Here is a 1,064,069-nt window from a genome sequence, read left to right as displayed (position 1 = left end):
GTATTCCCTGTCCTACACAGCCATCTGTATTCCAGATCAGGTGTCCTGGTGCACAACCAATTATTAGAAAGACATCCTCACATGCATGTTAAATAAAGTCTTCTATCTTTTCTAAGCAACTTGTTTTTATATTGGGACACATCTTTCATGCATCAGAAGTTTAAATTCCTGTCCTACTATCCTGAATTTGCTGCTTTTATAGAAATTCAAGGGTTAGCCAGAGACCATCTTGGTTATTTCCTAGATGTGTATACAATCCCACCTGTGTGCCTGGCTTTCTCATACCTTATGAAATGCCAGGGTTTTGCCAAACACTTTGTGAATATCTCATTCTCCAGAACTTTCTTTTCATTTTTCTAGCCAACCTCTTGTTTGACTCAGTTGATAATACTGCTCCAGTTTCCCGGAGGTGTTACACAGTTTGCATTCTTTATTTTAGATAGGTAGGGCTTTTCACACTGAGTGAGTTCTCTGAGTCAGGTCAAACAACAATGAACTCTGTCAACGGGGATTTCTTGAGGGAAATGCCAGGTAGACGTGGAGGTGGCCAGGCTCCCAGGAGGTGACTTTTTGAAAAAGTTCAGATCCAGTCTCAGTGACTGCCATGTTGCTGTTTTGTAAGGTTACCATGAAGCTGGGGAAAGGGCAAGTTAAAAGGCATAAAGCTGGGGATCTGTGCTGTGGTGAAATGGATTAAATTGCTACCTGCAATGCCAACACGCCACATCAGAACTCTGGTTCAAGTCCTGGCTGCTCCACTTTCCGTGCTGACACACCCAGGAAAGTATCAAAAATGGCCCAAGTCCTTGGGTCCCTGCCACTCGTAGGGGAGACCCAGATGGAGTTCTGGGCTCCTGTTTCAGCCTTGCTCAACCCCTACTGCTGAGTCCATTTGGTTGTTGAAAGATCTCTTTTCTCTGTGTCACTCTGGCTTTCAAATACATAAAATAAATCATGTTTAACAATGCATAAAGCTGACTGCTGCTGTTCTGATCAGATTTTCTCCCTGAATAAACACTTCTTGGATAGTTGTAAGACTTGCTGCCTTTTAACTTTCTTGAGTTCTGAAAAAGTGGATTTCTGACAACTTTGCCAGTGTTCTTGGATTTTTAAAATGAACATAGCAGTCAATGTTCAGAGATTCTTGCTCATCTCTCTGAGTCACGCTATTGTTGAAATGTGAGCCCAGGTGTTGCAATAGGAGCCGGAGCCGGGGCCTCCACAGCCTCGCCCAGATTGTCTTGTAGAGCCAGTCCTGACTGATAGAGAACCATTGTGCTGGAACATAGTTTTTCACACTACGCTTTTGTTTTATTTTCAAGCCATTCAAATGGATACTTCTGTGAAATTTTGGTGAAAGATGCATTACTAGCAATGAAATAGAAAATAAAAAATTCAAAACATGAGCCTTCGTTCTTCATGATTAGAACCAACAGACATTAAGTCTTGCTTCACAAAGTAAGACTAAATAGAAAAGAGAAAAATTCATACATGTTGTTTACTGAAAATGTGCGTATAGGCAATGCACCTGGAACATAGCTAAAAAGCTCATGAAGATTTATTGAGATATAACTGGTATTCAATAAACAGCACATTCTCAGAGTGTGCCGTTGGATCGTTCTTCACATGTGGTCTTGTGACATAATCGTTTCCAGGAAGAGGAAAGCACACTTAGGCCCAGCATTTCTTCATGCCTCCTTGTAAGTCCTAGCTCTTCTGCTTGGTTCTGCATGGCCATACACGCTGTGCTTTCGAAGATTTCACATTCATGGAGCTGGTTCATGCTTGGCATTGGTTTTCAGGTTTACCCCATACTATGGGAATGGTTGGCTTGTGCTGCTGGGCACTAAACAATTTTTTCAATGCATTCAGCCACTGAGGACATGTGGGTTGTTTCCAAATGTGGGTGACAGCTGCTACAAACATTCCTCTACAAGTCTTTATATGTCCATACACCTTCATTTTTCATAAGTAAATACCCAGGAGTAGAGTAGCTGAACCAAATGATAGAGAAATAATTAACTTTCTAAGGCTATGATTGCTTCTCACACTAAGTGGTATCATTTGACATTACCACCAGTTTCTCTAAATCTTTGCTGTTACTTAGTGTTATCATTCTTTATTATCTGTGTAGTGGTATCTTATTGTACTTTTAATATGTATTTTCCAATCAATATTTATTTTGAATACCTTTTCATATACACAAGCTCTAAGCTCTACCTGTATATTTATATATATGTTTTATATATATATATATATATATTTTCTTTTGGTAAAGTGCCTGACCAGAAATTTTTTTCTCTTTTTATTGGGTTACTTGTGTTCTAATTGAGTTTTGGGAGGGTTCTTGACATAATTAAGAAACCAGTACACAAAATATATACCATGCAAATGTTTTATATAATTTTTACTTTCTTTTAATCATCTTAACAGTTCCTTTATATTGGCAGAAGTTTCAAATTTTCAGGTCTAATTTATCAACTCATTGTTCTATGAATCACATAGCATACTTAAGAAGTTCTTGCTTTTCTCAAAGTCAGGTAATTCTTTTCTAATTGCTCACTCTGAATGCTTTACTGTTTTAAACTTTATATTTGTGAGGATAATGCATTTTGAGTTCATCTTTTGCATATGGTACAAAGTATCAATACAAGTTATTTATCTATTTATCCATGGTTATTTGTTTGTTTCAGAATTTATTGCAAGGAAAATTTCCTTGATTGTTGCCTTGAATTTGCGTCTTTTTCTAAGACCATTTGATCCTGCATTGTCTAGATTACGGACGTTACATGTTTTACAATATGTATCAATTTCCCTCTAATAACTGTATTTTTTTTTAAAAGAATCATTTTGGCTGTCTTAGTTTTTGAAATTTTGATGTGAATTTCTAAGTGAGTGTGTGAATGTCAAGTAGAATATCTGTTTGGAGTTGGATTGAAATTGCCGTCAGTGTGTCTGTAACGAACCGCGTCTTCAGACACTGACACCGGGCGTTCACACATTCCCTTCCGTCTTCAGACACTGGCACCGGGCGTTCACACATTCCCTTCCGTCTTCAGTTTCTCTCACCAGCTTTTGTTGTTAGTGTGCAGCTGCTTCACTCCTTCTGCCAGATTTTTTTCAAAGATTTTTTATCTGAAAGACAGACTTACAGAGGGAGAGAGAGGGAGAGAGAGAGAGAGAGAAAGAAAGATTTTCCATCTGCTGGTTCACTCTCCAAATGCTCACAATGGCCAGAGCTGAGACTATCCAATCTGAAGCCAGGAGCCAGGAGCTTCTTCCAGGTCTCCCATGCAGATGCAGGGTCCCAAGGACTTGGGCCATCCTCTACTGCTTTCCCAGGCCATTAAAACGGAGCTGGATGGGAAGTGGAGCTGCTGGGACATGAACCAGCATCCATAGGGGATGCTGGCACTTGCAGTTAGAGCATTAGCCTCTAAGATTTAGTCACCAAGTTTTTAACTTTTGTTAATACTATTGTAAATGTGCCTATGTCTCTATGTGTGTGTTTAAAAATGTATTTATTTGCATTGGAAAGGTAGATCAGGTTTACAGAGAGAAGGAGAGAAACAGAGAAAGATTTTCCATCCCCTAGTTCACTCCTCAAATACCCACAACACCTGGAGCTGAACCAATCCAAAGCCAGGAGCCAGGAGCTTCTTCTGGGGCTTCCGTATGGGTGCAGAGTCCCAAGGCTTTTGACCATCTGCTATTGTTTTCCCAGACCACAAACGGGGAGCCGGATGAGAAGTGGAGCAGCCAGGACACAAACTGGTGCCCATATGGGATCCCGGAACTTGTGAGGTGAGGATTTAGCCACTGAGCCATTGCACTGGGCCTGTAAATGTGCTTTCAAAAGCTCAGTTTCTTGGGGTCAGTGTGGTGGCTCAGCAGATTAATCCCCCTCCTGCCAGATCTATATCCCATATGGGTGCAGGTTCGTGATCCAGTTGCCCCACTTTCGGTCCAGCTCCCTGCTTATGAACTGGAAAAGCAGCAGAGATGGCTCAGACCCTTGGAGCTCCCCACCCATGTGGGCAACCCAGAGGAAGCACCTGACTTTGGTCTGGCCCAGCTCTGGTTGTTGTGGCCGAATGGGGGGTGTGAACCAGTGGATGGAAGATCTCTTTCTTTTCTCTGTTAATCCGCCTTTTGAATAAATAAATGAGTAATAAAATCTTTTTTGAAAGTTTGATTTCTGACTCCCTATTGTCACTATGGGGTGCTGGTGCAGTGGAATACCAGCACACTGTACTGGAGTGTAGTAGAGTGTACGTACTAGATGTAGTGTAGATGTACTACAGTGCCTAGCTTCACATCCCAACTCAGCTTCCAATCCAGTTTCCTGTCAATGCGCATCCTGCAAAGCAGCCGGAGATGATTCAGGTAGTTGAGTTCCTTGCCCATATAGGAAACCCAAACTGAATTATTGGGTCTGGTTTCAACCTGGTCTAACCACAGCTGCCGCAGGCATTTGGGGAGTGAACCAGCAACTGAAGATCTCTCCCTGACACACACATTCTCTTTCTCTCTGATTCTCTCTCTCTCTCTGACTCTTACTTCTCTGCTTTCACATAAATATTTTTTAAAAGGAAGGAAAATTGTTTCTGTTGATCATCTATCCTGCAGCCTTAATAAACTGAATGATTCTCAGAGAATTTTATATATCCCATTAGACATTTTTTTTCATAGCCAATCCTGTCATCTGAAACTTTTACATCTTTCCAGTCTGGACACCTTTGAGTATTTTTTTTCTTCCTTCTGCTACTCTGGACAAGCTCTTTTGAGAATGGGTTGTTACAGGACTGGGTGGAGCCTTTGTAGCACTCAGCATTTCCTCTGTGAGATGTGATGCCTCGCACACCTGCTCTTGTATTGTGATGCCATCTGTTAGAAGGTCGTCACTGAAGACTTATTCCTCAGTCCGTCAGCGTCGGGTTATGATCCTCCAACACCTCAATAAACCTCTTATGCTATCTCCCACCCATAAACATTCTGTTACAGCAACGCGGATCAGACTCCTGCAGGTGGCCAGTGTCTACACAGCACCTCCAGCCTCATGCAGAAATGCTCCTATGTCTATGGTCTCTGTCCAAATTCTCTTCTCTATGAACTCACACACACCCCACACCCCAGCACATACTGTTTCATCCCCAAGGGAACTGTATACAAAAGGTAAGAGAAATAATTCTAAATTCACATGCCAAGCACCAGAATACAGCAGTCAAGCTGGTTTAAAAATGGCAAACTGTTTGGACTCACACACACACACACACGCACACACACACACACACACACTTACAACTAGAGTTTTCAACACACTGCCTTTTACCTGGCATGAAAGCCCACCATATAAGAAACAGGAAGCACATATGGGATAACATAATATCCCAGGGTTTTTCTTAGGTTAGGTCAATGTTTACCAGGTAATTTTCATTACAAATATGTCTGTGAGCTTGACTTAGCAAATCTCTTTATCAGTCATCTTTGTTTGAAAATGAGAGTGTTCCATTACCTCTTTGCTTTCCATTCTGGTCCAAAGCTCTGTTCCAATTTGTCAGCCATTGTGGAATTGCTTAAATTAGTGCAGGTTTTTTATGGAGTGTCAAATACACTCTGGGGATAGGTTGGCCTCACAGTTACCCAAAGTGTTCAGCCAGATCCTGGCAATTGTTGAAGCAGGGAAACACCACTGTTAATAAAAGGTTTTTGTTATTAAGAGCTTATCTGAGATCCCTCCTCTTGCCCTCTGGTTTCCCCTTGATGAACTGCTCAGGATGAGGTGGTGGTGGTTGGGGCCAGGGGAGTTAGCTCTCTTCCTTTGTGATGGAGCAAGCTTTGTTCCGCGGATGGGGACTTCTCAGAGTGTTGGAGACATTTGCTCAAAGCTCCAGGTAGAATGACAGGAATGGCCTCTGAGGGCAGGTGGGCCAGTAAGCTGATATTTCACACGCCGCAGACACGTGCAGATCCTTCCCTGTCTCCAACGAGAAATTTAAAAAGCTCACATTATCCTCTGGGTCATGGACAAGAGCTCTTAGGGCACACGTGCGTGCCTACCCCAGGCTGGGGCATCAGATGGTCCCCTGTGTACCATGTCTTTCATGTGGATATGAGGCCTCCATTGCAGGTGCAAGGCACATGGGCAGGAAGCATACCCCTGGCTTGCCTTGACCCACTCTTCTTGGAACGAATTCTCTGCCTTGTGTTTATTTTGAATGCCATGGGAAGGTGAATGCTACTTCCCCTGTGGTACATTCCCCACTGTATGTGTACCCCTTGTAAGCCCAGAGGTCTCCATCTCCCTCAACGTCTACCGCCTCTCTCTCTCTCTGGGCTCAGCCTCCCAGCCAAGCGGCCAGGGTCCTGAGAACAGGCAGAGGTGTCCACCACCAGCCTCTGTTCCCTGAACTCTGCCTCAAAGACCACTTCCCTCCTGCACCTGTTTCATTCTTCCACCGGAAACAGAAGGTTTTCCCATTGCAGCTGCTCTCTTCTGGGCAGTGAGACAGCTGCCCCCTGATAAAGTCCTGAGATGACAGAGCCAAACCAAGCCAGAAAACTCAACACAGAGCCCCGCAACTGAGTAGAACCACCAGCCCAAGGAAGACCGGTGATGATGGCATTAAAGTAGGACTTGTGTGTCTAGCATGGTGGCATATCAGGTTAAGCCTCTGCCTATGGCACTAGCATCCTATTGGGATGCCAGCTTGAGTCTCTGAGGCTACATTTCCCATCCAACTTCCTGCTTATGGCCTGAGAAAGTAGCAGAGGCTGGTCCAAAGCCTTGGGCTCCTGCACCAACAGGAGAGACCCGGAAGATTCTCCTGTTCCCTGGCTTCAGATCATCCCATCTCTGGTCATTGAAGCATTTGGAGAGTAACCCAGTGGACGGAGGATCTCTTTGTTTTTGTCTCTGCTTCTCTTTCTGTAATACTGACTTTTAAGTGCATAAAACACTCAACATCACAGTATTGTACAGTGTGATAATTTGGGGCAATTTCCTCTAATAATCACCACCAACAATCAAGGTAGGGGACAGTCTACCATCCTGAAAATTTGTCTGAGTTCTTTTTGGTTGGTGTCCTCCCTATTTTTAAGAAGATATTTACTATTTTAAAAATGTATTTGAAAAGTAGAGTTACAAAGAGAGGAGGGGAAACAGGAAGACACAGAGACCTTCTATCTGCTGGTTCACTGCCCAAACAGCTGCAACCACTTGGGTTAGACCAGTTCAAAGTCAGGAGCCAGGAACTTCTGCAACTCTCCCACGGACACACGGGCCTAAGCTCTGCTGCTTTTTTGGGCATATTAACAGGGAGCTGGATCAGAAGTGGAGCAGCTAGGACTTGAACTGGCAGCCATCTGGGATGCTGGCACTGCAGGTGGAGACTAATAAACGTGCTGTACCACAGTGCCTGCCCAAGGTCCCCTCTCATCATCCACGTAGTAACTGCTTCCACCAACTCCTTGAGCACCCCGTGTATGAAGATTTTAAAAAATCATTACAGCAAAGTAAACATATCTTTCAACTGCCTTTTACAGGCAGAAGTCTTTGGAGAATCCCATGGTCAGTAACCTCAAATTGTGACAAAGCGGTGGCACATACTGGCGTTCATCTTTTGTGACAGTTTGAGGTTACAAGCCAACTGTTCAACACTGCTAAATATTTTGTTCTTTGCGATGGCTGCAGTTGTGCCATTCTACCAGATGTAATAAATGATGCTGTTGCATGCTCAATTAGTGAGTGCTGACAGTGAAGCTGTGCTGAAGGATTCTCCCCCACCAACGGGGCCCATTTGGGATCATAGGATCGACACCTCCGTTGATCCTTCTTGTTCTAAGTACACGTGGCCTAGACAGCAGGCCTCTCAAGTCTCCCTCCCCTACAGCTGATGGCAAACATGCTTTCTTCCCTGGTACAGTCAGTCAGTCTTCATTTAGAAGTCCTCTCTCCCTTTCTCCTTTTCTTTTCTTCTCTCCTCTTTTTCTTTTCCCTCTCCCTTCCCTTCTCTCTTTTTCTTCCTCCCTCTTTCCCTTCCACGTCCCCTCTCTTCTTTCACTTTGTTTTTCAGCAGACCTACGGAGATATAAAGGGAGGAGAGAGAATGAGAGAGAGAGAAAAATCTTCTACCCACTCACTGATTCACTCTTCCAAATTTCCACCACAGCCAGGGATGGGCCAGGAGGAGGCCAAAACCAGGAGTCTCACCCAGGTCTCCCACATGGGTGGCAGGGGTCTGAGGGGTTGGGTTATCTTCACTGCCCTTCCAGGTGCATTGGCAGGGAGCCAGGCTGGAAGTGGAGCAACCTGGAATTGGGTTGATGCTCTGTTTGGGAATGCTGGTGTCATGAGACCTAATTCAGCCCCTAACATCAGTTTTCTAAGAGCCTGGGGAAGGAAAGGCCTAGCAAGCACCTTCCAGGAAAGATGCCGAACCTTTGTGACGTGAGGTTCCTGCAGGACGTTGGCAGGAAGGGCGGGAGAAGGCAATGCAGGGTGGGCAGAAAAGAATGCAAAGTCTGAGTGCCATCTGCCTGCCCAGCCAGGAGACAGAGGCAGGGTGCACTGCCAGGCTCCCCACGGGTGACCCAAAGCATTGGAGCCAGGGAGAAGGCATTTTGTCTCTTGCTTCACTTATCTCTGGTGCTTGTCCTCCCTATGACTGGGTGTATGGCCTTGCTTTTTTTTTGTTTTTAAAGAAATCCCCTGAAATAAACAAGGTTATAGATTTATTTTTAGGACAAGTATAAGGAAGAGAAACTTTCAAAAGTCAAGAAACAAAAACAACTTGGTAAGAATTGAAGGAAAAATGGTCCACAACCGTGACTAGCGCAGAACACATTACAGCCCTAGCTGTGAGCTCAGCCGGGCTTGGGTGAGGGGTACACGTGCAGCCAGTGCTGCTGTACAGCTACAGTGTGTGCTGGTGTGTCTGCAGTGCATGTGTGAGCATGGTACATGTCAGTGGCATACACAGTGCCTATATGTGGGACATGCGTGAGTACCCGTGCATGGGACATGTGTGAACGGCACACATGGTGCACATGTGTAAGTACCCATGTGTGGGACATGCATGAGCAGTATACACAGTGCCCATGTGTGGGACATGTGTGAGTGTCCGTGTTGGACATGTGTGAGATATGTATGCAATCTATGGTAGGGTGTGTGTATAGTGGAGATTGTGGTATTTCTTCTTGACAGGATAAATAGTTCAGTGTATATCTTGAGCAGACTTTAAAATGTTACTTTGGTTTTATTGAAAGAAACAAAAAGAGAGAGCTCCTCTATCTGCAAGGTCACTCCTCAAATGCCTGCCACAGCCAGGACCGGATCCAAACAGGAGCCAGGCACCCACTCCCTGCATCCCATGTGGGCAGCAGGAAGTCCACTTCCTCAGCCATCACTGCTGCCTGCCAGGATCTGTATTGGCAGGACACTGGATCAGAAATGGAATAACCAGAACCTGAATAGCCACTGCGGTGTGGGTCGCAGGCAACCCAGGCGGCGACTTAACCATTGTCCCAGTGAATTTGAGTGGCATGTGCAGTGTGCATGAACGGTGTGAGAGGTGTGTGTGTGATGTCGAGTGGTTTGGGGTCACAGAGTATGTGTGTGCGTGTGTGATGTATTGGTAGTGTGTGTGATGTGAATGTTATGTGGTATGGCGTTCTATAGTATTTGTGTGTAGTGTGCATAAGTGATGTATGTGTTGCCTGAGTTGTATCTGGTGTGGATGAGTATATACAGTGTATGAATACTGTGTGGTGTATACACATATTGTGTGTATGAGTGGTATGTGCTGCATGGCTATGTGTGTGAATGGCGTGCTATGTGTGTTGTGCACAGTATGTGAGTGGTGCGTGTTATGTAAGGGTGTGTGTGAGTGGCATGTTGGGGTGTGTGCTGTGTACAGTGTGTGTGTGAGCAGTGTATGTTGTATGCCATGTGAATATGAACTGCACAGGGTGTGTGCGTGTGTACTTTACATAGTGTGAGTATGAGTGGCGTGGAGGGTGTGATGTGTGTGTATGAGTGGGCACATTCACCAGGCCTGTTTCAGACTGCAAGGACAGACACAGTCCCCAGGGAGTTAGGTGCCATGACCCACGAGGTGCCCAGTCTCCCAGGCCTCTGACATGGGCACACACTGTCAAATTATTTCTACTCTTAGGTTAGTGGTTGACTTTTGAGGAGAAACCTGAAAGGAGACAGACTTTGGGATGTGAAATAGTAACAGTGCCTCTTTTAAACGCCAAAGCACCAAACATGGGGCCAATAAACTCAGCCCCGTGAGGGCAAGCTGTGCGTCCCTTCCAGACACGGCAGCCAGCTCTCTGGGGTTTGCAGTCCAGGTACCTGTGACGGGAAAATCTCTCCAGATGCCAAGTGGAGGTCAAGGGTGCAAACGACCAGCTGGGAGCAACTGTGTGACTGTCACCCACCCTCGCACAAACGGCGCCCATGCAAGAGTGACCCTGGCTGGCTGGACACAGGCTGTATTTAGGTGGTTTCCTCTCCCAGCTCATTCATTCCCAGACCGGTGAGGGCTCCAGTGGTGGCTTCCCACTTGGTCATTTGCGTCCATTGGGGTCTCATTTCCTTCTCATCTGAGGCCTTTTTATTTTTTCCTCAGCCACCGGCCTCCCCCACCGGGCTGGGCTGGGGATTGGGACAGCCTGGATCTCCAGGCTGATGAGGGTTGGTGCTGGAGCCGTGCGGTCCCGCCTGGCTGCCAGGTCCTGGGTATGCCACCCAGGCACTGGCTCCCACGGCCTCCTCCGAGGTTCCCCGCAGTCTGGCATCCGCTGTCTTGCTGCTCCCACTCTATGGTGGTTTGGTGGTGAGGACTAGGGTGGGTGTGGCTGAGGACTGCACCAGAGTTCCCAGGGGGGCGGGGGCGGGGAGAGGCTGGCTCCCATCCAGGCCTGTGCTGAGTGGCTAATGTTGCTGACTAAGGCCCCCCGCCATGGGGAGTACCACTCCTCTGCAGGGTCCCAGGAGAGCCGCGCAATCGTTTTAGCCCAGAGAAGAAATGAAGGAAACAAAAGACAACAAAACAGAATGATGCTGCAATCCTGCCGATCTGTTCTGGGGTGTCATTCTGTAAAATCAAAGCGGAACCGAACCCGATTCCTGGGTTGCTGGGTCCCTGGAAGTTCTCACCACAGCTAAAAGGAACGAGCAAGGCTTAGCACAGCTGCTTGATGGCTAAAAATCCTCCCCTTGCAAATGTCCGGATTCCATGTGGACCCTGGTTCTTGTTCTAGCTGCTCTACTTCCCATCCAGCTCCCTGCTTGAGGCCTGGGAAAGCAGTCAAGGACGGCCCAAAGACTTGGCACCCTGCACCCCTGTGGGAGACTTGGAAAAAGCTCCTGGCTTCTGGCTTCAGATTGGCTCAGCTCCGGCCATTGTAGTCATTTGGGGAGTGAACCAGCAGATGGAGGGTCTTTTACTCTGTCCCTCCTTCTCTCTGTAAATCTGATCTGTTTTCTCAATAAAAAATAAATAAATCTTTTTTTCAAAGGAAACAAACAAGGAGGACCCCACTCCCAGTGCCTACCAGCTGGCATTAACACACATCTCCTCTTGCCTTCCCCTCTAACAATGGAATGTTACTCAGCCTTGAAAGGCAATGAGGGTCTGACCCGCAACTACACCACAGGTGATACATAAGGACATGATGGCTCAGAGGGACAAGGAAGTCACACTTACAGCCAGGCAGTGGATGGGGGCTGTCAGAGGTCCTGGTGAGGGGGCCCATGGAGCAGCACAGCCAGTCAGAAGCCACCTGCACTTTTGAAATAATGTCAGAGAGGGAGGAAGAGACAAAAAGAGAAAGACCTTCCATCTGCTGGATCTATCCAAATGGTCTCAACATCCTGGGCTGCGGCAGACTGAAGCCAGGAGTTAGAAACTTTCTCCGGGTCTCCCGTGTGGTTGCAGCAGCCCAAGGACTTGGGCCGTCCTCCACTGCTTTCCCAAGCCAGAAGCAGGGAGCTGGATTAAAAGTGGAGCAGCCAAGACATGAGCCTGTGTGGGATGCCAATGCCAATGCCACAGGCAGAGGCAAGCCATGCCCGCCAAGGTGCTGACCCCAGTATATCTATTTTAGCACAACTTAAAAAGCAAAGAGAATTTAGTAACATGTTATTTAACTTCATGGTATTGTTAATTTCTTTTTTCTTCCTGTTGTTGATTTTTGTTTTGTGGCTTTTCATTTAAGGGGATTTATAGTGACTGTGTAATGGAGACTATTGTATCCAGATGTGAGGATACAATGCAGTATGCATCTCTACTTGCAGACAAAGATGGACTCCCAATGAAACTGTTAACTATATCTTGACAATAGGATGCTGGAATCTCTGTCCATGACCTCAATGATGGACATATGACTGTTTATGAAGAACTATACTATAGCAATAATATAGGGGAACACATTATTGTGGGGAGGGGAGAGGGTTGGGGAACAGGTAAGGGAAACCTCAGAGCCTATGGAACTCTATCATAAAATGATAATAATAATAATAATAATAAGTAAAATTTTTTAAAAAGCAAAGACAAGACAAATGAGAGGAGGCGTTCGGGTGGACAGAACCATCTCCTCCCCCCTGTTGTGTGTGGGGAGGAGCCTGCTCTCGGGCACTCCCACTCTGCAAGCCAAGGGTGTACAGTTGCTGGTTGACAGCCTTTGTCTCCACACAGGTGGGTCTACTGGCTGGCGGTCAGCAGTTTCAACAGCAGGCAAAGTTAGCACAGTGTATTTGGGGGGCTTTTGCATAATCCTTGTTGAATCTGTTTAGGCTTTACTTATCTGAACTGTGCCACTTGAAAACTATTTTGTTTTTGTAGATAAAGACAGAGACAGAAAGTGAATTCTCCTTTCCTGATTTCTTCCCAAATGCTCACCTAGGCTGGATGTCAACCGTAGAGCTGGGGACTCATGTGAGGTCTCCCACATGGGTAACTAGTGGAACCACCACCACCACCTCGCAGGTCCCCAGAATCAGGAGTCAGAGCTGGGAATCGAACTCGGACACTTAGATGCGGGGTGTGGACCTCATGAGTGGCATTTTTTCCACTGGCCAGATGCTGAGATGCATGCCATTTCTAATCTCATTAAGAAACATCACCTTCAGTGTATGGTGGGTGAGGCCGTCGGTTATGATGCTGAGTGTACCAGTTCAAGTCCCGGCTGCTCCACTTTGGATCCAGCTCCCTGCTGATGCTCCTGGGAAAGCAGCGGAGGTTGGCTGAGTGCTTGGGCCCCTGCCACCCACACTGGAGACCAGAATGGAGTTTTTGTGGTTTTAGACTGGTCAGCAATGGCCATTTGGGGGACCAGTGGGTGGAAGAACCCCGCCCCTCCTCTTTGCCTTTCAATTAGAGAAGGGAATCTTTAATTTAAAAAAAGAAATGTCACTTTCTTCTGGCAGACACTTCTAATTCTATCCTAAATAAAATGCAGCAAAGTTACATTCATGCCTCCCCGAGGTTCACATCAATCAGTTTGGGGAAGGTAGATTTGACCTATAAGGCTCTGAGCATGTTTTGGAGCATTTTAGCTAAAAGACAGAATTGTATATATTTTTTACCTTACCAAAGTGTGACTTTCATGAAGCACTTTCCCTGATGAAGTTCAAAGTGGCTTTATAAAAAAAAAACATTTTATTCATCTCTCCTGGGGAAATGTAATGTTTCTTCCACTTACGAAGAAATGGGGAGGCAGAAGGCTTTAAGACGGCACACACTCGAGAGTGGAAAATACCAGAAGGAATACGCCTTCTTGGGCCTCACATGCCATTCCCTGCTTGCAAGTGTTTTACAATGTTCTCTTCCGCTAGGTTGGACCTGTTTAAAATGAGTGCCTGACATGGCGTGAAACGCCCTTGGAGAGCCAGCGTTCTCCAGATTGCTCATGCACAGGCACAATGCCCACTGTGCTGTCCTCTCCAGGTCTGTGGACAGAACACGTGAATGCTGAGCTAATATCTAAAAGTAGGCGCTCAGCACTATTAAACATAACATACGGGTGCAGAATACGGCATCTTTACTTGAGGAAGTAGAAACACAGAACCCCTCGATTTCTGGGCGTTTTTCTCAAGCAGGTTTTTCCAATGGCAATGGTCTGAATATTTTGCTTCTGAAAAATGTTGTAAAAATACCCTGCCAGACCCTGGTTTCCCTTGCAAGCTCTGAGCTATTTGGAAATTCCACTTGTTTTGAAACAAACAAAAAAATCATGTTCTAAAAATAGGATTTTGATACATCTACTTTGTTTCTTCCAGGTTTAGGCGCTTCCTAATTCTGCTCCTTGCTCCATCCCGATTTTTCTGTGGAGTTAGAGAACTACAGGTTTGATACAGAAACAAAACGCCATTGACCCGACTGGGAATGGCCACCAGAGAGCACTGTTGTCCTTCACTAGTGGCTCCCAGGAGTCGCCCCGTCAGCCGGCCATGAGAGTCTAACTCCTGGTTGGTTTTTGATTTATAAAGCGGCAGGCCTTCGTGGCGGCTTCTCCATCCCCAGCCGCCGCGGAGGCACGGCTAGCACAATTCATTCGAAATCAATCAATCAATAAATCAAGCCAGCCAGCCCCACGGAGCGTCAGGTGACCTGGGGAAAGCCCCTGCGCAGAGCGAGGTTAGGGAAGCTGCTGGCAGGAAGGACGCTGGGTGGGGGCAAGTGACAGGTGCAGCAATCAGGACCAGCAGCACATGCTGCTCTAGTGAGGCCACGCGCTGCGGAGGTTGGGGGTGCAAGGGGCTGTCCTCACAGCAGGCCAGGTTCCAAAGGACGCCCCTGCACAGATGTCTGGAAGAAATGCCAATGGTGCTGCCTGCTGGCACCCAGGAGGGGAAAATCACTTGTGGGACAACTAGGGAGCGGGGCAGTGGGCAGAGGCAGGTGGACGAGATGAAATCACAGAAGTAGTTTGCAAAACGACCCAACCTTAGTCGCGGAAAACAGCACCCCAGCCAGGGAGTACTAGGGGCTTCCTGTGACACAGGTGGGTCGAATGCGACCAGCAACCTCTGGCTGCTGCCTGTCCATGGGCTTCACTTGGTCCTGGGTTCTCCCGGCTAGGCCAGCACGCCACCACGCTGGACTTTAAGCAAAGTCGGTGACCCTGCAGAAGCCTTCAAACTTTCACCAGCCCAAACTAGATCAGTCCTGGAGCTGAAGTCGAGGCCCATGTTTGCCGCCAGGAGGACTAGCTTCCAGGCTGCCCCGAGACGGCAGCCACGGTCAAGGGGCCCCTCCTGGCTGGCCCCGAGTGCTGTGGCTGCTGAAGGAAGCGGTGGAGCAGCCCCAGGGGAGGAAGATTTGAGCTCAGAGCTTGGGGCCTGCAGCCAGTGGAGTGAGCCTTGCTCAGGAGCGCCCTGTGACCCTGCGTCAGCTGGGTTGGGGGCGGAGCAACTCTTGTGTCCAAGGAAAGGACACTGTCTGCAGCCCAGATGTCCCCAAAACCTCCTCTTGTGTGAAACAAGGCCAGCGAGTTGCTTTACATAGAAACACGTGCTTCTCGCTGGCCTGCCCTCTCTTCCCAGTCTCTCTCTTCACCCTGCCTCACTCTCTCTTCCTCCTTTCCCAACCTCTCCCTCCCTCTTCTCCGCTCCCTCTCGCGGCCTCTGTTCCCTCTCTCCCCTTCCCTCTCCCCTTCCCTCTTTCTCCCTCCGACTCTCTCCTGGGGCACTGGAGGATGAAGTGCTGTGAGAAGTGACTTTCCCACGAGCTGTTTGTTGTTGTTGTTTTAATCTGTAAACATCTTGCATCTTCTGAGCCATGTTCCGGTTACCTGCTATTTCAGTTATATGAAATTCAGATCGTTCCAGGGGGTGGACCTCACCATTGCCATGCTCCAGGTGCAGGAATGAAGGCCTCCAGGAGCCACACGGCTGCTGATGGCGGAGTTGGCATTCTGAGGCTCTGGCCACATCCTGCTTTCCATTTCCCTTTTTCCCTTGTGGACAACAGCTGGGATTCCTTTTGTAAAGGGAAGTGTGCCGTCACCCCCGAAGCCGTCATCTGCAGGTAACTGGGAGTGTGATGATGCAGCCTTCCACGGCAACTCTCACGCAGCAACTCCAAGGTAAGTCTGCCCGTGCCCAGGGTCTTTCTCTCTGAAGGAGGTGGCATCCGGTCTTCTGCCCCCCCATAGATGGCATCCTTCTTGTCCCTTCCCTACCTCACCCCCATCACTGGAGTTGGCGCCTCCACTGTAGTCAGTTAGTCCTTGGTCCTCTTTGCTGTGTATCAGCTCTGCCAAACATGACCTCTATTTCGGACGTACACTTGACCTGTAATGTGAGGGGCAGGATTCCACAGCCATGTCCTAGATCAACAAGCAGTCATACTCAGTCTTTCTCATTCTCCCTTCCTCTAGGGGCTGGAAGGCATTTGCAAATTTCCTGCCAGTCAGCTAGAGTGCAGTGGAAGCCACACCGGGCTCTCTGCTAAGGACACGGTTTGGTCCCGCCAATGCCATGAAGCGGTCTTCTGAGGAAGTGGAAATGAAAGCGTGCGTGCTGGGTGTGAGGGTCTGAGGCGGTGTTCCCTGGGCTTCAATGCTGTCACTGCTGTCTCACCTGCCAGCTTCTGCCTGCCACATCCCCATCACCTGGGGGCTGTGTCCTGGAAGGGGAGCCCACAGCAGCAGCTCAGGTTGGGGGCTGGATAGGATTCATGCTGAGCAAGGTTATATCTGTCATGACAAGCACACAGACACACACACACACACACACACACACACACACACACACACACTGTGCATGACGATGCCACTTAGCCCCTTGTTTTGGAAGCGCATGTCAGTAAGTCAGCTTGGGCCTGTCTGAACTCACTGGCAAGTGATTGGCAGCCTGCACAGCCCGTGAACCTGGTGTTGAGCAGCATGAGCTCTGATGATGTGCTTCTTGAGTCCTGAGCGAGACAAAGGGGAAGGAGACCTGTGAAATCCCAGTGCGAGAGGCTACCTATGGGTTTCAATGCCATTTTAAACAGTTGGTTTCATTGAAAAGGCAGATTTAAAGGGAGAAGGAGAGACAGAGCGAAAGATTTTCCTTCTGCTAGTCCATTCCCCAACTGGTTGCATTGGCTGGAACTGAGCCGATCCATAGCCAGGAGCCAGGAGCTTCTTCCAGATCTCCCATGCAGGTGCAGGGTCCCAAGGCTTTGGGCCATCCTCTGCTGCTTTGTCAGGATACAAGCAGGGAGCTGAAAGGGAATGGAGCAGCCATGACATGGATTGGCAGCTATATGGGATGCTGACACATGCAAGGCAATACTTTAGCCACTGAGCCATCACTCTGTGTGCATCGAGGCCCTTTTGAGCAAAGTGGAATGGGAAGCCCTCCCAGTGTGTGGAACAGGGGAGGATTTCCATGGTGGCATCTGTAAAGGCTGATGTGCTAGGAACTCCACAGAGGACATAACTGGGCAGGTGTTAAGGGACCTTGTGCCAAGCCAAAGCAAGGCACGTGCTGACAAGCCAACTCCAAGGACTCTGTGATGTCATCAAAACTTATTTCTTGCTCATCAAAGGGCCTGGGAACCTGTCTAGGACAACTGTCTTACCCACTGCCAGCAGGGACCCATGGCTGTTCCCAGAATGTGCAGCCATGTGGTCTGCTGTACACAGCTTCCCAGATCGCCAAGTGTGAGCTTGGAACGCTGAGCCCAGAGGCCATAGCCCAACTCGAGCAGGCCTGGAATGGCTCACTGTGCAGCTGAGACCCCAGCACATGCTTTAAGTATCTTTTTTGTCTCTCAAATACTGACCTCTTTCTGGGTTACTGCCCCAGAATTTGGAAAGTAGAATTAAAGGTTGCTATGGTAAGGATTTGTCATAGGATGATAGGTCCACCCTACTGCAAGGTAACCTTGTCTGCAGGTCTTAACTCAGTTACCTTGGATAGACTTTTGGCCCCAATGACAGCACTGTCACATACTCTGTAGGGGCAGACGAGTGTCAACCCATCACAATGGTGACTTAGCAAACTCTGTGTAATTGAATCCTGGCCCTTGACCCTAGCTTTGCTTCCATTTTGCTGCTGTCAACTGTGGGGGGGGGGGCACCAGCAGGTGATGACTCCTGACCATCCATGTGTGACACCCGGATTGTGCACCCAGATCTCTCTCTTCCCAAACCAGCTGGCACCTGAGCCTAAGCCATCTGATAGCAATATACCCTCTGCCTAGGAGAACTTAGCCTCTCCTCCTAGAATCCCCTCTGACACATTCTGCTCAGGACTGACTCAAATATCTCTGGACATTGACACATGCCATTGGGTGCAAAGTCACCCCTGGTTGTTGAGAGGCACTAATGTAACTCAAACACCAAAATGATGTGCTAGCAGTCAAACCCTCAAGAAAGACCCTGGTCTGTGCACCAAGGGAGAAGAAAGTGCTGACAGAGACCCACCTGGAAATGTGTTAGTAAAATGTCACGCATGGATTTATCAAACATTCACATTAAAATAAGCTTTCCTTTTAATTTTGACTTTCCAAGGAGATTTTTCTTCTTCTTCTTTTGTTTTTAGTATAATTTCACAAGTGAAACGATAGGGTTGGGAACCAATATGGGAAGAATCCTCCTGTGTTTCTATGCTGGAAAAGGATACTGATTGAAGAGGGAGTTGCACTTCAACTTGCTGCCTCCTTCATGCTGTTCTCCTTGCTTCCGTAGCAGTCAGCTGCTGCCTCTTCTTGTTTCACTGTGTCTTCGAAGAAGCACCTGAGTTACGACGGGATGGGAATCTTCCTTCAGCCTCTTCAATCAAGAGCTAAAAGAAGCCAGCATGTTCTCTAAGTTCCCAGCTGTCACAGGGAACTTTCCAGAACTCGGATCCCAGTTCAACACAGCCCTAGTGAGCCAGGATGCTGCTTTTTCCTGTTGACAGAACTGTGGCCATCACAGACCAGTAGCAAGGCACTTCAGAAAGTCTGTGGGGTGGGTGTTTGGCCCGGTGGTGAAGTCGTAGGTTGGGAACATCCCTGTCTCATATCACAGCACTTGGGCTTGTCCCCAGCTCTGCCTCTGGTGCCTACACACCCCTGTGGGGTACCTGGGTTAGCTTCCTGGCTCCCAGCTTCACTCCTACAACCCTGCGCCAAAGTGGGCATTCAGGGAGCCAACCACTGATGGCGAATCCTCTCCCTCCCCCCGCCGTCTCTTTGCCTTTCTGATAAAAAGTCTGTTGGAAATGGAATTAAAAATGACGTTTATTTTAGTGACAAAAATTGTTGAAGTACATACACGCTAAGGATGTTCATGCTAAGCTATGTACAGATGTAAATTCTCTGTGAATGCTGAAACATGCTAAGCTTTCAAATCCACTTCCGAAAAACATTTAAAAAAAGACTTATTTGCTTGAGAGGCAAGGTCTCACACACACACACACACACACACACACACACACAGAATCTTCCGTCTACTGCTTCATTCCCCAAATGGCCCCAACGGCCAGGGCTGGACCAGAAGGAAGCCAGGAACCAGGAACTACATACAAGTCTCCCACATGGGTGGCAGGCACCCAAGATTTTGGGCCATCCTCTGTCATCTTCCCAGGCCCATCAGCAGAAGGTTGACTTGGAAGCGGAGCAGCTGGGACTTACACAAGCACCCTGATACGGGATGCCGCTGCCCCAAGCTGCTACTTCGCCTGCTACGCCACAACACCGGCCCCTCCATGAGCATTTTAAACCACGCTTGTGGAGTAAAAGCCAAGAAAAGCTACTCCCCTGATGGACGAGGACAGAACCCAGGGCAGCCTGAGGTTATCTTATCTGCAGAGTGGGTCACCATAAACACGTCATAGGCCCCCACGAGTGATATCAGAACCCAGCAGGTGTCTGGCATTTAGCATGACAGCCCCCAGTCATCGGCACAAGTTTGACTGGCGTTGAAGGATTCATTCTTCTGGAGTGGTGACAGCTGTGACCTGGAATACCAGCATAACTAGTGCCCTGAAAACTGCTGGGATTGGCAAACTTCATGTTGTGTGCACTTGACCATCCTAAAAGCAAATACATTTTTAAGAGGATTGGGAAACAAAATGGAACCAAAAGGCTAAGAATGAGCTGTGGAAAGGGGCGAACCCAAGCCATCTGGATGATTCACTGGGTAGCCATCTCTCTCTTCTCCAGGCAGCTTGAGAAATGAGATGTCACTGGACCGAGTTCAAGAACAGCAAACCGTCATGTTCCAATAGAGAGAGTATTGGATGCAATGATTTGGCAGAGCTGGGTCTTATTTTTAACCCTGACAATGAAATATGACTACAAATCTGGTGGTTTGATAATAGGACTTAAAAAAATCCTTTGCATTGTAGGGTAGAGCTTGGTCTGCAATGCCCCCCACCCCAGTCCTCCGGCGCCCAGCCTGGCTCCCCTGCTGAGTGCTGGCTTAGGGTTTCCATATGAATAGCCACGGTTGATGGATGAATCCATTTACTGTCTGGATTGATAACAACGACCAGATCCCCCGTGGCAAGTGCTGAACATATACAACCTTCCCCAGCCTCTGGAGTCACCGCTGTGGTCAGCAACAGGATCATTTAGAGTTAATTGTAGCGCTAATGGTAGTGGCTTTAAGGGTTCACTCATACTAATCCACACTGTTTGTCATGTCTCCGGGACCACACCAGGTACCCTTGGAGGCTTTCCATCATGTCAACTGAGAGAGATGGCCATTGCCTGCTTCCTGCAGCCTGGCCCTGGGCCATCTATCTTCCCTGACATTTTCGCTTTTCCACACTTGAGTGAAAGAGTGCTGTTAAGTCAGAGTACTCATCATTGACCAAGAGGTGGCGCTGCGATGGGAAACGGAGTGGACTCCCAGGAACCACCTGTTGCCTTCTCTGGAATTGGTTTACACTGGATCATTTCACTCTAATATTTAGTTTTTTTGCAGGCCTGGTGCTGTGGCCTGGCGGCTGAAGTCTTTGCCTTGAATGTGCCGGCATCCCATATGGGCGCCGATTCTAATCCTGGCAGCCCCACTTCCCATCCAACTCCCCACTTGTGGCCTGGGAAAGCAGTAGAGGTTGGCCCAAAGCCTTGGGACCGTGCACCCATGTGGTAGACCTACAGAAAGTTCCTGGCTCCTGGCTTTGGATTGGCGCAGCTCCGGCTGTTGTGGTCACTTGGGGAGTGAATCAGTGGACAGAAGATCTTCCTCTCTGTCTCTCCTCCTCTCTGTGTATCTGACTTTGCAATAAAATAGATAAATCTTTTAAAAATTTTATTATTTTTTTTGGCAAAGAGAGAATGTTCTGTAAATGAGTCTTTTTCAAAATTTCTATTTTTCAAAGATATAAGTGAAAAACTGAGTTACAGAGAGAGAGAGAGAGAGCACTGCCAGCTGCTGGTTCATTCCCCAAGTGACCACAACACCCAGGCCTGAGCTAGGCTGAAATCAAGAGCCAGGAACTCCATGTAAGTCTCCCAGGCGAGTGGCAGCGACCCAAGTATTTGGACTGTCTTCTGCTGTCTTCCCAGGCACATTCACAAGGAGCGAGATGAGAAGTGGAGGAGCCAGGACCCAACACAGAGCTCATAGGGTGCCACCGTCAAGGGCGGCAGCTGAACTAAGGCACAACAATGCTGGCCCCTAAACGAATCTTAAGAATATTTATTTGGTGAGTCCTTCATTCCCTTTCATTTCTCAGGACAAGAGGCACTGTAAGAAGAGCCAGCCACCAGCCATTTGATGCAGCAGTGGTATTTGGAAAGGAGTTCAAAAATACCAGCCATCAGTCCACTTGGGAGCTTGGGGGCAGTCAATAGGATGAAAATCTCTGAGGAAAGAAAGGGTTTTTTCTGAATTATTTCCTTGGGAGGGTAACTAGCTATGCTGATTTCATCTCAAGCTTTCTATGGCTTTTTTCTGAGTCTCTGGAGGCTTTTCAAATCAGTCCCATTCGTTTCAAGACAGAACGACTGGATCCAAAGAAACACTGAATGGCGGGGGTGTGATGGATGTGGGTTTCTGAGCTCTTGTTTGGGTTTCAGGAAATGAGCGCGATAAGCTCAATGGCCTTTTCCTGCTCTAGCTCAAAAAAGAAAAAAAAAAAAAGAGGAAAAAATGTCTAGCCCAAAGATGCTTGAAAGAAAACACTGACTTCAAAAGAACAGAAAATCTAACCGGTAGAACAGAAAATCCCAATGAAGGGCCGGATGCAGAAGAGACAGCAAGATGAGAAGGCGGGCGTGACCGGAGCCGGCAGGCCACGCGTGTGTGTCCTGGCTGTCCTGGGAACTTCCAGGAAAAGAAGGATGCGTCCCATACACCTGTACCTTCCCAGGTGCTTCCCTCGCTGCGGCCGCGTTCTTCTTCGCCTTCGCTGTGAACAGCAGGTGAAGATCGCTCAGCAAGCTCTGTGTTGACAAGCACTGTGGCCCACAGCCAGCCCAGCGGGCTTCTGGTGTCGCTCATGAGACAACACGCGTCACGTTCACTGCGTGACTCGCTTCCCCGGAACCTGCCGCGACAGGACACATGGAGGCCTGAGTACGCAGGGGCTGCATGAGCCACCTCACCCCTTTGGCTGTGTCTGAAGGAAGATCCAATGGGATGTGGCTCCTGGGACTCTCAGACTGGCTTTTTTGGGAACAATAACAGAAAGCTCAGCTGATCCCACGTAGCCAGAAAATGCAGAAAACCAAATAGTCCCTTCTTTTTTTTTTTTTAAAAGGAAGTCTTAGAATAGTGGGATGAATGTTCTGGCTGATTTGACTTCATTCACAAAGCACCCACGTCTCTTCCGTTCCCTCTCCAACCCTCAGTCCTGGGAACTCCCGCACTGTCTGAGCATTCCCAGGGCGTGGGCTCCATCCAGCTTTGCAGGCACACTAGGGACTGGGCATCTAGTCTAGCCCTTATCTCAAGCTGGTTATGCCACGGGGGCCCACATCATAGAACACAAATTTTCTCCCTGGGTGGCTCTACTCCCCACGCCAGCTTCCTGCAAATGCAGACCCTGAGAGGCAGCGGATGGCTCAAGGGATTGGGTTGTTTCCAGAGATCTGGAGTTGGGACTGACGCAACTCCAGACATTGGGGCCTTTGGGGGTGGGAGTGAAGCAGTAAATTCTGAAATAATTTTTAAAAATACTTTAAATTCTCTGAGCCCACATTCCTATCACTACAAATGAGAGCAGTCACGAACCCAGTATGAACAGTCTGTGTGAAACCCTAAGTGCCTTCGAGTGGCCCCGACACAAACCTGGACCCTCTGCCTCCTCTCTCTTCTGTTATCTTCCCTCTCCTTCTCTCTCTCTCTATGTGTGTGTGTGTGTGTGTGTGTGTGTGTGTGTGTGTGTAAGCTTCAATGGCCACACCCCTTTCAAACCAACCCCTGCGAATAGTAAGGAAGTGGGAGGTGCTTGCTGTTCCCAAGATTCCCCACGCATAGAGCCCTACGGAAATTCTAGAATATTCTTTTTTTTTTTTTAAGATTTATTTATTTAATTACAAAGTCAGATATACAGAGAGGAGGAGAGACAGAGAGGAAGATCTTCCGTCCGATGATTCACTCCCCAAGTGAGCCGCAACGGCTGGTGCGTGCCAATCCGAAGCCGGGAACCTGGAACCTCTTTCGGGTCTCCCGTGCGGGTGCAGTGTCCCAATGCATTGGGCCATCCTCGACTGCTTTCCCAGGCCACAAGCAAGGAGCTGGATGGGAAGTGGAGTTGCCAGGATCAGAACCGGCGCCCATAAGGGATCCCAGGGCTTTCAAGGCGAGGACTTTAGCCGCTAGGCCACGCCGCCGGGCCCAGAAATTCTAGAATATTCTTGTGGATATTCTAGAACATTCCTGCCTGTGTCCCAGGATCGGAAGAGGCGGCAAGCTGTTCTCTTATCTTTCCCATCCCAAGCCCTGGGTTTCGTCCTCAGCGCTTCTTCACCCATGAACCTCACACTTTCCACAGACAGCACTCTGGTCACTCCAGGCATCTGGGAAGCCATGGGCCCAAGTTTCATCAGGGAGAGATGGGAAATGACACGTCCTGACGTCTCGCTGCACTCCAGACTTCAAAGGAATGGTGCCCTTGTATCTGCTCCCGGCAGTAGCTAGGGGCCTCCTCCGAGGGTCTCACATAACTTGGAGCGCCCAGCTTTCACGGGGCCCACCGCAGTCAGTTCCTCAGCACAGCTAGGAACAAGCACACACAGCACACACTTGCACCTGCAGTGGCTCCTTCCCAACCTGGGTGGGGAGAGGGCGCGGAGACAAGCCGATTGGTGAAGACTCAGGTCTCTGCCTTTTTCACCATCAGAAACTCATTCTCCAAACCTTGAAGGCACTTTTTTTTTTTTCCTACTGAAATTCAGAAAAACAGTCATTTTGAAGTCAGGCCAGTAAAAACTCTGGAAATGGCGAAGGAAGGTTGTGCTGGAAGCCAAGGACAGAGCGCCATGCTGATTCTTCGTTCTCATATTTATTTGCATGATCTGAACGAGTGTTTCAGCTGTAATCCACACCACCCACCACAGAGGAGCTTCCCAGAAACAGCCAGCAGGGGAGGGGTGGGAACAGGAGGAATGTGCTGTGTTCCCAGGCAGGGTCTACGTAGCTGCCAGGCATGGTTTCCAGACTGTCACAATTCACTTAGGCTACCTCTTAGAAATATGCAAAACCAGTGCTCCCAGAAGTCTGAGAAGGCACAGTCTATTACCTTATCTAACAGCAGACCGAGTTCAGATTTGTAGATAAACTCACCACTCACAGTGCCATGGTTTTTTATTTGGGAGGCTTGGTGGATACTGGATTTCTTTTTGCAAACTATTTTGACCTTGAAAACAGATTGCGATAGTGCACTCTTCGGTGCATAGGGCCAAAGGGAAGCAGTGATTCTGAAGACTGCTTGTGTGCTTGCGCCTGTGTGTACACAGGGAAAACAGAAGACTAAGGAGACAGAAAAAAGAGGAGCATGAAGTTCCAAGGAGGCAGGGAGGGTAAAAGCAAGAGTTTGAAGCCATGAAACTCATGGTGGATACACCTCATTGGACAGTGGTCAAGAGATGGGCAACACCCAAACTCTCAGCTAAATCCTAATGGATTCTGGGTGACAACAAGGTCCTGGATAGGTTTATCTGTTGTGACTAACATCTCAGTCTGTTGGGGGATATTAATAACGGGGAAGGCTGTGCAGTTATGCAAGCAGGGGCTCAGTGAGGACCCATTGTACCTTCCACTCAACATTGCTGTGAAACTATATTTGTTCTAAAATGGTATTGACCTGGTGTGGAAGGGTGGCTGTGCAAGTTAAGCTTACTTTCCTGTCCAGCTCCCTGCTAAAGCATGTGGAAAGCAGCAGAAGATGGCCGTGTGCTTGGTCCTTGCACTCACATGGGAGACGTGGATGGAGTGTCAGGATTCTGGCTCCGCCCTGGCCATTGTGGCCATCTGGGGGCATGAGACAGTGGACGGAAGATCCTTTTTCTGTCTCTCTGTCTCTTTCTGCGACTCTTTTATGCACACAATTCCTTTTTTAAAGTATTTATTTTGTTTTTCTATTGAAAAGGCAGATTTACAGAGAGGAGAGACAGAGAGAAAGATTTTTGTCCATTGACTCACTCTCCAAGTCACCACAATGGCCAGAGCCGAGCTGATCTAAAGTCAAGAGCCCGGAGCTTCTTCTGGGTCTCCCACATGGGCTCAGGGTCCCCAGGCTTTGGGTCATCCTCCACTGCTTTCCCAGGCCATGAGTTGAGAGCTGGATGGAAGTGGAGCAGCTGGAACACAAACTGGCTCCCATGTGGTATGCTGGTACATGCAAGGTGAGGACTTAGCCACTAGGCCACTGTACCAGGCCCCAAAGTCTTTTTTTATTTTTTTAAAATATTTTTGCTTGAAAAACAGATTTACAGTCAAGTAAGAGAGACAAAAGGAGAGGAGAAAGGGGGAGAGAACGAGAGTGAGAGAGAGCTCTTCCACCCACTGGTTCACTCTCCAAGTAGCCACAATGGCCAGAGCTAAGCTGATCCAATGCCAGGAGTCAGGAGCTTCTTCCTGGTTTCCCACACGGGTGCAAGGACCCAAGGACTTGAGCTATCGTCTGCTTTCTCAGGTCATAAGCAGTAAGCTGAATCAGAAGTGAGACACCTGGGACATGAACCGGTATCACAGGCAGAGGATTGGCCCGTCACACCCCTGAATCAGTCTTTATGGTAAAAAAAAAAATCTTTAAAAGTTATTTAGCTGGGGGTGGTCATTTAGTTGGTAGAGTTACAGTACTGCACAATGAAAAGTTGTCTGGAAATGAACTATGATGTACCAAGTCCACCCGATTAAAAATGGTTAGGATGGCCAATTCTAAGCTGTGAATGTATTCAATATTCTGAATGCCCCTTCTAGTTTTAGTGTCCCAGGAGAACCCCCTGCCTGCCTCCCTCTAGTCTTGTCCCTGCTGTTCTGCCTCTGAGGGCTGAGGCAGTTGGGGATGTGGTTGGCTGCCAGTCCAATATGGTCAACACCACTGTGTCCACAAGCTGCTTTTTTCCAATACAAAACTTAAAATCACACATTTTTCTATGACAGACTAAGTCCATCTTAACACATAGCAAAGACTCTTCTCAGGCCTAGACAGAATGGGAGTGAATGAGGTGGAAGGAGAAATAACTCTCCAAGTACAGTCATCACCCAGCCTCCAAAGGGGTTGGTTTAGCAGATCCTCTTCTTAACAACATATACAGAAGTCTATGGCTCCTCCGTCCTGCCTATAAACTGAGCCAGTACTCAGAGAGAACCTGGACATACATTTTAAATCCTCTCTAGAAGGCTGACAGTATCTAATCCAGCAGAAAGGCTGGGTACGTGGTTTGTTCAGGGAATAACAATAACAGTGAGTGCACCTGTTGGATGCAGAATGTGTTCCTCAAGTATTTTCATTTGTTTAAAAGGTGGAGTACACAGAGAGGGAGAGAGAGATACCTTCCATCCACTAACTCACTCCCCAGATGGCGACAATAGCCGCATCTAGGCTGAGCTGAAGCTAGCAGTCAGGAGCTTCTTCCAGGTCTTACACATACATAGGTGCAGAAACTCTAGCACTTGGGCCATCCTCCACTGTGTTCTTAGGCACATCAACAAGGAACTGGATCAAAAATGGAGCAGTCAGGACTCAAACGTGTGTCCATATGGAATGCTGGTGCTGCAGGGCCTATCTATCACTGTGCTGGCCACGGTTGATTGAATCCTCAGAAGCAGCACCCACAGATGCTACATACAGAGACAAAGGCACCTGTCAGTTGAATCAGTGACCCAGCTGTGGAACCACATTTACTGGTTTCTGCAGATAAGAGGGTCACACCACAGCCAAGGTTAAGGGTCGGTGCCAAGGGGTGGGCTGGGAGAAGAGCTGCTTCCAAGCTCATGTTCACCATTGGCAGAGTGCAGCTCTGGTTGGAGAACTGAAGCCCTCACGTCCCTGCCAACCACCAGCTGCTCTCCCTCCCCACGGCTGCTCCATTTGTAAGTCGGTGATGCGTGTGAAATCTCTCTCCTTTGTCCTCCCTCTTGTTCTTTCTCTGTCTCAACAGACACAGCTCAAGGATTATACAACCCCCATGCTATGGTCTGTTGATTGGGACCTTAATAATGCTTATAAACCATGCTACAGCCTACCTGGGTTAGTGCTGCTGAAAGAACGGGAGGGGTGTGTTCCTGTGGACAGAAGTTTAGGGGTCATCAGAGAATTGGCCTGCTGTGATGACCGTGTTGGAAGTTATGAGACCTTTGGGTCCAGTGCTGCCTCTCCCATTGCGGAAGGCTTCCTTCATTGCCACACTGCACTGATCACAGAGGCCCCTTTGGCTGCTCCAGCCGATCTCTGAGGACAGGAACAAAGGCATGGATTTTTTCTGTCGTTGGCCAGTGGGAGCCTGGGCCAGGACCACCAACATGGGTGATAATTGTGACAATTTTCTTTGAGATCAGATTACTGGCTGACCTTATCCCCTCTTGTCATGTTGGCCACCCAACCCTCCTCAGATGGAAATGATTTTCAGAACTTGAGGAGCTGTGTGTGAGAGGCCAGTCCTTGCTTGCTGGCTATAAATACCGTTTGGCAGTGACTCTCCCCAGCTCCCAAAGCGGGTAATGACACTGAAGATTGCTGCTCCGGGCTACAGGTCAGCACCGCGTTTTGTTCTAACACTTGGAGTACAAAGGGATGGAAAAGTGCAGCAATTAGCAAGCTGTGCAATTTGGGCATTGCAAGTATTGAGTGAAGTTTGCTTTTGTCCCGTCTAAGCAGAAAGGGCCCCATTAATAATGTCGATCAGACAGAATATTCTACCTGCTTACGTTAATGACAACAGCAAGACGCCATCTCTAGTTTATCCATGTACCCTTTGACGTGTGTTGCGTTCTAACTGCCAGTCATTCATCTTGTTCCGGGCTGCTAGGGCAACAAGAAGATGGCTCACCCACGTGGCTTGCTGGGCTGTTTATTTTGGAGAAATTTGATTATTGCCATCCAGGAAAAAAGAAAAGGGGAAAGCTTCTTTTTCAAAACCAGGATTTGGTGGTGGTAGTGGAGGGTGTTGGGTCGTGGTCTTTTCTCTATTCTTTACCAGCCAGGGAAGAGGGGGAAGGAGCCCAGGGTTTTAAAGGCAAGGGACTGTGCAGGTGCAAGTCTTCCTACATGGCAGGACCAGCGTGGGCTTTGCCAGTCTCAGCCCTATTCGTCAACAGGGTGTACATACGTCCTCTGCTTGACTCTCTTCTGCCTCCTGGTTGTTTTTCACTAGCCCTGACTAAGTGCAGCATCTTTCATGCTTCCCTATGTACTGCTTGCCTCCATGGCCCTGAGAGACACTCTGGTTGGGTATGAAGCTTTAGTTCAAGCTCTGTCTCATGTCAAGCTAGTTGCTAGAGGGCCTTGTGTAATGACTGCTCCTGCTTGAAAGTGGTCAAGCTGCACTTTGAGGAGGAGATCGTTCAGAATTGTCACTAATTTAAACCACCCCTCTGATGCTTTGGAAACAATGTCCTCCTTGAGTTTAATCTAGCCCATCCATCCACCCTCACTTGTGCACTGTATGGCGCTGAGTCCTGTTAAGAGGCATCCTGGGAAATCTGTCTTACTCACTTCAAGAATGGCAATTCTGTATTTTTATTGTTCCAAGCAGGGCAATTCCACTCACTAATGACACAGCCAACTGGAGTCATTATAGACAACACAAACTGTTGATCACCCCTTTTATATACCACTTATCTCCCTAGACACTGGGTTGTCACTAAGTTTGGGAGAAGTTTTTCCTCTTAATTCATGAATAAACTTTTGGCTTTATTGGAAAATCGATCAGAAAGTTCAGAGAAGTCTTCTCTATACCTCCTCTTGCATATACTTTCCTTATTACTCTTTCTGCAGTTGAGGAGCCATATTGGTACATTATTATTAGCTAAGGTCCATTCATTCTTCATGTGGAAGTTCTCTGGCTTTTGATGAATGTATGATGTCACATTCCTATGGTATTGGGGGTGTATTAGGGTGAGTATTGGGGATGAGCATGGTGATGCAGTGAGTTGAGCAATGCCCATTTCCCATAGAGGAATAGCTGCCTCGGATGCTGGCTACTCCACATTTCTGATCCGGATTCCTGCGAATGCACCTGGGTGGCAGCAGATAATTTGGCCCTTGCCACCGGGTCTGCGACGTGGGTACAGGGATCCAGATGGGGTTCCTGACTCCTGGCATTGGCTTGATTTAGCTCTGGCTGTTGTGGACATTTGAAAAGTGAACCAGCAGATGGAAGATCTTTCTCTTCTCTCTAGGTCACTCTTCCAAATGAAAATATAATTTTTTTTTTTAGAAATGAAGATTTGGACCTGGTGTGGTCCCTCAATGCTAAATCCCTGCCTTGTATGCGCAGGGTTCCTCTACGGACACAGTTTCTGTCCTGGCTGTTCCACTTCCCATCCAGCTCCTTGCCTGTGGCCTGGGAAAACAATGGCCCAAAGCCTTGGGACCTTGCATCCACAAAGCAAATCTGGAAGAGGCTCCTGGCTCTTGGCTTCAGTTCAGGACAGCTCTAGTCATTGTGGCCACCTGGCGAGTGAATCAGCAGATAGAAGATCTTTCTGTCTCTGCTTCTCTCTGTAAATCTGCCTCCTTCCAATAAAATATGTAAATAAGATAAAAAGGGATTTGAGTTGTATTCACAGTATCATGCACAGTAGGTTCACCATCCCAGCCCATCATCCCTGCCTTCTCCCGAGCGCTGGCAACCACTGACCTTTAACCTCCTGACTTTAGTCTTGTCCTGCATGTCATAGAGTTGAGATGATCAAGTTTGTATAGTGTCTACGAGTCTCAGTCTCTTTTCCATTGCTGTTACGAAATGCCAAATGCCAGAGGGGGAGAAAAGTCTAAAGGAAGGGACTTTATTTGGTTCCCAAGTCTGGAGGTTCTAGGAAACAGTGAAGGCTTCCGCTTAGCTCTGGAGAGCCGTGAGAACCCAGGCGTGAGTGAAATGGAGGGCAGAGAGCTTCAGGCTGGGGCTTGCTCTTTATAGCTACACAATCTATAGGAACTACCTCATCCCTTATGACCTCATCACCTCCCTCCAAGCCCCGCCCTTAGAGGTTCCATCACCTCTCACACTTGGGGACCAAGCTTCCAAGGCGTGAGCCCTTAGAGATCAACCGTGTTCAGAACAGACCGTGAGTCTTTTCAGATAGGCTTCCTTTATACTTTGGAAGTTTGATGGCAGTAATTTTTTAAAAAGATGTATTTATTTACTTAAAAGAGTTACGAGGAGGAGGACAGAAAAAGAGAGAGAGAGAGATCTTCCATCCACTGACTCACTCCCCAGCAACAGCTGACACAGGGCCAGCCTGGAGCCAGGAAGAGGCGGGAGCCGGGAGCTTCCTCTTGGTCTGCCATGTGAGTTCAGGGACCCATGCATTTGGTCCACCCTTCACCGCTTTCCCAGTCACATTAGCAGGGTACTGAATCAGAAGTGGAACAGCTGGGACTCAAACCAATGCCCCTGTTGTATGATGGCATGGGAGGTAGCAGTTTAGCTCACTATCTATGATGCCAACCCCTTGAGAGCATCCTTCATGCAGACATCTACCAGGTACAGGGCCGGCTCCCTAGTTCCTTTTTTTAGAATTGTTTATTTATTTAAAAGATTTATTTATTTTTATTGGAAAGGCAGATTTACAGAGAGAAGGAGAGACAGAGAAAAAGATTTTCTATCTGCTGGTTCACTTCCAAAATGGTCACAATGACTGGAGCTGAGCCTATCTGAAACCAGGTGTCAGGAGCTTCTTAGGGGTCTCCCAGATGGGTTCAGGGTCCCAAGGCTTTGGACCATCCTGTACCACTTTCCCAGGCCACAAGCAGGGAGCTGAATGGGAGGTGGAATAGCCAGGACATGAACCAGCCTCATATGGGGTACTGGCAGATGGAAGATTAACCAGCTGAACCATTACATTCGCCCTATATGTTATTAATGTGTGACCTCTCATTTCAAAAAGGTGGAGACTTGAGATTTCACCTTAAAGGTCCCATATTCAGCAGGTGGTAGGATTGGGGTTGGAACCCAGGTTGGTCCCCCTCTGTCACTTATGCCATCCACTTGACCACTTTCTGAAAGTGAATAGAAAGCATCTTTCTTGCCTATGCACAGAGCAGGAACCCTCTGAGCCTGGGTGGCTCTTCAGCACATCAAGTCGCTCTGGAAATCCTCTTGTCGTGGAGTTCCAACATACGTTTCCTCCCCTTGCGGGATCGCCTAGCTCCCAGCTTCCCCTACCAGATGCGTGGCAGCCTCATGAATGCACAATGAGGTCTCTGGCAAGCACAAAGCGTGAGAAAGTCCCACACAGACTTACTTCCTCAGGATGTTGTTGCCCTTCAGCAATGCCTGCGAGCCGGCAGTGCCCCTCACCCAGGCTTGAGGGGGGGAATTTAGGGTCTCTGAATGTCCACATTCCCAGCTCCAAGCAGGGCTGCTCTTCGTGTGAGCCATGGCCATGGCCAGACCTGCGTGTTCAATGGAGCTGTGTGTGCTCACGACTTCCTGCCTCCAGCTGAAGTCAGACATGCCCATGCATTCATTTTCTCCATCCGCTGTGTCCGAGACTCTCCTTGTGTGAGACAATGAAGGATGTGGGTAGAATAAAAGGCAGGTCACATGTGAGGGTCAGGATGGGGACAATGGTGACAGAAGGGAGGGAACAGAAATTCTGTCTGTGGGTCGGAGGAACATGCGTGGAGGAGGTGCTGCTTGAAGTGGAATTTAGCAAGTGTGATAGGTGTACACTAAGGCGGGAGGGTGGAGTACAATCAGTCCTCTGTATCCATGCTGCCATGTGACTGGATTCACCAACTTTAGATCAAAAATACTTTTTAAAACTTACGTGTGTGCTGAGCATGCACACATGTTTCCCCCTTGTCATCATTCCCTAGACAAGATATTACACAAACTATTACCCAGGACTTAGGCGACTTTAAGTGCATGGAGTAAATGCATGGGCTATATGCTGATGCCGTGCCATTTTGCATAAGGGCCATGAGCATCAAAAATTTGGGTATCTGTGGGGCACCTGGAGCCAGAGCCCTGGGGATACCAAAGGACAACTGCATAAGGCCTAGGGGCTGACCTCGGAGGCCCCCAGGACGCATGGAGCCATGGAGCCCGTCCTCTGCGGGAAGAGTGGGAGTGCGGGACTGCAGAGTAGCGGCTGGGAAGCAGGAGAAGGTGGGAGGGAGTTAACGCACACGCAAGGAAGGAGTTGGAGCAAGCAGGCCATCTGCAACTTTGAACTTGTGTTCAAAATCTTTTCAAACATAATTTAAAACCTTTCACCTCATTCTATCTTTGATATCATCATCAGCTTTTTCAATGTTGTTTCACTGATGTCACCAGCTTTTCTAGAACTGCCCCAACCCCACACATGTTACTTTTTCTACAGATGTAGGAAGCTCAATTTTATTTCAAAAGAAAAAGTTAATTTTGGGGAATACAAGTGACTTCTGTTGAATTCAGAGCCCAGGAAGGTTCAGAGTGAGTCACTTTTCCCAGGCACATCCTGGAGAGGCCAATCACAGGAATGTGGCCTTGGAGAGTTTCCTGAGCTTCCTGGGCCTCCACGCTATTCCCTTCAGGAAACCACAGCACTGGACTAGATTGTCACCAAGGTCTCCCCCAGCCCTTTCGCCAAGCTTGATGACTCGCACACTACACTTGCTGGAGCATCAGTTGCTTTCTTGATTTGTAAGCAGGGTTTTCTGGGCCTTTTCTCCCTTTACTTAACACAGGAGCGGGCTATCGGGATAGAACTCACTTCCACACAGCATGGTTAAGTCACTGGGGGTGTTCAATGGCCTGAAAAGTCTGCCCACTGTCACTGACTGCGTGGAAATCAAAGGTTGGGTGCTGTCAGCAGGGATGGTTGCTCTCTGCCCGTTGGTTTTCCATTTTTTTGGGGGGGGGTTGTCAGAATATCATATTCATTGACAATTAAGGAGTTACATGAAATACACAAAAATAGCACTGAATGAGTCTGGCTTGGCAGAGAAATTTTCAATAGCAGTAGTGGAATCGTTTGAATAACACAATTAGGCTGCTGGATTCCCACTTTCTTCAAAGTTATTTATTTTACTTGCAAAGGCAAAGCTACAGAGAGTGAAAGGGAGAGTCAGAGAGAATCTTCCACCTGTTGGTCACTCTACAGATGGCTGCAACAGACAAAGCTGAGCCAATCTGAAGCCAAGAGCCAGGAGCTGAGTCTGAGTCTGTCACATGGGTGCAGGGTCCCAAGGCATTGGGTCATTGTCTACTGCTTTCCCAGATCACAAATAGGGAGCTGGGTGGGAAGTGGAGCAACCAGGACACAAACTGGAATTGCAGGCTGAGGATTAGCCTGTTACACCACTGCACCTGCCCTGATTCTGTGTCATTACTTATTTTTCTTACACCATCGGCCATCAGCCTATGAAATAATATTAGAGACTGTGAAACCTCGAGGTTTTGATGACCATGTTCATTCACACCACAGAGGAAGAGAGAGAACTTCTACTGCAAGTGGGGTTGAACCCATGCCAGGTAGCACAGGGAAAACTCCAGAACTGGATGGTCTGTTGAACTTTGGGCAAGGTGTTGTGCTTTGAACTTCCCATGTGTAAGATGGGGCTAGGGTGGCAGGCCCCGCTGGAGTTTATTATGCTGGGGAAGTGAATTAGCACAGCTAGAAATCATAACACAGGATCTGACCCTGAGGTTCTTTCTGTAAGTGCTGGAAGTTGAACTTTTGAAGAAAGTCTTATGAGACAAAATGTGAAGTCTTGCCTCTAACGCGAGATGTAAGTATGAATTGTCACTCTTTTTTTTTTGTTAAAGATGTATTTATTGATTCATGTTAAAGGCAGATTTACAGAGAGAGTTTGTCTTTTCTATCGGCTGGTTTACTCTGCACTGGCCATATCTGACCCGTGTTAAAGCCAGGCAGTGGGACTTGATCTCAAGCCCTTCTGTGTGTATGTGGGCATCCCAAATGGGATGGGTGCTCTGTGTGGTGTTTGAAACTCAGTTCAGTGAGGCTGCTGAAATGAAAAATAATTCATGTCCTGTTTTACCTGAAGGGCAAGCACACTCTCTTTGCACAGTTCCTTAATGAACACTGCCTTTCAGATGGAGTCTGAGGGTTTTGTTTTCCACACTCACTGACTCCTGCTATGGGATCAGTCCCTCACCCACGTCCTCAGGTTTGTCACATTCTCCTTTGTCTTGTGGACATTTCTGCAATTCTATCGTGTTTTTTTAAAGATTTGTTTATTTTGATTGGAAAGGAAGACTTTCAGGGAGAAGGAGAGACAGAGAAAAACCCTCCATATGCTGGTTCACTCTCCAAATGGCTACAGTGGCTAAAGCCAGGCTGATCAAAAATCAGAAGCCGGGAGCTTCCTCTGGTTCTCCCACTTGGATGCAAGGTTCCTAGGCTTTCAGACATTCTCTGTTGTTTTCCCAGGCAATGAGCAGGGAGCCAGATGGGAAGTGGAACAGTTGGGACACAAACTAGCTCCCATAATGAATGCCGGCATTTGCAGATGGAGGATAAACCAATTGAATCATTGTGCTGGCCTCTGTAAGTCTATCTTTAAAAAATTGGCATTAAAATTTATATTTAAGCCAAGTGTCCCTCCAATGATTGTCTCATACCCTTAGTTGCACTTTTGCTTTCGCATAAAGTTTTCCTAATAATCTATTCTTGTGTCATCTTATCAAAATCCACCATGACTAACCTCGCCCTCCAACACACCAGGCACCTTGCTGTGTCGTGAGTCTGGATAACAGTCCCCTCCCTTCTCTGCGGTTTTGCTCTCTGTGGATTCAGGTAGCCATGGTCAACTACTGTTCAAAAATACTCCATGAAACATTCAAGAATGAATGATTTAGTAAGCTTAAATCACACACTATTCCGAACAGCACAACGAAATCCTCCCCGGATGTGAGCTATCTCTCTGTCCAGCGTTTCCACACTGTATACACTCCCCTCCAGCTAGTCACTGCGTGCACGTTTCACTCACCAGATCCACTGTTGCAATATCTCAAGTGCTTGTTTTGCTTTTATTGTTGCTGTTGCTATTTTGTTTTGTTTTGCTTTTTATTTATAATAATTATTATTGCTATTATTATCATTTTATGATACAGTTCCATAGGCCCTGGGATTTCCCTTACTCTCTCCTCAATCCCTCCCCTGTCACTAAGTTCCCCTATATTATTACTATAGTATAGCTCTTCATACACACTCACATGTCCATCATTGCGGGCATGGACAATAGTTGAAAGTCCAGCATCCTAGTAAACAGTTCCATTGGGAGTCCATCTTTGTCTGGAAGTAGAGATGCATACTGCATTGTATCCTCACATCTGGATGTGTTAGTCTCCATTACACAGTTACTGTGCATCTCCTTAAATGAAAAGCCACAATATAAAATTAACAATAGGAAGAAAAATAGAAATTTTCAACACCATGAAGTTAAATAACATGCTACTAGATATGATAGTCTCCATTACAGTTACTATACATTTCCTTAAATAAAAAGCCACAAAACAAAATCAATAACAGGAAAAATTAAAAAAGAAATTAGCAACACCATAAAGTTAAATAACATACTACTGAATGACTAATGTGTTGCTGAAGAAATGAAAAAGAAAATCAAGAACCTTCTTGAAGAAAATGATGCTATTGTATAACCTATGAGTCAGTGAAGATTTTAATGAGAAAGAGTTCTGAAGAGATGAAACTTAAAAAAAAATAAAATCCATGAGATAGAGTGTCCACTGATCTTTGGTGGTGAGATATGTCTCCTACATGTAGGCAACAAATAGATGGGTTTGGTTACTTTAACCCAGTCTACGAATCTATGATATTTGAATGATGAGTTTGGGCCATTTACATTCAGGGTTAATATGTATGAGTGGTACTTTGGTCCTGTCATTTTAGCAGTGGGTTGTTCATTGATTTAGTCTTCTGTTGTTATTTTACTGGGATGTTCTTCACATTTGCCTTTGGTTTTGGTGGGTGTTATTCCTCTTCTCTGTCAGGAGAACGTCTTTAAGCATCATTTGTAGGGCAGGTTTGGAAGAGGCATATTTGTTTAACTTTGCTTCATGTGGAAGAATTTTATTTCATTTTCAAAGAAAAAGGAAAGCTTTCTTGGGTACATTATCCTAGGCTGACACTTTTTTGCTTTTAGAATCTGGAATATGTCACTCCATTCTCTTCTGGCTTGTAGAGTTTCCTGTGAGAGGTCCTCTGTGAATTTCATCGGTATTCCTTTATATGTCAGTTGATTTTTTTCACGTGCACTTTAAAGGATCTTTTCCTTATGTTTGAAGAGAGCATGACAATCATATGTCTTGGTGAAGATCACTTTAGTCAAGCTTGTTGTGAGCTCTGTGCCTCTCCTGGATCTTGTTTCCCAATTCTTTCTCAAGATTAGGGAAATTTTCTCTTATTATTTCATCAAATTCATTTGTAAAACCAGCTTCTCTTTCTGCACCTTCTGGGACTCCTGTAACTCTTATATGTAGCCTTTTAATAGTGTCTTTCAACTCCTGAATACTTTTTTTTAGCTTGATCCAGCTCTGCTTCCAACTTTCAGTTTGTACCCCCTGGTGACAGGAAATATCTTCTAATTTTGAGATTCTTTCTTCTGTCTCCTTCATTTTATTTTGGAGACTCTCCACTGTGCTTTTAATTTGCTCGACTGTATTCTTCATTTCTAATATATCAGTTTTCATTTGATTCATTGCTATTTCCTGTGCAACATTAATCTTTGAACACCTGCTTTACGTGCTTCTCATTGTTGATAAGAAGCTTTATAAAAAGTGTTTTGAATTCTGTATCTCTCATTTTCTCAGTGTCTTCCTCAGTTAATTCTGAGGTTGGCAAAGGGTTAGGGTTCAGTAATATTCGTTGTGCCTTTGTCTCTTCTTTTGCTCTTGGTCATTGTACTTCTCGTTATCAGATTCTTCTCCATGGGGCAGGTTTTTAAGCTGTGTCACACACGGGGCTATAGTTCAATTTTATTTATTGTAGTTGGTACACTGATTTTTGTTTGCAGTCACTTGTGTCACTCCCTCCAGCAAGTTCCAGGTCTGGGTTTTTGTATTAGACTTCCACCATGGTCTCTGTAGCTCCAATTCCTGGCTCACCACTCTCCACCTGTTGTGATACCGTGCTGAGACTGCACTGTTTGTACAACCTTTCTCCCACTTCAGGATGAAGTAGGCCCCATGATTAGGGAGACAACAGGTGTCTTATATAGATAGGTTGTTGGTGGTACTGATCTTGCTCTATCCTGTTGGCTGTTAGGTCTGAGGGCCACATAGACCTGTTTTGTCCCATACGATGCCAAAGTTAGCATTATTTTCCATGTTGGACTAGTGCAATGCACTGATCTCAGTGAGTCTGCTCCCAGCTCAGTGCATGCACAGCTCACTGTTGTCCCTGCATTCTTAAAGCTTTTGTCACACCATACAAAATGGCACTTGCATGCCACTACTAGAGTTCTTGATCTGCTGACCATCAGGTCTGAGGACTACCCGGATTCATCTTGGGTGGAACCTGTAGGATGCCATGTTGTTGCAGTTCACTGAGCCAGAAATGATTCTACTCCCAGCTCTGTGCATGCACAGTATTGACCATAGCCTTTGCCTCCTTAAGCAAAATGGCACCCAATTAGGCTCTAGGGGGCAGGCTGGGCTGTGAAATCCACCCTGTTTCCTCACTGCCCATTTGGGAGCAGCTGTTCTGTCTCTGCTCCTCATCAAATCAAACAGACCAGCAGGGCGGGCAGTTCTTTGTCTGGGTTCACCTCCTGAGCTCCTGGCAAACATCCCTTCCACCTTATTGCTGGTGGAGTTCTGACTGCCAGGTGCAATTGAGATCACCACTCACTGCTTGCCACTGTGGTATCAGTCACTGCAACACCACACCATTGTGTCTGCAGCTTTACTGTCTATCAGTCTCCAGGTACCCCTATGCTGTTGTTCTGTTCTCTCCTTCTTCCTGGAATGTGTCCTCTCTGCTTCACACTAGCTAATGTTTCTCTGTCTCTTTAAACATGTTCTCACCACACTCCACCATCTTAGTTTTCCTGTTTTGCTTTTATAATTCAAAAGTCAGATATACAGAGAGGAGGGGAGACAGATAGGAAAATCTTCTGTCCATTAAATCACTCCACAAGTGGCCACAACACCTGGAGCCGAGCCGATCAGCAGCCAGGTGCAGGGGATTTTTCCAGGTCTCCTAGGGTGCAGGATCCCAAAGCTTTAGGCCATCCTCCACTGCTTTCCCAGGCCACAACAAGGAGCTAGAGGGGGAGTGGAGCAACTAGGACACAAATAAGTTCCCATATGGTTTCCCAGAGCATATAAGGCAAGGACTTTAGCCACTAGTCTACTGTACCAGGGCCTGCAAATACTTGTTTTCAACTAAACCTACCTTACCCTTGCCCCAAAGTACAAAATTAAGAGTACTGGCAATTCAGACATACCCAGGAGAAGCCCTAAAGTGTTTCTTTAAGCAGAAAGGCACATCCTCACAGGAGACAAGCACAGTAAGATAACCCGAGGGACCACATTCACCTAACTTTCCTTTAAGCTTGTGCTTGTAATTGTATGTTGGGGGGGGGGGTCTATTGCTGTCCTTTTCTATGAACACTCTATAAATTAAACTTTATCATAAGCATATATGAATGGGGAAACCAACATAGGTAGGATTGAGTACCAGCTTCTGTTGCCGAAATCCCCTGGAGACCTTGTAATTGTATTCCCTGTGCAGAATAGGGGTCAGCTGCACTCATTTTTCTCTGTTTTTATGTGAGGGTGGAGTTGTTCTTGCCTGACCAAGTGACTGTTAATGCCATTTGAGGACAAAGCATCACCTCTGTCATTGTCCAGATTTTCAAATGTCTTGTGATGGGTGCCAGATGTAGGCACACAGTTGATTGACGGTCCCCAGGGCAGACTCACACTCCAACCAATCATCACTGCTGCAGCCAGCACTTGGTGCAGTGAGGGGCAGGTGGCACATACTTGCTGAGCCTGTGAGGGATGGAAATGCGCTTACTGTGAGCACTGAGGAGGAGCCCGCCGGGGCGCATAACTATGCGATGAGCTTTCGCTTCTGAACCAACACATACACATGAGGCCAAGACAATCATTCTCTTTCATCAGATACTCAGCTAAGTCAATAAAGTCGTACTGGATTATAATTCCAAGTGTAAAATAAATACCCATGAACCCATACTCCTATAAACAATGGGTTGAATAAATAAATAAGTGAGAGAGAAGAGACGCATCCATGTAGAAAGTTCCAGATGATTTGCGTAGATACCCTGTCCTATGTGGGCCCCCCTTGCTGAGCGTGTACTGTGAACACTACAGCAACTTTCTTCCGGGTAAGACAGCTCTGAAGGAGGAGCAGAGTCATCTTTTCCTTGGAAACAGATTCGTAGACTAAACCCTTAGCAAAGTCACTTGTCAAAATCATTCATAATAAAACAGATAATCCCAGTTCCCTATAGTAACTGAAGCCACTGTCTGTTCCCAGCAGCCTTTGATGGGTCCCTTGCCACCCACAATATTTTGTTGTTGTTGTTTCTGTTGAAACAACTAGGAAGTTACAAAATAGAATCTCAATATAGCTTACTTTTAATTACTAATTTTAATAATTAATTTCAGTGATTACAATGGGGAACAAAAGTCTTGGCTATTTAAATCCCTCTTTCTAATCTGCTGGTCGTTCTCCTGTTGGAGATGTGGGAACTGTTTGGGTGTTGGGTATATCCTCTCTGGCTGTGCATGAATCATGAGTATTCCCTACACCTGTTCTCTTACAAAGGCTGCTGAGACATGGAATTTGGACTTACTGTCAACTAATTCTTCCTTGGATTCATTGAAGTATTTCATTTTTAAAGTGACAAGTGGTTGGCAATGTAGACAGTTTAATCTCCATATTGACTTGGGAGACGACAATATATTGAGATACAAATATGAACGCGATTTTGACTCTGTTGGTAAGAAACACGCAGGATTTCTTCCTCTTTTTGTGAAACTTTGTGGAATGTTTATAATACTACTCTTTGATTATAAAAATGGAAGGAAGGTACATTTATTTTCTAAAGATTTATTTGGTTTTACTTGAAAGCTAGAGTAGAGAGAGAGAAAGAAAGAGAGAGAGAGAGAGAGAGAAAAAGATCTTCCGTCTTCTTGTTCACTCTCAAATGGCCACAATGGCCAGAGTTAGGCTGGTCAGAAGCTGAAAGCCAAAAGATTCTGCTGGGTCTCCCACACGGGTGCAGAGTCTCAAGGCTTTGGGCCGTCCTCAACTGCTCTCCCAGGGCACAGGCAGGGAGCTGGATGGGAAGTGCAACCTCTGGGACTAGGACTGGTGCCCATGTGGGAAGACTGTGCTGCCGCTGCTGGATCAGCTTACTATACCACTGCTCCAGGCCCCACAATGATAAATTTAAATACATAATCTAATTTTTGCTGTTCTGGCAAGTCATAAAGTCTGTTTAATGAAGGTCTTGATGAAAACAACTGATGTTTATATCTCATGAATACAGCTTTCACGGAATTTTTTGTCTCAAAGAAGTGGTGTGGGGACTTGCAGAGGGATTTGTTGAAAATATACAGAAAGATAGAGATGGAGAGAGAGATAGAGCTATACAGATGGGCCCTAGGATAGGATGGTTTAACTCAGGATTTACCAATTTAACCATGGCACAAAAGCAACGCCCACTCGGGGAAAGCAGAACTTGGAGCATGGGTCGTGGATTTTCTCAGTGCTGCTGCTGTGGGGTCCCTCCTCTCTGGCAGTGCGGGCAGTACCACTGAGTCACTAAGAATGATTGGTCTGCTGAGCTGAGGTACTCGGACAGGCAAGTGGATTTAAAGCATCTTCAACTTACCTTAGTTCCAATTGGCAATCCATCAGGATATAATCCTATTGGAAGTCAAGGGGCAATCGAATTGTCCTTTGTGCAATTCAACAAGCACGCGACTGCTGGCAGGTGGTTCACAGGACAGCCCCACCTCTGTGCATTCTGATGGCTGTTAGCAGGTGGTTCTGGCTGTGTCTCCCGCCTACGCGGCTTTGGAGTCACGTGGTTCAATACGGCTGTCTCCAGGAACTTGACAGCAGCAGGAAAAATTATGGAAGGCCTATTCGGTCACACTCCAGCACTTCACCCGCCCTCCCTCTCCCCACCTGAATCCAGGAGCTCCAAGACATCGACCTGGAAACACTGGCGGATGGGTATTCCATCCTTTCCCCTCCGCACCCGGCTCTCCACAAGGGAAGGGGCGGGGAGAGGTCACAGAACGAACATTTTGAAAGTGATTTTGTTGCTGGAAAAAAAGAAAAAAAGTTTGGTTTATCACAACTTTAAAAAAGTGCCCGATGATTGGAACGACCCCTTTCTCTTTTCCTGTGTGCCTTCAATTAGCTGAATGAAAGCAAATCCATGGCTTTAGAACCCAAAATAACTGGAGAAAAGTGACGCAGGTTTCAGCGAGATGAAAGGGTGGAACCCAGAAGCCTAATTAAAAGCAACTGAGCAGCCAGTATCCGATCCCGAGTTTACTCACCTGAAAAAATAAACCGAGAGCTCCGGGGCGGCTTTCGCTGGAGGGCTGCGGGAGGAGCCTTGGCCGGCTGGAGCAGGTCACAGGAAGGCCCGGCTGCGAGGACAGAGAGCCTCTCTATTCCTTCTCTCTCGGAGTCAGGGGAAGGTCAGCCAGGGAGCTGGAGGCCAGTACCACACGGGGACTGCGCGACAGTAGCCAGTTACAGCTCTCATCGGTGGTGGCAAAGACAACACCTTCGCCCCCAACCCAAACGCTTGGCTTTTTCTTTACAAATGGAAGTGTGCACGGTGCAAACATCATTTTTCACTTCTCTGTTGCCAGTCTCCTTCATCCTTTCTCCTAGGAGCAGAGAACTTCTGTGCGTTCAGCGTATAGACTGTTGTTTTTCATGGCAAGAGGGATGGAGGACTCCCTGCAAGAATGTACTTCCTCCACTGCGGGGAAAATTCTCTGGGTTTTGTGATAAATCAAGGCTCCGGGTCGGTCAAGAAAAGGTTGAAGTAAATGAGTCCCTTTCTCTTGCATCGCATAGTTCTGACCTACAAATCAGCTTCCCGAATGGAAACTGACAAATAAAAACAGCTTTCATGAGCCTTCTCGATGCAACAGCCATTTTGTCCAAGATTTTATTTGGAGGAAAGAGAAAGAACCAAATTTTCTTGGCCCAGAACTGCCACTGGGGGAAACCATCTTTTGCTTTCTTTTTTTATTTTTTTCTCTTTCCAAGTTTGATATTCATTACCTTGGGCAGGGAGGGAGGTGGGGAGTGTGTGGAAAGATGTATTTGGTGATTCCAAACAAGTGAAGTGTTTCTGTGACTGCGAATGGTGGAGATGACAGTATGGTTTGGGGGAGCAGCCTGTGCAGAAAGCAGACCTGGGAAGCTCCCTTGCCTGGAGGGCTCCCAGGTCTCGTTCCCTCCCCCCATTAACTCCATCAACCAGAATCATGACCATGTCCATCACAGCACTGGACATAAGCTCCCATCCTGCAGTGGGGATGGATGCTGAGCACAGACCCGGTGTTGTGTCTCTAGCGCTGTCATCACGGGCATAAAACTTCGAGATCACTACCCACCTCATTCTTTGGCAGGTATTGTCAAGATGTGGCCTTGGAGGGATGGTTCTTATGGGTAAAGACGTCAACCATCTTAAAGGAACAAGATTAGCTGAACACAGGAACATTCACTCTGCTTTCCAGAGTTCTTTGGTTCTTCTTCTGTTCATGTCTTAAATTTGTAGGAGGCCATTGGTTTGCATGAGCTCTTGTACTGGGTCCAAGAGACCCATAATTTGAGGTCATTCATGTGCAATGAGGTGGATTTGCTTAGGAAGACCCATGTGTATCAAGAGGCTGGTTTTGGTCCATTGCAGCTACCAAGCTTTAGTCAGTGTGAACCAACAGCTCATTTAGACAGGGAAGAGGACTGTAACCAGAGTGCTTTTTGCCCTGCTTCTATTTGCCTTTTGCTTTTAAAATTCATTTATTTATTTTCAATATGACAGGCAGACTCAAAGAAAGGGGACACACACACACACACACACACACACACACGCAAAGAGTGAGCGAGCAAGAAAGAGAGAGCTCTCCCATCCACAAGTTCACTCCCCAAATGGCCACAATGGCCAGAGCCAAGCCAATCCAAAGCCTGGAGCCAGGAGCTTCTTTGTGATTTCTCAAATGGGTACAGAGGCCCAGGACCTTGAATCATCCTCTATTGCTTCCCTAGGCCACAAGCAGGTTGCTGACTGGAAGTGGAACAGCCTGGACATGAACTGGTGGGATGACGGCATTGCAGATGCAGGATCAGCCTGCTATGCCACCAAGACAGCCCCTGCTTGCTGCCTTTGTACGTGCTGCCTGACCCTGTGGTGGGTGACAGGTCTCTGACCCTTCTCTGGTCCTAAGCGTTGCCCAGTTCACACAGTGGGTTTTGCTTTGGTGTTCCTCACATCAACTCAGTTAAATCAATTGGAATAAGGTTTCCATCAGATGCTTCTCTTCTCCAGTCTTTTATCTTTCCCCTTCTTCCATCTCTTTCTCTTTCTCTCCTTCCTCCCTTCCTTCCTTGACTCAATTCCGTCCTCCCTTCTCGCCCACTTCCTTCTTCCTCTCCTTTCCTTTTAGACCTTTCCTGTCCCCATTTCCCAACATGAGACCTCTTTGCTTGAACCTCAGGGCCAGCACCTAGAGGTCCTCACCACCCTTCCTGTCCAATGACTTGGCTGTGATCTTAGAGCCCTCCTGGGCAGGTGGACTCCCCTGTCCATGCGTGTCCCCATCCAGTCTGACCCACTTTTGCCTCAAGTTTTTCTTGTTGTCTGGGCCCAGACTTCTCTCTCTTCCTGGTACACCTTCAATTAGCTGGATGAAAGCAAATCCACGGCTTTAGAGCCCAAAATAGCTGCAGATAAGGTGAGCCTTCCTCCACCATTGCCATTCATTGCCCTCACTGGGCACCAAACCAACAGGGCTGCCCATCTTGGACTTGAACCTTCCTCCCTGGGAATGAAATAAACTTCTCTTTCTTTCACAAGCCAGCTGTCTGGAGCATTTTGTTACAAACAGTTGAAAAAGACCATTGGTAAGCACCCAGGCACTCCCAGAGGATGGGGTGGTGCACGCTTTTTCTCTGCTGTGTGCCTTCACTCTGGCCTGGCACCTGGGAAACAGTGAAAGCTCCCTCAGCATCTGATGGATCACTCAGTCATATTGATCACGTAGTGACTCATGGCAAGCTGTGAGTCAGTGCAGCAAATTTCTGCATCTGCTAACTCCTCTGAAAACTGGGAGACCAGAATCGTTGGGGTGATCGTATGGCTCACAAGGCACTCTGCGCTTAGGAGGAGTCCCATAACAACAGCTTATTTTTGGTCTATACTACAAGGCCTAGGTGTCTTCTGAGGACTCAACATTGTGTATAAGCTGCAAAGGTTACACGCATTCGGGGAATTGCAGGGAGTCCAATGGTATCCTCCTGTGTGTGAAAATGTACTTAATGCAAGTCAAAGCTAAAAAGACTGGGTCAAAAGGCCCTTAATAATTGCCCAGAAAGAAAATTCCATGCAGGTTGGCTTGCAAAACGAGGACCCTGTGTTCCTCAGCTCTGCCTCAGCATCACCAGGCTTTTTTTACACTAGGCTGGGACACACAGACACAAAGAAACAGTGGGCTGGTTATCTTAGAGTTGTCACAGAAAACTTGAAAAAAAAAAAAAAAAACAGACGGAATAAATGGGAAACAGGATGCGAAAGCCAGGAGTTTCCACTAGAATAGGGATTGGACAATATGGGCTAAGTCTAGCCCACCACCTGCTTCTGCAGGCAAAGACCAGGCTAAACCTGGGGGCCCAGATCTTCATCCAGGTCCCTCCTTTGAGTAGCAGACACCCAAGCCCTTGGGCCATCTTCCACTGCCTTTCCGGGCACATTAGCAGGAAGCTGGGTCACAAGTGGAGCAGCCAGGACTCACACTAACACCCAGGTATACAGATGTCACTGGTAGTGGTTTAACATGCTGAATCACAAGACCAGCCCCGATGACTACTGGAAAATTGAGACACCATGCAGCCTTGCAGAGCCTAAGATAGTATGACACAGCCTTTCATGAAAACAGTTTTCTGACCCTGGATGGGAGGAAATGGGCTCAGAATCCCCACGTTTACCATTATGTAACAGGTAGTCACACACACTGTAGCAGGGCAGGTGAGATAGGGAATTATACCTCCACATCTGTGATCGTTACAAGTCAGCACGGGAAAGTATGAACACCTGAACATGTGTGTGCAGTATGGACATGTGCATGTATATGTATATGATCATGTGCATGTGTGCATGTGTGTGTGTGTGTGTGTGTGCCTATGTTAATCTTGCATTGACTCAGTACCCTGGCTCAGGCTGGCCAATGCATTCTGAACAAACATCTCTCATTCACAAAAATTTCTTTGGAGGCTCTCAAGGTCTTAAAAGCACAGCTGTTTCTCCACTCAGTAATTTCTAACGAGTATCCGAGGCCTCCATGCACCCCAATTCACCTATTCCCAGACCCTTTTTGCAGCCGAGTGGCAGGACCTGTAACTCAGCTGCCAACCTGACCTTGAGCTCACAGAGCTTGCCTTTCAGACTCTGCAGGCCTCTCGGGGCTTTTAGGAAAACAGTTGGCCAACACAGAGAGGGCCAGTGCCCTGGGCAGCCACTTCCTGGCCAGGCTGTACCCTTCACATGAAGCTAGGTCTACAGGGAATCACACCCGCGCCCCCGCCCCAAAGCACCTTCCCTCTCCAGGGCCCCATCACCATAAAGCAGGCAGGAATGTTGGAGAAGGCAACGATGGAGGAATGCAGAATAAAAGAGCAAAGCAGTTGCAGAAGGCAAGCTTGGAGCAACCAGCCACCCTCAGCTTTTACTGTACTGAACTTGAACTGAGGCTGATGCTAACGCCGCCGTGGAGAGCTGTTCTGGGCACTATTTGTAGTCTTTTGTGCCACTCTGGCTGAGGGTGAGATTTCTTAGCGACCTCAAAGGGAAGGTGTTTGAAATCCTGACCCCCTCCTTGTGGCACGATACCCTGTTATTTGATGCCCTGTTTCAGCTCCCTAGAGACTCTTTGCCATACTTAACTGCTGACGTGGCAAGTCCTCCCCTATAAATCCAACTCTCTTGGCCATCAGCAAAGCCACTCACTGACTAAAGTCCCTCCTTCTCCTTAAAAAAAAAAGGCAGATTTCCTGACCAAATCTGTTTGGGATTTAAAGGAAAAGTCCTTTTTCTTTTTCTTAAAAAAAGGTTTGTTTATTTTTATTTGAAGGGCAGGTTTACATAGAGGAGAAAGAGAAACTTTCATCCACTGGTTCACTCCCCAAATGGCTACAGTGGCTGGAGATGAGTCAACCCAAAACAGAAGCTTCCTCCTGGTCTCCCACGTGGGTGCAGGTCCAAAGCCGTCCTCTACTGCTTTCCCAGGGCACAAGCAGGGAGCCGGATGGGAAGTGGAGCAGCTGGGACAAGAACCGATGTCCATATGGGATCCTGGTGGCAACTGTAGGTGCATGATTAGCTTGTTGCACCACCATGCGGGCCTCTAAGTTCTTTATCCTTTTCAAAATTCACTTATTTATTTGGGGAGAGAGAGAATTCAAGAGAGATACCTATCTCCTGTTCAATGGTTCATTCCCCAATTGTCCACAACGATCGCAGCCAGGTCAGGCTCAAACCAGAAGCCAGGAACTCCAGCCTGGTCTCCCTTGTGGGTAACAGGAGCCTGAGGACACGGACCACCTTCTATCACATTTTCAGGTACATTAGCAGGAGTTGGATCAGAAGCAGAGCCGTTGGGACCCAGACTGGTTGCTCCCATATGAATGTCAGCATTATACGTGACTATGCCACGATGGAAATCACTAAATGGTAGTTGGTAGCATAATCACCTCCAGGCTCAAAATGAACTGCTGGCCAAAGAATTCATCTTTTTTATATTGGCTCCCAAGAACTCTCCATGTGTTGAGGACACCGGTTAACCATCAGGAATATCTGGCCAGGATCTACTTTTTGAAGTAACATTTAACTCTGCTTATGAGATTGATAATCAAAACTATTGATGGTTTAACCTTCAGTCTCTAACTTTGGTGTTATGTTTAGAAAAGGTCTTTCAAACACCGAAATTATATGAGTACTTCTACAATTTCTTCTATTACTTAGCAGGCTTAATTTTTTGACATTTTATCTCTTTATGTCATCTGGATTTTATTTTGATATTTGGATTAAAACTAAAAAAACTTACCTAATTTTTACCAGATAAGTAAGTAGTGTTCCTTATATTTTACAGTGCTTATTTTCCCTGTTTTTATGAAATGGCCAACTTATCACTTGTTAAATAATTATATAGACTTGCCTCCTGTTTCTGAATTTCATGCGCAGTGCCTAAATCCAACCTGCTTCATTGCTTCATTTTGCATTGGCAGATGCCTGTTTTAATACCAACATTCTACATATTGACATATAATAATTAAAAATTCTCATCACTTATCCCAATGTTGTTTTCAATAGTTTGCTAGTTCTTAGTCTGCTAATTAATTTCTTCTTTTAAAAATCGTATTTGCAAATAAGATTTACAGAGAGAGAGAGAGAGAGAGATCTTCCACTAATTCATTGCCCAGCTGGGGTTGGGCCAGGCCAAAGTCAGGAGCCACTTGAACCAGCCTTCTGGTATGGGACTCAACAAGCAACTTAACTTGCTCTACCACAGTGCTGGCTTCACTCCCGTGGACACTGACCCTTCTTTCCTGGAGCTGGAGTTGGGTGATGTTCATTCGCACTTAGCATTTGCTGAGGATAACGGACACAGTGCCCAGGGCTTCCCCACAGAAGCCCCGCTGTACATTACCACTTGCTCACCTCCTTTGATGGGCACTCAATAAAGCTGATATGCTTTTTCAATTTCTAAATATAGACCAGCAGCATAGCGGCCCTGAGGGGCAAAGCAGCTCCCGAGACTCCGCATTCCATGTGGAGCTGTGTCTGGGTCCCAACTGTTCTGCTGCGGATGCAGCTCTCTGGGAAAGCAGCAGCAGACAGCCTATATCCTTGGGCCCCTGCACACATGTAGGGGGAATGTGAGTGAAGCTTCTTGCTCCTGGCTTTAACTTGGTCCAGCCCTGGTGATTGCAACCATTTGGGGAGTGAAGCGGTGCATGGGAGATCTCTCTTTGTATGGGTGTTTGTCTCTCTCTTCTCCTGTAACTCTGACTTCTAAATAAGTAAATGCTAAACACTCAGAGGTTTTCTAGTTGAAGAAATATAATGGTGACTCTTCTGTGTCTGCTTGGCCCGGTTGTTCTGGATTCTAGGACTCAGTTGCTCAGTGACTCTCTAGTGCAGATGTGGAAGGTGTTGTTAGCTCTGAGCAACACTCAGACGAACAACAGACCGCACATAGAGCTGATCAGCTTCCACGATGTGTCTCTCCCTCACTTGGTAGAAGAAAGAACAAAGAAGCGGTCAAGGTTTCCTCAACAAGGAAATCAGCCTCAGGACCAGAGCAGCACCCCCTGCTTGGATTGCCATACTGCCAGGCTGCCCTGCACATTTCAGAACTGTGCAGCCAATTCTTTAAAATAAAGCCTTGATCTCTCTCTCTCTCTCTCTCACGGGTGCTCTGTCTCACTCTCACTCTCATCTGTCTTACTACAGACACATCAATCTGTGTGACCACTTAGCAGTTTATTTTTTTAAGCAATGTTTTTATATGAAAGGCAAAGTTACAGAGAGAGAGAAAGGGAAAGTGAGAGAGAGTCTGCCTGTTGGTTCACTCTGCCGAATGACTGACAGGGCCAGAGCTGGGCCGATCTGAAGCCAGGAGCTTCTGGGCCAAGCTGGGCCAATCTGAAGCCAGGAACTTCTGGGCCAAGCTGGGCCAATCTGAAGCCAGGAGCTTCTGGGCCAATCTGGGCCAGTCTGAAGCCAGGAGCTGCTTTCAGTTCCCAATCAGGGCAGGGTTTTATAGATGGTCAGATGTGGCAGGTGCCAAAAGGCAGACACCCATGCCTCTCCTGCACTCTCAGAGGTAGGCCTTTCCCGAAATGGAGGTGAAGCATGAACATTTATGGAGGCAGTGTGTAACTGTGGAGAAGCTCTTTCTGTGTCAGTTAGCGAGCAGCTTGGCAGAGACGACACTCAGCTATCTTTTCTGTATGCAAATGCAGTGTGTTTCCTGAAGAGCCAGTTCAAAAGGATCAGTCCAGGAAGGGGAAGTGGGGGAGGCACTGGCACACAGCACAATGGCTCATTGGGCTAATCCTCACCCTGTAAGTGTCGGCATCCCACGTGGGCACCTGCTCATGTCCTGGCTGCTCCACTTCCCATCCAGCTCCCTTTTTATGGCCTGGGAAAGCAGTAGAGGATGGCCCAAAGGTTGGGACCCTGCACCCATGTGGGAGACCCATTTTGGCTTCATATCAGCTCAGCTATGGCTGTCACGGTCATTTGCAGAGTGAACCAGAGGATGGAAGAGCTTTTTCTCTATCTCATCTTCTCTCTGTAAAATCTGCCTTTCCAATAAAAATAATTAATCTTCAAAAAAATAATTCTGGCAGGAAACTGGAGTGATGCTCTCAGAACTCCGGAGCTTTGAGAGGAGAACTGAAGTCTCTCCAGGGTTGCTGCTGCTGGAGCGTGTGGTCCGCTGCTGAGCCTGACGTGGACCTGGCCCCTCCGTGGATATTCTGATCCCCTGTAATTCTCTAATGTGTGCCTCAGAATGTCTTGGACTTGGTTTTATTTTCTTAAGCCAGGAAAGGACCTCCTTATGTTTCCATTCACTTTATTTTAATAGCATTTCCTCCCATTTTAATGATTTCTTTTCTGGAGCTATTTCTAAAATGTGAAGGAACTGTGGTATAGCATTGGGAAGGAGCCGGGAGTCTGTGGCCTATTTTCTCTGACTGGTTTTACATAAGAAACTGCGGCCTGCCAATTGTCAGGCAAGAAAAATCGAGACGAGGGGACCACGGTCTCAGAGGTCCCTAATCTCCCTCTTACCCACAAAGCCCAGCCCGGAGTGTTTGGCTGCTTTTTGGGATGCTGCATATGGACACTTGAGTTTCCCAAACACAAGACTGCTCACAGTGACAGGAGAGCAACGCATGCAATTTAAGGATGTGAAGCTGCTCTCCGAGCCCACAGGCACAAGTACTCCTGTGGTACGTGTCTCCATGTGCTTTGTGGTGCTGTCTCAGAAGGCCCCACACCGAGTCATGTTCACACAGGTGCACATGCTCCAAAGTCAAGGGCAAGGTGGAGCATCTGGCAAGGCCCTTCTTGCTATGTTGCATGGTATACCTCCCAGGGCCAAGTCACTTCTCAAAGATTCTTAACAAGTTGATGTCAGCTGTGAGGAAAGGTCTTTCTTTCTTTCTTTCTTTCTTTCTTTCTTTCTTTCTTTCTTTCTTTCTCAAGAGACCAGCTGTAATAGCCTCTTGCGTATTCTTTTATTTTAAAAAATAATTTATTTTATGATATTATCCCATAGACTGGGATTTCACCTCCCCAAGTCCCCTCCACACACTAATTTCTGCAATATTATTACAGTAGTATGGTCCTTTAGAAACAGATGTAAGTTCATCATTCTGCTTTGGAAGTGTATCCTGACACTGTAGGTGTGGACACTGGCAGAGAGTCCAGCAGCCTATTGTCAAGGTAGATTTAAAAGTCTCATTGGGAGTCCATCTTTGATGTAGAAGTAGAAATGCATACTGGATTGTGTCTTCATATCTCGATATGTTAGTCTCTATTATACAGTTTCTCTAGCTCCTCTATTACAGGCAAGTTTACAGAGAGAGAGAGAGAGAGAGAGAGAGAGAGAGAGAGAGAGAGAGAGAGGGATCTTGTATTTTGCATGAAAGTTGCATGATATCAGAGAGAACATATTATATTTACCCTTTTTGGACTTGGCCTATTTCACTGAGCATAATGCTCTGTAGTTGAGACCATTTTGTTGCAAATTGTAGAATTTCCCAACAATATTCTCAGAAATAGAAAACATGATACAAAAGTTCATCTGGAAATGCAAGAGACCATGAATAGCCAAAGCTATCCTGAAGAATAAAACTCAAGCTGCAGAAATCACAATTCCAGACCTCAAGACATACTACGGAGCGGTGGTCATCAACACAGTCTGGTGCTGGTACAGAAACAGAGAAGAAAAATGAACAGAATAGAAACCCAAGAACGGAGCCCACACATGTATAGCCAACTAATCTTCCATAAGAGAACTGAAAATAATTCAGGGGAAAAGACTGATTTCTTTAACAAATGCTCTTGGGACAATTGGATAGCAGCCTGCAGAATAAGTTGCAAGACCCTCACCTGCCACCTTATACAAAAATCAGCTCCAAATGGACCAAGGACCTAAATCTGTACCTGGATACCATCAAACTATTAGAGGAAAACATAGGAAGCATTCTCCAAAAATGTAGGAATTGGGAAGGACTTCTTAGAAAAGTCACCAAAAGCACAGGCAATCAGAACCAAAATAAACAAATGGGACTACATCAAACTAAAGAAGCCTCTGCACAGCAAAGGAAATGATCAACCAAGTGCAGAAGCAATCAATAGATTGGGAGAAAACCTTTGCACAATGCACAACCAATAGGAGATTAATATCCAGGATTTACAAGAGCTTCAGAAATTCGATGACGGCAAAACCAACAAACCTACAAAGAAATTGGTGAAGGAAATGAACATTTTTCAAATGAACAACTTCAAATGGCCATGAAATTTCAACAAGAGGAGCCACCAGCACTGTAACACAGCAAGCCAAGACGCTGTAGCATCAGCATCCCATATGAGTACTGGTTCTAAGAAGTCCTGGCTGCTCTGCTTCTGGTCTAGCTCCCTGTTGATTCACCTTTGGAGAACAGTGAAGGAGGGTTGTATTGCTTGGGACCCTGCATTCATGCAGGAGCACAGATGGAGTTCCTGGCTCTGGGTTCCTGGCTTTGTCATGTCCCAGCCTTGGCCACTGCAGCTGGAAATCTCTCTTCCTCTTTCTCTGCAACTATGACTTTCAAATACATAAATAAATATAGAAAAGATAATTTCAACATGGAGTTCTAAGGAAGCAAGCTTTTAACCAAGCATCTGGCTGCATCACTTTGCAGTGGAGTTTTGCAGGTGCACGGAGCACCAGGCAGCTTTTATTTATTTACTTATTTTAATTTTTGTTATCTACTTTCTCTTTTACAGGCAGAGAGAGAGAGAGAGAGTGCGCTTTCATTTACTGATTCATTCCCCAAATGTTCACAATTGCCAGGGCTGAGCAAAGTCAAAACTGGGCACTCAGAACTCCACGCTGGTCTTCTGTGTGGCAGGCAATGATCCCAGCGTGTAAGCCATCACCTGTTGCTTGCCAGGGTGTTCATCAACAGGAAGTCGAATCAGAGGTAGAGCAACAGGAACTCGAACTGCTGTGCAAAATGCCTGGCACTCCAAACTGAGTTTAAGGTCCTAATAATACAGTCTTGAAATTCTCCATAAACAAGTGGCCCTGAAATTTATGGAGGCAGGTCCCTGTACAACGGACTCAATCGGCTAATCTTCTACATCCAAGTGTCAGGATCCTGAATGGGCCCTGGTTTGTGTCCCAACTGCTCCACTTCGCATCTACCCTCCAGCTTGTAGCCTGGGAAAGCTGGAGAGGATGGCCCAAAGTTTGGAGAGCCTGCACCTGCATAGGAGACCTGGAAGAAGTTCCTGGTTCCTGGCTCCAGAGAAGTTCAGCTCTGACCATTGTGGCCATTTGGAGAGTGAACCAACAGAGAGAAGATTTTTCTCTCTGTCTCCTTCTATCTGTAAATCTGCCTTTCCAATGAAAATAAATCTTAAGAAAAAGAAAAAAAATGAGGGAGTCAACACTTGACTGTCTTGCTCTTTGGCGCACCTGGAAGATGGCATACACACAGCACTGCTGAACCCATGGCGACTGAATTCATGAGTTATACTAGGAAGAGCCGATGTGTGTGTTGGTCAAGACAAGTTGCAGCCAAGAGCAACTGCAAAATACATAGCTGTAATTAAGGCGGATTCTGGCAAAGGAAAACATGGTCACTGCCTCAGGCTGGGTTCTCCAGGAGAAGCCGAGGACAGGAGGCCTCTGAGGACAGCCTCTGCCCGGGACAAGCTGCCAGAGTCCCAGGGGCCATCTTGGCCCATGTGCATGGGCACTGGTATTTTCCCCAGTCCAGGGTAAGCTTCCCCGGTGCAGTTGTCAGACGCAGGCTGTCCCAGGGAGGTGACCTGAGTGAGCCATGGGCCAGTGACCCTCCCTGTCTCCACAGTGGGTCTCAGTGGGCTGGCTTTGACTACCTGAACACTTGACAATGTCTTTAAGTGGGTGCTGATGGTCAGGATGAGGGAGACAACATCCAGCATGTGGCGTCCAGGGCCGCATCCAGGAATGACTAAACGCACACATCAACCACAAGAGATTTGGAGACCTTGGCCTCTCTAATGCAGAACCCAGGCCAGCCAAGAGCTGGGCTGACGGCAAGCACCACTCCCAGGAGCTGGGAAAAATAAGCCCTACAGACCAGAAAAAGTCTTTGGAAGAGCAGCCCAACAGACTCCGTGTGATGGCCTTATTTTCTCATGTTCGGGAAGCAACTTTTCTAAGAACTTAGTGGTGGTGGGGGCGGGGGTGGGTGGGTGGATTATTTCTAACGGGCATTGCAGCATATGCTACAGCCCCGGGCATTGCAAAAAGGAAAATAGCAGGTGCTTCCCTGCCAATCTCCCTCTTGCTCAACAGGGATGCTTCCTGGTCTTAGTGACCCACCTGGTAATCTCATTTCTCGAGCCCAGCCCTGAGGGGAGTGACAGGGGATGCATTTGCTCATGGGAACCCTTAAAAGGGACACATTCATGCTGTGATTGGTGGTTTGGTTGAGCCCACTCATCCATCCTTATGACTTCTTGGTGGATCTGATGTGATGAGCAGCTCTGGATCAGGTTGCTTAGCAACACAGTGTTGGTCCTTGGACTTGACCAGGGTCTGGTAGTGCCTCAGGAGTTATTTTCCACTGGAGTATAAGCTCTGTCTTCAGATGTCCTAGAGGCTCAGGGACTAAGTCATCATTCTTCTGTTAGGGCTGGTCTTCCATCCCACACAGAATCTTTCCCCACACAGAAGCTTCTACACCACAAAGTCTGCCACGTGATATGGTCAAGTGGCAGGGCCATTGCCTTACACCTCACTTCACTCTGAGCTGACAGCTCTTGGTGTCTTCTGATGTCATAGATTGAATTGTGTCCCTTTAAAAGATGTACCTAGGGCCCAGCATTGTGGCATAGTGCGTAAAGCCACCACCTGTGGCACTGGCACTTTATATGGGTGCTGGTTCAAGTCCCAGCTGCTCCACTTCCAATCTAGCTCCCTGCTGGTGTGCTTGGGAAAGCAGTGGAAGATAGACCAAGGGTTTGGGGCCTCTGCACCCACATGGGAGACACAGAAGCTGCTCCTGGCTCAGAACCTGGCCCTGCCCTGGCCACTCCAGCCATTTGGAAAGTGGAGCAGTGAATGAAAGATCTCACCCTCCATTTCTTTCTTTCTTTCTATCTTTCTTTCTTTCTTTCTTTCTTTCTTTCTTTCTTTCTTTCTTTCTTTCTTTCTTTCTTTCTTTCTTTCTTTCTTTCTTTCTTTCTTTCTTTCTTTCTCTAATATTGCCTTTCAAATTAGTTAATGAATTAGTTCATGAAAGTGAGAACATTCATTGACTGTTTTAATCCAGTCAGTGTGTGGCCTCTAGGAGGTGCTAGACCTGCTCTTCAGGCTGGGCGTGGAGCTTTGTTTACAAAACTTGCACACAATGCCTTCTTAGTGTTGGCAGCTCTAAGAAGCAGTAAAGAGGAGCCTAGTGCGGTAACCTTGCTGCTAACATCCTCGCCTTGCATGCTCCAGGATCCCATATGAGTGCTGGTTCTAATCCCGGCGGCCCCACTTCCCATCCTTTCCATCCCTGCCTGTGGCCTGGGAAAGCAGTCGAGGACGGCCCAAAGCCTTGGGACCCTGCACCTGCATGGGAGACCTGAAAGAGGCTCCTGGCTCCTGGTTCCTGGCTTCTTATTGGCTCAGTTCCAGCCTTTGCAGCCACTTGGGGAGTGAATCAACGGATGGAAGATCTTCCTCTCGGTCTCTCCTCTCTGTATATCTGACTTTCCAATAAAAATAAATAAATATTTTTCAAAAAATAAGCAATAAACTGCTCTCATCTTTGAGAGATGTCTTGGCATGCTCATCCGTTCGATTACTAGAATTTTCATTGATGTGGTGGCCCCCGCTCATCCTCGAGTCTATCATGCCTCTTGTGGAATGCACGGGTCTTCCATCATTTTGTTCTGCTCCGTCAGCCCTGATGAGAAGGGAGCCCTCAGTAAAATGTTGGGCAGATGTCTTCCCAGTCAGTCTAGGTCTTCCTAGAATACCTTGTCACAGAAGTGTACATGAATGTTGTTGTCAGTTCCATGAGAACGTGGAAGACTGTCCACGATACACTGCTCCTCTGCCTTCGCCGAAAGCCCACTTCTGGCGCAGGAGCTGCACCTGGGCTCACAGCTTGTTTGGGAATCCATCTCCTTCTTTGGGAGAACAACTAGTGCATTAAATGGGGAATCGTGCAAGGATTACAATTCCTGTGTTTGTAAGTTTTTAAGGGCTATTCTCCCTTGAGCTTTCCCCTAAAGGTATATTCTTCATTCTCATTTATCCTACTCACTGGGGGAAGGGCAGTTTCTGACACTTGAATTGGCTTTTCCCTGCTTTTACATTTCTTAGTTCCAGTGAACCAATGTGAGTGCTGTGCCAATTACCCACTCTGTGCAGTCTGAGTGGGTCTGTACCAGGTGGACTTGTATGAACCCAGTCCAGGTCAGAACTCTGTTACATGGTCTCCATATCCCCCATTCTATTGACTTGTGGGAGGAAATTATCAGTAGCTTGGCTCATTGCCCAGTGAACCTCAATGTACTTGGGCATTCCTGTTTACCTGGTATGCAGGTATTCGAGCAGAGTTACGGATCCCTTTGAAGAAGGGCCTGGAATTTGTTGTCTTTGCTTGCTGTGATGTTGCAGTCTTCATCCTACTGGCCCGGCCCTTCTGCAGCGGATGCACTATGGGCAGGCTCAAGTCTGTAAGCTCACCTTGTCTCAGGAAGGCTTCCCTTGGGCTTGAGTTCACCTCTCCCCTGGGTCTGCTGATTTATTGGTTGGGCTGTGGCCCTCCCTTTGGCTGCCTGCCTTTCTGGCACAAGGGATGTTGCATTCTATTATACAAGCCCCCCAACCCCTGCCCAGTCAAGTTCTCCTTGACAACAATAGATCCTAGAACATACTCACCTGGACTCCATTGTGCAGGACAGGGGGCAGGGAGGCGGGGGAGGGAACCCTCCTTCCTGCTGTTGCTAAGGAGGCTAGTCCTGAGGCTGTGTTCACTAGGGTCAGCCTTGGCCTGCAGAGGAGGGACATCCTCCCGCTAAACTTTGCAGGTCTGTTCTGGGAGCCTTTTATGCCCTTTCCTCCTTCACACGCTGTGGCACTTTGGGTGTTTTACTTCCCTTAGTGTGGACTAGCATTCTTCTTGGTTTCTCATGGCGCACTAGCTCCGCCTCTGGAGATGTGATGTATCAGGCTGCGATCTAACTACTACTGTGTTCTATACAACATAATGATTATGCAATAATTACAACAAATAATGATAAGATTTAAAATAATATAATGTTACCTATAACACTTCTTAGAACTAGCTAAAAATAATGCTTTTACTTTTTAAATATTTGTTTTGCTTATCTGAAACAATTAGAGAGAGAGAGATGGGGAGAAAGATGGAGTGAGGCATCTTCCATCCTCTGGCTAACTCCCCAGATGGCTGCAACAGCCAGGGCTGAGCCAGGGTGAAGCCAGGAGCCAGGAGCTTGTTCTGGATTTCCCACGTGGGTACAGGGGTCCAAGCACTTGGGCCATCCTCTATTGCTTTCCCAGGCACATTAGCAGGCACCTGGGTCAGATGTGAAGCAGCCAGGATTTGACCCAGCACATAAATGGGATGAATAGGTTGCCAGTGCCGTGGGTGGTGGTTTTAGTAGTCATGTCCCAATGCTGGTGCCTGATGATTATTATTTATGATTTGTATGTAGTACAATGTGTAAAAATTATATGGTATGAAATTAAATACAGTATACTTATATATCTTATTTTGTGACATGTAATTATATGTATCATACATTATGTTGTACTCCATTGTGAAAATTGGCAGAAACAATAGTTGTAGAAGCTGTGTAAATATGCTACACAGAATTATGTATGTCATGTGATTATGTATTTGAGATCAGGTTGTATCTCCAATAGTACACATGATGTGCCATTGACTCTTGCGAATGGCTATTTAGTTGTTCAGAGTCCACGGTCTCTAAGCTCTTAGCTACAGCAATGAATACCCACCACTTAGCGTGTCATTCATTAGGTGACACTGTTGGGTGTGAATAGCACTGAGGCTATCCGTGCAAACTAAGGTGGACGTGACGCCACTTAGGCAGCAGACTGATGGGCAAATGTGGCTGCACGTGCGGCCCAGGCAGCCTGCTGCTGCTCAGGGTTGTTATGCGGCACAAGGCTGTCCTTGACTAGACGCCAGAGTGACCAGAAACTGCATTTAACCTTGTCCAAGTCCATAGGAGCTTCAGAAAGTGTTCCCCCAGTTTCCACAAATCTGGGACTGGATTTTGGCAGGAAAACAGCTCATTCCCTTACTCCAGGCAAAGCCCGTGCCAGGCAGCTGAAGAGAACACATTTCTGCACATTTTTCCAACACCCGCGTGGGCTCCAATATTGGCAGCACACAGCTGGGTCATGGCAAGACTCATCTGGCAAGCCATGAAGCACAAACTCTCCCCAAATCCAGGGTAACACATGATTTTATGGTCCCCAGGAGTCCCGACCACGGAATCATTGATCCTCCACGTGCAAGGGGGCAGAAGAGGGCCCCAACAGACACGGCTAACAGCCTCACCCAGGCATCTCACGTTAGGGGTCAAGAGGCTAGAGCTTGTAGTTTGCTTTATTTTTAACATCTTTGTGTCTGATCTCACATTTTGCCCAGACAAATCATCAAGTTGGACTGTGTTCCCTCCGTGCCTCTCTGGCTGGAAGCTGGAAAGAACGGGCAGGCGCTAGCCCAGAATGCAAGTCAGTCCAAGTGCAGATACAGGGTTGCTGATAACAACATGCGCTCTGGCATGGCTGGGCACAGCTCTCTGGGACAAGGGAAAGATGTAGTCATCCTAAACCCACAGATGGGCCTGAGCTCCAACCTGGTTCACACAATTTGTGCAGTTTTGCCAGAGAGTAAAACTTGGGTAATTTCAATGATTGGGGTATAGGTTTGGATCTAATAAGGTGACAGCAGTGTGACCGCCATCTCCCTAGAGGTGACAATCTGCCTTGACCTCTGATTCCCATTTCTGCATGCAGGGAATGAGGCAGCAGCCCCTGCCCACTGTAGCAGAAGCTAGTGTAACTTTGGAACCTCACACCTTTGAAGGCACTTGTGCGTCAGCCATCTGACCTGGCACTTGCTGGGTTCCCTGCCTGTAGCTTACTTTGACCAGCAGCTTATATAAATAGCTGGAACAAACATCGTGCCTGCCTAGTGCCCTCTCCCACCAAGCTCCATCTCCTAACAGACCCAAGAAACTAAAATACCCTGTTAGGCTGCAAATCAAACCTCTGTGGGATTGACTGGTTTCATGATCAATTTCCTTGCAGTTACTGAGCACTTTTGTAGAAGTTACTATTTTAAAATTATGTATATATTTTTATTTGAAAGGCAGATTTATAGGAACTAGGAGAGAGAGAGAGAGAGAGAGAGAAAGAGAGAGAGAGAGAGAGCGCACCCATCCACTGGCTCAATCCCCAAATGGCTACAGTGGCCAGAGTTGAGCCAGTCTGAAGTCAGGAGACAGAAGCCTCCTCCAGGTCTCCCACGTGATTGCAAGGGCCCAAGGACATGAACCACCTTTCATTGCCTTCACAGGTCACAGGCAGGGAGCTGGATTGGAAGTGGAGCAGCCAGCTGGGACTCATACTGGTGCCTATATAGGATGCTGGTGCTGCAGGCTGAGGCTTAGCCTGCTAGGTCACAGTGCTGGCACTGGGACTTGCCATATCTTTTTTTTTTTTTTTTAACGTGTCAGTATTTTTTTTTTAAGATTTATTTTATTTATCTATTAGGAAGAGTGACACAGGGAAAAACAGAGATATTCCATTCACTGAATCACTCCCTAAAAATTTCCGTATTGTTCAGCGCTGGGCCAGGCCAAAGCCAGAAGCCAGAAGCTCCATCCGGGTCTCCCACATGAGTGGCCGTGACCCAGGCTTTTGGACCATTGTCCGATGCTTTCCAGGTGCGTTAGCAGAGAACTAAATTGCAAACAGAACAGCTGGACTTGAACTGGAGCACCGGTGTGGGATGTTGGATTTGTATGTAGCGGCTTAAGCCATGTGCCACAAGGCCAGCCTGGGGATTTGTTGTTTGAAATAGTCTTCCCTTCTTCTCGGCTGAAAGCCAAGCTCACCGGCCTTCAACTCCACACCTGTGCCTTTCTAGATGTTTGTTGCTTTACTGTGAACAGGGCCCTGTGGGCGAAAGGCTGGAAGGGTCTTCATCTTGTTCATTTCCCTCGGTTGGACTGGAGAGAGGCAGCCGAGGGGGTTCAAGGCAGTTCATTGTTGAATTGTGGGGCAATCTTTGTAGCCCTGCCCACAGTGTACACAATGGTGCATTTTAGAGATAGGAAACTAATAAGGAAAAGATGAATAAATCAGAAGAGATAACATCAGTGCCCGCAGCTTGATCAGAGCAAAGAGGGGAGGCGAACAGGAGTGTTCTGGGAAACCCCAGAGAGGAGGCCCGCTGGGGATCTGAAGGCCCCGGGGCATGACATGATAAAAGAATCTTTCAGGGTGGGCTGGTTCACTTTTCCTGTGCTTAATTCCTTTTATTGGTTTCTTTTTCAACTCTACAGGGAGTACACTCTTGTTCCATGGGAAATGGCTTTGGAGCTGTGGGGCTTTAACTCGCAAGGAACAAAGGAACTCATGAACCTGGCTTTGGCTGGGGTGACGGTTAGGGGTTCTCCTTTACTTCCAATTCATCCTTACCCGGGATCTGAAGTTCTCCCTCCTGCTGAGTTCTTCTGACACTCCTGAGCCACCAAGCCCCCTTTCCCTTTCCCGAGCTCACGGAGCAGCGTCCCCCAGCCTCGCTGCTTTGCGGCAGGCTCCTGAGTCAGGCCTCTGGGCACAGGTAAGGAGGCTTACTCTCCCCCACGCAGAGGCAGGTGACGAGTTCACAACACTAGCAGTGCCGTGTGTGTGTGTGTGTGGCAAATGGGAGACAAAAACGGGCAGAACACAGAAGAAAAACAGAATTTTTTTTTCCCTGCAGGGACTTGCCTAGTTAGTGAGATAGAACAGATGACCACACTGAAGCATATAAACAGAGCAAAGCTGAAATGGGGAAATAAGAAAATTAGCAACGACAACAAGAATTGACTGGTTATTGATTGCCAGGCAAGCTTTATCAGACATCTTATTCACTCTACGACCATGCAAGTGGGGACCAACAGCCAAAGCTCTGAGTGTGAAGTGACTTGCCAAAGAGCATAGACATTGCATAGTGGAACAACCTGATCTGGGACCTGCACCTATAAACACTGTCCCATCCTTAGTGTAAGAGCAGCAGCATCTGTGAGCAGGTACCAGGCGGGCAGAACATGACCTGAGCTAAGCTTGGAGGATACACAGAGCCCAAAGAACCAGGGGATGGGCATCTCAGGAGCTGGGCAATGGGATGGCATGAGCGCAAACATGAGAACAGCAAAGCACCATTAAGGGTGCAGTCTGGGCTGCGGCCAGAGCAGGAAGACATAAGACTTCACGTGGCAGATAGCCGGCTCCCAGCCACAGAGACGTTGTTGGCTATGGAGTCCTGCTCTGGAGGCACCCAAGCCTGGTGGATGCCCATGCTGGGCTGAGCAGGTGCCTGGGGGATGAATCAGTCTGAAATGGCCCGGTTTACTTTGAGTTTTGGCTTAGCTCTCCTGTCTGAGATTCCTTCTCTAGCATAGTAATCTTCCTTGTGTTCCCTCTGTGAGCCACAGCACTGACATCATGACTCAGAAAGGTCAGACGGAGAGACATCCGGGGCTCCAAGACTGCCAGCAAGGCTGGGGACGGATCTGATGGCAAAAAGCCCAAAGTTTCCCTCGAGGCTTTGCTCTGGGTGTCTGGGAGCTTGATTTTGCTGCCAGAACTAGGGAGAGGAGTCAGTTTGGGGGAGGATGACCTCAGCTGTGGATAATTTGAGGCTGAAATGACTTCGGGACGCCAAGTGCAGCAGGACAGTCAGCAGCTTGGGATGCAGGGAGAGGTCACACTCGCCGTTTTCCTTCTCTTTATTTCCAAGAAGCCCCATCCTAATTCTGAACCATTTGCCTTTCCCGTTCTGTTAAAGATGGCTACCAGATTTTTCTAGAATCATCCAGATACTTCCACAACCGCGACACACTTCAAGTCCTGCCTGCACAGCCCCAACTCCATCACAAGGACCGTCAAACTGCGCCCTCAGGAGACAGGACTGCTAGTGTTTGCCAGCAGCTTCAGACTCCCTGGGTATTCTAGGAAGTTGCCCATAACGGCCGCAAGGTGCACAGAAGGGACTCCGGCAGGGCACTGTCACAGCAGCAGTGGCTGCCAAATGTGAGCAGACATCTATGATGACAGGCTCCCTCCACAGACAGGATGGTGTGTGTGTGTGGCTGGTTGGACATGTGAATCCTGTCAGGGCCAGTGAAGTCACTCAGAAAACACAGCCGCAGTGTGTGATTGCACAGGCTGGTGCTGGCCCAGGGGCTGTAACTGGGGCCCCAGGCAGCAGGAGCTGTGAACATACTCACTGAAGTGTGGGCTCTGTCAGAAACACTTCATGCTTTCTGCCTATAGTCCTGCAGGGGTCAGAGGTCTCTGTGAAAGTCTGGTAGTCCCAAGACACCATGTGTTCCAGAATTACCCACCGTCCTCTCTGGTGTGGAGGAGGTAGGGATTCCACCTCCAGAAATGAGTTAGAAAAATCTAATGTCAACAAAAATTGTAAGTGGCCCTCGTTGGGACTGGGCCCTTGCACTGAGACCCAACAAACAAGACTAAACCAAACTGGAGTCGCTCATGCTAGATGTCACACCATGAAAATGAAAACTGTAGGGAAGCAAGTGGATCATCCAACTTTAGACCAGTTATTCCTGCAAACAGGAGATTGCAGCCCACCTCAGTGCTCATCATAAAGAAGCACCCTCCAATGAGACCTTTCCAGAAAGGTGACCGGAAGTAACCTGAGCTAACCAGCCAGCTATGTTCCTGCTATGTCGCTGCCTTGCCCTCCGAAGTAGCTCCTGTTCTGTTGTATAGGGAGGAGCTGCTACTTTCATGGGTATTGAATTTAGGCCAGTTCCATTAGAACTGTCTTCACTGTAGCTTTGTTTTTTTTGATGGCAGGTAGGTTTTACGAGACCAGCACTGAGGGCAAGCATTGAGCAAATGGAGGCCACTTGGCTGCCTTGGCTCCTTGGTTCCTTGGGTCACAGTGGCCTCAGAGCCCAGCCCACTGAACCCTCTCCTTCCCAGGGTCCATTCTTGGAATCCAGGAAGGTCTCGTACCTTGTGCTTGCAGGAACAGAAAAGACGACATTAACCAAGACTCTGGAACCAAGGCCCCTTAACAAATTCTTCCCTGAACAATCAGGAAGTTAGATTCATCAGAGGTTGTGTTCACTTGAAGAAACACAACTTTGGGTTCTTGGGGGAACAGGGACCATACTACACTCCCTTCTCCCAGGGTTGCCATCCGACCCCGTCAGCTTCCTTCTCAAGAGTGGCGCCCCTGTTTTCTGGGAAGCGAGCTTTGAGACCATGTGCCAAGGCTGGCAGGGGTCTGGCCCTCTGCCTGCTTGTCTTCTCATCTATGAAATCAGAGTGTAGAATGGTGACCTCTGCTGTTCTCCCAAGCTCTCAAGCCACGTTATCACCCAGAACCTCCTTGGGAAAGCCTTACCTGCTGCGGGATTTACTTAATTCCCAAACCTGGTAGTGGTGACTGAAGCTGGAATTCTCTGTCAATCAACTAAGTGCCATGTAAGTAAAAAGATTAAAGCATGGTGCTTTTTAAAAAGTCTTTCAAGAAACTATTATAAGGAAATAATCCAAAGTGCCAATTAGATATATTTGCTATAATATTATTTAGAGAAGCACTGGATTAGATGCAATTTAATATCCAAAGTAGAGCAATGATTAAATCTGGTTCCATTGGAAATATTACACAGCTATTAAAGATTGTGTTTTTAGAGAATATTTATAAGGAAAGAATTCATAATATGTTATATGTTTATAGTAATCCTTATTTTTAGAGGAAAAAGTCTGTAATTCACTATAAACTTCCAGAAACTGAAAAATGAAGAAAATTCTAGAAATAGAAATCACAGATGATTTTTTTAAAAACTCAGATTTAAATTTTTTTTCTCTAATGCATAGATAGATACTCAGAAAATAAATAACAGGTCAAAAATAAGTCAATAGAACTTGTGCTCTGAGAAGACATGGCATGGCAGATTTCTCCTTAGTTTTTGCTGAGACAGTGGAATTCTCTGCACACTGCTTGGAAAGCAAACACTGAGAGGCTCTGGAAGAAGGAATGAAGAAAACAGACCAGTTAGGGCTATGCAGACTCAAGGCATAGCAGGGCGGTGGCTTCCTGCGTTCACTCTTAACTTTTCCTGTATCCTCATCCTAGAGCAATTCAGACACCAGTAGGCACAGGTACAGGAGAGTCCCAGCAAATGTCCACTTCTCCTAGCTGGAGGACCAGGGAAGGGCAGATGAGCAAGGCAGAGCTCTCTGACACAATCCCTGCTCTACTGAGCCAAATACCACAGGAACAACTTTGGCCCTGCCCACAGTCAGAGGCCCCAGACCTCTCTGCTGAAGGTGGAATGATCTCCAGTCTTCCACATGGGCGGTGTCGGGAGAGCCAGGGCGGCCAGCTGGGACATCCTTCCATGCACAGCCTCCTGCTCCCCTTCCCTGCCCACACACATTCCATTGGCCGCAGTGTCATGGGGATGTCGTGTCCAGGGCTTGGCCTTCTCCCTCCACCAGGGGGTGCTCCTGTCCTGTCCCCACTGTCACAGAAACCCTCCAAGACCAAAGGCTGAAATAATTATGCGGTCTCATACGCATTGCCTAAAATACCCACGTTCCAATCAATACTCATGCATCGTACTCAGAACCGGGGAAATTACAATTAGAATGAAAAAAAAGGAAAGAGGATTTACATTTCTAAGATGAAGGCGATACTAGAATTCTCTGAAAAAGCTTTTAAAGTGGCCATGACAAAAACACTCTAATAGCCATTTAAAAACACTCTTGAAGCAAACATATGTATTAAAGGTCTCAGAAAATAGATAGAAAAGTTAGGCAAAAGAGAAAATAAAAGAGAAGACCAAAAAAAAAGCCAAATAAAAATTTAGAACTGAATCAGTACAATGGCCTTAAATTTTAAGTTCAGTTAGTCAGTCAGCAGATTAGGAACAAAATGAAAGGGGGTAAGGGGAAAAAACCCAGCAAAGTTAAAGATGAAATAATACAAATTTCCCTTGATAAGCCACAGAAATAAATTTTTTTTTTTTTTTTTTTTTAAAGTTAGCTGTGGCTCAGGCTCATAGACCTACAGATGTATTCTCAAGATCTGTTATCGGAGTCATCAGAGTTTCAAAGGACCAAAACAAACTAACAAGGAAATATTATTTCAAGAAAATATTAACCAAAATTTCCCCCAACTGGGCAAGAGACCTAAGTAGATTTATATGTTAAGGCATAAATCTATCATTCATTTATTTATTATTTTTTTGCTTACTGGTGGATCAGTCTTTCATTTGATTTCTTGCATCCCATAGGATCAAGAAGCTGAGCAAGTTCCAAAGCTGTAAAACTCAGTGAAATCCCCCAGGACCTGCGTGACCTCTACCTCGGGTGCTGGCACCCCATCTGGGTACCAGTTTGAGCCCTGATCGCTCCACGTCTGCTCCAGCTGCCTGCTGATGGCCAGGGAAGGCAGTGGAAGACGGCCCGTGTCTTTGAGACCTGAGCCCTGATCGCTCCACGTCTGCTCCAGCTGCCTGCTGATGGCCAGGGAAGGCAGTGGAAGACGGCCCGTGTCTTTGAGACCTGAGCCCTGATCGCTCCACGTCTGCTCCAGCTGCCTGCTGATGGCCAGGGAAGGCAGTGGAAGATGGCCCGTGTCTTTGAGACTCTGCATCCACATGGGAGACCTGAAGAGGCTTTTGGGTTTCCAGCTTCAGATCAGCCCATTTCTGGCTACTGTGGTCATTTGGAGAGTGAACCAGTGGATAGAAGACCACTCTGTGTCTCTGTAAATCTTTTAAGTAAAATAAGTAAATGTTTAAAAAAAAAAAAGAGCCCCATATCAATGAAGTGTTGAATATGCTCAAAGACCCCACGTGAAAGTGAAAGTAAGAAAAAGAAAACACTAAATGAGAAAAAAAAAAGAATTCTTAGATGTACCTGTTAACATCTAAAAATTACACTAAATGCAAATGCTCTAAATTCACCAAACCACAGATATAGATGGGCATATTAGATTAAGAATGATTACATAGACTAACTAAAATACACTTCAACTATAATAGCAGAGGCAGAATGAAACCAAAATAATGGAAAATAGATTATGTGACCATTAATCAAGGAAAACCAAAAGTATTGTGTTAATATCAAAGTAAACTTTAAGGCAAAGAAAATTACCAGCCATAGTAACATTACAGAAACATGAAACTGGACTATATATATTTTTTTGGTCATAAAACAAGTATCAATTTTTTTTGAGATTTCAACTCATAATGCATTTCTAACTGCCATGGAATCAAATTATAAGTTAGTAACCAAAAAATAATAAGGATATCTCCACACAGTTGAAAACTAAGCAATACATTTTTAAATAATCCCTGACCTAAAAAAAAATCAGAAAGAAATTCAAAATCCATTGAACTGGATGGAAATAAAAATGAAACATAAGGAAATCTGAGGGTTATTTCTAAAATCTGGGTACTCAGGAAAATTTGTATCAGTCAGTTTAACTAGAAAAGACGAAAAAACAAATTAGTAATTCAAACTCACACTTTTAGGAATAGAAAAAGAACACCAAAATAAGCACAAAACAATAAAAAGAAGTAGTGATGAGTATCAATAAATAAAATTAAAAATAGAAAAGTCAATGAAGGAAAAAAGTTGGTTCAATTAAAAGATAAATAAAAATGACAACCTGTTTGAATACTGAAAAAACATACAAATGAATAATTTCAGATATGGTGTGGATTATTGCTACAGATGAATCTACAGATATCAAAAGAATAATGACGTGATACTAAAATAAACTCACTTGACATTTTAGATGAAATGGAATTAATTTTATTCAGAGGTACATATCACCACAATCTACCTGACATAAATCATTTGTATAGTCCAGTAAGTATGGAGAGAATTAAATTTTTAAAACACCAAAACCCTAAAAGCTCAGATAGTTTCATTGGAGAATTTCTTTAAAAAAAAAAAGAGAGAGATTGCTTCTTTGAAAGATGGAGTTACAGATAGAGATATGAGAGAGAGAGAGAGAGAGAGACCTTTGTTCTGCTGGTTCACTCCCCAGGTGACTAGGTCAGACCAAAGCCAGGAGCTTCATCCAGGTCTCCCATGTGGATGCAGGGGGGCCAAGCTTTTTGACCATCCTCTGCTGCTTTCCCATGTACAATAGCAGGGAGTTGGGTCAGAAGTGGAACAGCCAGGACTCCAGCTAGAGCCTATATGAGATGCCAGAGCTGCAGGTGACAACCCAACCCTCTGTGCCACAGTGCCAGCCTCTTTGTTGAAGAATTCTACCACACTCTATAGCTAGAGCTGGAATTCTTCAACTTGATGAAAAGCATCCACAGACACCCTACAGCTAATAATACATTTAACAATGAATTCTTTCCTACTGGGGTCAGGAAAAAGACAAGTCTCGTTTAACACAGTACAAGAAGTTCTGTCCAGTGTAACAACCAGGAAAATGAAACAAACGGTTTACAGGAAAGAGGTTATTTGTAGGTGATATGATGGCTTATCTAGAATCTATGAAGTCTTTAATATTAGCAATTCAATAAGGTCACAGAATGTAACATCAGCATAGAAAAATTGTATTTCTATAGACTAGTTAAGAACACGTTGTCATCATAATTTAAAATGCAATGATGCAATTATAATTTCAAAAAATATGGGGCCCGGCGGCGTGGCCTAGCGGCTAAAGTCCTCGCCTTGAAAGCCCCGGGATCCCATATGGGCGCCGGTTCTGATCCTGGCAGCTCCACTTCCCATCCAGCTCCCTGCCTGTGGCCTGGGAAAGCAGTTGAGGATGGCCCAATGCATTGGGACCCTGCACCCGTGTGGGAGACCCGGAAGAGGTTCCTGGTTCCCGGCTTCGGATCGGTGCGCATCGGCCCGTTGCGGCTCACTTGGGGAGTGAATCATCGGACGAAAGATCTTCCTCTCTGTCTCTTCTCCTCTCTGTGTATATCTGGCTGTAATAAAATGAATAAATCTAAAAAAAAATATGAAGTATTTCAGAGTAAATATAACAGAAAATGCAGGACTTGCATGTTCAAAACTACAAATCTGCAACCAAGAAATAGAAGTTCTACTGTGCTCACAGACTGGAAGACACAACATTATCACAATGTTCATTTCCCCCAAATGATCTATACGTTGTTAGAGACTGAGGAAAACTCCCAGAGACACCCCAATGCCAATCCTTGGCCTATGTTGCTATTGTTTGATACAGCGAAAATGATGGAAGCCAAGGAGTTTGAAATGGAAAGATTGTTCCTGAGTTATTCTGGGGACCCAAAGCCTAATTCCAGACAGTCTTATAAGAACCGCAGAGAGATTTGTCACAGGAAGGGAAGTAGGACAATGGGACAGTGGGAGCTGCAGATTGGAATGATGTTCGGTGTCCAGGAAGGAGGAATCAGAAACCAAGAAACGCGGACAGCCACTGGAAGAGCAAGAAGGGCCCTCCTGAGAGCCCACGAAAGAAACCAGCCCAGTTGGTAACCTTGACTTTCTCGCTATCAGGCCGAGTGTAGACCTTTATCAGACATAAGTGAATACACTCATTTTGTTTACGGCTACTAAATTTGTGCTAAATTTTAGAGCATCAGGAAGGCTAACACATGTTTAATGAAATTCTTACCAAAATTTAGAAAGACGTGCGATCGTTCTAAATTTAGATGCAAATTTACAGGAAGAAGAAAAGAATATGAAACAGCTTTAGTAATTTTAGAGAAAAACAGTATATGTAAAATGTAATACTGTCCCTTCTATCCCCACCCTGGTTAGGGTTTTTAACATGAAGGGGTGTTGAATTTTGTTGAAGGCTTTTTCTGCATCTATTGATACTATTATATGGTTTTTGTTTTTCAGTTTTTGGATGTGATGTATCACATTTATGGATTTTCTTATGTTGAACCATCCCTGCATTCCCTGGATGAAACCTACTTGGTCTGGGTGGATGATCTGTCTGATGTTTTTTTGTATAGCAATATATGAAAAACCCAATGCCAGCATCATACTAAATGGAGAAAAACTGGATCCCTTCCCACTGAGATCTGGAACAAGACAAGGCTGCCCACTATCACCACTGCTATTCAATATAGTCCTAGAGGTACTTGCAGAAGCCATAAGACAAGACAAAGAAATCAAAGGAATCCAAATTGGAAATGAAGAAGTCAAGCTTTCACTATTCGCAGACGACATGATTCTCTACATAGAAGAACCAAAAAACTCAATACAAAGACTCCTAGAACTCATACGAGAATTTGGCAGAGTGGCAGGATACAAGATAAATGAACAAAAATCAACAGCCATGGTGTATGCAAATGGCCGCAAGATGGAAGAAGATCTAACCAACAAGCTACCATTCAAAATAACAGAGAAAAGCATGAAATATCTGGGAATAAATTTAACCAAAAGCGTAGATGACCTTTATGAAGAAAATTACAAAACACTCAAAAATCAAATAGAACAAGACCTCGAAAGATGGAACAACATCCCATGCTCCTGGATAGGCAAAATTAATATCATCAAAATGTCTATACTACCAAAAGCAATATATACATTCAATGCAATCCCAATCAAATTACCCACAGCATTCTTCATCGAACTGGAAAAAATGATACACAGATTCATCTGGAAACACAAAAAACCACGAATAGCCAGAACCACTCTGAAGAACAGGCACTTAACAGGGGGAATCACAGTACCGGATCTATGGACATACTATAGGGCAGTGGTCATCAAAACAGCCTGGTACTGGCACAAAGATAGAGAGGAAGATCAGTGGAGCAGAATAGAAACAACAGATGGAAACCCACACAGATACAGTCAATTAATCTTCGACAAAAAGACAGACAACAACCCAAGCAAATGGAAAGGTCTGTTCAATAAATGCTGTTGGGACAACTGGTTAATAGCCTGCAGAAACAAAAAGATAGACCCACATCTCTCACCATACACCAAGATCGAATCTAAATGGATAAAAGACCTAAACCTACATCCAGAAACCTTCAAACTTTTGGAAGAAAATGTTGGAAACACACTGCAACACTTAGGGGTAGGCCCTCACTTCCTAAAAAAGACTCCAAATGCAGTAGAAATCGAGACCAAAATAAACAATTGGGACCTCATCAAACTAAAAAGCTTCTGTACAGCTAGAGAAACAATCAATAAAGTAAAAAGGCAACCCACAGAATGGGAGAAGATCTTCGCACATGACATAGGTGATAGAGGGCTAATCTCCAGAATATACAAAGATCTCCAGAGAAACCAAAACACCAGAACAAACAAACTGCTCAAGAAATGGGCACGGGAAATGGGCAAACACTTCACAAAAGAACAAACCCAAATGGCAAACAAGCATATGAAAAAATGCTCAAGTTCCCTGGCAATAAGGGAAATCCAAATGAAGACAACAATGAGGTACCACCTAACTCCAGTAAGGATGGCACACATACATAATACCACCAACACTTGCTGGCGAGGATGTGGGGAAAAGGGAACCCTTCTCCACTGCTGGTGGGAGTGTAGACTTGTACAGCCTCTATGGGAATCAGTTTGGCGAATACTCAAACAACTGAAAATCAACATACCATATGATCCAGCAATAGCACTCCTCGGGATATATCCAAAACATCTTCTACTCAAGAAACCAACATGCACACCTATGTTCATAGCAGCACAATCTACGATCGCAAAAACCTGGAAGCAGCCAAAATGCCCATCAGTGGAAGACTGGCTAAGAAAGTTATGGTTCATCTACTCCATGGAATACTACTCAGCTATTAAGAAAAACGAAATGCAATTCTTTGTGGACAAATGGGCCCGACTGGAATCCATCATGCTAAGAGAAATGAACCAATCCCAAAAGGTTAAATACCACATGTTTGCCTTAATCTGAGATGAAAAGAGAACAACTTGGAAAATAGTACCTGTATATTGTAATATTAGTGCAATCTCTTATAACCTGTATCCAATGCAATAAGATAACACGATATAATCTATAAACCAACAATTAATGTCAGAATACTTAAGATCTACATCGAAAATCTGTAAAACCTACTATACCCTCAATACGCTATGTTAACCTGTAATGGGGGGGAGTGCAGGGAAATCTTTCAGGACCATAAAAAGAGAGAGAAAAAAGTACAATATAGCCTATCAAGATCAAATCTGGTAATTCATAGATAACAGACTCAAAGTGGCACTAAACAACAATAAAACTACTATACCAATGCATGAGGGGGGAATCGGGTGCGATCCTGACAACCTCTTAACAGGAGGTCATGTGCGTGGAGCAGGGGAGCACTCCAGGGTGGAGCAGGTGGTAAGGAGAAAGCCTGGATCCCAACCATGAAGACTCCCAGACCTTCACCACAAACTATTAATACGAGCAACAAGGACTATATCCCAACTGCCAAGGAGGCCACAGGGAATTGGATGCCCTCGGAGGCCGAGTACTCTGAGGTCACCCACCCCCAACCGGAGCTTCCACAGGGGATGGAAGAAGTCCAAACACTACAGTGCAGAAACCAACGTCATCGGAAAGACAACCAGAAGCCCTGAGTGGTCTGCAGAAACAGAAGAACAATAAACGTCCTTCCGGACCAGGGAGGAGAGCTTTCTCTGGTCCGAGACTGGCTCCACCTCTGGACCCCCCCTCCCTCGCAATGACCATCGGGATCGCTTCGAAAACCCCTCACAGCAAACAAACAATCATACAAACTAAAAAAAAAAAAAAACCTAAAATAAATAAACAACAGAAAGTAGAACTTGAAATCTGACAGGAAAGAGCTGGCATGGATTGGCTCATGCCTCGCTGGGTGGGTCACAAAGATTAGTTTTACTCCTCACCATGGTGCTGAGGATTTTCCTGCACACTCCCCCCCCCCCAAAAAAAAAAAATGTTCTGCACCTAAAATGTTGACATATATCTTGTTAGAGTTACAAGCCAGTCTGGATTATCCTAAAATCTGCCAAGATCAGCAAAATTTTACTTCAACACAACAACTGGCTAAATACTAAGATGAAATGGACACGAAACAGCTGAATGGTGCCTTATGGCCATTTTAAGGTATAGAGCAGCTGGTCCTGTATATGAACTAAATTGAAATGTCAATGAGCTAATCATAGGTTGTGGCTAGGACTTGTTTTCCTTATTTTTTTTTTTTTCTTTTTAATACACTGGTTACTCAAAACCATGTCAATTCCATAACATTGCAAATTGCTGTTGATGTTATATTGGGACTCTTAATTGACTGTGATGATATTCTGCCAGCTCAAACTTCAGACCAGAAAAGGTCTCCCCAAGAAACTGTTCAACCAATCTGGACAATAAGTAGCTGGACTCTATGCTTGGTATATGTTTGCAATGAAAGAATCTTGATTGAATTTGAACTGTAATACTGCATCAAGGTGGAGGAATCCACCGGGGGGAGGGGAGGGGGAGGGAGGGGGGGATTCCCAGAGCCTATGAAACTGTCACATAATGCAAAATAATTAACAATAAAAAAAAAAAAATGTAATACTGTCTTAACCTCAAACAGCCTAGCTCACATACAATAAGATATTGTGATGTAACCAATGAACCAACAATCAATGTGAGTCAGACTGCTTATGATCTACATCAAAGAACTGTAAAACGTAATATACCTTTAAGACCCTATGTTATCGGCTGGCTCATGGACCCACTGGTATGCGCGAAACCTGGCACTGGGAGGGTTTCTGATGGAGGAGCCTGGGCAACTCCCCTGGCAGGACACAGTCCCTGCAGGTAAGCGCAAGAAGCACAATAGGAAACAGCCCAGAACAGGCTATGGAAATTATCCCACTGGTATACACATGGCATGGGTTGGGGGCAGACCAGGCTGAACCTGTTCACATCACCTGCTGGTGAGTCAGAGCGCCAGAACAGAGTGTGGGTCGAGCCAGGTTAGGTTGCGACACATACTAGTACACAATAAGGAATGCCAAGGTGAGGTGAGCCGTACCGGATGTGGTTGCAGCGCCCAAACAGCACATGTGATAGTCAGGGGGAGGAGGCAAAGCTGACAGGGGAATGTGGGCTCCCCTGCTGGACAACTACTTCCATTGGAAAGCGTGAGTCGGGATGGGGGCAGATCAGAATAGGCAGGGCTGTTACACCTGTGGGCCTCATGTGGGCTAGATAAGGGAAGGGCCACGATGGGCTGACTGTTCCGACTGGTGCAAGCAAAAACTAGAGTGGGTGAGGGTTGGTTGGGCTAGCCGCAGTACTAGCTGGCAGAGACTGGCACTTGGAGCTAATTCTGTCAAGTCAAATGCCAGAACTACCTGGAGAGTGCATAATCTGGGAGTGAGTGTGGCCTAGAAGGGAAATAGTGGGCACCTCCTTCGGGGCTACCACTCTCATTGGACAGCACAAACACCAGGAGAGGGACAGGGGTGGCTGTACAGAAGGGCACCTGCCAGTAGGTGTGTGAGCTGGATACTAGGTTGGTTGGGTTGAGCTGGGCTTCAATGCCCATCGACATGTGCAAGAGCTAAACAGGATGTGGGACAGACTTCACAAGCCTGCGGTGCATACTGGCAAGCAGGGGAACCAGGGTAGGGGGCAGAATTGGTAGGGGTTATGGGGAGTCGCCCCAACCAGGCTGCAGCTCCAACTGGTTTGCGTGAGGACCGAGTATGAAGTGGGCAGGATCGAACTGGACTACAACACCTGTTGGTTCACGAGGAAGACAAGGCTAGAAACAGAACGAACCCAGCAATCCCAGTGACCAGCATGAGCATAAGCTGATTGGTGTGACGGACGGTGTCGGACTCTGTACTAGCAAACTTGCGCAAGAATCAGGCCTGGGATCATCTCAGATGAAGTTTCTTTGGAGATCCCTCCAACTGAACTGCTGATCTTAGAACCCTAACCATGAAGAGACTGTCAGCCAGTGGATTCTGAATAGGGTTCATTGCGATTGGAACTGAGAGATTGGCAGCAATCCAGAACTGATGATCTATCAAAACTGTATGAGCAGGACCCTCAGAGCGCGCCTCCCATTGGGGATCTGGGATGGGTGGGAGGTTGGGTGGGGCTTTTCCCTTTGTTTTTTTTCCTGACCCCAGATACAGGGTAAAATGATATTAGTGTGGAAACAATGGTATTACCCACTTTCACCCTGTAGCCCTTGACCCTTTGTTCCCTAATCAACTAAGTAAGATTATTAAAAAATAATTAAAAACAAAACAAAACAAAAAGACCCTATGTTATCCCATAGTGGGGAGGGAGAGCAGAGAAACCTTCCATCTCCCTAGAATGTATAAGGAAGACATGAAAGATAACCTACCAGGATCATAACTGGTAACTCATAGACAACAGACTCAAATCAGCATTAGATAATAGTTAAGCTACAAAGACATATAAGGGGAATTAAGAACGGTCCTGACAACCTCTTAATAGGAGGTCATATGCACAGAGCAGGGGGACCCCAGAGTGGAGCAGGGGGACAGGAGGAGGCTTGTATCCCAACCATGAAGACTCATGGATTCTCACCAAGGACCAGCAGTATGAGCACCAAGGACTACATCCCAACTGCCAAGGAGACCACAGGGAGTTGGAGTGCCTTCGGAGGCCAAGAACTCTGAGGTCATCCACTCCCGCTTGGATCCACCACATGGGATGAAAGAAATCCAAATCCTTCCTCACAGGATCCAAGGGCGTCAGAACAACAGCCAGGAGCCTTGAGCAGTCCACAGAAACAGAAGAACAGTAAACTTCCTTAGGGACTCGGGAGAGGAGCTTTCTCTGGTCCTCACTTGGTTCCAACCTTGGGTCCCCACCCTCTCTTGCAATGACCATCAGGATCGCTCCAGAAACCCCTCAAAATAAACAAACAAACAAAACAACAAGAAAAGCTTGGAATCAGACAGGAAACGGTCAGCATGGATTCACTTATACCTTACTAGGTGGGACACAAAGATTGGTTACTCCTCACTAGGGTATTGAGGATTTCTCTACACACCCATCCTAAAACTGTTCTGCACCTAAACTGTTGACATTTGTCTTGTTAAAGTTATAAGCCAGGCTAGACTACCCGAAAAAAAGCCAAGTTCAGCAAAATTATGCTCCAAGGCTATATAATGCTAAATACTGTAATGAAAATAGACACGAGACAACTGAATAGTAACCTATAGCCATTTTAAGGTGTATAGAACCCGGTTGCGTATAAACTAAAATTGAAATGTCAACGAAGGAGTCACAGGATGTGGTAAAGAACTTGCATTTTTTTAACATGTTGGCTACTCAATACTATGTCAATTAATTCCATAAAGTTGTAAATGGTTGCTGATGTTATGTTGGGGCTTTTAATTGATCGGGATGATACTCTACCAGCTCTACCTTCAGACCAGAGATGGTCTCCCCAACAAGCCGTTGAGTTCGTCTGAACAGTAAGATGCTGGACTCTATGCTTGGTAGATGCTTGCAGTGAAAGAATCTCATGTGAACTTGAACTTCGGTAATGCAGCAAGGTGGAGGAATCCACCATGGGGGGAGGGTTTGAGGAGGGGTGGGGGGGATCCCAGTACCTATAAAACTGTGTCACATAATGCAGTGTAATTTAATAAATAAATAAATAAATAAATAAATAAATAAATAGGAAAAAAGTGTAATAAATGTGCTCAGTGTTAGGTTACATTATTTAGATTTGAATGTGATTCGCTAATCCTCGGCCTGCAAGTGCCAGCATCCCATACACAGGCCCGTTCATGTGCCGGGTACTCCTCTTCCCATCCAGCTCCCTGCTGATGGCCCGAGAAAGCAGTGGGGAATGGATCAAGTCCTTGGGACCCTGTAACCAGGTAGGAGAATTGGAAGAAGTTCCTGGCTCCTCCTGGCTTTGGATTGGCTCAGCTCTGGCCATTTTAGCCATTTGGGGAGTGAACCAGTAGATGGAAGATCTTTCTCTCTGTAAATCTATATTTCCAATAAAAATAACAAGTCTTTTCTTGTTTTAAGTGAAATTTAGAGGAAAAATAAGAAATAAACTTCAGGAACTAGAGCCCGGCAATGACCTGACACCAAAAGGATAATTTATAAAAGAAAAAAAAAGATAAACTGGAACATTAGCAAAACTGAAAATTTTTAGTAATCAGAAATTGTCTTAAGAGAATGGAAAGACAATCAACTGGGTAGGAGAAAATATTAAGAAGTCACATATTTGACAAAGGACTAGTGTCTACAAAGAATTCTTGATACTCAATGGTACAAAATGAAACAAGCCCATTAGGACATGAGCAGGATTCACGAGCAGACACTTCACAGAAATGGATACACAGATGGCAACCCAGCCGAGGAAAAAGTGCTTCGCGTGGTACGCAACTATGGAATTGCAAGCAAAAGCCATGAGATAACACCACCCAACTATCAGGATGCCTAAAAAAAACTAGTTACAGCATCACATGCTGGCAGGAACGCTGAGAAATTGGATCATTCACACATTGCTGGTGGTAATGGAAAGCTCTAAAGATATTTTGGAACCCAACTTGACAAGAAAACTATCATGTGAAACTGTCATATAATTGAGCAACTGTACTCCTGAGCATGTATCAAAAAAAGGGGGGGGAGAAAGAAAGAAGGAAGGAAGGAAGGAAGGAAAGAAAGAGAGAGAGAGAGAGAAAGAGAAAGAAAGAAAAAAAGAAAGAATAAATCAATGTTGGTTTACACAGAGCTCTTACATGTTGTACAAAAATCAAAGTGAGTTACAGGTAAATAAAAATTATAAAATTACAAAATTTTTGGAAGAAAAAACCCATCCGATATTGAGGCTGGTGTTGCAGTACGTCTCATTAAGCCAGTACCCCGTATCCAAATGCTAGACCAAGTATAGCTCTTCTGTTGCCAGTCCAGCTTCCTTGTGGGAAAACGGCATTATCATGGCCCCAGGGCTTGTCCCCTAATGCCCACGTGGGAGACCTTTAGGGAAGTTCTGGGATCTGGCTCACCCTGGCCCAGCCCTGGCTGCTGTGGGCATTCGCAGAGTCAGCCAGTGGATAGATGATATCTCTCTTTCCCTTTACTTTTTAAAGAAATAAATATGTTTCTAAAAATGAAGTCTGTGTGAGCTTGCATTGGTGATAACTCTTCAGGTATAATATATACATATCAAAAAATATCATGAAGCAAAAACATAGAATTGGCTTTATTAAAATTAAACATTTCTCTACCAAATACATTTCAAGAGAATGAGAAGACAAGCTGCAGGCAGCGATGAAAAACAAAAACATATAAACCATAAACTGATACAGCACTTATATCTAAACCAGCAACCATAACAAAGCAAACAGCAAAACATCAAATAGACATTTCATAGAAGATGATACGCAGAGGGTTGGTGAACTGATGAAGTTCACTGTCATTTATCGCAGGCGAATGCAAACAAAAACAGTGATGAGGCAGCACGTCGCATCCGTTAAAACGACAAACTGAAAAGCTGACAGCAGTCACTGCTGGTGAGGGTGCAGTGCGTGACTGCATTTACTGCTACTCTGGAACACGGTTTGATGGCGTCTTACAAAGATCGACACAGCGCAGAACCAGCAATTGTGCTCCTGTGCAGCTGGGAGGAACACTCATACCCACGCCAAAATGAATGACTACAAAAAAGTTATTTTCGCAATTTCCCCCAAACTAGAAAGAATCAAGATCCTTCGGTGAGCGAAGCGATACCCCGGGGTGCCTCTAAATACCCTGTGGAACAGTACCCGGTGATGACAAAAAGAAGCACCATCAAGCCACAAAAACAACGTGGAAGAACTTAAAATATATCTGTGTGTGCGTGTGTGCGTGTGCGTGTGCTAAGTTTTAAAGGCTCTATTCTGGGTGATTCCATATGTAAGACATTATGGAGAAGATGGCATTCTTATCAAAATGACAAACAGGTCAGAGGCTTGGTGGAAAAAAGCAGTGAAATGGAATGCTTAGCATAGTAAAATTATTCTACAAACAATGACACTGTGTGTTGTAAACACGTGCAAAACTTGGGATCAGAGTGAACCTGAATGCAGACACACTTACAAGTCACCTAGGAGGTCAGAGGAGCCCAGAGTGGAATGCAGACTGGGACAAAGAAACCTAATTGTAGTAAGATGGCAGCAGTTTCACTGACGTGGTTAGAGGAAAAGTTATTGAGCTAAGACGCTTGAAGAGTGATCAAGGGGTGTACAACTAAAGGTAAAGTGACCTGTAGTTGAAACTGTACTCCAGCTGATGAAGTTGTTCCTGGGAAGATACGCCTTGACACTTGTTAAACCACTATGCAGGTCTTCGGGGAGACAGACCTCTCATTACTGCAGGGATGGTCACACAGGGGAAGAAATTAGAAGGATCACCAGGTGACAGAAGAGGATTGGAAACACTAATAAAAACCCATGCTTTGGTGAACACAGAAAATACGCAAGATGACCCTGGGTCTCTGTACTGCCAGATGCAAATACATATTCGAAGCAAAACCCTGTTGATGGAATGAGTCAAACAGGACAAGAAGTTATCTTAAGGAATTTCAGCAGTCAGCCTGGAACAATTTGAGCAGCAAAATAAGTAAATGGATGATCACTCAAAATATGAAGCAAAAATCAAAGATAGAAGATAGTGGAGAGAAGAGGTGCCTGGCTTCAGTGTCTGGCTCCAGGTCCTGTTCCCAGCTTCCTGCTCGTTCAGGTTCTGGGTGCCACACTGACAGCACATCCGTCAGGCTCCTGCCACCATGTGGGAACCTTGCTTGATTTCCTGGCTCTTGACTTTGCCACCTTCACTGCTTTGGGCTTTTGAGGAGTGAACCAGAAGGTGGGAGTTCCTTCCTCTCTCTCCGCCTCACTGAGCTTCCTTCTTTCAAACAGACAGATACGAAAAGAAAAAGTAATTGTAGGAAAAGAGATGCATCTTTGCAGAAAAATTCCTGATGATTTCTGCAGGCACACTGTGCTCAATGAGGGAATGTGTATCTTTGACGCACAGCATGGAAATGGGGACAAAACTAACAAGCCCGGTAGCCAGCAGTGAGGGCAGCGTCCTCACCACGTTCAACGAGTCCCTAACAGTGCTTGAATGACACTTTACCTCTGTAATCTTTCTCCTTAGTCCAGTTAGGTGGCAAATCTCAGACAGATCTCAATATAGGAGTTTTCTAGAAAATGCCTAAAACTAGAACTTCTCAGAACAGCCAAGGTGATCTCACACAAGGAAAGTTCAAGATGCTGTGATCATTAAGTGAAGGTGGAGGAGACATGGTGACCAATGTCACATGGTATATGGGCTACAATCCTGGAATAGAAAAATAGCAGGTAAAAACTAAGGGATATTAGGCAAGCCATGGACTCTGATAAACCATACTGTATCAGCATTGATTCACTTTGGCAAATATATTAATAAAGGGCAAACTGGGTGTCGGGTATATGTTCTCTTCAGAACTTTCTGGTACAGCTGAATCTATTCTGCCATTAAAGGTTTATTTACAAAGACCTTAAAGCTATTCATTTTCTAAAAAGCTAATACTTGTTTATATTAAAGTTACCAAATAAGATAGCTTCGCATGGGCTGACAGTTACATAACCAAAGACAAAACTTCTTTACAACTGAACAAATGATCTATCTTCTATCCATCCACTTACTAATACTTTAAAGATTTAGTTATTTGAATGGTGGTGTGACAAAGGGAGAGGGAGAGGCAGCGAGGTTGAACTCCTCTATCTGCTGGTTTGCTCCCTCCAGAGGCTCAACAGTCAGAGCTGGACCGGGCTGAATCCAATTGACTGGAACTCCACGGGAATGGCTCTCCACATGAATGGCAAGGTCCCACACACTTGGCCTAATTCCACTGCCTTCCCAGGCACAGTGGCAGGAAGCTAGCTCATAAGTAGAGCAGCCAGGACTTGAACTACCTACCATTGCGATATGGACTGCCGGCATCACAGTGCCACCACACATAAAGTGGTGGTTTAACCCATTTTGCCATCACGATGCTGGCACATATCTATCTTTCGGAACTCCTATTTTGAGTCTCACTCCAAGCTCAAGTACAACGATGAGTAAGAAATGACCCTACCTGACATTCTATAGCTCTGGGCACTCAGAGTTAAAATGATGCAGGCTTTCTGTCCTTTGTAAAGCCACAGACATGACACCCAGCTACACATGTACACATCTTGCTCTAAGCCTGGAGTCTCACTGTTTATCATGGACCAATCAGAATCTCAACCATTTTCAATCTGTGAGGCAAAACAGCAGAAACCCTAGCAGCCTCAGTGCGTCATGCTGGTCTTGACACACTCTGGGGGACATTCTGGATTTCACACGGCTGGAGAAATAACACAGCGGTTCTAACGAAACTTCTATGAAAGCAACGTGATCTTCACATTTTTTCTCAGCCTTCTGCTAGTTCTTCTACATTGTTGGAAGCGTCAAGATGCAATCCACTTCAACCCTATCCCTTCACAGCAGGTGCTAGAGGTGTGATCAAAACCCTCTCCCAAGAGAAGGCATTTGCCACAGTGATGGAGATGTCGCTTGATATGTCTGTATTCCATCCATGTTAGAGTTGGAGACTCAACCCTGTTCCCGAATTCTAGTTTCCTGCCAATGTATACCATTAGAAGAAGTAGATGGTAGCTCAAGTCCTTGGAACCCTGTCACTCTTACGGGAGGCCTGAACTGTATTCTCAGATTCTGGTTTTAGCCTGTCACAGTCCCAGCCGTGAGGGCATTTGGGGATGGAAGTAATGGGTAGAAGTGTTTCTCTCTCTTTCTCTCTTTCTCCCTTTCAAATAAAGATCTCTTTAAAATCAAAACAAGCAGACTTGTTCCTGTGAGTACTTAATTCTTCCGTCCCCTGCTCTATAGAGTGAGAGAAAGCAAACCATGGGTAGCGCCCCAAATCCAATAGGCACACAGCTATTGTTGCCTAGATCAATGTGCAACAGAGTTCTCCATGCAACCACATTTGCATGCATGACCATACCCTTTGAGGATTGGAACCTGGAAGGGCTTAAAGGTAGGGGAGAAGAAAATGAACAAGACGGTGCCTGCTGATTTTCCACCAGCAGAAAACCGGGACTTGCAGAGGCATTGCCGAGAGGGGAATGCATCAAAATCAAATTTCTGCCTGCTTTACGGTTTACAATTGTGCCCAGCCCCAAACACAGAGCAGCCGGTGCAGTTCAAGGTGTTAGTACGTGGCCAGCGTTTCTGGAAACTCACATGCTTTTGTTTCTGGTAAGGTTACACTGGTATTTGAGGCTTATCTTGTACTGGCTGATCTGCCACAATGTAATTGAAGTAGAAAAGCAGCTCATTTTAGAGCCACAAACCAGCGCTTAGGCACAGCAGCCTTCACACAATAGCAGCAAGCCGCTGGAGGGCCCACGGCCACCTCTGCACCATTCCCCCACTCCCGGCCACCACTGGCACTGCACAAAGCCTGGAAAATAACAAGCCCCCGGGCCACTGGGAGCACGGGCAGCGGTTCTGGAAGACTGGACCCTCTGTGTTCACAGTTTACAGACAACAGCAGTTAATTAGTGCTAACCCAGGAGCCTAGAGCACTCCTCCTCTGAGGCTTGTCTCCTCACTCATTTTCCATGTCCCCCAATTAGGCAACACTTGTGGGTGGGAAGTACTTTTGCTTGAAGGAATTCGTTATAAAATCAAAAGGATCATTTTCTCGGGTTGCGAGGAGAAGCAGCTCCCCTCCACCGCAAACGTTCATACGTTCTCATCGCTGCCTTCTGGAATCATCGACGGTGATGCCAATTGGCAACCGTGGCTTGTGCATTTTTAACTCACTGGGGAGTACAGCAGGGGAAACATTTTCGCAAGACTGTTGAAAAAAAATTATTTGCAAGGGCAACAATTAAAAAAATGTGTGGCCCTTCTTCTCGCTGTTGAAGAACGCTCTAGGCCAACATCCAGCTTCACTGGGCCAATTTTCTCTTGCAAGATTTATGAAGCTAATGCTGCCAGGCAGACAGAAACCTAAATAGTAACATGTTTCACTTTAATAGAAGTTTAATTTAATAAGAATAAAACCCCAAATACCCAGACAGCTTTATAGCACCAGTCATGGTATCCCACTTGTGCTTTGGAGCCCTCGGGATGATAAATACGTTTGCAAACCTCGCCACCAGAAGCCGGCTGGTAACCAGCTGTCAGGATGGCTCAGCCCGGGCCTTCAATCTTCCACAATTAATTGGGAGTCCATTTCCCAGCAGCCACACAAATGCCACATCTTGGGGCGGATACTCTGACTTCTGTTCAAAAATCCCCACTTCTTGTTGGGTAAATCTGAAGTTTGAGAACCATCTACTGCTTATCCCTACCGACAGGCCACAGCTCAGTGTCAAAGTCACCCTGCCAATTGTGGGAAGCTTTTAGTTTTCATTGTTCCTGGGGAGAGAGGATCTGAGCAAAGACGAGACCCTTAATAAGATCAGTGGGCTAATCCCCCACCTATAAGCATCAGCATCCTCTGTGGGCGCCAGTTCATGTCCCAGCTGCTCCACTTCCCGTCCAGCTCCCTGCCTGTGGCCTGGGGAAGCAGCAGAGGACGGCTCAAGGCCTTGAGACCTTGCACACGCATGGGAAACTGAGAAGTGTCTCCTGCATCCTGACTTCACATCGGATTGGCTCCAGCCATTGAGGCCATCTGGAGAACGAACCAGTGATTGGAAGATCCTTCTGTCTCCCCTCCTTTCTGTAAATCTGCCTTTCCAATACAAATAAAGAAATAAAACTTTAAAGAAGATCATTCACTGGGACATCTGGATGGATCTCAATGTTCCAAGTTATTATTGTCCGACTTTCCTTTTTTTGCTTTTTAAAGAAATATATTTTAAGATCTAGGATTTTGATTCACGGCAGATGCAAATCCGCATAGGAAGGGTTACAAAGTGACTGTTACAGAGGATCCTCGGCAGCTTGCAGCCTGCAGTCTGTATTTTGAGTCACAGTTAACTCCACATTGACTCCTCCTTGAACTGGCGTGTCCTCGTCCCTCCACGTGAGGCATCAGTGACAACCGATCACCCCACCACTTCCTCAGAATCCTTCTCAACACGATGCTCCAGCAAGACGCCACCAAGCCATGAAAGAAGCTTGGTAACGAAACCCACTTACTACGCCCTGGAATCTCTATTTAGATTGCTTAAACAAAACGAAATGAGTCACTGGTAATTCAGGGGAAGAAATTTGTAATCATTATATATATATAAAAAGAAAGTTTTCAACCCCTTACATGCCATACCGTGTCTGTGTGCTCCTGTTGTATAGAAGTTGAACTGTTCGTGTCCCAGAAAGCTTCACGTGATCATGCAACTGTTTCTTCTTGCCAGACTGAAGGCCCTAAGTACGTAAGACAAATGTCATGAAATCGACATTCAGGAAATCAAAAGCACTGTGGTGATCAGAGTTTCTGGAAGCGGTGGTAAAAGTACCTCCAAGTCTACACAAAGCCCAGCATCAAATACTCAAATATCTGCTGGCTACACCGACGGGACGAAACCCTGGGCAGCAAAAAGCAGAGTCTGGAATCAGCGTGTTCAAGCACTTGAATGGCAATTAGCATCAAGAGAGTGTTGCACAGTGCACTTGCTAATCTAAAGTTTATCCAAGCCCGGGAATGCTTTGGTCAGCAAAACCGGACAGGAAAACCTCCCGAGAACAAGCTGTCTCCTAAGATTTCCGTTGCCTGCTGCTTCTAGTCGGACTGAAAATACCTCCGGGGCAGTCTTCTGAGTGGTGGTTTTGGCACTTGTTTCCCCCAGATGCAGCCCAGAAGTGCAGGAGTGCACAGAAATCAAATGTCCTGGGAGGAGATTTGATTAAATGTTTTCAAACCTCAGGAAAAAAGGGGGAGAGCGGGGAAAAAAAGGGCGATCAGTTCAGGTAGAGTTCAAGTTTGGGGGTCAAACTTCAGGGACCCCTGGAACTCTTTTGTAGTGAGGCCATTAACTCACTCCTTGAAATCGTGCCCCAGAGACCTTAGCAGGAGCGGTGGTGTTGGTTCCCAGCCTGGCTCTTCTTTGTTTCGTGGGGTCCATTTGTCACAGAGGGAACCAGCAACCAAGTCAGAGCATCCCGCAGACATCCTGCGGCAGACGGCGTCCTGCTGCCCCACACTCACTCCCACTTCTTGCTTGAACCAGAGCTTCGCATGGCTCACCCGTTCCCAGATCCGGCTTTCCTGCAGAGATGGTGTCGTGTCAAGCTGCCTTTTCCCTGGGGAACCTTGAACAGCGCTGGTTGGCACCACGGCCAGCCTCCCAAGACGCTGATGGTTGAAGCTGGTTTAAAAAAAAAAAGTCAGAAAGTGTTTGAAAACTGAGCAACTCCGGGGTTTTTACCCAACTTTGTGTAACCTTGTGCCATTGCCCTCTCTCCAAAAAGGAGGTCAGCCTTTGTTATCACCTGGGCACAAGAATCATTCAAGAAACCACTGCCAGCAACATCAGAGTTGCCACCTCCTTCCAACTGAGGACAGCAACCTGCCGCTCTCAAAGTCAGAGCTACAACATCAATTCTGCAGGATTTGACAGAAAATATTTGCAGCTTTGCAGGATCCAGACAGTGACAAAATACTGCCATTGAGGAGGCAGTAACACAAGAGCCGACCAATGGCACAAGTATGTACCAATAGAACTTTATTCATAAAAATGGATTTGGCCCACCAGCCTTGACTTGCCCATCCTGTTTCAAAGGACTCTGTTTCTCACTGTGGAAATCAGGATGATGAGTGCTCAGACAACTGAAAATTGACCTACCATATTACCCAGCAATCCCGGGAATATATCCAAGGGAAATAAATCTACATACAAGAAAACAACCAATACAGTCCACAGTAGCAACGACATGGAAAGCACCAGCTGCCAGCCAAAAGAATTTGATAATGAAACTGGTACGGCTACTGAATGGAATACTACACAGCTATTAAAAATAATGAAATCCTACCATTTGCAGCAAAGTGGTCCCAACTGGAGACCATTATTAATGCTCAGTGAAATAGGCCAGTCTCAAAAGGACAAATGTCATATGTTATCTTTGAAACAAGGCAATCTCCATGAAACATATAAAGATATAGGTTAAAGAAGCATATACATATATTTCCATAAATGGACTGTATAATGGAGACCAGAGTACCAGCAAGTGAAGAAGCACTATGGTATGCATCTCCACCCCCAAACAAAAAGACTCCCAGTGAACCTGTGAAATAGACCTCTACAGTTCTACAGTTCGATACTGGGTTTTCTTCCAATAGCTATACCTACAACGTCATGATACGTAACTATCACAATGTTGCCACTGTGACTGCAGCTGAAAGACTATGATAAAATAATACTAGGAAATGGGGTGGGGGATGAGGGAGGGAGGACAGGGGAGGGAAGAGGGAAAGCCCTACAGCTACAGAACTGTATGATGGTAAAGAATAGCACTTTTACAAAAGGGATTTCATTCCAGCGTATTCATGGGACTCTGAAAAGCAACCGCGGTGACAAGTAGCAGACCTCGGGAATGGCCACGGAGCACCGAGACACAGCAACGTTCTTTTGGATGTTACATTTGATGTTCCTGAGGAAAGGCGAGGCACGTGCTGTGGCAGCTGATAGCCTGTCTCGTGGCTTCTTCACCTTGCTTGTCGGCCTTGGGAACAAAGGGGCAGCCGTGCGCACCGTGGTCATCTGTAGTCCCCAGGGAAATGCTAATCAAGTGTTCCCACTCCCCATTCCCCTAACAGACACAGAACTGCCACCCCCCTCATCCTATGTACTCAACATGGGGGGTCCTGCGCATATTCAGAACTGAAGCTGCTCACTGACCCACACTGCTCCCCACCAGGGTCCACCCACTCCTCCCCTCCCCAGGAGCAGACGTGACAGGAGGTCAATGAGAGGGCAGTACCCTGCCCCCTCTCTGTCTACAGCAGAAAACTATCTGATTGCTCTGGCACCTTCCTTAGATTAACCTGTGCCCTTTCAGTGGGGCAGGTGAAATTGATTTCTGCCAGGGATTCATGGGCAGGCGGGACTGCCCAGGGCAGGACAGACTCCGTATGGGAAGACAAGGACTCTTCTGGGCTGAAATTTGTGAGAAATTTAATTTGAGCCTGCACCCTTTTCACCTCCGAGGCAAGCCGGAGGCCACCTGAATTAAAACCAGATGGATCCTCGGGTTTAAAGACAACAAATAGCCCCGGTGGGGAATCCTGGCTGGCTGGCGCGGACCACCAGAGCCAGGGCGGGCAGCTCCTCACCGCTCTGCCCTGACACGCAGCAAGCACCCTAGCTCTGGAGCCCAGCCTGCACCCCAGAACATGGCATCATTGTCAACTGGTTATCCGAGACCGTTCAAGTGCAGCCCTCCGGTTTGTTTTGGCAGGCAAGCAGGTGCCCTCCCAGTGCGGAGATCTGAGCTTGCTCCCAGAGAGTCAGTGGTGACCCCAAGGCTTGGGTGGCCGCCTGCACACGTGCACTTCCCTCCTGTCAGCTGATCCATCTACCACCCACACTGGGCTGGGGAAGGGGGGCAGGGGGCTCAGAGATTCCTGCCACAGGGAGCAGCGACCTCTCCTGCCCCCGCCACCCAGGCCCCCCTTGGAAATCGCGGGCTGTGTGTTTTCATAAACAACGAAGGAGGGGAGCCCTGAAACGCGGAAGTCTGTGAAACATTAGCTCCCAACTGATGGTTGGAACAGGCCTGGTAAACAAACCAGGCCTGAAACGTCCAGAAGTTTCTCCCCACATTGCCTGTGGAGACAGAGGAGGAGTCAGCAGGTTCCTGAGTTGTTTCGGGGACCTCAGTCCCAAGGGCGTTACAAGAGAGGACATTTTTCCTCCTGCCCTAAAGCCCCAGGTGTAGTGGTGAGTCCCAGGCCACTCTGAACAGCCATCTCTCCTGCTGTAAAAACCACAGCCAGGGAAGCCCCTCAGAGGGCGGGGGCCTTGGCTTCCCTTCACCTCAGGCACAAGACTTGTTCAGATGATGGATTAAGAGTCCCCTCGCTGGCCACCATTTATCCTCAGAGTGACCCAAGTTCTGACCTTGGTCTCAGCTTAGGAAGTTCTCGTGAAATTCCCACTAGCTCCAAGCGCCGGCCCTGGGCTGTGCATGAGGTGTGGGCATCACTGCTTGCCAGGCAGCCCTGTCTGCCCGCCTCCTCCTCTTCCTTACGCTGTTCCGTGAATTCAGGAAGAGCCTGTGCTGATCCCATAGAAGTAGAGTTATTGGCTAAACACATGTGCCCAAACTTACGTAAGTTTCCCTGCTTTGCTCTAAACAGGAGGTGTTAAGAGCCCTGAGTAACCACCACGGTGAAGCAACAGCGGCACCAGCGATCCTACAACGAGCTGTGTGAGCACTCCGCTAAGCTGCAATTTTTTAAAAAAACTTCTTTAAAGAATGAAAGAAAATGAAGGAGAGAGGGAAGGAGGGAGGCAGTAAGAATTCCTTCTGGACACTTAAACCAAGACACATTTAGGAAACTACAAACCGGAGCTGGCACAGTGGCCACCTACAAGCACCACCTACAAGCGCTGGCATCTCATAGGGGAGCCGGTTCCTGCCCCTGCTGCTCCGCTTCCAGTCCAGTTCCCTGCTCACAGCCTGAGAAAGCAACAGGGCATGGTCCAACACCTTAGGACCCTGCGCCCACGTGGGAACCTGGGAGGAGCTCCTGTTCTGTGACTTTGGATCGACTCAGCTCTGTTATGGCCATTTGGTGAGTGAGCCAGTGCTTGAATCAATGCTCTTTGCCTCTGCTTCTCTCTGTAAATCTCCTTTTCAAATAAAAATAAAATGTTGCTTTTTTTTTTCTTAAAGAAAACCACGAGCTTCATGAAAAGGTAAGTGTTGGTGGCATGTGTGTTTTCCCTAAAGTGCCCTTAAAGTGCCCACATCTGGAAGGGGCTTTCAGGAAGCTGCTGGAGGTGGTGGCTGTGTTGGTTGGGATGGCAGCTGGGATGCCTGTAACTGCACATCAGAATGCCTGGCTTTGAGCCCCAGCTCTGGCTACCGATTTCAAGGTGTTGCCTGTGCCGACTCCAGCACGGCCCAGGTAACTGGGTTTCTGCCACTTACACAGAGCCCTGGATTAAGTCCCAGCTCCTAGCTGAAGCCCCACAGAACCATGTGGGGGATTTTGACATTGGACCAAAAGGATAGGAGCACTCCCTCTGTCTCTCTTGAGTGCAAAAAAGGGGGTAAACAAGAAAGGGGATGACTATGTTCATTTATTTTCCCTGTAGTAAAGGTTTTATTATGCATGTGTACAGGGGTATTTCAAAATGTTCAATGAAAATGTAACTAAGGTTAGTTCGATGTAGGGCTGACGTGACGGTGTAGAACCGTGTAGCAAACTAATGTTCTGCCTATGGCATTGGTCACTCATACAGGAACCAGTTTCTGTCCTCGGTGGCTTCACTTTCTACTCAGCTTCCTGCTTATGGCCTGGGAAAGCAGCCAATGATGGCCCAAATCCTTTGGCCCCTGCACCCCTGTGGGAGATCCCAAGGTGGCTCCTGGCTCCTGGCTTTGGATCAGCTTAGCTCTGGCTGTTTTGGACATCTGGGGAGGGAACCAGCAGATGGAAAATTATCTCTCCCTGTGTGTGTGTGTGTGCCCTTTCTCTATAAAATTGCCTTTTCAATAAAAACAAATCTTTAAAAGTAAAGATTTCTTCGATGCAAAAATATTTTGAAATCTGCTCATAGAGGTGTGTTCAAAAAGGTTCATAGAGAACTACATTATGAAACAAACTGCCTAGATTTCAGAATTTTGGCACCTAAAGAGTGTACGTTTGTCGATGGAAACATGATTCCAGACAACTTAAACATACATAAAAATACGTTCCTCAAAAAGGTAAGAAAAGAAAGTTGCGGAGAGTCAGCGGAGCAGGAGGAGGGCGGGCTCCTGGGAAAGGGGGCGGTACCCGCCAGGGCTGGGCGGCGTCAGCAGAGCAGCACCCCTGCGCACTCCACGCAAGGGGCCACCATTTGTCTTCCCTTTATTCAAAACTTCCATGTCAGGTGGTGTTTGGAGTGGTAACATCTGTCAGAAAGTGCTCTGCCCCCTTTTCTTCTATATGTGCTTTGCAAGATTCAAGTTGCCACATTCTCCCCTCGGTGGCTGAGTGGTGAACCCAGCGCAGCAATTTGAAGACACACCCCCTACCTCCCGCCCCCTCCCCGGGGTTTTCGTCACCCCTCCAGGAAGCTGCACTCGCATGCTCCCTACTTGCAGTCTAGTTCATGTTGTGTTACCTTCCTCCCAAGGCTTACTCATTCAAAGATTTTGCTGGACAACATTGTGGATGCCATTTGACAAGGCAGATGCAAACTAGCCAGCCATGTTCTGAATAAAGACCCTTGACATACACACGCTTAGCATCCCTAAAATACTTGGCTCCTTTGTTGCAGATTCAAGTGATGCCCAGGACAAGTTAATCTACCAGTAGCTTTTACGTGTGTTGTTTCTTGAGTGGGACTTGGGTGTCTTCGCACCTGCCCACATACCACAACCCACGTGTGTGTGTGTGTGTGTGTATGTGTGTGTGTGTGTTTTTATGGGGAGAATCCATTTCACACTTGTCTCATATTTTGGCCAACGCTTACTGCCGTGTTCATAATCACATGCTCGGTGCCTGGAAACTTTGTGTTTTCTAAAAGAGACTTTGCAGTGTCATTAAGAAGAAAAATTCCCATTAGATGACATTACATTTTCTACCCGCAGAATGTAAAAAATCAGCAAGATTCTGTCCTTTGAATTTTTAAAAATTACTCATTTGAGAAAGAGTGCTCGTTACTTGCTGATTCACTGCCCCAAACGCCCAGGGGGACTGAGACCAGGAAGTGGGGACACCATGCAGCTCTCTCCAGCGGATACACCTTGTGAATTCCATTGTTAAAGCTAAGATTGCCTCTTTGGGTTAAATTATTCCTGTCGCTCACGACATTATCAACCACCTCAATCCTTCTGTAACTAGGATGTGCATGTAGATAGCACATCTATGTGTAAGTGTGCTCAATTACAGATCGAACGGTGTGTCCTCATACTATTACTAGGAAGGGCACTGGAGGAATCACCTTCTACAACACACACCTCTATCAAGCATTGACAAATGAGGTGCCCAGCTCACGAGCAGGTGAGGGAATCTTTGTGGCAGTGCCAGTGATAAGAACTATTTAGTAAGCAATGAAAGATGAGTGTACCTTTGGACAACTTATTTAACCCTCAACCTCACAGTTATCAACAGCAACACAAATAATTCTGGCCATGCCCAAGTGTTCTATTACTGTGACTATCAGAAGATGGAGGAGCTGGTGTTGCGGCACCTCAGTTACGCTGCCCCCTCCAATGGTGATATCCTGCATTGAAGCACCAGTTCCAGTCAGACAACTTCTTGCAGGTGCACCTGGGGACGCAGCTGAGATGTCTCAAGTACACAGGTCCCTTCTATCCACATGGGAGACCCAGAGGAGTTCCAGGCTTCTGGCTTCAGCTTATCCTGGCCTTGGTAGTTGTGTCTTTTGAGGAGTAAACCAGCACATGGAAGATCTACATGTGTGTACGCGTGTGTGTGCGGTGTCCCTCTGCCGTTCAGATAAGTATTTTTTTACAAGTACAATTAGAATATACTTTATAAATCTCAAATGACTATAATTATAAACAACCGAGTCTATAATGACACAGTATCATATACATATTTGCACAGCTATTGTAGTGAATACATACATAATATGTAACTGATGTATTCTAATTTGATAGAATCAAGTCACTGCATCTAAAAACCAGTGAATGCTATCCTGGATAAAACAAACTTTTGTTCTAGCCCCCTTGATAAAAATGTAACTGACTTTCTAAAAAATCATTTTGTAAGAGAAATGCAAGCCTTAGATAAGCCCAGCAAAAGCTCACGGCAAGGAAAATGCACGTTTTATAAACTTGAATCCCAGTCTGACCACGTGGCTGAAAACCCCCTGCTTTGCATTTCAGAGAACAAGATTGCTTTCTCCTCTCTCCTTGTTCTTCTCTGCCGGGATAAGCAACCGAGAAACACTCTGTCCTCATCGTGGGCAGACTCGCAAGATTTCAGGAAAGATGACTTAAGATCAAAAGTGCTGAGTTGGCATATTCTGTGTCACCTGCCCCATCAGGAGCCTTGGGCTATGGCGGATGATGCTCACCTTCAGACAAGGCCATACTGTTCTCCCGATGCAACATCCAAATGACACTCAGGGAGCAGGAGCGCTTCCTGTGTCAACAGGAGAAGGTGGAGTCTTTCGACCCTCTATTAAACGCTTCACACTCGACCATTCTGACCTTCCTCTCTCAGAGTCTTGATATCCGAGTTCACTCTTCCTGCATCATTTGGTCAACTTTACATGTGTCCGATAAATAAATATAATATTTTTTCCCTCTCCATACTTAAAAATATTGGAAGCCCGCATGGGCAGAACATCACACTTGCCCCACTGCCTACGGCACAAAGAGGTATCCACGGGCTACCGAGCAGCCTTCTGGATAGAGTAGCACTACACTTGATCACAACCATCTGGGATCTTATCCAAAGCAATATGTAGAAGTCGTCCATAACCGCTCCTAATACTGACAGTTCTTGACATGTTTTGGAATCCAGAAATGATGATGGTAGCATCTGACCTTAATATTGTATTTTGCAAAAGCGACTTGACACTTTGTATCTCATTTAGCCCATGCGTTTGAAGACAGACTTCTTGTAGGTCCCACCTGTAGTTCAGAATCAATCCCTTTTACAGAATTGGAGGCTGAGCACAATAGATACTAAATGTACTGTCTCCAAGTTGTTATGGGTTTAAAAGTGTCAATAATTAGTGTTTAATAATCTGGTAGAACTGTCAAATAAATGCTATCATACTGCCTCTCTCAAAGAAACCCTGGAAACGTTCCCCCCACCTCCTCATACAACATCAAATCCCCGTAGCTGTATTGAGCTGCAGGTGCCTGGAGTGGAGCCGCGTACTGAGTTGTGGGGATCTTTCTACTTGCACAGCGAATAGGAGACATTCTGAGGTAGCAGGCTCTGTTGTGGTTGTTGCTCTTGACAAAAAGAAGCAATCTCAAGGCGATCTTCTTTCCAAGCGACACAATATGCCCTGGGGAGTTCTTGGAGTTGTGTGTCTCAGGAAGGCCACAGCTGGCTGAGGCACTACTGCAGGCCGTGTGAGTCTAGCACATTCCAAGGGCCTCAGGCGTGAGAGTTGCCGGGAGTTATGGGATGACCTGGCAGCCCAAGGGTCTGCGGCTGGGTTGTGCAAGCATTTTGTCTTCCAACGTATGGTCCAAGTGAGATACTGAGTAAAACCACTTTGCAAAATGCATGGGAACATTTCTCTCATCCTTGCCATTGCTGTTTTACATAGCGTCCTGAGCCCTATTGGACAATGAAAGATACACAATTCCTGTTTCTTGTGCTGAAGGCTTGGGCCATGGGACAGAGCAGAGGACAGAGGGCAGATGGCTCACATTGACTCTCGCTCTCTTCCTCACCTCCCTACCAGGCCCTGCCGGCATCTCTGTGCTATCCACAGCTGCCCCAGCCTGGGCAGGGGAGTCGGTCACAAGATGCTAAAAGGAGCTGCGGACCCCACATGCTTACACAAATTACCTCAGCAGCTCCATTCACCCTCCGCCCAGGGCTCCCATCACCTGCATAGCTTGGAGTCAAAATGCGGAGTAGATCTGCTCATCTTGTCATCTGAGACAAGATGAAACAAAGTTTCTTAAACAGACTTGTTTGAAAGGCAGAATTAGAGGATCTTCTAGCCACTGGTCCACTCTGCAGATAGCTGCAACAGTCAGGTTTGGTCCAGGTCAAAGCCGAGAGTCATGAGCATTGTTCCAGTCTCCACGAGGGCGCAGGAGCCCATACATTTGGACTATCTTCTACTGTTTTCTTTGGCGCATTAGCAGGGACCTGGATTAAAAGCGGAACACACCTGTGCCCATATGGGATGCTGGGGTTGTAGGTTGCTACACCACAATACCAGCCCCCAAACAGGAATTATAGGCTTTTTAATCCACTCATCTATTTTAATTTATCCACAAATAATGTATGCGTGTGTGTGCATGTACTCTCTTTCTGGCACTAAAATTTCTCATGAGATTGAAATTTCTTGGCCTTTGTCGCTACATTTGATTCATGACATCACTTTATTTTGTTCTGTTGCTTGTGTCTGTATTGGGAGTTGATCTTGGTCAGTTGGCACAAATATGATTTGTCACATGTGGATATATGCTGATCCATGCACTTGTCAACAGACTACCAATATAAATGATGTTTGCTCAAGAGTGAGTGTTTTTGTTTGAGTCTCTGATGCAAACTCTTCAGAGGCGGTATTATCTGGCTCTTGACAGGTACCTCAAACTTTATCTGATTGGAAGTGTTTTGGGAACTGAGGAGAAGCAATTGGGCCCCCAAATCCAAGTTCTTAACAGTGAATTCCCGAGACCATGTGTAATAGCTGTTGACGCTAAGAAATACACACTCTGGTATATTTTTCCTCAACAATTTACTGATCTCCTACCTGGCGCAGGATCCTGGTTACAGCCTTGAATCAGACATCATCTTGGCCCTAAAGATAGTCTGAGCATTTAGACGGTGTGGGTATACATGTGTGTGGCAATGCATGTGTGTTTAATTCGGCATGTTTGTCCCAGGGTAAAGGGGGGTGTGTGTGTGTGCGTGTGTGTGTGTGTGTGTGTAGGATAGACAGCGTGTTCACAGGGTGGACACATAAACAGATGTCTTCCCAGGTGAGCTCAGAGCACACAGAGGGTGCCTGACCCAGTCTCAGAAGTTCAAAGAAGGCTTCCATCCAGAGTGGCCCCTGACCTCGAGCTCATGGAATGAATTAAAATGTGACCAAGGAATGCACAAGAGCAGTGAAGGTGTTTCAATCAGGCCCATAGACTGCTGCTCTGAACGGGTCACAGGAGGCCCCCTGGGCATCCACGGGAAAGGCAGCAGAGGCCAGGTCACACTCATCAGGGCCACATCTTCACAGACGCTCCCAACACATACCACCCACTCATGCTCCAGTAGAATGGCAGCCCCAGGGGAAATCCTGTGTGGTGTCACCAAGTACAAGATGTAGAGAGACCTAGTTGTGGCAGATGTGGGATGGAAGGGGAAGCTGACCTTCCTCTCTACCTAAACCGTAAGCTGTGAAGCTTCGGAACAAATGCTTTGAAAGATACTGTGCCATACTCCCCCGTGGTAGCTCAAGAATGTGGAGGCTTCTTTTCTGCAAATGTTTGGATTGCCAATACACAGCTGTCTGGATGACTTTCATACTAAGCCTTTTCTCAAGCGCAAGCACGGAGCACAGTGATGTGTAGACCCAAATGTGTGTGTGCTGCAGGAAGTCTGGGACGGCCTCAGAAACGGCCCGGCCCGGGAGGGGGAGCTGGGGCAGAGGTGACCAGCCTCGCAGCTCTTGCTAAATTCAACATGACTAGCCAAGTCAGAGAAGTCATTATGGAGAAAATGTGGAAGCCCAGCCAAGAGCTGGGGTGATGGAAAATTAAATATAGTTGAGACATAAAATTTTACAATATAGGGATTGTAGTATGACTGGATGTCTTTCATAGTTTCAAACTTTCAGTTCAATGGACCATCTCTTAGCGCTATCCTGAAAGCTTATACTTTTGATTAAAACCGTAAAAGCTATCTTAGAGATTCAGGAAACAGTGTGCATACCTCAAACCCAAACATTCTACCACCTGGGCCATTTGTACTCTCATTTTTCTTCCATCTTTAATTTAATTAAAGCAGCCGTGGCCAAGCTGGAATTCTCATAGGTGAATTTGTGTTGCACACTCAGATATTAGAAATTAACAACAACAAAAAAAAGAGTTAAGAGTTTTACGTATACGATCTTTTCTTTTCAAGAGGATGGAGACCAGACCCCAACTTAGCCAAGGGTTTGAAAGAGTGACCATCGACATGCCTGCAAGTGGCTGAGGGCAGAGGGAGGCCAGGACGGTGCGTGGGCCTGTGCTGAGCAGCGGAGGGGCAGAGGAAGCAGGGAGGGCAGCTGGAGACAGGCAAGGTTGGAGTCCTGGCTGGGCTCCTCTGCAGATGTGGCTCTGTGTGTTCCCACCTTGTCTGCTTCACTTACATCCACTTTCCTGACTCAGCCAGATTCGCAAGCACTCATGTAATTGCGCCAGGCTGACGGATGAGAGAGCCTTGAGGTCTGGCATTGCAGATGCCAGGATCTGTCACACTAGAGAGCATTGCATACTGTAAACGTGAAGCCCCCGGGAATATAAGCAGTAATAAAATCATAATCATGGTTATGAGGTGTTTAGAAAATCCAACCTTCCATGGCATATTCAATAATAGGAGTCTTTCTGGAGAAACATCTACCCAATTAGGAAGGAAAGTCGTGGTCTTAAATCAGTTGAAACCTGTTTCATGAGCGTTTGAAAAACAATGGAACGAGAAGGCCAATTGCACACAGTCGCATGGCTGACAGTTCTGTCACTTCCTACCTCGGACACAAGCAAAATGGCCAATTGCACACAGTCGCGTGGCTGACAGTTCTGTCACTTCCTACCTCGGACACAAGCAAAATGGCCAATTGCACACAGTCGCGTGGCTGACAGTTCTGTCACTTCCTACCTCGGACACAAGCAAAATGGCCACATACCGCTGGAGACCACAAACATCAGACACAGACCCCGAGGATGTAAAGTTTATGAACACAAAGCCCTCACCCCTTTGGTTATTGCCTTTCTCCTGCTACAGGGACTCTCAGGATCTGAAGTGTCAGCTTGCAGCATGGGAATAACTCTCTGAAAGATGCAAATTCTTGAATCAGTTATTTGGGCACAAAACGTGGGAGATGTGGGGCTCAACGCTGTGTTACAGCGGGTTAAGCTGCCACTTTAGGCACCGGCTCCCCATTGGGACACCAGATGCATTTCCAGCTGCCTCACCTCTGACCCAGCTCCCTGCTAATGTACCCGGGAAGATCAGCAGAGGACAGTCCAATTGCAATGCCCCCTGCACTCACATGGGAGAACTGGACGGAGTTTAGGTTTCCTGCTAAATCCTGACCCAGTCCACCTGTTGCAGGCATTTGGGAAGAAATCAGTGGCTGGAAGATCTCTTCCCCTCTGTCTCTGTAACTCTGCCTTTCAAACAAGTAAGGAAATATTTGGGAAAAAAATTAAATACTAGAGCAGACCATGACGAAAAGACAGGATTTTAAGCAAGAAGACATAGAGACAAGGATGAAGAAAAAATTCTCAGCTGCTTCCTTAGTGTTGAACTTCAAGTTACCACAAATTCTTTCATCTTCTGTGGCCATCTTATTTCCCAACTACAAGGTCACCTCAAAATTAATAATGAAAAGTGAGACTAAAAAACCAGACTGTTTTGATGCAAACCTTTCTTGAAAGCCATGTCCACAAGGGTCTTCCAAAAGTTCATGGGAAATGCATATTATGAAAGAACTATGCATAAACTGTGAAATATTTTTGCACTCAAATAGACATCTTTTAATTTCAATTTTCCAAGAAGTTTGAAGTGCCCTTACATGTCAAGTAGAGTTGCAAGACTGCACCCACCCCATCAAAAATAATAATAATAGGATCTCATATGGACACTAGTTCATGTCCTGGCTGCTCCACTTCCCATCCAGCTCCCTGCTTGTGGCCTGGGAAAGCAGTCGAGGATGGCCCAAAGCCTTGGGACCCTGCACCCATGTTGGAGACACAGAAGCTCCTGGCTCCTGGCTTTGGATTGGCTCAGCTTCAGCCATTGCTGGGGAGTGACTTTCTTTCTCTCCTTCTCTTTGTATATCTAGCTTTCCAATAAAAATAAATAAATCTTTCTTCTTTTAAAGCTCAATTCAGGTTTAGCTGAGTGCTGTGAATTTTATCTGGTAACTCTCATCAGAAGTTAGGTTAGTGTTTGTAGATAAGATGTGCCAAGACGTACCCACTCGAATGTTGGGGCCAGCCCCCTGCTCAGATTGTCTCTGACTCCCTGCATTAACTGGGCCTATTGAAATCTCTATGTATCTGTCTTTCATTTAAGCCAAACTTCTGTCTATCTCTTTGAAGAATTTTAGTGTCATCGTTGAGTTCCTATCTGTCTGACTTTCATTGCTTCTTACTTTTCACTGGGCCTCTGTCAGATGCAAATTTTTGCCGTCAGTGTTCCAAAGCTCCGGGTGCTGGCGATCCATACCAAGGCGCCGCATGGGAAATCAGAGGGTGCTAATCAGATGAAGCATTCCCTCATTCACCCTGGAAAATGACTCATCAACGACTCAGATGCCTCTGCCAACAGAGAAAACTGTGACAAGAACAGAAGAGTTTGTCCTGCTGGTACCGGGACGCCAGTCACAGCATTGTTCTTTATACAACATTCGGTTTCAGACACACTAACTCTCCAACCAGTTTCAGAGGACGTAACTATACTTGTTCATTCACAGATGAAGGAATGCCTGCTTGCCAGGCACTGTGTTAGATGTGTGGTGAGCAAGATCCTAGTGCGTGCTCTGCAGAGCAAGAGGACATAACCGACTGCCCGAACCAGTGGCTACAGGCCATGTGCGACTCCTGGAATTTTAAATTAATAAACATCAGGCCTAGCGCAGTGACCTAATGGCTAAAGTCTTTGCCTTGCATGCACTGGGCTCCCATATGGATGCTGCTTCTAATCCCAGCCACTCCACTTCTGATCCAAACTTCCTGCTTGTGTGGCCTGGGAAAGCAATAGAGCATGACTCAAAGTCTTGGGCCCCTACACCCACATGGGAGAACGAGAAGAAGCTCCTAGCTTCTGGCTTCAGATCAACTCAGCTCCAGCAGCGCAGTCATTTGGACAGTGAACCAGCAGACGAAGATCTTTCTGTCTCTCCTTCTCTCTGTAAGTCTGAGTTTCCAATAAAAATAAGTAAATCTAAAAAATAATGAATTAATTAATGTCGCAAGCAGTGCTACACATGAGACAGGAGTGACTGTGTTAGCACAGATCATAGAAATGTTTGCAACAGTGTCAAAGTCTTTCTTTTTAAGGTTTATTTCCTTAGTTCTTTGAAAATCAGAATTACAGAGAGAGAGGGAGAGACATAAAGAAAAAGATCTTCCATAAACTGCTCCCTCCCCAGATGGTTGCAATGGTGAGAGCTGAGCTGGCCCAAAGGAGCCAGCAGCTTCACTTGGCACCCCCCCGTGGGTGGGAAAGACCCAGACACTTGAGCCATTTTCTGTTGCTCTTCCCAGGATGTCAGCAAGGAGATGGATGGAAAATGGAGCAACTGGGGCCCATACCGGATGCTGGCATTGCAGGTGGAAGCTGTACTTGCTATGCCACAATGTGAGTCCCCTCATCTCATCTTCTTCCAAACACTTCTGTCATGGCGGGCTCACCCTCATGCCTCCAGAATGGCCACAGTTTTGCGTCAGTCCTGCTGGAGAAGGTCAAGTTGCCTCTCCTGAGACACACACTCACCTGAAGCCAGAAGGCTAACTGGCAGGAATATCCAGGAGTCTCCTGCTGGGGCTGCAGATTCCTGCATGGGAATGAGGAACCCTCCCCTGTGGCCCTGTGCTGGGAATAATCAGGAACTTAGGGAACTGGGGGCTGCAGATGACTTCTCACAAAAGGGCCTTCTGGATGAGAATTCTCCCAACACTACCCTTAGCCTTCTGATACTGGAATCCCAGAACCTCAGATGGCAGCAAGCAAAGTGGGAGTGGACAAAAATGAGACAAGAAGGTGCACATCTTAGTTCTGAAATCCAGAACCTGTTGGAGACATTTGAAATGCAACAGGAGAGGAAAGTTTGTGTTTGCCTACTTGCCTACTGGTAGAGAGAGCAGGGTAGCTGCTGCTGATCCTCCCCTGGAACCATCCAGATAACACATGAGAACATGAGAGACCTCACAGGAAAAAACCAGGCAACCATCCCAATGCCTAACCAAGTCTCCAGCAATCACCACTCACCCTTTTGAAAAGACACATTTGTAAAAAAACATCTGCGGAACTTTCGCTGCAGCCAGAACACAAGGCATGTAATGTTGTTCATCCTCGTAAATATTTCTACACCCGATGAATCAACTCGTAAACATAATTTATTTAAGCACTCATTGGGTCAAGCATTGTTCTATGCCTTTCCCTTGCATTAACTCATTTAATTCATTTAACCCCCATATCAACTCTTTGGGATCAGTAGTACTATTAGCACCCAATGCGCCAATTGTTATGCTACCATAAATATCAACTAGGAAAAAGTATCAAAGAAAAGCCAAGTGTGTGATTGCAATGGCATAAATTTGCAATGTCTGCATTAGGCAAATGTCGAGATAAAGCAGAATAGTGATTGCAGAGAAGGTAGAAAGCAGGGTGTGGCAGTTATTTTGGGGGGAGGGGGTAATTAATATTTTTGGAACAGTTTTTACACAACTCTGAGTACATGAAAGGCCACTGAATTAAACACTTTAAATGGATGACTTGTATGGTATGCAACTCTTATAATAATAAAGAGCTTTTTAAGGACACGGCAAGCATGACCTCATCAGGCACAGGTGCAGGAGTGCAATAACGATGCATCCAAAAGTGGGAAATGAAGTCAAAGATTTTTTTCACTTAATCTTTCGTTTGCTTTTGTTATGTAGCTGCAAAAACATTCCACATGCAAGTCTAGTTTTTTTTCCCATAGTATGCGTTTTCCATGGACTTTTGGAAGATCCTTCAGACATGTGGACTTCTTGTGTGTTTTTGCACTGAAGGAAACTCTCTTTTAATTCAAGTTCTCCACAGGCTCCTTAGCCTTCCCTCATATTTGGTGCATTGATGCAAACATTACTGTTACATGTGGATTGGGGTGTGTGGCCACTTCAACCGAAGCTCTGAAGAAACTGCACATTCCGTGTTAACCTGGGGAATACTTAGCTAGGCGCGGGAGGTACGGCGTGCCTGTCCTGCTGGGCGGGATACAACCACTGTGCGGGAGGTACGGCGTGCCTGTCCTGCTGGGCGGGATACAACCACTGTGCGGGAGGTACGGCGTGCCTGTCCTGCTGGGCGGGATACAACCACTGTGCGGGAGGTACGGCGTGCCTGTCCTGCTGGGCGGATACAACCACTGTGCGGGAGGTACGGCGTGCCTGTCCTGCTGGGCGGATACAACCACTGTGCGGGAGGTACGGCGTGCCAGTCCTGCTGGGCGGGTACAACCACTGTGCGGGAGGTACGGCGTGCCTGTCCTGCTGGGCGGGTACAACCACTGTGCGGGAGGTACGGCGTGCCTGTCCTGCTGGGCGGGTACAACCACTGTGCGGGAGGTACGGCGTGCCTGTCCTGCTGGGCGGGATACAACCACTGTGCGGGAGGTACGGCGTGCCAGTCCTGCTGGGCGGGTACAACCACTGTGCGGGAGGTACGGCGTGCCTGTCCTGCTGGGCGGGTACAACCACTGTGCGGGAGGTACGGCGTGCCTGTCCTGCTGGGCGGGTACAACCACTGTGCGGGAGGTACGGCGTGCCTGTCCTGCTGGGCGGGTACAACCACTGCGTTTCCTCATTTTGAGAAGACGGCAGTAAAACCTTCACTTGTTCCTTCGTATTAGGTCTCCAGAATGTATTCTTTATCTTGAAACTAAATGCCTGCATTCTGTAACATCTCATTTCCCTGCTCTCCAGCCCGTGTTCCTGTGTTTTACTACGTATTTCTGAGTCTGACATCTTTTCATTCCGTACACAGATGACACCGGGCGGTATTTGGCCTTTCTTCTCCTCCCACGCGCCAAGCCAGCTGGTGCAGCTATTTGTCACGGCCTAGGTGATGCCAGGCCACTTCTTCCACATGCAGTGGAGGGCCAGGTGGATCACTCAGTGCTGAAAGGCTTTTTTCCTCTGCACTGTTCTCAGGGCCTCCACCAATGGGATGTCAGGAAAGCCATTACCAAATTAAATCATTTCCTAAAAGCTCATCCTCTGTGAGGTCATAGGGGATGCCCACTGGCTGAGGATATGAGCTGGGGGCGGGTGGGTAGGCTGTTGTGGTGGGTCATCATGCAGTCCTGGGCTCCCTTTTCACAGCTTGCTGAGCCTTAGACTTGAACTCAGGTGGATTATCTGATGATCAGCTATGCCTGGGCCAACCCGACATTTTGACTTGGAAGGTCCGATGAGCACAGCTTGTAGTGGGCAGTCACCCCCGTGGTCGAGTTTTCCGTCTCTGCCAGAGCCAGGTAAGGTGCCAGGAGCTGTTCTCTTACAGGTGTGTGCTTGGCTTGATCTCACTGCATCACAACCAGAGATGACTCTGGAGGTTCAACAGGGGTTCACACCAACATCTGGCTCCACTGACAACTTTGACCCTACAGGGTCTACCAGCTTGGATAGAAAAGTGGTGGGATCAAATGAGTTGTGCTCTACACCTGTGTCAGGCCCTGCACAGCTAGCAGCTTTGACGCTATTAAACTCAAGGGCCAGGCCATAGCCATGGTGTGCAGTGTTGTTCCTGAAGCACAGAGGCCCACCGACACGCTTCCTTCCTTATGGCCGGCCACAGCTGGCTAGCTGACACACGGCGTCTAGGCTCACCTCTGACCACTGGACATCCGGAAGTCTTGCTCACGTGACAGACCCCTGCACATTTGTGTGGTTTATCCTGTTCCTCTTACCCAAGCGGCGACACAATCACCAGCTCTTGTTTGCTGTGACCATCAGCGTGGCATCATCGATTTAGTGCGACACATTTCACAGGATCTCCACTGGTCCGTATGTCCTCAGACTGACACGGAGGACAGAAAAGCCAGCATGTCTGGGGACAAAATTAGAAATGCATAATGCCATGTTATAAAAAGATGCTTTTATGATGATATTTTCATAAAATATATCCATAATGTACCTGAAACCTTCCATCTCTGCTCTAAAAATGACTACCACATCCAGCCTTGGCACAGAATACAGACACTTCAAAGAGCTCACAGAAAAGTGGGATTAAGATAAGCCAGGCCCGGCGCAGTAATCTACCAGCTAAAGTCCTCACCTTGCATGTGCTGGGATCCCATACAGGCACCGGTTCTAATCCCAGCAGCCCACTTCCCATCCAGCTCCCTGCTCATGGCCTGGGAAAGCAGTCAAGGACGGCCCAAAACCTTGGGACTCTGCACCCATGTGGGAGACCTGGAAGAGGCTCAGGGCTCCTGGCTTCGGATCAGCTCAGCTCTGGCCATTGTGGCTGCCTGGGGAGTGAATCAACGGTTGGAAGATCTTCCTCTCTGTCTCTTCTCTTTGTGTATCTGACTTTCCAGTGGAAATAAATCTTTTTAAAAAAGAGATAAGCCTGATTTTTGCCAACATGTTGCTGTTGTTTTTTTAGTAATATACATTTTTCAAGGATGTTCTGCAGACCTCTCGCGTTTGCAAGTGGAGTTGCTACCACGTTGAACTTGGACACTCCATCTAGACAGAAAATAAAAGAATCATGTACAATTTCACAAGAACAGAGACAGACATGCTTCTTCCCTCAGACAATGTGCTAGTTTTGTAAGATCAGCAGCTGTTTGTAGGAAAACACACAGAGACGTGTGCTCACACCACTTCTCACTCCCTACCTTTTTTCCCATTGGAGAAAGGTTTCCATCAGGATTTGCTACTCAGATGGTCACTGGCCAACTTCTTTTTTTCCTTTTCAGGAACATTTGCCTTGTCTATGTCCGGTCATGGAAGTGCCTTGATACAAACCATATGAAAATACCCCGAAGCCAAAGGGCAACATTGCTGCACAAAGCATGCTTTGTTGAAAGCCCTGGGTTTCACAGTGTAAAAAACATCTCTTCCTGTGGCTCGCTTTGTCAACAGAGGCTACCTGATCCCACCCCTTTCTCTGTGATAGTCCTAACCCAAAGAGCAGGATACGGATTTGTCATTTGATATCAATCAGCAACATTAAAAAGGAGACAAACTTAGATCGGATGACATCTGGGGTCAGGTGAACACCCACCTGGAGGTGCTTCAGGGTCAGAGGTCTCTGCCCTCACAGTCAGGGTCCATCACCTTGGTCTCCCAGCTGCTGGACTGAACAGTGGCCTTCAGAGGTGTCCCTGAGTGTGCAGAGCTACCTCGCTCATCTTCTCATTCCTCATCATGTTCCACAAACTGCCTCCCATTAGCCAAGCGCCCACTGCTCTCCTCTGCCAGTGAGAGTTATTAGGTGCCGGCACATTCGGTAGGTGGTGTCTCCGCTGCACCCATGAGTGTTCGTTGACTGTAACAGGCTCATTATTCTAGGAATGCAATTGGAGCCCTGACTGTTACGACCTCAGGAAACAGAATGTAACAGAGCCAGGCAGAAACAGTCCCTTTGCCTTGAAGCAGGGCAGCCCCCTTTCCCAGCAAGTGGGGGAATCGCCCCACCTTTCCTTCTCTCCAGGATCTGCAGACAGCCAGAAGCTTAGAGGCCTCATCGAAAACCCTTAACTCCTCTGTGGGCAAACTGAAGCCAACCTACTTCAAAAACAAAGCAAAACGCCTAAAACTTCTGCTGCGCTAGAGTTGTACTTTTTTTCTTTCTGGTGACCACTAGAAGTTGGAGTATTGAAGACCCAGATGTAAGAGATTTTGTGTATAGAACATGGACCGTGAGTCGATGTAAAACTGGATGTTACGATGACAAAATGTTAACAATCCTCTAAAGGTTGAAGAAAGATCAAGGGAGAGAGGTGAAAACCGAAGTCTACTTCAAAGGCCCCTGCAAAGCAGGGCGATTTCATGAGATGATGAAAACCCTGCCGGAGCCTGGCACCAAGGATTAACAGCTAAACCTTCACCTTGCAAAGGCTGGGGTCCCATAAGGGCTCTGGCTCATGTCCCAGCTGATCCACTTCCCTTCTAGCACCCTGCTTAAGTAGTGCAGGATGGCCCAAAGCCTTAAGACCCTGCACCCATCTGGGAGACCTAGAAGAGGCTTCAGGCTCCTGGCTTTGGATCTTCTCAGCACTGGCCATTGCAGCCATTTGGGAGTGACTCAGTGGGTGGAAGATTTTTCCTCTGTCTCTCCTTCTCTCTGTCATTCTTTTCTGCCTTTCTAATGAAAATAAATAAATCCTTAAAAAAAGAAAAGAAAATCCTTCCAGTCCTGGTGTTCTATTTCATGATGTTTATGTAGTGCTTAAAAACTACTAGCGTACGTGGAACCTAACATAAAGACAACACATTGCACATCACTCAAATAGTCACTGCAGGAATTTGGCTTGATAGTGCTGATTTAGACTGCAAACTGTTCCCCATACAGGCTTAAAATAATTAGAAATGCTATCCCCTTCAATAGAGCAGTGCCTTAGCTAAATTGGGTCCCTGTTTTTAAGCCTCAGATTCCAGAGATCTCATTGGAGTTGTGCCTCTTTTTGGACTGCAGTTTTACAGCCTCATGTGGCTCTGAGAGAATGATGCTGCTCCGTGAGCCCACACACACCGAGGGCTGTGTCTGAACTTTCTGGTTTCAAACCCTGACCAAAGACAATGTGCAGGATAATGACATACTTACCAGCATTAAAATGGCAGATGTACTGCAAGCTTTACAGCATTAAAAATGCAATGTGATTTTTCTAACTCCAAATAATTTATAGTGTTTAATATGTCTCAGTTGTGTTAAAAACACAGAGCCAAGACCCAGGACCCAATAGAAAAATGAGCACAGGAGATGAACAGACAATTCACAGCAAATCAAAATAATTATGTCTTAGACATAGGATGTCCATTGCACTTACCAGAAGAGAAATGCAAATTGAAACTATACTGAGAAGTCATTTTTCACAAACCAGATTGGTAGAAGTCCAAAGGTTGTTAATAGTTCCACTGGCAGGACCTTAGGGAACAGGCATTCTCAGACATTGTCGGTGGGAGTATAAATTGCATAGCGCCAGCAAAGAACTATTTTGCAAGTCTCAAAACGGCAAATGCATGTTAAGCTTTAGCCTAGCATTCTCTTCCGGGGGTTTATACTCTGCATATACCTGACAAAGGCCAGATAACCTATACAAAAAAGGCAATCCAGGAAAAGACAGGAAGCGCAAATGTGGACGATTTGAACATGGTGTGGTAATCCAGGTATTTGTTGGGGCCTTGGGATGAGAAAACACGCTAATGCGTAGAAAGAACATACTGCCTTCTGCATGAAATAAACCAAGAACTGCACATCAGAACAACTTGGTGACACCATGGCATACCTGCTAAATCAGCAAAAATCAACAAAATATGCATGATGGATGGGGAAGGTTCAGTCAAGGCAGTGACAAAACAAACAAGAGGCCTTCAGAAAGCAAGATGAGAAGAGATCCCAGAAGCTTAAAATAAGTTTGTGACTGACACTCAGCAACTGCCTTCCCTCTGTGTGTGCACGGCCAGATATTAATTCAGTAGAAGCAGCAAACATGTATGCAGTACCATGCTTACTATGGTACATCGCAGGCAGTAAACAAATTAGAAACAGACCACTGATTGGCTGCTGGCACATGGCTAACGCCACACTCGGTGTTCATTCACTCTAATATCATGTGGTTGCTGTAATTGTGAAAGGTATAGAAAAGCATAAAATTCTACCCAAATGTTAAACAGCAGAGCAAGAAGCCCCATTCCCTGCTAATGTGAGTGGGAACACAGTAGAAAACCCAAGGACGTGAGACCCTGCCAGCCATGTGGGAGACCCAGATGGAGTTCCAGCTCACGGCTTGGCTAGTCCATGCCTGGCTGTCTGGCTAGTCCATGCCTGGCTGGGTGGCTAGTCCATGCCTGGCTGTCAAGGCCATTGGGGAAAAGGCAGTCAGCATCTCGACCTCTCTTTCACAATGATGATAATAAATAAACAAAACAATTGTCTTTAAGAGACAGAAACCAATCATGATTTTTCTGAGGTTCTGCCTTCCAATAATCAAACAAATCTGTCTTATACAGTGTAGAACATTGGACCTAGGACAGTAGCCTAGCAGCTAAAGTTCTCACCTGGCACATGCCAGGATCCCCTATTGGTGCCAGTTTGTATCCTGGCAGCCCCGCTTCCATCCAGCTCCCTGCTTGTGGCCTGGGAAGGCAGTCAAGGATGGTCCCAAAGCCTTGGGACCCTGCACCCTCATGGGAGACCTGGAAGAGGCTCCAGGCTCCTGGCTTCGGATCGGCACAGGTCCGGCTGTTGTGGTCGCTTGCAGAGTGAACCAGCTGATGGAAGATCTTCCTCTCTTTCTTTTCCTCCCTGTATATCTAACTTTCCAATAAAAACAAAATAAATCTTAAAAAAAGAGAGAAGGACATCAAACTGTAAATACACTACAATTAAATCAGTATCACATAGTTGTTCATTAAGATAATGTAAAAAGAGTGGTTTATAATTAAAATACATTGGTTAGAATAACAGAAAACAATGAAAGAGCTGTCTACATTTGGATAAAAAAGAGAAATACGGACATTGCATGTTCATTTTGTGTTCAATTGAATAGACAAGTGAGAATGCACGCTGTGCTTGTAAATAGATTTTAACACTCTGGATTGATGAGATTAGAGCAGGTAGCAGAAAAATAGAAGCAGGAAGTCATATACCTCAATACCTTTTCTTATTCTGGATTTTGAAAATCATGTGACTGTGACACTAATAAGAACGATTGAATGATCTAAAGAAATAAAATCATATTAGCAAAATTCCCTGTTGTTATCTAATTTTGACTTAATCTGAATTTATTTTATAATATAGCACAATGACATACCACAAAAAGCAACATGCTTTTCACAGTGATCTTTTTTTTAATATTGACTTAGGAATACTTTTTATTCTTTATTTACACCTAGTGTTAGCAATGATAGAGTCAGCCAAGGTATCAGAACAGTCTTTGATTGCACTATTCCAGCAGCCTGCCCAGATGATGGCCTGGCCCTCCCTGAGGCCGTTGTCCATCTCAGCAATGAGCATCTTCAGGCCAAAAGTGTGGGTAACATCTTCTCAGTTTTCTGTTCGAGCCTTCTGGTTTCCCATGCTGCTCTTAGGAAAATCCTTAGAACCTTCCTATGAAAATGGTTCCCCATACCATTTCTGATGCGTGTTCTGGCTGCTCCACTTCCAACCCAGCTACCTGTTAACGGCCTGGCACAGGCAGCAGAGGATGGCCCAAGTGCTTGGACCCCTGCCATCCACATGGGAGACCTAGATGAAACTCCAGGCTCAGTGGTTAAAAGATTTCTCTGGCTTGCTCTCTCTCTCTCTCTCTCTGTAACAATTAATCTTTAACAAAACAATAACATCAAGCAAACAAAAAAAGTGGTCCCTTGGGAACTGGTGTTGTGTGTTAATGGATTAAGCAACTGTTTGCAACCTAGCATTTCATATAAGAGCATCAACTTGAGACTCAGCTCCTCCACTTCTGATCCAGCTCCCTGCCAATGTGTTTAGGAAAACAGGGATGATGGCCAAAGTGGCCCCTGACACCCCTCTGGGAGACTCAGATGGAATTCCTGGCTCCTGGCTTCAGGTTAGCCAGCATCTGACCATTAAAGCCATCTGGGAAGCGAAGTAGCAGATGGAAGATCTGTCTCTCCCTCTGTTTTTCCAGTTGAAAAGCAAATCCTTAAAACACAAGTGACCTTCCCTACAAATGTCACTCGACTCCAAATGCGCTTTTCCTTCATCTTCCCCAGGTCATGGGAGCATGTCCCCTCCACGTGCGCAAAGGGTACCAGTGACAGGAAGTAGTGCAACACTCAAAGCCACTGCAAAAAGCGAATGGCTCAGGTCCAGATCACCCAACTCTGCAATCGACACGTGGAGTCGCTTTGTCCGGTTGTTTCCCAGTGAGGTGGTACATTCAACTTCTCTTCCAGCTGATAACAGTCATTGCCAATACAATTCAGGCAAAGATATTGAACCTCAGAGCCACTGATCCATGGCCTCACTCAGATTGGATTCTGGCAGTTATCCAAAGATAAACCTTTGGGCAGGCATTGAGACAGAAGCCACCGCTTGGGAGAGCCACATCTCAAGCTGAAGTATTGGCTGGCATCCTGGGACCTCTGTTTACAACCCAGCTTCCAGCTAATGCGTCCTGCAAGGCAGTGGACAATGGCTGGAGCGCTTGGGTCCATGATACTCCCAGGGGAGACCCAGCTGGAGTTCCGGACTCCTAGCTTTGGCCGGATCAGTTCTGGCTGTTGCAGGTGTCTAGAGAATGAACTGCAAAAGAAAGATATGTGGTGCACTCCGTGTTTCAAGTGAATAGAACTCTTTTGTTAAAGTACAAAGTTTTAATATTTTGCAGCAACTCAGATATGAGGTATTCACCCTTGTTCTTCAATAGGAAATGATGGGAAAAGCAGTTGTGACATAATGAGTAAAGCTGCCACTGCAAGGCTGGCATTGTAGATAGGGCCAGGTCATGCCCTGGGTGCTACACTTCTCATGCAGCAATAATGTTCCTTGAGCCAACAAAGTGACTCGGAACTTACATCCCCAGCGTTATGGAATGTTCCCCTACTTCATATCTTGCAAAACTTTCCAAAAGAAAAGTCCCAATTGTTAGTGTAACGCAATGAAATACGAAAGCTTCTATAACACTCCGTTGCTTTTCATTTTGAAATACATGAGCTAGTTTCCTTACACATTCATTGGCAGTCAAGTCATCACAAACTCCCAGACACTAACTTTGCTCAAAATTCAAGCTGAGGGCAAAATACATTTGGGGCAGCATTGAAGACATCTCTTGGTACAAGCACATCCCACTTCACAGTGTCTTGGTTTGCATCCCTGCTTTACTTGTGACTCTGCCTTCTGGCTAATGCTTGCACCCTGGAAGCCAGAAATGGCTCAAGTGCTTGAGTCCCTGTCACCCAGGTAAGAGAAGTGTGTGCAATGCCTCCTTCGGCCTTGCCCAGCCCCCAGCTAGTCAGGGCATTTGAGGAGGAAACCAACTATAGCAAAGCACTGTCCCACTGTCTTTTAAATTAATACATTAGATTAAATAACATTCTTTAAAAAAAATCTGCGTAGTCAAGCACCTATTCCACAAGGTTGTTTCCATGTTTCCAAGCCTTCAAATAAAATATTTCCCAGATTCACACAAGTCCTTACATTTTCCAAAATGTGGTGAGCTGGAGTTGAGGCTAAAACCAGTCAGTGGCGCAGCCTCCATTCTCCTGGGGCAGCCCTGTGCTCTATGTTAACACCTGCCAACTGCAGAAGAAAGTCAGGCCAGAAGTTCTAAGTACCACGAAGAGTTAGCAGATGTCACTCATTCTCTGTGTGTTCCACAGTAGCGCTTTCAAAGATTGGCTGTGTGCCTGTGAAGAGCGTGGATGAGCCGTCCTGTTGTGGACAAGTGGGTTACCTGTCACAATTGGATTTTGCTGCCTTTACAAAGGAGCGAGTGGCAGAGTGCAAGAACAGAAACATTTGGAAATAAGTGTCGGGCTGCTCAGGGTTTAGAAGTAAGATAAGGTGGCTGTGGTGGAGGATCCATGCAGCTTAAAAGCCCGGATGGCCAGCCCTGGGCTCTGTCCCAATGCCTGCAGCTCACATCCGATCCCCAGGGATCCCCATCTTCCAGGCTCAAGTGGCAAGTAGCCAGGAGTGAGCAGGAGCCAGGAGGTGCCTGCCCGTTTCTTCAGCAGGCACACCAGTATGTCAGGAGTCACAAACAGATGGTGGAGGGGACAGGGTATTGGGAGGGGGAAGGCAAGTGTTGAAGAAGGGAGGAAGCAAGGATCCTCCAGGAATGGATGATCAGCAATGAACAACAGGCTCTGCGCACTTCAAGGGTTTGTTTTCTTCTGGTCCCAGGAGAATTTTCTCTGTATGTGAGTCGTACTGAAATTGAAAACAGTTCTTTACTTTAACAAAACAAAACAAAAACATGAGACCAGTGCAATGGCTCAACTGGCTTATCACCCAACTCCAAGTGTAACACTCATATGGACACAGGTTCATGTCCCAGCTGCTCCACTTCTGATCTAGTTCCCTGTTTATGGCCTAGGAAGGCCATGGAGGATGGCCCAAGTCCCTGGGAGTCTGTACCCATATGGGAGACCCGGAAGAAGTTCCTGGCTCCTGGCTTTGGATTGGCTCAGCTTCAGCCATCATGGCTACTTCAGGAGTGAACCACTGGATGGAAGATCTTTCTCTGTGTCTCTCTTTTCTATGTAGATCTGCCTTTCCAATTGAAACAAATCTTTAAAAAATCATGATTTGTTTGAAAAGCAGAGAGAGAGAGAAAGAGAGAGAGAGAGAGATCTCCCATTCTCTGACTGACTGGTTAGATAGCTGAAGCATGGCCAAAGCCATGGCATCAGGAGCCAGGCTGGATTTCTAGATTGAGGGGCTTCCATGACACATTACCAGAAAGGGGAATCTCACTGCCCTAGGTGGAACAATACATCAGCATGATGTTTGTGGGAAAAACAGCTTCTACCCTTAAGGCTTCAGAAAAGTGGATGCAGGCGTTGCGATCAACCTAAGATGACGCTGAAACATTGTCCTATCACCAACCTTTGTGCGACTCAGGAGACCTGCTGCCTTTCTGGAAGCCGCATTGTGATAGCTCAGTCTTGGATAGGTCAAGGCTTGCCTATTAATTAGTGAATAAGATGGAAAGGTATTGAGGAGATTAATGTACAGAAACAGGTACAAGAATTCAAGGAGAGCTTAACATTAGGATGTCTGTTAATATCATATACTCTATTAAAATACCGAAGGAAATAAATGCTACAATTTCCATAGAGAGGAAAAATAATTGGTAAGCTCTAGCATATAACACTCTGATTTTAACAGTGCCAAATAACTGAGTAGGCGGTACTAAGATTAATTAGAAGATTCTCTTTAAATCAGAGACAATTAAAAGAGGCTGTTTATTATCATAATCACTTAAAACTGTACTAAATTTTAAATAATTACTGAAGCAGGTACTAAAGTTTGCATTAGACAATGAAAAGAAATTAAAATAGAAAGCAAAACTACTATCACTTGCAGATGTCAATCATCCTACTACGAAGCGTGACAGACTCAGTCCAAAATCCTTGCAAACAGTGATTCAGCCAATAAAATGAAGGTTTAAAGGGATATAATTAAAGGAAAAAAGAAACTCGCTTCAAAAAGCAATTTAAAGTCCTGAGAACATAATGACTAATAATCTTTCAAGGTACAAATACTTCTGAAGATAGAAAAAAGCTTTTAGGGGCCAGTGGGTTGGCACATCAGGCTGATCCTCCACCCTGAGCCATCAGAGTTACATTTGAGCACTGGTTCATGCGCTGGCTGCTTTGCTTCGCATCCAGCTGTCCGCGTGTGGCGTGGGAAGGCAGTGAAGGATGGCCCAAAGCCTTGGAATCCTGAATCCACGTGGGAGTTCCGGGAGATGCTCCTGATGCCTGGCTTCAGAACAGCTCAGTTCTAGCTTTGCAGTTATCTGGTGAGTGAACCAGCAGATGGAAGATATTCTCTCTCTCTCTCTCTCTCTCTCTGTAAAATCAGCCTTTCAAATGAAGAAGTGTCAAAAAAAACTTTTAAATAAGCAAAAATTAGATTTATAAAAATTTACAAAATTTATAAAAATTAACCTATACACTTACCATAATAAAAAAAAAAACAACAAAAAAACCCACAGTTTTTACCAAGTGCGTTTATTTCTGCAGTTTACACAAAAACAAGTAATCAGGTATTTCCTAAAAGAACTGGTGCTATCTGATGTCAAAATACTTAATTATAATATACTACATTGGCAGAATTTCAGAGATAGAGCAAAATGAATACAGGAATACAGTAACTGAAAAACATAGCCCACTGATTTAATGCAGAAAATATGGGTTACTCCTTAATTGGACAGTTAGATGTCTCTGAGTAAAGTTGGATTGCCGTAAGTTTTGGATTGCTGTAAGTGTGTGGAAACAAAATTGAAACGAAAAATGCTGAAGGAAAACTGTAACACACCAAGTTACAGTGTGAGGGTTAATGTTAGGTGTTGGCTGGGTATGGCATACATACCTAGAAACCTCGATGAACGTTATCCTGGGTGTGTCTCTGAGGGTGTTCCCAAAAGATCCGCTTGTGAGTCTGAGTGGTCCAGATGTGGAGGGTGCCCTCGAGGTGGGCAGGCATCACTCACCCACTGCAGGGGCTGACAGCTCTTACGCCAAGAGCTGGAGCCTGTTGCTGACCCCTTGCTGGGGCTTGCTGGGGCTTGCTGGGCCCTGGCCTCCAGGGTTCACACCAACTCCTTGCTCAGCTCTACCTCCCTGCTTCCACACCCTTTGAACTTGGACCAAGCCACGCTGATGGCATCCCAGGGTGCCGAGCCTGCAAAGGACCAACTTTGGGATTTCTGAGCTGCTGTAATCACATTTCCCCTACCCAACCTCCCTTCATATACCTAACAAGTCTATTCATAAAACTAACACACCAAGCATTACACACATGAAACTACTGATCAATTTTATTATACAGAATATTTCTAACCACACCCACCAAAATCTACTTGGAAAATATCGAATTGCAACTTACAACACAATCATGTCTCTAATTTCTCTGATAAAGTGTTCCCACAAAGCAATTAAGTTGGGAAGTATCATTGCACTCTTAAATCTGTCTATAAAATACATGAAATGTGCTCCCCTTATATTAAACTTTTAAATTTCTTTAATGACAGCATAACTCCTACACATCCATTTGCAGGAGAAAAAAATAATCTTATTCAAGCCCTAATAGAGCAAGATGAATGATTTACAGTAGAACCATAAGCCAATAGCATAGTTGGCTCAGCTGTGACTGAGAAATTGGAATAAAACAAATTCTTTCCTCCTGTTATACACAGTTGGGGAGTAAGCCAGTGGATGGGAATCATTTGTTTTGTTTTCACACTATATCTCTAAAATATATATTAAAATATGTATTTATTATATATTTATATATACATTAATATTGGGACAAAAGATGAAACACGCCATTGCTAGTAGGACCCTGAGACAGAGAACAAACGTGACTGCCTTGGGGTGGACGCGATCCTGTCAAAGCAGAAGTGGCCTGGCCCAGCGCCCCAGAGAGAGCAGCAGTGTCATGGAGCGCTCAAGACACTGGGCTTGACTTCATGGAGGACCCCAGGATGGCACAGCCTGCAGAAGAGGCACGCGGAGACTTACCGTGAGATGCTTGGGCTTGCGGGCTCCGGCTGCCAACTAGCCTCAAGGAACAACGCATAGCCTGAGGCCAGAGTGAGCAGGGGCATTCCGTGGGGATAAGGACACGCCCTAGAATCGGACACATACCAGCTCAGCTTGGCACCTGCGGCACTGGGTCTGTATGGAGAGAGAACCCTGATGACAAGGCTTGTCAGGAGAGAAACGCTGGCCCGCGGGAGTGCCTACAGGGACTCCGTGAGGGCCCACTGTTTATGTCCCCCTGCCGCATCAAAGACCACCTGTCGAACTCCTCAACCCTCAGTGTGTCACATTTGTAAACAGGTGCTTCATTAGGTGAGGTCCGGCTGGGTAGCATTGCTGTCCTTAGACATAGCAAACGGGTGAACGCTCTTCTCTTGCTTTCTCTCCGCTTCTTTCTCTCTGTGCCATCAGGCCTCGAGGAAGGGTTATGTGAGCCCACAGAGAGCACACCGTGCTGACCAGGGGCAGGCAGGGAGCGTGCACCCACGAGAGGATGCAGCCAGCACTGGCATTCCCACTCATCCATGGCCATCCATGGAATTCCACCAGTGCTGCCTGTCAATCAAAGCCATACGCCTGGACCCTTAACCTGCCCGAACGGCTGGGAACACATTTGGAGTGAGGGCCGATGCCAGTCAGCCCACACAGCCACCCCAGTGAGGCTCATCCACACCGGGTTATACTACCCAGAGAATTTCCGGAGCACTTGTCTCTGGGACTACCAGAGTTAACTAACCAGAGTTAGCTAAAGTCACTGAAAGGAGGTTCCTTACGAAGAACCAATGCATTCCTACGTCTGCAGAAGCATCCAGATTATTTCTAAAAGGAAGCAAAAAATAGTTTTCAGGAATTCGCATAAAAGCCAGAAAGGCATTTTTAAAATAGGGATGTCGTTCAGACAACACTGAACATCTGTGTTGCGATGAAGTCGTCACAAAAGCCATCATCCATGAAGTAGGGTTTTGTGTCACATGCTGGTGTCACAGGCAGAGGGCTGAAATAAAAGGCTGCTTGCAAAAACATTTGTAAAGAACTACGCACACATAAATTTCTGTTGCTTGCTTTCACGTTCCCAAGAAATGCCTTGGGTTACTATTTTATCAAGCAATTGCTTAGTATGTACTTAGCTGGGCCAGGACCTTAGATATATAAACTTGAAAAGTCCCAGCTTTTCGAAGAATTCATGCTCTAATAAACACAGCCTGTAGCAAAGCATGGCTTATGACCAAATTGTTTTCATGGTTTGCAATGATTTTTTTTTAAATCCAAAGAATGCTATTTCATGACATCTAAAAATTATACAAAAGGCAAATTTCAGCATCCATAAATAAATTTTTACGGGAATGTAGCCATATACCTAGTTTGCTGATTGAATACTGCAGTTTTGTGTTGTAGCAGTGGTGAAGATGGAGAGAGTGTGGCTCACACAGTCTATTATCTGGCCCCTCACAGAAAAATACTGCTGACCTCCGGCCTCAAATTAAAAACATCGAAGAAACATTTAAGTTCGGCTAGTACAAATTAAGGCTGTATGGATAAAGACAAGAGGGGCAGACTTCTGGTACAGCAGCAGCGCAAGTCGCCCCTTCGGGTACCGGCACCCCACATAGGAGTCTTGCCCATGCTGCTTCCAACACTGTCCTGCAATGCATGCCCTGCGAGGCAGCAGTGATAGTGGAAGTCCCTGGTCCCTGTTACCTGTTTGGGAGACCAGGAAGGCATTCCCAGCTTGTGACTTTGGCCTGGTCAAGTCCTGGATGGACATTTGGAGAGTGAACTGGTAGGTAGATCTCTCTTGTATCTATTTATTTTCTATCATTTATCTCTCCTCTGCCTACCTGTCTGTTGATCATGATTTCTCTCCCGATCTCTCTGCTTTTCCAGTAGAACGCAACTAAATAAGTGAAGAGGAACTGATGAGCCAAGCGTGTGCCAGGGTGGAGTGGACACAGCAAGTAGAGGCAGGAAGCGATCGTTTGTCCTGTAGGAGCTGCTTGGGACTGCTGCTGGCACATGCCCTGAGGAGCCTGCACGCTGGGCCCATCTCCACACATGCTTTCCAGCGGTGACGAGGGGCTTCTGGAGATTCTCTTTTTCCCACAGGACCAACACCCAGCACTTTCTGGTGCACTAGACGAGAGCACAGTGGGGTCTTTTCAAGGCCACATTTTCTGGTGGTGGTGCAACTGACCTGCTCAGAAATTGAGACCACGCTACCTTATGCGTAGGGTTACTGGCTGACCATTGGCTGGCTGTGCGAGAGAGCCACTGTAAAAGTGGGGCGTGCTGCTCAGGATGTGTAGATCAAGTTAGCTAAGGAAATCTTAACACATGGCTCTAGTTCATTTCTGGTTCCTGAAAGACATGTTTCACCCTTGTCCACATGGTGACTATACCCAGGGCTCTCAGGTCCCATGAGATGATGAAAGCATCCGGTTCAAGCTTGCATGGTTGTGGCCTAAAGGGGGCAGCCAATTGGTGGCAGGGTATGACAAGTCCAGTGGGTTTTATAGAGGGTTACATCTTGTATAGCCTTAGAGAAGAGCATTTATTCCCATTGTATAGACAGGAATACTGAGGCCAGAGAGGGCTAGACACTTTAGCTAGTAAGGATTTGAGCCAGGGTGAGACTGGATCTTTGGACACCAAGTCCCAAGTGTCGCATTATCCAAGGCTGCCCAAAGATACGCTTGATATAAGATCACTCATGGAATCGAACAAATTCCAAAAAGTTAATATTAGAAGTTCCCCAAAGAGCAAGCTTCACCTTTAAGGAGTAAAGACTAGACAGAAAGAGAATACATCAAATGTAATCCCACTCTTTTTGAGAGTCTCGTGCTTACTCACTGTCCGTGAGGGACACAGTACTGTTTGATGTTCACGCACCATATCCAAAGGTCCGAAGCTCCTGGGTGGAAAAACACCACTGGCTCCCATTTTCTCAGCAGGGTCCTCCAGCAACTGGGAATCAGAGACTGATCATCTAAGCTGGTTGCTAGTATGCATTTCATTATCTGTGCAAACTTGTGCACTATTAACCATTTTCTTTGAAAACATCTACAATGAGTGAGTTTGAATTTTGTTGTTGTTGGCATTTGACAAATGCCGCTGGGAACTCTCCATTCTCAAGCAGGCACCGGTGCAGGATTTCCTCATTTCTTCAAGCTGGATGACTTCTGAGAGTCAAAGGGCAATGCTAAAACGCAGACTGTGAGAAGCCTCAAATGAGCAATGGCCCGTGCATACCATGTATTGGATGCTTGCAGTATGGGAAAGCCACACCATTGCAGAGAAATGGACACATATAATGGCTTCTACACCCATGTGAGGCCATTCTGCATCCTCTGTTTTTGCAGGTGATAGACCAGAGAGGTTTGCATTTGAAGTTAAGAGATTCACATAACAAGTTTGCACTTGTGTGCCCGAGAGTACACAGCTAGTAAGTGGCCAAGATAGGATTCACATTACCAAGATTCATATTCACCTATGCCCAAGATGTGGCCATCCTCAGGCAAAGTCCCCAATCTATCCTTCTTTCTCATCTTCTCTAATCAGGTATCCTATATCATCTCTCCCTGCTGCTTTTTTTTCTAACCCTCCCCAATGAAATTCCTGTTCAGGGTGGATCAGACAGTTTGACAGAGGGAATGAGAAGGCCCAGCAAGTTTAATGTATTCTGGGATGTTCTAGAGGACAAAGTCCTTGGGACAGACATCAAAGGCATAGGAGAGGTGGCTGTGGAATTTCAGGCCTCAGTGAGCCAGGGGAAAGGACTAGGAGAGGTGGGAAGACACAGAAGCCACTCTGTTGGGACCACCCGCGCACAGGTCCTTGCTCTGCCTCGCTCATTCTCCCCTGCACACCCAAAGTAGGAAGAATTCAAGCGGTTTCCTTGTCTGCTCCCATAAGCTCTCAGTTATTCATTAATGCGACTTTCTGCAGCATTTATGCTCTACCAAATGCTGTTCTAAGCACTTCACAAATTCATTAATTCTTCCTATAGTCCTGTGAAGTAAATATCAGATTCCCACGAAGAGGCTAAAGCATGCAAAGATTAAACATGGTGCTCAACATGACTCTGTGAAAGGAAACCCTGGAAGAGAAATTGGAGGCCAGGCCCTTAATAGTCCATTTCCACATTCAAGGGCCAGGGTAACTCTCAGGCTGTGTGGGTTGGAGAGCTGGGGTCTCTGGATGGAGGAGGATGAGGGAAACGGATAACACTGACCCCCTGAGAATAGGTTACGGCAGGATTGTATGCTGACATGTCTCGTAGGCAACACTCACACTCCAGAGGAAACCATGTGAGTCAAGCATCACTTCATGTCTTCTTGACTCTGCATTTTACAAAACCCCAGATTCAGAAACATCATAACCTAAAAGATACCTCACAAATGCCAACAACAAAGAATCTACAAAGTTAAGAGAGGCAGCTGGTCACTGTGTTCGGAAATGATGATCAAACTGGAGATTCAAATCAAGTTGTGAACAGAAAGATGGGAGGCAACTGATGTGCCAGTCAAGACCTTTCCTGGACTCCTGCCTCTTGTGTTGGCGTGCCGGGTCCAACTTCTACTAGTGCAGCACTTGGAGACGCAGTGAAGACGCAAGAAGCTAGGCTGTACCACCCACATGGGAGACCCGGATGGATCCTGACTCCTGGCTTCAGCCCCTTGGCTGTTGTTGGCATTCAGGGACTGGGTCAGTGTGTGGGGTTCTCTCTCTCTCTCTCTGTTGCTCTCTCTCAACTAAAATGAAATAAAATATTTTTTAAAAACTAAAGGCATAGGGGAAGTGAGAAGGAAACACGCAGGTTACACTGGACGTGCAGAACTCTGAGCTGCTATGTGAGCTGGAAACAGTTCTAAAAGGAAGCGCTTTCTAAGGCAGGAGACTCAGAACCTCACAGGATGGAATGCCGAGTGGGGGGCTGGCTCCACGTCTCCATCCATCCGTAACAGGAAGATCAATCCCTGCTCTCACTGCCAACTTTTCATGCGCCTTCTCTCTAATCCTGAGGAATTTTTGGAAAGCAGTTCAAGAAATGGGTGCTGGGAAAGGTGGGTCCAACAGAGGGGCCGTACGCAGGTCATGGAGGGAGTTGCCATTTCCCGTGACCAGCTTTAATCCCATCGGCGTCCCTTGTTTTACTCACTGGAGAGCTTTTATTTATTCCTGAACAACAGCAACTGTGTTCATCCTGGAAACGCTGGATGCTTTAGTGACTCTGAGAGTATGACGGAAATTGTAAATGATAAGGGGAGCCGGGCCAGATTCAAGTTTTATGTGACTTTCCAAGAATTATCTAGGATGGGAACCTGACCCTTTGGGAGCTGAAAATGTTGCTAACAGGGCAAAGATGTGGTGCACCGGGGGCCAGCACACATTAAGTCATCCTGCTAGTGCAATGATCTCCCAGCACAGATTCATGCCAATGAAGGTCAGGGCGGGGGGAGCAGTTGTGAGGAGGGCTGGTGAGGGAAGCAAGGTCGCTCTTGTTAAAAATGAAGCCATTGGTTTAATATATACTGCAGGGAAAGGAGAGGGGACAAGGGAAATCCCCCTTGTCAAATGTTGAGCATTCAAACTAGAACACTGAGAGCAAAAGTAGTAAGGCACTCGGTAAAGGAACACAAAAGAACTGGCCATCTCCCAGCATGCCTAGATGCAGACGTGCGTTCTGTGGTCCTTAGCTCATTTCCACCTCTGTTAATGGGGAATCTTTTTATGTGCGTCCTCACCCCTTGCGTTTGCCAGAGGCCAGGAACTGTGCCCAACACTCACAATTACGTCAAGATACCATAAAGTAGTTCATGGCCATTTTTTCTGGAAGGGTGAGGCCTCAGCAGAGAGCCAAACTGCAGTCTACAATTCTCAGGTGGAGACCTTCAAAGGACTGTAATGTTTTGCTGCTGCTCATTTAAATCTCTTAGAGATTTTTATTAATAAATAGATACATGTTTATTTATTTATTTATTTATTCTAAAGTCAGATATACAGAGAAGAGGAGAGATACAGAGAAAGATCTTCCATCAGATGATTCACTCCCCAAGTGGCCACTACGGCCGGAGCTGTGCTGATCCAAAGCCAGGAGCCAGGAACCTCCTCCAGGTCTCCAAGGCCACAAGCAGGGAGCTAGATGGGAAGTGGGGCTGCTGGGATTAGAACCAACGCCCATATGGGATCCTCGCGCTTTAAAGGCAAGGGCTTTAGCCGCTAGGCCACCGCACCAGGTCCGAGCATGCTTAAATTCAAGGAGTGTTCTCAAACTGCCTTTGTGCTGGTGCAGCTCCAGGTCCAAGCAGGTCTTCAGAAGCTTACGTTCTGCTTGGAGAGGCGACCAGCTTCGTCTGGATAGCTGCGAAAGCCCTTGTTCCCTGTGAAGGAGTTTAAAAATCAACCTTGGAAACACGTGGTTTTGATCCAGCCAGGATTTGCGATTGTTCAATTTAGAGAAAAAGTGAAAGAAAAAAAATCAGTTTTTGCAAGTGATGCACACAGCGACATGGATGGCTTTCTGAAATATCACACCAAGTGAAAGATACCTTACCCAAAAGCCTGTCTACTAGCTTACCCGTTTGCTGGAAGTTCTAGAACAGAAAAAATACCACCTATGTTACCTTCATCTTGGATCATATCTGGCTACTGCAGCCATCTGGAGAATAAAACAAACTATAAAAGATCTCTCTGGCTTACTATTTTGTAATAAACAAATCAATAAACTTCCAAAAACAGACAGCAGCTGTTGTGTATCCCCTTTTTCTAACACAGAAGCTGAGGAATTTATGCAGCAAAGGATAGCTTATCATAGCAAATGCCGGGCAGTGAGATGCCAATGGGCATCTTGGTGTTGAGTCTCCCAGAAGGCTCCATAGCCTGGTAAGCCCAAAGAGTCGGCCTCCTTCTTCCTCCTACTGGAATACAGATGCAATGCCTGGTGGTATGGCAGCTCCGTTATCATCACAAGGGTGAAACGACACACACGAAGGTTGGCAGAACAGGAAGACACAGAGAACGCAGTAAAGAGCCCTGTGCCCACTGCACTAAGAAATGTTATTAACTGGCCTGGCATGGTTGCCTAGCAGCTAAAGTCCTCGCCTTGCACACTCTGAGATCCCATATGCGTGCCGGTTCTAATCCTGGTGGCCCCACTTCCCACCCAACTCTCTGCCTGTGGCCTGGGAAAGAGTCGAGGATGACCCAAAGCCTTGGGACCCTGCACCCATGTGGGAGATATGGAAGAGGCCCCTGGCTCCTGGCTTTGGATCAGCACAGCTCCGGCCATTGCAGCCACTTGGGGAATGAATTATAGGACGGAAGCTCTCTGTCTCTCCTCTTCTCTGTATACCTGACTTTCCAATAAAATAAAATAAAACTTTAAAAAAAATGTTGATAATCTAAATATGCTCAGATTCCCAAACACATATCTAACTGATTTGAGAGCTGGTATCTTAGCCCAGCTCTACAGTTTTTATTTTAATTCCCATTAACATCAGCAATGCCCTGTCATGGGGTTTAATCCTACGCAACCCAACAGATGCAAGGGGATGAGAGGCCCAGGTGTTGGGGGTAGGAGAGATCGCAAAGGAACTCAGTGTGTGCCTTACTGTGCCTTCCCTGCTTTGCTTCATGTTTTTGTACTCAGTCTCACGGAAAAAAAATAAATGAAAAATAAGGTCAGGCTTAAAGGGAATAGAAACCATAGCTCTCTCAGAGAGCTTAGCACAGCGTCCATAATTCTCCAAAGGAAGAGGACAGTGTCGAACAGCTAGCGCTGAGATAATCTTAGTGCGCATGTGTGTGAGCAAAAAGGGTCTTCAAAAATGCTTAGGCATTTTCTCCTATGAGAGAACCATGTATGGCTCTTAAACACGAGGCCCCGTGACGCTTGCCCAATGCACAGAAAGTCCATCGCTGACTTTGGGGTGCTGGAAGAAAGTGGTTAGTATTGCAAAGTGCGGAGCAAGGAGCAGGAAAGCTATTGCCTACTTCTCAGGCTCTCAGGGGGATTCCAGGTGAAGAAGGGTGTGTGTGTGTGTGTGTGTGTGTGTGTGTATGTGTTTGCCACTGGAACATGCAGGTTCATCTGCAGAGAGTTTACTGGGTAGATAACTTCAGTAGTTAGTTGTTTCGTATTCTTCTTCCCATGCATGAAACAATGTTGGTTAAAAAATGAGTTTTATTTTCATGTGAGAGAGACAACTCGTTGCTCTCTGTGTTAGCAAAGAAGGGAGTGGGGGCACTTGCCAGCAGGTCCCTGCCCATCACGCACCAGCTGTGGGCTAGCAGCCCTTAGCCAGCTCCCAGCTGTGTGTCTCACCCCGGCGCTGCAGAGCCACCGGTTCAGCTCTGTTCCCCTCAACTTTCTGTCCTTCGTGGTTGTCCTTCTTCCTCGTAGCTTTGTGGCTTCACACTGAGCGTTTTTGACAAATCCTGCGAAGATGAGAATGTAACCGAGGAGTTGTCTCAGAAGTGCTACAAGAGTGGGTGGGATGGGGGCGTCTTTGTAAGGTCGGGGTTTCATGATCAAGTGAATTCTCAACTCTTCTGAAATCCACCACCCATCACAGGAAAGGTTCCAGCGGGGGTGGGGAGGGGAGGGGATGCACTGTCGCCTGCTGTCTCCTTCAGCGAGATCCAAGGCACCACTTGGGATCTGAGTCGGAATGGGCGTGTGGAAAACCCCAGCTGCTCACTGAAAAATTACGCTCATTCGCACGGCAGCAGTTTGGAACTTCCGCTCAGCTGCTGAGAGCTGACTCTAGTTTCTCCCCCTGCGTTACGTAGTGCATGCGCAGGTGTGTTTCATAAGCGTCAACTAGCTTACCCAGTAGACCCACAGCAGCGGGAGCCCAAAGCAGTACTGCAAAACGAAAGTTTTTGGGTGGGTGGGAGTGGGGAGTCGGAGCTGAATTTACAATGAGCTGTTTAGTGTATAATTGCAACTTTTGATTCGGATGGCTATTGACAAAGGCATCTAGTGTTTCCCCAGCCATAGTCCCCCTGGTAGCTGTGATGTAGGAATTTTAACAAACTGTAGTCTGAAAACTTCAGGCTCTTCTGGGGAGAGGATAGAAGGAGAATCCCAAGCTGGGACCGAATTCTCATTTGTTCATGAGCCTAGGGAAGCCGATCTCTTTGTACCTCCGTGTCCTCACACAGAAAAGGGATGATAGCTACAGAAAATGCCTTCAGCGCATGTCAGAGATTATGATTTTATTCCTACACAAATGCAAAATAGTATTGCTACAACTTTCTAAGGAAAAAAAAATACTGCCCGTAACTTTCTTAGTCTGTGACTTCTCAAACTCTGAGCCTAAGATCGTTTCTCCCCGGCACTGCTCCTTCCTGTCTCTCTCCTACACTGCGACATGCTGTTCAGTGCTGGAACTGCTCCCTTCTGGTTCCACCCTGCACTGCTCCAGTGCTCCTCGCTGATTTTACCCTAGTATTTTCCTGCCTGTCTCTATCCTACTGCGCCTCCCTGTCTCTACCCTGCATGGCTCCTTCCATTTCAGTCCTGCCCTGTTCCTTCCTGTCTCTATCCTGGACTACTCATTCCTCTCTCCACCCTGCCCGGCTTCTTCCTGTCTCTCTCCTTCACTATTCCTGCCAGATGGATGTGGAGATCTGAATTCCATGGCACCTTGGTCTGGAAGGATGAGTTCTGAGGACAGAACACCAAGCTGTGATCATTCATCTCCTCGGATAAAAGGAAATTATGCTAAAGGCAGAGTTACAGAGCTGAGTGGATGTAAGACGGAGATAGATCTTCCATGTGCTGCTTCATTTCTCGAAGGCCACAACAGACAGCACTGCTCCGGGCGATTGGCCAGGAGCAAGAGCTCCATCTGGGTCTCCCAGTTGGGTGGCGGGAGCCCAAGTGCTCAGGCCATCTGCTGCTGTACTCCCAGGCACATCCGCAGAGAACTGGTTTGGAAGTGAAGCAGCCAGGACTGGAACCGGTGCTCTTGATAAGATGCCAGTGTTGCAGCCGGTGGCTTACCTTGCTGCCCCACACTGCCAGGTCCTAGCACACTGCTTCAGCTCAGAAAATCCGACAGTATCTCCAAGGGCCAGGCCTACTGTGAGCTTTGCACTAGTGTTGGTGCCATTTCGTTTTTCATTCTGCAGCTTCTTTCTCCCAAGTCACTTCTCACCATGCAAGCATTCCCCACTTCGAGATTTCACAACTCTGAGGGCCACAAGCATGTGGCCCGCTGACCACAATGTCTCCACATTGTGCCTCTCTCCAAACACCCACCCCCCATGAGCCTCCCGGCCCTCCAAGACTCCCAAGGCAATTTCAGATGACAAAAACATGAAACTTGAGAACTGTGTTTCGGAAAATAACTTCTAAATGTCTTTGACTCCCCAAAACACCATGCCCTGACCACATGTCCTCTTCCCCAACAATGCCAGCAGACCCACAGCCCCTGGGAGCTGCCGTTGGAAGCCACAGCATTGCAGGCCTGCACCCAAGGGACAAAACCCAGCTGAAGACTTGGTCACTGTACCCCAGGACGTGAAACCTGCCCTGGGTTTGGTCTCCCATTTCCTTGTTTCATTGTGTTAGGTTCCAGTCCTTGCCCTGAAAAATCATTGAGATGCCCTTTTTGTAGCATCACTGATGTAAATCCTGGCTCCAGGGACTGCCAATGAAGCAGTTATATATGCCTGGACAATTTGATACCATATTTTCTACCCTTGTCTATATCTACAATGCCATAATACCCTTAAACAGCAGAATGGCAAACTTGTACCTGCTACTAAAGGACTATATCACTGCAACAATATGGAGGAGAAATGATGGGAGGGGAAATGAGAAGGGAGAAAGGGGAGGAAAAGGGGTGATTCTCTATACCTACAAATCCATAGAAAATATTTTTTTAAAAAAGCAAAATATATATATCTCAGCTCCATAAGGTTCCCACTGACTGTAACCCGACAAACGGATGGTTAGTTTTTGAACGGGAACTTCTGTTTGCTTTGCAGAAAACCCTCCAGACTTAAGAGCGACAAATAGTTTTTCCTTTGCTGAAAGATTATAAGTTTGCAGGGGAAGAGGAGGTACAATTTGGTACTGGTTAAATTTTAGGTGAATTTTCTTAGAAGGTCAGAATGAGTATATGGGAACACCATTCTATATTTCCATGGTCCTCAGAAAGGACTGAAGAGGAGACCAGTTGGCCACAGTTTGAATGTATTTCCCCAGTTTCCTGTGTTGGAAACTTGATATCCTCATTCAACTGTTCAACTGTTTCAAATGCTGACTGAATTGGGTGGGAAGACTTTGGGGATGTGACTGGGTCAAGGATGGGTCCAAACTGTCCCGAAGCAGTGGTTACGCAAGGTATGGAGGCTACGGTTGTGTTATCAAAGTGAGCTCCATCTTGCCATGCCCTCTGCCATGTGGTCACCCAGCAGGAGGGTCCTCGCCAGCTGCTGAGCAGAAGATGGCTCCCCAGTGTAGGACTTCTTTGCCTTTCAAGCCACGAGACACATTGACTTCCGTCATTGGTAAATGACTTGCACTCAGGTATTTGGTTATAACCATGGATGATGGACTAAGATACTCTGTTCAATGGAGACCAAGGAAAGGTACAGGTACCTTAACACGTTCCCTGCCAGAATGAGGGATCAGAGACGACTTGGGCAGGGAGGTGAGGGGGTTCCTAGGCTGAGCTCCCATCAGTCAACCCTGGGTTTCTACATGGCCTTCCTGGGTTGCCATGAATCATACAGCCTTCCTCCGAGAAAAAGAAATGTCTGTGTCTCGGGGTCTCTCTGGAACTTGTGCTGCCCAGTGGCCCACCTGCTCTCCCACAAAAATAACAGTTCCGGGAAATAGATGGTTGCAGCCACAGTTATGTAACCACACTTAATGCCTCGCAACTTGTCATAGATGACTTTAAAATGATTTAAATGGTGCAATCTACGTTATGAGTATGCACATGTCACATGATGATCTACATGATGATCTTACATCTCCAGTGCAGAATTCTAAAGTATTTTCATGGCAGTAGAAATTTCCGTGACTCTTTGGGAACCCCTGCACACTTCAGGACTCAGTTTTTGGAATGGATGTCATGTGTGTTTATCCACCACATGTGCACATTCCTTATCCAAACCAGGCTCTCCATCAACGTGTCTCTTTTTTTTTCCCCTACAGGTAGATACATGGGCACAAGAGCTTTTGGGTGGACAAATGGAGGACGCTTCCATGGAGCAGGAAGAAAGAAAAGAATGAGACAACAGAAGGCTGAAACCAGCTGCTTCGTCAGCCCAGTGTCATCCACCGGCTCTGGCACTGGAGTGTCACTGGTGAGAATGGCAGGTACACAGCTCTCGGATGCTTCAGGCCTGTACATCACTCAGACTTCTCAGGGGGCTGCTTCAGCCTCCTGCCGGCCGCTCAGGAATCCTCCATTAGCTTGTGTTTCGTGTCACGTCACGGAATTCTTTCCTAATGACAGAGCCACTCCAAGGGGCCCAGCAGCTAACTTCACACCAGGAACTCTTTATGGAGAAACGAGACCTGGGCCAGGCTTCCTCCAGGGGCTGCTATCAATCACTCCAATGGGGGCGGTCATGGGGGCTCCTGGGGAAGAAAGCCAAGCTGCTTGGTTTCAGAAACTCCAGATGGCACACGAAGGACCTCCCCATCTTACATATATATATATATTTTTATTGGAAAGTCAGATATACAGAGAAGAGGAGAGACAGACAGGAAGATCTTCCATCCGATGTTTCACTCCCCAAGTGAGCTGCAACAGCCGGTGCGCACTGATCCAAAGCCGGGAACCAGGAACCTCTTCCGGGTCTCCCACATGGGTGCAGGGTCCCAATGTATTGGGCCGTCCTCGACTGCTTTCCCAGGCCACAAGCAGGGAGCTGGATGGGAAGTGGAGATGCCGAGATTAGATCTGGCGCCCATATGGGAACCCGGTGCGTTCAAGGCGAGGACTTTAGCGGTTAGGCCACGCTGCCAGGCCCTCCCATCTTACTTTTGAACTGCAGCAGCTTGAAATTACCACTCAGCATAGACAGCAAAGGTGCCCATCACATCTGACATGGGCAGTGGTAGAGTGGTTGCAGCCCACTTCTCATCATGCAGCAGTGTGGACCTATTGAAGAGGTGAGAAACTAAGGCTTCAAGGATGAGGATCGCAACCCACATCCCCATCTCTAAGGCAAGACTCATTGCATTACCCAACTTGAGTTTTCCTGGACAAGCCTTTAGCCCTCCTCATGAAACTACTCAACACTGAGTTATTCTATCCAGAGTTAAGGAAGTAGTAGGAACAGGGTGATTTGTTGTGTTTTGTCTTTGAGCCCAGGGCAAATGATGAAGACGACTTGCTCCTCTGTCAGTGGGAAATCAAGAAGTCATCTTACCAATGATGTCCCCTGGTGAAAATACAGTGCTTGACTTTTAGAGAGCCCTGGTTGTGTGCAATATGGCTCATTCTCACAACCGTATTATGAGAGAGTTTGTCTGAGAGGGGCCACTGGGAGCAGAATGCAGGAGGCACACAGAGGTGAGGAAACTTGCACAGCTTGAAATTAGCAGAACCAGACTTGGAACGCAGAGAGTGTAAGGTCTAAGATCCGTTTTATTTATTTGAAGAGCAGAGACACAAGGAGAGTGAGACAGAGAAGAAAAGAGATCTTTCATACGCTGGCTCACTCCCCCAAATGGCTGCAGCAGTCGGGGCTGGAACAGGTCCAAGCCAGGAGTCAGGAACCACATCTGAGCCTCCCACATGGGTGACAGAGGCTGTCTTCCACTACATTTCCAGGTGCGTTAGCAGGAACTAGATCAGAAGTAGAACAGCCAGGTCTCTAACTTGTGCCACGTTATATGATGCCAACATTGAAGACAGAGGCTTAACTCACTGCATCACGACAGCAGACCCCCAAAGCCCCTATTTTTAACCAGCTTTGCACCACATTATTCATTAGTCATCCCACTCTCACTTTCTGCACTACAACAAAGACAAGTCAAACACCACACACACACAGTGTCCTACCCAAGAAATGAGGGAAGAACATGAGTGCATTTAAATAATTTGTATATGAATGCACCTGCATGCACGTGGGTCTCTATTAGAGCTACAGGTGTGCAAGCCAGCATCCATGTCATTTTGCAGGCTCTTCTATGGAGAAGACATCTCAGTTCTAATCTGAACAGCCAGGCAGGGACAGTCCGAGCTGGGGAGACTCTAAGCATGCCTGTCACTCATCAGACCCGGTGTACACCTGTGCCTTCCTCTGCTGGCTAGCACCAAACTCACCTTCACAGTGCCTTCTTCCAGATAATCTTCCAGATCTTCAATACGTGCCAGCCCCTGAGTCACAGGAAGACCAGAAGCAGACTGTGGGGAGCAACCTGAGAAGGTTATGAGTAGGAATGGCAGTTGGTCCACTGTGAACAGTGCCTCTGAGGCTGGGACTGGCATGCCTGCCGCTTGGTGATCCAGCACCTTGTGCATCGGGGATGAGGCCAACATGCACAAAGCCGGTTGGTTGCCTACCACATGCTCTTGGTGCATCTTTTAGGACACTGAACCTTGGTGCCTTAAAACCCTGGGTTCTTTATCCCTTGTGTCAGCTTTCACTCATTAAGAGGAGTGGAGATTGTGTAAACCAGGGGTCATCTGGGTCACAGCTCCTCCAAGAGTTGGGTGGAACTGGCAAGGCCTGCTTGCCACATCCTGTGGGAAGTCCAAGACTCCATGTGAGAAGTCTGTAAAATCCATGGGGGTGACATTCCCAGGGTCACCTCTGGTTCTCACTTCCAGCTCACCTCCTGGGACTGCCCACACCTGGCCACAGACCTTTCTTGAACTTTCTTCACTGAATTCCATTAATGTAATAGAAGTCGTTGACTCAAAATTGAAGAATAGGATGCAGCCACTGGAACACAGCCAGTGATTTAACAGGGAGAAGTCAGCATCTTCCTGTCTGCCTGCTCCCATGAATACCTTGCAAGCTGACCCTCTGTTGTCATCTTTGAACTCCCAACAGGGTGAAAATGTTCCCACACTGCTTGCATCTGCTTGTCTTTGGATGCAAGTTTGGCATCATTGCTATTTTACACCCATAATACCTTGTCCTTTTTGTCCTTTCTTCATTTCATGGTTATTTTCCAGCCCTTGTCAGCCATGCCCTCATCATAAACAGATATGCCTACTTAGATATTTTCCTAAGCAAAATCAGTTCTCTCTCTGTTTTTTAAAATTTATTTTTATTGGACAGTCATATATACAGAGAAGAAGAGAGACAGAGAGGAAGATCTTCCATCGTTGATTCACTCCCCAAGTGGCTGCAACAGCTGGAGCTGAGTCAATCCAAAGCCGGGAGTCAAGAGCCTCTTCCATGTCTCCCACATGGGTGCAGGGTCCCAAGGCCTTGGCCCATCCTCAACCACTTTCCCAGGCCACAAGCAGGGAGCTGGATGGGAAGTGGGGCCACCGGGATTAGAACTGGTGTTCATATGGGATCTCAGAGTGTGCAAGGCAAGGACTTTAGCTGCTAAGTTACCGTACTGGCCCCAGCTCTCTTTAAGAGAGGGATTCTGCAAGCAGTTCTCAAAGCAGCAATGTCATTCCAGCCTTGGCCAGCAGGAGTTATAATGGCCTTGGCAAAGGGAGGGAGAAAGAAAAATGAGGTAGAGTTGGGGTAGGGCGAGAAGAATCCAGCAAGTCAGCCTGTGCCCCCACAAGCAGCCCAAGCGACAGATGGCCAGACCACACAGAGCCAAAACCATCTTCCAGTTGGCTTGTAAAATATTGAGTGCTTGATAGATGGTCGTGTGTAAGTGCTGGCCCAAAAAAAAACACAGTAAGAAACCAGCCCCTCCTCTGCCTTGCCCAGCAAGTGCTCACTGCCAGGATCACACATTCAGCTCAGTGTTCTATGAGGTGTGTAGTTTCCAGTGCCCTCAGCATGCTGCTAACACTGATCAGCAAGGGCCAGTGTGGTGGAGCCAGATAAATCTGCTATCTAGGAGGCCAGCGTGTGATATCATAGTCCTGGTCTGAGCACCATTGCCCTGCTTCTGATCCAGCTCACTACTGATGTCCTGGGAAGGCAGCAGCAAATGTTCCAAGTGCCTGGCTCCTGCCACTCGCACAGGAAACCTGGAAGAAGATCCTGGCTCCGAGCTTTGGCTTGCCCTCCCCAGCCATTGTAGTCATCTGCAGGACTGAATCAGTGGACAGAGGACTCTCTCTCTCTCTCTCTCTCTCTCTCTCTCTAGTACATTTTTTAAGAAGAAGAAAGAAAAGAAACTAAAGACTGATGACTAGGGGAGGAGGGGAGTGCAAACCCCAAGACTTCCGAGTACTGATTTCCTCCCTTGCCTTGGTCTTTCTGCCACCATCAAAGTGAGCAGAGTCCTAGAGCAGAGCTTCTGCACTCTCATTCTCCTCTTCCCCACCCAGCCCCAAAGGCACTCAGTTGTCCTAGATCCGAGCAGACTCCCAGGACGCTGAACCCTGTCTGTAAGCCAAGCTGCACCCTCAGTCACCTCGTGGCTTCCTTAGAGAATTCCCATCATATCAAGGCATCTGACCCCTACACGGGGATATCACATTCTGAATAATTGTGTCTCCCAAACTCAGCTATTGAAGCCCATTGTCCACTGTGACAGCCCTCCAACCCTGCGTGGTGGCGTGAATCCCCATAGTCATGGCATCGATTCCCTATGTGATAATGTGAGAGGTAGAGACTTTCTTGGAGAGAGCTCCACAGTCTCTGGATCCAGTCCTTATCAGTTATCTCAGTTTTCAGCGACAGTGTTGAGCTGCACAATTTTTAATTACTGGCTTTTTCAAACCAGTCTGAGCCAGAGCTTGATGTTGCTTGTAACTAGAAGTAGCTCATAGAGCCAGGGCATAAGAAGTGTTTTGACAAAATACGCATTAGGGGACCCTAATGTCTTGCCAGCTGTAGTGGGAGCATTTGGGGGCTGTCACAGTTATTGATGATGTCTGCAGATGCAATTAGACAATTCTGTAAGCATCTTGATCTTGTATTCTGTGAGATTCTAGAATGTTCCTATGTGCAGCTGCCTAGAAGAGAATCCTGCTTATAATATCATATATTCCTGGACTTTCACTCCATTCTACATGTGTCACGATCCATCCTTATCCATGTTTCCTCTCTCCATGGTTTCAGTTACCCACAAACAATGCATAGCTTAGGTTTAGCATATTATGAATTTGCTGTTTTATTATAGTTTGTTGTCATCTCTTCCTGGGCCCACTTTGTAAGTTAAACATTGTCTTTAGTCACCTGTGTATAGGAAAGTGCACAGGAAACAGATTTCAGGACAGCTTTTGGTCTCAGGCATCTACTGAGGGTCTTGGAATCAATTTCTGCTGGATTCGGCGGGGGGACCACCAATGGAGCTGTTCTCCCTGACATGGTTGCATTTCTGACGGGTTTCTACACAGATGCACCCACCTGACTTCATGAGGCAGGGGGCGACCTGGAGAGAGACTTGCCGCCCTCTGGTTCACTCCCCAGACACTTACAGCCTGGAACTTAATCCAGGTCGCCTACGTGAGTGGAGGGACACAGGCGCTTGAGTCATCTTCGCCGTGGCCTCCCAGGCTGTGTGTGAGGAGGCAGCTGGAATCAGGAGCTGGAACTCCACTTGGGCACATCCCAAGCTTGCAGGCATCCCAAGGAGCATCTTAAACTCTACTCCAAGAATCCATCCCTGATTTTTCTGCTATGCCTTCTGATGCAGAAGTACCTGCACATGTATCAGTTAATTGGTCATTCCATTTATTTGTAACCGGGTTTGCAGGTGCATTGCATTTTCTGTGGATTGCTTCCATAAAAGTCTGCAGGACAATCTTTAAAGGCGGTGATGGTGATGATGGTTCTAAAATAGATCAAATGATGCGAGTATGGCTAAAATGTGTATTTCAATTTTATTTCCATAAAATCATGGAAAGAGGGATGCTGGGTCTGATGGAGTAAAAACACCATCAGATGGAATCATTCCTGAGGTTCTCTCCAAATCCCTGAATTTGACATAACCACGCTACTATTGGATAGAAAAATCTCAGGTCATAAACTATAATTGAGTAAGAAGCAACCGATTTCTGGATCTGTAAACAATACAGGTCGACCTCTTTCAAGTACTTCAAGTACTTCAAGTACTCGTACCACTGAGATGGGCACTGCTGCAAACCTGGGCTTTTGGGTACCAGGGACCCAGTTATTAAACATTGTGTGCATCACTACTGCCAAAGGCAGGAGCAGATTCCCCATCCCAAGACGTACCCAGACCTTGTACAGAGTTCACAGGGCAGCAAACACTTGTTCTTAAAATTGGACGTCAATTGTAACTTTTGTTTGACAGTGGGCACCTGCCACTCTGCTACCAAGAGACTAAGGCTATATCCTAAAAACTTAACCTCGTTTAGGAGTGGATGAAAGATCTTTAAAAGGTTAGTGAAAAGATGAGTTCATGGATAGCAAGGGAAATAAAAAGTGTGTGTGTGAGAGAGAGAGAGAGAGAGAGAGAGAGAGAGAGAGAGAGAAAACTGGCTGGAAATCAAGTCAACAAACCTTGGCGGACATAAGCAGAGTGATTAGTTCATTAGCACTCTGAACTGAATGGAGCTTGGCAGTGGGCTTCTTTTCCATTGGCATGAGGGAGTTTAGGAAGAAGTGGCCAACAGGTTGTTCAGCCAAGGAGATTAGAATCAGCGTGCTCCACCTGACCCTGGTGCCTGCACAGCTCAAATGCAATGAACACCTAGAGATCTCGGGGGCTCACAGGAACCAGATGGATTGATCTGGAGTTGAGAAATGCACGTGGAGGGGCTAGGTCCGGAGCATGCGCGCGCGCGCGCACACACACACACACACACACACACACACACACAGATAGCAGCCCTATGAGATGAAGTAAACCCACGCTTCAGACTGCAGTTCACACCAACAAGTCTAGACACTGCACGTCTGCCCTGCCCAGGCAGAGGGCGTGAAAACAGTCCCACGGGACACTCCGCGAGCGTTCCCTCCACCGCCACCATGCCTGGCACACGTCTCCATCTGGGACTCTTCAGCCATCCTTTTCTCACCGCAAACAGGCCTGCCAAGCGCAGAGTCCTCTCGCTCGCTCCCACCACACGCTCCCGCTGAAGGACCTGCCTACCCTTAGTTGTTTCTCCCTTGCAGGTCTGAAGCCTGCTCACACCCACGCAGGAGAGGTGCCCATCTCTTCAGGCACTGTGCCACCCGGGACTCAACCCCGGCTGAATGCACTGAATTTAGCCTGCCTGAGGGATGGCCCCTGGGGAGGGATAGCCCCTGGAGAGGGATGGCCCCTGGGGAGGGATGTTGTGTTGACTTGGTGGAGGTCGCATGTGGGTTCCAGCCTGAGCCTCCTTTCAGAGTGAGTGGTTAGGGTTGGCAACAAGGGTCAGGAAAGGAGACTCTTAGGAGACAGAATTCTTGATTGTGTTCTTTTGTGGCGGGAGTGATATATTTGAACACATTTTTTACTTCAGTAGATCATTTTAGTAAAATAAATGGGTCTTGATTTGTATATACATCAAGTGTTCTTTTTAAAAAGATTTGTATTATTTTGATTGGAAAGTCAGATATACAGAAAAGAAAGAGACAGAGAGGAAGATCTTCTGTCTGTTGATCCACTCCCCAAGTGGCTGCAATGACCAGAGCTGAGACCATCTGAAGCCAGAAGCTCGGAGCCTCTTCCAGGTCTCCCAAGCGAGTGCAGGGTCCCAAGGCTTTGGGCCATCCTCAACTGCTTTCTCAGGCCACAAGCAGGGAGCTGGATGGGAAGTGGGGCCACCGGGATTAGAACTGGTGCTCATATGGGATTCCGGCTCATGCAAGGTGAGGACTTCAGCCGCTAGTCTACGGACCAGGCTGAAGGTTGTTTTTTTTCTTTTTAATTAAACTTAAATTTATTAAATAACCAAAAGAAAACTTCATAGTAAGTTCAACACAGTCTGAAGAACTATGAGTGGCAGAATTAACAGAAATTATTCTAAGAACTAAATTTTAATCTAAGAATATTCAAGTCTTCCAAAACTAATTTGTTGAAAGGAATAGATAAATTTTGAGTTGAAATTATGAATAGTTGGATTATCAGAAAATCCAATTAACAAAATGCAAAATTCTTAGGAATACATTAGGAGTAAGGTTTAAATTCTTATTGATTGATTGGAGACAAATTAGCTTACATCAATAACAACAGCATAAATTCATAAAAATCTTTATAACAAACCATTGGCTTAATAAAAGACCCTAATCCAAATATTGTTTGTACAAGAAAAACTAACATGTTACGATGTTTTAGTTCGCATGTCAGTTTTCTCAACTTTTGATTACATTAAGCATTAGATAATATAATCAATATTTGGGTTAAAAAGTGCAAGGGAAAGATTTTGTGGATCTTCAATAACAGAAATTGGGTTTTTACCAACTGCATTAGAAAAAGGTCTGGATTACCTTTTGCTTCTTGCCATTAACCAATGGTAGTCCAAAACTATTGTGTGAAGAGAAGGCAAGCAAAGACTGACCAAAGCAGGTAGGGAGAAGCATTTCAGAGGCTGTCAGGAATTTAACGAGTAATCCACACACACCCCGTGTTGGTGATATCGTTCTGCTATTTTACATCTGTAAGTCTGGTAACCGCAGGCTTGGCCTTCTAGTTTCTGAATTTGCACTCCTAAAATCCTTGGTGCTAATGAGTGACAAGGGACCCTGAGACAGCCTCAGTACGGGAGCAGGTTGACAGCACTATACAAATGCTTTTCATAATTTCCACACTTTTATCCCATTTTAAAATGATTTTTATTTTTAAATGACCTACTTCATAAAATTTAAATTCCTCCAGCTGAGATATTGGTATAAATATAACTCAGATATGTTCAGATTCTTGTGTTTTATCTGTTTTTATTATTATTTTAATAATATATTTTGCTGGGCTGGCACAGTGGCTCAGCAAGTTAATCTTCCAATGGCAGTGCCAGCCTCCAATACAGGCACCAATTCTAGTGTTACCATTTGTGGAGTAAACCAGTGGTTGGAAGACCTTGTCTCTATATCTCTCCTTCTCTATCTGTCTTTCGGAATCTACCTTTCAAGTAAAAATAAATAAATATTTAAGATAATAATAATAGTGTATTTTGCTTAACACTGCTGGCCTAACACAGCCATGGCATCATTTCAACTTGCAATCAATGTAAAAACATCTGTAAAAAAGTTTACTTTATTTACCACTGTCTTGAGACCTAGTGTGTATTTTGCAATTCACTGTAGCCACATGTCAAGCATTTGTTAACCACGAACGGCTAGCGGCAACAACGTGGACAATGTGTGTGTGTTTGTGTGTGTCTTCCTTGACAAAAGAATGCCTTGAACATGAATATATATGTGCAATGCTCCAAACACACTAGAGACACAGATGTTACACAAAGTCTATCTCACCTTTTCCTCTTTTTATTTAGATTACATTGGAGATACAAGTTACCAGATCCATGGATTCCATACTCACAGACACAGCCACAAAACACTGCAGAGGTTGACGTTGGGTTACCGCATCTGCAACTTCCCAAGCTAAAAAAAAAAAAAAAAACCTTTGCATCACACCCTCTAAGATCACTAACATTTCCTCAGAAGAAGGAAATTTTTATACCAAAAAGTATGAAAAGATGAAAGACACACCGTCAGAATAAAGACATTCTACCATGATCAGTGTTCACCTCATGATTGCTTCTCCTTGTAGAAATACATAAACTTTATTCCAGACCTGGGTCTGGGAGCCGGCAACGAGCACACACTGAGGCCTTGTTTGGTTGTGGCACTTCAGCAGGAAGAAGGAAAAAAAAAAAGGATAATTCTGTCAATATTTCTATTTAAATCTATATGAGCCATCACAAAGTGAAATTCATAAATCTAATTAAATCCCTTTTGTTTTCTTATCTAATAAAGCAAACTATGAAATTTAAACATGATTCTCCTATGTATCCTTTCCCCAGAATGATCCACAAATCCCAAATTACACACAGAGAGGAGACCTGAACTGACTTTAAAATGGTAGCAGCTCAGAAGAGGCTCACTGCACTTGCTTCTGCTGCCACACGGGGGTGCTGTTGAAGCTTGTCTTGCACAACCCGGTGGTCAGGAAGGGCCGGTCCAGGCCACAGAGACCTTCGAGACAACAGGCTTCCCAAGCATTGGTTACCACCAAGAGCATTCTGTACCTGAGCCCCCAGGTGGCGGCTCTTAAAGAAAATTTCTTTTGTCTCACTTAGGTGGAGACATTCGTAGGACAGCCTCCAACCTAAAACCTTCTGAAAGAGTAGGGCAGATTTTCTTTTTAAACCGTCCAAAGATCCCTACCACCTCCCCTTCCTGCACACTCAGTTACATCTCCCACAGCCCGGCTTCTCCCCAGCCCCGCATCCTGCTCGTCAAGACCCACTACACGAACACTTACTGCGAAGGAGCGTGGCAATACGTGACATTGCTGTCAGCAGCCACAGGCTGATTCGTCATCTGGCCATCCATATGACAATTATCAGCTACAAAGCAATCAGCACGGCTCTAGACAGCCACATAACCCATCTGTAGTTCTGGAATCCTACCTCACTACAGATATGTACCTGGGCGTCCCAGTTGGCATCAGTGGCTACAGTGTATTTTCACCTACATCCCTTGGGCATGGCCCATGTACAGCTGCATAGAGCATGAACAAGTGTCGGGTCGGCAGCCAGGTCTGTTTTTACATCGTTGATGGGCTCACTACCCAAGCCCCCCAACTAAACCTGGAAAACATCTCCAGGAGGCTGGGAGGTGGCATGGGGAGGCAGAGAGAGGCTTTCTCAAATTGTGGTTACATTCCAGGTGATATAAGGGGCTCCAGTTTCCTCTCAACTCTATGTCCTGCCAGCTTGAGAAGTCTTGCCTGATGGTTCTGGACATGCATGCAGCAGTATTTATGAACCCTAAAACTTGATTTTCATACCTTTTTATATTTTTGTCTGTGTTGCAAACATCCTGTCTTTTATGCTTCTTTATTTAGAGACTTATTAAAGCAGATTTACAGAGAGACAGAGAGAAAAACCTGCCATCCACTGGGTCACTCCCCAAATGGCTTCTATGACCAGAGCTGAGCTAATCTGAAGCCAGGAACTAGGAGCTTCTTCTGGGTCTCCCACTCAGATGCAGGGTCCCAAGAACTTGAGCTATCCTCCACTTCTTTCCCTGTCCACAGGCAGGGAGCTGGATGGGAAGTAGAGCAACTGGGACAAAATCCAGTGCCCATGTGGGATCCTGGCACTTAAAAGGGAAATTAATAATTTTTAAGCTGAAAGACCATTTTTTATCGCTGGGCCATATAAAAACAGGCATCTGGCTGGCCTGGGCTCCAGGCTTGTTTGACCATCTCTGGTCTGGAGTTGGGACTGGGTAGGAAACCTAGAACTCTCACCAAATGGGCAGCTTTGGGCAAGTCACTTAGTCCTTGTGCCTCAATGTCTTCAAATGTGCAACAGGGCATTGTCCACATTAAGTGGCAGTAAGTAGCACTCAGCCCAGCGAGGGTGGTGGCTTATATTACTTTGATGTCTGGGCTTAGCTCCATTCTGTCTTGATGTCACATGTGCAGTGTGTGAGAGGGTTGCCACCTTGTGGTGCGTGGATTTCCCTCAGGGATCCTGTAGCTCTGAGTGGTCTTGTTGTCCACATTCCCCTGCCGCCACGGAGAACAGGAGACGACAGCTAGCTGTTGGCCTCACTCCCAAAGGTGAGAAGCCCAGAATCCTGTTGCTCAGCTGTTGCTTGGTTCTGTCTGCTCGGATCTTTCCATGTGTCCTTGGCAGCATGCCCTCACTCCAGTTGGGCAACCAATGGAATTCATCAGATGGAATACATCGGCCCTGTGTTTGTTGCTTGGCCAGTGATTGGCTAAGAGCATGTTGTCTGCTGCTTCTCCTTCTGCTTTTCCTTCTCCTTCTTTTAATGCATTTATTTGAAAGACAGAGAAAAGAAAGGGAGAGAATGTGTGTCCCTCCCCCCATACCTATTTATCCCCTCAGCAAGGGCTGAAATTAGGAGCTAGGAACTCAGTCAAGGCCTGTCACATGGTGGCAGTCATTTGAGCCATCACCACTGCCTCCCGGGGTCTGTGTTAGCAGGAAGCTGGAGCCAGGAATTAAAACTGGGGTGAGACGTGGGCCTCCTAACCAATGTCTGAGCCAACAGCCCAAAGCCTGTCCTCTGTGAACACTTTATAACTGACAGTGGGGTAGCATGCCTACATGTGTGAACACACAGCTCATGGAGAACCACAAGAACAAGAGGCAGGCATTGCCTGCACCGGGAAGGGGGCAAAACCCCCCATAAACAACACTGCTGGGTGAGAGGAGCTGGCAGCAGGAGTCAGGACCATGCCAGGAAGCCAGTGCTGGCCCACCCAGCAGGTGGATGACACAGCTCCACTCCCTGGCTGGGACCCTGGACACAGAGGGAACTCAGGTTGCAGGAAGTGTCCTTTGCCTGCCAGCTTGACTCTAGGCTCCACCATCAGGAAAGATCCCCCCACCATTAGGCCTCCTCCACCCTCCGGCCCACCACCGTGCTCCTTAAACCCTAATCCAACGTCCGTGGCTTGCCTCCCACATGGAGGACTACTGCTTCTCCCACCACGACAGTACTTTCTACTTGTCTGGGACATACCTTCTAGAGATTCAGAGGTTGTGATAAAACAGGCATGAAAAGTTCAACAGTTCCCTGATCCCTTAAATAAAAAAGAAATAAGGTAAAATACAAAACTCAAGCACACATGTTTGACCAAGGCAGCATCTCATTTATGCATTGTAAGAGTCATGCCTATTGTGCTCACAGACTAATCAGCAGAGGTTCAGTAAGACTCACTAATTTTCCCAAGGCTGCTGGAGAAAGACTCCAAGCTGGGGAGCAAGGGAAGGGGGCAACAGATCCAGAAGAATCTGAGGAGGGCAACCGAGAAGAGGAAGCCCAAAGACGCCACAGACACTGCCAGGAAGCGATCAGACAAGGCCCACGTTAGTCTTCGCTCTACTGCGACTTTTACTTTTTAACTTGCCTTTTTAAGGCGAGCTTCCTACAACAATGTCTTCCTCGTCCTTCAGCTGTCACTCCTCAAGACCCTAAATGGCATCTGTTTCACAGAAGAGATTCATTATTTGGGTGGAAATCTGTTTTATTACCAGAGTGTCACAGACGACTCCCAGCCCAGTCCTGGGACACAAACGCTCCCCGCTAACACCCATTGCTCTTCCCCTTCGCTCCTGCTCCGGCTCAATGGTCACCCAGAAGTCTACACTGCTTCTTTCCAGCTGGGACCAAAGTCAAGCTCAGCTGTGCCCTTTTCCAGACGCGACAGAGAGGACAGGTGGTGTCCACTGCGGCTACATTCTTTCCAAGTCATCCCATGTCTCTCTTCCTTAGAGGATGTTTGAACCTGCAGTTGGTTCAAGCCTCCAGTCAGAGTCAGCGGAGAAGCCCAACTGTGAGCGACCAGCTAACATTCCTGGGGTTGGTGCCAGACACAGCCAGTGAACCACAGAAACATGAGTCAATCAAGAAGGAAGGGGATTTCTGGGACCTGCTTCCCCCAGTGGACGCCAACAGTAAGAGAAGTCTGTCAGGCTAAAATCCACCCCCCAAATTCTGGACTCTGTATTTTGTCTGTATATAGGCTCTGGTTTTCCACTCTACCCCCAGTTCAGAGCAAATCCTGTGTTTTGACTGGATTTTCCTAGTTCCTTCTCCCTCCCTCTGGGAGCAGGCATCACGGATGAGTCCGTGTAGAGGAACCTCCAAGTCTGAAACAACAAGAAGGATTCACTTGGGCTGAGGCTCCTGACCCTATGGCAGGGCTAAAGGGACGAGTGGGCACTTGGCATGCTGCGGGTGGGCACACCAACCACCTGCTCGTGCAGGAATGAACAGCGGCAGGATGCATCCTGTACCTCACCCATTGCTGCTGGCTCCCCAGGTATCAGCCGCAGACTCAGCTCCACCCATCCTCTCCATGTAGCATGTTTGTCTAAAGGGCTGTGACTGCAAGCTCTCCTTCAGCATTTTCCCTCACGACTCGGAGAGGGAGAACGATGAAGGACCTTTGCCCATTGGCCCTGCGGAGTGTCCTGCTGGTTACAGGGTGACAGATGGCGCCTCTTCTCCTCGTGTGCAGAGGAGGCTGCTTCTGCCTGATTCTGTCCAGTTAGCAAAACAGTAGGAGCTGCCAAGACAAACAGCCGAGGTATGAGAGCTCACAGCCAGCGCTCACCACCGTGTGAAGCCGGCCCCACCGAACAGACATCAAGGACGCTGCTTGGCATAGCTCGCATGTCCAACATTCTTTCCCAGTGGAAGCACAGAGGGAGGGCAGTGCAGTGGCTGAATGAGAGACTCAGGGACTAAGGAGGGTAGAGGACCTCAGGCCTTCCCCGGGGGAGAGCAGGGGCTTCAGGAGGCAGTCCCCATCTCCTGCTTGCCCTGTGCCAATGCTTCCTGCCTCCCCCTATCCAAAACTCTCGTGCTATGAATAGCTTGTATCAAAAGAGTCCTTGTAGTTGTAATCGCTTGCATCTGGCCCAGGGAAATGCCAGCACGAGAGGTCTGTTGGTGCCGGCTGGGCCAGGAGGCAGCCTCAGGACCTTGCGGCAAGCGGCAGAGGACATTTTTCAGTCTTTAATGCCATGCTGTCGTGAGGGATCGGGACAAGATGGATTTTCTGCTTGCAGCCTCAGTAAGCACTAAAACTCAGTCATCGTAAGCCAGATGACAAGTGGAGTGCCATAATGGCTGCAAGGAACGTTGATCTGGTTTTTAATATCTTTGAGTGGATCCAGTTTGCAAACCGTGAGGGATGGCTAGGAAGCCCGACAACGCCATTATTACATCCGAACTGTTCTACATTGGCTAGCTAGTTATGTCACCCTGCATGGAAAGCAGGGCCAGAAAGAGGATCAGCCCCAGGACCCGAGGCTCATTATGGCACGTCTCCTCCCACGACTCCAGCTGTGACTTCTAGCCACCCTCGACTATTATTAATGGCCCCAAAGGACCCAGGGCTTGTGAAGCCAGGCCAGTACCATTCGATCCACAGCCCACGGTGACACTGAATTTGATAACGTGGCAGGAGAAGAGATGACTTTTTCCCACTCATTTTGATGGATTTCAGGCGATCAAGTGGGAAAATAAGACACAAGGCCACACGTTTTCACGAAGTCCATTGTCAGCCTAGAGATGGCCATGAACTTGCTACAAATGCATCCTCTTCCTGCACTCAACCATCCCAAAGGCTGCCAGTTTCGCATCGGGCAGGTCACCCCTTAGGATGCACAATATTGACTTGGGATGATTCTGAGGGCTCTCACAGCTTCCTGCTCAGAAGAAAGGGTTGGACACCTGTGCCAGACACATGCTAGCATGTTTGAAAGCACGCCATCTCCTGTTCATCCCGTCCACTTGGCTGACTTGCTTCTCTTGGCTTTCCAGAGTCCAAGCAATCCTTTCTCTGAGATCATGCTTCTCCTCCAGGAAAATTGATCACATTTTAAATGTACTAGAAACAAGCAGGCTGGTCTGATTTACGGCCACTCACACGGTGGCCATCGGACAGCAGCCCCTGAGGCATTCCTAGCATGTCAGCTGGGTAAGCACAGGCTCCAGCCACGTCAACCCTCATGGTCGTTCAGGCGCATCTGCCATGGGAGCACTCCTCAAGCCCTCTGCTTGAGTGTGCACATTTCTGAGCACATGGCAGAGCCCAGCTACATACCTCACGTTTGAAAGGTATACAAACCGTGACCGTAGACCTGTACCCCCTGACTCTTCTCCACAGTCAGGTCTGAGAGAGCCAAATGCAGAGCCGGTACAATGCTTTAGCAAGCAGTGCCAGCACCCCACATGGGCACCAGTTCATGTCCCAACTGTTCCATGTTTTATCTAGCTCCTTGCCTACAACCTAGGAAAGCAGCAGAGGATCACCCAAAGCCTTGGATCCCTGCACACATATAGGAGGCCCAGAAGAAGCTCCTGGCTCCTGGCCGTGAGCTGGCTGAGCTTCAGTTGTTGCAGCCATTTGGGGAATGAACCAAAAAAATGAAAGATGAAGTTCTCAAGATCTCTCTCTGTCTCTCTCTATATCTACAGATCTTAAATCTGTACATTTTCAAAGAAAAATAAATAAATCTTTAAAAAGGCAAATACAAGGAAGCCCCAGAGAAAGAGAGAAAGATCCTCCATTTGCTGGTTCACGTCCCCAGTGCCCTCAACAGCCGGAGCTGGGCCAGGCTGAAGCCAGGCCCCTCAATCCAGTTCACCCACATAGTCGGCAGGAATTCAACTCGGCTTCACTTGTTGCCTCCCGGGTCTGCATCCGCAGGAAGCTGAAATTGGGCGTAGAGCCAGGGCTTGAACCCCAACACACTGTATGAGGTGCAAGTAGCCCAGGGAGCTATGCAACTGCTGTGCCCACGCGCATCCTGCCAGTTCCTGTCCTGTCCTCGGGCAGTGCTGTCTCCACCCACCCCGCCCCTACTTAGATCATATTCAACAACTGTTTGGCCAGTTTCAGATATTGCTGCATTTGTGTCTAACAAACGTCAAAGAAAGATCTTGTGTACACACACACACACACACACACACACACAAATATATTCATAAATCTTACTGCAGCAGTTTCTTCCAGGATAAGTTTGTGCAAGCAATTCATTTAGTTTCCTATCTACTGGTCCTTTTTATTTTAAAGATTTGTTTTATTTTTATGTGGCAGGCAGAGTTACAGGGAGAGGGAGAGACACTAAAAGAGAATGAGAGATCTTCCATCCACTGGTTCACTCCCCAAACAGGCACGACAGCTAGAACTGGGAGGGAAGTTGGAAACCATGAACTTCTTCCTGGTCGCCCACATGGATGCAGAGGTCCAAGCCTTTGGACCATCCTTTGCTGCTTTTCCAGGACATTAGCTGGGAGCCAGGTTGGAGATGAAGCTGGTGGGACATGAACCAACACCCATGTGGAATGCTGACCTCGCAAGTGGAGGCTTAGCCTCCTAGACCACTGTGCCAGCTACTGCTTGTCCTTTGTTGTTACAAGACAAACATTTCTTTTTATTATTATTATTATTGGAAAGTCACATATACAGAGAGGAAGAGAGACAGAGAGAAAGGTCTTCCATCCGATGATTCACTCCCCAAGTGAGCGCAATGGCCGGTGCTATGCCATTCTGAAGCTAGGAGCCAGGAACTTCTTCCAGGTCTCCCACATGGGTGCAGAGTCCCAAGGCTTTGGGCCATTCTCGACTGCTTTCCAGGTCACAAGCAGGGAGCTGGATGGGAAGTGGGGCTGCCGGGATTAGAACCAGCGCCCATATAGGATCCTGGCACATTCAAGGAGAGGACTTTAGCTACTAGGCCACGTTGCCGGGCCCGAAGACAAACATTTCTAAGACGGTCTTGAAAGCTCACCAATTGTTCAAGCACCAGCCAACTGTGTGTGTGTGTGTGTGTGTGTGTGTGTGTGTGTGTGTGTGAAAAGCAGGGATGCAAAGGGCACCCAAGGTTGGCAATACACCTGCCCCATCTCAAGGCCAGCACAGAGAACCCGTGGATGTTTTACATTCTGGTTCCTAGGGGTCCACTCTGCAGCCTTCTCCACGCCCCCAAGCACCTCACCCTGTGACTTTCAGGTACATTTGGCAACACAGAATGGAGTCCGGGGTTTGGGTCACCAGCACCCTTGTTAATGAGTTTTTGCTTCTTGGGCGTGTTCCTGGATCTTTCTTTCTGTTTCTCCTTCTCTCTGTATATCTGCCTTTTCAATAACAATAAATGTATCTTTTTTTAAAAAAGACCACATTTAATCACCTTCAACAGAATCAACAGAAGCCATGCTCAGGCTTCGACTTTGACCCTGGGTGCCAAGCCTAGGGCCGTCACGCACCTTCTCTGTTCCTCTTTGGAATGCCCATCCCACAGGCGCACAACTGAAGGATAGTTTGAGGATCGAAGTTGGGAGGGAGGGGCAGGAGGAAGGCCACCCCGTTTCAAGAACATAGTTTTTCCTTGTAACACACTTGGCAACCTTTTCCTGGGTCCCCTGGGCAAGGGTCCAGTCTACTTGAGGACCCATCACTGCCACCTCTTGACTCCGACCTCTGTGTCACTCCATATTGGTGACTTTTGTGTTTTGCTTATGGGGTGTGCAAGAGGGACTTTTGCATCTGCTGACTGCTGATTCCGATAAAGGGGAGAAAGGAGAGGCCGGAGAGGGCTGGTTCATAATGTGTGCTTACACTCCACACAAAAGTAAGACATGTCGTGGGTGCTCAACACTGTCCAAACTCACACTGTAATTCAAGTTGACCCATCCCAATGTTTGGTTCATCGCTAAAGACACTTTAAAATGGAAAAGGCAGTGAATTCCAGTGAATTAGAGAAACTCACAGCAACAGTCCAATTCAGAGTTGAATATGTTTTCATGAAATGGTTATTTGAAACAAACAAACAAACATCGAAGTGGCAAAGTGGCAGGCAGGGTAGGCCTGATGTGGTCGCACAAGGAACAAAACAGCATGATTTCCTGCTTCTGAAGCAGCGCTTGCCAAGGGCTCTGCTGACTCCTGGTTCTGACCGGGACTTCCTGGGGCTGTCACAGCTGGCGCCAAGCACACATTGGGTGCAGGTGGAAGTTCCGCAAAGGATCGTGGCAGACACGTCTGGGATGCAGACACATCTGGGACGCAAACGTGTGAAAAAAAATGTGGAAATTCACATTGTGTCCCTGTCACTACCTGGGTGGGGTGCTGCAGCTCACCCACAGGGCGTCCGTGGCTAAAGTCCTTACTTTACACATGCCAGGATCCCATCTGGGTGCCGGTTTGTGTCCTGGTGGCCCTACTTCCCATCCAGTGCCCTGCTCGTGGCCTGGAAAAACAGGAGAGGACGGCCCAAAGTTTGGGACCCTGCACCCTTGCAGGAGACCTGAAAGAAACTCCTCGGCCCTGGCTTTGGATCGGCTCAGCGCTGGCTGTTGCAGCCACTTGGGGAGTGAATCATCAGACGTCTCTCCTTCTCTCTGTATATCTAACTTTCCAATAAAAAGTAAATAAATATTTTTTAAAATCTGCTATATTGAAGCAAAATGCTATTTAATTATGGATGATCTTCAATTCCTGGTGAGGACAGAAGGAAGGCTTTGATAAACCTTTCTCTATCACACCCCTATCCCGGGCACAGAAAACCCGATCTCTCCAGAAAACAGTTTCCTAAGCAGTTTGAACAACTCTCCTTTCCCCCACAAACTCTCCCTTTTCTCATTCACTTTCATGGAGAGAACATAAATGTCCTTCGAATTGACAAGACTTGCCGCTAAAGCCAATGAGGAAAGTCTGTGAAATTTAGCTGATTTATATGAGACAGAAAATACCATTCCTTGAATTTACAATGCTGGATTTTTACTCTGAAAAGAAGATAGAAAATGACCTTCTACCAAAACATTCTCCCACTTCCCACCTCCCACTCAGGATTCTGATCCTAAGGAAATCACAGGACTAAAATTCCACGGAGCCTCACCTGATGGAGCTCCCTCATCCGGGGCTGACCCACCTACCCAGCCCAGCCAAACAAGACCCTAGGCTGGGCACTTGGTCTTGGGACCCACTGTGGAGGCCAGAGGACATGAGGGGTGTGTTTATTGTTTGTCATACCTGGAGGAAAGGATATGTGTGCTGACAGGAATAGAGCAGTTGGGAGCCAATCTGCTCTGTCACAGACATAGAATTGTGCAAAGATCAGAGAGGTGTGACCAGGTCTTCAGGATCTGTTCTGAAGTCAGCTGTCCCCTAGGATCACACAGCATTCACATACTGTTCTCACACTGGTGTGTGTGTGTGTGTGTGTGTGTGTGTGTGTACACGCACGTGCACGCCCATAAGGCTCATGTGGATCAACACCCATGAGGAATATGTCAAAAACCACCAGATTGATTTTCTGCTTCTGAACAAAGTCTGAATTGGAACTCAGGGGTCCCCAGAGAGAGCATGCTGCCAAGCCTACCTCCTCCACTGTACCAATAAGGACCTCACCCTTTGCAGGCAGAGTTCTGAGAACATAGAAGAAAGCTTGGGGACATGCTGGCCTGCTACGTTCCCCAGAAATCCAAACCAACGTGGCCCCAAACTCCAAAATGGCTCTCTCAGGAGAATGCCTGTTTACTTTGTTGGCATCCCTTGGTTTCTTATTTTCACCTCCCAAGCCAAAAAAATGGGACAGAAGACACTCGAGGCCCGGGTGCATTCCTGCCATATTTCTCAGCCATGGAACCCTCAGAAGCATCGAAAATCTTGTGGGAAAGCTTCTCCTCGGGAGACTGCCTGTCCCATTGCCTAACAGCGGGCTGGAGTCCTTGCCTGCATTCTCCTCGAAGCCTTCATTCCTGCTGGCGTGTTTGCTCACACTTCCAACTTTCCCCGGGTTCACATCAGTCATTACAGGAGAGAACCACATTTCCTCTAATCCAATGTACTTTTTTCTACATCCCTTTGGTCTGCCCTTGAGGCAAAGCTCTCTGGAAAAGTCCCTCCTCCCCTGCTCTTCTGTCATTCACCCACTGGCTGTGTCTCTATTCTCTCTCCCCTCTCCCTCTGACCCTATCTCTTCCCTCTTCTCTCTCTCTCTCTCTCTCTCTCTCTCTCTCTCTCTCTCTCCATCTCCTTCTTGTGCTAGTCCACCAGCCTGAACTTACTACCACCACAGCACAGCCTCCAGCTCAGAGCTGCTAACCCAAGTGTGCTCTCTGCAGAATGTACAAGGAGACTGCCCAGATGAAGGCAGTTAGGCCAAATCAATCCCAGTGATCACAGCTTGCTAATTTCTACCCATCTTCTCTGGAAGTGATCCAGCCGGCTTCAGTCTGAAAGGAGTCTTGCAGACCACAGTTGCTCCTCCAACAGGGACTATCTTTTTGCTTTTAGTGATTGTACCTTAAACATGTTTGCTGTAATTTGGGGTTAGCTGGTAGTTCCTGAAGAAGAAAGAAAAGCCTGGCCATAAATCCTCTTGTATTCCACCACTTCCAATAACAGGCTTCTGTGGCCCAAGTTGCACTCTCCACAGGCAACGCGGGGAGCTGGCAGGGGAATTGGAGGGACGAATAAGGGCTGCAGAAGCAGAGCCTCCAAGGGCAGTGGGCCTTGGCAAAGAGCCTAGTTGAGTAAAATGTGTGTAAAAGGCCTGGAAAATGGGGTGCAGGGGACTTCATAAAGTTCCTGGAAAAAGCAACGAAATCAAGTTTATTCTAGTGGAAAAAAAAACAATCCACACATGTAAAGAGCTGTTCAAAGAAATGATAGAAAATGCATTTTATGGAAAAATCCATGCAGAGATTTCATTTTTTTTACACCAATATACTGTTGGAAGGGCAGAGAGAGAGAGAGAGAAGTCCTATTTGCTGGTTCACTCCCCAAGTAGATGAAAGGAAACAAACATTATTTTAAATGAAAAATGTAGCCTTGGGAGTCTGGTGTTATAGCATAGTGTGGTAAGCCACTGCTTGTGGTACCAGTATCCTGGACGGGTGTCAGTTTGAGTTCCGGCTGCTCCACTTGCTAGCCAGCTCTCTGTAAATGCATCCGGGAAGGGATTGATGGTCTTAGAGACCTAGCTGGAGTTCCTGGCTTCTGGCTTTGGACTGGCCCAACCCTGGCTATTGTCGCTTCTTGAAAAGTGAGCCAGCAGATGGAAGATCTCTATCCCTCTCTCCCTGTAACTCTGGCTTTCAAATAACTTAGAAAATCTTTTTTAAAAATGCATTTTGAAGCTCTTCTTGTTATCCTGATGGTGGGAAGGGGGGTGTGCCTCGATCCCACCCAGTTGTATACAGCCGTGTCCAGGGTCATGATGTCCCCCACTTGCCCTGCAGCCATGATGGCCACAGCAGAGAGGGGCTCCAGCCTGATGTCCCCCACTCGATGCCAGACGGCACTGCACTCATGCACACCTCCTAATCACAGGTTGCATATGCCTTTTATTTGCTACACACCGATGTTTTGACAGCTAAGCTTTGCTCCCTTATGAGGCTCAGTCCCTTCCTGGAGACATAAACAACTCTCTTGCAAGATCCTCATTCAACTGCAAAACAGTCCATCCTAAGCCCACACCCAACCTGCTCTTGCGCTGAGTCTCGCGCTGCAGGCTGCTGTTCGGCCACCTTCCTCAGCCCGGAAACAGTGAAACAGTGTTCAGATCATCTATCCTCGACCTGCTCATCTGCCTCACCCATTCCCTCCTGCAGAAATCACGGTGAAGGTTCCCACCAGCTTATTCTCCACGCTGCCTCCTGGCCTGCCCTGGGTTTCTCTACGTGCCTCCCCAGGCCCAGCTTGCTCCCTCCTTGGGAGCTGTGAGAGACATGGTGTCTATTCATTGGCTGACATCTCCTGGTCTGTTGGCCTCTCCACAAGTGAATAAAAATAGAGCCTAGGATGAGTGACAGGGATGTAACTACAAAAAAAAAAAAAAAGAGAGAGAGAGAGAGAGAGAGGGAGAGAGCCTAGGGGATGGTGGGCGGGGGTGGGGTGCGGGGAGAGACACCCTAATCCACAGTTGGTGAGAGGAAAAGCACAAATATTTCCCAGATGTCTGAAAATAGACCTACCATGTGACCCAGACATTCTACTTTCAGGAATACAACAACATGAATGGAATCAGTGTGCGGGAGTTACCCGCACCACCAGCTGCATAGCAGTGCAGCTCACAGTGGCTAAGATACACAGCCAACCCAGACACCTAACAACTGGAGATCGGAGCGAGAAAATATGGCACAAACACACTGTGTAAAACTGCTCATCCGTTAAATAGAACGAAATATCATCCTTGGCATCAAAATGGATCAGGATGAAATTCATTATGCTCAGTTAAATAGGTGAGTTCCCAAAAGACTAATACATGTCTGTTTGACCTAAGACAATTAATACTAACAGCACACACCAAAAAATTTGATCTCTGTGGGATTACCTTAGTGGGAATTAACTGCTGTTCACACCTGTGCCTGTACTCCAACAGTAGGATACCCATTTTTGCCTTCCTTCTCCTCAACTTGCTGTGTCACAGTCTTTCTATATTGGGATCTTAAGCTTGTTACTGTGAAGCAAATGAGATCATTTTCATGTCTCAAACTGACGTGTGCATGTGAGTGTATAAGGTTAAAGTTCATGCAAAACCAGGCAACCACACAGAATAAAGTTCACTTCAAGGTAAACTTTATTGGGAGCACTCCCAGGCAAGGTTCACTGGTCCAGCACAGGCAGTGGGCCAAGGAAGTCATGCCCTGAGAGTTGTGGGGAGGAGATGGGAGGAGAGAGAGAGAGAGAGAGAGTTCGACAGACTGCTGCCTGGTGGGAGACAGCCCGGGACCCCCTCCACATGGCAGGGTAACTCAGGAGGGAAATGGCCGCCCAGGGTGCACAACACTGCTTTAATACATTTTAGGTGTGGACATTCTTGTGGCCGTGACATCATGGTGGGTGGTGACGTCCTGCACAGGCTTGCCATTTGAAACATTTCTGGATGAGAGTGGCTGACCTCAGCAAAGATAGCACGTGAAGGCTAGTGAAGGTCTTTTCTGTTGGTGGTGGCTGGAGCGAGGCAGGAAGGAGAGAGAGCGCTGGGACTCAGTCTGCTGCTTGCTGGTCCAAGGTTCCCAGGTGTTCCCAGCTTGTGATAAGTTCCCTTGCCCTCTGATGCACCGAGCTCCTTCAGGAGTTGCTTCTGCTCAGTCTAACAGGTGCATGTATGTGTCTGTGTGTGTGTGTGTATGTGTGTTCATGCGTACGGATGTGTGCACATAGAAGATTACAATGTAAGAAATCAAGTGTTCTCAGATTGTTGAGCTTTTCTACAAGGCTATTTGGCAGAGATACTTAAAGTCTCAAAAAAGTACATGTCCTTTGAATAAGAAGTTTGAAGAATAAACACTTTGAAGAATATCCCAAGGGAAAAAAAAATTAAAGATTTAGTAACATGATCTTTCTGGAAGCATTGTTTATAATGGCACTGAGAGAGAAGGTGGGTTGACAACTGCACTACACGGTGACAGTTGGCTGGGTAAGCAGACCATGATCTACCCAGCCTGGGTCACCATCTCGTCGCTGGAATGTGTGAATCACTGTGTGATTAATTGCGAGTCTACAAAGTGATATCACAGAGCAGCCCATATAAGCAGATACAGTTCTTAGAAATGCCCTTGTCTAAATAAGAAACACCCCCATTGAAGATGCAATGAATGGCCGTTCTGACGGTGGAAAGACACGTACCACCAATCTTCGTCTCTTGAAATCATGGGTCGCCAACTTCTGGCCCCAGTGTGCGGAGAGAGCAAGGTCAATAGCCACATACCCCTAGAAGGTTAGGCAGCACCAGGGACAGATATATTAAAGGAGAGGGAAGCTTTGCTGAATTCGCTCGTTCACTCTCTGTCTCTCTTTCTGCAACTCTGCCTTCCAACTAAATAAAGCAAGGAAAACGTATTTTCAGAAAAGCAGCATTTTGTCACAGCACGCTAAGCAGCAGCCCGAGATGCCAATATCTCCTGTAGTCACTGGTCCGTGTTGTGACTGCTCCATGTCCAACCAACCATTCCAAGTACTTGAGCCCCTGTCATGCAGCTCCAGACTCCCAGCTCTGGCCTGGCCCAGGCTGACCATTGCAAGCGTTTGGGGAGTGACCCAGCAGATGGAAAATCTCTGTGTGTGTGATTCTGCCTTTACAATAAACACAATATTTTTAGAAAATAAATGAGGAGCCAACATTGTGGCATAGCAGCTAAAGATGCTGCCTGACACTGGCTTCCTGTTTGGATTCATGTCCCGGCTGCTCTGTTTCCCATCCAGTACCCTGCTGATGGCTTGGGCAAAATAGCAAAAACATAGTACAAGTGTATGAACCATGGCCACCCATGTGGGAGACCCAAATGAAGCTCCTGGCTTCCAGCTTCAATCTGACCCAGTGCTGACCACTCTGGCCACCTGGGGAATAACCGACCGCTCTTTCTCTCTGTACTTCTGCCTTTCAAAATAAGCACATACTTAAAAAAAAAAATGTTGAATAGAATTTAACCATTCCACTTCATTCTTGATACACTGGCTGGACACATGGTACTTGAATGCAGAAGCTGTGCTAAAGCAAAGATGGCCCAGCGTAGCACAGGAGACCAGAAGAAGAGGAGGCAGACTGAATGGAAAAGAGGGTGGAAAGGGCAGGTGTTTCACCTGGCAGTTAGCAGCCCCCTGGGTCCATTCTGTATCACAGTATGTGGGGTCACATGTGCTCCATGGAAGACAACAATGAAGGCTTTGACCCTGCCCAGTCCTTTTGCAGGCAGATAGGAGTTTTCTTTTTCTCTTCCTCTCTGCCTCTCCAATAAATAAAGAATTTCTTTAAAAGAGAATGAAAAGGCAGGTGAAGGAGGAAAAGAAGCAGGAGTCATCAGAGCATGGCAAAAATGACGCAGAGCGCGTTCGTGGAAGCCAAAGGAGAGGAAGGCATTGAGGAAAGGGACTAACGGACAGACAGCTGACAGCAAGTGCAGACCCCGAGTCACTGACAGGACGACACTACGCTTTGTGGCATCAAGGAGACTTGGGGATGCTGAGTGTCTTGAGCACATGTGGGGACAGAGCTAGGACCCAGGTTGGAGCTGATCTTGTCCCACTCCACGTCCTTCATTCACGCATGCCCCGTGCTTCTTCCCGCAGCAGCCCTACCGCTTCCCAGAGTCCCTCAGTCCCTCATCCTGGAGAGTGGTTCCCAGGATCTCAGGCATCTGACCGCTCTTCTATGCCTCTCAGGGAAACAAGGTGGAGCCTTGGGAGGTGGGTGTGCCCATGCTCTGTGGTATCCTTGTTGAGCCTGCACCTGTCACACACAGATGCAGGAGCAATCCCAGTGCTTACCCATTAGGAGTTGAGGAATAGGCTTTCTTAGAAAGCCCTTGTTCAGCTCAGAGTCGGCTTCTCTCCTTTGCCATGGACACAGAGCTCAAGGCAACTCCTTCTGCTTTAAATAAATAAAGAAAAGTTGACCCCTTGTGCCAGAGAATCTCCAATCAACCTAAATAACCACATCAAATGAGAGATGGTAGCATTAAAACCAAATGCAGGGCCAACAACTTGTCTCCAGTGAGGTTATAAGGCAGAGCTTCACAGAAGAGAGAGAATTTCCAGCCAGTGCCAGGGCATAGTAGACTAAGCCTCAACCTGCAGCACTGCATCCCATACAGATAGCAATTCCAGTCCCATCTAACTCCCTGCTAACATACCTGAGAAAGCAAGTAAAGACAGCATATATCGTTGGGCCCCTGCACCCACATGGGAGACACGAAGCAGGCTTCTGGCTCACCAGATACAGCCTGCACTCACTCTGATCAGGCTCTGCTATTTCCTTGCATGATGTGAGAACAGAATTCAGAAGCATCCATGTCACCGCAGGAACTTCTCAGGGGAGTCAGCCTCCAAGGAGGAGCTTGCCAGAGCTTGTCCTGCCATGCTCACACAGTTTCAGCTTTTGTTCGTTTGACATCCTACAACACTGTTTTTTTCCTTTGCTATGCCAAACCTCAACATTCGCTACTTTGTGAGCATGGAAATCCCCACAATGAAATTCTTTCTGCTTCCTAAGACACTCTTTTCAGCTCAGTTCAGCTCTTGGAATTCGCGATGTCTGCCAACACTTGGGGCAGGGCAGGAGGGGCAAGGCACCTGGCTTGGAGATGTTGTGGGATAAAAATATTTCTGAAACGAAATATCAGTTTCTAAACTTCTAGAAGCAAAATCTATCAGAAGTATATTTTGCTGAGAGTGGGATCTTGGGGTGTTTGGCACCCTGCTTCCCCCTGTCTTAGAACTGCAACCCCATGGCCACCTCTGTCATCCCAGCTGTGACGCCAAGTGTTTCCAAACAACCTGAGATGTTTTTCTCTCCTTTATGTTGTTTGTCTTGGGGTAGACTGAGGGTTAAAGATAAGCCAGGTTTGGAACCAGAGTTGGTCCACGGGTGACTAATCACTGGCCATTCGTGCAAGCACTCCTCTCACATTCAGGAGCACCGTCCTCCCCCTCGTCCCCTGCTCTGCCAAGTGCAGGTCTCCCTAGCCCATCCACCTGCAAGAAAATGCCTCCAGTGGGAAGTGAATGCAGTAGGTGCCCAGGGCACTGGCCGGGGGCTGACACTCACTCCTCTGGGGGACTCTACCTCCTCTTTACTGCTATGTTCCTCTCTTCAGGTGGCTCTTCACTGGAGTTTTCCAAACTCTGCAACCCGCCACCACTGGGCTCTTTCATTGGTCAGTAAGAAAAGGCAGGTGACACATATGAGACATGCCATTCTTCCTCATGTCCACGTTCATGGCCAATATCACCCATCGCTCATGTGTCTGAGCTTTAAATAGGAATTCAAAATCTTTCTCAACCTCCAGTCCACAGATGGTTCCACCACCTGTTTTTGTCTTTTTGGTCAAAATGGTTCATCCTGAGACTATTAAGCTTCCTTCTTGTAGTAACCATCTATTGCAGCATGCATGAATGTAAAGGATAAGAGAACACTCTGAGCAGCAGAACAGGCTGACTGATTCCGGCATGTACCCACACTGTTGTCAGCATTCAACGGAAGCTGGTCTTACTCTCTTAAACCAATGCTTGTTTTTCATTGAAAGTAAAATATCTCTAAGTTCTGGAATGAAACTTAATGCTCTTTGAATAGGCCAGTGAAATTGTATTTTTATTTTTTTGGTCATATATCTTTTCCCAAATAAAAAGTAGCTTTTTTCCCTGAAGGTAGAAAAAGAAAGAGCAAAAGAATGAGAGAGCTAGTGAGCGAGCGAGAAAGAGAGAGAGAAAGATCTTGCATCTGTTAGTTCACTCTCCAATTAGCCACAACAGCCAGTGCTGGCCCAGACTAAAGCCAGGAGACCAGAACTCCATCGAGGATTCCCACACGGGTTGCAGGAACCCAAGGACTTGAACCATCACTGTTGCCTCCCAGGGCATACATTATCAGGAAGCAGGATAGAAAGTGACCCAGGCAAGACTCTGACATTGGATGTAGCATGCCAAATGGCAGCTTAGAGGCGGTGCCATGACACCCTTAGGAGATGAGATGGCTAATACTCAGTTACATGGTCTGAACCCTTTTCCTTCTTCTCTTTAGCAAATATTTTTAAACATTTATTATTTTATTGGAAAGGCAGACTTACAAAGAGAAGGAGAAGCAGAGACAGAAAGATCTTCCATCCTCTGGTTCACTCTCCAACTTGCTACAATGGCCTGAGCTGTGCCAATCCAAAGCCAAGAGACAAGCCGATTCGAAGCCAGAAGCCAGGAGATTCTTCCAGGTCTCCCATGTGAGCATACAGTCCCAAGGCCTTGGGCTATCCTCCATTGCTTTCCCAGGCCATAAGCAGGGGGTTGGATGGGAAATGGAGCAGCCGGGGCTCAAACCAGTGCCCATACGGGATGCGGCTTCTTACAGGCAGAGAATTCGGCTGTTGAGCCACTCTGCCACCCTTCTAGCCCTTTTGTAAATTTTTACTAATCTAGAGCAATCAAGTGAAAGGCATTATTTGAAAGAGCAGAGTTCTTTCAGGAATTCTGTGTACCGAGAAGAGCTTTGGACCGCAGCTCTCAGAAGCTTGGGAAGCCAATCTGTGCTTCTGGCTTTGGCCATTTGTGGGTCTCTCTCTCTCCCAGACCATAAGTTCCTCCAGCATACACTGTGATACTCAGTTCTGGATCCCTCTGGCCTGGTGCATCAACCAGCAAACTGCAGATCAAAACACTTTTGAATGAATCTTCCCACTAGAAACAGGCTTGAAAAATGCACAAATATTTTAGATGAAAAACACAGCCCTAGCCTGTCCCGTCATCTCCCACTTCCCCATCAAAGAGTTCCTTGGACTTTTTTCTTTCTCGGGATACTGTTCCTGGACATCTGAGCAGGAATATTACTCTGACTGTGTTGCAGTTTCTGGAGAGATGGATGCATTTGGCAGGCTCGCCAGCGGCCACTCGGGCTCCCGAGGCGAGGGGCGGGGCTTCTTTTGGAGCAATGGATATCAGATGCTAGGACCATCCCAATCTTTGGCCTTTGGGCAAAATGCATCAACTTAAAACAGCAAGCCACCCCAAAGAAAGTTCCTTCGAACATCTGGGCATCTTATCAGGGATTTATCAAGCTTTCTCAAGTTGATCCAAGTCCTATTTTAATGAAAATCGCCTGTTAACGAACAACTGATGCCAAGAATTTTGCTTTTTCTTCTCCTTCTTTTCTTCCTTCTCTTTCTTCTTCTCTCCTTCCTTGATTGTCATCACTGCAACAATTAATACAAAAATAGGAACAAGTCTCATATTTCCGTTCCTGTTCCATATGCTGTTATTATCGAGCATTTGTGCTTAGGTTAGCCACTCAGTGTCAACGTACTCTAAGTCCAGTGGACAGTCATCAACGCAGCTTGAACCGGGCACGTCCATAAAGTCAAATTACTCTTGACTTTTGCAACTGGGTCCTTGGCCAATACAACATACCCATTCAGTCTTAATTTGTATAAATAAGAAAGATTTCCCTAGGCTTTACTGATTTTTAAACTGGTAATTTCATAGCAGTCACATATTTCAATTAACTAATTGTTATTCCTCTGTACTTGTGCCTTGAGATGACTTAACTCTAGAAATTGCAATTATAAAATTAAAACAAATAACCCTATTCCAATAGAGTACTGCCCAGCTCCACAAATCAACTTTGTTCGTGGCCTTGAGGGGAAATAATGTTCTCTGAACAATCAAAATGCCATTACCATAACATTACCATACACTGCTTTGTTTTTCTGTTCCAGCCTGACTCAGCTGGTATGTTTTGCTTTGTGATTCCTTCATTTACATGAATACATTAACATACATTAGTACTCAATGAGCCAAAAAAAGGAAGATGCAGGTGTAGACTCAGGAGGGAAAAACTGGACCTCAGGGGTTGCAAATTCTCAAGGCACTAAGGATGGAAACTCCAAAGCCCTCAGTGGTCCTGAAAAGATGTCAGAGCTGGGAAAGAGAAGTTGAAATCCAGGGACTTGGGGCAGGCACTAGCCCAGCCATTAAGATACCCATGATGATCTCGCGTTCCACATCAGGATGCCTGGGTTCTATTCCTGGTTCCCCCACAACTCCAGTTTCCTGCTCACAGGTGCCCTGGGAGGCAGCAGTGAGGGCTCAGGTGACTGAGTCCCTATATCCACAGGACACACTTGGATGTAGGTTCCAACTCTGCTTGGCCTTGACCAAGCCCAAGCGGTTTTAGACATTGAGAATTGAGCCAGTAGATAGAAGCTCTGTGTGTACGTATGTGCACCTGTGTGCATCTCACTGACTTTCTAATAGTGATGATGGTGATGATGATGATCATAGTAGTAAAAACCCAAGAATCTAAAAATCCAATGAACTAGATTACAGGGTGAAGGAAATGAAGAGGCCAAGTATTAGGGATTGTTAGGGCAACTCTGATCTGGAATGGTGCTGCAAGGCCCCCCAGAGATGGGACAACCTTACCGTCTATCTCGAGAGAGTGAGTTTCCCCAGTGACCACCGAAGACGAGGCTTGATGCAAAAGCAAGAGGCTTTATTCGATCACCAGCACACTGGGGCCGGGGCCTGTTCCTCACACAGGAGGGTAGACACCAGCCCCGAATCATTGTACAGTATTCTTTTTAAAGGCTAAACCAAGGCTAAAATCATAAAACCATAAACAGGGAGGGCAAAACCATAACCATAAACAGGGAGGGGGCCACTCAATTAGGGGCGGAGGCTAGTTGCAGGTGCCCCTTGTCTCTCAGGTTCCCAGGCTCCATCTAAACTTAATCATGAAATGTCCGTTCATCTATTCACTGTCCTCTACCGCAAGCAAAATACAGAAAGCAAAAAAAAGCAAATTAAATCTTTCTGTCCTTTTAATCCAAAATATTCCTTTCCAGTGCATGTGTGTCATACTAAATTTGCCCAAACCCACAGACTATACAACACCAAGAGTGAACCCTGCTGAAAGGTAGTGGTGATGATGATGCATCAAAGAAGGCTCAGTAACAGTAACAAATGTACCCTTGGATGGGAACTGGTGGTGAGGGAGGCTCTGCGTGAGTAGGGGTGGGCAGCACAGGCAGGCTGTCAGTATCTTCTCTTGAATTTCACCATGAATCTAAAACTACTCTGAAAAGTTAACGTTTATCTCTTTGAATAAATCTATTATTAGTCTTCCAGAAATGGCATAAGCCAAAAACATGCAAATACAAGTACAGGTATATGTTTACGCAGGAAATAGCAAGTCATCTCTACAATAGAAAATTCCATTCAGCCGTATGAGGTTCATTCCTGATTTCCTGTATTTATTCAATAAATATTAAGTTGTTTTTTAAAAGCCAACCAATTAAGTAAATGTAGAAGTGTCCAGTGAATGGAGAAGTCCATTGAATTTAAAAAACAACATAGGGAGTGGAGCTCATTGAAAAACCAGACCTCACGCAGACCTTCAGGCTGATTAACATAAGAAAATACAAGAAATGAGACGACATTCAAGGCAGTCCACTTACAAGTCGGCCATGGACTCAGTTCAAGGTCACTGGTGTGCCTTAACTGATAGACAAAGGTATGTTTTGGCTTTGTTTTAAATTATACTTGAAATACTATGAAATATATAATACAAAATGTATAATTTCCTAAAAAGTATAAAATCCATAACATACAGAGCTTCTTATTTCTGGTTTCCTTTTTTGCATGTATGAGCCATTACATTTATTATTATCACTGTTCTAATGCTCATATGTTTTAACTTTTGCACACAAAAACCTTTTTGAACACTGCAAATGCTTCCTCGATTTTATTTATTTAAAATGTTTTCTTAACTTTTGAGATGATATCTCTTTTTTTTTAATTGCTTATTTTTGCTTGAAAGAATAAAAGAGACAAGGAGCAGAGAAAGCTCTTCCATCTGCTGGCTCACTCCTCAAATGGCTGTAATAGTCAGAGCTGAGCTGATCCGAAGCCAGGGGCCAGGAGCTTCTTCTGAGTCTCTTATGTGGATTCAGAGGCTCAAGGCTTTGCACCATCCTCCACTCTCCACTTGATTACTCTCCAGCCCTAAGAATCCTCCAGGATCGATGTCTGGGGTGACAAGCATAGCAATGACCTTCCTCTGATCAGTATGCATTGCATACATGTAGAAAAATGTCATGCTTCACCCAGAAACGCAGGCAATTGGTATTGCCCATTAAGCGCTTTATTTTTACAAAATGGAAGGAAGCATGTGGCTCAGTTGGGAGAGAATGTAGTTCTTAAGTCTTTGGGTGTTGTGAGAAGGGATGGGTATTCCAGTATTTTTCTCCGGAGGGAGAGTTCTGGGAGGAGCTTCTTGAAAACTCTCTCCCCAAAGCGTGGAGATATTGTTCAGCTGGCTCATTGGGGAGACAGAGGATAAGCGGCCCTCTTCCTCTCCCGGGGTTGGGCCTGGCTCTTCCTCTACCCGAGGAAAGGGCTAGCCCTCTGCCTGCCACTGCAGGGGAAGCTGCACCCTTTCAAGGATGAGAATGGTACCCCCACAGATCCAAGGCACAGCAGGAGGGGCAGGCAGAGGCAGAGGTGAAGGCTCAGGGCGAGGAGCTAATGGTTCTCACCTCTGCTGCAGGCTTCTCGCCCTCTTGCCTTTTCTAGATCCTGTACTTACACCCCGTCCCGTCTGGTCTGATTCATCATTTCCGTCTTATTTCACTTATTTGAAACACAGAGTTACAGAGAGTCTTCCACATCTTGGTTTACCCCTACAATAACTGCAAAGACTAGGACTGGGCTAGGTTGAAGCCAGGAGCCAGGAGTTTCATCAGGCTCTCCCATGTGGGTTGCAGGGACCCATGCTCTTGGTCTATTTTCTGTTGCTTTCCTGGGCGCATTCACAGGAAGCTAGATCTGAAGTGGAACAGCCAGGACTTGAACCGGTATCCATACGGTCTCTACTATGCCAAACTGCTGGTTCCTTCCTATAATTTAATCTAGTATCTTTACATTTTAAAAAATTCAAGTGAGTGACTGACATTGTAGCATAGCAGGTAAAGCTACCCCCTGGATTCTGGAACCCGTATGGGCACAGATCATATCCTAGCTGCTCCACTTTAACCCAGCTCCCTGTTAATGGTCTGGGGAAAGCATTGAGAGATGACTCAAATGTTGTAGATTCCTGGCACCCTTGTGAAAGACCCAGATGGAGCTCTTGGCTCCTGGTTTACTCCTGGCCCACTCCTGGCCCAGCACTGGCCATTGTGGCCATCTGGGAAGTGAATCAGCAGATGGAAGGTTTTTGTCTCTTCTTTTTTGATGACCTTCAAATGAATAGAAAAGTCTTTAAAATAGAAAAAATTCAAGTATTAACAGCCAATATTCCACCTAAATTTCATAATGGTCTTCTCTAAGAAGTACCACCCACAAATAATTCCTAAAGAACAAGCTCGTCGACCTCTGTTGCCATGAAGTCCACCTCTACAGAAGATGCCTCAGCAACCCATCACCAGGGACCTGCCTCAGTTCATCTCAGCCCAGGGTCATTGTAGCCTAGAAATCTAGGCAATGTGCAAACCTCTGTTGGAGCCATGAGTCACATAGACCAAGAGTAGAAGAATTGAAGGCTATTGATGAGAGCAGTGGAAAAGTGAGCCAGGGCTGGCTATGGGCTGAAAATCAAGACTTGCTGCTGGCATTGCCAGCATGGGGAGATGAGTTCTTATCTTCACAACCTTTATCTTTTAGAGGTATCATCTGAAACCTCCAGTAATGTGGGCATAGGTGGTCCAGAATCGACTTCAGAACAGTTTGGGTGTAACATTGCAACAAGATTAGTTATGCAGGAATAATTGTTAAAAGTAGACAATAGGGGCCCAGCACAATAGCATAGCGGTGAAGGTCCTCACCTTGAACGTGCCAGGATCCCATATGGACGCCGGTTCTAATCCCAGAAGCCCCACTTCCCATCCAGCTCCCTGCCTGTGGCCTGGGAAAGCAGTCAAGACTTTGGGACCCTGCACCAGCGTAGGAGACCTGGAGGCTCCTGGCTTCAGATCAGCGCAGCACTGACCATTGCGGTCACTTGGGGAGTGAAACATCGCATGGAAGATCTTGCTGTCTGTCTCTCCTTTCTATATATCCACCTTTCCAATAAAAAAATAAATAAATAAAACTTTAAAAAGAAAGTAGACGATGGTAACTGGAAGTTTTCTTTGGCAATTGCTTAAAAGTTTCCGTTATCGGGCCTGGCACAATGGCTCAACTAGCAAGGGCCAGCATCCTGTGTGGTTGCCAGTTTGTGTCCTGGCTGCTCCACTTTCCATCCAGCTCCTTTTAATTTTTAATATATTATGGCCTGGAAAAGCGGTTGAGGATGAAACAAAGCCTAGGGACCCAGCACCCTTCCAGAAAACCTGGAAGAAGCTGCTGGCTCCTGGTTTTGGATCAGTTCAGCTCTGGCAGCTGTGGCCATTTGGGGAGCGACCCAGCGGATGGAAGATCTTTCTCTCTGTCTCCCCTTCTCTCTGTAATTCTGCCTTTCTAATAAAAACAAACGAATCTCTTAAACTTTCCATAATAATTACTTATTCATGAAAGCAGGAAGCTCTGGCTGAGTTTCGCAGTCACGGTACTGAGTGCACAAACCCCTTCTTGGTGTACTGACAACCCTCGGAGAAGGAGGGCTGGCAGCAGGTGTGGGCGGTGTTCAGGGAGCTGAGTGTCCCTGACCCCGTGAATGAAACTTGGCTACTCTCTTCTGAAATCCAAATTCAGTCCTGGACTCAGATGGAAAGCATGAGTGGCGCTCTTTGCAGTGACCTCAGCTTTGAGGTTCTCGTCATTTTATTGCAGGAATAGGTTCCCATACCCTGGGCTTAATTAGAAACATGCACACCCGGCTCTGAGATGAAGGCTGTGGAGGCAGCCCGGCTGCCGTGAGCGCACACCACTGTCCCCGCTCCGGAGTGCGGGCGGTCTGACACAGGGGCCACGCGGAGCAGATGGGGCTGAGCGGGGCTTAGGACTTCGCCCAGGAGTGAGGAGATGATTGCAATATTTACTTTGAAAAGTGGCCTTGGCGGATGGGAAATGATTAATTCACCATGAGGAATTTTAGATTCTACAGGGTAATACCCTCAGGAAAGAAAGGGCCTCTTTGAGAAAACCAGATTGAAAAGGTCCCCCTTGGTGGCCAGGCCCATGAAAGTGCTTCCCCCCACGCATGCACAGCCGCTGACAGAGAACAGGGATCAAGGAGGCTCATGGGGTCAGGGCGCCGAGGGGAGGATGGGTGGATGGAGCAGGGCTAGAGGATGAGGGCAGGGATAGTGGGGAGGGCAGGAAGGGATGAACCCCATTTTATCTGCCTTGAAAATATTACAAATCAGTAAGGGATACAACCAAGCAAGCAAAAAAACTATCCTTAGAAGAGGAAAATGTGGAGGGATCCAGTGGGGCTTGGGTCGCCTGGCTCAGCTCTCGGGCTCACCTGCTAGGTGGGTGCCAGGTTTGTGATCCCCAGGAGTAGGGGATCCGGAGATGCTTGGGACACCTGGTCCAGGTACTTAGAGCAGTGGACACAGGCCTTGCAGTAAAAGGAGAATATGGCAACACATTTGGTGCTGTAGCAGAAAAACAGAACTAACTAGACAACTACCCCAAACAAATGATGACAGCAAAAAACCTTGGTGAATGGAGCCAATGGACACTGGGAGGGTGACATCATCCTCAGATCGGTGAAACTGCAGCATTCCAGAACTATCCAAACCTCTTGGACAGAACCCTCGGAATATGGACACATTGAGACTCTGGGTTGATATGAGGTGTGTTCTCCACTTCAGATCCAATGCCCTGCTTGTGGCCTGGGAAAACAACAGACAGTAGCTCAACTCCTTGGGCTTCTGTACCTAAATGGGAGACTCAGGGAGGCTTCTGGCTCCTGGCTTCAGATCAGCTCAGCTCCAGCCATTGCAGTTTTTAGGGAATGAACCAATGGTGAAAAATCTCTCTCTCCATTTTTCCTTTTCTCTCTTTAACTCTACGTTTCTCATAATAAGAAAATCTTTTTTAAAAACTGGAAATCTTATATCTACTAGAGGCTTAATATCCAGATACAAGAATTCCTGTACCCATTTAACAACGAACACACCAAAAATCCAATTTTAAAAGTCCAAAAGTCTGGAATCCATTGTTTTTGCAAAGGAAATAGGCAAGCGAGACACACCAGCAACCTCCTGAGAAGGTGCTCGGTGCCATCACGCACTGGGGTAAGGGATTTTATGCCATTAGGGATGAAAGTGCCTCCTAAAAGTAACACCTGGGGCTGGCATGTGGCTCAGCAGGTTAAGCTGCTGCCTAAGATGTTGAGATGAGAGCACCAGCTCGTGTTCTGGCTGCTCTGCTTCTGATCCAACTCCCAGCAGAGGATGGCCCAGTGCTTAGGCCCTTGCCACCCATGTGGGAAATGTGAATGGAGTTCAGGCTCCTGGCTTCAACCTGACCTAAACTTGGCTTTTGTAGGCATTTAGGGAGTAAGCCAGCAGATGGAAGAACTGTGTGTGTGTATGTGTGACTCTGTCTTTTCAAATAAAATCTTTTTTCAAACAATTCATGTACACAGAAAAAGTTATCATCAGTTGAGTTCATACTGACGTCCACCAAGGAGGTACCTGAGGGGGGACATGAAAACACCTGCCCCCAGTGATGTGGCATGAGCTGAACTGCGCATTCCCCAGTTGTCACCAGAGCCCCACAGGCAGCACCTCCCCATCACTTGTCAGCTCAACCAACAGGGCCCAGCCACAGACGTTGCCAGAGTTGGGTTCCAGGTGTTGCTCTGTGTCTTCACACCCCATAGCATTCTGGAGAAAAGGACTCCCCCCCGAGGCTCGGCAGCATCGCTCCCCCCAGCCTCACCAAGGCTATGACCCTCTTGCCAGAAGACTGGCAGCTGCAGCACTCACCGCCATCAGATGGCACAGGCATTATGAGGGAGCTAGGAAGCCCCCAGGAAGGAGTGCCATCTAACCCTGGGGCTACACACATGACAGCAGCTCTGGCCGCTCCGAGGCCACCCTGCCCCAGAGCCTTTAGGACTGTGCCCTGCAGAAACCCCACAGCCTCCACTAGTGTCACCTCCTCCATGACAGACGACTTTCGTGACCCTCCAAGTCCCAGTTCACTGGTCTTGCTCTGAGCACCCTCCCACAACACGGAGCTTGTATTGTCCTTTAGTCCACGTGTCTCTGTACCTGAAGCACTGGAAGACAGAAGTGGCATGTTCACTTGCGCATCCTCGTGGCTTGGCACAGTCACACGCAAAGCAAGGTAGACATGCATTTGCTGAGTGAATGGAAGAGCAAGCGAGCGGATGGCAGGACCACTCTACTGGACAATGCAGGGCCAACACCTACACAAAAGGGGCAGGGACAGTTGTAGCCCCATTATTAGGAGACCCTGGAACTGTCCAGCTGGGAAATCATAGGTGAACCCCAAATTAACATCAGTTTACTTAACATTTCCCCAAATGAGTTCACATGCATTGAGTCCCCCAATTTTCAGACCAAGAATGTCACTCATCCAAGGACCCTCCATGAAACTCTTCATGAGTGACGACTGCCCAGTCTCAGCCATGCCTACCTATGCTTGCAGCCACTGTGGAGTTTAGGATCTGCACCCCCAGACTGTTGGAGCAGGGTCCTCTTCCTCAGCGAGTGTGTGATACAGCGATCAAGTGAAGTGGAACAATCCCTAAGAGAGCCCCAACTCCTCATTCCACTGCTTCTGGTACCATCTCGCTTTCTTCAAAGTCTCCTTTGCAATTTCGGTCAAAACCCCAAGAACAAACTACATTTCCTAATTTCCCATGTTTTAAGCATCACATTTACATTTGAAAAACAGGATCTGTGGTTGTGTTACTATTTTTTTTCCCCCGGGGGATGTCTGGAGATCATTTTAATAGTGTATAAAGCATGTATCAGAAACTTTCCCAGAGTCCAGGGTCATGGAGCCGTGAATTAAACCGCCACCTGTGATGCTGGCATCCCATATGAGGCTCCGTTCCCCCTCCAGCTCCCTGTTAGTGTACCTAGGAAAACAGCAGACCACGACCCCCCACCTCCCACGCGGAGGCAGGAGGGAGGTCTAGGCTCCTGGCTTGAGCCCTGGCCCAGTCCTTGGTGTTGCATCCATTTGGGGAGTGAATCAGAAGATGGAAGATAAAGCTATAATTTCTCTCTCTCTCACTCTGCCTTTCAAAGAAATAAACGTTCTATTTAAGAAAGGTTTCTCAAATCAGAGAAGCTTAGCAATGGTGAATTCGCAGCACTAATCCCCACTACATGCTTGTGCCGGACTCTGAAATTTTCCATGAGATTACTAAGTGCCTATCAGAGTCCTTGGCTACCTCCAGTGGGTGCCCCCTGGGTGCTAATACGGAAAACTACAATTCGCTGAACACTTGTTTTCCTTTCAGCAAATGAACATATGTTGGAGATTTTTTTTTTTTTACTGCCTAATAAAACTAACGTGAAGTGAATTCACTCCAGCGCTTCCTTACCCTGGAAAGCTCCCATGCACCCAGGACTCGTGCCTGTCTTCATCAAGCATCCTGCCCAGACCCTAAAGCTGGGGTGATAGCAGGCAGCTGGGGTGATAGCAGGCAGCTGGAACCTCAGAGCCTCAGCTGAGAGTGGGTGCCCCATTGTCTGCCCATTTGGGGGTCCCCATGGTGGGGATGGAGGCTGGGATTGACTTGTGTTCCTAATGGGCCTTAGCCACTCTGAGTATGGCTTTTATAGACTCGGATTGCTTCTGACTTCAGTTTTTTTTTTTTTTTTTATTGCATTCCTCTGCAATTCTAGCAGCTGTTTTCGTCAAGAATCTTAATAAAGTTTGAGCTGCTCAACAAACTTTATGGAAATTGGTCGCAGAAGAAGTCTATGAGGCACCTTTCAGAAACCCAGAGGCTTGAACTGCCCCTGCGGTACCTTTCACAGTTTCAGTGGTGATAAAATAAGCCCCAGGTGGGGGTGAAAGAGAGTGGCGTGGCAACTGATTTCTAACTAGATTTCTAAGAGATACAGTTGCAAATAATTGATACCTTTAGCTCTGTTTATGAAAATTTATCAGAAACACTTGGCTGCAGGATCTGAATTAGGAAGATGTTTAAGAACCTGTAAAGACTCAACTCACATTGTTATTTTGCTTTCTTAAAAAATGATTATTCATTTATTTGAAAGGCAGAGCACAAGGGACTGAGAAGGAGAGAGAGAGAGACAGGGTTGGATCCAGCCAGAGACTGAAGGCAAGAATTCCATCCAGGTCTCCCATGTGGGTGGCAGGAGCCCAAACACTCAGCCTATCTCCTCCCCAGGTACATCATCAGAGGTCGGGAAGCTGGGACTCCAACTGGCCGTCCAATGCAGGATGCTAACACTGCAAAGACATGTACTACATGCCATAATGCTGGCCCCTGCTTGGTGCTTTTATTCACAATGTCTGCAAGACTCAGAGGAATCAGACTTAGAGACTTGGTAGAGTTCCCTGGTCTAGGAAAGTAAAGCAGCTGAGACACGACCAGCTTCCCTGATCTACGGCTGTTTCGTCGTACTGGATGACGATCCAGTTCGCACGGCAGATAACTCTAACCACGAAGTGAACTTCAGCTGATGGTGTCTACAGGAGCCAGCGAGGAATTGAAAACGTGTTACACACCTGCCTGGAAGCTACGAATTTCTCCTCCACTTCACATACCAGTGATATGGAAGGATAATTCACCAACAGACCAAAACTAACTGTTCATCTCCTGCAGTTGTGAATTCACACGTTTCCACGAATAAAGCAGACTCCAAAAGCAATAAAAGTGTTTCAATAACCTCAGCCAGGCAGCCGAGCATCCTCCTTCCTGCGTTCCTCCACGCTAGAGAGCCCTCCATGGAACATCTCAAACAGAGAAGTTTCTGTTTCAAAGATGTATTTGTTTTTATGAGAAAGGCAGACGCACAGAGACAAGGACAGAGAAAAATCTTGTATCTGCTGGTTGACTCTCCAAATGGCTGCAATGGCCAGAGCTGAGCTGATCTGAAGCCAGGAGTCAGGAGCGTCTTTTGGGTCTTCACATGTGTGCAGGGTCCCAAGACTCTGGGCTATCCTAGATTGCTTTTGCCAGGCCATAAGCAGGGAGCTGGATGGGAAGTGGAGCAGCTGGAACACAACCCAGCACTCACGTGAAATACCAGTGCTTGAAGATAGAGGATCAGCCACTGAGCCACAGCATCATCCAGAGAAGTTTAAATAATAATAATACTGCGTTTTCAGCAACACTGTGGCTAGCTGAAAGTACACACTTCTATGAAGATGACTCCACCACTTGGGACGAGTTGCCCTCGACTTGTAAAGCATGGAATGAAGAAGTCGGACTAGACGGCCCTTTCCAGGCCCCCATTGTGAAAATTCCAGGAATTGAGAAGGGTGGCAGCAAAGTGCTGGCCATCTCGTGCGGTAGGAGGCATGGCTCCCAGAAAGCATTCACTAGAGAATGAGCAGACACGGTCACCATGCGGGGGACTCCAGCAGGCGGGAGCTCCAGGGTCAGCCCCCAAGCCAGCTTCTTCGTTTTCCATCAGGATTATTTCCAACCCAACAGAGAGGAAAGGAAAGAGAAGCTTGGAAAAATAGAGTCATGACATCACAGCAAAACACTGGTTTTGGTTTGGATGTTTCTGGTCCCGATCCTAGTTACCGTCAAGACTGTTGGTCGAGGTTTCTCTGTGTCGGTCTTGCTGTTTTTTTAGTGGCCCGATTCCAACTGCATACTTCAGTTCTGATATGCTAACACCTGTGCTTCCTGTGGTAATGGACTCTGCTTGAACTTAACACGACCTCTAGCAGGCCTTGGCTTCCTCTCCCGTCCCAGAAGCACACAGTTCCCTGCTACGAACAGTTGGGGGAGCTGTTGTACTTGGTGTGTCTCAGCAGTCCCAGGACATTTTTCTCCTTTCTAAGGGAAAAAGTTCTTTCCCATCGTAATACGAACATGATGTACGATAATGAAAACAATCACTACACCAACAAATTTTCCCCCAGAAGTTGAGGTTTTATTTCTTCTTTTTTTTTTTAATTTTTTCCCCAGTGTGTGACTGTGGGACTCTCTTAGAAGACAAATGAATGGACTTTAAAAGGTGGAAGGTATTGAAAATCACTTTCAAGATGATCACGGCCTCCCCGGCCCTCGTAATTTCCCAACGTTGACTACTGTATATTAAGAGTTTCATTACACGTCACTGTGCAGCAGTTGAAAGATAATAGAGCAGCCGTAAAATATAGCAGACAGCAAGACCAACATCTGGCCACAATCAGCCCGGAGTCATAAACCCCGGCTCCCTGACCGTGTTTCACCAGGGCGTGAGCCGGGCAGGAGGGAACGACGCACTTTTAAACCGAGTTGTGACAGCTGAATATTATTTTCAACCACTATCCTTCAGATCTGGGCTGGGGCTTTTCTCTTTCTTCCCTGAAGCCAAAACTCTGAGCCCCGGTGAATCCTTGCCTTTTGCTTTCCCACACTCATCTTGGGCTTTGGCTCCACAATGCTTCGTTTGTAGTTTCTTGTTAATCAGCTGCTGTTCAGTGCTGTGCAGGTAAGAAATCAATTAACACCAGGAGTGTGAGCACCAGCTTACAGCACGCTCTCTTAGAACAAATCAGGAAACCTGGTTTTAGTTCGAGCACACTTTGGGGAGCACCCAGGAGGAGTGCCAGGCAAAATACCTATGAAATTTTTAGATAGACAACAGGTAACTTTTGATAGAAGAATGTCTCATGTGGTATTTGGGACCTACTTGTACTTTTTGGAAAGAAAACAAAAAGTTGCTGCTCATTTGACAATCAGATTGATTGAACTGTGTGCCCCCAATTGCATTGGCTAAGTCTGGCAGCCTCTCACCCCTAGACCACAGGGGCACCCAAATTGAGAATGAGAATTGAGAGGACTGTGCTGTCCACAGCCAGAGCGAGATTGCGTGGCTGATTTAATACTCACTTTGATGGGGAAAAGCTCAGAATAATGTCTTGGTGAAGTCAGGTTGACGGCTCACAACAGGATTTTGCCCAAATCACACAACTGGCTTTCTGTCCAAGCCAGGTAGGAAGCTGGGGAGGCAGCGAGCAGCCCATCTCGGGGTGACCCCACACACACATCCGGTGGGCATGAACGCTACTTCCATCTGGGTCCTCTGAGCGGCAGATCCAGTTCTTGCTGCTTCCTGGCAATTTTTTTTTCTCTTAAAATTCCAGGAACAACCAAGCAGGTGTCATGGAGTGTTTAGCAGAGGGAAGGGACAAGGAGGCAGCCCACCCACACACACACACACACAACCCCTGCCACCTGCAGCGGCCAAGGGACTCGGACTTTCAGATGGCAGGCTGCAGCAGCAAGTGAAAGATGATGTGAAACGCATGGCGTTCCCGGCAGAAGCCAGTGCGACTGGTGAGCAGGTGCAGAAACGGGGCACTCTGCACAGGGCGCAGCCGAGGCTGAAAACCCATCTGGAGATTCCTCAAAAGTAAAGAGGCCTGCCCAGAGCAGTCTGCCCCCTGGGCACTCCGTCTCCACGCTAAAGGGCTTGTCTTCTCCCTGTTTATGGCAGATGAGACGGGAGTGCACCTTCGAGTCTAGCAACAGGTGCATGGATTAAATAGGGCATCGCTGCACAATGGAAGCCCGCTCAGCATGAACGAGGCAGGGCACTGTGTGCTCTGTGACGCCAACGAGGAACCTCAGGGGACAGAATGCTGAGTGAAACGAGCCAGGCCCAGGAAGACAAACGGCACAGAAGCTCAGTGACATGTAGAATCAAAAACAGCAGAATCTCCAGACGCTAAGACCAAAATGCCAGCACCCAGGGGTTGAGGTGAGAAGGATCTGGAAGGGCGTTGCTCCACGGCTGTGTATTTGTAATTAAGACAAATAAGCTTTGGGTTGAGATCCGTTACACAGTGTCATGACTGTGGTTACTAGCGAGGCCTATTACACGAGAGTGCGTTTCAAGCATTTCCATCGCGAAACGTAAGTATGTGGGGGAGATGGGTCAGCAGACAGGACAGAGTTGTCCACTCTATACTAGATACATTCGCTGAAGATCATGCTGTACTCCCTAAATAATCTGTCAACTAAGACTAAACAATAAGCATAAAAAAATCCCCCGAAAAGGAAAATTAAATTTTACTCTAGATGTGAAAATCTTTTCAAATTAAATGATTTACCTTCTTTGAAAAACAGAAAGACCAGAGGTCTGAGTACAGCAAAGCCACCAGCCATGGCAAGTTCTTAGCCTCAACACTATGACGCCCACATCTCACATTGGAGAACACAGGTTCGAATCCCACCCATGGGCTGATTCCAGTTCCAGCATCCTGCCCCTGCAGAGCCTGGGAGGCAGCAGGGAGACAATGGCTCATCCGGCTGCATTTCCGCTGCCCACGTGCGAGACCTGTATGAGTTCCTGTCTCCTGGTTTGAAGGAGTTTCATCCGTGCCTCTCTACCTCTCAGCTTAGAAAAACATTCTTTATTTGTTTGTTTTATTGGAAAGGCAAATTTACAGAGAGAGGAATAAGAGGGAGAAAGAACTTCCATGTGCCACTTTACTCTCCAAGTGGCCACAGTGGCCGAAGATGAGCCAATCCAATGCCAGGAGCTTCTTCTGGGTCTCCCACATAGCTCTAGGGTCCCAAGGCTTTGAACCATCCTCTGCCACTTTTCCAGGCCACAAGCAAAGAGCTGGGTGAGAAGTAGCTAGGACATGAACCGGTGCCTGTATAGGAGCCCAGCACATACTAGGCAAGGCTTTAGCCACTGGGTCACTGTGTTAGGCCCAGTTAAGACATTTTTTTAAGAAAATGAAGCAACTGGGCCCTGCTTGATGGCTAGTGGTTAAAGTCCTCACCTTACACATGCTTGGATTTCATGTGGGCACCTGTTCATGTCCCAGCTACTCCACTTCCCATCCAGCTCCCTGCTTGTGGCCCTGGAAAGCAGTTGAGGACCATCCAAGGCCTTGGGACCCTGCACCCATGTGGGGGACATGGAGGAGACTCCTGGCTCCTGGCTTTTGGATCAGCTCAGCCCCAGCTGTTGTGGCCACTTTTGGAGTGAATCAACATACAGAAGATCCTTCTCTCTGTTTCTCCTTCTCTCTGTAATTTTGACTGTCCAATAAAAATAAGTATGTCATTTAAAAATAAGTCTAATAAACAAAACAACCAAGTTAAAGGCCTGCTGCACACACAAGGCATCAACTGAAGCCACCAAAGAGCTTCATAGAGTCATGAAGAATCTTCTGTAATTAACAGTAAGTAAAGCTAGTTTAGAGTGAGAGAGAGCACTGCCTGGACTGGACGCGTAAGGAAGGACAAGATCAGAAGGGACCAGTCCATGGAGTGCTGGTCTGGACACAGCTGTATACAGTAGGTGCTTTAATGCAAGGGCCGTGAGAAGATTTGTGTTGAAATGAGTCTTGGGAAGCCACCCGCTGTTCTCATAAGCCTGCTATCTGCCCAGGTAAACAGGCTGGTCTCCCCACTACATGGATGGGAAGAGTATCCTGAAGTTTGTTTTCGAATTTGCAGCCTTATCTTTCCCTGGGCCAAGTTTGCAGAACTCGAGCAATTGAATCATGCTGATCTCGGCAGGTCTTAGTTCTGTCTTCGGACAATGCCTCCTCCAGTTACAGTGGAGCCCACATGCAAAAAAAAAAAAAAAAAAAACAAAAAAACCCTTCTAGAACATTCTATAGCATTACCATTATTGCTTATGAATGAGAAAAGAAGTCTAAAATATGATTGAGAACTGCGCCAACCCCTGTGAGATCAGTCATGATCAGAAAGAAGACAGTAAGAAGGTGGAGGCTGCAAGGCTTGGGCTCCTCTGACATCTGGAAGCTTTCCTGCCTTTGGGTGCCCCCCTTCAAATTCAGAAGGCCACAGGCGTCCCACCCAAGAAGAGTTGACAGCTTGATGTATTAATCAACAACAGAACATTGACTTTGCCAGCTTGCGATAGGCCCAGTGCCACAGCTACCCTACGCCCCAGCCACCTTGACCCCAGCTTTGGCTCAGAAAGTTGCCTTGTTGCAGGGTGGGCTTCATGGGGGGGAGAGATGAGTAACAGTGCAGTCCCTCTTCTAAGGAATGAAATGAGAGAGCACTGTAGGAACTTTCCTTCCCAAGTGTAATCTACCACAAACATGGCCTCGATCGTGATCGCACGAAACCCCAACTTTCCAAAGTAGGACATGAAATTGTATCTCAGTGACTTCCTCTGACCCAAGAGAAAAGTGCAAAGCTGGCCTTACTTGGTTTATCTTCTTGTTAATCATGAAGGAGGAGTATGTTTAAACCGGTGGACACATTAATGCCATTTGTCAACCTTTCCCTCACAATGTTAGGTGCCTCTTGAACTGCACTGTTTGTTTAAATCATCAGCTCCACTGACCTTACTCTCTGTATTTATTATGTTTTGGATGAAATAATATTGTAGGAGTTCCTATTTTTTAAATTCCATGCTACTATAAAATATACACTAGATCTGTCACTATTTCACCAACCTATTCGTGACTTTGAGATCATAAATGGGCTAGCTTCAGACCTTCCTTTTCTGAACAAAATAAGATAACCTCATTTTCATTTACTTTGGAAAGTGCTGCTTGCTTTGTTTTACATATGTAGCCGTCCCTGAAAAATGAAACTGCTTTTGGACAAATGCTGGTATTGCAGATTAAAAGAGGATTTTTCTTTATACATTATGTAGGAGATATTTCTTAGCTCTTAGAAACAGCATCAGCAAGCAAACCTGTGCAAACTCATCTCTTTTCAGTATATTTTTGTAATAAAGGAAATCTTCTACCAATCATCAATAAACATATAATATTATCTTGGGCCAAGCTGTTCCCTAAATAAATGGCCTAAATTTGAATACATTGCATTCATTATAGTGGAAGTCAATTTTTACTTAAATAGCTAAGCCTCCATGTGACATAAGCTTATAAATTACTAGTAACACTAAAGCTAGTGGAGAATACATAGTGGTATTTTTCCCATTAAGATAAATAATTAGGGGTGAGCATTTGGCCCAACAGTTAAGCTTGGATGACCATAACCAAAAGCATCTGGGTTCAGCTTTCAGTGCTGTGCCGATTCCAGTTGCCTGCAGACGCACACCCTGAGAGGCAGCCCAAGCATTTGGACCCTGAGCACCCGCGGGGGAGCCGTGGATCCATTCCAGGCTCCGGGCTGCCTCCTGACCCTGCGCCAGCCAGTGTTTAGGAAGTGAACCAGCAGATGGAAGATTTGTGTCTTTCTGTCTGCCTCTGGCTTTCTCTGCCTGTCAAAAAAACAAAACCCAGCAAATAAATTTTTCAAAGTATATATAGCTCATTTGAAATGGAATAACCACTATTGGTGGTGTTTCTATTACTTCATCCCTGTCCAACCAGGGGAGCTATTTGCAACCAAACGGAGTCTCGATGTTGAAACAATGGCAAGTGTTGCAATAGTAGTTCATCATTAGACAAAGCAAAAACAAACAAAACAAAAACCTCTTAGAATGGTGTTTTTCTGTTGTTCATTATCATGCTTTTAGACATTTTTCTTACAAACCTTGTCTGGTCCTAATACTGCAGATATAATGTTACGTACTCTGTATACATAACAGGAGGAACCTGTGTTAACCACTCCCCTGCTACCCAGCCTTTGGGGCACTGTAACCCTTGTTGCCTTTGAGGATTTTAAACTGTGAACAAAGACAGTTTCCAAATTTCCACTATTTCTTTTTTTGTTTGTTTGTTTTGTTTTGAGTTAGAGCCTAAAGAATGGGCTTCAATTAAGACAATGGCAAAATTATTCTCCTGGGACTTGGATGAGAAAAGAGAAAGCTTTGGTTCTGAGTGAGCTTGGTTCTCCCTGAAAATGATAGTTGTTATCGAACTGCAGTGAGTGTGCACTGGAGGAAGTAGAACATTGACCTTTGCTAATTTGCCCAAAGTTGGACTACATGCATTACCTGGCTTTTGCTCCTACTGTTTACTCATTCAGTTACTGAATTCCTTGCCCCAGAAATTCTCTGTCGAAAAAATTGGGCTATGCCATGACTCAACAGGTTAATCCTCCCCCTTCAAGTGCCAGCATCCTACAGTTCACGTCCCAGCTGCTTCACTTCCAATCTAGCCCCCTGTTTACGGCTTGTGAAAGCAGCAGAGGACGGCCCAAGCCCCCTGGAACTCTACACCCACATGGGAGATCCAAAAGAAGCTCCTGGCTTCTGGCTTCTGATTGGCTCAGCTCCAAGCCATTGCAGCCATTTGTGGGGTTAACCAGTAGGCAGAAAATCTTTCTCTCTGTCAAGAGAGATTCTCTCACTTGCTTTGCAATAAAAATAAAAGGATCTTTTTAAAAAGTGAAAAGAAAGATGTAAAGATAAGCAATAACACTCACCTTGAATATGTTCACCCCACTAACAAGAACACACATGTTAGAACTCATAAAACAGCAAACACACACACACACACACACACACACACACACTGAAGTATCTGGAATCTGAGGAAAGAAAAGCACAGACGCCCCTTGACTTTCAGCAGGGTTACACCCAAATGTGCCTAAGTGGGAAGTGCGCTGGAGGCACATGGTCACAGTGCACCATGCAAGCATTTGTGGTTTCCTCTAGTGACCGCAGGGCTGCTTGGGAGCTGCACTTGCGGCATGGTCCAGTGTTGGCAGAACAGATGGGGTTTCCAACATTGGCCCAAGAAGAACAAAATTTACAATTTCAAGTACCACTGCTACAGAAGGCCTATAGCGATCACACCATAGCGAAGTTAACAAAATTGTAAATCAAGCTCGGGTACCACCTATACAATCGCTGACAGCAGAGAAAGGAGGTATAACATTGAGCGGCAATGATGCTGATGTTGAGCCCAACAGCATCCTTCCTTCAAGCGTGCAGACAACGGGTGTTTCTTGGAATAAGCAAACGTACCATGCGACACTGGTCACCCTCAAGCCTGTGAACAAACCTGCCTTCAAACTAATCTGTCCAAATGCAAACTTTGTACAGGAAGGGTGAGGTGGGTGTCTGATGGCAGTCAGGTTCTACTTGGAGCCTCATGAAATATTTCCACCACTTAAAGTGGGAATACTGGTCTTCAAAGAGCAATCGACACAGCTGTCACTGTTCAAACCAGTTGCCTTATCCATTTATTTTTCTCTCCAGCCAGTCTGAACCCTGAGGCACCACTTGGTGAATAAGTTCACTTTAACATCCATGATGGAGTGGGAGTCCTTGCAGCTTTGGCAAGCTCCTGGTTCACGGAAAAACCACTCTGCGCTAGCACACCGTTCATTTCAGAAATGCTGGCACAGTCAAAAGAGACTTTGGTTCCACGAGGGGCAACATGTCTCCTTAGGAAAATTGTCAGCACAGGTAAAACAGCTGTGGGCAAATTAAGAGAAATTAACTATTGAGTCAAATTCCCTGTAGCACAGGGATGATTTTCATGGACACAGACATACTGTATTCTAAAGTCAGAAACAGGAGTGTTCCCCAAATGAGATCCAGGGACACGGATGATAACATGTGTGTGATGGATGGTCCATCCGAGAATGAAGGGAAGGGAGAAATCCCATCATCTCTAACGATCTGCTCGTTCCCACACTCCTGCGAATGAGCGTAGGGGACTCCAGCAACAATGAAGTGGGAGGAAGGCCAACACAGACGGAGATGGGAGGACAAATGATCACCATGCGACCACCAAAAAGGGTGCCAGACTTCAGGGTCAACTCCATCTTCTCTATGATTTAATAGCTGTGAAGAGTACAGATATTGTGAGAGACAATTTTCAGAATGTATGTGTAAGTGTCATAAGACATCTGGGAAAAGAAGCCCCTCTCTGCTCACTCAGACAGAAAGCACAACTTTTCCAAAATTCTTACTAGGCCATCCAGATTTTAAACTTGGCTACCGTCGATGAGTTAATAATTGGCAATAATACCAAGAATTTGACTTGTACCAAGAGATGAGTTATGGGGGAGGAATGGAGAGCCCCATCATGCTGGACAATTTTAAACATCTACTAAGACTCAATAATAGCTTAAAAGTCCATGAGCCCAACATAGTTTCAACAGTGCTTCAAAAAGTTCATGGACAGTGAATGAAAATGTGATGGGTTATTTCAGGATGTAAAGCATCTTTTGAAACATGTGCATAAGATTTTTCTTCATGTGTATTTCCATGAATTCCATTATAATGGGCAAATCACCCAGCTGATTTTACCTGGAGCTTTCTTGGACTCCCACCCTCCACTTCATTCTCTCCCATTTCACCCTGCTCAAGTGTTTCCAAGAGAGTCCAAACCTCATGCATTTTTTTTTCCTAGCACTTCAATATGTAGGGAGAGGACAAAGGATCATTTTGCTCAGAGAAGCGGCCTCTAAATTCCAACGAAAGTCAAACTTGACCAAAAAAAAAAAAAAAAAGCAAGCCATGAGAGAGCCAAGTACGGAAAGCAGAAAAAGAATTCATTCTTAGGAATGTTCAGGTGCTTGGCACAGTTAGTTTTTTAAATAACACATGGGAGTCCATCACCACTCCTTTTCCACTTGGGAAACACTACAACAGTGCAAAGCAGGGATTTTGTGGAGAAGCAAGCCTGATGCAGGGAGAAAGCACACCCACCTTATATGGTTAAACACCAAAGAACTGCATTGGAGCTTCGCTGGTCCGTGGAAACAGCACTTTTTAAAATCTATGGACCATGACCATATTTTGAAAGTTTGTATTTATTTTGCTCCGTTCCATGAGAAATAAACTGGGATATCCAGCAATAAAACAGAATTTTACTGCTCCTGGGTCATTCCCTGAGAAAGGAAAATAAAATTCCTTTCCTGCTCCTTTCTCCCACCCCCCCAGAAAGTGATAAATGTCTAATGAAACATCTAGACTTTCCCTCTTAAAGGTTAGGCATGCCTTTGGAATATTTTTATAAGCATCTGATATCTTCCACCTGCACTTCGCTGAAGAGGTACAGCCCAGGTATGAGTGTGGATGGAGAAGAAGAAAGACTTGCAACTTCCAAAACAAGGTTTATCCTGCAACTTGTGGCCCCTGGGACAGAGGATTGCTCAGCACAGGGTCATTAGGAAGCTTTGTGGATTGGCCCCTCCTCAAAAAAAAACACCCACACAGAAGCACTGGCTAAAGGTTTGGCATATCAGATGTAGCTCAATCACCTGGCTAGTTGGGAAAATAATATGTATAGTCTTCTCACACACAGAGAGGCAAGTTCTAGACCCATTGCACACAGCTAGACACACACACACACACACACACACACACATCCATGTTCTAGATCCAGTAACCCCTGGCTAGCCAGTGTCGCAGGATCTGATGGGCCATTTAAAGCCGTGGTTTGGAGCTGAGGAGGAAGTGAGGAGCAAGGCTCGTGCCAGTTCTCTTTGCTTTTCTTCATGCATGGCAGTGTGAGCTGTGCAAGCAGTTGTATGGCACACTGCACCTGCTGCCTAAGCCGCCAACGCTGCCAAGAAAGGCTCTTGAGCCCCGTTTTGAACCTCTTCCCAACACTCTCCTTATTCCCCCCACCCTGTTTTTCTGCCAACCACACACACACACACACTCACTCACTCACTCATCACCATTCATAACCCAAGGGAAAATATGTTTTTTCTCAAAATACTTCATCCTTACGATGTCCTATGACTCATGGAGTTTGCTGCCGGAGCCCCATCACTGCACATGACTGGAATGCTTGTGGCTGGTGGGCACTCAGAGGCAATGCAGCCTTTTCCTCTCTGGACGAGCGTTAGCGTAAGCTGGGCTTCAAGAACCTCACCAAGCTGCACAGAAACCCTCCGCTGTGCTATGGATGCCCCACGACGGACCTCTTCCCTGCCTCTCACTTCAAGGGCAAAGAGCCTTTCCCCTTGTGGCTCTTTAACCAGCTCCTGTACACGAACAATAGACAACCAGCCTGGAGGGGCATAAATGAGCAGTCAGAGGTGACACACTGCAGCTCTGCAGGGGCTCTCCTCAGCTCTCCTCTCCTGCCTGCAAGGGGGCCCAGCTGGGACCCAGGCCGGGATGGTCTGCCCAAGTGGGAGACCTAGATAGAGTTCCAAGCTCCTGGCTTTGGTCTAGCCCAGCCCTAACTGTTGTGACAATTTGGGGAGTGAACCACATGGAAGATCTCTCTCTCTCTCTCTCTCTCTCTCTCTCTCTCTCTCTCTCTCTCTCTCAATTTCTCTCTCTCTACCTCATTCTGCTTTCCAAATAAATAAACCTTTTTTTTAAAAGGGGGAGTTTTGAAAAAAAGATATATTTGCCTTGGTGTAGAAACAAGAAATCACACAGAGAATCCCCCTCACCCCCGCTTGGGACACATTTCCTAAAACTCTCAGATATTTGAAGCCACCGTGAGGGGTGAGGGCAGGGGCGGGGCCAGGTCCTGTGTGGGACACAAAGCGATGGGTGGGCTGCGGTGCCTGGAAACCCAGCCCACCTGTCATTTAGTTCTGCATGACTTGCAGGTGCTCTGCTCACACTGGCCCAGACTGGCCAGCGGCACCATCCTGCCTTGTTCCCATGACACGGGCAGACACAGGGGAGACGAGCTGACAATGAGGCTTGAAAGGCTCTCTTTCATTCCCGTTCCCTTGACAGTGACCCACTGAGTAGGAAGTGGGAGGCTGACGGGAGAGACAAGCTGACAGATGGAGTGAATCACAGGTTAAACCGCAATCAAGAAGCCAAGACTGCGTCCCAGGAGCACAGGGTCATTGCCAGCTTTGAGCCCCGCCCCGCGTGAGCCTGTGCTGTCACTGGCTCCTCCTCCCACAGTGGCCTCTGGTGGACGAGTATGCTTTGACCTGGGCTTCATCCATTCCTTTTTCTGCTGTTGCTAGCACTCTGATTTTCCACACGTGTGCATGGTGGTGGGGCATACTCACCAACTTCAGCTGACTGCACTCCCAACTCCCAAAAGGGACCCAGGGCCCAGGCCAGGACTATCAGAGCCTTCCACCTGCGTTATGAAGCCTTAGGCTCATTCATTCCGGGGAGTCTGCCGAAGAGATGTAGAGGAAAAAAGCTGTCTTTTTTTTTTTTTTTTTTTTTTGACTGGGATTGCCAAATGTACAGCAAAGCTAAGCATGTGCAACCCGAAGGGCAGAGAGAGGGGAGAGGCCAAGTCCAAACAACAGCATCCTGACAGGCCCTGAGGCTCAAGCTCATCCAAGGTCAAACCCACTGCTGTTCAGTGCATTCCTGTAGTCACCTCCTCCCCACTTCCATCACTTGATCAGACAGGCTTCATGACACCAGTGTCCATGCAGAGCTATAGGGAAGTGTGAGCAATTGCCGTTCCTGGGGAAGAAAGAGAGAGAGAGAGAGAGAGAGAGAGAGAGAGAGAGAGAGAGAGAGAGAGAGAGAGAGAAGAAAGAAAGAAAAGAAAGAAAAGAAAAAGAAAGATGGAAGGAAAGAAGGAAGGAAGTTAGGTAGGTTAAGCCTTGTCACATTCCACCAACCATTAGCACTGAGTAGCTCCTTCCAAAGCACACAGCAGCGAGCACTCCAGAGGCCCTGGCCTATGGGAGATGATGGCCGGCGGCAGGTGCCTCCCACCCATTCACTTCCTTAAGTAGAGAACAAAGCATGTGGTGGTATTCAGTGCAAAGGAGGAGAGAGACCGCTTCACAGCCCGGGAGGGACGACAGCACTCCACATCGTTTTGGTGGACAGTAGAGGGAGGTGAGCAGCAAGGCTGGATGAGCAATCCTCGCTGTTATGCTGTCTGTGGGCCACGAAGGTGGCAGTGTCCAGCAACATTGTCTGGGGACACTTTAAAAAGCTCATGGTGGGAAGGTGTTAGGCCCAGTGGTTAAGATGCCCGCCAGGATGCTGTTTCCTGCATCCGAGTGCCTGGGTCAAACCCCAGCTCCACTCTCCCTTCCATCTCTCAGCTCATGTGCACCTGGGGGTGGCAGCAGGGATTGCTTAGGAAGAGGAAGCTCTGCCACCCACCTGGAAACCCTGCACTGAGTTCCCAATTCCTGCTTCTGGCTTGACCCTGGTTGTGGCAGTCCTTTGGGAAACAAAGCACTTCTTTCTGTCTCTCTCCCCCTCATTCTCTTTTTTCTCTAGCTTTTCAATAAACTTAAAAACAAAACAAAGATAATAGAAGGGCCCAGCACAGTAGCCTAGAGGCTAAAGTCCTCAACTTGCATGCATCGGGATTCCATATGGGCACTGGTTCTAATCCAGGCGGCTCCACTTCCCATCCAGCTCCTTGAACTTTCTGTTGTACTTTCGTATAATTCTTAGCATAAGGATGGCCAGGCTGGTATTATGTGGTTCAGTTAAGCCACTGCCTGTGATACCATCATCCCGTAGAAACACCAGATTCAGTTGCAGCTGCTTCGCTTTTGGTCCCAGTTCCCTGTAAATACAGTGGAAAATGACCCAAGTACTGGGGCTGCTGCCACCCACATGTGAGACCTGGATGGAGTTCCAGGCTTCTGGCTTCAACCTGGCTATTGCAGCCACTTGGGGAGTGAGCAATCAGCTAGAAGGACTCTATCTCTCTCTCCCTATCAGATAATATAAAATAATGCCCTGGCTGTACATCCCCAGGAATGGATCTGTTCTCTTCTTGTGAGACCTCAAGGAAGGGTTTCTCTTAGAGCATCAATCAATTTGGCTTAGAGAGAAGGCCCAAAGCGCAAAAGAGCAAAAGGCATAGGCCTCTCTGCTTAAAGAAGGCTAAATACATGTGCAAACTGATCGAAAATACGTCATAAACACCTCGGTAATAAACAGACAGAATGAAGACTTTAGTTTCAAAAGGACCTCACCAGTTACATCTTTAGTTTTGCCTCAAAATGGGTTGAAATACCTAAAGCACACTTCAGCAGGTTAATGGAAAACGGTCTAAAAAGAGAAGTTCATTTTGATATACAAAACTCTGAAGATCATATGTAATCTCTTCACGGTGTTCATTTTTCATGAACATTTTGTAGAACTTTTATGTGCATGAATTTCAGACATTTTTGCACCAACATATGCATGTTTTTGAATCTAATTTTTCATGAACTTTCAGAAGTGCCCTTGTATGGTACCCTAGGTTGGACAGAGATCTGGGTCAATCTAACTATTTTTGCATAAAAAGTTTGTTTAGACAGGAACACAGACTCAACCAGGTACCCCAAGAATTTATATGGCAAAAAATGCCTAAGGAATGGCATGACCACAAAGTCATTTCACCAGTCAGGAGACCAAAGTTTCTGGTGAGCACCTGCTTCTGTTTTCATTGAAGAGGGAAAAGCAAGGAAGCTCAAGAAGCCAGCTTTCATCCCATGAAGAGCTATGCTTGCTTGATGCCCCACACCTTGGGGCTGGAGAAACTTCCTCCCCCTCCTCCTCCTCCTCCTCCTCCTTCTCTTTCTCTTCCTCCTGCTCCTGCTTCTCCTTCGTGGGCTGAGTCTGACCACAATCTTGGCCTGAGCTTGTGAGAAAAGATGTGAACTCTCACCTGAAAGAAAGGATTGAAAGGAGCTGCAGCCATTGTCACGTCTGGTTTGGACTCCTGCCCCTTTCTGCATTCCATCTCCTCCCAGCCCCCGCCTCGCCCTGCACCCTCAGGCGTGGCTTAGATCCAAATTTGAACTCAATAGGATTTGTGAGTGTTTTCCTAAGTCTCCTCCTTCCCCTTGGAACTCTTTCCAAGAGGTCAGGTGGTGGGCAGAGGGGGAGGATGGCCCCCTGCTACTAGCTTAACATACCAGTACAAAATGACAACAGAAATCACTACAGCATGGGGTGCTGAGGGTGAGATCAAGGCCACTCCTTCTCTGTGGCCGTCAGATACCATAAAAACAAAAAAAAAAAACAGAGGCGTGAGCACCAACCAAAGACAGACCTCTGTCCGAGGGGCACCCAACACATGTGTCTCTTCCCAACAGTTCCTCTCATTGAGCTGGCAGCTTAAATACAGTAACATTCATTTTCTCTGCATGCTAATAATATATGAAGGTCTCAGTAGGAAAGAAACTGGGAGGCAACAAATCTTGCAGGAGATCACAACATTGTTTCTGTGAAACTAGCTATACTGAGACAGATGAGGCATGAATGGTCTAGTACTAGTGTTGGGGTGGCAGTTTCCTTGGACGCTTATACCTGGCTGGTCTAGAAATTCCAATGGATAGTTCCAAGAGGCCAAAGGGCCGCTGAGTTCCCAACCCCAGGGACACCATTTACACTGGGTGCTACTGGGACCAGAATGGAATGAACATGGTCACTGGCCATCTATTTCCTTGTCTAAATGGACCAAGCGTCCTAGACTACCCAGGACACTGCTAAATTTTAAGTTGACTTTTTGTTATCTTGGTAAACTTAATCACAAATGTCAAGGTCACAATTCCTGCATCATGGAGTTTTAAATAAACCTACAAGTGCAGTGTAAGCATTTAGGGTGGGGGACAGGAAAGGAAAAACTGCAAAAGCAGTAAGAACTAACCTCTGTCCAAGAAATGTCTCCCTGCCCTTCTCATGTGGGAATCACCACCAATACATTCCTATTGCCCATAACTATGCACAAGGCCATTGTTGGTCAATGTGTTAGAATTTTGTTCTGGACTAAGTCTTAGAAAACACCACAGATTCAAGTAAACTCTTAAGGCAAGCGCAAAATAGGGCAATATGTAGATGAAGAAATACTTTCTCATTTGACCAGCCAAGGCCTGCCCCATTTTCTTTTATCAGGGATAGTCATATATGCTCAAAATCTGTATCCTAAAAAAAATTAGTCTTATCTGGATGAAAACACATTTTCTAATAGCATTAAAAATGTTTTTATCGGATTGCCACCCTCTCTCTCCTGTTCAGTCTTTCAGATTTTCAAGTGCAGCAACGGACGGTCTTCATTCTGTTGATTCTGATTTTCTGATTTCTGATTTCTGTTTCTCCTGAAACTCAGAGGTGAGTCTGCAGAATCTCCGCTTTGCATGGATGCTTGACTCATGTGCTTGTTTCTCTCCGACTTACTCATGCTTTCTCAACAAAAACTCAACCTCAGTTAGGTCTTGACTCTACCTCTGAGAAAGCACTCAGAAGAAAATGCCAGCGGTCACACATGCCACCTACCCATCCCCCAGCATCTGCACCATGCATTCTGCCCTGCTTCCTTTGGTGTAGTTTCCAAATGAAACAGGTTCCCTCATTTGCGTGGCATGCCCCGCGTCCTGCAGTCTACTTAAGGGCATTGCTCTTCTTTGTCGCTCATCACCTTCCTTCTCCATTCCCACAGGTATGCATTTTTCCCATTATAAAATTCATCTCGTCTGCTAATGTCCCAGTTACCTTCCCATTTCCTTGCCCTCCCTTGTAGTAAAATCTTTGAAAGAGTTGTCCAACCTCACCTCTCCATTATCTTTCCTCCTAGCCTTTTTTGAACCCACTCCAGCCATTTGAGTCCTCCATCACTCTACTAGAACTCGGCCTTCAAGTTGTTAAGCTCCACGGCCTATTGAAGCTAAGTTTAGAGCTTGCTTGACATCACTGTCTTTCACAATACCACCCTTTTACTCTCTTGCTTTCCTGAACTTTCCAGTCCTCTTTGGTAGTTCCTCTCTCCCCCTTCCCTTCATAGGCTGAGGTTTCTCAGAGCCATGGCTGTCCTTTTCTTATCTCTGGTAACACTCCCTCTCCCTGTGGATCTGATCCAGGCTTGTTAGCCATGAACACAATCTATATATAAGCAGTCCTTATAGTTGTACCTCCATCCCAGAGCCCTCTGCCAAATCCCAACATCCTACTCCACAGATCGGCCTATATCTAATGCACATCTCACCTTATTGTATCTAAAATGAAGCTCTTGGTTTTCCCTTCCCCACCAGAATCCTTCCCCATCTCAATTGGTGGTCACCTAGCTCTAGAGGCATTCATATTTCCTTCTTTCTTTTATATGCCTCATCCTACCCAGCCTCAAATTCTATTGTGGGCTCTACCTGCAGCATATATCACCGACCAAACTTTTAGCACCTCTTCATTATCAACACAGGGTTCCACCCCATGTCATCTCTGCCTACATTCCTCACAGTCACCTTCGAACGTATTTTCCTGTTTCTGTCCCTGGCCTGCATGGTTCTGCTCCCACAAAGAACCAGTTATTCTCGGAAAATGTTTACTCTTTTGCTCAGCGCTCACATGACATGTGAACAAAGCCAAATCCCTGCCCGCTTGCTGTCGTCATGACCTCTGACTTCCGCTTCCCACTCACGAGTCCTTGGCTCTCATCTTTCTCTACAACACCTGTGATGCTGGCATTCTCGCTGTGCTTCTGTATTGCAGCTCCCATGATCTAGAAGGCCTTTCCTCCGTGTCTCCCTTGCCTAACTCCTCCACTTTCTTCCAACTAGAAAAAATGGTGGTTCTCTCTGGCTTCCTGTGAAACTGCATGCAGTCTGTAATCACTTATCCAGAAGCTTCCTCCAGGTTATACAAGCTATGTCTTTTGTTATACTTCTACCTGCTTTGCTGCGCTGAAAGGTGAAAGCAGGAGCCCTGCGCAACGGATCAATGGGTAAATCCTCACCTTGCACACATTGGGTTCCCATATGTGCACCGGTTTGTGTCCCAGCTGTTCCACATCCCAACCAGCTCCCTGCTGTGGCCTGGGAAAGCAACCGAGGACGGCCCAAAGAAGACACTCCTGGCTCTTGGCTTTGGATTGGCTTAACTACAACCACTGCAGCCATTTGGGGAGTGAATCAACAGGCAGAAGATATTTCTCTTTGTCTCCCTCTCTCTGTGAATCTCTTTCCAATAATAATAAATAAATCTTTTCTTTTAAAAACAAAAAAATAAAAGTAAGATTTTTGTTTATTTTTCTCAGTAACTCTCAGAGTTTGTTGGATAGATAATTTGCTGAGAAAAAGCTACCCCTTGATCTTCTAATTTCCAAATATAATTCTATTTTGTCAATAAGCATTTTCTCTCTGCCACCTATATTCTAATCTTTGCACATCAGAGGTCTGAAACGCACGTCCTTGGAGGGGTGGACTTCCATGACCCCACTATCTGGTGCTGATATTCAGGTTCGCCCACCCCCTCCCTGAGTTTGGATGGAATATGGGATTTCTAACCAATGAACTGTTAGAAAGATAGGGGAATGTCACTCTCATGACCGCCTAATATTACATAAGATTCCATCTTGTTAAGAGACCCTATTTAGAATTTTGCTCTTTTTGCTGACTTTGAAGAAGCCAGTCACCCTCAATCCTACAAAAATTAGAGAAATTCGGTGCTCCAATGACCTAAAGGATCTTGGAAGTACAATCTTCTTTGTCTGAACCCCAAATGAGAGCATAATCATGCTGATGCCTGAGTCACACCAAGAGACCCCAAGAAGAGGGCCCAACCAACTTGTGCCCGTACTGCTGAGCCCTAGACCTGAGACAATGCCATGTGTATTGACTTAATCTGCTATGTGCGGATGCATTATGAAGCATGGAAAATTAATAACACAGAATGTACTAATCTTCTGCTCATACTCTACAATGGCCTCCATTTGCTCTAGTCAAACCCAACATCCTGTCTATGGATGACATAGTCCATCCCCCATATTTATCTAAATTCATCTTCTTTTTATCCTCTTCTGGTTCATTCCACCAAAGCCACGCAGGTCAGGTCTGCAGGCTATTGCTTAAATCCTGCATTCACTTCTGCCTCAGAGCCATTGCAGCTGTTTTCTCATCCAGAACCCTACCTTCAAGTAGCCACATGGCTCAGTCCTTTACGTCTTTTAAGATGTTCTTCAAGGCTACCTCAGTACCAGCTACACAGTCCACTCCCTTGGCTCTGGCTGTGATCAAGCCCTGAAATTATTCTACTTATTTATCATTGGTTATCATTTACTTATCTGTTCATCCATCCAGTATCAGTAAGCTCCTTGTGGGGAGAAACATTACTAGCTTCATTTCGGGACAGAGCCTGTGAGACTATGCCCAGCACCGAGTACACCAGCAAGCTACATTTACTGACTTCATGGGTCAAAGATTCTATTGCGCTTCCAAAAGCATTCAATGTTATGGACTGCATTCTTTCTCTTCTTCCTACTTCTTCAAGCACTTGGCCAGTTTTGTTGACCCATTCTCCTCTAACAAACATCCTTGAAAATTCTATGTGACTAGCCATTTGATCATGTGGAGGTAAGTGACCCTGAACCAAACCCAGGGTATGAAATGCTCTATCAATAGACCTCAGGCATCTCCCAACTTGATGTTTCTGGGTAAACATACTTTTGTACATTTCTCAGTATAAACCTTTTGCCATTGCCGTGCCCATTTGACATCACCCTACTGTGTCATTGATTAAGGAGAGTGAAGGTCAACATGAGCAGTTTTTTTTTTTTTTTTTTTTTTTTTTTAAGATTTTATTATTATTGGAAAGCCGGATATACAGAGAGGAGGAGAGACAGAGAGGAAAATCTTCCATCCGATGTTTCACTCCCCAAGTGAGCCGCAACGGGCCAGTGCACGCCTATCCGAAGCCGGGAACCAGGAACCTCTTCCAGGTCTCCCACGGGGTGCAGTGTCCCAATGCATTGGGCCATCCTCGACTGCTTTCCCAGGCCACAAGCAGGGAGCTGGATGGGAAGTGGAGCTGCCGGGATTAGAACCGGCACCCATATGGGATCCCGGGGCTTTCAAGGTGAGGACTTTAGCCGCTAGGCCACATATCTTAATTCATAGCTGTAAATTTTGCATCATGCAAATTTATAGAGAAAGCTTTGTCAGTACTTTGAGTGCAACACTCTGGGAGGACATGCAAGGCCCAGAGACTTGATGTTGATCTAATGTAAGATCAGATGCTGTGACAACAGTCCCGAGCACAATGGGCCAGGTGTCATATAGTGTTGCTTCACAGTAAGTTTTTCTACGTGGGTAATTTTATGGCAATGAGTGATGGCTATCCTACCAAATATTTTCTGTGTGATTCAGAATTCTCTTCTATGCTATCAAAACAAAAGGGAAAAATTGCTGAGGTGGATAAGTTCAAAACTTCTTGTTCCAAACTAAGATTTATTTTATTCGTCTCATCAAAATGGCTAGTGGTTCTGCTTATCATTTTAATAGATTCTATAAATGTAAGCTTATAAAATATGGACATTTTAAAAAGTGGGAAAAGTTACAGTATTCTTGTTTAGCTGTGTGGAGCTAAGCTGTGACTATCAGCCACCATGTGGACTACCTTAAAAGGAACGTCAAGATACAGGGAAAGAGAAGTCTCCTAAGGAAGGAGAGAAGAGGGGTAGTCTTATCCATCCTTGGTGCAGATTCTCTGCTCTCGGTGTCTGTGTGATTCCACGGCCCCTCCATTAAGTGTCCTCTTTCCATCTAATGCAGCGTTAGTTGTTTCTTTTGCTGTAACCAGGGGATCATATACTCTCATTGGCTTGAGACAAGTCCAGTAGGAATAACAAGGGGTTTCCCCTTTACTCCATTAGAGGATGACCAGTTACATGACTACTGTACTGATGATCAAAGAATCCCAGACATCAGACAAGCCATTTATTCTACAAGTTTTAACTTGAATTCTTTTAGAAGAATGCATAAATGGGATAACAATATTCGTACCTTAGGCCTTGTATAGTATATGGGACTTTTGCTTATGCATAATCCTTCTGCCCCACAAGGTGTAGGCACCATTTGAAGGACTATGCTGTAAAAAAAAAAAGTCTAAGCATGCATGTTAAGGATGCCTATTAACAGTTTGATAGTAGGTATACATGAGGGCACCAGTGATAATGGTCTGGTCATACGTGGGGATTGTGGATGTGGATAAGTGGTGGGGAAATTGAACAGATGGATGGAGGACGTAATTGTTCCCTTAAAATAAATAAATAGATGCTTGACTAAATCTTTTCTTAGAAAAAACCATTTATTTATTTATTTATTTATTTATTTATTTATTTATTTATTTATATTTAACAGATCCACAGAGAGAGATGAAAGAAAGAGAAGGCCTCCCATCCTCTGGTTCATTCCCCAAATGGCTGCAATAACCAGAGCTGAGCTGATCCGAAGCCAGGAGCCAGGAGCCTCCCTCAGGTCTCCCATGTGACTGCAGAGTCACAAGGACATGGGCCACTTGCTCCGCTGCTTTCCGAGGCCGTAAGCAGAGAACTGGATTAGAAGTGGAACGATCCGGACACAAACCGTACGGAATGTCATTGCCTTACGTGGAGGATTGTGTCACCATGTCCGCCCCAGATACAAACCTTTTTAAAAAGAAGAAAAAGTTTCAAAATAAACGAAATAGTAGCTAGTGCGTTGCACAGAGGGCTAAGCCACCCCCGCCATGGCAGCATTCCATGTTGGAGTAGCTGCCTCGGTTCTGCCCCATCCCACCTTTACCACACCTGAAAACGCACAGGATGGTCTCTACCCACGTGGGAGACGCAGCTGGAGGTCCCAGTTTCTGAACTCAGCCCCTCTCACTTCTGGCCATTGAAACCATGAGAAAGTGAAGCAATAGATGGAAGATTGCCTTTCTCTCCCCACCCCCCGTCTTCTTCTTTCTCTCTCTCTTCTCTCCTCCTCCTCCTCTTCCTCCTTCTACTTGTATCACTCTATCCTTCAAATAAACAAAATAATTCATTTAAGTGGAAAAAATGAAAATTGTGCCAAATTGTCAAATTGTTGAAATTTGCTTATTCAAACTTATACAAATATCTCAAAATGAATGCAGTGGGTCTATCATTTCAATTTTTAAAAATGGCCAGTCCTGATGAAAATGATGAAATTTTAGATTTCTACAAAACATCAGAATTTTAGAAAAATTATACCTTATACTTGCCACCATACAGCTGACGGCTCAACAACACTCAAAGACTTCTGAAATGTGGTATGTGGTGATATAAAGGAATGAGATAAGGCTTTTTTTTTAAGAATTACTTTATTATCATCTACAAATCAGATTCAAAAAGGAGAGACAGAAAGATCAAACTTCTGACCACTGCTTTACTTCCTAAGTGGACACGAAGGCCAGAGCTGAGCCAATCCAAAGCCAGGAGCCAGTAGCTTCGTCTGAATGGGAAGTGGAACAGCTGGAATAAAAACCAGCTTTCTTTTTTTTAACATTTTATTATTATTATTATTATCATTTTATGATATAGTTCCATAGGCTCCTGGCATTTCCCTTATCCCCTCCCTAGTTCTCTCCCCCTCACCTAGTTCCTCTATGTCATTACTAAGATATAGTTCTTTATACACAGTCATATGTCCATCATTGTGGGCATGGACAATGGCAGGGAGTCCAGCATCCTCTTGTCAAGATATAGTAAACAGTTTCATTGTACGTCCATCTTTGATTTGGAAGTAGAAATGCATACTACATGGTATCCTCACATCTGGATGTTAGTCTCCATTTCACACCTACTGTACATCCCCTCAAGTGAAAAGTCATAATACAAAATCAACGATAGAAAGAAAAATAGAAATTTGCAATGTCATGAAGTTAAGTGACATGTTACTAGATATGACAGCCTCCATTACACAGCTACTATACATCCCCTTAAATGAAAAGCCACTAAACAAAATCAACATCAGGGAGAAAAAAGAAATTAACAACACCATGAAGTTCAATAACATGCTACTAAATGACTAAGGTGTAGCTGAAGAGATGAAAATCAAGAATCTTCTTGAAGAAAATGATGCTGCTGTATGATCTACGAGTCATTGAATGATTTAATCAGAACAAAGTGTTTTGGAGAGATGAAACTAACAGAAAACAACAAAATCCATGCAATAGAGTTTCCGCTGATTTTTGTTGGTGAAGTGTGTCTCTTCTAGACAATAAACAGATGTTGTTTTGTTTTTTAATCCAGTCTACTAATCCACAACGTTTGATTGAACGTAAGACATTTACACTCAGGGTTAATATGTATGGGTGGTACTTTGGTCATTTTAGCAATGGGTTGTTCATTGGTTTAGTCTTCTGTAATTTTACTGGGATGTTCTTCACATTTGCCTTTGGTTTTGGTGGGTGTTGTTCCTCTTCTCTGTCAAGAGAACATCTTGAAGTACCATTTGTAGGGCAGTTATGGAAGAGGCAAATTCCTTTAACATTTCTTTACTGTGGAAGAATTTCATTTCATTTTCAAAGACAAAAGAGACTTTGCTGGATATGTTGTCCTGGGCCAACATTTTTTTTCTTTTAGAATCTGAAATACGTCACTCCATTCTCTTCTGGCCTGTAGAGTCTCCTGTGAGAGATCTCCTGTGAGTTTCATTGGCATTCCTTTATGTGTCAATTGATTTTTTTCACGTGCACATTTAAGGATCTTTTCCTTATGTTTGATTGAAGAGAGCTTGAAGATCATGTGTCTTGGTGAAGATCGTTTCTGGTCAAGCCTGTTGGGAGTTCTGTGCCCCTCCTGGATCTTGCTTTCCAATTCTTTCTCTAGATTAGGGAAATTTTCTTTTATTATTTCATTAAATACATTTGTAAACTCAGCTTCTCTTTCTGCACCTTCTGGAACTCCCATAACTCTTATATTTAGCCTTTTAATAGTGTCTTTCAATTCTTGAACTTTTTTGGCCTGATCCAGCTCTGTTTCCAGCTTTTGGTTTGCTTCCCCCTGGTGACAGGAAATATCTTCTAATTCTGAAATTCTTTCTTCTGCTTGCTTCATTCTATTTTGGAGACTCTCCATTGTACTTTTAATTGGATCTACTGTGTTCTTAATTTCTGATATGTCAGCCTTGATTTGCTTTATTGCTTCCTTAAATTCTTTGAACTCTTGTATGTGCTTCTCATTTTTTTATCAGAAGCTTTAAAATGAGTTTTCTGAATTCTGTGTGGCCCATATTCTGGATGTCTTCCTCAGTTAACTCTGAGGTTGGCATAGGCTTTTGCTGCTTTGCAGGGGAGTCTTCAATAATATTCATTCTGCCTTTGTCTCTTCTTTTGCTCTTGGTCATTGTACTTCTGGTTAGCAGAGTTTTATCCTTGGGGCAGGTTTCTAAGCTGTGTCACCCACAGGTCTACAATGTGATTTCACTTACTGCAGTTGGTACAGAGGTCTTTGCTTGCAGCCAATTGTGCCACAACCTCCAGCGAGTTCCATGTCTGGTTCTTATGTCAGATTTCCACCATGGTCTCCACAGCCCCAGCTCCTGGCTCACCACTCTCCTCCTCCTGTGATACCGTGCTGAGGCTGCACCGTTGTCTCTGCAACCTTTCTCCCACTTCCAGTTGGAGCAAGTTAGGTTGTTGGTGGCACTGATCTTGATGGAATCTATTGGCCGTTAGGTCTGGGTTCCAACGGACCTATTTTGACCCGTACAATGCTGCAGTCGGTATTATTTTTCTATGGGACCAGTGCAATCCACGGAACTCAGTGAGTTCCTCGGAGCTCAGCACATGCGCAATTCACTGTTGTCCCCTGCAGTCCTAAAGCTATTGCCACAGAGTACATAATGGCACCTGACGTGCCACTACTAGAGTTCTTGATCTGCTGGCCATCAGGTCTGAGGGCTACCCAGACCTGTCTTGGGTGGAAGCTGTAGAATGCCATGTTGATGCAATTCACTGCGTCAGAAAAGAGTTCACTCCCAGCTCAGCGTATGCTCAGTCCTTTCCCTTGCCTTTTTCCTCCTTTGGCAAAATGGCACCCAATTCGGCTCTAGGGGGCTGACTGGATGTGAAATCCACCCTGTTCTCGCACTGCCCGTCTGGGATCTGCTGCTCTGTCTCTGCTCCTGGTCAAATCAAACAGACCAGCAGGATGGATAGTTCTCTGTCTGGGTTCACCCCCTCAAGCTCCCAGTGAAAGTCCCTTCCTACCTGGTTGCAGGTAGAGTTCAGTGTGCTGGTGGAGTTCAGATCGCTGTTAGCTGAATACCGCTGGAGTATCAGTCACTGCAACACCACATGGTTGTGTCTGCTGCTTTCCTGTGTCTGTCAGTCTCCAGGTACCCCTCTGCTGTTGTTCTGTCCTTTCCTATTTTCTGTAATGTGTCCTCTCTGCTTCATCCTGATTAAATATTTTTCAGCCCATTTAAACGTATCCTTACCCTATTCCGCCATCTTGATTCCCCTCCAAACCAGCTTTCATATGGGATCTAGCAGTTGCAGGGCGAGGATTTAGCCACTATGCTATCTCACCAGGCCCAGGAACAGGAGGTTTTCTAGTGCTGTAAATGAAACGTCAACATTTAGAGGATGTGAAAAAACTCACGAGCCACAATTTTCAACATGATCAACAAATGACGTTACAGAATACCTGAGTAGCATAAAGGCAAAAAGAGAGCCACAAAATAAAAACTGTGTGATCAAAGGCTTGCTTACAAAGCTGTCACAATCATTCAGTGAGTAAAACGCGGACTTTTGAACAAACAGTACCGAGAATTACTGCAATTCACTTACAACAAGATGAAGCTGAGCCCTTGGTTTTCCCCATGTGCAAATTTAAGTCAAAATTCATCAAAGACGTAACCATAATACCTAAAACTATGAAAACCTTAGAAGAAAATAAACTTCAGAAGAGAGAAATGGAACTGCATCAGAATGTATAATATCTGGGCGTCAAAGGACACAGTTAAGAACGTCAAACGGCGTCCTCCGGAACGGGAGACTATGCTTGCAAATCAGTCAGTTGGTCAGAGGAGCGTAAGCAGCACACACAAAGAACCCCTGCAACTCAACAGTAAAGGGAAACAAACAACGCCCCTGAAAAATGCACCAAGGGTTTCAATAGACAGCTCTCCAAGGAACATTTACAAACAACCAAGAAACACAGGACAAGAAACTCACTAAGGATTAAGGGATTGCAAATCAGGACCAGGATGAGATAGCAGAATCTACCATCGTTATAGTTCCTGTGAGTTAAGGGGAAAAAAAGCATAAATGACATAAATGACAAGTCTTACTGTAAGGATGTGGAGAAATTAGGACCTTTATGTACTGTTGATAAGATTCCAAATTGACATAGCCATTTTAGAAAACAATGTAATATTTCTTCAAAAAATTGAATTGCTATTTTTAATGACCAAAACTTAAAAATAGAATTCTGAAAAAAAAAGATTTATCCTTATAAATACACTGAAATGAATCAAAAGGAAGGACTCAAGCAAACACTGAGTACCAACATTTGCAGCAATGTTACAGGTGGAAACAGCTCAAGGCATATCAACAGGTAAATGGATAAAGAAAGTGGTGTATACATCCAATAGGATGCATATTGATTTTTTGAAGGTTTATTTGTCTGAGAGAGAGACAGAGAAATAACCTTTTCCCCTGTTTGGTTTAATCTGCTATGGCTACCATTGGCCACAGCTGGAAAAAGCTGAAGCTGGCAACCCAGAACTCCATCTGGGGCTTCCACATGGCTGGCAGAGACTCAAGGTGCTTGAATTATCACAATGCTATCACAGGCAAATCATCACAAAACTGCATCAAAAGTGGAGAAGCCAGGACTGTATGAGGCACTCCAACCGACACTGCTGGTGACACAGGTAGCAGCTTAGCCTGCTGCAGAACAGCAAGTCTGAAGTGCATAATATGGTTAGTCTTAAAAGGAAGGGAAAGCATGCACTTAGCCTGTAAGCTGATTCCTGTATTCTGCATTGGCGCTCCCAGGTTGGATGTCAGATTCTGTTTCTTGATTTCAGCTTCCTGTTAATGCAAGCCCGTGAAGGCAACAAGGAAAATTCGAGTGATTGGGTTCTTGACACCCCTGGATGCAAAACAGGTCCACCCTGGGGAGTAAACTAGAAGAGAGCATTCTCTCTCTCTCTCTCTCTGACTTACAAATAAAACAATTTCCAACTTTTTGAAAAGAAAAGGAATTCCAACATACAACATACATGAACCATGCAGACATTTTGCTAAGTGAATGAGCCAACCATAGATGAAAGTTTCTGGGTTCCGTGCCCAACTCTGCCTTCTGACTCAAGCTTCCTGCAATGCAGACCCTAGGAGGTTCCCATGATGGCCCAAGTAACTTGGTTCTGAAATTCACATAGGAAACCTGGGTTGAGTTAATGGTTTCTGGCTATAGGATCATTACAGGCATATGAGAGAAAAATCAGTAGATGAATCCCCTCTCTATTTGTCAATTTCTCTCTCAAGTAAATAATTTAAATTTTTTTTAAGATTTATTTATTTTTATTGGAAAGATAGATTTTGCAGAGAGGAGAGACAGCAAGATCTTCGTCTGCTGGTTTAGTCCCCAAATGGCCCCAAATAGCCAGAGCTGAGCTGATCTGACGCCAGGAGCCAGGAGCTTCTTCCAGGTCTCCCACATGGGTGCAGAGTCCCAAGGTTTTGGGTCATCCTGCAGACAATAAACAGGGAGCTGGATGGCAAGTGGAACAGCCAGGACACGAACTGGCACCCATATGAGATCCTGACACTTGCAAGGGGAGGATTAGCTAACTGAGCCACCACATGTGGCTCTCAAGTAAATAATTTTTAAATTATCATTTGTTTATTTTTATGGAGACTCAAAGATTTTTATGTATGCAAAAGTTTATTTAAATGCACCTCTTTTTGCATTTATATACCTTTGTGGGGCTAGTTTTCTTCATGCGCCTTGAACACAACATTTTGCAACAGATTGAATAACATGTATGAGAATCCTACAGTCTCGGGTTAAATCAAGCATTGCAGAGATTTTTTCATTTTGGAAAATACAGCCACTTTTCAGAAAAAAATACAGATGAGAATCATGTCAACATGTAATCAACCTTGTTTACACGAATTAACAAGTTATTTTTGTATGAGTTAAGCATTTCTAAATTTACTTACTCTGGGAGGCGGTTTTGTGGCATAACAGGTAAAGCTGCTACCTGTGGTGCCAGCATCCCACGTGGGCATCTGTGCTCGAGTCCCGGCGGTTCCACTTCCAATCTAGTACCTTACCTGGGGAAAGCAACGAAAATGCCTGAAGTGTTTGGGCCGCTATGTCCAATATGGAAGACCCCCAAAGAAACTTAGTTCTTGGTTTTGGACCAGACTGTTGCAGTCATTTGGGGAGTAAACCAGTGGATGGAAGATCTCTCTGTCTCTCGTCTCTCTCTCCCTGTAATGCTGCCTTCCACATAAACACGTAGTTTAAAATTTACTTACTTTTAGTGTTAATTTGGTAGATATCTGCTGATATATTCCCCATAAAGGCAAGCTCGTCAGAGTTCTAAATGATTTTTATGAATGAGACGATGCAGCTTAATGCTAGAATGTGTCAAAGACTAAATAGAGCAAGCAAAGTTCTTTGTGGGTCAGAGGACATGTTGAAGAGGAGGAATCTGGCCAGGCTTTGGTGGAGATGGCACCTGCCTGGACTGAAGAAATCTTTCTTATCTTTCACTGAAGAAGCAGGGATATTCACACAGAGGGTGGAATGTGTAAGGGATGAAACCCGTTATCCTGGAATAAGGGTACCACCTATTTTTTCCTGATCTTGAACATGGCTCACAATTTCACCCACAATGCTCCTAATTCTACAGTGAACCTAAGGTTAGGGAAGGGATGATACGGTTGAGAAAGTGGCTTTTCCCGGGACACTTGCCAGCCCTGCATTCTTGAGTCGGCTTGATAAGGAAAGCCGTTGACATTTTCTGGGACACCTGGCCCCTGCTCGCATGTAGCTGCCTGTTGGCTCCAACAAAAAAAGGACACCAATCCAAAAAACTTGAGAACTGCTGACTTGGTTAATACCTTACAGAGGACACAATGTGGAATCCTTTTTATCTGACCTTGTTTAACAATTACAATTTTAATGAACAGAACTGGGTGATCCCAGTGTGGGAGTCAGAAGTCTGAGATCATATGATTGAGCTGAATGCCAGGTGGCAACAGCAGCGAGCCCACCCTCACCGCCTTCCTGGCAACACCTGCTGCTTGCCCCTCCAGCATTCCTTGGCCTGTTTCTGTGTCCTGCTAAGTGTGCCTGAACCTTCACACAGCCTTCTCCTGTGTCTGAGATCTCGCATCAATTGTCTTGTGAGAATCCTTGTTAGACACCATCTTTTCCAATTTTATAGGGCAAACTTCCTTTCATGAAATTTGAAGAAGGTCGAAAAGAAACCTTTGACTTTTCACAGGTGCCCTGTGGCTGTTTTCAAGCCTTTCTTTATCCTGTCATCAGGGAAAGCAGGTAGCGCTCAGTCTTAGACTCCTCAGGTGTAACCCCACGCTCCCAGGAAGGTAGGTGCTCATTTGTGATCCAGAGAAGGTAATAACATGCCCACCATTGGGATGGCCATGAGAAGTAAATGAATTCAGAGAGCATCATTGGCACTTGGTCATTTTTATGTTAGGGTTAGTCATAGCTATTCCATGAACAAGATTACCAAGATTAGGGATTAGTTCACTGGAATATTGATCAACACCAGCAGTGTGATATTGAACATTGATGATATCACAAGGCCATGGAATATGAGCACCAGCCAGGAAAAATACCTTGTTCTCTCTGAAAGTCATGTTGAAATTTAACTGGACGCTGATGGTGTTGGAAGGTGGGACTGTTAACATGTGATTAGATTGTGCAAGATTTTTTTTTAAAGATTTATTTATTTTTTATTGAAAAGGCAGATTTTACAAAGAGAAAGATCTTCCATCTGCTGGCTCACTTCCCAAATGCCCACAATGGCCACAAGTGAGCTGATCAGAAGCCAGGAGCCAGGTCTCCCATACGGAGGCAAGGTTTCAAGACATTGGACTACCTCTGCTGCTTTCCCAGGCCACAAGCAAGGAACTGGATTGGGAGGTGGAGCTGCCGGGACACAAACAGATGATCCCAGTGGTTGCAAGGTGAGGATTTATCCATTGAGCTAAATCTGACATGTGATTAGATTGTAAAGAGGGAATTCACACCTTTCATGTGGGAATGGCTTAATTCTCACCTGTCTGGATTAGTTTCTCCAAGAGTGCATTTTACTTTTTTAAAAAAAATTTATGTATTCATTTCAAAGGCAAAATTATGTGGGGCTGGGGAACAGAGAGAGAAAGAGAATGAAAGATTTTTTTCTGGCTGCTGCTTTACTCCCCAAATGGCGCCAACAGCCAAACCGGAGCCAGGTCAAAGCCATGAACTCCATCAGGGTGCCCCCCTACGAGTGTCAGGGGAACCAGAACTTGGGTGGTCTTCCACCTCGTTTCCGGGCACAGTAGCAAGAAGCTAGATGGGAGAAAAGCAGCCAGGACTCAAACTAGCACTCCAACAGGTGATGTTACTTGTAAGAGCTTAACCAACTGTACAACACTGCCCCTCAAACCAAGAATGGGTTGTTGCAAAGGATGACTGTCACCCAGATTTTGCATCTTCTGCAAGCTCACCCTCATACCTTTCCACCAAGCTATGACAGCATGAGTCTCGGGTCAGAACCTCTGCCAGATTCCAGCCCCTAGAAACACAAACTGTGTGAGCTTGTCTCCTTCATAAATTACCCAACCTCGGGTGTTTGGTTATAGCAGCACACAGTGGATCAAGACAGAACCCAGGACCGCATCACTTTGCATCCACAGAGTAGGACCCACCTTTATGGTTCCAAGGGTTTCCTGGCCAAGCAGACGTGACCCCTAACACTGCCCATTCCCGGGCAGCCTCTCCAAACTGTGCCCCAAGTCAGCCGAGTCACTGTGACGTTTATTTCTTTCTTGTCAGGCCCAGCATCTTTCTGGAAAAATGAATAGTATGTACTTTCAGGGGGAAAATGACAGTGTGTTTTCTGTCAATAGCGACATCATTTTTATTCCACTTCCTGTTTCTACCATTGGCAGTATTTATAAACTTTTCCATTTGATCCTTTTTTTGGACAGACTGCCTGTTTGGAAAAAGCGGAGGGACGACAGCTAGCTAAAATGGAGCGCCTGGGAACTGGGGCTGTGAACCAGCTCAGCAGCAGCAGCCCCTGGCCAAGCAGAGAATGAACTTTGCACTGGTTGGGATGTGAGGGTCTTCAAGAAGAGACAAGGTGCAAACCACACAGGGCATCCAACAGGCAGCATGTACAGAACACTGCTCTTGGCTGGCAGTGTAGTCATGACACTGAGTGAATGTGTGTGTATGTGTGTGTGTGTGTGTGTGTGTGTGTGTGTGTGTGTGTGTGTGTACATCAAACCAGATGCCCCAAAACAGATTGGACAATCAGTGCTGTCCCAGACTGTACTTTAACTAACAATGTGGCTCCTCTCCCAAAGGAATCCAGAGCACGGAGGCTCTTTAAAAAGCTGCCTTCAGATACTCCTTCATAAGAACCCGTTCGCAGCAATCCAGCCCTGAGCAAGACTGGTGGCGAAGCAAGAGAAATCGAGCAAATGACGATGGAGAGCAGTGACTATGGGGTGCCTGTCTCACCAGGGACTCCCTGTGCCCGGAACAAATGATTCAGTTCATTTCCCAGAAGGACTTTTCAAACTGGCTTCTTGGCTGGAAGGGAGAGACCCAACCCATCCATTTATAACATGCTAATTTCAGGGCAGAGTGAAAGCCACCCAGCCAAAGCTAGCCCAGAACCAAAATAGAACACACTAATATGGAATGGTTTGGAGCGTTCCTGCTCAAAACCCCTCCTGGCTAGAAAGTATTCCCAACAGCTTGTGATTCTTCAAAGGTAAATGCCTGACTTTGTTGAAATCCCTGAGAGTTATGGCATGGCACACAGCTTTATTGCTTTTTTTCCTAACCTTTAGGATAAACAAAACACCTCTAGAGTTGGCTCTTTACCCAGTCAACACGGAACAAGGAATGCTCAGAGTCATGCATAGCCCTTCAAAATGTCATTTACTCAAAGTACCTTGATGGTCCTGGATTGCACTGAGGCAAAACGACTACAACTTTCTCAGATAATGGGAAGTGTAACAGGTGCCTAGTAAAGACAAAAGTGTCCCTCAGTGCGGGGAACCACACAGGAAAACTGAGTGTCCCCAGTCAGTGGCTGGAAGTGGTCTGTCCCCAGAGGTTCATGTACTGGCAGCTCAGCCCCGACATGGTGATGCTGAGAGGGGATTGAGCACTGAAGCCGTGTGTCTACTGGAAATGCCTGGTCATGGAGATGTTAACCCCAGAAGTGAGTGTTTGGGACTGGATTTGTTCCCACTTGAATGGGTTGTTAGAAAGCGAATTTGCTCCTTTGGATCACTGTGTTGCTTCTGCTCTTTCAGATGCGTGCTGCTTCCACAGACACCTGCTTCACCAAGTGCAGATGCAGCCAGGGGCTCTCCACCGGCACTGGGGCCATGCTATCTGAACTTCGAAGCCGTAGAAATATGAAGCAAATAAACCTCTTTTTCTTTGCAAGGCAGCCAGCCTCGAAAACACATTGAGCAACAGAAAACACATTGAGACGCTATGCCTTTTTCCTGCAAAATATCCTTTGGGATGCTTAACTAGCAAGGCTAGCATTCAAGAGGACTTTGAGCAATAACCCGCAGGTGTTCCCGTGCGCTCAGGTGCTCTATTAGAAGGCATGCTGAAAGCATGCTGCTCCCTCTTCTTGGAGTAATTCAAATGAGTAGCATGAAAGTTACAGCAGAGTATTTAGCTCCATTAAGTCACTGAACCATTTATCATAGAAAAGGAAAGGGAATAGGGGGTTGGTATACTTCTAAGGATTTCATTCAAGGGAGAAAGACCAGGAAAAACACGTAATATATCTTAGGAACAGTAATGTCCTGTTATTGTTAAAAACTGCTGGGACCTCATTAGAGCCTGTGAAAACATCATCTACAGGTACTGAAAGGCAATAAATCTCCAACAGCCCCAAAGAAAGTGAGCACAGGGAGGGAACAGGCAGAGGGAAGAGAAGAGGGGAGAGCACAAGAGAAAAAAACACACGGCAATGTGACAGTCTACCTGCTGGGTTGCCGACCAAGCCGTCAGTCAGCAAGGGCCACGTTTGCCTGCAAACTGGTCACCCACAGTGATCACGTGAATTTGGTGGCTTAATGCCGGTTGATCAGATTGGAGACTACATTAAATATTTTAAATAACTACCAACATTTGCTGGATTTACGTCTCTCTTCATTTTTTCCCTTCTATAACCTCCAAGCGGTCACTTTTCCTTCCATAGTCATGGAAATTCTTTTTCCTAAAACCCATCCTGTGAGTAAGGTTGAGCCAACCCTGAACAACTGAGTAATATTAAGCAACAGAATTTCAAGTTGCTCATCTTGGATTAAGTATTGTCCCTAAAGCCAGGGTTCTTGACACACAGCCATGGAGCATCTTCCAAGCCAAACGTCTTGAGATGGTTATGGGACCTGCACAGAGTTCGTTTGTTCTCTTACAGAACTGAAAAAGATCCCCATACAGCAACCCATCGTGCCATTATCACAGAGAGGAAATAATTACAATTATAGTGGTGAGCTACCTGGAAAAGTGCAAATAGACAGAACTTGGCAGGTGATCGCACTAACAAAACTTGTCAATAGTAAGAAGAACCTCCCGACAAATGGAGAGCGCGCAAATTCTGTATGCAGTGTCACCACTTTTACTTACTTTTACTCTGTTTCCCTATTTCAAAAAATTCCCTTAACTGGCCAGTCTAGATGATGTTATGCGTTGTTCAAGATCTGAATGGTTTCTACATGTGGAGAAGGCATCTCACATTGTTCGTAATAATATCAGTTACTAAGTATTTTTTTAAACACCTGACACTTCTCTAAAGAATTACATCCTGCTTTTATTTTCTTAAATAAAAGCTGTGAGGTCCACATATTTCACTCCTTCAAACACCTAAACATGTTATTAATGTTTTAAACAAACTGAAAAGCAGAAGCAAGGACAAGCATGGTGGCATAGCAAGCTAAGCCACCTGTGTGAGTCGGGCTGCTCAATAACCTTTTCATAATTAAGATTTATTTACTTTTGTTGGAAAGGCAGATTTTATAGAGAGATGGAAATAAAGACTTTCTATCCACTGGTCCACTCTCCAAGCAGCCATAATGGCCAGAATTTAGCTGATCTGAAGCCAGGAGCCAGGAGCTTCTTCTGGGTCTTCCACAGGAGAGCAGGGTCCCAAGGCTGTTTGCCATCCTCCATTGCTTTTCTAGGCCAGAGAGCTAGATTGGAAGTGGAGCAGCTGGGACATGAACTGGCACCCACATGGGTCCCAGTGCTTCAAGTATGAGGACTAGCCAACGGAGCCATCACACCAGGTCTAAAATAAAGCTTTTAAAAACTTGTAATATGCATATAAAGTTTGGTCTCTTCAACAATTGCAGTTGAGACAATTGGATAGCAGCCTGCAGACATAAAAAATAAGACCCCACCTCCCACCTGAGACAAAACTCACCTCTAAATGGATCAGGAACCTAAATTTGCACCTAGAAAATATTAAACTACAAGAGGAAAACAGAGGAAGCACTCAGCAAGGAACAAGGTATAGGCAATGACAAGACATCTTAGAGAAGACACCAACAGTACAGGCACTTGAAGCCAAAACAAACGAATGGGACTACATCAAACCAAGAGGTTTCTGTACAGCAAAGGAGACCATCAATAAAGTGAAGACAAAACCAACAGAATGGGGGAAAATCTTTGCACACTGCACAACTGATAGGGGACTAATACCCAGGGCTTACAAAGAGCTTCAGAAACTCAATGACAACAAAACAAACAACCTTGTGAGGAAATGGGTGAAAGAAATGAGCAGGCTTTTTTTTTTTTTCCAAAAGAACAAATTCAAATGGCTAATAGACATATGAAAAAGTGCTCAGGCTCCCTAGCTATCAGGGAAATAAATATGAAAGCCACATTGAGGTTCCACCTAACTGCAGTTAGATTGGCCTACATTCAGAACTCTACTGACAACACCTGTTGTTATGGATGTGAGGCTAAAGGTACCCTCCTTCACTGTTGGTGGGAGTGTAGGTTAGCACGACCACTGTGGAAATCAGCGCAGAGAGTGCTAAGAGAACTGGGAACTGATCCATCGTATGACCCAGCTGTCCCACCTCTGGAAATACATCCAAAGAAAATGAAACCTGTGTATGAGAAAGTGACTTATAATCCTATATTTACAGCAGCACAATCTATAACAGCAGACATGTAAACAACCCAGATACTAACTAAAAGAGGATTGCATAAAGAAACAGTGGCACACCTACTCTATGGAATGTGACTCAGCCGTTAGAAAGAATGAAATTCTACCATTTGCAGCAAAATGGTCCCAACTAGAGATCATTGTGCTCAGAGAAATAAGTCAATCCCAAAAGGACAAATGTCATAGGTTCTCTCTGGTATAAGACAACCTCCATGCAAAATACAAGATCAACAGATATATAGGTAAATATGCATGTGCATACAGTCGTCTAGAGCGACTGTATAATAGAGACTATCATATTGAGATGTGAGGATACAATGCAGTATACGTCTCTACTCCCAAATCAAAGATGGACTCCCAGTGAAACTGTTAGACTCTGCCATTGTCCATACCTACAATAACAGGGAACACACTTAAATAACAGAATGATGGACTTATGACTATGTTTGAAAGACTATATTATTACAATAAAGGGAAATAGTGGGGGAGGGGAGAGTCCAGAGCCTTTGGAACTGTTATCAAAAAATAATTAATTTGAAAAAAGGTTTTTATTTGAAGAAAATAGATAAAAAAGCACAAAATTGCATTGCTATTTTTGATCAAATAGGGTAAATTGTTCTAATTTGTGCTTATCATGTAGGATACTCCACTTGTGATATCTTTGTAATAATTTTTTAAATGTTTATGATATCGATTATGAATAAGTACATGAACCTTTAAAAATCCATAGTATTGACATAAAGATGTCAGGTAAAACCCAATTGCCATTGTTCACGAAGCTTTGTGAAGCAGAAGCTAAGTTGACACAATTCAGTGTGTTCCTCCCACGCTAAGGGCCCAGCTGGATTGGTCTCCTCTGCGTCCATCCACGTGGATTTGATTCAATAAGCACAACACAGGAATAAGTAAGGAGCACATATCTCTAAGAAATTAGCAACAGTACGAAGGTTCCTCAAAAAACATTACGAAGCAGGACTAGCACATGACCCAGTGGTGCCACTGCCGGGTGTAGAATCAACAGAGATGAACTCAGTGTCACAGAAACATTTTCACGCGGATGTTTATTGCAGCATGATTCCCACAACAGCCTAGCTACAGAGTCCATCAAGTGTTCCTGAGTGGGTGAGCAGGCTTAAAAACGTGATATATGTCCACACTGCAACCTTAGCCATCATGCGCACAGGACCCAATTGGGCAATATCAGTCACTCAAGTGAACATTATTTGAAGTAACGAAAGACACACAAAGACACTATAGTACCTCACTCATCTGTGGACTCTCAAAAAAATCTAACCTCTGAGATGGAAAAGCTAAAATAAGTGTCCAGAAGCTGAGGAAAATAGGGTAGAGGGAGACAAGCACAGTCATGGCTACAATATGACAATCGAGGAGAAGTGATCAATATTGATCAATAATGATCAATATTATACAATAGGGAGATAACAGCTAACAGTGTTGTTGGTGTATTAAGTTACTAGAAGAGAGGATTTCAAATCCTCACGCTTCAAGAAACTATAAATGTTTGAAGTGCCAGATATGCTAAGTACCCCAACTTGATCATGCCACACGTCAACAGGTATGAAAACATCACAGCACACCTAATAAATATGTGCAATTATCTAGTCAACAAGAATCAAAATTAAACTGAAAAAACTGAGTATGTACATAGGTTCTCATAGATGAACTGTATAATGTACACGGGGAAGGTATGTCACAGAAGGCGTCTCTACTCCCAAATAGCAGAACTTACAGTGCAAGTTAAATATGCCTTGACTATATAATACTAGGTTTTGTATCTTTGTCCATACCTACAATGCCATGATGCACTTAAATAGCAGAAAGTTAAACCTGTAACTGTTGCTAAAGGACTGGACTACTGTAATAAAATGGAGGGGTTGAGATGCTGAGAGGGTAAAATAGGAAAGAAAGAGGAGGGCAAGAGGGAGAATCCCTATACCTACAAAGATGTATCATGGAAAATAATAAAGATAATTTTTAAAAGTGAGGAAAGCAGAAAAATAATCTCTTTTGGATGTGCTGCCTGTTCTGCTTGGCTTTGGCAGAATTGTTCAGATTAAAAATGAACACCACCGAGTATTTTTGTGACACTTTGCTATCTCCTGGCTCGGTCTCCTAGCACAGTAACTCTTGAAGCATGATCCTCAGACTGGCCTCTCCTCCCAGGAGCTCAGGAGAAAATTTGACTCCTCTAGTCCTGTCCCAGACCCACTGGAAAAGAAACTGTGAGAGTCGTCATTTATTGCATCTGCGGTCTCCAACATCCACCTGCAGCTACACATTCCAGCGTGATGACCCACATCAAGGTACTGCTCATCTCCTTACATCTGAAGTTAGCATGTCAATTCCAGTGAGGTTCTCTGAATTTTATGATTGCTAACTCTTGAGGATGAAGTCAGCAGGATGAGCATTTATTAGCACAGTTTTTCATGCTTGGATGTAATAATCCCTCAGAGAGTTCCTACGCAAACGCATTAGATGAAGACAGAATGCATTAGTTCAATCACGTCACACAACTAGGATGTAACTGGAAAAAACCACACACTTCATGCACTTAAATTACCACATATAAGGGGGAAAATGAGTCACAGCAGGGAAATGTTGGGCCAGCATTGTGACGCAGTGACCTAAAGCTGCCACCTGCCATACCAGCACCCCACATGGAAGGCACAGCTCTAGTCCCAGTTACTTCACATACAGTCCACTTCCTTTCTGATATGCTTGGGGAAGTAGCAGAAGATGGCCCAAGTGCTCAGGTACTTGTCCACAATACAGGAGGCCCTAATTGCCATTCTCATTCATGGTGGCCATTTAGAAAGTGAACCAGGAGATGGAAGATCTCTCCCTTTCTCTCCTCTCTCTCTCTCTCTCTCTCTCTCTCTCTCTCTCTCTCTCTCTCTCGGTGTCTCTGTCTCCGTCTCTCACTCTCTGAATCACTCTGCCTTGCAAATAAAACAATAAATCCTTTTTAAAAATAGGGAAATGCTTTAGAAGAACAAGCGCTATGGTTTGGGTGATTTGCTCCCCCAATAATCTGTGTCCAGGGCAGGGGGGCTTGCTCCCCAATGTGTTGGTGCAAGGGGTGGGGCCTCTTCCTTCCTATAAGGAGAAATTAGATCGCGGAGGCACTGCCCTGGGCAGGGATTGATAATGATCTCATGGAGTGGGTTAGTTCTCTTGAGAGCAAGTCATTACAAGACAGGTTCAGCAGCCTCTGGCCTCGCCTCTCTCCCGGGCTTTCTGTCCTCACTGCCTAATGCTGGTGACAAACTCCTCTCCCAGCCACTCCCACCATGACACCAACTGGAAGCTGTGATAGAGCCAGCAGCTCTCACCAGAGCTTAGCAAATGCCAGTGCCATGCCCTTGGACCCTCTAGCTTATGAGCTAAATACATCTCTCCTTTATATTCAATACCCAGCCTCAAGTGTTTTGTGACAGCCATAGAAAACAGTCTAGTAACACAACAAGGAAAGTAACTAAAAAGATTCTATGCAAACAGGCTAATTCTAGACACTAGGGAACATCCGACTGTTTCTATCCTGATGGAGAAAATACTGCACTATGGATTCCTTTTCTTAAAGGATTTATTTATTTACTAGAAAGTCAGAGTTACAAGGAAAGGAGAAGAGAGAAACAGGAAGAGAGAGAGAGAGAGGTCTTCCATGTGTCGCAACATCCCTGAAGTGGTTGCAACAGCCAGCACTGAGACAGACTAAAGCCAGGAGCCAGGAGCTTCATTTGGGTCTCCCGTGGGGGTGTAGGGGCTAAAACACTTGGGCCATCCTCTGTTGTTTTCCCAGTCACATTAGCAGAAAGTTGGATCTGAAGTGGAGCAGCTGGGATTTGAAGCAGGGCTGCTGGTGTGCCACAGTGTTGGACTTCCACTGTGAATTCTTGATTGCCAGCTTTGGTTGGAGCAAGAACGGATTCAGCCACCCTCTGGGGGCTCCACTGTCCTCTACAGAAGCCTCCTTTTGGCTTGCTGGAAGCTCACCACCTTGTTCCAGACTTTTCATTCTCAAAAACTGATCCTCCACTCAGTGAAGTCATGTGATCAGAAATCCTTCAAAGGACTCCACGAAACAGGCAGATTGAATCACAAGTCTCCTCCTCACATCTTCTTCATCCTAACAAAATTAAACAGGTGACTTCCTCCCAGCCTAAGGCTAATGCTTGTCCCAAGTGCTGGAGCCATCCATCCATTGGCCACGAGGACAGCCCTGCTATGATCTCCTTTTTCTTCTTCCTCCTCCTCCTCATCCTCCTTCCTTAGGGTGATTGAATGCAGTCTCTCTTTCTTTCTCGAGTTAAGACAAATATAAATATTTTCAGACCACAGTTGACTGTGGATAACTGAGGCTGTGGGTAGCTGTGATTTGGGATATCGCAGCATACAGCATGCTGACTGCTTTTCTTGCAATACCTGTGTGTGTTCTTGAAGGACAGTCCTCCTACTGGGGTCTTTCACAAGCAGCTTCCTGTTTTCTTGGTTTAGCCACAGTGTCCTATCAACCCGTAGCCCCTGATGGCTGGGCCAGTGCTGAGTCTATGTTGGGGTCTCAGCCCTGGCGGAAGCCCTCATGTGTCATGTCACTTCGACGTGACTCTATCAGTGAAGGCGACTAGAGCCCTCAACGCTCCACCCTCCCCATCTCCACTTCAGAACAGGAAATACTGAAATGAAGTCTGGATACATGCAAAAGACAAGAAAAGAAGCTTTAATGAGAGTTTCTGGTTTCACGTTAAAACCTCCAGCCTGGGAACGAAGGAAAGTCAGCCAGATCCAGCCCCAGCCCTCACCCAAAACTATGTCCTGAACTCTGACGACCTTTAGTTTTCCATTGGAGATCTGCAGAGTGGCATGAGAAACAGGAAATTAAGCCGCCAGCCCACCCAAGGTGGAGAGACTACCCCACGAAGTGAGGCCCATTCGGTCGAGAACCCAGGTATAAGGGTAAATGAGAAACAATCCCAGCTGGGAACGGGAGAGTCAGATACCCACCTATCCAGAGAAGCCTGAACTGCAATCCTACTCTTCTGGGTTTCCAGCCAAGACACACTACATTTATATTTTGAAAAAACACAGACAACTTAACTCAAACGGTTCCCAAGTTGGCCATGCCCCCTGGGCAACTGGTAGAAGAAAATCTCATATATTCTCCAAAGGAATCCAACCTCAACACGCGTCTCAAAGAATTCCAACAGATAAGGTTTCAAGAAACATAAACACAGAAGGAAACGAGGTACTGTTAAATTCAATTAAGCTTAGCCTAAAAGTTGCCTGCATGCATATTTGAAGCTATAGGGGTCTCTGTATGTAGTGACCTTAGCCGAACTTAATGTGTAAACAGACTCTGGTCTAACCCAGAAGTATACTTCCGTAACAAGTGGCCAGGTTTTGACCAATTACAGCGGCTAAACCACCAGCCAATCAGAATTTGAAAGCTGCCCACTAAATGACCATATAAGGTAAATGCCAACCTTGGTCAATCAGATTATTTCTGAAGTTCTCTTGCTTTCTCTGTAGCCACGAAGACAGAACATTCTGAATCTGAATCACGAACGAATTATTTGCTAAATTTAATTTGGGTTTGAATTTTATTTTTAATAGTAACATGAATCAAAAAGCAGCAGAGCTCACATAAACACAACCCCCCCCCCCACACACACACACCCTTGTAATCAGATCCTTTGAAAACAATCTTAGGGCCAGAACTTTGGATACAGAATGTTTATTAGGGTCTGGTATCATGGTGCAGTGGGTTAAACCACCACGTATGACACCAGCATCCTGAGTCAGAGCACCAGGGCTGAGTTATAGCTACGCCGATTTGGGTATATCGCCCAATTCATGTGCCTGAAAAGACAGCAGATAATGGACCAAATACTTGGGCTTCTGCAGCCCACATGGGAGATCTGGATAGAGGGCCAAGCTCCTCTAACATTCTCCAGTCCTGCTGTGGTGGCCACTTAGAGCACGTACTAGTGAAAGGAAGGTTTTTTAGTGCCAGTACGGTGGTGGATCAAGCTAATCCTCTGCCTCCTGGCTGCTCCACTTCCCATCCAGCTCCCTGCTGGGGGCCTGGGAAAGCAGGAGAGAATATTTCAAGTCCTTGGGACCATGCACACACATGGGAGACGTGGAAGAAGCTCCTGACTCCTGGTTTAGCTCCGACCAGTGCAGCCATTTAGAGAGTGAACGAGTGCATGAAAGATATTTCTCTGTGTCTTTCCTTTTCATTTTAATTCTCTCCCAAATAAAAACAATTAAATCTTTTTTTCAGGAAAAGAAAAAGGAAGATTTCTCCCTTTTCTTTCTGTCACTCTGCCTTTGAAGCAAAATTTTTAATTTTTTTTTTATAAATATCCATGGGGATGAGTAATTGTGCAAGAAAAGTAGAGAAAGCAAGGTCAAATAACAGAGTAGAAACTGCAATGAATCTCCGACATGACCTTATCCAAATCAATAGCAGAGAATACGAATTTGAATATTTTTGTCAAAAGAGCCCTAAACCTGGTCAGAACGGATGCCCTCACTACCCAGAGGCAGGCTGCTTTAACTGGAGCAGAGTCCTAGGCGAGGCAGCTCGCTGCAGATGGAGCCTGCCAGCCAACCCGCTACTCCCCGCCGTCAGACAAGCAGAGCTGAGCATCAACTGTCTCCTGGAAAATCAGCGTTGGAGGGGCCAGTGTTGTGGTAGGACAGGTTGAGCCACTGCCTGTGATACCAGTGTCCTTAGCAGTGCCAGCTCAAGTCTCAGCACTCCACTTGCAATCCAGCTCCCTGCTGGTGCACCTGGGAGAGCAGTGGAACATGAGCCAAGTGAGAGTGGATGGAAGGTACCTCTCAGGTGGGACACCCACGCAGAGCTCTGGGCTCTTGGTTTCAGCCCAGCACAGCTTCAATAGTTGAAGCCATTTGGGGAATGAGCCAGCAGGTAGAAGAATTTTCTATTTCTCCCTCTCTGTGTATCACTCTGCCTTTCAAATAAATCAATAAACATATAATTTAAAAAGTGATAAGACAAGCACAAACTTGGGCTAGACAGGTAAGTAGATGATGGAGGATAGACAGCAGGAAAAGATTTTAAATATAGAGACCACTCAACAAGTGTGGGCCATGTGGCACAACAGATGAGGACATTGCTTGGCATGGGGGTATCCCGTATTTCCGTATCAGAGTGCCTGAAACCAATTCTTACCTCCACTTCTGATCCTGCTTCCTGCCAAGGTGCACTGTGGGAGGTAGCACATGATGGTTCCAGTAGCTAAGTTCCTGACGCCCACATGGAGGACCAGGGTGGAGTTCCTGGTTCCAGACTTAGGCCTGGTCTAGCCCTGGGTTGTGTGGGCATTTGGGAATGAACTAGAGAACAGAATATTCTTTCTCCTTATCTCTTTCACCTGTAAAACAAATAAAGCCAATTTTTCTTAAGTTATCAAATGTAATATAAAGTACTTTAATGTCTTTAAAAACATCGTATTCTTTTCAAGATTATTTTCAAAAGAAAGCATTTTAAAATTATATTTTTATATTTAAAATTCTATTTTAAATTTTGAGAGGGAGAGAATGAAAGAGACCTCTCATCTCTGTTGGCTCACTCCTCCAATGCCTGCGGGCCCCAGGAACACAATGCAGGTTTCCCACACAGACAACAGAGACCCAAGCACTTGGCCATCCTTACTGTCTCTCAGTCTGTCATGGCAGGAAGCTGGAGTCAGGAGCTGAACTGGGACTAAGACTCAAGTAGGACATAGGCTGGGACAAAAACCCAAATCTCTTTCACTGTTAAAAGTGATCAGGTGCATATGTGAAGAGAAACAAACTTACAGACACTCTAGAAATGAACATTTCAATATTTAAATTTAAAAATCCATTAGTTCTGTTAAATAGCAAATTGTGCACAGCAAAAAAACACACTACAAAATGAGAAAATAGATATGAATACAGCTTTCAGAATGCAACTCAGAGAAACAAAAAGATGGAAGAGAGAATGAAAAGACGCAGCCCATGTTTAGAGTTTGGTAACAGATGAGATAGAAGGAAGAAGTGATATGCAGAAAGATAATATTTGAAAAATTCCCAGTCTGGTTCAAAGACTTAAAACTCAGATTAAGAAAGTCAAATGCATTCTTCATGGGGTAAGTGAAGATATATCCAAAGACTGACATATCATCAAACTGAAACTCATCAAAGACAGTGTGTCCAATGCAAGCCAAAAAGAAGTCAAAATCTCTCAAAAGGAAGGAATTACAGGCAAGATTAACTTTTTATCAACAATCATTAAAGCCAAGAGAAATTAGAACCACTTTGAACTGTAAGGAAATTGCTATTATCCTAGAACTCTATATCAGTTTAAATTATTTTTTCAAGAATTAAAATAATCATTTGAGACAAATAAAACTTGAGTTTTCCCCCAAGAGACCCTTAAGAGAAGAAATTTTAAGGAACTCAAAAATGTATTAACAATTAAAGGACATGAAATATTTAATAATCTGACCATTAAAAATCTATTCTCAATGAAAAAACATCTTGAAGGGAACAACCAAGGTCAAGAGTGGAAGAAGATACTTACAACACACGTAACCCACAGAGTCTGTTTATAACATGTACAGTGTTATAATTAGCATAATTAAAATGTTGTAATTAACAGTTTGATGCCCTAGTATAATGAACAAGAATAAGAGAATCCAGTAGGGGGCCAAAAAAAAAAAAAAAAAAAAAAAAACGGACAAGCACCTTGAACAGGCGCTTCACACAACAGAGCATTGAAATGGACAGTCAGCATATTTTTACATGCCCAGTTGACTAGTCATCCAAGAAATGGAAACTAAAATCTCAATGAGATATCACTACACTGAGTTGGTTAGAAAATTTGAAATTTGATAAACCAAAATATCGGCTGAGATGAAAAGCCACGAACACTTTCACGCACTTCTCTTGGGAGTGTGTGCTAAAAACAGGACAAAGCAGAATTAAGATTGGAGGAATCTTCACCTGGGGCCAGGCGGGGGATGGAGGGTGACGGTGGTGTGGCATGTGTTTCCAGACAGTCCTCCTCAAAAACTCTAGAATGAGTTGAACAAAGTAGTTCCAGGCTAACAACAATTTGTGGAAAAACCTGAATGGCTAGGGACCGACGGTGTTTGGGGAACTGAAGCAGCTCATCGCGCTGGGGCAACAGAGCCAAGGGAGGCGCCTGGATTAGGCTGAAGAGGCCGGCAGAGGTCAGCCGTGTTTCTCCTGACAACTCTAAGGGCCTTGATTATGATCCTAAAGCTCATGGCAAGGCTTGAAAGGCTGTAACAGGCAAGGGAATGACGTTATAGTTTCTTTTTTTTTTTCTTTTCCATTATTATTATTATTATTTTAATGACAAGGTCAATTTGCAGAGAGGAGAGACAAAAATCTTCAACCTACTGGTTCGCTCCCCAAATGACCACAATCCAAAGCCAGGAGCCAGGAGATTCTTCCGAGTCTCCAAAGTGGATACAGTGTCCCCAGGGCTTAGACTACCCTCTGCTGCTTTCCCAAGCCATAAGCAGAGCACCAGATTGGAATTGTAACAGCCAGGACAATAACCTGTGCCCATGTGGGATCCTGCTGCTCGCAGGTGGAGGTTGAGCCTGTTGAGCCATCCTGCCAACCCTTATAGTTTTATTTTTCAAAGATTGCCCAGGCAAATACTTGAAAATGGTCTGTGTATGTGTGCACACCAATGTACAAGAATGAGTATTTAGATGCTTTTTGTAGTAATCCAGGCAATCAATACAAATTGCACAGTCTAGGCAGAAATGAAAGACTCGTGTGAATAATTAGGAAGCGAAATCAATGGATCTTGATGATAATTTGCAGAAGGTGATAGTTTGCAAGAAAGAACCTATGAAGGAGTTCTCCTGGCCTCTGGAAGCAAGTCTGAGGATCTGCCTGCACTGGGAGACCCTGAGAGGGACAGAGAAGGGACATTGAGAAATCTTACCATGTTGGTTTTGAAATGCTTATTTTGCTTCCAGGTGAGCAGGAGTCTGGTCAAGCCGTAAGAGTTGGGGGCAATTGCCTGGAGCCTGCTCACGCTGGTTCATGAGAGCTGATGCTCTCTCTGTGTCCAGGGCTGTCAATTTAGCAGGTTGATTCTGGCTTCCTGAGAATATTTACACCAAGGCAATTGGCAAAGGAACTAGGTGAAATGTTGTTGTTGGTGTGTGTGTGTGTGTGTGTGTTTCCTTCATGGACCCAGTTGATGAGCACGTACTGACACAGCACTCTTCAGATCCCAGAGCAAACCTTTGCTACAAAGAGGAACAACTGGAGTCCTCAGCCAGCAGCAGGGGGTGGGTTCCCAGCCGCGCTTCATTAAGCAGCCACTCATTTCTCACACCTCACAGAAATTCTTAGCAGGGAACTTGTTCCTTCTGTGTCCATAAAACTGCTACTTAATGACAGTACAATAACTGCCAGGCTCTTCAGACAGATCGGGGATAATTTTCTAAGAAAAAGACTGACAAAGAAATGCTTGTCAAAGAAACTTAATTCTCTGCCTGTCTTTGGTTTTAGTGGTAAGGCAAAGAAAATGAACATTAAAAGTGTGGTGGGGTTGTGTGCGTGTACCACTGATGGCCTTTGGGATCATTTAGGGGCCTTGTAACCTGGTGCCAGCCAGGCATACACACCAGCACCAGGTGGCTGGTCTCACACACACCTAACCCCACCTGACCTTCCATCCAAGCATTGGCAAGCAGACACGAGCAGAGAGCCCTGCCAACAGACTGGTTTCCATCCACGGAACCATGCACTTCCGGACAGCACATGGAAGCAGAGCTTAAGAAAACACAGTGGCTAAGGTGTCTGACAACTGGAGCAAGACATGTGGCTAATATTGTTGGCAAAGGGCACCCAGGGGCTGCGTGGTCCTGGGAGTGCCCACCCTGGCCCTAGAAGACCCTTTAATCCTTCCAAAGAGGACAGCTGTGCTGACAACTCAGGACTGTCCAAGTTCCCATTCTCACAGTTTCTCATTTGTTTTTCTAGCAGCTCCACGGAGTTGAAAGCACAATGTCACTGTCTTCCTCTGTTTTACAAATGAGTACCTCAGGCTTGGAAAGCTCAGCTGTAGCTGCACCATTCCAGCCCCGTTAAATAAATGTGGACCACCCAGCCACACTGTGCTAGAACTGGGTCAAAACCAAATATTTCCTCCTTTGCTACTATCCAACATCTTCTTGCTAGCATCTCTAATTTCCTAAGCTCTCTGCCTTCCCCACCAGTCTGCCAGTTTGGATGCCAGGAAATGATATGTGCATGTGTGTACATATGTCTGTGCATAATGGAATATACAGTGCCCCATATAGCTGCATAAGTGTATTTTGCTTGCTGAAAGCTCGGGAATAGACTGCTGTTTCTCTATAAGATCCTAAATAGACGCCCAAGGCTCATCCATCATGTGTGTTAAAATGATTTATAAAGTTTATAAAACCAACTTTCTTCTGAATGTAAAAGTAATGCATATGTTTCCATAATTACATTTGGAAAAGTACTTTTATTTTCTCACTGTAAGCATGATACATTTGTTCAGATTTTATAATTTGGCAAGTCGGGAACAAATTATCATCTCTAATCAACAGACAAACAATCACACTTGGTGCAATGAAAACATCACCAAGATGTGCATGTAGTCTGCTGAGATGGTAAGTATAGTACAAGACACTCCCTAGGGGGGCCACACCATGGTACAGAGGTTTAAGTTGTCGCCTGCAGTACCAGCAGCCCATGAGGATATCAGTTCAAGTCCCAGCTGCTCCACTTTAGATTAACTCTGTGGTATGCACCTAGGGGACCAGTGGAAGATGGTCCAAGTGCTTGGTTCCCAGTACCCATCTGGAAGCCATGGATAGGGCTGCTGGTTCCTGTTTTTCATTTGGCCCACCCTAGTTATTATGGCCATTGGAGAGTGAATCTGAGAATGGAAGATTGCTCTCTCTTTCACTACAGCTCTTTCTCTGTCCATCTCTCTGCACCTTTCCATCTCTTTTAACTCTTACTTTCAAATAAGAAAATAAGTTTTTCTCTAAAAAGATTACACTCGGAGAATCAAGATGGCAGAATAGGGTAAGGACATGTTTAAATGCTCGGAAAAATATTTAGTCAGGATGAAGCAGAGAGGACACATTACAGAAAATAGGAAAGGACAGAACAACAGCAGAGGGGTACCTGGAGACTGACAGACACAGGAAAGCAGCAGACACAACGATGTGGTGTTGCAGTGACTGATACTCCAGTGGCATTCAGCTAACAGCGATCTGAACTCCACGAGCACACTGAACTCTACCTGCAACCAGGTAGGAAGGGACTTTCACTGGGAGCTTGGGAGGTGAACCCAGACAAAGAACTATCCATCCTGCTGGTCTGTTTGATTTGACCAGGAGCAGAGACAGAGTAGCAGAACCCAGACGGGCAGTGCGAGAACAGGGTGGGTTTCACAGCCCAGTCAGCCCCCTAGAGCCGAATTGGGCGCCATTTTGCCAAAGGAGGCAAAAGCAAGGGAAAGGACTGAGCATACGCTGAGCTGGGAGTGAACTCTTTTCTGACGCAGTGAATTGCATCAACATGGTATTCTACAGCTTCCACCCAAGACAGGTCTGGGTAGCCCTCAGACCTGATGGCTGGCAGACTAAGAACTCTAGCAGTGGTACATCAGGTGCCATTTATGTACTCTGTGGCAATAGATTTAGGACTGCAGGGGACAACAGTGAATTGCGCATGTGCTGATCTCATGAGAACTCACTGAGTTCCGTAGATTGCACTGGTCCCATAGGAAAATAATACCGACTGTGGCATCGTATGTGTCAAAATAGGTCCATGTGGCCCTCAGACCTAACAGCCAACAGGTTCTGGCAAGATCAGTGCCACCAACAACCTAACTCTATAGGACACCTGGTGTCTCCCTAATCCTGGGACCTGCTCCAACTGGAAGCGGGAGAAAGGTTGCAGAGACAACATACAGCCTTAGCAGTGTATCAGAGGAGGAAGAAAGTGGTAACCCAGGAGCTGGGGCTGTGGAGACCATGGTGGAAATCTGACATAAGAACCCAGACATGGAACTCGCTGGAGGTTGTGGCACAATTGGCTACAAGCAAAGATCTCTGTACCAACTGCAGTAAGTGAAATCACATTGTAGACCTGTGGGTGACACAGCTTAGAAACCTGCCCCAAGGATAAAACTCTGCTAACCAGAAGTACAATGGCCAAGAGCAAAAGAAGAGACAAAGGCACAATGAATATTATTAAAGACTCCCCTGCAAAGGAGCAAAAGCCTATGCCAACCTCAGAGTTAACTGAGGAAGACATCCAGAATATGGGGCACACAGAATTCAGAAAACTAATTTTAAAGCTTCTGATCAAAAATGAGAAGCTCATACAAGAGTTCAAAGAATTTAAGGAATATTTTACACAAGCAATAGCAGCAATAGCAGCAAATCAAGGCTGATATATCAGAAATTAAGAACACAGTAAAGCCAATTAAAAGTACAGTGGAGAGTCTCCAAAATAGAATGAAGCAAGCAGAAGAATTTCAGAATTAGAAGATATTTCCTGTCACCAGGGGGAAGCAAACCAAAAGCTGGAAGCAGAGCTGGATCAGGCCAAAAAAAGCTCAAGAATTGAAAGACACTATTAAAAGGCTAAATATAAGAGTTATGGGAGTTCCAGAAGGTGCAGAAAGAGAAGCTGAGTTTACAAATGTATTTAGTGAAATAATAAGAGAAAATTTCCCTAATCTAGAGAAAGAATTGGGAAACAAGATCCAGGAGGGGCACAGAACTCCCAACAGGCTTGATCAAAAGCGATCTTCACCAAGACACATGATCTTCAAGCTCTCTTCAAACATAAGAAAAAGATCCTTAAATGTGCACGTGAAAAAAATCAACTGACCTATAAAGGAATGCCAATGAAACTCACAGGAGACCTCTCACAGGAGACTCTACCGGCCAGAAGAGAATGGGGTGACATATTCCAGATTCTAAAAGCAAAAAAAAAAAAAAAAAAAAAATGTTGGCTCAGGACAACGTATGTAGAAATTTTTCCTTTGTCTTTGAAAATGAAATAAAATTCTTCCACAGTAAAGAAACGTTAAAGGAATTCGCCTCTTCCAAACCTGCCCTACAAATGATACTTCAAGATGTTCTCTTGACAGAGAAGAGGAATAACACCCACCAAAACCAAAGGCAAATGTGAAGAACATCCCAGTAAAATGACAACAGAAGACTAAACCAATGAACAACCCATTGCTAAAATGACAGGACCAAAGTACCACCCATACATATTAACCCTGAATGTAAATGGCTTAAGCTCAATCAAACGTCATGGATTAGTAGACTGGATTAAAAAACAAAACCCATTTATTTGTTGCCTACAGGAGACACATTTCACCAACAAAAATCAGCAGAAACTATATTGCATGGGTTTTGATGTTGTGTTAGTTTCATCTCTTCAAAACACTTTGTTCTGATTAAATCATTCAATGACTCGTAGATCATATAGCAACATCATTTTCTTCAAGAAGATTCTTGATTTTCATCTCTTCAGCTACACCTTAGTTATTTAGTAGCATGTTATTTAACTTCATGGTGTTGTTAATTTCTTTTTTCTCCCTGATGTTGATTTTGTTTAGTGGCTTTTCATTTAAGGGGATGTATAGTAGCTGTGTAATGGAGACTGTCATATCTAGTAACATGTCATTTAACTTCATGGCATTGTAAATTTCTATTTTTCTTTCTTTCTATCGTTGATTTTGTATTATGACTTTTCACTTGAGGGGATGTACAGTAGGTGTGAAATGGAGACTAACATCCAGATGTGAGGATACCATGTAGTATGCATTTCTACTTCCAGACAAAGATGGACGTACAATGAAACTGTTTACTATATCTTGACAAGAGGATGCTGGACTCCCTGCCATTGTCCATGCCCACAATGATGGACATATGACTGAGTATGAAGAACTATATTTTAGTAATGATATGGAGGAATGGGGAGGGAATTCGGGCAGGGATAAGGGAAATACCAGGAGCCTATGGAACTGTATCATAAAATGATAATAAATAAATAAATAAATAAATAAATAAATAAATAAAATGTCAGGCCCAGCACAATAGCCTAGTGGCTAAGTCCTCACGTTGCATCCACTGGAATCCATGTGGGCACTCGTTTGTGTTCCAGCTGCTCCTCTTTGCCATCCAGCTCCCTGCTTGTGACCTGGGAAAGCAGTCAAGGACATCTCAAAGCCTTGGGACTCTGCACCCACATAGGAAACCCAGAAGAAGCTCCTAGCTCCTGGCCTCGGATTGTTGCAGTTCTGGCCATTGCAGCTACTTTTGAAGTAAATCAGTGGATGGTAGACCTTTCTCTCTATATATCTGCCCTTCCAATTTAAAAAGAAAAAAGAAAAAAAGATTACACTCATGGGGCTGGCAAAATGGCTTGGCTAGTCCTCTCCATTCAAGTGCCAGTATCCCATATGAACACTGATTCATGTCCTGGCTTCTCCTCTTCCCATTCAACTCCCTGCTTCTGACCTAGAAAGCAGCAGAGGATGGCTCAAGTCCTTGGACCTCCACACCCATGTGAGAGACCTGGAAGAGGCTCCTGGCTTCAGATCAGCTCAGCTCTAGCTGTGGCAGCCGTTTGGGGAATGAATTAGCAGATGGAAGATCTTTCTCCTGTTTCTCTTTCTCTTTGTGAGTCTGCCTTTCCAGTAAAATAAATAAATAAAATTTTTTAATTGCACTCATGCACATGCCCAGGCATTCTTGTATATCTATTTAGTTTCTCTCTATAGACTTTAGGGCATCTGGTAAGAAGCTACGGACCTTGAAGACTCAAAGGGACTTGATAGCCTGTCCCTTAGTTTCTCTCAAGCACCCTTGCCTCGTGGAATTCACCCTTCTGTGTGTTTTCTGCCATCCTGTGTAGGGCTGACCTGTGTTGGATAGTCCACACACGCAACAAAACTGTAGGACAAGATGTCATTTTCCTTGTTCTCTTGGGGACTGTGGACGCAGCAAAGCCAGCCATCATGGTATGAAGCAGCCCTGTAGACTGTGCTACCTATGGCAGAGACAGTTACTCGGCCTATGGCCACTGAGATAGATGAAGATGCGATCACTCGAGGCGTGTCAGCTGAAGACTAAAGCCCAAGTGACAGCTTGCTCCTAAGGGACCCTGAGACAGAACTACCCACTAAACTACTTCTTAGCTCCTGATGCAGAGAAACCGTATATTCAGAAGCCATGACTATGAGTTCAAGTCACCAAGTGATGGAGTAATTTATTATGCAGCAATGAATGACTAATACACTGGCTTGAAGCCAAATTAAATCTGGGTTCCTTCACTTACCAGATAAGTGAGCTGGTGAAATACTTTCTGTCTCTTAATTATGAATTCTTTAAAATATAGACACTGTGTTGATCTCAAAGTGTTCCCTTAAACAATAAAGATTTTGGGGCTCATGTTGTGGCACAGTGGGTGAAGCCACCATTTACGATGCTGGCATCCTTTCAGTTTAGATCTTAATACCTTTGCTTCTAATCCAGCTTCCTGCTAAGGCACCTGGGAATAATGTCCAAGCGCTTGGGTCCCTGCCATCCATGTAGGAGAACAGCACAGACTTCAACCTTGTTCAGACGTCCTCAAGGCTGCAGCCATCCTAAAAGTTAACCAGTGGATGGAAGATGAATTGAACGAGCTATCTATCTATCTATCTATCTATCTATCTATCTATCTATCTATCATTTCTCTCTTTGTGTGTGTTATCCTGCCTCTCAAATAAATAAATAAATCTTTTTTAAAAAGAGTAAAGACTGCTCACGACAAAGAGCAGGAATCCTTAGCTGAGTAACCCAGTCATTTTCCCATAACCTGCTGTGCATCAGCCCTCAGAACAGCAGCTGTAGAACCGCCGCCGTACCAGTCACAAAGAGTTACTGGGATCACCCTCATGTTCATTGGGAACCAAATAAATGCTAAAAATGCCTGAGGTAGTTGGAAAAGCAACTAGGTTAGAAGCATCCTGTGGGCCTCCCCCACACCCTGCTCACCTGCACAGAGAGCCTGCCAGAAGCTTACTCACCACCCCAAGCACTCAGCCCTGCTCGCCACCCCGAGCACTCAGCTTCCCAGAGGCTGAAGTCTCCTGCAATTTCTCCTGAAGAATGGGAGCCCAACCCGCACAAGGAACAGCATCACTATGGAATGTCCTCACCAGACACCAATGAAGGAGCTGGTGGTACCGAATGGGAAATACAACTGCGCCAGTGGCAGAAATGGCTACACTACTCTTCAGTCCAAATCTGACTCCCATGGCTCTCAGCACACAGGGTCCCCAGCCCGCCTTAGTGTTCGTCCAAACATCTCCCATGATGATTCATATCACGGTGGGTTCTAGGAGGGTCTGCCTCCACCCCCCCGCCAGCAGCCAGCAGTCTGCTTGAGCTCAGGACTCTTGTTGATCCCATCATTGGTTATATGCCAATTAATAAGTCAATTAATAAATATCATATGCTATATAATAAATGAATATTATTAATTAATAAGTAACCATTGGTTAGATGAACATAGGCACAATCACCTTCCCTTCACCTGTGCTATTTCCCAAAGACCAACACCTTGGGGAACAATTACAAGCCAACGGAAGGAAGGACAGGAAGGCAAAATGACAGGATTTGTTGCCACACTGTACGCTCAGAGGTGAACAATGACTCGCTGACAGCCCTGGGCCATCAGAAAGGCTGTCCTGGTCAAGGCCAGGTGTGGCAGTCATTCTTAAAGAGCACCCTGCTCTCTTGGCCTACTCTGATCTATTGGAAGTTAAGGATAAAGTGAAAGAGTCTTCAATGAGTCCTGTTGATCTGCAAGCCAATATGATCCAGAGGCAGGCTAGGCCACTTGTTCCCCAGGGGTTTATGGATTCTCCAGAACAGGCAGCTTGTGCTCTCAGACTGTCTTACTCACCCACAGACTTGAATGTGGCTGACTGGAAAGTCTTAGGAGCTCCCTGGAAATCCATCAGCAGGCAGTAATCTGGAGGACAGTCTTCCAGACAATGATTCAAGAGGAAAGTGAGCACCACAGTGCCTCTGAGACCCGTGCCTTCCCACTAGGGGCTGCACCACCCTCACTGTGGGAGACCAACAGGAAAATGCCTTCCAGCTATGCCGGCCGTCTCCACACCTGCTGTAGTGCTCTGTCCCTAACAGCCTGAAGAGCGGTGGCTTGTTCCTTTCCACGTCACAGCCAATAACTGGGAAGAAAGTTGAACAATCAGACTTCATCTCCCATTTGCTAAACAAGAAGAAAGGAGCAAAGAAAGACAACGGTGAAGCCTTTGCGGATGAGAGCAGGGCAGAATGGGCAGTTGCAGGGGAAGAGGAGTGAGACCGCCCTGCGCTTCAGGCTGAGAGGCAGCTGGTCCTGCTGACATGCCAAACTGGGAAGCAAGCACCTGCCTGCTCCTCAGCTTGTTCCACCAGGAATCTGCTGCCAAGTGGCTGTTCTCTGGAAGCCGAGCAGCATGCTGCATGTGGTTCTCAGACATAATATTATCACCAATGTGCAGGAAGAGTCAGGCTGAACAGCTGCAGCCACCCCAGTCTTCAGAGAATGGAGCTTACTTGAACCTGGGTTTCATGTGTCTTCTTGAATGTGGTCCTGGCCCCACACCTCTGGAAGGGCTTGTCATCCTGTTGCACAAATTAAACAAAGCAACTTCATCAAGAGCACACAAGCAGTACACTGCAGAGTCCCAAGGTGCACCTGTGGGCCCCGCCTTGTTCTATGGGGTGCACTGTGGTCTTAGACTGCGCCCCACACCCCGGACTGGGCAGCTCTGTTTTCTAGCTCAAAGATTTCCCTAGATCTGCAGTCAGTTCCCAGCACGTTATTGATCAGAGCCCGCTCAGCAAGCCCAACCACTGGGCTAACCTCTCTGCTTGACTCTTACAATAGTGCCTCCTGCTCTGTTGGGATTTAGTACATTTTCCACCAGGTGGGGACATGAGGGTAGCTACATAAAACTCACACTCACTTAGGTCTTTTTTCTTGTTTCGAATTTGAAAATCCCCAATTCCCCAAACTGCTCACAGAGCCTTGTCTGGAATTAAGCAGACAGAGTGATATCCTGACATTATAGAGCGGGTGCCGAATTAAGGAAGTGAATTGAATTCACAGTGGTCACCTTCCTGTGCCAGGAAACTCATCCAACCAAGGTTGGAAAACCAATCCACAAGTCTTGGGTATTAATTGGTCCCTTGGCCAGAGCGATCACTCTCTCAGCCAATTAAGGTCCTTGGAACAAGCACACACTGTCATCCACAACCAGCACCAAGCTCACGACATTGCTCCTTTTGTCTCCAATGACTCTAGTTTCCCTTCTTCTGTCTGCTGGGAAAATTAGATGACTTGTAAAGGTCTTGGGATGTAGCTGCCTAGGAGTCAGGAAAAAGAAAGAAAAAAGAAAGAGAAAGAGAGAGAGAGAGAGAGAGAAAGAAAGAAAGAGAAAGAAAGAAAGGAAGGAAGGAAGGAAGGAAGGAAGGAAGGAAGGAAGGAAGGAAGGAAGGAAGGAAGGAAGGAAGAGAAAGAAAAAGAAAGAAAGAAAGAAAGAAAGAAAGAAAGAAAGAAAGAAAGAAAGAAAGAAAGAAAAAGAAAGAAAGAAAAAGAAAGAAAGAAAGAAAGAAAGAAAGAAAGAAAGAAAGAAAGAAAGAAAGAAAGAAAGAAAGAAAGAAAGAAAGAAAGAAAGAAAGAAAGAAAAGGAAAGAAAAAGCAAGCCACAGCTGCCTTAAAGAAGCATGCAAAAAGTTGTGAATTTTCCAGGAATGCCTTGATGTTTTTCTGGAAAGAGACAAAGAGAAGAGGAGGCCAGCTGATGAGTTAAAATAGCATCACACCAGCTTCTCTCAGTCTTCATTGATGATATGAAAAGGAGGGTGTGTCTCACACCTGCACTAATCCATTCTGTTGCTACTGCTTTCAGTATCATGTTGCTCAGGCTGTTCCAATGATGGTTATACTTCCCAAATTGACCATCATTCACTGGGAAAACATAAGGCATTCTCTCACACCACTGACTAGCAGCGGAAATCCCGACGGTCACCTTTTCCTTGTGAAATCCCAGGTAAGGAATGTGAATTCTCAGACTTTCCATGTTGTCAACCTTAAATTGCCAAAAGGTGTCACTGAAAACTATTTCAAACACTTCACACGCAGCATGGACTCAATAAATATTGGCAAATACCATGTACCTAAATTCTGCATAACTCAGGCAAAGACTTTTCTTCATTAAAAAATTGCAATGGGCATTCAGCTTAGCAGCGAAGCTTATGGCTGGGTGCTTGGGTCCCACATGGGAAAGCCTGCGTCCACGTCCCAGCTGTGGCTCCTGACTCCAGCCTCTTACCAATACAAGCCTAGAAAGGTAGCAGTGCTGGCCCAAGCAGCAGGACTCTTCCCACACACATGAGAAATCTGGGTTCAGTTCCCAGCTCACAGCTGTGGCCTGGGACCAGGTCCAGTCCCAGCCATTTTAGACACTTGGAGAGTAGATCAGCAGATAAAAACTCACTCCCTTTCCCTCTCACTCTTGCTCTCATTCTGTCTCTCTGCCTCTCAAATGCACACTTTAAAAAATACATATATACATACATAACTGGATATATTGATGAACTGTAAATCTAGATAATTGTTTCCTAATTTAGTCCAGTGGCAATCTTAACTGAGACCTCATAGAGACAAGGGTCGCTACTGAGTTGCAGACTGTGTGAGATTAGCCCCAAAGGTAGAAAACAAAAAGTTTCCTGTGATAACATGACCAGACAGCTGGAGAACCAAAGCCATCACAAATCAAGTTTGGTCAAAGGGAACACTTGAAATGTTGCATCTGCAGAGAAACAAGCGAAGGCTTCTCTATGAATTTTATTACCTGGAAATTTTCTTTGAGTTCCCAGAGCCTCTGTAGACAGTGAAGGGACTTACCTCTGATTCGCAGAGTGGCCCACAGGCACAATAAGAACCAGTACATGACAGACTCAGGGTGCAGGAAGCCAGGGAACAACACTCCCCGCATGACAGCCCCCAGGCTCATTGAAGCAACCCATCATTGGCTGATGGTGTTACTATTGTGTGGCTGCCTGGAAAAAAGCCACCTGTGGTGTCGCAAACCATAGACATCTTGCTGGGCCAATCTCTAACAGTTACCCATGATTTAGGAGGCTTGCCTTTGTCCAGGAAGAATAAAGTGGCTACCATCATGACAATCCCTGGAATTCTTCACGTTGAGGAAAACATGAAGTCTTACACAAGAGGGAGGAGGGGATCCCTGTCCATTTCATCTGTGTTTCTTAACTTTCTCCACTCTTTCTTAAACATCCTCATCATATTCACATCTCTTGATGCTTTTCCCTTTCCTACACCAGCCCTGGTCATCCAATCAATTGTGGGGATACAGGCGTCCATTCAATCATGTATTTATTGAGTTCCTGAAGTGTAAGTGAAGTGAGTGGGCACCAGGGGACTGGACTAAACCTGCACAGTGGGAAAACAGGTGAGCACTGATAAGCTTCAAGTGCTTAGTGACAACGCAATGGGTTTACCATGAGGTCCGAGTCATGGGCCAAAAAACCTCGAGGGTCTTAGCAGAAAGGATGGAAAATTCCCTTCCAGGAAAGCAGGCTACAGACTGTTGAATCAATCAAAAGGGATTTGTAGATATGCCGAGCGTGTCCACAGGCTGCAGGTACTCCAATTGCCCGCTGCCGTAGGCAACCTCAGGCGTGCTGACCTGGGCCCGCAGCCAGACCAGCATCTTTCCAACACCTGCTTTGTCTCAGAAACTCTACCAGGTGAGCTCTGCATTCTTACTACATCTGCTCCTCCCCCCTGTGAGGTTGCTAGGTATGATCTATGTGAAGCTAGGTCTGACTAATGAAGGAGTTCATTAGCATAGAAATATCACTAATAAAAATACCTAGAGCAGTAAACCACTTGAACCCTAAAACTGAGCCGAAGACTTCTTTAGTGCTACCTATCCTGAGCACCAACCTGTCAACCAAAGCTCTGTTCATCTCTTCGCCAGTCTCTGCATGCCCTGGCTGTGTGTGGTGCTCTGGGTCCTAGAGGCCAGGATTGGGAAGGTGGACAGAGGGGATGGCTTCATCGTCATTGCAAAACACGGTGCTAAGAGCTCTACTGTATCTGTCAGTTCATTCATCCCATGGCAACGCCATTCTGCCTGAGCATCTGTTCCCATTGAGAGGTCTGAGCATCAGGGTAATTTGCCCGAATCTGGGTCGAAAATCCGAGTGAGGACTGCTTGATTCTCAGAACACAGTTCTACCAATGAAGTGCTATGTTCATTTACATTACCTGGTGGGTGTTGTCAGAATGTAGATACTGCTCTATCAATTCTGCGTCATTGCCTGAGATGCTAAATATCCAGGGAATGTGGATGTTACAGGCACTGGGTTATGATACGTCAAGGAGTAAGTTGCTCTCTGGAATTCCTTCCCTCATATCCACAAGGGTACCCCAAGTGAGAAAGGGAGAGGGCAGAGCAGGGAGAGACAGGAAAGGCACCCTCCATTCTTCTAAGACATCTTTGTGTTCCCTACACAGCCATGGACAAAGTCACAGAGTGAGTCACGTTCTGCTGGGGAAGTTCTTGGCGAAGAGCTAAATGCAGGCTCTGTGTGTCAATGGCATTTCTTTCATGGAAGACTTCGACCTTCATAGTTTGACCCAACTTTGCACATTTTCTGTGAAATTTTTTAAAGATGTATCTATTTGTTTTGAAAGAGGTACAAAGAGAGAGAGAGAGAGACCTTCCATCTGCTGACTCACTCCGTACATGGCCAAAAAGGCAAGGTCTGGGCCAGGCAAGAGCCCAGAGCTTCTTGCCCTGTCTTCCGTGTGTGTGGGAAAGCCAGCCTGCACTGCTCTCAGGCCTATTAGCAAGAATTGGATCACAAGTGCAGCAGCGGGGATGTGAAGTGGTACCCACATGTGACGCTAACATCACAAGTGGTCTCTTTATGCAATTTTTTTTTAAACCAGAAATCCTGCTAGGCAAATTCTGAAAGAATTGTAATGTTGCAGCTTTTCTTTTAATTTTGCATTATTTTTATTTTATTTTTTAAATTATTTTTTTAATAATCTTACTTAGTTGATTAGGGAACAAAGGGTCAAGGGCTACAGGGTGAAAGTGGGTAATACCATTGTTTCCACACCAATATCATTTTTCCCTGTATCTGGGGTCAGGGAAAAAAACAAAGGGAAAAGCCCCACCCAACCTCCCACCCATCCCAGATCCCCAACGGGAGGCGTGTTCTGAGGGTCCTGCTCATACAGTTTTGATAGTTCATCAGTTCTGGATTGCTGCCAATCTCTCAGTTCCAATCACAATGAATCCTATTCAGAATCCACTGGCTGACAGTCTCTTCATGGTTGGGGTTCTAAGATCAGCAGTTCAGTTGGAGGGATCTCCACAGAAACTTCATCTGAGATGATCCCAGGCCTGATTCTTCCGCGAGTTTGCTAGTACAGAGTCCGACACCGTCTGTCACACCAATCAGCTTATGCACATGCTGGTCATTGGGATTGCTGGGTTCGGTCTGTTTCTAGCCCTGTCTTCCTCGTGAACCAACAGGTGTTGTAGTCCAGTTCGATTCTGCCCACTTCATACTCAGTCCTCACGCAAACCAGTTGGAGCTGCAGCCTAGTTGGGGCGACTCCCCATAACCCCCACCAGCTCTGTCCCCTACGTTCCCATGCTTGCCAGTATGCCCTGCAGGCTTGTGAAATCTGTCCCACATCCCATTTAGCTCTTGTACATGTCGATGGGCATTGAAGTCCAGCTCAACCTAACCAACCTACTATCCAGCCCACACACCTACTGGCAGGTGCCCTTCTGTACAGCCACCCCTGCCCCTGTCCTGGTGTTCGTGCTGTCCAATGAGAGTGGTAGCCCCGAGGGAGGTGCCCACTATTTCCCTTCTAGGCCACACTCACTCCCAGATTATGTTGCAGCTTTTCATGTCAAGAAATCAGCTGCCAGGATTAAAAACTGGTTAAACCCCGTGCCCCAGAAGGAAAGCTGTATGTGTGGAAACAGTCGTCACCAAGTAAGCTGGAAGGTTTGCATGCATTGCCCGCCCCTCACTGGGAAGCCATCTCCCTTTGAGCAGGCTCCACAGTCATCCAAGGGAACTCAGAGATGGCCTTTGAACCCACAGCTCATCTGCTTACTATTTCTCCCCTCATCCTTCCAAGGAGCTCTCTGGGACAGTCACTGAACCTTGAGAAAGTGAGATTAGGACATGGTGGGGACACAGCAGTGATATTTCAAATTCCAGCCCCATTTCCAAGACCAGAAGCAACTCAGGGACACAGCCACGTGGTCAAGCCTGACCAGTAGCAAACATGGCCAGTCTCAGTTCTCTTTTCTCTCCCTCATGGGCATTCCGTCTCCGCTCCACAGCCAGAGCAGAGAATTGGGAAATGCCTGGCGTCGATTCTGCGTCCTCGATCGTGGTGTGAGTTCATCCTTCCCGGAAGGAACAAGCAGCGCAGTGACCACCACCAAAGGGACATAGTGTTTTCAACCTGACATTCCTGGGCCTGTGGCCGCAAGTGTTGGGGGTGATTCTTCCACGCACTTGCGATCCATTCATCCATTCATTCCGCAAATGCTGCATATCTCGGTACACAAGAAACTGTACTATATTTACTTGGAAGGCAGAGTGACAGGGCTTCACTCCATAAATGGCCACAATGTTTGAGGTCAGGCTAGGCTGCAACCAGGAATCTACAACTTCTTCCAGGGATCAAGCACTTGGGCTGTCTGCTGCTGCTTCTCCCAGGCATGTTAGCAAGATGCTGGATCCAACATGCAGCAGCCAGAACTTGAACCGGCACTTCAACATGCCATACACAGAGAAGTGTAGAGCAATCTGTTGGCTTAAAGAATTTAGGAGGGGAGCTGGCAAAGTGGCTCAATTGGTTAATCCTTCCCTTCAAGTGCCAGGATGCCATAAGGGCACTGACTCGTATCCCAGCTGTTCCACTTCCTATTCAGCTCCCTGCTTGCTGCCTGAGAAAGCAGTAGAGGACAGCCCAAAGCCTTGGGACCCTGCACACAGGGTGGGAGCTCCAGAAGCTCCTAGCTCCTGACTCCTGTCTTCAGATAAGCTCAGCTCCCGCTGTGGCAGCTATCTGGGGAGTGAACCAGTGGATGGAAGATCTTTATCTCTTTATCTCTCCTCCTCTATGTAAATCTGCCTTTCAAATAGAAATAAATAAATTGAAAAAAAAAAAAAAAAGACTGGAGGAAGGAAAGAAAGTCCGGAGGAACGCTGCTATGAGCAGCTAGGCCATTACATGAGACCTAGCATGACACTCCTACGCTGTCAGAAACGCACGCAAGCTTCTCCAAACCCTGCCCCTGCAACAGGAAGGGGCTCAAGGCACTTCAGTCCTCCTGGGCTGTACATATGATTCATAACACATGCTTTGGAGGGGCAATTACTGTGGCACAGTAGCTTAAGCCTCCACCTGAGGTGCCAGCATCCCATATCAGTGCCAGTTCAAGTCCTGGCAGCTCCTCATCCAATCCAGTTCCCTGCTAATCTTTCTGTGAAAGCATTGGATGGTGACTCAAGTTTTTGGGCCCCTGCACACATATGGGAAACTAGAAGAAGCGGCTGGCTTCAGAACAGCCCACCCTTGGTCATTGCAGCCATTTGGGAAGTGAACCAGGGGATGTAAGAGGTCTCTTTCTCTTCCTCTCGCCTTCTCTCTCTGTAAATCTACCTTTCAAATAAAAATGAACAGATGGCTTTTTGTTATCCTTTGAATCATTTTTTAATTTTTCATGATATGCTTCCACAGACTCGGGGATTTCTGCTTTCACCCTCTCCACTCTCCTATATTACTACAATAGGTAAGTCCTTTGACAAGTCACAAGTCCATCATTCTGCTACTTACGTGTATTATGGCATTGTAGATGGGGACAACAGTGGAAAGTCCAGCATCCTATTGTCAAGGTGTATTTAACAATTTCACTGGGAGTTCATCTTTTATTCAGGAGTTGAGACGCGTACTGCAATGTATCTTTACTTCTCAATACACATATTTTAATCTGGAGAAACTGTATAAGACAGACTTGCATACTTAGAGATATATCTTAAAAATTTTGAGGGGGCTCTGCCTGATGGTTCAGTGGCTAAATCCTTGTGCTGGGATCCCATACGGGTGCCGGTTCATGTACCAGCTGCTCCACATCCCATACAGCTCCCTATCTGTGGCCTGGGAAAGCACAGAGGCTGGCCCAAAGTCTTGGGACAACTGCACCCATGTGGGAGACCCAGGCAGGCTAATGGCTTCTGGCCTTGGATAAGCTCAGGTCCAGCCACTGCAGCCATTTGAGGAGTGAACCAGTGGATGGAAGATTTTCCTCTCTGTCTCTCTTTCTCTCTGTGAATCTGATCTGCCTCTCCAATAAAAATAAATTAATATTGAAAGAAAACAAAAACATACTTTGGAAACCCTATTGTGTCCAACTGACACAGAGTAAAGAATAACACACAGCCCCACACTGTACATGTGCTTCCAGCAAACAAAGCAGCAGGCGATCTTCAACCAGACAACATTTCAGACACAAGGGAGAGCACACAGGCGATCCCCCCATGACCCCTGCCGCCATTCCCAATCCACTGCCAACCTGCGGGAGGACCACTGGGTGGCTTTCTCTTTTGGCAACTCCCAACAATGCTGCTACGAGCACTTGAGCACAAGGTCCTGGGACACTTTTTGTTTACTTCTCTTGCATCTAGACCAAAGAGTGGAGGTGCTGGATTACATGGCATCTCTGCTTAAGTGTGGTCACGTAAGGGTAGTTATCGCCTCACCTCCACCGTCTCATTTGTTGCAATGCAGGCTTTATTGAGAATAGCAACCTTCCTAGGTTCAGTGAGCTATGGAATCTGCAGTACTTAGTAAACGTTTCAGGGACCAATGGCCAAATGATGAGCAGAGACTTGAGGGTGAAACCATCCTCTTGCCTTCAGGAAGCCCCAAGTCACTGGGAATGACTAGAGTATGGGACACACGAGGCTTCAAAGACCGTGCTGAGGTCTGGGTGAGGAAGGTAAGAACTTGCCAAGGAGGTGAGCCTCAGGATGAGACTAAATATTAATAAGGGAGCAACTAGATTTTAGGGGAGTGTGGCAAGTTGTGGAATTGTAATTCAAAGGAACCTAAGCCAAAAAAGGAATCCTATTGGTCCTGGGGGCTTGGGGAGGTGTGGAGGGGACAGGAACAGGCAGAGTTCTCCAAGTCCCATCCAGAAGCCTGATCGAGCTGTGCCTGAGGGAGATCCCAGGAGAGCAGCAGAGTGACCAGGAGACAATAGGGGAGGGGCAGAACGGCTGGCTGAGAAAAGGACAACTCCACTTGAGGCAACTCCATGCCAGGATGGAGGGCAGAGGAGACAGCTGGGGAGATGGTCTGCGAGGGTAGCACCCAGTGAGGAGGGACATGAAAGCAGAACCTGCTGAAGCCCCACCATGCTGGCCTCCGGGACTTGGTGTGGCCCCACAACGCTGGTTGAAAGAAGAGTGGGACAGAAGCAGCTTGGTGCATGGCATCGCTTTCCTCGTTTGAAGAGCAACGCTTTCTCAACACATATTCTGACTTATATGTAAGTCATAAGATGCGTCTGAGAAGGGCCATCCATGTGTGACACTGTCATCACAGCTAGCAAAGACTGTAGGCTTACGTTTTCTCTTCTCTCAACTCTGTAACTATTGCAACATTAATAACTCTCACTGGTGTTCATTTTGCCGTATCATTTTTGGTCATAAGCTCACACACACATACACACACACACACACACACACACACACACACAACTACATTTCTTAAAAGATGATTGTCAAACCAGATGCCAGCACGTCACACAAGACACCCCATAATTCAATCCATGAGCCCCTTGGGCTGTGTTTTAAGGACAGTCCCATCAGTAAAGTACTGTGTACAGCTCCCCATGGCCTTCCATAGGCGGCGGTGCACAAAGCAGCCCTCAGCTCCAACCATGGAGCATTGTGGAATCTATTGGGGCTGACACAGAACAAGCCCTTGCTTGAAATCTGTCTTTCTGCCGAAAAACAGTCACCGTGCCCACAGCCCCAGGAGCACGTGGTTCCGGGGACATGGCCTGTCACCCAAAGTATGACAAGTATGTGTGTGGAAAATAGATTTTTATAAAATGGACCATTTTTTTACTCTTTAATTCTTTGTTGTGGAAAGAAAGAAAATGTATGTTTTTATATACATACACATATCAACATATATACGGACATACACACACGCAATTTGGGCCAGTGAGAGAATACCGAGGTCTTCTCTGTTTCATTGCCAAAATGCAAAGAGCTGAAAGAAAACTTTCAGTTCTCCCCACATTTCAGACGGTTGAGGACTGACACATGTCAAAGTCAGTAGTGAAATACATAGCGGCCCTGTGGGTAGAAGATGCCACACTCACACAAGGGAGAGAAGAAAGAAAAAGGTCAGAAAGTTTTAAAAGCAGAAGACGTTAGTAGGAAAATATTTAGATACAATAGTTAGATATCCTAAACATGTCTTTCATGTTAGTGGATTAACTGTAACGTTTCGTTTTTCTTCCATTTTAAGTTGATCTATAAAACATTAATGTGTGGGGTTTTTTTTTTATAACTTCAGTAAGTTAGCTATGTTTTTATTAATGCATTAAATTAAAACAGAAGTTACCATTTTCATTTTCAGAAAAAAATGAATGTAAGCCATCACACAACTTGTTGTGAAGCTTGTTAGAACACTGCTAGCCCAGGCAAGAAGGAAGAGTGTCGGCGGATGCCTCCTGATCTGAGAAGTCTCCCTTCCATTTTATTTTTCACTTTGTGCAGATGCTTTTTGGTTTTTCCAAGCACATTCTGTGTGTGTGTGTGTGTGTGTGTGTGTGTGTGTGTGTGTATACATCTACCAAGCAGTTCGGTACTTGTTCAGGCAATGGCCAGGATAACCAAAGGATGCGAAGAACTAAGGAAATACTTTGTGGGAAAAATCTCCTTTCTCTCTCTAGGGTTGTTTTGGTTTTTGTCACTATTTCAGACACACAGTGTTTTTTTAACTCTGAGAGTATGTATTAGTACCTCAACATCTTCATTTTGGGAGGTAATTATGCTAGAATCTTTTTGATTAAAAAATTATTGCAATGCAGCGTTGTGTTGAATACAAACTATATTAATATGTCAAACTTTTTGCAGGAAATAAAATGAGTTAGGACTGGCATTATTCACTTATACTTAGTTTAACTCCATATTATTACATTTTCGGTTCCTATTATTAACATGACATTTACATCCTATTCAACTGCCTGGGTTAAAAATATATATATGACCCTTAAATTTGCAATGCCCAAATCTAGAATGAACTGTAATGTGAAGAATTAGTTGCGTCTATTACCCCATCAAAATATATAGTGTAATGTACATGGGAAGAATTGTAGGGAACAGCTGGGTAATATTGCTCTCTTGATGGAAGTTACCTTAATTGTGAAATAACTCCCACGTCAGGATATCAGCATTTATATGTTGCTTTTCTGTCCCCTGGGCAAGATTTTTACAATTCTGTGTCTAACCAATAAAAATTACCTCAGTTGTTTATTTACAGTCATTACTGTCAGTTGCCAAGCCAGTAAAATATATTAACTTTCTTATTCATCACAAGACATCTTGTGTGGTTTTATAGACGTATATAGTCATTTTCCTATGCATTTTATAGATCTGTAACCAATACGAAGCCTCTGAACATCTCACGCAGCTTGGCCCTGAGGCCGCTGTGTCCCAGCTGTTACATGATACCTTACTCACTACTTTGTAAGGTTTTCTTTTTCCTGCACTATGTCTTATGATTGTACGTTTAGATGGCAGTCTGGCAGTCATGCAATGGGTTGCCTACTAGGTATGAGTGCTAAGTCAGGCTTGGAGGAGCACAGCAAGATTCTAAGAAAGACTCTTATTTCCTGATCCTGTAGATAATGTAGCACATCAGAAGGTGGGCGGGGCAGGGGAGGACTGGCCTGGAGCTGCCTCCACTCCGAGCAAATGTGACCTAATGGGCTGTATAGACCATCAGAAGCTCCTCCTGTAACAAGGAGCCAAGTCTCAGGCAATCCCTAGTGGCCGACCATTCAGCTCATGTGGAGTGGTAATCAGTGGGCCGTCTTGAAACCACAGTCTTGCTGACGGTACGCCACTCCGTTTTCCCTGGCCGGAAGTAAAATCTGACCATAGGAGGGAAGGGCTCCCTGAATCATTTTCAGTCTAGACGGCTGCCTATTTGTAGATTCACAAACAAAGTGAGTTAGGATCCACAAAGCTGGATTCATTGCAGTCCCGACTCAAACAGGCTGTAACTGTGGGCCTTCACTCTACTGATGACTTAAAATAGAACTCCTATCCAGGCCATTTATTTTGGCCCATTGCCAAAACTGAAAGACGGCAATAGTAAGACTTAAAGAACGTCCCACAGAGTGGCGCCATCCAAGTAGTACAGTCAAGGTGGATCTGTAAGGGACCAAGAGAAGACGCGGTAGGCCCACTGGCAGCTTAACTTGTCTTATGCGCACACGTAGTCACGTGATTATGTGAACACAAACTCACACTTCCTTTGTGCGAGCTGGGTGTGAACAAGACATCTTTGTGATGGCTGCTATTCCAAATACATTGAGAAAGTGAATGCTGAACCATTGCTCTTAGAGGAAATGCCTTCATGCACCCTCAGTATTCACAGGAAATATCATCCCAGCACCTGCCTCGGGTACCAAAGCTGTGACTCTTAAAGTCTATGACACACAACAGTTGAGTATTTGCAAATAACTTATGTACAACCTCAGGCATTCGTTGAACTACTTCCAGACCGCTTGTCCTACCCAATATAATGCAAATGCTATGTGGAGGGAATAATGATCAAAAAACCTTAAACATACCAAGTACAAATGTAACTCTTCTCAAATATCTTCAAGCCACACTTGGTTTAATGCATGGTATGGAAGCTACCAATGGAGGGGTCAGTTGTATGGGATCAGGCTCCTGTGAGCAACAGGATTACAGCGTTGTGATCAACATACAACAGTGTTTAATGTATGTTTCTGTTCAAAGTCGTCTTCTTGAATGTTTTTGGCTGATTCGTTAGCACTGAACTCACACTCTGGAGCCTGAATGGAGCTTCTCCAATGTGTGTGCGTTCTCTAGAAGGCACATCACACCTCTTGCACTGAGGAGCTATGATTGGAGCTATTTGAAACAGAAATCACCCAAATAGCACAAAAATTGCAAGTGGTATGTCCAGGAAATGGACACATACGTAGTGTGAGAGCAGAAACAAGAAGAGAATGGTTGTTTGGCCTCAGCAGGGACTGTGCACAGAAGGAAATTCAGAGCTTTGACCTGTAAAGCACTCCAGGCACTGATGCTTGAACTACAAACCCATTTCAGCAGAGACGAAATTGTGGGGCTCAGGAGTAAAGGGTCACTAAGTCAGTAAGATGGCGACTAACAGTCAAGGTCACTGGGTTACATGTGGTGAGCAAGATGGTGGCCAAGGACAAAGCCCTGGGCTTGAACCAGGGCAGAGGTCAAGTCATTTCAAAGAAAGACTGATTGGCCAGGGCCATTTCACTCACCTATCCCTGGCCTATGGGAGGTGGCTTCCGCAGTCATGCTCCTAGTAATTGGCTCCTAGTTCCTCCCAGCCTGAGGCTATCCTTTACCCTATATAAGAATCTGTACTTCCCAAATAAATTGGAACTGCTGGACAGATACCCTGCCTGTCTGTTTGTCTCTCATGCGCCAGGAGGCTAGGTGGCGGGCAGCAGGCTCACCCCTCCAACAACGGGGTACTAGAAGAATCTGTGGGGGAGAGCCCGCACAAACTGACAAATATCTTTTATCAAATAATGAGAACCAACTATGTATTGGCCAGAAATGTGCTTTTTTCAACCATTCTATTGTGAAAATGTTCAAATCTGCACAAAAGCAATGTTAGTGATATTCCCTGAGGTTTTGTTTGTTTGGGCAACCCTCTCGTCATCTACGAAAGATATCTTTTAGGAGAGGATGAAACTTACGCTTGCACTTTCCAGGTAATAGGAAGACTGGCACAGAGCACTGTCTGGCCAGCGTGCCAGTGGGCTCATGTTGTGGGCAACAGAGACCTCGACGACCACACTCCCAATCATGTCTTTTCATCATGTCATGCTTTCCTGATCTTGCCACTGGAATCAGCAGCAAAAGTCACCAGCCTGAGGGACCCAAAGACCCGAAAGTGACTGTTCCTTCTGCTAGTAGTCGGCAAGGATGAAGCTGTGCCATGCAAATGGCAAATTCAGAACACAAGTAGTCTAAGCATACATAGCAGCCAGGTCAACAGCAACATGCCTGTGCACGGCCCGTCTGCCAAGAGCAGTAGGTGCAATGGTCTCAATCCACAACCCATTGTCTCCTCTCACAGTGCCAAGGACAGCTGACAGAGGCAGGAATCATGGCAGAATGAGAAGTGAACAACAGGTTCCAAGGCAGAGATTTGCTCCAGCTGCAGGAAGATCTTCTTACTGGTCATCCACCGTGTTCTCTGGCCAGGCCTTGGGTGCAGATGGCTCACGTCTAGGCAGTGCTCACCGGCTGTCAGTGGGGCTCACCTCACATGGCTGTCTGGGACTCTAAGCTGTTTCTCAGTCTTATCAGGATATGCAAACATGAGACCATGTAAGTCTTATTATTGACACTTCATGCCTTTTTGTGGATGTGGGATGAGGTGTGAAAATTAATTCCGTGTCTTAGGTAAGGTCACCATATAGTTCAAAGCCTCTTAAACACAAGTTCCAAAAGCAAAATAGAGTTCAGGAAGCAAAATGGGATTTGTGTGTCAATTTGTGATAGGCTCTCTACATTTAGCATCCTCAAGCTGAATTGAAATCAGTTACTGGGAAAAAAGTTATGCTTTATGTGTGATAACAAATAAAACAGGATCTCTAAGGAGGGAGAGATGAATGTGTACCACAAGAAAAAAGACAACCCCTTTGAGCAACATTGTTGAAGGTGCAGAGTTGTGGTGCAGAGCCCTAAGCTGCCACCCGCAACACCAGCATCTCATATGCAAGTGTTGGTTCGAGTCCTGTGGCTGCTCCAGTTACGATCTAGCTTCCTGCTAATGTGCCTGGAAGAGCAGTGCGAGATGGCCTAAGTACTAGAATCACTGTCACCCATGTGGGAGACCCAGATGGAGTTCCAGGTCCATGGCTTCAGCCGGGACAGCCCTGGTCATTGTGTTCATCGGAGGAGTAGACTGGCAACGGGAAAATCCTCCCTTTCTCTCTCTCTGCTCTCTCTCTCTCATTCTTATTCTCTCTGTAGGTCCACCTTTCAAATAAATAAACAAAACTTATAAACGGTTTAACAGATGAGAAAGAGATTTTCATGCAGGGTTTGCAAATGATCACAGCAAGCAGAATCCTTCAACAGCCTACAGTACACACTATGTACATGTCATCTGTATTAGGAATACATTCAGGTGGCCTCTAAAGTGGCTGATTGGTGTGCTGTCCTAGTTGAAACTAGCAGAGGTGAACTGAAATTTGACCTGGATGGATGTGAAATTACTGCTCTGAGAGATTTTATTATTTTGAATGTAAACCTCTTTACCAAAAAGAATTCACAGTGCCAAATTGTCAAAACTAAATGAAAATGATAATGATGATTAAACCAAATCAGTAAGAAACAAATTTAAAAGAAACCACATCTATCCTCCTGTCTGCTCAAAGGAACTAAACATTCTTTTTTCCTAGGTTTCACATTCATGTAGTTTTTTTTAATTTCCTACCCTTAAAAATGCCATAGCCCAATAAGTACTCCTTCCAGAAAAAGAATCCGAAAAGTAATTTCCACACAGTTTTGCTTTCAATTTCACATTACTGAAATGAATGCAGAAATAAAAACATCTGTTCATGCATGTGGATCCCAGGTCTGATCACACGCCTTATGGAGTGCTCCCCGTGCATGTGGATCCCAGGTCTGATCACACGCCTTATGCAGTGCTCCCCCTGCATGTGGATCCCAGGTCTGATCACACGCCTTACGGAGTGCTCCCCGTGCATGTGGATCCCAGGTCTGATCACACGCCTTATGGAGTGCTCCGCCTGCATGTGGATCCCAGGTCTGATCACACGCCTTACGGAGTGCTCCCCGTGCATGTGGATCCCAGGTCTGATCACACGCCTTATGCAGTGCTCCCCGTGCATGTGGATCCCAGGTCTGATCACACGCCTTATGGAGTGCTCCCCGTGCATGTGGATCCCAGGTCTGATCACACGCCTTATGGAGTGCTCCCCGTGCATGTGGATCCCAGGTCTGATCACACGCCTTATGGAGTGCTCCCCGTGCATGTGGATCCCAGGTCTGATCACACGCCTTATGGAGTGCTCCCCGTGCATGTGGATCCCAGGTCTGATCACACGCCTTATGGAGTGCTCCCCGTGCATGTGGATCCCAGGTCTGATCAGAAACCAGAGCCTCCTTAACCCTGGAGCATTTGGTTACCTTCCCCTCTCCTGCTCATTCTGTTCTCCGCAGTAGGAAAATGTATCATGTAGCATATCATTTTCCCCAAACCAATTTTTCCGAGTTTCATGGTCGTCATCTCCCTTATTCCTGGAACAGAGCAGGCTTGCACAGTTTGCCAACACTAATTCAGACGTGGGCCGCTCGTCACTTCCTAGCCAAGGCTGTCGTGATGACCCATACCTGCTTTCCCACCACTCTGGCCTGTGTAATGAGATGTTGCCACCCAGTAGATGGGCATCTGGGGCAGACACAGGGAGGAGGGTTTGTGTGCAGCCTCAATTACCTATCCCAGGCTAGTCAGGAAAGACAAGAGGGATTGGGATAATGTTTTTTGTGGGGGGAACAAGTACAAAAATTAGGAAGCCAGGAACTAAATACGAGACTGGCCATATGTCAAAATGCGTTTCTCTGTGTGTTTCTCTCTCTCATTCTCACTATCTCTGAACACACCAGGCTGGTGGACTGTGGGAAGCATGCTGGCTTAAGGCAGCCTGGGATCAGACGAGCGTGGCTAGCTTTGTCCTTCATCGGCCAGCACTGGCCCGCTTCCTGGACCATTCACTCCATCTTCATTTTCCTGGCAGTTGACATTTGCCTGCAACAAGGCATTCCTAAAATCATACGATCCAAGAATGTCTTATATTTACATTATGATATCCAACACAGCCCTTACACGCCACGTTTCTTAACTTGTGTAAGGAAAAACATATTAAACCACTCATTTTCACATAAAGCAATACGCTATGCCCTGATCAAAGACGGGGAACTGTGGCATTCTTTTTGCCTGGTTAATTTCAAGGTCATGCACTTCTTCAGGGAATTAGTCGTTTCATTCTCAAAGAAAGCACAAAGCAGAGAGGACGAGGCAGTGAGTTCAGGCCTTAAGCAGGGACCCGGCTGTCAAACGTAGTCACCACCTAAAACTTCAACGTCTCTCCCGAAGAGATTGGTAATAGTCAAGCAGCAAATATCTGATTCATCCGATTGGGTTGCTTTTCCATCTGTGTCTTAATTTGGGAGAACTACTGAATACCCAAAGAGTGGATTTCTTCTCATAAAAAATTAAACAAACCCTTGTTTCGATTCAAAGAAACTTTTCCTACCCAAATTAGACAGACACAGGTATTTATACCTAATTACTGCAGGCAGTGGACACTGATAAAATTTAGTGCAGTCGGGAGCTTTTTATTATTTTTTTAAGCTCCAAAGATAAATACCACAATCTATTTGCTGCCCTCTCTCCCTCATGTCCTTCACAATCCATAGCCATCATGAGGGAAATCTGAGCCAAAGGGTCCAACACTCACTCACCCCACACCTGCAAGGTGCCCTCGCCGCATTTCTGATTGTTCCATCAGCTCTGTCCATAACTTGATCAATTCCTGAGCACGCTTTAACCATTCCTGTATTTTAGGCATATGTGTTTGTGTGTGTGTGTGTGTGTGTGTGTGCGTGTGTGTGTTTGCTCACACTAGTGAAAGAGAGAAAGTAAGAGATATGTATACAGACAAGACCTGGACTTCAGTTGTGTGGGTTTGCCTGTCCAGAAGGGTCAACTGGCCACAAGTTGGGATTGCATTTGCTCAGTCTTTCCATTGAGTACAACTACTGGGAAACCCATTCATACTGGCTCTGTGTTTGGAGAGGGGAACAAGATACTCTAATTTCAGTTCAGCAGAGCGTGGCCAGAACAGATGTCCATTACTCAGAGCGCAGGGAGGGCACGCGGCCAGGAGAAGCACACGCAGCGACACAGACAGCTCTTTCTAACTCGCCTGGGCACTCGGCAGGGCCTCCCGTTCCCGCCCTCTTCCCGGTGGGGCCTGCCTCGCTCCATCAGAGCTCATTAAGAAGCAGGTCAGGCAGAATGCTGGCGTCACTCTGTCACTGGCTATCCATGTGGACTATTGGAGACTGATCCGGTGTGTCAAGGAGTGAGCTCAAGAGACACAGCAGTGGCCCCTGAATACATGATGCCCACAGTTCGACTGCCAAGTGACTGACCAACTCACACAGCAATAAGCACAGAATTCTGGGAGAATGCTACAGTCCCGTATCTCTTCCCTTGTACTAAATCCTGAGCGCCTTGCTAGCACCTGAGTTGCAAAATATTCTAAACGTTCTGTTTTATGTTGTTGCTGTCCTGGAGAACTCATTAAGGGAGGCAGTGTGACTGAAGATGGCTTGGAACTGGATTGGCTTTTCTAATGCCACGGGGCGATGGGGCTGAAAGCCTGGTCTTGTTCAGAATTCTGCCTTTTTGCTGGCTGGATTCAGAGCAGCGTGTTAGAGAGGCAAACACGGCACACACAGGAACTGTGCTGGAGTAGAGCAAGGCCTTAACTAATGAAGAGCCATGCGCTTTTCACAGCTATCCTGTAAGACAGACACCGCCTGGATTCTTTTCTAAACAAAGAAGTGGGCTTCTTGAGGCTTGTGACCAGCCCAGGTCCATCCATGCACTAAGAAAACCAGGGCCGGAGGGGGCATCTTCCCTTCTACCAGCTCTCTACCTAAATCATGTGTTGGATGTTACTAGGCAGATTACATGATTGCACAGCGCGTCCTTGTTTTCAAACGATGTTGTGCAACCAATGGTGGAAAAGCCAACAAGTTAAAGCATGTTTAAATACAAATCAATTGTTGACATCAGTTCCTGTCTGCACCAGGAACACGTGCTGCCTTTGTTCTATAGCTTTATATGTGAATTTATTCTAATCCCTTTCCCCACAACCCACAACAGTTTAGTTGGAAGCCAGTGGTAGGAAGCAGCTTTTTGGTTGCATGCAGTGTTACAAAGCGCATGCTTGAATCACCATGACATCTCACTGCTTTGATGTTTTTTGGAAGTTCTATCACAAATGCATGTATCAGAGTAAAGCAATTGTTTCAACAACAAGAACCCCGTCAAGGCCACAGTCTCTAATGTGAGTACAGCAAGATCTAGCAAAAGGAATCAAATGGGCCAGATTCATCAACTTAGACTGGCACTTTACACCCAACAGATTTTATTTATGTGCAGAGATCACTGGATAAGGCAACATTTTGCACTGAGGAAGTTCAGTAGGGAAAGGTGACTCTCCCATCCGAGGACACTGTGTAAGCTGGTGATCCAATGCTTCTGTAACTACAGGTTCTATCCCAAGTAACTCTCAGTATAAACAATTAGTGGTCAGTGGTTTCTCAAATGGATATACCAGCATCTGACCTAAAGCTGATGGGGAAAACCAAGCAAAGAGAAACATTTTTATTTCCATTTATTTGTTTTCACTTATCACCATCATCGTTATCATCATCGACTTATTATAATAAGTCATATAATGTCTGTGATGAGAATGTTATCATTGATCATTTAAAATATTTTACATGAATTTTGTGTGACTTGGCGATACCAGTCCTTCCACTTAGACATTTAAGGTATATTAAATGAGTGGTTGGTTTGAACATGTTTACCGAAGTCCTCTGAATCGCAGGAAAGTCCTTTGACTCACCTTTCATACCTTTGTCCAATTTTTCTACACTGCTAACACACCCAATAACCGCAGGAAATGTTCTCCAACTCTTTGACCATATAGTGTATACTCAATACGTATTTCAGGAAGGACTAAACAATTTTATGAAAGTGTCTCATTCATCCATTGGTGTAAAGAAAAATATTAAAGAAAACAGTAGCCTCACAAGTGTTAAAAATTATATTCCTATAGAAGAACCCCTGGGGTGGCCATTTGATGTGGCAGTTAAGACACAGCTTGGGGTACCTGATTCCTAAACCAGAACCCCTGGGCTGAGTTCTAACTCTGCCCCCAATTCCAGCTTCCTGCCAGTGTGAGCCTTGGGGGCCAGCTGATGATAGCTCAACGACTTGGGTCCCCCAACATCCATGCATAAGGCCCAGAGTGAGTTGCTGGCTCCTGACTTCCTCTGGACCTCTCCCCAACTGGTATGAATATTTGGGCAATGAACCCACAAATGGTTCTTTCTGACTCTATCTCCTCATCAAATAAAATTAAAATAAATAAATAAACAAGATAGTTCTCATAAGGGCATTGTGTAAAACCTATAGAAACAATTGCAATAGTGGATATTAAAACTAGTCCTGGAAATAATGGATTTGAGTTCAAGTTTGAGAAACACTGCCCTGGGCTGACCTCAATAAACAGCAAAGATTCTGAGAAGTCTTACAGTCACAAAGCTGTTTAACAGCCTGCTAGGGTTTGGGAGTTAGTTTGGACGCCGCTATGGAGGCCCACGTGTTGAAGGCATGAGTCTTATGGTTAATGACATTAGGAGGGTGGGAATTTCATCCAGTTACCGTGCCTGGAGGTGGGGAAGTGATTCGATTGTATTAGGTTGCTGAAGTGACACCCTCACGACCAGATCAAGGTGGCTTTACAAAGAGAGATGCAAACAGACTTGGATGTTTGGTGCTAACTCAGCACTTTGCCAGCAAGGAAACCGTCACCATATGCCCAGCCAGTGGGGCCACTCATAAGTAGTTTGTCTTGGGTACTTTGTTATAGTGACCAAAAACTAACACACCGTACTCAAAAGTGGAGTATGTTTTGTCCTTTGACTAATAGGCAAAGCTGTTAACCAGGTAATGCCTCATTGTGGCTTTTGTTTTTGTTTACTTATTTGAAAGTCAGTGAAAGAAAGAGAGCAAGCTTCCATTCTCTGGTTCACTCCCTAAATGGCCACAACAACAATCAGGCTATCCTGGAGGCCGAAGCCAGGAACTCCATGAAGTCTCCCGTGTGGGTGGCAGTTATTAAGTACTTGAGCCCTCATCTGTTAACTTTTCAGGCACCTTAGCAGGAAGCTGAATCACAAGTGAATTTAGCTAGTACCTGAACCAACATGTCAATATGAAATGCAGATGCTTCAGGTGGCAGCTCAACTCACCATGCCACAACAAGGCTGCATCATCATGGTTTTGATTTGCATTTCCCTGAGGATTAGAGAAGCTGAGAACTGGGGGGGAGGGAAGGAGTCCGCTCTGATAATTTGCCTATTTTGAAATCCAGCTGTTTGCTAGCAAATTCTAGCAAGGCTGTGCAGAAATGTGGACCCTTCTATGCACTGGTAGGTGAATGTAAATCAGTACAACCAGCACAGAACACAAAAGAGAGCCCCCTTACCAAACTGAAAATAGAACAAATTTTTCATCCAGCTGGCCCACTGCTGGCTATTCACCCAAAGCACATGAAGTGAGCGTGTGGACGCGACAGTGGCACTCACAGATTTCCTGCAGCGTCATTCACAGAAACCACCCTGAAGTCCATCAGCGGGTTGACAGATAAGAAAAACATGGCACACACACACCACGCACTACTATTGAGCCATAAAGGAGAACACTGAGACAATAGAAATGAAACTGGAGCAAGCCTTATGTAAGCAAAGTAAGCTGAGGCACAGGCCATAAATACAACATCATCTCAGCCGTGCGTGGAAGATAGGAGACAGAAGAAGAGATGGCTTGCCAAAATGAAAGCTATGCAGGAGGAATAATCCCTGGTGTTGGATTGCACGTCCAATGCCTATAGTGAACAATATTATGTATTTCAAAATTACTGGAAGAGAGAATTCTGAATGTTCTAACCACAAGAAAAATGTTTGCAGTGATGGTGGGTATGTTAAGTACCCTTGATTCCATCGTTCTACGATGCATAACTTGGGCTGAAACAAAGCATCGTGGGAGCCCACAAGCAGCAGCCATTAAAAGGAAAAACAAAGTCCAAACTTCAGGGCCAGATAACCTTACAAGCAAAAACAAACAAGCCAGAAGGACGGAGTTGGCTGGGGGACCTTTACTTCTCTCCTTGTCTTCCCTCCTCCCTTCTGTCTCTGCTCCTCTGCCTGCCTCTTTCTGCTTTCAGAGCAGGGGAGTCAGAGAGCAACACTCCTTGGGAGTCATTCGCATCTGAACAAACACCACTTGCCAAGTGAAGAAAGGAAATTCTGCCTTGCGCTCCTGGGACAACTGCCCAGGCAGGGGTCTGCTGTCTCTGGCGTGCTTCTTGTGTTTGAGGATCCATTGACTTAGCACCTGTGAGACGCTCTGAATCATGCCACCCCACTCCTTATCACCACACCACTGTCACTGCATTCTTGGTATGAAAGCCCAAGGTTGGCCCCAGGGCCACCCCCACGTGACCCTGCTTTGCAGTGTTAACTACTGCACGCATTCACAACAGTCTTCTCCGTGGTGAGCATTTTTGAATCAACACATGAACTGGCTGCCCCTGGGGCGTGCTATTTTTAACACTTTTGAAAATGACCTCTCTTGCTATTACGTGGGTGGGTGGGCAGCTGTTTGCAATTATGGCCATATATGTGGTCCGCAGGTATGCCAGGTCTGGGGAAGTTGGCTTTTTGTGAAATGTTTTCAAGTCACTCGCTGCCACATTGCATTCGGCAGCCAAACCACACCAAATGGAAATGTACTCAAAGCGGTGGGCAGAGCAAAGCCCTCTCCCTGCAAAACAGAGGAGTGACTCACGCTCATAAAAGATCATTACCACGGCAATCCTTCACACACACACTGCCCCGGGCCTGGGGAGGCCTGGCAAGGCCATTGCCATGAGCCTTTTTTTTTTTTTTTTTTTTTTTGCCATGGCTCCTTACTTCTTTCTTGGTGTGGTCAGCAGACAGGTTAGCGTGCTGAAGAAAGACCTTGTCAGTCCTCTAAGAAATAAGTCTCCCTCCTTGGTTGCCTCAGACCCCGCACCCTGCCCTGCCCACCTACGCGAGAGCCAGCCAACATGAGTCGAATGGAAGGCGTTGCTTTTGCTTTGGGGTCGGTTTTGCTTCATTTTAAAATCAGGAGCTACTGAAACCAAGAAAATGGTTGTATAAGGTAGTTGTGCTAACTTCTCCCTCACTGTTGCACAGGCCGCCAGGCTGCAGCATGTGGAAGGAACGCTTTGGAGAAGGAGTCCCACTCCTGTGCGCTCAGCTCCCTAAGCCCCATGTTGGCAGTACCTTTCCCAAGTGGCTGGCTGTCCCCGCCCAGCTGCGGGCATGTGCGCACGTCTATGTGATATATGCGTGCTCATGTGTATATCTGTGTGCGAGATACACATGGCTTACATGTTGGGTTAGGTGGCATGTACCTACCTGGGCTGGCATCTAAAAGGGGGTGTGATGAGGGGGTGTACACGTGGAGGTGTTGGGTTGAAGATGCATACGCTGGGCAAATGAGAAAGGTATTAATGAGGGAGAAAGGTTTTCATCGCCAACAAGAAGTGTAATACCCCAAATGCTTTTATAAATATGAGAGCTTGCACATTGGCTCTTTTACCCACCACCTCAGCCAAATCTCCATACTTCCTCCGCTACACAAAGTCCGCCCACTGAGACGGTAGACACTCACAGAATAGAAACACCTGAAATTTCACTTGAAGTTGCCAACTTAGTCTTCTAGATTTTCCAAAGAGCCTTCCTAAAGTTCATGTGAACGCATGCTATGAAAAATTTTTCAACATTTCTGGCCCCAGAATAAACTTATCCTTTGAGTCCATTCTTCTACCACAAAAAAAAATTCTTTAAAGATTTATTTATTTTTTATTGGAAAGTCAGATATACAGAGAGGTGGAGAGACAGAGAGGAAAGATCTTCCGTGCAGTGATTCACTTCCCAAGCGACCGCAATGGCTGGAGCTGAGCCAATTCGGAGCCAGGAGCCCAGAGCCTCTTCCAGGTCTCTCATGCAGGTGCAGGGTCCCAAAGTCTTGGGCCATCCTCGACTGCTTTCCCAGGCCACAAGCAGAGAGCTGGATGGAAAGCGGGGCTGCCAAGATTAGAACCGGTGCCCACATGGCATATGCAAGGCAAGGACTTAAGCTGCTAGGCTACTACACCAGGCCCATTCTTTTTTTAAAAAAATTAAAGATTTATTGATTTATTTGAAAGATAGGGTGACAGAGAATCTTCAACCTGCTGGTTAACTCCCAAAATGAATGCAATGACCGGAGCTGGTCCACATGGATAACAACAACTAGAACCCCATCTGGGTCTCCTGTGAGCAGGCAGGAGCCCAAGGAACTGGGCCGTCCTCTGCTGCTTCCCCAGGCATGTTAGCAGGGAGGTGGTTAGGAAGTCAACCAGCGGAAACTTGAACCAGCTCTCTGCTGTGGGACGCTGGTGTCACAAACAGCAGCTAAAGCACTCGCACCACAGTGCTGGGCCACAAGAAGCATGTTACAGTACCCGCAGGCCTGGCCCGGTGGCCTAGCGGCTAAAGGCCTCGCCTTAAATGCGCCGGGATCCTGTATGGGCGCTGGTTCTAATCCCGGCAGCTCCACTTCCCATCCCGCTCCCTGTTTGTGGCCTGGGAAAGCAGTCGAGGATGGTCCAAAAGCCTTGGGACTCTGCACCCATGTGGGAGACCTGGAAGAGGTTCCTGGCTCCTGGCTTCAGATCGGTGCAGCACCAGCCGTTGCGGCCACTTGGGGAGTGAATCATCGGACGGATGGAAGATCTTCTTCACTGTCTCTCGTCCTCTCTGTATACCTAACTTTGCAATAAAAAAAAATCTTAAAAAAATAATAAAATAAAAATAAAGTACCCACTACACACACTTTATGGAAGCTGGGCCAACTACGAGAAACAGTCCATACTGCTTCTCACTAATTTATCCATATTCATTGCCTTGAAACAAAGAAGAAGTCTAGAAGTAAGAGGATGTATGAAGAAAAAAGACGTCCATGAAGCAGGAACCAGAGAAACGCTGGGATCAGGGAAAGAGGAGAACTCTAAGGCTGGCCTGGCCTGCACGTGCGCCGCCGGAACCTCGGAACAATCGCCCGAGTGTAGCTGAGCATCCGTGAATGAACAGCTCCAGAACTGTCGTCACCCCCTCACTCACACGTTCTCACCTGTGACATGCTGGCTGGCCTGGCTCTGCGGCTTCAAAGCCGGCTTTGTATCCCCACTCCCTGGTGAAATGTGCTGAATTTTCCGCACTTGCACATTTTTACATAATTGTTGCATGTTCTTAGGCTTTAATGAGAATAACACGGTGCTGGTAGAAGGAAGCCCCAGGTGTTCTGGAACAGTGGACTCTCAGAAGAGCGTCTCGAGGGGGAGAGCCACAAACACGGGGCAGAATGCCTCAGACACGCGCACCCATGTCCTCAACCTTCCCTCGGGCCACACGTTGCCTGGGCAGAGCCAGGTCTAATTCTGACAACCGCCAAGCAGTGGACTGGCATCAGCGACTGTAGCAAGCAACTGAGGGCTTTTGCAGCGATGCTGGCTTCCCAAGAAATTCCTAGCTGAAATAGGTTTCCAGCCTCTTTTTCTGTCTGCCTAGGGATCTTGAACATATTCAATAGACTCATTCACAGACTTTGGGGATTATCTGGTGACAAACACTGCAAGTTCAAATGTATAGAGTGGTTTGTTGGGGGGTTGGTGCTGCATGGGGGTGTTTGGTGTGGTGTCAGGAACCAGCAGGGAAGCTCACGTTATGCCCTCAGCGCTTAGCTTCCACCGCACCATCAGGAAGCAGGCTCAGGGACTGTTGTTCTGGAAGAACAGGTTGAGCTACCACCTGCGCCACCAGCATCCCGTGGGAGCACTTGCTCCAGTCCCAGCTGCCCCACTTCCAGTCCATTCCTGCTCATGCACCTGGGAGAGCAGCAGAAGACGATCCAAGGGCTTGGGCTCTGGTCCCCATGTGGGAAATCTAGATAGAGTTCCAGATTCCTGGCTTCTGCCTGGCCCAGCCCCCTGACCATCGGCAGCCGTGTGGAAAGGAACCAGTGGGTGAACTCTGTGTGTGTGTGTGTCTCAGTAATTCGGTATTTCAAAGGAATAAATCAAGCTGTAATTGAAGGGCAGCTGACTGCAGGTTATTTGTTGGATCATGGTGGGTGAGGATGCTTTAACATGGACTTCACCTTTCAAAAAAGGTGATTAATTTGAAAAGCAGAGTTACAGAAAGAGGGAAAGAGAGAGAGATCTTGTACCCACTCTTCTACTCCCCAGTCGGCTGCGGCTCAGCCAGACGGTAGCCAGGAGCCATGAGGTCCATCCAGGCCTTCTACGTGGGTGGCAGAGGCCATCCTCTGCCGCTTTCCCAGGCTCATTAGCCGGAAGTCGGGACTCAAACTGGTGCCCGTAATATGGGATGCCGGCATCACCGCCTGTCCCATAACCCGCTAATCCATAGTGCCGATCCCGTAACAAGCTACTTTTAAGCAGAGCAGTCTGAGAACGCCCTGCCCCTCCCTGTCAGCACATCTTTTTGTCCACTTCAAGGAAGAAATTTCTCTTGCTCTGTCTTCAGTAAGAACACACGCCGCTGTAAGCAGGTTTTGCCCATATTTTCCTCAATGAGCTGCCTTGCCACTCTCCCAGGGGCAGCATCACACTGGCCTGGGGGAGACAGGAGGGTGATTCAGCAAGGGGCACTCTGCTGCTTGAAGTTAGTATTTTGAAACTCCCATGAAATCTGTGCATGTGAGTTCCTCTCGCTCATAAAAGGAAATAGGAGAGCAAAGTTCCCTGCTTTGGGGGTAAGAAGAAACATGCAGTCTAGGACAGCTTTGGAGCTGAAGAGAGTCCGGCACGCACAGCCCAGGTCGTCTGCTTTAATACTTTGGTGTAGGACCAAGGTGGGCGGGACAGTGTTTCTTCCTCCTGCGCTCGCTCTGCACGTGGTGTGGAGCTGGATGGCTGTGTGTCTCAAGCAGCTGAGGAGCCCAGAAGATGGTGTCCAGGAGCAGGGCTGCGTTCTCTGCGCCAGAAGAGAAAGCATAAAGGGCGGAGTTTGCACATCACTCAGACACCTGCCACTTTTTGTCTGCTGGTCATCGAGGGACCATGAACAGGTTTTCTGAGTCCTGCTGTGATGGGCTTAGCAGACACAAGAGCTCTCCGTGTAGTTAAGGTTTCTCCTTGCAAATGGGTCTCCCCGGGTTCCCTGTCTTGTAGGATCCTATGATGATCATTAACTCACCACAAATACACAAGAGTGCTTTCAAAAGGTGAAAGAAGGATGTTATTTTATTTATTTTTGTTTTGTTTTGTTTAAAAGTTGGGATTTTAAAAGGTAAGTTTATTTGGGGGTGGTGGGGACACAAAATTGAAAGCCCTTCCCAAGCTTTTTCATAATATTTTCTTTGAGCTTTTTTGTTTGTTTTTGTTTTTACACTTATTTGCTTTTATTGGAAAGGTACATTTACAGAGAGAAGAGACAAATGGAAAAAAACTTCCATCTGCCGATTCATTCTCTAAATGGCTGCAACGACCAGAGCTGAGCCAATCTAAAGCCGAGGGCAAGGAATTTCCAGGGATCCAAGAAGCTGAGCCATCCTCAGCTGCTTTCCCAGGCCATAAGCAAGGAACTGGATTGGAAGTGGATCACCTGGACTAGATCCAGTGCTCACATGGGATGTCAGCACTACAGGTGGAGGATTAGCTTGTTATGCCACCGCACTGGCCCCATAATCTTAACTTCTGATTTAATGTTTCTATGAGCTTTGGAAAGCTGCCTTCCATTGGTAGGTCTACATGAGGCAAGAAGCATTGTCTGCCCACAACTGAATAATTGGTGCCAGGCAGAATGCTCAGTACTTGGAAAAACACTCAGCAAACACCCGGTAGATGAATAGACGGGTAGAAGCTATACATTCCTTTGCAAACCCCAGAGGAAAAACAACTTTTCTCTTTAAAAAAGGGATTTGTTTATTATTGTTATATTTGAAAGACAGATACACACACACACACATGTACACACATGTGCACACACACAGAGAGAACACTCCATCCAGTGGTTCACTCCCCAAATGGCCATCGCAGCTAGGACTGGGCCAGGCTGAAGCCAGATCCCAGAACTCCACGTGAGTGACAGGGACTCATACACTGTGTCCCAGGACAGCAACAACAGCAGCAGGAAGCTGGACCCAAGGTAGAGTAGTTGGGACCTGAACCAGGGGTGCCGCTACAGGGCATGGGGTCCCAGCTACAGGACATGGGGTCCCAGTTTGTGAGTTAAGCCTCTTTGCTAAATGCCCACTCCAACACGCTTCCCCCTAAGCCCTCTGGTCTTGGCTTTCCTCCAGTGAAGTTGTTTCCAGTGGACACACAGGAGTGTGGATCGCCATGCATGCAAACCCAGAATCCAACTTCAGATGTCCACAAAAGAGTTCAACAACCTTGAACGTCTTGAAATAAAATGAACTCCTAAATTCTACCTCTACAGAACATCAAGTTAGGGACTGTATCTGATTTATTGAGACATTTCTAGCAGGTTTTCAATACAATATTTTAAATAATGAGACACATCCAAATCAACACACCCTTGATTTTTGTGGCCAGTGACTGTAACCTGCTGTCACAAAGCCACTTGGAATCCTACGAACACCGCTCAGAACAGGTGCTGCCCAGGGCCCAGTGTGATGGCTCAATGGCTCAATATTTACCTTGCAAACAGCAAGATCCCATGTGGGCACTGGTTCATGTCCCAGCTGCTCCATTTCCCATCCAGTCCCTTTACTTACAGCCTGGGAAAGCAGTTGAGGATGGCCCAAAACCTTGGGAACCTGAACGCGCATGAGGGACCCGGAAGAAACTCCTGATCCTGGCTTCAGATCAGCTCAACTCTGGCCACTGAGACCATTTAAGGAGTGAATTAGCAGTTGGAAGATGTTTCTGGATTCTCACATAAATGCCTGCTCTTACCACAGGCTTTATGAAAGTTTCTAGATCACATAAAGCAATAGAAGCGAGTCTATCCTATAAATTAAGAGTCAACAACTTTTTTTTTTGCCCCAAAGGACCAGAGAGCAGCAATTTTAGCTTTTACAGGCTTTTCATGATTTGTTACATTTACTCACGTGACCAATGTAGCATGAAAGCTTCATAGCTAAATTCCAATAAAACTTTATTTGAAAAGGCAGGTGGCAGAATTGAGCTGGCCATGAGCTGTGGCTTGTCCACCTCCGCTGTCAATGAAGTGTTGAGCGAAGGGACAGCCAGACAGTGGGACAGAGTTCCAGAGAAACTTCCTGGCCATGTGAAGAGAGAGGAAATGTCAGAAAACAGTATCGTCTTGCAGAAAATGGTAAAATGATCTTACTGGATTAAAAATGGAAAGGAAAACTAACCTTAAGGTGGGGAGGTCTTCAAAACATTCATGGGAAATGTGTAGTGGGAAAAAAAAAAAACCATGCATGAATTTTGAATTTTTTTGGTACCAGAAGACACTTAGTTTAAATTCCAATTTTCCTTGCACTTTCAGAAGCGTCCTGTTAGTCAATACCAAAGTTAATCTCTAGTGGCAACTGGCACCGAATCTGTGTGTTTAGAGCTTTTATAAGGAAAGGAAGTTTATGCATAGCTGAGTGACATGCGTACATGCTCAAGTGTTAGAACAAAGATTATTTAAACACTGGGGAATTGTGTGAGAATTTTTTTTTCCCTTTCCAGAGGTTTGTCCAGATGTTTCTGCAGATTGTGAGCTCCTAGCTCGGATGCAACGAACGCTATCTCAATCCATTTCCATATTCAGGAAAGGCAAGGCACCGAAAGGAGCACTGCAGTTTCAAAGGCCAGACTTCAATGGAGAGCGCCTTCAAGTGCACTGCTTCTGTGACCACAAACACCGCTCACGATATGCAGAGAGTCCTGATGGGAGATCCGGTTTCTTTTTGGACCGCTTGCTTTTGTTTTTTGAGTGTAGCCAAAGTTTCCTTGGGTTTCAACATTTCAAATAGTATTTCCATCAACTCAGAAGTGAACAAACAGTCTTCAGGGTCTTTTTTGGAAAGGAAAAAAAAAAATGTGACTCCATTTGTGAGGCCAATGTATGCACGCAAGGACGTGGGTGCACACACGCATGGCCCGTTGGGAGACAGGCATTTATGGGGGCTCTGACGCATGTTTCAAATCTGCTTGTGGAAGACCGCAGCTTTCCCAGAGTTTTCAATGTTTTCCAATAAAATACGATGCTTGCTGTTGCGGGGCTTTCTGTAAATATTCATTATCGGATTAGGAAGTTTCCTTAGTATTTCAAGTTTTCTGGGAGTTTTCATCTTGGAGGAGTTTTGAATTTCACACATTTTTTTCCTTTATCCATCAAGATGATCATTTGACTTTTGCCACTCTGAATTCCTAGAGCCCACTCCTTTTCACACACGGCTGAGCTGAGGTTGCTAATGTGTTGCAGGGAATCTAGCATCTCCTATCGGTTAGGTTTTAGAAGGTCCTTGTCAGGGTTTGATATTCAGGGTAGATATCCCTTCAAAAGAGAAATTGCTCCCTGTTCTCTCTATTCTGGAAAAGTTCTGTAGTGTTGCCATGGCTTCATCCATAAATGTTCAAAGAATGGGCCAGTGAAACCGTGTGGGCCTAATTGTTGTACTAAGGTCCCAAGAACGCCTTCGCTTGCTTCACACTGGAGCCAGCTGTGCATGGGTATGAATCACGGGCTGCCGCGCTCCAACCTGCAGCAGCTCTGCGTGTTGCTCAGCCCGTGCCAGCTCTCTGGGTGTGTGTGCAACTACTGGCCCATCCCAGCACAGCCTTCTGGTCCATTCCCCAGCTCACGGATACTTTACACAACGATGCTGCTGGACATGCCTCCCTCCGCTGTTTAATCATGTCACCAGCCTCTTTGTTTTCTTAGAAATTACCAAGGTCACTCTTTTGGCTTTCTTATCAAAGAAATGAGGTCATTGTCAGAGCAAGGAGAGCTGAAATGTCATTTGCTACACAGAGAAATCTATTACAGACATGTGTGAATGGTATCTCTTAATATTCTGCCACAAATTGATCTAAAGATTTGTTTATCTGAAAGGCAGAATGACAGAGAGAAGAGAGAGGCCTTCCATCTGCCAGTTCACTCCTCAAATAACTACAGTGCCCGAAGCCTAAAACTCCCTCCCACGTGGGTGGCAGGGGCCAAGTACTTGGACTATCAAAGGCTGCATTGAAAGTAGAGCAGCCAAGGTTTGAACCTGTACCCAAATGTGATGCCAGCACCAGAGGCAACAACTTAACCTGATGGATCACAAACCAACCCCTCTTAGATTCTAAAACGAGATATTATAAATTGAAATTTAACCAGTGACTCTCATCTGAATTCCAGGAATGTCTGCTTTTCAAACCTGCATTTTAAATGTAATAAAAACTTCCTTTCCTGCATATGGTTCTAAAAGGAAGAAAGATTACAGTCTAAAAGACCACCTTCGAAACACAAAACTGCTTTAAACGTCAAATGTGATTGGGGACAAAGTCACTGAGTTTTGAAAGACTCCTCTAAAACATATCTTTGTGACAGGGACATACAGCTCATTCATGCAGAAGAAACAGCAAGATTTAGAAATGACCAAAGTCCCTATGTTCTCTACTTTCTTAGAAACAACCAAGGTCCCTAGGTCCACCACTTCTTAGAAATGACCAAGATCATTATTCTTGCTCTCTCAGCAAAACAAATTTAAGGCATTGAAATTTGATCTGCTGTACGACCTAGCCATCCCACTTCTGGGAATACATCCAAAGAAAATGAAATCTGCTTATGAGAAAGTGACCTATAATCCTATATTTATAGCAGCACAATCCACAATCGCAAAGACACGTAAACAACCCAGACACCCACTGAAAGGAGTGGATAAAGAAACTGCGGTATATCTACTCTACGGAATATGACTCAACCATTAAAAAGAATGAAATTCTACCATTTGCAACAAAATGGCTCCAACTAGAGACCATTATGTTTGATGAACTAAGCCAGTCCCAAAAGGACAAATACCATAGATTCTCTGTGATATAAAGCAACCTTCATGTAAAACACAAGGCCAATAACATACAGATGAGCGTACATGTGCATATAGTCACCCAGAGGGACTGTGTAATAGAGATTATCATATTGAGATGTGAAGAGATCTAGACCTACGATGTCAGGATACACCTAAACAGCAGAATGAAGGGTTTAACGCTGCTTTCGAAGGACTATACTGTTATAATAATAGAGGAGAAATCAGTAGAGGGGAGGGGAATTAGAGAAAGAGGGAGAAGAAATCTCTGAGTCTATGGAACTAAATCATTTAAAAAATTATATATATATATATATATACTAAAAAGTTTTAAAAAAGAAAGAAAAGAAACTAAAGCATTTGCAAGCAAGGCCAAGAAAACAAGGAATCTGTCCTGGTGCTGAGGGGAGGGGCAGGGCGGGCAGGAGGAGGTGGCCACACACTCATCATGTCCATGTCAGGGGGTGACTCCGGCAGAGCGCCATGACCTTGGACCCAGGACCCATTCTCTTCCGCTCAGGGCAGTACCCGTAGAGGAGCTGGGGGCTTTGCACAAGGCAGGAGTGCCAGGGCCCTGAGTCGGGCAGCACAAGGCAGTAGTGCCAGGGCCCTGAGTTAGGCAGCCAAGTGTCAGGGTAGAGCAATCACCATGGAATACCCAACACAAACCTAGATTCTCAGATCCAGGAAGGCACAGGCATGATCTTTCTTATTTATCATCGTTTTCCTCAACTACCCAGAACAGAGCCTGACTCCAGTCTTTAGCCACAAAGAAAAATGGGCTCATTGATTAGCCCTAAGACGAGTGGTCTTATGTTAGAAATACTGATGCATTGACTGACCTGGTATTGGCCAGGAAGCAGAAGCCTGGAACTCCATCCAGGTCTCCCACGCGGGTGCAGGAGCCCACGCACTTGGGCCATCTTCTGCAGCTTTCCAAGGCACAGTCACAGGGAGCAGGATTGGAAATGGAGTAGCTGGGACAGGAACCGGCACTTGTATGAGATGCTGGGTTGCAGGCTGAGCTGCAACACATCAGCCCCAGACAACATTGTTTGTCATCAGCATCGTGAAATTGTACAAAGGCAGGTAGAAGTCCGTGTTAAACAACCCAGAATCAACCCCTCATTGGCAGAGATGTCTCCAGGCAGGGACCAAACTACTTGAACGAAGGAAAGCGCCAGAGGAGTGGTGAGAAAAATCCACAGTGAGAGAGGGGCAGGAAATCTGCCATGCCCCCCACCGCCACCACTGCTCCCTGGCAAACAAGGGCCCCTTGGTATCCCACACAACCTCTTAGCCATATCAGCTGTGTGAGCGAAATGTACACTGCATGGCTGGGATGCTTCTGTGGGAAAGCAGAGGGGAGCCATCTGGACAGCTCTTTGGAAAGTTCTGGAGTAAAATTCAGTTCAGAGCACATGTTGTCTGATCAAACTGCCTCCCTTCAAGCGCCAGGACTTCTGAGGACTGAAAACCGCATGCCGCGAGCCGGCAGTTGTGCTTGCAAACTGCGTGTCATGTCTCTCCACCTGCAGAGAGCCAGGTGTCAAGCGCTGTACACACGAATGCACGCATGTACTTGCACGTGTGTGTTGAACAATGACACATGGAATATTCCATGGGATATTTCTGTTTTCAGGACAGCACAAGCCAATGCTCTCCTGCTTTTTAAAAATCGTTCTTCTTACCTCAGTTTTCCTACACACACTTGTCCTTCCTAATCACACATGAAGTTCAGAGGTCACTAATTTCAGCTTAATTCAAAAAGGTCGTTGTTTTGCAAATGAACCACTCCTTTTTCAACCCTCCAAAGAGGAGACGTCACCATGGGTATAGTAGTTGGCAGATGGAAGACGGGTACGTTGCTTGGCTTAAACATACAACTTGGTGGTGGCCAGAGCATTTTGCTTTTTAACTTTTGCCTTGATTTTGTGTTTGAATCTGAGTACTTGAAATTAACACATAATTCAGCAGCACATGCAGAAAAAAAACTTTGAATTCTCTGCTTCTCTGCTTGCCCCTCACGGTAAGGCCCTCCTGCCGAGGTCTTGGTTACTTACTCGGTTGGCTTGCATTTTTTTTTAATACAAATGGAAACTAACTTCCACTGCAGTATGTCTGGCATTTTGCAGTTTCACTTTCTGATACACCACGGAGAGCACTCGTAATGACACAGGTTCCTGATTTTTTCGCCCCTGTACCGCAAACTTTTTGCATATAACCAACCCAATTGTTGGTTATTTTAGTAGAGTACATTGTAGATGTGTTGCTTATAAATGTTCAAGTATGGCTACATATTAAAACCTTTGAAATACAATCTTTGGGTCAGAAATATTTCCCATAAGTTAAAAGCAACTTGCTCTCAAACAATAATGGTCACTAATTTACAGTCAGTAATTATGAGACTTGAATTTTTTTAACTTTTTTCTCCAACAGAGTTGTAAATAGAAAAAAAAACTTGATCAATCTGATAGGTAGAACAGTATTCTTGGAGAGTATTTGGGACGATTAATAAACAGAATTAGTCACCAGCTGGACATGGGGAAGCCAATGGGTCCAATAGGAGAAGCTCACTGTCCACGTCTATTCCACCACAGATGGGAAGCTGGCTGTAAGAGCTGCCTGCCTTCACTTGCTTTTCTGAGGCCTGCCCTTCCTCCTTTCCCGTTTTCCTACTGCATTGGTAGAACTTGCCCCCTCGTCTCTGAGGAACGGTTGAAACACAGCCATGTCTCACACCATCATGGGAACGTGGTGTGAGAGCTGCATTGTTAGATGGTGTGAATTGGTCACTCTACCAGGGCTCTGGATGGGACAAGAGATACAGTCCACCAAGCCCTGTGGGGCTGTGCCAGCCTCACATGGTGTGCAGCTTCACCGTGAACTCCAAGTTGCACTCTGGAATCAAGGTAAGAAGGGTAGTATAGTAACCAGATGACTCAATAATACGGTCACTTATTACCAATACTAAGTATCACGGAGACACAGCTCTTCAATGCCACTGCTTTATATGGCTGGCAGCATAGTATGTGTGTTTATACCAACACCACCACACACACACATACACACATACACAATGCACTTGCTGTGACGTGTGACCACTGCAGCAATGGCCGGGAGCCTCTCGGTGGCTGAAACATGCTTAGTCCAGTGCATGACTCTGTTAAGGAAACTAGCCCTTTGCCTTTGACTCCAATTCCAACCAGTTCTCCTCCCTTGTTCATTAACTTGCCCACCTTTAGTCCTTTTCAGACTTCCATATTTGGGGTGGGGAGTATATGCATTTGAATTGAGTGATCTTTGAGTTATGACTTCAGAATCTTGTATCTTAACTAGGAAGACCTAGGCCCACAGTAAGGTTGGGTCCAGCCAGTGCTACCAATACCTCCATTGTGTTCTGATGCAGACAGGGGAAACTTTCCAGCTTCCCAGCACTGGGCTACCTGGGTCCTCTACTCACAAGAATGGTGCAAATCTTTTCCCATATAATTTACCCAGCGTTGAATGTCTCGCTAGCACAATACAACATAGTACTAATACACTTAAGTAGAAGACTAGAGAATCAGACAGCACATTGCAGAAACAATACGAAGAGCCATAACCAACCACCAAAGGTCAATGAAATGCAACCCTCTGTGTGCTTATGCACCCAGGTAAGCTAGACGTACCTGGGAAGTCTCTACCCCATTCTTTGTGCACAAAACTACCATTCTGTGTTCTTTGTGATGTGTAGTCTGTGAGTGCTGTCACACCCACACACATAGACTCTCTTCCAGTTGGTAAGCCCTGATACACACCTCACCTCAAAAACAGAGACAGGAGCTGAGCACATGCTAAAACAACACAGTGTGTGCAGAAGCCATGACATACCACCTACCCCCAAGCCACAGAGGCTGGCTAGGAACAGCATATCTGTGTTTGTTGTAGGACTAATAAACCATCCCTTGACACACAACTAAACCATTTTCCTAATCTGCATTCCTGAAACCAAGAGGTACTAGGGTTAAAGTTTCATTCCGGTTGGATTCTGTCAAACACCTTGCAGAAGACACATCCTAACTCCGTTAGCAAAGGTTGAGATTTGTTCAGCTTGAACAGAATTTTGTTGTTGTTAGCCCACCCATTTTCAATGGCCTTCTCATTCAAATTGTAGAAATACATGACTCCTTTATTGGAAGGAAGCACATAAAATCTAAGGAAACCGACCAACCAAGAAATACAAATCAAGTTCATACTGCAGTCAACAGCTTTTACAGTGGGAATCGTTTGCGGTCAGTAGTATGGCACATTGGGTTAAGTGGCACCAGTTCAAGTCTCAGCATCTCCACTGCCAATGCAGCTCCCTGCTAACGTGCCTGGAAGAGAAGCACAACACGGTTCAAGGTTTGTGCTCTGACACCTACATGGGAGACCCAGCTGTATCTCCTGGCTGGGCCAGTGCCCTGACAGCTGCAGTTGTCTAGGGAGTGAACCAGTGGGTAGACAATTCCCTTGTTTCTGTCACTCTGCCTTTCAAATAAATAAAATGCTCCTGAAGAAAATAACTGAAAAAAAACTGTTTTTAAAACATGTGGATCATTTACTTTTCTGTACTAGCCATTGGGGTTTCTAAGCAGCATTTGACTGGCTATGGGTAGATCAGGATGGGTCAGCTCTCCGTGCCTCACTCAGCCCTTCCCAAGTTCAGCTGCATCTACACTTTTCACTGCTATCCCAGATCCACCTACTGCATACCAGACCCTGTGCCAGGTCCTGGGGACACCCAGAAGACCCATCAACAGGACGCTCCAAAAGACTCAACAGGTTCCCACATGGCTCTGAGTTCCACCCAGGACAGGGGCCCTCGATGCTGGTCTTCCCAGGGCTGTGGCTGTAAGCCAAGCCTGGAGCCTCCTCTTGAGAAGATCAGCACACTGCAAGAAAAATGAATATGGAAACCAGCACTGCAGGTGCACACTGCTCCTAGCTGCTTGGAATCCTCTGAGTGCCAGCTCCTTTACTGCATATTTCCAGATTCCATCAGAAGGGGCTCGAGCCTGCACCTGCAGGTTAGCACAGAAGCTGCCACCACAGACCTACACAGGCTTGCCCTCCTGGACCACTCAGGGATCTTGGAAGGCGCTCCCACAGATTTCTATCCTGCTAGGGAAAGACTTGTGGTCTCCCAGTTGCTACTTCCTATGTTAATGCAGTTGGCACCACTGCTGAGCACTCCTGTCACCTTGACAACCTTGCCCATCCCCACTGCAGGAGGTAGGATCCCTCCAAAGAGAAGCACTCAGGTAGGCAGTTTGAGGCACAAGGGGCTAAGCTACCCCAGAGCATTGGCAGTCCTTATCTGAGCAGCAGTTCAAGTCCAAGCTGCTCCATTTCCAATCTAGCTCCCTGCTAATGCACCTGGGAGAGCAGCAGAAGATGGGCCAAGTCACTGGGCGGGCCCCTGACACCCATCTGGGAGACACAGATGGAGCTCCTGGCTCCTGACTATGGCCTGGCCCAGCTCTGGTTCCTGTGGCTGCTAGGAGGAATGAGCCAGCTGTTGCAAGACCTCTGTCTCTCCCTCTCTGTCTGTAACTCTTCCTTTCAGAATAGCAAAAAGAGAGAGGGGTGCCCACCTGACTTCTTTGCCCCATTGTCCTCAATCCACATGAGTGCTCATCACCCAGCCTCGTACGCATGGGAACGGGTACAAATACCACCTCTTATCATGAATGAAAGTGTGATTTTTAGATACAAGTTAAACATAAAGGAGAAAACAGAGACTCAGCTCCCCACCTCTCCCTCCCTGCTCTCTCTTCTAAGGCCTCACTTCCCGGAAGAGACAGCGACACCCAGCTCAGAGCCTTCATGGAATCCACATGACTCAAGTCCTCCCAGCCCTGAGGATTCCCCCAGTGGCTTGGCTGTTTTCCTCTGCAGTCCCAGCAACACAAAGCTATGTTTCTTCTCCTTCCCGGGGCTCTCTTGCCGTGACGAGCCTAGGTCTTTGAACTACCTGGCAGGCGGTTTGCCCTTTTCCCAGATGTTCCAGCAGCTTGTGGTCTTGAACCAGGGCCCAGACTGAGGGTTGTGAAAGTCGCAGATTACACAACAGTGAGGTGGGATTGCCGGGTCAGAGGACAGAGGCACACTTCATATCACCACGAAAATGATGGCTTTCCAGAATGACTTGTGTGGACCAGCATGCACTCCCATGAGCAACGCCCTGTCTCCCCACATCCTTGTCAATGCGTTGAATCATCCGGCTTCCTAATGGTTGCCACTGGGATGGGTGTGAAGTGGTTTTCCATCATGAATTCTTTCTTTTTTTTTTTTCTGGCATAAGAACATTTACATTTATTTCTAGCTATAAACATTTTAATAATCCAGTATGTAAATACATTTCTGAGTGAGCTATTCAATGTCCTATCAATACCAATCTCACCCAAATCCTTTGCAAATCTCTTCTCTTTTTTCTTTTCTTCTTCTATTTTATTTTTAATTTTGTGATACAATTCCATAGGCTCTGGGATCTCTCTTACTCTCTCCACATATCCCCTCTCCTCAATTGATTTCGCCATGGTGTTACAATAGTGTATTCCTTAATAAGCAGTCATAAGTCCATCATTCTGCTATTTAAGTGTATCATGACATCGCGGGTATAAATAATGGCAGACAGTCCAGCATCCTATTGTCAAGATGTATCCAGCAGTTTCATTGGGAGTCCGTCTTTGATTTGAAAGTAGAGATGCACCCTGCATTGTATCTTCACATCTGGGTATGATAGTCCCTAAATGAAAAAGTCATAAAACTAAATCAACAAAAAGGAATAAAGTTAAAAAATGTACAATACCATGGGGTTAACTAACAGGCTACTGAATAACCAAATCATCATGACTATTTCTAAAACTGAACTCTTGGTGATATTTAAAGTTTGACTCATACACTATCATACATGTTCACTCCCCACCCCAATCCCTATATTCAATTACTGAAGTCCTCATGATGGTCCTAGGAAGTGAGGTCTTTGATGGGTGACTAGTCATTGGGCAGGAGCCTCATGAAAGCCTTTTCAATGGGGAAGACAGGAGACAGTGCTTTCTCGTGCTTTCCTACAGCAAAAAGGGGGCACTCCCCAGACCCTGGCCACACTGACACCCTGACCTCCACACTCCAATTTTCAAAACCATTGAAAGTGGACAACTCAGTGCTGTGGAGTGATATACAGCGCAGCCTGAACTAAGACGAAGATCAGGGACTCGGAAACATGCTTAATCCAATGTGGGATATTTTAAGGGTAGTATACGCCACATAATCAGACCTCCTCTCTCAATGGCAATCCTCTTGAAGCTTTGTAACTGCAACCTCTTCCAGGGCCTGCCGGACGCAGCATCCACAGCACCTTTCATCTGTGGGCTGACGAGGTGAGGTGCCTCAGAGATCAGCTTAAGAGGTGACACCAGGGAAAGCTTCACACTGGAATAAATTTCAACTGCATTTTGATGAATTATTTAAAATCTGTAGAACACAGCAATTAAGACACCACTGGTGATGTCCAGCTGTTCGTTACAATGACGGGGGAGGCTGAACCCCAAACCCACTCACCAGTCCAGTTTCCTGCTGCAAGTGCTTTGATCCTTGGTACCTACATGGGAAACCCATATTGAGCTCCTAGCTGCCAACTTCAGCCTGGCCTAGTCGTGGGTCTTAGAGGGTACATGGGAATAAAAATCAACCTGGCTCTCTCTGTTTGTCTTTCCTCAAATAAATAAGTTAAAAGATGCTTCTAAAGTTATTTATTTATTTGAAAAAACAGAGTTACAGAGAGAGAGAGAGAGAGATCTTTCATCTGCTGAATCACTCCCCAAATGGTTGCAACAGCCAGGGCTGGGCCAGTCTGAAGCCAGAATCCAAAAATTCCAACTTGGTTTCCCACGTGGGTGACATGGGTCCAAGCAATTGAGCCATCTTCTGCTGCTTCCTCAGTTGCTGGGCTGGAAGTCGAGCAGGCAGGACGCAGGTCGGCCCCCACACTGGATGTTAGTGTTGCATGCTATGTCTCAGCCACTGCACTGTAACACTAGGCCCCTAAAAGACATTTTTAAAATATGTTATCTAGACCACCAACTTTTCCTTCACCTGTGCTTTTGTATTCATAAACACATTCTTTCAGTACCAGACATTTCTTTCCTATGTGCAGGGCCTAGAAAGAATGCAAGTGGCAGAAGAACGGGAGTAACTTGCCTTCAGCTGGAGGAAGAATAAACATGGCTTCGGGTTACAGCAATGCGCCCAAAGCATCCTGAACCTTGAGTCTTCGGTACCCTCCATCTTGGTCCTGGACCCCGGGGTCAGGGCCACTCAGCTGATGTGAGACCTTGCATGTAACAGGTGCAGCAGGTGCGCTATCTTCATGACTAGTTACAACAGTCTGCAGGCACCTGTGTAGAACTGTGCAGCTGGGAAGAGCAATGGCTTCTAATCCTCCGTTCCTGCCTTTGCCCTCCTGCAGCACATGGATACGCTCATTGGTGGGCAGCGCAGGGCCCTCAGACTCTCCCAGCAGAGCAGCACAGGACGTCCACGCTCTGCCTCCGGCAATCCAAGGCCTCCGTCCTTGGCTCTTCTCCCTGTGTCTTCCCATGGCCACCTTCAGAGGCACCTGCGTCCTACTCGTCCCTTCTCACAAGGAGACCGTCATTAGATCAGGCTCCATCCTAAAGACTTCATCTTAATCTCAGGAAAGACACTGGTGACTTGTTCCTGGTAGGGGTTGCAGAATTCAGAATTCATGGGGCGACATGGTACCTTGGGAGGACAGAATCCACTTCATGTACAGAAGAAGCAGCATGGTGTGAAATGGTAAGATTTTTTTTAAAAACGTATGGTTCGGGGGCCAGTCAGAGGAAGTTTATGTGGTCACTTGTGGCCCACCTGCAGCACCGGCGCCCCATGACGAGTGCCAGCTGGAGTCCCAGCTGTACTGCTTAAGATCCAGCTCCTTGCCAGTGCACTTGAAAAGCAGCAGAAGATGACCCAAGTGTTTGGGGCCCTGTGCCCACATGAGAGATCAGAAGAAGCTCCTGGCTCCTGGCTTCAGACCGGCTCAGCAATGGCCATTGTGGCCACTTGGGGAGTGAACCAGCAGATGGAAGATCTCTCTCTCTCTTTCTCTCTTTCCTGCAACTCTGCCCTTCGAATAATTTTTTTAAACGGTACTGAGTACACACAAACTAAGTATTCTCTTTCAGTTTGTTTATTTGAAAAGCAGAACGTGCCAGGTGGATAGAAGAGTTCTCACCCACTGGCTCATTCTGCAAACAGTCCAGCTGGGGGCGGCCAATCCTAGGAGCAGAAACGGAGCACCAATCTCTCACAGGGGTGCTGGGAACCTTCCGGATCCCCCACCACTACCTCCCAGGGTGGGAGTGAGCAGGCAGCTGGAGTCAAGAGCCAGCACTAAAGCTCAACCCCTAAATGGCAGCATGGGCAGACTCGCCAGCTGCCGGCTACACGCCGACCCGTGGGGGAATGTGGACAGTTCCTTTTCTCATAAATAGTGTCATTTATTAGCATGATTTGAAAGTCGGGAAAACAGCCATCAATAAAAAACTCACACATTAAAATTCCACCACATCGCAATAAACAATCCAATTCAAAAATGGCAAAGAGTCAAACAGATACCTCTCGGAGATACCCAAAAGGCCCATCAGCACATGAAACATGATTCAAGTCATTCGTCCACTAGGGAAATGCAGATGCAAAGCACAATGAGGTCTGCCTGGCCCCCGCCAGGCTGGCTATCAGCAAACATAAACAAAGGAAGAAACAGGACAATGGCACACACAAACACGGATGTGCAGAAACCGAAACCTTGGCGCATTGCTGCTGGAAATGCAACATGTGGCGGCTCTTATGACAAACGAGAAGGATCTGCGAGAGCCAGCAATCCTCCTTGGAAATGTGTGGCCCAAAATAATTAAACCCAACAATTCACACAGACTTGCACACTAATTGTATATAGCACCATTAGTTATAGAAAGGGTGAAAAAACATTTAGTTAGATGCAGATTTTTTTTTTTTTGGATAAACAAATCAAGGCTCATTGTATCACATACAATGGAGTATTACTGAGGTAAAAGCAGAAATGTCATGTTGATATTTGCTATAACATGGATAAACATTATGAACATTATCTTAAGTGAAATAACTGAGACTCGAAGCACAAATATTACATGATTCCACTCGTACACTTGTTCGAGGGACCAGAAGACAGAGTGGTGATGGTCAGACCTTGCCCATGGGGAGGGAATGAGAAGTTGTTGAGGTTTTCTGTTGTTTATGTTTTTAATTGTTTGGCTTGTTTGTCTGAAAAATAAATAGACAGGAATCTTCCATCCATGGGTCAAAATGGCCAGAACTGAACGAGGCTGAAGCCAGGAACCTAGAATCAGCCCAAGCTCGGATCCACATCTTCCACCTAGGCGGCAGGCACCCAACCTCTTGGGCTGCAGGTGCTTCCCAGGGTGCTCCCAACAGGACCCTGGACTCCAGGACTCCAACCCCAGCCCTCAGGTACCTTCACTGCCAGGTCCAGTGCCTGCCCGGGGCAAGTCACTGTCTAGAAGATAGAGTTTCAGTTTTGCAAGATGAAAAACATTCTGGAGACTGACAGTGGTGAGGGTTGCACAACACGAACATTCCTAGGGCAGTTGAACTGACCGCTTACAAATGGCTAAGGCAACAAGCCCTGATTGTGCAATTTTACTACAATTGTTTGAAAAGCTACTCAGGTTGTCTTGTGGAGAAGAGGCTGGGGGAGGAGGAGGAAGACTGCTAGCACAGAGCTGTGAGAAGGTGTTGGCCATAGCCAGGCAGGCAAGGACAGCTTCATCTAAAATGGAGGTGCTGCCAAGAGGGGACGAAAGTGTAGGCGCTGGATGTCCCAGCATTGCCTGTTAGATTATTTCTGAAAATTGCATTTTTTTGTGCAAAAACACTAGCACTCTATTCCTCATTATTTACAAATAGAGAAGTGTAATGTCATGTTGCAAGAAAACTCTCAGCTCCAACCACTGTCGAAAAACTTCACTGCAACACAGCAAATGCCCACCACCAACTACAGTGCTAGGATGTGAAATTTCCAGTCTTGTTTCCTGATCCCCAAATCATTAATGTGATTGTTATGCATGTCACAGATTGTAGGCAGTAATGTGAACAGGTTGTCTGCCGTGGCATAATGTCTTGTGTATAAATAGCCCAGGACAAACACACAAGCAATGAATTCATTTGTTGGGGAAAAAAAATCCCTGTGATGAATTTGCCATGCATATGGGGCCCGGGGACTAGAGCATGGACCTTCGACCTGGGGACCACACGTCTGCAGAAGCAGCAGGAAGACCACGCCTTTGCTCGTCACCATGGTGCCTGGCTGCGGAACCTGGCATCCCTTGCTTCTGAGTTATTACACGATACGTGCAATCAGTGATGAATGCCCAAGTTGTATAAGCCCAGACATGTATCTGTCTTAGTTTACTTGGTGGTTTTCCAACAGGTATTAGCAACATCTTCATGCTACACTAGACCTCCAAAGTTTTCAGTTACTCACAATTATCCACTGAGAAGGAAAGATTCAAGAAACAATTCACACATTTTGCAATGCACACCCTTCTGGGTAGCACGGTGAGCTCTCCTGCTCGCCTAGCCTGTCCTCCCCAGGCCAGGTCCACTGTCCTAGCTTCCCACTAAGGTGCACCCCGGGGGCGTCCGCTGACACACAGTGCAAAGTGTCAGCCACATCACTCTGCCATCTATCTGTAACATCTATCACTGTGAATTCCTGTAAGTCAATCAATAAACACGAAAACAAGAGGTTTCATAAAAAGAATTTTGGTTTGTTCCACCTGCATAGGAGATCAGACGGAGTTCCCGGCTCCTGGAACTAACGTGGCTCAGCCTCAGGCACTGTAATCCTGCGGCGAGTGAACCAGTGGACCAGCCTCTTCCCCATGCAGGCAGTGAACCAGTGGGCAGAGACAGCCCCTTCGTCTCTCCATCTATCTGTGTGTGTCTTCGTGTCCCTGTCTCTTCGTCACTCCACCTTGGACTCCATCAGTAAACTCTGAAAGATCTTCATACATCATCATAGTGAGAAGTAGTTTGAACTAATGGGTAAAATAGCACAAATACCAAGCACTCCAACTAGACTTTAACCACTAAGAAGCCCTGGGCTAATCTCCAAGAATTTTCAAAAAAAAAAAAAAAAAAATCCATGAGCACAGGATTACTGAAAATAAGTTGTGTTGCCCTGTGGAAATGTTTTAACCCAAAATATTTGATTTGTGGGCTCAGACACACTTTACGTTGTCTGCCCCTCTCTCAATATTGCAAGATGTTATTTCAAAGTCTAAAGCTGTAATTAAACGATTTTCAGCGTTCTGTTTGTCTTAGGTTTTTGCTGTTGGAGTTTGTTGTTATTTTTTAAGCTGAAGTTCTAAAATCTTGTCTGGAAACAATAGCTTCCCTGTGCTTGAGCCTATAGCTACACGTGCGGTTACCTGCGTAGGAAATTCACACAGGATAAGCACAATGTGTGGGGGTTTCCAAGCTTCAGCTCTTACACCTCCCACACACCATCACTTACTGTTTCAGCTCCCCGACACTGCACCTGGGAAGGCCGCAGGCCCCTGTCACCCAGCTAGGCGACCAGGATGGAGTCGTAGGTTCATGGTTTCCACCTGTTCCTGTCCTGACTATTGTGGGCTTTGGGGAAACGAAACAGCAGGTGGTAGATCTGTCTCCATGTGTCCCTGTGTGTGTCTCTCTGTCACTCTGCCTTTCGAATAAATACTCTTCAAAAAGAGAAAACATCTGGTCACACTCATTGCCTCAAATGTGTGGTTCAAAACATTCATTAGGAAAAAAAAATCCACACACTTGATAAATGCGCCGGTCAGAGCCTGTCTAATTGGATCGAGGCAGCACTATTGAAACCATGCTCTGTGTCATTGAGGGCCGTGAGTACAGACCTTCACTGTAACCAGGACATTCAAACTGCCCTCCCGCCAAGCATTTAGTGCCAGCATGAAATGCAGTGCGTTGGCATCGGTGCCATCCGCATTCGCTGGATTTCTCTCCATCGTGTGTGTGTGTGTGTGTGTGTGTGTGTGTGTGTGTGTGTGTGGTTTTTAAATCAGGGAAGGCCTTTGGCCCCACAGTTCTGGGATGCCGCTGCCCCCACACGGCAGTGCTCCGGTCGGGGTCCCAGCTCCACTCCTAACTCCAGCTTCCTGCTCCTGCGGACCCTGAGAGGCAGCGGATGGGTTCATGTATCTGCCTCCCTCTTGCTCAGGTGGCAGACATGGGTTAGATGCCCAGGTTGGCTTGTTCCCTGCTTTAGGAGGAGCGTTTGCAGGGAGTAAATGGCAGGCGGGAGACTCCTACATGTGTGTGTGTGTCTCTTTCATATGAATAAACACATTTTTAATTTTTTTTAAGAAAGGTGCAGGGACATCATGGAGTGTGAGAGTCCTTCCTATTCGCGCACAGACGGGAGCACTTGTACTTCTGCGCTGGTTCTTGGTCCTGACTCCAGTTCGTGTTAACTCGGGTAATGCAGCGCCTGGGACGTGGCGAATGTTGGCCCAAGGATTGGATCACTGCAAGCTGCGTGGAAAAGACATACTTGAGCTCCTGCTCCTGACTTCAGCAGGCCCCGTCCTGGTCCTCCAGGACGTTTGGGGAGGGCATTTGGGTTAAGCTCACTCGCCTCTCTCTCTCTGTCACTCTGCTTCTCAACTCGAAAAATACGAAGAACAGTTGCACATAAAAGCAAATGCCTGTGAAAACTATTAGTTTACAAGAGCCAAAGGAAAGAGATTGAATTTTGAAATGATAGCCCAAGTGATCTCTATGGCAGTTTTCTGTTAAACATAGTCACCAACTGCCTTCCTCCACTCAGCCAGCAGGCGGCGGTATTGACCGAATACCAACACTGCCTACCGCAGGCTGAAACTTTTCATTGTTTTCAGAAAGTAACTCCCAAGAAATACAAATGAGTTCATCTTATCTCTGTTTTGAAACTTTCAAAGATATTGTTCCCTCCTATCAGAGACTACTGCGAACTCCCTTTGTAAATCCCACTGATCCATCTGTTTCTCTTGGCTGCCCAGAGAAAGCACTCAAGGGAAGAGATGTGTTTCATTTCCAAGCATTGGTTAACCTGGGGGACGCACTTTAATCTGTCCCAGTGTTTACCTTGCCCAGGTCAGAGCTTTGGAAGTGTGTGGGAATTTTCCTATAAGCAGGATACAGGGCAACTCCACAAGAGACACAAGTTTGTGTTAGGAGTGAGGGTGTTGGAAACAATCCAGGCTGCTTTCCGGTTCTGTGCCTACGCCCTCGGGAGGCCACCAGGGCCCTTCCACAATCTTCTCCTGGGTTGTGTCTTCACTTCATGTATCCTTATCTGGGATTTAAAAAGAAGTGCATATCAAATAGAGCAAGAAGATAAACCGAGGTGGGTTGGACTGTCGGACGCACAACCATACACATTACTGGTGCTAGATGGACAGGAGCAGCTTTCCCCGTCTTCCTTATTTTCAAAGTTTTCAAGATGACTTCCTCGTCTCTGCTGAAGACCAGGATTGACAAAAAGACTCGAGCTGGGGAGGCCAAGAGAGAAAGTTCTGGGTGCTGGGACAGAAGTCCCACGCTTCATTCAGTCTGTGGTTTCGATTCTCCACTGCAAACAGCAGTCTGGAGAACTAGTAAGTGAGAAGTTCTAGAAATAATCCATAGGGTTAAGTGTCTTCCACGAATGTACACTGATACTGTGTAACTCTATGTTATTGTTAATAGCTTTAGCCTTCTCACAGATGTGGTGTGTGTGTGTGTGTGTGCGTGTACACGCGTGCAGAACAGAACACACCTAGGCTTCGTCACCGCCACAGTGCCGGGCTTCCACTGAGGGTCTTGGATTGCTTCCTTAGGGGGCAGGCAGGGAGCAACTCCATAACCATTTAAAGAGGCAAAATCATCCGTAACTCAAGGACGACTTTAGCCTGCAGCCCAAAGTTTAGCCACCAGCTTGGAAACTGCCACAGGAGTGCATGAACCTTCCCAGCCATGTGCGCAGAGACGGCCGGGGAAACAGACTCTAACCCTGTAGATCGTACTAACATTTTCTGTTTAAAAATTGTCCTGTTTAAGGCTACATAGATGCAGCTGATATTCACCTTTTATATTAAAAAAATGCCATCAGAAATAAAAAATTCTGGACCCAAGACAAAAAAAAAAAACCCTACAATTTGGTCCCAGAGCTCGCAGTGCTGCGCTGTGGGGAGGTGGCACAGCAGGACTGCAGAGAAGTTAGCTGGAACTACCCAAAACTAAATGACACACTGCACACAGCACACACACCCCCGCAGGCACTCCACAGAACATCTCTGAGCAGCGAGCGCTGCTGGCCTGATGCTGGGGGTTTCAGCAGGAGCATTCCTGCAGTCAGAGCGCTCACTGCAGGTGATGGGCTGAGACTGCCCCTCCCACCGGCTTGGCACTCCACAGCAATCTCTCCACAGGTCAGGGCTGGAGAGCAGGGGCTGGAGCAGTGCGGACGCCTCTTCTCCCTGAGGGATTAAGTACATCACCTGCAGAACGAGCTTAGAATGCACCTCAAGGGTCAGGTACTGGATGTCTTAGCCCAGAAGAGAACATCCCATCTCACTGTGAGCTGGGTTCCAGTCCCAACTCCGGTGGCAGCCCTGATTGGCTCCAGTAACTGGGTCCCTGCCAGCCCTACGGGAGGCCTGGAATGAGTTTCTTAGCTCCTGACTTCCCCCTCTGGCGAGTGAAGGAGCATTGCAGTTCAGTCCCTCCCTAGACATGCCCAAGAACACACACACACACACACACACACATACCCCGAGCCTCGGAGGTGCTCCCCCTTGGCCTGCAGGGGCGGCCACCGCCTTCTGCATTCAGATGCACCGACAAGAAGCTGGAGCTGCTACACTCATCACACTCATCCGGAGGGAAAACCTCAGGTTGACTCGGTGCCTTGGCATCTCTCCATGTGTGACTGATAATCAACTTCCATGCACTGGTCCGCAGCTTCCAATATGCTGATGAGCAAGCCTGGTGATCCCTGCGGCCAGGACATCGTCTCTGCCTGGTACGCCCATGCTGGGCCCCGCCGAGCCTCCGACGCCACCCAGCATGCCCTCTGATCTCTCAGCTGAGCACAGCCCAGCGTGTGGCTGGACGAGGCTCACACCACAGGGAGCTGGCTCTGCTGGCTGGAATCAGAGCAGAGGCAAGACTGGAACCCAACCATATTAATGGGAAACTGAGTGTCCCCACTGCGTGTCTTAAATGCCAGGTTGAAGTTCATCTGGGTGCAGAAAATTCTGGGAGTCACTCAGAGCTTTTTTAGAATATGCATTTTGTGCCCTTATAAATGTATCCTTTAAATTCGTTTTCTTAAAACACAGACACAGACACACACATTTATTTCTTTGAAAATAAAGAGTTACAGAGGAAAAAGGAAAGATACAGAGAGAGACACAGAGAGAGGTCTTCTGTCTGCTGGTTTACTCCCCAGATGACCACCGTGGCCGGGGATGTGCCAGGCTGAAGCTGGGAACCAGGAGTTCCATCCGGGATTCCCGCATGGGTGCCCAAATGCCTGGGCCATCTTTCTCAGCTTTTCCCAGGTCACCAGCAAGGAGCTGAATTGGAAGTAGATGATCCAGGGCGTGAACCAGAACCCCCAGGGGAAGCCAGCATCTCCAGGGGTGGCTTTTGCCACTACACCACAATACTGGCCCCATCCCATTTCCCACCCGTGTTTTGAGATATCCTCAGTCTGCTTAGGAGTAAGCCTTCTCCCCCCTGGGGTAAAGTTTGTAGGAAGTTACTCGTTCTTTCTGTGAGTCTGCAAGACTCAGAAGATAAGGCTGCAACAGCCTGAGGTTAATACCTCCTAGAATTACCCAGACACCTAGCTGGAAAATGGAAGTTAAGACACAACTCTCACTGCCCAGGCAGGGTATGTAGGGATGGGCCAAATTGGTCCAGCTGGTCTGCAGGTGCCCGGGAGCCTCAACCCTGCCTCCCCTGGATGGAGATCATCACAGCTGTGTGCGAGGCTCCACGACAGGTGCGTGTCTCCTTGCCTCTGACGGCTCAAGCTGGCCAGTCAGCCATCTGCCCAGCCAGGAAGCCTTCCCTCCAAGAGGAACCTTCAGAATCCAGACCATTTCGAGATGAGGCTCTCCCAGCCTCAACAGCACAGGCAGCCCATCAACATGCCAAGCCAAATGCCTTGCTCAAGCTGCCCTCTTGCACTCCACTCCCGGCCGGCTGTGTCTGGAAGAGTTAGGGATTCTGCTTTACAGGCCCTCGGGACTTCAGAAAGTGTCTTTGTGTCACGAAGTGCTGACTGCTCGTGGGGTTCCAGGCTGCTGAGAACATCCGGGGTCCTCTCTCAAGATGGTCCTGATGTGGGATCTCAGATGGTTGGGAATCTCTACCAAGTCTCTTCTCTTGCAACATACCATCCCATCTCTCCTTTTTTCATCTATTCACTTATTCCTGAAAGAAATAGAATGGTGCCTTTTTTATTTATTACTTCATGTATTTTCTATATAAAAACAGAAAAGTGCCAAAATTATGCCCAAAGCAGTGTGCACACAGGACTCTGGAAGGCAAATCAGAAGTATTTCCTCCCTCAGCAGGTGGTCCTCCCCCACATGGCAACAGGCTCTGGTGCTCCTTGAGATTGGCACCAATTACTCTATATGCCCAGAATGGCACTGCCCGGCTGCTGGGAAGCTCTCCTTCCAATCACGTAACCTAGGCGTTGTCTGGCCAATCAGAGCTGACCTCAGAGTTGTCTAGCTGCACCTGTGAGAGTGGTTTCTTCCTCAGTTGCAGGGTCTCTAAGTTGCAAGATTGGTTTGATCTCTTTGGCTCTCAGATAAAGTTAGTCTGGAATAAAAGAGAGATACTGGTGGGGGTTGGGGGATACCAGAGAGGTCATTCAACCAAGAGACAGAGGGGGAGAAAGAGAGGGGACACAGAGAATGGAAGAGGGACAATGAGATAGGTACAAGAAATGGGAAATACGGGAGAGCGGAGAGACTGCAGGAGGGAGGAGAGAGCATTGAAGAGAGAGTGAGGGGAGAGGAAAGGGGAAAGAGCAGGGGAACACGAGAGAGGAGAAAAAGAGGAAACAAAAGAAGAGGAGAGACAGGGGCCAGGAGGAAAGAGGGAAAGTGGAACACCCAAGTGCCTGAGGTTCTTCCCCTGGCTTCACCCCGTCCTCCCCAGGAAATCCAACCTGTCAAACTTTCTCTGCTTGAGCTGGTGTGACTTGGGGTTCTGTCCCTACAAGCTGAGGCCTGAATGAGCCAGGGCCCGTCCGGAGGCGGTCCTCTTCCCAGGGGTTGGAGGTGGGCAATTGCCACTGCCAGGACCAGCGACCAGTGAAAGAAGGGGACCAAGGTTTACCTCGGAGCATTCTTTCTGGCACAGGGAAGGACCCCACAGAAGCAGGGAAGCCAAATGTGCAGGGGGTGGATCTTGGAGGTCAGGGCAGGGGTGAGGAGGTCAGCCATCCTCAGGAGTAAGAGCTGAACAAGTGAGGGTGATGAGCATGAGAGACTCTTCACTACCGCCTTGCTCTGTATCAGAGACCTCACGTTCCCGGATTTCAGCCACGGTCTAAAGCACTGTATTACAAGGAAAATTCCAGAAACTACCTGGTCATGCCTCTGTAACTACATGCCATTCTCCATGGCTTCATTAAATCTAGCATTGTCCCACTTCTTTTCACCTGAGGTGGTCATCGCCCAGCACACCCATGCTGAACACATCACCCACACATCACCCACACATCGGCCACATGGCAGCCACCTTGCACCAAGACTATTCTTCGAGAACTGTAGTGCCTGTGTGCAGTGAGCCCATGTTTGATTGAGTGATGGCCCCAACACACAAGATTGGTGATGCTAGCAATTCATGCACGCCCACGAGAAGCTGCCAAGTTGTTCCTCTGGGTGAAAAAGTGAAAGAGTTCAATTTTTTAAGAAAAGGAGAAAAACCATATGGTGAAGTTGCTAAGGTCTATGATAAACTGCATCTTCTGTCCATGGAGAAGGAAAGAGAAACGTGTGGCTCTTCAGCTGTCACACCTCAAACCACAAGCTAAAAAGCCACAAAGCACCAGAAAAGCTTACCATGGCAAAGGCAGCTCTGTAAGAATTCAATGTTCCCTACAGCTCCAAGCATTCACGGGGATATTGGAACATATTAACCCCCAGAAGAAGTCACAACCATACAATGTGATCAACCCTGATGAGGCAGCTCACATCATTATTACCTGAGGAAAATGCAAATCCCGATCAACATGCAGCGTCCATTAGGACACATTCTCAGTCAACTACTCTGGGTCTCAATTTTTTGTTTCAACTTAAATTGAAAGCTGCCAGGTATTTTAGAATTGTTTCTATTGGGCTGCTATAGACACATTGTGCTAGCAAGCACTGAGAATATCTACAACTTGGTTTTAGAAAGTTCTGAATGTTCTATTGATTCTTTTTCTTTAATTTTTGCTTCTTTTTATTATTATTGTGATATCACACAGTTCCATAGGCCCTGGGATTTCCCTTATCCCCTCCACAATTCCCTACCCCCTCACTGAGTTCCCCTATACCATTACTATAGTATAGTTCTTCATACACAGTCATACGTCCATCATTGTGCATGGACAATGGCACACAGTCCAGCATCCTGTTGTCAAGATACGGTTAACAGTTTCATTGGGAGTCCATCTTTGTCTGGAAATAGAGATGCACACTGCATTGTATCCTCACATCTGGATATGATAGTCTCCATACAGTTACTATACATCCCCTTAAATGAAAAGCCACAAAACAAAATCAACAACAGGAAGAAAACAAAAAGAAATTAACAACACCACGAAATTAAATAACACGCTGCTGAATGACTAATGTGATAATAAATAAATATATAAGAAAATCAGGAACCTTCTTGAAGAAAATGATGCTACTCTATGATCTGTGAGTCATCGAATAATTTAATCAGAAGAAGGTGTTTTGAAGAGATGAAACTAACAAAAAACATAAAAATCCACGAGATACAGTTTCTGCTGATCTTTCTTGGTGCAATGTGTCTCCTGTAGGCAATAAATAGATGGGTTTTGTTTTTTTAATCCAGTCTACTAACCTATTACGTTTGATTGATGAAATTGAGCTATTTACATTCAAGGTATTTATGAATGGGTGGTGATTTGGTCCTGTCATTTTAGAAATGGGTTGTGCATTGATTTAGTCTTCTGTTGTTATTTTATTGGGATGTTCTCCACATTTGCCTTTGGGTTTGGTGGGTGCTATTCCTTTTCTCTGTCAAGAGAACGTCTTTAAGTATCATTTGTAGGGCCCGGAAGAGGTCTATTCTTTCAACTTTTCTTGACTGTGGAAGAATTTTATTTCAATTTCAAAGACAAAGGAAAGTTTTTCTGCATATGTTATCCTGGGCCGATACCTTTTTTTTTTTTTTTTTTTTTTGCTTTTTGCTTTTAGAATCTGGAATATGTCACCCCATTCTCTTCTGGCCTGTAGAGTCTCCTGTGAGAGGTCTCCTGTGAGTTTCGTTGGCATTCCTTTATATGTCAGTTGGTTTTTTTCACGTGCACATTAACGGATCTTTTCCTTATGTTCTATTGAAGAGAGCTTGATGATCATGTGTCTTGGTGAAGATCGCTTTTGGTCAAGCCTGTTGGGAGTTCTGTGCCCCTCCTGGATCTTGTTTCCCAATTCTTTCTCTAGACTAGCAAAGTTTTCTCTTATTATTTCATTACATACATTTGTAAACCCAGCTTCTTTTCCTGCACCTTCTAGGACTCCCATACCTCTTATATTTGGCCTTTTAATAATATCTTTCTTTTTTTTTTTTTTGTTTTAAGATTTTTTCATTTTATTACAGCCAGATATACACAGAGGATCCGAGACAGAGAGGAAAATCTTCCGTCTGATGATTCACTCCCCAGGTGAGCCACAACGGGCCGGTACGCGCCGATCCAAAGCCAGGAACCTGGAACTTCTTCTGGGTCTCCCACGCGGGTGCAGGGTCCCAATGCATTGGGCCGTCCTCGACTGCTTTCCCAGGCCACAAGCAGGGAGCTGGATGGGAAGTGGAGCTGCCGGGATTAGAACCGGCGCCCATATGGGATCCCGGGGCTTTCAAGGCCAGGACTTTAGCCGCTAGGCCACGCTGCCGGGCCCTAATAGTGTCTTTCGATTCTAGAGCTTTTTTGGCCTGATCTAGCTCTGCTTCCAGCCTTTTGTTTGTTTCCCCCTGGTGACAGGAAATATCTTCTGATTTTGAGATTCTTTCTTCTGCCTCCTTCATTCTGTTTTGGAGACTCTCCTCTGTGCTTTTAATTTGCTCCATTGTATTCTTCTTTTCTGATACATCAGCTTTCATTTGACTCATTCCCAGTGTGACATATTCCTTGAATTCCTTGAATGCCTGCTTTACGTGCTTCTCATTGTTGATAAGAAGCTTCATAACACGTGTTTTGAATTCTGTATTCCCCATTTTCTCAATGTCTTCCTCAGTTAACTCTGAGGATGACAAAGGCTTTTGCTGCTTTGCAGGGGAGTCTTCAATAATATTCATTCTGCCTTTGTCTCTTTTGTTCTTGGTCATTGTACTTCTGGTTAGCAAAGTCTTCTCCTTGGGGCAGGTTTCTAAGCTGTGTCACCCACAGGTCTACAGTTTGATTTTACTTATTGCAATTGGTACACGGTTCTTTGTAGGCATTTGTGCCATTCCCTCTGGCAAGTCCTAGGGATGGGTTCTTACGTTACATTTCCACCATGATCTCCACCACCACAGCTCCTGGCTCACCACTCTCCACCTCCTGTGATATGGCGCTGAGGCTGCACCGTGGTCTGTACAACCTTTCTCCCCCTTCCTGTTGGAGCAGGTCCCAGGATTAGGGAGACACCAGGTGTCCTATATAGCTAGGTTGGTGGTGGTGCTCATCTTGCCAGAACCTGTTGGCCATTAGGTCTGAGGGCCACACGGACCTATTTTGACCCATACAATGCCATAGTCAGTATTATTTTCCTGTGGGACCAATGCAATGCAATGAGCTCAGTGAGTTCTCACCAAGCTCAGCGCATGCACAGCTCACTGTTGTCCCTGCAATCTTAAAGTTTTTCCACAGTGTGTAATTGAAGAATGCAAATTAATGCCTGATGTGCCACTACTAGAGTTCTTGATCTGCTGGCCATCAGGTCTGAGGGCTACCCGGACCTGTCTTGCGTAGAAACTCTAGGATGCCATGTTGTTGCAGGTCAATGAGTCAGAAATGAGTTCACTCCCAGCTCAGTACATACTCAGTCCTGCCGCATAGCTCTTTGCCTCCTTAAACAAAATGGTTCCTAATTTGGCTCTAGAGGGTAGACTGGGCTGTGAAATCCACCCTGTTCTCGCACCACCTGTCTGGGATCTGCGGCTCTGTCTCTGCTCCAGGCCAAGTCAAACGACCAGCAGGATGGGTAGTTCTTTGTCTGGGTTCACCTCCGGAGCTCGCAGTGAAAATTTCTTCCCACCTTGTTGCTGGTGGAGTCTGGCTGCTGCTGCAATTTGGATCACCATTCACTAATACTGCTGGTTTATCAGTCACTGCAACACCACACTGTTTGCTGCTTTCCTGTGTCTGTCAGTCTCCAGGTATCCCTCTGCTGTCTGCTGTTGTTCTGTCCTCTCCTATTTTCTGGACTGTGCCTTCTCTGCTTCACACTGGGTAATATTTCTCTCTGTGTTTAAACATGTCCTTATCCTATTCTGCCATCTTGATTCTCCCTTCTTGCTGATTTTCATCTAGTTTCTCTTACATGATAGTAAGATTTTTCTTTATGCAATCAGACATTTTCATGTAGTATGCCTTTTATAATACAACATATTTTTATTACAGACTGTAGAAAATTTAGAAAAAATAATAATGAAAGTATTTTTAGCTCTTAAAATTTTATTCCTATTAATAGTCCAGATGTGAATATTCTGGAACTGGGGTTCACACCATGCTGTGGCTGTGATATTATCCTATCCTAGGAATCTACTTTATGAATTTATATAATTGCGTACTGTTGTTACTTGCTTCAACCTTTAATCAAACCTGACATTTTAAAGGATTATAATTGCTCCGTCTCCTCCTGTGTAGGCTGTGGACAACATTTACTCGTCCGTGTCTATGAGAAATCATTTGGTCTTCTCCGCACACCTGTTATTAAGTTCTATCATCACCCATTTAGCAGAAAACAAAACCAAAACTTTATGAACACCAGTGCTAATAGTTGAAGCTAAAGTGACAGAAACAAAGGAGCATTCCATTCCTTTTAGCCATTTCATGTAGTTTAATGCACTTTGTTTGTTTAACTCGAACATTTGATTGGTTTTGTCAATAGTGGCTTTTTGCTTAATTTTTTAAAGCTTTCTCGATCTCTTTTTTTCTGCTTTGCTATAGACTTGTGTTTATAAAAGGCATATGTCTTATTTCTAATTTTGTTCATGGTTAACTCTATGGTCTTGCATTCTTCAATTACTCAGAATTAACTGCATATAGCATTATTTGCTCATTCATAAGGCATAAGGTGTTCTCTTTAACCCCTAAAATAATTTCCAATCTGTGTTTCAAATAAGTTAAAAAAAATCTTAAGAAAGCGTTCCATTGGAGGTTATTCTCTCGCCTATTTATCCTATGCCCTGATGAAGAACATTTTGGTTGGTTTCAGTCTTTTTTCTATTAAAACAATGTTGACACATGTAACTATATACAAATGTAACTCATGCTATCCTTGTAGGAGCTAAAGTGCTGGGTTAAAGTGCACACGCTGCGGGGCTGACCATAGCAGTGGACAATGGCCAAACCACAGCCAACACTTCATATCACTGGATTCAACCAACCTGGGACCAGAACTATTTTTAAAATGTGCTTGCACTGAAAGTGTTTAGAGTCTCTTTCCTTGCAATTCCCAAGGTAGCAGAGCAAGCTTAATAACTGCTTACACAGCATTTGCGTTGTCTTGGGCTCTGGAGCCAGAGATGATGGGAAGTTGATGGGAGACTCTGCACTGACCATACGCAGACACTCTACCATTTTACAAGAGAGACTCAAGCAACTATGAAGTTTGGTGTTCAGGGCGAGGCTGGAACCCTGGGACCAATGTGCTTGGGGTGCTGAGGGATGACTGTGTGCATAAGGATAGAGCTCTGACAGCCTTTGGAAACTGTTAGTCCAAGAAACCAAGTAATCATGGCTGTTACTACTACTTCCAAATGGCCAAAACTTGATGAGTAGTTGATAGCTGCCCTGGTTTTTGTCCTTGCTTATGATCAAGGACCAATCAAGAAATAGGTACCCTAAATGAACCACCTGGGCTGCCACCCTTCTACTCACCGGTCTTAAGCTTTCCCACAACAGCTTCCAGCCAGGGCCTCTCTGCTTCCCACCGTGAAAGCTTGTACACTCCCTCTCCCTGACTTTGAGTCTCTGTTGAAACACCAATGATGGTGGCTGATTCTCTTGCTAGGCAAAACACTGGATAAATAGCTTTGCTGAATTCTCATTTTGTGATCTTCATTTATTTCCAACTACAGTGGGGGTTCCATTAAAACATGATCTGTACTCCCTGTGTCTTGGACCTTGTCCTTTGATGAGGGGTGGTCTCCAGGGAGCCCCCTTGTTTTGTGCTGCTGTCAATGTGGTAAGCAAGAAGCAGGTCTAAGTTTTGCTGACTTGGTGTCAAGTTCCTTGGCTGCTGACACTCAGTTTTGTACTAAAGCTTTTATGTTTATTTGAAGGGCAGAGTTACAGAGAGAGAGACAGTGTGAGAGAGATCTCCAATCTGTTGGTCCTCTCCCTAACTGGCTTCAATGGCTGAAACCAGGAGCCTGGAATTTTGTCTGTGTTTTTCACCCAGATGGGAGTGTGTGTGCCATCTTCTGCTGCTTTCTCAGGCATGTTAGCAAGGAGCTGGATTATAAGTGGAGTGGCTGAACTCCAACTTGTGCTCATACAGGATGCCAGCACTGCAGGTAGAGGCTTAAACTTGCTATGCCAAAATGCTGCCCTCTTCCAGGTCTTCCTAAGACCCAGGTATTGGTTCCCATTAGTTTGTCATCCTTGGTGGAATCAGGCTATCCTTGCAGTCTTTGATGTGGTTGATTCTTGTCCTAAGAAGCAAGAACACAGTGTAGGCCCCACAGGGTTATTAGTGTTGGAACTGAACTCATGATGACTTTGTCCCTTTCTCTGCGCTAGCAGCCACATGAACAACCAATAAAACTGGATGGGTGCTCAGCCTGTCTTAAGAACATCTCACTGCCACACTTCTGGTTGTCTGATCTCCCGAGAGCAGTAGACTGTTGCATCTGTATTTGGGGGGTGATCATTTTCGGGCTAGGGCACAAGGCACACTAGCAACACATTGCTGCTGATGGCCGCCAGCTCTCACGGGGCTGTCACAGCCTATGCACATTCTTGGCTTCAGAAACTCTGCCTTTGTACATGTTCTCTGATCCCATCCTCATCATACATGTCTCTCTCTCTCTGAATGTCATTTCACCAAGGATAATTCAATCTTGGAGTGGCAATTCTAGAAAACAATTGGTAAATGAAATGATTCATCCTAAAGGAAGACAGACAGTATCTCTCAGACCAATGAAAGTCATTTCGGCTTGGTTGTTAGGGAGAGCCCTCCGAATAAAATTCTGAGGCAAAATTTACTTCACCCAAAACTTTTTTGAGCAAAACTGATGAGCAATTGGGCTCATTTATAGTAAAGAGACTCTTTTCCTAAGAACTCCTCCCCCTTCTCCAGTTGCTCTTCTCTAAGCTGCCTCGTTTCCCCTTCTGGTCTCTTTCCCTTCACGTCTCCTCTCCCTTATTCCTTTGGTTCACCTGCCCTCCCTTGTCCAGATAATCCTCGTACAACCTCCAAATGCCAGTTTCCCCTCAGGGTCTAGCTATGTGTCCAATGAGCCAGGTATGCAAGCAGCTGTAGAATTTAGACCTGGGACCTGAGCTGAATTAAGAGCTCTAACTAAAGATTGTTATGAGCTCCCCCAAAGACCAGCAAATATTCACACAAGTATTTAAAATTCATCTGGGGGCCTGTGACTGAAGGTCATCTGACCTGTATCAACTTGTACACATGTTGGTTGGAAATCCAGCTGCAAAAACTGCATGAGGAAAGCTGGCTGGGCTGACCCAGAAGGGACCCCAGAGAGTCAGTCTTTCCATCATTAACCTGAGGGTTGAGAAAAGGCCTAAAATAAGCACAGGACTCTTAAAAGCCATACCCAAAAGGTTCCCAACAACAACAGCAACGACAAATCTGGGCATAATTTAGTCACACACAAGAGAATGAAACTGGGGGATGGTACTGTGACATAGCAGGTAAAGCCACCACTTGCAGTGTCAGCATCCATAATGGCATTGGTTTAAGTCCTGGCTGCTCCACTTCCAACCCAGCTCCCTAGTAATGCACTTGGGAATGCAGCAGAGGATGACACGAGTCCTTCGGCTCCTGCACCATGTGGGAAAATGGAAAGCTTCTGGATTCTAACTTGGGCCCGGTTCAGCCTTGGCTGTTGTAGCCATTTGGGGAGTGAGCCAGCAAATAGAATATTGTCTCCTCTCTCTTCCCCTCTCTCCCTGTGACTCTGCCTTTCAAATAAATAAATCATTTTTTGTTTTAAAAAAGATGGAATTGGAGGAAATTTTTGGTATAAGCTAGAAATGCCTTGAAATAGCATGACACAATTATAGAAGCTGGTTGAGGTAACTGAAGTATTTTTATGTTATTTTGTTCGTGCAGTTGAACATGAAAGTGGAAAGATCATTTGAAAGTAGATTAGAGGAAGGAACTGCTCAGCTGAACTCTAACACCTGGAAGAGACAGGGCATGTTGAAAGGGGTTTAGAGCAAGAATAACACTATCTTCAAAGTCAATCATGGTCACTGCCCAACCAGCCACCTGCACAGTAGGATACTTGTAGATGCCCATAACTGGAAACACAGCTCATCCCTACACACACACACCAACAAAACATTAAGGTAGAAAAATCCTCCAATTCAGATCAATGGAGTTTCGAAGGACAGTGTTCCATCTCCTGGCATACCATGAATGACTCCAGGGGAATCATTATCAAAGGATATGTCACTCCTTAACATTTCACTGGTAGGTACTCTCTGTGAAATCCTGCACACCTCTGCTCAACCTCTGCCTTGAAGAAAGCATGGCACACAGGCAGGCAGCTGATGTTACTAACAAGCCCTTTCTGGGACCAACTTGCCTAGGACCACCCTCTGGGAGCACCCTGATAATGCAGAGGGGAAGGAATGTACCCTGCAACTGGAGCAAAATATTGCATGAACACTAGAGGCTGCGTTTCTGGGGATTCCTGAGATCTCCTTTATCATTTTTTAGTTGTTTCTTTGGCAATCCAATGATGCCTGATGCAGTCGTCGCAGAAGGATTACAGAGCAAGGTGGGCCTGAACAAACTTTGCCTCAAGAATCAATTGATAGAGAATCAAGATGGCAGAATAGGATAAGGACATGTTTAAACACAGAGAGAAATATTACCCAGTGTGAAGCAGAGAGGGCACAGTCCAGAAAATAGGAGAGGACAGAACAACAGCAGACAGCAGAGGGATACCTGGAGACTGACAGACACAGGAAAGCAGCAAACAGTGTGGTGTTGCAGTGACTGATAAACCAGCAGTATTAGTGAATGGTGATCCAAATTGCAGCAGCAGCCAGACTCCACCAGCAACAAGGTGGGAAGAAATTTTCACTGCGAGCTCCGGAGGTGAACCCAGACAAAGAACTACCCATCCTGCTGGTCGTTTGACTTGGCCTGGAGCAGAGACAGAGCCGCAGATCCCAGACAGGTGGTGCGAGAACAGGGTGGATTTCACAGCCCAGTCTACCCTCTAGAGCCAAATTAGGAACCATTTTGTTTAAGGAGGCAAAGAGCTATGCGGCAGGACTGAGTATGTACTGAGCTGGGAGTGAACTCATTTCTGACTCATTGACCTGCAACAACATGGCATCCTAGAGTTTCTACGCAAGACAGGTCCGGGTAGCCCTCAGACCTGATGGCCAGCAGATCAAGAACTCTAGTAGTGGCACATCAGGCACTAATTTGCATTCTTCAATTACACACTGTGGAAAAACTTTAAGATTGCAGGGACAACAGTGAGCTGTGCATGCGCTGAGCTTGGTGAGAACTCACTGAGCTCATTGCATTGCACTGGTCCCACAGGAAAATAATACTGACTATGGCATTGTATGGGTCAAAATAGGTCAGTGTGGCCCCCAGACCTAATGGCCAACAGGTTCTGGCAAGATGAGCACCACCACCAACCTAGCTATATAGGACACCTGGTGTCTCCCTAATCCTGGGACCTGCTCCAACAGGAAGGGGGAGAAAGGTTGTACAGACCACGGTGCAGCCTCAGCGCCGTATCACAGGAGGTGGAGAGTGGTGAGCCAGGAGCTGTGGTGGTGGAGATCATGGTGGAAATGTAACGTAAGAACCCATCCCTAGGACTTGCCAGAGGGAATGGCACAAATGCCTACAAAGAACCGTGTACCAATTGCAATAAGTAAAATCAAACTGTAGACCTGTGGGCGACACAGCTTAGAAACCTGCCCCAAGGAGAAGACTTTGCTAACCAGAAGTACAATGACCAAGAACAAAAGAGACAAAGGCAGAATGAATATTATTGAAGACTCCCCTGCAAAGCAGCAAAAGCCTTTGTCAACCTCAGAGTTAACTGAGGAAGACATTGAGAAAATGGGGAATACAGAATTCAAAACACGTGTTATGAAGCTTCTTATCAACAATGAGAAGCACGTAAAGCAGGCATTCAAGGAATTCAAGGAATATGTCACACTGGGAATGAGTCAAATGAAAGCTGATGTATCAGAAAAGAAGAATACAATGGAGCAAATTAAAAGCACAGCGGAGAGTCTCCAAAACAGAATGAAGGAGGCAGAAGAAAGAATCTCAAAATCAGAAGATATTTCCTGTCACCAGGGGGAAACAAACAAAAGGCTGGAAGCAGAGCTAGATCAGGCCAAAAAAGCTCTAGAATCGAAAGACACTATTAAAAGACCAAATATAAGAGGTATGGGAGTCCCAGAAGGTGCAGAAAGAGAAGCTGGGTTTACAAATGTATGTAATGAAATAATAAGAGAAAACTTTGCTAGTCTAGAGAAAGAATTGGGAAACAAGATCCAGGAGGGGCACAGAACTCCCAACAGGCTTGACCAAAAGCGATCTTCACCAAGACACATGATCTTCAAGCTCTCTTCAATAGAACATAAGGAAAAGATCCGTTAATGTGCACGTGAAAAAAACCAACTGACATATAAAGGAATGCCAACGAAACTCACAGGAGACCTCTCACAGGAGACTCTACAGGCCAGAAGAAAATGGGATGACATATTCCAGATTCTAAAAGCAAAAAAAAAAAAAAAAAAAAAAAAAAGGAATCTTGGCCCAGGATAACATATGCAGAAAAACTTTCCTTTGTCTTTGAAATTGAAATAAAATTCTTCCACAGTCAAGAAAAGTTGAAAGAATAGACCTCTTCCGGGCCCTACAAATGATACTTAAAGACGTTCTCTTGACAGAGAAAAGGAATAGCACCCACCAAACCCAAAGGCAAATGTGGAGAACATCCCAATAAAATAACAACAGAAGACTAAATCAATGCACAACCCATTTCTAAAATGACAGGACCAAATCACCACCCATTCATAAATACCTTGAATGTAAATAGCTCAAATTCATCAATCAAACGTAATAGGTTAGTAGACTGGATTAAAAAAAACAAAACCCATCTATTTATTGCCTACAGGAGACACATTGCACCAAGAAAGATCAGCAGAAACTGTATCTCGTGGATTTTTATGTTTTTTGTTAGTTTCATCTCTTCAAAACACCTTCTTCTGATTAAATTATTCGATGACTCACAGATCATAGAGTAGCATCATTTTCTTCAAGAAGGTTCCTGATTTTCTTATATATTTATTTATTATCACATTAGTCATTCAGCAGCGTGTTATTTAATTTCGTGGTGTTGTTAATTTCTTTTTGTTTTCTTCCTGTTGTTGATTTTGCTTTGTGGCTTTTCATTTAAGGGGATGTATAGTAACTGTATGGAGACTATCATATCCAGATGTGAGGATACAATGCAGTGTGCATCTCTATTTCCAGACAAAGATGGACTCCCAATGAAACTGTTAACCGTATCTTGACAACAGGATGCTGGACTCTCTGCCATTGTCCATGCCCACAATGATGGACGTATGACTGTGTATGAAGAACTATACTATAGTAATGGTATAGGGGAACTCAGTGAGGGGGTAGGGAATTGCGGAGGGGATAAGGGAAATCCCAGGGCCTATGGAACTGTATGATATAATGATAATAATAAAATGAAGAAAAATAAAAACTTCTACATGTAAAATTTGGTAAACCAACTTAAAATTTACTTTGAGAACTTAAAATAAATTGGCAGGGAGGAAAGAGTTTTAGATAGAAATGGTGAGAGAGAGAAAGAGAGGTAAAAACAGAGAGATCTGTTGTCCTCTGGTTCGTTCCCCACATGGCTGCAACAGTTGGGCCTGGGCCAATCCAAAGCCAGGAATCCTGACTTTCTTCTAGGTCTCCATCATGGGTGGGTTGAAAAACTTGGTCCATCCTTTCCTGTTTTCCCAGGTACCTTAGCAAGGAACTGGATAGGAAGAGGAGCACCAAGGCTCGAACTGCACCCATGTGGGATTCTGGTGCCACAGGCAGTGACTTAACCCGCAAGGCCATGATGCCAGCGCCTACAATGGAATATTAAGTGCACGTTTCCTCATGGGTGCTGAGCTCAGTGGCAAAGCTTACCACACACTACCCACTTGCAATCCCATTCCTCTACTACACTCCCAATGATTCAGAACAAAAGTTCATTCTTGTGTCTCTTGAGCAGTATTTGTCGGTGGGCACCTATTCTTCTCCAGCTAAGGATAGGCAATAATAACCAGTACTAGGCATGCAAAACTATGAGCCTGCTCCGTGGTGAGTTCTAAGAAACACACCAGAAAGTGCCATAGAAATAATGGATTTTTAGCAAATATAGAGATGCAACAATCATTCCAGGTCTCAGGGAGAAGCAGAATCAAACATCTTCTATTTTGCAGGACAATGAATCCATAAGAGGAGACATTCTCGTCACGCAGTGTGGGGATGGGTACCACTCCATGCAGGTGCAACTCACAACCGGAGCCTACCTGCATAACCTGCTTCTGGGGAGGCAGAAGCAAAGGAGGGCCCCTGGACACCCTCTCACCCATCTATGTAGGTGTGGCTCTGGCGCTCCGGAGCAGTGGAGCGTGCCTGGGGATTGCCTCTCTCTAGAATGTGAATTGAAACCTGACCGACAGACAGCTTGGGAGACCATCGTGAGCTTTAGCAACCAGAAAGAGAAATGAGTCACACAAGGAAGACTTCTAGCTGCTCTCAGGGCGTTAGCTGGTGTGAACAGCAGTGCAAAGAGCAACTCTCACCAGGGGACCAGCGCAATGCAGGACACTACAGCCTTGTTGTTGAGGACAACTTTGATTCCCTAAGGAATTTAGATGCCCAGCTACATTTACAAAAGAAAAATGACAATGAAATTCAAACTGACTAGGATTCTTGAGGTATTAATTAAACAAAGGGGGGTGAGAAAGGATTTCTTTGAGGGACCAGACTGCAATGTTTTAAATATTTGAGGACTACACTGTACTCATCACGTAGTCCTTTCTTCTGTTATTTTGTTTCCCAAGAAACTTAAAACTCTAAAGCCTTGCTTTGTTCAAGGGTTACAGGCAAGTGACAAGCTGTTTGAGGAGGTTCCCAGGTCAAAGAGTGAAAGTTGCTTGGCTTCTTTCTGAAGAGATATTTTTGCTGAGACATCTAAGTGGGATATGCACACATGGTAGAGTGTGCGCGAAAGCCAGGCTGCTAGGCGTCCTTGTCCCTCCCGGCTGCCAGGGTACCAGCCATGGCATAGATGCCACTCTGAGTACAAAAGCAGGAGAATGCTGTTGGGCAGGAAACGCCCCATCAGAAGCCACCCTGGAGCAAGACAAGGTTTGACCTGAGAGTGAACCTTGTGCATCCTTCCCTGGAGAAGGCCTTGGCATCAAAGCCTACTTGAGCTGCACTGGCGAGGGTGCAGCCTGGGGACACCCATGGAACCTGTGCAACCTGTTCAGCCCAGCCTCAAGGGCAGTAGGCCCCAACATGTTGAGTTCAGATCCTTGGGTGATGGATTCAGTGTGTGGGTCTGCTCCTATGTTCTTCACTGTCCTTATCATACTACACACATGTACTTCCCTTGGGGCCAAAGCCAGGTGCCTTGTCTTTGTGGAGTTAACACACTAGTCATTTGCATTGAAGTTGCAAAAGCCCAAACCATTATTATTATTCCCATTATAGTACCTCAGATGGGGTGAGCATTCAGTAGGAGCTAAATATATACTTTTTAAAGATGTATTTGTTGGGACCATTGCTATGGCTCTGCGGCCAAAGCAAGTGCAAGGATCCCATTCAAATACCGGTTCATGTCCTGGCTGCCCCACTTCCCATCCAACTCCCTGTTTGTGGCCTGGGAAAGCAGTAGAGGATGGCCCAAAGCCTTGGGACCCTGCACCCACGTGGGAGACCTGGAAGAAGCCCATGGCTCCTGGCTTAGGATTGACTCACCTTCAACAGTTGTAGCTACTTGGGGAGTGAACCAGTGGATGGAAGATCTGTCTCTCCTCTCTATGAATATGCCTTTCCAATAAAAACAAATTTAAAACAAGATTTATTTTATTTTTTGGAAAAAGTTACAGGCAGAAAAGGAAAGATAGATATCAAGATCTTCTGTCCTCTGACTCACTCCCCAAAGAGCTGCAACAGCTGGACCTGAGCCAGTTCAAAGCCAAGAGCCAGGAGTTTATTCTGAATCTGGGTGCAAGTTGATCCATCCTCTACTGCTTCCCCAGGCCATTACCAGAGAGCCGGATTGGAAGTGTAGCATCCAGGACTAGAACCTATGACCTTGTGGGCTGCCAGCACTGCAGGTGAAGCTTTAACTTGCTATGCCAGGGGTTTCATCTCCCTGCCCCCTCTCCAAACATTTTTAAATGAATAAGTGAATAACCATATGGCTGCTGATTATGGGACCACTGCTCCCAAGATTTTTGTTGTTTAGCCATTGTCTCTGGAAGAAATGACTTGGGACAATTCAAAACCCAAGGAGGTGTGTCTTCCTGCTGCCCACCCGCAGGTGTTGTCGCACAGCCAGAGTGCCTGCGAACACACACAGGTGACTGTTGACCAAGGGAAAGACTCGGCCTTGAGGGTGGGCCTGAAGGCACAGGCCCAGGAGACCTGTGCAGTTCTGCTCCTCTTCTTGCCAGTAGTGTTTCTAGTTTCAACAGCCTGGACGAAGAGAAGGTGGGTGGAAAGAAGCAGCCGGTTAAGCAGCAAAGAAAGCGGGACAGTCTCGGCAGCAGAAGCTGGTAGCAGGAGCGGGGCTCTCCTCCCAGCACACGCACACACACGGAGACAGCACCCTCCATGACAGGGAGGAGAGAAAATGGGGCTGATGACAAGATAGAGCGCCAGAGAGAATGCTGTCGCTCACCAGAGTTAGTCGTGACACCTCAAAGTGCGAGCATCTGGCGACCTGAACCCAATCTGATGGGAAGAACCAGGTCTTGCCACCAGAAGATGTCCAGGAGCAGTGGGAGGGATGGTCAGAGTAAGCTTAGACACCATATCCCTGCTTGAGAAACAGACAAGACCGACTGAGAAGATTTAACAGCAAATGTTTATTGTTCAGAGTTCTGGAGGCCAAGAAATCCAAACTCCAGACAGCACTGGGTGGTCGAGGCTCCTTCCTGGCTGAGCTAAAGCCTTCTTCCTGCTTGTCACATGGCAGCGGACAGAAGCAGCCAGCTCCTAGTCTGATCTTGGAAGGGCAGCCACCCCACTGGTAAGAGAATTACCTCCTGACCTCCCCCACTTGCTGGATGTCCACGTTGAAACAGAAACACATGAACATTCTGTCCATAACACGGAGTATGTGCTGTCTGGCGGAGCGGAAGCTAAAATGTACCACCTGATGTCTGTGGGCTCATTCATTTATGCATTGTTTTGGGTAATATTGTCATCTGAACACTATCGTGTCCCAATGGATGAACTGCAAGAACCAGCATCCATCCAAAAGCACTTGGAAACGATCATGAACCCGAGAGCAGGGAGTCCCTCAAGTTCCTGACTATAGTCTCTACCTATCATTTCCCACTGAAGAGGTAAGCTCCCTTAGGAAAAATGGCTGATGTCACGTGTTGGGCAGGTCAATCAAGCCTTCTCAGATTGTGTTGAAGGCATTCAGGAATCAATGTGAAAAGGCCAAAGATGGGACAATTTGATCACAATAAGGATAAAAATAATAATACCAAATAATAAAACATAGAAAGCATACCCATATCTATATATTCAAAAGGAGGCTCAAGATAATAACCAGAAGGGTTGCTAAAAATAGAGTAGAATTTGCAACACCTGATTGATTGATACACACAGGTAATGAGACACACACATACAAAGTCAACCACATTTTATGTGCCTCTGAAATAGAAGGACTATAACACCTCTGCCAGGTATCATACCAGGTAAATAAAGACCTCATTCACCAAGTCTTTAGATTCAATCACTGTTTTATAGTAACTTCAGAAAAAAAGATTGATAATCTGTGCCATTGAAATGCAGTCAGCAAATTAAAGCTGTATTAAATGAAACAATCCAGTGTTTCATCCAAAAATTCTAAGGAAAAGAAAGTGGTTGAATGGAAAATTTATTGGCTAAAAGATGCCTAAGTAAGACCAGCATTGTGGCCGGGCAGATTAAGCCACCAATCTACAGCACTAGCATCCCTTATGGGCACTGGTTGTTGTCCCAGCTGCTCCACTTTGGATACAACTCCCTGCTAGTAGCCTGGGAAAGTAGTAGAAGACATGCCAGTGCTTGGGTCCCTACCATCCACATGGGAGATCAGATGAAGCTCCCGGCTCATGGCTTCACCCTGACCTAGTCCTAGACTGCTCTAGCCACGTGGAGAGTGGATCAATGAATGAAAGAATCCCTCTCTCTCTCTCTCTCTCTCTCTCTCACTCTCTCCTTCTTGTCCTCTAATATTAACTTTGAAACAAATAAGTATGTTGTAAAATATATAAAGAGCATTTCTATGAACCTATCGCAATTGGTAGACTTTATTTTTGGAGTCTGATTAAACCAAAACTAAAAGGTCTTTATCTCTTAGCCATATATAAAAAATATCAGATAGAAAGGATATAATATTTTGAATTTTATTTAAAAATATAGAAAAGAGGTAATAAGCGGAGTACAGGTGATGAATCAGTCATGGATAATAATTATTGAAAATGAGGGACAGTTCCCTGAGAGTTCTTCCTACTGTTCTGTGTCTTGGTCACTTTGGTCTCTATAGCAAAAAACCAGAGGCTGAACCATGTTTCTTTCTGGTTCTAGTGGCTAAAAAGTCCATACACCAAGCACCACGAGCCCCCATGCCTTGCTTCATAGATCAGCATCCTCTCACTGACTCGCCACTTGCTGCAGAAAGAGGAAGCTACAGCTCTACTGTTATCCTGAGCTCTAAATTCCTCTGAGTCCTCCTCTGTAAACATGCCATCATGTTGGGAGCTAGGGCTCCAACGTGGGAGTGTGACAGCATACATCCAGTCCATAGCAATTTCCAGGAATAGAAAGATGCGTTGGGATCTTCCCCGAATAGGAAACCAACAGTATTTGAGGTTTCTCTGTTTTAAAGGGCACTGTACCTACAAGCTCTTTCTCAGACAAGTTATTTGTGTATATTAGTACCATCAATTTATGTTCATTAATCTTGTATCCTGTTACCCTCTTATCAGTTTCAATAGTTTCTTGATTGAGTCTTTTGGTTCTCCCATTTTGAGAATCATATAATCTTTTTTTTTAAAAAAAGATTTATTCATTTTATTACAGCCAGATATACACAGAGGAGGAGAGACAGAGAGGAAGATCTTCTGTCCGATGATTCACTCCCCAAGTGAGCCGCAATGGGCCGATACGCGTCGATCCGAAACCAGGAACCAGGAACCTCTTCCAGGTCTCCCACGCGGGTGCAGGGTCCCAAAGCTTTGGGCCGTCCTCGACTGCTTTCCCAGGCCACAAGCAGGGAGCTGGATGGGAAGTGGAGCGCCGGGATTAGAACCGGCGCCCATATGGGATCCTGGGGCTTTCAAGGCGAGGACTTTAGCCGCTAGGCCATGCCGCCGGGCCCATGAGAATCATATAATCTTAAGAATAATTTTAATTTCTCATTTCTGATTTGAATTCCTTTAATTTCTTTTTCTTGCCTAATAGTTCTAGTAAGGACTTTCAATACTATAGTGAATATGATCTGTCTTATGTACTGTTGGATCTTGTTGGCTAATGTGTATAAAGCAGCTTCCATGCAAAATACAAGATCGATAAATATATAGATAACATGTATATATATTTTTTTCTAGAGGAATTGTATATTGGAGGCAAGTATTCCATGAAGTAGAGATACATTGCAGCCTACATCTTTATTTCTGAATAAAATATGGACTCTCAATTGAAACTGTTAAATATATATTGACAGGGCCCGGCGGCATGGCATAGTGGCTAACGTCCTCGCCTTGAACGTGCCAGGATCCCATATGGGCGCCGGTTCTAATCCCGGCAGCTCCACTTCCCATCCAGCTCCCTGCTTGTGGCCTGGGAAAGCAGTCGAGGACGGCCCAAAGCTTTGGGACCCTGCACCCGCGTGGGAGACCCGGAAGAGGTTCCTGGTTCCCGGCTTGGGATCGGCGCGCACCGGCCCATTGCAGCTCACTTGGGGAGTGAATCATCGGACAGAAGATCTTCCTCTCTGTCTCTCCTCCTCTCTGTATATCCAGCTTTCCAATAATAAAAAGATCTTTACAAATATAAATATATATATGCATTGACACTAGAATGCTGAACAGTTACACCATTCTCTATACCTACAATGTCAAGATGCACTTAGCTAGAGGAACAATGAACTTGTGACTGTGGTGGAGGGAGTAAACTATTGTCGCAATTTACAGGAAAACAGTGAGGGAGGGGGCGAGACAAAGGTGGAAGGAGAAATCCCTGAGCCTAAGGAACTGTATCATGAAAAAGAAAGATATTTAAAAATAAAAAAATAACGCACCTGCTTTGATTACCATAAGGTCTTCCTCAAGGCACAGCCAACTGACTTAAACCCAAGGTCTCTTTCTCCTTCTTAGGGTCCTGGACAGGGATGGCAACTCCGCAATCAGCAGGGTACCTCCAAGCTGCTTCCCCGTGTTGGTGCTATTCTCAACGCGTGGTTTCCACATGGTTGTTCACACCGGTTACTCACACTCTAACTATTGATAGCCACACTCTAGCCAACATGCAGCAGGAAAGGATGAAGAGGAGTATGCCACGCTCTTTTTACGATAGCAATTGACACAGTGAGTCTCTACCTAAGGTCAAATGTCCGAAGAATTCATTACCAATTTTGCCAGAACCCACAGTCTTGATATGTTGGCTTCCTCCTGCAAAGTGGGAGGTTTCTCACATTTCCACCTTATGGCTAATATTTTCTGGTAGCAATAAAATTGAATTTCTCACTTTTTTTCCTATAGTCTTTGCCAGTATGCAAGCAGAAACACACCCTGGTATTCAAATAAAGTGACTTCTGGTGTGTGGAAAATGGCAAGCCCTTCTCATAAAACTTCAGAACTGATGTAAAACTGGTATAAGAACTGCTAAACAACGTTTACATCATTAAAAATGGAGTAGAACTCTCAATATCAAAATTCCAAAGACCAAAGACATTTTTATATCAGTGTCAGTAAGGAAGATTCAACGGTGTTACCTTAAAACTAAACAAAACCAAGGTGATGGTCACGTGTGTATTCCTGTGTGCTTTTTCCTGGATTCTCGGCGACTTTCATTTTCTTGTTCCTGGAAAAGGCGTACTCAACCCAGAGGCTCTTTTTGTAATAAGACCTTTCCAAAAGTTTCTGGCTCAGTGGCACTCAATAAATCTGCTAAAATAGTAAAATTGAAGGCAACATATTTTAAATGCCCCCAGAACAATATCCTGTCTCACAAGCATTCGGATTAGTACACCCCCAGAGCTCGGCACGGCTCTTCCCAACGGCTCAGCGATTTCCCAAAGCCTGTTCCTGGTGAGTGATGCCAAAACCTCCTGAACAGCCCCAGGATGAGGTCATGAAGGATAATCGGGTCCTTGATCCAGGAGTGATTCTCCACTGTCAACAGCTGATGATGGGTGGAGGCGGCAAGAAGCCAGATTAAAAAAAAAAGAAAGAAAAGAAAGAAAAGACATTCCATTTCCTTCTGGTGTGGCATATCTCATGATTCCAGGAAAAAAAGACACATCCCTGTGTGTGACAAGTCTTTATCTGAACTTCAGAAGGCTAATAACATCTATATTACAAGGAGTGGAGTATTATAACTACTTTTAGAAAATATATCCTGTTTTTCTTTTGGGGAATGATTACAAAAAGTCATACTGTTTCCTTAAAAGCTGGAATTTGTAAGTTTCTGCATCGTAAGCCAATCCTGCTACTGTGAAGGCCCAATCTTACCCCAAGTTTGGAACAAAGATTATTTTAAAGTGAAAACGTTTTTTCTACAGAGATGCAAAAAGAACTCTTGTTTCGACCTACTTTTTCAAACTACAGCAGACTCCCCCTGCAACACCCCCAGCCCTCAAAAAAATACAGTGTTTGTTAACCTTACTCCAAGGCACTTTCCCACTAATTTGGCTGCCATGGTAACAGTCTCTCCATTACACTGGAATTTTCTCTTAAATCCATGTGTTTTTTTCTTTAATAGAGTGCATTTTCCATGAATTTTTGAATGGCCTTCTTATGCATATATTTATTTATTTATTTTCATTGGAAAGGTAGAGTTACAGAGAAAAGAAGAGATAGAAAAAGATCTTCAAATCACTGGTTCACTCCCCGACTAGCCGCAGTGGCTGGAACTGGGTTGTTCTGAAACCAGGAGCCAGGAGCTTCCTCTGGGTCTCCCATGTCAGCACAGGGTCCTAACGGTTTGGGCCATCCTCTGCTGCTTTCCCAGGCCACAAGGAAGGATGGGAAGTGGGGCATCTTGGACACGATCCAGTGCCCATGTGGGATCCTGGCATTTGAAAATGGAGAATTCATGAGCCATTGTGCCAGTCCCTACACTGGAATCAAGAGCCCAGTGGTGAAAGTGACGAACGAAGCCTCTGTTTGCAAGTCCAGCTCCTATCTGGCTCTGTGAATGGAGCAGGGGAGATAGCAGAAGATGACAAAATGCTTGGGTCCTGCCGGTCTGACTGTTGTGGCCATTTGACAGCAAGGGAACATGGAGATGGAAGATACATGTCAGTCTGCCTTTTATGAAAATTTTGTTAAATGTTATAGTAATTTTCATACTTTCTGATTGAAAAGTCCACCTCATGCTCCTCCTGACCCAGCTTTATGAAGTCGGTATAAAGACATTTCTCTGGTTAATCAGTGAGTGGCTCACTCTCACATGCGTACCTTAGCACAGGTGGTCTTCTCGCCTGTTACTCAAGCTGTGCCCTAAGCTCTCCCCACATAAAATGGCAGAGGAAAACATTGCTGACAGCTCTGCCTCTAAAATCATATCGCTAAGACATAAATTGGCAAGAAGGGGATCCTGGGAGAGACAGATAAAAAACAACACAAAAAAACCAGTAGACTTGAAGGAATAAAATTAACTTGTTCTGGTTAACATGGGGTATATGAACTTATTATGTTAGCCTGGTATGGAAAACTTTTTAGTGCTTACTTCTGTGTTCAGGTCCTAAAAAATACATCCTAACCTAGGTCTGGCATTTATTCTAAGAGGATTATAAACCACAAGGAATTTTCAGTTGACTCAAGTGAATTCTTTTATCTGTTGGGAGAGTTACAACAAAGAGAATTAGAGAGAGAAAAAGGGTTGAGAGAGAGATCTTCCAACTGCTGGTTCACTCCCTAGATTGTTGCAATGGCCAGAGCTGAGCCAGTCCAAATTCAGGAGCCTACGCGCTTCTTTCAGGTCACCCACATGGTGTAGGGGCCCAAGCATGTAGGTCGCTTTTTTCTGCTAACCAAGGCCATCAATTGGGTTGGAAGTGGAACAGTCTGGACTGAAACTGGTGGCCATACCGATTCTACACTGCAAGCAGAGGCATAACCTGCTATGTGGTGCTGGCCTGCATCTATTAAACACTTAATGAGCCCCCACTTTGTGCCAGGCCTTGGTATACACAACCGGAAATTCAGAGAGCAAAAGACAGATGCTGCTTTCAAGAGTTATGGTTCTAGAGGGGAGTGGGGAAATGCAAAAAAAAAAAAAAAAAAAGAGAGAGAATTCAGAGTTGTAATATTATGACAGATGCGAGTCTAGACAAGGCACAAAACTTAGGGTAATGTTGCCTGGGATGGGAGGCTAAGTAGGGAAAAGAAGAGGAACAGAGAAAATAGCAAAAATCAAATTGAGAAAATGGGGGAAGACCACTGGTAAGGAAATAACAAATAAACCAGAATTTAGGGAATGGAACAAGAACGGAAAATGGCATTAGATTATGTCTCCTAGGGCAGCCCATCCAGGCGGCCTTTCACGACATCCTAAAGAGCTGGAATTTCATCTTGAAAGCAAAAAAGCCATTGAATGCTTTGAGGAAAAGAGCGACATCACCTGATATATAATGGTACCGCGGGAAGTTCGTGGACTGCCATATGATCCAGCAATCCACGCCCGGTTATGTCTCCAGAAGAATGAGTTCATTACGTCACTGGGACTGCTCACTGTGGTTACTACAACACTTTCACAATAGTCAACACTAGCCAGTGCTTCCATCATCAGGAAAATAAACAATAAAAACATGGTGCATATACACATTGGAATATTATTCTGCCATAAGAAAGAATGAAAGCCTGTCACTTGCAGTAAATTACATGAAACTGCAGGACATATCAAGTGAATTAAAGCAGACACAGACAGAAACACGCTACGTTCTGCCTTATATGGGAAAGCCAAAAACCTCAAAATGAACTCAGAACAATGACTCCTAGAGGTTGGGGAGGGTAAAAGGCAATGAGGTGGAGGGGGAGAGCCAGCACAATAGCCTAGCAGTTAAAGTCCTCGCCTTGAACACGCTGGGATCCCATATGGGCGCTGGTTCGTATCCTGGCGGGCCCCACTTTCCATCCAGCTCACTGCCTGTGGCCTGGGAAATCAATTAAGGACGGCCCAAAGCTTTGGGACCCTGCACTCGCATGAGAGACCCGGAAGAGGCTCCTGGCTTCAGATTGGCTCAACTCCAGCCATTGCGTCTGTTTCAGTAAGTGAACCATTGGACGGAAGATCTTCCTCTCTGTCTCTCCTCCTCTCTGTCTCTCCTCCTCTCTGTATATCTGACTTTCCAATAAAAATAAATAAATATTTTTTAAAAGAAATGTTATACTGTAGCTCATAAGTCTATGCAATTATTGGTGACAAAAAGTGTACGTTCATGAAAAATAGAATTGTTACTGAGCAAGGTCAGTTTGCTGCACAGTGCACACAAAACCCAGTCTGGGGCCCCATCCCTTGATACGTACAGCCAGTCAGTATGCATATAAGAGTGAAACCCAAACCCATGGCCCCAATCTGGGATCCAGTGAAAGTTTTATGAGTTCAAGAAAGAGGAGCTGAGATGTGGACATGTAAGAAAATTTGTCTCTCTTTTTTTTTTAATTTTTTTATTTTATTTTAAATTATTTATTTGAGAGAGAAAGAGAGCTTTCATTCACTGATTCTTTACCCAAAGACCTACAATGACTTGGGCTGTGCTATGGTTAAGCCACACACAGGGCCCAGCACATAGGGCCCCACACGACGGCTCAGTGGCTAAATCCTTTATTAGTACACACCAGGATCCCATATGGGCACTGGTCCGTGTCCTGACTGCCGCATTTCCCATCCAGCTCCGTGTTTGTGACCTGGAAAAGCAGTATAGGATAGCTCAAAGCCTTCAGATCCTGTGCCCACATAGGAGACACAGAAGGGGTTCCTGGTTCCTGGCTTTGGGTGGGCTCAGCTCTGGCCTGTTGTGGCTGTTTGAGGACTGAACCAGCAAATGTCTCTTCTTCTGTCTGTAAATATGAATTTTCAATAAAAGTAAGTAAATGAGTAAATCTTTACAATGACAGGAGAGTTCTCTCACTTTCTTAAATAAATCTTGCTTTGCACACTGAAGTTGTCTACATGAAAATTCTTTCCCGTTAGACAAAAAACAAGGTTGCTCCTGTACTTTGCATCAAATTCCCCACAACAATTACAGTATTGAAGCTTCCAACCAGTGGACCCAATACAATCCTCCATTTATTTAGAGCAGCTTTTATTTCTTTTGGTGGTGTTTTGTAGTTTTTGTATATAGAATTCTAATGCATCTTTAATTAGATTGACTCAAAGGTTTCTTTGGCCTTTTTAAAAAGATTTTTTAAATTTTAAAGATTTATTTATTTTTATTATTTTTTATTTTTATTTACAAAGAGGAGGAGAGAGAGAGGAAGATCTTCCATCTGCTGATTCACTTCCCAAACAGTTACAATGGCAGGAATTGAACAAATCCAAAGCCAGGAGCCTCTTTCGGGTCTCCCACACAGCTGCAGGTTCCCAAGATTTAGCTATCCTCGACTGGTTTCCCAGGTCATAGCAGGGAGCTGTGTGGGAACTGGAGCTGTCAGGATAAAAACCAACGCCCATATGGGATTCCATGCTGGGTCCTACTTTTGGGGTTTTAAGTCTTTGTTTTAATTTTCTGTTAGATGCTGATTAATATAAATAACTAACCTTGTTATACTGACCTCATTTCACACACTCATTACTTTTACTTTTTAATTCATTACATTTACTTTTTAATTCAAGTAGTTTTTCTGTAATCTTCAGATTTTACAAAAATTTATTTATGTATTTATTTATAATGTCTGCAACAACCAACTCAAACCCAATGCCAGGAATTAGGAAATCAATCCAGCTCTCTTAGTTGGGTGTCATGAACCCTAGAACCTGGGCCACCATCCACCGCCTCCTTTGCAGTGTTACTAGCAAAGGTAAGTGGATTCTTTCCTCAGCTTAGTCTAGAAATAAAAAGCTGAGAGTCAATTGCAAACAGGGAGAAGCTTTACTTGTGAGGTGAACATGTGAACGTGAACAGAAGGAAGGGGAAAGCGTATCCTGGGAGGAATCTGGAAGATGGGATGTCTCCAAAAGGAGAGAGAAAGACACCAAGACTAAGGATTCAGGAAGTGCCTTGGGTTTTTAAGACTTCCTTGACTGCTGTATGTCTGAGCAGGAACCTGCAGAAGACCTTCAGCATAAGCGTTCTCTAACCAATTAGGAAATGGCTGGGCAAGTCCTCTGTTACCCAATTGGAGGCATTATTAGGTGACTGACAAATGCTAAATTTCCCAACAGTGTATGTGCAAACATGGGGTAGTTAGATGATGCCCCAGGGAGAATAGCCTCAAAAAGTTTGCCTCCAAACCCAACATAAAATTTTAGCAGGCTTGGATGGTCTCAAGCAGGAAGCTGGATCAGAAATGTAGAGTAGCCAGGACTTGAATCAGTCACTTTAACATGAAACGCAGCTATCCCAAGGTCTGGCTTAAACCAATTCACAACAAAAGCCATTCATTTCTGGATTGTTTACATCTTGCTAATGAGAAAAAAATTTTTTATTGTCTGCCTTTTTATGTGGCAAATTATGATAACTGATTTTTTTTTTTTTTGGAGTTTGATTTTTGTTGGGAGCTAGACAGGCAGAGGCCCTGTGACTGCAGTGATAAACTGAGGCTCAGGGAATACTCCATGACATTACCTCTGCGTCTTGCGCCCTCTCCCAAGGTAGAGGGAAATCAGACAACCACCTCTAGCCCTCCCCGTTGACATTCTGAAGAGCCTCCCTAGTACTCAAAAGTAAATGACTGCCCAACCCCCAACACATTCACACACAAAGTTAGGTCCAGCACAGGCCAAAATCAGGCCAAGTGTAGAAAGCGTCAGTAACCAAAGCCAGAGAAGCCCATCACAGCTGCCATCTCCTCGTCGTCCTCCAATGTCAGGTCCCGCTCGGCCCTCCTCTTCTCCTGTTTCCCTTGTAGCCTTGTCTTCTTCTCGGAACGCCTTCATCCTTTCCTCTTCCATCTTCTTCTTCTTGTTGGCCCTAAACTGTTCCTTCACCTGATTCAGGGTGCAGCGCTCCACACGCATAGACATGCTCAGGTGCCGCTGATACTTCTTTGTATTAATGTGATCCAGGAAACTGATGGAGTCCTTCACCACACAGTCACAGACATTGCCAACTAAACTGTCAAAACACAATTTAAAAAAAGATATTGCTTTCATTATTCTTTGTATGTTTTCTGTTTGCATTTTCGCTTTGAAGAATACGTAATACATTCCTCCTGTAATTTCCACCTTTACTATTCATTAGCTTCACTCTGCATATTTTGTATTCACTTTTCTTTTATTCACTATTATTTCAGCCTTGCCTGGCTAATCTACCACTAAACTCACTGAGTTTTTTTTTTTTTTACTCCAGTTCTTGTATTTTTCACTTTTAGGATTCTATTTGCTGCATCTCATGAGTTTTAATTTTCTAGAAAAATTCCCAGTGTTTTCCTATTAGTTTCACATTTGAAAGTGCGTCAAAAATTTGTGGAAGACAGAATTAGACAACAGATTTATTTGGGAGCAAAAACTTTTGAAATTCATCAATTTGTTTTCATGATAATCATGAACTTTTTGAAGGCTCCTCAATATGTGTGAATTTCAACTTTTTTGCACCCAAATATATTTACCCTCCAATTCCATTTTCCACACATTTTTTGACATACCCTCATATTAATTATAGTTTTTTTTTCTTCTGATAATTCCATTATCTGGTTTAATGTGTGATTTTTTTCTGTCATCATGACTAATCATTTTTTCAGTGTTAGCCATGGTGAGTGAGAACTGCTGAGAATTTTTGAGGATTTTTGATGATTTCATCTTTCCAAAAGGTTTACTTTTTTTTCCCCCTTGGCTAGTAGATAAAGCAGGCAGATGCGTGTTCCACTCAGGGACCCAGGAGAGCACAGGCCTCCCGTACTGACAGATCAGCTCTCATTGTTTGACCATAGCATGTCCAGGCTCACCTGAGGATCTATTGCATCTTCATTTCGAATGCTTTTTGTAATGATTATCAAAATATTTACTTTTCAGAGTTTTTCTTTTTTCAATTTTGTGTCTAGCTGCCATTCTAATTACATCCTGAGGATTCAGTGAATGAGAAACACCAAAGGGCATTAGGAGCTTCCCAACTCCATTTTGTTGTAAAAATATCTAGCCTCCAAATCTGTCATTTTGGCCTCCTGATATGACAATGTGGAAGGCTGTGCCGGTTGTTCTACATCCTAGGAGCAGCACTTACCCTGAATTCTTACTTTCCTATTCTATAGCTGGACTCCAGACCGCCCAGAGGAGACAGTGGCTGCAGAACTTCTGCTCGGTTCTGTGTGTCTCTCCTTTGCCCAGGGCTTTGCTCTCTCTGCATTTGAAAAATGAAAGTGTACTTTTTAAAGTTTATGAACAACTAAACTGAGAGATAAGTTGATTTTGTTGCGAGAATGTTTGAAACACATCTAGCTTTTCATAATGTACGCTTCGCATGAGCTTTTTGGAGTACACTCAAGGATGTTGACCTAGCTTTGTCAGCTGCTCTTGATAGAAACAAAGTTTAATACAGACAATTCCATCTGGGCTCTGCACGGTGGCCTAGCAGTTAAAGTCCTCACCTTGAACGTGCCGGGATCCCATCTGGGTGCCCATTCTAATCCCAGCAGCCCCACTTCCCATCTAGCTCCCTTCTTGTGGCCTGGGAAGGCACTCAAGTATGGTCGAAAAGCCTTGGGACCCTGCACCCACACAGGAGACCCAGAAGAGGCTCCAGGCTCCCAGCTTCAGATCAGCACAGCACCGACCATTGCATCCACTTGGGGAGTGAATCATCAGATGGAAGATCTTCCTCTCTATCTCTCCTCCTCTCTATATACCTGACTTTGCAAAAAAAAAAAATTTCCATCTTACTTGGAGGTTATTTATCTTTTTTTAATAGAAATTTAATTATTCTATTCATCTTGAGTTCCTTTATAAAGTCCAAACACATTTTCAAGATTTATTTATTTGAAAGTATCTAAGGGAGGGACAGAGAAAGCAACCTGCTATCCACTGGTTTATTCTCCCAAGTGCCTAGCCCAGGCAGAAGTCAAGAGCTGTTTCCCAGTCAATCCCCATTTTTCCTCCCAAAAGAAAACACTATTTCAATTTTTTTCTACCATAGATGACTTTTTGAGGCTCTTCTAAATTCACACCAATCTAGACTACTTAGTAGCCTTCTAATTGGTTTCCCTGCCCCAAGTAGACTCATTCCTGGTCTATCATAATTCCCCTGCCATTCAGATGCTAACATCATCTCCAATAACACCATCTTGTCTTGCCCACCTCACCCTGATTTATAAATTGCCTATTGCCTATGACATTGAAACTGCACTTAGTTAGACCTTCCCCCAATGTGGCCGCAGCCTATTTTAAGCTTCATCTTCTCCACTCCTGAAGCCTGAAACTTTGAATCTCTCTCAAAGCATTATACACTGCCCTGGGTTTAGCACCTTGAAATGAAGACGTGTTCTAAGTATCTTTTTATCCCCACAGTATGTGAGAATACTGCCTGGCACATAACTGGCAGCCAATGGTTGCTCATGGAATCCGTTGATGATGCATTTTTAAAAGACGATGAATGATTCTTTAAGTCTTCAGCAGTACCTTGGCATGGACTTGGATTTGTTCTGTTACTGTGTCTATCCCATAAGAATGAGATGAGGTAGCTGTGCATGATTCTCCAAGGGCTCCTACGAGCTTTACAGATCAGGAAAAGAGACGGACAATGAGTAAGAAGAAGGATCAATGTGGCACCAGGATTCTAAAGTGCATTCCTAGGCTACTGATGAGGAGAATGAGCCAGTTCCTGAACTGTCAAATTAAAGGTTGGTTTTCTAGTTTCCAGTGTATAGCTTGGAGAGGTGGGCTGAAACCCCGGCTGCATACTGGAAGCATCTGGGGAGTTTTTAAGACATGGCAAGGCTCAGACTTCCACCCCCAGAGCTCCTGATGCCATCTGTTTGGGGTTCGGCACAGGCACTGGTGCGTTTTTAGAGCTCCCCAGGTGATTTTAATGTGCAGTCGTCACTGCTAGATGAATGGTTCTTTACACAAACTCACCCTCACAGCCTTTGATGAGTACACAGGCAAATTTACTGCCACCTCCCTCTCTCTGGAGACCCAGTGGGAAAGGAAAAAGTCTTAGCCAAGAAGAGAATTACTCTGTGTGTGTGTGTGTGTGTGTGTGTGTGTGTGCGTTTAAAACCACTCCTGGCAGCATATGGCAGACGTGCACCATGAAGAGAGGTGGGTTTTTCCAACAACTCTAGTTTCCTAGGGAACTGAGACCTTTAAGAGCAGGAGGGAAAGTAGGTGGCTGCCAGGCTGGATAAGTAGCAGCAATAGGGTTCCTGCAACTCCTGTTGTTTCAGATGATTCCAGAGTTTGGCCGTAAGGCTGGGCAGCTTCGTGATGAAGGGCATGGGTAAGAGGTTCCCAGGCAAAAATACCCAGCAAATATTTTAAGAGACAGATGCTGACAGCAGTAGTTTCTAGCATTTTAGCTGTAAAGTTGAGGCCTGCCTTAGCAAAAGGCTAGAGCAGATTGCGTTGGTCAGATTTCCACTTAGCTACCGAAGCTCGCAAGGCCTCTCCAGACTTTCTAGTTCATGACAGCTATGGAAAATATTGTGGTTCTGCATACTCCAGTTAAACTGTAGACCATGGGGGAGGGGGTATCTTGCAGGATTTGGTGAAAAACACTGAAACTGGATTGCCTCATTAACTGGGTTTCCACTCAACACCTGCAAACTCAAAAATCTTCCATTTTTCCTGGTTTCTTCTCAGCTCTGTACTTTCATAATAAGTTCGAGCCACAAAATGCCTGTTTTCCTAAGAGAGCTGCCTAGGACTAAATTAGTTGCAATGCCAGACAAAAGCCAACCTGCAGAACCGGAGAATGTGGAGCAAAGATCAGAGCTTAAATGCTAGAGCCCTTCCAGAGACAAAGGTCCCGGGAACCAGGAAATCCAGTGTTGGAGTCCATCTCATTAAATTTTATCACAAACCGTCTCATTCCAAGCCTCTGTAATAACAGTTTGCCTCGCCAGCATTTCCGCAAGCCAGCTTTCCCATACTAATGTGTAAAATTGTCCCTGCGGCAGCTAGCACATGAACCAGCTACCAGATGGGTTGCAGGCAGAGCAGATAGCATTTGACTGGCTATGCCACGACGCCAACCCCCACAGCTGCACCACTTCTGATCCAGCTCCTTCCTAATGCTCCTGGGTATGCAGTAGAATATGGCTGGCATGCTTGGGTTCCTGCTACCCACCTGGGAGACCTGGATGGAGCGTCTGGCTCCTGGTTTCCACCTGGCCCAGTCCCAGCCATTGTGGCCATTTGGAGAGAAAGCCAGGGGATGGCCGACCTCTCTCTCTTTCCCCTACCCATAACTCTGACTTCAGATAAATATATAAAGCTTAATAATTAAAAAAAAAAAAAGAATCCAAGGCAGAGACATACATACAGTGGACAAATGAGGGCAGGGCATAATTAAAAGAGAAACAAGAAGAGTGAGCACAGATTGACACATGAGTGTGAACCAGTTCACGCAGATACATCACAATGGGCCCCATGTTACCTACGGAGCGACAGGGAGAATCCCCAAGGGTGGTCACAAGCAAAGAAGCCTCCCTCCCTGTCATCAGCCTGTTTGATGAAGGGGTGATATATTTACTGAATAGCCAAATGGGGTGTGGGGTCTGGGCTGTGTCCATTGCGAGAGAGGACTGGGGATTATCATGGCGCCTCCATTATGAGTTTAACTTTCATAAGCCCATTGGGGTTTCTCTTCTCCCCCATCCTGGATGCGATACAGGAGCATCCTGGGCAGTGAGTGTCCTCACAGGACAGATGAAGGGCTGCAGTTACAATGAAGTGCTGCAGAAATTCCAGCCCAGCCACCCTCCAAACTAACTCCCTGCCTATTTTCTCCGCACCAAGTATGCTTCATTTTCCCATGAAGCTTTTCCTTTTGAATTTTGTCAAGGTCATACCTATTCTCACACATCTCTTTAGCATTGTCCTATTTCAGCTAAAAGCCTCCACTTTAAGCTTCTGCAGGTGATGCCGGATGCTGACCAGGCTTCTCACTTTCAGCAGGCGGGAAGTCCACAAGTGAGAAAGACAGCAAGTACTCCAGCTCTGCCTCCGCAGGGTGGTTCTGCCTTGCCTCCCAGCTGGCCGGCTGACTTCCGACCCCTCTGGATGGGAGAAGAAGAGTAGCCAGAGGATGGGACAAGCAGGGCGTGTTTGCGGCCCTCAGGTTGCATTGTTCTCTTAAGAGCTGGTAGAAGTTTAGAAGTATCCATAGGCCCCCTGTTTGGGGTGAAACTACTCAGAATTACGATTTTGTTTCAGTCTCTCAGCATGTGGCAGGCCACTTCCAAATTATTTTGCTGTTTCTCCTTTGTCCCTCCAGGCAGCTTTGGGCTTCCTGTTCATTCTTCCACCAGACCTGCACAGTGTCCACGGCCCCCGTCCATGTGTGCTTTGCACTTAGGGAATCTAGGAGCACAGACCTATCTTAGTGCAGCACGAATGGCTCAACTTCCTTGCACCAAAACCTCCCATGATGAGCTAAATCCCCACCTCTCCCATTCTCTTGTCAAGCGACAGAAGCCACAACTCCAATGTCCCAGATCATAAAGGAACCTCAAAGCCCTGTTTCTAGGATTTCAGGAAAGTATGGGTGATATTGCCCACCCCTCAACACCACCTCAGCACTTGCACATCGCCGGCTTATTAGGGGCTGTTTCCAGGGGCAGGTCTTGAGGTCAACAGACTCATCTGCAATTCTCTGCTAAAAATTTCCCTCAAACTCACCTGCCCTCTCTCTTCTGGCTTCCTTCATGCCACTTGTGGAGGTGAGGAATTGAGACATTGTCTAACTGGCTTTCTGTTCCTCCCTTCTGCATGTCCTCACATCCAATGGCCGGAGTCCCGGGGTCTTAGTTCTCTTGGAACTTGTATATTATGACTTCCGGGCTGAGACAGGTTAGCCTGAAGCCTTTGGAGGAGGATGTGAAGGCAGCAAGAAACTTCACACAGAGCCACAGGAGCCTGAGTGCCCCTTGTCTGTGACTCTGCTGCCTCTTGAGGTCATTCAGCAGCCCACTTCCACTCCTTGACATTGGCAATTATTTCAGTATCTCTTAGTAGTCGCGTGCTTTTCTTTTTTGTAAATATACACCACCTTTTTTGTTTGTTTGTTTAGAACAATTCAATTCAATTTTTTTCCTTTTTTGGCAGTTTCCAGGAAGGAAGGAAGGAGCAGGGTGGGGACTTCCCAGAGCCCCAGCCATGGGCCACTCCACAACCACATGCACAAGAGACAAGACTGCCGTGACACACAGAAAACACTGAAGCTGAGCGAGCCAAGACCAGACTGGAATATAGGGACTCTGAGACCCCATGTCTCAGGAAAGACTATCAGGCTCTGAGGAGACTGTTCCCAGAGGCAAGCCCTGAAGCCAACACTGGGGGCAAAGCAACAAGTCACAACCAAGAGCTTGAAATTCCAGAGAGGAGGCTCAGACAGAGCGGTGACAACAGACCCAGGTGCACATGGAGGATATTACAGACCACAGCAACCCGCAGAGGACACCTGGTACACAGCAGAGGACGGAGGACAGAACAAGTCAATCAACTGCCCCAGCCAAGAGTTAGCAGCGAAAATCAGGGCAAATGGAGACTCTAAGGTGAACTGTGTCAGCCAGGGGATTCTGGAGAGATTTCATCGAGCTTGGAATGCCAAGACTGACAGCAATTCAGAACTGTTGAAATATCCAAACCACTTGAGCAGGACCCTCAGGGCATGTCCCACATCGGGACCTGGGATGGGTGGGAAGCTGAGTATGGCTTCTCCCTTTATCGTCCCTTACCCCAGATACAGAAAAAATAATAATAATAATGTGGAAACAATGTCTTACCCACTTTCCTGTAGCCCTTGACCCTTTGTGCCCTAATCAACTATGTAGATTGCCAAAAATAAAATAATTGCAAAAAAAAAAAAGATTCCAGAGAGAGAAAGAGACAGAGGGAAGGAAAAGAATAACATTGGTTTGTGTACTTGAGGATAATTGGAAATATTTTTGTGTTTGTTATCTGCACACTAAAAATAATATTAACAATGCTATCTTGAGAGCCCAGCACGAAAGTCCTCGCTTTGCATATGTCAGCCTCGATCCCATATGGGCACTGGTTCATGAGCCAGCTGTCCCATTTCCCATCCAGCTCTCTGCTTGGGACCTGAGAAAGCAGTCAAGGACAACCAAAAGCCTTGGGACCCTGCATCTGTGTGGGAAACCCAGAAGAAACTCCTGGCTCCTGACTTCATATTGACTCAGCTGCGGCCGTTGTGACCACTTAGAGAGTGAATCAGCGGATGGAAGATCTTCTCTCTGTCTCGCCTCTCTATATATCTGTCTTTCCAGATTTTCCAATAAAGATAAATAAATCTTTAAAAAATGAATTTTATCTTGTTATTTTCAAATGTTTTCATCAGTTTTTAGCTGTAATTTGTCTCCAATACTGGTCAATAACATTTTTCAAAATAATTTTTATATTCAGCATTACTATTTTTTGTTTTGCTCCCAGTGCAATGGTTCAACTAAGCTAATTCTCGCCTTGCAAGTGCTAGGATCCATTTGGGGGCAGCTCATGCCCTGACTGCTTCACTCAATTCACTTCCTGCTGTGGCCTGGGAAAGCGGTGGGGGACAACCAAAGCCTTGAACTCTGCCTCTGTGTGGAAGACCCGGAAGAAGCTCCTGGTTCCTGGCTTCAGCTCAGCTCAGCTCAAGCTGTTGTGGCCATTTGGAGAGTGAATCAACACAGGGAAGATCTTTTTCTCTGCCTTTCCTTCCCTCTACAAATCTGCCTTTCCAACAAAAATAAGTAAATCTTTAAAAAAAAAATTTTTTTTTACAAGATTATCTTAGTCTTCTTCAGAGTGGCTTTTTTCCTTCTATTTTATTTTTGATTTTATGATACAATTCCATAGGTTCTGGAATTTCCATTACCCCTTCCCAAGTCCCCTCCCACAAACTGATTTCCCCCCGATTATTGCGATAGTATGGTCCTTCATAAGCAGTCAAAAGTCCATCATTCTGCTGTGTAAGTGTGTCCTGACATTGTGGGTATGGACAATGGCAGGCAGTCCAACACCCTGTGGTCAAGGTACATCTAACAGTTTCATTGGGAGTCGATCTTGGATTTGGAAGTAGAGATGCATCGATTGTATCCTCACATCTGGATATGACAGTCTCTGTTATACAGCTACTACACATTCCCTTAAATGAAAAGCCTTAGCAAGCACTCACTCTTTAAGATCTTTTGGTTCCTTCAGCAGATGTTTGTAAATCATGTTCCTTACAACTGAGAAAAAGTTGTCTTCCAGGAGCCTGGGGAACCTGCTCAGCTCTAAGCACACGCTATAAATGCTTTTCATCCTCATCATTTTGGTGTTAATACACACAAATATTTCAGTGCACCCTGTTCACAGGTGGCCTGCTCCTTGGCCCTGAGCTGGCACCCCACTTGGCCCTGGGCTGGCCCCCCACTGCTCAGCTCTCACAGCTTTGACCTTGCTCTGAATGCCAGATCACAAGGACAAAGCTCACATGACCCTCTGTGTGTTGTCACGTGGCCCAGGGCTGAGTTCTTTCTCATCTCTGTCTCTCCGGCTCTCATTTGTTTGAAAGGCAGAAAGAGGGAGTGACGGACACAGAGAGCTCGTATCTGGATCACTCCCTAAATGGCTGAAGGCATGTACAATGTCCTAGACATACTGGATTGGAGTCTGGCCTTTTTTTTAAAAAACTGGAAAGTCAGATATGCAGAGAGGAGGAGAGACAGAGAGAAGATCTTCATCTGCTGATTCACTCCCTAAGTGGTCACAACGACCGCAGCTGAGGTGATCTGAAGCCAGGAGCCAGGAACCTCTTCTGGGCCTCCAATGCGGATTCAGAGTCCCAAGGGTTTTGATTGTCCTTGACTGCTTTCTCAGGCCCCAAGCAGAGAGCTGGAAGGGAAGTAGAGCAGCTGGAATACAAACCAGTGCCCATATGGGATCCTGGCATGTACAAGGCTAGGACTTTAGCCACTAGGCTACTGCGCTGGGCTGGAATCTGGTGTTTTAAGAAGAACCCTAGGTGACATGGCAGAACATTAAAGTTTGAAAGGCTCGGGTCTTAAAGACAGTCAGTTCCCATGAAAACCCCACATATTCTCCACCTTTTCCAGAACATTCCCTTTTCCTGAAACCTGGTTCTGACCCTGCCACTCTTTCCAGTGGCATCGCTGCTCCCTGTTGCACCCTCTCGCCAGGAGCCTGCCGGTGAGGTAGGCATCGTCCTGGACTGCCTGCCATTGGCTGCCCTTCCTGCAGCTTCCGAAGGTGAGTGTGTTCAGATTGTTCACCTCACGTCTGGTAGGATAACTTCTATGGTTGGGGAAGCTGGAACTTGGACCTTCAGCTTGATGCATGGTTTTCATGATAATGACCATTTGTTCCTCTCAGGGTTTTGGTTCAGATTGGATTGCCACATGGACTTGTAGTTTGCCCATTTCTATCAGGCCCTGCCATCGCCAAGCTTGGTTACTAGAGACCCGTTAGTACATCCTAGCCTTGTCTGGCCTGATCCGTCTCTCACCCCACAACAGACTGGACCTGCTCTTTCCTGGCTGTCCATCCAATTTCCTGCTCTCCCAGTCCCCTCCTCTCCTTCAAGCAATTTGTCTTCCATTCTGGCTAGCACATTTACTTCTAGGATTAGACCTTGACCTTCCTATAAAACATAAAAACAGCCCCTGATATTGGTTCATCCACTATGTTATTGTCTCTCACCCCCTCACTTTCTCTTCATTGTGTTTAATTCTATGGTCATTGGTACGGGAATTCTCTTTCATACATGCTGTCCCATTTCTTTGGGCCACATTTTCCTGGACAAATTTTGGTTAACTATTTTCCTATACCATATAGTTGAACACAAGGGAAACCTGTAGCGGTGCTGACTTGCTTACTTTAAACACAGTCATTAAGCAAGTGATCCTCCAGTGTTACCAGGCAATTTCCTTAGCCCATTGTTAGTTCTCCTAGATGACTATCTTACTTCCCCTTCTCCAACTTTCTCCACCCTCGCCCTTGGCCCTTGTGATGATGAATTTTAGGTATGAACTGGACTGGACTAAGCAAAGCACAGAGGGCTGCAAAAACATTCATTCCCCACCCCACCCTAAGCCCCGCCCCATGTGCCTGCGAGGGTGTCCCCAGGAGAATTAAGACAATAAAGTTCATTCTCACCAGTGTGAGTAAGGATCACTCAAATAATTAAGGTCCTGATAGAGAAAAAAAAAAAAAAAGGCAAAAGAAGGGCACATTTCTTTTTTGGTTGATCTGGAAGTTCCTCGTTCAACGATAGTTTCAGATCTTTGTGTCTAGAATTACATGGTCACTTACCTAGACCTCCAGCCTAATGAGTCGGTTCCTCCTACTAAACATTTTCCTGTCTATCTAGAGAAGATGCTAGTAGTCCTTACAGGGTATCTGAGAGAATCTAAGGATGCAGAAATCCTTACAAAGATTAGGATGAAGTTCCAGGATCCTGACTTCAGCCTGGCCCAGACCCAGTGATTGTGACCATTTGAGAAGCAAAACAGTGAATGGGAGAGCTCTCTTTCCTTCTCTGTCACTCTGTCTTTCAAATAAATGGGATAAATCCTTAAAAAAACAGAGAGAAATGAAATAAAAGAAGAAAGAAAAAGAAAAGAAAGGAAGGAAGAAAGAAAAAGAAGCTGTTGGGATGAAATAGGTTAAGCCACTGGGCCCTTGCAATACTATTATCTCATCCTAGAGTGCCGATTCGAATCCCAGCTGCTACACTTCTGAACCAGTTTATTGCTAATGCGCCTGCGCAAACAGTGTTTGATGGCCCAAGTACATGAACCCCTGCCGAGCACACGGGAGCCGCAGCTGGGTTTCCTGGCTTCATCCTGGTCAACCCCAACTATTGATGCCATTTTGGGGAATGAAGATAGAAAATCTCCTCCCCATCTTGATCTGCCTTTTAAATAGATAGCTAAATAAAACTTTTTAAAAAATTATGTGCTCATTTTGAAAACAGAGTTGCAAGAGAGAGAAGGGGAGAGAGAAACAGAGATCTTCCATTTGCTGTTTCACTCTCCGAATGGCTATTAAGGGCAGCGCAGCGGCAGCCCAAAGCTACTAGCTCCGTCTGAGTTTCCCATGTGGTGGCAGGCAGGGGTCCAAACACTTGGGTGGTCTTCCTTGGCTGTTCCAAGCCAATATGTAGTTTTGTGTCGATGTGGTCTTAGCAGGCAGCTAGTCCAGGATCCAGACTTTGGAAGTCATACCTCCCCCACCTCTGTCATCCTTTCTGCCCACCTTGAGACAAATGACTCTTCCGTATTACCTGGAACCTGGAAGAGCAGTGCTGCGTGATTGTGTGACCACTCCCCTCCCAAGCCCCTTAGAGCCCATGCTGGGGAGGGCACTGGGGCTCTCATTGTCGGTCGCTCATGCTTCAGCTTCCTAGAGCATTTCAGCTCCTGGACTTTAGCACACCTGCTCGCTCTCTCGCTTCTTGCGGACGGTCTCTGAGGACAGGGACCGAGTGTCTCTCCCTTGCCCTTTGCCTTCCTGGCTCAGTCTCCCTGAAAATGGCCCATGTTTGTCTATATTCCTCACCCTCTCTGTAAATTTTACCACTTGCTTAGCCCAGGTCAGTGCCCATGCTTAAAATACTTTTGTAAGTGAAAGGCAAGAACCTTGGATGTAAATATTTGGCTCAAAGCTAGACCACATCACTGTAATCACTGGGAAGTTAACCGAATGGGGCCATGGCTTCATTTCACCCTGTACATTTTCATTTTATATATATATATTTAAATCTACCCCTTAAGTCAGACGGAATAATAAACTTTCCAGTTCTGAAATCTGTGATAAGCTTGGAGTTGGAAGTGTGTTGGGCACCTCAAGTTTTTTTTTTTTTTTAAGATTTATTCATTTTATTACAAAGTCAGATATACAGAGAGGAGGAGAGACAGAGAGGAAGATCTTCCGTCCGATGATTCACTCCCCAAGTGAGCCACAACAGGCCGGTGCGCGCCGATCCGATGCCGGGAACCTGGAACCTCTTCCAGGTCTCCCACACGGGTGCAGGGTCCCAAAGCTTTGGGCCGTCCTCAATTGCTTTCCCAGGCCACAAGCAGGGAGCTGGATGGGAAGTGGAGCTGCCGGGATTAGAACCGGCGCCCATATGGGATCCCGGGGCTTTCAAGGTGAGGACTTTAGCCGCTAGGCCATGCCGCTGGGCCTGCACCTCAAGTTTTGTCAAGTCCATTTCCCTTTAGCTTTAACCCCTCCAAGAGACAGTGGCTGCACTTCTTGTTGAACTCTTGGTCTATAGCGTATTCCTTCCTTTTGCAGAATATTTCAAACAGCAAGCCCAATGTATGGGATTGACGAATGGCTTTTCCTCAGCCTTTACCTTCTGTAGATGGACTGTAAGTTACATTGACATCAGACAAACCAACCAAAGACAGGCAGAGGGTTGAGGGCTTCTGGGGGTTGTTGGAAAACGTAACAGAGGGTAAGGAGAAGAATAAAAGCATGTTGAATAAGAACTTGTTTTTCCAAGAGAGAAAAGTCTCCTAGAAGAGTGTTGTATGGAAATAACTTTCTTCCGGGTGGGTAACTTAACTAGTGAAAACTTCCTTTCCAGATGGAAAGTTCCCTCCACAGAAGGAAAACTTTTCAGAGCAGTACTGTATTCTCAAACAGATCAAAATAATAGTGTGCATATTTGGATATTTTGGAGAGGGATATATATATATATGTATGTTTCTTCAGGTCTCCTACAGCCATATTTTAGGGTGACACATCTTGATCCCCAACATCAACTAAGGACCACAATGCATGGTATACAATAGGATCTTCTTTTTTTTTTTTTTTTCCAGAGTGAAAGTTGAATGAGTAAATTGTTCCATCAAACTTTGAATTGAAGTCTCCTTTGTCTTTCTTGAACTTCAGCAGAAAAGGACCTGCTCAGCATTTTCCACACGATGCTGAAGTTAACTTGAAGAGCAAACTAAGCACAATGATTTTTATGACGTTTTAATAGGAGCACTTGGTTTGGTTTTTTATTTTGCCAATCATTTTGGTGACTGGTCTCTGAATTTTATGCAGGGAAAAAGGAGTGAGCACAGTAGGCTGCAGAAGCCTTCCAGGAATACGGAGTGGGCAAGAAAGAACATTCCTGACCTTGAATGTCATAATCTAAATAGATTAATTTTAAGCTACCTCCATAAAATAGACGTGCTAGTTAGAAGAGCAGCTTTATCTGTTTCTCATCCAGATTCACTCTGCAAGCATTTATTGAATGTCTTTCCAAAGTGACCTGGGTGTGTTTAAAACAAAAAAATACTATGTGCACTGCTGCGGAGCTGGGAAATTCAGAGGTGCCCTACTTTCCCAATGGCATGATTAAGATCTCTGTTTTGATTTAGCAGGTTTTCCCAGGAAACTCTAATTTCCAGTGTTTACGTTGCCTTAGAGCTTTGAATCAAGAGGCGGAGAAAGGCAGTTATGGAGGTGTGAAAATGTTCAACGGGGCAAGAGTTTCCATTCCCTTTGAATTCTTTGTACTTTTTTGCTATTTCATGGGTTTCGCCCAACCCTTCGCTTTTCTCTAAATATGATCAAAGATTTATACTCAATTCTAAAGTGGTTCATATAAACTTTGCAAATATAAATGAAGTTCCCAGCCTGGTTGGGTGGAATGCGCGTTACTGTGAGTAAATGGTTTGTCACTTTTTTCCCTTGACTCATTCTCACTGCCCTTTTCACTCCATGAATTTGTTCTTTCTGTGAATTTTTACTCAAGGGTTTTTAAAATGACAGGCAGCAACTTTTCACAAATCACAATAACCAATCTTAGGGAATACATTTAACCCTGAACACAAAATAAAAGCATTTTTAAAGTATCTCTTTTTCATGTTTTAGCTAAGATTTCTGTTTGCTTCTGCTGTTTGCTCAGTAGTGTAGCTTACAGATGCATGGGTCTTCCCCTGCAGATGAGTTGTTTGGGTTTTCTCAGGATGGACTTCCGTGGTATATATGTTAAGGGAAAGCTTCACAAATGTAGTTAGTTGACAATGTCAGCCCAATAGGAGTAATGCTCCGTCCACCCACGCCTTGGTTGACTTAGATTCATGCTAATTAAAGCCCAAAGGGAAACCTGGCCTACCCAGAATGTATACCATGCTTTTCAATGATCATGTGTTTCAACATTAGGAAGGAATAGGATTTGTTCTTTTCGCTCTCCAGCACCCTAAGACCTTAACTCCTGGAGGCTGGGCTGTGTCATCACAGCCTGTGTTTATGGAGTTTCTGGCACAGAAGCTGGGGGAACAGGGAGGAAGTGAAGCTATTCTCCCCATTTGCCTGAGAGACAATTGAGGACACAGCAGCTGCCTGAGATGTTGTCACTTGCAAGGGTTACAATCTCAGATCTTCTGTATCCTCATGTATGAAATGGCAAGAAACATACAAGTATATCTGATCTCTCCATCTTGTTACCCAAGAGGGAACACCTCAAAACCTTGTTTCTGCCTTGAATGATGGAGTGACAGGAACAAAGTGTGTATAGTATTTGGTTTTAACCTCAAATTTCTGACATAAGAACTTCACAAATTCTTGAACATCCAGGATGATTGGCATGTTTCTTGTATTTTCCTGGAAATGTAGACTCCTGTTTGCCTCAGGAGGAGAACTGGTGGCGAGGTAGAACAGACCAAGGGAGGGCAGAGCTGGGACTTCCATCCTCGCCCTCCAATTGCCCATGGACTGAAGAGTGGGTTGGAAATTAAGTTCATCACCAGTGGCCAATGTTTTCACCAATCAGGTGCACAAAGTGAAAAGCCACTTTCTCTTTCCTCTGCCCCTTACCACTTCTGTTATCCTAACACCAACCAGCTTCCTTGGCTTGAGGTCGTTTTGCCTCTGCTTCCCAGGCTCATTCAAGGTAACTCACAGCATCAGTGATATTGCAAGAAAGGATGAGCGAACACAGGCCCATTGTTGTTGTCTGTGTTCTGCTGTCCCGTACGCTGTGTGCTTTACTCCCTTGGAGCAAAGAAGTTGGCTTGAGCAGGATGAGTGGGTGGATAATTGGGAGACTGTTTTCGAATACTAGGACATTTCTCATACCTTCTTCTCAGATGCACTTTTGTTTAGCATTAATTTGGCTCGTAGCAAGCGCTCAGCAAATATCTTTGATGGTTTCTATCCATCCCACCTTCCGTTTGAAATCATAGATGCTGAAATCCTGCTCACTTAACAGCTAAGCTGTCCCGAAGCATCTAAGATGCTGATAGCCCATGAGAGTCATTCGCCTGCCTCTGGCATTATAGCATGGCTTTCATAAGTGCTGTCCTTGCAAAAAAAAAAAAAATCTGCTGAGCTGTCTTTCGGAAGGTCCCTGTTAAAACTGGGCAGAACTAGTTGCAGCCAAAGTCACAACTGGATTGCATGCAGATGGATTTTGGCTGGTGGAAGAGTGATTTTCCGGTTCATTGTAATGGTAAATGACCCATTTCTGACAGTGTTCTTTGAACACAGAACGCACACAGAAGCATGATTTGTTATTGTACATGCTCAAAGTGCTTTTGACAACCCTTTTCTGTCCTGTCACCTTGTTTTGCTCTATTATGCTGCATTTATATTACAAATATCTAATATCCCTTTTAAAAAAAAATTGTTCTGGTCCCAGAGCAGTGACTTTATTGGTTATTCCTTCTCCTTCAAGTTCCAGAATCCCATATGGATGCTGGTTCATGTCCCAGCTACTCCACTTCCCATCCATCTCCCTGCCTGTGGCCTGGGAAAGCAGAGGAGGATGTGGCCCAAAGCCTTGGAATCACAAACTCATGTGGGAAACCTGGAATCCTAGAAGAAGCTCCTGGCTCCTGACTTCGGATAACCTCAGCTGTTATGGCTAGTTGGGGAGTGGACTAGAGCATGAAAGATCTTTCTGTCTCTCCTTTTCTCTGTAAATCTGTTTTTCCAATAAAAAGAAGTAATAATGTAAGAACCTTTTGTTTGAAGAATTAAACTTTTCATTTAATAAACATTCAGCGTTCTCAATGTAAATTAAAATATGCCATCTCAAAGGTAAAACAAAAGATGAAATTAACATGTAAGTGAAAAAAGAAAACTATATTTTACTTGTAACATTCCAGAACTGTTATTCATGCTATTTTAAACAGTAAAAACAAAAAGTGAAATGCAACAAATTAAAGTATTTTAAGCATAAATAAAAAATATTATATGTGTCATGTGAAGCTCAACTGCTTTAGCTTTAATACTGATATCAGAAAGTGCTTTCAGGTAATAGAAAATTTGTTTCAAAGACAGAAATTGTGTTGGGGGCTAAGAACTCAATTCTGGGTGGAAACTCACTTTGGTCGGAGAAAACGAACTATTTGAACCATCACCTGCTGCCTCCCAGCCTCTGTGCTAAGAAGACGGTGAGATAGGACTTGGAAATGGAAACAGCACTTGGGTCCTGCATGTGACAGGACCTATCTCCTTACCGGGTATGTTGTAAACCTTATAAATAAAGTTTGTCTTTCTTAAAAGATGTGGTGTCTTGTTGTTTTTAGTGGGGTTTGTTATCGTTGCTTGTGAAATTTGTGAGCAGGTTAACCTCATCGTGAGGCACCGATTCTTGTGGGAAAAGTGACTTCCTGAACCTTCAAAGAGACTGACCTGGACTCTACCCATGTTCGTACAGAGCCGATTGGGACTCATATCTGTGCTTTTGTGCACCGGTTGTGTGTGTGTGTGTAAGTGCTACCCACTTGGGCTCTGTCTAACAAGGATTTCTAGATTCCAAACCTGCTCATGCAGGGGGCCTCTTACACTGCCATTTCCTTATTGCTTCCCCAAAGCTTATTTATATCTTATCTGTCTCTTTGTTCTGTCTCTATCAAGTTAAATGGTTAAAAAGAGTAATGAAACAGCAAATCTTTCTACCTGCTTTATTTGATTGCTCCATTTGCCCTCAAAACACTCTTTATCAAGAAAGACATTGCTTTTATACGGTAATAATCTAACATTAACATTTTAGACTTAATTGAATTCTCTTTTAATTTGCTTGGACTGCAATTACAAAATACAAAATTTAAACAATAGAATTTGTCTCATCTTTAAAGTTGTATTTCTCACTTGTCCGAGAAGTAGAATAACAGAGAAATGGAGGGAGATCCTCCATCCTCTTGTTGAGTCCTAAACAACTTCCCCATCTAGGTGCAGGCCAAGCAGAAGCCAGGAACCTGGAACTCCATGTAGGTTTCCACATGGGTGCAAGGGCCTAAGATATCGGTGTACCCTCAGCTGCTTTCCAAGGCCCTTTAGGGGGTGAATCTGAAGTAGAGCAGCAAGGATTGAAGCCACTGGAAGAGACCACTAAAAGTATGCAAATTAGAACACTTCGTCACTTTTTACCCTCTGATTTTGAAGAATTCAAGATTTAAATAGTCCACTCTGGGAATGATCTGGGCAATTGCATGTCATTTTACTGTAAGAGGAGCTGTAAACTGCAACTTTCTTCATTGAAGGCAATTGGCAACATCTGACACACCCATGGGTCAAATACCTGGCCTATGGGGGGCAAATGATGCTTACCTGTCAACTCTGCGAGGAACTGCTTTCTGACAGTTGGCTGTCAGAGTTGAGTTTCCTTCCTGGCTCTGACATTTATTTACTAAGTAGCCTTTAAGTAATTGACTTAACTTCCGTATGATCCAACTTCCTTATCTAGAAAACGGAGATAATTCTTACCACGCAAGATTACGAGAAATACCGAAACAATGCGTGCAGTGTTTCAACCAATGATTCGCCCAGCTTTAAGAGCTAATATAGAAAAAACTTTCTTCTGTCCGACGATTTCCTTAAAACTTCAGCCTGTCTCGCTCGCTCTCTCTTTTTTAATTATTCTTTCCTTTTTTTTATTTTAAAAATTTTAAAACCATAGGTCTTTATCTTGCTTTACGTACAGTTACATGCTGAGCATTTGCTATGACGTTATATGTTCTTTTAAAACCATGATTTTTTTAAATTGCATTTCATTTTATGACATTGTTTCATAGGCTCTGAGGTTCTCCCAACCCCTCCCAGTGCCCTCCCCCCCGTGGTGGATTGCTCGACCTTATTGTAGTATTACAGTTCAAACTCAGTCTTGTGCTTTCATTGCAAGCATGTACCATGCATAGAATCCAGCATCTTATTGTCCAGATCAATTCATTAGTTTCTTGGGGAGACCATCTCTGGTCTAAAGGCAGAGCTGGCAGAATATTGTTCTGACCAATGAAAAGCCATAACATAACATCATCAACAGTTTACAACATTATGGGTTAATTGACATGGTACTGAGTGACTGATATGTTAGAAAATGCAAGTGCTTAACCACCTCCTGTGACTACTTCATTGACATTTCAATTTTGGTTTATATACAACCGGCTTCTATCTATCTTAAATTGGCTATAGGATACTATTCAGCTGTCTCGTGTCTATTTTCATTTTTGTATTTAGCAGTTTATTGTATTGAAGCATAATTTTTACTGAACTTCGCAGATTTTAGGATAGTCCAAACCGGCTTATAACTTTAACATTTCATCTTTTTACATTCACCTTCCTTCACATCCAGCCAGCTCCGCATTAAGCCCAGACTTTCCAGATTTGTGCTGCCAATCAATGGTGCAGTTGATGACCACATCAGAGCTTCCGTAGACTTACCTGTCATGGATTGAACTGAGTCCTCCAAAATGGCATGTGTTGAAATCATAACTCTGATACTCAGAAATGTGACCTTATTGGAAAATGGGAATTTTCGTAGACTCAATCAAGTTAGAGTAGTGTGGGGATCAAATCCAAAGCTATCGGTGCTTTTTATAAAAGGAGGGAGGTTTGTACACAGACACACACAGGGAGAGTATCATGTAACTGCAGAGACAAATATTGAGGGGATGTATCTATAAGCTGAAAAAGGGGAGATAAGTCCTGCCCAAGAACCCTCAGAGCACTGCCCTCTTGACACCTTGTTTTCTGGTTTCTAGTTTCCAGGACTGTGAAAAAGTTTATTTTCTGTTTCATGTTTGTGGTGATTCTGTAGTGCTAGAATACTACTACTACTCTTACCATGAAAGATGATTTAAGTCCAACTCTGGGCTTAGTAGTAATCTGTGGAATAGATAGAGACAGCACCTAATTTGGGATAATTATGGATAAAATCTGACATTCACAGGAGCCGGGGCTGGGAGTAGGCTGGGCTGGGCCAGGCTGCAGCACCCAGTGGCACATGCAAAGGCCAGCACTGAGGGCATACCATGCCAAACAGGTCCATGGGACCTGCTGGCATATGTAAGATCTGGGTCTGAGAGCAGGCCTGGTAGGGGAACTTGAGGCACTACCCTGCTAGGTCACAGCTCCTGCTGAGGAGCAAATAAATGGGACTAGGGACTGGCAGGGCAGGCCAGGCTGTAGCTTTCATCAGCATTTGTGTGGGTTGGGTTTGGGGGCAGGCTGGGCTGGGCCAGCTAACAGTATATGCTGGCATGCATGAGAGCCAGGGCAAAGTGTGGACCAGGCCCAGCTGGACTAGGTTGCAATACCTGTCAGTGAGAGCTAAGACTGTAGGTGGGACATGCTAGCTGGGTTGAAGCACCCACAAGCATGCATAAGATCTGGTGCTGGAAATGGGCCTGGTAGAAAAATCTGGGGACACCCCTAGTAGGTCGCAACTACCACAGAGGAGTGGGAGAGCCAGAACGGGTTTGGGACAGGCTGGGCTAGGCCACAGCACTTATTGGTTCACATGAGAGCCAGTTTGAGGGCTGGGCTAGGCTATAGCACCCACTGACAAGAGTCAGAATGGGTGCAGGCCAATTGAGCTAAACCACAATACCAGGTATGTGCCAGTACTGGGGGGCTGGCCATGTCAGACTGGGCTGCAGTATCCACCAGCTTGCAACATCTAGGAATGGGAGCAGGCCTGGTAGGGGCACTTGGGGTATTCCCTTGTAGGATTGCTGCTTTAACTGGTAAGTGTGAAAGCTGGGCTTGGGGATGGGCTAGTTTGGGAGTGAGCCAGCTGGGCTGCTGTACCCACTGTCATGCAAGAGAATCAGAATGGGTGCAGCTGATCGTGTTGGATCACAGCACCCACTGGCAAGTGCCATGACTGGGTGCAAGTCCTATCAGGCTGGACTTCAGTACCCACAGCAGACCCAAGATTTAGGGCTGGGAGCAGGCCTGGTAGTGGAACTATGGGCACTCCCCTGCTGGACTGCAGCTCCAGCTGGTGCACATGAGAGCCAGGGTTGGGAACAGACTGAGTTCGGCAAGGAAACAATATCATCAGCAAACGTGTGGCTGGGTCTGGGAATGGGTTGTGCTGAACTAAGCTGTAGTACCCTTTGGTGTACAGAAGAGCCAGATGGCATGCAGGACAGACCACAGCACATGCTGGCATATGCAAAATCTGGGGCCGGGGTGAGCCTGATGGAGGTGATTCGTGTTTATCTTCACTAGACTGTAGCAGCCACTAGTGTGCGTGAAGACTGGGCCTGTGGCTGTATGGGCTGGGCTAGGCTGCTGTACCCATCAGTTCTCATGAGAGATGGGGCTGGGAGCAGAGCTGATCAGGCAGCTACATCTGCCAGTATGTGTGTTGGCTGGTGCAAGTGACAGATCGAACCTGACCCTACACTGGCTGGCGCACATATAAGTCTGAGGTCATCCCAGGCAAGGTTTCTTGGGTGATTCCCCAGCTAGATGATTGGATTCAAACCCCAGCCACAGGAAGAATCACAATATATGTAGTCTGACCTTGGAGTGCATGTATCAGGACTAAGCTGGTATCTGTGCAGTGGACAGCATGTCCAGATAGATGCGCACAGGAAATGTGGCGGCTGGCTCATCTGGGCCAGTGGGGATGTCGAGTGGCTTGGAGAGATGTGTCTAAGAATTCACTGAGTGAGAAGGCATTTAGCATAATGATTAACATTCCTGCATTGCTTTAAAAAAAGAAAGATTTAATTACTTTTGCTTGAAAGGGAGATTTACACAGAGAGGAAAAGACAGAGAAAAAGATTTTCCATCTGCTGGTTCATTCTCCAAATGGCTTTAATAGCTAGAGCTGGGCTGGCCTGAAGCCAGGAGCTAAGAGCCTCTTTTGGATCTCCAACTTGGTTACAGGGAGCCCAAATCATTGGTTAATCCTCTGCTGCTGCTTTCCCAACACATTAGCAGGGAGCTGGATCAGAAGTGGAGCAGCTGGAACATGAAATGGCTTCCACATGGGATCCTGGCACTTAAAGGTGGAGGATTAGCTTGTTGAACCACAACAGCGATTCCAGGGTTTCTGCATTTCACATTGGACTGCCCAGGTTTGATTCCCAACTCCAGCTCCTGACTCCAGCTTCCTGCCAATGCATTGATAATTTAAGTGCTTGAGTCCCTGCTAGCCACTTGGGCAACGTAGATCTTTGTTTCCAGCTCTTAACTCTATCCTGTGCCCACTGTGGGTATTTGGGGAGTGACAAATAAATCACAGTAAAAAATAAATAATACATTTTGAACTTTAAAAAAACACTGAGTTGCAAGGAATGGAGTAAAGTTATTTTAAAACTAAGAAACTTACCATCTCACATAAGGAGTCTAAGGAAAAGAGGTTTCAAGATTGGTTACTATAAAAGTTCAGTTATGTCAGAATTTTGAGCAATTTACTACGCTTTTTGACTTTCCCCTCCTAGTTACAGAATGCTGAAATTCCAGTCATCATACCCTTGCAGAGGAACAGCCACAACCAGAAAGGTAGGTTTGTCTCTGGCCATCTATTTTCAGGGAGGAAATCCCTTACCAGGAGCTCCTAGCAGACTCTTTCATGATCAATCCTAACCTATTAGGTCTGGGACTGTCAGAGGTAATAAACATGCATACCCATAGCTTTCATGGTTACGTGGTTTCAGTGAAACTATGAGTATTTGATGCCTGGTTTTATTATATAACCAGTAGATAACGTACCAATATGGTACTGGTTGCTTAGATAAATAGTGTAGCAAAAACATACCTATGGATACAGGTGATATGCTTATATGAGAGGTAGTTGATGTAAGTCATGTGTGGTAATTATGCTGATTTTATAGACTGGTATATTTTAGGCTTTATTAGCCTTCACAATGACATCGCCAAAAAAATTCTGTCTCTTAGATTCATGCTCAGTGGGTCACTATCCCTTGCAGCTGGGATAGCCTTAAGACTTGCTTTTTTAAAAGATTTATTTATTTTTATTGAACAGTCAAATATACAGAGAGGAGAAGAGACAGAGATAAGGAGCTTCCATCTGCTGATTCACTCCGCAAGTGGCTGCAACGGCTGATGCTGAGCTGATCCAAAGCCAGTGTCCAGGAGCTTCTTCCAGGTCTCCCATGCGGATGCAGGATCCCAAGGCTTTGGGCCATCTTCAATTGTTTTCCCAGGCCACAAGCAGGGAGCTGGATGGGAAGCAGGGTGGCTGGGACACAAACCGGCGCCCATATGGGATCCTGGTGCGTTCAAGGAGAGGATTTCAGCCACTAGGCTACGGTGCCAGACCTGTGACTTGCTTTTGAGCCATAGAATATAACTGTGTTAGTCTGTATTTCATTGCTATTATAAAATACCAGAAACAGCCTCTAACTTATAAAGCAATGAGATTTATTTGGGGCCACATCTGGTGATGGTCTCTCTGGCAGAGTTGCAAGAAAGTAGGGAAAATCACATGGCAAGAGACAAGGAAGATCCATGTGTGTCTGCTTCTGATCTCTCTTGCTTTTCTTCAAAAGCCACTAGTGTTCAATCACGGTAACTCCACCACGATGATCTTTTCTAAGCATCTTCCAAAGGCTCCACCTGTAAGCACCCTAATTTCTTAGTGCCTGGGATTGAATCCCTTGCTTGTGCTAAGTCCTTCATTAATTAGAGGAATGGATTATCCTGATGCCTTTAACATCCATCAGAACTTGCCACCTCCTGCTCATTTCCCTGAACGCTTGCTGACCTCTCCTTGGGTTGGGAGTCAAGATATGTCATGGTGACTATTTTTTGTGGCAATCATGTTTTCCAGGCCCACAGCTGACACTGACTTTGCTACAGTCACCTTGGCTGCTTACCAGCGAAACTCTCTCTCTCATTGTGCTGGCTGCTGTTTGGTGAACTTCCAGGAACAGCTGGTTCGTGTGTTTGTCTGTTTAGGGTTTATGTTTAAGAATTTGGAGCACAATATTCCAGAACTGCTTCTGAGGACTATCTAGTGGTTCCGTTGTTGCTAACATCAAATAGTGGGTCTTCTCCCTCTCACTAACAAGAAGACACAGTCTTGCATGCAGATACACTCTTCTGTCCTGGGGTATCCCTAAGGTTTTGCCTGCTAGCGGTGGACAGAGGCTCTCTATTGATGGGAAGGAGGGAGTCATTTAAAAACTCATTAGGATCAGGCTCTCTTTACTAGTTCCCTTTAAGAGGTCTAGCAAAATCTCTACTGTATAAGATTCAAGGTGCTGGCCTTTATAATCCTAGCTTCCTTTGTTAGCTGTGCAGATTAGGCCCAGAGCCAAGACCAAAGTACTAGAAGGAATATTGGAAGTCATTACTAGATGAAGTGGACTTAGCCCCAAGCAGTTTCAGATTTATGACAGCATCTTGAGTATGTTAAACATGTTAGTATGAAACGGTAAGGTTTCTCTGGCAATAGAGTGCTTAGCATTAAAACTGAGACCAATATCTTAACTTGGAGGCAATTTTGACATATTATAAGGATCAGACAAGCAGCCAGGAGCTGGAAAGTTCCCAGAGGCAGTCAGGGGTATTTTATTACTTCAGCTAATTTCAAGAACAATGTATTACTTCATCTCAAGCATGTTAAGTTGTTGGAGATTCTCTTTTATTGAGAAAGGCTTTCAGAAACATCACACAGGGACAAGTGGGCATGCATTTGTTCTTACAGCCTTTGAGGAGATGCTGAAAACAGGGCCGAGGAGGACTTAAGGCTTCACATGTTGTTCCCTTCTGGATTTGATGCTACTAATGGAAAACCAATTCTGCATTTCTTGAGAGGGGATCCTAATCCCCCTGGGTTCGTGTGCTTTTGGAAATCAAGATTGTTAGAGTGGAAAACTTTGCCAATGGATAGTTTTTCCAGCTTGAGATCCTTGGTTCAATAATGAACAGTTAAAAATCCAGGGAGCTGGGACTAAGTGACTTCAGGCGTGTGCACATGCCTTTCTGTGGGGCACACAACTCAGGCTTGTCGCACTCCAACTCCTCAAGCAGAGAGCTGTTGGAAAATGACGTGAGAGAACATATGAGAGAATTAAATGATTTTAACTCTGCTCAAGGCTTCCTTTTCTTTCCTAAATATATCACCCACTAACTTTATGGATATTCCAAAGTGGAGATGACAAATTTCAGGAATTTCCCAGCAACTTTGGAACTACCTCACTGGCTTTCCATTCTGTTTTTCAAACAATTCTACTGCTTGTGCGGTCAGTTCTAAGACAGTGGAAAACTAGGATGCAGGCGGCTCCACATCCAAGTTAGTTTTCCCTAGGATTTTATTTCAAAATCTCATGCTTCTATCCTGATTACTTCCTCAGCTGGAAAATGGGTCCATATCCTGAAGTGAAGGGAAAGGAAGAAGGAAGTGGTCTCCATTGCCGTGGTGGTGGTCTACTGGGCCAGCTTTCTGTCAGTCCTGCTCACACAGTCCTGTCCTCCTCTCCTGGGTCCTTCTGCTTTGATGAGCAGCACTGAGTCCGCAGTGCCAGTCTTGCCTGTGTACTCGTGTCAGTCAAGGTTATAGTTGGGTGCAGAAATCAGAACAGGGATTTCCGGCAGAAAGGGATATTCTGCTTGCAAATCCTGCAAGAAAATACATGGGTGGTTTTTAATGAAGACTACGCATATAATTACCCAGGACCTAGAGACTGCACTCTTGGGTTGAAGGAAAACTTAGGTTCACGCACACAAAACATGTACATGAATGTTCCTAGTAGCTTTGTTCAGCACAGCACTGGACTGGCAATAGCACTGATATCCTGCAATGGGTGAATGGTTTAACAAACCATATATAGTACATCCACACCACAGAATACCATAGTCACCAATAAAGATGAGTGAATTACCCCCACAAATCTCAAGGAAAATTAGTCTGAGTGAAAAAAGCCAGTCACCCAAATTTAAAACTGCATAGTTCCATTTATAATGCTCTTGGAATTTCAAAACTGCAGAAACAGAAAATAGAATGGTGACTTTCAGGGATCGGGGATTTGGTGGGAGAATGACTATGAGCTTATAAGGAATGATAGAAGACATTGTGACGATGTTAGACCCTTCCATAACTCAACTGTGCCGAATGTACAAAAGCACACTTGCAAAAGACCTTGTAGATCTGAATACACACATGCATGCACAACTGAGTACAAAAACTTGGAAGATGTAACTGTAGCAACTTCTGTTCTTGTATTGTGCTACAGTTCTTGGAGATGTGCTCACATCACTGTGTTCTTACAAATCACTGGAGTGTAAAAACACCAACTAAAAATTGTTACGGGGGCTGGCACAATAGCTGAGTGTCTAAGTCCTCACCTTGCATGCACCGGGATCCAATATAGCTGCCAGTTTATATTCCAGTGGCCCCACTTCCAGCTCCCTGCTTATGATCTGGGAAAGCAGTAGAGGATGACCAAAGCCTTGGGTCCCTGCACCCGCATGGGAGACCTAGAAGAAGTTCCTGGCTGCTGGCTTTGGATGAGCTCAGCTCTGGCCATTGTGGCCAGTTGGAGAACGAACCAGTGGATGAAAGATCTTTATCTCTGTCTCTCCTTCTCTATAATTCTTTCTTTCCAATAAAAATAAAGAAATCTTAAAAAAAATGTTTATGGGACTTGTGTGATACCTGAACTGGCTAATCCTCTGCCTTATAGCTGCTAGCATCCCATATGGGCACTGGGTTGTATTCTGGCTTCTCCACTTTCAATCTAATAAGAAAAAAAAATCATGTTTACAAGTATGGTAGGGACTGGAGTCAGAGGCCCATCACCAGGAGCTGATGTCAAGGGTAGCCACAGTAGCTGCAGATAAGAATTCAGGAAACTACTCCTGCAGTTGCTGTGGCTACATTGCTACTGCCCCTTCTGGCTCTCACAGCCATGAGACTGGTAATGAGAACCCCACTAGCAGGCTGGCTGCCACAAACTCTCACTTCAGTGAAATGAGCAGAAAGCTTACTTCTGTTTCACTGTCACCTGAGAGACAGCAGGAACATATTGGGATTGATAGAACTCAGTTTGCTTTCAATGTGTTAGATGCAAAATGATCTGGGAGATGTGGGCCTTGGCATTGTAATTTTTCCAAATAGCATATGGCTTGGAGCATGAGAAAGTCAACCATAATATCTACTATAACTAACCACTAGGCATGTGACACTGTGTGTTGATTCATCTTCTTGATCCTCGATTTATGAATCTATGACACACAATCATTATCAGATTGACACTGTAGACTTGATGGAGACATGACACATGCCTGGCACATCTTATATGCTTTGGCAATCCATGCTAATCATTGTCAATGTTTTTCCAATCTGCAGAGAAAGGAGACAGCTTTGAGGGGGCCACAGGGCATTGCTCCTCAATACTTGGTTTCGACTCCGTGGTAAGAGATGAGAGATAAGGATGTGCTCAAAGTTGTGTAACATGAAAGCACTGTACAGAGCATCTGGCCTCTATCCAACTAGAGAACATGGATTTGGTGGCTTCCTCTGGTCTCCCTGCTTGGTATCACGTTACAATGAAAATGCTAGCAAAGCCATAAAGTGGTGAACCATCACATCACCTCACACTGTGGCTCCCGAGAACGCTCTCTCCTCTTTTGTTGAGCCTTCGGCATGGAGTTCAAACATGATTTGGAGCTTAGCAATATTTGCGGGTAGGGTAGAAAAGCATCCAATCAGCAACAGCATTTATCTGCTTCCTTTAAAACACACCATGATTTTGCTGAATATTAGAACATGCAGAGTATTTTTCCCTTAAGTCATGCACTTATACCATTTTTAAAAGAGATTATTTGAAAGACAGAGTCGCAGAGAGAGGGAGACAGATCTTTCATCTGCTGCTTCACTTCCCAGGTGGCCTCAACGGCTAAGGCTGGGCCAGGGCCAAGCAACAAGCCTGGACATCCATCCCGGTCTCCCATTTGGGTGGCAAGGGCCCAAGTCCCAGGCCTTCTTTGCTGCTTCCTAAGGCACGTTAGCAGAGACCTGGACCAGAATTAGAACAGCCTGGGCACAGAAAGGCACTCGTATGGGATGCCAGTGTTAGAAGCAGCGGTTCAACCCACTGTACTATAGAGCTGGCCCCTTGCTACCAATTTTTGTTTAAAGATTTATTTATTTTCCTGAAAAGCAGACTTACAGAGAGAAACAGGAGAAAGATCTTCCATTCACTGGCTTACTTCCCAAGGAGCCACAAAGGCCAGAGCTGAGCCAATCTGAAGCTGGCAGTCAGGAGTTTCTTCTGGGTCTCTCACATGGTTGCAGGATCACAAGGCTTTGGGCCATCCTCAACTGCTTTCCCAGACCACAATCGGGGAGCTGGATGGTTGATAGAACTGTAGGGATACGAACTAGTGCCCATATGGGATCCCAGCATGCATGGTGAGGATTTTAGCCACTAGGCTATTGTACTGGGCCCTGGAACAATTTTTTATTTTTTTAAAGTCTTAATACTTCTGACATTTTGGCCTAGACCATTATTTGTTGAGGCAGGCTATTTGGTGCTTTGTTGGACACTGAGCCACAAATCTAGCCTAGCAAAACTCCAACTATAACAACCAATGTGTCTGTCCCTTGGGGTGCTAAATCACTCACCCCACATTTAGGAACCACCATACCAGAGTGAAACAGTGAGGCCCATGGCCCTTTGAACCTTCTACTAGCAGTCTGTGGTTTTTCTTCCAGTTAACCTAATCTTGTTAGCTGGCCTGAATACCACTGGCAAAAACAACAAGCACTCCCACAACTAACCTAGCTTTGTCCAAGAAGCAAGCAAGAAAACTCATTTTCCTCCTAGCTGTTGGCTGTCATTCACATGATGTCAGTCTGGGTAGTTCAAAATGTGAGTGTGCTTGGTACTTGGAGACAGGCTTTTGAAAGAGGTAATTCAGTGAAAACGTGCTCGTTGGAGCATAGAGACCTTTGCAACGGGAAGCTTGGGCACGGTCACACACACAGACGGAAGAGGTGACCTCAACAAGAAGGTCAATGTTTAGGGATAAGGAGAGCATCCTGGGGGCGCTGAACGCTGTCGACAGGCCCTTATTCTGCAGCCTCTGAGACGCTGTGGTTCAGTCACCTTTCCCGTGGTATCTCACCGTGGCAGCCCTGGCAACCCAGTGAACTGTCTTCAGGGAAGTTTTCTAGAGAACCATTCTCCATTGTTCAACCTTCCACAGCCTGTCTGACCTTAAAGATGTTCCAGTATTCACAAGGTTGATCTTCCTTCGTTGACTTCCACACACCTGCTAGCCTCCTCTACCCCTTTCCCTGCCCCAGGTGCAGCTGCCGAAACGAAAGCCACGTTTAATTAGACGCAGGTGCCACACTTTGAGTTATTCTTTGAAAGTCGGCACTTTAAGTCTTCGAAGAACAACGTGGGTAGGGGGGCGGGAGGCCCTTCCCGGGCCAGGCTTGTCTGGAACCGCAGCTAGTGCCTGAGGAAATGGGCAAGTGGCAGAAGGCGGCCAGCCCAAGGGGTGAGGAGAGTCCCTCCCCACGTCTGTGACCCCACTGAGAGGCCTTGTAGGACTGGTGGTCTTCAAGACTCCTCAGCCTAGCCAGTCATCAGTCAGTCCTCCTCGCCTGGGTGTGGCACTCAGCCTCCCGGGGAGGTCCTCTGCGGCTCCTCTCAGCATCCTCGGGGGGCCCTGGAAGCCCCTGGAGGAGGTGGATTCGGGGTTGCCGCCGCCGCCGACAGGCCCCTTCCTCCCTCAGGCTCGCCCAGGCGCCGACCCCAGCGTCCTCCCGGGCCCCGGTGGGCCGGCCCTTCCCGCGCGGCCGGCGGCGGGGCGTGGCGAGGCGGCCGGCGGCGAGGGGGCGAGGCCTGCCGCCGTGGCGTCGCCGGCTGACGCGGATGACGCGGCGCCCGCCAGGCCCTCGCGGCCCGGCCTCCAGGGCGTCCCTGTCAGACTGTGGCTGCGGGCCGCGCGGCGTGCTCCCGCTCCTGCAGCTCTGCGCCGGCATTCCCGCCTCCCACGCTCCCGGCCGGCACGGGCCGCGCGCGCTCCAGTCGACTCGCCCCGCCTCGCGCTCGGCCGCACCGGGCCGCCCGCCGCTCCATGGCACACGCGCAGCCGGCTTGCTGCCCCAGCCCGCGGGGCTCCGGGGATGGCGGCATGGCCAAGTCTAGGAAGGTGGCGCTCATCACGGGCATCACCGGCCAGGTGAGTGCGCCGGCGGGGGAGGCGGCCGGGCGCGCGCCAGGGCGCCAGGAACAGCCCCCCTCTGGCCGTCCCGGAAGGTGTCCGCCGCGGGGAGGGCGGGCCCAGAGTGTGCTGGGGGTGTGGGCTGCGTGGAGGAGGGCTCCGAGCGCGTGGCTCTGGCGCGCCTCTGGGCTGGAGAGCGCTCGGGATGCGGTCCTTGCACCCCGCGTGCCCCCGCCCCTCGCACCTGTGCGCCAGGTGACCCACGCCGGGAATGAATGCATGAATGCTCTCGGAATATCGTTCTTTGCAGACGTTTCCGCCTGAGGGTTGCTAACCTTGAGCGGGCTTAGAAAGTAGGTAAGGGTCTCCCTGGCTCTTTGGGCTTCCCCCCCCCCCCGGAAATTTCCAGATTTAATAAATAATTAGTAAATAAATAGAGCAGTGCTGTGGAGTCGCAGGCTAGGAGAAGTTGCAAGCAAAGCCCTTCAGTCATGCGAGCTTCTGAGATTGACGTTCGTGCTTTTTGAGGTGTGTGGGACAGACTGGACCTGTGGAGGCTGGGGTTCCATTTCCAAAGAAAGGCCATGGTTGAGGAGATCCTCAGGTGGGGCTGTCCTGTTGGTGGGAACACTGTGCGGTGGGCTGGCCCTGCCTGGTTTGTGACAGTTATCACTTGCGACAGGTAGGCCCTGGTGGTGGCCAGTACAGGACGCGAGATGAGAATCACACCTCATATACATTGTACTTAGCAATTCTACTCAGTTGATTACTGTTAACTCATTTGTTGTGGCAACAAACTCCCCAAGGCTGTACTTTTAGTCCCTGCGTTATAGATGTGGACTTGAAGCCCTGGGATTTGATTGGCCTGACAGAGAGCTAGGAAGTATCTGGGTGGGATTGAAACACTGCCCGGAAGCTGCCTAGTGGTCAGACCCGTTCACAGCAGGGTAGGTGCAGTTTCCACTACTGGGTACCGCCTCAGTTTTTGGGTTCTCCTGCATCTTTGCTTTGCGTGAGGTCCTTTGCGTTGACAAGCGTTTGAACACTTCCAGGAGGTGGGTAGGGCCAGGATCTCCGGTGTGAGACCCCTGAAGTTCAGCCAGTTGAGGCAGGGCACGGTGGCCAGCGTGGTAGCTTAGTGAACTAATCTTCTGTGATGCCAGCGTCCCCTCTCAGGGTGCTAAGGACAGCCCCCTACTCTGCTTCCCGCCCGAGTTCCTGCTGATGGCCCTGGGAAGGCAATGCTTTATGGCCCCACCACCCGCGGGGGAGACCGGAATGGATTTCCTGGCGGCTCTTGACTTTGGCTTGGTTGAGCTGTGGCTGTTGGAACCGTTTGGGGAGGGAACCCGTGGGTGGAAGATTCCTTCTCTCCCTCTGTCACTCTTTGATTGGGGCCTACATATTGTCTTTTTTTGTTTTTTAATGCTGGGGACCTTAATGCAGATGAGTCTTTTCCCTAGTTTCTCAGATTTGATCTGAAACTCGCATGTGTACCACGTTTACATAATCTCTGGAAAGCCTATTTTTGTAAAAGAAATTTGTGAAGATGCTGATGGGTTGTATTGGTATGACTTACACCACTCCGACTATGAACCAGTGCAAATTAGAAATCCCACCTTCGTTGGCCTCTGAGAGCAGTAAATCTGGTTGGTACTGGATGGCCACTCGGGTGTGGAGTCCCTGCGTGTCATCTGCTGGTAGGCTGTCACAGGGTCTGTGCGTGAAGCCTGCTACAGGCTTCTTTAGCTTCCCGCTTTATTTAAGCACCTGCTTGGCTGGCAGGCCTTCTCTGGGCTCTGCCTCAGTGTTCCTAACTTGGTTGCAGCGCTTTGGCCCTGGTTGCGGTCGTGCTGCTGACGTCTGCTGGTGGATTCACTCTGTTCTGTGTTTTTTGTTTCTCTTCTAGGACATGATGCCCGCCCAGGGTACCCACATCTCTGGAGGCTTGTGACTAACACAAGGACGGACTCTTTATTGTACATTTTCTTGATACGGCTGCTGAGAACTGACCGAACTGCTCACTTGGCTGGGCGTTTATCTGTAGCTCTCTCTACGAGGCAGGTGCATCTTGTATCCCTGTTTTACACCCAGCTGAGGCAGGCTCAGCTTGTTCTTTCAGCTCACATGTTCTCCACAGCTGAGGTGTGAACTCAGGAGTCAGACTCCAGAGGAGTTACTCCAAACCACTATCACTCTGTCACTAGCAAGTCACATGCTTTAAGTTCTGAGAGAGCTCTCTGAAGCGAGGCTCACTGCTCGGGCATTGAGGGCTGTCGTGGCAAATGCATCAGCATGGCGAAATGGGTAATCCCAGATTTTCACTTGGAAGTAGTGCAGGGCACACAGCATGGTGACTCAGTGGTTGACTGCTCACCTTTCACATGCTAGGATCCCATATGGGCACTGGGTTATATTCCAGCTGCCCCACTTCCCATCCAGCTCCCTGCCTGCTTGCGGCCTGGGAAGGTGGTAGAGGATGGTCCAAAGCCTTGGGACCCTGCACCCACGTGGGAGACCCAGAAGAGACCCCCGGCTTTAGATTGGCTCAGCTCCAGCCGTTCGGCCACTTGGGGAGTGAACCAGAGGACAGAGGATCTTTTTCTCTGTTTCTTCTCTCTGTAAATCTAGCTTTTCAATAAATTTAAAAAAAAATCTTAAAAAAAAAACTAATGTAGGCAGCCAAGGTGTCTTTTTATGCTTCTGCAGTATATAAGAATGTTTCAAAGAGGTCATAGAATAATGGAATTGAAAGGTGCAAAAAAAAAAAAGTGAAAATCCAGGGGCCAGTGCCATTGCACAACAGGCACTCCACGTGCAAGTGGTGGCATTCCATGTAACACCAGTTCATGTCCTGGCTGCACTTCCCACTCGGCTCGCTGCTTATGAGCTGGGAATAAAGCAGTGGATGGCCCAAGTCCTTGGGACCTTTGCGTGCGTGGGAGACCTGGAAAAGGCTCCTGGCTCTTTGCTTCGTACCGGACTACCTCCAGCTGTTGTGGCCATTTAAGCAGATGGAAGATCTTTCTCTGTAAAACTGCCTTTCCAATAGAAATGAATGAATTGTACAAAAAAAAAAAAAAAGAATCCTGGAATAGGGGCCTGGCACAGTAGGTTAATGGCGAAAGTCCTCACCTTGCATGCACTGGGATCCCATATGGGTGTCGATTCTGATGCTCGCAGCCCTGCTTCCCATCCAGCTCCCTGCTTGTGATCTGGGGAAGCAGTAGAGGACGGCCCAAAGCCTTGGGACCCTGCAGCTGCATGGGAGACCAGGAAGAGGCTCCTGGCTTTGAATCGGTGCAGCTTCAGCCATTGCGGTCCCTTGGGGAGTGAATCAGCAGACAGAAGATCTACCTCTCTCTCTCTCCTCCTCAATATATATCTGACTTTCTAATAAAAATAAAATACATCTTCAAAAAATCCATGCATTTTTTAAAAACAATATGCATGAGCTTTTTGAAGTTATACTATTTATACCTCTTTGAAGTATATATTCACATACATACATTTTGAAGTATATACTCTTCAGCTACTTATTCTAACTTCCCTCCCTCCTCACCTTTTTCAAAAAAGAAATGTTGATTTGTTTTATTTGGAAGGCAGACACAGAGAATGAACTCCCATTCCTTGGTTCACTTCCCAGGTAGTTAGAATAGTCAGGGCTGGGCCAGGTCAAGCCGAGGAGCCAGGAGCTCAATGCGGTTCTCCCCTGTGGGTGGCAGGGAACAGGTCACTGAGTCACCTGCTGCCTCTCAGGGCCATGCTGGCAGGAAGCTGGAGTGGACAGCAGAGGTAGGACTTGACCGTGGACACTGCCGTGTGGGGTATGGGGCTCCACAGGGACACCTTAACCACTCACTGTGCGAAACACCTACTCCTGTTTCTATACACTCTTTTAAATGTGTATGTATTTTCATTTTATTTGATAAGTAGAGAGAGACATGAAGATTTTCCCTTTGATAGTTCAGGGGGAAGCCTGGAGCCTGGAACTCAGAGCAGGTTTCCTCATGTATGGCAGGGACCCGAGTGCTGAGCCATCACCTGTTGCTTGTCAGAGTGATGTTTGCAGAAGCCAGTGCTGGTTTTGGACACAGTATGGACTCTAGTGCGGGATGTACTTATGTTAGGGGCATCTGACCTGCCGCACCAAGTGTCTGCCCCTCTTCTATCCATTTTTCTTAAAAAGATTTATTTATTTTTATTGCAAAGTCAGATATTTAGAGAGGAGCAGTGACAGAGAGGAAGCTCTTCCATCTGTTGATTCACTCCCCAAGTGACCGCAATGACTGGAGCTGAGATGATCTGAAGCCAGGAGCCAGGAGCCTTTTCCAGTTCTCCCAGCTGGGTGCAGAGTCCCAAGGCTTTGGGCCATGCCCAGCTGCTTTCCCAGGCCATAAGCAGGGAGCTGGAAGGGAAGCAGGGCCATTGGGACTGCAACTAGCGTCCATATGGGATCGTGGGCATGCAAGGTGAGGACTTTAGCCACTAGGTTACTGTGCCGGGCCCTCTCCTACCCATTTTTGACAAATATTTGTGAATTCTTTTCCAAAGGTTTGCCTTCTTGAGTTGCTTTTAAGCAAACCTTGGCTGTGAGTTTGCACTGTTTCCAGGCCCTCAGCCAGCCACCCCATAGCTCGCCTCCATTGTTAAATGGTTATGGCTGTTTGCTGTACCCACGGAGATGTTCTTGCTGTTCTTTGAGTGCTGTGGTCTTGTGACTTTGCAGTCAGTATTTGTAGCCGAATGGACAGGACTGACTCCTTTATCTTGACTGAATGCCTCAGTGTTTTTAGGTGAAGCCTGCCAGAGGCGGCCTCTGCAGGGATTTCCTTCATATTTGTGTATATACAGTCTCTCTTGCTTGTATCTGCGATTTACGTCTCTTCCTTCTTTCAGATTAGACTGCCTTGAAGATAGCCCATTTGCAGTCTGTTACGTCCCACGTGGCTTCAAATAGAGGACTTAGAAAATGCTGAGCTGTTTTTCTATTCACAGAGCACATCTTCGCTCTGTGTGCAGGGTGCAGGCAGTTTTGATGCCGCTGGCGAGCTGAGGAGAAGGGAAGCATGCTGTAGCCTCCAGCATCTTACAGGCTATGAGGAACAGGAAAAATCAGTATTGTGCGGTGATGTAGGGACCAGGGGAGTGCTTCACGCAGCTCTGGGAGAAGTCGTTGAGTGCTACAATACACTGTACTGCGTGAGCATGGGTTTAGAGAGGGGCAAGTTATCAGGAACCATAGAATCAAGTCTGGTGTAAAAGTGGGAGGAAAGTTAATTTCTAAAAATTATTTGTGTCATTTCCAAAAAGTGGTTTCAGTAAATACACAACGCTGGATAATCATCTGAAAATAATGGAGCCACTGTGGAGCGAGTCGTGTGGACGGGAGAGAGGTGGAGGTGGTCTGCCAGGAACCAAAGCTGAGGACACAGCATTCAGCTTCCTCTGTGCACACCCAGTCGGTAGGCAGGAGGAGCGTAAGCTCGCACAGGGCTTTTACCTTTTAACTTGAAACTTGGAACAACACTGCACAAAAAGTGTATTTGCTAGTACTTGTTAAGAGAAGAGAACTGTTGTCCTGTGATACTCATTTTCTAACTGTGATGAGAGGTCGAATTACGCTTACAAAGCAGCGTTGGAGAACTGAGTGGTTAGAGTGAAGAGGTTTTCCCTTGTGTTGTCGGTCATGTAAGCTGGTCTCCACCAGGAAAGTGTAACGTCGGGGCTCACTCGCAGTGTTGTGCTGTGCTTTCGGAGAGCCTTATGCTCTGAACACCAGGTGTGTGTGTTTGGTGGCAGGGTGAATACAGGTGTTTATATCAGGTGTGGTTGACATGGTGAGGCTCTTCCCACCTGCTCGGAGCCTAGATTTTCCTAGGGAAGTGGGATTTAGGTCTGGTCAGGCAAAGAAACAGGTGCCAAGGGTCCGAGTTCCGTGCTGTGAGGCATGGATGTGAGAGTGGGTCTGTGAGAGTGGACTAACCGGCCATTGTCTAGAAGGTGTAGTTTGTCTGCAAGTTGTACAAGAAAACGTAGATGGGTCTGAAATAGATAAAGGTGCTGGGGCCTATGACGTGTCAAGCTCAGTTTCTAGACTTTTTCATGGCTTCCCCCTCTTCTCTCACTAATTCTATCAGTTTCTTCTGAGCATATTGTGGCTGCTGTAAAGCACTTTGGACTAAGGGATACATGTAAACTCAACAGCCTGATTGATTAAATTCGTACGACTTACGTGGGCTTCATCTTCCTTCTTTTATTTATTTATTCATTTTTATATTTATTTAGTGCAAAGACAGAAAAAGGGTGAGATACAAAGCTTTCTATCCACTGGTTCACTCCCCAAAATGGCCACGATGGCTGGGGCTGGGCCAGGCTAAACCAGGAGTAGCAACATCTTCTGGGTCTCCCACTTGGGTGTAGGGCCCGGGCACCACTGCCCTCCTCTGCTGAGTTCCCGGGGAAATTAGCAGGGGGCTCGATCAGACACAGCATGGCCCTTGTCCTCTTCATTTAAGAATTTATAATGAATTTAAAATGTACATTGTACATTTAAGAATGTATAATGTTTGAAAATGATTGTCAGGGAGTACTATTCTTATATTTCTTCACCTCTTTTTTTAAAATTTTTATTGGAAAACCAGATATACAGAGAGGAGGAGAGACAGAGAGGAAGATCTGTTTGCAAGGTGCTTTGCCACGCCCATCGGGTGGTGGTAACATGGTCAGCATCTTTGGTCGAACTGTGGAAAAGTAGTGGTTCAGAGGTGTGGAGTGCTGTAGTCCCTGAGGCCTGGTGACTCCCTAGTATTTTCCTCAGTTCTCCTTTAAGCCCCGAGGGTAAGGGAAAGCAAAGATTAGAGGCAAACCCCTTTCCCTGCCCATAAATCCCTGGGGTTTGCTGGAGGTCCATAACAACAAGCCAGTTCCTGTGACCCTCAGGGACTGTTGGAGGCCTGGAGTATAATTCTTTTTTTTTTTTTTTTTTTTTTTTTTTTGTGCTTAAAATCTGTTTTCCTTCTCTGCAAGGCAGAGTTATAGAGAGAATGAGACGGAGAGAAAGATGTCTTCCATTTGCTGGCTCACTACCCAAATGCCTGCAACAACCAGGGCTGGGCCTGTCTGAAGCTAGGAGCTGAGAGCTTTCTCTGAGCCTCGCATGCAGCTGCAGGGGCCCAAGCGCTTGGCCCATTCTCTGCTGCTTTCCCAGGCACCTTATCAGGAAGGTGGGTCAGGAGTAGAGCAGCCAGTGCCTCACAGGCAGCGGCATTACCTGCTATGCCCTAGTTGTTGTTATTTTACATTTACGTTTATTTTCATTTTATTTGAAAGGCTAAGTCACCGATTGTGCATCCAATTTTTCACTCTGCCTGCAGCAGCCAGGGCCAGGGCTAGACTGAAATAAGCAGCCTGGAGGTTGATGTGCGTTCCCTGTGTGGGTAATGGGGACAGAGGCGTCTAACCCATCAGCTGCTGCCTCGCTGGCCTTAGCAGGAAGTTGGATGGGAAGTGCAGAAGCTGGGTCTGTATCCAGGCCCGGTGATCGCAGGAAGCAGGTGTCTTGAATAATGACATAAACACTGCAGCACCTTGGTGTTATTTCTGCCATGTTTACACTTGTGTTTTCTCCCAGAGGACACCACGTTTTGGTGCAAATTACCTTGTGTAAAACAGTAAAGGTGACAGTAATCATGGCTGATGTTCGAGTATACACTGTGTGCCAGCCATTGGAGATACAGCAGTGAACAAAACAGATCAAAATTACCACCTTGTGATACTGCTGTGGTCGTGATGAAGACGGTGTCTGTCAGTACCGTATTTACCGCGGGTTGACTTTGTGCCAGTTGCCGCTCAAACAGCAGAACATACCCTTGAGAAGGTTTCTTGTTACCTGGGAACACGAGGTCAAGTTTGATTGTGAAGGCCACTACGTCATCGTTTATAGAGCAGATTTCAGATATCAATCTCAGTCATTTGTTTTAGGTTAAGTTTTGAAATCTTTATCAACAAATCGGCTGTAAAGACAGATAAATCACATAACCAAACCCAAAAAAAATTTTTTTAAAAGCATTTCCAGAAATTTTACAGTGCTGGAAAGGCAAGTTTAGTTATGAAATAAGCTTATATCAGTTACTACTTTATACCTCCCACCTCCCCTCCCATTTTTTTGGTTGTTGTGTCATTTACTGCAAGTGTTTTCCGATTGATCTTTAGCTGATTCATTGGAGTGCCCATGTTGATGATAATTCAGCTTGTAAGACTGGATTCTGGGCCTGGCACAATAGCCTAGTGACTAAATCCTTGCTTTGCATGCACCAGGATCCCTTGTCTCGCATGGGTGTCAATTTGTGTCCCAGCTGCTCCACTTCCCATCCACCTCCCTGCCTGTGGCCTGGGAAACCAGTAGAGGATGGCCCAAAGTGTTGGGAACCCACACCCACGTGGGAGACCCACATAGAAAGAAGCTCCTAGCTCCTGGTTTCAGATCAGCTCAGCTCTGGCTGTTGTGGCCACTAGGGGAGAGACCCAGCGGATGGAAGATCTTTTTGTCTCTCCTCCTTTGTGTAAATCTGACTTTAAAAATAAATAAATCTTAAAAAAATTAGAGAAGACTGGATTCTTTCCTCATGGTATTGGAGTGAATGAGTTGGGTCCCAAGGCCGGCATGCGCTTGGATTGGTGCCCAGCTGCCTGCTTACCCTATGCCACGTTGCAAGAGTAGGTCTTGCCCAATAGAGGACATAGTATGCCACATAATTGGGGCTGTTGCTCCAGCTGTTACTGGAATAGATCTCCCTCCTCAGTGATAGCAAAATGATAAAAGAGAATAATTTCTGAGTTCTAGGAAAGGAAGTTGGGTGTTAAGAGATACGTTGCTTAGCCCTGCTCTGCATGAACAGTCTAGGAGCAGAAAGTTATGTACTGTTTGGACCCTGCCCTGAGGGCTGTACAGTATGGGGAGGCCAACAGGTGAATACCCGCCGAGTCTCACAGGCTCGGCTGCACAGCCCGTGTCAGAGCCAGCCTTATCTCTCTAAGAGGATTGCGAACGGTGACTTTCACTCTAAATCTTCCTTGCTGGGATTTGAGGTCCTGAGATGAAAGGTTTGGCGTAATGAGAGAAAGAGGTCTTGAGTATTGTCCTACTTGGATCAACAGCTTTTGTGTCTTCACATTACATGTTATTTATTGAAAGTGCTTTGGGCTGAGCAGAGGCTGGATTTGAACACCAATGAGTTGTATCATTTCTCAGGTGAAGGGTCATCTGCTGATTTCTTGTGTCTGTTCAGAGCCTCTGGCACTGTGACCCCAGGATGGCGTGCTGAACTCTACTTATGGATAAAACAGAGAATTATAGACATGTCTCTATATTAAAGCAGTGGAATCGTGCAATGTCCTTTTCACAGATAAGTCCGTAGCACAGTTTTGTATTAGATGAGACAATGACTCGTTACTGAATTTAGAATTGTGTAAGCTAAGGAGAACGTCACACGTGAGTTGTGTTTTGTCACACCTTGCTTGTAAGGTTGGAATGGGCAATGTGAACTGTCTGCCGTTCTAGATGAATGATAGGGTTCAGTGAGGAAGGGCCTTGTTTCTTGGTGAGTTTTTTGGATAGAAATATTATATATACATGTATATGTTTTATATCTGTGTATATACACATACATATACATATATGTATTTGCATTTTAAGCCTAGCATTGATGTAGTTGGCATTTTATTCACTCAGTGGATGTTTGTATTCCTACAGCAAAGAATAAGATGTGAGTTTTGCCTCCAAGGAGCTGATTGTTTCGTGGGGAATAAGCAATTAGGTACTACTATTACTACGAAAATAATAAATGAATTATTATATTGAGATTTGTCCTTAAAAATTTTCTAAAATTGCTTCAACACATTACTTGTTTTCTTTCTTTCTTAAAAAAGATTTATTTATTTGAAAGAGTTACAGAAAGAGGGAGATAGAAAAATCTTCCATCTGCTGGCTCATTCCCAAAGTGGCTGCAGTGGCTGAGCTAACTCGAAGCCAGGAGCCAGGAGCTTCATCTGGGTCCCTCAGATGGGTCCAGGACCCAAGAATTTGACCATCTTCTACTGCTTTCCCAGACACATTAGCAGAAAACTGATTAGGAGCGGAGCAGCCAGGACTTGAATTGGCACCCATGGCATCCCAGGGGGAAGGTGAACCCTCCGATTCACAGTGCTAGCCCCAGCTGCAGGTTTCTTAGTGTGTAAGTTTCTGGTTATAAATGTTAACGAGGTTCATCGTGAGGCATTTCTTCGCAATTATAAATATTAAATTGTACATGTTAATATATTTAAAATATAACTCTTATAATGTTTATAATTATAAATGTGGAAGGGACTAATTGTGCAGCAACTGAGTTGCTCATGACCGCCCTGTATGCTCCTTTTTTCATTTAAATACAGAAGAAATCTGCATACTTTTGCAGATTTGTGTTCAGGGCCGGCTGGTTAGATGTTACTGTTTTCATTCTTGTTTTCTCATATTACAAGCTGTGCTTTGAGTTGGAAGCCTTACCAGTTTTTTGATTACAAGCATATTCATGTTTCTAGAGATGAGTCCTTGTCTGGGTGAAGAAGCGTTTGATGAACTGTCATCTTGTGATGAATCTGGTTTACAGGTCTGGTCCAGTGACATCAGATTTTTCTTTTTGGCTGGTCATGCCAGACCCGGAAACCTATGGTAGAGATATTTGGACTTTAAATGAGAAGCATGGGCTTAGAGACACTGCAGTACATTCAGCTCGGTGGTAGCTGACATGGTGCCAGCGCCCAGCGGATGTTGGTTTTGAATTGATCGTTCCTGCTGCCGACAGTGGATGGGGAGCGTGAGTGCAGGTGGCCAGCAGAAGCTTGGGGAGTGTTGTGGGGTGAGTGTCCAGAATTCTTTCAGTATTAAACGAGGGTGCTCGGTCCCACCAGGCGCTGTGTGTGTGCAGTGAAGACATGAGGCATGCTTGGAGGGAGGCTGCATCAGAAAGAAGGCCCCAGAGGGAACAGACGACTTGGATTTTCAGTAATTTTGTCAGTGAAGCAGCAGTGTGCCAGGCCTAGTTACTGGCTAGCAGTTTTCCTACCAAATGCTGTAATTTAGCATAAATAGTAACCCTTGTGTTTAGATAAAATCACCATTGAAATAACTGCCTTCTGGGATGTTATTTGATGTTCACTTTCATAGAACCGAATTGTATAGTTAATGATTTTTATACAGAGTGACCTTCTTTGCCTAAGGATTTTTGCCTTGTTTCTTTTTTTTTTTTAAGATTTATTTTATTTTTATTGGAAAGTCAGATACAGAGAGGAGGAGAGACAGATGAAGATCTTCTGTCCGATGATTCACTCCCCAAGTGAGTGCAACAGCCGGTGCTATGCTGATCCAAAGTCGGGATCCACGAACTTCCTCCAGGTCTCCCACACTGGTGCAAAGTCCCAAGGCCCTGGGCCGTCCTCGACTGCTTTCCCAGGCCACAAGCAGGGAGCTGGATGGGAAGTGGAGCTGCCGGGATAAGAACTGGTGCGCATATGGGATCCTGGCGCGTTCAAGGCGAGGACTTTAGCCACTAGGCCACGCTACTGGGCCCTTTTGCCTTGTTTCTTTCAGACTGTGCATATTGGGGGTTTAAATAACTTACCTCTAAATCTTAGACCTTCATGTTAACTCCAAGGGTGAAAAAAAGTTAAGGTATTTATAGACCGTTCTTGTACTCATCAGTTATCCTGTGCTTGGAAAATTTACCTCTAAAGCTTGCTTATATTATATATAAAGCATTGGATTTGATTCAAATGTAAAATGAATTGCTTGGTCATATTTAACACAAAATGTTTCTTAATTCAAAGTAGGAAAGCCTCTGATTTGTTCCTTTAGTGGTTTTTGTGAAATTTAATCATTTAACCTTTAACCCTGATGTAGCCTTTCACAGAAGGTATTTATTTTTAAGCAATACCTTTGCCTTTTGTTCAAACTGTGTATTTATGGGAGATGGGAAGAGAGAGAATGAGCTCCGTTTTGCTGGCTTACTCTGGTAATGCCCAGAAAAGCTAGGAGTAGGCTAGATTGAAGTTGGGTTGGAAGATAATTGAGGTCTCCCAAGCAGGTGGCCGGAAGCCTGTCTCGTGCCATCTGTGTTGTCTGCCAGAGTCTGCCCTGACAGGCAGCTGGAGTGAGAGCCGGGACTGAGGACTGGATATCCTCCCCTGTGGAGTGAGGGTGGCGTCATTCCTTAGCTAAATGCTGGACCTTATGCCTTTATTAAAAAAACGATTAGTTAGGGCCCGGCGCCTTGGCCTAGCGGCTGAAGTCCTCGCCTTGAACGCGCCAGGATCCCATATGGGCACCGGTTCTTATCCCGGCAGCTCCACTTCCCATCCAGCTCCCTGCTTGTGGCCTGGGAAAGCAGTCGAGGACGGCCCAGGGCTTTGGGACCCTGCACCCGCGTGCGGGACCCGGAAGAGGTTCCTGGTTCCCGGCATCGGATCGGCGCGCACCGGCCCGTTGTGGCTCACTTGGGGAGTGAAACATCGGACAGAAGACCTTCCTCTCTGTCTCTCCTCCTCTCTGTATATCCGGCTTTCCAATAATAATAAATCTTTAAAAAAAATGATTAATTGGAAATTTGCAGTTATATGCAGGAACAAGTTGTTTTTGGTGGTGAATACTGATAAACATTGAGTACACTTAAAGTGGTTTTGGTGGTTGGTATTGATGAAATGTAAGCATATTACAGCTTGCAATGACATCCCTCAAAATGTGGTCTTGATAACAAGAGACCCATAGATCCTTGTGCTTTGGGTGAAGGTGATGGCTGCATCCCAGCATCCCATATGAGTGCCACTTCAGGTCCTGGCTCTGCACTTTGCATGTGCCTGGAAAAGTGTGGGAGAGGGCCGGAGTGCCTAATCCCCTGCCACCCATGTGGGAGACCCAGATAAAACCCCTGACTTTGGCTTGGTCCAGCCTCAGCGTTGCAACCATCTGGGGAGTGAACCACAGGCTGGAAGAGGCCTCTTCTCTCTCTGCCTCTGTTATCCTGACTTTCCAAGAAATCAAGTAAATATTACAAAAAAAGAAGAGATACCTCTAAATCAAAACGCATATAGGGACTATTCCCATTTGAGTGAACCAGTTCAAGGAAAGAGACCATGGGGATTCTAAGTGTTGAGAATTATGGGAGGCTTGATGTTTTGCCATGATGACAGCTAAAAGACTTGACACTCCTTCCTAGGTTAGACAAAAGGATTTTGCTACCGCATAGCAAGCTGCATGAAGTCCATGTTTGCAACAGTCTATTTGCATGGCTTTCTCTTGCCCCCTTTCTCTCCAGAGCCCCTGAAGGCAGCACCATGGTGGGTATTGTGGTTAGAGAAACCTGAGGCTTAAGGTGGTTGCTGGTAAATGTACCTAGGCTTGGCTTTGAGAGCCAGCCTTCTCCTCTTCGTCCTGGGTTGCAGATGCTCCCTCTGCTCGAGGGAGAGCCACTGTCTCTATTTTGAAAGGCTGTGTGCAGAGTTTTTTTTTTTGTAGAGGTGATACTGAACAAAAGTTGTTCATTCTGCTCATAATACACAGTGATAGGACAGATCTCTGGAGAACTGCTCCTGAACAGAGGTTGCCCTGTTGCAGAAACCCACTAGTGTGACGTGCATCTCCCTGGGGAACTTGAACTTGGTCTCGAGTCCCCTTTTTCTGCTTACAGACCAACCTAGTAAGCACCCAGGTACTTCACGTGGAGTAGATGAATAGCATTGCTCCCACATCAGTGTTATGCCTTGCTGTGTGTGTGGGAATGAGAGTGTAGTAGACTCGTCTTTGATGGAACAATGCTTTGAATCTGATAGTCTGAGTTGGCTCAGCTCACAAGAAAGCTCTTCCAGCCCCTGAGAAGCTGCCTGGTTAGTGCTTCTCCTTCATGTGGCCTCAGTTGGAGGAGTCCTACCTGGGATACCTTGTGATCATTGAACGTCGCTTGTTAGTATGTACTCCTGAGGGACCATCAGCTTGTTTGGTTAATGCCTTCTCTGGCTTCATTTAAAAATCACACACAGTTTTAAACTCTTCTCAAATTTGAGATTGCTCATTTTGAGGTTTCCTGTGTGCCGATGGGCCCTGCTCTCAAGGGAGGGTATGTCTTTTTAGCTTTTCTTGAAGTTTCCCTGAGGTCTTATTTTGATTGTCCTTGGTGAATAAGGCCAGATATGATAGGAAGAGATAAAGATTGTGAGAGCTGCTGATTAGATTGTTGGGTTGGGGAAATTAGGGAGGAAATAAGGGCTTTACTTTGTTTGCTGAGTTTGTTTCTCTGCGGTGACACCAGTGACATTCAGTTTACTTTTGTCCAAGAGGACCAGGCCTGTGTTTTACTGCTGTGTCCCTAGCATATGCCAGAATGTGCTGAGCTGTCAGTAAGCATTTGTTGAGTGACGTTTGGAGTTATCTCTTACATAAAAATCCTGGAGGAAATACCTACCATTAAAAAAAGGCTGGCCTGTGAGTATTCAGTATCCTCCTTCATGTCTGCTTTGGGCAGGATTGAAAAACTGTAGCCCTTGAGCCAAGTCCAGGTGCTGTCTGTTTTTTGTAAATAATGTTTCACTGCAGCATGGCCAGATCTATTGGTTTACTTGTTGTTTCTGGCTGCTCCCACATGGAGTTGAATAGCTACGACACAGAGTACGTGGCTAACAAAGCCAAAAATGTGTACCTTCTGGCTCTTGGCAGAAGAAGTTTGCCAAAGCTTGCTGCCTTCCTTGAGCAGACAGTTGGATTCCTGCACATGTAGATGATATTGCCAACTGGGAGAGTTTGCAGACAGAAATGATGGGAGTGAGCTGGAGGGCAAGCTTACCTCTCACAGCTGGGAGCGAAGGAAACATGCGTGGGGCTTGTGGTGGGAGAGAAGACAAAAAACTGAGCAAACCATCATTAGTTCCACGACTTTTTAAAATCACCTCCGAGTTTCAACCCCATGCCCATTAAGCAGTCCTGGAAACCACTCTATTCTGTCTCTAAGTAGTGCTATTCTAAATATTTCATTTAAAATGGATCATACATTATGTGGCTTTTTCCGAGGCACGGAGGATGGGAAACGGTTATCTGGTTGCTTTACTTAGCATAACTGATTTAGTTTGCTTTCTGTTGCTGTATCACCCAAAACTGGGTAATTTATAAGGAAAAGAAGTTGATTTTGGCTCTTGGTTTTGGAGGCTAAGAAGTTCAAGGTTAGGTAGCTTCATCTAATGTGCTGCTCCTTCCTGTCATGGGACAGGAGAAAGGGCAAAGCTTCGTGAGGGGAGATGATCCCCAAGGCTGAGGAAGCTGGGTTGCTTTCACTGAACAGCACGTCCCACCAGACTCACACATTGGTCTCCTCAAGGCTCCCAGCTCCAGAACCCCAATGTTGTCCTGCGCCCCACCTCGCAGTGCCACCATGGTAAGGAATTAAGCCTCAGTGTGAACGTTGATGGGGACAAACCATGGTGATAATGTCTGCAGGGTTCATCACGGTCCCGTTTGCTTGAGAAGTGCTGTAGGTGTAGTGCCTTATCACTTGGAAGCATTTAGAGCCAGGAAAATTTTGTTTTTTTCTAACAGAAGGGGAATGGGCTTCCTTGCAGTCAGAGAGAAAGGCAGTGGGAGCAAGGAACGTGGTGACGAAGGAGGTGGACAGAGAAGGCACCGTGAGGCCGCAGAGGCCCGAGAGGGGCCCAGCGCTGTGGGTGCTCTCTGCGCTGTCTCCACTTCACGGGGTGCTTTTGTCTGCTCTTCCTAGTTGTGTCTGCACAGAAGTTTCCACAGGCTTCCTTTCTGACTCCTCTAACTGCACACCCATTTCTAGGGCTTTCCAGGCAGAATTTTAACTTAATGGTGATGGGAATTGGGAAAATGTGTGATAGTGGATGGGGACTAGACAGGCAGATGGCAAACCGAATTTGGGAAATTTCGTGGCTACTAAGTGCTGAGAAGTAAAGAGTGGTGTGTTTTGATGTTTCAGAAGTGGCAGTGGGAGTTGAGAGTACGGCTGTCTTGTTGGGAGCCTGAACGAGCAGGAATGCTGAGTGTCAGTAGTTCCGGATTTTCAGATTTTCTCTAGACTTAGAAAATTAGACTGGCCGTTTTTAGTGAGCAAGTTACTACCTGTTGTCATATGTTTAATGAAAAAGAGATTTTTATACATGAAAATATAAGATAAATGTGCTTTCAGGATTAAGAATGATGATTAAATTATATGTTTTTTACCCTGATACTATTTTATAGAATATTTTTTCCCTTCCTTTTTTCAAAGAATGGTTTAAAAATATGCCGAAGTTTGGCGGTAGTCCATAGCCTCTGTGAACCACTACGTGTTAGCACTCACGTATGTGTTTCCTGGGGGGTGGCTGTCATGCCTTGCACCTGCCGGGTGTACTTCTGAACTCCTGGTGGGATGCAGGGGCTCCTGCACAGATGAGCCGGAGTAGACAGTGTTAGAAACCACAGCTGACTGGAGGACTCTGTGCCTAATACTGAGCATCGTAACGAGTGCTTGGCTAGCGTTAATCAGTTGGTTGAGATTTCATTTGGATCCACTTTCTTAGGCACACAGGAAAGACTCCTGAGGCAGTGCTCACACATCACAGAATCCTCGAGAAAGATATTGGGGTCTGAGTCCCCCAGCGGGGTCCAAGTTGCTCCAGTTTCTACAGTTGTCCCTGGTCTCTGGGTGTGCTTGCAAGCAGCATTGTAGTTACTGTGTTGTTTCAGCTTCAACTTTGTGACTTGAAACTGAAATCAGGTTTTGGGGAGCTTCTGAGTGGTGGCAGGTGTTGAAGTTTCGAGGTGGCACCTTTTTATGGCGTTGACTGAGACACTCCAAGTGGTCTTGACACGTGTATCTCTGGGCCTGCAGAGGGAGGGGGATGCAGGAGGAACCAGGTTGAATGCATCTCACGTGGATGGGAGGTTCTGGGGGATTTATTTGGAGGGGAAGTGAAATGCGTAATGGGTTCTGCAAAGTTTCGCTTTTCTGCTTTTAAATGTAAACCTTGAAAAAGAGAAATAGGAGTTGACCAAGTATTGAGGTCCTTGTTTCTCTTTTACTTTTAGCTTTTACATAGGCTACATTGTATGCTTTAAAAAAAAAAAAAAAGGTTTCTCCCATCCATTTCGCTATTTCAACTAATTAAGGAAGTTTTGAATTATTTTAAGTTACATAGTATTTTCTTCCCACTGAGTTGACTTTTAATCTTTGCTGATGTTTGAACATATAGGTTTTAACCTATTTAAGTGTAATCAAAAGTTTATACTGTTGCCAGATGTTATTATGGAAATTTTGATTTTAATTGCCAAAAACAAGGGGGTGTTTTAAAAGGAATTCTTTTATCTAGAGCAGGCAAATGATTGGGACTCCTGCTAGAAATCTTAGAAGGTTCTCTTTAAAGGACAGAGTGGTTAATGCTGGGATTAGGGCTGGGTCCAGGAAACATGAAGTTACTATTTAACTCTTTGAAGAGGGCAGATCACTTAACTTTCAGGAGCATTGGGTTTTCGTCTTTTTAAATATACATCTCAGGAAATAGATGTAAATATATGTATGTATGGAGAGCACAGGAATCTAAATTTCCCTTTGACTTTTCTAAGTTAAAATTTGCATTGTGGTATGGTGTAAAGTAGGACACTGACTAATATAGATCATGTTTATTTTAATTATTTCTAAAAGATCTAGTTATCTTTATTGGAAAGGGAGATTTAAAGAGAGCGAAAAAGGGAGAGGAGTGTTCTGTCTGCTGTTCACTTCCCAAGGGTTGCAATGGCCAGAACTGAGCTGTTCTGAAGCCAGGAACCAGGTCTGTCTTCTGGGCCGCCCACGCGGGTGCATTGTCCCATGGACTTGAGCTGTCCTCCGCTGCTTTCCCAGACCATAAGCAGGGCACTGGAGCAGAAGGGCAGCAGCCAGGACACAGATCAGTGCCTGGGATGGCAGCGATGGCAGCACTTGAAGGTGGAGGATTAGTGTGTTGAGCCACTGTGATCTCCCCTAATGATTTTTAAGTAAAATTATGTATATCTGTGTTTAAGAGAGATACATGCAGGCACAGAGAGAGAGAGAGTTCTCAAGTCCCCAAATGCCTGCAGGGGGTGAGGTGGGCCTAAGGGTGAAGCTGGGAACCAACAAGTCAGTCTGGGTCAGGGTCTCCCACGTGGGTAGAAGAGCCCCAGCAGCTTGTACTTGAGCCCCATCATGGCCTCCCAAGGTATACAGGAGGCTGTTCTCAGGACCCCCGAGCAAGGTCGGGGACCCAGGCATTCTGATGGGGGACTTGTGCCGGAACTGCCAGTGCCTGCTGTGTGATATGGGGAGTGTTAGATGTTTGGGTTTGGGGAAGACTTCAGGAATTAATCTGATGGTACAGCTCTGAAGAGGAAAGCAGCTGCTTGTTCACAACGAGGTCCCTGGAGGAGGCTCAGGAAGGCTGCAAGAGCAGGGCAGCAGGGAACGCCCCAGAAGCACTGAGACCCCCAGGTCTATGCAGCAGAGGCGCAAGGCAGGACGACCACAGTACAGCTTAGTTCTCACCATGCAGAACCACCGGGGAGCTTTGACAAGGTGCTCTGTGTAACTTGGTGGTTTTGTTTTCTATTTAATTGCAGTACGATTGGATTCATAGCTGTGTATTTTGTCAAGGGTGTTTTGGGCAAATTGTCTGTTTCTGATGCCCAAGTCCTGGTCTTGGAAAGGAAAGAAGCCTCTTCCTGAAGGAAGCCCAGTGACCATTAGTTTAACTGCTGACCTCAGTGCTTGTGGATGGTGCGTTCCAACCTCTGAATCTCTCTGCACCCCGCTTATCTGTGCCAGGAAGTCATGAAACCTTATCTCTTCCGGAAGTAAGAAAATGCCTTGTGCAATAGCTTTCAGCAGGAAACAGGAATGTCATGATCTTAGAAGATCCCTTCAGTTCCCCAGTGTGCCACGTGGGACGGGGCTGTGTCCTAGCCCCGACATCTGACGGGCTGGTGACCCTCCCGCCTGCCACCACTGAAGTCGGCTGCAAGGCTTCACCTTTCTTTAGTACCCGCAGCCAGAAGGAGTGTCCCCAGACCCTGGTCTCTGCTGCTGCCCCTGATGGTCCCTCTGTTCCCTCCGTGTCCACTCAAGAGTCACACCAGGATTGCACATGATGAGGCTGTCAGGGAGGGGGAGGGCCCATTCTCGTTCTTGGAGGCAGAAACACAGCTCTACACGGTGCCAGCTGGGAGCCGCGAGAGCCGGACCGTGCAGCAAGGGCATTAATAAGCATTACTGGTTTTGTGTTTGTTTGTTTGGTAAGATTTGTTTATTTGAAAGAGTTAGAGAGGAAGAACTCTTCTGTCTGCTGGCTAACTCCCCAGTTGGCTGCAGTGGTTGGGGCTGACCCAGGCTGTAGCCAGGAGCTTTATTTAAGTCTCCCACATGGGAGGTATGGACCCAAGCACTTGGGTCATCCTCTGCTTTCCTCGGGCCTTTTGCAGGAAGCTGGATCAGAAGTATAGCAGCCAGAACACAAACTGGCACCCGTGTTGGCATCTCAGCTGAGAGCCAGAATGCTGGCTTGCTGACTGTTACTGTAAACACTGAGTGTTATGGCCTTCAGGAATTGAATTTACGTTCAACTGAACTTTCTTCCTGTGGGTAGTTGGGCTGCATTATCCAATAATGGGTTTCTAACTGTATTTTTGGAAGACTTTGTTAATGCAGTTCTTGATCAGTTTAAACCATGAGTTCAGAGGCTCACCAGACCAAGGGTGAAATATGAAGGGGGTGAGGAAGGGCTGTTTCTTAAAAACCACCACCACAAACAACAAAATACACAAGTTTTTTTTTTTAAGATTTATTTATTTGGAAGGCAGAGTTGCGCAGTGAGATCTTCCGTGTGCTGGTTCACTCTCAGATGACCACAGCTGCCAGGGCTGGGCCAGGTCAGAGCCAGGAGCCACAGATGCTTCTGGGTCTTTCATGTGGATGCAGGGGCCCAAAGTACTTGGGGTGTCCTCTGCTGCTTTCTCAGTCATATTGGTGGGAGGCTGAATTGGAAATGAAGCAGCTGGGACTTGAACTGGCACATGTTGTGGCTGTCGCTCAGGATGTGTGTTGATTCTCCGAAATGCCACTCAGACTTGAGAAGGGGGAGGCGTGTTGGCGAGTCTGCGTTTGGATGGCAGCTGGTGGGTTCTGGGCAGCTAACTAGCACAGCAAGGCTCTGCTTAACCCTGGCTTCTCACTTGTGTGGCCATGGAGAGCCAGCTGCCATGGGGACCCAGCGGCTTCTGTGTGGAACAGTCTTTCCTTCTAGAGCCCCAAGGAAATGAGCCCTGCTCTGTCCTCTGCTCCCTGATGCTTCATTCAGCCGCAGGAGAAAAGCAGGGCTGAGTTCTCCAGTGCATCCAGCGCGGTATCTGGGGTTCCGGCTGAGATGGTCTCTTCCACGTGCTCTCTTGGAATTCCTGAGATTTCTGCCAGAATCGGTTAGGTCTCTAGAGTTGGAGCTCATTCCAAAAGAGGCGTTTTCTTTTCATGATTTGGCATTTGGATCTTCTGTTTCAGTCTTCTCTAAATAAAAAGTACTTTTTTCTTTCTTTTTCCTTGGTAAAATGGGGAGTATCTCTAAAGCTAGCTATGACATTGACCCAGTAGCAACCCTTGATCAAGTCGAAAAATCCTGGCTCTGACTTTTTCCAGTGGTTTAGTGAGAGGTTTAGACCTCACTGTTTTAAAACATGCTCCCTGGTGGTTGATTCGAAAATGAGCCATGATTGGAAAGCACTGATTTATGGGACAATGATAATGACTTGAAATGAAACAATCTTTCCTTCAGATTTGCTAAGAATGTTTAAAACCCTCAGTGCGTTTCACTGAAGGACGTTGGAAAGCCTTGGAGGATGTCATGGAAAAGAGATGACCCACATCCCGCCTCCGCCCGCTCGAGTCGTCTCTGGCAGTGTCTCGTTCCCACAAGGTTCTGATTCATTTTTATTCACTTGACTGTTTTTCAGCAAATATTTTACTGAGCTAGAATTGTGTATCAATCCTATTGTGGATCTGGAATATTTCCTCAATGAATTCTTAGGAGTCGGCACGTGTTGGTTGAGTTCAAGGGATTACTTTAGTAAAGGATTGAATGTATGGGGTGGGACGGCGCTGCAGGGGTGACGAAACCTCCGCCTCAAGTGGTCCTGTGTGTGAACCTGCTTAGCACTTCTTTGGCCTTTATTACAATTGTTACTGACCTTTGCATGTGTATTTTAGTCCAAATGCTGTTTTTTTGTTTTTGTTTTTGTTGTTGCTTTTTCACATTTCTTTTTGTTTCATATTATTTTGAGTGGGATGATGTAATTTAGGGGAAATAAGGTCAGTTTATTAGAAATTCCTGTGACTTTACTGGACAATATTTTCAGGCATTCACGTTCCTTTTCTGCTTATCCCGACCCTTTGTTGGTGGGAATATTGCTCTGGCCTTTGTTAATATACTCTAAAAAATTACTTTATACATTTGAGATAGGTCATTTAGAGGATAGTATTGGAGGGGACCTAATAGTGAGGTCTGCACTGGAATTCCACATCTTTCTCGTTTTAATCAGTTAAGCAAATTACACAGTGTGAACAGTTAAGTCTCTGCTTGAACTGTTGGTGCCGCACGTCAGAGTGCCTGGGTTCCCGTTTGGCTCTGTCGTTTCAGCTTTCTGCTGATGTAGCCTGGCTGATGGCAGAAGATGACTCAGGTACCCCTGGCTGTGACTGGCCTAGTCCCCACTGTTGTGGGCTTTTAGGAACGAGTGGAACATCTTTGTCTGTGTGTGGCTCTCTGCATTTCAAGTGAAAATATGGAATAGTAATAATGATGAAGATAAAACCCAAAACATCTTCTACAATTCTAACAAATTCTGTCAATATTTGTGGACTGTGTTTTGAATATCCACTATGGATGAGACTGTGACTTCATGGGGTTCATATTATTCCTACCCCAGGATCAGAAACCAACTCCCAAGGCCAGTTTGAAAAATCTAGTTATGCAGTTGATGAGTGCCAAGATAGGTGACAACCGAGGTGGCCTCTTAGCCCAGGTGGCCTGGACCGGGTCAAGGGCACTGTATTTCCCCACTGACTCCCTTGAAGGTTGATCTTCCGTCATGTAGCCATCATGGTCTATAAGTCTTGTTCAGAAACTGTTTGCGTAATTATTTCTTTTCTTTCCCGCTCCTTTTTGCTTTCTTCTTCCTTTTGTTTGTCATCAAGAGATGTGCTTGAAAGTCATAGCAACGGAGAGAACAAAGGAGTAAACAGAGAGATAATCCGTACTTTGCATTTGCTGTTTCACTACCCCAAATGGCTACAAGATCTGCTGCAAGATCTAGACAGGTCTCAAGTGGAGCCAGAAGCTCCATCCAGGTCTCCCACGTGAGCAGCAGGAACTCCAACACTCAGGCCATTGCCTTCCCGTTCCTGCTGCATTAGCAAGTCAGTGCTTTGGAGAACTCCAAGTGTCACTCTGGTAGGGGATACTGGCTGAAGTTGTTAAGCCACAGCCCTTCCCTCTGTTTCTTCCTTTTTCCATCCCCCCAACCCCCGCCATTTCCCTTCAGGTTAGGCCCTTGGGTGGGATGTGGGGCCCCTCATCACCTGGGCGCTGGATTAAGGTGCTGAGAGAGCTGCCATGACAGCCTGTGTCCTCTGTCGGTGAGCTCTGATTACCTGGTCATTGTGGCCCAGGAGATTTTATGGAGCAAACAGTGGGCTCTTAGGTCAATAGCTCTGGACGGAGCACTAGTGGGGGTTGTAGGCCATGGTCCAGATGGAAGCTGGGGCTTTGGGGACCCACCCTTCTCGTTGCACTGTTGAGACATTTCCTTATTCTACTCTGTGTGCGGGTTTGCAATCAGTCCGTTCAGCTCTCTAGCCCACTGGGTAATTCCGGTCCTCTCCTGCTTCCTTGTGCTGTACTGTTGACCACTAGGGTTGGTCTATAGCAAACACACGGATCCGGATGCAAGAGATCCTGCAATGGTAAGAGCGAATGATTCATTGTTTGCCCAGAATGGCACAGAATGGCAGCGGAGCGAACCTGGAGACAGCTCAGATCTGGGAGGAAGCACGAGTTGGAGGACCAGTCCGTGCTGGTTGTTGAATGAGATCAGTAATGTCTCGGGAAGTTGTTAACGTCAGCCAGTTTCTGAAATCATGTAGACACACCTGCGTTTGACTCCCCTCCCTACCTAGAGGGAATTATTAAACTTCCCCTGCCCTAGTTTTCTTTTGTGTAAAATGGGGGCAACAGTACTGAATACCTCCTATGAAAGGGTTATGGGGTGCAGTCCCTAGTGTGTAATACTCAGTAATGTGTCACTGTTAATGGTCCTTGAAGATCAGGTTACCTCAGCCTAGCACTGTTTTCCTAAAGATATACTGTCATTTTATGAGACTATCCAACTAACTTGTCCTTGCCCAACTAAAAATGCTTTTATAGAGATTCCTGGTATTTGTTAGAAAAAAAGCTATGCTTCAGATTTTTGTATAAGCATTTTTTTCTGATAGCTAGTACCAAATTTGTACATAAAAATTTCTGACATTTGGTCTGCTTTGCTCCTGTAACTATATAACTGCATGTAAAATAGGTTAATTCTACCTGACACCCTTTTTAGAATACATATTTCTTATATAAGAACATGAGCATGAGTAGCTTTTATGGGGGAAACAGTTTGTAAGTTGAAATTGGTTTTTAACTTTCTCCAGTGCTGTTCCTGACATCAGAACCCAACTGAAATTTCCAGGTTGCCTGAACCTGGTACCCAGAGGTCACCTGTGCTCCCTCCCTGGTCAGGGTTCTATGGCAGAGGGCCCTGCAGTGAAAGCTGAGTTAAAGGTGGAACGCAGGCATCATTGTGAAAGTGTAGCAGGCCAGTCCTCTGCCTGTGGTGTTAGCACCTTAAATGGGTATAGATTCATGTCCTGGCTACTCTAGTTCTGATCCACTCCCTGCTAATCTAATGGTCTGGGAATGCAGCAGAGGACGGCCCAAGGCCTTGGGCTCCTGCACCCATGTGGGAGACCGAGAAGAAGCTCCTGACCTCCTGCTTTGAACTGGTCCAGCCATTTGGAGAGTAAACCAGCAGATGGAAGATCTCTCTGTCTCTCTCTCCCTCTCTCTGTGTGCAATTCTGATATTCAGATGAAACAAATCTTAAAACAAAAAGGTCAAGTGCAGTAGTAACCCAGCACCTCTGTCAATCTGGATGGACAGTTTCTGGGGCAAATAACAGTTTATGTATAGATGCGACAGATAGACACAGCTGCACACGCAGGTTAAGGAATTGTGTCAGGATTGTAGGACTGCTCAGTGTAAAACCTGCAGGCCCAAAGCTTAGAGTCTCTGCGCAGAGCTCGCTGTCGGTAGCTGCCGGCGGCAGCCCAGGCAGTCTGGGAGGCAGCACTTGACTGGGTTGACACCCATCGGGTCAGACACTTAGTTCAAAGCTTAAAATTTGTTACTCATGTCTAGAGAGTAACCTTGGAACCGATGTTAGGGCATAGCTGGTTCGCATCCTGGCTGCTCCACTTCTGATCCAGCTCCCTGCTAATGCGCCTGGGCAGGAGCAGAGCACAGCCTAGCTGCTTGGGCCCTGCACCAGAGTAAGTTCCTGGCTGCTGGCTCTGGCCCGGCTTAGCCCTGGCCGACGCAGCCATTTAAGGAGTGAATCAGTGGATGGAGGATCGCTCTGTCACTCTCTCGCCTGCTGCCTCCACCCTCTTTAGAGATTGGCCTTCACAGCAGCATCTAGACTGGTGTTTGGCCTAGTGTGTGGGGACCATTGCCTAGCTAGGCACACGTGGCACAGTTCACCTTCACAGCTGAGTGTCAGCTTTGCTGTGTTCACCCCTCTCTTCATGTCCCCTGCCCCCAACCCACTGTGACGCTCGGTGACCACTGCTGCTCAGGCTGGCTCCCCCATTGTTCCCAAGCAGCTGGAACAGTGCTGACTTGCCTGCTGTGGGCATTCTTGCCTTGCCTGACTTCCCTTGCTCCCCGTGCCAGGGCGAGGAATTCCGCAGTCAGGGTGATGGCATACATGGTGTGAACCCCCGCAGGAAGCTCCGACACCATGGACTGGGGACGCTGGGCAGCAGCTGGCGCGTGCGTGGTCAAACTTCAGCAAGCTGGATGCTTCCAGCGTGTTGCTTCTTATTGCCACGGAAGTAGTTGAAGAGGAATTCTCTTACAGGGTGTGTGTTTCCCTGTTGCCCTTTATTGTTGTTCAGCTTTCATTTTCTCCTCTTCCTACTGATGACGTGGCTGTCTCTTAAAGGGATAGCACCACATTTCCTCCTTGCACTGTTGGCTGTGGCTACAGATTATACTTTTGTCCTGTGTGTCCTACCTGACTGGGACCTCTAATAAGGACAGTTTATCATGGTGGGTTTTTTAAATTTGTTTTGTTTTGTTTTGTTTGGGTGCCACTATAAAGTGAATCAGAGTTTCCCATTCTTTTACTCATACTGTGCAAGGCACCTTGGTCATTCTGTCAACCTGACCTTTTTAAATGACTTTTTCATAAGGTAATGAAGTAGTTTAAATTACTTTTTCGGAATGTAATGAGCTTGATGACTAACAGGACATGCAGTTGGAGTCCAGGGACATTACCCATGACAGCTGGCGTTCTGGGGGAAGTTAGAAATGCAGTGGAGAGGTTGTCCTTGAGCCACACTTCCGTGCAGCCCTTCTGAGAAGATGGCCACAGTCCTGTCTGGAAGCTGTGTGGCCTCCAACAAGCAGAGGGAAATTCAGCTACTTGCGTAACGTAGACTATTTGAAGAAAACAGAAGTAACCCAGGCTTCGGAGCCATACTGATTATACTGAAACCAGAGCTAAAGTGCTTCAGTGTCTTATTTAAATCCAGGCCGTGAAGGTGTAGTCTGTTGACAGGCATGGCCTGTTTGTTGCAGAAAAATTAGATTATGTGTAGAAGCTTTTGTGGCATGTTGATGATTCTGAGATACTCATATCTGATGTTTTTTTTCAAAAGTGAATTCACCTTAAAGATTTATTTATTTTGAAAGGCAGGGTGGAGGAGAGAGAGAAAGAGAGAGAGAGAGAGAGAGAGAGAATTTTCCACCCACTTGCTGCAGTGGTCAGAACTGGGCCAGGCCAAAGCCAGGAGCCAGGGGTTTCTTTTGGTTCTCCCATATGGGTGGTAGGAGTGCCATCACTCTGGCCATTTTCTGTTGCCACTCCAGGCACATTAGCAGAGAGTTGGACTGGGAGTAAAACAATTGGAATACTAGCCAGTGTCTACCTGGGGTGCCAACTTTGCAGGTGGCTGTTTAACATGCTGTGCTACAGCCGGCTGTGCCACAATGCCAGCCCTTATAATTCACCTTCACTTCTATTCTATTGATGGGTTAGAAGTTTGAGATGAAGATGATGACAGCAACAGGTGGTTCTTTACCACGGACCATCTGAGACACATGGATTTAGAGGTTTCTGTGCTAAGTATCTGCTTAGTGGCATCCGCATGGTGGATTCCACACTGATGCCCCGTTTACCATACTGTACTGTTCTCTGCTGGGGTAATGAGAACATGGTCTCCAGGTGAAGACTTCAGTAGGGACTTGACTTTGCAGCTCTTAGATAGCCTTGGCTTCTCATACACTTGGGTTTATTTTCAAATATTACTTTTTTGAGTCGGTGATTTAAAATGTTGCGATGCGGGTGCGTGTTTGGTGTCCTGGGGAGGAGGCCTGCAGCCAGCTCCCACAGCAGAGTGCCCGGGTCCAGCGCTTGCTTGGCTGCTGGCTCCAGCCTCCTTAGAAGCCTTTGTTGACGTAGACCCTGGAGGGTCCTGTGTCAGGATCGGGATTGAGTTTCTGGTTCCCGGCTTTGCTGCTGACCTGTTAGAGGCGTTGGAGGAATGAACCAGTGGGTGGCAGCTCTTGTGTGTTTCTCTCGTTCTAGTGCCCTCTCCCTCTGCCCTCTTTTTTCTCCCTCATCCTCCTTCCCTAACTCCTTCTCAAATAAATACATAAAAATTTAAGACATAAATGAGTGTTCCAGTGAAGCTTTCACACGTGTTCCCTACTTCCCAGGTTTGCTTTCATGGAAGTTCCACTTATTACCTGTCTCCTGTGTGACTGTATTTCTGTATCAAAGAGTGGACCGTGGATGTACTCCATGTCCTTCCAGTCAGCTGTTTGAAAGCATTCTGAGTTTTGGATACATAGGCAGAGTAGCGTAGATCTGGATTCGGCTTTGCTGGGTTGCTTACAGGATGCAGGGCATAATGCCGCATTTAAACCAGTAACTGTTCAGTAAGTTATGAGGATAAAAATGCAACCTTTTAGATAACACTGGATGGGAACGATTTGGATTGTGTCCGCTTCAAGGCCAGGTCTCTGGGTCTCAGTAAGTCTCCACTACAGCGAGTAGACAAATGCATCCCAAGGGCCTCAGGTGCAGCCTCATGGAGTACTAATAATTTCAGCCTGGAAGATTTTTCATGTGGACAGTTTATGATCTTGGCTGTGATGTAATTTCAGCAAGCACCCAGCAGACATTTGACTGAGACTCTGTGTCTGTCACACACATGGCCAAAGCCCGGAGCCCAGAGTCCCATCTGTCTCCCATATGGATGGCTGGGCTCAAGCACACTTGGGCCATTTTCTACTGCTTTCCCTAGTGCATTAGCAGGGAGCTGAATCAGAAGTGGAGCAGCCAGAATTCCAACCATTGCTCCATTATGGAATGCTGACATTGGAAGTAGCTGCCTGACCCTGTGCCCCAGGGCAAACCTCCATTGTTAGATTTGAAACTGGTTGTTTATCTTCAGATACATTCCAAACTGTATTCCAGGTATCTGAAAGAATGGAAGTTAGAGACTTATATTAAATTATGTATTTAAGTATTTAAACAACATGTTTAAAAGCTCCCTGCTAATGACAGTGATGACTGACTACCCAGAGAAGTATGGCTGGTGGAGAAGGCACAGAAGTGCACACGTTGGTGGCGAGTGGTGTGTGCTTACACAGACAAGGTTAGGTTTTAGACTGTGACCTTGAATACACTTTCTCCACCATGAACCCCGGTTTGTTAATCTGTTTAGGAGGAATAATACTTGCTTGCGGGATTGTTGGCCTATCCCCCAGCTCTCAACAAACAAATGGTGTGCTATGGTGTTTGTGATCTGAACTACTTTGCCATGCATACACAGTGGTTGGTGTTGCGACGCAGTGGGTTAAGTTCCTGATGCCAGCCTCTCAGGTCAAGGTGCAGCTGCTGCTGTGCTGGCAGTGGAGCGTCTTGTTCATGTGCCTAGGAGGCCCCTGCTGGCATAGAGGAGGCCCAGCAAGAGCGCCTGGTGTTGCCCTGGTCCAGCCTGGGCTATTGTGGCTGTTTGAAGAGTGACCCAGTAGATACATGATACTTTTCTTCACTCTAGTGCTCCTGCTTGCCTTTCAAATAAGTATATTTTAAAAAAGATTCCAAATTGCAGATATTCATATTGAAATATTTTGAAGAATTACTGTTTACGGAGGATAGGAATTAAAGATAATATTCACATCTTGTATACTGTTACATGGATTTTTTAAAACTCTTGTTTTCCATTCCAGAGTGTATAAGTATGGTATCAAAGTATGGTATCTGCAAAATGAGTCATTCATCTTTGGCATAGAGGCTCCTAACCCCAGAAACAATAGATTAAGTGCTGTGTAATCCCTTGGTCATCTAATCTAAGTGGTTGGTTCTGCTTTTTTTACTTCCCATGGGCAGAGAGAGAGGTAAGTTGCCATTCCCTGCTTTTCCCTGTTGGAACCGAGAGGGGATTTCAGAAAGATGGGATTTGTTTTTGGCGCTTGCTGCTTCACTTTACTTTAACATGTATGTTTCCAGAGGAGGGCTCGCCTAAACTTACCTTGCTTCTTTTTCTGAGGTTTTCACCTTTGCTTTGCAATTACCAACAAGTAAGCAAGAAAATGGTGTGCCAGACAGGGCTGGTGTGGTGGGCAGCCCTAGGGAGACTGTGGAGAGAAGATGCTGAAGCTCCAGGTGGGGCTGGTACCTTCCCACGGCTGAAGGTGCAGGCTGCCCTTGCAAACCTCTTCTCAGCTCCATTGGAGCCAGAGAACACTTGCCACTTGGTGTCCAACCCGAGCAGAGTGGTTCCAGAGTCCACGGTGACTTGGATGCGGAGCTGGTCAGCTTTTTGTTTTCTGGAACAAAGCTAGGTTTTTGTTTTTGTTTTTTTTTTTTTTTTTCATTCAAAGCAGAATGCTCAGGGTTCTTACTTCTTGGTTAGCAGTTCATTCTGGGCCCTAGGAGGTTGGGGCCACGTGCTCTGGAAGAACTGGTTTCTTGTGTTAGAATGCTCTGAAGGTCCAGTTATTAATAGGGAAGACCATTTTACTTACGATTCCAAACCACCTGGACTTGCAACAATACGTGAAACAGAATGCTTGTGTGTGCCAGACTCTGTGTGCTATGATTCTTTGTACGTTTAGTCCCCACAAGGGTACTGCTACTTTAGATGCTGTTTGCAGCATTATTATAATTTTTTTTATTATGATAAAAATAATATTGCGATTACTATTTACAACAGGCTTGGGAGAACTCTGTCCTTCCTAGCTTACCCCAGTAAGGGGCTTATTTCAAAATAAGTTCTTGAAATTATGTCTGTGTCTCCCTGACATGAAACCACAAATATAAACCTCTACTTAATACTGAAAATATTGTTACATATGATATATAAATATTATGCCATATTATAAAAATATTACACTTTGTTAAAAATATACCATGGATCTGTGTTATGGGTCAATACCAGTTCCAGTGGCTTTTCTGGCAGAGAATAAGGTGAGGGGAAATCGCATATGTGGAGAGGAGTGGAGGCACAGGGCAGGGGATGTTTGGTAACCATGGGGTTGGCTAGATGGATTAAGGGAAGAGAGCGGGCTGCTGGGAGAGTGAAACCCAAGGCCCAGCAGGCTTCAGTGGATCACTGAGTGTCCCAGCGAGAGTTCCAGAGGCACTGTTAGCCCTTGATCTGTCCTGTCTTGTGGTTTTGCTGGCTGTTGCTCAAAGCTCGCAGCAGTGGCAGTCCACAGCTGCAGGGAACAACTGCAGGCCAGGTCATCGCTGGGGCTCCTAGTCCCGGGGAGGAAGTCCCCTGAGCATGGTGTACCATCAGTGGTGTGGGCCCTTTTAGGGTCTTAGGAACTCAGCAGTCGGGTGGGCTGTGGCCAAGGGGAGGCGTCCTGTAGGAAATAATGGGCAAGTTGCATTTCTCTGTAGGGTGGTAGGATTTAGGTGAGGAGAGCGCGTGCTGCAGTGCTGCCTGCTAGAGTTACCTGCATGGCGGAAGGTGGATGAGGGGCAGCCGAGCTGGGGCACCTCAGCTCCCCAAATGTGGGCTGAGGCATGAGGGTGTATGAAATGCACTGTGCTGTGGTTTATCCTGGAGAGGCAAGAAGAATCTCCGTAATGTCTCCTAGTATTAGGTCCCTCGTTTTCCCCACTTGCCTTCCTCATCACTTTCCTTCTCTCCTGGTGTGTGTGTGTGTGTGTGTGTGTGTGTGTGTGTGTGTGTGTCCTCCCATAATGTTTGTTGAGGACATCTGGCCACCTGCCGTGTCTTTTTTTCTTCCACCATCTGAATTTGACTCCTTGGCTTCTCACAGTGCCCTTTATCCCCTTGTTTCCTGTAAACTGGCATTACCATGTGAAGGATTGATTGCATTTTGGAAACAAGGTGGGGCAGGCACAAGAGAACTTCCTGGTAGGTTTTGTGTACTTTCAGTGAGAGGCATGTAACACTTTTTTTTCTCGTTATAATGTCAGTGACCATTGAAGATCATTGCCAAGTTCCATTGTCTCATTAGAATTTGTATAGTTGTGTTGTGGTGATCTAATTCTGTAATTCTTTTCCAATGATTAACTAAAATTCTTTTTTTAAACAGATTTATTTATTTTTATTACAAAGTCAGATATACAGAGAGGAGGAGAGACAGAGAGGAAGATCCTCCGTCCGATGATTCACTCCCCAAGTGAGCCGCAACGGGCCGGTGCTGCGCCGATCCGAAACTGGGAACCTGGAACCTCTTCCGGGTCTCCCACGCGGGTGCAGGGTCCCAAATCTTTGGGCTGTCCTCGACTGCTTTCCCAGGCCACAAGCAGGGAGCTGAATGGGAAGTGGAGCTGCCGGGATAAGAACCGGCGTCCATATGGGATCCCAGCATGTTTAAGGCAAGGACTTTAGCCGCTAGGCCATGCCGCTGGGCCCTAAAATTCTGAAAGAGTCAAATTTGTACTTATTAGAGTATTCTGAGGGACAGGAAAGGAAAAAGAAGGATCAATTATTTATCTTTTTCATAACTTGGTTCTGTATCCCAGGTGGTGACATTTTTATAAGAGTGTTATTATGAACTCATGGAATTAAAGTTTAAAATTTTTTATTTATTTGAAAGAGAGAGAGAGAGAGAGTTTGTCAGTCCTTACCTACTGGTTTCCCAAATGCCTGGGCAGTTGTTAGTGCACCAGACTTAGAGCGGCAGTTAGGAACCCCATTCAGAACCCCAAGTGCTTGAACCTCCCTGGGTGTGCATCAGCAGGAGATCAGGTGTGAAGTGAAGGACCTGGTGCTTGAACCAGCTTGATGATATGGGGTGTGGCAGTCCAAGCAGTGACTTAATTGCTGCTAGGGGAGCCGCGGCTTGCGCCCTTGGCATCCTTTTAGAGCAGCCCCGGCAGTGTTTGCTTTGGTGTTTTCTGGGATGACAATCCTTGTGTTTTCCAGATCTTCGGTTGGCTCTTTTGCAAGCAGCTGCAGGGTAGGTTTATTTTAATTCTGAAATCTGCAGAATGATGCTCCTGCTGCAGTACTCATTTCGGCTGTTGCCCTGCAGACCAGGGAACACACTGTCTGCTTGGTCAGCAGCTCTGAATAGTACCAGTTGATCAAGTTTGGGTTCTGGCCCCCCTAACCTTGTTCTCGGGGCTGACCTCCTGTTGCTGCCTTAGTTTCTGTTGCGTGCCCAGCCAGCATTCTGCAGTCACGCTCCTGACGGGGATTGGTTCCACATGGCACTCTGGGGTGGGGTCCGGGGCCCCACTGTCCCTTCTAAGTCCATGGTTATGTGTTTTCTGCTTGTGTTTCCCTGTCCCACTCCCGCCCCATGGCAGGAATGTTTTGTGGACAAGAGTTGCAAGATCCGTTTAGATTTTACTTGTTCTTCTCAAAGTGAGCTCACGTCAGATATCTTATTTAATTCCCACAGCTGCACTGTCAAGACTACTAGGGTCTGTATTGTCGTTTTCATTTCGCGAATGAAGAAAATTGAAACCCAAAGAGGTTAAGAGGCCGAAGGTTCCAGAACTAGTAAATGACAGATTAATGAGCAGATGGAATTGCAGTTTTCTTTCTCACCATGTTTCACTGACTCCAGTAAATCAAGGGACACCCCTCCACGCTTAAACGTATGTACTGTCCTCTGAAGTTGGTGCCATCAGGCTCCCTTGGGGGGCGTTTGCCCCTTCTGGACGTTTCCCTCTGGGTTACAGCCTTGTGATTTCCAACACGGTGACCTGAGATTGGCGTTGAGGATCCCCCCTCTCTTAAGGAGTTGGACAGTATAGGATAGTTTCTATTTGTTGAGTCACTTGGAGAAAGAAGCTAAAGAATGACATGACCATCCAGAGGAAGTGGTGAGAAAAGAGAGTTTCTTTTATCTTTAAAAAAGTTTGGATGGTGGGCCTGCTGCTGTGCTGCAGTGGGCTAAGCCAGTATGGGTGCTGGTTCAAATTCATGCTGCCTTGCTTCCTATGCAGCTCACTGCTGATGCACCTGGGAAAGCTGAACAAGTTGACCCAAGTGTTCCGCCCCGTGCTGGGGACCTGCGGGGGCTCCTGGCCCCGGCTTCCTCTTGGCCCAGCCCCGGCCTCAGCCTCTCGCTCTGTAACCTTGCCCTTCAAAGAAGTAAATCTTTTAAAAATACTGAATGATAATTGTTTACAGGATGGAGTATTTAGGAAATAGCTCTTTCTCACTATCAAGAAGTCAGCCACACACTTTGATGCTTGCCTGTTTAGGCAGCACGAGCCCAAGCTGACTGCAGGTTCCTCATCTGTTAGAAGCTTGCTGTGCCTAATGCAGTGTTTTACTAACTTTGTTATTACTGGAAAAGGTGATAACTAAAGGTCAGGGTAAGCAGGCCTTTCTGTCTCACAGCTTATCGTGGGTGTTCTCTTCAACAGTTACATTTTTTAATAGCAGTTTTATGTTTTGTTTTTCCCTGTTAGCAAATGTGAGTTTGGGGAGGGTGCTATACAGTTTTCAAAGAATATACACTAAAGTCTACCTTTCTCATTGTACATTATTATCAAAAGGTTGTTATACTGTTCTTAATGTCTTGTTCCTTTGATTTTCGTTATTTTTTCCTGACAGGCAGAATGCTTTGACATGATGGTTTGCAATTGCCTGCGTCAGAGGCAGTTCTGTCTAAGTTTGGGAGGATTCTAAATTGTTAACATCTTTATGCGCTTGCCTACTTAAGTCCTGGAGAAAGACCTGCTTGAACTTTAACTTCTCCAAATAGAAAATAACACCAGAACCACTTAAGGAATTAGTTGAAGTATTGCTATTTTATAATTGAATCCATATGTTTAAAAAGATCCACGTCTGAGCTCATATAACTTTCTCTATCACATCACAAAATATCACATCTCATTGGCTCTTTAATCAGTTGAGTTACAGAGAAAGGCAATACAGGTTCCAAATTAAAAACTGGGAGGTACTGTAATAGCATTAAATACCCGCACAGTCCTACTCTATGCGCTTAATTGAGAGAACTGTAATTTAAAAGAGATGTATTACATTGCTAGCAAATGTTGAAAGTTCAGTTATACTTTAGAGGCTTTTTGAAATGTTATGTCTTACAAGAATATTTCATTTTAGTTTCTACTTTGGCTTATCTGAAAGATTAGAAGTCATTACTTTGGTAGCATTGTTATCCAATGGAATGAATATTTCAGGAGAATCCAGAATTCTGTAGTTTTCTGTATTCATTTTCACTAATACCTGCTTTCCAGCTCTGTAGCATTGATAATTTGGGGAATACTACATTAATTTTTTTTTCTGTTTTATCTACTCAGTGGAAGTTTTAAAAGTATTTTCTGCTACTGACCAGGGGAGTCTCACTAAAAGGGGTAGTGTGGTTTATTTGGTCATTTATAATTTTTTTTAAGTAAGGGTAAAGTTATGAAGAGAGGGACAGGGAGGGAGGTCTTCCACCCTCTGCCTAAGTGATTGCCCCAGCCTGGGCAAGGCAGGCCGGAAGTAGCCTCCTCTGGTTGCTCATAGCGCCAGCCCCTGTGTGGGCATCTTTTAACAGATCCTGTTAACATCATGTACAGCGTTTGTCATTCAATTCATGATTGTCTAAAATTTAAAACGCAAACTACAGGACTTTTGGAGAAAGAATCACTGGAAGTGTCCTAACACATTAAAAATAACCAGATATAAATAGAAAAGATGAATTCTTTGTCATTCTCTTCCCACGAGGTGGGATTGTTTTGGTTATTCATGAAATATTTGTTGAGCATTCCTTATGTTTAGGTGGGAACCAGCACAATAGACAAGACCACAGTGATTAGTACTCCTGTAACAGCCCCAGCTGTTGTGGCCATTTGAGGGGTGTACCAGAGTATGTAAGGCGTGTGTGTGTGTGTTTATGTATGTTCTCTGTAACTCTGCCTTTTAGATAGACAAATAAATCTTTAAGATATACTGTTGGGATAGATTTCTGCCTACCCAACACAGTTTTAGGATAATTTTCACCTCATTACGCCTTTTAAAGACTGATTTACCTTATTTCTGGAAGTTTTAATAAATACACATTTGATGATACAAATGAATAATATAAGTAGATGTTTTTCTTAAATGCACAATTCTAATTGTATGCGAGCATATGTGTGTGAAAAATACATGATAGGAAGTATTTGAATATGGTGTTCGGTTTTATGGTCTTGATTGGTACCTGCAAACCAAGGGCGTGGTGTCTTGAGGCCGGTTTGTGTACCAGGCACCTGTCAGCAGTGTGAGACTGCTCCCCCTAGAGGAGGGAGAGAACCTTGTTCAGGAGTTAGCCCTGGGGAAACACCAGCCACAGATCTGGGCCGGCCCCTCTCCTTCTGAGCCCTGTTGATTTCCTCCAGGGCTGCATCCACACACCCTCCCGCCAGTGCATACCCATTCTGGGCTCAGTGTGGTACCGCCGTGGTGCACTTCTGTTTGATATCCCAAGGATATTTAAACTAAGTCAAAAATCCAAACAACACCTTGCTATATGCTAGTGCTAAGTATTGCCATCATTTAAAATCAGGTGTAATTTTTTTTTTTGACACCAGAAAGTCGTAAATTACTATCAAAGAGCAGAAGATTTTGTAAGAAGGTGTTAAACATGTAACACTGTTGATTTCTGTTTTCTTTTTGTTATGACCTGGTTAGGGCATGGTCATGGACCTGTGCCCTCCACAGTGGAGAAGGCGGACACATCAGACTGCAGCCACATGAAGCTGTCAGACGTCTCTCAGCCGAGCTTTGGTCTGGCCGAGGAAGACCCCTCCCTGGTCTTTCCCTCGGGGCAGGAGTGTCCAGGTCGAGCTCACGTCTGTGATGGGGCCCGGATCACCGAGAGCGTCTGATTGCCTTTAAGGAACCATCCTCTCAGACGGCTCTCAGGGAGCTGTTTCGTAGTTCTCTGCATGTGGCCCACGGCGCTGGCCTTGGAATTCAGTGAGCAATTGTGATGAAGCAAGCAAAAGATGTGCCGATTTCAGTTGCAGAAAATAGTAAAAATGGTCTTTCTAAAATTGCAGCTTCTCAAGTTACCACATCTTGGGCATGTTATTTTCTGAAGCACTTTTATTTCCCTTTGGAGTTTTCAGCTGCAATGAGCCCTGCTCCAGTCTGTGCTGCCATAAATCTCTGGGCGAGTGCTTGGATTGCTCCTGCAGACAGTTCCCTCTGAGTGTCTAAGATCCGAGGGTTGTGACCAGTGCCACCTCTTTGTGTCCTTGTAAAGCGGTGTGGAAATTGTGTGCATGCCCTGTGTGCCACACTGCCTGCTTCTCATGTGGCTACAAGATGCATGGAGTGGCATCTGGGTCAGTAGCTTCCGGTTCCAGCTTTGCTACTCATTCTTGGATGAGTAACTTCACCTTTCTCTGCCGTCTGTAAAACTACGAATGCTGACAGCTGATGAGCTAAGCCGTACTGTTCAGATGTGTTGTGACCGGAAGCACAACAGGTCTCCTAAGAATAGTGGTCAGGCATTTCTCTCACTGGGAAAATCCACTCGGTCTACCTTTTCCGAAACCTTGCGTCCTCGACCCAGGGAAGTGAATACATTGACAAGCAGATGTATGGTGAAACTGCTGGTTCTCAAGACCCTATTTTGGAGAAATGTTCTGTTTTTTCTGACCCAAAGGAATTGACTTATGTGACTCACTCTAATCCTTAAGAAAATTGCCGCGGCAGCATTAACCTTGTGCTCCACCCAGGAGGCCCTTCAGATGGGCAGGACTGTGAGCTCCGGACAGGAAGGACAGACCTGCTGTCAGAAACGTTTGGTTTATGTGTGCAGGCAGTCTGGGTTTGGTGTTACTGAGTGCCTGCTAGATCTGGGTATAATGCGGGAAAGTCCGCAGGCAATCTGGTTGGGATGCAAGTTTTGTCAGTTTGGTTGTAGTTGTAGACTGTGTCATTGTAAGCTCAGTATTTTGTTCTTACTGTGATGTGGACGCTAGCGCAGTTCTGTGCGATACGGCTTCTGTGGTTCCTCAAGGATGTACTCCCTGTGTTATTTGTGGTCAGCTCTTAGTTAAAAGATGACATTTTACAGCTTCCTTAGAGCGACGGTGATTGAGTTCTGGCACATCAGTGTGGAAGAGAGCCTTGTAGGCCTTCTGCAGAGGCTGCTTGATTCTAGTAAGGGGCTGTGGGAGATACGTCCCCCTCGTCTTTGCCCTCCCACTTTCGGGGCTGTGGATCTGATACCAGGAGCTCCAGCACATGATTTTGCATGATGAACTCACCTGAGGGTGGAAGACAGAGGAGGCAGAAGTGACTGCTGTCTCGGATGACTGTTGACCCAGCGCTCAGCAGTCAGGGACTGACTCCTGCCAGACTTCATTTTAGAGATGTTTTTCGTGAGGTGACTGCAGTGCCGGATCCTGCAGGAGGAAACTCGTGTGTTTGTGGTCAGTTCTGTCCTTGTAACAGACCTAGGGTGTGATCATTGAGTAGACTTCCAGGTTCTTTTCTTTTTTAACTAAAAAAAAAATATTTATCTTGGAAAGGCAGAGTTACAAAGAGAGAGACAGAGATGAACAGCTAGTGAGCACTTGTCCCTACCATTTTGCTCAAGGGGCCATGGCATCTGGGGTCTAGACCAGGCTGAAGCCAGGAGCCTGGAGCTCCATCCAGGTCTGCTGTGTGGCTGCCTGGAGCTCAAGTGCTGCAGCCATTTGAAACTGCTTCCCCAGGTCTGTTGACAGGGAGCTGGAGCAGAAATGGGGCAGCTTAGACTCAAACTGGCACTCTCTGGGATGCTGGCATCTCAGTAAGCCTCCATTGTGGTACCACAGCACTCCGTGGGGAGTGCAGGTGTTAGTGTGTGTATCTCTCTTTTGTGGGCCATGTGGCCTGATTCAGAGAGCAAAGTCTTCAGGTCGGAGAATTTCAGCTGCTCTGTTCTGGAGCAAATCTATTTAGAGATACTTTAAAGCAGTGTACCTCTGACTGTGCTTCCAGCTCAGCACTCTAGCACCAGCCTGAGCAGTTCAGGGCCCTTAGAGCCGTGTCCCTGTCCCACTGAAGGAGGCTCCTGGAGGGGTGGGGCCAAGGGTCTGCTAAATGAGTGACTTGGACGCAGGCCAAAGGGAAAGAATGGCTGCTATATGATCCTCTGCATTTTGTGACTCAGACAGATTGTCAAAAGCATGAGAATTTGGCCAGGTGTCAGTGGGCTGGTTGTGTTTAAAGCTATTGAAAATGACAATTTGCACTTGGCTTAAGTTGTTTCCCCTATTGACTATTGACTGGAAAATTGAACCGTCACAAGCTGTGTGAATTTACTGAAGAGCCAAGCATACCTGCCCAAGAGGGGCGGTGTGTCAGAGCTTCTCATGGCTCCTAGAGATGCTTCTGAAGCCGCCCGCGCGGGTGAGAAGCTAAAGGAAACAGCACTGTGGGCGAACTGACTTCAGAAGTGGATCTCACACTTGTTACGTTCTCTGACCTACCAGCCTACAATGTCAATGAAAAACGGGCACGTTACTTGAGAGAAACAATTTACCCAGCGAACTGATTGGGAGACAGAATACATGTGCAACAGAAGGAGCATATCAGAAATTGATTGTCAGGGAATCTCCGAACCCGCGGAAGAAAACCCGACGCTGAGTGAATGTGTAGGAACTCTTTATTCCACCAGGCAGCATGCAAGCAGGAAAGCCATCTGCTCCTTCTTTCTCTCTGCTCTTTCTCCTACTCCCCGCTCCAGGGCCCAACCTGCTTATATACAACACCTAGCCAATCAGCTAAAAGGTCACCCCCGCAGGCAGGACACGCAGCCGAGCCCCAAGGGGAAGACACTTCCTGAACTTGTTTACCACTGCCCTAGTCAGGGCGTTGGTCCAAGGTGCTGTCATAGACAGCCCCATAGATTGTTAGGCTCTCTCAACAATTGATGCATGATCAGAAACCCTCCTGGTGTGTACCCACCCGAAAGGGTGCAGAGCCAACACCTGCGGGCTGAGCTTGAGCCATGGGAAGAAGTCAGTGGTGTAGGGGTTAGTGTAGGAGCTGAGAACGAAGGGCAGAAATACCAGCAGGACTCCTCTTGGGGAGGGCTCTGTGTGCAAGAACCTGACAGGTTCTTTGGGGGCAGTTCCAACTGTGGTTGGAAGCCAAGTGGCGTATGTGAACTAGAAGCGAATTCGAGGCTGAGCTGTTAGTCAACAAGGCCCTGCTGGCTGCTGTGTGGAACATGGCTTGTAGGAGGACAACAGTGGAAACAGGGAGCCTGTTATAGGACATTGTCAGAATGGTTTGGTGACCTGAGTTAGAGGAAAAGGTGAGTAGAGGTCAGAATGAATGGAATTTGTTATGGACTTGACCTTGTAGATTTTTTTAATAAAGGAGTTTCATATGCAACCAATGGTGGCATAAGCAGAAGATGAAGAATAGCATGTAAAGCCACAGATGGTTCAACTGTCAGTTGTTCAGCTGTGCTACCAGCCACCGGTGCGACTTTGGCCAAGCCAGACTGGAAATCCAACTTTGTCATTTGTAGGATGGTGATCTGAGCATCTAGCATAGGGATTACAAGAAAAATCAGGTAAGAAAACATATGTTGGAGTGTTAGAACAAGACCAAGCAGATAATAAATGTTCAGTATCTATTAGTCATTACTCTTTTCCTTTGCAAAACTTTACTCCTACAAAATTTCCAGTATTAGAAAAACTCTGGTGTGAAACCATATATACCTCAGGTTGATTATTTTTATTTATTTTACACTTAAAAATTTGTTTTTACACTTTTTGGTTTATAAGTTGATTTTTGTTGCAGAAATTGATGGTCACTGTAGCTTTAGGCCTCGTAGTAACTTGTGCTGACAGACATGTCTTCCGAAACAAGTCTGGGGAGAGAAAGTTGTGCAGTCAAGTTATAGAGTATCCTGTGTAGTTTGCTTCCTTTGGCGGGAGAATAATGAAACACGTTATATACAGTCCCTGGTGTCTGCCTTCCTTCCTCTCTCCTTCCCTCCTTCCCATCTTCCCGTTTACTTGAGAATTACATACACACACCCCATGATGATCTCTCTCACACACACACCCCATGATGATCACAGCTGTCCTTTGTCTTTGCAAATGAAATAAAATTCTTCCACATTAAAGAAAAACTCCAAAAACTCGCCTCTTTTAAACCTGCCCTACAAATGAAATTGAAAAGTCTCATGAAAGAGAAAAGGAACAGCAACTACCAAAAGCAAAGGCAAATGTGGAGAACATCCAACAAAAAGGCTAACAGAAGACCAAATCAAAAAACACCTCATTGCTAAAATGACAGGACCAAACTGCCACCTATCCATGTTAACATTGAATGTAAATGGCTGAAGCTTACCAATCAAAAACCATAGATTAGAGGGCTGGATCAAAAAACAAAACCCATCTAACTGCTGCTTACAGGAGACACATCTCAACAACAAAGATCAGAGGAAACTAAAAGTGAAAGGATGGAAAAAGATATTCCAAGCAAATAGTAAGGAAAAATGTGCAGGTGTAGCCAGTCTTATAGCAAATGACATCGACTTTGTGAAAAACATTAAAAGATGAAGAAGGATATCGCACGATGATCAAAAGATCCGTTCAGCAAGAAGTTATCGCCATAATTAATTGTACCATGCATCTTCTCAGGCCGCGATGGAGTGAAGCTAGAGACCAAGAAGTCAAAACAGTCAGGGAGACTTACAAACACATGGAGACTGAATAATACGTTACTAAATGAGCAACAGGTTAGAGAGGAAATCAAAAGGGAAATTTAAAAATTGCTTCAAATAAATGAAGGTATCAACACAGCATATCAAAACTTATGGGGCACAGTCAAGGCGGAGTTAAGATGAAAGTTCATCTCAATCAATGCTTATGTTTAGAAACTAGAAAAGCACCCAGTAAATGATCTAAACCTTACAGATAAGCATAGAAGGAACATTCTGTAACACAAAGCAAATTTCAAAAAACTCAATGCAGGCATCATTATAAATGGGGAAAAATTGGAAACCTGTCCACAAATATCTGGAACTATACAGGAATGTCTGCTGTCACCACTACTCTTCAATATAGTTTTGGAAGTCCTTGCCAGAGCTATTAAGCAAGAAAAAGAAATGAAAGGAATCCAAATTGAAAGCAAGGAACTGAGGTTATCTATTTGCAAATGAAATGATTCTCTACAGAGGAGAACCAAAAGACTCAGTCAAGAGACTGTTGGAACTCAGATGAGACTTTGACAGGGTAGCAGGATATAAAATTAACATAAATTGATGGCACTAGTGTACACAAATAATTCCATGGCTGAGAAAGAAATTGTAAGTACATTCCCCTTTAAAATAGTCGAGAGGAATCTTAAATACCTGGGAATTAAATTAACTAAATACGTGGAAGACCTGCATGATGAAAACTATAGAACATTAAAAAAGGAAATAGATGAAGACATTGAAAAATGGAGAAATTATCATGTTCCTGGATTAGCAGGATCAACATCATCAAAATGTCCATATTACCAAAAGTAAGATACATATTCCACACAATCCCAGTCAAAATCCCAACAACATTCTTTGCAGAGCTAGAAAAGAAGATAGAGAAGTTCATCTGGAAACACAGGAGAACACGAATAGCCAAAGCTATCCTGAAGAATAAAACTCAAGCTGGAGGAATCACAATTTCAGACCTCAAGACGTACTACAGAGCAGTGGTTATCAAAATAGTTTGATACTGGTACCGAAACAGAGAAGATCAGTGGACCAGAATAGAAACACCAGAAGGGAGCCCACACATGTATAGTCAACTAATCTTTGACAAGAAAACTGAAAACAATCCAGAGAAAAAGCTTGGTCTGTTCAACAAATGGTGTTGGGACAACTGGATAGCAGCTTGCAGAATTAAGAAGCAAGATCTGCAGCTGTGACATTAAACGAAAATCAGCTGTAAATGGATCAAGGACCTAAGTCTACATCCAGAAACCATCAAACTATTAGAGGAAAACATAGGAAGCACACTCCAAGATATAGGAACAGGGAAAGACTTCTTGGAAAAGACACCAAAAGCATCGGCAGTCAAAGCCAAAATGAACAAATGGGACTACATCAAACTAAAAGGCTTCTGTGCAGCAAAGGAAACAATTAACAGTGAAGAAGCAACCAACAGAATGGGAGAAAATTTTTTCACACTACACAATTGATAGGGGACTAATATTCAAGATTTACAAAGAGCTTCAGGAACCCAGGGACAGTAAAAAGAAAAAAAAAACTGTTGCAAAAATGGGCAAAGGAAATGGACATTTTTCAAAGGATTCAAATGGCTAACAGACATAATAAAAGATGCTCAGGCTCCCTAGCTGTCAGGGAGATGCAAATGAAAAGCATGTTGAGATACCACCTATCTCCAGTGTGGTTGGCCTACATTCAGAACTCTGCTAACAACACCTGCTGGCGTGAATGTGGGGAGAAAGGCACCTTCCTTCACTGCTGGTGGGAGTGCAGACGAATACAACCACTGTGGAAATCAGTGTTGTGAGTGCTTAGAGAATTGCAAATAAACCTGCCATATGACCCAGCTATCCCGTTCCTTGGAATACATTCAAAGGAAATGACAAGTGCATATGAGAAGGGTATCTGTAATCCTATATTTATAGCAGCACTTTCTACCATAGCAAAGACATGGTAACAATCCAGATGTTTGTCCAAAGAAGAGTAGTTTAAAGAAACTGTGGTACATCTACTCCATGGAATATTATTCAGCCATTAAAAAGAATGAAGTTATACCATTTGCAACTATGTGGTCCCTACTAGAGACCGTTATGCTCAGTGAAATAAGTCAGTCCCCAAAAGACAAATACTATATGTTCTGTCTAATATAAGGAAATCATCATGCAAATTTTCAATTCAATAACCCTTTCCATACTGTTTTTTGCTGCATCCCATGTGTTTTGATGTTTATTTCATTTTCACTTTTTCCAAATGCTTTCTTTTCTCTTGTTGAATTCAGCACTGGCTCAAGGATCTCATGCTGGCATCATTTTGCCCAAGAGGCTTTTGTGTTTTATTTTTGTCACCCATGCGTTGGTGACTCAGTGGCACATTTTTTGACTCCATGGTGCTATAACTTTGTTGTTATTCTAACTTCATACCTGTTATTAACTTTATTTCGTGGTTTCTCATTTAAGGGAGTATATAGTGATGGAGTAATAGAGACTACCATATTCGGATGTGAAGATACAATACAATATGCATCCCTACTTCCAAATCAAAGATGGACTCCCAATGAAACTGTTGGACATGCCTAGACAACGGGATGATGGACTGTCTGCCATTGTCTCTACCAGCAATGGCAGAGCACACTTACATAACAGACTGATGGAATTATAACTCCTTGTGAAGAACTAGACTATTGTAACAGTATGGGGAAAATCAGTCGAGAGGGTGGGAATTTGGTGGGGGGCATCCCAGACTCTAAGGAATTGTACCATCAAATTCACATTTTAAAATTAAAATAAAAAAAAAAGCCACAAAGATTGAATCAAACAAAAACCGAAAAAAACACAAAGCCTGTTTATGTGTTGTCTGCAGGAGATACATCTCACCAAGATCAGCCGAAACTCTATCTCATGGATTTTGATGTTTTTGTCTTTAGCTTCATTTCCTCAAAACACTTTTTTTCTCATTAAATTCTTTAATGATGCATAGATTATACAGTGGCATAATTTTATTCAAGAAGGTTCTTGATTTTGGTTTTCATTTCTTCAGTGACGTGTTAGTTGTTCATGGTGTTGTTAATTTCTTTTTTTCTTCCTGTTTGTTGATTTTACTTTGGCTTTTCATTTAAGGGGCTGTGTAATAACTGTGTAATAGAGACTATCATATCCAGTGGCATGTTTAACTTCATGGCATTGTAAATTTCTGTTTTTCTTCCTGTTACTGGTTTTGTTTTGTGGCTTTTCACTTGCGGGGATATATAGTGACTATAGTGGAGACTATCATACCCAGATGTGAGGATACAATGCACTATGCATCTCTACTTCTGGATCGAGGATGGACTCCCAATGAAACTGTGGGATGTGTCTTGACAATAGGATGCTGGACTCTCTGCCACTGTCCGTGCCGCAGTGGTGCACATAGGACTGTTGATGAGGAACTATGCTGTTGTAATGATATGGGAGAATTCAGTGTGGAGGGGGTAGAGGAAATTCCAGGGCCTGTGGAAATGATAATAATAAAATGATAAAAATAAATAAAATGATAATAATAACAATAAAATGATAATAATATAACAAAATGATAATAATATAACATAAAATGATAATAATAACAATAAAAATATATATAAGGGGTTTGCTTGGGGGGAAAAACCCTTTGTAAATATTTTCTGCTTTATTGAAGCATTGCAGTACTAGAAGGATGGGAGAATGCTATCAAGCAAGATTTTGAAGGAAGAAGGACCTCACAGTGGGCAAGGGAGTTGTTTGGTCCGGAAGTTATTTTTCCCTGCAGCAGTACAGCACTGGGGTAGTCAGCAAATGAACTCTGTTGCAGCACTGCGGAGTCTGGGGAGGGACTTAGTACCTGGTGTGTACTTGGTGTTGGAGAGCCGTCTGTGAAGAAGGCTGTCGGAGGTAGAGGCCAGCATGCTAGTTTTGTAGCTGTCCCAAGTTGAATTTCTTCAAGAATGTGCTAACGCACATTTAAGGTCACTTGAAAATTATGTTATTTAGAAATATCTGAACTTGGCCAAAAGGAAAATCAGACCCTTCTTCCCTCTTCCCCCCAGTAAAAAGTTAATTGTTACTATAAGCTGAGACACAATAAGTTTATATTGCTGATAATTTTTATTTAAAGATTTGTTGATTTTACTTGAAAGGCCAAGATAACAGAAAGAAGACACAGAGAGAGCTTCCACCTCTGGTTCACTTCCCAGATGCCCACAACGGCAAGAGCTGGTAGCCAGGAATGCTCTCTGATCCCTCCACATTAAGTACAGGGCCCAAAGTGCTGTGCTGTCCTGTGCTGCCTTCCAGGCCAGGAGAAGCAAGTTGAATTGGAAGCATAGAGGTTAGAACAGGTGCCCATATGGGAGTGCTGGCACCGCAGGTGGAGGATTAGCTTGCTCTGCCAGTGCTCCAGCCCCCAAGAGTTTTTATTCTTACAAAATGCATTTGCTTTCCTGAGAAGTTCCCTGATCTTTTAGTTTGTGCTGCTTGTGTTGTGCTGATGTTTCTTCTGCGCCCTCGCGCCCTGCAGTCCTACCGTCCTCGGCTTCCGTGCAGGATGTCTCACCCAAATGCATCCAGCTGTGTCACAGTGTGGCCGAGTCACTGAGCTCAGCCTAAGCCACGTATCCCTCACTGTGTGGAAGTGCGAAGCTTTCTGAGAAAAGCACGCTTCATTTCAGAGCTCACCACCTTCTCCACATCGTTGTGCAAGACTTGCTTTAAATGTCATCTGTAGGAAGTCTGGACATGTCGAACAGAAACTGGAGCCTGTGCTGTCCAGGAGTGTTCAGACAGGGCTCCCACAGTGGGCCTACTGTACTGTGTCTGAAGAAACTTGGCCTTTTGTCTGGGACTAAGTCACTCACAGCAACTCCATGCTAAATGCCCTGATTTCCTGCTGGGGCACGGCTCTCGGCTGCTGCCTTGCTCCGGGCAGGAGCACACACTTTGAAATGACAGCTGGCAGCAAAGCCTGACAGGGAGACGTAATATTAGTTTTAATTGGGGAATTGTTTTTCATAAATTTCTTTTCTTACATATTCTTTTCCAATTTTACAATCATTTTTCATTTCAAAATTGAATAAATGTCCTCAAAGTGACAGGGGAAATGACATAGAATCAATACAGGTTACCTCCCTCTCAGCCCCCCAGTGGCCCCAGATAACTGCCACACATCAGCATCAGCCTTTTAATAATTGGACCAGACTTCAAAAATGAGGAAAAGTAATTTATGTTGGCAGTTGGACAAACAGGTTTCCTACAAACACACATTCCTGTGAAGTTAACAAGTAAGAATCGTTGAAGACAAACCAGGAGAAGTTCTCAGAGCCTTTCAGAGAGCTGAGCGCGGAGCAGAAGAACTCTGGCAGGAGATGCCTGCCCCACCTAGGTGCCTTCCTCGCGCGACTCGCGTGCCGTTCCGCGCGTGTCGGAGGGCGGCACTGCTTCTGCAGACTCATGCCCGCAGAGTCAGGCACAATGCTGGGTGTGTGGCTGGCAGAGGCCTGCAGTGTGCGGTGTCCTTCGGAGACCTTGCAGCCCTGCCTCGTCGTCCTGCTTTCCCCCCAGCATTCCTTGCACAGCTTCTTTGCCATGCTTTGAATCCAGGAGCATGCCCCAGGCCCAGATCCTTGTAGGCAGAGGTCCGTGTGGTGCTCTGTGCCCCTTCACGCCCCTTCACCTCTTCGCATCCTCCCCTCGCCCAGCACTTCTCATCGTCTGACACGTGTATTTGTTTCTTGTCTGTCTCCTTCGTGTAGAACATAAACTTTGGGAGTGTGAGAACTTGGCTGTGTTTACTGCTGGGATCCCCATTTTCCTGAAGTGGCTGACACGCAGTAGATCTTACATTCGCTGTTGAATGAAGGAAGAATGCGTGCACTCTAGACTCTTTGTACCTAGGCCAAGGGGCTCCGGACGACAGTGCTCATCTGTGTGACATTCAGCACTCAACATTTCTCACTGACTCTTCTGGGGGTAACAATTGCTCTGTGCCTTGGAATTTTTTAAATTATTATACAAACCCTGTCTTTTAAAATCGACTTTATTTTCCATTGTATAGTTTCGTAGGTGTAGGGGTTTCCCCCTTCCTTCCCTCCCCCCTGTGCTGTCCCCACCCCCTGCTTTTACAGTAGTATAGTCCTTCAGCTGTCATCTCTACTCCAGCTATCTGCTCTTTGCATGTGTCATGACAGTGCAGGTATAGGCAGCAGTAGGGAACCTGGCACTGTGTTGTCAAGGTATATTTAATAGTTTTATTGGGCACCTTCTTTTATTCAGGAGTACAGACACATACTTCAGTTCTTTGTTTCCTGGTATTCTAGTGTCCATTAAACCATTCATTTATGACAATATAAGTACATACTTCTTATTTACATATATCTTTTTGTTTTTCACCTTGTATGAAGGTTGTCTTCTATCTGAGAGAACATATGATATCTGTCCTTTTGGGATTGGTTTGTTTCACTGGTCATAATGGTCTCCGATAGGGACCCACTTTGTGACAAATGGTAGTATTTCATTTCTTTTTAATGGTTGTGTAGTATTCCATTGAGTGGATGTACAATTTCTTTATCCAGTCCTCTTTTGACTGGCATCTGGGTTGTTTCCATGCTGTTGTGGGTTGTGCTGCTATGACTATAGGAATGCAAAGTGCTTCCTCGTAGATTTCAGTTCTTTTGGATATATTTCTAAGAGTGGCTTACCCGGGTTGTACAGTGGATGAATTCCAGGTGTCTGAGCATTCTCCATACTGATTTCCATAGTGCTGCACTAGTCCACAATCCCACCAGCAGTGGAGTCGGGCACCTTGGTCTCCACATTCTTGACAGCAGATGCTGTTAGTAGAAATCCTAGATTTTCATGCTTCTCAGGATTCTGTTTTTGACAGACATTTCTGGTCGCTGCTCAGTCCCTGGTGCTCTTGCTCGCTGCTACCGAGTTTGTACTTGAATGAAGGAGACTGAAATACGTGAAGATAGTTTTAACCAAATGATCAAGACCGTGAACGGGATGTGTGGAGCAGAGATTGAGCTGGACTTGGGACTGCACCATCACATTGCACTGTCAGCAAGAAGGCTTTTAGAGGGGCCAGGATGCAAGTTGCAAATGGAGAAGAGGCGCTAGCAGAATGCAGTCCATGTCAGTCCCGGAGAAGAGCTTGCCAAGCGCCTGCACAAGTTGCGTTCTACCTAGGAGCAAACTGAAGGCCTGACTGAACAAACATGAGGAAGGGGGCAGTGAGGAGGGCGTAGGATGGAGAAGGGGGCCTTGAGCCATCTGGGGACTCCAAGTAAGCACAGGGCAGATTGTGTTGGATTTTCTAGGTCACTGTATCAAGTTTCCATTTTATCCTAGCTGAAATGGGAAGCCAGGGGACCGACATCTGACTTACATTTTATAAAGAGTTCTGGCTGCCTGTGAGTTGTTGTGTCAAGGAGTTAATTTATTTTGGGCTCCTGTTAAGGTCTAACAGATTTTAGTATAATACTTAATTTTTATTGCCAGCCATAAAACCAGAGTCTTTCATTAAATGGTTTTTAGGAAAATCTCAATTAGTGTGAATAAACAACAGTGTGTATTGTGGACATGTAAGTTACAACTTAAATGAGTTTGAATATTTTTGCCCTTATGACTAGTAGGAGATGAACAATGCTGGATTATAAAGTTTGTTTTTATATGGAAATAGGAAATTGCATTTTCAGGTGTACGTGGTAGGGAAATGAATGAATGGTTAGAAGTTAGTCCATTTTACGAGTGAGAACTGTGTGTTCTCTTGCTAAGGTAGCAGTGACAAATGCGTGGCGTGAAGGATCATGGTGACTGAGGCAGAGCTGTTGCCATGGCTGCCTTCTGGCTTTGGGAAGGGCCCCTTCCTGGCTCTCCACCACAACCGGAGAGCAATCAGAGATGTTTCTGCAGACTGGTACAGCTCGAGTCTCTGTGAGCCCTGCCTTTTGTCATTCCAGACACAGTGAAGGACAAATGCTTTGTTTTTCTTGTGCTTGGTGAGTGATCTCATGTGATTTGGGAGCAGTAAAATACGAATTTCCTTACTCAGTTTTGATCTAAAACTGCTCTTCTTGATTGCTTCGTTTTCTTTGTAAAAGGTGTTTCTAACTCAGTGATCTCTGGAACCTGTTTAAGAATCCATATGCCTTTGGGCTCGGCAACGTGGCCTAGTGGCTAAGGTCCTTGCCTTGATCCCATATGGCCGCTGGTTCTAATCCCGGCAGCTCCACTTCCTCTCTATCCCTCCTCCTCTCAGTATATCTGACTTTGTAATAAAAATAAAATAAATCTTAAAAAAAAAAAAAGAATCCATATGCCTTTGGACTGTCTGCTCACTGAAGAGTCCTGCATGCATGTACATCTTAGCAAAGCAGCAGGCGGACGCCGTGTGTGTTGGTAGGGCAGTGCCCTTGGGGCCTGTTAGCGTGCTGGCTGCAGTGAGGAGGAGCGGTGATGGAATCCCTGTTGGTAAGACTGCTGCTTTTTGCAGGAATTAGATGTATCTGTGTACGTTCACCCGTTTGGATGTACTTGTTCAGATTTATGATCGTAGAGAGGAAGTGAACCTCGTTTTGCTCTTAGTACACACTCTTCACTTTGTTGTTGTGATCCCTTCTCATTTGCCAGTCAGTGCCAGAACCCTTCTCAGTGACTCACTGCTGGCTTGTGGGCCCGTGGGCCTTATTCCTAGGGGTGCCCCAGGGCACAGGCAGGCTGGCAGAGGATCCTTTTGTGCAGTCTTTCCTCATGACAAATGACAGAGCTGGAATTTGGACCCAGGTCTTCTGACTCCAAGTGCGTTTTCTTCCACCGACACCTGTGTTGCTGACGAATTCTCACTAGAAACTGATGACAGAGCTGGAATCTGCCTGTTGGCCCTGTTGTCCCCAGGCAGGGTGGCTGCTCCAAGGGGTGTCATCCTCTGGGTGCCAAACCTGTGGGAAAACGGCACCATTGCTCCTCATAGGTTTCCTGTCGCGGTGGCACCCAGTATTGAGAAACGCGGACAGTGAAAGCCATGTTGCCCTGTTAACTTCAAGGGAATGGGCTGCTGGTTTGCACTGGAGAGGAGGATGTGCAGTGGCTCATGGTTGATTTGTTTATGGCAAAACCAGAGGTTTTCTTTCTTTTTTTTAATGCCAACACTTGCCCATGCAGGCAAATGGTGCAGAGCCAGGCAGGCCGTTTTACGGGAAATGTCATCATTTTTATAGACCTGGCCCCTGATGTGGTCAGGTTTAGCAACTTACCCGAGACCACACAGGGAGTGGAGCTGGGGCAACAGCTGGCAACAAGGCCTTCTCCCTCCAGCCAAATGGTCTTCCCCTAAAACTACCTACCTTCCTCAGGAAACTAATCTTTAATAGCAGTCTCCACTCCACTGAGAACCCCGGGCAGGAAGCTGAATAGAAGCATCCTTTGAGAGCCTGCTCGCCACTCAGTATTTCCACTTGGCGAGCTGTGTGGCCTCCTGTTGTGGAGGGGGGGCTGAGTCACAAGCATGGACACGTGGGTGCAGGGGAGCCGGTGGCATGTGGTCCTGGGACTCCTCCCAGGAGGTGGATGCTGGTGAGCAGTCAGAGTGGACGTGTGTGCCGGTGACGTTGCCTTGGATCTCCACGGGCATTAGGGAAACCAAGGCAGTGAGTGGCCTCTCCCGGCGGTGGTGTGGGCCTGCTGCTGACGCCGAGCGCCGGCTCCCAGCCCTAGAGCCTAGCTAGTTTGAAGGCTTAACTTGTCCCTAGTTCCTATTGGCAAATGTCCATTTAGGATCTAGTCTTGTGCAATCGTCACTGCCAGCATCGTCGGGGTTGAAGTGGCCCTTGCCTCTGCAGGGAGTTGATACCCACTGGGTCATCTCCCAAAAGCTGAAGGGGAGAACTGGGAACTCCCACCCGACTGGCAGGAGCCCACCCATCTAAGGCAGAGCCAGAAGTTAAACCCAGGTACTGTGGTGTGGGAGCTGGACGTCTTACCTGGAGTCCCAGTCACCAGGCACCAAACGCTCACCCCAGTGGACATGATTCGATGCCAGACAGGGTCCAATGTGTCCTGTCACGTTCCTTCCAATGACAGGGTGCGGTCTCACCTTCAGCTGGCTTTCTAGTTTTTGACATTTGTCTCAGCCCATGTTCGTTTTGCTGGCAGTGAGGACTGTGTTCCTTTAGAAGTTAAATCCACTCTATCTTGAACTGCCTGAAGCCAGGTGGGTGGTAGGTCAACCACAGACAAGTCCGCTGTGCAACTGACGGCGCCTTCGAGCTGTTCCCTGCTGAGACACGGCGTGCTGGAGACCTGTGCTGTGCTGGGCAGTGCTGTCCACACCTGGTCCTAAAGTCAGCTGGGTAGAACAGCACTTTCTAAATGCTGCCGAGTGACCCGTCACTCCACTGTGGGGAATGTACGTTGTCTGAGTTTGTCCCCCAGAGTAGACATGGAGAGTCCCATTCAAGGTTGTGTCCCTAGCACAATGCAATGAGGGAAATACGCCACCAGGTGGCTCACGTATATAGCATCTGTTTTTTAGTCCTTGATAATTAACACTTGACATTTGCAATTGTTTTCATGTGAACCCATTGGAAGGACTTACTGTCACTGTAGAGGCTTTCATATTTTCATTCTTTAGGAAATAAACACACAATGCCAAAGTAATCGACATATAGATTGACTTATTCCCCCAAGAACTTACAAAACTTACTTGATTGAATGAAAAGCCAGTGGTTATATAGCTTCCTGCTTAGGTAAGAGGAAGCCTGAGATGCCGAGGGGTTTGCTGGATTCTGGAGGGCGTGTCCGCCGAGTGCGGTTCTCCTGGTTCCCCTTAGCAGACCGAGACCACTGTCTCAGTTTTGTTTCTCAGACTTCTTATTGTCAATCACAGATTCTCTAGATTTTGAATTATTTTCCTTAGAATCTTAAGGTGTAGTTGAAAACAATTTAACATCCATTTCCTTGTTTACCAAGGTCTTTTTACTCCCAAACTGGCAGTGTCATTACTACTGTTTTTTTTTTTTTTTTTAATGTTACAGAAGAGAGAAAAGGAAAAGAGAGTAGCATTTGATTTTTTTCTTTTGTCTTGTGTTAATTCTAGTTGTATACTAATTAAAGATTTTGCCAGAGAAAAGGTTAAGTACATTTTTAAGGGTTATGGTTTTATTTTTCCTTGTTAATGCCATGTTTGTGTAATTGCCTCAGAGAACCAAGATCTTTCCTGATAGAGTTAGAACTAATGTTTTGTTTTTAGTGGAGTAGATGCTGCTCATTGCGGAGGTGCTTCAAGGGCAGCACTTCTTGAACATCTCTCCTATACTGACCGGCATCTGATCCTCCATGTATGTGCAGCTGACTGCTGAGTTGCCCGGGGACATGTGCTTAGCCAAGTGACCAAGCGCTTTGAACAATGGATCTTTGTTAAGATCTTGATTTTTGTCAAGGAGGTTGATGTGGGTTTAATGAATTACTGCTTGTGAGTTGCATGTTGCCCCTCCACAAAAAAAAAAATTATGAAACTAAAACCCAAAAGAGTGTATATGTTTAATACTTTTAAATCCTAACATATTGTACTTATATTGATGGCGTGGTATAAAAATAGAATAATTTTGTCATAATGATAAGGAATTGGTTTGTGTTGTGAAACATGCTGATTGATTAAGGAAGCAATGAAGTGGTAGGATATACTTGTAGGTATAATTTGGTGTTATATTTAGCTGTAATGTATATCAGGTTTAAACAGCTTTTGTGTGTGTGTGTGTGTGTGTGTGTGTTCTTAACACACATTCCATGAAGAATTGACCTTTAAGAATCATGTAGCATGCAAGTATTTTCTTCATATTCTTTACTGTTGATTCTTTAAAAGTTTTTAAAACATTTTTTTCAATGTGAATATTTTCATGCCATTTTCCCCCGCTTTAAAGAATTTTAGTGCACTTTTATTTGCTGCTTCAAAGATTATTATAAACTTAAAAATTAAGCTTTGAACCAAAACAGGACTGAAATGTGAATACAAAAGCACCTTGATCAGTCGACACTTTGCCTTCATACGCGCACAGTACAAAGCACTGGCAGAGCTGGGGTTCAGGCAGGATTTCCTGCATGTGGGAGCTGCCTAGCTTGACTTGCGTCGTGTTGAATTCAGAAAGACAGCTAATGTATGGAATGCCTTCTTCTCTGTGCCATTTGCACTGAGCTTCCACCGTTCTTGGAGTCCACGTGCTGTTTTGTGTGTACTTGTCACCTTTAGCAAGGTGAAATGGAACTGCAGTGGAGTTTGTGGACAACTAAGAAAACAAGACCCTTGTTTTTATTATGAGAAAAGAAGGAAATCAAAACAGAAGTGTTTGTGCCGAGCTCTCGTGTCTACAGTGCGGGCACTGTGACAGCAGTACACTCGGGGAAGCTCTCGGAGGCCTGCTCCTGGCTGCCGGCATCCTGCAGGTGCACACTGCGGCACGTAGCGGCAGTGGAGGCTTGACAGACACTAGTATGTGCTCCTAGTGTCTTCATTTTCTTAAGGTTTGACATTTAAATTCTTCTAAGAAGCATAACCTTTATAACATTTAGGGTCTAGGCTCAGATGTAAACAGATTTTGTGCCCACATGAATATATAGGAATTGAGGGAGTTGTAAGGAATATGGAAAAAGCGATGGTTGTGTGGACTATCCCCAGGCAGTGTGGTGTGTGTCTCATTCCTGGTGTCCACTCCGCTGCATGCTAGTGGCATCGTCCAGTGATTCTGATGACCAAAATGCTACACCAACTCCCAGTCCCCTTCTCAGGGCCCTGAGGAGGAGGCTGTGAGAGCCAGCTGGTGAACCCTGGCTCAGGCAAGTGGCTCAGCTGTGCCCCTTCAGTACCGCTGTCAAGACCCATGCTTGTGGCAGGTAGTGCTGGGCACTGCCATGTTGAGGGTGACTTGTTTTCCTCCAAGAGAGTGCAATCCTGTGTTCAAAAAGCATCCATGTGGCACGTGAGGGAAAGGTGGCGTGGCTACAGCTGGCACAAACACCTTTCAGTCATTTCAGAGATGAGCTGTTTGCCTTCTGCCTTTGTGCTCCCTCCTGGATTGCCATAGTTCCTTGGGATCCTGGCCCAGAAGGAAGCTGCGTTCAGGAAGCACTGGGTGGAACTCTGGCTCTGCCCCTTGTGAGAGGTGAGACCCTGTGCAGTTATTTGACCTGTCCAAGCCGCAGTGTGCTCGCCTCTGGCAGTGAAGATCATGCTACTGCTGGGCCGAGTTCTGAGTCCAATGCAAAATAATAAAGACAGTACGTCGGTATTTATAGCAGGTGCATTAAAGCTAAAGCAGATAATCAGGGAGATTTCTTTTACACTAAGATACCTTTGCTCTATTATTTGCACTTAAATAATAAATTTTATTTGGGTTGCGATATCAGGTTCCTATCCATTTTTTACATTTTTCTACATTGAGTGCTTTTTTTTTCAGAAATAAAATGTAAAATTTAATAAGCTTTTGGATTTCAAAACTCTTACTAAGAAGTTGCAGCTGGACTGTTTCCAATCAGCTATGTTGCCCTCCTGAGCCTAGTGACTGGAGTAGGTGAGAGAGAAGTCCATGGAAACACATGGTGGAGTTAGTGACATCCGTACGAGGTGCACGTGTGATTCAGGCTGTGCCCTAGCCTTACTGTGCGCCATCACTTCAAACAACAACTTGCTGCCCACTGTCATCGGCCAAGTGGTGTGGAGTCGAGTGAATTACCTCGGCCACAAAACCTTCTGGCAAAATTGATCTTTATGTTGTAGTAGTGGATGCTCGCAGTCCTAGGCCATCATGGATGTAGCAGAACGAAGCAGCGGAATACAGACGGAGAAGTGATTATTTTCAGATGTGAGAGTATGTTGCCAGTCCTCCAGAGAGGTGTAGTTTCACATTCTGTAAATGCCATCAAAGTGAATGGACTCTGCAAGTATATTCAGAACCATAAAGGCAGGAGATTATGAAGTGCAAAGTGAGCAGAGCGCCCGAGAGCAGTGGCTCCCACTCTGCCTCTAAGTCATAGACGTTGCTGGGCCTCGTCCAGCATCTGCTAAGTCAGAGTTTCTTGAGGGCGGAGCCTGGAACTCATTGCTTCGAACAGGTTCCTCTGTTGGTTCTGTCAATCATGAGGGTTGGGGAATACCCATTGTGGACTGGTCAAGAAGTGCTCCACACAGAAGATCCACCTGCATTTCTAATTACCCGTTTGATGCACCTGCCTGGATGCCCTCACTAAACCCCAGAGCCAGCACAGGCAAAGTGAACTGCTCAGAATCCCGACCTCCACGTTGTGCCCTCACCCCGTGCTTGTTGTATGGTTGGCTTGACTCAGCTGCCTCTTAGCCAGGCTCAGAATAACCAGCTCCCATTTTGGCTTTTCTGCTGCCTTTCCCCTCCAGACCAGTCGATCATCTTGTGTTGTCTCATTTTCCCCTCGGTTCTGTCCCTTTCCTGTCCATGTGTTTGTGAACTTCTACTCGTGCTTTGCAGTTTGATTAATTTTCCTGAATTCAGCCTTCTTCACCCATTCACCTGACTGTGAAATCTGTTCTCTGGATGCACACTACTCATACTGAGCTGACCTTTAGCACAGCAGCCTAGCCCTACTGCTCTGTCACCCCAGTTCTGTCTTCTCTGTGTGTTGCAAGCTTTGGCCATTGATTGTTCTCTTCCTCTGCCTTAGCTCTCTCAGCGACCTCCCCTGCTGCTTTGGGGGACGGTATCCAAACTGTCCATGGCTTTCTTGTTACTCTGCCACCATTCTGTGACTCAGCTCGTGTTGTGTCCCTGAGGAAGGCTTCCTGGTCTCTGCTCCTCATGGCCGGATGTTGAACTTCTTGTCCTTGATCCTCCTGCAGCACGCGGTGAGGGCCCTCAGCTTCTGAAGATGGAAAAGTATCAGTTTTGAAATTTGAGGATTGTAATTACCTGGAAACTAACTCATTGTGCAGAATAAAAATTAAAACATCTTACTACTTTTCTCTACCTCAACAATGAAATTTACATCAAAATGGCATTTTTCTGTTTTAAATGTAAGGAAGACATTGATTACGTGACCAGTGTGGGGGAGTTCCAGGCTTCTCAGAGAAGGTAGCCTTGGAGTGTAAGTCAACTTTCCTGATACTGTTTTTATACACAGGTTAAAATTATTTAGCTGTGGAAGCTATTAAATAGAAAAGCTAATCTGTTTGACCCCTGAACTGTAGTTAAATTGAACTTTGAGGAATGAATTTTGGATATTTAGGTTAAAAATAATCAAATCTCTACTGCATTTGACTGCAGTGCAAGAGCCTTGTGCAGTCCCATTTATGCCTTCATTTCACAGTCCCTCTGTTGGGTGGAAGCAATGTGTGGCCTGCAAGCAGCTGGAAAAGCATCCGTCGGAGGGGAGAGGGAATGGGCTTGTCAGTAATTAAGGAACCTGGACTGGATGCTGATGCTTTCTACACTAAGCCCTGAACACTTTATAAGCTTTCCTGGGGGAGGTGACTTGTGTGTCTTATTTCCTGGGTCTTGAGAGAGGCAACAATTGAGTAATAACCCTGGAATGACAGGACTGGCTTGAACCCGCAGTTTTCTGCTCATTAAGTAGTAGACTATATGGAAAATTGTTTTAGTCGCTTTGAATAAAACAGCTTTAGCTTGAAGACCCACTGCTGACTACCCTCTTTTGTGGATTGTCCATTTTAGTGATGGGAAGATGGATGCAAGTAATAGCCCGGGCTTGTACTCTTTTTTATGATTTTACTTATTTCATGTATCCTCTTATTCAGAGCTTTCTGAACTTCATTTTATGCCTTGGAGTTCTCTGGAGAATGGGCACAGTGTTGGTGCCACCCTCACAGGATGGGGTCTCTTTTTATTGAATGACATGATGCATCGTAGGCCTCCAATCTCTGGTAATGCGTGTGGTTTTGGAATAGAACGCTCTGAGACATTTTCTGGGCTTCCTCCATTTTGCATTTTGTCTAAGAGCTTGGTACTGCTCCAGCGACTAGCTTAGGTCTACTTGGATGAGCGTCAAGCGTGTGACTGTGACTAACTGGGCCACAGGTAAATCAAACCCAGAACACTGAGTGATTGTGGGGTGATGAAAGTATGGAACTTGTGTCCCAAGCCCGTCACACGTCTTGTTGGTGGCTGTGGCTTCCTCCAAGACCAGCAGGGCGGAGATGAAGATGAAGAACGTGCTGAGATGGAAAATTCCGTTCTTGGCCTACTTGTGACAGGAACGTGCTATCTTGTGACCCGCTGAAGGCATCTACTTCTTGCCCCAGTGCTTGGGAACCCAACCGTTCATCCATTTCCTTTGTGAACTCGAGCAGTGAATGAAGCATCTGGTCCCAAATGATGTCATCATAAAGTCTATGAAGCAGATGTGGTGTTACAGTAAGATGGAAGGTCTGATTGCCTAGAGAGCAGGCATCATGAAGGATGTTTTAATGACCTGATAGAGTTTATTGTCTTTAAACATGGAGTATCACCAATTAATGGCAGGCTTCACTTTTGATAGAAAATCCCCACCTTACCCACACACCTTACTTTACACATACAATAATGTGGGCAACGTACAGGCATCTGCATTTGTGGAATGTGGCAAATACCAAAGAAAGACGTCTTTGAGGCGCTTGTTTGGTTGAAAACAACTAGAGAATCTTAGGACACATCCAGTGGGTAATGTCAGCCCCGCGCCTCCTTTAGTCAGATCTTGATAAGCAAAACTGTGTAGGCGGTGTGTGGTTTTTAGGCCTTGCTTGACAGAATGGATTTTTTCCCCCTTTCAGTTAATAAACAAACCTAAACAATGGTCTTCAGTGTGTATGGGGCAAATACTTGCAGGCAGCTGGAAGGGACAGCACATTCAGAAATGAAGTGTCTCTAGCGTGCTTGATTTATTGTGGGAAGGGCAGCTTACACATGGTTTCTGTACAAGTAGCTGTAGGGACTTGTCACAAACTTCCCCCTCCCTCCAGATTGTTTCAGATATTTGAGTGTTTTAGTGGAAACCTTTAAACAGTGCCCTTGGCCTTATTTTGGGAACTGTAAATTGAATAGGTAAATTTATGCCAGGTCCTGTTAATTGGCACTTTGGCTGTTTTTAGGGGATAGGCACAGTCCTTGATTGCAACAGCATAAACATCTGAAGGGATTTTTCAATTCCTTCACAAGCAATACTCTAACACCATACCATAAGACATGACAGTGGCCCCTGTAAGATTTAGCATTTTGCTTCTTGTTTCTGTTCATGTGTGCGTTTGGTTTTTACATGGTTCCTGGTGAGAAGTGAACTGGGTTTATTAGGACCACCTGCAGCTTTGATGCCTGCTGCTCTGGTGGCTTGAAGTCTAGTCAAGTTTGGTGCTCATTGGTAAGAATAATTACACTGTGTTTAAGAAGACGCAATTCTAACAAATATGTTTATTTGCTCACATGTGAAAAATACTTAAGTGTCTCTGATTCTGTTTTCTCAGTTTCAGAGTGGGAGTATAGCATGGAGATTTTAAGAGAGATGGTGAGTTGTTTGAAAGGGAGAAGCTTGCAAGTATGTCTTGGGGACAGTTCCAAACCTGGCATTTATTTTCATAGAAGTCAGTGTGGTTTTATTTTTTCAGTTTTGTTTTATTTTATTTTTGATTTATTTATTTGAAAGCCAGAGAGAGAGAGCATGTTAAAAGAGATCTCCCATCCCCCGGTTCATTCCCCACGTGGCTGTAGCAGCTGGCACCGGTCAGGCCAGGGCCAGGAGCTCCCATCCAGGTCTCCTGTGACTATGGCAGGGGTTCATCCACCTGAGTTGTCTTCCGTTGCTTTTCCAGGCACGCCTTCCCTTCCCCTCTCCTCTTCTTTCCTTTGCCTTCACCTCCCCCCTTTCCTACTTTTCCCTCTCTTTTTCTTTCCTTTTTTTGAAATTCACTTATTTTCATCTTGAGAGACAAAGACAAATGGGGGATTCTCCCTCTGCTGATTGACTACCCCCGCCGCCCTTGCTCACAAAAGCCAGCTCTGGTCAGGTAAAGCTGGGAGCCCACAATGCTATCCGGCTTGCCCACATTGGTGGCAGGACCCAACTGCTTGAGCGTCATCGCCCAATTCCCCAGATGCACATTAATGGGGAGGTGGACTGAGGGGCTGGCACTCGAGTCAGACACTCTAATAGTGGGGTATAGGTGTTGGAGCAGCTGGATAACCACCGAGCTAAACTCTTACCCCGCCCCCAACATGTTTTGAATGGAACCTCATTTTTAATCTCAAACTGATGAGGCCTAAGGACATTTGGGTTATCTGTTTAGTGAGTATGACATCGTCCTCGCCCTAGAGTGGCAAAGCTGAGGCATTGATTCTACTTTGGGAGAAATTCTGAGCGGCTTAACTGTGTTCTGGGATGTGGGTGAAGGAGTTGTGTGTAGGACGGAATAATACGGCAGGGAGACGTTGTAAAGGTCTTGGCAGATTAGTTGAGGAAAATGGGTAAAATAGGATTACAGTGCTGTTCATTGTTGGCTCTAGACCCTCATTGAAGGCGTTTAATTCTTCCACATTGTTGGATCCTCAAAGTTTGCATCTGCATGTGGACACTGGCTTAGAAGTAATTATTTTTAGTCAAAATATTTGATCATTGTGTAACTTAAAATATGTGTAATGAAGTGAGCACAGTGTTTTTGAGGCATAATTGGTGGTACACATGAGCTACAGATGTACCTTGCCATGTCAGAGCCCTGCCAGTGTGCTGTCACTGCTGTTGACCCAAGCACGTTACGGAGGAGGATATTGTTGTTCTCATTGACTTTAAATCCAACGTGACAAAACCTGGGGGACTTCGAGGATGAGTCCCAGTGTTCTTTCCATTCCTCTCTGGCTGAATGACTCTTGGATACCTCACTGCTTGGGTAAATGTTGACCATTTTTTTCAGAACCCAGTTCTAATCTGGCTTTGTTTGTGGAATGTGACCAACAGGCAGCCCGCCCTCCATAGGCCTGTCCTGTCAAGTAGCAGGTCTGTGGGAGCCAGGAGCCTGTGTGTTCTTTCATCATCACAGTTGCGTCCAGTGCCCATGGCACGTGCCCTCTGTTGTGGAAGGGGTCCACCGGGTGGCATCCCGGAGCAGCTGCTGATAATGGTACTGGGTTCCCCATGGCTCACGGTGGCTCAGCCACAGCAAAGGAGAGAAGACCAACAGCTTGGGCTTAGGGGAATATTCAGAATTTCAGGCTTATGTTTTGTTTTCTAAAAATTTTCATTTTTAAAGGGAAAATCTTTTCCATATTTTTGTTGTAAAGTAATAGCTCCATGATGGATCAGAAAGGACTAGAGCAAGGCCCTGTATCACAGATGGTTTGAGGAACACTGTTAAAAAGTGACAGGATAGTGAGAGAGCGGAACTGTTTAGTCAGGGAGACTGTGAAGGTGAGCTTTGCGTTGGAATCTAAAGATGTCCTAGACCTTTCCAGGTAGGACAAGCAAGGGTGAAGACCTCAGTTGGCAGGAAGCCTGGATAGTGTGTTCCAGGAAGAGAGGAGGCCAGGGGCATAATGGGCAAGAGGCGTAGGTGGGAGGCGTGTCGTCAAGCATCAGATCCTCTAGGGGTTTATTGATCTTGGGGATGACCTAGGGATTTGTTCACAGTTCCAACTGTGGAGTTCATGGGGTGTGATCTCACAGTTTAAGAACATCACTGTTTGCAATCTGTGAATTTCAGGGGGTTGAGAGTAGAACATGAACCAGTTAGGAAGCTGTTACAGTAGTCACAGCATGACCGATCTGTGCGATGCTTTGTTTTGAAGTAAAGAGGTTCCTGATGGACTGACTTCAGGTTGTGAGAGAAAGGGAGAAACCGCGGAGGAGTGTTGTTTGTCTTGGTCATTTAGGTGCAGAGAGGTGCCATTGATTGAGTGGAAAGAGATTTTTTTTAAGGAGAAAGATCGGTGGAAACTAAGAATTGAGAGGTGTTAGTTATATCCCCACTCCTCTGTGTGTTTTTATGGTTTCTTTCAAAGATGGAATTTCTTGTGTCTGGTGGCCTGTTGTTACACGTGAGTAGGAAAGGAAATACTTATTGGACAGGCTGGGCGCTTGCTGGAGTCTCCAGCTGGTTCCAGTGCTTTAAAAACAACGGAGCAAGAAAGCAATCTTGTTTATCAAGTATTTTGGAAACTCTCATAAAAATTCTTTGGAATTAGCAGGAGGATTTGTCCACCTTAGCCATCATTTGTTCCAGTGGCATCCTGCTCCGTGTTTATGTAGGCAGAATTTATGTCTCAGCTCATTCCACGGAGGCGGAGCCTGCTGCAGTGGGGGAGTGGAGATGGGGACATTGCACACTGGTGTTATCACAGTTGTCCTTTCCCTAAGGCAGGGGACGTGGCAACTTCTCATACTTCTTTTAAGTCCTGAACTTTATCCTGCAAACTGTCTTTATGTTTAATGACTGACATCACTTCTCTCAGTAGACTCCTAAGATGGAAAGATAAGATTTATTATCAAGCTTGAGTGTCCCTCCACCCGCGCCCGCCCTGCCCGGACCTGGCTCCTGGGCTGGGAGGACAGCTTAGAGCACACATTAGTTCTGGTGGATACTTTCTCCAGAATCAAGCAGGTGGTTTTTATTTGGCCTGGGCTCTGTAAGGTGAGACCATTGCCGTTTTTCTGTCTCCCCAGGAAAGGGTCCTTTGATAGTTTGAACATTGTCTTGCGCATTCTCCTCTCACTGGTAGCCTGTTTGGCCATTCCTTGACTTGCTCTGCCTTCCCGAGCAATCCTAAGTGTCCCAGTTGTCGCTGGGACCAGAGAAGCAGAACTTTTATTAATCCACCTGCACTTAGCTTGTGCTTTTGAGTGTTAAGACACTGTGCTGTTACACTGAGTCTCAAGTGTGATGCAATAAGTGAGTAGTCATAAATTTCATGTAAATTCCTTGATTGAATTTCACTTACTTCGCCAATATCTTTGTTCGTTTGCTCTAACAAAATTTATATGCAGCAAACACTTAGTTCTTGGGGTTCTGAGGGGAGGAATTCCAAGCTCAAGATCCCAGCAGGATCGGCGTGTGTTGCAGGCTGCTTGCTGCCTCCAGGCTGGCGCCTTTTGCTGTGTCCCCAGAGAAGTGAAGCCTCTCTTATAAGGGCATCGGCTCACTCATGGGAACAGAGGAGGGCGGGGCGTCAGGTGAAAGACCAGGTATCAGTCCACAAAAGGACCCTCACACAATAATACCATAGTGGAGACAGAGTTTCAGCAGGAATTTTGGCAGGGCGTAGCAAGCGTTAATCATAGTTTTCAAGACTGAGTTCCCCCCCCCCCAATGATTTTGTTTTGTTTAATGTAACTCTGCGGTATTCTCTGGGGCCCTTGATACTGCAGCTTCCTGAAATGTAGTTTGAAAGATTCTTTGAAGTTTGTTTTGTTTGGAAGACCAGCTACCTCCTTCTGCGAAGGAGCAGTAACCTTGGATTTTAGTTGTAAGAAGTTTGTGCTGTTTTGCCCTCTTTTGAACGTGGACCATAGAGATTGCATGCATTTCTCCTCCTTTGGCCCAGATGATAGTGTTTTCAAGGACAGGAAGCATTTTTCTTCCTTGGTACCTTCCATGTAGGCAATAAAATGATCTGTTGCACAAAGTAGTTGTCCAGGGAAGAATGACTGCTGATATCTCTGTTTAATTCTGAAAATGGCACCTCTGTTTTCCTGTGCTTGTTTGTGGTATGAATTTTTTTTTTTTAACACAGTGTCTCCAGGGATATTTTTTGGCATCTACTGTTGGAAGTCAGGGAGTATGGATGTTAAAAGCCATTGGAAGAGGGGGAATTCTATGAAAATTCTATGAAATCTGATTTGAGCTGCCGGTGGTGCTTCTCATTCATCTCATTGCCTGGTTGTTTTTTGTCTTCATGCCATGACTCGAGTGCTGCTTGCTGGCCTGAGCGCCTCGGCTTCTAGCACAGGCCCGTCTCCCGTCCCGTCCAGCCTCAGGTGAGTCCCACCCTGTCGCCACCTCCCCCTGCTTCACTGCCTCCTTCCATCTTCAGCCTCCTCTCCACGACCAGCCCTTCCAGCCGTGTCCTTGACCGGAGGCTCTGCCAGCGTGCCCTTTCCTGCTGCTCTTTCCCCTACTCGTACAGGTTTTCTTAGAAGACCAGGCTTCCTTTCCCTCTCCTGGCTGCTTGCTGATGTTGCACATGCTAATGGCAGCCATAGTCAAGGTGGCGCCTCCAGGCTGGCTTCCGCATGGCCCTTTTTCCCTCCTCCTCCCACCTTAACCTTCCCTGTGGCTCAGGTTCAGGGAGCCTTGGTGGGGTTGGAGATGGCTTCTGCAACTCCCCCTGGGGACACACAGGCCCGACTTGCTGGAATAAACGGGGCTGGGCCTGTGAGCGGCAATGGGAGAAGTGAACACCTCTTCTAAATGCTTCTGCTGCTGCCCTCATCCCCACCCTGGCCAGCAGAGCAGACTGTCTTTAGCCTGGCTCGGACACACAGCTGTTGGGTGGCTTCTAGGAGCTTCTCCCTCACCCCCTACTTTTCCATTCCCAAGGCTAAGTTGTTTAACCAGATACTGTGTTAAGAACTGGGCTTTAATCTTGATGAGCTGTGGCCATTTCACAGGTAAAGTGTAGAAAAGTGAAGCCACTTAATTGAACTCAGAGTCAAACCCTTAACTTCCAAATCTGTTTTTAACCATTGCCTTAAGGGCTTGAGATTCTCTCAACAATGATATAAAAGTGTGGGATACAAAATTTGGGTCATGTGGCGTAGGTGTTTGTAATAGTGATGGAATACCTTTGCTCCTTACTAGAGTGCCTGGTATTGAGTCCTGGCTTTGCCCCCAGTACCAGCTTCCTGCCACTGCACCTGAGAAACAGCAGGTGCTGGTTCAAGTAGTTAGGCCCCTGCTGCCCTTCGGGGAAACCTAGGATGAGTTCCTGGCTCTCAGCCTGGCCCAGCCCTGGCCATTGTGGGCTATTTCTCCTCCTTTCTGAAAGATTGTTAAAAATGTGGGTAGCACATTTAGGGAAACTGAGTGGAGTGAAGTCATATTCTATGTGGTTTTGATGCCCTTTGTCAGTTAGCTAGTGACTGGCATGGGAGGAAATCATCCTTGCCTGCGGAGTAGACAGTGAGGACTTCACAGCATGCTTAACTCTAATCACGTCTGTGGCCTTCAGCCTCTCGGGGACGGAGCAGGTGTCTGTGTGGCTGCGACTTGCATACACAGGCAGTGTGGTGGGAGAGTGCTGTGTCTGTGTCCTCATCAGTAAGGTGGGAGTGAAGCTAGCCCAATTATGCGATGGCGATAATCACAGTGCTGCAAGCCTTCCAGGGCTGTTCGAGCATGGATGCGCTGCTGCGGCTGGAGTGTTAGGAACACTTGGTGTTAACTATAAAAGAATCATTGATGGTATTACTTGAGGCTGCTATTGGAAATGTACTCTAAAGTTTTTACTCACTTTATGTATGCATGCATCAGTCAGATACACACGCACACATCCAGACAGAAACAGAGGTTAGACAGGGTCCCCTGTGGTTCACTGAATGCCCAGGAGCTGGGTGCTCAATCCGCATCAGTCTCGTGAATGGCAGGTGCCTGCAGTTTGGGCTGTCACCTGCTGCGTCGCAGGGTACGCATCATTAGGAAGCTCGAAGTGGGAGCAGAGCTGAGACTTGAACCGGGAACTTCATGTGGGATGTGCGTGTCCCAACAGCGACCTAACTGCCAAACCCAGGACTTGTCCCTTCATGGTTTTGAACTAGTCTGATTGTTAGCAGTTGCTCGTTTTATTTCCCAAACTTTTCTGGGTGTGTGTGTGTGTGTGTGTGTGTGTGTTTGAACTCCGGGGACGTGGAGTGTCTAGCATCTTAGCACAGAACCTTGCATGCAGAAAATATTCATGAAATATTTACTAGATGAATGAAACTACCCAAGGTTGTGTGACTGGTTAACTGGTTAGTTGGGAGCCTGCAGTTCATCATGACCCGATCTGAAGTCTCATAGTCCCACTCAGAATTATCTTGTGTTTGGATCTGGGGTGCGAATCCCAACTTGGCCTTTTGTGGGCTCTGTAACCTTTGGTCCTGGGATATGCTCCTAGGTATATTGGCAATGCCACCCTGGAGAAAGTGTAATTCAGTTCCTGTTGGGCAGGTGTTTGAGGGATAGTCCATATTTAAAAAAAATTATTTACTTTTTATTGCAAAGGCAGATTTACAGTGAGAAGCAGAGATGGAAAGATCTTCCATTTGTTGGTTTATGCCCCAAGTGGCCACAACGGCCGGAGCTGAGCCGATCTAAATCCAGGAGCCAGGAGCTTCTTCTGAGTCTCTCAGGCCGCGAGTGGTGAGCTGTATGGGAAGTGGAGTAGCCGGGTCATGAACTGGCACCCATATGTGATCCTGGCATGTGCAAGGTGAGGATTTAGCCACTGCACTATCATGCCAGGCCCAGATATTTTTCTTCATTTTTGGTTAAACTGTAACCTTTATGGGGAATCAGAGCAATTAATTTTCCTCATGTAACTGATATAAAATAGGACTTTCTGTTTACACTTCCTCTCTATAAATTTGTGTCCATTCAAAATTAATTATACTAAGAAAATTAGGTATATCTTAAATCATCTTCTGTGTTCCCAGTGGCTAATATTTTAATATTTAAGATTTATTTTTATTGAGAAGACAGAATTAGGACACACACATACATGCACTATGCGTCCTCCATCCACTGACTCACTCCCTTAATGGCTACAGTCACTGAAGCCAGGAGCCAGGAGTGTCTCCCAAGTGGGTGCAGGGGCCCAAGCACTTGAACCATCCCTTGCTGCTTTCCCAGCTTATAAGTAGGGACTGGGATTCTTAAGTGCAACAGCCAGGACTTGAACTGGCGCCCATATAGGATGCTAGCACGGCAGATGGAGGCTTAGCTTGCTATGCCACCATGCCACTGCAGATGGTGGCTTAGCCTGATATGCCACCATGCCACTGCAGATGGTGGCTTAGCCTGATATGCCACTATGCCAGCTCCCTGTCCCATATCCCTGTGCCACCGTGCCCTGCCTAGTATCTAATTTTTGACAGTTTTTGAGCTTTTAACTTTCTCTGCCTTGATTCCTTCTTTCTCTCTGCTCCCTGTAAAAACATGGACACAGCTAGTGTTAGTTAATGTTATCATTTCATCAGCCGGGTGCAGGTGGGCTAAACTGGTCCATTCTGAAGCATGTTGTCTTAAAAATAGCTTTGTACTCGGCTTCTGTAATTTTTATTGTGACTGAAAAATCCGTCCCATTTCTCCTCCTTGTGTTTGGATAACTGGGTCGCAGCAAGCAAGCAGACAGGGCAGTTTTGTGTGTGGGTTTAATAATGATAGGCTTTGAGATTGTACATTTTCTCTGGAGTATATCTGATTGTATTTTCAACGTATTGATAAGTAGTAGTCTTGCCACTTAAAAAACCCCTATCGTTGCAGATTTTCTAGTAAAATTTATTTAAAATTAGCTGCTAACTTTATTGCTTTGGAATTTGGGAATATGGCTTTGTACAGAACATATTTCTCTGGAGTTTGCTGTTCTATAATTTTTTTAAGATTCATTTGCTATTATTGGAAAGGCAGATCGGATTTACAGAGAGAAGAGACAGAGAAAGATTTTCCATCCACTGGTTCACTTCCCAAATGGCTGCAATGGCCAGAGTTGAGCTGATCTGAAACCAGGAGGCAGGAGCTTCTTTTTGGGTGTCCCTCGTGGGGTGCAGGGTCCCAAGGCTTTGGGCCATCCCCTACTGCTTTCTCAGGCCACAGACAGGAAGCTGGATGAGAAGTGGAGCAGCTGGGACATGAACCTGTGCCCATATAGGATCCTAGCGCTTGCAAGTTGAGGATTTAGCCAATTGAGCTATTGTGCCAGCCCGCCCTGCCCCCCCTTTGTTTGAAGTGACACTGAGTTCTTGTGTGATGCCTTGAGGGCTTCCTTAGGCTGCCCCATGTCCTTCAGTTAGAGCCCTGTTCTTGGGTAACTTTGTTGCTTTCGGGTGTGTCAAGATGAACCACTGCTTCAGGCCTGAATTAAGTGTTTCTCTGAGGAATCCTGGCTTCTTCCAGGGGTTAGTGCCAGATGACTCTTGCATCCACTGAATTTGGGAACCTAGAGAGTGCTGTCGTAGGATAAGACTGTGGGCCCTGGAGAGTCCCATTGCTCAGCTGCAGCCTGAGTGCGTGAAGTCAAGCTGTGTGGCGTTTGGCAAGGCGCCTGCATTCATACCGGTGTGGTCGCTTATCGCGTAAGCTCCACCTCCACAAAGGCAAGCACATATATGCTGGTTAGGGCTGCCCTTTTCAATATTTAGAACAAAGCCTGGCAGATAATTGATACACGATAAGTATTTCTCACTGAATATCTCTCTGAAATAGTGCTATTTATAAGATAATGGGAAACTTTAGGACGATGCTTATAAAATGTGTGTAAGTATTAGGAGCTGTGAAGGATCTGAGATTTGAATCTGCTTAAAAACTAAAATTCCACTATAAGTCATATGACTCTGTTCAGTGACAGTCTTGCTCTAAGAAGTATCACATTTCCTACTGTTGTTTCTTGAGCCCCAGTTCACAGAACAGTGTGATGACCACGTGATGAGAGCTACACATACAGTCAGGAACGGGATTTATTCCCCAACAGTGGTGGCTTCAGTGAAAGTGGCACATTTCCTTGTTGGCATCTCTGGAGTTCCAGTTCTCATATGAGGAGGACAAGATATGATGTGTTTGTGCAGTAAGCTTAGTTCCAGGAGAGCAGTCCTGGGCTTCGGGAACCCCAGTCTTTGTAAAGGACACTAGATAAATTTATTCCTGAGGAAGGTGCTTTATTTTCTAAAGCTGTTCACTGTGCTAACATGGTTAGCCAAGGTCATGTGTTTTTTTCCACACAATGTATCATTCTACCAGATAAACTTAAGCAAACTTTATTTCAAAAAATAAAGATAGGCCTGGGGACATAAGGGCAATGAGAAATTCTGTTTATAAGATGTGCAGAAGTGGGAGAGCCTCAAACAGAATTATTATTATTATTTCCCAATAATTAGTCCTCATAGATGCAGTCAAGAAATGCCAGACATTCTAATATTGCTGATACTTTTAGCATGCTTGTTTCTTATCCTGAACAGAAGGTGTCTTGCCTGCTTAATCTGTTCCCATTTTGTTGTTGTTGTTGATTCCTGCTCTTGTGTTTTGTGATTTCTGGCACATTCATGATTATTCTGTGTGTGAGTTCTGATTTCTTATTTAATTTTCGGATTTTAAGTAGTTTTTTTTAATGGGTATTTTTTCCCCATCCACTTGGAAGGCAAGGTGAGAAAGAAATGAAGATCAAGATCTATTTTCCATCAGCTGTTTTATTCCCAGGGTGCGTCACAGCAGCCAGGTCAGGGCCAGACGAAATCCAGGAAGCCCAGAGCTCATCCAGGTCTCCCACATGTGTGGCAGGGCCTCGGGCACTTGGGCCGCCATCTGCTGCCTCGCAGGGTGTAGCACAAAGCGAGGTTGGAAGCAGAATGACGTGCTTCAGCTGATGCTCCGGGGGCCGAGAGGATGCTTGGAGCAGTACCACCACACCTGTCGCCCAGTGGTATTTATTAACCAAAGCCTTTGATTCTTAGCTGTCCTCTCGTGAGAATTTCATTCTACTTTTAGTTTTTTGTTTGTTTGCTTTGTGAGAGAACAAATCCACTGGCTTACTCAATCTTTTTTTTTTTTTTTTTTTAAGAAAATAAAGTTTTAGTGGCGTGTGTCTCATGGTAGTTTGTGTGTGAAATGTTGTTTTTGTCTTGCCAACAGGGCTGCGTATTGGCAGTGTTGTGAATGTTTCTGTTCCCCCAAGTTTCTTTGCTGAAACGCAGCGACCAGTGTGGTGCATTAGGAGGTGGAGCCCTCTTTAGTGGGGTTAGAGTTGTGAGCCCGTTCTAGACCTTGGATCTGCTCGTGTCTTGGGTTTACCCATCCCAACATCCAAAACTGAGAAACGGGTTCCTGCTGTTTATTAAGCTATGCAAGTGCTAGCAACCTGAATGAACTAAGGTAATGTTAGAGCACTGAATTCCTTTCTCGGTTCTCTTTACAATGGTTTTTTTACCTCTTAAATTTGTGTACGAATTCTTTACTCCATTTTATTATGCTGCTACCATGTGACTGGCACTCTCACAAGCCTCACTCCTCAGATGAAGGAAGGTGGACCCTGAATTGGGGGTTAGTGACGCTGATTGTACTTGAGAGTTTTCAGTAGTAATCTTTGTCCATCCAATATGTGCATATGGAATCAGGCACGTAGATGGATCTTGTTTGTACTTAATTTAGAATACACAGTTACAGAGATAAGGGACTCTAAATGATCTGAAAATAACAGTGTTTTTTTTTTATTATTATTATTGGAAAGCCTGATATACAGAGAGGAGGAGAGACAGAGGAAGATCTTCCATCTGATGTTTCACTCCCCAAGTGAGCCGCAACGGGCCGGTGCGCGCCAATCCGATGCTGGGAACCAGGAACGTCTTCTGGGTCTCCCACGTGGGTGCAGTGTCCCAAAGCATTGGGCCATCCTCGACTGCTTTCCCAGGCCACAAGCAGGGAGCTGGATGGGAAGTGGAGCTGCCGGGATTAGAACCGGCGCCTATATGGGATCCCGGTGCGTTCAATGTGAGACTTTTAGCTGCTAGGCCACGCCACCGGGCCCCAATAACAGTGTTTTCTTAGAACTACCTGGAAAAAGGCGATCTCGTCTTTCCTGAGATGCCACCGGAGGGCACATTCTGATCTGACCCAGGACTCTGCAAGCCACTGTAGGCCAAGTGCTGCCAACTAAGTATGTGATGGAGTCAGTTCTTTGAGAATGCTATTATCATGTGAGTAAACACACACACACACCAGAAGGGTGGACATGTATGCCTGACTGCCCCCTCCCAGCGCGGCCCCAGCAGCAGGCAGGGCTCAGGTGGCTGCCTTCCGGTCACTCTCTACTGCTCATGCTGGCTTTGCCCAGGGATTTTGTTGGCATTTGGGAAATGCACTATGGATAAGAACTCTCTCCCAGTCTTTCCCTTTGCCTTTCTACCTCTCAAATAAAGAAAAACTAAAACTGATCCTAATGAGTATTGTGAACGTAAAAGGAAAAGCAAGCCATTTTCAATAGACTCTGTTTTCCTAGAACACAAAGTGATATATTTTTGTTACTTTATTTCCTTTGTGTGTGTCTTCTGCTTGTTATAAATTGTTGTGTACAGTATTGTCGAATAGCCTATTACGAAGATTTCTTGACTTCTTCATCAGTTGGACTTGTGGTTGATCATTTTTAGAGTAATGATTACTTCATTCAGTTTCATTATTTACTTTTTCAGGATAATGTCCAGTTTTTAAGTTGTACCTGGTTTATGCCGTGTTAGCAAAGCACATTTTATTTGGATTATTCTAGAAAATAAGAGAATAGTTTAGAAATTTTAGATTTTTTTCCCTAGAAAGTTAATTGCAGAGTGTGAAGTAATATACATATGCCCCCACTCACCCCTAATTCCAGTATCTTTCTTCAAATATTTGTCCACCTGCTGTTTTAGTATTTACACAATTCAGTTCCTTTTATAGATTCTGGTAGGTAGCAGTAATGACTTGTTGAGATAATGTCTTACCAATATAATCAAATAAGACTTAAATCACGCTAATATTTTTGGTCTTTTGTTGACAAAAAGACACTTTTGACATACTTTGACATACTTTGCTTTAGCTGTTTGCAGGCAAAGCCCCTGTCCGTATTCCTGACCACGTCCACAGCACTTGTCGTTGATTTATATTTAGAAGCGAAGTCCTTATTTGGCATCTCCTTTGCCCCAGTTGGGAGGTTCTTGTAAAATACGCAGTTGATGTGTTCTGGCTAGTATTTGAAGAATGCGACTGATTCATTCAACGTAGAAGGCACGGGCAAAGAAAGAGACATAGCAGAAATCCAAATGTGTGGCTTATGAGCTGAAAGGATTATTGGGACTACTGAATACCTAATACAGCGTGCTAGTGATCTAACATTTATTTGTCATTCTGTAGGCTCGGAGTTGACATCTGATACCCAAACCGTGTAAATTTCTTGGGCTCCCTGCTTGAGGCTCGCTTCTTGTTGAAGTGAATCGGTGTTTGCCTCCCTCCCAGTCTCCTCTGTTCTGCTTATGAACTCAGGAGTGCCAATGGCACTGTGGAAGCTATCAGGCGTGAAGGGAAATGTTAGTTATAGGTGCTGTGAGGATCCTTCAAAGTAGTTGTAGGGGGCCTGGAACAATAGCCTAGTGGCTAAAGACTCTCCTGGTATCTGCCGCGATCCCATATGGGTGCTGATTTGTATCACAGCTGTTCCACTTCCCATCAGCTCCCTGATTGTGGCCAGGGAATGCAGTAGAGGATGGTCCAAAGCCTTGGGATCCTGCAGCCGCCTGGGAGACTAGGAGGAATCTCCTGGCTTCTGGCTTCAGATTGGCTCAGCTCTGGCTATTGTGGCCACTTGGAGAGTGAACCAGGAAATGGAAATCTTTCTGTCACTGCTTCTCTGTGTATATCTGCCTTTTAATAATAATAATAATAATAATAATAAATATGTTAATATGTTTGTGGGAAACTTCACATGAAATGACAAGCCTTACTTTGTTGCAAAAAAGTTTGAAATCCATGCACTCTTTTTTTAAAACACATTTCCCATTACCTTTTTGAAGTAATCTTTCTTGTGTTATAGTAGATGGTAAGTTTTAGATTCTGCCTACTCTGCAGTTTGTAAAATCTCATAGAGCTAAAGATGGGAGGACAAGAATGGGAATTGGACACATTCATGTCTTCTTTTTCTTTTGAGGAAGGAGGGGAAAGGCATGGCAAATGTGTTTTATCTAAATTTTTTTTTAATTTTTACTGGAAAGTCAGATTTACAGAGATAAGGAGAGGGAGAAAAAGAAAGATCTCCATCTGCTGTTTTATTCGCCAAGTGGCTGCAGTGGCTAGAGCTGAGCCCGTCCAAAGCCAGGAGCCAGAAGCCTCTTCTGGGTCTCCCACGCAGGTGCAGGGTACCAAGGATTTGGGCTGTCCTCTGCTGCTTTCCCAGGCTACAAGCAGGGAGCTGGAAGGGAGTTTGAGCAGCTGGGATACAAACTGGTGCCCATATGGGATCCTAGCGCATGCAAGTTGAGGACTTTGGCCACTAGGCTACCACAGTGGGCCCAGGAAGGCAAATGTTGGAAAAACTAAGATGGCAGATGCAGTCTAGAAAATTCATGTAGAGACCTGAAGTGCCACCCATGAAGTAACCGGCTAAAGTGCGCCTTAAAGGAACTTTGGAATCCTGCCCTGCTTGGTCATCTAGCCATTGATTTGCTTATTGTAAGAAGTCCTTAGTAACTGTCTGCACTGTGAATCCAGTGACTGTATGGAACTGTGGAAGGGTAAAGAGAAAAGGGGAAGAATGTTCCTGAGGAATTCGCAGCCTGATGGAGAGACCTGGCTGTTAGCAGCCTAGCAGAGTGTTGGAATTGGAATCTGTGCCGTGTGTGCTTGGAGCAAGGAGAGGGCAGCGGTGAGGGAATGTCTGGCTGACTCCGTTCAGGGAGGACGGGCTGGGGGGGGCATTGTAACTAGAGGCTCCACAAGACCTGGAGGGGTTATTACACGTTGCAGTGGGGGCAAGATGCATAGCAAGAGACTGGGTGCAGTGGCAAAGTCCTTCTATGTCTTCTGTGGAATTAAGGTTTCTTTTTGGTATATGGGCCCTGCAAGGTAAAGTTGAAGAGGAGACTGTGTTTTGAAAGACCATTCTGGCAGATGGTGTTCCGGTGAACAGTGAATTGGAGTGGGAAGGATATTGCGGATATAGAGACTACTGCTACACTTGTTTGATTTAGGAATCATGAGCAACTAGATGGGTCCGTGTGGGGAGGATAATGGAAGTGGGTGTGGAGTGTGTGGAGGGGAGAATAGATAAAATTGCAGGGCCTAGAAGGAGGAAGGGGGGTGCTTCTGTTATTTTCCCTTGAGTGGCTGGGTGGGTGTTAATGTTGTTAACTGCCTGGTCAACCAAATAAAGTATTGTCAAAGTGTCTAAGCTGGAGATGGTTTTGAAAAAACAATGTCCATTGAATTAGATGCTTTAGAAGTCATCAGCACATTCACTGAAATGGAAAGATTGATGATTCCATCATGATTTAGAGTTGTTTGGGGAAACAGTGGCCTGAAAGATGTCCCAGGATCACTGATGGTGCAGACGGAATCAGATCTTCCTTACTGGTAAAGCGAGCAGTCCGCTGTGAGATTTTCCTTGTCCTGGCTCAGCAGCCTGCCTTCATGAACACATACGTAAATGAGAGGCTGAAGAGGAGAGAGGGGCAGGCCCTGGCCGGCGATTTGCCTGGGGATGTCGCAGCTGGCATCGTGGCGGTCTTGGAGGAACCGGGGAGAACATCATAGCCGCATTATTCAATGAAAGAATTCTGAGACCTGATGATAAGTGGCTTACCACAGCAGGAAAAGTCCTACTTTTAGGGTAAAATGCATCTTTGGCTTTGCTGCTTACTGACTCTGTGACCAGGGAAAGTTATTTTAGAGTCTTGGACCACATAAATCTTCCGGCCTTGTGTTCCCAGTGAAGAAGCTAGTGGCAGCTCTTTGTGGAGGTGGTTGTAAGCAGGAGTCTGAACAAGAGTCTAGAATATAAAGTCTGATCTCAATTTGAACTTCAGATGTCAGATTTTGGGTAATTTACCTGGACTCTCTGAGAATGCCTTGTTAATCTGTAACATAAAATTCTCACAGGATGTTTTAAAATATTAAAAGAAATCATTATAATGCTTTCTTGGTATGGGGCCTAGCACGGAATCCCAGAACAGGAAGTGGTGGCCATTTGTCATGCTGTCATTCTTTTTACCGCTAGTCACTAGGAATAGCTGGGACTTTCTTCCCCTAAGAATTTGTGTCAGTGACTTTGTGGATTCTCAGGAGGAGAAGTATGGAAACAGGCTTGTTCTTCCTCTGCTTGGCACTCACGGAGGCCTGTGTTTAGTTGGGGGTTGTTGGAGGGTCTGTGTGGATGCACAGTGTGTTTTTTGTCACTTGTTTCTCACTACTGCTCTATCCTTGTTGGAGTAGCCTCTTTCTTGTCTCATAGTTTCTGCCCTTTTAATCTCTTTTTGAGTCCTTTTTAACGATTTCTCTAAATATTTGCTGTAATTGCTTTTCCTTTTAATGTTTGTCAAGTCTATGGTTAAATTCATTCTTGTTTTCAACAATGATGGCAATATATTTTCATGTATCTTCTTTTTTTTTTTCCATAATTGTTTTCAGTTCTTGAAGCTATATTATTGCATTATAAATCTGATTCCTTTGTCGTGTGTGTGTTTATTTTAAACTGCCTTGGAGAATGTTCTATTGACTATTATTTGTTTTGTGAGTTGACACTCTTTTATACAACTGGATAAGCAAGCATACTTGGTAGTTGTAAAAATATTTATTTATTTGATAGAAAGATAAAGAGGGACAGAGAGGCAGGGCTGCCATGTGTTGCTTCACTTCCCAATCCTGGTCCTAGTGAGGAGCTGGAAGTGGATCCCCATCTCTGATAGGACGCTCCTGATGATGCTCTGGACTTGGATGCCGTAGGTTCTGCTGAGCCTCCTGTGTCTTCTCCTCACGTGACACAGCTGCCAGACTGCATTTGTGGGCACACACAATGTCTTGTCCATCCTGTATCCCAGGCACTGTTTGGTCTGATCCGGGAGCTCAGGTCACAGTAAGCCAGAATGCGGCAGATTGTCCAAGAGAAAGAATTTAGGATCCCACCGTGTTCTCTGCTGTGCGGACACAGGTGGCTTCATTCGCCTTTTGAAGCTGCGCGCACAGTGCCAGTTTCACGACTGCACTCTGCATGGCTAGGACAGGTTTCTCTGTAAGGCTGGCTGTGTTTTGAATCCGTGGGGTAAGAATTCCTAGCATGCCTTTGCATCAAGGAATATAAATGAGAGACACCCCTCTGGTCATCACCTGCAGGCTTTGCTGCTCTAGAACTCTGAGTTGCAGCGGCAGGGATGGCTGCACTGGGAGACACAGCAACGATCCTAACCAGCGTGTTGGTCCTGCTTCCTCTGGGAAACCCTGACCGATAGGGAGCTCTTAGTGGTTGCTATGTCTGGACTCTGGGACAGCTTGAGAATCCCACACAGTGGGCAGGCATGGCAGCCTGAGCTTTCACTCATGACTTTTCCACGATGCATTCATGGCAGATGATAATATTTCATGCATTTCCCTTGACTGGCAGGCAGTTTGTAAAATCTCGGTTCATTGCTAGGATAGTTATTCTCACTGGGGATGCACCCCATCCTAAACCAGCCTCTAAGAGATGCCCGTTGAGTCTGGAGTGTACGTCTCAAGAACTTGTGCAGGATCTCATTAGGGTTGTCCCACATAGCAGCGATGATTAAATCAGCCATTGACATTTTCTAAGAGGTAGAAAGGATGATTGTGGGCCCAGAGGATTGTGGAAATGAAGTGAAACTCTGGTGGTCCTAGGGTTTGTAGGGCAGGAGGGAGCTCTGTTTCCTGGAAAGCCGTGCTCGTCAAAGGATGGAAGAAGCATCCCTGGTGCTGTCTCATCTCAGTGCGTTAGAAGTGACTGATCACGTAACAAGGAACCGGGTGGATTGTTCGTGTGTGTGTGCATGTGCACATGCGTGTGTATGTTTGGAAAACTTGGTATGTTGGATTCTATCATTTGAGCCAGAAATAATGTTAAACTATGAAGTCCAACTGTTTGAGATAGGAAGCTTAAAATTCCAACCATGAACATGTGAAACTGAATAAGATAAAAGATGTCCTTTTTAGTAATTAATTTCTGCTTGAATTTTTTGTTAGGTTTTTTTTTTTTTTAGAGATTTATTTACTTTTATTGGAAAGGCAGGTATACAGAAAGAAGGAGAGACAGAAAGGTCTTCCATCCACTGGTTTACTTCCAAGTGGCAGTAACAGCTAAAGTTAAGCCAATCCGAAGCCAGGAGCCAGGAGATTCTCTGACTCTCCCAGGGGGTGCAGGGTCCCAAGACTTTGGGCCATCCTGTTCTGGTATTCCAGGCTACAAGCAGGGAGCTGGATGGGAAGCGGAGCACCCAGAACATGAACTGGCATCCATATGGCAGGTACAAGGTGAGTATTTAGCCACTAGGCTATCATGCCAAGCCCTGTGCTTGTTTTTAATAGATAAATAATCCCACATCCAAGAGGTCTAAAGAAAATATGAGGAAGAAATTTGGGCAACCGTGGGACTAGAACCAGGTGTCCACATTGTTGTCCAAGTATTCTTTTTCTTTTTTTTTTTTTTCTCCTTAGGAGTTGAACTGCTTTTATTTTATTTTTAAAACTGGGCACTGGAATGCACATCCTGGTATGACTCCGAGGCTGGTTTAGTCTCAAGTGATTTTTTTTTCCTATGAAAGCAGTGACCTTATCAGGCATAGACAAGTTCCTGTGTCAGTAAGATGTTCTTTGGCAGAATATTATTTTTCTTGGTGAATATATTGTGGTATAAAACACGTACAGGGAGCCAGCTCTGTTTTCTCTGAGTGAATTAGATGTATTGTAGCTTATCTGTGGTAAATCTTGCTTTGGAGTTTATCGACAGCAACTCCTGTTCCTAGTAACTTGCTTGGATGAGGTCTTGGCTTTCTCTCCTTTTGTTCTGACTTTGTAGCGCCTCACCCACAGCCAGGCAAGGTTTGGCACTGCACAGAAAGCCTGTGTTTGTGTTGCAGGGACAGTTTGGGAAATGGGAGCTCTGCTTCAGTGGGTGCTTTGGACTGAGTCTGTTTTCTCACCAGCTATGTCTCAGAGCTTGTAGGTTCTACAGAGGTTGCTCTAGATGTGGGTCTAGATATCTGCATTTTTGTCCAGGTTCTTGCCAACACAGAGATAAAATGTCAAAACAGGTTGACCAGTGTGGCTGTCTGGCCATCCGTCCATCCATCCATCCGCCAACAGGATTTATGTAACAGTGAGGGTATGTATGCGCATTGACACACAAGTGTGGGCTACTCTGGATGAAAAATGTCAGTCATGAGTGGGCCGGAGGGTTGCCCGTGAAAGACAAAATGATACCTCTGAACGTGGTCCACTTCAAAGAGAGCTCTCCCCCTTTTTTGACCTCTTCTCATGAGGTAAGAAGGTGTTACAAATGGGATGGGCTTTTAGCACGTACCCGGCTCCTAGATGGCGCAGGTGTATTCTGGGAAGGTGGGCATGTCTAGCTGATAATTACAGAGGCAAGGCTACATTGCAGGGCTGAAAGAGTTCCAGCTGGCCTCGATGTAGCTAACTGGTTAGTTTTGTCAGTGTGAGGATTGTGATGAGTCCCTTCTTTGGGACACAGTCTTGTTCCACTGGTAATGACGTTCCAGCTCCTTGAATGTGCCAGAAGGGAACACCAAAACCTTGTGCAAACACTGTTAAGTTTCCTGAAGGAAGCTACTCATCCACCTGATTTATAAGTCTTGTCACAGAGTCCCTAGTGTGCAGAATGGTGTATATGGTACGTTGCTTGTCAATAATGCTTGTGGGCACACATATAGCTCATGAGGAAAGCTGTTGTGTGTATAGAATTACACACTAGACTTTAATTTATCTTAGAATACTTTTGATTAAGCTTATTAAAGCATTTCAGAGCTGCAAGGTATGGTCTCTTTATTCAGGTTGAGAGAATGAGTGAAAGTATGTATTTGGAGAAGTCAGATTTGTTAGACTATTTGTCATCTTTGTTGAGTTTGATCATTGTTGCATCAGAATCTTCATAGAAGGGATAACTGCTGTGACCCAGTGGGTGTCAGCATCCCTTATGGGCACAGTTTCACGTTCTAGCTACTCCACTTCTAATCCAACTCCCCATTAATGCTCCTGAGAAAGCAGTTGAGGATGACCCAAGTAGGACATCCAGAAGAAGTTCCTTTCCCTGGCCTTGGATTGATCGGAAGGCCATTGCATCCATTTGAAGAATGAACCAATGGATGGAAGATTCCCCCCCCACCCTGACACACACCTGCCCCACTCTCTCTGTAATTGTACCTTTCAAATAAACAAACACATCTTACAATATAATCTTTATAGATTTAAAGCATGGCACTGTAAGTGAATGATTTTTTAATGTGGTTTGAAAAATTATCCTCCTGAAGAATTCATTTAGAGGATTCAGAGCAGGTGTCTGGCACACCAGTTAGGACACTGTTGGGTTTCCCTTTTCCAGAGTGAGTGCCATGCTGCATTTTCAGCTTCCTGGTGGCAGGAGGAAGGGTCAGGGACTAAGGTTCTTGTCCCTCATTTGAGAGACCTTGGTTGGTTTCTTGACTCCGAATTTTGGTCTGGCCCAGCCCTGGCTGTTGTGGACATTTGTGGAGTGAATCTGATGCGAAATCTTCCACCCTCTGTCTCTCCTGTCCCTCTCTCAAATAAACAGTAATAAAGAAATGAAAGTGGAAAAAAGTTCAATACAGTTGGAGTTTGGTGCTAGATCTGAGTTAATTCTTTCTAGCTTAGGAGTTTGCACCTAAAGTGTGGGATCACAGTAGTGCTTGCTTGCAAGGCTTTAGTGAAGACCAATTGGAATAAGCAGAGAGGGAGAGAGAGAGAGAAATTTCTTCTCCTGATCTGTTGGTTCACTCCCCAGATGCCTGCAGTAGTTGGGGCTGGACTAGGAATTCAATCTTAGCTTCCTTTGTGGGTGATGGGAGCTCAACTGTGATCCATCACTGCTACCTGCCACGGTCCCGGATAGCAAGAAGCTGCAGTCAGGAGCCAGAGCCACTCTGGGTGGGTTATGCACATCTTGTTAAATGCGCATCCCATCCTGATGATCCTTAACATGACAGCAGCCTGTGTATCAAGAACAGCTCAGAGCTCGGCTTACCTCCTTGTCACCAATGCGGGAGGTGTCACCATTTATGGCTGTTGTTCACGTGTGCTGGCTTGCATGAAGTTTAGGGGAGCAATTAGAAGGGATTCTTGTCCCATTTGCTTCCTGTAATGCTGAAGGAAAGTCCAAGTGGCCATTTTAGTAACATCCAGGGGGCTGACTGGCAGAGAGTCGAAGAGGGTTCTGCGAAGGAGCCAGCAGCTCGGAGCTGACTCCTGCCCCGTCTGTGCACCAAGCTCTTCTGAAACATCACCAGGCCTGTCTCACTGAGGGGACAGCACTTTGTGTTGACTTGTAGATAGTCTTTGTTTGTGGCGAATGTGGAATTTTGTGTCACAGTTTTTTTTATTGTTTTTTAGGAAAGAAAAAGAAATACTTGTCATAGAAGATGTTTGTGCTGAGCTTTTCTGGTACATACTCCTCATACTCTAGACAGAGTCCCTCCCACAGGAGTGATTCGGACGTCACTGAGACAGTGTTTTGGTTTCTCTTTCCATTCTCTATACATACATAGAAGTTTTTTTTCTTTGGCGGCTGTTACCTTTTTCTTCCCTTTTACTCTCCCCAATGTTTGTAGTGGTGTGAAGGGAAAATGAAAACTGCAACTGTAAGGTGATGGAAGGGCCACTGAGGGGGTGGAACACGAGAGAAGGGTGCTTTCAGGAGGTCCAGGGCCTTGGGGTGACCCAGGGACTGGTTGGCGCTGGCTTCGCTGCCACTCCAGAGACAGTAGAGAATCGGAAGTGTATCAGGCAGGCAGGTTTCATGCTGTCTTCTGGTGGAGACGTCCCTCCCGGAGACGCAAGGAAAGGCTAACATAGACCTTCTGTATCTGTTCTGCTTCTCAGTTTACCCTTGTGGAATGAAGGACTCCTGCTCCGTGGTGCCAGCACGAGTCGCGGCGTCTCGGCTGAAACACAGAATTGTATTCGGTAATACAGGAATGTAAGGATTCCTGTCCGTCCCCCCGCCCACTGCCCCCGTGGCTCTCTTTCACAAAACAGGCTTATGGGTGAGATCTTTGCAAGTGTTCTCATTCATCTCTGACTGATGCCAGCCGCCCTAGTGCCTTGTGGGTTCCCAGTTACCGAGACCCTGATTCCTTTGGCAGCTGAGATGTTTACTCATGTGACAGGGGAGCACTGGCGTTTCTGGTCTGGTGCAGGCAACATCTGGATGCTGAGATCAGTGATGGAATGGACCATCTTTTATATTCAGGTCAGCCGACCCTGGTCAGTGGGTTGAGACACGGATTTCTTACCCCGTGTGTATTCCCTGCCTCTCTTAGACTGGTGCTCACGTTACCCCCAAACAAGCAGCATACGCTAATGGCCACACTCAGAAGACGTGCCTGGTGCGTGCCCTAGGCGCGATCTTCCCAGCACGGGGCTCCCCTGTGCCTGAGGTGCTAGGGTGGCTCTGGTGAATTCCCAGCGCCTTAGAGAGCAGCGGTGCTGTGGGACCTGCCTTCCAGACCACCTGCCAGGACCGCATGGCAGTCCTTGCTGGAATGCCTAGTGAGCCCTTCAGTTTCCAAGTCTCTAAATTCCTCTGGCACATGGAGGAGTTGGTTTGCTGTGTGCAGAACTAGGAAAAACATCTGAGTAAGTTGCAGTGTATTTCTTTAATCGTATTTTCTTGATGCTTTTGTTTTCTGCTACAGGTTTAGTGACCTGTACCAAGACAACTATGGCACTTTGACTATCTTATCTAAAATGCTGAATACTTTTGGTTATCTTTTTTAAAGACAGCATTAAAGAGTGTAGGTGATATTTGATGTTTGATGTAAAGAAAAGAGAAAGCATATTGAAAGTAGAAAATATACGTAGACACAAAAATAGCATATACCCCCTAAGTGTATTTATCTGTTCAAAGTAGTGACACTTTGAGTCATGTTCTGTCTGGTTTCTTAGGATAAAAAGAAAGTAATTGGTCCCCATGCGGTAGCCTAGCAGCTGAAGTTTTTGCCTTGCATGTGCCAGGATCCCTTATGGGCACCAGTTCTAATCCCGGCATCCCTGCTTCCCATCCAGCTCCCCGCTTGTGGCCTGGGAAGGCGGTCGAGGATTGCCTAAAGCCTTGGGATCCTGCCTCCGTGTGGGAGACCTGGAGGAGGCTCTTGGTTCCTGGCTTCGGATCAGCTCAGCTCAGCTCAGTCCGTTGCGGCCACTTGGATGCATCCATTCAAGGGATGGAAGATCTTTCTCTCTGTCTTTCCCCCTCTCTATATATCTGCCTTTCCAATAAAAATAAATAAATCTTAAAAGTAAAGTAATTTACTTAATTGATCATCATATTATGACCTTAAATTTTTTTAAGAAACTGATCTATCCATACAATTTCACTTTAGTGTAAACAGTTTATACACACTTTTCAAAGTAGGTTAGTAGGTTTTTATTAGGTTATCTTGAGGGGAAAAAAGCCTCTTTTTTTAAAAGAGCACAGTTTCAAATTTGCAGTGATAATGATATATTTACATTGTCACAGGCAAATGATTGACAGTTTCTCGGTTCCTAGTGTTTCTCCTTTACTTGTTCACCTTGAAATTCTGACACTCAAAAATACCAGGAACCAGCTCTGAAGGGACTGTGCAGTGTTTGGTTTTCTAAGTCCTCAGTTTAAAAATGGTGTCAAGTCAACATGGAGAGCCCTGAGACAACTGAAAACTGACCGACCATGTGGCCCGGACATCCCGCTCCTGGGAATGTGTTCAGTGAAGGGAAGTCTGTAGGAGACAGGGACCTGCATCCCCGTATTTGCAGCAACACAGATCAAGACGTGGCAACAGCCCGGATGCCTGTCAACAAGCGAATGGATAGAGAAACTGTGGTATAGGAACACTATAGAATTAAGCCACTCAAAAGAGTGAAATTCTACCATTTGCAGCAGTATGACAAATACCTTATGTTCTAAGACAGCCTTCATGCAAAATGCAAAACAAATATATATAGTAAGCGAGTATAAATGACTGAAAAGATTTAAAGCAAGGAAACACTATCATCTTTTATTTTGATTTTTCCTGACATTTCACCAAACTGATGTGTATCCTGCTTTTCTTGAATTCTTTTTTGTCTTTGGTTCATTGATTTGTGCCTCAGCTTGACATTGTAAGTAGGTTGGTTTAAACTTTTAAAATTAGGGCTATTCCACCATTCTGAGCTCATATTTGTAAAGTCCCGAAAGTTTTCAGTACAGACAGTGATTCTTAGGCCTCACTGTAAAGCAGAGCCAGTGGTGGACGGGACTGCGGAAATGGACGCTGCACAGGGGCTGTCACTGCACTTCAGTTTCCCTAACACTGGAGTGCGGTGCCTCATTCAAGTGAGTAAGTCACAGGAATCGCACTCTTAATGTCTGCAGCTTGGACACAATAATTGTGAGAGTTACATGCAGATAAGTTGAAATGTTGAGCTGTCATTTTTTGGTTGTAAGTAAAATGCTACCCTGTAAGTGGCAGAAGAGTTATGAGAGAGATCCACGTGTGTCCTGTTGGGAATTTGCATTACAAAGTCAGTCCCAAAATGCATCCACCCAGTCGATAGCTACCTTTCATAACAGGTCTTGGATCTACTTCCTGTCTGAATGCTGTCCGGGTCTCTTACTTCTCTAATATTCAAATTAGGAGGGAAAAAGTGTGTTTTCATGAGTTCTCATTTCTTTTGTGTTTTGTCTTAAGATGGTCAGGGGAAGGTAGTAGAGATGATTGTAGGTGACCCTTGAGTTAGGAAGAATAGATATCCTCATCAATTGATATCATTTGTCCTGCATTGTGCTGCGCGTGTGAAGCATCATTTAAAGAGGTTAGGTTGTTGGATGTTTTGAAGTTGTCATCCTTTATCAAGTCATCTAGAGGATATTAGACAGTGTCCTTTGAAAGAAGGCCTCATGGATGGTTTGGAAAACATTAAAATAAAGGATAATGATATGGTATGAATTTGGAAAAAAAAATCAGTATTATTAAATAGTTTCCTGAGGCCAAGGATTACACTTGTAACCAAATAGAAAGAATGAAGACCTATCGATGGGGCCTGTGTGGGTCTAGTGGTCAAGGGGTTGCGATGCCCACATCCCATTATGGTGTCTGACATCTTCCGATCCCAGTGCTGTTCCTGCTGCCCACTAATGTGATGTCTGCAGTTGAGTTGTTGAGCCTTGGCCACCACTTCCTGACCTCACACTACAGACATCTGAAAAACCATTGAATGAAAGCTCTCTGTCAATCCGACTCTCAGTCTCCCGAAGCAAACAGAAATTATAGATAACTATCGAAAAGTGGCTATCTCATCTGGCTGAAGTTACTGTGTTAGTCGTTTGGAATTAGACTGACTTGGTCTAAGTTGAGCCTTTTCTCTGTCTCTTTCTCATTTCATCTTCTCAGAGCTTTTATTGAACTTGCCTTTGCCCAGATATGGCCAGATAAAATATAGTACACATGGCGTCTAGTCTGAAGTTCTGATGACTGGTGATGAGTAGCTGGAAAAATGCGGATTTTACCCTGATCACTCATCTAATTACATCGTCATGCGTATATAGTTATTGATACAATTATGAATCTAGTATTGTAGACTGTAGAATTAGTCAAGACCAAGTTTTGGGTGGCACCAGACAATGTCTGGAAGCCAGTGGCCTAAGTTTAGGTGGAAAAAAAAAAAAACCCTTTACTAAGTTTAAGTTGGAAAAGAGTGAGTGCATACTTGTGGTTACTGCCTTTCTTTCCTATTTTGTGTGCCAAAATTCAAATTATGGATCCTAACCACTTCCCAGTATCTTAATTTAATTTTGGATATGAGTACTATTGAGAATTATTTTTGTGTATTAGTTAAAAACAGTCTGAACAGAAGGAAAATTTAACGTGTTATTTTGATTTTGAATAAAATTTCTGAAACATAGGAAAACATATTTCCCAAATAGGATTGTTGTATGAATTCACAAACCATTTCAGCCCAGAAAAATGTGCACTGAGCCAGCAGCTCGAGAAGAAAATCTAAATATACCACATGGTTCTTTCCACGTTAGCGTCTGTGTCTAAAATCCACCAGGAAACACAAAATCCTTTGATTTAATTTTTCAGTAACTGACTGTGACTTGGAGTTTCGTGTGTCGTTGGGAAGAGGAGTTATGGAATCGTTCCTATACATAGAAAAAGCCATACTACCTCCCCCCGAAGGTGTTACTACGATAAAACAGAAGTCAACTTGGATATAATTTTTCTCATTAATGACTCCATTTCTGGACTTCTGTCTTCAGAGTACAGTTTTTGGAGCACTTTGTCTGAAATACTTTCATGCATATATTGGTACATATTGTTTGCCAGTGTTACACATGAACTCTTAATCGATTCATAGGAGAGGCGTATTATGAGAAAACTAAACATGGGTTTTAAAGTTGTTTTGAATTAACATAAACATCTTTTAATTCCATTTTTCCCCACAGAATTTTTCAAGTGTGATTATGTTCTACGTAACAGTCCTAATGTACATTCTTGCTGAAGCACATGTGTGTTGTTTGTCACACTTCTTGTTTTAGTGCATTTAGTGTAAAATTCTAGTTAGTGGAATTGTGGAAGCTGAGAGCATGTGAGCTTCCAAGTTGTTTGCTGAAAATCTCTGCACCGTAGCACATGAGCCACGTGACAGCACTTGGACACAGCGGGTCTTCTGTAACTTTATAGCTTTTGTGCTTTTGTGATTTCAGTAGGCAGAAGGTGTGCTAGCTCATTTTGCTTTGAATGTATTTCATTCTGAATACGGGTTGTAAGTCTCTGAGTATTTGTTTATTTACAAGTACACCGATATGTTCATCAAGTGCCATTTTTCCTATTGTACTGTTGATTTATTTGCTCATTTTTCTTAATATACATGTTCACTCTATTTACGGATATTCTTTTTGCTGAATGGAAGATTTTTTTTTTTCCTGTCATTTGCTGTACTTATTTGGTGTTTTGGGGCATACAGGATTTTAGTATTTAGTCAAATTGTTCTTTCATTATGATCTCCAAATTTTGTGTCCTGCTTAAAATATTCTCTGCTGTAAGATTATGAATACATTTTTCAGACTTTTCGTAGTATTTGGTAGTTTCATTTTTAATCTTTGTGTCAAATTAATTTTGTGGCAGAGAATAATGTAGGCCTGTAGATTCATTGCTTTTTTTTCTAAAATGCTGTTTCCTGAAGTTCAGTTTTTAATAATTCATTTTTCCCTATTTGTTGAAAGATAATATTCTTTCTTGTATGACTCACCTGCATGTATGTGGGACTGTTTCTGCATGTTGACCCATGTTGATGACTGCCTGCTACAGTGATCATATTCTCATCATCATGATTTCTGTAATTACATTCCTTAGTTCTTATTAATATTTTTTGAGGATTGCAGGATATTCTTGTGTATTTGTATGACTTGCATAATTGTGTTACTTTCTGTTCAAATTCCTATTCTCATTAAACCAAGTTTAAGGCTCATTAGGTTAGAATGGACATCTTTATAATATTTAATTTTACATTGTAAGAGTAAGAATTGTCTCCTAGGAGTTTAAAGTATGTTCTGTTGATATGTCTTGGAAGAGCTGATAGTTTTACTTATTTTGTTCTTATTAACACTTTCTTAACTTTGCTTTTTGGACCTTCATATTTTGGTGTAGTATCCAAAGGCTATTTTACTACATTCTAATTCTGTTAAATGTTACAAGAGTCTTGATTTTGAGTAACTTGTGGCCAATGAATCTAATACTGTGCCAACAGTTATATTATTAATGATGACGATCTTTGTCTTCCTCCTGTTTTGTGCTGCCTAATAGCAGTAACCAGTTCTAAGTCTATCCAGACTGGACAATGACGTGCCTTGAGTTAGTTAGATTTGATTTTGAGCAGGCTTTAACAAAATGCTCTTGGAATTTAGTTTTCTACTAATACAGAGCTTGCTAACCTTCTTTCTTAAGTAAGGCCAACGTATAAGGAAAGAGGAGCTGTGGCCTCACATATGTAGCTGCTCATTGAAGTTTCAGCCTAGGGAACTGTCCACCTTTGTGTCAGACCTTTACCTGTTCATGCTGATTATTTCCACCACAGAATATGAACCTGGATAGGACAACTGAATTTAGGTTTGCAATGGCATTTTAGATCTCAAAACTATTGATAAGGTCATGTGAACTATTTCAAAAGCTACATTTAAATTAGTAAATAAATTATATTTACTTCTAAATTGTTTTACGAAAAAGTTAGAAAGTGCATTTTAATGTATTTCTGTAGCTTAGAACAAGATTGAGTAAAGACAAATGAAAAATATAAAAACTGTATAAAACAGTGTGAGAAATAGGTTGAAATGTGGAAAAGCTAGTTTTAGATCGGTACTACAGAATGTAAATTTTCCAAGGCCAAAAGCAGCCTTCTGTGTATTTCATTGGTTACGATGATTAGCAGGTATTAATATTGGTGATTATTATGAGTAAGGATTTATAAGAACAGCTATCTTGATTATGAGACTTCATCTTTCTGATACATCAAAGAAACTACATTGCTCTTGCATCCGAATATGCAGTTACCTGTTAGTTGAGAACCTTAGAATCATTCAAGTGTACATGGGAGAGTTGTTTTACGAAGTTGTAGTTGGCTTTGAGGCTCTCCAGGGGAGAGAAAATGAAATATTTTAAAGCTGACTTTACCTAGACAACGTATGGAATCCCACTGTTCCAATGTATCACTTAGGTTCAGGCACCTGGAAGGGAAATTTACCAGTGTAAAAACAGTCCAGTCATTTTCACACTCAGAATATCTAAAGCAGTTAAAAGCTGTGAACTTTAATTCAGATGTGAATACACTGTAGCAGAATAGAAAGAGGTAACTTCATTTGCTACCACGGAGCTGAAGATGACAGAGCTGGTAACACTGAGAACCTTAGTCATACAAAGTACTTTTAACTGTGCTGAGTGATGGGAACCCAGTCTGACCAGTGTCTCCAGTTTGCAGGGGCATGCGGTCTCTGTGCATTCTTAATCCCAAACAGATGTTTATTATAAATGGAAATGATTTCAGACAGGATTTCACACGTTCAAGGCCTAATGTAAGAGATGAAAAAAACTGAGATCGAAGGAGGAAGAAAGTGATTTTCTCTTTCTGCAAAAGTGACAAGAAAAGGTGCATGTGGTCTGCTGCTGGAATCCCTATCCCGGCACTGCAGGGGAGCTGTTTCCAGGGGAGAGGGCGCCCTTACAGGTGGACGTGCTCCGCTTAGCGACCACTGGAGCTTTCCAACCTTGATCACAAGTTGTTGTTAGCGCGGTCCTCCTGGTCAGTCGGTCACATTGTTAAGGTGTAGATGCATGTTCTCGGTTGAAAGTCATCAGAACAGGTCCTTATCTTCCCCGCTGCTGAGTGGAGTGTAAAATCCTGTGGTTTCTTTTTTTTTCACAAACAAGAAAATGCAAATTGCAGTAATACTGTGGTGTGGCGGTGTTTGTCTTCAGGATGTTGTTATTGATAAAAAACAAAATAAATTCAATGGTCTCAACTTACTTAGCAAATCAATACTGAGAGGTTCTTCTAAGTATTTCTTGTCAATTGCATGACATAAAGTAGTTTCAAAGCAGATGAAAAACAAGTTGAAGAAAAGAAACAGAAAACTTCCAAACCCAAACCGTGGCTGGGTTCTGCCGTGTGTACTCAGTCTCCCCACAGCTTGTAAAGTCAGTTAAATATAGTCACAGTTGGGCTCTGCGGACCAGCAAGTAGGAAAAGAAGGGAAAGCTGGAGGCGTGTTGGAGAAATGCACTTCAAAGTAATTTATTTTGACGCTTTTTAAAGGCTTCTTTGTAAGTGCACTTTTAAATAGTGGTTCTGTCTCCTTGAATCCACGCAGGAGCATAAAACAGGCTGGCTTCAGGGGAACTGGCGTGGGAATGTTTGCAGTCCAGTTCCTGCTGGTGTTGGGACAGCTGCCCTGCCCTGCGCTGCCCTGCACGGGTTCTTTTAATGGGCTGAATTCAGGTGGCGAGGAAAGCTGTTCAGCAGTGGCACTGTACCTAACCCTGTGTTTATTGTGTGTGCCTGCTCGTCAGAGTTCTGTGGCCGTGACATTGTCCACCTTTCAGGTTCCCAAGCTGGAAGAAACACATAAATGGCCCAATATTTCCCAGCAGTTGGGTTAAAAAGTAAGAAGGTAACACCTTGTTCCCTTTAATGAAATCAGCTAACCTGATTATCTCCTCAAAACAGGCCACTGGCTGTTCAATGGCTTTTTTTTTTTTTTAAATTAGGAAATAACTGTCTGCTTTTACCCAATGAGTGAGTTGTCTTGGATAAATCCTTTAGCCACCTGAAACCGAGGAAACTTTGGAGGCAGAACAGTTGTGCTCTCTTCTTTCTGTCTTTATTTAATACTGTCAAGGTCCTACTGTCCTTATTGGTGAAGGATTGGATTTGCTTGGTCTCTAGGGCCCTCCCCAAGTCTGTGTTTATGATTCGCACAGTAACTGTTCCCTGGGTCTGAGAAAGCCCAGTGGAGGTGGCCGAGTTCCCTTAGGAGCCAAGCGGGCAGTTCTGTGCCATCTTGTCTACCACACTTGTGACCCATCTGTACGCCCATCTGTACGTGCGGCTCCGATGGATTTCCTGCAGTTCAGGGAGTTGAGGGAGAACAGCTTGCTCAGTTCCAGTCTTTGAGAAGCAGATGGTAACAGGTCTTGAAGAACCCCTGCTGTCCAGACGTGAACACAAACCCAGAGGCCAGAGGATGCTTTCAAGTCTCCTCCTTACACTTTGCTGCCCTGTTTAGGACTTCGAAGTGCATGCTGAATCACTGAATAGGCCCATTAACTAGAGGTTTTCACACTGCAAATCTGAATTTACCACACCCGGCTTAGTGACACCAGCATTTCATTTATTTTGGATCAGCCCCTCTAGCAAGGAACTTAAGGTTTTACTACTCTAAAAATGCTTTTGAAATGTTATTTACCCTGTTGATCACTCACCATCTGACAAGAATGTGCAAGTGCTTCCAGGAATAGTAGAAATGTGTTTCAAAACACTGGACTGAAACAGGGAGTTTAGTTCTATGCTCTGGCTGTCCCGCTTGGGGACTGCGGAACACACAGCCACCTCGACAGAGGCTTTTACACAGAATTCTTTTAAACAGGGAATACTTCTAACATCTTTTAAATGTGAGTCAATATATAAATATTTTGTTAAAGACAACTTGTCAGCAACACATCTATTTCATTATGCATAAAATGTAACTACTTTTAGTTTCTAAGTTGCTGAATTATCTAGTATGCTCAGGGGACTTGCTCTCAAGTTAGAGCATTTAGTAGACTTGGGTACATTTGAATGTTTTTTTGGAGAATCTCTGAGACAAGTTCTATGTTTTGTATCATATGGATTGTCAGGTTCTCATTAAGAAATGAATCTGTGAAAAGCTTAGGATTGTTGCCATTCCTGCCCGATGCATTTGGATGACATTTTTGTGGGATGGGGAGGGACAAATTGATAAATGCAGGGGATTGTAGAGAGAGGGCCTGGGATTGATAGAGGTTTCCGATGTCTTAATGCCAGACTAGAGACAATTAATGCCAAGATTTCAAAATTATAGCAATCTGATGTCTAGGTCTTTCTTCCCCATTTGGAATATTATCAAAATAGCCTTTTGGACCAAGTTACTGGAAACTTTAAGTTCCGAGTCTCATGCATGTCTTCTGGGCTAGCACCCAGCGTCACGTCCCGCTGACATTAGGGGCTCTGAGCATGTGCGTGAGTGGGGGAGCTGGTGTCGGTTTTCTGCTCTTGGCAGAGCCAGTGGTGTCAGACGTGTCAATGATTACCATTTTGATTATCTTCCTGATTTGTTTCAGACCATCACTTTTACATTTTCACCAACTGGTAACTTTTTTAGGTTTCATGAAAAACCAAGATTTTCAAAATAGTGCCGGTTTTCCCGTCACACCAGAATACCGCCTTTGAGTTTCAAATATTCTAAGAAAATTGAAAAGCAGCCTGGACCAGGTTGGGTGACTTGGGCCTTGCGCTTCTGTTGCCCGTGGCCTTCCGTGCGCTTGGAGTGTGTGTGCTTGTCGTCATGCTTGCAGCTGGCGGCGGCTGCCTCTTTCAGGACCTCATCCTCCTTGGACACATGGCTGCTTCCACCAGGGATGTCTGTTTCCTCCTCTGTCACTGAGTTTGTTCAGGTCTTCAAGATGTTGCCTCCAGGTTAATCCTTGGGAAGGCCTTCTTGGGAGACTATCCCTGAGAGTGAGCTGTCTTTTCTGTATTCTCTGTGGGGGAGACAGTGTTAACAGCTGTGTAGATGAGGACACTTTAAGGAAAGGAGGGAAAGACGTACTTTCTTACATTGCAGGAACCTATTTTTTAAGTTAAAGAGTCAATGAAAACTCAAACATTGCATTTTAAAGATATTGAGGCTTATGGGATGGTTGAGTATACAGGAATATGAAGGAAGGAAAGACATTACACTAGTCTAGTTGAAGGAGCTGAGGTGTGGCCTCCTGCTGCCACAGAATCACAAAGCTTTAAGTGGGACTGTGAAAGGTGATGTAACTTAATTAGATTTCAGGCTTACTACCCAGAGACTGTCTATGGACATAGTCATGTGAGTATTTCATTATCATCTGAAATTTCAAATGCCTTACAACTAAGTATCACTTCTTACCAGTGTGTGCTGTCCTGGACACACTGTCTCTTGCCTCATTCTTATTCCATCCCTGTTGACATGGGCCATGTTTTGGATGTGGGTGGTCACTGCGTTTATTTAGGATCTTAACCCCTTCCTGTCTCTTGGGAAACTGCCTTCCATTTTAGGGTATGAGCATTTCCGCTGCTGGGAAACTGTCCTCTGTTATTCTCTGGCTCGGAGTTACCAACGTAGAGTCCCACCAGCAGTGTGTAAGCGTATGCCGTCGCAGACCCATTTTTCTAAATAATTGGTTTGTCATCCAGGAGATGTCAAATGTTGCATTACTGTGGTTTTGCTTTGTGTGTTCCCAATAGCCGGTGAACCACGGAGTCGCTTTCACATGATTACTGACGATTTGTGCTTTATTTTCCGTAGCTCCTACCTTTGTCAGCTCATCTGACGGAATGTCTTTTAACAGTTGACGTTTGGGACTTCTTCATACATTTTGGGTATCCACTGCTTTGACTGTGTATGTGGGTCCTTCAAAGAGTTCATGCAAAAGGGAGTTAAAAGATAAGCTTGCTTTGGTGGAAACATTTGAAATGTATGCACGATTTTTCATAATCTGCGTTTTTGCCAAACACTTTTGAAGACTCCTTATACACACTTAGACTCAATAGCCCATTGAGAAGCTGAGCCAAAATGTCAATGGATTTGTCCTCCTCCTTTTTTTTTTAAGATTTATTTATTTTTATTGGAAAGGCAGGTTTGCAGAGAGATGTAGAGACAGAATGAAAGCTCTTCCATTTGCTGGTTCACTCCCTAAGTGGCTGTAATGGAGCTTCTTCTGGGTCTCCCAAGAGAAGGGTTCCAAGGCTTTGGGCCGTCCTCTACTGCTTTCCCTGGCCACAGGCAGGGAGCTGTAAGGGAAGTAGAACAGCTGGGACGTGAACAGGAGCGCATGTGGGATCCTGACGCGTGCAGGGTGAGGATTTAGTCACTGAGAGCTATTGTGTCAGGCCTGATTTGTTGTTATTTTAATTGAGAATTGGGGGGAGCGGTTCTTGCTCTGGTACCCTGAGTCCCAGGCTAACTCCACAGCTCTATCCCGTGCCAATGCCTTTTCAGAGTCTTGGCTCCAGCAACATCAAGGCACTTGAAGGAACTGGATTGGCCAGGTTGCTGTTTTCTGGGTCTGTCCCTTTGCCTAGGAAACCCTTCTTTTATCTACGTATCCTCTTGCAAATTCCCGCTTTTCCTTGGTCACGCTGCTGCCTCCTGTGTGGACTTGTCGCTAACTTCCTGGGTGCATTCTCTGTGTTTCACCCTGGCTCCGTTGAGCTTTGCCCTAGTCTCCAGGCTGGCCATGCCTCAGGCCTGCTGATTGACGTCCAGTAGTCTGCTGTATTGTTTGTGTATTTTTAAAATGTTTCTTTATATATCTTGATATTCTGACATCTTAAAAGCCTTTTTGGCCACGTAGGGTTCCCCTCCATGGACTAGGCAGTTGCTAGAGCTTGTAACAAATTAGCATGACAGCATGCCTTTATCGTGCAGAGTAACCCATACCAAGCCAGCCCTGCTGTGCTTGACTCCTGCACACTCCCGGGAGGCAGTGTTCCTGCTTGTTTCAGTTACTGCACGGTCAGGTACTCAGTACTAGTACCCACAGGTGCTCCTCTGCCCTGCCTGCCTTCCCTTACGACTGCATGAAGGCTCTGTTGCCTTTGCTCACCCGGAGGCGTCCGGGCCCTGCTGGCATGCCTGCCTCCTCCTGCCTCAGGCACCTGTGAGGGTGACCGCTTCTGTCTTCCTGAGCCCATCGTGCGTCGTTTCCTGTGTCGGCACCTGATTGACCATTTCCTACAAGAACACAGTGTTTTCTTCAAGGAGCCTGGAACCCCACTTGGGTCTCCCACATGGATGCAAAGGCCAGGAAGTAACGCAGCCAGGACTCGATCAGGGTCTGTATAGGATGTCGGTGCTGCAGGAGGTGCCTACCCCACTACACCACAGTGCTTCTGCAGTTGGCATCAGCGCAGTTGTGCCACCCACCCTCATCTTCAGACTTCATTTCCTTGTTTTTAAAAATTTGAGATTTAGACCCTGCATAGAGTTGCTCAGAAAGGTAATGTTTATAGAATGTTCTGACCAATGCTGTCTGGTCAGCGTTGTCTGTTGTTTGTTATCGCTGTTATTACTTACGTTAACTCTAGCACCCACCACATGAATAAGTGAGAGTGAATGAGTGTGGCAAGGGAGAATTGGAGCCAGCATGTGCAGCGCTGGCATTTAAGCATTTGCTTTTAATTGTGGACTTTTAAGAAATTACTTGTTTTCATTTTATTTGAAGGAGAAAGAGAGAGAGGCAGACGGGCAGAGTGAATCTACCCATGATTCACTCCCTAACTGCCGCAGGAGCTGGGCTAAGGTAACTCAATGCAGGCCTCCTGTTCAGGTGCCGGGCACCCACTGCTTGAACCGTCCTCACCTGCTGCCTTTAGGGGGAGCAGCAGCAGGAAGCAAGCCCAGCGGAAACTCAAACCCAGATGCTCCAACATGGGATTTCAGCAGCTTAAACACTCTCTCTCTCTCTCTGTCTCTCTCTCACTTTAAACAGGTGGGCCTGAGGAATGCTGGTTGAGCCAGCCCGTAGAATTGTGGGAGTTACAGTCAGTGGCCATGGCAGAGGGCTGGTGAGGACGGTTCAGCCAGAGGAGACTGTGTGAAGCTCAGAAGGGGTAGACGGTGGATCCCGGAGGACGCCAGAGTGCTGCTGGGCAGCGGAGCCCCGCGAAGGGTGGGGTGGCCTCGGACCTCTTACCTCCTTTCTGCAAACCTCAGCCTGTCCTGCCTGGTCTTTCCATTGCACTCCTCCAGCTGTGGCGGCAAAGTCCCAGGGGGTGTCGCCGGCAGCCCTGGAGGACAGTCTCAGAGTCCTGGCTTTTAGAAACATGCCCCGATCCTGCTGCCACCTCTCTGACTTCTCCATGTGTGGCTGTGTCCAGATCTTCCCCCTCTACCTTAAGGAGGACACCAGTTGTGTTGGAGCTAGGCCCACCTCCCTCCAGTGGGACTGCCTTGTAACTAGTTACATTTTCAGTAACTGTCTCCACATCAGGCAACATTCAGAGTTACTGGGGGTCAGTGCTTCAACCATATGAATTTTCAGGGTTCAGCACGTTCTACTTTTGCCCTGATGTTATTAGTCTCCTCTCCCGCCCCCAAATAGCTCCTTCTAATGTGAACATGAACTTAACTCTCCTTTGTGTTAAGGCCTAGGGACAAAAACATAAAATTGAAGCTGGCTTGTAGTAAGCGTGCAGTAAAACTTAGATAATAAGGTCTTTGTTCAGGTGCCATAAGTTACCTCCACCTTAGAAGAAAACACAGCGCCCATTGTTGGGCATTAGCCTGTTAGACAGTTGCTGCCAAATGGATGTTATTAGCCTGAAACCAGTGGGACCCAAATTTATGCTATGGAAGGCAGGTTAGACAGAGGGGAAACAAATGTGGGAGGTGGGTGAGGAAGAAAGGAGAGAGAGAGGGAGAGAGAAAGAACAAGAGAGCAAGAAAGAGCCAGAGAATCGGAGAGGAGAGAGTATGCCTGAGAGAGCACACATTGAAATCCCAGCCCAGACTTCCTGGCGTGTAATTAGTGTTTGCAGGAGGTGCTGAGCCGGCAGCCTTGGAGACTGGGGCCACGGTGTGTGGCTGCTGGCCCTCTGTGGCCACATGCCCTGTATTTAGACAACGGCTTCCAGTGTACCTGGTCATCCTTCGTTTCCACACTGTGGCTTCCCGAGCTGGGATGTATTGTCAGTTAAAATAAACAGTGTCTAAGTGTCCCTAATTCCTCCTGCAGCTGCTTTTGCCTGCTCAGAATGCATGATGAGCTACACATCATGTTAACAGGTTTATGAAGGCTCAGATGTAGCCCGTGGGTGCCCACCTGCAGGTCCAGAAGCTGGCAGCCATTCTGGTGAGCTAGTGCTTGTACTGCACAGGTTATTAAATAGTTTGAAGTTCACCCCTAGTTTAACACAACATTTTTTTTTTCATTCAGTTATTATTTCAGCTCTGCATACGTATGTGTGACAGACATGCCCTTGACTAGTTTGGGGCTTCAAATGTTGGCATTGAAGGAAGCTTCTTGCTTCTCTGGGGCCAGCACCCCTTCTGTTGAAGCCTTCTTCCTCCTGCACATGCCAGCCACTTACTTTGCTGTCTTCCGGAGAACAAGATCCGCAAGGACCTTCCTGGGGTCTCCATGTCTATGGACAGCTTGTGTGTGAAGCAGGTCCCACCCCTGGCTGCTTCCCTGGGTGCTGCTGTGCTCCCCCCGTTCTTGCGGCCGTGCTCCGGCACAGCACTTGGATTCCTTTCTGCCATTTCTTACTTGCCACCCTCACAGCCGCCTCCACTTGCGTCAGCCCTTGTGGGGGTGTCAGGGCGATAGGGGATTGTTTGCTGGGCCAGTCAGCTCAGCTGTTCATGGGAAGGTGCCCAAAGCAGTATCTTCTGTCCGCCTGAAGCCACCCCAGATGTGGGGTCACTGGTTCCTGCACTCCCTCACCCCAAGAGGTCAACTGCTTGCAACATTGCTCAAATACCTTCACTGGCTCTACATTGTTTGAGTAAAGTTCAGGCTTGCAAGCCTGAGTTACATGCCTTCCAAAATGTGTTTTAGGTCAGGACGTTCTAGAATTTGTTAGAAGATGACGTTTTGAGAAATCCTGCAGTAACAGTAGGAGTTTCCCCCTGCCTGCTGACACAAATGAGGCCCAGTAGAAATGGGTTTCTCCTCTCACAGTTCTGAATTGCAGAATGAAACTTGGGTTTGCAGGTTGCTCCCTCCCCGCCTTCTGGAGGCTGCAGGTATCCGTTAAACTGGGGCTGCTCAGCCTCTCTTTGGGATCGCTTCATCTGTGTGACCTCTCCCTCTGGTGAGGGCGATGTGACTGCATGCACGGGCCACCCAGCTAGCCTGGGATGCCTCCCCCTGCACAAGATCCTCCATCACTTCTGCAAAGACTGGTTTCAGAGTGGCTTCCCTGCTAACCACAGGGGAGGGAGTGCATTCCAGCAGGTGCTAGAATGTGGGACGGTACCAGACCCTGTTGGTTTTTGCCTACAGTTTCATATCTGTGATTAATGTTTAGCTTACAAATAAAAAAACCAACAGAGTAACAACAGTGATAATTAATAAAATAATAAAGCAGTGATAACAAAACTAATGACAATTATGTGGATATGAGCTCTGTCAAAAGTATTTCACCATACTACAGATTTTTTTTAAAGATTTATTCATTTTTATTGCAAAGTCAGATGTGCAGAGAGGAGGAGAGACAGGAAGATCTTCCGTCCAATGGTTCACTCCCTAAGTGGCCGCAATGGCTGGAGCTGATCCAATCTGAAGCCTGGGGCCAGGAACCTCCTCTGGGTCTTCCACGTGGGTGCAGGGTCCCAAGGCTTTGGGCTGTCCTCGACTGCTTTCCCAGACCACAGGCAGGGAGCTAGCTGGATGGGAAGCAGAGCTGCCGGGATTAGAACTGGCGCCCATATGGGATCCTGGCGCGTTCAAGGCTAGGCCACCGAGCAGGACCCTATACTAAAGATCTTATCCACCTGATTATATGATGTTTTTCTTGCTTTATCAATTTCAGAATGTTCTTTTCACTTGCAGGACGCACTTGTGTCACTATTGTTGTGCTTTGGTTTTGTGATTCAGTGATGTCAAGGTTACTTGAATATAAGCCCTGCAGTGCAGTTCTCTGTGTGATAACCAAGAAGGCTGCTGAGTGCCTAGTGGAAAGGCTGTTGCACAATATGCGTGTATCAGCACAGGGACGATCCGGATTCCTGGTGGAACGGGGCAGGACAGTGGTACTCAGAAGAGTGGACAATTGAAACTTGTCTGTTTCTGGAATTTTTCATGTAAGAACTTTTGGCTAGAATTGAGGGTAAGTAACTGAAACAAAGCTGTGGGCAAGGGTGGACCACTGTGCGAGGTCACAGGCACGGATCCTAGAAAGTAAGATGTAGCCATATTGTTCAGTCCGAGCAGCACTTTCTCACACAGCCCTGCCTCCAGTGGCTTGTTCTGTTCACACGTCACATTTGTCTTTTACTGACCGGGTCAAGTCTGTTCTCTTTTGTGACATCTTTACATGAATCTTAGCTTTCTTCTTTAATTGTTAATTATTGAGAGAGGTTGTGGGGGGAAGGGAAGAGTGAGCTCCTACCTGCTGGTTCATTCCTCTAGGCACCTGAAATAGCCAGGACAGGGATGGGCCAAATCTGGACGCCTGGAACATAATCCAGGTTTCCCGTGTGTGCATGGCAGAGATCCAGTGACTTGAGGCTCGCCCTGCTGCCTCTCAGGGTGTACATCAGAGGGACAGTGGGGCCGATGGCTGGGGCTCAGGCTGGAACCCAGGCACTTGGCTGGGACGTGGGTGTTCTAGGCAGCTTCGTCAGTGCTGGACTAACACACATGCTGCCTTCTGTCTTGAACTGCACAGTTGTGTTTGTTAGGGGATATGAGAGTGAACATGGTGCTTTAGAGTCGCATGAATTCATAAATTCCAGCTGGTAGCAAGATGACCTATCAGAACAACTGTCCAGAAATGGTAGCTGAAAGCTGGGCATGGCTAATGGAGGATTAAAAATGGCTAATAAGCTAAGAAACTGGATTTGAAAAGGGAACCACTGCAAAATGTGATCCTGTTAAGCATGACTTTCTGGCTTTTAAAAAGAGAGTTCTTTATTTGAAGGGCAGAGTGACAGAAAAGGACACAGGCGCACACAGAGGACACACAGAGAGAGCATGCTCTTCATCTGCTTGGTTCACTGCCTAAAATACCTGGAACAGCTATGGTTCCTCAGGCCAGAACCAAGAGCCAGGAACTCTACGCAGGTCTCGCATGTGTTTGGCAGAACCCAAGTAGTTGGGTCATCACCTTGTGCCTCCCTGGGGCGTTAGCCAGGAACTGGATTGGAAGCACAGAGTAGTGGGAACTCAAACAAGGCATTCCGGTACTGGATGTGGGCTTCCTGCGTGGTGGTGTCCCCTGCACTGCCTCAGTGCCCACCTGTAATTTTCTGGTTTTGGAAGTACGACATCAACAATACCACATAAAAACACACCTTTGATCTGTTAGTGTTGACGGGTTTGTGTTATGTTTTTTTAATATGCTAACATTATAATGAGCTAATTTGAGAATTTGATGGAGACAGCTTGATTTTTAAGTGGCACATGTACATTCCCAATGGTCCATAGATTCAAGTATTCCTTGTTTTAAGTAATTTATAATTAAACTATTTCTTTGTTATAGTAATTCTGTACAAATTTTAAAATTTAAAGCTGAAGCGCATGTCTTTAGAATTACATACATGGAGAAGCCAGAGCTGTGACTAGAGTTGTGGTAACAGAAAGAAACTAGGGATTTTGTGATGGGTGGCATTTACAGTTGCACAGTCAGAGAAAAACAAAAAAGCCATATGTTGCGTTAAAAAAAAGTTAAGAAATCAAAGTGGGGACTAAAGACCTTTCCATCAAAGCTGCAGTGGATTTGATTAGAAGCTTCCTCTCAAGGGTCAACAAAGAATTGATGGCGTTTATTGGCTTGAAATCAGAATTTAATGTCCAATGAATTTTCAGTTTTTAATAGCATGTGAGCTTGTGACTTAGGCCACCTGTAAAGTAGCTTGGATGCAGGCACAAAAGAGGAAACCATTTGTAGATGCAGAAATGGCAAAAGAAATTATTTCATTGACAACAGTTCCTGGCTTCACATTGGCTCAGCTCCAGCTGTTGAGGCCACTTGGGGAGTGAATCAGTGGACAGAAGATGTTTCTGTCTTGCCTTCTCTCTGTATATCTGCCTTTGCAATAAAACTAAATAAATCTTAAGAAAAAATTAGAATTTAAAGAAAATTGTGTTGATGTTGAGAACTTTGGAGTTGCTTTCCAATTTGTGCCCACACTCCCTTGAATTTGATGTTGATACTAACTCGACTCAAGGGTGGGTTAGTTTGCTCAACTCCAACTGGTGTGGATTTGAGACATATGCTTTTGCTTCAAAATCAAACCCATTCTTATAAACAGCGGTGAAACAATTTTCTGAATGTGTATGTAAAGAGTAAAGGAAAATGATGTGCTTGGGTACTCAATTCAGTTACTGGAAAACTTTTACTTGTTTTTGCTAAGACTTGGATATGTGAATCAATTGTCAGCTTTATACTGTCTAAGTATAAATATTTCTCATGAAAAATTAGTTTTAATTGAGCTGTACTCCAAGTGTAAAATATTGGGTTTTGAAGACTTTATATAAATGAGACTATAATATTTCTCAATTTTTAAGTGAACATGTTCTGGTTATACTTGGGTTACATTACTTATTTCTTTTTACCTTTATACTTTTAGCTAATAGAAAATGTAGAGTTACACATATGGTTCCAATTATATTTCTGTTGGCGAACATTAACCAAAAAGATTATGAATGTACAGTGAGTTGGTCTTAGCATTGATGTTGTTGCTAAGGTAGTGATGTACTTCATTTTTTCAGTTCTCTCACTCAACTTTAAATTCCTTAAGAGTAGGAAAAACATGTTGTCCCTAGTTTTATTTACTGTATCACATTGCCTAGTATTTTAGATATTAATTCATGTTTATGAGTTGATTGCTTCAAAATTCACTTTTTTTCGTTTTTTTTTTTTTTTTTTAATTGGAAAGGCAGATATACAGAGAGAAGGAGAGAAAGATAGGAAGATCTTCCACCCACCAAATTACTCCCCCAACTGGCTATGATGGCCAGAGCTGAGCTGATCCAAAGCTGGAAGCCAAGAGCTTCTGGGTCTCCCATGAGGGTGCTGGGCCCCAAGGCCTTAGGCTGTCTTGACTGCTTTCCCAGGCTGCAAGCAGGGAGCTGGATGGGAAGTGGTGCATATGGGACACAAACTGGCAGCCATATGGGATCCAGGTGGATGCAAGGTGAGGGTTTCACTGCTAGGCAATCATACCAGGCCTTCCAGGATTTGTTGGTTGGAGCTCCATGAGGATGACACCAGTGCTTGGAGTGAGACTTCCTGTCACTGACTCATTCACTCACACGGTCATGTTCACATGCACATCCAGTGGCCTCTGTATAGAAGACTGAAGGAGGGATGGATTGAAACGGTAGTTTTTAATAGTAGACTATTGCAAGGATAGATGGTGATAAGCTTAAAAATATTTTATCCTGAATTTTATTTAAGTTCTTATATAAATTAATTAGTTGATTAAAACCTTTAAAAAACCTACTGTAGCATCTTGTTTTTTGCAGAAACTTAAATTTTGATTGAGGGAGAAATATTTTTTAGGAAATAGCATTGTAGTTACAGTTAGAAATTAATTGCACCTCCTGATGTGTTCTCTAATTAGCTCTATGACCTTGAATAAGGGTTTAAACTTCTAAACTTCAGTTTTCTAATCTGAAAAAGTGAGAATAATGTCAGCTGTCCTACCAGGATGTTTGTGAAATACAAAAGGGAAAAATGTCTCAGAGTCCTTAGCATCTAGAAGGAATTACAAAAATAAAAGATGACATGATTTTGATGGAAACAATACTAAAGGTTTGGAAAACCATATTACAGTGTAAGTTTACAGTGTAAGGCTTACCCACATCTGAACAAGGTAATCGCTTATCTGTGTGGTCCAAATCTGTAAAATGCAGTCAGATACCCCCCAGAATTCTAGAAGAGAGACTAGATGGGAGACAGAAGCCATGGCTACATGGCTACCTATGTAGTGATGACGAGATTGGACCACGAGGAACACGTGGTCAGTTCGACTGAAGCAGAGACGCCTGCCTTGCGTCTTTGATCCTGAAGGTTAGGTTTACCTGCCTTCAGTCCTGCCAAAGTACAGGCTTAGAGGTCGCTACTAAGACCAAGACTGGCGAGGGGTGGCGGGGTGGGGGTGCCACCCAGCACCCAGTCCCTATTGATGCAGGAATTTTTTTTTTTTAGAGCAACCTGCTTTGTGAACAAAGCTCTTTTTCAGTAAAATCCTGAAAAATGTATTCTGTTGTCCGGTTGAGTCAAGATTTACAGAAGTATGCGGTTAGACAAGTGTTAAGCCCCCACCGCTGTTGGTGAAAGAAAGCAAAACAACAAAATATCAAACAGCATAAAGCATTAATCCTGCAGAGTTTCAAGCTGTCATCTTGGTATCTTACCAGTGTTTGTGTTGGATCTGCGTTATCAGGAAACACACATGGGTCCCACAGCCTGCAAGGCTGAGGGTGTTGCTGCAGTGAAGTTCTCCCTCCGCATGCGGCTTCAGAAGCCTTCGCTGGTGACAGAACACTGCTAATACATGGGTGCTTCCAGAAGTCTCCGCAAAGTGAAATTAAAAGGTGAAGCTTCTTTTGGTGCAAAAAAAATTGAAATTAATAGAGATTTTTTTTTTTTAACTAAAAATACACCTTTCCTGTGAGCTTTCTGAAGACTCTCCAGTGAAGTGTGACTTATCAAAAATACAGACATGTAGTAGTCTGTAAGGTGGAGTTTTGGCACTTGAACCCGCACCTAGACACCACACCATGGTGGATCACCCTCCTCCACTGGCTTCCATCAGATCTTTGCTGTCTGCCATGACTTGGTAGTTTTTACGCTCAAGGTCTGTTGTATGATCTGCAGCTTTTGGGGTGGGTGCTTTGAAGTGTCTGCAGTTAGAGCCGTGCGCTTATGTTTGAATCTGCTCGGCACCCGTGTGATTGTAAATTCCGCAGGTCGTGGTTAGGAATGTGTGTCTTCGTTCCGTAATCACAGGTCTCCTGCATGGCAGGGACCCAGGAGACCAGGAAGCCGATACACGGGGCTTGTTAGGATGTGCACACAGATATAACAGCAGTTTTCTCTGTTACACTAATGAATTAGATCTATGGAAGAAACTGGGTTAAAAAGAGGAAGATTTGTAGGTAATCGAACTTTGCCCATAACCAGCAGTGACATTTTAGCAGCGGTCTTTTGAAGGTGAGCTAAAATGGGGAAAGACTGAGTCGTCAGTATTTGTGTATCCTTTTGCTTTTTTTTCTAACTCTCCTCTATCTGAAAGAGAGAGACAGAGAGATGGAGGAAGAGAGAGAGCGACAGGAGGTTAGTCTTCTATATGCTGGTTCTTTCCAGCCGAAGGAAGGACCCAGCGTCTTTTACGGTGACAGGGGCCCTGGTACTTGGCCAGTTGTCAGTCGTCTCCTGGGGATGCTTTAGCAGAAAGCTGGATCAGAAGTGGAGGTGCTGGAACGCCAACCTGGACCCTGACACACAGCACATGGGATTCCCAAAGAGTGGCTTAACTTGCTGTGCCACAGCACCTGTTCCCTTATGGCCTTTAAAAAAAACGTAACCAAAAAGCGGTTGTCCTGTCTTCTGCTATAGTTAGGACAAAAATTATAAAAAGACATGCAGAAGGAAATGTTAATAAATCAGGTAGATTCTAAAAGTTCATAATTCTTTTTTCAGTAGGGTTGTTTTTTTCCCCTTCCCAATTTGAACTTTTTCATTAAGCCTGGCCTTGAACACTAGACAAAGTACAGCTCTGTTTTCGAGTACCTGCAAAAAAATCATTTCCTCTATAAATCACTGGAGTGATTAGAGCTACGTAATCGTGTGCTTTGCAAAGAAACAGCCCTTAATTGTATGGACAGTCACTTTGAGAGATAAGTGAGGAAGGGGGAGGGAAAGGGGGAGAGACTCCAGTTTCAGAATTTCTCTGGTTTGAATTTGTATATAGTTATAGCTGTTTATTGCAAATTATTATTCAGGCATGCAGTGTACTGGTGTCTTGTTATTAGCTTGCTTCCAGATCTGTGCAAAGTGTTATCAATGTATTCGGATCCCCAAAGTATAAAAACTTGCGGGTAGTACATTGTTCTAAACTTGAAAGGCATTATTCATCGCAGCCCTGAGCTGGCCAGTGAGGCAGATCTTTATTGAAAGGATTTGACAGGGTTATGCTTCTTGCGTTGCCTGCTTTTTCCCTATCCTTGATTTCATGCCCACGTGTGGTGATTGAGTCCCCCAGGGCACAGTGCCAGGCAGCACAGAGGCAGCCAGTGCGGTGGCGTTTGCCTCTCCTGTTTCATCCACAAAGCCTTGCTCGTCTCTGTCCGTGCCTCACGTGCCTGCTGGCTTTCCCTGATAGCTGCACAGTGTACCTGCTCCTGACTCTCATCCTGTCCACGTGTGGGTGTGCTGATGCGTGCGAAGGCTGGAGGTCCCGGGCAGCGTGAAAGCATAATCCTATCTAGGCCAGGAAGTGCCTGGCTGCCCAGATACGTCTCAGAGCCGCAGGGCAGTGACTGTATCCGTCACTTCCTTCCTGGCCTTCTCCATTCCCAAACACCTCTGGTCCCGGTGGGTGTTGGAAAGTCACTAATCCATCTCACTTTCCGTGGTGAGTGCGTGTAGAGAAACCAAACTTTAGGTTAAAATATCTTTAGGTCTGCCACGTAGTGACTGCTCCTGTGGAAGCACCTGCCGAACAAGTGCTCATAAATAGACTTTGTAGTGAAAATTAAAGAAAAAAAATTCTGGTTTAAATTCCTGCTTGACTCGCTAATTGTGAGAACTTGGAGCTGTCACCCGCCATTTGTGTCAGTTTCTTCATTTGCAAAGTGGAGATCATAATCTAACAAACTCCATAGGATTACTGTGAGGATCTGAAAAGTGAATAAAGACAGAACTCTCGGGTCCTGCCTGGCATGCAGAAGTGCCCACCCTTGCTGTGACTGTCAAGCCACAGCAGGTACTTTCTTTTCCTTCTGAAGAATCATAAGTGCACCACATGGATGGCGAAAAGTGGTTGCGGGAGCTAGGGGAATGGAGGCCAGCCGCGCAGGAGCTGGTGTGGCATCGCTAGGCAGGTGTTTGTTCTGGGGTCAGGTGCCTCCCAGCATGCAGATGGCTGCTCAGCAGCGTGGAGAGTTTCAAACACTTCTGGAGTTGTATGTGTTTGAGGGAACAGAAAAAAAAGGTTGATTACTCATTTAATTGTCATTGTGTACTCTATTTGTTGCTTTTTTTTTTTACTAGCTCTTTAAAGACAATCCTTTAATTCCATTTTCCTTTTGTCTGAATAACAGAATTTTTACGTATGTTAAAACCATTGTTACTCTTCTGCTGGAGTGTGCATTCTTCCTTTTTCTTTTTTTTAAGATTTATATGTTTTTATTGGGAAGGTAGATTTACAGACAGAAGGAGAGGCAGAGAGATCTTTTGTCTGCTGGTTCTTTCCCCGAGTCACCACAGTGGCTGCATCTGAGCCTATCAGAAGCCAGAAGCCAGGAGCTTCTTCCAGGTCTCCTACATGGGTGCAGGGTCCCAAGGCTTTAGGCCGTCCTCTACTATTTCAAGCCACAGGCAGGGGGCTGGAAGGGAAAAGGTGCATCCAGGACACGAACCGGTGCCCATATGGGATCCAGGCGGGTGAAAGACGTGATTTAGCCACTAGGCTACTGCACCATGCCTGCATTCTTCCTTTTTCATTAGCCTAAGCTTTATGTTAGTTTGTTACTGTTGAAGGGAGCATGTATTTTTATATCACGTTATCACTGGAGTTTGTTACTAAAAATTGCTAACCTTATTGAAGTTTTTGAGCGACTTCTGTAGGAGATGAACATTTATACATGTTTTAGATATTTATAAGAACAAAACCAACTGGCAGAACACTGTGTAATACAAAATTGTGTGAAGATTATAAATATTGGGGCATGGTGAGTTAAGCTACAGCCCGAAGTGCAGTTAACCAGTGTGGGCAGTGGTTTGAGTCCCAGCTGCTCTGCTTTCTATCCAGCTCCCTGCTAATGCACCTGGGAAAGCAGTGGAGGACGGCTCAAGTGTGTGCAGCTGGGAGACTTGGACGATGCTCCTGGCTCCTGGCCTCACCTCAGCCAGGCTCTGACCATTGTAGCTGGAGTGATTCAGCAGATGGAAGATTCTCTGGGCCCCCATCCCAAACCTTTGCCTTTCAAATGAATGAATCTTTCAAAAGAGAATATTAAAATGATAAGAACAAATAATTTAAAGAAGGAATAATATGTAAGGCCAGAAACACAACAAAACTTTCCAAGTGTTAATGCTAGTTAGAAATTATTTGAGTTACCCTTTTTAACCTGTTAGGTTGGTGGAAATGTGGTTTTAAATGAACCTCTTAGCTTATTTCTCGCCTCTAATAGTTTTGTTTGTCAGTGTTTTTTAACAAGAAATTCACTGTTACGCTCTCTGAGATTGAGCATACCTGGGGTGACAGTGCTGGGTCCTAGTAGTCCAGGGATAGCTGGGGGTCTGGTCTGTTGCTGAAAGGCCGCCCTTGGAGGGAGCTTGTCACTGTTCAGGCCTGCCTGCCTGCTGCTCTGAGCTCCCCAGGAGGAGGAATGGTGCTGTGAGGGTGCTGTGAGGCTGCTGTGAGGCTGCTGTGAGGGTGCTGTGAGGCTGCTGTGAGGGTGCTGTGAGGCTGCTGTGAAGGTGCTGTGAGGCTGCTGGGAGGGTGCTGGGAGGCTGCTGGGAGGGTGCTGGGAGGGTGCTGGGAGGCTGCTGGGAGGGTGCTGGGAGGCTGCTGGGAGGCTGCTGGGAGGGTGCTGGGAGGGTGCTGGGAGGGTGCTATGCAGGATCGTTCTTTGTCACTGAGATGCCTGGGCTTTGGGGATCACTCTGGTCCTTTCTACCAGGAGGTGAGTCAGAGAAAGGGGAAACAAAAACGGTTCTTTGGGACAGCATGACGTGTGTGTGTGTGTGTGTGTGTGTGTGTGTTCTTTCCCTTAACGTTTATTTATTTACTTGAAGGGTGGAGTTGTAGAAAGCTAGAGGCAAAGGCAGAAAGTTCTGCATTTGTTGGTTCACTCCCCACGTGGCTGCAAAGGCCAGGTCAGGCTGGGTCGAAGCCAGGAGCCAGGAGCTTCGGCTGGCTCTCTGATGCGGGAACAGGGGCCCAGATGCTTGGACCATTTTGTGCTGTTTTCCAGGCACCTCAGCAGGGCCATGAATTGGAAGTGGAGCCGCCGGATCTAAACTCTGTCGAATGATGGTGCTGGCAGGGGCAGCTTTGCTTGCTGTGCCACAGGGTCAGTCCTGGCAGCAGCTGGGAGTGATCGTCAACACTGAACTTGGGCAGTAGTTGCATGTTCGATGTTTTGCTGGTGTCTTCATTTCCTTTTAGTGGGCTACTTCTCTTTCAGTTGATAGCTCCTGTTCTTAGCTGACACAGCCATGGCTTTTGCTTGGTTCTCCATAGTTTTAATCTAGTTCCCTCATTTTAGGTGTCAGTTTAATTATTTTTTTCTTCAGTATGAAATTCTGAAGTCTGGAAGTCTAGAAATTTGTTTTGTTTTGTTTTGGGGTGGGGTGGAGGTTGGGCTGCTTCCTATCTATGTAACTGTACCTGCTAACCATTTTAACTGTTGGAGTCTCAATTTCCTGATCTGCAAAATGAGAGCATTGGATTAATCCCCAGGGTCTCTTGAATCCCCAGTGGTTTGTGATAGGAAGAGCCAGGTGTAAATAGCACGCAGACACAGGCTGTCTTTGGTTATCTTACCACCTTGGTTCAGTGAGTGGATGTTTTTTGGTCTGATACAAAATAGCACGCTCTGCCATCTCTGAGGTGTTTGTCCTGCAGGAGACTGGATCATCTTCCTATTGTAACGCACGTAGCTGAAAGATGCCTTTTCTTAAGAGTCATTCGAAATTATCCAGTGAAAGAGCTTGAAAGGCAGAGCAAAGCAGAACTTTCCCTTGCAGAAATGTGTTCTGCTGCCAGAGGCTGAGGTGGTGTAGACAAAGAGATCCATTTTATTAGTGGCAGGATTTCGTTAGCCCAGTAATACTTATCTTATCCTGTTCACAGAAGCTGCCAAACAGTGCTTAAGCAGAAACATACAATGCGATTTAGCATGCAGTTCAAAGGGGCCAGGTTCTCAAGTTGCACATAAGAAAGGTCCCTTTTTTGTCCATCTGGGCTGTGAGTGCATCCATGTTGGAAGAGAGAAAACAGCTCTGTCTGCTACACTCCAGGAAGGTGACTGCCTGGCGCATGCGTGTCTGGATGGGCATTGGATAGGTTAGGTTGGTGGCAGAGTGGTGTCTTGTGGGCGGATCTCCAGCGATCTATGTCTGTAGAGAGAAGAGGAGCCTGTTTCTGGAATTGTGCTTCATTTTTATTGTGAAGCTGGGACATTTCTGAGTGCTCCATGGGAAGCGAGAGGTCCCTCACTTCCTGAATAATGAGACAGGCATCAGGTATTCCGAAAGCTTTCCCTTTTGGATCCTGGGCAGGGGCCTGGCTTCTCGGCTGCACAGCCTGACATCCGTCCATGTGCAAGCCAAGACTCCCCGCAAACCACACTGCCCCACCTCAGGGCCAGTGCACGTGTCCAGACCTAGACCTGGGAAATCTCAGCCACCGTAGCCTGCTCTCCTCTGACTCTGGAGGGATCTAAAATTACATGACTTCTCTGGGTTTGGGTCACTTGATTGAAATTGGAAGCACTGGATAATCCATAAAACACCCCATAATGGAAAGTGACTAAATCAAGTCAGTTTGAAAATAATATTTTATTATTCATTAGGCTTTACCATATTTGTGTGGAAGGAGAACCCTTTCCTAGTTGGTAAGAATGGATGACCTGGGTTCAAGGGCCGGGGTCCTCTCTTCCTAGTGTTTTGTTGACCCCCAAGATGCCAAGTGGCTGCTGTGCCTTCCTAAGCCATTTCTTAGAAGAATAAAGCAGAAAATGCTTATGCGTCTTGAAAATGTTAAAGCCATGGCAATTGCGTAAAACAGTGTGACATTCAGTGTGAAACAGATACCCTTAATAGCCTTATGGAAAATCAGATTTCAAAGTCTCACTGGTGGGATACTATCTCTCCAGTTAAAACGTTTTCTGTGACAAGAATTGAAGCCGTGGCTCGGGTGTATGCCAGGTTAATCGTGTCCCTAGTGGACGATTCAGTCTGTTTGTGCCTGAGTTCCGGAGGAGTCAAGTGTGAGGCCTTGATGCCTGCTGCTGGGTGCTCCGACACTGACATTTCAGGCCTTGGGCTGGCTGGAACGTTTTCTATCAGCCCGTGCTCCAGGGGGTGGAAATGAGTGTCCCTGTGGCCTGCTGGACTTCTGCTCGCTCAGATACTGTGGCTCCCTGGGATGAGTGGGGGGAGGCCAGCTGGGTTCCCGGGGCCACAGACCGGCAGCCCTCACTGGGCTCCCTTCCCACTCATTGTGCAGCCTGGGCCCTATCGCTCGCGAGGCCTGGCAAGGAAGCGAGGAGGAAGCGAGTGCCACTGCTGGTTCAGAATGTTCCAGTGTGGTTGGAAAGTTTGAGAAGTGGCCTGGGTGAGAAGAACAAGACCTTATTGACAGGGTTCAGTTCTGGTCAGGTCTGTTTCTCATCAGCTTTCTACATAATCACGGCTCTCCCCACTCCGGGGACCCCAGCACAGCCACCCCTGCCTCCTGCCACCCCCCTCCTTTTTTTTTTTTTTTTAAACCATTCTGTGTAACTGGGGTAGAGCACAGGATATTTGAACTTTTTATTCCAGAAGAATTATAAAATATGAAAAGTGTAACAGTTGTGTGCTTCAGAACAGCAACAAAACCTTATACTTTCCAGGGCTTTCCAACCTACAGTCAAACTGTTATTTTTATTGCAAATAGGTTTCTAGTAAGCCATTTCTCAGTGACTGATTTACAAGATTTCTGATTATGCTAACATTTCTGATGACCATGTGGGTCAGCCTGGCTTGTCCTGCTCTAAACTGGTCAGCTTCCTGATGAGATTTAATCTGCATATTGGGAATGCAAAAAGCAAATTTTGAGATTGGAATGAAAAGAAATATGTCAAACCCTTTCTCCTCTTCTCCACATGAGAGTCAATAAGCCCGAATATGTATGTCAAGAAGTCAGAAGAAAATCTGCTGGAGGTTTTAATGAACCACAAAATGTGTCCCTTGCACGCCTCACCTTGTCATCCCGCCTGGATTTATGGACGCCTTCTGCATTCATGTAGTAAACACTCCCTTGGCAGCCCTGTCATTGGCAGGACCCTTAGCGGTGTCTGCAGCTCCAGCTTTAGGTCAAACCATGCCACTGTTAAAGCTTGCTCAGTGTTTCTTTTTCCTGGAATATCTGGTAGGAGCTTTTGATGTTTAAAGGAACATTTCAAAATTTTCAAACTAAAGGAACCAAAGAAAACTCAAACGTCCCACAATTCCTTTTTTTTTTTTTTAAATTTGTTTTTGTTTTAAAGGCAAAGAGAGAGAAAGAGCAGCAGAACGAGCATGCATGAACTTTTATCCACTGGTTTACCCCCTAGATGGCCGCTGTAGCCAGGCCTGGCCCTGGGTGATGCCAGCCGCCTGGCACTCTCTCCTGGTCTCTCATGTGGGCAGATGACAGGGCCCAAGCAGCTGAGCTGTTTTCCACTGTCTTCCTGGGTGCCGTTGCTTTCCCCCTGTGCCTCTGGTCTTCACCCCCGAGTCTTTCAGTAATGCTGATACCTCCTGGTTCCCCCAACTCCCATCTCGTCTCTCCCCAGAGATTGCTTTTTCATGACTGCTCTCCCAGCTCCCATGGTTAGCAAAATTTCCAGTTTGTCTTCCCGCAGCACCAAGGCATTCTGCCCAGCACACATATTTTGCGTATTTGACACAGCTCCTGAGTGGCAAAGACTGAACCCAGGAGTGGGTGTCCCATCGTCTCATGCCATTCCCCTGTATTTGCAGGCTCTTTGTCTTCCGTAGGCCTCCAGCAGAACACTGCATGGATAATGCCATGTCAGGCTGTGCTTATCATCATTACTGGTGTTTCTTCTGGTTGCCATGGGCCTCACTTTAATTTTATGTGGCTTTATTTGCTCCACCTGCTGTTTGACTCCCCACATTTCCTCCAGCAGCCAGGGCTGGGCCAGGCTGCAGCCCAGGGTCCCCCACCCGTGTGGCAGAAGCCCAGCAACCTGCTGCCTGCTCGGATGCACGGCAGCAATAGGCTGGAGCCAGGAGAAGAGCCAGGAACTGACTAGCCATGGATATCCCAAGCAGCATCTTAATCACCAAATGCTCACCCTTTATGTAGTCGTTTAAGTGCTTTTCTCAAAACTTGTTGTCTAGGCCAGTCTTTATCAGTCACAAGGGATCTGACATTGTTCAAATTTTTTTTTCTCTTCCCAGGATGGCTCGTACTTGGCTGAGTTCCTGCTGGAGAAGGGCTACGAGGTGAGTGACTCAGTGGGAAAGCAGAGGCGGGAATCGCTCCGATGCAGAGGCCCGAGCTTCCTCTGCTGGGCACTTCTTTATACATCTTCCATGGAAACTCTGATAACAGCCCAGCATCTGGGAAAGCTGGTGACCCTGCTGCCTCATTGTGCTGTTTATCTGCTGCCGGTTGCGGGGCGGTGTTGGGGGTGGGGGCTCCCCTGTTCCTGGGGCTCGGCCGCCTTGCACACACCCTAGTCTCCGAGAAAGCAGCCCGTGCAAACCCAAGCTGTAACGTTATTAGAATTAATTTATGATGTAATGTGTTATATAAAAAAGTCCCACTCACAGTGAAGTCACCCAATTCGGAAATTGCACACAGCAATAAAAAACCAGCCTGATCTTTGGCAAGCTTGAATGAAAAATTTACACCTGCAGGTTTTTGCTTTCTAATAAGCAGTCTTATGTTTTATGGGAGCTGAAGCTTGCAGTTTTACTGTTGCCGCTGCTGTTGTCATTTTCTTCCCTTTTTTTCTTCAGCATCTTCTCTTTCCTTGACAGAAGGGCTATGTTTATGACACTAGATGTAGTTCGGTGTGTACTCCTTACTTTTTTTAAAAGATGGGTTTATTTGAAAGAGTTGAGAAAGACAGAGACAGAGAGAAACTTCCATCTGCTCATTGTCTCCTCCAGTGACTGTAATGGCTGTAATGACTCAACCAAGGGCAATGCCAGGAGCCAGAACTCAATTCTGGTCTCCCACTTGGGCAGCAGGGACCTGGTCATGTTGGCCATCTTCTGCTGTTCTTCCAGTCTCATTGGCAGGGGGCTGGATCAGCAATGGAGTAGCTATGGCTTTCATTAGTGCTTGCGTGCGATGCCAGCATTGCAGGCAGGCATTAGCTTAACGCACTGTGCCACAGTGGTGACCTCACACCTTACTTTTTGGCATGTTTTTCAGGTATAAATTCGTGCCTCCACACTGGGGTCCATGTGCTCTGACCATGGAACCATGGAGAATGGTTCCATTGATAATTTTGGATGGTTTGTTTATTCCAGTTGTGCGAACAGTGTTCAGTTAGGACAACTGGAAGCGCAACAGTAAGGTATTTGGTATCTCAATGCCAACAAGAGTTAGAGAAAAGGAAATGAATTTTTTTGGGGGAGTGTTGACTTTTAAGTTTTAAGAAGCTGCAGACACTCGGTCCAGCACCTTCTCAGCCCTGACGTTGTGGACCCCTGACATCTGTGTGAGGTTCTGCAGAGCCAGACAGGTGTTCCCAGGCAGGGACTGTTGTCAGGATGGAGTGGTGTATACACGCCCGCAGAGCTGAGCGTTCTAGAGCACATTGGAAACAGGACAGGAGAACTGGTTTATAGCCGTAAGGGTGGGTGGGTGGAGAGATGCTTGTGCGTCCTTGCAGATGTGTGGGGCTGTAACGTTTGGTGGCTAGAAATGTGCTTAGGTCTTACATGCATCAGGAGAAGGTGGTAGCTAAGTGGTAGCTGATCCTATTTTGAAGAGGCTTGAAGCTCAGCCGAAGTGAATGTTGCAGTCTACTTTGGAGTGGGTGGGAGAGAGGATGACTGCAGACCAAGTTGGAGGCAGCAGGCGGTATCTGTATCTCGTCCCACAGTCAGGGGAGATGGCCATGTGCTGTGACAGCAGGTGGATGGTGAAGAGCCTGGACCTAGTGTGGAGGTGTAGGTAGCAACTGTGTCCAAGTAGGAGGAACAGCAACACAACGGTGCTATTTCTGCTCCTGGGGGAATGTCCCACGTAAGTGTCTTATAGTTATAGAGCGAGTAGTCTGAAGAAGATGGTGGGATGAAAGCATTGTAATGAAAACCTGGCACTGCTGGTGAGCAGCAGAGGTTTCTCTGCCATTGACATTGAAATGATAAGGGGAGGTCGTTGTTAGGCCACTGCCTGTGACACTGGTACCCCGTATAGGTACCTGGTGAAGTCCTGGCTGTTCCACTTCAAATCTAGCTCCCCGTCAGTGATTTGGGAAAGCAGCAGAAGATGGTCCAGGTACTTGGGTCCTTGTTACTCAGGTGGGAAACCTGGACGAAGCTTCTGGCTTTGACCTGTCCCTGTCACATTGTGACCATTTGAACCAGGAGATGGAAGAGCTTACCGTGTGTAATCTCCCTCCGCCTGTATCTCTTCTCCTCAAATAAACGAATAAATTGATCCTTAACAGCAAGAAATTATAGGGAGAGATTTTATTCTGCTGTAGAAAGATGGTAGAAGACTCACCTTGCAGGTCACAGGTAATGGGAGGAATTTATCATCAGCACAAGGATTGGCCAGAGAAATTAGGTTTGGGAATTGGATCCATTAACGGATAGAGAAAAATATGTTTGGTAATCCAGGGGAAAGTTATGGGGCCATATAGCGTAAGAAAGGAGCCTTGCTCAGCACTGGGAAAGCATCAACTCTCTGTAGTAAGGATGTTTGTCTGCAGTGTGTTCAATTTTTATGTGTTTCTATCCCTAGTTACAGGAATTGGTGTAAACTGGGAATAAGCTACTAAGGGAGATTTGGTGGTCATGAAGGATTTATCTTGTGCCTAACTGAAAGTAAATGTCACAGTGATTTTTTGAATTGGCTACACTGGAAAGTTTCTAGAGTTATTAGTCACAGTGGCTGGTCACTCCAAACTGTGAACAAAGGAACAGTTAGTGGACTGCTGGCAGGAGGGTGCGTAGGAGGCATGTCTGTCCCTCTGAGCCCAGGGACCACAGACTCCTAACTCAGCAGGTTCTCAACCTTGCACATGTGGGTCAGAATCACCATGAGGCCCTGCAACGACCCAGGCTGGGTCAGAGCCGTCCTCTCTGACCCTGCTCAGGGCATGGGGGTGCTGCTTGCCTGGATGGTACAGAAAGAGAATCCTGGTCATCACAGGCTCCAGGGAGAGTGACTGATTGAGTCACACTGCTGAGGGTGAGCAGAGTGGCCCCAGGTAGGTTCAGTTGTGGGGCCTTGCTTCTCTCAGCTATTCTACCATTTTGAATCTATTCTTAGTATCATGAAGTTCAGAAAAAGCTGGAAACAGCACAGTTGGGGCAACGAAGCATAAGCCATAGGTAAATGGAGCAGCTTTGTTACTGTGGCAGAGTTGTCCTTCCTGGAGAAGAAAGTGACTATCAGCGGCAAGGTCGGCCTTGGCTGTGATGCCAGGGAAGTTCCCGGCGTCTGGAGAAGCAGCAGGCTGTGGGGCAAAGGGAACAGAGAAGCAGAGGTGGGTTGGTGGGATGCTGAGGATGGCACGGACGCAACGAGATCCCTCGGAGGGAATCGGGGAATCAGCACAGCACGGTTAACTAGACACCTTTATTTTTCTCTAGCATCAAAAAACCAAAAACCAGCAAAGTAAAAGCAGGGTGGTTGGCTCACCTTCAGGCCAACATAAGCATTTACAAATGACTTGAGAAGGGCTAGTGTACACTCACAGACTGATTAGTTACGGTTAATTACCTTGTATGATTCCTGAAGCTGTAGGGCCTGGCCATCTAATGCAGCCACCGAAATTTATGAATCTGATCATGTTCCGATCTTTTGAAGTGAAAATGTAGAGGATTACTTTATCCGGGACCATATCTCATGACAAAGACCCTCTGTTTAAAGTTAGAGTTAAAAAAAAGAAGATTTATTTATTTATTTGAAAGGCAGAGTTACAGAAGGGAACAGACAGAGACAGAAGGAGATCTTGCGTCTGATGACTCACTCTCTAAATGGCTGCCGTTGCGGGGGGTGGGCCGGGCTGCAGCCAGGAGCCAGGGGTTTCATCTGGGTCTCCCATGTAGGTGGCAGGGGCCCACACACCCTGGCCATCTTCTGTTTCTTTTTGCGGCCATTGCTGGAAGCTGGGTCAGAAGTGAAGCAGAGGAAAATCAGAGACAAGGCAGAGTTGAACCCTTTAAAATTCAGATTTATCTGGGAGTGTACCAACAACTACATGAAATGATTTAGGAACAGCTATAACACAGCATATCAGAATTTAAAATAATAAAAACGTAGGCCGATGGGGCAGTTGTCTGGTCCAGTGGTTATGATGCCAGTTAAAACGCTGGCATTACTTAGGGAGAACCTGGGTTCCATTTCTCGCCCTGCTCCTGATTTAGCCTCCTGATGGTAATGTAGTTGGGTCTTTTACCATCGTAGGAAACCCGGATCATGGTCTCTGCCCTGCTTTGGCTTACGCCAGTCGTGCCCTAATTTTATAGCAAATGGGAGGGCAGGATGGGGGGGTGCCATCTGTCTCTCTGCCTCTTGAATAAATTTTTAAAAATTAAAGCTTACACACACACACACACACACACACACACACACACGGCGAATTGTGACCTCCTCTCTGGGAAGGAGCTATGTCCACCTCTTTTGGGTAGCTGTGAGATGCAAATTTCCCACCATACTCAGGGAGCTGCTATACTGTTTTGTTAATCTATGAGGATTCTTGAAATACCTTTTGCTCTGGGTGTTTGTGGCTTAATCCCACAAGTCTGGGTGCTTTGATTTGCCAAAGGTCAAGACGCTCTTCTGGGTTTCATTTTTGCACCACACCAAATGTCTGCAGTACTGGCCATGTTACTGCTTATCGCCCCAACTTCCGAGCTGTGTGATTAAGCAGTGCCCTCCTCTGCGTAGTAGGAGTAATAATATTATTGTGAAGATTTAATACGCATTAAACATGGCAGCTGGCGCTTTGTCATTGCCGCCTAGGTGTTAGCTATTGGTTTTACTTAAATAATCTTTGCTTTGTAGAAGGTAAGCGGCATTAACTATTCCTGGAAGGCATCGTTGCCTACAATAGAAATGCTGACATTAAGGAATTTGAAATCAGTAATTTTCTTTTTTATCCCACTTTTAGTAAGAGCTAAAATGTTCCTCTGTTGCGTTGCAGAAACAGAGTTCAGCTTTTGAAGTGAAACCAACTTTGTTCTGATGCTGAGAGAACTTGAATGTTTCCTTTTCATCACCTAGTTAAGTAGGGCATGGAATTTGTTCATTATAGCACCCATTTCCGTGTATTGTAAGACCTTAACTTTTCAGAATTGTATTTCGTTTTTGGACTATAGCATAATTTGTTAATAATTTTCATTACATTTGCTTTACGTCAGATTCAGCTCATTGGTCTTTTCAGCTTGATTTCCGCCCCCTCCTTTTGCTCTAAGAGTCCTACAGATGGAACACTCTGCCTGCATCCCTCTGTAAAGAGAAGGCTGCCAATCACATTCTCAGCCAGATTGTGCACTTTGCGCGCACTTCGGCCTGTCTGAAAGTTTGTATTTCACCTGCCTCAGGAACAGAGCGGCTTTCCTTAACTGTTACACCATGCTTGCTCTCGTGGATTCTGTTCGGTGCTCTTGGTTTCCCTGCGTAAACATACCAGGAGTTGGGAGTGAGCAGGAATTAGACACAAACCCAGTGCTTCCTGCTGTTGGTTTGTAAGTGTGGCGTTTGGATCCTGTGCCGTTGATTCACTGTGACCTTTGCTTTTCTTTTTTTTTTTTTCAGATAAAATATTATAGGTTTATTTAAAACTTAATTCTCACCTTGAGTATGCAAAATACAAACTCCACAAAATGTTCATTTTTAACTTTGTAGTTTACAAATATACAAAATAGAAGTTTGCTTAAATTTATATTACATATTTGTTAAGGCAAGGAACTATATAGAAAAAAACACATTTGTTCTGCTTAAGGCATCCTTGGGAATAAACCATTGTACAAATCATTGCACATCTGAAACCACAGTGCATAACAGACTGTCTGCATCAAAATGTTAGAAGAAGTAAACCAGGTCTATTTACCTGACTTAGGTCATAAATGTAGATCGGAAGACAAAAACTAGATTTTCCTTGTCAAAGATACGCAGCAGTTCGAGAACTTTGGCTTCCTCATTTGGTACCTTTACAACCAAGACTTACCAAGCACCATCATTTAGGCTATTGACACACATTTTTTTTGTACCTGAATTTCCTCCTCTTCTAACGTGGTCATAATAGCTTTTAGAAGGCAAACAGAATACAAGGTGATCTTTATACTTATATTGCATCAAAACATAATTCAAGGGAATTCTGGTCTTCCCTCCCCCTCCCCCCAACTCATGGATCTAATTTATACCCTGATATCCACAACTTCCAGTGACCCCCCCTTGGCATTTCTTGTTAAGTCCAGGAATATTCAAGTTGGATTTGAGAATTGGAATGATAGAAGATCCAGTCACAGACCCCAAATGTTCTTTTGATTCGTATCTTTCGGATTCCTCCTTTCTGCTGATCATGGGTTCACAAATGGACTCACTGGGAACTCCACCATGATTGTAGTGCTTTCCGGCTGTGCTCCCGCCTCCTCGGGAAGACAGATGAAAGGCGAAAAATACTGAACTCTCTTCTGGCAGTGTGGACCTTTGCTTTTCACACTGAGTTCAGCAAGACCACTTGATATTTTTTGATCAAAACCACTATTAATTTATGATTTAATTTTTGTTCCAGGTTCATCTTTTATTTAAGGAATTTATTTATGCATTAGATTCTAAGTATCACAGCCAAAACCTAGTAATTGCAATGCAATTCTCATGCTAATGTGGTTCATAGAACTCTAATGTAATGGTATGTCTCTCCATTTTTATACCATATTTTTCTATTACATTTTTATAACACATACCCCAACATGGCTTTTCTCTCGCTCGCTCTTTTTTTTGAATGATAGAAAGTAAGAGAGCTCTTATCTTCTGATTCACTCTTCAAATGCCAGTAACAGCTGGGGACTGAGCCAGAGACAAGAACTCAGTCCAGCTCGCCCACGTAGGTGGCAGGGCCCCAGCTGCTTGGGGCATCATGTGCCATCTGCCGTTGGTGGGAAGCCGAGCTGAGAACTGAACTCGGGCAAGCTGACATGGGAATATGGGTGCCTTAACCGCTGTGCCAAACACCCAGCTTTTCTGTTTTTGCCCGTTGGAATATTGCGAATTCCCTACAACTCAGGAATCAGGAGAAGATAGCTTGAATACTAGCAATATGAATCTTTTCACTATCAAAGTTGGGTTATTTCTCTTTAGAACAGTCTGTCCAGTAAAACAGAACATATACATCTGAAAAATCTGTATTTCAGAAATAATTTAAGTGGCACACGGTTGTGCTATGTTTGTATATGTGGAATTTCTTTTTCTACATGAAGAGTTACTAAATTCGTAGAGAAGTTCTACTTGGTAATTAAGTAGTGAACCTGGGAAGTTGGAGCCCATGAAGTAGAGTGCATTCTGATCTTCCTATTAGTGTTGTTTTCTCCATTTCTAAATGAAGAAATGGGTTTATACAGAGCCAAATTTCAATTTAAAGTTTCCAAGATTTTAATATTAGCCTCCTAAAATGTCAGGCAAGTTTACAATATTCCCTTCTTCAAATACTTTCGTATTTGCCAGCTTTGCTTGGGTTGCGTTCTTTTGGAAAGTAGGGTTGATGAGTGCTTTTGTCTCTGGCGAAAGCAGCCAACCAACAGAAGCGTTGATTGTGAGTGTGCTGTATCCTTTGCAGAAGTCCGTTTCTCATGTATGCCATAGAAAATGACGATGACATTTGTTTCTATTTGAAAGAAGGTCTTGTGTGCTTGTAATTTCCCCCTTGCATTTGGAATAGTTGAGTCATGCCAAGGATTAATTTGGTTCGAAATAGACAGAAAATGATTGAGTTAAAATATGGAAGTGTATTCAGCTGCAAATGAGCCTACCCAACCTTAGAAGGAAAACGTCAGAAATAAGTCAGGGATTAAAACTGCCACCAGTCGAACTGGAACTTGGGCGGCCGGTGACATAAGCTGATGTGTGCCTTGGCAGCAGAGAGGGAGCAGTTTTGACACAAGGAAGTGGGACTAGGTCTGCGACAATTTCCTTCATGTATCACACACAAATAGTCTTTTCTTCAGTGTCAGACAGGTATGCATTCCTGCTCCAACCACTCTTTCTCCATCACACTTAATCGTGCTCAAGTCAAGATTTAGAGAAAAGAATTTCTTTCTTCATCTAAGTTTTCTTCATGTCTGATACTCCGTAGTATGAGTAAGTCTTATGCCTAACCCAGTGCTGCCAAGCTTTCCGGCTTTTCCACCCACGGCTGCGTGACAGCCACTGCCCTCTGATTGTGCCTATGCCCGGGAGTCACACTGACCAGATATGGTGGGCATGAGCCCTGAGCCTGTGGGTGCCCTGGGCCTGGTGTTAATCGGGCCTCAAGGCGGCTGCACTGAGGCATCCGCCTGGTCTGTCTGCAGGCTGCAGGTGAGGAGGGCCGTACGTGTGTGCGCTTGGAGAGGCAGGCATTGGAGTTTCTAAACCAAACACGAAGTCACCTCATTTTCTAGTTCCTTTTGTGGAGAAGGGCTACAAGAAAAAGGCAGAGTGAGATGATGGCAACTGATGAGCCAGGACTGAACAGGAAATATGCATTTGGACTACATCTGGTAAAAAAGAATGTTTGTAAACTATAAATATTCTTGTATATACCTGGGCATTAGCAGAAGAACTTGTGAGGTTTCCTTCGAATCCTCATTGCACATTTATGATTTACTTTTGTCTTTGCACATGGCAACAATTTAGGTCCACGGAATTGTCCGGCGATCCAGCTCCTTCAATACAGGCCGCATCGAGCATCTGTACAAGAACCCCCAGGCTCACACTGAAGGAAGTGAGTCATTTTCTAACCTTTCTTTCTGCAGCTTCCTATCTTCAGATAAGATGCTTTCGAATGTCATTTCCCAAAGTCTTTTAAGTCACAGTGCCTTACCCATGCGTTACTATAGGGCATGTGGCCTGCATGCTTTGAAAACCCACGTTGTGGTCTGCTCCTGGGCTACAGTGTCATCTTGGGTTGGCTGTCAGTAGGTTATTGCATAGACCGCTCAGACCAAGCGAACACATGTCTTCGATCACCTCCACCAGGTGTCCCTGTCCCCTCAAGTAAGAGCGGGTCTCCACTTTGCTTTCTACATTTAGTCCAATTATCGCTATTGTAAAAATAAAATGTCTGCAGAAGTACACACATTATTACAAGCTTTGCTTTTCTCTTTTTTTTTTGAGTCTCTTTAACACAGCTTACAGCCCAGAGCCCTAACCTGCATTAATTGTATAACATCTGTCATCATGTTAAGATTTGTAAAAGTTCATCTGCATTAGTATTACAAAACTTTTATAGAGGTACATAACTTATGCAAATTTTTTGCTATATTGGTTCTTTTTAAAAAGAGTTATTTACTTACTTCATTTGAGACATGTTCTATCCACTGGTTCATTGCCTAAATGGCTGCAGTGGCCAGGCTGAAGTGGGAAGCCCGCAGCGCCTCCATGCTGGTCTCCCACTTAAGTGGCACAGGTCCAGGGGGCACCCTCCCCTGTTTTGCCAGTTGCGTTAGCAGGGAGCCAGAGGAGAAGTGGAGTGGCCAGCACTTGAACTGGTGCTCTGTGAGGGATGCCGCGTGTCACAGGTGACAGCTTCACCCGCTCGCCCCAGCCCTGACCCCCTTCTGTGGTTCGTTAATGATGACCTTTGTCCTTTGCTTCCTCTGAGTCATTTCAGTTTTGACCTGGTTTGAAATTAGATTTTTTTTCTTGTAAGTTGAGCTCATGTGAGTTTCTTCCATGTAATGATATGTTTTTTCTTCTAAAGACATGAAGCTGCACTATGGCGACCTCACTGACAGCACCTGCCTGGTGAAGATCATTAATGAAGTAAAACCCACAGAGGTCTACAACCTGGGAGCCCAGAGCCACGTCAAAGTAAGCCTTCCCATGCACACGGGTCCCCTGGCATGGCCGCTGCCGTGGTCTGTGCTTTGCAACCACTGATGGTGGTCTTCAAGTTTTATCTTCAGTCTTGGTTTTGGTATTAATCCTAACAGAAATACTGATAGATTTCCAAGGGTATGTTCTGTTCCTGAACAGGGTGGTGAAATCTTACTACTGCACTAAACTAGTAGTGTTCTTTTATTTTGGGTTGTTCCTTATAGTCATGAACCTGATTGCTGTTTCAAATCATATTATGAACAAAGTGTTGTGGTAAAATGCTAGAAGAGCTAACTCAGTAGTATTTCTGTTTTAGTAATAATTTGGAGTGTGAGAGTATTGGGGGGACGCAATTGTAATACTGTCTCCTCCTGCTCACAGGAGTGAGTGAAGTCTGAAGCCAGGGGAGACAAGAGTTCTACTTAGATACTTAGTCAAGCGTGGTAGTTAGTAGAACTTCAAAATAAGAGCAAATAACTGAGTTTGAAAAGCCAAAAATATATATATTTTTAGAAGACTGTATCAGAAGCATTTGCTGTGAACAATAGAGCAGTTTTATTTCAAAAACTATTTCTTACCATTTTCTTATGTGTGTGTGTGCGTGTGTATGACTTTTCTGTAGACCTGATTTAAACAAGTTACTAGATCGACACAGTGAAACCAGTTATAAAACACAAAAAGAGGCATGGTGTGGGAGGGTCTCTGCTGTAATTGATAGCAGATTTAAATATATGTATATGCCTTTCTTAGTCTGTAAGGATTTGCTTGTGTGTCTCTGTGTAAAATCCAGCGTGTGAGCAGTAGGATGGTCTCCGAGGACTGCTCGTTCTCCATGACTCTGTGTTCTCCGGGGTCGGGCGTCTGCTCTGCACTGTGTGCTTGAGATGGTGTGTCCTCTTCGCTGTGGAATAGCAGTGGCCCACTTCTCATCCCAGCAGTGAACACCTCTTTATTCCCTAGTTGAGGCGGTCAGCCCATCTTCCCCATCATGATTCATTGGGCTGCTTCCTGACCTTCCTGGCCAGCTGCGAGGGTGTCTTCCAGACAAAACAGAATGTTTTGTAATTGTCGCTCTGTTACTCAATTTCCTTAAGATTAAGAAGTTTCCTTTGTGATCACAGAGAGTTTATCACCTCCAGCAGCTATAAACTGGCATGGCAGGAAGGTGCTGTGATTTTATAAAGGCTTATTAATAGGAGGGCTTCCCCTTTCACTTTAGTTTTAAATGGGCGGGTCTTTCCTTTCTCCAAAACATATTTGTGATCCAAAAAGATGCTACATTTCTTCTTAGTTGCAGTGAGACTAGCAGTATTGGTGTTACTCTAGAGCACGTAGTGGAATAGTGAGTATTGAAAGTAGTAGAAAGTGTAGGAGATTGAGTTGACGCCTTGTAAAGTTTATCTGTTTTTATTGTGTTTTGACTAGGTTTCCTGCAAGTCAGTTAATAGGCAGAAATGATGCTCATGTACGAATTTGGGTGTGCAGGTCCTTTAATCCTTGGATAAATATTTACTGAGTGCATGCCTCTTCCAAGGTTATCTTGTGTGGTACAGTGGAGGACAAACAGGTGTGTGGATGCGCTTCTGCCATGCAGGGGAGCATTAGCTACAGCAGTGTGTGGATGCTTTGAGTCTTTAGAGGAGGGTGAGAGAGAACTTCTGTGTCAGGGGGTCTTGGAGGTTTCCACGAGAAATTGACATTGGCTCTGGTCCTGGGTTATAAGGAAGACCTTGACAGACTTGGTGAGGAATTGGTGTTTGAGGTAGAGGTGGTAAGCTGAAGTTAAGAACTGAGTGTGAGAGAACCTGGGATGTGTTTGCAGCATGAGGAGGCTTCTGGACTGTCTGAAAGAAGTCAAGGAGACGTGGCAGGGGAAGCTAGGCCAGCAGCTGGGCTCCATCTGGGCTGCTGCTGCTCCAGAGCTTGAATGGGAGAGGAGTGGATTTAGAAATGAGCTGCAGACAGGGCTTGAGAAGAGATGGCAAGCTGTTGGATGAGGATGGTGGCGTCGGGAACGGTGGGAGGGGAGGGGCGAGGAAGCCAGAGCGGGTGCCTGGCATAGCTGACTTCATATACATTCACGTGGTCGCCAGGGTGGTGCTCCCTGCACTGGGGACCAGTGCTGGCAGGTACAGACTTTGAAGAGGGACTGTGGGCAGCAGGGTAGAGGGAACACCATTTACTGTCAGAACTGGGGCATTCAGGCAGTGCCAGTCATGAGGTAGGTTAAAATACGCTGTGACGTTTGAGAGCGATATGGGGTACAGAGGTGTAACCTCGCCTCTTGGAGTCCTTGAAATGCCAAGTAGCAGCTGGAGAAAGAGGAGTAAAAGCCTGTGGGGTGAACTCTGGAGGCATGCCTGTGTGGAGAGGGTGGTACGAGGCAGAGCAGGGCCGATGGCAAGAGCATGGGAAACGGAGTGGCGGCAGGTGGAAGTGTGTCCTGGAGGTCAAGAGGTGAGGCCATTTCAGGCAGGAAGGCATGAACCTGGGGCCAGCCCGAGATCACAGGCATTGGCGGTTGCGCTAGAGATACGGTGCGGCTTTCCCAAAGAGCACGTTAGTACTGGGATGGAAGGAGAGAGAGTGGAAAGGGCTTAGAAGTCAGGAGGCCTAAGGGCAGTGTGGATGCAGTGGGTTCTCCAGCAGGATGAGGAGGCACAGTGGATGAAGCTGCAGTTGGCCTCGCTTGCTGCTGACTGGTCCTGGAGTCCAGGCTGGGGTCCTAGGCTTCCAGAGCTGCAGTGTGTCCAGGGAGCGATGCCTCTGGCCGAGGGACTCTTCCCTGAAAACCGAGGCGTTAGTCTTTTCGATTTTATGAATTGGTTCACATATTCAAGATTTGTCCCTTAACTGCATTCTTTTCAGAGCTTCTTTCTTCAAAATATCAACTTTAGGGCTTGATCTGAAATGGTCCAGTTATTTGCCGTTTAACGGCTGTGTGAGCTTTTGGAAAACTACGTGTACAGCCAGGACCGATGAGAATAGAAGGCATCTGAAGAGAATTGAGTATATGCTTGCTTGCACCAAAGTACTTCCCACTCAGAAACACCTCTCTCTCTCTCTCTCTCTCTCTCTCTATCTCTCCCTCTCTCTCTCCCTCCCTCTCTCCCTCCCCCTGTCTCTACCCCTCGCCCCCTCTTCCTCTCCCTCTCCTCTCCCTTGTCTCTCTCTTTTTCCAAGCAATGTGTAGTCTGAGAATAAAAATGTCCTGGATACTCGTTGCATATTAGACAAACAGTAAAAGCCATTTGTAGTGTCTCTTTTCAAACCCCGTGTCTAAGGAAAGACAAATGCTTAGTCATGGGAGCAGTGGCTGTGCGAAGGGGGCTGTGGCGATGGCTGGCCTGCCCCTTGCTCTCTGACCCTTCTAAGGGTCAGCATGTTGGTTCCACTTGTGTGCCTCATTCCCAGCAGCTTGTTAAGAGTATTAGGATCAGAAACATTTTATTCTTTCTAGTTAACTTTTTGTGTAACAAGCAGCTTTGTGGGATTTATTGTATTTGTAGACAATAGATTTTTTTTTTCCTTCTCCAAGGAAGAAGTTCTTTCTGACAGTGGAATGCTTGCAATGAAGATGAATTAAATTCTTACACTTTGGTGCTTTGTTTGACAAATGGTTCTAATATTAGCACATTTTGCATTCAGTTTTGAATCTGTGACTTGTAGACTGGACATTGTTTGTGTTGGCTTCTCTGCGTGAGGGAGAAAGTCTTCTATCACTCTAACTTCCAGTTAATTTGCTGTGGGCTATGGTATGCTAAAAGTAAGGAAAATAAAATAATAGGAAGTTGGTCTGGTTTCCTGTAGGAAACCAATGGAGATGAAATTGGTTCTTGGAATAAACCCACAGCAGTCTGGGAAGTCCTGACTGAAGACATTTCTCTGAATCATAAACAGAAAAATTATGACTCATGAAATAGGTCATTGAAAGGCTGATTTGATCTTATGTGGGAGAAAGTAACATGACTGAAATGGACTAGTCATTAAAAGCAGCTAGACCACGCTTGATGACATCAGCCAAGCAGGAACAAATTATTTAATAAGTAGTACTGCCCATTCTGAAGAAGGAAATGTCTTAGGAACCATCCTCTTTGGTGGTTGTTTTTATCTCTTAGCTGTATAAATAATCGTGGTTCTTACCTCTCTCTGTCGTGGTCTTGGGTTTGTTCACCGTGTCTCCCAGGTCCCCTGATTGTCCTGCGTCATGGCGGAAGCCATGGTCTTGGAGGAGGATTTTCGGCACTGTGTATTCCTGCCCTACCCTGTTGTTTCACAGTGTCTTATTGAAGTTGTTCTGAGTTTTTTCCAAAGAAATGAGAATTCTGTAGTCATGGACTGTTTGAGCTGGAGGGAACTTAACAAATACTGTGTGTTCTCTTGAAGGTCCCCCAATCAGACTCAGCCTTTGCTTTCTGGCCAGTTGAGGACCACGACTTCGAACTCCATGTTCTGTGACTAAATATCTCCCAGAGGCGAAAGAGCCTCTCTAGCGGGCAGAGCTTCTGTGTAGAAGTCTCAGGGTTTCCTCAAGCTCATTTTGTCTCCTTGCATCTTTAGTGGCCCCAGTCGCTTGCTCTTTGATTTTAAGAAGGATTTTTCAATTCCTCCCCCGTGTGAAAGGTTGTTAGGTCTTTTACTCGGCGTTTCTTTTATTCAGCTTGAATAACTAAACCTTCTAACCCTGTAATTTATCTTTATTGCTTTTCCTTTCAGTTTTCTGTTGTTTCATTTTATTTCACATCAGCTTGTTCATAAGCCCAAGAGCCCACCAAGTTTCCTGAGGCACGACTGTACCCACGAGAGCTGGGGTTTCCTGGCTATCGTGCGGGAATGGCTAGCGGCCACTTACCACGGGGGCCCAAACATGCTGGGCCTGCACAGCCCTTTTGGCAGGACGCTCAGCTCAGGAAGCTGGTCACGAAGCAGGGCTGAACCAGGGCCAAGGTGTGAGTGTGGCAGTGGCCGTGCCCCAAGTTAGCATCAGGGACGGGTGAGACCGAAAAACCAGTCCCAGGAGTGAAGCCGGGAATCAAAACAGGCATGGGAATTAAACCGTTGGCTCCGGGGAAAAGGCCTGAACAGTTTAATGATCCAAGTTGAAAAAAATATGTTGTCTCCAGTGGGTTTTTTTTCCCCTCTTCCTCACAGTTGTGAGAGTTGAAATGTGTAGCTTGATAGCTAGCCCCGTATTCATCCCCAGAGAGCCTGGACCTCTGGGGCAGCTGGGATTGAAGCGGTGGTGGTGGGGGACTGGATGCGTTGGATGAATTGACTTATGGTGAAGAAGGGCAGGTGCCTATAGCTGAACATCTGGTTAGTTGCCTGACTAACCCAATTATAGAACAAAACAAAATTGCAACAGCATGACCCCTTACCGTGTAATTATAGCAAGGGTAGGGGGTAGCCCATTAAAACCTCCGAGCAAACAGCAGAGATGGACTGTTCCTCTCTGCTCTTGCTCGTTCATTTATTTATTTTGGCCCCTCGGGAGCCTGGCAGGGAGGTGTGAGTGGAGCTGGAAAATGAGCAGTGGGCAGCAAGCATGACTATTGCTGTGAGTTGGAACATCCGTAACTGTGGGTCGGCGCCTGGCCCTCCTGCCCCTCTGCCCCTTCTGGGGAATGGATGGCAGAGTTCACCATGATCGCATCCTTGGGTCATCTCCCTCCCAACTCCCACGGCCAGTGTTCACCAGGCCCACCACCTACAGGGGGTGATGGGGAGACACAGACAGGGACGTGCTCGTGAGGCGTCAACAGTGCAGGTCAGGTCTCCCCTGTCGGGAGCTGGCCTTAGAATTCCTGGGACATGTTCAAAACTTCCGCATCCCACATTCAGGTCGCCCCCGGTGCTAGGGGTTCTCCCTGGCGTCCAGTCCTGTTGGGGTCACTGGTCAGCTGCGTGACCTTGGCAGAGCACTCAGCCTTTCTTTCTAAGCTTCCGCATTCTCACACCACAAGCTCCTGCCTCAGCTGGTCACTCCCACCGCCATGGCTCTCACCTGACACTTTCCCTAGATCTTCACCTGTCCCTAATTCTGCCCAAGATTTCCTGAGATGGCAACCTCTCTGGGTTGCACTCCTGAATTTCCAGTAGGCAGTAGTAGCTCTGCTGTGCAGGGTAGCACCCTGCACCCATCCTGAGGGAGTGGTGTTGTAGTAGCTAAAGCAACAGAAGATCAGTGGACCCCCTCCATTCCGCACGAGGCAAAACACCCCGAGAATTGAGTGGACTGAGGTTACAGGGCCAGTGACGGCCCCTTCTGCTGGAGTGGAGCCTGTTTTTTTTTTTTTTCTTGGCTTTAGATGCTGCTTGAACGTCTGTGCAGGAATGTGTGCGGCCTTGGAATGCCTGTAATTCCTGTCACTGCTGTGCTAGCTTGTTGTGACATCAGGGGAAATGATGTTAGGCCCTTTGTTTTTTATCACACGGACCATAGAATTCTGAAGTGACAGAGGTCTTGGCACTGAGCCGGATTGAGCCCTTATTGCACAAGGGCCCACTTGGCAGTGCCAGCTGATGTGCAGCCAAGCTCTATCCAGCCGAGGAACCAGCTCTGTGGCCACTCAAATTGTCTTGCCCAATGAAGTCCACCCACAAAAGGTGTGGTTGGCCTGGGAGGACAGTAGGCCCTAGAAGCTTGCAAAATGTTGGTGTGTAGTAGGTTTGAGATACAATTTTATTCCTTGGTAAAGGGAACTGGTTATGATTAATGTCACAAGTAGCGTTTGTGTAGCTGAGTCCTAAATGCAGCAATACAAGGTACAATGTTTTTGCATCAATGATACTGAAATGGAATTAATCCATGGAGAAAATAGAAATCTACAGGACGAACTCATCAGGAATGATAACTTTTTTTAATGTTAGCATTGTACAATTTAATGTAGCATTTTTTTTTCTGTAGATTGAATGCTTGTACTGTTCACTAATTGATTTCTAAAAATTATGTGAGGCTAATACTTGTTGCTACTCATGGAAACCAGAAGTGTTAGAAGGTTAGAGTAAGCGGTTTGCTCCTATGTGTGTAATAATTTTTTAAAGAATTTGTCAAGTCAGTTTGTTAATATAAATAACAAAACCTTTTTCTAAGATTTATAAGTAAATAAAGTTCTACAAGTACCTTTTTGCACATATGCTAGCATGTACAAATTATAACTCTAAGTGGGTCTCCTTAACTCATTTTGTTGCTATAAATCTATAAGTTGAAATAGCTTGTAGTCAGATATTAGGAAAGTTGAATTCTTGAATGTGTCCTTAGCAACATAAAATCCCTGCGTTTTGTGATCAAATTACGGATGTTGAAATAATAAAGGTTTCCTTGGGCAGCAGCGGTGTTTGCAAGCCTGAGACCCCGAGGGTCAGTGTGGCGCGTCTGCCTTGCCGGCCTCACGTCTGTGTATACGGACAGCGCTGGCTCCCTGGCAGGCCAGGTGAGCGGACATGGCATCTGCCGAATGCCCTTCAGCTTCCTGGCCAGCTGGAGAGAGTGAGCCGAGTCCCTGCTCAGGGAAAGCTGCTTGGTATTTGGTTTTGCTCTTTCTGGTTGACCCCCTCCCCTGTGCAGGGACAGTCCCCATGGTGTTTAATATGGTTGGTCACCAGTGTTGTTTGTTCAAGAGTAAATTGCTTCGTAAAACCTTTCCCATTTTATAATCTAATGTTTATATCTACAGAGTATAAACTTCACTGATCTGCACTAATGTAAATGCAGCAGCCAGTTCCCATGGCTCTCGGGGGAAGCTGGCAGCTTTTTCCGCTTCTCTTCCTGAGGGTGGGTGGGAGTAGGCTTTGTCGGTGGGTCCCTATGTGTCATCTGGCTTAAATTCTTCTTGGGAGCCTGTTTCAGATTTGAGCAATTGAATTCAAATCTAAAACCACCTAAAAAGTCCTTTATAGTCCATTAAGTGTTCATGTGAAAGAGAGAGAGCACTCTACGTAAGTTCTCTCCCTGTTCAGACGGACTGTTCCGGTTTATTAGATCTAGGTGGTATTGTAATTTCGATAACAGCTAATAATGTTTGGAATTTTGCTTATAATTGCTGGACCACACAAAGGTATGTTTGTTGGATTTTGCACTGTTAATTTACTCATAGTACTAACTTGTTTATTAAGTAAAATCTACGGTAGTATTGATTGTTATTGTAACAATTTTCTACGTATGAAAGTCAAGTTTAAATATCATTCAGATATCAATGCTTATCTTAATATTCATTTTTAGATGTATTTATAAACACAAACGATGAAAAGATAATAAATAAATGTAAAATGTGTGTTTTTTGTTTTTAATGATGAATGAAATGGTTTTTAGGATTTAATCAATTAAATAATTGTTTGCATAAATTAATGCAGGTATAATTTATATCTTATTTAAAACTGTAGTTTGATTATCTCCATCATTTCCAGCTGTGTGTATATTTAGGAAATTAAAATTTCTTAACTTCTCTTTTAAAACTTGGTGTTAAGATTGATTCATACTTCTTCCTTTTACGGCAGATGGAATTTATAAAATTTACCTTATTAAAGTTAAATCCTTAGAGTTGATGTAGTAAAGCAAAACTGAACCCTTTCTAGTCCAAAGGAATTTAATACATACGACACTTTTCTATTAATTCCTGCTGTGAATCATTAATTGAAAGCCTTGCCAGTTCTAGCAAGATTTTATTTGTAAGAAAATAAAAGTATCAGATTTTGATTATTTACAGAAAGTATTTGCCATCTAAGATATGCAAGAATCATTGTACTCTTTAAAAGATAAATACATAATGTATACATAGTTTTCGGCTGTAATTTTAAAAGGTTCACAATGAATTTGAATTTATGTATAAGAAATTACACGTAAAGACTTGGTTTGGCATATTAAAACTCTGTTAACCAAGATCATTGTTGGAATAACAGACTGAGAATTTCTTCAGAACTCTTGCATCATAAAGGCTGAACTTGGCTTCTGTGTGGTGATGACACTGATGAGGAGGGGCTCTGTGCTGTGACTGCTACAAGCTGTGCTGCTGGAGGGGAGGCAGCGCATTAGAGCAAGGCCTTGCCCCGAGGCTCCTTTCTGCACCATCCCACACTTTTTTGTTTGTTTTAGGGAAGTTGTTCAGGAGTTAGTGGTGATGTCACAACGGAGCAGGGCTTCTGCCGTTTGGTGCTGTGGATGCGTTGTGATGTGTTGTAGAGAGGAGTTCTTTGCTTCCCAGTCCACTGTGGCTCACCCTGCAGTGGGCTTCTCTCTCTCTCTCTCTCTCTCTCTCTCTCTCTCTCTCTCTCGATGCTGAGGTTTGTGCCCATTCAGAGCCTTAGTGATCGGTACCCATAGGAGGCCCTGGTATGCTCTCTTTTTCCTAGGAAGGAAGTGTCTGAGGGTTTGATAGAGAATCATCGAATATGACATCACAACATTTGAGTTGTTGGTTTTTAAGCAATGTGTGCAGAAAGTATTTTTATCTCGCTGTGTTAAATACTATGAAAATGTTTTGGCTTAATGATACTTCATTCTGTCATTTGCCCAGATACTTAGATTACAATTTCACAATAATTCTTTACTCGAGTGACTTCATACTTTACTTTTTTGATCATCGTTCTGTTGAAATCATCTCATCTAGTAAAAATGATCAACAGTAACAATGGACAAAAACCTTGGTCACGTTCAATAATGTACCTTCTTTGCTTCCCAGAGAAGGAGGTGGAAATTCTTAGCCGCCTTGTGCTTTCTGGCATTTAGGAGCAAGCTGCCCACTGACACTGTGGCCTCTGGGTCGCCAGGAGAACCTGGGCTTTTTGGGACCCAGGGGCGGTTTGTGGCGCTGGCAAGGGTGTTGTGCTCTGTCGTACACATAGATGGCAGCAGAGTGTCACAGACAGGGCCGCTCTGAGAGGCACAGTGGAAGATGAGTGACAACACGTACTGGCTTCCATCAGCAGAGCCGCCTGTGTCGCACGGTTACACATAAAATAAGAAAGAAAGCTACTATTGATAACACAAGCGTATAGGAGACTGAAGAAGGCTTGGAGAAGCTAGGAGCCACTGAATTTCTGGACAAATCCCAGGTGGCAGAGTTTAATCCTAGAAGGTATGTCACCCACTCCTGAAAGATGATTGGAATCAGCTAAGATAATATGCATGTCAGAATAAAGAGGCAGTGAAGGGCTGAGGGCGGCAGGGCAGGAGGGAGTGACGGAGAATGCATCCACACACGTTGCAGTGGCAAGCAATGGCCTGCTGCCTGCGGGGACCCGAGCGCTTGGCCTGCCCGTCTCCTTTTCAGTTAAGCAAGTTACAAAGAGGAAATGTCAGTCTACGAATCAGGCAAACATTCCATGGGAACATTGGCTCAAATGTCAGCATTTTAGAAAACAGAGCTGCAGTCTATTATGGTCCGGTCCCCGGGCCGGCTTCACTAGCAAATGCACAAGCGCGAATCTATTTCTTCAGAATGCGTTCGCAATTAGCAAGCCATTTTATGTCTTCATTAGCATTCCTCAGTAATGACATAATTACCACAAAAGATGACAGCCGTCACTGTAATTAATATTTAATAGGTGTCTGCATCTGAGGACCTTTCTGTGGCTTCTCACAAATTTTCAAGGTAGTTTTCAGATTTTAGAATCGCGTTTGGTACAGTCTCAGACAGGAGGCTCTGATCTAAGGAGAGGAAGTGAGGTGCCGTGAGCAGTCAGATCCCCTCGCTGTCTTACCACGTCGAGAACAGTGCGGGCTCCCTAATGCCACACACGCCATGGCCGTGTTGTTCAGGAAAACACTTTCCCTCCCTGCCCTCCACATTCATCCTGATCTGCTTTCAGGCAGTTAGTGCCACAGAACAACCTGTGTGTCACAGAATTGATTCTAAAGGTGTGTCGAACAACTGGCTTCAAGGCAGTGTCTGGCAAGTCTCTCTTTCGACAGCAACTTAGTTTCTCACATAATTATTTTCTTAGTAAATCTGATATCCTAACACCCCCTTCCCTTATTTCTGAGTTCAAAAAATAACACTTAATATAATTTATTTCTCCTACTTAATAAAGGCTTACTTGAGAGTCTGTTGCCGTTCCCCCCCAAGCCACTTCCATCCAGTGAAGTTAGGCAGGAGTGTGGTTGGAAGGGTGCAAGGTGGTTTCCAGCATCATTTGCTGTGTACTGTAATGGGCCTCGATGTTGCTTTAATGGAGCATTAAACATTCTGGCTGTTGCCTGTTAGTTATTAATGACTGAGTGGCTATGCTGTGACATATATCAGCAGGGAAAAATATTTGTGCACATATGTGTAGTTTTTCTGTGTTAATCCATTGTGGTAACTTCAGTTTATGGGCTAAGATAGAAGTGTGACTGTGTAAACACAGAAACTCACCAAAAACTGGATTTCTCTAAAGTGACCATTCTTTAATAATTTTGCAAGGTTTCAATCTAATTAAACAAATGAAATTTTATGAGGAAAATTTTCACCATCAGACCTTTCTTGAAGCCAAAGTATGTTTAAATTGGAATGTTCAGATTAGGTACAACAATGTCTATGCAAATTTCTCTGCAGGTCTTTATTGAAATCTCAGGTCTGTTTGCTTAGGGGTTTTGGATCAACTTGTGCTGTTTGAGAAGGACTGTCAGCTGGAACAGTGTGTGTGGCGAGTCCTGCGTGCACTCCCAGCCTCGCGGGCACTCGCTCGCTGTGGACGTGTGCACCCCGTGCCTCCTCTTAGTGGGGCAGTATCATGCAAATCGTTTCTGTGGCCTCTCCGGTGCCAGAGTTTTCATAAAAAGGACTGTATTGCAACACCACTTCCTGCAGCTGCTCGGTTTCAAAAGAATCGTGTCTCAAGCAGGCACATCTAAGTGATCTGTGTTGCTTACTAACAGAAGAACATTGTTTTAGAAGTTTAACAAAAAAAAGTCAATGTGTTGATTTTTTTAATTAGCACTGGCACACTGATCATCCTGAGAGAAACTTGAAAATAGTTTAAACATGTAATTGAATGTTAAATAAGTGTTGCAATTTTTTTCCAGTTTCTGTATAACCTTTAAAATGGAAACATTTTATACATTATTTTGATGCTCTTTTCAAACCAGAAAAATAGTTTGTGAGTTGTAGAAGACCCCAGTAGTTTAATGACATCTTAATAACCAATCTTACTTTATGCTGATTGTACATGTGTTTACATGACAAAATCTTACCAAATCTTAGATTTAGAAAATTTTCCGTTATAACAGCTTCCTTCAGTAATATTTACCTATTTTTCCCAGTTATTCTAACTTTCCTGTTACTGATGAAATAGAATTCATTTGATAAATAAAATGAAATAGAATTCACTTGAAATCATTATCAAAATGCTGGTACTTCTAGTGCTTAGCTGATCTCGTTTGTTCTGTCCACATTGTTTGTTTTTAACTGAAAGAAACTTGAAAGGCGATCGGCGTTTGGGAATTGGTCAGATTATGCTCATAAGGTATGTTTGTCTTATGCCGTTGTTTTATGAAGCAGTGATGCTGAATGAAAAGTTAGCACCCCTGCTCTCAAGTCCACTCTTTCTTGAACAGGCTGCATCTTCATTTTAAGAGTGAACTCTGAAGTTCATAGATGTATTCCCCTTATTTTTTTTTTCCAGAAGAATGATTTTTACACGCATTTGATGTACATTTTTTCTTTTGTAGGAAATTATTTCCTGTTGTTGGCTTGTGTAAATTCTCCTCCTCTGTTCACTTCTCTTTCTCTGTTACTAATGACTCCAGTTGCCAAGCTGAAGCCCCCCCACCTTTTTTATGGTAAGTTTGGCGGTGCAGTTTTGTTGGCACAGGACCCAGAGGTTAATGCACAAAAAGTTAGTCTCCAAAGTGTGGGTGTTAGGTTGTCCTTGTTTTCCTTGCGATTTTTCTTTTCACGAGCTCATTGAATCTTCTTCTTTTTTTCTTTTTTCTTTTCAACGGGGTGCAGGGGATGCTTTTTGTACCATCCTAATTCTGAAAGAATTTGTAAATCCGTTGTTTGGTAAAAGATGTTTTAGCTGACGGCAAAAATATCCTGATGAGAGAGTTTTAATCACAAATCAGTAAAAATTCATTCTTTATAACATCATCAAATTGCATACTAATTAGTGCTTCTAGCAAGAACTTTTTAGTAAAATTCTGATGCTGAAACACCATCCATATTTTAAAAAAGAAATCTCAGTAATGTCAGCTCATTTGCTTATAAGATACTTAATAGAAACTTGGCAGGTCTATTTTATGTGTTATATAAAAAAAATAGGCATTGACAAAAAGTGTTGTCTCATACTCATTTTCTTGCATTCTTACAGTGTACTTGTAAGTTGTTAGTAAGACCTGGGTAAGAATTGCGTTTGTGTGTGTAAAGCAGCTGTGATGTGCTGGGATCAAATGCCTGCTTTCACATCCCAGGGACGCTTTATCCCCCGCGGTACTAATCTTCATTCCAGATGTTCGCACGTGACGTTTGTGGAACGCTCCGGTCACGTGTGCGTTTGTGTTGTTTTATATTAGCTCTGTTATCTACTGTTCCAGATGCCGTCTTGATTTCTCAGTGATACAGATGTTGCTGTTGTCATCTGTGTTAGTCACATTTAAACTGCAGACATTTGCTGCTGCTTCTCATTTCCTTTCATGAATAATCTGTGGTTTATTTAAATTGACTTTAGACCTTTACAAATAGAGCCTCATAAATTTAAATAACTTATTGCATATGCAGATATCTTAATGAAGCATCAGTGTAGTGATAAAAGTGGTGTTTGTTGTAATGTTTAGGACATTAGAAGACACGATGTGGCTGGCTTCTTAAAATTTGTGGGTTATTTTTCTCCAAGGAGTTTACAATAAATCTGAAAAATAACTAGAAGTTTGACTCTTGAACTAGAGATTTTACTACATTGATAATTTATGTACATTGATTTGTTTAACTCAGGTTAGCTGTGTGATTACTCTGACTTAAGCTTTATTTACTTATCTCTGTGACAGGTGAAATGTAAAAACATTCCAAATACTAGCGCAGTATGTATTTGTGTGTGTGGTGAGAAAGAGGAGGAGTTAAATTTGTCAGGTTTTATAATGATGTAAAGCAAGGTTTTTGAGCATGACCCACACTCCCTTGACCCTCAGTGGTCTCATCCGTGCAATGGCTCTGGAAGGCAGGGACGTGTTGCCTCACATATTCTCCAAGATCTTCTCAGCACTAACATTCTGAGACTCTGGTTTGCTTTTGAAGTGGTTTAATACTTATCAAGATAAATTATGTGTCTTGTCTAATGTGAACAGAGGTGCCATAAAACCTGGGAAGAAAGGTCTATGTTTTAAAGACTGCACTTTTTAAGATGAATCAATCGACCGATTTTAGTGAATAATGTTTTTTTTTTTTTTCAGGAGGTATTTAACATTCTTTTAAAAAGTAGACTCATACCTTTTGAACAGATTAATACAGGATAGTGGAAACTCTGGGATGGAAAAAGCTTTTTCCCTTTATTTTGACAGAAAACACAAATTAAAGTGGAGTGCTCCGTGAGCCATCGGCCACACTGCACTGTGGACTGTTGAATCGACAGAAAGGGAGTGCAGGAATGCTTTCTGTGTGATAGAAATGTGGATGGATGCGTTGTTTTGCTTTACTAATATACGTTGACGTTTCTGAAAGATAAGTGCATAAGTGTGCATTTGCACAAGTCAGTTCTGAGGCATATAAATACATTTAGGTTCCAGTGTTAATTTGTTTCTATATTTAGCTTAAACGTTCTGTTTTTGCTTCTTCAAGTTTACAGAGGCATGCAGTGGGATCTGCTGTGTCCCAGTTTGGCTTATCAGGGGAAAATGAAAACACACACCTGCCAACCAGTCCTGTCTATATGCTTTAGGTAATATGCAGATCTTCTTACAGAGACCGCGCTGCAGAGGTTTGTCAGGAACTTTCTGGAATGGCTTTCCAGAGATTTGTATTTGATTAATTGCAGTTTTGTTGCAGAGGGGAAGCTGATTGGAGAATGAATTAAGCTTAGGTCATATATTTGATTTGTAGGCCAGTACTCCAGTATTGGCAAGTGTATTATTATGTTTTCTGGAGGAGAGTTTATAGTCAAACACTGCGAAGAAAAAAAGTAACAAGTTTTAATTTCTAAGATGTCTATTTTTTGATAATTTTTAACTTGTGGCGTGAATTAATGTTTATTCATAGAATTTATACAAGTAAAAAAATACTTCATCCAGATCGCCTTTTTTGTCTTAACTGTTGTGTGTTCAGCCTTATTTTCCCAAGTGGAAGTTGCCGGCAAGAACCAGCACAGATGCACTCCACTCACAGTGAAATAGCATTTTACGCTCTCAAGGTGGCAAATCTATTATCAAAAACTTTTTTTAAATTGATCAGTTTTATAACCTCCCTAGGGCATTCCTGGGATGTTTACTGTGAGCTCTTATAAGAAGTATGTCTTGTGGAAATTTTAAAATTTCATGCCAGAATTGGGTAACTAAAATGTTAAGATTAGATTTTTTCACCTGTATGAAATTTCCATAGAATCTAATCATTTGTTTCTGAATGAGATTATACATTACGTGTGAATTCCTGGGACGAGTTTTTCTCCTTTGCTATCTATAATAAAAAATGAAAAAGGAGTCACTGACTGCATTTTGTATTTTGGCCTACATTTTTATTTTTTCAGGAACACTCATAAAAATAGCCTGTATGTAACTTTCTTCCATCCTAACTTTGATTTTTTTTTTTAAAGTAATGTTAGGAGGTAGCCATTCACCTTGTACTTTGCTTTCTTCTGTTTAGGTAGCTTATTGAAAAACAGAATACTAAACTTTCGTACCAAATATGGAAAGTTCCTGAAAATTGGTGATGAACTGTAATTTATGTAATTCATCGGTTTATTTCACAGTGTTGTTACTTGCCTTAGCTACGTAGACTGGGGACTGCCTTCTCATAGTAGAAGACCGCGTTTGAATTCCTTCAGCTTGTGTTAGGTGACTGAACCTCTAAGAATTCCGGCTCCTCAGCTTGGGTTAGCCCGGGTCAGCCAGCCAGGTTGTGGGGGGCAGAACCCCTTCCTCAGGGTCTTCTCTGCCCATCGCCTCGCACTTGCTTTGTCAGAATTTGACATGGATGGATTGCTTGGGATTCTTCCCAAGCCTTTTCCTGTGTAATACTGATGGTGAAGATCTCAGACATTTGTCAGGGGCCACTAATACATGTTGTGACAGCAGTTTAAGGGGGGGGAAGGTGAATTTATTACTAATAAAACATTAAAACTCTTATATTTAAAGCCAAACATAATTTACGTTCAGTTTCACCCCTCACCGCTGTACCTGTCGGTGTGTGATTTAAGCTCCAGCTCCCTCGCTGCCTGGAGGCACTCTCCCTGCCCCTGGCCGTCCCCCACACAGCCACCTCCTCCGGAGACAGAGAGGTGGGGACAGGCTTTGACTGGAACCAGCTGTCTCACCCTCAAGAAGAATAGACCAGGCACTGGCTGTGGGGGCTTGTGTATACAATTATCTACAATAATAAAATAAAAATACGGAGTTTTCAGATTCCAAAAACGCAGTGATGTGCACCAAGCCTGGATACTCCTGTTAATTGTCTTGGTCATGTATTTCTTGGACCCTGCCAACTGTTTTGTTTTTCATTCTCCTTTCACATAACATTGTATTTTTTTTTATCATTTTGCAACGCATGACATCAGTACGATGATATCAGTTAAATTCACATTATCTGTTACTACTTACACATTATATACACAGAATCATTGAAATATTCATGAAAAACACGTGTTAACAAAAAGCTATGTGTGGACTTCATGACTTTTCTATACCACAGTCATCTTTTAATCCTATTTTCTAACAACTCTCTGAAGTGCTCTTGTGTTTGTCTTTGCTGTCTTTTGAAAGCACAATTTATTCATTGGCTCTTAAATATATGGGCTTTTCTGACTATGAAATTTGCAAAGTGATGTTGTATTTTTGTGTCAGGGGCTTATTGCAACTTATTTTGGATTTTAAGGAAATAATGCACTTTAGAGCCTTTATCCACGTGTTTACCCTCTGGGAACCTCCTTTCTGGTGGGTCAAGTAGGGTTTCACTGTTCCCAGGCTAGCGAGAAGTGCTTCCTTTTTTTCCCCTTTCCTTTTGATTTCTTTAAGTTAGTATGTACTATGTGAATTTTATAGCTAGAAAAGCTGTTGAGACACTATTGGACCCAACTGTGCGTTACTCTTCGGCAGTTCTAAATTGCATTTGATCTGCTAACAGCTGTTGCAGGGCCTTGAGCTTTTTCTTAGAAAGGTCTTCCATTTGTGCAATTGCACATCCTGGTTAACTTCCGGTTTCTCATTTCTGAAATAGATATAGTGACTATTTCTCTCAGCGGGTCACTCCACTGTAGTGCTCAAAGTCGTGTGAGTAAAACAACAACAAAAACAAAGTGAATTTTAGAAAGGAAACAAAATGTGTTACAAAAGTAATTTGGAAATCATGAAATGGACGTTCTCTATACAGATAGTACCTTCTTTATGCTAACTGGTTGTGTAAAACCTCGTCTTAGAAAACATAGTGATCATTTTCAACTTTAAAATGAATGTGTACTTCATTTCATAATTCTTTTCACTAAACTTTTTGTTGAATGTTAAGAGTTGTTCTTCAAGCCCATACAGTGGAAGGTATGGGCTTTATTTCTGATTAACAAAGGGAATCAAACTTGTTTTGTAGGTTACTAACCATTTTAGTGTTCCTTTTTGTGAAATAAGTACTCTCTCTCAGCCTTTTCCCACCAGTGCTTCAGCGTTTTCCTAAGTTGCTGGTTTGTATTGATCTTTCATCAGTTACCCATTTTGCAAAGACATTCTTTCAGTTGGTCACTTTATCTGTGGTGTGTTTTACAGAGCATAAATCTTGAATTCTGTGTGCGTGTGTGTGTTTCCGGGTAGCATCGTCTCCACTGTTTGTGTAAATGTTGATGTGCAGCCCGTTGGATACGTTATTGGAAGGATTCATGGATGCACCAAATTGACTTAAGTTTCTTTTCAATTCTAGGTATTAAAAAAAGGGTTTTTTTCCTTTATTTTGAAAGGGAGTAGGATATCTTCTGGCCACTGGTTTGCTTTCCACATGGCAGGGACAAGCGCTGAGGCCATCTGCTGCTGCTTTGCCAGCCACATCACAAGGAAGCTGGACAGGAGGCACAGCCACTGTGACTTGCATGGGTGGTAGGGCGTGGGGTGCTGCTGTGTGTCACGGTGCTGTGCTTCCTGCTTGGTGTAGTGCCTGCAATGAGCGCTGCTTAGCAGAAGTACCTGCAGCAGGATTCAAGTACGGGTGGGTATTGACAGCTGCTGCGTGATTGCCCTCTGGCTGACCCTGTTGAGGAGGCACAGCCTGATTTCCAAGATAACTAGAATGTGAGAACACGTTTCCCATAGAATGTATGACATGTTACAAAGCTACACACATCTTCTCCATGCTTTCCAAATCATCAGAGGAAATAACTGTGTCTCTGATTGTCAGAAAAATTCCATATCCAATCTCATCTTCACTGTTGGTGTGATGTGCCTTCATTGGCTTAACAAAAGCATGGAATCTGGCAGCCGGAAGAGATTCTCTTAGCCTTGCTGTAACATCGAGATCTTTTCAGCGGCTGAGCTGCCTGCAGGTAGAGTTCACTCCTGCTTTTACCTGATGATTCACGCCAGTCATGAGGATGGCTGTCTTCGCTAGCAACCTGCTCTGCACAGAAAGACTTTCTTTATATGGAGCCCACACCTTTTGATTGCCTCTATGCTATTGGTTTTTGTGTTCCCCAACACCAAACCAAAACAATTTCCTACTTCCTGCATTATGTAACTTGTTCTTGAGAAGTTGAGAATGTTCTTAAATGCCATAGAGCATGCTTGCTTTGCTGCTGCCTTTGGTGGAATGTAGTGCTGACCTTGGCCTGTGACTCAGCAGTGCCTATTTCGTCTTTTTGTGCTGTCTAGCTTTGCTTTTGTTTTATTGGTAGTCATCCACAACTGGTGATGGCAGTGACAGTTAGAAGAGCTACCCTTTTCCTCTGGTATTCGGCCCAGGAGCTAAATCCTCTAGCACCACTTACAGCTTAGTAGTTGAACCCAGTCGAAGATTTCAGGTTTGTTCTCGTTAAATTTCCATCTTGTAGATACAAGCTAGATTTTTTTCCTTTCTGTGGCAATTAAACTAATACAGAAATCATTGTGTGTTCTGTAGAACCTAGATAGGGTTGTGATTTCTTGCGTTATTGTTTGCCAGCGTTCATGGAACGTGTAAGAGCCCACGTCTTCTCACCAATGCTGGTTTCCTGCAGGGCAGACCCAGGCGGGCACTCTCGTTGCGTCCGTCCTGTAGGTCCATGTTGCTGCTGTTCTGCTGCTTTGGGGAGTGGCTTAGCCCATTTAGAGCCTCTTTGGTTCCTCACAAGGACGTCCTTTGCATTAGCCCGCGTGTAAGAGTATCATGGACAAGTTTATTGAGGCTTTTAAGATTTGGGGGAATTAGGACAGCATTGTTCCTTAAGAAAATGGTTTTTTTTTTCTACTTTCAAACATCGTTTTCTATTACTCAGGCCTTTCTCACATTTATATGGAATTTTGTTATTAAATTACAAAAGTAACATGACATCAGAGTACATTTGTAAAACCAAAGGTTTCCTAAAATTGTAGTACTGAAACCTTTATTTTGTTGAGTTGGGTTGTTTCCCCGTTTTTCTTTTGCCTTCTGTTTTTCTGATGTCTTTGACATATGCGTACACATCAGAATGTAGCTTTGCTTTGTTAGAATTAACCTTTTTTATTAAAAATTTGTTATAATAGTGATACTTCAGTGCACAGTTTAATATGAATTTTTTACCTTCAAGAATTAGCAAGAATAATGATACTTTCAAACTGTCCCTTTCTGTTGAGCATTAGGATTCAGATTCTTCGTAATGCATTTTCCTTGTTCTCCAAAGTGGATGCCATTGTACTCAGTAACAGTTACAACCAGTGTGAAGTCTTCAGGTTTAATCTGTGGTGACCCTATATAGAGCTCTAGATGTATTTTTTAAAGATAGATCCAGCGTGGCCTGGTGGCTAAGGTCCTCGCCTTGATCCCATATGGCCTCTGGTTCTAATCCCGGCAGCTCCACTTTCTCTCTGTCTTTCCTCCTCTCAGTATATCTGACTTTGTAATAAAAATAAAATAAATCTAAAAAAAAAAAGATAGATCCATATGTTTGCCTTCTCGTGATTTTTTTAATTCTACAAAAAATGTAATATGTAGTACAATAAAAGTTTTTGGTTTATTTGTGTGTTCCTCAAGTGTTCCCTCTGTCTTTTTTTTGAAATATGAGATTACTTTCTGGTCTTGGAGACTTATTTTCCTTTTAAAGTAGAGATTTCTAAAAGTGCAAGAATAGTTTAAGAATTGTTTAGATATACTTGGACTTAATTCTCACTCCATCAGCTGGCTTATAGCTGGAAAGACAGGTCATATGAGACATTTAATTTGTGAGACTGTAGATTTCTTGCTTTGCCTAATTTTTTATAATTTTGATACAGTTTAACACAAATTCAAAATAAAGTCCATTATATAGCAACATGAGCAGCTTTTTCCCGCAAATTAGCAATCTGATAACAGTTGCCATAATGCATGCACATCTCTGTATTTCCAAGCAATCTTTTATTATCTTTGTCAAACTTTCAGCCTTATTTAAGATTTCATTTGTATTTGTGGTCAGCTTATGGTTCATTTTTTCTTTCCTCCCCCCACCCCCTGCTGTTTCAAATGCCAAGCTTACAGCTGTGGAGCTTTTAGATGAGCCCTTTGTTTTCATAATGGGAAGATGTGCCCTGGAGTCTCATCCTCCTTAGCTGTGTGTCCGTAGTACTGCTTACAAGTGACAGGGATAGAGCATCGTCCTCTGTGTTCACCACTACAGCTGATCTTCTGCATGTCCCTCCGCTGGCTAGCACCGTGGGATCTCAGTGTTTTACAGACTCATCTAACCCGAGTCTGCGCTTGACATGTGGATGTTGTTTGCATTACTTAAAACGTGACAGGCACTAATATCGTATCAGATGCTGCAGAGGTGCCAGGAATATAGATAAGGATAATAGTCTCTTATCTTCTGTTATCCTATTTTAGTGTAGGCAAACATGGTGGCTGAAGAGCCCAGATACAAGATTGCAGGAAGAGCTATGTTTGAGTTAGAGCAAGAATCATTACAGTTATGTTTTGGCAGGTACTCAGAGAAAGGGACTGGTTTCGGGGGAACAGCACAGCTGAGGGGTGATTGTATGATTGCACACGGATACTTAGGACGAACAAACACACTGTGGGAGAGCTTTGTGACTGCTTTGCTACCACTTACTGGTCATGTAGTCCATTCCCTCCTGTAACCAACAATGCTTGGATGTATTTTACACCTGTTTCCAGCAGTTCCCCTGAGAATCCATGTAAAACAAATCCAATTATTTGGTTACACCTCTGCTTTCCAAATATTTGGAAAGGATTCCTCTTCCCATGTTAATGCCATCCCTCAGGGCTGGTCTTGCCTCCTCTGCTCAAGGTCATATAGGTCTAGTTTTCTACTCTTGTTCTTCCATTCAGGGTCCCCTAATTCTTGCTTTCCTAACACATGACCCCCCCCCCACCTTTTTTTTAATCCCTTGTGAGGTGTGGTGCTCAGAGTTAAATACCTTATAGTAGGTGTGACCTGACTGGTGTGGAAAGCAAGCAAGCTGTTGTTTGGTTTGGTTTTGTTTTAGTGTAGAAACTTCTGTTTTCCTGCCTAACTTTGTGAAAACTTATTTTGGTGACCATCCCAAATTGCCCTACTGAACAGTAATGTTAAAAATGTTTAAGCTGCAAATAACAACAAAAAACAAAAAAATCCTTAAGCTGGACGTACAGACTTGCATTATTTGATGTTTATTGAGATCCTGATAGCCCAAAGAAAACTACATGGGGTTTGAGTGTCTAGTCACAGAAAATGCAACAACTACGTTTGTTTCTCTTGAATAGTTTTCATGTGTTTTGATCGGTTTTACTTGTTACATGTATGAGTCTCTATTATACATCTAATGGTATTTTCTTTTGGATTTCCTTGTGATGTGTGTTTTTTTCACATCTATCCAAACATCTGGTGAGGATATTTCAGACCACATTGGCTTCTCTGTCAGCATACTTTAAACGTAAGCAATTGCAACCAAACATTACAAAGTCTTCTATACTATAAACCAAGAAGCAATTTAGCTGGCAACCCGAAAGTGGAATGTAGAATGAAAATGAAATGAGATAAATTTCCCCCAGAGGCAGTCCACATTGTACACCCTAAAGGGATGAATGCTGATACTGTACATAAAGTGTGCTTTTATAAAAAGCCTGGAATTTCCAAATATTTATCATGGCAGTGTTTTGTACTTAAGTCACATAAGGAATATAGTGTCATTTTTCCTTTTAGTTCTGTTAGACTGATAGTTTGAACTAATAAGTGATGAGACTTTGAAACTTCAGCTAAATTATTCTTTGATACCTTGAAGCATATATTCCACTTTAGCTTTGGGAGAGTTCCTTGCCATTATAAACACACTAAGAGTTCAGATAGCAGTTCAAACTCAAACAAATATTTAAAACTATCAGTATAATTCAAAGTACCATTCTAAAATCTTCTGGATTTTATGCCACTATAATTAAGATTGAGAAACAAGATTTTGCTTGTTTTTGTTGTTGTTACTTGTGATTGGAATTGTACAAAGCAGTTAGAACAGGTCATTTTATATGCCTATAGGTTTTTAAAACTTATTTCTGTTTGTTCAGGTTGAATGACATTTTGAAACTTTAAGTGATTTGTTGGTGTTTAAAATGTACAACATGAGGGGTATTTTGTGTGTGTGTGTGTTGGTTGCTGGCCTAACAAAACAATTTGTCGCATTAAGTATCTTGGTAACTATCACATAAGTGTATTAATCTCAGCTTTGCAAATCTGGGTATGTCTTAAGTCTAGGAATTTCTCCACTTATTCCCCCTACTCATTGGCAGCAGATTGGGACTAGGAATTTCCTTAGTTTACCACAGTCCTTTTTGTGCATGTTGAATGCATTGTTCTGTTTCCTATTCAGGAATATTCTAAGCTAGATTATTTGAATCAAATTTCCTATTGATGTTACCTGCAAACACAGGATATGAAGTCCCTTAAAATTCCCTTAATGTAATTTAAGAACTAACAAGATAAGCATTATGAAGCAGATATAGGAAAGCAGGGACGTGAGCTGCACATTCAGGCTGTTGGAATCCCAAGGATGTCTGCCCATTTAGCCAACCGATGTTCATTTTGTCAATCTTCTTTGTCAATCCATTTTGTCAATCCTTGCTGGAAATCATAAACCCTCTCTTTTTCCCAGGGGGTTTCAAAGCAAAATATTTTGGTGCTAAGCCACATGGAGTGGGGAGGAATTCCTGAGAAGGTGTAACCCCCAACCAGTCCTTAAGGCATACTGTAAACCAAATAAATATTGTTGGGGTAGTCCAGAAAACTTGAAACTCAGGATTTAGTTATGGGATTTCAGGTTCATGACAGAAGCTGTGTGGAGGAACTGGCCACAAATAAGACCCAGGAATAATTTTTCAAAGCAATGAGCAGCACATAGTAGAAAATAACCTGGCATTCAAGGAAAAGTTTCAGATTAGAGTGCCGCCTCACATCCTTTTCCCTCTTTCGTTTCATTGTCTGCTTTTCTTTATTCTCTTGCTGTCTGGTCTCTGTTCAGGTTTGTACATATTTGCTTCAGTTTCGCTAGAAGTCGTCCTCTGTAGATTCTCAAAGCGTGTGTTTTCCTAGTCCTGCTACTCTGCTGTTGTCCTTCCTTGTTCTCTCGCAAGTAGGTTATTGTCAAAGCCTTCTGGTAGAATTTAATTGTTTTTTTCTTCCCAAATTTTACAATAAACCATGTTTAGACTAAGCAAGTCTTTCTTCACAATCCCTTAGATATTTCTTTATGAAAATTCCTTATCATGATATTTGATTTCCTGTTGATCTGGCCTAGACTCAAAGGGCTGGAGTAATTTAAGCTGGAGAAATGGTTGATACTCATTTATTTATATAATTCATTCCTGTAATAGAATTCTCTAATATAAACCAACCTATGAACTGTTAGGAATTGAAATTCATTTATTTTGTGTTAGTATTATCTTTGATGTTTCCTATACACACAGTAGCTGCCCGATGAAGGTTGGCTGAATGAATTGAACACTGAGAGGCAGCACACACCTTTTTTGCTAGCCACCTCCCTTGGCACAGGCTACCTCTATCAAGGGCAAAGGAAGAAAGGCCTGCTGTGACATGCCAGTTGTCACACTATATGTTGTCCTTTGGCCTTTCCATATCTCAGTGTGTCACCAGTGCCTCAGAATGACGCATCTTATCAGCGTGCTCGGTTTCAGCTCTCTTGGCAGTGGGATTAAGGGCAACAGTGGTGCCAACATAGGCAAAGCTCGGGGAAGGCATGAAAGCTGGACTTTCCTTTCCTGCCAGTTGGGCTTTTCCATCGCTAGACTCAAGTTTATGATAAGAAATTACAAATTTTTTTATGTGTAATTTCTGGAACCAGTCACAATGGCCATAATTTTAAGCAAATTACAGAGAAAATTTGAATCTTGCTGTAAAAAAGAAAAAGTGAAACGTTCGTTGTGTGCAACCCAAGGATTTATTGGAAGACTACATGACAGCACAAAGTGAGACAGACAGAGAAGCTTAAATTCACTCATGGGCTCTGCCTAGCAGGACATTTTCCCATATCTTTATGTGATATCGGCAAAATGAATTTCTGTTGTTGCCATTTTACAGGCAAGATAATGTCTAGCCAGATTTTGCTTTTGCAAATGAGTCATGTAGGTCATTTCCAGACACATTAACTGAACACCTACTGTAGTCCTCATATTCAGATTTTGACTTTTTTTTCTGAATCCTGATGCCTTTGCAATTCTAGCTTTTTTTTCCACCTGCGCCAGCCCATCTTCCATGACATTCTTATTTGTAGCCTCTTTCTCATTTTGACTTTGTTTTTAGCCACATCGTTCCCCTTCACTACAGTGTATGAACTAACAGTATTTTGCACATAAGTAAAATAGATGAACTCCGAATTAATTGTTAATTCCAGAATTCCCACTTGGCTACACAATTGAAAACACAATTATCTAAACAGTACCAACAAAATAAGTGTCATAATAAGAGTTATAATGTAAGTAATATTCTGAGGACATGGAATCTGAGCATTATAAATAAACTGACTTCATTGTAGAGATCTCACTCAATCTTAGTTTCTGGCAAAATAAAAACTTCTAGGATGTTGATAGTGTTCAAGAACAAATGGGTGCAATTTGTTACGCCTTTGGGATAATAAAAGAGCAAGAGTTGTTTTCAAGTTAGATAAGAGAAGGCAGTAGTACTTAGGGAATCCTAAAATTACCTGTCACTCCTAATAGCTCTTTCTGCATTGCATTATTGAGTACCATTTTGGGGAACTGAGAATGAACAGAGCAATCTGTTCTTAAATTTGAAAAGCAAATTTCTTTTGTTTCTGTTGGAGATTTTATTAGTGAAACTATGGATGCTACGATTGAGTTTAGAGAGAATTCATGAATATCCAAATTGATGTTATGTATCTTGGCTAACATACCACTAATTATAACTTATTTTTATTAACATGGCTAAGCCTTTCAACTTGAGAAAATAAATCTATGATTCAGATGAGAAGAAGAAGAAAAAAAGTACCTACCTCTTTTATGTGTAAAAGAAATCATTTTAATTTCTTCAAAAAGCCTTTGTAAGGACCAACTGTTGGTTTACTAAATGCCCTTTTGCCCTGGGATTGAATCGTGACGTCCTTCTTTGTCCTTCTGATCTGTCGTGTCAGAAGTCTGAGGTCCCCCAAGTCACTTCCCTCTGATTGGTGCTATCAGTGTTGTTTGAGAAACAATACCAATCATGCACCTAAACTGGGAATGGAAGAGACTTTCTGAGGCTAAGGCACTTAGATCCTCATAAATTACACCAGGGGTAATAATTCTTTAGTATTTTAGCTCAACATTTCAACAAGTTTTTTATGTTAATATTTTATTTGGAGCAATATTGTAATTTTCCGAGTGATTTCTCTTATGGAAACTCTTGAGTCTGTAAAGGACGCAGACAAATATTTCATAGCTTTTTTATTGCTCCAGACAGCAGCAAACACATGGCAACAATAATGTACTCAAAGGAAAAGTATTATAGTCAGCCTGAACGTTCTTCGTCAAAGAACATTTCTTTCATAATCTTGGCCACAAAGGGCCTGGAAACGCACACTACTACCTCTTCGTTGTGTTATTTTCTGCCAGAACACAGCCCAGAAGGGAAATAAAACACATTTTGCTGATGTGCATAAGCAGAATAAAGTCTATCAACAACTTTCCATAAAATGTCTATCATATAAATGAAGAAGTATGTAAACGCTGGGAAGCAGCTCTCTCTATGGAGAAGTTTTGAAGTTGCTGAGCTTCCTGCAAAGCAGCATCTTTGGGGGAAGAAAAGCAGCCTTGTGATTAGCTACTTGCTCCTGACTTCAAGGGAGGCTTGGCCTGTTGGTGCCTGGACAGGTCTGAGTCTCAGCCAGGTGTGTGTTTTAGATTAGAATGATGAGAGCCCTAATCTTCTAGTGCGTGACACCAGGAATTATCTTAGGACAAAAGAAACGCTGCTTCTAATAGAGGATTGGAAAATGGAAGAAGAGCTCAGATAACTTTTTCCTACATTGTGTTAGCACCCAGGACATTACTGCTGCCAGATGCACAGTGCTGGGTGGATGGTGTTGAACAGATTGCTTCAGACTCTGGTGGCCTTTGAAACAGTGTTCGTGTTAGGGGGCCTACCCAAAGTCTGTATGCTAAGAGTACTCTCCAGCATAGCCACTGAACCTCACTGTGGTGCTAAATCCATACTCTGTACTAAGAATTGTGTGCACACATTATTTATGTAAGAATTTCTTTCCATCTGTAGTATTATTGCTGGAGAGGCAAGCTCAGAGAGAGACTTCTGAAGAGTGGTAGGACCCCAGAAAATGAATGAGGGGAGGGCTTGCAGCTGTTTGCAGGTCCAGTTCCAAAAATATCTCACTTGTATTTCTTATCCTGGTAAGATGAACAGGTGAAAAGAAAAGCTAGAAAGAGCATATAACTGCTAAGAATGTTGTAAGGTAAGGTACAAGGGCAGATCTTTGAAGAATAATGCTCTTAATTCGCAGTAATACAACCTGATGTTTTTCTGGACTCAAAACCTTTTGGGTTGATATGCCAGATTAGAAATCTTTAGTTGATTTTATAGAAGTGAGAGAATGGTGAAAATAGCATGACCCATGTTACAGACACATTAGAGAAAGAGGAAAATATCATGTCCTAAGTCTCACAGAAAAATCGTTTGTTTCTGCTTTCAGGGCAGAAGGACTTCTTTCATAAATTCAGGGATCCCATGACATTGGTTCAGTGTGGTTGCAGAAGAGGCAAGCTTTTCTAATTGTGCGTGTGTTCAGGGTGTTTTCCTAGGCTTCATTTGCTTTGCCTTATAAAAACTGGTATAATCTTGAAAAATGATAGGTTGCTAGATTTTGTCCTGACTGCTGAATTTGGTTGTGGTTTTATATGACTAATTGCAAAACTGGTTCTTTCGTTTTAGTTGGTGTTACAAAGTCCCTGACGGGGGAAATGGCCCCCTTCTGGTTTGCTCCAACTATGTGTAAACCAACCCCATAACTTCTGAAAAGTTGAAATCAAGAATTTTATTTGGATTATTTTATTATAGCTACTTGCTGTGAAATGAAGGGTAATTGACTAATCTAGGATCTGGGAGCTATTTTAGAGATTGGAAAATTGGATCTCCGTCTGCTCCTTGAACAAATAAGCAGCTTCTCAAATATGAGCCCAACCCATTGAAGCAAAAGGGTGTGTGGATCCGGCTGCCTCTTGGGTTTTACTTTATTGTAGTCTGTATAATTTAGAGAACCTCTCGCCTCTGTCCGACCTGCCCGGCCCAGGAGGGCAGGTACGTCTGCGTTGTAGATCCAGTACTAGGATGCATGTGGGCATCGGTTGGAGCTGTGGAGGTGAGAGAGGGAGTAGGTCTGGTTCCATGTGGTGTCTAGTGGCATTTTTGTCAGCTGACTTTCAGCTGAAGCCAGGAAAAGAGAGTGAGTTTGGCACAATATTTTGCATATAGAGTTCATTCGATGAAATACATGTTAATTTGCTTTCCTGTACCCGGAACCATCCTTGAGACATATAATTTTGACTGACTTGACTTGTGATTCATTACATCTTGAACATGGTTTATTTTAGTTTCGTTGTTTCTTCCTATTCAAAATAATATCCGTTAATGTGAGATTTTGGAAGGTCTGCTCTTCCATTAACTGGAATATTTCGGTAACAAATGGAGTTATGCTTGAATATATCTGTCAGGAGTCAATAGAAAATGATAAACACACTACAATTTCAAAATTATTTGATGATTGACTTGCCTAATAAGCTGTAGCTACATGAAGAAAACGCAAAAGGCATGGAGACTTATAAGAGATAAGAGACGTTGTTGTAAAATCAAAGGAAAAGTACATGGCCTTCAACTTCTAATATCCCAGAAGGCATTTGAGCCAACTTCTCAAAACAGAATTCATGTGTGAGGAGACGTGTATGGTGGCTACGACTTCAGAGAGGCATTTTCAATGAGAATGAGTGTTGGGTTTGACACTTCCTTCCTAAATTGATGTTTTGTATTTTATTCTTCTGCTCATTTCATTTAGTTTCATACATACTTCATTCAGATTATTCAGGATTTGTATTATTTTATTATTAAAAGTTCATTTATTTATTTGATTCTTCCGTGATACAGTTCCATAGGCTCTGGGATTTCCCTTCCTCCCTCTCCAATCCATGTCCTCCCACTGATTTTCCCCGTATCATTCCAACAGCATAGTCCTTCACAATCAGTACTGAGTCCATCGTTGTGCGAGTTAAGTGCATCCTGACATTGTAGGCACGGACGGTGGCAGAGAATCCAGCATCCTATTGTGAAGATACATCAACAGTTTCATTGGGAGTCTATCTTTGGTCTGGAAGTAGAGATGCATACTGCACTGTCTGTTCATCTCTATATGTGATCATCTCTACTACACAGTTACTGTACATCCCCTTAAATGAAAATCCATAAATCAAAATCAACAACAGAGAATAGAAAATTTGTAACTACATGAAATAACCAATGTGTTGCTGAAGAAATGAAAAAAAAAAAAAATGAAAGACCTCCCTGAAGCAAATGATGCTATTGTGTGAGCCGTGAGTCAGTGAGGAAATTAATGCGGAAAGCAAACATTTATTTTTGAATTAATGAAAATACAAACAAAAGTATCAAAGCCTCTGAGATGTAGCAAAAACAATATTGAAAGGGCTATTGATCTTGTATTTTGCATGAAGGTTGCCTTATACCAAAGAGAATGTATGACATTTGCTTATTTTATGTTATTATTTTATTTTATTTTTTGCACTCTTTGAGGGCTGCCATAGATACTTGAACAGTTTCCAAATCTACTTTTGAACACCTTGCTGGAGATTGGTCTTCTGGGCCCCTCGATTTCAGGTGTGTGACTGGGTGGGCAGAGGAGGTGTGATCAAGGAACGAGCTGGTGTTCCATGCTTTACACTCAAGTCTCTATTTGATAGAGATCTAATTTATGCTCATGAGAAGCCGTAGCACCCGAGTTTAGCCCCAGTTAGCTGGTTTTATCCTCAGTGCTTCTGCTCACCAAATGATTTGGAGAAATTATGGAAGTTTTTATTCAGTTCTTTGCAAAATGTATGACTGCATGCTTTCCCTGTTTAATGGGACTTTTAAGGTGAGAATTACTAAAACTTGAATCTAATGTTTTGTTTTAAGAAAAGACATTCTGCTCTAAGAAATCTTTAAGTTTGAATCCTTGTGACTAAAATGTTGCATAATTATAAGAATACTTTTTATACAACTTGGGGCGCAGTATTGTTATTTGTCAGGGAAGAACATTGGGTTAGATTAATGTTGTCAAGTTTTTTGTGTTGCAACTTGCAATAAGAAATAAATTTTATGAAGTTCTCCAGCACCCAGGAATGTATATATATTAACAAGTTTTACAGAGCAATACATGTCTTTACAATGTGCAATATATTCTTGATTTTTTAAAACATCATTCACCAAACAGAATTCGTTACCCACAACCATTGCTTTTGGTTTGGAAAATGCTCTCAGATGGCCCTTTCAATTTTAATTAAAAATTAAAAAAAAAAAAAAAAAAAAAACGGCATCGAGGGCTTGTTGTTACTTCTGTCGACAAAACCAAAACAACAGTGTGTTGTTTGGCAATGAAGAGCCGTAACTCCTGTCCCGTCGCAGAGGGGCTTGGCGAACGGACTGCTGCAGTGTTTGTCCTGCCAGGCCCCTGGCTGCCAACTCCGCCAGCGGCCCTGCCATGCTTTCCTCATCTTCCAGTTCCCCCTTCGGCACTGTCATCGTGCAGAAGGTAGGCCAGACTAGCATAGCAGAAGGATCAGCAGGGGGGAGATGCCTAGCCCTTACTACCTATGTTTTCTGTGATCCTCAAAAGAAAATATTTAAATTGCATCAGAGCAACTATCTAGTGAATGAAACTTTAGGTAAATGCTAACGAAAGAAATTCTTGGAAAGCACATGAATGTTCTGTGTTTATGTTTGTGTGAATGTGTGTGTGTTTGTGTCTGTGTATGCAGAGTGGGGGAACTTTATATCACTTGGCTTAGGTGTAAAATCTCCTTCCTGGCAGGGAGAACAGTGGCAATAGTTTTCTCTAAGAACAATGAGGTTGCTTGCACCTGTGGCTCACTTTGCTAAAACGTGTGACCAGTGTGAGAGAGAACTGGCTGTTGGCTTTGTTCCAGCACGTTCTGCCTGCTTGTGCCACTGCATCAGAGTCATAGGTTCTGAAAGTGGATGGTGCTAGGGGGCCCTGCTTTGTGGATTTCATTTTTCTTGCAGAGGAAGAGGAGCCGTCTGAGGAGCAAGCATGTGTATTTTGGGCTTCCAAGAACATCAATAGAACGGACCACCCCTGCATCCTTAGTAAATATCCCCTTAAAAAAAAAGAGCAGGTGGCCCTAGTCCGGTCTTGTATTGTTGGGAGCCTGGGAAAGGGAGCTGGGTATACCAAGGTAGGGTGCAGTGTGGTCTGCGGCCTGTGCCATTTGGAATTGTGATTGGCCCTTGAGGGGGCTGTGGGGCTGGTGGATGAGTCTGAATGATTAAGTGAAGAGAGGCTGCAGGTAGCCTGCAGGGACTCAGAGGAGGGGGGCTGATGCCCAGGGGGGCTGCACCTGTGGCTGGATGGCCCTGACAAGGGGACAGCTCCATCTCCTGAGTAGTAGGGCCTGAGACCCTATAAGGACACCTTTATGGAATTCCTAGTTCTTGTTTTTCTGTCCTGAGTACGTTTTTCCTGCGCTTAAGTCCTGATTTTAATAATGTTTTTCAGTCATCCTCCAGAAGTTTGGAAAAAAGGAGGTTTTAACTTTCCACATTATGGAAATTTAAGCCTCCTATTAATTATTTGATTGTGCCATATGAAATTCTCATTTTAAAATAGTTCCCAGATAGCTGAATATCAGCATTGTTAGATTGTTCAATTTAATAGCTTTTGTAGGATCAAATACAGGATGTGATGAAAGCAGTATTCTGTTCCAAAACTGTTACCCCTATGGTCTACCTTTTATTTTATCCCATTTTTCTTTATTGTTGTTTTGTGTACATTACATCATTTTAAAAATTAGCTTGGTGGATAGTGCACAATAGGCAGAAAGGTCTCATTATGACACTGCATTCTAGGTTGGCACCAAAAATTAGAAAATAAGATGGAAAGGACATTTGTCCAGCATAAATATGTTTTTAATAAATGACTATTGTACATTCTCAGAGGCTGGGGGGTTTAGTGTTCCCAGTGTAATTATTTCTTAGACTATTTACTGAAATTTTTACTTAGAAAGATGGAGTGAGAGAGACTGTCCATTTACTCTTTTACACCCCAAATGTTTGCAGAAGCCAGGGCTGGCTGGAGCCAGGAGTTCAACCTGGGTCTGCTGTGCTGATGGCAGGAACCAGTGTGTGCTCTGTCTGCTGCCTCCTGGCATCTGCAGGGCGGGATCCCTGGGACTCTTAGCTGGACGGGCTTTCCCAGTGGCATCTTAACTGGCAGCCGATGCTTGTCTCTATTGAAGGTTTCTTTTTTAATTATTAAACCTTTATGGGAATCAGAAGATGTTTGAAAAGCACCAGATGTGAAGGGCACACGTGTTTCAGCAGCCTTGTACCGCAGAGTGGCGGTTTGTGACTCCATTCCCTTCCCGTCATCTGCTGAATGACTTCCTGCAATCCCGCCCCTGGTGCCATGGCCTCTAGGATCCCAGACACTGGGTGCTTATTGTCTGTGTTTAGAAAAGGTGGCTTCCGCAGCCCGGGGCCATGCCCGGGATTCTGTGGCATCTCAGCACAGCAATGGCATGGGCACAAGTTGTCGTGGTTGTGGCAGGTGGGAGCTATATTGCTTTTCCCCGTGCACTGACTGTCTAATCCAAACATTCCAGTGTTGAAAACAAAACCATTAGTTGGCATTTCTAGGGAAAGGTCATCAGGCCTTGGGTGGATAAAAAGAATATATGCAAAAAGAAAACAGGATATAGATGCGGAATATCTGAACCTGAGATCGAGAAAGGTCACACACTCATCTAATTTAAGCAGATACCAGTTCACAGATGTGTTTGTGATTTTGCCAGCTACAGCCATTTCAGATATTGAAATGGCCTCTGGAGCAGGAAGATAGGGTTCAGATTAGACTGCAGTGAATAATAGTCAAAGTGTTGTTATTCCAGCAGCTTACAGATACCTCATTGTGTTTGCCTCTGCTGAGTCCCGATGCAGTGATCTTGAAAGAGCGATGCCTGTTGTTCTTGGCTGTTATTGATTTTGTTCCATGCCGTGTGAAGGATCTTCTGCTTGTCCTAAAATGATGAAATTGAAACAAGATTGATTTTGGATGACTTCCAATATCTTTCCTTAGACTTCAGTTAGCAGAAATTGGTCCCTTCAAAACAAAACTGTTGCTTCCACAATCTGTTCCCAGCTGATACAAAGTCAGAATTTACAGTCCGTGCTGCTGATGTCTTTGGAAATGCTGCAATATTTTAGAGCAATAATACATCCATGTTTGATGAGTTATAGTAAAGGAAAACAAGTCAGGAAACTTCCTATACTTGTCCTAAGGCTCCATGCGTACTTTGCTTCAACTGAGTCATGAGGAGTAACTGTTAGAACCTTGAGGGCCCGGCGACGTGGCCTAGCGGCTAAAGTCCTCACCTTGAACGCCCCGGGATCCCATGTGGGCGCTGGTTCTAATCCCGGCAGCTCCACTTCCCATCCAGCTCCCTGCTGTGGCCTGGGAAAGCAGTTGGGGACGTCCCAATGCGTTGGGACCCTGCACCCGTGTGGGAGACCTGGAAGAGGTTCCTGGTTCCAGGCATCGGATTGGCACAGCACTGGCTGTTGCGGCTCACTTGGGGAGTGAATCATCGGACGGAGGATCTTCTCTGTCTCTCCTCCTCTATGTATGTCTGACTTCGTAATAAAATCAATAAATCTTTTAAAAAAAAAAGAACCTTGAGTAATTCTAGTATTGGGCTCAGATGAAGTTGTCTCCTTACTCTTTTAGATTTGAAATATTTGGGGCAATCAAAATTAGACACACACACAAAAAACTGCTTTTTAAGTAAGTTAAGAGTCACTGTGTCGTGTGGCATGCATTTTCCATTGTATAAAGAGAAAGCTAAATGTCTCATATATTTATGGACACACACACATTTGGCATGTGCAGGCATTCAGGCACACTCTGGCAGATGTCCATGCCCACCTGTTGGGCATCAGCCTCCTCAGGGACATGTCAGTTTCTTCATTAATGAATTAATAAACACTTCTGCAACCTGACAGCAAACTTGACCGTCATTTTAACTTTTTTTCTTGGTGGTCTAAGTGATGGTGTTTGTATAATTTAAACATGAAGAAGATGAGTCCTGGGGATGTTGTGTCAGCTGCCCAAGATTACATTAATTGAAGTAAGAAATACAGGCGTGAGGTTCTTGAGATGGGACCATCTCTGGGCTCATCTCCAATGCAAAGCATCACTTGGCATTTTGTTGTCTCAGAAATTTGAAATATGGGAGGGAGTTTGGGAGTGGGCGGTGCAGGCTGAGTGGAGATTGGGGATTTAAGGTTGAGAATTTGAGGTTTTTTTTTAATGTAAGATATCCTCTATGTCCTTGTTTTTTCCCATCTTTTTCCGTCTTCATTTTAATCGTTGCGAATGATGAACTGCTGAGTTTTTGTTAGAGCGGCTCCCTCTCGCACATCTTCTACAGGAGGTTTGGAAAATGTGTGTTAAGAAAAAATGGATGCGTGAATTTCAAATTACTTTGCACTATAATAAACTTAACATTTAATTCCATCACATTTTATTCCGTTTTCTGTGGGTCTTTGAAGATCCCACGCTCATATACTCTCTGTTTCATTCACTCGTTCTCCATTATCTGCTGGCACCTATGGGCTCATGGAAAAGGAAGAACTGACGTCTCCCTCTAGCCTAAAGCTTGTTATTGTTCTGCTACTAGATGAAAGAATATATTCAAATTTCTCAGTTGAATTCAGTACTCCACTTACCCTGTGAAGAGTGTGTGGAAGACAATGAAGTCAGCTCACGGCCCCTGCCACCTCTGTTCTGGGAATGTCTAACTTGGCTGCTGTAGGTCCTTGAGGAAGACAGGATTTCAGCCTTGCAATACTGGGTTTGACTCAGGTGGTTAATCAGGGGTGAGGGGAGGTTGGTGCATACTGGGTGGAGAATACACTCTCAGAGCACCTGTGTGTGTATGGACAATGAATAGGACGAGCTATTGGTAAAAGCTAGGGATGGTTGCTTCTGCTGGGTGGGACTCTGTTATTTGCATGACTTCTGTGGTTAGGCAAGTGAGGAAGCATCCCATTGGAGGAAGTGTGTATATGGCACTGGGAGATGAATACAGAGAGAGCCAGTCAGGTTCCAGGAGGGGCTGCTGCGTGATTCACATCCTGATGAGAAACCTTTGTATGTTCATCAGTTGGAAGGACCACTGCCCACGGAGTGGAGAAGGAGTACTGGCAAACAGTGGGAGGTCCAGTGGGAGTAAACTAAGAGGCGTTCCTGGGGCCCACTGCTGCTGCAGAGTCAAAGTAAAATCAGAACTGAATGACCCTCCAGGTTAGCGTCATAAGGGTATTCATAGCCACCTTTGCCAGTCAAATGACTTGCCCTGCGATGTTCTCAGTATTGTAATGATGTGTAAACATGGAAGTTCATGAAGTAGTTTCAGGTAGTATATTTTGGGACTTCTCCCATCAAATTGCTAGATATTAAAAGGATGTGTAAAACTATGTGATAAATTTTTACTTCAAATATTTTGATAATGGTTTTCAAGAATGTATATGAATCAGCTCATAGAGCCTCCTGCCTCCTACGTAGGAAAGATATAATGCAATTAAATCTCATGTCTTTCAGGATACAGTAATACTTCAAAATTAATTGCCTAGTTTGGGCACAGGTCCCCCGAGTCACCCAGAATCGCTAGGCAGCCTGTTTTTATCATCAAGGCGAAGTGATTCTCCTTATATTAATAATAAAAAATATATGGAAAAGAAACTTCATGGGGGAAAAAAGGCAAAAGGGCTTCTTTGGAGGCTGGTCCTCAGGCAAGCCATTCCGGATAGAAAGCTGTCTTTTTTTCTTTTTAACATGAATGTTGAGTTTGCTTGCATAAGGCATTTAACTTTTTATAAGTAAGATTTTCTGTGTATAAAATAGGACACTAAAATAATGTAAAAATTATAGAATCTTTATGGTGTATACTTGTGAACAAAACTAGAAGTGTAATGGTTAGGAGTTGTATTAGTATTTTATCCTTTATTTTATGCCTTCTCTATAAAATATCTTAGTTTTATAGCATTTAAAAGATGTTATCAGATAGGAAAGTGCCTCTTGCTGAATTGTTGGTAATGGAGTTAAAACCACAATTTCTATGGATTAATTTGCTGAGAAAGGAATTTATTTAAACAAAATGTGAGATGCCAACCTGGGAATAATTGCCTAGCACTTGTTAAAATATAGATATACAGGAACCTTTAAATAATGTTCTTATAATTGAAAAAGGATTAGATGCATACAGTCTCATTCATCTGAGTCGAGCTAGATCACAATATGTTGGTGTCAAAGAAATATGGTTGTGAGAATGTGTAACACTTTGTTAGATCCGTGATTATTAGAAATTAACCTGCCTTATTGTAACTTTTTAAACTAACATTTTAAAGAAGTAGAATATGGTGTAGATATAGGATGAACAGGTCTAGAGAGCTAACACACAATGTGAGAACTACAGTCAAGAATGCCTGGATTGTGGTTTTTGGTAAAAGAATAGATTTTCGCTGCCTTGCACACACACACACCCCTAACTACTATATGGAATGTTCCAACTGCTAAGATTTGCTTGACTAGAGCAGCCATTTTGCTATGAATTTTAAAATATCTTTTATTTTCCACGCTCAACTATTTGAATTTATTGATGTCAAGATGAATTTAAAAATACCTTGATGGGCACCTTATAACTAAAAAATAAAAATATAAAATTTTAACAAGGAGTGTGACCTCTTGTTACTGATGAATTGAGTAGTTAATTTTTTTTTTTTTTTTTTTTTTTGCTTCCAGTGCTTCCCTCTGCTCCTGGTCCTGAAGGGCATTTGATAAGTTTTGAGTGAATTGTTTTTGTCCACAGTAACGTTGAATACTTCCAGTTACTGGCATTCTGCTTTGTATGTATGCAGCCTTTGAGCTTGACAGATATGTCTTATTTTTGCAGAATTTTCACATGTGTTAAATTTGGGTGTGCCTGGGACACATACTCCTAAATCCTGATTCTGGAGTTAACAGTGACTGACTTTACTCCCTTTAAAATATTTGCAGGGCAGCCTGAAGTCACACCCCTTGCCATTCCTAAGCATGCCTCCTTCCTTCCTGGCTTCTCCCAGAGCCCCCTCCCCTCGCGTGCACCGCTGGGCTCTGGTGCCTTTGCGCAGCATGGCCGGGTCCAAGCACCTCCCTCTACCCTGCGAGAGCTGCTGCATGTGTGGCCTGACAGCCCCTTAGCTTTCTCAGTCTCCGTGCCACCCCGAAATAATGGGTGTTCACCTCCCGGACAGCCGGAGCCCCTGGTCTCTAACGCGCTAATTGCCGTCATCTTCCCTTTTCTAGTCTGGGAAGTCTGTGACTAGCCATGTCTGATGTTACAGTTTTTCATTCCTGATTTTTCATCCAGGGGTTTTTAAAGGGTTGGTGGAGTGATTCGTTTTTCAGCCTGCTCTAAAGCCCACATAGGAGAAACTGCATTACTGGCCGTTGCTCTGAGAGCCGTGAACTTCCAATTTTATTTTGTTATTTCTGCTTTCCTCCTCATCTGTTTATTAGAAGATTTTATCAATCTGTCAGCAAATAAGCACCTGAAGAATGTTTTTAATTGACAGTTGTGCGCACCCAAGCTGTATTGTTCGTATTCTTGCTCTCGAAAGGGTTTCACAGAAGGGAGGTTCCAGTTAGCAGATCTGATGGTAAGGTCTGAGCCAGGTGTCCTGCGCCAGGTGCCCTGTGCCAGGTGCCCTGCACTCAGCCTCTGCTCTGCCTTTGCTGGCATCTGTGACTCAGCAAGCTCCCGATCTCTCTGGGACCCAGTGTTTTCTAACACGGAACAGCAGCACACACTTCATTTGGGTCACTATGACATTTGTAAGAAATGCACCCGAAGTGAGTGGACGAGGTGATAATGGCCAAAGACCCAGGTGAGAAGGAGCCTGCCTGCCTTTGTGAGAGCTGGTGACCAGCCCAGGCCTCGGGAGGGCGCGGGCTGTCCCGAGGAGCCGAGACAGTGAAGCAGGGAGGAAACTGTGAGGCGTGTGCCTTGGGATGCTGGCTAGGGCAGAGCACACTGCCTTCACACAGACAGCACACCGGGAAGGGACACTGTGCGAGTATATTCAGCAGGGACACACTGACTTCATGTACATGAGCACAGTTGGTCAGAATGTGTTTTTTCCTCTTTCTCTCCCTCCCCGACCCCGCCTCCTTCCACTTAGATCTCATGTGAATCTTCTCTTGGCCTGGCTGTTTCATAAATAATGGTTTGCCTCATTCCCAAAATACATTCACATAATTTTTCCCAAAAGGGAAAATTGCAGTAATTACATGTGTACAATTGCAATTATTAACCGATGGTTTATTTTTCACCATCTAGAATGCTGGGGTAGGTCACTACACCTGCTTTGCCTCTTGATGCCAACTGGGATATGAAAACTTTGTCTTTTCAGGTGATGAAAAAAATAGAAGGTCCACCCTTTGAAACTCATTCCCATTCGTTGTCACGTGTTGATGTTTTAAATTTGTGAGGCATCTTCTGTCCACATGACCTGTGATTAATTATTCACTTTGTTATCTTTCTTTGAAGTTCACCTATTTATTTAACTCAATTTGTCTGTCACGTGGGCATGCAGCTATACTAATAACATCTGTAAATTCATGACTGTTTTTGACCAGCTGTGTTAGGGACATTAGGTTTTCTTTATTGCTGTTCTTTTTAACTGCTTGGAGTGTTTCTAACCCTCCAATCGCTTTTCCCAGCTCGTTCTCTCAGCCTGTTTGACACGCAACAAAAGTGACTTTTGTCCTGTCATGGAAGCAGGCCAGATTGTTTGACATCATGACAGGTGGGATGTTCTTTAGAGCTGCTGAGACCTTGGCCTCCACGAGCGCTTGGTTGCTCTGGGCTGTGTTTTGACTTGCTGGTTTCTGACGGGCACTGGGGCCCGCCTTCCTTCCCTGCGTCCGGAGCAAGCCTGCAAGAGCCGGTCCTATAAAGGTTTTAACTACAGTGTTAGCAGTTTGTATAACATTTTATATATTTGTAGTTATTATAGTTTTATTTTAGTATTACACTTAGCATGTACTATGGTTTGGTTTTATTTCATTTTTTTACATAATTTCCCACTATGAGAAATACAACCACTATGTTTGTGGTTATGAATATTTGCACTTTTTTGGGTTCCTTGGCCTTTCATGTCTCAAGTATAGACTTTCTTGACATGCATTTATTTGCAAATTGAAAAAAAAAAGTAAAATAAGATCTGTGCTGCCCTCCACTCTTCCTCAGGTAAATGAATCCATAAGGAATTACAGATCTTCCCTTCGCTTATAGGAGATCTTGACTATCAACTAGCAAGGTACTAATACAGCAAGAAATAATAGAAACAGTTTCCTGCGGAATTCCGCCGTAAGGTCAATTGATGACTTATTTTTCTGCCTTCTAATCAAGTCCATTTATCCAGTAGTTTTTAGATTAAAGACATGGTAGGAAAAGTGACAGTGGAGTGAACAGGATTCCTGACTTTTGGGCCAGGGCACGGAAGGTGTATTTGCTCCTCCTCTGAACAAACATGGTATGACAGGGCCAGGCCCGAACCCGATCTCTATGCAAGCTGGCCGCCGGAGTGGCCACTCGGTCAGGGACTCTGTGTTTCCTCTGGCACTTTCAGTTTCTCTCAGGGAGAAAGAGTTTGTAGCATCCTCATGAGCTCAGGGATATTAATTTATCCCAAGTCACACAGCTTACTGTGGGGAACTTGGAAGCTTTTTTTGCCAGGTGATTTTTGCATTATGACCCATTCTTGATACAGGTTTTTACATTAATGTTATTATATTTTTCTTAAGGTCCAATCAAAGCAGAGATTTAAAACTCGATGATTTGGATCATTTGCAAGGAAAATTGTTATTTTTGTAATATGGTTATTTTAGAAAGATGAATGAAAGAATGGCCTTAAAGTATTACCAGCCATGTGCTTCCAGTAGAGATTATGCATGAATTTGTGAAGAGCAAGACAGCATTTTTTTCCCCATTTTGGGGCAGGGTGATGAACTGTGTGCCACACTTCGAGGTCTCTGGATACACCCTGCGGGGGCTGCTGACTCCGAGCTGGTGGGCTCCTTCCTCCCACTGCTCGCTGTGGACAGCTGATGTGCTAGTCAGTAGCACTGAACAATACCCTTGTGTTTTCAATTGGCATCTTCAGCTGGTTCTGTGTGCTTTCCTATCTATTATAATAGATACGATGGGCATCCATGTATTTGTACTTTGGTTTCTGCAGCCATGGGTTTCGTCAGTCGCTGACGAAACTGTGGACTGAAAATGCGCAGGCTTGTTTTTTCCTCGGCACTGCTGCCTGAGTAGTACAGGGCAGCAAAGTGTTCTCATTACACTCACTCTATAGTAGGTGTTAGGATACCCCGGAGATGACTACAAGTGTATCAGAGGACGTTTGTAGGTTCAGGGGAATGCAGGGGCCCATTAATGTGAGGGATTTGAGCATCCCAGAACTCTGGGATCTGGAACCAATCCCTGCAGCCCCTGAGGGGCAACTGTGTATTTGTTGGGAAAAAGGGTGCGGTGACCAGGCAGGGTGCCCCCGCCTGCCCATGCTGGCTGTGCATGCTGCTCTGCTGCTCGGTGGAGGCTTCCTGTCTGGTGAGCACAGATGGGAAAATTGCTCTGGGGCTAGCTGCAGGGCGTACGGCTGGTGGGATGCTTTCTCTGGTTTCTTATGCTGATCTAGGCATAATTGTGGTCAAAAAAATATTGGGTGAATGATGAACATATAGTTCTCCATTTTATTCAGCTGCCAGACTGTTAGCACTAGGAAATTAGCCAAGCCAAGTACCTTGCAGCGGCCCAGGATTTCAGGGTTTAAAGTCAAAATTCATAGCTAGGAAAACACTTGAAAGCTTCTAATGTGTTCTCAAGATAAAGGATGAATAATGAGATAGAATTTAAGTCAACACACATATTTCATCTTCTGTCCTCTTGTCTTCTCTATTGTTTTATTTGAGGTTGTAATAGGCATCTATAATAATCATCCCAAAAGAACTAGTTTCAAATGATGTGGGCTGGTCACCACTTAAGATCTTTAATACTGTCCCCTATCAAATGTCATTTTCCTTCTCTAAATGAGTAGCACATTACCCTTGAGAATACTCTTTGGGAAATTATTAATTCAGTTTAAAATGTTTTCCTTTCTACCCAGAATGCCACAGTGACTTCCTGGTTGGTGTCCTTTCGGCTGAGAGGACCAGGTTTGGGAATACAGGATGTGAGTGAGGCTGTGGCCTGGCGAAGGCAGGGGATCCCAGCGGTTGTGTAGCCTCGGCTCTGCCCTCGCTGGCCTCCCCTGCAGCCTGGGCTGCAGTCCCCTGGCCTTTGGCTGACTCTTGGGTCCACCCTGGAGCCTGTCGGGACTGCCCTCGACCTTTGGGATGTCTCGGTGAGGAATATGGTGGGTGTCACACCTCCTGACCGTCGGTGCCAGCCCTGAGACGGGCTGTGTTCCTCACTCTACTTGGGAATACCCACTGAAGGAACGCATGGAGATGCCTTGTTATCACAGAACTTAGCACCCAGCCTCACATGATTTTTGCTGTTTCTACCTGTGTTTGTCAATAACCTGAAAATTAAATAGGAGTATGTAAGCTGTACTTCCTATTAGGAAAGAGGTTAAAAAAAAAAGTGAGCTCCTGTGGGGAGAGCCAGAGCTGTGAGTGCTTGTGGGGAAGGACGTCTGGGGTAGGACACCTGCTGCCACCGCAGGTGGGGACACACTGTGCACTCTCAGAAGTAGCAGCACTTCTGTGGCCTGTGATGAGAGAGAACATTCTAGAAAAAGGGACAACAGTGCAGTGGCAAAGTGGGGAAGGTTTTAGGAAGGGTGCTTCAGGAAGCTAACGAGGAAATGGAATTATGGGGTGACTTTAACATTGAAGTCCACACAGAGCTTTCCATGGACTGTTTGAAGACTCCTTCATATTTGCTGGTAAGTTCTTTTGTTGTTTATGTGTGTGTGTTTTCTTTTTTATTATTATCATTTTATGATACAGTTCCATAGGCCCTGGGATTTTCCTTAACTCTTTCTCAAGTTCCCTCCTCCAACCCACAGAGTTACTGTGCATTATTGCTATAGCATGATTCTTCATTAACAGTCATATGTCCATCATTGTGGGCATGGGCAAAGGCATGCGGTCCAGCATCCTATTGTCAAGATACAGTAAACAGTTTCATTGGGAGTCCATCTTTGTCTGGAAGTAGAGATGCATACTGCATTGCATCCTCACATCTGATATGATAGTCTCCATTTCACAGTTATTATACTATTTTAATTTAAGGGAATGTACAGTAACTGTAATGGGGGCTGTCATATCTAGTAGCATGGCATTTAACGTCATGGCATTGTAAATTTCTAGTTTTCTTCCTGATGTTGATTTTGCATTATAGCTTTTCATTAAAGGGGATGTATAGTAACTGTTCTTTGATTTTGAAGATACGATTGCATGATTTATTCTCATTTCATGTGCAAAACCTTATTTTGTAAATTAAACAACATCAAAACACCTACACTCTAGCACCCGTGCTGTCCCATGCTGAAAATGGGACACTTATTTCATTTTGCAGAAAATCCATACTTGATCCCATATATGGTTTTTTTCAGGCTAATACTTTCAGCTTTCATCTTGTCAGAATTACTTCTTACATATCTGGAGTTGATAAATTTAAAAAATATTCAAGGATGAAATATTCCCCCCCTTTAAAAATTATTTGCTTTATTTTTATTGGAAAGACAGATTTACAGAGAGAACGAGAGAGAGAAAGGTGTTCTATCAGTTCACTGCCCAAGTGGCTGCAGTGGCCAAAGCTGAGCTGATCAGGTGCCATGAGCTTTTCCGGGTCTCCCACACGGGTGCAGGATCCCAAGGCCTTGGTCCATCCTCTTCTGCTTTCCCAGGCCACAGCAAGAAGCTGGATGAGAAGTGAAGCAGCCAGGACATGAACTGGTTCCCATATGGCAGCCCGGCACCTGCAAGGTTAGGATTTAGCCACTAGGCTGTCATGCCAGGCCCTCGTTTTCCCTTTAGGACTTGAACTGTTGTATATTTTAAGTCTTGGCAAAGAAATTACTGATTTTCTAGATTGTCACTTAAGGAAAGAGATGATAATAAGCAGTATAAATGAAATTATGAAGTATTTTATAATAATCTAATAATCAGAATCTTGGTCTGTTTCAAGTTCAAAAGAAACAGTTGTTCTGATCAGCTGCATGTTTTCAAATAGGTTTGGCTCTTTGTTGGGTTCATAAAGAAAGTCTGGGTGTGCCAGTTGTTTGCTGGACCTCCCTGCCAGCAGTTGGCGCTCAAAGTAGGGCCTGTAAGCAACTTTACTCTGTGGGAGTGCCTCCATGCCAGTGGACAGAATGCACTGGGACTGTGAGAGTTCCCTCCGCTTCCAGGTACACCTTGGGATTCTGCACTGTGGCTGTGAAAATCAGATATGTTTCTATTGAGTTGCTTGATCTCTATTTTGATTTCCAAGCTTATACTTTGGTAGCTCCTACTGTGTAAGCTGTTCCCATTCTCTTAATCCCTTCTCAGTGACCCGGATGTGCAGGCTAGCGATGGTCTGGATGCTCACTGCTCCACAAAGTTCTATTCTGTGTGGAAGTCCTTCTTCTGTTACTAAAGTCAGTCTGCCTTTAACTTTTACCTTAAGAATTTCTTAAAAATTAAATGTCTCTTGGGCCCGGCGCCATGCCTAGTGGCTAAAGTCCTCGCCTTGAACGCCCCGGGATCCCATATGGGCGCTGGTTCTAATCCCGGCAGCTCCACTTCCCATCCAGCTCCCTGCTTGTGGCCTGGGAATGCAGTCGAGGACGGCCCAAAGCTTTGGGACCCTGCACCCAGGTTCCCGGCTTCAGATTGGTGCAGCACCGGCCATTGCAGTCACTTGGGGAATGAACCATTGGACGGAAGATCTTCCTCTCTGTCTCTCCTCCTCTCTGTATATCTGACTTTGTAATAAAAATAAATAAATCTTTAAAAAAATTAAATGTCTCTTCTAATGGATTTCTTCCCAGATGTATCAGAATAGGTAACAATGACAGTAGCTACTCCAGCTTACCGTTATTCCATGTTCAGTCCTCCTGACCTCTTCTATAGTCCGCTCAACAACAAGGCTTGAGCCCCCAGTGTCACCTGCTGTTTGTTCACCAATGGCGTTCCAGCTGGACCTGGCATTGTGCATGGTGTGGCATCCTGCCTTAATCTGCAAGGCAGGTGTGACTCACCAGCCTGCAGAGAGAGGGACTGGTGTTCCATTTTGTGGAATTGGCTTGTGGCTATATGTAACTATGATGCCATTCACTTCTCTATGCAGTCACTGTCATACTCCTAATATGTTGAGCCTCAGTTCATTAAAGTTGGTTTGTTCTCTTTGTCCTGTTTGTAGACCAGTAAATCCACACCATCAGCATCCTATCTCTTGAGGTTTTCTCTGTTTTATTGACCTAATCTCTGGGTTGATATGTTTATTTCTTCATGTTCGTTTTCACTAAATGTGCCTGATAAACATCTTGATACCATTTTTCCTTACTGTCACCATCATTTCCTGGATCTCACCTGACCTGATTATTGATATAAAAATTGAATAAAATAAGGCTGAAAGTAGCCCTCGTTTAAATCCAAGGTGCCTTTAAGACTTAAGCCGCACAGAATACTATCTATAAATCTCTGTTTTCATTGAAATGTTAATGAACTAAAGTTAAATGAGATTAAGCGAATCAGTTGCTGAGCTGCACCAGCCACGTGTAACTTGCCCAGCATCAACAGGAGAAATCTCTGACATTGCAGCAGGTTCTGCTGGACCACGTGGCTCCAGTCGGCCATTGCCACCTTAGCACTCTGAAACTAAAGAATGCCAGGAATTGCTTTCCCATATTCCCCCACACGAATTCCATTAACTTGACTAAAGCAGATGATTAAAATGACAGGTTTTGTTTGTATGAATCACACAAGATTTCATAGATGTCCTGCTTAGTTTGTGTTGTGGAGGAATTGGGTGATTTTGAGAATAATTTGATCTTATCTGTTGGGGAAAACTGGCTGATATTACCCCATGGTGATGATGATAGTCAAACATTACTGGAGATTGGGATGTGTGAGATTTCGTAGCTAGAGACATTCCTAAAGATCAAATTCAGGCATGGATAAGTTCAACACCAACACACACACACACACACACACACACAAATACTATTGCAAGTCTGAAGTGTGAATTGGGAGAAGAAAATATTCATTCAGCACTTGTGTTGCTGAATGTCACCTGTGTTCTGGCTCAGAGCTGTGCACAGCAGTTCCTGCTGTGGGGTCTCTCCTCTGGGTTCTCAGGGTGACACTCAAGCTGAAACCCATCCCTGCAGCCCGCATGTGCGGTGGCTGAGATTGGCTTGGCGTTCTTTGGAAGTGGGCCCCGTGGCTTGAGTAGGCACTACGGAGAATACAGCTGCAGTGTCGGTCACGTAGGTGGAACCTTAGCAAAGATACTGATGTCTCATCCCGGCGCCCTTTCTTTCATTTTCCTGATCTTGCTAGGAACTGCTATGCTGCAGTTATCTCACTGTGTAGTAAATGTTTGGTCGTAATGGTACATTTAGAAAAAAACTAGGAAAAGAACCCAAATTCTGCTTTTCAGCATTCCACTTAGAAAAATGATACCCTTTTTAAATATTTAGAAATGTAATGAAGTAAAGGTCCTGTTAGCATTAGAGTACCTTTGGTTGGCATACACTCAGCTGTTTGTTATCTGGATGGAGATCCCTGAGAGGTAGGAGCGACGGAGAGTGTAGTGGGAAAAGACATGAATATCCAACCGAGGCTGACGGATCTCCCACGCTGGGTTAGGGCTGTTGAAGACTAAAAGCAGCATGGTGGCTGATCGCAGCCCTTGGGACTCTGACTCTGTGAGAATGGGGTTGTTTCATGGCCCTCTGTGGTTTTTTAAGCATGTAACATGATTCTTCTGGGCATAATCCACCGCTGTCTTAGCACAGTTTTGTCTGCTATGGCATGGAATGTCCTCTCTGTTGTTTCATCGGAATCTGACAGTTTGCTTCTGCAAATATGAACACTGTGGGACGGGTGAGCATTTAAAGCTAACACAATGTCAGGACCTAAAAAAAAAAAAAAAAAAAGACAACGTTCTGATCTATTGTCAGTAGCGTCCGGAATCTGATATTAGGTCAGCTGTCTCAATCCTGCCTGCCTCACTGTTCAACACCCCTGCATGACTTCTGGCCAGTTCATCTCGGTAAAAAAAATGGAAAATAGTACTTACCGGACGGTGTGAAGATTAAAGGAGATAATATCTGTGCCTTATTAAATGGATTATGGAACGTATCTGTCGTTGGCTGTGAAATCAGAAGATGACATCCATGAAATCAGATGTTCTGATCAGTTGCCAGTAGTTTTTTCTTTCTTTCTTTCTGCTGTGTTACATGAGGATATGTCTTACAATTGATAATGATTTTAGGTCATTTATTTTTGTAAATGGTCATTGAATCAGTTTTTTTTCTGTTTCAGTAAAATGGAATGCTTTAGTCTCTTCAAACTTCATGATTGTAATGAAGAGAACAAAACTCGTGGGTGTTTTCTGTGTGCAGACGCAGTGCTGGGCAGAGTAACGAGGGCATGCTAGAAAAAGCTAGATGCAGTGCTGGGCACTGGATGTGTCACTGCAGCGTAACGAGGGCACACACGGCTTAGAAAAAGCGTTAGCAATCTTCAACTCACAGAAAAGAACAGAAATTAGGAAATTAGAGTGGGTGAGGGTTGGTTGGGCTTTGCTACATCAGTTGGCAGAGGCTGGCACTGGGGGCCAATTCTGTTAGATCAAATGCCAGAACCACCTGGAGAGTGCATAATCCAGAAGTTGGAGTGGCCTAGTAGAGAGATAGTGGGCACCTCCCTCGTGGTTAACCACTCCCACTGGAGAGCATGAAAACCAGGACAGGGACAGGGGTGGTTAGACAGAAAGGCACCTGCCAGTATGTGTGTGGGCTGGATAGTAGGTTGGTTGGGTAGAACCAGGCTTCAATGCCCATTGACAAGTACGAGAGCTAAATGGGATGTGGGACAGACTCAACAAGCCTGCGGTACATACTGGCGTGCATGGGAACTAGAGAAGGGAGCAGGCCTGGTGGGGGTTCTGGGGAGTCGCCCCAACTAGGCTGCAGCTCCCACTGGTTTGCATGAGGACCAAGTACGAAGAGGACAGGATCGAGCTGGACCACAACACCCATTGGTCCAAGTGGATGACAGGGCTGGAAACAGAACTGACCCAGCGGAGACCAGTCACATTGGGCAGAGCCATTGACATTAACAAGCACGCTTGAGAACCATATGGGGTGGGGGAAGATTCTGTGGGGCATGTGTGGGCCAAACCATATGGAAATTCTAACCCCATGGGTTGGCTCAAGAGATGGAGTGGTGATGGACTAAGCTAGGGGAGACCAAGGAGCCTGCCATCAATCACAGATTAAAGAACCGACAACAGTCTGGACTGGTCAAGGCAGCAGCGCCCGAATGTGCATCCTGAATAGGGTGTGGGGTGGGCCGGGCTGCAACATTCACCAGCTCATGCAAGGCCAAATGGAAGGCCAGACCTCACCAGGCACTGGCCTAAAACCCAATGGCATGTATGAGAACTGCGTCTGGGAGGGGATCTAGTGGAGAAACTTGGGAAACTCCCCTGGTGGGCCATAGTTCCCGCTGGTGAACACATGGTCCAGACCTGTGGGTCAGACAAGCTGGCAAAGTAGCTCCAACGGCTGATCAGTCTATGAAATGGCAACGGAATGGGCATACTGGGCAGTACTGAGCAAACCTTAGCCCATATGTAAAATTAGAAACGAGGATGGAGCACAGGACGTGCCCACCTACTGGTCTGCATGAGCCAGGAACGCTAAGCCACAGTGTCTAAAGTAGGGGTCGGGGCAGGTTGGGGGCAGGGCCAAGCTGAGTCAGAGCAACCACTGGCATGCACATGATCTATGGCTGGGAACAGGCCCGATTGGGGAGCTAAGGCGACACCCCAGCTGGGTTGAGGTGCTCATCAAGGGGCGCATGGGCTGGAATAGGGGCTGCATTCTGATCGGGATACAGTTGTAGTCTCCCTTGGCACAAGTGTGGACTGGATGCACTGGGCCAGGCCAGACTGCAACACCTTCGGGTGTCCTGGAGGACACCAGGGTAGATGTGGGACGGACGAGGCTGGGTCTCAACCCCTACTGAGCCATATAGGAGCTGTGTGGACGAACCGTGGCTGGGATGAAACATCCAACAGCAAGAGCCAGATTGGGTTGAGGGCCAGTCAGGAAAAGCCACTGTTCCTACTAGGACAGGAGGTGAACTGAGTAGGACTGGCTCATGGACCCACTGGTGTGCGCAAAATCTGGCATTTGGAGGGGTTCTGATGGAGGAGCCTGGGCTACTCCTCTGGAAGGACACAGACGCTACTGGTAAGCGCAAGAAGCATAATAGGAAACAGCCCAGAACAGGTCATGGAGGGAGTCCCACTGGCATACATTTGGCAAGGGTTGGGGGCAGACCAGGCTGAATCAGTTCATGTCATTCACTGGCTAATCCTGATGCCAGAACAGTGTGGGTTGAGCCAGGTTCAGTCGCAACAAAATCAGTGTGCAACACGGAATGCCAAGGTGAGGTTGCCTGTGCCACATGTGACTGCAGTGCCCATCAGCACACAAGAGAACCAGGAAGAGAGGGGGCAGAGCCGGCAGGGGAATAAGGGATGGTTCCCTTGCTGGACAGCTACTCCCATTGGAGAGCGTGAGCTGGGATGGGGGCAGACCAGACTAGGCAGGGCTACAACACTTGTGGGCCTCATGTGGCCCCATCAGGGAAAAGCCAGGCTGGCCTGATTGATCCTACTGGTGTAATCTACAATTAGAGCAAGTGAGGGTTGTTTGGGTTTAGCCACAGCATCAGCTGGCACTAGGGTCTAATTCTGTCAAGTTAAACCAAAGAACCACCTGGAGAGTGCATAAGCCGGGAGTGGGAGTGGCCTGGGAGGGAAATAGAGGGCTCCTCCCTCTTGGGTTACCACTTCCACAGGAGGGCATGAAAACTAGGATAGGGACTATGGTGGCTAGACAGAGGCAGCCAGCAATATCCGTGAAGGTTGGATAGTTGAGCTGGTTTGATGGAACTAAGCTTTAAAACCCATCGACATGTACAATTGCTGAATGGGATGTGGGACAGACTGGACTAGTCTGCTGCACACACCGGCAAACCAGGGTAGGGGGCGGGCCTAGTGGGGGTTATTGTGGGTCGCTGCGACTAGGCTGCAGCTCCTACTGGTTTATGTGAGGGTTGAGTATGTGCTGGGCAGAACCAGGCTGGACTGCAACACCCATTGATCCCAGTGGAAGACCGGGCTGAAAATGGAACCAACCCAGCAGTTGCAGCCACCAGCTGATTGGGGCAATGGACTGTGCCAGGCCCTGTGCTTGGTAGTACGTACAAGAATCTGGTCTGGGAACACCTCAGACAAAGTTTCTTTGGGGATCCGTCCAATTGAACTGCCAGACTCAGAACCCTAACCATCAAAAGACAGAGGACAGAACAAGTAAACCACCTCAGCTATAGTTGGCAGCGAAAAACTGGGCAAATGGAGACTCCAAGATGGACTATGTCAATCAGTGGATTCTTCCATGACTTCATCATGCTTGGAGTGGTGAGATTGGCAGCAATTCAGATCTGTTGAACTGTCAAAACCACTTGAGAAAGACCCTTAGAGCATGCCCCACATCAGGGACCTGGGGCGGGTGGGAGACTGGGTGGGGCTTCTCCCTTAAAATCCCCTTTTACATCAGATATATTAAGGAAACAATACGGAACTAATTGTCTTACCCATCTTCCTGTAGGGTTTGAAGCTTTTTACCCTAATTATGTCAAGATTGTAATAAATTAAATAAATAAATAAAAGAAAAAGCCTTTGAAGCAGCTGGAATAACCATGAGAGTAAGACTCAAACTCATCTGACTCCAATACCAAACTACTGACTACTGTAAGCTGCTGTGCTGACTTCTCTGTGCTTGTGTTTAATCTGCGTTGCTATGCGTAAGCTTCTCTGAAGGTTACGGTGAAATGGCAAGAAACAAAGGGAAGGGAAGTTAATGCTCCTTTTCATTAGCGGTGTAGTTCCTGTGTGACCACTTGTATAAGGAGAAGAGAAAGATTGGGCATCCTTGAGGCAAGACTGTGGACAGCACAGATACCTGAGGCGTCCTACCCAAACATGGCAATATGTGGGGAGCTGTGGGTGTCACGCAGCAGACAGTGGCTGTCTTCAGCAGTGTGACACGCCCAGCTGCGGTTTTCTTTGTTTGCCATCCTACCTGGGGCTTGCTGACCTTTATGAATCCATACTCTTACTACTTTTACATTGTTGGGACAATGTGCTGCTCCTATTCATTTTAGCCCCCTTTTGCCTAGAGGAGCAAGCTTCCAGGCAGTGTGGTCCACAGGTATCTTCCTTCTGCTCCTGGCTGTCCTGGGGTCTGTTGGTCAGTCTTCACTAGGCAGCAGGGAGCCCCCTCCACTTGCCACTCTGTGCTTGCTGGACCAGTTCTTGAGCAAGTTCATGGAATCGAAAGATGAATGTATTTTAGTGCAAAAATTTTGAAACCGATATAGGATCTCACCCCCAATATTCTGTTTTTCAGTTCTAGAGTTACTCTTGGTTCTTTGTTTTAGTATATAATTGATTTTATTTCTCTGACACCATTTTTTATGGTAGGTTCCTGAAAAAAAATCCTATCTACTCATTTTAGTGTTAGCTGTGTTAATGGCTTTATATTTTGGGAACAGATAATGTGTTCTAGTCTGGATTTTGTTATGCTCATCCCAATGATGTCAAATATTTGCTTTGTTTCTGCAAAAAAAAAAAAGTTTAAATGGCTCAAGCCACAAACTCATTTTTCTGGCTTGTAGCTCAGATCACACTCAGTTTTTTCAGGTTTAGCCAGGTTACAGCTGAAATGTGGGTAGAGTTAGCACAAAGGGTTCATGCCTCATGTCTTTCTCCTTTTTGGGAAGTGTGTCACTGGCAACATTATTTCTAGCAGCTGTCACAGTTGCTCTAAACTACCTTTTGGGTTTTGGGAGTTGGTGGGGGTAGGGGTTCTTCCCGCCTGGAAGACGGTTTAGTTCGTGTATTTTTGCCTGAAACTTCTTGTGTATGTGGGAACCTGTAAATTGATAAAGTCAGGGAAATTCACCCAGTCATTCCATTGTCTTCACTCCAGAATCTCCTCTTCCATGTACTTCCACTGCCTCTGCTTTTGTTGCATCGGCATAGGTAGTTTTAGATGTAGTCATGGTTCTGAGTTGTTACCTGAGAGCAGTTCAGACAAGCAGAGTTTTCTTCCCCTTCTCTTTGGAAGATTCTTCCAGACTGCTTCCTTCTTAACAGCTGCAGGTGCTGTCCTGAAGCAGACAGGCATAGTTTATGTCTTTTGATGAAAAGACCCATGGCATTTATGCTTCTCAACATGCTGGTGTGGAGCTGTTGGAGAGACAGAGAGAGAGAGAGGGGTGGTGGTGGAAGGAGCTCTCCCAGGATGTATATATTCATTTTTATGTATTATTTCTTCATTCTTGGCACTTTTGTCATAGCTAAGCTTGGAAATTATATTTTCTAAAAGAATCTCTATAAGGTTTTTTATGCTAAAGACTAGAGAATAGTTACATATTTTGTGTATCATTTTCTTTAAATTTTACCTTTGCTATTTTTGAGAGAAAAAAGAGACAGAAAAAGATGCCACCTGCTGCTTCCCATGCAGAGTGTTCCCACCACCTGCAACTGGGCAGCATGGTTGTAGGACATCCGTGGGTGTCCCGTGTGGGGCAGAGATCTAAGGACAGAGTCGCAGAACATCCATCGGTGTCCTGCGTGGAGCAGAGACCCGAGGACAGAGTTGCAGGACGTCCATAGGTGTCCCGCGTGGGGCAGAGAGCCGAGGACAGAGTTGCAGGACGTCCATAGGTGTCCCGCGTGGGGCAGAGAGCCGAGGACAGAGTCGCAGGACGTCCGTGGGTGTCCCGCATGGGGCAGAGAGCCGAGGACAGAGTCGCAGGACGTCCATGGGTGTCCCGCGTGGGGCAGAGAGCCGAGGACAGAGTCGCAGGACATCCGTGGGTGTCCCGCGTGGGGCAGAGACCTGAGGACACTGAGTGGCACTGGTGCAGGCAGGGACTCCTTCTTTTGTCTTGGCTGACTGCCTTGCATTTTCTTGGGCTAGTTTCTTCATTGTCCCACAGTGGTTGCCACAGCTCCAGACATCTGCATTTTCTTCCATAAATGTCATGTGATTATAGCAGGGGAACTTTTTATGAAGTTTTCACTTTTTCTTATTGGCCCAGGAAATCTAGTTATCATAATTGACTTCAAGCAGTCATTTTTTAAGAAAATATACATTACTTATGTTATTGCAAAGTTAGATTTTACAGAGAGAAAGAGAGACAGAGAGGAAGATCTTCCATCTGCTTGTTCACTCCCCAAGTGGCCGGAATGGTCAGAGCTGAGCTGATCCAAAGCCAGGAGCCAGGAGCTTCTTCTGGCTCTCCGACACAGGTGCAGAGTCCCAAGGTTTTGGGCCGTACTTTACTGCATTCCCAGGGCATGAGCAGGAAACTGAATGGGAAGTGGAACAGCCAGGATGTGAACTGGCACCCGCATGGGGTCCCGGTGCATGCAAGGCGAGGATTTTAGCTGCTAGGCTTCTGTGCTGGGTCCCAAGCAATATTTTTAGCCTCTTTGTCTATACTGTGTGTTTCCTGATCACCTGGGAAAGTGAATATGAGAACAAAATCAGAATGGTGGCTGCCATTGAGGATGGGGACAAGGCGGAGAGCTCTTTTTGTTACACACGTTTCAGATACCAACGGCACACAGGGGCCAGGAGCTGCTTCTGGGTCTCCCACATCTGTGCAGGATCCCAAACCATTGGGCCATCCTCCACTGCTTTTCCAGGATATGAGCAGGGAGTTGGATGGAAAGTGGAGCAGTCAGGACACAGACTAGCAGCCACATAGCTTCCCAGCACTAGAAAGGCGAGGATTTAGCTGCTGAACCGTTACAGCAGGCCCACGTGCCTACACAACTCTCAGTGCAGAACTGAAACTACGCAGGACAGCCGAAAGGGACCTGTCGGAAGGTTGGTGTGCTGATGGATTCTATCAAGTGTCTATTACAATAAGACTATAATCTAGAGTGTGAATTGGGGCTTGGCTTTAGCATATATCAGACTGCTTCTGATGTTTTACTATCTGGAATGTTTCCAAGCCAAGCGAAAAGGTGAAATTTGTGCTAAGTATAGTCAGCATATCTGGCAGTCCCATCGTGTGTGTGAGCGTACATATGTGCTACACATGTCCAGCAAAGCACACGCGTAGGAAAGCAATTTAGCTTGACTGTAATGCTAAATCCTCAGCCCACCATGCAGTGCACGGATTGTGAAGGCTTTCGGGACGGCCTCAGTCTTGCAGTGAGTGTGTGTATTTCTTTAACACTCTGTTCCAACAAGCGTGAAAGATGTGTCAGAAAGTGTACAGACCAGTGATGCTTTACCCAAATACAGGAGCCTGGAGGTTAGAGTGGCCTCTGAGCAAGAGGCATGTGTGTGTTCAAGAGCACTGCATTTTTCCATGATCTAGTTATTTCACATGAACATCAAAGTGAAAATGGTACCGAATATACTTTCAGAAATCTTCAACTTGATCATTTGACCATATAAAGTTTGCAGAATAAATTGGTTTATTTAGTTTGGACAGCTTATAATTTAAAAAAAAAAGCCTAAGTACACAGTAGTAAATATCTGAGTATTGTGGCTGGTGTTGTGGCTTAGTGGTTTAAGCTGTTGTCTGCAATGGCAGCATCCCTTGCCAAGTCCTAGCTTCCACTCCTGCTCCCTGCTAACATGCCTGGAAATACAATAACACATGGAGCAAGTACTTGAACCCAGCTGCCTAAGTGGGAGATCCACCTCGAGTTCCTAACTACTGGCTTGCAACATTTGGGACCTGAACCAACAGATGAAAGATGTCTTTCTGTCTGTCCCTCCTGTCTCTGTAAGTCTGCCTTTAAAATAAATTTTAAAAATGAAAGAACAAGGAAATACATGAGTATTGTTTTGACTTAACCAGTGCCTGGTAATGTCATAATGAGTTCTTGCAGAATGAATTGGTTGAAATAAAAGTCATGATCCAAGACATGTAATTGAAGATTTCATGACCAGGGTTGATGCTTTTTTATTTTAAAACCTGCTCCAACACCACACAATCTTGTTTTTTAAAAATCAATTGTAATTAAGTTATAGAAAACTACATACCTTTAACTTCTTTACTAAAGTAGTAGAAACTTCAAGAATCCGTTATTTGGACCTTTACTGTATCATTACAATGATAAGTCATGTAGAAATTTTATCATTGAATATGAAAGAATAATAATTGATGGCTAAGCACTCAATTCTAGCCCAGAAAAGAATCTTCCAAACAGATTAAAGACTGATACACATAAAATCATTAATAATATAATTATTAAGTTTTAAGTGTAGTCATTAGAAATGCTAATCAAGAAAAAGAAGAAAGGAATATCAAGTATTAGAAGTGAGAAATGAAGTATCTCAGGGTAGATTCCGTCTTTTTTAAGATTTGTTTATTTTTATTCAAAGGACAAATTAGACAGAGCAAAGGAGAGACAGAGAGTCTTCCAACTGCCGGTTCACTTCCCAACTGGCTGCAGCAGCCAGAGCGAAGCCAGGAGCCAGGAGCCTACTTAGGTCTCCCGCTTGGGGACAGAGGCGCAAGGGCTTGAGTTATCCTCCACTGCTTTCCCAGGCCACGAGTCGACAGCTGGATGGGAATTAAAGCAGCCGAGACATGAACGGCACCCGTATGGGATGTTTGTGCTTGCAAGGCAAAGAATTAGCCTGCTAGGCCGCTGTCCAGTCCTGTGGCTAGTGTTCTTAACAAATGTAACATGATAGAGTATGTGGAAAATGCGTGAATTGAATGTTAGAAGAACCTATAAATTATAAAACTGGATCCAAGGCAGTAAGAAACAAGCTAGTGAACACATACATAGCGATGCTAGAGAAGTGGAGTGATTGTGAAACGGAAGTTGGAAAGGTTACTAAGCGCTATATATATATATATATATATATAATAATTACATGTTTATGATTATTCATATATGGAATTGTCTTATTTTTTATAATGATTATATGGTTGATCAGGGTGGGAATGATTGAGGTTTAGGGAAAAGATGGTGAACTCATTGTTTTCAAATTTGCTGTTTCTTCTTATTTCTGAGGAATGGGAGAAATAAAGGGGGGGGGCCACACATGACTTTCCAAATGTCCCAGTCCCCAGGGATGGGGAACCGCCACCTAGTATCAAGCCAAGGTCCCTGTGTGTGCATATTCCGAGGGTTCTATCCAAGAGGTTTGGATCGTTCTGGAATGCTGTGGATTTCACCGATCCAAGGATGATGCCGCCCTGCCAGTGTCATTGGCCAGTGTCCATTGGCCAGTACAGTCAACCTCAAGTCTCCATTCACTGAGATTTTTTGCTGTCATCATTTGCCTGGGGAGCTGTCCAATGTGTTCTCCTTCCTCAGCTGCGGTTCCAAATGAGCTGCCGAATTTTCCATCTGCATCAGGGCCTGTGTCCAGTGCTCGGCCTTTTACACCGAAGAGGACATGTTCTTGCAGGCTAACCCAAGGACCTGGGCCAGGCAACCCGAGTTCTTTCGGATCCCCCACACCCGGGGCTCAAGAACCCAGCACCCACTGCACAGGTGGACCAGGAGACCTGGGCCAGGCAGCCCGAGCCCTGCTGGATCCCCCACTCCCGGGGCTCAAGAACCCAGCACCCACTGCACAGGTGGGTTAAGAGACCCGGACTAGACAACTGGATCCAGACTGAATCATCCACCCCCGGGGCTCATGGAACTGGCAACCCCCTCACAGGTGAGACCAAGGACCTGAGCCATGCAACCCAAGCCCCGCCAGATCCCCCACCCCCAGGGCTCAAGAACCTGGTACCCGCCTCTCAGGTGAGCTAAGAGACCCAGGCCAGGTGACCTGTACCCTGCCAGATCTCCCCACCCCGTCGAGGGACCCATACGACCTGTCTGAATGCACCCGTGCTGGTCAAAAAGCTTCCAGGCCAGGGAGAAGGCCTACTGAGAGCACCCCTCCCCCCAGGGAGCCACATGTCCCAGTTGAATGCACCCAGCTGGACAGAAAGCTTCCAGGCCTGGGAGAACCAAAAAGCCCACCGAGTCTCCCTTCCCCAGGGAGCCAATTCTGCTCAGCTGTCCTGGAAGAGACACTGAGTTCTTATGATATATCCTGACAATTTACCCATAAGACCGCGTGTGTGAGTAGAGTTTTGTAATCGTTGCATTGGGGTGCAGAAATAAAGCCAGGTCGGATGTCGCAGTGGTGTGGGTTGTCCTTGTGGGCATAGCTCTCAGCCTGCTCAACTAAGGTGCCCAGTGAAATTACAAGGTCAACTTGCACTTGGTCCAGTACCCCTTGGTCTTCAGGTCAGTCTTTGCACCTTTAAATGGATCAAACACCAAGAATCCCCAAGTTTTATTCTGTTCTATCCTACTCCATTCCATTCTGTTTTACATGTTGTCACTATTCATGCACTAGTAAGCCAAGAGAATTTGCACTAAGCACCACGAGTGATTGAGTTAGCAGAGTAACGGCTCAGAGTGACCTCAGGATTTGAAGAGATGCATGCAGATGATGTAAGGAGGCACTCAAGTGCAAAATGCTTTCAGTGCTCGATCAGATTTGCTAAATACTGCTAGCTTAAAGAAATGAATTAAGAAAGTAGTCAGTTCCCTGTCTTTAGGATCGGTTTTGGAAATGAGGGCTTTGAATCTGATGGTTCAACCTTTGTCAAAAGCTTGTGACGAAAGTTTTTGAAGACTACCTACCCATTTTCAACCAAACTTATACAACTGGGATCACAGCTAAGGATCCCTGTAAATCTGTCTTAGGATCGTCTTCCTGTGTAGTTCTGCGTGAAGCTGTGAGAGGAGTTATAGGATGGCCACTTACAGGCACAGCTCAGGTCTGATGGGAAGGAAGAAATGAATCTGAGAGATGATTGAAGAGCGAGAAGAGAGAGGACTTGTGATAGATCAGCTATGAAACATTAAGAAAGGAAGCCAGGGGCCCGGCGCGAGAGCATAGTGGTTTAAGTCCTCGCCTTGCACACGCCAGGATCCCATACGGTCATTGGTTTAATCCCGGTGGCCCTGCTTCCCATCCAGCTCCCTGCTTGTGGCCTGGGAAAGCAGTCGAGGACAGCCCTAATCCTTGGGACCCTGCACCCGCGTGGGAGACCCGGAAGAGCTCCTGGCTCCTGGCTTCAGATTGGCTCAGCTCCAGCCATTGCGCTCACCTGGGGGGTGAACCATCAGATGGAAGGTTTTCCTCTCTGTCTCTCTTCCTTTCTGTATATCTGCCTTTCCAATAAAAAATAAATAAATCTTTTAGAAAAAAAAAAGAAAGAAAGCCAGAAATCCTCTACCTGCTAGCATTGCATCCCAACTGCTCCATGTCCAATCCAGCTCCCTGCTTGTGGCCTGGGAAAGCAGCCAAGGATGGCCCAAGTCCTGGGTTGCTGCACTTACGTGGGAGACCCAGAAGCTCCTGGCTTCCTGTTGGCTCAGCTCCAGCTGTTGCTGTCATTTGGGGAGTGAACGAGCAGATTAAAGATCTCGTCTCTCTCCGTCTCCTCTCTGTCAATCTGCCTTTCCCATAACAATCAGTACGTCTTAAAGAAGAAGCAAGGGTGTTTTCCAATTCAATGAATGATTTCTAACCTTGTTCTGTAACTTTGAATAATTTAAGTTATTACTGATCAAGGTGATGGTCATTTAAATGAAAGAGAACAGATGGGAACATGTCATAGCGTGCAAAGAAGCCACATTTTAATATCTTCCTTTACGGTCTCTCCTAAAGTTGTTATTTGGTTGTGATTCTCCACTTACACTGTATCTCCTTCAGAAAAATGCCTCCCTCACTTATCAAGGGCTCTGACTGAAACTGGAGTCTTGTCACCTCCATTAAAGCACTTTCCTTGGGTGGGACGAACACTGTATGGAGTGTGTGTCGGAGCTTCTCTGCTGCCTTTAGACACACTTGTGTTGTTAACCTTCTTTTGCCTTCCGGCTTCTTTCTGCACTGCTAGTGTTGCATTCTTTCTGCTCTTACTCAACTTTCTCGCACAACTCCCATGTCTGTTTTGACAAAGTCGCATTACCATGTAAAATGGATGTTTCAAAAGAAATACACCAAACAGTGTTGGTCAGCTCCTAGTTCTGCTGCCCCTGGCTCTCCCTGCCTCTGCCTGTTGCTTACCCCTCGTTTCATTCAGGCCCAAGGGTGGAGAAGCACTCATCAGAGATGTGTGTAGTACATGTTAGAGACTATTGTTGAAAGTTGAAACAGTTCAGTGGTTTGTTTGCTTTAAGCCTTGTCAAAATGGCCTTGGTGTCAAAATAGCTCAGTAAAAATGTCTAAGGCAAAATAGTTTAATTAAATGGTCTGCGATGAATGTCATGGGGCTGTTATTGTTCCTTGTGGCCCATGAGTTCACACTCCATTCTCCAGGCTACCAAAACAGTCACACTCTTTTGTGGTTGAATTTTCTCATTCAGTTCATTTTGTTAGCTTACCAATGGCAGCACCCTTGTAGTTGTTCATTTATCTCATCTTTCTGTTTGGCCTTTACACACACTTTTCAGTTGCTTGAGGTTGTGTTCGCAGATGCGCATGCGTTGGTGCGTCTCTGCAGACACACGTACATCCGTGCGCTTGTAGATGTGCTGAGTACCGGTCAGCTTTACACCCGAAAACCACAGAACGGGAGTTCTACCAGTTGCCTAAAAAGGGAGAATTAATAAGTTTCAGGATGGATCAAAAAGAAAAAAAGCATACAGTTTTATTTGACATGCATTTTGCGTAATGCAGAGGCTTTGAAAATGAAGACCCAGAACGGTATAGAAATGTAGATATTTTTATGCCAAAAATGATGAAGATGTGGACGGACAGTTGTGGGGAAGGTGATTGGAGCAGACACAGGAGAGGGGATGGGAGGGCCTCTGGAATGAGCGTTAGTGACTTGCTTCAGGGGAGAGCACGTTGGGCTGGGGGAGTCGCCAGTGGCATTTTTGCTGCTGCTGTTTTTTCAAATGTTTTCTCAAATGTGTAAGTGCCGGGATATTGAGGTAGTATCAGCCAACACTATCCCGTCCTGTGTATTGTCCTGGATGCTGGTGTCTGAGTCCTGCACAGCCTTCATAAGCCTGTGTGCCATACTTTAAGAGCTAAGACACATCGCTGCAGGAAGGGAAGCTGTGCAGAATCAATCTGATCATGTGATTATTGATGTACTGGCTACAAAGGACAGTCCGCTGTCATAACCGTGATGCTGACATCCCATGGGAGTGCCCACTGAAGTACTCCTGACTGTTCTACTCTTGATCCCCCTCTCCCTGATGATGTGCCTGGGAAAATAGCAGAAGGTGGCCCAAGGACTTGTGCCCATGACGCACCCCATGGGAGACCCGGATAGAATCACATTCCTGATGCCAGCCTGGCCTGGGGAGTGAACCGGCAGCTGGAACACCTTCTATCTTCTTTCTCCTTCTTCCTCTTCCCTCCTCCTGCCTTCCTCTCCCACCTCCCTCTCCCTCTGTGGTGCTGCTTTTCAAGTAAATAAATGACTTTTAATAGGGTATTACTCAGGATTTTAGCGACCAGGTGTGCATGGGGCCTGACCCTGGTTAATGGGAATGGGTGTTCCCAAGGGCTCAGGGTGGCTGCTGAGTCCCTGCCTCTCTTCCTTCCGTGCCCATGGCAGCGTGGCCACCATCACACACACGCATGGTCCGGGGTGCCCTCTCACATGGTTAGGATCTGTCTTCATCTGTTTCCTGTTGCTGTAACCCAAGAGCATAGACTGGGTCAGTTACGGACAGTGAGCGATTTTTGGCTCATGATTCTGGAGGCTGCAGGGCCACATCCGGTGAGCGCCTCCTTGCTGCGTCATAACTTGGTGGGAGGTGTCACGTCAGGGCAAAGTTTGTTTTTGTTCAGTCACGTTGGCAGTAACTAAGGGCTGGGACTCTGTCTCTCACCTCTCCAAGGTCCTGCTTTACAGTCCCATCACAGTTGCTCAGGTGTCCTTTAGGGGATGTCAAAACCATAGCAGGAGCCACTGGGCTTGGGGAAGGGACTTGAAGATCTGAACTCTCTGGTCCTTAAACCTTCTCAAAGGAAGCCTCACCAAGGCTCATAGAAACTCCAGTCTCCCTACACTCTGCCCTTAATTAGCAGCTTATATCCACAAGTGCTTTCTAGTTGAAACTCCCAATTCACAATAGTTTTTTTTTTCCTTATTTCAGTTTTCACTGTGTTAAAGTCCGAAAAAACGCGTGCCTGTGTTACCCAGTGGTCGGTGAATCAGTGAGCTTATCTCAGGGGCAATGCGTTCATTAATTCCGAACTCCATGTAGGATTTGAAACAGGAAGAACACTGGCGAGAAAAGTTATGCAAAGAGGTGTTTTCTCACAGTTTTCCAAAAGCTTGTGTTTATTTTCCTGAATGAACAGGGTATGCTTTGACATATCAAGTGACCACCTTGCCGCTAGCTGCAGGAACGCAGTGGCAGGCGTGCCCAGTGGAGGTGGGGACCTGGAGTGAGTACCACTGGCAGCACAGGCCGAAGCCAGCATGCCTTGGCTCCTGCCAGCTGGCCCTGGGGGGCGTCTCCCCAGCTCTGGCCAGCATGGCTCCCTTATCGGAGCACTCTATCAGTAGGGAAGGGATGTGGGTTCCCCGCGTCACCTAGCTTTAGCTTCCCGGCTCTCAGTCTGTCAGCAAACAGCTGCTTTGCAGCATGCACGCCCTGTGCTGGGCGGCTGAGGCTGAGGCTGGGGACAAAGCCAGCTTTGTGTCGGGTGTGGGGCAGGAGGGGGTTGAACTCCAAGGAAGAGTGCCTGAGCTTGGCTTCAGGGTTCAATTTATGAGGTTCTGTGGTGAACCAGGCTCCCTCCTCCCGCCCTTTGTTTACAGGTTCAAGGTGAAATTTTCAAAGAATGTCATACCCAGGCAGGTAAACTGTACACAAAATGTGGAGAGGAGCAATTGAAATATTTGTTGTGGACTACCGTAGTCCTCTCTGAGGTTCCTCCTGTCTGCCACGTTCTGTTCCTTCCCTTTGCCTTCTCGTCTCCAGTATCCCATTGCCTATCTGTCTTCACTGCAGGAAATAATGCGCAAGTTGCCATTAGGTCTCTGCAGACAGGAAAGCCCCAGCCTTGGTGTTTGTAAATGCTGGAGAGCAGCAGGACCAAGTCCTGAGCCAAGGGTTTCTCCCAGGCACAGCATCTTGGGACCCTTTGATACGTTATGTACATGTCGCTTCGTGTGTGGGCATCAGCACTGTCGAAGATGGTCAGGTGTCTCGTCCTGAGCCCTGAGCGTGAGGTGAGATGGTACCTCTGCCCGTTTCAACTCAGACTTACCAAAAGCCAGAGTTTCCAGAGTTTGCTTTCCTGCTCCGTCCCTGTTGGTGGGAAGCACGTGTCAGGAGGTAGCCGCCTGTCCTGGGGGCCTTGGTGGAGCAGAGCTCCCATGCCCTGCCAGCTTGTGAAGGGGTGCAGTGGAAGCCAGCATGTTGCAGGTGAGTGTTTCATTTGAAGGCTCTTGTTGAGCATAATGTAGCTTTTTGACTGATTCCATAGGATAGGGTGTTAGTCTTTCGTCCCCTTTGACCTATTTGTAATTCTCTCACAGGACTTTGATCTCTCTCCTACCCTTTGTTTGTTTGCTTTAATAAGAAACAGTGTTGAGATGGAAACTTGTGTCAAGGACTGAGATGTGAGAGTAAAGTTGACTGGCACAGGTCAACCCCAGTGAGAGCAGTGTCAAGCATCAGTAACCAGATGGCTTCCTTGGATCCTTTCCCTATCTTTGCAAGTGGGGACATTTCTCCTGGAAAGAATGGTTAGTACTCCTGATACTGCTGGGTGGCTCTCCTCCCCCTATCATGTTGCACGTCACCTTTCCAATATGGCTCTGCTTCCAGGAAAGGACTCTAAGTAGACCAATGCAAGGACTGAGCCATTAAGTGAAACCCAGCTTAAAACTTAACTCTTGGAAGTGTTTCATGGCTCGCGATGCTCTGGAACACTGCCTGCCTGACAATTTCATAGGCTGTATTATCAAATATTTAAAGAAGCTTGCTGCCCGTTAGTTTACGTTTGTTTTGCCTATAGAATGCTCTTCCTGAGTATAGCTGCTTACTCTGTGTGCTACACTTACTGCCTGAAATCTGTAGGAAGGGCGTGGTCATCAATTAGCATCCATGGTCCTGTTGCTTAACAAGCCATTGGCATGCTGGCTGCATCCCTGCTTGTATTATACAGACAGATTCCATCATGGGTAATCCAGGAATATGTACGTTCCTGTGTGGCCAGCCAGAGCTGACAACGTTGCGTGTGTGGTGCTAAGCAAGCTCTAACACAGATCTTCCTGTGTGGAGTGGGGCTTAACTAAGACAGCAACTTCTCTGCCTCTTGGCTAACATTAAGTGTACAGACAGCAGTAAGCTGTCAGATTTCGAAAAGCAGTGGTTTGTTTCGTAGCTAGCCAACTTATTAACACACCAGTAAACTCGTTTATTCCTGAGATGTGCATTTGTAGAGGAAAGCTTTGAAAGCTACTGCGCTTACATATTTAGGACTTTATCCAGCCCAGTCCTAATTTACTGACACCTTGTTATCATGAATACTTTACACTGAAGGGTCATAAATCCTCCTCCTTCAAGGGCTTTATTTCACCATTTAATTAAGTCTCCCTGATTTCCTTCATTGACTTTAAAAGGGAGTTCAGGGTTGAGTTGATTTTCATTAGGCACACAAATTCTTACATTAAATTAGAGTTAGGTGGACGGGGAGCACGCCATCCAGCTCTCTGTGGCGCAGTTCACTGCACAGCGAGAGACCCGAGGCCCGGCAGCCACTCCAGGAGATTTTTCACGGAGAGAGCATTTTTAACTACTCTCTTATTCTATCGTTCTGTGTGGTGTTTTCTGTTTCCTACAACTGTTGATAGTAATGTTGACATACTTGGCAAAAACTGGAACGAATGTGTACTCTGTTATGCTAAGTGCAATGGGAGATACAGAAATGGATAAGACAGTTTAATGAAATTTCAAGAAAGAATAATGAATACATTGTATAAAAGAAAAGGAAGTGCCATTTGAGGCACAGATACAAGAGGTAGGCAGTGCCTTGGGAAGTGGAGGAGGCTCTTGTTGGGCTGGATTGGCCTTGGAGATAGGATGAACTTCCACTTTTGAAGGTGGCAAGACAGGCGTGTGGGCAAGTCGAGCTTGGCTTTTGGAATCACAAGGGAATGCTGGCAATCCCCTCTGCTGATGAGTGGCCTGCCACAGTGAGGCCTGCCTGCCACACGAGACATAACCAGACAGAAGTCCGAGGGAATGTTCTCCGCGTGGGTTAGGGGGCAGCCTGCTGCCTGACACCTAGAGAGCAGCGTTTTTCTGGTTCTGCTTGTCCGGTGACAGCAGGTGGAAGGCAGGCAGGCCAGAGATGGAGTAGTGGTTCCCTGGTGCTTCCGGGGTGGAAGCCTCTTCTGTTGTCCTTACCCGTCCTCCCTGCACCACCTGCTCCATCCTGTCCCTTGATGCCCACTCCGAGCAGGCAAAAGAATTGCCAGCATTCTCTTACCAGGTTCTGTGCTTGATGTGTTTCAATACCATGTATGACGTGTGGAGAACCTGACTACAAAGGAGAGACTCTGAAGAGCGAAAAGACAAGCAGTGTCTTACTGTCCCTTGATAAGAGGTTTGACTTCCTCGGTCTGCTGGAAGTATCTTGGGCACCACCAAGTGCTCCAGATCATGAATTGGCTTGTGGGCTAAACATAGCCAAAGAAGCTTTATTAACACATAATTTACAGACTAGGCAATTCCCCCTCATAGAGGGTAAAATCCATTGGCTTTCAGGGTCTGTACAGAGTTATATAGCCTCGAAAACAGTAAACTTGAGAGCTGTCATCAGCCCAAAGAGAAACCCCATGCCTGGAATCTGTCTCTGAAGATCTGCTTGTTGTGCTGTACCGTGAACATGGACCATAGTGTGTGTTGTCTTTTGTGACTGGCAATTATTTTGTTTTTAAGGGTTATAAGAGAAAATTAGCAAGGAATAATATACCTCAGAGGGGGTGTATAGTGTAGAAAGCCTTAAATATTTACTGTGTGACTCCTAAGAGAAAATATTTGCTGATTCCTTTTATACAAGAGACCTGCAGGAACTCTGGACTGGACTGGCTCGTGCTAGTGTGTCCATCTGGGGAGTAAACCAGTGGGCAGAAGATTCTCTTTCTCTGCTACTTTCTCTCTCTCTCTCTCTCTGTCTCTGTCTCTTCCTCCCACATCTGTCTCTTCTCTTTGTCTCCCTCTCTCTCAAGCTCTCTGTAACTCTATCTTTCAAACAATCAAAAAATCTTAAAAAAAAATCTTTTAGTTTGGTAACAGAATGAAAGATTTGTTACATGACTGATCACTTTTAATATGTATCTTTTCCAGAAACTCTCAGGCCCTAGAACAAAAATAATTGAACTGTCTGGGTTCATCAAATATTATGATACATTTTTGAGGGAAGTACTGCTGTGGTGTATCAATTTAAGAGCAATAGAACATAATACTTTGGGAACTTCTCACTGAGTTTTTTGCTTTTAATCACATGGTTGAGTTTGTGGTATCTTTCAGTAATTATTCAATGATTAATAAATCATTCAGTTGTTGATTTTATGATGATGCAGTTATTATTCCGTTGGTCATATGGTTTGGCTCAAACTACAGCTGAAAGTCATATCAGCTTAAAGTAATGCGGGAGTAGAAACTACTTGAATTGCAAATATGTCAGATTTTCCTTTTTCTTTCTGCATGATAATTCATCTCATTATTTGCATAAACTTGTAGGTTTTTCTTTCTTTGAATACACGCCTGTGATTTTGTGTAACCATCCTTTATGTGGTTTTCATTATAGGTTATTTTCATTTGATATCTTTGAGTTTCAAGAAGTTCCAAATTAGTGTCATGATTTTTTTTCTTTGCATTGTTTTCTACTCAGAGCAATCAATGAATTTTGGAGCAAATCAGAGGAACTATATTGTGTCTGTCAACATGATTTGTATTACAAATGTTTGATTTGGTGACTTTGTGAAGAGCATTCTAGGTAGGTGCACATTTGATGACTTACAATAAAGAATATTAATTTAGGTTTTTGGCTGAATCAGATTTCGGCTGGAAAGTTAGCTTTTTCTTTGTGCATGTGTGTAATCGTAAATTTTCGAATGGCAGGGATCCTTGATTTGCTCTGTGATATGCACCAGGGCGTATAAAATAATATCTTCCACAAAGTATGCACTCACTGAATAGGTGAATTCCAGAACTTCTTTTCAGAAGAACTTAGTGAGACTTAACGACTGTGAAGATATGTTCCATATTTCACAGGAAAATATATTTAACATCAGTAAAGAAGAAAATGAAACAATGGGAAAGTGAAACTAGATAAGTAAGATGGTATTAAAAGTGACATTCTAGAGATTTAGCCCTGGGTTCAGCTGTACGGGGTCCTATATCAGAAAGATAAAAAAGACGAATTAGATCTACTGCCTCGTAAGGTCTCCTTGACCTGGGCCACTCTGCTTTCACATGTTGGACACTGATTACAGAGAGACTGAGAAATTGCTTTCGGACTCCTGGCCGAGCCTGTCACCCCGCCGGGAAGGCAGTGCACAGGGCACTTCCGACGACGAGCTCGCAACAGCTGGGGTCCCAGGTGAAGGACAACCCAGTGCTGTCTTTGCTGGGACCTTATTCCACCCTTTGATCCTGAGAGATCCCCACATCTGCCCTTGCTCTGTGTGGCTGTTTGTGTGTGTACATTTTCAGTAAGAAGTGCTGATTACAGAATTAGGTATTTTCAATGTAGTTTAAGTGTGGAAGAAATTAGTCAATGAGAATAATGATCATTTTCTTCTCCAAACACTTCACCAAGCTGTTCACTGTGTATTCACACTTCTCAAAGGCCTCAGAATGCTGACCTTGGCACTTCGAACATTGGGATGTGGTCTCTAGCATTTCAAGGCCAGGAGAGAGCAGCTCAGGCATGGGGGTGCTGAGAGGTCTCCTGGCACATCTTCCATTCCCTCCGCTTCTCTGCCACCCCGCTTCCGTGCCGTCCCAGGTCCATACCCCACGAGGGTACTCAGACTGATTTTTCTCCCTGCTTTAGTGCCCTCTTTGGGTTTCTGCCTTTTTTTTTTTTTTTTTACTCCCTCAGTGCAACCACGTTGAACACCTGCTGAAGACTAGTGAGCTCCCAGCCGCTGGGCACACACTGCCTCTCCCGTGTTGCCTTGCGCCTTGTGCGTTTACCACTAGCCTGTTGCATTCAGGTTAGTTACCTGGGGCGCTGTCAAATGAACACCGTCAGTACACTGCCATATCTCAGTCCCTTGAGATGAAGAACACAGATGAGGTTAGGATATGGGGTGGCTTGTGAGAAAGTGAGCAGCACTAACCCTGGTGGCATTCCCGTGTGGAGGTCACACACAGCGCTCGCGAGGAGCTTGGCGGAAACACACAATCAGGGTACATGTTCGTAGGCTGTGTCTTTATGAATGTTACAGCAGGGTACCCAGCCTGCACCTGGCCTGCTTCACCTGTAGGCATTCCATGCCTGCCTCCATGGGCGTTTGAATGGGTGACCCTCGTACAGAGAGGATACGATCGGTTTTACGTGTGACAGAGCTGACAGTAATAATTGGTTTTGTTTCTGACAAAGCAATGGCAGAAGGTTCTTGTTCCTGCATGATGTCGGGTCAGCAGGAACAAGGAGCGCGCATGTGCCAGGCTTTTCGCATCCTAGTGAAATGCGGGCACCGTATCATTGTGTCTTCACGCAGTGTGTTTCAGCCTCCACCCTATTCACATTTAGTGAATGCTTTCTAGCAGTTTTATTATGTTTATTTAATGTGCATGGTCTTGTTTGGAGCCAATATGTATTTTGGCAAATGTACCACTTTTTAAAAATACATATTACCTTCCCCATCAGAAGGCAATAGTTCCAAGGGAGCTGTTAGGTTGACTTTTATACGCTCTTTTCTGCACACATGGCATTGATCCCCAGGGAGGGTTAGTGCCCTGAGAGTCATTGTGGGCAAATCTGTTGTACTGCATGCTGCAGATTCTTGGGAAATTTTACATAGAAAGCATTTTATGTGCATTTTATATATGGAGCAAGGTCCCTGTAAAATCGAAATGGCAGCAATGTTTGAAGTTGCATGCCCCCTCTTAACCTCTCCCTGCACATGCTCAGATGTAGAAGTCAGGAGGGGAGGATATCCCCCAGGTCCTTGTGAGCACCTGGATGAGTGTGTCGCCCACTTGGCACACACGTCCCCACGCACCGTGCACACACAGGCTCTATGCAGATACGAGAAAGAAATACAGAAAGGCAGAGACTCTTGCGAAAGAAAGGGGCAGTGGCCCACAGGGATAGGGCCTCTGACCTGCGGAGTGTGCCGCGCGAGTGACATAGGTGTGTCTGGAACTCCGGGGGGGCCCCCAGTCCCCTCTCCTGCAGCCTGTCGAGCTGTTCCCACAGCACTGCTCATCTCATCGAGTCAGCTAGTGAGTGGTCTGTGTGTGGGGGGAGGTTGGACCACAACCTCAGCAGCATCCTTCCGTCTCCCAGGGCACAGACAGTAGTCACATTCCGTGTTGCCCATCCGCGCCTACATGTGCAGTGCACGGAGATACAGCAGTGAAACTCAGTCAAAGAAAATGGCTTCTTCAAGATGTTTCTTAGCAGTGTTTTGTTATCAAAATTCTAGACAAATGGGTCAACCATGTTCTTGGGTGGTTATTTGATCAAGGGACAACACAGATTCCCTGCAGATCATGATTCAGGATTGTTTTTTATAATGAAAGCGAGGCTTGATGCTCATCTTGCAGAAGAAGCCTTGTAAAGTGTGCCGCTGTGGCTGGGAGGAGAGTCAGTGCAGGACTGAGGGTGCAGTGTCCCCGCCCTGTCTTGGGGGCAGTCCTTGGAAATTGCCAATACCCTGGACAGCTGGCAGGGGCTGCTTTTGGCAGCTGGGTGATTTATCTGCTCTTGCATGGCTCTCGGTTGAGGCGCTAAGAAGCAAGCACATGTCCCAAGCGTTATCCGGAGGTCGGGAGAGGCAAAGTGAAGTGAGGTGGGGGAGGGAGAGGTGACAGGTTGGACAACCTTCTGTTGAGAACTGAGAGAAGACTATGATTCATTTTAATGTAGTTAAATATATACATGCTTATTCATATGTTAGGGGGAACTTCACAAAGCTTGTAGAAAGTATAATTAAACGGTTATTTTAAAGACCAGTGCAGTGGCTTAACAGGATAATCTTCCGCTTGCCGGCACTGGCATCCCAAATGGACACTGGTTTGTGTCCTGGCCGCTCCACTTCTGATCCAGCTCCCTGCCTGTGGCCTGGGAAGGAGCAGAGGTGGCCCAAGTCCTTGGGATCCTGCACCACATGGGAGACCCAAAGAAGGCTCCTGGCTCCTGGCACTGGATTGACTCAGCTCTGGCTGTTGTAGTGATTTGTGGAGTGAACCAGTGGATAGGAAATCTTTCTGTCTCCTCCTCTCTGTAAATCTACTTTTCCAATTAAAAAAAAAATCTTAAAAAGAAAAAAGGTAACCATATTTTGTATAAAAAAACACAGAATTCATTGCATACATGAATTGAAACAATTCAAAATGTTCATGAAAATTTATGTTGTAGAAAAACTGGGCCCAGCTGTGGGCAGCTGCCTAGGATGCCTTGCACCTAGTCAAGTGTCAGCCTGCTGGGAGAAAGGCAGCCAAAGCTGGTGGGCATTCTGGGCCTGGTTAATGCCAGATTTATGTTAACTATACCAGTATGCCAGCATAATTGATCTATTCTATTTTGTTTTTCTTTTTTAAAAGATAACGTGGGGAAGGCTTGGAAGGGTGGGCAGAGGACACAGCCATGGCCCCCTGGTGGGGAACTGCCGATGGCCTAAGGAAGGGAGGGGGTCTGGAGATGTATTGGAGTGAGCTGCTAAATGCATGTTTGACAGGGGACTAATGACTTCCACAGACCAGGCCCCTGTACTCCCGGATAGGCAAGGGAGCTGAGCTGGCGTGGTTTAGAAAGGGGAAACTGGAGGGCATTTCTGGGTTAGGCCAAGGCAGCTGCCCATGTGGGAGACCAAGACTGGGCTAAATAACATCACCTGCTGCCTGCTGGTACTTGCAAAAGCTGAGGCTGGAGGGCATGCCTGGCTGGGGTAGGCCATAGCACCCACCTGCAAGTGTCAGAGCAGGGGGTGGGCCATGTCAGGCTGAGCCAAGTACCCACCAGAATGAGAGAGAAGCACATGGGGGGGCAGATTCTGTAGGGAACTTGTGGGTTTACTTCTGTGGGAATGTAGTACCCAGCGTAGAGCTGGGGGTGGTAACATGACTGGAGCACAGAGCTCATCTGACAGGAACCTGGCTGATACTCACAGGAGCCTCAGCTGGGAAAAAGCCAGGCTGGGCCAAGCTGCTGCACCCATTGGCACGTGCCAAGGCAGGGATGAGGACAGACCGAGCAGTACATGGCACGCAGGAGATCCTGGGCCTGAAAGAGGAGCTGGAACAATTCCTCCCAGGCCACAGCTCCTGCTGGCAAGCCTAATATCTGGAGCTTGGAATAGTCCCGCCAGGCAAGGCAGCAGCAATCGTAGCATTCGTGTGGGCCAGGTGGCAGGGAGGGTAGGCTTGTTAGGCCGCAGCACCCACAGAAACACAGGGGAGCCAGGACAGGTTGTTGACTGCGCCCAGCTGGGCTAGGCTGCCACACCTGCCACGAGAGCTGAGACTGTGGGTCGGCCCGGACAGGCTAGGTTGATGCTCCCACCAGCAAGTGCAAGATGTGGGGCTGTGAACAGTCCTGGTAAAACTCTGGGAACTCCCCTGGTAGGATGCAACTCCTGCTGAGGAGTGTAAGGGCCAGGGCTATGGGTAGAGCAGTCTAGACAAAGCTGAAGTACCCATCAGTGTATCTGTGTGGGGTGGGTGTGAGGGCGGGCCAGATTGATCTAGGCTTCAGCATCTGCTGGCGCTTATAAGAACCAGAATGAGTGCGGGACAGGCTGGGCTAGACTCAACACCTGTCTGTTCACATGAGAGATGGATTTTGGGGTGGGTCAGGCTGGTTAAGGTTTTAGTACCCGCTAAAGAGAGCCAGAAGGGGTGTGGACCAGTTGGGTTAGGCCACAGTACCTGCTTGTGAATGCCAGGACGGAGTGGCAGCCATGTTAGACTGGGCCACAGGGCCCACTGGCACGTAAGAGATCTGGTACTAGGAGCAGATCTGTAGGGGAACTTTGAAAAACTCCCCTGCCAGCTGCCACTCCCACTGGTGAACGCAACAGCAGGGCTAGGAGCAGGCCAGGCCAAGCTGGGCTGCAGCACTGGTTGGCGTATGTGTGAACAAGGTCTAGGGGTGGTCTGGCCCAAATGAGAGCCAGGCTGGGGTGCAGGTCAGGTTGGGTTGGACCACCACACCTGCTAGTTAACATGAGGTGTGGGAGTGGGTCAGGCTGGGCTAGGCTGCTGCACCCACTGGCAAGAGCTAAACCCAGGGGTGGATTGGGCTGAGCCAGGCTGCAGCACCTGCTGCAGAATGCCACAACTGGGGGTGGGCCATCTCAGACTGCGCCACAGCACCTGTTGGCATACCCAGGATCCAGAGCATGGAATGCGCCTGGTAGGGGAACTTTGGGGTCTGCCTTGCTGCACTGCTGCTTCCAGTGGTGAGTTTGAGAGGTAAGACTTGGGGTAAGCCGATCTGTGGCTGGACCAGGCTGGACTAGACTGTTACACCTGCTGTCAAGGGCCGGGACTGGATGCAAGTCATATCAACCTGGACTGCAGTGCCCTGGCAAGCACAAGATCTCGGCCTGGGAGCAGGCCTGTGTGCTCCCCTCTGCAAGACTGCAGCTCTTACTGGTGAGCACGAGAGCCAGGGCAGGTGGCAGACCCAGCTGTGCAAGGTGGCAGAAATCGTTGTCATACATGCGGGCTGGGTCAAGCAGCAAGGAGGGCTGCGGCAAGCTGCGGCATCCTTGGGTGTGCATGAGAGCCAAATGGGATGCCAGCAGAGCAGACTAGGCTGCAGCTTCTGCTGGAATACGCACACATTGGGGATGAAGACGGGTCTAGAGGGAGTTACTACGGGCCACCCTGATTATGTTGTGTGTGAAGACTGGACCTGTAACTGTGTGAGCTAGCCTCTGTCGCAACACCCATCAGTTGGTGGGAGCAGTGTGGCTGGAGCTGGAACTGACCAGGCAGCTGTATCCACCAGCATGTGCATTGGCTGATGCAGCTAACAAACTGAACCTGACCCTGTACTAGCTGGTGCACACTCGAATCAAATCTGAGGTCACCCCAGACTTGGCTCCTTGAGAGACTCACAACTAGACCACTGGATTCAAACCTCAGCTGCGAGGAGAGAATATGCATGGTCCAGTCTGGACTGGGATGCATGTATGTCTGGACTGGGATTCCTCAGTTTCTGATGTCTATGCTGTGGACAGCATTTCCAGGTGCACCCGGGACATGACAACCAGCTCATCCAGGCCAGCAGTAGATCTTGGAAGGGTTTTCCTAATGCTGATGCAGCAAAGCAGCCGATGTCTCAGGGCTATCAAAGCCACTCTGGTAGCAGCACTGCAGGACTGTTCTGCACATCTGGAACTCTAAGGCGTCATCAAATGACCACCCCTCCCCCAATCCCTGGGTGCTGACAGGCTCCCTCCTCTGCCCTCCCTAGGGACACAGAAGAGGAAAAACGTATTGGAACATTTTTCCAATCCACCTTCCTCCATGCCTGCACCCTCCCCACCCTAATCAGTGATCCACATGGGTGTGCACCCCTCTCAACAGTGTAAACAGTGTTAAAAATAAGATAAAGAAAGAAAAACTTTACAGGGATTTTGAAAAACTTTTTTTTTGTATCAAAATAAACTTTTATTTTCATTGTCTATGGATGTTTCATTTCCTTTCAAAAAGCATTTGAGAATAGAGCTCCCCTGTGCCTGCTCATTCTGCAAGCACCCTCACATTCCCGAAGGTAAAAGCAGGCAGGGAAGGCAGCTCAGGGCTCTCACTGAGCGACACTTCTGTCTCAGCCATCATAGCTGCCTCCCTGTGTCTGCGCTGCTGGGAAACCTGGGTGCAAATCTAACCTTTGACATTGAACCCAGGCTCTGACATGGGACACGGGCACCTTAACTGGCTCCCTGGTCCTAGGCTCAAACACCTGTCCTTCCACAAACTTTATGAAGTACCCACAGTGTGAATGAGAAACACACAAATAGACACTGACAGAGAGAGAGAGAGAGAGAGAGAGAGAGAGAGATGGGAAGAGTCAAAAGACAATAGCCAAAATTAAATCAGTAACTGTATGTGCATTGTTTGGATGTGTTTTCTGTTTTCACCTTAGCCAACTGCTTTTCCTGGTCTTAAAATATTTTAAAGTAATTCTTTCAACTATTTTTTTTAAGTTATAGTGCAGGTGTTAAGAAGTTTTTGCCTTATTCTCTCTGGTTAAAAAAAATGCAGAGCAAAACCATCTATCTTGTGTAATTATCCTTATAAACTTCTGAAGTATGCTTGCTTCCCCGAACATTATTGGCGTTCATCCTGGCATACAATCATCACACCAGTAATTACGGCTCTTAACTGGAATAGAGTCGTCAGTATTTACTAGGCTCCATTATGGACACATAAATCATTCAATAAAACGGCGAACGGACACATTACTCCTCATTTTGTTTATGTTTGGCATTCTCCGCAGGTATTCGACATGAAAGCCAGTATGGTCTCGGGCCCTTTTTGTAGCCTGAGCTTATCGTTAATAGAAAGCAGCGTGTGTGCATCCTGCTAGCCCATTTCCTTATTTAAAGTGGGCATCCTTCCTCTCCTGAGATGTGCTTCCTTTGCTGTCGCGGGGCTGGGGACCAGGCCTTTGTGAGCTCCTGGAGGCACATCCCTTCCAAATGACCTTTTGTCCCGAGCCACTAAGATGTATTGTTTAGTCCACTCGGACTGACATGGGGTGTCCTAGGAATTTTTGTTTCAGTTAATTACATTTGGAAACGTGTCATTTTTTCCTCCCCTATTGCAAAGTATAAATGAAAGTTTAAAATGATTTTGAAATTCTGATAGATAATTGCAGGGAGTAAGACGATCTAGGATTTTAAAAATATATGTACTTTTTCTCCACTCAGAGAACCTTGAAAATATCTAGCTTTAATTAAATGATCTTCTTATCTCGCTTCCTTTCCTCTTAATTAGGGTGCTTTATGTCTATGTCATATGTTAAGCAACCTTATCTCTACTAATTACACTAGGGAGAATGAAACTGGTTGAATGAAAGTGTTTTTTTTTTTACACTAAGCTGTTTCCAGATTATAAATTCTAAAGCTAAATTTACTGAAACATTGAGTTCGACTTTCATATTTGAGCTTTTTATAATAGAGCTATCTTATAGAGTGTTCAATGGCAAGAACTGTTTGATTTTCTTTAAAGATTTGAAGCTTTGGTCAAAGAATAATAGATGTTAGAATTTTTAAGTCCAAAAAGGTAGTGGAAGTGAATCAGTGCATGCTGATATAAAGCCTGTTGGGTTAGTAGAAAAAACCAAAGCCCTCAGTCTCCCTCTGCGTGGTCGAATCATGCAGATAATGTTCTCAAGTTTTTACTTGTCATTGTAAATCTCTTTTTAATAGGAGCTGTGTTCATTAACTTTGTGACATGAATTTATAGCCTGTTGTTATGTCTGGATGATGATACCCGTTTGCTAGTTTTTTGTGTACTGCCTTGTACTCAGCCATTTTCCTGTTTGCTCACAAATATTTCTGAAAGAATCCTTTGCGGATTTTAGTTGCCTTGTTTAGAATTCAGAAAGTTCAGTTGTTGGCCCTTCTCACTAATCACACTGAATATGTGTGTTATGTTGATCACTCCCATTTTTGTAAGAATTTACCCTCCGTTTCTGCCTATCATATATATCCAAATAAAAATCGTGTCCAGTCCCTTAAAGAAATCACCTTCGCCTCCTTCCAAGAATACCAAAGACCAAATGCAAAATAGCCGAGTCCCACAGCCTTCTACGTGCTAATCTCCCCAAATGGGACTGCCTTTTTGCTGGGGCACCTTCAGTTGGTCCCCTGGGGCAGCAGAGAGCACCAGATGATCTCTGCTAGCTCAACATTTGTCTACTCCTTCAGGCCTTGTTCAGGCACCCCCCAGCCCCCAGCCCCCAGCCCTCTGCCCCCAGTGGCCATGTCCTCTTCCTTTAGGCACACAGCCTCAGCCAGGGCTGCTTTGCCATGAAGCCATTTCAACTACCCTTTCTTGCTTCAGACTCTGCTTCCAGCTTAGTTTGCCATTATCTTTTTGCTGACACACACAGATACCGTCATTTCTGGGAGACTTTATGGAGAGCTGTTTTCTTTGGCCTTCATCGTCTCATTTCTTATATGTTCCCTGTCCTTCCCTGGAAAAATGTGTCAACCTCATTTCCTACAGCTTGATAAACACCTGGGAGTTAGTGCAGAGCCCTCCATGCTGGCAGGGCTCACCCCCCAATGAAGAGGTGACATTGCAGTGACAGTTGATCCTTTACCTGTTGGCCTGGAAGCTGGTGGACTCCCTCCACAGAGGGAAGTCAGTGACAATCACCTTGTTGTGTTTTCACAGGCCTTACCTAAACCAGTCACTGGGGAAATATCCTGGCAAACACTGAGTGGCTGTGAGCAGTTTAAGAAATGTGACTTGTAAAAGTAAACATTTTGCTGATAACATGGATGTTAGTCTGATTACGGAGGAAGGGCAGAACAGTTTCTCAACTAATTTGCATCTGTAGAAACAAAACGCCAGCTCAGGTGCCGGTGATTTTGAATGCCATTTTTGCTAAGAAAAACAGTCCGTATATTAAACTTTAAACATTTTTTAAAGTTCTTAAAATTTTTAAAATTATTTTAATGTTTGTATTTAAAACAGAAATGAGACAGAGAAAGCAAGCGACAGCGAGACTGAGCTGGTTTGCCCCCCAGATACCTTCACTAGTACCCCAAGTGCCAGGGCTAGGCCAAACTGAAGCCAGGATCTGAAAATAGATCTCCCATGTGGCTGAGGGTCTCAAGCCCCTGAGCAGAGCATGACCTGCTGGTTCCCAGGGTGCCCGGTGCCAGAAAGCTGGGACTTGAACCAGGAGCCACGATACAGGATGCAAGTAGCCCCTGGTCCCTGTGCCACATTCCTGTCCCTAAGCTTTGTTGTTGCCTCACTATAAACTGCCAGGGTCCTTTTACGTGACTTTGTGTTTGAAAAAGCTCTGATTATCATCGTTTTCCACATCATTAAGCCCATGATGTGTACTGAAGACCCTGCTGAGAGGGCTGGGAAAACGGAACAAACGGAGCTTAGTGGAGGTGTGTGCTTGGGAAGCCAGCTGGAGAGAGAGCCGGGCGGGGGCCCCTGCCTGACACACAGGTGGCAGCCCCTGGTGCTCCGTCTGCTCTTCTGCTTTGGTAGTTTGGGATGGGCAGCTATTGAACCAAAGTGTCAATATGAGAGTTAAAGCTTTTAATTAAAAACAAAACAGTAAAATTTTTTTTATTGTTTTTACTGTTTGAGCATTCAAACAAAATGTGGTACATGATCCTGAAATTAACTTAAGCATCTGTTTTTATGTCAGAAAATCCTAAGCACGAAGCAGTAAGTTTTTAAAAATATGCATGTTGTCCTAGAGTAAAGAAAAATTTGGTAATGTGACACATTAGTGGTGAAATTGTGTAATTTATAATTTCATTGAAGCAAACATGCTTGCCTGTTTAGGTTTCTTAGCATAAGGAAAGAATTTGCCCTTTTTAGAAATAAAACATACGTCTGGTGTTCCGTAAACACTGACTCTGCAGTTTGAGATTGCCAGAATACATCTTGACATCTGGCCATGTGTGTGTGTCTTCATTCCTGTGTGGACTGAAAAGGTAAGGTACAGGGAGTAGAAAGGACTGGTTTTTTCATTCTTCTGTAGCACTTTATTTTTCCTTCCTTGGCTAGCAATAACATATATCATTGTGTAAATCTAGTGCTTGAGTATTTTATTTTTCTAGGCCAGAAACACGTTCTCATGTGCCCATGTGGTGCGAGTCCTAAACGATCCCTTCAAACAGGCCTGCTGGTTGGAGTCAGGTCCCTGCTTCCATAGTCCTGGCAGGGCTCAGGGGATGGCTTGAATGCTTTGGCCCCAGCTTCCAGCTGGAGACCAGGATGGAGGGCTGATCTGGACAGCCCTATTGTCACAAGGCATTTGGGGAGAAGATGGAAGATCTCTCCCTGTCGCTGTCTATCTGCTGCTTTGCCTTTGAAGTAACTGAAGCAGATATACACACACAAACATACATACACACATACATACATACACATACATACATGTGTATTGCTGGTAGTCTCCAAGTTCTTAATGTAGTCATTTTACCTGGTTGTTACATTGACATTCAAGAAATATTTATCAAACATAGAAAAACATAGATATTCATCATTGTCAGGTTTAGAGAACTATGGTAATAGCTTAGATTTTTTTAGTTCCTCCAGTATCTTTTTACATCAGGCTTGCTAGGATTAAAAATATGTGCATACAGGCAGAAGTCTATCTTTTGAGTAAGTAACTATAAAAATATCTTAGTGTCTTCTGCTTTCTTGGAGTCTTCTGTCCCACTAAATGTTAAGCTTATTTAATGTCTTTCTCTAAATGATTACATTGATGATCATAATATAATCTCACCACGAATTAAAATATGTTTCATTTTGATTTTTTTTCTTGTTCTCATGCTGGGGGTTAGTTTTTAACCAGTATTTAGTGTACTTTTAATATTCTTGAACATACTGATGTATAAAGAAAAAAATTGCTCCTGTTAAACTTTATAATTAATTGCAGGAGGATTTATTTTCTAGTTATGTTTTCAACCACTCAGTGTCATTTTGCTTCGGTATGTTTTTTGAATTAATAGATTTTTTGCTTTAATTGTTTTACTGTCTATGTAGGGAACCAGTACATTTTTTTCTAAGATTTTTTTATTGAACAACGTGGTTTACAGAGAGAATAGGAGCCAGAGAAAAAGGTTTTTCCTCTGCTGGTACACTCCCAAATATCCACAATGGCCAAAACTGAGCTGACTTGAAGCCAGGAGCCAGGAGCTTCTACTGGATCTCTCATATGGGCGAGGGTCCCAGATCTTTGGGCTATCTTACGTTGCTTTCCCAGGCCACAAGCAGGGAGCTGGATGGGAAGTGGAGCACTCAGGACATCCAGATGGGATGCTGGAACTTGCAGATGGAGGATTAGCCCATTGAGCCATTGTGGTGGCCCCAGATTTATTGTTTTGTATAAATAGGTGCTTATTTCTGTCTTGTTAATTTATGTTTTTCCCCCTTTTCTTCTTCTTTACTCCCTTTGGTTACTTTCAGCTTTCTATTTCCTTGCTGCTTTTATTCAGAATTTATACTCTGTGTACTTTCTTTGCCATTATTCTGTATTTTAACATGCGTTTCTTATCAAGTCTGATTCTTCTCGGTGCCTAGGTAACATCTTACCTCCGACCCGCGCCTGCTGCTGCCCATGTTTCAGCTGATTGTTTCTTCAGTTATTGTTTCGCTGTTTATGTAGCTTTCAAACCATATTTTGTTCTTTTTACTGATTTTCATTTTTAATCCTTCCGGAGAGTTCTTAGGTTTATTTACATACCTTTACCACTTTCTTACCATTGTTTCCTCCGTTCTCCACCTGCTTTTTGAGTTGAGCCTCCTGCTTGTTCCAGGATGGAGTATCCTTTAGTGATAGTTATAGTAAGAATGTTGAGTTCTAACCTCCTTGCCTTTTCTGAAAGGATTTTGCCTGTAGTGTCAACTGGTAGTTTGGCTGGTTAAAAAATTCTGAGTTGGCCTTGATTCCTCTTATCAGTATGAAAATATTTGTGCCTCAGCATCTCTTTCTGTCTAGTTTTGCTCTGCTGTAATTGATACTTCTTTATAAGTAGTCTCTCTCTTTTAAAGATTTTTTTTCCCTCCTTGATTTTTATCACTGCCATGGATTAATCTTGGGTGGAGTACAATGTCTTCCTTTAATCTGTGTGCTCATGGCTTTCTCTGCTCCCGGATGATTCTCAGCTATTATCTGTGACTCACATTTTAGCGCATGGTTTCCTGTGTGACTTCTGCTAGGCCCATTCTGAAGCCTCTTGCCCTCCCTTCCATGTCTTTAGGATTCTCTTTAATCTATTTTTAACACTTTTTTTTTTGCGCTGCGTTCTGTGTGCTGTTCTGTTATGTCTTTCACTTCTCTGCTGGGTTATGAACTGAAGTTTCCAGGTAGTACATCTTTCAAACTCACCTGTTTTCCTCCCTATGTTTGAGGTTTCTGTTTTTTCACCTGTGTCTCAACTTGCCTCTGTCTCTCTGAATCTCTCAGAGAAGCCTTTGAAGGTTCCACCTGTTCTCTTGGTTGAGTTCTCTGTGTGCTCCTCTGTGTGCTGTGCTCTGCCATCAGTGAATCCTGACTCAAAGGGCCCAGAAGTTTTCTCCTGTGTCTGCTGAGATGGTACATGTGACACAGGTTTACTGGTTTCAGACATATTTTTTTGTTTGCTTTTTGAAATCTGAAGACGTAGTACAGAACAGTTTATCTAGAAAAGAAGTTAGAGAGACAGGTATCTTATGCTCTTACAGTTTGTTATAACCCTTGTTAGTGACACATTTAAAAGAAGTTCAAGTATATACAGAGGTGACAGGAGAAAACTTATTCTCAAGCGTAAATAAAAATGAGTTTTAATTGAATGACATAAAAAATGCTGGGATGGTTGTGGCTATTTTAAATGTTAGTGTAATTTACATGTCAGTCTGAGTATAGTTCTTTTGTGTCTTGTAAAATCAAATTCATATAAATTATTTGAAAATTGCCCAAAACACCATTGGGACCACAATTTGACAACTGTTTACTTAGATCCTAGCACCTATATCAGTATTGCCTGGACCTTGTTTGCAAGGAGGTACCAGTTCTTTATATTTAGGAGAGTAAATTATAAAAATTAACTATAACAAGGAGACCACGGGAGAAAAGGAGTGCCTTCGGAGGCCAGGAACTCTGAGGTCGCCCACCCCCATTTGGACCTACAATATGGGATGGAAGAAGCCCAATTCCTGCCTTGCAGGATTCAGGGACATCGGTGCGACAGCCAGGATCCCTGGATGGTCCGCGGAAACAGAAGAACAGTAAGCTTCCTTCGGAACTAGGGAGGGGAGCTTCCTCTGGCCCTTGCCTGCTTCCAACTTTGGGTCCCCACTCTCTTTTATAAGGACCATCAGGATTGCTCCAGAAACCTCTCATAACAAACACGAACAAACAAGTTAGAATAGACAGACAGAGAACAGATGGGAAGGCTTGGAAGCAGACAAGAAGTGGCCAGCCGGGATGCACTTGTGACTCACTGGGTGGGACACAAAGATCAGATACTCCTCTCTGGGGTGTTGAGGATTTCTCTGCACACCCCTCCCAAAAATATTCACCTGAACTGTTGACATTTGTCCTGTTAAAGTTATAGAGTTGGACTACCCGAAAAACAGCCAGGTTCAGCAAAATCACGCTTCAATGCTATAAAATGCTAAATACTAACATTGAAAAAGACAAGAGACAGCTGAATAGCAATCTATAGCCATTTTAAGGTATATAGACCATGGTTGAATGTAAACCAAAGTTGAAATATCTATGGGGAAGTCACAGGTTGTGGTCGAGAACATGCATTTTCCTAGTAACATATTGGTTAATCAATACCATGTCAATTAATGCCATAATGCTGTAAATGGTTGTAAATATTGGGTTGAGTTTTTTACTTGATTGGGATGATACTCTGCTGGTTCTGCCTTTGGACCAGAGATGGTCTCACCAGGAAGCCGTTGAATTTGCCAGGACAATTAGATGCTGGACTTTACGATTGGTCAAAACCTCCAATGAAAGAATCTCAACTGAGTTTGAACTATGGAAATACAGCGGGGTGGAGCAATCCACTGTGGGAGGGGGAGGGTTTGGGGAGGGGCGGTGGGAATTCCAGTGCAAAAAAAAAAAAAAAAAATGTGTGTCACATAATGCAATGAAATTAATAATAATAAAAAAAAAAAAGAAAAAAAAATTAACTATAAATAATTCTCAAATTCTCTATTAATATTTGAATTTAAATAGAACACTTCTTTTAAAAAGATTTGTTTATTGAGGTTACTGCTGTGGTGTTGTGCTGTTTGCCACTGCTTGCAGTAGTAGCTTTCTGATGGGCATTGGTTCAAGTCCCAGCTGCTCTGCTTCTGATCCAGCTCCCTAGGAAAGCAGCGGGAGATGGCCCCGTCCTTGGACCCCTATATCCGCATGGGAGTCCAGGCTGGAGTTTCTGGGCCTGGTTATTGCAGCCATTTGGGCAGTGAACCAACATACAGAAGAGCTCCCTCTTTCTGTCTCTGTTTCCTTGTTTTTCTAATAAATAAATTCAGTTCTTCTTAGATAGATAGATAGATAGATAAATCGATCGATTGATCCAGTGCCATGGCTCAATAGGCTCCTCCATCCACGCTGTGACAGTGTCTCCCATATGGCACCAGTTCATGTCCTAGCGGCTCCACTTCCAGTCCAGCTTCCTGCTTGTGGCCTGGGAAAGCAAAGGAGAATGACCCAAGTCCTTGGGACCCTGTGCCCATGTGGGAGAACTAGAAGATGCTCCTGTCTCCCACCGTTGGATCAGCTCAGCTCTGGCTGTTGCAGCAATTTGGAGAGTGAACCGGTGGATGAAAGATCTTTTTTGCTGTTTCTCATTCTCTCTGTAAATCTGCCTTAAGAATTGTTTATGTGTTTGAAAAGTGGAGTGACAGAGGATGTGAGAGACAGAAGTCTGCCATCTATTGCTTCACTACCCAAGTGGCTCTCAGCAGCCATGTACAAGCCAGGAGCCAGGAACTCCGTTGGTATATTCCACAGAGTGCCACAGACATAAGGACTTGGGTCGTTGTCTGCCACTTTCCTAGGCACATGAACAGGAAGTTGGATTGGAAATAGAGTAACCAGGGCTTAAACTGGTGCTTTAGTTTGGGACACTTCTATTGCATGTGATGGCTTAAGCCACTACACGACAATACTGGCCTGTAGCAAACAGTTCTTAGAAGACAAGTGCTTGAAGAATTTTATTATTACCTAATTGGAAAGAGTGTTAGAATTTTGGCTTTTTCTTCGTGTAGTTCGAAGCTTATATATTATGTGGCCAAGTTCTCTAGTCCACTGATTTTAAATTAGTTAGATATGAATTAAAATTTTATCTCTTTTTGCTGTGTTCTTTTTAGTTCTATTTAGTTGAATAGACTGTCTCTCCAAGAACTGGACGGTTTCCTGTGCCCCGGCACCTTTGGGTCCATCTAATAACGTTTAGTTTTGCACTATTTTGTGTGCTGATGGTTTTTATTTTGTAATTTTCTGTATTGCCAGTAGGATTAAGTACTCTTATTTATGACTTTCCCCTTATATTTTTAAAATGTAAGTCTTTAAAAATTCTGGAAGCTTGTATTATTTTAAGTATTGTATAGTATCACTGTGCTTTTTGTCTTATGCATCCTACGAATGCAAAGGAATGGCTGAAAACTGCCATAAAACTCTGCTTTGACTTTTAGGGGATGAGCTGATGCTATTTAGAGATTCATAACCACTGTGCCTATGTCCTGTATCCACCTGTTTACATTCCGTGCCTTGAAGATGTGTCCACTGTACTCTTGCACGTCTGTTCTCTTTCGTTTCCTCTGTGCCCCCTGCCCCAGGAACTGTTCAGATGTAACTTTACCTGGTTTATTCCCACAGCGGTCCCTGTCCTTACCCGTGGGGATGTCTTCCCAAAGCAGTCCCTGTCCTTACCCGTGGGGATGTCTTCCCACAGCGGTCCCTGTCCTTACCCGTGGGGGTGTCTTCCCAAAGCAGTCCCTGTCCTTACCCGTGGGGATGTCTTCCCACAGCAGTCCCTGTCCTTACCCGTTGGGGTGTCTCCCTGTGATCTCTGTGCCCTCAGCCCGGTGGTCTGTAGTCTTCCTAGTTTTTGGGCACCCAGCAGGCTATGAAAGGTGTCAGTGGAAAGTGTTCCCTCATCCTCCAGTCCAGCTCTTCCCATTTAATAGCTTGCACCCGGGCCGTTTGCATCTGGGCCTGCTGGGTTAGCACTTTAATGATGTTGAGGAGGAGACAGTGGCCAAGTCTTAATGAGTCAGCCATTTCACAACCCGTGAATCCAGACCGTGCAGCTAATGAAGAACTGGCTCCTTGGCACCCCACCAGCTCAGTGGTACATGCAGCTCAGGTGCCCCCACTTAGTGGCAAGAGCTCGGGTGCGGCCTGAGTGTGTGTCTGTGTGCACGTGGTGTTGAGGGGGAACGTTTCGCCAAGCCAGTAAATGAGCAGCTGTTGTGTCATAGTGGTGCAGCCATACTAGTTGTCCACGCTGCTGGTGAGTTCAGTATTTATGTCTAGGGTAAGAGCAGTTGAGGTTAAGACATTATCTGGAAACAGAGAACGTGTGTATCTTTGGAATCATGCCAACTTCTGGCTCCCTTTTTTATTTTTAAATTTTGCGTTTACTATTTCAAGTTACTGAAACCTCAGGATTTTGGGTAAGCCTTTTAATACTTGATTCATGACTGCTTATTATTCAGGAAAGAGATGCTAGGTATTTTAGTTAATTTCCAATTTTAATGGTATTGTAACCACTACAACTGATGTGTCAGCTGTTGGTGTCAATTTTTATTTCAGCATCAGGTGGCTGTCCACGCTTCTCTATTGCATTCTTAAATTTTCAACCCAGTAGATAAAGACAATCAGTATTTGGCTCCTTGGAGTGACCTGTTATAAATAGACCGGAAAACAGCTACTAGCTGGGCTGCCCTTCACTAACGGCCCTTTGCAAATACTTAAAAGCAAATGATTCATCACGTAGAACCACCCCGAGCAGAAACCTGCCAATTTGTAGAACTTGACTCCTCCTAATCAGAGTAAGGCAACAGGATGTGGAGTTCCTGCCCTGCACCTGATTAAAGCCAAATGCAGAGAGAGCAGCTGGGAGCAGGAGGAAGCTCAAGACGGGCTCAGCTGGGGGTGGAACAGCTACAGAAAGTTGGAGGAAAATGATTTAAAAAAAAAAACCTTCCACATTTGTTTTATTTTCCAGATATGCTTAGAAGATAAGCACATATGCAGTCTCAAGTTTTGCATTTTTTAAAGTTAACATTCCATGTACTATTTAAAGGAAACAATAAATCTATTGATGTAGGTTTAAGCAAAATTTCTTCCTGTGCAAGCAAATGTGTTATTTTCTGATAATTCTGTATTGTCCAAATTTTACAAAAATCTGCCTTTAGGCTTCTATTGTAGCTTTTAAAAAACAACAGCTACTCTCTTATGTAAATAATTTCTCCATTGATTTTCTTAGGCGTTTTTCAAATTCAGGGACCTCTTATTTTAATTTTTAAAAAACGGTATGTGCATATGGGTTTGCTGCACTTTTCTCCTGATTTAAGAAGGCACTTCAAAAATTACATGGAAAACTGAGTTAAAAGATGAGTTTATTTTGCGGTAAATGTGTTTGTGCTGTCCATGTCATTAGTGGCATTAAAGAAGTGCATGCAAATGCTTGCTGTGAAACAGCTACATAGATGTCAAGCATGTTTGACACCAAAATAAACATACTGTAACTATTTTTCTGCAAATGCTTTGAAGTAGCCTCCTAGCCAAGCCTGCTTGCATCCCTGCTTTCTATAGCTATCTTAGTGCTTCTACAAAGCTAAGTTAATCTCTGCTTCCCTAGAAGTAATTTTTTAAAAACACTGGGTGGACTTGATTTCAACTGATTTAATTAATAGGACTAAAATATTTTAAAGGTTAGACTATTTTAAAGAGCCTTATAAATCTTCCTGATTAGTATGTATTATATGTTGCCTTATAAATAAATACCTGTACAAATTCAAAATAGTTGGGCACGTATGCCATGACTTTTAAGTATAAGCATCTCTTGGGCCCGGCGGCATGGCCTAGCGGCTAAAGTCCTCGCCTTGAACGCCCCAGGATCCCACATGGGCGCCGGTTCTAATCCCGGCAGCTCCACTTCCCATCCAGCTCCCTGCTTGTGGCCTGGGAAAGCAGTCGAGGACGGCCCAATGCATTGGGACACTGCACCCGCGTGGGAGACCTGGAAGAGGTTCCTGGTTCCTGGCTTCGGATCGGCGCGCACCGGCCCGTTGCGGCTCACTTGGGGAGTGAATCATCGGACGGAAGTTCTTCCTCTCTGTCTCTCCTCCTCTCTGTATATCTGATTTTGTAATAAAAATAAATCTTTTAAAAAAATGAATAAGTATCTCAGAGTGTTATTTTCTTGCAGTAAATATCAAGAATGCCCACAGTGTCGGTCACCTGCACAAAATCCTGACTCATAGCAGTTTCTAGAATTCTTGCCAGCTTAAAATTTTTATATTAAACATGGCATTTCAAAGTGTCAATCACCACAGATATCACAGGAAAGCACAACTACGAACCAATATCTCTTCTGCGTAAATGCAAAAATTTCAAGCAAAGTGGTGGGAAGAATCCAGCAACACACAGAAATAATTTCCCACCAGCGTCACCAGGCATGATCTCAAGAATGCAAGGTTGGCTTCACACACGGTGCACCGTTCGAGTGGAGTGACTCGAAGGACAAGAGGTACATTGTCAGCTCTGAATACGTGGGAAGCACTGTGACACCCTTGCACAGAAACAGACGCGAAAGCAGGGCTACAAGAGAAGCACTGAGCCTGAGACAGCATCAGCGCTGTGCTGTGGCCTCGGGGAAGGAGGGGATCCTTTCCCTGGCGAGCGAGCGAGGCTGTGCTCTGTGCTTCCCTTCGAGCACTTCAGGCCTTATCTGTCCAGGGGAAGGAGGCAAAGGAAAAGAAACAGAAGGCATCCAAGTGAGAGGAAGAAGTAAGAATGTTACAAATGACATGATCTTGCATTGTGTGAGACCCTTCAAAAGTTTATGGAAAATAGAACTGAAAGAGAAGTTTACAAAAAAGCTTGAAATCCATGCAGTTTTTTTTTTTTTTTTAACATGACACATTTCCACAAACCTTTTGAAATTTCTGTTACAGAAGGCAAATGAGTTCAACAAAGATTCAGGATACAAGAGCAATAATCCTCCAAAAACTGAATTTCTTGGGCCCGTGCAATGGCTCAATTGGCGAATCTACCTTCAAGCATTGGGATCCCATATGGGCACTGATTCACGTGCTGTCTGTTCCACTTCCCATCCAACTTCCTGCTTATGACCTGGCAAAGCAGTGGAGGATGGCCCAAAGCCTTGGGACCTTGTGGGAGAACCAGAAGAAGTTCCTGGCTCCTGGCTTTGGATCGGCTCTGCTCCAGCAGTTGAAGCCGTTTGTGGAGTGAACCAGTGGATGGAAGATCTTTCTGTCTTTCCTTCTCTCTGTAAAATAAAAGTAAATCTTAGAACAATTATTTAAAAAAAAAAACAACCTATTTGTATTTCTCTACACTGCCAATAGTTGATAAACACATGAAACCATCATTAACCTCTGACAAAGCAAGCCAAACTTGCAATGAGATGTTGCTTTGTGCTTGCTAGAATGGCTATAATGAGTAAGATAGTACTGAGTATTGATGATAATGTGGCGACGTTTGGACTCCCAATAATGCTGATTTGTTTGTAAGGTGGTGTGACCATTTTCAAAGGCATTCTGGTAGTGCCTCATAAAGTTAACGGTTAAAGGTTGAGTTAACGGTTAAAGGTTGAGTTACCATGTAAGCCAGCAATCCTCTCCCTAGATATGGACCCAAAAGAATGAATTTAACAAGTGTATCTGCCTAAAAACCTGGACCCAAATGTTCGTACCAGCAGTATTCACACTAACAAAAAGATGAATTCGAATGCCTGTCTCCTGATAGGTGGGTGTTCACTTGGCCACATCCCAGATATTGCAGTGTGGAAGTGCTTCGATGCAGAAGAACCTTGAACACATTATGCTGAGTAAAACAGGCAGCTAGTGAAGAGCACGGCATGTATTTTCACTTCATGAAGTTTCCAGAATAGGAAAATCTGTAGAGGTACCGAGGTCCCACTGAGCAAGGTTCCACTGGCTCGCTCCATAAATGGCCGCAGCAGCTAGACTGAAGGCAGCAGCTTGACCCTAGCATGTGGTTCTGCCATGCAGGAGGCAGAGGTCTATGTCGGTCGTTGCTGGCTCCTGTTTTTAATTTTCACAAAACTGAGGGGTTCCTTCCTTCCTTCCTTCCTTCCTTCCTTCCTTCCTTCCTTCCTTCCTTCCTTCCTTCCTTCCTTCCTTCCTTCCTTCCTATTTTTTAACAGAGTTACAGAGAGAGGGCAGAGACACACAGTTGTCTTCTGCCCATTGGTTCACATCCCAGATGTCTGTAATGTCCAGCCCAAGGCGGGCAAGGCTGAGCCAGGAGCTTCATCTGGGTCTCCCACAAGGAAGGCAAGGAGCCACGCACTCAGGCCATCTTCCACTGCTTTCCCAGGCCATTACTAGGAAGCTGGTTTAGAATTAGAACCACCTGCACCCTTATGGGACACCCAGATAGCAGGTGGCTAGATAGATACGTTTACTTCTTTGTCTGACGTATCTGCTACGTAAGCAGCTTTATTCAGCAGTGCTTGGATAGTGGCCTAGTGGCTCAGTTTCAGCCTCAGATATTTTGAAAGGGAAGGACTGCCTTTTTGCTTGTGTGTTGAGGACCTAAAGCTTTGGAGTGATGGATCTGGTGAACTTCACATGGAACCTCCTGTCTGTGTGCATTGCCTGCTAGGCTGTGTATGGCTGCATTCATACATGCAGTCTGTTCCCTGTGCCCTTGCTCAACTCCCCATGCTTACAAATATAAATCCTCTTTTATACATTACGAATTAAAACACTGCCAAGTTTTTACAAGATTGTTTTCTGATTCCCCTAATGGGATGAAACATTATTATCTGTATTCAAAAGATATTTTGTTTGTGACTTTCTTCTTAGTGGTAGTGTTTAAATAACTCTTCCCCACTTGTTTTGAAGTCAGTGGATTCTTTTATGGGATGTAATTACTAACTTGCCATTATCTGTAATCCAACTCCAGGATCTTTTATTCGTTTTTGCTGAATGCATATGTGTGGAATGATTCAGTCAATCCACGTGTGTAGACCGATTGGCACAGGCAGGGGAGCTGCTCAGAAGCGGTAGCTAGAGGGACACAGTTCACAGTGAGGTGGGGAGTCCTGTTGGTCTTTGGGACATTATCAGGAAAACTTGTGATGGCTCTCAGGCTGTTGTGACCAGGGAGTGGTGTCAGCTAAGCTGGCCGGTGGCCCTTAGCTAAGGGGACAAGGCAAGAGGAAGTGCTGAGACACAAGACGACTGTTTATAGTTTGCTATCACACATACATCCCTGCGATTCTTTTATGTCATTTTGAAGAAGGAATTAGAGATTGTTTACCTAGATTGTTCTAGACCAGAGCTATTTTGGATTAACAATTCAGTCTTGCTTACTCTTCCATTAAATTCAGTTACAGTAAAATTTTGAATGTTGCACATATCAGGTTTTTCTGCAGGTACAGTCCTGGTCATTAGTTTTCCTTGTGTCTTTCCAATTTGTATGATGTTAATTAATTATTGAATAGGATCTCTAGTAAAATTATTGAATTAAATTTTTTTTTAGATTTATTTTTATTACAAAGTCAGATATACAGAGAGGAGGAGAGACAGAGAGGAAGATCTTCCGTCCAATGATTCACTCCCTAAGTGAGCTGCAACGGGCCAGTGCGCGCCGATCCGATGCCGGGAACCAGCAACCTCTTCCAGGTCTCCCACGCGGGTGCAGGGTCCCAAGGCATTGGGCCGTCCTCGACTGCTTTCCCAGGCCACTAGCAGGGAGCTGGATGGGAAGTGGAGCTGCCGGGATTAGAACCGGCGCCCATATGGGATCCCGGGGCGTTCAAGGCGAGGACCTTAGCCGCTAAGCCACTGTGCCGGGCCCTTGAATTAAAATTTTTGAAGAAGTTAGACGTTCTTGGTTGTGAAATTGTTCAACCTTTCACTACTGTGGTTTTTTTTTTTTTAATTATTATTGGCAATAACCAGGTTCTGAGAGAATTCCTTTTTTGTTTTTAGTTTGTGGAAAAATTTATGATCTTCTGTTTGACAAAAGATCTATTTAGAAATAAATTTTTTACATTCCAAGCTCTTATATATTTTCTAGAAATTGTTGGTTTATATCTTAAGTCTGTTGAGAAAGTATTTTCTGTGTTCATTCTTTTACCTATGTAGAAATAAAAGTTCGAACCACCCCATATGCTGTGTCAACACTGAGCTTTTTGAGAAGGATGTATATGTGATATTCGTGAAATGTCCCTTGGTTCTTTGCTTTTCCCTTGTCGGTCATTAAGCATGCAGAGGAGGGGTAGCCCGTCGTGACGCTGAGTGTGAGTTTCTGCTTTCAGGGGCAGTCTTACCTGCTGTGTTTTGAGCTCTGCTCTACGCACATCTCTGATTCTTGTGCCTTTTTTTCTTAATTCTGTGTCTCACATTGTGTCACGACTGCCCTCACTTTTATAATATTCTGTGGTTTTTCTGTTTGTTTTTCTCATGGTTCATTGTTTGCTATTAATACAGATCCAGAACTTCTTCCTTTTTTCTTGTAACTGATGGGTTTTTTTGGTAACATCTTGCAGAGTTCTGATATTTAAATTTTAAGTCTAGAAAGTTCTGCAGTTATCTTACATTGATGCAGTGTATGTGTTATAATTAAGGAACCGTTATTGATAAGGAACTAAAGTCCGCGCTTTATACTAGTTTTTCTGTGTGTTATTCAGTCATGTGTTTCACAGATGTGTCATGTCAGGTGTCCACTGTTACAGTATCATACCAAAAGTTTCTCTGACCTAGAATACCCCTTTTGTTTCTCCCCTGACCCTTGTTTCTTAATCTTTTCACCCTCTCAATACCTTTGCCTCCTCCAGAAGTAGGAACCATATAGTGTGTGGCTAGTTTGTTCAAGCAATATGCGCTTAGAATTTCGCCAAATCCTTCCATGTCTTCAAAGCTCACTGATTTTCTTTTGCTCCATATTATTCCACTTGTGGATGTACACTCGTTGTTAGCATATAAAAAAAAATCTTCATTGCTTCTTATTTTTGTGAATATGGATAAAACTTCTTCTCATGTGTATGTGTGGATTTTTCTGTGGTTGTAAATTCCAACTCAGTTGTTAAGCTGACCTACTCTGAAACCAGGAATCAAACTCCATGCAGATCTCCCAGGTGAGTGCTGGACCCGAGCATTGGCCTGTCACCTGCTGCCTGCAAGGGGATTAACAGGAAGCTGGGTCCGAAGCAGAGCAGCCAGCACTGACACTCTGATATGGGACAGTGACATTGCAAACAAGATTGCTGCCTTCCCCTGACCCCTTTTATCACCTTTTAAAGCTCATGGGGGACACCCAGTGTGATAGCCTAGCAGCTAACGTCCTCACCTTGCATGCGCCGCGATCCCATATGGGTGCTGGTTCTAATACCAGCAGCCCCACTTCCCATCCAGCTCCCTGCTTGTGGCCTGGGAGAGCAGTCCAGGACAGCCTACAGCCTCGGGACCCTGCACCCGCATGGGAGTCCCAGATGAAGCTCCTGGCTCCTGACTTCAGATCAGCGCAGCTCTGGTTGTTACAACCACTAGGGGAGTGAACCATCGGACAGAAGATCTTCCTCTCTGTCTCTCCTCCTCTCTGTATATCTGACTTTGAAATAAAAATAAATAATAAATCTTGTGGGGTCAGCAGTAATGACTTTCTTTCCTTTAAAATATTGATATTTTCTGTTCTCTGTTTGTCTTAGAATGTTGTATTACAGCTTTATCAATTTCATGAATCTTTTCCTGAGAAACAGTTCCTAATTTCATTGATTTTTCAGTTTTTAATGTCATTGTTTCTTTTTCTCTAATTTTTATTATTTTATTCCCTTTGCTTGCTTTTGGTTTATAATGGTTTTCTTTGACTAACTTCCTAAGATTGAAGTTTAGATTTTTTTTTTTTTTTTGCAGCTTCAGGTCTTGCCTCTTTACTAATATTGTACTGAATTTAAATCTTCATACATTTAGAATTTCATAATTTAAAATGACATAAAATTAAATTTTTTCCTGAACATTACTTTCATTATATTTCACTAATTCTGCTACCTTTTCATATTTTTTCATTAGTGCAGAGTTGTGTTTCTGAAAGATTTATTTATTTACTTTAAAAATCTGAGTTACAAAGAGAGAAGCGGAGCCAGAGAAAGAGATCTTCGGTGGCTGGTTTACTCCACAGGTGGCCGCAGTGGCCATGCTGGGTTGACTGAAGCCTGCAGCCAGGAGCCAGGAGCTTGAATCAGCTGCTGCTTTCCCAGGCCATTAGCAGGGAGTGGGATTGGAAGTGGAGCAGCCAGGCCGTGATCCTGTGCGCATGTCCAATGCCAGTGTTACAGTCAGTGGCTGTATCTCTAGTTAATCACTGAACATTCCTCTTGATAGTTCTTCGACATGCTGCTTAATCTTCAGGTATTTTCTTTTTCAGATATTCATTTTCAAAGACAAAGGGTGTGTGGTGGAAGTGGGGATAGGGGTTTGTGGGGGCAGTAGTTCTTCCGTCCACTCCTCTCCACAGATGTCCACACTCGCCTGAGTTGGATCAGGCCAGATCCAGGCTGTAGAGCACAGAGCAGGGATCCAGCTGCTTGAACCATCGCACACTGCCTTCCTGGACGCGTGTCGGCTGGATGCCGGACTCGGGGGTGGAGCCAGACTGGAACTCAGCATTTTGTGTGCGACAGAAGTGAACGAGCCTTGGGCATGCTGAGGAAGGTGCTCTGTGATTCCGTTAGCTCTGTCTCCTTGGTTGGGGGTGTTCTCTTCACTTAGGTGTTTTCTGCGTTCTACCTGCTTGATTTTGCTGGGAGCTGTTAGAAGGGTGAGGGTGTAAGTGATAGTGCATTTGTCTCATTCTCCTTGCTGCTCTGCCTGAAGATTTCTTTAGTTAGCCCAGTACTGGTTACAAATTGTTATGGTATCTTTTAAAAAATTTTTTTTTATTGGAAATGCAGAAATACAGACAGAGAAAGAGAGAGATCTTTGTTCTGCTGGTTCACTTCCTAAATGTGAGAGATAGGCTGATGTGAAGCAGGAAGCCAGGAGCCAGGAGCTTCCAGGTCTCCCACGCGGGCACAGTGTCCTCTGCTGTCCTCTGCTGTCCTGCTGTCCTTGAGCTGTCCTCTGCTGCTTTCCCTGCCGCAAGCAGAGCTGGATCAGAAATGGAGCAGCTAGGGTGTCAACCAATATCCATATGTGGTTTTGGCACCACAGGCAAAGGATTTAAGTGCTAGGCCGTGTTCCCGCCCCCCCAGATTGTCTCCTTGGAGAATTCACCCCAAGTTTCTGAGCCAGATGATTTTCCGTCTCTGAAGAAAGTTTTTTAAATTCCGTGCCAGAGAATTCGCTTGTTGACAGATGCCCTCAGTTTTGTCCATCTGAGAAAGTCTGTGTTTTTTCTTTTGGGGGTGTAATTTTGCTGTCTGTAAAATTTTAGGTTGTCGGATTTTTTTCTTTCAACACTTTCAATTTTTCACTGCTTGTGTGGTTTCTGACAAGAATCTTCCTTCAAGATTCTGTCTTTGTGTTTAGTTTTCTGCAGCTGAAATGTGACGTGCCTGAGCGTGGTGGGTTTTTTTTTTTTTAAATGTAGGCCTTCCTTCCATGGTGTTCTCTGAGGTCTCTTACTTTTTCTTTGGGATTCATTATTAAGTTTGGAAACTTCTTGGTCATGACTACTCTACTACTTCTTGTGCTTACTGCCTGTCTGTTTCTTCTTTTGGTATTCCCTTTCGATGTATGTTTCGCTTTTTGTAATCATCCGCAAGTCTTAAAGGTTCTATTTCACATTTTGTTCCTTTTTCTTTGCACCTCTGGTTGGAATATTTCTTACAACTGTAATTTCCCTGCTGCTTTCTGTAGTTCTGACAGAGGCAACCTGGGTTTCAGCTGCGGTATTTTGACCTGCCTTTTCCTTCTGTCTTTGGCCGTCTCCTCCGTGTCTCTACCTGCACTTACCATCTGCTGCTGCGTGTTGTCTACACGCAGGCCCTTAGGCTTTGAATCATGGTGATCTTTGGCATCCTGTTGGATAATTTGGAAACCTTTGTCTTGAGTGAATCTGCCTCTAGTACTTGTCTTGTTCTTTAGACAATGTTTTGTCTTTTATTGCTCATTTACCTTCTTTCTTATTATTTAATGATAGCTGGGAATGACACGGCCCATAATAGAAACTGAGGTAGTGGGTTTGAGTGCCGAGTTCTATGTTGATGTGATCCTGAGCTGTGGGCATTGGTTCTGTGGGATTAAGCTTCCTCTCTTTGTCCTTTGGGGTTCCTTGAGAATTCCTTGAGCAGTCTGGGGGTTGTTGCTTTTGTATTTTTTCCGCTCCTATATGGACTGTCAACTGATAACATTGGTAAGATATTATGCAAAGAGAGTAGCCTACAGTGGTTAACTTTGATTGTAAAAACTAAGGTTCTGGCCTTTGACTTTTACAAGTGTTTCTTAGCAGTATTTTATTTTTTAATATTTATTTATTTATTTATTTTACAATCTTGACATAATTAGGGTAAAAAGCTTCAAGCACTACAGGAAGATGGGCAAGACAATTAGTTCCGTATTGTTTCCTTAATATATCTGATGTAAAAGGGGATTTTAAGGGAGAAGCCCCACCCAGTCTCCCACCCAACCCAGGTCCCTGATGTGGGGCATGATTTGAGGGTCTTGCTCAAGTGGTTTTGATAGTTCAACAGATCTGAATTGCTGCCAGTCTCACCACTCCAAGCATGATGCGGTCGTTGGAGAATCCACTGATCGACATAGTCCATTTTAGAGTCTCTGTCTGCCCAGTATTTTCATTGGCAACATATAGCTGAGGTGGGTGACTGACTTGTTCTGTTCTCTGTCTTTTGACGGTTAGGGTTCTGAGTCCAGCAGTTCAGTTGGGGGGATCCCCAAAGAAACTTTGTCTGAAGTGTTCCCAGACCAGATTCTTGTATGTGCTAGCAAGCACAGGGCCTGGCACAGTCCATTGCCCCGATCAGCTGGTGGTTGATTGGTTCTGCTACCAGCCCGGTCTTCCACTGGGACCAGTGGGTGTTTGCAGTCCAGCCTGGTTCTGCCCAGCACATACTCGGCCCTCACATCAACCAGTGGGAGCTGTAGCCTAGTCAGAGCGACCCATAATAACCCCCACCAGGCCCGCCCGCTACCCTGGTTTGCCAGTAGACTATAGCAGTATTTTCTATTTTTGCTTTTGCTACGTGAGAGATGGGAAACAGAAAAGGGGTGGGGCTGCAGATGAGTTCCATTCCCCTGGGTCAGGAGGGCTCTGCTCAGTCACTTTCCCTGAGAAGGCAAGTTTTATGGAGACCAGATCCCATGATCTCTGACTTGCACGGTCCCGCCACAGATCTCTGAGGTGCACAGAGGTACGGAAGTGCTGTGTTTTCAGGACACCGAGGATGCAGTCTGTCACTCCTTGGGAGAGACTGCAAGCTGTAGCCCTCCCTCAGCACGCACCAAGAGCCAGCAGTCAGTACTGCAGAACAGGAGTTGCTAAGCTTTGGCTTTAGGTAAACAAATGTCTGTTCTGCGTTTTGGACTAAAGATGTTTTCACATTCGGCAGATCTATCAGGTTGCACCCATATTGTCAGTTGGACAGCGTCTGTATTTCCCATTGGTTACTCCTCCTTTTCCTCACTGAAAGAAGAGGAATTTGTTTCTCTCCTCTTCAGCCTAAGAATTTCAAGGAGTTTCGTAAAGTCTACTACCAGAATTGCCACTGGAATTGCCCTGCTTGTTCCTGGCACCACTGCTTCTGCTTCAGGTCAGCAACAACTCCGTACTCACCTGCAGCTTTTATGACTTGCAAGCTGTTTATGTATTGGAAAAGCTGACATCTGCTTTCTTTCGATTTGTGTTTGCAGGGTAAATCTCTGTCCATCTTCTACTTTTATAATATTTATTTTTATTTAAAAGAAAGAGTGACAGAGAGAGGGGGAAAAAATGAGAAAGAGAAAGCTTTCAGCTCATTTACTGTGCAAGCGCCTGCAACAGCAGGGACTGGGCTAGGCCCAAGTCGAGAGGCCTGAGCTCATTCTAGCTCTCCCACATGGGTGGAAGGCTTTGAGCCATCACCTTTGTCGGCCCAGGTTGTACCTCAGCAGGAAGCTGGACTGGAAGCGGAGCAGCCGGGACTGGAGCCAGGCAGGCAGAGGCTTGCTAGCTGCGCCACTCACTCCTCTGCACTCCCATGCTTTTTCTTTCAACCTGTCTGTCTTGATGCTTTCAGTGTGTTTCACATTAAAAAGGTGTGCATATAATTGATTTCTTCAATTTTACTTAGTGTGACAGTTTCTTTAAATTGGAGGATTAGGCTGTTTGTTTAATGTAATTACCATCTAGTGAGTTTAAAGTCTTTTAAACATTTTGCTTTTTATTAGTCACATCTGGTCTTGGCTTCCTTTTCTCACTTTTCCCTGCCTTATTCCGGATGGGTTTCCTATTTTTAAGGGATTCTCTTAAATTCTCATTTTCCTTTCCTATGCTTGTTAAATTTTTTTGATAACTGCTCTAGATTTTATAATGTATAGCTGTACGTTATTGTCTTCTGCTGATAGACAGTATAAACCACTTCCCATGTAATCTAAGAAATTTTCAGTACTTCCCATTTGATCTTTGTACTGTTATGTCCATGAATTTTATTTTCACATGTTTGTAACCGTTTTTACAAACATGTGTGTATTTAATTTGGTTATGGATTTCATTGACAGACACACATGGAAGGAGAGAAATTTTTTTTAAAAGGCAAAAAAATCAGAAAGAGTTCGCATTCATTGATTCACTTAACAAATGTCTGTAACAGCCCTGGGTCAAGGAGCTGAAAGTGGGCACTAGGAACTCAACACAGGCCTTTTATCGGGGTCTTCCGTCACGCAGAAGAATTCACCTGATACTCCAGGCTCTATATCAAGAGGCACTTTATTTTTCCAACCAGTCTGTTTCCCAGCCGGTCAACTCAACTTCTACTACCTCCCGTTTTTCTTCCATTTCTCTCTGCTTCATTCCCCAGTCTCCTCATCGCCCCTAGTCGTCTTCTGTCCGTCCGTCCGTCCATCCGTCCCAGTCATACCCTGTCCTCCATCTCAGTCCGTCCGTCCTTCCTTCCGTCTCCGTCTTCTTCTTCTGTCCTGTCCCCTTTCTTCCTGGAACCCCCACCGCTATATACAATCCTAGTCCAATCAGCTTAAAGGTCACCGATGCATGCAGCAGGCACGCCAATCATAGCTCTGATCACACGTAGCACACACGCTAAGCATGCAGCTACGGGCCAGTCAGAAGGCACTTCCTGAAACCTGTGTACCGCTAAGCTCCGAGGGGAGGAGAGGTCTCAGCGCCATCTTAGGGCACACGTGCAGTGCTCCCGACAGCCTTTGACCTGGTTTGCACCAAACCAAGAGCTTGAGCCATCACCTGCTCTGTCCCAAGCGCACTGTGGCAGGAAGGTGAAATGAAGAGTGGAGCCAAGCTTCAAACCCAGATACTCACATGGAATTTGTGTATCCCAGACGCTGTTGTAATTGGTAGGTCAGGTGCGCCACTCACTCCAAATTTTTGTTTTATAAAAATTTTAAAGAACATTTCATATGGCAAATAATTTGTCCATGTTGTTGTCATTTCTAATACTCTTCATTCCAGTGATTGTGGACTTTTCATGTAGTACCGATCTAGTCCAAGTGAAACTTTTCCACTCTGATTCTTCTAAATCTCAATCTGTATTTCTCCTTCTGTTATGAAAATTACTTTCAGTGGTCATGGGAAACGAGGAACTTCTAGCACTTGGAAAATCTTCCTGAGGCCTGGCGCTGAGGCATGGCAAACCAAGCCACTGCCCGAGACGCTGGCATCTCATATGGGCATGCTTTTGTGTCCCTGCAGCTCCACTTGTGATCCAACTCCCTGCTAATGGCCTTGGCAAAGCAGCAGAGGACAGCTCGAGCATTAGTGTCCCTACACCCACATGGGGGACCCAGATGAAACTCCTGGCTTTAGCCTAGCCCAGTGCTGGTCTGACAGCCATCTGGTGAAGGAACCAGCCAATGGAAGATATCTTTGTCTCTCCTGCTCTCTGTAATCCTGATTTTCAAAATATTTTGAAGGCGTCTTGCTTTGTTATATTCTGTTTTATGTTGCACTCTCCAATCATTCTCTGGCCATAGATCCTTTTCCCTCTATTTATGACATTTTCGTATTTTACTGCAAATTTCTAGTAATTTGATTCTGATTTACTCTTTGGTTTCCTTGGAGTTTAGCTGCTCATTTCTGCCATTCTATCTTGACATTTTTTTTGTCATGTGTAGTAGACCACTTGATATTTTTGGGCATATTGTTGAGGCTGTGTTGAAAATAAATGAGGCATTGTTTTTCTCTTTCCCCTGGGAAGCACAGCACTCTGCATGGCTTGGTCCTTTGTAGATTTCTAAGAGAGACCACACTCGCTCCGTTCTTTGCTGGTTGACGTTGCAACATTATTCTAACACTCACCTCCCCTGTTCGTACTATCTTCTCTTTCCTGGGTTTCTATCACCTTTATTTCTGATCTTTTAGCTAAGAATAAACCTTTGTTGTTGCATTTCTTTTTTTTTTTTTAACCTGAATTTGTTTTTCAAGAATGCAAAAATTAGGATTTCTTTTGGAAAATTAGAAAGTTCTTTGAACCCTCTTTGTAGCTGGAATCCTGTGATGTCATTTACTTGGATTGGGGCCTGTTTCTTCATACATATGCAGTTATATAAGGTATAATTTACATATGTGCTTAGATATATGTATTAGTGTGATAATATGTAATGTGTTTGTATGTAACTTGCTCTTTGTATGTGTGAATATGGTAAAACTGCATACATGGACGCATATACATGCAAGTCACATGCAGATGACGGTTTCTGCAACAGAGATAATTTTATAATAACTGTGGACAACACAATAAAATAGCTTTTTATTTTTATTGAGGAAAAGCTGCTGTGAGAATTCAGACCGTTGAGAGGGGAAATGCTGTTATCTAGTGTGTGTCTTTGCAGTCCTGGCTTTTAGGCGCGTCGTGGGCACTCTGAGCTGTCAGCGCTGTGACTGGGACACTGTTGGGAGTGAATGAGGCAGACAGGGCTGACACGTGCCTCTGCTCAGACTGAGCAGATCCCCCTTTATAAAGGCGTGTCGCTGTGGCATTGTCAGGCTTTCGCTTGGTGTCGCGTTGGGAGTCTTGGACTGCAGTCTGGCTTTGCTTGTCATGAATTATGTATAGAACGTAAGATCTCTGGGGTGGAGTTTGCTAAGTTGCTCGTTCCTGTTGTGTCCATTCTGTCTTCCCCGTGGCTGCATTTTTTGTTGTTCTAAAATGAAGGACCCATGTAAGAAGCAAGAATATTTTCTTTACATTCATTAAAGTGATGTTAAAAATAGTTTCTTGTTGAAATGTAATGCCAAGAAAATGTTTGTGTCTGGTGAAGGATGGGTATGCCTCCTCACAAACTGTGAGGGAGGTGCTGTGGCTGCTGATCGAACTGTTATATTTTGTCTCAGAAATATTAGGACGCAAATTCTGAACTTATTTAAGAAGTGTTTTAGAAATACTTAAAGCAGCACTTGCGGCTGTTAACTTGTTTTTCTTTGGAAATATTTTAACAAAGTGAGACCGTAGTGTATTTTCATTGTAATACTTAGTAATAATCATTTAATGGCTGCCCAGTTTATGGGTAGCCCTAAAAAAATCTGGGTAACCGAATACCCAACACAGGAGTGCTCTTACTGGACTATGAATTCCCTGCTGTGTGCCTCAAAACCTTCCCATTAGCTGAACATCTCCCCTCCTTCCTGAAGGTATCAGTACCACTCAGGGAGTTTTGAGGACTAGAAAGTTAGCTTCAGAGATTATAAAAAACGTGCAACCTCACAAAGGCAAGGAAGAGAAGAGAAGAAGCATGGAAGAAAACAAAGAAAATAGGCCCTTTTATTGAGAAAACCAAGAACATGAGAATATAATAAGGATGCAGTGTCAAACAACGTAGAATTCTTGAAGGTGAATGAGGAAACTAAAAGTAGCAAAAGGAAGTGAAAATTAGGTGTCTTATGGAGTTTCCTTCTAAGTAACAGGAGAGAGAATGTTGTCCAGAATGGGCCTGCTGGAAACGGGACAGAACAGCCTCTCATCGGAATACCCGCTGTGTGGCACGGTGCTCAGGAACAGCATGGTTTGCTTCTACTCCTTGTAGATCATCCAGCAGCACATCTTGTATTCCTCATCGGGAAACAAAATGCACACACAGGGAAAGATCTTGAGGGTCCATGAGGAATAATTGCCTGTGTGGGCAGGGCCTGAGATACTTCGCTGCATTTGGTGCTGGAAGCCTATGGAAGAGGAAGACTTGTACATAATTACTCTGACTCATCAGAATCTGCTCCAATCTGTGTGTTTTCAAGCGATTTCTTATTTTCTCTTGTAGTTATGAGACTCTAAGTGTTCAGGCTATGGACCTGTTCCCCAACCCTGGTGAAGGTTCCAGCGGTGGATTTGATGCAGCCAATTGGGGTTTTCCTTCTCCTTGAAACTGAAGACTGAGCACATGGCGTAGAATGCTTTGGTACTCAAGACCCGTGTTTGCATGTCCTGTGCCCTCTGACTGCAGAATTGCGCGCATTCATTTAAACCCACTAAGCGTCAGAGGGTGGGAAAGTCACTGCGATGCCAGATTTCGAAAGCCGTGTGAGACTTGTGAGTGCTTGAGTTGGAGAAATGGAGAGGAAGCAGAAATCTCTGAGGGGCAGGCACAGTAGAGTGCCTGAGAAAACTTATCTTAGTGACACATAAATGAGGCAGTGCAGATAATCCATCAAAATACTGACCATCAATAAACCTTCTATTCTGTGACGTTGCTACCAATGTGTTACTGTGAGCACGTATTAGAACTGAGCTGTTTCTCCTTTGATTCGATGACTTCTCTGTATCAGAGCAGTGGGTTGGGTGGAGGGGAGGAGTCTTCAGGGTGAGGCAGTGGACATGCTTGGCTGGAGTGGAGATGGGCACTTGAAGAGCATCCCTGCTGTTAGACAATAACAGGATCACTCCATGCATCTGACAGATGGGAATGAATGGGTGTAAAGAGTTAGAAATGTTCCCAGTTAGGAATATTCCAAGCTATAGGAGCACCATTAGTAGTCCTAAGTCCACAGAAATCATAAGGAGGATTGTATTTCCAGAAGCAGGGCACAGTCTGTCTTAATCACATGTGTTGAATAGGAGTACCAGCTGGTGCTGAAGGTCTGGCTGAATTTGGAAACCCATGCATTCAGCTTCACTTAGCGTTTCTTTGGTCCTCCCCTAGCAGTTGAACACACTGGGAGAAAGAATGGGGAAAAACAGAGATTAGGTTTAAGTCGTATTCATGGAAGATCAAAAGGCTATGTTGTGTTTGGGTCTTGATAAATGAATAGAGTAATGGAAGGTGGATGGGATTTAGGCTTTCCTTGGTTTTACTAGAATTTCTGATACAGAGTAAGCCAGTAAAAGCTAAAAGTGTTCAACTAGATTTCAAATGTCAGAATGCGAGTTGATTTAGGATATGTCTTCAAGTCTCTGTCTACTTTAGCACACATAAATTTGTCTCTATTTGTTCCCTTACAGAGTTGAAGTCATAAAGGAGCGATTGTTTTCTGAGGGGTCAGCAGCCGACATAGTGTGGTTCTGGGTGGGATTTTCTTACCTCTGGCTTGGACCATATGGGTGAATTCTTGGGATCCTAGTGATACTTAACATCCTATGTGAGGCCTTGTATTTTGAAGTAATTTAAAACCCGAGTAATCTAGGCCCCGTTGGGTCAGAGTTTGAGTTATTCCAGACACAAGTCTTATTACAACTCACCATAACAGTCTCTGAAAAAAAGTTCCACTAAGCAAACTAATAGTGCAAACAAGATTTTAGCAAGAATGTTCAAACTACTTAAAACAGGGCTTTGTTTATAAGTGCCCTTAAGTACATCTTAAGTATTTGAGAAGCTCCCACTTACTTATAAATTATTTTACACTCACTGCAAAAATCAACCTTATCTAGTTATTAAGCCCATGCATTGATGATGCCTAAAATTTTTATTAGCTTAATCCCAGTTGCTGAATTTTACAGTTTTCAGCAGCTAATGTCAAACATTAGCTCAAATAATGTTTTAAAGAGCCGTATTACATTCAAACATCAGAAATCCACTTAAAAGTTGCTTAAAATGAGGGTCTGTGTATCCTCCTTGCTGCTCTAGTCTGAACCTTCTATTTCCCTTCTTGCCACAACATTTTGGTTTTTTTCCCTTAAAGACTTATGTTTTATTTCTTCAGGCTTTTTTCTTTTTAATTTTTATCTATTTGAAAGGCAGAAAGAAAGGAGACTGGAGAAGGCCAAGCTGGGAGTCTGGGACTCCATCCTTGCCTCCCGTGGTAGGGACCCACCTAGGTCAGCACACGCTGCCTCCCAGGATGCAGTAACAGGAAGCTGAGTGAGAAACAGGGGCTGGATGTCACATTGGCACTGCATGGGGCATCCCATGCATCCAGCTAACCTGCTGAGCCACAGCACCTGCCCCTCCATGCACTGCTTTCTAAAGATTTATATCTTTATTTGAAAGACAGGATGATGGCAGGAAGAGGGTGTAGGATAGAGTAGAGAGAGCATCTTTCTTCTCATTCACCACCTAAAATGGCTACAACAACCAGAGCTGGGCCCGGACAAAGCCAGGTGTCAGGAACTTCATCCAGGTTTCCAACATGGATGGCAAGGGCCATGCATGTGGGCCATCTTCCACTGCTTTTTCAGGTGCATTTGCAAGGAGCTGGATTGAGTGTAAAGTTTCCGAGATGAAATTTGCACCAGTATGGGATGCCAGTATCATAGGCAGTAGCTTAACCCATTGCACTACAGTACTGCAACAGCAGCTTCCTCCTAGCATGTAATTGTAAAAGATGTCAATGGCTAACGTAGCCAGGATTTCTTGCCTGTTCTCTGATGAAAGTAGAAGTCTTGAGTTTAGATATCAGCCATAGGGCCCGTTAAGAGTTCATAAGCTGTCAGTCAGTAAGAATATTAGGTCTTTCCTAGAAGACAGAGGCTTTGAGTTGCCGCCTGTGTGCCTCACAGCTCCTGGACCGTCAGAGTGCCCTGGGTCCCACCTAGAGGTGCTGTATTTAGAAGGATTTATGATGAGACGCTTGTTTTTAAAAGACTTATTTATTTGTTGGAAAGGTATTAAATTTAAAGATTTTACAGAGAGAAGGAAAGACAGAAAGATCTTCTATCCACTGTTTCCTTCCCCAAGTGGTTGCAAAAGTCAGAGCTGAGTTGATCCAAAGTGAGGAACCAGGAGCTTCTTTCAGGTCTCCCATGTGGGTCCAGGGTCCCAAGGCTTTGGGCCATCCTCTACTACTTTCCCAGACCACAAGCAGGGAGTTGAAAGGGAAGTGGAGCCACGGGATTATGAACTGGCACCCATATGGGATCCTGGTACATGCAAGGTGAGGACTTTAGCCACTGTGCTACTGCACTGGGCCTGTGATGAGGTTTTAAATCAGTTTTATATTACTGGGTAAATTATAAACTTTGAAACATGGCTAAATGATGTTCTCAAATCTTGTGTTGCATTGAAGCAGTTGCAGGTGGCTCTTGTGGAGAGGAGTGAAACTTGAGATCCCTTGCTGGGCTCCACCAGAAACTTCACTCTGGAAACTTTGCTGTTTGAAATCTTCACTGTCTTCTTAGGGAACAGGTGGTGTTTGACTCAAACATGCTTTCACAGTTGTTGGTGTTTAAAATAAGTTGGCCATAGTGTTTTGGAAATGGGTACACTCCAAAAGGTTTAATAATTTTTTAAAAAAAGTAGAGATATACACCCACATTAATTTTTCGTTGTAGTGATTTCTGAATGCTTTGTATTCTCCTAACAAGAAAGGCCTCTGTGGCAGCCAGGGAAGATTGAATGAGTAGGCATTGCAGGGTGTTACCTGAACATTCCATCAGGTCTTCATTAACATGTGTTGGTGTCTGTATGTCAGAACATAAATACCTGCATTGGCTCATTCCCGAGAAATTCAAGGCAAAATAATCTTGCTGGACCACAAGAGCATCAGAAAAGTGGTCCTCACAAACAGAATTTTAGCACAGCAAGCAACTTCCAAGAATGGGCCTGGCCAGAGTCTGGGGCCATGCTTCCCCTAGCCTTTCATGTTAGTAGAATGTTGACATTTTGCACCTGCATTACAAGGCAGTTGTCAGTTCGGCCCTGCTCTAACATGGCCTTACCTTACAGTTTGACATTGTAAGGGAGATAGTTATGATGCCAGGCCATGAGCAGTCCCCAGCAGCTGCGCCCCCACCTGCCTTAATCCAAGGATTAACCTGCAGTAGGCTGTCTTTGTATGTGCTTCAATAGCAAGAAGGCTTGAACTGCTCATGGGATTTGAAAATGTTTGGACTCCTTGGCATTTTAAATGAATTATTTTATGTATGGGTTCCCAATTTTGAAGTTCTATTTTCCTACCTCAAAGGTATATAAGGGATATTAACAAGATAACATCTAAAATCTCAGTTGGTTTCTGCCTAAATAATACGGTTCCATAAGCATCATTATCATCTTGGTTTATGCATAGTACATTCATTATGCCTAAGCAGCGATTTGTCTGGTGGATGGAGTCTGGTTTTGCTCTGAGGCCCCTTACCAGTTCTGTCATCTTAGGAAGCATCACCTTGTTATGACAGACTGCCTTGCAGAAGATGGGCTTTCGTTAGCGGAGGAACTGCTTGTCCAGACAGCCAGCCTGCATGGTCCGTGTATTCCAGTTGTTTTCCTGATGCTTGGCAGATAGAAAATAGGATCAGAACATCTCTAGCTTTTACAAATAACTCTTACAGCAAGCACATTTCCATGACCAATAAAGAGTGGTAGATTTTTGTGGCAGCATTTTAAAATGCTAAGTTGAATTTTGGATCCGTTATAAGTGTAATTCTTTCAAGGTTAGACGTTCAACAAGTAAACGTTGAATTTCATTTCATTCCTGTGTGAAATGTGAAGCTTCCGCTTTTGTTGCTTTGCTAATTGTCATGGTGCCATGTGAATTTTAGAAATAGTTCATCAGTTTCAATGATCTAATGTAAGAGATCCTGTTGAAAAAGTATTTGAAGAGAACATAGGAGTAAATCTTCAGGATCTTGGATTCTTTGTGATTCAGAATATGTCATCAAGAAGATAAAAGGCAACCCGCAGAGAGAAACTACTCATATTGCGAATCCTCTTTCTGATAAAAGATCTAAAATTTTCAAAAGTGCCTATGATTCAGTGTTAACATGACAACTCAGAAAATGAGTACAAGGTTTGAGTAGATGTGTAGAAAAGATACACAAATGCTCAGTGACCGCATGAAGCTTCTGCTCACATTGTCCTTTGTCATGGCGGTGTAGATTAAGCCAGGGTGAGATGCGGCCGCACAGCCATCAAGAGAAGTGGAATAACGCCCAGAGGATGACAAAGCAGTGAAGAAATCAGAGGACTGGAAGAAATGTTCTCGAAACTGTCAACAGTTCCTGAGTTGACCAAACATAGCGCTGTTGTGTGAGCCAGTGATTTCATGCTTAGAAGTGTCCAAGGGCAGTAAAAACTTAGGTCCTCGCAAAAATTAACAGCACTATTCCTGGTAGCTGAAACATGGAAACAGCCTCCTTGCCCATCACATGGCGAATAGGTAAACGGTACAGTGGTGTATCATGCAATAGTGGTTGACTGTAAAATGGGACTAAGTGGTAATATGTGACACGACATATTTGAACCTTATTAACATCGTGTTAAGAGAAAGAAGGCATTCATAAAAGCCCAGATTTATGCGAGACATGCAAAACAGCAGGCTAGTAGTTTCTGAGGGTTGGAGGGGTAGGGGACAGCTGTGAGGGGAGTGGCTGCGAACCGACACAGCTGTTTTTGTTTGTTTGTTTGTTTTTGAAAGGAAGATTGACGGGAGAGAGAGAGAGAGGGAAAGATCTATCTGCTGGTTCACTCCTGAAGTGACCACAGCGCTGAGATGAGCTGAGCTGAAGCCAGGAGCCAGGAGCATCCTCCGGGTCTCCCACATGGGTGCAGGGTCCCAAGGCTTTGTGCCATCCTCAACTGCTTTCCCAGGCCACAAGCAGGGAGCTGGATGGGAAGTGGAGTAACTGGGACATGAACCGGCCCAATATGAGATTCTGGTGCATGCAAAGCGAGGACTTTAGCCACTAGGTCATTGCACTATGCCCAACACATTTCTTTTTTAGATAATTAAAATGTTCTGAAGTTATGGGAATTGGTTTGCAGTTGTGACAATGTTAAAAGCTCTTGAATTGTACTCATTGGATGGGAATCATAAGTTGTATTTCCTCTAGCTTTAATTCTGGCACAACGAAGATGGTGTTAACAAGACAAGACTGAAAAACAGTTCTGCACTATAACTGTCAGTGAGCAAGTGAGGCAAACTGTGTACTTAAAATAAGAGTAAAATCTTCCAGCAAAAATGAGAGGAAATTTCGTTATCTTTTTAAAATTCACCTGAGAGGTCAGGGAGGGAGAAGAGAGAGAAAATGCTACCCGGTGCCACTGATGACCCCAACTTCTGTGGTGGCAAAGCCAGGAGCCAGAAGCTCCACCTGCACTCCCGCTGTAGGGGGCAGGGACCCTGCCACTTGAGCCCTCACTGCTGCTTCCAGGAGGCACTCCGACTTGCTGGCATTCCCACCCGCGGCTTAACCTTGAGGCCAAGTGCCCACCCTGACTTATTTCATAGCACTCGGCCGGGGGCCTTTAAGTGATGCGGCTGTTGGCTGCGTATTGCTCATCCCTACCCAGCTGCTTAGTTTCTTTGTTGTTCTCAGCGGTCACCCAAACCTCTGCCCTTCTGTTCCCTCCCTATGGGAACACTCTCCACGCATACGGCCGCATGGGCTTGTATCCCACACAGTGACCCTCTGCGCTAACAGCACGAGCTCTCAGGCGGCTAGCCAGACTGTGTGTCTCCATCAGCTGTGTGATTTGGGCAAGCAGCTAAGCCTCTCTGTTCCAGCGTTCAGATCCGTAAAATCAGGCCCAGGTGCTGTGGATTTTCACGATAGAGCTGCCCTGAGTTTTCAGTGGATTCATGTAGGCAGTTTGACAATTCTGTTCTCTTAGCAGAGTTGCTGATTTTCTGCCCTCCCCCCCGCTGGCCCCTCCCCTCCTCAGGCCTGCTCCCCATCCAGAGGGAGGGTTAAGTTGAACACTGTTGCTCTTTCCCAAATGCCTCGTCACACCAGTTGAGGAAGCCTCATTTTGGTCCCTCTGGGGGGTGCCCTGCCTACCAAATGGTCAGTGGGGAGGAACTCCACAGGGGTCCCCAGGCCAAAAGGTGTCCTTCCCCCCAGGCCTTCATCCTTGGAACAGACAGGAAGGCCATGACCCCTTGAGCAAGACGCCCAGCGTGTGGAGTGGCTGCGCAGTGAGGATTTCTCTCCACAGCACATACTTAGTAGAGCTGTGAAGTCTTCACATTTCTGTAAGAAAAAGAAAGTCAACAGCTGGCACATCAGTCCTGCCTCAGGGATCTGTGGAGTGCTTTGAGCAGGGAGCAAGGGGCGAGTCCTCAGGGATGAAGCAGTACCCACTGGGGAGGGTGGTGACTTGACCCGCCTCGCCATGCTGTGAGAGGGTGTGGGCATCAAAAACTTGGCAAAACTAACTGCTGCTGCTCCCCTGCCTCCAGCCTGTGGCACAGGAGATGTGCAGACCACGCAGGCTGGGCTCCTAGTTGCCTGTGTTCAGTCAGGAGGGGAGCCGGGCAGCCAGGAGCATGCTGCGGGAGGGTAGCAAGTGCGTGCTGCAGCATAGCCTCCAGCCCGGGTGTTTAGTGAGCCGTGCCCACGGGGTGGCATGGAGCAGCCCTGGGGGCTCTGCTGCCCTCTTTCTGCCTTAGCTGTGCTGCACAGCCAGATTGCCGCTGTTCGAGCATTCGGGCTGCTGCAGGGTTACATGGTGACTACTTACAGGACTTCTGCCTGTGGTCAAGTGATACTGACTCAGCGCTGATCATTTTGACTCGACTGCTTGGTCAGAGCTGCTCTGGTCTGAAACCTGGAACCAGGAGCTCTGGTCTGAAACCAGAAACATGTGGGTGCAAGATACCGTTAGTTTCGCCGCTGGCCAAAATGTTAGATTTGCCAACCACCAGGGAAAAATAACTCAACCAAATATATGAAAAGAATTGAGATGGCCTTTATTTCAGGGAGCCACGGTCACGGGCTTCCCTTCCCTGTGCAGGAGAAAGGACAGACGGGAAGGAGTGGGCTGCAGAGGAAGAAGAGCGTGGAAGAAATGGGGAAGGGCTCTTTAAAACTCTCCTTGGCACGGAAGCCGAAACGGGGGTCGCCTCAACCTTTATTGATGGGGGGATATGGGTCTGTGCCCCTCATTGGTGCAACGGTGGTCTCACAGCCTGAGGGGCCTGCCAGAATTCCCCCGTCCGTTCAGGGTCTGGTTGGAGGCAAACTCCGCCCTCCTCCGGTTACCATGGTAGCCCTAAGATCCCAAACTTGGGCCATGCTCTGCTGCTTCTCCGGGCACATTATCAGAGAACTCAATCAGAAGCATAGCAGCTGAGACTTGACCCGGCCCATGTGGGATGCCAGTACAGCAGGTGGAGGTTTAACTAACTGTGCCATGGTGTCAGCCCCTCTTCTTAAAATGAAAGTTTCTCTGTGGCCCTCGCATATTATCTCCTTTGTGTGTCCCTCGCTCAGTCTGCACAGTCCAGATCCTCATCTCTCAGAGCTTGAACTCCACCTTCTCCCCAAGCCAGGCCCCCAGTCCATGCTTGCTGTCTCAGTCCCCTCAACTGTGTTTTCAGGTGGCTAGAGTTATAGTTGTGCATTAATTAGATGACAGTTTGTGGATGTGTATTTCACAGATATGTCCTGATTTCATTAATGACAAGATTGGTGTGTGACTCGTATTTCTGTTTCAGTAGAGAGGAGAGACAGAGAGGAAGATCTCCCATCAGATGATTCACTCCCCAAGTGGCTGCAATGGCTGGAGCCGCTCTGATCCAAAGCGAGGAGCCTGGAGCTTCATCCGGGTCTCCCACAGGGTCCCAAGGCTTTGGGCCGTCCTCGACTGCTCTCCCAGGCCACAAGCAGAGAACTGGATGGGAAGTGGGGCTGCCGGGATTAGAACTGGTGCCCATATGGAACGCTGGCACGTTCAAGGCGAGGACTTCAGCTGCTAGGCTATCGCAACACCCCCCCTCCTTTTTTTTTTAAGAGAAAGAACCATGAAACATTGGCATTGGGATCTGGTGAACCAATTAAAAGGCTAGTTTTTAAAGCTTTGAAAGCATTGATAGGATGAGATGTTCATGTGAGAATGAAGAGCAAAGAAATAATGCAGTATGGTTCTGAAGAGATATTATGTCCCCATCACTGTTTCTCCATCTTGTGAAAGATCAGAGGGGCTGACCGCATTCCAGTGGAAAAGCTGAGGCTACTGCTCTGAGGGAGTCCATGGGACAGAAGTCAGGTCCTGTATTACAGGACAGCACAATATCAAAAATGGCAGACGAGGAATAATCTGGTTCTCGGTCCAGTGTGGAAGAATCACCAGAAGGGGAGCAGTGTTGTGGCATAGCAGGTAAAGCCATCACATGCAATGCCAGCATCTCATATAGGTGCAAGTTTGTGTCGCAGCTCCTCTGTTTCCACGCCGCATCTCTGATGGCTTGGAAAAATCAATGGAAGATGGCCCAAGGGCTGTGGCCTTGCCAGCATGTTGGAGACCTGGAAGAAGCTCTTGACTCCGGGCTCTAATCTGGCTCTACCCTGGCCATTACAGCCGCCTGGGGGCAGTGAATCAATGGAAAGATCTCTTCTTTTCTCTTTCCCTCTCTCTATACCTCTGGCTTTCAAGCTGAAAGTAATGTGCTCTGTGGGAGATGAAAAATCACTCCCTATAGGCGCAGGGGATGGCAAGTGCGGGGCCAGAGGAAGCAGGCTGTGGAGCGTGGGGCCTCAGGGAAGAGGTATTGTTGGAGCACCATGTTGCCTCCAGTAGAGGTTGGTAACCATGCAGGGTTTGGAAGACAAAGGATTCCAGGTCATGGGTGCAAGCCAGGCCAAGTCCTTCCTGCATCAGGAATGTGCTTTGTATGCTAAGGTGTAGTAGGTAGGTGGCATGGGAGGGTGCTGGGGAAGTTTGGCACAGGATGCAGCAGTGAGAATGGAAGAGACCCGAGGCTTGAGGGTGAAGCTGGGGAGTCAGGTGCTAGGCCTCATGTCTTCAGGTGAGGTAAAGGTGGTGTATAATGAAGTGCGGAGGGGTTCGTAGGTCAGAGGAATGAGATTATAGGCAGACAGACAAGGGTGTGCAGGGTCCATACGAGTGCCTATCTGGTGGGCTCCGAGTCTGTCGCCCTGCAGTGTGTGCTGGGATGGAACGAGGTCTTGGCAGGTAGGCACAGTCCTCCTGGTGGTGGCAGCAGGCATGGGAGGACAAGGAAGAAGTGTATTCTCCAGAACTGTGGCTTCTTGGTGCTGCCCTCAAACTCCCACACACTCCCTGGCCGGCACAAAGAAGGTGACGATCCCATCCTTCTAGACGGTGAGATTAGCCGTGCCATACTCCCTTTGAAACCTGCAGGGCAGCCCTTCCTTGCCTCATTCTGGCTTCTGCAAGCTTGCCCACAACCTCAGGCATCCCTTACTTCCGTTTCTGCTCTTGTCACCACATGGAGTCTCCGTCACTCTGTCTACTTTTTTGGTCCTCTCATAGTAACACAGTTGTAATGGATTAGGGGGCCCACCTGTTTCTTTATAACTATTTTTTAAAGATTTATTTTTATTAGAAAGGTAGTTTTACAGAAAGAAGGGGAGACAGAAAGATGTGCCATTCATTGGTTCACTCCCCAAGTGGCCACTGCAGCTAAAGCTGTGCTGATTCAAAGCCAGAAGCTTCATCTGAGTCCTTCATGTGGTTGCAGGATCCCAAGGCCTTGGTCCGTCCTCTGCTGCTTTCCCAGGCCATAAACAGGCAGCTAGATGGGAAGTGGAGCAGCCAGGACATGGACTGACTTCCATAAATGGTGTCCATTCTTGACGATGTAGAATCAGCCCATTGAACCACGGCACTGGTCCCTGTAACTGTATCTTGACTCGCTATAACTTACCAAATAAGATCACATTTGAGGTTCGGGGGGCTACGACTCTACCTTCTCTTTTGAGGGATGCGCTTCAACCTCCAAAACTAGGTATTGCTGAAGATCAAGCAGAGCCAAGAGAAACATTTGATGAAACAAAGTCATGGAAGTCATGAGGAGAGAATGAAGTAGATTCGCAAGGATGTTGCCAACAGTCCAGGAAACAGTAGTGGGTTTGACAGTTAGGACTGTCAGCAGTCCCAAGATTTGTGCCACAGGAGACTAGCAGTTGCTGGATGTGTGGTAGCAAACCAGAGACTGGCTGTTCCTTCTAAGGTATGTAATTATAAGCAGAATGCGGGTGGGCTCGAGGGAGAATAGACAAGCTCAAGGAGAAGAGGTGACTTTTCTTAGGTAGGGTATTAAAAAAAAAAAAAGAGTTATTTATTTTTATTAGAAAGGCAGATTTATAGGGAGAAGAAACTTAGATCTGTCTGCTGGTTCATTCCCTAAATGGCCACAGTGGCTGGAGCTGAGCCGATCTGAAGCCAGGAGCTTTTTTTGATTTTCCCATGTGGGTTTAGTGTCTGAAAGGCTTGACTCATCCTGTGCTAGCCTTCCCAGGTCACAAGCAGAGAGCTGGATTGGAGGTGGAGCAGAAAGGACATGAACCGGTGCCCATATAAGAAGGTAGAGGATTAACCTGTTGAACCTGTGCTGGTCCCAGGTAGGGTCTGGAGAGCATGTGGGTGAGGCCAGAGGGAAAGGCTGGAGGAGGCAGGAATTCGGCCCCAGAAGCATCCTGCGAAGGAGTGTGGACAGAAGCAGGTAGGGGGAGTCCTAGGTCATCCTAAGTGAACTCAGCTCTGGTGGCTACACTGTGTTTTGGGTGTGATGGGGTATTCTGGTGGAGAACCAGGGAGATGGGAACAGACAGGAAAGTGACAGAGGCGGGAGGAACCCAAAAGGGAGCTAATGAAAACCACCTGAGTTGATGGAGCAGCATGCCAACTGCTTCGCTGATAATGATGGCTGTGAGTTCACACTGAAGCCCCATGACTTGGCAGCCAAGGAGCTGGAGCAGAATTAAAAACACAAACAACTGGTGAGAGGTTGAGATTTGTCAAGGGATAAGCTTTGGTATTAGTCAGAAGGTATGTTAATTAGCTGGCCAGCAGGGAGCCAGCCAGATTACCAAAAGGAAGCAAAGACAGCATTTGAGCAAAAGGTTGAATCCCTGGGGATTTTCTCCTCCACTCCCTACCCCCTAATGTGCCCCACAGAGGTCAGAGTGGAGGTGGGTGTAAGGGTCTCAGCAGGCAGCATGAGGATGCCAGTGGCTGTGGAAAGACTCATCAGTTACCTTGTGGGGAAGGTAGTAGGAATAGTCTTATTTTACTGATGAGAAACCAGGGGTACAGAAAGGCTCAGTCACACGTCCACAGTGGCACAGCTGAACTGGGCCTACCCCTGGGATTGTCATCACCTATGTTCAATTCTCTCCAAACAGGGAGGGAGGAGCTGACCTGGACAGTGATGTGAGGGGCTCCTGGCTGGCCAGGTGAAGGGGCTGCCAAGTGTGTAGTCAGGGAGGAGTGTGAAGGAGGTGCACCCATCTGTTCCTTTGTGTGGGTGATGCCGGGTGCCCATAGCCTGCCCACAGGTGTTTTGGCCATGCAGTCTCAGACCCCATTTCTAAGCAGTCCTCCTGAACCCGCCAGCAGTTCCAGGCCAAGAAATGCGATCCACTGTAGGGGAAAGAGAGACCTGGGGTGAAGAATGTGTGTTGGGCCTGGCACAATGGCAGTGGCTCACTCCTTGCCTTGCACAGTGCCAGGATCCCATATAGGCACAGGTTCATGTTCCAGCAGTCCCACTTCCCATCCAGCTCCCTGCTTGTGGCCTGGGAAAGCAGTAGAGGACGGCCCAAAGCCTTGGGACCCTGCACTCGCGTGGGAGACCCAAAAGGAAGCTCCTGGCTTTGGATCAGCTCATCTCCAGCCATCGTGGCCACTTGAACGAGTGGTTGACAGATCTTGCTGTCTCTCCTCTCTATAAATCTACCCTTCCCATAAAAATAAATAAATTTTTAAAAAAGTATGTCTTGGGCCAGCAATGTCATTAAATGGATAACGCTACCACCTACAGCACTGGCATGTGGGTTCTGGTTCGAGTCCTGCCTGTTCTACTTCTGATCCAGTTCCCTGCTAGTGTTCCAGGGCAAAGCAAGTACTTGGCCCCTCCACCTGCACAGGGGACTTGGAAGAATCTCCTTGCTGCTTGATTCAACCTGGTCCAGCCTTGCCATTTGAGAAGTAAACCAGCAGATAGGAGACCCCTCTTTCTAACTATGTCTTTCAAATATATAAATCTTCAAGAGAGAAAAAAATGTGTGTTGGAAAGATGCTGGTTTTGATAGGAAACCAGGAAAAAGCTGCCACTCCTTTTTCAGATTCCCAAATATTCCATCAGGCTTGCTCATAGGCCTTGCCACCCCACACCATGACTGGAAGAACCCTTTGTTTCTGAGGCATGGTCCTGACACCTAACAGGTGAAGACTGGGTAGGTACAATGGAATCAGAGAATGGAAAGCCTGGATATTTAGAGTGAGCAACTTAAAACTTACTCTGAAACCTGTGCAAAAGTCAGAAACAGCTTCTTAGCAACCTTTGTGGGTGTTCGTATTTTATATCCAAAAAAGGAAAGTTTGTCAAAAGGAAATTTCAGAGGTGACTACGTAATGGCCTTAAAATAAGAGTTCCGAGATGGTGGCAATTTCAGCAAAGGCACTGGTGAACCCACATGTGTGCTTTCCCCGTTACATCCTCAGAGCTAAGATGTGGATCTAAATAGACCTCTGCAGTGTATAAAAGAATCTCAAGGACTTTTATTAAGTAGTTAAGCTCAGTTATAGATTCATAGGACAGGAAAGTGCTGCTGGCTGGATTTGCAGGAAAAGCAGACATGGTAGGGTGAAGTCAGAATACTTGGTCCACTCCAGTGGCAAGTCCCTGCATTCAGATCCTTTCCCATAGTGCTTGGATTCTGTCAAGTGTATCAGCCTTTCCCTCACTCAGAGTGTTACCAGCTGCCCCATTTGCCACACTAGGACAGTTGATAGGGGAGCACTGTTGTCAGCAGGCAGGACAGTGAGTCATCATGGGACTTCAGAGGTTTACACAGCACGGCTGAGTGGCACTCAACTCGAAATGCCTGGGCCTGCTGATGTCTTGAGATTACAGATCCTGCTCGCTGTATTTGTAAACCATGTTTAACATTTGCATTTCTGCAATCTCTACCCCATTGCAACCCAACTCTGTATACCATGTCCATGGCTGTTTTTCATTTTTTACGAGCCATGCATTCTTAAAGACTTGTTTGTTTGAAAATCAGCTGCAGAGCATCTTCCATCATCACTGCCCAAGTGGCTGCAATGGGCAGGGGAGGCCAGGCCAAGGCCAGGAGCAGGGCACTTCTTCAGGTGTCCCACATGGGTGACAAGGGCCCAAGCCATCAAGCCGTCCTCTGATGCTTTGCCAGGCATGTTTGTAAGGAGAATGATCAGAAGTGGAGCTGAAGGACATGAGCCAGTGTCCATGCAGGATGCTGGACTTGCATGGTGCTTTAACCCAATGTGTTGACATGCTGACCACCATGCATTGCTGCTAAAGGGCAAGATATTGTCAAAATATTCAGAGCCTTAAGCGTTACTAGAAAGTCTCTCTCTCTCTCTCTCTCTCTCTATATATATATATATATATACACATATACACACACATATATATGTATATATAATATGTGACACATTCAGTATATATTGATATCTAACAGTATAATATACTGTTACTATATATTATATATTAAATAACAAAAGAAAATTAGTCATGAAAGTTAGATTATTCCTGTAGCTTGCTGATTGGCATCTGCTTTTTATCGTCTTTAAGATTTGTTTGTTTGAAAGATGGCTTAGCATCGTGTGCCGCAACGTCAGCCCTAGTCCGCGGTGTTTTCTACCACTTTGGGCTTAAGAGCAGGCTAATGAAGAGTGCACACCAGTTTGTATGACATTTTAATTTCATCTGGCAAAAACAGGAAGGAAGCAATTTTTGGTCTGCACGTCAGGTTTTTGAAATTTCAGATTCTGCCAATTTCAGCAGTGTAAATAAGGAAGAAGTAGCCTCAAATATGCTAGTATGTTTGGAATTGGTGTTCCGCATCTGTCTTCCTAAATGGCTTTCTTTGTTTCCCTATGAAGTCTTAAACACCTGCATTTCTGGTTGACTGATTGTGGATTCTGTGCCCCCTTGGGTGTCTCTGCATAGCAGGGGATGGGCGTGCCCCTTGATTTCTTTCCTTCTTTTTTTTTTTTTTTCTGATTCTTTACAGCTAACCCCTTCCTTGTCTCAGCTTTTTTTCTTTTCCCTTCTGGCGCTTTGTGCGGCGTGCAGTTAACCCCGTGCCACACTGCTGTGAGGCCTGAGCCGCTGTCTGTGCTTCGCTGTGGTTCAGCATGGAGCCTGTAGCATCCTTGGTAAGGAGGCAGCCTTACTCAGAATTTCTGTAGTCTGCATAGCTTTGTGTGATAGATCGTTGACTTGTATTACTTGTATTCTGTCTGGTAGTACTAGTGCAGCTTTAAAGAAATCCAAAGAATTAACAGATACCTAGAATGTGACTTTTGGTGTTCCAGAAAAGGCACTTCAGATAGCTCCCTGCTGAAGTTATTGGTGAGTAGTGATTGACACCTGAGTCTGTGCTGGGTCTCCTTAGTGCATGTAAGCTGTGGAAGACGAGAGGAAGGCCTGAGCTGACCAGGTGCTCCATCCCCTACTCTCCACAGTGGCCGGCATTTGCCTTCCTGCCCCCACCACTCTCCTGTTGCTTGTGCCAGGGCCCACAGAAACAGGCAGCACACAACAATGGTTGTTCTCCAGGAGCTCAGAGCAAAGCTCTGCACCAAGTCTCCGGGACACTTAGATGTTCTCAGAGTGAACTTTCAAGTGTCACTTTGGGTGAAAGTAGTGACCTATGAAAGCAGAGCCTTGATCCCTGCCTTGCCGAAAGCAGACCCGGGGCTCTTGACCTTGATTGCACACCAGGATTACAGTCCTGATGAGGGGGTTTGCACTGTGATGCCCCTCTCTCACCACAGCCCTTCTCCCTTTCCTCTGCCCCTCTTGCTTGCACCAAGAGTATTCCTGTTTCTTAACAGCAGAATTCTAGTTACTTAGCTCTCCTCATGTCCATGCTTGCTACAAAAGACTTCCTTTTTTTTTTTTTTTAAAGATTTATTATTATTGGAAAGCCGGATATACAGAGAGGAGGAGAGACAGAGAGGAAGATCTTCCATCTGATGATTCAGTCCCCAAGTGAGCTGCAACGGGCCGGTGCGCGCCGATCCGATGCCGGGAACCAGGAACCTCCTCCAGGTCTCCCACACGGGTGCAGGGTCCCAAAGCATTGAGCCGTCCTCGACTGCTTTCCCAGGCAACAAGCAGGGAGCTGGATGGGAAGTGGAGCTGCCGGGATTAGAACTGGCGCCCATATGGGATGCCAGGGCATTCAAGGCAAGAACTTTAGCCGCTAGGCCACGCCGCCGGGACCCTACAAAAGACTTCTTAAAACATACTGCAAACCATGCCTGGTTAGACCGCAGCACAGTTTGGTGCTCTGGAGGACCAGGGTAGACGTGGGACGGACTCGGCTAGGTTTCAACCCCAACTGAGCCGTATAAGAACTATATGTGGGTATGAACGAGCCGTGGCTGGGCTGAAACTTCTAACAGCAGGAACCAGAATGGGTTGAAGAGCGGAGCTGGCCCAAGGAACTGCTGGTATGCGTGAAGCCTGACACCAGGAAGGGGTCTGATGGAGGAACCTGAACAGTTCCTCTGACAGGACACTGACCCTACAAATAAACGCAGGAAGCAAGGAGGTAAACAACCCAGAAGAGGCGTTGGAAAGTAACCCACTTGCATACATTGGCTCAGGCTGGGGGCGGACCAGGCTGAGTTAGCTCGTGTTATCCACTGGCAAGTCTGTGCGCTGGAGCTGTGCGGGGGTCTGGCCAGGTTCGGTTGCGATAATAAAAAAAAAAAAAGTATACAATACAAAATGCCAAGGCAAGGCTGCCTGTGCCGGTTAGGAATGCAGCACCCAACCAGCACACCTCCCACTGGTTTAAGTGAAGGATGAGTGTGTGATGGCCAGAACCAGGATGGGCTGCAGTACTCATTGGTTCCAGTGGAGGTCGGGGCTGAGAATAGAACTGGCCCAGCGGTTGCAACCACCAGCTGATCGGGGTGGTGGATTGTGGCGGGCACTGTGCTTACTAGTACATGTAGGAACCTGGTCTGGGAACACCTCAAAGTTTCTTTGGGAACTCCCTTAATCATAATCGAGGAATCAGAACATTAACCAAGAAAAGACGGAAGATGGAATAGATTAACCACCTCAGTTATATGTTGGCAGTGAAATACTGGACACGGGGAGACGCTATGATGGTCTAAATCAGTCACTGGACTCTGCACCAGCTTCATCATACCTGGATTGTTGCTGATGGTATGTTGGAGCTTCTGGTTGATCGGGATGACACTCTGCTGGCTCTGCCTTCGGACCTGAGAGGGCCTCCCTAAGAGGTCGTTGAATTTGGACAATGGGATGCTGGACTCTATGTATGGTATATGCTTGCAGTGAGGGAATCCCAGCGGAACTTGAGCTGTGGCTATGCATCAGGATGGAGGAATCCACCGGGGGGGTAGGGTTTGGGGTGAGGGGGGAGAATCCCAGTACCTATGAAATTGTGTCACGTAATACATTGTAATTAATGGGAAAAAATAAAAATTAAAAAAAAAAAAAAAACAAAAAAAAACATACTGCAAAGACGATGAACACTGGATTGTCACCTGTTGCCTGTGCCCTTCTATCTTGTAGAACACACTTTTATATGCTCTCCACTGCCCACTCTTAGGGACAGTATAAGCAGACTCTGAGCCTGTGCCCCTCTAGTAGGCACCCTTGCTTGGCCACTGCAGCCCTGCCTACTGCGGGAGCAGTACCCTCTGTATTCATTGCCCAATGCTCCCACAATCACTCTAAGCAGGCAAGTTCGTCCAGTTATGCCTACAAATTTTGTGTTGTTCTTTCCCACACTGTTCATCCATATCCTATTTCTTCCTCAAAGTTAGATGACAAATACTTAAAATGTTTTACAACCTGTTTCTTTCTCTGTTTATAATGTAGATTTTATTTGTAAGCATTCATTACCTCTTAAGGCTATCTGTATAAGACATTAGGCTCTGATATTCGTGTCACATAAGAATTCTTATTGTAACTGTGAAGTATGTAGAACATAGCATTTTCACAGACAGCATGTGTGTTCCTAAATGCACATGTTGCTGTGTCCTTCCAGGCAAGTCATACTTGCAGATGAGTGGGGAGCCCCTTGCCTTGGGGCATTCCCAAGAGGGAGTGACCAGGATGCTAATGCGGATGTACCATTACAGGCCTCTTTCCTTTTAGTATTATTGTTATGTATTTATTTAGCTGGATTCTGAATCACAGACGTTTATCTGAAAGTCAAGTCTTTGTTCCAATATTGCATCTGTGAGAAAACAGCCTCTGAATTATGAAAAGATATCCTAAAAATGCAGTCTGACAGGCAACTTGATTAGACACCACAGCCAACCTGATGCTAACCAAAGTCCAGTATCATTCTGGTAAATCCATAATATCATCTTAGTCTCCACTACTGGTGCTGTGTGTCTGACTGGAGGGCATGGAACACAGCATGTGTTATAGAAGGTTTGCATGTGAAGGATGCGTGTGGTGTGTGTGAAGGGTGATGGTGGTTTGCTTGTTTCCCTTACATTGTTTCTTTCCCTAGTGCTAATCCCAGCTCCACTCCTTATTAGCTGTGACCACAGGAGAGCTCCTTAATTGCCCTGAGCGTCAGTTTTCCAGATGTAAAATAGATACAATAGTAGTCCCTGACTCACAGACTTGTCATGCAGCTTCCATGGCACGGTGCCTGGCGCATGACTGTTTTCACCAGAACTTGTGCTGCAGTCCCTAAGTTGGACGAAGCCTCATGTTGCAGGTGCTGGCCGACGTCACGCGCTGCTATCTGTGCTTCACTTCTTGCTGCGTCTCCTCATCGAATCAGCGATTATATTTGACATCTTTATGATGTCTGCTTTCTTCCTCCCTTTCCTAAAATCTGTTTTGTCCAGAGCGTGGGTTTTTGCTTGCTCAGCTCACTGCTGGTGTTCTGGTGCCTAGAACAGCACCAAGGGCTTCAGACCTGCTCTCCACACGTGTGTGGTTTTTTGTAAATTTTAACTGGATGAGTGTTTGCAAAACTATCAAGTGATAGTTCCCCCCTCCCAAACCAGTGTACCTGGAAGAAAAAGTGGAAAAAAAATGAAATTAGAAGAAATGCCATACCACTAAGGTACAACTTTCAACAAGTTGAAGTTCGACTGCATTCTAAATATATGTGTATAAGTAGGAAGGAACAAAAAAAAGTTAAATTAAAAAAAAAAGGCTTTGAAAATTCCTTTCCCACATTTAGTCTCCATCTTCTTGTTTCCCTTGACACAAATAAGGAGAAAATGAATGGGCTATCTTCTTACTTCTCTGTGCTGATGTTCCCTGGTGATTTCTCCAGTCCCTTTGCTGCTCCTCAGCTTCTGAGTAGCAGTGAAGCTTCAAGCGCAGCTGGGTCTAGCTTGTATAAACACACTGAGAGCAGTGCCCTCTCGCTCGCCAGGGAGGGTGCCACACCGCTTCACAGAGCAGTCTCTTCTGGATCAGCTGCGGGGTTTATTGCGCTCTGGCTGTGTGAAATAGAATCGTGCTTAAAATATCTCCTTTGAAGAAAGCATCATGTATGGTTGCTTTGATTATCCACCCTCCCTCCCTACCTTCTGTCTCCACCCTGCCCTCCTAACTCCCAAATTCTCTGCAGTTTAAAGCTAAAAATGTTTTGAATAATGGCCCGGAGATTATCCTGAAAGATAAATTGCTTTTACCAAATATCCCTGACAGCTCCCCAGACCATTAAATTAATAGCAATGAAGGGAGAGATAAGCTGAACTAATGGTAAGAGTGAAGTTTTCTGACAGAGGCTTGGAGTTGCCATGCTCCCGACGGTCTCCTGAGATCCCTCCTCCGGCCCGTGGCTGGTGTTGCTCCATGTTTGCTCATCTGTGTAGTCTACCTTTGTATGGAAATGCCAAAACTCACCATGGGTACAATTGTGTGGTGACAGAGCCCTGCATTCTTAGGAACTAAAGACAGCTTTCTTAGTTATTTAATTCCTAACGTATTTTCTGTTCTCTTTATGGTAGTATAGGTGTAGGTTTCACAGGGAAAGCACAAGGAAGTGATTGAGACTTTTCACAAATTCCAGTCCTGGGCCAGTGTCGATGGTGAGTTTAGAAGCCTCGTTGTTTTGTTTTGTTTCTTCTGGCCCTGCGTAGCCTGTCAGTACCTAAGCCATCAATGGTGGAGGTGTACTGTTTTCTTGTTACACCTGTCCAGACTGCGCTAGTACTTGCCTGGGGAATTAATCTCGACAGAACCAAGAGTAATTTCAGTCATGGATGCAGGTAGCAGCGCCTCATTTGACATTAGAAAACTTGCAGAGCGAGGTGCCAGTAGCCCATACTGGAGGGTCTAGTTTGATTCCCAGCTACTCAGCTCTGTGCAGTTCCCTGCTAATGGGCCCCCTGGGAAGCAGCCAGTGTATGGATCATGTGCAGTGACTTGGACAGAGCTCCCAGGTCCTGGCCTCAGCCTGGCTCCACCATGGCTGTTGTGAACATTTCAGGAGTGAACCAGTAGAAGGAAGACCTCGCTCCGTTTCTCTTTCCTGTCCCCTATTCCGGCCTTTAAAATTAATGAAAATAAAGAATAATTTGAAATGACATTAAAAGCACATAAAAAAAGCTTCCAAAGTAGGCCATAATCTCAATCTTCATCAATAATACAAAGAACATCATTTACAGATTCCTGAGATTTAAGACATCGTTTTATGGTAATAAATCTTAAAGCAAAGTGATGTTCTGTTGAATAAGAGAAATGTTGAAACTTGAAGTTAAGGGCACTCACCGGCTTTGCAGGTCATTCATTTGTCAAGCAGTCATAAATATGCCATTGGATCAAGCTAATCCTTATGCATCTGAAAACTTGGCGGGACAAAGTGATTCTACGTATAATACAGAACTGTACCTTCCTTGGGTCCCTTGTTGCAGACTCTGACCCGCTCATCTTCCGATGAGGTGCCTTTCAGGAGGAGTCGATTTCTGCTGTTTTCCAGTCCTGGAAGTCCTTCTTAGATGCCCAGTCAGCCTTCTGTGCTGCTCCGCTTTTCACTAGATCCCCTGGTGTCTCCTGGCTGCGCTGTTGGCCCTGTGCGAGATCTTGAGGGTCGATGTGTCTTCACAAAGTGTGTCCATTCTTTTGGGGATTGTTTCTTGCTGTGAGACTTATAGGTGTGTTTACTAAAGACCCGTGCCTTTTTCCTTGTATTTTGAATTTCACTCCCTATTGTATTTTATTTCCAGAATTGTACTTGATTCTTTTTTTTTTTTTTTTTAGATTTTTATTATTATTGGAAAGCCAGATATACACAGAGGAGGAGAGACAGAGAGGAAGATCTTCCGTCCGATGATTCACTCCCCAAGTGAGCCACAACGGGCCGGTGCACGCCGATCCAAAGCCGGGAACCAGGAACCTCTTCCAGGTCTCCCACACAGGTGCAGTGTCCCAAAGCCTTGGGCCGTCCTCGACTGCTTTCCCAGGCCACAAGCAGGGAGCTGGATGGGAAGTGGAGCTGCCGGGATTAGAACTGGCGCCCATATGGGATCCCGGGGCATTCAAGGCGAGGACTTCAGCCGCTAGGCCACGCCGCCGGGCCCTTGATTCTTTCTTGATTGGTTCTTGTTGCAGTTTTTTTTTTTTTTTTAATGATTTCTTTTTCTCTGCCAGTGTTCTCTCCTGTACTTCCTTTGCCTTGGATTCTTTTTTTTTTTTAATAAATATTTATTTATTTCTATTGGGAAGTCAGATATACAGAGAAAAGGAGAGACAGAGAGGAAGGCCTTCCATCTATTGATTCACTCCACAAGTAGCCCCAATGCCTGGAGCTGAGCTGACCTGAAGCCAGGATCCCGGAACCTCTTCTGGGTCTCCCACATGGGTGCAGGATCCCAAGGCTTTGGGCCATCCTCGACTGCCTTCCCAGGCCATAAGCAGGGAGCTGGATGGGGAGCAAGGCTGCTAGGATTAGAACTGATGTCCATATGGGATGTTGGCATGTGCAAGGTGAGGACTTTAGCCAGTAGGCTATCATGCCAGACCCTCTTAAAGAGACTTTAAAGCCATTTTCAGCATGTTCTCTCATTTTCATTTTCTCTGCAGTCAGTTCTTCCTACCACTGCAAATCCTGACAGCCCTCTTTCTTAACATTAAAATTTAAAGACCATATTTGTTTTGCAAACTTATACTGAATGGAAGCCCTGCCCACCCCTTGCCCACGTCCCATGCTGTCAGGAATTTTGTGTTGCCACTCCCCAACTTGTCGGTGTTCTAGCCTGGAGCCAGGTGTGTATTGGTGGTCCATAGTTTTCAGCAAGTTCTGACGCTGGGATTTCCACAAGTCTGTTGAGTGGTGTGAATTCTCACTTCTATTTCTGCTGCCATCTGCCTTTCTGGTTCCTATGAAAGCAAACGAGATGTCCTCATTTTAAGCTTTTGTCGCAGGCAGGTCTTTACCTCTTCCTTTTGTAGCTTGGGAAATTCTGGCTCAAGCCCTGAGTTTTAGTAGCAAGCATGGCTGAAGGTCCCTCCTCATGAGGTGCTCTTAGTCTTGTTTCTACTTCCTGCCAAATCTAAAATTTCATCTTGGCCACAGATCTAACTTTACAGCCCAACAGGCTGTGCCATCGGCTTCACTTCCCGTTCTGTGCTGCTCTAGCTGCGTCTTCTCAAGTTTCATTGTTGCAGTTGTAAGGGCAGCAGCAATGTGGAGCATTAAGAGATGACCACACGGGGCCTGGTGCGATGGTTCAGTGGTTAGATCCTCGCCTTACGTGCGCCAAGATCCCATATGGGTGCCGGTTCATGTCCGGGCTGCTCCGCTTCCCTTCCAGCTTCCTGCTGGTGGTAAGAGGAGAGCAGAGGGTGGCTTAAAACGTTGGGACCCTGTACCCGCATGGGAGACCCAGAAGGTGCTCCTGGCTCCTAGTTTCGGATTACCTCAGTTGTGGCTGCTCGGAGAGTAAACCAGCAGATGGAATTTCTTTATATTTCTCCTTCTCTATGTCGATATGCCCTTTCAATAAAAATTTAAAAAAAATAAAAAGATGACCACATAGTTGTGACACATTGACCAGTCACTTCTACTTGATAAGCTGTCTGAACAGGGTGTGTTCCCACTGTGTGAGATATGGTGGTGGCAGGCAGGAGGGAATGTAGGGGGACCAGGTGGGTGCGGGGAGAGCTGTGCCTCCTGGGCAGAGCATGGTGAGTGTGCCATGACACCAGGGGACAGATGCATAAGACGCCAGAGCTACTTGCAGCAGGTGCAGTAATCAGACGCTGTCCTTGGTGGTGACCTCTTTGATCCGCCCTCGTCCTCACCTCAGGCCTGGCCTTCCTCGCAGGGGTGCTTCTCACCTTCGTCTTCATTATTTTCAGTCGGTCACTGGGTCTCTTGATCCTCCAATGAATGTTTGCTGAATAAAGTGGTTTCCTCAACTGTATAGAAGAATCAGAATTAAAAAGGACTTTAATATTTAGGTGAAAGAGACTGAGGTGATAAGCTGTCGACTGCTTTGCCTGTTGGTTACTGACCGAATAAGGGTTGTTTCTCATTCATCAATCATTGTGCACAAACATCTTTTCTCTTGCCCTGAGGAATTCCTGTCAGAGAAAATTAGAATTTCTCTGCCTTAGAGAGCTCACATTCTTCGCAATTTTTTTTGTTCAATTACAACTTGATTAGTGACTATTTTCCTCCATTATTCTGTAATTCATTTTTTAACATCGTTTCCTCTGTGTGCAGTGCCGAGGGACAGGCATGCCCGTCACTCCCCTGCGCCCACCTTTGCACGTCAGTTCGCAACAGTGCAGCCCCGAGCAGTGGTCACAAGAAAGCAAGGAGGGCATCCCAGCTAGCGCGGCCCTTGGGCTGTGCGTTGCCCAGCAGTTCCAATGTGAAAAACAAAACTTGGAAACAACCTTTATGTGTTCCATTTTGAAAATATGTGAACTATCTAGTCTGTCCAGGCACTGTCATCCGGAAAGGAGCCATTTACATTCAGCCTTCTCTGGGGAGATCCGCCGTACTGGACTCTTCTGCTCAGTCTCTATGACATTTTGCTGGCTGCCTGTCACATGCAGCCAGTACGTGCTGGCCAGAGGCAAAATGGCGATCAAGGTGGAACTAACTAATGTTGTGCCTGAAATTGACAATGCTATCAACTGAGCACATTAAGCCCGTTGTGCTTCAAGCATCACCGCTGACAACAGGCTTGTTTTCATTGGTTTAGTGTTTAAGCACACTTCATTGAAGAGTCTGTCTTCATTCAAGGCTCCTGGACTCTGGATGAACTGGCTTATGATATTTATCGTTTGACAGAGACTTAGTCATTGTAACCACTTCCTGGCGTGGAGTTCACCAGTCAAAGCAGTGTAGCTTTCTTCAGCTCTCTCTGTGTGCACCATGTCTGCTGCCCGGAATGCTTTCCTTCAGGTCCTGACAGGGCCTTACCCGGCCTTCTCCTGGGGAACCGAGGCCTGCAGCTCGGCCTGCCTGTGCTTCGGGCCCAGACTTCACATTTGCTTGACCAAAGCCTCATGTCCTTGAGAAAAATATGGAGTTTATTTTGGACTTGATCATGGGGTCCATCCATTCTTCCTCCCCTCCTGATTTATATACACAGTCTTCAAATGTTCAGCTTGATGTATTCTGGTTTTTCAAGTGCTATGTGATCTTGCGGTTAATCGTTACTGATTTTACCTTCCTCGCCTGGAAACAACAGAGATCACTAGATTTTCAAGGTACAAGTTAGACTCTCTTTCCCAGATTATTTTTGAAACATTGAGAACTGTCTTGAAATTAACCACTGACAGGATCTACTCTCTTTTTTTCCTTTTTAAAAAGACTTACAATGGGCCCGGCGGCGTGGCCTAGCGGCTAAAGTCCTCGCCTTGAATGCCCTGGGATCCCATATGGGCGCCGGTTCTAATCCCGGCAGCTCCACTTCCCATCCAGCTCCCTGCTTGTGGCCTGGGAAAGCAGTCGAGGACGGCTCAATGCTTTGGGACCCTGCACCCGTGTGGGAGACCTGGAGGAGGTTCCAGGTTCCCGGCTTCGGATCGGCATGCACCGGCTTGTTGCGGCTCACTTGGGGAGTGAATCATCAAACGGAAGATCTTCCTCTCTGTCTCTCCTCCTCTCTGTATATCTGGCTGTAATAAAATGAATAAATCTTTAGAAAAAAAAAGACTTACATGAAAGGCAGAGTGGCAGAGAGAGATGCCCCATCTGCAGGTTCACGTTTCAGATGACCATGGTTGGCTTGAGCGGGACCAGCCATGCCTATGCCAGGAGCAGAGAACTCTATCCTGGAGCCATTTTTCACTGCTTTCTCAGGAATATTAGAAGGAAGCTGGATTGGAAGTAGAGCAGCTGGAACGCACAACGGCGCTCGTATGGGATGCCTGGTATTGCAGCCGGCAGCTTATCTTGCTGTGCCACATTACCAGCCTAGGATTGACTCATGATGCTTTCATTCTTACTTTTGATTTTCTGTCTGTTCGTGCTGAGTGCCACCCTGGGGTGTGCTGGGAGGTGAGGCTATTACTAGTGAGTCAGGTAGCTTAAATTCAAAATTGAGGGAGATGTAAAAATTCAGGTACAGTTCAGTAGAAATGAAATTACATATTTTTTCCATCAAAATCTGTGTGCTGTCCAACCGTGAACTCTGAAGCCTTGGTTTAGCATGATGGGATCAATAACTGATGCATTAAATGAGTTGATTTGTTTGCTTGTCTGTGATGAATCTGTACAGGGCCAGTGCTGCAGTGCAGGGCTGCCCGGTAGCCCTGGCATCCCGTAGGGGCTCTCGATTGAGTTCCAGCTGCTTCCCATACAACAGAGCTCCCTGCTGATGGTCTGGAATCACAGTGGAGGATGGCCCAAGGCCTTTGGCCCCTATACCCATGTGGGAGACCCAGAAGAAGCTGTTGGCTCCTGGCTCCTAGTTTTAGCCCTGCACAGTTGCAGCAATTTCATCATGCGGGAAGTGAGCCAGTGAGTGGAGGTTTTCTCTCTTCTGGTCTCTCTCCCCTCTTTCCCTCCCTCCTTCTCTTTCTATAGCTCTGCCTTCCAAATAATGAAATAGATTTTTAGACAACAAAAAGTATTCTCTGGGCCTGGCGGTGTGGCCTAGCGGCTAAAGTCCTTGCCTTAAACGTCCCGGGATCCCTTATGGCCGCCGGTTCTAATCCCGGCAGCTCCACTTCCCATCCAGCTCCCTGCTTGTGGCCTGGGAAAGCAGTCGAGGACGGCCCAATGCATTGGGACCCTGCACCCACGTGGGAGACCTGGAGGAGGTTCCTGGCTCCTGGCATCGGATTGGTGCGCACCGGCCCGTTGTGCTCACTTGGGGAGTGAATCATTGGACGGAAGATCTTCCTCTCTGTATATCTGACTTTGTAATAAACATAAATCTTTAAACAAACAAACAAACAAAAAAATATTCTCTGTATCCTGCTCTAGAAAAATTTCAGAGTTACTTCCGCTACAATATTCTCCAAGAAGGCTTTGCAGATTTTGCTGTGTTTATTACCAACTGATGCATGCCTGTTAAATGGACAGAAAAAAAAAAAAGTCTGATATGGCTAATTTGTAACAACTTGTATCCATAACGTGTTTAGTAAATTAAGATTTTTCTGCCAAAATATGAAGTTTATTATGTTTCAAACTCAGTTAAAATAAATTAACATTTGCTTTAAATTTAGTATTTGTTTTAATTGGGAAAGGAAGAAAAGACATTAAGGAATGCTACAGAGGTTCTTGGAGGGTATGGAAAGTGCCAAAGGGTTGTGTCCAGGGAGAGAGGTACCATGGAAGGGAGAGAATGGAAACCTAACATTTTAGAAATGAGAATTCTCAAACTCAAGGAATGTGGGCGGGGAAGTCAGTGTTCCTTTTGGTCTCGGAGGAAGGGTGGCGGCGGCCGATGCAGTGAGCTGTTCCAGCAGGGTGGGCCCAGCAGAGCAGGTGCCCAGCCCTTAGAGGAGCAGTGAGCTTGAACTGCTCCCAGAATAAAACACTGCAGATTTGTTGAGCTCTGGTTAGTGGACATTTCAATTTGCTTTTCTGTACTGGACCAAGGGGCTGCGAGGTGGGACGTCAGGCCCCCTCAGCCCGGGGCAGGGGACAGGCACACAGAGCAGCGTGTGTTTGGCCGTGACTGTCCCAGTCCTCGTGAGCAGGCTGGGTTGCGGAGTGTTGTCCTGCTTCCCTCTCAGAAGCCGTTACCTGCTTTATTTTAAAATGCTTTTTGGAAACTACATCTTCATTTACCTTTGAGCATACAAAGGCAAACCAAGACATCCGATTCGTTTGGTCTGCCTACAATGCATTGCTCTGGAAGAGTCACAGCCTTGTGATGCTTGGATGTTCCCAACTGTAATTACAAATGTTTTTGAACAAAAAATGTCATTGCAGAAGAAAAGGAAGACTTACATAAAGTAGGGTTTGTGGGTGTGAGGAGTGAGAGTTTCCAAATTACAGAGTTGGCACTGTGGATCTCTAGGCTAGGGGCCCTAGAGCTGCGGCCAGCCATGTGGCTCACAGCCAGAAGAACTCTCTGCAGAGCTGCTGGTGGCTCCCCAGTGTCCGTGGACCCAGCACACCCAGTGTGTAGAGCCTTCCCAGAGGAGCCTGGGACAGCAGAGAACTCCCTGAGCCCCTCCCCCACTGCGGCCGTTGGCGTTTCCTCCTGCAGCTCGTGCCAGCTCCCTCTCTGCCTAGCGTGTCTCTCTGCCCCCCTTCCTTGTGAGCCCTTTGTTCAGCTGCTCTTGCTATCTGCTCTCCTTTAAAAAGGCTGTAGCTCCTACCCTCACCCAACCTTGTCACCCTCTCAAGTAGCCTTTTCATCCCAGTGGCATCCTCCTGCAGCCTCCCTTTTCCGTGCTGTCTGGCCGTGCCCTTCTGCAGGTGAGCAAGGCCTGGAGAAAGGCAGTGTTCTCTTGCTTCTCACCTTTGCATCTCCTGGGGCCAGGACTTCTCTCCTGCACCGTGTCTCTGAAGGCCCATCCTGCCTGTCTTACTTAGACCCGTTCCTGCCGGCTGGGGCCAGCTCTGCCCCTGGCTGCAGCCGCTAAGCCAGCACCAGCTCTGCCGGGCTCCTGCTTGTTGGGAAAGAGTGCTTCAGGATGGAAAGTCATGCCTTATTGTTGCTCTCGCTGATTAATAACTCTCACTGACGGAGGGGCAGTAAGCAGCGCCGCAGCCTGTGTGGTCTTCGGCATCTCCAGCTCGCTGGTATGGAGTGCTTCCTGACGCTTCTGTGAAATCAAATATGAAGGAGGCATTTTGCTGGACTATGGTTGTCTTTTTACCACATTCCTTCTTCTGCAGACATTTGCAGTTGGGAAACTCTGGCACTTTAGTCTTTTAAAAGTGGAATTTGCTCCAGATATAAAATCTATTCCATTATTAATGGTGTGATGCGGTCGTTGAGGAATTACATGTCTGAGCTTCAAACGTAATACATCTTTATTCTGATGATATTTCTCGACTCCCTTGTTAGATAGAGCTCTGCTAAGCTGTAGGAACTTGGCAAAACAAAAGCTCCTTGCCCTGTGGAGCTCCTCCACTGGCCCAATAGGCTTGGAACCTGGCCAGTGCCCTGCCGTGCAGCCCAATTGGAGCTGGGGCAAGAAACCCCAGGGGCGACGCCTGGAAAGGAAGTTGTGCCCTGGACACAGAGCTGTGGGCACAGGGAAGGGCAAGCACCCAGGCCTGGAGGTGGGGCTGGAATGCAGGTGGAGAGCAGGGCAGGCTGGAGAGGCCAAGGACTTCTGAGGCGTGTGGAAGCTGTGCTGAGCCCTGAGGGAATGGAGAGCCCCCGGTGTGTGCCACTACTCTGCCTGGCTTGGAAGGCCACCTGGAGCCCTCCTGCTTTGCCTGAAGATCCTTTCCGGTGTGTTCATCAGCACCTACGGAAGCTTCTCTCCACTCTGTTGGAAAATGTTTTCCCACCAGAACTGTTGCTCAGACACTTGTGTCACAGTTCACAGTAGATCTGACATCTTTGCAATCGTTGGATCTGTATTTTGTTTTCCTTGTTACAAATGCATGGGCATTTCTTTCCGAATGGCTCTGTGTTAGACACCTTCTAGGCACTCTGAACACCAAAGTCCCACCAAGGCGTCCCAGTGCTGCCCCTGATGTCACCCTGCGCGTCTCAGTGTTCCCGTGGAGCTCCCGGCCAGGGCTGTGGCCTTGGGCTGTTTTGTTCCTTTTGGTTTGGTTCCTCAGCTTTACTTTTTAGGAAATGGCAAATTTGTTTTTAACCTGATTACTCTTTGGTCAGTCTTTTGAGTTGAGAGCCCACTTTGCGAGGAGAAAGAGGAAGGACCAACAGGGAGCAGTTCCTGGCCACCCCTGTGCCACAGGACTCCTGGTGAGCAGAGCTGCCAACTCCTGCCCGCACCTCCAGTTTAAGCACCAGGCTAGGGCTTAGCACAATACCACTCTGCCAGGCTTTCCACTAGGATCAAGAGAACTGGCCTGGGCCTGGCACAATGGCTCAGTTGGCCACTTTCTGTACAGCTCCCTGCTTGTGGCCTAGGAAAGCAGCAGAGGATGGCCCAAAGCCTTGGGACCTTGCACCCATGTGAAAGACTGGGAAGAGGTTCTTGGCTGCTGGGATTCAGGACTCTCAGGGGGTGGCAGATGGAGCTCTCAGAGTCCCTGGAGCTAGGGAGTCATGGGAGCCCAGCGCAAGCTCCTCCTTGGACAGTCGTGGTGCAGAGTTTGGAAACTGGAGTGTCGTGTGCTGTGCTTAGTGGGTACAGAATTGCTCAGCATGTGGCATTTCTGGTGTTTGATTGGATAATTGATTTCCTTCATGAGCATGTGAAATGCTATAATCACCACATACCCACTACTCTGCCTGTCATCTGCAGTCATGTGACAAAGGAAACCCCCTGAGCTGTTGCCCTCAGTGCGGCAATGCTCTCTTGTTGGTTACGGGGCCCTCTCCTAGCTCTTTTCAACTGTGGTGCAGCTATAAAATTGATTTGTAGCTACAGTGACCTAAGGCACAGAAGAGGTGTAAGGATGCTGGAAATACCTACTGCAGGGCCCAGCCCAGTGAACCCAGGCTTCCTGTGTAATGGTCATGTGACTTGATGTTCCACCTGTCTTTTGCATGCCAGTCCGTGAACTATGCAGAATCGAAGCATGCTCCCTCAGCACCCGTGTCTGGACCTCCATGGCCTCTTCAGGGAGCCACTCCTTTTCTGTTTGCTTCAGAAAAGGCCATGATTTGCCACTACAAATGAGAGTAATGACTTGGGTATCTGTTTATATCTCTGAATGCTGACAAGAACAACTTGCTTTATATCTGAACATTCATGTACTGTTCTACTCTGACTGCGACCTTAGCGCTGTCCTCTGACGGTCCCTCGCATGGCCTGTGGCTAGTTCAGTGACCAGCTCTTCCCGCCCTCCCTTCGTCACTTCCTGTCTCAGGTGGTTCTTTGTATGGCGCAGCTGTTAAAACCACTGTCACCCTGTGAGGGTAAGGCTTTGACAATTATATACCCTTATATCTGTCTTGCCCTGGAAAATTTGCCTGTTATTTCCCTTTTGTAATTCTGATATAATTCTTATTCTTTTCTACTCATTTTTGTTGATAGTTGTGTATTTGCCACTTAAATTCCTCTTTACATGACGCACTGCCTTCTTGCATTCAGGCCTGAATTGTGCCAAGCAGTGTTTCAGGCTTGGGAGACCATGCCAAAAGCAAGATAAAACTCAAACATCCCAGAGTTTGCATCTTAATGAGGCAAGAAGTAAATAATGCATCCAATGAGAAGATTAAACTGAAGAAGCAAGGCAGGAGAAGGGGACATGGGAAGGCAGAGATGACTATTGGGCTCTCTGAGCAGGAGAAGGGGGCATGGGAAGGCAGAGATGACTATTGGGCTCTCTGAGCAGGAGAAGGGGGCATGGGAAGGCAGAGATGACTATTGGGCTCTCTGAGCAGGAGAAGGGGGCATGGGAAGGCAGAGATGACTATTGGGCTCTCTGAGCAGGAGAAGGGGGCATGGGAAGGCAGAGATGACTATTGGGCTCTCTGAGCAGGAGAAGGGGGCATGGGAAGGCAGAGATGACGTATTGGGCTCCCTGAGCAGGAGAAGGGGGCATGGGAAGGCAGAGATGACTATTGGGCTCTCTGAGCAGGAGAAGGGGACATGGGAAGGCAGAGATGACGTATTGGGCTCTCTGAGCAGGAGAAGGGGACATGGGAAGGCAGAGATGACGTATTGGGCTCTCTGAGCAGGAGAAGGGGGCATGGGAAGGCAGAGATGACGTATTGGGCTCTCTGAGCAGGAGAAGGGGGCATGGGAAGGCAGAGATGACGAATTGGGCTCTCTAAGCAGGAGGGGCAGACTGGGGATGCGGGGCGGGGTGAGGTGCACACGGGCTAGTGCAGCTGCCAGCCAGCAAGCCAGGCCCTCTTGGGATGGCACCGCCACAGAGGTTTCAGCAGAGGGAAGAACGGTACCCTCAGCCAGGCAGGCAGAAACTGCAGCTGGAGTCACTCTGTGGACATTCCCCTGAAAGTTGGAAGCAGAGCATCTTTAAACACGAGGATATCTTGAAAAGGTCATCGAAAAGTAACATTAAAAGATATTTTGGTACCAAAAAAAAAAGTATGAAAGTTTTCATATATCCATTTCGTAAAAACCAGAGTTGAAATGAGAGAAGGGGTGAGAGAGAGAGAGAGCTTTCTTCCCCGACTCGCTCCCCATGTGGCTGCAATTCCTGGGCCTGGGCCAGAGCCGGGAGCCAGAAGCTTACTCTCCTGTGGGTGCCAGATGCCCAAGCCATGTGCCATCTGCTGCTGTGTTCCCAGGCACAACAGCCAGGAGCTATACCATGAGCGGAGCAACCAGACACAAACTGGCAGCCATTTGGGGTGCCGACCTCATCAAGCAACATCTTCACCCATTATGCCACAGTGCCCTTTGTCAACTTTTTGAATACCCACTCATATGCATGGATTTCAGTGTTTTATGTATATCAAAATTATCTTTCAATTTTACTGTCCAGAAACCTGTTAAAGTACAGATAACAAAAGAAGAGAGAGAAGTTGAGTGTTTTGTCTTCCTAGGATACCTTTAATCATGGTAGGAAGAAGTTGCAATTACATATTGGATATAGGAGTTTGCATCTGGAATATATAAAATACTTTGTAACTCTATTTAAAAAGACAGCTCAATTTTAAAAACAGCCAAAGACTCAAATACACACTTGTGCAGAATTAGTGTCTAAGTGGCCCGTAAACCATGAGAAGATGCTCAACATGCTGAGCCACCAGGAGCATACACAGCAGAACCAGAGCATGTAGCATGGCAGCCCCGTAGGCTGGTCATCGGTAGAGGCTCAACATGCTGAGCCACCAGGAGCATACACAGCAGAACCAGAGCATGTAGCATGGCAGCCCCGTAGGCTGGTCATCGGTAGAGGCTGGACGGCAGCAAGGGCTGGGGGCACGTGCAGCAAGTGAGAACCCTGACACCTCACTAGGGTGCAGCTTGGAAAACAGGCTGGCAGTTCCTCAAAACTGTGAGTGTTCCCACGTGAGCCTGCAGCTCCATGCCGGGTATGTGTGCAACACCACAGTGGGTGTGCTAAGCGAGAGCAAGAGGGTGAGAGGGTGATTCCACACAGGAGGGCAGTGACTGCGCTGGGAGGGCAGACGAGTGGCTGTCTGGGTCCTTGTAGGAGTTGGGACCTGGCTGGTGATGGACGTTAGGACCAGAGTATTTTTGGGGTGGTGGGTGATAAAAGTCTTCTGGAATTAGATGGTGGTGATGGTTACATAATCTCATAAGCATATTGAAAACCTCAGAATCGTAAATGTTTTAAAAGGTTAAATTTTATGGTATGTAAATTGAAGTTATTATAATAAACTGTTATTAAAAAGCAGTAAAAACAAAAAATGGTGCCGGATCTGCCTTGTTACCTTTGAAAGGTTGTAAGTGGAACACAGAGATTTCTACTTAATTCTGTTGCTGCTTGGCGAGCCTACGTGCCCTGAGCTCAGTGGGATGCGTCGGCTCCACGGGCACTGCCACCAACCTCCTGAAATACCGTGTGCAGATAGGAGTCCACGGCTTCCCTTCAGGGCCAACAGAGGCCCCTCAGAGGGCAGTGGGTAACCCAGTGACAAAGATTTTCAGTTCAGTTATTTTAGAGGATTTAATATTAGATTACTTTGTTGTGTGTGCATGTCACTTAAGAAACAAGTGTACTAGTTACCGCCTTTAAAAACAGTGTGAGGACGTATAAACTGTGTGCTTGTCTCCTCAACGCCTTCGTGCTGTCATTGCCCTGCCCCGAAGCAAACAAACCCACCGTCATCTGCTACAGTTCTTGTGCTTCAGTTGAAAAAGAGAAAGCAAAATAATCTTCTTTTCAAAATCGGCTGTGCTCCAACTAACCTCTGCAGAAACATCAGTTGGGATTTGATGAAAGTGGGAATGTGCTAGGGTTTGTCCCAAGAGATTGGTCCAGGCTGAATTTTTCAGAAGTCTCCAGATGGGGTTTTGTCCCGTGATGAACTGCGATGCTGGCCTAGCGTGAGAGGCGCTTTAAGCCTAGTTGACGGGCAGGGTGGTATTTCCCGGCTGCTCCTTACTGGAAGCACGTGACACCCAGACTCGCACTGTGTGGTTGGGATAGTGGTGTCTCCCTGCCAGGGTGCCGTGTCACACACAGTGCGTGACATGGCAGCCCTTGTCCATCCTCCCCTCATCCCTGTCACCTTCCCTCTCTCAGGCAGCCCTGTCTCTGCTGTCTTCCTGCAGATTTCCTTTGACTTGGCCGAGTACACGGCGGATGTCGACGGGGTCGGCACTCTGCGGCTCCTGGATGCCATCAAGACCTGTGGCCTTATCAACGCTGTGAAATTCTACCAAGCTTCCACCAGTGAACTTTACGGGAAGGTGCAAGAAATACCCCAGAAGGAGACCACCCCGTTCTACCCGCGGTCGCCCTACGGTGAGCCTCGCCCATGCCCAGCTGTGAGCACAGCACTGCTGTGGGCGGAGGGAGTGTGTTTGTGCTTTCGTTCTGTTCGTGTCTCCCGGCTGAAGTCATTGGAGTGTGAGATTAACGCCGAGATAGGCTGCAGTGACCAGACTTGTTGAGAAGCATACCTTCATCCGTTGCTAACTTCAAGTATTTGCTGCCATCGCCTCCAGGGGGGAATTAGCACCTCGCTTCACCAGCCCATGCTCACTCAACCTTCCCATGCAGATCACTTTAAAAGGAAAATTAGACCGAGCCTGATCCTTTTTCTGAGCTATTGTGAGATTTGCTGAAGTGATAAGGCTTCTAGGATATTTTTTTAAATTTCCTTGATGAAACCTCCCTGAACTCACTCTTCAAAAAAAAAAAAAAAAAGAAAGAAAGAAATGTAAATCTGTCATATGTGATAGATTTGCGAAGAGAATATTCATGAGGGCTTCAGGGGTGCTTTTACAGCAGCTTGCATGTTAGGACCCCCAGTTTTCCCCTCTGTATTCCTTAAAACTAAAAGGCAGGAATGACATAAAGCCCAAAACATGGCAGCTTGCTGTATATTCCAGACAGTATTGTTGAACCAGCTAGATGCTGAGAAAAAAAGAACTGTGAGATTCCGGAAGGAAGACAGTGTCAAATACTTCCCTCTGAGCGCGATTCGCCGATGGCCGTTTAGTCATTGGCCTTTGATTCAAAACTTTTCTTCCTTTTGCTGTATCATAAACTACAATATTTGCAAGTTATTAATTGCTTAAGTCAACTAAAAAAGAACACTGTCCTTTGTAATAAATCGCATTTGCTTTTATACATTGTTCCAATAGGGGCAGCCAAGCTCTATGCCTATTGGATCGTGGTGAACTTCCGGGAGGCCTATAATCTCTTCGCAGTGAATGGCATTCTCTTCAATCACGAGAGTCCCAGAAGAGGTCAGTAACTCAGGGATTTGAAAGGAGATTGTCAACCTTTAACCACCACAGCAGCAAGTTAAATGTATATATTCTTCATGTGTACTATGCATTGACATTTCCTACCCCTATGAAGAGATTTTCTGAATGTCAGGTGTGCTAAATGAAGATATTGAAGTCCATCCTTGAGAGTTATGTTAAGTCTGTGTGTGTGTATGGGCAGAAAAAACTAAACTGCATGCTGATTTAGGCCACTTGCACTATTAGGTCTTAGCTAACATTTTTTTCCACTGTGATGTTAAGAAGTTTCCATATGCATATAAGAGATTAGCAGTAATTTGTTGACTGTTCCTGAAAGTCACTCCTAGTTGTAAAGATTCAATTTGTAGAATCTGAAATAGTTTTTACTTTGAGTTAGTTATATTATCTAGTATTCCTTACCTTACACTAAACAGACGTGCAGAGGTGCTATGTTTCTTAGAGTGTATTTCAGAATAAAGAAGAAACGTTTGTTATGTTTTGAATCTTATCAGTTTTCTTCCAGAAGTTTGTATATGTTGGCACTGGCTTGTTGCCTTTTCACACTGTTGACAATGTTCGTCACTCTCCCATTCTCAGTACTTAGTTTTAAATAAGCAAATGTGGACTTTGATCAGTACTTCTTGTTTACTGAACCGTAAGAAATATTTACAAACTATACACAGTCTTACAAAGTAAAAATTATCTGCATATTCAAGAAGCTTTATTGAATTTCGTTATCATTTAGTCTTCTGGTGTGAGGATAAATGAGACATCCAATGTTAAAAGTTGTTTCACACCCAACAACTAGTCATCCTGACATGACTAAATGGCCACCTAATTAACCCAGCAAGTCATGAAGAAAGATTAAAGTGACAGGTTTATAAAGGTATCGTTAGCGTCAGTACATTTTTTATTTTATAATTGCTGAGTTAAAACTTCCCATGATGCACTCTCAAAGCCTACAAGCCCAGCAGCCAGAAGCGTTTCTCTGCTTACTGTTTTGGTTGGGGTGGTGTCCGTGCTGGGGAAGGAAGGTCTGAGCTGGCCCTGCCTGCAGCGTCTGGGGTCCAGGGTCCCCACGGAGGCTTTTCAGTAGGCAGTAACCCCTGGCTTTTCTCCTAAGCGTGCTTCTGTGTGTCCCCTGTCCCCACACTGCCACCATCCTACCTGCGAGAAAGCAAATGCATGTTGGTTGTTGTGGGCCCGGTTCACACGGGAAGGCATTCTTGCTTGTAGAGTAGAAGGATAAGTTTCAGTGTGACTTCCTTCTTGATCCTCTGTTTGTGTAACTCTCTCTCTAAATCTGCCTTTCCAATAAAAATACATCTTTAAAACAAATTTTAAAAGTAGAGATTCATAGTTACAGTCATTTGATTTTTTTTTTTTTTAATTTAAAAGGTAGAGAGTGAGAAAGCAGAAGAGATAAAGAGATGTTCTTTTGGCCATGCTTCACTCTGAGTGCTTGAGTAACCAGGGCTGGCGCGGGCCAGAGCTGGGGTCCTAGAACTAGTGCGGGACCTAGTACTTAGCCCGCCACCTGCTGCCTCCGGCCATCTGCCTGGGTGCCAGCTGGGCTGCAAGGAGAGTAACCAGGGCTGGCGCGGGCCAGAGCTGGGGTCCTAGAACTAGTGCGGGACCCAGTACTTAGCCCGCCACCTGCTGCCTCCCGCCATCTGCCTGGGTGCCAGCTGGGCTGCAAGGAGAGTAGCAGGGGCTTGGAACAGGCACCTGTCCTAAGCAGCAACTGAATGCCCAACCCTGTGGGCTACTATCAAATGGGTATTCTTTTATTGATTTTATACATATGCAAATTAAAGCTAAAAAACTATGTTGGAGTGACAGTTCAGTCTGTCATACTTTAATAAATGGGGCAGATTAATTTTCATTAAATTTGTATATCTACAATTTGCTATGACATGTTAGGTGACTTTGCTTTCTGAAACTGCTTCAGTATTTATACATCAGTCTAGTCACTGTCCTTGCAACGATGGACTTGCTGCACAAAGGTGATAATAACACACGTGGGATACCGTGTTGGTGAGATAGCCCAAGTTTATTAGTGGCATCAGGCTTTTATAGATGAAGGGTCACAGAGAATAAGGGAAGAGGTATTGAGCTTATGTAGTTCCCATACACCTTCCTACGGAACCCCTCAATTGGTTCCACACACTTGTTTGGAACTATCTTTTGTTTTGTATAGCACATCAAGTGTCCTTGTACAAATGATATCCTATCTATTGGCATCCTGTGTTCTCCGTCCTTCTGTGAATCACAATGTCCTTCTACATCAGGCCACATAGGCCCTGTAATCAGAGAGGAAAAAACAGTGTTTTTTAAGCTGGACCAGTGGTAAACCTCAACCTAATCCAAGGTACACAATCAGAAATGCCTAATTAGTAAGGTCAATGTTAATGTAGTGTTTTGAAAATACACGGTTTGTTGTCCAATGAATAACAGTTGGCAAGATCTGTCTTGTTTGTATAAGTAACTTTTTTTTAAAAAGATTTATTTATTTTTATTGGAAAGGCAGATATAGAGAAAGGAGGAGATACTGATAGGGAGATCTTCCATCCGCTAATTCACTCCCCAAACGGCCGCAATGGCCAGAGCCAAGCCAATCTGAAGTAAGGAGCTGAGAGCAGGGTCCCAAGGCTTTGGGCCATCCTCGACTGCTTTCCCAGACCACAAGCAGGGAGCTGGATGGGAAGTGGGTTCGCTGGAATAAGAACCGGTACCCATACTAGGATGGGACTTTAGCCATTAGGCTATCACTCTGGGCCCGCATGAGTAACATTTTATAATAATGCCTGTCTTTTAAAAATGTGGAAGACTTTCTTTTACTATAAAGATATTCTAAACAAAAGGTTGAAGAACACTGGCTTGTAGACCAAATCCTGCCCAGCAACCTGTTTCTGTAAATACAGCTACGCTGGAACACAGCCAGACTCACTTGTGTACATACAGCCTGTGGCTGCTCTCACACTGTCACATCCTGGAACCTGCCTAGCCTGAAATATTTACTGTCTGGGCCTTGAAGAAAACAGTTGTTGGTTCCTGCTCTAGACATTTTAATTCTCAACATCCAAGAACTTCCAGCTGGGTTTAGAAAGATTTTTGGGTGCCAGCATTGTGGCACAGTGGGTTTAATTTCTGCCTGTGATGAATGCCGGTATCCCATTTGGGCGCCAGTTTCATGTCCTGACTGCTCCATGTCCTATCCCGTTTCCTGATAGTGTGCTTGCCAAAGCAGTGAAAAATGGCCCCAAGTCCCTGGGCCCTCCTGCACCGGTGTGGGATATCCAGAAGCGTCTGGCTCTTGGATTCAGTCTGACCTAGCCCCGGCATTCTATCCATCTGGGAGTGAACCAATCGATGGGAGATTTCTTGCTGTGTGTCTCTTCCTCTCTGTAACTCTGCCATTCAAATAAATAAATCTTTCCAAAAAAATCTCCCCAAAATGTGATGGTCTGAGTTGATAGTGACCAGTCCCTCGGCAAAATTCCTGAAGTCAGTTGAGGCTCTGTCCATTGCCCTGGCTGCTGTCCTGAAGCGACTGAGTGCTAAAGGAAGTACTCACTCTCTTCTCTCCTTCCTCTGCTCCTTCATCCCCATCGGAGAGCCAGAGCAAGCAAGCTGCACCCCACTGGTTCATACCGTAAAGCTGTGCCATGAGGTGCTGGCAGGTGAAACCTGGAAGTTGGCAAGTTCCTCCTGAGATCCCTTGTGGGTGGTAAGAGCCCAGTGTGTGAACCGTCCCCAGCTGCTTGCCAGGGTCCCCTTAGTGGGAAGCTGTAATCCAGAACTGGAATTGGCACCACAATGTAGGATGTGGGCATCCTGTTTGCTTTTAATATCTGCTCTGCTTTTCTTTCAAGACTTTGTGATTTTCTTTTTAAATATTTTATTTTGTTATGGGACTTTACTATCTATCTAGAGATATTGTTAGATATGGTTACCATGAAATTCAATCTGGGAAACGGTAATCTAGTTTGGCCTTTTGCTCTCCATCAGCCAGCCAATTGATCTCTTTCGGTAAAAGCTTTAGTTTTATTTTTTGAAAAAGTGAAGGCACTTAATGGGGCCGGTGTGGTAGCATAGCACACTCAGCCTCCACTTGTGACACAAGCATGCTATATGCATGCTTCTTTGAGTCGCAGCTGCTTCAGTTCTGATCCAGCTCCCTGCTTATGGCCTGGGAAGGCAGTGGAAGCTGACCCAAGTCCTTGAGCCCCTGTTCCCATGTGGGAGACCTGGAGAGAAGCTCCTGGCTCCTGACCCAGCTCCAGCTATTATGGCTATTTGGGAAGTGAACCAGCAGCAGATGAAAGATCTCTCTCTCTCTCTCTCTCTCTTTTCTTGTTAACTCTGGCTTTCCAACAGTAAATGAGTCTTTTAAAGTGAAGGCCTTTTAGTAATTATGTAAAATTTGAATGAAGAATAGTTAAGATTTTAGAAGCCTGTATCCATAAAGTATGAAAATGTCTATTATAAGCAGAGGTGCACCTGTCGCTGGATACTGACACTCTTGGGAAGTAACAGGAGCTTTTCATTAATAAGCACAAGGTTTGCTAAAAAAATATGCTATTTTAAAAAATGGGTGCTTTAGTTCATGAATAAATTGCACAAAATAACACATGTATCTGAATTTTTTTTCCCCTCACACTCTTTCTCCAAACCTGAAATTCTGTATCTGGCTATTTCATTTATGCATCTCTGCGCTTATTATGTAAGTACAGTATTCTCTTTGCCACAAATCTGGCCAATGGTGGTAATGTCCTACTGGAAATATTAATGTATATTTTTTCATTGTTAAAAAAAGATTTGTTTTTGTTGGAAAGGCTGATTTACTGAGAAGGAAATACAGAAAGATGTTCCACCTGCTGGTTCACTCCCCAAGTGGCCACAATGGCTGGAGCTGAGCCTGTCTGAAGCCAGGCGCCAGAAGCTTCTTCTAGATCTACAACGAGGGTGTAGGGTCCCAAGGCTTCCCCAGGCTACAGCAGAGAGCTGTGGAAGCTGGGACACAAGCCTGTGCCCATTTGGAATCCTTTCATATGCAAGGCGAAGATTTAGCCACTAGGCCATTGTGCTGGGCCTTAATTTATATATTTTCTATATAATAAAAAAATATTTTACTTGGTATTTAGAGGCATTTGATTTCTTTGAGAGAATGAACCTGCATAAAAGTCAGAATACCTGTAATTGTTTACCCGCATAGTGTAGGCACTTCAGTGAGTATAGCTTCATTCATTACATGTTGGTATGCTGTAAATAAAAATTCTATGACTGTTAAAAAATTATAGAGAACATTAATGTAAGTATATTACAAATTAAAGAATGCATTTTTCATGACAACGAAGAGACATCCAAAGTAGAAGCAGAACCCGCTTCTTGTTTCAGAAAATTGTGGTAGAATGAAATGATTAGAACAGGCTTGGTGTCCTGACTACATGGTGAGGTGTACTGCATCGAATGTTCCAGTGGTCTTTTCACTTCACAAACCGAGTGTAGGCTTGGGCCTAGCTTCCCACAGCTAAGGAGTGCTAGAAGTTTCTGTGAGAATTCCTCGGGCAGGTCACGGAGGAGGAGGGTTGGGCTTGGAGCGTGCGTGGTCACAGTTCTCTGCTGCCCGCTGTGACAGACCAGGCTTCTATCCTGAAGATGCCATCCTGGCAGGGAAGGTGCCAGCCTTCCCTTGAGGCTGCTGCCTTGCAGTGACTCATGTTCGGCTTCCGGTCATTAGGAACGTCTGGGCCGGGCAGTGCCGGCCACTGCACAGCCGTCTGAGGTGTGCAGTCGGGCTTGGGGAATCCACCTCGCGGCCCAGGAGTCTGGCAGCCGTGAGTCACAGCCCGTGATTGGCTTCGTTCCTGGATACCTTTAGCCTGACTAAGAAATCACGCTCTGTGTTTATTCCACTCTCCGCCCACTCTGTTCTCTCTCTCATCTGAGTTAAGTGTTTAAGGCTAGGACATCGATTCAATTCTCGATCAGGGTTCTCTCTTGGGTTTCTTCCTTGCGTTCTCCTAGCACCTTGTCTCCCCCTGGGCCCTGCTTTGATCCACCACACTGCCTCTGGATTGGTGAGCCTCGGAGCTGAAGCGCTCACCGTCTCTCTCCTCCAGGAGCTCCTCTGGCTGGACTCTGTTTTCTCTGGGATTCCACGAAAGCAAGCAAACACCACAAGTAACCTGGGCGTGTGTGCTCATTTGTGTTTCATTCCTAAACAACAAGAAGTTCTTACCATTTCCTAGCTTGGAAATTAAAGCAGTTAGGCCTTCATCATCATCACCATCATCATCAAGCATTTCAACATCAAAAAATATTAGATGCTCTCTTTTTGTTCAGTTTGACCCACTGATTTAATGGTCTGGGTGCATTTTTACTGGCGTGTTTATATTTACATAGTTATTTATTGTACATAGAAACTCATACATGTATTTGTTCCTATCTTTTGCATTTAAAAATATGTACATGCTCTTTTTTGTTGTTGAAAGAATTTGTAGAGGACCACCAGTTCACATCCGCCTTTGCTCGTCCTCTCAAAATACTCTCCAGCAATGAGACAGAATCGAAGTCATCCCAGTTTTTATCAATGAAGAAACAGAAGTATGAGACTGAATTGTATATCCAAGGTCATAAAGCAAGTCAATGCCAGTGTTGAGCCTGGGAATAATCCTGGCGGCGGGCATGTGTATATTGCTCTTGGTAGCAGAAATGGCATGCTTATATATTTATATAATAGCATATACAATATTCATATGTGTGGGAATCTTAGCATTGGAACTGGGTACAGTCAACCCCTGTGACTTAGATTTACAGTGATGAAATGTTCAATGGATATTCAATGCCTTCATTGCTCTTCCCTTTTGTTAAAGACAGTAGTTAGCTTTATTTTAAAACAACATGCTTCTCAGATGTTTAGTGGAAGTAATCATGATGAAACAGTAATAGTTTATAGTGAATTATGTATTGCAAGTGTCTTGTCTTGAGGGTCATGAAACAGTTGGCAATGAGAACAAGAACTAATGTAAACTACATTTGAAAACTGTTGCAATAAGAAGTTATAAAAGTGCTTAAAATATAGCCATAATTAGCAGTTTGTGGCTACCACAAATGGATGGTGTACCACCACTGTTTAAATATTGAGCCATTTTTAGAGGATATAGCACATTCCTCTATATTTAGAGGCTTCTTAAGAAACCATATGTAACAGGCTAAACACAGTATTCACCTGACTGCAAGAATCTGACATTTGAAGGTTCATGAACTTGTGGTCTCGTGTTTCAGTCTCGAAAATTGTTTTTAGTTTATAAGTGCTTTGGTTCATGTCAAAAATGTTTAAATATATTTACTGTCCTGATTTTAATCTCCAGCATTTTGGAACTTATTCATATAGACATTAACTAACCATATCATAGTAAAGTTTTAGATCCCTTCTTCCCTTCATTTCTCCCTGTTGTTCTTTGTGGTAAAGATGAGACCCACTCAGGTGGGCACTGGGCACTGGAGGGTAGGAAGGGGCAGAGTGTGAGGTCACGTGACAACGCCTGACGATGCTTTAGATTGCCACAGGTGTGATCTGCTGATGGCGTCTGGTAGGTCGAGACCAGGGACACTGCAGGACATCGGTGAGCTGTGCAGTGAACAATCCAGCATATGCTCTGGACAGGGGTAAGGAGGAGAAGCCTTGCTCCAGAGTTGAACCAGGTGTCATCACAGAATCTAGACAAGTGCCCCCTCTCAGAGTTGGATCTCATTGCTCTGTGTGTGTGTTGCTTTTATTTCCACAGTGAATCCTTCCTAGAACTTCAGCAGACATTTACCTAAACACTGTCATTCTGATTAGAACTGGGTGTGAAGACGCTTTAGCCTCAGATCTTCCTGTTGAGCGCACGTGAGACCTGATTCAGGGCAGCCCAGGGAGCAGGACTGACGTGTCAGGACTCTTAATCGTCCCAGCCTCTCACTGGCCCACAGAACGTGCCCCTCACCTGCAACACAGGGAGCTTGTTGACTTCACTCGTTACATCTAGCAGGAACACATCTTGTCTTTGAGGATAAGTTGTGGAGTCCCTGGACTGTCTTTGATTTGAGGCAGTCCTTATAACAGGATTTTCCCTTTCCATACAGAATGTTGCGCTAGTGTGACTGCAAGAGGTTCGTTGTGTATGAGAGCTTTCCTGTGAAGTTGTTAGAATTCATACCTATTTCAGTCTTTTAGGAAGTGATAGACCGCACGGCAGAAATCAAATAACTGGAACTTGGTTTTATTTAACCACACTATGCAAATAACATTTTTTATATATACCTAGTACATGTGTAAATAATCTTTTGAAATATAGGGCCCGGCGTGATGGCGTAGTGGTTAAGGTCCTCGCCTTGCACACGCCGGGATCCCATATGGGTGCTGGTTCTAATCCTGGCAGCCCCACTTCCCATCCAGCTCCCTGCCTGTGGCCTGGGAAAGCAGTCTAGGACAGCCCAATGCCTTGGGACCCTGCACCCGTGTGGGAGACCCGGAAGAGTCTCCCGGCTTCGGATTGGCTCAGCTCCGGTTGTTGCGGCCACTTGGGGAGTGAGTCATCGGACGGAAGATCTTCCTCTGTTTCTCCTCTCTGTATATCTGCCTTTCCAATAAAAAATAAATAAATCTTAAAAAAAAAAAGAAATATATCTATAGTAGCATGATCTGAATTTGCTGTCGCAATGGCAAATGCTAACTTTGTAATATTTCAAAAGATTATTTTTACAAGGTATATCAAGAAGCAAGCAAACCAGTACCAAACAGCTCAGATTTTTATTACTGTTTCTGTCTGTCAAAGGTAGCCAATATGCAGCCGCTCAATATTTTATTTGTATTTATATCTATCAAAGGTGCCTTGTGGTTTCTTTAGATGAGCAGCAGAGTCTTAACTTACTGAAACAAAAATCTTAGCTACCCATTGTGAAATCAGGGGATGAAGTAATACGTTGTTTGGGTTCAGTGGAGCATTATGGGTTTCACACAGTGCCATTGTGTCTGTTGGTAAATGGTGAGATTGTTGGCAATTAGCCTTGGGCCCACCAGGTTCTGGGTGGCCTTTCTGGTTGGGGCAGAAAGTGACATCATGTGGTTTACCATTGCATTTGTAGACTATGATACTTCACAGATGACATTTATCCTTGGCGCTCACAGTACTGTCTGGTCCATGTTATTCTCCGGATATAGGAGAAATAATTGCTTAAACATGAAAGACTGTTGAAGCAATGTTTGGTTTAATGGAGGTGGTGGTAACCACCAAGCAAAATGCATTGATTCCCTGTTACCTGTTGACGTGAGGCTTTAGGGGCTCTTAAGTTGATTTGAAGGATTTTTTTTTTCAGTGTTTCTTAATTCATGTACCATCTGCGTTAGAAACCAAACTGACAACCATCTTTCTCTCACGCGATGCAACTTCCCACACAGGGCCAGCCAGTGTAAATGGAGAGCTTGGCTGCTCAGCTCCATGCATTGAGTCAGGGAGCTTAGGCAGGGCCCAGTCTCCTGATCTGCATGTGGGGTGGTAACCATGCCCACCTGCTCCGAGTGTTGTGAGAGCCACCGTGCAGGTACCCGGAGAGACCGCGGTTGGTAACCGTCGATACAGTGGCTGTGAATTTGGGGCGTTTCTTTGTCCCTCCCCTTTTTTTCCTTTTTCCTGTATTTTCCACACCGAGTCTTCGAGCATTAATTTCCGTAGCCTTCCAAGGCGAAAGGTCCTATTGCAGCCACCAGCTTGAGCGGGATTTTTGCGGCTATTGGCATTAACTAAGGGAACGAGGAGTGAATGCAACAGGCCTTGCCAGCTAGAGATAATCTTCAACTGAAAACCAAGAACATGTTGGTGATGTTGACAGATGAATTTAGGTTTGCACTGAGACATCCCTGAGTTACAGAGAACATGGAAGAAAAAGCCTCCTACATGTGAGATCATGTGAGATTCTGGCAGGTGAATCATTAACGTTTGAATTAGGGAAGTCAGAAAAACAAAATATGAATGAAGAGATTAGGCATAAATACTAAAAGCCGGTGAAAGACCCTTGAGACAATTAATGAGACCCTGAAGTAATTTTTAAAGTGATTCATGTACTTTAATTAATGGTCCTATGAAACTGTTACATGAAATAATACAGGTTTTTTTTTTCCCCAAATAAAGTAAAAAACCAGGAAATTCCCAACTCACCTTTTGGCTATACTAGTTACTAACACATAGACAGAAAAATAATTTAAATTTGATTAATAAGATAAACTGCAAATTCTTTAAGAAGAACATTTTGCTTTTTCTTCAGGTCTTGGCACTGTTTGCTCATTCTGTTCCCTTTTCAATTGGGCCAAGCAGGAATACAGAAATAATCAACTACTTGAATTCAAACTAGGTTCTAGTACTTTTTAGCTGAGTGACTGTTGAGCAGATTTTCAATATCTCTGAGCCTGGACTTTCTCTGTAAAATAATAGTAGATTTCACTTAGGACTGTTCTGAACTAAAGCAAACAGTGTAGAGGGTAGTATTTCCACCATGACCACTGACGTCCTACCTGGAGGAGTAGGTTCTTCTTGTGCCACCTTGTAATTTAAAATGCCATGATAATAAATAAAAGGACACAGTGCTCGGTTTCCTGAGCCCTTAAGAGCTAAGCATTCAGAGCTTGCTAAGTGGTCATTACAGCAGATAGCGCCCCACAAAGCCATTCGCAGTTGGCTTGTAATGCTGGAGAGCAGTGGTCTGGGACTCCGTGGATTCCCAGCCTTCTGTAGCCATGGCCGATATGGAGAGACCCTAGCGATCTGTAGAATATGCACAATTTTTTGTCTAAGCAGATTGATGTCTGCTCTTTCCTTCCTGGTGTTGAAGGTGAAGATTTCTTGGAAGGTGCCGACACCAGAAATACATGAGGATCACTGAACTCATGAAGGTCTGACTGCAGGGTATCTTCCTGGAGGCATGACAGGTTGGCTTGCAGCATCATCTCACCAGGGGATGGCTCCTGTACCCACCTGGGGAAGGCTGGGTGGAGCCACAGGGAACCAGTCCCTCCTGGTCCACATGCCTGATAAGATCCCAGCAGTTAGTTTGTACCAAGAAGCAATCCCATTTTTAGAGAAGAAGAAAGCATTACTTAAAGGGAAACAGATTAATTTTATTGAAGGAAGGCAAAATACAGGCATATATAAGCCTTGATACTAACACATTGCCATACAGGACGAGGTGTGCTCAAAAATTCACAGTGGACATTTGGGTTCTAGTGCTGGAAGCCAAAGGTTATCTGCTCAATCTGCAGACTCAGGCAGTTATTCCCTCTCGCAGGCATTTTTAAGACAGGGAACTGAAAATTCCTGCAAAGACCATCCACCTTGTATGTCCACTGGTGAGATATAATCATGCACGCCTGTAGGAATGGACTTGCTTGCTTCCCTCTACACAGTGAGATCTCTCGCGAGACAGCGCCAAATGCCGTTATGTCAGTTACAACTGGTGCTGTGAGAACTGCCATTCTACACTAGGTCTGGAATGAGACAGCAGAGGTTGTGTGTTCTCTGTGAAGCTTGCTTCAGGAACTCAAGAGGGGCTGGCTGGCCAAGGGCCACCCCTGCATCCCTGGGGTGGCTGTGACATTGCCTTAGGAAACACAACTTGGTGGCATGCGAGGTGGCTCTTCTACCTGTCTGTCACACACCTCTGCCTCCTGCTCTCTGCAGCTGAAGGGTGGGTGCACTGTGCAGCCCCGTCCCAGGAAGTCTCAACCATCTGATTCATGTTTTTAGCCTGTTCCTTTATCTGCTGGATTCTGAAGCGCATCAAGAATTTGGAGATTTAAACCCGAATCCCTCTGGAGAAGTTTGAGGCTCTTCTGAGCTGTCAGCTTGCATGTATAAAACCATCTCCAGCGAAGGAGATGCGTTACAATGGTGATGCCACAGCTGCCTTTCTGTAGTTTTTCCTGACCGTGTGTCAGGCACTCTGGTCTCTCATCTCTTAATCATCACAGAGAAGCTCTTAGATAGGCGTAGCTGCGCCCATATTATTTTGTGTGGAGACACGGCCTAGGCCACCTTTCCAAAACAGGTCAGTTGTGTAGGATTCAGGACCACACGTTTACCTCTAGAACCACATGGCTGTCCTCTAAGCGGGCTACTCACCTGTCCTGCTCTGCTTTCCAGAAGCGGCTGCATCGCATCATCCTCCCACCCTCTCTCACCCTCTAGTTTCCCTGAAGGCGTTAATTCCTGTTTGGCATTTCACTATTTCTTTTTTCCCTTTTTAAAAAATGTCTTGTATGTACATATACGTATGCACATACATATGTATGCACATGAAAGGCAGTGAGAGATCTTCTATCCACTGGTTTGCTGTCCGAATGTTTGCATCAGCTAAGGCTGGCCCAGGGCAAATCCAGAAGCCAGAAACTGTAGCCAGGTCTCCTGTTTGGGTAGGAAGGACCAACGTGCTGTGCCGTTGCCCGCAGTTTCCCAGAGCGCACAGCAGCAGGAAGGCCGGCCAGAAGTGGAGGGGGTTCTCCAGCGCAGCCACTCTCCTGACGGGATGTAATGTAGGCTGTTGGCCCTCTACAGCAAAGGGCTCTCCCCATTCTGGTTTTTCTTTTCTGGATTTGCAAACTCCTAAATTTGATTAGTGAAAAGGTGTAGTATGGAAGCTGTTCTTTCCCCTGAGTTTTCTCACATAGTTGACATTAAAACTGAGACTGTTTTCTTATCTCTCAATCTGGTTCCTGTCGGAAACTCTGCTTCGTCACTGTGTTCAGTTTTAGAAACTGTCCATGAATACCATCTCTGTTTCTGCTGACTGGGCCGTATCTTCAGCTTCACCATTCTTGGTTTCATGTGATGGGTACATTGGGCATTTTGTGGTTTTGTTACTAATCTTTATTTTTAACTGATTTGATAAATACTGAGTTTTGCAACTCACAGACGTTGCCTTTTTACAAATGAAATAAGGGCTGTAAGAACCCACCTACAGACTTCAAAACTGAAGGCGGGTTTCCTGGGGCCAAAAGGAATGTTTTGAGTGAATCAGTTTCTCGCCTGGCGTGCTGTGATCTGATATCAGCATGTCTCATAAACATCTTCTCTACCCCTGGCTGGGTGCTTTTTTTCCCCATCACCTGTGACCTACGAAGTGAGCCTGTGCGCCAGTCCTTGCTGTAGCCCAAGCACGGTCCCCATCCTCTGGCCGGCCTTTATGGCACATTGCCGTGTGCTGTGCATTCACCAGTCTCCTGCGTGAAGAAACTTCCAGGAGCATGGCTGTCACTCAAGGAGAAAGCCCAGGCGCCCCGTGGAGGAGTCACAGCACTCCTCCCTGGCGGTGCACTTTCCTTCACACTCGTGTGTGCCGGCTCACACCCAGTCTCAAGGTCAGCCTTGGTTTCCCACGAATTCTTGCTCTTGGAGTTTGGCCCTTCTTGAAAAAATGATTTGAAGTCGAAATAAAGGACTAGCGGCAGAAACAGCTGAGGGAGCAGTGCTGCTTGCTTTCCTGGGATCAGTGGGTGCCGGCTGTCCTCTCGCGTTGCCTAGTGCACTTTCCTGGCCGGGACAGACTCACAGGCGCTGAGTGAGAGCCGAGTCCGTCCCCGCGGAAGGAGACAGACGGGCGCTGCAGCCTTGCTCACACGTGGCTTGTCCCTGCTGTCTAGCAGGTGAGGTGTTGCAGTGAGCACCTTTTGAAGCTTCTCCTACTTTGCAGTCTTTGTGTAAGGAGGACTGAAGTTTCTTTGAACGTAGGGTTTGTAAAGGTGGCTCTTCGTTTTGTCAGTATCACTGTACTGTACTTCTTGGTCTAGATGGAAGCTGAAGAGGAGTTTTAAGCTAAGAGGCTGAGAAGCAGCTAGGTGTATCAATTCTGAAGTAAAGCCAAGACAAAAGAGAGAATGATGAGAAATAAAAGATTTTCTTGAAAGGGCTTTTCTATAAAAACAGAGTTGCTTTCAAAAGGTGATATGCATATTTCTGTTATTCCTAGGTGTTTTAGTTGGGTGTATTCAATTTGATACTGTCCCATAACAGGAGGTTAATCTTCATGTTGTGAGGTGGTCCCTACAAACAGAAAGGTGGAGAGGGAACTCTTAGCTGCGCCGGAGGAGCCACAGTCAGGGAGCCAGCATCGCTGTGCGGTGGGTGGTTAACAGGCATTGCCCGTGACTCCAGCATCTGATCCCGGAGGGCTGATTCAGAGCCCGGATGCTCTGCTTCCGGCCCCAGCTCCCTGCTCACGGGCCCTGCCATGTATGCTGGAGACCAGTGTGGAGCTCCTGTCTCCTGCCTTCAGACTGGCCCAGCTTGACTGGGGCAGTCATTTCCCTTCCCCCAAATCCAGACCTCCCAGATGGCGCATCTTCTGCAGCTCACGGGGAAAGCCCTCTGGAGTCCTGCCTCCCTTCTGTCCTGAGCCCTGGCCTGCCTCGGACTTCCACATCCCCGACCCTGGCTGCCCTCACGCTGCTCTGCAGCCCCTTCAGTCTTCCTGTAGCCTTCTAACCTGTGGTTGCCATGGTGACTCCCCACTTGCTGGGTCCCCTCTGTGTTCTTGTTCTACTTGGGCCTCCCTGCTTTCTCCTTCTTAATCTGCTGTGCTGCTGCTCCCCGGCGGTCTGACCTCTGGACCTGGGAGCATTTGTGCATTTGCTTCTTGTGCCATTTGTATTTTCTTGCTCATTTTCCTTCCTTGGTGGTCCAAGGACTTAAAATACCACGCACATATCCACGCACACCGATGACTCCCCAAAGTGTATTTTGTGCTCTGACCCTGCCTGGCAGGGCAGGCTCGCAGGCCCACTCTGACTTCATGTGAAGACAGCCTTGTCTCATCAGGAGACATCCGTTCCCTCAATGTGTGCTTACTGTATTAAAGGGCCAGAGAGCTTAATGCAGTGTATCTGTGCCGTAAGGGTAGCTTTCATATATGATGTGGTTTGGGTGTTGTGGGTTTTGTCTTTGTCGGGGTTAACCACACAGTTCTCAATGAGGGCATATTGGTCTTCCCAAGAGGAAGTGGTCAAGGACATTCGTGGTTGTGATAAGGGAGGGATTCCACCAGCGTCTAGGAGGCAAATGGCGGGGATACTCAGGATGGTCCCCACCGAAGAGGGGTTGCACAGCCCCACAAGGCAGCAGCGCCAGTTGAGAAACTGTATTAAGGAGTTGGATCAGTTGTCACTAACCTGTGGGAATTGTGCTGAAAATGCGTGGGAACAAACAGTAAAGCAGTTTGAGCATGTCTCTTTAAGCACATGTTTCTAAATGATTGCCAAAAGGTGGAAGCTGTCCCCGACAAATGCACATTGTGAATTGTCCTCTTTAAGCCCAAGATTCCTTTACACGTGCCTGCAGGATTTTGAGTACCTGCAGTTAAATCGTGTTGCTCTTGGCAGGGCTCGGTGAGCAAATGAGGTATGATGTCTCTGATCTCAGTGGTCTGCTCAGTCAGCCATGACCTTCTCAGTGTCTCCTCTTTCTTCACCCTGTCTGCACTGAGCCACGGCCCAGGCACTTCTCAGTGGGGTGGCCAGAGATTGCCACAGGGGAGAAATGTAGGGCCCCACAGCGGAGGTTCATGTGGGGTTCAGAATAAATTGGAATCATTTCTGTTTTGCAATGAATATCATCCAGACTGTCTTTGTACTTTATCTAACTCCGAAAAGAGATCTTTAAATCAAAAACTTTTGGATGGGGTATTGGGCAATACAGTAGAATTTTTAGTATTGGAACTGCAGTTATTTCGTGTACTATCTGTATATGAATGGCTCCATTTCTCACACACACACACACGTGTGTGTATAGATGTGAATGCACAGCATGCACTCTCACAACCAATAAAAAATGCCACACACGTGGAATCGCTCTGCCTCTTAGGGGTTAGACAGCTTGCCTTTAGAGCCGTGGGAATATGCACTTGAAAAAGAAGTGACCAGTCCAGTGAGTAGCAGAACTGCCCATGCTAGGACTTTGCGTACTTCTCCTGGTGGTACTTGGTAACTTACACCGGCTTCACAGTATGCCAAGGGTTGCCATTATCTGAAAAAAAAAGGGGGGGGGGAATCTTTATGGGAAGCAATACCGTGCAGGGGGAGGTTATGACTTACCGGCTAATCAAGTTTCTTGACTTCAGCAAGTGTGCTGCTACCACTGTACCTCTCAAAAAGACAATTCCACTGTCTGTAGTTTAAGGCTGGCGATTAGGGCGTCTGTTACATATGTTTTGTCAATTCTTTTCCACCATCTGCTGTTTTAGGGGGGATTGGAATTAGGGGGGAGATTACACTGATGGACTTTTGACTTGATAGTAGGGCGTTAAACAGGAATTATGTTACATTTACGCACTGAGGTGAGGGTTAGATGCAGGAGGCCATGAAGTGAAGAGCCTGGCTCTCCTGCGTGTCTGAGGAATCTGAGCTCCTCCTGGTGCCTTGTCGCAGGCGTCCCTCGCCGCCGGCCAGACCCTCCGTCTCTGCACAACAAGGGCTAAGTGGGCAGTGACAAGGAACCATAGACTTGGGAGCATCTCACTGTTCAGACTTGTATAAGGCAAAAAAATTATAGTTTGCTTTGGATCTGAAAAAAAAAATCATGAACCATAACTGTTATTTGAGTGAGGCAAAATTTTAGGTTCATACATGTATTTCTACCTACATATATTCACAGTACACACATACCCCATATAAAACATACAACTGAATGTTTTCTGAAGATCTAAAGTGAAAATTAAAATAAATACATGTCAGCGTGGCAGAATTACTCACATTACATCCAGATGTGCAGAGAAAATGTGCTCTCTTTGTTTCTCTGAGTCCCTCCTCCTCCTCCTGACAGTTTTCCTGCTGGTAGAGGTGCGGCCCTTGGCTATGTCCCGTGCACTCATTTACTGCGAAGTGGCAACTTCACAGGCATGCTTGCAGCACCCTGGAGCGACAGACCCTGGCTGGGCACGGAGGACCCTAGGGGTCAGCATCTTCTGCCTCTCCAGGGAGACGAACAGCGGCCTCCTTAGGAGGAAGCCAGGCCTGAGTGTCGTCTGGTCTCCTGCAGGACCAGTCTGTTACATGGGACCCTCCTCCAAACAGATCAGGAAACAAATCACCTTCAGTCAGTCTGCAGAAATAATAAATAAGGAATTGGTCCCCTAGGACCTCCCAGTACTTGCATGATCGAATTCAGGAGATAAAATTACTAAAACACATAGAAATAAAGCAATAAATCACATAACAGTGAGCGAGCCACACTGATTTTAAAATGCCTGGACAGATCTGAAGATAGCATGGTTAGTGAGAGAAGCTGCAGACTCGGGTACAAACACTGCGTGTCCTCCCTTTGCTGTGGGAGCTAAAATTAAACAATCAGTAAAATCGGAAAAAAAAAAAAAGGAAGAGGAAGAAATGCCCTTGCCAAACCTATGGCTAAGAATGTTTTGTTGCTATACTTTTAATGATCTATGATTACATTAAAATTTACTGAATAGGATGAGATGGTCATTTTCCATTCAATTATTGACTATAGCTGTTGGCTACATTCCCCCAAACGAGGTTTTTTTGTTAAACTTCTCATTCACGGAAGTATTAAGTTTTTTATTGTGGTACAAATTTAAAATTTGTTATTTCAAAAATCTAAGAAAGCAAGAAGGCTCGGAGGGAAACAGAATGGAAGAGAATAGTAACCACAATCCATATGCAGTCTGTTGAAAACGAATTAACAAAAGCTTAAGAAAAAAGAAAGGCATTTGAGAATGTCAATATGCAAAAAAATTATTAAGATAATATTTAAGTGACTGAGATGTTAATTAAAATTGCTAGGGCACATCAGATGACTCTAAGGGACAGTACCAAGAACTGAGCAGAGAAAGGAAAACCATAAAAAAAGAAGTGAAGATTGGAAGGGAACCTGAGAAAGTGGGGCGGTCTGAGATGAGAGTGGAGTACAGAGGTGAAGCGCGGAGAGGAAGCTCCTGGGAAAGTTCAGGACAGATGTGGGAATGAAGCAGGAGGAAACCCCGGAGTTCTGAGGGGAATGCCGTGTCTCAGCACCAACAGGAGAAACACAGAACAAACCCAGAAATAACCGGCAGCCAGCCTGGCAGTGGCTTCCAGTGCAGCAAATACTGGAAGCCGTGAGGCAATGGAAAAGGCTATGTCAAAGATGCTATGGATGGTGCTGTCAGCAAAACGTTTTTTGCAAGTATGAACTAGGTAATTTCTTTGCATTAAAGGAATGTCCAAAGAATGCGTTTTAAGAAGGCAACCTAGGCCAGAAAGACCCAGGGAAGAATGATAAGAAATGAAATTGATAAACATTCACAACGCACAGAATAGCACAAGTCTAGTTCAACATTATGAGTGGATGTCTGAGTGTGTTCTCTCCGGAAGGAGATGCAGGGAGCTATTTAAGTTGACTTGAGACAAGCTTGCAAAGCTAAACCAGAGAGAAAATTTACTTTATTGCCTCTAAGTTCGCCTTGTAAAAGTTGAGACCCTATTTGACTACTGTGTTCATGAAAAATAAATTACCCTAATGCTGAAATTTAAGTAATCATTCTCTCTTATGTTTTGTCATACACCTTAAATATGCTAACTCACACTTCTAGGAGTAGGTTGGGCAGTAGCCCTGAGAAAAAAACATGGTAGAGCCCAGGTGAATATGACTTCCTTGGAAAAAGAATCCACAGAATTAAGTTAAGCACCTTCACCTGAAAACAAAAGTCGTGCTAGATTACCAAGGTGGGTTTAAGCCCAGTGACATGTGTCCTCATAGGAAACAGAGGGGTGACATCTCCTCCATGTAGAGCAGGACAAAGCCATGCTGAGCTGGAAGCACAGGCGGGGATAGAGCTGCATGCCAGGGACAGCAGCTCTCCTGGCCTGCGAGAGGTGATGGCACCATTTCCTCTAGAACTCACAGAGGGAGCCTGGCCCTGTTGGGTTTCAGACTTTCTAGAACCACAAAACAAGCATACTTTGGTCGCTTCAAGGCACCTGATTTGTGGTAGTTTGCTTTGGTAACCACAGAAAATTAATACAGTGCCTAAAGATTAATTTATACCAATGCAATCGACCCTCACATTGGAAATTTGAAAAGGTGGTTCAATGTCTGTTCTAATGTAATGCTGAAACTAGTTTTTCTGGGGCTGCTGTGTCATGGTTTGTCTTCCAGACAGCGCCCAGGGACACAGATGTGGCTGCTTTGACCTTGTTTCGGCAGAGGGCCAGCTCGGGTCCTCATACCCCCGTGGAGTACTCAGGATGTCTCCTGGCCACAACTGCAGAGTTGCCTGTGTGTGCTCTTCCCTTTCCTGTGTCCACAGAAGGGCCTGGCTCCCTGCTTTCTGCTGCTAGGGGAATTCACAAATTTGTTTTTCCAGAGGCTCCTGGGTTGAATCAGCTTCACTCCTGGATGATCTGTCTACACCCTAGCCCTACGACATCTTTCCCTTTCAGGTGGTTAGGCAGGCCTGCTGGCGTTGGCCCTGCAGTCACTGCTCACGTCGGCCCTGCAGTCACTGCTCACGTCCTGTGGGGTTCTCACTTCATTGGTTAGCGTGTCTTGATTCAGCTGCCCCATGTCTGTCCACAGCTAGAGGGACAGCTCTTCAGATACGGATACAGGTTTCTCCTCTTACCTACTTGTTCCGTAGGCTTTGGCCCAAGGAAGATGGATGGGAATGCCATCAGGTCACCTGTCCCAGCCTCCTAATGTTCTCGATTAATCCAGATGGGTCCTTTTGGGAACCTGTCCTGCTTGAGAATCCCAGGCTGTGTGCCTGCCCATCAACACCCACAGGGCAACACCTGTGCAAGGAATTTGGGCTGTGACCCTCTTTTGATATGCTAAAACTGCCTAGGAGATTATTTTACTCTCTGAAGCTTTACTGTTTTGAATTTCCTGTGTAGCTCTTCTAGCCTTTCCCCATTCCTGGGCTTCCCATGGAGAAGGGCATGTGAAGAGTAACACCAAGCAAAGGCCAAACTTATTATTTTTAAAGATCTACCATGTTAAAAAAATATCCAACAGGAGAAGTATGTATGATGAATAGAAGTGCATTACATCGACACAGCATCCTGAAGCCTTTGAAATGTAACACTCATTTTGAGCCTGAGAGGCTATTATGATCTCATTTCACAGATACAACTGAGAGCCTCGGTCACCTCCTTCACATAATATAGCTGATAATAGTAATGAAATGTTCAGTAACTAACATGCCTGGTAGTCCCTGTGGTCTGCCTCGAACGCCCCTTTAGCTCTGTTTGGATGTTGAAGGCGACCTTCCCCTTGCCCACCCACGATGAAAACTCCGGAGTTGTTTTTTTGGTTTTTTGGTTGTTTGTTTTAAAATCTATTTATTTTTATTGGAAAGACAGAAAGCTCTTCCACCTGCTGATTTCCTGCCCCAAAATGGCCACAGTGGCCACCGTTGAGCCGATTCAGAGCCAGGAGCCAGGAGCTTCTTCCTGGTTTCCAGTGAAAGTGCAGGATCCCAAGGCTTTAGACTATCCTCCACTGTTTTCCCAGGCCATAAGCAGGAATCTGGATGGGAAGTGGAGCAGCTGGGACATGAACTGGCGCTCCATGGGGTTCTAGATCTTGCGAGGTAAGGATGTAACTAATGAGCCATCGTGCCATGGCTTGGAGTTGTCTTTGCACAGCAGGATTGCCTCCCTTGTTTCTCAGAGAGCCAGCTTAGGATTTAAAGACGTGGTAATGACAGTGACATTTCATCCAGCATTTATTGATGTTTCTAATGTGACTGTTTTCCATGCCTGCTGGATTGCCTTGAACAGAAGTTCTTTTCATTCTAATGGTACTAGCAAAGCTCACACGATATCCATTTAGAACTCATGTTTAGACTGGAAACATAACTAAATTATCTCATGAATTTACATTTATTTGGGCACGTTCTGTTTGCAGGTTCATCAGTTGACACTGAGGAGTGAGCTGAAGTGATTTGAGAAGTGTGGACTGCTGTTCTGTGTGTGAGCCCTCTTGCCTGCTCTTGGCAGTGTCTGTTCATTTAGATCACTTCTCAATCTCGCCCTGTCAAGATTCAAGAACTAAGCAACATAGCCCTAACAGAATTAAGAGACAAAAAATTCTATTTCCTAGTTTTTCTGGTTTAAACCCAGACAGGGAAATGAGGGTCTTCTGTACATTATTGCAGTGATTTGTTTTCTGTAGCATCACTTTGCTTATGTTAGTATGTCCTGTGACGTGGCATGGCAGATTCAGCTAGTTTGCAAGGGAAACTGTTTCGGTGTCTTGTGCAAGATAAAGCAGATGGGAGATAACAGATCTAGCCTTCCTTCAGTGCACCAGACTCTTTCAGACCTTTTGCTAACAAAGTTCTCGGAGTTTAAGACTGTGAGATAGCATGTATTTAGGGGCCAGCGTTGTGGTGTATGCGTTGAACTTGACACATGCAGTGCCGACATCCCATATGGGCGTATTGAGTCCTGAATGCTCCATTTCCAGTGTAGCTCTCTGCTAATGTGCCTGAGAAAGCAGCAGCAGATGACACAAGTCCATGGGCGACTCGTATGAGGTTGCTGGCTCTTGACTTCAGCCTGGCCCAGCCCTGGCTGTTGTGGCCATGGGAGTGAACCAGCAGATGGAATCTCTGTCTTTCTGTCTCTCTCTGGAACTCTGCCTTCCAAAAAAATAAGTCTTGAAAGAAGAAAGCACATATGAGTTTAAAACAATTATTGCGGTTCTGTAGTCCACAAGCACTGAAATCTCCTCTTGTGAGGAGAGCTACCCCCTGTATGGCCCTGCACGCTGGTGGGAGCAGCCCGAGGCGGGCGAGCAGGTGAGCTGTGAGGGGTAGGCAGATGGAGGCTTAGGCACTTGGTACCTGAGCATTTGGGTGTTATCTCAGCTCTCACATTGTGCTTTTATATAACTCTGTCCTTGAAGGTAAGGAATAAAAATAAGGAGAAGGAATTCAGTAAGCAACAAAACCTAAGGTTTTTTTTTTCTAAAAGTGAACTACTAGGACCTGGTGTGATAGCATAATGGTTAAGGTCCTGGCCTTGAACGCGCCAGGATCCCATATGGGCGCCGTTTCTAATCCTGGCAGCTCCACTTCCCATCTAGCTCCCTGCTTGTGGCCTGGGAAGGCAGTTGAGGATGGCCCAAAGCCTTGGGACCCTGCACCCACGTGGGAGACCCAGAAAGAAGCTCCTGGCTCCTGGTTTCAGATGGGCGCAATACCGGCCATTGCGGTCACTTGGGGAGTGAATTATCAGAAGGAAGATCTTCTTCTCTGTCTCTCCTCCTCTCTGTACATCTGCCTTTCCAATAAAATAAATAAATCTTTAAAAAAAATGAGTAACATATAGTTGCAAAAATGTTTAAAATTAACCCCAAAATCGAAATGAAGTAAATAAGCTAGGAGAAAATGTGACAAAACAGATGCATATATTTTTGTAAGAACTGTCAGACACTGTTGAGGAAAGTGTCAACAGAAATTTAGGAAGACCTAAATAAATGGAGAGATATCCCGCGTTCATGGCTGAGAAGATTTAATGCTTGAGGAATAAAAATAGACTCCACATGAATCTTAGAAATTCAAAATGATTCCCATTAAAATTCCATTTGGTGTTTTTGCAAAAATCAGGAAGCTCATGGTAATTATGGACGTCCAAGGGTTAGAGAATAGCTGGACCAAGGTTTTTAAAAAAAAGTTGAAAAACGCATACTTTGTGATTTTTAAGTTTGCCGTAAAGCTTTAGTGATGGAGGTAATGTGGTACAGGCATGAAAGACACACAGGTTGATCCATAAGGTACCTGAGGCCGAGGTGATGGGTGCGCCATGTCAGGGTGCCGGGCCCTGCGCCCTCCGCTGAGCTCCTGGCTCACACCCCAGCAGGCAGCAGGTGACAGCCTACGAACTTGGGTTTCTTCCACATGTAGGGAGACGTAGTTTGAGTTGCAGGCTCCTAGTGTCAGCCTGCTCCTGTCCCGGCTGGCGCTGCTGTTTAGCCAGCATGCTAGCAGATAGAAGATCTCTCCCTGCCTCTTTGCTTTTCAAATGAAATGAAAATAATTTTCAGTGGGTGCAGGACTTAAAGTCTTAAGAAGTCCTTATGTTTGTGTTTTATTTGACTTAGGTAGCAAGACAGCTCAGTGGAGAGAGCAGCACTCTCAGCGAGTGCCAGACAGCTGCACATCCACGTGCAAATGAACTTGGATTCTTTCATCACACTGTAAACAAAGTTTAACTTACAGAGGATCAAAGATCCACTAGTAGGAATACAACTCAACATTCTTTAAAATATGTATATATATATATATAGGAACAAGGTCTTTATGATGTTGGGCTGCACAAACTATTTTTAATACAGCGCCCAGACTGCATACTGTAACAGCAAAGACAGACAAACTGGACTTCAACAAAATTAGACCTTTTGTGCCTCAAAAGAAATTGTGAACAAATGAAAAAGTTTCAGAATGAGAGAAAATACTTGTAAATTATGTTTGACAAGAGACTTGGATGCAGAGTATGTGAAGAACTCTGTTCCAAATCCGTAATAAGGGCAAATAACCCAGTTAGAAAATGGGCAAGGGATCAGATAGGTGCTTCTCCGTAGAGGGCTCTCTAACACGTGAAATCATAGATGCTTGATGCTGTTGGTTGTCCCGTGAGATTCCAGTCGGTATCCACCAGGACAGCTGAGGTCAAAAGGGTATAACCAGAGTAGGGGAGGATGAGAAGGGCCGGAAACCCCATGTCACTGCTAGTGAGAGTATGAAGTGGCATATATCCCTTGGAAAAGACTCAGCAGATCTTCCATAGGTTAAGCAGTTACCATGTGACCCATTGCGTTCACCACTAGCCATGTACCCAAAAGAACGTAAAACGTAAGTCTGTGTGAACACTTGTGTGCCAATGTTTGTAGTAGCATTTCCCCAAAGTAGTCCAGAGGAAAAGAGCCATGCATCTTTGGGACCAGTGTGATGGCTCCACAGGCTAATCTTCCACCTGCAGGTGCCAGCATCTCAAATGTGGATTTGTTCGAGTCCTGAATGCTGCACTTCCCATCTAGCTCCCTGCTTGTGGCCTGGGAAAGTAGCAGAGGATGGCCCACACCCTTTGGCTCCTGCACTCATGTGGGAGACCTGAATGAAGCTCCTGGATCCTGGCTTCAGATCAGCTCAGTTCCAGCCATTGCAGCCCTTCAGGGAGTGAACTAGCAGATGGAAGAGCTCTCTGTCTCTCCTTCTTTCTGTAAATCTGCCTTTCAAATAAAAATAAATAAATTTAAGAAAAAAAAGACCTACACATTTGTCTGCTGAGGAAGGGATAAGTCAGTGTGGTCTGTGTGTACAATGGAATATTGTTTCATCATCCAGAGGAATAGTGTCTGCTTTATTCAATGAAGTGGATAGACCTTGAAATGTTACGCAAAGGGAAAGAGGTCAGTCATTGACGACCAAGATACGATGTGATTGTGTTTATACAAAGTGTCCAGCAGAGCAACAGGAAATTTATTAATACTGCCTGGGTTTGGGTCACAGGGTTTCTTTTGGAGGTGATAAAAGTATTCTGAAATTCGTTATGGATGATGATGATGGAATTCTTAATTGACTGCACAGCCTCAAAGTGTAGACTAAATTGGTGACATGTATTAGATGCAAGTTATGTCTCAAGAAGGCTGTTCCAAATAATAACCTGTAAAATCCGAGATTGTATGAACCAGAAATTGGAATGAATTTTGGCTGATTATCTGAGGGAACTTTTGAATCCAAACAAGATCCAAATGTCACTCTGCATCTTGGTGTTGTAAGAACTGGGGCCTTGTGATTGCACTTGGAATCCATTTTTGGAATCACCAGATTACATAGCTTTTTCATATAAAAATATAGATACCACTAGTTCTTAGGGTTGCTCTGGAAAGTCACTGAGTTACTGCATGAAGAGCCTCGTACAGTGCTGGTTACCAGCACTGTCCAGGATTGGAGGAAGGTTAGAAGATATACCCTCCTTGTCCTTTCGTGTGCTCCTGCTTGCAGCGCCCTCACAGCCCAGTGCAGGCCTCCCAGCCCTCAAGGAGAGACCCAGTGTTCCTGTGGTGAGCACCTCTGGGATGCTAGCCCCAACTGTGCCCCTCTTTGCAAACCTGTCATTTTACTTCTACTCAGGACGTGTTCACTTGCCTCCTGTCCCCTCTATGGGCCACTTCAACCACCTAGGGGGTGTTTAACTCACAGATCCCCAGTGTCCAGCTTAGTGCTTGCTGTTGCTAAGTGTTTGGTTATCACTGTTTCCATTTGTTCCTAACTGAAAATCTGAACTATTTGGTGTTGGATATACTTGGGAACTGTACCAGAGTCCTATGACTGAAATAAAGATATACATCAAGAATCCTAAATTTAGTTGCAAATTTGAATTTGTCATGAGTTTATAGAAAATAGAAAGTTTGAAACTAAGTCTCTTATAGATTCAGAGAAATTTTTCCTGATAACAGTGTCTTTATTTTGGGAAGGCTCTGTTTTGAACCTCTATGTGGAAAGTGGAAACTCTGTATTTCTTCACCCTATGAATTGCTAAGGGAAATTGAACATTGGATTCCCAAGGCATGCTCTAATGATAGGGCATTGAGGGAAATGTGTATACCAAGTGTATGATGTCAACGAGTCTATTTCAACTTGTAGTAGGCCATATTCTTGCCAGAGCTTAGAGAGCCAACGTGGAGATGGTCTGCTTCTTGTAGCATGGTTGCTGCTGGGGCCGACAGCTCGCCTTGTAGTATTTGCCTCTTTGCCTTATCTGCAGAAGTACCAAAACAGTTATTGGCTTGTGATAAATGGCCACATCCATGTCCCGAGACAGCAGGGAGGCATTGCTGACTGTTCTACGTGTGCGTTACTGTCTTGAAAACTTGCCTTCAGGTGTTCTCTGAGAACCTTGCATGGTTACAGGGCTTAGCCAGAATTCTCTCAGAAGCATCTTTAAAATGTATCATCATCTTTTGGAAGTACACGTGGGGTGACTTGTGCCACAGCAGGTTAACTACCTGTTTTAACTACTGTATTGGCTTGCCACGTGAAGTCCTGGTTACTCCACTTGTGGTCCACCCTGCTGTTAATGCACCTATGATGGCAGCAGGTGTCCCAGGTTGTTCCTGCCACCCACCTGGGAGACTTGGGTGGAGCTCCTGGCTCCTGGGCTTTGCTTTGGCCAGCCCCGGCTGTTGCTGCCATTGTGAAGCGAACCAATGACTAGAATCAATGTTTCTCTCCTCCTCTTTTGTCCCTCCCTCCCTCCCTTCCACCCTGTTTGCTTTTATACCTCAATCTCTTCCTGCCTCTCTTTCTCTCTGCCTTTCAAATAAATAAAACAGTAAATCTTCTTTAAAGAAAAAAAGTAGAAAGGTTATGTCACTATACATGAGAGACACTGAAACAATTCCAGAACTGTCTTCAGCCTTTCGTGTAATGATTGCAAAATATTTAGGCAACATTCAAGAGCCCCTTTCTATAGACAGCACTGAAAAGCAGATGGAAGGCTTCACTGCGGTGAGCACAGTACGCGGCACCTTCTGACTTGGACCCAGGTCCCATTTTGTCTCTGGGTGGCTGTGCAGATTTCTAAGCGAGAAGGATCGCTTGTTTTGCCAAGGGCAAGGCGGCCAAATACATTTCTTTTGGTTTCCTTTAACTAGTTAAGCCCTGTGAAGTAAGTTAGTTTCCTCTCCTCTCCCCACAGACCCAAAATAGCTTTATTAACAGGAATGTATGATGTTTGTCTTCCTAAAAAAAAAAAAAAAATCAGGGTGGTCTTAGATGTCTGTCTTCCCTTCTGGCATTTCCTTTTATACAACCCTTCTGAATTTTCTGTTTAAAAACTGGCATTCCAATAGCTTTTCTTTGGCCTAATGCCTGACTTGAATATTGAAGGAGCAAATTAGGAATGTTAAGACGTCCCCCAAAGAAAAATGTTTGTTATGAAAGCAGAGCTGATGTGACACTTAGAATTAGGACTTCTTAACTTGTCTAAATGACAGTTAATGATCTTTTCTGCTTTCCTTTCCTTTTATTATTTTAAAGGGGATTGCAAGGACTGAAAGAATTGCCCAGAGGCGAAGATTGGGTTTGGTTCACCAAACTGTGAAATGTCAAATGTACTCTCCTGATAATACATCTTTTGTCTCTTTTTAGGAGCTAATTTTGTTACTCGAAAAATTAGCCGGTCAGTAGCTAAAATTTACCTTGGACAACTGGAATCTTTCAGTTTGGGAAACCTGGATGCCAAACGAGATTGGGGCCACGCCAAGGACTACGTGGAGGTAGGAACTGAGTGACAAGGTTTTAGTAGTCTTCTGTCCGTTGAAATCTGGCCAGCGTAGAGGTGGTGGCTCCTAAGCTTTTGCTGATACGGGTATGTTTGAGCTCGTCCTGTCCTTTCACCCTAAGTCACGTTCATTCAGGAGCGCACACAGCTGCTCTGGTTCTTACTTGAGCGTGGATGCCTTTGGCAAGTGTTCCGTTCCTTGCTTAAGACATCAGTGTTGACCAGCGCTTTGGGCGGTAGGTGCCAGTTAAATGAACAGATGTTTCGTTCATGCTGTTTGCTTTTGGGAGCTTCTTACCCACCCAGTCCCCTCCTGATGTACCTTCTCCCCCCACCCCACCCCATGCTCACATCACCAACTGTGGTGAATCTTGGTTATGAGGCACTCATTCTCAGATCTTTAAGAAATGCCATCTGTGCATTTCCACTTGTACAACTGAAGACCTTCAGACTGGCATTATCATGTTACATTCTATAGGAGGTAATGTTCCTGGGAGACTCTGGGCTTCTGCTAGCAATCTGGTTTATGACTCTCTGTACTCCTTACAGTAACCCGGCACACTCCTGGCTAATGATGTTAGTAGCAGTGCCGTGGGAAACAATGGCTGTAGCGGACAGGAAGCCCAGAGTTTGATTCTCATGGTTCCTGTACAGGTTCAGTTTGGGTAGGTCCTGGGTTACTGTGCGTGTCATATCACTGTGCTTGTTCTAATGTTGTCCTGTTTCGGATGCTTTCAAAGCTCCCCGTATGTTTTTTGGTCCTCTGAGAAGGGACATGATGGTGACAGTGTCTGTTACCTTGGGCTTGGCTGTCCTAGTTCAGGAAATCACAGACCACTTGTGCTCATGAAATGGTTTCTCTCCTGAATTTGTGCTCTCTGGGAAGTCAGATTCAGCTGCCTTGTTCACTGATGAAGCTCAGAAAGAAAATTGAACACTTACAAAAGAGTGAACGAGTGGGTCACTTGCTAAGGCAGAGAGAGGTGAGGTTCCGTGATGTCTGTTTTTTTTGCTTGTAACAATCAAAACTGTGTGTACTTAGTGCCTAACATGGATAATGTTGTGAACATTGTATCACTTCTGTGTTGAAATTTGGGGTGAAGTCATATTTAAATCTTTTCAATATGCTTTTTAAGTTAAATTATGGAAAAACATTTTACAACATTTACATTTAAATATATTTTGGGAATGTTACGTTTAAAATATATATATTATTATATTTTATTATTATGTTATATGTTATATATTAATCATATTATTTAATATATATTATTTGTTTAATATATATTTAATATATAGTATTTATTTATAAATAATTATATTATTTATATGTATATTTATTTTATATATAGATTCCATACTTTTAGCAATTATAAGAAAGTGGAAAAAAAGAAACTGCTGACAGAAGCAAGCATGTTTTGTATTGTGTAAATAACTTTAAATCTTTTTTTTTTTAAAGATTTATTTATTTTATTACAAAGCCAGATATACAGAGAGGAGGAGAGACAGAGAGGAAGATCTTCCATCCGATGATTCACTCCCCAAGTGAGCCGCAATGGGTAGATGTGCGCGGATCCAATGCCAGGAACCAGGAACCTCTTCCGGGTCTCCCACGCGGGTGCAGTGTCCCAATGCATTGGGCCATCCTTGACTGCTTTCCCAGGCCACAAGCAGGGAGCTGGATGGGAAGTGGAGCTGCCGGGATTAGAACCAGCGCCCATATGGGATCCCGGGGCTTTCAAGGCGAGGACTTTAGCCACTAGGCCACTGTGGCGGGCCCAATCTTCTTAAATCTTAAAGTGTGAAACCAATTATTTAAGAAGCAGCACCTTGGGCTCGGCAGCGTGGCCTAGTGGCTAAGGTCCTTGCCTTGATCCCATATGGCCGCTGGTTCTAATCCCGGCAGCTCCACTTCCTCTCTATCTCTCCTCCTCTCAGTATATCTGACTTTGTAATAAAAATAAAATAAATCTTTAAAAAAAAAAAAAAGAAGCAGCACCTTATTTCTTCAGTCATATTCTCTTAGTGTAGGATCTTCATGCTACATGTATATGCTTGGAGCTATGCAGCAAACTATCTGGTATCTTTCTCTATTAAAACTCATCTTCAAATAGACTCAATTTCAGGCTACCTTGTTTTATTGATGCATTTGTACTTGGGCAATAAAGAAGCTTTTGTTGGAGCTCAGAAACCAGATAGATTCTGTGAGAGAAATATATCCTAGTGTTGTGTGTGCTTGCTTCTGAATTTGATAATTTTCTTCTTTATCCTTTCTGGACTTTTTTATGATATTTGAAACCAGCACATGTTCACTTTGCACTGGGGTGTGGGGTAGGAATGACACTTAAAAATAAATTCAAACATCCAACCCAAAGGAATGGCACTGCGAAATAAGCACATAAGCAGTGAGACAGGCTTTTGTGAGCCCGTGGATCTGGAAGAAGGGCCCTGCTGGCATCGCCCTCCCCAGACGCCAGGCTGGCCCTGCTGCGGGTACCGCCCAGATCTTGGCACACAGGGCCTGTATTTGTATTCATATGAAAGGAAAATATTTTGGCTCAAGCATTTCAAAAGGTTGTCCCAAATGAAATCATTTTCCCAATTGCTTGACAAGAGGATGTCAGTACAGTATGCCCAGGAGCCAAAATACCACACAAGAGTGGGCCACTCTGGCCTTTTCACAGAAGTGTGGGATTGTCGGGCTCTGTGGGGAAGGAGCCACACAAATACACACACACACACACACACACACGAAGTGAACTCATTCTCCTTGATGTCTACACTTGATTTGTCCTGCGATACCAGTGGCTTTGTGGGTTCAGGATTCTCCTGGGGTTCTAATGGCAACATATATTATTGATTGATGTAAGAAATATTTTATAGTTCTCATTTATGTGTTCTGAAAGAAATCTGAAATTCTTGCTTTTTGAAAAGGTACCATTATGAAGTGAAAAGTCATGACTTTGCTGCTCTCCATTTGAAAGAGCATTGCCATTCCCTGCAGTTCTATCAAGTGAGATTCCTTCAGGGTTATAATTTATAGTAGCCTTTTGCCAAAATTAAATCAACAGTCATGAAAATGGAAAAAAGAGAAACTTTGTCTAAAAGATGTGTACATCATGATCCCGTAATCAGCTTCACAGTGCAGTGTTGGCAAGTGTAGCTGAACCAACTCATAATCATGTCTCAGTTATGAAATGTGATTGTGAAATCCCTCTCCTTTATACCCTAAAACACTGATATATCTTTTTTGTAAGATTTATCTCTTTTCATTGGAAAGTGAGAATTGCCAAGAGAAGGAGCAACAGAAAGGTCTTTCATCTGCTAGCTCACTCCCCAAGTGCCCACAATGGCCAGAGCTGAGGCAAACCGGAGCCAGGAGCCAGGAGCTTCTTCTGGGTCTCCTACAAGGGTGCAGGGTCCCAAGGCTTTGGGCCATTTTCTATTGCCTTCCCAGGCAACAAGCAGGGAGCTGGAAGTGAAGTGGAGCATCCAGGATACGAACTGGCCCCCGTATGGGATCCTGGGAGTGCAAGGCAAGAACGTTAGCTACGAGGCTACTGCGCCAAGCCCCATTGATATATCTTTTTATTAAATAAATGACTTGTACTTCTTTTACTTGTAGGTGAGTTCCCCTGGGGAAGAATAGCAGACCCTTATGCCTCGTGCTGGGAGACATAGGGAGCCCTGGGATTGCTCGTCAGCCTTTGTCACATTGTCCTATCTCAGTTGACCCATCTGTCAGAAGGACAGAACAGCTTGTAAGCAATCAGAAGTAATGTACTCTCCGTGTAGGATTAGAGGGTGCCTGTACCTTGTAAACAGCTTTCAGCAGACTACACAAGGTCATTTCCTGTTGCTGATTGCAGTTCATTAACCTGTAGTTTTGTCCTCCAGATCCAAATGATTTAAAATGTAAACAGGTAAGAGGTATTTTAACCTGAAACGAAGAAAATATATAATAGCTATATATTCAGTTATATTGTATTTCAGAATCAATAAGTCATAGGTAGTTTCCACTGTTGTGTTAAACATGGAAGTATTGAACAAATTTTACCCTGAACTGCTGCCCGTATATCCAGCACCGGCTTCTGCAGCTAACATCTAAAAGTGCTGTTGCAAGTTAAAGAAAAATGAATTTCTGCATATGTCATTACCCTTGTATAATGACTCACAGTTGTTAATATTTAATTTATGGAAACACAAGGTAGCAAAAATTTCAATTTCTTATTGTTTGAATTTAGAAAGTAATTCAAACTTGTAAAATAGTTTTACCTAAGTGCTTTTTAAATTTGGTGATGTAAAGAGAGCAGATATGTATTTCAAAGATATAATTCTAGGAAAAGAGATGTACTTCTCTTGCTTCTTTAGTTTCTGCTTTTTTTCTTTAATTTTTGTCTCTAATTTTAAAAAATTTTTGCAATAACATTAAAAATTTCCTTTGTAATCATAGGCTTAATGCACCACTAATGATAATGCTCAACAAATAGAAAGACCACTACTCCACAGGAATATAGGCAAGCACTATAAAATATAAAAATCACAGGATGTCTGTTTTATTATTATATATCTTTTTAGGCAATATTCCAAGTTTCTTTTTAAAAAGTTGTATTTTTAATTTTTATTTGAAAGTTATACTTAAAGAGAGAACAATAGACAGAGAAAGAAAAATCTGTAATCTGTTGCTCTATTCCCCAAATGGCCATAGCAGCCAGAGCTGAGCTGATCCAAAGCCAGGAACCAGGAGCTGCTTCTGGGTGTTGCACATGGGCGCAGGGACCCAAGGACTAGGGCCATCCTCCGCTGCTTTCCCAGATCATAAACAGGGACCTGGGATGTAAGTGGAACAACTGGAATTTGAATTGGTGCCCACATGGGATGCTGGCACCATAGGTGGAAGCTTAAACCCCTATTGCACAGTGCTGGCCCCTACATTTGATTTTTGTATCTTTTATCAACCATAATATATCAGAGGAAACATAATTTGTCTTTTGGGGACTGCATTATTTCGCTGAACATCATGTTCTCTATATCCACTTTATTACAAAAGACAGAAATTTCATTCTTTTTATGGCTAAGTAGCATTTCATTGTGTATATGTACCTTTTTTTTTTTATCTAGTTAGTGGATGGGAATCTGGATTGATTTTCTACTTTAGTTACTGTGCTTTGAGATGATAAGTATATGAGAGTACAAATACTCTTTTGTGTGTTGATTTCTTTTCCTTTGGGTAAATTCCTAGGAGTGGGATGGTTGGGTCTCGTGGTTGATCTGTTTGCCTGTTTGTGGGGACTGCTTTTCCATAGTGATTGTTCCCCTCACAACCTGTCTTTCTACCCACATCCTTCCATCAGCACTGTAACTGCTGCTGCTCCTGAGAACACACTTGGGGCATACATCACACATTCAGGCCAACTTGAGCAGTCCTCTTCCGTCACTGCTGGCCAAGCACACCGAAGAAAGAGGCACCACCTTCTCACACGCCATTTTGAGCTTGGTGTATTTTCACTTCAAACACCTGCTATCACTGGCAATCCTATAAACTTTTTCTAAAGTTGAATAAGACTGAAAAAATGCAGATCAAGCATATTTCTTAATCAGAGGACTGATTTCCCACAGTTTGTGATGAACTTATCATGTATGAATGATCACCAGGATTGATGGGAGATTTCCCAAACTTATTTGGCTTTGGAATCCTTTGGATGAAAAGAGCTAGTATCAAGTTGTATAGGGTCAGGAAAAGATGGCTGCATGCTCGAACACAACTTCTGTTAACATCTGGGCTAACAAGGTACCGCTGTGATCCCAAAATAGGGAACATGTCTGGAAGATCATGATGGCTAGAAGACGCTGAGAGCTGGGCTCATTGCTAAGGGCTGCATCACATTGCATCTTTTAATTTAAGATTTATTTTTATTGCATAATCAGATATACAGAGAGGAGGAGAGACAGAGAGGAAGATCTTCTGTCCGATGATTCACTCTCCAAGTGAGCACAATGGCCGGTGCTGTGCCCATTTGAAGCTAGGAGCCAGGAACTTCCTCCAGGTCTCCCACGTGGGTGCAGGATCCCAAGGCTTTGGGCCGTCCTCGACTGCTTTCCCAGGCCACAAGCAGGGAGCTAGATGGGAAGCGGGGCTGCCGGGATTAGAACTGGTGCCCACATGGGATCCCTTTGCGTGCAAGGTGAGGACTTCGGCTGTTAGGCCACGCTGCCGGGCCCATCAGATGCATCTGTAAGCTTTTACCACTCTTACAAAAGTCCTTGCTTTAGGGACACACAGGTAATCAAGAGGCCTATGTCCCTGCTCTTTGGAGGACTCAACACAAGCCATTCCTAACGTGGTAGAAGGTTTTCCTGCCCAGGCCTGAACCCCCCCCCCCCCAGTACTCCTGGAGGTTTCTTCTGGTCCACTGCCCAGGTTGGGCTGTCCCAGTGTAATGAGCAGGCTTTGATGTTCATTGGAATTTCACATGTTATTTTCCCCAACCATTTTGGGCAGAGATTACCAGTCAAGCAACAGTAATGCTATTATTATCAATCAGACCAATCACTGAATGGTAGGCACTTTTCCTATGCCAGAAACTTTTCTGAGGACTTTATCTACAGGATCATGTCATAGACACAACAGTCTTGAGAGGTTAGTAAGACATGGCACGAAGGACAGGGCAAGGGGCTTTCGGTGATGATGTATTCAAATCCATGTATGTTCTCGTGTACAAAGGAGCAGCATCTTTTTGTGTTTCACTTATTTGGATTTTAATGGTGCCCAAATACCTTGTTTAGTAAGTTTTCCCCTACCCCAAAGAAACGGTGAGGCTGTGTTTTATGTCATAAAATGACCTCGGGTCAGCCAGAGGAGACCTCTGTTGAGAGCCCCTCTCTTACCAGCATCATGCTTGTCTGCATGGGAAGAGTTCTTGAAATTGCTCCAGGATCCCCCAGAGATATTTACAAGGAGAACTTGTTCTAAAAGAATCCCTGTCAACTGACAGGGAAATAAGATCACTAACAGGCCGGAGGAGGGCACCTCATCCTAAATCCTGACTTGGAAGCCTAGGCTTTTCTTGGGAAGAGGACATAGCAGTGGCCTGCTCAATCAGCCCCCGTGCAGTAGTCCCCAATGGCTTAATTGTGGCTTTTTGCATTGACTAGTGAAGCAGTGACTATTATTTTTAATTGGAGGGAGAAATCTCCTAGTCTTCTGAGGGTTATTTAATATGGTATTGGCCAAATACTCCCCAGTAGTCCTTTCTGTAACTGTGCTTAAAGAATGCGGTGGATTCTGGAGAGTCAGCAAACCAAGCGTCTCAGCAAGGCAACGTGAGGCCCTAAATCACCGAAGGAAAAGGGATGGGACATAACTGCCATACATGTAGGGAAAAAGACAAAGGGTTGTACGAATTTCCTACATCTTTGGAACCTTGTATCTTTAGACTGGGAGACCTACCCCTGCTGTAAGAGTGAAGGAAAACTCAAATTCCCTGAGCTGGCTATAGAGAACAGTTCACATTCGTCCCCTGTCTCCATGGGGAGTTGGTTCCAGAGTCCTGTCTCTCACAGATTCCAAAACTCACGGATGCTGAAATCTCTTCTATTCAGTGGCCCATTATTTGCATGGAACCTCTACTATCTGCCTGTCTTGTCGGATCATCTCCATGTACCTGTTGTTACTTGATGTTTTTGTAAGGAATAAGGACAAGAAAGAAAGTCTCTACGTGTTTGCTAGCAGCACAGTTTCTCTCCCGATTCCTTTCTGCATCCTGTGGATGCAGAACTGTGGATAAAGGGCCAGCTGAGTCACAGATTCAAGTGGGCACATTTCCTCTTCTTGCCTGTGCTGCCCGCTGTGTTTGTGCTTCGTATCACTTGTAGGAAATTTTGAACTTTTCAGTGTACTGTTGAAAATAAACCAAGGAAAAGACAGAAATCCGCAGCTGGCTGTTTCATCTAGCCGGGTCTTTGAATGGCTGAGTGTCTATGCAGTTATTGTCCTGATGAAACTCACCCAAGTTCTCCAAACTTCTGGAATGAAGTATTTATTGTCGTTCATCCACAGATGATTTAGGAAATAAGGGACATTTTTAGTTTGATTTTAAACAAAATCTGGCACGGGAGAAGAAAAACATTTCTTGCCAAACCTGTGTGTGTTTGTGTGTGTATGGGAGCATGTACAGAGAGGTTGAAAATGCATATGAAATGGAGTTGCCTGTCTTGTAGGCATACAGCCCATGGACCTGCATTATGAAATTGTGTAAATGCCATTTAGTTCTAATAGGTAGCAATTAACCACATTAAAATAGAAGCTTCTGCTCCACCCGTCAGCCACTCCCGCTTAGGCCTGGTGTCGTCATAGCATTGTGGTTCACGAAGGGATCCTTCTACCTAACAGAGGAATAGACAACTCGGAAAAACATGGTTGAGATGATTCTTTCCCTGCTCAGCTTCTTACTGAGCTGGCTTCTTGCTTCCCTGAATTCCAGAGACCCCTTAGGTTTTCTCCTTCCTGCCAGTTGGCCTGCCCCCTTGGGTGGCTCTTGCTCTTCCTCTCTGAACACAATCCTACTCTCTCTGTCTCCCACCCTACTCCTCAGCCAGCCCCTCTTTAGTGGTGTCTCCCACTTCATGTTGGCTTCCACCCACAAATAAAAACTGACTGTTTAATTTTAATAACAGGACTATTCATGTGATATAGCTATAATTGCCTCATAAAATATGACATCACCTAAATGTAGTGGTGATTTTTTTGCCTACAGATGGTGTATGTTCCATGCTTCATCCTCAAACAGAAGTGCTCTGGGACAGGCAGAAAGATTTTTTTAAAAGGTTCATTAATATTTTTATTGGAAAGGCAGATTTACAGAAAGGAGCAGAGACAGACACAAAGATTCCCCAACTGCTGGTTCACTCCCCAGGTAGTCACAACGGCCACAGCTGAGCTGATCCAAAACCAGGAGCCACAGAAGCTTCCTCTAGGACTCCCACGTGGGTACAGGGTCCCAAGGCTTTGAGCCATCCTCCACTGCTTTTCCAGGCTACAAGCTGGATGGGAAATGGAGCAGCTGGAACACAAACCAGCACCATGTGGGATCCCAGCACCTACAAGGTGAGGGCTTTAGCCGCTGAGCCATTGTATCAGGGCCAGAACGTTTTTGCAAAGCAGGCTTACTTTCTCCTGCTCCATATCTACAAACTCCAGAAGTCTATCCTTCTGTCTCCTATCTATTACATGCTAGAAACATCTCTTTGGCTTGTTCTCTATGAAGGAATCCTAGTGATGAAGCAACAAAAGAGGTTTCTTGCTCCTTGGTCTTAGCCAAAGGGAAAGATGTGTGCTCCTCTCTGAGTGTTCTGTTATTTGTGTTTTTACAAAAGTCTATTCTTTGTTGTTGTTGTTGTTGTTGTTTTCCTACCTGTTGACTTGGTGGCTTTCCATAGCCAGTTTTATCCTGATGTTAATGTTGGGAGGATCTGCCCCTGCCCCGCCATTGTCTCATGGCTCAAGCCAGCCAGATCGGATGATGTAGAATAGATGTCAGAGGAAACCAAAAACTATGATGCAGGAATAGGATGTTTGAGACTTTCACTGGAAGGTGACTTCGCTCCAAGACCTCCTAGGCTGCATTCTTGGCAGTTACAGAATATACAAAAGCCACTGCGATTGAATTTCCAAAGAGTTTCCAACCTACTAAGGTGCTTCAGAAACCATTCAAGTAGCTAAATATGCCACAAAGGGAAAAAGAGTTTAAAGGGTAATTAACTAAAGATCCCCTTTTTACTTTAGAAAAGGAAAAAGAATTAAGCTACTGCTAAACCCAGTTAATCCACAAGTTCAATTTTATAGAAGCAAGATTATCAAAACACAAAATTGAAAAATCCTTTGAGGAATTGTCTTTGTATTGCTGGTTGAAGCCTCATATGGAAATTATTAGTTAAGTTGTCAAAGCAAGAGATGAAATTACTTCTTATAGATTCCCTAAGTACTTCTCGGAGTGAGGTAAGGTATTTCGATCACTTGGGCTTCCTCTCTGTTGTTACATGGAGAGTGGCTGGGCTTAGACACATCACTGTGCATTACATTAAGTACAACCTCCAAGGTGGGAAGCTCTGAGGATGACTTCCTTCCCTGAAGACCCTAGACCAGGATCTTGTTGGTTATCTCCTTGTTGGTTAGCTCTGATGGCAAATGTGGGTCTCGTCCCCTTTAGTCTGCAGTCTGTGGACTGACACGTGGCAGACATGCAGTGAATACCTGGGCGAACTCTCCCTGGCCTAGCATTTCTGATGAGATGAATGTGTTCTCCCCACATCAGCTTGGGTTGTGATGGAGTCTCTATGATTCCAGGAAAATGTCTTCAAATGTGTCTACTTCTGGTCAGGGATGGATGGTAAAGGGGGCTGAAGCATGAGCTTGTGATCCGAGAAGGCCAGTTTCCCAGTGTCTGGGGACCTCACGGTTTGTGTTTACTCCTGTTTTTCACTAGAGTGGTTTCTGAACAGGAGGAGAGAAAGAAGGATCCAGTGGCCCTGATCTACAAACGATTTTAAAGTCACAAAAATAGCATTAGTTTAGAAGGCTAGGTGTCCTGGATGTATCTGAGGGCATCAACAACAACTCCAGCAGAGAGTTCTTTTGTGTGTGTGATCACCCAATTTTCTCTTGGTTCTCAAGGGTCTTAATCTTAGAAGATCCTTCTAGTAACTGTGTGAGTTCTATCATCATCTGTTTGGGTAAGGAAAATCTTCAGGCTGTTTCATTTTTTTCCCCCATATCCTTTCTCAGCCCTTTTTCCTATTCAGTAGCCCTCCCCTGCCCTCAACATACCTCTACAAAGATAAATAGACCATACTTTCTAACAATGGGATTTTGTCCTTTGATACACTGAAATTTTGTGCAAAAATGTATGTAGAGAATTATTGGACCACAACTAGTAACACTATGCAGACTAAGCAGGAAAAAAGGAAAAGCAGCATTCTGCAGTATCGTTTCAGGGTCTCTGGTTGTGATTTCATTTGCTGCCTGGTGGCACCTAGTCATGTGCTCAGAGGATGGGGACCGGGTCCCAGGTCTGGCCTTCAGCATTTGACTCCAACACCAGAGCAACAATGTGGTCTCCTAAGCTGGAGGGACAGGTGCACTCCAGGAGGGCAACTGTGGTCCCCGTGGGCCATTCTGCCACCAGGTCCATAAGATGCAGATACTCATCTGAAGGGGAACACTTGTGCCTTCCTCCTCTCACCAGGAAAGAGGCGAGAATCGGGAACACAAGGACTGCAAGGTTTCATGTTTTTTACCTGCTGATTTTCAGTGTATCTTAAATTCCAAGTTCAAAAGCAAACTAGAGGGCCTGGCACAGTAGCTTAGTGGCTAAAGTCCTTGCCATGAAATCACCAGGATTCCATGTGGGTGCCAGTTTGTGTCCCAGATGTTCTGCTTCACTCCCAGCTTCCTCCCTGTGGCCTGGGAGAGCGGTCGAGGACGGCCCAAAGCCTTGGGACCCTGCACTCATGTGGGAGATCCAGAAGAGGCTCCAGGCTTGTGGCTTCAGATCAGCTCAGCTCTTACTGTTGCAGCCACCTGGGGAGTGAATCAGCAGAAGGAAGATCTTCCTCTGTGTCTCTCCTCCTCTCTGTGTATCTGACTTTCCAATTAAAAAAAAAAAAAAAATCAAACTACAAAGCCTGTGTTAAACCCCAGACGGTCATGGTATATTCGTGTGATACCTTATCTCGTTGGCCTGTTTGGATCTGATTCTCACCTCAAAACTGACTGTGGTTTAGAAAGCGGGCATCCCTGCCTATGGTCCTCGAAGGCAAAGGCTGGCGTTGGGAGGACAGCTCTTCACCTGCTGCCCCGCCCCTTCCAGCAGTCCCTAACTGCTACTTGTGTGCCACGTGTGGGCTCACGGTTAACAAAATGAGCCATTCTGGTGAGATCTTTGAAGTCTGACTTCAAATGTTGATGGTTTAACAAACATATACCTCTCAGTAGGAAATACGGGTTGATTAGTGTTTTTGTTATTGGCCTTCTAACCATCTCTACTCATGCAGTGTGAGAAGGAAGCTGTAAAGCATTGGAAGGGCCAAAGAGTCCAGGGTTTAGATTCCGAGTAGGAGACATCCTCCCCAGTGCATGATGGTGTAATGGATGCCATGGTCGTAACATTTGAAGATCGCCACTCTATGCAGGAAGTACAGGTTTAACAGAAGTCATCTCACTTGATCCTTATCTTCAAAAGCACTTGAGTCTGAAATCTGAAGAAGTGGCAGAGGTGTTCACATTCCATTGCCTCTGGTCATGGTGGCTGGGAGCTTCCTCGTAGTTAACTATCTGCTAGGGTCTTTGGGAAGCTGAAGCATCATTGACTGGCTGGGCCAAATGAGTCATCTATTAAAATTATCCCTAATGAATTACAGGTTTGCTGACTTAATTATGCACGGTAGAAGGCTTGGGGATGGTAGTAGTGGTGCTTACGGAAGCTCTGTTGGCTTAGCTTAGCATTCGGTAAGGTGTTCACTAACTCACCGTACCCTGACCAACCTCCCTTCCTTCTTCCCTTCCCCAGCTAGCCAGCCTCCCTGTGCCTTGTGCAGTCGGCTTGCTCCCAGGTGGCGGAGCATCTGCCACGTGCGAGCAGCGTCCGGAGCGTGGCCAGGAACTGGGGTCCCTGAGAGCACAGGGGCTGCAGACAGTGTGCCCCCTTGCAGTGTGCTCGGTCAGCGTGTCCCTACGTGGACAGGTGCCACTGTGGACTGCTCTTCCCTCTCTGCTTCCTGCAGCTGTGTTTTCCATGTGGAGGGGGAGAGCACTGTGAGAATGAAGAGCTAGCCACTCGAAAGGCACGGTTATCTTCAAGCCCTGCAAAAAGCAGGACAGGACAGATTTCACAATACGAAGAAGGCTGCAGGGATTGGTCAGGGAGGTGGGGTGGGGGAGAGGCCCTGAGTAAGCTCTTTGCCACCCAGGGTCTCCCCTCCCTTAAACGGGCAGTTGTTGCTTCCAAGGAAAAGCCTTTCTTGAATCTGAAATAGTGTGAAGCAAATTACCCACTTAGCCTGTATTTTCAAATGTAAGACTTTACAGGATGCTGACAGAGTGTCAAACTCCCTGACCATTTCCCAGGCCTGCCTCCACAACAGCCTCATGACACAGATGGGGGTCTATCACCCTCCCCTCCGACTGCCCCCCAACAGAGGTGGGACAGCCAACAGAGAAACTCAGACACAAAAGTCCAGGCCTGCCAGGATGGAAGCCGAGTTTGCCTGAGCTCTCATCTCCTTTGTGTTCTGGTTATAGAAAGTCCTGCTCAGTGCCCGCCCCGCCTGCCATGTGCCTCCCACCTGGCAGACCCTGGGGGTCTCAGCCACAGGATGAAGGCTAGTGTCGGGAGGCGGCGGTCCGGCCTTTGGCCACGCTCTGGAGTGGGTCTGCCCTGCTGGAGCTGTCTGCTGCTGCTGCCCCACCCTCTCAGCCTGCTGGCCTCCAGGGGCTCTGGCTAGCCGGCCCGGCTCCTTTCTTCTTAGAACTGTGTCCTCCTGCAGGGCTGAGCTCTGAACTGCCTCCCAGGAGGCTCTGCTCAGGGAATAACCTCTTGGAACCCTCCTCCTCCAGACACTCCACTAAGGAGCTGGCCTTGTCCTAGGCAGCCTTTACTTACGTCCCTGCAGGCTTCTGCCAGAGTCCCCTGGCTGACCCGCACCACGTCTGACCTTGCTAACCCCATGTCACATGTTAGGTCTTCAGCGCATGGGTATTCACCAGACCAGATGAGACTCCTTGACTGACAGCATTGACAAAGCCACTCCAACCTTGACTGCTATGTCTCACGGACAAAGCAGTTTGTCCAGATATGAACTGACGCGAGAATATCCGATGTTCCCTTGCAGCCTTTCCACTGCAGCGACTTCAGGTGACAGGACCCGGGACCTGCTCTGCGGCGTGCTGGACCTCAGCAGAGCCTCGCCACTTCTGTTCAGGGATTCTTCTGGGAGGATCCCTATGGGAGGCAGGCTGCTGCCCTGTACGGGCGAGCCAGGGCCTGGGTTCTTACTCCGGAAACAGTTCAGCCTGCTGTGTCAGGTGCTGTCCCGCACGTGGACTTCATGCAGCGTGTTTAGCCGGATGCCTAAGAAGCCAGAGTATATGGACTGTGGTTACTGCGGACTCCCTACTCAAAGGTTCACTTAAATTTTTTTTTTTTTTTTTACAATAGCTCACAGATGTTTCTTGTAACGCAAATCGCGCTATTGGCGTCCACGTTTTGCTAGCAGTGCCTAAAGGAGCTTAGTAGCTTTCCTGGGGCCAGCAGACCATCCCGTGGAGGAAACAGATCCACTCTGACTTTCACTTCTTTGCCCCACATCCATACCGATGCCCCGAGGACTAGGATCCACTTGGAGGCATGTCTTAATTTGCATGGCTGTCCCTGTTAGCTTTCTTTGTTACCATAGCTGCATTCCTGTATGTGACCTGGTAGTACTTTTTTTTTGGTTTTATGAAGGAAGGGAAAGTGCTTTCTTCAGCAGAACCATCTGGCTTCCTCCCTGGTCCGCAGCAACCCCGTGTGTATTCTAACAAGGCCACCCCTGCGGCTTTCTGAGCGAATTGCACTGGTGGTCTTAGAATTCAACTGGAATGATGGAGAACTTGTAGTATAGGTGGGAAACGCAGATTACTGTCATCTTTGACCTAGTGTAATTTTTTTTTTCCTGTAGCTGGTCTTTAAAAAGAATTACACCCTTCTGTTCATGGAGGAAGAGAACTTGCTTCCAAAATGACTGTTAGATAGTGAGTTACCAGATTTCCGTGGCGGCAGCCTGAGGCCCCTGGGAACCGAGTTAGTTCATGCTTACCAACTGCTAGTTTTCCTAAAGGGTTAGAAGGCAGCAGTAAATGGATCAAGTTAGCCAAAATTGTAACAACTGTGAGCAAGTTGTATAGTCAAGGCAGTCTGTACTTAATTGGTATTTTGTGTGACGGAGGTAGGCTAAAGCGCAAAGGAGGTTTCTGAGGGCCTGCTGTTACAGAATATCTCCCCAGGTGCGTATGCAAGATTAACATTAGGTGTTTTTATGTTTATGGCACTCCACAGGCTTTGAAAAATTTCTCATCTGCCATGCATCTAACTTGGTTTTTAAAAAAAAATTATTTAGTTGTTATTTGAGAGACAGAGTTGCAGAGAAAAAGAGAGAGACAAATCTTCCATCTACTGGGTCACTCCTCCAATGGCCACAATACCGGAGCTGGGCCAGTGGGAAGGCAAAAGGCAGAAGCTTCATCTGGGTCTCCCACATGGATGCAGGGGCTCAAACACCATCCTCCACGGTGTTTCCCAGCCGGAGCTGGATGGGAAGTGCGGCAGCCAGGACTCGATCCAGAGCACAAGTGGAAATCTGTTGGCTTAACAGGCTGTGCCATGGTGTCAGCCCCTTTGGCCTTTTAGGAAACCCTGCATTTTAACACAACATCTTTGGTATTATCAACAAGCATCAGAAGATTTTTGTTGGTATACCTGGCTGTGTTTCCCCCTGCCTCCTCCAACCCCTTTAGTCTGTCCACAAACAGCTGAGAAATTCGAAGTAGAGAGAAAGCAACATCCCATATTTTGAGAGTAGTTCAAACAATTCATGGAAAAACAGGGGGAAAAAAGCTTCTTTTGATGCAAATTAAGTATTTGAAAGCCAGGCATTTTTTTTATAATGTACATCTTCCATGATCTTTTTCATGAATTCTGATTTCTTTGTTTTTTGTTTGCTTGTTTGTTGTAGAGTATCATCAGCCAGTAGGTACTACACTTTGCATTTGCATGAGACTGTTTTGCAACTGTTGGGTTTAAAACTTGCAGATTTTACTGCATAATATAATAATTGTAAAGTGCTTGATCTGGTGCCTGTCACGTGGGAAGAATTCTAGAAAGTTGGGGCCTCTTCTCAGTCTTTTGATTTGCTCACTTTTTGTTAGCGGTCAGGAATGAGAAGCCCTCGGCTGAAGGCCTGTGAAGTCTTATTTCTGCCCGAAGCTTGCTAAGTTTGGAAAAGGTAACCTTACACTTACTTTCTGTATGAAGGATGTAGAGACTTTGGCAGAAACTCTGCAGCGACAGACTCCATGATCTGAGGTGTGCGCTGCCCTGGAACCTACGCTCTGTGGTCCCTTGTAGGGCTTCCTCAGTCTGAATGCCACTTGAAGGTGTGCAAAAGTCGAAGGGAATGCTCATTTTTAATTTTAAGAGGAAGGAAAAATGTTTTAAAAAAATGAGGCTAATAAAAGTTAATGAGGAACATTTAAATCCTTTAATGGTTCAATTTATGTTGCAAGTCAGCATGGTTAATGCCATTATTATATGCGTGTGGCAACATCCTCTCTGCTGTAATTCTTTCCCCTTGAAAGGGAGCCAGCACAACAGGGAAGGCATATCATGCTCATGTGATTTCATTCTTTTGACAAATTCCATTTTTTTTTTTTAATGGGGGAAAGAACAGGCACGAGGAAATTAAAATATAAAGATCTATTTTTTTTTGTCCAGCCTCCCACCCCGCCCTACTTGACAGATTACTGAATAAAGCATGGTTATCAGCAAAGCAGCCATTTCTAACAGTCTCTTTGTGTTTAAAAATTTATTCTGGGATGGGAAACATTCCCTAAACCCAGAGGGTACACTTAATATGCCAGTTTTCATTTGAGAAGAATTACTTTTCAGTTGTAGGTGTTTTGGGATGTAGCCTGACTCAACATCCAGTATTAATGGTCCAAAGATAGAACAGCTGAAGTTTCTGACGGGCCTTCTTTGGGAGACATTAGCATGTCCCTGGAGACATTTTCCGCAGCTCTGGTTACGGCTCTCAGTGTGGAGGGAAAGCTTATTGCTTTCAGAAGCATTGCTCTTGGATAGCCCTGTCTGTTACCCACATCAAATGCATAGTGCGCCTTGCTGTTTCCTTTGCATTAGAAATGTGCTGGACCCACAGTGTGTCCCCGAGTGCAGAGCCCAGGCTGGGAATGCATCAGACCACCGGGCAAGAGCTGCTTTAGTCCCAGGGAGTGGGGGTCGGGGAGGGGGAGCTCACGAAGAAGCCAGACTGTCCCCCTGTAGCAGCCACCAACGTCTAGAAATGATTCTAGGTAACGCTGGGTGGAGGGAACTTTTTCGTGACAAATTTAATTGATCAATTACCCTTCAGTTTCCAGAAAATTTTCTTAAAGCACAAAACCAGTTTTTACAGCAGTTTTAGAAGAGTGTGCCGAGAAAAGCCTCTAATATATGTCTCATCATTTGTTTTCACTAGGCACAAATTTTAGAGGTGTGCATGTTTATAGAATTTACCTCTATGTGGAACATAGAATTTTTTTAAATTATGTTATTGAAGACACACAGACTTTCCTCCTGCTTTTATTCACTCCCTAAATGCCTGAAATGACCTGACTTGGGTAGGAGTGGAGCCAGGAGCTGGGAGCAGTCTGGTCCTCCAGTCAGGTGGCATTTGCTGGAGCCATTGCCACTGCCTCCCAGGGGCTGTGTTGTCAGCAACTAGGGAGGGGAGCCAGAGCTCAGCCTTGTGCCCAGGAGCTCAGGTGTGGCATGCAAAAGCCTTGCTCGTGGGGTCAAGCACCCACGTCTGCAGCATGAAGTCTCACCACCAGCGAGGATGGCTAACCGTGTGGCCACACAGAGGCTCATGTTAAGTGATGAGCATATCTCTGGCTGTATTCTGATTGCCCAGCCCCGTGCCTTGACTTCTCACGCCCCAAGCAGATCACTTCACCACACATCTTCATTTTCTCAGCTTCACAATGTAAGGCTTAGAATGCTACCTGGTTTAGACTCATAAACCAAGAATATAATTCCAGCTTAATAAAGGCCTTTGTTCCGTACGGGCTTCCTGGGCTGTCTAGTGTGACATTTATGTTTGAATGTCTGCCAACAGTGAGCAGTGGCCTGTGACGTGTAGCATGGTGTGGTGTTTCTGCATTGTGAAGTCCATGAATGACACAGAGCATCATGCTCCCCAATGTCATCATCCTTTTTTTGCCGTTCAATTTCCATCAGTTACTCTAAGCTAGTTTAAGCTAATATTTCTGTTTACATACCAGGAGCAGAGGTGCTACAGCAAACAGTGCCCAACAGACATATAATTCACACTGCATAGACAAACCATATAATTTTATGTCACTTAAAATTTTCTAGCAACCAAACTAAAAAATATATATATATATTAAAAAGAAACAGGTGCTATGTGTTTTAATACCATTATATTTACCTTAGTAAATTACAGATTATTTAAACATGTAAAAACATCACTGAATTGTAGAGATGTTTCACATTCTTTTTTCTGGGGCAGACAGTGGGGAGTCCCACGTCTTCAAACTGCTGTGTGACTTGAACACTCGCTGGCACTGGCATGGCCTCATTTCAGATTGCATCACGAGGTCGCATCTGGCCATCGGATTACGAATGTGCTGATTTGCTCTTGGCCAACACACACAGCCTCAGACACACTAAACCTAGTCCTCTGGCCTCCCGTCAGGGCAGCTAGCAGAGAGAAAACCCGGGGTCCTTGGTGCTGTTTTGCCTAAGTACTGGGTGATCCTGTGACTTGGTGCCTCAGGGACCCATCCCTGATGTCCCCAGGGATGTAGCCAGCTGCAAACTGAAAACTCTTCCCAGCTTCTCCCCAGAGGAAGTGTGTTCCAGAACGTTCTGAGCATATACAGGGACACCTCCACTCTTCCGGAACACAGATTACCAGGCGGATCACAGCAAATGCATGCCCTTCACCACTCTCCTAGAGCAGCCTGTGTCTCCCCACAAGAGCCTCTTGCAAAGCAGAGACTCCCAGAGGTTTTAAAGTGAAGGAACCAGGAAAGCATCTCATTGTTGAGCCAGGAGCACCTATGAAAACAGATCGTGGTCTTGATCTGGCTGGACAGTCTTGGCAGCTCTGTCCATTCAAGCTCATCATTCAGGTAGAATTCCGGAAAACCTCAGGTGAGTGCTGTGACCCCCTCTGGGAGTCAGCTATACCACAGACAGCATTTTCGTTGGCCCTTTTCGTGACGTTTATCCTGGATTGTGAAAACAGCCTGAGTCCACTGGTCGCAGAAGCCAGCATATCTGCTTCAAAGGAACTTCCCCATAGCTTATGGTATTCTTTTATTTCAAGTGGCAACAATGCAAACAGATCGCACGCAACAGGACTTGTGATGTGACTGTCAGCCTCTGGCTGCTGCAGGATCCCGTCTCGTTGTGCTGTTTGCAATGTAGCATCCTTTTTCCCTCCAGATCTCAAAGCATGGCTGTGCTCAGGAAGGAGGTGCAGCTGCTCAGATGCCCTAGGATCCGAGGGCCTTTCGCATCAGCTTGAGTCCTTGGCAGACCTGGACTCCTGACTGGAGAGTTTCTGATCTTCAGTTACTTAAAAACATGTGGAGGCAGAATATGATAGATCATTCCAGAATGTGTGCAGCTGCCTGTGAGTAGACAGTCTTGGCGGGTATGTTTGTGGGGGGCGGTGATCTGTGCTTCCCCACGTCTCCTGGAGTCCTTACATCGGGGAGCCAGGCGTCTCTGAGGACCACAGTGAAGCTCAGCCTGAATGGAGAAGAGGAAAGCACCTCCTTTCTGTTCCTTTGCTAGTGGGGATGATGTAAGCTGAAATGATGCTGTCATAACGTGAATTCTGTATATCTCAAAGAAATCCGATTCCATAAATATATTTTAGCCAAGAGATCGTGGAAACAAAACAATCCAACCTTTGTAAGCCACTTGGCCGAGAAAAGTATTGGCTTAGGCTTTGGAGTGCGAAGGATAGTAAAAGAAGCCTTTGGGGAGCTGTACACCGGGGCTTATGGCACAGCACGTCAAGCCACCACCTGCAGTGCTGGCATCCCCTACAGGCACTGGTGAGTCCCTGCTGCTCCACTTCTGATCCAGGTCACTACTGATGGTCTGGGCAAAGCTGTGGAAGATGGCCCAAGTCCTTGGGGCTCTGCCAGCAAGGTGGGGGTCCCAGTTGAAGCTCCTGCCTTGCTGAGAAGATGCCTGCATGGTGGGGCATCTCTAGGAGCGTCCATGCCATTCTCGCCTTTCACTGCTGTGTTAACGCGAGACAGCATCCATTCTGAATTTCTCACGCAAATTTTAAACGTTTTTAGAAAACTACATAGGCCACGATATATTGCTCCATGCCATGTTTGTTTGAATGCTCTTAAAATTCAGCTTCGAAAATGGGGACACAGAGCTGAGAGAGCGCATTCACTGGTGTCTCCATCTTGCCCCTCTCTGTCATGTCTGGTTGGAGTGAGGGTGGTGGTCAAGTTCAAGCTAATGTAGGTGATCAGACACCTGTGCACACATGGACAGCCAACTTCCCCCCAAGCCAGCAATCAAACATGGAGAGACATGCAAAACAGGCGAGAAGTGCTGGGCTGTGTGCCTGCAGGTACGAACACAGGTGCCTGTTAGCCCAGCCTTTGTCTTGGGGTTTCCGGTGGGCCACATGGTGAGGAATCCTCTGAGCACGCGGGAAACACTGCTGTGCTGTCTTCTCCCACCACGTCCTCCTGCTGACTGGGGACCTGTCCAAGGCAGTCCAGCAGTGCGGCTCTGCTCCCTCCCTGTCACCCAGAGTGTGACAAGGGAACTGAGAAGGCGCGAACCTGGCCTTTGGGCAGCCAGGACCTGGGACAAGCCGCCTGGGCTGGCAGGTGATGGGAGCCCCTTATCCGTCCTTCTCCTTTCTTGCTGATGGGCATTGGTGCATCTAGAATGCAGCGGAAACCCCTGGCAGGCAGATGCAGGATGCAGGACCCACAGAGATCCCAGGTCTAGCATTTCCTACAGTGGCCGCGCAGTACCTATAGCATCTTCAGAACCTCTAAGAAGTTAGTGCATTACAAGAAAAGAAGAAGCAGAGTTGGTGCCTTATATTGTGAGGTGTGACACAAGTTTGGCTTTCAAAATCGGTGAATAGAGACCTCCAGCTGGCTTCTGGTTTTGAAAGATGGCAGCCAGAATTAGAATGCAATGGTCCACGGGGCTGACTAGTTGTTGGCTTGCGCTCTGGCTCAGTTGCCTTGACTGCACAAAGTGCTGTAGTGTGAGCTGTGCTGTTCCCTGCACTCCCAGGCAATCGCTGGCTCCCACAGTGCAAATTCACCCGTGCCTGGAGCTCCACTGCCAACCCTGGCAACCTGCTCCTCCAAGATGAGGCTGGGCTGCAGGAATAGGGACTTGACCACCCACAAGGTGGTTTATACACATATGAATGTTGCCCTCAAGCCAGCTTTGAAATAGGATAGCACTTCTCTGAGCTTCCCAATGTGCTGCTCAACCTTCAAGGCTAGTCACAAAGCTAACAATTGCATGAATACTTGTCACAAGTGCCACTCATTCAGTAGCTTTAGGGAGAGGTGACTGTACCTTTAGCAGCAGCCACTGAAAAACTTGGTGAATGTGTTGCATTTCCACATGAGCATTGCAGATGGCAGGGACTTGGAGCCACAGGGTCCTGCCTTCCCAAAGTCCCCCATGCATATGTCCATAGATGTAGGAGGGCCGTTTTCACACGGCAGCACCCACAGCTGTGTGTTGGTACTACATGCAGGGTCACAGGTCCCTCTCTGTAGTAACCCCCCTGTCTGCTCCACACTAGGACTGCCCATGTTGTGATTAGGAGCTTTAGCACATTTCCCTGTGGTGATCACAGCAGCCCTGCAGAGCCAGCCCTGAGCCCCTTGTGCCCTACAAGGCTGCGGGCTTGGCTTGGCCACAGGGTTCGTTCATGACCAGGCCAGTGGCCGTGGTGGAGGCTGAGCCCTGTGCAGCTGCTGGCAAGCCTGACATTCTGCCTTTGCTTAGCTCCTCCGTCTTTTCTACCCTTACCTCCATCTGCAGCTTCCCTGTTTCCACTTGCACCTCATTTTCCCCACCATGGCCTTTCTTTCAGGGAGCTTAACTTTGCCTCTAAGGATTGTTGACACCTAGCCTGTGTCAGCCGCTTGCAACGCTGGGAACAGGTTTGTACAGGTTCAGTGTATTGTCACCCCAGGGAAGGAGTCAGAGATGCTGGGATGCAGGCCTCAGGCGTTTCACAAGGCCCAGAGGAGGCTGCCCCAAGGGGCAGTGGGGCTAGGTGTGGGGTCAGCGTCCTGTGGGGGCCACACTCCTGGACCAAGCAGCACGTTGTCAAGGCCGCAGTCACAGAAGCCTGGCTAGGACAGAAACAAATCCAGTGCATTGATTGTTCTGTCTTTGTTTTGAACACGTACCTTAGCTTTCTTCCAACTCAGTCACTGTAACAAAAAAAATAGAAATCTGCCTGTATTTAATGTGCTGCAAGTTGTGGGTACTGTGGAGGAGGAGAAGCAGTCTGGGGGGCTTTCCCCAAGAAGACTCCTAGGAAGGAGGGGCTCTGCCTTTTGCAGCGACCCTGGAATGCAAGGGAGGGTCTGGGCCTGCATGACGGCCCCCTGTGGATTCATCCTTTTTCCAGAGAGAAGGCCCAACTCCCACCCTGTCTGGTGGCCTGCATTTCCAGGAATCTTCCTCTCCCCCAAAGTTGCATTCACTTTATTTCCTACAGCTTTGTGGTACTGAAATGCCAGCTTTCTCCAAACGGCCTACTCTGAGCCGTTCTCTACTGAGAATGCTCGCCCGCCGGCCCTCGGAGTCTGGGGGTCCCGGCCTGCCGTCACGTGCTCGACATTCAACAGCGCTTTTTCTGTTCCGAGCCTGCCCTCCTCCCCAAAGCTGAAATAAATCAAAGTTGGTTGAGACTCAGTCGCAATAAATCAAGACCTGTCCAGAACTGGAGCCTGCCCAGTCAAAATGTCATTGCTTGGCTTTCGCTGAGGATTAATTAAAGGCCTGATATAAAGCCCAGATGTGCTGCAGGAGAGTAGCAAGCTGCCTGGTGGCTGGGTCTCCCCAGGTTTCTGCCCACCCAAGAATACGGAGGAGGACAGGAAAGGCATCCGGGGGAGGGAGGCGCCCATCGGCACGTCTGCGTGGACTTTATCTAGTTTGCAGAAAACAGGACGAGCTTTGCAACGAGGCCAAAGGAAAAAAAAAATATCTGTCTTTGTCAGGCTGTGTGCAGACTGCGTTTAAGTGGAAGGGAAATATAGTAGGCTGGAAGTGCTGTTTTAATTAAGAAGACAAAAGAAAATGAAGCAAGTACAGGAGATGTCATTAAAAAAATATAGTGACATTGATGTCCAGTTTGCACTGAACCGATTCTTTAGGGTAGAGCAGCTATGCAGATGAAATGCCTTTGAGGTTTGTTTTTTTTTTCTCAGAAAAGGCAAAGCTTTCGATTAGGATTAGCTCCCAGTCATTCCTTAGTTCTACATAGCCATCCCAAAATGGGTACTTGAGAAAATTCCCACTGGACAAATCTATATTAAAATGAATATGCAACATGAACCAATTCTCCATGTGTACATATTTGAAATAGAAACCAGACACAGCTTATAATTCAAAACCTACAGAGGGACCATGTTGTCGAATGCCTTTAAGCTTAAAATTTACCACCATTTGTAGAAATTTGATTCAGAAGTTGGGAAAATAAAGACATCAGCAAGGACTATTATGTCAACAGTCTTGTCTTGTGGTGATGTCTGCACTTTCCTGTCTGAGCCTCTGACAGTCACCCGTTTAGCAACTTGCTAAGTAAAACACAGGCTCCTGATGGCTCTGCAGCCTAGAACAGATGATGGCTGCTAAGAAGAAGATGCTCTGATGGGAAAAATCAGACTCCTGGAGACTACGGGAGCTTATTTTATACAGCATGGCTTGTAAGGTTTAACAGTGCAACAAAGAGGCTTGGAAGGGTGGGTGGGAGGAGGGAGAGCAGGAATAGGAGAATCTTCTGCTCTCTAGTTTCCTCCCCAAATGGCCATGATAGCAAGCGCTGGGCCAAGCTGAAGCTGGAACTCCAGCCCTGTCTCCCACGGGTGAATGCTTATATCATCTTCCGCTGCCATCCCAGCTGCCTGACGTAGGGGGCTCCGTCCAAATAAAGCAGCTGGGGCTTGAACTGGTGCTTGGGAATAGGATGCCAGTGTTGCCAACAGTGGACTAAGCCCCTGCCCACTAATATTAAATCATTATCGGTGGAAAATTCAGCTTTTCCCAGAATAACATATTTCCTTACAGTGTTGTTTTGATATTTGAATTACAGATTTGGGAACACTGGTTTGTGTCAACTTAAAATAATGAGCCTACATACATGTTAAACAGCTTTAGAAGAAATGCTGTAGGTTTAACTTGAGTGATTTATTTTTATCTACTGTTTGACCCAGATATTTAAGTGTGCAACCCTGTCTAGTTGCAAGATGTTTTTTAAACTGTTGGGCTTTTAACAGGTGCCTTAAAGGTAGTCCTGTGGAGCTTTGTGGTTTTTACGCTATCATCTGCTTACTTGGTGCTTGAAAACAGGCTCTGCCACACCCGTGCTGCCCCTCAGAACCAACGATTCCAGCATTACCCGGATGACCCACTGCATTTCGAAGGACGGTCCTGAGGATTGCAGGTCATTTGCAGCTGCTAAGGCTGTAGCAGCGTGGTATCCTGGTTCCTTCAGTCTCTCCTCAACTATCCTCTGCTTATTTTGACCGAACTCTAGGGAAAGAAAACTTGCCACAAATTTACACTTGCGTGAGTCCAGATAACTGCTATTTTCAGGAGTGTTACCATTTCGTGCTTTATTGCTTACTCTATAACTGTTACAACTAAAATTGCCTTTTGTGTTTTAATTTTGATAACACAAAGTAGGGTTGAACAGCCTGGGCCATTTTGTCTTCAGAGAAAGGGCTGGGTTTGAAGACTCATGGATTTAAGAGGAGTAAGCCATCTCCATTGCCTAGTTTAAATGTTTTTGCATATTCAGCTCCCAGCATGTATATTTAATTACTTCTGGAACTTTGAGCTAAGTCTGGCCAACAGCATAAAATGCGCTCTCCCTTCCCTCCCCACTCCCCAGTTAGGTTGCTTGAAGCTGAATCCTTTCGCTTGGGTCAAACACTCCCGCGGCTCCATCCTTGTCTTGCGGCTTTACTGATGGAGTCTACACCGCAGGCATTCATGCATGAGTTGTTTCTGTATAGATCATCAATTTCTCAGAGCAAGAATGGTAGATTTCATTTTTTTAAAAGCTTTATTTGCTTATTTGCAAATCGGAGTTACAAAGAGAGGACCACACATACACACACACAGAGGAAGAGAGAGAGAAGGAGCAGGAGGGAAAGAGTCCATCTGCTGGCTCATTCCCCAGATGGGGGCAACAGGGCAAAGCCAGGAGGCAGTACCCTATCTGCTCCTGCTAAGTGGAAGGCAAGGATCCAAGCACGTGGGCCAGCCTCTGCTGCTTTTCCGCGGGGCTGTTAGTAGGGAGCTGGACTGGAAGTGGAGAAGCTGCAACACACTCTGACCCTCTGGATGCCAGGGTTGTGTTTGGAGCCTCCATTCAGTGCACAACGGTACAGGACCCTAGTCTTTTGCTCCAGGGCTGACTCTGACAAAGGCAGGCGTGTGACTTCTCAGCCAGCACATCGTTCCCATGGCCCATTATTAGAGGCCATCATGGGTTTCCCCACAGTCCTTCAAAGGCAGAGCCAGGCCCTGTGGGGAGAAGTCCCAGGATTTTCCCGCTCCAGGATGTGCCGTTGGGGAATTCACTGACTCTGTTTGATGCCTTTATTTCTGCAGTCAGTGACATAGGAACCTCAGCGGATCTGAAGGTGGTATGGTTTATTTCCATGCAGAAAAGTAATAGCTTTTTCATAACATACACTTTCATAAATTTTTGAAGACCCTGTGTAGACTCTTATATATTATAGTTCAATAAGTTATCTTGAAAACTTTATGATTTATGAGATTTGGCATTTGTATTTGACATATTTACCACTTTTTTATGATTTCATTTGAAAAGCAAAGTTAGAGACCAAGAGGGGAAGAGTTTACTGTCAGCTTACTCCACTGGTGACCACGCTGGCCAAGGCTGGGCCAGGCTGAAGCCAGGAGAGAGCAGCTTGATTTGGGTCTCCTGTGTGGGTGACAAGGGACAAAGTACTTGGGCCATTTTCCACTGTTTTCCCATGTGATAGGCAGGGAACTAGATCAAAAGTGGAGCAACTTCTGTAATAACCATCATATACGTGGGATGCTGGCATCCCAGGTGGTGGGCTTGACCCACTGTGCCACTGTGTCCCAGTCTGCCCCTGGCTGGAGGCCCTGGCTCTTCAAGAAGTCTTCAGAGCCACTCTTGGCACAAATCATGTTCTCTGCTCCTTAGTGCTGTCTTTTCTAGAGATGAGACTGTTGGCCTGGACCATGTGTGGACTCAGTCCAGTGGCGGGTGACAGGGCCCCTGTCTCAGGGCTCCGTGTGGCCTCAGGTTGTGACCGTGCTATCTGTGCCAAAAGCCCAGTCTGTCTTCAGTAAGGATTGGGGCATGTTTACAAAGCAGTCTGAGCCAAGATTCTATTCAATCCTTAGGAGATTGTTTTTTGGCTTTGAAATGTAGTATTTTTAATAGTAAACTCTTTAAACTTTCTTCCATCATTTCCTGGAACAGCTCAAGGGCTTTCTGTCCTGGTTCAGTGTGGCTTTGGCACGGCAGTTTTGGTGGTCTTCTCTCGTTGGTCGAGGCCCCTCCTTCAGATGCTCTGAGGTCCCCACATTGATCACTATGGCTTTGCTCACTTTTTTTTCCCCTTGGCTTTGCCCGGGTGCCTGGACGCATCATGTACTTATATTTTTTTCCCAGCAATAAAGTTGGGTGTGATTATTTGTGCCAGTGTATCAGCACTAGATCAAAAGCATTTGGGAAAGTCAAAGCTGTGATAATATGAAAATCTGACACTATAGAAGCTGGAGGAATAAAAACAGCAATGCTGTCTCTGATTTCTTGACCGCGTGCCTGGCCTCCTCATGACAAACGGCTTACCTAAGTAGGTGGGTAGATGGGAGGAGGCAGGAGGGACAGAGAAGGAAGCCTTGCGCATGACCCCATTCAGCCATTGCGAATGCTGTGTTCCTGGTGGAGAGGAGTGTAGATACGGAATGTCAAAGTCCGTGCAGCCTTCTGATGCCCATGCTCAACTCCTGACGGGAATTCATGCACATTGCACACTCTGCCATGGTCTTTGTTGTGTTCTGATAGTCTGAACTCCCCCAGACAGGGGTCGTCTCTGTCCTGGTCATCCACGGCCCCCAGCTGAAGGCACACTTCTGGCACAGCACAGGCTGCCTGCAATGGCTCTGCAGCCAGTGAATCTCACAGCACCCTCACCAGAAGTGGGATCCCCTGTGAAGTTGCGCGGATCCCACAGATAATGGCATGTCTTTTGCCAAGTGCTCCTGACCTTGGACTTGGTAGGACACTGAGCATCTTTCCTTCCGTGCTGTATGCTATAAGGTGCTGATACCCTGGGGACTTAAGGACAGGCTAATACCCTCCAGAGAAGGAGGTGGCTACTATTCTTTAAAAAAAAAAAAATTCACACACACACACACACACACACTTGAAAGCCAGGGCTACAGAGAGAAACCGAGGAGGAGACAGAAAGAAAAATCTTCCATCTGCCGATTCACTTCCTTGATGACTGCAGGATTCAGGGAATATCCGGCCCCTTCTGTTTCGCAGGATCTGCATTCAGATGAGCCCTATGACTTGTGGTCAGATAACTCAGGATGTTCAGTGTGAAAGTGTGAATGGAGATGGCTGGGGAATGTTATGTTGCAAAGTGGGCTTAGCTCAGGTAGCGCTCTCAAACTGGCCTCTTAGCAGTCCTGGGCATGTCTCAGCAGCTTCTCCATTTTGATGCCCTAGCCAGGGCATTGGCTGCCTGAACTGTGTGCTCCATCCCGAGCTTCCTGGCCTGATACTGCAGGATCCCTGCATCCCACCTTTCCAGCCTTTCTGTCCCAAGTCTCGGCGTGCCTCATTCATCAGAGCATCCCGCTGCCCCTGGAAGATCTGCAGGAATGCCTTTGGGCTGTATGCTGGATCCCCTACCTGCCTTCATGCTACAGAAGTATTCTGTCTGTGTTCTTTTCATGCTTCCCAGGGTTCTTGCATAATTGCTTGGTGAAGATTGATGAAAGACGATTCCTGTGTCTTCTTGTAGTCTTGATCAACAATTGATGGGTAAATGATGTGAAGTGTGTAGCACGTGATATGGTTGGCAGATTTAGCAGACAAGAATAGAAGGAGGCTGTAGCTCATGAAATTTCAATTACAAGGGCCTGACACAGTAGCCTAGCAGCTGGAGTCCTCAGCTTGAACGTGACAGGATCTCATATGGGCACCAGTTCATATCCCAGCAGCCCCACTTCCCACCCAGCTCCCTGCTTTTGTCCTGGGAAGGCAGTCGTGGGTGGCCCAAGGCCTTGGGAGCTTGCACCCATATGGGAGACCTAGGAGAAGTTCCTGGCTCCTGGCTTCGGATCGTCTTGGCTCTGGCTGTTGAGGTCACTTGGGGAGTGAACCAGTGAACAGAAGATCTTCCTCTCTGTCTCTCCTCCTCTCTGTGTATCTGGTTTTCCAATAAAAATAAATAAATCTTTAAAAAAAATCAATTGCAGATCAGTATTTACTTTTTAGTAGAAATGTACTCCATATTTTGTATGCAAGCATTTCTACTCAAAAAAGTATTCACTGTGTATTTGAAAGTCAAACATAATTGGGTACCCTATATTTTATTTGATACGCCTACTTTATGGCCCTAAAGAAAGTGATGTCAAATTCAAGCTCTGCTACCAAAAATATTCTTCTGTAGACCGCTTTTGAACTTTAGGTTCCTGGTGTGTGATTAAGATGCCAATGATTTTGCCAGATGTCACACCTTTTTGTTAACTGATAACATCCAAACCTCATACTTGGTGTATTTGCATTGGGCCCCTTTGTTTCCTCTCTCTGTCTGCCTACCTTCTCTCTCACCCAGAGGTGCATACAGCACCCTGGTCCCTGAGAGCGGTGTTCCCCGCACCAGGGACACTGTGCTGGAACTGCTGGCCAGGGTTGCTCCTGCATGTGGCCGGCAGTGTCAGGATGCGAGGAGACCTCAGAAGCACCAGGTGCTACCTGTACTCTGGGGGTGGGATGGATGGTCTTTGGGGGTGGGATTACAGTAACGTAATCCCTCTGAGGGGCTGCTATTTGAGAGCCAGGGCACACACCTTCCAGACAAGCTGAGGACAGGTGTGAGGCCCCAGGCTCGGGAAGGATTGGACTCCTTTGGGGAATGGCAAACAGGGCCATAGGTTCAGGAACAGAGTGAATGAGGAAACCGCCACAGAAAGAAGTTGGGAGGTGAGTGAGAGTCAGCGGCAGGTTGGGTGTGTGTAGGACGTTTCAGTTCTTTCCTTAGCCCAGTGGAATCCTCTGATGAGGTCGCTGGGACTTGTTGCAATATCCATTTCCTCCTCGTTTCTGGGCAACCGAATCCCTGGTGTTAAGCCATGGACCAGCCCTTCCAGAACTAAAAACACGCTGTTCTTGCCACCTGTAGATGGGTGTGGCTATGAATAGACGCTGGCCAGCCAACAGGATGTAAGAACAAGAGCCAGGTGGCAGCTTCTAAGAACTCTCATTAGTAATACCCACTGCTCCTGCCCCATTCCTTTCTGTTCCTCCTACCATATGGAATGCGGATGTGATGGTCAGATCTCCCGCAACTATGCTGGACCATGGGACAATAAGAGCCCCACTTCGAGACAGTGGGGCAGTCTGCTCACTTAGCATTCAGTTGCTTAGTTTAGGAATCTCTTAAGAATGAAGTTCTGCTGTAAGATAGCATGCTTTTTATGTTTTCTACTTTACAGAAGAGTCCAAACCTGGCAGACAGAAGCCACCTAAAGGGTGGTAGGTGAGGCTGTTAGGATTCGATGTGTATTTTCTAATGATGGCGTTCACTTCTGTGGAACTCTGTGTCTCAGAAGGACAGGCTGCCCAGGCTGCTGCGGTCCACTGGATGGACGAAGCAGGGTAAGGCACATTGAAGGTAGCATGGAGGTGGAGAGGGGGCTTGATGAAGGACTGAACATAGCAGTGCGGGATGAGGAGGGTCTGCTGCTGGGCCTGGTGCCTTAACACCTAACCAAGTGCCGAGGCCGTTCCTGATAGGGATTGAAGGGGATAAGGAATAACACGCAACATCTTGGACATGGAGAGAGAAGCTTCCGGCAGTACCTGTGGTTGTGTGATGCCAAAGCCTCCCCCATGATCCTCATTTTCCATCTTTATTGCTGGCTGCATTCCTTTGAACTGTCTCATGAATGTTGGCCATTTGTGCAGTTTGTCAGGATCTGGAAGCCAGAGCAGACAAAACTTGGGCTCAAACCAATCTGCCCCTGCTCTCCACACTACCCTGAATTCCATTTCCAGGATTCTGTCCTTGCTCTCGTGTAGCAGCGACTTAACACATGGTGTCTCTTTGGAATGAGCTCTTTGAAGAGGTGATTTAAGTTAAACTGAGTCCTTGGGTAGGGGCTGATGTCCTCATGAGAAGAGGAAGAGAGAGCAGGCGCTGTCCATGTGAGGAAGACCAAGGAGGGCACAGGAGGTGGTGGTCGACTGGCAGCCAAGGAGTGAGAAACCAGCACCATGGCATTTTGGTCTGGGACGGCCAGCCTCCAGCACAGGAAGGAAATCCATTTTGCAGCTAAGCCCCAAGTACGTGGGTATGCTATTCCGCAACTCCAGCAGACTGTGCCGTATGCTGGCCCAGGGCAAAGCCTAACCCATGGCTTCATCCAGCAGATGCTGAGAGCCGCACTGCATCACCCTAGTCCCTACCCCTTGGCTCCTCCTGCTGCTGCTCGCAAATCTGCCACCTCCTTTCATGTGATTTCTGTATATGTAACGGAAACTAAGAAGTCATGCTAAAGCTATTCCTTTACCCTAATCCCCACTCCCTCACACTGGTTCCATACTCAGAAACATCAGGACAACCCATATCTTCCCGTTTATCCTGTGGTCGCCACCTGTGATTCAAAACCTGTCATCTTTGCCTGGAACAAGGTTCCCAGCCTGTGTGCAGCTCGGGTACTTGATGGCAGCAGGAGGTAGATCCCAGTGTCGTGGTATAGGATCTACAGTGCCTTGGAAAACATCTTGGTTTTTTATTCCTACACTCAAATTTCCTCCCAATATAAGTATACCTCTGAATCAATGACAAACATACAAATACCTTCAGCGCCTGATTGCCACACCATGTCACGGCATCTCCTGCCCTTTGGTACGCCTCCCCTCCCCTCCTCACTGCACCAACCCATTCAGCACCCCAGGAAGACCCTCGGCTTTGTTGGTCAGCACTCTGCACTTTGCCCTTGCTCATCCTGAAGGGCCCTCTGCCTCCGCCCACCTGTCGACAGAATCCTTCACTGTGGAGGCCTTGTCTTCCCCACTTTCCATTAGTTGTCATGAATTCTGTTGAAGCACAGTGCTTCTCGGGGGACACCTGGCATTGTCTCGAGACCTCTTTGACTATCACAGCTGGGAGTTAGGGGTGTGCACGTCTGTCCGGGAGAGGCAGTGGTGCTGCCACCTCCTGTGATACTCAGAATGACGAGTAGTGGTGCAGCCCCTGTATCAGTATGCCTTGAGCTTCCTTTATCCGGGAATCCAAAATGCCAACCCGACCCCACAAGTGGACAGTTTCCCTACTGACAGTCAAGATGCGGTGCCCTAAAAATGTTGTACAACCTTGCCTTCAGAGTGAGTATGTATGGTGCGTGTGAAACACCAGTGAATTCCATGTCTAGGCTGGGGTCCCATCTCCTGGATGTCTCATTGTTTATATTCAAATATTTCAGAATGTAAAATGCAGAGCACTTCAGGCCCCAAAGACTAGTCCTGGTTTCCATCCATTGGAACAGTTGTCCTCCAGTCCGAGTTCCCTGCTCCCCACTTCTGCTTGTGCCTTTCCTGTGGCTCATAGGGAATTCCTGACATGACTTTACCTTTCCTTATTCATTTTGGGGAAAGGCGACTTAGCAACCAGGGGAAAGGTCACATTAGCAACCAGGGATTGCCCAGTGCCTGCACTGTGGCTTGGTAAGTAAGAACGGGTAGAGTAGTAGAGGACACCAGTGGCCCATGTTGTCTCACTGCATTTTCCACTTTGGGTCTGGTAGTGCTGATGAGAATTACAGAGACAGAGTCCAGGAGGCAGGGGAACTGAAGTCGTGCGGGAAGCTATAGGCCAGGGTGCTTCTTCACACCAGACAACTGACTTGCAAGTTTATTACTCACTTCCAGTCCTTGTTAGCAAGAATTTAGGAAGGTACAAGGGATAAGTACAAGAGCAGTGGTGCCCGTAGAAGACTGGTAGTACTGGCCAGTGCAGAAGCCACTAGCCACATGTGGCTGCTGAGCTCTTGGAGCACAGCTCGTGCAACAAAGCAGCTCACCTTGCTGGTCATTTGGATGAAGGTAAACTTGAGTGGTTTGTTGGTCATCATGGTGGACAATGCAAGCTACCTGATGTCTGATTTTAGCCTGACCCACTGTACAAGGGAATCTGGTCAGTGTTTTGTTAATCTTCTACTGGCTCATTTTGGGTAGAGAAAAATGATACTTAACATGAAGTTTTAAAAAATAGAGGACGCCTTGCAGGAACAGGGCCTGGTGTCATGAGTGACTCACAGGTTTTTGGCCAACAGAAGGCAGGCCCAGTAGGGCAGTCATTGAGAATGAGGGCAGGCAAGCCAGACACTCAGCAGGCACTCGCAAAAACCAGCCCGTGGAGCCAAGCTGCGGCACAAGCCAACGCATGTCACTCAGCGTATTTCAGGAAGTCCTAGAACCTTCCTTTTTTGTCTTTTCATTGTATTTTTTTTAAATCTGGAACCTTTCTGACCTTTGATCAGTTACGCAGAAAGCCAAGTTCAAACGGAACTGAGAAAAAATGAGTTGTGGAAGAAATGTTGATACATTATAGAGTCTATTGGGGACAAAAACGGTATCTGGGTTTTGGGGGGGTTCTTTTGGTATGTTTTTGGGGGGAGGATATCATCTAATCTATCTCTCTATGCATCCAATCTATCTATCTATCTGGTGTGTTGAGTAAGATCCCATATCCCACCCAGTATGTATCTGTGATTATCTGTCATTGCCAGACAGGGGCCAGCAGGCCCTGGGGCTACGTGTAACAACTGGTGGACTTGACTCCTACCCTCCACACAGTCCCATCTTTGGCAGTACCATTTGGTTGTCATTGCTATATTGTTCCTTTCTAATGTTTCTTGCCTATAGTATTTGGTATGCGTTTATTCCTAAATTGGATACTTGATTGTAGGAATAAAATAATAGCTAGAACATCTTTCTAGATAATAAAATCAATTTTGGTGAAACTAAAGATAAATATGCACTATTATCACTTCGAGAGGTTCAAGATAATAAACTATATTTGAGACATTTAATAGCATTATCAGCTTCTTTTGCATTCTTATGTTATTGTAAAATTTAGTGATTACCTAGGGAAGAGGTGATTTTCCCCAATTCGCTTATTTCAGTAGGGCAGTGTTTTCAATACAGTATTCTGTCGAGTACCTATAAGGTACTAAATGTACTCCAACATAAAAATTCTTTAGCTTTATAACTATGACATCCTTTAAAGTTTTTTTAAAAAGGTATATTTATTTTTATTGGAAAGGCAGATTTATAGAAAGAAGGAGACACAGAGATCTTCCGTCTGCTGGTTCAACTGCTCAGATTACTGCAGTGGCCAGAGCTGAACCAATTCAAAGCTAGGAGCCAGGAGCTTCTTCCAGTTCTCCCACACAGGTGCAGGGTCTCAAGGCTTTTTTTTTTGGCCACCCTCCACTGCTTTCCCAAGTCATAAGCAGGGAACTGGACCGGAGGACACAGTGGATCCAGGACAACAACCCGTGCCCATATGGGATCCCAGCACATACCAGCTGGGATTAGTCATTGTGCCGGCCCCTAATTTCTTTTCATTTTTAGTTGAGAGACAGAGATTTTTCTCTCCCTGATTCAGTTCCAAATGCCTGCATCGGCCAGGACTGGGAAAGGCCAAAGCTTGGAGTCCCCAAATCAGTCTAGGTCTGCCGTGTGTGGGCAGGGCTCAAGAGCTCTAGCCATCATCCATGTCTCCTGGGGTCCACATTCATGAACATGGATCCAGCACTCAAAGCAGCCCTCGACCTGGGCATTGCAGGTGGCCGCTTAAGCACTGCGCCACTCCCTGGTCCTGCGCCCTCCTTCTTCCAGTGGAATTCCTCATGGTTTTTCTCACGATAGTGCTAAGATCAGATTAGAAGTGTGAGTAAAATATTATTGCAGTCAATTAAAAGCATTAGCCTCTTAAATCGATCAATAATTGTTGAAGAATAGGATAGGTTAAGATTTCTTTTCATTGTGTTGAAGAAAAATGTGATAACCCAGATGAAAAGCCGTGTTTATTTTTGTGCTGGCTATTCTGTGATTAGTTAATTGAGTATTTTCATCAGTTCGGGTGACCTCTCCTGGCTGGGCTGCTTGTGCTGCCCCAGGACGCCTCCCAGCCTGCTGATCACACTAAGAGAAACCAGACCACCCGGGGCCACCTCAGACCCTGTCTTATCTGACCCGGAGCCCCTCCCTCCGGGGCCAGCCCTTGGGTTTGGAATAAGCCCAAAGGTCTCTGTTTGGGGAAAGGTTCAGGGCAGGTCAACTATTTTTCAGTGTATTTTTACAGAGGTTTGGTTGAGCTAATTTAATTTCTTATGTTCATTAATTCCTCTCCTTCCACCGCCACCCCCCTCGGAATAAATGGCCCTTCACACGAATCCAATTTAGCCTCAATGCACCTTATTCACGCTGCCTTTTATTGCGCGCCGCGCCCCAGCCAGCTGTGAGGTTGCCCGGCTGCCTCAGGTTTCCTGATTTAGCTCTGGAAATGATTTCAGCATGGCAAAAACTTTTCCCTGGCCAATTTGGAAAACAGGATTCAATTTGTGAAGAGAACTCAAAATGGCACCTGAGAATGACAGGATGGAGGCAGGCAGCAGAGAGAGAGCAGGAACCGTGGGGTGCTCTCTCCACCCTGGGTGCTCCTTCCTCCCCGCCCCCACAGCCCCCAGTGCCAGTGGAGGTAGGTTGTGGGGAGGGCACGGAAGCGGAAAAGTCAGTGTTTAACCTTGCACTCTTGTCACCCTCCTTGGGACTTCTCTTCTTGGGGGCCCAGGTTTCCTGATAGGATCAATAGAAACAAGGGGCCAGTGTGGCGCCCTGCAGAGGCAGCTGGAGGGCACAGGTAGCAGTGGCCTGAGCACGTGCCCCTGCCTGGGAGCGGCCGTAGGTAGGGGAGACTGCAGCTGTGAGAATGCGTGGCTAATGAAGGTGGGTCCAGGCATCCACCGTTCACATTTGCAAAGAAGTTGAAGACACATTTTCCAAAGAAGATACTCTGATGACCAATAAGCATAAGAAGATATTTTCAACATCTTCATTCCTTAGGGAAGTGCAAATCAAAACCACAGTGATTTACTTGTACTACTTCACACCCGCCAGGATGGTTCTGATGAGAAGGACCGACCGTAACGAGTACTGGTGAGGCTGGAGAGAGGTGGGAACCCTCATAGACTCGGAGCATAAAATAGCCACTTTGTGAGGCAATTTGGCAGTGTCTCAGAATGTTTGATGGAGGTGCATACCAAAGAGAGCAGGAAAGCACAGTGCACACAGAACCCACACAGGAATGCCCACCGTGGCATACAGAGCCGAGAGGGAGGACTGGGGTGGAATAAGATCCATCAGCTAATGCAGGGAGGAACAAACTATGGTACATCCACGCCCTGTCGTAGCCATTGCCACGCCGTATGAAGAATGAGACACTGGTGTGTGCTACCACATGGCTGAACAGAGGGCAACACCATTGTCATTCTGTTTCTGTCTAATGTCCAGTGTTAGGAAGTTCCTAGAGCTACAAAGTAGATTCGTCCTTGTTGTGAGCCGTGACCTGGTGTTACAGAATGCCTGCTGGTTGGTACAAGGTTTCTTTTTGAAGCGATAAGATGTTCTAAACTCAGATTGTATGACTCTTGATTGTACTAAAATCTGTCAACTCTTGATTGTACTAAAATCTGTCAAGTTGTGCGTTTTAAAGTTATGGGTGACTGTCACAGTATGTGAATCATATCAGTGCATACTCTTTTGAAATGGTAAAGATTTGAAACTCAAGTCCAGATGACATGCAAAGACAAAGTCCAGAGGCTGTTGGGGACTTAGGAACTGTACAGAGTCCACACACAGAGGTGCAAGTGACGCCACGGAGGCGAGCCAAGCGTCTGAGAACGTTGCGTTTCTGTAGCATCTGGGAGCACCGCTTTTTCTCTGAGGACCACGAGCAGATTAGTGAAGAAGTTTGGGGGAGGCAAGGAGGGAAGTGGGATGGTGGCGAGTGGTGGAAGCGGTGGAAGCGGTGGAGGGGGAGGCAGAGTCACGGAGCGGGCAGCCGAGAGGCAGGCTGCGGATGACTGCTGAGTGACGGATGTGCATGATGAGTGCGGTAGAGCTAAAAACCTCATGTAGGGGTTCAGTGAATGTGTGGAGGTAGAGTGAGGGCTTGAAGAAACTTCCATGGAGTTGAGTGTGGAAGGAAAGAGGAAGTAGCTGAGGGTTGAGGAAAGGTTTTGTTGCTGATAATAACAATGTATTTTTTCAAAGAAGATTTATCTTAATTGGAAAGGCATATTTACAGAGAGAAGGAGAGGCAGAGAGAAAACTCTTTTGTCTGTTGGTTCACTCCCCAAGTGGCCACAGTGGCTGGAGATGATTCAAAGCCAGGAGCCAGGAGCCTCTTCCAGGTCTCCCAGGTGGAGGCAGGGTCCCAAGGAATCAAACCAATGCCCATATGGAATGTTGATGCTTGCAGGCAAAAGATTAGCCTGACCCTTGATAATAACTTTGTTTAGATACAGGAAAATCCTTAGCATAAAGGCAGGGGGGAAATAAATAGTTTAATGATAATGAAGATACAATTGAGGAAAAGGGAGTGTAAAATAAAATGCAGGATCCATATATCAGAAATACCTTTGTTCCTTTACCTCCAAAGCTCTTTTTCATCCATCTTGAAAAGGAACAAAAATCCCACTATGAGTTTGATGATACTAGTGACAAATAGGATTCTGGAGGCAGTTAGCAGCTTGCGATTTTGCAGTATCTACCATCCTACCGACACTGGGGACTCTGTCCTGCAGGTTGCTACATGACTTGATGAGTGGGAGCGCCCCGTGATCCTGTCTGCTGCTCCAAAGTAGGAGACGCCTTCAGAAGGCTCACAGGCAATGTGTGCTATGAGAAGCCTGTGAGCGACTCCATTATTTTTTTGTATAAAATGTCTTGTGATTCTGTTTTCCATAAAAATTTTGATGTAACCTCCCATGTTTTTTCATGGGAAAACCTGGTTAATAATATCTGCTTGAAACGCAGAGAAGTGGAGAGACAGCAGATTTTTTTCATCCACTGATTCTCTGCTCTAGCACCTGCCACAGTCAAGGCCGAGCCAGGCTGAATTTAGGAGGCCAGGATTCAGTCCAGTCTCACCCAGGTGGATTGCAGGGATGTAAGAACTTGAGGCATCCTCTGCTGCCTCCCAGGGTACACACTATCAGGAGGCTGGAATTGGAATTGGAACCTAGGCACTCTGATTTGGGACGGAGACACCCCAGTTGGCACCTTAACCGCTGTGCAAACACCACCCCCTGTTTACAAGGTTTTTCTTAGGATTATTTCAAAGGGTCTTGCTGGCTGGCACAGTTGCTAAAGAACGGTCAAAGCACACAGTCTTAGAACAGGCTCTGTTGGGTTCCAAACCCAGGGCAAGTTGCTGACCCTCTGTTTTCTCATTCTTGGTTGTTCTTAAATGCATAAATGAGGAAAAGGCATGTAAGTGCCATTCTGGCGTGTCGGAAGTTTTCTCAGTGATTGAAAGGTGGCTGTTCCTACTTTGACTGCTACCGCTACTCAGAACAGCACTGCTAAGAACATGCGGGAGCAGAAAGTGTGCAGGTTCTACCAGTTGCTAAAGAGAGCTAGCCAGGGAGAATGAGTAGAATTTATTCCATTAATGATTTAATGTAAAGCCAAACGCTGATGTGGTAAAGTTTACCATTTGGTAAAAAGAGGGATGAGAGCTCATCTCTTAGAGCGGTAGCCAGACAGTATTGCCACAGGTATGGAAACCAGCCATTCCTCCCTTAGTCACTGGTGTTGATAGGCACAATAGGATCAGTAGAGGTTTTGTTCTTAATTGAAAAAAAAAAAAAAACTGCGTTTCCTATGACACTGTTGATGAAGTCACTCCGCAGTGCAAGGCCTGTCAGTGAAGCGTCGTAATAAAGAAAGCCCGCTTGCGTTTGCAGCATCAGGACCTCTAATTCATGTTTACCTTGCCGTCTCTGATAATATGGTGAAGTTACTTGATTTAGCACATAATAAAATCCGTGTGATTTCTGTTCATTATCATCTTTCCATTGATATTTTGGTGCTTGTTACAGTAAAATTCCAACAGAATGACACAATTGAGAAGGAATGATTTGAGAGGTCCTAAAAGTATATAGACCCTAATGGATTTCTGATGGAGATTCGACTTGATGGCAGTATGCGGAGTCCTTGAAGCTAGAAATTAATGTTATATTTGTAGGGGACATTCTTGGCATTGCTTTTACCTTTGGGGAGGAGGGGATGGATATCATAACTTTTCTTCTTTTCTCAGACAAATGACCAAGCAGGAAATTTTTTATACATTGCAGAAACATTCAGCTTGCATAGCATGCTGTGAATCCCAGCCCCGTCACTTTCCTGGGCCCTGCCCTTCGCATTTCTGCAGACAGCAGTAATCAGAGCAGCATGGGAACCACTCACAGTCTGGGCCAGTTCTGCCCAGCGGGTTCAGAGGTCTCCTTTGTTTGGGGTTGAGGAACAAAAGGAGACGGGAACACCAGCCCCTCTGCCTGCGGCCGGCCGGCCGGACGTGAGGCGGTATTCCCAGCAGGCTGGCGTCTGCAGCCACTGCATAGGGAATGTCAGTAAGGAACAACATGAAAGGACACAAAGGGCAGAAGGTGTTGGAGGGGAAGCGGGCAACCCACGAGTGGTTCAGGTCTGCGAGTGGTCCAGGTGGACTGCATTTGCTCTCGGACACCTGTGGTGGCCCCGAGGCTGGGGAGCTCATGGTGACATTACTACGATGCTTTCCAAGCCAATACGCGTGAGCTTACGTGAGCTGCAAGTGCGTTCTCACACAGTATAAGCACTGCTTTGTCCGCTTGCCCTCAGGGTGCCTTGTAGTCCCAGGCAGTGTCGCTTCAGATATATCCCTTCATATCTCTTACTCTTCCTCGGTATGAGAAAGTGACATGAAAGTTCAGATTAAACACTTCACTTCTGTACTGGGATTTGCCGACACATTAATTTGATATATGACGAAGATAAACAAGCCGAACCGGAGAGTGAGTGGGAGAGTCCACTTATTCTAAGATAGCTTTTCTTTTTCAACTTCAAAATGAGAAATAATTGTATTTATCTCTGCAGCATGGAGATATCTAGACTGTAAATTCATTTCCACGCAGGCTTTTCTAATAAATTACGGAGTTTTACTCTTTTTCCAAAATCAGAAGTCCGATGTGGCGTCTCTAGGTCAAGTGCTATGAGCCTTCCGACCCTGTTTCTTTATAACAAGGGCTTTATCCCCTTCAACTCATAAATTATCTACAACATCCTTTTAACTTCTCAGAGGAGAGGTGCCAGATTGCTTAAATATTTCCTGTTTTATCAGAGTTCTGTATTCATTTTTCACTCATTTCACTATAGGTTCCTCCTGCAGTTAAAGCAGCGTTTGAGAATTTAACATTGAGTAGAGAGCTTAGTGATACATGACAGAACTTTGTGCCTGGCTCAGATAAATCCTGGGCCACTGCCACCAGATGAATAACTTATTTCTACCACAGCAGTTTCAGAGTGATCAGCTATGAGGTCGAGCAGCTCAGGGCACTGGAGCCTAATGCACTTTTTAATGAGTAAATCTTCGCTAACTGGTGTGCTCATAACTTAAACTCCTTTGTAATATATACTGCCCACGGGTTATGCCCCTAAAAAGCAAGTGAGGTACCCTCCGGGCCAGAAGGGGACTGGGAACATTTCCAAATGAGCATGACACTAATGTGAACCAATGGATTATTTGCATTCCAATGCTTCAGTTATCACTTAATGGCCGCAGGCTCCGATGGCCAGCCTGCGGGCTGCATTATGTTAGCTTCAAAAATAAATGCGAGGATCTGCCACGTTTTAACATTCCCCACCATATTTGGTAAATCAGACTGACTTAGCCCCTTAAGGGCTGCCAAGAGTCCTGTTGGCAAAAAATGCCACTTTGGTGAAGACATAGCTGACCACCAGTCCTATTTGTAGACTTTCCCTACTTGACACTGCCTCGTGTCCTTCCCCTAGAACTCTGGGATCTGGGCTTTTTATTAAATGGGATCATTTGAGTTATATATAAATTGCCATCCTAGATCATGTTTTCCTTTGTTGGCAGTATTTTGATGTTTGGATAATTTCCCCCAAAGGAAGTTCTCAACAGTTAAGTTTAATGAATGGCTACATTCATCTGCTTTTCATATAGGTTTTTGATTGGGCGCTTAGGACCAGTTGATGGGAAAAGTGAGAAACTTGAGGTGGAAGGAGTGTGACAGTAAATCCGACTCTTAGGTGAGCTTTCATTGTGGCTCCTTTTCCTAAAATGGAGGCACTCTAGTTTTAACCCCATTACGTTGAAGTTTTGCTGCATGTAGATTGCATAGCAAATACTACTTAGCTGGTCACGTTCTGACCATCTGAGTGGATTGACCTTAAAACTGGGAGGTGTAGTTTTTTAAGAACTAGAGATTATTAATTTTGATTGAGTAAACGTAATATGTTTGAGTTTATGAATCTCAATTGGTTAATAGTGGAACATAAAGTATATAGAATCAGAGTTCTTTTTTGGTGTATTTTCTGTTAAAATCAACAATAAAATTGAAATGTTGATATTTTAATGATGAAGCTGTTTTTTCCTTTTACGTCTTGGCACAGCATACAAACTAATTTGTACATAGTTCGGTACGAGGCACAGTCCTTCCTTAAGTACCACAAGAGTGACTTGTAGTCCCAGATCTCCTCCTTAATCCCGTGTGCTTGGGTAATTTTTTTCCAGTGAGACAGGATTGTAGAGTGACAGATTGTATGGAGACCCTTCTAGCTGGTCTGTCTAGGAGGTGTGTGATGTGTATGGAATACGTACTTTGTGCTGCTAATGGACAATTCTTTTGTTATTTAAATTTCTTTTAAGGAGATTTCACTTAATTGTCTTCTTTAGCACCAACTTTAAAAATCCATTCGTAGGCATATGAAAACTGAAATCAAGGGATAATAGGGATTTCCATAGCACAGTGTTTAAAAGAAATGAAGGTCTTATATTTGATCTCTGTGCTGGTGGTGGTGTGGACTGCAGTTGTCAGCACATCACAATTGAGATCAATATTTTTAGCTCTGACTTACAGATGGGGAAAACCAAACCCTAGAGTTAGCTCTGAAAGCTATCTGGACACCAGGTGAGCTGTGAACTGGATAGCCCATGATGTCTGTTGTATTGTGTTCTTGTCCTGCCGGATCCATTCCTGGACACCATCAGACAGTGGCAGAAAAGATCCTCTTGCAGCTGTGTTAGTATCAACCAAACGACGAGCAGCAAGGACTGTGTTGGGGTTTCTTGGTTACTGGTTCTGGTAGGTGTTGCTAAAGACATTGCATTTCTTAAAGACTAGATTAGGGTTCTTCGCTTCACCCCCAGATCCATCTGTACAGCCTCTCATTTCATTATTTTTCTGTCTTCATTTTTATGTAGATCTTATGTCATGACCATTCTTAGCCTCTGGTTGTACCGTGTTCATGTCGTCCCAGCTTTGATTAGTGTTTGAGTGTGTATGTGTATGCTTGTGTGTACACACCTTCATCATCATCATGCAAAGTCTACTAAACTTGGGATGATTTAAGTTATAAACAGCATTTCTATTTCTATGCAGTATTCTTCATATCGCTGTTTTAAAAACCAGTTAAATAAATAGCTGTTTGACTACCCACATCAAGAGTACTGTGCATAAATTGTCTCCAGTTTCCAGTTCTGAGAGACCAAGGACGGGAGAGAGTTCTCAGACCCCTGCTGCTGGTGAATATACTTCCTTTAGAGGGCTTGGACCATGTGCTGCAGGTCAGAAGTGTCTACGTTGGGTTTGCGAGCTAATACCTTCCTAGATGGATTTAGAAATGGAGTTCTAAAAATAAATAAATAAAGGCCATAAATAAATAGATTTCAACATCTATCCAAAAATAATCATCCTGTGGAAGATTCTTCTGTGGAAGAATGCTCACTGACATAGGAGTTTATGTGGGACCGGGATGGGGGAACTCGGTGGACTTTGCTCTTGTATCTGGCGGGATTTTCCCTTGCCCTCCTGTCTGTGGTTCGGGGAGGTTTTGTCTGTCTCTTTCCCACTGCTAATTCTTCCCAGATCTCGGCCTGGCTGCCGAGGGCTTGCCAGGGTCTGAGTGCTGTCTTGAGCTTCATCCCGCTGTGCGTCCTGCCGGAATCTTGATCACTGCAGGAATCTGAATCCTGTCATTTCCAGGAAACTCAGCAGGATTTCTGGGATGAGCGCTGAAGCAGTCCTGTTGAAAAACGGCATGAGACATGAGACGTTTGCTCAACAACAGCTCGGGCAGGTTGTTATTATTATTATTTTTAGGGGGCCAGGGGAAGGGAGGGTGGGTTCACTTGTATCATTTCGCTCACTGTGGGTTCAATCACATCTTGGCAGCTTTCAGTAGGCTTCATGTTTTCCTAAGATTCGCTCTTGACTGCATCAGTATTGCCCTGCAAAGCTGCATGGCCCAGGTTGACGCTGCTGCGTGTTGGGCAGCCGATTGAGATCGCTTTGAGCCTCTGTTCAGCCTTCTCTTTCCCTAGAAAGTAAATCATTTTAATTTCCACTCTCTCTTATTTTAATCAATTTTTTTTCCTTTTAGTCTTGTGAGCTTGATTTTTAACACAAGGAGATATGAACTGCGTATGGCTTAAAATATGGTGTGGGTGCCCACTTCCATATTCCGGATACGTTATCCCAAGTTCATTGTCACTATCACAGGACAAGAAAGGATAAGACTCATTTTCTAATTACATTTAGTCATCTACATTTTCTAAGCCCACATTTCCTCCTGTATTTTTTTAAGTTAATAATAGGATGTCTTTTTTACTGGGAAAAGAAAACTGTCTTCTGTTTCCATCTCAGAAATTTGCTTTTAGGTCTAACTTTACCTTTGGGGCCTTCTAACAGTTAATAAGTGCTATGATAGTATTTATTAACTTATCTCAGAGCTCACCTGAGCACAGATAGAGGCCTTATCACTGCTAGAACATGTTGAAAACTTCTAGCTGGTTGTGGGCCATCATATCTGTTGCTGAAACTCGCTATTTTTTCTGAAGGTTTTAAAAGTGTATTATTGTAAATGAGTTGGAATTGGGAAAAGGCTAGGGCCAGCCACTCTGCCACCTGCATTTGCCTTCAAGCATCCATACATAGTTTCTCAGTGCCCTGGCTGAGGTCACTAACTCTAGCAGCTCTTTTGGATGTTAACCAAAATGGCCAGGAGCCAAAGTCATATACTTGAAGTATTAGGTAAAGCAGGAGTTTGTAGGAATATGAGTGAAGCAAGAGTAATTAGCTCCAAACTTGACACAGTTAATTTTTCTAAAGTTTCTTGTAATAGTTTTTATATGCTGTGTCTTTCCCACCCTTTTCACTTTCATTCTATCTTCCTACTCTTAGATATTAGATTTATTTAAGAATATACATCATCACTTGGTATTATTCACTCTTGTCTATGTCCGAATTTGAATATATGTTGAGTAATAAAATCAATTTATGCTCTTTCTCCTCATATTCTCCTCACGACCTTATATGTGCAGTGAATTCATACTCTCTTTTTAAAATATTTTTTAAAAGATTCATTTATTTATTTTTTATTGCAAAGTCAGATATATAGAGAGAAGAGGAGAGACAGAGAGGAAGATCTTCCATCCATTGATGCATTCCCCCAAGTGGCTGCAATGGCTAGAGCTGTGCCAATCTGAAGCCAGACACCCAGAGCCTCTTCCAAGTCTCCTATAAGGGTGCAGGGTCCCAAGGCTTTGGGCTGTCCTCAGCTGCTTTCCCAGGCCACAAGCAGGGAGCTGATGGGAAGTGGAGCAGCTGGGATATGAACCAGCACTCATATAGAATCCCAGCTCATTCAAGGCGAGGACTTTAGCCACTGGGCTACCGCACAGGGCTCGGATTCATATTCTCTTAAAGAAAAATAATGCACCTTTCTAAACCTTTAAGTGCAGTACCATTGCTCAGAACCTTAGAAAAGTGTTGTACCAGTATCTATGGCAACTTCCCATCACACAGAGCACCGTGCAACATCTCATGCACAGTCTTTGAGTTAGCACAGTGCAAAGGCAGTTTTTATAGCGGATTTCTGAATTTGCAAAATGATGCCATCTGCTAGGTGCTTCTCTGGCATGCATCAGGGGATTGGTCTGCTCGCTTAAATTCCAACACAGATAAAACCAAAAGAAAAGGTAGAGTGAAAGAGAAGTTAATTTTATTATCTTAGTGTTTATAACGTTTTGGCAACATGTTGAGAAATCAGAATAAACTCCTGCTTAAAAGAAATATTTACATTCATTATTTGTTCATTAAGGATTTATTTATTTATTTGACAGGCAAAGTTACAAAGAGAGACACAGAGAGGTCTTTTATCTGCCTGTCATACCCAGAATGGCTGCAACACTTGAGGAGGCTGCGTCAAGGTGGAGCCAGCGTCCTCCACGTCTCCGATGTGGGTACAGTGGTCCAAGGAAATGAGCCTTGCTCTGCTCCTCTGAGGCTATGGCAGGCACATCAGCAGGGAGCTGCATTGGAAGTGCAGTAGCTGGAGCTTGAACGGGCACAGATAGGAGATGGTAGCACAGCCCATAGTGGCGCTCCCCTCACCCCCCATGTCAGGGCATTGATCCCGAAAAGATTTAATTTAGCATGAGCATACCCGTGTTGGCTGTGATGTTTCTTGACCCTGACTTTCTGCTTGCTTTGCAGGCCTGTGACTTTGTGTTTCAAAGGTTTCTGAGAAATTATGTCATGTTGCTTGGGAGCTCATTTAATGTCTTTTCTGTTTTATATTCAAAAGGCCTTTTCATGTACAGCTAAGTATTTTGCTATTTTATTCCCAATTCCTATTTAAAAGGAAAATAGTGTTGTTTTCTTTTCCACATCCAAATTGAAGTTTTGCAAACAATCCTTCAATTCTTTTTTTTTCTTTTGTCTTCATTCACAAATTTTAAAGATCGTTTATTGAACAAATATGTCTTCAGTGCCAGCCATGTCGTACTCAACGTGAGTGGGACAGAATCCCTAACTTGCTGGGCCCATGGGTAACCACAGCACATCATGCCCACTAACTCTGGTCTTAGCACCTGGGCTAGGTCTATTAGGCAACAGTGAAGGCCACATCACTCCTGACTTCTGGGACCCACTCTGTTGGGTGTATGTCTTCTGGTAAAGTAGTTGTGCTTTTCTCTTGGATTCTTAAACCCTCTTTTCTGTCTTCTTCTCATCACTTACCTGGTTCTCTGAGTCCACAGATAATACACTGTGTTCAATTATATGTAAGCTTTTATTTCTGTGGGTTAAATAATATCTTTTAACAGCAAGACCCTGTGTATTTGCATTGCAGCTCAAGCTTGTGTAAAGGCAACAGTCTTCTTTCTTTTAAAAGAGAAAGTGTTTATTTGAAAGAGTTAGAGAGAGAGACAGAGCTTCCATCCTCTGGTTCACTCCCTGAATGAACACAGCAGGCCAGGTTGAAGCCAGGAGCTCCTTCTTTCCAGGTCTCTCAAACATTTTAGACCATCATCCATTGCATTCCCCAGGTGCATTAGTTGGGGGGCTGGATCAGAAGGGGAGCAGATGAATAAAAAAACTGGTACCCACAAGTCATGCCATGTTGCAAGCAAGTACCCACTATGCCGCAACAGCAGCGGCCCCTAAACTTTGGTCTTTCACACAAAGCAGAATCCCTGGTGGCCAGCAAAAATGCTAGGGCCTTGCCCTAAGCAAGCACGTTCACCTCCCCACACCCCGCAGCACAGCTACCTAGCCAGGGAGTCTGCCATGGGTTCCGACGGTTTGTCAGAGAACACCCGTGTTTGTTCCCTGGAATGTATGGCAATCCCACCGAAAGGGTGTCTCTGGGGAACAGCTGTGCAGATTGTTTTGCTACCCTAACTTACAGACATTCTAGAGATTATACCTTGATATAAAATGATCTGCTGGGACTGGTGCTGGAGCCGGTCATGAGGCCAGGACTGCCCAAGAAAACACACAAATGTGACTAACCTCTGAATCCTAAATCCTGAACACTTCAGATGGAAGTGTTTTAACTATAGATCTTAGTTTCTGTGTTTTTACCCCCTAAAAGTAAGTGCCCCTCAGAAAACGTGAAATTTCCCTAAACTGCCCATCTAAGTTGACATTTTGAAGGTCCCTGGTGCCAAGGAGTCCCCTTCTGCAGGCGTGGATCTCAGTGTCTCTCAGAGGACCTGTTGGCTATGTCTGGAGTGCACTCTTCCCCTGCAGACTGCACGCAGGGTGTCCAGAGTCCAGGTGGGAAGCTGGGGATGCAGGCAGAAGGTGGACCTTTCTGGTCCCTTTGATTTCTGCCATCAGTAATCGTGATCAAGATTATGCTTCTGTGGTTCTGGCTGTGACACCTGAGAAACGTGAGGTGACGTCCTGGGCCAACAGAAGCGGGAAGGAAGGACACCTCGCTCTGGGTCCAACGTGTCAGGAACCCAGCCAGGACCGGACTCTTCTCATCCTGCGACAAGGCCCACGCCTCTGGAACAAAGTACTTCTAACCAAGCCTGGCTGTCTTTGCTGCGCAGTCGCTTGCTCCTGGTGGGGGAGGGCACCTGCAGGAACAGGTGCGCAGGATCTAAGAAGCACTTTACCAAGGAGAAGCCTCTGGGGCCTTCTCTACCAGGAGAAATAAGAAACACCGGCAAAGATTGGATTTCGTGTTGTATGCAGATAGACGTGTGGTGACCAGAGCAGTGGAAATGTCAACCAGACACGTGTATTATGTACCATTACCTGTGGGCTTTCTTGTGGCTCAGCTGAGTTCAGCTACATTCTGTTTTTTTTTTTTTTTTTAAAGATTTTATTATTATTGGAAAGCCGGATATACAGAGAGGAGGAGAGACAGAGAGGAAGATCTTCCGTCCGATGTTTCACTCCCCAAGTGAGCCGCAACGGGCCGGTACGCACCAATCCGATGCCGGGAACCAGGAACCTCTTCCGGGTCTCCCACGCGGGTGCAGGGTCCCAAAGCCTTGGGCCGTCCTCAACTGCTTTCCCAGGCCACAAGCAGGGAGCTGGACGGGAAGTGGAGCTGCCGGGATTAGAACCGGCGCCCATATGGGATCCCGGGGCTTTCAAGGCGAGGACTTTAGCCGCTAGGCCATGCCGCCGGGCCCAAGCTTTTCAGCTACATTCTGTTAGCAAGAGTCAGCAAGCCCTTGGGAAGAGAGCAGTCAAGGGTTCCAAGTGAGGATTTCTCTGAGAGCCAGGCATGGGCTCAGGTCACCTGCTCCCTGTTGGCCACCACCCAAAGAGCATGGCTTTCTAGCAAGCTTCACTCAAGCTTGTGGCTTTAACAAATCACCTTGTGTATGTTCGGAGCCCAGCCGACAAATGGCCGAAGTAGATTAAAGAACTTGTATAAAACAACAAATGATCACTTCAGATGCCATTTCTCATCATGTTCAGCTCCTCTTTGTAGTAGAAAACTCAGCCATTGGGTGCCCATAGCCTTACTAACAGAATTCTTTCTTATCTGTGATGATTACAGCTAAATGCTCACCTCTTGTTTTCAGGAAATCTTCTGTGGTCCTTGAAATATGGAAAACAGAGTGGGTGGATACTGCGTACTTGGAGCCATCTAACACAGTGCTTGGTTGTATGGAATAATATCATTAAGAGATGGCCTCTGAAGGCACGAGATTTTGTTGGTACTTGAATTTGGGGTGTTTGTGGCTAAGGATTATAGGGAGAGAGAGATTTGAAAGCTTAAACCACAACTTAAAAGCAATGACCACCTCTCCACTATTCTTTCTGTTATCATCCATTGAGCATTTTCATAATTTTTTTTTATTAAACTTGCTCATGTGATCAAAACAACAAATGTGGAAATCTGTCTATTCAGGGTGAAAATTAAAGTCCAGAACAGATTGACTCCTAGCGCTGGAAACCAGGGGTTTTGCAGCCCACCTGGAGTGGGCACCCCGGGCAGGCAGTCCCTGTTAGCTGCCATGGTCCCCCTCCTGCTAGCTTCATTGCAGCCTGGCACCCACACAGCTGCAGAATTGGGGAACAAGGCAAGCGCAAGTGCTTGATGTTGCATGTGAGTAAGGCAGATGTGATGCATGGCGCGAGAGGATGCAGTGAGTTCCGGCCGTGCCAGACTCTGGAAGAAGCTAGCACTCATCCTCTCTGGGTTCGGTTGGGTCTCCGTCCACACAAGGAGAGGTGTTGTGCTGCCCTGCTGTCACCAAGCTCTCCTGTCAATTAAGCCATCTGTCACCAAGCTGGCCTTCCCGGGGTACTTGAAACCACAGATAAGGAAGTGGACCTTTACCACATTAAGTAGTAACTTTGTTGTTTTGGTCTCAAAGGTTTTTTTTTTTTTTTATGTAACAAACACATTCAGACTCCCACCATCTTTAATCCCTCGTCTTAGTGCTAGCTCTTCAGTGCTGCCTGAATCTTGTTGGAGGAGGACAGGGTGTCCTCTGCCATGCGCAGTCCCTGGGACTTGGGCAGATAACCCTTTTCATCCTAACAGGTAGTTAGTGACTCCTTGCAGCAGCCTGTGAACCAGGTTTCCATTATATCCTCATTGTCCAAAAAGATACCAAGAAAGGAATTGTAGGAAGCAAATTGCCCAAAGCTCCCAAGGCCACCTGTCTGTGTGTGTGTGTGTGTGTGTGTGTGTGTGTGTCCATGCGCATGCTGTGCAACAGCCCAACAAATCTGGGGCAGTGCGGGGAAATCAAGCCATCGCACCCCGGCATCCCGTGGGATGGGGCATCCCATGCCACTTGTTGCTGCCGCGGGCCTGTGGCTGCTCAAAACAGCAGAGGCAGGCTGAAAACACGTAAACAGCTGTCGGGGGCTGGGGGCCGTGAGTGTAACAGGATCGGCTGCCAAATTCTTGACTGCCATATGTGCTGTGTAATGCTTGTCATCTCAAGTGAGTCATTAAAAGGTCTCCCCTTAATGGGGCTTTGAAGTGCCGGGACAGCTTGAGCGCATCTATAAATTGCCACAAACAGCCCTCTCACTGAGCTGGCTAATTGCTTGCTCTTTGACTTATTAGGATCCACTGAGTTAAATAATTTGTCACATGTGGGTCTCGTAATAAATAATGTGACTAGCCAGTTTGCGAGCTGTTTCGGTGATATATTGGGCCCCTTTTGGAAGGTGTCACACGTTGCTATAGCAAATGGGGGCTATTTTATCCCCAGGACTATCCTATCTTTGCATGAAAGAGCAAATTCTGGCAGGGCAGTTTGGGAAAAAGGACGTTACCGGGAGTCTAGTTACATCTCAATGTGTCCACCTCTTCTGTAGCTTTTCCATAAAAGTATGAATCATCATTTTTTCCTGACTATTAGGCACATAGCTCTCACAGCAGACCAGTCCTAAGTATCAAATGATGAGAGTTAATGTGGACTGAACTGACAGTTACAATACTGGCTGCTCACTGTTAAAAAATCAGCTGTCACCGCTGACCAGCCTGGGGCTGTGCGCTGGTCAGCTCAAGCCCTCATTCAGTCCTGTGTTTACACTGTGGGTGTTGTGGCCTCCCAGGAGAAGCCAGAGCGAGAGATAGGCACATGGATAAGAGTGCTGAATTCATTCCTGAGCCCGGGATTCAGGAAGATGATTGTTTGCTGGGAAGGGAGGGAGGATGCTTTGCTACCTAGCAATTAGAATTAAGTGCTTCCTCTGCCAAGAGGTAATGTAGCCCTGAAGGTGCTCCCAGAGTCACACCTAGGACTGCCCTGGCCAGCGGCTTTAGAGTCCCCATTCAGAAATATAGGGAAAGAAAGTGCATAGCTTGCCGTGTTATTAATGTAGCTGATGTTTTCGTAGGAAATACTATTGTGTGACAAATAAGAACAAAGGAATTGAGCTATTTGTAACTGATTTTTAAAAGTCTCTACAAGAATGCATCCTCCACTTCCCTGGTGAAATGTTGAACACTAATATTATTTGATTCCGCATGGATTACGTATGTCTGAAACCAGAACCATTGTGTGTCTCTTTCGTAAGGGTGAATTCTTTTGCATTTTCACAGACAGGCAAGTCCAGCTTCTCAAGGTTTCTTTCTGCTTTTTATTTGAGACAGAGTCGTTTATAATTATTGATTTGGCTGCGGTTGCTCCAAAGCACTCAATCCAAATAATAACAATCGCTTTAAACTACTTTTTTATGGCGATTTGTAAAATTAAAATACTGCGTTCTCTGGACATGTCACTTGAGAATGAATGTTCTTTTGCTGTTTTCTCTAATGACCTATTCTTTTTCTCTCTTTGAATATATTTACTTAGCGTTTTAATATATCTCTACACTTGCACATTATCACTGAGACAACAGGCAATAAAAATGCCAGAAAGCCTCAAACAGTGAGGCTGAGAAGTCACAAACAGGTCCCAGCTGGAGGGTCCCTCCCCCGGCTCTCCCACCGCTCCCCCTTCCTTTTCTGGGCAGCCCTCTTAACCCAGGGTACTTGTTAACTGTCCTTGTGGCTGTTCTTAGTAATTAGATAATGGTTTAAGTGTGCGTGGGGGGCGGGAGGGGAAGCAGGGATGGGGATGGTTGTGTTCACTTTGGAAAGGAGAGGCACTCTCTCATCAGGGGAAGCTGCTCAAGCCCTGGTTTGTCTCATATGCCAAATAATATCTGCCGGAGACTCAGACATTCCTCCTACCAAAGGCGCAGGCGACATTATTAGTTCCCCAGACTTTACACATGTTTATGTGTGCTGATGTAAACTAACAGCACTTCTGCCTTCTGTGAGAAGCAATATAGAGAAAATTAAAGCTTTGCTCTTACTGAATCCTTCTTCATTCAGCTAATAGTAGGTGTCTTGCAATTGTTTTGTATACTATTCCTCAACGACTTCTTGATAGGTGTGTCTTTGGGTGTCATCAAATCAATTGTTCTGTTAAGAGGAGTGTGTAAAGATGCTCATCTCCGGGTAACTGACGGTGCACTCAGTATTTTCTTCCCTTCAAAGACGCAATGTGCTGAGACTGTCCTCACAGAGCTAGCGCAAGGCTCTCTAGCTCACCAGCCAAAGCCCCCATGCTGACTGTGTGGGGTGGTTGAGGTGGGAGAAGAGAGACCCTGTGGAGTGATGGGTACGGGTATCTACTTGTAAGGGCAGCGGGCACAGAGGACAGAGGCGGCAGCGGCCCCATCCCTTGTTTTCTTGCTCGCTGTCCTTTTGTGGAACCTTGAAGGTGAATGCCATATGTCTTTCTCTTCAGAAACCTGCCCCATCCCTTTGGGTTGTCAGCCAGCACTGAGTTCTGCTCCCGGCCTGCTGATTCCCAATGCAAAACTACAGTGGTGGGGCTGTTCTGGAAGCAGAGGTGGGAACACCTGGAGCTCAGGTGTCTGAGTGGGCTGGGCGGCTGGTGGGCTGATGGCCATTCCCAGCCGTGTGTGCTGCCTTGTGTGTCCCTGTCTGCTGTTCACAACAGCAGGCCAGACCTGGCAGCAGGACCCTCTCCTGGACGGCGTGTGAGGATACGTTCAGGCCACCAGTGTCCCAGCAGTCCTGACAGTAGCCCATCGGAGGGCAGGGTCGGGGACAGCATGGCCAGGAGGCCTCTTCCCAGCATTCCATTCCTGATCCCAGCCTGGACTTTACACCGCTTCCTTTTTCTAAAAAACTTGCCAGCTTTCTAAAAATAAACTGAGAGTTGTGTTGTGTTTATTTGTTTTCTGTCTCTGTGCGTCTCTGCTCTTTAATTGCCTCCCCTACTGATGTCCCAGGTCTGCCACTATTCTCTGCCACGGTAGAAAGGTTAGGCCTGAACATCTAGCCATGGCTCACACACAGATCACTGCCTCCCCCATTCCTTGCTCCCTGGCGTGCACCAGGGAGCAGGATCTGCACAGCGCCTTCCACTTGTGTCAGCTGGTGCATCTGAAATCAGAAGAATACACCTTATACTATGCCCATGTGCTTTCTAGTGATGCTATTTAACAGGCAGACCAAAGGAGTATCTTGAAGCACTCCTTAACACTGTTGACATGTTCTAGTCACTTTACGTGGTACCCATGAGTGAGAAACCACTTCTAGGGTACCCCTGTTTTTCTTTTTTCTGAACCCTGTGAGCTGCATAACTTGGGTGGGGGGGGTGCTTGAGAGGGGCTGCCCTCTGTTGGTGACGGAGATGTTTGGTGCTCACCACCTTCAACCACTCCATCGGAGCCTTGGCACCTTTCCCCTCTGCAGCCCCAGTAGGGTCCAGATCCCTATTTGAATTCTTGTTTTGTTCTTTAGCACTTCCCTTGTGGGTACTCACACTTTCAGATGTCTTAGATTACTTTTAGGTCGGTGGATATCGATTTTGGGTCATTAATCTAAAAACGAGCATTTAAAAAACATACATAATTGACTCTCAGTTTCAAGGACTAGACAGACATGGCTTTGTAAGACAGTGAACCACGTGAGTACTTTACCTGGTTACTGAACCTCTGATTTCCGAGTCCTGATAGTAGATTCTATAGAGTAGAGCTGCTCAGCACTTGGCTGTGACCTTTCCAGCACGTGCTGCTGCCTAGAGCCCTAAAACCGGAATTCAGAGATGCAGCAATGAATCCCAGCTCTGCCACTAAGAAAAGAAATGCATCCTCTATAACATTCCCAAGGCTTTGGGTCATCCTCTACTGCTTTTCCAGGCCAGAAGCAGGGAGTTCTTGTGATATTGTGCTCACCCCAAAGCAGCTCTCACCCATGCAAACATTTCCCAGGTGGTCTGCTCAGCCCCCCAGCACCGGCTGGGGGATACACCTGCTGGATGAGCGTCTCCTGATGGCAGGACAGGTGCTGAGAGGGAAGTTCATGCTTTCCTAGCGTTGTCTCCCAGGAGAAGAAACACCCACATACAGCCCAGAGGGCCTCCTGCTGTTTATGCAGGGTGCTGTGTCCACGCACCCCCCGCATCCCACCTGCTGCGATCCGGATTCCTCAGTGGGTGTTTTCACCTCCCAGCCAGTCTTAACTTTGATCTCAGTGGTTTTTCTTTAACCTGCTGACTTTTATATATCTTAGTCATGCTTTGATAATTCAAAATGACTCAGGCAACTGAGGGCAGTCTTCTCTTATGCCTCTATGTGCCATCCATACCTGTCAGGGACTGACTTGGGCAGGGGATGGTGAGCTTTCCAGCTTCCAGTTCTGGGCTGGGGTGGAAGTTGGTGGTGGGAAATAAGGTGTCCTGTATCTGCAGTGTGGTTCAAATCCAGATAAACCAGTTCTAGATTTGTCAGAATGATTGTTTGATGTTTGTCTGCAAACCATTATCAAATTTGTCTAACATGAATGTCGTTTTTTAAACCCAGGTCTATTTGCTGGTATTATCTAGAGCAATGTACATAAACTATACCGTGCGGAACATTTTATGGGGAAGTGGGATGATTTTTAAAAAGTGAAAATTAAAGATTATTTCGTGAAACTTAATTTATCCACTTTTTAAAAGTATTCCTTATTTAACTGTATTAGCTTGCCTCTAAGAAAATGCAACATGTGACCATTTTGACTGTAAAAATTAGCACAATTTAACAGCTTATAGAGTTCCAAGCAGTTTTTATATTTATTGAAGATTTCAGCAGAATTAAAATCCTCAGAAGGGAACACAAGCGATATCTGTAAATTATTTTTTTAATTGATAAATATAGCTAAAGAGATCCATGCAGTTCTCAGAAGCATCGTTTTTACAGAAACCGAGAGAGGACACCAGTTCTTTGGCTGTGTTTATCATTAATGACAAAGTCAGCAGCCCAAGCAATTACAAAGAAGTGTGTGTGCGTGTTTATTCAGTGAGCGTGCTGTGTGCTAGCTTATGTTTGCTGCTGGGAGAGCGCAGGAAGCTGTGGGTGGGTCCCAGGGGATGGGGTGAACAGCCTCCCATGCCGCAGCCTCTGCTCCCCACAGCAGCCTCCCTGTCTGCAGGCCTGGTGACTGGCCTGGCTCGGCCCAGGGCTCCGCACCTTGCATCACCTTTCCAGGAATTAAGAATGCTCTAATTACTCGTGAAACACACACACACACACTCACACCCCGTGAGTATGTTCTGGTCCGTGCTCTCGGACCACCCTTCCCAAATGGAAGGCCCAAGCATCAGCAGCCCACCGAGCTGGTGCCCCTGGCTACCTGCTTGCTGCAGGGCGCTCAGTAGCTCCAACCACTTCACATTTTTAAGCCATTTTCCCCTCTGTAATGTAAACTCTCTGAAGCCAGGCCTTTTTAAAAATGTATGCCCTTCACTAAGTAAGCCCGACACAATAAAATCTTTGTTCTCAGCAGCATTGCAAATTCATGGATGTGTATACACTCACGCACTGTCTAATATTTATCTGGTCTGGAATAAGCATTAATCTTTAATTACTATATAAACATTTTAAACAGGTGTGGAATAACTGCCCTCTCCAAAATGCAGTGTTTATCTCCTCCCTGCTTGATGGCAGTGGCCCCAGAGTCTGACAGCCTTCACCTCCCTGCGCCGAAGCTGCAAACTGAGAGGCCGTGGGTGAAGGGCACAGAAATGCCCCAAATCCCACATGAATCAGAAATTTCCAGTTATAAATTATGCACCACCATAACATCCTCTACCACAGTTTGCCAGCCAGGAATTGAGCTCGGCATAGTTTATAGGAGAAAAATGTGTTTTTCTGTCTTGGTGAAGGTGGCAGGGCTGGGGGCGGGGGTCGGCTAGGGCGCGGGGAGGGGGTGTGTGTATATCCTCGCCTTTTCCCCCCTTCCTCTAGATTGCACACTCTCTCCGGGCTGTGCACGGAGCCTGTGGTGTGAGGAGATATAAAGCAGCATTTTTCTGACTGCCTTGGAGAACAATGAGGGTTCTGTTCACAAGAGCCCAGACCTCTGCAAACCGCCTCCCTGGCTGCAATGACTGCTGGAGCCCAGGTTCAAAGTCATGGGTCTCCAAGTGCTTTCATTCAGCATTATTTTTTGCTCTCAAACCTTTTTCTTCTTCTTCTTCTTCCTTCCTTTTTAAAATTTTTTTCTAATAAATACTTAAACTTTCTTAGGTCTCCTTGTTTGGTAAGGAACTAAGCAGTGACTTTTTATAATTAGATTAAAGTAAATCAAATGAAAACTTGGATATTTTTAACTGTCATTTAATCTGCTCTTCTCCCCCCCCCCCTTGGATTTTATCACCCTTACTTAATTTATTGTAACATTTTATCCTTTTTCTTTTTTCTGGCATGCTATGAGGTCTTTCAGTTAGAGGAAAAGCAACAGGTATTTTCAGCGGTTTTCACTTTCCCTAGAAATAACGCTTAGCCCTGTAGTTGTCATCTGCCTAGTGGCTTCTCTGCCACTGCCAGTCTCCCAAGTCTTCACTCCCAGGAGTGAGAAAGGGAGATGGGAAATCAAAGGCTCCACGATCAGGCTCCAAATGGAAAAGACAGAGTTCAGAAGAAACCCTTGCTCGAGAACTATTTCCTGCACAAAGTCGTGTATGTCTGGGGTGCTGCCGGCTGATGAAGTTGGCGTGATGCAGTGACAGTGTGAAGAGCGCACCTGAGGAGTGGTGCCAGTGGGCAAGGGCCCTGGGGCTTCTGCGCTCCCACTGACACAGCTGAAACCACCCTCTCTTGCTGTGACAAAATCAGTTGTCTTCCCTCTCCCATGTAGGAGTTAAACATGAACACGCAGCAAAGGAAACCGTGCACTCTGTGTGTTGCTTTGAGCCAGGCTGCCTAGCTGTGGATCTGGCTGGAGGTGGCCGCCCAGCTCAGCCCCTGAGCAGCATGCTTTCCACTGGGACCAGGGCAGATCAGGTTTCCAGTGTGTTAGGCTAAAGGCACTGGGCTGGTGCACAGGCGGGTCTGGTTCTGATTTCCAAGTGGTGTTAAAAAGGTCAGGGGTCACATTTTTTCCATTTGATGCTGAGTTCATCTCCAGTAGATCTGCCTTGGCCACATCTAGTCAGCACCTCTAAGTGAACACAGACCTGAGGTGGGGATGGTGGTTGGGCTTCCTGCCCTGGACATGTGTGAGCACCCACTATGGCAGCAGCTCATGCCACTGTGGTGACCCTGGCTTCCCAGGCGTGAGCTGAGCAGGTAATTAAACAGCCAGTTAGCAGGTCTCACTAGAAATTGTCATCTTTGGAAGAGTTGAGTACCGTCTTTCTAATTCATTTTTCCTGTGTCATGGTTCTTTCAAGTATGCACTCCAGAAAGCACTGTAAGGAACAGGAAGATGTGTAGATTTGCTGTTGAAATTGTGATTTTGCTAATATAGAGGGTAACAATGGCTTCCCAAATTTCTACTTTGAAAAATTGACCTCACTTGTCATTCCTGTGTGGTCACATTGATAAGTAATGAGGAAAGTTCTAGAAGTATGTCTTAGCGTTTAGATTTTATTTCTTTGGGATTGTTTCTTGAGTGAATAACGAATCAATGTGTCACTTTGTGAAATGTTCAGACCCACCTCCCCTGGGGAAGGTAGTTTTATCAGTTGACAATGGTTACTCTTTTTTTCTTGCCAGTTTGTTGGCTAACTTGTTTGAAACAGGTTCTTCAAAAATGACACACACTAGCAAATATATGTGATCAAACTTGTGCTTTAAAAATTTTTGATATGGGTATGAGATGACTTGAAAGCTGGGTGATTTGTGTTGAACAGGCTAGACATGAATGTGTGTGTTTGTGTGTGTGTGTGTGTGAGGGAGAGATACTTGCATCTTATTGGGATATGCTTTGGAGCAGTGGCAAGATAAAGTGATTAGGAAACTGCTACACACTGATTAGACCTACGTCTTAAGATGTTTTTACAGCAAACATAAGCCTATCTAAATCTTTAAAGGTAAAATATTCAATTTAAAAGAAGTTTCTAAAGGAAATACCAGATACTTTTAAAATGATAATAACAGAATAAAATACCTTATCTGCATACTTAAAAAAAAAATCCTGACCAGGTATTTTATATCAATTTAGAGGTGTTGAATAAAATTACTCGGAGGCTTCCTCCTATTTATGTTGGAAGACACACACACAGCGTCCTTATAGGAGTCCTGTGTGAGGAGCTAATCTGTGGACGAGTCAGAAGGCCTGGGCTTTCACAGCCAGGCGTCTGCGGGAGCAGCTTCCAGGGCACTCTGTTGAAATGTGCCCAGATAGGAAAGCACGCCCTCGAAGGTGAAACGCGCAAACACTATTTTTTTTTTTTTTTTTGCTTGCTTCGGGTTTTGCTACAGTTGAGTTTTTACTCAACACATTAGAAGAAACTAATGCTTGGTTTTGCAAGATTTTAACACCTCCTAAGAGCTAATTGATGGTGCCGATTTCATGAAGAATTTAGTGTTTAAAACCAGATCTTTTTTTCTTCCTTCTTCTGCAGGGTGAAAATGCAACCATTATTTCTTACTTATTTGAAAAAAATAGGATAATGCAATTAGTTTAGCTTCTGAACAGTTTTTACACTGCACCTTCAGTCTTTAATTTCTTTCCGTTCAGGGGTATTTTCTCAGATTTTTTTGTGTAAGTCGAGTTACGCAAGTTTTGTGTCAAAGGCAAGTGAATGCTGCTTGAAAAGATTCTTCGGAGCTCTGCAAACACTCCAGGCACAGAAAGGATAGCTCTCCAGGCAGAGATTGCAAATTATGCTCCTTGATTTACCCTGAAAACTGCTTCAAGAGAAAAACAAGTCCACATTTCTTTTTCTAGAGAAATGCTCTGTGAGTACGGTGATAGGGGCTTTCAAGTGAATTTGACAGGGTCCTCGAAACGGGCTGCTCTTGCCTTGAGCTAGGCGAGATCTTTGGCAGATGTTAACCAGTGCAAAGTTATGGAAAGATGTCCGTGGCAGCGCAACATTTTCTTAAAAGATTTCATGTCTGTTTCCAAGGTTCTGGCAGATAGAAGGAATTGTCTAGGGGCACACACTGGGCACATTCAGCAAGCTGTTGCTGTAAGAGCTTGCTCTGCGGTCCCCAGCAGCAGCAGCAGAGGTGGCGTGAGCTGCTGCCGCTGCACTCGGAGATGCAGTGCTCCTGGGAGCCTTAAACGGCTCCAGCAGGCTCCCTTGTCCCTTCTGCTGCTTCTTGTTCAAAGGTGTGTTTATATAAATGGAGAACCATTATTTTCATTTAAAATATTAAGCAAAGTAATTTTTATTTCTGTTTCCATACTGATGGATCACCCACTGCCTCTAAAATAAATAACCGAGCTTAAGTCATCAAACAAGACATTATTTTGATTGGTCTGGTTTTTGAAGGATCGATGAGAAGTCCTGGGGCAGAAGTATCTGTTCTCTCATCGTCATTATCTCCTTTCCTGTTCAAGTTATTTTCTGTGAATCCCAGTTAACTCCACAGAGGTTCAAAATGTAGCTAAGACTGAGGAGGTTGGAGAAGTGGTTGAAATGAATGGCCTCTCTTGAAGCTTTCTGCTCATTTTAAATTTCATGTTAATTTCGTGGTTCCTAAAGTTAACAATGCCCAGATAGTTTTCAGTGTCATCCATGCTGTTGCATTTTGTCCCTGCAATCTGGACTAGCTTTTGGAGAAATGACTTCAGACTGAACCCAGTGTATATGTAAGATCCTAGTTTAGCAGGGACTGAAGTGTGTCTGTTCGAATGTTCTCATGTCAGCTGCCCCAGAACGAGAGCCCTAGCAGCGAGTCGGCGGGGGTGGGGGTGAGGGAAGGCCAAACCTCTCTCAGCCTACTGCCCTGTGCCCCGTGGGATACCTCCTGGTTTCTTCACTGTTTCAGGGGAGAAGGAGCATGCGTGACCTTTAGCCACTGACATTTCTGTTTGATGCCTTGAAATTAGAGGCTTTTGATCAGTGCTGGCTAGTGTGAGCAGTCCAACCCGGTAGGCGAGTATTCCCACAGGAGCAGGCTGTCTGGTCACCCCATGAAATGCAGGACCCAAGACACTTGTGTGGTCACAGGAAGCCTCCCTACCCTCGACAGATGCAGCATGCTGGAGTGAGCCTTGCTGGCTCCCCGGCCTGGACTTCAAAGCCCTGTGTGTTCATTATGTGTGTCTTTGGTTTAAACACATTTTATCATCTCTTCCCATTATTTTGCTCCTGTGTCCTTCTTGAGTGGACACAAACTCAGCACAAGAATGAGGGGCCCTGGGGTGAAGAGACTAGGGTCTGGATTGGTGCCTCTTCACTCACTGAAGGCGCCCTCACCTTGTAAGTTTCTCACCCTCCAGGTGAGTCATAAAACTTTCCCTGCAGTGATCTAGCTTAGAGGCAGACGCCTTACTTAGTTTAACAGTGTACTAACTGGATGGCAGAGAGAAGACAGATCTTGTTTCTGTGAATTATGTTCCTGAATTAAGAAGCATGCTATTTCACTGCCTGGATGGCGGGCTCTGGGCCAAGCTGTGTAAATGCTCGTATGCTGCTAATTGACCAGCCCTTAATAGAGTGGGATAAGGAAAGGCACCTTGCATGTTGCTGCAATCTACCTAGAAGCAGAAACGCTCAAAGCTCAGTTGCCATGTAACTCAGCGAGCTGGAGAACCTCTCATTTAGCCTTCTTAAAAAAATGTCATTTGGATTTGCTTTCCTTATTGAGGTCCGAAAACCCAAATCTGAGGACTCTTCAAGGCTGGGAACTTAGGAAGCGCTCTTTTTGGCACTGCACGCATGTTAGCAGAAAGGAGCTGCAGTTTTCTTTGAAGCCAGATTAGTTAAGGTATAACATATACTTGGATGCACTCCTGCTCTTATGCATTTCTTTCCTTTTAAAAGCTGTGTGAGTGGGCATTTGGCCTGGTGGTTCAGGCTTCCATGTCCCAGCTCCAGCTCCTGGCTCCAGCTTCCTGCCAGCACAGCTCCTGGCTCCAGCTTCCTGCCAGCACAACTCCTGGCTCAAGTACTTGGCTTCCTGGCTTGCAGCTTCAGTCCTAGCCCTGCACCAGCCATTGCAGAAAGTTGGGCAATAGGGATTGGAATGCCCACCCCCGCCAAGTCTCAAATAAATAAAACAAGCAACAATGTAGGAAACAAAACCCCAAACCCCATATGGTTATGTAAACAGCACCTTGGGCAGGGTCCGGAGCCAACTCTCACTTCCTCATCTCCCCTTTCTCCCTCCAGCGCAATCCCTGGCCTGTTTGCTGCTGCTGTGGTTTCTCCTTTTACAGGACATCACGGAAGCAGAGTTGTGGAGTAGGTCACTTTTGGAGTCTGGCTTCTCTGAGTCAGCAAGTAGCACTGGAGAGCCACCGATGATGCTGTATGCAGCACCCGTTCATTCGCAGTGGTCATCTGCTGTGTGGATCCACTGGTCTTAAATAAAAATCACAGCACATCATAACATTTATACATTACATCAAACACATATGCATTCCCAATGTTTTTAATTGCATATAAGTAAAGTCCAAAATACAGTGAGTGATTTGGAATTCTTATATTGCTCTTTTTAACACCATTGTTGTGTAGTGTTTGGTTTTATTTTTTTCTTTATTCTTACTTCCTGTCTCTCTTCCTCACTACAGTACGATGTCGAGAATATGAGCAGCAAAATACTCATGCAGTTGATGTGTGATGTTACTCCAGAAAGTTTGTGAACAAGAAATGTTATGAAGAAATTATGGCTTTTAAAAATATTTTTGCCTAAAAATAAACATATCTTTTATTTTTATTTTCAAAACCTGTTAAAAAAAATCCTCAAAGAAGCGAATCTGTATTATTGATTTCTATCACAATCATATTAAGACTTTGTAATCTCTTAAAAATGATCTGTAAGTATTCTCTCTTTTTTTTTTTTGAGAATTTATTTATTTGAGAGAATTATGGAGAGAGCAGGGAGAAGCACAGGACAGATTTTCCGTCTGCTGGTTCACTCCCGAATGGCCACAGTGGCAAAGGCTGGGCCAGGCTTGAGCCGGGGTCCTGAGGACCTGGACCACTGGCTGCTCTCCCCTGCCGCGAGCAGGAAGCTGCCTCAGAGACTCAAACTGACGCTCTAACCAGCACCCGTATGGGAGACCCGCATCGCAGGTGTCAGTTGGTAATCTCCCAGCATTCCTGCCTCAGTTTCTTTAGTGGTCCCCAGGGCCCCCCTGGCTCTTCCTCTGAATCTTCTGGCCATTATGAATCCCAGAAACAACGGCTGCAGAATCGCTTGTCCTTCGCTTGAAAAATCACGGAGAAAAAGACCAAAATGGGAAGTTCACCATCGTAATGAGCCATGAACTGAAAGTAATTCAATTAAATCCATTTCATTGCACTTTTGGTGGCTGTTATAGCCAATTAATCTTATACCAAATTGCATTAATTTCTTAGACTTTTTTTTAACTAAGCACACTAAAACCTAGCCTGATGTGATCACCTAAGAAAGTTTTTTGTTTATTGTATTCTGTGTTACAAAAGGCAGGTTGCTAGGGATCCAGTTTCTAAGCAAGGGCATTCCAAGATACTGCTTCTGTCAGCAGCGTCAGGTGGCTGGTTGGGATCCTGCTTTCAGGTGAGGGATCTGTCTCTGCTGTCAGTCTGCAGGCAGCTGACTGCGTCATGGGTTGGTGTGCTGCGCTCAGCTGCGTCGACGGAGCTGGGGATGCTGAAGCGTCATCATTGTGCAGGACCAAGCAGACCTGGGGTCTTCAGGCCTGAGATGCGGGCTGTGTGGTATTTCTGATGTTATTCTAGCCTGATGCAAAGCAAAACAGCCCCTCCCACCCCCCCGCCAAAAAAAAAGCAACGCCAAAGAACAACCCACTGAAATACGGCCAACATTTTCCCTTTAATGTGCCCTGCCAGTGCTTGTAAACTATTAAAATTCTCCTTTAAAAAGTTGAATGGATTTATAACCTCCCATGTAGACAGAAAGAATTCTGTCATCTTTGCTGAATTCTTGTAAGATCCAACAGTGATCCTTAGTTAAGGATCCCAGGAAGCCTCAGGAAATGTGAAAATGTTTCTACTTGACAGTGAGAATAATTTGGGGAGTTAATAATACATTGATTCTGAATATTAAAAAAAAAACACAGTTGAACTCTTCATCTCTCTCTCTCTCTCTCTCACACACACAGAGCTTATTTCTGTTTTCATCCCTCTTCTGTATTATATAGTACATTTCTTGGTGAAAATGACAACCAAAGAAAGTAATTGGAAATAAGTAAAATTTCAACCAAACACTAGCGTGAAGTGCTGGGGAAAAAATGGAATGGAAATCTAGCGACAAGCAAAGCATTGTTATTGAAAGGTTTGGGAAAAAAGCCTCTTTCACTTTGCTGGCCCCGTTAGGAAGTTAGGTCCCTGGTACAAAGCCATACAGCTGCACACAATATAAAGTCAGGTTAACAGCATATTTGGTGTGTTTATAACTTCCCTAGGGCATTTTAACATTAAAAATAGTGATTGTTAACCCGGTCCATCTGAACTTAAATATGAGCTTACTTTACAAGAAATGAGGGGTAGCGTCTAAGCCCTTTTCTCTCGGTTTTATTATTCTTTTAAGATTTTACACTGTGCCTCCTTTTTGTCTTTATGTTTTATTCAGATACTTTAATAATTTGATGTGAGACTCAACTCTCAGCTATGCAGCGTTACTCTTCTGTAGTGTGCTGTAGATCGTCACAGATACACACTTTACTCTTACACGGAGTGACGCTCGTCTTCATAAATACACACGCCTCACCCGCACATGGTGTAACAGATGTTGCTGAGTGTAACCCAAGCTTCGGGTAGATGTGCCGTACGTAGAGTTAGTCTCATGGATTATATTTCATAAGGGTGCCTTGGCGTACCCTGATGATAGCCATGAAATACACCTGTCAAACATGAGTGGCAGCTTCTGGCTTGTCACCTGGCTAGCTGAAGCTCTCTGTATTCATGTCTTTAACAAAGCCACATGATTTGCACATGGACCGTGGCACAGTCCTGCTATAAAATATAATGGAGAACACAAAAACATTTTACCATAGCCTCTAAAATACAACAACAACAACAACAACAAAAAGGTTGTGGGAGCAGAGTGATCCATCTTCTCACAGCCTGGAGATCTTAACATTCAGACTCACAAACAAGAACCCAACGTGTTTCATCTTAAGAGGGGTCCTGATTCAAAGCTCCAGGGGCCCTTTCTGCTGCAGCCACTTTCTCTGAAACCAGCTACTATTTGCCTGAGCCAAACCTCAATTTCCAAGGTGCAAAGAGCCATGGATATTGGAATAGATGATTGCTAGACTCAACATTAGGTGTACCACAGAATTCTGTGTGCCGCTGCATACCAAGGCGTTACTCATTGTCCATGGACATTGGCAACTGCACCTAAACAACCCTGCTCTTGCCATTATAATGCCTGCAAATAAACTCCTAGACTGTGAGGGACTTGTTGAGCACCCCAACACCTGTCCCATTGCTGAGGTCCAGTCCTAGTCACACTCCATAACTTGTTCACGGAGTCAGTGTTTTCTGTGACACATCCTTGGGGGCATCCTGAGGACCAACTCCAGTGGCAGGGGCAGGAGCTGCTGTGTGTGCAGGCGTCATCGCCTCTGAACAGCCTGCTGAGCCGTAGCGCACGTCTGTGCCTTCTGGGGTTGGGCTCACTTACTTGTCTCTCAGGTACTAAATCCAGTGGAAAACCTGTGGGTTCATTAGGCATCTGGTTAGGAACCAGTCTTCATACTTTTCCCTCTGCCTATTGCGTAGAATAAGACCAAATGAGTGAATCTGTTTTTGTTCCTGTGACTCTGCAGGGAGCAATGTGGTTGGTCACCAGGGTAGTGTCTAGGAAGGAACATCTTAACTGTGTGTGGCCTAACCAGGAGCTCTTTGCCACTCAGCTCTTCTCAGCTAGCAGTTGGGTCCAGGAAGAAGCCCCTGCATTCTGAGCCCAGGTAGAAGCAGTAGGTTGTCCCCTGTTGCTTTTTGTCCAGATGAGCTACAGCTGCCAGGTCCAGAGCAGCAGGCCAGGATGGCCTGTCTTTAGCAAAGCTCAGATCTTCATCCTGAAGTGACCCAGTTGGCTGCAGCTGCAGGTTATTAAAATGCAAATTGGACAAGTAGGTTAAGCTCTTAGTTGTTTGAAGAGCTAATGTCTGTATCTGTGGCCAAGTTTGGCGCTCCATGTGGTGCCCAATAGTGTGTTCCCATGCTGTCAAATTTTCTGGTGTGTGGATGTAAAGGGAGAGAGTACAGGTGATGAGTACGGCAGCCTCTGGCAGGTAGGCTAGGGTATGACATGGCCATAGGCCCAAGGGAAGTATACAGGTTTTTGTTCTCACCAACTTTATTCACAGTGATTAGGAGCTGCAAATTGTTAAGGTATTTGAAGCAGACATGCCTTCATTATTGCTATCACCATAAATAACTAGAATGTTGTTCCGCACTGCCAGCATTCCAAAATATAAAACTGGCCCCCCCGAGGCAATAGTCTACGTCCTTCATGGAAGTTTAGCTTTCCTCAAATTTTCAAGAGTTCATTTCTCAGCCTTTTGCAATTCTGGAGATTTTAGAGGTGGGTGGTTAGACACCCAGACACAGTGCATGAGGATATATGTATCTTCACATGATGTTGGTGCAGGCTTCATTCACCCAGGTACAAGTTTGTGCAGTGTTAGTACCCTAAAATGTATTGAAATGATACAGTTGGATTTTCCGATGTTCCATTTCTGGGAGGATGAACTGGTGTTTACTTTTTCTTGAAACGTACTGCTTTCTGACCGTCCGGACTCCTGCTTTGATGCTAGTTTTACCAGTGAATGGAATCATGGTTTTCATGATCCAGTTGATGCTTTACCTAAAGATAATCCTTTTGTTTCTTCTGATATTTGACAGAATTTGCCGCTCCCCTGTGACAGCTGTCCCAGTTAGCATATATAGGATATCATGTACTTTCTTGATCCTTCTGTGGGGGTCATTACCAACCCATCACTGAATTTGCGAATGCTGAATTCTGTGGTGGTCTCTGTTCTAGATTAGAATCTGGTCTTTTGAATGATAATAGAGAAATTCTTGCCCAGCCTCCAGTTCCTGGCTCTTTTCATTCTTTACCCAGTATACCTTCTTCTCAAAGGTGGTAGTAAGTTGACATTTGAGTCATCAAAATCTGTTGCTTGATTGCTGGTTGGCACCTAGAAAACATGTTGAATTCTCATGGCTAACAACTGACTTTAGAGCTTTCCTGTGAGTATCATCAGCCTCTGAGTTTGCATAGTGGCTCACCAGGCACAGCACAAGGCATCTGAGGTCTCTCCACACAGAGGCAGGTGGACTGCTGAGCTGCTTAGCAGGTTCGCCCTGAATGTGGCAGTCACAGTTCATCAGAGTGCATGTAGAAAGGCCCTGTTGTGCTTGGGGCCACTTTGAGTTGTTTTCAGACAGTGACACACTCAGGTCCACATGGCCTTTCTTCCTCACTGATGAAACAGAAAAGCAGCCATCTGCTCCTGGCAGCTAGCTACTCACTCACACCTTCCTTTGGCTCTTTCTCCTTGTAACCTCAGGCTTGAGAAGGAGACATCCTGTAAGCAACAAAGTGTGATGGTAAAGGAAGTAATCACCAATGATTTGGGCTTTTGTGGAGCAAAATCCATGGATTCAGTCTGAAGTGCTGATTTGGCACATGGTGCTTTGGCCCGCGGCTTCTGTGCCGTAATGCTGTCTAGGGAGGCTCAATCCAGTAGCCTCGTCCACACACAGATACACATGTTCATCTTCCTCACTAGGTTTCTGGAAATCACATATCTTGTACATGAGAACTAAGTGTACATTGAAAAGATGAACTTTAAGGCAAGCACATTTTCCAGTTTCATGGAATGAAATAGCTTCTGCTACCACATTTCAACTAGGTGTGAATTTCTACAACTGAAATATTAATTCTTGAAAAGAGATTTTTATAATGGCAATGCTGACACAACCTTAGCTGCCCTGCTTCAAATGGCATCATTATATTATTCCTCTCTTGACCATGTCCATGTTCTGAAAACAGTGGTGGCATTGTCTGCCCCTGAGTAACGCTGAAGGACCGCAAGTGGGAGAGAGGATTTGGCACTGCTATCAGAGTGGGAGGAATAACTTCAAATAAAAAACACACCTTTCGTGCATGATTCATTCATTCGATGCAGTGGCTTTTCTACCGTGAATTAGGAAACTGAGTCCCATAGAGCTTGTATGTTCCACTAAGTGTGGGTAAGTCAGACTAATAGACTTTTGGTTGCATCTTTGCACCTTCTTGACTGAATCCAGAACTTCTAAAATGACTGCCTAATTGTGAGTGTTCATTCTAATAAACTTCTCACCTGTAATCTAGTTTCATCTTTTCAAGTTTTGGTAGGGTATGTGGTTCCCAACAACCAGCATCGTCAGCTGCAAAGAGAGGTTTCCTGGGCCTGTCCACACTGCTTTGCATGCATTCACATACCCGTCCTCATCTCCTCCTGTAATCTGGAGTCAGCCTCCTAAAGCTTATCTTGTACATAGAGTTGGCAAAATGGCTTATGTGAGATTCTTTTCTAAGTTTCTTAATGCGTACTTGGTGAGGACAAAAAGGAAATCTCCTAGCGAGCTCTGTGCCCTGTGTTTCCCCTTCCTCTCAACAAGGGCCAAAACGGAACATGCTCCAAGGGTAACAGCTGCCAAGGCAGAGCCCACTTCTCCATAGTTTAGTTTTGTTTTGTTTGTTTTGTTTTTGATGTTTTTTTTTTTAACCATCCCTAATGTCAGAAAACAGTGCAAGGTACAAAAGTCAAGAGAAAACAAATAAGAAAAATGACCTGCTAAATTATCAAAGCAGGAATTGAATGAAAAGCTGGGTGGAGTGACAGAGAATGATGATAAAAAGAGACCAAGATAGCTCATCTGTCTTCTGCTCCACTCCCCGAATGGCCCCAAGTCAGGTCTGGAGTGAAGCTGGAAGCCGCGGACTGATTCTCCCACCTGGGTATGTGGGCCTTCGTGTGCTGCTTCTCTGGTGCGTTAGTGGGAAGCTGGTTGGAAGCAGAGCAGCCAGAACTCAGTGCTTGCAAAGTAACAAAACCTCCACTGAGCTCACTGCAAAACACGGCCAGCCCGATGTTCCTTTCTCAATCCAGGAAGTCGCTTGTGGAAAGCATAATAATGAAATATTCCTTTCATACCAATTTCCTGTTGGACACAGAACAAAAAATATATCATCTCTTGGTTCACTCCCCGTCTCCTGCAATAGCTGGGGTAAGGCAGGCTTTGGCCTGGAACATTTTCCACCACTTCCAGGTGCTTTAGGGAGCTGGGTCAGAACTAGAGCAGCAGGGACATAAACCCAAGCCTGGGGTGATGGCCTCTCGACTAGCTGCATAACCCACTGCACCAGAGTGCTTGGCCCTCCTCCCCTGCACTACTTGCTGGCCCTGTTGGGTTTCACTCATTAAGCAAAATGCTTGTTGTTAAAGAAAATGTACCTGACAGGAAAAAATAAAAACAACTGATAAAATTATTGCTTCCTTTTTAAGTTCACAGCAAGCACTATGTACATTGTTGTTCCTTATCCCTTCATTCAGATTTGTTTTATGAGTCCTGAGGAGTGTGAACTTCTAGAGAATGCCACAGCAGCTTTCCACCTGCTGCTGTCCCTGCTCTGCCCAAACTGTGGTTTACTCTTACTGAACGGAAGTACTTCAGGGCATCCACCGGGACAGGATAGGTGGCCTTATCCAGAAGCACACGGTGCTGCACCCTCTTCCCTCAAGAGGCATTGCCTGAGTCCCCCTCTTCCTCTGTGTCACCTGCTGCGGAACAGGCGTGGGAAGAGCAGTCCCATGGGCTCTAGTTGTGTGGCCCTCATGGTGATGGGAGACCCATTGGTGAGTGTGGCCCGGGCTTTGCCCACTGGTCTCTCCTGTTTCCCCCAAAGGCCCCTGTCTGCAGAAGCAACACCATCCCTCAGGTTGCCACTGAAAGCCTCTCCTGCTCCAGGATCTGTTCTCAAGTCCAGCTCTTCTGTTATTCATTATCATTTTTCCAGAATCCCGGGGTTTGGCAGTGAGCTCCGTGGTGCGGGGGAAGGCCCCCTGGTGCCGTGGTGTTGGTGATTGTCTCCTTAGGCAGTCCACGCTGACAGCCTTATACTCACAGCCCCTCTTTAAATATCCACGTGCTGCCGTTCAGTGTGGGGCCTGCTGCCCAGGACGTGCAAATTCAAACCATTAGATAGCAGCCCAGGCAAGAAGCGAATTCCTGCCTCAAAAGACCTTGCTTTAATAAAGCATGTTATTTCCAGTAAACCTCTTTAATACGAGTATAATATTACATTGTTTGCCAGATGCGTTTAAGTATTTCAGTGTGTAATGATATCAGCAAACACCTAAAAACTTATTTCCTGTTGCAGTAAAAATTTCTTCTCAGCGGTACAGCTCTCCACATTAATAACAATTAAAAGGTTGGAAGACAGCCTTAATTACAGCTAATCACTCAGCCTTTCCCCTCATTGTTTGGAACCAACACACAGATTTTCTAAATATCTTCAGCAGAGTGTCTTAATGTTCCCTTTTCTTTTTTTGCAAGTTTATCTAATGTGTAAGAAAGAGCATTTGATGGATGGAACATCCCCGTCCACGACCCCTCCAGTAAATCTCTCAAAGTCCTTAACCTTGTACAGCCCGCTTGATAGAACATTTGCTGTTGTTTATAGTCTGTTATCCCTGGGATTGGCTTTCCGTGTAATAAAGTACTAAAAATCTCGTTGAGTAGGATCAACTTGGGTGTTCTGCGGTTTGCATGGTGGTGGTTATGCCTAATTCCCACAGCAGAGAGGGGAGTTAGAAGGAGCATCATAAAGAACAGAAGTCAGTAGGTTGCCAGCTGAGTGAGCCCGCCCTGCGAACAGGTTTGGGTAATAGTAATATTTCTAGAAGGGAGGGCATGACACTTAAGTGAGGTTGGTCTGAGGAAGCAGTTGCAAGTCTGGATCCAATAATGTATCCTTGACTGCGTCTGGAATAGATCGCGGGATAAATTGAGTGAACTTTCACCCTGCTGGGAGCTTTTCTGCTGTGTGCTGTGTGCTTATTAGCCTGCTAGCCCTCGTTTGACCCTGTTCCCTTTTTAAATTAATGCATCTCCAATTCCCTAATCTCGACCTTTTTTTTTTAATCTCATGTTTCTTTGTTTCCACCCAATTTGAGGAAATAGTTGAAGAATTTTCAACTGTTCACCCAGAGGCAAAATTAACAGGTGCATTCAGAGTTATTGTAAGGCTCATCAAATACACTGAAGGCCTGGCCCATTTCCAGGTCTGGTAAACAGACCAGCATTGTAAATTAATTGAAAACTGACAGATAAAAAGCAGTGTTTAGTGATCTAGATAAAAGTTTCACTGTGTGCCGGCACCACAGCCTTCACCGCCACACGTATTCTGACACTTTTGTCCAGAGTAATGACTCTCTAATGAACAGAACCAGGCTAATAAACATTGAAGCTCAACCCAACGGAACCCGCCCCCAACGCAGTCTGGGAATGTATTTACATCCCATAGCAGCTTGGCGTGAGGAAGGAAGTATTCATGATTTTGGCCGTCTGTTTGCCGCCAGTTGATGCCTTTATTTGAAGGCAGAGGGTAGAGAACTCAGGAGCCTGTCTGAGGAGAATTGGGAGAAGATGCCATGGGGAGACTGAAGACACCTTTGCCTTTGGGCGGCGGGACACACACGATCACTTACACGCTAGGGAAGCAAAGGGTATTTTATACAGAGTGCAATGCTTTCAGGTACAAAAGCTCTTTAAGACCTAACTTCCTTGTTGTGAAAACCAAACTACAGATTTTGCAAAGAACAATCTACTTTTTCTGGGCAACTCTAGCTCCGTGAAAGAAGTCTGAAAAGTTTTTTTGTTAGGTAGAAGGGATTGCAAAACCATGTCATCAGAACCCTGATGGTGTTGCTGTTTCTTACGATCTGGCGAAGTGCTTCAGTCCGTTGCTTCTCCAGGCCTAACAGGGTAATTCTTAAAGTATACTGGCTAGAATGAAGAGACCATCAAAGATTTAGGAAAAGTCGGAATCAGGGAACCATCACAGGATTTGTCTCTGCAGTGACAGAAAGACATCATTCCGTAGAACTCAAAAACATCTACTGGGTAACCATGGGCTATTCGCAACTGAAAACCCTCGCAGTTTCTGTGCTTGCTCGTAGATGAACAGATTTCCCCAGGTTTGGAGGGGGAAAGCAAGTCAGCCTGTGTTTCCATCCTTTAAGAGGGAGTGTCGTGTCCATTGGGCTGCTCATTGGAGTCACACTCAGTGAACTGTGCCTTCATGAACAGCGTGGCTGGTGTGCTTATGTGTGGCAAGCCACTTGACCTGCACGTTTCCAGTGGTCATAGTCCCTTGAGAGCGTTCCCCCTCACCCAGGCTTCCACACCGGGCTCTGTTCCATTTCTTTACTAACATTTGTTGAACATTTGGCCTGGGCCTCCAATATGTCTTCTACAGCGTGAGACACTTACTGAGCATTTGCAGAACAAGTAATTGGGGAGTGATGAAATTAGAGGAAGAAAGTACCTTCTAGATCCAGACCAAGAGTTCTCTGTCAGTGGCGGTATCACCTCCAAGGAACACTGTACCATGTCTGGAGTCGTTCTGTTGTGACTGGAGGATTGGGGTGGCAGGGAGGGGTAAGCGTTACTGGCACCTACTGGGTAGTCATGGGATGTGGCCAAGTGTGCTTCAGAACACGGGATGCCCCTCACTCCCCACAAAGAGTTCTCAAGCCCCAAATGTTGATGAAACGTGGCTCTGGGGGTGGGCATTTCACCAAGCAGTTAAAATGCCATGTGCTACATTGGAGAACCTGGGACTCTGATGCTAAAAATTAAAATAAGAAAACTTGACATACAACCTCGAGCGTGGCTACCCTTAACCCTCCTTGCGCTGCTCTTGGAGTGAAAATAGTGTATGTACTCTAGTTAATTCGATATTTCTGTCTCCGGCCCAGAGCTCTGTCTCCAAGTTTGGCCCTGTGCAACTCTGTCCCTTTGGACACTCCCATCCCACGATCTTCACGGCTTTCCCCTAAAGTATCCAAACTAGAATCTTTCATCTTTCCCAAACATTGGCCTTTACTGCTTTCCTGGCCAAATGATTGGTACTGACAGGACCAGACATGGTGTTAAACTGTGTCAGTGACCCAAGGCAGAGCAGAGTCCTTTCAAGAGGGGTGCCAGTCGGTCCGAGAGGGGTACAGTGCTCCCTGCTTTCCTGGTAGTGAGAAGTTGGGCGGAGTTTTTGGTCGAGAAGGTCCATTTGAGGTTGACAGGAAGGCTGAGTAGCGTTGAGACTTCAGGACTCTTAGAAGAAGCAGATGAGCATAGGCCTAGAGACAGGAAGTGGGGCTGTGAGCAGTGAGGACTGATGGAGCTCTGACTCATACCTGCTGTGCTTCAAGGGAGCAGTATGGGATGGAAGGGAAAGGTACATCATGGCGTGATCGTGGGGAGTTTGAAGGTAAGAGAATGCCACACATCATAGGCAATGCAGAGCCATGTAGTTTGGAAATACACATGATTTGTGGAGTTTTAAACTGATAGCAGTGCCAGGAGCACCCACTGCCTTCCAAATCCCACTGCAAAGTCGTATCCTCAGAGAAGCTACCCCAACACTGCATATGGCTAATATCCTTGTCCTTGGTGGCACAACACATCATACTTGTCTTGCAGAGATCCGTCGTCTCAAACTCTGTGCACTAGCCATGTCTGCCCAAGCCAGCACAAGCTGCAGCTTCAGCCTCGCTTGACAGTAAAGTGGCCTAGGTAGATACCATAGAATTTACCACCTCATTAATATTGACTGAAAATGAAAGAATGAATTAAAAATAATGCCTTCCTAGCATTATGGGACATGTGGAGAGTTAGAAATATTAAGATCCTATGAAAGAATCAAATGGGTTGAAAAGGAGACAGACTCCATGTTTTGAACACACTGGGACTGAAGTGCTGCTTGGTGTCAGTGTGGAGAGGTGTAACGAGCATGGGAGGTGTATAAGAGGAGTAGCGAGGCAGGCTTAGATGTGAAAATCCACTGGCATGGGGCTTTTATAGCCCTGATACAGACGGAGCGAGTTCTCACTCCTTGATCTTGCCAGTGCCCCTGTCGCCTTTCTCACCAGCTCTGTTTCTTCAAGAACGTTTGTGTTCTCCGCAGTAAGAGGTACACAGAAAGGCTTCTGAAATTCATCCAACGAGGCAGAATGATTTCATCTGCTTTTTGGCTTTTCTGCAGGTCTTTCCTTGTTCATTGCTGAAAGGTTCACCAAACTTTTGGCCTTGAGTTTGTAGTGTTCTGATAAATTGGATATGTCCTAAAAGATACAAGTTCTAAGTTCTTTATTAGAAACAGTTACAGAGTGCAAGGCAAAGACTGAGCTCTTCCATCCGTTGGCTTCACTCCTCTGAGGCCTGCACAAGCCAGGGCTGAGCCAGGCTGAAGCCAGAAGCCAAGAGCTTCTCTGGGTCTCTCATGTGGGTGGCAGTGGACTGAACATTTGGACATCCCAGACCATTAGCAAGCCGTTAACAAGTGGCTGGATTGGAAGTGGAGCAGTCAGGGCACAAACCAGAATCCCTGTGGGATGCCGGCTTTTTAGGTGACAGCCCCAGTGTTCTAAGCTTTAAAACAATATATGGGAAGTGTTTTCCTGAGGCTCAGTGTTCGGTGTGAGTACTGTTACTCCTGGCCTCATCTTGAACTTTCCATCTTGGTCAAGATTGTCCTTGCTCTGTGCTCTGCCTTGGCCAGCCCAACTTTTCGAGACTGGAGGTTTGCAGTCTGGGATTCCAGAGAATGTCGCCTTACTTTCTCTGCTGTTGTCCTTCCCTTCCAGACTCACAGAATTTGCCTGTCTCCCCTTACCCCTAAATGGAGAGCGACTGATTCATTATGGCTGTTTCTTTGTGTTTTGAGTATCTGTGAGATGGAAACAAGTTAGAATTTTGTGCTGTCCGGTCCCGCACCCTGACTGTTCATCTCATATTACCAGTAAGAACACAGTTTCAGATCTACTCCACCCCGTCATTGTGCATAAGTATTGCTGCAAGGGTTCCTAGCCCTCAGAACAGATTAAGAGAAAAATAAGCCCCATGCTAACTGTTCATGCAGGGTGTATAAGCATTAAGAAGTTGGGCCAGAGTATTGTTTTACCTTCATCATCTATGTGCATTTTCTGTGAGATCTGTGTTTTTGATACATGTTTGTGTGTGTATAAATGTATGTGTACCCATGTTCCTTACGGATAAAAACCCCAGAGAGAATCTCAGAAATCTTCCCTTCCATTCTAAAGGCATAAATACAGTCTTGAATAGGGGATAATAAACTGTGACCATGAAATCCATTACACTCTCTGCCATCAACTCAGTCTGTGACCTTATATAAGTCACTTATTTTACTTTTAGTGTTTAATAGAGAAATCATTAGAGTCAGATGATGACATTGACAAATTGCCTCAACTCAGATGTAAAATGCTGTGTGACATGAAAACAATTTGTCTTGCCATGATTTCAGATGTTTCTACTTTTCGTCTGTAACCAGAGTCACATTTCATAGTAAGTTCGAACATGAGCAAAATATTAAAAATGCATGATTTAAATGCTTTGGGCTTTAGCAACATTTACTGGCTGGTACAGTAGAACCTAAGGATTTCTTCCAAGGCCATTTCATTTAGTCATTATCCATTCATAGAAAGACATATTACCATTAAGATTACAAATGGAACTTGCTGTGGTTAATTTCTTCCACTTAAATGAAGTTGTCTGAGAAAGAAGCTAACCCATTTATAAAAGTATGCATTTGGACCTGGGCTAGAAGTTATTTGGAAATTCACTTTCTTGTGTGAGTGCTGCTAAAAGTTGCTAGCTAGAAACAGTGCAGGCAGCATGTACATGCTGTATTTGTCCCACAGGCAGACCAACAGGTTTTAAAACACAATAGCAACAATGAAAAAGGCATTGCTGAAATCTGATTTTTTTACTACATCCCTCAAGATAAAAATGTTTTTAAATTTTTTTATAATTAAGATTATTGTTCATTGACATTGGGAAAAACTAAAGCTAAGCATGTTCTTTAGAATATGCCAAGTATTAACCTTTAAAATTCAGGTGAAATGTGAAAGAGTAGTATGCCAAGAATTTCAGGTTTAATCCGACTTTTGGGTAAAAACCAAGATGGGTTTGCTATGATTAAAACTTTCATTTTTCTGTTTTAGAATATCATTGTTACTTGCCGTTTGTAACTGTACAAATACCCAGGATGCTGTGTGATGTTTTGAAACAGGCAGAAGTGTGTAAGCTTCCAACCAGGGCAATTGATTTACAGTTGTCATCAACATGCATCTTCTGGGAGCATGTTTTGTATGTATCTGTGTGTTGTGTGAGTGTATATGTGCCTACATTTCTTACTGATTAAAAAAGAGAATGTAGGCCAACTTTCCGGAAGTCATTGCTCCTATCAGACTCAAAGTGCCGTTTTGTTCCTGTTGACTATTCTCTCCCCATCTTCCTGTTGAGCATTAAACAAAGATTCACGCAAGTCTTGAGGAAAAAAAAAATCTCTGCTTCAGGATCTTTTTCTGTTTCGTGTGTGTGTGTGTTTAGCTTCTTTGTGTTTAGGTAGTCTACCACTAGAAAGAAAAATGGAGACAGCACTTGCTCGAGCCGCATCTCTGCCGTTCGGTTACGGGCCTTTGAGGTCTTCCTAAGGTAGGAGTCCAGAGACCAGAGGGTTGATGGATGTCCCCTGTATGCCATGGGGCTGACCTGCCCTCTGTAAAAACAGACCCCCCTGCTCGCAGCCCGCAACTCCTGCCCCTCTGAGAGAGCCCCTTGGCTGTGGGTCGTGACACTGGCTCATGATCTGCTCTGTCCATCACCTTCCACACAGGCAGAACTCAACCATGAGGAGAAGGGCTCAGTGGGTCCCGTCAAAATGCCAGTGTTGACACATGGCACTTCAGTTATTCTGTTAAGCCTGTGCCTGCAGTGTCAGCATCCCGTAGCAGAGCTCTGGTTCCAGTCCTGGCTGCTCTTCTGATTCAGCTGCTTTCTTATGGCCTGGGCTAGCAATGGAGGATGGCCCAAGTCCTTGGGCCCCTGCACCCACGTGGGAGACCCGGAAGAAGCTCCTGGCTCCTGGCTTCAGATTGGCTCAGGTCTGGCTGTTGTATCATTTGGGGAATGAACCAGCAGAGAGAAGACCTCTCTTTCTGTCTCTTCCTCTCTGTAATCGTGCCTTTTATATGAAAATAAGTAAATTAAAAAAAAAAAGAGTGTTAGCCTCCATGATTCATTGCAATCTATAAAGTACAAGAAATATTAATTTATCCCCCCACACACCAAGAAATGATGTTTTAACTTCAAATTAGACACTTGTTAGTGAGTTGGCTGTAACCATAGAAAATGCCGTCTGACATGACTGGGCACCTGGAGCTTCCTCCTGGGCTTTCCTGTGGGTGATCCAGTATCATTCAGGACCATGGCAGTTATCTCTCTGCTGTCCATAAGCCACTGCCCGTCCTGGCTCAGGGCAGTCACGACTACCCTTCTCCAGTTGGAGTGACACGGGCTTCCCTGTAGTCCTGAGTAGGCCTTCCAGCCCCTCTCCCTGACTGGAGTCACACCTGGGTCATTTGCTAGCAGCTGAGTGGACTGGCTCCCATGGTCCTCCTCTGGAGCTGGAGCAGCCTCATGGAGTCACATGGGTCAGCAAGAACAGCCAAGCTGTCATGGGTGTCTCACAGGAAGGCCGGGCGAGGGCTGGAATGCCCTTTGGCCTCCTCAGCAAAGCCTCTACAGACAGCTTCTTGGAGGGAAGGGGTTGTCCTGCTGAATTTTGAAGGGCAAGTAGGACCAGGAGAAGGTAAGGAGGAGACTTTACTAGTTGGCAGAGTGGCACACCCAGCCAGTTCACAAGTGCAAAATCACTTGTCTCTTGGAGAGGACTGTGCATCTGTGACTGTGGAAGATGCTGAAGGAACAGCAGGCGAGCCCGAGGTGAACACCAACCATTCCAGGTCCCAGGCACATCTAGACCAGTCGTGAAGAAGGGTCTGACTCAGGAAATGATAGGGAAGATGGGTAGGAAGTGGAAGCTAAAGACTCAGGGGTAGCTTTGCAGGCTTCCTGGCTGATAGACTGTAAGGGAGTGAGGGCAGAGGAATCAGGTGAGGAACCCTCCAGCCTGGAACCATGAGAGAACGAACCTGCAAGAGCCAGGATTGGGTCAGTATGGAGATGGTGGCAGGGGCTGCAGGCTATCTGAATCTTCTGTGTGGATGACCACGCTTGCTGCCTCCAAGGGTGCACATGAGCAGGAAGACAGATTGGAAGCAAAGAGAAGATTGGATCCCAGGATCCTAATGTGAGTTGTATGATGTTAGGATCAGCCCATTCATCCGATAGCTCTGTGTGATAGATTAACCTGTTATACTCCAAAAGCTCCTGAAAATATTTTAAATGAATAAAGTGGCTCTTTAAAAAGCTGACCTGGTGACTTAGAACTATCTGAGACACTCCCTCATCTTTATTAAGAATCCACCATTTCAAAAAAAAGTCTACATTTAGTTACCAGCTTCCTATGAATTTGTTGAGTTTCATACAAGGTTCACTTTGTCATTAGAGTTTGAAAGAAAAATAACTTTTCCCGGATCACATTTCTTACAAATGACTGAAATATGCTTAGTCAATCACCTCCCTGCTGAAAGTTCACCTTTGAACTTGAACCAAACTGAAAACAACGCCTCAAAATGTTCTGGGATGTTCTAAAGCTAGGGATTACATGAGAGGGGTCCGTTTTATTTTTAGCACTTCTATCCAGCATTTTGACACTCCCTAAAGACAAATGCCTATGACTTATCAGCCTTCTTTTACTGCTGGGAGTCTTTGTCCATCATGAAAACATTAGTCAGCAAAATTTAAAGACATACCAAAGAATTTAAAGTGCACATCTCGGTCCATCTCCCGTTTCCAATCTCTATCTACTCTGTCCAGTGTGTCAGCCTTGAGCGGATCTAAAGGAAGCTGGAGTGATTCATTTCATCTGGAAGCAGTGTCAGGGGTTCAGCCTTACCTGCACCATGGCCCAGTGTGCTGCTTAGCAAGGCGACACGTGGCTGCTGGCCGCAGGAAGCCCTGGACCACCCAAGCCCAGCGCCATCTATCGAGAGGTTCAGGCCATGCCACAGTGCTTCTTTTTTTCCTTTTAAAGACCTTTTTAGGAAGTCGGGACCTACCCCTAGATCTTGCAGAGTATTTCCAACATTTTCTTCCAAAAGTTTGAAGGTTTCTGGATGTAGGTTTAGATCTGTTACCCATTTAGATTTGATCTTAGTGTATGGTGAGAGATGTGGGTCTATCTTTTGGTTTCTGCAGGCTATCAACCAGTTGTCCCAACAGCATTTATTGAACAGACCTTCCCATTTGCCTGGATTGTCGTTTGTCTTTTTGTCAAAGATTATTTGGCTGTATCTGTGTGTGGGTTCCCTTCTGGTGTTTCTATTCTGCTCCATTGATCTTCCTCTCTATCTTTGTGCCAGTACCACGCTGTTTTGATAACCACTGCCCTACACTATGTCCAGAGGTCCGGAACTGTGATATGATGTTATGTATAACATGTTATGTATGTTATATGTTGTGTATAAACTAAAATTGAAATGTCAATGAGGTGGTCACAGAAAGTGGTTAAGAACTAGCATTTATTTTTAACATATTGGCTACTCATTACTATGTCAATTAATTCCATAATGATGTAAATTTTTACTGATGGTATGTTGGAGCTTTTAATTGATCGGGATGATTCTCTGCTGGCTCTGTCTTCAGACCAGAGAGGGTATACCTAAGAAGCCATTGAACTTGACTAGACAATAAAATGCTGGACTCTATGTTTGGTATATGCTTGTAATGAGGGAATCTCAACTGAACTTGAACTGTGGTTATGCAACAAGGTGGAGGAATCCACCATGGTGGGAGGGTTTGGGGAGGGGTGGGGAGAACCCAAGTACCTATGAAACTGGGACACATAATACAATGTAATTAATGAATAAAAAAAAAAGAAAATAATATAAAGACCTTTTTAAGTGCAGCTGACTCAGATTCTGGCTTGGGCTTGCAGAAAACAGGTCTGTAGGTAAGCTGGCTGCCAGAGCCCGGAGCACCCACTTGGGCTCGCCATTTGGAACTGCAGCTGAGCCAGACTGTAGTTTCCTTCAAGTAGCCAAATACAAGCATCTGGCCCTCATTTAGCTCAGTGCATGGGCGCCCCACTGGCAGTGATTGCCTCTCTTGCTGTCCTTGTTCTGATGGGTTGGGGTGGAGAGATGGACCCAACAAGCTTCCGTTTCCCCGGCTCTGCCCTCCTCCTTGGTTGTGGGAGCATTGTCATGGTTGCCTCTGTAAGCTGTTCTTGTGACTAGCGTGTTTATTAGGAAACCCATTTGAAGAGTCCCTAAGAGTCCACACTCTGTGCTGACCAGATGCTGTGTGGTGTGTGTCCTGGCAGTGACCAGGGGCAGGCAGGGTGTCAGCAATGGTATTGTCATTCACAAAATACAGACCTGGTGCACTGTCCAGGTGTGAGGATCTGGGAGAGCTCAATGGAGGATCTTGGAAATCTCAATCTTCTTGGTAAGTTGAGCATTGTCTAATAAGGGCCGTCTTCCCACCAAGTCTTGGGGAGTAAAATACAGTCCTAAGAGTCCTGGCATCTGAGGAGTACTCATGTGGTATGGTAAATGCTATTTTACACCAGGGTGAAAAAATGTAGTCGCTGCCTAGGAAACCTGGGGAGGAAAAGTGAAGAAATACAGCTGGCACATCCTACTTTAATGCAGTTGATTACAAACAAGCACATGGGAGCAGCCACCACATGCTCCCTTCCTGACCTTGAGCCAAAGGTGATGCTGCCTCATCCCTCACAAAGGCTTCCTGGACGGCCAGATCCCAGAGAGCGAGGTGTCTCCTGGGAACCCATGCCTGGTCCCATGGGTAGGGCCTGGTGACAAGTGCTTTCAGCCTGGCCTGCAGAGCTCACTGGGGAGCAGCATGATCCGATTCCCAGCATCAGTTGGAACAGTGCATCTGACGTGGACTAGAGTGATCAGGATGATGGATCCGAGATATACTTGAAGGGATAATTGTACACAACCCGTTTAAAAGCTGGTAAATATTTAAGGGTCAGGGGTTAAATGTCAAAGCCACAGCACTTGGGCTCAGCTCCATAAAGCATCAAGAATAGCTCCTAATTAAGTCCAGGGTATATTTCACCAAAGGGAAATAAATGTGACAGCTAACAACCAATACTGGATTACCACCTTATAGAGGTTAGGGATCATGCTAGTCGTTGTAGGTGGTTTACAGTTTGCGACCCAGAGCTCACAGGAAGATGATTGCTCACAGTTATGACGGACCTCACTGCACAAAGCCGTGTCTGTGAACCAAAAATAAATACGAGCAAGACGCACAGAGTGTCAAGTCCCCTGGCTCACTTTTTGTTTTGTTTTGTTTTGTTCAAAAACAAATGCCCTGTGGGCTATGGTGGAGCAAATCACTGAAACACATGCATTAAAAAGACACAGTCCCTTGGTCACCAAAGCCGCTGAGAATTTTCTGTGATTCATAATTGCCAGCCGGTGCTATAGCCAACTATGAAATTAGATAGCCAAAGCAGCCCAGCAAACTGAAGGCAGAAAACTGCCAGGCCCAGGTACGGCGGTGTGGTGCCTCCTCACACCTGTCATTATGCTTAGGTGAGGCACAGGGCTGCACTTCAGCTCAGCGTTCTTAGGCGTGTAATTGGGATGCTGCTTCGGGACGCCCCACCTGAGGGGGGAGTGGAAAGCTGTTTACCTTATGATGAGATGGATCTTCTGAGCACTAAGCAAACAAAGTAATTGTAATATTTTTAATAGCTATGTTTACATGCAGATGTTGAGATTATTTCTGCATTAGGTGATTTATAGGGCTATATTAAGTAAATCACACTTGGAATGCTATTCCAAAAGATGAGTCAGAAAATGCTGCCATCTCCCCCTTTCTCCTTCGGAAAGAAAGCTTGGAAGAGTCAGACACACAAAGGGAATTCCTCTCCTGCCATGCTAATCTTAATCTATCATCAAGAAGTCTTCTCATTGAAGTTAGCGTTACAGCTAAATTTGGGATATTTTATTGCCATTGTCCTGTTTAAAGTAAAATTGTCTAACCTGAAGTTTCATGGAGATAAATTTTGTAGAAGAAAAAAAAAAGCACAAGCCATTTAGGCTCGTCATCCGCAATACTTTGGCTTCTGCAGGCTGAACTAATTACTGCATAATCTTCACTTGAGGTATTGGTTAAATCAATTAAGTTGTTAGGCGTAATTTCAATAATGCTAGTGTTTGAGAGAACTACACAGCAAACAGGATTCGCCTTAATTAGACTTTTAAATTCAGAGCCCTATCTGAGTCTGGAGCCAAGTGCTCTATTTTAAATCTCTCTGCATTGACTTGGTTGTAAAGGGAAATTTTTTAATATGTCTGGCTCTAAGTAATTAGTTTGCAAATTTGTAATGTGAGCTGCTGTAGCACTGAGCCGGGAAGGAGAGCTGAGCCTCCTCCCTTTTAGTTTTATTAGCTTTTCCTGTGTCTGGAGACTTCCTGCAAGGACGCAGCATTCCTTTAAGGTCAACTCGTGGGAGGTTTGCACCCATAGCGCAAAATGCCTTCAGACCAGTACCTGCAGCTGCCCCTGCCCTTTTTGCTCCTCACGGGGAGGGACGGGGAAGAAAGCCCGGCTTTTGTCAGGACCTTCAGAGCATTGGGCAGCAGAGTCTGCAGGAAGGCCCGGGCTGTCTCATCCACAACCCTCCCTTCCCTCTGCCGCCTCCCTCCCCAGGCCCTCTCCTGCGTCTCCTTCCTCTTGGGGCAGTAGATGCTGAGCTGCAGATCCTGTCCAGACCTGTGGGAAAGTGAACAAAGCCCCGGCAGTTCACTCTGGCCTTTTCCCACTCACTGGGACAGGAACTTGGGCAGGAAGGCCTCATTAGCAGCGGAGTACTGGGGCGCGGCCTTAACTGGCTCCTCCAGCAGTCAGTACAGATGCTGAAGTTCTCACCCTCCTAGGAGGCTTTTCCCAGCCGCTTCCTTTACCAGGCGGGCTTTCATCCTAAAGCTTTCCTGCCCACAGGAAATTCAGGTTTGCCACGGGCTCCACCATACTCAAATAGCACTTTGAGCATTGTCGGCAGGCATCCCATTTGGCAATAACAGATTAGGTCACATTGTGTTGGCATGTCTGAATCCTGAATACAGTGCAACTTGTTTAGGGGGTTTTCCATTCTTGGAAGATTGCACTTGTCTAATTTTGGGGTAACTTGCTCTAGGTAATGAAGACTGTCTGTGTCACTTGCAATAGAAGATACATCTCCCTCTCTGCCCACCCATTGTCTTCACAAATGCACAAAAATCACCAGAATTCTGACCTGCACAGTAAAGGTTAAGACATCTGAGGCGTTCTTGGGCTTGCCTTATCATTTGAATCTTCATCGTGAACCTGTGGTGAGCGCAGGCAGGTTCAGACGGTCTTCCCCAAGGTACAATATCCCTACACTTTCTAATGCAATTCACCTTGAATTTTCCAAGGCTTACAATGACGCGTTTGAGTGTTCTGAAAATTACACCTTGTATGAACATAATTGCAAGGGTTAGCAGAAATTGAACAAATGAAATATAAAGACGTCCACTTCCTGTATATAAATTTTTAGCCTCTCCCAAACTTTCTCTATTGTAAACACTAAGTGTTATCAGGGAGTAGCGTGGAGTAGCAGCTGGATGCCATTAAATCCCTCTGTCGCTGCTATTCTTCTTCATTACCCTTGTCCTGACAGCCCTGGCTCTGCACAGAAAATGGAATTTTGTGATGGAGATTTATGTAATTCAGGTGTCCTCCGTTCTGAAGGGGAGCTTGGTGCACTAGAGTGAGAGCTTTCCAAGGAGAAGATTATGAGAAAGGAGTCAACTCAACAAAACTCAGTGAAGGGAAAACACTTTGGATGGAACCAGCTCACGAACCACTCTAACCCAATCTCGCTTTTCTCCCAGCCGTTTGCCACGGTACAATCATATTCGTACCGGAGGAGAAGGACTGGAGCTGTTGTACCGTCAGCTGTGCAGCAGCACTTGCCAGATGCCCTGTAGAGGCTGTGGAACCCACCTCCACCCAGCAGTGGAAGAGACAATACGGGGCAAACCTCTGGGCGCACACTCAGCTGAACACGGGCCGCTCGGGCGCCTCTGGTGGTCCAGCACAGCAGCTCGGCTCTGGTCAGGATTAGCGTGGCCAGCACCTGCCCTCCTAGGTCAGAAGCTGAGTGTAGATTTAGGCATTTTATCTTCTGTAAACCAACAGAATTGCCAAGGTGAGCTTTGCACAGGCATCCCTTTGGCTTCATGGGATCCTGAGGAATCAGGAAACGTACTTACAATTAAAGTAAATGAAAAGCTCCCCATTGACCATCTTAGCATTAATTTGAAAACCTCTTCTTTCCTTGATCATACAGGGGTTTTTAAAAACCATATTGTTATAAATCAGACACTTGTTGTAATTGTAAAAAAGCATGTATTATGTGTAATCTTACGGTCCCTCAGTTACCTGTCTCAATAATATTCATGCCCACATAGCTGTGCTTAATTTAATCATAAAAAAAACCTGCAGGGCCCGGTGGCGTGGCCTAGCAGCTAAAGTCCTTGCCTTGAACGCACCAGGATCCCATATGGGCGCCGGTTCTAATCTTGGCAGCCCTGCTTCCCATCCAGCTCTCTAATTGTGGCCTAGGAAGGCAGCTGAGGACGGCCCAAAGCCTTGGGACCCTGCACCTGTGTGGGAGACCCAGAAAAGCTCCTGGCTCCTGGCTCCTGGCTTCGGGTTGGCACAGCACCGGCTGCTGCGGTCACTTGGGGAGTGAATCATTGGACAGAAGATATTTCTCTCTGTCTCTCCTCCTCTCTATATCTGACTTTAAATAAAAATAAATAAATCTTCTTTTAAAAAGGTTGCAAACTTACAAAATAGTTAATTTATTAATCCTAAAAAAAGATATAGATCTGTGATCATTTTTTTTTTCTGTGGATGTTCTTAGGTTTATTGTTTCATGGTGAGATGTCTCTATTTCAGCTTTTCCTTTTTTAAACATTATTTTCTGTAAAACAAAACAAATTCCCCAAACCTGACGTTAACAGCTCCTCCCAACAAACGCTGCGGTCCTCCTGCCCTCTTGTATCCCACCCTGCCTCGGGGTGGCTGTCTCCACCCTCTTCCCAGCTGTGTGTGCCCAAGCGCACGCCCGGCCTGACTCTGCATGCACTGCAGCCAGTTCGGAAGTCATGTCCCTAGGGAATGCTCGCCCACCTCCGCCTCTCCTACCCCCATCACACTGGAGCCAAGTCCACTCCCCTTGTAGCACACAGTGGTCGCCCTCGCTCTTTCCTGTCCCTCTCCCATTCAGTGGGAGACGCAAGGAGTCGTGGTGGTAAGACATCAGGGGTCAGAAGGACCTTGTGATATCACATTGGGGGCCGCATCACATTTCTTCCTCTCTCCCATGCTGTGATCGAAGGGAGAGCTCCTTTGTGCACATGCGTGTAAGTTGAGGCCTGGAGAGACGCCAAAGACCTCACCAAAGGCATACCTGGTGGCAGGTATTTCTGGCTGTGTCACTTGCTGTCGAGAGCAGTTTATAAATGCCATCAGGTACATCTGAACTCGTGCAATTAAATGTTGACACCTGTACACACACCACTGTGGGCATGCGTGGTGCATGGGCAATAAACAACATAATCCCGCTTTAAAATGCTCTCCCCACCCCTGCTTGGATCCAAGGGATACCAGCAGTAAACATGCAACAAATTCTAATCAACAAATAAAAACACAATGTAATATTGTTTACTATAGATGAGGACAGACTTTCATTCTGTATCAGAGTCAAAAACCAACATAGAGCCCAGCCTTGTGGCATGGCAGGTTAAGCCACCAACTTTAGCATCAGCAAATGGGCACCCATTAGAATCTTGGCTGCTCCACTGCTGATCCAGCTCCCTGCTGATGTTCCTGGGAAAACAGCAGAAGATGACCCAAGTGCTTGGCCCCTGCTCCCTTGTGGGAGACCCAGATGAAACTCCTGGTGACTGGCTTTGGCTCTGGCCCAACCCTGGCTGCTGTGGCCATTTGGGAAGTAAACCACTGAGTGGAAGATATTCTCCCTCTGTCTCTCTCTCTCTCTCTCTCTAACTTTGACTTTGAAATAAATAAAAAAATAAATCTTAAAAAAAAATAAAGATGGAAGATATAGGGACAAAGAGAACCAAAACAGCCACACGTAAGGGATTTGAAATGCTTAGATAGGCACATGGAACAGACTCACAGCAACTTTTGAAAGTCCCAGAATACTTCTATTTTTATTTGGGAAAGGGGTTGGAGGGTAGAGTTAGAGAAAGCCAATGTTCATCAACAGAGGACTAATTAGTGTTTAAATTTATTTTTACTTTTTTAAGATTTATTTTGTTTTGTTGGAAAGGCAGATTTACACAGAAGGAGAAACAGAGAGGAAGATCTTCTCTCTGTTGGTTCGCTCTCCAAGTGGCCGCAACAGCTGAAGCTGAGCTGATCTGAAGCCAGGAGCAATCTGGGTCTCCCACGTGGGTGCAGGGACCCAAGGCTTTGGGTCGTCCTCGACTACTTTCCCAGTCCACAAGCATGAAGCTGGACAGGAAGTGGAACAGCTGGGATATGAACCAGCGCCCATATGGGATCCTGGTGCATGCAAGGCGAGGACTTTAACCACTAGATTACCATGCTGGGCCCAGTTTTTAAATGAAAATAATTATAACAAGCTATGAGCAATGTATAATATGGTTTGTTTGCAGTTTGGGAAAATGTTAAGAACAGCATTATAGAACTGAAGCACATCTGAGATGCTCGGCTTAAGCAGCATGACCCGAGGAGAACCTGTGGCACAGTGTGAAGTTGAGGAGGGGGGAGGGCGATGCAGTGTTCCTGTGGTTTTCCTGGTTGGGAGAGGAGGGAGAGTGTGCAGATGGATTACCGGGACAGGGTGGAGGAGTTGCTCATGCATTTAGTCAGCTCAGTACAAACATCTGAATGTAGAAAGAGAGGTATTCTAGAATTGCTGTGTCTGATATAGCCTAATAAGAAATCACCCTTCAGTCAGTTTCTGTGAAGAGCCAAGGGACCCTGTGATCACATTAGAAGCACGTTAAAAACCAAACGGTGGCGCCTAGGCCACGTCTTACCAAAACACTGCATCTGAAGGTCCACGTTGTGTCCTGTTCCTTAACGGAAGTGGAGGAGTTGCTGATTCTGCACATGGGCGTCAGGCATAGGGAAGACGGATGCCAACTGGAGCCCAGGACAGAAGATGGATCACAGTGCGGCTGACAGCAGCAGCCCCCGGGGCCCCCAGGACTCCCGGGACCCCAGGGCCATTGCTCAGGGAGGTGCAGCATTGTAGGTCGGCCCTGTGTGGCCAGATGGGAATTAGGATCCTAAAATAGCCCAGCGTTTTGTTCCCACCACTGAGAGCATTTTAAATGTGCTGTGTTACATGGAAAGGCCCCTCGACCTCCAATGGACCCTTCACAGAACCTCCTTCGTTTTCATGCTAATTGGTGAAATTAGCATCAGCTGGTTTAAATGTAAAACCTGCCAAGCATTTTAACCTGCAAGTTTGGCATTTTCCCTGTTTCAAGTTTTAATAATTAAAAAAAAAAGTTACAAATACTGAACAAGTTTTTGTGCCCCCCCCCCCCACCATTTCAGCCGAAATCGAAGTCCTACCTTGATCAGTTTTGGTTCTATATCCGTGTCTTCACGGGGCAATGGGATTATTCTAAGGACTTGATGAAATATCCTCATTTCGATTTTTAGGGTGAGCTGATTTCCCATTTAGATGTTCACTAAAATGCAAGAAAAGCTTGTATACTTAACTGTGTTTATTTGATGAGTAGCATGGATTGGGTGTTCATTCGTACCTCGCTCTTGAATAACGAGAAATTTTTCAAGTCGCAACCTCTTTCATCTGAAAATTGTTTTTCAAACGCCCTTGGCTGTAGTTTGAAACTTAGCTGGGGGAGCTGGGTCATCCGAAGTATGTGTGGGGTGTGAAGTTTTGTTCTGTGTGCAAAGATTTGTCAGGAGTCTAAACATTTCTCTCTCAAGTAATTTACTGTTTAATTACTTTGTGGTAGGTTCCCGCAGGAAACGGAGGAGAAGGGAAAGGAGAAAAAGGCGGTGGAGGAAGACATTTTTGGGGTTTGGTTTTGTTTTGTTTTAGATGTGTACTGCATTCGGGATTTAGATTTCACCTAATAAAGTTTTTATTACAGGGTCCTCCCCCCTGGTGGTGCCATGAAATAGTGAATCACTCTCCCGGTCTCTGAGGACAGATGCTGTTCTCATGTTTTATCCTGACACCTCGGAGATGGGCTTTCCATGTGAAGTGAGGGGAGGACACTTCATGCGCTGGGGTTGTTCTGGGGCCTCCCTGAGCTGGGAGTCACTGACACAGGCAGTTTTGGCAGTGAAGCCCAGCGGGAAGTCACATTTGGCCGACTCTCCTGCTGATTAATGTGCCTGAGGGTCCGTGCCACCCTTTGCCCCCTTTCCAGCGTGTTAGTTTAAAAAAGAAAAAAAAGGAGGCTTTCATACTTTCGCAGGCTGTGCAGCCGGGCGAGCTGGGCACGGGGCCAGCGGCGCCAGCAATTTTCCGTCCTTTGTAGGAGTGATCAGAGGCCAAGCTGGAGAAGCGGACAGTGCTTGCACTCGGTGCTGCTAATGATCCGCAGTAGCCGAGGACTTCCTTCCGCGGGCCGCCTGCACGTCTTTCGCTGGGGCAGTGTGTGATTTGGAAAGTGGCCACCGGGACACGGCCAGGTCCAGTCTATTGTGTGCCTCGCACCTCTCCGTCCCCCGGCAGACCAAGCCCCGGCTTCCAAGAGGGAAAGTGAGACATGCAGGCTCACGCTGCAGGCGTTGCCCGAGTGCACCCCTCTCCCCGCCAAATGCGAGGAACGCACTTCTCTGTTGGTTCCTTTCTCTTGCCCAAGTTGCCAGTCTGTTTCACAAGGGATTGTTTTGAAGAACGGAGATTTTTGTCTTTCTCTTACTTTCATCTTTCCTTTTCCACTGCCCTGCTTTTCCACCGTGTACATGCAGTCCGGAACAGCCGACTCCTGCTTGTGTAACCTGCACCCCAGGTGACTGTCAGCGCACCCACAAGGCTCCGCAGACAGAAGGAAAGTTGTCGCTGCGAGCTAGGGTGACAGTGAACTTCCAATCAAGCCGTGAAACATGATGGCTTTTGTGTATTTATTACGTTCCTGAAGCATTTTTAAAACCACTTTGTAATGGTCTATCTGACACCACAAGTCTCCGTTAGAATTATATATTTACAAAGACTCTCAGAGGTGGGCTTGGAGAAGGGGGAGGGTTGCCCTGGGCCCTTGTACGCCAGCTGTCTAGAGACCTTGCTGATATGTGCTTCAACTTGGCAGCCCCAAGTCAAACATGTGGCTCTTGAGTGTGCAGGCCTGTCTTGGAAAATGCCTCTAGAAGCAAGCTTTAGCTTCTCAAATAATCCCTACAGGTGTCAAAAGAGCTTTCCAGGTTTTACTGAAAACCTGCAAAGGGAAGAAGCAGGTTTGTTCAGATGAATCCTCAGAAAGCTAGAATTAAGACCTTCTTTTGACTACAACCACAGTGAACAGTCTGCAGTGCTTGCTTTTATTTCAGTAAATCCTGCTGCCCTAAAAGCTGCATCTGGGATTTGTAATTCTTACTGATGTGAGCTCCTCCCCAGTCCCTTTGGGGGAAAAAAAAAAAAAAAAAAAAACCAACAACCTGCATAGTCATACTTAACATTAAAATCAGCTTCTTGCCTGTTGCAAGCAACTGCCAGGTGTCTTGTACCTAAGCCATCATTGCACTACTGGGAAAAAAGCAGCCGATAGCTGGCTGGCATCTCGACCTGGTTCACGCTAACTCTGTGTTAACATTATCAGTATATCACCATAGTTGCCTATGCTTTAATGTTACATCTGTGGGGCAGGATGGTTGGGAGGGAGGAGAGTTGGCAAGTGGGCCACCACCCCATGCTTACCTGTGTCCGTGGGCTGGAGTAGGGGCCGCTGAGGGTTTTAGATATGGGCAGAGCTACAGCCACAGACCTCCCTGGGGCCAACCCGCTGCACCTGCTGGTGAGTGCAAGAGCTGGCACTAGAGGCCGATCAGGCAGGGTGCCAGCAGGAGTTCCACAGTGATGTTGTAGAATTGCTGTGAAAAATCAGAAAGCATTTGGTTTTTTAGATAGGAGTGGGAGAGGCTACATCTTCTGAAAGGTTGGGTAAATATGTCCACAGTGAACATGTTCCCGAGGGCTGTACGGGTGATCCGAGTGCTTTGATGGAATTCGGGGGGTTCAGTTTTGTGTTGATAACATGGAAGACCTCTATCTGTGTCTGCGCATCTCTCAGTTAACTCTGCCTTTCATATAAATAATTTTTACAGGAAAAGTGAAAATTATATTACTATCAGACAGCATTAGCATACCTTGCTGATAAGTTATCAGGTACAGATTCAAATATATTCACTTATGTCCTAGGGAAAAACAGTCTTACCAAAATATACTTATTGTTTATTTTAAGCCACAGAAGAGTTTTCCCCTTTGTTACATTAGTAACACACTCATTTCTTGGGCCTTTCTTCCATTTCCCCTCCTTTGTCTTACCATAAGCGTGCAGTGAAGCGGCCTAGGCTCTGTGACACACTTTGAGAAATAAGTGGCTAAATGAACATACTCCCTTCTGCTGAGATGGTTAGAGTCTGGAATGGCACTTCCCCAGGAATGGTGGTTTCTCAGGACACCTTTGGTTGTCCTTCTGTGGGGGAGGCATGTCGTGGACCCCTAGGAGTAGAGGTTGCTGAGGACCCTAAACTGCAGCCGACAGAGCCCACAGGAAAGGGTGACGTGGACGCCGTGTCAGTGGTTGGGACCTGGAGCAGCTCCGTGGAGAAGCACGCTGCCGGCACTGACAGCCTGGCTGGTGTCTCCTGTTGGGCAGCCACTGGCCAGCTGCTTCTAGGCACTTCAGACACGGCCAGAGCAACTGAGCCACTGAGCTGAAACGTGAGTGTTTCATCAGAGTCACCATAGCTTCCCTTAACGGGACAGTGCCCATGCCAAAGACACTCCTGAAGGAGCCAGGGAGTCCAGCGCTCCGTGATTGAGTCTTAGACCTAAAGCATGTAAGAGAGTTAAGGGACCACAGGAAAACAGCCTGAGCAGGAGCAGAACCATCGGTGGCTTTCCAGAAACGCAGCACGCAAGAGATGCTTGCTGAGCTGAACGCTGGGGAATTGAAAAGTGACACACAAGCTTATGTGTAAAGCAGCTGTTGAACAAGGCAAGGGAAGAGCATCTCCCTGTCTGCCTTGTGTCTACTCATAATACTGACCTTGTTTTTCAAAGCTGGTGTAGGAATATTTAAAACCATACATAACGGGCTTCAAAAAGTTTATGGCAAACCTGTATTATGCTTTGATTCAAATTTTTCTCGAATTTTCTGAACCCCTTCATGTGTGTATACACACACATACATACATGCTCACACACACATTATAGATGTGTTTACTTAGAAATATTTTCTGCACTTTTTCTGTCTCATGTTTTCAGAAACATTTTTATCCCAAGATCTCCAGTTTCAGCTGTGTGTGGATTAGCTTCTTGTCCTCACTAGAGTCCTTGAGTCATCTATAGAGTTTTCCAGAACACGTTATCTTGCCTCCATCCAAGCCATTTGAGATGTACTACTTTTCAACCCCAATTACAATGCTTTTCTTGGAAATTGTATTCCATAGGACAAATTTACAGGGATCTGCTTACAAAATATTGGGTGCGATCCCCTCTCCTTTAAGAAATCTTTTTACAAGTAAATTTATCCCTGAAATCTCCATGATAATTATCTTATGTAAAACTTTAAAAAATGATCTTTAGAAAGACTCATTTTCATGTCTAACATTTACAATTATTAGATCACATCTTCAGGAATGTGTGCTGCATTTTTGTTTTGTTCCCTTGCCTCCTTTGCTGGGGACTGTCAGTCTGCCTTTATATTGGCATTCAGAAATAATATGCAGTTAAGTCTTTCCATGCTACTTAATCTTCCTTGAAGAATACATTAGGAGCCTGGTGTACTGGTGTATCCGGCTAATCCTCCATGTGCAGTGTTAGCGTCTCCTATGGCCACTGCTTCTAGTCTTAGCTGTTCTGTTTCTGATCTAGCTATCTGCTAGTAGCCTGGAAAAGTGCAGGAGGGCGGCCCAGGTCTCTGGACCCCTGCACCCACATAAGGGACCCAGAAGGAGCTCCTGTCCCCTCAGTTTGAGACTGGCCTAGTTCTGAACCAGTGACCATTTGGAGAGTGACCCACAGGATGGAAGAGCTTTCTGTGTGTCTTTTCCTCTCTCTGTAACTTTGACTTTCAAGTAAAATAAGTAAATTAAAAAAAAAAAAAAACCAGAGCTTTTGTTTCCAAATGAAGCATGAGCAAAGGCCCCCAAGTGAGGGACTTCCCGTGAAGGTTTGAAGATGGAATGGGATTCCGGTTTCAGAAGTGAGGCAAAGCACCAGCATTTGTTTCTGCTCACTCCTCAGTCTTGGCTGAAAAGATAGAAAAAGGAGTAAAAGGTTTATCATATCCATAATTGCCGCCGTCCAGCAGCGATACTAAAATGACGAGAAACACTCTCCAGGGTCTGGAAAAACAGGAACCACCACCGCAACCGGAACACACACACCGAACGAACGAACGAAAAGCCTAACGAAAAGGGCTTTATTGCTGAAAGCGGGCTGGTTATATACAGTTCTCCACCAATCACTTCTCCCCGTGGGTCCACTGGGCGCTACCTGATAGGCCGGCAGCAATGACATAATCGCAATGAGGGCATCAGCCTATCCCCGTGACTTCCTGTTTGCCTGCTGGCGGGACCAGCCCTGCCTCCTGGCCCTCAGCCAGCCACCATCTTGCGACCACCTATCATACACGTGGGGCCGGCCGCTCCCCACACATAATGTCAAAAAGTAGAGCATGTGGTGGATTTTATGTAATTTCTGTAACACAGGATAGGTCAAAGAGTTTTAATGGACTATGCAAAATAGAGGTTGTGGTTGAAATCAACGTTTTTCAAACTGTCATATGTATAACTATGGGGTATTCACATAGGGTCAGGACTTGGCATTTCTAACAAAGTTTCCAAGTGAACAGCAGATGCTGTTGTTGCAAAGACCTGGGGAAGGGACCCTGTCTGTCCAGAGAACACTGGGAGTTGGTGCGGAGCACAAAAGTCCTTGGGTTGACCACTGGGAGTTTAGTGGAAATCTATAGAGGGCCTCGGTGACAGCCAGCTTTTATTCTATAAAATGGTAACAGTTTCCCTACGGTCTATGAGAAGAGTCTGCATAGAACTCACCCAGCTGGGGCAAGTTGGATTCCCAAAAGTGAGCATTTGTGTTCAGGCCATTCTAGCTGATTCCCACTCACCATGAAGCAAAGCACGCAGGTCAACTCAACTTAGATCCGGACCTTCCCTTTCACCATTTCTGACTTGTGCCCCCTGTGATATGCTTCCACAAGCAGTGAGAGATTATAAGAAAGAGAGAGAGAGAGAGAGGAAGGAGGGAAGGAGGGAGGGAGGAAGAGAGAGAGAAAGAAAGGAAGGAAGGAAAGAAAAGAAAAGAGAAAGGCATCAAGGCAGAAAGAAAGAGAAAAGAAGAAGAAGAAAAGGAAGGAAGGAAGGAAAGAAAGAAAAGAAAGACATCAAGGCCCCTAGCTGGCACAGTAGAGCACTTGAATATTAAAAACATAATCACTAAAGTAAGTTTTTCTAGGAAAAAGTGGATGGATAGGCTGAACCTGTGCCACCTTGTAGTAAAATAGAACATCAAGTGAAAAGGCAGAAGGCGTGATGGATACATCCTGGGAGGTCCAGTTCTGGCCTGCGAGTCACAGAAGAATCCCTAGAGCTTTCAGAGGCCATGAGCGCCGAGGTTGAGGGGAGGGCCTGGGAAAGCTGATAGAGACGGATGGAACAGTCCCTCTGCACACCCGGCTTTGTGACATTCCAGAAGACCAAGAAGAAAGGAAAGACTAGAGAAGTAAACACGGGTCACCCCACCCCGACAAGAATCAGACTAGCATCAGAACTTCCTGTCAGCTAGCAGGGATGCTTAGAAAAGAATTCAGCAGGAGCAGCGGAGTTCTGAGGAGAAATGATGTTTGATCCAGTGAGTCGTCTCCAGCCACGTTGTCGCTGGGAAGGCCGACCTAAGGTTCGAACTGCCCCTCTGCTCCCAGCCCTACTTCCAGCAAAATAGGAGAGGGAAGGCGAAAGCCAAATGTACAAGACAGACACCTGCTGCAGGGAAGCCGCAGCCTGGGGCTCAAGCACATTCAGTGACCAGTTATGAGCGGGCCACGTAGTTTCAAGGAGAATGCCTTTTACAGGAGACATGAACTAAAAGCAGTGGATACATAGTGTGTGTGAATGACTAAACACAAGAGATAACCAGGATGTTTTATTGCCTGAATTTTTTTTTTTTAGAAAAACAGAAAACCCAAGATAGTTATTATTTGGTGAACTGAAAGATATTTCACTTTTGCAAACATTTTGTGTTATAAACTTTCAAGCACACAAAATTAGGCAATGCAGTAGAACAGGCTAACTCTCAAATATCAGTTGTCCAGCTGTAACCTTGAATCAGGCAAAATGGAAACGAGTACTGAGCACTTGGAAGCACGTGGGACACTTGAATGCTCCCAGAATCTCCACCAAGCTAAAAATGGAATGAGTCGTTAATCATGTAGAACATGAGAAGACATGTAATTCATGAAGCGGGCGGAGAGTGCCCAAAGGCATAGGCGTACTGTCCCACAACACCACGTTCAAGTGCAGCCGTGCTAGGCTTTCCTCCTCTAGCACCCGCAGACCTGGTGTCACGTGCTTGCATTTGCTCCATGACCCTCACTGTGACTGTGAAGGACATAGGAAAGTGGCATGAGCCCATCTTATAATAAGGAAACAGATTGCAAAAGTCTTAGTGACTGCAGGGCTAGTAACTGGCAGATAGAATACCAAATCCTCGTCTTTTTTTTTCTCTTTTTTATTGCCTTTTCTATATATGACATAGATGCTTTGTTGTTGTGGAAATTCAGGGATTTTATTCAATTTTGATCTAGTTTGAATTTACACCAATTTAACTTTAGTGCAGCTTCAACACCGTCCCGTTCTCAATAAGGATGTCGCAGATTGTGTCTTTGTGATGTGCCCAATTACAAATTCTTAACTGTTTTTAATGGACTTGTGTTTTAAATCATATTTTTAAAGGTGGGGCTATAAACCAAAATTATGATAATACAGGTTGAGTATCTCTGATTAGAAGATTCAAAATTCAAGATACTCTTAAATCCATTTATTAAAAATATTATATTGAACTAAATGTAAAATAAAGTATATGTTTTAGACTTGTATCCCATCCCCAGGAGAGGCACATGCAAACACTCCAAAGCTGACAGTATATCCAAAACCTAAGACATTTATCACAAGCATTCTAGACAAGGGATACTCAACCTATACTGGCATTTGGAATGACTTACATCCTCGCTTCTCGGCCTTTTGGCTAAGATCAAGTATAGAATGACTTCCGTGCTTACCTTTACCGGCAAGCTTCATGTCTTTATGTGACATGGAGTTGCTGTCTAGTTTTCTTTCTTTCAATAGAAGTGATTCCTGAAAGACAGGAAGCATTTCTTGGAGGACGGACTGAGTGGAATGAGCTTCCTTAGCTTTTGTTTGTCTAGGAATGTCTTAATTTCCATCTCATTTTAAAGGTTTTGTTCAATGTAGACTTCCTGGCTGACAACTGTTTTTTTTCTTTCAGCATTTTGAATCTATCATTGAACCTTCTGGCCTGCAAGCTGTTTGCTGGGAAATTCACACTCTTAGCTAGGGTACTCCATGTGATGGGTCACTTTCGTTGTGCCACTTCCAAGCGTGTCTTCTGTCTGTGGGTAATTGTCTTTGAGGTTACCCTGCTTGTCATCCATTGCGTTCCTTGACTTTATGGAGTCTCTCATCAAACTTAGGAATCTTCAGTTGTTATTTCTTCAAATCTTCTTCCTGGCCCTTTTCTCTCTAGTTCTTCTGCGCATGTTGATCTGCTTGATGGTGTCTCACACATGTCTCTCCTGTTGTCTCCATTTCTTTTTCAAACTCAGTGATCTTGACTATTTCTTCAAGTTTGCTGATTCTTCCACTTGCCCAAATGTACTTTGGAATTACTCTGATATTTTTTATTTCAGTATTTCATTTTTCAATGCCATAATTTCTTTTCTGATTCTTTTAATAGATGTCTCTTAACAGTCTCATTTTGTTCTGAGAGTATCTTCCTCATTCTGTGCTGGATCAGGACAACCAACAACTACCAGGTCTTTGCTCGTGTTTAAGACAGTTGTGTAGGCTAGTCAGTCCAAAGTGATTTATCTCTTGGAGTCCTTGTATGTCCTTTTGTGTTTTTTAAGTCTCATCATATGGTAATTTTGGAAATCATCTTCTCCTTCCCCTCGCCTGCCCCCCAACCATCCTAGGATTCTTCTGGTTTTTTGAACTTGGTGTGGGATGTACCAGTGTCAGGTAGGCATCATCTTGTGGGCAAAGCTTGTGATCTTTTGACATCTCTTCTGAACCTGTGCCTTTTTGGTGTGTACAATGACTATCTAAATCCCCTTCACATACACAGTGGTTATTGAATAGCCAGAGCAACAGGATCAGTTCCTCTGAAGGCCCTTGAAGTTACTCAGCCAGTGGGTGCTGGAAGGAAGGGCACAAGCAGCAGAGATGCTTGCCTTCTGGTGATGCCCACTGCAGGACTGTTACTGCCAGATCCTAAAATAGAGTGACACAGAACTAGTCTGTAGTTATTTCTTGCATTATACGCTCTCCCTTTTGTGCCTATTAGACTTCTCAACTGAAATGACCTCAGAGAGCAACATAAAGTGCTTGTTCTTAATAAGACCTCAGATTTTAAAATGCTGTCAGGTGTTCTGTAAACGTCGATCTGTTTTAGCATTTTGGGATTTATAGCTAGCATCAAATTACCTATACAAAGGGTTTGCTTAGCATATTCTCAATATAAGTAAAGTAAAAATAAAGGATACCTGAAGCATTTAAGGTCATTTCAGGAGCTTCTATTAATATGAAAAACATATGATAATGTGGATGTGTCTTTATAAATATAGTTCTCATGGGCTCTCTGTTTAGAACCGTTAACCCTACTTCAATTAAGCCGGTGAACCAGCGGACAGAGGATCTCTGGCTCTCTTCTTTCTTTAACTCTGGCTTCCAAATAAAACAAATTTTTTTAAAAAATTATGACTTCCCAATAAAAATTAAACAAATCTTTAAAAAAAAAAAAGAACTATAAGGAAGCCACAAATAGAAGCAAAACCACCAGACCTTGTAAAAGGTGCAAGCTTGTTGATATTTTCTCAGAATACAGGTATTGGCAGGAGTTGTGACGCAAAGCTTTGGACAGGCATCTGGCATAGTTGTTAGGAAGCCACTAGGGGTTCCGACAGCCCATTTGGGCCAGAATTCTAGTCCGTCTCTACTCTCAGCTCCAGCTTCCTGCTAACATACCCTTGGAGGCATCAGGTGATGGCTCTAACTGGGTATCTGTAAGGTGGGAGATCCTGAATGAATCCCTGCCCTACTCCTGACCTCGGCCTGGCCCTGTGCTGGCTGTTGCAGCCTTTTAGGGGAGTGAACCAACACATGGAAGAATTCCTTGTTTGTATTTGTATTTCTCTCTTGGCCTTTCAAATACATTTTAAAAGAAATGTTAACAGTGTGTACCTATGCAGGCACTAGGAATAGTTAATGGAGGAGGGGGGTGAGTGGAGGGGTGGCGATGAGACAGAGCCGTAACCAAGGCTGCAGAGGGAAGTGCAAGTGATGTTGTGGAAGGCGTTGAAGTGTGTGCTGAGCTCATGGATGTGCACACAGCGTAGATCCATCACCTTCTCGTAGAGGGTAGCATGACTCCTAGCCCGTGCTCTCGGGCAACGGGAGGTAGAATCACAAGGCGGTGGGAGCAGACGGAAACACCGCGGTGCACACTTGGACCTTGTGGGAGTAGGTGGGTGAGGGAGAGAGGAGAGTCTAAGGTGTGGAGGAGTGGAGGAGCCCAGCTAGGCAGGAGGCACTGGAGCGACTTCTGAGAGAGGCGGATGGTGAGACAGGCGCAGACTTGAGGCACTGGTTGAGGCTGGGAACACTCGGTGAGACTACTGGAAATGGCCGTCTGGTGCGTGAACGGGTAGGTTGTGTTTTATTTTTGAGCTTTAGGAAATGCCAAAATTCAGGCGCCAGGAAGAAAAGAGGACCTAGAGAAAGAGGAACTCTTGGCTAGTATGGTGTTCTGGGAGCTGCTGAGCCCATTGCGCAAGAAGTCTGGGGTCACCCTTAGAAGACGGTGCCATTGGGTGGCTGCTGTGTGGAAAACTTAGACTTGACGTGTGTGCACTTCCACTGTGTAATGTTTCCCTTGTCACTTCTGCAGAGAGCCATGTGCAAGGAGGACACATGTTAAACCGAGATAACAGGGAATTCTGTGTCAAAATACACAGTGGATATTTCTTGTAGCTCCTAACCCAAGAAGTAAAAATAATCAAACAATTGATAGATATATCTGGTGCTGGGTTAGGTTCTAAAGGGTATTTAAATAAAAAAAAAATAGGTGGTTTGGTATATATTCTACAAACAAGCAATGGTTATTTATGAATTGTAGCATTCATACCAACCCTTTTTGTGAGGTCTAAATTTTTTTTGTTACATTTCAGTTTATGACACAGTTTTATAGGCTCTGGGATTCCCCCAACTCCTCCCTGTACCCTCTCCCCCATGGTGGATTTCTCCACCTAGTTGCAGTATTACAGTTCAAATCCATTCATAATTCTTTCATAACAAGCATGCACTTTGCATAGTGTCCAGCATCTTATTGTCCAGATAAATTCAGCAGTTTCTTGGGGAGACCATCTCTGGTCTGAAGGCAGAGCTGGTAGAATATCATCACGACCAATGTGAGGTCTAAATTTTAAAATGACAAAATGCCACTGAAAATGAGAGGATGTTTGAAAAGAAGGAAATCCTGTGGTAGAAATGACCCAAAAATGTAGTATTTTCACTAAGGTGTAAGTAGGTCAAAGCTTTTTTTTTTTCATTGTGTTTTGTATTTAGTGAAAACATGTTTATTTCTTCTCTCAGACTTCTCAGAATGGTGAGTTTCTGAATGTGTCTCAGCTTTGCCAAGCCATCGCACACTTTAAAACACAGCTCTGGTTTTGAATTTCCAGATGCATTCAGGTCAGATAATTTTATAATGGGGATAGTTTTTAAATGGGAGAATATGAGTTGGGCCAGAAAGCTGGCTTTTTTGCCCTGTGTCCTCCAGTTTGGTGGCATGTGACACCATTTCATTAAGCAGAACTGAATGAACAAGAAGTCGGTTGTCACAGCCGTCTGTTTCCTGGTAGTTTACACACCAGAAACAGAAATCTGAGAACAGCACTTGAAGGAAAACAAAGAGCTTTACAGTATTTTTTTTTTCTTTTCAGGAAAACACACAGAAGCTAATTTTAGCTTCTTGATCAAATTGACCCAGCCTTTAACCCTGGCCAGCGTTACCACAACACACTTCCAACAGACAATAGTTTGCATACCAGCCTCACACTGGAAACAGATGTGCATTGCAGAATTGGCCTTGCTTTCCCCTCCCAAGACTCAGCCTGCCTCTGCACTTACAGCTAAAATGCAGGCCTTCTTAATTGGAGGAAAAGTTGGATCCTCTTTCGAATTGCAGGATTTGAAAGAAGCTTCCTTGACTTCTGAAAAAAGTTGTTATGTCACAGTTATGTTATGAGCAAAGTTTCAAAATACCATTCACTGGAGAAATATCTCTTGGCTTCAGCATTATTTTTACCCTAGAGGAAAGAGAGAAGAAAGGAAAGAAAGGAAAAAAAGGGGAGATATAAATCATTAGCGGCTGGTTCTTCCTGAGTGATGGTTACACAGTTTATCTATTAAAACGTTTGAAGTGAGAGCAAGTACCTTTCGCTTTCTCACCAAGTCTCCATAGTGTAGGAGACTGCATTTTTATCACTAAAGAAATGTCTATCTTCCCCCTCCTCATCCCTGCCCACCGTGGCCTGGCAGGGCTTGCTCCCTGAAGTCCTCAGCAGCCAGCTGTCCCCAAGCCACCAGCCACCACTGGTGCTTTCTTACACTACAGAAGGCTGCCACTGAAGTCAGCCTCCCAGGTCAAAATGAGCTTGGCGAGCTTTCTGACTTTAGGGTTGTTTAGCCTAGGTTCTTCTCACGACCTTAAGGAAGGTCCCTGGCTTCTGAAATGCTAGAGTGCTTTTCTGGTCTTACTAGAAAACAAGGACCAAATGTCTGTGCTCCCCAAGCAGAGAGAAGGAAAGCTTTGGACCTCATTGGTTACAGCAATTGCTTCTCTAAGAAAGATCCTTTCACTCTGAGAACCCTGCAAGTGGGTGTCACATAACACGTCCACATGCAGAGGCCAGGCACCTTAGACACAATGAGGTAACGTTTTTAAATTCCTTCCATAATGTTACAAGTACCCTTGCGATGGCTCTGCCAGTACCCTGCAGTTACCGACTAACACAGTGACCGCTGGGTTGTCGCTAGAACACCACACACTCACCTGCAGACCCACTGAGGGACCAGACCCCAGGGCACTGAGCCTTCATAAAGGCAAAGAAGTCCGAACTGATCATTCTTGTTTGTAAGTTAGGAAATGCAGGGAGTGCTTGCTTGGAAAGCTGCAGACTCTCAGTTATGGGTGTCATGCAAACTGCAGTACTTGTCAGAATTTTAGAAATTAATTTATTCTGTATATTAATGAGTTGTCTCCCTTGCTTGAGTCATCTCTCTCTATCTCTCACTCTCTTTTTAAAAAATCTATTTTCATTGGAAAGGCAAATATACAGAGAGGAAGATAGACAGAAAGGAAGATCTTCCGTCCGATGGTTCACTCCCCAAGCGGCCGCAACAGTCAGTGCTGAGCCAATTCAAAGCCAGGAGCCAGGAGCTTCCTCTGGGTCTCCCACATGGGTGCAGGGTCCCATGACTTTGAGCCATCCTCCACTACCTTCTCGGGCCACCAGCAGGGAGCCAGAAGGGAAGCGGGGCTGCTGGGATACAAATTGGTGCCCTAATGGGATCCTGTGGTTTCAAGGGGAGAACTTCAACCACTAGGCAACTGCGCCAGGCCCCATTTATCTCTTTGTGAAGTATATCATGAACACTGCTTATTCCTCTCAGTGAATTGTATTCTTTAAAACTTTAACTTGAGAATCAAGTGTTTTATCTGGCAGTTAAGACCATTCTTGGGACACCTGAAGCCCATATGGACGTTGTTGACTTGATATGAGCTCTGCTTCTTATTCTGTCTTCCTGCTAATGTACACCCTGGGAGGTACTGAGTGATGGCTTGAGCAGTTGAGTCCCCACCACCCACAAGCAAGACCTGGGTTTAATTACAGGCTACCAGCTTTGACCTGGCTATGGTGAGCAGTTGTTAAATGAGTGACTAGATATGATCTCTGGCTTAGCCTTTTAAATCAATAAAATAATAAGTAAAATTTAAGTTGAATTTTAGAATTCTTCTTAGAATAAAAATACATCTATATGGAATCTCCTTGGAATTCCAATGAGCACACAGATCTTGGACCGCTGTTAATGTTCAATAATGGCATGTTAAATCGAAATGTAAATGCTACTCTAGTTTGGGAGGGTTCTTCTAATCATCGATCAAATACTTCTGCCAAAATATGATTTTTGCAAGGTGGTAATCAATACCAACATGTTAGCTTTGTGGAGGGAATTTCAACGATTTCTTTTCCTGGAATTTCTGTTTGACCACCCAAAGGGGAAGGTTATCACTGGAGTGTTATTGTGGGACCTGATGCTTTTTGTATGTATGTTTTGGTGGCCAAAGGACTACCCACATTTTAGTTTCCCAGTGTAAAGTTTATGCCTCTCTTAGCAGCCCAACGACTAGCAGGAAACTACTCTCAGGACACCTCTGCCATGTGCAATTTACACTAACTATGTTTTTAAGGTGTCCAGCTTCACTTCGTTAGGGCTGAGGCAAAGTTATATAGCCTATCGTAACAACAGCTAGTTAGGGAGAACACTGGCTGTGTTCTCACATAGCGTTCACATTGGCCCTGGACAGAGTTTGTGTGTGATAAATGAAGATAGTTCAATAAGTTCATGGCAAATAGAATGAAAAAGATTTGTTTGTTTTTGTGCAAGATGATTAGGAAATCCATGCATGGCTTTTTTTTCTTCACACGTGTTTGACATGACATTATCAAAGACCCCCGTACGTGTTTATTGTCGTGCAGATTGCAAAATAATAATAATAATAATAATAATAATAAAAACACTCAAGGTTGTAATGCTTCCCACTTAGCCTGAAGAGTTCCACTTTGGGTCAGACTGTGTTGTGTTCTGTAATGTTTCCCTTGGTAGAGCAGAGCAATGGGGTGAAAACGACCCCAGCTCATCTACCCACATGTCATATTTGGTCCTCGTGAGACCCCTAAACTGAGGTGTGCGTTCCTGAGGGATTGAAAGTCTGCCTTTCAACATGCAGACCTCTTCTGGGGGGCTCTCCTGTTGGAACAAGTTAGAGCCTGGTACTCTCCACGTAATCCACCAGGAGCTTACTGGAAGAAGCACCATCGGGCTGTTAGTATGCCAGACCTTGCCTGAATGGAATTTTGGTTTCTCTCAGTGGCTCTGTGAGATGAGTGGCGTTCTCCATGTTTTGAGGCAAAAAAACGGTGAAACAATTTATGCAAGTTTACAAACATGATGAATGGGAAATCTTGGGGTTTTTTTTAGAGTATTTTGGTGGTGGTGGTGGTGGTGGTGGTGGTTCTTGAGTAGCAGAGGGACAGATAAATTCATGTATTTCACATCTGCTCTTCATCCCCGAATGCCCACAGTGTCTAGCATTGGACCAGCTTGGGACTGGAAACTCAGCTCAAACTCCTGAAGGAATGGCAGGGACCCAAGGTGCTCATGAGTGAGAAGCTGGAGTTGGGAGTGAAGCCAGGACTTGAGTCTAGCATTCAAACCCAGGCGCCCCTTTCTGGAATGCGGACATCCCAAGCAAAGTCTTAAAAAAAAAAAAAAAAACAGAAGAAGAAGGAGAAAATTTGTTTATTTTTATTAGAAAGTCAAATTTACAAAGAGAAGGAGAAACAGAATGATATTCTGTCAGCTGGTTCACTCCCCAAGTGGTTGTAATGGCCAGAGCTGAGCTGATCCGAAGCCAGGAGCCAGTAACTTCCTCTGGGTCTCTCACATGAGTGCAGGGTCCTGAGGCTTTAGGCTATCCTTTACTGCTTTCCCAGGCCACGGGCAGGGAGTGGATGAGAAGTGAAGCACTTGGGACATGAGCCGGCACCAGTTTGGGATCCCTGCATGGGCAAGGCAAGGATTTAGCTGCTCTGAGCCATTGCACCATCCCCCAAACAGTCTTAACTTCTGTGCCAAATGTTTGCTCTGAGATCTGAGATTTACAATTTTCAGGCTGTCTGCTTAACTTCAGATTGGAAAATATACCACTTATCCTGATGACCCAGTTTGTGTGCCTGTGTAGTACAAAATGACATGTGTGTGTGTATGCATACCAGCATTTTTCTCAATAGAGAATACTTTTGTTTGGAAAAAGCTTCCAGTTATTAAAACAATCTGTCCTTGATACTCGATTTTTTTTTCATCCGTCAACTGTACCTTTTCTTGAGTAACCTGTTTTAATTTACTGACTCAAGTCCCCGAGAAATGTGGAAGCTCCATTCGGTCTGCGGCAGTGTGACCGTCTGTCGTGTATTCCCGTGTTTGCCCGGTGCTCTGTGGCACTGCTGGTTGGGCAGCATGCTTTTAAGACGGCGTTGCAAAAGCTATGTTTTGTGTTCACCTTTTTCTTTTTTTTTTAAACTTTTCATAGCATTATGATTTTCTTTCACTTGCGCCTTTCCTTTAGAAAAAGAAGGGAAGATAGTGTAGCGTTTTACTACAGTCTCCTTTAGGATGGTCCCCGGTTGCCACCTGGGCTGCTGCCTGGCCTGCTCACCGAGCCTGTTCCTCCCTCCGGAGGGACACTGTGTGGAAAGTCCTGGTGAACTGCATGCGGGCTGACATGCCCTGTGTGCCCAGGGCTCCCCTGCCCCAGCGTCGTCAAGGGGTCGTGGGCCCTCGCAAGGACAGAAGCAATTGCATCCTTTGTTCTATAGCAGAGTCAGTGGCCTGCCGAGCACTTGTTTGTACTTTTATATGTTTTTATGGTTAATGTTTTCAGTGACCCATGTTATCAAGTAAACCATAACTACTTCTGTAAGCATGTTACAGTAGTAAAGCCAAACTGTATATTCCTAGATATTTATATCACTTCACTCAAACCCTTGGAGTCAAATTTAAGAAAAAAAAAAAGAAAATATTTCTTCCCAAACATTTCAGTTAGAAACTCACTTTCAAATCCTTGGCAGTCCTGTGTATAGGCTTTCTGACATGATTGTTGAATAACATGTTATTATACGTGGGGGGAAGAATAGTTTCTTTGTTGGCTGCATTACGTTTCGTGGTGAAATTGGAGAAAACAAATCATTAAGGAAGTCTATTTTGGTTCAAGACATTACACACTTATGACGAGCCTGTTTTTTAACCTTGCCAAGTTAAAAGAAAATGCAGACCCATTTGTATTGGGGCAGGAAGGTGTGTTCTAGATTGTAATCTCTTGGTAGCCTGTGTGTGTGTCAGAGAGGAGGGGGAGAGACAGAACAAAGCATCTGGAAGTGTGGAAGTGGCAGCTTTTATACAGTCATGCTACTCTTCTGAACTATGGTCACTGCTTATTTCCTAATGATCAGTTTTCTAGGTACCACTTGGAAAAAAGGGAAAAATATGTCTTCCTGATGAAATACTAAATTCTCCCACCCCCGACGCGCTTGCTACTGGCAGTTTTCTGGGTCTTCCAAAATTGTCATCATACCCCTCTACTGAAATTCCCACGAGAGCAGGATGCAGTGGTCAGCCAAGCAAAAGTTCCCACAACTTTAAACACGCTGCCTGCATATATTCGTTTGTTCCAATTTGTGAGTGAAGAGAAGGATAGGAAAAAAGAGTATTAAGGTACTTTAAGAAGTTCATGGAAAATGAAATTAAAACATTATTTTGTAGGCAGAACTATTTTCTAAAATCGTTTATTTGAAAAGCAAGTTACAATAAGAGGAAGAAACAGAGAAAGAGAGCGAAATCTTTCGTTTGCAGGGCCAGGCTGAAACCAGGAGCAAGGAATTCCTGCTGCTTCTCATGTGGGTGCAAGCTCTCCAAGCACGTGATCCGTCCTCCTCTGTATTCTCAAACCTGCAGCAGGAAGCTCAAATGCAAGTGAAACACCCAGGGCTCGAACTGATGCCCATATGGAATCCAGGTGGTGGTCACAGGTCTTAACTGCTACACCACAATGCCAACGCCACAAAAATAATTTTAGATTTATGCATACTTTTCATATGTATGCATTTTCTGTGACTTTTCTGTATAATCCTCCTATGCTAAACTTTGGAGGTGTGGCTGGAAGAGGTGAAGAAAGGATGTTCACCACACACTTCTGGGTTCTTTGATTCATTATGTTTACAACGGGTTGTGTTTTTTGCGAACATCAGACAATAGGAATCACTGCAGCGGTGGTTTCCAGTGCATTGTGAGTACCAGGCACAGTCCGCCACATTCTCTCGCGATGACGTGTGCTTTTTAGAAGAGGATGCTGTGACTGTGCATCCAGCTAATGGCAGTGCCTTGGAGGTCGCTGTGATGTTGTCATCAGAGAGCACACCAAGTTAGGAAGGGGACAAAACAGGGATGCAGTCGCAGCCCCAGCCTCATTTGATGTGGTTTAAGAAAACTGAATAAGCTCACAGAGCCTCATTTACCTTGTCTATAAGCCATAAAAAATATAATTTCCATAAGGTGGTATGTCAGTGGGTACAGATAAGTGCCAGGATGTAGATCTTACATAACAACCACCTGGGTGTACCAGGCACGTGGTGGGCTCTCATATCCCAATAAATGCAAGCATGGATCTCCCATCCCTTCTCCCCTGGCCCATTCCTAACTTGTGTAGGGTCAGGTCAGGGCCCAGAATCAAAAGCCCTGCTACCTGGTGCCCTGGACCCCCAGGTAGCACTGTGTGCCTTCTGTTTCATTCATTTTACACTGCACACAGTCAGGAGAGCTATGGGAAATATATTTGGTGTCATGAGAAAAGACTCTTTCTTCCCTAGCTGAAGGTATTTCTCTTTTTTTTTTGGGGGGGGGGGGTTTCCGGCAGAATTCTGTTAGCCGAAACGCGGAAGAACAAAAGCAAGGGTTGACATCAACGTAAGGTGTGCAGTAGGCAAAGGACCGTGGAGAAGAGCTGACATCATCATGGCATATGCATGGAAAACACGTGCTGCCCTGCTTCCTGCTGGGCCTCTTCGTCATGGGCAGGCAGAGAGAGAGAGAGAGGAGAGGGAGGTGAGACAGTTAGAACGCTCATCCTTTGCCCTCTGTGCATGAAAATGGTTTTGTTTACACAAATCTTGTTTGAACAACCTGACTGATTCTTCTTCGTAAAGGATGTTTGGAAACATGTCCCATCACCGAAGGGAAAACAAGTATTCAGGCTCATTTCGTTTGGTTTTTGAAGAAATGGTTTATTTGTGGTCTTAGTCACAGTGTGGAAGGTTTCCTTGCACGTCTCTGAAACTGCTGCCCATGACTAGGTCCCATTAGCGTGTGATCAGTGAGGCCAGGAAGCCCGGACCCTCCATGCCAAATTTGCAAGCAAAAATCAAGGCACTGAGATTTTTCAACCATAGCTATTTTTTCTCCAAAACTATTTGGAATGTTTTGTTTTGAGAAATTATCACTTATATACAGCAAATAGCAACTTGTTTCGGTAAAAATGTTACTTACAGGGCCCGGCGGCGTGGCCTAGCGGCTAAAGTCCTCGCCTTGAAAGCCCCGGGATCCCATGTGGGCGCCGGTTCTAATCCCGGCAGCTCCACTTCCCATCCAGCTCCCTGCTTGTGGCCTGGGAAAGCAGTCGAGGACGGCCCAAAGCTTTGGGACCCTGCACCCGCGTGGGAGACCCGGAAGAGGTTCCTGGTCCCGGCATCGGATCGGCGTGTACCGGCCCGTTGCGGCTCACTTGGGGAGTGAAACATCGGATGGAAGATCTTCCTCTCTGTCTCTCCTCCTATCTCTATATCCGGCTTTCCAATAACAATAAAATCTTTAAAAAAAAAAAAATGTTACTTACAGGGCTGTCTGGCACTCTGAGCTTAACAGAATTCTGTCAGTTGATGGATTGCCTTTGTAGGGCTGATGGTTCATATGCTGGGGAAAACAATTCTAAATGATCTGAAGTACTCCAACATACAGAGGAGCCCCAGCATTCCATGTCACAGACATGTACTATGTCCTTGGGGACTTGACCCACAGTGGGATTTATTTTATCTCAAGCAGAATGTTTGATAACATGCCTGTGTCCATTCTGTCTTGGAATTTCTGATGTTTTATTATGTGCTTATCCTATCTCCGCTTCTGACTTGCGCTTTATGCATTGAATTTAAAGCAGTCACTTTTCTTCTCTCAGGACCTCAGCTAAATACACAGCTGTTCATACAGCTGTTTTTGTTTGGAATCTGAAACGTAAGAAAATTTTACAGCATGATGAAATCAATGTCAGTACTTCAGTGGGTTTTTGTATACAAAAGTTGGAGACGGAATTATAACACAGAATTGTTTTAGAGAAGTTACTTTGGGGGGGGGTAATTATTTGACACAGTGATTAAGATGCCTCCTGGAATGGCCACATCACATGCTGGAGTGCCCGGAGTGGGAGTCCCGGCCCCGGCCTGACTACAGCTTCGGAGTGATGCTCGCCCTGGGAGGCAGCTCAAGGCCTTGAGTACCTGACACCCACGAGACAGACTTGGGTTGAGTTCCAGGCTCCTGCTTTGGCCTGGTCCACTTCCGGCTGGGAGTCACCCAGGGTATGGGAGATCTGTTCTCTGCCTTTTAAAAAAATAAGTATATATATAGGTATGTGCACATAGATAGCATCAAAAGATTTAGTATATTTGGATGTGAATATATAACTTTGAATTGTCTTTAATCAAGTATGGTAGCACAACCATGTGATCTTTATTTATAAAAATATAAAATGCCTCCAAACTAACTGTATTCCTTTTCCACTTCGGAGCTCTTTAGAATCGTGGCCGTGAAGTTGCTCTTGTCCGTTCACTCCCACATTGTGTCAGTCTGCAGAACATCCACACATGTTTCACTTTCTCTTTTGCCTCACGTGGTACATCCACAGACTTAGAAAATACAGCTTGGGTGGTCCCTGATTGTTCCAAAAGCAGCTACACTCTTTCTCTCCGCCACCCCTCCTCCGCCCGCCTTTGGATGCCCTTATCTTGGATAAGGCTGCGGAAGCACTCTGAGCGTTCTCATAATACTCTGGTAGTCTTGCTGGTCCCCAAATGGATGCCTCATTCAGACAGGAAGGTGAAGGGTGGGGGAGGCATTCTAGCAGTGGTCCTTGGAGTGGGGGATGCTTTTTCCTTTTGGGAAGAAAGTTCCTGTCTGCTGCTACAGGCAGTCTACAGCTGTGGCGCAGGACCCCCCCTCCCCGGACTGCTAGCTAGGTCTCCGCTTCCCTGTGGCCAAGACGAGGGTGACGGGGGATTTAATCAGACTCTCCGGCTGCAACGCATGGCACCTCAGGTTTGCAGTTCTGTGGTCAGTCTTGGTGCTTCTCATCAGCTGAGGTGCAGATGGTCACAAAACAGCTACAAGTTGCCTGAGAGCCTGAGCCTCATCTGCTGTACAGCACAGCTGAAGGGATGCCCGATTTCAACTTGTATTCCCAGTGAGCAATTAGGTCTTACAACTAAGTCCCCACCAAAAAGTTGAATGTTACTCTTCCTGTTAAAACATTGCAAGCATTTCTCTGTTCCCCACTCGCCATCCCCTCCAGTATTTAGATGTCTGATTGTCAAATAATAGGATGAACAACTTTGGAGTCAGTGGACTTACGCTAGGAAAAATCCAGAAGGGACTCTTGTTTAAAATCCTACGTGAAGAGCACAGCTGGAAGAGGCGTCCTTGCAAAAGGCAGAGTTGGTCTGCTCACTGTTTGAAGACCTTCAGTGTCTCCTGGGGGTGCTGTAATCCTTGGAAGGATGCTATGGCTAAACCTTTAGAGTCCCCTCTGTTTTCTCAACCATCCCTTATTAGCTGTCTAGAGCTAAGTACTCCCAGGGGACCACTTCAGGGTGTATGATTCCCTTCTATCTCCGGGGACTTTGTGTGGAGTTTGAGATGAAAAGGGAAACCCAAAAAAGTCCTTTGGAATAGATGGGACAGCTTCAGGAAGAACAGTTTCTAAAAGAACCAGTTTGGATTTCAGGCTCTTGATTTCCCTTCATCTCAGTAATCCCTTAACTGATAAGCTCTGAATTAGAAGAGAACAGCTTTGATTCTTTCCCAGGATCCTTGAAAACTTCCCAGATTCTTGATACTTTCATTGAAGAAGCTTACTGTCACCGACAGTTGAAGATAAAGGCAAGAAAGCTCAGGCAAAAGTCAAGTTCCCTGCCGAGTGTGTTCTGTACTAGAATCTAAAAAAATTCTAAGTACTTGTTCCCCCACCCACACCAAAGCACATGCACACACCAAAGCACACACACACACACACACACGAAGAGAGAGAGAAAGGGGCTGATGTTGTGGGGAGTCAGGTAAAGTTACTGCATGCAACACCAACATCTTATATGGATGCCAGTTCAAGTCCCAGCTGCTCCACTTCTGATACACCTCACTGCTAAGGTGCCTAGGAAGACTGCCCAGCTCCAGCTATTGCAACCATTTGGGCAGTAAGTTAATAAATAGATTTCCCTATCTGTGTGTCTCTCCCTCTCCCTCTCTCTGTAAATCAATGCTGGTGGATCCCCAACACATGAGAACTCCAGGTTCCTTGAGCTCTGTTTTAAAGTTTCTAGTCCAGCTAACCAGAAATACAATGACCAAGAGCAAAAGAAGAGACAGAGGCACTGTGAATATTACTGAAGACTCCCCTGCAGAAGAACAAAAGCCTTTGCCAACCTCAGAAAATGGGGGATACAGAATTCAAAACACTTCTTGTAAAGCTTATCAACAACGAGAAGCCCAAACACAAGTTCAAGAAATTTAAGCACTATGCCACACAGGAAATGCAGCACTGAAACAAAATCAGGCAGAATTATTGGAAATGAAGGATGTGATACAGTATATTAAAAATGTAGTGGAAAGTCTCAATACTAGAATGAAGCAGGCAGAAGAAAGAATCTCAGAATTGGAAGATATTTCTTGTCACAATGGGGAAACAATCATAAAGCTGGAAGCAGAGCTGGGACAAGCTAAAAAAAAAAGTATTCAAGGATTAAGGGACACTATTTAAAGTCAAATATAAGAGTATATGGGAGTTCAAAAAGGCATAAAAGAGAAGCTGGGCTTAAAAATGTATTCATTGAAATAATAAAGGAAAACTTCCCTAACCTAGACAAAGAATTGGGAAACAAAATACAGGAGGGGCACAAAACTCCCAACAGGGTTGACCAACAAGTGATCTTCACCACGACATATAATAATCAAAATCTTTTTAATCAAACATAAAGAAAAGATCCTTAAATGTGCACGTGAAAAAAAAATCAGTTGACCTGTATAGGAATGGCAATCAGACTCACAACTGAGCTGTCACAGGAAATACTGCAGGCCAGAAGAGAATGAAGCAACATATTCCATATTCTGAAAGCAAAAAAAATTGTCAGCCCAAAATAACACCCAGTGAAGCTTTCCTTTGTCTTTGAAAATGAATTAAAATTCTTCCACAGTGAAGAAAAGTTAAAGGAATATGCCTCTTCCAAGCCTACCCTACAAAGGATACTTAAAGATATTTAAAGATACTTGGCAGAGAAAAGGAATAGCACCCTCCAAAACCAAAGGCAAATGAGAAGAACATCCCAGTAAAATAACAACAGAAGACTAAATCAATGAACAACCCATTGCTAAAATGACAGGACCAAATTACCACTTATTTATACTAACCCTGAATGTAAATGGCTTAAACTCCTCAATCAAATGTCATAGAGTAGTAGACTGGATTTTTAAAAAAATCCATCTGTCTGTTGCTTGCAGGAGACACATCTCACCAACAAAGATCAGCAGAAACTCTATCTCATGGATGTTGATGTTTTCATTTTTATTTTCATTTCTTCAAAACTCTTTTTTTCTCATTAAATCTTCTCTGATTTATAGGTCATACAAAACCGTCATTTTCTTCAAGAAGGTTCTTAATTTTCTTATTTCTTCAGCGACACATTAGTCATTCAGTAGCATGTTATTTAACTTCATGGTGTTGTTACTTTATTTTTCTTCCTGTTGATTTTGTGTTGTGGCTTTTCACTTAAAGAGAAGTATAGTAACTGTGTAATGGAGACTATCATATCTAGTAGCATGTTATGTAACTTCATGGTATTATAAATTTCTGTTTTTCTTCCCATTGCTTATTATCTTTTGTGGCTTGTCATTTGAGGAGATGTGAGGTAACTGTGTAATGGAGACTATCATCCAGATGTAAGAAATACAATGTAGTATGCATCTCTAGTTCCAGATCAAAGTTGGTTTCCCCATGAAACTGTTAACTGAATATATCTTTACAGTTGAATGCTGGGTACTCCACCATTGACCATGCCCACAATGATGGACTTACGACTGTTTATAAAGAACTATTTTATTGTGATAATACAGGAGAACACAGTTGAGGGAAGAGGTTTGAGGAGGGAGTAAGGGAAATCCCAGAGCCTATGGAACTGTATCATAAAATAATAATAATAATAATAATAATAATAGCAACAAATAATGGAAGGTAAAGCTTCTAGTGCAGCTTCGTACTAAATCAAAGAGTTTTTGGCCCCTGAAATTCAGCTGAGCTAGCCTTGGCTGGTGCAGCCATTTGGGGAATGAACCAGATAATAGAAGATTTATCTTTCTCTCCCTGTCTTTCTGTAGTACCCTGTCCTACAAAGAAAGAAAGAAAGAAAGAGAGAGAGAGGGAAGGAGGGAGGGAGGAAGGAAGAGAAAAAAATATTTTGCAAAAAAGTAACCTTATTTTGTTGTAAAATGTTTTGAAATCATGGTAGAATTTTATTATGTTCCATTCATTTCTTGATGATCTTCCCCCCTCCGGAAAGTTCCTATGTTTAGCCTCAGCGATTAAACATGGGGCTAGCATTGCAGTGTAGCAGGTAAAGCCACCACCTGTGCTTCCCGCATCCCATACGGCTGCCCGCTTGTGTCCAGTCCAGCTTCCTGTCATGGCCTGCGAATGTAGATGAAGATGACCCAAGTGCCTGGGGCCTCAAAGAAGCACCTAGCTCTTGGCATCAGCCTGGCCCATTCTTGGTTGTTGTGGTCATGTGGGAAGTGAGGCAGCAAAGAGAAGACTGGCTCTCGCTCTCTCGCTCTCTTTCTCTCTCTCTCTGATTTTTAAATAAAACAGATCTTAAAAAAAAAAAAAAGTCAAGCATAGTTGCCATTACCTTTGATCATTAAGTGGTACTATAACAGAATTACCCACCGGGCTGAAAGAACAACCTTGCTGCAGGTCAGGCTGGTCTTGACATTGGCTACTTGCTGGCATGGTAAGGCTCACTGTGCTCTTGGGGCTGAAGCCCCTTGTGGTTGCTGCCCTCCCTTCTTCCTCCTCCCCTGTCCATTAGCTATTCACTTTTGCTGCTTCTTGTCCCCACCCTGTTCCATGAGGGACACTGCTGCTCTAACCTTTTCCTGTCTCGGACTGTCATGGGTACCTTCTGTGTGTACCATCCCGTACCACAGCCAGTGCACCTGACGAGCTGCGCAAAGCAGCTCCTGTGGCCAGGAGCGGGGTGTGTGCCATCATGTCCACACCTACCGCTGGCCCTGGGACTCGCACACAGCAGCTGCTCAGTGTGTTGCTGCATCAACAGAAGAGCTATTTGCCACAGGTTAAAAAAAAAAAATTAATGACATTTACAATAAAACCTTTTGAAGTTTATGTCTGTGATACCACTTAGATCACAGTGACTGCCTTTTGGTGTGTTTAAATGAGATGGTGAATGTGAAATGTATTGAGATGAAGTCACCAGGTGAGAGTTCGATTCTTTCAGTACATTGCCACACTAGTTCACAGACGTGTCCCCTGGGCGGTGGTTGCCTTATTCTCCATCCCAGCCCCTGAAAAGAGAAAAGCTTCTCTCTTTTCAGGATCGTAATCCTGATCTGTTCAGAGAATGTTGGAATTCTTTCACTAGCCCTCTTCCTTGTCACTAGTTCTTTAATTTACACATTTGGTTGGCTGGTTCCTGTTACTTGGCCTACAAATCTGTCCCATGTCATCTCCTTTGAGTAATTTATAACCTCCATAAAATGCCATGTTGAAGCAGGTTTTTTCTTTCTTCTTCTTTTTTTTTTTTTTCTTAACATTTTTGAGTAATGGCGAGAAAGAATTGCCCTGGGAATCAAAAATCCAATGAGTCATAGATTATTTTGTTATTTATGACCAGAGAGTGGTCATTGACAATATTTGGCAATTTTACAGCTATGAACCTAGGCTATTGTGCTTTGGAAGGTAATTTATTAAGCAAATAAAATTCTTACTGGTAATGGGTTCTGTAAAGCCTGGTGACCCACGTGAGCAGCAAGCTAGCGCAGCTGTAGGAGTTTCATGGTAGCCACATGTGTCTCACATGTCTGCACACTAATGTTTTACACTTACTTCATGGTTGTATTTATTCAGTTGCTTTTATATTCTTCTCTGGATTCTAATCACCCTTTTTGGCTCCAGAAGTCTTTAGCCTTGAGCGGTAAGGGAGGAGCCTGGAGAAAGTAAAATGAATTTGGGTTGAAAGAATAAAAGTTCCACTTTTGTTAGATAGGACATGCGGTCAGTTCAGGCTGGAAAGAAGCACCGGGTGTGTTTGTAGAAGATGCTTAGGTGAGATCATCTCTGAGAAAGAAAAAGAAAAGGACTCACAATGGCATTGCATATACCTGATGGCAGGACGTGGGTGTGTGTAGGCGCACGAACGCACACCACAAGGAGAGAGCTTACTACCAGCCAGCACGCATGAGCAACCCTGAGGATTCTTCTTGCAAAGTATGCCCTTGCCTCAGTAGCATCTTGTGGTGTTGGCTTCAGGTTTGTGATTAGTGGAATTTCAGCCATCCTTACCTCTTACTATGTTTGGAGAAAAATCCTCAACACAGTTAAGCTGATGTTCAGCTAGTGTAACATGAGGGAGCACTTGTTGCTGGATGCATTTTTAAAGCCAGATTTGTACCTCCCTGGGGGTAATATCCATGTGTGTCTGACAGCGCATTTGGGATTAAAAGAAATTTACTTACATACTGAACATGAAACACTCTCATGAAATTAGGAGACTCACGTGCCAAATGGTGATCAGTAAGAACATTTCAACAAAGTTTCTCCCTCTCCTATTCCACAAACGATTCACTCAGCCTCGCTGCATGGGCCTTGTGTTTCGGGGAAGAACAGAGATGAGCACATCAGAACCTCAGTGGAGATGGCAACAGTAACAATAAGGTTAGACAGGAAGAAAACCAGCTGTGGTCAGGCCTGCCCCGGAACTCAGCGGCTCATGCTGCCACCTCTGTCATAGGCTTTTCCGTTGACTTGTGTGCCTCCCTGTTGGAACATCCCGACAGTTTGTGTTCCAGCGTGGATTAGCTGCAGACGCATAGTGCCTGACGCGGGTCCGAGCCAGCTCTAGCCCTCTGGCTGCTTGTCTGCCACTTCTCTGGATACATGATGACCCTCAGCTGGGAGGATGCGGCGTGCTTGGCTTTTTTTTTAAGTGTTATTAATTTCTAACTCTCCGTGGAGTCCAGAAACAAAGTCCTGCACCAGTGAAGTGCTGTGTAAATATTTGCTCCCAGGTCTGGGGGTTGGCTTTGCCTTCAGAGGAGGGCTTGTCAACTACCATCACATCCAGTTCATGGTTTGGATTGGTTTGTTTTGTTGTTGCTCTCCTCTCTGGCTGTTGTGTCCTCCCGAAGAAATCGGCACCTTCTCTCAGGAATGTGTACAGTCTAACTTCCGCATTTACAACAAGTGGTTTAGTGTGATTTCGTTTTGAGTGTGATTAGCAGGCGTGGCAATCCAGGTGGACAGCCATCAGCCTAGGCCCAGCTGAAAATGCCTGCCTTCCCCCGACTGAATGGCACTGCTGCCTTTGCTGGCTTCAACAGTAGAGTAATAGAAGCATTTTCAAAAATTCCTTCTTTCATCCTTGAATTTTGCTCATGAATTCTAAGGAGTTCTCGGTATGAGCAGAAACGGGGTGGGGTGGACAGAACGCGCATGCGCCGGCAGGCAGGGAGCTGCACCGGAAGTCAAGGACAGTGATAGCGGAAAATCCCCGGCGGAACTTCTCACTGCTTCTCAGAGATTTTTTGAATGTTTGTGAATGAACCTCTGTGACTGTTTGCAATTGAAATACTGAAAATGCTTTCCTAAAGCACACAAGTTGCCTTGGCTGATCTCGGTGAAAATAAATAGGAAGAGTGCCGGGGTGTCATGAGGAGGGGATGCGACAGTGACTCCGGAGGCTGGAGTAGCTGAGCGATGAGATGTCTTCATCCTGAACCTGACCGCTAGCTGATTGCTGAAGTTGAGTGTAGTTTGGTTCTGTTTATGAAAGACAAGCACGGCCTAAATCAGACCTTAGACTTCACGCGTCAATGTGCGAGAACACCAGCAGAACTTCTTTCTTAACAGTTTTGAACTGTAACAAAAAGTCCTGAATTCTAACCTGAGCAAATTTAAGTCCATTACATATCACTGACAAATACTAATTGTTCTTAGAACAGAAGAATTTTGTGCCAAATAATAGAGTAGGAAATAATATTCCCAGAGTCCCAATTTGTTTAGTTATGAGAGGGTCCCCCTGACTCCAGTTACACCTGATAGCGTGTGTGTGTGTGTGTGATCTTTTTTGATGGTGAGTGGAGCACTGGCAGCTACATTTGAAGGGTTTCTCTGAGTTACGTTGGCAGCATAAACCCCAGTTTAAGGATGTCTGTTTCTTGAATTTTCCGTTAAGTTCTTAATGAATAAGAACTCTCAGTAGCATTCAATATTTTGATCTCCTTGTGCTAAGCAGATACCAGGACATACCTTTTACGGTGGGACTCCCCTCTTCCAAACCCCTAAAGTTGGTCTTTGTATAGCTGAGTGCTTTCTGCTGTGTATGTGGGACTACCCCGGCATGGAGCCAGGTGGGTTTCCTGGATGTCTTTGGATGTGCACAGCACGGTTACCTGTAGCTGTACTTTCACTTAAACTGAAGGTGCCCTGAATTGGAAGCAGACTACCTACCCACTATCCCAGCTATTCTGTTTATTTGTCTCAGGATCTTGCTTTACGGTCTTAAAAATGATTGAGAATCCCAATGTACTTTAGCTTATATGTATGAAATCTGTTAATCATACTAGCAAATCAAATTGTGGCATTTGAAAGATGTTTACTAATTCCCTTTGAAAATAGCTTAGTAATATAAATAAAATTCTTATGAAAATTAACTGTATGGCTCTCCAAAAAAAAACAGTAAAAATGAGTAGCTTTGTTTCACACTTTATGAAAATCTCACTAATGTCTGGATTAGTGAAAGTTGGATTTGCTTTCTGCTGAAGCCTTCAGTCTGCTGTCATGGCACAAGACAGGTGGCATCCAAGGAACTCCTGTGGATGGAATGGCAAAGTATGCACACAGTCTCTCCCCACACAGAGTGCATGGAGGAGTCCTGGGGACCTTACAGGTGTCCCCTGCTCTGCCGTGCTGCCCAGTTCCTGTGTGGTCTGCGTTTGAACAGATTGAGAGTACGTCTACACTGTATGCTGGCATGTGTGGATCTCAACTATACCTCTAAATACATGCTTAATAAGAATAATAATACATGTTCTTGCCACTCAGAAAGCTGTTTCTAAATGCTTAGAAGACACAGCAAAAAAACAAAAATAAGTCGCAAATATCCTACTGTTTCTTGTATTCATACTTAACAAACTCAAACTGGTCAACACTGCAACTTCTTAAAAAGATTTATTTATTTATTTGTTTGTTTGTTTATTTATTTATTTGAAAGGCAGGGTCACAGAGAGAGAAGGAGAAAAACGGGGAAAGGAGAGAAAGAGAGACTGTCTTCCATCTGCTGGTTCACACCCCAAATGGCTGTATTGGCTGGAACTTGGCTGGTCCAAAGCCACAGTCCCAGGGGCTTCTTTCCGGTCTCCCACGTGGGCACGGGAGCTCAAACACTTGGGCCGTCCTCCACCGCTTTCCCAGGTGCATTAGCAGGGAGCTGGATTAGAAGTAAAGCAGCCAGGACTTAAACCAGCATCTTTGTGGGACCCTGGCGCTACAGGAGTCAGCTTAAGCTGCTGTTCCACAGCACTGGCCCCTGTCTTAATTTCTCTTGCACAGAGAAAGGCACTCCACTTCTTTAGGAAGACTGTCACAGGGTGCCTGGAGACATGTATCTTTCTTCCAACAAAAGCTTTGATTCTGTTGAAGCACACAGGGGACTGTTCCCTTGAACTCCTCCAGTTCTGTGACCTATTGTCTGGCAGAGGTGTCTTCCACCTGGGAAATATGATGGGTGTTGAAGTTCAGTTGCCATGCACAATCAGCAGGCAATGTTGAAGAATTTCAGAAAAACACAAACCTATTTCTGCCACATAAAACCATTGCATGTGAGTTTTTAGTTACGTTTTAGGATATTCTGTTGGCTGGGTTCTTTCTTTATGTCAACTTGTAACTTGAGAGGAAGTATGTGAACCTCATGATCCGTGAGAGACATCAGCATACTGTCGGGGGCGAGGAGTTTGTTGCCTGGTGCTGGCACCAAGGAGGACCAGCACACCCTGAAGTTCCGGTTTGCCGGTGGAATGAGCCACACAATGCCAGAAATGACAAAATGAAAGCAGAGTGGGAAGTGGAGCTGGCAGAGGCCAGGCACTCCCGGTGGTGAAGGTTGCCGTCAGAGATGGCAAAGGTGGTCCTGGGTATGTGGGCATCTGGCACCAGTGACTGGCTGTGATTTCAGGCCAAAGGGGAGTGCAGGACATTTGAAAGGCTTCTGTAAGAACCAGGTTAGTGTGTGAAAGCTTAAACCTCCCAAGTACAGTAAGCATTGGCCAACTGTAGAAAAGGTTTTTATTGTTTCTGCTGCTTTAAACAAATGCATTTGTGAATCAAACCGACTGTAAAGCATTTAAAGAATGCAGACATGAAATAAAATGACACAGTAGTGATTAAAATTCTCTCTCTTTCATACTCCAGGTAGCCACTGCATGCCTCTAGTTTTCTGGTGAGCAGTCAAGTTTTACCCCGCTTTTGATGGAAGCCCCAAGGATTTTTGGCAACTCCTTCCAAATATGTACGAACACTCCGAGACACTAAATTACACCTGTGAGCTTAAGGCAGCAAAAATAATTGACTGACCTTAGCCACCCCTTCAGTTACAGCTAACTCTCACTGTACATTTCCTGCCCAGCGAATGTGGGGAGAGTCATGTTTTACTTTGAGTCTCTCCTCCCCTCTCTCCCACCTCATTTCCTCTCAGTGTAACCCAATACTTGAAGCAACTGGAGACCCAAACAGCCTTGTTAACTTAGAAGTTTTCCTGCAGGTTTGTTGACCTGGTGGAGTTAAACAGGGCAAGTGTTGATCAACACCTCTCCGGTATTTCTGTAATTATTGGGCTGGCATCTCTGGGGCCTATTAAAAGTCTGCAATGTGACTTAGTAATAAAGTCACTGGGTATTTATGTATTTACCTATTTACTTATTTATTTTTTGTAGGGGGGTGTTTTGTTTTGTTTCCTAAAGGGAGCCACTACTTTCTGTCATAAATTGTAGCTACAGCCTTGATAATACTGTGGTCGAACAATGAAGTCTCAAGGGCTGCTTGCTGAAAGAGATTAAACTGTAATTAAGCTCCGCCATGAGTAAGGAGAGATGGAAAAAGGAGGGGGGGGGATTGTGGTTTTCATAAAGCAGAAAAGAAATGCATGGATGGGTGTTTACAGCCTGGAGACTTTTTTTTTCTTTTTCTTTTTTTTTTTTTCTTTTTTTGCCTTTCTTGACTACAAAACAGTCTTATTTTTAGCCGGCCAAGGTTTTGTAGAAATGCCATATCAATCGCACAGTTCTGGTCTCTGCAATAATTGCAGCAAGCTGGTCCCAGATCAGCAGTAAGTGAGCGAAAGGCAGGGGGGACACATTTCTCAAATGCACAGTGCCGATGAAATTTGCCATAACACTATGAATTATGTTGACTGGCTGCGTGAAGTTCCACCTAATGGGAAAAAAGAAGTTAACTAGATCTTAATTGAACATACAGCTACATAATATCCTTTTGTTTAGGCTCAAAAATGGATTTTTTTAAGCCTCCTTATCAGCGCAGCTATTAAATATTGTGGCTGTGCAGCTATCGGTCTCCGATCAGCAGCGAGTGCGTTTTACCTTCCAAGGAAGTGCACTCGGAGCCAGCTGGAGCACGGGAACTGTAGGAGCTGGAGAAAGTCGTAATTGAAACAGGCGACTGCCTCGGTACAGACAGGAAATAAAAGGAAGACTGGCCCTCCAACGGATTAAATTAGATGTTTCAAATTCAGACAGTATCAGGAAAAAGAAGACTTATGTTTGAGGGGGAAAAGGGGTAACAGTGAGTTCATTCAGCCAAGCCCCCTCCTTCCCTCCTAACACATGTTTTTGCTGGAATCTCACTGTGCCGCCCTGTAGGGCAGACTCACTGGCCTCTCCTGCCGCCAAGCAAGGGTGGCGGAGCAGGTCCCCGCGTTAATGTCACACTATCCTCTCCCTCGCACAGGCCTTTGGTATTCTATTTCCATAAATCAGGCATGAAATTATGTTGGGCTGAGGATACATGATTTCAGCTGTTTTATAGTTGGAAAGGAAAATCTTTCAGACCTAAAGCAAAAACATTTTTAAAAATATACTTCCTGCCTATTAGTTTGAGATATGCTTATTATAGAAAATGCTTACTTCGTAGAATTTTCTTTTTTTCCTTTTTTGATCTCATAGAAGTCTGTCTTGTCCTTCAGTTCAAGGAACATTTAATGGGCACCGACTAGAATCGGGGCCCAGGGCTCGCTGGTGGTGTCTGCATGCTTGTCTGTTCACTGAAGCAGTGTCAATTTCTGTTCCTTGCCAATTATTCCATGTTTCCTTGTGCGTTTGTCCAAGGATTTTAGGAAGCTGTTTTTATGTTTGCTGAAACTGTGCCGTCAAGAGTTGAGGGTGTTATTTTTTTCCCCCTGAGTTATGTGGTACTGCGTCTTGTTTGTGTGTGTGTGTGTGTGTGTGTGTGTGTGTCTTAAGTAAATATGGCCCTTATTACTTAAATATCCAGTTCCAAAATTTGTGAGTGGCAGTGACTAAGACATTGGTTTTTCAGATCAGGCCTATCTCTGTGCTGTTTCTGCCCAAGAGGGTGAGATGCTCTCTGGAACTGGGGTATACATAAACATACCGCAAAAAATCAGGAAGCAGGGCCGGCATGCTTCTCCAGTGTCCCCCGCATGCGCTCTGATCATCAGGTTCAACATCACTGCAGCAAGTAGACAGGTTCCCCACGCTTCAGGCTAAGGATGCCTTTCTTCCCTCCCTTCTGTGCCTCTCCGAGAGGCACAAAGCATACTCGTGGAGAAACGTGACCCTGCTGCCTGGGACGGCTAGCCGGAGCTGGGCCTCATTTACTCAGGTGTGCCCTCTGTGCAGACTTCTTGAATTAAGCCCTGGGAAAATTCCCGTGCAAACATCTGCTCCCTGTGCCCGGTCTCCTGGATGGGGGAGCAGGGTGGGGCGGCGGGGAGTGCGCCGTGTGAGCGGTTCTGCATGGAAAGCCTTGTGGGTTGCTTCTACTCCACCTAGACAGCTTTACACAGCCATAAACCTTTACTGCTGCGTTAAGGTTCTATTCGAAGGGTACAGATCCGTCATGTTCAGGGCCCAACAAGACTGCTACTAACACTTATCTACCAAAAGAGCTAGCCACCAGGACCGGGGGCTTCAATACCAATGAAGGCTGTGTGCTCAGTAGCCCCGTGGTATGCAGGGCACAGCTGGTGTTTTTAGAACTCACAGGGACAAGCTGGGGGTGTCTCATTGGCCCCCTCCTTGGGTCACTTGCTGCAGCTCCTTTTCAGAAGCGTTATCTATACATTCCCGAATGATCACTTCCGCGTGGGGCTCAGGGAATGAGGACATTTGCAGCCTCAGCTGAGAGCAGGGTGTTCTGACTGTGGTTCCCATAGTCGGGACACAGCTGGTTCAAGGAGCACTTGGAAGCAGAGGAGGTCCCTGGAGCATCAGAGTCCAGGAGCAAGGATGAAGCGGTGGCTGCCCCTGCCCCAGACTCTCACGCCCACAGACCTAACCCAGGGCACACCCTCCACATAGCCTCCTTTGCCTCACCCCAGAGTGCCCACCTTCAGCTGCCATCTTGCCCAGGTGTTTGCTCTGGCACCCAGGGGGCAGGGGCTTCTCCGGTGTCACTGTGGCTTTCACAGCGGAATCCCATCTGTTTGCCCTGGCTTCTGCCGGGAGCAGGCTTGCTCCAAGTGGAGTCCTGCGAGGTGGTGATGATGGTGGTGTTGGTTCTTGGCTCTGTCGGAGTAGGTGCCAGCAGAAACCACCGGAGCCCTGAGATTACCCTGTACTTTAGGCCTCGTAGCAGTCTCCCCAGGAAAAGTGGGTATCATCTCCCGCTTTGTGTAACAGTACGTGCAGACTTCACACAGTTTAAGAAATGTGCCTTATCCACATGGCCTGTATTTAAAGCTAGCTAAAATTCACACTCAGAATCGTGGTGGGGGGAAGCCTTTTGTTGTGTTATCAAGTTGCTTAAAGCAGACCTGGTGGACTTGGACCCCGGGGCTTTCTTCAGGCAGTCCTAGGGAAGGCCGGAGGGAGGAATGTGAGTACCAGCCCTGAGCTGGTGTGCCAAGCCGTGGGTGGATTTCTTCTCTTTGGTCATTTTCCTCTTCCCCGCTCCTGAGTCAGGGAGCCTTTGAGCACGCTCCTCCTCCACAGCTGCCTACTCTTCTCCTATAGCGAACTTCAGAATTTCAGATGGAAATAAAGGCACTAAGGCGTTAATGGCCTTCTAGCTTACCCCTCAGAGAGCTTGTTAATCCAAATCGATCTCTAGCTGATAGGAGTCATTTGAAGGATGGGTTTTCTTCCTATTCTAAGAGGGGATCCCCAAACCAGTGTATCTGGGAATGCAGGAGATAACACTAAAAACAACAACTTAGCAGTAAGAGGCGTGGCACAGGCGCTTACCCAGGAACCACCTGGCTGGCAGTCAGAAAATTAGGGGATGGACCCGTCCCCAGATCCCCAGCCAACCTCTTCCTTCCACGTCAGGGTCCCATGATTTGTGTTACTCTTAAGTCGTGAAGGGTAACAAGAGCCTCTTGCTTTTTGTGGTCTGTTTTGATAATAATGAACACCTTCAGACTTAAAAACATGCCTGGGCCCTAGTTTTCCTATTTAAAAAAATGGTGCAGGGGACACTGCCACTGCAGGTATCATAGTTAGGACATGGAAGCCAGGCCCAAGGTACGTAGCTGCAGTACCACTTGGCATGGGAGTCCTGTTGCCTCCACACCTGTGTTAGCCCTGCACATCAAGGCACTGAGCACTGCAGAGTGGGTGTAATAAAGCTGACTGTTAATATGGAGGCCATGGCAGAGGAGAGACAGACCATCCGTCCCATTCTAGGAAGGTCTGGGCCAGCTTGCTCCTTGGCACCTGCTCTCTGCACTGCTGACCGTCTTCTCCTCCCGCTGGTCCTGGCTCCTGTGCTTTCTCTACCTCGTTATTGACCTGCAAGGGATCTTGAGGCTGGGTAGGAGTCAAGAGTTTAAAAAGCTTGTGCTAAAAAAAAAAAAAAAAAACCCTGGTGATTGAAATGCCTTTTTGCTGGCTCACCAAGTACTGGCTGAACCGAAAACACCAAACGCATGACAAAAGTAAATGTAGGGGTTTCTAAGCTATTTGTGCCCGGCTTCCTGACTTGCTAAATTCATACTACTGCTTCCCATAAGTCAGAGGCATGTTTTGAAGCAAACAAAACGCAGGTTTATGTTGCCACTGATGTGTCATAGCCTGCAGTTCACACCCCCGGTGTAGGTGTCGACAGAACTGTCTGTAGTCTCCAGTGGTAAATGTTGCTAAACCCAGAAATTGGGCTTTGATTGCAAGGAAGGTGCTAGCGGAACAGAGCCCTCCAGTGCTGAGCTGACTCCCAGCGCTGCCTGGGAAGGAGTGCTCCCCAAGTCGGTGGACTGTAGGCTGCCGGGAGATGCAGAAACCCTTCTGCACATGCTGCTCACACACATTCCAGCTCAAGGAAACCTGGAAGCTGTTCCAGATCCTCCCATACAGAGGCTTTGCACAAGGCCAGGTGGTTCTGCAGGTTCTGTCCCTAGTCCTTAGCAAATACTGAGGATGGAAAGATTTCCGTAACAAAAATTTAAAAACCTGATTTCTTTTAAAGCTGCCCATCATGGTCACTTCCGTGAAAGTGGAGACCCAGTGTGGAGCTACCTGTTGCAATGATAACTTCTAAATCCCTAAAACACTTTTCTTCAGTGGGGAACACGTGTCTGTGTGTGTGTGTGTGTGTGTGTGTGTGTGTCTGAATGCCGTATAATTACAAATCAACTCATCAATCAAAATCTACTGATATTCAGTAATCAGCCGCAGTTGAGGAATTTCTAGCATCATAGAAGGAGTGCTTGTCAGACATGTTTCCAAAGTAAAATGAGCCTGAGATGCAAAGTGAAAATGGGGAAGATGTGACACTCTGTGTCCTGGACCACTGTGATGCGGAAGTGCAGTGCTATGAAACCAGGGAATAACCAAGTGACATCCCCAGCATTCGCACCACAGCAGTCAGAGACAAAGCTTGTCGTCCACGTCCCTGGACATCTTAGCACATCTGCACTAGTACACTCCAAGGCCTGGCGCCCCCACACAGTGCTCACAGGGACCCTTATTCACACCAATCCTCTTGTGTGATGTGTGGAAGTTTATTGCCTGGAGCCCAACTGTAGAAACCACTGCAGGCCTGGAACCACTTCCCAGCTCTGAAACTCTGGGCAGGTTGGTCAAGTTCTTTGTGCTGGCATTTTTCCACATGCAAAGTGAACACGGGTGGAGTGCTCACTTTATTTGGTGCCAACGAGGAGTTCAACACACGGCTGTATGTGAAGTGCTGTGATGGTGGTGGTGACAGTGACAACTGGCTGTCACCTGCACTTGACACCGTGTTTCTGTGCCACGCAAATCAGAACCTTGCTCCAAAAGCAGCTTTCAGCCTCACAGACAACTGGGTACTGAGGCGGGTCTGCTTTAATATTTGTAACTGTACCGTACAGGGAAATGAGATGATTGTTTTTACTTTCTTAACCCATGGAATTTTCCAGAGAATACCTGTGCTTTCATCCTAACTAACTTTAAAACTAAGCTACGTACCATCAGGACAGACTCATGGTCTAGTGGTGTGTGTGTGTGTGTGTGTGTGTATTGACTGGCCAGTAACATAATTCTTGCAACTTTCTTGAGCCATTTGAATGAAAGTCTATGATCAACAGCCAAATCACTTTTTTCCAGCTGAGTGTTGGTGAGTAGAATGGGAATCCCTTCAAGTCAAGAGGGGTACCTCTCCGGTGAGGGGCCAGCATCCTCTCTAGTGGCTGTGGCGGGGGTACCTCTCACTCCAGTGAGGGGCCAGCATCCTCTCTAGCTGCTGCGAAGGGGTGCCTCTCACTCCGGTGAGGGGACAACATCCTCACTAAATGCTGAGAGAAGGAAAACCCTGATTTCTGCTTGCCTCTACAACAAAACCAGCATCTGGGTGGAAAAGACAGAACATCGGCATTTTATGTTTGCTTTTAATTGAAGCAAGGAGCAGGTCAGTGAATTGTCATGTTGCAAAAGGAACACAAACACAGAGGAGGAGTTAAATATTTCAAAATTGAAATAAAATTTGAGGGTTGTGATTTGAGAAGTTATATTATCCCAAGGAAAAGTTCCAAAACAACATCAAATCTGATACCCAAACATGGTTGATGGTTAAGAGCATTCGGGGAGCTTTATACAGTGACAGGTTCCTGGGCCGCTCTCAGCTTACCTCATTGCAGGCTGTAGGAGCAAGGCCTGAGAACTTGTGTAGTCTTTTTTTTTTTTTAAGCACCACAGGAGATTCAAAGTACACACAGTAAGAGTGCACTGAAGAACAGGGTCAGCTTCATTTTTCTTTCTGATTTTTCAGAAAATGTATCTTATTGAAAAATGACCACTTCTCTACATTCTTGCCCACCACCACCCACACACGCACATGCATATAGTCCTGTGTAAGATAAAGTGACCGGGGTCCTTGGTTTGCCTTGGAACTACAGGGAGGACGTGAGGCTGGGTGGGCTTCCAGAGCCAATCAGCCAGCTCCGACTCACCATCATTTGGGACCTGTGGCAGTCGTCGTAGAGATGTGATGAGGGCCACGGAGGGCAGGGGACCGGCCAGCCTGTGTCCCCTTGCTGCGTCGGTTCCACTGGCTACGAAGTGGAGGTGAATGCTGATTACATACTAGGTGTACCAAATGTCAGGACCGTTTTAGGTGAGGGACTGCTTCTGGAATGTGAACATCACGTGTTTAATCCTTCACGTGTGCTTATGTGGTAAAGGACATCCATCACTGAGGCTTTTCATGCGAGTTGCATGTTTTCGCAGAATTGATCTTCAGATTCTAGTTGAATTCAAAGTATAGTTTTTACTGATTTGTCTTTTTTTTTTTTTTTTGGTCTTTGACCACATGGTTATTTTTAATCCGTCGTTGCACTTTTAATTGTTCTCTAATAATATGTGAAGTACAGGTAAATTCTCTTGCAGCTAATTTTAACATTTTCTTTGTGAAAGATCTATATCTGTTTTTCCCTAAGAGCTTTATTTTTAAAGATTTATTTGTTTTTATTGGAAAGTCAGACATACAGAGGAAGAGAGACAGAGAGGAAGATCTTCCGTCCGATGATTCACTCCCCAAGTGACCACAACAGCTGGAGCTGAGCTGATCCAAAGTCAGGAGCCAGGAGCTTCTTCTAGGTCTCCCACACGGGTGCAGGGTCCCAAGCTTTGGGCCATCCTCTACTGCTTTCCCAGGCCACAAGGAGGGAGCTAGACGGGAATCGGGTCCACCAGGATTAGAACTAGCACCCATATGGGATCCCGGCGCTTACAAGGTGAGGATCTTAGCTGCTAGGCTACTGCACTGGGCCCCTATCTTTAAAGACATTTATTTGAAAAGCAGAGTGACAGAGAGAAATGAGGAGAGAAGCAGCAGGAGATGGAGAGAGAGAGAGAGAGAGAGAGAGAGAGACTCTGCTGCTTCATTCTCAGATACCCACGACAGGCTGGGCTGAGCCAGTCTAGCTAGGTCTGCATGGACACTGGGCTTTTGTCTCTCAGGTGCCTTAGCAGAGAGCTGAGTCAAGCAGAGCAGCTAGGATCTGAACTGGCCCCCTGACACGGGATGTTGGTATGACAAGTGGCTGTGAACCTGTTTTATCTTATTGCCATCAGTGTTTTAATATGTAAACATATTTATGTATATGTATGATTGTGACACCATATAGGATTTTAGGTACACTCAGAATTGCATAAAGCACAAAGTTCACCTCAGAGTCCTGGAAAATACATTCACTTTGAACCATTTTGTGATGTTGACATCTAAATACATGTAGCTTGGATCGGGACGTTTTCATTTCCTTTTCAAATTTGCAAATACATTGTTATGTCTTAGGTGTAAGGATGACTTGTCCCAAATGTACATTCACACACATTTATAGCCGTTTCTTTTTGATAGACATATCTGTGAAATCCTTTTCACTAAATGTAAGCATAGATATAGCGACCTATAAAATGGCTTCCAGGCTATTGTCAATATTCAGAGTTGATGGGAAGCTTTGAAAATGATGTTTAATCCTTCCTTCGGCCCAGGGAAATAGTATTAATCCTAATCTTTTATGAGGTCGGAGGCCACACTCTCCTGAAGCGGGTGTATTTGCTGCAGTTTTCCCTGGTCACCAGATTTGACCTTGAATTCCATCCTTGGACCTAGACCTGTTATGTTTGGCCATTCCATGACTGCAAGCGCTCAGCTCTCTGTAAAATACCAGTTTCCTTTCCCTGTGATTTTTGCTGACATATGTGTGTGTCTTTGTTTATTTAAATATTTTTCCCACTTCAGCAGTTTATGTGAATCTACAGTTTTCCTTTTTTTTTTTTTTTTTCCCCTCAATGAAGTAGTCTTAGGGAACATCTTCGATTGAGAAATCTGTAAGGGAATCGTGTTTGAAATGTAATGTAATTATGGAAATCTCTTGAGTCTGTCATGAAAGAAGAATAGAACCTAGTGGGCGTGGCAGAGCAGTGGAAAATGGTAAATCCATTTCCAAATGTCAGGAGAAACCTCAAAATGCTGTTGTTGCTGTTGTTTCTTTCTCTCTTGGTGAATATACCAACGGGTCAGTGGTCCACTGCACCACCTTGGGTTTGGAGATGTTTGTCTCTCAGCCCTGTCCGTGGTAAACAAATCCCTTCCCACATAAGCATGGCAACAATGCCTTTGTATCATTTCTTTCTAGGGGACTCCGTTTTCCTTTTCTCACTAGAGGACTTTGTTCTTGTAAAGGCCAGGTACTGTTTTGTGTTTAGCTAAGTACAGTCATCTCTTCATTTTTGGTTCTGAGTTGTCAAATTGTAAGCTTTGGACATTTGAGAGACGCTCTGAGACTTGAGATATATATTGACTGAGAATTTGTGTGCCTTCAGGAATATGAAACAAAATGAGAATCCCAGAATCCAGGTGACCATAAACTTGCAGAGCATGAAGGGGAATGACAGTAATGATCCCCCAGGGGGCTTTTCACGTCCTTGGGCATTTTAACCTGGGAAGATTAGCTGCTTTCACAATAAACTATACCTGTCACCTCTGCCTGTGAGGCACTGAGCCTTCACCTGGGGTGGGTCAAAAGCAGCCAGGTGTCCCCGCGTGGATGGACAGACGCATCAACTCTGTGACTGAAAGGGTATAACCTGGACTTTGAGTTCATGAACTTCTGGAAAGAGGCTGTTCATAGCTTGGTGCCTGGATTTGCTCTGACATAAAGGTACATGGAAGGTATCCATGGACCCGCAGTTCTTATAGATGCTCCGTCAGCTGGAACTCTGGTATTCATCCTGGCTCATCTCACAGGTCCCTGAAGCCCAGGCTGGAGAATTGGGTCACAAATACAGCCTTCTTATCCTGGGGTCTGGGATCATCCAAGAATACACGACATGTGGAATTCAATTTCTATATTTTTTTAAAAAAATTTGAATATTGATTGCATAATGTGGCCTCCAATTTGGGAGGGGGTAACTGTTTCAAGTTTGTTTTTTTTTTCCTCCAGTATCCTCAGCAGGCAGAAAGGAAGAGGGCCATTTCTTGCTGTAGACTCTATCAGCATCCTGAGATGTGGGTCAGTCATTTAATGATGCCATAGAGATCCTGAAGTGGGCAAGAATGCTCTGAGGGTGTGCTACTTGAGTGGTTTTGATAGTTCTGAGATGTTGCCATCTTAATTGCACCAGGGTTGATAAAATCTTTCCAAGCTTTATTGGCTGACCAGGTAGGACATCTGGGGTTCTATAATGGTCCAGGAAACTGCCACACAGCGTCCCTGTGGGAAGCCACAGTAAGTCAATGGCTGACAATGGAAGTAAGAGAAGATGGAGAAAGGGCATCAAGAAAGGAATGAATATTAAAGATTAAATAAGATTTACTGAAGAGTGATAGTGTTTAATGAGGATTCCACGAGAAGATTGAAAAGAGAAGGAAATTCATCCAATGTGTATTTTAAGAAAGCTTCCCAGATACAAGGACATGCAGCTTCCGATGGCAAAGGCTGTGGAGAGCGTTCAGTTCAGCAGAAGCAATGAAATGTCAAAAATGGTTTTTAACCTGAAATGCCAAGCCCAGTCAAAATATTATCAACATGAGAAACATACATCATCTTAAAAGTAATGATGGTTATTTTTCTGAGAAAGCTACCAGATGATATACTACAGCAACAAACAAACAAACAAAAACATGGGAATAAACGGGAAAGATCAATATCCAGGAGGAGGGGACTTAGCACAGAAAAAAGAGTAGGGAATTCTGAGGATGACAGTAAAGGAAGTTGCAGGAAGAGAGCAGCAGCAGGTTCAAGTCCAAGGCAGTCCGTGTTGAACACGGAGGACACTGGGGGAGGTTCCTGTGGCACGTGGCGGTGGGACAGAAGGGAATCTGAGCTCTTCGCCACGTTTGAGGGCATGGAAAGCTATACTGAAGCATGTTTTAGAGAGAGTTACGTGGGAAGAAAAAAATTCCCTGATGCACAGAGAGAACTACTTCAATATTAAAGAAAAAAAACAAGCAAACCAAGAGTGCCTGAGTCTCCTGGGGGAAGAGGGCTCTGTTTTCTCACAAAAGGAACAAAATTATGGTGCACTAGTTGAATCAGGAGTGAATAGTTTTTACATAGAATTTAATACAGATTGAACCACAATGCGAAAGTATTATCGAGGGGAAGGAAGACTTTTGTCAGAGTTTGTAAATATGCAAAAAGTCCTCTGGTTCTGCAGCAGGAAGTCAACAGTTGATACGTAAACAACTTGCAGAGGAGGATTCTGGGAAGTCTGGCAAGGTGAGAGGGGCCAGGTACCAGGGAGTTCTGGATTTTGTTGTCTTTTACTACTATTATTTGTGTGGACTTTTTCATTGAGTTAAAATTAGTTTACAAGCTGAGGTACCTTGATTACGTATGTGCTTCCCTATTTTCCACAAGCACAGAGGTGCCCCTTGTGTCCTAGGAACAGAAAAGAAGATGGTGATTTATCCAGAGAACGAACATGAGCGAGATATGAACTGGTTTCTCATTGCTGCTGCAGCAAGTCCCCGCCCATCTGGAGGCACACTGTCCCGCACTGTAGTGAGGTTCCAGCTGCTGGTGTGAATGCGGAGATGGGAACTCTGCGGGATGGTCTGGTTTGGATTGCTCCTGAGGGTGGACCACCTCCCCTCTGGCAGTAAGGAAGGAGGCCGAGACACTAGCGTTCGTTCTCCTTGGGAGCCCGGCAGGTGGGGACGAGGTGAGGTGGGCAGAAGGGGGTCCTCAGCGGAAGGTGACACTGGCGCCATGACCTTGGGATTTTAACCTCCAGAGCTATACAGAAATAAATTGTGTTTCAGCCACCAGGATGAGGTATTGTGTTATGATGACCCTAGTCTACCAACACAAGCACAAATCAATCATCTTTACGTCTCCCCACGTCCGAAGTTCAAGTGGATCTTATGGGCTGAAGCCAAGACTCCAGCATAGCTGCAAGTTGAACTTAAGAGTTCCAGCTGACATCAGAACACTTACAAGAAAAGTAGATATGCTGATAAATTTCTGTGTAGTTTTACGTTAGAACTCAATCAGTGCTGCTATGAACATAGGAGTGCATGTTGGTTTCTCATAATTAGTGTTCTGGATATATTCCTAGGAGTGCTATTGCCGGATCATACAGTATGTTGAATTTGAGTTGTTTGAATGTTCTCCATACTGATTTCCATAGAGGCTGTACCAGCCTGCAGCCCCACCAGCAGTGGAGTAGGGTTCCCTTTTCCCCTCAACCTCGCCAACAAGTGTCGTTGGTGCTTTTATTCATGTGGGCCAGTCTTACTGGCGTTAGGTGGTACCTCATTGATGTTTTAATTTGGATTTCCCTTATTGCTAGGGAACTTGAGCATTTTTTCATATGTTTATTTGCCATTTGGGTTTGTTCTTTTGTAAAGTGTTTGCCCATTTCCCGTGCCCATTCCTTGAGTGGCTTGTTTGTTTTGACATTTTGGTTGTTTTGTAGCTCTTTGTATATTCTGGAGATTAGCCCTCTATCACCTATGTCGTGCGCGAAGATCTTCTCCCATTCTGTGGGTTGCCTTTTTACTTTGTTGATTGTTTCTCTAGCTGTACAGAAGCTTCTTAGTTTGATGAGGTCCCATTTGTTTATTTTGGTCTCGATTTCTACTGCTTTTGAAGTCTTTTTTAGGAAGTGAGGGCCTACCCCTAAGATGACACGATGTTATGTATAACATGTTATGTTAGGTTTGTTATATGTTATGTATAAACTAAAATTGAAATGTCAATGAGATGGTTACAGAAGGTGGTTAAGAACTCGCATTTACTTTTACCATATTGGTTACTCATTACTATGTCAATTAATTCCATAATGATGTAAATTTTTGCTGATGGTATGTTGGAGCTTTTATTTGATCGGGATGATACTCTGCTGGCTCTGTCTTCAGACCAGAGAGGGTATACCTAAGAAGCCATTGAACTTGACTGGACAACAAGATGATGGACTCTATGTTTGGTATATGCTTGCAATGGGGGAATCACAACTGAACTTGAACTGTGGTTATGCAACAAGGTGGAGGAATCCACCATGGTGGGAGGGTTTGGGGAGGGGTGCGGAGAATCCAAGTACCTATGAAACTGGGACACATAATACAATGTAATTAATGAATTAAAAATAATAATAAATAAAATTAAAAATAAAAGAACTCAATCAGTGTACCAAACTATAGATGGCCTCTTTCTAGAAGTTCATGAAATGAAGGCTGTAGGGGAGAATCTTACATCCTTTGGCTTGTGGGTCCCTTCCTGCACCTACAAAGCCCACCCTGACCTCTGCCACCGTCACCCCTGTACCTTCCCATCCTCCAATGACCTTTCCCCTCCTTACAGAGCCATGATGGCCCTGGACCCACAAGCAACATCTCCTCAAGGTCCTTGGGAGGTCTTATTCAGGCTCCCGCAGGAGTGACAGAAAGCAGAACATCGTCACACTGAGGCTCAAAGTGTCAGGATTGCTGTTGGTGAATTGAAATGTACAGAAAACCACACGTTGCTTATTAGATGAAAATCCAAGTTCGATTTCCATTGCAACTATTATTGAAAGCCTTAATATTTTGGAAAGTTTTGAAACCTCATGTAATTTGTCTTATGAATTTGCTATAGATAAGCAAATCACCATTAAGGGTTTTGGAGCCAAAGATAAACAGCTGGGATCTGGAAAACAGTTCCACTGTTTTTCGTGTAGATGTAGACAAGTTAGTCAAATTCGCTCATTCCTAAAACAAAGCAAAGACCGTGCGCTTCATCAGTCAATGTGTGCTCTTGTTTGTTGGTATGATTACTAAGCATTAGCTCTTCTAGTGTTTTGTGTAAGTATCCCTAAAGTTTGAAAGTTTATCATTAGCTGCCATAGCAGAGTAAGGCTGTTTATGTCTGAATTTGTTGTCCAGTGAGCAGAACAGACAAGATGATTAACAAAGCAAGGTGTTCTGGGTGACCTGGGGGAAAAAGAGGAAAAGCGTATTATTAAAATGAAAGAATCTTCAATAGCAATAAATGCAAGATCGTATATTTAAGACCAAAAAATCCTGCCATTATGAATATGATATAGGAAAAGCATGATGAGAGTGTGGAACTCAAGCCATTTAATGTTAGTCTAATGTAAGTGATGGTCAAGCCATTTCATGTTAGTCTAATGTAAGTGATGGTTTTCAAACAGGAGTGGGAGTCTGTGCTACTTTTTGAAGTGTGAGTATGGCGTTTAGTTGTGTTAGCAGCAGTAACATACAAGTAGAAAAGAATTTTTTTTTTTACCTGAAGTTCTGTGTAATATGAATAAGAAATCCTACTGGTCTTTGTCCTGTTTTCTGGGAAGGAGATAAAATAAATCCACAGGGTTTCTCCCAAAATAGGAGTGTTTCTGCTCTTCATGGTGGACACTTGGATGGCTTCAAGTTGTTGCAAGGAGGACCTATATGCTTGGCAGGTCAAGGCTTGGAGCCATGGGAGGCCAGCCCAACCTGAAACCCAGTGGAGTTTCTCTGCATGTCTCAATCAATGATGCCCGTGTGATGAAGCCCTGATAGAAACTGGCCACGATGCATGGTGCAGCTTCATGGTTGATACATCCAGTGATGTGCAGAAGGGTGGTGTGTTTGCAGCACAAGCCAGGTTCGCCTTTGCAACCCTCGCAGACTGTGCCCCACTGTCCTGAGCTGTATTCTTTGTAATAAAACTGTCATCATACCCATGGCACTTTCCTGAGTTCTCTGAGTCATTCCAGTGAATTATGGAAGCTGAAGCTGTCAGAGGGGCCCCTAGGATTTGTTGCTTATGGGTTAAAAGTGCAGGTGGCTTAGGGTCCCTTAAATCTGTGATTGGCGTCAGCAGTACAGGTCATCTTGTTGAGGAGCCTGGCGTGTAAGCTGTGTGTGGTTTGGACCTTGACGTGTGGTAGTTAGCATCAGAATCATCTTGCAGTGCTATGCGAGAGCGTTGGGGAATGTGAGAGGCCCTCGGACATCCATGGCAATTAAGTAAAATAGAAGGTATGGTGTTGGAAAGAGGAAAAATCTGTTTCCTAAAACACGCAGTGCTGAGTTCCACGGGCAGCATGTAAGCCCAACTCCAGCCTCTGAAGAATTTGGATGTCAGAGATCAATGGCCTGCTCTGCGTTAGGACTTGTGTAGAGAGAATTCTGACTATTATCTGCCAGCCACAGTGCCCCCCATTCCATCCCTGGTTAAATGATCAACTCTTACCTCTTTCCGATCGGATCTTTCCCCAACATTTCTGCCAAGAAACCCTAGAATAGTCAACCCCATGCCTGGGATCAAACTGCCACTATGGGACCAACAGAACAAAGTCCCAGAATGAAGCCATTCTTGTGTTGCTATACACACACACACACACACACACACACACACACACACACACATTACTGTTTGATTTTAACAAATCAAAGAAGCCAGGGCAGCACACGGTGTGCATAAAGCATTCTTTATCTGTGTAATTCACTCTGGAGCCTTGGCGCCTGCCCTGTTTCCCCACCTCCCTGGGTGAACTCTGGATCGCTCTCCCTGCTGTGGCCTTGGTCGTCTCCTGCTCCCTGCCTCTGTCTCCCTCGCTTGTGACTCATGGTTTCCTCTCTGTGCCTGCTGCCGCCTAGCTTGCCAAGCCTTCCCTCATTGCTTGTTCTAACCCCTGTACATTAATATTCCCATTTGACATCTGGGCGACCAAGACAGAGGGTGAGTGACCTGCCAAGGTTACATGGTGAGCCCGTGGCAGGGTTAGGCTCCTGATCTGTCTGCCTCCCCAGCACCCTTCTCCATCTCCAGGCAGACTCTTGTCAACCCAGCCACCCTCACCGGGTAGAAGTCTGCAAGTTTGGAAGTGATTCATCAGGCCAGAAAACTTCAGGATTAGAAACTTTAAAGAACTGTATGTCCCCCCAAAATGTACATATATATATATATGTGTGTGTGTGTGTGTGTGTATGTATATATATTCCAAATGCAAATGTCTTTTCTCTTTTCACGGTTTCCAAAAGATTCTCAATGGTTTTAAAACTGTACCCCTGATCTAGAGTTTGAAATCTCAGCTTGATATCTAAGAGATGTCTTTATACCTTGCCTTTGTAAGAGAGGTTTCAAGTCCCTAGGGTTTGCTCTGCTTCCTGTCTCATGTCTTTTTGAATGATAGACTTTGCAGGTTGATTTTGTTGCCCCTTTCAAAAGAGTCAAATCAGGTAACACTTAAAACAAATGTGAAAGACATCACAAGATCTGCTTTTTTTTTTTTCCTTACTGTAAAAGTGCAGTTCCTGTTAATGGCAGCCAGGCCTGGAAGCCCGTCGAGCTCGGGCCTCCTGTGTCCCGAGATGGACTTATCACATGGTTAGCAGCTGCGGTTTATGTGGAGACTCGTTAAATAAAACAGCAGTGGCAGCTCCCTCCTGCTGCAGGACCCATGGAGGTACACACCTGAATTTTTCCAATCTTGCTTGGTCTTTTATACTTTGTTTTATGTCTCTCTCATTTCTTTCTGACTGTTCTTGACATTGGCTGACCTCACGGTGCTTTTATTATTGTTTTTATGACTACCACAACAATGACAGCTCAAGGGTCTGATTTACGTAATGGCAACTTAGGCAACGGGGAGATTAAGGCATACCCAAAAACACGCAGTCAACGTTCAAGTCTATTAGCCTGTAGTTTTTACTAAGTGGGAAACTTGTGTGAAAGTACCTGACCGGAGAATCACAAAGAACTGCAGGACTGTGTTTGCTGGTAGGCCCGTGTCGCCGGGCGTTTGAGCAGGTGGGTTACATGAGTCGTCCTAGCGAATCCGGAGTTCAGACATAGGTTTGTCGTCAGCTCATGCAATTTCTTTCTTTTTGCTTTCTTTATTTTTCCTTCCTTCCTTTCTTCCTTCTTGCCTTCCTGTAACCATTGACCATCATTCATTTGGTGCTTTGTGGGTTTTTTTTTAATCTCCAGTGTAATTACAAACTTTGACTTAATGATTAAAATGCCACAAATTATTGGCACATGTCCTTAACTGTGATAAGTGCATTGTGTGGCTATCTCACCTGAACGATGCCAGACCTACTGGTTGCTCCTGGAAGCCTCCAAGCATTCTCCCATGGGCCGCAGAATGAAGGCCGGAGTTCAGGCTGCCCAGCGCCTATGTGGCCGTGAGCTGGGAATGTTGAGCTCCCACCCTGGCCGTGTGACTGAGCCCCCTGGCCTGGGTCTCTGCCTCTCAATCCAGGAGGTGCAAGCCCTTCTCTTCCTGATGCCTCACCCTCACCTGGACTCTGCACCAGCCGCTTGCTTTTGACTGAGTTGTTGCCGCTTCTGTGGTTCTGGATCATGACTGCCAACCTTACTGAGCTCCGTATTGTCTTACCTGTGTGACAGGCGGGGTGGTGGAGATTGTTAGAGCACCGTCCTTTGCGTGAGAGTTTGTTGGACCTGGGGGAACTCTGTGCGACTTTCACCAGACTCTCAGACAACACTGTAGCATCATCCTGAAATGGGAGCACGCTGTCTGTCCATGGATTTCTCTACATTTTACTACTGTCCACTTCAGCATCTCCCTCTTTGTTACTATTTCAGCGAGCTGCCTTGGGACCTGCCACCTCCTCCCTCAGCACTCAGTCCTTCAGGAAGGTTTCTTGCTCTGGAAATGGCCACCGCCTGTTTGCAATTTCCCATGCCTGCCCAGCATTGCCACTCTGCTCAGGAGGTAGAGCCTCCGTGCCCAGCCTAGACTGTGTGGGAGGGCCTGTGACCGCCTCAAGACAGAGAATGTGGCAGTGGGTCTGAGGCTGATGCAGGTCCTCCCCTGTCCTGCTCTCCTGGGATGCCTGCTTGTGAGGCTAGGGAGGAAGACGGCTGCATAGGAGCACCTGCAGCTCACAGCCGCATCATCGCTGACTGTGGGAGTGAGCTGTCTTTGCAGTGAGTTCAGCTGCCAGCCTCCAAGTCTTCCAGCTCAGGCCTCAGCAGCTTTGTCCAAGCTGCCAAGTAGAGAAATTTCGGGATAAAATTGGTCACTGTGCCCCAGTGGCTGTGACATTCTGGGCAGGACTGATCAGCACACTTGCCTCTGAGAGTGGTTAGGAGTGGTGCCCAGTAAGCGCGCGCGCACACACACACACACACACACACACACACACACACTGTTATCATGGTGCACACTTTTCAATTACCCCCAAGCAGGAAAGCCGCTGGCCTCTGTGCCTACCCACAGTGACCTGCTAAATGTGAGCTGCTGCATGGACAGCAAGCCATGGCTCTTTTGTCCCCTTGTCTCTGATCATGCCAGTCACTCTGATCATATTGTCTGCTTAGGAACATCAAGGGACTTCAAAGTAAGTGGGGAACATGGTAGCGGAGGTTTGAATTCTGCCAGCTTCCTACAGACCCACGCTGTGTTCAGCTGTAGCCGAGAGAAGCCCAGCCTGAAATGACATCTCACAGGGCCTGTTCAGAGCAGGATGGCAGGTGGCATTTCTGGACCCTCTTCCCTGCTCGCTGCCTGGAAGTGAAGGTCTCTGAGCTCCCAGAGGGTAGAAAGATCTGTAGTTTGAGAAGACATGGAAGTCCAGGTGGAAGGAAGAGAGCAAGACTAGCATTCACATCTCTACAAGGATGCTTGGCGTAGGACAAAGATGCTGCTTGGGATACCTGCATCCCATATGAGGTTCAGCTGGGCCTGAGTTCAAGTCCCAGCTGTGTTCTTGACTCCACCTTACTTCTAATGCATACCCTAAAGGGAAGCAGAAGATGGCTCAAGTACTTGGTGACTCTGGATTGAATTCAGAGCTCCTTGCTTGTCCAGTCATGTCTCTTGTGGACGTTTGAGGAGTGAACCAGCAAATGGAAAGATGAAAGATCTCTCTCTATATATATATATTCTCTTTCCCCCCACCCTCCCTTTTTGCTTCTTTCTACCCTCTTCTCTCTTCCTTTATATGTTTTTCTCTATCTTACAGATATGGTAAGTAAGTACATTTAGAACTTTTCCATGTAGCACTATAGCACTAACCACATGTGGGTATCAGGCACTTGAAATGGAACTATTCTAAGCCCGGTTATTATGTTGTAAACATAAAATACATAAAGTTTCAAAGTATGTTTCCCTCTGCCCAAAGAATGCAAAATATCACATGGATGATTTTATAAGTGTATTACAAGTTGAAATGATGATGCTTGGGATATATTAGGTTAAGTAACGTCATTAAAAGTCACTTAGTCTATGTCTTTCTATTTTTCTAGTATGGTTTTGAGAGAGAGAGAGAGAGAGATCTTCTGTCTGCTAGTTCTTACCCACAAATACCCCAGACAGCCAGGACTAAGGCAGGCAGAATCCAGGAGCCCAGAACTCCTTCTGGGTCTTCCACATGGATGGCGGGGTCCAAGCACTTTAGCCATCCCCTACTGCCTTCAGCAGAGCAGGAAGGTGTGTTGTAGGTGGTTCAGCCAGGGCTCCTGTGAACATGCCAGTGTGGAATGCCAGTGTTAACTCCCGCCGCATAGAAACCCTGATTCCCCTATGGCTAACAGTGTGTTTTCGGCAGGCAGAGCATGGTTTGGGATTGGGCCTCCCGAGCTTACCTGTTAGGGCAGCATCTGCCATTCAGAAGTGTGCTGTCACATGATCTCAGGGACCAACTGCCTAAAATAATACACTGTGTTCATAGAAACTGATTTCTCCAAAATGAGCTGCTATTCACCGTGTTAAAATTTTGCAACTATGCATGTTTGAACCTTGCTTTTTCTACACTGTTTCATAGCAGAAGTTTGGCTAACTACTTCATGGCATCCAGTGACCACAGCCTAGTTCAGTTTCCTGAAAGGAATGCAACCTGCTTTTGCAAATTTGCAATATTGTAATCGTTATTGACATATGACTTTCATTTGGTAACATACTTTTTCTTGCTACTTGTTGACGTTTTCCTTAACCCTCTATAGCTCTGCCTTTTTTTTTTTAATGTAAGCTTCATGCTAAAGATTTGCAGAACACATTTTTTTTTTAAAAAGAAGTTTTAATCTTGTTTTTTCAATTATAACCCATCTGGACTTGTTGTGGCCAGACAATGAACTTCATAAATTATATCCCAAGCCCTGTTTGGCTAATAGAAGCTCACTGCTGGAAAATCATAGGTCAGTTTCTTAGGACCCTGCTAAGGTATTACCGTGGCTTTATCCAGTACAGTTTTATGTTGATCCCTCGCCTTATTACACCAGAAAGTCGTCTTTGATGCTCGTCTAGAGAAAAATGCATGTCATAACACAGATTATTTTGTATTAAAGTTACTCTGGAACCGAGGAGCTGGCTTTCCCTCTGCGTGCTTTCTGAGCTAGTGCTACGCCACGGCGGCTCATCCTTCAGCTCCGCACAGCCAGGCTGCCTCCCACGGCCTACCCAGGACACGGGCTGCCTGTCCTTTAGTCCCAGCTCCCACCTGGCAGAAGCGACAGCAGTAGAACCAGGAGTGTCCATCTGCCATTTGTCTCCTGAATGCCTACATATTGGTTTCTCCATCCCTCTCTGCCCCACACCCTGCCAGCCAGCCAGACCACCAGCTTTCCCCTCCTTTCTGGCCTCCCCACTCTGCTTTCAGCACCAGTTGGTCTCAGGCTCAGATCTGGACACTGAACATCCGACGGCAAGGGCAGAGGCGGGCAGGACTGTGAAGACACGAATGAACCATTCTGGGGTCTGTTGTGTATCATTACTCTTAGGGGGAAAAAAACCTGTTAAGTGACGTTATAAATAGCCTGCCTGGACTAAAAAAATTATCACTGAGTATTTTGCTGCTATTTGGGCCCTCAGTGAAATGGAGAAATTTCCATATGTTTGTTTTTCACGCTGGCCTATCTCACCTAGCATCCAGGGCTGACATGGACCTGGTGGCTGGCTTGCCGTCTGAGCATCTTCTCTGTCCCTGAGTGCCCAGGAGCCCGTGACCTTGCAGGTGCCCCTATCAGCCTCACTGACCTGAGGGAGCTGCCAGCAGGTGCTTTGGACCCTGTGCACTCTTTCAGAATGGCAAGGGTGAGCTTCTCCAGCAACTTTAGTGTGACCTGTGTAAACAACACAGCTTCCCCTCGTGGACAAGGAGAAACCAGCACGAGGCAGGAGGCCTTTTTTTTTTTTTTTTTTTTTTTTTGATTTGACAAACTGTGCAGCTGTTATAGAGATGTGAATCCTGACGTCAATACGTAGTGTCCACTGGCATGTACTACGTTGGACATTAAGGACACGGTGTTCAAGAAATTAACTTGCTTGCTTCATGGGATGAGTGGATGTGTGGAAATACTCCTGCAAGCTCATAGCCAGGGAGGATTCAGCATCCCATAGGAGGTGAAGAGTTAAACTAGTGCCCATGCACCTTCACAGGCATGACTCCTGAAGGGACAGGGTCTCAGGGTGCCGCGAGCTAAGTGATGTGTCGTTTTTGGGATTAAATATCAAATCATTATTCATTCAGAATCCGGCTCCCCAGGGCCTCCCTGGGCACCTCTCTGGTCCCCTCTGGTCCTCTTCTGACATACAAGTAGCCATACATCCTTTGCAGTGTTCTGAGATGTAGACACCATGTGGGTTGTGTGTAATGCTCGGTGCACTGCAGGCTCCTGGAGAAATTACTTGTGTGTTATTTCACTGTGACCCTCACTGCCATTTCGCTCTTGGTTGGTCTTAATATCTGTCTTGGCTAAGGTTAACTCAAGGTGAGGAAGCTCTGCGAATCAGGCAACTTCTCCACGAGCCTCCCGATGTGAGATGTTCCTCGGCCTCTGAGCGACCCGAGTCCTCTCAGTTCCCGTCACATTCACTCTGAATGCAGATTCCACTACTCCTAGCAGAGTTGTCTTAGGCTTGGACTTGAAGGATATTATTAGAAGTTGAAGACTTTGGAGCTTTTATGGACTCTGGTGAAATAATGATTTGTCCATATGAATGTTTCACAAAGCCGGAGTTCCAGCTTTGTTTGGTTTCGTGTCACTCTTCTGGTCTAGGTTAGGTGTATTGGTCTGGGTGTTTTATTTGTCCTTCTTGCTTTTTTAAAAATACATGTAACAGGATTTTTTGCTAGAAATTTCTTCTGGGTTAAGTTGAAGACATAAATGAAAGAATTGGATCAAATTCTGAGTCTTGAGTAAACCAGGCCAAATTCTCTTTCCCCCCATGCAGTTTCAATAGAATTCCATTGAATTAATTTTACTCATAATAAAATCAGTTGTGTTTCCAGCCTGCCCCAAGACTCTCAGGTCCTTTGATCCAAGCACAACAGCCCCGTTGCTGTGCGCTCTGTTGAAGTTGGCGGCGAGGTGCAAGGACTGGGATTTCTGTTTGAAGTTGGCCCGTCCCCCCTCTGCTCATCAGGACGTCAGGGCAGCTGGGGTCCTCCGAAAGTCAGCTTTGGCCCCGCCCTCCCCTACCCCACTCCCCAAAGAAAAAGAAAAAAGTTTGTGGGAAAAGGTTGTGCCACTCCAAAGGTATTATTGCTACAATATTGTAAAATTGTAAAATAAAGGGGAAAAAAAGCCCTGTGACCATTAAGAATATTGGAATCTGGTGAGTCATCGTTCAGTGCGAAGTTGAAAGGAAAGGAAGTTATGAGCAGCAGGGTTCATTCCAGAGAGTCACAGTGGGGAGTTGCTCTCCGAATCAGAATCCACCAGGCTTCAAGTCCAGGTGGAAGAGATACCACCCCATCTGACACGAGATGACCCAGCACAGGGAACCAAGCCCTGGAGCATGGCCTGCACCCGTGGGCACTCACACCCACCCAAGGCAGAGTGGGAAAGAAGCCCTCAAGGAGATTCAGCCTGCAGGGCAAGGCTCGGAACTCAGGCTTCAGCCAGGGCCCCATGGTCCCACAATCCACCCCAGAGGGCAGAGCCAGCAAGGGGCAGAAGCCGAGTGACTGCACTGCCTACCCTGGCGAGGGGCAACAGCAGGCAGCACAGGGACATACCCTCTAAGCCTCTGGCCCTTTCTGATGACCTCTGTGGCAGGATTGGGGTGAGCATGGGAGGCCCCTATAAGCCTTGAGTCCTCTGAAACAAGGGAAGCATGATTCTGTGGTTTTGTTTTTGTTTTGACTCATTGATTTGAAAAAATGACAGAGAGGTTGAGATCTTCTGACAACATGTTCAATCCGCAACTGCCTACCAACAACCTGAGCTGGGTCAAGGCAAAGCCAGGAGCCCCAGCTCCATCCAGTCTCCCATATGGATGACTACAGTCCAAGCTCATGGGCCAGCATCAGCCTTCTTCTTCCCAGGACATTAGCAGGAATCTGGATTGGAAGCATGGAGTAGCCATGACTGGAGCTGGCACTCCCAGATGGCAAGTGGACATTCCCAGCGACAGCTTCCTCGGCTGTGCCGCAGTCCCCTTAGCAAGGAGCTTCCCCTGACTAGTACATCCCTGCTCTCATTTGTCCGGCTCGCACATCACGTGACTTTCCCACTTCCGGCAGTACCTGAGAATTGGATGAGCTGATGGCACAGATGGGTTTGTGTCTAGCTCAATAATGCTGAGAGAGAAAAATCTCACCACAAATGATTCTTCAGACTTTGACTGTTCTGAAGGAGATGTGAAAGGAAAAATGGAAAATCTGGTTTTTTTTTTTTTCAATTTAAAGTCTGGTTCCTTGATATGATGGCTTTACACTTAGATGTGGTGGGAGAAGGGGAGAGAACTGTGGTATAACAGTGTTAGCCCATGTCAGAGCTCCCCATGGGCTCCGTGCCCGTAAGTCCCACGTCGCAGCCCAAGCTCTCAGACACAGTAGGTATATCACCTTCGCCTAGTAATGCCAGAAATGACTCTCTGAGACTGATGACCTGGTGCCCCCTGGGATCTTGTTGTGGCACACGTGAGACATGACCACTGGGGAGATGTGGCGGTTCTAGATAGGGACCCCACATGGTCCCCGCTGGTGGGGCTGAGAGCTTGGACCTGTGGGGAAGAGTGTAAGGTCATCAGGTCGGGCCTAAGGGAGTTCACCTTGGGACTGGATGGGTGCTGTCTACAGGAGGCCGGTATGAGATGTGTATTCCCCTGATAGCAAGCTGCCAGGAGGAGCAGCCAGGACCCAGGTTTGTGCAGGTATCCCTGTTGCACACAACTGGCCCCCTTCCCACTTCTTGATTGTGCTGGGCATGGCCAGGGAGTCCTCACCAGGACATGGGCTCACTGCTCTGGGGGTCCTCCAGCCACCAAAGTGTTGTGTTTCAGTAGCTGGAGGTGTGGACTGATGGACCGCAGGCAGAGAGAGTGCCAAAGGGAGGCCAGTGTGGGATGTTTCTCACTCTCCCAGGCTGGGGAACAGGAGAGCAGGGCAAGGCTTGTAACCCACTGGAGATCCCCTGCCCAGAAAGCTATGAGCCATCTTTACCGCAGACCAGTAGCCGGTGCCACCGTGCACTGGGTGTGTTCTGTTGTCTCCATTTGTGCCAACAGCAGGCTCAGGAATACTCTGTGGCAACAATGGCCGATTCTCAGGTGAGGAGACCAGGCCTTGGCAGGCAGTGCTTTGTGCAGAGCCACATGTTTCCAAACAACTGGACATCATACATGAGAAAATGCTGCCCTCACGTACTTGCGTAGTGGGTGCTGTGAACAGCAGCAGCAGCAGGCCATGTGTGCATAGAGGGTGTGATGAATGCCCTGGCTCACAGCCTCACCACCCCAGCAGCATCCCTCAAGGGTGGCTGTGGGCCCGGGGAGCTGTTTGGTGGGCTCTGTCCTCTGCAGACCAAACACACATGTCATCCCCGCTGCGTCTGTGAAGCACACATGGCAGACCTCTGGATGGAGTGAGGTGCGGCTCTTTCATTAAATCAGGCTGCAGTTGCAGGGTTTACTGCATTGGAGCAATAGCAATGCAGATCCTTGGTGCAGTGAAGCTAACGGGGAGTGAATTTAGCTGGCTGGGTTTCGATTTGTCAGATCAGCAAGCTTGTAGGCAGTTGAGTGTTGTCGGTAACCTCCTTTGGGACAGAGCCATTGCTGCCCAAAAGATGCGGGGCAGGGGGCCTTGTGGGGAGCCAGCTGGATGCATTGTCTCTCTTTGGGAAATGATGGCCCAGTCATCATCTCTGGAAGCGTCTGGGTGCCAGGCGACACCACACAACAGTCCAAGTGACCTTGAGTCCCTGGTTGTGTTTGGGAAAGGAGCTGGAGGGAGAGGGGGTCGGCCTGGGTGGTGTCAGTCCCATGAGGCTGACTCGCACGACCTGTGACTTCTGGGCCCTTTCAAGTTAATTGGGAAGTGGAGGGAGCAGCGGTAGCCGTGCTGGCAGGACCACAGGGCTTGGGTTCAGAGCTCTCAGGGCAGGAGATTCAGGCTGGAAGTTCTGGGTCCTGCACAGGTCTCAAGCCTGACCTCCATAGATGGCTGCTGGAAAGCCCCATTGCCACCGTGCTGAGAGGTGGGGTGGTGGGCCAGAGCCCAGCTCTGTCCCCCCGGAGAGCCCCATGAGCACTCCTTTTCTCACCTCCCCGCACTCCCACCCCAGTCAGAGCCAAGCCAGGCCAGGGAACAGCTTGGGAGGCCCCTGGAGGTGACAGGGCAGGCCTTTGAAGGACCAGGCCCTGCAATCAGAAACCCGAACTGGGAGGGCAAGCAGGGGTGTTGGGGTTGGAATAACATTTTCAGGCATTTTTCCTGCTGAAAGAGGAAAAAAAAAAAAAAACGTTAAGAAAAAGAAAGAAAATCGGAGGGGCCAACTGCTGGCCGTGGCAGTGCTGGGCCAACTGCTGGCCGTGGCGGTGCTGGGCCAGGCCAGGCCGCGCCGCCCAGGCCGCGGCTGCTGTCGCCGCGCTTTGAGCTCTGAGCCGCAAACGTCAGCAGGCTTTTTCCTGGCTGCCAGCAAGGGAAAGTTGCCTCCAGTGACAGACAAAAATAATGGATTTGGGGCAAGTTGAGGCCTTCAGAGGTTACAGTGAAAATTAATGGAGGGCCACATTAACTAATGTTACTCTAATCCTGCAGTTTAGGGCATTGGGCTGAATTTCGGTTTTATGGCATGTTTTACAAACTAACCTATTTTAGATCTTGGAACACTCCAGGCTGGAGTAAGTTCCAGGTCAGGAAGCCCGCCCCTCCTCCTGCATTCCAGGCCCTGGCTACTCCTCGGTGGCGGTGCCTTGCTGCTCCACTGGCCAACTATCTGCAGCGACCCCTTCACATCAGCCCATTTATCTTTCAGGTGTTATAATAATTGACTTCAATCAGTATTCCATTATCCTCAACAGGCAATTATCCACATTGTCACTTTTGCATTTGCTCTTTTGACCCCAGGGGTCACCAAGGCCTGAGTGTAACAGAATCCAGCAAAATTATTCCCTTACCTGTCGTAGGAATAGTCATCCTGGCCAAATGAGACCCAGGAGGGCTTTTGGGGAGGTGTTGAGAAGGCCAGTCTAACTCGATCCTTTATTCAGCTCTTCATGGAATGCAGCACTGTTTTGGCACTCTATCAAAATAAAACAAAGTTCCATTTTTCAGCTGCTTTTTTTTTTAAGCGCGTGCACCCCTGAGCTTACAAATGCTTCTTTGTGGTCCTCTTTATTGAAATTTCCATTCAGCTCTTCCATCTGTTAGCTGTGTTTACCTCTATTTCGAGGGAAAGAATCCAGCATTTCACCTTTATTTGGGGGGTGTAAGGTCATAAAACTGTCTGGATTATTTCAGCTATATTTATACCAAATTTAATATTGCTTCTTTAACAGGTTTAGGGCTTTTTTTTTTTTAATTCCGTGGTCCGTTATGCACGGTGAGCAGTCTGAAGAGAACAGCGTGTGTTTTATAATGAGGAAGGCATTTTCTCGCTCTTGCTGGTCTTCCTCCCTTCCCCAGCAAAGACGGAGTTGCACCCGCCAGGCGTGTTGCCTGACGGACCCCTGACTGAGCCGGCGTTCTGCGCCTTGCACTGCAGCAGCTGGTGCACTGTGCTACGTTTTAGGAGCAGAGGTTTGCTTAGCATCATCCTTTTTCCTAGAAGTGGCAATACTCAACTACCTTGGAAAACTCATGAATGGCAGTGTTCACAGCCACTGTGAACGCGGGGTCTCCCACATGGAGCCGGTGTGTGTGTACTTTAACAAACATAAAATGACTTACACCTACAGTGGTCGATTGGGGGCTGCACTAGGAAGAGATAGTGCAAAAAAATGCATGTGGATTTCTTTTTTTTTTTTTTAAGTCGCATGCATGTCCTGCAGATGGCATGAGCTTTGGGAAGTAGCTTGGGACAGTGGGCAGCTAGTCGGTTCCCGGGCTGTGATTTCTTAGCAAGGTGACATATCTGACCTTTCATCTTTTTTTTTTTTAAGATTTATTCATTTTTATTACAGCCAGATATACACAGAGGAGGAGAGACAGAGAGGAAGATCTTCCGTCCGATGATTCACTCCCCAAGTGAGCACAACGGCCGGTGCACGCCAGTCCGAAGCCAGGAACCTGGAACCTCTTCCGGGTCTCCCACATGGGTGCAGGGTCCCAATGCATTGGGCCGTCCTCGACTGCTTTCCCAGGCCACAAGCAGGGAGCTGGATGGGAAGTGGAGCTGCCGGGACTAGAACCGGTGCCCATATGGGATCCCGGGGCTTTCAAGGCGAGGACTTTAGCCGCTAGGTCACGCCGCCGGGCCCTGACCCTTCATCTTTTGCTACCCTTTCAGAGATGTCGTGAGCGGTCAGGTGTGCAAGCAGCAGTGGGCTTCACTCACAGGAGTGTGATGCCCAGTTTTCCACAGCAGAACATGCTGAGAGCCCAGTGAGTGTGGGACCCTTCACCTGCCATCAGTGGTCCATGGCAGGTTCACCGCTGGTAGATGACTCCTGCGTCTTGCGCTACACCACAGAGGACTGTGTGGTCTTTGATGGAGAAGGACGTTGTCCCCACACTCACCTAAATGTCATTCAGCCAGTCAGGACGAGTTTGTTGAGTACCTAGAGAGAGGAAAGCTGAAGCAGGGATCCAGAATCTGGCTTGATGAAGGGTCCAGTTCCACAGACAGAGCTATCACCTGAGGGTCCATGTAGGTGACTCTTGGTGGATGCCAGCACCACTGAGCCACAGTCCAGTCTTTTTAAAAAAAAGTTCCTCCTTTTTTTTAAAAAAAAAAAATTTGAAAGGCAGAGTTAGGGAGAAAAGGAAAGACAGAATCTTGCATCTGCTGCTTCACTCCCAGTGGCCCAGAGCTGGGCTGATTCAAACAAGGCCCCAAGAGGGACTGCAGGTCTCTCATGTGGGTGAGGACCCCAAGAACTGAAGTCAGCCTCCATTGCTTTCCCAGGCCCTAGGCAGTGAGGTGCACAATCCAGTCTCTGAGTACCTAGTGCCTAAGACTTTGACATTTCTGTGCACCAACAGAGATGCCTCTGGTGTAAGTGGAAATGATGTGCACAGGGAAAGGTAACAACTGTGCAGCACATCTTAAAACCCTTAGGAAACAGAAGTGATATTGGTTTATCCCAAGAAGCAATCCCTTGGTCCTGGTACGTGGTCAGCTCCAGGTTTGGAATAGTCATGCGGTTAGTTTTTTGGCAGGTGCAGAAACTGAGTTTCAGATCTGACCAGTAGACTTCCCTGGACACCTGTGGCACTCCAAGATGTTGGCACAGAGACACATTCTACCTTCGGTCGACTGCGACCACACAACCCCGCACATCTCCTAGAAATAAACTTTCTTCTTTGCTGTAATGTCAGAAAAAAACAGATCATTTAGAAAAATTGGGGGAAAAGCACGCATTGCTTGAAGACAGCCATCTATTATATATATATCATATATATACATTTTTTTAAAGAATTGTAGGGCAGTTTCTCTGTGTTCTAAAGAACAGCGTCTTGAACTATGAGCTCCTGGGCAGAGGGGAGACCATCAACTACTTTCATCTCATTTCCTAGCAGCACGAAGAGTACCTGGGACAGCACTGCCTCCTACGTCCAAGTTGGCAGAAAATGTGTATTATCTGTAGACAGTTGGATAGCTTCCCAATTTCTTCACACCAAGAGAAACTGACCCTTGAGTTCCATCTTCTCCACCGTCTTCCAGGAGCAGGCCAAGCCATGTCTACACACACGGGCTTCAAAGTGATGCATTTGACCTCTGCTTAACATAAGACGAGGGGGCTGCAGAGTCTAATGGGTTCAAGGACATCACAGCTAGCCTAGGTGCCAGTCCCACTGAGACCTTCAGTGTGTGTGTATGAGCTGATTTTTCAGCTGGTGACAGAAAAGCAACAGTAATATATGAATTCATGTAGGGGTCATGCAGGTGTACGCGTTCCCTAGGCGGCAGCCACTCTGTGTCATTGGTGGTGGTCGTGATGAAGTTCACGGGCCCCTTGCCTGGCACCTGAGCAGTGCTGGGAGATGGGAGGATGTTGTGAAACAGAAGCAGGTCAATATGGTCAGTGCAGTCAGTTTCTGCTCCCAGGCAGATTTCCTTTTGGAAAGCTGTGATTGCCACAGACCCTAACTTCTAGCTCCCTGAGTGTATTTATCATTGCCTTGCTCTTCTTTGTAAAGATTGGTATTTGAAAGAGAGAGATCTTCCAACCACTTCTCACTCTCCAAATGGTCACTCTGGCCAGGGCCTTCATCCAGGTCTCCCATGTGGGTAACAGAAGTCCAGGCACTTGGATCATCTTCCATTCCTTTCTCAGGCACATCACTAAGGAACTGGATCAGACAGGGAGAAACCAGGACTTGAACTAGTGGCCATATGGCATGCCAGCGCTGCAGGCAGAAGCTTAATGTGCTATGCCGCAACATCAGTGTCTTTTATTAACAGCCATATTAGGTTACAGGTTTTAATTAAGTAGTTGTCTCTGACAGGCTTATGCTTTGGAAGGCCAGAGGATGCTCAGGGGCCTCAACTTGAAAAGTCCCTTGATGCCCTCTTCCCACCAGCAGGAACTGGCTGTTACTTGTCCGGCCTCAGAGTCCCGGCTTTGCCTCTGCCCAGCTGCTCTGCCACCATCTTGCCTCTGTCTAGAATCTGCTGAGGTCAGCTGAGCCTTTACAATGGAGCACGTTCCTGTGACTGAGTCAGAGGGGCAGGTGCAGGAAAGGTAACTGCAGGTACAAACTCTGCAGTCCTGCCTCTTTGTGAACGCCTCGGGGAGCCTTGGAAGCTGCCCCCTCTGTGGACTGGGTCAAGTCTCCTCCCCTCCCTGGCATGAGTTAGCATGCCTTTCCGTCCTGGAACTTGCTGCACATATGTTTTCAATGTGACCACAGCCTGCAACATCTTTCCAGGACATTTGGTGAGACAGGAGGACAGTGTGTGTGCGTTTGCTCGTGCTAGTCTGTGTCTGCACGTTCCCACACAGTCATCACTGGGGATGCTGATGGCTACTAATCCACTCTAATCACCTAGTGAGAGATTGCATCATGTTACATTGTACAAAATAGGCAAACTCCGCAGCTGTGAGGGAGCAAGGCTCGTAACTCATCCGAGAGCCTGCCTCTCCGACATGTGCAACCCACTCCATATCTCATCTCAGCTCGTTGCCCCGTGTGTCCCGCGTAGACACAGGGAGATGGTGTGATAGATGCCGGGAAACGAGGATGCTACAGCCGCGCGTGGGGGAGGCGAAGCCCTGCGACGCGTGAGTGATGAGGCTCCAGTGAGTTACGAAGACAGTAGATCTCTCCACACCAGATAATATACCATCCCTTCCATGCAGCTCTTTATTCAGCTCCGAGAAAGGCTGAGACGAGGAAGGTTCTTAGAGTTCTGATGTTGAAGCCTTATCTCTGATCTAGCCAGTGCTCTTTGGGAATCTTTTTAAGAAACAACAGTGGTCCCTGGCCACCTTCCTTCAAGATTTCCTTGAGTTCACTTTGGTGTCATCATTCTAACGTTCATGTCAAATAATGCTCTCAGTGGACCTACTGCTCAAAGATGCGATTCAGTTTCTCATTACCAAAGATGAGCAGTCTGTCAGGGTTTGAACTTTGGACTTATAGTGGCTGTTTGAAGCTGGAGTTGCTCACAGAATGCTGACGGGTTAGATGTCTCTTAACAATCCTGCATCCTTTCACACAAACCTCTTCCCCATTCCTCACAGGGACGGTGGAGTTTCAGTGAACTCTCCTAGGCTAAGATGTGACTACCTCCCTGGTCATCCCTTCCTCGTATTCCATCCAGAAGAATGAAATGGCAGGGCAGGGTGGGCGGGCATTGTGGTCTCCTGGAACATGCTCATCCTTTTTCAGAGTTTGTGGGTCATGCCTCCACTTCCAATCTAGTTTCCTGCTAATGTGCCTGGGAGGTAGTGGATCATGGCCAAAGTACTGGGATCCTTGCCTCCTGCAGACCTATGTGGAGTTTCTAGCTCTAGTTCTGAGCAGCTCTGGCCTCTGGCCCTACTTGTTGCAGGCAAGTGAACATGTGGATGGAAGATTCTTTCCTCTCCCCTTCCTTCTTGCTTAGCTTTTCCCCTCCCCTCCCCACTTCTCCCCAGATTATCACCCAGTAATGTTTCACTCCCTGAATGGGTATAGCAAGTCTAGTCCAGGCCAATCCAGGAGCCAGGAACTCCAGATGGGCCTCCCACATGGATGGCAAAGACTCAGATGCTTGAGGCATCTTCCACTGCCTTCCCAGGTATATTATCAGGGAGCTGGATTAGAAGTGGTGCAGCCAGGACTCAAATTAGCACTCTGAAAGGGTATGCTGGCATTGCAAGCAGCAACCTAGCCTTCTGCAACTCCACGCTGACCCCAGGAAAGTTCTAGAAGCTCCATAGAAGATGCTCTGTGACGTTGTCTACCTGTCCCAAGTGTAGATGAGGTGTCCAGAGCAGCTGGACCGCTTTCCCCTTGAACTGCGCTGCATTTCCCATTTTCCAGTGTGCCCCATCAACGCTTCTTGCCACAGCCCTTTGCTCTTACCTTTGCCCTCCCCTGTGTGACCCGGTTCCTTCTGTTGGCAGCTAGTGGACGTTATCATTCACAGAGAGAAAGAATTTGTCTTTTCCACATTAACCTCGGCTTACCTTGGTGGTGACCGCGTGTGTTCCCTGTACTTTTCTCCTTCGCTGTGAGCCACATATCCCCAGCTCAAGCGTGAGCAGCATGACATCCACACACACAGACAGCGTGTGTTTTCAGCAGGACCCTGCCCCTGGAGACACCCAAGGCTCTGACAGGCTGCGGAGACTGAGTCCCTCTTCACGTTGAGTCATGTCGTGAACCCCACCTGCTGCTCTCCTGTTGGGTTCTCTCCACTGTCACCTGCTTGTTTTCAAAGGCCTTAGAAGTTGAGCCCCAGGACATACAACGTTTCGTGTCTTCTATTTATTTGTTTGTTTAAATGGCAGCGTTACAGAGAGGGAGACTTTCTTGCTTACACACAGAGCAAGCTGTTACATCCACTTGTTCATTCCACCATTGGCCTCAGTGGCTAGGGCTGGTCTAGGCCAAAGCCACGAGCCTGGAAGTAAGTGACAGGGGTCCCCACGCTCATGGGCCATGATGTGATGCTTTCCCCAAGCACAGTAAAAGGAAGCCAGACTACAAGTGGAGCAGCCGAGACTAGAGCTGATGTTCTGCTATGGGATGTCAGTGTGGCACAAGTGGCGGCATAGCCCTGTTTGCCCCAATGTCAGCCCTCATCCTCTGCGTTTTCTATAGTACGGCTGAGTCCAAGGCAGCAGATAACACCCCGAGTCGCCGTCCCTACCCGCTGGATCTCTATCCCAGCTTTTCCATTTCAATGTAAGAACTGAATACAGTTTGTGAAATGTTTAAGCATCTCCCAGGATCCCAGGCCAGTAGTCTTCCACCGAAATGGCCCCTTTGGTTTTGAGAGCTGCCTTTCCTGTTTAGGCCTGTGCCTTCTAGAGACGGAAGGAACAAACAGGGCTTCTGTGCGTCACAATCTCTACGCATACTTTCCGATGATTTAAAAATATATATATTTTTATTTTTATTAGCATACTTCTTCCTTGTTCGACCCTCAAGGTCTAAAAAGAGAAGACCATTATTGTTCCAAGGCTTATTTTATTTTACTTGACAAGAAGAGATGGCGTGGAAGGAAAAAGTTAGAGTTCTGCCTTCCACTGATTCCCTCCTTAAGTTAAGGCAGGGCACTGGAAACTACGCTGGGTCTTCCCACAGCAGTGGCAGCGACCCACAGCTTCAGCCAGCGCTTACCGCCTCCCAGTGTGCCCATTAGCAGGACACTGTGATCAGAAACAAGTTGGCGATCAACTCTAGGCACTCCAATAAGGGGTCTAAGCATCATGTTAACCACGACGCGGTATGGCCAAACGGCCGCCTCCAGCGCGTCGGGTTTTGATGGGGACCAGGTGTTGTCTCCCTCCGGCACATCTTCCTGTAGCAACGACTGATCACAGCAGAGAGCCTGGAGGTGACAGAAGGGAAGTGTGGACTTTGAAAGGTTTTCCACTGTTTTCATACATGGCTTTCTTCTAGTCCCCTGCAGGCCCACCCTTAAGAAAGTTGCCAGGCACCAGTGGAAGTCGTTCAAAGCCTCGTGGCCTGCTCACCCTTTTCTTCTTCGCACTCCTGTTTTCCTGGGGCATCTGACTTGTTCCTTGTTATACATTCACTTAAGTTCCTTCTTAAACTTGAACAGTAGTCACAGAGTTGATCTCTGCCATCGTACTATATGGATAGATGCAGGCAACACAGAGTGCTCTCCCAAAACAAGTATCAGATGTTATCAGACTGACTGATTTCTACCCCTGGGTGAGTTTGGCTGTGGGAAGAACATCGCTCATCCGTTGGTTTTGCACAGGTAAAGGAGAAACAATGAAACGCATGTTTAACTCAGAGCTCTGCCTTGACTTGAAGTGGCTTCAGGTCATTAGGTAGTAACGCTGGGATTCAAAAACAGGGTCCTAAACCCAGATTCTTCTCGCTGCTTCTCCCTGCCGTCTCGGGGAGAGGAGACAGAAGCAGCTCCCAGCACAGCCGTTTCCAGTGGCACACAGTGGAAGCTAGGCGTGGCTGCTTGGTCTGGCAGCTGGTGTGCTTCCCAGTAATGCTGCTTGCGGGGTTGGCCGCTTCAGCTCCGAGAAGGTATGTGTGCCATGAAAGGGTTGCCAAAGTGTCTTGCAAGTAGTTCACTTACCATTTTAGTTTCTCATATTTATTGATCTCGCCTATGAAGCAACCAAAGAGCACCTAAGTCATCTATTACTTTTCATGGATCAAAATATCTGGAATTGCCTGGAAAAATGGAGGTGGGGCTGGAATCCAGAAACACTGTACATAAGATCAGAGGCAGAGCTCCGTGCTGTGATCTCTGGCCAATGCTTCTTTGCTTCATGTTTGGGAGGTTTATTTTTTATAAATGGATATCCATCATATTGCTGCGCATGCCTTTTGGATGTTGGATATCATTCTAAGAAAAAAAATACCTATAACATTGTAAATAATTAGCGTGGATTTTGCCATTCACCTGTATGTTACACAGTTGGTGATCACTTTGAGAAATCTTTTCAGACCAGTTGAGTCGGTGCTGTCTGTATTCCAACTCCAGTTAACCAGTGTCCTCGCCTCATGGAGGAGACACCCATGGGTGATTCTCATCAGCTCTGTTTCCCAATAGAGATTTTTGTCACGGTTGGCCCTGAAAACAGGAAGGCAAGTTTGACTTCATAAAACCAACAGCTAACATTTGCACAGTGGTTTCCCGTTCACAAAGCAAGCACTGTTCACTGTCATCATGTCACTGTCCGTACTGTGGGGTCATGCCCGAGTTGTCCGAGTCACCAGGAGGAAGCTGACAGCCCCGAGGCCCTTCGGAGTTGACAAGTGTCTGCAGTTTCATCCTCTATCTGTTCCGTTGCCAGATTCTTTGCCACCAGGGCTGTGTGCAGTAGTTCCTTGTGTCCCACGCAGCTTTTCCTGCAGTCCTTAATCCTGGCTGTCAGTAAACATGTGCGTGGTAGAAGGAGAATGCAGCTGGTACTCTGGGTCTCTGTCTTGCCCCTCCCTGTGCATTGAGGCTACGGGGCGGGAGAGTCCACAGCTCACCCTTGCTCCGCCCTTTCCCCACTTGCTTTGCCCCTCCCACTGCTTCCGGTTCCCATCTACCTTGTGTGCTCTGGCACCCCCAGAGCACACTGCCCAGGGGAAGTTGCCCCACGCCTCCTGTTGCCCTCTTGGTTGCTCCTGCCCTCCGCGGCTTCTTTCCTGGCGCCCTCTTTCTCGGTGGGATGTGGGCTTTGGTGGACCTTGAATTGCTTCTTTTTTTTTTCTTTCTTGATTTGTAAAAACACTAAGCATTCAAATGCAGAGAACCAAAAAACCTCACCTTCTCACCAAACACTACCAAGGCACATGCCTTGTGCTCCATGTTTTCGCATTTTCTTTCTCTCTTGTTAATCCTTTTAAAAGCAAATGAATTTTTAAATATAAATAAAGTTTTCAAAGTATGTAGAAAAGAAAGAAATGTGAAGGAGTGAGGGACGGGTGGAAGTCATGGCCTTTGCTCTGTCGAAATTTGCTACCTTCGTGTCTGATGAGATCTCTGAATTTCCTAAAATCTTAGACTAGCAACACGTGCCCATGTGCAGGCTCATGCGTAGGAGTGTTTGTCAGGGGAAGAAAGTGTCCTCCTTATCAGATTTCCAGAAGGGTCCGTGCCCCAAGTGAGTTAACTTTCCTGCTTTAAGGAAGTATGCAGAGAGTGACACATGTTTTCAGATTTCACTTTAGCATCCATTACAACAGAGAGAAATCCTAGTCAGATTAAACCTCTGTGCTTCCATAAAGGAGAGATCATCATTTGATGTCTCGAGCTCGGTGAAATGTGGTTTGTACGAAGTGGATTTGGAGGAGTTGGAGCTGGGACCTTGGTCTTCCCTCGGGCCAACTGCTAGAACAGTTCTATGACCAGACAGCTCCCTGGCTGCCCCCGGCTCTCACTCCCCTGCGCCATCTTGAAAATGCCCCCGGTGATTGACAGACAAGCAAGACTGGTCACTTCCGTCCCTGCGTTTCCTGTCTCATCAGGGTGAAGATAATGTTGGCTGGAGCCAAAAGCAACCCACCACGAGCTGAAACACTATTTTCTTGATTCCCTGCAGCTCCGACAGAGCCCCTGAACCCAACGTTTGAGATTTAACAGTTTTATTTACTCCGAGTTAGATCATCTGCCATTCTGATGCTTCATTTTTTCTTCTTCTTCATGGTTTTAAAGATTTATCTATTTGAAAGGTAGAGTAACAGAAGGAGGGACAGAGATCTTCCGTCTGCTGGTTTACTCTCCCAAATGCCTGCAGGAGCCTGTGCAGGCCGGACTGGAGCCAGGAGCCAGGAGCACCATCCGGGTGCCCCCTGTGGCTAGCAGGGGCTCCCAGTACTCAGGTCATTTCCCACTGCCTTTTCTAGATGCATTAGCAGGGAGCCAGATCTGAAGCCACTAAGCAGCTGGGACTGGAATCAGCTCCAGGCTATGGAATGCAAGTGTTTAAACGTGGCATTTTAACTTGCTGTGCCACAGCACTGGCCCCACACTGGGAGCTGAGAGAAGGATTCACTTGCTCATTATCTCTGTGAGCTGGTGCCATCCCCAGTGTATTCTGTGGCGTCAGTCCATTGGAAGCTTAAGTGAGTTCCTTTTGGGGAGCCTGGGGTACAGGTGTCCCCAATCAAAATGGAGGACTCTGGTTGGAACTCACTGGTGGATGATCTCATTGAGAGGGTGGTGGACTAGCTGTTAATTCTCTTCCCTGACTACCTTACTTTCTGTAGAATGTCATCAGAGCAAGCCGTTACCCCTCACCCTGCCTTCTGCCTCTTAACCATAGTTGAGGAATCGGAAATGGAAAATGTCTGAAAGTGTACAAAAATGAGAAACACACGTAAGGCTCTATTTAGTCTGTAACCTGTCAATGGGTGGATAATAGTTTTATTTCTTTATGAAATGCCAACTAAAAAAAATTATGACACTTCAAAAATAAGCATGGTTTTAGGAACCAAGGCAAAACACAACACACGTTCTGGGATGGGAGCTGAACATTTATTTGTCGTCACGTCCCACGGCAGCCAGCACTGTTCGCTGGAAGGAGCTGAGTTCTCAGGTGCACGCCCCGGGTTTGAATGTCTAACTCTTACCTGCCCTCTTTCGTTAGCAGCTGGCTGCACTGATAACTTTTCTGGACCTGTCCTTCTAATTGCCTTTTTTTAGAGGCAAATGATAAAATCATCATCCTTATACTTTCAGAACATATCTCATTCATTATCGTACCATCCTAAATATTTACAATGTATCCTTTCAAATATTTGCAGATATAATAGAAAGCATGTCTCCATGACATTCTATGCCTTACTAAATTGACATTAGATATTCTCATGTTTACACACTTACATATGGTTAATGGCTCATGTTACCTATTAAGGTTTCCTGTTTCCTGATTTAAAAGATATTTAAAGGCCAAAGTACTGAAATGTTTATTTTCACCCTCTGGATCTTCAACTTCGTACAGTAACACAAAAACAGGCCACATACTTATTTTAACTCCCCCAAAGCCACTTTTCACCTTTTATTATGACATGGAGGTTTGGTCAGCTGAGGTCAAGTTGTGCATGTGAAATAGCTGGCATTATAGTCAGTGAACTGTCACAGAGAGGCAAGTGAAAATGTAAACCCTGAGCACTTGGACAGCAGCTTAGAGCTGGGATTAACTCGGATCACCTCGTCTTCTGCTTTTAATGAAATTCTCTCCCTCGTATTTTCATGTTTGGGAGAGAGTCCAAAGTTATCTCATGCTAATTTAGTTAGGCAGTGCCCTCCGGGGATGTCACAGGCTTCCCTGACCTCTCCAGAGAGAGAGAGACTCGCACAAGGGATGAGGAGAATTCAACATTCCTAAGAAATTGGAAAGCGGCGGCCCCGGGAGAATTCTCTGAGGAACTCGCTCCAGACTCGGGCTGCCAGACTCGAGCCACCTTCTCAGCACTGGCTTGACGTCTCTCTCAGGCCCGTCCGCCGTGACTCAGAGGTCAGACGGGGCCCGGCCAGAGGTGGCGGCTCTGAGAAGGACTCGCTCGGTTCTGCTCGCTGGCCGTTATCTGCGTGCAGCGAGTTCCGGAGAGCTGACAGAGCCTGGAGTTCTGAGCCCAGAAGCACTGTACAGGAAACAGCTTTCCAATGTCTCCAATAATGGGCTTGCTGACTTTTGACCACTGACATGTCAGGCTTGTTGTTATTTTTATTGTATAGGGCCTCTGTGACTAATTAGGTAATAATGACATTAGCTATCTTGTTTTCTGCTGTGCACTTAATGAAACCTGGGACGGGGTGGCGGGGGTGGGGGTGGGAAATGTGTTTCCGGTTTGAAAATCCTATTCCCCTTGGTGGCTTGCATTTCCTACGGGGAGAATTTCAGGAAACTAAGTGAACAAAAGGCTTGTTAAATACTGAGTCTGTGAGTGCAGACACATGGAAGAAGCCACCTTGTTTCATTTGCCTGTGTTGCTGTGAACTTGAAACGAGGGTTGTGTGCCTGCAGCGACACTGGGAGAAGAGGGTCTGGGGGACCCCACCAGGCAGCTGCTCTCCGGGCAGGCCTGCCCTGTAGCGGCCTCGGCGAGTCCAGGTGTTGTATTAGCCAGCAGCCAACAACCGAGTGTTTGGGCTTTTGTTGAACCCTTGATTTTTAAACAACCCAGTTGTGTGACAGCCCTTACAGAATCGGATCTGGCGGGACTGGTTCCACACCGCCACCTGGGAACCAGGCTACTGGACAGGGAGAGGGGCCCCCATGGACAAGCCACCCAAGGTGAACCCCACAGGGACCTGATTGCTCTGAAAAAGCCGAGATACAAGCATAAAAGCGTGCCTTGCAGGCCCATGACTCCCCTCTGCTCCTCTCCTTGGCCACAGAAAGACACCAGCTTGATCCAGCAAACGGCAGGTGCGTGCAACTCTGGAGACCCCGACTTGTCTCTGAACCCCCTCCCCATGAACCCTCCAGGCTCTAGGGAGTTCTGGGGTTCTTTGTCCCGTGCTTAATTTCCAGACACACGGTACGCATCTGCTGAAGGGGCCCTAACTTCCTCTGGCTGCTCTGTTAAAATAGTAATACAGACTACAGCAGGGTTGTGATGTCCTAGAAAGCATGTATTCCTGCCTTGTGGCGGGGACTCACTTGGTAAAGAAATGAATTATTCTGCACTCCACATACTTAGCCTACTGTTTCACAGGTGGTTCTCAGAAAGTACAGGCCATTCTGACTACGGTTCAAGAGGGCATTGGCAGTTGATGGCCAAAGTACAGGAATTAACCACCGGGCAAGGCAGGATAAAAGTTCCCAGGGCAGAAGATGTTCACTTTTTTTTTGGTCAGAGCTGAAAAGCAGAGAAGGGTCCTGGAGAACAAGCTCAGTGACTTGCTGTCTCCACACCTTTCCCAGCATGCACAGGGAGTTCAGGCGCTCCCAGCCCGAGGCTATCCTTGGGCCGGGTCTTGGACATGGAGAGGAGGCAGCCAGGCACTGCGTGGAGCTGCAGGTGAAGGCTTAGCATCTGCCATTGGGGCGGGGTGGATGGGTGGCAGACTGGCCCCAAGACCAGGCCTAGGCTGACCCCACTGCACATCTTGCCTCAGTTTCTCCACTTGTAAGAAACTCCAGGGAAATCCTTCCGGCTAGTGGGTATCTTGGTGGGTCCTCTGCTTCGCCGTCTGCCAGGGCTGCTGCCGTCTGGCACCTTCCTATCTGCTCCGGGGGTTTCTCAGACCACAGTCTCCTGGCTGCCTGTTAATGGGTTCTGTTCCCACCTAACCTTGTTAACAGCATCTCCAGCCGGAGGAAGAGAGGCACAGTGGACTTGGGAGCGCCTCATGCCAAAACAAACAGTAAAGTTTGGAAACACTTAGACCAAGATAATTAGAAAAATGATGTTGAAGAAAGGATGGCATTAGGATCTCTATTATGCTCAAATTAGAATCTGGTTCCAGAAGACACAGTCTTCTGTTAGCTGGTCTGTGTTAGAAGAGGGTGTGTGTGTGTGTGTGTGTGTGTGTGTGTGTGTGTGTGTGTGTGTGTGTGTGTGTGTGTGTGTGTGTGTTTGCGTTTGCTTGGGTTTTTGTACTTTGAAACATGTAATTTGTTTAAATCATCTGCTCACTCCTCTGCTAAGACTACTGAGGGGTCTTTATTCTTGATTGAGAAGTGTTGAGGGGAAAAAAATACCCTTGCCAACAGCTGTTTACTGTTTCAGAACACTATTAAACAAAGAAACACTATTGAACAATAGCTAATGAGGCTGGCTTCAGAGGATCGCAGCCTGCGGACGACGAACCCGCACCTGAAGCAGAAGATGAATGCGTGAGGTGCCAGGATGTTTATACTCTTTGCAAATAGACGTATTTTGAGCAGCAGATTGGGACATCTTACGGGTAGAAATGTGGCAAACGTCAATTCCACCTTCAAGCGCATTCATCCAAACGAAGGAGTGGCCTGGGAAGCGCTCTGTTTTTCTGTGTGGTGTGATAGCAGCTATGGAATAAACACATCACATCTTGGAGGCTGTTCCCAAGTGCGCTGATCGCCGGACATTAGCACAGGCGGTTTCTCTAATAAGAGTGTCCTTTGCAGCAGTAACATTTTGTAGATCACAGAGGTTTTTTTTTTTTTTTTTTTTCAATCGGAGGAGACACACAAAACCTGTAACCTATGTAAGGAAACCATGTGTGAAATCAGTACGCTGTCCCAAGTGAGGCATCAGTGCGTGGGGCACTGTGCATGCTCGGCAGGACCCACGTCTTAGAACTGCTGTTGAAGTAATTTTCACCACATCATGTTTAAGCCAGTCCTTTATCACTGCCTCTTTTCCTGTAAAAATAACTTTGGAAAGACAGATAAACACGATCCAAAAAGTTCATGGAACTGAAATTTAAGAAACAACCTTAAATCTTGATGCCAAAAAAGAGTTGAAATTCATGCGCACGATGATCATGAAAATTTATATTATAAAAATTATAAAGAGATTTCAAGATTTTTATTTGCACCTAAATTGATGTCTGAAGTCCATTTCGCAGGAGCATTTTGGAAGTTGGCCCCCATCTGCCCTAGTCTCCCACTCCCTGGCTCTCCCAGGTCCTCTAATCCTGCCCAGTGTGTTTCACAGCCACTCTCCTAACACCCCCCCAGGCTGTCTGAAAGTCTGAGTGTGGCAGGCTTCCCTGGCTAAGCTACTGGCACTGGGAATAGAGGCGGTTCAAAGAAACACACACACACACACACACACACGCATATACACGCTTCTTTTTCTTCTTCACTCACAGGTCTACTGCTCTTTTTCTCCTGGGAGCACTCGCAGCTGGCAGGAGGCTGCAGGCAAGAGGGGGTGTCTTAGCTCCCCGTGCTGGTGCATCCTCAGCAGGTGGCGCTGTTTCCTCCCAGTGGGCTGCACATCTGCCCCCCACATGGGGGGCGCTGTCCCCTCCCAGCAGCAGCAGATACCCAGAACTGACCTTCTCCGGGTGGCCCCTGAGAAACTGAAAAGGAATCCCACACTGAGCGGGAGACGGGGAAACTGCCATTTCTCCTGGCTTTGTGTTCAGTCCTTCCCGCCACCGCCACTATGACTCGGCTGTGCCATTGTCCCTCTGCAGAGCTGCAGCCTGCTTCAGTGTTAGAAATACAATACTTGCTTCTTTTTTTTTTTTTTTCACCCCTGTTTTCCCTGGAGTCATTCACACACGCTGCAATCTATGTGAAACTGGAAAGAGAGGAAGGGGCAATTGTGTAACTGTCAGGCAGTCAAGTGTGTTCATTCTCACACTGACTGCCCTCTTTAATGTCTGTCCACAGGCCAGCTGCAGGCCTCGGCAGATAGCGAGCAGAGCCCACGGGGAGTGGGGATTTATCACTTGGCAGCCATTCTTCTCTCGGAGGGAGACAGTGGGGTTTTATCTCCATACCCTTGGAAAACTGATTTACCGAATGTTTCTCTTTAAAGACTCAATTCGCTGGTTCTGCAGCCCACTAGCATAGTTTCTCACTGGACTTAGGATGAAATGACTTGGGGATGTTCTGCCAAGATGGAGCGGCAGGGCTGCTGTACTGGGAAGAGGCCCTTGATTAACTGTCATGTTTCTGGATGACCCCGTAGTCCACGTGCAGCGTGAGGCTGCTGTCACTCACCTTGCTTTTGTCAGAGAGACCCCAGCTTACTGGGCAGTAGACAGGGCAGCTGGCAGTCAGGAAGAAAGCGTGGGTCCCGGCTGGTTCCCAAGAGAAGTCAAAGCATGCCCGGTATTCTGCCCGCATACATACTAGTCCTTTAAAACCAGCAGCATTTTCAAAAACGAAAGTTGAAGGGTAAATGCTGCATAGCTCTTCTCTGATGTTACTGATTGACGAGCCTAGGTGAAACGACCCGCATCCTCTAGGGCAGTGGGTGAAGAGGAGAGATCTGGGGACCACAGGTCAAAATCGGTTTTGCCACTCTATCACTTGGAGACTTTCCAAGAAGTGCGGCGGCCATGGAGGCACCCTCAAGTCTAGGATAGCCGTGAACGTGAGCCAGCAGCAGCACATTGCCAAAGACGGCCGCGCTGGTGCAGGTGCCATCCGCCTTTCCGTAAACACCGCCCTCAGCATGCGCCTTCTGCGAAGGCTGCCGGCGGGCTCTGCGCGCCAGGCGTTGCGTCAAGAGCCCTGGGTGATCAATGAGCGCGTTGTGCTGGTAATCTCATAGCTGATTAACCGAGCTGCCTGAGCTGCCTGCAAGCCACCACTTGACTTGAAAGGCTGGTCTGGCTGCTCGCACGCTGAGAGCGTGGCCTCCACTGGCCTGCCCAGTCCCGACCACAGTCTGGGTCTGGCCCTTGAGTTTCGAAGTGAGTAACCCATCCACCAAGCCCGCGCCTCTGTGAAAAGGCATTTTGTCTCTTTTCAGACCTTGCCGACTGACAAGATAATCAGCGCCAGCGAGGGCGCAAACCTACTTGGCTTGCTAGCTGGTGCACAGGCAGCGGCTTCTACCAGTTGAGCGTTTAAAGACAAAGAGATAATACTGAAAGGGCGTCCCTGGATTGAGACCGCCTGTGCCTTGTCTCAGTCCACCGTCGAAGGCCAGCGTGTCTCTGGGCTTTTCTGGAACTGTTCTCCGTGCCCCACATTGTCGGCTCCTGCATGTCAGGCTCTTAGCATTTCCTCTTGGACTTTCTGCATTCCTCCTCGCAAACTTTCTGTTTCATTTTGGGGAAAATGGATTCTTGCAGTTGAAGTGTAGTTTTGTAGTCCCTGACATCGCTTTTTATTTCACTGCTTGCAGGGTAAATAAATCATTGTGTACTTGGGAAAAAAAACTTGGCAGGAAGGCGGACTATGTTAAAGACTCTTGCTTTTCGTTCTGGTGACATTTCCCAACTGGAGAGTCTGTGTTTGATTTTGCCTCTGGCTAGCATCTGAAGATCAGCAGTAAAGCGCTATGCGAATACTTTCATGTATTAAAAGAACAATATTTTGACACTCATTGACACAAGCAAAAAAATACAACACTAAATTAGTGTTCAGGAAAACAATGAACGCATTGTTCATTCATATGAAATAAATGTGAAAACTGGTGTGTTATGCTAACAGAAAAAGCTCCTCCTCAGAACACGACCTTTAGTTTTACCTTTAGTTACTGACGCCTTCGTGCAGGCACAGGAAGGTGGTGGTTTTTTTTTTTTTTCTGTTAGCAGTCATTGATTGTTGTCTGACTACTGAGCCTTTTAGTTACCAAAGAAACGTTCCTTCTCCACCTTAAGATAGTTCTTGGATGACTTTGAGCGTTCAAATACTTGATACGTTACGTATTTTGAACATGTTCATTAACCCCAGGCTTGTTTTTCTGAATTTCTTCTAAGCTAATATAGACTTAATAAATAAAAATAAAAAACCTGCCTTGACCATCTGTGTGTTTTTAAAATAATTTAATTTCTAGAAGTACTCTTGAGTTATATTTTAAGTCTTGGAGAACACAAAAGAGCTTTTTGTTTGGTTTCATGAGTGCAGAGTGGTCCTTAAGTTGGAAGGGACATTATCTGAAATCTTGTTCGTATAGAAATGGATGTGAATTCTTTTCCTCCTGCGTCCTATGCCCCAGTGTGACTGCTGCGATCAACTCCTTGTCAAAGGGAGCCAGCTTTGGGCCTAATGCAGTACCCTGGCAGCTAAAGTCCTCGCCTTGCACACGCTGCAGTCCCGTGTCGGCACCAGTTTGTCTCCCGGTGACCCCGCTTCCTGTCTGGCTTCCTGCTTGTGGCCTGGGAGGGCAGTCGGGGATGGCCCACAGCCTTGGTACCCTGCACCCATGTGGGAGACCCAGAGGAGGTTCCTGGTTCTTGGCTTTGTATCGGCTCAGAACTGGCTGTTGCAGCCACTTGGGGAGTGGAACAGTGGACAGAGGATCCTCCTCTCTGTTTCTCCTCCTTTCTGTGTCTTTCCAATAAAAATAAATGGATCTTAAAAAAAGTCTGTGTGGCTCACACATACTGCAGAGCCAACATCTGGGAAAGTCACTGTGCTGGCAGACACATTGTGGCCCTGGGCAAGACCCAATCAGGTAAAAGAAGGATTCCATCTTATCCTATTCCCAGCAGCTTTTTGAAGTACTGTGGGCTAGACAACTTTTAGCTTGCCCTTTTGATTTTACTGAATGTGGACCCGATGGCAAAACACACTTGCAAAGAATCACAATCATTGCATCAGAGAGGGGCTCTCGGCTCCCAGTGTCTGAGACGACGCATGCCCCACTCCACACCCAAGTCTGCGAGTCTTCAATGCCAAGGTCCACAGAGGCCAGGGACTAGTGGGACACCGATGAGGACTCTGACTCCCCTTCCCCTGGTGGACCTTAGTGGCCCTCACCTGCCCCCGCGTGTCCACCTGCCAGCTGGACCCACGGCAGATGCTCCTGGGGTGTCCATTCCCACACAGCTGGACCAAAGGTATGCGAGATGACTGTCCGTGGGTACCACCTGTCAGGCTCATTTGCTGCTGTTTGTCACCGCTGAGGGAATCACAGCCCTGAGCAGGGGGAGGGAGAAGCAGCTGCTCCTCCTGGTATGCTATGGAGGAGTTGAAGCGGCCTCCTCCGCCACTCCCAGCAGCCTCGTGGCCAGGACACCAGTACGGCAGCGTGTCACATAGCCAGGTCATCCTCCTTCCTTAACACGAGGATGGCTGCCTTGGCCCCGCATTGCCCAACAAGGTGGACACTGACTTCATGTGGCCTCAGAGATGTGCTGTTAGTGTAGAGTGCAAAGCAGGGAAATCCCGTCGTCTGCTACATGATAACACGTTAGAGGTATTGGGTAAAACAGCGTGAAGATCAGCATCGGTATGTGACTTGTGTTGCGTTTCTGCCGGACGGCACCGACTTAGACAAAATCTCGTCGAGTCCGATCTCCATTTTCCTTGAGTCATGTAACATGGCAGTTTTATATTTTCATTTCCTGTTCATAGTGACTGGTAACACTGGAACAGAGAGACCTATAGTAAAGCTAGGACAGGCAGAAATTGACTTCCAAGATCACAGTCGGAGACCAAGAAGTTGAATCAGGTGCTCAGAATGGGCTTGAAGGATTCAGTCAGCTAGAGGTCAGAGCTGGCTTCCCAGGAGAGGGTTTTGGCAGCATGGCCAGGAGCCGAGAGTAGGGAGGTGGACAGGCAGGTGGTCATGATTGTCAGGAAACTTCCTTCTGCATACCCAGGGCTCTTCAACTGTTCCTGTTGAGCCAGGACCTAAATCTAGAGTGGCTTACCTGGGTATTTGAGTGGGAGCAGGTAATTGGAAACACCTGGCTGAGGTAGGTGGCTGGGCACGCTCCAGGAAACCACCACTTCTGAGAAGTGTGTTGTGACAGTCATGGTGTCGGGGCCAAGTTACAGCACCACGCATTGTACAATGACCTGAAAGTGAGCTGCCAGTGGCAGTGCCTGGGTTATTTTTGCTCTCACATAAATCTGTGATCAAGAGAGATAGACAGAAACTTAACACAGAAACTACAATGTGAAGTTATAATGGTTACATTAAAGACAAATGTAATCACTTCACTGCTATACAGAAGCGTCCAGCTAACACTGTGACCATCAAATGTTTTGCGGTAGATTCTTTTCCAGAGATGGCTGGGGTGTATTAATCCCTTCTATCCTGTGTGCCCTTTTGCTGTGTGATTGGACCACTCCTCCCAAATTTCCTGTTGGAATTTGGGCTGGCACCTGAAACCTGTAGTGTGTAGAATAAGTCAGTATGGCTAGCTTCCAGGCCAAGGCCTGTGTTGGCCTTCTTGGAAGCGGCCGCAATGGGAAAAACGTTGGGCTGAACCAACGTTTCAGCCACACGGGGAGAGCTAGGCTGTGCAAAGCACCTGTGTGCAGCCCAGGGCCGGACACTGACCATCTTGATCCCACAGCCCGGTCAGAGCCCACACCAACACCACCGGAAGCAGCAGTGAGCCACGTCTGCTAAGCCTTCCTGAATGTGTAACCGCAAAATCACAAGCAATTCAAGAGTTGCAACCACTGAGTTTGGGGATGACTTTTATTTTTTTATGTGTACTTTTCATTATGGTTTTCTGATGCATTATTAACATAGCCCTATAACTTTGGGGGAAGTCTACCTTCTGAAATAGTTCTTATGCCCTCGTTCAAAAATGCCGTATACAATTATTTAAGTTTAACCCTTATATTTGAGTTGTCACACTTAAAAATAGATATACAAGGACTGATGTTGTGGCATAGCAGGTAAAGCCATTTTGTGCATTTTCAGCATCCCGTGTGGCTGCTAGTTCATGGCAGGGATGCTCCACTTCCAGTCCAGCGCCCTTACAATGTGCCTGAGAAAAGCAGTGGAAGATGGGTTCAGTCTTTGGGAACCTGCCACCTTTGTGGGAGTCACTGATGTCACTCCTGACTCCCGGCCCTAGCCGTGTGGGTAGTGAACTCACAGATACAAGGGGTGTGTGTGTATGTGTTACAAATAAATAAATCTTTTTAAAAAACGAATAGAGAAATCATTCTTTCAAAAACTATTTATTTAGATGTAGCAGAGACAGAGAGAGATCCCTTCTGCTGATTTCCTCTGCAAGTGTCCACAGTGGCCAGCACTGACTCTGGGAGCAATCCAGGTGTGCCCCTGTACTGTGGCAGATAGCCGCTGCCGGAGCCACCAGTGCTCACATGGGGGCCTACATTAGCAGGCACAAGCATCATGAGCTGCAGCTGCTGTGGGGACAGCTCAGCTCCTGCTCTGAGAAATACAGCTGTGCAATGACTAAGCATGTTGCCATTCACATTTTCCTTGAAACCCTCCAAAATCAAGAAAAATAAAATACAGTAAAGAGAAAACTCCATGCTACTATACACATGAGATTGGCCATGACTTGAATTTCAAGACTTTTTTTTTTAAGTATTTATTTTTATTGGAAAGGCAAATTCACAGAGAGAAGGAGAGACAGAAAAATCTTCATGTGCTGGTTCACTCCCCAAGTGATCACAATGGCCAAGGATGTGCTGATCCAAAGCCAGCAGCTTCTTCCGCATCTCCCAAGTGGGTGCTTTGTCCCACGGCTTTGGGCCGTCCTCTACTACTTTCCCAGGCTGCAAGCAGGGAGCTGGATGGGAAGTGAAGCAGCCGGGATTAGAACCTGCACCCATATGGGATCCCGGCACGTTCAAGGTGAGGATTTAGACACTAGGCTATCATGACGGCCCGAATTTCAAGATCTGAAGAGTTTGAGCAGATGACCTGAAATTTGGAGAAAAAAAAATAAGAAAAATGCCAGGAACCTACATACAAACTATGAATTAGGATCAAAACAGTTGAGTTCTTAAAAACTCTACAAAGCAATATGCCATAGAGAGAAGTGGAGAGTATCCTACAATCCAGTAGGAAGGGCTGGCTGAAGGAGCAGCAGCTTCACGGTCTGCGGTCGTAGCCCACCAGCCCAGGAGGTCTGCACGCTGTGGCCTGGGGTGAAAGCCGAGGAAAAGCAACCGTTGCATGTTACACAACCAGCAGCCCTGACTCTGAGGCTGCGGCACCATGAGTTCACTGAGAGGCTTTGGAAGAAGCCTGCATTAAAGCTCCGGGCTGCCCAGTGCTCACTGCTGCGGCTCCTCAAAGGACTGTTTAGTAAGCAGCAAGCCTTGTTCAAAGAAAATGCTGGTTAGAAAGGGGCAGCTCCTAAGCAAGGCCTGGGCGCGAGCGGGGAGAGGACTGCAGGAAGAAGGAGTGCAAACAGAAGAGGAGCTGCCCATTTCCAGGAGAACACAGAGAAATGAAGAAACCACGGACAGCATATGTGCATGTGCTGGAAGCAAAGACAGGCCTCATAAATGGTGTTTGATTGGAGTCGTCTTACCCATGTGTCACCCTGTTGTCCGTGGTTGTTCTGTGCAACGGTATCAGAGCTGAAGAGTTTGAACAGAGACCATATGGCTCACCACCCTGAAAACTTTACTCTCTAACCCTTCAAGAAAAAATACTTGCTGCCTTCCTGGCTCAGAGAGAGTAACTGGGAGAGATTTTAAAAAACTAATAATAAAGCAAGCTGGTAGGGATCAAGCAAATATAAGAAAGAAAAAAAATCATTCCAGAAATTGAAGTCACACTAGTAGAAAAATTAAGTAAATGTTACAAAATCATTAGACGACTATGCAGGAGAAAAATTACATAAAATAACATGGGTAAAAACAAGCAGAAGAATGAAGAAATAGGAATGGTAGGTACAAAACTACCAAACAGAAGAGATACTGTGTCTGAGAAAGAAGTGGAACTAATGGAGATCAATAGAAGACACAGAAACGTAGTCAAAATCTGCATATTGAAAGAGCAGGTGACGTTCCAGGAAAGTCAGTTTTTGAAGATTAACAGGTTAAGTGTTGTTCCTTAAAGAGGAGAATCTTACAACCTTGGAATGTCAGACTGATGTGCCTGGCTAGAGTAATGGCTGGGAGGCAAGGTTAGGTTAGGTTTAAGAGAGCCCCCTTCTTTCAGGATATATAGTGTCAAAGTGCAATAAATGAAGAGCAAATAAGTATAAGAGAAGAAAGAGAGAGAGGAAGAAAGAAAAGAAAAGAAAAAAAAGAAAGAAGAAAAGAGAGAAAGAAAAGGAAAGGAAAACCCGGGCCCGGCGCCGTGGCCTAGTGGCTAAAGTTCTCGCCCTGAACACGCCGGGATCCCATATGGGCACCGGTTCTAATCCCGGCAGCTCCACTTCCCATCCAGCTCCCTGCTTGTGGCCTGGGAAAGCAGTTGAGGATGGCCCAAAGCTTTGGGACCCTGCACTCGCACGGGAGACCTGGGAGAGGTTCCTGGTTCCCAACTTCGGACCGGCACAGCACCGGCCGTTGCGGCTCACTTGGGGAGTGAATCATCTGACAGAAGATCTTCCTCTCTGTCTCTCCTCCTCTCTGTATATCTGACTTTGTAATGAAAATAAATAAATCTTTTAAAATAAAAAAAAAGAAAACCTGAGAGCAGTAGTGGGCAAAAGCACTGCCTTTGGCACTGGTTGGAGTCACAGCTGCTCCACTTCCAATCCAGCTCTCTTGTGAAAGCAGTGGAGGATGGCCCAGGTGTTTGGGCCCCCGCACCCACGTGGGAAGCCTGGATGAAACTCCTGGCTCCCGGCTTCAGCCTGACTAGCCCTGGGCAATGCAGCCAACTGGAGGGTGAAAAGGCAGGTGAAAATTCTCTGTCTCTCCCTCTTTCTCTATAAATGACTTTCAAATAAATGATTTTGAAAAAAAGAAACAACTACTATTAAAATAAGTGGTGTTTTATTATTTTCAGTTTTCCTGTGTTGTCTAATTATTTCTTCCTGTTCAGTAGCATTGTATCTTCAAAGTAACCGAAATATTGGACAAGATGTCAAAACATCACATGGTACCCTGTAAGCATGTACAATGTTATGTATTCATTAAAACACATTTTTCTGAAAAAAAAAAAACCAGATAAATGAAAGAATCTTAGAGCCTTCATCAAAGAAATCAATATACCTCAGTATCTTTTCCCTTAGAGAAAATAAAATGGTTGGGAGGGGCTAAACTTTATGTGTTTTTTTTGACACGACACAGACACACACACACACAAAGAGAAATCTTCCATTGGCTGGTTCTCCTCCCCAGATGCCTGCAACAGTCAGGTTTGTCCAGGCTAAAGCCTAGAACTCAATTCAGGTTTCCCAGTTGGGCGGTTGGAGTCAACACAGCTGAGTCCGGAGGGGCCTGTGTGTGGGAGACTGGAACAGGAAAGAGCTGGGGCTCTGACATGCTCCCCTAGGGGAAGTAGACATCCCAACCCGTGGCTTAAGAGTGGCCACCAGACTTTGTTTTGATGCGATTTTGTTAATACAATCATATTAAGTATAAACATCAGGCCAGCATCATGAAGACAGCTGTGAATAAAGCTTTAAGGGAAAATGTGTGGGAATCCATACTTCACATACTTTATTTTGAGCCTTGAATTCATGTATTCACATTCCCATGATTTTTTTATTGTAATTCTTTCATGGACTCTCTCCAGAAATAAATAAATATGTATGTCCAAATATAGTCTAGTTTTCAGCTTTCCATGACAGTAGCATGTAAAGTGTAAAAGGCACAAGGCTGCAAATCCACATAGTTAAACATAACCTTGATTAACACATCTTGTTATTCATGAATGCCAACTCAGTTAATAAGTGTTTGTGGCTTGGATACTGACCTGGAAGGTTAATGGCCAGGTAGAAGCAATGGTCGAATCCAGATTTTTAAGGCAAACACTGCTCACACCCCAGAAGACATGCATGGAGTCAGGTGTAGACGGCTGGCTGTGGTAGTGTGTGCTGGCTGCTGTCCCCTGGCCCAGCTGCGAATGGCCACCGGAAGATCCAGCTCCTCACCCCCAGCTCTCCCCACACCCAGCTGCCTGCTACTGCCCCACGGGACAGTAGGTAGGAGACACACAGAGAAGCTTATAGATTTGTATTTCAAAGCTTTCACTGAAGGTTTTATTTTTATTTCACTGAATTAGACTTGTAGAGCAGGTGGGTAAGTTATACAGGTGGGAGGCAGCACCTATCCCAAGTTCACAGTATTTATGCCCATTTCAACCTGGCCACAAATGTCAGTGGTAGAGTCTGATTCCCCTTGAACTTCAAGTGCCTTGTGTACAACATGAATGAGAGACACAAAGGGAAACGACACTGGTCTTTGCCATCCAGAGACATTTTTCTGAGTCTGAAGCTCTGGGACATTCCTTCACTGATTTGCTTTCCTCCCCGTGGGATGGATTAAAAAGCAGATTGTTACTACTATTATTATTTTTTGATGTTCACTGGTAATCAGATCCGGACTGAAAGTAAATAAGTGTCTGAGGAAATGGATAAGTCACATCCTTAAAGGGCATGGAAAGAATGTGGGAAGCTTCTGTCCTCCATTCCTATTGAAACAAAGGGGGCTGGGGGGGGGGGGGACAGAGCCTGACATCTAAAACATGTTAACCTCGAAATGGTTGCTGTAGCCAGAAGCCTAGACTGGGTGGCGATCTGCTCCCAGGCTGTGGCCCGGCCGTGTCATGGGTCATGTGGCCCCGCATGTGCACAGGAAGGTGAGAATGCGTGAACTTTTGCCTCAGTTGTGCCATCCATCAGGGAACAAATGGAGCAGATCAGCGTGTGCAGCTGTACGTGGCGGCGAGCGGCTGGGTCCTCCTCACACTGGGGCCTTTGTCTCAGGGACCTGAGCCGGCATCTCCATGGGATGCACTAGACCCAGGCTTTGGTGGCAAATTACTAACCCATTATCACACCAGAACACAGGATCATTTATCTTCTAATCCAGAGTGTCACCTGTTCTTCATTTACCAGTCAATAACCATTCATTATGCTCAGTGGAAATTTAAACAAAGCGCTCTCCCTCTGTTCAAGCCAGTAAACTATTCAGCAATAACAAATAAATCTGCAGTTGGGTATCCCTTCCCGTCCCATTCCCAGACTGCAGTCTGCTACAATATGAACTTTAGAGGAAATGCCTAGAAATTGATGGGTCAGAGGCCACAGATAGTCTGATGGAAAAGAAAAGGGCAGATTCTTGGCCGTGGCTCCAGCAAGAGGCGGTGGGGACCCGCTGATCTGCAGATTCCAGCCAGTGTCGGAGCAGACACCAGGGACTCGCGTCTGTGTTCAGAACAGTGGGCCTGCAAGCAGCGACCGGCTTCCTCACATTCGTGGTGGTTTTTTATTTATTTATTTTTAACCAAGATTTTGTTTTCCTGCACAGGCTAAAAATAGGAGTTTCTGAAGACCGTTCTAGCACAACAAAGTATTTCTAAAGAAATCAGATCAGCTGAGTGGTCCTGAAAGGCCTGCTTGAAGTATTATTTTTAGGACAGTAATTCGAAGCAAACACATTTCAGTATACTTACCCTGTTCGTTCTGATCCCGGAGAAAAATGTTCCAATGGGAATTCTAGCCGGAAGCCTAATTTACTTTTTCCTGAAGTTCTGGAACAAACCAAAACAAGTTGTGTGTGTGGCTAGACATGTACACATGTGTGTGTGTATGCATGCATTTGCATGTACATGTGCCATGAAACACATGTATACCTTGGATACAGTTGAAAAGGAAAAGTCACCTGACTTGAAAGGGTGGCCAAAAGGCAGGTTGAGGCCCAATAAATCCACCACACTGGGTGCCAGTGATCCCAAGGAGGTGCTGGCAGGAATGCCCTCCAGCAGTTACATCCCAGGCCCTGGTACAGACCCCAGAGGCATTCAGAGTGCAGACAAATGATGGGAGAGAACATTCCAGACCACGGGAAGCTGGTGAGCAGGCACAGACCTACACGGAGCCAGTTCCACTTGCAGGCCTCTGCTTGTGCATGAGGCCCATTCCAGAAAGCGCCTGTCTGAGAAATCCATGACAGACAGTGCCAGCAAAACGTGAGGTGGGTGGGGCCCACCTGCCCTCCTTCAGACCCACCCCTTCCCATGTTTGACATAGCAGGCAGAGGAGGGCACCAAGCCATATAGACCCCACATGTTGTATGGACCCTAAACCCAAGCAGAAGGACTTGTATGGACTTGTATGTTATGCCTTTGATGAAATGGACCAAGCTTGAGTGGCAGTTGTCAAAGTTGGACATTTGATAAGTGTCACGATCCAATTCTCCTTGACTTCTGAATGCACAGTGCAGCTGCAGAAACTCCGTTAGTCTGAATGAACCGGCCTCCTGGCCCAAAGGAGTTCATCTGCCCTAGGCTTAACAGTGTGCCGTGGACCTAACACCTGCCACGCACCAGCCAGCGTGCACTGGCTCCCCAAAGGCATGCGAAATCACCCCTCCAAATATCCCATGGAACAAGAAAAGAATTTAAAACACTCTTAAAATAGGCCAAACATTCAGAAACATCCATAAGAAATAACTTCAAATAAAGGAAAATAGTGTGTGTGTGTGTGTGTGTGTGTGTGTGTGTGTGTGTAACTGAAGAGGCATTAAGATTTGGGATGGTGTCTGCTAAGAGGGAATAGGCTGCTTAATGGATCAGTAACCTGTTTTCCAGCTTACCCAGCAAGGGAGACACCAACCATAGGTAATTTTCTTTTTTTAAGATTTATTTATTTTCATTGCAAAGTCAGATATACAGAGAGGAGGAGAGACAGAGAAGATCTTCCATCCGATGATTCACTCCCCAAGTGAGCCACAACGGCCGGTTCTGTGCCAGTCCGAAGTTGGGAACCCGGAACCTCCTCCGGGTCTCCCACGCATTGGGCCATCCTCAACTGCTTTCCCAGGCCACAAGCAGGGAGCTGGATGGGAAGTGGAGCTGCTGGGATTAGAACCGGAGCCCATATGGGATCCTGGCGTGTTCAAAGCGTGGACTTTAGCCGCTAGGCCACGGCGCTGGGCCCGGTAATTTTCTTTAAATGTTAGAGCAAGAATTTGGAGCTGCTAGCACTGGAAGCTGTCTTTAAAAAACAAAACAAAACAAAGAAAAAAAAAACCACTTCCTTTTACCAATTTTATATGGATAAATGGATGGGAATGATAAAAAGAATGTTAATATTTATTTGGCTTGCATATTTTCTTCATTTCCACTTTTATTTATTTTAAATTTTGGATGTTAAGTTACAATTCCATAGGGTCTGGGATATCCCTACCCCTCCCCTAATCCCTAACTGCTGACTGATTTTCCCCACAATATATAGTGTGTATATATATATACATATATATATATTGCAATAATATAGTCCTTCATAAATAGTCATAAGTCCATCAGTCTGTTATTTAAGTGTGCCCTGACATTGCTGGTACAGAAATGCCATGCAGTCCAGTATCTTATTATGTAGATATGTTCAACAGTTTCATTGGGAATCCATCTTTGACTTAGAAGTAGAGATGCACACTGCATTGTGTCTTCACATCTGGATATGATAGTCTATATTATGCCATCACTATACATTTCCTTAAATTAGAAGCCATGAAACAAAGTCAACAACAGGAATGAAGTTAAAAGAAAAAATGTACAGCACCATAGAGTCAAAAAATGCACCATTGCATAACCAATACATGAGTGAAGAAATGAAAAAGAAAACACAAAAGCCTCTTGGGTAAAGTGATACCTCCATGCGATCCTTGAGCCAGCAATGAATTTGATAAGAGAAAAGAAACTATTTGGAAGAAATGAGAATAAAGACCAAAACATCAAAACACATGGGATGCAGCAAAAACAGTATGGAAATGATTATTGATCTAACATTTTGCATGAAGACTGCCTTATATCACGGAGAACATATGATATTTGTCATTTTGGGGTTGGTTTATTTCACTGAGCATAATGGTCTCTAGTTGGGACCATCTAGTTGCAAATGGTTTAATTTCATTCTTTTTAACGGTTGAGTAATATTCCATGGAGTAGATATACCACGGTTTTCTTAACCACTCCTCTTTGGACGGGCATCTGGGCTGTTACCATGTCTTTGCTATGTAGATTGTGCTGCTGTATTTATAGGATTATACATCCCTTGCTCATATGCACTTTTCATCTCCTTTGAATGTATTCCGAGGAACAGGCTCGCGGGGTCATATGGCAGGTCTATTTGTAATTCTCTTAGCACTCTCCATACTGTTTTCCATAGTGGTTTTACTAGCCTACACATCCACTAGTGCAGGAGGGTGCCTTTCTCCCCACATCCACACGAGCAGGAGTTGTAAATTGAGTTTTGAATGTAAGCCAACCTCACTGGAGATAGGTGGAACCTCAATGTTGTTTTCATTTGTAACCTCCCTGACAGCTAGGGAGCCTGAGCATCTTTCCATATGTCTGTTAGCCGTTTGAATCCTTTGAAAAATGTCTGTTCATTTCCTTTTGTCCATTTCTTTACAGGGTTGGTTTTATTTGTTTGTTTACTGTTCCTAGATTTCTGAAACTCTTTGTAAATCCTGGATATCAGTCCTCTATCACTTGGGTAGTGTGCAAAAATTTTCTCCCATTCTATTGATTGCTTCTTCACTTTGTTGTTTCCTTTGCTGTACAGAAGCTTTTTAGTTTGATGTAGTCCCATATGTTCATTTTGGCTTTCACTGCCTGTGTTTTGGGTGTCTTTCCAAGAAGTCTTTCCCCATTCCTGTTTTTTGGAGAATGCTTCCTGTTTTCCTCTAATAGTTTGATAGTGTCTGGGTGTAGATTTAGGTCCTTGGTCCATTGGGAGCTGATTTTCGTTTAATGTGACAGCTGCAGATCTTGCTTCTTAATTCTGCACGCTGCTATCCAATTGCCTCAACAGCTTTTGTTGAGGAGACCAGGCCTTTTCCCTGGATTGTTTTCAGTTTTCCTGTCAAAGATGAGTTGACTATACATGTGTGGGCTCCCTTCTGGTGTTTCTATTCTGTTCCATTGATCTTTTTCTCTGTTTCTGTACCAGTACCAGACTGTTTTGATAACCACTGCTCTGTAGTACGTCTTGAGGTCTGAAATTGTGATTCCTCCAGCTTGAGTTTTATTCTTCAGGATAGCTTTGGCTATTCGTGTTCTCCTGTGTTTCCAGATGAACTTTGGTATCTTCTTTTCTAGTTCTGGAAAGAATGTTCTTGGGATTTGGATTGGGATTGTGTTGAATCTGTATATTACTTTTGGTAGTATGAACATTTTGATGATGTTGATCCTGCCAATCCAGGAATATCTTCATCCTGTCTAACGATTCTCCGTCATTGCAAACGTGTCTGCACCCTGTGGTGTCATCTTGCCTTCTCCTCAGCTCGGATCTTTTTATTTATTTATTTTAGCTTTATTGGAAAGGCAGAGCAAGAAAAAGTGAGAGACAGGAAGACCTGCCATCCATTGGTTTACTGCCCTAATAGCTGCAATAGCTAGGGCTGGGACAGACCGAAACCAGGAACTGGGAGCTTCATCAGGCTTTCCCATATGGCTGGCAAGCGCCCAAGCCCTTGGGCTGTCCTCCGCGGCCTCTCCAGGCCCATGGCAGAGCAGGATCAGACGCAGAGCAGCTGGGACTTGAGCTGGAGCTCTGCTGGGAGAGGGCTGAAGTTGCAGGTGAGGCTCCTGGCTTCATCCATTGGGCCTTGATGCCAGCCCCTGTCTTGGGTCTTTAAAGAGTCAAGTTATGCTGGAGTGAAGCTGCAGTTGATTTTGTAAAAGCCTGTATTACTTCTTGCTGTGTTTAAAAGAAAAAAAAGAAGAAGAAGAAATTTAAAAGAAAAAAAAAAAACCTTAGTAATTAATGTGCCACCCAGGCCATAGAAACAGTGGGCTCATATGCTGTGAATACAACAACAGAAGCTCTGCTGATTCAGGGAGCCAGGATCTGATGGTTGCTGTCCACATACGGGTCTTGGATGTGCAGGTAGCCACTGAGAAGGGATTGTGCAGTGCATCTCAAGTGTGGCAGCTGGACGCTGAGCCGCAGATGCTGCCTGGACAGCTCCCTCCCCCTTCACGGAGGTGCTAAGCTTCTAAGAGGCTCTCAGACAACTTTTGAAAACAACAGCAGCACTCTATTTTCCAGTGTTGTTCGGTCACTGCTGCTTACTGCACTTTTCAGAGGGTTGAATTTTCAACCTGATCAAGGGTCTGGAGAGTAAAGAAGTGTGTGATATGCAGGGAAATGCGACAGTGCCTTTAGAACTGTGCTTATGAGCAAATCTGCTCCTGAAAAGGTTAGTCACCTGAGATGCCACTGAGATGGCATTCTTCCAAGGTGTGGCCCCAGGACCTGTCTCCCCGGATGTGAAAGATTAAGATTCCTACGGAATTGCACCCCAGCGCCTGGAGTCTAGGAGTACAACCCAAGGTGTTCCCAGGAGGACTGTGATGCACAGCCCAGTTGGAGAACCGTTGATGCAACGGTTAGGCTAGTGCACTTTCCTGCTGTGCGTGTCCATGTCCAGTCGCGCATATCTGGTAACACTGTTTTCAGGGTGACCACTGAGTGCAACTTTCACCAGAATGTGTGTATGTCTCTCTCTCTCTCCAGGCTATGTGGCTGATGTTGCAGAATGATGAGCCAGAGGACTTTGTCATAGCCACTGGGGAAGTGCACAGTGTCCGGGAATTTGTTGAGAAGTCGTTCATGTGCATCGGGAAAACCATTGTGTGAGTACAGGGGAGAGGTCACCGCTGGTGTGCGTGCACGTGTGAGTGCTGGTCTGCCCAGGCACTGGTTACCGTCACGTGGCCGCTCCCTGTGGTACTGCGATGCCGGGAGTTGCACCTCAGAGCTCTGCACGCAGCCATTCATTGTGTGCGAGCTTGCTGAGGTCAAGGCCTACACCAGGTGTTTCCACCCTATAAACTGTCTTCTTTTCTCTGAACCACTGACAAGCTGTGACCTGTTGCCTCGACACCCTGAGCTTCTGTACGTCCTACACATGGTACCATTCTCCCTCCATAAAACGCAAGGCAGCCAGGGAGCTGAGGAAGTCCACGGTGCTAAAGGAGAAGCAGCTAGTTTTCAGATTCCGCTGGCGTTTGGCCCCTGGACCAATGGATTCCTTTATACCGAAATGATCTGATTTCCACTTGCGCAGCTTACACCTTGTATCACACAAGTTGTGAAATCAGATTTTTATTGAAATATTGGAAAGACTTCTGGAAAATCCTTCATTATAAGCATTCTTGTATTTATTTACTTTTTGTCTGTTTTGGTAATTTACGGTGAACAAACAGACCAACATAAAATGTACCTGCCTGATCCTTTTTGGAACACACAATTCAGTGACGTTGAGCACACGCACCATGCTATGTAACCTTCAGCTCAGTTTCTGTCAGATTTTCATCACCCCAACGAGATGCTCTGTGCTCCTTAAATAGTAACACCTCTCTCCACCTCTTCCCGTTTATGGGTTGCCTCTAGCCTGCCTGCACTCGATGCACATGCCTGTTGTAGGCACCTTGTATAAGTCAAGCCATCCCTCTCTGTTCTTTCGTACGGTGCCAATATTCGCTTTTATTGCACTTACCGTGTTAGTTTATCCTTGTTACAGCGTTTGATTGGTTTCTATTTACGAGACTGAATAGTCTTTGGGCAGTAATTCCGTCCTTTTCTGGCCCTCCCCCACCTTTGGGCCTTCCATTACATGTCAGGTTGCTTGGTGATCATCGCACAGGTCCACTGAAACTAGGACTTTTTTTTTTTACCCCCAATGGTCTTTTTCTTTGTACATTTCTTCTTGGATAGTTTCTATTACGTCTGCATGTTCGCTCATTCTCTTCTGCAGTGTCTGATCTTTCGATGCCCGAAGCATTTTCTGTTCTAGATAGTTCTCATCTCTAAAAGTTCCATTTGGGGTCCGAGGGACGGGGAGGAGGGCTGGTGAGGGACAATGCTCTCCTAAGGGTGAGAAGTTGACGTTTTTCCCAAATTTGTTGAGACAATAAAATCACAGATCCAAAAGGCTTCATAAAAACCCCATGCAGAATAAACTCCAGCAGAGTCACACCAACGTACCCTGTAATCAAAACGCTCAAAATAAATGTCAGAGAAAACCTTAAAGCAGTCAGAGAAGATGATTCTTTAGAGAGAAACAAAAATAAGAAAGTTTGTAAGCAAATATGCAAGGAAAAAGACAGTAAAACAGTATCTTTCTACCGGTTAAGAAACTTCAGCCATAGAATTATATACCCACGAAATAGTTTTTAAGTGGACAGGAATTAAAGACTCTTTTCAGATTAAGGGGAAAAAAAAGAAAAACACAGAGTGCATTCATTACCAACAAGCATTCATGCAAAGGAAAGATTATTCCAGTTTAAGACTTAAATCTACATGATTGAGTCGACAGCAAGTGTTTTCTATGCATTTCTAAATTTCTTTGAAATTCCAGTAACTATTTTATGTAAAAGTAAAATGTTATGGAGTTTCTAATACTGTATCTGAACTCTGTGACAAGAATAGCACGAAGCATGGGACAAGACGGAAGCATTCGCCATTACATTGTTGCGAATTAGTGTAAAATTCTTGTAGATTTCAGTCAGTTACAGTACATGCCGCTGACTCTAGAACTCTACGTAACCCAGTGGAAGATCAGCAGCAAGCCAACAGCTAACTGAAAGTGCAACCCCGCGTGTTCAGTCTGAAAGAAGCTGAAGAAGGGAGGGACAAGCCACAGAGGGGACAAAGAGAACGAAATCACAACCACACTGATGATGATGATGATGTCGATGGTGAATGCTGTAAACAATGTTTATTCAGGAGGTGGTCCGGCTTGATAAATGAACCAAATGCTGTCTGCAAGGGGCCAGCTTAAATGTAAGTGCACAGGAGATGAGGTAAAAAGATGAAAAAATAAAACAGGCAAATGCCATAAGAAAGCCAGAGAGGCTGTGTTGCATGAGCCAAATACGACCTCAAGCTACGAGGAATGAAATCTCCTCCCGTGGAAGAGATCAGGTCAACATGAAGGCACAGCAATTTCATATACATATGGAATAGCTAAGATTAGTTACAGCTATTTCAAAATATGGACAGACCTGAGGAAACATAAGCAAACATTATCATTGGATGCTGAAGACTGCTCTGCAACTGACAGAGTAAGTAGACACATCAATGAGAATGTAGAAGGATTATTCTGTTGACTCAGTTAGCAGTGTAAATCACACCCATTAGCCAAAAACAACAGAATGCGTGTTCTTCTCAAGTGCTCCTGGCACATGCATTCGGACAGGCCGCCTTCTGTACCATGAACCCAGCCTGGGGGTGTGACAGTGACACCCATCCCACGTTGGAGTGCCTGCCTTCAAGTCCAGTGTGTGTGCACCAGTGGGCACTCTGGGAAGCCGCGGCAGCTGATGACCTGGGTCAGGTTCTGGGATCAAGGCTGGCCCAGCCACAGCTCTTGTGTGCATCTGGGGAGTGAACTGGCAGAGAGAACATCTCTCTGCCTGTTTCTCTGCATTTCAGATAAAAATGCACAATAAAAATCTCCCCAAATGTTAAAGAATTGAAATAATAAGAATATATTTTCGGACCAAAAAGAAACTAAAATTGAAACCAATGACAGAAAAACTTCGAAATCCCCAAATATTGGAATCTGAACACACACTCCTGAATAACACGTAAGCCAAGGAGAAGAATCTCAAAGGAAGTGGTATTTTTCCCTTAATGAAAATGAAAATGGAATGTCAAGAGTTGTGGGATACAGGCAAAGCAGCTACCTAAACTTTCATCTTAAGCTAGCAATGCTGGATAGCCGTTTGGTGTAGGGACACACATGCATTTGCACCAAAGCTTTATTTGTTACAAACATTTACACACTCCAGTGTGTCGTCACCAGCATGAATGCCTAGTTAAGTGTGATGTCTGCTCACAGGAATAGAGAAAACCTGTCCGTGCGTGTGACGGCATGGGTAGAGACATTCTGCTTAGTGAAGGAAGTCAGACGCAGGGAGTATACACTGCTGTTGTATGCTCTCTCTTCCTGTACCCTTCTAGAAAAGGTGCATTTGCTGTGATGGAAAGCTGATGTGTGGTTAGGGTGAATGGCCTTGGGCTCATGAAAAGATGCTCCACGGGTTAGCCTGGAAGATACACACGTGAGCATGAAGTGAGGGCTGGGAAAGACAGAGTGTTCTGGGATGACAGAAAGGCTTGATGTCTTGTTGGTGGCCATGGTTCCTGGAGTCCATGCCTTCCTCAAGATGCATTCAAGTACCTTATACACTGTATTATTTGCAGGCTGTGCTTCAGTGTGATTTTTTTCAATAGAAAGGAACCCCTTAAGTAGTTGTCATCAAGGACATGGATCAGTAAGTTTGATCAGCCAGCCACTATACACCTCTTAACAACAACATATGAGGAATTTAAATAGCATGAACTATGACAACATTAAATTGGGAAAAAGGAGTTACAAGTGTATATATTTTATGAGAATGTAGAACTCCCCCAAAATACACTCACAAAAGATGACAGAAGGGCCCGGTGGTGGTAGCTTAGTGGCTAAAGTCCTCGCATTGCATGCCCCGGATTCCGTGTGGGCGCCGGTTCTAATCCTGGCAGCTCCACTTCCCATCCAGCTCCTTGCTTGTGGCCTGGGAAAGCAGTTGGGGATGGCCCAGAGCTTTGGGACCCTGCACCCACGTGGGAGACCTGGAAGAAGTTCCTGGATCCTGGCTTTGGATGGGCACAGCACCAGCCGTTGTGGTCACTTGGGGAGTGAAACATCGGATGGAAGATCTTTCTGTCTCTCCTCCTCTACTATATATCTGACTTTCCAAAAAAAAAAAAAAAGATGGCAGAAAAATGCACCCAAAAAATGTAATAGCGATAGTTTCAGTAATATGGCTTTCTGGCTAACTTTACTTTTCTACTGTATAGTTTCCTCTGTTTCTCAAAATCCTGTAATGAACTTGTATGACTTTTTTGTTTAGAAATCACCTTAAATGTAGTCTTTAAACTTTGAAATCATCTTAGGAATGAATCCCCAAGTTAGACTCTCTTTGGAAACATGTCTGACCCATTCTGCATCAGTGGACGGTAATGTCCTGGGGTTTTCAGTCAGCAAGTCCTCCTCTGTCCTGTGGTTCCAGAGACCCAGCGCCTGTCTGTTCCCACCCAGCGCTTCCTGGACCAAGATGCTGTTTGGGAAGGAGTCTCCACAGCCTCCAATGCCTGCTTCATGTAGAAACTGCTGTGTGTTGTAACCCCTGCTGGAGTAGCACCAAGGGGCAGATGAAACGTGAATTAATTTCCTGTTCAGACTTGTCCCACCTCTGAGATATCTTACTGTGTATCAGCAAATGTTCCAAATTCCAAAGGAAAAGAATCTGATCCTTAGAACACTTGTTGATTCTTAGCAATTTGGATAAAGGATCCTCGACCCGTAGTTTGTGCAGACTATAAACGCACTACCCCAAGCCAGATGTAATGTAACAGTGATGACTTTGTGAATGCAGTACACAGTTCAGGTCTCACTGTTTCTCCCAGTCTCTTTCCTCTGTCTCTTGTTGGGCCCCACACATCAACATTCCGATCTCTGCTGGAAGAGGAGCAGGAAGCCTCAGGCAGCACCAGGAGCCCCCAGCTGCAGCTGTGAGCTTCTGACTGGGCAGGCCGTGTCCTCAGAGGCAGAAATGAGAGAGAAAACACATGAAAATCCAAGCAGATGTGGCAAGGCAGGGAATGTCACTGTCCCCGGTTCAGGGCAGCCTGGCTGTGGGATAGCCTCAGGAGGGCAGGAGTGCCCTGCGGACCAGCAATTTTGCTTTATGAGATTTCTGTTACCTGCCATCAACTGCAGCCCAAGATGTTATGTGGAGAGTCCACAAGCAAGCGATTCATAACCTTAGAACTCACCATTCTGCCTGATGGGATCCCACCAGCCTGATGGGATCTTATGCTGCCCTCCACCACCCCTCCCTGGTTGTGCAACATTCCCATGTCCCACGTATACACGTTGTCTGCGCCCTCCATCCTTTGCGTACACAGGCTTTGTAGGTACCCCTCTCTCCATGTGAACACACTGGGTACTGCTCAGCCTCAGGCACTGGGGAACCACCTTGGTTATCAGATCCACAGTGCTGGTGCTCAGGTCACCCATATTTTAATAACAGCCCCAAAGTACGCTGTGGGGATTTGGCTGCAGTATATTGTTACACTTGTTTTAGCATTAATCATTATTGGTCATCTCTTACTGTGCCTGAATTACAAATCGAACTTTACCATAGGTGTTTATGTGCAGGAATAAAAAGTAACATACATAGGGTTTGGCACTGCCGTGGCTTCTGGCATCCTCCGGGGATCTTGGTACATTTTCCATTTCAGACAAAGCAAGAGAGAGTACTGCTGTACCTGCCTCCTTCTTCCAAGGATGATGCTCCAGTTCCTTCCTAAGTCATCCATCCTCACCCACGCTTGGTGTGGCATACACAGCATGGCTACCTGCACCAGCCCAGTCCCACACTTTCTGGCCTGCAGTCCCAGCTTTGAGACTTGGGGACAGTTACTTCTCTAGGTATCCATTTTCTCAGCTATGGAATGAAACAATTTGGGGCATATATGTAAAGCACCTAACACCAGCACCCACCACAGCCTGAGCTCTGTATTTGTGGTTAATGACGTGGCTGATGGAATGAAAAGAACATCTGTGTGCAGTGATCAATCGCCAAACCAGTCACTGCAACCAGAGTGTGGAGCAAATCCAAGGCCGCCACCTGTGGCCAGAGAGAGAGGACCAGGTGCCCCCCCTGGAGGTCCACAGCCTGGTGCTCAGGGAGCAGAGCTATCTGTCTGCATAAGGCAGGGAAGTTGGGCCCAGAGGAAGACACAGCCCCTCTCCAGGTCACCAAGCAGTGAGTAACGGAGCCGGCTGACTCAAGAAGCCCCCGGTACGTTGCACTTGTCATCTTTCTAGCCTTGATATTCTCCCCAACAACAGGCCCAGGCCTGCGTGCTGGTGAGAAGGGACGCTCCATTGACACAGCAGCTAACTCCTCGTTTCGGGGCTCTTGAGAATCCTAATGTTGACATGAAGGATAATTTTCAGTATGAGCAGTTTTGTTCTTTTGCTTATCCCTGGAAGCAAACTCCTCACCCCTAGACCACAGCATCCCTGAGTTCCTTGCCCTTTTGGGTCTGCAGCTGTAGGCAATTATGATAGGAATGGCCTATCCCTCACATTCCAAAGTGAGTCCTCACCGCTCGCAGCAGCTGTCTGCAGTAGGTGCCCTGGAAATACTCAGTTGAGCCTCACTGGATATTCCCTAAGCCAGCTTGTCCAGAAGGACTGTGCAAGACCACCCGTTGTCCCTGAGTTTCACAGTTGACATCACTGCTGTGGCATGATGGTGCTGAGAGCTGTGAGAGCACCACCCTGTAGTTTCCTTCCTAGAGAGCTAGTACCCTGCAGTATATGTGTGTGAGCTTGGGGGGCAGGGATATACACTATAAGTGCGTATGTGTACCCTGTAGTGTATGTGTGTTTGGGGGGCAGGGATATACACTATAAGAGTGTGTGTGTATATATGTGTGTGTGTGTTTGGGGGCAGGGATATACACTATACATATATACACACAGATGCCCTGTAATGTATGTGTGTGTTGCTTGTTGGGACGAGGAGGCTGCATTGCTGGGACCCTGTGGGCTATGTTGCCTCACTTTCCTTTCAGGTTATTACAAAGCAGCGTGGAAAGGAAACTTTCTTTTTTTTTTTTTCCTACAATGAAGATGGTAGTAGGATAAACCAAACAGGTGAATACTTGTCTTGGCTAATTTTCTGTCGTTAATCTTGTTCAGTTTGGAGAAGGAAGACTGGTAAGCTTAGCCGGCAACTATGTGAGGTCTGCACAAGCTGCCGGAGTGAGGAGCTGGCGGCAGGCATTTTGGGCTCTGGGAATGTGTGTCCTCACCTTTGCTGCTGGATTGACATTTTCGGCACAAACAGCGAAGGCCCAGTGATACATGAGGAATGCAACCCATTTCTGTCCAGCATCCCCTGGCAGGGATAACAAGCCCTTTTGTAGTTGTGCACAACTGCAAAGCCCTCCCCTGATTGGAGGTTGGACCTGCTGTGGCATTTCTGGAGTCTGAGCCTTGGCAGAGGGGACTGGGAGCCCTGTTATATTACCTGTCCTCTATTACTATAACAAGACACCTAAAGTGGGTAACATCAGGAAACGAGGGTCTTTCTTAGCTCGTAGTTCTGGAGCCCTGCCTCCCTGCTCTACTCAGGCGAGGGCCCCACAGTCACAACAGCTGCAGTGGGCTCAGAGGAGAAAGATGGCGCATGGTAGGAGAGGAAGCTTAGGTGAGGGAGGCTTGGGCTCACTCATTTTCCACCCAGCATCTCAGGAAAGTCATCTCAAATGCCTTCTAGAGCAAGGCCCTGATAACCTCACGGCAAGTGCCACTACTGCTTAATGTCCTCACACTGGGGCCTGAGCTTCTAACGTGTGACTCAGAATTCCCTGGGTCCCTGTGGAGCATTCTTCCAGAGGCTATAACTGCATTGTATTATGCTACGGGGCCCATCTGTATCAGGGGCATAGCAGAAGGAATTCCACTGTTGTTCAAGGTTTTCTCTATAGGAAAAATGCCATCTTTTCTAAATGGTGCTTTTAGACCAGCAACACCTGCCCATGCTCTGATAGCTTTAACCCCCCCACACCTCAGTGACATGCTTGATGTCATTCTTATCTAACCACGTGGAATCTGTGGAAACCGAGTGGTAAAAGTGTCACTCACTTTATTCATCGTCTTCTGAATCTGCTTAGAGAAGTCGAGCACCATGAAGAAAAGCTGTGCCAAAAAAAGCCTGTGCCTGAGTGTAGTCACCATGAAAAGCTTCTCGGAGCTGGCATTATGGCACAGTGGGTTAAGCGGACACCAGCATCCCATACAAGCACTTCCTTGAGGCCTAGCTGTTCCACTTCTGATCCAGCTGCCTGCTGACGCCCCTGGGAAAGCAGCAGAGAATGGCCCAAGCGCGGGGATCCGTGCAGCCATGTGGGAGACCGGGATAAACATCCAGCCTCGCTCAGCACGCATCACTGTGGTGACTGGGGCACTTGAACCAGCAGAGGGAACATGTCTCTGTGTTTCTCCCTCTCTCTCTGTATCACTGCCTTTCAAGTGAAGAACTAACAACAACAACAAACTTCTGGAAAACTAAGTAGACAGGCCTTCAAAATTATGCAAATTCTCTTTAGATATAGTAGTGACTGAAGTTTGCATGTAAGCATTTAGATGGGATGTCTTTTTCTCCCTCTTTCCTTTCTCTCTGATCCATTCTCTCTTCCCTGGCAATCTACGCTATCCTATCATTTAGTTTTATAAATATCCAGACTGCTTTGTTTTTTTTGCTCATGACTATCGGAATGTCCCAGCCTACCATGCTGTTCCTAGCTAGAGCACCAGGCCTCTTTGTCACGCGCAAGCCTCACCTGAGAGCCCAGGTGCTGTGTACTGACTGTGGCATGGGAGGCAACCTCCATTGCACATCAGGTGCGGTTGTTGCAGTTCTCCAGTTCTTGGCTAAGGAGCATTAGATCCACAGACTAACTGCCACCTTGACTATGATGTAAACAGAAGGCATGATGCCTAACACATCCTTGAAGTGCAACATACGTGCTCTCTGCCCAGCTCATTTTGCTTTAAGCTCAAGTCATCAGATTCAACAGACATTGTTTGGCCCTTGAGGAGTTCAACTGTAGCTGAGTCCCAGTTGGAACATGTTCTGTCCAAGTGCATGCATAGAGCTGATGACCTTGTGCACGTATGTTACTCAGGGACCAGAGAATACTCCATGCTCAGCCAAGGACCTGGCCCTTGCCCAGGTGTGAGGTCTGGGTGGGAGTTGAGAAGAAGGAAAGCATTCCAGGAAGGTAGGATGAGTGCAAAAGGTATAGAGGCAGTGTATGTGGGCACAGAGCAAGCCAATATGCCAGGTTGGACTGGCCTGACCACACTGGGACAAATCAAGTGATACCTGCTCCCACGAGTCCCTCTGCTTCCCTTGGCTGCTTCCCACTCATCCTCTAGATCTTAGACAGCCACCTTCTGGCCAACACCCTTCCCTTGACCAAGTCCGTGCCAGGCGCCCTCCTCCATGCTCATGGCCCCCTACCATTCACAGATTGAGGCAGCCATCCAAATCCAAGCTGCGTGAGAGCAGTAGATGCGGCACACCAACACCCGGGCTCACCGAGAGTCTGGCAGTGCATCTGAAGTCCTTCCGGCACCACTGGGTGGGCAAAGAGAGCCATGCCTGCCCCTTGTTCCTGTTGCTGGATTCTTTTTTTGACGATCTTTACATAGTTAATTAGGGCACAAAAGTTCAAGGGCTACAGGAAAGTGGGCAAGACTATTATTTCCACATTTTTTCGCTATATCCCTATATCTGGTGTAAAGGGGGAGGAAAAGTGAGAAGCCACACCCAGTCTGCCACCCACCCCAGGACCCACTCCAAGGGTCTTGCGTAAGTGGTTTTGATAGTTCAACAGATCTGAATTGCTGCCAATCCCGCCATTCCTAGCACGATGAGGTCGCTGAAGAATCCATTGATTGACATAGTCCAACTTAGAGTCTCCGTTTGCCCTGTTTTTCACTGCCAGCATATGGCTGGGGTAGTTGATTGATTTGTTCTGCCCTCTGCCTTTTCATGGTTAGGGTTCTGAGTTCGGCAGTTCAATTGAGGGGGATCCCTAAAGAAACTTTGTCTGAGGTGAACTCAGACGAGGTTCTTGTGTGTACTTGCAAGTACAGGGCCCGGCACAGTCCATCGCCCCAATCAGCTGGTGGTTGCAATTGCTGGGTCGGTTCTGTTTCCAGCCCTGTCTTCCACTGGAACCAATGGGTGTTGCAGTCCAGCCTGGTTCTGCCCAGCACATACTCAGCCCTCACATCAACCAGTGAGAGCTGCAGCCTAGTCGGAGCGACCCATAATAACCCCCACCAGGCCCGCCCGCTATCCTGGTTCCCTTGCTTGCCAGTATGTGCAGCAGACTAGTCCAATCTGTCCCACATCCCCTTCAGCTCTCATACCTACCTGTCAATGGGCATTGAAGGCTAGTTGAACCTAACCAGCTCCACTGTCCAGCCCACACACATGCTGTTGGATGCCTTCCTGTCTAGCCACCCCAGCCCCTGTCCTGGTTTTCGTGCTCTCCAGTGGGAATGGTAACCCAAGAGGGAGGAGCCCACTATTTCCCTCTCAGGCCACTCCCACTCCCGGATTGTGCACTCTCCAGGTAGTTCTGCAGTTTAACTTGACAGAATTAGCCTCCAGTGCCAGCTTCTGCCAGCTGATGCTGCAGCAAAACCCAACCAGCCCTCACCCACTCTAATTGAAGATTGCACCAGTCGGAACAATCAGCCCAGCCTGGCTTTTCCCTGATCTGGTCCACATGAGGCCCACAGGTGTTGTAGCCCTGCCTAGTCTGGTCTGTGCCCATCCCAGCTCACGCTCTCCAGTGGGAGTAGCCGTCCAGCAGGGGAACACCTCTATATTCCCCCTGCCAGCTCCGCTCCCCCCTTTCGGGTTCTCATGTGTGCTGTTTAGGCACTGCATCCACATCCGGTACAGGCCAGCTCACCTTGGCATTGCGTAATGTGCACTGGCTTTTGTTGCAACCGAACCTGGCCCGACCCACACTCTGTTCTGGTGCTCGGATTCGCCAGTGGATGAACTGATTCAGCCTGGTCTGCCCCCGACCCATGCCAAATGTATGCCAGTGGGAAACTCTCCATGGCCTGTTCTGGGCTGTTTCCTTCCATGCTTCTTGCGCTTACCTGCAGGGTCTGTGTCCTGCCAGAGGAGTTGCCCAGGCTCCTCCATCAGAACCCCTCTGAGTGCCAGATTTTGCGCATACCAGTGGGTTCATGAGCCAGCCCTACTCAGTTCATCTCCTGTCCTAAAAGGAACAGTGGCCCTTCCTGACTGGCCTTCAACCCAAACTGGTTCTTGCTGTTGGATGTTTCAGCCCAGCCACGGCTCGTCCATACCCACATACAGCTCACACATGGCTCAGTAGGGGCTGAGACCCAGCCTGGTATGTTGCTGGATTCTTTCTCCTGTTTTAAAGATTGTTGTGTTGTGTTTTGTTTGGAAGGCAGAGTTAGATACTATGCGAGAGAGAAAAATAGGTCTTGCACATGCTGGTTCACTCTCCAAATGGCTGCATGGCTAGGACTGCGTCAGGAACCTGCAAACTCCAGGAACCTGAATTCCATACAGATCTCCCATGTGGATGGCAGGGGCCCAACCGCTCAGGTCATGATCCACTGACTTCCCAGGTGCAACCTAGAGATGAATTGCAAGAAAAAGGTGATCTGAGCTTAGTCTCTGTATTGAGTTGTTTCCCAGTGGTGCTGATTTAAAGTCGCAAGCAAGGGGAAACCCCAGTTGAAAATTTTTCCTGGAAGTAATATTTGGGAAGAACCTCCCTATAAAAATGAGAGAACCATTTTAAAGAGAGCGCTACACCCATCAGCTTATTCCAGCCATGGGAGACACATGTCAGACTGTGCCACCAGGGAGCAGGCCCTGTGAATCTCAGCTCCCCTGCACCCCTTGGCTGTGTAGGCATCTGTAAGCGGCTCAGCTCTCCCACACCCTTGGCTGTGTGGGCATCTGTAAGCGGCTCAGCTCTCCCGCACCCCTTGGCTGTGTGGGCATCTGTAAGTGGCTCAGCTCTCTGCACCCCTTGGCTGTGTGGGCCTCTGTAAGCAGCTCATGCCTCTACACTTTTTCTCCCCATCTACCAACTCCAGCTCATGTAGCCCGCCCGAGTCTTGGCAGGAGGCATCAGCTAACATTCATCAAGGCCCCAGAATGTGGAAAGCACAATAATCAGTGTGGGTATGAATCATAAGATGTGTCTATTAGATGAAAGCTTTATAATGGGCTTAAATTTTGCTTTGTTTTTGGTTGCAGTCAACTATTACATTAACAACAAGTGCATTCTTGGTTCATTGTCATCCAAACCCCCCTCTTTAAGAGCACTTATTACCATTAATAAAAATGAAGCTAGAAGAATTCTTAGCAGGGATGCAAGCAACTGGTGCTGTCTTACAGACATAAGAGCAGGTTTGGGATGAACACAGTGGCACCCTGGGCACACAGATCACACCCTAGCATCACTTCCAGTTCCTCTGGCATGTTGTCCCGACCCGGGGGGACAGCCCTACTACACTTTAAGGAGTTTTTAGACTGCTCTGCAGGGCAGGGCCATCAGCCCTCCTCCTCTGCTCTCCCACACAGACCTGCATCTGCTCCGAGCACTGCCCTGGCTCTCGGCTGCCTGTCCTACCAGCAGCTGTCCGAAGGTCGACCTCTCCCCTCTTTTGCCCAAGCCATGGCAGTGGCTTCCAGCAGGTGCAGGGTCTGCACCAGCCCTCCTACCCATCTCCCTTTCTACATCTGGAATGGTTGGCACCTCTTACCGGGGCCAACAGCCCTGTGCCCTGATCTCTGACATCACACGGTCCATAGAGGAGCCACTTGCCTGGCACTACCTCTGTCATTTGCCAGCACAGCAACTGAAGCCCGCCTGCCAGTGATTTCTTCCATCCAGGAGTTAATGTATGGCCCAAAGGGGGGGCAAGAGGAGATCAGGTGGGAGTGGCCCTCTGGCTAGCCTTGGTCCCTCAGAATCTCGCGTCTCCACACTGTGGCAGGCTGCTGGCAGAGGGGATGGTGCTTCATCACTAGCTGTCTTCTCCTAGTTCTTTTAATCCTACAGGAGTTATCACAGAGCCCAGGAAATCTCCCAGTTTCTGTACCATTCTCCAGTCAGCCCCCCATTTCTCAGTGTGGCTTCTAGGCCCATCTGGAATGGGCATTATACTGTTCTGGCCAATTGTCTTGACTCACTGAAAGATAATGCTTTTCTCTGATCTGCTTTCCTCCGTACTTTTTTTTCCGGAAGTCCTCTTATCCTGTTCTGCTCTCTTAGCTGATTATTTCGGCATTCATCATTTTTCCAAACAGCATTCAGTCATTGCCAGTTCTTCATGGTTCCCTCGTAGACACAACCCATTGGCCTCCTCTTCCTCCAAACAAGGGTTTGTTTTTTTTTCTCTTTTCCTTCCCTCAATCTCTCCCTGCATTCTCTTGCTTCTCGGCCCTGCTGTTTTCAGGTTTGGTTAGCCCAGATACTGCAGGCATTGGCACGAGTGCCACCCACCGCATTCAGCCACAGCTGCTACTGCTTGTCTGTGATGATTCTTTGCTGCAGAGCCTTTGAAAGTTGTCTTTCTCTGCTTCGTTTTGAGTGCATTTATCATTAACTTTCCCTCAAACTCTGCCCCAGACATCTAAATCTCCTCTTAAGGCATAGAGCCTCCCTGCCCCCAACCCAGCTGATTTCAGTCTGGTCTTTCAGGAGCATCCCTCTGGATGCTGGGTGGCCAGGGTCAGCCCCAGCTGTTCTTCATGCTCAGCTGGATGGGTTCTTATGTTAGCCCTCTGAGCTGGAGTACCCGTGTCCCAACATCTCTTCAAAAAAAAAAAACAAAAACCCACTTGCTTTGGTAAAACAAAATCTTAGTTCATGTTGCTAGAGGAATGCATGAGAAGTAACTGGATTGTGACGCAGTAAATCTGAAAAGATCTTCAGTCTATCATGAATACCAGCAGTGCAGCTGATCCATGTCTCCAGACAAGAAGTCATCTTCCTCTGGCATTCTGAAGGCATGGCCTTCTCACCTGAAGGATTAGTGTGGAACATCAAGAACCGTCCACGCGGGAACTCCCAGTGGTGTTGCTTCCCTCTGGAAGGTGGTACAGGCTTCTGTTGGCCCTGCTGACCTGAGACTTGCTGCGGAGGGGGAGGGGACCGTCTGTCCTTTCGGGCATCCTGTCAACCTGGAAATCCTTGTGCTTCTGCTCTGATCAGCTTCCTGTGGTCGTCTCAGGTGATTCTTTGCTCCACTCTGCATTTTCTGCACTTGCTCCCTAGAAATCCAGTGTGCCTGGTCCCTTAGTGCTCTGCTGGTTTTCTCCCTGTCCTTCCTCCAGCTTTTCATGTCCACCGCTTGCTGCTGTACTCTCTCGGACTTTTTTCTTCTATTCTGTCTTAAACAAAAACTTTTAAAAATTAAATATAAACCCTCACTTTAACTTTCAGAGTATAATTGTCCTTTTCTTTAAAAAAATATTTTTCTTGTAAAGTCAGATACACAGAAAGGAGGAGAGACAGAGAGGAAGGTCTTCTGTGCATTGATTCACTGCCCAAGTGGCTGCAACGGCTGGAGCTGAGCTGATCCGAAGCCAGGAACCTAGAGCTTCTTCCTGGTCTCCCATGCAGGTGCAGTGTCCCAAGGCTTTGGGCTATCCCAGACTGCTTTCCCAGGCCACAGGCAGGGAGCTGGATTAAAACCGGCCCCCTATGGGATCCCAGTGTGTGTAAGGCAAAGGGTTTAGCCGCTAGGCTACCATGTGGGGCCCCAGTTGCCCTTCTTGTATGCCATATCCTATCTTTGTTTCTTTGATAAGTCTCCTTACCTCTCTGAGTGTTATTGACAGTGATAACTTTAGTTTGTTCTGTTTTCTTTTGTAACCCTCTTCCCCCTACAAGTGCTTTTTGCATTTTGTTTTCCAGTTTATTTGTTCTGACTACTATCTTGCATGTATGTGGTTTCCTTTATCCCTGTCTTGTACTCCTGGGTTTTCTGCTAATGTTTCAGAAGGCTGGCATCAGGCCCATTTCTTTATGGGAAGGAGCCGGGGGATCCTCATGGGCTTAAAGCTAAATGGCCTCGTCAGGTGGCCCTCGGAGAACACCCGACACTGTCCACAGGCTGCCAGCCCTTGGCACGCATGTGCGCATTCACTTCATTTTTCTCTGTTCTCCACATGGTGCCCGCCCTTCGGGGGCCTGTGACCTCCGTTCCCACCACCGTCTCCCCCAGGGAAAGCGAGGCAGCTGCCAAGTGAGGAGGCCGGGGCGGCCCGTCTGCTGGCCGTGGAGACTGCAATCAGCCCTCCCTTCCTGAGCTCTCAGGGCTTCCGCATGTGGGGGGCGCCAGGCTCAGGCTGGGCCCTGCCTCCCGCTGCTGCCTCGCCAGGGCTTCTGCTAAGTCTCCTTTCCAGCCTGCAGGTTCTGCTGTCTCTTTCCTGTTCTCATAACCGTTGTTGAGCTTATTCCTGTTTGGAAAGGCATCTGACGAAGGAGCACAAGCAGGTGCGATCGTGTCTGTGACCGAAAGTGGAGACTTGCTTGCCACCGGTTCCATTAGCTGCCACGGTAGCCTCTACAGCTACACCCTGACAAGACAGCGTTCTTGAAAACTTTTGTGAGACCCAGTGCACAACAGGAGGCCCTTCCCACCCCACACCCAGGTGTAATCTTCCCTAAACTTGCTTTAAACACGTTGCTGGTGTTCCCGGGAAAGACTCCTAGTTGGGTAGATTTCGTTGGCATCTCATCTTGCCTTACTGTGTTCCATTTTGTTATTATGCTCTGTTTTCTATGGCTTTTGAATCCTTGTTAGGAACCAATGATTTATTTTTAAAAACTGTGGTATCAAGGGTCCCTGCTGGATGAGCCGTTGATCTAAATCAGTGGGCAGTTAGTTATCCTCCACCCCCCCATCAAGCCGTCATCATCATTTCCCTCGCGCTGCAGCTCTGATATTTGAGTCATAATATGACTTGTTGAGACAAGTTCACTGTTACCTTTTATGTGTTAGCACAAGCATTTCACATATTGTTGTAACTGAATGTTTTTCTGGCCCTAGGCCAAAACTTTTGCTAACTGCCCTCATGCAGACCTGGTGCAAATTAGAAAGTTGGTTTTTGCCAGCTGAGTTGTGCTTTGAACCATTTCCTGGTTCCATTTGATTATTCAGTACAACTGCATTCATCAGAGAGGGCAAGCCATGCCCTCAGAGCCCATGTGGATGGTAGACAATCATCTAAGATGGAAGCTCCGCAGACAGTGTCCAGACAGCAGCGTGATAGGCTGGCTGGATGCTCGTACCCAGAAGTGGCAAGGTAGCACTCAGCCTAGGTTGGACTTTCAGATGGGGTTACTAAATCCCCTTGCTGGGGAAGCATCCTCCTCCCATCTCCAGTGGTCTGCAGTACTGCCAATCCCACATGTTAGCCTGTGTGTGACTGCCAAAGCAGCACAGAGAAAGCTGCCAGGTACCAGAATTCAGGCGAGGCAGGCACAAGTGTGTTGATGCAAACAGAGATTAAATGTTTGCCTTTGTAAAGACATACAACTGGCCTGGTCAGCTAAGGGAGAGCTGGGGGGGCAGGGACCTGCAGGCCAAGCCACACTGGCCGAGTCAGCTAAGACCTGGAGACGGGACAGAGCTGCACCCGGGGTTCCTGTGGAGATGCTGCCAGGGCAGGGGAGGTACCTGTAGCACCTGTTGCTCCTCGGGAGGTCTGAAATGGACACGTACTGACGGTGAAGCACGCCTGTGACGTGCAAGTGGCCTAGCCAGAGATAGGATCCCACTGCAGTGGTTAGTGTCACAATGGAATGTGGCTGTTTCTAAAAATCGTAACCTGGCTATTTGTGGTCTCTTCCTGGGGAGATTAGCCAAGATTTGCCTTTGATTTGTGAGAGAGGGTCACCTTTACTTCCAGTTATCTAACTGTAAAACATTTTTCATTCTTTAAATCCCAAAGCCTCCATACACCATTTCCAGGTAATGTTCCAGAAATCTAGTTCTGATCCTTCCATTGCCTTGCTTGGAAATTCCCATCAGTACTTGAGCTGTTAAACTGATGTAGTCAGCATTATGGAGGGGAAAAAAAAAACAGATTAATTGCCTTTTTTTAAGACAATGAATTAATATGAAAGCCATGGAAAAGTGAACAACTTCGAGTTTTATATCTGTTCACTTGGCTGCGCTGTCACTCTCCCTGTGTGACGAAACTCTTATCACATTTGCGTAGAACCCACCAACAAATGCAATACATCAGATCAACTGATTATGGCTCCAACAGTGAAAATACTTCCCCTTTACTATCAAGAAGTAATGGGCCCGGCGGCATGGCCTAGCGGCTAAAGTCCTCGCCTTGAACACACCGTGGATCCCATAGGGGCGCCGGTTCTAATCCCGGCAGCTCCACTTCCCATCCAGCTCCCTGCTTGTGGCCTGGGAAAGCAGTCGAGGATGGCCCAAAACCTTGGGACCCTGCACCCGTGTTGGAGACCTGGAAGAAGTTCCTGGATCCTGGCTTCGGATCGGCATAGCACCAGTCGTTGCGGCTCACTTGGGGAGTGAATCATCTGACGGAAGATCTTCCTCTCTGTCTCTCTTCCTGTCTGTGTATCTGACTTTCCAGTAAAAATAAAATAAATCTTAACCAAAAAATAAAAGAAGCAATGGGACAGGACTTGGGCCAGATTAATCAGAAGAAAAGCTTGTAAGGCCAGCTAACCTACACAATACCCAAACTACTCTAACATGGAGCCCCCACCTTCCGTGGCACCTCTGACTCTCCTATCCAGGTAGATGTCTGGACCCTCTGTTCCCCACTCTGACCCTCACTGTGACTCTAAAGCAGCACACAGAATCGCCCTGTGTTAGCCAATAAAGCAAGCTCATTCTAAAGATGAGCACCGATGGGTCGCTACTGCAGCATAGCAGGTAAAGTTGCTGCCTGTGACTCCAGCATCCCATATGGGCACTGGTTCGAATCCCTGCTGTTCCACTTCTGGTCCAGCTCCCTGGAAAATGCAGCAGAACATGGCCCAAGTGCTTGGGCTCCTACACTCCAGATGTAAGAGATCTAGAAACTCCTGGCTTCTGGCTTCCACCTGGCCCAACACTGGCTGTTACGGCCACCTGGGGCGTAACCCAGTGGATGAAAATACCTGCCTGTGTATCTGCTTTTCTATTACTCTGACTTTCAAGTAAATAAATCAGTCTTTAAAAAAGAAAAGTGTTGGGAGCCTGGCACAAGAGCCTAGTATCTAGATCCTTGCCCTGCAACTTCCAGGATCCCATATGAGTGCTGGTTCCTGTCCCAGCTGCTCCAATTCCCAGCCAGCTCCCTGCTTGTGACCTAAGAAAATAGTAGAGGACAGCCCAAAGCCTTGGGACCCTGCACCTGTTGGGGAGACCTGGAAGAAGCTCCTGACCCCTGACTTTGGATTGGCTTGACTTCAGCCATTGGAGCTACTTGTGAAGTGAACCAGCAGACAGAAAATCTTTCTCTCAGTCTCTCCTTCTCTCTGTAAATCTTCCTTTCAATAATAAAAAAACCTTTAAAAAATAAAATAAAAGTGTTGGGGCCTGCATGGTGACATAGCAAGTAGTTCTCCTTGTGGTACCGGCATTCCAGATGGCACTGGTTTGAGTCCTGGTTGCCCCACTTCGGATCCAGGTTCCTGGTGGTGTAGGAAGGCAGTGGCAGGTGACCCTGTGTCTTGGGCCCTTGCAGCCACTGGGAGCACAGGGCAGGGAAGCTCCTGATTCTTGGCTTCAGATCCATTCAGCCCTGGCCCTTGCAGTCATTTGGGGAGTGAACCAGCAATTGAAAGATCTCTCTCTCTCTCCCTCTCTCTCTTTCCTCTCTTTTTCTTCCTCTCCCAGCCCCCATAACTGACTTTTGAGTAAAGTAAAATAATCTTTAAAAAATAAAAGCATTGAAATCAGACTTTTTCATGTCTTTTTTATGGAAAAAAAATGTCATCTGTACAAATAAGTTAAGCTTTATAATACAGTCTATTGTTTGAACATTCCATTATGGAAATCATAAAGGTCAACATTTAAAAAATGGAAACCTGAAATTGCTGGGAAAATTTTTAGCAAGAACCTGGACTTGAAGCTGATGAGCTTATCCTGTGCAGAGCTGGTGTGAGAAATCCTGGTGGGCCTTCTCCGGGGTCCCCTGTGAATGTTAGCGAGGGCAGCCAGGATGCGAGTGCCATGCCTCGCCGGGAATGAGCAGTCCCTTGCGCACTTGTTGGAAGTGTAATCATCTGAGAGTTCTCAATGAGGGCTGGCTGGGGAGTGCAGGGGAACTTAGACACAACCCAGGGATGAAGTCAGCTGATGATTAAGGCAGGAACTTGAGTGTCAAATTGCACTGATAAAACGGAAGGAAGGAGAAGACCAAAGACTTGGTTTCTCTTCCTCGACTCTGCCTCGGAGGGTCTAAAGAAGTGCAGGACGTTCTGTGGGAATCCTGCAGCCACTTGCTTCGATCCTTTTTCAGGCTGGTCTGTTCCTTTCTGAAGTCCTAGCTCAGAATGCATCATGCTTTTCTTAGAAAGAAGGGTTGAGGGTGGGAGGGGGAAAGAAAGAAATCTACCCTTTGAAAATACGTCTTTGAAAGTCACTGTTGCCGCCTGCACACTGCAGCTAATGAGCGCTCACAGCCCTGCCAGGGCTTTTGTGAGGACCCCTGTGTGGCCAGCTGCTCCCAGCAATTAGGAGCTGATTAAGTGTTTATCTTCCTTACAGGTGGGAAGGAAAGAATGAAAACGAAGTGGGCAGATGCAAAGAAACCGGCAAAGTTCACGTGACTGTGGATCTCAAATACTACCGGCCCACTGAAGTGGTAAGGACGCGCACTGCACACAACGCCCAGTTGAGGGCCACACTCTTGGCAGGCCGGGTGGGAAAATGTTCTCCCCAAGTGCCTGTTGCCAAGCTTCTGCAGCATCCTGCTGCAGGCACTTCCCAGAGAACATGGCATGAGATACCACACTGGCCGCAAAAAAAAGGTATTGCTTGATTGAAGGTGATAGGAGTGAATCACAGCCTGGCAAACCACTGGCTCCAGAAACAGAGGCACACATCTCCAGTTGGTCTCTGACTGGACCTGGAGGGCCCGCCCGCTTCTGCGGCCATGCCTGCCTGGCTCACACACGTGTGTATTCACTCGTGTGTAGACGCACCAAGCCGTAAACAGTCGCCCAGACACAGTTTTAGGGACTGAGCTTCGGTTTCTCCGTGTCCATTAAGTCTTTCCTTAGGCCATACTTCATATGTAGTTCTGCTAGCTATAATTCTAATATCCAATTCTAAGAAACTAAAAAATCATCTCTTGTTTATATGTCTTTCTCACCACCAAACTGGGAGTTCTTTGAAGATGGGAACTTGTTTAGTATCTTCTACTGTAACAAACGGGTGCTTCAGCAAAATCAACTGATTGGTGGATGGTTAGATGCGTGGATGAATTTCTCAATGTAGAAGTTGCGGTCACCATCAGTCTTCCTTTGCTAAATCTATACAAATGCCTGCCTTGGTGTTACAGCATTGCCATGGGCCACTCTTAGAAGGTTACACAACCCTTCTAGATGGTAGAAAGCTGTGTCTCCAGTGAGAAATACTCACGTGTGATGGTTCTTGCATAGTATGTCCATTGACTGTGAGAACGGAATCCCTTTGAAGCGTATTGCCTGTCTCTTGAAGTGAATTCCCATGTATTGTAAGACCTTTTAGAGATTAGGAAGATTGGAAAGTGAATGTGTCATGAGGAACCGCTCTTGGAAATGTTTTCTTTCAAACACAAGCAAAAAGCTGTATTTCGTGCGCTCCTGGACACAGGAGGAAATAAAAAGGAGAGGAAGTAAGCCACCGTACTGGGGAGGGCTGGGACCACGGAGTCTGTGCATTGTCCCCAGGCAGGGCGTGGCTGGCTCTGCCACAGTGAACAATTGTTCCCGGTGCTAATGGAGAGTGGGTGTGCCGGGGAGAGGATGTGTCCTGTCCTTGGGGGAGGAAGGTACCAGCTGCCAGGCTGCTGACACAGCACGGACTGCCTTGTAGAGCCCCGCAGGACTGACAGATTTCTTCTGGACCTGTGGGCGAGTGCGTGCGTGCGTGTGTGTTTGCGTGTGTATGCGTGTGCACGCACTTGTGCATGTAAGCAGGCAACAATGGTCCTGTTCGAGTGAAAGTCCCACGAAGCAGACTGGAGCTTCCACTCCCACCACAAGCCCAGCATAGCCCTTTCTTTCTCCCCCCAACACAGGAATAGTTTCAAAAGCTGGGAAGTCATTAAGCACAGCTTGTCTGTCACTCGGACTTAGGCGAGGTGTGGGGTTGATAAGGACACAGAAACAAAAGAGTCTGCTGAACAGGAAAAGGACCCTCGGACTAACAAGACCACTCTCGAAGCCGTGTCACCCCCCTTTTCCTGCCGCGACACACAGCCCCCTCCCTGCTGCTTTGTTCATGCTGATGTTATCGTAATACCTGTTGTGAACCCTCCTTCCCTCCTGGCCCGTCCAGCTCTCCAAGATTCCCTTTACAGCCGGATTCTCAGTCTACTACAGGATTTCACTCCAAAGTCCCCACGCTTGCATTGTCTGCTGCCTTGGCTTGGTGGAGTGAACCCAAGCTTTTAACCTCATTCCTCAGCACTATGAGCTTTCTGAAAATTGGATCAGCTTACCGGGCTTCTGTTAAATTGCCTGGGGGTAAGCCTCCTGCCCAGCAGCAAGGGGACTGCTCCCTGAAAGGAGCCCTTTTTTGTTCTGATGCAGGCCGCAGCAGCAGGCAGGGTCTGTCAGCGTACAGCGTGGGGAGCCGTGGGACCTCCCGGGTCTGAGCTGTCTCCCTCCCCTACCCATGCTTGCCTTTCTTCCTGAGCGACTTGGGTTCCCCTGATTCACTCCTACCATCTGCCCACTCCTGGCCCAGACCTTCAGTGCGCAGGGGCGCTGGAAGCCAAAAGCAGAGACTAGATCAGGAGGCCAGGGGTTGCAGAGTGCCTTATAGGAAAATGGAAGTGCCATCAGGAAAATCTGAAGGGGAAAAAGACAAAGCAGTGAGGTCATGTGAGGTCATGGAACACCAGCATCCCAGAGCAAGACCCGAAGGAAACAGAGCTAAAGATTGAGGAGTTAAGACTCAGGCTAGGCTGAAGAAAGGTGAACTCCAGCGCGCCAGGGGCTAGCTTCGGGGAGGCCACCTGTCTTCCATGTTAAGCGTACTTTCCCATGCGCCAGAGGTTCACTTTCCTTCCATCTTTTGTATCAGCGTGAAAAATCGTGGCAGTGTTGGGCCTGGAACAAGGCCTCCAGCCTGCAGTTCGAGCTGAGCCAGGCCACGCCTTTGACGCTCTGCCTCTGAGCCAGGTTTGGGTGGCTCTGCCCGGGAATTCCTTCAGATGGCACAGAGTTGTGCTGCCCTAGAGAGCCTGGGAATCAGACTTCAAAACCTTCCCATTGTCACCCCCAAATCCCATCATTCGCCAGTGGCAGAAGGAATCTTTGGGTTTTCTGCTGCTTCGGACTGCCGCCCTGAGTGTAGTTTTCCGTATAGACATACGATGACACCTAGGCTCATTGTACTACATTGTGCACCTATTCCTGGGGAGGAAGTGGTATTGTGCTTAAATTTGGGCCCCTGAGCCAAACTTGGCTCAGTTCAAAAACTTGTCGGTGACTAGCTGTGTGACCTTAGGCAAGTCACTTCACATCTCAGTGCCTATTTTCTCACCTTCAAAACCAGAGTTCAAACTGGAGCTTGTTTCAGAGCATTGTTGGAGAACTCACTGAGTCACTTCCACAGTGCCCAGCACGTGTGAACCCTCAGCATCCTAGTGGCTCGTGTTGTTTATCTACCCATCACTTACCGAGCACTGTGCTATACCTCAGAGAATACATTCGTCAACAAGAGACATGGTGACTACCCTCACGGAGACTGCGGACACAGGGTGCCATCGGCTCCTGGAATCCAGTACCCTTGGAAATGGAAGGGCATCATGAACAAGTTATGGACAGATTAACCAGTTTAGAGTACTAGTTAACAAGTGCTAATTGACATACTGGCAAATATTAATATGCACATGAATTTTTATGCTCATTATATCTTAGGTTTCATCTTTTTGCTGAAGTTTCAAAACCTATTTAGTGATATAGAAGTATTGTGTAAATAGAAAAACTGATATTCACCAATTACTTATCTTTAAAAAGCACAGATATGTTCTTTTTGAGAATTTAAACTGAAAACTCATAAAAGAAGGAACCATGAGCTATTCATCCTATTATACCAAATTGTTAACCCATCAATTAGTCAATACACTTTTTAAAAAGTTTTTTGGGGGGTCTTTTTTTTTTTTTTTGGCCCCAGTGGGACCAAAAGAATCATTTTTTTTTTTAATGGAGGGCACCTGAGGAAGCAGACTGGCGGACACATTCACAGGTCAGAATCTTAAACACTCAGCTGACTTAAACGCTCCCAGCTGGTGTAGAGTGTTGTCCCTACTGTGCCATTGGTCTCGTATATCCATTTCTCTTCCTTCCCATCATAATTCTAACGTCCCCCATTGTGTTTCAATTTCGTTTTATTTATTTAGAAATATTTGTTCCTAATCTGTGTGGATATTAGGGAAAAATATCATGGACTGAAATTTAGTATGAAGAAAGCTGAAACTTCAAAGAGGACCAACAAGCTAATAAAAACAACACCTCCCTCCAGTACCGCAAGTGGCTGTTTCTAATCAGATCACCATATGCCTCGTGAGCTGTCTCTCCCACCAACAGCTGCCCCCCTCAACACCTTTTCCTAATATGTTTGTTAAATGGCCTCCCATGGCTCACTCTATCCCATAACCCTGTTCAGAGTAATGGTACGTGACGTTCTCTGTACCCCAGGAAGCTGAGCCGTCATAGAGGGCTTGCATGAATGCCAGTTAGCGCTTCCCTCTGGCCCTGTGTATCTGGGGCACTAAAAATCCTCCGTGTGTTCAGCAGGCTGGCCTTTTGTCCCAAGACCATCCCCCCTTTCCTCCCAGCACTGTTCTCACAACCTTCTCACAGCACCCCTCCCGAAGCAGGAAGCTGGATCCCCCCGGTCATATACCCTCATCCGCTGCCCCGCGCGGTTAGCGGCCTGTCCATCTCGCCCCATCCTGATCCCTCTGGCCTTCAAGCCCTAATCCTGCCGCCACCCCTGCCTGCCTTTGTTACTGTCTGGGAAAGCTGGAATGAGAGGAGGCTGAGAGAGCTCAGAAGGGCTGGGGCCTTTCTGCCCGCCCTGCTGGACCTGGAAAAGCAGAAGCTGGCCTACGTGTTCTGCAGGTGCCCTTCCACCCTGAATCACCCCAGCATCCTCTTCTTCTATAACCCATCAGGCGCGGTGAGGTGTGATGCTGGTCCTAATGGCTGATGGCAGTGTTTGCTCTGGCTGTATTGTATCAATAGTCCATATCTCTAAATCACTGTTTATGTATTCTAAGCCTCCCTCTTAGGCTCCTCATACTAATCCTCATTATCCTTCCTTAATCACGTTGGCCTGTCCTGCCCTTTTCTTTCTTTGGACTTAATCAGGAGAGCTTTAAGTTGCAGTCGCTCTAGTTGAGTCTGACTATTCCACTGTGTGTTTTCCATTCTCCGCAGACTCCCTGTTAAAAGCCCCCAAGGGCCTCTAGCATTGCTCCCAACGCCTGGGCGTCTCCCCCCTTGTTGTTCTCCGGGGGAATACTTCATAGTTAATGGAACAGTAATTGTGTACTGGCAGCATTTGGCAGCAACACTCTACTTCCTCCTGTCTTCTCTTGGAAGGTCCTTAGGGTCACATCTGGCCTAGAACGATATCGTTAAAGACTCGAAGGCCCACCTGCGTGCCTACGCGCCTTTGCTTCTCAGGCGTTTTGAAATGAATGATTTTATAACTTATACCAGTACGGGATTTTCTCCAACGTGCTTTCCAGGTAGTGCCTACCCTTGCAAATACTCCGCATGTTGACCTCTTGCCATCTACAGAATCGTTTCTAAAACTGTTTTTCATCTTAGGCATTTGCTGCAGCATCTGCAGCCACTTTGCTTAAGAACAACAATCAGTAATGGAGCTCCTATTTAAACTAGCCGATGTCCCACCAACGTGCGTCTCTGCTGTGAGATCATCTCTAGCTTCAGATCTGGCTAATGAAGTCTTGTATTCCAGAATTTTTTAAATACCTATTGATTGTTTTTTTTTTTTTTAAGTGTACTTCCTATTTTTTCAAGCCCCATTTGTCTTCTAAAATAACTGTAATTCCAAAATCCCCATTCATGGCAATTTAAGACAAATGTGTCTATGGTTTCCTTCTGTTAGCCAGTGCTACCTTATATTGCCAGTAAGGATGAGTATTTCTTATCAATCTGGGTGCTTTGTTTGGCTTTGTTTTTCCTTTTTACAGCACATTGTTAGCTTGGAAAGAGTTCCTGTCCAGACAGCCCGTGATCTGAATCCACCAGGACGCTGTCCACCTGTGTGTGACCAGCTTTACTCAGCCCAGGCGCCTGCTCTTGCGCCACTGCCCACACCCTCTGCTCATTCCAGGCTGGTTTCCTCCTTCACTCTTACATCTGCTGCAAAGTTGAGAACTCCCATGCTGTGTGTGTCATCGCCCCCAGCATGCTCGCTACCTGGCTGATAGCCCTGCCTCCCCCCTCCAGGGACTCACAGTGTCCTCCTGCACCTGTGTGGGTCACATGCTTGGCGTGCCAGTGAAGACCCGCTTCCAGCCAGCCCTCATTCAGCAACAGGAGCTGTCCTTAATATCAACGTCTAGTTCATAGATTTTGTAAGTTGCTATAATGAGTTTTCCACTCTGCTGAAGAAGGCAGATGTATGCTGTGTCATGAAAACCTGGAGTAAGAATAGCTCAACTATGAAGTGAATAGGTGTGGAGACACTGAAAGTCTCTCTGGGTTCCAGGATATGTTACAGGAATCCTTCATTTACATTTAAAATATACTTCTAATTCATCTTCAGCCTCTTGGAAATACATCAATGCATATATATAAAAGCAAACATGTAAAACTAGTTCCTACTATTTGAATTCAAGCGGAATGTGTCTTGTATTTCTACCATGAAGGTGAATTCCAGTCTAACATTGGTCCCTGTCTAATGGTGACTCCTAGCCGGATGGCTGTGGGTCGGGGTTAGGGGACAGTCCAGGGCAGAGGTAGGGACGGGACCTGAATAAAGCTGGACATGGCAGATGGAGGCCACGGGAGGCAGGCTCCTGGAAGATGATGTTGCTATCACTCACATCACAGACCTGAGGACAGCACTGGACTTACAGGGCAGGTGGTAGGAGCGCTGTGTCATGTGCCCAGCCTGGGGCTCTCCATGGAGCAATACTGAGGAGGCAGTGAGAGCAGGAAAGAGGTCAGGCGGAAGAGGTGAGAGTTGAATCTCTGAGAGGTGCTCCCGAGCAGAGCAGTTCCCGAGGCTCAGGGGGGCAAATCCCAAAGCCAGGCAAGCCTGAGTTCTAGTGGGTAAAGCGTCAGAAGCACAATTTGACAGCGTGGGTTAAGGATTCATGGACTTCATGAGCGAAGCCCCTGTATCCAAGAGTCCTCGGACCAGACTGATGTGTGTGCATCCTACGCATGAAGCCCTGCCAGCAGACTCCAAGTGTGAGGACCCCAGGGCCTGAGCAGTGGCAGGTGGTCAGCACATCCCAGGCCCAGCAAACTGTGACAGGCAGGTAGAGACTCAGCTTCAAATGGATGTGTTCTGAGAGTTGGGTGGCAAAGCATTTTAGAATTCTTTAAGATGAAAGGGCTTTTTTAAGTATAAGGTACTTTGTGCTCTCTATTATTGCTTTTATTACCATCATCATTATTAATTATTATCATTATCATTATATACTCCTGTGAAATCATTAGTTATCGGAAGACATCTTCTGGGGCAGGCATTTGATCTAGCGATTAAGGTACCTGTTGAACACCTGCATGTGCCTCGGAGTCCCTAGGTTCGATACCTGGTCTTGGTCCCCAATTCCACCTTCCTGCTCCTGGGGCCTCAGGAGGCTCCAAGCAGTTGAATCCCTGCACCCACGGAAATCTGGGCTGAGTTCCCGGCTCCTGGCTTTGTCCCCAGTCCCAGACAGGAGAGCATTTCCATAGGGATCTGGCAAATGGGACCTGATTCTGTGTCTCACTGTGCGTGTGTGCCCTCTCTGTCTCTCAAAGAAACAAGAAGCTTGAACACCTCTTTTGAAAGAATACTTTGGGCTTTTCTGTTCGTAATTTCTTTTGCTTAAATATTTGCTTTGCTTTGTACCTTTTTTCTCATCCAGAAAGCAAGTTTTCCCTGCTTTAATACCGCCAGCCTGAATCTCTTTATATATGTATGAAATTTGATAAAATTTTTATCTTTATATAAAATGTTGTCTTTATATATATATAATTTGATAACATTTTTATCTTTATATATAAAATGTGATAAAATTTTCTCTTTATATACAACATGTGATAAAATTTTATAGATCCAATTTAACAAAATGGCTAATTTGATATATATGTAATTTGAGGGACTAGCACAGTGGTACAGCAGGCTAATCTTCCAACCTGTGGCAACAGCTTCTCACATAGGCACTGGTTCATGTCCCAGTTGCACTGCTTCCCATCCAGCTCTCTGCTTATTGCCTGGAATGCAGTGGAGGATGGCCCGAGTGCCCCTTCCAGAAGGATCCAGTACCTATTCCATGAAGTCAGTGCAAAAGTTTTGGAAGATTCTGGAACAGTCCTTGGCAGTTTCAGTGATTAAAAAGCAGAGTCTGGATCAGGGCGGACTTGCTTTGCTCAGAGATCTGTGTATAATGAAAGCTGGGTCTTTACCCATCATTCCAAGAACACTGAGAAAAGGTCATTTTTTTCTTCATAATGTTAGTGCTTCCCTATTTTATAAGAACTCTAATGATGAGAAAGAATCTATGTGAAAGCATTTTTAAAAGTTCATTTATATGTTCAAAAGGCAGTTCTGTTGAGACAGGGAAAGCCAGAAAGAGAGATCTTCCATCTGTTGGTTTAGCCCCACTAGGCTGCAGCAGCCAGAGCTGGGCCAGGCCAGCGCCAGGAGCTTCATCCAGATCTGCCCCGTGGTGGTGGGGGCCCAAGTTGCTGACTTGTCTGCTGCCCGTCCAGAGCCATCAGCACAGCTGGATGGGAAGCGGAGCCAGTGGAGCCGCCTGGATTTGCTCTGACGCCTATGTGGATGCCAGGGTCATCGGTGGCAGCTTTTTTAATGGCATTAGGAAAACACTGTTTTAAGCTCAGGTTGTTTCTTTTCTTTTTTCTGAAAGTTGGGGCCGGCATTGTGGTATAGCCGCTTAAGCCACCACCTACATTGGCAGCATCCCATACTGGCTCCAATTCAGGTCTCAGTTGCTTCAGTTACGGTCTAGCTCTCTGCTGATGTGCCTGGGAAAGCAGCAGAGGATGGCTCAGGTGAGGCCCCGGCCCCTCCTGGTTTTGACCTGGCCTGGTTCTGGTTGTTGTAGCCACTTGGGAAGTGAACCAGCAAATGGAAGATATATATATATATATATTTTTTTCTCTCTCTCTCTCTCTTTTGCTCTCTCTCCCTCTCTCGTTTCCTCCATCCCTCCCTGTCCTGTAACTCTGCTTTTCAAATAAATAAATAAATAAATCTTGCAAAATGAATAGGTTATCGAAGAAAATGTGCCTAGCATCATTACCCAAAACCAGTTGCTTGAATTTTTAGGAATGCATCAGGTTCTTACTAAGGCAAGTTATGAAACATTGAACGAATGTGGGCCCCTTGGTGAGACCTGCTTCTGTTCCCTCAGGCACAGTAGGAGGTTGTCCCATCGGAATGGGATGTGTCTCTTGCACCGGGGGCCTTGGATGTACCCAGCATGCAATAGGGTATCAAGGAGCAAATGTGTGTACACATCACCAAAATGTCATTCTGCTGCCCTCCAACCAGCACTGGTGTAACCAAGGTTACTGAAACCAGTGTATCAAGCTGTAATTATGTTTCAGATAGCAAATAATAAGCTTCCTTTCTTTTCTTTCCTGTTTGCTGGTGTGTAGTAAGATGAGAGTTAAGTTCATTCACAGCTCATGCTTCTACTTCCAAAATATTCTTTTTCTAACTACCCCCTTTGTACTGGGTCTTTCATTTCTGATCCTTAATTCCTTTCTTAGTTCCCCAGTGCTTTTGCCCAGGTCCCTTTCTTTCCATCTTTTCTGAAACCTTTGTGTTCTTTGGTTCTTTCTCTTTCCTGCCCTCCCTCCCAAGAACTATTGGGATTCACCCCAGCTGTCTCACCCAAGCTCAGTGCCCCGGAGTGCTTTCCTGACGCCCCTCTGCAGGGACAGCTTGTGACGGTGCTGTCACAGACCCACCCTCGGGAGGCGCCGCTAACATCCACCCTGTGCGGGATGCCAGCACTGAAGTCTTGGAGGAACACACCCCAAATGCTGCATATGTAGAGGGCACCCCAAGTTGCTTCTCTGGGAACAGAGAAATCCTTGCACACTCCGAGGCTCTTCTACCCTAGGCCCTTATGGACATGTCCCATTGACAGCGTCGCTTTTGTCCCATTCTGAGACTTTTCTTGTGGCTCAAAAATGGTCTCCCGGATGTAGCACTCATGCCTCTGGCTTTGTCTGTCTCACACACTCTGGTGGTAGTCTCTTGCTGAAACTTGCTCTGCTGAAAACTGCGAGAGGTACCAACCAGTGACTGGCTGAAGTGATCGCTTTTTCTCTTAGGGACCCAGAGTGTACCAGAAACTTTCATGGTCTAGGATGGTCTTTCCTTAATTGCATCTTTGGGGTTATTCTCCTTTGTGGCTTTCTTTGATTTTTATTTACTATTTTGTTATTAGTTTGAGAGACAGCAAAACAAGGCAAGCAGGAAACGGAAACCAGAAAGGGAGAAAGTATACTGATAATTCTCAGCTGCCTGCCACAGTGAGAGGCTGGGCCAGGGCCAGGGCCAGCTGCTCAGCCAGGGTTCGATGGTGGCGGGCAGGTGGCAGGCAGCATCGGCACTGCCTTCCAAGGGCTACGTGGTCAGGAGTCCCTAAGCACCACGCCGTGTTAGGTGTGCAGTTTGGCCAAAGACCTGCTCTCTAACTTCTCCTCTTGTTTTCTTCTTTTTGAATGTAGACATTTACATGTAATGATGTGAAATAAATTATAGCTATTTAAAACATTTCTTGGATTGCTGAAATAAGGGTTGGACTTAGAGAAGTTTTCCTAGTGAGATTCCTGATGTCTTTCTGTTCGCACTCCCATTTTGGTGAAAAAGTGAGCCCAACACGATGGAACAGGCTTTTGAAATACTTTCTTTTTAGAGACTTATAAGTTTTTATTGAAAAGGAGGATTCACAGAGAGGAGGCGAGACAGAGAGGAAGATCTTGCATTTGCCAGTTCCCTCCCCAAGTGGCTGCAATGGCCAGAGTGAAGTCAATCTGAAGCCAGGAGCCTGGAGCCTCTCCCAGGTACAGGTCCCAAGGATTTAGGCCCTCCTCCACTGCTTTCCCAGGCCACAAGCAGGGAACTGGATGGGAAGTGCAGCAGCCAGGACACAAAGCAATGTCCTTATGGCAAGCTACCCTTATAGGTGGAGGATTGGCCAGTTGAGCCATTCATTCCACTGGCCCCTTAATATACTTTATAAAACAAACACCTAAATAATAGTTTCCTTGAATACCATGAGTGTGACAGTTTTACTAAAAACATCAACCTAGAGTGAAGATGGATCAGATGAATAGGAAGCAGAAGTGGCAGCGTGGGTGGAGAACAGTGCTAAGTTTTTCTCTGTGCTCCCTAGGCCTGGTGCCAGGGACCTAGAATGAGAGCATTCTGGCACTTCCACTCAGGGTGGCGCACGGGGGCGGCTTAGGGGTATGGAAGTGCGCAGACCCAAAGCCTGTTTTCCTGCTGCTCAGATGAAATGCTAGTTTGGTGACTCAGCCCCTCCCACTTGTCTCAAAGGTGGGATGGCTGTTGATGCCAATGCATTGTCTCTTCTTTCAGCTGGCAGAGAGGACAGTGGGAGGCAGCAGCTGGGAGGAGACGCTGAACAAACAACACGGGGCACCAGATCCTAGTGCGTGTAGGCAGGTGGTGGGTGCTGGGAGTGGCCGGGGCCTGTGCCCAGTCGTCACACGTGGTGCTGAACAACTACCAGCTGCTCCCAGAAAGGAGGTGAAGAGATACCACACCCTGGCAACCGGTGGAGAACTGGGGTGTGTCCCCCCCACAGGGACAGTTCTGGGGTGGTTATATCCAGCCCATTGATGAGGAGGCTAGATTGTGCTCGCCCCACCGTTCACTTGTCTCTAGGGTGCATCCCTGGAGGAGCTGCTGCTGGCAGCTGGGCTCGGCATGGTCCTGTGCTATCTACTCCCCTCTTCCAGCTGAACAGGCGTGTCACGTCTGCACGTCTGCAGCAGACACAGCTTTGTGCACCTGTGCTACATCCCTGTCCATCCGACGCTGGTCAGACTTTCTGCCTCACCCTCCCAGGACTGAATCATACTGAACCTATTTTGCTTCCAGTCTCGGTTGAAGTCCAAGCTCTGACCAGAACTCTCTTCACCCTGCCTTTTTCCATGATGCTGCTCTTTTCTTTCAAAGAATTCAGGCTTTCTTATTCTTTCTTCTTCCTTTCTCCAGCTCCTTTTTTGTTTGTTTGTTTACATTTGAGCTGAATGTCCAATGCCCTCATCCTTAGGAATCAACATCACTGACATTACAGGGAAGTGCATATTGGTTCAAAAACCCACATGGTTGGCAAGTCACCGTTCTTTGTGCATCTTTTGCGGTGTGAGTGGCATTCTGCGTCCCAGCACTGGCGGAGGGGATGTTGAGGAATGTGGTTTTTGCAGTTACAGTTGTTTATATAAGGCGTCGGCAATGGCACGAGTTAATTCATCCGAAGGAAACGAGGGAAAGCACTTAGGTCAACATAATTAGGAGTTGAGATAGAACACAGAACACGCCAGCTGAAAGTTCCACCTGTGGCTATCTGCATCTCCACGTTGTATATCACCCCGGTCTCCCTGTCTGCTAAATGAAGGTTGATCATGCTAAACTTCACAGAAGTGGTGGGAGGGTAAATTGGTATTTGTGCAACACGTTGAGATCTCACAGTTAGAGATAGCAATTATTGCAAGCTGATGTGATTGCTATCAAAGGAAAGAACTCCTCCGACCAAGAGTCTGGGCTGCTCTGAGTTAGCAGCGTCTCCTGTGTGTGCTGTGAAGGACCCAGCTCCTGCTCCTGGAGTTTCCTTCCGAGTGTTGAAGAGGGTGCGGGTAGGTCACCGTTCCATCAGCACGGGGATGTGTGCAGTTGTAGGGGAGGACCTGGTGTGGGGGCACATGGTGCTGGTGACTCTGTCCCCAGGTGTCCCAGCAGGTCCGCACACGCATCACATCAGCCATGGGGGCACTATGCCAGCCAATGATCAGTCTGTTCCACTGCATGTATCCTAGGAGGCCAGAGGGGACTTTAATCTGCACGGCATAGAACCTGACTGACAAGGTGGCTTTCCAGAAGTTTCCCAAGTCATGAAGGGGGCAGGGTCAGGAGTGGGCAAGCAGCCAGAGGTCCTAGAGACAGGTAAGCTCAGAGTGCCCAGATGAAACAGGGCATGATGGGAAAAGCCCTCCTCAGTGTAATGTTCGTGAAGATCACGGAGGGACACCCCAAGACCACGAGCCAGGGTCCCCACGTGCTGCAACACAAGCTTCCCCTGTGCCTCATTGGGACTGGGAATGTTACAATGTGGAAGGATGGTTTCCTGAATGTTCTTAGACAAGTGATGAGAGATGCATTTCTCTCCACGTAACAGTCATTTCTTTAGCAGCAGAGTGGGCACGTTGTGTTAAGGTGGTCACCCTGATCTGTGGTTCTTCAGCCTGATGCATCAAGCTTGTTGAGAAAGCTGTTAAAATGATGCCTGTTGTGGTGGCACAGTGGGTTAGGCTGTGACTGATACCAGCATCCCTTCTGAGCACCAGTCCCGGTGACGCTGTTTCTGATCCAGCTCCCTGTTAATATGCCTGGGAAAAGCAGCAGAGGATGGTTCTTATGCATGGACCCCTGCGCCCACGTGGGACACCCAGACGGAATTCCAGGCTGCTGGTTTTGGCCCAGCCCGGCTCTGGCCTTTTGCAGCCATTTAGGAAGTGAACCAGCGGAGAGAAGATTCACTCTCTCTCTCTCTCTCATAACCAAAAATAAATATACCTGTTGAAAGTGTCAGCCAATGGAGCAGAGGTCCCTGGAAACAGGGAACTTTGCAGAGATCCTGGGGCAAAGGGTAGGGGTCTGGGAGCAGACCTCAGCCTGGAGGCAGGCAGTGGTGATGATGGGCTCGCTGGCCCTTGATCTTTTTGGTTTCCTTGTTTGCCCTGAGAAGCACAGCAAAGTGATCCTCCAGTCACTGTTCTTCTCGATGCTGAAAACGTCTGTGTGCCAGCTCCCCACTCCCAGGTCTCTGCTCTGCCGGCAGTGTCCTTTTTCAGGTGCGTTTGGTCCCAGCAAGCTTGTGGAGAGCAATGAGGACGTTTCACATACACACACTCTGATGATGTGGAGTAAACCTCTTCGCCACCAACCTGACTCCAGCATCCTCTAAGAGCTTGGCTGTCCCCTCCCCAGCACAGCCCCTGGAGGGGGGGCGTTCCTAGAGCCTCCACACTGTCATGTGTGGAAATCCAGAGCCTGTGCCCAGGTCACCTTGGCTTCCCGCCTGCCATCATCAGAGGAGCTCCAGGTGCAGAGGCCACCTCCCACGAGAATCCCAGAGGTCAGCCCTAGTTGGTTCCCCAGATGTGTTTTGGGTTGCTTGGTGGCGATGCACTATATGGCACTGTCCTACATAGCTCTGATTGGTTGAGGCTTTGTGCACCCTGACCCCATAGCTCATTATAGAGCAGGTAAAGAGAAAGAATCCACAGATACACAGGGAGGAGAAAATCCAGAATCAGCTGATCACCGTCTTCGGCAGCGGGTCTAATCGGCACCATTGGTTCTCTTGGCGACACTGACAGACGATGTGCTAAGCCTCCCTCCGCAGGCCTGGTGTTGACGGCCTTTGCCACCGATCCAGAGGTGTGAGGCGGCGGCCACACCGCCATCGCCCTCCCTGTTTCTCCAGCACACAGCCTTGTGTCATATCCTCCAGCTGCCTGCACAGCATTATCTTCACTATCGCAGCACATGGGGAAACGGCGGCGGCCCGGGGCTGCACGTTGACAGTGGCCCGGCTGCTCTGCAGCCTGAGCTTCCCAGCAGGCCTTTCGCCACTTTCCTCCAGGATCAGGTGCCCTGCAGCGCCTGGAAACTCATCTGTCCCCACAGCCTTCAGGGCCACATGCTCTCCTTGTCTTCTCACCAGGGCCCCCAGCCAGGCCTCCTGACTCTTGTATGTCCTCCCCGGTCGTCCCTTCTTGGTGCCTCACGTATAGTCTGAGCCTAAGCTGGCAGTGGAAGGCCCCCTATGGCCACCAGGGGAGCACCAGCCTGGTCTTGCCTACATGTGGAGTGCAGGTGGCAGGACACACATCACACAGACAGGCCTGCATCCTCCCCCAGCAGCTCAGCCACCAGTCTTGGCGCCTCTGCCAAATTTTATCCAGGCATGGGAGGTGTCAGGACCTCGGCAGGAAGCACCCCACATCACCCAGCCAAGGCTTTTTGTCCTCCTTTCTGGTGTGTGATGAGCACATGGTCACTTGCATGGGAAACTATCGTGGTCTATAAGCTGTGCTTGGGGCTGTCCTCAGGACAGATGAAAGTGGACAGGCCTCCCCCCACCGTCTGCCCCTTCCCCCAATGGCACTCGGGAGGGGAGGACCGTGGAGCAAGCCTGTTTAGAACGTGGTCCTGTCTCAACCCTGTTGTTGAAGCTGTTTCCTTCCCCTCTGCCCCATGAGACCCGGAGCGTTGTGAAGGTGGAGTTATAGACAGATAAGTGAAACTTAGAACCTTGGCAGCCTGTGTTTTGACCCTGAAACCTTCTGGCTTGGTTTTGCTTCCCTGAAGTTGCATGAAAAGTATGGTTAGCAGAAGCGTGGTTCTGGCGGGCATGATGGAGATGTAATTTTAATTCCTTCTGTTCCCAACCAATAATAATATTGAGATTTTGGGTAAACAACATTTGAGAGGTACTGAAACTCGAGATCCACTTAACTGTTAAACTACTACCCTGTTATCCACAAACCACCATTTATAAATGTTTCCATGCGCGGTTCAGTTGACAGTGAGAAGAATCTGGAAAGCTATAAGCTAGGAATTGGTAAGAGATGCCAACCGCTTCCTCATCTTCCCTAAAAATATTGGCACAAGGATTTGCCTTCCAAAATCACTTCCTTCAAGTTTGGAATTCCATTTGCATAACATCCAACCAGAAGGAATAAGCAAGCACTATGCTTCAGATTGGCACAATGGCAGATGCCTTCAAAAACTCCTGTCCTGAGCAGTTTTAGCCCACAAGTGATATACCTAGGACAGCCATGCGGAGAGCCCCCCCACACCTGCACGCCCCTCCCCGCAGGGGAACGGAGGGCAGGGCCTTAGCCCCGCTGGCAATGAACCTGGCTTGGAGGAGACCTTAGCCGGCAGGAAGCTGCCCTGGGTTCCCCCTGGCCAGGTGCAGAGCCCCACTGGCTCTTGACACCGGCCTATGCTCCTGCCCCAGCTTCCTGCCATGCAGCCCCCCGGGTGCCTGCCACCCACGTGGGAGACCCAGAGCCAGTTCCTGGCTCCTGGCTCCCAGCTCTGGCTCAGCCCAGTGACACAGCTGTTCCAGGATTCCAGGATGAACTGGGAGACAGGGCTTCTGTTTACTCTGGCTGTTTCTCTGTTTCCTCTCTTGCTCTGTCTCTCAAATCTGGTTTTGAAAATTATTTTCATTCAGACATTGTAGAATAACTCAAGAAAATGTCTGACCTAAATTTTTAGTGTAAAAGGAAGTTGAGAAATGTTATAAACAGGAGCTGACATTGTGGCATTGGGGGTTAAGGCACTGCCTGCACCACTGGCACGCCAGGGAAGGCTGGTTTTTCTCCTTGCTTCCCTACTTCCAGTCCCGCTTGGGACAAACAGCAGAAGGTGTTGCAAGTGTTTGGACCCCTACCACCCATGTGGAGGACCTGGGAGAAATTCCTGGTTCCTGGCTCCTGGCTTCGGCCTGGTCCAGCGCTGGCCAGCCATCTGCGCAATGAACCAGTGGTGGGAAGCTCGCTCACTCTCTCTCTCTTCATCTGTAAGTCTGACTTTCTAAATAAATAAATAAAACTTTTTTTTGATACTCAACAATTTTCATTTCAATACAGCACACTCTGTGGGCATTACATTTAGAATAAGAAACCTGGGTTTTCATGAAAACTGCTTGTAAGCCTGATAATGTGTGAAGTTAGTGACCCAAAAGGAGTTATGGAGTTGATATGGCAGAAGACCCACTCTGCTGATTCTTTTTTTTGTTTTTTTTTTTGCTATATAATGCAGATTCACCTTTAAATGCAAACCATGTTGTCAAAAACAATGCAGCATGTAATATTTTAATTTTTGCACATGCAAAGGCATGTTTGTAATAATGCAACTCTTTTACCAATAGAACTTTTTTAAACATGTTACAAGTACTACTCAGAGCGTGTGAGTAAACCTGTGCATATAAGGAAGCGCTGGAAGGAAGCTGCGTTTCTTCAGACAGTCCTCGTGTCCCAGCCCCGTTGCTGCCGAGCCGCCCGTGATGACATTTACAGCAGGCCTGTTGGGGAGCTGGGTGGGTAGGCTCCCCACTATCGCTCTGGGGTTTTGGAATGTTCTGTCCGGAACTTGTGTTACTACAAGGTGAACAGTGTCTGTTAGAGCTCAGTATTGCTCTCATCAGTTGGGATAAGGAAACGCAGGAGGAAGAAGGCTCGGGTCCTTTGTGGCACTCAGGTTGGAAACAGCGGGCTGCTCACACCGCAGGCTGCCCTGTTTCCCCGCCACCCCAGCACCCCCATCTCCTGCCAGTTCTCAAGCCTCCGAGCAGCTCCCCAGTGCATCCCTGGTATTCGTGCCCCTGCCCACTCCACGTTGTTGGCAGCCAGTGCTGGGAGGTCACCTCGTGCCCTCACCCCAGACCCCCAAAAATGCATCCTTCCAAGGGCCTTCCCAGCCCCGCCCGGCTCCAGCCCTCACCTTCACCCAGGGCCTGGACTTCACTGACCTTCCCGGAGTTCTGCGCCTTCCTCAGGTCTCAGGTTTGTGGGTACTTTCCTCGGGAGCTCCCCCATGCCCTGCCGTACCTGCACCTGCCATCTGTGGGGGGCTCCAGATGCAGGAAGCTTGGAGAAGATGGGTGCTTATCTCATCCCTCAGCCCCCACAGCAGCTGTCCTTAGCTGACATACTGCATAGTCTGTCTTTTCAATCCTTTACCGTGTCTCTTCAGACATTTTGCTGTGGGAATGCTCAGATGGTGTGATGGGGGAGTTTGGAAAGATTTGATTAAGGCACCCCAAAGTTCCCTGTCTGACCATTCAGTGAAAAGGGGCCCAGTGGCCACATGCAGCGGGACAAGCCAGCCCAGGGCAGGTGTCACCCTGGCCCCCACCTTCTTTCTACAAGCGAAACTGTCAGTTCCAAGCACCCCTTAAAGGCTTCATGGAGAGAGGGCTCACCTGAGTTCTAATTGCTGGTTCTGGTGTCTATTTTCACTACTGTATTTTAAGCTCTGTAAGTATAGGGAACATGTTTTGTTCCCTTTGTATCCTTACTGCCTTGCTGACACGGAAGTGAGCTATCAATACTTGCCCATGGCATTGAACTTAGTCTTTTTAATGGTATTTTAAAATGATCTAGAACAGGACATCAAGTCAACTGGCTATTGACATTGGTTAGTTCCATGTGGGCTTTGTCCAGCACCCTAACCAAAAACACTATTTTCATTAAACGCTTTTCACTGATACCAAAACTATTTAACAATCTAGTTTCAAAGATATTTTTTAAGTAGAATAAGTGTGCAATCAGCCATGTTCCCAAACCAGCCCAAAAAGCAAGTTCCAGACAGGCAGGTACAGTGTTCAAATCCTTTTTTTCCTGTTTCTTTGCTTCTCTTCTCCCCTATGGAGGCTCTGTTCTGTGGCGTTCACAGAGGACAGACTGTGTCCTGGGTACCACACACGCAGTGCTCCGCATGCATTTCCTCCGTCCCAGCCTGTCCCTTAGTGGAATGCTCCTCTACTTGCCTGGACTTCCTCTCTCATTGTTCTTGCCACCTTCGGCCATCTCCTCCCACATCTGGACTAGACCAGCTGAGCACACTGTTGCCCAGCTGGCTCTGACCCCCAGAGCCCATGTGACTTCTGCCAACCTTCAGAAGGCTCCAGAATCCCATGTCCCTGGATGCAGGCATGGCATCCCTTCATCCCCCGCCCCCCCCCCCCCCCAGGATCCCTGTGCCTTTCCTCGGGCAGATCCCACCTCTGGGAATGCTTCTTGTTCTTTGGAGCACTGGATTACACTCACAGCCATTGTCACCTGACTCAGTGCTGGTAGATAACCCTGTGTTGTTGAACAATCATATCATCATTGTTGATCTTGTCCCCTCAGCTAAGATGTTAACTTGCTGGAAGTCAAGAACCGTGCCCTGTCTTGCTGTTGTGTCTTGCACGGAACCAGTGTGTGGCTGACAGACGATAGGTGATAACACAGGGAGTGATGGGTCTTACACAGAAAGGGTACAGGGGCTTCCGGAAACACGTATCTGGCATTCCCAGAATTCATTCTGACGAGGGGCTGACGTCAAAGGTAGAGGAAGAGGAAGAGAGGAATACGGTGACATTAGGTCCCAAACATGGCTCCAGACGTCAGATTGCGGCCGAGGCCCTCCAAGAGTGTGTCCGGGCAACCTGGAGAGTGCCCTTCAGGCTCAGGCTGCTGTCGCGTCAGCGGGGTGCCCGGAAGGGGAGCACATCTCCCACATACACCTAGTGCCTCGGGAGCAGGGCCCTAGGACAGGGGTGATGCTGACATGTCCAGCGACTGTGGCCGGCATGTTGCCTGCATCTCAGCGTGCTGCAGAAATGAGCTGGGTTTCTGGCTGTGTGCAAGTTTGGAATGGCTTGTCCACCCAGTCCAGAAAAAGCAGCAGAATATAAAGCAACTTAGATGTTGTTTGCTTTCCCTGAGCTAGACTCCCATTTGGTGCAACAAAGCATGTTTGGATCCGTACATCCTTTTATCTCTTTATTGGAACTGAGATAAGAAAGGTGAACTCAGGGAACAACCGCTTGCCTTGGGAGTATCTACAAACTGAAGCATCTGCTCTGCCTGAGGACACGAAGGACAGAAAGCAGGAGGCTGGGAGGGCGAGAGGGGAGAGGGAGTGAACAGCCTCCCTGAGCTGTGCCCTGCGTCACCAGGATGTGCCCCCGCCGGGTATGACCTGTGCCCCCTCCTCACTGCACTGCAGGAGGATTTCAACTCTCCACGACACTGAGCACCGCCATGATAACTCAGAACCTGCTTTCCGATCAGCACCAACGTGTCTATGGGCTCCCGTCCAGCTTCCGTGCACAGTGACTCGGAACACAGAACTCAAGAGGCTTGGGTCAGCTCAGCTGGCCATCGCTCTCAGGGTGGACAGCAATGGTGCCGTCAGGAAGATGAGGAGGCCTTTCCTAGAAGGAAAATTTCCCCAGATCCCGGGTAGTGTGACCAGAGGGACCGTGAGGCTGTGTGGTTTGATGTGCTGGAGTTCTAGGGCCCTGGGTGTTTACAGCTCCCCCTGGGAACCTGCAGAAGTCCTCCTTGGAAGCATAAGCCTGGCGTGGGCATCACCCTGACCGACCCACTGTGATACCACCATAGTGGGGGACCAGAGAGCACTACAATCATTGGACCTTTTTTTTTTTTTTTAAAGAGGCTGATAGACAGGCAGAGAGCTCTCATGCGCTGATTCACTCCCACAAAAGGCCAGGCCAAAGCTGGGAGCCAGGAACTCAACAGGGGTCTTCGCTGTGGGTGGCAGAAAGCCAACCAACTTGAGCCATTATCTGCTGTTCCCTGGGGTGTCTGTTATCAGGCAGCTGGAATCGGGAGTGGCACCAGGACTCCTGGCCAGCCACTGTGAGGGTTGGTGCAGGCGTCCCAAGAAGTGTTTTACCCACCAGGCCAGACATCTGCCCCAGGAGTTGCACACTGACATCTTAACCGCCTGTACCGTCACACACTCAGCAAACTCATAACACGTAAGCAGACACATGCATGCAGGGCTCTGGCGTGGGTGAAGGTGTTTTGAGTCAGCCAGATTCGGAGTAAAAGAGCAAAAGGCAGGCAGGCGATTTGGCCCTGGCTCTGCCACCAGCTAAGTGAGTGTCTCTCTGAGCAAGGAGCCACATCGTGAATTGCTGTCACCGCAGGCGGCTCCCATTCTGTCAGGCAGTCCGCAGCAGGGTCTGGGGTAAGCCGACACCCTCACAAAACTGTCACATCTACTCAGATGACCCTTGTCCAGCCCTGAGACGACTCCCAGCCTGGCTAAGGAAGTAGGTTGAACTGCGCCATGCTGTGGCGCCCTTCTTTGGGGTCTCTCTGGTCTCAGACGGGGCTTTCCACACATGGAGTTCAGCCGTCAGCAGGAGGGCCACTTGTGCCTGCACAGGAGTCCTTCACACCTGGTCTCAGCAGTCACAGACCTCTGACATTTCAGCGTCACGTCCACTATGCCTTCGCTCCTAGCTGCTGGGGAAGAAGGGTCCCTTGTAAGCAAAACACATTCAGTCCAAATCAAATCCCATGTCTCCCTCACCATCCATACACAAAATTGTCCCAAAGAATTTTCTGTAAATTCACGGAAAGGAAAAGACAGACTTAGAGAGGTATGGAAAGGGCAGAAATGTCCCTATGAATAGGTTTTCTACTTAGGATTAGTTTTTACATAGAATTTGAAAGAATTTTACATAGGAATTTGACCCTTAAAGGCCTTTGATCTATTAGAAAGTCTAATGAATAGATTAATTAAATAGTTGGACAAGTTATTTTTAATTCTGCCGTCACAGACCCAGATACTAGTTCGTCAGAAACTGGAATACGCATTTGCTTTAGGTCATGCTGACTTATCTTTACCTTCCAGCACTGCTTTCAGTTCAGGAATGTGCTTGCTCCACGCCAGGATGTCAGCAACTGCCCAGACAGGCATTTCACAGGTCTGGCGCCCTGAAGCAGTGCCAGCAGGCAGCTGGGGTCAGACTGCAATGGCCAGATCGGCTGGGGCAGGTGGGGTTGGGCCACCTGCGGGTTTGAGAGGACAAGGGAGGCTGATGGTAGGGCAGCCCACAGGACTCACAGGAGAGGGGGAGCCAGGGAAGGAGTAGCTACTGGTACGGGTTGGGGGATGTGGGGAAGGAGCCGGAAAGCAAAGGGTGTAAGTTTCCAAGGGACAGAGTCTCCAAGAGGGTCTAGAAAGAGCCAGCTCTGCCCACCAGCTCAGGGCCCTACTGGAATCAACTGTATTGTGTGGGAGTCCCTGAGCCTGGAGTTACTTGTTCAGACACCATTTGCCCTGGCTCTCACCCTGCCTCTGCTATGTTCAGCATCCTTCCGGAGATGGGGACCTCCTCCTGGGTGACCAAGCACCTGTAAGGTCCCCCCTACAACCCTAATTCCGCTTCCTTCTCCCCACCCCCTTGCTCCTCAGTTTGCCTTCTGTCTTTGTGTTCTGGGATGCTTTTCCCACCTGACACACAGCTTTCTCCTTCCTCTCTTGGGATTCATCCCTGTCTAAAGAGCAGGGCACAGAGCCACAGCACAGCGGCTTCCCTCAGGCCCCGTGTGTGTGCTGTGTAACCGCGCCGAGACCTGAGGATGCTGTGGTGAGCAGATAGATGGAGTAGCCCATTGAATGTCTGTGTACTTGGAACACTCCCTGAAGGGGTTGTGTGAGAACGGAGTCCAGCGTTAGGTTGTGCCGTGAAAGCCCTCCATGCATCCTGGTGGCACGGGCCAGTTCAGGGGTCTAGGAGAGTTTCCATTTGTTCAAACACACACCCCATCAAGAGAAAAAAGAACCAAGAAACAACAGGCCCAGCATGCCAGCGCGGCAGCCCCTCCAGCCACTACTGCCCTGGTTCCTGGCAGGCAGCACACGGGGACTGTGGCCGAGGCATTAGGGCCAAGCCATCCCAGGCTAAGCACTGTCCCCTTCCAGGTCAGCCCTTTTAAGGACCTCAGTAACCTAGGTTTTAGATGTATGTATGTATGTATGTATGTATGTATGTCCTCATTTATTCATTCATTTGAGGAAGACATGCAAATAGAGAACTCTACCTGCTGGTTCACTCCCTAAATGGCTGCAATGACTGGAGCTGGGCCAATCACAAGCCAGGAGCTTCTTCTGGGTCTCCCATGTGGGTGCAGGGGCCCAAGGGCTTGGGCCATCCTCTGCCTTTCCAGGTGCATTAGTAAGTTGCAGGCGGAGGTTTACCCTCTGGGCTACAATGCCAACCTCAACTTCAGGTATTTTTCTATTAAGCCAGGTGCCTGGTGATGAAGAAAGCCAGCACAGAATGCTCACTGCTGAGCTTCCTGTGTTTGTCCCATCTGGGGGTAGGCACAGGGGAAGGGACAGTTCAGGGAAACCAAGTTTGCATTTGACTTGCTAGGCACTGCCCACCCACTCCAGTGGCATTCACATACACCTGCCGCACCTGTGTATGCGTCCATATAGACGAAGCCCAATAATTCACTCATTCACCAAGGTAAACTGTGTCTCCCAGTGTTTTAATCTCCCCAGGAGGCTGGGGCTGCCGCAGGCAGTCCCTGAGTGCCAACTGAGGAGGGGAAAGTCCTTGCTGCTGTGGGGCTGGGGCAGCCTCTCTGTGATTCCCCCGTTCCTTGTAGAAGATGCACATGATAGCACTGTCGCAGAGCCGCAGGGACACAGTGCACACGCCTCCCCCCTCAACACGCCCCTAGATCTCTGTGGGACCAGAGAGCAGGAAGGGCTGCCACCACCACTTCCTGGGCTCAGTTTGAGCAATCCAGCGTGCGGCCAGGTGCTGATGGATCGGGGAGACGTCACATCCACTGCATGCTCCCTGGCATCCTGTGCGACTCCAGCTTTGGGCCCAGGTTAGTGTGCTCCGAGGAGCTGACCAAGCACCCCGTCACCCAGGGGGCCCAACATAGCCCACATTCCTGGGCCTTGTCCCCACACGCGGTGACTCATGAGGTGTGGCCTGCTACTGTCACATGTGTTTTCCTAGCCAACTCTCAGCTGATTCTGATGCAGCGAGCCAGGCTCAGGAGCTCCCACTCTGAGTCGCTGGTGAGGAAGCCTGGGTTGCAGAGCCCAGGGCCTTTCTCTTTGCTTCTCATCATAGAATCCCCTCTCAGAAGGCAGGTTCCGTGGTTTCAGCTTTGTCATGAGCACAGTCTGTGGGACAGAGCGGGTGACAGGCCGTCCCTGGTTTGCTCAGGAATGATAGCTGCTCGCCACACGAGAGCGTAAATGCTGATACTGGACAAGTTCTGGCCGGTCAGCACCCCCTCCCTCCAGCTTTCTGATTGACTGATCCAGCTTCCCAGGGCGCTCTCCCTGCCTGGCTGGTGTCTGACTCAGATCCTGGGTCTCTACTCACTTCCTTTTGTCCCTTACTGTATCCACTCCAAGTGCCACCCTTGGGTCCCATAATCACCCTTGTGATTTGGAAGCCACCTGCCATCACAGCACATGTGTGATTATTAGGGACACTGATCCCACCTCGTGAGGCGTGGGCAGCAAGTCAGCCACCCTCTCCGTGCCAACTTGGGGCAGGGAACTTCAGTTGCCATGGGTCTCTACATTGGACAACAGTCTGCTCAGAGTTTCTTTCTGTTCCCACCTGCCTTGTTCTGATTGTCACCCTGCAAGATAATTACAATGTCTGTCTTTCAAAACTTGATGCTTGAAGATGCCATTATTCACCCCAGAGTCACAGACATTGCAAGTGGCAGGGCCACAGGCTAAAAGCTCACTGCATGGCCACATTCAATTCCAGGCTTTTTCTTGTATCCACCTGTTCTTACTGCCACTCACCCCGTGTATTGCAGAGGAGAGGAAGCCATTCTGGCAGGGAAGCCAGTGGGCCTGCTTGTCATCAGCTACTGTCTGTGTAGCATGGACCAACCCCACATTTTACCCCTCCGAGTTTCGCTTTCCTCATCTGCAAAGTGGGCATAGTGCCCGCTCTGACTTCTGCTTTGGCTTGTTCGGCAGAGGGACGGAAATGATGTTTATGAAGCTGTCACTGAGCTGTCGGTGCTGTCCAAATGCGTGTGCACGGACTAAACCTCCTGTGATTCCAAAAGGAAGATTTTGGCACATCAACCCAGGGAATATTTACTTAAGAGAAGGAGAAACTCTGGCAAAAGCAGCCGAAATTAGCAAAGAACAGCAGAAAGTCCTCAAGGGGAAAAATGGTTCCTCTGCTGATTTTACAAGGATTAGCAACTTGTGCAACCCATTGCAGGGCCAGCAGGTTGGGGCACTGGCCCTGGCTGTGCTCCGAGGATGGCTGCTGTCTTTGGGAATTGTTCACATGCAAAGTTACAGGTGCACGCTGGAGGCCCGGCCCCAGCTACAGCCTCCTCGGTGTCAGAGGATCCCAGGTACATTTCGTGGCATTTATTTTCTCTTTGCTTAACACATGGGGATCCCAGAGTACCAAACCAAGAGCCTCGTCAGCATGTTTTCTTCTTTCTCTCCTACATTTCTGCTATTTTTCCACTTGGGCTGTGTGGGGGTATAGTTTTGGCTGGCATGATTATCAAAACTGATATACATGGAGTGAACTGGTCCTCCCGATCCCCTGCAGAATTAAAGCTTCAACTGGAGAGAGAGAGAGAGAGAGAGAGAGAGAGAGAGAGAGAGAGAATATGAGAGTATGATGTGCTAAAGGCTTTAGGCTTCATCTCAGGTCTATCCATTCTCCTGCTGACTAATGGGTTCCAGGCTCTAAATTTGAGGCAGGAGAAGGATACATGGGACTTCAAAGAGAAGATGCTGGAATCTCAGAGTGACAGGACCAGGTATCTGGGTGGGGGTTGTGCATTTGCCATGGTCACATGTGCGGAGCTCCAGTCCAGAAGGCGCGGGTGTGTTAGACGTTGTCCACTGCTGCATGAGCACGCCCTCTGTCATGGCCGACACCCAGTGTTCAAGAGCCACATCCCTGGATGTCACCGTCTCTCTTCTTCTGAAATAGGGTGCGTGCTGGAGCTGTTCGTATTGTTGAAAGTCACATGGCTCCTGCAGGCTTGCAGCAGCCTTTGCATGAAGGTTCTGTCGCTTCATAGAGGATTTTACTGACATGAAGCCACATTTCAGTCTAGTATTTTAAAGTGACTTTTGGTTCAGAATTGCTTTTTTTTTTCTCCAGAAGAAGTCAGAAGTGTGTTTATTTGTAAATGAGGATGCCAGCCAGGAGCCCCTCCTCTCCATGTGCTCCCCACCCCCCGGACTGGCGGTTCTGATGTGCACTTCACACTGCACCTGTCGCTCATGGGCGCTCCTGCCCCCAAGGAAGTTTGGTTTAAAACAAAACAAAACAAAAATGTCTTAGGAGGAAGCACGAGTCTTCTCTCTGTTGTTCCCTCAAAAGCAGGACAAAATTAAACGAGAAAACCTGTCCTAATTTACAGATGGGGTTGTTGCTGCCGTAACTATTCTCTGTGTGACTATACCATCCACTGCATGATTGTTCATTCACCAGACTGCAGGCATCAGAGAAATGTCTTCCTGCCAACGTTCCCTGACCTCATTTCCAGCACCTACCACAAGCGGCCCTAACACCCCCACCCTGGTGCTCTCGGGAACACACGCGTGAGGTTCACATGCCACTAACAAAGCATGTGTCTGATTTTAATAGGATTGGTTACTTGAACAAGCACATAAAAAAGAAACCAGGTCCTGGCACTTCCATGGACTTGTAGCTCCCACCTGCTGTCTGACTGTCTGGATCTACCCCTGAAGTAAATTGCAGTGTCTGTCTTTCAGGGCTGTCAGAAAAGCCCAGTGCAACCTCAGTGCACTGGACGTGCGCTTCATAAGCAGCACTGTGCCGTTTTGCTGGCCTGCGCCTGCACAGCTTTGTGTCTTAACCACTGAGATTGTACTCAAAGGGGTGGCACTGCATTATACTGTAATGGGCAGGTGCTTGCTTTCTTGGGAGAAGATAAAATAGCAGTGCCTCTTCCTGTGAGTGGCATCTTAGAATCAGTGAAATAGAGTAATTGCTACCATTGTGTTTTACCAAGTCATCAGAGAAGGTAACAGGCATTTATGTGTTTTAGTAATGCTACCATTGTCATGACACTTTTGTATGGTGTCAGATCTTCTTGTGAGTGTATTCAGACGTGCGGTGAAAAAGAACGTAGACTTTGGAATCGGAAAGGCATGCTTTCAGCTCTCAGCCCCATTCCTTAAGAGCTATACAGCCGTGGGCACATTACTGTGTTCCCCAAGTCCACTCTCTCTTACATAAAAGGGGGGTAATAGAATTACCTGATTAGGATTACCATGAAATAACATAGAAAACTCAAAATGTATTGGCTGTTCTGTAATACATGCTTAATAAACGATAAGGAGATAAAGCAAACTAGTGGCCATGCTAGCTAGGAACAAAGCTTTATCTACTGACATCTTGATTTTCCTGAAATTAACCCAGAGTAACTTCAGGCAGGCCTTATGGAGATGGGGGTGACTGCCACAGTGATTGAGCAAAAGCCAAGCTTGGAAGTCCTCCCCTTCCAGGCAGATTGGAGTGGCAGGGATTGGCTCCACAATCTAAGACAGCAGAGGATGGGACCTGCAGGAAGCCAGCCCCATGCTGCTCCAGTTAGCTGCTGCAGGGTTACCAAGACACAGGTCAGGAGTGGGAGTCAGAGCTGGCAGATGCTCAAATGAGAAAGGAGAGAGGAGAGCTCAGGGAGCCTGGGCTGCCAGGATAGGCAGAAGACCGCCCAGCTAAGTTGGAGAATCTGCCTGGGTCTCTGGCATCTTTAGGGCATGCCAGTGAGCATGCTCAGACGAGGAGGTAACCCAAGGCTGGGAAAGCCACCCTGAAGGATTAAAAAGAGCAGGACTGAGTGTCCACATAGGGCTGGGAATGGTGCCCATTCCTACCGGCCAGACTGGAAAAGTTCAAAATCCACAGGGCATTAGGGAGCGCATTCAGAAGGGTCTCACCTCTGCAAAAGGGATTTATTAGTCCCCGGGCTGGGCACAGTTCCATACCTGCCAAGCAAGTCATAAAAGGAAGACCCGAAAGGACCACACTGCTTCCAAGTGACTCGGCCATGTTCCAACAAAGTCCAAGAGTATTTATAGAAATCACAAAAATATCTACCACCCCGCTAGAAAAATTTCACAATTATAGCATTTAATCAAAAACTACCAAGCTTGCAAAGAAGCCGGAAAATATGTCCCCTAATGCTGAGAACAGGGAACAGTCTGGGGCAGGCATTTGGCTCGCCGTTAAGATGCCCCCTGGGGACATGCTCAACTCAAATCAGAGTGCCTGGACTCCAGTCCCAACACCACTTGTGGTTCCAGACTCCTGCTGATCGGCACCCTGGGATCGGCACCCAGGTGATGGCTGTTCTAACCAAGGCTGCTCTAAGTAGTCTTGGACCTCCCAGATAAGTTCTTTAAAGCAAATGATATCACTTTTTGTGTATGTGTCATCGTGTGCCCGATCTTATTTTATTTTGCAAAGTCAAACTGATTTCCTGGTGGTTATGCTCGTTAGGTCGCTTCCGCGTGCTTCAGCCTGGCCCCTGTGCTGCTGGAAGCCAACGTGAACACTCACTTAGAGTTAAGCCAGGTATGGGCCACTTGCCTGAGGGAAGTCATGACTCTTCTTTATTGCAATATTCTAGAAGACACTAATGGAGCCCTCATGTGCATGACACTTCAGTCCACACATCCTGTATGCTAGGAGCTTACAGTTTAAGACAGCCCTAAAATCGGGCTTGACACCAAGGAGAGGAGAGTTGTAAGAAGTTCCCGGCAATGTGTAGTATATAGTTGTGGCACACAAAAGCCAAAAGCAGATTTGTGCATCTGTGGGTGATGGTTCCACCCCCTGAGTATCAGATTCACCTGCGCAGGCCTCCAGGAATGCATTTGCTCCTGATGCTGCTGTCCTATGTGATCTGGCGCCACGAGGCAGGTATAGTCTTGAACAATGCGTGGCTATTTCAGTTCTCCGTTGGTCGTGAATCAGACACAGTGTCCCAGTTTGCTCCATGGGTGGTTGATGTTAGTCATGAGACAGGTCATTCAGAGAATAAAATGTGGCTTTATAATAGCTAGTGAAAGCTTTTAATATTCATGGGGAGGCAGTTTGAAAGTCCTCCACCTAACTAGGTTTATAGGCTCTCTTGGCACATGTTCGCAGAATTGGGTGTGGGGCAAAAGCGAGAGGAAGAGGGAAGTGCCTGGTGAATCCTCCCGTGGTCACACCCAACCGAGTTGTGAACTGTGTGATCCCTCACGGGCCATTCCCCTCTCACCACTCCCGTGGGTGCAGCAGGGGTCCCTGACACAGGCTCAGCGTGAGAGCAAGGGGCAAGTCCTGCTCCGTCTGTCAAGTGACCCGCCAGTGTTAGTGTCAGAGCATCATTGTCCACGCAGCCCTAACAGCCTTTCGTTCAAGTCATCACTCTCCAGTGTTGGTTTCTGGGTGATCTCAGGGGTAAGAAGCAGTATGCTAAAGACCCAACGTTTGTTTCCTTCACTCAAGCTTCTGTGGCCCTGTGACTAGAATCCACTGCCAAAAGTTAAAAAGGATGGCGCTGTGAAAGCACACACATCCCTCTGCAGTGTTACCGGCTCTTCTTCACCAAAGGGCTACTTTATTGCCATCTTGGTGTCCCCATGAGGACTGTGACCAATATCTTCAACATCACTTAAGGCCCGTGTAGGAGGAGAAAGTCCACAGGCCAACTCTCCCAACATGGTTAGTGTTTATGGTTGAAAGCTGCAGCCCATTTGCGGCTCAGCAGCTGCAGGTTCCAGGGGTGTGTGGAGCGGACACCTACAGGCTCTGACTGGGGAGGGAACTGGGACCTCCGGGCAGACCAGCAAGGGGCACAGCTCAAGAGCTCCAAGGATTGGCCTCTGTGCCCCCAGCACTCCCCACCACGTGGCTTCCATCCAAGCCTTTTCATCTGCGTGATACGGGAACACCAGCCTTACAGGCTTGCTGATGCAGCACTCCGAGGGTATAGGCCGAGCCCTCAGGACCTCAGGCTCTACACTGTGTCCTCCCCCTGCCCAAATACACCCCGCTTCGGACCCCTCAGCCACCTGCTGGCCCTCCTGTGGAAGTAAATCCAGAACCTAAACACCTCCCACGCTTCCACCACGTCCTCCCTGCTGCACGGCCAGGGAGCCTTACAGCACCACAGCTCAGGCTCGGCACAGAAGCCCAAGTCACTGCTCCTCGCCCTCAGAACCCACCAGGCCTTTTTCTGTTTCACCCAGAATTCCTGAAGTCCTTCCCAAAACCCACAGCAGTCTCTACAGCCTGCTCCTGCCCCTCTCTTTCTGCTCCTCTCTTTCCAGCCATCTAGTCACCACGAGCCCACACCTGCTGGTCTCTCTGAAAGCTGGGGGCTTGGGCTGCCTGGCTGCTGCTCCTACTTTAGCCTCTGTGTGGGAGCAGCACTGGACTCCCACTGCGCCTGCACTGGAGCATCAGCTGTGTGGGTCACAGGGCCCTATGCACCGTGCTCATGACTCCCTCCCTGGTGACTGGGGCCCCAAGGCCAGGACCTTGCTTGCTGCCATGTGGACAATAAGTTACAGACCCCTGGGTATCATCGGGGAGGGGCCTGGAACGCAACAAAGAGCTCAGGGCTGAAATTGAGAACACCTGGGCCCTGGATGCAAGTCTTGGCCTCAGTGCTTAATCTGTCTGTCTGACCCTGGGCAAGAGCTAGACCTAGAGCATGGGCCCCTGTTCTTTCTGTGAGATGGAGGCTTGGGTCTCCCCCTTGGCCTCAGTGAGCAGTCGGGTGGGTGCTTCAGCACAGGGATAGGAACTAGTAGGCTGTTAGGAGAGGTTACTAAGGTGTGTGAGGATGCCTCTGTGGCCATTACAGACGTCCCGGAAAGCATCCTCAGTGCTACTTGGTCTAAAACAGGATATGGCATTCCAGGGCCACTCACGCTGTCAAGCAGTGTTACCTCCCCATGCTAGAAGAGATGGAGGAAATCAAGTTTTGCAGTAATTCAACAGAGGGCGCTGCTGATAGCTCTCCTCTGACTATATAAATATATAAATAATAAATCTTAAGCTTCACTAATTTTGATCATCTCTTAAACACACACACACAGCTATGTACTTATGTCTTGGAATGATCCAGTAATTTCTTTATGCCAAGTCTTACCCGTACCTCCCAGCAAATGGCTGTTGTCCTTTTGTCCAACAGTACCTGCCTGCTCAACCTGCAAAGCAGCCGCACTCACGTGTGGCACACTGTCACCCAGCGCTGGTGTGTCTAATAGGCCAAAATGCTTTACTGTCTTAGGGGATAAGAGGAGATGGTTTGCATAAAAGAACAGTTCATTTTGGCTCAGGACAGGAATGTGAACCAACCTGGGAGGATCCACTTATCTATTTTTGCACAGGTACCAATGTTTCCTTACCTAAAGCCTCCCTCAGTCGAAGTCCTGTGATTAATCAGTGGGCACAGAAAAAGGCACATGCCTGGGGGAGATGTTTTGCAAAGGGCGACAGCCAGAGTGGCAGAGATCCCGTTGACGCTCAGTCACCAGCGTCATCGTCCCCTGACCAGCGTTTCCAGCTGGGCTTCCAACAAGATCCTTGTAATTACTCAGCCATGCACTTGCTTCTGGGTGTGGCTTCCCTGATTGCATACTTAGGCGCAGATTACAAATATTTGGCAGGACTCCGCCCTCTGTGGGAACCAGACAAGCCTTAACAGCGACCAAGCGCTCCACACTGCCCTGCAGGAAGGAGCCGCATCCTCTCGGGTTTCAGAGTACAGAGCCAGAGAAGCTCCACGCAGCTGCCGCCCCGGCCAGGGTGCGGAAGGAGCGTCACTGACGGCCGTTCCCTGCCGCTATCTCCCTGCACGACCCACCGCCGGCAAGAGCCTGCCCGAAAGTCCCCGAGGTGGAAAGGCATTTGCGTCTGGTGGTGCTTTGCGGCAGGATCACCCTGATCTGGGGAAACAAATTAAGGTTGGAATGCCGTTTGAGAACCTGCTGATAAACGTCAGGAGACAATCACAGATTGTTAGCTTAAAAAAAAAAAAATTACTAGCAGAACCAAAGAACGTTGAGTGAAGCAGCCATCAGCTTACCCTTCAACTTGAGCCTGAAGGGCCTGTCCCACGCCCCAACGACCCCTTGCTGTGTTCACTGCTCGTAGTCCACACCCACATACATACCTGCCACAGCCCACCTCCTTGCGGGGCAAAGAGGTCGGACACCAGATTGCTCTCCTGAGAAGCGAGCAGTCGGTTGGCATGAATCAGAATCTGTCAGCACAGAGGGAGGTGAGGCACTGCAGAAGGCTCATGGACAAGCAGAAATAGAAGATTTGATTCTGGTGCAGAAAAAAAAAGTTCAATCCATGCATGGATTTTTTCCCACAATACACATTCCATGTACTTTTGGAAACCCGCCCCCCCCCCCCGCCACTGCATGTGTAGAGTTCAAAAATAATTGCGCCTAAATAAGCATTTTAATTTTATTTTCCACATGCTGCTTTTTGAAGGATTTGTATAGGTTGTCAAATGGCCTTTTATTTACATTTTCAGATTAAACACCCTTTTAAAACATTTACTACTAGAGTCACTTAGCAAACTATACTATTTGTATAGTTGAAAACAAAGCAGGAGTCAAGATAGTTGGCAGTCCCGTTCTAACTTTTTATGCAAACATCTCAAGGTACTTGGCATTGTCTTTTTTTTTTTTTTAGATAAGCAATTTTTTAAAAATGGTATTTAAAAGAAAGATTTATTTTATCTACTTAAAAGTCAGCTGCAGAGAGAGAGAGAAAGCGCTCTTCCATCTGCTGGCTCACTCCCCAGATGGCCACAACAGCTGGGCTGAGGAGGCCAAAACCTACTCCGAATCTTCCCCATGGGTGCAGGTGCCCAAACACTTGAGGCATCTGCTGTACTCCCGGGCACATTAGCAGGGAGCTGGATTGAAGTGGAGCGGCTGGGACTCAAGTGGTGCCCGTGTGGGATGTCAGCTCTGTGGCCAGCAGCTTAGCCATACACAACTGTGCCAGCCTCCCACCCAGTTAGGCCCTCGGAGAGACGCTATGCCACTCACTGTGCACTCTTCCCAACTTTAATGTGGTGTGATTTCTTCAAGATAAAAACCACACACCCTCAGTGTACAGTTTCATGAGTTTTGGCAACATGCACAGTTGCGTAAACATCACCACCAGCATGCAGAAGCCATCCAACCCTGGTGAGAGTTCTCCCGCCCCTTCCGCAGTCAGCCTCCCAACACTGCTCCCCTTTGTTTGGTCGCCACAGGTGTGCCTTCCCTGGATGGCACCCCCTGGAATCACCCCATTTATGCCTTCGTGTTGGGCCTGCTGCACCAAGCATGCAGTCCCTGAGATTGCCCCAGGTTCTTCAGTATGTCTGCCACTTGTCCCTTTTGTGACTGAGCGGTATCTGGCTTTATGTGATTCCAACCTCATGCGTGCCCTTGGCTTGCTTCCTTTTGGGGTGATAGGGACATTGCCTCAGTCAGTGTGCACGTACGAGGTTTGTGTAGGCATCTGCTCATTGCTGCTGGGTCAAGGCTGGCAGCTGGGAGTTCAGCTTTCTGTGGGAAGCGACTCATCAATCCCACTCAATTAAGACACAGCCAAACTAGTTTCCAAAGTTGCTCGGTATTTTTGCGTTCCCACCAGCAACAAATGAGACTTTCAGTCACCCACACCCTGGTGGTTATGAATCATTTCAGCTGATCCTGTCTCTGTTGTTATTCCTTTTTAATAGTTGAGAAGAGTAAAGCCTGAAAAAGGTGAATGAGTGATGTAGAATGTGTAGGTGATGGATGGCAGGTTCAAATCTGCCGATGCTGAAAACCTCACCGTCTTCCTGTGAAAAACTGGCCGTAGGGTCAGTGCCGTGGCATAACAGGGTAAGCCTCCACCTGTGGTGCTGGCATCCCATATGGCAGCCAGTTCCTACCCCAGCTGCTCCACTTCTGATCCAGCTGTCTGCTTATGGCCTGAGAAGGCAACAGAGTGAGGCCCAAGTCCCTGGGCCCCTGCATCTACATGGGGGATCCAGATGGAGGGAGCTCCTGGCTCCTGGCTCCTGGCTCTGGCCATTGCAGCAGTTTGGGGAAATAACCAGCAGATGGACACTCTCTCTCTCTCTCTCTCTCTCTCTCTCTCTCACTCTCTCTCTCTCTCTCTCTTTCTCTCCCCCATGTGTGTGTCCTCTCTCTGTAACTCTGCTTTTCAAATAAAAATAAATAAAAATAAATCTTAAACAAACATGGAAGAAGGGCTTGGCAGAGTAGCCCAGTGACTAAAATCCTTGCCTTGAGTGCACCGGGATCCCTTATAGGCACCAGTTCCTCCCCCAGCTGCTCTACTTCTCATCCAGCTTCCCTGCTTGTGGCCTGAGGAAGCAGTAAAGGATGGCCCAAAGCTTGGGAACCTCTGTCCACATCGGAGATCCGAAAGAAGCTCCTGGCTCCAGGCTTTGGATCAGCTCAGCTCTGGCCATTGCAGCCACTTGGAGAGTGAGCCAGCGGACTGGTGGATGGAAGATCTTTCTCTCTGTTTCTCCTTCTCTCTGTACATCTGACTTTCCAATAAAAAATAAATCCTTTAAAAAAAAAAGGGAGAAGAAAATTTTCCATATCTAAAGTCAGAAAACTCCCATTGATAAGAACCCCCTGCTGCATCTCATGAGTTTTAAATGAAGTTGGACACATACAAACGAATTTTTTAACATTAACTGAGAAATAATTTCAGGGGAAATGTGAGTGAGATGGAAACCACCCTCAGGTGGAAAGCTTTCTTCTCTCCCCATTTCTGAGTGACAGTCACTTCTAGGTGAAAATCCGGGCTTCCTGGGCCTCCAGCATTAGGCTTCCTGCCAGGCTTGTTGGGTTAAAGGAATTTCCCCCTGTGACAGGGCTTAAGGGCAGGTATCTTAACACCTTGAAAACCAGAACCACCAAAGGTGCAAAACGTGCTCTGGGATCCACCCCCATAGAGCCAGAGAAAGGCCTAGGCCAACCCTCGCAGCCCCCGTGTGTTTGTCCACCGTATAACCCAGAGGTCTCAAGCTGGGGCCTCACTAGACCCAGCTGGACCCAAGGAGATACTTGCTTCCCTTAACTGAGTGTAAATGCCAGCAGGTTGCACAAGAGATCTGAGTTTTTACTTCTAAAAGAACCTGAAAAATATCACCCAGCACACATTTCCTACCCGGAATCTTCTGCCTATTGGCCTGGCCTGGTGGGCACGCTGTGACTCAGGTCCCGCAGTCTCCCCAGAGTGTCAACCTGGGTCCCTCGCAGCTGATTCTTGGCCCGTGAGCCTGGTCAGAGGTGCCACGAGCTTAACTGTGCTGGGCTACTGCAAGCTGGGGAGGACATCGGGAGGGTATTGCTGTGGGCTCCCAGACACAGGTGGCTTCGTCCTATCTTAAGAAATGGCATGTTGCAAGGTGTGCAAGGCCTTTCAGGACATAATTTTGCTCCCTGTTTGCCTTAAACTGAATTGTAGAAAATAAGTGAGCTGTATCATCTCCCTCTCAGTTGCATCTGCTCAAGCAGGTAAAATGTAGGAGGTGATTGGCAAAAAAAGGGAGGATTTTGGAAGAGAAAGATTATCTTGTAAAGTCAGGTGTACAAAACAGAAGGCTGGGAGGCTTGTGGGTGGTGGGACCTGGTTGACCCCCTGTCACCAACTGCGGCCCTGGCCTGGGGCCCTGTGTCACATCTGCTCTCAGCTGCCAGCCCTCTGTGGCAGTGGCAGGCTGCTCGTGTGTGTGCCCAGATCTGCCGCCAGGCCTCTCTCAGCTGGCACCACATTCCAGTCTCCCTCCTTGGGCTTTTCATGACTTCTCCTGACTTTGGGTTCCCAGCACCATAGGGCTGCTTCCCTCTGTCCCATGCCAGGACCTGTGTACACAGCCGACTGTAAAACAGGTTCCTTATCCCGCCATATGACAGCATCTGCGGTGTGATGTCATGCAAGTCGGTCAGGCGGAAGATGCCGCCATCGCCTGACTAGTACCAGCGTGTCTGGATGGCAGCTGGCAGCAGGCCATGTGCAATCACATCCCTCTGTGCACCGGGTCCACCACCTCCCAGGATGAGTGTGTAGGTGTGCACACATGGGTGTGAGCGTGGATTCATCAGTACCCATGAATGTGCATGTGCACATGTGATGTGTGTGTGTGTGTGTGTGTGTTGCTGCTTTCCTTTCTTTCTAAGGAGGCAGCAGTCCATGTGAAATGCTGCAGAGAGCAGACCTGGGGTGCAATGATCTCTGACCCACTCATGTGGCTTTTCTTTAAGAAACATAATCTGAGGTAATTTGTCGTGACAAGCAACCTTTGTGGCCACTTAGATCACTTTCAGAAGTGACAGGCACTCCCAACGACCCCCTGTCTACCTGGACCTGTGGCAATAAGACACTTTGGTGGGTTTATTTCTGTAGTTTGCCCAGCGGGGTTCATCCTGGGGTGAACTTGGTCATTACAGAATCCTGTGCATGGCTGTGACAGCGCAAGTGGCCCGGTGAGGACACTTGCCTCCAGTGATGTCTTGCCTTCCGAGGCCGCTTAGCCCATGGATCGCGAAGGCTGGACCTTTGTGACTCGATGGATAGGCTGGGGCAGTTCCCAAGGTTGGGAGGCCAGGAGGCAGGCACCTTTCCCAGGCTATAAAGTTTGAACTCGGGTCAGACTTGTGCCTTAGCTCTTTGGAAGTAGAAGGTATGACGACCAAAAGAGCAGTCCACACAGAAGGTTTCAGCAGGAAAAGTTGTGATTCTCAAACATCACACTTGTCATAGGCATCCATCTTGCATTCATTCACTGAGGCCCACCATCATTGATGCCTACCTGTCCTGTCCATTAGCCTAACTGCCCAGAAGTGCGTCTGTTGTGCTTTAGGAAATGCCGGAAGGAGGCAGGTGGAAGAGGGCACATACGTTGAAGATCTGTGTTAGCCACAGAGAAAATGCCCTGTACCTCAAATTCATCCTGGAGGCCTGATGGCTGTTGTCTGTTTAAACCTCTCAGGCAGTACAATCTGCTGTGTGGTGACCTGACTGTATAACAGACAAAGCCAGTATAACTTTAGCTTGTGTCACTTTGCCTGATGTGTGAGGTTGCAGACTGGTTTGAAATTAATGACCAATCTGACAGATATTTAGGCAGTATCTCTAGGGTTTGCCCACGCTGTGACATCCAAGAACAATATATTCCATTGTCAGTCTTTTATTTTGTTTTCTTTCCTTTTTTCCCCCTTGTCTCCAGGATACCAATTAATTGTTCAAAGGTAATATATAGAGGAGATTTCGAGAGCATTTACTTTGGCACAGTCTCTGCCCCTTTGTGGTCTGCCTGACAATAAAGCTAAAATTTGTTTTGTAATGACTGTTCCAGTTGGACTGGAATCCCTTTGAAGTTCCTGCAGTTTGCTGTTGTGAGAGCTCAAGATATTATTTGACTGCAATAAAACACTCTCTGTGTATTATCAAAATAGGGTGCAGACTGAACTGCAGCAACGTGCAGGGACTGAATCCTCGGTCAGCAGTGCCCTACATGTGGGGCAGCGCCCAACACGAGCCCTGTCTGCATTCACTCAGGGTTCGGTCCGCCCTCCAGGGGCCATTCGCAGATCTGAACCCCCTGGTGAGGTGGACAGCAGCAAGCCTGGCAAGCAGAAAGCATATCTGTTCAGTGTGACATTGGCCAGGGCATTCTTGCCTGGCCTGTTAATTAAGATAAAGTACCATGCCAGTTGTTGTAAAGGTTTGGCTGCTCGGCTCTTGCTTCAGCTGACCTAAATTATTTAACGATGTTGTCACTTCTAAATAAATATAGTCATTGTCCTGGCCTCTATTTATACTTCAGAACTCTTTCCCACCCACTGCCATGGCCTGGAACAGTCCATATTCTTCAGTACAAGAGGGCGTCACAAGGCTGTGGGCGCAGGTTTGGGTCCCGTGCCAAAGTTAGTCTTCACATGGGAGCTGTAGCTACTCCCAGACATAACTCCCAGCAGAAGGCTCAGACAGCACCGACTGTCTGGGTTCACGAGCTAAATGGTGTGTGCCTTTGGTTTCACAGTGAGCACATGCATACATGAGAGAAAGTGTCCATGCTTGTATCTGGGCTTGAACTCTTAGAAGGGGCTTTTGTCTGAGGTTGTGGTGGTAAGTGGCTGTCATTTCATTGGGGTGTGACTTTGCCTGCCCGAATCCCATTCCTGGTATCAGAAGGTAACATGGCTGGGACTTGTTTAAGACAAATCGCAATATTCTTGTAGTGTTTAGCAGCCCAGCTGAACAGGCTTTGTTCTAGTCCTCATGTGAATGAAGACATTCAAGGTAGGGCTTTTCTTGGTATGATAAGCGGAAATGTTCAAAAATGTGAATATCTGGTGCAGGGAAATTCCTCCTTACAGGAATTTATAAATATGGGAATGTAATTGCCAGATTTGTTTTTGCTTTTACCTCTGAGTGATTTTCAAGTTAAAATGTTCTCCTTGGCCTCCTGTCTTGATTTTGCTACTTCCCTGCCTTATCCATGATCTTTCCATACTTGAACTCTACAAGTTTACTTGAAAAGAAAAAGAAGTGAAAAGTTCATTGAGTAGCGGGTATTTGGCATGGTGCTTTAAGATGCTCCTCGGGATCTGAAGGAGTGGGTGCCAGTCCCAGCTCCACTCCCAACTGCAGCTTTCTGCCAGTGCAGACCCTGGGAGGCAGCAGCTAATGACCTGAGGGGGTGGGACCCTGCCACCCACGTGGGAGACCCGGAGAGAGGCCAGGGTCCTGGCCTCAGCCTAGCTCATCCCCCGCCGTTTCAGACACTCAGGGAGCGGACCAGTGAGTGGGAGATTTCTCTCACTACACACCTCCTCCTTGTAAGTAAGTTAATTAATTACATTTTTAATCCACTGAATTCACTGCTGGTTTCTATCCAGTGAGGGGTTTGTCACTCCACCATGACAGCAAGAAGAGAGCGTAACAAAGTAAAAATCAGGAACTCTTCCTAGCCACATCAGAGAACCAAGGTCACAGGATGAAGTGCAAAGCCAGGAGTTAGGAGACAGGTGTATTCCAAAGGATCAGAGCGGAAGCTGCCACTGGCACCAACATGGCACACAGCACTGGGGGTGAGAACGACCAGTAGCCACGAACTGAGTGCGGACTATCATGAGAAGCAAAATCCATCACAGTGGATTTCCACCTGACACAGTACAAGGCTCAGACTCTGTCTGTGCATGAATTTCTACAACAGTCAAAGACAAAAGAGACAACAAACACCGAGCGCTGGAAGAAACTGTCCCCTCTGATAGAAAGCACAGCCTGGTGAATGTGAAACCTCTCCCTGAAGTCCCGTTCACCTCGGCTCTTCCAATCCGATACATCCAGCTGCCAACTGCGGGGCATGCTGTAAGGCATGAGAGGGAGAGAGAAGCCAAAGAAAACTACAGTCTGAAGAGACAAAAAGCAAGCCTCAGATTCACTTGGAGAAGAGATTGTGGAACCATCACAGAGGGCATTTAAAGTGCTTATGATTATATACTAAGCATTCTCATGGAAAAAGTGAACAGCATGCAAGAACAGATGGGCAACATAAACAGAGATGGAGACTGTAAGAATGCTAGAAATAAAAAGCATTGTAACAAAAATGAAGAATATCTTGGATGGGCTCAGCAGTAGACTAAACACAGCCACGGAATCAGTGTGCTTACAGATAAGTCAGCACAAACTTTCAAAATGGGAAAACAGGGATGAAAAATAAAGAAAAGGAAAAAGGTACAGAACATCTAAGAGCAATAGGATATTTTTTTAAAAAATGGAGTGAGGAAGCAGTGGCTTAAATCGTCACCTTGCATGTGCCAGGATCCCAAGATGGGTGTCTTTTCAGCTCCCAGCTGCTTCTCTTCCCTTTCAGCTCCCTGCCTGTGGCCTGGGAAAGCAATCAAGGATGTCCCAAAGCCTTGGGACTCTGCACCCACATGGGAGACCCGAAAGAAGCTCCTGGCTTCTGGCTCCTGGCTCAGCTCTGGCTGTTGTGGCCACTTGGGGAGTGAATCAATGGGCAGACGATCTTTTTCTGTCTCTCCTTCTATCTGTAACTGTCACTTTCCAATAAAAATAAATAACTCTTTAAAAAAATCTTTGCAAAGTACCTACCTAACAAAGGGTTGGTCTCCAAAATATATGAAGAAATCTTAAAGCTCAACATGAAGAAAATGCACAGTTCAATGTTAAAATGAGCTAAAGAGCTTAACAGACACCTCATCCAGAAACATATGCAGATGACGGGGACCCATGTGAAAAGATGCACAGCATCTTATGACATCATGGAATTTACAGACCAAAACAAGCTACCACTGCAAGGTTATTAGAATGACAGAAAATCCAGAACCCTGCCAAGCCCAGATGCGGACCAGAATCTGGAACAATAGGGACGATCTTTGAAAATTGCATTAACGTAGAAGCCCGCACATGAATGTTTTAGCAGCTTTACTCATAAATAGCAAAAGCTGGAATTGAGCAAGGTGCCCTGCTACAGGTGAATGGATAAACTGTTGTACATTCACCATTACTACTTGGTAGTAAAAAATAATGAGCTAGGAAGCCACCAAGAAAGAAATCATAAATAAATAGAAGAGAAAGACCAGAGGAAACTCATGAGTGTGTTGCTTCATTTGCCCAATGAAAGCAGCCAGTCTAAGAAGGCTCCGCACCGTACAGTCCCAGTTCCCTGACATTCCAAAGGAGGCCAGCCAAAAGAGAGAGCCGAGACACTGATGCTTGACTGGGGCCAGGCAGAGAGAAGGAAGAATCCAGGAACGTGGGGGTTGGGGTCAGGAAAGCATTCTGGATGACAGCATGATGGTGGGTGCGTGGCGTGACACACAGTCCAGTCCCACAGAGCTGAACTGCTGAGGGGACCTTACCGTGAATTGTGGATCTTCGTGAGCAGCGGTGCCTCAGTGTTGGTTCCTCTGTGGTGCAGGCCACAGGGAAAGGGGCCTGTGGGCCTGCCGTGCTGCCTAGAAAACTGACAACCAAGTCTGTCTTTAAAGAATAAACCCTTTGGTAACCTGAGAAGAAGAGAAACAAAGAGTCAGATCATGCCAGGAAGACAAGGGATGTGGCCCTGTCCTGGTCACTTGACCCAGGCATCTGTGGAACCAAGCCGCCGTGGGGTCATGCAGGTGTCAGCGTGCGGAGGGTGAGCAGAGTTGACGGCCCAAGAGGTCAGAGGGAATGCAGAATCAGTGCCAGGGATGGCCGTGCAGAAACCCCAAGCCTCATGTGCCACTGTGGGCCCGCTCCATCCTCCGCCAGCTGCTGTGGCTGATGGATATTTCTCTCCATGCTGTGTTAGAAAATACGGAATTCGGACTTGGGTGGTATGTTCAAACTCCCCCTGCGGTTCTTGACTGGAGCGGTAGAGAATGCAGAGCCGATAATTAGATGTTTTGTTTTGTTTCTTTTCTTCTAAGATGTATTTATTTGAAAGGCAGAGAGAGAGAGATCTTCCATCCACTGGTTCACTCCCTAAATGGTCACAATGGCTGGGGCTGTGCCGAAGCCAGGAACCGGGCGCTCCATCTGGGTCTCCCATGTAGTGGACAGGGACCCAAGTGTTTGAGCCATCATTTGTTGCGTTTCTAAGAACAGCCAAGACTCAAACGGGCACTGCTATAGGTGAGACTGGTGTTGCAAGTGGCAGCTTCAACCGCTGCCCCATAATGCCCAAAGTTATCTTTCCTAAACCAGCCAGAAGCAATGCAAGAGAATGGCATTCTCTCCAGCCCTGACATCTTCAGCCATTGGGGGCAGCTTGGTAAGGAACGATTGGAGGAAGGAATCATCGGGGCCCTAAGGTGTAAAGCCCAGTCCCCAAGATTGGTGTCAGCTCTGTCTCACTGGCAGGTTTCACTGTCTGAGAATTTACTCGGTCTGCTGATGAAACCGGATTCTCCATTGCTCCACAGCCTGGCTTTTCCTGGCCTCCTCTGAACCGATCTTAGAAGCGTCTCGCAGCGGTAGTGCATCTTTGGGAAAGCAGGCATTGTGAAACGCCCGCTCTGACACTGACCCACCCGGAAGATTGCTAATGACGGCAGGTGATGCGACGACATGCAACTAGAATTGTCAAGTTTTGCTTCTAAGTCTCACAGTATGCAGGAACCACACAAACTGCTTGGCTCTCTTTATTTCCACAGAGAGAGTCCACGCAAGTTTTCAGTATGTTTTAATGTATTTGCATTCTTTACTTTGATTGTTAATGAATTTTATTTGAAAGGCAGAGCGACAAAGGTTCCCCATCCACCCATGCACTCCCCAAATGCCCACAGCAGCAGTGAGCGGGCCAGGCCCAAGCCAGGAACCCGCAGCTCAGTCTGAGTCTCCCGTGGTGGCAGCCATTACCAGGAGGCTGAGGAGCGTGACTCACACACATGCCCCCTCTGACAGGGGTGCAGGCGTCCCAAGCCCCATGCTGACCACTGCACCAACTGCTTGCTCAGAGCCTCCCTAGTTCATTGTCCACGCACCACTCTCTCTCCCTTCCCTCTTTCTCCCCTTTCTCTCCCGCTCCAAGTTCCTGCCAGCCTTCCCCGTCCCTTGCCACTTTGCCCTCTCCCACTCTCTTGCCATCCAGTCATACTCGTTCATTTGTGCGTTGTGGCCTGAGCACCAGGCCCCCTCTGTGACTTGGGCAAACAGTGCTTGGCAATTTACATTTGCCAACACATCTCCGACCACCCCCAGCCACGAGCCCTTCAGCCACACCGGAATGCAGCTGTCCAGGTGACCCCTGGGCATTGTCTCATTCAGAACCAGATGTTCTTGTAGGACCATAAGGAAGTGTGCAGTGGTATTGCCTCTGTGAGTCTGCCTGCTTTCAACTTACCTTATACATTTAGGAATGCACAAAAATGCTTGTCTCTTAGATCATCAGAGTACACTTATTAGACATAACCTCTTTTTTTTTAAAAGATTTATTTATTTTATTACAGCCAGATATACACAGAGGAGGAGAGACAGAGAGGAAGATCCTCCGTCCGATGAATCACTCCCCAAGTGAGCCGCTATGGCCGGTGCGCGCCAATCCGATGCCGGGACCTGGAACCTCCTCCGGGTCTCCCACACGGGTACAGTGTCCCAATGCATTGGGCCGTCCTCAAATGCTTCCCCAGGCCACAAGCAGGGAGCTGGATGGGAAGTGGAACAGCCTGGATTAGAACCAGCACCCATATGGGATCCCGGGGCGTTCAAGGCGAGGACTTTAGCCGCTAGGCCACGGCGCCAGGCCCGGACATAACCTCTTGAAGTGGCATGGGGTATCAGAGCTGGTATTTTGGGACAGATCACAGAATGGGCATTCACTTCTCACTTCTGGGTCATGCTGCTGCTTCCTAAAAGAACAACAGCCCAGTGGGAAAGCCGTCTGCAAGTCATGTGCTTTCTCTGACGAGCAAGAAGCCAGCTCGAATGCACACGCACCGACATGAATGTGCCTGCAGACTCGTAACCCAGAGCGATAAACCTGCCACCAGGCTCCGGCAGGCTGCCATCTCTGTTGGTCACAGGTTGCTGAAAAGTGGGTGCCCCCAGGATGGCTGATTGACACCTTGGAACAGTGACATAGTTCTGGGGCCCTTGTTGGGTCCTGTGGTCTGCAGGGGTCTAGGCTTGCCAATGGGAACAAGCAGGATCTGTGCCCATGTCTGTACACTCGGGGCCTCCTGGAGGCCACCCCTCCCGTGGCTGGGGGGTGAGCCACAGGGAAACAAGCTTCATCAGCTAGAATTGCGAAAAGCCCCGTGGCCATCTGGTGACAGCACATCTCCATGCACAAGTCCGCCCTGGCCAGCGGGCGGGGGGTGGGGGGTGAAGAGGAACAACTTGTAAGAGGCGTGGCTCATTGAAACCAGCCTTAGAGCAAGTCTTCATGTTTTCTGTACGAAGACGCATTTTTTTAAGATGTACCAGGTACTTACCCCAGGCCATGGTTTGCCCTGCCGATGACTCCGGCTCTTGGAACTGTGGAATGCAGAATGAAAACTAAAAATACAGCTGAAGACAAAAGACACATGAGGAGCTCATGATCTCTCTAGTACTACCGAGCTATTACCTTAGCAGGACTATGTTAGGAGAATATACGTCTATGAACTTTCTCATGTTTTAAAAGTCTTTTTTTAAAATATATATATATAGATGTATATATTTTGTTGAGAGACAGAGAGCTCCCAGCCACTGATTCACTCCCCCAGCAAATGCCTGCGGCAGCTGAAGCTCGGTCACAGCGGGGCAGGAGCCGGAAGCCCAGTCCTGGTCTCCGGAGTGAGTAGTGGGAACCCAATCCCTTGAATCATCACCACTGCCCCCCAGGGTGTGCACGGGCTGGAAGCTGCAGTCTGGAGCCACAGCTGCGAGTCCAAACCACATGCTCCCATGTGGGATGCAGGCATCTTAATTACGAGGCTAAATGCTGCTCCCTTAAGGGTCTTTTTAAAAAATTATTGAACCACTGAGAAAATATGCTAGCCTTTCGTATTGATGTGATTTTGCTCTATTGTATCCCAGTGTAGAAAAATCAATTCCATCTGAGGGTTTGAGCCATTTATTCAGTAACAAAAATGAAGCGTTGATTGCTAGTCAACAATATCCCCACAACACAAATGCCATGCTCTAAATGAGCACTATGTTAAGTGAATAGTTCTGCCTGATGACCAGAAAATTTCTGGAAGCATTCTCTTCTCACTTTTAGTTCAAGAAAAGAAACAGAAATGCTTGATTTTGAAATAGCTCTGTCAGAAGTAGCCAAGACAAGCATTAGCCTTCAGAGTTGTGTGTGGATCCACCATGCACCTCCTCTCCTCTGTCTTTATGACAAACATAGAACACCTGTTTCCTTCCTGGTCCCGGAAGGCTGCTGTGGGGCATGGATGGTGGCATGCATATGCACAGCTCTCTCACCCAGTCCTTCCAGGACACCCCCATGAATCTAAAATCATTATTTAAGATCTTCCAGCATTTATGACGACGAAGGGACATTTCTCGTGAAAATGCGCCACACCTCTATTACTGAGCAGTCTTCTCGTAACCCTTGCAATCGCATGTCCATCATGAGACAGGTGGGGACAGCTCCCAGTGGAAGACCTCCCACTGCACCTGGAGGCTCCAAAACTCCCCATGGGGTGCCACCAAATGGGATCAGCTCATGTGTAATACCCACACTTGTCCATGCTTCCTCTGGCATGTGGTAGGGAACAAGGGCTCATCTATAGGGTGGTCTCATAGATTGATTAAATCCCAAATGTGAGAAGAGCTGTAAAGAAGGTGGACTCTGAAGCAGTTCAGGAAACATCCCGTTGGAGTGTAGGATGCTGCAGGGCCCGAGAGACCCAGGCCCTGTCGCCTCTGCAGTGCACTTGGCACATGGTGGCTGAGTCATCAGAAACAGCCTTTGGTCCCCACTGGTTCCCACAGGCAAGCCTAGACCCCAGCTCCCTTCTCAGGATACGCGGAACTTGCCCTGCATCCCATAAAGCCAGTGTCTTTGTCCGTCTCCTCTGATCTTCTTCGTCCAGCTAATAAGACATTAAGAGTTTTCCGAGGCCTCGTTCTGGCGGGGAACTCTTCACCCACTGCCTGGCACTGATGCTGATGTCACTCCAGTGTGCCCTCCTGTTGAGTTCCAGGGTTGTGTCTGGTTCAGCGTGACACCCCTTATGACAACATTGCTTTTTTCCCAAGATGATTCCTAGATACTTGTTTGATTTGGAAAAAATCAATGTCAGCTTGTCTAATGGCACATCTTTACGTACATTCCTAGGAACTATTTCTAAAGTTGTAGTATTTTTTTCCCCTTAATGTGGAATGTTCTGCCTCAGTGTTTGATTTCCTCCCCCTCCATCCCATCATACCCCTTAAAACATGTACAATGGTCTGCCTCTGTTATTTTTTTTAATTTATAATCCAAAGGCTTTTAAAAAATCTTTAATAAGACATTTGTCAAAGCAATTTGTGTAAAAGCTTACAGACTCATCTACCATTCACATGTTTTCCCATTTGTCCTATTTCTGCATGTTAACACAAGGTGACAGGATCCTTTTTATTTGGAAACTAGGCCACAGAGTGACCAAATGATCCTTTTGCACAAACGGGGAAAGAGGTAAACTCCACTAAGGTTAGACTTCTCCTTGGAAATAGCCTCACAAGGAAGTCTATTTGTTTACCAAACATACATAGAGCACCTAAGTCCCCTGCATTTGAAAAAGGAGCAAATGCCATTGCCACGGTCACTACCTTTGTTTATTCCAGGCAACTTGTATGACCAGAGCTTCCTGAAGGGGCAGTTTTGTGCTGGGAGGCATCAGGACGTAATTAGCTGGGATGCTTGACTGGGAAAGAGGGTCCCAGTCTTCATCGGAAAGAAACTTGACCAGCATGCTAAATACATCCACTTCCTCTTAAATCATCCAACTGAGAAGTGAGATACTTTTTTTTCTCTCTCTCATCTTTTGTTGGAATGGCCACCTTCGAGTCAACATGTGAGAAAGAAGAGGGGGGATAATAAAAATATGTCACTTTAAAAAATACAAAAGCATTTCAGATCAAGTCCTACCCATGCCTAAGCTGCCATTACCCCAACTACTCTTCAGAAAACGCTGTCACCATCAATTTTTCATTTTTAAAGGATTTTAATTCTTTCAGCATGTCCATATGGTTTTATAAAGCCCCAGATACCCAGCAAATCCCCTTGGTGTTGTAAGACAAGATTGCTGTTAAAAAATGTTTAGGCTTAGTCAGCTTCTTCTCACTGCTGACTTCACAAGGGGCTCTGGGAAATGGTGTTTATACTAAGCTTAAATTGATAGGGCAAGTTTAATGCAATTGGGTCAAAGGTACAACTGCTTAGCTGGTCTCATCAACCACTCAGGTTTCAGGCTGGGTTTGTAAAGAGAGGTCTGCGATAACATCTGGCTGCTTGGGCCTGACTGTGTCTTGCCTACTATGATTGAACGGAATTTAATGGCACTGAGGAGAAAAAGTGACGGCAATTTCATTCTTGACTTATGGTGCTCGAGAGATAAGGCAAAATGGCAGACTTTGATCAGCCGGGCCCCAGCCATCCCGCAGTCTGATGGACAGACATGCTTCTCCCATCCCCACCTCACCGCTGTCCTTGAAAACAGCCATCCTGCCCCCGTGAAACCAATGGCAGGGGCCTAAGGTGGAGTGTGCTGTGACACCAGGGCCCGTGTTAGTGCTTGGTGTTGCTCGTGACTCTGTGAGAACTTGCAAGGATCTTGGGCCCAACACAGAGAACACAGCACACTTCCCCTTGGAGCCGGGGTCGGGGAAAGTGGGCATGTGCCCTACACATTGCTTGGACCCAGCTGGGAGAGCTGAGGACATCAACTGCTAGACAGTAAGAGAAGGGAAAGCCGGGGTCCAAGTGAGTTCCTGAACAGGAAGAGGCACCCCCTCCCCACCCTTGCTTCATGAGCTGATTCACTTAGCAGTTCAAGGACACTGTGACCTTAAGGAACAAAAACGCACATGCATGTGTAAGTTTACACTGCTTGGGGTCTTTAGAAGTGTTTCTTCTCTCACCTTTGGACCATTGAATGTCTGTGCAACTTCCAATTTAAGTAGGCAAACCTTTAGGTGGAGGTTTGGTGGTAGCAGAAAGCTAATAATGTGTTAAAGAAGGGTCAGTTCTCTGATGCTCAACAGTTACTATATCTGCCCTACAAATATGAGGTGTTCTTAGGAGACAAACCCCAGTGCATCAATATCCAGAGGGGACAGGAAATGAAGAGAGGCAACCCTGTGGTCCAGGCAAAATGGCTTGGACAAGGGCCGGGTCCCGTCTGTAGTATCCCATAGCTGGCTGAGCCATCAGAACTCGCAAACCCTTAGTTTTTCTTTCCACAAGGTGAGACTGATACCTCCTCCAGCCCCCAACTGTACAGCTCTGCCAGTGGCTGAAGAGAATTCAAAGCCCCTCTGAGACTCGAAGCCCTACTTGAATGGAATGTCACTAGTACTCCTCCAGGGACCCTGTTCACGGGAACAGAGGCCGAGTTGAACTCCTCTGAGTCACGAAGCTTAGACATGGGGTTCCCAGAAGAAAGCAGTCCACCTATTCTAGGACTGGACTTGACTAAACAGACAGGACATGATCCTAAACGCCGTAATCCCCAAAGTTAAAATCCCCAAAGATCGGGCCCGGCGGCGTGGCCTAGCGGCTAAAGTCCTCGCCTTGAAAGCCCCGGGCTCCCATATGGGTGCCGGTTCTAATCCCGGCAACTCCACTTCCCATCCAGCTCCCTGCTTGTTGCCTGGGAAAGCAGTTGAGGACGGCTCAAAGCTTTGGGACCCTGCACCCGTGTGGGAGACCCGGAAGAGGTTCCTTGTCCCGGCATCGGATCAGCCCGTACCGGCCCATTGCGGCTCACTTGGGGAGTGAAACATCGGATGGAAGATCTTCCTCTCTGTCTCTCCTCCTCTCTGTATATCCAGCTTTCCAATAATAATAATAAAAAAAAATCTTTAAAAAAAAATCCCCAAAGGTCAAAATCCCTAAAATCTAAAATTCCAACAGCATAATTCTGGGGAAAAAAACACTGGGAAAAAAATTGTATGAAACATTTTTTTAAAAGACATTGATTTTTATTCTTAAAGGGGAACACATTTGAGAAACATGCTGAAAAAAATGACAACATTTTATAGAACATTTCACAAAATGAAGCAGCAGCAGCAGCACATACAGCTTTGCAAACAAGACAGGGAGGCCAGCGACAGTCTATGGCTCTAAAAGTTAAGTGGATGAAACATTTTCACAAAGAAACCAGTCCAAAGGCCAATGCGTACATGCGCACCACTCTGAGTGGTCCTGGTACACACCCAACTCTGTCACTACTTATCTGAAGCACCAAGGTGGGCAACCTGTGTCTCAGGGAGACCCATCAGACATTAGCATGCGTCCCCTGTGCACAACACAGTCACCCCAAGAGCTGAGACCTCGCAGAATGTTCTCGTCGACAAATGCATGGGAAGTTCTTCATTCACTGAGGAAGCTTCAACGCCTTAATGGACAGGGCACAAAGTCAATATTGTGATAAATGCATAAAACAAAACAAAACAGAAAGTCGGGGTGTGGGAGGATAGCTTTATGAGCCAACGGTTAGGCCATTGCTTGTAAACATCCAATACCCGACAGGTAGTTCCTTTTCCTGCTGCTCTGCTTCCTACCCAGCTTCTTGCTGATGTGCCTAGGAGGCAGGTTTCTGCCATGCAAATGGGAGCTCAGAGAATGGAGTTCCTGGTTCCTGGCTTCCTTCTGCGTCAGACCTGTTGCAGGCATCTGGGAAATGAACCAGCACATGTTAGATTCTCTTTTTTCTCTCTCTCATTCTTCCTCTAGATTTCTTTGTCATTGTGACTTTCGAATGAATGAATAACTAAATTTACAAGAAATAAAGAATAGGGCCCTGTGCAATTGCTGGCAGTGGTAGGTGGAAAAGCAGCCAGTAGAACCATCATTGTGTTCCCTGTAGGAGTTCAACTTTTGGAATTCTGTCTAAGGACATTGTAAATTAGAGATTTTCCATTTTAGAGATTTTATTTTTTTTCTTCTTAAATTTTTAACCGATACGTTGTAATTGTAGTTTTTGGGTGAGGGAAGGTGCTTGACATGGTGATTGAAATGTCATTTGGGGGCCTGGCGGCGTGGCCTAGGCTAAAGTCCTCGCCTTGAACGCACCGGGATCCTGTATGGGCGCCGGTTCTAATCCCGGCAGCTCCACTTCCCATCCAGCTCCCTGCTTGTGGCCTGGGAAAGCAGTCGAGGACGGCCCGATACTTTGGGACCCTGCACCTGTGTAGGAAACCTGGAGGAGATTCCAGGTTCCTGGCATCGGATCGGCGCAGCACCGGCCGTAGTGGCTCACTTGGGAAGTGATTCATCGGACGGAGGATCTTCCTCTCTGTCTCTCCTCCTCTGCGTATATCTGACTGTGATAAAATAAATAAATCTTTAAAAAGAAGTGTCATTTGGGTCATATCAGAGACTCTGGGTTCGGATCATAGCTGCACTTTGTCCCGCCTCCAGCCAGTGCGGACCCTGGGATGCGGCCAGCGATGGCTCAGGTGCTTGGGTCCCTGTCCCCGAGTGGGAGTCCTGGGGAGAGTTTCAGGACCCTGGTTTGGGCCTTGCCCAGCCCTGGCTGCTGCAGACATCTGAGGAGCGAGCCAGTGAATGGGAAATCTCTCTTTCTCGCTGCCTTTTAAATAAATATTGTTAAATTTAAATGTACAGGGCCCGGCGGTGTGGCCTAGCGGCTAAAGTCCTTGCCTTGAAAGCCCCGGGATCCCATATGGGTGCCGGTTCTAATCCCGGCAGCTCCACTTCCCATCCAGCTCCCTGCTTGTGGCCTGGGAAACCAGGAGAGGAGGGCCCAAAGCTTTGGGACCCTGCACTCGCACGGGAGACCCGGAAGAGGTTCCTGGTCCCGGCATCAGATCGGAGCGTACCGGCCCGTTGCGGCTCACTTGGGGAGTGAATCATTGGATGGAAGATCTTCCTCTCTGTATATCCGGCTTTCCAATAATAATAATAATAATAAAAAATTAAATGTACAGATTTGTGCAGTGACATGTGATATTCCTGCATATACTTATGCTGCATAATGTTTAGTCAGTAAACATTTGTGTCTCTAGACATTTAACATTTCTTCATGTTGAAAACATTCAAAATCCTTTCTTGTGGCATTTTGGGGGTTTTGTTTTGTCTTGTTTTGGTAGAGAAAGAAACAGAGTATGTTATCAGTTTGTAGTCATCCTGCCTTACCACCAGACCACCAATACTTTTTCAAGATTTATTTTTTTTATTAATTGCAATGCATTATGTGACACAATTTTATAGGTACTGGGATTCCCCCCACCCCTCCCCAAAGATTTATATTTTACTTGGAAGTCGAAGTTATAGAGAAAGAGAGGGATCTTCCGTTTAATAGTTGACTCCCCAAATGGCTGCAACAGCCAGAACTTTGCCAGCCCAAAGCTGGGAGCCTGGAGCTTCTCCCAGGTCTCCCATGGGTGCAGGGGCCTAAGGACTTGAACCATCCTTTGCTGCTTTCCCAAGAGGAAGCTGTAGCAGGAGTACTAGAATTAGCACCCATGTGGGATGCCAGCACCACAAGCAGACTGGTGTGCCATGCCACTGCACCCGCCCCAACACCAGGACGTCTTGCTCCTGACTTTCGTAATCTGTTGACCGGCCCTTCCCCATCTCTCCTCCTCTCTACAGTTCCCAGCCTCTGGTAGTCACCATTATACTTTTTAGCTCCTATGAGATCAACTCTTCGATTCCATGTGAGTGAGGTCATGCGGAGCTTGCCTTATTTCACTTAGGATAATCACCTCCAGTTCCATTCATGTTGTTGCACATGACAAGACCTCCCCCTGGGTTGTGGCTGAAGCATATTCCATTGTGTATGTGTACATACACAATGTTGTTGTCTGTTCTCGGTTGACCGACACTCGGGTTGTTCCTGTGTCTTGGCTATGGTCAGGAGTGTTGCGATAAATGGGGAAGTTCGGAGGTTTCTTTGATAAGCTGGTTTTATTACCTTTGGACACATACATATTTGTGCGATTACTCGATCCTATGGTAATTCTGCCTTGAGTTTTTTGAGGAACCTCCATAGTGTTTGCTATGAAGGTGTACTACTGGTCTACCTTCCACCGCAATGTTATCTTTGCTGTCTTTTTAGCAATAGCCCGGCTACCCGGAGTGAAGTGGTAGCTCACTATGCCTTTCATCTGCATTTGCCTGATCTCTAGTGAGGTTGAGTATTTTTCACATGCCTGTGGGCCACTCGAAGGTCTGTCTCAAAGGCATCTGTTTATACCTGTCTATATATTTTTTAGTTTCATTATTTTTCTTTTTGCAGATGAGTGGCCTTACTTCCTCATATATTCTGGTTATTAACTCCTGTCATATGTAGAACTCACAGACATTTTCTCCCATTCTTTAAGCTGTGTCTTCACTCTGTTGAATGTCGCGTAGAAGCTCTTTCCGTGTGATGGTGCCCTCTTGTCTGTTTGCTTTTGTTCCCTGTGCTTTCAGGATCTGACCCAAAACACCCTTGCCTGCTCCGACATTCTGAAGCATCTGCCCTATGGGTTTTTTCTAGAACTTTCAATGTTTTAGGCCTTACATTCAGCTTGTAAGTCCATTTTGGTGAGCTGGAAGTGGGGGTTCACTGTATACCTCTCTATGTGGCTCTCTGATTTCCCCAGAACCATTCATGGAATGGACTGGCTTTTCTCCAGCACGTATCTTAACACCTTTGTCACAGATTGGTGGGCTCCAGTTGCCTGGGTTGATTTCTGTTTTTCCTGAGGAATTTTGGATCTTTTTGAGATCTCAACCTTAGGGATTATGTCTTCAAGGGTTACAGTTAACCCTGCCAACAACGGATATTAAAGTGGCATTTTTAAAGCAGTCTTTTTTTTTTTTTCTGCATTCAGTAGGATCTTTGGCACAGAGCAAGCTTCTTCATCGCACTTAAGACTTGGTTTCACACACACACACACACACACACACGCACATTGCTGTTGTCACTACAGTGTGAGGAAGGCTCCTGGTGTCCTTCACCCTGTCAAGGTGGGAACAGTGGCCATCAGAGGAAGTAGAGAGGGCTGCTGTTCCGCTTCTACTGTAAAACATCAGAAATCATAACAGGTCCACCAGCCCTGTTCTTGCCCTTGTCGGTTGCGCATGCTCACCTTAGAGGGGAAATGCGTGTCGTGTGCAGAGCCAATCTGAGGCACAGCTGTTTTGTTTTCTTAACAAGCCCAGCATCCATCTCCCTCCCCCTTTGATAGGAATGTTTCATTGTCCCTTTTTGACTGCTAGGTTGGCATGTTGCTGGATGAGTGATGCTACATTTTTGGGCCCCAAAAGCATGAGGCACTTTCAAGTGCATTGCTCAGAGGTAAACTGCCAACTGCCACTCCCATGCATCCTGCCCTGACCCAGAGTGTTAGACGTGGGAAGCCAGTTGTATGTGCAGAAGGAGCTGTGTGTTCAAACTTCACATGGGTCATGTGTCAGTGGTCCTGCTGGACCCTGGCAAAGGGGAAGGTGGTCATTTATACTGAAGCTGGTTTTTACAGCTCCTTTCACAATGTTGTTACTGCCCTGTTCCTTGGCTATCAATGATAATATATCATTGGGTGTATAATACTACAGGTTATATATAATGTGTGTATATATAGTGCTATATACTCCCTGGAATTTTCCAAATTGAATATTAGCTTTTTCCCCTAAATTTCAAGCCAAGATCTGACTGACCGGGAATAGTTTACATGGGGCTCTAACGCTTGTATATGGCAGTCACCAAGTAAATCGTTTCTCATCAGTGGAAGTCACATTTGAAAGAGTATTACTCTCAGCTTTTTCATGTGAGTGTCCATGCCGTAAGTATGAGGGCTGCCCGATGCACTTGGTCCAGAATTCCAGGGAGCTGAGGTGCCCCGGTCAGTCGCAGCCCCTCTTGGGAGAAGGGGCACCTTTCTGCTGGGGTAGAAAACGCCTGGTCCTTCTGTGAGTGATGAAGCCTTAGAGCACTCCTCAGCCTCACTCTTAATCTTTGTTGTTTTGTTTATTTCCAACATATTTATTATCTGTTTAAGAGGCAGCAGATCTTGCATCAGCCGGGTCACTCCGCAAATGGCTGCAACAGCCAGGGCTGGGCCAGGCTGAAGTCAGGAGCCAGGAGTTTCTTCTGGATCTCCCACGTGGGTTGCAGGTAGACCAATATACACTGCTTTTCCAGGCATGTTAGCAGGGAGTTGGATCAGAAGTGAAACAGCCAATACTCTAACTTACACCCACATGGGATGCTAGTGCCACAGGCTGCAGCTTAACAAGCTCCACCACAGAGCCGGCCCCTAAGTCACACTCTGGCTGACCCAAGACAGAGGGGCCAGGGGAGCAGCAGGCCCCAGGGGGAGGCAAGGATGCACACGGATGAGCCTCCTTCACTTGGACAGTGTGAAACTTCCAGGCTGTGTTCCTAGGGATGCACCAGGCAGAGACCCACATGGGTCCCAGCACTAACCATTGCTTCCTCACCGTCCCCTTTCTACAGTGAGGCTGAAAACCCATTGCAAAGCCTGGGGACCCACTTGCCCTGAGCCCCTTCAGCCACAGGGCCGGTTGTCACCCACTCTGACAGTGCTCCTGCGTGGGGTCTCAGGCGGTTCTCGGCCACTCCTTCATTCCCCAGGGCTTAACAGTGACTCTCCGAGGACAGATCCCCTCCTGTCCACATTTCTCTTCTGCGTTTTCTCCTCCTTCAGCCCCATTGGCTATGAGCACTGACCGTCCAGTGGCCTGCCTGGCCTGCAACGGCGTCAAGTCTGTCTCGTGTAGCTACCCAAGAACGCCTGAGACCGAGTGCCTTATAAGGAAAAGCTGTTGATTGCCTACAGTCCTGGGGCTTGGAAACCCATGGTTGGGGAGGCTGGGTCTGGGGAAGGTGTGTGCCTCCTTGCCAATGCACGACTCACTGAGGCAGTGCCAGGACATCCCACGGTGAGACAGAGAGCTTGCTCTTCTCGCATTGCCCCTCCTTCAGCAACCAGTTGATCTCTGATCAGAGTGATCCATTCATAAGAGATCAGCCTCATCCAGTATCCTCCCAACTGTCCCACCTCCAAAGACCATTAAAGTGTGGCTTTGGGAGTGATGTTTACAACACGTGAGTTCTGGATTAAACACGAAGCAGTAGTGCAGCTCCTCTCTCTCTCTTTCTCTCTCTCTTCTCTCTTTCCCTCCTCCTTCCCCAACTCTTACCATGTCCCCAGGGTTAGCAGGTGACAGAGGGGTATGACAGGACCTGGCACACAGCCTTCAGGCCTGCCCCCTCTGGTAGCTCATCAGCAGGTCTCCTGCAGTCACAAGCCCTACCTGCTCCGGGCAGCAAGGGCTGGGGGAGCGGGTGAACCTGCTGACCCTGCCACAGAGCACCTGTGTGCGCGTTGGGTCAGGTGCTTCTCGTGTTCCCAGACCCACTCTACGCTTGTTGTATGGCCTCCAGCAAGCCACTTAACCTGTTTCCTTCAGTGTCAAATGGAGATAATAATACTTAACGACATCACAGGGGTGTAGTGCATATTAATTAAGTAATGCTTGCAAGGAGCTTTGAAGATGCGGCGCTGCCTGGGTGCCTAAGCGAGTTCTGATGATAACCCTTTGCTTGGTTATTAGAACCTTCCCAGCTTCCTGGACCAACTAGGATCTAATAGCACCTGCCGTGCAATCCACCCAGGGATCTGAGACACTGCCCATGAGAATTCAACCCAAATGGATTTATTATTCAGAAAAGATGTCAGCGAGGCCTGTGCCAAAACTCGCAGCCATCCACAGGGCTCCCTAGCAATTTTCCAGCAGCCGGGAGACGGCATCTGAGTGTGAGCTACACTCTGTTCTCGTGGTAATTACTTTCATCTTTCATGTGGTGCCTGATCAGATCTAGATTGAAAACTGCTCGCTAGGACTTGCGGTCTTCTCAGGCCGTATCTCAAGGTCAAGGTGTGTTGCTGAGGGGGTGAATGGAAGCCATGTGGTGCACCCACTGCTGCTTTATTTACAAACCCAGGAAACTCGATGGGAAGAACAGGATTTGGAATGCACTTGTCTTGCACGCAGCTCTCTGGAAGCTCCCAGGGGACTGTGCGTGGCTGTCCTCTGCCACCCCTCTCGTGTGCCCCCACCTGTTCTCAAGACTGCAGAGTAGGGCTCAGATTTTCAGTTTGCCACCAACATGCTCTGAGACATTGTATTTGCTCCCGTGTCACCAGTCCAGCTCTATACAGCAGCAGTCAGGACAGAGAGAATTCATCCCCAGATCTCGGGAGCAGCCCGGCTCTGACTCGGTAGATCTCAGAAGCCAGCTCCCGAGTCGAGGACACCTGACAAACGGTATTCTTATACACATTGTCCCTTGCCACACATCTTTGTTTCTGCTACTGGGCGTGTCTCACCTGGACCCATTTTCTTTATCCTTCCTAGAGAAATATGAACTGTGTCCTGCAGCGTTCTCAGAGTTTCAGAAAGCTGACACGGCTCCCATCCTTCTTCCAGATGCCCCCTGGTTTGTGTCCCCTCTGGGTGTTGGGCGCTGTGACCCTCAAGACACTACCTGGGTTGTGTCTTCTAAGCATTACATGAAGACTTAACTCCCAAGGTTTTTGAACTCTAGCTGAGGGCCCCAAGGCTTTACGTTTCAAAAGTTCCTCTGGCCCCATGAGGACTCCTGGGACATAATTGGCACGTGCGGCGGTGACTTTATCTTGTCACCCCGTGATTCTTAGTGCAGATATGATTCATGGGGGCTTTCCAGGAAGCTCAAGCCTGTGTGTAAAGCAGCAAACGCGTCCTTCTCTTCAAGGTGCTACTCAACGCACCTGCCCTTGACCTGGGCATGGGAGAGCGACGGGACACGCACTCGGGGAACACAACACCCGAGTCTATGCTGATGAGATGTCCTTCCGGGACATGCCATGCAGAGCCCAAGGTTGAAAAAGACTCCCTCTTCACTGGTTCATGTGTGCTAACTCATTTGAGAAAGAAACAACTTAAAATAGGTGCTGGTTAACAGGGGTGATCATCTTTGTTCCAAGCTGTCTTTGGTTTCCTCAAAAACATGGTCTTTTTGAAGCAGTTCGGTATTCTCACAGACCCTTTCAAGTTATGATGATAAACAAGATGAAAAGTGCCCACTCCTTTAGACAGATCTGTGTTACCTGGGACCAAACACGCCTTCGGAGGAGACCTAGTGACATGAGAGTCTGCTTTGGCTGCCTCTTCAGTGACACCTGCCCGCTAGCCACCTGAGGGCTGTCACCTGCCTGCCAGTCTCTTCCCCATGCAGCTCCTCCCTTCCCAGAACCTAATATATAGGCCTGGGTGTCACTCTCTAGGGTAGCACGTGAATCACACTGAATGAGCCAGGTGCCCAGGCTGGGACTGAGAGGGTCACTGGACATTTCCGATCCTGCATTGGAGGTGGTGTGCTGCTGCGGGATTCATCCTGCAAAATACCTGGCTTCCCTCCCATAGAAATGCCAGTTCAAGTCCCAGAGCTGCTGTGCCTGCAGTCCAGCTCCCTGCTACTGTGCCTGGGAGAGCAGCAGAAAATGGCCCAAGTGCTTGGGCCCTGCCACCCACAGGGGAGACGCAGGAGCAGTTCCAGGCCTCTGGTTTGGCCTGGCCAGCGCCAGCCATTGCAACCGTTTGGGGAGTGAACCAACAGGTGGAAGATATCTCAATGCACACACACACCCCCCCCACTCTGTGTTACTATGTCTTTCAAATCTCTTTTTTTTTTTAGAAAAATGACCACGGGATAGACCCCCTCACAGGCTCTTGATAGCCCCTGACCCATGCTTTAGTCAAAACAGCTGTCTTCATGAGGTCTATGAGGATAAAAATATTCTAAAATTGATTTATGGCTTCTTGGTGAGGTTACCAGAAACCGCTGAGCTGTATGGCTGGAGTGGGTGAATATTGCAACAGGTAGGACATGCAGTAATGAAAGTATGAGAAAAAGTCCTGCTCCTAAGCACCCTCCCCGCCTCCACAACACACACTCCCCACGCACTCCCGCCCTCCTCCCCACAGGGTCCCTACGAGGCCAGCCTGAGCCTGCTCTGGCCCCTTGCCCACCCCAGAAGCAGCCCTTGCCACTGTGAGATGCCATGGTTAGAAAGTCGCTTTGTTTTCTTCTTTCTAGACACCGAGACTTGCCTCCATCTGACGTCTATGTAATCTGCCCCCATCAAGTTCTCTCCCCAAACGGCACCTGCCTCAACAGCCTCTAGCCATGAGCGTGGCCGCCAGGGTGGCGCTGCCACACGGGCAGGGTGACTTCAGTCCAGACACCAGACCTCCTGAACCTTTGGAAGCGTTGAGCAAGATAATGTCACCAACACTTTAAATATTCCAGATTCTGTTTAGAGACAAAGAATTCCATATGCGCATGCGCATCTTTAAACTTCTCTGATGTTGTGACATCAGAAAGAAGTGACATCATCACCCAGTTCAAACAAATTGCTTGCTCTCTTCCTAACCAGGAAGCTTCTGACTGTGTGCAGGAAGCTTCCCAAGGGGCAGGAGGCTTGCCCTCCACTCACCTCACAGCACCTTGATGCTCTGTCCCCTTCACACAGGTGCTGGGAACTCCCGGGCTCACCCAGGGGATGCATGGGCAGCACCCTCCTTGGTGGGTCCAAGGGGGGAAGCAAAGCGTAAGCCTAGTGAGACGAGACCCACTGCGGCTGAGGCTTGGGAACAAGGGCACACCCAGGCATCCCTATTCCAGAAGGGCACACAAGAGGGTCCCTGTTAGAGAAGCAGCAGGTACACAGTGGTGGGTGTTCTGGCACCTAAGCTCCATCAGGGAGTTCACATTGCATATCACACCTTTGCCATCAGGGGCCCAGGGACGGGACCATCCTTGGTGCAGTGGAAACAACCCTCAAAACAACGTCCTGCCGTTTAGCATTCAGAGGCACGTATTCCGGATAATCATTTGGGAGTCTGTTTGCAAACACACACCCCTCCCAGGCCCACCTTCCAAGCTGTTCCATCAGAATGCTCCAGAACACTGGCTGGCCCCAGTGTGGAGCAGAGGTCCAGCTTCCGGCCCCTGCCAGCAAGCCACTGTCCACTGAGCTTACCCCAAGTCTGAGAACAGGGAGTAATGATGGGGGCGGGGTGGGAAGATGGACGTTCCTTGCAACAAGGGCCTTTGCACAGCGCAGAGTCCGTGAGAGAGCATTTTGCTGCCTTCTCAGGGGAGGGAGCTGGGAATGCGTGAGCGTGGGGCACCTGCCTTCCGCCATCATCACCCTTTGGGAGCGTGGGCTGTGCCTGCGTGCCTGCCTTCGTGGGAGGCAGCTCCTGCAGGAACACAAGGACAGGAAATCTGGTCTCGCTCGGCAAACTCAAGGAGTGAGGACCAGTTAATCAGTTCCTAGGTCTGCTGTTCACCACGGAGGATCTCAGAGTCCCGCTTGAAAGCATTCCTGAGCTAGTCGCCGTCATAAAATAATGCAGGAAACTGACATGTTTACGGCGACACGAGCTGCCACATAGCAGGTAATCTGCTGGCTCGTCTGGTTTTTACGATCCACCATGTAGCTGTCCTGTGGAGACCAGCCTGGCCGTCCTCCAGCTCTGCCCGCTTCTATTTCAGCAGCTGCTCAAGGGGCGAGGCAACCATGGTGCTGGAGCGGATGAGCTCTGTGTGCAGGTCCGGATTCCACACCTGCTCACCCCACCCCACCCCTTCACGCCTCACCTCCGCTCTGCCTGGGGGAGAATATCCTTGAACATCCCAGGGGACCCCTCAGGATAAATCTTCAGCTTGTTGGGAATCGGGGCACAGGTCTCCCCCTCCCCACCTCCAAGCCCTGGTCAGACCCTGTCAATCAGTCGAGAGGACCATGCTCTAACAGCAGCCAGCAGCCTTCCTGTGGGAAAGTGTTCCAGATGTCCCGTACCCCTCTCCCCGAGGAGCCCCGTCTGCACAGGACAGGGGCTGTGAGGGAGATGAACGAGGTACCGCACACCCCGCCCCCCACCCAGCAGCCTGTCGTAAAGACGGCATCCCAGCAGAGGGGTCGCGTGAGGTGCTCCACGGCCCTTCTACAGCACCTTGGGTGGTGGTCTCAGCAGTGGCATGGTTACTCCGTAAAAAGACGCTTGGTTTGCAGTCAGAAGCCAAACCCGTCTAGAAAATGTGGAGCGACGTCTCCAGCTGTCAGAGCCGTCTCACCCGACTGTGCGTGGACTCTTCTCCTGGCAAAGCCCTTTGCCAGAGCGGTCTCGTTTGAGCGCTAACTGCTGGCAGCAGCTCTTGCAGGGGAATGGGGCAAGAGAATAAAGAGGGCACAGAAGACTTTGCAAAAATGTCTTCTTTGATGACCAAAGCATGAACCTGTGACTGACCAAGGAGGCCATAAGTGTCTCCTCCTGGGTGCCCCCAACCCCCACCTGCCACACTGCCTGCTTTCAGATGGGTAGGGCCCAAGGAGCCACTACCTCGCTGAAGCCCCAGCACCCGGGCGGGAGGGCACAGGCTCCCAAGGCCTTTATGTTCTGTTGTACCAAGCTGGAGTCAGGAGAACTGGCCATGGTTTTCCAACTACCTGTTAATGTTCGGGAAAGCAGCAGCTGGGGCTTGAGTCCCTGCACCCACGTGAGAAGCCGAGATGAAACTCCTGACTCCCGGCTTTGGTCTGGCCCAGTACTGGCCATTTGGGGAGGGTGGCCAGCCGACAAAAAACCTGTCTCTCCTTCTTTAACTCTACCTTTCAAATTAAAAAAAATATATATATATAAAGAAATCCTTTAAAATAGAGAGAGAGGGATCTGGGGATATAAACGGAGATTTGTTATGCTGTTTGTATTTTGTGTAAAAGATGTTAAAGGCTTTCCACTTTGGGGAAAAACATAATGAAAATAATTTGCACAAAGATTTTTTTTCAATTAAAACAGTATATATATGCAATATGTACTTAAGCAAAGAGTATCCCTGCACTTTAAAAAAAATACATTAACAAGTATTGGGCCCAGTGCGATAGCATAGCGGTTAAATTCCTCACCTTGAGCCGCCTCCCCAGGATCCCATATGGTCGCCGGTTCTAATCCCGGCCAACCTGCTTCCCTTCCAGCTCCCTGCCTATGGCCTGGGAAAGCAGTCAAAAACGGCCCAAAGCTTTGGGACCCTGCACCTGTATGGGAGACTCGGAAGAAGTTCCTAGCTCCTGGCTTCAGATTGGCGCAGCTCCAGCCGTTGCAGCCACCTGGGGAGTGAACCATCAGAAGGAAGATATTCCTTTCTGTCTCTCCTCTCTTTCCAATAAAAAAAGTATACCAAATTTGTTGACTTTTTTTGTAAAAGTCAAACTACATCAAAAATCAAGTTTTTAAAAAGCACAACTTGACCACATATGATATCATGTAAAAAATGTAAAAGGTGTATTTGTGGGAGGAAAAAAGACATTTTTTTGTGTTTAAAGATTCCCCAAATATCAAACTCAGGGGTAGGCCAGGCTGCAGCCAGGATCCTGGGGCTTCTTCCGGGTCTCCCCATGGGTGCAGGGACCCAAGCACTTGGGCCATCTCCCACTGCTTTTCCAGGTGCGTTGCATGGAGCTGGATCGGAAGTGGAACAGCTGGGGCTCCAACTGGTACCCATATGGGATGCTGACATTGCAAGTGGCAGGTGATCTAGCTATGCCGTGACACCAGCTCCCCTCCCCCAACACAGACTTCTTTTAAAAACACATTTTTCGTTACCAAAGAGAAGTGTCTTTAAGTAAAAATGAAAATCCTGTGCAGCATAGATAATGCAGACGGTATCGCCCTCTGGCCAACAGGCAAAAAGCCAAAGTCGGGGTCTTGAGCTCTAGCCTTGAGTTCGTGTTCTGTTGCTGGAATTGCCTAGTGGTCTCTCCTTGTTGGGGGACTGGCCGGATGGCGGTGGAGATGCTCAGCCTTGGGAGTGATCAGGCTCTCAGACCAACTGCTTTTGTTTCTTTGGGGGTTCTCCGCGCGTCTGCACAGGGAGTTGCAGTTCGGTGGTCCCATTCTTGGAGTGGCTTCTGACTAGAGTCTCATCTCCTGGGTTTTCCTTCTCCTCTTTATTGCCATCCTCTCCAGGCCATGTTTGGGCAGAAGGCTCTTGTGGAATAGTGGTCTAGAACCCGATGCTTACCTTTCTCTTTGCTCTACCTCATTCTGCACCTGGCTGGCTGTCCTGTCCCTCCACGGGAAGGTGGGGATGCTGTGACCCGTGCCCAAGTGGGCACAGGTGGGCAGTGAGTAGGCTGGGACCTTCGGCCAGCTTGCTTGGGCCTGGCTTTCATTGTTTTCCCCACTCGGGTTACCATGGGGATCATGCTGGCTGCTGCGTGCAGGACCCCGACAAGGTGGCTAGAGACCCTAGTGGCCCCAGGCTGCTGCACATGCTCTGCCTTGCACTGGAGCTCCCCCAGGGCCTGGAGCATTTTCTACCCCTGCACCCTTTCCTCCAACACTGTCCAGCCCCACGGTCTCCATCTCAGACCCTGCCAAGGTACTTCCTGGAGTTACTCCCCTTTATGGTAGTCTCGTGTACAAATGAGACCTTTCTCGTGGCACTCATGTTAGTGAGACCATATCCCTTTCTTACCTGGAACCTTTGTTACAGTCCCCAAACCTTAGTCGTCATGCCTTTTGGATGTCCTCCGTCACCCACCAGGCTCTGATGGCACGAGGCTGCTTGGACCACCACCCCCTCGGGGCTGGGCTGAGGGCGTCCTGCCAAAAGTTGAACTGCCATCGCTGCTTCAGTTCTCATGTGTCTGATTTTCTTTTTTTAAGATTTATTTATTTGTATTGGAAAGGACAGATTTACAGAGACGAGGAGATACAGAGAGGAAGATCTTCCATCAGCTGGTTCACTCCCCACATGGCCACAAAGGCTTGAGCTGAGCCTATCCAAAGCTTGGAGCTTCTGGGTCTCCCATGCAGGTACAGGGTCCCAAGGCTTTGGGCCGTCCTCTGCTGCTTTCCCAGGGAGCTGGATGGGAAATGGAGCAGCCGGGACATAACTGAGTGCCCATATGGGATCCCAGCGTTTGCAAGGTGAGGATTTAGTCACTGAGCCATCGTGTCAGGCCCAGATGGGTCTGATTGTTACCAATACAGTTACCCCCTTTTTAAAAATATTTTTTATTTTTATTGGAAACTCAGATATACAGAGAGGAGGGGAGACAGAGAGGAAGCTCCCCCATCTGTTGATTCATTCTCCAAGTAGCTGCAATGGCCGGAGATGCACCAATCCGAAGCCGGGAGCCTGGAGCTTCTTCTGGGTCTCCCACACAGGTGCAGGGTCCAAAGGTTTTGGGCCGTCCTTGACTACTTTCCCAGGCCAGAAGCAGGGAGCTGGATGGGAAGCGGGGCTGTTGGGACCAGAACTGGCACCCAAATGGGATCCCGGTGTGTGTAAGGCAAGAACTTTAGCCACTAGGCTACCACACCAGACCCAATACAGTTACCTTTTAAAGAAGTAGCTCTATGGCCAGGCTCAGTGAGATAGAGAGAGATCTTCCATCTGCTGGTTCACTCCCCCAAATAGCTGCAACAGCCAAGTCTAGGCCAGGCCAAAGCCAAAAGCCAAGAAACCCGTCCAGGTCTCCCACATAGGTGTCAGGTGTCAGATAACAACTTGGGTTGTTATCTGCCGCTTTCCAGGCACAATGGCAGGAAGTGGGACTGGAAGCTGAGCAGTCCAGCTGGACCAGCACTGTGCTGTGGGATGACAGCATTGCAAGTGGCGGCTTATCCTGCTGTGCCACAATGCCAGCCCCAAGTTAGACACTTCCTCAAAGAGTGTTTCTTAAAACCAACAACAATGACCAAAAAAAAAAAAGTGATTTAGTGTAGTGATTACTTATTTAAGTATTGATAGAGTATTTTTTTAAGAAAACTTTATTAAAACAAAAATGTGCTCTTTTGACCATGTTTAAGTATGCAGTTTTATCCTGAAGAGTTGATACTCCAGTCCCCTACCCTATCAATCACAAATCTCCCCACTGGCTCAGTGAACTTAACAACCCTAAGGACCTCACGGATGGGGAGCCAGGGGTGTTTATTCTGTTGGGGGATACACCTCCTTTAGCTGAAGCACATGTGTGTCTGTGTTATAGCATCTGTCAATTTCTTCTCCATAAAGCTGAATAATGGGCCACTGCACACACACACACACACACACACACACACACACACACACACGGTCACCCCAATCCACCAGTCACACCTCACATTTCCTGCCCATCTGTGCACACATTTACAATCCATTACGCCTCATCTACTATACACACACGTTTACCTGTTCATCCACTAATGGGCACCAGCATTGCTGTGGCATTGTGTCTTGGCTGTTTTGAATAATGCTGCCATAGTGTGAATACGCAAAGATCTATGCTTCTCTGCATTAGTGAGACTGTGTGCTAAGAAGGGGACCTGCCAGACCACACGGTGACCCTTTCTAAAATGTTTGGATCTGAAGGACCTGCCGCACCACCACTTCCCGGATGAGCCTCCCCACCAGCACTCAGGAACTCTGTTTCCCTACTGCCTCCCGGACATCCGGTGCTGAGCAGCAGCCTCCCTGCTGGCTATGAGAAGGCTCCTCCCTGAGGTTTTAGTTTGCATCTCCTGGAGGAGTAGAAGTGTTAAGCATCTTTTCCTGAGCTAGCTGCTCATCTGCTTATCTCCTTTGGGGAAATGTCTAGTCAACTCTTGTCGCCATTTTTACACCAGGTTATTCTTTGTTGTTGAGCTGTAGGGGTTCTTAATATAGTTTTTTATCAGTCCTTATCAGATGACTTGCAAATAGTTTCTCCAATGTAGTAGGTTGCCTTTTCACTGTGTTGTGTTCTCTCAGGTACAAAAGCTGTGGCTTTGGTGTTTACCTACAGTTATATTCGTTGCCTCTGCTCTTGGTGTCACACCCGAGAAATCATTGCTAACTTAATGTCTTCAAGCTTTTCACATTTCTAATTTCCATCTGAGAGTCTTAGAATTTACATCTTATGTTTAGAGTTTTTTTGTTTGTTTGGATTTATTAGTTTACTTGGAAGGAAGAATTACAGAGAGAAAGACAAAATCCTTCATCTGCCGGCGTACTCCCCAGATGGCCACATCAGCCAGGGTCTCCCATGTGGATACAGGGGCCTAAACACTACCATTCTCTGCTTCTTTCTCAGGTCCCTTAGTAGGGAGAGGGGCCAACAGTGGCACAGCTGGGAGTTGAACCACTGACCATAGGGATGCCGGTGCTGTAGAAAGTGGTTTAACCCACAGCACCAGCCCCACCTTTAGTTCTTTGATCATTTTAACATTTGTGTGGCATAAGGTCCAACTTCATTCCGTTGTTTGTGGATGTCCAGCGTGGCCAGCACCATCTGTTGAAAATAACTGCACCATTCTGGAAAACAACTTGACCCTGCTTACGAGGGTTTGTTTCTGAGCTGTGTGTTCATCTACTAGACTCTATGTCTGTCTGTATTTCAGTACCACACTGTTTGCGTTATTGTACCTTTGTAGTGAGCTTGCAATTCAGAAAGTATGAAACTTTCAGATTTTTCTTCTGCTTCTTCAAGATTGTTATTCACATTCCCTGTGATTCCATCTAAGTTCCATAAAAGTTTTGGAATGACTTTCTAGTTATTCTGCCCTCTCCCACCCCACGCCGATCCCCAGCTTTGGGGAATTGTGAAAAGGATCGCATTGAATCTGTGTGTCACTGTGGAAAGTGATCCTCTCTACCCCAACAAAAGTGGGTCTTGCAGCCCACAAACACGGGATCCTGGTCCACTTGCAGCTTGCACGCTTGTTTTGAGGCTATTATAAAGTGAACATCATCTTTGGTTCTGGAACAAAGGAAAATTATTTTTGTCTAAAGCAGCTTATAGTCCAGTTTAAACAACAGAATACATCACAGAAATGAGTCAACAGCACAGGTAAAAGTTGCTGCCAGCATCCTGAGATTATGTCTTGAGGAAGGAGGCTGTGACTGTGCCCTGTAGGGTGTCCAGTGCTAGGACCAGGAGCAGTGTGTGCTGGAGGCACAGTGAGGACAGTCCCCAGAGGGTGTGTGTGTCGGGGCTGCCCGGGGCATACAGAGACAGGAGGCTGCCTGGCCTGATGTGAGCACAGCACACTCCGTGCCCCTGTGCCAGGCTGTGACACCCAGCATGGTCACAGCTGTTTCGACTGGCTGCTCTGCTCTGAGGGGAAGGTGGACCTGAGGAACATCCAGCTTGACCTTCATCCCTCAAGGAACCCAAGCACACCACCCGCCTGTCTCCCCTGTGGAGCAGCCCTGCCTCTCCGGGGCAGCTGGCAGGGCTGCTGGCATTTCTGTGTCCGCCCATGTGTCCATTTCCCTTTCAGTCTAACAAGACCGTGGCCCTTCCTAAAAGTGTCTCACCAGTGTACATGAGAATGAAGAGGGTTTCGCCAGTGCGCTTGGCAGTTAAAATGAAGGAAGACTTAACAGGAGCATCCTAGGAGCGTTTCTGATTTTGCTCAGCTACTGACGGCCTGTGGCGTATCAGTGGGCACCACCGTAGCTGGCTACCAGATGGGATCCAGCGGAAGGAATTTTGGTGTTCTCAAATGAAAGACATCAGCATATGAGCCTTGACTGGTTCAGTTCTTGCCGTGGTAGAGCCATGCGGCTGCCTTGACCACCAGCAGCTTCCTACGTGGCCTGTGGCACCAGTGCCCGTGAAATAGATGAGAAGAACAGTATCATCCGAGAGCCATACTGTGCTCATCTTTGCCATTTTAGAGCCCCAGAAACTGAGTCCCACAAAGTCATGACTTACCCAAGGTCACACAGCCAGGAAGCTACTTTGTAGGTGCCTGAGATGTACTAGAAAGTTCCATTCTGCTCTTTTTAGAACTCTGGCAGATAGATTTGGAGAGCTGTATGACATCAGGCACCTATCCTCCCCAGAAGAGGAACAAGACGTGTTAGAACCATTTTCTTATAAAGAGCTCTTAGGAGTCCAGGGACATCTCTGACGCACAGGGAAAAAAAAAAAAAAAAAAAAAAAAAAAAAAAATATATATATATATATATATATATATATATATATATATCTTTGCTGGAAAAGGATCCAATAAACTTCAGAAATAAAGAAGAAGCTGGGGTAATGGCATTGTGTTTGGGAATGAGACGGGATGTGGCAAAAGGCGGAGAAGCCCTTTAGCCTACACATAAAGAAGATGTAGCAAGTAGGGCAGGATGCATCGGTGCCTTGTGTAACGTGCTTCTGGCCTACCAGGTGCAGTCATGAGCGTCTCGGCTCCCCTGCGGAATGCATCCGTCCCTAAGTGTATTAGAAAACTTAGAGTGTTGTGGAGTGCGCTCTGCAGCAGCCCCCACGAACACGGCTTTGCACACGTCTCCGATGCTCTTGGCATTAGTGCCACGTGTTCACTTTGGAGATTAAGACCAGATGATGCTCTGACCTCCTGAATGTGAACTACAGGCAAGTCGTTCACCCCCGCCTCACGGAGAGGAGCTGCAGCCTAGCCCAGGCTGCGCATGGGAAAATGCTGGAAAACCAAAATTGTTTTCATTAGATTTGTATGTCAATGTTTGTTACATAGGTGAGGGGATGCAGGCCTTTGGGTGGGACGGGAAGGGATGAGGGAGGACAGGGAGGAAACCAGAATTTAAAGACAAATTTGTTTAGGAACAGAAATTTTTGAAATCTATGCACAGTTATTCCCTTAAATACACTTGCTGTTAGCATTCCTTTTCTCCGGTGCTCTTCCCGAAGACCCTTCAAAATGCAGAGATCTCAAAAAACTTGTGGCACCAAAACAACTACGTGTTTTTATTGTTTCCCAAACACTTTTGGAAGTACCCTTCGACCAAACACTTTCTCAAACATAAAAATTACGTTTGTGTCTTTTCAGAGGTTGTCAGGAAATCCCGCTTGCACTGTCGTGGGCTCTGTCTCGCATTGCCTTTGCAGCCATCAGATCTGGAAACGCAGAACAATACTTTTTTTTTAAAGATTTATATATTTTTATTACAAAGTCAGATAAACAGAGAGGAGAGACAGAGAGGAAGGTCTTCTGTCTGATGATTCACTCCCCAAGTGAGCCGCAACGGCTGGTGCTGCGCCGATCCGAAGCCGGGAACCAGGAACCTGGAACCTCTTCTGGGTCCCCAAGCGGGTGCAGGGTCCCCAATCTTTGGGCCATCCTCGACTGCTTTCCCAGGCAACAAGCAGGGAGCTGGATGGGAAGTGGAGCTGCCGGGATTAGAACCGGCGCCCATATGGGATCCCAGCGCGTTCAAGGTGAGGACTTTTAGCCGCTAGGCCATGCTGCCGGGCCCCAGAACAATGCTTTCAAATAAGAGCTCCAAGTAGAAGATTGTTTGTGCTCTAGATCCTTTATCAGCAAACTCTCTAACAGCCAGCACAGAGTAATCAACCCAGTAGGCTACCGGCCAATAATCACAATGTTTTTACATTTAGGCCAATAAAACAGCTGTCCCACAAAAATGATTTCATTTTAAAATCATTAGGAGTCCAGGCATGTCATGACTGGGGAGTGGTAATCGGCTCGATGACCTATGGATTAGAGCATTATGAAATTGTCAAAGATCTGGCAGTTGTCAGTGCAAAGCTACATTGCGTTATCTATCGAGATGGCAAGAGGAGATTCTCATTTCATATTCTGAGCTCGTGTTCAAACTATTCCTTATCCTAATAACAGAGAAAAGGGTTTACCTGACAGATGCGCATCCAGTATTCTTCTCACAAGCTACAGGAGCATCATGCTGCCAGTTGTAAAATTAGGTCAGACTTCACAGAGCAGCCCTTAGTAATGGTGTAAAAACCATTGCCATCAGGACCCGGTGCAATAGCCTAGTGGCTAAATCCTCACCTTGCAAGCGCTGGGATCCCATGTGGGTGCCGATTCATATCCCGGATGCTCCACTTCCCATCAGCTCCCTGCTTGTAGCCTGGGAAGGCAGTCAAGGACAGTCCAAAGCCTTGGGACACTGCACTTGGGAGACCTGGAAGAAGCTCCTGGCTGTTGGCTTAGGATCGGCTCAGTTCTAGCCACTGCAATCGCTTGGGGAGTGAACCAATGGATGGAAGATCTTTCTCTCTGGCTTTCCTTCTCTCTGTATATCTGCCTTTCGAAGAAAGTGAAAAAAACATCACCATCACACTGAGCTCCACACAAGGCGCATCCTCAGTGGGCTCAGAAAGCAGGACATGGGACAGCAGGTGCTGAGATGTTGCCAGCAGACGGCAGGGCTGTGAAAGTCCATGCAGTGCAACTCCCTCTGCTGCTAGGCCACACAGAACCAGCCCCTGCTTCTGTGGTCCTTGTTGGGGAATGATGAGCGGAGGCTGCAAGAAACCAGTCTTCAGATTACAGAGCCCCAGGCCTCTTCTCATCCAATCAGGAGAAAAAGGCTTTCAAAGAAGAATGTGGCCATGCCCTCAAAAGCTGAACAGAAGAGGCTCTGGGTGGGGTGTACACTTCACCATTAGGAGATCTTCCCAGTTAGGTGCAGAACCGCATCTGTGTAGATCCAATGTCCCAGAGGAGCCATGGGGGCATCTGCCTGAGAAAGGCTGGTGGAGCCTGGCAGGCCCTGTTCCTCCCTTGCCAGTACCTGGCATGGGGGCAGGCACTCCCTGAATGTTTCCTCAGTAAATGTCTAACTCTGCAGGGCCCAGTGCCTGGTAAGTCTTACTTAGGCCAAAATACAGATGTAAAAGGAAAAAGGAGACTGCCTTAAGATTGTGAAGGAGACTGGAGGTCGGGTTGAGCGTTTGGATTTTTAGCCTGGCTAGGCAGGACATGTCTTAGGACAGCTGACATGGGGGAGATGCTGGTGGTGACAGAAGAAGATGCACAAGAACCCTGAGAGCTAAAACTGCACGTGTCAGGAAGAAGGCGGCTGAGAGGGAAAGATACCAAACGCACCACACGGAAGGGGGAACTGCCAGGAGCCAGGGTTTTTGACCTCATGAGACCAAGCAGGCGCACAACCAACTGTGGCTTCAAACAGGCCTCAAGCCATCCAGCAAACACCAACACAAGGTCTGCACCTTGCTGGCCATCCCGCAGAGCCCAGAGGGTAGCAGTGTCCGGGACACACAGGCCCAGCCTCCATGGCAACTGTGTGTTCCCAGAATGCAGAGTACCGTCTCCAGGATGCAGAAGCAGGTTTTCCGCCATCCTGCAGAATCCCCCCCTCCTTGGCCTTCTGAACACACCATATCCATGACTCAGGACAGTGGGCCCTGGGATGCTGAAGGCTGCCCAGCTTGCAGGAAAGAACAGGGTGACTTCAGGAGAAGGGAGAAGCAGAGTGGAATTTGCAAGGAGGAATGCATTCCCTCTCAACCTCCCACCCCAACAAAACACGAGTGACAGTACAGACCCGATGGCCTTCAGGCGGGCTGACAGACGGAACAGCCAGATGGCAAAGGGAGGAGGCAGAGCTTGCCCCTGCCCACCCCCCCACACACACACATCTGAAGACCATGACTTCCCAGGCAGGGAGGGAACTGGGCAAACATGAAAAGAGCCAAGAAGGACATACTTCCCAAGCTGGGAACTGCCAAAAAAGGTTGAGGAAGCGTCAAAGTTCTTGGGGAAATAAGAGCCTTCTCCAGGGCTCCAAGGAACCTGCCTATGTATTTGTGTAGTTGTGGGGAACAGAGCAGTGTGCCCAGTGTGTGTCCCCCAGCAGGGAGAGCAGGCCGGGTGGGAGTCCTCAGAACATGCAGAAGACAAAAGAGAGGGCTGACCAGGATTTCAAAGTATTGGATGTTCTGGCCAGGGAGCAGAGAGGGGAGAGGGCAGACCACCACCCCTGAGCTCCGGTGATGTCCAGGGCACTCACCTGCCCTGGGGTGTTCCTGGGTCTTTTTTCCATCTTCCTCCACACCTTCCTCCCCACCCACCATTGCCCAGCACTCACCACTGAGTCACCTGATGGAGACCAAAGTGACCTTTCTGGTTCTGCCACCGGCCAAGGCCAGGCATGTGCTTGCTGGGTAGCAAGGCACCCCAGCCTGCAGTGAGGTCATTCCCACCACCTGTGATAGGAAGAAGAGGAATCTTTGCTCCCTAAAGACTTAAAACTCTACTCCGTGACCCAGGAGGCGCCTGCCGAGCGTCATCCCTCGACAGAGCCCATTTATCTGTTTTTACTCTGTGAACCAGGACAGTGACAAAGGTCATCTTTGAGGGACATAAAAATTTCCTCCAAGTGTGGTGTTGGTGTTCAACTGCTGGAATAAAACAGCTGAGCCCTGGTAAATGTGTCAAGGAAAGAGTTTTGTTTTGGCTCACTGTCCTACAAGTCCAATCGCACGGCGCAGGCATCCACTCTGGGAAGGGGCCAAGTGGATCAGGCCACCTGTGCAGGAGGGACAGGGTACAGGAGCCTACCTGTCTGGAAACAGCCCGCTCTCCCAAGAACTGGCCCCAGCTCTCAGAAGAGGCGCTACTTTCTCTTAAACTTTCACTCCTCCCAACATCACAGCACTGGTCAAACCTTGCCATTTCAGCATGAGCTTTGCCAAGGACAACTCTCCCATACCCAGGAACTCCTAGCTGGTCAGGAATGGATGAGAACTGCAGGAGTCCTCCCACTTCCTCCAGCCTCCTGGGCACAGTGTCCCAAGACATCTTCAAGTGCTAGCCTTAAAAACTGACCACCAGTCTGCAAGTGACCACAGGGGGCTTGATGAGAGCCCAGAGCAGGTGGGAGGGCACGGAGCAAGGGCTCAGGGCACAGGAACGTGGCTGGAAGGCATCACTGTGGGACACAGCCTCATTGCAGGAGTGTACTCAACAGTGACTGCATGGTTATATGCCTCGGAGAGGGGAAACGTGGAGGGAGCCAGACTCAGTAGGAAGTGCTCAGTCTGCCCTGAGAGTCAGACCCGAGCTTTGCAGCCAGCGCTGGCTGCAGAAGGGCTGGCAGTGCGGGCTGAACTCGGCATTGAGCGCAGGGCACAAGGCTGGTCCTGTAACACAGAGCTTGTTTGTGCTGGCTCTGAGGGATCCCCCGCCCCCTAAACCTAGACCCGTCCTCATCAGCTGGTGAAGGGAAAGAGCTGTAGCTTAGTGAGGGGACCTTCTGTGCCAAGCTCGGGGGCAGAAGCACTGTCTCCACCAGGTGAGGCAACTCGATTAGGATTCACACGCATGTGGACTGTTAGCCCTGTCTGCTGCTTTCTGTGGGTGACCCAGGGGCTTCGCCAAGAGCCTTGAGGCCCCAGCAGCATGCACTCCGCAGCTGGGAGACTGCACAGGCCGGCACCCAGAGTTCCCTCCATCAGGAGCAATGGCTGCGTGCAGTCAGCCAGGTGACTCAGCCCAGAGTCAGGTGGCAGAAGGTGGCCCTGGGCCCAGGAAGGGCTTTGTAGGCATCCCACATGAGCCCTGGGGAGCTGGCCCGGGTCTTGGGGCTGGTTTCTCGCAGACTGCGCTGGTAAGGTAGCAGGGCACTGGCACATTCTTCCCATGGAAGCACTCGTGGCATTCTGGGAGCTACTACCTCCAACAAGTACGCCGTGCTGGGAGCCTCACTGCCCTGGCCACAGCACTGCAGAGCTTCTATGAGCAGTGACCGGTGTTAGGCAAGGAGACACGGCACTGGGTCCCCTGTTCCAGGCGAGGCCCCGGGGAGACACAGTGAGATCAACTCCTTTCCCCGTGCAGAACCTTGGCAAGGCAACCCAGGCAGGCTTGCTGGGGCCTGAGTGACACAGCTCAGAAGCCCATGTTGCTAGGACTCAGTGGTGGCATGGCAAACGAACGTACTTCTGGAGCAGTGCAGGCCCCTTCCCTAGGCTCATGGTGTCAGCCCAGGCTCTGGGTTCCCGACCTGGGGGCTCAGCTGCCTATGGGGTCTGCCTTAGCACAACCTCCTGAGAACCCATGTAACCCCGAGAGGAACTGGGGACTGCGTCTGCTCCCTGGAGTCTCAGGTCCCGTGGCTAGTCTTCGAGCCTCACTCAGAGTCAGAGGGACCTTGAACCGAGCCCGGACCCCGTCCTGGCCGAGCCACAGCCCCTGCCAGAATTGTTCTTCCCCGGGACTCAGGAATCCCAAGATGCTCGTTGCTGTGCAGGGCTGGACTCCTGGCAATGCCAGCAGCTTTTGGGTAGAACTCATGTGGCCAGAATTCTAGAACCATCGACGCTTCCAGCTCCCTTGTCCTTTGCTCAGGTGTCATGTACAGACACACACTGTAGCCGCCAAACAGGGGATCTTGGTGGGTTCTTTCCTTGTTTGCTGTATCAAATTACTAAGCAGGGGGAGCCCTGGGGAACTCACCCCTTGTTTCTTCTGATGTCTAGGGGTCTCTGCCTGTCATCTCTCTGTCCCTGTGCCACCAGAGACGATGCCAAAGAAGTACCTTACTCTGAAATATGATTGAGGATAACTGCTTCATGAGGAAAGAGTTCTAGCTGAAAGAGTAGTGTCCTTAAGGCAGATCTAGAAGAAATCACAGGTGCAGTACAAGAGAAGTTAAGATTTACCAACATATGGGCCCGGTGCGATAGCCTAGTGGCTAAATCCTCACCTTGCAAGCACTGGGATCCCATAAGGATACCACTTCATGTCCCAGCTGCTCTAATTCCGACCCACCTATCTGCTTGTCGCCTAGGAAAGCAGTGGAGGACGGCCCAAAGCCTTGGGACTCTGCACCCTCATGGGAGACCCAGAAGAGGCTCCTGGCTGCTGGCTTCAGATTGGCTCAGCTCTGGCTGTTGCAGCCACTTGCGGAGTGAACCAGTGGACAGAGATCTTTCTCCTCTGTCTCTGCTTCTCTCTGTAAATCTGCCTTTCCAGTGAAAATAAATAACTCTTTTTAGAAAAGATTTACATATTTATTTGGAAGGCAGAATGCCACAGACAAAAGGAGAGGTGTAGAGGAAGCTCCTCCTATTGCTGGGGCATTCCCTGGATGGCTGCTCTCGCCAACGTGGGGCAGGCCAAAGCCAGCCCTGTGGGTGCAGGGGCCGCTTTCCCAGGCCACAAGCAGGGAGCTGGATCTGGAGTGGAACAGCTCAGGGATACGGAATGCAAGTGTCACGAGCAGTGGTTTAACCTGCTCAACCACACGGTGAGCTCCAAGATATGGCTGTTCTTTTAATATTCCTCTAATCAGTTATATTTCACTTTGGAAGAGAGCTTCATGCCGGTGTTGTTTCCAGGCAAGCTGGAATGTGAGCCATGCGCTGCAGCGTGGGTCACGGCACGGCTGGGACACCGGGCCTTGTCAGCGAGGCAGGCCGGGGGCACTGGGACAAACCAAGCACCTGCCGAGGGTTGCAGTGTGGAGTGTCCCACTTGGCGAGGGGGAGGAGGGCCGCCCCAGCCTCCATCAAAGCAGGCCCGATTCTTTTCCACTGCATTTTCCTGAAAGGATGTTATGATTTTCTCGATGTTTGGTGGCCGGCGATAAATCAAGCTTTTATGATGTCATGTGAAAGGCCACCTCCTGGACTTCCTCCCGCCCCGGCAGGCCTTGCCGGTGGGCCACAGTAGACACAACTGTGCTTAACCCTTTCCTCGCCAACACTGCCTGGAGGCAGGCCGTTCCCCCTCAGCTCCTCCCATCCCACGGAAGATGGCGCCGCCCTTCCCCAAGTCAGGCCTGAGCAGTGGCATCTTAGGAAGGTTCATAGAAAGCCCAGCCCATGGAGACATGGGTGTGAACGCAGGTGACTTTACAGGAGTCATTGTCCATGCTTCCTAATCATGAACCTGGAAGGTTCCCTTGACAAGGAGGAAGCGGGGAAGGCCGGGAAGGCAGTGACAGAATGTCACGCTCACATCTCGCCCCAGCATTGTACAGCCACACAATGCCTTGGAAAGCAATGAAATGGTTCTCACTGGAGCCACACGCCGCCAGTTCTCTAGTGAATCCCCTTTCCCTCCCCTGCCAGCAGCTGCTTTTCTGCTCACCCACAGAGTTCCCAAGAACACCGTGTTTCCACTGGCACCCTCTGGGGCAGGCAGCGCCAGCCCGGCCCTCACGCATGGCAGGGTCTCTCAGCTCTGGCCTCCTCTCATAGCTTTGCCCCTCCTGCCCTGAAACCAGAACTGTACCCACAGATGCCCTGGGAAGCCTCTGTCTGCCGCCAGTGCTGGCTGGAAACCTTGGGGGACTCCAAGGTCCCAAGTTCAAGCTCAGAGCAAACCTCAAGACTCCATGCCCCCTCTATCAGGCTTTCTCTGAAGCGTGCCCTGATATGAGACATGGTCATATGCAACCTGGCACACAGAGCTGCAGCCCAGGCATGTCAACCCCAGCCGAACAGGAAGTGAAGGCTATGGCAGATCCCAGCGGCCTCCATCTGGCCGGAAGAGAGGGGCTGCCTTTCCACTGCACCCCCACTGCCCAGCTGGCCTCGGGCTGGTCGCTGCTCCCCAGGGCCATGCTCCGGGCCCTGTGGGAGTGGTCAGATGGCTATAGATATGAGTGGCGCAGACAATTCCGAGAAGGGCAGGTTTCTAAGGAGGGCGAAGGGGGCTTGCATCAGAGTGAGGGCAGATGAGGCAGAAAGTACTCATCATCTCTGAGAAGTCCACACCAAGAAGACAGAGTTTACACTGGCCCCAAACAAAATCAGCCGTGGTCGGTCAGGTTGGCTGCGTTCCTGGGGCTGCAGACGCTCCAAGGGGCCATCACGCGTGATGGCCGAGTAGTCTGATGACGACGTGGCTTTTGAGGGTAAGGCCCGGGTCCCATGAAAGGGATCACCTCCCAGGCTGACACCAGCCACCTTTCTGTTGCCCCGTAATCTGAGTGCAGGCTCCCCAGGCCCTGGCTCTCATGGCCATGCACAGCGGCTCTCACTCTGCTCCTGGTGCCCTGAACTGGCATCACTTAGAGCCTCCCTTACAGCCTCCGCACCCGCAGAGTCCCACAAGAGACCCTGTCGCCCAGATCATGTGTACAGCGCCTTCTGGGCAGGCGCCGTCCAGGTAGACATCACGCCTGCCCCTGCCGCTCCCCACCCCCAGTGTACGGCAGCCTCCGTCAGCCCGCTCCTGCTGGCTACTGCTTTATCTGATCTTGCGTGTTTCGTCCTGGACATTCCGCTGCCTCTGCCCACGGGAACGTGAGTTCCAGGACAGGGCTCGGGCTCGGACTCGTCATCGCCGCCTCCCTGGTGCCTGCAGCGACGATCAGGAGCGGTGACTGTGCGTCATTACAGGCGAAGGGCGCAGAGCAAGCATTCTTCAGAGCGGGGGGCAGAAGGAGGCTTTCTCAGAGCAGCTCATCCTGCTACAACACAGTCTTGAACTGCAGGCTCGCTCTCTCTGTGAGCCTGTGAAGAGCTTAACCCCCCCTCCTAGGAAACCTTGCAGACTACAACTGTTCAACACAGAACCACCTCAGAGTAGAAGAAGTTGAGCTGGGGTGCAGGGTAGAAGGGACATAAATGAAGAATAGCAAAGCAAAACTGGATGACAAACCACCTCTTCTTTAACAGGGTGTAGCTTCACGGTGCTGTCACCGTGAAAGCATCAGGATGGTTGCCCACCATTTCACGGTCAAGGAGCCATAGAAAGCTTGCACAGGATGGACTGAAAATGATGCTTTTCATGTTTCATTCAGTCTTGAAATCCTTACAACGCACCTACCAGTTGGGTGGTGTCGGCCCCACTGACACTGAACTTGAGGCTCAGAGGTTCAGAAACAGCCGAGAGGCTGAGCTGCAGTCTGAACTTGAAACCCTGCAGAGGTGTCTGCTGTTGTAGGTTGTCTAAAACTTCTTTTATCCTGACACAGTTCGGCCATGGAAATGCGCAGCGGTTAACCGTGCACTTAGGTCAGGGAGGACAGATCCATGTGGTCGTGTAACCTGCACTCTTCCCCCCGACAAAGAACATTTCTTTAGCCCCCAAAATCCTTCGGGGCATCTTCTCAGGGGGCCTTCACTTGTGCAGCCTCCGAGCTCATGTCCATCATCTTACGTCAGTCCGCCAGTGTGAGAACCACACGTCCACTGACGCACTGTGGTGTGTGTGCCTGTGCGACTCCTTCGGCATGGGCATGAGCTTGAGTGTCTGTGCTGGCGCAGGCTGCATCACTGAGACCTCTGGCCGCCCAGGTGTATGTAGCACAAAGTAGCTTCCTCATGACAGCATTCTCTACCCAAAGTTCATTCTGTTGAAACATTGTAAACCATAGACTAATCCCTGGAAGTCCTCTCATCCAGTCCAAAGCCCTACCACTAGGTGGCTTTCAGACATTCAAGTTATTTGGTCCAAACATCCCCATATATGTATTCAGGTGTAGGATTCTGTCCAACGTGTCCATGAAGATGTGAAAGAAAGAATCGGAGGGGTGGGGAGAATCCCAGTACCTATGAAACTGTGACACATAATACAATGTAATTAATGAATAAAAAAAAAAAGAAAAAAAGAAAGAATCCCAGGTTACTTACCGAATGCCTTCAACATAGATACCCAACAGCCTGCTGAAAGTCCACTAACCATGAGAACAGGAAGCCAGATGAATAGAAAAACAGACCAAAAATAGATCTGAAGCATCATCCCAACACACATCCAAAATGTGAGCAAATGTTATCATTAGCTTTCTTCTTTTCCCTTAAATATAAAGCTTCCAGGAAAAAAAAACAGAATTGCAAGTATCTTAGTGTGGCCAGTTGTCTGATTAGTCCTGGAGTTTTTTTTAAAAGAAATTGCTGAAGGAAGGAATGTGTGAATGACTGGAATGAACCTGTGGGTTGAGAAGGAGGAAGGCTGGGCGGATGGATGGATGGAGGGAGGGATGGTGGGTAGATGACTAAAGTGACGCTTGCTGACTTGCAGGACCCAATAAACTACCTAAGGTGAGGAAAACCCCAAACGGGGGGAAGAGTGTTCACAGGGGATCTGGCTCTCTTGCCGATGTCTGAAGTGGGACTGAGGGGCCTATTGTAAGAGGTGGGTGGATGTCATAACTGACTAGCAGGAAGCAAACTTGGGGAAAATGGTCACCATTCTTGTGCAATTCGGGATGCCCTGTGGCCCAGGCTGGCCTGCTCAGATGACAGGGAACAGGACACAGATAAGATGGCAGAGCTGGGCCTCTGCCTCCCAGACACTTTCATCTGTGTGGCAGAGGCTGCCTGAAGCAGATAGGAGATCACTTGAGTTGGCATCTTGAACGTGATTGTTCTGAGGTTTAATTAGCTGATGTCACTGAAACGCATGCAGGGCGCAAACCACTGCAAGGCCCAAAGCAAACCTGTGCCGCGTGGCCCAAGCGCCACTCACCAATTATGTCACAACAGTCCTTAATCGGTCTACTTAACGCTGCTTTATCTGCTTTCCCCGGGGCTTTGCGCCACCTCCTACCAGCATGGCACATCTCCACACCCCGGATCCAGTTATTAACAGGACCCAGTAATTTCTGAACCAAGACAGTCCTGCTTTCAAACCAGAACGCTGAGGTCTCACTGGCAGCATTATCTCCTCCTTTACCAAGCAGCCCCTGAATTACAACCATGAGTCAGCCACCATCACCCTTCCAGCCACTGGTGGCAATGTGGATCAGCACAGGAGCAGAAAAGAGAAGGTTCCGGTTCCGGTCACACCATGGGCATCCCCTGTGCGCACACCACCGTGGGCATGCCATGTGTGCACACCACTGTAAACACCTGCGACCACAAGCCAGAGCTGGCCCTGAAAGTATTCCAGGAGGACAGCACTGCGGCCCAGCAGGAAGAATCAGCACCGCACAAATGCATGTGGTGGGGGCAACATCCCCGGGGTCTTGTGTGCTCATTTGCTTGGCAGCAACCTGTTGGTCCTGTGACTTGGGTAGCCAGCTTTCCAGCACATGCTGGCTTTGCCCAATACCTGGTCTCCAAAGGATGAACAGGGCACACAGAACTGTACCTGGGCTGGACCCTCTCCTAGCAAGAGGCACAGCTCAAGGGCAGGTGGCCAGTGAGACCTCTGAGCTGCTGTCTAAAGGAGCTGAGCCACGGTGTGACACAAGTGACACAGAGCCTATGTCCCACTCCATGGAGGGGCCACGCCTCCCACCCGCAGCCTCATCTCTACATGTGTCAAGCATGAAAGACCTCTGTCTGGATTATTTCTTTAAAAACCCTTCCTAAAGGGAAGTTACTCTGTTTCAACCCTGTGGTCCCACTAAGTAAACGGCATACACAGGGGATCAGGTCCAAGACGCCCTGCCCTTGGACAGCAAAGTATTACCACTCGTGATGCTGCACCCACCTCTGGACACAAACTCACGTCCTGGCTGCTCCACTTGCCATCTAGCGCCCCACTAATGCACCTGGGAAAGCAGAAGGTAGCCCAAATGCTGGAGCCTCTGCCACTCAGGTGGGAGACCCAGATGGAGTTACAGGCTTCTTCTGGCTCAGCCTGGCTCAGCCCTGATGCTTAAGGTCATTTACAGAGCCAGTAGATGGAAGATCTCTCTTCAGATGGAAGATCTCTCTCTCTCTAACTCTGCCTTTCAAATAAATAAATCCCTAATATGTGTACATGAAAAACAAGAAGATCTACATGTAGATTGTACTGTAAATGCTACTCAGTTCTCCTTTGATAAAGTACTTTTGTTCATTTCCTAAATAGTTATTTATGTGAAAGCAGAGACTCTCTCTGGTTCACTCCTCAAATGGCTGGCATGGGCAGAGTCCGGCCAGAACAGACTGGAACTTCCTCTGGATCTCCCACATGGGTACAGGACTCCAAGCACTTGGGCCCTGCCCTGCTGCTTTCCCAGGCACATTAGCAGGGAGCTGGATTGGAAGTGGACCAGCTGGGACTTGAACCAGCACCTGTAGGGAAGGCCATCATTGCAGATGGCGGCCCAACCCACTATACACAGCACTGGGCTCCTTTTTTTGTTTTGTTTTTGGCTAAATCACATGTATGTTTGTCAACAAGCAGTCATGTGAGCTTTCCAACAATAGTTCTGCCATGCTGGCTCCATCCGGTTCCTTTATGTCTGGAGCATCCACGTGGATGGATACATCTCTTTTCCTTGGTCCAGAGCATCTTAAAAGCTTCTGACCCTAAAAGACAAATCCCCTCAGTTGACAATAAGTGGTCACCCACCCAGAACAGCAGGACTTGGGATGGGTGGGACTTACAAGCTCCCAAGTGTCCTGGGCATCACGCAGGAGATAAGATGGTACGGCTCCTCCAAGCCACGGGTAACCTGGGTGAGCGCCCAGCAGTGGTCTAGGTCCCAGGCACCTGGATTCTGTGCTGACTGCCCCCACCCCACCCTGGAGAGCCCTCTCATCTGGCAAGGCCTGCCCAGGGCCCCACTCTGTATCCCCACAGAGCGGGTACTGTCTGGCTCAGTGCCCCAGGTGGGCTGAGCCCTCGTCCCCAGAGTCCTGCTTCCTGAACAGAGGAAGGCCTGCTGTTTTCTTCTTGTCTCTTATCACCTCTTGTCATTAAAGCAGAGGCCTAACTTCAGCTTCAATTTGTGCTGATGGACAGCAGCAGAGAGGGGACCAGCCAGCCGAGGAGGAAACGCTTGTTGCAGTTACAAAACACCACTCAGAGAGCTTTGCTTTGTCTTTGGGCAAAATTAAACTGAAGGATAAACCTGTTAGCAAAAAACAAACAAAACAGTTAAGGTGCACGTCATACAAGAGGTAGTCCAGGGTTACTCTAGAAAGTTCAACTAGAATGGAACCACAGGATACCTGGATTTGGGCACAAACGTGTTTGAAATCTGTGCAAAGAGAGTTCTTCTGCAAGTTCATGGAGCAAGGCATGTCATGGAAAGCCACACATCTATTTCACAGCGTTTTTGCACCCAAAGTTGTCTTTTACTTGCTTTCTTTGCCCCCACTGACGTGCTGAAGTACCTGTGGGTTGCAACCACTCAGACTTCGTCTTTTGCTTTTTTTCCTGTCTTGAGTCTAGACTGGAATATCGTGTGGGTTTTTTTTTTCTTTTTTTCTGAAGTGGTTTCTTTTTTGAAGCTTTCTCCTGGGGTAGTTTTGTCTTTGTTTTTTAAATCAGCCTGTCTTTCTAAAGCGAAGCATTATTACCCCCAGAGCAAAGCTCTCCTACTCAACGCCACATTAGCATAAAGTCAGATCGAGAACCAAGTTCCCTGGCAGCCTTTTATCCCCCTGGAATTTGAGCTAGTCCTCTATTTTGCTTTTCTAAAAAAAGGAAGAAAAAATGAGCCTCGAGTGCCGCTCACAGCTCCGTGGCTTAAATTCCTGAAGATGTCTAAGCAGGGCTTTCACTGGGGCTTGGTTTTCCTGACCAAGATCCCATCTGTGCAGCTTCCTCCTAGCACCCAAGAGTCAGTTTCTTTCAATTTATACGTTAGAATTTTCACAACATCCTGCCTCAAAGATCTCACACTCCTAGAAGAATGTCTCCCTGCCTAAACGCACGTTCTTTTTGCAAACCTGGGGATGAAACCAACGGCTCCAGCACGTGATCTGAGCTAAATATTCAATTTACCCCCAAAAGCAAACAATGAAAAGGCGATGTGATGGTGAACTTGCATAGCATGTACTGGCTGGCATTCCCTGCACTGATTTCCGCGGGGGGGGGGGGGGAAGGCTGGCAGGGGGGCGAGGCAGGGTGGAGGTCATCAGGGGAGTTGAAAGTGGCAAATGATCCAGATAGGGCTGGAATGGGGGGAGGAAAGGAAGCAGAACCGTGAAACTTAAGGAGGAACTGTGCTCTGGACAGGTGTGAAAAGGGTTCCCCACACCTCCTCGTCCCCACCCCCAAAGCTGGAGGGCAGGGAACTAGAGCTCCGGGAGGAGATAATGGCATAGAACAGCCTCTCGCTCCCTTCCTGGATGTTTTCCTTAATGACTTTTCCAGGACTTGGCCTGGTGCTTTATCAGTTCACTACGACAAGAACATGAGCCAGGCTAGCCTGCAACATCGCTGCAGCCAAACCTGCCCTCGCGCCACGCTGCCACTCGCAGGTCTGAGCCCCTGGTGTTTCTGTCCCCACTGCCCCATGCCCACGCCATGGTCAGAAGAATAAACAGCAGTCAGGGAAGTGGGCTTGGTGGGTGGGGGCAAAGTCAGGGGCATCCGTGCAGAGCCACGTCCCTCCCTGCTCATGCTGTTTGCTGAAATGAAATGCTCGGTTAAAGTTAATTGAATTTGACAATAATAAATTACACATTGAAACTATCGTGCGCCTATGGAACAGGCAGGGAACACAGGGAAGACACCAGGAGCCAGGACTCCGGAAATGTCCCATTCACACAGTGCTTCGCCCAGCTTTATCGTCTCCTCTCCTCCAGGGAAGCTGCAGACCACCCAGTGCAGAGTCCTTGGAAACCATACATAAAATCGTCACTGTTAATGCAGCTCTGAGCCCGCTGTCAGCCCGTGGCGCTAAGCCTGCACAGCAAGGCGGAGGAGCCCCAGCAGGGCCGCCCACACGGGTCTGTGGGAAGTGAAACAATATTTTGGAGGCCAGGAAAGCCTCCATTTCCCACTCCCACCACACTGAGCCGCCCTCTGGGCCCTTGGGACTTGACATCTTGCAGGAGTGTAGCATCCCCAGGTGGGCAGGCAGGCAGTCTTCACAGCCATCCTGGCCCTCATACCTGGGCACCTTCCCACATGGACCTTCTCTGCACCACGGCCTCCGCTTGGTCTCCAGCCCAGAACCTTGCCGGACAGTCCAAGTACTCCAGCTTTCCTACTATAGGACACAATGGGCAGAAGAAAAAAGTTAAGGACCAAACCAAGGTGGCATGTCTGGCCTTGAAGGTGGCTAGGGCACAAGCATGCGTGGTGGACCCGAGGTGGGCTCAGTGCAGCTGGCATTTGTTGTTTTGTTCTGAAGGGACCTCATCCTCTTCCTTCCCAAGGTCTCTCGGTCTAATTAAATTTCAGGGAGACACGGCCTTGGCAGAAGGTTAAAGGAAGCTGCTCCACTACAGTGCAGAAGCGGGGCCCCAAACTAAACTGGGACGTTTGACCGGGCGAGTCTCTGGTTTCAGTGAAATTTTTTTCGCAGCGAATGGTAGCAATGTCTGTTTCTAAGCTTTTGAAAACCATTTTTTCTCCCTTTCTCCTTAATTTGTAGTTCCCTGGTTGTTTTTATATTATGAGCTACTTGTAGGAAAATACAGGAAACATAATTACAGCACCAAAGCTCCCTTTTCCCAAACCTACTGACATCACTTGAAGCCAAACTGGGTTTCAGGGTTTTGCTAACCGGTTAAGTTTCCAGCCGTGAACTGCATCTCACACGGGGGTGCCGGTGGGTTCCCCCCAGGGCCGTGTGATTCAACAATAGCCGTGTTTCTCAGAGTCCTGGAGCTACAGGAGCACCGGGGGGAGGGAGGAGAGGGCTGTATGTTGGAAGAAGAATGAGTATTTTGTGTGATCCTGATAGTAACACAGAAGCATGGTAGAAACATAGAGACACGTTTATTTAGGGAAAGGAAAGAGAAATAAATTTCTTGGTTTGTTTTCCCACTTAACACGGCAACTTGCATACATGTACCCCTCTGTTTAAGACTACCAGTCACTGATTTTTCCTATCCTACCTCCTTCCTGAAGAAATTTGTCTGTGGACCTGTGGGGGGGGGGTGCAGGGCAGCAGAAGTAATGTGGTGTGTTGTTAACATGACACCCTGGGGAGGAAGTGAGTACTTGAGTGGACTGTGCAACGCCAAGCCTTTGCGAGTGGGATTTACTCACGCCTCCGGGAGCACTGATGGACAGCCGGGAGGCGCACCCCACTCACGCCTCCGGGAGCACTGATGGACAGCCGGGAGGCGCACGGTGCACCCAGGAGCAGAATGCCCACGACTGCGGTCAGGCCTGGCTCAGCAGTGGGGCAGCACACGGCGGGGGAGGGGGTAGCCAAGACCCTGTTCCTGTCCCAGGAGAGCACGTTTCCCCCTGGCCCATCAAACCTCAGGGCCATGTGCAGAAAGCAGTTAGGAAAAAGCTCGGCCTGCTGGTGGCTCTGGAGTGCTGTGCTCAGTGTGGAGTTAAAACCCTGTAAAGACCAGTGGTGTGTGCACCCAGGCCAGCACCCTGCTGTTCATTTCCGGGAGTCACACCCCAGGGACTGCTTGACAAATACTGTTGTCTATGGAAATTGCTTCCTGTTGACCTCAGGTGCAAACATACCAAACTCCTTGTCTTTCTTCCCCTTCTTGCCACCTTCCTTTTTTTCAATCCAGTTTTGATACTCATCTCCATCAGCGTGGAAAGACTGGTGCGGAAGCCAGGGTTGGGGGCAGCCTCTGTCTTTTCTCCTAAGTAGAATGAACCACCCCGACCCTGGCTGAAGACTGGGCAAAGCCCTGGGGGGCGTGCACGGCCTGTTCCCTGGCTGGGTGAAGCGGCTGCCTTTGCATTTTGGATCAGGTCCTGTCCGAGCCCCAGTTTCCTGTGTAGAGTACGGGGAGGTGGGGGCAGGTGACGGTACTGCTGGTTCCTTTGGAAATGAACCAGGGAGCCTAACACCAGCTGCACAGCAAGCAGTGCGCCCCCCAGCTGCTGGCCGTGGCTTCTTAGGGGTTCGCGAAATACAGCCGAGTTGGAGGGTGTAAGTGGGTGGCAACACAGCTACTTCCCAGGCTCGGAGGAGGACAGGAGAGCCAGCGCAGCGGGACAGTCAGAGTAAGTTTCGGTTTATGTTGGCGCGTGGGCGTGCTGGAGGCACCGTGAACCCGGAGGCGGCCGAGCCACCGCCCAGGAAGAGCTGCGCTCCGCCGCGGGCAAGCATGCCCGGGCGCTCCTCTGCCGCCGCCAAGAATGGGGTCCCTGAGACCAAGCGAGTCCCGCCCCCGCGTGGCTGGTCGCTGGTCGCTCAGGGTAGCAGCTGCTGGAGGAAGAGTGCCCGCCCTGGGCGCCATGCGTTCCAGCCCCGCAAGGGAGTCAGCAGCGCGGAGGGCTGAGGGGATGCGCCTGGGAACTGACTCAGTGCTATTATCGGGGACAATTCTCAACCGTAGCGACCCTGGTGACTTAGTGCAAGTAATAGTCTATGGGACAGTGAGGAGAGGGAGATGGCCCCGGCCAGCTGGGAGCCCACAGGTCGCCATTGTGGTCTCTGCATCCTCTCTCCGCCCCTGCCCCATGCTGCCTCCTGCGGGGCTGTCCCGGGGAGCACGGAGCTGGAAGAGCGCTTGAGCCCAAAGCAGCAGATAGGGAGCCCGGCAGCTCACTGCCCCCAGCCCACGCCTGCTCCCTCTCCCCTTCCTCTCCAGGATTTCCTGCAGGGAGACTGCACCAAAGCGAAACAGAAGCTGAACTGGAAGCCCCGTGTGGCTTTTGATGTAAGTGTGGCACCTTGGCACGCACGGGGGAGGGGGGGGGGAAAGGGATAAGGCTTGCCACCGGGGTCTGCCCCTCGAACCTCCGGCCAGGCTGCAAGCATCTGGCCAGGCCAGGCGGGGTAGCCTCAGGGTTGCCTGGCGGGGGGGTGGGGGGGGGGGCGGTGCAGAAGGCTGCATGTGGGAGAGACGGCAGAATCCCGCCCCCCGGCATTGGAGGGCTGCTGGAGGCCTCTCTTGCCTCCCCCCAGCCGCAGCAGGGGTGTCACTCCGCCCACCCCGGTCTCACTTGCAGGAGCTGGTGAAGGAGATGGTGCAGGCCGACGTGGAGCTCATGAGGAACAACCCGAACGCCTGAATGCAGGGCGCAGAGTGAGCCCGTAGGACCCCAGCGTGCCTGCTGGTGGGCGCTAAAGACACGCGCATCTCCGAATGGGAATCCTGCGGGTTCCCCTGCGCCCCTCACACTGTGCCCGCAGGCTGGGGCAGCAGCTAAGCTGAGATTTGTAGCAGCCGGGAAAGTGACACTCCTGGGGATGGGGGCCTGCCTTGTTGCTGGGGAAGCCTCTGGGTCGGGGTTTGTGAAATCGAGATGTTTGAATTACATGCTGATTTGACTTGAAATCAAACCGTGGGACACCTTAAATCGTGGGGCCTTTTCAAATTGTCTCTTTTCTCAATAATAAAAAAAAATGGCCTTTTTTGTTTTTGTTTTGTTTTTTGTGCCCTCCTCTCCCCCCAGAAACCAGTGTAATTCATACTCCACTCCCTTTGGCACAGCCCCTGCTGGAAGACCCCTCACTAGCCCCTGGCACAGCCTGAGGGCCCCCTGACCCTGGGTCTGAAGCTAGACAGCCACAATCCCTGGCCACCACTGACTGCCCCAGGCTCAGCCACCTCCAAGCAAGGCCTGAGCCACAGAGGGGTCCAGAACAAGCCCCTCAAAGCCGAGTCCAGGATGCTGGAAGACCCCTGGGTTATGGCCTAGGCCTCTGAGCCCAGCTGTAGCCTTGCCTGGTGCTGGCTTCCAGTCTGCACACAGGTTGCTCCTTTCCGAGGTCTCTCACGCCGCATCTCATGTTCGCATGTTGATGGGTCCAGTCAGCACGTGTATATGAAGCGCCGGGCACATGCCCAGCCAGCACCGGACACACTTGGGCGGTCCCAGCAACGAACTGGAAGCTACAGTCAGGAGCTTTAAGGCCCAGCCTGGGACCACGGGATCTGGCCTCACCCAGCACAGCCTTTAGAGACCAGCACAGGCCTATGCCCCTGAGCAGCGTATAAGGCACAAGCGGCAGACAGGAGCTCACAGAGTCCCAAAGGCCCCTTGGGGCAGCAGGCACAGGTGGCTACACTCCGTGCCGCCATCACCACCCCTCCCAGCATGAAATGAGCAGGACTCCTCGCCCTCCGTTTTCCCTTCCAAGCAAAATAAAATAAAACTTTATAGCCAATGGAATTCCAGCCCCCACCCCACCCCCTGTCGTCTTGTACAGGCGTTGTCTGCTGTGCTGGTGTGGGGAACTATTTTGGAGTATCTTCACCGGCAGGTTTATGATGGAGGGGGTGGAGACTGAGGCTCTGACGGCTTGGTAGGCACAGCAGAGAGGGCGGCTCTCTGTACAGCTGCCCCGGTGGATCGCAGCTAACCCAGGCTGGCCAGGGCCGCCTCAACATTGTCCGTGGCGGGGCAGGACTGGGGCAACCAGGCTGACCCACCCACTAGGCTCTCAGAAGCTGTGACCCCCCACCCTCCCCCCACACAAATCTGTGCCTTCTGAGTGTTCCAGCAAGGTGTCATGATTGGAAGCAGGTCTCTGAGAGGCAGAGCCCATGGCACGGTGAGCTAATGGGCACCCCCGGGCACCCACGGTCATGGCATACACGTGCTGTACAGACCTACATGCTGTCACTAGTCATATTCTGGCTATGGCCAGATACCTCCCCGCAACCCCTCCTCCCACACCTAGGAGAGGGACCCTTCCCAGGGGGAGGGGCTGTGGGGCTGGAAGCATCCCACCCTTTCATCCTTTACCCAGTGCTCTGTGAGATTTTAGCCCAAAGCCAGCAGAAACTGTCCGAACCAGGGCAAGGAGAGTCCAGGCAAGGTTTGGTTTTGTTGTCATGCAACCCTGGGACTCAAAGGGGTGACTATAGCCAACAGTCTTTCAAGGAAATTAAAATATTTTTGGTTGTAATCTCTATTCCTGTACCCTCAATGGCTCGGCAGGGGGTGGGGAGGGGGCTGCCCCTTGGCTTCCACGCCGTGTGAGAAACAGAACAGACTGCCCCATATTTTCTTTTCTTCCTGTGTGGGAGAAGATTTCAAGTGGACATCCTTTGAAACAGTTCTTCGTAAAGGGTTTTTTCTGTCTCAAAATCTCAATTCAATTTCAACAGATTTTTTCTTCTGCGAGAAAACATCTTCCGTCTCATTTTTTGTTTTGTGTATGTATGTATGTGTGTGCGTGTTTAGTAAAAATTAAGCTAAGCCAGTGATGGACCCTTGGAACCACCCAGCCGTCATTCCCTCCATTACCTTCAGCAGGAGACCCTCCCACTCCTGCTGCCTCATATCTTTGAGGGGTCCCGGCAGGCCTGGCCCCATCCCCCACTCTGCAACCTCAGGCTGAGCACCTGGGGCACACGTGGGGAAGGAATGGTACCCTAGAAAGTCACTATTCAGGGCTGGGTTGTATGAGGGGCGTGGGTGGGCTACTTGTCAACCCCATCTCCTGCAGAAGCTGCGAGGGCCACCTCCTTCTCCCAGTCAGCCACCAAGCCCATGGAACCCACCAAACTCATGCACTGTCCCTCAATGTTGCCCATAGGAGACACCACTGGACAATTTCACTTACAAATAACAACCTTCAAGGAATTGACATGTTCTAAGCTCTCTTCACCTTCGTGTCTCCAAGAATCCCAGGCAGTTGCATTTGAGAATTCCAACCGGATGTTTCTTAGCTCTGAGGTGCAGCACAAACTTGTGCCCAAGTTCACAGGCATTTACCACGCCTCAGCTGCTTCACAATCCTCACGGTCAGTAGGATAACCCAGCTTGCACGAGGACACAGCGGAAGGTCCCAACAGACAACACGTGTGGCTCCGCAATGCCACCTCTACCTTCCCACAAACTGTACTTCCGGCCCTCCAGGGAGGCCGAGGATTTGTTCCACAAGCAGCAGGGACAGCGGGCACACGGTGCATCTGGGAGAGCAGACCCGCGCCCCACCATCCACAGTGGCCTCTGAGAACGCGCAGGGTCTGAGCAGCTTCCGGAACTCAGGCTCCTGCTCAGCTGTGCACCCTGCAGGCCTTGGGCCTGGTCAGGCCTCTCCGCTCATCCCTGCCTGGCACACACAAAGTGCCTCCACATGCCAGCTGCAGGGCATCTAGGGCACTATTCCCACACAGCCCTTTCCAAGGTTAGAGGGGCAGGGCCACAGCTGCCCTCGCCCTCCTAGAGAACAAACCCAGCAACCGACCCAGGTCTGACCCCAGGCCCCACCACCCACTCCCCGGCTCCTGGGCTCCTGCCCTTCCTCTGGGGTCAGGGGTCACAAACAATGGATGCCCCATTCCTGGCAGTCCCTTTGATCTCTGAATCCCAGAGCCAAGGTGCCAGCACCAATTAGAACAAGCCAGGGATGCCTAGCTCGGGCCCTGTGCTCAAGCCCTGCCACCTTGGGAGACACCCTTGGGTCTCTGAGCGTCGCAGCTTCCTTAGCCCTAGCAGAATGGGGCCAGGCTAGTGGATGTGCGCATGCGCTGGCTGGCCAAGGGTCTTTCTCCTCCTCCTCCTTCTCGGAGCTGTGGGCAGTGTGAGTGTGGAAACCAGCACGGTTCCGGCTCTCCTATCCCGCTACCTTGCACGTGCACAGAAAGCCTCCCGATCCACAGCCCCGTATGGCCAATGCGCCAGTGGGTTCCCAGGTGCTCGGAGCGTCCTACGCCGCACGGGCAGCCTCCAGGCCAAATGCACACACCAGGCGCCAGGCAAGGCGAGCAAGCCAGAGAGCCCAGGCACAGGGCGCCCCACCGCCTCCGCAGCTCGCGGGGAGGCCCTGGCCGGAAAGGAAACGGCCGTTGTGGCGGCAGCGACGGTGGCGACGCAGCCCTAGGCCCCAGTGCTGGTCTGGTGGGCCTCGGGCGAGGGAATGTATATTTGGAAGGGGTCAGGACCTCGCGGGAGTCTGGCTTTTTATGGCGAGGAAGCAGGACTGGGAAGGGCTTCTGGCGAGGCTTTCCTGTTGTGCCACTTGTCCCCGACAGCAGCAGCGCCCGGGCGCAGGCAGTGAGCGAGCAGACGTGCCTGTTTGCTTGCAGGGGGAGGGAAGAGGACTGGGCTCTGGGGTCGCGCCCCGCACAGGAGCGAATCTGCGCAGGGCAAATGGAGGACAAAGTCTTGTTCCCTCCCCACCCCTTGGTCACCAAACCCGATGCCCTGCCTTCCTGGGATATTCCGTGGAACCCATATGGGAGCGACCCCAACGCTGCTGCTGTGTGCATGTCTTCTCCCTGACCCCAGGCTGCGGGATCGGCCAAAAATGCCTCTGCTCTCCATCTTTTCCCGGGAGCTCCCGCGGTGGCGCCAGGCTTAGTCGCTCCGCAGCGGCGAGGCACAGCCTGGGCCAAGGTGCCTTCTCACAGTGAAAATCGCCTGTGCTTTTGCCAGGAAGACCCCTCCCCAACTAACCGCTCTGTGCTGCTGGCAGGGGAGTCCCCCGCTCTGGATAACCCTGCGGCCCGCTGGCCGGCCAGCGGCCACCACTCTCCAGTGACCCGGGAGGGGAAGGCTGCAGGGACACTGCCGCAGAGTCTGGGACGCAACAGCGGTTTCTTTTCTTCGAGCTTTCCCCCACTCCCAGCCCAGCGGATAGGAAAACAATGCCAGCCCATGCACCCTAACTGAGGTGTCTGCGCTTCCCTGGCCATGAGTGGGCCAGGGCCAGCCACCGGGAGCCGAGACCCGCTTTCTATTTAAGCGAGAGGAAATGCGGAGGCCTGAAGAGTTAATGGCGCTCAGTGTGTTGATTTTCCAGCTTTCTCCCTGGAGTGGGTCAGGGGACTGGGAAGGGGTCGCTGTGTCCTCTTTCCCTTCTCCCTTCCCTCCCCCCACCTTATCAAAGCTGCCCCTTGCCCTAGTAAGCCCCCTCACTCCAGAGATTCAAGGTCTGAGCCCCCACACCACACAGGCCTCTCCTTGGGTCCTGCCACGGTCCCACCACCCAGGTCAAAGCCACGGCCTCCTGTGCGGCCGCCTCCTTGCGGGGCTAACAAACTGCTCTCCTGTGCCCACTCAACACCAGGCAGCGCTGAGGGGGCAAAGGGACCGTCACCTGGTGCCCCTCAAGAAGGAGGACATGCAACAGGAGGCCCTCCAGGTCCCCCAGACATCTTCCCCATCATTCCCCCAGCGAAGACACTCTTGGGGAGACAGGGTGGCATGGCTGGGGGGGCCTGGGGTCACACCTCCAAGGCTGGCTCCCCTGCCAGCTACAAACAATACCAGACCCTAATCCCACCACAGCACCCAGACACACTAAGGTCTTCTACAAAATCAGAGTGAGGGTCGGTGTAACCCAGGCAACAAAAGCGGCAAGCCCACCACATCTGCCGAAACACACTCAAGACGCTACAGATTCAAAACCAGTGAGGGACAAAATCAGGTAAATACCACCACGACCCCACAGAGCAGGGAAGGTCGCACCTCCGGCAAACCCTCCACTGCCCGCCCATGCCTTATTTTGGTCGCCAGTAAGGCGGACATGGTACATTTTGTTCAATTTTCCATTCCTAATCAGGTTGAACGCCCTGATGGAGGAGCGAGCTGTGTGTCTGGGGGAGGGAGATGGAGTCAGAATTCGTTTAATCAAAGTCTCCCTCCCTCTGCTCACTTAGACAGGGACCTGGAATCTACCAGACCGGCACTTATCATAGGCCCCCCCCCCCAAACTTGGAGCCCAAGTTTGGGAGGGAGTCCCAGAAGGCAGAGTGGAAAGTGGCGGATAAGGAGGCCATCAGAGGTGCCAGTTGGGAGTAGAGACATCTGGAATATGGGGTGGTGGTCCTCAGGCCCACCCAGAGGAGGCTAGGTGGGGGGGCAGAAGAAAGAAGTGGGGGAAGAGTGTGACCCAGACAGGAACCTGAAGGTCGTATGCCCGTCCTGCTCGCAAGAGTTTCGGAGAAATGGCACCACAAAAAGCTATTTGCAGGGCACCTTCTGGCTGTGCCAGAAACCAGTGCGGATTTCAGCAAAGTGGAGAGTCCTCAAAGCCTAGGGCCTCAAAGCAGATCTCTAAGGGCTCCTCTGGCTGCTGCCCGGGCCACTGCAGCACCCTGGGGTTGGGGGGCTGGAGAGGAGCCTGCTGCAGCCCAGCTTCCCATCCCACAGCCTGCACTCCGAGCTCCCACTGGGCTGAGCAATGGCGGCCCTTGTAGATCACTCCCAGGTCCTGCCGGGCCAGCTGGAGGACTTGGCCACCATCAATCTTACCCCTGAACTAAATGCGACATTTGTTTATGGCCAGGTGGGAAGGGCATTTTTAATGGCTTTCTGCGCAGCAGCCATGACATACACATAAGACAAATGCCAGGACAAGGTTCCTACCTCTGGTTGCAGCACCCGGCTGGTCGGTGGGTAGGTCTTAGGGGAACTGGGGAGCCCGGAGATGCACGGAGGCTGGGAAAGAAGGAAGCCGCTCCAGAGGGGACAGCTGTGAGTGCCTGGGGCTCGGGACCAAGCATGACAGCTCCCAGGTCAGGCAGTCCGAAGCAACAAAAGGTGTGGGGGTACGGGGTGGTCCTCTGCTGTTGTACCAGTTCAAAATGAAAATAACAAACTTAATAATGGCCTCTGGAGTGTGAGCTGGATGGGAGAGAAAGTTCTAGACTCTCAGTCTGGCCTCGCAGGGCTCCAGGGGCAGCCCCACAAGGGGTGCAGTAAAGCGCTCTCGTTTGCTGAGGCTGGCGGTAAGCAGCCCAATCCTCAGGGGCTCCCCGGCACAGTTCAGCTTTAGTCCTCGGCAGGCAGTCACCCATTCTCTAAAACGCAGCTGCAAGGTGCGTGATGGATCGGCCAACGCACACCTGTCTACATGCTGCCGTCGGCTTCAGAAGGGCAGCTAACGACAAACGGCAAACACGCCAACTGCAGGATTTGAGACATCAGGCACCAAACACCAGGCTGGCATTTGTATGTGCTTGGCATCAAATGCGGAGAAAATTAAATGTGCTCCCTTTAACATACGGGACAAAATAGTTATTATCCCACAGTTTGCTGCAGACATTTTCAAATTTAGCCAATCCCCACCCCACCACCCTGGGTTCTTAGCCGGCTCTCATGGGCTATTAGTTCAAATATCAGAGTCTTTCCATATGAGACTGCACATTATCCTTATTGCAAAAGAAAAGGGAGGGGGGACAAAACAACTAGCAACTGCATTTTCTGAAGCTGGGAATCTAACAGCAAGTGTATGGAGAACAGGACCTCATCCCGGCTTCGGGAAATCAGAGAAAAGCGGGCTTCTTGTGCCAACGCAGCTTCAGAAACTATCCCGCAGGCCACTCAAGGCAGAAACCCCAGCTTACTGCGCGCAGGACACAAACACACGGATTTAACATGCCTCATTCTCAAACACTCCAGCCGCAGAGGGTCTGGCCCAAGGAAACAAACGCTTCCAGGGGCTCCTGGCGCAATACTGCAGCCAGCTCGGCACTCCCCCATGGGCCCCTCTCACGCTCTGTGGCTGGGGTGGGGGGGGGGACAGGAAGTCCTCTTCTGCATCTTGGTGCTCCTAAAGGACTCAAGCGGGAGCGTCCGACTCTTCCCCAGCCCTCGGCCCCAAGGTGCGGGCATACAGCTCCAAGCCTCACTGCTAGGGTCACCCCAACCCTGAACCAGCTGCACAGCCCCAAAATGTCTCAGGGAGACACAGCCTATCTGGAAGCCGGTGGAACTAACCAAGGGTCGGGGCAGGCCTAGCTCTGGGCTATTCGAGCTCGCAAACTCAGACCTGAGGCAGCATCAGGTCTAATGGCATACTGCCCCTGCCCCCAAACGCTGGAGCCCCACTGCGCTCCCAAACGCCTGAAGCCTGCATTAGGCAGCACAGGCCCCTGCCCAAGTGATTTGTGGCCTCTGTAAAGACGACCTCACACACCGCACAGGGACGCAGCCCAGTCGGAGAGGCCACCGCCCTGGACCCCCCACCCAGCCCGGGCTGGGCCTAGGTCTCTCTGGTGCGACCAGCCACGGCCGCAGGGCAGACGGGTTGAGGGGTGGCCCCGCGGCCGCTGAGTTCCCGGCCCGCGCCAGCCATGGCTGAGGGGTGCACTGTCACCCGGTGAGCAATGAGGTGCCTGTGACCTTTCCACCCCTCCCGGTACCCTCAGGCACACGTGCGTCTTCAAAACAAAGACAGCAGAGCGAGGAGGAGGAAATGGAAGCGCGGTGGGGCCTGGCTGGGCCAGACGAGTCGCGGGAGTGAGGGCTGGGCGCGGGCTCCCACGGGGCGCGTGTCCCGGCTCGGCTGGGCGGCTCCACGCCCAAGCCCCGCGCGCGCGCGCGCCCCCGCTCTCGGCGGCCTGCAGCGCTGCGCACCCTTCCCGGCACACCTGAAACCTGCTGGTTAGGAGCCCGTCCCGCCTAACAGGAGTCTCCTTTGAGCCCCCGACCCAAACCAACCAGTGTTTTCGAAGAGCGGAGGGAGAGGAGGCCGCCGAGACGCGAGCAGGAACCCCGGCTAGAGACGGAGGCGACTGGGCGCCGGCGGGCGCGGGGGAGGCGGGGGCGCCCCCACGCACCCGGGAGCCGGGCGGTCCGCGGCGGGTCATTACAGCTAATTAGCTGCGGAGCGTTCCCAACCGGGAGCCGCGCCCCGAGGAGGTTCGCGTCGGAGATGTGCGCGCTTCCGAGGGTCGCGGGTCCCACTGGGAAGCCGGGGGCCGGCCAAGCCACTTCCCACCCTAACCAGAAGAGTCGAGCACCCTACCGTCTCCGGCCGGGAGCTGCCAGACCTCGGGATGGGTCGCTGTGGGCTCGTGGGGCACCTGCTACCGCTCTCCTTCCGGAGGTGGCACGGGGGAGCGCTTAGGTCGGCCTGGCTTCTCTGGCCATCAGGTCCCTTTTGTCCACTGCGGTCCCTGCACCTAGCTGTCTCGCTAAAAAGGAGCAAAGCACCGAACCCACTCGACGCGTGCCCGTGGATTTTTGTCCTTCACCGAGGAAGCTCCAGGCAGAACCCCTTTCCCTCGTGGCAAGACCTAGGTTAGCCCCAGGCCTGCGACTTTGGTCAGCGCAGCCGAGCGGCCCGGGCCCGCGCCGGCCTGACCCGAAGCAGGCGCCCGTGCCGCGGCGGGATCTTCTCCGGCTATTAGGTTACGACTCTGGGGGAGGGGGCCGAGCGAATCAGAGGCCACGGAAAGCAGGTTTTGACTGAAATTAGAGCGTATTTATTTGCAGCAATCCGTTAACAATGATCAGATTTTGACAAGCAACAGCAATTACTGCTTAAGTGTTGCCTCCAGATAGGAGCGGCAGATAGGAAACTGTATTATCTGGAAAACAAACGGTGAGGCCCTGAACGCCTGTAATCAAATCGCCATCTCCCCCAATCTGATTGACAGGGCAGATCACCCTCAGATAATGAATTTATTACATTTCCTGGGTTATTTACAAAAAAGGGGGGAGGGGGTGGAAGGGCCAATCCGGATTGCCCCCTATGTTTAACTGTAAATTAACAAGGCAAAATTGGCTTGGAAAGAAAGGAAAAAAAAAAAAAAAGCTAGAAACCACCCTAGACTGTCAGGTTCCATCTTAGCTCCAGCCTCGTTACTGCTTTAAATCTTCAATAAAAATAATTGTTTAGAACGTATCTTCTAAAATAGCTTCCCAGAGATTAAATATCCTTTCCCAACCCATAGTATATATATATATTTTTAAAAATCAATCCTTCTATGTGGTACATGAAGGATTGTAAAAGTGGATGACTTATATACATGCATTTAAAAACTGGTTTACTTTTTCTCTTACAAAAGACTCCAATGAATAACAAAACAGAAACGTTTGTGGCACCTGGCTGTGGAAGGCACCTGGTGATCCGATCGGGAACACAAGCCCATCGCGCACTGGGTGTGTGCTGCACACACAGGCATATATTACAATGGCTTGAAATTCCCACAGCGTGTTCTGTCTCTACCGGGAAAAGCTATTTCTGCCAACTCAGATATGTTTAGGAAATTATCGTTTCCCTGGCCACAAAAAGCAAGCTGACTATAGAATACATTTTGCTAAAGATGCTGCAGAAAAAAATTAAGCTAAAAGGCTTTCCATGAAATTTGACAAGGACTAGTGAGAGGACTTTTTTTCTTTTTTTTTTTTTCTTCTTTTTTTCTTTTTTTTGGTCAGAGACTTAGGTGGAGAATAGATGACTCCTAGTATTTCCTCTCTGCAATATTTCTATCATAATAATGAAGCTATATTAAAGTATCCAGACGTATGGGTCTCATTCGAACTGAATGGTGATTTATTAATAAACAAACAATGAATATGTTCAACAAAAAACAAAAGATAAAATAAGATTAATACAGTTTCCCTTTTTATATAATGAGAAGAATAAAGGCACAATTTAAAGTTTCAGGCAATCTCAGGGCAGGTTTTTTGGAAACACTTGGGTGGTGTTTGGTCCACGACATCCAACTACAAATTAAAAAATAAATTACTATGTTGCAATTTACATTTTAACACAAGTCCTTGCATAAAAAGAAAGCTATTTGCATAAATGGGGTGTCTCCCCCTTCCTACCAACAGGGAACTCCAAGAAAAGTTATCTTACAAGGGAAGGGCCGGGCAAGGGAGTGGAGGAAGAGTTGGGGCGCTCATCTCAGGCTTAGGAGTCAGGAGAGACTTACGTGTTATCTGAGTTAACACTGTCCTTTACCAACCCGTGATTGTGCGCTCGGGGCACCAAAGAGCTCCAGTTTTTCAGTTTATTTGATAAGGCACAGTGGAGGAGGCTCCGCACGGTCACCTTTTAAGAAAATAGTTCTTTTTCCTTCCTCGGTGCTGGCGAGTGGAATTTGCTGGTGTTCGTCGCTGGTGAAGGTTTCTTAACTTTGGGCTAATGCTTTTTTTTTTTCTTTCTTTCTTTTTTTTTTTTTAGTTTCGATTTTGCATTGGATGGGTTCTTGGGCGGCCGGGCCTTCTGTCTCTTTGGGGTTTGATGCAGTTCAGCTCTGGGGGCGGCATGACCCGGGGCTGAGCTTGCGAGGGGACAGGGCGGGGGCGCAGTGGGGGTGCTGGAGAACCTCAAAACTTGCTACAGTCATAGACGAACGCCCCCGACGTGCGGTACAGCGACTGGCTGGAGGGGAAAGCCATTTGGCAGCTACTGTTGCCGTTCACCGGCGAGTTGTTCAAGCCCAGCCGCTGCGACTCGAACATCTCTCGCACCGAGTGGAAGTTCTGCTGCTGGCCCGGGTAGCCCGCGGCGGCCGCCGCTGCTGCGGCGCTCGCCAGGTGGCCCAGGTCTCCGCCCGCCTGGTTCAGGTACCACGAGGTGAGGCGGCCTTGGTGCGCCGCGGGGTGATGGTGGCCAGCCTCCTGGCCGCCCCCGCCGTGGCTCAGGGAAGACGACGCGCTGCTAGTGACCGGAGGCAGGGAGTAATCGGGCAGGGGGTCGTCCACCGAGCCGCCCGCGCCCCCGGGTGCTCCCTGCAGGTGGCCGCCGCGCTCGCCCGCCGCGTACAGGCTCATGGCCTGCAGGTTGCAGTGGTAGGTCCCGGCGCCGCCGCCGCCCCCCGCACCGCCCGCCGTCCCCGCACCGCCGCCACCGCCTCCACCGCCGCCGCCGCCGCCTCCACCGCCGCCCGCGCCCCCGGCGGAGCCGCCCGCGCCCGAGCTCTGGCTGCAGGGGGAGCCGTAGAGGGAGCTCTGGGCCGGCGAGTAGGCGCCGAGCGGCAGCGGGGGTGCGAGGCCCGCGCGCGAAGACGCAGCCGCCGCCGCCGCCGCCGCCGCGGCCAGCAGGCCGGAGCCCAGCTCGGCGGCCGCGCCCTGCGGCGAGCCCCGCAGCGACGTCATGATGTTGTCCACGCTGAAGCCCTGGCTGTGGTGCGGGGGCTGCTGCGGTGGCGGCGGCGCGGGCTGCTGCGCCGAGGGCGGCGGGGGCGGCGGCGCGGGCTCGGCAGCGTCCAGGCTCAGCGGCCGCGCGGCCGGCCCCAGGCTGCCCGGGGGGCTGCTCCCGCTCGACAGCGAGCTGCTACTGCTGTCGGGGCTTTCGATTTTGGGCACCGCGGACGCGGCGGCGGCGGCCGGGGACAGGGCCTGGGGCGGCGAGGGGCACGTACCGTTCTCGGTCTTGATGTCCTGGATGCGCACGGGCGGCGGCTGCGGTCCAGGGGCGGCGCCGTCCGGCTGCTCCGGCGGCCCCGGTGCGGGCTGGCGGCCCGGCTGAGGCGGCGGCGGCGGGGGCGGTGGTGCCGGCGGATCCTTGAGGTGCAGCCGGTCCTTCTCCTCCTTGTCCTTCACCGCGTCCTTCTTCTTGAAGCGCCGCCGCCGCCGCAGGAAGCTGCCGTTCTCGAACATGTTATATGAGTCCGGGTCCAGCGTCCAGTAGCTACCCTTGCCGGGCTTCTTGTCGTCGCGGGGCACTTTGACGAAGCACTCGTTGAGCGAGAGGTTGTGGCGGATGCTGTTCTGCCAGCCCTGCTTATTGTCCCGGTAGAAGGGGAAGCGGTCCATGATGAACTGGTAGATGCCGTTCAGGGTGATCTTCTTGTCCGGAGCGTTCTGGATGGCCATGGTGATGAGCGCGATATAGCTGTAGGGCGGCTTCACCATGTCCTTGGGCTGCGGCTGCGGCGTGTAGGGCCCGTAGGCGCGTGCCATGCCGCCCGGGTACTGCTCGGCGTGCGCCGGGTGCGAGTACACGCTCATGGGGGCCGGCATGGCGCTGTAGCCGCCCCCGGCCGCCGCGGCCGCCGCGCGGTAGTAGCTCTGCTCGCCGCCGAGGTAGGGCACCACTCCCAGGGAGTTGGGGCTGGACACGGAGTAGCGCGCCTGCATGGCCCCGGCTCGCCGCCGCACGCTGCCACCACCCGCCCCTCCACGCTCGCTCGGGCCGGGCCGAGCCGCCCGAGGGCGAGTCCGGAGCCCCCGCCGCGCTGCTGCTGCGTCCGGCTCGGCCGGCCGCCTGCGTGCGCCTTGCCTTGCCTTCCTTGCCCGGCCTGCTGGCCTGCGTGCGCCGCCGGCCCGGCGCGGCCTCTCCCTCTGCGCTCGCTCGGGACGGGGCGTGGGGGTGGGCAGGGACACCCTCGGCACCCGCGCTGGTCGCTGGAGAGACGACGACGACGACGCGGGCTAGCAGCAGCAGTAGCAGCCTCGGAGGAACTCGCTGAGCAACTTCCAGGCGCCACCGAGGGGGAAAAAAATGAGAGCCGAAGGGAAAAAAAAAAAAAGATCGAAAACTCAAAAGCCAGCAGGCGCCCTTCTCGCCACTCTGCCGGCGCTTTCCAAAGAGACTCTGTCCGGAGCTGCCGGGCGCAGGCGGCCAAATAACCCAGGGGCGGGCGGGGTGGGGGCGCAGCGCGCCGGCCGCCTTCCCGGGCCCCGCGTCACCTTTTTCAGTCTCTCGCGCGCCGGCCGCTTAAGGAAGCATTGGGAAAACTTCTGAACTTTTGAGCATCCGTCACCCAGGCGAGGACTTTTTTACGCAGTTACATTTTTTTTTTCCGGGCAGCGCAGCCCCGCCCCGCGACGGCGGCCGCAGCCAATAGGAGGGCGAGAACCGCCTCCGACTGAGCCGGAGGCCGAACCCGGCCGGCCCCCCGCGCCCCGCCGCGGCCCGAGGACCGCGGGGCTGACCACACGCGCGCCGGCCGCCCCTGCGCCCCGCGCCCCTGCCCGCGCCCGGCCCGAGCCGCAGCCGGCCAGCTCCCTCCCAGCCCACCTCTCTCCCGGCACCCACTCGTGCGCCAGCCAGCCGCTCTACCCGGCGCCCCGCACCGGCCTTCCGCGGGACGCCCATTGTTTGCGCAGACTTCCTGGGTCCTCCTGGCCCCCGCGCAGACCCTTCCCCGCGGCGTGGCTTCCCCGACGGCCACCGAGTCCTCCAGCGCGTCTGGTGCCCTCGAGCCCGCCCGCTCACTTGCTAGCGCCTCCGCCCCGAGCCGACCGGCGCCCGCCGGGGTTTCCCGGGCACTCTCCTCCGCTCGGCGGGTCCTGCCCTCCTCTTCCCCGCGTCCAGTCTCTAAGTCTCTTTAGAGGTCACCGGTGGCTCCGGCCGTGCCCTACCTGGAGAGGGCACAAAGGGCCCGGTTGCGTGCGCTCGAGCCGCAGCCCTGCTGTTTCCGTTGGGGTGGAAGCTGTTCTCGCCTCTCCACTCCCCCTTTCCTGACACTTGCCCAGCCGAAATAAGGGACGGACACCCAGAACCCCCTCCTCAGCTCCGGAAGGTGCGGGGTCCCCGCGACGGCTAGGCCCGCCCGGCTCCCTTCGGCTTCCGAGTGCCGAGGGTGTGGGCGGCCGCAGGGTGCGGGAGCCCAGCGCCTTCCCGCCAGGCAGGTGAGGGGTTCCCTGCTGTGCACCGCCCCCCTCTGGTCCGCACGCCACGTTTCGGCTCAGAGGAGGGGTCAGGCTGCGCGCTGTGTGACACTGCTAGATCTGATGACCAAAAATGAACCGCAGAACATCAGCTCATCCAAGAGTTTGAATGCTTCTCCGAATCCACTCTGGCCGGGCCCACGCGTGCGGAGCTGCGGTCATGGGGATAACGGGGAGATCTCGGAGGGGCCTTGTTTACCATCCCACCTGCAGTGTGGCCCGGGGCTTCTGAGGGCGCGCGCCCCACTCCTAGAGCGCCCGCTCTGGGAGCTGGGGGACCTCGGGATGGTAAGGAAGGCGCGGGGAAGGACCGGACTTCCCGCCGCCCTGGGCAACTCAGAGGTTAAGGAAGCCACCCCGGGAACCGGAACCCAAGGCCCTGGATCCCAGCTCCGGGAACAACACTTGGGCTTTGCCCTCCTGATTTCTGAACAGTTTTTTCGCCCTGGGACTGCGATCGTCCTGACGAGGGGGGGCTTCTTTGGCCTTTCTTGTTTGGGGACGGGAATTGTAATCGCAGCTTTACGTGTGAGACATAAAGACATAAATGAGGAGAGGAACGCAGGCGTTGAATCTTTTAGGGGAAAAAAAATGCCCTGCAAATTTTAATTGTCAAATGAAAACTGGGGGTAGGAAAAGGGAGGCAGCCTGGGAGAGAGGTGGGAGTCCGGGGCGTTGCAGAGGAGCTCAGGACCACCAGGCCATAGCCTCCTCTGGGGCTGCCGGGTGAACTCCTGCATATGCTTTGGCTACACGCAAGGCCAAGTCCCTGACGCCAGATCTGTGGGCCAGGAGAGACACTAAGGTGTCCAGCGGACTGTGGAGACTTTGGCAAATGAATCCGCCTCTAACCCCTCGGCCCTGGGCCCTGACGGGGACGGAGTTTTTGAACCGGGTTTGATGAATTCGTCAGTCAGGCGAGGAGCTCGCGGAATGCCTGCCTGCGGGGCCCCTTCCATCCCTCTGGCTTGGCCGCTCTGTCTCCTCCCACCCCAGGCCAGTTCCCCAAGCCCACCATCTTCGTGCCTCCCCTCCCCACCTCCCAGTATCAGCCCAGCGAAAAGGCTGTTAGGTAAATTGTAAATCCGACAGCTCCGCGCCGCTTTGGAAATGAAAACGTTACCCCCGTGAAGTTAGTAACCCGGCTTTGCGGAAAAATAAATGGAGAGATGCAATGGTATAAAAGATCAACTTTTCCCCTGCCTTCTCGCCTGGACATTGGCCAGGAAAAGATATTTGGGTTTGTGTGTTAAGAGCCGCCTGGGGAGCCAGCCCCGCAGCGAACGGTGCGGTTGGCTTTCCAGCTCTTCTGCGCTGCTGGTGGCATGTGAACGGACCGAGACACAAGCTGTCTTTGGTGGGGGAAGTAGGTACAACTTTAATTTGCAAATTAAAAATTCTGATGTCCCTACTGCTGCTCCCGAGAGGGGGCTCAGCCATCCGTGTCCCTCCCCACTTTCCACAGGCTTTGCGCGCGGGCACCCCTTGGGCTGCTGCCTTAACCTCCGGCTCAGCTCGCTTGCTTCCCGAAGACCCCGCCGGTGACAGCGCTCAATGGATACTCGGTGGGACCTGGGGGTCGGCCCATACTCCCAGCATCCCCTCCGTGACCCTGCATACAGGGTGGCCAAGCCCGGGCCCACCCAGGGGGCTCTCAGCTCGGAGGAAGGGCCGTGACGTCACCACGAGGTTTGAAAAAAACAGGCCTCCCGGGCCCCTGTGGGAGAAATAACGCGCCAGGAAGTGGGGGAGATGTAGCACGAGCCAGGAAAGCCTCGGGTAGGGCCAACAGGCGACGCCGCGGGAAGATGTGGTGGTGCACCGTGCAGGGAGTCCTTTGTCCGGAGCTGGAAACTTCCTCACCCCGTCTCCAAATTAGAGGCAGTGGGGACCCCCGATTCCCACGAAAGCCGCTCCGGAAGGGAGGGAGCCCAACCCGCGCTGCGCACCTTCCCAGCTCCCCCTTAGAAATTCAGAGAAACTCTGGGGCTGCTCCCAGCGTCGGGCCCGCGGCACCGCTTGTGAGCCACTGCCCCTCATCCCGACGCGTGCCCAGACCCCGCTCCCCGCCCGCGGAGCTGCGAGTCTCAGGAAAGGCGGCCAGGGTCTTTCCTGTAGCCGTGCGCTGATCCCTGCCCCACGAAGGCATTGTCCCAACAACGCGACTCGGCCAGCTGCAGCCAAGTCCGTTTGTGGGGTGTCTTTGAACCGTTTGAAGAGTCGTCTCGGCCTCCGTTCGTCTTCCTCCGGGAAGCGCAGAGGCCCGGGGCCAGGCGGGGCTGTCCTGGTGTCACGCCCCGTTTTTCGTTCCCGAGCTGGCCCTCGGGCTCCTCGGTGGCGTTAGTCCTCGCCATGACTTCCCGTAGAAGGCGAACGTAGTAGTGGCTGCGACCCCGGGTTCATCGACTTCCTCTGTGCTTGGCTGTGTCGGGGTGAGGGTTACCCATTTTGTTGCTGCAGCCCGATGGATGGAGCTGGACAGATAATTCCTGCAATAAACGAAAAGAGCGTTTGTTTTTCGATTGCGTTACGCCCACGGCGCTCTGCACCGCCCGAACGCGCCTTACAACGCTCAGAAACCGCTGCTTCTTATGGGGGTTTCATGTCACCCTCCAAGTGCCCCCACCTCGCCCTCCAGGACAGGGGATAGAATTAGCCACCACCTGCCCGCACTTCACCCCTTTCGCTGTGACGGTGAGGGCGCGTTCCGGGGCTGGGGAGCTCAGAGAGCGGCTTAGCAAGGGCCACACAGCCCGCGGGGAGCGAGGCTAGGCCCTTGAGGGCTTGCCACAGCAGGCGCGGGGCTTTCTTTCCCAGGCAAAGGGAGCTGAGGATCCCAACGGCCACCCTTGCATAACAACCCGAGGCTAGAATAAAATGGCTACGGGGATGTGGAGTGGAAAGGGCTGTGTCGTGCGCACTTGGGTGTGCGTGCCCTCGGCCGGATTTTCCCCGTTCAGGCCCTCAGCAGCCCCTGGACGGCGGTCGTGTTTCGGCGGGATGGCGGTCTGGAAGAGCAGAGATCTCTGGCTCCCCAAAGTCTGGGATGTGCGCCACTCATAGCCGGAGAGTCCTTAGGGTCAGGGAATGCTGGTGGCCGCGCCGAGCGTCAGAGGACAGCAGGCCCAGGTTCCTTCCCCACATGGAAGTGGCCATTGCGCTTTTCCCTACTCGATTTTCCCTACGCACCTTGGCTAGTGGGAGGGTGTTGGGAGCAATGACTTTGACCCGCAAACAGAGACCCACACACGTAGAGGGCGGGTGGGTGGGGTGGCGACGGTTTGCTGGCGGCTGACTGCCTCAGGTCGCCAGCCCCGCACCGCGGCCAATCCTGGCTGAACTTCCTTACCCGGGAGAGCACCCCCGGCTCCTCTGCGCACGTGGAGGACATGCGATAGCCCACGCGGTGCCCTTCACCCCAGCCCCGCAATACCGCGCGCTGATGCACGGCTGGGCCTGGGGTGCGTAAAAGAGGCACTCTGGGCCCTGTTGGGGGATTAGCCAAGGGGTCCTGGACAGGAGCCAGTGGGATGTTCGCCTCATCTGAGGACGGCGGGAGACAGAGCTGGCACCCGGCTCCGCCCGATCCTTGGCGCTTTTGGAGGGTGCGTCGGTCAACGTCGGACAGCGGTGGTCCCGTGCTTGGCCCTGCCCGCTCTACGCCCCATTGCGAAAGCTTCCAAGCCGAGAAAAAGGGAAGATGTGGAAGCTTTCCCCTCCCCTCCAGACCACTCAGCCCACTGGGCCAGGGCAACTCAGATCCCGCAGCCAGAGCCTGAACCCCGGGAGCACCGGCTCCCGCCACCGCTCTGTCTGCGCGCGGGGTTCCGGGCCCTGCGTGGGCTGCGGGCGCCCTCTGGTGTCTGCCGCTGCGGGCCGGCTGCCCCCGCATCCGAGGGCCCGTGCGGGGTAGGGGCAAGAGGGACTCGGGGACGAAGGGAGTCTTGGGGGAGAGGACCGTGTCGTTTGAGCGAGAACCCACAGGGCTCGGCTTCTCGCGTTTGCCCTCCAGGGATCCTTGGAGGCAGCACCCCCAGGGCCCAGAGCAGGGACGTCCTGTGGGTCCTGGGACACTGGCCGGCTACTCCCCCTACTCTCGTCCTTGTTCCTATTTTAATTGTTCTTCGTGTTACCGAGAGAAAAAAAAAAAGCGTGGCTGCTTCATCGGCAGAATTACATTCTGGGAGATGCCAAGAATGTGTTTACTGGCAGCCAGGATTGCCAATAAAAGTTGGAAATGAAGACTGCTGGTTTCCAGGAAAAATTACTTCTGTTTTTTGCACTGCTCCTTAGTCTTAATTACCAAATGATGATGATGATGATAATAATAATTAGTAAAAAAAAAAAGCAGAATACCATGGAGCCTCCCAAATGAAAGAACCACGCCATGGGCACTGAGGAGGCTTCCCAGCCCTGCGGCTACACCCGCAGTCCCCGTGGACGCGAGAGACCGCGCACCTGTGGCTGCATACCACGCAGATACTCCACACGGCTGATGTGCAGGAGAGACTCGGGTGGGCAAAGCCCACGTTCGGACCACACTGTGATTTGGAAGTGTTTCCGGGTTTTGGGGTGTGTGTGTGTGTGTGTGTGTGTGTGTGTGTGTGTGTAGGGGCAATAACTGACTGTTGTTCATCTCTGCGTTCGCACAACAGAACTGAACAGCAGAAATCCCAAACACAGTCTCAAGCAAATTCCCGAGTGGGAATTACAAAAAAAAAATTTTTTTTTCCTTTCCCCGTCTGCAGACCAGGCAGCTGTGGCCTGGGCAAAGAAGGCAGGAAGGATGACTTTACGAGCAGGGAGTGTGCCCGCTGTGCGCAAAGGCGTCAGCCAGACCAGAAGGCAGACAGGAGGCCAGAGCGCACCGCACCCAGTACCTTTGTCCAGCTGCTTCATCCACCAGCAGGCGGAGCCTGCGCGCAGGTGCGCAACACCCTGGCCGGCATCTGTTGGGCTGTCTACACACCCCTGACTCGGAGACGCCCACGCTGGGGATGAGGGGTCTCGTCTATGTCCCTCCGCCGTGCCAGGCAGCCCTCCCTGCTCAGGGCTTGGAGCCTCGAGGCCAAGGCCATCCGTGGGCGCCAGTGGGGGTGGGGATGGAGGCCTCCCCCGCCCCCACTCCTGCTACCCACCCTGCGCCAGCCACGGAGACATGCTGCCCTCCCCGGCGGCCAGCGGCATCCTGAAGCAGGGCTGTGTTTAGTCTGCCTTGCTAACGTCCTTCCTGGATAGATGGGAAGGGGAAGCCATTGTCCCAGCCATCTTTGCCTTCTCCCGACGCCGGCTCCATCCATCATCTTCGCACCTACCGTCCCTAGGAATGACGCGTCACTACTCTTCATCCTGACCCTTCATCCTGAGCTGGGTCACCCTAGCATCCTCCCACCCCCTGTCCCCACCCCAAACTCACTTCTCCTCTGGCTTGCTGACTTTAGCAGAAAGGTCGACCCTAAAGCAGGCCCCAGATTAGATAGAGTAAAGCGACACTTCGTTCCCGGGTGCCAGCTCTGGCTGGCTGCCAATGCGCACGCTTTTAATCTCCATTTGTTTGCACGGTCCTGTGCGACTTCTCAAGGGGGTGGGGGTGGGGGAGCCCTGGACCCCTCCCACGGCTGCTGGCTGAGGAGGAGCCCAGTGAGTGGTTGGCTTTCATGGGAGTTAGTGGCACGCTCGCTTTGTGTGTGGCAGCTGGACGCGGCACCCAGTGTGGTGTGCATTTCCAATTGTTTGCCTCGATGAGTATTCTGCTCTCCAGGATGCTTTGCAAGCCGTGTTTGTCTGAGGGCTCAGAGGCAGACAGACGCGTCGCTGGGAAAATTTGTTGGCAGCCTTGGGGAAGCTGGCGTTTGGCATAATGGGAAAACAAGCGGGCCCCACCCTCCTCACGGCGGGGCAGGCCGGCTCTCCGTTTCAGCTCGACGTCACTCGCATTGTCTTCGGTCTGATGGAAGAGGCTTGGTTTACTAGTCAACAGTGCTGTCAGCCCTGCCAGCCGGGCATGTTTTTTTAGAGGGGATGGGCACGGGCAGCCCAGACTCCCAGGGGCTCTCCAACTGTGTCAGTTTTGAACTTGTTCTTTCTGCGCTCTCGCTCTCTCTCGCTCTCTCTCGCTCGCTCTCTCTCTCTCTCTCTCTCTCGCTCTCGCTCTCGCTCTCGCTCTTTAGCCAGCTGTGCTTGAATTCGGGCCGCTTCAGCTATCAGAGGGTGTCGACAGCTTGTTGTAAATCTCAGAGAAGCAGGCGAGCCGGTCCAGGTCCCACAGTGACAGACATTTGCCCAGGGACCCAGCTGCCTTCCCCAAGAGCCTTTCCAAGTCAGCCCAGACCGGCTAGGTCCCCTATCAGCACGATGCAGCTGAATCTACCAGAACATTGGAAAAAACGGCTGTGAGAGTTGTTCCTTCCCTCGCGCAGAAAGGCTCAAAGGGATTGTCAATGGTCCCCTCAAACGCGGGTCTCCATGCAGTGACGTATGCTGCCCTGTCCTGTGCTTATTTTTAAACTTGTGGAAGCCAAGTGGGTTGTTGGAGGGAAGAGAGGGAGAGAGAGGAGGTTGAGTTGGAAAAGAGATTAGATTCAAGTCTGCAATTTTGATGTGAGTGGGTTTTCTTTATTTTATCTGTGACACTTCCTTTTAGAAAGTGCAAAGATCGTGATAATGAATTTCTTTGGTTTGTTAAGCTACTTATTTGAGAGCTACTGCCTGCCTGAGGGTCCAGTCTCTAGATGCCCACAGCCAGGGGCCAGAGCCAGCAGCTGGGAGCTCCAGGCAAGCGTCCCGGGTGGGGGCAGGGCCCCGTGGTCTAAGCCATCATCGCTGCCTTCAGGCTCTGTATCAGCAGGAACTGGAGTCAGAGTGGGAGCCGGAAATGGAAACCCCCTTCCTTCCTCTCCCCCCTCCTCCCTCCTTCCTGCTCTCCTCTCCTCCACCTTGAAGACATCTGAACTCCCTAACGCTGCAGGGCGGGGTGTTCTCATCCTTTGTCCCTTCCTTGGGGGATACCGCCCTGGGAACACGGTGCCCTGCATGGAGTTAAGAGGGGACCAAGGCCGTGCCCACTGGGTCTCAGCCACAGCCAGCTGGGTTGGGGCAGCTGTGTGGACTGGCTGGGTGCTGGACCAGGACCCAGCTGGTCTCCCAGCCAAGCTGCCAGCACCAGGCTGCACCTAAAACTCAGGCCCAAAAGCAGCCTTAGTACCAAGGAAGCCTGAGGTTTCTGGAGCCAGCTTGTGGCAGCCCACCCCAGGGGGTGGCGTGTTGAGCATAAAGTGCATGTGTTCTAGACAGGAGACAGCAGGGCAAGTGTGGAATCACTGTGCGGGGCGAGGGGGCCAGGGCCTGGCTGCTGCACGCACCAGCTCATTGCACAGTGCACGTGTGTGGGCCTTGCCCGGGAATCATTTCTGTCTCCACGTGCAGCCCGTGTTGGCCCATCTGCTTCACGCAGCAGGAAGGGCCAGAGCCCAGCTCATTCCCATGAGGGCACGAAGGCAGGAACAGATGACCACTCCTAGATATTTCATCTCCTAGCAAATAAGACGTTTGCCCATTGATGGAGGGACAGGGACGGGGGCCAAGGGAGGCCATGGGAACCACAGGTAATGCCATAGCTTGACGACCCATGCTATAGGGCCATGCTCAGCCAATGGAGCACCGTTGTGCCTCAGTTTACCTGTTTTCAAAGGAGAGAAGACCATGTCTCTCACTGAGCTCAGCATTAATGAGAAGCATCCCGTATGGGCCCGAGGGTCGGGTGCCAGCTGCTCACGTCTTACCCGGCCCCCTACCAATACACAAGGGAAGGTTTTGGAGGATGGTCCCTGCACTGATGTGGCACACCTGGAAGACGCTCCTGGTTCCTGGCCCACCCCAAGCACATCAGGGCCATCCAAATTGAATGGAAGATCTCTCCTTTTTGTCTCTGCCCCACTCCTATGTAATTCTGCCTTTCAAAATAAATAAATATATATATAAAAAAAGCTCTGTGAAATAAGCCAATCCCCAAAGGACAAATACCATATGTTCTCTCTGATAAAAGGCAGCCTTTCTGGAAACTACAAGATCAACAACCCTTTCCACACTGTTCTTGCTGCAACCCCTGCGTTTTGATGTTTTTATTTTTATTTTCCTTTCTTGCAAATAGTTTCTTTTATCAACTTCTTCACTGACTTGCAGATCACACAGTAGCATCATTTCACCCAAGAAGCTTTCATGTTTTCTCTTTCATTCTTCATCGATACATTGGTTATATTTTGACAATAGGATGCTGGACTGTCTGTCATTGTCCGTACCAGCAATGTCAGGGCACACTTAAATAACAGACTGATGGTCTTTTGGCTGCTTATGAAGGACTATACTATTGTAGTAATGTGGGGAAAATCAGTCAGGGTTGGGAATTTGGGGAGGGGGTAGGGAAATCCCAGACCCTATGGAATTGTACCATAACATTAAAAATAAAATTAAAAATTAAAACCAAATAACGTATGAAACACTTGCAGCCTCCTGGACCCCTGCTGTACAGCATCAATGATTAAATCCGAATAGTCAAACATCAGCGTGGCTTGAGCCTGAAGGATCAAGGCATGCCAGCCAGGAGGAGCTGCGAGGCGCCCGCTGGGACAAGGACCCAAGGAAGCAGCAGAGTGAAGACGACCACTCGACCACTCGACCACTCGACAGGTGCCACACCAGGGTGGCTGCAACGTGCAAATGTGTGGGGTTACGGGTAACCAAAGGGAAAGGGGGTTTAGGAACATGGAGGCTTCCATGGGGAGCTGAGGGGGTGGGGAGCTGCCCCCTGGTGAGACTGGGAGAGGAGCGAGGTGTGAAGGGCTCCAGGTCATTTGGTGGAGGGAAGAGATCAACCAGGGGTCTCAGGAGACAGCAAGAACAGGAAAGGTGTGCCTGGCCACTCTCCGTGTCAGCTAAGCGTGTGTGTGTCACCTGTGCGTATGCAGCGTGCACTCCTGCACCTGTATGCCTGTTGACAATTGAGAGGAAGATTTTCCTAAGGCCTCTCCTTCCACGGGGAGCTCAGGAAGAGCCCACGTAGGGCAGGAGCTGGGCTGCCCCTGGAGGCACGGCGAGTGGGGACAGCAGACCAGGGAGCTGGCTCTGCCGGAGGGGGCCAACGTGACTGCAGAGTAGGCAGGTGTTCCTCACCGCCTGCAGCCGTGACACGCGGAGGGGGCCTCTGCGTTCACACCTTCCTTCAGCTCCTTTGCCTAATTCTCACCATCGGTTTTTCTACACTGTGCCCACTTCGGATTTTCCCTAAACTATTGCTGGACCCAGGTTTGGAAAGCACAGACCCAGGCCACAGCCGTGGTGGAGCTCTTCTGCCACCTCGTGGCAGGGAGTCAGAAGCGCACTGCACAGTCTCGCACCGGCTGGGGCGGTTTCACATTGCCTGAGCATCTGTAGGCCTCCTGCGGGGGCGCGGTGCAGTGCACAGCCTAGTTCTTCGTTTTTGGGGTCGTGCGAGTCACTGCAGCTCTTGCAGCTCGCTGGAGGAGAGGAGCAGCTTAGCGACACGGGGTCTGATTGGAGTTTGCTTTGCAGACCTATGGTGGGCTGCTTTGCTCTACTGTAATCCTCACATTTCTTTATACTTTATCCTCCAAAGCTCAGATCCACACACACCCAGGAGGGGTCCCAGACGCTAGGACATGGTCACAACGTGCATGCGTGCTGGGGCTAGGGGCTGGGCCGGCAGTGGGGTGGAGGGGCTGGGTGAGGGACTTTGTTCACAAATGCAGGCTTGGGATGGGTGGGGCCCCAAGGAGCTGCCTCAGACAGAGGAATTTGAGAGGCATCTTTCTGAAGTAGATTTAAGGGGCTGGCATTAGAGGGACGGAGAGATAAGCTACTGGCCACAACACCAGCAAGCCATATGGGCACCTGTTTGAATCCAGATTGCTTGTCTTCCGATCCACTTCCCTGCTAACGAGCCCAGGAAAGCATGGGCGATGGCTCAAATGCTTGAATTCCTGTGACCCACATGGGAGACCTGGAAGAACCTCCTGGTTCCTTACTTAAACCTAACCAAAACTGGGTGTTATTGCATCTATTTGGGGAGTGGACCAGCAGATGATCTCTCTCTCTCTCTCTCTCTAAGCCTTTCAAATAAATACATGAATCTTTTTAAAAAGTGGGGCTGCATCTCGGGGTCACAGCTGCATGGGATGTGAGGAGCCACTGCCAGGGAAGACAGGTGCACACAGAGCTGGGCAGCAGGGGCCACCCTAACCAGCCGTGCTGCCGTGAGTGGGTGCCTGCTGATGCTATGATGATTTCCAGCTGTGTCTGCAGCCTTAGGGGATCTAGATGTATCCCCAACACACACAGCTGTTGGGGAGACCTCAGAGGTGGTTCTTACGGGGTGGGGTGGGGTGGTTGTGGGGGCTGATAAAGCATACCTGGGGGATTGCGTGGGGCTTGCCTCCATCTCTGAGGGTCACTTGACAATATCCTCAGGGCTAGCCCTAATACATGGCAGGTAGACCAGGTGGCTGCCTATGGGATGGGTAGACCAGATGCCTTTCTGTGGGATGGGTAGATCAGATGATTAATTGTTGGGTGATAGGTGGACTTGGTGGCCTTTCTTTTACTTCCCAGTTAGTTCAGAAGAGGTTGTTAATTATCTGTTGGGCAGAGGGTTGAGCAGCCCTAGAAGTCAGAGCGTTGAAAGAAAGCATGACAACAGCGACAACGAATAATAGAACGCAGCCATCTCAGACTGTCCCCTGGGAGACTGGACGGGCAAGTTTCCACCATGGTCACCCTGATTTTTCACTCCTTTCTTCCTCCTCTCTGTCTCTCTCTCCGCACCTGCCTGCCTGCCTGCCTTCCTCTCTGTCTCTTACTTTCTTATTTGGCTGAAGGGCAGAGTTCGGGAGGAAAAGGAAGAGACTAGACCTTTCCAGCCACTGTTTCACCACCCAAATGGCCATAATGGACAGAGCCACACCAGGCCAAAGCTTCCAGGAGCCAGGAGCTTCTTCTAGGTCTCTCTCCCACGTGAGTGCAGGCACCCAAGGACTTGAGCCATCCTCCATGGCTTTCCTGACCCGTAAGCAGGGAGCTGGATCATAAGTGGAGCAGCTGGGATTTGGGATGCTGGGGTCCCAGGCAGAGGCCTAACTTGCTGGGACAAAATCCCAGTCCTGTGATTTTCCACTTTTCTGGCCCAGACCTTGCTCCAGGAATTGCTGCTGGTACTGGCCTTGACCCTGTGGGCTCCATCACCCAAGTGTTTGCAAGCGATGGCGCCAGCTCATTCCACCAGCCAGCTTGTTCCGTGGAGCAGAAACTCTGAGTTGGCTGGAGGACTCATGCAAAGCCACAGCGGAGCGGGAGGCGGCCTCACCCTCCCTCTTCCCTCCGGGTGGGGCCTATTGGGTTCAAGACTGACGCCCAGGTGAGCGCAAGAGCCAGCCAGAAGAACCTGCAAAGGAAGGGGGCTCACGGGGGCGGGGGCTCCCTCAGGTCTGCAGCCTCAGGGGCGCGTGGGACCTCCCGCCGCCCCACCCAGATATGGAGGTTACATAAGAAGCCTTTATGAGCTGGGGCGAGATTGGTGCGGTGTGGTCGGGGAGAACATTAAGTTCATTGTCTTCTGTCTGCCGGTTACGCACGCGCGCTGCCCAATCGCATTAACGCAGGCGCCAATTCCCACGGGCTCCTGACCCCACGACAGAAACCCACCCTGGAGGAATAAAGCAGGCATCCAGGGCTTTCTCTCCTGTCCGGGGCTTTTTGGAAGGGGAGATGTTGTGGGGTTTTGGGGGGGTGGTGCGGTGGGGAAGGCATGGCCCTGAGTGGGTCCTCTGGCTTCTAAAAGGCATTTGTAATCGCACGTGCGCCACCTGGATCAGCTGCGCTCAGAGGAAAACTGGGAGCTGTGGGCTTTGGTCAGGCCCTGTCACCTGTTGGGCAAGATGGAGATGAACTCGCTTTCTCCCCCCTACAAGAAAGTTGGGGCGCCGGGAGCGTCCTGGAGGCGGCCTAGTTAGCTCCAGGAAAGCTAGTCGCCGGGTTCGGCTACACTGGCCAGCAAGCCCCTTCTTGGCCAGACACTTCTGTTTTTGTGCCTTTGTCTGGCTTTTTTTTTTTTTTACAACAGCAAAATGAAAACAATTTTTTTTATCACTCACACACGAGTCTGTGTTAACCACCCTTCACCCCAGCTACACACACACACACACACACACACGCCCTAAGTAGATTCAATCGATAACGAATCTAAGACCAAACAAGAGCCGGCAATGAGAGCTTTTCCCACGCCCTCATCCCAGGATTCTGCTTCTGCCTCAAGAACGGGTGAAGGCGTAACATACGAGGTCCCCCGCCTGCGTGACATATTTCCCAAAGGCACTTCGTTTTTTGGTCACAGTTTGCCTTTAGCCCCCACCCAGAGAAGCAACCAGAGACTGCTTTCTGGGGCCCAGGTGGGGCCCGGCCCGAGGGCACTTACCTGTGTGCGCCAGTCCCCTCGGAGGCCAGCTCCTTCTTGTGGTCAATGACGGGAGGGTGCCTTGGATTTGGTCTAGAGCAGAATCCAAAAAACCCTCATGCAGGGTGCCCCGGTCAGAAGGAGACTGGGGAAGGAGGTGTGGCTGCAGCCCTGGTGTGTGTGTGTGTGGGTGTGGGTGGGGTGGGGGGTCTTCCAGAAAACTCCCCCAAGGAGAACACCCTGCTGTGGTGCGTGGTGAAGGCACGGAAATGGAGTCTGTGCCCGTTTCGCACCCCTGTGCCAGGCAAGCCAGGCAAAACCCCTTGTGAAAGCGTCTGCTCCTGGGCGACTCGGCACAGCCTTCAGAATTCCCCGAGGGGCTCCTCAGCGGTTCAAAGGAGAAATGCGCTATTTCGGGCTCTGAGCGTGTCTCTTTAGAACTACAGAATTTTAGCCCGTCGGAGCAAGTGCAGGCTGCACCTGGGGGAGGGGATCGAACCCTCAAGTGCTTTTTCACGCCTGCTGGCTGCTTTCCACCGAGTGGACTGGCAGAATCAGACTGCCTCGGCTGCTGAGCCCGGAGAAGCATGGACTTTTGTTGTTGTTTTTGAAGAGATCTTGAGGTCAGTGTGGCTGAGAGGTGTGTGTGTGTGAGGGCCGCGTGGACCTTGACTAAGAGGAAGCATGTGTTTTTGAATTCTTCCCTCCAACCCCTGCGGCCAAACGTGTGCTTGTGTGGGTGTTGGTGTGTGTGGGCATGTGTGTGGTGTGTGGGTGTGTGGTGTGTGTGTGTGTGCGCTGTGTGTATGTGTGTGTGGTGTGTGTGTGCGCTGTATGTATGTGTGTGGTGTGTGCGCTGCGTGTGTGTGGTGCATGTGTGTGCACTGTGTGTAAGTGTGTGGTGTATGTGTGGCATGTATGTAGTGTGTATAGCAGCCGTGGACTCCAAGCAGCTGACCTTGTCTTTGAACTTCCTCCTGTGGCAGTGCTGAGGACAGGTGCCATGTTGTGGAAGGACTTCCTGGATTGTGTAGAGTGAAGTTACAGTGTGTGAGGAGTATTTGATGGCATCGGCAGATGTGACAGTCCCTGGGGAATGGAGCAGACTTCCCAGGGTGTCCAGGAGACACCAAAGCCATGGGCAGCTCCGCCTTCCGGGCTTTCTGCCTTTATCTGCTTACCCACGGTAAGGTTGTTTGGTTTCAGAATTCAGGACCGCAGTGCAAGCTCACAGCACTAACAGTAAAATAAGAACATGCATATTAGTTATGCAAAACTTAGAAATTATTTCTGGAGTTTTCCATGTCATAGCTCTGTACCACGGTTGACTGTGGGGACTTCAAAGTGTAGGAAAAAAAAGGCACAGCTGGTGGGGGGACCACGGTCCTGAATCGTTAAAATTAAGAAAAAAAAAAAGATTTATTTTTTATTTTTAAATTGGAAAGACAGGTATACAGAGAGAAGGAGATAGAGAAAGATCTTCCATCTGCTGGTGTTGTGCCTGGACTAGTGTTACCAGCGCTGGGGCAGCGGCAGTTACCACAGCAGTGCCGCCGTCCTGAGCTCCCCAAATGAAACACCAGGAGCCGAACATTGATGCAAACATACAGAGCAGATTATTCAAGCTTGGGATGTCTGAACTCGGGACCATCCACCACCTCAACAGAGATTCCGGAGCGAGACTCCTAGGCAGAGAATTGCAGTTTTTAATACAGTTAACCAGCTGATCAGAATTAGTTAACCAGCCAATCAGAATTACAGTTTTCCACATCATTTGCATAGAGGCAATGGCTCTGGGGACACACTCTGAGTGAGCAAGTCTTATCTAAAAGGCACACTAGAGGTGTTTTCCTTGAGAAATGCTGCCATCCTGGCTTGTCTTATGCAGGGTGCTAAGCCTACCAGCTCGCTCACACAACTCCTAAGCCAAGCAGGATTCTGAGGTTCCTCGCTGGTTCGCACTCCAGGTGGCTGTAATGGCTGGAATTGAGCTGATCTAAAGCCAGAAGCCAGAAAGCTTGTTCTGGGTCTCCCACACAGGTGCAGGGTCCCGAGGATTTATGCCATCCTTTAATGCTTTCCCAGACCACAAGCAGGGAATTGGATGGGAACTGGAGCGGCTGGGATACAAACTGGTGCCTATATGGGATCCCAGAGGGGTCAAGGCGAGGACTTCAGCCGCTAGGTCACCACGCCAGGCCTGCTTTTCTTGAACTTTTATAAACCTAGAACTTGGGCTGAATAAACGGACGTTCGTCACCAGCCTGTCTCCGATGGTTCCATGATCGAAAAACACTGTCACCTCACCTTTGATAACCTTGGGGCCAGCTGGCAGGGCTTAAACCCCGAGAATTAAAACTGCTTAAGATTTGCCTATTCTCTCTTTTTTAGTATTTATTTTTTTTTACTATCTTGACATAATTAGGGTAAAAAGGTTCAAGCACTATAGGAAGATGGGCAAGACAATTAGTTCCGTATTGTTTCCTTAATATATCTGATGTAAAAGGGGATTTTAAGGGAGAAGCCCCACCCAGTCTCCCACCCACCCCAGGTCCCTGACGTGGGGCATGCTCCGAGGATCTTTCTCAAGTGGTTTTGATAGTTCAACAGATCTGAATTGCTGCCAATCTTGCCATTCCTAGCACGATGAGGTCGTTGGAGAATCCACTGATTGACATAGTCCATCATAGAGTCTCCGTTTGCCCAGTACTTTCATTGCCAACATATAGCTGAGGTGGTTGATTGACTTGTTCTGTCCTTTGTCTTTTCATGGTTAGCGTTCTGAGTCTGGAAGCTCGATGGGGGGATCCCCAAAGAAACTTTGTCTGAGGTGTTCCCAGACCAGATTCTTGTGTGTACTAGCAAGTACAGGGCGTGGCACAGTCCATTGCCAGTGGTTGCGATCGCTGGGTTGGTTCTGTTTCCAGCCCTGACTTCCACACAAACCAATGGGTGTTGCAGTCCAGCCTGGTTCTGCCCAGCACATACTCGGCCCTCACATAAACCAGTGGGAGCTGAGCCTAGTGGGAGCGACCCACAATAACCCCCACCAGCCCGCCCCCTACCCTGGTTTGCCAGTATGTGCAGCAGACTAGTCCAGTCTGTCCCACATCCCTTTCTGCTCTCATACATGTCAGTGGGTATTAAAACCTTGTTCCATCTAACCAGCTCAACTATCCAGCCTTCACGGATGTTGTTGGGTGCCTGTCTAGCCACCCCAGCCCCTGTCCTAAGTTTTCATGCCCTCCTGTGGGGGGTGGTAACTCAAGAGGGAGGAGCCCACTATTTTCCTCTCAGGCCACTCCCACTCCCGGATTATGCACTCTCCAGGTGGTTCTGTGGTTTGACTTAACAGAACTAGCCCCTAGTGCCAGCTTCTGCCAGCTGATGCTGTGGCTAAGCTCCAACAACCCTCACCCACTCTAATTGAAGATTGCACCAGTCGGAATAATCAGCCCAGCCTGGTTTTTCCCTGATCTGGTCCACATGAGGCCCACAGGTGTTGTAGCCCTGCCTAGTCTGGTCTGCCCCCATCCCAGCTCACGCTCTCCAGTGGGAGTAGCTGTCCAGCCAGGGAACCATCCCTTATTCCTCTGCCGGCTCCGCCCCTCCCTTCCTGGTTCTCACATGTGCTGGTTGGTTGCTGTGGTCACATCTGGCACAGGCAACCTCACCTTGGCATTCCGTGTTGTGTACTGCTTTTGTTGTGACCGAACCTGGCTCGACCCACACTCTGTTCTGGTGTCAGGATTAGCCAGTGGATGACGTGAACTGATTCAGCCTGGTCTGCCCCCAACCCATGCCAAATGTGTGCCAGTGGGACACTTTCCATGACCTCTTCTGGGCTGTTTCCTTCCATGCTTCTTGCGCTTACCTGCAGGGTCTGTGTCCTGCCAGAGGAGTTGCCCAGGCTCCTCCATCAGAACCCCTCTGAGTGCCCGATTTCGCGCATACCAGTGGGTCCGTGAGCCAGCACTACTCAGTTCACCTCCTGTCCTAGCAGGAACAGTGGCTTTTCCTAACTGGAAAACCCAAACTGGTTCTTGCTGTTGGATGTTTCAGCCCAGCCACTGCTCGTCCATACCCACATATAGCTCATACATGACTCAGTTGGGGTTGAGACCTAGCCTCGTCCGTCCCACATCTACCCTGGTCCTCCAGGACACCAGAAGGTGTTGCAGTCTGGCCCAGCCTGGTGCGTCTTGTCCCAGTCCACACTTGTGCCAAGGGAGACGACACTGTATCCTGACCAGAACGCAGCCCCATTCCAGCTCATGTGCCCCTTAGTGGGAACCTCCACCCAGCTAGGGTGACCCCTTAGCTCCCCAACTGGGCCTGTTCCCAGCCAATGTTCAGCATGCCAGTGGTTGCTCTGACTCAGCTGGGCACAGCCTGTCACCTGTTGTGACCCCTGCCTTAGGCACTGTGGCTCAGCGTCTGTGTCTCATGCAGACCAGTTGGTGCAAGAACCTAGTTGGGCATGTCCTGTGCTCCATCCTGGTTTCCAATCTTACTTGTGGGCTAAGGTTTGCTCAGTACTGTCCGGTGAACCCAATCCAATGCCTTTTCATACATTGATGAGCCGTTGGAGCTACTTTGCTCAGCCTGTCCGACCCACAGGTCCGGACCACCTGTTCACCAGTGGGAGCTATGACTCACCAAGGGAGCTTCCCAAGTTTCTCCCCCTGATCCCCTCCCAGATCCAGTTCTCATACATGCCACTGGGTTTTAGGCCACTGCCCGGCGCAGTCTGACCCTCCCCTTGGCCTTGCATGAGCTGGTGAACGTTGCAGTCCGGTCCACCCCACACCCCACTCAGGATGTACACTCGGGCGCCGTTGCCCCGACCAGTCCAGACTGCTGTCGGTTCTCCAATCTGTGATTGATGGCAGGCTCCCTGGTCACACTTAGCTTAGTCCACCACCACTCCATCTCTTGAAGTAACCTGTGGGGCTAGAATTTCCATGGGGTTTGGCCTACACATCCCCCACAGAATCTTCCCCCGGATATGGTTCTCTAGCGTGTTTGTTAATGTCATGGCCCTGCTTAATGTGACCGGTCTCCGCTGGGTCAGTTCTGTTTCCAGCCCTGTCATCCACTTGGACCAATGGGTGTTGTGGTCCAGCTCGATCCTACCCACTTCATACTCGGTCCTCATGCAAACCAGTGGGAGCTGCAGCCTAGTTGGGGCGACTCCCCATAACCCCCACCAGGCCTGCTCCCTACCCTGGTTCCCATGCATGTGAGTATGTACCGCAGGCTTGTTCAGTCTGTCCCACATCCCATTAAGCTCTGGCACTTGTCAATGGGCATCGAAGCCTAGTTTGACCCAACCAGCCTACTATCCAGCCCACACACATACTGGCAGGTGCCTTTCTGTTTAGCAAGCCCTGTCCCTGTCCTGGTCTTCGTGCTCTCCAGTGGGAGTGGTAACCCACGAGGGAGGTGCCCACTAGGCCACTCCAACTTCTGGATTGTACACTCTCCAGGTGGTTCTGGCATTTAACTTAGCAGAATTTGCCCCCGGTGCCAGTCTCTGCCATCTGATGATGTGACAAAGCCCTACCAACCCTTGCCCACTCTAATTTTGCTTGCACCATTCGGAACAGTCAGCCCAATCAGGCCCACAGGTGTTCCCCTCACCTGTCTCAGCCTTTGCCTTCAATGCTGTGGCATACTATCCCTGCGTCCTGCAGACCAGTTGTTGTAAGAGCCTGAGTTGGAATGACATGTGCTCCATCCTGATTTCTATTCTATTTTTTCAGAGTTGAAATTTGTTTGGCCCTGCCCAGTCTGCCCCCTTCCAGTTGCAGCTCGGTCCACTCCACATCCTGTTTTAGGATGCTCCTTCGGGTGATGCTGCCTTGACCTGCCCAGAGTGCCATTGGTTTCTTTACCTATGAGTGATGGCAGGTGCCATGGTCACTCCTAGCTTAGCCCCTCGCCACCCCAGCTCATGAGCTAACCTGCGGGACTTGTATTCCCACAGGGTTAGGCCCACACTTTCCCCATAGAGTTTACCCTCGGACCAAATTCTCTCGTGTGCTGGTAAGTGTCCTAACCCTGCCGAATGTGACCAGTTGACTGTCCCACCACCCAGTCAAGTAATGGTGCCCGGCTAGATAGGCCCCCATCCATAGCTTTGGTGTGGACCGGTGTGTGGCAGTCAGTGATGCTCTATGCTAATAGCTCTTCTCAGGATTCCTAAATTGGCTGGTGATTCAGTCTGGCTCAAATAGATCTTATGGACATTCTCCTCCAAACCATCAGGTCTCAGTCCTCACGCTTACTCGAAAGTTTCAGGACCCTGTAACCGGGAATCACCCAGAATTCATCTCTCACCTACACTAAAGCTGGCCTTATTTACAGGAGTTCCTAAACAGCAATTTCATATGCTAAACACCCCAGAGCTCGCCGCTGGGTGGCCAGCATGCAGAGCCTGGCACCATTTGGTGCACTGGCCGTCCAAAACCAAGGACTCAGTCACTGCCTTTCGGCAGTGGTTTTGGCCTGCTGGGTCCCCAGTCTCGGATCTGCCATCCGCCCCCAACCCCAATGCCCCGAATCCTCCCAGACTCGTCCCGCCGCCGGCTCGCCTATTTTCTTTTAAAAAAATTTAGCACAATAGAATTATATATATATATATATTTTAAACTTGAAAATCAGATTTACACACACAGAGAAGGAGAGACAGTGAGAGATCTTCCATCTGCTGGATCATTCCTTAAGTGAGGCTAGGGCCAGAGCTGGGCTGGTCTAAAGTTGGGAGCTAGGAGTTTCTTCCGGGTCTCCCACATGGAAGCAGGGGCCCAAGCGCTTGGGACATCCTCTACTGCTTTCCCAGGCACATAGCAGAGAGCTGAGTTGAAAGTGGAGCCCAGACATGAACCAGTGCCCATAAGAGATGCTGACACCACAGGCTGAGAGTTAACTTGCTGTGTCACCACGCCGGTCCCTGCCCCTTTCTATTTTAAGGGTGTATTGAGAGTTTCTTTCTGCCAGTTGGTTCCCCAGATCTCCACAAACCAGGGCTGGGCCAGACTGAGCTTCGAGCCAGAAACTCCTCTGGCTCTCCCACATGGGTTGCAGGAACTCGCATACCTGAACCATCCTCTGCTGCTTCTCAGGTGTTATCAGCAGGCAGCTGGGTCAGAAGTGGAGCAGGTGAGACAAGAACCAGTGCTGCCAATTGGGGTGTTGGTGGTTTAACCTACTATACCACAATGTCTATGCCTGCAGCCTCAAGGTGTTTGTTAAAAACAGTCAGTCGCAACTTGAAATAAGTCAAAGACAGGGCCCACCTGTACTATGGCAGACTCTCTGGTGTGAATTAAAATTCACTCTCCAGGGCATCGTGTGGTTTCAACCAAGAACTGAACAGTTCTGCTGCAGGGAAGCCTAGGGAGACAGGACCACATAGTGCTGGGTCAGCAAACTGCTGGGTGTGGAGAGAGAGCTAGAGAGAGGAGAGAGAAGAGAGAAAGATAGGAGGCACAGAGAGAGAGAGAGAGAAGAGAGAGGAGAGAAAATAGAGAGGAGAGACAGAAAGAGGAGGCAGGGAGACAGGAGAGAGGAGAGTAGAGAGAGAGGGGAGAGAGAGAAAGAGAAATCTTGCATCAGTTGGCTCCCTCTCAATGGCTGCACGGACTGGAGCTGGACTGATCTGAAACCAGGAGCTAGGAACTTGTCTAGGTGACCCATGTGGGTGCAAGGGCCAAGGCCTTGGAGCACCCTTTGCTGCTTTCCCAAACCATAACCAGGGAGCTGGATCAGACGCAGAACAGCTGGTACTTGAACCAGCTCTGATAAGGGATGTTGGTGTCACAGGTAGAGGCTTAGCCTGACGCACCAGGTGCTGGGCTCAGTGTCTGGCTACAGATATATATTCTTTAAAGATTTATTTATTTTTTTTTTGGAAAGGCAGATTTATGGAGAGAAGGAGATACAGAGAGAAAGATCTTCCATCTGCTGGCTCACTCCTCAAGTGGCTGCAGTGACTGGAATTGAGCCAATCTGAAGCTAAGAGCCTGGAGCGTCTTCCCAGTCTCTGACAAGGGTGCAGAGTCCCAAAGCTTTCGGCCTCCCTCTACTGCTTTTCCAGGCCACAAGCAGGGAGCTGGATGGGAAACAGAGCAGCTGAGACACTAACTGGTGGGCATATGGGATCCTGGCATGTGCAAAGCGAGGATTTAGCCACAGAGTCCTGGCTGAAGATTTAAGGCAAGGTCAGTTAGCTGATGCTTCAGCTCGGAGAAGACCACACACTGCCGGGACTCCCTGGCTTATTTGCCTTTGAAGGTTTGGCATGTTGTGGTCCCTAGATACATTCCTACCCTGTTTAACTTTGTTAACGTTAAAGGACAGTGGCCAGCTCGTTTCAACAGCGTCCGTGAACTAGATGGTAGTATCCTCAGAGGGGCTCCCCACTTCACCTCAGGAGCCTATTCTACTAATAGACATAATCAAGGCCGCACACACTCACTCCGATGGGCCACAGGTGGCATTTGCCTCATCCGGCCATGCTCGGACAGCTTCCAACTTCTGATTGGCTGGAAGGCCAACTGCTGTGAATGGTTGGTTTCCACTTGCTTGGTTCCTATTAAGGTAGGCTGCAATTAGCTCAGATATCAAGCTTGGAGGCATTTTGCTATGTACAGAGAACTCTTCGGGAGGAACAGAAGTAGGCCAAGTCAATTTCAGTGTCACAGCTTTTCTGAAGTAATTCTATGGCGTTCTGTTTAAGGCAGCTACCCAAATCTGACACTTGCTTCTAATGATCTTAGCAGGTGGGGTGCTGGAAGGCATGACAAACACAGAATTAGCTGATGCAGAAGCAGGACTCCAAGGTGACCTCCCAGGGGACAGCCTCTGGCCACGTTTTCCAGCCATCAACATTTCGCCGTGAAGTGTGTGAGTTTCTTATGTAAGGACCAGTGTCGTGGTACCCCCAGTTAAGTCACCGCCTGCCATGCCAGCTTGCTAATCAGCACGATGGTTCAAGTTCCGGCTGCTCTGCTTTCAACCTGGTTTCCTGCCAATGTACCTGGGCAAGCAGTGTCACCCACATGGGAGACACAGATGGAGTTTGTGGCTCCTGGCTTCAGTCTGACTCTTGTAGCCATTTGGGAGGTTAACCAGCATGTGAAAGCTCTCTCTCTCTCTCTCTCTCTCTCTCTTCTAGCACAGCCTTACAAATAAATGCATGCACACTAAAAAAGGACACAGCTATCCTATTTAGTGTGTAGTCTATATTCCTGAGCATTGAGCTCAGGGCTGGCAGCATGGTAAGTCATGCCCACCCAATACCCCATTTCTTCTGCAGGCACACACCATCTTCTCCACGTAGAATCAGCCTCTGTGATTGTGGGGAGGGGAGGCGATTCACAGTAGGAGCAAAGCCACCACACACAATGTGACAGGGGGGCGCTCACAGCCTGTGACAGTGTAAGGGCCAAAGCACAAGGTGGGGTGTGGCCTGCTTCAGCTGGGCTCCTCCCCGCTGGGCACCTCAGTGGATCTTGGCTTGGCCATTCTGCCTGAGCCCGTAAATGACATAAGGGAAGTGCTCACAGGGTCAGGTGCCTCTGCAGCTTGGGCGTGGCCTCTCTGCTCCCCTAGGGGATGGTGGGAGGGGCAGATCTTCATGACAGGTGCAGCTGTTCCTCCTCTGTCTCCGGTGGGTGATCTGGTGGGCTTCCTCTGGGGTGCCTGGGAGGAGGGGCACTCTCTGATTTGTGATCTGGCAAGAAACACTTCAATCAAGCACTGACCAGGCCCCGGTGCCATGCCGAGGGGGCAGTGCCACTGAGTTCCCAGTAGGAGAGAGAGAGACGCCCTAGCGCTGGCCTTTGGTCCTGTTTCCCATGACACGGTGACAGTCGCCTCAACCTCAGGAGGTGCCCAGGGCAGCAGACACCTGCTCCTTGAACCCGTTGAACCCAGCTGGGTTGGGACTCAGTCTTGTCGTTCTGGTTGCTGAAATGCTGTGGCTTTCTGCCTCCCCTTCACATTGCTCCTGTGGACCGTGCCATGCGCCCACCTGCCAGCTCGCACTCACATGTTGTCCAAGTCACCCTGAAGGGTGGGTGGTCGGTGCGACGGCTGAAGTCACCGCTCGGGGTTCACGCATGCCTGGTGTGCACTGAGCCGGCTCTCCTTCCAATCCTGCTTCCTGCTGCTGTGTCCTCTGGGAGGCGGCCCGGAATGGCTCAGCTCCCCGAAGATTCAGATCCCTGGGTTTAGTCATTGGCAGGGGGAGGACGCGTCTCCCTAGGCCTTTTCTACTCTGTGCAAGAGAAAAGCGCATTGTTCAACAGCTCTCGTGTGTCCGACACTGTGTTAGCTTGGAAGAGGTGTCACTAAAGATATTTATTTTTTATTTAGTTTCTACAGATCTATTTCTTTATTTGGAAAGGCCAATTTGTAGAGAACAGGAGAGAGAGAAAGGTCTTCCACCCACTGGTTCACTTCCCAAATGGCCACAACAGCCAGAGCTGAGTCGATTCAAAGCCAGGAGCCAGGAGCCTCCTTTGGGTCTCCCACACAGTACAGGGTCTTAAGACCTTGGGCTGTCCTCTACTTCTTTTCCAGACTGTAAGCAGACAGGGAGCTGGATGGGAAGCGGGGCAGCCAGGGCATGGACCAGTGCCCATTGTGGGATCCTGGTGCTTACAAGGGGAGGATTAGCTAACTGAGCCATCATGCCGGTCCCCACTAACGTCTCAATTGCCAGGAAGGCCAGCATTTGTAGCTAAAATGCAACAACCTGCGCCATCGCTTGGGTCCCCCCCCCTTTTCTGTGTGTTGTGCACTGAGCTGGCAGCCTTCTGTGGACCACTCTGTCAGCTGAGTTGTCTGTGTTGGTTTGGTTTAATGATGCTGACTGTAACTGTTGACGGTGAGATGGCGGTGTTGATGAAGGGCCTTCTCCTCCGGCGTCTGCCTGGTTCGGAGCGTGGGCACTGGAGCTTTTATTGCCCATTTGTGATTGCAACACTGGCAGCATCTGCTTCTTGTTCATCTTTGTTTTCTCAGTATCTGGCCCAGAACAGACGCTCAGCAGGTGTTTGTTAGGTAAACATTGCTGAGGAGTGAAAGAAATCACTATTGACTGCTCGGCAAGACAGAGCACATAGGAGGTGGCCTTGGCGTCCCCGCTTTTCAGAAGAAGGTTCCTGTTTGCTCATTTGGAGAATGCCAAGTGGAGAGTTAGGCAAGGTTATCTGATACATTGAGCCAATGGTGTGTGGCCTGGATTTGGGCATTCTTGGGTAGCAGGAACATGATTTTCTCTTCTACATTTTGCTTTGTGGTTATTTGCCAATGTTCTAGAAAATCCCAACTTCTTGGCCTGGACAGAGTGACAAACACATTCTGGCATGTGTTGGGTTCTGCAGAATGGCTCAGCAGGGTTTCCTGGGCAGGTGACGGTCCACGGCAGGAGCCAGCTCTGGGGTAGGGGTATGGGTCTTTCTGGGATGCCATCAGTGTTGGCGTTTCCATGAAGGTCACGGAGGCTCAGCTCACACAGCCCTGCAGCTCCAGGCCGTGTCCTGCTGCCCGGGGGCCTTGTGCTTGAGTGAAGAGCGAGGAGCCAGCATTCCCCGGTGTTAACAGGAGCAGACAGGTTTGTCACAGTGATCTACACGGTCTCTTTCCCGGCTCCTTTATCCATTTGCTCATAACTTTCTGCCAAATTCTTTGGAGCTGAAACCCTTCTTGTCTGGGACTGGGCTGTGTCTGCCCAAAGGTAATTTTTTTTCCCCCTGCAGGATTTCTGCCAGAGCTGTTAAGCCCTTGTTGAGTCAATGAAAACAGGAATTCTTCATGTGACTAGGTCGGCTTCAGTTTTCCAGGAATGCAAAATTTAGCCCGCAAACTAAGAGGTGGCTTCTCTCTCTCTCTCTCTCTCCTGCTCTCTCACACACAAATGCTCAAACATACCCATGCACAGTGAGTGCATGCGTGCTCACCAATGTGCTTGCACACAGACTCTCATATACTCAGCTGCATGTGAGCACACACGCTCACACACTCAGAACATACACAGAGACACATCCACCCCCCCCCGCCCCCCACAGGGCCTGCATACTCAGCAAGCCCTGAGCCAAGGGGTCATTGCTTTTTCCCTTGGGAGAAGCGGAAGCTCTCCCAGCTTGAGCCTCAGCCATGGGAACTTGGGAAAACTGGAGGAGCAGAGTCGTGGGACCACACAAATGCAGTGTTCTCCCACTTTTTCATGGGTAGGAGTGTGAAACCTGTGTGGGAAAAGACCACGCAGGGCACACTTAGCTAAAGAGCGGGAGTGGCGACCACACCCTGGGCATGTCCACTGAAGCATCTGCTAAGACGATGGGTGGGGTAGGGTGTAGCCCTGGGCCCTGCAAGGCTGGCTTGTCCATCAGGAAGAATCCAAGGCGGCCCTCACCCATCTCACTTTCTGCCACTTCCTGGCTGGTTGCAGAAGGCCCTAGTGCTCATACGCACAGGAAGTCATCGCCCTCAGCTACCAGAGGGATGGGGATGGGGTGACGCCTTCCACACTCCGTCCACTCAGCTGCTGGGCACCACTAGGAGCCATGATTACGTTTTCTGGGGCAAACCGTGCTGGCTCCCACTCATTCAGTGACTTCTGGCCAGCCTGAGGTTTTGTTCTGGGAAAGCGGTAACCGGAGCTTTAGGCTTCTTCGCAGCCCTAAGTTCTTTCCCCAGGTGCTCCAAAGAGGCAGGCATTTAAGCTCATAGTAGCCGATTTGGGGAAAACCACAAACTCTGATCGTGTCAGCCTTAGCGTGGTCGTTTAGTGATCTCGTGTGCTTTTCTAGAAAGAAAAGAGAAACATGAAAAGTGGTAGAAATGGCCAGAGAATTTCGGAAGAGAAATTGGAGGGGTGGATCATAACTTGATGAGGCATGTTCCTCGGGGCACCTGGCTGGGATGGCAGGGCCTTCACACAAGGATCAAAGGCGTCAATGAACCTTTAAGAAACTGGTGGCTTCGGGGGTTCCTTGGTGGGCAGGGTGGACAGCTAAGAAGGCACAGAGCAGCTTGATTCATTGTTGGTGGGTCCTTGGGGACAGATGGGTCCCGATGATGACTGAGACCCCTTGGCAGGCACCAGGCTGAGCAGCAGACCCACACTGGAGTGCTCGGTATATGGAGTGGACATCACAGCGCTTTGAGTGACCTTTTGGCCTCTGGACAGCCTTGATGCTTCACTCTCCAAGAAGCACCTGTCCCCCTGCCAACACTGCAGACAGTTCTCATGAAACATTGTCTTCTCTTCAAAATGACATAAAAGATATTTGTTTATCTGAAAGACAGAGTTACATAGAGAGAGGGAGACACACAGGCAGAGAGAACTTCCATCTGCTGCCTCACTGCCAAACTCTAGACCTGGGTCTTCAGGCTGAGGCCAGGAGCTTCTTCTGGGTCTCCCACGGGGGTGTGAGGTCCCCAGTACTTGGACTATCCAGGCACATTAGCAGAGAGCTGGATGGGAAGTGGAGCAGCCAGGACTACAACAGGATTGGGATGCTGGCAATGTGAACGGCAGCTTTACCCACTACCCCAAAGCACCACTCACCCTTCCCCAAGCTGATTGTTTTTTTTTTTTTCCAACCTGATTTCTCCTGCCTGGGCTAGGTGTGAGGAGGCTATTGCCTGGGCCCCATCCAGCACAGCACAGAGATGGGGTGGTGGGCCGTAGAAGGAACCTGCTTTCCCAGGCAACAGCCATGTGCAAGGTTTCTGTTTCCAGGGCCAGACATCAGCTTTTATATTGACTCTTGAGTCTCCTGTGCGTGTTGCAAGCGTCTGAAACACATCAATTTCCTTCTCACGTACAAAGAGAGCCACAGCTAATGGGGGCGGTGCGTGTGGCCTCCTGGCACCTGGGTGGCTTGAGGAGGGCGTGGCTTTGTTTGGGGCTGGGCTTTTGGCGGAGGCCCACGAGAGCAGGGCTCATCCCCTCCCTTGTTGTACCGCAGCCAACATTCTTGGCTGTTGATTTTTCTCACCTCCATGTTTGATGGAAGGAGCTGAATGAGAAGCGGTGCACCCAGAGGCAGCGGGGAGTGGCAGGGCCATGTCTCCACAAGCAAAGCCGCGTGGGAGAACGCAGAGCTGGAGCGGAGGAAGCTTCCTCCACGTTCGAGAGAAAGGGTTTGGCTCTGTGTGCTGGGGTTTGCTTCCCCTGGACCGCATTTGTCAGGTAAGCAGTCAGCTTGTTATTTTGCACGGTTGAGAACATGAGATGAGCGAGGTTACATGAGACGCTTGGAAATTGCAGGTTTGGATGATTTAACGTGTAAGAGAACCTTCACCGTGAGCCTCACCAACGTTTAAAAACCTGTCATTGATACTCACAAGAGATCTTTGTTCGGCTTAATGGTGCAGCCAGCAGTTGGGGTGCCTGCACCCCACATAAGAATGCCCCATCTTTCACTCTTGCTTCCTTCTAATGCAGAGACCCTGGGTGGTACTAAGTGATGGCTCAAGTGGTTGGGACCCTGACACCCATGAGGGACACTTGGCTGGAGTTCCCAGCTCCTAGTTTAGGGTCTGTCTCAGTTCCCTGCCATGGTAGGTATCTGACGAGTGAAACAGCTCTCTGAACCTCCCAAATCAAATCAATCAACATTAAACAATAAAGAGCAGAAGGAATTCTTGGTGCTGTTTTTCCCTTCCGCACTATCACCTCAGTAGATGCTAGATGAACATGGTACTTGTCGTCTTAGCCCTGCATAGGCCTGAACTTCAACCTCTCTCTGAACGTAACCACCTTGGTTATTTTGTGAGAAGGGAGGAGGGAATATGTGTGTCCGTTATGGAAACAAAAGAAAATGTTTATTTGACAAAGTGACAGAGAGGGAGAGAGATTCCTTCCTTTTCTTAAAAGATTTATTTATTCGAAGGGCAGAATAACAAGAGAGGGAGAGACAAAGGAAGAATGAAAGAGAGAGATTTTCTCTCCACTGTTCTGGTTCGCCAGTGGTCTCGACAGCTAGAGTCTGGCCAGGCCAAAGCCACGAGTCAAAAGCTCTATGCAAGTCTCCCGTGTGAGTGGCGGGAGAGCTGGTTGCTGTCTTCCCAGGTGTACTAGCAGGAAGCTGGATCAGAAGTGGAGCAGCCTAGGACTCGAGCTGATGTCCATGTGGGATGCAGCTGTTGTGGGTAGATGGTTGATTCCCAAGCTAGAAAGTGGCACCAACTTCTCCCTGTAGTTTTGTTTCCTAGAGTGAGAGGTAGTACTGCTCAAGAAAGGATGTGTGCGGAAGAGGGAAGGCACTAATCCCCTCGGGATGTGGCTACCTCTGACCTGCGTGGTCCGTAGATCCAGGCTGAGTTTGCAGTGCAGGGCCTGACTCGGGAGGACCACAGTCACCTCTGCAAGAGGCTTGGTCCTCTCATTGTCCTCTGGGAGCCACTGACGATCATTGTTGTGAGCGGGAGGAGAAGAGGAAGGAGAGAAGAAGAAAGAGACCAGAAGAGAAGAAAAGAAAGAGATGAGACCAGCATTATGGGTCAAGTTGTGTGTGACATCACCGGCCTATGTGAGCACTGGTTTGAGTCCTGGCTGCTCCACTTCCTATCCTGCTCCCTCCTAATGCAGCTGGGAAAGCGGCAGAAGATGACCCAGGTGCTTGGGCTCCTGCACCTGTGTGGAAGACCCACATGGGCTTCCAGGCTCTGGCCTGACCCAGCGCTGGCTGTTTGGGGGGCATTTAGGGAGTAAACCAATAGTTGGAAGATCTCTCTCTCCGTAACTCTACATTTCAAATAAATTAAAATGTCTTTAAAGAAAGAGTGGAAAAGGGCTGAGTGAACACAGCCAACACGGACCTGGCTGATTCTGTTGGTATGGCCACCCCTCTGCGGGGTGACGTATCTAGGAATTCAAAAGGGGGCTTAGCCAACAATGCCTTCGCTTGTTCCAGGAGGCACGGGCTACTGCCAGGGCTCTGTAAGTTATAAGCTATAAATCCACTGTGGGCTGCACCAGCCACGGCCCAGGTATGATCTGTGGTGCAGAGACGGGGCCTGGTCCTTATTTTTAATTTTTTTTTTTCCACTGGGACTTGCAGCCACTTCTCTTGGGGCTTAACACCGTTGACCTCTCCCTGTGGCCAAAGCCTTCACAGCCTGAAATTCAACTTTGCGGCTTCTTTCTGGAAGACTTCCAATGTCTCCACGTCGCACTCAACTTGAGCTGCTCCAAGCTGTCTGCCGACTCCTTAGGGGGCTGGATAAAGGTTGGGCACTACGGAATAAAGAGAGCCTTGTTGCCTCTCAGGCCTGATGTGTTTGGATGCTGTGTGCATTCGGTGTGTAAGACTTCAAAACAAAATCCTTTCTGTGACCCTATCACACTTTGAGCTTGTAGAGACTCGGCTGCGCATGGATACACCTAGCCCTTGCCCCGCGTTGTGGTTTTCCCTCCATTGTCTTCCCATTGTTTTTCCATCTCTGCCCTAAGAGCCACGTTTAATGAGCCATCATGGAGCCTGCCTCGTTCCCAGGAGGCTTTGCTCTGGTCAGAGGTGTGTGGGGCCTGGACGAAGTCATGTCTAACTTGAATTCTTTTTTTTTTTTTCCCCCTCAGGCTTCATGGAGGTGACCCACTTCAGGCTGAGAGCTCTTTGTCTATCTTGGGAATAATGCCTTCTGAAGTAGATTCCAGGGAGAGAAGGGGGTGAGAGAGAGGCACACACACCTGCTGTCTGTGGCATAGGGGACAGAGCCATGTTTGGTCCCCGCATCATGAAGTTCTCTGTTTTTTCCCCTACTCTCTTCTTTTCCAGGTGTCACCTAGCTGTTTTTTTCTTGCCTCTGGCAAATTGTGAGTTCAAGTCTTGGCATCCCAGGGTTGAAAGGTTATTGCAGATTCACTCAGGGACCTGGCATCTGGGTGCCAAGGAATTGGTTATGATTGTCCACAGTCGTGCTGGATGGATCCAGAACCCACAATGGAGGAGCGTCTCCGACTTCTTGCCCGAATAGCCAGCAGAAGAGGAAGAAATCTGAGCAGAAGTAAAAACTCGCAGGGTGTTTTCTTTATCGTTTGCTCCATGGTTCACAAAGAGTTTTGTGAATTTTTTTTTTTTTTCCTGTGCCTGGTTGCTGAGTTTTGAATTCATCCTCCCTAGCCTAGCCTTGGTGGAAAGGACTGTGGTCCAAATCTGACTCATTCAGATTTACGGTGTGGTTGGAGCCCACATAAGAAATGGAAAGAAGCTCAGCTTTGACAACAGCAGGATTTATTTGGTACCAGGTGGTTGCCATAGAGGGACTGTGTACCGTTTACTGCAGACGTGGAATTTTTTTTTTTTCCACAGGCGGTGTCCTTGCTTTCGCAGAGGTGGCGGGATACCCTGCTCAATGGTCACTTGTGCTTCAGTGAGTCAGAGCTTCCGGCCAATCCGCGAGGACAGCCGGGTGGTGGCTGTCTCTGTGGATGAACCCCACAGTGCTCCCTCTGGCTCTGCGACTCGGCCCTTTTTTGGGGTTGCTCAAAACCAGGATTTTCTACAGAAAGCACAAATGGAAAGATAAACCCCAAGGGTGGCTCCCGCAGCCAGGTGGCTCTGTACCGCGGCGCTGGCTTTGGTTGCCCAACGTGAACTTGGCTCTTGCCTTCTCTGGGGCCTGAAGGGTGACTCAGCTGCTGCACCTTCCCAGGGACCTTGGACATGAACGGAGTCCATGGTTCCCTTTATGCTTCCTACCACAGCTGTTTCCTCAGAGGGAAGCAACAGCACTGGCCATTGAGGCTACTTCCCCTAGCCCCTGGCGTTGGACGGCTAATCTGAGACCATCTTCCTTAGGTGCGGACTCTTATCTGCCCCTGGCTCCTTTCCAACACCACAAGTGCTGCAGACAGATGCAGTGAAGAGCCTGTACAGGTGACCTTACCAAGTGATGCTAAACAACCTCATTTCCAAACCATAGAGCTGGCTTGTGGTGATCGGAGAGGAGGCTCCTGCAGCCTGGGATAGGACAGAGGACACCGGGATAGCGTGGTCTCTGGATTCCAGGGCGGCAGAGCCCCAGGGGAGAGATGGGCAACAAGCCGTCTCCATCCAGGCTGGAGGAGCTGGATGGGTGGCCAGTCCAGAGGGATGTCAGAGTGAGAGGGGGCCAGAGTGGGGTGCGAGAGGGAGCGGGTGTATGAGTGAACACCGGGGAAGATTCCTAATCACTCTTACATGCCCTTTGCCTACAGGACACTGCAAATAAAAGTTTGCGGGCAATGGTCCTAAATGATAATCTTCTTTTGGAGTAAGAGAAAGGAAAACCCAGGCGGAGCACACTTGTGAAAGGTAAGGGAAAGTGTGTCTGGAGAAACTATGCATGGATTGCAAAACACCTTTAATCCCGTTTTCTGTGAGGCTTTTTTGATGCAACCTTGAGGTCAAGAAGAAGACCTTTTAAGGAATATTTTTACGTCGCTGCAATGCAGGTGTAGAAAGCACATTCTGTTTGTTCCAAGATGGGGTTCCAAAGCTTGGAAGCTTCTGGCAGCCTGGCAGGGTGGTTGTGACCCGTGGTGATGGAGCAGGCCACCTAACAGGCAGGTGCTCAGGCCCAACAGGTTGTGGCCATGCAGATTGGTGAGGCCACACCTCCTGTGCACTGAAAAGTGAGACCAGGATTTTTAACAGTGGTATCCTCGGGGTAGTGGCAACTCATGGAGCTCTGCTGGAAAACCAGAAATGCCCTGAGCACCCCACAAGGCTGTGGGGATCTGTTTCCTTCCCTGCTGTTACCAGTTGTCTGTCGATTTCTTCTGTGGTGCCAGTTCAGATACTCCCTAGCCTGTCATAGAAGTGCTGTTTCCTTAAGTCTCTATTAATAAAGTTACATTCCGAGTAATGGTTGGGTCGGAGCCTGGCACTTGCTCATTTTCTCACTTTCTGTCTCTCTCTGTCTCTCTCCACGTCTTCTCTTTTATTTATTGCCATGACTGGTTGCTCTGTAGATCATTGAATAAACCTTGAGAAAACACACAAGAAAAACTCCAAGCCTACTGTTAGGATGATACCATGGTAGAATTTTCTTTCAAAAACTTATTTTAGTTTTACTTAACAGACTTAGAGAGAGGAAGAGAGAAGAATCTTCTATCTGCTGCTTCACTTCCCATATGGTTGTAAGAGCCAGAGCTGGGCCAGTCCAAAGTCAGGAGCCAGGATCTTCTTCTGAGTCTCCCTCTTGGATACAAGGGACCAAGGACTTGAGCCATCCTTTGCTGCTTTCCCAAGCATGTTAGCAAGGAGATGAATCAGAAGTGGCGCATCTGGGACTTGAATCAGTGCCCATATGGGATGCTGGTGCTACAGGTGAAGGATTAGCCTGCTGTGCCATGGTGCTGGTCTCACCATGGTGGACCTGCTGTGCCATGGTGCTGGTCTCACCATGGTGGACCTGCTGTGCCATGGTGCTGGTCTCATCATGGTAGAATTTAAGAACTAAGGGTGCAGGTGTAAGTACCAAGGCACCAGTTCAGTTGTGTGTTGCTCAGCAACGGGCAAAGGTTGTGAGAATGATCCTAGTGCAAATCCCACAGGGTGTTTAGACACAGATAAGTGGCACGGCTTTCTACACCCAGCTTAGGGGGCTCCAGGCTGCCAACCTGTGCAGCGTGACCCTGTCCTGAACACTGCAGGCAACTGAAACAGCAGTCTAGGTCTTGGTGCACTTATCTAAATGCAGAAAAGGGACAGTGGGTGTTCTTGCCAAGAAGATATTTTTACCTTCATTATAGCCTTTATGGGACCACTGTTGTACACTTGATGTATCCTTGACCAAAGAGGTGCCTGGTGGCTCGTGACTGTTCTGTAGGAGTGGTGAGGGAGGGGCTGGCACGGTGGCACACAGGGTAAGCTTGCAACCCTGACATCCCTTACAGAGTTCCACTCTGAGTCCCTGGCTGCTCTGTTTCTCATCTAGCTCCCTGACTGCAAAGGTAGTCGAAGATGGCTCAAGCAGCTGGATCCTTGCCACCCACCTGGGAGACCAGGATGGAGTTCCAGGCTCCTGGCTCCAGCCTGCACTAGCCTGGGCTGCTGTCAGGATTGAGAAGAATGAACCAGCAGGTGGAAGATCTCATTTTGTCTTTCTCTTTTGCTGCCTTTCAATTATTTTGAAAACAGATGAAAAACATTTTAAAAAGCAAAACAAAACAAAAAATGAAAAATAAGCCAGAGGATTCCATGGGCTTATGGGGTATGGGGGAACTGGGGGGATGGGCAGCTGCCTCTGATTTGGGGTATGCCTTGGATCCTTGGGTCTGGATCAAGTGGCTCCCTGGGAGAAACACAGTGTCCCACTAGGACGCGGTTCCCCGGGTGCCTTCTCTTCCCATCTGCGTTCTGTGGCTTGTAGTGGGAACAACCCAGGAGCTGTCAGCTCCAGACCAGACTCGTGCTTTTAAGTCATCCCGGGGGAGCCCTGGGCCACTTGGCCTGCCTCAGCCACTCCTGGGCTGACCAAGAGCCTGGGAACTGGGAAGGCTGTGAGTTTTATGATGCTCATTCTCCTCCCTCTGGGGCTGGTCAGGGATTGGGTTCCCACACCCACAGAAAGGAGGCGGCTCCGAGGGGCCCAGGGTGGGCTGCAGGCTCCGAGGTGGGGGGTGGGTGGTCAGCAGCTGGACTGTAAGGCAAGCCCAGGGCTTTACTGTCCTACTGCCCTGAGAAGCGGGTCAGGCAGGGTTGAGGCAGACATCAAGTGTGTGTGTGTGTTAATTAGCTAGCCAGGGACCGTGATTTGCACTCCACGGTGCAGGGAGGGGAGGTGGACAGGGAACAGGAATGAAGGCTACGTCTTCCTTTAGTGATTTCCAGACACTTAAAGGACCCTTGGAACAATTCTGCAGGCCAGGCACTGGTGTTGCTGAACCACAAATGGCAAAGGTGAGACTGCAGAGGACTTAGGGTTCTGTTGGAGACACGGTGCTCACAGCCTGAGGCCCTTGCATTTCCCTTTCTCAAGCCAGCACTTTTCTGAGCTGCACAACCTGTTAGGGATAGCTATCATTCGCAGGGGAAGCTAATCAGGGCATCTCTGCTGTGGTGGAAGATTCTTGAGCCATCTGCCACAGTGGCACTGAGTATGGTGGGCCCAGCAGGGGAAGCCAGGCCTAGGGAATGGTTGTCCTGCTCCTGGACATTTAGGGTCATTCTTGTGAGACTGCCTAGAAGCATTGGAGTGAGGATCATGCTAATTCAGTTATCTCAGGATCAATCAGGATGGGTCCAAGTGTTTTATAACTCCAGCTTCTATTGCTTATTCAAGAATCATATTGCTTATTTAAAAGGCAGCGTTACAGAGAGGGAGAGCGACAGAGAGAATGGGATCTTTCATCCACTGGTTCACTCCCCAAATGGCTGCAGCAGCCAGGGCTGGGCCAGGCTGAAGGCAGGAGCCAGGAACTCCGTCTGGGTCTCCCACATGGGTGGCGAGGGCTATGTTTGGCTGCTTTCCTTTGTGTATCAGCAGGCAGCTGGATCAGAAGCAGCAGCTAGACTTAAATGAGGAAGTCCGGTACAGGCTGCAGGTGTCCACAGCAACGCCCTCACCCTTGTACCAAATGCCTGACTCTCTGGTCTACTCTCAAAGCAGGAATTTGCAGTGAAAAGAATGGAGATGAAGGAAGTGGGTACAGATGGTGGAGACTGGGGCTCAATGCTGCCCCCAGCGCATCAGCCAGCTATGCCAGCATGCCTGCGCTTGGCAGCTCCCCAGCAGGTGTTTGTCTGCAAGTCTGGACGAATGGGGAGCTGTGTGCTCTCACTGCCAGTTCTGCTTCCAGCTACGTCGGCACCGGAAGCCGCAGATTTGACTTTAGAGGGCAGCTCCTGAGAGTGCAGACGCTGGGAGAGGCTTGAAGGGCTCTGTGGGAGTCGCTGCTGGGCTGCCTCCCCTCTGGTGGGCCCCCCCTGCCCCGGACTCTCTCCCTCTGATGTCTCCTTGGGATTTTCCACCCAGCACGTCTGGCCATGCCCCGTTGCTACTGGGATTTCACCCAGAGGAAGCAGCCTACCCCGCCCCTCTCCCCACACCCCACCCCAACCCCCAGGACAGATCGGCTCTGTAGAAATGAGCTTTGTTGGCAAACATTTCACAAAGCCTGTGTCTCCAACTTCTGTCCCAGAGTGAGAAGACCCGTCCTGACTTTCCAGAACGTCCTCTGCCTACCAGACCAAAGTCATGGCAGGTAGACCCAGCGAAGGCTGAAAGGGGTCACAACCCCAGCAGCTGTTTCCACCCCGCTTGCAGTCACCTGTAGGAGGCGCTAGGTTTGCTGGCCTGTCTGAATTACCTCTCCAACCTGAAGCAAGCAAGAAAAAATCTGGATTGCCCAACATCTGACTACTACACTACCTACCACCTTGAGTAAGAGAAGGCCCCGGGTGAAGGCTCATGGTGACTCTCTGGCCGCTTCTCTGCCTCCTGTGGTCCTGGGGGGCTGACCCAAGAGCATGAGCACACACAGCACCTTTCTGGGTTGCCATGAGCTGAGTCAGGTGTGTGCTGTCCTCTGAAGCCCTCCCACCCTCTTCCTCCTCCTTATCCTGACATTCCAGAACACCTTGCGTGGTGGGGACTGGCACCTGGCCGAGCCCAGGGACCTAACTTGTGTGGAATCCCCGGGCTAGCGGTTCCTCTGCCTGTTCCCCACGCTGGTCAGGGTATGTGGGCGCATAAGACAAACTTGGGTCCGGAGCTGCTACGGTTTGAATGTGCCCCCTTCCACTACCACACCACCCCCCCAAAAAAAGATAGAGAAGTATTCCTCAAACTTGCGTGGTGGTGGTATTTGGAGTTTCGGCTTTTGGGAGTTTGGGGGGATGATTGGGATTAGATGGGGTCACGGGCATGGGACCCCAAGCATGGTGCTAGCGGCCATATAGGAAGCAGAAGGGCGAGCTGAATCTGCATGGTCTGAGCGACCTCATCCCGCTACAATCCCACGATGCCTTCTGCCTGGTGATGACGCAGCAGGAAGGTCCTGAGCATGGCTCGCGAGCCAGCTCTCCTCCGTTACATGTGTTTTTTGGGCCCAGTGCACTGGCTCGGAGGCTAATCTAACTCCTTCAAGTGCCAAGATCCCGTGTGGGCGTCGGTTCGTATTCCAGCGACTGCATTCCTTTCCAGCTTCCTGCTTGTGACCTGGGAAGGCAGCAGAGGAGAGCCTTGGAACTCTGCACCCACTTGGGAAACCTGGACGAGTCTTCTGGCTTCCGATCAGCTTAGCTCTTGCCGTTATGGCCATTTGAGGAGTGAAGTGATAGATGAAAGATCTTCGTCTTTCTTTTTCTCTGTAGATCTGCCTTTCTAATAAAAGTAAGTGAATTTAAAAAAAAAAGGTTGATGTCTCTTCTGAAAAAAATGTATTCATCTGAAAGGTGAAGATGAAGAAGAAGGAGGAGGAGGAGAAGGAAGAAGATTGCACCTGCTGTGTCACATCCCGATTGATTGTTGTAGTAGCCAGGGCTGGTTCAAGCTGAAGCCAGGAGCCAGGAAATGCATCCAGGTCTCCCACATGGGTGACAGGAGCCCAGGCATTTAGACCACGCTCTGCTGCCTCTCACCTCCTTCTGTAACCTTGATTAAATGTAAATTATGAATATATACCTCATATGGTCTTCTTCTTTTCTCTCCATGTTTATTTACATGCGTGTCTTTTTTAGAATTTTACTTCTTTTTATTATTATTATTTTATGACACAGTTCCGTAAGTCATGGATTTCCCTTATCCCCTCCCCAATTTCCTCTCCTTTCATTGAGTTCCCCTTTATAATTAATACAGTATAGTTCTTCATACACAATCATATGTCCATCATTGTTGGCATGGACAATGGCAGAATCCAGCATCCTATTGTCAAGACATAGTTAACAGTTTCATTGGGAGTCCATCTTTGTCTGGAAGTAGAGATGCATACTGCATTGTATCCTCACATCTGGATATGACAGTCTCCATTTCACAGTTACCATACATCCCCTTCAATGAAAAGCCACAGTACAAAATCAACAACAGGAAATTTACAACACCATGAAGTTAAATAACATGCTACTGAATGACTAATGTGTTGCTGAAGCAATGAAAAAGAAAATCAAGAACCTTCTTAAAGAAAATGGTGTTACTGTTAGAATCTATGAGTCACTGAAGAATTTTAATCACAAGAAACTGTTTTGAAGAGATGAAACTAACAAAAATATAGTTTCTGCTGATCTTTGTTGGTGAGATATGTCTCCTGCAGGCAACAAATAGATGGATTTTGTTTTTTTAATTCAGTCTATGACGTTTGATTGATAAGCCTAAGCCGTTTGTATTCTTGGTTAATACAAATAGGTGGTAATTTGATTCTGTCATTTTAGCTATGGGTTGTTCATTGATTTAGTCTTCTGTTGTTATTTTACTGAGATGTTTTTCACATTTGCCTTTGGTTTTTGTGGGCGCTATTCCTTTTCTCTGTCAAGAGAACATCTTTAACTATCATTTGTAGGGCAGGTTTGGAAGAGGCCTATTCTTTTAACTTTACTGTGGAAGAATTTTATTTCATTTTCAAAGACAACTGAAAGTTTTGCTGGGTACGTTATCCTAGGCTGACAATTTTTTGCTTGTAGAGTCTGGAATATGTCACTCCATTCCCTTCTGGCCTGTAGTTTCCCGTGAGCTGTCTCCTGTGAGTTTATTTGGCATTCCTTTATATGTCAGCTGATTTTTTTTCACATGCACATTTTAAGGGTCCTTTCCTTATGCTCGATTGAAGAGAGCTTGATTATCATGTGTCTTGGTGAACATTACTTTTTTTTTTGTTAAAGAATTATTTATTAATTTTTATTACAAAACCAGATATGCAGAGAGGAGGAGAGACAGAGAAGAAGATCTTCCGTCCGATGATTCACTCCCCAAGTGAGCCGCAATGGCCGGTACTGTGCCGATCAGAAGCCAGGAGCCAGGAACTTCTTTTTGGATCTCCCACATGGCTGCAGGATCCCAAGGCATTGGGCTGTCCTCAACTGCTTTCCCAGGACACAAGCAGGGAGCTGGATGGGAAGTGGAGCTGCCGGGATTAGAACTGGCACCCATATGGGATCCCAGCATGTTCAAGGCGAGGACTTAGCTGCTAGGCCACGCCGCCGGGCCTGAAGATTGCTTTTGATCAGGCCTGTTGGGAATTCTGTGCCCCTCCTGCATGTTGTTTCCTAATTCTTTCTCTAGAGTAGGAAAATTTTCCCTTATTATTTCATTGAATACACCTTTAATCCCAGTTTCTCTTTGTGCACCTTCTGGGACTCCCATAACTCTTATATTTGGTCTTTTTTAAAAAAGATTTATTTATTTTATTACAAAGTCAGATATACAGAGATGAGGAGAGACAGAGAGGAAGATCCTCTGTCCGATGACCCACTCCCCAAGTGACCGCAACGGCTGGTGCACGCCTATCCGAAGCCGGGAACCAGGAACCTCTTCCAAGTCTCCCACACAGGTGCAGGGTCCCAAAGCAATGGGCTGTCCTCAACTGCTTTCCCAGGCCACAGGCAGGGAGCTGGATGGGAAGTGGAGCTGCTGGGACCAGAACCGGCATCCACATGGGATCCCGGGGCATTCAAGGTGAGGACTTTAGCCGCTAGGCCACGCCGCCGGGCCCAATATTTGGTCTTTTAATAGTGTCTTTCAATTCTTGAATACCTTATTTGGTCTGATCCAGCTCTGCTTCCAGCTTTTTGTTTGTTTCCCTCTGATGACAGGAAAAATCTTATAAGTTTGAGGTTCTTTCTTCTGCCTCCTTCATTCTGTTCTGGAGTCTCCACTGTACATTTAATTTGCTCCACTGTATTCTTCATTTCTGATAGATCAGCTTTCATTTGGTTCACATCCAGTGTGACATATTGCTTGGATTCCTTGAATGCCTCATTGTTAATAAGAAGTTTTATAATAAGTGTTTTGAATTCTGTATCCTCCATTTTCTCGACATCTTTCTCAGTGAACTCTGAGGTTGGCAAAGGCTTTTGCTCCTTTGCAGGGAGTCTTCAGTAATATTCATTGTGCCTCTGTCTCTTCTTTTGCTCTTGGTCATTGTACTTCTGGTTAGCAGAGTCTTCTCCTTGGGGGAGGTTTCTAAGCTGTGTCACCCACAGGTCTACAGTTCGATTTTACTTATTGCAGTTGGTGCATGGCTCTTTGTTTGCAGTCACTTGTGCCACTCCCTCCAGCGAGTTCCAGGTCTGGGTTCTTATGTTAGACTTCCACCATGGTCTCTGTAGCCCCAGCTCCTGACTCACCACTCTCCACCTCCTGTGATACTGTGCTGAGGCTGCAGCATTATCTGTACAACCTTTTTTCCACTTCTGATTGGTGCAGGTCCCAGGCTAGGGAGACACCGAGTGTCCTATATAGCTAGGTTGTTGGTGATGCTGATCTTGCTGGAACCTGTTGGCTGTTAGCTCTGGGTGCCACATGGACCTATTTTGACCCGTACGATGCCAAAGTTTATATTATTTTCCTGTGCGACCAGTGCAATGCACTGAGCTCAGTGAGTTCTCGCTGAGTCAGCGCATGTGCAGCTCACTGTTGTCCCCTGCAGTCTTAAATTCTTTGACACACTGTAAGAAATGACGCCCGGCATGCCACTACTGGAGTTCTTAGTCTGCTGGCTGTCAGGTCTGAGGGCTACCTCGACCTATCTTAAGTGGAACCTGTAGGATGCCACATTGTTATGGTTCTCTGAGCCAGAAATAAGTTCACTCCCAACTCAGTGCATGTTCAGGCCTTCCCCATAGCTCTTGCCTCCTTAAACAAAATGGAGCCTGATACAGTTCTAGGGGACTGACTGGGCTATGAAATCTGCCCTGTTCTGCCAGGCCCTTTTGGGACTTGCTGCTCTGTCTCTGCTGTTGGTCAGATCAAACAGACCAGCAGGTCAAGCAGTTCTTTGGGTTCACCACTGGAGCTCCTGGTAAATGTCCCTTCCCACCTTCTTGCTGGTGAAGTTCCGGCTGCCAGTGGAGTTCAGATTACCATTCACTGAATGCCACTGGAGTATCAGTCACTGCAACACCACACCATTGTGTCTGCCACTTTCCCGTGTCTGTCAGTCTCCAGGTGCCCCTCTGCTGTTGTTCTGTCCTTTTCTATTTCCTGGAATGTGCCCTTCACACTGGCTAATATTTCTCCATCTGTTTAAACATGTCTTTACCCTATTCCGCCATCTTGATTCCTGCATATGTGTCTTTAATGTCACTTATTCCAGCCTGCCACTATACCCACTGAAGGGTTTTTTAACTTGAACTGCTCTATTTTTAAATCTTAGTATGTCTACTTTGTTGTTTTACAGATTCTGATTTTCTGAGGAATTAACAGCCTTTCCTTTGTTATCTGCTCATCTCTGCCCGTATTTCAATGACAGGAAGTTACTTATTTTAACGTCCTTTTCCTCAGTCTTGCCTGCATCTGTTATGTTGTTTTGTTCAGATTATTGGTCATGTCTTCCTGCCTTTGAGCTATGTAATTGACAGTGTGTTTATCAGAATTATAGCAGCAGCCTTTGCCAGCAATGGCCTGTTTTCTTCTGTGTCACATCTTGGGTGAGGACATGATGGCTTCAGTCAGGACAGGAACTGAGCAGGATTGGGTTGGGTTGCCATTTCAATAAAGCTCAGATCAGTTGACTTCACCCTTGTTGCTTGCATGTGGTCCTTTGGGCTTTAAACTGAGTCCAGCTGTCCTCCATCTCTTCAGTCTTCCACATCTTGCCACTGAGGGCTTTCGGCTCAACACGTCCCTCTGTTGCTGCAGGCATTTTCTCAGATGAGCCTGCGGAATGCAGGCTTGCTGTTTGCTTTAGGTTGCTTTTCGCCAACTTACACCTCACCTTCACAGCACTTTACCTTGACTTTCTGGTTGAGACTACCAGCTTTCTAGGTCATTCTAGCTCTCCGGCAGTGTCTAATGAGAACTGCCGACCTTGTCTTTGACCCTCTCTCACTCCCACTGTTTTGGATGTGGCCAAGAGATGGACTTATCAATCTTATCCCACGTTCTTGCTTCACATAAAGAATAGTGTATAAGTGTGGACACTTAACAGCTGCAGGGAATGATAGCAGAAAAGGTGACAAACTGAACACGTGTTTGCATGTGAGCATGGGTTGTGCCACACATGCAGAAATGCCTGTTCTGGATGGGCTAGAGGATGGCCCAAAGGGAGAAAGGAGAGAGACACCTGTGTAACGCTTCCCACTGGGTAGAGAGTGTCTTTCCTGGCGGTGGTCCCTTTGGGAGGAAGGCGGTCATCTTTCTAGAGGCATGAGGACACCTGGGAATTTGTGGCGCCTCCACAAGTTCCATGTCAAGCATAATATCCATCTTCTCATAGCATTTTCCTTCATGCTCCAGTTGAAGCTGATGGAGCTCAGGAGAAAGGTCTCAGAAGATAGAATTACATGAAAACAGGAGCGGGATGGGGGATGGCTGGCATGTGCTTCTAGTGCATACAGAACCACCAGGCTGGCTACCTATTTATTTCTCATTGCTTTGCCCTGGCTTTATGCAATTGCCAAAATCTCTGATGGCTTCTCTTGGGCTAAATATTCTGTTTGGGCACAAAAGAGAACATGGCCAGGCAATCGCTGGCTCATCTGGAAAGGGCTTGACATTGCTATTGCTTCTACAAGTCTCTGATGTCTTTGAAAATAGGATCGCAAGTTATAGCCAAAGTGTGGTCTATGACAGCCTCCGGTATTCCACTCAGATTGCTTTGTTTTTAATTATAACTCCTGTGGGTTTCCCCTATGCATTATTCAATCATGAGACATTGCTGGATGGAGCACTCACCAAGAGAGTTAGAGTAGGGGGAGAATACACAGGCTTGACTCTCTGACTCTAATGGCTAGAAGAGTGGGTGTGAGTATTACGAGGTGGAAATGGTAGATTGTAGTGGATGCTATTGGTTTCATTTGTGGAACTTAATGAATACTTCTTTCCTAATAACAGGACTTTATCTTGATTCAGGAGAATACTTTCCTAAGAGCTACCAGAGCCTTTAGGGAGGCGAGATCCCTCCTAAATTCCAGGGAGTGACGCTAATTGGTCTAAGTATAATTTCATCTCTGTTGTTAATGATTTAAGGAACCACTAAGCCATGGAACCATTCCCAGGGTGTGCATTAGCAGGAAGCTGGAGCAGGGACTTGAACTTGCGTACTCTGACACAGGATGGCCATGGATGGTTCCATGACTTAAGTTGGATGGATTGTTTTTCTCTCTCTTTTACTTTAGATTTACTTATTGATTTGAAAGGCAGAGTTACAGAAGGAGAGGGAGACACACAGAAATCTGTCTACTGGTTCACTTCCCGGTGGCAGCAACAGCTGAGGGTTCACCAGACTGAAGACTGGTGGAGCCTCTCCCAAGTCTCCCAGGTGGGTGGTAGGGCTCCAGTACTTGGGCCACCTGTTGTGGCTTTTCCAAGGCCATTAGCAGGGAACTGGAATAGAAATGGAGCAGCCTGGACCTGAACCAGTGTCCAATTGGGATGTCAGCACTGTGGACAACAACTTAACTCACTAAGCCACAATGCCTGCCCTTGGGTGGATGGATTCATGACATTGCTGTGCATGGGGAGGTTCATAGAAGGGCAAAGTGGAAAAAGACAAAGCTATAAGGTTTCTACTTTCCAACATAGTAACAGATGCTGAATAGGGTTTACTTTTTAAAATTAATTTAAGAATTATTTATCCTTATGTATTTAAAAGGAGAGAAAGAGAGAAGAGACGGGGGTGGGAAGAGAAAGAGAGAGAGAGAGAGAGAGAGAGAGAGAGAGAGAGAGAGAGAAAGTGAGCTCACCAGTTAATTCACACCTAAACACCTACAACAGCTGAAGGTGGGCAAGCCACCTTCAAAGCCAAGAGACAGGAACTCAGTCTGGGTCTCATGGCAGGAACTCAGCTGCTTGAACTCTCACCTGCTGCCTCCCAGGGTGCTTGTTAGCAGAAGACTGGGATGGAGAGTGGAATCAGGACTTGAATCCAACTCTTTGAATGTGAGAGGCAGGCATCCCAAGCGTGGTTTAACCACTGCACTAAACACCCATCCGAGAACCGTGCTTTCTTTAAGCAGTTCAATGATCTTCATGTTGGCTTCTAACATGTGGCATAATGTGCTGCAGATAGCCTCTTTAGGGCAAAGTGTATCTGGGTTGCTCATGAGAAAGGGAATAAGGCCTCACTGTGATCTGGGTGTTGGCTCCCTTTCCAGCCCAGAGTGCCATAAATCAGAGCCCTGGGGTTGACTTGGCTCTTGATGGTCTGACCAAGGTAACAAATAGAGCTCTGTCTTCTGAAATGAATTGGATATTTAGCTAAAGTCAACCTGGGGAGTGATTGCTTTTCTCTGGCATTATGTCTTCATTTCCCCTTGTAATTCACTGGAGCAGGAATATTTCTGTGGCTTCAGCCAAGACATAGTAGTCCATTCATGTTTACAAATGCTCCTGAGTAGCTTTAGATCTTTAAGAATTGGACCCTGGTGATGTTCCAGTTGTATGCCCATCAGTATTTCCTTCTCTAGTGAATAAAAAGTTTCATAGTTTCATCCCCTCCCTCAATAAACATTTGCTGAACAGTTAATATTTTAGGCATTGTGTTGGGAGTTTGGGAGACAGAAATCGGACCTCCTGCTCTGGGTCTCTCCCCGGAGAACTATAGCCAGGTGTCAGCTTGTAAGCCTGTGCTCATAGCACAGTGCTCACAGTCATCTGAGGAAGCATTGTATGTTATGGCAAAGCGGAGAACCAAGCCAACCATCCCCTAGTGGCACAATGGCAGAGTCAATGGCAACTTATCCCTACAGTTGTTTATTATATGGCAATTGCAATCCATGAAAACTGGTACATACACCGTGGATGAATCTGAAAAACACCCATTAGCAATAAGGCAACTAGCAAAAAAATATACATGGCTTGATACCACTGATGGAAAGAAACATCCAATATGAACAGTGCTAGGTTTGGTTTTGTTCTTTTTCAACACAGGACATTTGTACATTTTTGGCACCCGGTGCCATGCTTGCACACACACAGTTGGCATACACTGATAACATCACATCCGGGTTTTCCATTTCCTTATCTTTCTTTCTGTTTTGAGCCTGGATTCAATATATACTTGAAGATGAATGGTTGCTGGTGGCTGGGAAGAGCAGGGGAGAAGGCAGTTGGGTGAGGAGTAGCAACGCACTGAAGGGAACGGCGAGGGAGGTTAGGGAATGCCTTTCAGTAACACCAGCTTTTTGAAAGAGGGAAAGGAGAGGGGTGAGTGCTGTGTAGAGCAGCTAAGGTGCCACTTGGGACACAGCCATCCTGTGTCAGAGTATGCAAGTTCAAGTCCTTGCGCTAGCTTCCAGCTAATGCACACCCTAGGAAAAGGCAAGTGTTTGTCCAGGTACCTGAGTCTCTGCCACCCATTTAGAAGATCCTGCTGTGGCTCCAGGCTCCTGGCTGAGCTGGCATGAACCTGGCAGTCGTGGGCAACTGGAGAAATGAACCCGGGAATCTAAGATCCGTCTTTCTCTGCTTTGCCTTGCCAGTAAATAACAATAAATTAAAAACAGAGAGAAGGGTGAAGCCAATATGGCAAAACATCACACTTCATTTTGGAGGTGATGACTTAAGTCTCAGGAATATATGTTTTCCACATGAGACAGTTTGTATTGAAGCCATGTTTAAATAATGCAAAAAGCCCCGAGGCGTGATCTGTACAGAGCTCGTAGCTTGCATTTTAGGGAGGCAGAAAACAAAATAATGGTGGTTTGATAAGTGCTGATAACCAGTGACAGGCAAGGCAGCTGCTGACAGCTCGGCCTGAAGGCCTGGGAGGGTCTCCTGGAAGAGATAATGCTTGGTTGAGGTGTTGAAAAGTAGCCTGGAATCCAGGACAGGCTGGGAAGAAGGTTCCCAGCAGCCTAGAGAACCAAGGTATTAATTCTAAAGTGTCGGGCTAAGAGCTTCCACTATTGAAAGCTTACACTCCTCAGCTGTATCTGTAACACAACCTTCCGGGGCAGGCATTACTCTTTCTGGTCTACAGATGTGACAATAGAGACTGAAGCATCTTGTTCAAGGTCGCACAGTTGGCAGTTCACAGGCGCTGGGGTTTTCATGGACTGCCACTGGGCTGTGTATTGTGTCAACCGCAGCTGCACTGCTGCGTCCCTGATGGGAGCGCTGGTTTGAGTCTCAGCTACTCTGCCTCCCATTCAGCTTCCTGTTCACATACGTGGGAAAGCAGCAAAGAATATCCCAATTCTTGGGTCCCTGCTACCCACATGGGAATACAGGCCAGAGTTCCTGGCTTCCTGGTTTTAGCCTTATCCAGACATGGCTATTGTGGGCACTGGGGGAGTAAACCAACAGATGGAAGATGCCTCTCTTTCTGTGTGTTTGTCTTCTCTACACTCTGCATGTCCTTGTGTTTCAAACAGAAAAACACGTCTTTAAATGCAAGAGGGGGTTTTGTGCCCTTCCCACTACCCCAGAGATCACATTTAGGCTCCCCAGGAAGAACTTCCCCATGCACAGCTGTCCCAGTCGGCAGAAGCCTGAGCCCCTTTTCAAGTGAAAGACCCCGAGGAAGCTGAAGCCTCCTCCTCCGAGAAGTCTCACCAAGGACCAGATCTGGCCGTGCGTGTGTGCAAAGCATGGGGCCGTTCTCAGGACTCCACTGCCATCCAGCAGCACACCCAGAGCGCTGAAGCCACCCCACCCCAGGCACCTGGTTTCTAGAACAAATGCATCTCTAGGGAAAAGGAGAGACAAAATGACCTGCTGTTATGGAGTGCCGGACACAAGTGTAGGATGTACAAAGGAGTCTTTATTGGCCTTGTTAATTTTATCAGCAGCGCCTGCTTCTCTAGGAACCACCAGCAGGTTCCGGAGTCCCACCTTCCTAGTTGCTGCCTGCAGATACTAGGCAAACATTCGGCTGGTAACAAATCTGCAGATGAAAAGTCACAGTGGCAATCCAATATGAGTTGAAACTCTGAGAGGCAGAAATGGTCATTACTGTGAAATCCATCCACTAAACTGAAGCCCTATGTGTCAGCTTCCCCAGCAGTATAAACTCTCCTAAGAGATGTGCAGTGAACAGCCTGGACACACGGACAAAGCTGCAAACATTCACCTTTTTCCGCCTTCTCTGCCTGCATTCCATTACTGCTAGGCCTCACCTCTCCTGGAACTCTTGAAAGTACATAAATTAGAAATACAAAACATCTTTGCTGACTCATCCAGGCAGGGAACAGAGGGTGAGGAATACAGACACATAGGGGCCATGTTCAGGGACTACCTGTCCTCAGAGTCTGTCTGTGGGAAGCCAGAGAGCAGGCAGGCATGCAAGAGGCCAAGAGCCAGTGTCAGAGATGTAGCATGTAACTGAGAGAGAGAGGAAGAGAGAGAGAGAGAGGAAGAGAGAGAGAGAGAGAGAGGAGGAAAGAGAGAGAGGAGGAGAGAGAGAGGAGGAGAGAGAGAGGAGGAGAGAGAGAGAGGAGAGAGAGAGAAGAGGAGAGAGAGAGAGGAGAGAGAGAGAGAGAGAGAGAGAGAGGAAGAGAGCAAAAGAGAGAGAAGGACAGAGAGAGTATAGGTTTTTATGAGGCTTCAAAGGAGAGTGGTTACACAACGCCACACGACACCCCCCTTCCCAGGTCCCAAGCAATGATGCATTCTTCCATGCATGGGTGGGCAAAAAGTATTACACAGGCAGGAGAGATTTGGCTTCCGAATTCATAACCTTGAACTAGCACCTAAGACCACATCACTACGGGACACGGCAGTCAAGTGCAGTGTTTGGGTCCCGAACATGACATAAACTGATCATGAAAAGAAAGGATGAAATGAGTGGGGAAAATGGAAAGCTGATTGGGTATTTGATGACTATCAGGAACTACTGCTTTTTTTTTTATTTTAAGGTGTGATATTTATGACATAGGCATTTAAAAAAAAGAATACTACTGTAGAAATGTCTATTAAAATATTCGTGCACTTTAGTCAAAACACTTGCAGTAACGCATGCTTGTGTGTGTTGCTGAATTTTATTTTCGGTGATGAGGACTGAAGTTTGCTTGCTTTTAAAAAAGAGAATATGCAAAGTGGACCAGGCCTCTGCCACGAGGAAGGGCCTCCTTGCTTACTCATGAGTTTTGCATAAAATTACCTGTGCTTTTCAAAGTGTTTTTCAGGGCTTACCTCTTTTTATTAAGATGTATTTTATTTTTTATTGGAAAGGCAGATTTACAGAGAGAAGGAGAGACAGAGAGAGATTTTTGATCCACTGATTCACTCCCTAAATCATCTCACCAGCCAGAGCTGGCTGCTGGCTCCTGGTTTCGGAGCCTTTCTTCTCATCTTCAATACCCACAACATGGCCCTCTACTCGAGTCCTCAGAGTAGCTGCAAGATGCAGCTACTGTCGCGTATGGCCAGACTGACGGTCTTCTACTGTCTGGTTGATTCCCGAGAAGACAAGTGCTTTGCAGATGTAGGTATGCACAATAGAGCAAGGAGATGGGTAGTGCAATCACTTGCCAAAGAGAAGACTGTGTACAGCTGGAACAGCGTTACATCCTCAGCAAGAAAGACAAGCTTTCCATTAGGGAATCTTTTCCCATGATGGCTTAATGTCAAACCCCAAATGCCAATTCAAGGGCACACCATGTAAGCTGCAAGTGAAAATGTTGGTTTTATTTAAGGAATATTGAGTTTTGAACGTGACACATTGTTGATCCACTAATTTGACTTGAATTTCTCTTGAGTTTTGTAAAATAGATCCAAAGGTGGATGGTTTTGACCATTGCCAAATATTGTGTTTCGATTTTCTAAATGATTGGGTGCTGCTTTGGTGCCAGGTAATGTTGCTCACTGGAGAGTCAAGGACTGTTTGAACAAGGCTGGAGCAAGCTTGAAAAAATGGTGACTTGGCAGGTCAGATAAGGACATGCGTTTTATGTGTTTTGTCCTGATTTCTCATGTATCTGAGCCATCCCATGTAACATTATTTTGAATGCTGTTTCTTCGCTTGGTTTTCCTTCAAACAGTTTTTCTTGACAGTTCTTGATGAGTTTATTTCTCTGCAAATGTTCGCCCTCAGCAGTCTTGGGAGTCTGGAACGTAAACTTGGTGTCCCATGTGAGTAGTAGGGTTGGAACTGGGAGAAGAGCTGGGACTTGAACCCAGGCACACTAATGGCATATGAGTGTCCCAAGCAGTTTCCTAAGCACCGAGCCAAATGTTGACCCCTGGTGAGTGTATTTCTCTTTCTAATGGACTAGGTGGACATTAGTCCACAGCTGCCAAACAGAGCAGACACCTGCAGGAACACGGGAAGGCCTTCCCAGGGCCCATCCCTAGGGGGCGCTGCGCATCGCCCACTTGGGTTTTTGCACCACAAGGCACACTGCAAGCTTGCTCTAGGCCCTGGGTTTCCTGAAGGGGGTGGAAAACTACCATTTAGATTTCCTACCAGCTGCCAAGGGTTGTGGGAAGAAGAGAAAGAAGGAAGAAAAGAGAAAAAAAAATAGTCTGAAAGATGGGGTAATGAGAATTTACATCTTTTGTGGTTCCAGCCTGAACTTCTGTTAAATCCTTGTATAACGTATGTGTTAGGTTCAGAGGCGAGAGAGAGAGAGAGAGAGAGAGAGAGAGAGAGGCTTTCTGTTCAGGCAAAAGGTATTATTAGGGGAAAGAGTCTGACGAACTGTACCAGACTGGAAATGGCTTGGGACCACTTCTACATGGTGGGGCAACCCTGAGAGGGTTTTTACCATCTGAGGTGCGGGAGATGGGAGAGGGTGGCAGTTTCTTACTTGCACATGTGAGTGACCTGTAATGTACAAAGAAAGGATTTAGCCATAAGGCTATCGCGTTGGGTCCTATTAACGAGTCGTTTAAAAGATGGGTCAGGTGGGCCCGGCATGGTAGCATAGTAGCTAAAACCCTCTCCTTGCATGTGCCAGGATATCCCACATGGGTGCTGCTTTGTATCCTGGCTGCTCCGTTTCCCTTCCAGCTCCCTGCCTGTGACCTGGGAAAGCATTGGAGGATGACCCAAAGCCTTGAGCCCCTGCACCCACATGGATGATGTGGAGACTCCTGGCTCCTGGCTTTAGATGGGCTTAGCTCCGTCCTTTGCAGCCACTTGGGGAGTGGACTAGCAGATGGAAGATCTTTGTCTCTCCTTCTCTGTGTAACTCTGATTTCCAAAAGAAAATGAATAAATCTTTAAAAAAGAAAGAGAAGAAGACGGGTCATAGGGCTGCCCACTTACATGCAGTGTATGTCAATTACCCAATCCAAAGAGTTGTGTCCAGTACCCAGAATTTCTTATTAATACCAGGAAGTACGGAGTGCAGGGGCAGATCTCCCTGCCCCCAAGACACAGAGTAGAGTGATTCTGCCAGGACAGCAGGCCCTTTTCTTGTGTGAAGTGACAATGCCCTCTCTGGCACAGGTCTGGGTCCCTGGGGTCTTTGCTCCTGATCATACACTCCAGGAGAATGGACAGCACTTAAGTGGTGGACACCACAGCATCCTTTCGGACAGTGACAGGAGCCCTGTACCCTGCAGGAGAGATTCGGATAGACAATAGCCCTGACACAGTGAAAGTGGCCTGCTGTCCCTATCAGCAAAAGGAATATTGCCTTGTGTGGTTTTATTTGGCAACAGAAAGTGCATTTATTTCATTAGTACTGTGTGTTGGATGCTAGAGCCTGTGTTGATTGGCTTTCGTTGTGAAACTACAGCTGAATCAGGGGTGGGGGAGTGTCTGGTCTGGAGACTGTGTAAGGCCCACAGGTGGGCCTCGAAATTCAGCGAATAAATCTGTAACAGGTGAAGTTTTAAGTTGATTTTTTTGTGTGTGGCTTGCCTATAATCCTTATAAGTAAATATGTACATATATTTTAAAAATTCATTGATTTTTATCTATTTGTTTTTATTTTATTGGAACGGCAGATTTACAGAGAGAAGGAGATACAGAGAGAAAGATCTGCTGTCCACTGGTTCACTCCCCAAGTGCCGCAATGGCCACAGCTTAGCTGGTTCAAAGTCAGGAGCCAGGAGCTTCTTCTGGGTCTCCCACATGGATGCAGGATTCCAAGGCTTTGGGTCATCCTCGACTGCTTTCCCAGGCTACAAGCTGGGAACTGGAAAGGAAGTGGAGTGGCTGGGACATGGAGCAGCACCCATATGGGATCCCTGCAGATGCATGGCGAGGATTTAGTCACTAGGCTATGACGTGGGACCCTAGAAATATATTTTTAACAAAGAAGAGGATTTCGAATTTGTTTTTCTTTTGCAATTGTATCATGTGCTTATTTAGCACAAAATCAAGCTGATAGATTCCTCTTTGTGTATTCCTCACTTTGAAAATCCTAATTATCTCTTAAAATATGAATATTACATCTTATAAATACATTGGAAATATTATGTATCGCGTGTGTCTTAAAATACAGAGGTGGCCCTGGGGGAGAAGGAATTCCCTAGCCCTGATCAAGCACAGCAGCTGCCACTGGGGCCATTAGCTGATGACTAAGCAGCAGACCACTGCCCTCTTGCACTACTCTTCTGAGCAGAGGAACTCAGTGAGGGTGGTAACGATCACCACCACCCTACAGCTCTGAAAGCTCCGGCCATTCCTCCAGGGTGTGGTACTACTTTCGCTGGAATCTTTTGCTCGGGGGGGGGGGGGGGGGCGGGGGGGAAGGGGCTTAGAGTCTGCCTTCCAGTTCTTTCTACTGCATTAGTCCTCAGTTCTCGAGAAACAGTTGAGTGTGCTGGTGGTGGTGATGGTGGGGATTCAGGAGTGGAGTATTCCCCATGCATTCAACCACAGGACAAGCTTATAGGGAGAGGAATTGGAGCCAGATCTCCACGTGACTGCCTAAGCCCCAGTCCAAGTAAGCCAAGAAGCAACAGTGCTCACCTCTGATGCACACAGACCCCTTAGGGCTTCAGACCCTGGCAAGCAACTCAGCTAATCTAATGGTCTTCAGGCTTTTTTTTCTCAACCACCCCTGAAAATAATCTCTGGAAAATGTTATATTCTGTACATATTTTTAATTTGACATATTCCATATTTCTCAGAAGTGTAAATAGTCAAACTGAGTCTCAGGGCATCGTGCATTTTTTAAAAGCTGATTTTATTTGTTTATTTTTTGGAAAGGTAGAGTTACAGAGAGAGAAGCTCAGAGTGAGACCTTCCATCTGCTGGTTCACTTCCTAAGTTGCTGCAATAGCCGGGGCTGAGCTGATCTGCAGCCAGGAGCCAGGGGCTTCCTTCAGGTCTCCCATGAAGGCGCAGGGGCCCAAAGACTTGGGCCGTCTTCCACTGCTCTTCCAGGTCACAAGCAGGGAGCTGGAAGGAACATGGACTAAATGGGCACCATATGGATGCTGGAGATGCCTCAGTCTGCTATGGCACTGCACAAGTCACAGCATTCTAACTTTAAAAAAGCTGATAGGATAAAGTTCAAGACAGAGATACTTTCAAGCAGTTACTTACCTGGTGTGCTGCTTGTTTTTTGTTTTTTTAAGACTTATTTATTTTTATCGGAAAGTGAGATATACACAAAGAAAGAGAGACAGAGAGAAAGATCTTTCAACTGCTGATTCGCTCCCCAAGTGGCGTCAATGGCTGGTGTTGAGTTGATCTGAAGCCAGGAACAGGGAGGTTCTTCCGGGTCTCCCATAAGGGAGCAGGGTCCCAGAGCTTTGGGCCGTCCTCAACTGCTTTCCCAGGCCACAAGCAGGGAGCTGGATGGGAAATGGGGCTGCTGCGATTAGAACTGGTGCCCACATGGGATCCTGGTGGATGCAAGGCAAGGACTTTAGTCACTAGGCTACCTTGCCGGGCTCTACCTGGTGTACTTCTATACCAACTTTTTGGGTCCAGACTGGCTTCTGGCCTGCCTATTTCCAATATGATTTCTTCTCCACTTTCTGAATATTTGTAATGTTGAGCAGCACAAAAGGCAGAAATAGTAGTAGGATTCTTGTTCTCAATCTGCAAAGACAGAAGGAATAGTTCTAGAAAGTCATTCATTGGGCCCGTCGGCGTGGCCTAGCGGCTGGGGTCCTCGCCTTGAAAGCCCCGGGATCCCATATGGGCGCTGGTTCTGGTCCCGGCAGCTCCACTTCCCATCCAGCTCCCTGCTTGTGGCCTGGGAGAGCAGTCGAGGACGGCCCAATGCATTGGAATCCTGCACCCGCGTGGGAGACCCGGAAGAGGTTCCTGGTTCCCAGCTTCGGATCGGCACAGCACCGGCCGTTGCGGCTCACTTGGGGAGTGAATCATCGGACGGAAGATCTTCCCCTCTGTCTCTCCTCCTCTCTGTATATCTGGCTATAATGAAATAAATAAATCTTTAAAAAAAAAAAAAAGAAAGTCATTCATATGCCAGAGTAGCCAGCAATAACTTAACTGCACAGTGTCCTGGAGTGGGCCTAAAGAGCCAGCATGCAGATTCCTCTTGGGCCAGGCTACAGCACCAGCTGTGAAGTGGTGGTGGGGGGTCCCAATTAATGGTTTTTGGTGTCAGTGGGCAACCCATACTCTTATCACATGTTGGCCTTAGACACATTAGGATCTCTGATGTCAGGGACTAGAGCCCACGAGTGTTGTGTTCAGGTCTTGGCACGCAGGTTACATGACCAGACCACCTGCAGTGCTGATTCCTATGCAAAGACGCCAACAACACCTCAGAGTAATGATGGAGATGCAGGGGACATAGGCATGGGTACTGGATGGAAGTTCTCGCCTGTGAGAGGGATCCGTTAGATGAGACAGAAAGAGTAGTCTGAACCTGGGCTGGCCCAGCCCTGTGCCTCCAGTCAGCAAGAAGTGCTTTTGGAAGATGTGATGAATCTACACCTTTCAGCAACCCTTAGATTTAGGGCCAGAATCTCTGAGGGGGAAATAGGACAATTAGGTAGCCAGGTTAGGTTGGATGCCACACCTTCCTGCTCTATGCAGATGCCACCCACGTGACATAAGATGAAAGCAGGGACAGCTCTCCCTGCCCACTCTATCCCTGAATATGAGCTGTGTGAGCCTGTAATTGTCTCACCGTTCCAGGAACCCTTACAAATCAGAAGCAAATAAAAATACACAAATAGATAGATGGATAGTATGACCCAGAGGAGCCAGTTAAAGGCCTTGGAAGGGACCCAGGCTAGTGAGTGAAAATTTTTAAAGAAAAGGACTGGTTAGCTTCCAGGTGGACCCACCCCAGAACTTGTGAAGAGTGGCATTTGTAACAAAATGACATGCAACTTACAGAAAAAATGTTCACAGAACTCAAACATGATGACCGTGACCCACTTTGAAAATGTTTGAATAATCTCTTTAGCACCTGAAACCCGTACACTTCCTTTTTTACTCTCTGAACAAACATTCCCAGTCGGCTCCATCCCTAGAATTCGATGCAAAGGGAGTGTCCTGTTGGGAGGTATTGTGTGATGGCTTTATTGTGATGCGATTCCTGCTACAATTCACATCCTTACAGTGCACAATTCAGGTGAATGCTATGGCAGAGCGGGTGAAGTCGCTGCTCGAGGTGCTTGCCTCCTATGGGAGTACCGATGTGAGAACTGGCTCCTCATTTTCTGACCCAGATTCCTGTAAATGCACCTGGAAAACAGCAGACGATGGTGACTCCCGTACAGGAGCTCCTGCCATCCACATGGGAGGTCCAAGAGACTTCCCGGTTCCTGCCTTGGGCTTGGCCCAGTCCAGTTCAGAAACCTGTGTCCATTTGAGGAGTGAACCAGTGGATGGAAGCGCTCTCTGTTGTCTCTTCCTCCTGCTCTGTCCCTCTGCCCTTCAAATACATACACACATCTTAAAAGATGAAATGTATGTTTCAGTGGCATTTAGCATATTCACAGTGGTGTGTCTGCAAACATGCGTTTTGAGACATTTCGTCTCAGAAGCAACGTTGTGCTCCCTAGCTACCACGCTCCAATTCTCTCCCACACAGTACCTCCTCCTGTAGTTCTAAGTCACCACTAGCCTGGCTTCAGCCTCTGTAGGCATTTAAATAGAATGATGCAATAAGTGGATCTTTTACAGCTGGCTTCAGTCAGCATGATATTTTCAAACTTCATCCTATATTTACGTTGGAAAATTTGTCAATCAACTTCCGTTTCAGTCTCTCTCCCCCCCAATGCCTGTGAAGGGAGACTTCAACACGGGCTGTATTTCCTGTGACTGAGAGATGTAGGAGTTGAAAATATTTTCTTGGTTGTGTCATGATTACAGGGTTGTTATCATGTGCAACTCTTGAAAACAGCATGGTTCCCTTCTAACATTGATAAAACACAATTGCATTAGTGGCGGCCAAGAGCAAAACGTGCCCAGGAATGCATTTGCTTCCAGGGGTGCGAAACCTTTCTTCTGGCAAGAGCCGTTTGGAGATTGATGACATTATTCACGGGCCATATGAAGTTGTCAACTCACATGTTGGCCTGTCATAGAGCTATTGGATTTTCAGTCCTGCCTGCTGCTGCCTTGGCAGGGCAAGACCCAGTGGTTGGAAGGCCTTTATAAGGCTCCAGACTGGGTGTTCACCACCCCTGGTTGATGATGAGTTTCATCTTTCTTTTGTACTCTTTTAAAATTGTTACTGGAAAGGTAGTTGCAGAGAGAGAAGGAGAGACGAAGAGAGAGATCTTTCATCCACTGATTCACTCTCCAAATGGTGGCAATAGCCAAAGCTGAGCCAGCCTGAAGTCAGGGGCCAAGAGCTTCTTCTGAGTCTCCCCCGTGGGTACAGGGGGCCATGGACTTGAGCTATCTTCTGTTGTTTCTCCTGAACTTTGGGCGGTGTCTGCTCCAAGCCCCCCTGATACCAGCAACAGCTCTGCGGAGGAGTGGGTTACAGAGCCGAATCTCCCTGTAGGATTTGTCACCGGATCTGGAATAGCTCCTAGAGTCACTGGGGAGAGAGAACCAGCCTGAACTTCCCCCAAGGTGGCTCTTCTCTCATCCGAGAACATTCTGACAAACACACTGAAGCTGCGTGTGGTAAGGGAGGTTTCAGACCAGGCAGCCGTGGCAGCCAGCCGCGGGCTGTTCACGCTTTGGGCGGCGGTTGTCCGGACAGACACAGGGCAGCCTCAGCCCCACAGTGCCCCGCCCTGCATACAGAGTAGCCTGGCACAAGGTAGGGGTCGCAGGCTGCTGGGGGGGAGGTGCTCCAACATTGCTCTGTGGTGAGGGAGTGTGGGAAGTAGGTGAGTGCTGAACTAACGGAGGGTGAGGAGGGACTGAGGGTGGCTTTCTGAGCAGCTGGGGCAGTGGGCGCTGGAGCAGGGCTGAGTGGGGCCAGTTTGGCCTGTACAGGTCACCACCGTGACTCATCACCACAGGGCACCAGGGCTTGTTGGGAGTTCAGCTCTCCAGTCAGAGGGAGGCTTCTAGCCCTAAGTATTTGCAAACATCCTGCAAGACACTTTAAGCTGCTTCAAAGATACGGGAGGGAGGGAGGATGGGACTTTGTCTCCCAGTGAATCCCTCCCCCTCTGCAGAGAGGCAGGGCTTAGTGAAGAGTACCTGGCTGAGGATGCCGCAGCGCTCAGTAGAGCTCGCCCTTGGGTTGTTGAACTTGGATCTCTCTCAGGCTAGCGTCGTGTGGTCCTGTCGGGCAGTGCTTGGCAGCGGCTAGAAGCACAGTGCCCAGGTGGTCTGTGGTCACGAGCAGGAACCACCAGCGCTCAGCAGTTGCTGAGTCAGCATGCTCAGAGGCTACGTGGACTTAATGCGTTTTCCACCTCTGATGCTTGCCACGAAGGGTGGGCTCTTTGGCGCCCCACTCTGTCATAAGCTGAGGAGCCCTTGCGTCGAATTAATGGATGACAAGAGCCACTCAGACTGACAGAAAGGATCCATGACAAGATTTGTTTGTTTGTTTCCATGGGGCATCCAAAATGAAGTTAAGTCATTGGGAGGGTCATTTTGAGAAACTCTGGGACTGACAGACAAAGAGGAGCTGGTGTTCTGACTGCCTGGTGCACTGCCTGCTCCTGACATAAAAATAGAGGCCATAGTGTTACCGCAAGCCTCAGATGCAAAAACCATGTGTCAAGTGCTCAACCCGTGCCAGGTACTATAGTTAGTGCTCAGTCTTCATGATCTCGGGCAAGCTTTGCAGCAACTCCAGAGGCAGATTTTGCCATTCCTATTAGCATATGAGCAAATTGAATGACAATTAAGTATAGCCACAAGCCCAAGCTCATGGGATTAGATGCAAATTGAATTTTGATTTCAAGCCATGAAGTTGGATTGCTATGATCTGCACCCCCAGCAGCTGCCAGTCTCTTCTGGGTGGGGGCGTTGATGAACTGAGATCCCTGGCCTTGCCCACACAGACATCTGGACTTCCCAGGCTGTAGCCCCGTGGGTGGTGAGTAGGAAGGACTGTGTCCCGTGCAGATGAAAGCCTTTTGCCTGTTGATTTCTTTCCTTCCCTCTTCTGCAGGGGCTGAGGGGACTGTGTGCTTCCAATGCTGGGGCTGCAAGAAGTGTAGTTTCTGAACTATGTGCACACTAGCAAAAATAAAGCTTTAGAAGAAGGAGGAGGAGAAGAAGAAGTGCCGTCACTGGCCAGCACCCCCGCATACTCTGCAAGGCAGCAGTTTACAGGCTGGGAGTCCGGAGCCTGGAGTTTAGGTGTCACTGGGGGAGCTATGGGCTCAGTCTCTCTGGGCTTCAGTTTGCTCATCAGCAAATGAAGGAAATTGAACTGATCATCTATCAGCCATCTCATGATTCTAGTGGCTTCCTGTCTCTCTATCTCCCTCCCTGTCTCAACCCATCTTCCATCCATACATCCATGTATCTACTACTCATCAACACATGCATCCACCTGTCATCCATCCATTCATCTACTATTTATCAACGCATCCACCTGACCAACGATCCATTCACCCACCCATCCACCTACCCACTCCTCTGCCATCTATCATCTACTTTTAAATCTAGAGATCAAAACAAATAACCATGACAATTTTCACAAAATTCAGCTCTTACAGCTCACTTACATTAAAGGCAACAGCTCAAAACAAAACAAAAGTTATCAGACTTTTTCAGAGGACACTCTATGAGATCAAAAAAAAAGCAAACATTTCCCTCTGAAAATCTTTTTTGTTTCTGTGGATGGCCTGGTTTCCTTTTCTTGTTCTTTTTGCACGCAGAGACTGAATTAAATAAAGAGTTTTGAATGTGGGTCAAACAGCTGGAAAAGATATCTAAGCAAACACATTCTAATCAAAATACTTCTACTTCTCTTCTTACATCAATTCACCAAATCAAAAGGAAACTTCCTCTTGCTGGAAACTCAATTCCTGACAGATGGAGGAAAAAAAAAAAAAGAGGGATTGGGAACCTGGAGGAAATATCCCCCACCAAGTGACATGGCAACCTTGGAGTGAGAGGCCCCATCCGACGGCGAGACGCAGGCAGGAAAATGAGAATAAGATTTACAGAAGAAATTTTCTCCGTGAAGGCAAAGATGGGCGAGAACTCTGGAAGGAATTTGGCCAACACAACCTAGCTCTCAGCCTGCGGGAGGGACGGGGGCCACGGGCTAAGGTTCTGGGGTGAGGAGGACTCCCTAGACAAAAGAAGAATTTTGCTGTTTGTTATCGGGTAATAGATCATGTTATACGTGGAGCAACAGCTGGGAAGATGGAAGTTTATTGGAAAACTGGCCAGATATCCAGCATCATAAATACCAGAAACCCTCTCTCTCTCTCCCTCTCTCTCTCTCTCGCTAGGATTTGGCCTCACTGCATATAAAAGGCAACCATTGATCTCAGTGGCTGAAGTAAAGGGGTTGTGTTCTCCTCCTGAACATCTCCGGCAGCCTCACAGTGTCAGCAGAGACCTGGGACCCTGCTGCCTTTCACCTCCGACACCCTCCACTGCGTGGCTTCAGTTTCAGAGCAGTGAGCCCACTGAGTCACTACATCAGCCCCGTGTTTCCATCCTTAATCCATCAGCCACTAATTCAGTCACTGTTAGTGTTGGGATTTTGAGATCTAAACATCTGTATGTGCTTGTGGCGCCAAACCCTGTGTAGACCCCAGAAGCTGTCTGTTCTTAAATTACTTAGTTAGCAAGCGCTTTCTTTCCCCTGAGCGTTCCTGGAATTCTTGCTTTGTGGGACCCTGTTTATGAAATACCCTTATGGGTTACAGTGCTCTGGGGGAGAAGGGTGCCCAATCTCATGATGGGGCTGTAAAGTGACAACTAGAAGCTTCCAACGAGCTCATCTGGGTCTTCTCTTTTCCATTCTTTCTTGATCCCACGTGTGGCTGAGAATATTGGTGACATACGATAAGGAAACTCATTATATTTGCTGAGGGTTGCCCAGTGAAGGAGGTCCTGGTGGTCACTTCATAAGGGATTCAGAAATTCAGAGACTTTGCCCCTGTGGTCACAGACCGGAAGCCTGCAGCTAACAAATTTTTTTGCTTGTTTAAAGATATAATTTAGTTTTAATATGAAAGGATAACAGGGAACAGAGAGAGAGAGAGATTGAAAGAAAGATCTTCCATCCACCAATTCCCTACACAAATGTCCCTAACAGCCACTGGTTTGAAGCTAGGAAGAACTTATTCCAGGTCTCCCATGTGGGTGTTGGTGCACAAGGCCTTGGGCCATCCTCTGCTGCTTTCTCAGGCACATTAACAGGGAACTGGATCAGAAGTGGAGCAGCAGGAGCTGGAACTGGTGCCCATAGGGAATGGTGGTGATGCAGGTGGAAGCTTAGCTTACTACGCCATGGCACTAGGCACCCACAGTTCACAATCTGGATCTTTCCTGGAGGTCTGCTATGTGAATGCCACTGAATTACTTGCTTAAAATGCTTCAGATGGTAAATTGCATACTCTGTGTATATGACTGCCACAGAACTCCACCATTACCAATTTGAGATAGATTTGTGTCTTTTCTGTAAAGGAAGAGTGTAGAACTGTGATCTTGTGTAGGAAACCGGTCCCATTTCAGGCAGATGATTTAGGAAGAGCTCCCCTCTGCTTTTCTCTGTGCCCCCCTGGGGTTCTTGCTTCCCTGGGGTGGCCATAGCATGGGATTCTTGTTTACCACTCCTCCTCTGTGCTCCTTCCTGCAGTGGAGTTGCAAACGTCACTGATTTTGGCGTCTTGGGGTAAGGTCAGACAGTGAATCAGTTAGGTTTGGACATCAGGACCTGGAGGGATTTGGACTTCATGGAGTGTATGCACCTGCCCATGCAGATCAGGTTAAAAACTTCACAGCACGGGTACTGGCCAAACTAAGCACGTCCCTGAGTAGTCTGCCAAGGAAGCCTTGCATTAGTGGTGGCTTAGTTGGTAACCATGCAAAGACGGCTTTTTCTGTGGTTCTGAGACCAAATCCTAAGACAAAGGCAAGACACAGCCTCTTGTCTGTCTCCCTTGGCCCACAGTGTCTTTGCCTATCCTTTATCTAAGGGAATTCGCTGAATGGAGGGAGTTACTGGCCTAATGAGCTTCTAACCACTGCATTCGAGAAGTCATTGGCTTGTCCAATAGTCAAAACACTCTTGGTTATTATGATCCGAAGGAATTTATTTGGGGGAATTCCAGGTCCAGGCAGGGAAATTCCAGATCTGGGGCTCTTCATATTTAACTATCCTCCCGCTCCCCCAGGCCAGCTGGAGCTCACCTGACCAGCACAAATCCCCTAAAGGATGATACCACTGACCAATCAAAGGAAAGTCATGAGTCCCACTGACCAACCAGGAAGTTTGACACAAGAGAACATGTGCATCTCAGCCCCAGTTACAGCCTATAAGAGCCTTCATCCTTTACTTCTTGGGGAGCCTGGGAATGAAGCAATATCTGGCTGACTTTCTGCTCTGTGTTCTGCAATAAACACCTGCTTTTGTTTCCCGCCTCCCCAGTTTCAGTGACTGACTTTCTGCACATTGTATGAATGGATCCAGATTTGAGAGTTCTATGGCAACACCTCCAACCAGAGTTGGAGGTTGTTTAGCAAGAGTGCCATGAAGATACTGGATCCAAGAAAGGTGGGCCGAGTGGAGGTTGGAGCTGGGGAGAGCTGCATTCCAGTTCCTACTCTTGTCTCTCAGGTGATGTTTGACTTGAGGTAATGACAGGGCATTCTGATTCTAGTCTTCACCCTGTAAAGTGGCTGCCACCTGGTTGGTGGAACTGGGGCAGGGGAAAGGACAAATTAAGTAGAGGCAATTATATTTGCTTTGCAAAGTTATTGTAAGGATTAAGGACACTTGAAGTGCCTACTGTTAAGAATGTAGTATATCTTCAGCAAATACAATGCCTGAAACTCTTAAAACAAGTTACAAGTTGTATTTTCAATGCAGCAAAGCATGTGGGTAGGGAGAGTACCTTTGTTAGCATAGCTGAGCTCTTTCAGTTGGGAACATCTGGGGGGCTTGGCAGCATGCAGGCTGCACTTAAGTGGAATCTTTTGGGTCACATAGTGGTAACGAGAGTGTGGAATGACACCAGCCTTGACCTGTGCTAACCATCTCGACTCCAAGGTGGCACACATGGAAGCAATTTCCCTTCTTCCTTTGCATGGAGTGGACGGATTTGCATCAGAAACTCATCCCTGGGAGCACCTGCAGCTCGGTGACGAGGCCATGTCTTGCCGGGAGCTATCTGGAAGTTCTTGTTTCGACATGACAACATAACTGCAGAGTGAGCCTGGTTTCTGCTGTTGACCCAGCAGAGCTCTATTCTGGTAGTTCATCTGGTGTGTAGGACCTGGGACCCTGTTTGGCTCACATCAGGAAGATCATTCTGGGCTCAACCGTGTCCTTGCTAGAGCCTCACATGCTGCTTTGAAAGGCAGACCACAGGGTCTTCCAGTTCTCTGGTTCCAAGGCCTTGGCTCTGCAAGAACTTTACCCAGGGCCTTCCAGACACATTGCACTTGCACAACACTTCCTGTGCTATGCCTGTGCAGTGTGCTTACAATTGTAATGTGCTCACCTGTCCCTGTCTTCTTCATCCCAGTATCTCTGACTTGGTTCATGCACTTGAAAGAATATTGGAGGGGCTCAGGCGCAATGAGGAACCTTCAGTGTTGAGGTACACAGAGGCTCTGAGACTGGAACACCCCTGAGTGTAGCATTCCCCACAGCACCAGCTCCAGAGAGATTATTCATTCTTACCACTGAAAGAAAAGATATTTGGCATCTAATAAGCTTGGAATAGAACTTTTTAATATTTATTTACTTATTTTCATGTACTTGAAAGGGAATGAGGAAGGGAAGGAGAAACCAAGTGAGGAAGCAAGAGAGAGGAGACAGAGGCAGAGAAAGGAGGTAAGGAAGGAGGGACATCTTCCATATGCTGGTTCACTCCACTAAATTCAGGCAACAGCCAAGACTAGGACAAACTGAAGCCAGGAGCCAGGAACTTCATCTGGGCCTCACAAGTGGGTGTCAGGGGTCCAAGACATTGAGCCGTCATCTGCTGCCTCCAGAACTGGAACAGCAAACAGAGGAGATGGTGCTTGAGCTGGCTCTCAGATAGCAGACACTGGCATTCCAAGGAGCATCAACCAACTGTGCCACCGTAACCGCCCGCAGAGGATGCCTGAAGACCTCATGCTGGGAGACAACTTTCAGTTGCTGTTGGATGATTGTAGCCCAAGAAGACTCTGAGGAGAGCCGGCTGCCAGCAAACAGAAACTCAGCTTGGGAAATCAGTACCAATGGCCAGTAAGTCTAACCCGTGTGCTCCACCTGCTGGCAACAGCACCCACCCCCATCCTGCAGCAGCCTCTGTCCTTAGAGGGCTCAGTCACCAGCCCAAAACCAGCCTTGGTGTTGCTTAAGGGCTAATGAAGATCTTGGGGAGAGAGGAGTTGTTTTTTCCATTTGTCTGTTTATTTTGTTTAAAAATTCTCATTCTATTAAACTTTTTTTTTTTTAAATTAAGAGGGTGAAATAGGAAGGAGACACACAGAAAGAATGTCCATCTGCTGATCCACTCGCCAAATACCTACAACCACTCGCTCTGGGAAGGGGACAAGGCCAGGAGCCAGGAACAGGTGGGTGGGGATCTTAACTTCTTACATAATCACCTACCTTCAATGGGCTATTTATGTCTACACAAATAGCTGTAGAACTGGTCTAGATGAAGTCTTGCACATGACTTTAAGACTAATCAAGTAAAAGATGAAATGATCAAATGTATTTTGTGTGTTAGGGACAATGGGAAAATCTGGGTCTTCTACTGCAAAAATGGGTCCGAGAACACTTAATGGTTCACACTGAGAAGTGATGGGCTTCTTCCAAAGGTGCTTGGGCTGCCATGACCTGGTTGAAATGCATCCTATTATTACCACATACCTCCTAATAATGCCTCCCAATAATCGCCCCCCCCCTCCCACCCCCCCTCTTGCCAGGTCTACATGAAGCACTTCCTCCCACAACTTCCCCATGTCTGCTTCATGCGATTCTGACCACCCAGGTGCAGGATTCCATTGCCTTGGTAACCCAGAGGAATGAGCTTAGAACAATTTTGAGGTCTCCGATATTTTTATAAGTGCCGCACTTGGTACTGAAACGAGAGTCAAACGATTTCTCCTTCTTCTTTTTTTTTTTTTTAAGCTGAGCGTTCATTTCTTCCAGACCATTGGAAGGTGTTCTTTCAAAGAGGCATCTTTCCTTGGTAATGTCTGTATTCCTGGGCTTGCTGAGATTTAAGCGGTGGCGAAGTGAATCCGTGTAGACCAATTTCCGCTAATCCTCAACGTTTGGTCTCTCTTGGGTTCCTAACTGCATTTCCAGTCTTTGACCTTCACACCGCTGATGTTGGAACAATGGACGCATGAGCGATTCGAGCTGTCTTTGGGGAGCACAGTCCCTAAATGTAATAAAAGCAGATGCAGGAAATAAGTATGCGAGTCCTTGTTCCTGGCTCTCACACTCTGGGCTTGGTGAGGGCTGAGAGAGTGGGTTTCTTTGAAAACAAGAATTCGGCGTACTCTTTTGTCATTTCTTCATGTTCAGGAGCAAAGGAACATCACGAATTTTCATGCCCTCTGTTTAACAATCTTCAGCAGCATTAGGGTCATAGGAGCCTGGGTTTCTTAATCTTTATCCCAAGTTCTTAGTCCCACAGATAAGCATTCAAAGCCAAAGCATGTTTATGTAACTCACCAGTGAAAGCAGAAAAGAGAGAGGGTGAGAGAGAAGAGACAGAGGGAGAGAGAGGGAGGGAGAGAGGGAGGAAGAGAGGAAGGGAGGGAGAGAGACAGACAGAGAGAATAACCATACATTTGCATATGGGTGTGAACCACCCTAATTGGGGGATGCCTATCATGGATGGCGCAGGAAGAGGCAGACAAAGAAAGAGGAGGCCTGAACAGGGCATGGCCAAGGGAGGAAAGGTCCCTTCTCTCATTCTTGTTTAGAAGGTGGGCGGTGGTCCCTTAATTGAATAAGTAAACAGGTGGGGTCTTAGCATGTGGAGAGATTTCTGAGATTTTCATGGAGCTTCCACAAGGGGTTAAACCTCCATGTGGCTCTCATGATGTCTCCTCCTTCCTGGTTCCGCATGAGACCCCAGTGCATCCTGGGAAGGGAGACATACTGGCTTGGCAGGTGAGAGGGGGTGAAGTCACAACTCAAGGCTGGCAAAAGCTCTGGCTCTCTTCTTTCTCTCTCATTTCCCTCTGTCAAAGATGTACATGTAATTTCCAACTAGTGTATGCAACTAGTGCAGGAGCACATTGCAAATGGGTGGGGAATGGCGCTGAGGACCATAGCCGTGGAACGCTTCCCTAGGGCTGCTGGGGAAGTCCAGATGGGTGTTTCTGCGGGTTACTTCCCATGTGGCTGAGATAGCCAGGGCTGGGCCGAGTCAAAGCCAGAGGCTGAGAGCTCATCTTGGTCTCCCATGCAGGTGGCAGGGACGCAAAGACTTAGGCAGCCTTTTGCAGCTTTCCTAGCCCATTGCTGGGAGCTATATAGGAAGTACAGGTGCCCATATGGGATGCCAGCCCCATAAGCAGCTACTTTACCTGTTGTGTCATGATGCCAGTCCTAAAGAAGTTATAATCACATCTCGTCATAAGCAGCAAAGTAAAAATGGAAAACATGGCTATGTGGGAGGGAAAGCTGGGCCAAAAAGCAATAGAACAATTAACACTAATGCGGTTGATAATACACTTTTTGCCTGGTGTTGATGTGAGAGGCCAACTGGAAACTGAACCTATCAGGATCACAAAGCTAACAGAACATCTATCAACTATCTATGGCAGACTACTTTACTAGTTATTTTAAATAGGAGTTTTTAAAAGTGAAAACGTTTTCTGTAAAATATTTATAAAATAGTCCTTCAAATTACACATAATCCACCATCCAGGGATAACCATTATCAACATCTTGGTATTTTTTTTCCTTCCAGTTTTCTTCTGGCTTTAGCTATTGGACATGTTGATTATAGGATTGGCATTTATGATGTATGTGGCTGTTTTTAGTTTGGATTTACTGGGGGAAGAGAGAGAGCAACCATCTGCTGGTTCACGCCTCAGAAGGCTACAACACCCAGCCTACAGGTGGGCACTCAGTCCTCATCTTTCTCGTGGTGACACCAGCTACCTGAGTCCTGCCACCCGAGTACGCATTAGCTGAGCTAGGATGTAAACCCAGGCATTCTGAAAGGGAAGGCTCAACCAGTGCCTAAGCCACTGTGCCAAACACCTGTCTCTATTTTATTTTTAACCTTGTTTCTCATTTGCTGGCAATTCAGAAACTATTACTCTTTATTGCATGCCATGCTCATTAGAGTCAAATTAATGTGAGTGAAGTTTGTGGAACATCAGATGCTATTTTTATGTCAGACAACCTAGGGAGTGGAAGTACAGCTTTCATGTACATTTTACTACTACGGGACTTTTAAGAGATGTGAGTGGCTCTTTTCAACCGCCTTAAAATGACATCACTAATGCAGCAAGATACTGGCCAGGGAAGATGGTTGCAAGAGAGTGTCTACCCTGATTCAGGTCACCCTCCGGGCCAATGTCTCACATTGCCACTGTAGAGCAGTGAACTGGGAATTCAGTGGTTGTCCTACGGCCAGCTGTGTGAATGGCACAGTCTTCGAAGGAGGAGGTGCAGTTTACTGTGTGGGTCTACTGTCCTATCTCTTCATGCTACAGCACACCTGGGATCTACATCATGGAGGGTAGGATCTGCTAAGACCCCAGATATCCAGTACTTACTGCTGTTGTTACCACCGTTGTGTGGACCGATGGTGTCTTCCTACACAAACATTCGCACTCAGTTTTCTATAATGTCAAGTGAAAATAAAGATTCAGGGACCAGCGTTGTGACTCAACAAACCAAGCTGCCACCTGCAATGCTGACATCCTATACTGGAGCCTCCAGTTGGAGTCCTGGCTGTTTCACTTCCCATCCTGCTCCCTGCCACTATACCTGAGAAAGCAGCAGAAGATGGCCTGAGCGCTTGGGGCCCTGGCTCCGCTGTGGGAGACCTGGATGGAGTTCTTGGCTCCTGCAGGGCCCTGGCCCAGCCCTGGTTGTTGTGGCCATTTGAGGAGTGAGGCAGCAGGTGGAAGATTGCTCTTTCTCTTTAAATAAATAAACATTACAAAAAAGAATAATGATTCAGAAGTTCTCAAATTATGGTAGAGAGACTCATGTGTTCCCCAAGAGAGTTCAGAATTATGGTTGAACGGCTTTCTTCCACAGAGGCAAGTTGGTTCACTTACAGGAAACCTACTCATATCACTCAGCATTATCAACCAGAACAGTAGACAGAAGAGTATAATACATGCACCCCACCCGTGCCTACCATCAGCACACAACTTCAGCAGCTGTGTTAGATCCAGCCTCCACTCACATCCCCGCTTAGATAACACTGAGTCAATCCTAGACATCATGTCATTTTAAACATAAATATTTTACTGCCTGTATGTCAAAGACAGGGTTTTATGAAAAGAACCCTAATACCATTAGTGTACCCCAAATCAAACAGTTTGGATATGCCTTGATTATCTGTGAGGCTGCATCCTGAGAAATCCTCTGTCAGTTGAACATATCATGGATGAAAATGGACACCGCACTTGTAAACTCAACTGCTGTCACTTAGGATGGCCTATTCTTCCGTCGTGTTACCCAATGAGCATCTCGTGCTCCAGTGTCCAGGTGGCTCATGGATCACTGTGATGTCCCATTGACTTGAACCAGGATGTGCATCAGCTATGTGAGCTGCTATTGGTTGATGTGTTTTCCACTCCCTGAAGCTAGAGCCTCTCAATTGTTCTTTTTTTATACCTGCCCTGGGAATGTGTTTGTTGCAGGGCCTAGTGATGTGCCCTGCAGAACTTCTGTAATGTGATTGGGTTGAGGGTTTTCCTGTGGTATAATGCCTGAATATAAGTTAGGATTTAGACCTAGAGCCTGGATCTGCCCTAGTTTTCATGTTCTCAGGTAAAACTACTTTAAGGGTTTGTGTATTATTCCAGCAAGAGGACAGATGACCTACTCGACTCTTGGAGATGTCAGTAAACAATTTTCTCCATGCATAGCCCCGTTGATTCACTACTGTCATCTTGATAAACACCTCTTTAAAATAGTTGCTTTCTTCACTTGATATAAAACAATATTTCAACCCCGAGTCAGTATTACTTCGTTTTAAAAGATCTGTTTATTTGAAAGGCAGAGTTACAGAAGGAGATGGAGAGACAGAGAGTTGCTATCTCCTGGTTCATTCCCGAAATGTCTGCAATGACCAGTGCCAGGCCAGGCAGAAGCCAAGACCCTGGAACTCCCTCTGAGTTTCCCCCATGGGTGGCAGGGACCCAAGCAGTTGGGCCATTGCCCACTGTTTCTCGGGTGCCCTTAGCAGGAGTGGACTTGTAGTAGAGCAGCTTGGATTCCAGCCAGAGTTTCTGCATGGGATGCTGGCATGGTGCGCAGTGACTTAACCAGCTGCAGCACATCGCTTGCCTTAGCATAACTGATCAAAACCGCAGACATGGGGTAAACGTTTGACACAGCAAATTAGGATGCCACTTGGGGCTCCACATGCCATGTGAGGTGCCTGGGACTTGCCCCCAATTTCAGATCCCTGCTAATGCACACTTTGGGAGGCAGCAAGTGATGGATCAAGTGGCCAGGGACTCTGTCACCCAGTGGGTGGGGCTGGGACTGGGTTCCTGGCTCCTGGCTTCATTCAGTCTGGCGCAGCCTCAGCTGCAGGTGACATTTGGGAAGTGAACCAGAGATGAGATCTTTCTCTTTCCAGTATTTCATTTCCTCCCTCCCTTTGCTTTAAAAATATAACAAGTGAATATATTTTAAAAGATTTATTTACTTATTTTATTGGAAAGGCCAGATTTACAGAAACAGAGAGAAAGATCTCCCATTCATTGGTTCACCCCCAAGTGGACACCAACACCTGGAAGTGAGTCAATCTGAAATCAGGATCCAGGATCCAGGAGCTTCTTCCAAGTCTCCCATGCAGGAGCAGGGTCCCAAAGCTTTGGGCCATCCTCTACTCTTTCCCTAGGCCATAAGCAGGATTTCAGATGACTGAGGAAAATGGAATATCTGGAACAGCAACAACCAAAAAACCAAAAAAACAAAAAACAGAGCTAGGTTCCAAATTACACATTGTAAAAATATGCACGTTAGGGGCCAGCATTGTGGCACAGCGGATGAAGCTGCTTGTGGCTCTGGCATCTCCTATCTGAAAGCAGCTTCGAGTGCCAGTTGCTTTGCTTCTACTTCCTGCTCATGAACCAAACACTCGGAACTGCTGGGGCTGGGCTGAGGCTGAAGCTAGGAACAGCTCGAACAAGGCTTCTCACGTAGGTGACAGAGACCCAACTGCTTCAGCCGCCTCTATTGCATTAGCCCACGATGTCTAGGGGGTGAAGTTTGTATTAGCAGAAAGCTGGTTCGGCGTCAGAGGCAGGTGTACAATGGAGGCATTGCAGTATGGGATATAGGCGTCTTAATTGCCTGGGAAATGAACACCAAAGCACTTATCTTTTTATTTTTGAAGACACATTTGTGTATTAGAAAGGCCGAATGAGAGAGAGACAGAATCTTCAGTTCAACGTTCTTCACCCCCACATTGTTGCAACAGTTGGGGCTGGGCCAGGCAGAAGCCCGGAGTCAGGGGCCTTATCTGGGGCTGCCATATGGGCACTGGGGCCCAAGCCCTTGGGTCATCTCTCCCTGCTTTCCCAGGCACATCAGCAGGGAGCTGAATGGGAAGTGGAGCAGCCGGGACTTGAACTGGAACCTGTGCCTCAACACAACATGGGCCCTGTCTCCTGCCAGCAGACTTTTTTGAGAGAATGTGCATGGAGACACCCACCTCCTTTTAATCCTCTTTCAGAAGGATCATCAGGCAGCATTTATTCAAAGCTGAAAACCAAAAAGCCCAAGGACTCCTTGCGTGATGGCTGATTTAAACAATTGCTTTGCACCCAGGCTGTGTGTGGAGCTTAGCTCTGCAGTCCCAGAGTCGCATGGGCCTGCTGGAGCTGCAGGGCTTCTTGGCCCTGGCACCAAAGCACCAGCTTCCAGAAGGAGCCTTACAGGAAAGGAAATGCTCCAGTTTCCCTTGAAGGAGGGAGCGTGGAGGGGGGAGGGCCTGGAGGGAGCAGGAGGAAGAATGGCCCCTTTCAAGGCAGGCTGGGGCTGAGTCTGGGTCCGAGTCAGTCCAGCTTTTTTTTTTCTTTTAAAGAAATAAAATCCAAATGGTCCAATAACCCTCAAGCATCTGCACACATTCAAAACTGTGTTTGCAATACCGCACAAGGGCAGACAGTAAAAGTGATGGCTGCTCCATTCTTTGCAGACGGAATGCCTGCTGAGCTTGGCATTTGTGTGCACAGATAACCATATGTACACACCTTTCTTTACAGGGGGAGGGACTGGTGTGTGAAAGGCAGGGTGGCTAAAGGCCCGAGACAAAGACAGAGGCACTCGCTGGCTGAGCTGTCCGGGGACACATCTCCTTCCATCACAGTCTCAGAAAACTCCCATCCTCTGATTGGTTTAAGGCTGACCTGGGCTAAAGCCACCCAGAAATGGCCAGTTGGACTGGCTCTGCACTGGGGCACAGGCTCACAGAGGCAAGACAAGAAGTCTTGGGGCCAGAGCTGGGAGTTGTAGTGGAGCAAGCAAAGCTGCTGCCTACGGCTGACATTCCACTGGGTGCTGCTCGTATCCTGGCCTCGCCACTTGCCATCCAATTTCCTGCTGATGCATCTGGGAAACCAGTGGAGGATGGCTCAAGTACTTAGGTCCCTGCTACCCATATGGGAGATCCAGATGAAGCCCCTGGCTCCTGGCTTCGGCTTGGCCCAGTGCTGTCCATTGTGCTCATCTGGGGAGTGAGCCAGTGGATGGAAAATCTCTATCTCTCCCTCTTTTTCTGAAACCCTGATTTTCAACAAATCTCAAAAGGAAAGAAAGAAAACAAGTCCCCTTTTCATGTGGCTTGTGAACAAAGATGGCCCTTGTTAGTCAGGAAGCCAGGCTACCATGGGGGTCAGCTGGCGCTCGGTGCTTCATGCTTGAGGACAGACAAGCTGCACTTGTCGGCTTCCAGCTCCTGCATGCTCACACTGTGGCAGAGGCGGTGGAGTCTCCCTCCTGAGTACTCCAGCCCCTCACCGTGCCATCCTCTGTGCTGTGAGCTTGCTCAGGTATCCATCCTGCAAGACTCAGCCCAGAGATGAAGAACAAGGGCCCCGGGGGCCCCACCTCCCAAGCAGGGGTATCCCTATAAGGGTCAGCCGAACTCAGGCCATACTCACACATCAGCTCCCGAGTACTGTGCAACCAATAAAGGTGGGGCAGCGCCAGGCAGATGAGGCTCTGCAGCTGACATTGGCCCGGAGAGCCTGCTCTGTCACCAGCCTGCACCTGCTTGGGGGCCACAAGAACCCTAACGCCTTGGCAGGGAGCTGGGGGTCATCCCAAGGCTAGTGACGTCTGGGGCGGGTGCTTCCGGCTGCTGCAGAGCAGGCAAGAGCTGAGGAAGAATACAGGGGGAAGAATACGGAGGCACAGAACCTTGTGTCCTGCTCCTAGTCTCCATCCTTTCTAAGAAATATGCTCAGTGCTGGTGACTCTCTGCCTGCCTAGACTCTAGGCTCCCCGTGTGCTTGCCAGGGCCTGTTGTGTGCCAGGCCATTGCCCAGAGAGGCCTTGTGTCATCAGCACCTCTGTTGTTTTGCAATAGCCAACACAACAAAAAGTGGCGACAATAAGGATAGATCTCCTGATATGTTTCTGGGATTTGTCCGTAACCTTGGATTCTTGGAAAGTCCTGAAAGGGGAGTGAGAGTATTCACCACAAGAAAATATGTTCTGGGCTTGGCGGCGTGGCCTGGTGGCTAGGGTCCTCGCCTTGATCCCATATGGCCGCTGGTTCTAATCCCGGCAGCTCCACTTCCTCTCTATCTCTCCTCCTCTCAGTATATCTGACTTTGTAATGATAATAAAATAAATCTTTAAAAAAAAAAAAAAAAGAAAATATGTTATGCTAGAATGAGATATTGCTTTTCTTTTACAGTTCATGCAATAAGCTGATTGCCCCAAATTCGCTTCTGCACATGGAATTGGGAGGACCTGTTAGTCTGGTTCTGCTGTTCTCTGCTAGACAGGATGTAGCTCTTAAACTGATTGGTTGTCTGTGTTTCACACCACTGCAGTTGGCTGGATAGTTTGTATTGTGCACTAATGTAAGCTTGGTTGATCGAATGATTTATATCACGTGCCAGTGCTCTCTTAGTCGATTGGATGATTGTTGCTAAAGACCCCTGAACACGGCAGATGGGTCCCCACCCTTCTCCCACTTGCAGTGGCATGGGATAGTCTGCCAGTTAGCGCTGGCTGGTGAACAGACTCCTGAACTTCCAAGAATCTGCCTCTGACTCATTTCTGGGATAGATTTGGTGGACTCACAACAGGTTAACCAATGTGGGATCTGAGGCTCAGAAATGATGTGGGATGCTGGGAAGGGGCGCACAGAGCCAGCTGACTCGGGAGTTGGGCGACATGCTCTGTGGTCTGGGTGTGAAGTAGAGAGCATGCAAACGCTTGCCTTGTGCTGGCAGTAGTAAGAGTGATAAGCAGGGGGTAAGGGAGAAGGAGGTATGAGCAGCCCACACCCCACCCACCTCCCGGCTCTCTCTGTGACAATGCCCAGTAGCCATCCAGGCGGGCTGCTGAGATGAGATTCGCGCTAGAAAACCCATGGTACCAGAGGTAGGGAAGGCTGTGGGATTTTTCTCTGCAATGGAGCAGGGGTAGGACTTAGCCAACTTCAATTCTTGTTATTATTTTTAAATTCTCTCTAGAATACATGCAGCATAAAATGTGCCCCGTGTGTGGTTCACTGGTGTCAAGTGCATCCATCACACCCTCTGTCTGCACAATTGCAGGGTGACAGGGACCCAAGTACTTGGTGAACCATCACCTGCTGTCTCCCAGAGTGCACATTAGCAGGAAGCCAGAAACAGAAGTGAGAGGGGACTTAAACCCAGGCCTTCTGATACAAGCAGCAGGCCCGACTGGTGCCTTCACCACTGGACCAAACCGCCTCCTCCCTCCTTTAGATCCTGACTCAGTTCACTTGGTGCACAAAGGCTTCTAGTTTTGCGCACGCTTTGGTGAGAGGACTTCCTTTCCTTCACCTGTGTGGGCTACGGAGGATGTTTTTGCTTTTGTTTGATTTTTAAAGATTTATTTTATTTGTATTAGAAAGATATACAGAGAGGAGAAGAGACAGAGAGGAAGATCTTCCATCCGATGATTTACTCCCCAAGCGACCGCAATGGCTGGAATTGTGCCAATCTGAAGCCAAGAGCCAGGAGCCTCTTGCTGCGGGTCTCTAATGTGGGTGCAGGGTCCCAAGGCTTTGGGCCATCCTTGATTGCTTTCCCAGGCCACCAGCAGGGAGCTGAATGGGATGTTTTAACCTGTGGTGGCTGAGTGGAGAGCTGGGCACATCCATGTCCCTTTCCTTGGCTGTGTGCTCATTGCCTAGCTTTGTCTTAAGAAGGGCTTTCATCTTATTGGCTCTGAGATCTAGCTTGGGAGCCAAGGTTGCCTCTTGTGCACGTTAGCAGGTGCACCTCAGGCTTCCAAGAGGAGAAGGCAGGGCTTGAGCTGGAAGGGGGAGAGTTTGAAAAGCTCGAACTGAGATCGGGGACAGGCTGAGGATCACTCCCAGCTCCCAACCTGGGACCCACAACCTCTTACAAGGTTCTGAGCTCTCTTGCTCTCTGGGGGCCGTGCATTGGCTTTTGTGCTTTCTTGCCTTGTCCTATGCAGCCCCTTCCAACAGGTGCTATTCAAAGGATCCAATGGAATCAATGGCTCCTCCATGGGATAGCCTTCCCTTGCCTCTGTAAACCCTCAGATCAGCACAGGCCTGCCAACCAGCAGGTTCTCAATCAAGGCTCTCTGCACTGCTCCCTTTAGAGAGAGAGGGGGAGAGAGAGAGAGAATGAGAGTGAGAGTGAGAGAGAGAGAGAGTTTACTAAGACAAGCAGAGAGATTTCTCACCCACTGGTTCACTCCTCAAATGGCCACAATAGCGCAGCTGGGAGCCCAGAGCTTCCTCTGCGTCTCTCACAGGTGTGTCAGGGCCATCTTCCACTGCCTTCCCAGGCCCAGTAGCAGGGAGCTGGATTGCAAGTGGAGCAGTCGGGACTCAAACTACTGTGCATATGGAATGCCGGCACCACAGGTGGAGGCTTAATATGATACATCACAGTGATGGCCTTGTTGCATTTAGAATGCAGAGTTAATCCGTTCTAATGGACTGACGTGGGAGATGGCACAATCAGATTTGAAAGACGCTTTGAAAAATGAACTAAAACTCAACAACAAACCAACCTGACCTAAAAAAAAGATGAGTCCAGGTTTGAGCAGACAAGAATCCACCTGGATGGACAACGACCCCCACTAAAGGTGTCCAGTTCATTAATCCTTAGGACAGCCCAAGAGAGGCCACGAGTGAGGATGGAGACTGAATTCCCCCAGCACTGTTGGTGGGAATGGAAAACTGAGGCAGTCACTGTGCGCAAGTGTGTGGTGATGTTTCCTAAAGGGAGATCTAGAATGACGTGATCCAGCAACGCTGCTTCTGAGTTCGTTCCCCAGAGCCTTGAGAACAAAGACAGAGGTTCTGGTGCAGCCGCGATCATGGCGACATGAGGCAAGAGCAGCCAGAGGGAAAGCAATGCTTGGCAGATGAATGGAGAGGCCAAACCTGAGGGTCGACACGCGGCAGAAGGCCATTCAACCCAGAAGCAGGGAATTGCTGACATGGGCCACCACATGGATGGAACCTTGAAGATGTCGTGCTGAGAGTAAAGCGCCAGGCACACCAACACAAACACCGCATGATTCGAGGGACCAGAGTCATCAAAGTCACAGAGGCAGGAAGTAGCATGGACGTTTCCAGGAACTGTGGAGTTGTTTAATGGGTACAGAGTTTCAGTTTGGGAGGATGTGATCAGTTGGTAGAAAGGTTTTAAGTTGCATAATCACATTAACATATTGAATGCCACTGCACTTAATGCTCAGCGATAGTTAAGATGAGGCATGCATTTGTCATACCAGTTAACTCAACAGCTGGGACATCTGTATTCCATATCAGTTACCTGATTCAAGCCCAAACCAGACCATTACACTTGCAGTCCAGCTTCCCGCCAGTGTGTGTCCTCGGAGGCAGTTGGTGATGGCTCAAGTGTGTGAGCTCCTGCCAGCCATAAAGGAGTCCTAGATGGAGTTCTGGGCTCCTGGCTTGGACCTGGCTCAGCACTGGCTGTTGTGGGGGTTTGAGGCAAGAACCACTGGAAGATCTCTCTGTCTCATCGCTATTTTTCTTTAAAGTAAAATGAAAATAAAACAATAAAAAGCTAAATAATTAAGATGACCAATGTTATGATATGTGAACCTTGTTTTTTTACAAAAAAGAACTTGTTTTTTTTTGGAGGGAGGGGTGGATAGCAGCTGGTTTTGTGACACAGCAGGTTAAGCCATCCCGTATCAGGTACCAGGTTGAGTTCTGACTGCTTTGCTTACCATTCGGCGTCTGGGTACTATGTCTATGAAGGTAACATATTATGACCCAAGTATGCGGGCCCTGCCATTGAATGTGGGACTGTGACAAATTTCCTGACTCCTGGCTTTGGGTGTTTGAGGAATGAACCAGTAGACGTAAGATCTCTCTGTCTCTCCATTTTTGTTGCTCTGCATTGCAAATAAATTTTAAAAATCTTAATTTCTATTCTATTTCCATGGGATTAAAAAAAGTTTATTTATGTGTGTATCAGAAAACAGATTTCAACAGAAAGATCTTACATCTATTAGCTCACCCTTCAAATGCCCACAAGAGAGTTGGGTCAGGTCAGAGTTGGGAGCCAGAGACACCATCCTGATCTGTCACATGAGTGGTGCGAGACCAAACATTTGAGTTAGCATCTGCTGCTTCCCCGGGTGTGTTAGCAAGAAAGAAGCTAAATTGTAAGCAAAGATATGATTTGATAACAGGAACCCTGCTATGTGCTGCAGGTACCCTATGCTGTGACTTAACTTGCTACCCCCAGGACCTGCCCCCGCAGCGTGCACATGTAACTGGGCACACACCAAGATAGGCTTGGGGGCAGTAACAGTGGAAACAGGTGACAGGTGGGCAGGCTGCTGCAGGCACTGTGGCCCATGAAGGTGCTGGGGAGAAGCAGATGGATGTGGGGCCGTGGAGTAGATAGGATAACTCAAGGAGCAAGTGTGAGCAGGACCCAAGGAGGAGGCCTTGGGTTCTGCTGTGGGCTGCAGTGTGGCACCATGTGCTGAAATGGTAGTACCTGGGGAAGGAGCATGTTGTGGCAGGAAAGAAAATGTTCCTTTTGGTGTATGTTATCACAGAGGTGTGGACATACAGCAAGCCACACATGTTTAAGACATGATACATTTTGACATATGAATATAGCAAATTTGAGATACCTGTTCACTATCGGAGTACATAGGTCATAGTAGCAGTTAGATTCTTGGAGCTCACTGAGACCTTGCAGTATCAGCCAGTAGTTGCTATTTACACTATTTCCACTAGGCAAGACCATGTTAGAAATAGGAAGAGCTCCCTAGGTTTTGAGTATTAGCATGAGCTGGGCACATTTTGATTGGAATTCCTTCCAATCAAACACGCTAAGGGAGAGGGAATATTACCACTGTGATTGAAAGTGCTATGAGCCAAAATCCACTTTCCATTTTGCAGAAATAAATTTCATCTGGCAGTTGGATCCCAGCTCATGCTACCTCTCCCAGCCGTCCTTGCAGCACTGGACCTGCCCAGCTACATTCTTCCCCGGCAGCATGGCTAGGCATGGCATGGGCCACTTCCAGACAGGGTCCATAGAAGGTGGGAATGTGTCATCCCTTATACTGACAAAAAGGGCAGCAGCCACAGCCACCTTGGAAGCGTGGGTTGACAACAGCCAGGTTTCCCCGAATGACTGCATGGGACGGAACCACCTGTCAGACCCGTTCTCTCCCTTCAGACTACCACGTGGGAGAACAATAAACTCCTTTGTCTTGCGTTTTGAAGATCTCTTTGTTGTGGCTGTTTATTCTGTCACATTTACTATGCTATTTTATGAATGCTCAGAGAAGTTAAACAAGATACTCGGGATCTGACCCCTGGGATCTAAACGTTGTTCCACAGTTTCCAACCCTGTTCCACCATCGCTTCAGACTAATAAAGTCTGAGAAAGAGACTGGAGTTGGGGGGTACACGGGCCCTCAATTTATGGTCCAACTCGGCAGATGGATGAGCACAGGGGTAAATAAATGTTCCCATTTGGCCGACTAAAATTAAAGAGGTTGTGGTTTGTGCAACTTGGGCCCCAGAGAGCCATTGTAGGAAAGTTGGAGATCTCAGTGACCATGCTGACTGGGCGCTGTGTGGTGCCCACACCTGAGGGAGACCCTTCAAAGGTTAAGCAGCCTGAGTTCTTCCATCTCCCATTTGTGAACCATACCTAATTTTTTGAGATCCCTGGGGAATTTGACTTCACATGTCGTTCTTCGAGATGTCTGAAGCGTTAAGAGCCCTGTTGGAAAAGTGAATCTTTGGTTTTCATGACAACCAAATATGAGATGCTGAGAGGTGTTTCCAGGTTAGAAAAGGTATGGCTCCAGATAGACCCGGAGAGAGCCACACTTTGACCTTGATGTCCCAAAGCCAAGGAAATTTTTCTTGCTGTTAGCAGGATGCCATCAGGCTCAAGGGAAGAGTGTGAGGTAGATGGCAGACAAACCATATGGGTGCCCTGCTGTCAGGACCAGGGCAGACACAGTTACTCCCTGGGAGAACACCGGATGGTGAGACTTGGGGTCTCAGGTGTGCCCTGGGTGACTGGCCATCCACTGCCTGCTGTGGAACCAAGGCCAGCGGTGGGTGCTAATGTCAGTGGTTACGGTGGGACACATGACCAGTTCACTTCATGACTTGCCCATACTGAGTTGGCTTCTCAGAATGAAAGAGAATGGTATTCATAACAACCCTGGGGCCACAGGATGAAATGATACTGGCTTGGGCAAGCTAAGATGAATGGCCATGGGGTGACAGGAGTTCTGGCTCTTCACACATTGCTTTAAACACAGCAGCATCTTTCAGGGTTCCTCATTAAGGTGTTTGGCTTCCATATCGCTCCCGTGTGGTGCTGTTTTTAAGCGTGTTTTCTTTGGATAGGGTTACAGTGTTTATGGATTAATCAAAAGAATACACAAAGCCTCCACAGATTCAGAGGTGTTCCGAGGAAACAGATGTTGTGTTCGAGTTCAGTCTTTTTCTCCTGAGGTCTTGCAAGGAGAATGACGCCATGAGATGACCATGGGAGAAGAAACCTATCCATCCTGATGGACTTCCTAACTCGGGCAGGGTCTCAGGCTTGTAGACCTGTGTGTCTACAAGGGCAGTTCTTTGGATTTGTGGCAGAACATTTTGCGTGTCTTGAATCCAGGTGCAGAGCTCCTCCCCACAGTTAGATCTGATGAACTCAGGGTATGCCAGTCCAAGTCCCCGCACTGTGTTCTTCATTCCTCCTCCCTGCTTTGTAGCCGATTGATGGAGGAGTGGCGTTCCAGTGACACCCAAGGGACAAGAGCCTGACAGGGTCCTGCTGCTGCTGCTCACTGCCCTCCTGTTGGATGGCCCGGGGGCTCACAAAGCAGAGAATGGGCACCTTGCATTCTCCACCAAACAACTTGGTCTCACACATGACTTTCCTGGGATGCAGGCTGTGGTGTGAGGGTGCTTGGGACTGCCACATTTCAGTTAAAGCCCAATAAATCCTGTGGCCTTGAGTTGGCCCCTGGGGCATTGCCGTCCACCTCATAAAGCTATTACTTAATGAAGTACTACACGGTGCAGTTGGCAGCCTCTGTTTTTGGCCCTAACAGTGGGCCGTGCTGTGTTTGTGACTGGAGGCTGCTGGGTCCCTCATGGGCTGTAGCCGACTTCTTCACCCAGCTGCAGGACATTCTTCCAGGATCACGGAAAATTCACATGGCCAGTCACCGGAAAGGTGCTTCTGCGAAGCCCTCCGTAAGAACTGCTTCTGGCAATTTTTTTAAAGATCTGTTTATTTCTATTGAAAATCCAGACACACAGAGAGGAGGAGAGACAGAGGGGAATATCTTATGTCCAATGATTCACTCCCCAAACTGCTACAACTGCTGGAGCTAAGCTGATCTGAAGCCAGGAGCCTCTTCTGGGTCTCCTATGCGGATTCAGGGTCCCTGGGCTTTGGGCCGTCCTCACCTGCCCTCCCAGGACATAAACAGGGAACTGGATGAGAAGCGGGGCTGCAGGAACTAGAAATGGCGCCCATACGGGATTCCCGCACATGTAAGGCAAGGACCTTAGTTGTTAGGCTACTGTGCCAGGCCCCTTCCAGCAGCTTCTTTTTTGTTTATTTGTTTCAGATAAGCTATGATTAAAAATAAAGGTAAAAATAGCAATAAAAGCATGATTAAAAATAAAGGTAAAATGAGTTAAAAAAATTTTTTTAAATGCCAATTCAGTTGTTTGGAAATATCACCTGTTGAGTCTTCCTTACCTGAACTTTTGGGAACTGAAAGTGTTTCAGGTTTAGGATGTGTGTGTGTGTGTGTGTGTGTGTGTGTATGTGTGTGTGTGTGTGTGTGTGTGTGTTGGACTATTTGCAGATACACCATGGGATGTCTTGGGGTGAGACCCAAGTTTTTTTGCTTCATATAAATCTAACACATAGCCTGAAGGAACTTTCTACAATATTTTTATTTCTTTAAAAATGTTTATTTATTTATTTATCTCAATGACACAGAGAGAGAGAGAGAGAGAGAGAGAGAGAGAGAGAGAGAGAGAGAGAGGCACAGAGCAAGAGAGATGATCTGTCCACTGGCTGTAATGCCTGGGACTGGGCCAGGCTGACGTGAAGGACCCGAAAGGCTAGCGAGGTCTTCCACGGGGCGAGCAGGGGTTACAGGGTCGGACTGCCTTCTGCCGCTTTCCCTGGTACAGTAACAGGAGTCTGAACGGGGAGTAGCTGGAACTCGAGTCTGCACTCAGACAGAGGATCCTGGTATTGCAAGTGGTGGCTCACTGTGCTGTACCACAGTCCTGACCCCTAGACAGCATTTTTAATAATTTTGTGTATCAAACAGTATTTCTTGGTGCAGAATTTTTCCTTTGGGTTATCTTATTGGCAATCCAAAGGTTTTGGGTTTGGGTGGTGTTTTTTTCAGATTTGGGACTGTTGAATTAAGGTTGCGTACCTTGTGTGTTCTTTGCTTCCGTAGAGCTCTGAGAAAAAGGGGACCTGGGCCTCCAGCTTCCTCAGGTGAATTAGAAACAGCCGCATTAGTGTCCCAGCCGCGGTAGGGATGGCAGCGCTGAACGCCAATGGCTCCAAGATGGCGGCTTCTGAGCGGCAATCCTGGGAGAAGAGTGTTAAGGAAGTTCATGGGAAGACAGTCTTGGGGCCAACATGGGGCCACAAAAGGCTTCGGTGGGATCAGCCAGGATCATCCTGAATCACAGGGAGGTCATTTCTCCCCCAAGCTAACATAATTCATTAAAACGGAGATCCATTGAAATTTCAACCAGATTAAAGTCAGACTTTATCTCATTGCATGCCATCATAGCCTGCCTATGTTCTCAATAAAGCCATTTCCAGGTTTGAGGACAGCTCATGACGCCTGAAATGCTTGTTCCGTGGGAAGACAGGGCATATGTACTAGAAGAATATAAAGTTGGCAGTGGGACGGAACTAGACTGAGTTCTGAGGCTGACACTGGGCACGGGGATTTCAGATGACTTCCCCCCATGTCACTGTTTCATCTCTTACCTTGCAGGGTGACGGCAAGTTCTAAAGTAACTCACATATACAGAGCCTGTCATCAGCTTATTCAACACACGCAACCCCAGCGGCTAGTTCCTGTTCTTCCCATCTCCACACAATTTTTGCCCGTGGGGCAAGGACTTTGCTCCAGGGTTCTAGGACAAAAATACCGGGGGTTGATTGTCCCCAGGCCAGCTCACTTGTAAGGCCAGGCTTTCCCTGAGGCAGGGACGGTCTGGGAGGACCAGATGCCTCCATCTCTCTTGGTGCTCTCTGCTGGCAGCATGGGGGTGTCACTCCAGCATGTTGGACAGGCTTGGAGCCATCCACCAGGTAACACACACACACAGGGACACAAGCACATCCTCTGGCCAAAAGTTTCTCTGATCTCAGGGTAACTTCTAGGAATCTAAGTCTAACATCGAAATCACATTTATTCCCGGTCCCTGGAAGGTGGTGTGTATGTCTCGGGTTGTATCTCTCTGATGAAGACTTGTCTCAGGCTAAAGACAGGGTGACACCATCAGCTCCCTGGCTCTGTGGTTAAGTCTCACCCTGCCACTTAGGCATCCCCAATGGGTGCTGGTACTCCACTTCTAATCCAGCTCCCTGCTAATGTGCCCTGGCTCATGCAAGCTGTGTGTTCTCAGCGTCTCTTACTTCCTCTTGGGGAGTTATCTGTGTGACCTATCCAGCATCCGCTCACCTCCCCAGGGAACAAAGTAGCACTTGTATCTATCAGACATCATTGGCCACTTGGTTGTTAGATATCTGTGGGTACTTGTTCTGAGCCAACACACTTGTTCTTAAGATTTAATTATTTCATAGGCAGAATTAGAGAGAGCGAGCGATCTTTTATCTTGCTGGTTTGCTCCCCAAACGGCCACAACAGCTGGAGCTGGGCTGGTTCGAAGTCAGACACCACCAGCTTCTTCTGGGTCTCCCATGTAGGTGCAGGGGGCTAAACACTTGGACCATCCTCGGCTACTTGGTCAGGCACCTGTACAGGGAGATGGATCAGAGGTGGAGTTACAGAGACTGCGACACAGGAGATGCTGGCTCCTCTGGCAGTGCCTTAATGCACTATGCCAAACTGCCCCCTCCCCATGACACACGATTTAAAAAGGTTGCTTTGGCTGGTGTCTAGACTGAAGGTGGCAAGGCAAGAGTAGGGGAGACCAACCGGGAAGCCTTTATGGCTGCTCAGAAGGAGGTGGTGGTGGCCATCCCAGCCAGATGACAGCGACACTGGGGAGCAGGTCTTCTTGGGGGGACACTGATGGATTGGACGTGGGTTACAAGAGACAGGAGCTGTGAATGGGATCTTTTTGCAACACCACAGCACTCCTCTGGAGCTGTCTTCCGTTAAACATACTTTTATGCGGTAGGAGCTGAGGAAGACATTTACATTAAGAAAGAAACCTGCTGAAGAACAATGTCTAGATTCATAAATAAATAAAAAAATAAAATTTTCAATAAGGTCTCAAGTCTGACAGGAGAGGGACTTGGAGGGGAGGCCTGGGGACGCCTGTCTGTCCTAGCATCCTCTCGGCTCCCAGGCAGGTGCTGTTCCACCATGTGAACTGTTGTTCTTTGAGAGGTTATGGTTTCTGTTTGATTCTTGTCTGCTCTGTAGCTCTGAGCCAAAGCCAGTCGTCGGAGGCGGGGAAGGAGGAGGAAGGCAGAATTGGGCACATTCCCATTCATTCCTTGCACTAATTCTGCACTTTCTCTTCCCCGGGTTACAGGGCAAGCCAGCAGTCAGAACTACCCTTAGCCGCCAGCAGGTGGCTGGGGCTCCGGCGCCCTTCGCGTGCGAATGTCGCCCCCTGCTGTCCTAAGCTCTGGACTGTCAGAGTCCGATCCTCACTGGCCAGAGAACTCAAGTTCTTCCTGACTCAGTGAGGCTGGGTACCTAATGAAGTTCCAGCCTCATCTTTTCGTTTGCTACAGCCCCGACAGCCCCGACAGCCCCGACAGCCCCGACAGCCCCGACAGCCCCGACGCGTGGATGAATGCTCCGCAAACGCTCTGAAAGCTAGCAAAAATTCAACAAACGCTGTCAGGGGTTGCAACATGAATTCTTGACCCTACCTGCCCTGTCCCCAGCCTTAGCATCTTGCCTGGACAAGGAAGCGAAACTATATGTGTTTTGTTTTTGTTTTTGTTTTCTGAAAAAAAGAATTTGTCTTGTGAGACTCTGTGAAAAATTAATGATATGTTTTTGGTGGCTGGACAGGAAAAGCCACTCTGTAAAATGTGCAGCCTGAGCCCTTCCCACGAAGAAGGCACACTGAGAAGCCAACGCTGGAAAGATTTCTATAAGTCTTGTACTCCAGGTCAGGGGCGGCTGGTAGCCTCCCGGAAGGATGTTTTCGTTTCTGGCACAGACGTGCTGACCCGTCATCAATGCCGCATGTGCCAGCTATGCCAAAGCCCCAGGGCAAGGTGTGTGTCTCGGCCCCAGCACACCACACATTTTCAGTCTTGAGTGCCACGAGCCCCTTTCTCTCTCGGCAAGGGATCTGATTGGAGCCGTCGTTTGTTTTTTCAGGTGTGAAGGCTCAATGGCTAAATCTTCACCTTGCAAGTACCAGGATCCCAGGTGGGTGCCCATATGGGTATCCATTTACTCTACTTGCCATCCAGTTTCCTGCTTATGACCTGGGAAAGCAGTAGAGGATGGACCAAAGCCTTGGGACCCTGCATCTGCATGGGAGACTTGGAAGAAGCTCCTGGCTTTGGATTGGCTAGCTCCGGCCATTGCGGCCACACTTGGGGAGTGAACCAGCAGATGGAAGATCTTTCTTTACATCTCTCCTCTCCGTAAATCTGATCTACCTTTCCAATAAAAATAAAAATAAATCCTAAGAAAAACATAGAGAGAATTCCTGAGTCTTCTACTTCCCCCTAACATTGAGATCAGAAACGTGTGTATTACAACGATCCAAATCCAAGAAACAGAGCCTGGCCCTGTGGCACAGCAAGTTAAGCTGCCACCTGCAGCATTGGCATCCCGTATGCTGGCTCGTACCCTGGCTGCACCATGTCTGATCCAGCTCCCTGGTCATGCACCTGGGAGAGCAGCCAATGATGACCCAAGTCCCTGGGTCCCCGCCACCCACATGGGAGAGTTGGAGAAAGCTTTTGGCTCCTGCCTCCTGGCTTCAGCCTGGCCCAGCCCTGGTCAGTGCTGCCAACTGGGGAGTGAAGCAGTGTATGGAAGAGCTTCCTTTCCCTCTCTCTGCTCTCTGTAACTCTTACTTTCAAATAAATAAACCTTTCTAAAAAATTCCAAATCAAGAAATTAATGACTCCACAGTACTAGTAGCTTTATTGGTTTAATGCTGATGTCCTTTTGTCATTGTTATTCCGAGATCTAAACCATCACAGCTCGTTGCCATGTGTCTTTGATAAGACAGCTGTTATAACTTGCATTTCCAGTCTGCTTCCTGGGGCATATGAGATGGATTTTGTCCTAGGAGGGTGGGGATTGTTCTGATTTCCAAATCCTGGGAGGCAGCCTCTCTGGTTTGAAGCTCTGGGCCAGTGTCCTTGGATCTGCAAGCCTTCGCAGATGTTAGGAGACACTAAGGTCTCTCAGATTTGTGGTGCCCATTCACTATCCTAAAAGCATGAATTGCAGAGGAGGACAGATAAACAAATCTGCTCCTGGAAGGAGGTGGAACCTTTAGGCGGTGGGGCCTGGACCTTTAAGTGCTGGGAGCTGCCGCCCTGGAAGCGAGATCTTATTAAGGGGTGATTATGAAAGTCTGATATGGGGTTCAGTGTTTTTTTCTGCTTCCCACCTTGCTGTGTGATGCTTCCTTGTGGAGCATGCTAGAACTCACCAGAACTAAAAGCTGCCATGTAGACTTCTCTTTCTGTACTACATGGATGAAGTCAGGCATGGACTACAGACTAACAACACTGCAATCCTGATGACTGTGGAGAGAACGAGAAACGCTCATGAGCCCTGGTTTACAGTGGAACTCTTGTTCCAAGCAGGATCGCGTCAGGAGCAGGTGGCGAGGAGGCACCGCGGATCAGCCCAGACTGGTTTGCAGCAACTCTCCACACCTCCTGCCCTCTGTACTGCTTTGTTCTCTGGGCTGCTGGGCTTTGATCTCTTTCTGCTGATGGCTCTCTTGACTCCATCTTGGATGGATCAGTTCTAAACCCACATTCCTCTCATTTGGAACTCTTACACTAGGCAGAACAGTTACCCATTTCCAATGTTTTCTTTGTTTATTATCATTAATTATTATTATTTCATTTTGTGACACAGATCCATAGGCTCTGGGATTCCGCCAACCCCTCCCCAAGCCCTCCGCCATATTGATTTCCTCCATATTATTACAGTAGTACAGCTCATAACCAGTCATAATTCCATCATTGTGGGCATGGACCATGCAGAGAGTTCAGCATCCTATTGTTCAGATAAATTCAACAGTTTCATTGGGAGACCATCCTAGGTCTGAAAGTAGAGCTGGCAGAATACCATCCCCTCCAATGAAAATCCGCAACACAAATTCAACAACAGGAAGAAACATGGAAATTTATAACATCATGAAGTTAATTGACATGCTACTGAGTGACCAATGTGTTAGAAAATGCAAGTTCTTAACTACATCCTGTAACTACTTCATTGACATCTCAATTTTAGTTTATGTATAACCGACTGCTATAAACCTTAAAATGGTTATAGGGTACTATTCAGCTGTTTCGTGTTTTTTTCTTCATATTTATATTTAGCAGCTTATAGTATTCAAGCATGGTTTTACTGAACTTTGTGAATTTTAGGATAGTCCAAACAGGCTTATAACTCTAACAAGCCATATGTTAACTACTGAGGAGCGGAACAGTTTCAGGAAGAGTGCACAGAGAAATCTTCAATACCTTATTGAGGCGTAATTGATCTTTGTGTCTGACCTAGTGAAGTGTATGGGAGTTCAACCTGACTTTTTCTTGTCTGTTCTAAGCTTTCCTTATTGGTCTCTCTGTCTATCTGATCTGATTTTGGGGGCTCTGGAGCGACCCTGATGGTCATTGCAAGAGAGGGTTGGGAGCCAAAATTGGAACTAACTAAAGACCAGAGAAAGCTCCTCTCCTGAGTCCAGAAGGAAGCCTACTGTTCTGTTTCTGAGGACTGCTTGGGGCTCCTGGCTGCTGTTCCGATGTCCTTGGACCCTGTGAGGAGGGTTCTGGGATTCTTCCGTTCCATGAGGAAGATCTGATAGGAAATGTTTGACCTCAGAGTTCTTGACCTACGAGGGCACTCCAATTCCCTGTGATCTCTTTGGCCATTGGGATAGAGTACTTGGTGCCCATACTGATAGTCCTTGGTGAGGTATTCACTGCTTCTGTGGTGAAAGCATTTGGGAGGTTACCGGGAATCTCCAGGGTTGGGATACAAGCCTCCTGTCCTCCTGTGCCACTCTGGGGTTCTCCCTTCTCTGTGCATATGACCTCCTGTTAAGAGGCTGTCAGGATCGCTCTTGGATCCCACTGTATGTCTTTATAGTGTTTGCTAATGTCTAATGCAGAGTCGAGTCTGCTGTCTGTAGGTTACCTGTTACAATCTTGATAGGTTATACTTAACATCTTCCTCACACATTCAAAGAAGGTGAAAGATTTCTCTGCTTTCCCGACCCACTGCAAAATAACACAGGCTATTAAAAGCAAATCAGGCTTTTCTGCTCTTTGATGTAGATCATAAGCAGTTTGTCTCTCATTGGTTATTGGTTCATTGGTTACATCACAATATCTTATTGTGACATTTCCAGTATTTTCAACAGTTACCCATTTCCAATATTTCCATGTGACAGATATTCTCAGCAGTTCCCAAGGGCATTGATAAAGTCTGTATGTTTATTACAGGGTATCTAAGATACCAAGTCCAGCACCTGTCATGTGGAGAGGCTCAGGACGTAGCTGACAGATATATGCCATTTCAAATCCTGCTTTTCCTCTACTTCTTACTCAACACCTCCGAATATGTGCCTTGTCAGAAACTCCAAATGGATGCTTCATTACCCAGGCCAGGCCAGGAAGTTCATAATTTTTTCTTTCTTTCTTTCTTTCTTTCTTTCTTTCTTTCTTTCTTTCTTTCTTTCTTTCTTTCTTTCTTTCTTTCTTTCTTTCTTTCTTTCCGTCTTTCTTCCTTCCTTCTTTTCTTTCTCTCTCTCTGTTCTATTTTTCACACACTGAACCATATTGCTGGCCACAGTTCCAGCCAGCAGTCTCCAAAGTGGACTCTACCCTTCCCATTTCTGCACTTCGCACGATCAAGGCACCACCCAATCTTAGAGCTTCTGTTTCATACTCTTTGTTGCCACCAGGGTCAATGTCTGGTCATGGCTGTGACTGGCAAGAGTGTGATGTCTTTCCAGGACACAGAGGAGAGGACCTTGACTGGTGAGGAACACTTCTAACATTTGGACCCTTTACACACACATCTGCACTCTGATACCTCAGTGGGTTAAGATGCTGAGACAACGAGTACAGATGAGTAAGAGAGAGATGAGCAAACAAGGAATCGCATCTCCCAGCAGTTCCTCTACTGTTTGCCCTGCCTGGCTTCTCGGCTCTGCAGACCAAGAGGGTGCTGTCTTCTTGCTGAGACCCTGAGATGCCCTCCTCTACAGTAATGTCCATTCCTCCGCAGACACCCGCCTTCCATCTTCCAGGCCAATCTTTAAGGCCCATCCCCAATTCCCTTCTTCAAGGAGGTCTTACCTGTCTCTCCCTCTCCCTGCCTGCCTCAGCCAGGTGCCTTCTCTCCAGCTAATTTTTGTCGTGCCATTTACCTAATGAAATGTTAGTTCTTCCCCGCACCAGGGCAGGGGCCACGGATGCTTTTTTTCATTTGCTGTCCACACCACGCCCAGCAGAACACAGCAATGAGTAGTTCTGAAAGCACGGGATTAACCCATCAGACTTTTTCTGAATAATGGCTCTGCTTATTCTGTCAGTGAAGAGAACAGCATTGCTTCTTGATTGAAAACCAGTGATTTGGCACTGTGGCCCTGGGCTTGCGTTCCTCACTTAGGTTTCCAGGAGCACTGGTTCTTCTACAGTTCAGGGGGACATTTATAGAACCATAAATTCATGTGTTCTTAATCCCGACTACTTCAACAGTCTCCCTGTACCCTCAGTACATCATAAATGTCAAAGCTATACAGTCCTGGCATTCCTCAGGCAAAACACAGCAAATGAAATTTTATAATCAAAATGGAAGCCAAACTGTAGGACTATTCTATGTATAAATTCTGTCAAATTATTTTAATAATAATTATTAGTATTTTATTATACATTATGTTTTATGTACTACTTTAATTAAAAAGGGTTTTTGTTCGTATATTTCAATACATTTAGAGTTCACCAAAGATAGGCCTTTTATGTGATTACTGATATATTACTTCTGTCCCACTAGACACACTATATTAAAATATTAAACGCTGGGGAGAAACTGTCTAATCATAACATAATGACTGCCATGCTAAAATGACCTGGAGACCCATTTTTTGGGTGAAAGGTATATAACTTTATTTCTAGATTTTTCATATTGTCTCACCTTGGCAATGCTTTGCCTTTACCTCTTTATTTTTATTAATCTCTTTACGATTTATTTATTTATTTGAAAGAATTGAGAGAGAGAGCGTGCAAGATTTTCCATCCATTGTTCATTCTCCCATTGACTACAGCAGCCAGGGCTGAACCAGGACAAAGCCAGGAGCCAGGAGCTTCTTCTGGGTCTCCTGCATGAATGCAGGGGTCCAAGCACTTGGATCATCCATTGCTTGCCTACGTGCCTTAGTGGGGAGCTGGATCGGAAGTGGAGTGGCTGGTACTTGATCTCCAAACTGCCTCCTGAATTCACAGAGATGAACGGCCTTGAGCCCACAGAATTATCTCCTGAAAGTTTGGCTCCAGGTCCTTGAGCAAGCTGAGGAGGTCTTCAGGAGTTGTGAGGAGAATTTGCTCCAAGCCAGCTCCTCCTCTGGGCTGAGGGAGTGGGCTCCAGGCTTGGGGCCCAGTAGGAGGGTCTCAGCGACCCCCTTGGCTCCTTGGCCTACTCGGACCAGCCGTTTCCTCCCTGACGCATAATAACATCGATGTTGGGCGCCTGTCAGCCCTTCACGCGGAAGCATCATTACGCATGCTAAACACACCAGGGATGTGCTCTGCTATTTCTACATCAAACGGCACAGGAAAAAAATATGTGTTCCTCAGGGAGAGCACACAAAGAAGAACCAGGGCCCCTCCTCCCCTCCCACGGAGAGCTGGCTGTCCCAGCACTGGACCAGGAAGATGGGTCATTGCAGACGCTTCAGAGGCCACACAGCTTGGCGCTTTGTCAAGCTAACAAGCTTAACGTGAGAATCCAACTGTCATGGCCAAGCAAGAACAACTGGTCTAGGCCCCCAGACAAAGCTGTCTAGAGTTTCACATACAAGAGCCAGAGTTATTCTAAGTTCAGTCCCCGCCCCAACCTTAGCTCCATTTATGTATTCAGCCGGGGACTTGGGGAATATACAATTGAAGCTGAAAAACAAGATGATGAAGGATATTATATATCAATCTGGTTACAAAAAAAAAAAGCTTTGAGTCTAGCTTCTCCTGGTCATGTGGCTCTCAGGGGATCCCTGTGTAAATCCAGGAGATTGTGCTGACAAAGCCTTTTGATGAGATCGGCCTTAGACCCAGCTATGAAAACTCCATGGGGCTGGCTTGAGAGCGTTTTGTTTTGAAGGCGCCCCAGCACTGTGCACACATTGGCCAAGCAGCCAAGATGTCCAGGCAGATGGGCTCTGTGCATTTCCTCCAGTGTCCAGAGGAAAGACTGAGGGCAGGAGCCTGGAGCTGTGAGAGACCAAGCAGGTGTGAGGACCAGTGGGGTGGGGGTGGGGATGGGGTTGGGTTGTCTGGACAGGGATAGATTTGTGGGGTTCCTTCTTTGGTAGGATGGGCCTGGGTTGTCTCCACAACATTCCTGTCATGACGCCCTAACTGTCCCCATGTCCCCACCAGGCTGCCCCAGTCTGTGAGAATGTGGCCAAACTTGGAGATGGACCCTTGAGTCATCCAGGTTCAATGTAGCCTGCTCCAATAAATTGGACTGCCACGTGAGAAGAAGAGAGGATACTCACACAGCCAGAGGGAGACCCCGAGAGGACTCAATGGGAAGATAGCACTCTGAAATCTGGGGAAGAGGAGTCCCAGGCAAAATCAGCCCAGTCAACACCCACCATGATCCTGCACAGGAAGGAAACCAAGATCTTGTGTTTAACCCCTCACCTCCCTGGTCCAGTCTAGGCTATTCAGTTATGGCAGCCCTAACCGACTGATGCTCTTTACAAGGAAGAGCCACCTTCGTGAGTGAAGGCTTAGGGGACATGTTTGAAGGGGCCTGGACAACAAGCCATCAAAGCTGAAGGGAGGAAGTACATTGATGTGATGAGCATCAAATGGCCTCCCTCTCTCCCTGTCTCTCATCCCACTCACCCCTGGGAGAAAGGAAACGATGAGCTGGCGGCTCCAGCTCGGTTTTCCTGTGAGGTCTGCCTTCCCTGATGGGCCTGTTGGCTGCTTCGGGCTGGGCAGCTGCTAACCTACACACAGAGGCTTCATCGCTTCCTCCCTTCACTCCAGGCCACTGCTCTGTTCAAAGCACATGTTCACACAGGTCGGAGGATGTGTGGTTTGTGGGTAAGCCTTGTCAGGCTTGATGATTCTGCTCCAAGTAGGGAGCAATACTGTGAGAACCAACTGCAGGTTCTATTTTCAAGGATGCATACTGTCACATAAACAAGCAAGCCAAACAGGTACTTCAGCACATCCCTGGCCAACAGCCGGCTCACTGTCATTACTCCAAAGGGCTGTGTTTTCTGGTCTCTATCAGTGCAACTCATGTCAAGGAGAACCACAGTGTCCAGCAGGGAGCAAATGGGATTCTGGGTGGTGTGAGTGTTGGGGGAGATGTTAGTGGTGGGTTACGGAGAGGCTAGACATTTCTTGAGCTTTAGATAGGGCCTACTGGCTTGTGTAACTGTGAGTGTTCAGTAAAGGAAGAAGCCAGAGCAGAGACGGATGGCAAAAACCCATCGTGAGCCCACCCTCTGTGCTGCACTTGCAGAACCATGGCAATGACCTCGGAGCATTCGAGTGACCACCAATTGTGAGCCATGGCGATGCAATGATTTAGGCATCTACTTCATCTACCATGTCTGTTGTTCTACTGTTTAAAGTTTTGAGTTCATAGCAACACTGCGTGGAAGGTACTCTCTTCACCACCATGTCCCCACAGGCACATTTTCCTCCACCGGAGTGGGACATCAGTTATGACCAACGAAGCTGACATGTCACCAGTAGCCGCGGCCCCTGGGTCACAGGAGTGCCCACTCTTGGTGTTGCATGTTCCATGAGTTTTGACAAATGTGCAATGGCAGGCGTCCACTGTCACAGCACCACTCAGAGTTCCCTGCCCTAGAAGTCATCTGCATTCCACCTCTGGAGCCCTTCCTTTTGTAAACCCCAGCAGGCACTCCGCTTTTTACTTTCCCTGGAGCTGTGCTTCACCCAGGAGGTCGAAGAGTCGAGCTGATAACCACCTGCTTTCCTTAGGGGCATATGCCTTCACCAGATCTCCTCTGAAGGTGTTTGCTCCACGTTAGAGAGGGAGAAGTTCCCCTCGCTTTCATCTTTGATCTCCTCCAGAGATGACAAGTGAGAGTAAGTCTTGGCAAAAAAATCAAATCTCCCCAACGAGGGAGGGGAGATCAGCCATGATGATAAATAATGCAAGCAAACTGATGAGAAGAGCTAGCCTAGAGAGGAGGGGAGATCTTTGGGAGCCCCCTCCCTTTCCCCCTCCACTCTCCACCATTCACACAGAGATCTCACGAGGGAATTTTGTAATTAGATTGGGCCCCAGACCAAACGGAAACACATGGGACTCACTGTATTGTTCACATGCCAAAGTGTCTCGAGGAGCATCGAGCTGGGGAATGGAAACACGAGCAGGAAGAAGAATGAGCCCCGGACAGCAGAACCGACACGTCTCCTAAGCCAGCAGCGATGGTGTTAATGATGGCTGGGAGCAGGAGAATAATCCCCAGGCCAGGGGACTGTAGACTGGTCACTGCATGTCACACACACCGAACCACACAATCTGGAGTCTTTGCTGCCCAGGTTTTTATTTTTTCCCCCGCTTGGAGTATGATTTCGGAGATTCCTCCGTGTTACAGTGTGGGTCAGGGGTCTGGTTCGGTACAGCAGCTACCGTGGCCCATTGTATTTATGTATGTACTTCTTGGCCATTCGTGTTTCTCCTCTGGGGAAATTTCATTGAAATATTTTGCTCATTTAAGAATTGGGAGAATTTGGGCTTTGCCGTAGAATCAGCTGGCAGAGGCTGGCACTGGGGGCTAATCCTGTCAAATTAAACCACAGAACCACCTGGAGAGTGCATAAGGCAGGAGTGGGCGTGACCTAGAAGGGAAATAGTGGGTGCCTCCCTCTTGGGTTACCACTCCCACTGGACAGCATAAAAACCAGGATTGGGGCAGGGGGGCTAGAAAGAACAGCACCTGCCAGTATGTGTGTGGATTGGATAATAGGGCAGGTTGGGTTGAACTAGGCTTCAATGCCCATTGACATAAAAGAGAGCTAAACGGGATGTGGGATAGACTGAACAAATCTGTGGTACATACTGGCAAGCATGGGAACCAGGGTAGGGGGCATAAGGCAGGGTAGGGGGCAGGAATGGTGGGGGTTATGGGGAGTCACCCTGACTAGGCTGCAGTTTCCAGAATCGAAAGCCAAATAAAGCTAAGACAAGTAGAGGGTAAGAAGAAGAATGCTGGTGGATGGACCGACTCATCTGTGATAGGCATTGCTGTCTTTTTTATTCTCTTTGGGAAAAGAAAAGTAAGCCTTCACTTGGTCATACAGTCTCAGCTTTGGGCACCAGTGCTGTGGCATAGCAGGCTGGCCCTCTGCTTGTAGCATCAATTTGTGTCCTGGCTGCTCCACGACTGAATCAACTCCCTGCTAATGTGCCTGGGAAAGCAGTAGAAGGTGAGCCAAGTGCTTGGGCCCCTTCATCCATGTGGCAGACCTGGGAAGTTTGTAGCTTCTGGCTTCGGTCTGGCCCAGCTCTAGCCATTGTGGCCATTTGGGGAGTGGGCCAGTGCGTGGAAGATTCTCTCCATTTTTTACCTCATTCTCTCTTCAACACCGCCTTTCCAGTAAAAATAGATGAACATTTATTTTTAAAAAAATCCTGGCTTTAACACCTTTAAAACTAATTTCTACTCTTTGACTTGGGGTTGTGGCCCTGGTAGCTAAGCAAGTGTCATGATTGGTCCTCAGGCTGCGAGGAAACTTCATAACCATAGGCAAGGGCAGGGAAGTCTTATAAAGCCATATGAAAAAAGCTCATTTTGGTGCAGTCCTGAACACAAACCCCTGTGGAAGTGTTTCCCATGCAAAAGGAATTGTGTCGGATGAAGTGGACATTGAAACCAGACAGCCAAATTCTGCCACCAGGAACTGTGTCAGCTGCTTGAGAACGGCAAGAACATCACGGTGTTTGCACCCAAGGATGGTGACTCGAGACCGAAGTTCCAGATACTGAATTTGCTCAGCGTTTCATATTGTTGAGGACAGTCCTGGAGTGTGCTTTAATGGTTGTCAAGAGAGAGCTTTCAGCAAGAATTGCAAGATTATAAATGTCTAAAAATTGTTAAGTTTATTTGAAGAAGAGAGTGAGAAGAGAGAAGAAGAGGGAGAGAGAGAGAGAGAGAAAGCGATCTTGTATCAATCTCTCTAAGTAACTGCAAAAGCCAGAGTTGTGCCAGGCTGAAATCCAAGTCTGGAATTCCATATGAATATTCTAAGTGAGTGACAGGGACCAAAGTACTTGAGTCAAGAATCACCCAATTTGGGCCGGGCGCCATGGCCTAGCGGCTAAAGTCCTCTGCTTGAACTCACCAGGATCCCATATGGGCACCGGTTCTAATCCCGGCAGCTCCACTTCCCATCCAGCTCCCTGCTTGTGGCCTGGGAGAGCAGTCAAGGATGGCCCAAAGCTTTGGGACCCTGCACCCGTGTGGGAGACCTGGAGGAGGTTACTGGTTCTTGGCTTCAGATCGGCACAGCACCGGTTGTTGCGGTCACTTGGGGAGTGAATCGTCGGATGGAAGATCTTCCTCTCTTGTCTCTCCTCTCTGTATATCTGACTTTGTAATAAAAATAAATAAATCTAAAAAAAAAAGAATCACCCAATTTGATAGTGAGAACAAAGAATAAATCTTCATATGCAATAAAATTAACATTCTTTCCTTTCTTCACCAATCATTTGTCACTGTCCAACAAACCAGCATGCAATTAAGTGGCCTGACATGATGGCTGTTGGCCTGCAGTTTGTCCTGGCTCAGCAGTGTTTCTGCTGACGCTTGACATCAGCTAGAGGCTCTCGGGCTGGAGGTTGCAAGTTAGCTTTACCTAGCTGGAGACACTGCGAGAGTTTGGGAGCTGGTTGGGCCTCTCCACGGTGATCTGTCCACGTAGGCTCTCAGCAGGGTCCTCAGGTTTGACAAAAGAGCTCAGAAATGCAAGAGAGCAATCATGTAAGATTCGTGTCTCTTACCCGCTGGGCTGTGGAACTCTCACACATCCCCTGTGCTGCGTTCTACTGGTCAGAACAAGCCTTGATGTCATAATGCCAGAGCGGTGCAGGATAGATGTCACCTTGTGATGCATTCAAATATGAGAGGAAATTTTGGTCATCATCTTTACAATCTATCCCCAGTTCCTGCTGGGAGAGACTGGGCATCAGCTGAGAAGCACTGCTTTTTGAGATTCGAGTTGATCTTGTATCTCAGATATTGTGAATTGGGCTGAGATAAACGTAAAGGTATAAATAACTATTTCATATGTAAATTTCACATGTTTGGGTAAGTTCCCAGGAGTGGGATAGCTGGGACTTATGGCAGATCTATTTGCGATTTCTGAGAAATCTCCATGCTGTCTTCCGTAACGATTGTATTCATTCACATTCCCACCAACATGCTTCCCAGCATTTATTAGTTGCTAAAAATGTATTTATTTTAATTTGAAAGGTAGATTTACACAGAGGAAAGAGAGATAGATATCTTTTAAGTTCTGGCTCACTCCCCAAATGGCTACAATGGCTGGAGCTGAACTGATCCAAAGCCAGGATCCAGGGGCCCTCTTTAGATCGCCCATGTGAGTGCAGGGTCCCAAGGATTTGAGAGCCATCCTCTGCTGCTTTCCCAGTCCATAAGCAACTGAATAGAAAGTGGAATAACTGGGGCTAAAACAGTACCCATATGGGATGCCGGTGTTGCAGGCAAAGGATTACCCTGTTGAGCCTTCTTGCCCACTCCAGCATTTATAATGTTTTTGATTTTTCTCCTCATCCTTGCTATGAATGATACTTATTCTAACTCGGATAAGGAGATGTTTATTGTGGTTTTTATTTGTGTTTTCCTGATACTTCATAATCCTGAGCATATTGTCATGTGTCTGTTGGGTATTTCTATTTTTTCCTTTGAAGAATGCCTGCGTGTGTCCTTTTCTGATTTCTTAATTGGACTATTTGTTTTGCTGTTGTTGAGTTTCGTGATATCCTTACACAGTCTGGATCTCCATCCTTCACTGGATACATAGTTTGCAAACATTTTTCCCGTTCTGTTGGTTGTACCTTCACATGTTGAATATTTCTTTTGCTATGCAGATGCTTCTTAGCTTAATGGAATCCCATTTTTAATTTTTACTTTTATTGCCTGTGTTTCTGGCCTTAATCCAGGAAGCTTTTGACTAGACAAATGCCTGACAGAGTTTCCCTTGTGTTTTCCTCTAGTAATGTAATGGTATCAGGCAATAGATTGAGATCTTTCATCCGCCGCGGGTTGGTTTTCCTCATACTTCTAAATGAGGAGCTCCATTTCTCTCCTACACCATTTGTTGGCGAGATTGTCCTTTCCTTGGGAAACGACTGAACCTCATCTGTCAAGGATTGGTTGGTTGGAGACGCATTGTCTGGTTTCTGGGCTTCCTGTTCGCTTCCAGGGCTCTACAATTTCAGACGATTCTGAGTATAACTTCCCTGTAGCATGTCTAGAAACCTAGTATTATGATATCACGAGCTGTGTTTTTATTAAGATTGCTTTAGCTATTTGGGGTCTCTTTGGCTTCCATGTTAATTTTGGAGTACTTTTTTCCCCCTAGATCTGAGAAGAATGTCCTTGGTATTTTGAGTGGGATTGCATTGAATCTGTAAATTGCTTTGGGTCGTAAGTGTTTTGGTGATGTCAATTCTTCCAGGCCATGGGCATGGAAACTCTGAAACAGCCGAGAGCATCGGTGGACAACGGAGCTATTCGCAAGCCAGGAACACCTGGGCTTGTGTCTAACCTTGGAACGCCAAGCAGCAGACGGAATTCCTTGGTGTTATCCCTCCTTTGTCCCTCCCTTTGGTTAAAAATAACAAAAGAGAGCGTCCCTGGCCTCAATACTATCTTTTCTTTATTGTTTTCCATAAGTTACAAGTAATGAATTAAAGTATACAAAGACTGTGTTAACGTCTTCTCCCTATTCTAAGAATTGCTAGCTTCACATAAAATAGGGATTAATGGAAGCTTTATATGACACCTGGATTCTTTCTGGGTATAAAAGGCTATGTTTTCTTACACAAAGAGCATCATCCTGAAAGCGTTTATGATGGCCACAGTGTAGATTAATCATTTCTCCATTTAGTGTTAATCCTTGCATCTGGCACCACGAACAGGGACCTGAAGAAAGCTGGGAGAAACCGAAAGGAAAACGGACCACTCAAGGTGAGCGAGCTTTCGGAATTTCATAACGGAAAACTCCTCTTCAGTTAGGAAGCAGTCTATTGATCTGCTTCAAGGACTGGCGGCGGGAACAGGGGCTAAAATTAACCCCTGCACTTATGAAAACTTCTTTTATGCTGTGAGTTGTCATTACTACTGGTTTCACCCTAAATGGAAGTGTGTGCTTAACTACAAGCTGTGGTCTAAAGTTTTGTGGGCTTTGAGGAGGGCACAGCAGAGAGGAGAAATGATTTCTGTTAAAGTCTGGACTCCGTGCTGTTTGATATCTGTTGTAAGCTCTGTATCACTCTGGTTCTGATGATGACTCAGAAGGGGAGTCAGATATTGTGATTACTAAAGCACAGTAGAAGAGTTTGCAAATGTCAGAGAAAGAGATAAAGCTGACACACAGAAGCTAAAGAAACAGGAGCCTGCAGCTCCGTCAGTGACGACTGAAGTGAAGCACAAGAGCTTACTAACGGAAGAAGACGACCAGCTGAAAGAATGGGTAAAGCTGACGTACAAGAGAGAAAAGGATTGGAGCCCATGGCTCGAAGGACAGTTAGAGCAATCAATAAAGTTAACACAGGTCAGAAAAAAGAACCAAGCCTACATCCTCAGCCACCGTCTCCCTCCAGCTGCCGCCTCCTCCACCAGCTCCCCCCTTGGAAACAACCAACACCTACGTATCCTGTGACTGTCATACATGTCCCCGCAGCACACGCTGGCCCGCAATACTCTATCTAATGGGGTTTATTAGTATCAGTGGAATGAGTGGGATATCAATGTCTTTAAGGAATTTGAGAAAGCCATATCTACATATGGGATGCATTCCACTTACACTCCGGGCTTGCTGGATACACTGTCGCGTGTTCAACGAATGGTCCCTCAGGTTTGGGAGGCGCTGTAAAAACAATACTGGAGTCAGGAGCTTATAGCAATTTAAGACGTGGTGGGAAAATAAAGCCAAACAGCAGGCTAAGAAAAATCAAGAAAATAGTGTTGTGATTACCATGGAACAGTTGCTAGGGATTGGACAGTGGCGGGGAGCTCAGGCACAGTTGATGTATGATGATCAAGTCTGACATTGTTGCATGACAGCCTGGGACTGGATAGAGGGGGCAGGAAAAGTTCATCCTTCTTTTGTGAAGATGTTGCAGGACCCTAAGGAACCTTATGTAGACTTTATCTTCCATTTACAGGAGGCACTGCAGCCGGCCATTGCACAGCCGAATGTCCAGGATCTGTTGTTACATACCTTAGCTTGTGCGAATGCTAACCCTGATTGTCAGCGAGCCTTCCGACCAATTAAAGCAGCCGGAGGAAGCCTAGGTGATTATATGAGGACATGTATGGATATCAGCTCTGAGGGGTACAAGGCTGATTTGTTGGCTGCTGCATTAAGCACTGGGTTAAAGCAAAATAGACTTATGTGTTATATCTTGGACATATGCAAAAAGATTGTAGGAAGTGAAACAGCAAGAAATCTGATGAGCAAGTTATGGGTTATCTAAAGGCCTGCCGTAGCATAGGGACTTTCAAATATCCTGCCCACCTGGCAGGGCTTAAAACCTCTGCTATTCAAAAGCAAATGAGTTCTAATTGTGGCAAGCCCAGAGACCTTCAAAAACAATGCTGAGCACCTCTTTCAACTAAAAAATATGGCACTAATACTGCTAAGGATCATTGCCCTAAATTATGTCCTAAATGTCATAGACGCCAACATTGGACGAAAGTATGTAAATATAAAACTGATAATACTGGCCAACGTCTGTGGCCAGGAAGCTCCCGGTGGGGCCAGCCCCAGACTCTGAACATCAGAAGTTTACAAAACGCCAATATCCTAAGTTGTGCCTACAGAAGAGTAACAGACTTAAAAGCCGTTACTAGTAGAAGTGCTGATTAAAGTTCATTTCTCTCAGGATTTCATTGTTACTCCTTCTCAATGCCCCATTCCTCTTTACTTTGTACTCATCCTGCAGGTGGAAATCCTCAAGAACAAAGTTCTAACCAATTGTGGCAAATGGATGTTGCTTATATATCTCTTTTTCCTAAACAGCACAGTAGTAGTTGGTTAATGAGCTAAACCAATGAGCTAATTCTTATCTACAATTTTTTATATTATATTGTGTCATGTAAGAAGGTCCTATTTTAATCAGATGTGTGAAGCCCCTCTTGGCATCCTTGATACTCATCCAAATATTCAAAATTTTAAAATTTTTGGACTTTGGTATTTCTAGCGAGGCCTCCTGGAGATATCAAAGAATTTATCTCTCATTTTGTAGAGGCAACAACTGATTAAGTTATTCGGATTATGTTAAAGATGCTGTCAAATGCCAAGTGGGACAGAATTTTGTTATATTAAAATGCTACTGCTTCAGATGTTTAAACAATTACAGAGGTTGGAAGATGCAACAGCAGTCTAGCTCAAATTTGTATACGTCCAAGGGTTCCAGGATAGGTGATGTCTAACGATAATGGATTGTAGGCCAAAAAGTCAGAAAAAGGCAAATGTTCACAACTTTTTAAACGTGTCCAGGTTGTTCACTGCACTGCCCTAGGATAATTTGTATTTCTAGGAAAACTGGGCACATATTTCCATGGGTACTAACTATCGCCAAGCTTGGTTAATGAAAACTCCTTAGCATACCCTAGATTTGTCTGGCTTGATCTCTTTTGCACTCTGAAGCATCTTTTTTTTAATCCTAAGGTCTTTATTTATTTTTTTAATTTATTCATTAGTTACATTGTATTATGTGGGCACCCTGAAGCATTTTGCAGGCCCCAGTCAGGGGGCAGTGGCCCTCTTGTGCTCTGGAATCTGGCTTAGGAGTCTGGGAGGGGAGCCACCATGATGACTGACATGGCTCCAGCAGCTGATCCTGGTTTCCTGGCTTGCAAGATTTGTACTGACCTTTACCCATAAACAGGCATCTCATCGTCTGATCTGTTTGTTTTGAGTACTCACCAGGGACTCAGGAAGGCTGGACGCAGCGCAACTTCTTGAGTCAGGGTCCATTTGAGACGTCATTAGGGCCCATAATGTTTGGGTTCCCATTAGATTTTGTAAATTGTGAGAGTATGGTAGCTACTTGTCTGTCATGATGTTTGTCTTTTTGTCAAAACTGTATGGTGTAACAGGTCCAATGCCAAGATAACTGATAATCAGAATTCTATTCTTACAGCCTCCTAAGATATATTTTGCAAAATAAAGAAAAGGTGTTCTATAGTAACACGACTTGACCTCACTGCTCCTTGAGATTAAATGAGGAATGGCTTTGTAATAAATTTGAGTTTTATGCCTGTTTTTTTCCAGCTGGAGTTATTTTAGAAAAATGTTAATTGTTAGCATACATTATTGTTTGATTATTGGTTAGGAAATGCTACACTTCTTTACTTATGGTGAACTAACTTTGGAGTTTTCTGCAACAAAAATTATTTAAAAGAATAAATGTACTTGTCTAATGTATGTTTCCTAAATTATCTTGGTACAATTAAGTATAAATTGGGCAAAGATAAAAGACTATTTGGGTCTGTTTTAAACACCATGTTAACTTGTGCTCTCGTCTTAAATTTATAGCGGATGTTAAACCTTTGGATAATGTTTTCTAAAGCTGTTAATTGATAATTTTTACTTAATATTGTATCTCAGATTAAACAACCTGGTGGCTCAGACTTAATTTCTTCATTTCTCCTCTGTTCTCTCTAAGATTCTAAGGGCTTCTCAGGATCTCCATACCCTATGAAAATAATGCATAAGTCCTTTTTTTTGCAGTAATGCCTAGAAACATACAAAGACCAGGTAACCTGATTGTCTCCGCATGGACATTACCTTACAGCTCTTCTAAACTCCTCTTGGCAAAGCCTGACTTCTAAACCTACTTCAGCTATTAAATCTTTCCTTTTCACTTATCTTTCCATCAAAAAATTATATTATTAAAATAAATAATGAACTTACATATAATACTAGAAATTTCAAAACATTCTATTTAGAGTAGTTCACTTATACATTATAACCCTCAGACATAAATTATTGTTAAATGTATACATAACACCCTAAAATCAATTGTTAAAAGTAAAAGTTAAAAAGGGGGTATAATCCCCAGAGACATTTATCTTTAAATATTTTAAAAACTCTAATATTTCCTCTGAATAACATTTTTTCTACCTCTTCATTTTCTAATGTGGCCTTATAAGCCACTGTCTGGGTGAGACAACTAAAGGATTGGTATTATGGAACACGAATAACTCTTGGCAGAAATTACGTTTTTGTCTCCACAAAAATTCCTGATTGATCCTCCAAAAAACTGTGGGTTTCTCTGTGGCTCATTTGGTGTTGGAAATGCAGCAGTCCCCATGAATACAGCCCTACCCCTGAAGAAAATGGATCCGCTAGCAGATTTTCCTATGTTTTGGGTTAAAGACTACCTTTTCCTACACCTTGGAGGTCAGAGATTAACATTTCTAGAGGAAGAAGACAAATGCCTTAATATCTTTTTAGGAGTTCATATTCTTCCCCTGTGTTTGGGTATTCATCCTCCATGTTTACCTCTGGCTAAACTGATTTGGCTTAATATTTTACTGTCTTAAAAACACCCAAACATTTGTTTGATTTTGACTCCAGCCAAATTTTGTCTTTCAGTGTAACTGATAGAAACAATACCAACATAGGAAAACCAAATATTTCTTTATGTATTGTTATCTTCTGCAAATATGAGAATTATCTATTTATTCAAGTAGTTGCAGAGCTATCGAAGAATTCTGATATTGCTTGGGGATCCCATGGTAAATTTTCACACAATTGTAGTGAGAATTATATTTTGTGTAACCACTTACTTTCTCCCTCCTGGAATAAATCCTATTATGATTGGCATCATGAAATGCATGGGTAATGGTCTGACATGTCAGGGGTTTGTCTCCTCCTAGCCCCTGCCTACCCCACCACCTAGATCCCAACCCAACTCAGTTATGCAGATTGGCAGCAGCTTCATGACCCAGACTGTATTAAAAGGAAACTTCTCTGATAACTCGCATAATAACAGCAGTGATGATATTTATTGTAATAATATGTTTTATGTTTAGGCCTATGTGAACGCCCCCTTTATGTTCAGATTGTAGGAATGTTGCAGATTATGTTTTCTTAGACAAAAGGCATCATCCTGAAAGTGTGGATGTTGGCCACGGTGTAGATTAATAAAATTATTTCTCTATTAAGCATTTTCTTGGTGTCTGTTCGATGAAGTAAGGGAACTTACAGAATTTCATAATGGGAAACTCTTCTCCAATTAGGAAGCAGTATATTGACCTTTTTGTTGTCTGTTCGATCAGTTCTGACAAAGATCTTTCCATTTTGGTGTGTCTGATGTTGCTTCCTTTTGCGCTTTGTGATTTTCACTGCTGAGATCTTTGACAGTCTTGGTTAAATTCATTCCAATGCGTGCAGGCTTTTTGTAAGTATTGTGAATGCCGCTATGTTACAAGCTCATTCTCAGCCATGGCATTGTTCGTGTAATATGAATGCTATTGATGTTTTGTGTGTATGTCTAATTTATAATCTTCATCTTTGCCAAACCGTCTTATGAGTTCAAATCGTGTCTCAGTGGAATATGTCAGTTCCTCAATTAGCTTAAGGTTTTTCTTTTTTTTTTAGATCGTAAATGGATGGTATATTTTATCAAAACTTTCATTGTATCTATTTATATAATCATATGGATTCTAGCCTTTAGTTTGTTAATGTGATGTATCACATTGATTTAGTGTTGATGTTGAACCATTCCTGTATGCCTGGGATGAATCCCACCTAGTCCAGGTGGATGACTTTTCTGATGTGTTGTTGGGTTTGACTAGCTCTATTGTCTTGGTGAGTATTTTTGTGTCTATGTACATCAGAGAAACTGTTCTGTATTTCTTGTATCTTTTCTTGGTTTGGGGATTAAATTAACGCTGGTTTCCTAGGAATGTGAGAGAATCCTTTCTCTCTTCAACTGTTTTGAATAGTTTAAGAAGAATTGGGATTAATTGTTCTTTAAAAGTTTGATAAAAAATCAGCAGTGATATTGGCTTTTCATTGTTGGAACAGTCTGTTTTACTCAGTCTTAATCTTGGTAATCGGTCTGTTTAGGTTTTTTTGTTTTTGTGCCTCAGTTTTGGTAAATTGTGTGTGTCTAGAATCTACCCACTTTTTACATTTTTCAATGCATTGACATATAGCTGTTTCGAATAATTTCTGATAATTGAGAGATTTCAAAAATTTTGTCTCCCAGCTTTGAGATTCCTCTGTCTGTCTGTCGTACCAAGTCTGTTGTTTAGGCCTTCTATTGTTTTTATTTTGGAGTATTAAGTTCTTCATTTTTAATCTTTCAGTTTTCTTTTATTTTTTTCTTTAACATTTCTATTTGCTGGTGAAATTTTTCACCCATGTCACACAGAGATTGCCTTAATCCATGTAATTGCTTCTATATGATTTTTTGGTAACCTTGAAATCACTCTTTTGAATCCCCTTTCAGGCATTTTGTCAATTTCCTCATTTTCACAGTTTAATATTGAAATATTATTGTGTTTCCTTTGGAGAATCATTTTGTCTTTTCTATCCACATTTTCTATATTTTTATGTTTCTTTTTGCTTATCTGGAATAACACTTGCCGATGTCCTCCAAAAGCTTTGTTCTTGAGCATGTTGCTCTAGGTATAGTGGAATGTCTGCGCCTTCAGGGGATGTTCAGAGGTGTGTCCTGTGTGGGACCTGGAAGCTCCGGCCAGCATTTATGCGTGGGACAAAAATCGGGGTGACATCCAAGCTGTGTTTGTTATCTGCTCTCTGCAGTCAACAGAGGCGAGGGGATGATCACCTTGGCTGGTATGATCACTGCATTCGTCCTTCTCCGTAGCCAGCCACCTAGAGTGAGCTCCCAGCTCCTTCATCCTCAATTCACTGAATCAACAAAGAATAGATGCACTCCGTAGTGTGTGTGTGTGTGTGTGTGTGTGTGTGTGTGTGTATCCCTTCATAGCAGAGGCTGGCCCAAGCATTGAGACCCTGTCATACATTAGGGCACACAGCTGGGGTCCAATGCTCTTGGTTTCTGCCTGGTTCAGCTCTGGCTGTTGTGACTATTTGGGGTGTGACTCCATGATTGGAAATGTTTCTGCAACCCTGCCTTTCCGATAAGTAAGTTCATCTTTAAATCCTTGTAAATGCAGTGAATAGTCCAAGATCTGAGGCTTTTATGGAGACAAGTCAGCAAATCCGTTCGCATCCCCTTTTTCTCTCTTGCCAGCTGCCTACACCAAAATCCTCAACATCCGTTACTACACTTCTGAATTTTTTTTGGTACTTTCTAGGAGTGGAGAATACAATTCAATTGTAGTTCAGAGTTTCTTTTAAGCACTTGATATAAACTTCAACATACTTGCAATCTGGATCATCAGAATATGCACATATTTTTGGGAATTAATATTGGGTGATGAAAACAGCTCAGGAATGAAGCCTTTTTGAATTATTTTTAAGCTGTTCCATGAGTTTCTAAAATGTACCTGATTTCCAAGTGTTCATCCCTTAGTCATGAGGACCTAAAACACTACAAAACAAACCAAAACTCGTGTACTGGCAAACAAAGTTAGTCGGTAGCAGAAATATAGTTTGTATCCTATATCCTACATCCACAGTGAACGGAAAATGGAGCAAGAAGATTAAAGGGATCAAATTATGGAAGCAACTGATTTGGAAAAGATTCTCCTGGATGATTTAAGGACCTTGTGGCTGTGCTGGGGATTCTGAAACATAAGTGATTTTGGCTATTTTACTTACTTTGAAAACCACACAAAATGGTTTTTCCATTTCACTTAGGGCTCGGAACTTTATGCTCAAAATAACTTCAAACAGATGGGTCTGATTTCAAACATTCTCCCCACAGACCAGGCTTGCTTCTCGGCAGTGTAAAGTGACACAACCCTGGAAAACAGAGGCACTTGTGTGATAGTGCCATTTATCTTACTCCCTCCAGACTGGGAGAGAGTCAAGCTCAAACCAAGTGAACCACAAATAGCTTTAAAAACATGTGCTGAATTTCATATAAATTTATTTGCAAGGTGAAAAGTGGGAAAGCTAAAGATGACATTGGGATTTAGGGGAGAAAATAGGAGAGATAGGAAAATGATGGAAAAAGTTGGGAGGAGAAGGCCTGCTTTAAGATGCCCGGATTGTGTCTGTTTAACTTGGTATTTTGCTCCTTGTAACTGTCTATTGGAGTCGTTAATAATCAGAATTGGGCAACTCTTTTGTCTCATTCAGTGTAGCGTATTTTTATAACTAAACTGAGCTCTCTACCCCCACCATCATCTACCCCAGCCCTACCCTCACCAATAGAACAAAACAACAGCATTACCACCAACACTACCCTTACCGTTGCCATCACCATCGTCATCAACATTACTATCAGCACTGCCACCACCATCATACAATACTGAGTTTGAAGGCAGATACTCTAGGCTAAATGTAATAGCAAGATTTAGCTTGTGAGTTTAGCCCACCTTGGATTGCTACCTACTAAATTTGCTTAAGAGGATTAAAATCCCAATGTAACGTTCAACTGTTAACAAAATTCTTCTAAAACAGCACTTCTTACATGTCACGGATTATACATCAAAGTCAGGTCTTGTTTGGCATTTTATTCTACTATTCAGCCAAACCCTTACTGGAGGAATTTAATTTATTTCAAATCTATGTCTCATTGCTGTTCCTTGAATTTTTACCTAACTATGTTCTCAGTATTGACTTTGGCTGACCCATCTCCTCGTGGTTAGACGAGAGGAAATAACTCCGTGTTTTCTGAGTTGCTAAGTTAAGGGGAGCACTTAATCTTTTGAATATCTTAAGGAGAAATCCAACTTCAAGACACGTGCCAGGAAACATACAGATGCCTTGTGCTGAAATTTTCAGGGACGATGACTAATATGCAGTACAAAACACATTTCATGAACAGAAATCACATGTATGAAGCAATCCTGCTGCAATTTTTGAAAATGAGCATTGTTAATAATTTCAGAGTTGCTTGTGTTTCTTAAAAAGTGCTTTTTCCTTTCCTTTTGGTTGTACTAATAATAAAGCAATATTTATTTAAGTGCAAAAATTTATCAACTACCTTGACATAGGTATTCTGCCAGACAACTTAAGATTTGTAAGCTCATTTGCTTCCAGAAGAATATTATGAAGTAGGTGAGTGCTTGGTATATTGCTTGACACATGCAATGCGCTGAAGAAATATGAGCTATGATTATGAGCATAATAATACTCTGGTCCAGGAAGTTACATCACACACTCCTGATCCCACAGCTAGTGAATTTAAGTCCTGGATGGTGTAAGCCTGGAGCCAGCCTTTTCAATCTCATCAGGAATGTTCCTTTGGGACAGCAGATCTTGTGCCCTCATAGTGACTGAACAAAGGACTAGACAGAGCCGCTCTTATTCCTTTCCTAAAACCCTTTGGGGCTGCTGTGACAGGACGAGATTTCATACCTTTGGAAAAAAAACTGAAGTTAGACTCTAGGGAGTGCAACTGGGATCTTGGATGAGTCCTTGTAGCGCAACTGTCTTGTGGAGGTATTGAGGAAATAAACACACGCACGTGCTTACAAAGCAATATAGCTGTGCCACTGCTCCGGAATGCACCTCTCCCTTCTTCCCAGCCTCCCAATGCCTGTTTGTGATTCCCACTGGTGCTAGCACAGGAGGTGAGGACGACTTTGGACCAGCCAAGCACAGGCACTGATGACCCGCAGCTTCAGCTTGAGTTGATAGGTTTTCCACGAGGTGCCCCAGTTGTGCCTGATGCCTTCATTTCATGACATGATCTTTGACTTGAAGGATTTTGCTGTGCTTTATATACATTCCTGACGCTCTAGCCAATTGACCGCCCTTTGTTTTCCCTCCCAGCAGAAATTTTGAACTTTTTCATTTGGGAAGAATCATAGCTGTAGAGGAAGTTGCAAAAATCCTATGGCAGTGTGTAGCCATCCCTCCTCTCCACACTGCCACAGCTTACGTATGTAGGTATGAAACCAACACCAGGAAATCAGCACGGCAGGGTGAGCAGCCTCTTTCAAAATGCTTGGAACCAGAAATGTTTGTGATTAGGGTGCTTTCAGATTTTAGATAGATAGATATCTTGGGAATGAGGTTCCAAATCTAAACATAAAATTCATTTGCATTTTATATGCTTTCTGCACAAAACTTGAAGGCAAGTTTACACCATGCTCTTGGTGCACTTGCATTTGGATTGTGTTTCATCTCGTGAGGTTAGGAATGGAATTTTCCATTTGTGACATCATATTGGGATTTAGATTCTGGGACATTTTAGATTTCAGATGCTTGGTTTAGTGGTGATCAACCTGTAGCTTAATAGGCCCCAGAATTAGGAAGATTCCATATTTTTAGCTGCACTTATGTATGTATGTGTGTGTGCATTGATAACTGTCTCTCCCTCTCTACAACTGTGCCTTTCAAATAAATCTCAAAAAAGGTGTTTTTTTTTGTTTGTTTTGTTTTTGCTTTTTTTGTTTTTGGTATAATAGGTTAAACTCCTCTTGTGACGCCAGGATTCCGTGATCAGATTTCCAACACAAAGCTGTGCTTTTCCGATCTCTGATTTAGTTTTCTATCTCCTTTTTTTCAATATCATTTTTTACTTTTGTTGTTTTATGGTACAATTTAATAGGCACTGGGGTTTCCCTTTCCCCTCCCCAAGTCCCCTCCACTCCCCTCTCTTCTCCCTTCCAGTCTTACAATGGATGTCTTTCATGAAATTTCAAAAGTTCATCATGCTGCCACTGAGGTGTCTCCCAACAATGTAGGAGATTATCAATCATTTCCTTGTAAGGCCATCCTTGTAGTGCATGCCTGAGGACTTCTCTCTGTTTTTACCTGTGAACATACTAATTTCTGCTACTTTTCCATAATGTATCCCCTTTAGTACAGCCCACCACAAAGAGAAAAAATAGTGAACCTTCATGCACATGAAGTTAATGAACATATAACAAAGGTATCAATATGATGCTAGGGTGGTGAAAAAGAGTGTCCTTCCTTTTCACGTGTCCCAAGGCACTTGTGAGGGCACAATGAGGACTAGATCCTCATTACTTACGGGCAGTAGCAATAAAAGTGATAAAAGGGACATTGGCAATTTCAGGTGATTACAAGCAGTCTCTTATGGATGACTGATTAACGGGTTACATTGCAAGGTTTTACTTTGAAGGATACAAATAGCTAGGAGATAGAATAAAGTAGACTTCACCAGTAAATTCCTTACATTTGACACCATATTATATTAGAGCAAGCATATGATATCTGGCCTTTTGGGATTGACTCATTTCCTTTAGCTTAATGGTCTTCAGTTTGGCCCATTTGGCTATGAACAATCACATTTCATTTTTTTAAATAGCACAGTGGTATTTCATAGAGTAGATGCATCAGTTTCTTTATCCAGTCCTCTGTTGATGGGCATTTAGATTGTTTCCATGTCTTTGCAATTATTGATTGTGCTGCAATGAACATTGGGGTGCACATTGCTTTCTTGTGTAACAAGTTTTTTGGATATATTCCTAGAAGTGATTCTGCTGGGTCATATGGTAGGTGGATTTTCAGTTGCCTAAGTGTTCTCCATACTGACTTCCATAGTGGTTGCACTAGTCTGCAATCCCACCAGCCGTGGAATAGGGTTGCTTTTTCCCCACAACCTTGCCAGCAGGTGTTGTTGGTAGTTTTCTGTATGTGGGCCATTCTTACTGGAGTTAAGTGGGACTTCATTGTTGTCTTTATTTGAATTTACCTTATTGCTAGAGAGCTTGAGCATTTTTTCATATGCCTGTTAGCTACTTTAATTTGTTCCTTTGTAAAGTATCTGCCCATTTCCCTTGTCCATTTCTTGACTGGTTTGTTTTGATGTTATGGTTGTTCTGGAGTTCTTTGTATATTCTGTAAATTAGCCCTTTGCCTCCTGTGTAGTGTGCAAAGATCTTCTCCCATTCTGTTGGTTGCTTTTTTACTTTGTTGGTTCTTTTGCTGTGCAGAAACTTTTTAGCTTAATGTAGTCCCATTTGTTTATTTTGGTCTTGACTTCCTTTGCTTTTCACAATTTTTCCAGGAAGTCCGTGCCTACACCTATACCTCACAGAATATTTCCAAACTTTTCTTCCAAAAGCTTGATGGTTTCTGGGTGTGGGTTTAGATCTTTTATCCATTTAGATTTAAGCTTTGTATATGGTGAAAGGTGTAGCTCTTGCTTCTTATTTCTGCAGGCCATTAACCAGCTGTCCCAGCAACATTTATTAAAGAGACCTTCCCTTTTCCTTGGATTGTTTTCTGTTTTCTTATCAAAGATTAGATGGCTGTACCTGTGTAGGTTCGCTTCTGCTACTTCTAGTCTACTCCATTTGTTTTCCTCTCTGTTTCTGTGCTATTACCAGGCTGTTTTGACAACTACTGCCCTATAAAATCTCCAAATATCTGGGATTGTGATCCATCCTGGCAGGTTCTTATTCTTCAAGATAGTTTTGACTATTCATGTGTGTGTGTGTGTGTGTGTGTGTGTGTGTGTGTGTGTGTGTTTTCAGGTGAAACTTTGTATCATTTTTTCCAGTTCTGCGAAGAATGTTCTTGGAATTTTGATTGGAATTGCATTGAATGTATATATTGCTTTTGGTAATATGGACATTTTGATGCTGTTGACTCTGCCCATCCAGGAACATGTTTCTCCACTTTTTGAAGTCATCTTCTATTTCTTTTCTTAAAGCTCTGTGGTTTTCTTTGTAGAGATCTTCCACATCTTTATTTAGATTCATTTCCAGATATTTCATTTTCTTGTTTGTTATTTTGAAGGGTACTATGCTGGTTAGCTCTTCTTCAGCCTTGAAGTTGTTTGTGTACACTATGGTTGTTGATTTCTGTTCATTGATTTTATACCCTGCCACTGTATCACACTCTTGTGTAAGTTCTAACAGTGTCTTGATTGAGTTTCTTGGTTCTCCCATTTATAGAACTGCGTCATCTGCAAACAGAGCTAGCTTGACTTCCTTGTGTCCAATTTGTATTCCTTTGATTTTTTTTTGTCTAATAGCATTTGTGAATACTTCCAGTACCATGTTGAATAGCAGTGGTGATAGTGGGCATCCTTGTATGGTTCCAGATCTTAGAGGGAAGGCTTCCAGTCTTTCCCCATTTAGTTTGATGCTCACATTGCATTTTTCATATATTGCTTTGATTATGTTGTGTGTTATTCCTTCTATGCCTACCTTATTTAGAGTTTTTAGCATGAAGTGGCATTGGATTTTGTTGAAAACTTTTTCTGCATTCATTGAGACTATCATATGTTTCTTTTTCTTCAGTTTTTTTGATGTGATGTATCACATTTATAGATTTATGAATGTTGAACCATCCCTGAATGTCCAGAATGAATCCCACTTGGACCACATAAATAATCTCTGTCTGATGTATTTTTGTATTCTGTTGGCTAGTATTTTGCCGAGGACCTTAGCATTGATATTCATCAGGGGTATCAGTCTGTAGTTTTCTTTCTCTATTGGATCTCTACCTGTTTTTGGTATTAAGGTGATGTTGGCCTCACAGAATGAGTTTGGAAGACTTGCCTCCCATTCTATTGATTTGAAGAGTTTATAGAGGATTGGTGTCAGCTCTTCTTGGAATGCTTTGCACAATCAGCAGTGAAACCGTCTGGGCCCAGGCTTTTCTTTGTTGGAAAGACTTTAATTACTGATTCAATCTCTGCCTCTGTTATAGGTTTGTTTAGGTTTTCCGTTGCTTCATGGCTAAGTTTTGATAGCTGGTGGGAGTCCAGGAACCTATCCATTTCAGGGAGGTCTTCTAATTTGTTGGCGTATAGTTGTGTGTAGTAATTTCTAATTATTCTCTGTATGGCTGCAGTGTCTGTTGTTATGTTCCCTTTTTCAGCTTTGATACTATTCCCATTTTCTCCTGCCTTTTTAAAATTTTTTTGTCAGTTGGGCCAGTGGAGTGTCTGGTTTGTTTATTTTCTCTAAGAACCAACTTTTTTTTTATTATTAATTACATTGCATTATGTGACACAGTCCCATATGCACTGGGATTCCCCCCACCCCTCTCCAAAACTCTCTCCCCCATGGTTGATTCCTCCATCTTGCTGCATTACCACAGTTCAAAATCACTCGAGATTCTTTCATTGCAAGCATATACCAAGCATAGAGGCCAGCATCTCATTGCCCAGACAAATTCAACGGCTTGTTGGGGAGAGCATCTCTGGTCTGAAGGTAGAGCTGGCAAGTTCTTTACCACATACTGTGAAGAAGAGAATGGAGTAGCATTTTCCAGATCCTAAAACAGAAAAACTGTCAACATAGGATAATATATCCAGCAAAGCTCTCATTTGTATTTGAAAATGAAATAAAATACTTTCAATAGTAAAGAGAAGTTGGAAGGATATGCCAACACTAAGCCAGCCCTAGAAACGCTGCTCAGAAATGTGCTGAAGCCATAAAGAAAGGACGTTAATCACAATTACTGATGGCAAAGGGGAAGATCTTCTCAATAAAGCCCGCAAAAGAAGCCAAAGTTAAACAAAGACTACAACACACACACACACACACACACACACAAAACCAGTCATGACAGGGCTAACTTGCAACCACTCAATACTAACTTTGAACACAAATGCTTTAACTCATCAATTTTAAAGTTGACAGTGATTCTGATTGGTTTTCCTCAGAATGTTATTTGCTCTTTCATGTTTGGTTCAATATTCTTTGTGTTCAGTTGAGGGAAGCTTGACCACAATATGTTTGGGTGAGGGTCTTTTTTGGATCTAACCTATCTGGTGTTCTCTGTCCTTCCTGTATTTGGCTTTCCCTTGTTTCCAATATTTGGGAAGTTCTCTTTTACGATTTCATTGAATACTTCCTGCATTTGTTCATTTTTGAGGACAGCACTGGTCCCCACCCCCCATCTGAAGTGTTCCCTATTTTTCTACTTTCCCCATGATCTTTCAGATCTGTGGGATTTCTTATGTCTGTGAATTTGCATGCCTTCTACCTCTGATGGCTTGCTGGCATTTTCTGATATACCTGTCCATAGTCTGGAAGGCTGCTGATTCACAAGAAGACTCACTGTGTCCCTGCCTGAGGTTGGGGAGTTATCTGACCTGCCACTTCAAGCAGCAGATGGTGCTCACAGGCCAATGCAGGTCCAGTAAGCCAGGAATTGGAACTTGGAGGTTCACATGATCTCTGACTGCAGGAGCGTGCTCCAGCTGCCGCACCACTCAAGTGCCCATGCTGCTTGGTGCCTCTGTGGCCTCTGTTAGCTGGATGGGCACCAGAGTCAGTGAGTTCCTGCTGTTGCATAGTGCACAATCAGCAGGAGCACTCTCCAGGTCTGGTTATGCCATGCCTTCCCTCATCCCCAATGGGCAAGTGGTGGGAGTGTGTACCTCTGTTCTCTCCTGGTATTCCTGGGTTTCCCTGCAGCCTCTGATCCGCTCTGCTGGTATCCTCACCCTCGCCACTCAACGACTGAGAGAAATCTCTGCTCCAGAGCGACTCTGCATTTCTGTTTTGGGTGATTCCTGTGTCCCTCTATGGGGCTCAAGCTTCAGAGCCTTCTACTGTGGGTGGAGGTCAGACCTCACCCTGTGCCTCTGGCTCATGTGAATCATTCCTCCACTCCTCAGTTACCATTTCCCCAATAACCTCCCCTGCTCCAGTAGGGGTTGCTCAGCACTGTGCTCGGGGTTTTCTCCTCGAGCTGCTTTACTGTCACTGGTGTCCTTTCCTAAGGGTCCTTCTGCCTCTGTCTATTACGGGCAAACAAAGACTCCTGCAGGAGTTCTCCCCATGTCAATTTGTGACCCACCAACTTTTAACCCAGTCCCTGTTTCTCCTGGACAGCGTCTGCCTTCACCTACTCAGGCTGCAGATTATAGACTTGAGGATTTTACTTGCTTGCGACTTTCCCTTGCCTGTGTGGGACCTGCCTTGGTCCAGGGAGTTTCGGATACTTTCCCCAGTGATTCTCTTGTTGTTGCTCTCTGCCCCACTGATCCTGTCCCTATCCGTCCACAGTCTCAGCTGCACCAGCCTTCTGCAGTCGGCCATCTTTCCCCGCTCCCTTGTCAGTTTTCCAGTAAGTACTTGAGCAGCTATAAAGGATGACCCATATACTTTGGTTCCAGTCACTTTTGTGGATGGGAGTTCTTGGCTCTCTCTCTCTCTCTCTCTCTCTCTCTCTCTCTCTCTCTCTCTGTACATGTGTGTATCACTCTACATTCCACTGCAGCCATTCGGGGGAATAAACAAGGCACTGGAAGATTTTTCTCTCTGTGTTTCAAATTACATAGACCCTGCTTTTACAGAAAAGCTAAGGTTGAAGGGATTAGGGCCATCACTGATCAAGGGTCATTATTGGGATTTGCACAGTTCAGCTTCCTGGTTCTGTTTAGGCTACACTTTAGTTTCAAATACTATGTGTAGGCTGGTTCTACCTCATACAATTATTAGAAGCAAATAAAATCAATCACAGAAACTCCATATAACAGAGCAATTGTGCTTCTAAGTATGTGTGCCAAACAGCTGCAAGCGGGAACTACACCAAGCAGTAATCTTTACACACACACAGCTGGAAAAACCCACCCAAGTGTCCATTGTAAAGTGAATGGACAAACAAATCACAATACAGACCACAGTGTCTTATTTATGCTTAAAGAAAGGGAAAGAAATTCTGATGCCTGCTACAACATGGATGATCCTTGAAGACCTGTCAATGAAATAAGGCAGACACAGAAGAACAGATAGTACATGTTTCTGATACTGAACCCAGGGTCTTGACTCTCTTGCAACAGAGATTTGACAAGAGACCAATATGTTACTTCAATAAGGTTTCGTGGGGTTTATTCCTGAGCTCCAGGAAAACAACCTGGCATGAAGAGGCTCTGTCCTCTCACCCGTTGAGAGGAGCTGGGCGTGGGGTGTGGCAAGTTCACTCCTGCACATAGCACTTTGATCTGCTCCTGCCTGGAGTTTAGGCTTGCCCCCTTTGGCACATACCATTTGCACCCAGCCTGTGGTCTTGGACATGCGCTGTTGTTTCTCCTACCCACAAAAAGCTCAATGTGGAGATGTGTGGTACCTGGGACTGTGGGTGGGGATGGGGAGCGAAGAGTGAGTGTCTAAAGGGTGTAGAGTTCTGCTGGGCAAGATGAAGACAGGTCTGGGGCTGAGAGGTGTTGAGGTTGCCTACCGTCACCCTCAATGTTATTAAATTTTGAATTTTAAAAATGATGACTATGGTGTTAGGTCTATTGAACACAATACTAATAACAGCACTGAAAGCCTCGTCAGGACAATGACCCCAGGCTCCTGTCCTTGGGTCCTCAGAGCTGGGTACCTGTGGACCCTCAGGGAGTAAGGGGTTGGGTTGTTCAGGGAGCTCATGGCACTACCAGGTGCTCTGTAGCCCACATAGACACAGCACACACAGTTGCATCTGGGAAACAAGCTTTCTCCCCATCACAGCCACTGGTGCCTTCATGCAGAGCCCTGGCGGCTGACTGAGAGAAAGCTGGCTTTCCAGGGACAACTGCTTGAGATACACAAGAAGCGGAGGGCCAGCTGACAGGGGGCCTGGATGGCACACACACAAGAGTTGGCTTGTGTATGGGTACTGTGACCAACACATTTGGAGACATCTACCCTTTTAATCCTTTGTGAGTGGACGATTTTGCGCCATTGAGTCCATTCATGTTGCCGTGCAACCCTCGCCATCACACCCACCTCCACAACTTTTCATTTTCCCAAACTAAAACTCTGTACTTGACAAGAGAAGGCTGCTTTTGAGCTAATCATTAAGAAATGGATCCTTGTGGGGTGGCACCCTGATAATGGCAGGATAAACTTCCGCCTGCACAGCCAGCATCCCATATGGGTGCTGGTTCATGTCCCAGGTGCTCCACTTCCCATCTAGCTCCATGTTTACGGCCTGGGAAAGCAACTAAGGAATGGCTCAAGTCCTTGGGACCCTGAACCCATGTGGGAGACCCAGAAGAAGCTCCTGGCTCCTGGCTTTGGATTGGCTCTGTTATGCCTTCTGCAGCCAAGCTCTCTCTGCCTTTCCTCCTTCTGTAACTCTATCTTCCAAGAAACAAAAGACTGAATCCTCATCCAGAGCATGTGGAGGTCCATAGCTGCTCAAGCTGTAAAGAGTGAACTTTGAAGGGGCTCCGTGCTGAGCAGGCTCCCAGGGCCATGAGAACAGGATGTGATAAGAAAGGCCTGTGTGGGGCCTGGCGGCATGGCCTAGCGGCTAAAGTCCTCGCCTTGAACGCCCTGGGATCCCATATGGGCGCCAGTTCTAATCCCGGCAGCTCCACTTTCCATCCAGCTCCCTGCTTGTGGCCTGGGAAAGCAGCCTCCCATCCAGCTCCCTGATTGTGGCCTGGGAAAGCAGTCTCTAGGATGGCTCAAAGCCTTGGGACCCTGCACCCACGTGGGAGACCTGGAGGAAGTTCCTGGCTCTTGGCTTCAGATCAGCGCAGCACCAGCTGTGGCGGTCATTTGGAGAGTGAATCAATAGATGGAAGATCTTCCTCTCTATCTCTCCTCCTCTCTGTATATCTGACTTTGCAATAAAAATAAATCTTTAAAGAAAAAACAACAAAAAAATATTTTGGTCCTGTGCCAACCATGTTCAGACTATTTCTCCAATCAATATTTTCCAAACTGTACAGTATAACAATCATTTACTTAGCACTCAATTTGCATTGGACATTGTAGTATAAATATCAAGGGGGTAAGTGTACTTTATTAGGGTTCTGAAAGCACTACCAATCAATGATGGCCTTGGTTGAGGCATAAACCTGTTTCCAGGGAGTCGGGCGGGACACAGAAGCACCTGCCTAGGGAAATCAAGGAATGTTACTTAAATTCAGAAGACTCCTCTGCTGCCCTGGGACTGGGAAGGGGCCAGAAGGCAGGGAACCTTCCATGGCTGCTGCCACGTACCGTGTGAGAGGTGATGAGGGCCAGGCTATAGAAGCCCAAAGATGTCCTGGATGATGGGTGGAGCCCAGCGGCGAGGCCCTGAAGATTGAGGGCTGAGGTGTGCACTTGGAGGAGCTGGCCTGGAGTCTGCAGGGAATGCCGGTGTCCTCTGCTTGGCGCTTGGCTGCATGGTGATGTCATTCAGTCTGCAGAGCCAGCCTGGGAGGAAGCTCAGGCAGTAGCTGCCCCCAGACACACTGCAGCCAGGTAGATTGGAATATGAGCCCCGGCTCTCTCCCAGTGACCTTGAGACGCCTTGCAGAACTCTGGGTCACAGTTTCTGCATTGGTAAAATGGGTTGAATTCCAAGCTATGGGTCCTCGGGTCACACAAAGGATTGGCAATGAGTACAAGGTGTGCGCAAGGAGCTTGGCACTCCCGACGTTTAATAAACAACTACTGGGTCTCACCAGTGCGTGAGGTCAGCATTCCACACCTCCAATCCCTATGTGTCCCAGCCAGTTCTAACAGGGCTCCGCCCACCCTCACCCCGTCTCCCATGCCAGATCTGGACCCAAGTCCCCCTCTGCTCGTGATGGTTCTCACCCCTCTGCTGTGGTCACTCACTGGTCTACTCTGAGTCAAAACCGAGATGGAGATGCTTGCCACCTTCTCCTAGGGGTCACTCTCTCCTTGTCCACTCCGCGCGGCGTTCCTTCTGTGCTTGAAGCTTTTCACAGCTGGTTCCCACCTTAGGATCATTGCGCATGGCGGCGGGACAGAAAGAGGTGGTGGTACATCAAGGAGGTTCTCGCTCCTTCCAGATCTCCTGCAGCTGCCCCATTCACCTGCTTCGTGGCACCTTTCACCTCGAGCCTCCTCTTGGTCCTTTCCACTCAGAAAAGCAGTGAATTGGTGTCAACAAGGATTTTGCCCAGTCCACGGGGACCCAGGGGGACTTAGGAAGTGTGGGCTGGCTGGTTGAAATGGGATCCAAGAAAAGCCACGCAGGCTGGCTGAGAACAGCTGAGTATCCAGCCTGGGAGGAAGGGCTCGGGGTGGTTTGAGGAGCCCTCTGGGAAGTCGTCAGCTTGTCTGCCAGCCGGGAGCTCCTGCTGACACCAGGGAGCCTCCTGCAAGTGGCGCTCCCTGCAGGCGTGAAGCAGTCTCCCTGGGTGAACAGCGGCAGAGGCAGCAAAGAACGAAACTTCCCTTGGGTGGTCCTGCTTCAACAATTTCCAACTATACATGCTGCTTCGGTCCCCTCCTCCACTCTGATGAGACCCCCCACCCCCTTCCTTAAAAGGCTAGCTTGGAGGGTGGTGTTGTGGCACAAAAGATTAAGTCACTACCTGTGATGCTGGTTTCAGTCCTGTCTGCTCCATGTCGGATCTGGCTCCCTGCTAAAGCACCTGGGAAAACAATGGGAGACAGCTCAAGTGCCTGGGCCCTGCAAGCGCATGGCAAACCCAGCCGGAGTCCTGGCTTCAGCTTGGCCCAGTCCAGCCACTGTAGCTCTGTCTCTCTGATTCTGCCCTTCAAATAAAATAGCGCGTTCTCTCTCTCTCTCTCTCTCTCTCTCTCTCTCTCTCTCTCTCTCAAAAGGGCTAGTTAGTGAACAATACAAACTTGCCCGGAGTTGCAGAATTGCTTTTCAAAAAGACCATTCCAGAGGCTTTTTGGAATCCAGTGGTTTTGTGACAATTGAAGAATGGAAACCCTTGAGGTCTGAAGGAGCAAGGAAAGACACCCAGAGTGTGGCAAGTCAGGCAACCTTGAAAGGAGCGAGGAGGATGAGGAGGACAGAGGACGGAAGGTTACTGTGTAACTACCCATGAGAGCGCAGCCTTTGCAGCATCTGCAGGAATCTTTGGATAGAAAACACCACAGTTCTGTAATCAGATAAACGCTCATCTCATCAGAGGCAGACACCTAGTCTTTAAGATGCCCGAGTCCCATAACAAAGTGTCTGAGTTTGACAACTGGTTTTTCTCCTGACTCCAGCAAATGCAGGTTCTGGTGCAGACCCGGGGAGTGAGGGATCACGTGGCTGGGGTCCTGCTCCTCCCCACGCGGGAGCCCTGGAAGAAGTTTCCACATCCAGGAGGTGCTGTAGTGCTGACAAGAGCATTTGGGACGTGAAACCCATGGCTAAGAGCTCTCTTCCTCTTTTTCTCCACCTCTCAAGGAACTTTTTTTTTTTTTAATTAAATAGTCTTGTTATTTTAACTTAGCCTGAGAACATGCATTTTTGTGTATTATAACACTTCCAATGGCTAACAACCTCAGGAAAATGCAGCAGCATGACTCCCTGTGACGGATGCCAGCCGAGGAAGTGCCCCGTGGCTGGGGATGGGTGGACGCCTTGTGGCTGCCCTGTGCTGGGCAGTGGTATGCAGCCCCGAGAAGGAACGGTGAAGGCTGCTTTGTCGAATGCTAAGAGTGTCCATGGGGACAGTTTGACAAAAGCCAGACCTGAGGAGTGTCCATTGTGAGCTGCTGCATGTGTCTGGGAGCACAGTGCACACACCCAGATGGTCCACAGTGTGAACCAGTTCTGCGAGTGGCCCGCCTGAGTGGTCAGAGACGTGTGGAGTCAAACAAGCTAGGCGTCTTCAGAAACCTCAAGGAAAACGCACGGGATGGGAAAGCTATACCCCCAAGCAAGCTTCTCTTGCAATTCTCTTTTCCTGTCGCTTTAAAAAAGTTATTTATTTGAAAGGTAAAGTGAGAGAGAGAGGAAGATGCAGAAGGAGAGAGAGACCTGGAACCCACTAGTTTACTTCCCACAAATGGGTGCAGAGGTGGGGCCTGGGCCAGGCCAGAGGCAGAAGCTGCACAAGGCATCAGGGCCTCCCTTGAGGGTACAGGGGCCCAGGCGCTTGTTCTATCCCCTACTATATTCTTGTGTACATTGAAAGGGAGCTGCATGGAAAGTGGAGCTGCCAGGACTTGAACCAGCACTCCCATATACGATGCCTGATTTCACAAGCCGTGGCTTTACCCTCTAGATCACCATGCTAGCTAGCGCCAGCATTTTCTCCTTTTGGTGAAGACACGCAGGGCAGGAATTGCTATGTTAGTGCATAAACATTCAACAAAACACTTTCTGAAAGGAATAGGAAGAAGGGAAGATTCACAGGAAGATCTTCCACCTGCTGGTTCACTCCCCAAAGTTGACCTGATCCAAAGTCAGGAGCCAAGAGTTTCTTCAGGATCTACCAGGTGGGTACTGAGGCCCAAGAACTTGAGCCATCCTCCGTTGCTTTCTGAAATGCAATCACAAGGAGTTAGATCAGAAGCAGAACAGTTGGGACTCAAAGTACTGCCCACTTGGGATACCAGCACCACAGGCAGAGGTTTAGTTTACTATGCCACTGTGTCAGCCCTAGAAACCTTCATTCTTGGCTCTGGACAACGTGTGTGTGACAGTTTGGACACCAGGAGAAAGAGACCTGAAGGATATCAATCCTGCTGCGACAGATGATTGATTGTTGGGGTGGACACTGGCTGCTGGCATCTCAGCTGTCCTGGCATCTCAGTGGTAGCTGTGTCCTGGACCTTGGCCATCAGGTGTTGCTTCTTGAGCTAATGTAAGCAAAGAGGGTGCTCACCCTAAATTCTTGCATTGAAATCGTAACTCTCAGAATCTCAGTGTCACTCTGCGTGGAAGTAGACATGGGAGGTGGGGATCTTCAAAGAGGTCATTAAGGTTAAATGTGGTCACTAGTAGGACTTTGTCCTCTAAAGAGGAGGAGGCGAGGACACAGACAAAACAGAGGAAGGAGAAACAGGGAGTTGACCAAGTGCAAGACACAGGTGGAGGTGGCCAAGAGCAAGACGTGGGAGACAATGGCCTAGGAGAGGGTCAAGTGCAAGACACAGAAGAGACACTGCCTAGGGAGCCCACCCTGCCAACACTTTGATCTTGAACCTACAGCCTCCATAGCCATGAGAAAGCAAATATCTGTCAGTGGGGTTGGTGCCATGACTCAACAGGCTAATTCTCTACCTTCAAGTGTTGGCATCCCATATGAGGATTGTTTTGTGTTCTGGCTGTTTCACTTTCAGTCCAGCTCCCTGTATAGGCAGTGGAGGAAGACCCAAGTCCTTGGGCTCCTGTACCCACATGGGAGACCCAGAAAAAGCTCCTGACTTTGGATTGGCTCAGCTCTAGACATCTGAAGAGTGAATCAGTGGATAGAAGACATTTTCCTCTCTGTCTCGCCTTCTCTCCGTAAATCTCGCTTTCAAATCAAAATAAATAAATCTCTTAAGAAAAAGGAAAAAAAAGAAAACTCACAAATGTTGTTCAGATCACACCGTCTGCTGCTACGTCACTGCAATCAGAACAGATTTGTACAGAACGTTCAACTTCTCTGCACTCTTTCCTCCTACCTGGAGTGTCAAGAGCCAACTTGGCACACCGTGACACACGACCCCTTCTCTGAAGAACGGCCCGAGTGCTCAGTTACTCTGTGGATGACAGCTGCTGTCAGGGAGGAGAGCGGCCACTGCACTCTCCAACGAGCTGAGAAGCAAGCTTGGATTGTGTGAAACCACGGAGATGTTGAGTTGTGCTTGGTCCAGCATTGGGACAATCCTCCAAATGGACGGAGAAGTCCTCCAAGCAGGTGGCCAAACTCAGTGGCCTCCTCAGTCACCCAGCACTCAGAATGGACCCAGAAAAAGCAGATTGAAGTCAACCAACATGCCTCAATCCTTAGTGTGGGGTCCTGGAAGAGAGGCAGGAGGGGAAGCAGTGAATGACAAAGCAACATGATACCACAAGAAGGACAAATGGTCTGAGACTGGCAGCCTTGGCTTAAGGGTTCTTATCTAAAACAACCTTGGGTTCCATGCTTGTGCCACAACTGCAGCAGAGAACATGAAGAGCTGTGTTTGTGTTGGCCTCCACTGCCACTATCACGTGATGGGGACTGTGTACAGTAATTTCTGAGAGAGGCATTTCTTGTCACCAAAGCACGTGAGTCGTAAGAGATGGGTGATCCATCATGATGGATAAACCATGTAATTTATCCATTAGTTCCTATTGCTGCTGGAATGAGTTCTAGGTCCACCAAGCCCATTCAGAACTAAAACAAAGATAAATAAATAAACCCACCAAACACAAACCCAACCATGCTTGCCTATTAAGTAAGGGATAGCCTCTGTCTGCCATCATCAGCCTGGCAGACTGTGATGGGAGGTCATGGCCAGGGCCACCTGCAGGTGCCAGGCCACCTATTGCATTGCTCAGACAGTTATGCTGCAGCAACGTTAACCTGAAGCCACCCAGGAAGTCACTCCCATCCTCTTCCAAATTTTTAGGGGACGGTGTACCTCCTGTCTTCCTTAGGAGTAGTAATGTCACAGGCTTTGGTTAGCAGCTTCTGAGGAGCCACACTGGACGCCACTTGTAGGCAGAAGCAATCAAGAGTCACTGCCCAGCCCAGCTTCCTGCCTGTGCAGTGACAGAGCAGGCATCAGTCTAGGCAAGCTCTCATATTCTGAGATGCCCCAGAACTGTCTTTCGCTCCGCTGGCTGCTGAGACTGGAGGTTCCTCTGCTACTGTTCACCTTGCCCTTCTGGAGAAGGCTCAGCATGATGGGTGAGAGTCTCTGCATGGGGCATTGAGACCACATGACATCCTCCTCTCCTGAATTCTGATTCATAGGGAAGCTTTAGCAGGTGCAGAAGACGAAGACGACACAGCTTACACTTTCTGTAACCCTATGGTCCCTGTTAGCTCTGGGCTTCATGCCATTCTTCTTCGTTGTTTTAGCTCAGCAAGTTGACCTTAAGGGTCTAAGCAGAAAGGACACATCACTTCCAAGGTTAGGTTATCACAAGCAGGGGTCTTGAGGCTGGTGTGGTGGGGTAGCGTGCTAATTCTCCACCTGTGGGTACAGCTCCAGAGGAGACCGGATAGCTGTTTCACTGAGACTTCCTGGGGCACCTGAGCCAGAAGTTCTCAATTCAGTCCTGATTCAGATTCCCAACCTGTGGAAACTGCAAGACAATGTGTAATTGTTGTTGTAACTGTCAAACTTGCAGACAACGTGCGATACAGCAAGAGTTGACTACCAACAGGGCATGTATGGGATTGGCACGTAAAATTTATGACTTGATTTTTTAAAGATTTATTTTTATTTGAAAGGCAAGGTTACAAAAAGAAGGAGACAGAGACAGAAAGAGCCCCCATCTACTGGTGACAACAGCTAAAGCTTATCTGAAGCTAGAAGCCTGGAGGCTTCTCTGTGTCTCCCACATGGGTGCAGCGTTCCAAGGACTTGAGCCGTCCTTTGCTGCGCCCCGAGGTCATAATGAGTGAGCTGGATTGGGAATAGAGCAGCTGGGACTAGAATCAGGACCCATATAGGACGTCAGCACCACAGGTGGAGGACTAGCTTGCTATATTGCTGCGTTGGCCCTGAAATTTCTGACTTGTACTATTAATGGGCATTCCATCCCAGTCCTCTTCCTCATCTGCTTGTAGGTTGGGAGATCACTGCGGAAGGCCACTGGGACACTGTAGAGCAGAAGGAGCTTGGAGCTTGGTTCCTGCCAAGCTCGTGGCTATGAGCTGTCACACCTGCTGGCTGGTGCTGTCATACAGGGGAGGGAGCCATTGCAACTTTCCACCTCAGATAAGCACGCCCAGTGTCGGTCACGACCAAGACTCTTGCTTGGGTTTTGTTGGGTGCAAAGGCCCCAGAAAACATCCGATTTGGGCATCATACCTCTTCAAAGAAGTTGAGCTCCCTGCATGACTGAAAGCTGATGTAGAGCTGTTTTGCTCAGCCTGGAATTGTGGTACAGTGATGTAAGCCTCCATCTGCAGCCCTGTCGTCCCGATGGACACTGGGTTCAAGTCCCAGCTGCTCCACTTCTGATCCAGCTCCCCGCTAATGTGCTTGAGAAAGTGGCAGAAGACAGCCCCAATGCCTGTGCCTCAGCTTCCACAAGGGAGACCTGGATGGAGTTCCAGCCTCCTGGCTATGGTTTGGCTCAGCTCTGACCACTGTGGCCATTTGGAGAGTAAACCAGCAGATGGAACATCTCTCTGTGTCTATCTCTCTCTTCTTTGCTCTGTGTAACTAAACCCTTCAAACAAATTTGCTTGCCTTTCTCTACACAACAGGAATCTGTTGAGAACAAGCAAAGGCTGGGACAGTTAGGAAGAGAAACCTGGGATGGGACCAGTGCCCTGGGCAGCGGGCAGGCAGGCCGAAGCTTGTGTTGCGATTAATAGGAACTCTTCTGTAGATCAGGCTAAACGGTTCTTGTCTGAAACAAAACAAAGGCTGTATCTAGGCTCAAAGTTAAGACAGGGACACTTCTAATGTGTCACACTCCTGGAGTTGCAGGGGACAGACTGTCTGTGAACTGCCCCAGGGAGGGGTCAGCTCCCCAGCGGATGGAGAATGAACTGCATGCGTCTGGGTACTGGGCAGAGTTATGGGGTGCAAGGAGACATACAGCCTTCCCTGGGAGTTGGGGCTATTTGCTTTCTTAATCCCCAAATGCAGTGATGTAGGTGTCTGAAATGGCTAAGATGGGACAGACGCAGAAACCAGCACAGACGGAGGGCAGCCACAAGCTAGTCTGTGACTAATTCAGAGCCCTGCCAGGGAGTGCCTGCTGTCTCATCTTGTTTTTACCCTTGATTCTGTGCTTGCCAACTCTGAGCATAAACTAAATACAAGTGGGACAAATCAAAGGAAATCAACCAACCACACACAAAAGACTTTACTAACAGGAGTCCGCATCATCAGAGGATATAATAATTACAATAATAGAAAAGTAGTATTGTAAAGGGTTGGCTTTTTCCTTTTTCCCCTCTATTTCAAAATTAGCCTGTTGAATTCAAGATCACTTCAAGTAAGCATCGAAACAGACCTTGACAGGATTCTTCTAAAGTTGAACTGGAAAACAAATATTTGAAAATAGTAGAGACAACTTTTGGATGTGGGAAGGCTTGGATAAATGAAATGGATTTCCACAGTCATGCAACAGGGATAGCAACAGAGAGCAGTGTGGCTGTGGCCGGGGATGGATGCGTAGGTGAGTGACGCCAGAAATGGACTGCTACAGAAACATTAGGCCTGACAGACACCATGCTGCAAAGAATTCAACCTTCTAAAGATCAGGGTGCGCAAGACGTGAAGCTCACTTCCCCAAAGGTCCGTGAGCAGCTCATCAGGGAAGTGTACATTAAAAACACTGAGATAGACACGTGTTACACCAGGTTGAGGGGTGGGGCGAGGGTAGGGGGAGCTACTCAGAACAGCATAACTGAAAATACTCCTGGAAAGAGGGAGCTGGCCCTCAGCTCTCGCAGACTGACCAAAGCCTTGATAAAGTCTAGCAATAAATGTGCCTCGGAAGCAGTAGGAGGCGGCTGCAAAGCGTGGGCCCCGTCAGCCACACAGGAGATCTGGAAGGATTCCTGGCACCCAACAGCAGCCTGGCGCAGCCCTGGATCGTGTGTGGGGAGTGAACCAAGTGGGTGGAAAATCTTTTTTGTCCCTCTCTGTTGCTTCATGTTTGCAAATAAATGAATCTTTGAAAAAAAAATCTATTAGTGGTAGCGTTTAGAGACTGGCGACTTTGATGAACAATTTGGGAAGTGTCAAGTTGCACACCTTTGTATGGGTCATTCATGACACACATCTTTTTCTCTTAAGAAAACAGTGAGAGGGCCCAGCATGGTAACCTAGCAGCTAAACTTCTTGCTTTGCATGCACCCGGAATCCCATATGGGCGCCGGTTCTAATCCTGACAGCCCCACGTCCCATCCAGCTCCCTGCTTGTGGCCTGGGAAAGCAGTCAAGGACTGCCCAAAGTCTTGGGACCCTGCACCCGCGTGGGAGACCTGGAAGAGATCTGGGCTGCTGGCTTCGGATCAGCTCAGCTCCGGCTGTTGCGGCTGCTTGGGGAGTGAATCATCGGACGGAAAATCTTTCTGTCTCTCCTCTCTGTATGTCTGACTTTCCAATAAAAATAAGTAAATCTTAAAAAGAGAGAGAAAAAAAAAACCGAAGACAGGGGCAGACACCAGACACCTGCTCTAATGTCAAAACTTCATTTTTGAGCCTTTACGTGTTGACTGCTCTCTGTGACCTCCAGGTGGGGATATGATATGCAGAGGTTCTCAAAACTCTCTGACGGGGAACCCCTGCACCATGAACCTTTCACTTTTGCCCTGGATGAATTATTCTTGGGTCAGGATTAATTACTAACATTTCAATGAAGATTTCTGGCTGAAATTTCTAGACTGCTTGCACTCTTTGAGACAATGAATACAGACCACTTTAATAAAGAATGATAGTTATTTCCAAAAGCTGGGAAGAACAAGCTGAGAACTTCATGGCAAAGCAAACCTGTCTGTAAGTCAGCTGGATGTAACGGCAAGATCTGGTAGGAATAGATGCTACTCGATGTATTTATGGGAAACCGAGGGTTTGAGTTGACAGGCGGAGACTCCATGGGTGGATCCATCTCTGTTTGGGATTCCCACATCCTGCGTTAGAGGACCTGGCTTCAAGTCCAAGTTCTAGCTTCGTCCTGGACTTCAGCTTTTGCTGATACACGTTCTGAAAGGCAGCAGTTGCTGGCTCTGTAGCTGGGCTCCTGCCGCCAAGGAGGCCTGAATTAAGCTCTTGGCTCCTGGCTTTAGCCTGGCGCAGCCCTGGCTGTTGTAAGCATCTGGGAGTGTGAACTGGTGGATAGGGGCTCTCTCTTCTCTCTCTCTCTCTCTCTCTCTCTCTCTCTCTCTCTTAGAAATAAAGTATCTAAGGAGCCAGCCTTGATGTATAGCAAGTGAATCTGCCACCTGCAATGCTGGCATCCCATATGGATACCGATTTGAGTCCCAGCTGCTCTACTTCCAACCCAGCTCTTTACTAATAGCCTGCAAAAGCCATTGGAAGGGGCCCGGCGGCGTGGCCTAGCAGCTAAAGTCCTCGCCTTGAATGCCCCGGGATCCCATATGGGCGCCGGTTCTAATCCCGGCAGCTCCACTTCCCATCCAGCTCCTTGCTTGTGGCCTGGGAAAGCAGTTGAGGACGGCCCAAAGCTTTGGGACCCTGCACCCACGTGGGAGACCTGGAAGAGGTTCCTGGTTCCCGGCTTTGGATCGGCGTGCACCGGCCGTTGCGGCTCACTTGAGGAGTGAATCATCGGACGGAAGATCTTCCTCTCTGTCTCTCCTCCTGTCTGTATATCTGACTTTGTAATAAAATAAATAAATCTTAAAAAAAAGTGCCATTGGAAGGATGGCCCAAGTCCTTGGGCCCCTGCACCTATGTGGGAGGCCCAGAAGAAGCTTCTGGCTTCAGACTGGCTTAACTCTGGCCATTGTGGCTCTTTGGGGGTTAAACCAGTGGATGGAAGATCTCTCTTTCTGCCTCTTCCCCACTCTCTATCTGGGACTCTGCCTTTCAAATAATGCATTTGCATATTTAAAAAAAAAGACTTAAAGGGGCCTAGTAACATTTGTTGACCGGTATGATATATATATATATATTTGTAAAATCCTACCAGTTGGCTATCTTGGATGTGTGGTAAGGTGGAGGTTTGTTTGTTTGTTTTTAAAGAAACCAACAAACTTCCAAACAGAAAGCATGCATTTGAGCTCTGTGTGGTTCTGGTTTCTCTACGCCTCCTCTGTTTGCCGTGGCCAGGCCACCTGGTCAGCCCCCGCGCAGGTGTGCAGTGGGACTTTCCAAGATCGTCATCTACCTTACTCCAGCGAGTCACACTGCTGAGTAGATTTTCTTTCCTTATTTGCCATCCTTATCTCTTCCTTTGTAAATGATATGCTTATATCATTAGCCTATATTTTTATGGCTTTTTTTAAAAATTATACAACTTTGAGAAATTTTGTACATACAAGATGCAAGTCCTCTTCTAAATGTGCAATTTGTGAATATGTCCTCCCAACATTATGGCATGCATGCTCATTCTTACAATTATTTTAAAAGATTTATTTATTTGAAAGGCAGAGCAAAAGGTTAGGGAGAGACAGAAAGAAATCTTTTATATGTTGGTTCAGTCTTCTAATGGCTGTAGCCAGCAGGACTGAACCAGGTTGAAGCCAGATGCCTGGAACTCCATCCTGGTTTCCCAGGTGGGCACAAGGACATCTGGGTAATGTTCTACCGCTTCCCCGGGTGCCTTGGCAGGGAGCAGGATTGGAAGCAAAGCAGCTGGAACTCAAAACTGCATTCTGATGTGGGGTGCCAGCCTGGGCACGATGCCAGTCCCAGAGCAGATCCTTCCAGTGTTGATAACGTCAACGCATTCCCTTGTTTCTGTACACATCACGCTGTTCAGCATGGCAGCTTGCTCAGTTTCAACTAAAAAAGGCTTGAGGTGAGGACCCACCTCCATCTCTCGGCTCCAAGTGCTGTGCTGTGTCAGGCAAGGCTGTGTCTGTGACTTTGCCACTTCCCACCGTAGGTCACGTGCAGTGAGTAGAACAGGCAGCAGGCCAAAAAAGAAGACCCCTGAAGCTAAAGCATGTCGTCTGGATGGGGCACTGGTACCGGCTGAGAGCCAGGGACGGCAGCCAGGGCTGCTCTGAAGCCTGAAGAGCTCCTGGGACAGGGGGTCACCTCTGGCAGGTCAAACGGGCACCCTGGGTGTTCCCTGAGAGGGCTTGGGGCAGGCGCAGGAGGTGATCTCGCTGATCGTAGAGAACAGGTGAGGACAGCGCGGCAGAGCAGAAGGCCTGGCAGGCGCCACCTGCTGCAGTCTGGATCCACTTTGAAGGTGGAGACAGAAACCTTCGCGAATAGAACAGGTGTGATGAGTAACCAAGGTGACTCAGACCCCAGGCTGAGAAAGCAGGCATGGTGGGGTTGCAGTGGAGATGGGGGGACCAGGAGCTGAGTTTTGGACATATTCTGTTTGGGGCCTAGGAGCTGGGAAGATGAAAGCGATGAGACCCAGGCTGGGAAGGAGGGGGACGGAGGGAAGCCAGGAGAGGTGCAGGTCAGAAGGCCAGGGGAGAGCCTCACATGGCCCTAGGACACTGGACAGGGACTGCCTCTGTGGGTGATGGGGGGGGCGGAATCACAGCTGAGTGAGCACCGAAGAAGAAGTAGGGGCCCAGGTTCTATGCTGTTCTTCTGTGGATTCTGCTGAAAGGGGGAGCAGCAGGTGATCCGAGTAGAGGAGAATGTATAGGAGAGGCTGGGGTGTGTGTATCGACCTGTTTCTGTGAGAAGGCAGCAATGAGACAGATGTTTTGACCTAGCAAAGGAAGCCACTGACTGTCACACCAGCATTCCATATGGATGCCGGTTCGAGTCCCAGCTGCTGCACTTCCAAGCCAGCTCCCTGATATCGCACCTGGGAAGGCAGCAGAAAATGGCTCAAGTACTGGAGGAAATTCCAGGCCCAGTTCTTACCATCGTGGCCATTTGTGAAATGAATCAAAAACAAAAGACCTTTTCCTCCATCTCGTTTTGCCTTTCATATAAATAACTTTAAAAAAAGCTTATGTGGAAAAAGCTGTTGAAAGGGCTTTTTGATGTTAAGAGAGAAATGGAAACACCACTACGAGCTCCATTTTTGCAAAGATGGAATGATTCCGTGCGGGCTCTGAAAACGCATGTACATTTACAGGAGACAGCCTGAGCCAGAAACGCCTCTAGTGGAAAAACTTGGCACCTGGCAGACTTTGTCCATGAGGTGGCGCTCTGGCGCCACGAAAGAAAACATCTCTTCCCACTGCCTTGCACAGCGTGGAAACGCAGGCACTCGCCTCTTCCCCGGGACAGTTTGGGCGCCTGTTGCCCAGTTTCCCTCTATAAAAACGCACCGATGCTACATACCAGAGGGAAACCCAGCTCCTCCCAGGTCGTCCCTGTTTCTTCATGAAATGCGGCAGTTGTTTCCAGCCTCCTGCCACCCTGCATGCTGCCAGCACGCCTGCTCCCGCACGGTCCGCGCTAGTCCTTGTCTGTCTCCCTTCCTGGGTGCTGGGAAGGCGGCGCAGCTGTGCTGCTGTGGGAGCTGCACACTCCGCACCTGGGGCCTCCCCTGACGTCACAGCAGCCCCACTCCTGACGTCCCCCAGGCTCCATGGGGAACCAAGAGGGGCTGCAGCCTGGGCTGTCTGTGGGGCTGGCCCAAGTTACACCTGCAGATCAGTGGTCCTTCTCCCTCCTCCCTCCCTTTTTCCTCCTTTCCTCCCTCCTCCCTCCCCACCCTCATCCTTCCTCCCTCCCTTGGCACAGATTTAGCCATTTCAGAAGCCCATCCTTAGGTCAGTGGCATAAATGCCTTCTTGTGTGGCACAGTGTAACTTTCTGTGATCTGAAATGGAAACTCTGTGCCCACTGCGCCACCACCTCACCCCCTCACCACCATTCTACTCCCTTGTTAGAGAATTTTTATTGATATTCATTTCTTTCTGAAAGGTGCTGGGATGGGCAGAGAGACCTTCTGATTTCTGGTTCATTTCCCAAACAGTTGTAACAGCTGAGGCTGGGCCAGACTGAAGCCAGGGACCCAGCTGTCTGAGCCACCGTCTGCCACCTTCCTAGGATTCACAGTAGCAGGAAGGGGCTGGGCGTGCGAGGCAGAAGCCTCCAGAGACTGAACCATCACCTCAAATACCCAGCAGTCCGTTCTTGCTGCCGCTGTGGGCCTAGCTCCCACACACCTCAGAGAGCTGGACCTGCAGGAGTGTCACTTACCTCGTTGTGCCTGGCTCTCTTCTCTGTCCTCCAGGTCGTCTGCTTTGTCGCATGGTCAGAATGTCCTTCCTCTTCCAGGCTGAGGCCCCGTTGGGTGGACACACAGTCGTGTGTGCAGCATCAGAAGGTTTCAGCCGACTGCTCGGCATGCATACAGCACTGCCCCACGGAAGATGAAAATGAAGCCATGGTGTTCCCATGGCCTGGTGATGTCACAGTCATCAGTGACATCACACAGGCTGCATTCCCATGGTGCACCCCGCCCGCTGAGCTGGCCGGAAGCTGGACTGAAGTGGGCATCAGCCCAGTGGGGGAGATGCTGATGATCTGTGTCCAGGGCAGGGGTTCCTCTCCTGCTCGGACTCCTGGCTCCCGTTTGGCAAGGCAGAGGCCGAGCGGGAGGGCTAAGTGGACAGCTGCTGGCTCAAGTGGCTGGCACCTAAGTGGACAGCTGCTGGCTTCCGGCTCCAGCTCAGATCCAGAGGTTGCCGGCATTTGGGACAAACAGTGGTTGAGAGTTTCCTCCTTTCTCCTTCTCTCTCTCTCCCCCTCCCTCATTCTCTGCTTGTCTCCTTCTCTTTCGTTCTCTCCCTGCCTCTAGAGTTAAAAATAATTACAATAATATCAGATTAGTGTATAACAAAAGCAAGTTTTTATAGATTGAGTGCACTCAAGTGGCCATTGTTTGTAAGGTCTCCACGCCAAGCCTTCATACCCATCTCTGATTCACCCTAGTGGCTTCCAATTCAATGAGCACTGCTCTTGGTAAGTCGACCCACAGGTACAGTATTTAAAATGGCATTTGTGGGGAGAATCAAGATGGCAGAATAAAGACACGTTTAAACAGATGGAGAAACGTTAGCCTTATTGAAGCAGAGAGGGCAAATTCCAGGAAATAGGAGAGGACAGAACAACAGCAGAGGGGCTCCTGGAGATTGACGGACACAGGAAAGCAGCAGACACAACGGTGTGGTGCTGCGGTGACTGGTACTCCAGTGGCATTCAGCAAGCAGCTATCTGAATTGCACCGGCAGCCAGAATGCCAACCAGCAACAAGGTAGGAAGGGGCATTCACTGGGAGCTCAGGAGGTGAACCCAGACAAGCAACTGCTTGTCCTGCTGGTCTGTTTGATTTGACCAGGAGCAGAGACAGAGCAGCAGGTCCCATATGGGTGGTGTGGGAACAGGGTGGATTTCACAGCAGAGACCCTCAGCACAGCTGAATTGGGTACCGCCTAGTATAGGGGGGCACAGGCTACGAGGCAGGACTGCACATGCACTAAGCTGCGAGAGAACTCATTTCAGACTCGGTGAACTGCAACAGCATGGTGTCTTAAAGGTTCCACCCAAGATAGGTTTGCGTAGCACTCAGACCTGACAGCCAGCAGACGAAGAACTCTAGTAGCGGCACATTAGGCGAAGGCTTTGGGGCTACAGGATGACAGTGAGCTGCACATGTGCTGAGCTGGTAATGAACTCACTGTGCTCAGTGCATTGCACTGGTCCCACATAGAAAATAATACTGTCTTTAGCATTGTATGGGTCAAAATAGGTCCATGTGGCACTCAGACTTAATGGCCAGCAGGTTCCAGTAAAATCAGCAACACCAACAACCTAGCAATATAGGACACCTGGTGTCTCTCTAATCCTGGGAACTGTGCGAAGACCTGGGAGAAATGTTATATAAGCAATGGTGCAGCCTCAGCATAGCATCACAAGAGGTGGAGAGTGCTGAGCCAGGAGCTGGGGCTATGGAGACCATGGTGGAAGTCGAACGTAAGAGGCCATATCTGAAACTCGCTGGAGGGAATGGCACAAGTGACTGCAAACAAAGAGCCATGTACCAACCACAACAAGTAAAATCAAATTGCAGTCCTGTGGGTGACACAGCTTGGAAATCTGCCCTGAGGAGAAGAATATGCTAACCAGAAGTACAATGACCAAGAGCAAAAGAAGAGACAGAGGCATAACGAATATTACTGAAGACTCCGCTGCAAAGGAGCAAAAGCCTTTGCCAACCTCAGAGTTCACTGAGGAAGACATGGAGAAAATGGGGGATACAGAATTCAAAACACTTGTTATAAAACTTCTTATCAACAATGAGAAGCACATAAAGCAGGCATTCAAGGAATTTAAGGACTATGTCACACAGGGAATAACAACACTGAAACAGAATCAAGCTAAATTATTGCTTCTAAATGAAAATTCCAACATTTCCATCTTCTGTGTCTGGTACCAGTGGAAGTCGAATCCTGTTACCTAACAGCTCTACCACTAGGCGGCAGTGGAGACCCCAGGTCTGTGAGTTCAGGAGACCTGGGAGTCTGCAACGAGCCCTAAGCGGAAGGGCGTCCCTGCCCCAACTCTAGGGTGCGGATAGTGTGGCAACTCGCTGAGGTCCAAGCAGAGCCCTGTCTCACAGCTACAGCTATGCTGCTTGTGCCCCGATTCCCCACCAGACACCGGCTGACGGGGGGCAGCTGTCAATGGCCTCCAATCTGCACCGTGCCCTGCCTCCTACTGCCCTCTTACACCCGGATCCCTCTATTTGGTGCCAGTTTCAAAGGCAAGGCCTCCATCACCACCCTCCATCACCGTCCTGCACAAGGAAGGGCCTGCGTTGACACACGGAGCCGTGAGTGAAGGAAGATCCACCCAAGCTAAGCCACCACCTGAATACTGTCTCCCCAGGAAACCCAGGGAGTCCCCAGGCCCACAAGAAAAGACATGTGGGTGTAGTCACATGATCTGGATATGACTTGATATAGAGCCAGGAGCAACCCCACCTGTGTGGTAGAAACTTTTGGTGTGTATAGAAGATTCAGTTCCTGGGGACTGCACTATAGAGTAGCAGGTTGATACATCTCATATAGGCACCAGTTCTGACAGTCCCAGCTGCTCCACTTCTGATCCAGCTCTCTGCTAAAGGACATGGGGAAAGCAGAAGAAGATGACCCAAGTGCTTGGGCCCTGCACCCACGTGGAAGACGTGGATGAAGCTCCTGACTCCTGGCTTTGGCAGGGCCCAAGCCTGGCCATTGCAGCCATTTGGGGAGTGAACCAGCAGGTGGAGGATCTCTCTCTCTGTACCACTGTGCCATGGCACCAGTATCTCCTGCCACCCTGACCCCTTCCTCTCTCTTTTTACATAAGTAAAAAAGGGGGAAAAAGAAGGCACTTGGCCCCGACTGTCTCTTGTCCGTGCCTTTCCACTGCGTCCTCCATGATACCCTCTGCCACTGTGGACACAGAGACTAGGACTTCCTGACCTTGCACTGTCAGCCTCCAGAACAGTGATCCACAGCAGCCTCTCCACTTGCAATGTCACCCAACCCCCAGCGTCTTGTTGCAGCTTCTCTCTGCATCCCTTCACACCCTATGCCCCAGCTCTCCAGCCGTCCTCCTATGCCCAGCACACAGTGCCTGTCCCACCTCAAGGCAAGCTGGAAGCTGAGCACTCTTCCTGGCAGCACATCCCTCTCCTTGTCTGCCTCTCCTGTCCTTGTCTGAGAAGCCTGCTGTAGTCCCACTTGGAATATCTGATCACACATTCCCCTCTGCACTCTCTAATTCTCCCTTTGTTTCTCAGCCCCTGACTTGTTCTTGGTCTCTTTTCTGCTTTAGATCACCCCCCCTGGATATTAAAATGCAAACTCTGAGGACAGTATGTAGCGTAGCATAGATGCCACGGTCTGCCCGCCTCCCTTAAGAGTGCTTGGTCCAACACCGATGGTAAGTGATTCCCACCAACAATACTCATTCCTTGTTTTACCAAAACAAAATTTATCCCCAGGCCAATGTTTTCTGACCCTTCAAAGAAAAAAAGGAAATTCAAGCAATATTATAGGGGATAAGATCAATATATTAAAATCAACAATATTTCTATGTATCAGTTATTAATTTGATAATAAAATGAATGAAACAATTACTGGTACACAAGGATCAAAAATTGTAAACTACCTAAGGACACATTTAATGAAAGGAGTACAATGACTTTACTCTTAAAGCTACAATGTGTTGAAAAATGCTTTGTGAAAGAGAGGAATAGTGGAAAGTTATCCCATATTCCTGAATAAGAAGTTTCATGTTGCTAAGTTTGCCATGTTCGCCAATTGATCCATAGACTACATGCAATACAGTGCCTAGAAAAATTGCAGCTAGCTTTGTTATAGAAATTAATAAGCTAATTCTGAAACTCAAATAGAAATATAAGAATAGATTCTGGATAGTGAAATATTTCTGAAAAAAAAGGGAACAAAGTTGCAAGATTCATGCTTTTCAACCACAGAACAAAGTTACATCGTCAAAGCAGTATGGCACTGTCCAAAGGGCAGATATGTGGTTCAAGGGAACAGAGTTGAGAGCTCAGAAATCAACCCTTTCTGTAGCTGGTGCCAAAGCAAATTAATGAGGGAAAAAAATCATCATCTTTTTCTCAAATGGCGCAAAGGAATGGAAAAGAATGAAGCTGGGTATATACCTCACACCATTCTAAAAGCTGAATTCAGGGTCAGCGTGTTGCGGTGCGACAGAGACAGCAGGAGGAGGGGAGGAGGAAAAAGAAGGAGAGGAAGAGAAAGGTCACCTGTGCAAAGTCCCACCACCCAGTGATGCCGCCCTGGGACGAGGTTTCCAGCACACGGGGGCTGCGGGCATTGTGGTTTGGCTGGACCTGAGCTGGCTGTTCCATCCGAAACGTCTTGTCTCTGATGTGCCTTGTTCAACAGTCTTTGGTGTGTGACCACCAGAATTTTGCATCCTAATCAGGACATCTGCTGTAGCTTAAGACCCTTAAAATGGCCGCAGCCAGCATTATGGCATGGCAGATTAAGCCAACACCTGCGATACTGGCACCCTGTGCTGGATCCTGGCTGCTCTGCTTCCAATCCAGCACCCTGCTAATGTGCCTGGGAAAGGAGCAGGAGATGGGGCCCTGGATACCCCAGCTGGAGCTGCAGGCTCCTGGCTTCAGCCTGACCCAGGCTGCTTGGGGAATGAACCAGTGGATGGAAAATCTGCCCCCAACTTCCTCTGCTCTCTGCTATTATTATCTTGCAAATAAATCTGTGTTTTTTAATTTACAGCATGTGATCTTTAAGGGACACAGCCAAAACAAGAAACAAACCTCCTCAGTGTTATCTATCAGTGGCACAGATGCTGCTGCTGAAGCATGCTGGCATCCTGCCGCTTGAGCTATGGCTGTGAACATCTCCAAGTGCAAGTTAGTACCTGATGGAGGACATCCCCACGGATGCTTCCACGTAGCTTGAGGGTGAGGGCGCATGAGAGCCAACAGTGAGGCAGGCAGACGGCGTGGTGGGGATATGGGTCAAGGTCATGGAAGCATCGACCTGGAATGATGGGAGGACAGAGTGGGCAGGACAGGGGCCTTGGAAGAGACCCAGACAAGGAGAGTCCCCAAAGGGAGGGGGAGCAGAGCAGGAGGACCTGTGCACGTGCACAGCTGGGCCTCCTCACTCCTGTGCCGCCTCACACGTGGGCCACCACACACCTGTGCACCTGCACACCTGTGCACTCTCCACCTGGGCCTCCTCACGCCCATGCTTCCTCACACCTGTTCCTCCTCACACCTATGCACTCTCACAGTTGTAGCAACATGGATCTTGTCCACAGGACTGAAGGGAGACATAAAGGAGCAACAACCAGGACAAACACTGTTTCCATAAGGCAAACGTTTGCCTGCCCAGGCTGCCAGCCCGGCCCCAAACCCTGCCTGGTGCCTGGCACCCAGCATTTGGGGAAGCTTCTTATAGAACTCTGGGCAAAGCCTCAGCTCAACGTTTTGAGTCTGTCCTGGTTTCACCTATCTAGCTTTCTGTGCGTTTGCATCTGTTCCTACCTGAGACAGTTCTGGGCCACAAATTCACCTGTCAACTCAGCGGTAGCCACCTCCCATGTGGGTGGAGCCATGGGCGACAGAACACGTGCTCTGGTGAGATGTGCGGTGTTGAGGTGTTTGTAGAGGAGTCACATGGTGACTCTGGGTTGGAAGCGTGGAGGGAAGCAGTCTGGGTGTTCGGGATGCAAAGCTGGACTGTGAGAGGAGAGGAGAGTCCCTGTGTGCTGTGGGCTGGGAGCAGAGAGGTGGGGTGTCTCCTGATCGCCGTGATCTCAGTGCTAGCTGAGCTCCTATGGTCCACCTTGGGCTGCTGCTCCAGGCGCAGGCTGGGGCGGCGCGTCACGGTATTGACTCTTGCGTCTCTATGCACCCGGGGTCCTCCATGCTGAGCAGCCTGAGCCTGATTAGAGCATGCCGGGTGGTCCCCTCCAGGGCTTGGAGCTGTCTGCTCTCTGCTGGTGTATGAACCAAGCAGCCTCAGTTTTCTCCCAGTGTGTGAGAAGCCACAGAGGGGGAGAAGCAATTGGAGAGCAGCTGTGCCTCACTGTGCAGTCAGCATTCTGGGCCTCCGCTATGTGCCACTCAGGAGATGGTGGCCCCGCTGAGTGGCCGGCCACCTCTCTGTGACCCAGCACAGGCAGCCTTTCCCCACACCAGCTAGGCTGGGGATGGCCCGTGGCAGCCACCGCTTCCTGGTTGTTGTGTGCATGTTACAAGGAGAGCAGGCTACGCAGCCGTGAGTTCCACTCCAGGCTGCACCACCCAGCACACAGTCGCCAGCTGCATGTCTTTGTGCAGGCTGCTCACCCTTTCCAAGCCTTGCTTCCTGGCCTATAAAGCTCTACTTGACAGAGGCTGGTGTGGTGGCATAGCATAGCAAGCTAGTCCTTTGCCTGCGGCACTGGCATCCCGTATGGGCTCCAGTGCTTGTTCCAGCTGCTCCACTTCCCATCCAGTTCCCTGCTTGTGGCACCTGCATGGGAACCCCAGAGGAAGTTCCTGGCTCCTGGCTTCGAATCAGTTCAACTCTGGCTGTTACGGCCATTTGGGAAGTGAACCAGCAAATGGAGGACCCCTCTCTGTGTGTCCTTCTATCTGTATATCTGCCTTTTAAGGAAAAGTAAATTTTAAAATCTACTTGACAGAGTGATTGGGGAGGTCTTTTAAAAGTGTGTGAACTTCTTACTGCTGTATCTAATGCATGCAAATGTTTGAAATCAAAGCTATGATACAGAGGGAAATTATTGCCTATGTCGAGCCAATAGCCATGTGTTACTCCTCTCTCCTACCTGATGAATACAGACCTGAAAGATGTTCTCTGAGAGCTGCACTGGCCAAGAAACGTTAGGTTCCTCCGCTAGTCTGGGGATGGACCCACACCTCACCCTTTTCTGTGCTTTAAACACATGACCATCTGAACTTATGCAAGAATACAGTTCCAAAAGCCAGAGGTAACAGGTGCTAAAAAGGTCAAAGTGAGAGACAGCATTGCAGAGTAGTAGGCAAAATGCCAGCACCCCATATGGCTTCTGGCTCGAATCCTGGCTGCTCCACTTCCGATCCAGCTCCCCTCTAACAGGCCTGGGGAAGCAGCAGAAGATGGCACAAGCGTTTGCGCCCCTCCACCTTCACGGGGGACCAGGATGAAGCTCCTGGCTCCTGGTTTTGGCCCTGGCTCAGCCCTGGGTATTGTGTCCATTTAGGAAATGAACCAGAGGACGGGAACTTTCTCACTCTATCTACTCCCACTTCTGTCTCTGTAACTGTGCTTTTCAAATAAATAAAACATTAAAAAAAAATTTCTAATTGACCCTATCCAATGCCTTCATTAGACTAGGACAAAAAGATAAAAAAGTGAATAATGGCTGGTGGGCACTGTATGGGAAGTGGTTATTCTGGTCAAATTTGCTGGTCAAATACTGTGTGCTAGGAGCTGGTGGAAGCCCGTCATCGCACACATGGCCCTACAGTCTAGTTGTCCCCACTGGGGTTCAGCGACAGCCAAGCCTTTGGACTCCTGACACACTGTAGCTGTTGAGAGCGTGCCTGGGGATCAACTGCTTTAACAGCCTTCCCGTCCCAGCTCTAGTTGTAAGCATGGAGACAAAGTCCTAAGAAACAGCATCTGTGTGCTTGCTGGCAGCTGCACTAGCATCCTATTGTGATTGGCAATGGAAAAGCCCAGGGAGGAAACAGCTGGATTCTTGTGTCAGATTGGTGTGGCTTGTGAAAACCACACAGCCTAATTCTCACCTCTATCCATAAAGAAGGTGGAGGGGAACTTCAGGAAGCACTTCACAGCTCCGAGCTTCCCACGCCCGCAGCCAGCGTTAGGAGACCCTCTGGGTCTCACACCGGGAGCACCTCATCAGCTTGGATTGCAAGAAGCCCAAGGGAGTGTCTGCTTGGGCACGCTCCTGCTACACATAGACGGCTGCCTTGTCCGTGTGTCTCCAGCAGCAGAATGTTTCAAGGAGGAGGGATTGTAACAGCAAATCGCCTCGGAAAAACACGTGCTTCTGACACCCTCAGGATGATGGCTCAAGGTTGCCATGTCCTGGAGCCTGAACATGGGGACCAGCAGTCCTCTGGAACGCCATTTAACCATTACAGGCCTTCTCACCCTCAGCCTGTGTGGTCATCACCGCTGTGATGGTCCCTGTTGTCGTTTGACTTCAGTTGACCTCAATTACTCTAACTGCTTTTTTCTAACACTGAGGGTTGGCCTTGGCACAGTGGCTTTTTTTTTTTTTAAGAATTTTTTTGAAAGGCAGATTTACAGAGAGATATGTTCCACTCACTGGTGCATTCCCCAAAAGCAGCTAGAGTCGAGGTGATTGGAAGACAGCAGCCAGGAACTTTTGTTGGGTTTCCCATGTACAGAAGGTGGCAGGAACCCAAGGACTTGAGCCATCCTCTGCTGCTTTCCCAGGGAGCTGGACTGGAAGTGGAGCAGCGTGGTCACAAACCAGCACCCATTTGCAATAAAGGCACTGCTGGTAGAGCTTGCTAAGCCACCATTTGCAGCACCAGCATTCCATATGAGCACTGGTTCAGGTCCTGACAGTTCCCCTTCTGATCCAGCTCCCTGCTAACGCTCCTGGGGAAGAACTGGATAGAATTGTACCTTCCTGGCTTCAGCTGGCAGAACCCCAGCTGTTGTGGTCTTTTGGGGAGTGAACCAATGGACAGAAGATCTCTCTTTCGCTCTGTAACTCTGCTTTTCAATTAAGTAGATACATTCTTAAAAAAGGATGACGTCAAAGTGGGATGACACTCTCCCCACTTTACTTTTCAAGTTCTTTGTCTAGTGGCCAATACAGTGTGACTCAACAGGCTAATACTCTGCCCGCAAGTGCTGGCATCCAACAAGGATGCTGGTTCATGTTCTAGCCGTTGCACTTCTGGTCATACTCCCTGCTAACACTCCTGGAAAGCATTGGAAGATGGCTCAAATCCTCGGGCTCCTGCACCCACGTGGGAGACCCAAAAGAAGCTTTTGGTTTTCGACCATCCCAGCACCCACAGCTGTGGCCATCTAGGAAATGAGGCAGTGTATGGAAGACTTCTCTCTACATATATCTCTTTCTCTCTCTAGCTCTGACTTTCAAGTAAACAGATAAATCTAAAAAGGGAGAACTATTTAGAGCAGGTTCCCTCTGCTAAGCACCTCCGAAACGGTCAACCTTAGTCCCCTACTACTAAATGCAAGCTCTTTGCAGAAGTGACTGTGTGATGTGGGCTGTAAGTTAGTGCCTGTGGCTTAGACTTTGAAAGGGATTTTTTAGGGCCTGGTTTTTCAAAGGTTTCCCTACAGTTTGCACTGGCATAAGGAAGCTTGGCACCATGACAATAGTGATTCCTCTACTTGTGTAAGAACCTTCTCTACCTCACACTTACAATCCTTGTAGGTTCTCCTGCTCAACAGCAGCTTGGAATCATAGCTAGAACTATACTTTCCTACTTTAAAAAACATGTATCAGGAGATTTGACTCACTAACATCTTTTCTTTAGCTACATGATTATTGTGATTGAAAGCCTTGTACCGATGAACAGAGTTGAGACTATTCCTTTAAATATGTCCTGGTGATTAGAAGCCCAAGATGTGCAGAGCAATTTCTTTAGCTCACTGTATTTGGAAGCAAAAAATTACACACAAACATTTCACACCAGGAGCCTGCAGATGTGTTTTACTTTGCTGGCACTGGGCTTAAAAAAATATGAGCCAATACTTCGAGGTCGGGAGATTTTTTTCCATAAGGATCTGGGTTTCTGGAAAATCCACATACCTGCATGTCCACAGCAGCAGGTGTTGAGTGCAGCTTCCTACAGGTGTGCCGTGGGAGTTTCAGGCTCGCCTCCCCACTGCTCGTTCCCGGAAGCTGGGGAGCAGAAGCCATTTGTTTCTAATTTGTGTGGATGCTGTTTTAAAAACTGTTTTTAGAACAATGAAATGAAGACTTTGCGGTAAGTGAAGACCTTTAGCCCTTAGTATATCAGTGTGTGTATATCCTCTCTAGCCAGAATGTACTTCCAGAATCACAGAATGGGAAGACAGGGAACAGTTTGCCCAAGGTGCTCTGGGCAATCTTTGTGAGCTCCCTGAGTTATCCCATATGGGCCAGGTGGTTCCTGGCATTGCAGCATGTGAGGCTGTCCTGGGATACTGGCAGGGCAACACCACGGGACAGGCATCTCCCTTTTTGGAGGAGTGCACAGCATCGTGTTGGACCTGCCCTTGAGTCTCCCGTGGCTTGGTTCATTGGAAGTGGAATGACAGCCGACTGATGTCAAGATGCAGTGTTAATACCCACTGTAACCCCTGGGGCTCAGCAAACAGAACATTGTTCCATTTACAACCCATCCAATAAGCTTCAAGCTTGTAGTACCAGCAATACGCTTCCTGCCCAAGACGCCACCTGCTGGCTGTTTGCCCCACTGTGCCTCTGGCTGAACCCCACACAACCTGGCTATCTGGCACCTACGTTCAGGTGAGTGTGACTTTCATCGTATTGTATACATGGGTAGACAAGCAAAAAACTATTTTAGGTGGATATTATCGAGGGAAATTTTTAAAAATGCCCTCCCTTAGCTGATCTTCAGGAATATGCTTCAAGACATCCTCCCTCCTCCATTGGATAACCAAAACCAAGGACAGTTCTGAACCCTGCACATCTGTTGTTATTCTGCACGTTCATACAGATGCTACATTTACAAAGTAGGCACACAAGAAGTGAACAACAGTAGCAATAAACTAAAACCATTAGTACAACATGTTGCATGAGACTGAGATGGCTACTAAATGATGAATGGGTGGATGGGTAGTGTATACACTGTGGACCCACAGGACAAAGGGAGAATTCACATACTGGGCAGAGGAGTTCAAACCTGTGAGATTACATCATGCTGCTTAGAGCAGCACACGACATAAAACTTACAAATTGTTTATTTCTAGCATATTCCATTTTTGACCATGTGTAACTGAAACCACAGAGAGCAAAACTGCACGCTTACTGGGGCATGAGTCTACAAGGACACAAGCTAACCAGGAGCACCACTTTCACTGCAACCATGGAAGAAGCAATATGAGGGATCTAGAACATGTTTAAGGGCCTGGCACAATAGCCTAGCAGGTAAAATCCTCGCCTTGCGTCCCATATGGTCACTGATTCTAATCCTGGCAGTCCCGCCTTCTATCAGCTCCCTGCCTATGGCCTGGGAAAAGTAGTCAACAATGGCCCAAAGCCTTGGGACCCTGCATCCATGTGGGTGACCTGGAAGAGACTCCTGGCTCCTGGCTTTGGATCAGCTCAGCTCCAGTTGTTGTGGCCAGTTGGGGAGTGAATCAATGGACAAAAGACCTTCCTGTCTCTTCTGCTCTCTATGCATCTGATTTTCCAATAAAAATTTAAAAACTCTTTTTAAAAAATGTATTGAAATGTCAGTGGGTATTGTGATATGGCGGGCTGCATTGCCTCTTGGGATATCTGATTCCTATTTTCAGAGTGCCTGGGGTTGAGGGCCACCTGTGTTTCCTATCCAGCAGCCTGCTAATATGCCTGGGAGGCAGCAAATGATGGTCCGGTTACCTGGGCCCCTGCCACCCAGGTGGGAGACCCCATCATCAAGAGTCAGTTTATCTGGGCCTTTCCTTGGCAAGAAGAGCCGCATTTCTGCTCCTGTGCACCCTGGGTGGATTTGCTCATTCTTTTCCGAAAAGGTAAACCAAGGATTACTCCTGCAGGCCACCTGAATGGCGTGGGGAGTGTGGTTTCAGTAGTCGGACACAAAGACAGCGCTTGTTCTACCTCCTATCCCCTCCATGCCATTTTGTGCTGCAGGGCGTTGGTTTCTACATCTGCATAGAAATAAAGTGTATTTATTTTTCTGATGCTTGTTAAGAAAACCCAAAGCCACAAGATTGTGTTTGAAGCTCCAAGGCGGAGGACTTGAGGCTTCCCTCCCACGGCGCACTCCCGTCTAACCCTGAGGGACATGGCCGCTTCCTACATCACTGCTCTGCTCTCGTGGGGTCCTTGGGACTGTGAGGCAGGCAGCCAGCCAGCCCACCCTGGCTGGGGGGAGGATGAGGGACACACCAGGTTGCAAATGTCCTTGCACTTCGTCTGCCACTGCTCAGAGATCAATCAACCTCGCAGAAGCAGAATCGCTTTCCTTAGCTGCCTTCGACCGCACAGCTCCAGGAGCCGCCTCCTGCTCTTCTGTCTTCTGGCTTTGGGATTTGGCTTAAGCAACAGTGCAGGTAGAGAAAAGAGGTGTCCATTTCTTCACGCCGGACGAGGGTATGTGCCTATGTGCTAGTAAGAGAACTCCCAGCTTGCTTTATGTTGCAAGACTCGCAGGAATTATCAGTTAACTGAGTGAGAATGAGCAAGAAATAACCAACTGGAAAGTTGGAGAGAAGGATACTTGGCTTCAGCGCACATCCCAGTTGTGATTAAAAAGTTAAAGTTGTGAGCACAGAGAGGCTTGTTTGCACGGTCAGTCACAGAAGAAGAGAGTGCAAGACAGTGTGTCTGAAGGAGGGCGTTTCAGCGCCTCTACACAAGAGGGCTTCAAAAAGTTCTTGGGAAAATGGAATCAAATGAGTTTCTCTGATGTGAACTCATCTGGGCAGGGCTTGGCTTCGTGGTTCCTTGCTGGGATTGAACCCTCGCTCTGTCGGATACCAGGTCCCTATTTGTGCGCACCCTGGGAGGCAGGAGCGACGAATGGCTCATGTACTTGAGTTCCTGTTACCCACGTGAGAGTCTAGCTCTGAGGTTCAGCCTGTTGTTGGGAGTCCTTGGAGTGTGATCTGGCATATTGGGGTACTCTGTCTCTCAACTAAGAGCAAATCAAGATTTAAAAATCACTGATGCAGTAAGAGGTCTTCAAATGTTCATGAAAAAAAATGATGCATGAATTCTACAATTCTTTTTTGACCCGTAAGAAACCTACCTTTTTATTCTATCTTCCCACGAGTTTTTGGAAAGTACTTGTTTGTGTGTATCTGCAATATACAAGTATCCATTAAAGTAGGATAAAATTACCTAGATGTCCAACAGTTGATGGTATGTATTCAGGTAAAAGAATATCATTTAGCCATAAAGAAGAATGAAACACTGACATTTGCAAAAAAAAAAAAAGAATGAAACCAGAGGTCTTTACATTAAGAAAATTAAGGCAGATCCAGAAAGACAAATACCATGTTTTTCTCCTGTTAATGGGAATTCATACATAGACTAAAAATTGTGTGGATGCCATATTATTTTGGTATCTAGTTATTGGATCTATGTAAATGTCAGTATTTCCTTCCTTTTCTGTGTTACAATCACGGCCATGAAATGAATTGCTCACTCTGTGACAACAATGTCTGATTTCAAGAAAAAACAAGTCTGTATTTAAAGCAAATGTGGCAAAATGTTAAAAAGTTGTAAAGTAGAAAAAAAGGGAAAAACAGAATAAAATTAAAAACAAGTCAACAGAGACATTAAACTTGATGTGGAAATTTTCCAAGATAAGGAAGAACGCAATGGAAGGTGAGGCAGCTGACACAGATAGGTATGTTTGGCACAGAGAGGAGGTTGGAGTGAAGGAAAGAAGTCAGCCTGAGAGAGGTAGCAAAGGACTTTGCAGTTACGCAAGCCAGACAGGAAGGGGCAGAGCTCAGAAAGGAGGGAGGCGGGACTTGACTCCATCATCTAGAAGCAGAGGTGTGACACCCTGGTGGGTGTGCTCCCATAGCCGCCCAGTGATGACTTCAGGCTCACGCACCTGTCTGAATCAGAGGACGGTGACTCTAGGTGGGATGAAAAATCTTGCCCAATACTTGGCTCTCATTGGTGGGCTGAGGGTTGAATTTTGATTGATTGGACTGAATCTCTTTGGCCAGTTTTGTTTCCTAAAAGTTACTTTATCTGGTTCGTATCCCAGCTGCTCTGCTTCTCTTCCAGCTCTCTGGTTGTGACCTGGGAAAGCAGCAGAGGATGACCCAAAGCATTGGGACCCTGCACCCGCATGGGAGACCCAGAAGAAGTTCCTGGGCTCCTAGCTTTGGATCATCTCAGCTCTGGCTGTTGTGGCTACTTGGGGAGTGAATCAGCGGACAGAAGATCTTCCTCTCCTCTCTGTAAATCTGACTTTCCAATAAATCAATCTTTTTTTAAAGTTACTTGTGTGGTGCTGACGCTGTGATGCAGTGACTCCCTACAATGAAAGCTTCCTACATGAGTGAGTTTAAGTCCTGGCTCTTCTACTCCCTGCCAATGTGCCTGACAAAAGCAGCGAAGTATCATCCAAGTCCTTGGACCCCTGACACCCATGTGGAAAACCTGGATGAAGCTTCTAGCTCTTGCCTCCGGAAGTCATAGCCTCAGCCGTTTCAGCCATTGAGAGAGAGAACCAGTAAATGGAAGAATTCTCTCTCTCCCCCCTCACCTCTCTTTAACTCTGCTTTTCAAATAAATAGATCTAAAAAAAAACTTTGTCTTGTGTTCATACTCGAATAGCAGAGTTTAAGGTCATGATCTCTGGGAAAAGCCTCAATCCGGAAATTGAACGGCACAGAAGGACAAACCCACAGCCCTGTATGGCTGGCCACAGCATCCTCTCTGCATGGACAAACAGAAAGCCTCCCTCGGCCAGGTGGGCAGGGACAAGGGCACCGTTTTTGTTGTTGTTGCTGTTTTAACCTGTCAAGGGCTGGCCTCCGACGATATGAAATAGCCGTGTGTGGCTTCTCTTTTCCCAGACCCCAGCTTGTGCCTGATGCGGGAAGCTTCGCTGGTGAGCCGGGTGTTTACACAATCAAAGCTCCTCTGACCGCAGGCCCTTGCCCCAGTCAATATTTTGACTGAGCAAAGCCCAGGCCTATCAGTTAATCAGCATCAGATCCTGCTTTCCCAGGCTGCATGAGTCACAGTGGCCCAGCTCCTGGGTGGGCGCTCGCTAGCCCCGGGGCAAGATCTCAGACCCCAGCTAGGATCGAGCCTCCCTCCAAAGGAGGGGATTGGAGTCTCCACTGCTGCACTGTGACCACCGGAGAGAGGGGTTCCCACAGCCTCTCGGGTGCCCAGTGTGCCCCCCGGGGAAGCTGGAGAATTTAATCCACCTCAGTAGCCATTTGCTGCTTCATCTCTTCCCAAACGGGAGATTATCTCTTAATTACACGCTCTTCATCCTAACAGCCTGCGTCCCCGTGTGGTGACCACTAGCGTTTAAAGAAATCGATGGAAAACATGTGTCTGGCCTCTGAGGTTAATAATGGTGCTGGCGACATTGTCCGGGAGCAGAGGTGGTTTTTATTTGGGGAGTGGGGATCACGTGCAGGACCATGTGACTGCACACACGCACACACATGCACACACTGTGTTGAGTTGTGCGCTCGCCTAGGCCCATCTTGAATTTCTCACTGGGGCAGTGCGTGGGAATGTGGGTGCAGGAGAGGTGGAGATGGTTTGGGGGCAAGGTGACCCGCAAGGAACTGGGGATCCGGGAGGACTGTGTGGCCAGAATACAGGGTTCTCTCTTGGCAGGCCTCAGCTTCTCCCCTCCGGAGGAAATGCTGCAGACATTTCAATGTTTCCAAACCAAACAAGACACCCTTGAAGGGGTCTCCTCCTGTGGCCCCGCCATCTGCTTTGGGCCGGATCTGAAAATATCAAGGCGGGAGGGGACAGCCGTGGCTGGCTCAGGCTACAGGAAAACAAACTGCCCGGCTGGTCGGCAGGCGCCCCGTACAAACTCTGCATGCTTCAGGCCTCAGGGTGGTCCCGCATGGGTCACTCGCAGGGGGTCTCAACCTCGCCCCCCTCCTCCAAGGCCCAAAAAACACCTCTGCATGACCTTGGGGATTCCATTCCTTATGGCAGGTTTTTTAACATCCAGCTAAAATGCTTGTTTTCAGGCTTTTCATTTCCATTTCGTGGTCTCCTCATTTGTCTTAAAAAGGCTCTTCTTGCTCCCAACCATTTAATCCCAGGCTTTCACGGAAACAGAAATAAAAGGACTCGAATTAAACCCTCTACCCCGAAACCCTAAGGCCCCTGGTCTGCAGCAGGAGCCCAGAGGGCAGTTGTGACCCTGGCCTTGTTCTGCAGTTCTGTATCTCATCGTAACAGAATCACGGCTTACTTTCTCTCTCTCTCTCTCTCTCTCTCTCTCTCTCTCTCTCTCTCTCTCTCTCTTTCTCCCCCTCTGTTTCTTTTGTCGTCTTATTTTCCAAATTAAAATCTCTCCATGACTCAGCCCCTGCTACGGTCGGCTAAGCACGGAATCCTGTAGAAGAAACCAGAATGTGTTGCAGAGAACTGCTTGGGGTGCAGAGGGCAGCCCGGGCCAGGGATATTCCTGGCGATCAGAGGGGTGCTGGTCTCAGGACCCTCCCCGCCAAGAGACCCACGTCCTCAGATGCTCACACCCTTATACAGAAGCTATACTGTCTCCTGTACTTTGAGTCCTCTCTGAATGACTTACAATACAACGAAGACATTTGGTGTAGACAGTTGCTATGCTGTATGGAATAACATCCGGAAAAAAGAATCTGAAGACGCATTTTCTTTTTTTAAGATTTATTTTTCGTTAAAAGGCAGAAGTGCAGAGAGAGGAGGAGAGACAGACAGATCTTCCCAAATGACTTCCATAGCCAGAACTGGACCAGTCTGAAGCCAGGAGCCAGGATCCTCTTCTGGTTCTAGCACTTGAGTGTAGGGGTCTAAGCACCTGAGCTGTCTTCTGCTGCTTTCACAGGCCATTGACAGAGAGCTGGATTGGCAGTGCAGAACGCAGGACAAGTAAGTCCCAAACAGGATGCCATGCTGCAGAGCGCTGGAACCCCAGCCTACGAGGCCATGGCGCCGGCCCCAGCCCCAGCAGATGAACTCTGTGACCATATTTCTCAGGCTGAATCCATAGACCTGGAGCCCATAGGCACGCAGGGTCGACTGGACAAGACACTACAGCCCTACTAAAAGGTCAGCTCTGTACCCACCTCCACAGGAGCTTGGCCATCTTGTCTGGCTCCTACAACTGAGGTCAGAACAAGACAATGACACCCCAGCCCTGTGGGAGTGACCAGCTCCCACTGGGGGAGAAGCTGATGGCAGCATAGCTTGGGGGCTCCAGGAACAACTTCTCTCCTGGTTCCTCACGAGGAAGGGTAGGAGTCCCAGATGTCATACACACTGCCCTGGTCAGCGTCCATTCTGTTTGTGTGGGAAGAGGGTGGGATATGTGACTGTGTCTTGGATGAATGTCCCAACACAAGCTGAGTGTACCTGCTTCCAAATTGCTAGGGTGATTGTTGAAGGGTGGGGGGCTGCCCTGGTCACAGGGATATTCCCAAGGAACCCCCTAGGGGGCCCCAGTTCCAGTGTGTGGAGTCCAGTGGGCTTGGGCTGGGACATTCACGGCCCACCCCGTGTGAGGTGGGATTGGCGAGCCAGCTTGAAGGATGTAAGCACTGCCCATGTTACACCTGGGGAGGAAGCTGTTTGTTATTTGTGGAAATGATGAGTGCCTGTTAGGCAATACCAGCAGCCTGAGTTCTGCCCAGTTCACAAAGGGAACCCATTTAAATGTAGCCTCTAGGCTGTCAGCATCAGGGGTGGGTGTGCACGGTGATGTGGCCTCAGCTGGCCTCAGCTGGGGCAGGTCAGGGTTCAGGTTCTGGTACATTAAGTGTAGTTCTATCCAGCCCCAAGTCAGGTTTACACCTCTTACAGCTGCTCCCCATTCTCCCTCCCTACCCATGGCCCTGCAAAAGGTGGAGTTCTAGCCTGCTGTGACATCCTGGGAGAGGGCAGCTCACCAAGGTTACCAAGCCAGGAGGAGGTAGCAAGGGCTCCCCGAATCCCGCTTCCAGTATAGCTGTTCTTGGGACCAGGACCTGCTTGGGTGGTGACCCAGGCTCCCATGTTCCCAGACTGAGCAGCTGCCCTCCCTGCTGGCCACTGCAGAGGCCAGAAGCCAGTCCCCAGGCTATGTGGGAAAGTCGTGCATGCTGTACGCACAGCCTGGGGGCTTGGTGTGGCGTTGGAAAACGAAAGAACAATTTAATTTAAAGGAGTCTTTTCTTACTTTTTTTGTTTCTGGAATTGGGCTGGGGTGGGAGAGTGTTGCCAGTCTCAGGAGGTGATGATTAAATTGTCTTGGTCAGTCTTGAGATGCAGAAAGAAAACAGGTGCTGGGAACCAGGGCCCCAACTGAGCAAAAATGTGTGTGTGTGTGTGTGTGTGCGCGCATCTGTGTGTCCGTACAGGTCTGGACACGTGTCTGTGTCCACGTGTTTGTGAATGTATATGAGCATGTGTCTAGGTTTGCATATCCGTGTGTGTGTGTCCTTGCGTGTCTGTGTGCATGTGTGTCTGACCGTCTGCATGTGCTTCCCTTCACATGTCTTTATGGTCATCTGTGTGATCTGTGTGTATGTGGAGCTGAAGGCTTATACAATTGTCATGATATGATTGTGTGTGCATGCGTGTCTCTATACACATGTATGTATTTGCATGCATGTGTATCTATGTATCTTTGTGTTTTTGTGTGCCTGTGTGTCTTTTGGAGATTCATTTATTTTTACTTGAAAAGCAGATCTTACAGAGAGAGGAGTGACAGAGAGAAGCAATAGGGCCCATTGAAAGCTGGGAGCTAGGAGCTGTGGTTCCCTCATGTGGGTGCAGGGTCCCAAGGATCCGAGCCATCCTCTGCTGCTTTTCTAATCAATACACAGGGAGCGGGATGGGCAGTGGAGCAGCTGGACATGAACCGGTGCCTGTATGGGATCCTGTGAAGGATTAGCGACCAGGCCAGTGTTACCTCTGTGTCTTTGTGTCTGTCTGTAGCTGTGCCTGTCTGTTTGTGTCTGTGCGCATGTCTGCCTGTGCATGTACGTGTGGCTGCAAGTTTACATGTCTCTGTGTCCACATCGATACCTGTCTATTTGTCTGTGTGTGTCATGTGTGTATCTGGTTGTCCCTGGGTCTGTGTGTTTACGTGTCTACATGTTGACCCTCTCTGCATATTCATTTTCTGGTTTATCAGTGGCTTTAAGACACCAGGTCCTGGAGTGTACTGTATTGCTGGCATTTCTCTCTCCCAGTCACGCCAGCAGGCTCCTGGGTGGTCTTCACTTCTGAACTGTCAACTTGGGAACTATGGGCATCTTCACAGCCCCTGCCACCACCAGCATGGTGTGGACTCTCCTTGTGGGAGGCCCTGGGCAGATGAGGCTGGCTCATAGGGTTCCTTGACCAGGTGTCCCAGGTGCCCGTGGGCACATTCCATAAAGCTGAAGCTACACATCTCTCGCAGGTGATCAGCCTGAGACCTTGTATTCCCGCGCTCTGCCCCTGTCCCACCATGGGACCTGTCTCCTGGGAAAAGGGCCAAGTACTTGGTGCATAGGCAGTACCCCTTCCCAACCCCCCAGCATATGTGCTATACCTCCCTGTTCTGAGGTGTTTGTCCTGGTACAGTGGAAGGGTTTGCACCAGGCATCAGGAGAAGGAGGTAGCTAGAACTGCCCTTGGCATCTGGTCGGCTTCCCTACTTCAGGCCAGAAACCCTCGGGTGACTGCCTAGGGGAGAGTGGGTAAGCTTAGTGCCAGGGGGTCCAGGGAAGGTTGTGGGCCTTGGTCTCACACACTTGCAGTTGAGAAGTCTCCAGTGAGCGTGGCCCAGGGGCACTGGGCAGGAGCAGCCCTTACCCCAGCATGCTGTCTTCACCTGCAGCTGCAGTATAAAACGGCCTTGCAGTGTCTTCTCAAAACCCTCCATTTGGTCTGAGCTCAGGAGGGAAGGGAACCAGCACTGAGTGCATCCCTGAGTACCCCGCTCTTTGCTCACAAACCCAAGGAGCGTCTGCTAGCAGAATTAGCAACTCTCTCTGGAACACCCAATTCCCATACCCAACCCTGGTGTGTGCACCTTACTCTTCTTCCAGGGAAAGGTCCCAGTGTCAGGCTGGTTGAGCACTGGGTCCCAGGCTTGCCCAGCCCATGTGCAGGCCCTTCTGGTGCTTGCTGGGCTGCCCAGTGCTGGGGTCCTGTGTGTGATGAGTAAGGAAGGGATTTCGAGAACTCTGTGGAAGGAAGGGAATGACGCCCAGAAGAGACAGCAAGCAGGTCTTCCTGTAGCCACTTTCCCAGATGGTCTCAGCCTGGTGACAAGGCAGCCTGCCAGTGTGGAAGGCTGACATGTGGTCCGACTGGTGAATGCAGCCCCTGCCCAGCTGCAGGTGTGAGATGGGCATCTCCAGGCAGCCAAGCCCAGCTGAAAGGTGGCCAGCAGCCCTTCCATCAGGAGGGAAAGCTGGGAGGAGAGGGGCACCAGGACCTTGCTACACTCTTCCCTTGAGTACCTTCAGCCTGGGGAAGTCTGGTTAGAACCTGGGACACGCAGGTCCCCTCCGGCGCAGCCCCTCCAAACCCCCATTCCTGTCCTGCCCTGGGAACTGCAGAGCCATGGGCTTGTCAGCTGAGTCCCTGGGGACGCAGATGTTCTGAACTGCAAAGAACTTCCGGAACTTTCCTTCCCTAACCCCCACCTCAAAGGCCCTTGAGGTCTGTGTGGGAGCCGTCCCTTCCCCCGCCCCCACCAGCCCCGTGTCTACATCTGCGCTGTTTTTCCTTGCCCAGATACTGTTTCATAGAGGCAGGCTTCATCAGATGTACTTCCGGTCTGAGAAAATACATTACAATACATTTCCATCCTAAGTAAGTTGGTGCTTGCCCAGAATTAATCGCCATTGGGGAGGGCGATGAGGTATCTGGGAATCTTACAAAGAAGAACTTCTCCTTTGGGGATGAAGATGAAAAAATTCCACTTGGTGCCATGCAGTGGCACATCCTGGGGGTCCTGGAGAGGCCCCCCCCAGCAGTGGAAGCGCCTGCTGTGAAACACAAGCCAGTGGGGGGAACGGCTCCTTCTCACCGCCCTCCTCCCCAAACCCCACCCCTCCGGCTCCCCAGCTGAATCCAGGAAACTGGAGCACACAGTCCCAGAGAACCCACTATCTTCCCCCAGACACAAAGAGGAGTCAGGCCAGATAGGAGCATGCAGGGTCCAGGGGGACCTGGGAAGACAGCAGTGGCCTCAGGGGTGGGAGGCCGGCTCCCTTCTCCCCTCTCCCAGGGTACTCCTCCCTGGGACAGCTCAGGATGTAGCCGCAGACTCGTTCCCCCTGGCCCTTCCCCTCCTCCTCTTTCCTTTCTTCCTGTCCATCCCTCCTTCTCCGTACTCTGCCTACCCTCCCATTCTCGCTTCCTGTCGTCCTCTTTGCCCTCCTCTCCTCCCCTCTCTCTGTCTCTTTCTTCCTACATCTCTCTTTCTCTCTCTTTCTCTAAGCCCCTTTTCTCTATCTCAGTGTCTCTTCTCCAGCCCACTGGTATCTAAGACGGTTATTGCTGTGCTCCAACATCATAACCCCTCTCTGGCCTTCTGCTCCAGCCTCACAAAGGTTTGGAGGTGCACACCTGCTGAGACAGCACTTCCTTCTGTTTGGCGAGCTCCAGTGTTGATGCTGCTTTTGGGGACCTGGCCGTGCTGTCCTAGGAGTCAGGTAGACTTCAGCAAGTCCATCTGACTCCTCTCGGCAACTTGTGCTGGAATGAAGCAAGATGCCCTTTGTTTAAACGACAATGGAAATATCTTAATTTCCAGCTCAGGGTTCGAAACCAGCTGGCGCTGTGGTATATCAGGCTAATCCTCTGGCTGTAGTTTCAGCATCTCATATGGGCAAGGTTCGAGTCCTGGCTGCTACACTTCTGATCCAACTCCCTGCTGATGGGTCTGGGAAAGCAACAGAAGATGGCCCAAATACTTGTGCCCCAGTACCCACTTGGGTGACCCAGAGGAAGCTCTTGACTCCTGGTTTTGGACCAACCCAGCAGGGGGGTTTGGATGTACACTCAAGGTTAAGAATGGCTGATGATGTCAGATGCAATGTTCCTCCCAGCCATTCTGGGAAACTGCAAGACCCAAACCCAAACCATCACATGTGGCTCGAAATCTTTGGCAGCCACAGCCTGGCTCAGCACTGCCAAAAGGATCTATCTTCATCTTTTAGGCAGATACAAAGGGGTAAGCAAGAGACCCCTTAACAATGGGGCTGGTATGGTGTGTATGAGGCTAATCTTCCACCCACTGCACTGGCAACCCATAGGGTTCTAGTCCTGGCTGCTCCGCTTCTAATCCAGCTCCTTGTGTGTGGAGTCCTTGGGACCCTGCACCCACGTGAGACCCAGAAGAAGCTCCTGACTCCCAGCTTCGGATCAGCTCAGCGAATGGAAGATTTTTCTCTCTGATTCTTCTTTCTCTGTAAATCTCTTTGAAATACTTTCAAATAATAAATAAATAAATCTCTATAAACAGAAATTCCCAAAGAGGTTCAACAAGACAGCCTGAGCACCCAGCACGTGATCAAAGCTGGGTTTTTTCACTGGGGTCCTTTTGCACTGAGGGTGCGAACTCCAACGGCAGGTGACAAATAACGCAGACATGAAATAGCCCAGTGCCTTCTGGGACCTCACTGTATTCTGCCAGTGTGCAGAAATGCTAAGTTTCCAAAACACAGCTGACAGCAGAACAGTCGAAGCATGGATGACCCAGCTGCACCAGCTCCTGGGCTGTGACAGTTACCGGTTCAGGTAGGATTTATCACTGACACGTGAGCAATAGGCAAAGTAAGTGAGACCCTGTGTGTGAGAGAGAGATGGCGGGGGCGGGGGGAGGAAAGGCTCAAACAGAAAAACAAAGCAAAAGTATTGTCCTTAGACAATATTCAATATTTTTAACACCTGACTGTGAGTGGTTGTGTCCACACAGAAGCCACCATCCCAGATCCCCATTTGGCGGCAGGGGGCGCGCTGGCCCTCCCTCAAGCAGCCGGGTCGGACACAGGCAGAGTTTTTCGTCTTTGAGGCCCTGTCATTCTCTGTATAAACAAGTTACGTTCAAGTGTTTAGGATATAAATTACGACCATGCCGGCTGCCTCGGGAGGAATGTAAACACAGCACTGTGGTCGGGGCAAACTCTGAAACTGACTTCATAATTTATAGCAGGCCCTGAGGAGCTGGGCATAAAAGAACAGAAAAGACTAAAAAAAAAAAAAAAAAAAAAAGACCCGGTTGAACAGCAAATATGATCAGAAAGAGAGAGAAAGAGAGAGAGAGAAAAAAAGTTTACATCGCCACTTCATTTTGGGAGCTTTGGGAAGAAAATGTGAGGGTCGGAAAGATGGTTCAACCAGGAGACTGAAATGTGCTTGGGGTCCAAACACCCAGGCAGTATCTGTCTCCTGGGACACTGTGTGACCAACTAATTGGGACAAGGGCCTTTTAGGGGGCGAGAAACCAACGTGAGGTTCCCCTCCACACCATCACAAAAGCAAAAACAACAACACAGCTAGAACTTGCCCAGCAGAGCGGCCAGCCCGTGCGGAGGGTGGCTGTAGGCATCACTGTGCCGGCCTTGACCAGCAGCAGGAGCCCTGGCCAGGACCTGCGGGCGCTGCTGGGCCTGCGAGGCTGCAGCAAGCAGAGGGTCCTCCTGCCTCCTTCTTTGCCAGCTCTGAGTCTCTGAGAAACTGATGAGAGGCCCCAGGGGAGCCCTGCTCCAGCCAGGGAGAATGAGAGGGGAGGGGGCTGGCATGGCCCCTGGGGAGGGGCTGCAGGCAGCTAATGAGCATGCTCTGAGGTGGCCACAGAGCACTGTGTGTGTGTGTGTGTTGGAGGGGTCCTGGTTTCCACTTCTCCCTGAGGAATGGTGGGGAAGCTCCAGGAACTACGAGCACCCATGGCTGGTTCTCTCTAGGCACTCAGCAACCTTTTGCTTTGGGTCCATGAAAAGGCCAGAGCTAGAACCAAGTTGCCGCCTGCAACGGGGCACAGGGCTGGACAGCCAAGTCCAGCCTGGGGAAGTTCTGGCTGGTGCCTTTCTGCACTCCCTCCCCCACTCCACCGGCTCCATCATCATTTGTCCCCTCCTCTTAGGGGAGAGGGTGGGGGACAGGGGACAGAGCTATCTTTGGGACCTGGAAGGCAAACACAAACGGGGCGCAGGAGGAAGTTTTCTTCCTTCCAGCCCTCACCTCGCTTTCTCTGGCCTGCTTGGCAGTCCCGCTCACCTTCTGGTTTCAGTTTAACCAGGGAGAGCCAGGGAGAGGCACAGAAAGCCAGCATGGCAACAGTGCTGAGAAGGGCCATGATTGGCCAGCCGGCTGGTCGGTGGGTCAGTCAGTCGGTGTGTTGGTCGCCTTAGACCAGGACTGTGTTAGCCAGGGCACAGACCCCCACACCACGTTGTCTATTATGCAGTGAGGGCAGGATAGCACTGGCACAGGAAGCTGGTACAGGGAGGGGTGGGCGAAGAGGCAGGGGGTCCACCGGAAGCTGTCGGTACCTGGTAGAGGAAGCAGGCCCCTAACACTGCTATTTGTCATATACATTTTATTGAAAAAAAATTTTACATCAAAATATTTTGGAAAACAGTTAAAAGCATACGTAAGTGTAAATATATCCTCCTTTTAAAATTCAAGCGAAGTGAAGAGTATACACGAAGATCATGAAAAGTATCTTTAAAACTGGGTGTAAAAATCTGTCTGGCAAAAAAGATGTGGTGTGGTCAATACCGAAACCACTTTCTCCGGCTCCTTGTATGGTTACTCAAGAGGTTTCTCGCTTCTGTTCTTTGGCACCTGTAGTCGTAAGGGGCGTTTGGGGGAGGGGAGACATGGAGAGCTCCCCCGTGTAGCAAGCCAGCAACAGGAGGGTTCTTGGAGACCTTGTGCTTAGCACACACTGCCTTTTTGAAAAGCCACGCGAGTTTACATAGACAAAGAAAAACACACGCGCGCGCACACACACACACACACACACAACACGCCCTGTCTGCTTCACGCAGACCCTGGCCACCCAGGGGCCAGGAAGGCCACCTGGAGTAAAACGCTGGAGTTCCTGATCTCCCCAGTCCCAGGGCTCCCTCAGCTGGGAGCCTGCACGTTTCCCCACGAGGAGTATCCCCTTGCCAAGGTCGGACAGAGAGCCCTGGCAAGAAGCAGGCGTGTGTCGACAGCAGAGGGGTTCTTTCCTGGGCACTGGGGCTAGGTGCTGGGCTGTGCTACTTACTGCTCTCTGGGAGCACACGGTGCGGGGGGCCGTTCCCGTCTGCCCCTCATCAGAGAGATGGGTGAGGGGAGCCTCCGCCTGGCGGCCTCGTTCACATGACGCAGGGCTTAATATCCTGACACACGCTCTGGTGGTGGTGGTGATAGTAGGACCCGCTGGCCGAGGGGGAGAAGGAAGAAATGCCGTTGAAATTGAGGACAAAATCCTTTCTGTCGCACACCGCAGTGGAGTGAGGTTGGTAACGAGGCAGTCCCACTGAAACAAACAGAAAAGGGACACATAAAACCTCAGACCCTGTCAGCTGGGCTGTTGAGGGGAACACGCAGCTAAGCAGCCAGGCGTCTTTGTGCCAAGAGGGTACTGTGGAAAAGCACTCCATTGCCACTGCCGCACGCCAGAGGCAGGAAGAGCTCCCGCAGCTCTCTCCTCCTCCTCCCCGCCGGTCCCTGGCAACTGGGGCTCCATCTCCTGAGGGCAGGCCTCCAGAGAGCAGACCGGGCCATCCCGCAGCCTCTTCTGAGACCAGCTGAAGACAGCGAAGGCCCGTAAAGCACTGAGCTCCATCCAGACAGATCCTAAGCCTTGCGGGCTGCTCGGTTTTGCTTTTGCTTTCATTGCTGGCCCCTGGCGCTGCTGGGTGTATCTCTGAGTGCGCTGGGCTCCTGGGAATCTCCTGTTCTAAGTCCCCCAAACCCCACTAGCACTGGCCTGCTGAGCCCTGTTGGCTTGTGTCCTTTATAGTCACCCCAATAATATAGGGAACCACCACACCTATACATCGCTGAAGGACTGGGTGGCGGGGAAACAGCAAGAAAGCCATGCCCGCCATGGTTTGGCCAGGCTCAGGCCTGACTAACGCATGGCCTCGGCCCGGCGCGCGTCCCTGGAGCTTTCACGAAGTCAGGGACTCTGCCTAAGTGACTCTTGAGAAAGTCACCGCTGTCTCCCGTGGCTCGCCGTGTGCGTGTCGCTGCTGGCGCAGGTGTGTTCGCTCTCCGAGTTAGTGGTGACACTTAGGGACCTCAAACCAGCGTGACCCAGGAGCGAATGCCCACGTTACGCCAAAGACCCAAAGACCCAGGGTTTGCTGTGCTGGCGGGGACGCTGAGAATCCGAGCTGTTCCTTTCTAGGCTCACCCGGCTTAAGCAAGGGCGTGCTGCGGTCCTGAGACCAGCGGGGTGCGCTGCCCAGCCCGGCTGCGCCCACGGGCCATGGGGGGTGAGTGGTCGTCCTGGGTGTGCTGGGGAGAGGATGGAGGTGGTGATAACAGTGTGTGTGCGCTGAAATATATTCAGCCCAGGGGAGAACTCTGGGCCCTGCACGAGCTTTCCAGTCGGCCTCGGCCGGGCGGAATGAATCGGGTGGCACCGCATCGGGCCAGTGCGGACCCCCTTGGCTGCTCGGAAGCCACGGCCCCCAACAGGTCGGGGAGACACCAAACTAAACCTAGGGGCGGAAGGGAAGGAAACTTTCCCATGGGGGGGCGAGGGGCAACGCGTCCCCCAGTCGGGCGTCAGGCCTGAGCCGTGGCCTGCCGGCGGGTGCTCCAACACACCCCGGGCGCGCTGCACCGCGCGGACTTGTTAGGTTCCTGTCCTCTGCAAGACACGGGGTCGGCGAGTTTGCGAGGACCGCAGCCTTGAGCTCGGGATGCCTTGGGGCACCGCCGGTCCTAGCTCCTCCGTAGTTCTCTTTTGTAGGAAACTGTTTTGCAGAGGCTTCGCATCTCAAAGACTCTGGGTTCAAGTTGAGAGCGGCCTGCAGGAAGGTGGGGCGGGCAGGGTCGGGAGAGGAGCAGACGGGCGGGCAAGGGGGCGTGTTGTGTGATTGACAGCCAGTCCGGGGGGGATTTTTTTTAAAGAGGGGAGGGTCGGCTGTATTGGTTACTTGTTGAAATTCCCATAAAACTGAACAAGACTGTTCTCAGTGGGTGAAGTCGGGCTAAGCCCCTCTCCGGTGTGGTCTCTGCGCCCAGACTTTGTTTACTTAACCTCTGAGAACCGCATTTAAAAGGCCTATTTGGGAAATTTCTCTCACCGAGGCACAGACATCTTTTGCCCATTTCTGGCCTTTCCCCTCCCCCACCTCTCTCCGGATCCGGCACACCGGGACCGCTAGGTACTAAGGTGGCTGTTGCAGATCCAGCGGCCCCCGTGGGCATCAGGGCTGTGGCAGGCCGGCTAGCCGGTCCCGCAAAAGGCTTGGTCCCTCTACCGCCCTTGGCACGTCCCTGAAAACTCCTCAATTGCCATCAGCGCGTTTTAAATCAAACCCTGCCAGTGGCCTGGGATGGCAGAAACAGCTCTGGGAAGCAGAGGCCCAGCGAGAACCCAGTGTGGGGCGGGAGGAGGGATGGCCCACAGCTCCGCACCCCCTCCAACGGGCCGCTGCGATCCAATGATCAACAGCCCCCAGGACCCCAAATGAGTTCCTCTCTGCCCAGTCTGCCTTGCTGCTGCTTCCCTGGGCTGCCCATCCCAAAGCTGTCGGACTTAAACAGTAACAACAAAACGAACATTCAAAAACAAAACCAAAACTCCAAAGTCAAAGGGACCCAGGCACATCAAGTTCCGGGACCAAGGTCAGTGTCAGTCAGACCCCTGGCGCCTTTAGACTAGGCCTTTATCATGGATACCCGCCGACCCGCGGGGCTCCCAGAAGCTGGGCACAGCCGGGTATGGAGTCTGGGAAAGGGCACGAAGACCCCGGTTCCCTCCGGGGAGCAGGCGCCTGGTCCCGTCAGCTGCCTCCCGACCCCATGCCCTGTGACCCCATGCCCTGTGGCCCCCGTAGCACCATTACCTGACAGGTCCTCACGGGCGTTCTGGTGCAGGTAGTTCTGCTCCAACGAGTAGGACGATACGCTGGAGTGCAGGCCCGCGGGTGCCGCGCTGTTGCCGCTGGGCGTCAGGGCCGGCGGCTGCTTGAGGTAAGGCGAGGCTCCGGGCGAGCTCCAATGCGCCGCAGGGCTCGTGTAGGGCGAGTGGCACTCGATGGCGCTCGCCATCGCCGGGGAGGAAGGCACCGGGCTGCTGCTGCTGTCCGGCCCGAAGTCCCCACCGCTGCTGCCCCCGCCGGCCGCACCCACGGCCCCGGGCCCTGCGGGCACCGGACAGCTGGCCATGTAGGTGGAGCCCGGGTTAGGCGACATGTGCGGGACATGGTGATGATGGTGGTGGTGGTGGTGGTGCGCGTGAGGATGCGCGTGGCCCGGGGCACCCGCGCCCGCGTCGTAGCCGGTGGCCATCATGTCGAGACCGCCGTAGCCGCCGCCCTGACCGTGGCAGCCGAGCGGCGCCGAGGGGGGCGCCTGGAAGTCGAAGCCCTGGGGCAGCAGTGAGGCCCCGAAGCCCAAGCCGCTGACCACGCGGTGGTACATGGGCTTGAGCGCCTGGCACTTCCGTCTGAAGCCGCGCGGCCGGCGGCGGAACGAGCCCTCCTCGAACATGAACTCGCTGGCCGGGTCGATGGTCCAGTAGTGGCCCTTGCCGGGCCGCCCGAGGCCCTTGGGCAGCTTGATGAAGCACTCGTTGAGCGAGAGGTTGTGGCGCACGGAGTTTTTCCAGCCCTGGTAGGCGCCGCGGAAAAAGGGGAAACGCGCCTGCAGGAACTGGTAGATCTCGCTGAGGGTCAGGCGCTTGCTGGGCGAGCTCTGGATGGCCATGACGATGAGCGCGATGTACGAGTAGGGCGGCTTCTCCGGCCGCCGCAGCCCCGAGCTCGCCTTCTTGGGGCCGCCGCCGCCCGCTCCGCCGCCGCCGCCGCTCGCGCTCTTGCAGGCGGCCGAGGAGGCGCTGGCTGCGTTGGACGAGGACGAGGCGCAAGAGCCGGAGGACGACGACGACGAGGAGGACGAGGAGCAGGAGGTGGCGGCGGCGTCCAGCGCGGTGGTGGCGGCGGCCGGCGGCGTGCTCATCAGGGCGGCCTGCAGCGCTCCGGGGGCCGGGCTGCCGCACGCGCGGCGGAGCGGGGCCGGCGGCGGGCGCGGCGGGGGCGGCGGCGGCGGCCCGCCCTCGGTGGTCATCAGGGAGCCGGGCCGCGGGGGCGGGCCCCGGGCGGCGAGCGGAGGCGCCGGAGCGGGATCGACCCAGAAGCCCGGCGAGCGCCCTAGCCCGCCGCCCGGGCTGCAGCCGTGGCCACTGCGGGCCAGCGCTTCGGCCGGCGGCGTCGCCTGCTTTCAGCTCCTCCGGGGCTGCTGGCTGCAGCGGCTGCGGGTCGGAGCCAACGCCCGACGCATCCCTTCCCCGGAGCCGCGCGGATGCCCCTCGCCCTGCGCGCCCAGGGCCCGGCCGGGCCGTGCAGCCCGAGCCGCTGGGAGCCGGGCTGGAGGCCGGGACCCGGGGGACGCGCCCGACGCCTGCAGCAGCGGAGCGCTCCTCGCAGTGTCTCTGGGACTTCCTCCCGCCCGCGCCCTCCCCCGGCCGCCCTCGCTCCCTCCCTCCAGCGCAGCGCACCCCGCCCTGCCCCCTCCGCCGCCGCGCCCGCGCCCCTCCCAACCTGGCGGCCGCCGCTCCCGCTCTTATCTCGGCGCTCGCGCGGCGGGGTACCCCCTCGCCTCTTCTGGAATTCCTCCCTAGGTCTCCTTTCCCTCCCCCCCCCCCCCCGCCCAGACCCGGCGCTCTAAGACCGCTCTTCCCTGCCACCTCACTCCACCCTCCCCCTACTCCCACCCCTGGGCCAAACCCGAACTGCTCTGGCTACCGAGGTCCACTCTCTCTACGCCCCTGCTTCCCGCCCCCCTCGGCGCACGCCCACCCCTCGCTCTCCCCTCCCCCTCTCCGTCTCTCGGTGCCCCTCTCCCCCAGCCCCAACCCTTCCTCCTCCCGGCCCAGCCCTGGCCAAGGGGTGCCACCGCTGCCCGGAGCCGCCTTCCTAGCGCCGCCCTGACACCAGCTGTCAACTTCGTTTAGACCTAGCGGTCCCTCAGCCACACGCCAGGGTGCCCGACGCCCCAAGGTAACCTGCGGAACCTCCCTCATCTTTCTCTCTCTCTCTCTCTCTCTCTCTCTCTCTCTCTCTCTCTCTCTCTCTGCCTACTCACTCCAAGAGGGCACTATTGCGATCTTTTTCGGAACTTTGAGCCTCGGGGGTTTTTGCGTGGACACACGGAGGCCACGTTGGAAGGGCTCCGGAAACTCGGGCCAACTAGAGCTCTTGTTGGCATTTCTTCCACCTCGTTTGCAGTTGTCCACTTCACTTTTTTTTTTGGAGGGGTGGGAGAGATGGTTAAACCCATGCGAAAAAAGGTTGACGCTGAGATAAGAGAATCATAACGAGGTTCATTCCTGAAGGGGTGTGCAGCTGATACTAGACAGTCTCCGTTTCAACGTGTACCCCCCCCCCCAAAAGGAAAGAAATGTTTAAAAAAAAAGTTCTCTCTCAAATCTGACTTGTGGCCCAGAGCAGCCACCCTGGTTGTGGGCAGTTCCTAGCTAAGTCAGAAGAGGCAGGCTCTGTGCGGGATGTGCCCCCGGAGAAATCATTTCCAATGAGAGCCGACAGTCGGTTATTGGATTACACGTGCAGGGAGGTGTAGTCTGAGCAGGCAGAGGGAGGAGGGGAAGAGCAGGGGCCCCTGAGATGGCCACAGCAGGGTGGACCCGGAGGCCCTCGAGGCAAGCCACCGCCCAGAAGCCATTGGCCAAGCTGCAGGCGTCTCTCCGGGAGAGGAGCTGGGTGACACGGGGTGGTGTGGGTGTGTGCTGGAGAACCTGGGGGAGGAGCCATTAGGGAGCCATCTGCAAAGAACTTCCCAGAACAGAACCCAGGCCCCTCCTGGTGCAACTGGGGTTGAGTGTGCGGCTTGGGCCTGAAGTCTCCCGTGTTGGGCATGGGCATGGGGGTGGGGGATGTGTGTGTGTGTGTGTGTGTGTGTGTGTGTGTGTGTGGGAAGGGGAGAAAGAAGGGGGGTGAGCTCCTGAGCTGGGGCTGGCCCGAGACAGTGACCTGAAGTTGAGTGGAAGCAGGCTTTTTCCATCAAAACCCTGCCTGGATACCACACACAGAGACCGAGTGTCAGTTTACTGCCCTGAGCCGGCCTCCTTTTCCCTAAGCTCCACAGTAATTAGACAAAGAAAACCTAAATTAGCTGAACAGGCGTCGACAGCTTCCTCCAGAGCACCCCTGGTACCTACATGGGAATGTGTGCGAAAATGGCTTGATTGTGGCCCAGAGTCAGCTAAGAAAACACCACCGGACCCAACTCCGTTGGCCGCTCCTTTCCAGGAGGGGGAAAGGAACAAGTCGCTCTTTTCCGGAAGGGATGTTTGGATTGGGTTGGGGCAGGGGTCTTGCCGTGGCTCCCACTCTCAGAGCGTTTCTTTCTGACTAGCTGGTGCACATTTTGAGTGGGAACAGATCTGTCCCCACTCATCTGCTAAGGTGTTTCCCCATCTTACCCTCATTTGCCATTTTTACATAGGGTAGCTTGAGCAGAAATGGCCAAATACGGATGAGAGCGCGACGTGTTTACTGACTGCTTTAAATGCCTGAGAAACCATTCAGTAAAATAGCAACCAGGTTAGGGAGGACCGAGCGTGGAAAAGGGGCCCAAGTGTGTTGGAAAGTGTGTGTGTGTGTGTGTGTGTGTGTGTGTGTGTGTGTGTTGGAGGGGAGAGAAGGGGAGAGCTTTGGCTGGGGCAGACTGGACAACAGTCCTCCCCTTCATAGGTGAGGGAATTGGGCAATGGGTTTGACTTACACTCAGCCGATCACTGCACTTACTTGGCGATTCTGTGAATGTTGGCGCTCCAAGGGCTACATGCTTCTGGAAGGTTATCAGATACAGAGACTCAAGGAAGCAGCCCTAAATGCCAGGAGAATTGTCTATGGCAGTAATTCCTGGAGTGGGCATTATGGCTGCCTTGGAGAACGTGCTGGAAGTCATGGACCCGCTTCCATTAAAAAACAAAGCAAAACCCAACTGGCCCAATTCTGCAAATAGTTTTTTTTTCAGTTATCCTACTCTGCACACACATACACACAATGTTTGCTCTACTGCTTGGCTGGTTGATCTCCCGAATCATCACGCTTGATCATCCTTTCACCTAAACTCTCTCAGCTTGCAGGAGGGACCCAGCCGGGAAAGACAAGGGGCTGCAGATCTGGGGAAGCCAGCGCAGACTCTGCAGAGCTCCTTTGTGGAGACCCCACTGGAACCCCTGTCCCTACATTGAATTTTCACTGGAACTGGAAGTGGTCTTTCACTTCAGTCCCCTTAGGGCCCAGGTACCACCCCCTCCTTCAGACGGGATCAGAGGGGGTCCTCTGAGAAGGTCTGGGTGAGCGGCTGCTACCAACAGCATCAGGACAAGTGACACAGCTGGTCTGTAGCCTGGCTGGGGGACTCCAGATGAACTGGTGTTGAGTGGCCCCAACACCAGGCCACCCTACTACATTGCCCTAAGGCTTTGCTTTAAATTCCGGTGCATTGTAATGTTTTGGATAAGGTTGCAGGTGACAACAAATGAGGCTCCATCCTTAATCCCTAGTGTGTTTTTGGTAACCCTTTTTATGGGAGCAAACTCCTCTCCACTAATTTCCATACCTTTTAAACAACAAACATCTTGACCTATTATTATTATTATTTTCGTTTCAATGATTCTTGACCAGTTCGTGTGCTGCTTGGTTAACCAGAATTGGCCAGCCACAGGGCCACCGGTCCGGTCTCCTCCGGCTCCTCCTGCGTTTAGCTGACTCTCTCCTGCTGGGTTTGCGGGTTGCTTTCCCGCTCCGAACCCTTAGATCCCACCGCCTCACCCCCATCTCTCCCCCTGCCCCGGCGTAAGAGAATGTAAACTTGGGCAAGCTTGGGTTTCTCCGATTTGGTTCTGTAATCGGCGTTTAATTCTAGGAAATCTCATCATTATTGCGGTTGAGATCTTAAGTTCTTAGCGTGCTTCCTCCGCTCCGTGGGTTCTCCATGAAGTGGCTCAGACTAAACCAGCTGCCGACCGGAGAGACGCGTCCGTAGCCACAAGCTCCACGATCCCTTCGAAGATGTCTCCGCCGCGCGCCGCCGCGCCCCTTTGTTTCTGCCCTGCCCCGGTGCAAGCTCGGTCTCTGGACGGCTTGGTTTGCCTTCTGACTGGTTCTTCACCTTGCATTCTGGGTGCGAGGTCTTTGTCCGTGATGTTCAGTGCTGTAGGAGCCTGGGCGCGGAGTCTCCGTGTTGGAGACGACTCAGAAACAGCAAATTGCGCGCCACGCCACAGGCCTTGCAGCAAAAGGCCGGCTGGGAAGGCGCAGGGTGGCCGGGGAACAGCGCCGAGGGGACGCGGGGACTGCAGAGCGGGAATCTTGCCCCCTCTCCTGCCAGTTGTCTGCTCTGGTTCCTCGCTGCAGACCAGCCCTCCTGACCTCCGGGCTTGAACCGCAGCCACCCAATTCCAAACGTTTATTTGGATTGATTGTTCGCCGCCCCCCCCCAGGCCTTTGTGCGGGTCAGGGAGCTTTTTATAACCGCGTTCCAAGGGAAGCACCAGTGGCCCCAGGGCTCCTGGGCTTGGTGGTAGGCCTACCTCGCTGGTCGCACTTGGCCCTGTCTCACGTGTGGAGGGAAGAAAAGGGTTTCTCCAACCTGCATGTGCCCCCATCCCCCACACACCAAGATCTGGCCTCTGCCTACATGCACACTCCCCAGGTTCCCAGTCGCTAATGCTGTCAATTGGGAGGCCTCTTCCTTCTTTCCCCCTAATTGGTGTGAGGCAGGACAGCCAATGGAGGTGACAGTACCAGGCTGGGCACCGCTGCAGGGCTTTGCCTGCAACCTTGCCACGTTTAAGGGCCCCGGAGAAGCCTCTCCGCCTACAGAGCAGCGGGAAGAGAGCTTGGCTTGGAATAGAACCCAGCAATGCGTGTAAATGCGTGGGGGCAGTGGGCTCTGGTACCCAGCAACACCGCAATTGGGCATCCAATTGTGCGGAGGGAGGCCCCCAGGAGCTAGGTCTACCTGCTGGTTGCTGCAGAAAGCTGGGAGGGGAGGAGGCTGGCTGCCTCCAGGGAGCCAAGGCCCTTGGGCACGGGCATGAGGGTGCAGTGACCTTGCGTGTGTGTGTGTGTGTGTGTGTGTGTGTGTGTTGGTTCCTGGAACTCTGCAGCTCTTATTTGCACCCTGTGGGCCTCCGGTCACCACAGCGTGCCCCCTTCCTTAGCGGTTCCTCTGGAGGCCCGCTTCCACTGGTGCCAACTGTTCACCCTGAGAAACTGCAGGCTAGACCTCTCACGCATGCTGGGCAGGGGCTGGTCAGGCCTGACACAGTCACCCCAGACACAGAGCAGGGCCAGAGGTGGGGGGATGCTGCGAGCCGAGGGCTGAGAAGGGCATCTTGCAGACAACCTACGGGAAGTGCCCTGGAGTGCTGAGCCCAGCCTAACCCAACCCGGGTCGGGTTTTCTTCTCTGGTCTGGCCTGTCTCCTCTCACCGTGCCCTCCCCCCCCCCCCGAATAAATAAATATCTCCCGGGGCAGCGGCCTCCGCGGGGCGCCGGGCCCTGCGCGCCACCAGCGGTCCACGGACTTCCTGGCGCATCAAAACTCCCCTTCTGTCCTCCCCGCCGGGCTCAGGATGCGGGGCGCGCTCGCTGCTCTTCAGAAAAAAGGAAACGTGGCTCTTCCAAAAATATAAATCAGCTCTGACGTCCAAATATTTCTTTTGTCCTCCAGCATCCTCTGTGGGGAATAAATAAAACGTGCTTGGCGCCGGACGCTGCCTGCAAGGAGTTGCCTTTCAGAGGAGCTCCCAGCGGCTGTCCCCTCTCTCGGCCTGGCCGTGGCTCTCCTTCTGGGGTTGCAATTGCTCTTTGATTCACTTTGGGGCAACGGAGGCTGGGAGGAGACATGACTTCCCCAACCCCCAAACGCTGGAACCTGGTGGTCGGCCCCAAGGTGGGAAGGGGCTGCTGGCTAGGGTGGTGGCACAGATAAGATGAGGCTGCCAGGAGGACTCCAGTCCCGCCCCGCCTTATGTCCTGGGAGGCTTTTGGACCCTAAAAGTTGCCTGCCACCCCACGACTTAGCCTTCAGAGATTTCCAAGTCCTCCTAGGAAGTCTGCTGTCTTTTGTCTCCAGTTTGTGTGGGGCACAGCCGGCAGTGCAGCACCAGCTTGTGTGGCTGATGGGGGTGCCTAGTCTCGTGATTCTCATCCCTCCAGAGCCCGGGTCGGGAGTTGGTCTTCTGTCCTTTTCAGCACCGCCTCCCCACTCCCATCCCTTTCCTCCAGAACTGAGCCAGGATTGCACCCTGGGCTTGTAAAGGAGTCGCCAGAGAGCTGGGGAGCGCACAGCGACTGAGAAGCCCCGGGACATTCTGGAAAAGGTCTATGACGCCAAGCAAGGCCAATGTGGCCTTGAGGGGGACACCTTGGCATTGGGAGCCCAGCAGGAAGAAGCCTTCCCCATCAATCAGCAGGGTTCAACTGTTCTCAGCGCTGTCCTTGGCCTCAGGCGGGAGGGCTGGGCTCAAGGCCTGGAGCAACCAGCTGCGCAGCGAGGCTGCCCTAGCTTTCGCTGCCTTCAGCGTGTCCACTTTGATGAACTTGCTCAACCCCTCCCCCGCTCCCCGTAGTGTTCCCTAAGGGTTTGGACAATCCATCACCCGCCACTTGAAGAACGCTTCCTCCCCTTTCAAACACTATCCGCAGCACACCAGACGGGCTGCGGGGAGGGGCGGGCCCTTGGTGGTGGGGAGAGAGAGAGCGCGCTACCCTACAGTCCAAGTCACAGGTGTTCAGCAATCTTTTGGAAACAGGGACCTTGGCCAGGAATCCGTCTAGATGACTGACGCTGCTGCCCTGCCTTCATCCTCCCCAGGACTCTCCCCGGGTGCCTGCGCCGCGCGGCCTTGCGGGGTAGCCCTGGACGAATGCCGAGCTGTGCGTTTTTGTGTGCCGCGGGAGAAAGCGTTTTTGTGACTGCGGTTGGGGGTGGGGGTTAAGTCCCACAGGGCCCTGGCGGGGACCGAGGAGGGCTCACCTGTCCCACACGACCCAGTCTGACTCTTCGGGGAGGAGTGAGGCTTGTCAGATGCGTGGGATTCCCCTGGCCTCCGCTGGGTGGCGACAGGCTCTTGGGAATCGCTGTCCAGCGGTGCGCCCAGGGCGCGGCTCACCGCTTCAGCTGCTGGGTGGCTCCGGGCGGTGCGCGCCGCCTGGGCGCATCCGGCATTCCCCCAGGGAATGCCAAGCCCGAATTCCAGGCTGCAGTCCTAGTCTGGCACTGGCCGAAGTGGGCAGACCTCTTTTCAATTTCGTCGCTCACTTTTGTTCTAACTTCTGCTGGATCGAGCCCTTCCCTCCCCGACTTGAAAAAGGAAAAGGACCAGGAGCCGGCTCCCCCGCGCACGCGAACGCGCCCGCCCCTCTCGCCCGGTGCAGACTTCATCCCGCCTGCGCGCTGGAGATTGGGGCTCTACGAAGCCAAGGTCAAAGGATGCTGTCTTCGTTTGAAACGGGCTCTTGGAAAACACGAACATGCACAATAACCAAACCCGTTTGGTTTCGTGAAGCTACGAGGGGAAGACACGTTCCTCTCTGGACCACAGAGTTTCATCCACGTCCCCTGGTGTGCGCAGCTATTTGCTCTGTTTGCATTTCAGCCCCAGTGGACTCGGCCGGTGGCCGGGTCTGCACCATAAGAAGGAGCTTGAAGTACTAAGGCAGGTGCAGATGGGTTCCACCAGGGTCGGACACCAAGA

General features: G+C 46.9%; 3 protein-coding genes across 4 annotated transcripts; 1 reads left to right on the top strand and 2 right to left on the bottom strand.

The window, feature by feature from the left end:
* The first annotated feature begins 325,142 nt into the window (after positions 1-325,142).
* Positions 325,143-885,468, top strand: GMDS (GDP-mannose 4,6-dehydratase). Of its 2 annotated transcripts, none has more exons than XM_004596493.2 (11): positions 325,143-325,336; positions 434,630-434,674; positions 443,259-443,346; positions 444,325-444,434; positions 577,257-577,449; positions 578,295-578,399; positions 605,583-605,710; positions 780,415-780,533; positions 800,303-800,399; positions 884,718-884,786; positions 885,079-885,468. In XM_004596493.2, exons 1-11 carry the CDS (start codon positions 325,232-325,234, stop codon positions 885,139-885,141), a joined length of 1,122 nt encoding a protein of 373 aa, XP_004596550.1. In that variant the 5' UTR covers positions 325,143-325,231; the 3' UTR covers positions 885,142-885,468. The 2 variants fall into 2 exon arrangements, with proteins under 2 accessions (XP_004596550.1, XP_058524297.1); XM_058668314.1 differs by lacking the exon at positions 325,143-325,336 and adding an exon at positions 348,338-348,357.
* A 9,903-nt stretch (positions 885,469-895,371) lies between these two features.
* FOXC1 (forkhead box C1) lies at positions 895,372-898,477 on the bottom strand. The gene has a single exon (XM_058668306.1). The coding sequence runs from the start codon at positions 897,847-897,849 to the stop codon at positions 896,095-896,097; it is 1,755 nt and encodes a 584-aa protein (XP_058524289.1). The 5' UTR covers positions 897,850-898,477; the 3' UTR covers positions 895,372-896,094.
* A 153,930-nt stretch (positions 898,478-1,052,407) lies between these two features.
* Positions 1,052,408-1,056,765, bottom strand: FOXF2 (forkhead box F2). The gene is made up of 2 exons (XM_012930164.3): positions 1,055,179-1,056,765; positions 1,052,408-1,052,630 (listed from the first exon to the last, which is right to left on the bottom strand). Exons 1-2 carry the CDS (start codon positions 1,056,398-1,056,400, stop codon positions 1,052,467-1,052,469), a joined length of 1,386 nt encoding a protein of 461 aa, XP_012785618.3. The 5' UTR covers positions 1,056,401-1,056,765; the 3' UTR covers positions 1,052,408-1,052,466.
* Between the last annotated feature and the right edge of the window lie 7,304 nt (positions 1,056,766-1,064,069).

This window comes from Ochotona princeps, chromosome 1, assembly GCF_030435755.1.
Source record: "Ochotona princeps isolate mOchPri1 chromosome 1, mOchPri1.hap1, whole genome shotgun sequence".
In the NCBI taxonomy this organism is placed as follows: domain Eukaryota; kingdom Metazoa; phylum Chordata; class Mammalia; order Lagomorpha; family Ochotonidae; genus Ochotona; species Ochotona princeps.
Note: the sequence above shows the minus strand (reverse complement) of the source record. Positions and strands in the feature narration are given on the sequence as shown.

Coding starts and splice junctions, on each gene's coding strand:
- GMDS (XM_004596493.2), top strand. CDS start 325,232: ATGGCACACGCGCAGCCGGCTTGCTGCCCCAGCCCGCGGGGCTCCGGG. Junction 780,534..800,302: donor TGCATCGGGAAAACCATTGT/GTGAGTACAGGG, acceptor TCTTCCTTACAG/GTGGGAAGGAAAGAATGAAA. Junction 800,400..884,717: donor ACTACCGGCCCACTGAAGTG/GTAAGGACGCGC, acceptor CTTCCTCTCCAG/GATTTCCTGCAGGGAGACTG.
- FOXC1 (XM_058668306.1), bottom strand. CDS start 897,849: ATGCAGGCGCGCTACTCCGTGTCCAGCCCCAACTCCCTGGGAGTGGTG.
- FOXF2 (XM_012930164.3), bottom strand. CDS start 1,056,400: ATGACCACCGAGGGCGGGCCGCCGCCGCCGCCCCCGCCGCGCCCGCCG. Junction 1,052,631..1,055,178: donor CGCCCGTGAGGACCTGTCAG/GTAATGGTGCTA, acceptor TGTTTGTTTCAG/TGGGACTGCCTCGTTACCAA.